The sequence below is a fragment of the Phyllobates terribilis genome, unplaced genomic scaffold (genome assembly GCF_046119375.1).
Source record: "Phyllobates terribilis strain yellow unplaced genomic scaffold, ASM4611937v1 Scaffold_2__4_contigs__length_985480577, whole genome shotgun sequence".
NCBI classification, from domain to species: Eukaryota; Metazoa; Chordata; class Amphibia; order Anura; family Dendrobatidae; genus Phyllobates; species Phyllobates terribilis.
The window spans coordinates 244,775,492-245,928,924 of record NW_027362762.1 but is presented as its reverse complement, the minus strand read 5'-3'; positions in this window follow the sequence as shown (position 1 = coordinate 245,928,924).

Here is a 1,153,433-nt window from a genome sequence, read left to right as displayed (position 1 = left end):
CCGCTGGTGGGTCGAGAGAGCCCCCCTGTGGTGGAGGCAGCTCTAAGCTTTTTAATTTAAATTGTCTCTCTAATTTGAATGAATACACTTTAAATCCATTTACAAGGATCTATTGGAGGGCAAGTCTCATGCCAGCAGCCGCGTAATTCCAGCTCCAGTAGCGTCCACTAAAGCTGCTGCAGTTAAAAAGCTTTTATAAGGATCGAGCTCGGCTGTCCACCGCAAGGCATCCTAGTGCCAGTCCCAGCCCCTATGCCTTGGGGTGCCTCCTGATGCTCTTCACTAAGTATCCCGTGGTCCCGAAGCATTTCCTATGAAAAAATTAAGTGTCCAAACTACAGGTGGTGTAGCTTGCTTAACAGCCGGGATAATCCGCTGACTAGCAGACACTGCTACTAGGCACAAAGTATTTCCTGGGCTAGATGCAGTTAAAAATTTGTAAGTAGATACTCTCGTTGGATGCTGAGAAAGCATTCCATAGAGTCTCCTGGCACGCCATATATGATTCTCTTAAAAATCTTGGGGTAGGGGTCTAGGGGACTCTTTTATAGCCAAAATCACGGCCCTGTATCACAATACGTCACCTAGGCTGAAGATAAATGGAACTGTAGCACTGAGGGCTCGGTTGCTACAGATGTATTGCACCTCACCCAGAGGTGTGATATCTCACTCTCAGATAAGGATGGAGTGTGGATCAGGACCCGACACCTGCATGCATTACACCACATTGCCGTGGGGCAGGGCGACCAATATGCCCCTGAGATGGGCACGACAGTCCCTGTCCCTGGCTGGAGTGGGGGGAGGGAACACTGAGGAAGGGGAACCCTGCAGTGCAGGAGCAGGGAGGAAGCAGTTCCTGGGTGCATTGAGAAGGGAGTATAAAAGGTGGGCACCATCTTAGTTCAGTGCAGAGAAGTCTGAGCAGAAGTGGCAGGGAGCAGGGGCTCTGCATGAGCTCTGCTCCGGAGGCGGGCCTAGTAACAGAGGCCCAGGCCTGCAAGAGGGAGAAGGAAGGAAGAGGAGCGGAGAAGGCTCCAGGAACGAGGAATGAAGGGATCCCAGGGGTGCGGACGGGCGAGTCGCCACCGCACGCCCGAATCCACCTGCGTGGAGGGGTCAGGCCAAAGGGGGAGACCGGTCCCCGAACTAGTGGAGGCAGGAAACGACCCTCAGCTAGAAACCGGAGGCTCTGACATTTTATGTGGCGCAGCCCCTTGCTCCACCCGCTAGGAAGGCACCACATAGGGTCAGGGAAACTGGCGCCAAGTTTACCAAGAGGAGGCCCGAGGCAGCCGGACAGAAGTGTTGGTAAGAAAGGCCAGACAAAGGACACACAAAGGGGGTCCTGTGAAGCGCTCCAAAGTTATCTGGGAGTTGTCTGAGCCCCTCACCTGGTGAGCACAGTACGACGTGGGCAGCCGTTACCTGCAGACGTGGTCTGGATAATAAGAACTGTGAGTAAAGGCCCTGAACTGCATCACTGACTCCGTGTCATTACTGCTGCTGCCCTGCACCATCACCCCCATCCTCCGCATACACTGCCCTGAGGCTATACTCCTCCCGTGGGGAGTTATGCTACGCTCTGCTGCACCCACAACACCAGCCTTAGCGGTCTGCCCTGTAGCGGCGGTTCACTCTGACCGCAATCCACGGGTGGCGTAGTCGGACATTTAAACATCAAAACCACATAAATAGTTCCGCCACTGGTTTGACCGCCCTGAGCCACGGAACCGGATCGCCGCCACGAAGACTACAACCACCAGCATCCACCAAAAAGGGTCCGGCTCCGGGTGTCCCAAGGCCCAGGGGGTGCGTCAGAACATTTTCATCACCTTTCACAATCACCAATGGGACAAGGCAGGGATGTCCTCTGTCCCCTCTCTTATACATCCTAGTGACGGAGCACCTGCTCTCATCAATTCGCCATAACCCCAATATTAGGTGGATTGAGGTGGGAGGCACCGAGTACAAGTGCTCTCTATTTGCTGATGATGTCCTAGTATATATCACTCAATCACATATATCCATCCCTGCTGTTATGGCTGAAATAGATCACTTTGTTACATGGTAAAATTTTAAAATCAATGCAGCGAAGTCTGAGGCCCTCGATGTCTCCCTCCCTAAATCCATATAGGATTCCATCCAGTCCAACTTTCCCTTTGCCTGGCCCTCACAGGGTATCAAATACTTAGGAATTCCTATTCATAGAGACCTCTCCCATCTATGTTATCTTAATTTTGGGCCCTTTATTGAACAATTCCATACAGACCACGGTTGGCAAGTTAGAACTGTAAGATTCACTACGTGAACCACTGGTGTTTTGGGGAAAAGCACATGTACACTGTGTTCCAAATTATTATGCAAAAAGTGTTTAGGAGTGATAAGGGAAGAATTTGTTTGTTTGTCAGTTAAACTCATTGATGGTGATGTGTGTCAGGGCTCTTTATATCACTGTAAGCAATTGCAGACACCTGTGCTAATTAGTTTGGCAGGTGTGTCCAATGAAAGGCAAGACTACTTAAGAAGGCTCTCTCACATTATTAAGCAGCCTACATTTTCTGCCAAAATGGGAAAGAAAAAGGATGTGTCGGCTGCTGAGAAGCAACAAATTGTGGAGTGTTTAGGTCAAGGCATGACTACAATCAACATTGTGCGATGATCAGGATGAAGTGTCTTGGCAATCAAGAAGTATGTAGCTGATTCACAGTACACACGTGTGCGTGCTGATAAGGGTAAATTGAGGACTCTTTCCTACAGGCAATTACGTCAGGTTGAAACAGCAGCGGCAAAAAAGCCTTGTCATAGCAGCAGACAAGTTTTTGAAGCTGCTTGTGCCTCCAACGTCCCCCGAACAACAAGATGCAGGGTCCTTCAGAGGTTTGCAGCTGTGCATATGCCATCCTGTCGACCTCCTCTATCCACTTCACACAAGCAGAAACGGCTCCAGTGGGCCAAACATTACATGAAGACTGATTTCAAAACTGTTTTGTTCACGGATGAGTGCCGTGCAGCGCTCGATGGTCCAGATGAATGGAGTGGAGGATGGCTGGTTGATGGACACCCCACGCAAACACGGCTACAGCGCCAACAAGGAGGAGGTGGAGTAATGTTTTGGGCTGGAATCATGGGGAGAGAGATTGTCGGCCCCTTTAGGATCCCTGAAGGCGCTAAAGATGAACTCCATAATGTATGTGGATTTTCTCAAACAGCACTTCCTGCCATGGTTCAAGAAGAAGAACCGTGTATTTCACAGCAAGATCATTTTTCTGCATGATAATGCACCATCTCATGCTGCACATAAAACATCTGCATCTCTGGCTGATATGGGCATAAAAGGGGACAAACTTATGGTGTGACCCCCATGCTCCCCTGACCTCTACCCCATTCAGAACCTTTGGAGCATCATTAAAAGGAGTGTCTATGATGGCGGGAGGCAGTTCACATCTAAGCAACAGCTCTGTGAGGGTATTCTGTCCTCATGCAAAACAATTGAAGCAGAAACCATCCAAAACCTGACAAATTCAATGGACGAGAGAGTTCAGAAGCTCCTTTCGAACAAGGGGTCCTATGTGAAAATGTAACATCACCTAGAATAAAGTTTTGAGTTGAAAACTGTTTGATTTCAGTTTCTAACAACCTGCTAATGCTTATAATTTCAAAAATGACCATTTTTTTGGTCTTTATTAAAATGAAAAGGTTGATCGAAAAGTTTGGGGGATCTAAGAGTGTGGCAACCCAGTAGTCATGATTACTTCGAATTCTGACAATATGAGGGTCATGCTGCAGGTAGTGCAGCAAGAAGGCACTTATGTGTCTTGCGCATCTCGGAGCCCCAAAATTATTTTCCGGGCTAGATGCAGCTAAAAATTATTTTTAATTTTAAATGTGGTGAAGCTTATTATAGATGGCCTAATAGGATCAGTGCTGCACACTGCTACAAAGCCCAAATTATTTTCCAGTCAAGATACAGATAAACATGATTAGTAATTTGAAAGCTTAAAACGGTTGGTAGGGTGATTTTAACCAATCATCAAGCTTTTACTCTCCCCAGGATGACACAGGGGTAGAAAAGTCGTTTCGGATCCATGATTTGTTCATCTTTATGAACGTGAGTCTGTCTACATTATCAGTGGAGAGCCGCGTGCGCTTATCTGTCAGCACACCACCAGCAGCGCTGAACACACGTTCAGACAGAACGCTGGCTGCGGGGCATGACAAGATCTCCAAGGCATAAGTGGCTAGCTCCGGCCATTTATCCAGATTGGAAGCCCAAAAAGAGCAAGGGTCCAGTGACACAGTCGTGGCTTCAATGTTTACTTGGAGATACTCCTGTACCATCGTCTCTAGGCGTTGACTATGTGTCAGACTTCTTGTCTCCTGTGGCCTTGCAAAGGATGGGCTAAAAAAGTGGTGAAATGATTCCGCAAAATTGATGTTACCAGCAGATACTGTGGTTCTGTTACGGTTTGAGTGCTGAACACTTGACGGTCCCACGGTTGGCAAGTTGGAACTGTGAGATTCACTACGTTCACCACTGGTATTTTGTGGAAAAGCACATGTAAGATTCTGCAACAGTCTCTGCTGATACTCCTGCATGCGTGCATCCCTTTCTATGGCAGGAATAATTTCTGCAAATTTACTTTTGTACCGGGGATCTAACAGTGTGGCAACCCAGTAGTCAGGATTATTTCTAATTCTCACAATTCGAGGGTCATGTTGCAGGTAGTGCAGCAAGAAGGCACTCATGTGTGTTGCGCATCCAGGAGCACCAAGTCCCTGTTGTGTTGGTGGCGAGGTAGCAATCATGCTTCCTTCCTCTGTCCTCTCCCCCCAACCTCGCACAACAGAAATGTGATCAAGGTCTCCCTCATCTGATGAGTCTTCCATCAGTTCGTCCTCCACTTCTTCCTGGGCTCCTGCACCTTCCTCACTAGTTTGGCTGCTACCATTCGCCCTGGTAAAATCATCTCCCCCACCCTCACATGCCTGCCGCCTTGGTGCTGCCGACCGTCTGGACCTTGCAGATGTTAGCCCTTCCGCATACAACTCCTCCTCCTCTACTTCCTCCACCTCCTCTTGTGCCACCACCTGACTCCGAATTCTGTTTAACATGTGCTCCAGCATGTAAATCACCGGAATAGTCATGCTGATAATGGCATCGTCAGCACTAAACATCTTCGTCGCCATTTCAACACTGTGCAGAAGGGTGCATAGGTCCCTGATCTGAGACCACTCCTCCAGCGTGATTTGCCCCACCTCTGAATCTCGTTGGCCCAGGCTATACGTCAGAATGTATTGCACCAGGGCTTGTCGGTGCTGCCACAGTCGCTGCAACATGTGCAGAGTTGAATTCCACCGGGTAGGCACATCGCATTTTAGCCGGTGAAATGGCAGGCCCAACGACTTCTGTAGAGATGTAAGTCGCTGAGCTGCGGGATGCGAACGGCGGAAGTGAGCACACAGCGACCGTGCCCTCTGCAGAAGGCCATCTAGTCTGGGATAGTGGGCTAAAAATTGCTGGACAACCAGGTTCAACACGTGAGCCATACAAGGCACGTGTGTGACATTGCCCCGGCGAAGGGCCGCACCCAGGTTTGCAGCATTGTCGCACACGGCCTTCCCTGGTTTCAGGTCCAGTGGAGACAACCATTCATGAAATTGGTTCTCCAGAGCTGACCACAACTCCTCAGCTGTGTGACTCACATTTCCCAGACATTTCAATGTAAAAACCGCCTGATGACGTTGAGCCCTACTGCCAGCATAGTAAGGAGGTGTGCAGGATCCCTTCTGCGCAGTTAGAAAGCTTGTGGCATGACCAGACAGGCTTTGGGTGCAGGTGGAAGACCGAGAGGAGGTTGAGGAGGCAGAAGCAGTGGAGGAAAAATGACATAAAGAGGATTGACGCACAACTCGTGGGGACGGCAAGACTTGGACAGCAGCCCCTTGTCCTGCTGTCACCATAGTTACCCAGTGCCCAGTCAGCGACATGTAACGCCCCTGTCCATGCCTACTCGTCCAAGTGTCTGTGGTGAAATGCACCCTGTCACACACAGAGTTTCTCAAAGAAGCGGTGATGTTGTGTGCGACATGCTGGTGGAGCGCAGGCACACCTTTCTTTGAGAAGTAGTGCCGACTGGGCATCTGGTACTGGGGCACTGCGACGGACATAAGGTCTCGAAAATCCTCTGTGTCCACCAGGCGGAAAGGCAGCATTTCTGTAGCCAAGAGCTTGCAGATGGTGAAATTCAACCTCTTAGCTTTCTCATGGCTAGGAGGACATGGTCTTTTACTTGTCCACATCTGAGGGACCGAGGGCTGGCTATTGTGCTTAGACGGGGTTGATAAGGGTGTCCCCGGCAAACTGCCAGTCTGTGAGGTAGATGCAGGCGGACATGTTAGGTTGCCTTGATCCAAAGGTGGTGCTATCGATGTCGGACAGCGCTCAAGACCAGCTGGTGTTACCACCTCCAAAGAAAATGATGACCTGCCAATCACGCTGGCTGTTGCGGGTAAAGAGGTGGCAGGTCTGCGCCCCAAAACAGGTGTGACTGCTGTCCCCCCAGTCACAGAGGATGAAGAGACCGCGGATGCACAAGATATGGCAGACGGTGGTTGGCCCGGCCGGCTAGACCGCATTGTAGCACACTGAGCTTCCCACTGCAACTTATGCTTCATGTCCATGTGCCGGTTCATGCATGAAGTACTCAAACTATGTATTTTTTGGCCTCTACTTAGCTTTTGCTGACAAATGTTACAGATAACACGAGTTGGGTCATCTTTATCGATCTGAAAAAATGCCCAGGCTATGCAAGGCTTAGCACCCATGCGACCTGAAGAGCCACCACGACTTGTGGTGAGAGGCAGAGTTGTGTTTGAGGATGCAGTTGTTGACGTGCTTCCAGTACTACGTCTCTGTCCAGGAAGGCGCAACCTGACCTCGTCGTCACTAGCATCTTCCTCCACCTCCTCTGCTGACCTCATCTCTTGGCTGACTGTGGGTTGACAGTAAGTGGGATCTCCGACCTCATCATCATCACCCTGTGCGTTCTCACACCCGTCGTCCTCAGAGCCAACCTGTTCCTGCCCTGACAAAAAACTAAAGTTGTCGCTCCAATCAGGTATTTGAGTCTTATCATCGTCTTCCTCATTGTCTCCACCAACAGGAGTTACAGTTTGGGAATGAGGGTCTACATTATGGTCAGAACCTTCTGCGTCTGGTCCTGGATCCGACTCATAAAGATTCTGGGCATCAGTGCAGATCATTTCCTCGTCTGGATTCACAGAAGCGCTGGAGTCGACCTCTGATTCCCAGGCTATAGTATGAGTAAACAGCTCTGCAGACTCAACCATCTGTTCTACCTCATACTCAGACGGGCAGCTGGAGATTTGGGAGCTGTGAGGAAGCAAGTGCGATTTGGGTGACACCTTTGAGGACTGGAGTATTTGTGATGTTGAAGTTGATGTGGAGGAGAGCCCACTTAAAGGAGCACTTGATATCCGTTGAAGCACCTGCTGTTTTTGTGCCTCATCTGGAATTTGTAGCGATTGGCGTGGCCGTAAGAAAGGGATCTTATCACATTGTCCGCTAAAAGAAGTAGACATTTTAGTTTGGCTGGAAGATGGTCTTTCTTCTGCACCTACCCCACGGACACAACCTTTTTTCCCCTTCCCAACACGCCTATTCCCCTTTCCACCAGCAGCAGGCCTTTTTCCACTCATTTTGGTGGTTAACTAATTCACAACTCTGGAGTTGTTTGCACAAAAAAACAATGGATGGTAACCGAGCAGAGCTGAGTGGCCAAACTGTGGTATTAGGCCAAAACTATTGGCTGGGTTAGATGCAGAAAAAAAATATTTTTAATTTGCAACCTGATGGAGGTCAGTAAAGATGGACTAATAGACCAAGTCCCACACACCGCTAGAAGCCCAAATATTTTTTCAGAGCTAGATGCAGAAAATTTTTTTATTCAATTTGCAACCTGATGGAGGTCAGTATAGATGGACTAATAGACCAAGTCCCACACACTGCTAGAAGCCCAAATATTTTTTCAGAGCTAGATGCAGAAAAAAATTATTTTTAATTTGCAACCTGATGGAGGTCAGTATAGATGGACTAATAGACCAAGTCCCACACACTGCTAGAAGCCCAAATATTTTTTCAGAGCTAGATGCAGAAAAAAATTATTTTTAATTTGCAACCTGATGGAGGTCAGTATAGATGGACTAATAGACCAAGTCCCACACACCGCTAGAAGCCCAAATATTTTTTTAGAGCTAGATGCAGAAAAAAATTATATTCAATTTGCAACCTGCTGGAGGTCAGTATAGAAGGACTAATAGAACAAGTCCCACACACTGCTAGAAGCCCAAATATTTTTTCAGAGCTAAATGAAGAAAAAAATTATTTTTAATTTGCAACCTGATGGAGGTCAGTATAGATGGACTAATAGACCAAGTCCCACACACTGCTAGAAGCCCAAATATTTTTTCAGAGCTAGATGCAGAAAAAAATTATATTCAGTTTGCAACCTGATGGAGGTCAGTATAGATGGACTAATAGAATGATGCTATGCCCAAAAGATTTTACTTCACTAGGTGCAGTAAAAAAATTGGTATTCTATACACAGGTGGTATATCTTACAACACAGATAGGCTACTCCACTGACTAACACACTCTGCAATAGGCCAAAAAGGATTAGCTTTGCTAGATTCAGCCAAATGCTGTGAAAAAAACTTGCACAGCACTGGCACAGACCTGCCTGGCAAAAACTGATAGGAACTGATGTAACCTAGTCCTGAAAAGGATTCCAATTACAATTAGTCTTTACTCCCACAATCTATCTATTTAAGAGCACAGACCTGCCTGATAAAAGTCGTAGGAAATGCTGTAACCTAGTCCTTAAAAGGACTGCAATCACAACTATTCCCTACTCCCAAGCTATCTGTATATTTGTGCGAAAATTGGCTTGAAATTAACAAGGTATAGCGCACACAGCAACAGCGGTGCCGTCTAACACGCAGCTGCAGCAGTGAGAAAATGGTGGCGACGGGGAAAATGGCTTGGTCTTATAGGGCAAGGACATGTGACATACACTGCCAATCACACATGCCCTTGCTTGTGTGAAAAAAAGCACTTCGCTCCGTGTGTGCGCTGCTGATAGGCTGACAGATTGCACCTCCCCACTGCAAATGCGGGAAAGAGAAAAAAAAATGGAGCTCTTCATTGTTCCTGCAGAGATCCATCCCCTGCCCCTCCCCCCGCCCCGCTGTACACTCAAACTGCGTATTAACATTAATTTTCATCATTACTGAGAAAAAATCCAGTTATGATTTTGGTGCACGAACAGTTATCGAACATAACCTCGAACAGCCGAATTTTTCTCAAATTGTTCGTGTTCGCCGAACGGCTCGAACACCGCCCAAAACAGCTCGAATTTGAGATTGGCGAACAGTTCGAGTAGAACAACGCTCATCTCTAATTATTACCCTCTCTAAATGACTTGAACGCAGCATCTAGAATATGGGATCTAGTTTTGGGCTGCATATTTTAAATAGGATCTTTGGAAATTAGCATCAGTTCAAAAGTGGCAACTAGATGATTACAATGGATTGAAGGCCTCTCAAATAATGAAAGGTTAGAAAATTTGGTCGTGTTAGTTTATAAAAAGATGCCTCAGAGCAGATCTCATTTGTATGTGTAAATACATGTGTTGTCAGTAGTGTTGAGCCACCCCCGTAGTGTTCGAGTTCGGTTCGGTTCATCGAACACCCGTGTGTTCGCCGAACTGTTCGTCGAACACCTTCGAACACCGTTAAAACCAATGGCAGGCAAACAAAAACACATAGAAACACATAGAAAACACCTTCAAAGGTGTCCAAAAGCTGACAAACTGCTCTGAAGACACAACTAACACATGGAAAAGTGACAAGTACATATAGTCATGCGAAAAGAAAAGAGGTGGAGGAGTAAAAGGAGGGGGAGACACAGATATAGGCATGTCATGCCCTTCTAAAATCCAAAAAGTGAGAATCCGACACGTTCAGTCCGCTCCTGCCCGTGCCACCTCCGTGTCACCGGGTTTGTGCCAGAGCCGCGGTGAACCCTGACGGCCAGCCCCCCTCTCCCAATACTGGTGCCTGTCCGCTGGTGGGTCGAGCGAGCCCCCCTGTGGTGGAGGCAGCTCTAAACTTTTTAATTTAAATTGTCTCTCTAATTTGAATGAATACACTTTAAATCCATTTACAAGGATCTATTGGAGGGCAAGTCTCATGCCAGCAGCCGCGTAATTCCAGCTCCAGTAGTGTCCACTAAAGCTGCTGCAGTTAAAAAGCTTTTATAAGGATCGAGCTCGGCTGTCCACCGCAAGGCATCCTACTGCCAGTCCCAGCCCCTATGCCTTGGGGTGCCTCCTGATGCTCTTCACTGAGTATCCCGTGGTCCCGAAGCATTTCCTTTGAAAAAATTAAGTGTCAAAACTACAGGTGGTGTAGCTTGCTTAACAGCCGGGATAATCCGCTGACTAGCAGACACTGCTACTAGGCACAAAGTATTTCCTGGGCTAGATGCAGTTAAAAATTTGTAATTGGATACTCTCGTTGGATGCTGAGAAAGCATTCCATAGAGTCTCCTGGCACGCCATATATGATTCTCTTAAAAAGCTTGGGGTAGGGGTCTAGGGGACCCTTTAATAGCCAAAATCACGGCCCTGTATCGCAATACGTCACCTAGGCTGAAAATAAATGGAACTGTATTACCCTGAGGGCTCGGTTGCTACAGAGGTATTGCACCTCACCCAGAGGTGTGATATCTCACTCTCAGGTAAGGATGGAGTGTGGATCAGGACCCGACACCTGCATGCATTACACCACATTGCCGTGGGGCAGGGCAATCAGTATGCCCCTGAGATGGGCACGACAGTCCCTGTCCCTGGCTGGAGTGGGGGGAGGGAACACTGAGGTAGGGGAACCCTGTAGTGCAGGAGCAGGGAGGAAGCAGTTCCTGGGTGCATTGAGAAGGGAGTATAAAAGGTGGGCACCATCTTAATTCAGTGCAGAGAAGTCTGAGCAGAAGTGGCAGGGAGCAGGGGCTCTGCATGAGCTCTGCTCCGGAGGCGGGCCTAGTAACAGAGGCCCAGGCTTGGAAGAGGGAGAAGGAAGGAAGAGGAGCGGAGAAGGCTCCAGGAATGAGGAATGAAGGGATCCCAGGGGTGCGGACGGGCGAGTCGCCACCGCACGCCCGAATCCACCTGCGTGGAGGGGTCAGGCCAAAGGGGGAGACCGGTCCCCGAAACTAGTGGAGGCAGGAAACGACCCTCAGCTAAAAAACGGAGGCTGTGACATATTATGTGGCGCAGCCCCTCACTACACCTGCTAGGAAGGCACCACATAGGGTCAGGGAAACTGGCGCCAAGTTTACCAAGAGGAGGCCCGAGGCAGCCGGACAGAAGGGTTGGTAAGAAAGGCCAGACAAAGGACACACAAAGGGGGTCCTGTGAAGCGATCCAAAGTTATCTGGGAGTTGTCTGAGCCCCTCACCTGGTGAGCACAGTACGACGTGGGCAGCCGTTACCTGCAGACGTGGTCTGGATAATAAGAACTGTGAATAAAGGCCCTGGACTGCATCACTGACTCCGTGTCGTTACTGCTGCTGCCCTGCACCATCACCCCCATCCTCCGCATACACTGCCCTGAGGCTATACTCCTCCCGTGGGGAGTTATGCTACGCTCTGCTGCACCCACAACACCAGCCTCAGCGGTCTGCCCTGGAGCGGCGGTTCACTCTGACCGCAATCCAAGGGTGGCGTAGTCGGACATTTAAACATCAAAACCACATAAATATTTCCGCCACTGGTTTGACCGCCCTGAGCCACGGAACTGGGTCGCCGCCACGGAGACTACAACCACCAGCATCCACCAAAAAGGGTCCGGCTCCGGGTGTCCCAAGGCCCAGGGGGCGCGTCAGAACATTTTCATCACCTTTCACAATCACCAATGGGACAAGGCAGGGATGTTCTCTGTCCCCTCTCTTATACATCCTAGTGACGGAGCACCTGCTCTCATCAATTCGCCATAACCCCAATATTAGGTGGATTGAGGTGGGAGGCACCGAGTACAAGTGCTCTCAATTTGCTGATTATGTCCTAGTATATATCACTCAATCACATATATCCATCCATGCTGTTATGGCTGAAATAGATCACTTTGTTACATGGTCAAATTTTAAAATCAATGCAGCGAAGTCTGAGGCCCTCGATGTCTCCCTCCCCAAATCCATATAGGATTCCATCCAGTCCAACTTTCCCTTTGCCTGGCCCTCACAGGGTATCAAATACTTAAAAATTCCTATTCATAGAGACCTCTCCCATCTATGTTATCTTAATTTTGGGCCCTTTATTGAACAACTCCATACAGACCACGGTTGGCAAGTTAGAACTGTAAGATTCACTACGTGAACCACTGGTGTTTTGTGGAAAAGCACATGTACACTGTGTTCCAAATTATTATGCAAAAAGTGTTTAGGAGTGATAAGGGAAGAATTTGTTTGTTTGTCAGTTAAACTCATTGATGGTGATGTGTGTCAGGGCTCTTTATATCACTGTAAGCAATTGCATACACCTGTGCTAATTAGTTTGGCAGGTGTGTCCAATGAAAGGCAAGACTACTTAAGAAGGCTGTCTCACATTATTAAGCAGCCTACATTTTCTGCCAAAATGGGAAAGAAAAAGGATGTGTCGGCTGCTGAGAAGCAACAAATTGTGGAGTGTTTAGGTCAAGGCATGACTACAATCAACATTGTGCGATGATCAGGATGAAGTGTCTTGGCAATCAAGAAGTATGTAGCTGATTCACAGTACACACGTGTGCGTGCTGATAAGGGCAAATTGAGGACTCTTTCCTACAAGCAATTACGTCGGGTTAAAAGAGCAGCGGCAAAAAAGCCTTGTCATAGCAGCAGACAAGTTTTTGAAGCTGCTGGTGCCTCCAACGTCCCCCGAACAACAAGATGCAGGGTCCTTCAGAGGTTTGCAGCTGTGCATACGCCATCCTGTCGACCTCCTCTATCCACTTCACACAAGCAGAAACGGCTCCAGTGGGCCAAACATTACATGAAGACTGATTTCAAAACTGTTTTGTTCACGGATGAGTGCCATGCAGCGCTCGATGGTCCAGATGGATGGAGTGGAGGATGGCTGGTTGATGGACACCCCACGCAAACACGGCTACAGCGCCAACAAGAAGGAGGTGGAGTAATGTTTTGGGCTGGAATCATGGGGAGAGAGATTGTCGGCCCCTTTAGGATCCCTGAAGGCGCTAAAGATGAACTCCATAATGTATGTGGATTTTCTCAAACAGCACTTCCTGCCATGGTTCAAGAAGAAGAACCGTGTATTTCACAGCAAGATCATTTTTCATGCTGCACATAAAACATCTACATCTCTGGCTGATATGGGCATAAAAGGGGACAAACTTATGGTGTGACCCCCATGCTCCCCTGACCTCTACCCCATTCAGAACCTCTGGAGCATCATCAAAAGGAGTGTCTATGATGGCGGGAGGCAGTTCACATCTAAGCAACAGCTCTGGGAGGGTATTCTGTCCTCATGCAAAACAATTGAAGCAGAAACCATCCAAAACCTGACAAATTCAATGGACGAGAGAGTTCAGAAGCTCCTTTCGAACAAGGGGTCCTATGTGAAAATGTAACATCACCTAGAATAAAGTTTTGAGTTGAAAACTGTTTGATTTCAGTTTCTAATAACCTGCTAATGCTTATAATTTCAAAAATGACCATTTTTTTGGTCTTTATTAAAATGAAAAGGTTGATCGAAAAGTTTGGCGGATCTAAGAGTGTGGCAACCCAGTAGTCATGATTACTTCGAATTCTGACAATATGAGGGTCATGTTGCAGGTAGTGCAGCAAGAAGGCAATTATGTGTCTTGCGCATCTCGAAGCCCCAAAATTATTTTCCGAGCTAGATGCAGCTAAAAATTATTATTAATTTTAAATCTGGTGGAGCTTAGTATAGATGGCCTAATAGGATCAGTGCTGCACACTGCTACAAAGCCCAAATTATTTTCCAGCCAAGATACAGATAAACATGATTAGTAATTTGAAAGCTTAAAACGGTTGGTAGGGTGATTTTAACCAATCATCCATCTTTTACTCTCCCCAGGATGACACAGGGGTAGAAAAGTCGTTTTGGATCCATGATTTGTTCATCTTTATGAACGTCAGTCTGTCTACATTATCAGTGGAGAGCCGCGTGCGCTTATCTGTCAGCACACCACCAGCAGCGCTGAACACACGTTCAGACAGAACGCTGGCTGCGGGGCATGACAAGATCTCCAAGGCGTAAGTGGCTAGCTCCGGCCATTTATCCAGATTGGAAGCCCAAAATGAGCAAGGGTCCAGTGACACAGTCATGGCTTCAATGTTTATTGGAGATACTCCTGTACCATCGTCTCTAGGCGTTGACTATGTGTCAGACTTCTTGTCTCCTGTGGCCTTGCAAAGGATGGGCTAAAAAAGTGGTGAAATGATTGCGCAAAATTGATGTTACCAGCAGATACTGTGGTTCTGTTATGGTTTGAGTGCTGAACACTTGACGGTCCCACGGTTGGCAAGTTGGAACTGTGAGATTCACTACGTGCACCACTGGTGTTTTGTGGAAAAGCACATGTAAGATTCTGCAACAGTCTCTGCTGATACTTTTGCATGCGTGCATCCCTTTCTATGGCAGGAATAATTTCTGCAAATTTACTTTTGTACCGGGGATCTAACAGTGTGGCAACCCAGTAGGCAGGATTATTTCTAATTCTCCCAATTCGAGGGTCATGTTGCAGGTAGTGAAGCAAGAAGGCACTCATGTGTGTTGCGCATCCAGGAGCACCAAGTCCCTGTTGTGTTGGTGGCGAGGTAACAATCATGCTTCCTTCCTCTGTCCTCTCCCCCCAACCTCGCACAACAGAAATGTGATCAAGGTCTCCCTCATCTGATGAGTCTTCCATCAGTTCGTCCTCCACTTCTTCCTGGGCTCCTGCACCTTCCTCACTAGTTTGGCTACTACCATGCGCCCTGGTAAAACCATCTCCCCCACCCTCACATGCCTGCCGCCTTGGTGCTGCCGACCGTCTGGACCTTGCAGATGTTAGCCCTTCCGCATACAACTCCTCCTCCTCTACTTCCTCCACCTCCTCTTGTGCCACCACCTGACTCCGAATTCTGTTTAACATGTGCTCCAGCATGTAAATCACCGGAATAGTCATGCTGATAATGGCATCGTCAGCACTAAACATCTTCGTCGCCATTTCAAAACTGTGCAGAAGGGTGCATAGGTCCCTGATCTGAGACCACTCCTCCAGCGTGATTTGCCCCATGTCTGAATCTCGTTGGCCCAGGCTATACGTCAGAACGTATTGCACCAGGGCTTGTCGGTGCTGCCACAGTCGCTGCAACATGTGCAGAGTTGAATTCCACCGGGTAGGCACATCGCATTTTAGCCGGTGAAGTGGCAGGCCCAACGACTTCTGTAGAGATGTAAGTCGCTGAGTTGCGGGATGCGAACGGCGGAAGTGAGCACACAGCGACCGTGCCCTCTACAGAAGGCCATCTAGTCTGGGATAGTGGGCTAAAAATTGCTGGACAACCAGGTTCAACACGTGAACCATACAAGGCACGTGTGTGACATTGCCCCGGCGAAGGCCCGCACCCAGGTTTGCAGCATTGTTGCACACGGCCTTCCCTGGTTTCAGGTCCAGTGGAGACAACCATTCATGAAATTGGTTCTCCAGAGCTGACCACAACTCCTCAGCTTTGTGACTCACATTTCCCAGACATTTCAAAGTAAAAACCGCCTGATGATGTTGAGCCCTACTGCCAGCATAGTAAGGAGGTGTGCAGGATCCCTTCTGCGCAGTTATAAAGCTTGTGGCATGACCAGACAGGCTTTGGGTGCAGGTGGAAGACCGAGAGGAGGTTGAGGAGGCAGAAGCAGTGGAGGAACTTTGACATAAAGAGGATTGACGCACAACTCGTGGGGACGGCAAGACTTGGACAGCAGCCCCTTGTCCTGCTGTCACCAGAGTTACCCAGTGCCCAGTCAGCGACATGTAACGCCCCTGTCCATGCCTACTTGTCCAAGTGTCTGTGGTGAAATGCACCCTGTCACACACAGAGTTTCTCAAAGAAGCGGTGATGTTGTGTGCGACATGCTGGTGGAGCGCAGGCACACCTTTCTTTGAGAAGTAGTGCCGACTGGGCATCTGGTACTGGGGCACTGCGACGGACATAAGGTCTCGAAAATCCTCTGTGTCCACCAGGCGGAAAGGCAGCATTTCTGTAGCCAAGAGCTTGCAGATGGTGAAATTCAACCTCTTAGCTTTCTCATGGCTAGGAGGAAATGGTCTTTTACTTGTCCACATCTGAGGGACCGAGGGCTGGCTATTGTGCTTAGACGGGGTTGATAAGGGTGTCCCCGGCAAACTGCCGGTCTGTGAGGAAGATGCAGGCGGACATGTTAGGTTGCCTTGATCCAAAGGTGGTTCTATCGATGTCGGACAGCGCTCAACACCAGCTGGTGTTACCACCTCCAAAGAAAATGATGACCTGCCAATCACGCTGGCTGTTGCGGGTAAAGAGGTGGCAGGTCTGCGCCCCAAAACAGGTGTGACTGCTGTCCCCCCAGTCACAGAGGATGAAGAGGCCGCGAATGCACAAGATATGGCAGACGGTGGTTGGCCTGGCCGGCTAGGCCGCATTGTAGCACACTGAGCTTCCCACTGCAACTTATGCTTCATGTCCATGTGCCGGTTCATGCATGAAGTAGTCAAACTATGTATTTTTTGGCCTCTACTTAGCTTTTGCTGACAAATGTTACAGATAACACGAGTTGGGTCATCTTTATCGATCTGAAAAAATGCCCAGGCTATGCAAGGCTTAGCACCCATGCGACCTGAAGAGCCACCACGACTTGTGGTGAGAGGCAGAGTTGTGTTTGAGGATGCAGTTGTTGACGTGCTTCCAGTACTACGTCTCTGTCCAGGAAGGCGCAACCTGACCTCGTCGTCACTAGCATCTTCCTCCACCGCCTCTGCTGACCTCATCTCTTGGCTGACTGTGGGTTGACAGTAAGTAGGATCTCCAACCTCATCATCATCACCCTGTGCGTTATCACACCCGTCGTCCTCAGAGCCAACCTGTTCCTGCCCTGACAAAAAACCAAAGTTGTCGCTCCAATCAGGTATTTGAGTCTCATCATCGTCTTGCTCATTGTCTCCACCAACAGGAGTTACAGTTTGGGAATGAGGGTCTACATTATGGTCAGGACCTTCTGCGTCTGGTCCTGGATCCGACTCATAAAGATTCTGGGCATCAGTGCAGATCATTTCCTCGTCTGGATTCACAGAAGCGCTGGAGTCGACCTCTGATTCCCAGGCTATAGTATGAGTAAACAGCTCTGCAGACTCAACCATCTGTTCTACCTCATCCTCAGACGGGCAGCTGGAGATTTGGGAGCTGTGAGGAAGCAAGTGCGATTGGGGTGACACCTTTGAGGACTGGAGTATTTGTGATGTTGAAGTTGATGTGGAGGAGAGCCCACTTAAAGGAGCACTTGATATCCGTTGAAGCACCTGCTGTCTTTGTGCCTCATCTGGAATTTGTAGCGATTGGCGTGGCCGTAAGAATGGGATCTTATCACATTGTCCGCTAAAAGAAGTAGACATTTTAGTTTGGCTGGAAGATGGTCTTTCTTCTGCAGATGTTACTGTTGCTTTAACACCTACCCCACAGACACAACCTTCTTTCCCCTTCCCAACACGTCTATTCCCCTTTCCACCAGCAGCAGGCCTTTTTCCACTCATTTTGGTGGTTAACTAATTCACAACTCTGGAGTTGTTTGTGACGCGCCCCTGGGCCTGCTGTGTCGCGCAGCGTCTCGCGCACGGGGGCTTACCCGGAACCGGATCAGATGAGGGTTGTAGTCTCCGAGTGGCGGGGACCCGGTCCGTGCCCAGGGAGTCAAACTCAGTGTGTGGCAGTCTTGATAGATGTTATTTGAGTGTCGACTACGCCACCCGTTGATTTGCAGCTATGGAGCTGCCGCTGCAGGGCAGACCGCTGAGGCCGGTGTAGAATTGTGCAGCGTGATAGTATAACCCCCAACGGGAGGGGTATGGCCTCAGGGCAGCCGACGTGGAAGATGGGGGTAGCAGGAACCACTCAGAGACGGTGCGGTGTAATTCAGGGTCTTTACTGGTAACAACGATAGACCCTCCCGGAGTACTTGCTAGCGAACGGGGCCTGGTCAGTCCTTGAGCAGATGGGATCTCCCCTGGCCAGGCGGAGTTGTAGGCCTCCCAAACTGACTGTACTCTTCTGGCTACCTTGCTAGAAGCGGATATAAGTAGCCCACGTCCCTGAGTGTACCGTGTGGTGCTCACCCGTATGGCCGGTGACTCGGGGCCTTCTAATGGCTTCCGCTCCACGATGGCGGTGCTGGTCCCACGCGTGTGACCGTGCCTTCGGGTTTCTGGGCCTGAGGACCTGAAATCCCCTGCCGGTCGGCTTCTGCTGCTGGGTAAGAGTTAGTCCCCACAGCCTCGGACGCCGGGTCCGGTAAGAAAGCTTCTCAGTCAGGGCGAGCTCTGCAGCTGCCAGCCCCTGACTCGTAGTAGTATTGCTCCCACTGAGCTTCTGCTGTTTCTTCCTATGACTGTTTCTCGTCTCTACTTCTTCTCTACTCACTAACCCTGCCTCAGCCCTAGGTTTTTATAGGGGAAGTTCTTCCCCTCCCAAGACTGGGCAGGAGGTGTGGCATGCACAGGATCCCTGACCAAAGGACCTCCCACCTGCTCTCAGACATAACACTACATTACTGTGGAAACCAGACCCCTGGGGTGCCACATTCCCCCCTAGTGAAATTTAGTACTCCGGGACTAAACATATTTTAGAAAAACATAACAAGGTAAAAACAATAATAATACAATAAGAAAAACATATAAGGATGGTTACGGCATGTCCGTAACCGGGTGCAGTCTTTGAAGAAAAGCAAGGTGTCCATTTCACCAAAACAGGGAGACGTAACCAGGTAGGGGTTTGTCCTGCCCCGAGTCCTTAACAGTCTTTCGTCCGTCCTGGGTTACGCTCCAACTATGTACAAGGATTCCCGGTAAATCCACCAAGGACTCCTACAAAGAACTAGAAACACAAAATTATACACAAGCAACAATACACAGGTAAACATAAATAAAACAATTTATACACTTCAAATCCTCCAACGTGCGGGTAACTGGCCCCTAGTGGCCCTAGTGGACCTACGGAGCTGACTGTCTAGTCCTGAACTACAGGGTGTAGGAGCTGTCAAGGGTAAACTGGGCAGCTGTCTACCGGCTCTTTGGCTCACTAGGGATATGGCAGGCTCACTGCAAGCAGAGGGTTGATCCTCCTGGTCTGCTGGTGTGGGGTCTTCTGCCTCCTGGACCGGCTGTTCTTCCAGCTCTACCTGTTGCTCCGTAGGTACTTGGGATGCTGGTTGGAGGAAGGTGAGTACGGGTACCACAACTGCACCATTGACTTGAGTCCAAGACCGAGGGAAGTCCCCGAGCACAGTACTAACCATATCTTCCCTTTCCTCTACGGGTCGATGGTCTTCTTGTTCCTCTTCAGGGTTCCTCAGTTGTTCGGGACACTTCTTCAGGTGGTCCCAGGATACAATGGCTGTGGTTTCCCCTCCGCCTTTACTGATGGTACAAACCTTCGGGTTCTCGTGGCTTGAGGGCAGTACGGTGTAAGGGTCCTTCTCCCACTGGTCGTCCAACTTGTGGAGCCGTCTCTTCCTCTTCAAGACCTGCTCTCCGGGTACCAGGGGAACAGCGGGAGCATACTGGTTGTAAGTTTTCTCTTGTCTTTCCCTAGCCTGACAGAGACTTCGCTCCACGCTCTCCTGTACTCTCCGGTACTGCTGCTGCCTCTCTGTGTCCCAGTCTGCTTCTGGTGAAGTGTCCTCGGGTGTCAGGACTCCCATTTCCAGGTCAACAGGTAACTTACCAGGTCTTGCCCTCATTAGGTAAGCCGGGGTACAGTTGGTGGAACCTACCGGGATGTGGTTGTATAGGTCCACCAGATCGGGCAACTTCTCAGGCCACAGACTGCGTTCTTCCAGGGGCAACGTTTTTAGAAGATCCATTACCACCTGGTTCATTTTCTCACAAAGTCCATTAGTTTGCGGATGGTAGGGTGTCGTCCTTATCTTCCGGCAGCCATACAGATTGCAGAATTCCTGGAAGACCTCCGCTTCAAAGGCAGGTCCCTGGTCCGTCAGCACTTGGTCCGGGTACCCGTGTGGACGGCAGAAGTGCTGCTGGAAGGCTCTAGCTGCTGTTTGAGCCATTAAGTCCTTGACGGGGACGACAACCAAGAACCGGGAGTAATGATCCACGATGGTTAACGCGTAGACGTAGCCACTTCTGCTTGGGGTCAGTTTTACATGATCCAAGGCTACCAGTTCCAACGGTTGCCGGGTGACGATGGACTGCAGGGGAGTCTTCTGGCTGGCACGGTCCTTCCTTCTCAGGTTGCACGGGCCACAGTCTCTGCACCACTTCTCAATGGTTCCCCTCATGCCTACCCAGTGGAATCGCTCGCGCAGCAGGAACTCCAGCTTCTTCCACCCGAAGTGTCCAGCTCCGTCGTGGTATGCCTCCATCACCATGGCTGCGTCTCTTCGTGGCACCACTACTTGCCAGAGTAGTTCATGCGTCCGGGAGTTAACCATTCTGCGGCACAACTTCCCCTTGTAAAGGAACAGTCGACTCTTCTCTGCCCATAGTTGTTTGGCTTCCTCCGGAGCGTCTGGTTCAAGGCAAGCCTCCGGGCGAGTCAGCATCTCCTTCACCAGTCGGACGGCAGGGTCGCTGTCTTGCGTTTCCGCCCAGTTGTAGTGAGATAAGGGGTTCAACGTAGCAGCCTGTTTACTCCTTACCCGGTGGGAATACTGGATAGTCCCATGACGGTGGAACGCAGGGAGTTCAACTTCTTCCAGTCCCTCCGGATCTTCTCCTTCGTCCGGCAGGTTGGGCATCCTGGACAGGGCGTCCGCGTTGGTATTGGAGCGTCCGGCCCGGTATTTGATTGTGAACTCGTAGTTGGACAGACGGGCCATCCACCTCTGCTCCAGGGCACCGAGTCTTGCCGTGTCCAGGTGTGTCAACGGGTTGTTATCCGTGTACACGGTGAACCGGGAAGAAGCGAGGTAATGCTTAAAGCGCTCGGTGACTGCCCATACTACGGCCAGGAACTCTAGCTTAAATGAGCTGTAATTCTCGGGGTTCTTTTCGGTGGGTCGCAGTTTTCGGCTGGCGTAGGCGATTACTCGTTCCTTCCCCTGCTGGATCTGGGACAGTACGGCTCCTAGCCCGATGTTACTGGCGTCGGTGTAGAGGATAAAGGGCTGGCTATAATCCGGGTACGCCAGGATTTCGTCCCCCGTGAGGGCCATCTTCAGCTGGCGGAAGGACTCTTCTTCCAGCTCCTCCCATTTGAAGGGCGGCTTCTGGTTCTTGGCCTTCGGGGACTGGCCTATCAGGAGGTCCTGCATAGGTGCTGCCTTTTTGGTGAAACCGGGAATAAACCTTCGGTAGTAGCCTACCAACCCGAGGAACTGCCGCACTTCTTTTACGCTGGAGGGGCTTGGCCATTCCTTAATTGCGGTGATCTTATCAGGGTCGGGAGCCACTCCGTCAGCGCTCACCACGTGTCCCAGGTACTGCACCTTTGGTTTCAGGAGGTGACACTTGGAGGGTTTCACCTTTAGGCCGTAACTCGCCAGAGCTTCGAACACTTCCGCCAGGTGTTTCAGGTGGTCCTCATACGTCTTGGAATATACGATGACATCGTCCAGGTACAACAGGACTGTCTCGAAGTTTCTGTGGCCCAGACAACACTCCATTAGTCGTTGGAAGGTTCCTGGTGCATTGCAGAGTCCGAACGGCATGCAGGTGAACTCGCTAAGTCCCATCGGGGTGGTGAATGCGGTCTTCTCCCGGTCCGCCTCTGCTACAGGAACCTGCCAGTACCCGCTAGTGAGATCCAAGGTAGAGAAGAAGTTAGCAGATCTTAAAGCAGCCAATGACTCCTCTATCCTTGGTAAGGGGTACGCATCCTTGTGTGTGATACGGTTGATTTTTCGGTAATCTACACACATCCTCATGGTGTTGTCTTTTTTTCTGACTAAGACTAGTGGAGCTGCCCAGGGGCTACAGCTATCCCTGATCACCCCAGCCTCCTTCATGTCTCTAAGCATCCCCTTGGCGTGTTGGTAGTGGGCAGGGGGTACGGGTCGATACCTCTCTTTTATAGGAGGATGGTCTCCCGTGGGGATGTGGTGTTCTACCCCCTTGACTCACCCGAAGTCTAACGGGTGTTTACTGAACACTCTCTCGTACTCTTGAACCACCCGATAGACTCCTTGTTTCTGGTGTGCGGGAGTGGAGTCAGTACCCAGATGTAGTTGCTGACACCAGTCCTCCATGTTTTTCTTAGAGCCGTTACCTTCCTCCGGGTGAGATGGAGGCAAGGGTTCCACAGATTGTATAGAATTTTGGTTAATGGTATATAATTTGGCTAGCGTGGCATACCGGGGCAGGTACACTTCCCTCTCCCCGATATTTATTATGCGAACGGGCACCCTCCCATGGCGTACATCAACCACCCCCCGTGCTGTCAAAATGGTGGGCCTACTGTCCGAGTAAACTGGTAAACTGGTTCTACCATTGCCTGGTAATCCCTACCTCTCAGACCAATAGCTGCCCGGCACCAAATCATCATTTCACTTTTTGGGGGCATGGCAATAGGAAAAGGGTCACACATTCTTACGCTACCAATCTCACCGCCGGAGAGCTCCACCTGTTGCCGTCGCATCAGTGCCCGGATCTCTTTCTGGAGCACCCGCTGCTCGCCGGAGCTGGCGTTCTTGGCAACCTGTTGTAAAAGGAAAATCACCTCTGCAAGACAATTTTCAATTACATTAGTTCCTAGCGTTATCTTTGGGTGACTCTCGTGTTTGTCAATGTCTACAATAATCAGTCCCTGTGCTGCTAGTTCGACTCTACCAATTTTAATGGTCGCCTCTTTAAATCCGATCGGTGGCACGGGCTGACCATTGCTGGCGATGATACTCAAGTCGTCGTCAGGGTAGCGGGTTATATCCGAGTCATTCCAGTACTGCTTGAAGAGCACGTACGGGATGGTGGTGACCTGTGACCCGGTGTCTAGTAGGGCACTCATAGGGATGCCATCCAGTACCACAGGCAAGACTGGACGTCCTCGGACATATTTGTCGCGCCAGTTCTATGGGCCTGGTGATCTTTTTCCTGGGGGTTGGCCCTCTGCCCCCAGGTTGTGCCAGTTTAAAGGACAGTACCTTGCCATATGTCCGGGTTGATTGCAGCGGCGGCAGATGGGTCGTCCGTCCTCGTTGTACCGGTCACTGGGTCTTCCTCTGGCCGGTGGGGTCCTCCTTGGTCGATGCCACGGGATGTTCTCCGGTCCGGATGCCAGCTGGATCTTCCCTGGAGTGGAAGCCTGTAAAGACTGCACAGTTCGGGTTAACGCAGCAACGCTTTTAGCTATCTCTTGGACCTGATGGTGCAGGTCTGGAGCCGGGTCATTGTTCAAAGCCTGCGCATCAGCCCCTACAGGCCCTGCCGACAAGGGCGCCACCTCCTGGTGGTAAGTGATAGCTGGGCGCCTGTGGGTCACAACGCCATCCAGTGCCGGTTCTCGGAGCACCCGGATGGCTCTGTCCTTGAACTGTGCAAATCCCAGATAAGGGTCCTGTAGGGCCATTGCCTGCAACTGGGTTCGGTGGGCATTGCAATATAAACCCTCTATAAATTGTTCAGTCAACAGCCTGTCCTCGTCTCCCACGCTGTCAGGGTTGGTCTGCTTAACGGCTCTCAGGGCCTCTTGTAGGTTCAGGGCATAGTCCCTTATACTCTCATGGGACCGCTGTTTGCACCCGTAGAATCTAAGCTTGATCTCGGCTGAGGTGCGGGTATCAAAGGTGTCCCTCAGCCGGGTTAGTATCCCTGCGACAGTCCTCCCCCCAGGTGGCCAGGACTTTACCTCCCTTCGGGCTGCTCCGGTTAATTGGGCCACCAGGATGCTCACTTTTTGCTCCTCTGTGAGGGGGTACACCTGGAAGAGGCTATCCAGCCTTTCTCTAAAGTCCTGCAGGGTATGTGACTCCCCTGAGTACTGGGGTAGCCAGGCTGCCCCCGGGATATAGGGCATGGTGAAAGGCATGACCGCGACAGCGGTGGCGCTGGCGGGGGTTGAAGCGGTGAAGCTCTCCTCCGTATCCGACATCCTTCTCCCCCCTAGTGGACCGTGGCCTACCTTGCGATGATCCTCTTCCGTAGGCCGCGGCTCCGCAGTGGATCGTCAGGGTTGAGGACCTTCCGTCGTGCTCCGGTGACGTCGGCGTCTGCTGGGCTCCTTCCAGGACCTTACGCAACGTCCGGACGTGAGGCGGGGCTTCAGTTCTCACGGGCTTTTCGGAGTCCACGCCCCTCTTCTTCCCACGCGGCGTCCTCGAGATGGCGTCCAACGGCGGGAAAACTCCACGGATGGCGGGAAGAAGGCTGAAGATGGCGCCGGATGGCGGGAATCTTCACAGATGGCGGGAAGAAGGCTGAAAATGGCGCCGGATGGAGGGAATCTTCACCGATGGCGGGAAAACTTCACGGATGGTAAGTTTTAAAAGTCTCTTTTTCAGGCACGCAGTACCCGGTGGTTGCGGGCACGAAATCCTGCCGACTACGCCAAAGTTGACGCGCCCCTGGGCCTGCTGTGTCGCGCAGCGTCTCGCGCACGGGGGCTTACCCGGAACCGGATCAGATGAGGGTTGTAGTCTCCGAGTGGCGGGGACCCGGTCCGTGCCCAGGGAGTCAAACTCAGTGTGTGGCAGTCTTGATAGATGTTATTTGAGTGTCGACTACGCCACCCGTTGATTTGCAGCTATGGAGCTGCCGCTGCAGGGCAGACCGCTGAGGCCGGTGTAGAATTGTGCAGCGTGATAGTATAACCCCCAACGGGAGGGGTATGGCCTCAGGGCAGCCGACGTGGAAGATGGGGGTAGCAGGAACCACTCAGAGACGGTGCGGTGTAATTCAGGGTCTTTACTGGTAACAACGATAGACCCTCCCGGAGTACTTGCTAGCGAACGGGGCCTGGTCAGTCCTTGAGCAGATGGGATCTCCCCTGGCCAGGCGGAGTTGTAGGCCTCCCAAACTGACTGTACTCTTCTGGCTACCTTGCTAGAAGCGGATATAAGTAGCCCACGTCCCTGAGTGTACCGTGTGGTGCTCACCCGTATGGCCGGTGACTCGGGGCCTTCTAATGGCTTCCGCTCCACGATGGCGGTGCTGGTCCCACGCGTGTGACCGTGCCTTCGGGTTTCTGGGCCTGAGGACCTGAAATCCCCTGCCGGTCGGCTTCTGCTGCTGGGTAAGAGTTAGTCCCCACAGCCTCGGACGCCGGGTCCGGTAAGAAAGCTTCTCAGTCAGGGCGAGCTCTGCAGCTGCCAGCCCCTGACTCGTAGTAGTATTGCTCCCACTGAGCTTCTGCTGTTTCTTCCTATGACTGTTTCTCGTCTCTACTTCTTCTCTACTCACTAACCCTGCCTCAGCCCTAGGTTTTTATAGGGGAAGTTCTTCCCCTCCCAAGACTGGGCAGGAGGTGTGGCATGCACAGGATCCCTGACCAAAGGACCTCCCACCTGCTCTCAGACATAACACTACATTACTGTGGAAACAAGACCCCTGGTGCCACATTTGCACAAAAAAACAATGGATGGGAACCGAGCAGAGCTGAGTGGCCAAACTGTGGTATTAGGCCAAAACTATTGGCTGGGTTAGATGGAGAAAAAAATTATATTCAATTTGCAACCTGATGGAGGTCAGTATAGATGGACTAATAGAACAAGTCCCACACACAGCTAGAAGCCCAAATATTTTTTCAGAGGTAGATGCAGAAAAAAAAATATTCAGTTTGCAACCTGATGGAGGTCAGTATAGATGGATTAATAGAGAAAGTCCCACACACTGCTAGAAGGCCAAATATTTTTTCAGAGCTAGATGCAGACAAAAAATTATTTTGAATTTGCAACCTGATGGAGGGCAGTATAGGTGGACTAATAGAACAAGTCCCACACACTGCTAGAAGGCCAAATATTTTTTCAGAGGTAGATGCAGAAAAAAATATATTCAGTTTGCAACCTGATGGAGGTCAGTATAGATGGGCTAATACAACAAGTCCCACACACAGCTAGAAACCCAATATTTTTTCAGAGCTAGATGCAGAAAAAAATTATATTCAATTTGCAACCTGATGGAGGTCAATATAGATGGAGTAATAGAACAAGTCCCACACACAGCTAGAAGCCCAAATATTTTTTCAGAGCTAGATGCAGATAAAAATTATTTTTAATTTGCAACCTGATGGAGGTCAGTATAGATGGACTAATAGAGAAAGTCCCACACACTGCTAGAAGGCCAAATATTTTTTCAGAGCTAGATGCAGAAAAAAAATATATTCAGTTTGCAACCTGATGGAGGTCTGTATAGATGGATTAATAGAACAAGTCCCACACACAGCTAGAAGCCCAATATTTTTTCACAGGTAGATGCAGAAAAAAATATATTCAGTTTGCAACCTGATGGAGGTCAGCATAGATGGACTAATACAACAAATCCCACACACAGCTAGAAGCCCAATATTTTTTTAGAGCTAGATGCAGAAAAAAATTATATTCAATTTGCAACCTGATGGAGGTCAGTATAGATGGTCTAATAGAGAAAGTCCCACACACTGCTAGAAGGCCAAATATTTTTTCAGAGCTAGATGCAGAAAAAAATTATATTCAGTTTGCAACCTGATGGAGGTCAGTATAGATGGACTAATAGAGAAAGTCCCACACACTGCTAGAAGGCCAAATATTTTTTCAGAGCTAGATGCAGAAAAAAATTATATTCAGTTTGCAACCTGATGGAGGTCTGTGTAGATGGATTAATAGAACAAGTCCCACACACAGCTAGAAGCCCAATATTTTTTCAGAGGTAGATGCAGAAAAAAATTAATTCAGTTTGCAACCTGATGGAGGTCAGTATAGATGGACTAATACAACAAGTCCCACACACAGCTAGAAGCCCAAATATTTTTTCAGAGCTAGATGCAGATAAAAATTATTTTTAATTTGCAACCTGATGGAGGTCAGTATAGATGGACTAATAGAGAAAGTCCCACACACTGCTAGAAGGCCAAATATTTTTTCAGAGCTAGATGCAGAAAAAAATTATATTCAGTTTGCAACCTGATGGAGGTCAGTATAGATGGACTAATAGAGAAAGTCCCACACACTGCTAGAAGGCCAAATATTTTTTCAGAGCTAGATGCAGAAAAAAATTATATTCAGTTTGCAACCTGATGGAGGTCAGTATAGATGGACTAATAGAGAAAGTCCCACACACTGCTAGAAGGCCAAATATTTTTTCAGAGCTAGATGCAGAAAAAAATTATATTCAGTTTGCAACCTGATGGAGGTCTGTATAGATGGATTAATAGAACAAGTCCCACACACAGCTAGAAGCCCAATATTTTTTCAGAGGTAGATGCAGAAAAAAATATATTCAGTTTGCAACCTGATGGAGGTCAGTATAGATGGACTAATACAACAAGTCCCACACACAGCTAGAAGCCCAATATTTTTTCAGAGCTAGATGCAGAAAAAAATTATATTCAATTTGCAACCTGATGGAGGTCAGTATAGATTGAGTAATAGAACAAGTCCCACACACAGCTAGAAGCCCAAATATTTTTTCAGAGGTAGATGCAGAAAAAAATTATATTCAGTTTGCAACCTGATGGAGGTCTGTATAGATGGATTAATAGAACAAGTCCCACACACAGCTACAAGCCCAATATTTTTTCAGAGGTAGATGCAGAAAAAAATATATTCAGTTTGCAACCTGATGGAGGTCAGTATAGATGGACTAATAGAGAAAGTCCCACACACTGCTAGAAGGCCAAATATTTTTTCAGAGCTAGATGCAGAAAAAAATTATATTCAATTTGCAACCTGATGGAGGTCAGTATAGATGGACTAATAGAATGATGCTATGCCCAATAGATTTTACTTCACTACGTGCAGTAAAAATATTGGTATTCTATACACAGGTGGTATATCTTGCAACACAAATAGGCTACTCCACTGACTAACACACTCTGCAATAGGCCAAAAAGGATTAGCTTTGCTAGATTCAGCCAAATGCTGTGAAAAAAACTTGCACAGCACTGGCACAGACCTGCCTGGCAAAAACTGATAGGAACTGATGCAACCTAGTCCTGAAAAGGACTCCAATTACAATTAGTCTTTACTCCCACAACCTATCTATTTAAGAGCACAGACCTGCCTGATAAAAGTCGTAGGAAATGCTGTAACCTAGTCCTTAAAAGGACTGCAATCACAACTATTCCCTACTCCCAAGCTATCTGTAGATTTGTGCGAAAATTGGCTTGAAATTAACAAGGTATAGCGCACACAGCAACAGCGGTGCCGTCTAACATGCAGCTGCAGCAGTGAGAAAATGGTGGCGATGGGGAAAATGGCTTGGTCTTATAGGGCAAGGACATGTGACATACACTGCCAATGACACATGCCCTTGCTTGTGTGAAAAAAAGCACTTCACTCCATGTGTGCGCTGCTGATAGGCTGACAGATTGCACCTCCCCACTGTAAATGCGGGAAAGAGAAAAAAAAATGGAGATCTTCATTATTCCTGCAGAGATCCATCCCCTGCCCCTCCCCCCACCCCGCTTTACACTCAAACTGCATATTAACATTAATTTTCATCATTACTGAGAAAAAATCCAGTTATGATTTTGGTGCACGAACAGTTATCGAACATAACCTCGAACAGCCGAATTTTTCTCAAATCGTTCGTGTTCGCCGAACAGCTCGAACACCGCCCAAAACAGCTCGAATTTGAGATTGGCGAACAGTTCGAGTAGAACAACGCTCATCTCTAGTGGTCAGTGCAAAGGACTGGTACAAGACTTATTTCTCCTTGTTGCCAGGGCCCTTCATTACATGTGGAGTAAGGGTGATTCTTGCAGCTACAGTTGAAACCAGAAGTTTACATACACTGTATAAAAAGACACACATGCATGCTTTTCTCAATATCTGGCATGAAATCAGAATTACCCTTTCCTGTTTTAGGTCAATTAGGATTATTATTTTCCAAATGCCAGAATAATGAGAGAGAATGTTTTAAGGCTTTTTAATTAATTACTGCAAAATCAAAAGTTTACATAAATTTCATCAGTATTTGGTACCATTGCCCTTAAACTGAATGACTTGGATCAAACATTTGGGATATCCTTCCACAAGCTTCACACAATAGTTGTTCACAATTTGGGCCCATTACTCCTGACAAAACTGTTGTAACTGATCCAGGTTTGTAGGCCGCCTTGCTCGCACCTGCCTTTTCAGCTTTGCCCATAAAATTTCAATAGAATTGAGATCAGGGCTTTGCAATGGCCACTCCAAAACATGGACTTTGTTATTCTTTAACCACTTTGTTACCATTTTGGCAGTATGATTCGGGTCATTGTCCATTTGGAAGACCCATTTCGGCCCAAGCTTTAACTTCCTGGCTGCTGTCTTGAGATGTTGCTTCATTATTGCCACATAATCTTCTTTAATCATCATGTCATCTATTTTGTGAAGTGCACCAGTCCCTCCTGCACCAAAATAACCCCACAACATGATGCTGCCACCCCCATGTTTCACAGTTGGGATGGAGTTCTTAAGCTTCCTAACTTCTCCCTTTTTCCTCCAAATGTAACAATGGTCATTATGCCCAAAATTTTAGTTTCATCAGACCACAGGACATGTCTCCCAAAAAGAAGATCTTTGTTCCTGTGTGCATTTGCAAACATTAATCTGCCTTTTTTATCTTTCTTTGGGAGTAATGGCTTCTTCCTGCCAGAGTGGCCTTTTAGTCCATGTTGATACAGTACTTGTTTCACTGTGGTTATTGACACAATCTTACCAGCTCCCGCCATCATCTTCACAAGGTTTTTTGCTTTTGTCCTTGGGTTGATATGCACATGTCGGACCAAAGCATGTTGATCTCTGGGTCACAGAACCTGTCTCCCTCCTGAGCGGTATGATGGATGGATATTCCCATCTTGTTTGTACTTGCGTATAATTGTACAGATGGACGAGGCACTTTCAGGTATCTTGAAATTGTACACAAAGATGAGTCCACAATTCTCTTTCTGATATCTTGGCTGATTTCTTTAGACTTTTCCATGATGCTACAAAAAGAAGCAGTGTTTTTCAGTTGTGCAGTAAAGCACATCCACAGGTGTTTCTCTAATTAAATCAGATATTGACAAAAAAACTATCAGAAGCTTCCAAATACATGACATCATCATATGGGCTGTCCAGAATTGTTTAAAGGCATAGTAATCTTAGTGCATGTAAACTTTTGACTTTGCAGTAAGCAATAAAAATGCCTTAAAACATTCTCGCTCTCTCATTATTCTGGCATTTGGCAAATATTAAAAATTATGCTAATCCTAATTGACCTAAAATGGGAAAGGTTTATTTTGATTTCATGTCAGATATTGAGAGAAACATGCATATGTGTCTATTTATATAGTGTATGTAAACTTCTGGTTTCAACTGTAAATAGGAAAGGATTCTTACTGTTAGAGCAGTCAGACTGTGGAATTCCCTACCATAAGAGTTAGCAGTAACAGTCACTATAACAATATTAAAAATTGTCTTGATGTTTTTCTCACAACAAACTGCATTGTGGGTTATAAGTAATCGAGCTACAGAAAATGTATAACTGGTGGCGAAAAGTTGAATTTGATGCATCTATGTTTTTTCAACCTAAATAAATATGTAACTATGTAAAAGAATAAACGTAACATAATGAGATTTCATCTTCGTGTGGTGGGATGTCCTCCTTGCAGTCTGTCAAGGATATATAATAGAAGGAACAAAATTCCAGAAAATAGGAAGGGTCCTTAAAATTGTCATTTATTCTCATTAAAACTACAGCTGATCTGTGAAGTCCTCAGAGGTTGGTTTCAGAACATTAGGGCTCAAACAGCATCATGAAAACCACAGAATTGTAATTTATTCTCATTATAACTTGAGCTGTTTTTTGAAGGCCTTAGAGGTTTGCTATAGAATGCTAGTGATCAAACAACATAATGAAAACCAAGGAATTAACCAGACAGGTCTGAGAAAAAGTTGTGGAGATGATTAAAGCAGTGTTAAATTATAAAAAAGAAGCCAAAGCTCTGAATATCTCACAGAGCACTGTTAAATCCATGATCTAAAAATGGAAGTAGTATGGCGCAGCTGAAAACCTACCAAGACATGGCTGTCCACTAGAGATGAGCGAATCCAAATGTAGAAGTTCGGGGTTCATATTAGCGTCCGCTGTTAAACTCTAAACATGGACTTCTCCCAGAAGTCCGTTTTAATGTTCTGAGCTCCAGGATAAGTTCAGGGACGAGAGAGAGATCCTAAGTTGGGGTCTCCTTTGTTTTCAATGGGGTTCAGGTTTCAGTTCGGGTACAGTTCTGGTACTCGAACAAAACATTGAACTAAAGTTCGTGTCGGGTACCAGAACCCGTTGAAGCGCACACCAGCTCCAAACGGCCGTCGTCCTCTGTAGTGCTTCCTCCCTCCATACTGCTGATATTTAAATGCTATGAATAAAGACTGAATTTTTAACCCCTTCGCAACCTTGGGTTTTGTCGTTTTTGCTTTTTCGTTTTTTGCTCCCTTTGTTCCCAGAGCCATAGCGTTTTTATTTTTTGGACAATATGACTATGTGAGTGCTTATTTTTTGCGGGACGAGTTGTACTTTTCAACGCCATTACTAGTTTTACCATATCATGTACCGGAAAACGGGAAAAAAATTCCAAGTGCGTTAAAATTGCAAAAAAAGTGCAATACCACAGTTGTTTTTTATTTATTTTTTTACCACGTTCACTGAATGCTAAAAGTGACCAGCCATTCTTATTCTCCAGGTCATTACGAGTTCGTAGACACCAAACATGTATAGGTTATTTTATATTTAAGTGGTGAAAAAAATTCCAAAATTTGGTAAAAAAACCTAAAAAAAAAATAGCGCCATTTTCCGAGACCTGTAGCGTCTCCATTTTTCGTGATATGGGGCTGTGTAGGGCTTATTTTTTGCGCGCCGGGCTGACATTTTTATTGATAACATTTTGGGGTAGATCCGATGTTTTGATCGCCCGTTATTGCATTTTATTGCAATTTTGCGGCGACCAAAAAACGTAATTCTGGCGTTTAGAATTTTTTTCTCGTTACACCGTTTACCGATCGGATTAATTCTTTTTTTATATTGATAGACCGGGCGATTCTGAACGCGGCGATACCAAATATGTGTATGTGTGTTTTTTTTTTTTTAGATTTTATTTTGAATGGGGCAAAAGGGGGGTGATTTGAACTTTTATATTTCTTTTATTTTTTTTATATTTTTAAAAACATTTTTTTTTCACTTACTGCATGCTTCAATAGTCACCATAGGAGACTAGAAGCAGCAGTTGTCTGATAGTCTCTGCTACATACAGGGGACGAGCAGATCCCCTGCATGCAGCAGAAATGGTCCTGTGCTATGAGCGCCGACCACTAGGTGGCGCTCATAGCGACGAGATCATGACAACCACAGGCGTCTGCTGCAGACCATGGGTTGTCATGCACGCCCATCGGCGACCCGCGATCACGTGACGGGGTCGCCGATGGGCGGGGCTTATGACGCGCCACCCGGAAGCGCGCGTTAAATGCCGCTGTCGGAGATTGACAGCGGTATTTATCATGTTAACAGCCGTGGGTGGATCGCAATTTCACCCGCGGCTGTTGCGGGCACATGTCAGCTGTAAGAATCAGCTGACATGTGCTCGGTTGAGTGAGGGCTCAGCGCAGCAGCCTTCACTGAACGGTGGGTACGCAAATATGCGTACTAAGACGTCATGGGTTGGAAAGGGGTTAAAGAACCGGTGAGTGCCATCTTTTTCCTTTTTCTTTTATATTTATTATTATCTCACGACTATATTACAGCCAGATCTCGTTCTGTGGCCTCCCATCAAAAAATATTGCACTCCTCCAATCTAACCTCAACTCTGCACTATAAATCCAGCTTTTTTCTTTTTTACTCTTCAACCTCTCTCATAATGATAATCCCTTCACTTGCTATTGATTGCCCAGAGATCTCACATATCTTTTTATTGGGCGTTCCAAAATAATAGCAGATATAACAATAAAACCAAAAAGTCCCCAACCTGGATTCCAAACAGTCCTCCCAATTAGAGCATAGGAATTTTCATTAATATATAGAGTCGTAAGAATATTATATGCCAGAATTTCCATAGTACATGGCATGTTCAAGCATTTCATGCTCATTAATCTATCTTGTAAAGTGGAACTGAGTTAGGAGGAAGATAGCATTAATATATGAGGGAAACAAATCAATGGTATTCCATATATGAAGGGGATGAAAGACTGTCATGTTTCAGTTACATTTATTGGTCCATCTGTATATTATAAAATTGCATCGTTTATTCACTTCTGCTGTATGTAGTTCCTTCTCTCTTTTTATTTCTCTTTGCACCATTTTTCCATCACCATTATCCCTTGGTCCTGTCTGTCTATCAGCTGTGCACATGCTTAAATTTTGTCAACCAGGCCCATGCATAACCACTTCTGCTTTCGCACTTAGTCTCAATCTTCTGATTGGCTCCTTATTACCAGACTGGAAGTTTGTTCACATGTATTACGGCAGTACGATGCGTGCAATGGTGCAGGATTTTGAACATATGTGTAGCGTCTGCGTCTCTCCCTCCTGCCCGGCATAGACGCCGCTCCCCTTACCGTCGCTGCCCCAGTCCTGTGTCCACTGCTCCTCCTCCTGTCTCCCACGCTGTGCCAGCCTGGGGTGTGCACACCATGTGCTGATCCCCTGGCACTGCTCTTAGGGCATGCCTAGAATGTCCCCGGCCAATAGCCAGAGGTGATACTCTATTTAAGACAGCTCCCCCAAAATGTAGATGCCTGTGCAATGTTGTAATTTGTGTGATAACACTCTCTCCAACCCTCAGGTTCCAGTGCTGCCCTCCAGCCTGTCTGTGAGCCGTGCCCATCAGCTTGTCTATCAGCCGTGTCCACCTGCCTGTCTATCATCCGTTCCTGCCTGTCTATAAGCCGTGCCCGCCTGTCTATCAGCTGCACTCGCCTACCTTTCTACCAGCCGTGCCGGCCTGTCTACCAGTCATGCTCGTCAGCCTGTCTACCAGCTGTATCCGCCTACCAGCCGTGCTTGCCTGCCCACCAACCGTGCCTACCTGCAGTGCCTGTAAGCACCTGTAACCAGTCTAGTGAGAGTCGTCTGCTCTCACACGAGGTCAGTCCCGGAGTAACAACTGGTCCACCTTCCCGGTCCTTCCTTGGTTCACAGAGTCGATTAAGCTGCTGTATAGCCAAGATTGGTCCAGGGTGAGCTCCCTAGTTATGCCCCTTCATTCCCTACTTGTACCATGGCACAGTGGTTCCACCATCCGGACCCATAACAGTTTGCACAGACCATAGAATCTGGTGGCTCCCAGGCTCCCTCAGTCTCGGACCTGTACCAAGAGGTTTCCCGTCAGAGACCTCAACAGAATCCAATCCTGTCCTTTCTGCAGACAGTAAACTCCCGCTTGGATGCACTGTCCACCCCGGCTGTGTCTGCCTCTCACCAAGCGGTGTTCACTCTGGGGGCACCCTAACCCGGTGGCGGTGTGCCAACCACAGTTGGACCCAGACTGTCTGCACCATCATGCTTTGGCACTCATCCCACAATATGTCGGGGCTTCATCAATCAGTGCACGCTGCACTTTGAGCTCCTGGCTTATCAGTTTGCTTCTGACTAGGCTAAAGTGGCAATCATCATGTCTCATCTCTCTGAAGAGGCATTGGCGTGGCTCAATCCCCTATGGGAGAGAGGGGATCCTCTGATGTCCAACCTCCAGACTATCATTGAGGCCTTCTGGAGGGTTTTCGATGAGCCTGGCTGCACATCCTCGACAGCCTCCACTCTTCTTCGTCTGCGCCAGGGGATCCTCACAGTGGGCCAGTATGCTGTGCATTTCTGCATCCTCTCGTCTGACCTCGCCTGGAATAACCAGACCCTGGTGGCTTCCATTTGGGAGGTCCTTTCTGGTTGGATCAAGGACGAAATGGCTGGTCGTGACATACCGACCTCTCTGGACGATCTGGTGTCTTTGGCCACATGGATCGACATCAGGTTCCAGGAGTGTTCTAAGAAGGTGTTCTGTGAGAAAAAATCTCTACACCTTGCACCCACCTTCTCACAACAAGCCTCAGCCTCAACATTTCCCCCTGAATCTATGCAGGTAGACCAGGTGACTATGGTCAAGACTCGCCAAGTGGTCCGCTGCGCTGAGGAAAGACTCTTTTCCATATTTATTTCCTCAGAATTGAGTGATTCCATCATTTTTTCTCTCTGCTTTGTCTGAAAAAAAAATTAAGCTTACTGAGTACCACATTTTTAATCTTGATTTCTTTTAGTGCTTCTTAAAGCCCTAAAGTTGCCATTTGAAATTACTTTAGTTTTGTGCTATGTCTGTGATCTGCTTTTTTTCAACAACATTAAACAACTGAATGAACATCCTCCGAGCCCGGTGATTCCATAATTTTTGCCTGGGGTTGTAGATATTTTAATAGCATATTGTGCCATTTCCTGTTATAGCACTACCTCTTGTTGAAGCCTTGCAGTGAAATGGTGTCTGAACTGGTTTAATCAATTGGTAGGAGTCATTCATTGGTAAACTTTACTTTTGTGGTTCATTCATACCTCTATACAATTTATATAATTAATTTTCAGGGTAATTCTACCAAAGTATAAGTATTGCTTGTCTAAGTTTAACTTGGTCTTTCATTAAAACCATCCTTTAAAAGTGTATTTTTACAATGCCTTCTCAATTTCTATAGTCCTCCGTGTCAGAGAACACAGCCCGGAGATCACGCAAATCCCACCACTGCCACCAATTTGTCAGGGATCAACACTCCGCTGTCTCCAATAATCAGGACCATTACTTAAGTGATGAGTGATAGACTAGACTGCGGCTCTTTCCACTACTAAGCTAGTTATTGTGGTACTCACAGTGAGTGTATAGTATATTCACAACCAATTCCAGCTTATGGAATCTATACAACCATACCCCAGTATGGTCACTGCCCACTCTGCAATAAAAAAAGGAACTAGCTGCCACCACCAATCATTTAAACAAGCCAATTGGACGCCTGTTACTGATAGCATACTGCTTCAGGGGTGCGGTTTATAGAGCAAGAGGGACATAGCTATTACATTTTTGTATATTTAATCCAAAAAGTAGGCAATGTATATGTATATCCAAAAATATACAAAGATAGCACAAAATGAACAAAACAATACCGTATATACCATTATATAAAATAAAAAGGATAAACAGGAGAAATGTACTAAACCTGATATAGGAGGGATCGCTCTGTCTTTTATGAAGGGGAGCTCTTTGTTTTTGAGGGGTAATGGTACAAAACTGCAGCACACTGTGTCTCCCAGGACTGACACTGATTATAGTTCGCCATTTACTTTTATTAACACTCGTCATGCCTACATACCTCTCTTCCAGTGACTTAACAGGGCTGGTCAGGGATGTGGCTAGTTCCTTTAGAGAATTATGGGATCCCTAACTTCCACGATATCATCGCCCCTGAAGGTCTCAAGCCGGAGATATCAGTCATATTTTCTTTCACGATTTTATCTTTCTATAGATAAGAAATATGGTATGGATCTTGTCAACCATCTGATCTGTAATAATTTGGGTGGTGTTGTCGCAACCATCCAGTGACGTAAGACAATTTGTTACACTCGCCACTTGACCACAATGTTGAAAATATGTGTCTTTCATAACCATAGGACCATTGCTGTTCATAAAAAAAAACAATATTCCTAACTGATATAAAATAAGAAGTTCAAAGAAATTTGCTTGACTTTCTTTTCAAGCTAAGGCTAGAGATTCCTCTGTCTGTCCTGCCTGTTCTGTGATTCATCATATTATCCTCTTTAATTACCTGTTCACATCAGGAGGTGTCACACTGAGGTAATCTGGAGGTCATAGCTTTGCTTCAATATTCAATAGAAATATTGCAGTTATATCTATGACACCTCCCTCTTTTAGAGATGGCATGGGAGGCCAATTAACAGATTGTTTCCCAAGCCCATCTCCCCCGCATCCTCCTGGTGGGAAAGGCAGTCAGCGTTGCTATGTTTGCTACTGTTCTTGTGTTGAATGGTAAAGTCATACTGCTGTAGAGCCAAGCACCACCGCAGTAGCTGTCGCCGGCAGTACAGTGCAGCCAGCTGAGAGGGTCAGTCACTATGGTGAAGTTACGCCATATAGGTAATACTGCAGCTTGCACAGGACCCACACTATTGCAAGACACCCCTTCTCCACAGTGGCATATGCCACTTCCCCGTATAAGAGCTTGCGGCAGAGGAATATCACCGGATGCTTATCCCACTCCTTATTTACCTGGCTGAGCATTTCATCTAGGCCAAACGCACTAGCATCTGTTTGAAGCTCAAAGCACAGAGTGAAGTTGGGGCTTGTAGAACAGGGAAATTGGCAAGAATGTCTTTCAGTGCTTCAAAGCACTTCTCACAGTCAGCCATCCAGTTGACTGTTTGCAGTAGCTTCTTTTTAGTGAGGTCCGTCAGATGCTTGGCAAGAGCACTATAGTTTGAGACAAACTTCCTATAGTACCCGGTTGTATCGAAGAAGGACATCACCTGCTTCTTGGTCTTAGTGTTAAGCCATGAGGTGATAGCATAGACCCTTGCAGGCTCTGGCTTTAGAGTTCCTTCACCCACTCGGTGACCAAGGTACAGCACCTCCATCATGCCCATTTGACATTTTCCTGGCTTTATAGTCAAACCAGCACCCTGGATCTGCCTGCCCAAGGTGTTCATCCCAGGTAAGACTGAAGAAGTTCGTAAATGACAGCAAACCCATCTATAAGTAGAAATTTGCTCACAGCACTCATCTAGGACACATTAGGAAACAGGGTTATCACACCCATAGACACAGCGTCCAAAACTCCAAAGAGCTTACTTGGAAAAAATTGCTGTACACTAAGTAAAAGACAGTGTCCAAACTTGAGTGAAGTAAATAAATCTTCTTATATTCCGTTAAAGATAGTGCAACAGTTCGACCAAATACAAGTCTTTGTCAAACATACAAACACAACGCAACAGCAGGTTTATATAATTCTGATAATTACAGAAACACCAATGAGAGCCCTCCCCATTAGCTACAGACTACCCATCAACAAACACTTTACATATCAAACTCCAAAAATACATAATATGCAACATAGATTATAAATGATGTCATTAAATATACATAATAAAATTCCATAGATACATAGATCACAAATCCCAAGTACCATACTACAATAGCATATCACTATGTTTCCTTGTAGTGTGTCTGCACCTTCATTGTCAAGGCAACCAATCAACTAATCCGGAGGGTTCCAGGATATTACAAAGCAGAGTGCATGCATGCCCTTTCCAATCCTGTACTAAATCACATCATACACTTGTGATCACGTGACTCGGCATACCATGCATGAGCGATTATCGCCCAATGACAGGCAAAGCATTGCCATTGCTATGGTGATTCTAGGTCGCATCACATCATATACATAATCACATCATATACGCGGTCACATGATTCAGCAAACCATGGATGCGTGATCATCACTCCATCATAGGCAAAGCATCATCGGCACTATGGTGATTCTAATCACCTGACCCTGCCCTCTGGACAAAAGTGACCAATGTTTAAGTATCCCAGCCATTCCTCTTCTGAAGGGGCAATTTACTGCACATCCCCTCCAACCTCTCATGAACTCTGGACTCACCATACACTATCCTCTTTACCCTAATTAGTTGAATGCAGGGCAAGGATTCAATCATCCTCAGCTGATGATTACTGTCAAAAATGTTTAAATTATTCTTATCAGGTGATTTACTAAATAAATCAGTAAATAAATCAGTACATAGATGGCCACATTCCTTATACACTGAAGTGTCCAATAATTACAACTCTACCGTTGAACTAGTCGATGTAAACTGCAATTCTTTGCAGACCTCATTCATTTCAGTCTGGAAGGCAATATGTTCATCTATGCCCTCCTCCCATTGTAGAAAAACATCATCGATATAGCATCACCATCTATGAACAAGGCACCATCTGAAGGAAATGTACACAAACCTGTCCTCGAAGACAGCCATGTAGATGTTGGCATATATGGGGGCCACATTATACCTCATGGCTGTTCCCATTCACTGCAGGAAGTATTCATCCCAGAGATGAAAAAATTCCTCCATAGTTTGAACTCCAACAGCGAAAGGACAAGTCGTGTACATTACAGCGCCATGTCCGAGCTGGAAAACATATGAGCAACAGCTGACAAACCATTGTCATGATCAATCAAGGTGTACAATGAGACCACATCAAAATATATCAAAATTGTGTTATCAGATATCTCCACCCTTTTAATTTTATTGAGAAAGTCCCCAGTGTAGCTTATATAACAGCGGACACCAGTTGTAAATCTCCTCAGGAGTCAATCAGAAAAGTGGCTACCCCACTGAAAAGGGATCTACATATATCTACGCATATGCAATCCACCTGATGACCGCGTCACTGGAAATGACATCTATCTGCGGTGGAGCACAACTGCGCTCCACCAAATAAGGGAATTAATATTTAAAAAGCAGTGGAAAACAAGATGCGCTCCACAGATGGTATAATAACCACATGAAAAACATTAGTTGCAGCGCACAATGTGCTCTAAGAACATTCACTAGTGCCAATTTATTGGTTCATTCCTATGGCACAATTTGCCCCAATATTAGATGCCACATATGTCTGGCCACAAGGGATCAGGAAAAGGGGGAAAAACATGGTGCATTACCTACTAACACATATACAGTAGGATTGTGTTATAAAGAATAAGGTAAACGAGACCGTCACTATAAAGGGTTCATTTCAGTGGCCTTTTAGAAACAAAGGTAGTTAGGCATCATTTATAGTGTTGAGCCACCCCCGTAGTGTTCGGGTTCGGTTCATTTCAGTTCGTCGAACACCGGCATGTTCGTCGAATGGTTCGTCAAACACCGTCGAACACCATCAAACACCGTCAAACACCACCAAAACCAATGGCAGGAAAACAAAAACACACAGAAACACATAGCAGTCACATAGAAAACACATTCAAAGGTGGAGGAGTAAAAGGAGGAGGAGACACAGTTCAATTCACAATTCACAATTCAGCAGCGGCATACACCAGTGCCCGACAATTTAGAACAGAAAGAATAGAGCATCACACATAGATTAGATAGAGAGAAACATGTCAGTCACATATATAATAAGTACAGTGACAGTGTCGGTTACTGTACTTGTCATTTAGTGATAAAATAAAGGATTTATTAAAAAAAAAATTGGCGTGGGGTTCCCCCGTAATTTTAGTCTCTAGTTGAGGTTCAGCAGACGGATGGGGCAGATGTTTGAAACCTGGGAAGAGGGAGCTTCCCAGGCTACTAATATCAGCCCCCAGCTGAATACCTAGCCTCTACTATCTATTAAAATGGGGGACCCAAAAAAAAATGATGTGGGGTCCCCCCTATTTTAATAGCTAGCAAAGGCTAGGCAGACAGCTGGGGGCTGATATTAATAGCCCAGGAAGGGTGCCATGAATATTGGCCCCCTCCCAGGCTAGAAACACCAGCCGTCAGCCGCCCCACAAATGGCGCATCCATAGGATGTGCCAATTCTGGAACTTAGCCTCGCTCTTCCCACTGCCCTGTAGCGGTGGCAGTGGGGTAATAGGGTTGGGGTTGATGTCAGCTTATAATGCTAGCTGACATCAAGCCCAGGTTAGTAATGGAGAGGCATCTATAAGACACCCCCATTACTAGCCCCATAGTCAAAGTTAAAAAAAACACAAACACCAGAATAAAGTCCTTTTATTGAAATAAAGACACATTCCTTTAATGTTCTAAATTAAACTCTACTTACCGTATCGACAATTCCAGCTGAAGCCAATGTCTTCTGCAATAAAAGTAAAATAATAGACCAACCTTATCAGTACCTTTCCATGGTTCCCAGGATGGCTTCAGCTCTGCTACATTGACATGACAGGCTGCTATCCAGCTTGCCAAGCCACAGACACTGAGAAGCGCAGGCATGCTTGCGCTCCTCAGTGTCTCGCTGTGACGGCATTCAGATGAGCCAAGTTCATGTCCAATGAACTTAGCTCACCTCATGCAGGTCACTGAAAGTGTGAGAGAATTCTCCTGTGCATGCGGTGCCGGCAAGATACATATAGGCAGCTGGGGGTTGGGGGCAGCCCATTCCTGGATGCTGTTCCTGGCTGGCATACAAAAATATAGCGAAGCCCATGTCAACATTTTTGGGAAAAATTAAGTAAAAAATAAAAAAAAACAATAATTTAGGGACTGCATCTTTATTAACCCCTCAAGTGGAGGGGTTAATAAAGATGTAGTCCCTAAATGTGTTTTTTTTAATTTTTTAATGAATTTCTCACCAAAAATGTTATGTGGCCTTCGCCATATTTGTGTCCAGCCAGGTACAGCAGGCAGGAATGGGCTGCCCCCATCCCCAGATGCCTATTTGAACCTGGCTTGAAACAAAAATACAGGGAAGCACTTTTTTAATTATGTCATGAATTTCATGAAATAATTAAAAAAAATTGACGTGGGACTTCGCCCTATTTTTGTTTCCAGCCAGGTAAAACTAAGCAGCTGGGGGCTGGAATCCGCAGGGTAGGGAGGCCCAAGCTTTCTCGGCCCCCCTCCGCTGTAAATTGCAGTCCGCAGCCACTCCAGAAAATGGCGCGTTCATAGAAGCGCCACATTCTGGCGCTGTACCCAGCTCATCCAGGGCCCTGGTGCAGTGGCTCACTGGGTAATAAAAGGGTTAGGGCCAGCTTAGTATAATCAGCTGGTCCTAAGTCCGAAATTCATGGGGTCTCGCCAATATTAGACATGACCGCCATGAATTTCTAGTAAAGCATTTAAAAAAAACACTACACCCAGAATAAAGTCCTTTAATTGAAATAAACACACATTCGTTTAATGTTCTAAATTAAACTCTACTTACCGTATCGCCCATTCCAGCTGAAACCAATGTCTTCTGCAATAAAAGTAAAATAATAAACCAACCTCATCCATACCTTTCCATGGTTCCCAGGACAGCTTCAGCTCTGCTACATTGACATGACAGGGTGGATCGCAGCAGAAAGCTGCCATCCAGCTTGCCATGCCGCAGACATTGAGAAGCGCAGGCATGCTTGCGCTCCTCAGTGTCTCGCTGTGACGGCATCCAGATGAGCCGAGTTCATGTCCAATGAACTCAGCTCACCTCATGCACATCACTGACAGCATGAGAGAATTCTCCTGCGCATGCGGTGCCGGCAAATGACATCACCGCTTGAGCAGGAGAATTTTTCCACGCTGGTACGGCATTGAGATGGCAGGCGGGATGGTAGCAAAACGCTGCCATCCAGCTTGTCATCCTTCAGAGATATTGCCTGTGCTCCACAGTGTCTCTGAAGGATAGCATGCTGGATGGCAGCGTTCTGCTACCGTCCAGCCTGCCATCTCAATGCCTTCCAAGCATGGGAAAATTCTCCTCCTCAAGCGGTGCCATCCTTTGCCAGCACCGCATGCACAGGAGAATTCTCTCACGCTGTCAGTGACGTGCATGAGATGAGCTGAGTTCATTGGACATGAGGGGTTAATAAAGATGCAGTCCCTAAAATATTATTTTTTTTTATTATATTTTAATTAATTTTTCCCCAAAATTTTGACGTGGGCTTTGCCATATTTTTGTAAGCCAGCCAGGTACAGCATCCAGGAACGTGCTTTCCCCAACCACCAGCTGCCTATTTGTACCTGGCCGGACACAACAATATAGCTAAGCCCTTTTTTTTATTATTATTTCATGAATTTCATGAAATAATTGAAAAAAAAATACGTGGGGCTTTGCCCTGTTTTTGAGTCCAGTCAGGTACAACTAGGGAGCTTGGGGCTGGATTCCGCAGCACAGGGAGGCCCAAGCTTTCTGGGCACCCCTGCTGCAAATTGCAGTCTGCAGCCACCCCAGAAAATGGTGCTGTACCCAACTCATCCAGATCCCTAGTGCGGTGGCTCATTGGGTAATAAAGGGGTTAGGGCCAGCTTGGTATTATAAGCTGGCACTAAGCCCGAAATTCATGGGGTCACGCCAATATTACACATGACCGCACAACACCCAGAATAAAGTCCTTTAATTGAAATAAAGACACAATTCTTTAATATTCTAAACCATGCTTACCGTCACGCCCATTCCAGCTGAAGCCAATGTCTTCTGCAAAAAAAGTAAAATAATAAACTAACCTCATCCTTAACTTTCCATGGTTCCCAGGACAGCTTCAGCTCTGCTACATCGAGATGACAGGCTGGACCGCAGTAGACCGCTGCCATCCAGCTTGCCATGCCGCAGACACTGAGAAGCTCCTCAGTGAAGCTCCTCAGTGTGTTGCTGTGACGGCATCCAGATGAGCCGAGTTCATGTCCAATGAACTCAGCTCACCTCATGCACGTCACTTACAGCGTGGGAGAATTCGCCTGCGGGAAAGTTTTATCCCTAGCCTGTCCTGATAGGAAAGTGGGTCCTATAGCTTTAATTCTGGTCATCAGGGCCTCTCTCTTGACCCATCCTCCTCAAATAACTACAGACCAGTCTAAAATCTCCCCTTCATCTCTAAACATTTGGAGCACCAGGTCTACTCACACCTACTCTCCTTACCTCTCCACTCATTGTCTTCTTGATCCATCACAGTCTGGCTCCTCCCCACTACATTCTACAGAGACTGCACTCATCAAAGTGTCCAATGACTTTTTGACAGCAAAAAGTAACGGTGACTACTCTCTCATCATTCCTCTTGACCTCTCGGCAGCTTTCGACACTGTTGACCATCATCTTCTAATCTATATGCTCCAGTCAATTGACATAAAGGACACTGTTCTCTCCTGGTTCTGCTACTATCTTTCTGACCGCTCCTTCAGGGTTTTGTTTGCTGGCACCACTTCTCACTATCGGGGTCCCTCAGGGTTCAGTCCTTGGCCTTTTTCTCTTCTCTTTCTGCATGGCCCCAATTGGATAGACAATCCACAAATTTGGCTTTCAGTACCATCCTTATGCTGATGACACACAACTAGTGTTGATCGAGCACTAAAATGCTCGGGTGCTCGTTGCTCGGGTCAAGCACATTGGAATACTCGGGTGCTCGACCCGAGCAACGAGCCCAATGCAAGTCTATGGGAAACTCGAGCCTTTTTCTGGTGGTCCTCCCCGGCGGTCTGCAGAAGGTCAAAAATTGCCCGAATCGATGGGAACAGTGCTCAATTAAACATGTCAGGCAGGCAGAATAAATAGGCAGACAGTAAATAGAAAATTAGCGTGCACACTGTCAAATAGAGTTGAGGTGCAGATGCAATGGACTGGAAATGTCCTCAAATCACTTAAAAATTAATTCATCGCACACTCATAGGAAGTTTTGCTTTTTAGTGCCAATTTATTTATACACATGAAATGTAGGAAAAATAACAGTGGTGAAGGCGACAATAGGTAGACGTTTCGGCCACACTGGCCTTATTCATTAAGTCGCTACTGCAAAAAAGATAAATAGCATGAAGAGAAAAAAATATAACAAAAGATGCATAATTGAAAGTCATACATAAGAATACATCTCGGTTGACATTGAGTTACGAAAGAGGTAGGTAACGGAATAGACGGTGTCAAAAAGGGAGGAGGGGAAAGGGGTGGTGGAAAGGGGAGGGAGAGAGAGGAGGGGGGATGGGATAGGATGGAGGCAGAGGAATATTATATACAAATAAAAGCAGTTAAAAACAGTCAAGTTATACCAGGAGGAGAACAGGTATTTGAGTACAGGGGGTTCCTTACTTGTATCAAGTTTGTTTTAGTAGGAAGGCACCATAGAATGTAGAGAGAAGTTCCAGTCAGAAGCTGCAACAATGAGGGGATGCGGATCAGTATCATGAGGCATGGGGTAGAATGCCTAAGTTAGTGGATATAAGTACCTTAACAAAAGATAGGGGTTCATCAACCTGTGGAGAGCTGAAATAGAAGTAATGCCGGTTACCAGTGATGTCAAAGGGTTTGGATAAGGAGTAAAGCCCATAGGGGTCAGTAAGTACCAGCAGTTCCTGTATCAGGGGTGTCTCTAGATGGGGAGTCCCATAAATGGTAGAAGTGGAGGGTACAGGCAGCGATCCCAGCTTAAGCTGTTGGTAATGTGGGAGTCAGGCAACCTTATGTACACAGTGCTGCGTGCTGCAGGAAGTGCATCATCAGGGGGCGTGTCCCGGAATTGGCACGCTGCTGGTTCGTCATGTGACAGCGGTTGTTTATTGGTAGCCATGGTAACCAGCCACATCGTGCTGTGTATGGGGTTGTAGTGAGAGAGGGAGTAACTGTGGGCATGTACAGAGTCACAGAGCTCTGCATGAAAGGCTGAACTGGGCATAGCAATGGGATATACAGAGGAATGACGTGCTGTGAGCTTGTCACATGTGGGAGGTGATGCATGCAGGTTATCATGGTGATGCGAACCTGATATTTGTAGCCATGAATATTGGCCCCCTCCCAGGCTAGAAACACCAGCCCTCAGCAGCCGCAGAAATGGCGCATCCATAGGATGTGCCAATTCTGGCACTTAGCCTCGCTCTTCCCACTGCCCTGTAGCGGTGGCAAGTGGGGTAATAGCGCTGGGGTTGATGTCAGCTTATAATGCCAGATGACATCAAGCCCAGGTTAGTAATGGGGAGGCGTCTATAGCGAAAGTGAAAAAAAAACACCAACACCCAGACAAAAAATCTTTTAATTGAAATAAACACACAATACTTTAATATTCTAAATTAAACTCTACTTACCATATTGCCCAATCCAGCTGAATCCCATGTCTCCTGCAATAAAAGTAAAATAATTAAAAACCTCATCCTTACCTTTCTATGGTTCCCACGACGGCTCCAGCTCTTCTACATTGAGATAGCAGGCTGGATCGTAGCAGAACGCTGCCATCAAGCTTGTCATCCTTCAGAGACACTGTGCAGTGCAGGCATGCTTGCGCTCCACAGTGTCTCACTGCGATGGCATCCAGATGAGCCGGGTTCGTGTCCAATGAACTCGGCTCATCTCATGCACGTTACTGACAGCGTGAGAGAATTTTCCTGCTCAGGCGGTGACATCATTTGCAGCACCGCATGCGCAGGAGAATTCTCCCACGCTGTCAGTGACGTGCATTAGGTGAGCCGAGTTCATTTGACATGAACTCAGCTCATCTGGATGCCGATCACAGCAAAACACTGAGGAGCGCAAGCATGCCTGCACTCTACAGTGTCTCTGAAGGATGACAAGCTGGATTGCAGTGTTCTACTTTGATCCAGCCTGCCATCTCAATGTAGCAGAGCTGGCGTCGTCGTGGGAACCATGGAAAGGTAAGGATGAGGTTGTTTCATTTTTTTACTTTTATTGCAGGAGACATGGTATTCAGCTGGATTGGGCAATATGGTAAGTAGAGTTTAATTTAAAATCTTAAAGTATTGTGTGTTTATATCAATTAAAAGATTTTATACTGGGTGTTGGTGGTTTTTTTTTCACTTTCACTATGGGGTTAGTAATGGGTGCGTTTTATAGATGCCTCCCCATTACTAACCTGGGCTTGATGTCATCTGGCATTATAAGCTGACATCAACCCCAGCCCTATTACCCCACTGCCACCACTACAGGGCAGTGGGAAGAGCGAGGCTAAATGCCAGAATTGGCACATCCTATGGATGCGCCATTTCTGCGGCTGCTGAGGGCTGGTGTTTCTAGCCTGGGAGGGGGCCAATATTCATGGCACCCTTCCTGGGCTATTAATATCAGCCCCCAGCTGTCTGCCTAGCCTTTTCTAGCTATTAAAATAGGGCGACCGCACATATTTTTTTTTGCGTCCCCCATTTTAATAGCTAGTAAAGGTTAGGTATTCAGCTGGGGGCTGATATTAGTAGTCTGGGAAGCTCTGTGGGTATTACCCCCTTCCCAGGCTTTAAGCATCTGCCCCTGCCATCTGCTTAACCTCCGCTAGAGACTAAAATTATGGGGAACCCCACGTAATTTTTTTTTTTTAATAAATCCTTTATTTTAACACTAAATGACAAGTAAAGAAACCAACACTGTCACTGTACTTATTATATATGTGACTGACATGTTTCTATCTATCTAATCTATGTGTGATGCTCTATTCTTTCTGTTCTAAATTGTCGGGTACTGATGTATGCTGCTGATGAATTGCCGGCTTTTCATGGTTCACTGAGCACTGTTCCCATCGATTTGGGAAATCGCTGTAATGCCACAACCAACATGGCATTACAGTGAGTGGCAGGCAATCCCTGCATGTTGATTGGAACTCTAAATAGTGCCAGACATTCAGGACGGGGATCCGAGCTCCTGCCCAAGCATCTCACAAGTACTCGGCGAGCTCCGAGCATCTCAAGTACTGAGATGCTCGGGCAAGTACCAAGCATTGGCGAGCATGCTCGCTCATCACTACACACAACTATACAGTTCATCCCCTGGCTTATCCCCCTCTGTAGAACACCAGTGACTGTCTGTCCACAGTTTCCAACATCATGTCCGCTCTCTTTCTGAAACTCAGCTTTTCCAAAATTGAACTTCTTCAGTTTTCATCTTCTACTTAAGTCCCCAAATCTGACATCTCCCTCTCCATGTGTGGCACCACAATAACACCGAGCCAGCTGGCACGCTGTTTGTGTGCTGTGTTTCACATCAGTTTTTCCTTTTTCCTTCACCTCCCACATCCAATCTCTTGCCCGATCTTGTTGCATACACCTAAAGAAAATCTCTAGAATCCACCCCTTTCTCACCATGGAATCAACAAAAACCCTCACTGTTGCCCTGATCCACTCCTGCCTTGACTACTGTAACTCTCTACTAATTGGCCTCAGCCTCGCTTAACTTTCCCCTCTCCAGTCCATCCTTAATGCAGCAGCCAGGGTCATCTATCTGGTTAATCATAACTCGGACACTTCCACTCTGTGCCAGTCATTGCATTGGCTGCTCATAGATTATAGGATCCAATTTAAGTTGCTTGTTCTCACTCACAAAGCTCTTCACATTGTGGCACCCCACTACATCTCTTCCATCATTTCTGTTTATCAGCCTACCCATTATTTATGCTCCGCAAGCCTCTTTCGACTAACATCCACACTAATCCGTACCTTCTACTCCCAGATCCAAGACTTCTCCCAAATTGCACCTATTCTTTGGAATGCTCTACCCCAAGAAATTCGACCAAACCACAACTTACAGTTTTAGGTGTTCCCTAAAAACACATCTGTTTAGGACAGCCTATCACATTCCCTAATCAAAGTCTTTTTATATTTAGCCCATTCACTATTTCCCTGAACATAATTCTCCATCAAACTCCACCACACCCAAAACCACTACAAATATTGGCTGTTGACTAGCTCATGCGCCCATTATCTGTCCCCCATTTTCTCAAGATGGATGGACCATCATTGTAAATAAGCAACTGTACTTTGTGTCATCTCCACCTCATTGTAGATTGTAAGCTCTTATAAGTAGGGTCGTCATTGTTTTTGCTTTAATTATTGTATTATCTTTAACTTTGTTACTTATGACTGTTATATATGAACCTCTGAATTGTAACGTGCTGTGGAATATGTTGCCAATATATAAATAAAAATTATTATAAAAACTGGAATAAGTTCAGAAAAGAGCTACCAGGATGGTGAGCGGACTGTGAAGTATGTCCAATGAGGAAAAGTTACCGGATCTGAGTATGTTTAGCTTGCAGAAAAGAAGGCTAAGAGGAGACTTAATAGCTGTCTACAAATATCTGAAGGGATGTCACAGTGTAGAGGGATCATCCTTATTCTCATTTGCACATGGAAACACGAAAAGCAATGGAATGACACTGAAAGGGAAAACGTGCAGATTAGATATTAGAACAAACTTTTTCACAATGAGGGTGAACAATAAGTGGAACAGACTCACAAGAGAGGTGGTGAGTTCTCTTTCAATGGAAGACTTCAAACAGAGGCTGGACAGACATCTGTCTGAGATGGTTTAGTGAATCCTGCATTGAGCAGGGGATTGGACACAATGACCCTGGAGGTCCCTTCCAACTCTAACATTCTATGATTGTATGATTCTTAATTGGGGTGTCTAATAGACACCACTCCATTACTAACCTTAGGGCTTGATGAAAGCTAACATTACACAGCTGGCATAAACCCCAAAGCAATCAGGAATAGTCGGGCAAAGAGCTAGAACTGCTGCATCTAATGTGATGCGCCAACTCTGCGGTGGCTGAGGGCTGGTATTTTTAGCTGGGAAAAGGCCAATATTTATGGACCTTTTCCAGTTTGATAATATCAGTCCCCAGCTGTCTATTTTATCTTGGCTGGTTATAAAAAATAGGGGGGGTCCCCACATCATTTTTTTAAGTTAATTATTTATTTAAAAGGATTAAAAAAGAATAAAAACATGCTTTAGTGCCACATGAAAGGCACTAAAGGGTGCAACTTTTTAATATTTAGAGGGGTGGAGGACAATAATCTAAGCTCTTAAATACTGGGAGAATATATTCTAGTGAGACGCGACCAAAACTGAACTCTTTGGATGCCATAATACACACCATGTTTGGGGATGTTTTCCAATATATGGCACTGGCAAACTTCATATAATTGAAAGAAGGATGAATGGATAAATGTACTGAGACTTCCTTGGTAAAATTCTGCCAGGATGATGGAGATGAAATGAAGGTAGACATTTCCACTAGAATGACCAAGTCAACCACCTGACCTGAAACCAATATAAAATTTATGGAGGGAAATAAAAGCTCAAAATTCTTAAAATGAGCCCACAGAACCTTCAGGATTTGAAGAGTGCTTGTGTAGAAGAATGGGTCAAAATCACATATAAGCAATGAGTGCGACTAGCTTCTCCATACAGGAGGCATCTTGAAGCTGTCATCATCAACAAAGGCTTATGTATGAAGTATTAATTAAATTTCAATAAGCGTGTTCAATACTTTCCCAGTGTCATTTCTTGGTCTGTCTGATGAGGCCCCAGTAGTCAAGTTTGAGAAGCCTTGCTTACAGAGGTTTCAAACTCAAAGCCCGGGTCTCAAATATGGCCTGCAATGCCATTTTATGTGGGCTGTAAGATCAGAACACAGAACTACCAGCTTGCTACTTTCCACTTACGGAGAGCTGTTCAGAGCAGTGTGGAAGTGTGCATTGAAGCTCAAATCTTAAGATGGCATCCGAACCATGAGCTGGCGTCACCACCTACAATACAGCCAGTGCTTAACAGAGGGGGCAGAGCCAGCGAAGGGAGCTGGTGCTATCTTGGACTCTAAGCTGATGCAACCAGCACTTAATAGAAGGAGTGGTGCCAAAATATGGAGTGGGTGCCATCTTTGTGAGTGAGCGAGTGGACTCCGCTAGTACAAAACAGTGAATGCAGCAAACACAGTCAGCCTGCACAAAAAGTGAACGCAGTTAGCCAGCACAAAAAGTGAGCACAGTGAAAGGAGTCAGCCAGCACAAAAGTGAATTCGGTCATCCAGCACCAGATTAATCAGCCAGCACAAAATGTGAATGCAGTCAGCCAGTACAAAAAATGAATGCAGTGAACGCAGATAGCCAGCACTTTTTTGTGGTTCCATCTTTGAATCAGTGCAGAAGCAACCAGTACTTAGCATATCGAGCTGTCCATCATGGACTTGAGGTCTAGCACAGCTCTCTTAGCCCAATTACATAGGGACAGCTCTCTTTGTGCTACTTCCAAGGGACAGCTCTCTTATAGCCCCTTGCCAGTCAATGCATTTCAGTTTGTTCTCGTACCGTGTTGCATGGATGTCTACATGAGCCCTTACAAATACAAGCGCCCCTTGGAAGGCAACCATAATGTGGATGTGACCTGTAGTGAAAATTAGTTTGACACCCCTGCAAAGCATAAAACAAACTTACTTTTTTTAAATCACAACCATGGTCCCAGTATAAAACTCTGTAGCCTGGTAGAAAGAGTAATAAAAGGTGACCAAAAAATGTATACATACTTCAACTTGATCAGTGTCTAAATATAAGCTTTGCTATTAGATTTATATAGACAACAGAGTAGCTTCAAGTCATGTTTGCAGTCACTTTACGTGCTCAAAGTGGTCACCAATAACATCCAGACATTTCAAATTAAGGTGAACTCCTGCAAAAAACAACTTTAGTTATATTGTCAAAGGGGATTGTTCTGTATAACACTTCAATTTCTTCCCCTATAGCGCCAGTGTACCTGGTTTTCTATAGTGTACAGCATCCTTTAGGGCTCCCCACAGGTAGAAATCGAGGGATGTTAAATCAGAGAAACGATGTGAGAACTATATATTTTCTTTGCACTTTACACACATTATCAAATTAAAAAAAAACACTTAAACTTTCATTGATTGAATGTCAAGCATGTCTCTATAATTTTATTTGACTTTCCTGGTGGTCAGGTAGGGGATCAAGCAATTGTTTGACTACATAAATCTTTAGAGACTACATAATATTACATATTGCCTACATATTTTAATTTGGAATTTTAAAAAGGCATAAATAACCACTATTGAAATGTGTATGCATTTTTGGAGCCCACCCTCTATATAGAATTTGATAAGGAGTTGTAGACTTTGGGTAATTGATTAGGTGAATATTTTTTTTCATTTTTGTTATTATTTTTAAAGGCCACAACAGTGCATGCTATAAAAGAATGGCAAGTTAACCATAGTTGGGAAACTCTTTAACGCTGATGGTCCGTACAGGATATTTGAAAATAGCTATTTTTAAAACCTGACATCTACTTTTTACAAGTAAATAGAGAAGGTTTAATGTATTATCTAATATGTGTCAAACAGCTTTTGTTTAATTTTGGAAATGGACTTTGTGGATGGAACTAGTGTACCAAAACACTGTAGAAATTATTTGCCAATGCTGTGTTTTCCTTTATTTGGAATGTACTTTATTAACAGATTACATTATTGTGGAGTAAACACAAGAGTTGTGAGTGTTTTAGTGTGCATTTGAAGTTATATGTCTCTCAGCTTAGAGCTATTGGTCCTAAGTGCTTCACTGTGCTCTTTTTTTCCAAATAGAATAGCTCCTTTGGGATTCATCAGAAAAATCCATTAGTGCACTCCCAGACTTAAAATTGCACGAGCCTGTAAATCATTTAACAAAATACTTTTGAAGATGTTTTTTGAAGGTTAGATGTGTTAGCTAAGCTACATTACATGAACCTCAACACAAGCCTTTATCATTACCCCTTTTGACATTTAATATAACATGGATAAAAAAGTGCCCACAGAGACTATGTTATTGTAACAAATGGTAAGTGAAATCTGATCTCTGGTTTAAAACCAATAAAATATGTTTCAATTTTCTTAATAGTCTCTAATATTTAGTCCAAGAGCACTTAAGCTTTAGTCTGAATTATATGACCCATAATGTAAAAATACTGATCATTGCAAAAGCTCACATTAGTTATGCATGTACTATAGTAATGTAAGTAAATGCAGGGCTAAAGTGAATTCTTTTTCAGAAGTATTGCATTGTAACTTGCTACACTGCATGTGAATACGCCTGCTCATGTGTCCTGTAAAGGTAATCAACTAAAGTTTGCTGACTAGAATCGACACAATCACAGTGCCTCTGACATATGAACTGTGTTGAGGGCAGGGAAATATATCTAGAGCTGCGTCACAGTATTTTAGCAGAAAACAGTCAAAAACTTCAGTGCACTTTCATTTAAAAATGAAAAATCTGACATTTTCCATTTTACACCTGCTTTGCAACTTGCAAAAAAGTGATGTGAAATGTGCTGCCTCCATCCTTATCAATGGGTCTGCTGCATACAATCAAGCCCATAAGTGATGTCTTTGTAAACTAGGGTGCCTGCCCCATGTGGGGTGTACTTATATAGTGCTGAGACGATCTCCTGATCTAATAGCATGGACATTACTAATGGGCTGTAAGCCAGACACTATGCACTACATATGTGTCAACATCGCCCAATACAGGCCTTATCCGTGTGCAATTCTAATACTAGGCAGCCACCCCCTTCATGACTTGGTACGTGGAGAGGTTGTTTCATCAGTATTTTGCATGTGTATTTTCTCCACCCTTATACTGGTGAGCTATGTCCTGTAAATGCTTTCGTTTTCTGACACTTGTTGATAAATAAGGCTGACTTATATTCTGATATGTTTTCTTTTTCTTTTTTTGTGTTATTTTGTGGTGTTTCGCTTTTGGTTTTAATGTAGGGGCTCAAAAATCAATGAGGATCCTTGATGTGAGTTGCAAACTTGCGTATAGTGGCTAACATACTTACCAAAACCTCATGAATATTATACATTTTATTGCCTTATTTTCGTATTTTTTCATGTAAAATGCACCCAGGCCCATCAACGGTGACACTGTAAACTTGGATGCCTTTTCCTCTGAGGTGCACTTATATATTGCTGGACAGCCCACCTAGTCTAATAGTATGGACATCACTAATGGAGTGTAAGCCAGACACTGTGTACTACGCCAGACACTGTGTACTACATATGTGTGACTGGCGCCCTTTTTGTGTGAAATTCTAATAGAGGCAGCCACCCCCTCCATGAATTGATGAATTGGTAGATGTATGAGTGGTTGTTTCATCTGTATTTTGCATCTGTGTTGCCTTCACCTTCCTTAAGAGGGGCTGCTGCATCCTGTAACCGCATTAGTTTTGTGGCCTGTGTGGTAAATATGGCTGCCTTTTTTCTGCTATGTTTTTAAAAACTAGATGGGTCTTAATTGAAAGGGTGCAGTAAACCTCAGTCCAGCTCATTTACTTTAATTTAGTCTAGAAATGAATATAACATTTCGTGTAAATGTACGCCACCTTTTAGCTTCCACAGATTTGAGTTTCTGCACTTCGACAACACTAGATGTACGTAATTTATTAATAGGCATGTGCTTCTTAATAAATGTTGCGCTTTTTACTCAACAGGCTTTTGTTTAGTACTGTTATGTAGAGACATTGAATATTGGAATTCTCCAAGTTGCAGAAATTAGAGATGGGACAATCGTTTGAAATTAGATTTCATTAGTTTTGCCAAATTTCTCCAAAATATTTGAGATAACTCTCTGAAGTCTCTTACAAGTATATTGAACCCTTTTGAGCTCTTTATCACAAACACAGCCTTATTAATACCAAACCTCAAAATGTAAAAATACAAACAATTTGATTACATTGTATACAGTTGTATAATAATAAATGATAAACATAACTATATGTGTATTAAATAGAAACTCATCCAAATATAGATTATAAGATAGTTAGAAAAAGCATGCATGGGACGGATACAGGTAGCGCCGATATACGTGATCAATTGACCACTCATCTTTTCATGGAGGATGTGGTCAAATAATCTTTGGATGCCATTTTATGGACAAATCAGTATCTATATTGCAACTAAACACATGAATTGTGGGGAAATGGAGCAGATGAATGATGTATTATATTTAAATATTGTATATTGATGAAATGCTTATCTTATGCATAGCTATTTCTAACACTGGAATAGATAAATAGTGGTCAAACCCGTTAAACTAAAACCCAGAAATCTCCAAATGGCAAGCTGTAGATAACAATTCCAGTCAAATGTGAAAATGTGTTGACTATGGAGTTAGGGATAGATGGTAGCCTGACAGACAGAAAGACAGACAGATGGATGGATGGGTGGATGGATGGATGGACAGGTAGGTAGGTAGATAGCTAGATTTATTTATAGCTTAAAGTTACAGATTCTCTAAAGATTATTAAGCAGAAGAGAAGAAACAGAATATTTATTGCAATATTAATTTAACTCTATAGTTGGCCCAGTAACACTTTTAGTATACTTTAGGTTGCCTATTAATACCATTTAAGATTAAAATTAAAGGAGTTTCATTAGGCATGTATAAAGAATACTCATACATAATCACATTGAAATGAATGGCTGTACATATAAAGTAAAATTGAAAAGAATCTAGCACTGTAAGCAAAACAAATATCCCCGAGCTATAGTACATGATTGCAATTTAATTAAGGTTTCCATCCAAAGTTTTTATACACGTACTTGGTTTATAAAAGGATTTTGTTGAGTTTGTACCATCTGTCGGCTCATTAAAATTCAGTTCGGGAATTACCACAAATTAAATAACATAATTCTCTACAAATTTTATTGTAAACACTTTTTATTCTGATTGTAAAATGTTAGCTGTACTTGGAACACTTTAGGAATAATGGGGGACAGAAATAAAATGGATAAAGATGAAAATTTATTGGATTAGTGGTTCCACCATACAGAGTGTGCTTTATAACAGATCTGAACTTTATATTTACCTTAATTGTGAGTTGTCACAATAATGCATTAATAAACACTGTATACAGACCTTCTGCTTCACAGTATCCTTAAATTAAAGGGTTTCCTTCAAACCTTTAACAGGTTTAGGAGGTAAGAGGAGAATGCTCATCCTGAGCAGCAGGCATTTGCTCCATCAGGACAAGTACATCAATCCCTACTGAAGCAAAGATGGTGTAAATAAGAACAATTTCTGAACTTTGCTTTTTAGCCCATTAAATCCTATAATTAATGCATTCTGTGGTTTTGAAAAGGAGATGCTGAGGTGACTCCCATTTAATCACTTATCTTTTATGGGCTAGCAATTCTGGGTTCTTTTTTGAACTCTTGTGCTGTCCAACAATTTATTTTGCTATACATACAGTGCTGGCCAAAAGTATTGGCACCCCTGCAATTCTGTCAGATAATACTCAGTTTCTTCCTGAAAATGATTGCAATCACAAATTCTTTGGTATTATTCCCTTCATTTAATTTGCTTGCAAGGAAAAAACACAAAAGAGAATGAAGCAAAAATCAAATCATTGATCATTTCACACAAAACTCCAAAAAAGGGCCGGACAAAAGTATTGTCACCCTCAGCCTAATACTTGGCTGCACAACCTTTAGCCAAAATAACTGCGAACATTTGCTTCCCGTAACCATCAATGAGTTTCTTACAATGCTCTGCTGGAATTGTAGACCATTCTTCTTTGGCAAACTGCTCCAGGTCCCTGATATTTGAAAGGTGCCTTCTCCAAACTGGCATTTTGAGATCTCTACACAGGTGTTCTATGGGATTTAGGTCTAGACTCATTGCTGGCCACCTTAGAAGTCTCCAGTGCTTTCTCTAAAACCATTTTATAGTGCTTTTGGAAGTGTGTTTTGGGTCATTGTCCTGCTGGAAGACCCATGACCTCTGAGGGAGACCCAGCTTTCTCACACTGGGCCCTACATTATGCTGCAAAATTTGTTGGTAGACTTCAGACTTCATAATGCCATGCACACGGTCAATCAGTCCAGTGCCAGAGGCAGCAAAGCAACCCCAAAACATCAGGGAACCTCCGCCATGTTAGACTGTAGGGACCGTGTTCTTTTCTTTGAATGCCTCTTTTTTTTTCCTGTACACTCTATGTTGATGCTTTTTCCCAAAAAGCTCTACTTTTGTCTCATCTGACCAGAAAACATTCTTCCAAAACGTTTTAGGCTTTCTCAGATAAGTTTTGGCAAACGCCAACCTGGCTTTTTTATGTCTCGGGGTAAGAATTGGGGTCTTCCTGGGTATCCTACCATACAGTCCCTTTTCATTCAGATGCCGACGGATAGTACGGGTTGACTCTGTTGTACCCTCGGACTGCAGGGCAGCTTGAACTTGTTTGGATGTTAGTCGAGGTTCTTTATCCACCATCCGCACAATCTTGCATTGAAATCTCTCGTCAATTTTTCTTTTCCGTCCACATCTAGGAAGGTTAGTCACAGTGCCATGGGCTTTAAACTTCTTGATGACATTGCGCACGGAAGACACAGGAACATTCAGGTCTTTGGAGATGGACTTGTAGCCTTGAGATTGCTCATGCTTCCTCACAATTTGGTTTTTCAAGTCCTCAGACAGTTCTTTGGTCTTCTTTCTTTTCTCCATGCTCAATGTGGTACACACAAGGACACAGGACAGAGGTTGAGTCAACTTTAATCCATGTTAACTGGCTGCAAGTGTGATTTAGTTATTGCCAACACCTGTTAGGTGCCACAGGTAAGTTACAGGTGATGTTAATTACACGAATTAGAGAAGCATCACATGATTTTTCAAAGGGTGCCAATACTTTCGTCCACCCCCTTTTTTAGGTTTGGTGTGGAATTATATCCAATTTGGCTTTAGGACAATTCTTTTTGTGTTTTTTTCATTGAAGACGAATTAAGTGTAGAGAATAATACCAAAGAATTTGTGATTGCAATCATTTTCAGGAAGAAACTGAGTATTATCTGACAGAATTGCAGGGGTGCCAATACTTTTGGCCAGCACTGTAGCTTTTAACCACTTCCTTTCTACTGTGAGAGCGCGTGACCTGCAGCTCCGATGCGTGCATCCGGGGCCTGTCTTTGTGGGTGGCGCTCCAGTGACGTGATCCAATCCCCGCCCATTTTGGACGGGCATACCACCCTATCTTGATGCGATGCGTGTATGCATCCCTCTGGGCGGGCGAGTGGACGCACGCTACTGTGGGTGCAGGCAGTAATACACCTGGGTGACGCTTTAGGGACCTGTGTATAAAAGGGACACACAATTATGTCCCCTAGTAAGAATATGATGTGAAGGGACCATGTGATATAGTTATATGGTGGTGGGTAACGGTCATGGCAACGCCTCCTGATAATGACATACTGTGGATATATCTAGGAGCATGGTTGCATATGAAGGGATGTATGATAGACATGGCAATGCCCCCTAAAATAAACCCAGCCCCCGGGCCATTCCCCCCCCTCCCTCGGGATAAGCGAGAGTGGTATGTATCTGGTGTGTGCATGTATACTGATTGACTATAGAGGATTATTTAGTGAGACCCAGTCTGAGTGTGGCAGTACCCCGGAAGAAGCCTAATGAGCCAAAATGTGCAGAGGGTCCGTGACTCCCTCTAACCCACAGTAGGTATTTTGTTACTATTAGTAATAATAATTGTGTGGTGAGCAATAGAGTTGTGAATATGTTCACACCTCACTATTTATTTGGGTTATGTGCATGCACAGCAATAGGTTATATAGTGGCATAGTATTTATAGGTTTCAAATGTGCTAACTAATTACTGTTGTGGGTAATGGTGCCACCTGGTGTCTTTTCCCATTTTTATATGTCATGTGTTTTTTAATATGAATACTTTTTCAATAAAGATTAAATATTTATAAATATATATTTTTTGGGAAACATTATTTAGTTTGATTCAAATTATGGTTGGTTCCTATGCACACTGGAGATGAGCGGTGTTCGACTAGAACTGTTTGACAATCTCAAATTCGAGCTGTTTTGGGCGGTGTTCGAGTCGTTCGACGAACGAGAACGATTTGCAAAAAATTCGGCTGTTCGAGGTTATGTTCGATAACTGTTCGTGCACCAAAAGCGTGTACTGCATGTCTGGTGCTATTTAGAGCACCAATCATGCAGGGATTGTCTGCCACTCACTGTAATGCCACAGCCATGGTGGTTGTGGCATTACAGTGGTTGCCCAAATCGATGGGAACAGTGCTCACAGTGAAACAGGAAAAGCCGGTAATTCAGCAGCGGCATAAACCGGTACCTGACAATTTAGAACAGAAAGAATAGAGTATCACACATAGATTAGATAGACAGAAACATGTCAGTCACATATATAAGAAGTACAGTGACAGTGTTGGTTACTGTACTTGTCAATTAGTGTTAAAGGATTTATTAAAAAAAATATTAGTGTTTTCATGCACAGTCTCTTTAAAAAAGCCGGCCGGCAATTCAGAATCGGTACCCGTCAATTTATAACAGAAACAATAGAGCATCACACATAGATTAGATAGATAGAAACATGTCAGTCACATATATAAGAAGTACAGTGATAGTGTTGATTACTGTACTTGTCATTTAGTTTTAAAATAAAGGATTTATTTAAAAAAAAATTGGCGTGGGGTTCCCGTAATTTTAGTCTCTAGCGGAGGTTAAGCAGACGGCTGGGGCAGATGTTTGAAGCCTGGGAAGGGGGTAATACCCACTGAGCTTCCCAGGCTACTAATATCAGCCTCCAGCTAAATACCTAGCCTTTACTAGCTATTAAAATGGGGGACCCCCCAAAAAAATGACGTGGGGTCCCCCCTATTTTAATAGCTAGCAAAGGCTAGGCAGACAGTTGGGGGCTGATATTAATAGCCCAGGAAGGGTGCCATGAATATTGGCCCCCTCCCAGGCTAGAAACACCAGCCGACAGCCGCCCCAGAAATGGCGCATCCATAGGATGCGCCAATTCAGGCACTTAGCCTCGCTCTACCCACTGCCCTGTAGCGTTGCCAGTGGGGTAATAGGGCTGGGGTTGATGTCAGCTTATAATGCCAGCTGACATCAAGCCCAGGTTAGTAATGGAGAGGCGTCTATAAGACACCCCCATTACTAACCCCATAGTCAAAGTTAAAAAAAAACACAAACACCCAGAATAAAGTCCTTTAATTGAAATAAACACACAATTCTTTATTGTTCTAAATTAAACCATACTTACCATCACGCACATTCCAGCTGAAGCCAATGTCTTCTGCAATAAAACTAAAATAATATAACAACATCATCCATACCTTTCCATGGTTCCCACGACAGCTTCAGCTCTGCTACATTCACATGACAGGCTGGATCGCAGCCGAAAGCTGCCATCCAGCTTGCCATGCCGCAGACACTGAGAAGCGCAGGCATGCTTGTGCTCCTCAGTGTCTCGCTGTGACGGCATAAAGGTGAACCGAGGTCATGTCCAATGAACTCAGCTCACCTCATGCACATCACTGACAGTGTGGGAAAACTCTCCTGCGCTTGCAGTCAGCATGAGAGAATTCTCCTGCTGAAGCGCTGAGCGTAGGAGAATTTTCCCACGCTGTCAGTGACGTGCATGAGGTGAGCTCATGTCCAATGAACTCAGCTCACCTCATGTTCGTCACTGACAGCGTGGGAAAATTCTCCTGCACTTGCAGTGAGCGTGAGAGAATTCTCCTGCTGAAGCGCTGAGCACAGGAGAATTTTCCCATGCTGTCAGTGACGTGCATGAGGTGAGCTCATGTCCAATGAACTCAGCTCACCTTCTGCAAGTCACTGACCGCGTGGGAGAATTGCCTGCGCTCTGCAGTGTCTATGAAGGATGGCATGCTGGATGGCAGCGCTCAGCTGCCATCCAGCCTGTCATCTCAAAGCCATCCCAGCGTGGGAGAATTCTCCTGCTCAAGCCCTGAGCGCAGGAGAATTTTCCCACGCTGTCAGTGACGTGCATAAGGTGAGCCGAGTTCATTGGACATGACCTCGGCTCATCTGGTTGCCGTCACAGCGAGACACTGAGGAGCACAAGCATGCCTGCGCTTCTCAGTGTCTGTGGCGTGGCAAGCTGGATGGCAGCTTTCGGCTGCCATCCAGCCTGTCATGTCAGTGTAGCAGAGCTGAAGCTGTCGTGGGAACCATGGAAATGTAAGGATGAGGTTGCTTTATTATTTTACTTTTATTGCAGGAGATCGATGGCATCAGCCGGAATGGGCTTGATGGTAAGTATGGTTTAATTTAGAACATTAAAAAATTGTGTGTTAATTTCAATTAAAGGACTTTATTCTGGGTGTTGTGTTTTTTTAAATACTTTACAAGAAATTCATGGTGATCATGTCTAATATTGGCGTGACCCCATGAATTTCGGTCTAAGGGCCAGCTGATAATGCCTAGCTGGCCCTAACCACTTTATTACCCAGTGAGCCACCGCACCAGGGCCCTGGATGAGTTGGGTACAGCGCCAGAAGATGGCGCTTCTATGAACGCGCCATTTTCTGGGGTGGCTGAGGACTGCAATTTGCAGCGGGGGGGGCCTAGAAAACTTGGGCCTCCCTGCGCTGTGGATTCCAGCCCCCAGCTGCCTAGTTGTACCTGGCTGGACACAAAAATAGGGCGAAGCCCCACGTATTTTTTTTTTTAATTATTTCATGAAATTCATGAAATAATTTAAAAAAAAAGGGCTTCCCTATATTGTTGTGTCCGGCCAGGTTCAAATAGGCAGCTGGTGGTTGGGGGCAGCGCGTTCCTGCCTGCTGTACCTGGCCGGACATAATAATAGGGCGAAGCCCCACGTATTTTTTTTTTTTTTAATTATTTCATGAAATTCATGAAATAATTTTAAAAAAAAGGGTTACCTATATTGTTGTGTCCGGCCAGGTACAAATAGGCATCTGGTGGTTGGGGGCAGCCCGTTCCTGGATGCTGTACCTGGCTGGCATACAAAAATATGACGAAGCCCACGTCAAAATTTTTGGTAAAAATTAATTAAAAAATAATAAAAAAAAAATAATAATTTAGGGACTGCATCTTTATTAAGCCCTCATGTTGAGGGGTTAATAAAGATGCAGTCCCTGAATGTGTTTTTTTTTTTATTTTTCATTGAATTTTTCACCAAAAATTTGACATGGCCTTCGCCATATTTTTGTGTCCAGCCAGATACAGCAGGCTGGAACGGGCTGCCCCCAACCCCCAGATGCCTATTTGTACCTGGCAGGAAACAAAAATACAGGGAAGCCTTTTTTTTAATTAATTCATGAATTTCATGAAATAATTTAAAAAAAATAGCTGTGGGGCTTCGCCCTATTTTTGTGTCCAGCCAGGTACAGCAGGCAGGAATGGGCTGCCCCGAACCACCAGCTGCCTATTTGTACCTGTCCGGACACAACAATATAGGGAAGCCATTTTTTTTTTTAATTATTTCATCTAGGCAGCTGGGGGTTGGAATCCGCAGCGCAGGGAGGCCCAAGCTTTCTGCCCCCCCCCCCCCCCGCTGCAAATGCAGACCACAGCCACCCCAGAAAATGGCGCGTTCATAGAAGCGCCATCTTCTGGCTCTGTACCCAACTCATCCAGGGCCCTGGTGCGGTGGCTCACTGGGTAATAAAGGGGTTAGGGCCAGCTTGGCATTATCAGCTGGCCCTAAGCCCAAAATTCATTGGGTCACGCCAATATTAGACATGATCACCATGAATTTCTAGTAAAGTATTTAAAAAACACAACATCCAGAATAAAGTCCTTTAATTGAAATAAACACACAATTTTTTAATGTTCTAAATTAAACCATACTTACCATCACGTCAATTCCAGCTGAAGCCAATGATCTCCTGCAATAAAAGTAAAATAATAAAGCAACCTCATCCTTACATTTCCATGGTTCCCACGACAGCTTCAGCTCTGCTACATTGACATGACAGGCTAGATGGCAGCCGAAACCTGCAATCCTGCTTGCCACACCACAGACACTGAGAAGCGCAGGCATGCTTGTGCTCCTCAGTGTCTCGCTGTGATGGCATCCAGATGTGCCGAGGTCATGTACAATGAACTCGGCTCACCTCATGCACGTCACTGACAGCGTGGGAAAATTCTCCTGCGCTCAGTGCTTGAGCAGGAGAATTCTCCCACATTGGGATGGCATTGAGATGACAGGCTGGATGGCAGCTGAGCGCTGCCATCCAGCATGCCATCCTTCTTAGACACTGCAGAGCACAGGCATGCTTGCGCTCTGCAGTGTCTCTGAAGGATGACAAGCTGGATGGCAGCACTCAGCTGTGATCCAGCCTGTCATCTCAATGCCATCCCAGCTTGGGAGAATTTACCTGCTCAAGCGCTGAGCGCAGGAGAATTTTCCCACGCTGTCAGTGTCCCCAGTGTCCCCAGTGTCCCCAGCTCCAGCCTGTCATGTGAATGTAGCAGAGCTGAAGCTGTCATTTGAACCATGGAAAGGTAAGGAGGATGTTGCTTTATTATTTTACTTTTATTGCAGAAGACATTGGCTTCAGCTGAAATGGGCGTGATGTTAAATATGGTTTAATTTAGAACAATTAAGAATTGTGTGTTTATTTCAATTAAAGGACTTTATTCTGGGTGTTTGTGGTTTTTTTTAACTTTGACTATGGGGTTAGTAATGGGGGTGTCTTATAGACGCCTCTCCATTACTAACCTGGGCTTGATGTCAGCTGGCATTATAAGCTGACATCAACCCCAGCCCTATTACCCCACTGCCAACGCTACAGGGCAGTGGGTAGAGCGAGCCTAAGTGCCAGAATTGGCGCATCCTATGGATGCACCATTTCTGGGGCGGCTGACGGCTGGTGTTTCTAGCCTGGGAGGGGGCTAATATTCATGGCACCCTACCTGGGCTATTAATATCAGCCCCCAGCTGTCTGCCTAGCCTTTGCTAGCTATTAAAATAGGGGGGACCCCCACATCATTTTTTTTGGGGTCCCCCATTTTAATAGCTAGTAAAGGCTAGGTATTCAGCTGGGGGCTGATATCAGTAGCCTGGGAAGCTCAGTGGGTATTACCCCCTTCCCAGGCTTCAAACATCTGCCCCAGCCGTCTGCTTAACCTCCGCTAGAGACTAAAATTACGGGGAACCCCACGCCAATTTTTTTTTAAATAAATCCTTTATTTTAACACTAAATGACAAGTACAGTAATCAACACTATCACTGTACTTCTTATATATGTGACTGACATGTTTCTATGTATCTAATCTATGTGTGATGCTCTATTCTTTCTGTTATAAATTGTCGGGTACTGATGCTGAATTGCCGACCGTTTTTTTTAAAGAGACGGTGCATGAAAACACTATTATTTTTTTTAATAAATCCTTTAACACTAAATGACAAGTACAGTAAGCAACCCTGTCACTGTACTTCTTATATATGTGACTGACATGTTTCTATCTATCTAATCTATGTGTGATGCTTTATTCTTTCTGTTCTAAATTGTCGGGTACCGGTGTATGCCGCTGCTGAATTGTCGGCCGGCTTTTTTAAAGAGAGTGTCTTCTGAGCAGTTTGTCAGCTTTTGGACACCTTTGAAGGTGTTTTCTATGTGTTTTTGTTTGCCTGCCATTGGTTTTAACGGTGTTTGACGGTGTTCGACGGTGTTCTAAGGTGTTCGACGAACAGTTCCACGAACATCCCAGTGTTCGACGAACCAAACCGAACCCGAACACTACAGGGGTGGCTCAACTCTAATGTACACTACTTTTCTATATGATATTGTCAAATTTTGTGTAGAGAACTGTTAGAACTCTCCTGTTTTTTCTATCTTGTGTTTTGCGGTCACGTGAACATCTGCCTATATATTCCCACTCTGCCCTTCTGGCTTTGCTGGACTTCAGTGTTGTTTGACTGTTTTGCTAGCCTGGTGCTTCGGTGCCTATCTCTGTCAGTTTGGTTTGTCCTCTGGGACCTCTAGTACTTTTTGTCAGTTTGTATTTTGTGTTCTACAGCAATTTCTGTTTAGGAGGTGTCCCATTTACGTCCCAGTCCTTAGTTCTTTTAGGGACCCCACCCTTAATTCTATAGGTCTTCGTTCAGACATGCCGAGGCCTAAGGCAGGTCTGTTCACTAGGAACAGGCAGCCCGCTACATCGTAGGGATTCAGCTTAGTCTTACTGTAGGGACAGCTTTCCCCTATCTTTCCTTAGTTCTTGTTGCAGATCATAACAGTAAGTCCAGCCCAAAAATCTAAAAGGAAAGATATTCGGGGAACAGTATGGTTTCCATCCAGGAGTTCGCTCAACGCCTGCAGGGATTGTCTCTGGAGGTGGCCAAGCTTCAGCAACACGTGAGTAGCTGTCCTGAAGCGCATTTTGTCGAACCCAAGGTAGGACTGCCTGATGTTTTTAATGGTAAACAGCAAGATTTTTTTCCTTTAAAAATGCTTGTTTGTTATATTTTCATTTGAGACCAAGATCCTCTGGGAATGAATCACAGCGCATTGGTTTTATTATGTCACTTTTGTGCAAAGAACCACAGGGTTGGGCATTTTCTCTCCAACCTAATGATCCGTGTTTAATTTCTGTTTATGACATTTTTTCTGCTATGGGGCTATTATATGATGATCCTGATCGACTCTCATCTGCTGAATCAGAACTTAGACGCTTGAATCAGGGGTCTGATGATGTTGAAAATTATTGCACACACTTAATACGATGGGCCTCAGAAGTTAAATGGAATGATTCTGTGCTGAGATGTGTATTTCTTGCTGGTCTGAGAGAAAGGGTTAAGGATTTGCTAATTGCATTCCCTGCACCTGAGACTCTGCAGGAAGCTATGCAGTTAACTGTTCGTGTGGACAGGAGACTGAGGCCCAGGGTGAATGATGTAAAAACTCCTGTAACGTCAGGTCCTAGTTCCCAGAAAATCTGCTCTGACAGCAGAGAACCAATGGAGGTGGGGTCAATGTCACTCAGCTCTCAGGAAAGAGACTGGAGATTCGCCGAGGGTTTAAGTCTTTATTGTGGTAAAGCTGATAATTTGATTAAGTATTGTGAGCATCGTTTAAGTAAAGCAAAAAAAAGGTCAGTTACGCCCGTATAGCTTGTTTACGCCCTGCAGGAGTATTTCTTTCTGGGAGTACTACTCTGCAGGGAGATTTGATTGAATTTCAGGTATTTGTGGATTGTGGTTCAACAATTAATGTGATTGATAAAGGTTTTTTGGAAAATCTTAAATTGAAATCCAAACCTTTGTCATCACCTATTTCTGTGGTTGCAATTGATAACACTCCTTTGAAATGTATTACTCACAAGACTGCTGCATTTTCCCTCACTATCAATGGAGTTCACCAAGAAATTTTGGACTTGGTTGTTTTGGATAATTTGCCCTCTCCAGTTGTTCTAGGATTGCCTTGGTTAAAACTGCACAATCCTTTATTGGACTGGTCTACTAATGTGATTGAGTCCGAAGTGCTATGATAAATGTTGTAATGGCCGCATTATGGCTGTGGAAAAAGGGGAATTACCTGTACCTATTCAAGATTTTTGGAGGGTTTTTTCAGAGGAGGAGTCGCAAGTTTTACCTCCTCATAGGGATTATGATTGCGCCATTGAGTTTGTTCCTGGAGCTACTCTTCCCAAGAGACGCTTGTTTAATCTGACTATCCCTGAAAGAAAGGCTTTGGAGGAGTACATAGAGACTAGCCTGGCTGCTGGTCACATTAGACCTTCTAAGTCACCTGTGGCAGTTGGATTCTTCTTTGTTAAAAAAAGGACGGCAGTTTACGTCCATGTCTGGATTTTCGTGAAATTAATAAGATTACCGTACGCAATTCCTACCTATTGCCGTTAATTCCTGACTTGTTAAACCAGTTAGTGGGAGCCAAGTGGTTCTCAAAAATTGATCTCCGGGGGGCATAACATTTGTTACGTGTGAAGGAGGGTGATGAATGAAAAACTGCTTTTTACACTCCGGTAGGTCATTTTGAGAATCTGGTGATGCCTTTTGGTCTTATCAATGCACCTGCATTTTTTCAGAACCTTATTAATGACATCCTGAGTAGAGATAAGCGTTGTTCTACTCGAACTGTTCGCCAATCTCAAATTCGAGCTGTTTTGGGCGGTGTTCGAGCCGGTCGGCGAACACGAACAATTTGAGAAAAATTCGGCTGTTCGAGGTTATGTTCGATAACTGTTCGTGCACCAAAATCATAACTGGATTTTTTCTCAGTAATGATGAAAATTAATGTTAATACGCAGTTTGAGTGTACAGCGGGGCGGGGGGAGGGGCAGGGGATGGATCTCTGCAGGAACAATGAAGATCTCCATTTTTTTTTCTCTTTCCCGCATTTGCAGTGGGGAGGTGCAATCTGTCAGCCTATCAGCAGCGCACACACGGAGCGAAGTGCTTTTTTTCACACAAGCAAGGGCATTTGTGATTGGCAGTGTATGTCACATGTCCTTGCCCTATAATACCAAGCCATTTTCCCCGTCGCCACCATTTTCTCACTGCTGCAGCTGCGTGTTAGACGGCACCGCTGTTGCTGTGTGCGCTATACCTTGTTAATTTCAAGCCAATTTTCGCACAAATATACAGATAGCTTGGGAGTAGGGAATAGTTGTGATTGCAGTCCTTTTAAGGACTACGTTACAGCATTTCCTACGACTTTTATCAAGCAGGTCTGTGCTCTTAAATAGATAGATTGTGGGAGTAAAGACTAATTGTAATTGGAGTCCTTTTCAGGACTAGGTTACATCAGTTCCTATCAGTTTTTGCCAGGCAGGTCTGTGCCAGTGCTGTGCAAGTTTTTTTCACAGCATTTGGCTGAATCTAGCAAAGCTAATCCTTTTTGGCCTATTGCAGAGTGTGTTAGTCAGTGGAGTAGCCTATCTGTGTTGCAAGATATACCACCTGTGTATAGAATACCAATTTTTTTACTGCACCTAGTGAAGTAAAATCTTTTGGGCATAGCATCATTCTATTAGTCCATCTATACTGACCTCCATCAGGTTGCAAACTGAATATAATTTTTTTCTGCATCTAGCTCTGAAAAAATATTTGGGCTTCTAGCAGTGTGTGGGACTTGGTCTATTAGTCCATCTATACTGACCTCCATCAGGTTGCAAATTAAAAATAATTTTTTTCTTCATTTAGCTCTGAAAAAATATTTGGGCTTCTAGCAGTGTGTGGGACTTGTTCTATTAGTCCTTCTATACTGACCTCCAGCAGGTTGCAAATTGAATATAATTTTTTTCTGCATCTAGCTCTGAAAAAATATTTGGGCTTCTAGCGGTGTGTGGGACTTGGTCTATTAGTCCATCTATACTGACCTCCATCAGGTTGCAAATTAAAAATATTTTTTTTCTGCATCTAGCTCTGAAAAAATATTTGGGCTTCTAGCAGTGTGTGGGACTTGGTCTATTAGTCCATCTATACTGACCTCCATCAGGTTGCAAATTAAAAATAATTTTTTTCTGCATCTAGCTCTGAAAAAATATTTGGGCTTCTAGCAGTGTGTGGGACTTGGTCTATTAGTCCATCTATACTGACCTCAATCAGGTTGCAAATTGAATAAAAAAAATTTCTGCATCTAGCTCTGAAAAAATATTTGGGCTTCTAGCGGTGTGTGGGACTTGGTCTATTAGTCCATCTATACTGACCTCCATCAGGTTGCAAATTAAAAATATTTTTTTTCTGCATCTAGCTCTGAAAAAATATTTGGGCTTCTAGCAGTGTGTGGGACTTGGTCTATTAGTCCATCTATACTGACCTCCATCAGGTTGCAAATTAAAAATAATTTTTTTCTTCATTTATCTCTGAAAAAATATTTGGGCTTCTAGCAGCGTGTGGGACTTGTTCTATTAGTCCATCTATACTGACCTCCATCAGGTTGCAAATTAAAAATAATTTTTTTCTGCATCTAGCTCTGAAAAAATATTTGGGCTTCTAGCAGTGTGTGGGACTTGGTCTATTAGTCCATCTATACTGACCTCCATCAGGTTGCAAATTAAAAATAATTTTTTTCTTCATTTAGCTCTGAAAAAATATTTGGGCTTCTAGCAGTGTGTGGGACTTGTTCTATTAGTCCTTCTATACTGACCTCCAGCAGGTTGCAAATTGAATATAATTTTTTTCTGCATCTAGCTCTGAAAAAATATTTGGGCTTCTAGCGGTGTGTGGGACTTGGTCTATTAGTCCATCTATACTGACCTCCATCAGGTTGCAAATTAAAAATAATTTTTTTCTGCATCTAGCTCTGAAAAAATATTTGGGCTTCTAGCAGTGTGTGGGACTTGGTCTATTAGTCCATCTATACTGACCTCCATCAGGTTGCAAATTGAATAAAAAAATTTTCTGCATCTAGCTCTGAAAAAATATTTGGGCTTCTAGCGGTGTGTGGGACTTGGTCTATTAGTCCATCTATACTGACCTCCATCAGGTTGCAAATTAAAAATAATTTTTTTCTGCATCTAACCCAGCCAATAGTTTTGGCCTAATACCACAGTTTGGCCACTCAGCTCTGCTCGGTTACCATCCATTGTTTTTTTGTGCAAACAACTCCAGAGTTGTGAATTAGTTAACCACCAAAATGAGTGGTAAAAGGCCTGCTGCTGGTGGAAAGGGGAATAGGCGTGTTGGGAAGGGGAAAAAAGGTTGTGTCCGTGGGGTAGGTTCAGAAGAAAGACCATCTTCCAGCCAAACTAAAATGTCTACTTCTTTTAGCGGACAATGTGATAAGATCCCTTTCTTACGGCCACGCCAATCGCTACAAATTCCAGATGAGGCACAAAAACAGCAGGTGCTTCAACGGATATCAAGTGCTCCTTTAAGTGGGCTCTCCTCCACATCAACTTCAACATCACAAATACTCCAGTCCTCAAAGGTGTCACCCAAATCGCACTTGCTTCCTCACAGCTCCCAAATCTCCAGCTGCCCGTCTGAGTATGAGGTAGAACAGATGGTTGAGTCTGCAGAGCTGTTTACTCATACTATAGCCTGGGAATCAGAGGTCGACTCCAGCGCTTCTGTGAATCCAGACGAGGAAATGATCTGCACTGATGCCCAGAATCTTTATGAGTCGGATCCAGGACCAGACGCAGAAGGTTCTGACCATAATGTAGACCCTCATTCCCAAACTGTAACTCCTGTTGGTGGAGACAATGAGGAAGACGATGATAAGACTCAAATACCTGATTGGAGCGACAACTTTAGTTTTTTGTCAGGGCAGGAACAGGTTGGCTCTGAGGACGACGGGTGTGATAACGCACAGGGTGATGATGATGAGGTCGGAGATCCCACTTACTGTCAACCCACAGTCAGCCAAGAGATGAGGTCAGCAGAGGAGGTGAAGGAAGATGCTAGTGACGACGAGGTCAGGTTGCGCCTTCCTGGACAGAGACGTAGTACTGGAAGCACGTCAACAACTGCATCCTCAAACACAACTCTGCCTCTCACCACAAGTCGTGGTGGCTCTTCAGGTCGCATGGGTGCTAAGCCTTTCATAGCCTGGGCATTTTTTCAGATCGATAAAGATGACCCAACTCGTGTTATCTGTAACATTTGTCAGCAAAAGCTAAGTAGAGGCCAAAAAATACATAGTTTGAGTACTTCATGCATGAACCGGCACATGGACATGAAGCATAAGTTGCAGTGGGAAGCTCAGTGTGCTACAATGCGGCCTAGCCGGCCGGGCCAACCACCGTCTGCCATATCTTGTGCATCCGCGGCCTCTTCATCCTCTGTGACTGGGGGGACAGCAGTCACACCTGTTTTGGGGCGCAGACCTGCCACCTCTTTACCCGCAACAGCCAGCGTGATTGGCAGGTCATCATTTTCTTTGGAGGTGGTAACACCAGCTGGTCTTGAGCGCTGTCCGACATCGATAGCACCACCATTGGATCAAGGCAACCTAACGTGTCCGCCTGCATCTTCCTCACAGACCGGCAGTTTGCCGGGGACACCCTTATCAACCCCGTCTAAGCACAATAGCCAGCCCTCGGTCCCTCAGATGTGGACAAGTAAAAGACCATTTCCTCCTAGCCATGAGAAAGCTAAGAGGTTGAATTTCACCATCTGCAAGCTCTTGGCTACAGAAATGCTGCCTTTCCGCCTGGTGGACACAGAGGATTTTCGAGACCTTATGTCCGTCGCAGTGCCCCAGTACCAGATGCCCAGTCGGCACTACTTCTCAAAGAAAGGTGTGCCTGCGCTCCACCAGCATGTCGCACACAACATCACCGCTTCTTTGAGAAACTCTGTGTGTGACAGGGTGCATTTCACCACAGACACTTGGATGAGTAGGCATGGACAGGGGCGTTACATGTCGCTGACTGGGCACTGGGTAACTATGGTGACAGCAGGACAAGGGGCTGCTGTCCAAGTCTTGCCGTCCCCACGAGTTGTGCGTCAATCCTCTTTATGTCAAAGTTCCTCCACTGCTTCTGCCTCCTCAACCTCCTCTCGGTCTTCCACCTGCACCCAAAGCCTGTCTGGTCGTGCCACAAGCTTTCTAACTGCGCAGAAGGGATCCTGCACACCTCCTTACTATGCTGGCAGTAGGGCTCAACGTCATCAGGCGGTTTTTACATTGAAATGTCTGGGAAATGTGAGTCACACAGCTGAGGAGTTGTGGTCAGCTCTGGAGAACCAATTTCATGAATGGTTGTCTCCACTGGACCTGAAACCAGGGAAGGCCGTGTGCGACAATGCTGCAAACCTGGGTGCGACCCTTCGCCGGGGCAATGTCACACACGTGCCTTGTATGGCTCACGTGTTGAACCTGGTTGTCCAGCAATTTTTAGCCCACTATCCCAGACTAGATGGCCTTCTGCAGAGGGCACGGTCGCTGTGTGCTCACTTCCGCCGTTCGCATCCCGCAGCTCAGCGACTTACATCTCTACAGAAGTCGTTGGGCCTGCCACTTCACCGGCTAAAATGCGATGTGCCTACCCGGTGGAATTCAACTCTGCACATGTTGCAGCGACTGTGGCAGCACCGACAAGCCCTGGTGCAATACGTTCTGACGTATAGCCTGGGCCAACGAGATTCAGAGGTGGGGCAAATCACGCTGGAGGAGTGGTCTCAGATCAGGGACCTATGCACCCTTCTGCACAGTTTTGAAATGGCGACGAAGATGTTTAGTGCTGACGATGCCATTATCAGCATGACTATTCCGGTGATTTACATGCTGGAGCACATGTTAAACAGAATTCGGAGTCAGGTGGTGGCACAAGAGGAGGTGGAGGAAGTAGAGGAGGAGGAGTTGTATGCGGAAGGGCTAACATCTGCAAGGTCCAGACGGTTGGCAGCACCAAGGCGGCAGGCATGTGAGGGTGGGGGAGATGATTTTACCAGGGCGCATGGTAGCAGCCAAACTAGTGAGGAAGGTGCAGGAGCCCAGGAAGAAGTGGAGGACGAACTGATGGAAGAATCATCAGATGAGGGAGACCTTGATCACATTTCTGTTGTGCGAGGTTGGGGGGAGAGGACAGAGGAAGGAAGCATGATTGTTACCTCGCCACCAACACAACAGGGACTTGGTGCTCCTGGATGCGCAACACACATGAGTGCCTTCTTGCTGCACTACCTGCAACATGACCCTCGAATTGTGAGAATTAGAAATAATCCTGACTACTGGGTTGCCACACTGTTAGATCCCCGGTACAAAAGTAAATTTGCAGAAATTATTCCTGCCATAGAAAGGGATGCACGCATGCAGGAGTATCAGCAGAGACTGTTGCAGAATCTTACATGTGCTTTTCCACAAAATACCAGTGGTGCACGTAGTGAATCTCACAGTTCCAACTTGCCAACCGTGGGACCGTCAAGTGTTCAGCACTCAAACCGTAACTGAACCACAGTATCTGCTGGTAACATCAATTTTGCGGAATCATTTCACCACTTTTTTAGCCCATCCTTTGCAAGGCCACAGGAGACAAGAAGTCTGACACATAGTCAACGCCTAGAGACGATGGTACAGGAGTATCTCCAAGTAAACATTGAAGCCACGACTGTGTCACTGGACCCTTGCTCTTTTTGGGCTTCCAATCTGGATAAATGGCCGGAGCTAGCCACTTACGCCTTGGAGATCTTGTCATGCCCCGCAGCCAGCGTTCTGTCTGAACGTGTGTTCAGCGCTGCTGGTGGTGTGCTGACAGATAAGCGCACGCGGCTCTCCACTGATAATGTAGACAGACTCACGTTCATAAAGATGAACAAATCATGGATCCGAAACGACTTTTCTACCCCTGTGTCATCCTGGGGAGAGTAAAAGCTTGATGATTGGTTAAAATCACCCTACCAACCGTTTTAAGCTTTCAAATTACTAATCATGTTTATCTGTATCTTGACTGGAAAATAATTTGGGCTTTGTAGCAGTGTGCAGCACTGATCCTATTAGGCCATCTATAATAAGCTTCACCAGATTTAAAATTAAAAATAATTTTTAGCTGCATCTAGCCCGGAAAATAATTTTGGGGCTCCGAGATGCGCAAGACACATAAGTGCCTTCTTGCTGCACTACCTGCAGCATGACCCTCATATTGTCAGAATTCGAAGTAATCATGACTACTGGGTTGCCACACTCTTAGATCCCCCAAACTTTTCGATCAACCTTTTCATTTTAATAAAGACCAAAAAAATGGTCATTTTTGAAATTATAAGCATTAGCAGGTTGTTAGAAACTGAAATCAAACAGTTTTCAACTCAAAACTTTATTCTAGGTGATGTTACATTTTCACATAGGACCCCTTGTTCGAAAGGAGCTTCTGAACTCTCTCGTCCATTGAATTTGTCAGGTTTTGGATGGTTTCTGCTTCAATTGTTTTGCATGAGGACAGAATACCCTCCCAGAGGTGTTGCTTAGATGTGAACTGCCTTCCGCCATTATAGACACTCCTTTTGATGATGCTCCAGAGGTTCTGAATGGGGTAGAGGTCAGGGGAGCATGGGGGTCACACCATAAGTTTGTCCCCTTTTATGCCCATATCAGCCAGAGATGCAGATGTTTTATGTGCAGCATGAGATGGTGCATTATCATGCAAAAAAATGATCTTGCTGTGAAATACACGGTTCTTCTTCTTGAACCATGGCAGGAAGTGCTGTTTGAGAAAATCCACATACATTATGGAGTTCATCTTTAGCGCCTTCAGGGATCCTAAAGGGGCCGACAATCTCTCTCCCCATGATTCCAGCCCAAAACATTACTCCACCTCCTCCTTGTTGGCGCTGTAGCCGTGTTTGCGTGGGGTGTCCATCAACCAGCCATCCTCCACTCCATTCATCTGGACCATCGAGCGCTGCATGGCACTCATCCGTGAACAAAACAGTTTTGAAATCAGTCTTCATGTAATGTTTGGCCCACTGGAGCCGTTTCTGCTTGTGTGAAGTGGATAGAGGAGGTCGACAGGATGGCGTATGTACAGCTGCAAACCTCTGAAGGACACTGCATCTTGTTGTTCGGGGGACGTTGGAGGCACAAGCAGCTTCAAAAACTTGTCTGCTGCTATGACAAGGCTTTTTTGCCGCTGCTCTTTCAACCTGACGTAATTGCCTGTAGGAAAGAGTCCTCAATTTGCCCTTATCAGCACGCACACGTGTGTACTGTGAATCAGCTACATACTTCTTGATTGCCAAGACACTTCATCCTGATCATCGCACAATGTTGATTGTAGTCATGCCTTGACCTAAACACTCCACAATTTGTTGCTTCTCAGCATCCGACACATCCTTTTTCTTTCCCATTTTGGCAGAAAATGTAGGCTGCTTAATAATGTGAGAGAGCCTTCTTAAGTAGTCTTGCCTTTCATTGGACACACCTGCCAAACTAATTAGCACAGGTGTGTGCAATTGCTTACAGTGATATAAAGAGCCCTAACACACTTTTTGCATAATAATTTGGAACGCGGTGTACATGTGCTTTTCCACAAAACACCAGTGGTTCACGGAGTGAATCTTACAGTTCTAACTTGCCAACCGTGGTCTGTATGGAATTGTTCAATAAAGGGCCCAAAATTAAGATAACATAGATGGGAGAGGTCTCTATGAATAGGAATTCCTAAGTATTTGATACCCTGTGAGGGCCAGGCAAAGGGAAAGTTGGACTGGATGGAATCCTATATGGATTTAGGGAGGGAGACATCGAGGGCCTCAGACTTCGCTGCATTGATTTTAAAATTTTACCATGTAACAAAGTGATCTATTTCAGCCATAACAGCAGGGATGGATATATGTGATTGAGTGATATATACTAGGACATCATCAGCTAATAGAGAGCACTTGTACTCGGTGCCTCCCACCTCAATCCACCTAATATTGGGGTTATGGCGAATTGATGAGAGCAGGTGCTCCGTCACTAGGATGTATAAGAGAGGGGACAGAGGACATCCCTGCCTTGTCCCATTGGTGATTGTGAAAGGTGATGAAAATGTTCTGACGCACCCCCTGGGCCTTGGGACACCCGGAGCCGGACCCTTTTTGGTGGATGCTGGTGGTTGTAGTCTTCGTGGCGGCGATCCGGTTCCGTGGCTCAGGGCGGTCAAACCAGTGGAGGAACTATTTATGTGGTTTTGATGTTTAAATGTCCGACTACGCCACCCGTGGATTGCGGTCAGAGTGAACCGCCGCTACAGGGCAGACCGCTAAGGCTGGTGTTGTGGGTGCAGCAGAGCGTAGCATAACTCCCCACGGGAGGAGTATAGCCTCAGGGCAGTGTATGCGGAGGATGGGGGTGATGGTGCAGGGCAGCAGCAGTAACGACACGGAGTCAGTGATGCAGTTCAGGGCCTTTACTCACAGTTCTTATTATCCAGACCACGTCTGCAGGTAACGGCTGCCCACGTCGTACTGTGCTCACCAGGTGAGGGGCTCAGACAACTCCCAGAAAACTTTGGAGCGCTTCACAGGACCCCCTTTGTGTGTCCTTTGTCTGGCCTTTCTTACCAACACTTCTGTCCGGCTGCCTTGGGCCTCCTCTTGGAAAACTTGGCGCCAGTTTCCCTGACCCTATGTGGTGCCTTCCTAGCGGGTGGAGCAAGGGGCTGCGCCACATAAAATGTCAGAGCCTCCGGTTTCTAGCTGACGGTCGTTTCCTGCCTCCACTAGTTCGGGGACCGGTCTCCCCCTTTGGCCTGACCCCTCCACGCAGGTGGATTCGGGCGTGCGGTGGCGACTCGCCCGTCCGCACCCCTGGGTTCCCTTCATTCCTCGTTCCTGGAGCCTTCTCCGCTCCTCTTCCTTCCTTCTCCCTCTTGCAGGCCTGGGCCTCTGTTACTAGGCCCGCCTCCGGAGCAGAGCTCATGCAGAGCCCCTGCTCCCTGCCACTTCTGCTCAGACTTCTCTGCACTGAACTAAGATGGTGCCCACCTTTTATACTCCCTTCTCAATGCACCCAGGAACTGCTTCCTCCCTGCTCCTGCACTGCAGGGTTCCCCTTCCTCAGTGTTCCCTCCCCCCACTCCAGCCAGGGACAGGGACTGTTGTGCCCATCTCAAGGGCATATTGGTCACCCTGCCCCACGGCAATGTGGTGTAATGCATGCAGGTGTCGGGTCCTGATCCACACTCCATCCTTATCTGAGAGTGAGATATCACACCTCTGGGTGAGGTGCAATACGTCTGTAGCAACCGAGCCCTCGGTGCTACAGTTCCATTTATCTTCAGCCTAGGTGACGTATTGTGATACAGGGCCGTGATTTTGGCTATAAAAGGGTCCCCTAGACCTCTATCCCAAGCTTTTTAAGAGAATCATATATGGCGTGCCAGGAGACTCTATGGAATGCTTTCTCAGCATCCAACGAGAGTATCTACTTACAAATTTTTAACTGCATCTAGCCCAGGAAATACTTTGTGCCTAGTAGCAGTGTCTGCTAGTCAGCGGATTATCCCGGCTGTTAAGCAAGCTACACCAGCTGTAGTTTGGACACTTAATTTTTTCAAAGGAAATGCTTCGGGACCACGGGATACTCAGTGAAGAGCATCAGGAGGCACCCCAAGGCATAGGGGCTGGGACTGGCACTAGGATGCCTTGCGGTGGACAGCCGAGCTCGATCCTTATAAAAGCTTTTTAACTGCAGCAGCTTTAGTGGACGCTACTGGAGCTGGAATTACGCGGCTGCTGGCATGAGACTTGCCCTCCAATAGATCCTTGTAAATGGATTTAAAGTGTATTCATTCAAATTAGAGTGACAATTTAAATTAAAAAGCTTAGAGCTGCCTCCACCACAGGGGGGCTCTCTCGACCCACCAGCGGACAGGCACCAGTATTGGGAGAGGGGGGCTGGCCGTCAGGGTTCACCGCGGCTCTGGCACAAACCCGGCGACACGGAGGTGGCACGGGCGGGAGCGGACTGGCAGTCTCGGCTTCTCACTTTTTGGATTTTAGAAGGGCATGACATGCCTATATCTGTGTCTTCCCCTCCTTTTACTCCTCCACCTCTTTTCTTTTCGCATGACTATATGTACTTGTCACTTTTCCATGTGTTAGTTGTGTCTTCTGAGCAGTTTGTCAGCTTTTGGACACCTTTGAAGGTGTTTTCTATGTGTTTCTATGTGTTTTTGTTTGCCTGCCATTGGTTTTAACGGTGTTCGAAAGTGTTCGACGAACAGTTCGACGAACAGTTCGGCGAACACACGGGTGTTCGACGAACCGAACCGAACTCGAACACTACGGGGGTGGCTCAACACTAATCCTGAGACCTCTGATTGGTAAGAATGTGGTTGTGTATTTGGATGACATTTTGATTTATTCACCAGATCTGGAGTCCCATTGGCAGAGTGTGCGTGAAGTTTTGCAGTTATTGGGTTATAATTCACTCTTTGCTAAGCTGGAGAAATGCGAGTTCGCTGTGCAGAAAATTAGTTTTTGGGCTACATTGTCTCCAGCGAGGTCTTTGAGATGGACCCTGTTAAGGTTCAGGCTGTGCAGGAATGGCCTAGGCCTATTGGTTTGAAATCTATACAGAGATTTTTGGGTTTTGCCAATTATTACAGAAAATTCATTAAGAATTTTTCTGTAATTGTTAAACTTCTGACCAATCTCACCAGGAAAGGTGCGAATACGGCCCAGTGGACTACTGAGGCCATTGAAGCGTTCGAGTATCTCAAAGAGAGGTTCAGTTCTGCCCCTATCCTTATGCAGCCTGATGAGACCAAGCCTTTTTTGGTTGAGGTCGATGCTTCATCGGTGGGGGTCGGAGCAGTTTTGTCTCAGGAGAACAAGGGTGGAGGACATCCTTGTGCCTTCTTTTCTAAAAAATTTTCGGAAACCGAACTGAATTATGATGTTGGAAATCGGGAGTTGCTGGCTATTAAACTCGCATTTGAACATTGGCGTCATTTTTTGGAAGGCGCTAGATTGCCTATTCCGGTTTTCACAGATCATAAGAATTTGATCTATGTAGATGCTGCCAAGTGCTTGAATGCCCGTCAAGCTAGGTGGGCACTTTTTTTTTCTCGGTTTCATTTTTCTGTTACCTATATCCCTGGTACTAAGAATGTTAAAGCCGATGCTTTATCTCACAGCTTCTCTACTACTGTCGGTGCCGAGGAGGAGGAGAGCATTTTACAGAAACGAGTTGTGGTGGCGGCTTTGGACTCTGTTTTGGAGAATGGGATTCTGAAAGCTCAAGATGATGCTCCATCTAACACTCCCTATGGGAGGTTGTTCGTGCCTAGAGCCTTTAGGAGAGATTTGTTTGCGGAGTGTCATGAGTCTCTGTTGGCAGGTCATCCAGGAATTTCAGAGACTAAGAGACCGATCAGTCACAGTTTTTGGAGGCCTGCATGGCAGAAGGAAGTCATCAAGTGGGTGCGTCAGTGTACTGTGTGCGCTAGGTCAAAGGCTTCACATACTCCATCTGCGGGGTTGCTTTGCCCTCTGGAGGTTCCTAGTGCGCCTTGGACGCATCTCACTATGGGTTTTATTACTGATCTTCCTGTGTCCGAGGGTTTTACTGTCATCTGGGTGGTCGTGGACCGTTTTAGTAAGATGTGTAATTTGGTTCCATTCATTAAGTTGCCCTGCGCCAAGACACTAGCTAAGGCGTTTGTTAAGGAGATTGTCAAGCTCCATGGTGTTCCCACGGATATTGTTTCGGATAGAGGACTTCAGTTGATGGCTCGCTTTTGGCGTGCTTTGTGTGACAGGTTGGGAGTCCATTTGTCATTTTCGTCTGGTTATCATCCTGAGTCTAATGGACAGACTGAAAGAAAGAACCAGGATGCTGAACAGTTTTTGCGTTGTTTTGTGGCGGACAATCAAGAGGTGTGGTTGGAGTTTCTGCCTCTCGCAGAATTTGCTCTTAACAATCATACATCCTCCTCTGCTGGGTGTTCTCATTTTTTTTGCTGTGCTGGGAGACATCCGTCTTTTGATTCGTTCTCCAAATTGGGATCGGCGGTGCCGGAGGAGGAGAATTTTTCCGGTGATTTGGAGTTTGGACTAATGTATGTTGTAACCTTCAAGAGGCTAACAAAAAGTCCAAGAAGTATTTTGACAGGAAACGTAAAGAGGTTTTGTTTACTGTGAGTGACATGGTTTGATTCCCTCTAAAAAACTAGGTCCTAAGTTTGTGGGTCCATTTAAAGTGCTTCAGGTTGTTAACCAGTCTGCTGTTAGGTTGGATGTCCCTACTTCCTGGAAGATTAATCCTGTGTTTCATGTTTCCTTGTTGAAAAAGGCTTACGTATCTGATAGGGACGTCACTGTCACAGTTCCTCCTGTAGTGGAAGACTTCGAATATGAAATTTCGAGTATCTTGAATTCTAGATGGCATAGAGGGAGATTACAGTATCTTGTCTCCTGGAAGGGTTTCGGTCCTGAAGACAACTCCTGGGTAAGGACGGATGATGTCTCTGCTCCTAGGCTTGTTAAAGCTTTCCACAGGAGGTTTCTGAATAGGCCTGGGCCTGGAGGATCCGGAGGATCCTCATAAAGGAGGGGGTACTGTTAGAACCCTCCTGTTAGCTTTTTCTATCTTGTGTTTTGCGGTCACGTGACCATCTGCCTATATATTCCAGCTCAGCCCTCTTGGCTTTGCTGGACTTCAGTGTTTGACTGTTTTGCTAGCCTGGTGCTTCGGTGCCTATATCTGTCAGTTTTCTTGGTCCTCTGGGACCTCTAGTACTATTTGTCAGTTTGTCTTTTGTGTTCTACAACAATTTCTGTTTAGGAGGTGTCCTGTTTTTGTCCCAGTCCTTAGTTCTTTTAGGGACCCCACCCTTAATTCTATAGGTCTTTCATTCAGACTAGCCAAGGACTAAGGCGGGTCTGTTCACTAGGAAAAGGCAGCCCGCTACATTCAGCTGAGTCTTATTGTATGGACAGCTTTCCCTTATCTTTCCTTAGCTTTTGTTGCAGATTATAACAGGAACTCTATATTTCCATGTAGAATCCTAGGCATACCAGGAGAATCTCTGTATTATAATGCCATGTGAGTGGACAGTCTTAATTCTAAATTTTTCTAGGTACACATGCATTGCATACTGTTTTTAAAGGAACTTGACAGAGAGGTTGTCCCAAACATCTTGGTAAACTAACCAAAGATCTGTGAATGTAGGCTTCGGTAACATGGTGCAGAGTGGTGGCTGTGGCAAGGTACTCCTGTTTCAATTCCCAAAATGCTACATGAAAATGGGGGTCCTGGCTTGGTGTGTGTGCTCATGTTAGCTAGGTGATATGCCTCTTCAGACTACATAATGTCATTGTGATGGGGTTACCGTGACAAAGATGTTCCAGAGAACTGCAGCGTTCAGGGCATAGTTCACACACACTGAGCCGAAGCTCCTCTCCAGTTTATTAACTTACTGCTTTTTGCCAGCAGTGCGGGAGTTAATCTGGGTTGCTGGGTTTTCCTTAGATGCAGGTCTCTCAGCTGATTTGAGTTAACTACTCTTCCCTTCTATATAGACTCAGCTCTGACTTCCTGGAGTGTCAGTGATCAGTTCTTCTCCATGACTTGGACAGTGAAGTAGGAGCATTGTATATAGGAGCTTGGAGGTTTACTTAACTATCGAGGTTGCTGTTTTGCTGCATGTTTACCTGCTTTCTCTCCTTTTTGGTTACCCCTCCTTAACTATCTTGTGTTTCCTCTGTGGTTGAGTGAGCATTTAATGTGACTAGTTCTGTTTACCTTATCTGTATTTCCCTGTCTTGTCACAGTATCATTATTTTGTACTGTCTTCCTCCCTGATGGGAGAGGGGGTAACTCTCAGGGCCTGCGCTGGAGTTACGGAGACACTGGCGGTTCAGGCCTCCTCACCATCAGAGGTACCCCTGAGATAAGGGAAAGTCAGGGCCCCCCTAGTGTGGCAGGGGCAGGTGTGGGTCCAAACACTCAGCCATTTCCCAGTTTCGCCATTTACGACATGACAGTCGTAATGGGCAGGCCAGGACCAGATGTTACAAAGATGAGTCAGGGAGAACAAAGTCCAACAATAAACTTCTTTTTACTTAACATGATCTTGAAAAGAACTATGTACATCACATGATAGGCACAATTTTCCAGAAAAGTTTCTCTTGTATTAAGCAAACATGAACACTGCTCGGGTTACATTTAATGAATGCTCTCTGTAAGAGAATTTATGTCCCAATATGGTGACCATAGCTTCCTTTCAATACAGACAACTGTTTACTAGTGACCTGCTGACAAAACTCCTTCTCTGCTTTCAATCCTCTTTAAGTGGGTCTTCGGCTTCCCTCCTGGGCAAAGTTCTATACCATTCAGATGGCTTCACTGCCCTGTGTCCCAATCCATCAAATATCTCTTTACATTTCCTTGGTCCTTAGGATGTATTATCTGGTGAATAGTGGTCCTCCCTCTTCGCACACAACACTTTATAGCATGTCAGTCTGTTAACTCTCAGGCCCTATCTGACTCACTAACAGGAAGTCGTCTTCTGTCTTCACACATAGTCCCTCCAATTCTGGGCTGGTCACAAATATTACCTCTATTCCCCAACTAGTTGCATGCAAATTGTCAAACAGCTAAAATCACATTTAAAAGGGGAGTGTCCTGACTGCCATGTAAAGCAGGCTTCTGGGGCTGATCTCTCTATCAGCATCCTGAATAAATAACAACATTGACCCAGCATACCTTCTCAGAACCAGTTCCTGACCTGTGTGAAGGAGTCCAGAGCTGAAGGGGAAGCAGTCTGTATGGGTTAGAAGTTGAGATGAAGCGCAGCAGAATCCAGAATGAGAGAGATCGTGATAGTAAGATCTCCAAATTGTCAAATCCTCACAAAACATCGTGCAGTGATAGAGCAGCAGAGATTGCAGCAATCAAGCTGGGGAGGTTTGCAAGAGTAGTGGACGACTCATCCAAATATCCTGTGAAACACATGCCTGTGCAGGTACTGGAGAGGCTGGAGGATGGGGGGGAGTAGAAGTCAGGAGACACAGAGGAGCATAACAGCGTGGCTCCCTCTTCAGCAGATGAGAGAGGCTGAGTCAAACTCCCTGCATACAGCTACAAATACAAGACAGGAGGAAGATAAGGAGCTGACAAGAAGTACAAAGGAGAAGAGCGCAATTCATGGACGTAAAGAGGACACTGTGTGCGAAACAGGAGCCATATTCAATGTTGTATCAGGCACATCTGAGAGTAGTTTCAACAGGAAAAGTATAGATGTTTGAAAACCCAAAAGAGGCGACGACTTGGATGGACACTAATGAATGGTTCTTGCACCCTGTAAATGGAGGAGGGAACATTTACAGAAGGATAGCGGTGATATTATATAGAACTTTAATTTTTTCCTCTCTTTCTTTTATTTGGGGGATTTCTTTCTTTTCTTTTCCCCTATGTATATGTCTGATTGGAAATGTCGTATTCAGTTAATATATTGGCCTGGAACGTTAAGGGTTTAGGATAAGCGGTGAAAAGAAGTGATGTATTCTCATATCTACATCAACATCAATCTGGGATAGTATGTCTATGAGAAACACACAAGACCAAAGATAAAGTGCATTTGATGAAGAAGGCATGGGTGGGCAGAGAATTTCATTCTACTTACTCTTCTAATGCCAGAGGTGTACTGGTACATAAGGTTATACCTTTTTTGTGTCATGAGTAGAGATGAGCGGTGTTCGACTCGAACTGTTCGCCAATCTTAAATTCGAGCTGTTTTGGGCGGTGTTCGAGCCGTTCGGCGAACACGAATGATTTTAAAAAAATTCGGCTGTTCGAGGTTATGTTCGATAACTGTTTGTGCACCAAAATCATAACTGGATTTTTTCTCAGTAATGCTGAAAATTGATGTTAATACGCAGTTTGAGTGTACAGCGGGGCGGGGGGAGGGGCAGGGGATGGATCTCTGCAGGAATAATGAAGATCTCCATTTTTTTTTCTCCTTCCCGCATTTACAGTGGGGAGGTGCAGTCTGTCAGCCTATCAGCAGCACACACACGGAGCGAACTGCTTTTTTTCACACAAGCAAGGGCATGTGTCATTGGCAGTGTATGTCACATGTCCTTGCCCTATAAGACCCAGCCATTTTCCCCGTCGCCACCATTTTCTCACTGCTGCAGCTGGGTGTTAGACGGCACCGCTGTTGCTGTGTGCGCTATACTTTGCTAATTTTAAGCCAATTTTCGCCCAAATCTACAGATAGCTTGGGAGTAGGGAAGAGTTGTGATTGCAGTCCATTTAAGGACTAGGTAACATCATTTCATATGACTTTTATGAGGCAGGTCTGTGCTCTTAAATAGATAGGTTGGGAGTAAAGACTAATTGTAATTGCAGTCCTTTTCAGGGCTAGGTTACATCAGTTCCTATCAGTTTTTGCCAGGCAGGTCTGTGCCAGTGCTGTGCAAGTTTTTTTCACTGCATTTGGCTAAATCTAGCAAAGCAAATCCTTTTTGGCCTATTGTAGAGTGTGTTAGTCAGTGGAGTAGCCTATCTGTGTTGCAAGCTACACCACCTGTGTATAGAATACAATTTTTTTTACTGCACCTAGTGCAGTAAAACCTTTTGGCCATAGCATCATTCTATTAGTCCATCTATACTAACCTCCACCAGGTTGCAAATTCAATCTAATTTTTTTCTGCATCTAGCTCTGAAAAATATTTCAGCTTGTAGCAGTGTGTGTGACATGCTCTATTAGTCCATCTATACTAACCTCCATTAGGTTGCAAATTCAATATAATTTTTTTCTGCATCTAGGTCTGAAAAAATATTTCGGCTTCTAGCAGTGCGTGGGACTTGTTCTATTAGTCCATCTATACTGACCTCCATCAGGTTGCAAATTCAATATAATTTTTTTCTGCATCTAGCTCTGAAAAAATATTTCAGCTTGTAGCAGTGTGTGGGACTTGTTCTATTAGTCCATCTATACTAACCTCCATCAGGTTGAAAATTCAATATAATGTTTTTCTGCATTTAGCTCTGAAAAAATATTACAGCGTGTAGCAGTGTGTGGGACTTGTTCTATTAGTCCATCTATGCTGACCTCCATCAGGTTGCAAATTCAATATAATTTTTTTCTGCGTCTAGCACTGAAAAAATGTTTCGGCTTCTAGCAGTGTGTGGGACTTGTTCTATTAGTCCATCTATACTGACCCCCATCTGGTTGCAAATTCAATATAATTTTTTTCTGCATCTAGCTCTGAAAAAATATTTCAGCTTGTAGCAGTGTGTGGGACTTGTTCTATTAGTCCATCTATACTAACCTCCATCAGGCTGCTAATTCAATATAATTTTTTTCTGCATGTAGCTTTGAAAAAATATTTCAGCTTGTAGCTGTGTGTGGGACTTGTTCTATTAGTCCATCTATACTGACCTCCATCAGGTTGCAAATTCAATATAATTTTTATCTGCATCTAACCCAGCCAATACTTTTGGCCTAATACCACAGTTTGGCCACTCAGCTCTGCTCTGTTCCCATCCATTGTTTTTTTGTGCAAACAACTCCATAGTGGTGAATTAGTTAACCACCAAAATGAGCGGAAAAAGGCCTGCTGCTGGTGGAAAGGGGAATAGGCGTGTTTGGTAGGGGAAAAAAGGTTGTGTCCGTGGGGTAGGTGTTAAAGCAACAGTAACATCTGCAGAAAAAAGACCATCTTCCAGCCAAACTAAAATGTATACTTCTTTTAGCGGACAATGTGATAAGATCCCTTTCTTACGGCCACTCTAGTCGCTACAAATTCCAGATGAGGCACAAAAACAGCAGGTGCTTCATTGGATAGCAAGTGCTCCTTTAAGTGGGCTCTCCTCCACCTCAACTTCAACATCACAAATACTCCAGTCCTCAGAGGTGTCACCCCAATCGCACTTGCTTCCTCACAGCTCCCAAGTCTCCAGCTGCCCGTCTGAGTATGGGGTAGAACAGATGGTTGAGTCTGCAGAGCTGTTTACTCATACTATAGCCTTTGAATCAGAGGTTGGCTCCAGAGCTTCTGTGAATCCAGATGAGGAAATGATCTGCACTGATGCCCAGAATCTTTATGAGTCAGATCCAGGACCAGACGCAGAAGGTTCTGACCATAATGTAGACCCTCGTTCCCAAACTGTAACTCCTGTTGGTGGAGACAATGAGGAAGACGATGATGAGACTCAAATACCTGATTGGAGCGACAACTTTAGTTTTTTGTCAGGGCAGGAACAGGTTGGCTCTGAGGACGACGGGTGTGATAACACACAGGGTGATGATGATGAGGTTGGAGATCCCACTTACTGTCAACCCACAGTCAGCCAAGAGATGAGGTCAGCAGAGGAGGTGGAGGAGGATGCTAGTGACGACGAGGTCAGGTTGCGCATTCCTGGACAGAGACGTAGTCCTGGAAGCACGTCAACAACTGCATCCTCAAACACAACTCTGCCTCTGACCACAAGTCATGGTTGCTCTTCAGGTCACATGGGTACTAAGCCTTTCATAGCCTGGGCATCTTTTCAGATCGATAAAGATGACCCAACTCATATTATCTGTAACATTTGTCAGCAAAAGCTAAGTAGAGGCCAAAAAATACATAGTTTGAGTACTTCATGCATGAACTGGCACATGGACATGAAGCATAAGTTGCAGTGGGAAGCTCCCTGTGCTACAATGCGGCCTAGCCGGCCGGGCCAACCACCATCTGCCACATCTTGTGCATCCGCGGCCTCTTCATCCTCTGTGACTGGGGGGACATCAGTCACACCTGTTTTGGGACGCAGACCTGCCACCTCTTTACCCGCAACAGCCAGCGTGATTGGCAGGTCATCATTTTCTTTGGAGATGGTAACACCAGCTGGTGTTGAGCGCTGTCCGACATCGATAGCACCACCTTTGGATCAAGGCAACCTAACATATCCACCTGCATCTTCCTCACAGAGCGGCAGTTTGCCGGGGACACCCTTCTCAACCCCGTCTAAGCACAACAGCCAGCCCTCGGTCCCTCAGATGTGGACAAGTAAAAGACCATTTCCTCCTAGCCATGAGAAAGCTAAGAGGTTGAATTTCACCATCTGCAAGCTCTTGGCTACAGAAATGCTGCCTTTCCGCCTGGTGGACACAGAGGATTTTCGAGATCTTATGTCCGTCGCAGTGCCCCAGTATCAGATGCCCAGTCGGCACTACTTGTCAAAGAACGGTGTGCCTGCGCTCCACCAGCATGTCGCACACAACATCACCGCTTCTTTGAGAAACTCTGTGTGTGACAGGGTGCATTTCACCACAGACACATGGACGAGTAGGAATGGACAGGGGCGTTACATGTTGGTGACTGGGCACTGGGTAACTATGGTGACAGCAGGACAAGGGGCTGCTGTCCAAGTCTTGCTGTCCCCACGAGTTGTGCGTCAATCCTCTTTATCTCAAAGTTCCTCCACTGCTTCTGCCTCCTCAACCTCCTCTCGGTCCTCCACCTGCACCCAAAGCCTGTCTGGTCATGCCACAAGCTTTCTAACTGCGCAGAAGGGATCCTGAACACCACCTAACTATGCTGGCAGCAGGGCACAATGTCATCAGGCGGTTTTTACTTTGAGATGTCTGGGAAATGTGAGTCACACAGCTGAGGAGTTGAGGTCAGCTCTGGAGAACCAGTTTCATGAATGGTTGTCTCCACTGGACCTGAATCCAGGGAAGGCCGTGTGCGACAATGCTGCAAACCTGTGCCTTGTATGGCTCACGTGTTCAATCTGGTTGTCCAGCAATTTTTAGCCCACTATCCCGGACTAGATGGCCTTCTGCAGAGGGCACCGTCGCTGTGTGCTCACTTCCGCCATTCGCATCCCGCAGCTCAGCGACTTACATCTCTACAGAAGTCGTTGGGCCTGCCACTTCACCGGCTAAAATGCGATGTGCCTACCCGGTGGAATTCAACTCTGCACATGTGGCAGCGACTGTGGCAGCACCGACAAGCCCTGGTGCAATACATTCTGATGTATAGCCTTTGCCAACGAGATCCAGAGGTGGGGCAAATCATGCTGGAGGAGTGGTGTCAGATCAGGGACCTATGCACCCTTCTGCACAGTTTTGAAATGGCGACGAAGATGTTTATTGCTGACGATGCCATTATCAGCATGACTATTACGGTGATTTACATGCTGGAGCACATGTTAAACAGAATTCGGAGTCAGGTGGTGGCACAAGAAGAGGTGGAGGAAGTAGAGGAGGAGGAGTGGTTTGCGGAAGGGCTAACATCTGCAAGGTCCAGACGGTCGGCAGCACCAAGGCAGCAGGCATGTGAGGGTGGGGGAGATGGTTTTACCAGGGCGCATGGTAGCAGCCAAACTAGTGAGGAAGGTGCAGGAGCCCAGGAAGAAGTGGAGGATTAACTGATGAAAGACTCATCAGATGAGGGAGACCTTGATCACATTTCTGTTGTGCGAGGTTGGGGGGAGAGGACAGAGGAAGGAAGCATGATTGTTACCTCGCCACCAACACAACAGGGACTTGGTGCTCCTGGATGCGCAACACACATGAGTGCCTTCTTGCTTCCCTACCTGCAACATGACCCTCGAATTGTGAGAATTAGAAATAATCCAGACTACTGGGTTGCCACACTGTTAGATTCCCGGTACAAAAGTTAATTTGCAGAAATTATTCCTGCCATAGAAAGGGATGCACGCATGCAGGAGTATCAGCAGAGACTGTTGCAGATTCTTACATGTGCTTTTCCACAAAACACCAGTGGTGCACGTAGTGAATCTCACAGTTCCAACTTGACAACCGTGGGACCGTCGAGTGTTCAGCCATCAAACCGTAACAGAAACACAGTATCTTCTGGTAGCATCAATTTTGTGGAATCATTTCACCTCTTTTTTAGCCCATCTTTTGCAAGGCCACAGGAGACAAGAAGTCTGACACATAGTCAATGCCTAGAGATGATGGTACAGGAGTTTCTCCAAGTATACATTGAAGCCATGACTGTGTCACTAGACCCTTACTCTTTTTGGGCTTCCAATCTGGATAATTGGCCGGAGCTCGCCACTTACGCCTTGGAGATCTTGTCATGCCCCGCAGCCAGCGTTCTGTCTGAACGTTTGTTCAGCGCTGCTGGTGGTGTGCTGACAGATAAGCGCACACGGCTCTCCACTGATAATGTAGACAGACTCACGTTCATAAAGATGAACAAATCATGGATCCGAAACGACTTTTCTACCCCTGTGTCATCCTGGGGAAAGTAAAAGCTTGATGATTTGTTAAAATCACCTCACCAACCATTTTAAGCTTTAAAATTACTAATCATGTTTATCTGTATCTTGGCTGGAAAATAATTTGGGCTTTGTAGCAGTGTGCAGTACTGATTCTATTAGGCGATCTATACTAAGCTCCACCAGATTTAAAATTACTAATCATGTTTATCTGTATCTTGGCTGGAAAATAATTTGGGCTTTGTAGCAGTGTGCAGTACTGATTCTATTAGGCCATCTATGCTAAGCTCCACCAGCTTTCAAATTAATAATAATTTTCAGCTGCATCTAGCCCGGAAAATAATTTTGGGTCTACTAGATGCGCATGACACATGAGTGCCTTCTTGCTGCACTACCTGCAACATGACCCACAGATTGTCAGAATTAGTGTTGAGCCACCCCCGTAGTGTTCGAGTTCGGTTCGTCGAACACCCGTGTGTTCGCCGAACTGTTCGTCGAACTGTTCGTCGAACACCTTCGAACACCGTTAAAACCAATGGCAGGCAAACAAAAACACATAGAAACACATAGAAAACACCTTCAAAGGTGTCCAAAAGCTGACAAACTGCTCAGAAGACACAACTAACACATGGAAAAGTGACAAGTACATATAGTCATGCGAAAATAAAAGAGGTGGAGGAGTAAAAGGAGGGGGAGACACAGATATAGGCATGTCATGCCCTTCTAAAATCCAAAAAGTGAGAAGCCGACACGGCCAGTCCGCTCCTGCCCGTGCCACCTCCGTGTCGCCGGGTTTGTGCCAGAGCCGCGGTGAACCCTGATGGCCAGCCCCCCTCTCCCAATACTGGTGCCTGTCCGCTGGTGGGTCGAGCGAGCCCCCCTGTGGTGGAGGCAGCTCTAAGCTTTTTAATTTAAATTGTCTCTCTAATTTGAATGAATACACTTTAAATCCATTTACAAGGATCTATTGGAGGGCAAGTCTCATGCCAGCAGCCGCGTAATTCCAGCTCCAGTAGCGTCCACTAAAGCTGCTGCAGTTAAAAAGCTTTTATAAGGATCGAGCTCGGTTGTCCACCGCAAGGCATCCTACTGCCAGTCCCAGCCCCTATGCCTTGGGGTGCCTCCTGATGCTCTTCACTGAGTATCCCATGGTCCCGAAGCATTTCCTTTGAAAAAATTAAGTGTCTAAACCACAGGTGGTGTAGCTGGCTTAACAGCCGGGATAATCCGCTGACTAGCAGACACTGCTACTAGGCACAAAGTATTTCCTGGGCTAGATGCAGTTAAAAATTTGTAAGTAGATACTCTCGTTGGATGCTGAGAAAGCATTCCATAGAGTCTCCTGGCACACCATATATGATTCTCTTAAAAAGCTTGGGGTAGGGGTCTAGGGGACCCTTTTATAGCCAAAATCACGGCCCTGTATCGCAATACATCACCTAGGCTGAAGATAAATGGAACTGTAGCACGCTGAGGGCTTGGTTGCTACAGACGTATTGCACCTCACCCAGAGGTGTGATATCTCACTCTCAGGTAAGGATGGAGTGTGGATCAGGACCCGACACCTGCATGCATTACACCACATTGCCGTGGGGCAGGGCGACCAATATGCCCCTGAGATGGGCACGACAGTCCCTGTCCCTGGCTGGAGTGTGGGGAGGGAACACTGAAGAAGGGGAACCCTGTAGTGCAGGAGCAGGGAGGAAGCAGTTTCTGGGTGCATTGAGAAGGGAGTATAAAAGGTGGGCACCATCTTAGTTCAGTGCAGAGAAGTCTGAGCAGAAGTGGCAGGGAGCAGGGGCTCTGCATAAGCTCTGCTCCGGAGGCGGGCCTAGTAACAGAGGCCCAGGCCTGGAAGAGGGAGAAGGAAGGAAGAGGAGCGGAGAAGGCTCCAGGAACGAGGAATGAAGGGATCCCTGGGGTGCGGACGGGCGAGTCGCCACCGCACGCCCGAATCCACCTGCGTGGAGGGGTCAGGCCAAAGGGGGAGACCGGTCCCCGAACTAGTGGAGGCAGGAAACGACCCTCAGCTAGAAACCGGAGGCTCTGACATTTTATGTGGCGCAGCCCCTCGCTACACCCGCTAGGAAGGCACCACATAGGGTCAGGGAAACTGGCGCCAAGTTTTCCAAGAGGAGGCCCGAGGCAGCCGGACAGAAGTGTTGGTAAGAAAGGCCAGACAAAGGACACACAAAGGGGGTCCTGTGAAGTGCTCCAAAGTTATCTGGGAGTTGTCTGAGCCCCTCACCTGGTGAGCACAGTACGACGTGGGCAGCCGTTACCTGCAGACGTGGTCTGGATAATAAGAACTGTGAGTAAAGGCCCTGGACTGCATCACTGACTCCGTGTCGTTACTGCTGCTGCCCTGCACCATCACCCCCATCCTCCGCATACACTGCCCTGAGGCTATACTCCTCCCGTGGGGAGTTATGCTACGCTCTGCTGCACCCACAACACCAGCCTCAGCGGTCTGCCCTGTAGCGGCGGTTCACTCTGACCGCAATCCACGAGTGGCGTAGTCGGACATTTAAACATCAAAACCACATAAATAGTTCCGCCACTGGTTTGACCGCCCTGAGCCACGGAACCGGGTCGCCGCCACGAAGACTACAACCACCAGCATCCACCAAAAAGGGTCCGGCTCCGGGTGTCCCAAGGCCCAGGGGGTGCGTCAGAACATTTTCATCACCTTTCACAATCACCAATGGGACAAGGCAGGGATGTCCTCTGTCCCCTCTCTTATACATCCTAGTGACGGAGCACCTGCTCTCATCAATTCGCCATAACCCCAATATTAGGTGGATTGAGGTGGGAGGCACCGAGTACAAGTGCTCTCTATTTGCTGATGATGTCCTAGTATATATCACTCAATCACATATATCCATCCATGCTGTTATGGCTGAAATAGATCACTTTGTTACATGGTAAAATTTTAAAATCAATGCAGCGAAGTCTGAGGCCCTCGATGTCTCCCTCCCCAAATCCATATAGGATTCCATCCAGTCCAACTTTCCCTTTGCCTGGCCCTCACAGGGTATCAAATACTTAGGAATTCCTATTCATAGAGACCTCTCCCATCTATGTTATCTTAATTTTGGGCCCTTTATTGAACAATTCCATACAGACCACGGTTGGCAAGTTAGAACTGTAAGATTCACTACGTGAACCGCTGGTGTTTTGTGGAAAAGCACATGTACACCGCGTTCCAAATTATTATGCAAAAAGTGTTTAGGAGTGATAAGGGAAGAATTTGTTTGTTTGTCAGTTAAACTCATTGATGGTGATGTGTGTCAGGGCTCTTTATATCACTGTAAGCAATTGCAGACACCTGTGCTAATTAGTTTGGCAGGTGTGTCCAATGAAAGGCAAGACTACTTAAGAAGGCTCTCTCACATTATTAAGCAGCCTACATTTTCTGCCAAAATGGGAAAGAAAAAGGATGTGTCGGCTGCTGAGAAGCAACAAATTGTGGAGTGTTTAGGTCAAGGCATGACTACAATCAACATTGTGCGATGATCAGGATGAAGTGTCTTGGCAATCAAGAAGTATGTAGCTGATTCACAGTACACACGTGTGCGTGCTGATAAGGGCAAATTGAGGACTCTTTCCTACAGGCAATTACGTCAGGTTGAAAGAGCAGCGGCAAAAAAGCCTTGTCATAGCAGCAGACAAGTTTTTGAAGCTGCTTGTGCCTCCAACGTCCCCCGAACAACAAGATGCAGGGTCCTTCAGAGGTTTTCAGCTGTGCATACGCCATCCTGTCGACCTCCTCTATCCACTTCACACAAGCAGAAACGGCTCCAGTGGGCCAAACATTACATGAAGACTGATTTCAAAACTGTTTTGTTCACGGATGAGTGCCGTGCAGCGCTCGATGGTCCAGATGGATGGAGTGGAGGATGGCTGGTTGATGGACACCCCACCCAAACACGGCTACAGCGCCAACAAGGAGGAGGTGGAGTAATGTTTTGGGCTGGAATCATGGGGAGAGAGATTGTCGGCCCCTTTAGGATCCCTGAAGGCGCTAAATATGAACTCCATAATGTATGTGGATTTTCTCAAACAGCACTTCCTGCCATGGTTCAAGAAGAAGAACCGTGTATTTCACAGCAAGATCATTTTTCTGCATGATAATGCACCATCTCATGCTGCACATAAATCATCTGCATCTCTGGCTGATATGGGCATAAAAGGGGACAAACTTATGGTGTGACCCCCATGCTCCCCTGACCTCTACCCCATTCAGAACCTTTGGAGCATCATTAAAAGGAGTGTCTATGATGGCGGGAGGCAGTTCACATCTAAGCAACAGCTCTGGGAGGGTATTCTGTCCTCATGCAAAACAATTGAAGCAGAAACCATCCAAAACCTGACAAATTCAATGGACGAGAGAGTTCAGAAGCTCCTTTCGAACAAGGGGTCCTATGTGAAAATGTAACATCACCTAGAATAAAGTTTTGAGTTGAAAACTGTTTGATTTCAGTTTCTAACAACCTGCTAATGCTTATAATTTCAAAAATGACCATTTTTTTGGTCTTTATTAAAATGAAAAGGTTGATCGAAAAGTTTGGGAGATCTAAGAGTGTGGCAACCCAGTAGTCATGATTACTTCGAATTCTGACAATATGAGGGTCATGCTGCAGGTAGTGCAGCAAGAAGGCACTTATGTGTCTTGCGCATCTCGGAGCCCCAAAATTATTTTCCGGGCTAGATGCAGCTAAAAATTATTTTTAATTTTAAATCTGGTGGAGCTTATTATAGATGGCCTAATAGGATCAGTGCTGCACACTGCTACAAAGCCCAAATTATTTTCCAGTCAAGATACAGATAAACATGATTAGTAATTTGAAAGCTTAAAACGTTTGGTGGGGTGATTTTAACCAATCATCAAGCTTTTACTCTCCCCAGGATGACACAGGGGTAGAAAAGTCGTTTCGGATCCATGATTTGTTCATCTTTATGAACGTGAGTCTGTCTACATTATCAGTGGAGAGCCGCGTGCGCTTATCTGTCAGCACACCACCAGCAGCGATGAACACACGTTCAGACAGAACGCTGGCTGCGGGGCATGACAAGATCTCCAAGGCGTAAGTGGCTAGCTCCGGCCATTTATCCAGATTGGAAGCCCAAAAAGAGCAAGGGTCCAGTGACACAGTCGTGGCTTCAATGTTTACTTGGAGATACTCCTGTACCATCGTCTCTAGGCGTTGACTATGTGTCAGACTTCTTGTCTCCTGTGGCCTTGCAAAGGATGGGCTAAAAAAGTGGTGAAATGATTCCGCAAAATTGATGTTACCAGCAGATACTGTGGTTCTGTTACGGTTTGAGTGCTGAACACTTGACGGTCCCACGGTTGGCAAGTTGGAACTGTGAGATTCACTACGTGCACCACTGGTATTTTGTGGAAAAGCACATGTAAGATTCTGCAACAGTCTCTGCTGATACTCCTGCATGCGTGCATCCCTTTCTATGGCAGGAATAATTTCTGCAAATTTACTTTTGTACCGGGGATCTAACAGTGTGGCAACCCAGTAGTCAGGATTATTTCTAATTCTCACAATTCGAAGGTCATGTTGCAGGTAGTGCAGCAAGAAGGCACTCATGTGTGTTGCGCATCCAGGAGCACCAAGTCCCTGTTGTGTTGGTGGCGAGGTAACAATCATGCTTCCTTCCTCTGTCCTCTCCCCCCAACCTCGCACAACAGAATTGTGATCAAGGTCTCCCTCATCTGATGAGTCTTCCATCAGTTCGTCCTCCACTTCTTCCTGGGCTCCTGCACCTTCCTCACTAGTTTGGCTGCTACCATGCGCCCTGGTAAAACCATCTCCCCCACCCTCACATGCCTGCCGCCTTGGTGCTGCCAACCTTCTGGACCTTGCAGATGTTAGCCCTTCCGCATACAACTCCTCCTCCTCTACTTCCTCCACCTCCTCTTGTGCCACCACCTGACTCCGAATTCTGTTTAACATGTGCTCCAGCATGTAAATCACCGGAATAGTCATGCTGATAATGGCATCGTCAGCACTAAACATCTTCGTCGCCATTTCAAAACTGGGCAGAAGGGTGCATAGGTCCGTGATCTGAGACCACTCCTCCAGCGTGATTTGCCCCACCTCTGAATCTCGTTGGCCCAGGCTATACGTCAGAACGTATTGCACCAGGGCTTGTCGGTGCTGCCACAGTCGCTGCAACATGTGCAGAGTTGAATTCCACCGGGTAGGCACATCGCATTTTAGCCGGTGAAGTGGCAGGCCCAACGACTTCTGTAGAGATGTAAGTCGCTGAACTGCGGGATGCGAACGGCGGAAGTGAGCACACAGCGACCGTGCCCTCTGCAGAAGGCCATCTAGTCTGGGATAGTGGGCTAAAAATTGCTGGACAACCAGGTTCAACACGTGAGCCATACAAGGCACGTGTGTGACATTGCCCCGGCGAAGGGCCGCACCCAGGTTTGCAGCATTGTAGCACACGGCCTTCCCTGGTTTCAGGTCCAATGGAGACAACCATTCATGAAATTGGTTCTCCAGAGCTGACCACAACTCCTCAGCTGTGTGACTCACATTTCCCAGACATTTCAATGTAAAAACCGCCTGATGACGTTGAGCCCTACTGCCAGCATAGTAAGGAGGTGTGCAGGATCCCTTCTGCGCAGTTAGAAAGCTTGTGGCATGACCAGACAGGCTTTGGGTGCAGGTGGAAGACCGAGAGGAGGTTGAGGAGGCAGAAGCAGTGGAGGAACTTTGACATAAAGAGGATTGACGCACAACTCGTGGGGACGGCAAGACTTGGACAGCAGCCCCTTGTCCTGCTGTCACCATAGTTACCCAGTGCCCAGTCAGCGACATGTAACGCCCCTGTCCATGCCTACTCGTCCAAGTGTCTGTGGTGAAATGCACCCTGTCACACACAGAGTTTCTCAAAGAAGCGGTGATGTTGTGTGCGACATGCTGGTGGAGCGCAGACACACCTTTCTTTGAGAAGTAGTGCCGACTGGGCATCTGGTACTGGGGCACTGCGACGGACATAAGGTCTCGAAAATCCTCTGTGTCCACCAGGCGGAAAGGCAGCATTTCTGTAGCCAAGAGCTTGCATATGGTGAAATTCAACCTCTTAGCTTTCTCATGGCTAGGAGGAAATGGTCTTTTACTTGTCCACATCTGAGGGACCGAGGGCTGGCTATTGTGCTTAGACGGGGTTGATAAGGGTGTCCCCGGCAAACTGCCGGTCTGTGAGGAAGATGCAGGCGGACATGTTAGGTTGCCTTGATCCAAAGGTGGTGCTATCGATGTCGGACAGCGCTCAACACCAGCTGGTGTTACCACCTCCAAAGAAAATGATGACCTGCCAATCACGCTGGCTGTTGCGGGTAAAGAGGTGGCAGGTCTGCGCCCCAAAACAGGTGTGACTGCTGTCCCCCCAGTCACAGAGGATGAAGAGGCCGCGGATGCACAAGATATGGCAGACGGTGGTTGGCCCGGCCGGCTAGGCCGCATTGTAGCACACTGAGCTTCCCACTGCAACTTATGCTTCATGTCCATGTGCCGGTTCATGCATGAAGTACTCAAACTATGTATTTTTTGGCCTCTACTTAGCTTTTGCTGACAAATGTTACAGATAACACGAATTGGGTCATCTTTATCGATCTGAAAAAATGCCCAGGCTATGCAAGGCTTAGCACCCATGCGACCTGAAGAGCCACCACGACTTGTGGTGAGAGGCAGAGTTGTGTTTGAGGATGCAGTTGTTGACGTGCTTCCAGTACTACGTCTCTGTCCAGGAAGGCGCAACCTGACCTCGTCGTCACTAGCATCTTCCTCCACCTCCTCTGCTGACCTCATCTCTTGGCTGACTGTGGGTTGACAGTAAGTGGGATCTCCGACCTCATCATCATCACCCTGTGCGTTATCACACCCGTCGTCCTCAGAGCCAACCTGTTCCTGCCCTGACAAAAAACTAAAGTTGTCGCTCCAATCAGGTAGTTGAGTTTTATCATCGTCTTCCTCATTGTCTCCACCAACAGGAGTTACAGTTTGGGAATGAGGGTCTACATTATGGTCAGAACCTTCTGCGTCTGGTCCTGGATCCGACTCATAAAGATTCTGGGCATCAGTGCAGATCATTTCCTCGTCTGGATTCACAGAAGCGCTGGAGTCGACCTCTGATTCCCAGGCTATAGTATGAGTAAACAGCTCTGCAGACTCAACCATCTGTTCTACCTCATACTCAGACGGGCAGCTGGAGATTTGGGAGCTGTGAGGAAGCAACTGCGATTTGGGTGACACCTTTGAGGACTGGAGTATTTGTGATGTTGAAGTTGATGTGGAGGAGAGCCCACTTAAAGGAGCACTTGATATCCGTTGAAGCACCTGCTGTTTTTGTGCCTCATCTGGAATTTGTAGCGATTGGCGTGGCCGTAAGAAAGGGATCTTATCACATTGTCCGCTAAAAGAAGTAGACATTTTAGTTTGGCTGGAAGATGGTCTTTCTTCTGCAGATGTTACTGTTGCTTTAACACCTACCCCACGGACACAACCTTTTTTCCCCTTCCCAACACGCCTATTCCCCTTTCCACCAGCAGCAGGCCTTTTTCCACTCATTTTGGTGGTTAACTAATTCACAACTCTGGAGTTGTTTGCACAAAAAAACAATGGATGGTAACCGAGCAGAGCTGAGTGGCCAAACTGTGGTATTAGGCCAAAACTATTGGCTGGGTTAGATGCAGAAAAAAATTATTTTGAATTTGCAACCTGATGGAGGTCAGTATAGATGGACTAATAGAGAAAGTCCGACACACTACTAGAAGGCCAAATATTTTTTCAGAGGTAGATGCAGAAAAAAATATATTCAGTTTGCAACCTGATGGAGGTCAGTATAGATGGACTAATACAACAAGTCCCACACACAGCTAGAAGCCCAAATATTTTTTCAGAGGTACTGTAGATGCAGATAAAAATTAGTTTTAATTTGCAACCTGATGGAGGTCAGTATAGATGGACTAATAGAGAAAGTCCGACACACTACTAGAAGGCCAAATATTTTTTCAGAGCTAGATGCAGAAAAAAATTATATTCAGTTTGCAACCTGTTGGAGGTCAGTATAGATGGATTAATAGAACAAGACCCACACACAGCTAGAAGCCCAATATTTTTTCAGAGGTAGTTGCAGAAAAAAATATATTCAGTTTGCAACCTGATGGAGGTCAGTATAGATGGACTAATAGAACAAGTCCCACACTCTGCTAGAAGCCCAAATACTTTTTCAGAGGTACTGTAGATGCAGATAAAAATTAGTTTTAATTTGCAACCTGATGGAGGTCAGTATAGATGGACTAATAGAGAAAGTCCGACACACTACTAGAAGGCCAAATATTTTTTCAGAGGTAGATGCAGAAAAAAATATATTCAGTTTGCAACCTGATGGAGGTCAGTATAGATGGATTAATAGAACAAGACCCACACACAGCTAGAAGCCCAATATTTTTTCAGAGGTAGATGCAGGAAAAAATATATTCAGTTTGCAACCTGATGGAGGTCAGTATAGATAGACTAATAGAACAAGTCCCACACACTGCTAGAAGCCCAAATATTTTTTCAGAGGTACTGTAGATGCAGATAAAAATTAGTTTTAATTTGCAACCTGATGGAGGTCAGTATAGATGGACTAATAGAGAAAGTCCGACACACTACTAGAAGGCCAAATATTTTTTCAGAGGTAGATGCAGAAAAAAATATATTCAGTTTGCAACCTGATGGAGGTCAGTATAGATGGATTAATAGAACAAGACCCACACACAGCTAGAAGCCCAATATTTTTTCAGAGGTAGATGCAGAAAAAAATATATTCAGTTTGCAACCTGATGGAGGTCAGTATAGATGGACTAATAGAACAAGTCCCACACACTGCTAGAAGCCCAAATATTTTTTCAGAGGTACTGTAGATGCAGATAAAAATTAGTTTTAATTTGCAACCTGATGGAGGTCAGTATAGATGGACTAATAGAATGATGCTATGCCCAAAAGATTTTACTTCACTAGGTGCAGTAAAAAAATTGGTATTCTATACACAGGAGGTATATCTTGCAACACAGATAGGCTACTCCACTGACTAACACACTCTGCAATAGGCCAAAAAGGATTAGCTTTGCTAGATTCAGCCATATGCTGTGAAAAAAACTTGCACAGCACTGGCACAGACCTGCCTGGCAAAAACTGATAGGAACTCATGTAACCTAGTCCTGAAAAGGACTGCAATTACAATTAGTCTTTACTCCCACAACCGATCTATTTAAGAGCACAGACCTCCCTGATAAAAGTCGTAGGAAATGCTGTAACCTAGTCCTTAAAAGGACTGCAATCACAATTATTCCCTACTCCCAAGCTATCTGTATATTTGTGCGAAAATTGGCTTGAAATTAACAAGGTATAGCGCACACAGCAACAGCGGTGCCGTCTAACACGCAGCTGCAGCAGTGAGAAAATGGTGGCGACGGGGAAAATGGCTTGGTCTTATAGGGCAAGGACATGTGACATACACTGCCAATGACACATGCCCTTGCTTGTGTGAAAAAAAGCACTTCGCTCCGTGTGTGCGCTGCTGATAGGCTGACAGATTGCACCTCCCCACTGCAAATGCGGGAAAGAGAAAAAAAATGGAGATCTTCATTGTTCCTGCAGAGATCCATCCCCTGCCCCTCCCCCCACCCCGCTGTACACTCAAACTGCGTATTAACATTAATTTTCATCATTACTGAGAAAAAATTATGATTTTGGTGCACGAACAGTTATCGAACATAACCTCGAACAGCCGAATTTTTCTCAAATTGTTCGTGTTCGCCGAACGGCTCGAACACCGCCCAAAACAGCTCGAATTTGAGATTGGCGAACAGTTCGAGTAGAACAACGCTCATCTCTAGTCAGAATTCAAAGTAATCCTGACTACTGGGTTGCCACACTCTTAGATCCCCCACACTCTTCGATCAACCTTTTCATTTTAATGAAGAACAAAAAAATGGTCATTTTTTAAATTATAAGCATTAGCAGGTTATTAGAAACTGAAATCAAACAGTTTTCAACTCAAAACTTTATTCTAGGTGATGTTACATTTGCACATAGGACCCCTTGTTCAAATGGAGCTTCTGAACTGTCTCGTCCATTGAATTTGTCAGGTTTTGGATGGTTTCTGCTTCAATTGTTTTGCATGAGGACAGAATACCCTCCTTGAGCTGTTGCTTAGATGTGAACTGCATCCCGCCATCATAGACACTCCTTTTGATGATGCTCCAGAGGTTCTGAATGGGGTTGAGGTCAGGGGAGCATGGGGGTCACACCATAAGTTTGTCCCCTTTTATACCCATATGAGCCAGAGATACAGATGTGTTATGTGCAGCATGAGACGATGCATTATCATGCATGAAAATGATCTTGCTGTGGAATAGACAGTTCTTCTTCTTGAACCATGGCAGGAAGAGCTGTTTGAGAAACTTCACATACATTATGGCGTTCATCTTTACCCCTTCAGGGATCCTAAAGGGGCCGACATTCTCTCTCTCCATGATTCCAGCCCAAAACATTACTCCACCTCCTCCTTGTTGGCGCTGTAGCCATGTTTCCGTGGGGTGTCCATCAACCAGCCATCCTCCACTCCATCCATCTGGACCATCGAGCGTTGCACGGCACTCATCGTGAACAAAACAGTTTTGTAGTCAGTCTTCATGTATTGTTTGGCCCACTGGAGCCGTTTCTGCTTGTGTGCAGTGGATAGAGGAGGTCGACAGGATAGCTTACGCACAGCTGCAAACCTCTGAAGGACTCTGCATCTTGTTGTTCGGGGAACGTTGGAGGCACCAGCAGCTTCAAAAACTTGTCTGCTGCTATGACAAGGCTTTTTTGCCGCTGCTCTTTTAACCTGACATAATTGCCTGTAGAAAAGAGTCCTCAATTTTACCTTATCAGCACGCACACGTGTGTACTGTGAATCAGATACATACTTCTTGATTGTGTGGTGATCAGTATGAAGTGTCTTGGCAATGTTGATTGTAGTCATGCCTTGATCTAAACACTCCACAATTTTTTGCTTCTCAGCAGCCGACACATCCATTTTCTTTCCCATTTTGGCAGAAAATGTAGGCTGCTTAATAATGTGGGACAGCCTTCTTAAGTAGTCTTGCCTTTTATTGGACACACCTGCCAAACTAATTAGCACAGGTGTCTGCAATTGCTTACAGTGATATAAAGAGCCCTGACACACATCACCATCAATGAGTTTAACTGACAAACAAAAAAATTCTTCCCTTATCACTCCTAAACATTTTTTGCATAATAATTTGGAACACAGTGTACATGTGCTTTTCCACAAAACACCAGTGGTTCACGTAGTGAATCTTACAGTTCTAACTTGCCAACCGTGGTCTGTATGGAGTTGTTCAATAAAGGGTCCAAAATTAAGATAACATAGACGAGAGAGGTCTCTATGAATAGGAATTCCTAAGTATTTGATATCCTGTCAGGGCCAGGCAAAGTTGGACTGGATGGAATCCTGTATGGATTTGGGGAGGGAGACATCGAGGGCCTCAGACTTCGCTGCATTGATTTTAAAATGTGACCATGTAACAAAGTGATCTATTTCAGCCATAACAGCAGGGATGGATATATGTGATTGAGTGATATATACTAGGACATCATCAGCAAATGCAGAGCACTTGTACTCGGTGCCTCCCACCTCAATCCACCTAATATTGGGGTTATGGCGAATTAATGAGAGTAGGTGCTCCGTCACTAGGATGTATAAGAGAGGGGACAGAGGACATCCCTGCCTTGTCCCATTGGTGATTATGAAAGGTGATGAAAATGTTCTGATGCGCCCCCTGGGCCTTGGGACACCCGGAGCCGGACCCTTTTTGGTGGATGCTGGTGGTTGTAGTCTCCGTGGCGGCGACCCGGTTCCGTGGCTCAGGGCGGTCAAACCAGTGGCAGAACTATTTATGTGGTTTTGATGTTTAAATGTCTGACTACGCCACCCGTGGATTGCGGTCAGAGTGAACCGCCGTTGCAGGGCAGACCGCTGAGGCTGGTGTTGTGGAGGCAGCAGAGAATAGTATAACTCCCCACGGGAGGAGTATAGCCTCAGGGCAGTGTATGCGGAGGATGTGGGTGATGGTGCAGGGCAGCAGCTGTAACGACACGGAGTCAGTGATGCAGTTCAGGGCTTTTACTCACAGTTCTTATTATCCAGACCACTTCTGCAGGTAACGGCTGCCCACGTTGTACTGTGCTCAGCAGGGGAGGGGCTCAGACAACTCCCAGATAACTTTGGAGCGCTTCACAGGACCACCTTTGTGTGTTGTTTGTCTGGCCTTTCTTACCAACACTTCTGTCGGGCTGCCTCGGGCCTCCTTTTGGTAAACTTGGCGCCAGTTTCCCTGACCCTATGTGGTGCCTTCCTAGTGGGTGTAGCGAGGGGCTGCGCCACATAAAATGTCACAGCCTCTGGTTTCTATGTGATGGTAGTTTCCCGCCTCCACTAGTTTCGTGGACCGGTCTCCCCCTTTGGTCTGACCCCTCCACGCAGGTGGATTCGGGCGTGCGGTGGCGACTCGCCCGTCGGCACCCCTGGGATCCCTTCGTTCCTTGTTCCTGGAGCCTTCTCCGCTCCTCTTCCTTCCTTCTCCCTCTTCCAGGCCTGGGCCTCTGTTACTAAGCCCGCCTCCGGAGCAGAGCTCATGCAGAGCCCCAGCTCCCTGTCATTTCTGCTCAGACTTCTCTGCACTGAACCAAGACGGTGCCCACCTTTTATACTCCCTTCTCAATGCACCCAGGAACTGCTTCCTCCCTGCTCCTGCACTACAGGGTTCCCCTTCCTCGGTGTTCCCTCACCCCCACTCCAGCCAGGGACAGGGACTGTCGTGCCCATCTCAGGGGCATATTGGTCGCCCTGCCCCACGGCAATGTGGTGTAATGCATGCAGGTCCTGATCCACACTCCATCCTTACCTGAGAGTGAGATATCACACCTCTGGGTGAGGTGCAATACCTCTGTAGCAACCGAGCCCTTGGGGTGCTACAGTTCCATTTATCTTCAGCCTAGGTGACGTATTGCGATACATGGCCGTGATTTTGGCTATAAAAGGGTCCCCTAGACCCCTACCCCAAGCATTTTAAGAGAATAATATATGGCGTGCAAGGAGACTTTATGGAATGCTTTCTCAGCATCCAACGAGAGTATCTAATTACAAATTTTTAACTGCATCTAGCCCAGGAAATACTTTGTGCCTAGTAGCAGTGTCTGCTAGTCAGCGGATTATCCCAGCTGTTAAGCAAGCTACACCACCTGTAGTTTGGACACTTAATTTTTTCAAAGGAAATGCTTCGGGACCCTGGGATTCTCAGTGAAGAGCATCAGCAGGCACCCCAAGGCATAGGGGCTGGAACTGGCGGTAGGACACCTTTCGGTGGACCGCCGAGCTCGATCCTTATAAAAGCTTTTTAACAGCAGCAGCTTTAGTGGACGCTACTGGAGCTGGAATTACGCGGCTGCTGGCATGAGACTTGCCCTCCAATAGATCCTTGTAAAAGGATTTAAAGTGTATTCATTCAAATTGAAGAGACAATTTAAACTAAAAAGCTTAAACCTGCCTCCACCACAGGGGGGCTCGCTCGACCCACCAGAGGACAGGCACCAGTATTGGGAGAGGGGGGCTGGCCGTCAGTGTCCACCTCAGCTCTGTCACAAAGCAGGCGACACGGAGGTCGCACGGGCAGGAACGTACTGGCCGTGTCGGCTTCGCACTTTTTTGGTTTTAGAACGGCATGACATGCCAATATATGTGTCTCCCCCTCCTTTTTCTCCTCCACCTCTTTTCTTTTCACATGACTATATGTACTCGTCACTTTTCCATGTGTTAGTTGTGTCTTCTGAGCAGTTTGTCAGCTTTTGGACACCTTTGAAGGTGTTTTCTATATGTTTCTATGTGTTTTTGTTTGCTTGCCATTGGTTTTAACGGTGTTCGAAGGTGTTCGACGAACAGTTCAACAAACAGTTCGGCGAACATACGGGTGTTCGACGAACCGAACTCGAACACTACGGGGGTGGTTCAACACTAGTCATGAAATGAAAAACCGCGAAATTGAGTATAAATGGCATAAAAACGTTGAAGTTTATTAGTCGATTAGGAAAGTACACAAGTAATAATACACAATATGTAAACAAATGTAGCTATACAGACAAAAGGTGAGTATTGGATCACAAAAGGAAATTAAAAAGTAACCCCCATGACATCTTAAGAGTCTCCCATAGAAATGTATTACAAATTGCATTAGTGCAAATAAGATCCACACAAGGAGGAGTCAAGCGGGAGAGAAGAGACCAGGGGAAAGGATAAAGAAAAAAAACATAAGGACGATGGAATCACAAAGAGCGCATACAGTCACAATCAAGTATAAGGGATAAGATACCCCTTACATATAGTTCCGAAATGCCGGAACACAAAATAAGTCGGGGCACTCACCGAACTGATTGGTAGCTCACGCAGAGAGGTAGGGCACAGAGGGGCAAACAGTGGACATCCACAAGGGGCTTCAACGCGCGTTTCGCGTTAGGCTTTATCAAGAGGCACGTGGTATGTAATTGATAAGGACCTAAATATATAGGACCTTAGACTGTCACATGGGCGATCATGTGATCGCTTTCATGATGCTGTCACGAGGGCCGGCCGTTACGGCGCATGCTCCGCGGTCACAGCGGTACCAGCAGTCGTGCGTCATCCATCGCGGCACGCGCGCAGCCGGAAGTGTCAACTGACACCATCCGGGAGCGCGTCATTGTCATGGAGAAGGATACACGCGGGTGCCGGCCGCGATTACCCAGCGCATGCGCACCCCCGGCCGTCGTCACAGCGCCACAGTGTGTCCCCTATGAGGCTAGTGAGGTATGTATAGTGTGACCACTATTAAGGAAAAGAAGAAAAAAGAGATGACCAGAAGGCAAAGGGAAGAAAGAAAAGGAAATATGGGGACAGAGAGGTGTAGTAAGAAGAGTAGTTAATATATATATATAAATAGAGCAGAATACATAATCACATTTAAATGAAAAATGAGATACTATAAATAGAAAGAAGAATTTTTCCCCCCATACAGTACAGGAAGATAATACATAACAATCTTCTTGAAAGAAATTCTCAATTCACATTCTGTCATGATATGAAGATAATATACAAAGCAGCTGATCCCATCAAAGAAGTATAAGGTGCAGAAAATAGTGGTCAGGCAATCTAGATAAGGAAACAAAGACACAAATAAATAACAAATCACACAGACAATTAAAAGAAAATAAAATAAAACCAAAGAGGAGGATGTTCGACCCCTAGTGACCAATCTCTAGGGGAAAAGAAGCAAGAGTGCCCCCGGGCATCGGGAGTGAAGCATAGCCCAGGGCGAGGCCAGGTGCAGAGACGCACACGTGAGGAGCAGAGCATAATAAACATATATTCAAGGCTAGGAGGACTGGAGACATAAAAGTAGATGGTAATCATAAAAATGAGGAGAAACCAAGATGTTCTTTAAGCCCCCGTGGTGCAAGAGTGTCAAGGGTGGTGATCCACCTGGCTTCCTTTTGCGCCAAAAGGCGTTTGGCGTTCAAACCCCGGGAGCCCATATGCACCACGTCAATGCCACAGACCCTCAAGTATCTAGGGTCACAGTTATGGGCAGATTTAAAATGTCGTGGTAAAGTCTTGAGCTCCCGGGGATCAGGGATCGCCCTAGCCGCAGTAATGTCCCTAACATGCTCGAGAACTCTGACTCTCAGCTCCCTAGAAGTGAGACCTACATAAATAATTCCGCAGCCACATGTGGCATGATAAATCACATGTGTAGTGCTGCTGGAAATATGGTGGCGGATGTTGAAATTACAGGAGCCATCAGAGTTCGCGAACATGGTAGTACGTGGGACATTTGAGCAGGCGGCACAGTGGCCACAGGGAAAAGTCCCCAAGGTGGGGCCACGGGAGCCAACGGGTTTCTCCCAGATGGAAGGTAGTGACTGGAGACCAGAAGATCTGCTAGGTTGTGGGATCGTCGAGGTGTCATGCATGGAGACTCCCCAATGTAATCCCTCAGGGAGGGCTCCGTACCCAAAATATCCCAGTGTCGGGAGAGGATACGCCTCACCCCACACCACTCAGAATTGAATGCGGAGATGAAGCGGATCCTCTCCGGACCTTTGCATCTATCAGAGGGAGGGGGATAGATGAGGTGATCCCGGGGGGTATTCCACGCCTTCCTAAAACCACGGCCGACACATCGATTGCTGTAACCCCTGCATTTGAAACGTTCGGCTAGATCCGAAGCCCGTTTCTCAAATCCGGAGTTGGTCGAGCAGATCGGCCTCACTCTGAGAAACTGCCCGACCGGGATGGCCCTAAAAGTGGAGGAGTCATGTGCAGATGTAGCGTGGATGAGAGAATTCACGGCAGTGGGTTTCCTAAACAGATCCGTTTGGACACGACATTCAGCATCCACTTCTAAAGTGATGTCCAAAAAGTCGATCTGTCTAGAGCTGTATTTATAGGAAAGCCTCGCTGCACGATTGTTTGAGTTCAGTAATGCCATGAAGTCCTCGAGCTCCCCGACAGTCCCCTGCCAAAAGAATAGGATGTCATCTATATATCTCATCCACGACACGACATGGTCGACGCCCCGTATCCCCTCATCGCCAAAGATCTCCCTCTCCCATGCGCCCAGGAAGAGGGTGGCGTACGAGGGACCTGCCGCGGACCTGAAGATATACCCTATCCTTATATAACATATATGAGTAGTGTTGAGCGAGCACTAAAATGCTCGGGTGCTCGAAGCTCGGGCCGAGCTCGCCGTGGTACCCAAGCAAAGAGCCCAATGTTAGTCTATGGGAGACCCGAGCATTTTTGCGGCGGCACACCCGGCAGTCTGTAGAAAGCATAAAAAGTGCCCAAAACGATAGTGACAGTGCTCAAAAGAAATGGTGACAGCATGGGCATCGCCCCAGGAAGCATTTCTGACCCCAAGGTCACTGCTGTCAACAACGTGGTCCGAGGTATAAAGCCACTTTAACGGGCTCACAACAAAATGTTCAAAAACGAAACTGAAACGTTTTTCCTGTGAAATATGTTAAGGAACTTCCTTTCCAGGGTAAAGACTTGTGTATAAGGTAAAATAAATAACCAAAACCAAAAATATTCCTCCACACCTTCGGCTATGTTCACAAGTAGCATTTTTTATGCGTTTTTGCACTTTTGTATTGCTTTCAACCGTGACAAATGCATTCACCGGGAAATGTCATTTTAACATTTTACAATCTTATCTGCCCATGTGATGTGTGACACATGCATACAGTGCTGAAAATACATGGGAACAGCATGGGGAAGACCCCTGGAAGCATTTCTGACACCCAGGACACTGCCTAAAAGCGTGCCAATCAGAAGTGATCCTTTCCGCATCAAAAGATGCAGACTTGCAACTGTCCCCGTGCAAGTCCTTGTCCCAGGGCAGTGCTCAGTTGTACCTCCCCCATTCCTTGCAATTCAAGCGCAAGTATGCAGCCTGCCACCCACCCACCCCCAGGCTGCAATACCATACTACTAGTTTGCTTGCACTTGAAATGGGGCCTTTTAGTTTGGAGGAGGCCGAAGCTGGCCACTATCTCATGGCTGCTTCGGCAGCGAGGTCTCCATACTCACTCCCCAGCTGCCCGGCAGCCGGGTGTCCACGCTCGGTCCCAAGCCACCTGGGGGGCGGCCGGATGTCCATAGATGGTTCCCAGCCCCCCCTATTTCTCCTTGGAACATCCCACCACACTTTTCTTAGCCCAGCCTGCTTTAGGGCAGCATTGGACGAGCCCACCAGAGAACCAGACTCCTCCGGTGGGCCCTGGCTTCTCCATCAGGGGAGTTGAGAGTGCCAAGGTGAGGAGCATGATGATGATAGAAGTTAGCATGTGCTTTGTTTTCTTGGAATGCAAGAGCATGTATGTAGTAGCGGCTAGGTCTGAGGTGGTCAGCGTTTTGGCGCATATCCTAACTCCGAGGATTGCTGGATGTTTTCCTGCTGCTATCCCAGTTCTATGACTCCCGCTAAAACAAAGCTTCAGGTGATGAATGATGGATGAGGTGGTGGCAAAGGGGAAAGAGCAGGAGGAACAGGGATCATTCACATCAATATCAGGCCAGTCAACCAACAAATGTCTAGTAGGATATGTTTCTGTACCAAAAGGAGAGGTTCGGCTACACAGTTATAGGGCATGCAATGAGTGCAATGCCTACCAAAAATTTCGAGGCACTCCAATGCTCCTTGGATGTGACATGGAGGTCGGAGGGCCTTAACTAAACAGTTTTTTCCATTTATAGCAACTGGGTCTCCCGTGCACTGTTGGCCTAAGCAGTGAATGGAAGGCTTTCCAAAAATTATGAGGAACTGCAACGCCCCTTGAAACACACGTGGTTTACAGCATACTAAAAAGCTTCTACCCATTATTGGGGAGTGGGTCTCCCTTAGTGTTCGCCTATGCATTGAAAAGCAAAAGCTGACTAAAATTAGGAGGAAATGCAATGCTCGTTTGAAGAATGGTGGAGTTCTCAGTGGAATAAAAAGACAATATCAATGCCCCTTGAAAATGTGGTGGAGGTCGCAGAAGCTTATCAAGACGGTTTTAATGCCCCTTGGAAGAGACGTGGAGGTCGCAGTGGAATAAAAAGACAATATCAATGCCCCTGGGAAGAGTGGTGGAGGTCGCAGAAGCTTATCAAGACAGTTTTAATACCCCTTGGAAGAGCGGTGGAGGTCGCAGTAGCTTAACAAGACGGTTTTAATGCCCCTTGGAAAAGTGTTGGAGGTCGTATTACTTTAACAAGACGGTTTTAATGCCCATTGGAAGAGACGTGGAGGTTGCAGTAGCTTAACAAGACGGTTTAAATGCCCCTTGGAGGAGATGTGGAGGATGCAGTAGCTTAACAAGACGGTTTAAATGCCCCTTGGAAGAGTGGTGGAGGTCACAGTAGCTTAACAAGACGGTTTTAATGCCCCTTGGAAGAGACATGGAGGTTGCAGTGGAATTAAAAGACAATATCAATGCCCCTGGGAAAAGTGGTGGAGGTCGCATTAGCTTAACAAGATGGTTTTAATGCCCCTTGGAAGAGACGTGGAGGTCGCAGTGGAATAAAAAGACAATATCAGTGCCCCTGGGAAAAGTGGTGGAGGTCGCATTAGCTTAACAAGACGGTTTTAATGCCCCTTGGAAAAGCGGTGGAGGTCGCAATAGCTTAACAAGATGGTTTTTATGCCCTTTGGAAGAGTGGGGGAGGTCGCAGTAGCTTAACAAGACAGCTTTAATGCCCCTTGGAAAAGTGGTGGAGGTCACAGTAGCTTAACAAGACAGCTTTAATGCCCCTTGGAAAAGTGGTGGAGGTCGCAGTAGCTTAACAAGTCTGTTTTAATGCCCCTTGGAAAAGTGGTGGAGGTCGCATGAGTTTAACAAGATGGTTTTAATGCCCCTTGGAAGAGACGTGGAGGTTGCAGTAGCTTAACAAGATGGTTTAAATGCCCCTTGAAAGAGATGTGGAGGTCGCAGTAGCTTAACAAGATGGTTTTAATGCCCCTTGGAAGAGACGGGCAGGTTGCAGTAGCTTAACAAGACGGTTCAAATGCTCCTTGGAAGAGACGTGGAGGTCAGAGTGGTTTAACAAGATGGTTTTAATGCCCCTTACAAGAGCCATGCAGTACAGCATATTAAAAACATTATTCCAATTATTGGGGAGTGGGTCTCCCATATTCTTTGCCTATGCCTTTCAAGCAAAAGCTGCCAAAAATTAGGACGGAGGAACTTGCAATGCTGGCAACACGGACCACGGTCACTCTTGTGGTATAGTGGTGGTGGAGGCTGAGGATAAGGAGAAGTTCAAAAAAAAAGCCAAATTGAGGAAGCGTATACCCATGTGTGTGTGTGAAGCGGTGAATGGGAATACACCTCCGGAAATAACACAGTGGATTTGACTTTATGTTACTCTGCTGTCATTTGGTGGTGATGAGAATTCTGGCCCAATCCAGCCCTTGTTCATTTTGATAAGGGTCAGCTTGTCAGCATTGTCAGTTGACAGGCGAGTGCGCTTATCTGTTATAATTCCCCCTGCGGCACTAAAAACACGCTCCAATAACACGCTAGCTGCAGGGCAGGCCAGGCATACAGAGCGAGTTCATTCCAAGTGTCCAGCTTGGATACCCAATAATTAAAAGGCACAGAGTAATCACGGAGGACGCTTGTACGGTCGGCAAGGTACTCCCTCACCATCTTTTGAAACTTTCCACTCCTTGTGAGAGTACTCCGCACCTCAGGGTCTGTAACCTCGTCGGGTCTCCCAGAATGTTGACAGTGTTCCCCTGCCTCTGCTGGATAGGAGTTGCGTCTCTCTCGCCTGTACGCCTTGGTTGGTCTATGAACTGTGACCTCTGCCGCTAGCGTGTTCAGATGGGAATTTTTTTAACAGTTCTGCAGCAAGGGCCTTCTGTTACTTCCCCATTTTTGTAGACCTCTCCACCTCAGGAATAAGAGAGTGAAAGTTCTCCTTGTAGCAGGGGTCTAAAAGTGTCACCAACCAGTAGTGACTGTCACCCAACATTTTGACAACGCGAGGGTCACGGTTAAGGCAGCGTAACATAAAGTCAGCCATGCGTGCCAGACTGGTAACGGGCAAGACTTCCGTGTCCTCACCAAGATGATGACTGAACATGCTCTCCTCCTCCTCCTGCTCCTCCCCTCTGTCCTCAGACCACCCATGCTGAACCGACAGTATGACAGTTGTACAGGTACTACCGTCTACAGCGCATGATACCAGCTCCTGTTCTTCCTCCTCCTTCTCCTCCTCTCCCTGATTGTCCCCCAATGCACATTGGGATCAGATGAGGCTGGGCTGTGTGTAATCGCCCGCTATGGCTTCTTGATCCATCTCATCATACTCGGGCTGCAATGCCTCCTCTTTAATTCTCTGCAGAGAGCGTTGCAAAAGACAGACAAGTGGGATGCTGACGCTAATGATGGCGTCATAGCCACTCACCAGGTGTCCTCACCAAGATGATGACTGAACATGCTCTCCTCCTCCTCCTGCTCCTCCCCTCTGTCCTCAGACCACCCATGCTGAACCGACAGTATGACAGTTGTACAGGTACTACCGTCTACAGCGCATGATACCAGCTCCTGTTCTTCCTCCTCCTTCTCCTCCTCTCCCTGATTGTCCCCCAATGCACATTGGGATCAGATGAGGCTGGGCTGTGTGTAATCGCCCGCTATGGCTTCTTGATCCATCTCATCATACTCGGGCTGCAATGCCTCCTCTTTAATTCTCTGCAGAGAGCGTTGCAAAAGACAGACAAGTGGGATACTGACGCTAATGATGGCGTCATAGCCACTCACCATCTTGGTGGACTCCTCAAAGTTTGTCAGGATGGTACATATCAAAAGTATGTATAGACCAGGCTCAACTATGTAACGTTGGTGCCAGGGACACAACGTGATCAACTGTTTGTAAAAAAAGTTCCGCCACTCATAAATAGATGCAGAAAGTCAGTAGTATAAATTCAAAATTGATCCTTTTATTGATTCTCCAATAAATGATTGCCCAACGTTTCAACCCCACCGGGGTTTTCATCAGGGGCTTCAGATTAACTGATGCAAAATCATATAAACAAAACAGAAACAAATACAATATTATTGATAATACCAGAGAGACAGATTGGTATCATTATAATCACTTCATTGAATAATCATAATAACGAAGAAAAGAAATATAAAAAGAGAAAAGAATACACTTATATCCCACAAGACAATATGACTATGCAGTACTGTATACGATAAAATACTTCCAGGAATAGTATATATATATATAACTATAAGCTCAAGTGACTTATGTCCTCAATAGAACATCAGACAGAAGTAATAAACCCAAAGAAAATAAAGAGATAAAAAAATAACATAAATATGTAAAATACCTAAATGGTAGATTCCTATCCCATATAAGTGGAGAGTCCTCAAAAAGTAGTGTAAGATATCCAGGCACTAGATGTTTACTACTGGTGGAAATTTTTTTTTTTCCTATAGCACACTAGTCTAATGCTGAATCTAGGCTGGCAAGTACCATTTCCCTGTAACCCTTGGTGACAGCACCTTGTATTCCTGTCCTATGTGACACACCTTATACCTTTATTCATAGGTGGGTATGTCTCTAATATACTAGATTCATCATTAGACTTATTGTTATATATATACTATTCCTCGAAGTATTTTATAGTATACAGTACTGCATAGTCATATTGTCTTGTGGGATATACGTGTATTCTTTTCTCTTTTTATATTTATTTTCTAAACTCAGCCATGAGTGCCAGACTTCTAACAGGCAAGACTTCCATGTCCGCACCAAAAGGATGACTGACCTTGCTCTCCTCCTCCTCTCTGTCCATCGACGCTGAACAGACGGTATGACAACTGTGCAGGTAGTGCCATCTATAGTGCAAGAAACTAGCTCCTGTCCTTCCTTCTCCTCCTCTTCCTCATTGTCACCCAATCCATGTTGGGATGAGATGAGGCTTGGCTGTGTGTAATCACCCTGTATGGTTCCTTGCTCCATCTCATCGTGCTCCGCCTGAAATGCATCCTCTTTGATTGTGAGCAGAGAGCGTTTCAGAAGACAGAGAAGCGGGATGGTGATGCTAAATATGGCGTCATCGCCGCTCACTATCTTGATGGAGTCCTCAAAGTTTTGGAGGATGGTACATATGTCTGACATCCATGTCCACTCCTGAGGTCTTATGTGTGGAGTCTGAACTGAATACCGACAGCCTTGTTGATGCTGGTACTCAACAACTGCCCTCGTCTTCTCACAAATCCTTCCCAACATCTGCAGTGGAGAGTTCCAACACGTGGGGACATCACACACCAGTCTGTGAGCCGGAAGCTGCAAACGCTGCTGAAACACGGCAAGTGCGGCGGAAGCAGTAGCTGACTTTCTAAAATGGGCACACAGGCGGCGTACTTTAACAATTAGATCCGGCAGCTCCGGGTAGGATTTGAGAAAATGCTGAAGCACGAGGTTAAGCACATGGGCCAGGCTTGGTACGTGTGTGAGCTTAAATCGCCTCAGAGCCACCACCAGGTTCCGGCCATAGTCACACACAACCATGCATGGCTGTAGGTTCAGTGGTGTGAGCCACAGATCAGCCTGATCTTTCAGAGCTGTCCACAACTCTTTAGCATTGTGCGGTTTGTCACCTAAGCATATTGGCTTCAGCACAGCCTGTTGCTACTTGGCTGAGGCAGTGCTTCCATCTTGTGACTGATGTGGTCATTTCGGAGATGGACGCTGAAGAGGAGGAGGCTGAGGAGGATGAGGTGCAGGAGCTGTAGACCATGGGGGCAACCCCGATTGACCTAGGGCCCGCAATCCTTGGCGTCTGGAGGACATGTTCCGTCTCAAGGTCCGACTGGGTCCCGGCTTCCACTATGTTAACCCAGTGTCCCGTCAGCGAGATGTACCGTCCCTGCCCACAAGCACTTGTCCACGTGTCCGTGGTTAGGTGGATTTTCCCGGTAACTGCATTGTTGAGGGCACAGCTAATGCTTTGGGACACGTGCTTGTGTAATGCGGGGACCACACACCGGGAGAAATAGTGGCGGCTGGGGACCGAGTACCAAGGACGGCCGCCGCCATCAGGTTGCGGAATGCTTCCGTCTCCACAAAGGCAACATTTTGAGCGCAAGCAGTCGTGAAATGTGAGAATCTAGTAGGGTGGCCTGTGCGGCTTTGGCTGCATATTTGCCCTTGCGTTCTAAGGATTGGGGTATGGACAACTGAACGCTGCACTGGGACAAGGACATGGACGTGCTTCCTGATGCTGCTACTTGAGAGTGCACAACGACACGTGCAGGGCAGGAGGCATCTTCGCATGCACCATGGACAGGGGATTGGCTTGCATGCACAACAGCGGAAGAAGCAATGGTGCCACCTGCAGACACTGTTCCTGGACCCTGGGGTTCAGCCCACAAAGTCGGGTGATTTGCAGCCATGTGCCTGATCACGCTTGTGGTGGTTAGGCTGGTCGTTTTGCCACCCCTGCTGATGCAGGCCTGGCAGGTGGTGCAAATGGCCTTTTTGGGCTTATCGGTTACAGTCTTTAGAAAACAACCAGACACCGGAAGACCTAACAGTTGTGCTGGCAACTTCCTTTGTGTTGTTGTTACGGGGAATGGTTGCCTGTCTTCTGTCTGCAGCCACCACACTGCTTCTTCCTGCCTGTTGGGGTGCTCTGCCTCCCTCCCCCTGTGTGCTGCTGTCCTCGCTCTGCATGTCCTCCTGCCAGGTTGGGTCAGTTACTATATCATCCACCACCTCATTTTCCACTTCACACCCTCTTCCTCCTCCTGACTTTCTGGCAATTGTGTCTCATCATCGTCGACCTCTTGTGACACTTTCCCACCGTTGCCTTCGTGTGACCGTGGCTGCACAAATAATTTTGCATCGCTACACACGATCTCCTCTTGCCCTACTTCAAGTGGACTGGGCGAGAGGCCCGAATCTATAAATGGAAAAGTGAATAGCTCTTCAGAGTGTCCAAGTGTGGGATCAGTTGCCTCTGGATACTCGACATAGAGGGGGGAAGGAGTATCAGGGTGAGGAATGTGCGGTCCAGACTCACGGCTACTAAGACTTGACCATGTGGAAGACATGGTGGTGGTGGTGGTGGTGGCGAAGTGACTGGAAGCATTAACCGCTATCCAACCAACAACCTTTTGACACTGCTCTGGGTTCAATAGTGGTGTGCTGCGGTCCCCTAGGAATTGGGACAGGAAGGTCAGGCGAGGATATGTGGGTGTTTGTTGTGGCACAATTTCAGCTTGCCCACGGTCTTGTCATCGGCCTCTGCATGCATCAGTTTGGAGCGAACTTATATGTGATCCGTGTGATGGAGAAAACAGAGTTTTAAATACCTGCCCTGTAGTTAAGTAGTTTGAACAGCAAACTGGTGTGAATTGCTTCACTTGACACACTGAAAGAAATTTTTAGTGGAGGCCAGAAATGTTAGTATTTTCTGACAACGTATATGTGATCCGTGTGACGGAGAAAACACAGTTTTAAGTAGCTGGATTTCTAGTGCTGTAATATGGAAAGTACCTGGTTGTATTCTGAAGTGCCAACAAGCAAATGGCGCAGAAAAACGGTGTTCTCTGGATTGCTTTTTAAGCAAATAATGGGGATTAATATCCAAAAAAAGTATTCCTGGCCCCTGAGACCTAGGCCTTAGATATTTCTATACAAACAGCAGCAGAAGGCAGAATTGGAATGGAACCTCTTGTGCTATATACACTGCAGTCTGCTATATACCATGTCTGGCTGCCTATATAAACTGCCTGCCTGATATCTCTGCAGATGGATTAGTTAGTCCTCAAAAGGACTGTTGGTTAAGATGGATATGTGTAATGTATGGTTTTTCTCCCTATACTACCTAATACACCAGCAAATCTCTCCCTGACACAGCAGCATCTCTCCCTACTCTGCCTGATTTCGGAGTGACGGTGATGTGCACAGCGGCGCCAGGTCTGATATAAACCTGATGATGCTGTGCGGCCAGCCCATCACTGTAATGCCACAACCAACATGGCTAAGGCATTACACTGAGTAGCAGGCAATCCCTGCATGTTGATTGGCGCTCTAAAGAGCACCAAGCATTCAGGGAGGGGACCCGAGCTCCTGCCGAGCAACCCCAAAAATACTCGGAGAGCGCCGAGCATCTCGAGCAGTGAGATCCTCGGGCGAGCACCGAGTAGTGGTGAGCATGCTCGCTCATCACTAATCGCCATATCTTGAGAGCTATAATTTTTCCATATTTCTGGCTTCCCACTCTCGTGTAAGGGCTAACAACTCTTTTTAAGGTGTATCTGTAAAGGCATATCTGTAAGGAATAACAAAAACCCAACAGACACCTGAAACAATGGTTAAAAGCTCAAATTCAGCAGAAACACTAGTGCAGAAGTCAAAACGAGTTGAAATGGGTGGTTTCTTCTTTCGCACCATAATGGGGTTTTGGGAGGATGGAAAGGAAGCTTACACCACCTTTTGAGCCAAGTTTTGAAATTTTCCCTCCATTACGAAAATTAATTTCATGGGTTTGAAATTCAGGGTCCTTTTTGTGTTTTCCCCAAAAAATGAGGGTTGTTATGCCAATAGTGCCACAAAAACGTAGGGCTTGCATTACTACAGCAGTACACACCACAAACCATGCTGACTATGTCCAAAAGTCCCCAATCCCCCACACTTTTATGAGGGGGTTGTTTTACGGGTGTTTTTAGCCTTTGGTAGTGACGCGCCCAGGGGATGGGGACGACTCGGCGCCCGGGCCTTGTTGTTGCCTGACACTGGGGGGGATGTCGCGGTAGTCGGCTCCCGGACCCGTACCCTGGGGTCATTCTTAAAAGAAAGGGAAAAGTTATATGGGATGGGGAATGTTTGTGACGCCACCTGTGGTGTCTGGTAAGGGTCACCTGCGCTGCGACAGTCCTCTGAGGCCGGTGTTCAGGCAGCTTAGTTGGTGTGGCTCCCCACAGGTGGAGCGGGGCCTCAGGGCAGCATAAGTGTAGGGATGCAGGACAGAGGGGACCCACCCGGGTCAAAGGAAGGATAGAAGAATAGTCACGCACACCAGAGTTCACTTCAGTACCTTTACTGGTGGTGTTTCAGGCACGATCCATGGCACTGTAGGGTTAAGGGTGCATATCAGGACTCTCCCCAGTGAGCGGGTGTGGGGCCTCCTGTTCCTTGCCTTTCCTTGATAAGTTTCTGACCTGCCTGGAGCTAGGCCTAACTTGGTCTCTGTCTTGCACCTGCTGACCTGGTGGTAGGGCCTTCTGTTGGAGATCACACTCCCTGCTCTCTTGGGCCTCCGTGACTCCTGACCCTGGTATAACAGTCAGCTTTTGGTTTTCCTGGGACATATAGTTCGCCAGGGGTTCCGGTTCTTTCTGCTGGGTGTAAGGGTTCCCTGCAGACGTGGACCCGGTGTCCGGTAAGTGGTTTTGGGGTGAGAGGGTAAAGCTCCTCTGCCCCCTATGTTACTCTATTTCCACTCGCCTTCGGCCACATTCGGGGCCCTCACTAGGCTTCACACTGCAGCAGGCACACTGCGCTTCACTGCTCTTTTGGCGTCGGCACGCCCTAGGCTCACTCATCTGAGCTCTCTGAGTCTGGACTGACTTGACAACCTCTCTGGCTGCAGCAGACTTCACACAGACTTTACTCACTGTGGACTCCAGAAACAGCGGCCTAGCTCCACCTTCCCTTTTTATATCCCTAACGGGCTCCCTCTGCTAGTCTGAGGTGGAAGGTGGAGGTGTGTGAATGCTATGAGGGCCTCTTGTGGAGGAATCCGTCCATGCACCCCTCTGGGATCTGTGGCACCAATGCGCAGCAGGGCGCCACATTCCCCCCTTGCAAAGCTCAGTACTCCCGGACTGAAGTAAATTTTATAACAATAACAACTCTTCCCTTTATGGGAGGCACTTTGCTTAAAAGTTGCATATAAAACATTAGGGATAATAAATAGATATGTACAATTCAGTAAGCAACCTCAGAATTCAAGTCTCTCCTGGTGAGGTCCCCTAACAGGGTGTCCATCTCACAGGTTAAAGTACTTGGTAGCTTGAGTGACCTGTCCAAAGCAAACCCTCCAAGTAGGCCCTGGTGTGGCTGCAGGGCATGGCGATCCTGAGTTGGACCTCCGCTTGTGCCACACCAGACAGGTTTTTGTTCTGAGGTCACCTAAAGGGGCACTCCAGGGAGTGCAATTATTTACAGCAAACAGTTTTGGGCTGCACACAGTCCTCAGCCACAAAGTTCTTGATGGACCCTTACGGGTAACTAGAGGCAACCAGGGAAGTGTCCATATCACTTAAATTGTCCATTGCAAGCATAACACAAAGTAATAAATACATATACATGAAAATTCACAATATAATACCCCAAGGGCAACTATCGACACTGTCAGAGTTTCCTTCTTTATTCTCTGCATCTGACAGGGGTCTGACCTCGCGTGCTACGTGTCGACCTACGTGGTACTGGGATGCGTGAGGCACTAGTATTTGCACTACCTCCCATTCTGTCAGTTCTAAGTGTTGGGGAACTGCAGGGTTGCCTTAACCTCTCTCCAGGACTGGCAAGTATACCATTGGCTGGACCTTCTTGCTCTGCTCCAACCGGGGATCCTTCTTCCGGGAATTCTTCTTGAGCAGGCTCTTCTGAAGCACTTACAGGCTCTACTTGCTGTGGAGGGTCTTCTGGCTTTTGAAAGAAGTGGATCACAGGTATTATTACTGCTCCTCCTAGTTGACGCCAATCTGCCGGGAAATCTCCTAAGTCAGTATGGAGTACTGCTTCTTTAGGCTCCCCCGGTATGGTGAGAGGCACTTCTTCTTCGGGCTTTAGCAGGTCTGGAGACAACTTCAGATGGTCTCTAGATACCGTTGCAGTCGCTATTCCTCCGTCTTTTCTAATCAAAGGTTTTCTTGTTATCAAATCTTGAATTTAACACAATGTAGGGTTCTCTCTCCCACTGGTCATCAAGTTTGTGGTTTCTCCTTTTCCTCTTTAACACTACTTCTCCTGGTGTGAAGGGTTCTGCGGGCGCACTTTTATTGTAGTGGGCTTCCTGCTTGTCCCTTACCCGAGTGAGACTATCTTTGACACAGGCCTGTACTCTTCTGTACTGCTCCTGTCTGGTCATGTCCCAGTTCTCAGTGGACATACCTGCTTCTGGCTCTACTACACCAAGCTCCAGGTCCATGGGCAACTTCCCGGGTCTCGCTCACATGAGATATGCTGGAGTACAATTGGTGGAACTCACAGGTATGTGGTTGTTCAGATCTACCAGGTCAGGTAGTTGGTCTGGCCACTGATTTCTCTCCTCTAGTGGTAAGGTCTTCAGCAGGTTGATGATGATGTTATTCATCTTTTCACAGAGACCGTTGGTATGGGAGTGGTATGGTGTAGTCCGGATCTTTTTACACCCGTACAGATGGCAGAACTCCTTGAACAGTTCGGCTTCAAAGGCTGGGCCTTGATCTGTCAGCACCTGCTCTGGGTATCCATGGGGCCTGCAGAAGTACGCCTGAAACGTCTTCGCCGCAGTTTCTGCCGTCAGATCCTTGACGGGGGCGACCACCAGGAACCGGGAGTAGTTATCCACCATGGTCAGGGCATAAGAATATCCTGACGTGCTGGGAGACAGCTTGACATGATCCAGGGCCACGATCTCCAAGGGTTGCAGGGGTGCCTTCTGGCTGCTGTAGTCTTTTCTTCTGAGGCTACAGGGTCCACAATTCTGGCACCACCTCTCAATGGAACTGCGCATTCCTACCCAATAAAACCAACACTTCAGCAGGGTTTCTAGTTTCTTCCAGCCAAAGTGCTCTGCTTGATCGTGGTAGGCCTCCAACACCATCTGGATGTCTGTCTTGGTCACCACTATCTGCCATACCATCTCATGGGTTTTGGGGTTGACGTACCTCCGGCAAAGGTTCTCTCTATAGATAAACAGCCGACTCTTCTCATTCCACAGCTGCTTGGCTTGTAGAGACGCGTCCTTCTCCAGGGAGGAACCTTCCTGGGTTATCAGCTCTTTGATACAGCTGACAACCTGGTCGCTGTCCTGGGTCTCCTTCCAGCTGTAGTGAGGCAGGGGGTTTAACGTCTTACCGCGATGCCTCCTGGAGGCTCGTTGCTCGTGGACCACTCCATTATGGTGGAAGGCAGGTAGCTCAATCTCCTCCAGGCCATCCACTTCTTCTTCAGTGTCCGACTGGTGAGGCATCCTGGACAGGGCATCGGCGTTCTTGCGGCCCGTCCGGTACTTAATAGTGAATTGGTAGTTTGACAGCCGAGTCATCCATCGTTGTTCCATGGCTCCTAGCTTGGCTGTTTCCAGATGAGTCAAGGGGTTATTATCAATGAAGGCAGTGAACTTACAGGAGGCTAGGTAGAGCTTTAACCGCTCGGTGATGGCCCATACCAGGGCTAGGAACTACAATTTGAAGCTGCTATAGTTCTCTGGGTTCCTCTCGGTTGGGCGGAGCTTCCTGCTTGCATAGGCGATCACCATTTCTCGGCCATTCTGCTTTTGACTCAGTACAGCTCCTAATCCTTCATTGCTGGCATCAGTGTACAGCAGGAACGGTTGGCTGTAGTCAGGGTAGGCCAGGATCTCTTCGCCGGTCAGGATCCCCTTCATCACCTCACAGGATTCAGCTTGCTCCTTACCCCACAGGAACGGGGGGTTTCTGCCTCTCCCGGACTGTCCTACCAGGAGATCTTGCAAAGGTGCCGCTTTCTTGGTATAGTCCTTCACAAACCTCCGGTAATACCCGACTAGTCCCAGGAACTGACGTACCTCCTTGAGGCTCTTCGGCTCCAGCCAATTCTGGATGGCAGTGACCTTCTCCGGGTCTGGTGCTACTCCCTCTGGACTAATGATGTGCCCCAGGTACTGTACCTTTCGCTTGAGCAGGTGGCACTTTGAGGGCTTCAGCTTCATCACATACCGGGACAGTGACTCAAATACCTCTGCCAGGTGCTTCAAATGGTCCTCGAACATTTTGGAGTACACTATCACGTCATCCAGGTATAGCAGTATAGTCTCGAAGTTGCGGTGTCCCAGGCAGCACTCCATCAATCTCTGGAATGTTCCGGGGGCGTTGCAGAGTCCAAACGGCATACTATTGAACTCGGAGAGTCCCATCGGGGTGGTGAAGGCCGTCTTCTCCCGATCCTCCTCAGCAACAGCTACTTGCCAGTACCAACTAGTGAGCTCAAGGGTGGAGAAGTAATTTGCAGACTTTAAGGCATCCAGGGATTCCCCTATATGTGGTAAAGCGAATGCATCTTTATGTGTAATGCGATTTACTTGTCTGTAATCTACACACATTCTCATGCTTCCGTCCTTTTTCCTGACTAGAACTAGGGGAGCTGCCCAGGGACTACAACTATCCCTTACTACCCCTGCCTTCTTCATGTCGTGCAACATCTCTTTCGCCTTCTGATAGTGTGCTGGTGGTATAGGCCTGTAACGTTCTTTGATGGGTGGATGGTCGCCTGTGAGGATATGGTGTTGAACCCCTTAATCCTCCCAATGTCAAGTGGGTGCTTACTGAATACCTGCACGTATTCCTGAACCACCCGGTGTACACCCTGCTTCTGATGGGCAGGAGTGGTGTCTGTCCCAACATCGAGCTGTTGACACCAATCCTCCACCTGGGTTGCCGGGTCATTATCCTCTATTTCGTCTGGTGTAGTTAAGGTCTCAGCCATGTGTATGGAGTTGTTATTTACTGTGTACAGTATGGCAACAGTGGCGTAGCGTGGTAATCTGTCCTCGTCCTCCCCATAGTTTAGGAGGCGTACGGGCACCCTCCCATTGCGTACATCCACTACCCCTCTGGCAGTCAAGAGTGTAGGTTTATGCTCCGAGATAAGGGGCTCTACTACTGCCTGGTAGCTCCGTCCTTTGAGACCTATTGCTGCTCTACACCAAATCAGCATTTCACTCATCGGTGGAATCACAATGGGTACCCGGTCTGTCACCCGTACATTACCAATTTCACCGCCTGTTAGCTTTACCTGTTGCTGGAACATAAGGGCTCAGATCTCTTTCTGGAGCGCCCTTCTCGGCCCTAGTCTGGCAGTGTTAGCTATCTGTTGGAGAAGAACAACACTTCTCTCAAACAGTAACTAACAATATTTGTGCCCAGTACCATATACAAGTCTGCATCATCAGGATTAGTTTCTACTACAATTAGTCCCTGGTCCTTCAGTTCCACTCTTCCCACCTTTACTGCCAGATCCTTAACCCCGACTAGGTTAAGAGGGAGGCCGTTTGAGGCATACACGGAAAGATTTGGATCTGATGGGTGAAGTTCGTCTATGGACCAGAACCTTTTGTAGAGGACATCAGGCATGATGATTACCTGAGATCCTGTGTCCAGCAGAGCAGGTGTCGCGATGCCATCCAGCACGATGGACAGGAAAGGTCTTTCTCCCACAAACCTGCGGTACCAGTTTGATGGGCCTGAGGGATCTACTCCTGGGTGTCGGCTCTTGGCCCCAGGGTTTGCTCGTTTAAAGGACAACTCCGGACGGCGTGACCTGTCTTGTGGCAGCGGTGGCAGACAGGGTCCTTTGGCGGGTGGCGTTGGTTGCTGGTCCTCCCAGGGGGTGGCATTGTCCTCCTCCTCCTTCTCATCCAGGGGACATTCTCAGGGCTGTCAGCTAGCAGGATACTTCCTTCCTCCTCGGGCTCCGTCTGCAGCTGCAGGGCACTCAGTACAGTGGTCAGAGTTTTGCTGAACTGACGCACTTCCGAGCGCAGGCTGTCCAGCTCACTAGGGGACGTTGCTGGAACCATGGCTTCAGCAGCCATTGGGGAAAAGGTGGACGCTGCAGGCACTGAGGTGGCCCCACCCTGGTAACATTTGATAGCAGTTGTTTCCAGGGGCTGCAGTCCTTTTATAGCCATGTCCTTAAGGGTGTCAAAAGGTGGCATCTGGATGATCCAGGGACCACCAGCGCACAGTCCTGCTCTCCTCTTGAGACCTCAGTCCCAGGATAAACTGTTCCTTCATCATTTTATTTTCATTATCAATGCTGGTTGGACTAACCTGTTTCAGAGCTCGCAAGACCACTTGTAAATGCCAGGCATAGTCCCGAACACTGTCCTCCGGTTGCTGAGAGCAGTTGTAGAACCTCATCCGGAGGTCTGTCTCAGTACGATTCTCAAAGACAGTGTGTAACTTTTTAAAGATTACGGACACTAACTCCTGGTCTGCGGCCAACCAGGTTTCTACTTCTCGCTCTTCAGCACCAGTCAATTGTCCCAATACAACAGCTGCTCTTTGCTTGCCTGTCATAGAGTACATGTCCAGTATACCGCATATTTTCCTTTGGAATCCAGACAGGGTATCTGGTTTGCCGCAGTACTGGGGGACCCACTTCACTCCAGAGATGTACGGTAGGGCCATGGGTATGACAGGGGTTACAAGCCCTGCTGGTGGAGCGGCAACTCCGGCCTGCTCGGCGCCGAGCGCGGGTTGATCATCAGGGTCGTTAACCGGTACTCCGGCATTCTGGCGCCCCCTTAGCGAACCTTGGCCGACCCTCTTTTCTTTTCTTCCGGTAGGCTGCAGCTCTGCAGGTGACGGTCTTCTTTCAGGATCTTGTGTCGCTTGCATCCTACGTCAGAGCGTTCACCGGGGCTCCTGCCAGGACCTGGCGCTTCCTGGTTTGACGTGGAGACATGGGGCTTGTCCGGGACTTTGCGCGCTTCAGCAGGTACGCCTCTCAGTTTCCCGTGGTTACGCCGTTCTTCCCGCTCAGCAGCACAACAATGGCGGCGATCTTCGCCACAGTTACATACACAGTTCTGATTAAAGGTGCACAGTACCCGGTGGCAACGGGCACAGCACTCCGTCGTTGCAGCGGGCACGGAATCCTGTTTGTGACGCCAGGAAGAGATGACGCGCCCAGGTGATGGGGACGACTCGGCGCCCGGGCCTTGTTGTTGCCTGACCCTGGGGGGATGTCACGGTGGTCGGCTCCCTGGCCCGTACCCTGGGGTCATTCTTAAAAGAAAGGGAAAAGTTATATGGGATAGGGAATGTTCGTGACGCCTCCTGTGGTGTCTGGTGAGGATCACCAGCGCTGCGACAGTCCTATGAGGCCGGTGTTCAGGCAGCTTAGTTGGTGCAGCTCCCCACAGGTGGAGCGGGGCCTCAGGTCAGTATAAGTGTAGGGATGCAGGACAGAGGGGACACAGCCGGGTGAAAGGAAGGATAGAAGAATAGGCACGCACACCAGAGTTCAATTCAGTACCTTTACTGGTGGTGTTTCAGGCACAATCCAGGGCACTGTAGGGTTAAGGGAAGGGTGCACATCAGGACTCTCCCCAGTGAGCGGGTGTGGGGCCTCCTGTTCCTTGCCTTTCCTTGATAAGTTTCTGACCTGCCTTGAGCTAGGCCTAACTTGGTCTCTGTCTTGCACCTGCTGACCTGGTGGTATGGCCTTCTGTTGGAGATCACACTCCCCGCTCTCTTGGGCCTCCGTGACTCCTGACCCTGGTATAACAGTCAGCTTTTGGTGTTCCTGGGACATATAGTTAGCCAGGGGTTAAGGTTTATACTGGGTGTAAGGATTCCCTGCAGACGCGGACCCGGTGTCCGGTAAATGGTTTTGGGGTGAGCGGGAAAAGCTCCTCTGCCCCCTATGTTACTCTCTTTCCACTCGCCTTCGGCCACACTCGGGGCCCTCACTAGGCTTCACACTGCAGCAGGCACACTGCGCTTTGCAACTCTTTTGACGTCAGCACGCCCTAGGCTCACTAATCTGAGCTCTCTGAGTATGGACTGACCTGACAACCTCTCTGGCTGAAGCAGACTTCACACAGACTTCACTCTCTGTGGACTCCAGACTGAGCTGCCTAGCTCCACCTTCCCTTTTTATATCCCTAACGGGCTCCCTCTGCTGGTCTGAGGTGAAATGGAGGTGTGTGAATGCTATGAGGGCCTCTTGTGGAGGAATCCGTGCATGCACCCCTCTGGTATCTGCGGCACCAGTGCGCAGCAGGGCGCCACAGTAGCTTTTGACAGGTAATCTGATAATGCAGATTGGTTAGAATGATCAGTAGATTTGAGGAGTTGAACATAATGTTTGCCTCTTTGCATAACATGACGTTTTAGGGGTCAATTTTAAGGAGTATACATGCAAAACCCGTGAAAATGGGGATAAAGATTACAATTTCTTGACAAGCTTCCAGACATTTTTGGGCTCCTTTGAAAGCATACTGATTCAATCAAGGTTATTATTATCACCCCACTTTCAACCCTTTGGGGAGGTTTTGAGATTAGGGGTGCACCTGAGGGGTAGTTTTCATCACAGGCTGTTGAACTTGACAGGATTATAAATGATAGGCAAAAGTGATGGGCGAGCACTAAAATGCTCGGGTGCTCGATGCTCGGGTCGAGCAAATTGGAATACTCGGTGCTCGACCCGAGCAACGAGCCCAATGTAAGTCTATGGGAAACTCGAGCATTTTTTCAGGCGACTCCCTCCAGCGGTCTGCAGAGGGCCTAAAAATTGCCCAAATCGATGGGAACAGAGCTCAAATGACATGGGAACAGCATGGGGAACACACCTGGAAGCATTTCTGACTCCCAGCTCACTGCTGTCAACAACGTTGTCAGAGGTATTACGGCACTTTTACGGACTCATAATAAAACATACAAAAACGAATCCAAAATGGAATTTCCTGGGAAATATGTTAAGGAACATTCTTTCCAGGGTAATGACTTGTATATAAAGTAAAATAAATAACCAAATCCAAAAATACTCCTCAACACCTTGGGCTATATTCACACGTAGTATTTTTGATGCGTTTTTGCACTTTTGCATTGCTTTCAACCAAGACAAATGCATTCACTGGGAAATGTCATTTTAACATTTTACAACCTTATCTGGCCATGTGGTGTGTGACACATTATCAGAAACAGGCATACATTGCTGAAAGGACATGGGAACAGCATGGGGAAGACCTCTGGAAGCATCTGACTCCCATGTCACTGCCTAAAAGTGTGCCCATCATAAGTGATTCTTGGCGCATGCGAAGATGCCTCCCGCCATGCACCTGTCACTGCAGACTTCACCGTCCACATCCTTTTCCCAGTGCAGCGTTCAGTTGTCCCTACCTCATTCCTTGGAATGCAAGCGCAAGTATGCAGCCATCCACTCACCCACCCACAGACTGCAACAATATACTGCCAAATTTTTGACAGCTGCGTGCACTTGATATGTGGCCTTTTAGGCTTGTGTAGGGGGTAACTGTCCACAATCTTATGGCGGCAGTGACCGGGTATCCATACTCGGTCCCCACCCGCCACTGTTTCTCCCGGTGTCGCCTACACCTTCCACAAGCACGGGTCCCACAACATCACCCGTGCCCTCCCCAGTGCACTTACTGGGAAGGACTGCCTATCCACAAACACGTGGTCAAGTGAATGTGGCCAGGGATGGTAAAAAGCCAGTTCACAGCTTTTTTTGCTGAGTTGTATTTCACCACAGCCATATGGTTTAGCTTGGTGAAAGGACTTGGGAAACCGTATCTACTCTGGGTGTCATTTCTCCCAGAAAGTCCTCTAATGCAGTTTGTTGCAGAAGCAATGGCAGCCTGTCCAACATCAACTTGTGCTTATCGGTGGTGCTTTGACGCACAAAAATCTTTCTTTGTGCATTTAATTTCATGACTACAGAGTTGGGTAATGGCCTGATCTGCAATGCGGTTTGAGAAATAACATGCATAAGCACGATGATGATGGAGGCCACCATCTGCTTAGTTTTCTGTTACTTGGAATGCAAGTGCAAGTATGCAGCCAGCCACCCACCCACTTACCCACAGGCCGCAATAATAAAATGCTAGATTTTCTGGGCAGCTGCTTGCACTTGAAATATGGCCTTTTATGCTCGTGGAGGTGGAATCTTTTCACAACCTCATGCCTAATGCCTCGTGTTCATACTCGGTCCCCAACAGCCACTATATGTCCCGGTGTTGTCTCCGCTTTCTACAAGCGCGGGTCCCTTAACATTACTGCTGGTACTTTTCTGTGGGAATCTGCTTGCCTCCTACCAGCCTGGAATATTTCCAGTAAACTCTGGTACGACTCCATGGTATTAGCACTGCCCCCCCCAGTACCAGTAGCGAAGGCATCCCCAATTTCCTTCTCAGGAATTTTATTTTGTAGACTGAGTGGCTGCCCAAATACATTAGTTTCTCACGAAGGAGCTGAAGATAGAGTGGCAGTAGGTGCAAGTTTCTCCAGCCTGTTAGATATTAGAGGGTGAATGGCAGCACCTTGGATCAGTGGTTAGCACTGAAGCCTTGCAGCGTGGGGATCCTGGGTTCAAATCCCAGCAAGGACAACATCTGCAAGGATTTTGTATGTTCTCCACGTGTTTGCGTGGGTTTTCACCTCAGTAAAAAAGCAGCCATTGAGTGTCCTGGAACCTTTCCATACACTTTTCTTAGCCACGACTGCTTCTCAGCAGGGTTGGACGGTCCCACCAGAGAATCCTCTGGTGTGCCCTGGCTTCTACATCAGGAGAGTTCATGATAGCGCTAACTTTGCAGCTGCTATGGGGCTCTTGAGTGAGGGGAAAGGTGAGCCCCCAGAATCAAACCCTCTGGTGGGCCCATTGTTTTTCAATCTGAAACAGCTTCTCAGTGGGAGTTGTATTTCACCACAGCCATATTCTTCAGCTCGGTGAAAGGACGGGCATAGAAGGAAACCGTATCTACTCCGGCTGTCATTTCTCCGTCATCAGGTTCCGCCCATTGTCACACATGACCATGCCTGGCTGTATGTTTGTAGCATCTGCGTCTCTGCCTCCTGCTGGGCAGAGATGCCGTTCCCCTCTCTGCCGCGGTCCTGGTCCGGTGTCTTCCTGCTCCCCTACTGCTGTGGCGCGCACCGCGTGCAGCTTCCCAGGCACTGTGCTTAGGGCACACATGCCTGCTCCCTCTTAAAGGGACCACGCACGCAGTACTAAAGAGTCCCCAGCCAATGGCAGGAGGACTTCTCCTATATAAGACACCTCCTCTAGAATGGAGGTGCCTCTGCAAGGTTGTTGCTTTGTGTGCTAACACATGCTTCAGCCCTCAGGTCCCGCTGCCAGTCAGTCCAGCCCACCAGTCTAAGAGTCCAGCCTGCCAGTCCGTCTACAGTCCAGCCCGCCAGTGTGTCCAATAGTTCTGCTCGCCAGTCTGCCAATTAACAGCCGTGCCCGCCAGCCTGCCTACCTGGCGCACCTGCCAGTAACCTGCCGTGCCCGCGAGCCTGTCTACCTGGAGCACATGCCAGTTACCTGTGATGCCCACCAGCCTGCCTACCAGGAGCACCTGTCTGGCTATCCACTGTACCCGCCTGCTTGCCTACCTGGTGTACATGTCTGACTATCTGCCGTACCAGCCTGCTGATCAACCCGGACCACCCATCAGCCTTCCTGCCGCTGTAGCGGTCAATTCCTGTCATCTGACCCATGGGAGTCACCTGCTCTCACACAAGGTAGGCCCCAGAGTGGCATCTGGTTCACGTGCCCGGTCCGTCCCTGGTTCACGGAGTCAACTAAGCCGCCATGTGACCTGGGTCAGGCCGAGTAGGCACTTAGTCAAGCCCCTCTGGTCCCTCCTTGCACTGAAGCACAGAGATTCCAATACTCGGATCCATAAAAGTTTGCACAGGCCATGGAACCCTGTGGCCCCCCGGCTACTTCGCTCTCTGAGCTTTACCAGGAGGTCTCCCGTCAGAAATCCCAACAGGAAACTATCCTGTCCTTTCTGCGGACTGTCAACTCCCACCTGGACATGCTGTCCAACCCATCTGTGTTTGTCTCTAGCTGAGCGGCACCCCCTCCAGTGGCACCTCATCCCAGTGGCGCTGTGGCACCCTGCTTTGGATCTCGTCTCTCTGCGCCTCCACATTTTGGTGTTGACCCCGCCTTTGGTCGGGGCTTCATAAATCAGTGCACGCTGCACTTTGAACTCCTGACACACCAGTTCACCTCCGACCGGGCCAAGGTGGTGTTCATCAGGTCTCACCTCACCAGGGTGGCATTGGCATTGTTAAACCCTCTGTGGAAAAGAGGGGATCCCCTGGTGTCCGATCTTCTGGCTTTCCTCGCTGCCTTCCGGAATGTCTTTGAAGAGCCCGGTCGAAAATCTTCTACTGCCTCCTCCCTTCTCCGTTTCCGGAGTCTCACTGGGGGGGGGCAAGTGTGCCATACGTTTCCAAACCTTTGCATCTGAACTTGCCTGGAACAATGAGGCCCTGGTGTCCACCTTTTTGGAGGGTCTTTCTGGATGGATCAAGGATGAGCTAGCCGGTCGTGACATCCCTTCCACCGTGGACGACCTGGTGTCATTAGCTACCCGGATTGACATCCGTTTTCTGGAACGTGCTAAGGATACTACCCGGGACAGAAGATTTCCGCGTCTCGCTCCTACATTCCAAAGACCAGCCTCGCAACCAGCAATTCCCCGGACATGTTCGCCTGAGCCTATGCAAATTGACCAAACCAAGATGGTCAAGCCAGGAGATGCGCCAAGCCGAGGGGAGTTGCTTCTACTGTGGCAGTATAGCTCATCTGATCCATTCCTGCCCGGTGAGGCTGGGAAACTCCAGTGTCTAGGACCGTTCGGAGAGGTCATCCTAGACAAGAGTAAAACCTCTCTGTCCTTGACTCTGTCTGTTTCTATTTCCAGTGGTGAGACCCGCTTCTTTGAGACTGCCCATCTGGATTCCGGAGCCGCTGGGAATCTCATTCAACAGGCTGTTGTGGAGCAGTATCATATTCCTACTGTATATGTGGCCGAACCGTTGGCGGTTGCCTCCGTGGATGGGAGGCTTCTTCCGGAAACCATCTTGCTCATCGCAGAGCTTGTAACCCTTCAGGTGGGAATGCTGCACTCGGAGAAGATCTCCTTTCATGAGCTGTCCAGTCTCTCTCACCCCCTCTTGCTTGGTCTACCCTGGTTACAAAGACATGAGCCCATCCTGAATTGGAGATCTGGTGAAGTGCTCCGTTGGGGTTAGGAATGCCATGAGTCCTGCCTGGTTCCGGATTTTCCTGCTAGACCCCCGTCTACTCAGCTAATCTACCTGGTCATCCGGCACCCTACTGGTCCTATGCGGACATCTTTGACAAAAAGGAAGCGTAGACACTACCACCTCATAGGCCATATGATTGCCCCATCGACCTGGTACCTGGTGCTTCCCCTCCCTGCGGGTGAATCTAGCCCTTATCGCTGGCTGAGACCCGGGCCATGTCTGAGTACATTGAAGAGAATCTTCCTAGGGGATTTATCCAGAAATGCACCTCTCCGGCTGGAGTAGGATTCTTCTTCGTTAAGAAGAATGATGGCTGTCTACGTCCCTGTATCAATTACAGGGGCCTTAACCAGATTACCATCAAAATAAGTACCCCCTGCCTCTCATCTCGGAACTGCGCAAGCTTGATCACCAAGCTTGATCTTCGTGGGGCGTACAATTTGGTCCGGATCCGCCAGGGAGAGGAGTGGAAGACGGCATTCAACACCCAGGACGGTCACTATGAATACCGCGTGATGGCCTTTGGTCTCTGTAATGTTCCATCCGTCTTCCAGGAGCTAGTTAATGACATCTTCCGTGATCTCCTGTTTTCTTGCATGGTGTATCTGGACGATATCTTGGTTTTCTCTCCGGATCTGCCCTCACACCGGAGGGATGTTCGTCAGGTTCTGCTAAGGCTCTGGAAGAATCGCCTATACGCTAAATTCGAGAAATAACTCTTTGAGCAGACCTCTCTGCCATTCCTGGGCTATAAGGTAAATAGAATGAATATAGAGCGCACATAGGGTCTTATCCGAGATAAAAGGAATATTTGTGAAAGATAATTCAAATTCACTCACCTATTAGGGTTGTGTAAGACACAACCACTGTACTTAGCTTTGGCGGCTGCTGCAAGCCACGAAGCAATGATCCTTTGTTGGGTGAAGAGAATGGGGCATCAGACTGCACTGCTCGCCTGTCAGAATCATGTACCAGAGGAATCCAAATCGATGTAATGATGAAATAGACTTTATTTCTACATGTTTCATGGTGATCACACCACTTCCTCAGGACAGTCTATACACACACATACAGGGTCTGTTATTTATAGCAAAGAATGCACATGGAGATGCCTCCCTTCAAAAAAATAACCACACCCAGTGGGCGGGGAATCAGACTAAATGTATGTATACACCATAAAGCACACACAAAACAATCATAAAGCATAATAGAGTATTTCACTTAAACATTTAAAAATATAAAAGCAGGTTGTTTTTTTTTAACCCTAGAACGCGCAACCATAGAAATCTACACTTTCACATACCTGGGGTCTTTTAGGCCTGTGTGCAAATAACATGGAGTAACTCAAATAGAAATACTTTTCAAAGTTTCGAGATGTGAATATTTCAAAATATTATAATTATGTGCATACAGCAAAAAAAAGTAATTACACCGGCTTAAAACGCCCAATATATGCATTATATATATATAACGATTTTTTTGTCTAAAAGTTTTTCATATAAAAGTTGTAGTAAACATGGTGCAGGAATATTTATTTTTCAAAAACTTTCCTTTTCAACTATACTGATTATCCCAACAATTTTCACATATTTTTTCGGAAGAATGTTCCTTGCAGACATTTTGTCCACAAGTAGTACAGAAACGCTCAAATTTCCTTTCCTTCTTTGCTGGACAAATATAACAGCGCTTTCTTTTTTTTCCTCTTGGCTCTGGATGTTCCTGAAAATGTATACCACATCGGATCATAGCTTCCGTAATTTGCCTTGGCAAGCATTTCGTGCTGCTTCGCTCCATCATGGTAGGCATCAAAAGTTCATAGCAAAGTTCCATCAAGAATAGACGTCTCTTGTCCTTCCTGTTGGCATGGAATTCTGGATGAGTTTCACTATAAACAATATAGCTATTGAGGGCTGACACATCAAGGATATTATAAAAAATGAATACAGGCCAAGGTTTTGTCTGCCTCTTGCACGAATACTCTCCAATCATTTCATCCATCTTGTCCACAGCACCTTTTGTTTTATTATAATTAGAGATGAGCGTTGTTCTACTCGAACTGTTCGCCAATCTCAAATTCGAGCTGTTTTGGGCGGTGTTCGAGCCGTTCGGCGAACACGAACAATTTGAGAAAAATTCGGCTGTTCGAGGTTATGTTCGATAACTGTTCGTGCACCAAAATCATAACTGGATTTTTTCTCAGTAATGATGAAAATTAATGTTAATACGCAGTTTGAGTGTACAGCGGGGTGGGGGGAGGGGCAGGGGATGGATCTCTGCAGGAACAATGAAGATCTCCATTTTTTTTTCTCTTTCCCGCATTTACAGTGGGGAGGTGCAATCTGTCAGCCTATCAGCAGCGCACACACGGAGCGAAGTGCTTTTTTTCACACAAGCAAGGGCATGTGTCATTGGCAGTGTATGTCACATGTCCTTGCCCTATAAGACCAAGCCATTTTCCCCGTCGCCACAATTTTCTCACTGCTGCAGCTGCGTGTTAGACGGCACCGCTGTTGCTGTGTGCGCTATACCTTGTTAATTTCAAGCCAATTTTCGCACAAATATACAGATAGCTTGGGAGTAGGGAAAAGTTGTGATTGCAGTCCTTTTAAGGACTAGGTTACAGCATTTCCTACGACTTTTATCAGGCAGGTCTGTGCTCTTAAATAGATAGGTTGTGGGAGTAAAGACTAATTGTAATTGGAGTCCTTTTCAGGACTAGGTTACATCAGTTCCTATCAGTTTTTGCCAGGCAGGTCTGTGCCAGTGCTGTGCAAGTTTTTTTCACAGCATTTGGCTGAATCTAGCAAAGCTAATCCTTTTTGGCCTATTGCAGAGTGTGTTAGTCAGTGGAGTAGCCTATCTGTGTTGCAAGATATAACACCTGTGTATAGAATACCAATTTTTTTACTGCACCTAGTGAAGTAAAATCTTTTGGGCATAGCATCATTCTATTAGTCCATCTATACTGACCTCCATCAGGTTGCAAACTGAATCTAATTTTTTTCTGCATCTAGCTCTGAAAAAATATTTGGCCTTCTAGCAGTGTGTGGGACTTGTTCTATTAGTCCACCTATACTGACCTCCATCAGGTTGCAAACTGAATATATTTTTTTCTGCATCTACCTCTGAAAAAATATTGGGCTTCTAGCTGTGTGTGGGACTTGTTGTATTAGTCCATCTATACTGACCTCCATCAGGTTGCAAACTGAATATATTTTTTTCTGCATCTACCTCTGAAAAAATATTGGGCTTCTAGCTGTGTGTGGGTCTTGTTCTATTAATCCATCTATACAGACCTCCATCAGGTTGCAAACTGAATATAATTTTTTTCTGCATCTAGCTCTGAAAAAATATTTGGCCTTCTAGTAGTGTGTGGGACTTTCTCTGTTAGTCCATCTATACTGACCTCCATCAGGTTGCAAACTGAATATATATTTTTCTGCATCTACCTCTGAAAAAATATTGGGCTTCTAGCTGTGTGTGGGTCTTGTTCTATTAATCCATCTATACTGACCTCCATCAGGTTGCAAACTGAATATAATTTTTTTCTGCATCTAGCTCTGAAAAAATATTTGGCCTTCTAGTAGTGTGTCGGACTTTCTCTATTAGTCCATCTATACTGACCTCCATCAGGTTGCAAATTAAAAATAATTTTTATCTGCATCTACAGTACCTCTGAAAAAATATTTGGGCTTCTAGCTGTGTGTGGGATTTGTTGTATTAGTCCATCTATACTGACCTCCATCAGGTTGCAAACTGAATATTTTTTTTTCTGCATCTACCTCTGAAAAAATATTGGGCTTCTAGCTGTGTGTGGGACTTGTTGTATTAGTCCATCTATACTGACCTCCATCAGGTTGCAAACTGAATATATTTTTTTCTGCATCTACCTCTGAAAAAATATTGGGCTTCTAGCTGTGTGTGGGTCTTGTTCTATTAATCCATCTATACAGACCTCCATCAGGTTGCAAACTGAATATAATTTTTTTCTGCATCCAACTCTGAAAAAATATTTGGCCTTCTAGCAGTGTGTGGGACTTGTTCTATTAGTCCACCTATACTGACCTCCATCAGGTTGCAAATTCAGAATAATTTTTTGTATGCTTCTAGCTCTGAAAAAATATTTGGCCTTCTAGCAGTGTGTGGGACTTTCTCTGTTAGTCCATCTATACTGACCTCCATCAGGTTGCAAATTAAAAATAATTTTTATCTGCATCTACAGGACCTCTGAAAAAATATTTGGGCTTCTAGCTGTGTGTGGGACTTGTTGTATTAGTCCATCTATACTGACCTCCATCAGGTTGCAAACTGAATATATTTTTTTCTGCATCTACCTCTGAAAAAATATTGGGCTTCTAGCTGTGTGTGGGTCTTGTTCTATTAATCCATCTATACAGACCTCCATCAGGTTGCAAACTGAATATAATTTTTTTCTGCATCTACCTCTGAAAAAATATTAGGCTTCTAGCTGTGTGTGGGACTTGTTGTATTAGTCCATCTATACTGACCTCCATCAGGTTGCAAACTGAATATATTTTTTTCTGCATCTACCTCTGAAAAAATATTGGGCTTCTAGCTGTGTGTGGGACTTGTTCTATTAATCCATCTATACAGACCTCCATCAGGTTGCAAACTGAATATATTTTTTTCTGCATCTACCTCTGAAAAAATATTGGGCTTCTAGCTGTGTGTGGGACTTGTTGTATTAGTCCATCTATACTGACCTCCATCAGGTTGCAAACTGAATATATTTTTTCTGCATCTACCTCTGAAAAAATATTGGGCTTCTAGCTGTGTGTGGGTCTTGTTCTATTAATCCATCTATTCAGACCTCCATCAGGTTGCAAACTGAATATAATTTTTTTCTGCATCTAGCTCTGAAAAAATATTTGGCCTTCTAGTAGTGTGTTGGACTTTCTCTGTTAGTCCATCTATACTGACCTCCATCAGGTTGCAAACTGAATATATTTTTTTCTGCATCTACCTCTGAAAAAATATTGGGCTTCTAGCTGTGTGTTCGTCTTGTTCTATTAATCCATCTATACTGACCTCCATCAGGTTGCAAACTGAATACAATTTTTTTCTGCATCTAGCTCTGAAAAAATATTTCGCCTTCTAGTAGTGTGTCGGACTTTCTCTATTAGTCCATCTATACTGACCTCCATCAGGTTGCAAATTAAAAATAATTTTTATCTGCATCTACAGTACAGGGGCGTTACATGTCGCTGACTGGGCACTGGGTAACTATGGTGACAGCAGGACAAGGGGCTGCTGTCCAAGTCTTGCCGTCCCCACGAGTTGTGCGTCAATCCTCTTTATGTCAAAGTTCCTCCACTGCTTCTGCCTCCTCAACCTCCTCTCGGTCGTCCACCTGCACCCAAAGCCTGTCTGGTCATGCCACAAGCTTTCTAACTGCGCAGAAGGGATCCTGCACACCACCTTACTATGCTGGCAGTAGGGCTCAACGTCATCAGGCGGTTTTTACTTTGAAATGTCTGGGAAATGTGAGTCACACAGCTGAGGAGTTGTGGTCAGCTCTGGAGAACCAATTTCATGAATGGCTGTCTCCACTGGACCTGAAACCAGGGAAGGCCGTGTGCGACAATGCTGCAAACCTGGGTGCGGCCCTTCGCCGGGGCAATGTCACACACGTGCCTTGTATGGCTCACGTGTTGAACCTGGTTGTCCAGCAATTTTTAGCCCACTATCCCAGACTAGATGGCCTTCTGCAGAGGGCACGGTCGCTGTGTGCTCACTTCCGCCGTTCGCATCCCGCAGCTCAGCGACTTACATCTCTACAGAAGTCGTTGGGCCTGCCACTTCACCGGCTAAAATGCGATGTGCCTACCCGGTGGAATTCAACTCTGCACATGTTGCAGCGACTGTGGCAGCACCGACAAGCCCTGGTGCAATACGTTCTGACGTATAGCCTGGGCCAACGAGATCCAGAGGTGGGGCAAATCACGCTGGAGGAGTGGTCTCAGATCAGGGACCTATGCACCCTTCTGCACAGTTTTGAAATGGCGACGAAGATGTTTAGTGCTGATGATGCCATTATCAGCATGACTATTCCGGTGATTTACATGCTGGAGCACATGTTAAACAGAATTCGGAGACAGGTGGTGGCACAAGAGGAGGTGGAGGAAGTAGAGGAGGAGGAGTTGTATGCGGAAGGGCTAACATCTGCAAGGTCCAGACGGTCGGCAGCACCAAGGCGGCAGCCATGTGAGGGTGGGGGAGATGGTTTTACCATGGCGCATGGTAGCAGCCAAACTAGTGAGGAAGGTGCAGGAGCCCAGGAAGAAGTGGAGGACGAACTGATGGAAGACTCATCAGATGAGGGAGACCTTCATCACATTTCTGTTGTGCGAGGTTGGGGGGAGAGGACAGAGGAAGGAAGCATGATTGTTACCTCGCCACCAACACAACAGGGACTTGGTGCTCCTGGATGCGCAACACACATGAGTGCCTTCTTGCTGCACTACCTGCAACATGACCCTCGAATTGTGAGAATTAGAAATAATCCTGACTACTGGGTTGCCACACTGTTAGATCCCTGGTACAAAAGTAAATTTGCCGAAATTATTCCTGCCATAGAAAGGGATGCACGCATGCAGGAGTATCAGCAGAGACTGTTGCAGAATCTTACATGTGCTTTTCCACAAAACACCAGTGGTGCACGTAGTGAATCTCACAGTTCCAACTTGCCAACCGTGGGACCGTCAAGTGTTCAGCACTCAAACCGTAACAGAACCACAGTATCTGCTGGTAACATCAATTTTGCGGAATCATTTCACCACTTTTTTAGCCCATCCTTTGCAAGGCCACAGGAGACAAGAAGTCTGACACATAGTCAACGCCTAGAGACGATGGTACAGGAGTATCTCCAAGTAAACATTGAAGCCACGACTGTGTCACTGGACCCTTGCTCTTTTTGGGCTTCCAATCTGGATAAATGGCCGGAGCTAGCCACTTACGCCTTGGAGATCTTGTCATGCCCCGCAGCCAGCGTTCTGTCTGAACGTGTGTTCAGCGCTGCTGGTGGTGTGCTGACAGATAAGCGCACGCGGCTCTCCACTGATAATGTAGACAGACTCACGTTCATAAAGATGAACAAATCATGGATCCGAAACAACTTTTCTACCCCTGTGTCATCCTGGGGAGAGTAAAAGCTTGATGATTGGTTAAAATCACCCTACCAACCGTTTTAAGCTTTCAAATTACTAATCATGTTTATCTGTATCTTGACTGGAAAATAATTTGGGCTTTGTAGCAGTGTGCAGCACTGATCCTATTAGGCCATCTATAATAAGCTCCACCAGATTTAAAATTAAAAATAATTTTTAGCTGCATCTAGCCCGGAAAATAATTTTGGGGCTCCGAGATGCGCAAGACACATAAGTGCCTTCTTGCTGCACTACCTGCAGCATGACCCTCATATTGTCATAATTCGAAGTAATCATGACTACTGGGTTGCCACACTCTTAGATCCCCCAAACTTTTCGATCAACCTTTTCATTTTAATAAAGACCAAAAAAATGGTCATTTTTGAAATTATAAGCATTAGCAGGTTGTTAGAAACTGAAATCAAACAGTTTTCAACTCAAAACTTTATTCTAGGTGATGTTACATTTTCACATAGGACCCCTTGTTCGAAAGGAGCTTCTGAACTCTCTCGTCCATTGAATTTGTCAGGTTTTGGATGGCTTCTGCTTCAATTGTTTTGCATGAGGACAGAATACCCTCCCAGAGCTGTTGCTTAGATGTGAACTGCCTCCCGCCATCATAGACACTCCTTTTAATGATGCTCCAAAGGTTCTGAATGGGGTAGAGGTCAGGGGAGCATGGGGGTCACACCATAAGTTTGTCCCCTTTTATGCCCATATCAGCCAGAGATGCAGATGTTTTATGTGCAGCATGAGATGGTGCATTATCATGCAGAAAAATGATCTTGCTGTGAAATACACGGTTCTTCTTCTTGAACCATGGCAGGAAGTGCTGTTTGAGAAAATCCACATACATTATGGATTTCATCTTTAGCGCCTTCAGGGATCCTAAAGGGGCCGACAATCTCTCTCCCCATGATTCCAGCCCAAAACATTACTCCACCTCCTCCTTGTTGGCGCTGTAGCCGTGTTTGCGTGGGGTGTCCATCAACCAGCCATCCGCCACTCCATCCATCTGGACCATCGAGCGCTGCACGGCACTCATCCGTGAACAAAACAGTTTTGAAATCAGTCTTCATGTAATGTTTGGCCCACTGGAGCCGTTTCTGCTTGTGTGAAGTGGATAGAGGAGGTCGACAGGATGGCGTATGCACAGCTGCAAACCTCTGAAGGACCCTGCATCTTGTTGTTCGGGGGACGTTGGAGGCACAAGCAGCTTCAAAAACTTGTCTGCTGCTATGACAAGGCTTTTTTGCCGCTGCTCTTTCAACCTGACGTAATTGCCTGTAGGAAAGAGTCCTCAATTTGCCCTTATCAGCACGCACACGTGTGTACTGTGAATCAGCTACAAACTTCTTGATTGCCAAGACACTTCATCCTGATCATCGCACAATGTTGATTGTAGTCATGCCTTGACCTAAACACTCCACAATTTGTTGCTTCTCAGCAGCCGACACATCCTTTTTCTTTCCCATTTTGGCAGAAAATGTAGGCTGCTTAATAATGTGAGAGAGCCTTCTTAAGTAGTCTTGCCTTTCATTGGACACACCTGCCAAACTAATTAGCACAGGTGTCTGCAATTGCTTACAGTGATATAAAGAGCCCTGACACACATCACCATCAATGAGTTTAACTGACAAACAAACAAATTCTTCCCTTATCACTCCTAAACACTTTTTGCATAATAATTTGGAACGCAGTGTACATGTGCTTTTCCACAAAACACCAGTGGTTCACGTAGTGAATCTTACAGTTCAAACTTGCCAACCGTGGTCTGTATGGAATTGTTCAATAAAGGGCCCAAAATTAAGATAACATAGATGGGAGAGGTCTCTATGAATAGGAATTCCTAAGTATTTGATACCCTGTGAGGGCCAGGCAAAGGGAAAGTTGGACTGGATGGAATCCTATATGGATTTGGGGAGGGAGACATCGAGGGCCTCAGACTTCGCTGCATTGATTTTAAAATTTTACCATGTAACAAAGTGATCTATTTCAGCCATAACAGCAGGGATGGATATATGTGATTGAGTGATATATACTAGGACATCATCAGCAAATAGAGAGCACTTGTACTCGGTGCCTCCCACCTCAATCCACCTAATATTGGGGTTATGGCGAATTGATGAGAGCAGGTGCTCCGTCACTAGGATGTATAAGAGAGGGGACAGAGGACATCCCTGCCTTGTCCCATTGGTGATTGTGAAAGGTGATGAAAATGTTCTGACGCACCCCTTGGGCCTTGGGACACCCGGAGCCGGACCCTTTTTGGTGGATGCTGGTGGTTGTAGTCTTCGTGGCGGCGACCCGGTTCCGTGGCTCAGGGCGGTCAAACCAGTGGCGGAACTATTTATGTGGTTTTGATGTTTAAATGTCCGACTATGCCACCCGTGGATTGCGGTCAGAGTGAACCGCCGCTACAGGGCAGACCGCTGAGGCTTGTGTTGTGGGTGCAGCAGAGCGTAGCATAACTCCCCACGGGAGGAGTATAGCCTCAGGGCAGTGTATGCGGAGAATGGGGGTGATGGTGCAGGGCAGCAGCAGTAACGACACGGAGTCAGTGATGCAGTCCAGGGCCTTTACTCACAGTTCTTATTATCCAGACCACGTCTGCAGGTAACGGCTGCCCACGTCGTACTGTGCTCACCAGGTGAGGGGCTCAGACAACTCCCAGATAACTTTGGAGCACTTCACAGGACCCCCTTTGTGTGTCCTTTGTCTGGCCTTTCTTACCAACACTTCTGTCAGGCTGCCTCGGGCCTCCTCTTGGTAAACTTGGCGCCAGTTTCCCTGACCCTATGTGGTGCCTTCCTAGCGGGTGTAGCGAGGGGCTGCGCCACATAAAATGTCAGAGCCTCCGGTTTCTAGCTGAGGGTCGTTTCCTGCCTCCACTAGTTCGGGGACTGGTCTCCCCCTTTGGCCTGACCGCTCCACGCAGGTGGATTCGGGCGTGCGGTGGCGACTCGCCCATCCGCACCCTGGGATCCCTTCATTCCTCGTTCCTGGAGCTTTCTCCGCTCCTCTTCCTTCATTCTCCCTCTTCCAGGCCTGGGCCTCTGTTACTAGGCCCGCCTCCGGAGCAGAGCTCATGCAGAGCCCCTGCTCCCTGCCACTTCTGCTCAAACTTCTCTGCACTGAACTAAGATGGTGCCCACCTTTTATACTCCCTTCTCAATGCACCCAGGAACTGCTTCCTCCCTGCTCCTGCACTACAGGGTTCCCCTTCCTCAGTGTTCCCTCCCCCCACTCCAGCCAGGGACAGGGACTGTCGTGCCCATCTCAGGGGCATATTGGTCGCCCTGCCCCACGGCAATGTGGTGTAATGCATGCAGGTGTCGGGTCCTGATCCACACTCCATCCTTACCTGAGTGTGAGATATCACACCTCTGGGTGAGGTGCAATACGTCTGTAGCAACCGAGCCCTGAGGGTGCTACAGTTCCATTTATCTTCAGCCTAGGTGACGTATTGCGATACAGGGCCGTGATTTTGGCTATAAAAGGGTCCCCTAGACCCCTACCCCAAGCTTTTTAAGAGAATCATATATGGCGTGCCAGGAGACTCTATGGAATGCTTTCTCAGCATCCAACGAGAGTATCTAATTACAAATTTTTAACTGCATCTAGCCCAGGAAATACTTTGTGCCTAGTAGCAGTGTCTGCTAGTCAGCGGATTATCCCGGCTGTTAAGCAAGCTACACCACCTGTAGTTTAGACACTTAATTTTTTCAAAGGAAATGCTTCGGGACCATGGGATACTTAGTGAAGAGCATCAGGAGGCACCCCAAGGCATAGGGGCTGGGACTGGCAGTAGGATGCCTTGCGGTGGACAGCCGAGCTCGATCCTTATAAAAGCTTTTTAACTGCAGCAGCTTTAGTGGACGCTACTGGAGCTGGAATTACCGCGGCTGCTGGCATGAGACTTGCCCTCCAATAGATCCTTGTAAATGGATTTAAAGTGTATTCATTCAAATTAGAGAGACAATTTAAATTAAAAAGCTTAGAGCTGCCTCCACCACAGGGGGGCTCGCTCGACCCACCAGCGGACAGGCACCAGTATTGGGAGAGGGGGGCTGGCCGTCAGGGTTCACCGCGGCTCTGGCACAAATCCGGCGACACGGAGGTGGCACGGGCAGGAGCGGACTGGCCGTGTCGGCTTCTCACTTTTTGGATTTTAGAAGGGCATGACATGCCTATATCTGTGTCTCCCCCTCCTTTTACTCCTCCACCTCTTTTATTTTCGCATGACTATATGTACTTGTCACTTTTCCATGTGTTAGTTATGTCTTCTGAGCAGTTTGTCAGCTTTTGGACACCTTTGAAGGTGTTTTCTATGTGTTTCTATGTGTTTTTGTTTGCCTGCCATTGGTTTTAACGGTGTTCGAAGGTGTTCGACGAACAGTTCGACGAACAGTTCGGCGAACACACGGGTGTTCGACGAACCGAACCGAACTCGAACACTACGGGGGCGGCTCAACACTAATTATAATGCAGTATGATTTCAGGTTTCTGTTTCCTGTCATCGGTGTCAATACTTCCATCATGATGCTTTGTACTCAGTAATATCACAGATTTTTATTTCTTTGCTTTATAAGATACCATTGTCTCTTGATTGCAGAAACCAAAGACATTCTCATAAAGTGGTTGCTTGGGATTGTGCATCATGATTGGTGGAATTTCGAGGTGGTTTAGCCTCATAGTACCAAGAAGTGTGAGTTTTTTCAGAAGCAAAAATTTGCCCAGTTCCAGATTGGTAAAGTAGTTGTCCATTGTTATATTTTTTCCAGAATTGAAAATTGGTACTGCAAGTTTTTTTACTATGTCAGAACATAGGACTTTCTGGACTGGAGCATCAGCTTCTTTGCCACAGTAAATGAGACCATTCATGCCATAATAGCTTGCAGAATCACACATCCAGAAAATTTTTATGCCATACTTGGCAGGTTTACTGGGCATGTACTGAATGAATTTGCAACGTCCCCTAAAGGCAAGAAGTTGCTCATCCACTGTCACATTGTCATTAGAATGGTAAAGCTTTGTACAGTTTTTGATGAAAAGATTCCAGATTTAGCTAATAGGGGCTAATTTATCTGTTTCCAACCTCACAGGATGAGTTCTCTTATCATCAAAACGAAGGCTTCTCCGAATATTCTCAAATCTATTGACTGACATTGTAGCTTTGTAGTGTGGATCTGAAAAAGGATTCAGAAATAATTCTCTGATTGGAACATCGTACGATTTTGTACACCCTGCCAGAAGAGTAAGGGCAATATAACCATATAGTTCCTCTTTTATTATATTTTTCCATGTTTTTTTTTCTTCCTGAAGCAATATATTTTCCTTCTAAGTAACAGAAGAGACAAAAAGACTGAAGATCACATGTAAACCAAGTACAGGCCTAAAAGGCCCCATGTATGTGAATATGGGGTAGTCCCAAAAAAGAGTTGTTTTTAGTGTTGAGCCACCCCCGTAGTGTTCGAGTTCGGTTCGGTTCGTCGAACACCCGTGTGTTCGCCGAACTGTTCGTCGAACTGTTCGTCGAACACCTTCGAACACCGTTAAAACCAATGGCAGGCAAACAAAAACACATAGAAACACATAGAAAACACCTTCAAAGGTGTCCAAAAGCTGACAAACTGCTCAGAAGACATAACTAACACATGGAAAAGTGACAAGTACATATAGTCATGCGAAAATAAAAGAGGTGGAGGAGTAAAAGGAGGGGGAGACACAGATATAGGCATGTCATGCCCTTCTAAAATCCAAAAAGTGAGAAGCCGACACGGCCAGTCCGCTCCTGCCCGTGCCACCTCCGTGTCGCCGGGTTTGTGCCAGAGCCGCGGTGAACCCTGACGGCCAGCCCCCCTCTCCCAATACTGGTGCCTGTCCGCTGGTGGGTTCGAGCGAGCCCCCCTGTGGCGGAGGCAGCTCTAAGCTTTTTAATTTAAATTGCCTCTCTAATTTGAATGAATACACTTTAAATCCATTTACAAGGATCTATTGGAGGGCAAGTCTCATGCCAGCAGCCACAGTAATTCCAGCTCCAGTAGCGTCCACTAAAGCTGCTGCAGTTAAAAAGCTTTTATAAGGATCGAGCTCGGCTGTCCACCGCAAGGCATCCTACTGCCAGTCCCAGCCCCTATGCCTTTGGGTGCCTCCTGATGCTCTTCACTAAGTATCCCATGGTCCCGAAGCATTTCCTTTGAAAAAATTAAGTGTCTAAACTACAGGTGGTGCAGCTTGCTTAACAGCCGGGATAATCCGCTGACTAGCAGACACTGCTACTAGGCACAAAGTATTTCCTGGGCTAGATGCAGTTAAAAATTTGTAATTAGATACTCTCGTTGGATGCTGAGAAAGCATTCCATAGAGTCTCCTGGCACGCCATATATGATTCTCTTAAAAAGCTTGGGGTAGGGGGTCTAGGGGACCCTTTTATAGCCAAAATCACGGCCCTGTATCGCAATACGTCAACTAGGCTGAAGATAAATGGAACTGTAGCACCCTGAGGGCTCGGTTGCTACAGACGTATTGCACCTCACCCAGAGGTGTGATATCTCACTCTCAGGTAAGGATGGAGTGTGGATCAGGACCCGACACCTGCATGCATTACACCACATTGCCGTGGGGCAGGGCGACCAATATGCCCCTGAGATGGGCACGACAGTCCCTGTCCCTGGCTGGAGTGGGGGGAGGGAACACTGAGGAAGGGGAACCCTGTAGTGCAGGAGCAGGGAGGAAGCAGTTCCTGGGTGCATTGAGAAGGGAGTATAAAAGGTGGGCACCATCTTAGTTCAGTGCAGAGAAGTCTGAGCAGAAGTGGCAGGGAGCAGGGGCTCTGCATGAGCTCTGCTCCGGAGGCGGGCCTAGTAACAGAGGCCCAGGCCTGGAAGAGGGAGAAGGAAGGAAGAGGAGCGGAGAAGGCTCCAGGAACGAGGAATGAAGGGATCCCAGGGGTGCGGACGGGCGAGTCGCCACCGCACGCCCGAATCCACCTGCGTGGAGGGGTCAGGCCAAAGGGGGAGACCGGTCCCCGAACTAGTGGAGGCAGGAAACGACCCTCAGCTAGAAACCGGAGGCTCTGACATTTTATGTGGCGAAGGCCCTCGCTACACCCGCTAGGAAGGCACCACATAGGGTCAGGGAAACTGGCGCCAAGTTTACCAAGAGGAGGCCCGAGGCAGCCGGACAGAAGTGTTGGTAAGAAAGGCCAGACAAAGGACACACAAAGGGGGTCCTGTGAAGTGCTCCAAAGTTATCTGGGAGTTGTCTGAGCCCCTCACCTGGTGAGCACAGTACGACGTGGGCAGCCGTTACCTGCAGACGTGGTCTGGATAATAAGAACTGTGAGTAAAGGCCCTGAACTGCATCACTGACTCCGTGTCGTTACTGCTGCTGCCCTGCACCATCACCCCCATCCTCCGCATACACTGCCCTGAGGCTATACTCCCCCCTTGGGGAGTTATGCTACGCTCTGCTGCACCCACAACACCAGCCTCAGTGGTCTGCCCTGTAGCGGCGGTTCACTCTGACCGCAATCCACGGGTGGCGTAGTCGGACATTTAAACATGAAAACCACATAAATAGTTCCGCCACTGGTTTGACCGCCCTGAGCCACGAAACTGGGTCGCCGCCACGAAGACTACAACCACCAGCATCCACCAAAAAGGGTCCAGCTCCGGGTGTCCCAAGGCCCAGGCGGTGCGTCAGAACATTTTCATCACCTTTCACAATCACTAATGGGACAAGGCAGTGATGTCCTCTGTCCCCTCTCTTATACATCCTAGTGACGGAGCACCTGCTCTCATCAATTCGCCATAACCCCAATATTAGGTGGATTGAGGTGGGAGGCACCGAGTACAAGTGCTCTCTATTTGCTGATGATGTCCTAGTATATATCACTCAATCACATATATCCATCCATGCTGTTATGGCTGAAATAGATCACTTTGTTACATGGTAAAATTTTAAAATCAATGCAGCGAAGTCTGAGGCCCTCGATGTCTCCCTCCCCAAATCCATATAGGATTCCATCCAGTCCAACTTTCCCTTTGCCTGGCCCTCACAGGGTATCAAATACTTAGGAATTCCTATTCATAGAGACCTCTCCCATCTATGTTATCTTAATTTTGGGCCCTTTATTGAACAACTCCATACAGACCACGGTTGGCAAGTTAGAACTGTAAGATTCACTACGTGAACCACTGGTGTTTTGTGGAAAAGCACATGTACACTGCGCTCCAAATTATTATACAAAAAGTGTTTAGGAGTGATAAGGGAAGAATTTGTTTGTTTGTCAGTTAAACTCATTGATGGTGATGTGTGTCAGGGCTCTTTATATCACTGTAAGCAATTGCAGACACCTGTGCTAATTAGTTTGGCAGGTGTGTCCAATGAAAGGCAAGACTACTTAAGAAGGCTCTCTCACATTATTGAGCAGCCAACATTTTCTGCCAAAATGGGAAAGAAAAAGGATGTGTCGGCTGCTGAGAAGCAACAAATTGTGGAGTGTTTAGGTCAAGGCATATCTACAATCAACATTGTGCGATGATCAGGATGAAGTGTCTTGGCAATCAAGAAGTATGTAGCTGATTCACAGTACACACGTGTGCGTGCTGATAAGGGCAAATTGAGGACTCTTTCCTACAGGCAATTACGTCAGGTTGAAAGAGCAGTGGCAAAAAAGCCTTGTCATAGCAGCAGACAAGTTTTTGAAGCTGCTTGTGCCTCCAACGTCCCCCGAACAACAAGATGCAGGGTCCTTCAGAGGTTTGCAGCTGTGCATGCGCCATCCTGTCGACCTCCTCTATCCACTTCACACAAGCAGAAACGGCTCCAGTGGGCCAAACATTACATGAAGACTGATTTCAAAACTGTTTTGTTCACGGATGAGTGCCGTGCAGCGCTCGATGGTCCAGATGGATGGAGTGGAGGGTGGCTGGTTGATGGACACCCCACGCAAACACGGCTACAGCGCCAACAAGGAGGAGGTGGAGTAATGTTTTGGGCTGGAATCATGGGGAGAGAGATTGTCGGCCCCTTTAGGATCCCTGAAGGCGCTAAAGATGAACTCCATAATGTATGTGGATTTTCTCAAACAGCACTTCCTGCCATGGTTCAAGAAGAAGAACCGTGTATTTCACAGCAAGATCATTTTTCTGCATGATAATGCACCATCTCATGCTGCACATAAAACATCTGCATCTCTGGCTGATATGGGCATAAAAGGGGACAAACTTATGGTGTGACCCCCATGCTCCCCTGACCTCTACCCCATTCAGAAACTTTGGAGCATCATTAAAAGGAGTGTCTATGATGGCGGGAGGCAGTTCACATCTAAGCAACAGCTCTGGGAGGGTATTCTGTCCTCATGCAAAACAATTGTAGCAGAAACCATCCAAAACCTGACAAATTCAATGGACGAGAGAGTTCAGAAGCTCCTTTCGAACAAGGGGTCCTATGTGAAAATGTAACATCACCTAGAATAAAGTTTTGAGTTGAAAACTGTTTGATTTCAGTTTCTAACAACCTGCTAATGCTTATAATTTCAAAAATGACCATTTTTTTGGTCTTTATTAAAATGAAAAGGTTGATCGAAAAGTTTGGGGGATCTAAGAGTGTGGCAACCCAGTAGTCATGATTACTTCGAATTCTGACAATATGAGGGTCATGCTGCAGGTAGTGCAGCAAGAAGGCACTTATGTGCCTTGCGCATCTCGGAGCCCCAAAATTATTTTCCGGGCTAGATGCAGCTAAAAATTATTTTTAATTTTAAATCTGGTGAAGCTTTAGTATAGATGGCCTAATAGGATCAGTGCTGCACACTGCTACAAAGCCCAAATTATTTTCCAGTCAAGATACAGATAAACATGATTAGTAATTTGAAAGCTTAAAACGGTTGGTAGGGTGATTTTAACCAATCATCAAGCTTTTACTCTCCCCAGGATGACACAGGGGTAGAAAAGTCGTTTCGGATCCATGATTTGTTCATCTTTATGAACGTGAGTCTGTCTACATTATCAGTGGAGAGCCGCGTGCGCTTATCTGTCAGCACACCACCAGCAGCGCTGAACACACGTTCAGACAGAACGCTGGCTGCGGGGCATGACAAGATCTCCAAGGCGTAAGTGGCTAGCTCCGGCCATTTATCCAGATTGGAAGCCCAAAAAGAGCAAGGGTCCAGTGACACAGTCGTGGCTTCAATGTTTACTTGGAGATACTCCTGTACCATCGTCTCTAGGCGTTGACTATGTGTCAGACTTCTTGTCTCCTGTGGCCTTGCAAAGGATGGGCTAAAAAAGTGGTGAAATTATTCCGCAAAATTGATGTTACCAGCAGATACTGTGGTTCTGTTACGGTTTGAGTGCTGAACACTTGACGGTCCCACAGTTGGCAATTTGGAACTGTGAGATTCACTACGTGCACCACTGGTATTTTGTGGAAAAGCACATGTAAGATTCTGCAACAGTCTCTGCTGATACTCCTGCATGCGTGCATCCCTTTCTATGGCAGGAATAATTTCTGAAAATTTACTTTTGTACCGGGGATCTAACAGTGTGGCAACCCAGTAGTCAGGATTATTTCTAATTCTCACAATTCGAGGGTCATGTTGCAGGTAGTGCAGCAAGAAGGCACTCATGTGTGTTGCGCATCCAGGAGCACCAAGTCCCTGTTGTGTTGGTGGCGAGGTAACAATAATGCTTCCTTCCTCTGTCCTCTCCCCCCAACCTCGCACAACAGAAATGTGATCAAGGTCTCCCTCATCTGATGAGTCTTCCATCAGTTCGTCCTCCACTTCTTCCTGGGCTCCTGCACCTTCCTCACTAGTTTGGATGCTACCATGCGCCCTGGTAAAACCATCTCCCCCACCCTCACATGCCTGCCGCCTTGGTGCTGCCGACCGTCTGGACCTTGCAGATGTTAGCCCTTCCGCATACAACTCCTCCTCCTCTACTTCCTCCACCTCCTCTTGTGCCACCACCTGACTCCGAATTCTGTTTAACATGTGCTCCAGCATGTAAATCACCGGAATAGTCATGCTGATAATGGCATCGTCAGCACTAAACATCTTCGTCGCCATTTCAAAACTGTTCAGAAGGGTGCATAGGTCCCTGATCTGAGACCACTCCTCCAGCGTGATTTGTCCCACCTCTGAATCTCGTTGGCCCAGGCTGTACGTCAGAACGTATTGCACCAGGGCTTGTCGGTGCTGCCACAGTTGCTGCAACATGTGCAGAGTTGAATTCCACCGGGTAGGCACATCGCATTTTAGCCGGTGAAGTGGCAGGCCCAACGACTTCTGTAGAGATGTAAGTCGCTGAGCTGCGGGATGCGAACGGCGGAAGTGAGCACACAGCGACCGTGCCCTCTGCAGAAGGCCATCTAGTCTGGGATAGTGGGCTAAAAATTGCTGGACAACCAGGTTCAACACGTGAGCCATACAAGGCACGTGTGTGACATTGCCCCGGCGAAGGGCCGCACCCAGGTTTGCAGCATTGTCGCACACGGCCTTCCCTGGTTTCAGGTCCAGTGGAGACAACCATTCATGAAATTGGTTCTCCAGAGCTGACCACAACTCCTCAGCTGTGTGACTCACATTTCCCAGACATTTCAATGTAAAAACCGCCTGATGACGTTGAGCCCTACTGCCAGCATAGTAAGGAGGTGTGCAGGATCCCTTCTGCGCAGTTAGAAAGCTTGTGGCATGACCAGACAGGCTTTGGGTGCAGGTGGAAGACCGAGAGGAGGTTGAGGAGGCAGAAGCAGTGGAGGAACTTTGACATAAAGAGGATTGACGCACAACTCGTGGGGACGGCAAGACTTGGACAGCAGCCCCTTGTCCTGCTGTCACCATAGTTACCCAGTGCCCAGTCAGCGACATGTAACGCCCCTGTCCATGCCTACTCGTCCAAGTGTCTGTGGTGAAATGCACCCTGTCACACACAGAGTTTCTCAAAGAAGCGGTGATGTTGTGTGCGACATGCTGGTGGAGCGCAGGCACACCTTTCTTTGAGAAGTAGTGCCAACTGGGCATCTGGTACTGGGGCACTGCGACGGACATAAGGTCTCGAAAATCCTCTGTGTCCACCAGGCGGAAAGGCAGCATTTCTGTAGCCAAGAGCTTGCAGATGGTGAAATTCAACCTCTTAGCTTTCTCATGGCTAGGAGGAAATGATCTTTTACTTGTCCACATCTGAGGGACCGAGGGCTGGCTATTGTGCTTAGACGGGGTTGATAAGGGTGTCCCCGGCAGACTGCCGGTCTGTGAGGAAGATGCAGACGGACATGTTAGGTTGCCTTGATCCAAAGGTGGTGCTATCGATGTCGGACAGCGCTCAACACCAGCTGGTGTTACCACCTCCAAAGAAAATGATGACCTGCCAATCACGCTGGCTGTTGCGGGTAAAGAGGTGGCAGGTCTGTGCCCCAAAACAGGTGTGACTGCTGTCCCCCCAGTCACAGAGGATGAAGAGGCCGCGGATGCACAAGATATGGCAGACGGTGATTGGCCCGGCCGGCTAGGCCGCATTGTAGCACACTGAGCTTCCCACTGCAACTTATGCTTCATGTCCATGTGCCGGTTCATGCATGAAGTACTCAAACTATGTATTTTTTGGCCTCTACTTAGCTTTTGCTGACAAATGTTACAGATAACACGAGTTGGATCATCTTTATCGATCTGAAAAAATGCCCAGGCTATGCAAGGCTTAGCACCCATGCGACCTGAAGAGCCACCACGACTTGTGGTGAGAGGCAGAGTTGTGTTTGAGGATGCAGTTGTTGACGTGCTTCCAGTACTACGTCTCTGTCCAGGAAGGCGCAATCTGACCTCGTCGTCACTAGCATCTTCCTCCACCTCCTCTGCTGACCTCATCTCTTGGCTGACTGTGGGTTGACAGTAAGTGGGATCTCCGACCTCATCATCATCACCCTGTGCGTTATCACACCCGTCGTCCTCAGAGCCAACCTGTTCCTGCCCTGACAAAAAACTAAAGTTGTCGCTCCAATCAGGTATTTGAGTCTTATCATCGTCTTCCTCATTGTCTCCACCAACAGGAGTTACAGTTTGGGAATGAGGGTCTACATTATGGTCAGAACCTTCTGCGTCTGGTCCTGGATCTGACTCATAAAGATTCTGGGCATCAGTGCAGATCATTTCCTCGTCTGGATTCACAGAAGCGCTGGAGTCGACCTCTGATTCCCAGGCTATAGTATGAGTAAACAGCTCTGCAGACTCAACCATCTGTTCTACCTCATACTCAGACGGGCAGCTGGAGATTTGGGAGCTGTGAGGAAGCAAGTGCGATTTGGGTGACACCTTTGAGGACTGGAGTATTTGTGATGTTGAAGTTGATGTGGAGGAGAGCCCACTTAAAGGAGCACTTGATATCCGTTGAAGCACCTGCTGTTTTTGTGCCTCATCTGGAATTTGTAGCGATTGGCGTGGCCGTAAGAAAGGGATCTTATCACATTGTCCGCTAAAAGAAGTAGACATTTTAGTTTGGCTGGAAGATGGTCTTTCTTCTGCAGATGTTACTGTTGCTTTAACACCTACCCCACGGACACAACCTTTTTTCCCCTTCCCAACACGCCTATTCCCCTTTCCACCAGCAGCAGGCCTTTTTCCACTCATTTTGGTGGTTAACTAATTCACAACTCTGGAGTTGTTTGCACAAAAAAACAATGGATGGTAACCGAGCAGAGCTGAGTGGCCAAACTGTGGTATTAGGCCAAAACTATTGGCTGGGTTAGATGCAGAAAAAAATTATTTTGAATTTGCAACCTGATGGAGGTCAGTATAGATGGACTAATACAAATAGTCCCACACACTGCTAGAAGCCCAAATATTTTTTCAGAGGTACTGTAGATGCAGATAAAAAATATTTTTAATTTGCAACCTGATGGAGGTCAGTATAGATGGACTAATAGACCAAGTCCCACACACTGCTAGAAGCCCAAATATTTTTTCAGAGCTAGATGCAGAAAAAAATTATTTTTAATTTGCAACCTGATGGAGGTCAGTATAGATGGACTAATAGACCAAGTCCCACACACCGCTAGAAGCCCAACTATTTTTTCAGAGCTAGATGCAGAAAAAAATTATATTCAATTTGCAACCTGCTGGAGGTCAGTATAGAAGGACTAATAGAACAAGTCCCACACACTGCTAGAAGCCCAAATATTTTTTCAGAGCTAAATGAAGAAAAAAATTATTTTTAATTTGCAACCTGATGGATGTCAGTATAGATGGACTAATAGACCAAGGCCCACACACTGCTAGAAGCCCAAATATTTTTTCAGAGCTAGATGCAGAAAAAAATTATTTTTAATTTGCAACCTGATGGAGGTCAGTATAGATGGATTAATAGACCAAGTCCCACACACCGCTAGAAGCCCAAATATTTTTTCAGAGCTAGATGCAGAAAAAAATTATTTTTAATTTGCAACCTGATGGAGGTCAGTATAGATGGACTAATAGACCAAGACCCACACTCCGCTAGAAGCCCAAATATTTTTTCAGAGCTAGATGCAGAAAAAAATTATTTTTAATTTGCAACCTGATGGAGGTCAGTATAGCTGGACTAATAGACCAAGTCCCACACACTGCTAGAAGCCCAAATATTTTTTCAGAGCTAGATGCAGAAAAAAATTATTTTTAATTTGCAACCTGATGGAGGTCAGTATAGATGGACTAATAGACCAAGTCCCACACACCGCTAGAAGCCCAACTATTTTTTCAGAGCTAGATGCAGAAAAAAATTATATTCAATTTGCAACCTGCTGGAGGTCAGTATAGAAGGACTAATAGAACAAGTCCCACACACTGCTAGAAGCCCAAATATTTTTTCAGAGCTAAATGAAGAAAAAAATTATTTTTAATTTGCAACCTGATGGAGGTCAGTATAGATGGACTAATAGACCAAGTCCCACACACTGCTAGAAGCCCAAATATTTTTTCAGAGCTAGTTGCAGAAAAAAATTATTTTTAATTTACAACCTGATGGAGGTCAGTATAGATGGACTAATAGACCAAGTCCCACACACTGCTAGAAGCCCAAATATTTTTTCAGAGCTAGATGCAGAAAAAAATTATTTTTAATTTGCAACCTGATGGAGGTCAGTATAGATGGACTAATAGACCAAGTCCCACACACCGCTAGAAGCCCAACTATTTTTTCAGAGCTACATGCAGAAAAAAATTATATTCAATTTGCAACCTGCTGGAGGTCAGTATAGAAGGACTAATAGAACAAGTCCCACACACTGCTATAAGCCCAAATATTTTTTCAGAGCTAAATGAAGAAAAAAATTATTTTTAATTTGCAACCTGATGGAGGTCAGTATAGATGGACTAATAGACCAAGTCCCACACACTGCTAGAAGCCCAAATATTTTTTCAGAGCTAGATGCAGAAAAAAAATATTTTTAATTTGCAACCTGATGGAGGTCAGTATAGATGGACTAATAGACCAAGTCCCACACACTGCTAGAAGCCCAAATATTTTTTCAGAGCTAGATGCAGAAAAAAATTATTTTTAATTTGCAACCTGATGGAGGTCAGTATAGATGGACTAATAGACCTAGACCCACACTCCGCTAGAAGCCCAAATATTTTTTCAGAGCTAGATGCAGAAAAAAATTATTTTTAATTTGCAACCTGATGGAGGTCAGTATAGCTGGACTAATTGACCAAGTCCCACACACTGCTAGAAGCCCAAATATTTTTTCAGAGCTAGATGCAGAAAAAAATTATTTTTAATTTGCAACCTGATGGAGGTCAGTATAGATGGACTAATAGACCAAGTCCCACACACTGCTAGACGCCCAAATATTTTTTCAGAGCTAGATGCTGAAAAAAATTATTTTTAATTTGCAACCTGATGGAGGTCAGTATAGATGGACTAATAGACCAAGTCCCACACACCGCTAGAAGCCCAAATATTTTTTCAGAGCTAGATGCAGAAAAAAATTATTTTTAATTTGCAACCTGATGGAGGTCAGTATAGATGGACTAATAGACCAAGTCCCACACACTGCTAGAAGCCCAAATATTTTTTCAGAGCTAGATGCAGAAAAAAATTATTTTTAATTTTCAACCTGATGGAGGTCAGTATAGATGGACTAATAGACCAAGTCCCACACACCGCTAGAAGCCCAAATATTTTTTCAGAGCTAGATGCAGAAAAAAATTATTTTTAATTTGCAACCTGATGAAGGTCAGTATAGATGGACTAATAGACCAAGTCCCACACACTGCTAGAAGCCCAAATATTTTTTCAGAGCTAGATGCAGAAAAAAATTATTTTTAATTTGCAACCTGATGGAGGTCAGTATAGATGGACTAATAGACCAAGTCCCACACACCGCTAGAAGCCCAAATATTTTTTCAGAGCTAGATGCAGAAAAAAATTATATTCAGTTTGCAACCTGATGGAGGTCAGTATAGATGGACTAATAGAATGATGCTATGCCCAAAAGATTTTACTTCACTAGGTGCAGTAAAAAAATTGGAATTCTATACACAGGTGTTATATCTTGCAACACAGATAGGCTACTCCACTGACTAACACACTCTGCAATAGGCCAAAAAGGATTAGCTTTGCTAGATTCAGCCAAATGCTGTGAAAAAAACTTGCACAGCACTGGCACAGACCTGCCTGGCAAAAACTGATAGGAACTCATGTAACCTAGTCCTGAAAAGGACTCCAATTACAATTAGTCTTTACTCCCACAACCTATCTATTTAAGAGCACAGACCTCCCTGATAAAAGTCGTAGGAAATGCTGTAACCTAGTCCTTAAAAGGACTGCAATCACAACTATTCCCTACTCCCAAGCTATCTGTATATTTTTGCGAAAATTGGCTTGAAATTAACAAGGTATAGCGCACACAGCAACAGCGGTGCCGTCTAACACGCAGCTGCAGCAGTGAGAAAATGGTGGCGACAGGGAAAATGGCTTGGTCTTATAGGGCAAGGACATGTGACATACACTGCCAATGACACATGCCCTTGCTTGTGTGAAAAAAAGCAATTCGCTCCGTGTGCGCGCTGTTGATAGGCTGACAGATTGCACCTCCCCACTGCAAATGCGGGAAAGAGAAAAAAAAATGGAGATCTTCATTGTTCCTGCAGAGATCCATCCCCTGCCCCTCCCCCCACCCCGCTGTACACTCAAACTGCGTATTAACATTAATTTTCATCATTACTGAGAAAAAATCCAGTTATGATTTTGGTGCACGAACAGTTATCGAACATAACCTCGAACAGCCGAATTTTTCTCAAATTGTTCGTGTTCGCCGAACGGCTCGAACACCGCCCAAAACAGCTCAAATTTGAGATTGGCGAACAGTTCGAGTAGAACAACGCTCATCTCTAGTTGTTTTACCGAAGTGCCTATAACATAAAAATATATGAACAACTGGAAATTACAAACAACTATATACCTGAGGAATACCTAGAGTTTCAAAATTCTAACTAAAGTAATCTTCATGAAATTAGAAAACAAGAAACCCAGCAGGCCTGCGAGGCCCCAGGTATGCGTTCTAGGGTTAAATATATTGAAAAAGTAGTTAAATGAATAAACAAATTTTACAAGCTAGTGGAGTGCTTGAACCTATGATATTGACCTATTCGTTCTTTGTCAGCACCCTGCTGCTAATGTTTTAAACCATTGTGCCATGGGTGACTTTTATTTGATCTCTTTATTTGGTGATAGTTTCACAAGAATCTATGAGATCAAAAAAATAAAATAAATAATAATAATGGATAAAAGAACCTCCATCCGGCCGTCTCCTTTCTCTTCATGCGCCTTCCGCTCCGTGACAACACATTGCAATGGACTTCATCTCGGATCTCCCTGTTTCTGCCGATTGTACTGTCATTTGGGTGGTCGCTGACCGCTTTTCTAAAATGGCCCACTTCATCCCTCTGCCTGGTCTTCCATCTGCATGTGAGCTGGTTAAGGACTTCATCCATCACATCTTCCATCCTCACGGCTTACCCCTCCACATTGTGTCAGATCACGGAGTTCAGTTCATTTCGTGCTTCTCTAGAGCTACGTGCACGCTGCTGGATGTCTCTTTGGATTTCTCTTATGCTTATCATCCTCAGTCCAATGGTCAAGTGGAATGTATCAACCAGATCCTTACCAGCTTTCTTCATCACTATCAACCCTCGCCATAACGATTGGGTTGAGCTCCTGCCCTGGGTCGAGTTCTCCTATAACAACCATGAGAGCGAGTCTTCTACTAAATCCCGTTTTTTTTTGGTCTATGGTCGACACCCCCGGATTTCGTTTTGCATCTCCTCTTCAGTGGACAATCCTTCTGTGGAGTCTCTTGTCAGCGAATTTTTGGCTATTTGGGAAGACATTAGATCTGCACTTCTTCAGTCCTCCGAGCGGATGAAGAGACATGCTGATAAGAGACGTCTGGATCCGCCTCAATTCCATCCGGGAGACAAGGTCTGGCTTTCCTGCAAATATGTCCGTCTCAAGATACCTTCTTATAAGTTGATCTGCGGTTCATCGGTCCTTTCGAAGTTCTGAACCAAATTAATCCTGTAGCTTACAAGCTGAAACTCTCGGTCACCTTACGGATTCCCAACTCCTTTCATGTATCCCTCCTCAAACCAGTTGTCCTTAATTCCTTCTCTGACGATTCAGGTACCACTCCAGCTCCAATCTCCACTGAGGTAGAAAACGTTTTGGCCACCAAGAGGGTAAGAGGAAAGACTTTCTTTCTTGTGGTTTGGAAGGGGTATGGCCCGGATCAGAGGTCTTGGGAACCCACGGAGAACATTCATGTCCCTCATCTTCATAAAAAATTTCTCACAGTCCTAAAGAAGAGGGGGTGTAAGGGGGGGGCACTATAGCATCGCTCCCCTCACTGATGCGGTCCTGGTCCAGCGTCTTCTTGCTCCCCTGCGGTGAGAGCCACAGATCAGGCTGCAGTGTTACAGCTTTCAACTACTGTACAGCGCTGGGCGGTTTGTCACCTAAGCATGTTGTTATCTTCAGCACAGCCTCTTGCCGCTTGGCCAAGGCAGTGCTATTAGCTTGTGACTGATATGGTCATTTTGGAGATGGAGGAGGAGGTGCAGGAGCTGAATAATGTGATTATATTGAGGTTACATTGGCTACTCTGTTTTTTATACTAACAAAAGATCCTACTGTTTGTTTTTTTACGGTATTTTTTAAGACAAATGCTTTCACCCAGAAATGTCATTTTAACATTTTACAACCTTATCTGGCCATGTGGTGTGTGACACATCAGAAACATCCTGTTTCATTTACGATGGAGGGACTCTGAAAGTCACAAAGCCTATTTTTATAGGGCCATCAGGCGGCCCTTACTATTCTTAAAAGGCCAGCAGTTGGCCCTCGCTATTGTTAGAGAGCAATCAGCCGTCTATGCTTTATTGTTCCATTATTAACAAGTGGGTCTCCAATACTGTTATTGCGTATGCAGTGACGCCAAGGGCTGCCAAAAATTTGGGCGCAACCCAATCCCCCTTTGAAGAGACATAGAGGAGGGTCTCAGTAAAAAAAAATGTTCCCATTAAAAAGGAGCGGGTCTCCAATAGTGGTAATGCCCATGCTGTGACTGCAAGGGCTGGTGAAAAATTTGGGGAAAACCCGACTAAGAAGTTAAAGACACATAGTTCAGGGCCACAGTAACGAGTACGAAATGTTCCCATTATAAAGGAGAGGGTTTGCAATACAGTTATAGGGTATGCAGTGAGTCCAATGGCTGACCAAGTTTAGGAAAAATCCCACTAAGAATTTAAGGACACAGAGCAGGGCCACAGTAACGACAAATTCACATTAGAAAGGAGAGGGTCTCCGATTGATTTGGCCTATGCAGTGAATGCAAGGGCTGCCAAAAATTGGGAGGCACTCCAATGCCCCTTGTAAGAGACGTGGAAGAGGGCCTCTTAAAAAAATGTTTGCATTATTAGGAAATGGGTCTCCCATAGTGTTGGCCTATGCAGTGAATGCAAGGGATGCCAAAAATTGGGAGGCACTCCAATGCCCCTTGGAAGAGACGTGGAAGAGGGCCTCATAAAAAAATGTTCCCATAAGAAAGGAGCGGGTTTCCTATACTTAAAATGCCCATGAACTAAGTGTATAGGCTGACAAACATTTACTCCTGGGGGTATACATGAACATAATGTATAAAAAAAAATTTTACGGGCATCATAAGCACCATAAAATATAATATGATGTGGGTGTTGCATCACAGGCCACAGTCATCCTGGTGATATGGTGGTGGAGGATAAGTGTGAGGAGAAGGAGGAGGACAAGAGCAAATAGCCAAAATCAGGAAGCGTACACCCATGTGTGGGTGTGAAACGGTGCTTGGGAATACACCTCCCAAAAACAGACACTGGATTTGAGTTTATGTTACGCTGCTATCATTTGGTGGTGTTGAGAAGTCTGGCCCAATCCAGCCCTTGTTCATTTCTATTAGAGTCAGCCTTTCAGCATTTTCAGTTGACAGGCAGATGCGCTTAACAGTTATAATTCCACCAGCAACACTAAAAACTCGCTCTGATAAAAAGCTAGTGGCAGGGCAGGCTAGGACCTCCAAGGCGTAGAGAGACAGTTCATTCCACGTATCCAGCTTGGATACCCAATAATTATAAGTCACAGAGAAATCACGGAGGACGTTGGTACAGTCGGCAAGGTACTCCCTCAGCATCTTCCCAAACTTTGCACTCCTTGTGAGAGTCCTCCATGCCTCAGAGTCTTCCCTCTTCTGCTCACAAATCCTTCCCAACATCTGCAGTGTAGAGATCCAACATGTGGGGACATCACATACCAGTCTGTGAGCCAGAAGCTCCAAATGCTGCTGAAGCACGGCAAGGGCGGCGGAAACTGTAGGTGACTTGCTAAAATGGGCACACAGGTGGCGTACTTTAGCAAGCAGATCCGGCAGCTCTGGGTAGGATTTGAGAAACCGCTGAACCACGAGGTTAAGCACATGGGCCAGGTATGGTACGTGTGTGAGCTCGCCTCGCCTCAGAGCCGCCACCAGGTACTGGCCATTGTCACACACAACCATGCCTGGCTGCAGGTTCAGCGGTGTGAGACACAGATCTGCCTGCTCTTTCAGAGCTGTCCACAACTCTTCAGTATTGTGCGGTTTGTCACCTAAGCATATTAGCTTCAGCACAGCCTGTTGCCGCTTGGATGAGGCAGTGCAGCAGTGCTTCCAGCTTGTGACTGATGTGGTCATTTTGGAGATGGAGGAGGAGGCTGAGGAGGATGAGGTGCAGGAGCTGTAGACTGTTATAGCAACCCTGATTGACCTAGGGCCGCAATAGTTGGTGTCGGGAGGACGTGTTCCATCCCAAGGTCTGACTGGGTCCCGACTTCCACTATGTTAACCCAGTGTGCTGTTAGTGAGATGTACCATCCCTGACCACAAGCACTTGTCCACGTATCCGTGGTTAGGTGGACTGTCCCTATAACTGCGTTGTTGAGGGCACGGCTAATGTTTTGGTACACGTGCTTGTATATTGCGGGGACGGCACAATGGTAGAAATAGTGGCGGCTGGGGACCGAGTACCGAGGAATGGCCGCTGCCATTAGGTTGCAGAATGCTTCCATCTCCACAAGCCTAAAAGGCAACATTTCTAGAGCAAGCAGTCTCAAAATGTGGGAATTTAGTAGTGTGGCCTGTTAGGCGTTGGCTGCGTATTTGCGCTTGCGTTCCAAGGACTGAGGTATGGACAACTGAAAGCTGCACTGTTACAAGGACGTGGACGTGCTTCCTGATGACCTACTTGAGAGTGTGCAATGACAGGTGAAAGGCAGGAGGCATCTTTGCATGCACCATGGACAGGGGATTGGCATGCATGCACAACAGCGGAAGAAGCAATGGTGCCACCCGCAGACACTGTTCCTGGACCCTGGAGTTCGGCCCACAATGTCTGATGCTTTGCTGCCATGTACCTGATCATGCTAGTGATGTTCAGGCTGGTCATTTTGCCACCCCTGCTGATGCTGGCCTAGCAGGTGGTGCAAATGGCCTTTTTGGGGTAATCTGCAGAGTCTTTAGAAAACAACCAGACTCAGGAAGACCAAACAGTTGCACTGGCAACTTCCTTCGTGCTGGTGTTACGGGGAACGGTTGCCTGCCTTCTGTCGGCGGCCACCACACTGCTTCTTCCTGACTGTTGGGGTGCTTTGACTCCAGCCCCCTGTGTGCTGCTGTTCTCGCTCTGCATGTCCTCTTGCCAGGTTGAGTCAGTTACTATATCATCCACCACCTCGTCTTCCACTCCCGTACTCTGGTCCTCCTACTGACTTTCTGGCAATTGTGTCTCATCATTGTCGACCTCTCTTGACACTTTCCCACCGTGACACTGTGACCGTGGCTGCTCAAATATTTGGGCATCGCTACATGCGATCTCCTCTTGCCTCACTTCAAGTGGACCGGGCTAGAGGCCCGAATCTGTAAATGGAAAAGTGAACAGTTCTTTGGAGTGTCCAAGTGTTGGATCAGTTGTCTCCGGTCACTCGGCATGGTGGGAGGAAGGAGGTTCAGGGTGAGGAATATGTGGTCCAGACTCACAGCTATTGAGACTTGACCATGTGGAAGATAAGGTGGTGGTGGTTGTGGCTAAGTGACTGGAAGCATTATCTGCTATCCAACCAATAACCTTTTCACATTGCTCTGTGTTCAATAGTGATGTTCTGCGGTCCCCTATTAATTGGGACAGGAAGGTCGAGCGAGAAGACGTGGGTGTTTGTTGTAGTACAATTTCACCTTGCCCACGGCCTCTGCATGCACCATCACGTTCAGTGCCCCGTCCCTTGCCCATTTTAAATAGAGGGCAATATCTTCCACGCTAACTATAAATGACTGAATATGCAGTGAACTTATATGTGATTCGTGTGACGGACAAACTACAGTTTTAAATACCTGCCCTGTAGGTAACTATTTTGAACAGCAAACTGGTGTCAGTTGCTTCACTGACAAACTGAAACAAATTTTTAATGAAGGTCAGAAATGGCAGTATTTTCTGAAAACATATATGATCCTTGCGACGGACAAAGCACAGTTTTAAATATCTGGATTTTTAGCACTGTAATATGGATAGGACCTGGCAGTATTTTGCAGTGCCAAAAAGCAAATGACGGAGAAAAACTGTGTTCTCTGGATTGCTTTCTAAGCAAATGAGGATTAGGATCCCAAAAAAAATTATTCCTGGCCCCTGAGACCTGGGCCTTTTTCTAGAAATATCTAACAGCAGCAGAAAACAGAACTGGAATGGAGCCTCTTGTGCTTTGTGCACTGCAGAACGCTATATACACTGCCTGCCTGCCTATATACACTGCCTGCCTGATAACTCTGCAGATGGATTAGTCCTCAGAAGGACTGCTAGTTGAGATGGATATGTGTCTCTAATATAGTTTGGTACACCTACACTAACTAGAAACAAGCAAATCTCTCCCTAGCTCAGCAGCAGCTCTCCCTACACGGTCTAATTCCAGAGAGACTGTGACGAGCATGGCGGCGCCAGGTCTGATATAGACCCGATGTCGCTGTGCAGCCAGCCAATCACTGTAATCCCACAACCAACATGGCTACGACATTACAGTGAGTGGCAGGCAATCCCTGCATGTCCATTGGCGCTCTAAATAGTGTCAAACATGCAGAGAGGAGACCCGAGCTCCCGCCGAGCCACCCTGGAAATACTCGGCGAGCGCCGAGCATCTCAAGCAGTTAGATGCTCAGGCGAGCACTGAGCAGTTGCGAGCATGCTCGCTCATCACTAATAGCCAATCGACCATCACTGACAAGATTTTCAAAACAATCCATTCAACAGTTTCAGAGAAAAGTCAGCTTCTTTGGAATTGTTCTAGCCACTTTCCAATTTGGGGTGTTTAGAGGATTGCAGCCCCTAGAATTGATTTGAAAACAGTAAAAAAATTTCCATATCATGAAATTCAGGGTCAGGGATACAGCCATGCAAAATTTTGTTTCAATCCGACCATTGTTTTCATTTTAAAATGAATTTGGAAATACTGATGCTTTAATTTTTCACAGGAGTGAATTATGGGAGGTGAGGGGGCATAAAGTGGAAACAGAGTGGCAAGGAAGAAAAATGAACACTGTTCCAGAATCAGTGGAGCATCAACAATTGGATAAATTAAATTTAAAAATCCAATGAAAGGTTCTCTTTAAGAACTTTGTAAATGTTTTCATTTCAATATTCAACCATCCTATCTAAATAGCTTTTGTCCTTTATCAATAGATTTATTTACATATGGCTGGTCTATACAGTATATTTGCACCTATTTCTAAGTCTCTGGATATATTGTTAGAACTCTCCTGTTAGGTTTTTTTCTAGTTTGCTGGTCACATGACCATTTTTGCCTATTTAATCCAGCTCCGCCCTCCTGGCCTTGCTGGACTTCATTTTATTTACTACTCTTGAGCTAGCTTGGTGCTCTGTTACCGTTCTCTGTTAGTTTTGCTAGGTCTTCGGACCTCTATGTTCTTTGTTGTGTGTTTGTCTTTGACTGCTACAATTTCTGCTAGGAGGTGTCCAACTTTATCCCAGTCCCTAGTTCATGTAGGGATCCCCCCTTGCATCTGTAGGTCTTCGTACAGACTAGCCGAGGACTTTAGCGGGTCTGATCGCAGGATCAGGTACCCCGTTACATCGTAGGGATCCAGTTTAGTTCTATTATAGGGACAGATCTCCTGTCTTTCCTTAGTGCTTGTAGCAGATCATAACATATATAATATAATATTTGTTATACAACATTGTTTTGATTACCTAATAACCAAAGCAGGTTTATTCAACTATAATTTTCTAAAGCAGTTAATTGAATTACTTGTAGTAAATGAAAACCTCTTTTTAACCTCTTTATTAATGACCATGGGGATGGGATTGAGAGTAAAGCGTCCGTTTTTACTGACAACACCAGACTATGTAGAATATTAAAATCTGATCCTGACATTACGATATTGCAGAACGATCTGGATAAGATGACTGAATGGGTAAACACTTGGCAGATGAGGTTTAATGTAGATAAATGTAGAGTAATGCTCCCAGGACAGAGTAAACCTATTGCTGCATATGCATTAAATTGGAGTATACTCCGGAATACAGAACAGGAGAAGGACTTGGGTATTCTGTTTACAAGTAAGCTGAGCTTCAGTACTTAATGTCAAACATCAGCCACAAAAGCAAGCAAGATTTGAGGATGTATAAAAAGAGAAATAAAATCCCGCTATCCCAAAGTATTGTTTCCCCTTTATATATCACCGGTGAGGCCACATCTGGAATATGGGATCCAGTTTTGGCTCCACATTTTAAAAAGGATATTCAGAAGTTAGAGTCTGTTCAAAGGCGGCAACTAAATTATTACAAGGGATGGAAGGCCTCTCATATGATGAGAGGTTGAAAAAGTTGTGAGTGTTTAGCTTAAAAAAATAATGCCTCAGAAGGTATCTTATTTACATGTATAAATATATGTGTGATCAGTACAAAGGACTAGCATATGGTTTATTCCTTCCAAAGACCATACTAAGGACAAGTGATGAAAGGCAGCTCATATGATGAGAGGTTGAAAAAATTGTGTCTGTTTAGCTTAGAAAAATGACGCCTCAGAAAGTATCTCATTTACATGTAAAAATACAGTTAGGTCCATATATATTTGGACAGAGAGAACATTTTTCTAATTTGGGTTCTAGACATTACCACAATGAATTTTAAACAAAACAATTCAGATGCAGTTGAAGTTCAGACTTTGAGCTTTCATTTGAGGGTATCCACATTAAAATTGGATGAAGGGTTTAGGAGTTTCAGCTCCTTAACATGTGCCACCCTGTTTTTAAAGGTACCAAAAGTAATTGGACAGATTAAATAATTGTAATAAAATGTTCATTTCTAGTACTTGGTTGAAAACCCTTTGTTGGCAATGACTGCCTGAATTTTTGCACTCATGGACATCACCAGATGCTGTTTCCTCCTTTTTGATGCTCTGCCATGCCTTCACTGCGGTGGTTTTCAGTTGCTGCTTGTTTGTGGGCCTTTCAGTCTGAAGTTTAGTCTTTAACAAGGGAAATGCATGCTCAATTGGGTTGAGATCAGGTGACTGACTTGGCCATTCAAGAATATTCCACTTCTTTGCTTTAATAAACTCCTGGGTTGCTTTGGCTTTATGTTTTGGGTCATTGTCCATCTGTAGTATGAAACGACGGCCAGTCAGTTTGGCTGCATTTGGCTGCATCTGAGCACACAGTATGGCTCTGAATACATCAGAATTCATTTGGCTGCTTCTGTCCTGTGTCACATCATCAATAAACACTAGTGACGCAGTGCCACTGGCAGCCATGCATGCCCAAGCCATCACACTGCCTCCGCCGTGTTTTACAGATGATGTGGTATGCTTTGGATCATGAGCTGTACCACGCCTTCGCCATACTTTTCACATTCCATAATTCTGGTAGAGGTTGATCTTGGTTTCATTTGTCCAAAAAATGTTCTTCCAGAACTGTGCTGGCTTTTTTAGATGTTTTTTAGCAAAGTCCAGTCTAGCCTTTTTCTTCTTGATGCTTATGAGTGGCTTGCACCGTGCAGTGAACCCTCTGTATTTACTCCCATGCAGTCTTCTCTTTATGGTAGATTTGGATATTAATACGCCTACCTCCTGGAGAGTGTTGTTCACTTGGTTGGCTGTTGTGAAGGGGTTTCTCTTCACCATAGAGATCATTATGCGATCATCCACCACTGTTGTCTTCCGTGGGCGCCCAGGTCTTTTTGCATTGATGAGTGCCTTCTTTCTTTCTCAGGTTGTACCAAACTATAGATTTTGACACTCCTAATATTTCAGCAATTTCTCGGATGAGTTTTTTCTGTTTTTGCAGCTTAAGGATGGCTTGTTTCACCTGCATGGAGAGCTCCTTTGACCGCATGTTTACTTCACACCAAAACCTTCCAAATGCAAGCACCACACCTCAAATCAACTCCAGGCCTTTTATCTGCTTAATTGAGAATGACATAATGAAGGGATTGCCCACATCTGTCCATGAAATAGCCTTGGAGTCAATTGTCCAATTACTTTTGGTCCCTTTAAAAACAGGGTGGCATATTGTAGCGCTGGCGTCCCTGCCCTCTGCTAGGCAGGGACGCTGCTCCTCTCACCGCTCTGTTCCGTGCTCGGCGTCCTCTCCCCGCTCTGCTGTCAGCGCGCGCTCCTTCCCGGCGTCCTCCTCCCGCTCTGCTCTCAGCGCGCGCTCCTTCCCGGCCCCTGTGCTTAGGGCGCGCGCGCGCGCGCTCCCCTCCTCTTAAAGGGGCCGCGCGCGCCGTCCTAAGGAGTCCCCGGCCAATGGCCGGAGGACTTCATCATATATAAGGCACCTCCTCCAAAATGGAGGTGCCCGAGCAATGTTGTTTGCACCTGTGTCTCACCTGTGCTTCAGCCCTCAGGTCCCGTTGCCAGTTACCTGCCAGTTACCTGCCAGTTTCCTGCCAGTTTCCTGCTAGTTACCTGCCTGATTCCTGCCTGAATACTTGTTACCTGCCTGCCTGCCTGAGGTCCGACGGTCTGCCTTACAACTCCGGTCCGTCTGTCTAAGGACCAACTTGTCCGCTCACCTGGGAGCGCACATCAGCTACCTGCCTGCTTGCCTGAGGTCCGACGGTCTGCCTTACAACTCCGGTCAGTCTGTCTATGGACCAGCTTGCCCGCTCACCTGGGAGCGCTTCTCCGCTACCTGCCTGCTTGCCAGCCTGGAGGCTCCGTTGTCACGTGCTGTGACCACCAGCTATCTCAGAGACTCTTGCCCGCTCACCTGGGAGCGCTTCTCCGTTACCTACCTGCCTGCCAGCCCGGAGGTTCCGCCGTCACGTGCCGTGACCACCTGCTATTCCAGAGACTCTCGCTTGCTCACCTGGGAGCACACGTCTACCATCTGCCTGCTAGCCTACCCAGAGGTTCTGCCATCACAGGTCGTACCTACCCCTTACCCAGAGACTGCCCTGATCACTTGCCGTAACTCCCTGTCCGTTCACCCGGAGACTGCCACCCGCTCCCTTACAAGGGCCGCCCCCTTGTATAGTAGCTCAGAGGTTCCGCCTCCCGGACCCGTTACAGTTTGCTCGGGCCATGGAACCCGGTGGCACCCAAGCTCCCTCGCTCTCGGACCTCTGTCTTGAACTGTCCCGTCAGAGGTCCCAACAGGAGGCCATCCTGGGTCACCTGCGGAATGTTAATACTCGCCTGAACACTCTGTCTGATCCACCAACAACCTCCGCCAGTGCCATATCTTGCAAACCGGCAGCTCCGCTGCCCACTAATACTATGGTATCCTACCCCGGACCCCGGCTCTCTGCACCTCCTCGCTTCGGAGGCGACCCCGTCCAGGCTCGGGGCTTCATAAATCAGTGCACCCTGCACTTTGAACTTTTGTCCCATCAGTTTAATTCCGACCGGGCCAAAATTGCCTTTATCATGTCCCATCTCACCGGGGAGGCCCTGGCCTGGCTAAATCCTCTATGGGAGAGAGGAGACCCCCTGGTGTCCAACTTGCCTGCTTTTCTCTCGGCTTTCCGGAAAGTCTTCGACGAACCCGGACGGAAGACCTCATCCACATCCTCTCTGCTACGCCTCCGTCAGGAGGGTCTCACCGTGGGCCAATATGCCATACGGTTCCGCACCCTTGCCTCGGAGCTGGCCTGGGATAACGACGCTCTGGTATCCGTCTTCTGGGAGGGTCTGTCCGGTCGTATTAAAGATGAACTTGCTGGTCGGGACATTCCTACCTCTCTCGATGATCTAATAACCCTTGCCACCCGGATTGACCTACGGTTCCAGGAGCGTGCCAAAGAGGTCACCCGTGAGAGAAGGATTCCACGTTTAGCTCCTACTCTTCAGAAACCCGTCATTCCCTCCATCTCTCCCCAGGTACACTCTCCTGAGCCTATGCAGGTCGACCAGACCAAGATGGTCAAAACCCGTCAGGACTCACGCCGTGCCGAGGGGAGCTGCTTCTACTGTGGCAGTAAGGAGCACCGGATCCGTGCCTGCCCGGAGAGGTCGGGAAACGCCTGTGTCTAGGTTCGCTCAGAGAGGTCCACCTAGACAAGAATAAATCCTCTCCATCCCTGCTGTTGTCAGTTTCGATCATCTACGGGGAGAACCGTTATTTCGAACTAGCCCAACTTGACTCTGGAGCAGCCGGGAACCTTATTTCACAGTCCCTGGTTGAGAAATACCGCATCCCCACCAAACCTCTGGCTGTACCCTTGTCTGTCGCTGCCGTGGGTGGGGGCCTCTTACCTCGCCCCATTCAACTCATCACCGAATCCATTACCCTGCAGGTGGGAATGCTGCATTCTGAAAGTATCTCCTTTCATGTTCTGCCTGGACTCTCTCACGCCCTCTTGCTAGGTCTGCCCTGGCTCCAGAGACATGCACCCGTGCTAGACTGGCAAACCGGAGAGGTCCTTCGCTGGGGACAAGACTGTCATAAAACCTGCCTGGTTCCCGTCCATCCCGTCCGTCCCTCTCCTACCCCAGCTAATCTACCTGGACTTCCGATTCCTTATTGGTCTTATGCAGATGTCTTTAATAAAAAGGAGGCAGAGACATTACCACCACATAGACCATACGACTGTCCCATCGATCTGCTACCCGGTACTACTCCTCCCCGTGGGCGTATCTATCCTTTATCCGCTGCTGAGACCCGGTCAATGTCCGAATATATTGAGGAGAATCTGGCCAGAGGATTCATCCGGAAATCTACCTCCCCGGCGGGAGCAGGCTTCTTTTTCGTCAAAAAGAAGGACGGCTCTCTCCGTCCCTGTATAGACTATAGAGGCCTAAACCTGATCACGGTGAAGAATAAGTACCCCCTTCCGCTCATTCCAGAATTATTTGATCGCCTGAGGGGGGCTAGGATCTTCACCAAACTGGACCTTCGTGGGGCGTACAACCTGGTTCGTATTCGTCAGGGGGATGAATGGAAGACGGCATTCAACACCCGGGACGGCCACTATGAATACCTGGTAATGCCCTTTGGTCTCTGTAACGCTCCTGCCGTCTTTCAAGAGTTGGTCAATGACATCTTCCGGGACCTTCTCTACTCCTGCGTAGTAGTGTACCTGGACGACATCTTGGTCTTCTCTCCGGATCTCCAGACTCACCGGAGGGACGTTCGTCAGGTCCTGCTCAGGCTAAGGCAGAACCATCTCTACGCTAAATTTGAGAAGTGCCTCTTTGAGCAGACCTCGCTTCCGTTTCTGGGCTACATTATCTCTCAGACCGGCCTACAAATGGATCCTGAGAAACTGTCTGCCATCGAGAAATGGCCCCGACCGGAGGGGTTGAAGGCCATTCAGCGATTCCTGGGCTTCGCCAACTACTACCGCCTCTTCATACCACACTTCTCTTCCCGGACGGCTCCAATTTCTGCGCTCACCCGTAAAGGTACTAATCCCAAAGAGTGGCCACCCGAAGCAGAGGAGGCCTTTCTTTCCCTTAAACAGGCCTTCTCTTCCGCCTCGGTGCTGCATCGCCCAGATGGCAACAAACAGTTCTTCCTGGAGGTTGATGCCTCCTCCTCTGGAGCCGGAGCGGTACTTACTCAAAAATCATCTTCCGGGAGGATGGTAACTTGTGGCTTCTTCTCTAAACTCTTCTCCTCCTCTGAGCGCAACTATTCCATAGGAGACCGAGAGTTATTGGCCATCAAACTGGCATTGGAGGAGTGGCGTTACCTGCTCGAGGGGGCTCTTCACCCGGTAATAATTTACACTGACCACAAGAACTTGGCTTACCTCCAGCATGCCCAGAGACTTAACCCGCGCCAAGCCCGGTGGTCCTTGTTTTTTGCTCGTTTTGATTTTGTCCTTCATTTTCGCCCGGCTGAAAAAACGTCAAGGCGGACGCCTTGTCTCGGTCCTTTCTGGTGTCTGATCTCGAGGAGGATCCGAAACATATCATCGATCCCGCCAGAGTAATGCAGGTGGCTCCCGTGAGTCTAAATCGTCTTCCTCCTGGTAAGACGTTCGTACCTGTACCTGATCGGGAGAAGATCCTACACTGGGGTCATTCGTCTAAACTAGCTGGCCACGCCGGTCAGAAAAAGACCCTCCAGCTTATTACCCGGCACTACTGGTGGCCTAACCTGCACAAGGATGTAATAGACTTTGTTTCTGCCTGTGTGTCCTGCGCCCGCAACAAAGTTCCGAGACACCTGCCGGCCGGCCGCCTCCTACCTCTGCCAGTACCTGCTGCCCCCTGGCAGCATATAGCGATGGACTTCATTACTGATCTACCCGTCTCTGCCGGTTGTACGGTCATTTGGGTGGTCGCTGACCGCTTCTCCAAGATGGCTCACTTCATTCCACTGCCAGGTCTTCCGTCTGCACCCGAGCTGGCTAAAGACTTTATCCGCCACATCTTCCGTCTTCATGGCCTGCCCCGTCACATCGTGTCGGATCGTGGGGTACAGTTCACTTCCCGTTTCTGGAGAGCCACTTGTAAATTGCTGGACGTCACCCTGGACTTCTCCTCCGCTTACCACCCACAGTCTAATGGTCAAGTGGAGCGGATCAATCAGAACCTGACCAGTTACCTTCGGCACTTCGTTAATGCCCACCATTCTGACTGGGTGGATCTCCTGCCATGGGCCGAATTCTCGTACAACAATCACGAGAGCGAGTCTTCCTCCAAATCCCCGTTTTTTGTAGTCTACGGTCAGCATCCTCGGATCCCGTTTCCCGTCTCCACCTCGGCGGACAATCCGGCTGCGGAATCTCTTGTTAACAAATTTTCCTCCATATGGGAGAGTACCCGGTCCGCACTCCTTCTGTCTTCCGAGCGTATGAAAAGACACGCTGACAAAAAACGTCTGGACCCTCCTCAATTCCGCCATGGGGATAAAGTCTGGCTCTCGTCCAAATATGTCCGGCTCAAGATCCCTTCCTATAAGTTAGGGCCTCGGTTCATCGGCCCACTGGAGGTCATCAGTCAGATCAACCCGGTGGCCTATAAATTGAAACTCCCGGCCAACTTACGGATCCCTAACTCCTTCCATGTGTCTCTCCTCAAACCTGTGGTGCTTAACTCTTTTTCCAAGTCTACAGGTACGCCTCCTGCTCCGGTTTCTGCTGAGGACGAGTTTGAGGTAGAGAACATTCTTGCCACCAAAAGGGTAAGAGGAAAGACCTTTTTTCTAGTAGATTGGAAGGGGTTTGGTCCTGAGGAGAGAACGTGGGAGCCCCGGGAGAACATCCATGCCCCTCTCATCCTAGCTAAATTTCTGTCTGGCCTAAAAAAGGGGGGGCCTAAAGGGGGGGGTACTGTAGCGCTGGCGTCCCTGCCCTCTGCTAGGCAGGGACGCTGCTCCCCTCACCGCTCTGTTCCGTGCTCGGCGTCCTCTCCCCGCTCTGCTGTCAGCGCGCGCTCCTTCCCGGCGTCCTCCTCCCGCTCTGCTCTCAGCGTGCGCTCCTTCCCGGCCCCTGTGCTTAGGGCGCGCGCGCGCGCGCTCCCCTCCTCTTAAAGGGGCCGCGCGCGCCGTCCTAAGGAGTCCCCGGCCAATGGCCGGAGGACTTCATCATATATAAGGCACCTCCTCCAAAATGGAGGTGCCCGAGCAATGTTGTTTGCACCTGTGTCTCACCTGTGCTTCAGCCCTCAGGTCCCGTTGCCAGTTACCTGCCAGTTACCTGCCAGTTTCCTGCCAGTTTCCTGCTAGTTACCTGCCTGATTCCTGCCTGAATACTTGTTACCTGCCTGCCTGCCTGAGGTCCGACGGTCTGCCTTACAACTCCGGTCCGTCTGTCTAAGGACCAACTTGTCCGCTCACCTGGGAGCGCACATCAGCTACCTGCCTGCTTGCCTGAGGTCCGACGGTCTGCCTTACAACTCCGGTCAGTCTGTCTATGGACCAGCTTGCCCGCTCACCTGGGAGCGCTTCTCCGCTACCTGCCTGCTTGCCAGCCTGGAGGCTCCGTTGTCACGTGCTGTAACCACCAGCTATCTCAGAGACTCTTGCCCGCTCACCTGGGAGCGCTTCTCCGTTACCTACCTGCCTGCCAGCCCGGAGGTTCCGCCGTCACGTGCCGTGACCACCTGCTATTCCAGAGACTCTCGCTTGCTCACCTGGGAGCACACGTCTACCATCTGCCTGCTAGCCTACCCGGAGGTTCTGCCATCACAGGTCTTACCTACCCCTTACCCAGAGACTGCCCTGATCACTTGCCGTAACTCCCTGTCCGTTCACCCGGAGACTGCCACCCGCTCCCTTACAAGGGCCGCCCCCTTGTATAGTAGCTCAGAGGTTCCGCCTCCCGGACCCGTTACACATATGTTAAGGAGCTGAAACTCCTAAACCCTTCATCCAATTTTAATGTGGATTCCCTCAAATGAAAGCTGAAAGTCTCAGCTTCAACTGCATCTGAATTGTTTTGTTTAAAATTCATTGTGGTAATGTCTAGAACCAAAATTAGAAAAATGTTGTCAATGTCCAAATATATATGGATCTAACTGTATATGTGTGATCAGTACAAAGGACTAGCACATGACTTATTCCTTCCAAAAACCATACTAAGGACCAGGGGGTACTTATTATGGTTGGAAGAAAGGCGATTCCAGCACCTAGACAGGTAAGTGTTCTTTACAGTCAGAGCAGTCGGACTGTGAAATGCCGTACCACAAAAGTTAGTGATGGCAGACACAATAACAGCTTTCAAAAAAGGGCTGTACGATTTCCTTGATACACATAACATTATGGATTACAGTTAAATTAGACAAAATGTTATACCTATAGTAGTATATTTAATATGGTAATAGTAATTACATAACTAGTATCATAATTAAGTTTGATCCAGGTTCTTGGACTGATCGACTTTTTTTTTGTGTCAAGAAGGAATTTTTCCCTGTGAATCAACTTGGCTGAATGTGTCCTGGGGTTTTTGCCTACTTCTGGATCAACAGATATAGGCATAGGAATTTTATTAATACCGTTATTAGAATCATAAGTGTAATACAAAATCTAAAACTAATCAAAAAAATTATACACCGGTTAATTTTTAATTGTGATAGAGAAGCAATAATAAAAAATGTAATAATACATTTGTAAGGCCTAGTCCCAGTAAGTTAGTATGTTAGTGTAGGGAGTAGAATTTGGGGAGAAAGGTTGAACTGGATTGACATGGGTCTCTATTCAACTTACGTAGCTATGTTACTATTGTCACTAAAAGGGAAAATACATTGACATATAAAAACAATTAAAGCATAACCTCTACTAAATTAATAATCAATAACATTTCATGTGGGAAGCAGAACTTATTATAATACATGTGCCAACACATTTAAAATTTTTTTCCACCAAAGATAATTATCACCTATGTACTACATAGATGGTAAAACTTTGATCACTGTGAATCTGTGACTCCCAGCAATTACTACAATTTATATTCATCTTTAAAAATATTCAAACATATTACACTTAATTTCTTACTAAATACAACTACTGTCTGTATGCTCTATTTGTGAATGTAAACTTTATAAATAGTAGTCCACCTTTCAGAATATATGTTTATAAGGCACAGCAAGTTGTTATCAAGGAATGACTCCCATTCTAGAAAGCTTGTCCATCTTTCTATTGTTTGTAAGGCTGTTCATCTTAATTGCTGGAATGCAAGACTAAAATTCTCCCAGTTTCCCCCATTATAACTGCTGATTAGCAGAGGTTTCTGTAGCCTGTTGGACTTTGACTTAAAAGGAGCATGCAGAATCCTTAGAAAGTTATATTAGACTCCCCTCCTCTTAAAGGGGCCGCGCGCGCCGTCCTAAGGAGTCCCCGGCCAATGGCCGGAGGACTTCATCATATATAAGGCACCTCCTCCAAAATGGAGGTGCCCGAGCAATGTTGTTTGCACCTGTGTCTCACCTGTGCTTCAGCCCTCAGGTCCCGTTGCCAGTTACCTGCCAGTTACCTGCCAGTTTCCTGCCAGTTTCCTGCTAGTTACCTGCCTGATTCCTGCCTGAATACTTGTTACCTGCCTGCCTGCCTGAGGTCCGACGGTCTGCCTTACAACTCCGGTCCGTCTGTCTAAGGACCAACTTGTCCGCTCACCTGGGAGCGCACATCAGCTACCTGCCTGCTTGCCTGAGGTCCGACGGTCTGCCTTACAACTCCGGTCAGTCTGTCTATGGACCAGCTTGCCCGCTCACCTGGGAGCGCTTCTCCGCTACCTGCCTGCTTGCCAGCCTGGAGGCTCCGTTGTCACGTGCTGTGACCACCAGCTATCTCAGAGACTCTTGCCCGCTCACCTGGGAGCGCTTCTCCGTTACCTACCTGCCTGCCAGCCCGGAGGTTCCGCCGTCACGTGCCGTGACCACCTGCTATTCCAGAGACTCTCGCTTGCTCACCTGGGAGCACACGTCTACCATCTGCCTGCTAGCCTACCCAGAGGTTCTGCCATCACAGGTCGTACCTACCCCTTACCCAGAGACTGCCCTGATCACTTGCCGTAACTCCCTGTCCGTTCACCCGGAGACTGCCACCCGCTCCCTTACAAGGGCCGCCCCCTTGTATAGTAGCTCAGAGGTTCCGCCTCCCGGACCCGTTACAGTTTGCTCGGGCCATGGAACCCGGTGGCACCCAAGCTCCCTCGCTCTCGGACCTCTGTCTTGAACTGTCCCGTCAGAGGTCCCAACAGGAGGCCATCCTGGGTCACCTGCGGAATGTTAATACTCGCCTGAACACTCTGTCTGATCCACCAACAACCTCCGCCAGTGCCATATCTTGCAAACCGGCAGCTCCGCTGCCCACTAATACTATGGTATCCTACCCCGGACCCCGGCTCTCTGCACCTCCTCGCTTCGGAGGCGACCCCGTCCAGGCTCGGGGCTTCATAAATCAGTGCACCCTGCACTTTGAACTTTTGTCCCATCAGTTTAATTCCGACCGGGCCAAAATTGCCTTTATCATGTCCCATCTCACCGGGGAGGCCCTGGCCTGGCTAAATCCTCTATGGGAGAGAGGAGACCCCCTGGTGTCCAACTTGCCTGCTTTTCTCTCGGCTTTCCGGAAAGTCTTCGACGAACCCGGACGGAAGACCTCATCCACATCCTCTCTGCTACGCCTCCGTCAGGAGGGTCTCACCGTGGGCCAATATGCCATACGGTTCCGCACCCTTGCCTCGGAGCTGGCCTGGGATAACGACGCTCTGGTATCCGTCTTCTGGGAGGGTCTGTCCGGTCGTATTAAAGATGAACTTGCTGGTCGGGACATTCCTACCTCTCTCGATTATCTAATAACCCTTGCCACCCGGATTGACCTACGGTTCCAGGAGCGTGCCAAAGAGGTCACCCGTGAGAGAAGGATTCCACGTTTAGCTCCTACTCTTCAGAAACCCGTCATTCCCTCCATCTCTCCCCAGGTACACTCTCCTGAGCCTATGCAGGTCGACCAGACCAAGATGGTCAAAACCCGTCAGGACTCACGCCGTGCCGAGGGGAGCTGCTTCTACTGTGGCAGTAAGGAGCACCGGATCCGTGCCTGCCCGGAGAGGTCGGGAAACGCCTGTGTCTAGGTTCGCTCAGAGAGGTCCACCTAGACAAGAATAAATCCTCTCCATCCCTGCTGTTGTCAGTTTCGATCATCTACGGGGAGAACCGTTATTTCGAACTAGCCCAACTTGACTCTGGAGCAGCCGGGAACCTTATTTCACAGTCCCTGGTTGAGAAATACCGCATCCCCACCAAACCTCTGGCTGTACCCTTGTCTGTCGCTGCCGTGGGTGGGGGCCTCTTACCTCGCCCCATTCAACTCATCACCGAATCCATTACCCTGCAGGTGGGAATGCTGCATTCTGAAAGTATCTCCTTTCATGTTCTGCCTGGACTCTCTCACGCCCTCTTGCTAGGTCTGCCCTGGCTCCAGAGACATGCACCCGTGCTAGACTGGCAAACCGGAGAGGTCCTTCGCTGGGGACAAGACTGTCATAAAACCTGCCTGGTTCCCGTCCATCCCGTCCGTCCCTCTCCTACCCCAGCTAATCTACCTGGACTTCCGATTCCTTATTGGTCTTATGCAGATGTCTTTAATAAAAAGGAGGCAGAGACATTACCACCACATAGACCATACGACTGTCCCATCGATCTGCTACCCGGTACTACTCCTCCCCGTGGGCGTATCTATCCTTTATCCGCTGCTGAGACCCGGTCAATGTCCGAATATATTGAGGAGAATCTGGCCAGAGGATTCATCCGGAAATCTACCTCCCCGGCGGGAGCAGGCTTCTTTTTCGTCAAAAAGAAGGACGGCTCTCTCCGTCCCTGTATAGACTATAGAGGCCTAAACCTGATCACGGTGAAGAATAAGTACCCCCTTCCGCTCATTCCAGAATTATTTGATCGCCTGAGGGGGGCTAGGATCTTCACCAAACTGGACCTTCGTGGGGCGTACAACCTGGTTCGTATTCGTCAGGGGGATGAATGGAAGACGGCATTCAACACCCGGGACGGCCACTATGAATACCTGGTAATGCCCTTTGGTCTCTGTAACGCTCCTGCCGTCTTTCAAGAGTTGGTCAATGACATCTTCCGGGACCTTCTCTACTCCTGCGTAGTAGTGTACCTGGACGACATCTTGGTCTTCTCTCCGGATCTCCAGACTCACCGGAGGGACGTTCGTCAGGTCCTGCTCAGGCTAAGGCAGAACCATCTCTACGCTAAATTTGAGAAGTGCCTCTTTGAGCAGACCTCGCTTCCGTTTCTGGGCTACATTATCTCTCAGACCGGCCTACAAATGGATCCTGAGAAACTGTCTGCCATCGAGAAATGGCCCCGACCGGAGGGGTTGAAGGCCATTCAGCGATTCCTGGGCTTCGCCAACTACTACCGCCTCTTCATACCACACTTCTCTTCCCGGACGGCTCCAATTTCTGCGCTCACCCGTAAAGGTACTAATCCCAAAGAGTGGCCACCCGAAGCAGAGGAGGCCTTTCTTTCCCTTAAACAGGCCTTCTCTTCCGCCTCGGTGCTGCATCGCCCAGATGGCAACAAACAGTTCTTCCTGGAGGTTGACGCCTCCTCCTCTGGAGCCGGAGCGGTACTTACTCAAAAATCATCTTCCGGGAGGATGGTAACTTGTGGCTTCTTCTCTAAACTCTTCTCCTCCTCTGAGCGCAACTATTCCATAGGAGACCGAGAGTTATTGGCCATCAAACTGGCATTGGAGGAGTGGCGTTACCTGCTCGAGGGGGCTCTTCACCCGGTAATAATTTACACTGACCACAAGAACTTGGCTTACCTCCAGCATGCCCAGAGACTTAACCCGCGCCAAGCCCGGTGGTCCTTGTTTTTTGCTCGTTTTGATTTTGTCCTTCATTTTCGCCCGGCTGAAAAAACGTCAAGGCGGACGCCTTGTCTCGGTCCTTTCTGGTGTCTGATCTCGAGGAGGATCCGAAACATATCATCGATCCCGCCAGAGTAATGCAGGTGGCTCCCGTGAGTCTAAATCGTCTTCCTCCTGGTAAGACGTTCGTACCTGTACCTGATCGGGAGAAGATCCTACACTGGGGTCATTCGTCTAAACTAGCTGGCCACGCCGGTCAGAAAAAGACCCTCCAGCTTATTACCCGGCACTACTGGTGGCCTAACCTGCACAAGGATGTAATAGACTTTGTTTCTGCCTGTGTGTCCTGCGCCCGCAACAAAGTTCCGAGACACCTGCCGGCCGGCCGCCTCCTACCTCTGCCAGTACCTGCTGCCCCCTGGCAGCATATAGCGATGGACTTCATTACTGATCTACCCGTCTCTGCCGGTTGTACGGTCATTTGGGTGGTCGCTGACCGCTTCTCCAAGATGGCTCACTTCATTCCACTGCCAGGTCTTCCGTCTGCACCCGAGCTGGCTAAAGACTTTATCCGCCACATCTTCCGTCTTCATGGCCTGCCCCGTCACATCGTGTCGGATCGTGGGGTACAGTTCACTTCCCGTTTCTGGAGAGCCACTTGTAAATTGCTGGACGTCACCCTGGACTTCTCCTCCGCTTACCACCCACAGTCTAATGGTCAAGTGGAGCGGATCAATCAGAACCTGACCAGTTACCTTCGGCACTTCGTTAATGCCCACCATTCTGACTGGGTGGATCTCCTGCCATGGGCCGAATTCTCGTACAACAATCACGAGAGCGAGTCTTCCTCCAAATCCCCGTTTTTTGTAGTCTACGGTCAGCATCCTCGGATCCCGTTTCCCGTCTCCACCTCGGCGGACAATCCGGCTGCGGAATCTCTTGTTAACAAATTTTCCTCCATATGGGAGAGTACCCGGTCCGCACTCCTTCTGTCTTCCGAGCGTATGAAAAGACACGCTGACAAAAAACGTCTGGACCCTCCTCAATTCCGCCATGGGGATAAAGTCTGGCTCTCGTCCAAATATGTCCGGCTCAAGATCCCTTCCTATAAGTTAGGGCCTCGGTTCATCGGCCCACTGGAGGTCATCAGTCAGATCAACCCGGTGGCCTATAAATTGAAACTCCCGGCCAACTTACGGATCCCTAACTCCTTCCATGTGTCTCTCCTCAAACCTGTGGTGCTTAACTCTTTTTCCAAGTCTACAGGTACGCCTCCTGCTCCGGTTTCTGCTGAGGACGAGTTTGAGGTAGAGAACATTCTTGCCACCAAAAGGGTAAGAGGAAAGACCTTTTTTCTAGTAGATTGGAAGGGGTTTGGTCCTGAGGAGAGAACGTGGGAGCCCCGGGAGAACATCCATGCCCCTCTCATCCTAGCTAAATTTCTGTCTGGCCTAAAAAAGGGGGGGCCTAAAGGGGGGGGTACTGTAGCGCTGGCGTCCCTGCCCTCTGCTAGGCAGGGACGCTGCTCCCCTCACCGCTCTGTTCCGTGCTCGGCGTCCTCTCCCCGCTCTGCTGTCAGCGCGCGCTCCTTCCCGGCGTCCTCCTCCCGCTCTGCTCTCAGCGTGCGCTCCTTCCCGGCCCCTGTGCTTAGGGCGCGCGCGCGCGCGCTCCCCTCCTCTTAAAGGGGCCGCGCGCGCCGTCCTAAGGAGTCCCCGGCCAATGGCCGGAGGACTTCATCATATATAAGGCACCTCCTCCAAAATGGAGGTGCCCGAGCAATGTTGTTTGCACCTGTGTCTCACCTGTGCTTCAGCCCTCAGGTCCCGTTGCCAGTTACCTGCCAGTTACCTGCCAGTTTCCTGCCAGTTTCCTGCTAGTTACCTGCCTGATTCCTGCCTGAATACTTGTTACCTGCCTGCCTGCCTGAGGTCCGACGGTCTGCCTTACAACTCCGGTCCGTCTGTCTAAGGACCAACTTGTCCGCTCACCTGGGAGCGCACATCAGCTACCTGCCTGCTTGCCTGAGGTCCGACGGTCTGCCTTACAACTCCGGTCAGTCTGTCTATGGACCAGCTTGCCCGCTCACCTGGGAGCGCTTCTCCGCTACCTGCCTGCTTGCCAGCCTGGAGGCTCCGTTGTCACGTGCTGTAACCACCAGCTATCTCAGAGACTCTTGCCCGCTCACCTGGGAGCGCTTCTCCGTTACCTACCTGCCTGCCAGCCCGGAGGTTCCGCCGTCACGTGCCGTGACCACCTGCTATTCCAGAGACTCTCGCTTGCTCACCTGGGAGCACACGTCTACCATCTGCCTGCTAGCCTACCCAGAGGTTCTGCCATCACAGGTCGTACCTACCCCTTACCCAGAGACTGCCCTGATCACTTGCCGTAACTCCCTGTCCGTTCACCCGGAGACTGCCACCCGCTCCCTTACAAGGGCCGCCCCCTTGTATAGTAGCTCAGAGGTTCCGCCTCCCGGACCCGTTACAGTTTGCTCGGGCCATGGAACCCGGTGGCACCCAAGCTCCCTCGCTCTCGGACCTCTGTCTTGAACTGTCCCGTCAGAGGTCCCAACAGGAGGCCATCCTGGGTCACCTGCGGAATGTTAATACTCGCCTGAACACTCTGTCTGATCCACCAACAACCTCCGCCAGTGCCATATCTTGCAAACCGGCAGCTCCGCTGCCCACTAATACTATGGTATCCTACCCCGGACCCCGGCTCTCTGCACCTCCTCGCTTCGGAGGCGACCCCGTCCAGGCTCGGGGCTTCATAAATCAGTGCACCCTGCACTTTGAACTTTTGTCCCATCAGTTTAATTCCGACCAGGCCAAAATTGCCTTTATCATGTCCCATCTCACCGGGGAGGCCCTGGCCTGGCTAAATCCTCTATGGGAGAGAGGAGACCCCCTGGTGTCCAACTTGCCTGCTTTTCTCTCGGCTTTCCGGAAAGTCTTCGACGAACCCGGACGGAAGACCTCATCCACATCCTCTCTGCTACGCCTCCGTCAGGAGGGTCTCACCGTGGGCCAATATGCCATACGGTTCCGCACCCTTGCCTCGGAGCTGGCCTGGGATAACGACGCTCTGGTATCCGTCTTCTGGGAGGGTCTGTCCGGTCGTATTAAAGATGAACTTGCTGGTCGGGACATTCCTACCTCTCTCGATGATCTAATAACCCTTGCCACCCGGATTGACCTACGGTTCCAGGAGCGTGCCAAAGAGGTCACCCGTGAGAGAAGGATTCCACGTTTAGCTCCTACTCTTCAGAAACCCGTCATTCCCTCCATCTCTCCCCAGGTACACTCTCCTGAGCCTATGCAGGTCGACCAGACCAAGATGGTCAAAACCCGTCAGGACTCACGCCGTGCCGAGGGGAGCTGCTTCTACTGTGGCAGTAAGGAGCACCGGATCCGTGCCTGCCCGGAGAGGTCGGGAAACGCCTGTGTCTAGGTTCGCTCAGAGAGGTCCACCTAGACAAGAATAAATCCTCTCCATCCCTGCTGTTGTCAGTTTCGATCATCTACGGGGAGAACCGTTATTTCGAACTAGCCCAACTTGACTCTGGAGCAGCCGGGAACCTTATTTCACAGTCCCTGGTTGAGAAATACCGCATCCCCACCAAACCTCTGGCTGTACCCTTGTCTGTCGCTGCCGTGGGTGGGGGCCTCTTACCTCGCCCCATTCAACTCATCACCGAATCCATTACCCTGCAGGTGGGAATGCTGCATTCTGAAAGTATCTCCTTTCATGTTCTGCCTGGACTCTCTCACGCCCTCTTGCTAGGTCTGCCCTGGCTCCAGAGACATGCACCCGTGCTAGACTGGCAAACCGGAGAGGTCCTTCGCTGGGGACAAGACTGTCATAAAACCTGCCTGGTTCCCGTCCATCCCGTCCGTCCCTCTCCTACCCCAGCTAATCTACCTGGACTTCCGATTCCTTATTGGTCTTATGCAGATGTCTTTAATAAAAAGGAGGCAGAGACATTACCACCACATAGACCATACGACTGTCCCATCGATCTGCTACCCGGTACTACTCCTCCCCGTGGGCGTATCTATCCTTTATCCGCTGCTGAGACCCGGTCAATGTCCGAATATATTGAGGAGAATCTGGCCAGAGGATTCATCCGGAAATCTACCTCCCCGGCGGGAGCAGGCTTCTTTTTCGTCAAAAAGAAGGACGGCTCTCTCCGTCCCTGTATAGACTATAGAGGCCTAAACCTGATCACGGTGAAGAATAAGTACCCCCTTCCGCTCATTCCAGAATTATTTGATCGCCTGAGGGGGGCTAGGATCTTCACCAAACTGGACCTTCGTGGGGCGTACAACCTGGTTCGTATTCGTCAGGGGGATGAATGGAAGACGGCATTCAACACCCGGGACGGCCACTATGAATACCTGGTAATGCCCTTTGGTCTCTGTAACGCTCCTGCCGTCTTTCAAGAGTTGGTCAATGACATCTTCCGGGACCTTCTCTACTCCTGCGTAGTAGTGTACCTGGACGACATCTTGGTCTTCTCTCCGGATCTCCAGACTCACCGGAGGGACGTTCGTCAGGTCCTGCTCAGGCTAAGGCAGAACCATCTCTACGCTAAATTTGAGAAGTGCCTCTTTGAGCAGACCTCGCTTCCGTTTCTGGGCTACATTATCTCTCAGACCGGCCTACAAATGGATCCTGAGAAACTGTCTGCCATCGAGAAATGGCCCCGACCGGAGGGGTTGAAGGCCATTCAGCGATTCCTGGGCTTCGCCAACTACTACCGCCTCTTCATACCACACTTCTCTTCCCGGACGGCTCCAATTTCTGCGCTCACCCGTAAAGGTACTAATCCCAAAGAGTGGCCACCCGAAGCAGAGGAGGCCTTTCTTTCCCTTAAACAGGCCTTCTCTTCCGCCTCGGTGCTGCATCGCCCAGATGGCAACAAACAGTTCTTCCTGGAGGTTGACGCCTCCTCCTCTGGAGCCGGAGCGGTACTTACTCAAAAATCATCTTCCGGGAGGATGGTAACTTGTGGCTTCTTCTCTAAACTCTTCTCCTCCTCTGAGCGCAACTATTCCATAGGAGACCGAGAGTTATTGGCCATCAAACTGGCATTGGAGGAGTGGCGTTACCTGCTCGAGGGGGCTCTTCACCCGGTAATAATTTACACTGACCACAAGAACTTGGCTTACCTCCAGCATGCCCAGAGACTTAACCCGCGCCAAGCCCGGTGGTCCTTGTTTTTTGCTCGTTTTGATTTTGTCCTTCATTTTCGCCCGGCTGAAAAAACGTCAAGGCGGACGCCTTGTCTCGGTCCTTTCTGGTGTCTGATCTCGAGGAGGATCCGAAACATATCATCGATCCCGCCAGAGTAATGCAGGTGGCTCCCGTGAGTCTAAATCGTCTTCCTCCTGGTAAGACGTTCGTACCTGTACCTGATCGGGAGAAGATCCTACACTGGGGTCATTCGTCTAAACTAGCTGGCCACGCCGGTCAGAAAAAGACCCTCCAGCTTATTACCCGGCACTACTGGTGGCCTAACCTGCACAAGGATGTAATAGACTTTGTTTCTGCCTGTGTGTCCTGCGCCCGCAACAAAGTTCCGAGACACCTGCCGGCCGGCCGCCTCCTACCTCTGCCAGTACCTGCTGCCCCCTGGCAGCATATAGCGATGGACTTCATTACTGATCTACCCGTCTCTGCCGGTTGTACGGTCATTTGGGTGGTCGCTGACCGCTTCTCCAAGATGGCTCACTTCATTCCACTGCCAGGTCTTCCGTCTGCACCCGAGCTGGCTAAAGACTTTATCCGCCACATCTTCCGTCTTCATGGCCTGCCCCGTCACATCGTGTCGGATCGTGGGGTACAGTTCACTTCCCGTTTCTGGAGAGCCACTTGTAAATTGCTGGACGTCACCCTGGACTTCTCCTCCGCTTACCACCCACAGTCTATTGGTCAAGTGGAGCGGATCAATCAGAACCTGACCAGTTACCTTCGGCACTTCGTTAATGCCCACCATTCTGACTGGGTGGATCTCCTGCCATGGGCCGAATTCTCGTACAACAATCACGAGAGCGAGTCTTCCTCCAAATCCCCGTTTTTTGTAGTCTACGGTCAGCATCCTCGGATCCCGTTTCCCGTCTCCACCTCGGCGGACAATCCGGCTGCGGAATCTCTTGTTAACAAATTTTCCTCCATATGGGAGAGTACCCGGTCCGCACTCCTTCTGTCTTCCGAGCGTATGAAAAGACACGCTGACAAAAAACGTCTGGACCCTCCTCAATTCCGCCATGGGGATAAAGTCTGGCTCTCGTCCAAATATGTCCGGCTCAAGATCCCTTCCTATAAGTTAGGGCCTCGGTTCATCGGCCCACTGGAGGTCATCAGTCAGATCAACCCGGTGGCCTATAAATTGAAACTCCCGGCCAACTTACGGATCCCTAACTCCTTCCATGTGTCTCTCCTCAAACCTGTGGTGCTTAACTCTTTTTCCAAGTCTACAGGTACGCCTCCTGCTCCGGTTTCTGCTGAGGACGAGTTTGAGGTAGAGAACATTCTTGCCACCAAAAGGGTAAGAGGAAAGACCTTTTTTCTAGTAGATTGGAAGGGGTTTGGTCCTGAGGAGAGAACGTGGGAGCCCCGGGAGAACATCCATGCCCCTCTCATCCTAGCTAAATTTCTGTCTGGCCTAAAAAAGGGGGGGCCTAAAGGGGGGGGTACTGTAGCGCTGGCGTCCCTGCCCTCTGCTAGGCAGGGACGCTGCTCCCCTCACCGCTCTGTTCCGTGCTCGGCGTCCTCTCCCCGCTCTGCTGTCAGCGCGCGCTCCTTCCCGGCGTCCTCCTCCCGCTCTGCTCTCAGCGTGCGCTCCTTCCCGGCCCCTGTGCTTAGGGCGCGCGCGCGCTCCCCTCCTCTTAAAGGGGCCGCGCGCGCCGTCCTAAGGAGTCCCCGGCCAATGGCCGGAGGACTTCATCATATATAAGGCACCTCCTCCAAAATGGAGGTGCCCGAGCAATGTTGTTTGCACCTGTGTCTCACCTGTGCTTCAGCCCTCAGGTCCCGTTGCCAGTTACCTGCCAGTTACCTGCCAGTTTCCTGCCAGTTTCCTGCTAGTTACCTGCCTGATTCCTGCCTGAATACTTGTTACCTGCCTGCCTGCCTGAGGTCCGACGGTCTGCCTTACAACTCCGGTCCGTCTGTCTAAGGACCAACTTGTCCGCTCACCTGGGAGCGCACATCAGCTACCTGCCTGCTTGCCTGAGGTCCGACGGTCTGCCTTACAACTCCGGTCAGTCTGTCTATGGACCAGCTTGCCCGCTCACCTGGGAGCGCTTCTCCGCTACCTGCCTGCTTGCCAGCCTGGAGGCTCCGTTGTCACGTGCTGTAACCACCAGCTATCTCAGAGACTCTTGCCCGCTCACCTGGGAGCGCTTCTCCGTTACCTACCTGCCTGCCAGCCCGGAGGTTCCGCCGTCACGTGCCGTGACCACCTGCTATTCCAGAGACTCTCGCTTGCTCACCTGGGAGCACACGTCTACCATCTGCCTGCTAGCCTACCCGGAGGTTCTGCCATCACAGGTCGTACCTACCCCTTACCCAGAGACTGCCCTGATCACTTGCCGTAACTCCCTGTCCGTTCACCCGGAGACTGCCACCCGCTCCCTTACAAGGGCCGCCCCCTTGTATAGTAGCTCAGAGGTTCCGCCTCCCGGACCCGTTACACATATGTTAAGGAGCTGAAACTCCTAAACCCTTCATCCAATTTTAATGTGGATTCCCTCAAATGAAAGCTGAAAGTCTCAGCTTCAACTGCATCTGAATTGTTTTGTTTAAAATTCATTGTGGTAATGTCTAGAACCAAAATTAGAAAAATGTTGTCAATGTCCAAATATATATGGATCTAACTGTATATGTGTGATCAGTACAAAGGACTAGCACATGACTTATTCCTTCCAAAAACCATACTAAGGACCAGGGGGTACTTATTATGGTTGGAAGAAAGGCGATTCCAGCACCTAGACAGGTAAGTGTTCTTTACAGTCAGAGCAGTCGGACTGTGAAATGCCGTACCACAAAAGTTAGTGATGGCAGACACAATAACAGCTTTCAAAAAAAGGGCTGTACGATTTCCTTGATACACATAACATTATGGATTACAGTTAAATTAGACAAAATGTTATACCTATAGTAGTATATTTAATATGGTAATAGTAATTACATAACTAGTATCATAATTAAGTTTGATCCAGGTTCTTGGACTGATCGACTTTTTTTTTGTGTCAAGAAGGAATTTTTCCCTGTGAATCAACTTGGCTGAATGTGTCCTGGGGTTTTTGCCTACTTCTGGATCAACAGATATAGGCATAGGAATTTTATTAATACCGTTATTAGAATCATAAGTGTAATACAAAATCTAAAACTAATCAAAAAAATTATACACCGGTTAATTTTTAATTGTGATAGAGAAGCAATAATAAAAAATGTAATAATACATTTGTAAGGCCTAGTCCCAGTAAGTTAGTATGTTAGTGTAGGGAGTAGAATTTGGGGAGAAAGGTTGAACTGGATTGACATGGGTCTCTATTCAACTTACGTAGCTATGTTACTATTGTCACTAAAAGGGAAAATACATTGACATATAAAAACAATTAAAGCATAACCTCTACTAAATTAATAATCAATAACATTTCATGTGGGAAGCAGAACTTATTATAATACATGTGCCAACACATTTAAAATTTTTTTCCACCAAAGATAATTATCACCTATGTACTACATAGATGGTAAAACTTTGATCACTGTGAATCTGTGACTCCCAGCAATTACTACAATTTATATTCATCTTTAAAAATATTCAAACATATTACACTTAATTTCTTACTAAATACAACTACTGTCTGTATGCTCTATTTGTGAATGTAAACTTTATAAATAGTAGTCCACCTTTCAGAATATATGTTTATAAGGCACAGCAAGTTGTTATCAAGGAATGACTCCCATTCTAGAAAGCTTGTCCATCTTTCTATTGTTTGTAAGGCTGTTCATCTTAATTGCTGGAATGCAAGACTAAAATTCTCCCAGTTTCCCCCATTATAACTGCTGATTAGCAGAGGTTTCTGTAGCCTGTTGGACTTTGACTTAAAAGGAGCATGCAGAATCCTTAGAAAGTTATATTAGACTTGCTTCCTGGTGGAATTCATAAGGCTTTCAGTCTAAATCCAGTTCTTAAAAATACTGTATTTTTTTGTTTCAATACCAAAATTCAAACATACCTCTGTTCAAAGACCTGCAATGTACACTGACGAGCAAAAGGGTAACAATTTTTAAACTTTTGACTTTCAGGCTCCATAGCTTACCATCTATTACTGCTTCAAATGTGAGACTATCATCATTTTATCGACAATCATCTTGGTTAATTCATTCATAAATTTGACTGGCAACTATTTTTACATAAGATTAGTTATTCAGATTCTTGTCATGTCACTGCATTGCTACTGTTTTGTTCCTGGTGGTAGAAAAATCTTTTTCTTCCTGTCTGTTAATAATTACAACCTGTTCTCACATTCCCTAATAGCTCAGTGTGTTATTATGTTGATTCCAAAGCGAAAGTTCACTGTTTAGAATCGAGGAGCAACCATTACGATTTCCCAAGTAAAGAGAAACCGCATCATCCAGCTCATCGATAGCGAACTTGGCCAAGAAAATTGCCAAAGTGCATCATGTGAGTGCAATGGCAGATTGAAGAAAAGAAATGAAGTCCATCCACCCATTCTAAAGCCAAGAGGTGGCGAGTAGGCAAAATAACGTAGTCAACAAGTCTTCTCATCACAAGGTCTATGAGCTCTGGCACGACAAACATGGCAGTGGAGGTGGCTCGTATGCTTCGTAATAGTAAAATCGCAAATGTCCATACAAGCACCTTGTGACACACATTACACAAGTCTGGAATGTCTGAAAAAAGGTGAAGAAACCTTTATTTCAATATCATCATAAGAAGTGTTGGCTCGATTATGCAAAAATAGTACGAAATATGGACTGTATCAGATTGGAAAGAGGTTATTTGAAGTGATGAGACAAAAGTCAATAGACTAGGCTCTGATGGTTGCAAATGGGTCTGGGTCTGGAAGAAAGAAGGGAAAAAGGGGCTAACAGATCGAGAATTCAAAGGAACTGTCAATTTTGGCAAGGAAGCCTGATGATATGGGGTTGTTTCACAGCCAAAGGCATTGAATACTACATATCGATGGTGGTCTCAATGCTGAGCTATAGAGCTATATATGAGCATCCTATGAGATGAGTTACTTTGTACACTTGAGTAATATGGGTATGAAAAGGACGACATAGTTTTCTAGCAGGACAATGACCCAAAGCATAGGTCAAGACTGGTGAAGAAGAGGTTCAATGATGATGAACTAGAGGTACTGGATTGGCCCGCACAGTCCCTAGACCTCTACCCAATCGAACACTTGTGGGTAGATTTGAAGGAAAATACATACCCATTTGAGTCGACCAGTATGTACCAACTTTGAGAATGTGTAGAAGAGAGCTGGGATCAGATTTTGGTTGAGACATGCTTGAACCTGATCGAGAACATGCCTAGAAGGATTCAGGCAGAGTTGAAAGCAAAGATGGATTTACAAAATACTAACAAACTAATAATTACAATTTTGATATTTAGGAGCAAAACAGCAACAATACAGTGACATGAGAAGAATCTGCATAACTAATCATATGCAAAATAGTTGCAAGTCAAATTTATGTATGAGCTAGCCTGGATGATTGTCTTTAAAATGATGGTGCTCTCAGATTCGAAGCAGTAGTGGATGGTGAGATTTGGAGCCTGAAAGTCAAAGGTTCAAAACATTGTTATGCTTTTGCTCATCAGTGTATCTAATGCTGCAGACACTGAAATAAAGGAAACTTCACTACAGGTCTTCAAGGAGTTTTGAGACAGTGATACCATACTTTAAAAATGTTATACAGCCAAATAAAAAGTTTGAAATGCTAATATCTATAATTTATTAAAATACACTGTGTATCCTGCTGCACTACTGGGTTTATTATGACACAGAAAGAGACCTAGCCTCATCCCCTATGTGTCGACGTGTGGTCGATGAGGAGCCATATGGAAGATTTTCATGTTAGAATATATTAATAGCAATTTGTGCACTAATAATGCATATTACAGACAGAGAAAGTAAAAAATGGACTATATTATTTTTCCGTTTTTATGCTCTCAAAATCACAAAGACACAGCATTTATAATATGTTTTAGATTTTAATTTTTATTTAATTCCATTTTTTTTATTTTTGATATTTATTAGCGATTTAAAGGACAAAAGGATAAATCTCATTACTGGAGAAACATGAATTATATTTTAGGTTACCTTTAAATAAAAATGGTTTCATGGTTCAAACTTTGTAAAGTGACTTTTTACATCTAAATATTTATGTGTTTCAATTCTATTTCCTATCCATTTAAACCAAGTTTCAAGGTCACCTTTTCTTTATGTGTAAGACTAACTACCAAATGTTATAGTGAAAGCCTGTGGGCAGAATTTCAGTTAACACAAGGCATCTAAATCACATCAATTCAACTCCTTATCATGTCTACATTTATCACCACTATACAGAACCACTGAGATTACACAGTTATGCTTAACATAATCATGGAATTTATTCCAAAAAGTAGGATTCTCAAATTGTTTTCAAGATTATACTTCTGTAATTCAGTTTTTACAATTCATTTTATCTTGATATATTTTAGCAAAATAGCAAAGGTATATTTCATAGAATATATGTTTTTGTTTAATATGCAAAATCAGTTAATGATGTGAATAAATAATAATAAATAGTATGCATGTTTATGGAGTACAACATTTAATTTAATTTTGCACTACATGTATTTATATAAGATGTAAATATACTTCATATTGTATACCGTAATATCAAATTTGGTATATTTTAATTTTTCATGCAATAAATAGAGATAGTAATATGTAGTTGTTGAGGGAATGGTGGAATCACTGTGCCATGGTCCGAATAGAGCCTGGAGGGTTTCGGTGATGCTTTTGATGACTGAAACAATAGGTCTACCCATAAGGGGACTTTTGCCCTTGTAAATCTTTGGAAGATAGTAGAATGTTGCTGCCACAGGATGCTGTGGAATTAAAAAAAAAAAAAAAAAAAACCACACCACACTCTCCCCCTTGTTGACCACCCCCTGCTGAAAACCCTTGTTTACCAAATTCATTAATTCAATCAAAAAGGATGAAAGAGGATTATGGGACAGTTTTTTTTATATCCTGCATTTTCATCTAGCAATGTGTGACATAAGGACCGGTACATGTTGGTGTCCATGATAACAATGTTGCCACCCTTGTTGGATGGCTTTATTGTAATACTCTTGTCCTTTTCAATGGTACAAAGACAGTCCATTTCCCTCTTACTCATGTTATGATGACCCTTCTGTCTAGATGTGGACAGTGCTAATAAATCTTTAGATACAAGGTTCAAAAAAACGTCAATGGAGCATAAATCTCCCATTTGGGGTGTATCCTTTGACTGCTGTTTTTCAGGTCCATGAATGAACCATCACCCCTCATATTAGGGTCGGTATCCCCTAGGTGGTATAACAATGTAACGTCTTTTAGGAAATTGTCTGGCATCCCCAGCTCCAGACAGCTCTTTTTCTTCTTTCACAAAATGTTTTTCCCATTTAAGATGTCTAACAAAGAGGTTAAAATCCTTAATGACCTCAAAGGCATCAAAATCTGTTATTGGGACAAATGTTATACCCTTACCTAGAATGCACATCTCGTCTACTGAAAACGATCTAGAGGATAGATTCATAATCTGTTAGCCTATATCGGGTTTCTGGCATTCGAGAGACTTCTTAGGGGGTAACTGCTGTATAAAAAATGCCCTCTCTGTGTGGACCTCTTATTACCTCCTCTTCCTTGCTTTCTACCCCTACCCCTTGTATTTTAGATTTTTTTTTCACAATCTGAAATATCTGTTTCAGAAGATAAATCAGTCTCCCTGTTATGCACACGCCCGGACTGACTGGCGTGTGCGGGTGTTGTGGTTCCACTGGACCATGGACCGGAGAGTGCCTGGAGGGGCGTGACTAAGTATCTGGCCGATCCGACCAAGGTGGCACGACGGCATACGACGCCAGTGCACCAGGGAGAAACCGGGCAGAGGGACCAGGTGCTACTCCAGGTCAAACTCCGGACACGGGGGTTGACCCACACTGGGATTACTGGAACAGGCAGGTTAGGCTGGCACAGACTGGTGGATGTAAGCAAACACGGCAGGTATGCAGATGGGTGGATACAGGCGAGTATGCAGGCAGGGAGGTACTGGCCGAAAGGACGGGCTGAAGCACAGAAAGGTTAAGACCCAGTACAGACTGGGTCACAGAACCGCAGATGCGGTAGACAACCACAGCAGAGAGGGAACGCCCAAAGCGGTGGGCAAGAACAGAGCAGGACGGGGCTGCAGGAGCAGCGAGCAGAAGCAGGGCAGGACAGGACTGCCGGAGCAGCGGGCAGAAGCAGGGCAGGACAGGACTGCCGGAGCAGCGGGCAGAAGCAGGGCAGGACAGGACTGCCGGAGCAGCGGGCAGAAGCAGGGCAGGACAGGACTGCCGGAGCAGCGGGCAGAAGCAGGGCAGGACAGGACTGCCGGAGCAGCGGGCAGAAGCAGGGCAGGACAGGACTGCCGGAGCAGCGGGCAGAAGCAGGGCAGGACAGGACTGCCGGAGCAGCGGGCAGAAGCAGGGCAGGACTGCCGGAGCAGTGAGCAAAAGGGTAAGAGCGGAGCAAGGCTGCCGGAGCAGTGAGCAAGGAGTCAGAGCAGGACGGACAGGGCTCTGTTCACACAGAACAGACAGGAAGGGAAAGGCAGAGCCAGATACCCACAGGGTACTTGCAGTGAAGTAGCGAGGGGACCACAAACTCACAAACGGGAGTACAGAGACAACAAGCAGGAGTTAGGTACGAGTTCAGACTCTGCAGAAAAAGGAAAGGAACGGACATAGAGGCAAAACAGGTAAAGGATAGGAGAGAGTTCAGACTGGAACTGAGTGTACGGAAGAGACCGACACTGCAGCGGGATACAGGAGCAGGTCTGGGAATACGGCCCCCAGAGAGGCGGGACGAACAAGCAAGGAGCGTGTTCAGACAGGACAGACAAGATACAGGAACGGATCTAGGTAATCGGCCCCTAGAAGGCGGGAGGAACAGGCTAGGAGCGTGTTCAGACAGGCCTGGAAATACAGCCTCCAGGAAAGGCAGCAGGCAAGAGTACACAGACAGGACTCAGTTCAGACACGGGAACTGATACCGCAAGGCAGGAGACATAGACAGGACTCAGTTCAGACACGGGAACAGATACTGCAAGACAGGAGAAATAGACAGGACTCAGTTCAGACAGGAACAGATACCGCAAGGCAGGGACACAAACAGGACTCTGTTCAGACGGGAACAGATACCGCAAGGCACAGACAGGCAGATCTAGGAATACGGCCCCTAGAAGGCGAAAGAACAGGCAAGAAGCGTGTTCACAAGAACAGACCACAGTTCAGACACAGAACTGGAAAACAGGCAGGAAACCAGGATAGGACCTGGCATGTCAGAGACAAAAAGCCGACTGACAGGACACAATGCTCAGGCGCCATCTTGAGGAAGAAGGTGGTATAAATACCCAAAGATGGACAGCAATAGGCTGAAGGTGCAACAGGGGCGTGTCCGCAGCAGGTACAAGAAACAGGAAGTTCAGCGGGCGTCGCCCTATGCAGCCAAAACAGACAAACAGACAGCAAGGAGGGAAGCCAAAGAGACATTCTGGACTGGAGATCAAGTGCGCGCTCTTGCACAGTGGGAGATGGACCACCATGCAAGGACGCCGCCAGGTATGTTACACTCCCGATTGTGTGAATTAAGTCTAAGGGCCCCGTCACACTAAGCGATGCAGCAGCGATCCCGACAACGATACGACCTGTCAGGGATCGTTGCTGGATTGCTAATACATCGCTGGTGAGCTGTCAAACAGGCAGGCTCACCAGCGATCAGGGGAGCAGCGATATCGTGGAAAGAATCGTTCCACGATGTCCTACTCCCGTTACCAGCCTGCTGCAAGCAGGAGCAGGCTGGTAACTATGGTAAACATCGGGTTACTAAGTGCGCGTGTGCCCCTAGTAACCCGCTGTTTACCATGGATACCACTCTGCTACGGTGCGCGGGAGCCTCCGTGCACCGTAGCAGAGTGGTATCCATGGTAAACAGCGGGTTACTAAGTGCGCGCGTGCCCCTAGTAACCCGATGTTTACCATAGTTACCAGCCAGATCATTGGTCCCGCTGGTCACACACAGCGATGTGTGCTGGCCAGCGGGAGGCCAACGACCAAAAAATGGTCCAGGACACTTTGCAACGATCAGCGACCTCACAGCAGGGGCCTGATCGTTGCAAAGTGTCACACACAGCGACATCGCTGGTGAGGTCGCTGCTGAGTCACCAAAACCGTGACTCAGCAGCGATATCGCTAGCGATATCGCTATGTGAGACGGGGGCTTAAAGGATATCAAATAGGCTTTATTCTCTTTAAACTCCTGAAGGTTTCCTAATAAATAGTTTGTTTTCTCTTTTAGGTGCTACTGCAACCTCTCTATTGTTTTTTGTAATTGTGTCTCCTTTTTAGAAAAATCTATTTCAGCTTAATCTTTTTTTGTTATCTCTATTTGTTCTCTGAGAGCTCCATTTAGAGTGGTCAATAATTGTTTTTCTTCCTCCAAAAAAGTCTCATCAATCTAATTGAGCCCTCAGTGGCCTCTTTCTCCCATTTGGTTAAAAGAGTTGTGTTTTTATACCAATAACCTGGCATAAGAGAAATCCTGAGGTGTCTCGGAATGATCCCAGATCTTATGTAGTTGTCAAGACTTAGGACCTCCCGCCACAAGGCCAATTTATACACTCTAGTGAGCTGTTTATATGCAGCATTAAAGGAGAGCATATACCTTTTCTGAGAGAAGGATTTGTCAGAAAATACCTGCTTTGCCTCAGAAAACCATTGATTAGTATCGATCCCTGCGGTAAAGAAACCTGCCTAAGTAGATCAATAAGATATAGATAAGGGTTAATGCATACATCCAACATTAATAGTAGATATAGCAAAGAAGTGGGTGTGTGTTAAAAAAAAAACTTTTATTAAACTAGCGTGACAAAGTACTGGAGGGGAGATAGGTAGCACTGAGGTTGCTAGCTCCAGTAATTAAAAATTGGAAAAAGGTTGCAGCACATGAGTGGGCTAAACAGCCATCTTGGGTGCTAGGATGATTGAACACCTGTAGTGACAGAGGACATCAGAGGATAAAATCCCAGCCTTGAGATCATTTGGTGTGGGTGTGGGTTGGAGGTGAAAGCTCTGAGCTGCTTGTTTCACATATGCTGGATGTATGGAGATTGCAGGTCTCCTGGTGTGAATCCCTTTCTTAAAGGACATGCAAGCTGGACTCTTAGCCAGGTGGGCTAACCAGCACTATTGTATGGACTTGTTATTTTATGTTTTACCTTCTGCCGGACAAAGGCTGTATTTACGTTTTCTGCTGAGGTGATTTATGACGACTGCAATTAATCAGCCGCACTTTAAATAGAAATGGTTCCTCTGTCTTTTTAAGAAGCCGAGTGAGTCAATCTACCATAGTTGGTGGGGAATGCGGGAAATATCCCCCCAGGAAGCAAGTGTGATGGCTGTGGACAGACTATGTCCTGGGTGATGGCGGCTATGAGCATTGAATAGCAGTCAGACAAAATGAAGGAGCTAATCAAGTACCTGGTCCAAAGCCAACAGCAGCAGCAGCAACAGCAGCCGATACAGAAACAACAACTGGCACAACAGGAGACAAGTTAGCTTCTTATGCAACATCTGCAGCAGCAGCAACAGCATCAGCAGCAGCTCCAACAGTACCAGCAACAGAGTCGACAACACCAGCAGCAGATTGATTTACTCAAAGAGGCGGTTCGTGGCATGGCAGCGGCTCTGACTCCATTGTCAGCTGATGATTTCTCTATCCTGAAGGTGGTGAGGAGAACCTTAATGAAAATGACACCTGGTGTCACATAGAGGCATTTTTAACCATTTTTGAAACGGTCGCCGATAGAGAGAAGCTCCCGCCAGAGCATTAAGCAGAAGTCCTGGCGCCATATTTAACGGGGAAGCCACAAAAGGCCTACAATTATTTGGCTTTACATTTTGGCACACTTGGGGGTGACAATGACTGTTAGGGCACAATGTGTCCATCACTGGGCATATCACTGTGACAAACCCCCTCACTCCCAAATGTTTGATCTGCTGCACCTCGTCCAAAAGTAGTTACACCCTGATTCCTCTACCCTAGCGCAGATTGTGGAGCCAGTTGTAATGGACCGGTTTGTGCACTCCCTTCCGAGCCCAATGCAGACCTGGGTTTCCCAGTGAGATCCCTGGAATGCCGATAACTTGATAGGACTGGTCGAAAAGTATCAGGGTGTCGAAGGATCCATGGGGAGGCAACCCATTCCTTACTGGGGGGGGCGGAGGTTAAAAAGGGGGTGTGGCTTCCAAAGTCCAAGGGGGCAGCACAGGTCATGCAAACACCCTCATCAGGCATGTAATTTGCTGGAGATATCACGGACCAGGTCACATAGCAGTCAAGGTCCCCTGACCACCGAGCAAATGGACTTTAGCATGGGGCGCCGGTGTTCATTCCACGCATATCCAGCTTGCAGTGTGGACTATCCCCCTGACAAAGTACCACAAACTTTTCCTGTAAAGGTGAATGGCCTGCAAATGACTGGACTACTAGCCTCAGGGACTTGGTAACCCTCATGAGGGCCACACTCCCTCTCCAATTGATTCCTGGGAAGATGATTGAAGTCTGCTGCATTCACATGGATGCTAAAGACTGTATGGTGGCCAGAGGGGTCATTTAGACGGCCCGAGGTACTGAGTCTCATGAGGTTGGCGTAGTTCTGGATATGTTGCACCCAATCATCATAGGCCAGGACTTTGTGTTGTTTTGGGACTTGTGGGGGGGAGGGGCAGAGACCTTGTTACTCGGGTAAGAAACAGGTTGGACCTCAAAAAGTCTCACCAACTCCAGAGTCTGGTGGGGTTCCCTTCTGTGTAATGGGAGAAGAGTAGAAAGCAGTATTCACTGAGGCAGACATTCCTGAGATAGGGGTGACCCGACAAAATTTGGCACTCACCCAACATAGAGACCAACACTAAAAGAAGTGTTCAATAAGGTATCCATCATAAATGGCATAGCACAGGAGTCGAGGGCTGACACCAGGTTTCCCCATTTTATGTTGAGTGGAGATTTATTGTACCGGGTCATTAAGTTGAGGAAGGAGATAGTTGAACAATTACTCGTACCAGCACCCTATAGATAAAGGGTGTTGGACAGATTCCATTCACATGGGTGGTCATCTGGGGGTGGACAAAACGCAACAGCGGGTCATGCAGAGGTACTATTGGCCCAGATGTCAGTTAAATCCGAAAATATTGCAAGCCCTTCTCCACCTGCCAGTAACTCGCTACCACCTCTCTATTCTAAAATCCTTTCAGGCCACAATCCGTCAAGGTTGGGCAACAGAGAAATCAAGTTGAAACTTCAAGTGGGCTGGAAAGACCAGAAGGTGACACTAAGGGTGTCCCCGTGGTAGATACACTGTAACCGGCCAAGAAACAACAGTGACAGGAACCTCTTCAGCGGAACCGGGACCTGTTTTTAGAGTTACCAAGACGTACGCAGTTTGACAAACAAGGAATTCAGATGGAACCACATGTGCAGGTGAACCAAAAGCCGTATAAAATCCCTGAAGTCCGCCCAAGGTGATTTCGAAGGAAGGGGCTAAAATTTACACATATCCGATGCCCCCCGATGATGAACTCTTATCAAAGCTAAGGTCAGCCAGATACATCATTTCACTGGACCTGATGAAGGGTTGCTGGCAAATCCTTTTCTCTCAAAGTGTCAAGATGAAGACTACCTCTTTTTCACCTAATGGTTGCTTCAGGAATACCAAAAGCCCACTGGGCATGCAAAGAGACCCAGCTACCTTCCTGAGGGCTATGGAGCGAATCTTAGCCCCTCACAAAAAGTATGCCACAACTTACCTTGATGATATTGTGATATTCAGCCCTGATTGGGGAAGTCATCTGCAGAAGGTCCAGGTCCTGCTAGATGCTCTGAGGAAAGGGGGGTTTACCATAAACCCAAAGAGGTGTACTATCGGGAAAAAGAAGGGAAAATACTTGGGCTACCTCATTGGAAGAAGCAAAGTAAAGCTGCAAGTGAACAAGGTGGTGGCAGTCAAAAATTTGCCAAAACTGGTCTCGAAGGAACCGCTTTGGGCATTTATGGGAGTGGTGAGACACTATCAGCCGGGAACCCGAATTTCGCCATGATAGCTGCACCCTGACAGACCTTCTTAACTGCACGAAGTTGTCAACAGCCAAATGATCTTTTGAAGCAGAGATGGCGTGGCGTTCCAAGAGTTGAAACTCAGGGCTACAGATCTTCATCTTTCATGTGAACACAAGCCTAGGAAGCTGTACGGCAACGCAGATGCCAGTTTAGACTCCCCTGTTTGGTGACTGAAGGTGCAAAAAACATACGGCTTTGGGTAGAGAAGCGGGATATATGACAAAGTCACTGGCAAAGAACTGGAGGGGAGATATGTAGCACTGAGGTTGTTAACTCCAGTAATTAAAAATAGGAAAAAAAGGTTCCAGAAAATGAGTGGGTTAAACAGCCATCTAGGGTGCTAGGGTGATTGAACACCTGTAGAGAGGAAGGAGGTCAGAGAATAAAATCCCAGCCTTGAGAGCCTTTGGTGTGGGGGTGGGCTGGAGGTGAAAGTTCTGAGCTGTTTGATTCACACATGGTAGATGTATGGAGATTACACGTCTCTGGTGTGAATCTCTTTGGTAAAGGACATGGAAGCTGGACTCTAAGCCAGGAGGGCTAACCAGCACTATTGTAAGGTCTTGTTATTTCATGTTTCACCTTCTGCCGGACAAAGGCTGTATTTACATTTTCTGGTGAGGTGATTTATGAAGACTGCAATAAATCAGCCACACTTTAAATAGAAATAGTTCCTGTCTCTGCCTCTTTAAAGTGCACCTGTCATCAGGATTGTGCTCAGTAAACTACACATACTGGCAGGTGGGCGCCGTTACACTGATTAAAATGATACCTTGGTTGATGAAATCCATCCTGTGGTTCTTGTGTAATCTTTACTTTCAGTTTGGAGATAATGATATGCTCATGCTTCAGGGCGGCCTGTGGGGCGAGGCTCTATCTGGTGCTCTGCTTACATATTCATCTGTATGCTCTTATGACAGCTCACTGTGTCCTCAGTGACCTGCCTCCTATTTTACATAATGCATCCAGTAGTGCTTGGCTAGGTGAAATTGGAGGCAGGTTAGTGACCTGTCATAATAGCATATAGCTGAATAAGTAAGCAGAGCACCAGATTAAGCCCCCCCACAGTCCGCCACAGATCACAAGCATATCCTTAAATCATTATCTCCAAATTGAAAGTAAATATAACACAAGAACCACAGGATGGATTTCATGAAGGAGAGGACTACAGAGGACAGTAATTTAACCAGATGGATAGGTACTTTTGACAGTAAAAGCAAGCATATTTTTAGAATTCTCAGGAGACACTGGGATATTCTTGGTTCTGATCCTGACAAAGGTGTGACCTTGGACTCCCCTAGCATCACTTTCAGAAAGGGACGGTCCCTGAGGGACCATTTGGTCCATAGTCTGTACCAAAAACCATCCTCTGAAGGCAACTGGCCATGACAGAAGGGAATGTGTTTATTTTTCAGGTTTGCAAGATGTGTGATCGGATGACCCTGGGAAAGTCATTTACTAGTGCTTCCACGGGGAGGATTTTCTACCTCTGAGACTTCACTAACTGCAAAACAATAAGTGTATTTTACAAAGCAACTTGTACTTGCCCACTCGACTACATCGGCAAGACGTGCAGGGAATTTAGGCTTAGGGTGGGTGAGCACTTGGTGGACATTCGCCATAAGCGGAACACTCCACTGGCAAGACATATAAATGGTGTCCATCAGGGTAATATCAGAGAGGTCTCGTTTAATGTTATTGAGGTGGTCAGACAAAACATGAGTAAGGGGGACCATGACAAACAAATACTCAGAAACGAGAGCAAATGGATATTTAGATTGAGTAGTGTATCACCAAAAGTTTTAAATGAACAACTGTCATTGGCCCCTTTCTTATAATCTTATAATATTATTGTTTGTTTTGGGGGAGGGGGCCCTGTTTACTTTCTTGGCCGTAGTGTTGACTTAGTTTTTCTCTTTCTGTATCCTGGAGCCCAGGCTGAACAGCAGGAGACAATGTATGTATGCACTGTGCATTAATGAAATCGATTTTATGTTGATGCTATGACTTGGAATATAATCTCTTGTAGCCAATCACCAGTGGGGGAGGTATTTATAAACTTGGGCTGAGGGGGGGTGTCTGATCCACCCATCCCAGCCCTTCATTATTTGTCTGAATGAACATCATTGCGGTCATTCTCATTTGTGCTTTATTTATCTATAAAAGAGACCTTTATTATAACAAGTAGGGTACATGGTGATACAAAAAAGGAGCACACACACATAATACTGACATGTTAAAACATATGTGCACTCCAATACGGTCCAAAATTATTTCTTCCCAAACAACATATAACTACAATGAGAAACCCGCGTGCTGTCGCAACAGTTTCTAGAGTAGGAAGATAAACAATAATTAACATAAAAAATATTCATTTTGAAATTATTTGTAAATAATTTAAAATACAAAAAAATAAAATTCAGGCATTTTCAAATTACATACACCACCAGCCCCAGGCTGATCAATTATAATTTTAATATATATATTTATTTATATTCCATCAGTTGCTATTCTAATATTATATTACACCTATCCCCATATGAAAAGGTGCAAGTAGGCTTCAAAGTGCAAAATTTTCCAATGCAAATATGCTACAAAGTGCAAATACAGTTTTTAAATACCTCTTTTATGCCCCTATATACAAATGACCATTAATTAATAGTTCCGTATGTGGCTAAAAGTGCTAATGCTGAACTCCTTTTCAACCATAAAGGATCAATCAATGATCCTATAGTCACACTGGGGTCTTTCCTTAGTATCTCCTACATATACATCTATATGGGTACGAATATTAAGGTGTACTTACAAGTGTATAATATCAGAGAGTGGGTGGTGATGCTGGTCTTTACCCCGACGACACTGTTTTGCCTTGGGCTTTTTCCAAAAGGGGGCGTACCTAGCTTCCGTTCATGTTACTTTAAATATACTGCTGCCAGCTGTCTTTAATTAGGTTACCCAGGCAATAATCGTGGCGCATGCATCAATTACTCCATACCCCTTTTGTACCAATGGGACTTCCTATGACACCGCGCTTGACACGCATGCGGTGGAACGCATGCTATGTCCACTGCGCAGGTCCGGAAGTCTTAGGGGTTTTCGGATCGGTGTATGCGCACTCAGTGCCTAGTTTCCCCGTATAGCAGTAGCGTTGTTTGAAATGGGCGTGACTAGGGTGTGGTAATTAAAATAGAGGGCCTATCAAAAGGGAATGAGTATTTTACCTATTTTTAAGGCTTTAATCTATTTCTAAGGGACATTATGTAGGCGATTTCATATATATTCACTACTTAAAGGTCCCCAGATTATAATAACATATACCACTGGAATGCAATATGGGGTAGTGTAGAATGAACATATCAATACTAAATCACCCTATACCAATTCAATATTCTAGGTATAGAATCCCCTTCCTTTGTATATATAAACAACAAAGTCAGGGACATTTATAAATGCTTTACAATTAGAGATGAGCGTTGTTCTACTCGAACTGTTCGCCAATCTCAAATTCGAGCTGTTTTGGGCTGTGTTCGAGCCGTTCGGCGAACACGAACAATTTGAGAAAAATTCGGCTGTTCGAGGTTATGTTCGATAACTGTTCGTGCACCAAAATCATAACTGGATTTTTTCTCAGTAATGATGAAAATTAATGTTAATACGCAGTTTGAGTGTACAGCAGGGTGGGGGGAGGGGCAGGGGATGGATCTCTGCAGGAACAATGAAGATCTCCATTTTTTTTTCTCTTTCCTGCATTTGCAGTGGGGAGGTGCAATCTGTCAGCCTATCAGCAGCGCACACACGGAGCGAAGTGCTTTTTTTCACACAAGCAAGGGCATGTGTCATTGGCAGTGTATGTCACATGTCCTTGCCCTATAAGACCAAGCCATTTTCCCTGTCGACACCATTTTCTCACTGCTGCAGCTGCGTGTTAGACGGCACCGCTGTTGCTGTGTGCGCTATACCTTGTTAATTTCAAGCCAATTTTCGCAAAAGTCTACAGATAGCTTGGGAGTAGGGAATAGTTGTGATTGCAGTCCTTTTAAGGACTAGGTTACAGCATTTCCTACGACTTTTATCAGGCAGGTCTGTGCTCTTAAATAGATAGATTGTGGGAGTAAAGACTAATTGTAATTGGAGTCCTTTTCAGGACTAGGTTACATCAGTTCCTATCAGTTTTTGCCAGGCAGGTCTGTGCCAGTGCTGTGCAAGTTTTTTTCACAGCATTTGGCTGAATCTAGCAAAGCTAATCCTTTTTGGCCTATTGCAGAGTGTGTTAGTCAGTGGAGTAGCCTATCTGTGTTGCAAGATATACCACCTGTGTATAGAATACCAATTTTTTTACTGCACCTAGTGAAGTAAAATCTTTTGGGCATAGCATCATTCTATTAGTCCATCTATACTGACCTCCATCAGGTTGCAAATTGAATATAATTTTTTTCTGCATCTAGCTCTGAAAAAATATTGGGCTTCTAGCTGTGTGTGGGACTTGTTCTATTAATCCATCTATACAGACCTCCATCAGGTTGCAAACTGAATATATTTTTTCTGCATCTACCTCTGAAAAAATATTGGGCTTCTAGCTGTGTGTGGGACTTGTTCTATTAATCCATCTATACAGACCTCCATCAGGTTGCAAAATGAATATATTTTTTTCTGCATCTACCTCTGAAAAAATATTGGGCTTCTAGCTGTGTGTGGGACTTGTTGTATTAGTCCATCTATACTGACCTCCATCAGGTTGCAAACTGAATATATTTTTTTCTGCATCTACCTCTGAAAAAATATTGGGCTTCTAGCTGTGTGTGGGACTTGTTGTATTAGTCCATCTATACTGACCTCCATCAGGTTGCAAACTGAATATATTTTTTTCTGCATCTACCTCTGAAAAAATATTGGGCTTCTAGCTGTGTGTGGGACTTGTTCTATTAATCCATCTATACAGACCTCCATCAGGTTGCAAACTGAATATATTTTTTTCTGCATCTACCTCTGAAAAAATATTGGGCTTCTAGCTGTGTGTGGGACTTGTTCTAGTAATCCATCTATACAGACCTCCATCAGGTTGCAAACTGAATATATTTTTTTCTGCATCTACCTCTGAAAAAATATTGGGCTTCTAGCTGTGTGTGGGACTTGTTCTATTAATCCATCTATACAGACCTCCATCAGGTTGCAAACTGAATATATTTTTTTCTGCATCTACCTCTGAAAAAATATTGGGTTTCTAGCTGTGTGTGGGACTTGTTGTATTAGTCCATCTATACTGACCTCCATCAGGTTGCAAACTGAATATATTTTTTTCTGCATCTACCTCTGAAAAAATATTGGGCTTCTAGCTGTGTGTGGGACTTGTTGTATTAGTCCATCTATACTGACCTCCATCAGGTTGCAAACTGAATATATTTTTTTCTGCATCTACCTCTGAAAAACTATTGGGCTTCTAGCTGTGTGTGGGACTTGTTCTATTAATCCATCTATACAGACCTCCATCAGGTTGCAAACTGAATATATTTTTTTCTGCATCTAGCTCTGAAAAAATATTGGGCTTCTAGCTGTGTGTGGGACTTGTTCTATTAATCCATCTATACAGACCTCCATCAGGTTGCAAACTGAATATATTTTTTTCTGCATCTACCTCTGAAAAAATATTGGGCTTCTAGCTGTGTGTGGGACTTGTTGTATTAGTCCATCTATACTGACCTCCATCAGGTTGCAAACTGAATATATTTTTTTCTGCATCTACCTCTGAAATAATATTGGGCTTCTAGCTGTGTGTGGGACTTGTTCTATTAATTCATCTATACAGACCTCCATCAGGTTGCAAACTGAATATATTTTTTTCTGCATCTACCTCTGAAAAAATATTGGGCTTCTAGCTGTGTGTGGGACTTGTTCTATTAATCCATCTATACAGACCTCCATCAGGTTGCAAATTGAATATAATTTTTTTCTGCATCTAACCCAGCCATTAGTTTTGGCCTAATACCACAGTTTGGCCACTCAGCTCTGCTCGGTTCCCATCCATTGTTTTTTTGTGCAAACAACTCCAGAGTTGTGAATTAGTTAACCACCAAAATGAGTCGAAAAAGGCCTGCTGCTGGTGGAAAGGGGAATAGGCGTGTTGGGAAGGGGAAAAAAGGTTGTGTCCGTGGGGTAGGTGTTAAAGCAACAGTAACATCTGCAGAAGAAAGACCATCTTCCAGCCAAACTAAAATGTCTACTTCTTTTAGCGGACAATGTGATAAGATCCCTTTCTTACGGCCACGCCAATCGCTACAAATTCCAGATGAGGCACAAAAACAGCAAGGTGCTTCAACGGATATCAAGTGCTCCTTTAAGTGGGCTCTCCTCCACATCAACTTCAACATCACAAATACTCCAGTCCTCAAAGGTGTCACCCCAATCGCACTTGCTTCCTCACAGCTCCCAAATCTCCAGCTGCCCATCTGAGTATGAGGTAGAACAGATGGTTGAGTCTGCAGAGCTGTTTACTCATACTATAGCCTAGGAATCAGAGGTCGACTCCAGCGCTTCTGTGAATCCAGACGAGGAAATGATCTGCACTGATGCCCAGAATCTTTATGAGTCGGATCCAGGACCAGACGCAGAAGGTTCTGACCATAATGTAGACCCTCATTCCCAAACTGTAACTCCTGTTGGTGGAGACAATGAGGAAGACGATGATAAGACTCAAATACCTGATTGGAGCGACAACTTTAGTTTTTTGTCAGGGCAGGAACAGGTTGGCTCTGAGGACGACGGGTGTGATAACGCACAGGGTGATGATGATGAGGTTGGAGATCCCACTTACTGTCAACCCACAGTCAGCCAAGAGATGAGGTCAGCAGAGGAGGTGGAGGAAGATGCTAGTGACGACGAGGTCAGGTTGCGCCTTCCTGGACAGAGACGTAGTACTGGAAGCACGTCAACAACTGCATCCTCAAACACAACTCTGCCTCTCACCACAAGTCGTGGTGGCTCTTCAGGTCGCATGGGTGCTAAGCCTTGCATAGCCTGGGCATTTTTTCAGATCGATAAAGATGACCCAACTCGTGTTATCTGTAACATTTGTCAGCAAAAGCTAAGTAGAGGCCAAAAAATACATAGTTTGAGTACTTCATGCATGAACCGGCACATGGACATGAAGCATAAGTTGCAGTGGGAAGCTCAGTGTGCTACAATGTGGCCTAGCCGGCCGGGCCAAACACCGTCTGCCATATCTTGTGCATCCGCGGCCTCTTCATCCTCTGTGACTGGGGGGACAGCAGTCACACCTGTTTTGGGGCGCAGACCTGCCACCTCTTTACCCGCAACAGCCAGCGTGATTGGCAGGTCATCATTTTCTTTGGAGGTGGTAACACCAGCTGGTGTTGAGCGCTGTCCGACATCGATAGCACCACCTTTGGATCAAGGCAACCTAACATGTCCGCCTGCATCTTCCTCACAGACCGGCAGTTTGCCAGGGACACCCTTATCAACCCCGTCTAAGCACAATAGCCAGCCCTCGGTCCCTCAGATGTGGACAAGTAAAAGACCATTTCCTCCTAGCCATGAGAAAGCTAAGAGGTTGAATTTCACCATCTGCAAGCTCTTGGCTACAGAAATGCTGCCTTTCCGCCTGGTGGACACAGAGGATTTTCGAGACCTTATGTCCGTCGCAGTGCCCCAGTACCAGATGCCCAGTCGGCACTATTTCTCAAAGAAAGGTGTGCCTGCGCTCCACCAGCATGTCGCACACAACATCACCGCTTCTTTGAGAAACTCTGTGTGTGACAGGGTGCATTTCACCACAGACACTTGGACGAGTAGGCATGGACAGGGGCGTTACATGTCGCTGACTGGGCACTGGGTAACTATGGTGACAGCAGGACAAGGGGCTGCTGTTCAAGTCTTGCCGTCCCCACGAGTTGTGCGTCAATCCTCTTTATGTCAAAGTTCCTCCACTGCTTCTGCCTCCTCAACCTCCTCTCGGTCTTCCACCTGCACCCAAAGCCTGTCTGGTCATGCCACAAGCTTTCTAACTGCGCAGAAGGGATCCTGCACACCTCCTTACTATGCTGGCAGTAGGGCTCAACGTCATCAGGCGGTTTTTACATTGAAATGTCTGGGAAATGTGAGTCACACAGCTGAGGAGTTGTGGTCAGCTCTGGAGAACCAATTTCATGAATGGTTGTCTCCACTGGACCTGAAACCAGGGAAGGCCGTGTTCGACAATGCTGCAAACCTGGGTGCGGCCCTTCGCCGGGGCAATGTCACACACGTGCCTTGTATGGCTCACGTGTTGAACCTGGTTGTCCAGCAATTTTTAGCCCACTATCCCAGACTAGATGGCCTTCTGCAGAGGGCACGGTCACTGTGTGCTCACTTCCGCCGTTCGCATCCCGCAGCTCAGCGACTTACATCTCTACAGAAGTCGTTGGGCCTGCCACTTCACCAGCTAAAATGCGATGTGCCTACCCGGTGGAATTCAACTCTGCACATGCTGCAGCGACTGTGACAGCACCGACAAGCCCTGGTGCAATACGTTCTGACGTATAGCCTGGGCCAACGAGATTCAGAGGTGGTGCAAATCACGCTGGAGGAGTGGTCTCAGATCAGGGACCTATGCACCCTTCTGCACAGTTTTGAAATGGCGACGAAGATGTTTAGTGCTGACGATGCCATAATCAGCATGACTATTCCGGTGATTTACATGCTGGAGCACATGTTAAACAGAATTCGGAGTCAGGTGGTGGCACAAGAGGAGGTGGAGGAAGTAGAGGAGGAGGAGTTGTATGCGGAAGGGCTAACATCTGCAAGGTCCAGACGGTCGGCAGCACCAAGGCGGCAGGCATGTGAGGGTGGGGGAGATGGTTTTACCAGGCCGCATGGTAGCAGCCAAACTAGTGAGGAAGGTGCAGGAGCCCAGGAAGAAGTTGAGGACGAACTGATGGAAGACTCATCAGATGAGGGAGACCTTGATCACATTTCTGTTGTGCGAGGTTGGGGGGAGAGGACAGAGGAAGGAAGCATGATGGTTACCTCGCCACCAACACAACAGGGACTTGGTGCTCCTGGATGCGCAACACACATGAGTGCCTTCTTGCTGCACTACCTGCAACATGACCCTCGAATCGTGAGAATTAGAAATAATCCTGACTACTGGGTTGCCACACTGTTAGATCCCCGGTACAAAATTAAATTTGCAGAAATTATTCCTGCCATAGAAAAGGATGCACGCATGTAGGAGTATCAGCAGAGACTGTTGCAGAATCTTACATGTGCTTTTCCACAAAATACCAGTGGTGCACGTAGTGAATCTCACAGTTCCAACTTGCCAACCGTGGGACCGTCAAGTGTTCAGCACTCAACCCGTAACAGAACCACAGTATCTGCTGGTAACATCAATTTTGCGGAATCATTTCACCACTTTTTTAGCCCATCCTTTGCAAGGCCACAGGAGACAAGAAGTCTGACACATAGTCAACGCATAGAGACGATGGTACAGGAGTATCTCCAAGTAAACATTGAAGCCACGACTGTGTCACTGGACCCTTGCTCTTTTTGGGCTTCCAATCTGGATAAATGGCCGGAGCTAGCCACCTACGCCTTGGAGATCTTGTCATTCCCCGCAGCCAGCGTTCTGTCTGAACGTGTGTTCAGCGCTGCTGGTGGTGTGCTGACAGAGAAGCGCACGCGGCTCTCCACTGATAATGTAGACAGACTCACGTTCATAAAGATGAACAAATCAAGGATCCGAAACGACTTTTCTACCCCTGTGTCATCCTGGGGAGAGTAAAAGCTTGATGATTGGTTAAAATCACCCTACCAACCGTTTTAAGCTTTCAAATTACTAATCATGTTTATCTGTATCTTGGCTGGAAAATAATTTGGGCTTTGTAGCAGTGTGCAGCACTGATCCTATTAGGCCATCTATACTAAAGCTTCACCAGATTTAAAATTAATAATAATTTTTAGCTGCATCTAGCCCGGAAAATAATTTTGGGGCTCCAAGATGCGCAAGACACATAAGTGCCTTCTTGCTGCACTACCTGCAGCATGACCCTCATATTGTCAGAATTCTAAGTAATCATGGCTACTGGGTTGCCACACTCTTAGATCCCCCAAACTTTTCGATCAACCTTTTCATTTTAATAAAGACCAAAAAAATGGTCATTTTTGAAATTATAAGCATTAGCAGGTTGTTAGAAACTGAAATCAAACAGTTTTCAACTCAAAACTTTATTCTAGGTGATGTTACATTTTCACATAGGACCCCTTATTCGAAAGGAGCTTCTGAACTCTCTCGTCCATTGAATTTGTCAGGTTTTGGATGGTTTCTGCTTCAATTGTTTTGCATGAGGACAGAATACCCTCCCAGAGCTGTTGCTTAGATGTGAACTGCCTCCCGCCATCATAGACACTCCTTTTAATGATGCTCCAAAGGTTCTGAATGGGGTACAGGTCAGGGGAGCATGGGGGTCACACCATAAGTTTGTCCCCTTTTATGCCCATATCAGCCAGAGATGCAGATGCTTTATGTGCAGCATGAGATGGTGCATTATCATGCAGAAAAATGATCTTGCTGTGAAATACACGGTTTTTCTTCTTGAACCATGGCAGGAAGTGCTGTTTGAGAAAATCCACACACATTATGGAGTTCATCTTTAGCGCCTTCAGGGATCCTAAAGGGGCCGACAATCTCTCTCCCCATGATTCCAGCCCAAAACATTACTCCACCTCCTCCTTGTTGGCGCTGTAGCCGTGTTTGCGTGGGGTGTCCATCAACCAGCCATCCTCCACTCCATCCATCTGGACCATCGAGCGCTGCACGGCACTCATCCGTGAACAAAACAGTTTTGAAATCAGTCTTCATGTAATGTTTGGCCCACTGGAGCCGTTTCTGCTTGTGTGAAGTGGATAGAGGAGGTCGACACAATGGCATATGCACAGCTGCAAACCTCTGAAGGACCCTGCATCTTGTTGTTCGGGGGACGTTGGAGGCACAAGCAGCTTCAAAAACTTGTCTGCTGCTATGACAAGGCTTTTTTGCCGCTGCTCTTTCAACCTGACGTAATTGCCTGTAGGAAAGAGTCCTCAATTTGCCCTTATCAGCACGCACACGTGTGTACTGTGAATCAGCTACATACTTCTTGATTGCCAAGACACTTCATCCTGATCATCGCACAATGTTGATTGTAGTCATGCCTTGACCTAAACACTCCACAATTTGTTGCTTCTCAGCAGCCGACACATCCTTTTCCTTTCCCATTTTGGCAGAAAATGTAGGCTGCTTAATAATGTGAGACAGCCTTCTTAAGTAGTCTTGCCTTTCATTGGACACACCTGCCAAACTAATTAGCACAGGTGTCTGCAATTGCTTACAGTGATATAAAGAGCCCTGACACACATCACCATCAATGAGTTTAACTGACAAACAAACAAATTCTTTCCTTATCACTCCTAAACACTTTTTGCATAATAATTTGGAACGCAGTGTACATGTGCTTTTCCACAAAACACCAGTGGTTCACGTAGTGAATCTTACAGTTCTAACTTGCCAACCGTGGTCTGTATGGAGTTGTTCAATAAAGGGCCCAAAATTAAGATAACATAGATGGGAGAGGTCTCTATGAATAGGAATTCCTAAGTATTTGATACCCTGTGAGGGCCAGGCAAAGGGAAAGTTGGACTGGATGGAATCCTATATGGATTTGGGGAGGGAGACATCGAGGGCCTCAGACTTCGCTGCATTGATTTTAAAATTTGACCATGTAACAAAGTGATCTATTTCAGCCATAACAGCATGGATGGATATATGTGATTGAGTGATATATACTAGGACATCATCAGCAAATAGAGAGCACTTGTACTCGGTGCCTCCCACCTCAATCCACCTAATATTGGGGTTATGGCGAATTGATGAGAGCAGGTGCTCGGTCACTAGGATGTATAAGCGAGGGGACAGAGGACATCCCTGCCTTGTCCCATTGGTGATTGTGAAATGTGATGAAAATGTTCTGATGCACCCCCTGGGCCTTGGGACACCCGGAGCCGGACCCTTTTTGGTGGATGCTGGTGGTTGTAGTCTTCGTGGCGGCGACCAGGTTCCGTGGCTCAGGGTGGTCAAACCAGTGGCGGAACTATTTATGTGGTTTTGATGTTTAAATGTCCGACTACGCCACCCGTGGATTGCGGTCAGAGTGAACCGCCGCTGCAGGGCAGACCGCTGAGGCTGGTGTTGTGGGTGCAGCAGAGCGTAGCATAACTCCCCACGGGAGGAGTATAGCCTCAGGGCAGTGTATGCGGAGGATGGGGGTGATGGTGCAGGGCAGCAGCAGTAACGACACGGAGTCAGTGATGCAGTCCAGGGCCTTTACTCACAGTTCTTATTATCCAGACCACGTCTGCAGGTAACGGCTACCCACGTCGTACTGTGCTCACCAGGTGAGGGGCTCAGACAACTCCCAGATAACTTTGGAGCGCTTCACAGGACCCCCTTTGTGTGTCCTTTGTCTGGCCTTTCTTACCAACCCTTCTGTCCGGCTGCCTCGGGCCTCCTCTTGGTAAACTTGGCGCCAGTTTCCCTGACCCTATGTGGTGCCTTCCTAGCGGGTGTAGCGAGGGGCTGCGCCACATAAAATGTCACAGCCTCCGGTTTCTAGCTGAGGGTCGTTTCCTGCCTCCACTAGTTTCGGGGACCGGTCTCCCCCTTTGGCCTGACCCCTCCACGCAGGTGGATTCGGGCGTGCGGTGGCGACTCGCCCGTCCGCACCCCTGGGATCCCTTCATTCCTCGTTCCTGGAGCCTTCTCCACTCCTCTTCCTTCCTTCTCCCTCTTCCAGGCCTGGGCCTCTGTTACTAGACCCGCCTCCGGAGCAGAGCTCATGCAGAGCCCCTGCTCCCTGCCACTTCTGCTCAGACTACTCTGCACTGAACTAAGATGGTGCCCACCTTTTATACTCCCTTCTCAATGGACCCAGGAACTTCTTCCTCCCTGCTCCTGCACTACAGGGTTCCCCTTCCTCAGTGTTCCCTCCCCCCACTCCAGCCAGGGACAGGGACTGTCGTGCCCATCTCAGAGGCATATTGGTCGCCCTGCCCCACGGCAATGTGGTGTAATGCATGCAGGTGTCGGGTCCTGATCCACACTCCATCCTTACCTGAGAGTGAGATATCACACCTCTGGGTGAGGTGCAATACCTCTGTAGCAACCGAGCCCTCAGGGTGCTACAGTTCCATTTATCTTCAGCCTAGGTGACGTATTGTGATACAGGGACGTGATTTTAGCTATAAAAGGGTCCCCTAGACCCCTACCCCAAGCTTTTTAAGAGAATCATATATGGCGTGCCAGGAGACTCTATGGAATGCTTTCTCAGCATCCAACGAGAGTATCTAATTACAAATTTTTAACTGCATCTAGCCCAGGAAATACTTTGTGCCTAGTAGCAGTGTCTGCTAGTCAGCGGATTATCCCGGCTGTTAATCAAGCTACACCACCTGTAGTTTAGACACTTAATTTTTTCAAAGGAAATGCTTTGGGACCATGGGATACTCAGTGAAGAGCATCAGGAGGCACCCCAAGGCATAGGGGCTGGGACTGGCAGTAGGATGCCTTGCGGTGGACAGCCGAGCTCGATCCTTATAAAAGCTTTTTAACTGCAGCAGCTTTAGTGGACGCTACTGGAGCTGGAATTACGCGGCTGCTGGCATGAGACTTGCCCTCCAATAGATCCTTGTAAATGGATTTAAAGTGTATTCATTCAAATTAGAGAGACAATTTAAATTAAAAAGCTTAGAGCTGTCTTCACCACAGGGGGGCTCGCTCGACCCACCAGCGGACAGGCACCAGTATTGGGAGATGGGGGCTGGCCATCAGGGTTCACCGCGGCTCTGGCACAAACCCGGCGACACGGAGGTGGCACAGGCAGGAGCGGACTGGCCGTGTCGGCTTCTCACTTTTTGGATTTTAGAAGGGCATGACATGCCTATATCTGTGTCTCCCCCTCCTTTTACTCCTCCACCTCTTTTATTTTCGCATGACTATATGTACTTGTCACTTTTCCATGTGTTAGTTATGTCTTCTGAGCAGTTTGTCAGCTTTTGGACACCTTTGAAGGTGTTTTCTATGTGTTTCTATGTGTTTTTGTTTGCCTGCCATTGGTTTTAACGGTGTTCGAAGGTGTTCGACGAACAGTTCGACGAACAGTTCGGCGAACACACGGGTGTTCGACGAACCGAACCGAACTCGAACACTACGGGGGTGGCTCAACACTATTTACAATAACATACCATTAAACTTCCCTTTTACATTTCTAACATCTTTTACCATCCACATATATAAAATAGATATATGTGTGAATTTAAATAGCCACCAGAAAACGGAGTATACAGTGACCCAATGATATATATAATGAAATTCATGTGAAAAATAAACCATATATGAATTAATTGCATATATGATTAAAATACGTGTAATATAATAAAGTGTATGATAATAAATGTGCATAAATTGATAATACATAATTTGCTAAATAAAAAGTTTGTATCGGATCAGTGCATGCATGTTGCGCCCCTAAGGGTTTGACCGCCACAGGGATGCAGCACTTCTCTAATGGAGTGTGGTGTTCCTCCTCTGAGGTAAGAACAGTGTGTTGGTCAGGACCCTACCTCCACATCCAACACCACACTTCTCCCACCAGAGGGGGCTAGAAGGCACTAGGTGCTGCCCCTATTGGAATTGAGAGCCTGGGGAACCAAGAGATAGGGGAACCAATTAGTGGGTGAGGGTGGAGGATTCACATTTTAGTGACACTTTAAGTTTCATATTTAATATACAGCCATCTTGGTTCATGGTCTGTTGATGGTTCTTTGACTGCTCCGGATTGTGACCTTCCTCCCTGAGAATGGATCCTGTGTGGACCTGCAGAGGACGGAGACAGGGCCCTCGTACCCCGGCCTTGGGTCTAGGGGCAGGCTGCAGACAATGAATGTCCCAGCCCGGTCAAGGACCATAACCAAGAAGGCCCGGAGCTTAGGAGTGTAACTCCACTGCAAATGGATCACAGGGGGATGCAGATGGAGCGGTATACGCCACCTGTCCTTGCCAACCTGATTTATTCAGAGGGATTCCGGCTGCAAGAGGGGTACTGGCCCCAGACACCTGACCTTGCTACTGTACGTCCTGGTCAGGGAAGTCCAGTAGGCCTTGAGGATCCCACCGGGTAACGGAAGGAGCGGAGCTGCCACCCGTACCCTTTTTCTGAGTGAAGTTCAGAGGGAGACCCGGCCTATCTACACACACACAGACAGGAAAGGACCGGGTCTGAAGTCTAGGAACACTCTGGTGCGGGGTCCTGATTGAACACTGGACTTACTCGGAGGTTGTTGGACCCACCCCCGTCTCTGGTGACTGCAGAACTCCGTGAGGAGCATGGAAACGCCTTCCTACTGCCATCTCCATCGTGAGTAAAAACCCTGGAAGTTAACCCCTATGGCCTCCGGACTCTTTATTCCGCATTACACCGCACTACGCAGCACCAGACCTCCTAGACTACAACCCCCTTCATCCTGTCCCTCTGCTCTGAGGCCCTGCTCTGCCTGTTGGCAGTAGTAACAACCACGGCTGCCATAACACCATGCCTCGGCAGACTGCAGCAGCGCTGGTGGCCTTCACCAGGTGCCACAGGTGGCGTAGTTGAGATCAGCCACTCAACCCAGATAAGTCCATACCATCCTTTTTAGTGCGACAGCCCTGGGCACGGAGCGTGTCCGGGCCACGGTTGCACCCCATCTACCACACAGGACCCGGCTCCGAGTCCCCCATCTCCCAGGGTAGGGCTTTCGAGCGTCACACAAACTGGCATAGTCGGCAGGATCGCGTGCCCGCAACAAAGGAAGGAATTACCCATTGCTACCGAGTACTGTGTGCCTTATACCTTGGACTGTCGTTTTCCACTTAAAATGGCGCCCGCCCAAGAAGAACAGGCACCATAGTGCATCAGAAAGACGGTCTTCTAACACTTCCTATCGTGGGCCAGGCTCCCACATGGCGCCAAAAGTGCGGACCGCCCTTTCCATCAGAAACTGTCCGCGGGGTAATGCCCGTCAAAATGGATGGGCTGAACGAAGGCATGCCTGTCAGCATATAGCCCTGGAGCCGCCCTGAAAGAGGAGGAAAAAGAAAAACAACAAGGTGCGGCCATTGCAGTTGGAGTTTGGCGACCTTCAGAAGCGGACATGGACGCTGCTGGAGCGCAACAAACGGAACCTTCTGAACCCGGCCCAGGTCCTTCTCCCGGCAGGGAGTGAAGCGGCCCAGATTTAAGCGGGAGATGTTGAATTTCTCCACCAGGAAGCCCCGGGTCTTGCACGGAGTCTGGATGAGGCCCAGAAGGCGGCGTCTGCTGCATGGCAGGAAGAAATGCTGCTGCGCATCCGGACCCGCCGCCAAGGAGCTGAAGCTCAGGGAGAAGCAGTGACAGAGGTTGCGAGCGGCCCAGAGGCAGGTGAGTGTACTGCCACTGTCCTGGCTGCTGAACCTACCGTACTCATGCTGGACCTCATAGTCAAGTATCTCCTGCCCGGCGCGGTCACCTGGGAGCAAGTCTTTGACCCAGAGCTGTAAGCTTCAGCTATAGGCGGAGACCTGCACTGCCGCCCAACTCCTGAATCGGAAGAACCTGAGGCTGCTGGGGGATACACCGACCCCAACCCAGACTGGTCTGTACTTGCAGAGGACCCGCAGCAGCCCCTACTAACACCGCTGCCCGCACCGACAGTCACCTGGCCGGAGGCTGAGGAGTGGGCCTGGGACAACCAGGGGGGGACCTGATCAGCTTCCCCCGGGAGACCCGGGCTGAAGCGCGCAGGAGAAGCGAGCTGTGCCGTCAGCAAATCCTTCAACTCAGCCGGGAGCAACGCCAGAGAGAGATCCGCTGCAAGCGCCTCGAGGTGCGTGCCAAGGCTGCCAAGTCACGGTCCCGCCAAGAGGAGGCAACCCGTCCAAGCCCCCGTGTGGAAAGGCAAGTGGTCCGCTTCCACCATGAGGCGAGATGGGGATTCATACAGAGTTCCCAGCATGAGGACGACGTCTTTGTCAGCCGGCGGGACGTCGAGCCGCGGCTGAAAAACGGACACCCTGGCCGGAACCTCTTCCTGGGTGACATAGTCACGTACACCCGCCACCACAGGGTGCGAGGATGGTACGCCCTGGATGTCCACAAGGTGTCCGGGAGTGACGCCCCCTCGCGCTCGGCCTCAGAGGACCGGTTAGCCTCCGTCAGGAGGAATGAGCCTTTTCTCCGGAGGGGACCCGAGAATTATGCAGCCCCGGCGGCTGTAACTTGTTTAAAAGTTATTATGTTTATGTTTTATACTTATATCCCCGGTTTCTAGAGACATTGGTCCCTGCGGAATTGCAGCAGACAGACTCCTACCCTGTAAATAGTTTGCATCTCTTTAGGTGCTCCTTATTGGTTTTATGAAAAACCATGGATATTTCTACCTCAGGCCTCGGAAGAAAAACCTGTCTGGGTGGCTCTCCTAGAGGTCCAACTCGGGATCTTCATGCCCTGCAGCCACCCCAGGGCCCACGTTGGGGGTTTGGGACAGGTCCCTCATGCTTCTGAACTGCCTTTAAGTCCCTGCACTTTAACCTGTCTGTCTGTGCATAAATGTCTCTGGATGATTCTAGCACTTTTATATTTTTATACCTTTTACTTTTATATTATTTGTGTTGTTTGAAACGTTTAAGAAGAAGTACCTCCCATAAAGGGAAGATTGTTTATTGTTATATAAAAAAAAAACTGTACCAGGTATTGCTCTTTTGCAGCCCGCGGACGTGCTGTGTTTCACAAGGGGGGGATGTGGCGCCCCTGAGGGAGTGTTCCTCCTCTGAGGTAAGAACAGTGTGTTGGTCAGGACCCTACCTCCACATCCAACACCACACTTCTCCCACCAGAGGGGGCTAGAAGGCACTAGGTGCTGCCCCTATTGGAATTGGGAGCCTGCGGAACCAAGAGATAGGGGAACCAATTAGTGGGTGAGGGTGGAGGATTCACATTTTAGTGACACTTTAAATTTCATATTTAATACACAGCCATCTTGGTTCATGGTCTTTTGATGGTTCTTTGACTGTTCCGGATTGTGACCTTCCTCCCTGAGAATGGATCCTGTGTGGACCTGCAGAGGACGGAGACACGGCCCTTGTACCCCGGCCTTGGGTCGAGGGGCAGGCTGCAGACAATGTATGTCCCAGCCCGGTCAAGGACCATGTCTAAGAAGGCCCGGAGCTTAGGAGTGTAGCTCCACTGCAAATGGATCCCAGGGGGATGCAGATGGAGCGGTATACGCCACCTTTCCTCGCCAACCTGATTTATTCAGATGGATTCCTGCTTCAATAGGGGTACCGGCCCCCGACACCTGACCTTGCTACTCTACGTCCTGGTCAGGGAAGTCCGGTATGCCCTGAGGATCCCACCGGGTAACGGAAGGAGCGGAGCTGCCACCCGTACCCTTTTTCTGAGTGAAGTTCAGAGGGAGACCTGGCCTATCTACACACACACAGACAGGAAAGGACCCAGTCTGAAGTCTTGGAACACTCTCGTGCGGGGTCCTGATTGAACACTGGACTTACTCGGAGGTTGTCGGACCCCCCCCGTCTCTGGTGACCGCAGAACTCCGCGAGGAGAAGGGAAACGCCTTCCTACTGCCATCTCCATCGTGATTAAAAACCCTGGAAGTTAACCCCTATGGCCTCGGGACTCTTTATTCTGCATTACACCGCACTACGCAGCACCAGACCTCCTAGACTACAACCCCCTTCATCCTGTCCCTCTGCCCTGAGGCCCTGCTCCGCCTGTTGGGAGTAGTAACAACCACGGCTGCCATAACACCATGCCTCGGCAGACTGCAGCAGCGCTGGTGGCCTTCACCAGGTGCCACAGGTGGCGTTGTCGAGATCAGCCACTCAAACCGGATAAGCCCATACCATCCTTTTTAGTGCGACGGCCCTGGGCATGGAGCGGGTCCGGGCCATGGCTGCACCCCATCTACCACACTGGACCCGGCTCCGAGTCCCCCATCTCCCAGGGTAGGGCTTTCAAGCGTCACATGCACACTCAGTGCCTAGGTTCCCCATATGGCAGTAGCGTTGTTTGAAATGGCCGAATATAAATAGTCACCAGAAATCAAACCATATATGAATAAATGCATATATGATTAAAATGCGTGTGATATAATGAAGTGTATGATATTGAATGTGCAAAAATTGATAATGCATAATTTGTTAAATAAAGTGTAAAGTGCATATGAAGATAATATACATGATGCTAATGACTGAATAAAATAAATGATGAGTCTATGTGAAGCGACATGTGAATGAAAATTAATTACATATGTGAAGTGTAAAAAATAAAATGAAATGTAAAGTGCATAATATACTAATACTATTGCTAATGACTGAATGAAATAAAATAAATGGTGAGTATAAGTGACAAGACATGTGAGCAAAAATTAAATACATATGTAAAGTGCATGTTGTGCTCACCACACTAACAAAAGGACTATTGTATCCAGAGCAACTCTCCATATATGCATGCCCTTACTCTTACTCCTTACTCTTGAACCTGATCATTGTCATGTGGGTATTATGACATGCTCTCAAAATGCGGCATGGTTGGTATACCATTTTTTTTACCACAAGCGTTTTATTATGGTTGAACTTTGTCTGTAACCTGTGAACAGCATTATAACACGGACATGTTTTCATTCATTGTTTTGTACATATGTATATATGTTGTTTTCTATTTGTTGTACTTATTGTATATTTTTTGTACATATTTTCTTACAGCGACATTGTGATCAAGGCCACAATGTTGGCCAAAAAGTCCCACTAGTCGCCTCAAGCATCACCCTTCAAATAAAGTTTCACCTAAAGCATACCATACCTCTCTTCGTGTGCAGTGATTTTTATGTTTTAACCCTCGCTGGTAGGCAGGAGCGAGTATTGAGACAAAGATTGAGGGCCTGGATAGCCTTAGTTGTTAGTGTATCAGGATTTGGGAGTGAGTTATGATTTTTATATTATGCACTTTTGTCACTTTTTGCACGGTTGTCACTTTTATCTTAGGCTACTGGTAATTGTGGAAGGTCTATTATCTGGAACTGGTTGATTGTACGTTCTAAGGATCTATCTAATAAGGATATATGAATACATCATTGCTAGAGTTGAGCCACCCCCATAGTGTTCGGGTTCGGTTCGTCGAACACCGGTATGTTCACCGAACTGTTCGTCGAACTGTTCATCAAACACCGTCGAACACCGTTAAAACCAATGGCAGGCAAGCAAAAACACATAGAAACACATAGAAAACACCTTCAAAGGTGTTCAAAAGCTGACAAACTGCTCAGAAGACACAACTAACACATGTAAAAGTAACAAGCACTTATAGTCATGCGAAAAGAAAAGAGGTGGAGGAGTAAAAGGAGGGGGAGACACAGATATAGGCATGTCATGCCCTTCTAAAATCAAGAAAGGCTGGAGTAAAAATCTAAAATCAGCCTAACAACACCCAGACGTCATGACAAGAAAATTAAACAAAGAAATATCTTTAGGTAGAATGGCGGTTCCATTCAGAACACTTTCCTTACAAGACATATTGGTTTCCCCGTTGTGAGTTGTGCCAAAAACGGAACCCAATACATTCGGACTAATCCACCATTTGTCATATCCAAGGGGCTGGTCAGTAAACGACAATATCGACGCGGAACCAAGTACAGTAGTATATACTGTATATCCTTTGACAAAGCAATCAGGCGGATCAAGAAGTTGGGAAGGGTCACCCTAATGGCCAAAACAGATATTGATGCAGTGCTCCGGTTCTTACTACCTATGCCTCCGAATAGTGTCCACCTATTGGGCTGCTTCTGGGAAGGAGCATTCTATATAGATCGTTGTTTGCCCATGGGGTGGTCCAGATCCTGCTCACTATTTGAGGCGTTTAGTTGCGTCCTCGAATGGGTTGTAATGGACTTTCTAAGGGGGCACATATTATCCATTACCTCGACAATTTCATATGCCTGGGCCCAAAAGATTCGCCACAGTGTGAATACACGCGGTAGTCCACCTGTGAGAAGGAGAGAGCTGGAGGGAGAGCGGACACCACAGAGCCGAGGGGTTAGATGGAGAATGGAAGAAGGAAAGAGGGCGAGGGAGGTAAGGGAGTACAGTGGAAGGCCGACCTGAGCTCCCTCACAATCCTGCTGGGCGGGGAACAGCACTGGGAAGAAAAGTCGCTTGCGCATCCCTTTGAGGTTACGTGGGCAGAGGAACTACGCTGGAGTGCGTAGCTGACACGGCCAGTCCGTTCCTGCCTGTGCAACCTCCGTGTCGCCTGGTTTCTGCCAGAGCCGAGGTGGACCCTGACGGCCAGACCCCTCTCCCAATACTGGTGCCTGTCCGCTGGTGGGTCGAGCCCCCCCGCGGTGGGGGGAGGGGTAACATCTGCAGAAGAAAGATCATCTTCCAGCCAAACTAAAATGTCTTCTTCTTTTCGTGGACAATGTGATACGATCCCTTTCTTAGGGACATGCCCATCGTTACAAATTCCAGATGAGGCACAAAAACAGCAGGTGCTTCAACAGATATCAAGTGCTTCTTCAAGTGGGCTCTCCTCCACCTCAACTTCAACATCACAAATACTCCAGTCCTCAGAGGTGTCACTCCAATCACACTTGCTTCCTCACAGCTCCCATGTCTCCAGATGCCGGTCTGAGTATGGGGTAACACAGATTGTTGAGTCTGCAGAGCTGTTTACTCATACTATAGCCTGGGAAATGGAGGTCTGCTCCAGAGCTTCTGGTAATCCAGAGGAGGAAATGATCTGCACTGATGCCCAGAATCTTTATGAGTCGGATCCAGGACCAGATGAAGAAGGTTCTGAGCATAATGTAGACCCTCGTTCCCAAACTGTAACTCCTGTTGGTGGAGACAATGATGAAGATGATGATGAGACTCAAATACCTGATTGGAGCGACAACTTGACTTTTCGGTCAAGGCAGGAAGAGGTTGGCTCTGAGGACGACGGGTGTGAGAACACACAGGGTGATGATGACGAGGTTGGAAATCCCACTTACTGTCAACCCACAGTCAGCTAGTCGATGAGGTCAGCAGAGGAGGTGGAGGAGGATGCTATTGACGACGAGGTAAGGTTGCGCATTCCTTGACAGAGACGGAGTACTGGAAGCACGTCAACAACTGCATCCTCAGCCACAACTCTGCCTCTGACCACAAATCGTGGTGGCTCTTCAGGTCGCATGGGCTTTAAGCCATGTATAGCCTGGGCATTTTTTCAGATGGATAAGGATGACCCAACTCATGTTATCTGTCATATTTGTCACCAAAAGCTAAGTAGAGGCCAAAAAATCCATAGTTTGAGTACTTCATGCATGAACCGTCACATGGATATGAAGCATAAGTTGCAGTGGGAAGCTCACTGTGCTACAATGCGGCCTAGCGGGCCGGGCCAACCACCGTCTGCCCCATCTTGTGCATCCGCGGCCTCTTCATCCTCTGTGGCTGGGGGGACAGCAGTCACACATGTTTTTGGATGCAGACCAGCCACCTCTTTACCCGCAACAGCCAGTGTGATTGGCAGGTCATCATTTCATTTGGAAGTGGAAACACCAGCTGGGGTTGAGCGCTCTCCGACACCGAGAGCACCACCTTTGTATCAAGGCAACCTAACTTTTCCGCCTCCATCTTCCTCACAGACTGGCAGTTTGGCGGGGACACCCTACTCAACCCCATCTAAGCACAACAGCCAGCCCTCTGTCCCTCAGATGTAGACAAGTAAAAAACCATTTCCTCCTAGCCGTGGCAAAGTTAAGAGGTTGAATTTCACCATCTGCAAGCTGTTGGCTACAGAAATTCTGCCTTTCCGCCTGGTGGACACAGAGGATTTTCGAGACCTTATGTCCGTCGCAGTGCCCCAGTACCAGATGCCCAGTCGGCACTACTTCTCAAAGAAAGGTGTGCCTGCGCTACACCAGCATGTCGCACACAACATCACTGCTTCTTTGAGAAACTCTGTGTGTGACAGGGTGCATTTCACCACAGACACTTGGACGAGTAGGCATTGACAGGGGAGTTACATGTCGCTGAATGGGCACTGGGTAACTTTGGTGACAGCAGGACAAGGGGCTGCTGTCAAAGTCTTGCCGTCCCCACGAGTTGTGCGTCAATCCTCTTTATCTAGAAGTTCCTCCACTGCTTCTGCCTCCTCAACCTCCTCTCGGTCCTCCACCTGCACCCAAAGCCTGTCTGGTAATGCTACCCGCTTTCTAACTGTGCAGAAGGAATCCTGCACACCTCCTTACTATGCTGGCAGCAGGGCTCAACGGCATCAGGCGGTGCTTACATTGAAATGTCTGGGAAATGTGAGTCACACAGCTGAGGAGTTGTGGTCAGCTCTGGCGACCCAGTTTCATGAATGGTTGTCTCCACTGGACCTGCAACCAGGGAAGGACGTGTGCGACAATGCTGCAAACCTGGGTGCGGCCCTTCGCCGTGGCAAAACCACACACGTGCCTTGTATGGCTCACGTCAAATCCATATGAGTAAATAGGATAATGTGTCAATCACACACATATAACCGATAAATAGACACATATACCAGAAATAATAGAATAGTCACATTTATTTCATACTTAATATTAAAAACAGAATGCATAAAAATAGGAAAAAGGGAAAGGTGATAAAGACACTCACAAAGAGAGTACACTGGGGTGAGGTATTCTAGACATATCAGAATAACAAATATCACATGCGAGGAAGTCAATTGACACTCAAGTGTATATATCCACAAATATTGGAAAGTGCATAGTGCTATTCAATGAAACATGATAAGTATATCAATATAATCATACCTATAATATATAAATCCAAGTGGACAAGTAATAAATAAATAAATAAATAAATATATAAATATATCATGAATATTGCACTGAAAGAGTATCCATGACCAAACAGATCGATGTAACAATCAGTACATCGATCTGTTTGGTCATGGTTACTCTTTCAGTGCAATATTCATGATATATTTATATATTTATTTATTTATTTATTACTTATCCACTTGGATTTATATAGTATGGGTATGATTATATTTATATACTTATCATGTTTCATTGAATAGCACTATGCACTTTCCACTGTTTGTGGATATATACACTTGAGTGTCATTTGACTTCCTCGCATGTGATATTTGTTATTCTGATAGGTCTAGAATACCTCACCCCAGTGTACTCTCTTTGTGAGTGTCTTTATCACCTTTCCATTTTTCCTATTTTTATGTATTCTGTTTTTAATATTAAGTATGAAATAAATGTGACTATTTTATTGCATGGCTCACGTGTTGAACCTGGTTGTCCAGCAATTTTTAGCCCACTATCCTGGACTACATGGCCTTCTGCAGAGGGCACCGTCGCTGTGTGCTCACTTCCGCTGTTCGCATCCCGAAGCTCAACGACTTACATATCTACAGAAGTTGTTGGGCCTGCCAGTTCACCGGCTGAAATGCGATGTGCCGACACGGTGGAATTCAACCCTGCACATGTTGCAGCGACTGTGGCAGCACCAACAAGCCCTGGTGCAATACGTTCTGACGTATAGCCTGGGCTAACGAGATCCCAAGGTGGGGCAAATCACGCTGCAGGAGTGGTCTCAGATCAGGGACCTATGCACCCTTCTGCACAGTTTTGAAATGGCGACGAAGATGCTTAGTGCTGACGATGCCATTATCAGCATGACTATTCCGGAGATTTACATGCTGGAGCACACGTTAAACAGAATTCGGAGTCAGGTGGTGGGACAAGAGGAGTTGGAGGAAGTAGAGGAGGAGTCGTATGCGGAAGGGATAACATCTCCAAGGCCCAGACGGTCGGCAGCACCAAGGCGGCAGGCATGGGAGGGTGGGGGAGAGGGATTAACCATGGCGCATAGTAGCAGCCAAACTGTTGAGGAAGGTGCAGGAGCCGAGGAAGAAGAGGAGGACGAACTGGCGATGGGCATGGAAGACTCATCAGATGAGGGAGACCTTGATCACATTTCTGTTGTGCGAGGTTGGAGTGAGAGGGCAGAGGAAGGAAGCTTGATTCTTACCTCGCTAACAACACAACAAGGACTTGGTCCTCCTGGATGCGCAAGACACATGAGTCCCTTCTTGCTGCACCACCAACAACATGACCCACGGATTGTCAGAATTCGAAGTAATCCCGACTACTGGGTTGCCACACTCTTAGATCCCAGGTACAAAAGTAAATTTGCGGAAATAATTCCTGCCATAGAAAGCGATTCACGCATGCAGGAGTATCAGCAGAGGCTGTTGCAGAATCTTACATGTGCTTTTCCACAAAACACCAGTGGTGCACGTAGTGAATCTCACAGTTGTAACTTGCCAACCGTGGGTCTGTCGAGTCTTCATCACTCAAACCGAAACAGTAACACAGTATCTGCTGGTAACTGCAATTTTGTGGAATCGTTTCACCACTTTTTTAGACCATCCTTTCTAAGGCCACAGAAGTCTGACACATAGTCAACGCCTAGAGAGGATGGTACAGGAGTGTTTCCAAGTGAACATCGAACCCATGACTGTGTCACTGGACCCTTGCTCATTTTGGGCTTCCAATCTGGAAAAATGGCCGGAGGTCGCCACTCACGCCTTGGAGATCTTGTCATGCCCTGCAGCCAGCGTTCTCTCTGAACGTGTGTTCAGCCCTGCTGACAGATAAGCGCACGCGGCTGTCCACTGAGAATGTAGACAGACTCACGTTCATAAAGATGAACAAATCATGGATCCGCTAGGACTTTTCTACCCCTGTGTCATCCTGGGGAGACTAAAAGCTTGAGGATTTGGTAAAATCACCTCACCAACCATTTTAAGCAACTCCGGGGCAATTGATGCCACTAAAGGGGTGTCTGTGCCACAATTTTTGGAAAAAAATGGAGACTCTTTTTGGAGTCCCCTTGCTGTGTTTTACGTGATGTTGGCATCGTCAATTCAAGGTGGGTTGGGTCGCTCCCCCCCCTTTTAACCGTAATAAACTACATACACTATGGCTTGGGGTAACACAGATGGTTGAGTCTGAAGAGCTGTTTACTCAGAGGTCTGCTCCAAAGCTTCAGTATCTGCTAGTCAGCATAGTAGCCCAGCTCTGGAGCAAGCTACACTGCCTGTGTATCTAATAAGAATTTTTAACTGCATCTAGCCTAGGCAGACTGTGGGGACCCCCAACCAAACCCAGAGGCTCAGCCCCCCTACTGCCCCCCTTTCCTTGACAATACAATATTGTAACTCTTACAACTGTATGGATGAGGATCGGTCACAGTTTTATTAACTCTTTATACTCATTCCATTAGAAAGGCATTTTATTTCTAAAATAATTCAGCTTGTTGCAGCATGCCCTGTGTCTCCACACCGGCAAGTTGGCCAACAAGTGTAACTCTCCAACATGTCCATTCTATTTCCAGGCCACGGAGGATCCTGCGTACTCGTATGCAGGACTCTCACCCCCATCCATCACTCTTAACCCTTGTTCCACTCCGTTCTGGAGTCCTGGCAGGAATATGTCCAGTCCAATATCCATTAAATGAACGCCGTCGGGCCATAAGAGGCCTGCTTTATCTCCTTCCAGTTGTCAGTGTCGTATCACTACACCGCCTCTGGCTCTTCTAAATTTTGCCATCCGAATATTTATTACCCGCCTTGTCCGTTCGATGGCCGTGATGTCTCGTTCATCTTGCCATACCGCTATCGGCACAATCTCTGACCATTTTATAGTTAGTTTTGTGAAAAATTCTCTGAAGCGCTCAGTATCTAGATTCATTATTGCCATTAGTTATGCGCTCTTGTGATGACCTAGGTCATTTCCCCCGGCCCGTATAACTAAGATGACCGGACCTCTTGCCTCTCTCCCTACCTTGATTACCTCCATTAGTAACTGTGGCCATTGCAGGCCTCTAATACCTCTCCAGTTAAATATGTGTTATGAAACTCTAATTTCCTCCCACCTGGGCGGACTTTCGCCCTTTTTTTCTGCCGAATATATATACGAGTGGCCTATCACCCATACTGTTTGCTTAGCATCACCTGTAAAATAAACAAACCACGTTAGGATAACAAGTCCGGTCTTATGTATCTCGTCAAACACGTGGATCGCCATCTTCCTATCCTCTGAACTTCCGTTTCTGACAGTCCTGCTCTTGCTGCTTCCGAGGCCGCGCCTATGTGGAATGAGTGTGTCCCGAAATCTTTTGGGTGGTTCCCTGCCGATGTTAGGCATTTATTAAATATAGCTTGGAACTTGTATCTTGATAATGGCGTTCCATCAATGTGCGATAGGAAGAAATTACTTTGTGATCTGATGGTAATATATGTTTTTACTATTGTTACCCGACTCAGTGTACCGTTTGTGGGTTGTAGAAGTGCCCAAGTGCCCCTGCCCGCTGGAACCGTTTTCGATTTGCATATGCGTAGACGTATTGCATTATTGGCTATGACTACGTCCTGGTGTAATAAGCCTCCACTGGTGGTAATTTTGGATTGAGGGACTAATTTGGTTATGCATAGCGCCCCGAAGAAGGCGATTGCAAATGCAGTAGACAGTAGTGTTGCTTTAAATTGTGAGTGTCATGTTAATGGTGTTAGGGATATGATGTGAGAAATCAGCTTTAGTGACACGGGACGGGAAATCTACACTCCTGACTTGGTTGACCCCTTTTCCACCCTTTTATGGATTGTCTGATGATGAATCTCTTTGTCACATCTCCCCAATTCAGTAGTTGGAAGTGAAATGCTACTCCGGTCAGACACCGCTGCGTTGATGCCCCTGATATGCCCCTCATCATTAGCTGGTGGAGAAATTATATGGTGACTTGTAATCTTGCTTTTTCACATTGGTCAACCCGTCTGCTGCTACTAGTCGTGTACACTCTTCCCATGCCTTACTGTATGCTTTCCACTTTGACGGGGCAACTGAGGCTCTGATTAATGGCATCAACTATTCGCCACTAGATACCATAGGGAGGGTGGGCAACTGTTGCCCGATGGGTGGGTGTTGGGGAGGAGCTCTGTGAAAATCTGCCAATTGAATTGTGATAAAGTGTTAGCAGCAGCGATAGACCCCTCAGCATCGTGGCTAGCGCGGACCCATACATTGTGTTTTAGGCACAGGAATGCTAGCCGGCGTAGTAGGCCTAGCACTGGGAGAGACGATGATGCCATCTTATTAATGCAGTGCGCTAGGCTGGTGTTTTTTGTTATGAAGCGTATATTTTTGTTACCAGGCGCCCCCCATATTTCTATTCCTACCACTATTGGGAAGAGTTCCAGAAGTGTCTGTTTTTTTGTCAGCACTTGTTCTACCCAATACGGAGGCCATAAGCTTGTGCACCATTGGTTATTTAGTATCGCTGCATATCCATACAGATGGGATACTCCAATAAGTAACAGACACTGTTACATGCCCAAAAGGTTTTACTTGCTTAGATGCAGTAGAAAATTGTTATTCAATACAAAGGTGGTGTAGCTTGGTACAGATGGGCTACTCCAATGAGTAACAGACACTGCTACTATGCCCAAAATTATTTACTGGGCTAGATGCAGTAAAAAATTGTTATTAAATTCAAAAGTGGTGTAGCTTGGTACAGATGGGCTACTACAATGAGTAACAGACACTGCTACTATGGCCAAAATGATTTACTGGGCTAGATGCAGTAAAAAATTGTTATTAAATTCAAAGGTTGTGCAAATTGGTACAGATGGGCTACTACAATGAGTAACAAACACTGCTACAGGCCCAAAATTATTTACTGGGCAAGATGCAGTAAAAAATTGTTAATAAATTCATAGGTGGTGTAGCTTGGTACAGATGGGCTACTACAATGAGTAACAGACACTGCTACAGGCCCAAAATTATTTACTGGGCTAGATGCAGTAAAAAATTGTTATTAAATTCAAAGGTGGTGTAGCTTGGTACAGATGGGCTACTACAATGAGTAACAGACACTGCTACAGGCCCAAAATTATTTACTGGGCTAGATGCAATAAAAAATTGTTTTTAAATTCAAAGGTGGTGTAGCTTGGTACAGATGGGCGACTACAATGAGTAACAGACACTGCTTGAGGCGCAAAATTATTTACTTGTCTAGATGCAGTAAAAAATTGTTATTAATTTCAAAGGTGGTGTAGCTTGGTACAGATGGGCAACTACAATGAGTAACAGACACAGCTAGAGGCCCAAAATTATTTAATGGGCTAGATGCAGTAAAAAATTGTTATTAAATTCAAAGGTGGTGTAGCTTAGAACAGATGGGCTACTTCAATGAGTAACAGACACTGCTGCAGGCCCAAAATTATTTAATGGGCTAGATGCAGTAAAAAATTGTTATTAAATTCAAAGTTGGTGTAGCTTGGTACAGATGGGCGACTACAATGAGTAACAGACACTGCTACAGGCCCAAAATTATTTACTGGGCTAGATGCAGTAAAAAATTGCTATTAAATTCAAAGGTGGTGTAGTTTGGTACAGATGGGCTACTAGAATGAGTAACAGACACTGCTACATGCCCAAAATTATTTACTGGGCTAGATGCAGTAAACAATTGTTATTAAATTTAAAGTTGGTGTTGCTTGGTACAGATGGGCTACTACAATGAGTAACAGACACTGCTACAGGCCCAAAATTATTTACTTGGGCTAGATGCAGTAAACAATTGTTATTAAATTCAAAGGTGGTGTAACTTGGTACAGATGGGCTACTACAATGAGTAACAGACACTGCTACAAGCCAACAATTATTTACTGGGCTAGATGCAGTAAAAAATTGTTTTTAAATTCAAAGGTGGTGTAGCTTGTTACAGATGGGCTACTACAATGAGTAACAGACACTGCTACAGGCCCAAAATTATTTACTGGGCTAGATGCAGTAAAAAATTGTTATTAAATTCAAAGGTGGTGTAGCTTGGTACAGATGGGCAGCTACAATGAGTAACAGACACTGCTACATGCCCAAAATTAATTACTTGGCTAAATACAGTAAACAATTGTTATTAAATTCAAAGGTGGTGTAGCTTGGTACAGATGGGCTACTACAATGAGTAACAGACACTGCTACAGGCCCAAAATTATTTACTGGGCTAGATGCAGTAAAAAATTTTTATTAAATTAAAAGATGGTGTAGTTTGGTACAGATGGGCTACTACAATGTGTAACAGACACTGCTACAGGCCAAAAATTATTTACTGGGCTAAATGCAGTAAAAAATTGTTATTAAATTCAAAGGTGGTGTAGCTTGGTACAGATGGGCAACTACAATGAGTAACAGACACTGCTACAGGCCCGAAATTATTTACTGGCTAGATGCAGTAAAAAAATGTTATTAAATTCAAATGTGGTGTAGCTTGGTACAGATGGGCTACTACAATGAGTAACAGACACTGCTACAGGCCCAAAATTATTTACTCGGCTAGATGCAGTAATAAATTGTTATTAAATTCAAAGGTGGTGTAGCTTGGTACAGATGGGCTACTACAATGAGTAACAGATACTGCTACAGGCCCAAAATTATTTACTAGGTAGATGCAGTAAAAATTATTATTAAATTTAAAGTTGGTGTAGCTTGGTACAGATGGGCTACTACAATGAGTAACAGACACTGCTACAGGCCCAAAATTATTTACTGGGCTAGATGCAGTAAAAAATAGTTATTAAATTCAAAGGTGGTGTAGCTTGGTACAGATGGGCTACTACAATGAGTAACAGACACTGCTACAGGCCCAAAATTATTTCCTTGGCTAGATGCAGTAAAAAAATGTTATTAAATTCAAAGGTGGTGGAACTTGGTACAGATGGGCTACTACAATAAGTAACAGACACTGCTACTATGCCCAAAAGGTTTTACTTGGCTAGGTGCAGTAAAAAAATGGTATTAAATGGTATTAGATACACAGGTGGTGTAGCTTGCAACACAGATAGGCTACTCCACTGACTAACACAGACTGCTAGAGGCCCAAAAGATTAGCTTAGTTAGATTTTGCCAAATGCTGTGAAAAACACTTGCACAGCACTGGCACAGAACTGCCTGGCAAAAGTGCTAGGAACTGCTGTAACCTAGCCCTCAAAAGGGCTGCAATTACAAACTAGTCCCTACTCCCTAAACTTTTCTGTCTATTTAAGAGAAAATTCGCTGGCAATTCACAGTTACACAATATAGCGCTAACAGCAGCAGCGGTGCCGTCTAACACTCAGCTGCAGCAGTGAGAAAATGGTGGCAACGGGGACAATGGCTGTGTCTTATAGGGCAAGGACATGTGATACACACAGCCAATGACACATGCCCTTGCTTGTGTGAAAAAAAAGCACTTTGCTGCGTGTGTGCGCTGCTAATAGGCTGACAGACTGTACCGCCCCACTGCAAATGATGGAAAGAAAAAAAAAAATGGAGATCAGCATTATTCTGCAGAGATCCATCCCCTGCCCCTACCCCTGCCCCGCTGTACACTGAAAATGTGTATTAAAATTGATTAACAGTATTACTGTGAAAAATTCCAGTTAAGATTTTGGTGCACGAACAGTTATCGAACATAACCTCAAACAGCTGGATTTTTTGCAAATCGTTCGAGTTCGTCGAACGGCTCGAACACCGCCAAAACAGCTCGAATTTGAGATTGGCGAACAGTTCGAGTCGAACACCGCTCATCTCTAATCATTGCTATATAGCCTTCCATCTGACATCATAGTAATAACTAGTGATGGGCGAACCCGTCACTGTTTGGTTTCGGCTAATATAGCCGAACACCGAACAGTTTTTTCAAAGTTCAGGTTCGGGTACCAGAACAGTAACGGAACCCCGAACCCGAACAAGTACCCCATTCATTTGAATTGAGGACCTGAATTCACCTGGTTTCCCGAGCTGTCATTTGCGTGAAAGCGCAGGAAACACAGTCTCTGATCTGTGGTAATTGTGACGCGCCCCCAGGCAGTGGGGTACTTGGTGCTGGGCCTATAGATGCTGGGGAAAGGATATGTCACAGTGGCGGCGGCCCGGTCCGTGGTACAGGGTGGTCAACATAAAGGGGAAGGAAAATATTTATATGGGATTTGTAGTTCTTAGGAAGTGTTCGTGATGCCACCTGTGGTTTCTGGTAATAGGTACCAGCGCTGCTTCAGACCTCTGGGGTGGTTGATAGGGCAGCTGGGTTGGAACGGCTGCCCACAGGTGGAGCGGGCAGCGGGCAGTGTAGTATAGATGATGGTGATGCTGGTGTTATGATCTGCTACAAGTACTAAGGAAAGAAAGGAGATCTGTCCCTACAATAGAACTAAGCTAGATCCCTACGATGTAACGGGGAACCTGATCCTGCGATCAGACCCGCTAAAGTCCTCGGCTAGTCTGTACGAAGACCTATAGATGCAAGGGAGGGATCCCTACAAGTACTAGGGACTGGGATAAAGTTGGGCACCTCCTAGCAGAAATTGTAGCAGTAAAAGACAAACACACAACATAGAGCATAAAGGTCCGAAGACCAAGCTAAACAGACTGAGAAAGGTAACTAAGCACCAGGCTAACTTAAGAGTAGAAATTACAATGAAGTCCAGCAAGGCCAGGAGGGCGGTGCAGGATTAAATAGGCAAACAAGGTCATGTGACCAGCAAGATAGAAAAAACCTAACAGGAGAGTTCTAACAGTACCCCCTCTTCTATGAGGATCCTCCGGATCCCCTAGGCCCAGGCTTCTTAGGAAACCTCTTGTGAAACGCTCTGACAAGTCTGGAAGCAGAAACATCATCCGCCCTCACCCATGAGTTATCCTCGGGTTCGAAACCTTTCCAAGTGACGAGATACTGCAAACTCCCTCTATACCGTCTAGAATTTAGGATGCGGGAAATTTCGTATTCCCCATCCTCCACCACCGGAGGAACAGTGGCAGAGGCGTCACCAACCGACACATCAGCTTTTTTGAACAGAGAAACATGAAACACCGGATTAATCTTCCAGGATGTAGGAACCTCCAACCTAACAGCAGATTGGTTAACTACCTGAAGCACCTTAAAGGGCCCTACAAACTTGGGACCCAATTTTTTAGAAGGAATCCTCAACCGCAGATTCTTAGAGGACAACCAAACCATGTCACCAATAGTAAACAAAACCTCTTGCCGTTTCCTATCAAAGTACCTCTTAGATTTTTTGTTAGCCTCCTGAAGATTACCATGCACATCCGTCCAAAATCTCTCCAAGTCACCGGAAAAACTCTCCTCCTCAAGCACAGCCGATACCAATTTGGAGAATGATCCAAAAGACGGATGTCTCCCAGTACAACAAAAAGAAAGGCGAACAACCAGCAGAAGAGGATGTATGGTTGTTAAGAGCAAACTCAGCCAGTGGCAGAAACTCAGACCACCCCTCCTGATTGTCTGCCACAAAACTACGCAAGAACTGCTCAACATCCTGATTCTTCCTTTCTGTCTGGCCATTAGACTCAGGATGATATCCGGATGAAAATGACAAATGAACTCCCAACCTGTCACAAAAAGCACGCCAAAAACGAGCCACGAACTGAGGTCCCCTATCCGAAACAATGTTAGTAGGAACGCCATGTAGTCTGACAATTTCCTTGACAAAGGACTTAGCGAGTGTCTTAGCGCAGGGCAGTTTGATGAAAGGAACCAAGTGACACATCTTGCTAAAACGGTCCATGACCAACCAGATGACTGTGAAACCCTCAGAGGGGGGAAGGTCAGTAATAAAGTCCATAGCCAGATGTGTCCAAGGTGCACTAGGAACCTCCAGACGGCAAAGCAACCCCGCTGCAGGAGTATGTGAAGACTTAGATCTAGCACACACCGTACATTGACGCACCCACTTAATGACTTCCTTCTGCCATCCAAGCCACCAAAAACTGCGACCCACAAGTCTCTTAGTCTCAGAAATTCCTGGATGACCTGCCAACCGAGACTCATGACACTCAACAAACAAATCTCTCCTAAAGGTCCTAGGCACAAGCAACCTCCCATGGGGAGTGTTACATGGGGCATTCTCCTGTGCTTTAAGAATCTCATCTTCCAAAACGGAGTCCAATGCAGCAATCACAACACCTTCTTGTAAAATGCACCGACCATGGGAGAAAAGCTGCGAGATAAAGCATCAGCTTTAACATTCTTGGTACCCGGGATGTAAGTAACGGAAAAATTAAACCGCGAGAAAAGAAGTGCCCACCTAGCCTGACGGGCATTCAAGCGCTTGGCAGCATCAAGATAGATCAGATTTTTATGATCAGTGAAAACCTGAATGGGAAATTCAGCACCTTCCAAGAGATGACGCCAGTGTTCAAATGCGAGTTTAATAGCCAGCAATTCCCGATTACCAATAATTAAGTTCAGTCTCAGAAATTTTTTTTGAAAAAAAAGCACAGGGATGTACTCCATCCTTGATTTCCTGAGACAACACCGCACCGACCCCCACCGAAAAAGCATCAACCTCAACCAAAAACGGCTTAGTCACATCAGGCTGCATAAGGATAGGAGCATAGCTGAACCTCTCCTTTAGAAACGCAAAAGCTTCAATGGCCTCAGTATTCCACTGAACCGCATTAGCACCTTTCCTGGTGAGATCGGTCAGTGGTTTGACAATAATAGAAAATTTTTTAATGAATTTTCTGTAATAATTGGCGAAACCCAAAAACCTCTGTATCGATTTCAAACCAATAGGCCTAGGCCATTCCTGAACCGCCTGAACCTTCACAGGGTCCTTCTCAAACCCTTCGCTGGAGATAATGTAGCCCAAAAAACTAATTCTCTGTACAGCAAACTCACATTTCTCCAGCTTAGCAAAAAGCGAATTGTCAATTAATAACTGTAATACCTCACGTACGCTCCGCCAATGAGACTCCAGATCAGGTAAATAAATCAAAATGTCATCCAAATACACAACCACATTTTTGCCGATCAAAGGTCTAAGGATGTCATTAATAAGATTCTGAAAAAATGCTGGAGCATTGGTAACACCAAAAGGCATAACCAGGTTCTCAAAATGACCCACAGGAGTGTTAAAAGCAGTCTTCCATTCATCACCCTCTTTCAAAATGTGTGCCCCCCGAAGATCAATTTTAGAGAACCACTTGGCCCCCACTAACTGGTTAAACAAATCAGGAATCAATGGCAATCTCACGAAAGTCCAGACAAGGACGTAAACCGCCGTCCTATTTTTTAACAAAAAAAATCCAACAGCCACAGGAGACTTGGAAGGCCTAATGTGACCGGCGGCCAAGCTTGTCTGTATGTATTCCTCCAAAGCCTTTCTCGCAGGAATAGTAAGATTAAATAAACGACTTTTAGGAAGAGTCGCTCCAGGGACAAATTCAATGGTAAAATCATAGTCTCTATGGGGAGGCAATATTTGTGACTCCTCCTCAGAAAAAACTCTCCAAAAATCCTGAATAGGTACAGGTAATTCCCCTTTTTCCACCGCAGCAATACGTCCGTTACAACTCTTGTCATAACACTTAGGACTCCAGGTCTTAATTTCATTGGTAGACCAATCCAGTACAGGATTGTGCAATTTTAACCAGGGTAACCCCAAAATTACTGGAGAAGGCAAATTATTTAATACCACCGAATCCAAACTTTCTTGATGAACACCATTAATAGTGAGGGGAAATTCACAGACCTTGTGAGTAACACTCCTCAAGGGGGAGCTATCGACAGAAACCACAGCAATAGGGGATGACAAAGGTTTGGGTTTTAATTTAAGTTTTTCCAAGAATCCCCCATCAATCACAGTCAGAGTAGAACCACAATCCCCAAATATCAGAAATTCAATTAATTCTTCCTGAGCAGTGGTAGTAGCAGAAAGAAATACCCCCTTAGAATTTAAACAGGCAATACGGGCGTAACTGACCTTTTTTTTTCTTTGTTCATACGAAGTACACAGTTCTTAATAAAATGATCAGATTTTCCGCAATAAAAGCACAAACCTTCAGAAGATCTGCGATCTTTTTCCTGAGAGCGGGGTGCCATCGCCCCGATCTCCATTGGCTCTCCAATGTCAGTACAGACCCTCTCAAGACTCGGAGCTGACATGGCAGAGGATTTACTTTCATTAACCCTTGCACGCAGTCTCCTGTCCACCCGTATAGTTAATTGCATAGCCTCCTGCAAGTTTCCAGGTCTGGGATAAGCAATCAGCAAATCCTTAACCCTTTCACCAAGCCCCGGAAGGAACAAACTTTTCAAAGCTGAATCGTTCCACCCCACCTGGACAGACCACCGACGGAAGTGAGAGCAATATTTTTCCACATTACCTGATCCCTGCCTCAAACGTCTCAATTCAGACTCAGCAGATGAGACACGATCAGGATCATCGTACAACAAACCCAAAGCAGAAAAAAAACTATCCACTGATCTAAAGCATGGATCACTAGGTTGGAGAGAAAAGGCCCATCCCTGAGGTTCTTTGCGCAAAAGTGACATTATGAACCCTATGCGCTGTGATTCATCACCAGAGGATCTGGGTCTCAACCGAAAATACAATAAACAAGCATTTTTAAAGGAAAAAAATTCCTGTTTATCACCAAAGAATAAATCAGTCAAACGTACCTTTGGCTCCACAAAATGTGCTCCAGAACAGCTACTCACGTGTTGTTGGAGCTCGGCCACCTCCAGAGAGAGTCCCTGCAGGCGTTGAGCCAAATCCTGAACCGACACCATGATGGAAACTGGAAGTCTTTCCTTAGAGATATTTTTGGGCTGGACTTACTGTTATGATCTGCTACAAGCACTAAGGAAAGAAAGGAGATCTGTCCCTACAATAGAACTAAGCTAGATCCCTACGATGTAACGGGGAACCTGATCCTGCAATCAGACCCGCTAAAGTCCTCGGCTAGTCTGTACGAAGACCTATAGATGCAAGGGAGGGATCCCTACAAGTACTAGGGACTGGGATAAAGTTGGGCACCTCCTAGCAGAAATTGTAGCAGTAAAAGACAAGCACACAACATAGAACATAAAGGTCCGAAGACCAAGCGAAACAGACTGAGAAAGGTAACTAAGCACCAGGCTAACTTAAGAGTAGAAATTACAATGAAGTCCGGTAAGGCCAGGAGGGCGGAGCAGGATTAAATAGGCAAACAAGGTCATGTGACCAGCAAGATAGAAAAAACCTAACAGGAGAGTTCTAACAGCTGGGGCTTGTGGTGCAGGAGAGATCGTGCAGTGGAAATAACTGACGGAGGCAGTGGAGTGCAGTCATCCGAGTTTACTTACAGTTCTGTACGGGTGTCAACCTCCCGCTGCGTCTACCAGATAAGTGGTCCAGCACTTTCTCAAGTATATCAGGAGTGCTTGACGGAACCCCGCTTTCTTTATGATCCTTAAAAGACCGGCTTCTCGCTCCAGATCTTCTCCCTCCTGCCCTGCGCTTCCCCACACACAGTCCCAATCGGGTGCTCTGAAGTCCCTCTGTGCAACCTGGAGTTCCCAGACCTACTTGATGCCCTTCACGGTGACTAGGTTGAGACTGTGGCAACTGCACCATGGAAGTGCAAAAGCCTCCGGTTTTTCCAGCCGAGACCTGGATTAACTCGGCTGGTCCAGGGACCGGTTCCCTTCTTGCGGCCTGATCCCTCTGACACTTGGCAGACTCGGGCGTACGGGTGCCATCCTGCACTCACCGAACCCCCTGAGATCCCCTATGTTAACGGAGCCTTTCTCCTCTGCTCCCCTCCTGGGCCTCTATTACTAGGCCCCTTTCTGGAGCAGAGCTCCTGAAGAGACTCTGCTCCCCTCCTCTCCTTTCACTGAATCCACTCTCACTCTCTGTCCCTGCCACCCTAAGATGGCTTCCCTTTATATACCTTCTATTATGGTGCTCCCCTACTCTACATCCTCCACCCTCACCCACTACTTGTTCCCCCTCTCTTTGGTTCCCCCCACTCCAGCCAGGGACAGGGCTCAGCAGAAACACAGTGCATCTTGCCCTTCCAGCCGGCCTGGAGTAGTGCAGTGTTGAATGCGGGTGTTGGGGTTCCGGGCAGCACTCCCTCCTTACCTGAGAGAAGGAGTACCTCTGTGACGACTGAACCCTCAGGGGTGCCACAATTGCATTACCACGATCAGAGTGCTATGGCATCATGCTGACAACTGTCAGCATGATGACACAGCTGTGACAGTAACCCGCGTTAAAAGCTTATCTCTGGTCATAGGCGCCTCCTGCCATTGGAAACATTGGGCACAGGCGTCACTGGATAGAAGCAGTAGTCTCCCATCTGCCGGAAACTGTGCAGTGCTGAATGTTTAAAAAAAAGTTAAGATTTTATAAAAAATATTAAAATAAAAATAAAATACATTATACTCACCTACACCTTGTCCCCGATGTTCGCCGCCCCTGCAAAAAATAAAAAAAACCACCATATACTCACCTTACACCTAATCCCCGAAACCCATGATCACCTGTAATAAGAGTAAAATAATAAACCCACATAATTCTTACCTTTCCGACGCAGTCCAAATAACAAGTGTCCTGACAAATGAGGTCTGAGCATGCGCAGTGAGTATTTTCTCACGCATGCAATGAGTTGAACTCAGTTAAGTAAATATATTTATAGATAGATAATAGTTAAATATATGGATATATAGATATCTTGTTAGATAATAGATATATGGATAGATAATAGATCGATAAATAGATGGATATATGGAGCGATAATAGATAGATAAATAGATAATACATAGATAGATAGATAATAGCTATATGGATAGCTATATAGATATATAGATGGATAGATAATAGATATATGGATAGATAAAAGATATTTGGATACCAAGATATTGTAAGGTAGCGCTAATGAAAATGTTGAGGGGCACTCACTTCACAGGGACAATTAAAGCACACATGCAACGTTTTCCAGTAATATGAAGTCCAGCAGTTTATTACACATCATAAACTGTTTATAACACAGTCCATCTCAGTGGCTCGTAGGCATGTTACACATGTAATATCCTAGAGCATTTTCAGTGGCAGATATGCCCGCTTGGCTTCAGATACAGACTTCAGCAAGGTAACAACATCAATGTCCATTTCAAGCACCGATTTTACCTTTGCCGGGTCTAGCGGCTTCCATCAGCTCTGCTCTGCCAAAGCTGTGGTTTAAGGCTCACCAGACGTGGTCTCCAGGCCACGCGCCTTCCAGGGCTAATGGTGTCCCAGACACAGGGATCAGGTCTCTTACCCTCCGCTGTTTCAAAACCACCAGGATATATATATATATCCTCTGTGCACACAGGACCTGTTTTGATGTCACAGTCATGTGAACAGTCACCTGAAGGAGACGTACATGGTCAGCCAGAACATGCCCCCTCTGACATTTTGGCAATGCAGCAAGCTGCTGCATTGCAATATATAGATAATAGATTGATATACAGATAGATACAAATACGTGATATATATAATCTGTGCTTTTGGGTGTGTACCTCACTGTTCATGTAATTTATTAAAAAATTACTACATTTCTGGAAAAAGAATGGCGTGGTGTCCCCCGTAATTTTATTAACCAGCAGAGGGAAAGCGGACAGCTAGGGTGGATGTTTTTCGCCTGGGAGGGGGTAATACAAGGCTTCCAAGGCTACTTATATCAACCCCCAGCTGTATACATAGCCTTTACTGGCTATTAAAATGGGGGACCCCCCAAAAAATGACGTGGGGTCCCCTTATTTTAACAGCTAGCAAAGGCTATGCCGACAGCTGGGGGCTGATATTAATAGCCTAGGAAGGGGCCATGAATATTGGCCCCCACCGAGGCTAGAAACAGGAGCCTTCAGCCGCCCCAGAAATGGTGCATCCATAAGATGCATCAATTCTGGCACTTGGCCTCGCTCTTTCCACTGCCCTGTAGCAGTGGCAGTGGGGTTATAGGGTTGGGGTTGATGTCAGCTTAAAATTCCAGCTGACATCAAGCCCAGCTTAGTAATGGAAGGTGTCTATAAGACGCCCCCATTACTGACCCCATAGTGTAAGTAAAATGTAAAATAAAAACACCCACACTGTGTATAAACTATTTTATTTGAAATAAAGACAGCATTCCTTTAATATTCTAAATTAAACCATACTTACCACCGATCAGAGGCTTTGTTTCCCGCTCTGTCACGTAAGTGACAGCGAGGGAAACACCCAAACCCGAACAGTAGCATGGACTTGCAGAGGAAGTTCGGTACGGATGCCAAACTTTACTGTTCGGGTTCGCCCAACACTAGTAATAAGCAGAGCCTGACTAAGTTTCAAGCACATGTATTTCTAAGTGTTTTTTTGTGTCTGCTTTAAACATATTCCATTAAAATTTTCTTTTTTTGAGATTTTCATGTAAACGTGTACTTGTCCTCAGAACAGTGCTATTATATAATCAATTTTCCATTCATAAGGACCAAAGAACTGTGCCAGTGAATAAAACACCATGTTTGCTGCAATGGAGAACTCACAAGGCTTCTTATTTCAATGCGGCCATACCACTCAAACTCCGCCTCGGGCATGTGACTCATTTCTGGTCTGTGGACCATGCTTCTGATAGCTGGCACGAGGGTAACTTACAGAAAATAACAGCAATATACTCACTATATAAATATATACACTGGTATAGTCCATATTCGATGCTGCCCATATAGGACTAAAATAACCAGATCATCATATCACAATGAGCAAAGAGAGAAGGCCAGAACCTAACAAGGATGAACCAGAGGCATGCAGATATTATAAACAAAGACATTTTTTTTTATTAAAATTCAATAACAGACAAGACACATAGAACAGTACAATTTTGATAAAAATTAAGCGCATGTCAATTCTTAGTATATAATGGACACCAAACAACCTCTCTATAATGAGGGTATAATCAGTTAGACCACTAATATATATATGTGTTAGTGGTAGCTAGCATACATCAGAGGGCAATAGACAGGAAGAATCACGTATACCAATTTACACAATGTTGTCCATATAGGACTATATAGTAAATTACCTGTAGTATGTGACTGCCACTATAACATTACAACCGCCTGCACTCCAATCCCTGGGTTGAGAACACCTACGAGATATTACCAACAAGAGGGACACTCATGTGGCTAATCACATGAATTATGTACATCAGGGAGACATCAGTAAACTTAAGTTTATGGGAATTGACAGAATCCCCCCCTCCTTCATCGGGGTGGTGATTGAGACAGACAGATTTTGAAGAGAGTAACTCGATTGATCTTTAGTTGTGATGAGTGAGCACTAAAATGCTCGGGTACTCGTTGCTCGGTTCGAGCACATTGTAATGCTCGGGTGCTCGACTCAAGCAACGAGCCCAATGTAAGTCTATGGGAAACTCAAGCATTTTTCAGGCGGCTCCCCCCGGCGGCCTGCAGAGGGCCTAAAAATTGCCCAAATCGATGGGAACAGAGCTCAAATGACATGGGAACAGCATGTGGAAGACCCCTGGTAGCATCTCTCACTCCCAGATCACAGCTGTTAACAACGTTGTCAGAGTATTACGCCACTTTTACGGACTCACAATAAAACATACAAAAACGAAACCAAAATGAATTTTCCTGGGAAATATGTTAAGGAACATCCATTCCAGGGTAATGACTTGTATATAAGGCAAAATAAATAACCAAAATAAAAAATAATCCTCCACACCATGGGCCATGTTCACACGTAGCGTTTTTGAGGCGTTTTTGCACTTTTGCATTGCTTTCAACCGTGACAAATGCATTCACCAGGAAATGTCATTTTAACATGTTACAACCTTATCTGGCCATGTGGTGTGTGACACATCATCAGACACATGCATACAGTGCTGAAAAGACATGGAAACAGCATGGGGAAGACCTCTGGAAGCATCTCTGACTCCCAGGTCACTGCCTAAAAGTGTACCCATCATAAGTGATCCTTGGTGCATGCGAAGATGCCTCCCGCCATGCACCTGTCGTTGCAGACTTGCAGCAATCACCGTCCACGTCCTTGTTCCAGTGCAGCGTTCAGTTGTCCCTACCCCATTCCTTGGAATGCAAGTGCAAGTATGCAGCCAGCCACCCACCAACCCACATGCAAAATAGAGAAACAACCGCACTCCTGGAGTAGTGAGGTGCTCAGGTAGGGTTGCAAGCCCGACGTAATATTAAACCAAAAACCTGGCAATCAAATAGACTTGAAGATTTCTTTGAAGATTTTTATAAAAAATAATTGTTTAATGATAATGTAGTACAATAAGCAGACGTTTCGGTCCCACGGACCTTCATCGGTGTACTATGACAGAAAGTAATACAAAATATAAATGTCACATAGACAATTGTAAACATGCAACATTCTGCATAAATAACATAAACATGGTGAAAAAAATCAAATCAAAGAAAATCAAAATAAATGGTCATGGATACATAGCTTGGGGTTAACAACAAGGGGAAATGGATGGGAGAGAGGGAGAGGATGGGGCTGGACATGAGAGGAAATAGAAATGTAATGGAACCTACCAGAAGAAGTCTAGAAGAGATGAGCTGAGGAGAAAAAAGAGAAAAAACAGAGTGTAAGCCCCTGTGGAAATAACGTGGGAAGGAAAAGAAGGGAGAGAGAGAAACTATTACCTGTGGGGTATAGTGATCAAGGGTGGCTGTGATGGAGGGAGAACGCGGTGTCCACCGCTTGTTCAAGGCTATGGGTATATGGGGAGATAGGGGGGTATATATATGGCAAGGGGGAGGATGTTAAGGGGCCAAGAACCAATCATTGGTGACAGTGGAGTGAATGAAAGCGATAGGAGCCGCGCCGCAGGACCTGAAGACCGGAAACGACATCAATCAGGTCCTGAAGCCTGTTTGCCGGTCACGTGACCGGAAATGACGCGTAGTTGTGTTCCACTGTGCGGTTCAAGGTGTTCAGGGAAAGATGCAGTGAGGAGATCCAGTGAGAGGATGCAAGAGGGGTGGGAGAAGGAATAGGAACGTCATTGGGATGGTATCTAGGGAAACAAAAACAAGTATAAGTATATAGTAAAGTTTGGTACAACAATGTATACATTAGAATAGGAACCATTAAATCTCCAGACATGGAATTACAAAAGACATGTAACATTATAAATCTTGGCAAAATACATGTAAGGGTGGTCAGAAAATGACCAGCCTGTATATAATGACACAGTGAAAAAAGGAGAGTATATAGTCAAATAAACATTTGGCTATTGAATCAGCAAAAAAATGTTTGTATATATAATATATAAACGGTACAAGCACAAACTAGGGGTATTCAAATGAATGAGCAGAGATCATATTCTCTGTTAAGACCTTTCGGGGACAGGGACTGTAGCTCATGTATCCAGTATGCTTCTCTGAATTTCAATAAGCGAACACGATCCCCTCCACGTCTTGGGGGGTTAACTTGTTCTATGACCTGGAATTTGAGCTGCGATATTGAGTGTCCTGCTGATGTAAAATGTGCCGGGATGGGTAGGAGTAGATTTTTACAGCGTATAGTAGACTTATGTTTTGAGATTCTATCTTTGATTGATTGGGTCGTTTCGCCAACGTATATAAGGCCACAGGGACATTTAATAACGTAAATAACATAAGAAGAGTTGCAGGTGAAGTAATCCTTGATCCTGTATTGTTTCCCTGATTGTGGATGATGTAAAGTGCTGCCTCTGATGATGTTATTACATTGGTAGCACTGGAGACATGGAAAAGTCCCCATTCTTGGTGTGGATAAGAATCTTTGTCGAGGTCTGGTGTTTGTGGTGCCAATATCGGCATGTACCAGTCGATCCCGGATGTTGGGTGCCCTTTTATAGCAAGGTAAGAAGGGGACTGTAAAACCGGGGACGGAGGGGTATGCAGTTTGGAGTATGTTCCAGTGTTGTCTGATTTTCCTGTGTAGTATGAAAGTCATGGGGTGGTAGGTATGTACAAATGGGATGCGGTTATTGGAAGGGTAGCGGGGCGGAGTGGTTCCCTCCAATGCTTTAGATAGAGTGTCTATCGGGTACCCTCTATACACAAATTTATTCTGCATCTCATGTAGTCTCTGGCTTTGAATGGCAGGGTTGCTGACTATACGCTGAACACGACGGAATTGTGACTTGGGAACTGAAGAGAATATGGATCTAGGGTGTGAGCTAGAGAAATGTAGAAGACCATTTCTGTCAGTGGGTTTGACGTAAAGGTCAGATGAGAGAAAGCCAGACTCATCTTTGATGATGGTCATGTCTAGGAAGTTGATGGATTCTTTATTGGACGTGATGGTAAATCGAAGGCCCTCCCAGGCAGAATTAAGAGATTCAAAGAATTCTGTAAGGGTTTCAGGGGGCCCCCTCCATATGCAAAAAATATCATCAATGTAGCGTTTCCAGGCTACGGAATGGGTCTGGAAGAGTGGATGGGTGTATATCACCTCCTCCTCGAATGCAGCCATGTAGCAATTTGCATATGGGGGGGCCACATTAGATCCCATAGCGGTACCCTGTTTTTGTAAAAAGAATGTGTCCTGGAAGAGGAAATAGTTCCTTGTTAACACCAAGTTTAGGAGATCAAGACTAAGGTGGCTGACTTCAGCCGGTGTCTCTGAATTTGCTAATAATTTTTTAACACATTGAATCCCTTTTACATGTGGTATAGACGTATATAAGTTATTAACGTCCAGTGTGACCAGTAAGGAATCAGGATTTGTCTGTTTAATGTCTCGAATGGTAGTGAGAAAAGCACTAGTGTCCAGAATGAAGGATTTCGTTTTTTTGACTAACGGAGTCAGGATTTTTTCCAAAAAAATGGATAAAGGAGACAAAATCGATTCTGTGGAAGCCACGATGGGCCGGCCTGGGGGATTTTCCAGGTTCTTATGAATTTTGGGCAATGTATAAAAGACCGGGATGATAGGGAATTTTTTTGTTAGATATTCACAGGTCTTGGAATCAATCGTCCCTTTAAGGGAATGAAATTTCAGGATCTGTGAAATGGAGTCCCTAGTTGTGGATGTAGGATCTTGTGTCAGTTTTTCATAAACTGAACTATCCTCCAGTTGTCTTAAAATCTCATTGAGATAGGAGGTTTTGTCCATAACGACAATTGCTCCGCCCTTATCTGCCGGTTTAATAATGATGGAGGGATCAGATTCGAGACCTTTTAATGCCTGTCTATCCAAAGGAGACAGGTTGTGGTGGTAATGTATTCGACCCAAATTAATGTCAGACCGTAATTTTTGAAATGTTTGATTAATGAATTGAATGAAAGTCTCGGCTGCATGATAGTATTGTGGTGGTCGGTAAGTACTTTTATTTTTTAATCCGAGGCTAGCCGCCGTGATTTTGGCTGGGTCTGTGGTAAGGGTAGTGGTGTTAACAATATTCTCCTGAGAGAAATGTGCCTTTAATCTAATGGATCGGTAAAACCTCTGTAAATCCATGTCAAGTCCAAACGTGTTACATTTATTAGACGGGCAAAAAGATAGACCTTTCTGTAACACTGATAGTTCGGCTATGCTGAGTGACCGAGAGGAAATGTTGACTACCAATGGGGTCCTACCTGGTAGCGTGTCACCCTGATAAAGTTCCTGTCGTTTCCGGTTGGAGCCGCCTCTCCTCGTCCTCCTCGTCTTTTGTTGTAGTTCTGGCGAAAACCTAAAAAATGAGCAGAGGTTGTAGGTTGGTCTCGTCTGTCCATCTCTGAGCCAGAGGAGGACAGGTCCGGCCACTCCTCTACCGACCTGTCCTCCTCTGGCTCAGAGATGGACAGACGAGACCAACCTACAACCTCTGCTCGTTTTTTAGGTTTTTGCCAGAAGTACAACAAAAGACGAGGAGGACGAGGAGAGGCGGCTCCAACCGGAAATGACAGGAACTTTATCAGGGTGACACGCTCCCAGGTAGGACCCCATTGGTAGTCAACATTTCCTCTTGGTCACTCAGCATAGCTGAACTTTCAGTGTTACAGAAAGGTCTATCTTTTTGCCCGTCTAATAAATGTAACACGTTTGGACTTGACATGGATTTACAGAGGTTTTACCGATCCATTAGATTAAAGGCACATTTCTCTCAGGAGAATATTATTAACACCACTACCCTTACCACAGACCCAGCCAAAATCACGGCGGCTAGCCTCGGATTAAAAAATAAAAGTACTTACCGACCACCACAATACTATCATGCAGCCGAGACTTTCATTCAATTCATTGATCAAACGTTTCAAAAATTACGGTCTGACATTAATTTGGGTCGAATACATTACCACCACAACCTGTCTCCTTTGGATAGACAGGCATTAAAAGGTCTCGAATCTGATCCCTCCATCATTATTAAACCGGCAGATAAGGGCGGAGCAATTGTCGTTATGGACAAAACCTCCTATCTCAATGAGATTTTAAGACAACTGGAGGATAGTTCAGTTTATGAAAAACTGACACAAGATCCTACATCCACAACTAGGGACTCCATTTCACAGATCCTGAAATTTCATTCCCTTAAAGGGACGATTGATTCCAAGACCTGTGAATATCTAAGAAAAAAATTCCCTATCATCCCGGTCTTTTATACATTGCCCAAAATTCATAAGAACCTGGAAAATCCCCCAGGCCGGGCCCATCGTGGCCTCCACAGAATCGATTTTGTCTCCTTTATCCATTTTTTTGGAAAAAATCCTGACTCCGTTAGTCAAAAAAACGAAATCCTTCATTCTGGACACTAGTGCTTTTCTCACTACCATTCGAGACATTAAACAGACAAATCCTGATTCCTTACTGGTCACACTGGACGTTAATAACTTATATACGTCTATACCACATGTAAAAGGGATTCAATGTGTTAAAAAATTATTAGCAAATTCAGAGACACCGGCTGAAGTCAGCCACCTTAGTCTTGATCTCCTAAACTTGGTGTTAACAAGGAACTATTTCCTCTTCCAGGACACATTCTTTTTACAAAAACAGGGTACCGCTATGGGATCTAATGTGGCCCCCCCATATGCAAATTGCTACATGGCTGCATTCGAGGAGGAGGTGATATACACCCATCCACTCTTCCAGACCCATTCCGTAGCCTGGAAACGCTACATTGATGATATTTTTTGCATATGGAGGGGGCCCCCTGAAACCCTTACAGAATTCTTTGAATCTCTTAATTCTGCCTGGGAGGGCCTTCGATTTACCATCACGTCCAATAAAGAATCGATCAACTTCCTAGACACGACCATCATCAAAGATGAGTCTGGCTTTCTCTCATCTGACCTTTACGTCAAACCCACTGACAGAAATGGTCTTCTACATTTCTCTAGCTCACACCCTAGATCCATATTCTCTTCAGTTCCCAAGTCACAATTCCGTCGTGTTCAGCGTATAGTCAGCAACCCTGCCATTCAAAGCCAGAGGCTACATGAGATGCAGAATAAATTTGTGGATAGATGGTACCCGATAGACACTCTATCTAAAGCATTGGAGGGAACCACTCCGCCCCGCTACCCCTCCAATAACCGCATCCCATTTGTACATACCTACCACCCCATGACTTTCATACTACACAGGAAAATCAGACAACACTGGAACATACTCCATACTGCATACCCCTCCGTCCCCGGTTTTACAGTCCCCTTCTTACCTTGCTATAAAAGGGCACCCAACATCCGGGATCGACTGGTACATGCCGATATTGGCACCACAAACACCTGACCTCGACAAAGATTCTTATCCACACCAAGATTGGGGACTTTTCCATGTCTCCAGTGCTACCAATGTAATAACATCATCAGAGGCAGCACTTTACATCATCCACAATCAGGGAAACAATACAGGATCAAGGATTACTTCACCTGCAACTCTTCTTATGTTATTTACGTTATTAAATGTCCCTGTGGCCTTATATACGTTGGCGAAACGACCCAATCCATCAAAGATAGAATCTCAAAACATAAGTCTACTATACGCTGTAAAAATCTACTCCTACCCATCCCGGCACATTTTACATCAGCAGGACACTCAATATCGCAGCTCAAATTCCAGGTCATAGAACAAGTTAACCCCCCAAGACGTGGAGGGGATCGTGTTCGCTTATTGAAATTCAGAGAAGCATACTGGATACATGAGCTACAGTCCCTGTCCCCGAAAGGTCTTAACAGAGAATATGATCTCTGCTCATTCATTTGAATACCCCGTGTTTGTGCTTGTACCGTTTATATATTATATATACAAAAAATTTTTTGCTGATTCAATAGCCAAATGTTTATTTGACTATATACTCTCCTTTTTTCACTGTGTCATTATATGCAGGCTGGTCATTTTCTGACCACCCTTACATGTATTTTGCCAAGATTTATAATGTTACATGTCTTTTGTAATTCCATGTCTGGAGATTTAATGGTTCCTATTCTAATGTATACATTGTTGTACCAAACTTTACTATATACTTAAACTTGTTTTTGTTTCCCTAGATACCATCCCAATGACGTTCCTATTCCTTCTCCCACCCCTCCTGCATCCTCTCGCTGGATCTCCTCACTGCATCTTTCCCTGAACACCTTGAACCGCACAGTGGAACGCAACTACGCGTCATTTCCGGTCACGTGACCGGCAAACAGGCTTCAGGACCTGACTGACGTCGTTTCCGGTCTTCAGGTCCTGCGGCGCGGCTCCTATCGCTTTCATTCACTCCACTGTCACCAATGATTGGTTCTTGGCCCCTTAACATCCTCCCCCTTGCCATATATATACCCCCCTATCTCCCCATATACCCATAGCCTTGAACAAGCGGTGGACACCGCGTTCTCCCTCCATCACAGCCACCCTTGATCACTATACCCCACAGGTAATAGTTTCTCTCTCTCCCTTCTTTTCCTTCCCACATTATTTCCACAGGGGCATACACTCTGTTTTTTCTCTGTTTTTTCTCTTTTTTCTCCTCAGCTCATCTCTTCTAGACTTCTTCTGGTAGGTTCCATTACATTTCTATTTCCTCTCATGTCCAGCCCCATCCTCTCCCTCTCTCCCATCCATTTCCCCTTGTTGTTAACCCCAAGCTATGTATCCATGACCATTTATTTTGATTTTCTTTGATTTGATTTTTTTCACCATGTTTATGTTATTTATGCAGAATGTTGCATGTTTACAATTGTCTATGTGACATTTATATTTTGCATAATTTTCTGTCATAGTACACCGATGAAGGTCCGTGGGACCGAAACGTCTGCTTATTGTACTACACTATCATTAAACAATTATTTTTTATAAAAATCTTCAAAGAAATCTTCAAGTCTATTTGAGTGCCAGGTTTTTGGTTTAATACCCACCAACCCACAGGCTGAAATACCATACTGCCAAATTTTTGACAGCAGCTTGCGCTTGAAATGTGGCCTTTTAGGCTCGTGGAGGCAGAAGCTTTTCATAACCTCATGCCAGCGGCGGCTGGGTGTCCATACTCGGTCCCCAGCCACCACTGTTTCTCCCGGTGTCGTCTCTGCCTTCCACAAGCACGGGTCCCACAAGATTACCCATGTCCTCCCCAGTGCACTTACTGGAAAGGACCACCTAACCACATACACGTGGACAGGTGAATGTGGACAGGGACTGTACAGAGCCAGTCCACAGCTTTTTTTGCTAAGTTGTATTTCACCACAGCAATATTCTTTAGCATGGTGAAAGGACTTGGGAAACCATATCTACCCAGCTGTCATTTCTCCCTTAAAGTCCGCTAAAGCTGCTTTCACTTGAAATGTGGCCTTTTAGGTTCATTGAGGCGGAAGCATTTCATAACCTCATTCCGGCGGCGGCCGGGTGTCCATACTCGGTCCCCAGCCGCCACTGTTTCTCCCGGTGTCGTCTCCACCTTCCACAAGCACGGGTCCCACAACATTACCCGTGCCCTCCCCAGTGCACTTACTGGGAAGGACTGACTAACCACAAACACGTGGACAGGTGAATGTGGCCAGGTATGGTACAGAGCAAGTCAACAGCTCTTTTTTTGCTGAGAATTGTATTTCACCACAGCCATATTCTTTAGCTCGGTGAAAGGACTGGCATAGAGGGAAACCGTATCTACTCTGGGTGTCATTTCTCCCAGGAAGTCCTCTAAAGCAGCTTTTGCAGAAGCAATGGCAGCCATTCCAACATCAACTCGCACTTCTCGGTGGTGATTTGACACACAGACATCTATCTTTGTGCATTTAATTTCATGACTACAGAGTTGGGAAATGGCCTGATCTGCAATCCAGTTTGAGAAATAACATGCATAAGCATGTCCGATTCACATTAAAAAAACAGCTATAGAGTGTCCGGGAAGCTTCCCCCACACTTTTCTTAGTCAGGGCTGCTTCTCGGCAGGGTTGGACAGACCCACCAAAAAACCGGAGACTCCTCCTGTGGGCCCTGGCTTCTCCCCCTCAGGAAAGTTCATAGTGCCGAGGTGAGGCAATGATCATGATAGAGGCCACCTTCTGCTTAGTTTTCTGTTACTTGGAATGCAAGCACAAGAATGCAGCCAGCCACCCACCCACAGACTGCAATACTAAACTGCCAGATTTCTGGGCAGCTGCTTGCACTTGAAATGTGGCCAATTAGGCTCGTGGAGGAGGAAGCTTTTCACAATTTTATGCCTCGTGTCCATACTCAGTCTCCAGCCGGCACTATTTGTCTCAGTGTTGTCTCCGTCTTCTACAAGCGCGGGTCCCTGAACATTACTGCTGGCACATTTCTGTGGGAATTTGCTTGCCTATTACCAGCCTGGAATATTTCCAGTAAACTATGGTACGACGCCATGGTATTAGCACTGCCCCCAGTAACAGTAGCGAAGCCATCCCCAATTTCTTTCTCAGGAATTTTATTTGGTAAACTGAGTGGCTGCCCAAATACATTATTTTCTCACAAAGGAGCTGAAGATAGAGTGGCAGTAGGTGCAAGTTTCTCCAGCCAATTAGATATTAGAGGGTGAACGGCAGCATATTGGATCAGTGGTTAGCACTGAAGCCTTGCAGCGCTGGGATCCTGGGTTCAAATCCCAGCAAGGACAACATCTGCAAGGACTTTGTATGTTCTCCCCATGTTTGCGTGGGTTTCCACCTCAGTAAAAAAGCAGCCATAGAGTGTCCGGGAACCGTACTATACACTTTTCTTAGCCAGGACTGCTTCTCGGCAGGGTTGGACGGTCCCACCAGAGAATCCTCTTGTGTGCCCTGGCTTCTACATCAGGAGAGTTCATGATAGAGCTAACTTTGCAGCTGCTATGGGGCTCTTTAGCGGGGGAGAAAGGTGAGCTATCAGTATCAAATCCTCTGGTGCGCACAATGTTTTTCAATCTGAAACAGCTTCTCAGTGGGAGTTGTAATTCACCACAGCCATATTCTTTAGCTCGGTGAAAGGACTGACATAGAGGGACCGTGTCTACTTCGGCTGTCATTTCTCCATCACCAGGTTCCGCCCATTGTCACACATGACCATGCCTGGCTGTATGTTCAGAGGTGAGAGCCACAGATCAAGTTGCTGTGTTACAGCTTTCAACAACTCTGCAGCGCTGGGCGGTTTGTCACCCAAGCATTAAGCATGTTATCTTCAGCACAGCCTGTTGCCGCTTGGCCAAGGCAGTGCTGCAGTGCTTTCAGCATGTGACTGATGTGGTCATTTTGGAGATGGAGGAGGAGGTGCAGAAGCAGAACAATGTGATTACATTGAGGTTACATTGGCGACTCTATTTTTATACTAAAGATAGATCCTACTTTTTTTTTTTTTTTTACGTTCTTTTTTAAGGCAAATTCATTCACCGGGAAAAGTCATTTTAACATTTTACAACCTTATCTGGCAATGTGGTGTATGACACATCATCAGACACATCCTGTTTCATTGATGATGGAGGGACTCTGAAAGACACATAGAGCAGGGCAACAGTAATGAGTACGACATGTTCTCATTAGAAGGGAGAGAGTCTGCTATACAGTTGTAGGATATGCAGTGAGTCCAACAGCTGACCAAATTTAGAAAAAACCCCACTAAGAATTTAAAGACACATAGAGCAGGGCCACTTTAACAAGCACGACATGTTACCATTTGAAATGAGAGGGTCTGCTATACAGTTATAGGATATGCAGTGAGTCCAAAGGCTGATCAAATTTAGGAAAAACCCCAATAACAATTTAAAGAGACATAAAGCAGGGCCACAGTAATGACAAATTCTCATTAGAAAGGAGAGAGTCTGCAATACAGTTTTAGGGTATGCAGTGAGTCAAACAGCTGACCAAATTTAGGAAAAACCCCACTAAGAATTTAAAGACACATAGAGCAGGGCCACAGTAACAAGTACGACATGTTCCCATTAGAAAGGAGAGGGTCTGCTATACTGTTATAGGGTATGCAGTGAGTCCAACGGCTGACCAAGTTTAGGAAAAACCACATTAACAATTTAAAGAGACATAGAGCATGGCCACAGTAATGGCAAATTCCCATTAGAAAGGAGAGAGTCTCCAATAGTGTTGGCCTATGCAGTGAATGCAAGGGCTGCCAAAAATTTGGAGACACTTCAATTCCCCTTGGATGACATGTGGAGGATGGCCTCATAAAAAAAGTTCCCATTAGAAAGGAGCGGGTCTCCTATACTTGTAATGCCCATGCACTAAGTGTATGGGCTGACGAACATTTACCCCTGGGGGGTATACATGAACATACTGAATATATAAAAAATTTTTATGGGCATCATAAACACCTTTTTAAAAAATTATGTGGGTGTAGCATCACGGACCACGGTCATCCTGGTAATATGGTGGTGGAGGATGAAGAGAAGGAGGAGGACAAGAGCAAATAGCAAAAATCAGGAAGCATATACCCAGATCAGGGTGTGAAAAGGTGCATGGGAATACATCTCCCAGGCATAGAGAGCCAGTTCATTCCACGCATCTAGCTTGGATACCCAATAATTATAAGGCACAGAGGAATCTCGGAAGACGTTGATACAGTCGGCAAGGTACTCCCTCAGCATCTTCCCAAACTTTGCACTCCTTGTGAGAGTACCCCGCGCCTCAAGGCCTATGCGATGGGAGGGGCTGAAAAAATTCTCCCAGAACTTTGACAGTGTTCCCCTGCTTCTGCTGGACTGAAGTTGTGTTTCTCTCGCCTGTAGCGTTTTCAGATGGGAATTTTTTTAATAGTTCCGCAACAAGGGCCTTCTGGTACAGCCCCATTTTTGTAGACCTGTCGGCCTCAGTGATAAGGGATGTAAAGTTCTCCTTGTAGCGTTGGTCTAGAAGTGTCAACAAGCAGTAATGATTGTCACCCAAAATTTTGAGCACGCGTGGATCATGGAAAAGCAGCTTAACATAAACTCAGCCATGCGTGCCAGACTACTAACAGGAAGACTTCCGTGTCCTCACCAAGAGGATGACTGACCATGCTCTCCTCCTCCTCCTCTCTGTCCTCTTGCCATCCACGCTGAACAGTCGGTATGACAGCTGTGCAGGTAGTACGGTCTATAGTGCATGAAACTAGCTCCTGTCCTTCCTCCTCCTCCTCTTCCTCATTGTCACCCAATCCATGTTGGGATGAGATGAAGCTGGGCTGTGTGTAATCACACTGTAAGTTTCTTTGCTCCATCTCATCGTGCTCTGCCTGCAATGCATCCTCTTTAATTGTAAGCAGAGAGCATCTCAGAAGACAGAGAAGCGGGATGGTGACACTAATTATGACATCATCACCACTCACCATCTTGGTGGAGTCCTCAAAGTTTTGGAGGATGGTACATATGTCTGAGATCCATGTCAACTCCTGAGGTCTTATGTGTGGAGTCTAAACTGAATACAGAAAGCCTTGTTGATGCTGGTACTCAACAACTGCCCTCTTCTGCTCACAAATCCTTCCCAACATCTGCAGTGTAAAGTTCCAATGCGTGGGAACATCACACACCAGTCGGTGAGCCGGAAGTTGCAAACGCTGCTGAAACACGGCAAGGGCAGCAGAAGCTGTAGCTTACTTTCTAAAATGGGCATACAGGCGGCGTACTTTAACAAGAAGATCTGGCAGCTCTAGGTAGGATTTGATAAACCGCTGAACCAAGCGGTTAAGCACATGGGCCAGGCATGGTGCGTGTGTGAGCTCGCCTCGCCTCAGAGCCGCCACTAGTATCCAGCCATTGTCAGACACGACCATGCCTGGATATAGGTTCAGCAGTGTGAGACACAGATCTCCCTGCTCTTTTAGAGCTGTCCACAACTCTGCAGCACTGTGCAGTTAGTCACCTAAGAATTTTAGCTAAAGCACAGCCTGTTACCGCTTGGCCGAGGCAGTTCTGTAGTGCTTCCAGCTTGTGACTGATGTGGTCTTTTCAGAGGAGGAGGCGGCTGAAGAGGATGAGGTGCAGGAGCTGTTGACCGTAGGGGCAACCCTGATTGACCTAGGGCCCACAAACCTTGGCGTCGGAAGGACGTGTTCTGTCCCAAGGTCCGACTGGGTCCCGGCTTCCACTATTTTAAACCAGTGTGCCGTCAGTGAGATGTATAGTCCCTGCCCATAAGCACTTGTCCACGTGTCTTTGGTTAGGTGGACTTTCATGTAAACTGCGTTGTTGAGGGGACGGCTAATGTTTTGTGACACTTGCTTGTGTAAGGCGGGGACGGCACACACTGGGAGAAATAGTGGTGGCAGGAGACCGAGTACTGAGGGACGGCCGCCGCCATCAGGTTGCGGAATGCTTCCATCTCCACGAGCCTAAAATGCAACATTTTGAGAGCAAGAAGTCGTGAAATGTGAGAATTTAGTAGTGTGGCCTGTTGGGCGTCGGCTGCATATGTGCGCTTGCGTTCCAAGGACTGGGGTATGGACAACTGAACGCTGCACTGGTAAAAGGACATAGACGTGCTTCCGGATGCTGCTACTTGAGAGTGCACAATGACAGGTGCAGGGCAGCAGGCATCTTTGCATGCACCATGGACAAGGGATTGGCTTGCATGCACAACAGCGGAAAAAGCAATGGTGCAACCTGCAGACACTGTTCCTGGACCCTGGTGTTCAGCCCACAAAGTCGGGTGCTTTGCTTCCATGTCCCTGATAATGCTGGTAGTGGTCAGGCTGGTCGTTTTGCCACCCCTGCTGATGCTGGCCTGGCAGGTGCTGCAAATAGCCTTTTGGGGGTTATCGGCACTGTCTTTAAAAAACAACCAGACTCAGGAAGACCTAACAGTTGTACTGGCAACTTCCTTCGTGTTGGTGTTTCGAGGAATGGTTGCCTGCCTTCTGTCTGCGGCCACCACACTGCTTTTTCCTGCCTGTTGGGGTGCTCTGCCTCCCTCCCCCTGTGTGCTGCTGTCCTCGCTCTGTATGTCCTCCTGCCAGGTTGGGTCAGTTTCTATATTATCCACCACCTCGTCTTCCACTTCCGCACCCTGGTCCTCCTCCTGACTTTCTGGCAATTATGTCTCATCATCGTCCACCTCTTGTGACACTTTCCCACCATCGCCTTCGTGTGACCGTGGCTTCTCAAATTTCTGGGCAATGCTACACTCGATCTTCTCTTGCCCTGCTTAAAGTGGACCGGGCGAGAGGCCCGAATCTATAAATGGAATAGTGAACAGCTCTTCAGAGTGTCCAAGTGTGGGATCAGTTGCCTCCAGGCACTAGGCATGGTGGGAGGAAGGAGGATCAGGGTGAGGAATATGCGGTCCAGACTCACGGCTACTGAGACTTGACTGTGTGGAAGATAGGGTGGTGGTGGCTAAGTGACTGGAAGCATTATCCGCTATCCAACCCACTGCTCTGGGTTCAATAGTGGTGTGCTGCCGTCCCCTAGGAATTGGGACAGGAAGGTCGGATGAAAAGATGTGGGTGTTTGCTGTGGCACAATTTCAGCTTGCCCACGGCTTTTTTTCTCGGCCTCTGCATGCACCATCACCATCATGTCCAGTTCCCCATCCCTTGCCACGTGCCTTGCCCATTTTAAATTGAGGAAAGTATCTTCCACGCTCATTACAAATGACTGAGTTTGGAGCGAACTTTTATGTGATCCATGTGATGGAGAAAACAGAGTTTTAATTACCTGGCCTGAAGGTAAGTAGCTCGAACAGCAAACTGGTGTGAATTGCTTCACTGGCACATTGAAACATTTTTTTAATGGAGCCCAGAAATGGCAGTATTTTCTGACAACGTATATGTGGTCCGTGTGATGGAGAAAACAGAGTTTTAAATACCTTGCCTGTAGGTAACTAGTTTGAAAAACAAACCGGTGTCAAAAATGTCGCTGACACAGTGAAAAAAGATTGAAATGGATGCCAAAAATGGAAGTATTTTCTGAAAACGTATATGTGATCCGTGTGACAGAGAAAACACAGTTTTAAAGAGCTGGATTTCTAGCGCTGTAATATGGAAAGGACCTGGCTGTATTCTGCAGTGTCAACATGCAAATTGCGCAGAAAAACGTTCTCTGGATTGCCTTTTAAGCAAATAATGAGGATTAAGATCCTGGCCCCTGAGACCTGCGCCTTTGCATAGAAATATCTAACAGCAGCAGAAGGCAGAATTGGAATGGACCCTCTTGTGCTACAGTGCTGGCCAAAAGTATTGGCACCCCTGCAATTCTGTCAGATAATACTCAATTTCTTCCTGAAAATGATTGCATTCACAAATTCTTTGGTATTATTCTCTTCATTTAATTTGTCTTCAATGAAAAAAACACAAAAAGAATTGTCCTAAAGCCAAATTGGATATAATTCCACACCAAACCTAAAAAAGGGGGTGGACAAAAGTATTGGCACTGTTTGAAAAATTATGTGATGCTTCTCTAATTCGTGTAAGTAACAGCACCTGTAACTTACCTATGGCACCTAACAGGTGTTGGCAATAACTAAATCACACTTGCAGCCAGTTAACATGGATTAAAGTTGACTCAACCTCTGTCCGGTGTCCTTGTGTGTACCACATTGAGCATGGAAAAAAGAAAGAAGACCAAAGAACTGTCTGAGGACTTGAGAAACCAAATTGTGAGGAAGCATGAGCAATCTCAAGGCTTCAAGTCCATCTCCAAAGACCTGAATGTTCCTGTGTCTTCCGTGCGCAGTGACATCAAGAAGTTTAAAGCCCATGGCACTGTGGCTAACCTCCCTAGATGTGGACGGAAAAAAAAAATTGACGAGAGATTTCAGCGCAAGATTGTGCCGATGGTGGTTAAAGAATAGAGTTGAGCCACCCCCGCAGTGTTCGAGTTCGGTTCGGTTCGTCGAACACCCGTATGGTTTTAACACCCGTTAAAACCAATGGCAGGCAAACAAAAACACTTAGAAACACATAGAAAACACCTTCAAAGGTGTCCAAAAGCTGACAAACTGCTCAGAAGACACAACTAACACATGGAAAAGTGACAAGTGCATATAGTCATGCGAAAAGAAAAGAGGTGGAGGAGTAAAAGGAGGGGGAGACTCAGATATAGGCATGTCATGCCCTTCTAAAACCAAAAAAGTGCGAAGCCGACATGGCCAGTCTGTTCCTGCCCGTGCGACCTCCGTGTCGCCGGGTTTGTACCAGAGCTGTGGTGGACTCTGACGGCCAGCCCCCCTCTCCCAATACTGGTGCATGTCCGCTGGTGGGTCGAGCGAGCCCCCCTGCGGTGGAGGCAGGTCTAAGCTTTTTAAATTAAACTGTCTCTCTAATTTGAATGAATACACTTTAAATCAATTTACAAGGATCTATTGGAGGGCAAGTCTCATGCCAGCAGCCGCGTGATTCCAGCTCCAGTAGCGTCCACTAAAGCTGCTGCAGTTAAAAAGCTTTTATTAGGATCAAGCTCGGTGGTCCACCGTAAGGCGTCCTACCGCCAGTCCCAGCCCCTATGCCTTGGGGTGCCTCCCCCATGCTCTTCACTGAGTGTCCAGGGGGCCCGAACCATTTCCTTTGAAAAAATTAAGTGTCCAAACTACAGGTGGTGCAGCTTGCTTAACAGCTGGGATAATCCGCTGACTAGCAGACACTGCTACTAGGCACAAAGTATTTCCTGGGCTAGATGCAGTTAAAAATTTGTAATTAGATAGTCTCGTTGGATGCTGAGAAAGCACTCCATAGAGTCTCCTGGCACGCCATATATTATTACCTTCAAAATCTTGGGGTAGGGGTCTAGGGGAAACTTTTATAGGCAAAATCACGACCCTGTATCGCAATACGTCACCTAGGCTGAAGATAAAAGGAACATTTTCATCACCTTTCATAATCACCAATGGGACAAGGCAGGGATGTCCTCTGTCCCCTCTCTTATACATCCTAGTGACGAAGCAACTGCTCTCATAAATTCGCCATAACCCCAATATTAGGTGGATTGAGGTGGGAGGCACCGAGCCAAGTGCTCTGCATTTGCTGATGATGTCCTAGTATATATCACTCAACCACATATATCCATCCCTGCTGTTATGGCTGAAATAGATCACTTTGTTACATGGTCAAATTTTAAAATCAATGCAGCCAAGTCTGAGGCCCTCGATGTGTCCCTCCCCAAATCCATACAGGATTCCATCCAGTCCAACTTTCCCTTTGCCTCGCCCTCACAGGGTATCAAATACTTAGGAATTCCTATTCATAGAGACCTCTCCCATCTATGTTATCTTAATTTTGGGCCCTTTATTGAACAACTCCATACAGACCATGGTTTGCAGGTTAGAACTGTAAGATTCACTACGTGCACCACTGGTGTTTTGTGGAAAAGCACATGTACACTGTGTTCCAAATTATTATGCAAAAAGTGTTTAGGAATGATAAGGGAAGAATTTTTTTGTTGGTCAGTTAAACTCATTTATGGTGATGTGTGTCAGGGCTCTTTATATCACTGCAAGCAATAGCAGACACCTGTGCTAATTAGTTTGGCAGGTGTGTCCAATGAAAGGCAAGACTACTTAAGAAGGCTGTCCCACATTATTAAGCAGCCTACATTTTCTGCCAAAATGGGAAAGAAAGAGGATGTGTCGGCTGCTGAGAAGCAACAAATTGTGGAGTCTTTAGATCAAGGCAAGACTACAATCAACATTGCCAAGACACTTCATCCTGATCATAACACAATCAAGAAGTATGTAGCTGATTCACAGTACACACATGAGGACCCTTTCCTACAGGCAATTACGTCAGGTTAAAAGAGCAGCGGCAAAAAAGCCTTGTCATAGCAGCAGACAAGTTTTTGAAGCTGCTGGTGCCTCCAATGTCCCCCGAACAACAAAATGCAGAGTCGTTCAGAGGTTTGCAGCTGTGCATAAGCCATCCCGTCAACCTCCTCTATCCACTGCACACAAGCAGAAACGGCTCCAGTGGGCCAAACAATACATGAAGACTGACTTCAAAACTGTTCTGTTCACCGATGAGTGCTGTGCAACGCTCGATGGTCCAGATGGATGGAGTGGAGGATGGCTGGTTGATGGACACCCCACGCAAACACGGCTACAGCGCCAACAAGGAGGAGGTGGAGTAATTTTTTGGGCTGGAATCATGGGGAGAGAGATTGTCGGCCCCTTTAGGATCCCTGAAGGGGAAAAGATGAACTCCATAATGTATGTGGAGTTTCTCAAACAGCTCTTTCTGCTATGGTTCAAGAAGAAGAACCGTGTATTCCGCAGCAAGATCATTTTCATGAATGATAATGCACCATCTCATGCTGCACATAACTCATCTGCATCTCTGGCTGATATGGGCATAAAAGGGGACAAACTTATGGTGTGACCCCCATGCTCCCCTGACCTCAATCCCATTCAGAACCTCTGGAGCATCAACAAAAGGAGTGTCTATGATGGCGGGAGGCAGTTCACATCTAAGCAACAGCTCTGGGTGAGTATTCTGTCCTCATGCAAAACAATTGAAGCAGAACCCATCCAAAACCTGACAAATTCAATGGACGAGAGAGTTCAGAAGCTCCTTTCAAACAAGGGGTCCTATGTGCAAATGTAACATCACCTAGAATAAAGTTTTGAGTTGAAAACTGTTTGATTTCAGTTTCTAATTACCTGCTAATGCTTATAATTTCAAAAATGACCATTTTTTTGTTCTTTATTAAAATGAAAAGGTTGATCGAAGAGTGTGGGGGATCTAAGAGTGTGGCAACCCAGTAGTCAGGATTACTTTGAATTCTGACAATCTGAGGGTCATGTTGCAGGTAGTGCAGCAAGAAGGCACTCATGTGTCTTGCGAATCTAGGAGCCCCAAAATTATTTTCCGGGCTAGATGCAACTAAACATTATTATTAATTTGAAAGCTGGTGGAGCTTAGTATAGATGGCCTAATAGAATCAGTACTGCAAACTGCTACAAAGCCCAAATTATTTTCCAGCCAAGATACAGATAAACATGATTAGTAATTTTAAATCTGGTGGAGTTTAGTATAGATGGCCTAATAGAATCAGTACTGCACACTGCTACAAGGCCCAAATTATTTTCCAGCCAAGATACAGATAAACATGATTAGTAATTTTAAATCTGGTGGAGCTTAGTATAGATGGCCTTATAGAATCAGTACTGCACACTGCTACAAGGCCCAAATTATTTTCCAGCCAAGATACAGATAAACATGATTAGTAATATTAAAGCTTAAAACGGTTGGTGAGGTGATTTTTACAAATCATCAAGCTTTTACTCTCCCCAGGATGACACAGGGGTAGAAAAGTCATTTCGGTTCCATGATTTGTTCATCTTTATGAACGTGAGTCTGTCTACATTATCAGTGGAGAGCCGCATGCACTTATCTGTCAGCACACCACCAGCAGCGCTGAACACACATTCAGACAGAACGCTGGCTGCGGGGCATGACAAGATCTCCAATGCGTAAGTGGCGAGCTCCGGCCATTTATCCACATTGGAAGCCCAAAAAGAGCAAGGGTCCAGTGACACAGTCATGGCTTCAATGTTTACTTGGAGATACTCCTGTACCATCGTCTCTAGGCGTTGACTATGTGTCAGACTTCTTGTCTCCTGTGGCCTTGCAAAGGATGGGCTAAAAAAGTGGTGAAATGATTCCGCAAAATTGATGTTACCAGCAGATACTGTGTTTCTGTTAAGTTTTGAGAGCTGCACACTTGACTGTCCCACGGTTGGCAAGTTGGAACTGTGAGATTCACTACGTGCACCACTGGTGTTTTGGGGAAAAGCACATGTAAGATTCTGCTACAGTCTCTGCTGATACTCCTGCATAAGTGCATCTCTTTCTATGGCAGGAATAATTTCTGCAAATTTACTTTTGTACCAGGGATCTAACAGTGTGGCAACCCAGTAGTCAGGATTATTTCTAATTCTCACAATTCGAGAGTCATGTTGCAGGTAGTGCAGCAAGAAGGCACTCATGTGTCTTGCGCATCCTGGAGCACCAAGTTCCTGTTGTGTTGGTGGCGAGGTAACAATCATGCTTCCTTCCTCTGCCCTCTCCCCCCAACCTCGCCCAACAGAAATGTGATCAAGGTCTCCCTCATCTGATGAGTCTTCCATCAGTTCGTCCTCCACTTCTTCCTGGGCTCCTGCACCTTCCTCACTAGTTTGGCTGCTACCATGCACCCTGGTAAAACCATCTCCCCCACCCTCACATGCCTGCCGCCTTGGTGCTGCCGACCGTCTTAACATTGCAGATCTTAGGCCTTTTGCATACAACTCCTCCTCCTCTACTTCCTGCACCTCCTCTTGTGCCACCACCTGACTCCGAATTCTGTTTAACATATGCTCCTGCATGTAAATCACCGGAATAGTCATGCTGATACTGGCATCGTCAGCACTAAACATCTTCGTCGCCTTTTCAAAACTGTGCAGAAGGGAGCATAGGTCCCTGATCTGAGACCACTCCTCCAGCATGATTTGCCCTACCTCTGGATCTCGTTGGCCCAGGCTATATGTCACAATGTATTGCACCAGGTCTTGTCGGTGAAGCCACAGTCGCTGCAACATGTGCAGAGTTGAATTCCACCGGGAAGGCACATCGCATTTTAGCCGGTGAAGTGGCAGGCCCAACAACTTCTGTAGAGATGTAAGTTGCTGAGCTGCGGGATGCGAGCGGCGGAAGTGAGCACACAGCGACCATGTCCTCTGCAAAAGGCCATCTAGTCCGGGATAGTGGGCTAAAAATTGCTGGACAACCAGGTTCAACACGTGAGCCATACAAGGCACGTGTGTGACATTGCCCCGGTGAAGGGCCGCACCCTGGTTTGCAGCATTGTCGCACACGGCCTTCCCTGGTTTCAGGTCCAGTGGAGACAACCATTCATGAAACTGGTTCTCCAGAGCTGACCACAACTCCTCAGCTGTGTGACTCACATTTCCCTGACATTTCAAAGTAAAAACCGCCTGATGACGTTGAGCCCTGCTGCCAGCATAGTAAGCAGGTGTGCAGGATCCCTTCTGCGCAGTTAGAAATCTTGTGGCATGACCAGACAGGCTTTGGGTGCAGGTGGAGGACAGAGAGGATGTTGAGGAGGCAGAAGCAGTGGAGGAACTTTGAGATAAAGAGGATTGACGCACAACTCGTGGGGACGGCAAGACTTGGACAGCAGCCCCTTGTCCTGCTGTCACCATAGTTACCCAGTGCCCAGTCAGCAACAGGTAACGCACCTGTCCATGCCTACTCATCCAAGTGTCTGTGGTGACATGCACCCTGTCACACACAGTGTTGCTCACAGAAGCGGTGAAGTTGTGTGCGACATGCTGGTTGAGCGCAGGCACTCCTTTCTTTGAGAAGTAGTGCCGACTGGGCATCTGGTACTGGGGCACTGCGACGGACATAAGGTCTCGAAAATCCTCTGTGTTCACCAGGTGGAAAGGAAGCATTTCTGTAGCCAAGAACTTGCAGATGGTGAAATTCAACCTCTTAGCTTTCTCATGGCTAGGAGGAAATGGTCTTTTACTTGTCCACATCTGACGGACTGAGGGCTGGCTGTTGTGCTTAGACGGGGTTGAGTAGGGTGTCCCCGGCAAACTGCCGGTCTGTGAGGAAGATGCAGGCGGACATGTTAGGTTGCCTTGATCCAAAGGTGGTGCTATCGATGTCGGACAGCGCTGAACACCAGCTGGTGTTTCCACCTCCAAAGAAAATGATGTCCTGCCAATCACGCTGGCTGTTGCGGGTAAAGAGGTGGCAGGTCTGCGTCCCAAAACAGGTGTGACTGCTGTCCCCCCTGTCACAGAGGATGAAGAGGCCGCGGATGCACAAGATGTGGTTGACGTTGGTTGGCCTGGACGGCTAGGCCGCATTGTAGCACAGTGAGCTTCCCACTGCAACTTATGCTTCATATCCATGCATGAAGTACTCAAACTATGCATTTTTTGGCCTCTACTTAGCTTTTGCTGACAAATGTTACAGATAACACGAGTTGGGTGATCTTTATCAATCTAAAAAAATGCCCTGGCTATGCAATGCTTAGCACCCATGCGACCAGAAGAGCCACCAAGACTTGTGGTCAGAGGCAGAGTTGTGTTTGAGAATGCAGTTGTTGACGTGCTTCAAGTACTACGTCTCTGTCCAGGAAGGCGCAACCTGACCTCGTCATCACTAGCATCCTCCTCCACCTCCTCTGCTGACCTCATCTCTTGGCTGACTGTGGGTTGACAGTAAGTGGGATCTCCAACCTCGTCATCATCACCCTGCGTGTTATCACACCCATCGTCCTCAGAGCCAACCTCTTCCTGCCCTGACAAAAAACTAAAGTTGTCGCTCCAATCAGGTGTTTGAGTCTCATCATCGTCTTCCTCATTGTCTCCACCAACAGGAGTTACAGTTTGGGAACGAGGGTCTACATTATGGTCAGAACCTTCTGCTTCTGGTCCTGGATCCGACTCATAAAGATTCTGGGCATCAGTGCAGATCATTTCCTCGTCTGGATTCACAGAAGCTCTGGAGCCGACCTCTGATTCCCAGGCTATAGTATGAGTAAACAGCTCTGCAGACTCAACCATCTGTTCTACCCCATACTCAGACAGGCAGCTGAAGACTTGGGAGCTGTGAGGAAGCAAGTGCGATTGGGGTGACACCTCTGAGGACTGGAGTATTTGTGATGTTGAAGTTGAGGTGGAGGAGAGCCCTCTTAAAGGAGCACTTGATATCCGTTGAAGCATCTGCTGTTTTTGTGCCTCATCTGGAATTTGTAGGGATTGGCGTGGCCGTAAGAAAGCGATCTTATCACATTGTCCGCTAAAAGAAGTAGACATCTTAGTTTGTCTGGAAGATGCTCTTTCTTCTGCAGATGTTACTGTTGCTTTAACACCTACCCCACGGACACAACCTTTTTTTCCCTTCCCAACACGCTTATTCCCCTTTCTACCAGCAGCAGGCCTTTTCCACTCATTTACATGGTTAACTAATTCACAACTCTGGAGTTTTTGCACAAAAAAACAATGGATGGGAATCGAGCAGAGCTGAGTGGCCAAACTGTGGTATTAGCCCAAAAGTATTGGCTGGGTTAGATGCAGATAAAAATTATTTTGAATTTGCAACTTGCTGGAGGTTAGTATAGATGGACTAATAGAACAAGTCACACACACTGCTACAAGCCAAAATGGTTTTTCAGAGCTAGTTGCAGAAAAAAATTATATTGAATTTGCAACCTGCTGGAGGTTAGTATAGATGGACTAATAGAACAAGTCACACACACTGCTAGAAGCTGAAATAGTTTTTCAGAGCTAGATGCAGAAAAAAATTATATTGAATTTGCAACCTGATGGAGGTTAGTATAGATGGACTAATAGAACAAGTCCCACACACTGCTACAAGCCAAAATAGTTTTTCAGAGCTAAATGCAGAAAAAAATTATATTGAATTTGCAACCTGCTGGAGGTTAGTATAGATGGAGTAATAGAACAAGTCACACACACTGCTGCAAGCAGAAATAGTTTTTCAGAGCTAGATGCAGAAATAAATTATATTGAATTTGCAACCTGATGGAGGTTAGTATAGATGGACTAATAGAACATGTCCCACACACTGCTAGAAGCCGAAATAGTTTTTCAGAGCTAGATGCAGAAAAAAATTATATTGAATTTGCAACCAGCTGGAGGTTAGTATAGATGGACTAATAGAACAAGTCCCACACACTGCTACAAGCCAAAATAGTTTTTCAGAGCAAGATGCAGAAAAAAATTATATTGAATTTGCAACCTGATGGAGGTTAGTATAGATGGACTAATAGAACAAGTCCCACACACTGCTAGAAGCCGAAATAATTTTTCAGAGCTAGATGCAGTAAAAAATTATATTGAATTTGCAACCTGATGAAAGTTAGTATAGATGGACTAATAGAACAAGTCCCACACACTGCTAGAAGCCGAAAAATTTTTTCAAAGCTAGATGCAGAAAAAAATTATATTGAATTTGCAACCTGATGGAGGTTAGTATAGATGAAATAATAGAACAAGTCCCACACACTGCTAGAAGCCGAAATATTTTTTCAGAGCTAGATGCAGAAAAAAATTATATTGAATTTTCAACCTTATGGAGGTTAGTATAGATGGACTAATAGAATGATGCTATGCCCAAAAGGTTTTACGTCACTAGGTGCAGTAAAAAAATTTGTATTCTATACACAGGTGGTGTAGCTTGCAACACAGATAGGCTTCTCCACTGACTGACACACACTGCAAGAGGACAAAAAGGATTAGCTTTGCTAGATTTAGCCAAATGCTGTGAAAAAAACTTGCACATACCTGCCTTGCAAAAAGTGATAGGAACTGATGTAACCTAGGCCTGAAAAGGACTGCAATTACAATTAGTCTTTTCTCCCAACCTATCTATTTAAGAGCACAGACCAGCCTGATAAAAGTGATAGGAACTGATGTAACCTAGCCCTGAAAAGGACTGCAATTACAATTAGTCTTTACTCCCAACCTATCTATTTAAGAGCCCAGACCTGCCTGATAAAAGTCGTAGGAAATGATGTAACCTAGTCCTTAAAAGGACTCAATCACAACTATTCCCTACTCCCAAGCTATCTGTAGATTTGTGTGAAAATTGGCTTGAAATTAACAAAGTATAGTGCACACAGCAACAGCGATGACGTCTAACACGCAGCTGCAGCAGTGAGAAAATGATGGCGACGGGGAAAATGACTGGGTCTTATAGGGCAAGGACATGTGACATACACTGCCAATGACACATGCCCTTGCTTTTGTGAAGAAAAGCAGTTCGCTCCGTGTTTGCGCTGCTGATAGGCTGACAGATTGCACCTCCCCACTGTAAATTCGGGAAAGAGAAAAAAAAATGGAGATCTTCATTATTTCTGCAGAGATCCATCCCCTGCCCCTCCCCCCGCCTCGCTGTACACTCAAACTGCGTATTAACATAAATTTTCAGCATTACTGAGAAAAAATCCAGTTATGATTTTGGTGCACGAACAGTTATCGAACATAACCTCGAACAGCCGAATTTTTTTCAAATCGTTCGTGTTCGCCGAACGGCTCGAACACCGCCCAAAACAGCTCGAATTTGAAATTGGCGAACAGTTCGAGTCGAACACCGCTCATCTCTAATAAAGAACCTTGACTAACATCCAAACAAGTTCAAGCTGCCCAGCAGTCCGAGGGTGCAACAGTGTCAACCCATACTATCCATCGGCGTCTGAATGAAAAGGGACTGTATGGTAGGATACCCAGGAAGACCCCACTTCTAACCCTGAGACCTAAAAAAGCCAGGATGGAGTTTGCCAAAACTTACGTGAGAAAGCCTAAAATGTTTTGGAAGAATGTTCTCTGGTCAGATGAGAAAAAAGTTGAGCTTTTGGCAAAAAACATCAACATAGAGTGTACAGGAAAAAAAAAGAGGCATTCAAAGAAAAGAACACGGTCCCTACAGTCAAACATGGCGGAGGTTCCCTGATGTCTTGGGGTTGCTTTGCTGCCTCTGACACTGGACTGCTTGACCGTGTGCATGGCATTATGAAGTCTGAAGACTACCAACAAATTTTGCAGCATAATGTAGGGCCCAGTGTGAGAAAGCTGGGTCTCCCTCAGAGGTCATGGGTCTTCCAGCAGGACAATGACCCAAAACACATTTCCAAAAGCACTATAAAATGGTTTGAGAGAAAGCACTGGAGACTTCTAAGGTGGCCAGCAATGAGTCCAGACCTGAATCCCATAGAACACCTGTGGAGAGATATCCAAATGGCAGTTTGGAGAAAGCACCCTTCAAATATCAGGGACCTGGAGCAGTTTGCCAATTAAGAATGGTCTACAATTCCAACAGAGCATTGTAAGAAACTCATTGATGGTTACCGGAAGCGGTTGTTCGCAGTTATTTTGGCTAAATTTTGTGCAACCAAGTATTAGGCTGAGGGTGCCAATACTTTTCTCTGGCCCTTTTTTGGAGTTACGTGTGAATTGTTCAATGATTTGATTTTTGCTTCATTCTCTTTTGTGTTTTTTCCTTGCAAGCAAATTAAATGAAGACAATAATACCAAAGAATTTGTGATTGCAATCATTTTCAGGAAGAAACTGAGTATTATCTGACAGAAATGCAGGGGTGCCAATACTTTTGGCCAGCACTGTCTATGCCCTGCAGTCTGCTATATACCCTGCCTGCCTATACACTGCCTGCCTGATATCTCTGCAGATGGATTACTTAGTCCTCAAAAGGACTGTTTGTTCAGATGGATATGTGTAATGTACGGATTTTCTCCCTACACTATCTAATACACAAGAAAATCTCTCCTTCGCTTAGCAGCACCTCTTCCTACTCTGCCTGATTCCGGAGTGACTGTGACGAGCACTGCGGCACCAGGTCTTATATAGACCTGATGACGCTGTGTGGCCATTCAATCACTGTAATGCCACAACCGCCTTGGCTGCGGCATTAAAATGAGTGTCAGGCAATCCCTGCATGTTGATTGACGCTCTAAAGTTTTGCATAAATCCCCAACAGTGTCACCAGCAAAGCACCCCACACCATCACACCTCCTCCTCCATGCTTCACGGTGGGAACCAGGCATGAAGAGTCCATCCGTTCACCTTTTCTGCGTCGCACAAAGACACGGTGGTTGGAACCAAGGATCTCAAATTTGGACTCATGAGATCAAAGCACAGATTTCCACTGGTCTAATGTCCATTCCTTGTGTTCTTTAGCCCAAACAAGTCTCTTCTGCTTGTTGCCTGTTCTTAGCAGTGGTATCCTAGCAGCTATTTTACCATGAAGGCCTGCTGCACAAAGTCTCCTCTTAACAGTTGTTGTAGAGATGTGTCTGCTGCTAGAACTCTGTGTGGCATTGACCTGGTCTCTAATCTGAGCTGCTCTTAACCTGCGATTTCTGAGGCTGGTGACTCGAATAAACTTATCCTCAGAAGCAGAGGTGCCTCTTGGTCTTCCTTTCCTGGGGCGGTCCTCATGTGAGCCAGTTTCTTTGTAGCGCTTAATGGTTTTTGCAACTGCACTTGGGGACACTTTCAAAGTTTGCCCAATTTTTCAGACTGACTGACCTTCATTTCTTAAAGTAATGATGGCCACTCGTTTTTCTTTACTTAGCTGCTTTTTTCTTGCCATAATACAAATTCTAACAGTCTATTCAGTAGGACTATCAGCTGTGTATCCACCAGACTTCTGCATAACACAACTGATGGTCTCAACCCCATTTATAAGGCAAGAAATCCCACTTATTAAACCTGACAGGGCACACCTGTGAAGTGAAAACCATTTCCGGTGACTACCTCTTGAAGCTCATCAAGAGAATGCCAAGAGTGTGCAAAGCAGTCATCAAAGCAAAAGGTGGCTACTTTGAAGAACCTAGAATATAAGACATATTTTTAGTTGTTTCACACTTTTTTGTTAAGTATATAATTCCACATGTGCTAATTCATAGTTCTGATGCCTTCAGTGTGAATGTACAATTTTCAAAGTCATGAAAATACAGAAAAATCTTTAAATGAGAAGGTGTGTCCAAACTTTTGGTCTGTACTGTATGTTATGGAATACATATACTAACTCTAAACAAGCAAATCTCTCCCTGATGCAGCAGCATCTCTCCCTATTCTGCCTGATTCTGGGGTAGACTGTGACGAGAATGGCGGCAGCAGGTCTTATATACACCTGATGATGCTATGCGGCCAGCCAATCACTGTAATGCCACAACCAACATGACTACAGCATTACAGTGTGTGGAAGGCAGTCCCTGCATGTTCATTGGCTCTCTAAAGAGAGCCAAACATACAGGGGGGGAATTGAGTTCCTGCCCGAGCAGCCTGGAAATACTCGCAGGGCGCCGAGCATCTCGAGCAGTGAGATGCTCGAGCGAGTACCGAGCAGTGGCGAGCACGTTTGCTCATCACTATAAATGAGCTTTGGCTTGCAGAAGATGGCAGAGTTTCTGGATTGTGTTGATATACACTGACAAGCAAAAGGTAACAATGTTTTGAACTTTTGACTTTCAGGTTCTATATCTCACCTTCCACTACTGCTTTGAATGTGAGACTACCATCATATATACAATCATCTTAGCAATATCATACATAAATTTGACTTGCAACTATTTAGCAGAGTAATAGTTATGCATGTTCTTATCATGTCACTGCATTGTTACTGTTTTGCTCCTAAAAATCTAAATTTTAAGTTTTATTATTTTGTTAGTATTTTGTAAATCCATCTTTGGCTTTCAACACTGCCTGAATCCATTTGGGCATTGCATTCTTTTATCAGATTCAAACGTGTCTTGGTGATACACAGACTTAAAGTCAAAAATTCAAAACATTGCTAACCTTTTGCTTTTCACTGTATGGCCTCTTCTTTACATGATACATTTTTAAATTGCAATTGTGGATTGCATGGCAAACTGTATCCACAGACATTGATTTTTGGAAGTATTCCTGAGCCTATGCAATGATTTACACAACTGAATCATTCCTGTTTTTAATGCATTGTCACCTGAGGGCCTGTAGATCACAAGCATCCAATAATAATTTACAGCTGTCTTCCTGGTGAAAATACATTTTTCCAGAATCTCTGAATATTTTGTTGATATTATATACTGTAGCTGGTGGGCTCTTCAAAATGTGTGCAATTTTTCATTGTGGAACATATTTCTGAATTTGAACTTCAATTTTAGAAGCACTTACTTTTAGATTGGTGAACCTCTGACTAACTTTGTTTCTGAAAGACTCTGCCTCTCTAATATGCTTTTTTTCTACACAGTCATGCAAATGTAAGATTTTTTTTCATTAGTACCACTCACTTTTCTAATTTTTTGTTGTTTAACCCTGTCCCATCTTTTTTGATATGTCTTGCTACCATCAATTTCTAAATGAGTTTATTTTTTAAGTGAGATTGAGATGATGTCCAACTTTCATTTTCTGACATGTGATCTAAGTCTATTGTGAATAAAATTTGGCTACAACAGATTTCCAAATCATTGCATTCTTATTTTCTTTACATTTTATATAGTGTCCCAATTATTTTAAAATTTGGGTTTTTGAATAATTTAGTTGTGAGTAACATATCAGGTTTTAAGGCAGAACTGCTGGGCAAAATAGCAGAGCTAAATCATTAATATAGCAGCAGAGCTGAGTTTGCAGCAAAGCTGGTACAGTGATATTGCAGAGTAAACTCAGTGACGATATATCAGAGCCTGTATTAGAGCACAATGCACAGCTGGCACAGAAGTAGGTTAATTTGACTAAGCAATATTACAGAGCTGAGCTTTAAGAAAAGTCCAATGTAGATCTAGAAAAGTAGTGTGGCAGAATTGACTCAGCAATATTACAGAGCTGAGTTTGCAACAGACTCCAGTGCAGAGCGTACATAAGGGTATGTTAGAATAATATAGCAAAGTTGAGTTTGTTATGAAGTTTTGGTACAGAGTCCACACTAATGGATGCCATCTACCCGAATACTGATGTACACTTTCTAGTAAGAATTTTGCAATCACAGTTAAGCATCAAATTGGGTTCACAGGAAACAAATTCCAGCAAATCCTTTTCGGGCTTTGATTGTACAGTAATTGAGGCTTTAAAAAACAAGGTGGGTAGCTTGTCTGCATCAAAATTTATAGTATGCATGATACATAAATGTGGACCAAGTTCTTCATAGCAATACTTATTGTTGAGCAGCCATTTGGTTACCTTTGTCCAGTGTGAGAGGAGCTTGCAAGAGGTTGATTTGTTCACTTATAGAAAATGTAATATCTAAACGGTAGAAAATGTGGAATAAAAAACTTAGAAGAACTTGGAAAAGGAAGCTACTGACCTGTAAATCTGATCTTGTTAATTTTTACTAAATGGAATAATGGGGTCAGAACTTTCTTTAGTATGATAAGCTAACAATTTTACCGACTGATTTTCCCACTCAATATTTTTCTGCTTCTGAAAGAAAATGTAACATTTAGCCGGAAAAGCTAGCAATTTGCAAAAGGAATGTTAAGAACACCTGCAGACATATCTATTGGCCATAGAAGGATCTGAAATGTATTGAATCTCTGCTCTTTCCAGTCTGTCTCGTACTGCCTCTTGGAAATACCTTATGAAACACTTAATATATGAGACTCAACGTAAGACCACTCTTGACATATGTTATAACTAACACTGGAGTTGGTCATTTATCATCTCAGTTACAAATGGTATAGTAGAGGGAACAAAAAAGTGTGATCTATTCTTGAAAAATACATGTGGGTGAAATAAAAGCAGAAGCAAACTTTTGCATTTTGTGTTAACAAGGTTATAGATATCACCTCTCCACCTCAATCCACAGCCTCAAAGTGGTAAAGCCTTTTTTGAGACTGAATTGAGAGGCTAATGTTTCCAGAGGATTTCATTAAAAGTCTGTGAAATTCCAGGTGAACAATAGTGTGTGTTTTTGTAGGTCCATGTAAACTGAAGGGGAATTTATGTGCACTATATGGGCAAAAAGTATAGTAACATCTGCTTTTAGAACATCTCATTTAAATTCCCAGTCATTAATATGCAGATGGATACCTCTTTGCAGGAAAAAAAACCTCCCGCTCTAAAGGGAAGTATTTCTTTATGATTACGGAACGTGCCTGTGGGAATTTGTGCCCATTCATCTATTAAAGCAGTTGCAAGATCAAACACTGATGTTTTACAAGAAGTACTGGTTCATATCTAATGTAGGCCTGTCAAGTTTTTCCATCCCAATGTTACCAAAAAGTTATCCTGTAACAGAATGTAGCCTCCCCCAAACTGTTCCCACACAGTTTGAAACATACAATGGTACAGATTGTCTTGGTATGCTGAAACTTCCAGAAATTTCTTTACTGGAAATAAGGGGCTTAGGCCTACCCCTATATATTCAGCTCTGGCTCAGGATAGCATGCGTGCTGGGTCACGCATGCAACAAACTTTAAGTGCAATATCTTAAAGTGTGTTTAATAAGCAGTTATACAACAGCACGAAGCTGACACTCATCTCTCCTCTCTTCTTCATACAGGTATTTCATCTATCCATCCATTTGTGTGCTGTCTGGGTGTGAACAAAGTCATATTCTAGCAAGATTTCTACATGGTATTTCATCCATTGCTGCTGTTTTTTTTTGTTGTTGTTGTTTTTTGGCTCTGTTTTGAAGTGTTCAAAGCTTTCGTTTTCACTGTTTTATTGCCCTCTTTTGTATATTGGTTTGTTTACCCTGCATAGCATTGCATGCTCTGGCCTTGTGCTAATTGGCTAATTACTCAGTTTGGCCAATTGGTGCTGCATGTAAGCAGATATTTCAATTCATATATATTTAGCTCTCGCTCAGGATCGCATGCATGCTGGGTCACGCGTGCAACAGACATTAAGTGCAATAGCTTAAAGTGCATTTAATAAGCAGTTATACAACGGCAGTTAGACAGGGCAGGAGACAGGTAAGGTGTATAAGATATTCATACAAACAAACTGCTTCTTGGTCAGTCGTATTGCATTATGCATTGGTCATAGCAATCTGCTTCTCACTTGTTTTAACTTCTCCTTTCTCACATCTCGTCTGCCCTTTAACACATTCTGTGCACTCACTTCATATCCACCCCTCCCTTCTCCCATATATAACTCTGAGGCTCTACTGACATTTCTCACCCACTCCAAACCATCCACTTCCATCATACAGCACTCAAAACGTTCATATAAATCATTGCACCACCTGCTCTTTCTCTTTTTTCACCTTCTCCTAGTCGCTGGTGACATCTCCCCCAACCCTGGGCCTCCCTCCACTAGCATACACCAATCTCCTAAAGCTGCATATAGAAACCCTGCTAATCTTATTAACATTCAGTGCATGCCCTCTCCTATCGCTTTCCATTGTGCTCTCTGGAGCGCATGGTCTGTGTGTAACAAACTAACTTACATTCACGATTTTTTCCTCTCTAATTCCCTTAACCTTCTGGCTATTACAGAAACCTGGATCCAGCATTCAGACACCACCACAGATGCTGCTCTCTCCATTGGTGGGCTGAAATTTTCACATGCTGCCAGACCCGAGAATAGACAGGGTGGAGGTGTTGGTTGGCTCCTTTCACCACAATGTGCTTTCCAGGTCATCCCCCCAGATCCCTCACTTATGTTTCCTTCCTTTGAAGTGCACGCTGTCAGACTCTTCAAACCCTTCTCCCTGTGAGTGGCGGTTGTGCATCGCCCTTCAGGCTCCTCCCGCCAGTTCCTGGATCTCTTTGCCACCTGGCTTCCTCACTTTCTATCCTGTAACATCCCCACCATCATCATGGGAGACTTTAATATCCCCATCAATGATCCCCTCTCCCAATCAGCCTCTCATCTACTTTCTCTAGCCTCCTCATTCGGCCTCTCACAATTTACTAATTCTCCTACACATGAAGACGGGAATACTATGGACCTGGATTTCTCCCGTCACTGCTCGCTGCTTAACTTTACTAACTCCCCTCTTCCGCTCTCGGACCACAACCTTCTTTCCTTCTCTGTCAAGAACCATCTACCTCACCCGGGACATCCCCACTTACCACACTTATAGGAATACACGTACCATTAATACCCAGCAGCTTATTGGCAATCTCCACACACCTTTAGCACCCATCTCCTCTCTCTCCTGTCCAGACTTAGCATTGTCACACTACAATAATACACTGAAGAGCGCCCTTGATGAAACAGCACCTTCTACATGCAGAAAGTTCCGACACAGACAATGGCAGCCCTGGCACACAATGCAAACACGCTTTCTTCAGCGTTGCTCAAGGTGTGCTGAGCGGCAGTGGAGAAAATCTCTTTTAGCAGAGGACTTCATCCACTATAAATTCATGCTCAAAACCTATAACTCTGCCCTTCATCTGGCCAAACAATCCTACTTCACCACTCTCATCACTTCACTGTCCAACAATCCAAAACAACTTTTTGAAACCTTAAACTCCCTCCTGAGCCCTAAAGCACAGACCCCCACCACTAACCTCAGTGGCGAGGATCTGGCCACTTATTTCCTAGAAAAAATCAACCACATCCATCAGGACATCTCAGCCCAATCTCCTCAGTGCCTGGATCCCCTTCCCTGCTGCACTTCAAGCTCACTAGCCATCTTTGAGCCTGTTACAGAAGAAGAAGCTACCCAGCTCCTCATTTCTTCTCGACCTACAACCTGCAAGAGTGACCCAATTCCTTCACATCTCCTGCAGTCTCTCTCACCGGTGGTCACCACTCACCTGACTAAAATATTTAACCTCTCTCTTTCTGCAGGTATCTTTTCCTCCTCATTTAAACATGCCATCATAACCCCTTTACTTAAAAAGCCATCCCTGTACCAGAACTGCATTGTTAACTACAAACCTGTCTCTAACCTTTCTTTCATCTCTAAACTCATGGAACGCTTGGTCCACGCCCGTCTAATCTGCTATCTCTCTGATAACTGTCTCCTCAACCCTCTACAATATGGTTTTCGCTCCTTACACTCCACTGAAACTGCCCTCACTAAAGTCTCTAATGATCTACTAACAGCCAAATCCAAAGGTCACTGCTCCCTGCTGATTCTCCTGGATCTCTCTGCCGCATTTGACACTATGGATCACCAGCTCCTCCTCACTATGCTCCGCTCTATAGGCCTCAAGGAAACCGTTCTCTCCTGGTTCTCCTACTACCTCTCTGACCGCTCCTTCACTGTTTCTTTTGCCGGCTCCTCTTCCTCTCCTCTTCCCCTTACTATCTAAGTTCCGCAGGGCTCAGTTCTAGGCCCACTCCTCTTCTCTCTATACACTGCCCCTATTGGACAAACAATCAGCAGATTTGGGTTCCAGTATCATCTCTATGCTGACGACACCCAACTATACACCTCTTCACCTGACATCACCCCTACCCTAATACAAAATACCAAGGATTGTCTGTCTGCTGTCTCCAACATCATGTCCTCCCTTTATCTTAAACTGAATCTCTCTAAAACTGAACTACTTGTGTTTCTCCTCTCTACTAACCCAACTCTAACTAACATCGAAATTACCTTGGAGGGTTCAACCATAACTCCAAAGCAGCACGCCCGCTGCCTTGGGGTCATATTCGACACTAACCTTTCCTTTACCTCCCATATCCAATCACTCACTCATTCCTGTCACCTACAGTACAGACCAAAAGTTTGGACACACCTTCTCATTTAAAGATTTTTCTGTATTTTCATGACTATGAAAATTGTACATTCACACAGAAGGCATCAAAACTATGAATTAACAGATGTGGAATTATATACTTAACAAAAAAGTGTGAAACAACTGAAAATATCTCTTATATTCTAGGTTCTTCAAAGTAGCCACCTTTTGCTTTAATGACTGCTTTGCACACTCTTGGCATTCTCTTGATGAGCTTCAAGAGGTAGTCACCGGAAATGGTTTTCACTTTACAGGTGTGCCCTGTCAAGTTTAATAAGTGGGATTTCTTGCCTTATAAATGGGGTTGGGACCATCAGTTGTGTTGTGCAGAAGTCAGGTGGATACACAGCTGATAGTCCTACTGAATATACTGTTAGAATTTGTATTATGGCAAGAAAAAAGCAGCTAAGTAAAGAAAAACGAGTGGCCATCATTACTTTAAGAAATGAAGGTCAGTCAGTCTGAAAAATTGGGAAAACTTTGATAGTGTCCCCAAGTGCAGTTGCAAAAACCATCAACCGCTACAAAGAAACTGGCTTACATGAGGACCGCCCCAGGAAAGGAAGACGAAGAGTCACCTCTGCTTCTGAGGATAAGTTTATCCGAGTCACCAGCCTAAGAAATCGCAGGTTAACAGCATCTCAGATTAGAGACCAGGTCAATGCCACACAGAGTTCTAGCAGCAGACATATCTCTTCAACAACTGTTAAGAGGAGACTTTGTGCAGCAGGCCTTCATGGTAAAATAGCTACTAGGAAACCAATGCTAAGGACAGGCAACAAGCAGAAGAGACTTGTTTGGGCTAAAGAACACAAGGAATGGACATTAGACCATTGAAAATCTGTGCTTTGGTCTGATCAGTCCAAATTTGAGATCTTTGTGCGACGCAGAAAAGGTGAACGGATGGACTCTACATGCCTGGTTCCCACCGTGAAGCATGGAGGAGGAGATGTGATGGTGTGGGGGTGCTTTGCTGGTGACACTGTTGGGGATTTATTCAAAATTGAAGGCATACTGAACCAGCATGGCTACCACAGCATCTTGCAGCGGCATGCTATTCCATCCGGCTTGCGTTTAGTTGGACCATCATTTATTTTTCAACAGGACAATGACCCCAAACACATCTCCAGGCTGTGTAAGGGCTATTTTACCAAGAGGGAGAGTGATGGGATGCTACGCCAGATGACCTGGCCTCCACAGTCACCAGACCTGAACCCAATCGAGATGGTTTGGGGTGAGCTGCACCACAGAGTGAAGGCAAAAGGGCCAACAAGTGCTAAGCTGGGAACTCCTTCAAGAATGTTGGAAGACCATTTCCGGTGACTACCTCTTGAAGCTCATCAAGAGAATGCCAAGAGTGTGCTAAGCAGTTATCAAAGCAAAAGGTGACTACTTTGAAAAACCTAGAATATAAGACATATTTTCAGTTGTTTCACACTTTTTTGTTAAGTTTATAATTCCACATGTGTTAATTCATAGTTTTGATGCCTTCAGTGTGAATGTACAATTTTCATAGTCATGAAAATACAGAAAAATCTTTAAATGAGAAGGTGTGTCCAAACTTTTGGTCTGTACTGTACATCTTAAAAAAATCTCAAGAATCCGACCTTTTCTCACCTTTGAAACTGCTAAAACTCTTACTGTTGCTTGTTACGCTCGCACCCGGACAGACTGGCTTGAGCGTGATTAGTGATCCCACTGTACCATGAACCGAGGAGTGCCTGGAGGGGCGTAACTAAGTATCAACCCGATCCGACCAAGGTCGCTTTGTCGACTCCGTGGACCAAGGAGGAACCGAGCAGAGGGACCAGGTGAGACTCCAGGTCAGACCCCTGTCACAGTTGTTGACCCACACCGGGGAATGCAGGAACAGGCAGGTTAGACTGGCAAACAGGCAGGTGGTTATTGGCAAGTAAGGCTGGTATGCAGACAGGTGGGTACTGGCAAGTACGGCTGGTATGAAGACAGGTGGGCACTGGCAAGCATGGCTGGTATGCAGACAGGTAGGCACTGGAAAGCACGGCTGGTATGCAGACAGGGAGATACTGGCAAGCTCGGCCTGTATGCAGACAGGGAGATACTGGCAAGCACGGCTGGAGTGCAGACAGGGAGGTACTAGCAGGTTGGAGGGCAGGCTGGATAGGGTCCAGTACAGACTGGGAGACAGGTACCGAGCCGCAGATGCGGTAGGCAAGCAGTGTAAAGCGATACCGCCGGAGTGGAGGACAAGGCACAGCAGAGAGGAACTGCTGGTGCGGTGAGCAAGCAGAGCAGAGCGAAAACCGCAGGAGCGGTGGGCAAGGCAAAGCAGAGCGGAACCGCCGGAGCGGTGGACAAGGCTGAGCAGAGAGAAACCACAGGTGCGGTGGACAATGCAGAGCAGAGAAGAACCACCGGAGTAGTGGGAAAGACAGAGCAGACAGAAGCCGCCGGAGTGGTAGGCAAGTCAGAGCAGAGAGAAACCACTGGTGCGGTGAGCAAGGCAGAGCAGAGAAAAACCACGGGAGCGGTGGGTAAGGCAGAGCAGAGGGAAGCCAGCGGAGCGGTGGGCTAGTCAGAGCAGAGAGAAACTGCCGGAGCGGTGGGTAAGGCAGAGCAGAGGGAAGCAGCCGGAGCGGTGGGCAAGTCAGAGCAGAGAGAAACCGCCAGAGCCGTGGGCAAGACACAGCGGAGCGAAATAGCAGGTGCGGTGGACAAGGCAGAGAGGACAAGGCTCCGTTCACATGGAACAGACAGGAAAATGCAGGAAGATGGCTAGCACACAGAAGGAGGATAAGGGATAAGCAGAACCAGATACACACAAGGTACTTCACATGAAGTAGCAAGTGGACACAAAACTCACAAACAGAAGTATAGAGACAACGAGTTGGAGTTAGGTGCAGGTTCAGATACTGCAGGTAAAGGGAAGGTACGGACATAGAGACAAACAGGTAACAATCTAGGATACAGTTCAGACAGGAACTGCTACTGCAATGAGATACACGAACGAGCCTGGGTATACATCCCCCAGAGTGGCGGAAACAGACTAAAAGTCACAGGTAACAGGCCTGGGTATACAGCCCCCATAGTGGCGGAAACAGACTAGAAGTCAGAGATAACAGGTCAGGGTATGCAGCCCCCAGGATGGCACCCTTCCTGGGCTATTAATATCAGCCCCCAGCTGTCTGCCTAGCCTTTGCTAGCCATTAAAATTGGGGGGACCCCACGTCAAATTTTTTTGGGTCCCCCACTTTTATAGCTGGTAAAGGCTAGGTATTCAGCTGGGGGCTGATATTAGTAGCCTGGGAAGCTCCGTGGGTATTACCCCCTTCCCAGGCTTCAAACATCTGCCCCAGCCGTCTGCTTAACCTCTGCTAGAGACTAAAATTACGGGGAACCCTACGACAATTTTTTTTTAAATAAATCCTTTATTTTAACACTAAATGACAAGTACAGTAACCAGCACTGTCACTCTACTTATTATATATGTGACTGACATGTTTCTATCTATCTAATCTATGTGTGATGCTCTATTCTTTCTGTTCTAAATTGTCGGGTACCGATGTATGCCGCTGAAGAATTGCCGGCCGGCTTTTTTAAAGAGACGGGTGCATGAAAACTCTATTATTTTTTTTTTTAATAAATCCTTTATTTTAACACTAAATAACATGTACAGTAACCAATACTGTCACTGTACTTATTATATATGTGACTGACATGATTCTATCTATCTTATCTATGTGTGATGCTCTATTCTTTCTGTTCTAAATTGTCAGGTACCGATGTATGCCGCTGATGAATTGCCGGCTTTTCATGTTTCACTGTGAGCACTGTTCCCATCGATTTGGGCAATCACTGTAATGCCACAACCACCATGGCTGTGACATTACAGTGAGTGGCAGACAATCCCTGTATGATTGGTGCTCTGAATAGTGCCAAACATGCAGGACGGGGACCCGAGCTCCCGCCCGAGCATCTCGAAAGTACTCGGCGATCTCCGAGCATCTCGAGTACTGAGAAGCTCGGGCAAGTACCGAGCAGTGGCGAGCATGCTCGCTCATCACTACTCCTCTTTCAACTCTGTCTATTGCCCTACACGTGCCCTCCGTTCTACAAGTGACCTAAGACTAACATCCCCCATAATCCGAACCTCGCACATCCGTCTCCAAGACTTCTCTCGTGCTGCGCCAGTTCTCTGGAATGCAAAACCCCAGGCGATCCGACTGATGCATAGCCCCCATGTCTTCAAGCGCGCTTTAAAAACCCATCTCTTTAAACAAGCCTACCACTTTATCTACTCAGTAAATTAACTCTCCCCTGTTTCCTCCTTCTAAATATTATTCAGAATCTGTTCTCTACTCTTCTTCTGTCTCCACACCCTCCATGCGCAAGATAACTGCACTCGGTACTTGAGTATTGCACTTAAACATACAGGGTGATAACTGGATCATACAGCTTTATATGAAAATCCCTATTTCTTATAATTGCCAGACCTGAAATAACAAGCACTTTTCACCTATTGTGTCCCCCCATTTCTTTGTAGAATGTAAGCTTGCGAGCAGGGACCTCACTCCTAATGTAACTGTTTAAACTGTCTTAAATTGTATTGAATTTTTTATCTGTACATGTCCCGCTTAATTATAAAGTGCTGTGGAATTTGTTGGCGCTATGTAAATAAAAAGTATTATTATTATTATTATTATTATTACCCCTGAAAAGCAATTCATACATCATTCTCCCGCCCCCAAGCTTTACATTTAGCAGAGTATATTCTCTTGGCATTCAACAAACACATACTTTTCCATTTGACTGACAAAAAGAAAAGATTGATTAATCACTCCACCATTACACCAGTCCAGTGATGGGGGTGCTTTTCACCACTCCATTCAATTGTCATTGTGCTTGGTGATGCAAAGTTTGGATGCCGCTGCTTGGCCATGGAAACACATGCTATAAAAATTTTGGCACAGAGCTTTTGAATTGATTGACTGATGAGGTTTGCAATTCTAAAGCTAATGAATCAACAGGACATTGGTACATTCCACACACTATGTACCATAACACTCTGCGACTTTGCTGTATGACGCGGCCACTTAATGGATGACCTACTGTTTTTAAGCACTTATACTTTTCAATTAAGCAACTCTCAGTTGATTGTGAAATATTTAGGTGGGACGAAATTTCACAAATTGATTGTTGTACTTTCATAGGATGCCATTGTTGAAACCAATCAAATGCAGTGAGCTCTTTAGAATAAACTTGTCTTTCATAAATATTTTGAAAAGGCAGACTTCATGGCTAGGGACTGGATTTTATATATGTGTGGCAATGGGAATTAATGAAAACCTGTATTCAATGACTAAGTGGTTTGTCTCAATATTTTTGTCCATCGAGTGTATAATTTCTGTGTACTAAATAATGTACTGTAGTTGCCTTTGGGGTCTAACTTGACTGAATCAACAGCAAATGATCAAAAGTGATACCCATCTAGATTAATTTGAGTGGCAAAGATGATGTGTCCAGCCCACCTATCTTCATTGTGGGAACAGATACATCTATAAAATGGGAGTAAGTTTTCTGAAAAGAAAATAATACATTTTGTTTAAGAGGATTGTTCATGCCATGCAAATTTCAAATCATACATTTTACAGTATTGTTTTCCATAAGGACATTTAAAAGTTAGGAAAAACCCATTAAAGAAAAAAAATAAGTATTGTGACTAAAAATAAAAATGAAGAAGAAATGAGGCCCTAAGGTAGGAGAAGTGCTTCCAATGTACTTATTTTAATAAAATCAATTATATAAAATGAAGATTTTTAAAGAGGTTGTCCGGATCAAGGCTATAAGTCTGCAGTCACTTTATGCGACTGCAGACTCGTGAATCCTTAGAGCATGCACTGCACACTGTGAGGAATCCAAGGTGCTGAGAGCTGGATGGATCTGTCCAGCCTTGGTCATTGAATAAGCTGGGCATGTCTAATTGGTCACACGCCGGCCACTCCCTGCAACTGCATCACATGCACTATGACGATTCACATAGAAAGACTACAGACTTGTACCCTAAGGATGGACAACCCCTTAAATTTTCAGAAAATGATTTCAGAACAAGTGATCATCACTGGGAAATGTGTGTAAAAGAAATGGAAGGACAACAGGCACATTTCAAGCAAAGCACATGGATGGTCACAGGTTACAGGAAAATGTGTTATGGTCGCAGTCTGTAGATGGAAAAAATAGGTTTGGATAAGTTGTTATTGCTGCCAATCTTTTCTCAAATTGACAACAAAGAAAAAAACTACACAGGAACATTACAGATAAATTTTAGCTACAATGAAAGGGAAATGGAGCAGGATTTTTTTTTAAATCTGTTAGCCATTATTTTGACAGCAACAAATGTGAGTTTTCTGGACTCTATGACAGTGGAGACTCAAAGGTCCACAAAAGAGCTGTATAAACTGAGCCGTATAATATTTTTAATCATTCAAGTTAGAAAAATTGCTTTTTTCGCTGTCTATAACCTTTTTTTTAAATGCAACAGTTTTATGGAATTCTGCTTGTTTATAGATGTTGTCCATCATGCCAGATTAATCCTTATTAAATGAATTTACTAAACATTTATGTATTTCCTTGCACTCCATTTTTACAATTTGTTCTCTTTTTATTGTCATAATTTTTTTAAATGTCAAAGTCATTATCACTAACATGTTCAATAGTCTCTTTTGAAATATACTTGTTTGTAGGAAAAAAAATTCTTCTGCTTCTGTGACTCATTATCATCCATCTCATCATTATTCATAATTGTCGTTATAATAATACAATGTGTCATTTTCGGCAGTTATCGCTAGAAACCACAGTTTTGTTGTATAATTCTTTATAAGCTTAATATCCAAGCTGTGGAGGTACTTTCAAAGCATTCATTTACAATATAAAATAGACAAGTGGACAGCAGAGCAAAGCAGCGAGTCTTTGTGATCAACCTTTATCTTCTCCCTTTATATTTAGCTTAAAGCTATTATGTCAAATATGATGAAGACACCTGTCTACTTCTAAATAGAAAAACTTTAAACTACTAATGGCCTGCAACACATTTATATTGATACCCGGGAGCCCTATTATAATGGAAATCCTTTTCCATTATCTGAAGATATCAAAATATTTTATAATGTTTCTATATAACCACAGTAAGCTACAAGCAGAGAGTTCAGTAGATAAATAGCTGCATACCAGTTAAATAATTAAATTGCTCTGCATTGTATTATTTATAAATAATTGAATGTAAATGATGATTAGACTTAAACACATAAAAGTAATAACAAACTTTAATATATAAGGAGAAGTAATATTAATTTCAAGACATGATAATCTTCAATATCATTAATACATAGAAAAAGACAGCTCACCACAGCTGCATCATTTGCATCTTTGGTATATGACAGCTTGAGCAGGCAAGGAGGTATAACAGAAGAAGAAAGTTGGAGCTTCGTTTTCCTTGGTTCAATGCGTTATTGAAATTCCAGTGTGGTCTTCAATACATCTTATGCATTTCGCAATATCATTCCTTAATCATAGATGTGTTACACTTGCAAAAAATATTGGTTCAAAAAGGTTTTCTGAACCACCTCGCCCCTTTCACATACTCCAATTAAAACATAATTACAACATACAGCCTCCTTCACATGTCCGTCTTTTAGGTCTGTATGCAGTACGTTTTTTTAAGGACCGCAAATATGGACACATGCACACCCACTGTATTCAATGTTGATACACACGTCAGGTTTTTCACAAGAACCGTGTGTCTATGTGAAAAACCCACAGACATGTATTTTTTTCTTCTTTTTTTTTTTCCAGCAGCACGGAGGAAATGCCTGCTGCATACGTGCACACTGATGACACACAGATGATGGCTGTGTGACACATACAGGAATGAAAGCTCTGGTGACACGGAAGAGCAGTACAGTTAGTGCTTTTCCCAGGCACCGGGTGCTGACTACAACAGTCATCATACTCGCCTGGTCTCCCTGCGATTAGTGAGGCCAGGAGATGCTAATGAAGCTTGTAGTCAGTGCATTAAACAAATAATTAATTTTAAAAAATGCGTTGGGTCCGCCCTATATTTTAAAATCAGCTCAGATACAGCATACAGCTGCAGGCTTCTACAGGGTGGGCCATTTTGAAGTTGGCCATTTTGGATCCAACTTTATTTTTTTCAATGGGAAGAGGGTCATGTGACTCATCAAACTTATTGAGAATCTCATAAGAAAAACAATGGTGTGCTTGGTTTTAACATAACTTTATTCTTTCATGAGTTAATTACAAGTTTATGACCACTTATAAAATGTGTTCAAAGTGCTGCCCATTGTGTTGGATTGCCAATGCTACCTTCTTCTCCCACTCTTGACACACTGATAGCAACACCGCAGAAGAAATGCGAGAACAGGCTTCCAGTATCCGTTGTTTCAGATGCTGCACATCTCGTATCTTCACAGCATAGACAATTGCCTTCAGATGATCACAAGGATTAAAGTCTAAGGGGGTCAGGTCAGGAGACCTTGGTGGCCTTTCAACTATCCCACAATGACCAATTCACTTTCCAGGAAACTGTTAATGTAGGAATGCTCGGACCTGACACCTATAATGTGGTGGTGCACAATCTTGATGGAAAAGCTCAGTTTCCTGAAAACAGTCTCCTGGAAAGTGGATTGGTCGTCGTGGGCCAGTTGAATTGCCACCAAGGTCTCCCGATGCATAACTACTCACAATAACAGTAATTTTGACCAGGGGTACCCAAACTTTTACATGCCACTCTGCGTTATCTATCTATCTATCTATCTATCTATCTATCTATCTATCTATGTATCTATTTATCTATCTCTATATTTGCTTTTCTAACACCTAAACATCTGTCATTTGTATTCTTCATTCTATTTCAGTACTTGTCACACTTATAGGTACACATGGAAGGTTCAGGGACTGCACACAGATGGCAAATGAACACACGGATGGCACACGGACACGGACCCCGGACCTCATGGGTACTGTTTTTTCCATTACAGGAATCATCAGGTGTGTGAAGGGGGCCTAATACTTAGAAGATTTTCTTGATAAATGGAATGGAGTGTTATCAAAATGTTCATTAAAGTTAATGAGCTTAATTATTGCACTGGAACAGTCTACACTACGAGAGATACAACATGACATTAAAACGTCTCAAGACTCTGTCAAAACCATTGTACATTTGGATATTTTTAAAGATATGGACAAAAAAATCAAGGAAAATTTCAACTCATTTGAAACGTTCATTATAAACATAGAAAAGAATACATTTTTGAGAGACTTACAAGATAGCAGTAATAATGAAGTATGTTCTTGGAAAAAAGTCAGATCAACACCAAAGTCTATTCTAAAAAGGACTAATTAAAGTGAAAGAAACAGAGAGTTCTCCAGGGTCAGTTTCATGTCTACAGAGAAACCACTGACATCTGTTTAGATGGTTCTGATGTTAACACAAACAGGAATGTTTCTGCTAAAAAAGTTTTTTTTTTCTGGTAATTATGTGTCTATGGGAAATCAGGAACATAAAAATAAGGCTAAAAAAAGAATGGCAGGGATTAAAAACCTTAAGACTTAAGCGGTAACCTCAAAGAGCAAAGAAAACTCGCTAGAATTAATTAATCTATCTGCATGTGTCCTTTCTACAAAAAAAAATTGAAGTTCTTTCTAAAGGATTCACTTTTGTTTCCACACATAATTTTAACTTGTTTAATGCAATTGTAGATGTAAATAGTAGTGATGAGGGAGCATTCTCGCAAGTACTCGGTACTCGCCTGAACATCTCAGTATTCGAGATGCTCGGGTGGATGCTCGGGTCCCCTCCCTGCATGTTTGGTGCTCTTTAGAGTGCCAATTAACATGCAAGGATTGCCTGCCACTTATTGTAATGCCACAGCCATGGTGGTTGTGGCATTACAGTGATTGGCTGGCCGCACAGCGCCATCAGGTCTATATCAGACATAGAGCTGCTTTGCTCGTCACAGTCACTCCGGAATCAGGCAGAGTAGGGAGAAGTGCTGCTCAGCTTGGGAGAGATTTGGTTATGTATTAGGTAGTGTAGGGAGAAAACCCGTACATTACATATATCCATCTTAACAAACAGTCCTTCTGAGGACTAATCCATCTGCAGAGATATCAGGCAGGCAGTGTATATAGGCAGGCAGTGTATATAGCAGACTGCAGTGCATATAGCACAAGAGGCTCCATTCCAGTTCTGCCTTCTGCTGCTGTTAGATATTTCTAGACAAAGGCCCAGGTCTCAAGGGCCAGGAATACTTTTTTTGGATCTTAATCCTCATTGTTTGCTTAAAAAAACAATCCAGAGAACACTGTTTTTCTGCACCATTTGCTTGTTGGCACTGCAGAATACAGCCAGGTCCTTTCCATATTACAGCACTAAAGATCCAGCTATTTAAAACTGTGTGGATCACATATACGTTTTCAGAAAATACTGCCATTTTTGACGTCCATTCAATTTTTCTTTTGCAACGTGTCAGCAAAGTTTTTGACACCTGTTTGCTGTTCAAAATAGTTGGCAACAGGACAGGTATTTAAAACTGTGTTTCCTCCGTCACACGGATCACATATACGTTTTCAGAAAATACTGCCATTTCTAACCTCCATTAAAAATTTATTTCAGTGTGTCAGTGAAGCAATTGACACCAGATTGTTGTTCAAAATAGTTACCTACAGGCCAGGTATTTAAAACTGTGTTTTCTCCGTCACACGGATCACATAAACGTTTTCAGAAAATACAGCCATTTCTACCCTCCATTAAAAATTTGTTTCAGTGTGTCAGTGAAGCAATTGACACCAATTTGCTGTTCAAAATAGTTTCTACAGGCCAGATATTTAATACTGTGGTTTCTCCGTCACACGGATCACAAAAAAGTTCACTCCAAATTCAGTCATTTGTAGTAAGCATGAAAGATATTGTCCTCCATTTAAAATCTGCAAGGCACGTGGCAAGGGACGGGGAACTGGACGTGATGGTGATGGTGCAGGCAGAAGCCGAGGACAAGGCCGTGGGCAAGCTGAAATTGGGACACAACTAGTGTTGAGCATTCCGATACTGAAATATCGGGTATCGACTGATATTCGCGGTATCGGAGTTCCGAAACTTTTAGAATATCGAATACCGGAATCGGAAGTTCCCATAATGCAATAAGACAGTTTCAATTTATTCAGCCAATGAGGATCCTAAGAAGTGTGGGCACAACCTGTTAGGCATGTTAGGCATGTTAACTAATGGCATGGCTGTTATTGGCTGCTGAAATGATGTCATGATGCACTATAAAAGCCGCCGCCGCCATTTTGGGTTCATTCTGCTGTGAATTCAGTTAGGGATAGGACGCTGCTGCTCTGAGGGACAGATTTAGCTACCGGTTTGCTTTATTGTGCTTTACCCAGGCTACTTTATAAAGCATTCTTTTGCCTTGCAGCGCTAGTGCACAGTTCTCTGCACTGTTCACGGCTGTCTGCGAGGTCTCTGTGTGTGAGTGCAGCTCACTCTGTAGTGTGTTCTGCAGCCACGTCCGGTTGTAGTCCTCTCAGCGTGAGTCTCTGCCTCATACATTGTCCTTTTTTGCATTAGTGCTGCTCATTTTTCCTGATTTCTCCTATTTGTGTGGTTCCATCCTTATCCAGCTAGATTGCTTCCAAACACACTATATAGGAGTAGATAGAGGGGCCTTTCTGCAGCCTTGTGCCCAGCAGCCCCAGCCAGATTAGTATTAGCCTATTTTTTGTAGACTCATCTATTGCATTGTAGGTTACCTTCCTGCATTGTAATAGCTCCAAAAAGTTTGTGATACTATCGGTTTTACATCTTTGGGCACATCCAGTGTCTTTTTGTGAAAAAAAAATGTAAATAAAGTTCACCAAACACTCCACTTTACAGTTGTCTAGGCCACATTAGCTCATATTAAAGTCTAGTTCACACTTTATAAAATTAGTGTTTCTTATACCTGTCAGCAGCTGTTCAGGAATAAGCACACTAAGCCCTTAGTACTCTTCTGCCTATCTTTATCAGTCTACCAAGATGAAGAAGGCAGGGAGTAACGCTCGTGGGCGTGGAGTTTCTGCAGGGAGAGGACGTGGGGATTCTGTGCCTGCTGCGGGCACCAGTGACTCAGCATCCCCCAGTTCTACCAGGCAACAGTCCTTTAGGCGCAGCTTTGTAGGAGCTCGCTGTACCCCACTGCTGCGGGAGGACCAAATTGAAGCCGTTGTCGGATGGATGGCAGCTAATGCATCGACTTCAATTAGTTCCAGATCCTCTCAGGTCCTGAGCACTGAAGAGCACCCATCTGTCTCTTCACCACCTGCCAAATTGCCCAGGCAGTCAGAGAGCCCTGGACAGGAGCCATCTCTACTTCTGTTCGCTGAATCTCTTGGCTTGGGAAGAGGGGGCCAGCCAAGCAGAATTCTAGAATTAGAAGAAGAGGTAGTATGCAGTGATGCGCAACTGCTTTGTCTCTCTGAATCTGAAGAGGCAGGTGGGCCAGTGCCTTTGGTCAGCACATTACAGTGCACATCTGATGATGAGACTCAGGTGCCACTTTCTGGTGTGTACTGTGCTCTCGAGACTACCCAGGAAAAGCAGTTGTTTGAAGAGGGTAGTGTAGATGATGAGGTCCTTAACTCATCATGGTGTGAGGTACAGGATGGTGGTGGGCGCAGCTCTGAGGAAGAGATTCCCCGAATGGCCCAAAAAGGAGGGAGAGGGAGGGGGCAGACTTGGTTGCCTGTAGCCCCCACTTCGGCACCCATTAGGAGCATGCATCTTCCAAAACCCAAAACGGGCGCTCCAAAGACTTGCAGTGCCTGGTCCTTTTTTGACACAGTTGCAGATGACATTTGCTTTGTCAAATGCAAGCTGTGTAATCATAAAGTGAAAAGAGGGAAAAGTGTCAGCAACCTCAATACCACAAATATGTGGAAACATGTGCGGACCAAGCACGTGGTGGAGTTACAAAAACACACTGAAGACCTAGGCCAACCTACAGCGCCACCTACCACCTCTTCAGCTCGTGTTGTAGCCTCTTCCTCCAGCTCACACACAGCTGGTTCCGCTTCCTCACAGGATCGCCATGGAAGAACCTCTGGCACTGTTGTACAGAGACACAGTGTCATTCCACCCACAGCACCACGTTCCCAGTCATCCTCACACTCCCAGGCCAGTCTACAGCCATCGTTATCACAGGCATAGGAGAAAAGGCGCACATACTTGGCAAACCACCCCCGAGCACAGGCTCTGAATGCTGGCATTGCAAAACTGCTGGCCCTTAAAATGCTATCATTCAGGCTGGTGGAGACTGACACCTTCCGTAACTTGATGGCATTGGCAGTCCCACAATACAATGTGCCCAGCCGCTTTTATTTCAGCAGGCAAGCTGTCCCTGCCCTGCAACAGCATGTGGAGGGAAAAATTAAACATGCGCTGCAAAACGCCGTCAGTAGCAAGGTCCACCTGACCACCCATGCATGAACAGGGACGATACCTTTCCCTCATTGCCCATAGGGTAAATGTTGTGGAGCCGGGTACAGATCTTGAGAGTGGCGCTGTACGTGTTCTGCCAACTCCAAGGATTGCAGGAATCCAGTCTGTACACATTTACTCCTCCTCATACTCCAGTTCCTCTAAATCCGTGCTGCAGGAGCCGTCACGGTCTACCTCCACATCGACCCGTGAACGGTTACCTGTTACGACCGATATGAGCACAGCCGTGGCCAAACGTCAACAGGCCGTATTGAAATTCATTTCTTTGGGGAATCGAAGCCACACAGCGCAGGAGCTCTGGAATGCCATCAAACAGCAGAGCGACGTGTGGTTTGTGCCAGCGAATCTCCAGCCAGGCATGGTAGTGTGTGACAATGGCCGAAATCTGGTGGCAGCTCTGGGCCTAGGCAGCCTCACTCACATCCCATGTCTGGCACATGTGCTCAACTTGGTCGTGCAGAGTTTTTTGAGGGACTATCTGGATCTTGATGCACTGCTGCACAAGGTCCGAATAGAGAGCGCTCACTTGCGGCATTCCAGCATCGCAAGACCGTGCATTGCATCTCTGCAGCGCCGATTACGCCTTCCGGAACATCGCATCATATGTGACCTACCCACCAGGTGGAATTCAACGTTACATATGTTGGAGAGGTTGTGTGAGCAGCAGGCAGCAGTAATGGAGTACCAGCTGCAGCAGGCGCAAACATGTCGCACTGCGCGCCGTTCACACTTCACCACCACTGAGTGGGCCTCTATGAAGGACATTTGCCACGTTTTGCATGCCTTCGATTATTCCACGCGGATGGGGAGTGCAGATGATTCACTAGTCAGCATGACTATCCCCCTTATCTGCCTGCTTGTAAAAACACTGCAAGCATTAAGGGAGGGGGTTTTGGAAGAGGAGGAGGTTGAGGAGTCACAAATGCCATCTGCTTCTGTACAGTCTGTGCAACGTGGTTCCTCACAAAGGCCTAGGCAAGGGACACTTTGTAAGGAGGATGAGGAGGAGTCAATGGAGGAGGAAGACATCTGTCCAGAGGAGGGAGGTACACAATGCTCTAGTAGTCAGTATCTAGAGCGAGGGTGGGGTGATGCAGAGCAGGCAGAGATCACGCCTCAAGCAGAGGACAGCGATTCTTGGCCAGTTGGCAGTCTGCAGCACATGGTTGATTTCATGCTGCAGTGCCTGAGAAACGACCGCTGCATAGCCCACATTCTCAACACGGCTGATTATTGGGTGTCCACCCTCCTAGATCCTCGCTACCAGGACAACTTACAAAGCCTCATAACACCGTTGAACCGGAAACGTAAAATGCGGGAGTACCAAGACGCACTGGTGCATTCCATCATGTTCTCCATTCCAACCGAGAGCAGTGCTGCAAGTGCTTTAAAAAGCAGCTCAGTGCGTCGAGGCAGTGGAAGCTCTTCACAAACAAGTAGCAGAAGCAGAGCCTCAGCACAAGGCAAGACCAGTAAGGCCCAAATGTGGCAAAGTTTTTTGTCCCCGCCACAAATGTCTACACCATCACAGACGGCTCCAGTCAGCAGGAGGCAATGTTTCCGTCAGATGGTGACAGATGGTGACAGACTACATGTCTTGCCCTGTCAGTGTACTCCCAGTTGGCTCTTCCCCCTTCAAGTTTTTGGTCTCTAAGCTGGATACACGGCCAGAGCTTAGCCAGTATGCGTTGGAGGTGCTGGCTTGCCCTGCTGCTAGTGTATTATCGGAACGCGTCTTTAGTGCCGCAGGTGGTGTACTAACAGATCGTCGCATCCGACTATCCTCCGGCTTACTTTTCTGAAAATGAACAAGGCCTGGATCTAGCATGACTTTGCCAGTCCTCTTCCAGATTAAATAATTGGTTGTTAACAGTATCCAGGTCTCCTGTTGTGTTCATGTTTCTACCACCTGAACTGTAATCCCTGGGCTCCAGTTGTTGCTCAGAAGTGCGGTCTGCACAGTCAACACTTGCTCCAGTGTTATTGGGGTTCAGTAACGTCAGCTGTTCCCCTGCTGTGTGTCCGGCATTTTCTCCTGCTCTGTCCACATTCACACTACTACTGATTTTAAACTTGCTCTAATTAGGCCTCTGGCTCCTCTCTGTTTTCAGTATTTACCCTGGGCTCCAACACCGCCAGTTGCTGCTCAGAAGTGCCGTCTGCACAGTCAACACTTGCTCCAGTGTTATTGGGGTTCAGTAACGTCAGCTGATCCCCTGCTGTGTGTCCTTCAATTTCCCCTGCTCTGTCCACATTCACACTACTACTGATTTTAAACTTGCTCTAATTAGGCATCTGGCTCCACTCTGTTTATAGTATTTACCCTGGTTTCCAGCACCACCAGCTATTTCCCAGCAGTGTCTTTGGCACGGGTACTCCCTTATGCCAAGCCTGGTTCCAGCAATGTCACTTTGCCTCCAATACGTTGTCCTGTCATGTTGCGGTCGGGTTAGCCGACTCTATGGTGCCTGCCCTTTAGGTGACTCCTATGTGGGCTGTGGGATGTGGCAATGAAGGCTGGTTCAATAGTGCCAATAGGACAAGCACCCCCTGTAGGACTGTGGGTTTCGGTAACACCGGCCGGCTCGCGGCCTTGCCACTTTTTTTTCATGTGTACCTTCTGCTGCCTATCTGAGTTCCAGTACCATTAGCTGGTTCTTTGGAAGTCAATCTTGAATATGTCCCCCTGGGTTCAAGTAAAATCAGCTGGTTCCAGGAAGTGCCTTTGGCTTAGGTGCCTCCTTCTCGGTATCCGAGTTCCACAAACGTCTGCTGGTCCTTGGTAGTGCTTTGTGGCACAGGTACCTCCTGCTTAGTAACCGGGTACCAGTACCATCAGCTGGTCCTCGGTAGTTCCATTGGCTCTAGTACCTTCTGCAACCCATCCGGTTTCCAGTACCGTCAGCTGGTCCTTGGTAGTTCCATTTGCTCTTGTACATTCTGCTACCCATCCGGGTTCCAGTACCGTCAGCTGGTACTTGGTAGTTCAATTTGCTCTTGTACCTTCTGCTACCCATCCAGGTTCCAGTACCATCAGCTTGTTCTCGGCAGTGTCTTTGGCATGGCTACTCCCTCCTGCCCAGCCTGGTTCCAGCACGCCAGCTGTTTCCGGGTAGTGTCAACGTTACTTTGCCTCCAATACGTTGTCCTGTCGTGTTGTGGTCGGGTTAGCCGACTCTATGGTGCCTGCAGTTTAGGTGACTCCTATGTGGGCTGCGGGATGTGGCAATGAAGTCTTGTTCCATAGTGCCAATATGACAAGCCCCAACTGTAGGACTGTGGGCTTCCGTAACTCGGTCCGGCTCGCGGCCTTGCAACTTTTTTTTCATGTGTACCTTCTGCTGCCAATCTGAGTTCCAGTACCATTAGCTAGTTCTTTGGAAGTCAATCTTGAATATGTCCCCCTGGGTTCCAGTAACATAAGCTGGTTCCAGGCAGTGCATTTGTCTTAGGTGCCTCCTTCTCGGTATCTAAGTTCCACCAACGTCTGCTGGTGCTTGTTAGTGCTTTCTGGCACAGGTAGCTCCTGCTTAGTAACCGGGTTCCAGTACCATCAGCTGGTCCTCGGTAGTTCCATTGGCTCTTGTACCTTCTGCTACCCATCCGGGTTTCAATACCATCAGCTGGTTCTCGGCAGTGTCTTTGGCATGGGTACTCCCTCCTACCCAGCCTTATTCCAGCACGCCATCTGTTTCCGGGTAGTGTCAACGTCAGTTTGCCTCCAATACGTTGTCCTGTCGTGTTGTGGTTGGGTCAGCCGACTCTATGGTGCCTGCAGTTTAGGTGACTCCTATGTGGGCTGCGGGATGTGGCAATGAAGGCTGGTTCCATAGTGCCAATAGGACAAGCACCCCCTGTAGGACTGTGGGTTTCGGTAACTCTGGCCGGCTCGCGGCCTTGCAACTTTTTTTTTAATGTGTACCTTCTGCTGCCTATCTGAGTTCCAGTAGCATTAGCTGTTTCTTTGGAAGTCAATCTTGAATATGTCCTCCTGAGTTCCAGTAACATCAGCTGGTTCCAGGCAGTGCCTTTGGCTTAGGTGCCTCCTTCTTGGTATCCGAGTTCCACCAACGTCTGTTGGTCCTTGGTAGTGCTTTCTGGCACAGGTACTTCCTGCTTTGTAACCGGGTTCCAGTACCAGCATCTGGTCCTTGGTAGTTCTATTTGCTCTTGTACCTTCTGCTACCCATCCAAGTTCCAGTACCATCAGCTGGTCCTCGGTAGTTCCATTTGCTCTTTTACCTTCTGCTACCCATCCGGGTTCCAGTACCGTCAGCTGGTCCTCGGTAGTTCCATTTGCTCTGGTACCTTCTGCTACCCATCCGGGTTCCAGTACCATCAGCTTGTTCTCGGCAGTGTCTTTGGCACGGCTACTCCCTCCTGCCCAGCCTGGTTCCAGCACGCCAGCTGTTTCCGGGTAGTGTCAACGTCACTTTGCCTCCAATACGTTGTCCTGTCGTGTTGTGGTCGGGTTAGCCGACTCTATGGTGCCTGCAGTTTAGGTGACGCCTATGTGGGCTGCGGGATGTGGCAATGAAGTCTTGTTCCATAGTGCCTATATGACAAGCACCAAATGTAGGACTGTGGGCTTCGGTAACTAGGTCCGGCTCGCGGCCTTTCAACTTTTTTTCATGTGTACCTTCTGCTGCCTATCTGAGTTCCAGTCCATTAGCTGGTTCTTTGGAAGTCAATCTTGAATATGTCCCCCTGGGTTCCAGTAACATAAGCTGGTTCCAGGCAGTGCATTTGTCTTAGGTGCCACCTTCTCGGTATCTAAGTTCCACCAACGTCTGCTGGTGCTTGTTAGTGCTTTCTGGCACAGGTACCTCCTGCTTAGTAACCGGGATCCAGTACCATCAGCTGGTCCTCGGTAGTTCCATTGGCTCTTGTACCTTCTGCTACCCATCTGGGTTCCAGTACCATCAGCTGGTTCTTAGCAGTGCCTTTGGCTTAGGTGCCTCCTTCTCGGTATCCGAGTTCCACCAACGTCTGCTGGTCCTTGGTAGTGCTTTCTGGCACAGGTACCTCCTGCTTAGTAACCGGGTACCAGTACCATCAGCTGGTCCTCGGTAGTTCCATTGGCTCTTGTACCATCTGCTACCCATCTGGGTTCCAGTACCGTCAGCTGGTTCTCGGCACTGCCTTTGGCTTGGGTGCCTCCTTCTCGGTATCCGAGTTCCACCAACATCTGCTGGTCCTTGGTATTGTTTTCTGGCACAGGTACCTCCTGCTTAGTAACCGGGTTCCAGTACCATCAGCTGGTCCTCGGTAGTTCCATTGGCTCTTGTACCTTCTGCTACCAATCCGGGTTCCAGTACCGTCAGCTGGTTCTTGACAGTTCCTCAGCCTTCTTGTATCTTCTGCTACATTTCCAAGTTCAAGCTTTTTAAATGGCTTTGGGTAATCACTCTGGATCTCCCTGACGATGACCCTGAAGACGACGACCCTGAAGACAACCCCAAAGAAGACGAGGACCCCGAAGACGATGACCCAGAAGACGAGGACACTAAAGACCACCCTGAAGAGGACGACGACCCCGAAGATGACGACCCTGAAGACGATGACTTTGAAGACCACCCCGAAGAAGACGAGGACCCCGAACATGACGACCCTGAAGACGACGACCCTGAAGTCCAACCCAAAGAAGACCAGGAAGATGACCCTGAAGAGGATGACCAAGAGGACACAAAACAAGAAGACAACCACCAAGATACAGAAGAACAAGAGACAGAAGACCAAGAAGCAGAAGAACAAGAAGCTGCAGAACAAAAAGCAGAAGAACATTAAGCATAAGACTAAAAATCAGAGCAAAAGATATTATCTAAATTATAAGCAGAAGAAGACTAAGCAGTGTATGGGGGTGAGTCCGTTCCTCCTCGTGGTGCCCCTGGAAAATACCTTATGCTGCAGGCCAAACGCAGAAAAATCCTGTTGTAAATCTTTTGTGACACGCAGAGCGGAAGGTGTAATCTTCAAACTTTTATAGATAACAACTACAGGAATGCCTGTCACAAATAAGAATATGAGGAAGAACAAGAATATGAAGAAGATGAAGAAGTAGAATATGAAGAAGAATAATAGTTGAACAAGAAGAATATGAAGAATGTAAAAAAAAGAATAATAAGAAGAAGGTGAAGAAGAAGAAGATGAATAAGGTGAGGAAGAAGTTGATGAAAAAGATGCTGCTGCTGCTGAGGATGATGAAGAAGAAAGTGTGGGAGAAGTAAAAAAGAAGGTGAAGAGCATGGAAGTAGTGAAACATAAATATCTGACCAAATATTAAAAAGCTTAACATAGTCAATATCTTTGTAACTCCAAAAGTCTTAAAAAATATATTAATGCCTGCTATTCCATTTGATTGGGCTAAACCTCTATGTCTTTAATGTCTCCTCCACCTCCCCCAATACATTCTACATTATTCTTATTTGTTTTCCTTCATGTAGATAAAACCTACAAGGAAAGAAAGGGTTTATTTTCAATCCGATATTTGCATTGGTTTCCAGTATCGGAATCGGCGAAATCCGATATTTTTTGGGTATCGGTCCGATCCAATCCGCTCCGATATTTCCCGATATTGGAAGGTATTGCTCAACACTAGCCACAACAAACACCAACATCTTCTCGCCCGACCTTCCTGTCCCAATTCCTAGGGGACCGCAGCACACTACACTATTGAACCCAGAGCAGTATCAAAAGGTTGTTGGTTGGTTAGCAGATAATGCTTCCTGTCACTTAGCCACCACCACCACCACCCTATCTTCCACATGGTCAGTAGCCATGAGTCTGGATCACATATTCCTCACCCTGATCCTCCTTCCTCCCACCATGCTGAGTGCCCAGAGAAAAATGATCCCACACTTGGAGAATCTGAAGAGCTGTTCACTTTTCCAATTATAGATTCGGGCCTCTTACCGGGTCCACTTGAAGTGGGGCAAGAGGAGATCGCATGTAGCGATGCCCAAATATTTGAGCAGCCACGGTCACACGAAGGCACCGGTGGGAAAGTGTCACAAGAGGTGGACAATTAAGAGACACAATTGCCAGAAAGTCAGGAGGAGGAAAGGGTGCGGAAGTGGAAGACGAGGTGGTGGATGATATAGTAACTGACCCAACCTGGCAGGAAGACATGAAGAGCGAGGACAGCAACCCACAGGGGTAGGGAGGCAGAGCACCCCAACAGGCAGGAAGCAGCAGTGTGGTGGCTGCAGACAGAAGGCAGGCAAACGTTCCCCGTAGCACCAACACAAAGGAAGTTGCCAGTACAACTGTTAGGTATTTCCACGTCTGGTTGTTCTTTAAAGATTCTGCCGATAACCCCAAAAAGGCCATTTGCACCACCTGCCAGGCCATCATCACCAGTTGTGTCAAAACGACTAGCCTGACCACCACCAGCATGATCAGGCACATGGCAGCAAAGCACCTGACATTGTGGGCTGAACCCCAGTGTCCAGTAACAGTGTCTGCGGGTGGCAACATTGCTTCTTCCGCTGTTGTGCATGCAAGCCAATCCCCTATCCATGGTGCATGCGAAGATGTCTCCTGCCCTGCACCTGTCATTGCACACTCTCAAGTAGCAGCATCAGGAAGCACATCCACATCCTTGTCCCAGCACAACGTTCAGTTGTCCATACCCCAGTCCTTGAAATACAAGCGAATATAAGCAGCCAATGCCCCACAGTCCACACTACAAAATTCTCACATTTTACGACTGCTTGCACTCGAAATGTTACCCTTTAGGCTCGTGGTGATGGAAACATTCCGCAACCTGATGGCAGCCATTCCTCGGCACTCAGTCCACAGCTGCCACTACTTCTCCCGGGTTGCCGTCCCCGCATTACACAAGCACGTGTCCCAGAACATTGGCCGTGCCCTCAGCAATGCAGCTACCGGGAAAGTTAACCTAACCATGGACACGTGGACAAGTGCTTGTGGGCAGGGATGGTGCATCTCGCTGATGGCACCCTGGGTTAACATAAAGGAAGCCGGGACCCAGTCGGACCTTAGGACGGAACACGTCCTCCTGACGGCAAGGATTGCGGGCCCTAGGTCAATCAGGGTTGCCCCCACGGTCTACAGCTCCTGCACCTCATCCTCCTCAGCCTCCTCCTCCTCTTCAGCCTCCAACTCCAAAATGACCACATCAGTCACAAGCTGGGAGCACTGCAGCACTGCCTCGGCCAAGCGGCAACAGGCTGTGGTTAAGCTAATATGCTTAGGTGACAGACCACACAATGCTGAAGAAATGTGGACAGCTCTGAAAGAGCAGGCAGATTTGTGGCTCACACCGCTGAACCTACAGCCAGGAATGGTCGTGTGTGACAATGGCCGGAATCTGATGCCGGCTCTGAGGTGAGGCGAGCTCATACACGTACCATGCCTGGCCCATATGCTTAATCTCGTAGTTCAGCAGTTTCTCAAATTCTACCTGGAGCTGCCGGATCTGCTTGTTTAAAGTACTCCTCTTGTGTGCCCATTTTAGAAAGTCACCAACAGCTTCCGCCGCCTTTGCCATGTTTCAGCAGCGTTTGCAGCTTCCTGCTCATGGACTGGTGTGTGATGTCCCCACGCATTGGAACTCGACACTGCAGATGTTGGGAAGGATTTGTGAGCAGAAGAGGGCAGTTGTTGAGTAGAGATGAGCGTTGTTCGACTCGAACTGTTCGCCAATCTCAAATTCGAGCTGTTTTGGGCGGTGTTCGAGCCGTTCGGCGAACACGAACGATTTGAAAAAAATTCGGCTGTTCGAGGTTATGTTCGATAACTGTTCGTGCACCAAAATCATAACTGGATTTTTTCTCAGTAATGATGAAAATTAATGTTAATACGCAGTTTGAGTGTACAGCGTGGCGGGGGGAGGGGAAGGGGATGGATCTCTGAAGGAATAATGAAGATCTCCATTTTTTTTTCGCTTTCCCGCATTTACAGTGGGGAGGTGCAATCTGTCAGCCTATCAGCAGCGCACACACGGAGCGAAGTGCTTTTTTTCACACAAGCAAGGGCATGTGTCATTGGCAGTGTATGACACATGTTCTTGCCCTATAAGACCCAGCCATTTTCCCCGTCGCCACCATTTTCCCACTGCTGCAGCTGCATGTTAGACGGCACCGCTGTTGCTGTGTGCGCTATACCTTGTTAATTTCAAGCCAATTTTTGCATAAATCTACAGATAGCTTGGGAGCTGGGAATAGTTGTGATCGCAGTCCTTTTAAGGACTAGGTTACTGAATTTCCTACGACTTTTATCAGGCTGGTCTGTGCTCTTAAATAGATAGGTTGGGAGTAAAGACTAATTGTAATTGCAGTCCTTTTCAGGACTAAGTTAGATCAGTTCCTATCTGTTTTTGCCAAGCAGGTCTGTGCCAGTGCTGTGCAAGTTTTTTTCACAGCATTTGGCCAAATATAGCAAAGCTAATCCGTTTTGGCCTATTGCAGAGTGTGTGAGTCAGTGGAGTAGCCTATCTGTGTTGCAAGCTACACCAACTGTGTATAGAATACCATTTTTTTTACTGCACCTAGTGAAGTAAAACCATTTGGGGATAGCATCATTATATTAGTCAATCTAAACTGACCTCCATAAGGTTGCAAATTGAATATAATTTTTTTCTGCATCCAGCTCGGAAAAAATATTTGGCCTTCTAGCTGTGTGTGGGACTTGTTCTATTAGTCCATCTATACTGACCTCCATCAGATTGCAAACTGAATATAATTTTTTTCTGCATCTACCTCTGAAAAAATATTTGGCCTTCGAGCAGTGTGTGGGACTTGTTCTATTAGTCCATCTATACTGACCTCCATCAGGTTGCAAACTGAATAAAAAAAATTTCTGCATCTAACTCTGAAAAAATATTTGGGCATCTAGCTGTGTGTGGGACTTGTTCTATTAGTCCATCTATAATGACCTCCATCAGGTTGCAAATTGAATATAATATTTTTCTTCATCTAGCTCTGAAAAAATATTTGGGCTTCTAGCAGTGTGTGGGACTTGTTCTATTAGTCCATCTATACAGACCTCCATCAGGTTGCAAATTGAATATAATTTTTTTCTGCATCTAGCTCTGAAAAAATATTTGGCCTTCTAGCAGTGTGTGGGACTTGTTCTATTAGTCCATCTATACTGACCTACATCAGGTTGCAAACTGAATATAATTTTTTTCTGCATCTACCTCTGAAAAAATATTTGGGCTTCTAGCTGTGTGTGGGACTTGTTCTATTAGTCCATCAATACAGACCTCCATCAGGTTGCAAATTGAATATAATTTTTTTCTGCATCTAGCTCTGAAAAAATATTTGGCCTTCTAGCAGTGTGTGGGGCTTGATCTATTAGTCCATCTATACTGACCTCCATCACGTTACAAACTGAATATAATTTTCTTCTGCATTTACCTCTGAAAAAATATTTAGCTTCTAGCTGTGTGTGGGACTTGTTCTATTTGTCCATCTATACTGACCTCCATCAGGTTGCAAATTGAATATAATTTTTTTCTGCATCTAGCTCTGAAAACATATTTGGCCTTCTAGCAGTGTGTGGGACTTGTTCTATTAGTCCATCTCTACTGACCTCCATCAGGTTGCAAACTGAATATAATTTTTTTCTGCATCTAGCTCTGAAAAAATATTTGGGATTCTAGCTGTGTGTGGGACTTGTTCTATTAGTCCATCTATACTGACCTCCATCAGGTTGCAAATTGAATATAATTTTTTTCTGCATCTAGCTCTGAAAAAATATTTGGCCTTCTAGCAGTGTGTGGGACTTGTTCTATTAGTCCATCTATACTGACCTCCATCACGTTGCAAACTGAATATAATTTTTTTCTTCATTTACCTCTGAAAAAATATTTAGCTTCTAGCTGTGTGTGGGACTTGTTCTATTAGTCCATCAATACTGACCTCCATCACGTTGCAAATTGAATATAATTTTTTTTCTGCATCTAGCTCTGAAAAAATATTTGGCCTTCTAGCAGTGTGTGGGACTTGTTCTATTAGTCAATCTATACTGACCTCCATCAGGTTGCAAATTCAAAATAATTTTTATCTGCATCTAGCTCTGAAAAATATTTGGGCTTCTAGCAGTGTGTGGGACTTGTTCTATTAGTCCATCTATACTGACCTCCATCAGGTTGCAAATTGAATATAATTTTTTTCTGCATCTAGCTCTGAAAAAATATTTGACCTTCGAGCAGTGTGTGGGACATGTTCTATTAGTCCATCTATACTGACCTCCATCAGGTTGCAAATTCAAAATAATTTTTATCTGCATCTAGCTCTGAAAAAATATTTGGCCTTCTAGCAGTGTTTGGGACTTGTTCTGTTAGTCCATCTATACTGACCTCCATCACGTTGCAAACTGAATATAATTTTTTCTGCATCTAGCTCTGAAAAAATATTTGACCTTCTAGCAGTGTGTGGGACATGTTCTATTAGTCCATCTATACTGACCTCCATCAGGTTGCACTTGAATATAATTTTTTCTGCATCTAGCTCTGAAAAAATATTTGGCCTTCTAGCAGTGTGTGGGACTTGTCCTATTAGTCCATCTATACTGACCTCCATCAGGTTGCAAATTCAAAATAATTTTTATCTGCATCTAGCTCTGAAACAATATTAGGCCTTCTAGCAGTGTGTGGGACTTGATCTATTAGTCCATCTATACTGACCTCCATCAGGTTGCGAATTAAAAATAATTTTTATCTGCTTCTAGCTCTGAAAAAATATTTGGCCTTCTAGCAGTGTGTAGGACTTGTTCAATTAGTCCATCTATACAGACCTCCATCAGGTTGCAAATTGAATATAATTTTTTTCTGCATCTAGCTCTGAAAAAATATTTGGCCTTCTAGCAGTGTGTGGGACTTGATCTATTAGTCCATCTATACTGACCTCCATCACGTTGCAAACTGAATATAATTTTTTTCTGCATTTACCTCTGAAAAAATATTTAGCTTCTAGCTGTGTGTGGGACTTGTTCTATTTGTCCATCTATACTGACCTCCATCAGGTTGCAAATTGAATATAATTTTTTTCTGCATCTAGCTCTGAAAAAATATTTGGCCTTCTAGCAGTGTGTGGGACTTGTTCTATTAGTCCATCTCTACTGACCTCCATCAGGTTGCAAACTGAATATAATTTTTTTCTGCATCTAGCTCTGAAAAAATATTTGGGCTTCTAGCTGTGTGTGGGACTTGTTCTATTAGTCCATCTATACTGACCTCCATCAGGTTGCAAATTGAATATAATTTTTTTCTGCATCTAGCTCTGAAAAAATATTTGGCCTTCTAGCAGTGTGTGGGACTTGTTCTATTAGTCCATCTATACTGACCTACATCAGGTTGCAAACTGAATATAATTTTTTTCTGCATCTACCTCTGAAAAAATATTTGGGCTTCTAGCTGTGTGTGGGACTTGTTCTATTAGTCCATCAATACTGACCTCCATCACGTTGCAAATTGAATATAATTTTTTTTCTGCATCTAGCTCTGAAAAAATATTTGGCCTTCTAGCAGTTTGTGGGACTTGTTCTATTAGTCAATCTATACTGACGTCCATCAGGTTGCAAATTCAAAATAATTTTTATCTGCATCTAGCTCTGAAAAATATTTGGGCTTCTAGCAGTGTGTGGGACTTGTTCTATTAGTCCATCTATACTGACCTCCATCAGGTTGCAAATTGAATATAATTTTTTTCTGCATCTAGCTCTGAAAAAATATTTGACCTTCGAGCAGTGTGTGGGACATGTTCTATTAGTCCATCTATACTGACCTCCATCAGGTTGCAAATTCAAAATAATTTTTATCTGCATCTAGCTCTGAAAAAATATTTGGCCTTCTAGCAGTGTTTGGGACTTGTTCTATTAGTCCATCTATACTGACCTCCATCACGTTGCAAACTGAATATAATTTTTTCTGCATCTAGCTCTGAAAAAATATTTGACCTTCTAGCAGTGTGTGGGACATGTTCTATTAGTCCATCTATACTGACCTCCATCAGGTTGCAAATTGAATATAATTTTTTCTGCATCTAGCTCTGAAAAAATATTTGGCCTTCTAGCAGTGTGTGGGACTTGTCCTATTAGTCCATCTACACTGACCTCCATCAGGTTGCAAATTCAAAATAATTTTTATCTGCATCTAGCTCTGAAACAATATTAGGCCTTCTAGCAGTGTGTGGGACTTGATCTATTAGTCGATCTATACTGACCTCCATCAGGTTGCGAATTAAAAATAATTTTTATCTGCTTCTAGCTCTGAAAAAATATTTGGCCTTCTAGCAGTGTGTAGGACTTGTTCAATTAGTCCATCTATACAGACCTCCATCAGGTTGCAAATTGAATATAATTTTTTTCTGCATCTAGCTCTGAAAAAATATTTGGCCTTCTAGCAGTGTGTGGGACTTGATCTATTAGTCCATCTATACTGACCTCCATCACGTTGCAAACTGAATATAATTTTTTTCTGCATTTACCTCTGAAAAAATATTTAGCTTCTAGCTGTGTGTGGGACTTGTTCTATTTGTCCATCTATACTGACCTCCATCAGGTTGCAAATTGAATATAATTTTTTTCTGCATCTAGCTCTGAAAAAATATTTGGCCTTCTAGCAGTGTGTGGGACTTGTTCTATTAGTCCATCTCTACTGACCTCCATCAGGTTGAAAAACTGAATATAATTTTTTTCTGCATCTAGCTCTGAAAAAATATTTGGCCTTCTAGCAGTGTGTGGGACTTGTTCTATTAGTCCATCTATACTGACCTACATCAGGTTGCAAACTGAATATAATTTTTTTCTGCATCTACCTCTGAAAAAATATTTGAGCTTCTAGCTGTGTGTGGTACTTGTTCTATTAGTCCATCAATACTGACCTCCATCACGTTGCAAATTGAATATAATTTTTTTTCTGCATCTAGCTCTGAAAAAATATTTGGCCTTCTAGCAGTGTGTGGGACTTGTTCTATTAGTCCATCTATACTGACCTCCATCAGGTTGCAAATTCAAAATAATTTTTATCTGCATCTAGCTCTGAAAAAATATTTGGGCTTCTAGCAGTGTGTGGGACTTGTTCTATTAGTCCATCTATACTGACCTCCATCAGATTGCAAATTGAATATAATTTTTTTCTGCATCTAGCTCTGAAAAAATATTTGACCTTCTAGCAGTGTGTGGGACATGTTTTATTTGTCCATCTATACTGACCTCCATCAGGTTGCAAATTGAATATAATTTTTTCTGCATCTAGCTCTGAAAAAATATTTGGCCTTCTAGCAGTGTGTGGGACTTGTCCTATTAGTCCATCTATACTGATCTCCATCAGGTTGCAAATTCAAAATAATTTTTATCTGCATCTAGCTCTGAAAAAATATTAGGCCTTCTAGCAGTGTGTGGGACTTGTTCTATTAGTCCATCTATACTGACCTCCATCAGGTTGCAAATTAAAAATAATTTTTATCTGCATCTAGCTCTGAAAAAATATTTGGCCTTCTAGCAGTGTGTAGGACTTGTTCAATTAGTCCATCTATATTGACCTACATCAGGTTGCAAACTGAATATAATTTTTTTCTGCATCTACCTCTGAAAAAATATTTGGGCTTCTAGCTGTGTGTGGGACTTGTTCTATTAGTCCATCTACACTGACCTCCATCAGGTTGCAAATTGAGTACAATTTTTTTCTGCATCTAGATCTGAAAAAATATTTGGCCTTCTAGCAGTGTGTGGGACTTGTTCTATTAGTCCATCTATACTGACCTCCTTCAGGTTGCAAACTGAATATCATTTTTTTCTGCATCTACCTCTGAAAAAATATTTGGGCTTCTAGCTGTGTGCGGGACTTGTTCTATTAGTTCATCTATACTGACCTCCATCACATTGCAAATTGAATATAATTTTTTTCTGCATCTAGCTCTGAAAAAATATTTGGCCTTCTAGCAGTGTGGGACTTGTTCTACTAGCCCATCTATACTGACCTCCATCAGGTTGCAAATTCAAAATAATTTTTATCTGCATCTAGCTCTGAAAAAATATTAGGCCTTCTAGCAGTGTGTGGGACTTGTTCTATTAGTCCATCTATACTGACCTCCATCAGGTTGCAAACTGAATATAATTTTTTTCTGCATCTAGCTCGGAAAAAATATTTGGCCTTCTAGCAGTCTGTGGGACTTGTTCTATTAGTCCATCTATACTGACCTCCATCACGTTGCAAATTGAATATAATTTTTTTCTGCATCTAGCTCTGAAAAAATATTTGGGCTTCTAGCAGTGTGTGGGACTTGTTCTATTTGTCCATCTATACTGACTTCCATCAGGTTGCAAATTGAATATAATTTTTTTCTGCATCTAGCTCTGAAAAAATATTTTGGCTTCTAGCAGTGTGTGGGACTTGTTCTATTAGTCCATCTATACTGACCTCCATCAGGTTGCAAACTGAATATAATTTTTTCTGCATCTACCTCTGAAAAAATATTTGGGCTTCTAGCTGTGTGTGGGACTTGTTCTATTAGTCCATCTATACTGAGCTCCATAAGGTTGCAAATTGAATATATTTTTCTGCATCAAGCTCTGAAAAAATATTTGGCCTTCTTGCAGTGTGTGGGACTCGTTCTATTAGTCCATCTATACTGACCTCCATCAGGTTGCAAACTGAATATAATTTTTTTCTGCATCTACCTCTGAAAAAATATTTGGCCTTCTAGCAGTGTGTGTGACTTGTTCTATTAGTCCATCTATACTGACCTCCATCAGGTTGCAAACTGAATATAATTTTTTTCTGCATCTACCTCTAAAAAAATATTAGGCCTTCTAGCAGTGTGGGACTTGTTCTATTAGTCCATCTATACTGACCTCCATCAGGTTGCAAATTGAATATAATTTTTTTCTGCATCTAGCTCTGAAAAAATATTTGGCCTTCTAGCAGTGTGTGGGACTTGTGGGACACAGGAGGGCGTTAAACTAGAAGAAGAGGGGATGGGAAGAAAAACGCCGGACACGAACATGAAACCAGAGAACATACTAATGAAAAATATGAAGCGCGACAAAGAAGGTCCAAGACAAGATGCTTGGAAGGGCGGTAAGAAAATTTCTAATACAATCCACAGGGAGAAGATTGGAACAAAACAAAATCGTGTAAACTGCGTGCTAGCAAATGCCAGGAGCCTGACAAACAAGATGGATGAACTGGAAGCAGAAATATCTACAGGTAACTATGACATAGTGGGAATAACCGAGACATGGTTAGATGAAAGCTATGACTGGGCAGTTAACTTACAGGGTTACAGTCTGTTTAGAAGGGATCGAAGAAGTCGGAAAGGGGGTGGAGTCTGTCTATATGTAAAGACGTGTCTAAAGCCTACAATACGGGAGGATGTATGGGAGGGAAATGAGGAGGTCGAGTACTTATGGGTGGAGATACATGGGGCAAAAAACAATAATAAAATTATCATAGGAGTCTGTTATAAACCACCAAATATAGCAGAAGCCACGGAAAGTCTATTAATGAGACAAATAGACGAAGTAGCAAAAAATAACGAGGTGATTATTATGGGGGACTTCAACTACCCCAATATAGACTGGGAAACCGAAAGCTGTAGATCTCAGAAAGGAAACAGGTTTCTGTCAATTATCAAAGACAATTATTTGTCACAACTTGTGCAGGAACCAACTAAAGGGACGGCCCTTTTAGACTTAATATTAACTAACAGGCCAGACAGAATAACTGAGGTGCAGGTCGGGGGGCACCTGGGAAATAGTGACCACAACATTATACAATTCCACATGTGCTTCAGTAGGGTGCCCAGCAAGGGAGTCACAAAAACACTGAACTTCAGGAGGGCAAAGTTTGATCAGCTAAGAGATGCCCTTCACCTTATAGACTGGGATAGTATCTTTAGTAATAGGAGCACGGATAGAAAATGGGAAATTTTCAAAACAGTCCTACATAGTCACTGTAGAAGGTACATACCTTATGGGAACAAAAGGGCTAGGAATAGGAGGAAGCCAATGTGGCTAAATAAAGAAGTCAAGAGGGCAATGAAAAACAAAAAAAGGGCTTTCGGTAAACTTAAACAAGAAGGCAGCGAGGAAGCGCTAATATCTTATAGGGAAAAAAACAAAATCTGTAAGAAACAAATAAGAATAGCAAAAGAGGAGACAGAGAGACTAATTGCAAGGAAAGTAAAACGAATCCCAAACTGTTCTTTAACTATATAAACAGTAAAAGGATTAAAACTGATGGAGTTGGCCCATTGAAAAATAACCTGGGTAAAATCATAGAGGGCGATGAGGGTAAAGCAAACCTACTCAATAGCTTCTTCTCCACTGTTTTCACAAAAGAAAACAATTTATCGGAGGAAATGCAGAGTGATAAAGTAAACCCTCCGCTAAATATCACCCAACTAACCCAGGAGGAAGTTCAGAAACGCCTAAATAATATCAAAATAGACAAGTCACCAGGCCCAGATGGCATACACCCCCGGGTACTAAAAGAATTAAGTAATGTGATAGACAGACCGCTGTATCTTATATTCAAGCACTCTTTATGGACAGGGACTGTCCCACTAGACTGGCGCCAAGCAAATGTGGTACCAATATTCAAAAAGGGGTCTAAAAGTGACCCTGGGAACTATAGACCAGTAAGCTTAACGTCTGTTGTGGGTAAATTGTTTGAAGGATTTCTTTGAGATGCTATTGTAGAATATCTTAATGATAATAACTGTCTAACTCCATATCAACATGGATTCATGAGGGATCGCTCCTGCCAAACAAACCTGATGGCCTTCTACGAGGAGGTGAGCTCACAGCTGGACCGGGGAGAGTCAGTGGATGTTGTATACCTTGACTTCTCCAAAGCGTTTGATACCGTGCCACACAAAAGGTTGGTATATAAAATGAGAATGCTTGGTCTGGGGGATAATGTGTGCAAGTGGGTAAATAGCTGGCTGAGTGATAGAAAGCAGAGGGTGGTTATCAATGGAGTAAGCTCAGGGTGTGTCAGGGTTACTAGCGGGGTGCCTCAAGGGTCTGTCTTGGGCCCCATATTATTTAATATATTTATTAATGATCTAGTGGAAGGGTTGCATAGTAAAATAGCAATATTTGCAGATGATACTAAACTTTGTAAAGTAGTTAATACAGATGAGGATAGGGCACAGCTACAGGAGGATTTAGATAAATTGGGGAGTTGGGCCAAAAAATGGCAAATGGGGTTCAATGACGATAAATGTAAGGTCATGCACATGGGAAAGAAAAACAGCAGTCACCCATACATATTAAATGGGAAACCGTTGGGGAAATCTGACATGGAGAAGGACCTGGGCGTCTTGGTTAATAGCAAATTAAATTGGAGTGCCCAGTGTCAGGCAGCAGCTGTGAAGGCAAATAGAGTCATGGCATGCATCAGAAGAGGAATAGGGGCATATGATGAGAACATTGTTCTTCCTCTGTATAAAGCGCTGGTAAGGCCGCACTTAGAATATTGTGCACAGTTCTGGGCTCCTGTGCTCAGGAAAGACATATTGGAGCTAGAGAGGGTACAAAGGAGGGCGACTAAGGTAATAAAGGGAATGGAGGGACTAGAATACCCAGAGAGGTTGTCAAAATTAGGCCTATTTACATTGGAAAAGAGAAGGCTTAGGGGAGACCTCATAAACATGTATAAATACATCAGGGGGCAGTACAGAGATCTCTCCCATGACCTGTTTATACCAAGGATGGTGACAAAGACGAGGGGGCACACTATGCGTCTGGAGGAAAGGAGGTTCCTGCACCATCATAGAAGGGGATTCTTTACGGTCAGAGCCGTGAGACTCTGGAACTCTCTGGGAGAGGAAGTGGTGATGTCCAACTCACTTAAAGAGTTCAAGAGAGGCCTGGTCGCCTTTCTTGAGAACAATAAAATTACATCTTATGCTTAGTTAATTAATCCAGGGATTTAATCTGACTGCCAGATTGGTGTCGGGAAGTGAATTTTTCCTCAATGATGTAAATTGGCCTATGCCGCATGTTTTTTTGTTGCCTTTCCCTGGATCAATGCTGCGGAATAGCTGCAGTGCACAAGAAATAGGCTGAACTGGATGGACGCTTGTCTTTTTTTGGCCTTATAAACTATGTAACTATGTAACTATGTAATATTAGTCCATCTACACTGACCTCCATCAGGTTGCAAATTGAATATAATTTTTTTCTGCATCTAGCTCTGAAAAAATATTTGGCCTTCTAGCTGTGTGTGGGACTTGTTCTATTAGTCCATCTATACTGACCTCCATCAGGTTGCAAACTGAATATAATTTTTTTCTGCATCTATCCCAGACAATAGTTTTGGCCTAATACAACAGTTTGGCCACTCATCTCTGCTCGGCTCCCATCCATTGTATTTTTGTGCAAACAACTCCAGAGTTGTGAATTAATTAACCACCAAAATGAGTGGAAAAAGGCCTGCTGCTTTTGGAAAGGGGAAGAGGCATGTTGGGAAGGGGAAAATAGGTTGTGTCCGTGGAGTAGGTGTTAAAGCAACAGTAACATCTGCAGAAGAAAGACCATCTTCCAGCAAAAGTAAAATGTCTACTTCTTTTAGTGGACAGTGTGATAAGATCCCTTTCTTACGGCCACGCCAATCGCTACAAATTCCAGATGAGGCACAAAAACAGCAGGTGCTTCAACAGATAACAAGTGCTCCTTTAAGTGGGCTCTCCTCCACATCAACTTCAACATCACAAATACTCCAGTCCTCAGAGGTGTCACCCCAATCGCACTTGCTTCCTTAGAGCTCCCAAATCTCCAGCTGCCTGTCTGAGTTTGAGGTAGAACAGATGGTTGAGTCTGCAGAGCTGTTTACTCATACTATAGCCTGGGAATCAGAGGTCGGCTCCAGTGCTTCTGTGAATCCAGACGAGGAAATTATCTGCACTGATGCCCAGAATCTTTATGAGTCAGATCCAGGACCAGACGCAGAAGGTTCTGACCATAATGTAGACCCTCATTCCCAAACTGTAACTCCTGTTGGTGGAGACAATGAGGTAGACGATGATGAGACTCAAATGCCTGATTGGAGCGACAACTTTAGTTTTTTGTCAGGGCAGGAACAGGTTGGCTCTGAGGACGACGGGTGTGATAACGCACAGGGTGATGATGATGAGGTTGGAGATCCCACTTACTGTCAACCCACAGTCAGCCAAGAGATGAGGTCAGCAGAGAAGGTGGAGGAAGATGCTAGTGACGACGAGGTCAGGTTGCGCCTTCCTGGACAGAGACGTAGTACTGGAAGCACGTCAACAACTGCATCCTCAAACACAACTCTGCCTCTCACCACAAGTCGTGGTGGCTCTTCAGGTCGCATGGGTGCTAAGCCTTGCATAGCCTGGGCATTTTTTCAGATCGATAAAGATGACCCAACTCGTGTTATCTGTAACATTTGTCGGCAAAAGCTAAGTAGAGGCCAAAAAATACATAGTTTGAGTACTTCATGCATGAACCGGCACATGGACATGAAGCATAAGTTGCAGTGGGAAGCTCAGTGTGCTACAAAGCGGCCTAGCTGGCTGGGCCAACCACCGTCTGCCCCACCTTGTGCATCTGCGGCCTCTTCATCCTTTGTGACTGGGGGGACAGCAGTCACACCTGTTTTGGGACGCAGATCTGCCACTTCTTTACCCGCAACAGCCAGCGTGATTGACAGGTCATCATTTTCGTTGGAGGTGGTAACACCAGCTGGTGTCGAGCGCTGTCCGACATCGATAGCACCACCTTTGGATCAAGGCAACCTAACATGTCCGCCAGCATCTTCCTCACAGACCGGCAGTTTGCCGGGGACACCCTTATCAACCCCGTCTAAGCACAACAGCCAGCTCTCCGTCCCTCAGATGTGGACAAGTAAAATACCATTTCCTCCTACCCATGACAAAGCTCTTGGCCACAGAAATGCTGCCTTTCCACTTGGTGGACACAGATGGTTTTCGAGACCTTATGTCCATCGCAGTGCCCCAGTACCAGATGCCCAGTCGGCACTACTTCTCAAAGAAAGGTGTGCCTGCGCTCCACCAGCATGTTACACACAACATCACTGCTTCTTTGAGAAACTCTGTGTGTGACAGGGTGCATTTCACCACAGACACTTGGACGAGTAGGCATGGACAGGGGCGTTACATGTCGCTGACTGGGCACTGGGTAACTATGGTGACAGCAGGACAAGGGGCTGCTGTCCAAGTCTTGCCATCCCCACGAGTTGTGCGCCAATCCTCTTTATGTCAAAGTTCCTCCACTGCTTCTGCCTCCTCAACCTCCTCTCGGTCCTCCACCTGCACCCAAAGCCTGTCTGGTAATGCCACAAGCTTTCTAACTGCGCAGAAGGGATCCTGCACACCTCCTTACTATGCTGGCAGTAGGGCTCAACGTCATCAGGCGGTTTTTACTTTGAAATGTCTGGGAAATGTGAGTCACACAGCTGAGGAGTTGTGGTCAGCTCTGGAGAACCAATTTCATGAATGGTTGTCTCCACTGGACCTGAAACCAGGGAATGCCGTGTGCGACAATGCTGCAAACCTGGGTGCGGCCCTTCGCCGGGGCAATGTCACACATGTGCCTTGTATGGCTCACGTGTTGAACCTGGTTGTCCAGCAATTTTTAGCCCACTATCCCGGACTAGATGGCCTTCTGCAGAGGGCACGGTCGCTGTGTGCTCACTTCCGCCGTTCGCATCCCGCAGCTCAGCGACTTACATCTCTACAGAAGTCGTTGGGCCTGCCACTTCACCGGCTAAAATGCGATGTGCCTACCCGGTGGAATTCAACTCTGCACATGTTGCAGCGACTGTGGCAGCACCGACAAGCCCTGGTGCAAAACGTTCTGACGTATAGCCTGGGCCAACGGGATCCAGAGGTTGGGCAAATCACGCTGGAGGAGTGGTCTCAGATCAGGGACCTATGCACCCTTCTGCACAGTTTTGAAATGGCAATGAAGATGTTTAGTGCTGACGATGCCATTATCAGCATGACTATTCCGGTGATTTACATGCTGGAGCACATGTTAAACAGAATTCGGAGTCAGGTGGTGGCACAAGAGGAGGTGGAGGAAGTAGAGGAGGAGGAGTTGTATGCGGAAGGGCTAACATCTGCAAGGTCCAGACGGTGGGCAGCACCAAGGCGGCAGGCATGTGAAGGTGGGGGAGATGGTTTTACGAGGGCGCATGGTAGCAGCCAAACTAGTGAGGAAGGTGCAGGAGCCCAGGAAGAAGTGGAGGACGAACTGATGAAAGACTCATCAGATGAGGGAGACCTTGATCACATTTCTGTTGTGTGAGGTTGGGAGAGATGACAGAGGAAGGCAGCATGATTGTTACCTCGCCACCATCACAACAGGGACTTGGTGCTCCTGGATGCGCAACACACATGAGTGCCTTCTTACTGCACTACCTGCAACATGACTCTCGAATTGGGAGAATTAGAAATATTCCTGACTACTGGGTTGCCACACTGTTAGATCCCCGGTACAAAAGTAAATTTGCAGAAATAATTCCTGTCATAGAAAGGGATGCACCCATGCAGGAGTATCAGCAGAGACTGTTGCAGAATCTTACATGTGCTTTTCCACAAAACACCAGTGGTGCACGTAGTGAATCTCACAGTTCCAACTTGCCAACCGTGGGACCGTCGAGTGTTCAGCACTCAAACCGTAACAGAAACACAGTATCTGCTGGTAACATCAATTTTGCGGAATCATTTCACCACTTTTTTAGCTCATCCTTTGCAACGGCACAGGAGACAAGAAGTCTGACACATAGTCAACGCCTAGAGACGATGGTACAGGAGTATCTCCAAGTAAACATTGAAGCCATGACTGTGTCACTGGACTCTTGCTCTTTTTGGGCTTCCAATCTGGATAAATGGCCGGAGCCCGCCACTTACGCCTTGGATATCTTGTCATGCCCCGCAGCCAGTGTTCTGTCTGAACATGTGTTTAGCGCTGCTGGTGGTGTGCTGACAAATAAGCGCACGCGGCTCTCCACTGATAATGTAGACAGGCTCACGTTCATAAAGATGAACAAATCATGGATCCGAAATGACTTTTCTACCCCTGTGTCATCCTGGGGAGAGTAAAAGCTTGATGATTGGTTAAAATCACCTCACCCACCATTTTAAGCTTTCAAATTACTAATCATGTTTATCTGTATCTTGGCTGGAAAATAATTTGGGCTTTGTAGCAGTGTGCAGTACTGATTCTATTAGGCCATCTATACTAAGCTCCACCAGATTTAAAATAAATAATAATTTTTAGCTGCATCTAGCCCGGAAAATAATTTTGGGGCTCCGAGATTCGCAAGACCCATAAGTGCCTTCTTGCTGCACTACCTGCAACATGACCCTCAGATTGTCAGAATACAAAGTAATCCTGACTACTGGGTTGCCACACTCTTAGATCCCCCACACTCTTCGATCAACCTTTTCATTTTAATAAGGACCAAAAAAATGGTCATTTTTGAAATTATAAGCATTAGCAGGTTATTAGAAGCTGAAATCAAACAGTTTTCAACTCAAAACTTTATTCTAGGTGATGTTACATTTGCACATAGGACCCCTTGTTCGAAAGGAGCTTCTGAACTCTCTCGTCCATTGAATTTGTCAGGTTTTGGATGTTTTCTGCTTCAAATGTTTTGCATGAGGACAGAATACCCTCCAAGAGCTGTTGCTTAGATGTGAACTGCCTCCCGCCTTCATAGACACTCCTTTTGATGATGCTCCAGAGGTTCTGAATGGGGTAGAGGTCAGGGGAGCATGGGGGTCACACCATAAGTTTGTCCCATTTTATGTCCATATCAGCCAGAGATGCAGAAGTGTTACGTGCAGCATGAGACGGTGCATTATCATGCATGAAAATGATCTTGCTGTGGAATACACGGTTCTTCTTCTTGAACCATGGCAGGAAGTGCTGTTTGAGAAACTCCACATACATTATGGAGTTCATCTTTACCCCTTCAGGGATCCTAAAGGGGCTGACAATCTCTCTCCCCATGATTACAGCCCAAAACATTACTCCACCTCCTCCTTGTTGGCGCTGTAGCCATGTTTGCGTGGGGTGTCCATCAACCAGCCATCCTCCACTCCATCCATCTGGACCATCGAGCGTTGCACGGCACTTATCCGTGAACAAAACAGTTTTGAAATCAGTCTTCATGTAATGTTTGGCCCACTGGAGCCGTTTCTGCTTGTGTGCAGTGGATAGAGGAGGTCGACAGGATGGCGTACGCACAGCTGCAAACCTCTGAAGGTCCCTGCATCTTGCTGTTCGGGGGACGTTGGAGGCACCAGCAGCTTCAAAAACTTGTCTGCTGCTATGACAAGGCTTTTTTTGCTGCTGCTCTTTTAACCTGACGTAATTGCCTGTAGGAAAGAGTCCTCAATTTGCCCTTATCAGCACGCACACGTGTGTACTGTGAATCAGCTACATACTTCTTGATTGCCAAGACACTTCATCCTGATCATCGCACAATGTTGATTGTAGTCATGCCTTGACCTAAACACTCCACAATTTGTTGCTTCTCTGCAGCCAACACATCCTTTTTCTTTCCCATTTTGGCAGAAAATGTAGGCTGCTTAATAATGTGGGACAGCCTTCTTAAGTAGTCTTGCCGTTCATTAGACACACCTGCCAAACTAATTAGCACAGGTGTCTGCAATTGCTTACAGTGATATAAAGAGCCATGACACACATCACCATCAATGAGTTTAACTGACAAATAAACAAATTCTTCCCTTATCACTCCTAAACACCTTTTGCATAATAATTTGGAACACAGTGTACGTGTGCTTTTCCACAAAACACCAGTGGTTCACGTAGTGAATCTTATTGTTTTAACTTGCCAACCGTGGTCTATATGGAGTTGTTCAATAAAGGGCCCAAAATTAAGATAACATAGACGGGAGAGGTCTCTATGAATAGGAATTCCTAACAATTTGATACCCTGTGAAGGCCAGGCAAAGGGAAAGTTGGACTGGATGGAATCCAGTATGGATTTGGGGAGGGAAAAATCGAGGGCCTCAGACTTCGCTGTATTGATTTTAAAATTTGACAATGTAACAAAGTGATCTATTTCAGCCATAACAGCTTGCTGATGGATATATGTGATTGACATCATCAGCAAATGCAGAGCACATGTACTCGGTGCCTCCCACCTCAATCCACCTAATATTGGGGTTATGGCGAATTGATGAGAGCAGGTGCTTCGTCACTAGGATGTATAAGAGAGGGGACAGAGGACATTCCTGCCTTGTCCCATTGGTGATTATGAAAGGTGATGAAAATGTTCTGACGCGCCCCCTGGGCCTTGGGACATCCGGAGCCGGACCCTTTTTGGTGGATGCTGGTGGTTGTAGTCTCTGTGGCGGCGACCCGGTTCCGTGGCTCAGGGCGGTCAAACCAGTGGCGGAACTATTTATGTGGTTTTGATGTTTAAATGTCCGACTACGCCACCCGTGGATTGCGGTCAGAGTGAACCGCCGCTGCAGGGCAGACCGCTGAGGCTGGTGTTGTGGGTGCAACAGGAGGAGTGTAGCCTCAGGGCAGTGTATACGGAGGATGGGGGTGATGGTGCAGGGCAGCAGCAGTAACGAGACTGAGTCAGTGATGCAGTCCAGGGCCTTTACTCACAGTTCTTACTATCCAGACCACTTCTGCAGGTAATGGCAGCCCACGTCGTACTGTGCTCACCAGGTGAGGGGCTCAGACAACTCCCAGATAACTTTGGAGTGCTTCACATGACCCCCTTTGTGTGTCCTTTGTCTGGCCTTTCTTACCACCCCTTCTGTCCGGCTGCCTCAGGCCTCCTCTTGGTAAACTTGGCGCCAGTTTCCCTGGCCCTATGTGCTGCATTCCTAGGGGGTGTTGCGAGGGGCTGCGCCACATAAAATGTCACAGCCTCCGGTTTCTAGCTGAGGGTCGTTTCCCGCCTCCACTAGTTTCGGGGACCGGTCTCCCCCTTTGGCCTGACCCCTCCACGCAGGTGGATTCGAGCGTGCGGTGGCGACTCACCCATCCACTCCCCTGGGATCCCTTCGTTCCTCATTCCTGGAGCCTTCTCCGCTCCTCTTCCTTCCTTCTCCCTCTTCCAGGCCTGGGCCTCTGTTACTAGGCCCGCCTCTCGAGCAGAGCTCATGCAGAGCCCCTGCTCCCTGTCACTTCTGCTCAGACTTCTCTGCACTGAACTAAGATGGTGCCCACCTTTTATACTCCCTTCGCAATGCACCCAGGAACTGTTTCCTCCCTGCTCCTGCACTACAGGGTTCCCCTTCCTCAGTTTTCCCTCCCCCCACTACAGCCAGGGACAGGGACTGTCGTGCCCATCTCAGGGGCATATTGGTCGCCCTGCCCCACGGCAATGTGGTGTAATGCATGCAGGTGTCGGGGTCCTGATCCACACTCCATCCTTACCTGAGAGTGAGATATCACACCTCTGGGTGAGGTGCAATACCTCTGCAGCAACCGAGCCCTCGGGGTGCTACAGTTCCATTTATTTTAGGCCTAGGTGATGCATTGTGATACAGGGCCGTGATTTTGGCTATAAAAGGGTCCCCTAGACCCCTACCCCAAGCTTTTTAAGAGAATAATATATGGCGTGCCAGGAGACTCTATGGAATGCTTTCTCAGCATCCAACGAGAGTATCTAATTACAAATTTTTAACTGCATCTAGCCCAGGAAATACTTTGTGCCTAGTAGCAGTGTCTGCTAGTCAGCTGATTATCCTGGCTGTTAAGCAAGCTGCACCACCTGTAGTTTGGACACTTAATTTTTTCAAAGGAAATGCTTCGGGACCACGGGATACTCAGTGAAGAGCATCAGGAGGCAACCCAAGGCATAGGGGCTGGGATTGGCGGTAGGACGCCTTGCGGTGGACAGCCGAGCTCGATCCTTATAAAAGCATTTTAATTGCAGCAGCTTTAGTGGACGCTACTGGAGCTGGAATTACGCGGCTGCTGGCATGAGACTTGCCCTTCAATAGATCCTTGTAAAAGGATTTAAAGTGTATTCATTCAAATTAGAGAGACAATTTAAATGAAAAAGCTTAGAGCTGCCTCCACCACAGGGTGGCTCGCTCGACTAACCAGCTGACAGGCACCAGTATTGGGAGAGGGGGGCTGGCCGTCAGGGTCCACCGTGGCTCTGGCACAAACGGAGGTGGCACGGGCAGGAACGGACTGGCCGTGTCTGCTTCTCACTTTTTGGAATTTAGAAGGGCATGACATGCCTATATCTGTGTCTCCCCCTCCTTTTACTCCTCCACCTCTTTTCTTTTCTCATGACTATATGTACTTGTCACTTTTCCATGTGTTAGTTATGTCTTCTGAGCAGTTTGTCAGCTTTTGGACACCTTTGAAGGTGTTTTCTATGTGTTTCTATGTGTTTTTGTTTCCCTGCCATTGGTTTTAATGGTGTTCGAAGGTGTTCGACAAACAGTTCGTCGAACACAAGGGTGTTCGATGAACCGAACCGAACTCGAACACTACGGGGGTGGCTCAACACTATTGTTGAGTACCAGCATCAACAAGGCCATAGATATTAAGTTCAGACTCCACACATAAGACCTTAGGAGTGGACATGGATGTCAGACATATGTACCATCCTCCAAAACTTTCAGTACTCCACCAAGATGGTGAACGGCGATGATGCCATAATTAGCATCACCACTCCACTTCTCTGTCTTCTGAAACACTCTCTGCTCACAATCAAAGAGGATGCATTGCAGGCAGAGCACGATGAGTTGGAGCAAGGAACCATACAGGGTAATTCCAAACAGCCCAGACTCATCTCATCCCAATGTGGATTGGGGGACAATGAGGAAGAGGAAGAACAGGTGATAGTTTCATGTGCTATAGACAGTATTACCTGCATAGCTGTCATACCATCTGTTCAGCGTGGATGGCCAGAGGACAGAGATGAGGAGGAGGAGGAGAGGTTGGTCAGTCATCCTCTTGGTGAGGACACGGAAGCCTTGCCTGTTAGTAGTCTGGCACACATGGCTGAGTTTAAGTTATGCTGCCTTTCCCATGACCCTCGCATTCTCAAAATTTTGTGTGACATTCATTACTGGTTGGTGACACTTCTAGACCCATGCTACAAGGACAACTTTATATCTCTTTTTCCTGAAGTGGACAGGTCTGCAAAAATGGGGCTGTACAAGAAGGCCCTTGTTGCGGAACTTTTAAAAAAATTCCCAGCTGAAAACGCTGGCAGCAGAGGGCACACTTCGTTGGACAACCTAGGAGCACAGGCAAGAGAGACACAACTTCAATCCAGCAGAGGCAGGGGAATACTGTCAAAGTTATGGGAGAATTTTCTCAACCCCTCCCATCGCACAAGCCCTGAGGCGTGGGGTACTCTCACAAGGAGTGCAAAGTCTGGTAAGATGCTGAGTGAGTACCTCGCCGACCGTACCAACATCCTCCGTGATTCTTCTGTGCCTTACAATTATTGGGTATCCAAGCTGGATACGTGGAGGTCCTGGCCTGCCCTGCTGCTAGCTTCCCCCTGTCAACTGAAAAAGCAGACAGGCTGACTCTTATGAAAATGAACAAGGGCTGTATTGGGCCAGACTTCTCAACACCATCGAATGAGAGCAGCTTAACATAAACTCAAATCCAGTGTCTTTTCTTGGGAGGTGTATTCCCATGCACCTTTCACACCCAGACATGGGTATATGCTTCCTGATTTTTGCTATTTGCTCTTGTCCTCCTCCTTCTCCTCATCCTCCACTACCATATCACTAGAGTGACCATGGTCTGTGATGCAGCTTCCACAGAATTTTTTTTAAAGGGTGTTTATGATGCCTGTAAAAAATTTTTTTTGTACAGTATGTTCATGTATACGCCCCAGGGGTAAATGTTTGTCAGCCCATACATTTAGTGCATGGGCATTACAAGTATAGGAGGCGAGATCCTTTCTCTTTTTTTCATGAGACCCTCCCCCACATCTCTTCCAAGGAGCATTGGGGTGCCTCCCAATTTTTGGCAGCCCTTACATTCACTGCTTAGGCAAACACACTGGGAGAATCACTTCCTAATAATGGGAACATTGTTTTTAGGATGCACTCTGACCTCAACATCTCTTCCAAGGGGCATTGGAGGGCCTCCAAATTTTTTGCAACCCTTGCATTCACTGCATAGGTCAACACTATGGGAGACCCACTTCCTAATAATGGGTACATTTTTTCATGAGGCCCTCTACGTCTCTTCCAAGGGGCATTGGAGTGCCTCCCAATATTTGGCAACCCTTGCATTCACTGCATAGGCAAACACAATGGGAGACCCACTTCCTAATAAAGGGAGCATTGTTTTCAGGTGGCCTTCCTCTAAGTCCCTTCAAAGGGGTATTGGGGTGCATCTAAATTTTGGGAAGCCCTGCCACTCACTGCATACCCAATAACAGTATAGGAGACCCACTATTTAGTAATGGAAACAATAAAACATAGCCGTTTGATGGCTTTCTAAGAATAGTGAGGGCCGACTGCTGGCCCTTTAAGAATAGTAAAGGCTGCCTGATGGCCCTATAAAAATAGGCTTTGTGAATTTCAGAGTCCCTCCTTCATAAATGAAACACGATGTGTCTGATGATATCTCACACACCACATGGCCAGATAAGGTTGTAAAATGTTAAAATGACATTTCCTGGTGAATGCATTTGTCATGGTTGAAAGCAATGCAAAAGTGAAAAAACTCATCAAAAACGCTAAGTGTCCAAGGTGTTGAGGAGCATTTTTGTTTTTGGTTATTTATTTTGCTTTATATACAAGAAATTACCCTGGAAAGGATGTTCCTTAACATATATCCCAGGAAAATCCATTTTGGTTTTGTTTTGGTATGTTTTATTTTGAGTCCGTAAAAGTGGCGTAATACCTCTGACAACGTTGTTGACAGAAGTGACCTGGAAGTCAGAACTGCTTCCCCATGCTGTCCCCATGTCATTTGAGCACTGCTCCTATCGATTTGGGCAATTTTTAGGCCCTCTGCAGACCGCCTGGGGGAGCCGCCTGAAAAATGCTCGAGTTTTCCATAGACTTACATTGGGCTCATTGCTCGGGTCGAGCACCCGAGTATTCCAATGTGCTCAACCCGAGCATCGAGCACCTGAGCATTTTATTGCTCGCTCATCACTGGTAAATAGATTTGCCCGAGCCTTGAATGTAAAGAAACATTTTTCTGATGATACTAAAAAGTGCGAGGAGGGGAATGTTTCTGATGGTGTTACTAATTTCAATGTTGAATCCTCTTGATCTATGTAAAAATATTTTTTGTGAAAATAATGTTTGTGATTTAGTGATGGGATAATTTTCAGATTCAATAAATAAATATGTCTATGGTAATACAGGTGTATTGGAGGGTGCAACAATGGGGGATTGTCTGGATCCGGTAACAGAAAACATTGTGTGCAGTGGAGAACTGCTTTCCTCATTGTTTTTTCAAGTTGAAAAAACTGTTTGCAATTTACAATCCTTTCTTAGTGAATCTATTGGTTATGTAGAGGATGCAGACTGCTCACCTGGTAGTTTCCACATTAAGAATAAATTATTCTTTCCAATAGATGCTAGGGTGGAGGCACTTGGTGTTTTTCAGGAGGTGATGGAAAGAGAATTTACGGATCTCCAAAATAATATTCCCAAAAAACCTAAACATTGTAACTTATTAAAAAAATAGAAATTGACTCTTAGGGATTTAGAGTGTAATAATAGCATCATAATCAGAAATATTGATAAAGGTAGTGCAATAGCTGTCTTAAATATTAGTTTGTGTAAGAAGATTAATGAACAGCTTTTGGAGGACTCTGCCAATTACTCAAAGCTTAAATATAATCCCAATAATATTTATAAAGATATGGAATGGGGATTAAAATCTGATTTTTTTTTAATAAAAAACAGAAGTATTTGATTGTCCCTGAGTGCCTGAAAATGTCCATTTTCCATTCATCGCCCAAAGTACACAAAACGGTCTTTCGACCACCTATGAGAACAATTGTTGTAGGCATAAAGTCGTTGAATGAAAATTTAAGCGCCTGGCTAGACAATTTGTTACAGCCCCTTATAATAGATATTCCTGGATTTGTGAGAGATATTAAACAAATTTTGGGCCTCCTAGATGATCTTTCTTGGTAGTCTGAGTACATGTGGATTACATTATTTTGAGGTACAGTACACGTTTAAACAATAAGACTTGGCGCTTCAGGCAGTTGTGTGGTTATTAGATGTGTACAGTGATTATTCCAACATTTTAAAATAAATCATCATAATAGCCTTGGAATTTCTCTTGATTCATAATTTTTTTTAATATTTGATGGACAATATCATTTACAAATAACCGGAGCATCACTGAAAAGACATACCGATAGGGAACTTAGATTGTGAGCCCCTATAGGGACAGTGCCGATAATGTCTGTAAACTGTTGTGGAATTAATAGCGCTATATAAGTGAGTAAGATAAATAAACCTTTTTTAAAGGGATTTTTGTAAGGGTAAGACATCTATTATTAAGAAATGAAATTGTGAAATGTTTAAGATGTATTGAAGTCAGCACTGTAGGTCACTGGTACACATGGATTTCCAATAAAGCATTGAACCAAGGAAAATGGAATGCCAACTTTCTTCTTCTGTTATACTTCCAATATCATTGTCCTTATCATTCTTCCCTACTGTAATATTCTGAAACTATTTTTATTATTGCTCTGTTTAATCAAAATGTATAAGAAAACACTGTGTAACCCTTTTAACATACAGTGCCTTGCAAAACTATTCATACCCCAAGAACTTTTCTACATTTTCTAACGCAACAATTACTAACTTAAATGTATTTTATTGGCATTTTCTGTGTTATACCAACACAAAGTAGCAAGTATATGTGAAGTGTAAAGGAAATGATCCATGGTTTTTTAATTATTTTAAAAATTTAAAGTTGAAAATTGTGACATGCATTTGTGTTCAACCTCATGTTTTCTAATACCCCTAAATAAAATCCTGAGTGAGCAATTGCCTCCAGAAGTCACATCATTAGTAAATTGAGTCCACCTGTGTAACTTATTCTCAGCATAACTACAGCTGTGAAGGCCTCAGAGTTTTTTTAAGAACATTAGGGATCAAACAGCATAATGAAAACCAAGGAACCCACCAGACAGGTCAGAGATAAAGTTGAAGAGAAAAGTAAAGCAGGGTTAGGTTACAAAAAAAATAGCCCAAGTTCGGAACATCTCATGGAGTACTGTTCAATCCATCATCCAAAATTGGAAGTAGTATGGTACAACTGCAAACCTACCAAGAAAAGGCCATCCATCTAAACTGACATCCCAACCCCTAGCTTGAGATGCAGCAATACAAAGTCCCATTTTCAGTTTGCAATAGCTGTATAGGGGAAACAGCTAGCATGTTGAAGAAGGTGCTCTGATCAGATGAGACCAAAGTAAAGCTTTTTGGGCTCAATGAAAAATGCTATGTGGGGCAGAAAACTAACACTGCACATCATCTTGAAAACACCATCCCCACAATCAAACATGGTGGTGACAGAATCATGCTGTTTGGTGTAACAGGTGTGATTTAATACCAACAGGCACAATATCTTCACATTTATAGATATATTCCTGTATAGTATATAAAATAAAACAAGTAAAAGGGAACCTGTCAGATGATTCATGGACAACATGAATTAGAGACCAGCTCCATTATTATAAATATCTATATTTTACTCTGAAATGCTGCGAGATTTCAGAGAAAACATACTTTGAACAGGGAAAAGGGGACTGAGATGACCAGTCCCTTAACAGACCCCCAACAGCTTTTCCTCATCTAACTTTGCTTAACTGTGAGGTCTCTTTTTATTCATACATAGGTCCCATTTAATTAGCTTTCACAAAAAATCTGGTGTAAAACTGTATGAAATGTAGCAAAATGTTTGTGTATTTTGTAGCTGCACAAAGTTTTTTCAACTTTTAGCATTTTTTATGCCAGTCTTAGCCTGGTTTAACAAATTCTTACTCTAGTGCAAAAAGGCTGAAAGATGAACCAAATTCACAAATTCTCTAAAGTGCATACCTCTTCATGAATTTGGTGCAGCGTAGTCCAGTGCACTCTTCGTTAAGTTTGATGTTGTGTTCACCAGGTTTGATGAAGTGGAACAATAGAGCTGTCACTGATTCATGTCCTTGGTCCAGGCTGCATGAATAAGGTATAAAATAAGAAAATAAACTAAAAGTTTTGCACCATAGTTTGTTTCCTTTGTTTAATGATGGTGTACTATTAAAGGGAATCTGTCAGTAGGATCTTCCCTCCTCAGCCATCTATATGGGCATGTAGGTTATAGGAAGCTGAATAAAATGATACCTTGATATCTGTGATCCAATGTCTTATGTCAGAGAAATTCATGTTTTTCCTATGCGTAAATGAGCTGATCCAAGTTACTTAAATGAGCTTTCCAGGCTATGGGGTGGACACTGATCTGCATGAGAATCTGCCTCCAATGCTTATTTTACATGAAAGGGGCATTACCAGTGTGATGTGTGATGGCCTCTCTGCTCTCCTGATCTCTGTGCAGAGCTGTGTGTGATTATACCAGACATATTTGCAGGTTCCTCTCAACTTCAGCTTCCATCTCACAGGCAGACAGTATAGCTATATTGTTAAAATTCAGTAAAGCTCAGAGAGTTTGAAAACATATTTGCAAGAAAACAAAGTTCACAAAGTTTAGTTTTACTGTTCTGTGTTAGTTACATATCTCACACTGATATCTTCCCCTTTTATTAAAATAATCCATGGAGGAAGATTCTCATGCACATTAATTTCTGCCTCATAGCCTGTAAGAGGTAATTTACATAGAATGGAACAGCTCAATTATATACAGTTGAAACCAGAAGTTTACATACTGTGAGGCAGTGACCGGAATCGTATACGAGGGACGTTATATATCCCCCAGAATGTGTACAAAGACCTATTAAATCCATTGCAGTGCATTGCAGTCACAGACACAGCTGCGGCTGCAATGCAGGAATGAAGGTGAGCAATCACCTGGTCAGACTACCTGGCTAAGGCAGCTTAAGTAAAACCCGGCAGGGCCTTCATTTCTTGGAGGAGGTCACAGGAGGCAGTGGGGCAGCCTCCTCCCTCCAACCCAGGTTTTCCAGTGGCTCTTGCCACAGGTCTTTTAAAATCCCTGCACTAAACATTAGTGTTGTTCTATGTTGCAACCTGCTGGGAGCACAGCAGGAAACTTCAGCAGTATTGAGGGAGGCTGAACCACTGCCTGGGAAGGCTCTGCACCTGTCAGGCTCTGAGCGGCCCGGTGTGGCCGCTATCCCCGGCAACCATTGTGTATGGACTTTCTGGTAACCCGGCTGCGAACCGGAGGACTTTCTGTTAACCCGTGAGTTGCTGAAATAAAAGCTGTTTATGTTGGACTTGCTTGGGTGACTGCCTCAGTTACTGCATGGTGTGAACACCGCCGCCTTACAGCTTGGTGGAGAATGCGGGCATAGTGACTGAGGCATACCCCACCGGCCGCTGCATGACCACAATTCGGCCTGCCACCTTTCAGTTCCACCCCATGGACAAAATGGAGGAGCTGTTTAAGCAGCTGATACTCACCCAGCAGCAGCAGATGCAGTCTCAGCGGCAACAGCAGGAGCAGCACCAGGATCTCCAACGGCAGCAGCAAAAAACAAATGAGCTGATGATGCAACAGATTGCTGCCCTGCGGGAGACGCCGATGACATCAGCCCCGGAACGTCGAGACGCCCGGGACAAGGTTCGCTCAGCGTTGAGGAAGATGGGACCGGAGGACGACGTGGAAGCCTTCCTTACCATCTACGAACGCACAGCAGATCGGGAAAACCTGCCAGCCAACCAGTGGGCGGAAGTGGTGGCTCCGTTTTTGGTTGGCGATGCCCAGAAGGCCTGTTTCGACCTCAGTCGGGAGGACGCCCGGGACTACCAGAGGCTCAAAAGTGAGATCCTTGCCCGGCTGGGGGTCAATACATACGTGAGGGCTCAGCGTGTGTTTTCATGAGCCTATGTGGAGACCCGACCTGCCCGGTCTCAGGCTTATGACCTCCTGCAGCTGGTAAAGAGGTGGCTCCAACCTGAGACTTTGTCTCCAGCCCAGATGGTGGAGAGGGTGGTGGTTGACCGGCTGGTGAGGACTCTGCCAGGCGCTATCCAACATTGGGTGGGGCAAGGGGACCCCGGCACCCTCGACCAGGTGGTCAGTTTGGTCGAGCGCTGCTCAGCCACTCAGGACTTCATTCGAGTCTCCGCCCCCTCTCGGCTGTCACGCCGATCCCTGCCAACCCAGGAATCAGGAAAGGGGTCGCGTCCCTCTGCTGGGGACAGTCAGCACCGTACCCGTGCTGAAGGGGAACCCCGGAGTGAGAGTGGCAGGAGACCGGTTGAATCCCAAACTGTCATAAGACCTAACAGTACCACCACCCTTAGGTGCTGGCAGTGTCAGCGGCTGGGACATGTGATTGCTAATTGCCCCCTGACTACAGAACCAATGGACTGTGGATATAGCCGCCGGGTCTCAATGTATGCCCAGACCGTCTGCACGGCGAGCGCCGACTCCCGGGACAGTGAACTCCAACTATGCCAGGTACTGGTTAATGGGTACCCCACGGAGACCCTCCTGGACTCAGGGAGCCTTGTGACTTTGGTACATGGGTCGTTGGTGGCAGGAGACAACCCCGGTGAACGGCCCGTTGGGGTTGTGTGTATCCATGGGGACCTCTGAGAGTACCCAACTGAGGAGGTAGTTCTGTCCACGCCATGTGGAGAAATAAAACATGTGGTAGGGGTGGTAAAAACTCTTCCCTATGGGACTGTGTTGGGAAGAGACTTGCCCCTGTTCTGGACTCTGTGGAAAAACAAAATCCACTCTCCCCTGGTAAAATGTATTGCAGGCATTATACCCGATGAACCAGAGTCAGGGGAACCTGCCGTAGGGGTGTCCAACCTAGGGACAGAGTGTGACCCCGATAGGTTTCCCTTAGAGGTGCTGGCAGGAGAGGTCGAGGAGATCCCATAAATCCCCGAGCTGGAAGTGTCCCGGGCCACGTTTGGGACGGCTCAGCTACAGGATCCCACCCTGGCTCAGGCGCGGGAAAGGGTGTTAGAGGTAAATGGCGTTGCTCAACAGCCCGGTGCCGATACTGTATTTCCACGCATGGTAATCAACAGTGAGTTGCTCTATAGGATAGATAAGATCAGGGACGAGGTTGAGGATCCGTTAGTGTCACCTCAGTCGTACCGTCGGGCGATTCTCGAGATGGCACACTCACACCTGCTGGGTGGACACTTAGGGGTAAAAAAGACGCTAGAACATATCTTGCAGCGGTTCTTTTGGCCTGGGGTTTACGCGGAGGTCAAAAGGTACTGTGAATCCTGCCCCGAATGTCAGTTGACCACACCCACTGCAAGTTTCTGTAGCCCATTGACACCCCTGCCGGTGATAGAGGCACCTTTTGAACGGATTGCAATGGACTTGGTAGGGCCCATTGTAAAATCCGCCAGTGGCCACCAACATATGCTGGTAGTCGTCGACTATGCCACTCGGTACCCGGAAGCTATACCACTACGCCACACCTCGGCAAAACTGATTGCATGGGAGCTGTTTGCCATGTTCTGCCGCCTTGGACTCCCCAAGGAGATCCTGACGGATCAGGGGACCCCCTTTATTTCCAAAGTGACAAGGGAGCTATGCAAATTGCTAAAAATTAAACAATTGCGCACCTTGGTGTACCACCCTCAAACCGACGGGCTAGTAGAACGGTTCAATAAAACCCTCAAGTCCATGTTAAAAAAGGTGGTTTCTAAGGATGGAAGGGATTGGGACATGTTGTTACCCTATTTGATGTTCGCCGTCCGTGAGGTACCCCAGGCTTCCACAGGGTTCTCTTCCTTTGAGTTATTGTACGGCAGACACCCTAGGGGACATGGGAACAAGAGCCAACTCCGCATAGGAGTATAATTGAACACGTGGCTAGTATGCAGGACCGGATCGCGGCGGTCATGCCCTTCATGAAAGAGCATCTGTTAGATGCCCAGGCCGCTCAGAGGTGCACATATATTAAAAGAGCCAGAGTCAGAACTTTTAACAAGGGTGATCGGGTGTTAGTACTGGTACCCACAGCCGAGAGTAAGCTCATGGCCAAGTGGCAAGGACCATATCAGATTCGAGAAAAAGTGCGGGAGGTAAATTACCGGGTGTATCAGCCCGGAAGGAGGAAACCTGAGCAGCTTTACCATGTAAACCTGTTAAAACCTTGGAAAGATCGAGAGTGTTTAGTTACAGACGTCACTCCGCGCATATCACCAGAGAGTTCTCTACCTTTAGCCAGGGAAGCATCCGAGGGGGAGGTCAGCATAAATGGTGCCCTCTCTAAACAGCAGCGATGCGAGGCTCGCTCGCTGGTGCAGCACAATAATGACGTGTTCTCAGAGCTACCAGGTAGGACTACGGTTATCCAACATGACATTGTCACCGAACCTGGGGTAAGGGTGCGAATAAGACCGTACCGGGTACCCGAAGCCCGGAGGCAAGCCTTCACGGCTGAAGTAAAACAAATGCTTCAGTTAGGCGTCATTGAGGAATCACGGAGTGAGTGGGCTAGCCCCATCGTATTGATTCCAAAACCAGACGGATCATTAAGCTTCTGTAACGATTTCCGGAAATTGAATGAAGTGTCAAAGTTTGACCTTTATCCAATGCCCAGGGTGGACAAGCTGATTGAGAGACTGGGGCAGGCCCAGTACTTTACCACGCTCGATCTCACCAAGGGTTACTGGCAGGTACCCCTCACAGATTCGGCGAAGGAAAAGACCGCCTTCGTAACTCCAGAGGGTCTATACCACTATGTGGTCTTACATTTTGGGTTACATGGGGCCCCGGCTACATTCCAGAGGTTGATGAACATAGTGCTTAAGCCCCATCAGGAGTACGTGTCTGCATATCTAGATGACATTATCATCTTTAGCACTGACTGGCATAAGCACCTATCCCAGGTACAAGCGGTTCTGGATTCTCTCAGAGCAGCGGGGTTAACGGCAAATCCAAAAAAATGTGCGATAGGGTTAGAGGAAGCCCGATACTTGGGGTATGTGATAGGCCGAGGAGCTATTAAGCCCCAAATCAATAAAGTTGAGGCCATAAAAAACTGGCCTAAACCGTCAAGTACAAAGCAGGTGAGGGCGTTCCTTGGCATCCTTGGGTATTACCGTCGGTTTATACCTAATTTTGCTGGGTGAACGGCAGCCCTGACTGATCTCTTGAAAGGAAAAAAATCGGTAATGGTTCAGTGGAACCCTAAGGCAGAGGAAGCTTTTCAGTCCATAAAGTTGGCTCTGTGTGGACAACCGGTCCTCATCAGCCCAAACTTCAAGGAAACCTTCATTTTACAGACAGATGCCTCGGAGGTAGGCGTAGGAGCGGTATTGTCACAAAAAGTGAATGGAGAAGAGCACCCGGTCACCTACTTGAGTAGAAAACTTGTCGCGGCAGAGAAAAACTATAGCGTGGTAGAGATGGAGTGTTTGGCTATTAAGCGGGCCTTGGAATCACTACGCTATTAATTAATCGGGCGTCAGTTCCGCTTGGTGACGGACCACTCACCTTTGGTATGGATGAGAAATGCCAAGGAGAGTATTGCGCGAGTCACCAGGTGGTTCCTGTCACTGCAAAATTTCAGTTTCTCGGTAGAACATCGCCCTGGGAAGTCGCAGGGAAACGCAGATGCCCTGTCCTGGTCACCCTGTATGGTGGCAAATGTTCAACCCCACAAGTTTGAACAGAGGGGGGGGATATGTGAGGCAGTGACCGGAATCATATACGAGGGACGTTATATATCCCCCAGAATGTGTACAGAGACCTATTAAATCCATTGGAGTGCATTGCAGTCACAGACACAGCTGCGGCTGCAATGCAGGAATGAAGGTGAGCAATCAACTGGTCAGACTACCTGGCTAAGGCAGCTTAAGTAAAACCCGGCAGGACCTTTATTTCTTGGAGGAGGTCACAGGAGGCAGTGGGGCGGCCTCCTCCCTCCAACCCGGGTTTTCCAGTGGCTCTTGCCACAGGTCCTTTAAAATCCCTGCACTAAACATTAGTGTTGTTCTATGTTGCAACCTGCTGGGAGCATAGCAGGAAACTTCAGCAGTATTGAGGGAGGCTGAACCACTGCCTGGGAAGGCTCTGCACCTGTCAGGCTCTGAGCGGCCCGGTGTGGCCGTTATCCCCGGCAACCATTGTGTATGGACTTTCTGGTAACCCGGCTGCGAACCGGAGGACTTTCTGTTAACCCGTGAGTTGCTGAAATAAAAGCTGTTTATGTTGGACTTGCTTGGGTCACTGTCTCAGTTACTGCATGGTGTAAACACCGCCGCCTTACAATACACTATATAAAAAGACACATGTGCATGTTTTTCTCAATGTCTGACATGAAATCAGAATAAACCTTTCCCGTTTTAGGTCAATTAGGATTACCATATTTTTTAATATTTGCCAAATGGCAGAATAATGAAAGAGAGAGAATGTTTTAAGGCATTTTATTACTTACTGCAAAGTCAGAAGTTTACATAAACTAAGATTACTATGCCTTTAAACAATTATAGACTGCCCATATGATGATGTCATGTGTTTGGAAGCTTTTGATGTTTTTTTTTTTACAACATTTGAGTTAATTAAAGACACACCTGTGGATGTATTCTAATGCACACCTGAAACACACTGCTTTTTTGTGTAGCATCTTGGGAAAGTCTAAAGAAATCAGCCAAAATATCAGGAAGAGAATTTGTGGACTTTGCACAAGGCTGGCACATTCTTGGATACAATTTCAAGATAACTGAAGGTGCCTTGTTCACCTGTACAAACAATTATATGCAAGTACAAACAAGATGGGAATGTCCAGCTCTCATACAGCTCAGAAAGGAGACAGGTTCTCGGTCCCAGAAAAGAACGCGCTTTGTTCTGCCATGTGAATATCAACCCAAAAGCAAAAGACCTTATGTAGATGATGGCGGAACCTGCTAAGATTGTGTCAATATCCACAGTGAAACGAGTACTGTATCAACATGGGCTGAAAGGACACTCTGCCAGGAAGAAGTCATTACTCCAAAAGAAACATAAAAACAACAGATTAATGTTTGCATTAATGCACACAGGAACAAAGATCTTAATTTTTGGAGAAATGTCATTTGGTCTGATGAAACTAAAATGTTACTTTTTGGGCATAATGACCATTGTTATGTTTGGAGAAAAAAGGGGAAGCTTGGAAGCCTAAGAACACCACCATCCCAACTATGAAACATGGGAGTGGCAGCATCATGTGGGATTGTTTTGCTGCAGGAGGGACTGGTACACTTCACAAAATAGATGGCATCACGAGAAGATTATGTGGCAATACTGAAGCAACATCTTAAGAAATCAGCCAGGAAGTTAAAGCTTAGGCAGAAATGGGTCTTCCAAATGGATAATGACCCAAAGCATACTGCCAAAATGGTAACAAAGTGGCTTAAGGATAACAAAGTCAATGTTTTGGAGTGGCCATTACAAAGCCCTGATCTCACTTCTATTCAAAATGTATGGGAAAAGCTGAAAAGGCTGGTGCGAGCAAGGCGACCTACAAACCTGGATCAGTTACACCATTTATGTTAGGCAGAATGGGCCCAAGTTCTGACTAACTATTGTGAGAAGCTTGTGGAAGGATATCCCAAACGTTTGACCCAAGTCATTCAGTTTAAGGGCAACGGTACCAAAAAAATCACATGCTATGCGGACCATCGGTATGACATCCGATTATTACAGATACATTGGAATTCTATAGCATAGGAAACTGTACATGGTCCTGTAAATGATGAATGGCTGCTGAATAAAAAAAAAACGGATTGCATGTGGGCAGCACACGGATGAAAAGAGAGAGGAAATCATCCACTATCTGGGATGAGAATGGGACCGATTTTTTATACGCTAGTGTGAGCGAGCCCTAAATGTGTAAATACTCTGTCTTACTATTTGCAAGGTGTAATATATATATATATATATATATATATCTACTATATAATTGTCTTATCCCGTCTGTCTGCCTGTCTGTCTATCTGTCTATCTGTCTGTCTGTCTGTCCTCGAAATCCAGCGTCGCTCATTGGTCCGGCAGCGGCCAATCAGCGCCGCGGGATTTCTGAAAAAAGATGGCGGCCGTTAGCGGCTCATTTGGCGGACGGAGGTCAGCATCGAGATGAGCGGCGCTAGCAGCACAACTACCCCTACCGGCGCCGCTGACCTCCATGCGGCTAACGTCGGAAGATCAGCGGCTTGGCCCGCTGATCTCCCGACAGTAAGTGTGAACGGAGGACCGGGGAGCGGCGCCGCCGGTCGGGATGCTTCTGCTGCGAGCAGCTGCTCATCTCCTGGCTTCTCGTAGCAGAAGGAGCCGCACAGGCAGCGCCGCTCCCCGGTCCTCGCTAATATGGAGCCGCACAAGCAGCGCCGCTCACGGGCCCACACAAATACGACGCTGATTGGTCGCGGTGGCCGGCCGCGACCCATCAGCGAGATGGGCGGCAAATTCAAACGCCACTCTGCTGATTGGTCGTGGTGGCCGGCCGCGACCAATCAGCGATATGGGCGGCAAGTTTAAACCCGCTCTGCTGAGTGGTTGCGGTGGCCGGCCGCGACCAATCTGCGATTTTGGTGCCAATTTGAAACACCGCTCTGCTGATTGGTCGCGGTCGCCGGCCGCGACTAGTAAGCAGTATTGGCGCCAAATTTAAACCCCGCTCTGCTGATTAGTCGCGGTCGCCGGCCGCGACCAATAAGCAGTATTGGCGCCAAATTTAAACCCTGCTCTGCTGATTAGTCGCGGTCTCCGGCCGCGACCAATCAGCAGTATTGTCGCCAAATTTAAACACTGCTCTGCTGATTGGTCGCGTTCGCCGGCCGCGACCAATCAGCAGTATTGGCGCCAAATTTAAACCTCGCTCTGCTGATTAGTCTCAACCCCCGGCCGTGACCAATCAGCGATATTGGCACCAAATTTAAACACCGCTTCGCTGATTGGTCGTGGTGGCCGGCCGCGACCAATCAGCGATATTGGCGCCATATTTAAATACCGCTCTGCTCATTGGTCGCGGTTACCGGTCACGAATAACCAGCATTATTGGCGACAAATTTAAACATCGCTCTGCTGATTAGTCGCGGCCGTGACCAATCACCATTATTGGCGCCAAATTTAAATAACGTTCTGCTGATTGGTCGCTACCGCTGGCCGCAACCAATCAGCATTATTGGCGCCAAATTTAAACCCCGCTCTGCTGATTAGTCGTGACCGCCGGCCGTGACCAATCTGCGATATAGGCGCCAAATTTTAACACCGCTTTGCTAATTGGTCGCGGTTGCCGGCCTCGACCAATCAGCGATTTTGGCGCCAAATTTAAATACCGCTCTGTTGATTGCGCCCGGTCGGCCGCATTCCTATTCTAGAATACCCGATGCATTATAATCGGGCCACCATCTAGTATATATATATATATATATATATATATATATAATGTGATTTATTTTATTTTGTTTATGATCTTTGGATATGATAGATAACATATTCAACTCATTGTACATGGGGTGTATGTGTTCCATTTGTATATACAGTACAGACCAAAGAGTGCCAAGAGTGTGCAAAGCAGTCATCAAAGCAAAAGGTGGCTACTTTGAAGAACCTAGAATATATGACATATTTTCAGTTGTTTCACACTTTTTTGTTAAGTATATAATTCCACATGTGTTAATTCATAGTTTTGATGCCTTCAGTCTGAATGTACAATTTTCATAGTCATGAAAATACAGAAAAATCTTTAAATGAGAAGGTGTGTCCAAACTTTTGGTCTGTACTGTATGTGTATCAAATACATTGTGTTTTTCTGTAAATAGATATATTAAAGGAAGATATATTATTGCCACTATATCAATTTTGTGGCATAATTTCCTTAACAAAAAGATAATTGGCACAAATATTTATTAAAGTGGGTGTTAACTTTTATTTGTTTTATTAGACAGGCTTCCTCTGTTAAATAAAAATATAAGAAAATCAGTCCAAATTCAGACATATCATGATCTGAGTGCAGACCATAATCATGGACTGATCTCCTGACCCAAATTCAATAGCCTTATATATGTCTATGAGGCTGTCAAATTTAGACCTGGAGACCTGTGGCCAGTCAGGCCGCTGGCTGTGGATAACTTGCTGGTCACTGAGGGTCTGAGTGCTGGGACCCTAATCGATTCCAAAAACATGGCTCTGCAGCATGCTTAACATTCTTTCCATTCATTAAGTTTAGGACTGCCCAAAATGGCAAAGAAAAGTGCTCTGCTAGTTCTGTCATACCGATAGATGATGAATGGAGTTGCGGTTAAACATGCACAATGCCGCTCCATTCAATCTTAAGGGGAATGCCGAAGACCAACCAAGTGCAGCGCTCAGTTATCTCCAGCAGTCCCATGGTGTGGCAATACGCATAATTGACCTTCGCTCTCTTCACACATGTTTAGTTCTTGTGATTGGTGAGGTTCCCAGCAGATTGACCTCCCGTGATTGGGAAGTTATCTCTTATTGCATGGATAGGAGATAACTCTGAAACTTGGTATAAACTCTTTGATGGATTTTTCAATTTGTGACCATCTAATTTTAGGGTAAAGGAGATTCTGACAGCTGATCCCCAGTAATAAGAGCATATTGGCAAATTGTAGTGATATTCCACCATATGTAGTGATGAAAAGAATATTATAGCTGTATGCAAAATTATGAGAACGCTCTGCCGGCTTCTGTTGTTTAAGATTATATACAGGAGTGACCAAAAACTACATGGGACCCAAATCATCATGAATATTGGTTCTTACAACGGAGTCCACTATTTTCTTTCTATTTATTAGTGAATGATTTAATATTGGCATACAATCACCTTTGTTCATTCTTATAAGGTATATTAGTGTTTTCATGTATAATAGCAAGTTATTAACATTACGTATACCTACCGTGTCTATTACTAATTTGGGCTATTGCAAGTCTCATACAGCTCCTTGGCTAAAAATATTCCTCCAAAATACTAAGAGGAGTCTTTTTACCTTTCAGTAAAATATGTAGCTGGACCTTTGGTTACTAGAATAATGCACCATAAAACATCTGCATAAGGCTTAGAGGCGTCCAATTAAATTATGGATCTGACAGGGCCTAATAGGAGTTCTAACAGGGTAGATGTTTGTCACCCTTGCTTCATGTTGAAAAGGATGGGGGTGGACTATTTCACCACCTATTTGCCTTGGTTTCCATTAACCCTGATATCTAAGGGGTACATTTTCCAGCATTTCGAAAAGTTCAACAGGAACACAGCTAAGTGTATAAGCTGTTCTCTTGTCGCTGGTTGGAAAGTAGTATTAAATGCGGGATGAGTGTAATGTATTTATTCATCATACAGTTGATAGTAATAAAAAAATGAAGTCTTTAAACTATTTTTTCCAACTTTGCTGAAATGTTTGGTGGGTGTCACAGGCACAGGCCCAGTCATAACCTCTGTATTTCCGGATTCACATGTCCTTTTTTTGACAGTTAAATATGAAAAGGTTACGAACTGACGTTGTTTTCTGGCAAATAAAAATACTCAAGTGAACTTGTCACAATACTCAAACAAAGCCAGATGTATAAAACATCCCATACTGCACCTCAACTGTACAGCGTCAAAATGGCTTAAAAAATATATAGTAAAAAATAAATAAAGCTCTAATTAAAGGTTAAAAATAGATAAAAATCTCATTTGTTTTTCCATTCATTGCTTGAAACAGTTTATCACTCTAAAATGCTTGTGGAGTTTCAACTAAAAAGAGACTAGATGATAAATATGCCTGTTCAATAACCTGTCATAATAGCTGTGAGACATTTTGATCTTGGTTAACAAAATGAAAGCCTCAAGGGGCAACTTTATTTTTAATATTAGTATAAAAACAGTCATATTCTGAAAAGATATCATGGGAATTTTATTGAGCTTATCAAAAATGAATTTAATATGATGTGCATATGATTTGATCTGCATGTAATGCCTTATAATTCAAGAAGAACATAAATGCACTTTATATTGATAAAAGTATTGAGTCACCTACATATTACAGTGGCAAGAAAGAGCTGGGCAAACACAGGATGGGTAAAGCCATTCTATACATTATGATACTTGCATTATGACCTAGATACAGTATGATTACATTAAACCTTAATTTTCTTTATAAACTTAATTGAATGCATGTTTTCCATGACCCTGCTAAGTATATTTTTGCCAATCCTCCTGAGCCACAGTTTATTTGTTTGGTTGTCATATCTTAAACATTCGGTCTCCCTTATTTTGCAATTATGTTCTCATTTTGTCTTTGAATATATTTTTTACAACGTAAAATATATTTTTTTATACCTACAGGAGTTTTCACGATATCCCATTCTAATTCTTAGACATTAATTTGAATTGATCCCCCCATTTACAGCTAAAACTGTTTCCTCTTTTCTGAAAAGACTTTTTACAAAATTTTGGATTGTGTTTGTGGAAATTTTTGAATATTCATTCAGAGAAGCATTTGTGAAGTCAGATACGGATGTTGGAATAGAGGGACTGGTTCACAATCTACCATGTAGTTACTCTCAAAGGAAATTAATGTGATTTAGGTTAGGATCATGGGCGGCCAGTCAAGTTCTTCCACATCAAACACATTTAAACATGGAGTTATGGACATTTCTTTATATGCTGGTTCTACTGGTACAGAAAAGGGCTTGCTACAAACTGTTCCCAGAAAGTTGGAAGCATGCAACTTTCTAAAATGTCTTTACATGCTGAAGTATTAAGATTTCCTTTCATTGCAACAAAGGTGTCTAGGATAACCTCTGAAAAATAACTCCAAAGCATTATTCATCCTCCATCAATCTTTTCAGTGGACACAATGCAGTTAGTCCTGACAGTTATCAAACTCAGACTGATCCATCAGACTACCACATAAAAAAAACATGAATCTTCCCTCCACAGAATTCTTTCAACAGATCAAGATTCTATTAATAGTGTGCTTTTCACCACTCCATCCGATGCCTGAAATTGTGCTTGGTGATGTAAAGCTTGCATGCAAATGGTCGGTCAGGGAAATTCATGCCATGAAGTTCACTGCATAGTTTTTGTGTTGTTATTAATGAGGTGGTTAGGAGCTCTGCAGTTACATAATCAGCAGAATTTTGATGAGTTTTATGAACAATGTGCTTCAGAACAGAGTGGCACCGCTCTGTGATTTTACGTGGCCTACAAGTTTATGGTTGAGTTACTCTAGATCCTCAATGCTTCCAGATTTCGATAATAACCCCTCACATTTGCTGAAATATTTAAGAGGGAAAAAACTTTACATACTGACATGTTGCAAAGGTTTTTCCCTATTACAGTTAACACACTTTTTAGAATTAACCATTATTTTACAAATGCTTCTATAAGCAGGTTATGCGCTAAATCTTATATTTCTGCCGCAAAAGGACTGAATGAAAAACTTAATTCAGTGATTAAGATGTGTCACAATTAGTGTTGGGCGAACCCGTACAGTAAAGTTTGGCATCCGTACCGAACATCTACTGCTTGATCCCGGACCCCGAACACGGACTTCATCTGGAAGTCCGTGTTACTGTTCGGGTGTTTCCAGCACTGTCACTTGCGTGACAGCGTAAGAAACACAGGCTCTGATCGCAGTAATTAGATTACCGCGGTAAGAGCGCTGTGGGATCATGCTGAAAGGTGTCAGCATGGTGCCACAGCAGTGACAGGTGACCCGGCGGTAAATAGCTTACTGCGGGTTATAGGCACTGGATGATGGTACTACTACCACCAGCAGCCGACACCTCCTGCCATACAAAACAGCGGACACAGGCACCGCTGGATGGGAGCAGTAGTCTCCTATCCTCCGGCGTCTTTGCTCTACTGACTGTAAAAAAATAAATATCAAAATTAATAATAAAATATAAAAATAAAACACATAATACTCACCTACACTATATCCACGATGTTCTCCGCACCAGAAAAAAATAAAAAATAAAAAAACAGCATATACTCACCTTAAAGCTAATCCCCAAGCTCACGATCACCGGTAATAAAAGTAAAATGATAAAGCAACGTCATCCTTACCTTTCCGATGCAGTCCAAATAACGAGTGTCCCACGAAGATTCCATGAACAGAGCGGTAACACTGTACACTGAGTCAGTGTATTGTCGGGTGCTTGAAGTCAGCAGCTGCGCATTGAGTATTTTCCCATGCTTGCCAATGAGTTCAACTGAGTTCATTGGCAAGCGTGGGAAAATACTCACTGCGCAGCCACTGACCTCAAGCACCCGGTAATACACTGAGTCAGTGTATTGCCGGCAAATGAACAGAACAGTCACATGCTATGTGGCTGCTCTGATCATGGAATCTTTGTGGGACACTTGTTATTTCGACGTCGGAAAAGTAGGGATGAGGTTGGTTTATTTTATTTTTATTACAGGTGATCAAGGTCTTCAGCTGGAATGGGCATGACGTAATGTAAAGTGATGTAAGTGTGGTTTAATTTAGAATATTAAAGGAATAATGTCTTTATTTCAAATCAATCTTTTATTCTGGGTGTGGGTGTTTTATTTTACATTTTACTTACATTATTGGGTTAGTAATGGGGGCATCTTATAGACGCCTCTCCATTACTAACCTGGGCATGATGGCAGCTGGCATTATAAGCGGACATCATCCCCACCCCTATAACCCCACTGCCACTGCTACAGGGCAGTGGGTAGAGCGAGTCTAAGTGCCAGAATTGGCGCATTCTATGGATGCACCATTTCTGCGGTGGCTGAGGGCTCCTGATCCTAGCCTCGGAGGGGGCCAATATTTATGGCCCCTTCCTAGGCTATTAATATCAGCCCCCAGCTATCTGCATAGCCTTTGCTAGCTGTTAAAATAGGGGGACCCAGGTCATTTTTTTGCCGGGTCTCCATTTTAATAGCCAGAAAAGGCTATGCATACAGCTGGTGGTTGATATTAGTAGCCTGGGAAGCGAGTCAAGAGGAGAACGCGTGTAGTGATGCCCAAATATTAGAGCAGACATGGTCACATGAAGGTGACAGTGGGAAAATGCAATTAATGACACAAGAGGTGGATGATGATGAGACACAATTGCCAGAAAATCAGGAGGAGGACCAGGATGCGGAAGTGGAAGACAAGGTGTTGGATGATATAGTAACTGACCCAACCTGGCAGGGGGATATACAGAGAGAGGACAGCAGCACACAGGAGGAGAGAGGTGCAGCACCACAACAGGCAGGAAGAATCAGTGTGGTTGCCGCAGACACAAGACAGGAAAGCGTTCCTCGTAACGCCAACACGATGGAAGTTGCCAGTACAACTGTTAGGTCTTCCTGAGTCTGGTTATTTTTTAAAGACTCTGCAAATATTCCCAAAAAGGCCATTTGCACAAATTGCCAGGCCAGCATCAGCAGGTGTAGCAAAACAAGCAGCCTGACAACCAACAGCATCGTCAGGCACATGGCAGCACCCGACTAAGTGGGCTGAATCCCAGGGTTCAGCAACAGTGTCTGCTGGTGACAACAATGCTTTTTCCGCTGTTGTGCATGCAAGCTAATCCCCTGCCCATAGCCCATGCCAAGATGCCTCCCACCCTGCACCTGTCATTGCACACTCTCAACTAGCACCATCAGCAAATACAATTATGCCCTTGTCCCAGCGCAGCATTCAGTTGTCCCTACCGCAGTCACTGGAATGCAAGCACAAACACGCAGCCAACGCCCCACAGGCCGCACTACTAAATTCATACATTTCGCGAATACTTGCTCTCGAAATCTTGCCTTTTAGGCTCGTGGAGATGGAGGCTTTCCGCAATTTGATGGCGGCGGCCATCCCTCGGTACTCAGTCCCCAGCCGCCACTATTTCTCCCGGTGTGCCTTCCCCGCATTATACGAGTATGTGTCCCAAAACATTAGACGTGCCCTCAACAATGCAGTTACTGGGAAATTCCACCTGATCACGGACACATGGACAAGTGCTTGTGGGCAGGAATGGTAAATCTCGCTGATGGCACACTGGGTTAACATAGTGGAAGCTGGGACCCAGTCGGACATTGGGATGGAACACATGCTCCCGACGCCGAGGATTGCGGACACTGGGTCAATCAGGGTTGCCCCCACATTCTACAGCTCCTGCACCTTCTCCTCCTCCTCCACTTTATCCTTCATTTGTGAAATGACCACATTAGTCACAAGCTGGAAGCACTGCAGCACTGCGTCGGCCAAGCGGCAACAGGCTCTGCTGAAGCTAATATGCTTAGGTGACAAGCCGCACAACACTGAAGAGTTGTGGCTGACACTGCTGAACCTACAGCAAGGCATGGTCATGTGTGCCAATGGCTGGAACTTGGTGGCGGCTCTGAGGTGAGGCGAGTTCACACACGTACCATACCTGGCCCATGTGCTTAAACTCGTGGTTCAGCGGTTTCTCAAAACCTACAAGGATTTGTCAGATCTGCTTGTCAAAGTATGCCACCTGTGTTTTTAGAAAGTAAGCTACAGCTTCCGCTGCCCTTGCCGTTCTTCAGTGGCATTTGCAGCTTCTAGCTCACTGACTGATCTGCACATTGCAGATGTTGGGAAGGATTTGTGAGCAGAAAAGGGCAGTTGTTGACTACCTGCATCAACAAGGCCATCGGTATTCCGTTCAGACTCCACGCATAAGACCTCAGGAGTGGACATGGATGTCAGATATACACTCCCTGACAGAAGTTATGTCGCTAATTCATGTTATGTAAATAAAAGTTTATAACCTGACGTTAAATTCATCCATTGGTTTTTTAAATTACTCTTTTGAAAGCTGAAACCCTCCCAAATATGGTTTAGGTTAAGAAAATAAATTGGCATCAATGCTGAAATATTGATCATTTAATGAACACAGAATGGTCAGATTTTGGCAAGACAAAAGTTTTGTTGCCCACAGAAAGTAATGTGATATTCAAACAAATAATTATATTAAAATACAAATATATGTTGCATAACATTGGTGAATGAAGTTGTGATGCTATTAGAGTCATATTTAATATTTTGTGCGTCTTCCATGAGCTTCAAGGACTGCATCCATGCGGTTCAACAATGATTCATACAATTTATTAATGAAGTCATCAGGAATAGCAAAGAATGCAGTCTTACATGCCTCCAGAGTTCATCTAGATTCTTTGGTCTTGTCTTCCAAACTTCCTCTTTCATCCTACTCTAAACATGCTCAATGATGTTCATGTCTGGTGACTTGGCTGGCCAGTCCTTGAGCACCTTGATCTTTTTTGCCTGGAGGAAATTTGTTGTAGAGATGAATGGTTGAGATGGAGCACCATCCTGCTGCAGCATTTGACCCCTTTTATGATTTGGAATGTAAGAGGTAGCTAATACTTCTTGATATTTTAGGCTATTGATATTGCATTCCACCTTGCAAATGTTTCGCACACCCCCATACTGAATGTAACCCCATACCATGATCTTTCCACCACCAAATTTTACTGTTTTCTGGGTGTATTTTGGATCCATACGGGCTCCAGTAGGTCTCCTGCAGTATTTGCGACGGCTGTGGTGTAATTCTACTGAAGATTCATCAGAGAAATCCACCTTTTGCCACTTTTCCAGCGTCCATGTGTTTAGCAGGCTGTGGGAATTTGCAAATTCCACACGGTTTATTATTTGCCTTTTGTTTAGTGCTGGCTTCTGGGCACTGATTAGACCATGGAGGCCTTTTCAAGACAGAATCCTACAAACTGTTCTAGTTGACACAGGGACTTGAGGTGACCAGGCCTGTTGGAGCTCTGCAGCAGTAGAAGAGGGGCTTGCTTTGCATTTTCTAACCAACAAACATTCCTCCTGAGCAGTTGTCTTGCGGGGTCTGCTGGACCTGGGCTTGTCAATCACATCTCCAGTCTCTTAAAATATTTTTTTAATTCTTTGTACTTGACGCTGAGACACATTAAAGGTGCCAGCCACCTCTGCAGTGGATCTGGTCTTCAGCCTCTTGATAATCAAGGCTATGGTCGCATGGTGAATTTTTGGCATGTTGTCAGAGCTCAAGTTACAGTTCAAGTGAAGGTCTGGGGTGCTGGGTTTCTTTTTATACACATCCACTAATTAACCGATTATTTACTGAGCACTGGTGAGGATGTAAACTAGGATTGGGTGCATTATATAACCAGGCGACAAAACTTTTGTCTTGCCAAAATCTGACCATTCTGTGTTCATGAAATGATCAATATTCCAGCATTGATGCCAATTTATTTTCTTTACCTAAGCCAAATTTGGGAGGGTTTCAGTAATTTATAAAACCAATGGATGAATTTAATGTCAGGTTATATGCTTTTCTGTATGTACCAGTGTATGTGCTATCCTCAAAAACTTTGAGGACTCCACCAAGATGGTGAGCGGCGATGACATAATTAGCGTCACCAACCCACTTCTCTGTCTTCTGAAACGCTCTCTGCTCACAATTAAAGAGGATGCATTGTAGGCGGAGCATGATGAGATAGAACAAGGAACCATACAGAGTGATTACACACAGCCAAGCCTCATCTCATCCCAACGTGGATGGGGTGACAATGAGGAAGAGGAGGAGGAAGAACAGCAGCTAGTTTCCTGCCCTATAGACGATACCACCTGCACAACTGTCATACCGTCTGTTCAGCGTGGATGGTCTGAGGACAGGGAGGAAGAGGAAGAGGAGGAGGATGAGGAGGACAGCATGGTAATTCATCTTCTTGGTGAGGACACGGAAGTCTTGCCTCTTTGCAGTCTAGCATATATGGCTGAGCTTATGTTACGCTGCCTTTCTGGTGACCCTCGCGTTGTTCAAATTTTGGGTGAAGGTCATTATTGGTTTGTGACACTTCTAGACACACGCTACAAGGAGAACTTTTTTTCTCGTATTCCCTTGTAGGACAGGCCTAATAAAATGGGGCAGTACGAGAAGGCCCTTGTTGCTGAATTATTTAAAAAATTCCCATCTGAAAATGCTGACGGCAGAGGTCATATTTCATTGGACATCCAAGGAGTACAGGCGAGAGAGACAAATGTAATCGAGCAGAGGCAGAGGAACACTGTCAAATTTTTAAGACAGTTTTCTCTGACCCTCCCATTGCACAAGCCTTGATAAGTGGGGTATTCTCTCAAGGAAGGAAAAATTTCAGAAGATGGTGAGGGAGTAACCTGCTGACCTTACCAATATCCTCTCTGATTCCTCTGTGTCATATAATTATTGGGTATCCAAGCTGTGGCATGAGCTGACTCTCTAAACCTTGGAGGCCCTGGCCTGCCCTGACGTTAGCTTTTTATCAGAGTGGGTTTTTAGTGCCGCTGGTGGATATATAACCGATAGGCGCATCCACCTGTCAACTGAAAATGCAGGCTGACTCATAAAAATGATCAAGGGCGGGATTGGGCCAGACTTCTCAACACCACCGAATGATAGCAGCGTAACGTAAATTCAAATACAGTATCTTTTTTTGGGGAGGTCTAACTCTATTCCCATGCACCTCTGTCTTCACATCCAGGCATGGGTATACACTTGCTGATTTTCTCTATTTGCTCTTGTCCTACTCCTTCTCCACATGCTCATTTTCCACCACCATATCACCCCCATATGTACCATATCAACATATCTACATCTCTTGCAATTAACATTGGAGTTCCTCCAAAATTTTGGCAGCCATTGCTTCACTGCATAGGCAAACAGTATGGGAGACACACTTCCTAAAATAGAAGCATTTTTTGCAGGAGGCCCTCTGACCTCTACGTCTCTTGCAAGAGGATTGGAATTCCTCCAAATTTTTGGCAGCCGATGCTTCACTGCATAGGCACACAGTATGGGAGACACACTTCCTAATAATAGGAGCATTTTAACATAGCATAGCCATCTGATGGCTCTCTAATAATAGCGAGGGCCGACTGCTTGCTCTTTAGGAATAGTAAGGGCCGCCTGATGGCCCTATAAAAATACGCCATGTGACTTTCAGAGTCCCTTCATCATAAATAAAACCGGATGTGTCTGATTATGTGTTCCTTAACATATTGTAGTGCTCGCTCATCATTAACTATTATTTATCTATCTATCTATCTATCTATCTATAAATCTATGTATCCATATTTCTATCCATATATCTATCTATCTATTATCTATCAATATATCTATCTATATCTCTATCCATATATAGATCTATATCTATATACCAATATATCTATATATCAATATATCTATCTATTATCTATCTTAGATAGATAATTAGATAGGTCAACAGATAATAAATTGAAATATGGATAGATAGTTAAATAGATAATAGATAGATATACAGTACAGAGCAAAAGTTTGGACACACCTTCTCATTTAAAGATTTTTCTGTATTTTCATGACTATGAAAATTGTACATTCACACTGAAGGAATCAAAACTATGAATTAACACATGTGGAATTATTTACTTAATAGTTTTGAGCGAGCATGCTCGACACTGCTCGGTACTCGCCCGAGCATCTCACTACTTAGGATGTTCGGCGAGCACCGAGCATTTCCGGGTTACTCGGGCGGGAGCTTGGGTCTCCGACCTGCACGTTTGGCGCTCTTTACAGAGCCAATGAACATGCAGGGATTGCAAGCCAGTCACTGTAATGCAGCAGCCATGTTGTTTGTGGGCATTACAGTGATTGGCAGGCCGCACAGTGTCACCTCGAGTATTTAAAACCCGGCGCCGCCATCTTGGACACAGTCTCTCCGGATCAGACAGTGTAGGGTCAGAACTGCTGAGCTAGGGAGAGATTTTCCCTGCGAAATAGTTAGTGTAGGGTCTCTAAAGCGTGCCAAATCAAACAAACAGTCCTTCTCAGGACTAATATCCATCCCAGATATCAGGCAGGCAGGCTGTATAGCATACGCAGTGGTTATACCAACAAACACTGCATTACAGTCCTGTGTGCTCCTGCTGGTCAAATTGCTAGACTTATCCCCAGATCTCAGGGGACAGGAAAAATCCTTTTTTTTTCATCTAAATACTGCTTTTTTTCCCTCAGTCAGACTGTACAAATACCCGTCTTATTAACCTGTTGCTATTCCCCCCCGCCCCCCAAAAAATGAGTGTGTCTGTGAGTGTTCAGACACAAATATATATGTTTAAAAGAGTCGGGTGTAGGCCAGAGATCTAGAACTGTGTTTCTCCTCTGCCACGGTTCAAATCTGGGTGTTATCAACCTGCTTGCCTTTTTTCCATAAAAAAAGGAACATTTTGAGTGTGTCGCTGACTGTTCAGACACAAATATATCTATTTTAACAAGTCTGGTATACACCAGGAAATTATAACTGTGGTTTTGCAGTTCCATGGTTCAAATCTCTGTATTATCCACTTTTTTGTCGTTTTTACATAAAAAAAAACATTTTCAGTGTCTCGCTGACTGTTCAGACACAAATATATCTGTTTAAAAGAGTCTGGTGTAGGCCAGAGAACTAGAACTGTGTTTTTCCTCTTCCACGGATCAAATCTGGGTGTTATCAATCTGCTTGCCTTTTTTCCATAAAAAAAAAAACAGTTTGAGTGTGTCGCTGACTGTTCAGACGCAAATATATCTATTTTAACAAGTCTGGTATTCACCAGGAAATAATAACTGTGATTTTGCAGTTCCACGGTTCAAATCTCTGTATTATCCACTTTTTTGTCTTTTTTCCATAAAAAAAAACATTTTCAGTGTCTCGCTGACTTTTCAGACACCAATAAATCTGTTTAAAAGAGTCTGGTGTAGGTCAGAGAAATAGAACTGTGGTTTTCTTCTTCAATGGTTCAAATCTCCTTTTTATTACCTTTTTGCCATTGATAGTGCGAGTGTAAGCTATTTTACTTCATTTACAATGGGCAAGGTGCGTGGCAAGGGACGTGGAACAAGACGTTCTGGTGATGGTGCGTGCAGAGGATGGGTCCGTGGCCAAGGTGAAAATGTGCCACAACCAACAGCCGCATCTTCTCGCTCCCATTTCTTGACCGAATTACTAAGGAAGCACACAACAGCACCACTATTGCGAACTGATCAGCGTGAAGAGGTGATTAATTGGATAGCAGATAATACGGTACTTCCAGTTACCTGGGCACCACCACCTCCGGTCTGTCTTCCACACGATCAAGTGTTAGTAGCCGTGAGTCTCGACAGCATACTCCTCCTCACCCTGAATCTCCTTCCTTCCACCATGCCGAGTGCCATCAAGGATTTTTCCTGGCCCCTGAGACCTGGTGCTAAGTCTCGCAATTTGAGCAGCGGTAGCACACAGGACTGTAATGCAGTGTTTGTTGGTATAACCACAGCATCTCCAATACAGCCTGCCTGCCTGCCTGATATCTGGGATGGATATTTGTCCTGAGAAGGACTGTTTGTTTGATTTGGCAGGCTTTAGAGACCCTACACTACCTATTTCGCACTATACATCTCTCCCTAACTCAGCAACACTGACCCTACACAGTCTGATCCCGGGCGACTGTGTCCAAGATGGCGGTGCCAGGTTTTAAATACTCAAGGCGATGCTGTGCGGCCAGCCTATCACTGTAATGCCCACAACCAACATGGCTACGGCATTACAGTGACTGGCTGGCAATCCCTGCATGTTCATTGGCTGTGTAAAGAGTGCCAAACATGCAGGGCGCACACCCGAGCTCCCGCCCAAGTAACCCGGAAATGCTTGGTGCTCGCCGAACATCCCGAGTAGTGAGATGCTTGGGCGAGTCCCGAGCAGTGTCGAGCCTGCTCTCTCAACACTAATGATGAGGGTATTGAAATTGGTTTGTTTGGATAGGTTAAGGGTGGAGTTGTATGTTTTAAGCATAAACTTATAATGGATGAAATCTTCGGCCAGATTAGATTTTCTCCAGAGACGTTCAGCACACCTGGAGCAAGGCTGTAGAAAACGAGTTATTCTAAGTGTAGGAGGAGCTGCTTCATCCTGGGCACTCTGCAATGTATTATTATAATGTTACAGTGCAGAGTCAGGACATGATGGAGGAAATCAGGGCCAATGATGACTGCAATTTCTTGACAAGTTTCTGGGTGTTAATGGCGCTTATATTTGTATGGTATGGTAAGTGGGGGTGTCCTGAGTGGATCGACCGTTACTGATGGAGAATTACAGAAGGTTGTGGTCAGAGAGTGGAAGAAGGGAGTTAGTTAAATCATTCACTGAGCAGGAGAAGATCAGGTTCAGTGCATTTACATTTTTGGGAGTAGGAGAGTTAGTAAGCGGTGAAAGTCCAAAGGAGGAGGTTACAGATATAAGGTGGGAGGCAGATGGGGATAGTGGATTACTGATGGGGATGTTGAAGTCCCCCATGATGAGGGTTGGAATGTCACAGGATATAAATTGAGAAATCCAGGTGGCAAAGTGATCCAAGAACTGACGGGAGGGGCCCAGAGGACAGTACACAACCGCCACTTGCAGGGAGAAGGGCCGGTAGAGTCTGATAGTGTGGACCTCAAAAGAAGGGAAGATAAGTGAGGGTACTGGGGGCATAATCTGAAAAGTATATTTGGATGATAGGAGCAGACCAATACCTCCACCTTGTCTGCTCTCAGATCAGGGGGCATGTGAAAAATGTGGGCCACCATACGAGAGAGCAGCAGCAGCTGTAGTTTCCGACTGCTGGACCCAGGTTTCAATAAGAGCCAGAAGGTTAAGGGAATTTGAAAGGAAAGAGTCATGGATGTAAGAGAGTTTGTTACATACTGACTGAGCGTTTCAAAGGGCACAATTGAAGGAGACAAAGGCATTGAGGGAATATTAATGAGATTAGCAGGGTTTCTGAGTGAAGCAGAGGAGGTGTTCGATTTACTAATAGAAGGGCCAGGGTTGGGAGAGATATCTTCTACGACTAGGAGAAGGAGAATAGAGAGAGTGAGCAGATGGTTAAGTGATTTGTGAGAGCATTTCTTGTGTTGTATGGTGGGAGTGAATGGATCTGTGCAGTTTAGGATAGTGAAAAGAGCATGAGTGCTGTACATAGAGGTGAGGAGAGAGGGGCCAATATGGATGGAGTAAAAGAGTGTGTGTAGGGACGGTGGATGTGAGTGAATGCAGCAGCCAGAATATAAATGATACAAATACATACGGTGCCTATTAGTTGCAATGCAAATGTTGTGAAAGTAGTTTTCTTTGAATATCTTACCTGTCTCCTGTCCTGTCTAACTGCCATGATTAACTGCTGCAGGGACTTTGATACATGGAAATAAATGCCCCCCTACATAAATGCTTTCACAAAGCAGTGTTTGAGTATATAGGAGAGGTTACTGTTAGATATATCACTGAATTAGCTCGTTAACAATCAATCAACTAGCTTAAGACAGCAGGAGGTCATAAATGCACAGAGAAATAAACTAGCTTACAGAGCAGCATGGATAATAAACTAAGGAAAACATCAGGTTTCAAATTCAGAAAGAGATTAGATATATACCAATTATTCAGAACTGCAGAGATGAGAATGCAGTCTTTAAAGCCAGGACGAAGGACGAAGTTTCTGGACGCGATCAAGACCTAGAAAAACTGCGCGAACAGTTCAACCAGGAGTTGCGTGAATCCAAGAAGGAGTATGATGAACACAATAGAGACCTGAAGCAAACCAAGAGGGACTATGAGGATCTCCTCAAGGTTAAGAAAAAACTAGAGGATGATAAGGCGGATGCAGAGCACATGCGCCAAGTGATTGAGACCACTCTGCAGGACACCTGTGATGAGAATGATGATCCCCGCAGAAAGATCCTAGGACTGGAAGCTCAGGTGAATGAGCTGAAGACGTTCTGTGATGATCTCCAGAGGGCAGAAACGTGCCTTAATGATAGAATCGGCAGGATGGAAGCTGGGCAGAAAAAGATGGAGGAGTCTATCGGAGAAGCCACAGAGCAGGATCAGTTTTTTGCCACTGGAGAAGGGAGGTATGAAGCAAATACCTCCTCCATTAATGCGAGCTTGGATGATTCGGTGGATGTATGAGCAGAGATCAAGTAGCTCAAGGAGATGCCACAAGCCCATTTGAAGCAATAGAAGCTTGAGAGACTGGCTGTCGAGAGCCGAGTGGGCACATTGAAGTCAGAGGGCTGAGAGAATTCTGCTGATAAAGGAGCAGTTGAAGCAGAAAGAGCTTCAGAGAGGGGCTGCTGAGAGGTGAGTAGCTGAGCTAGAGGAAAAAGTTTTCGAGCTCAAAGGTCGCCTGGCAAAGTACCAATCAGTGGACGAGGCCTCCTTGGAGAAGGAAAAGGGCAAACAAGTTGTGCTTAATCCTTTATACCATGAGAAGGTGGACATGAGGAGAGCTGAGAAAGTGTTAAAAGAAGATAAGTATGGACTGGAAGATGTCAAGAGGAGAATTCTTGAGTTCATAGCTGTGAGTCAGCTTAGGGGAAGCATACAGGGTGAAGAAGCTGAAAGTCAGTTTTCCCTGAAACCTGAGCCAGATGATCGTTTGGAGACCACTGGTGAAACAGAAACTTATCAGTACAAGTGCCTCATAGATGTACCTGAAGATTTGAGAGAAGAATGCACCAGATTCAGTGCATGAAGAGTTTAAGAAGGCCGTGGGAGCTTGTAAGGTGTACCCAACCTCAAAAGCTAAATAGCTGGTGGTCCTGTCCACAACTAAAGTCACAGTGAAGAGGGTGGCTGTCCTAAGTGATATGCACTGGCGATGTGTTCGCTCATTGGGAGAAATGGCCAAGACATGCAAATGATGGTAAAGAAGTCTTGTGTGATGAAAGTAAGCAGTCCACATGATCATCCGGACTGAATACCGGATGAAGACGGCATGGTGCCAATCTCTGCTGTAGGAATGGAAGAAAATCTTTAAAATATACGAATGCTGATGGAGTACCGAGTGACGTATCTGCGAGAGGTAAAACAGTTAAATCTCGCCAGATTGCAAATGGAAAGACAGCGTCGCCTGAGCAGCAGAAAATGACAGCCATCTATAAATTGTGAGACAGACAGAGAAAGGGCCCTCCAAATAATAGAACGGCTACAGCAGAAGTTAGAGACTTTTCAAGATGTCATGAGGATAGAGGGCGTGGGTTTAGAGGTAGTGAGTCCTCCAGTAACTCAGGTCTGAGAGGCCCATACAAACGAGACAATAAAGTATGAGACAGTACGGAGTCGGACCTGACCTTAGATGCAAGGGCAAGTGAGTCGCACTGCTGTACTGACCGCTGGGAGCGAGGGAGGTCTGACAAGGTTACGACTCGGAAATGTGACTTGACAAAGTTAGTGACAATGACAGATGGTAGGTCCCTAAGGAATGGGCTAATGTTGATGACTAATGTTCCAGGGACTGAGAAGCGCAAACGTCAAGTACATGGACTCTGTGTGAACCGTGGGTTATAATGTGAATGTGTATATCATGTGTTCAATACCATGGGCTTGAACAAGAGCGGGAGGATATGTAATGCAGTGGCTTGCTGCATTGCCAAAATGTCTGAGGGGGTGTGTTCTGGCTGACCACGTACCTCCACTTCAGGTGACAGATCACATGACTGTGACAACATCACAGGTCCTGTGCACACAGAGGGATATACTGTATATATCTGGGTGGTTTTTGAAATGGAGGGGGTCAAGAGTAGAGATGAGCGTTGTTCTACTCGAACTGTTCGCCAATCTCAAATTCGAGCTGTTTTGGGCGGTGTTCGAGCCGTTCGGCGAACACGAACAATTTGAGAAAAATTCGGCTGTTCGAGGTTATGTTCGATAACTGTTCGTGCACCAAAATCATAACTGGATTTTTTCTCAGTAATGATGAAAATTAATGTTAATACGCAGTTTGAGTGTACAGCGGGGTGGGGGAAGGGGCAGGGGATGGATCTCTGCAGGAACAATGAAGATCTCCATTTTTTTTTCTCTTTCCCGCATTTGCAGTGGGGAGGTGCAATCTGTCAGCCTATCAGCAGCGCACACACGGAGCGAAGTGCTTTTTTTCACACAAGCAAGGGCATGTGTCATTGGCAGTGTATGTCACATGTCCTTGCCCTATAAGACCAAGCCATTTTCCCCGTCGCCACCATTTTCTCACTGCTGCAGCTGCGTGTTAGACGGCACCGCTGTTGCTGTGTGCGCTATACCTTGTTAATTTCAAGCCAATTTTCGCACAAATATACAGATAGCTTGGGAGTAGGGAATAGTTGTGATTACAGTCCTTTTAAGGACTAGGTTACAGCATTTCCTACGACTTTTATCAGGGAGGTCTGTGCTCTTAAATAGATAGGTTGTGGGAGTAAAGACTAATTGTAATTGTAGTCCTTTTCAGGACTAGGTTACATGAGTTCCTATCAGTTTTTGCCAGGCAGGTCTGTGCCAGTGCTGTGCAAGTTTTTTTCACAGCATTTGGCTGAATCTAGCAAAGCTAATCCTTTTTGGCCTATTGCAGAGTGTGTTAGTCAGTGGAGTAGCCTATCTGTGTTGCAAGATATAACACCTGTGTATAGAATACCAATTTTTTTACTGCACCTAGTGAAGTAAAATCTTTTGGGCATAGCATCATTCTATTAGTCCATCTATACTGACCTCCATCAGGTTGCAAACTGAATATAATTTTTTTCTGCATCTAGCTCTGAAAAAATATTTGGGCTTCTAGCAGTGTGTGGGACTTGGTCTAAAAGTCCATCTACACTGACCTCCATCAGGTTGCAAATTAAAAATAATTTTTTTCTTCATTTAGCTCTGAAAAAATATTTGGGCTTCTAGCAGTGTGTGGGACTTGTTCTATTAGTCCTTCTATACTGACCTCCAGCAGGTTGCAAATTGAATATAATTTTTTTCTGCATCTAGCTCTGAAAAAATAGTTGGGCTTCTAGCGGTGTGTGGGACTTGGTCTATTAGTCCATCTATACTGACCTCCATCAGGTTGCAAATTAAAAATAATTTTTTTCTGCATCTAGCTCTGAAAAAATATTTGGGCTTCTAGCAGTGTGTGGGACTTGGTCTATTAGTCCATCTATGCTGACCTCCATCAGGTTGCAAATTAAAAATATTTTTTTTCTGCATCTAGCTCTGAAAAAATATTTGGGCTTCTAGCAGTGTGTGGGACTTGGTCTATTAGTCCATCTATACTGACCTCCATCAGGTTGCAAATTAAAAATAATTTTTTTCTGCATCTAGCTCTGAAAAAATATTTGGGCTTCTAGCAGTGTGTGGGACTTGGTCTATTAGTCCATCTATACTGACCTCCATCAGGTTGCAAATTAAAAATAATTTTTTTCTGCATCTAGCTCTGAAAAAATATTTGGGCTTCTAGCAGTGTGTGGGACTTGGTCTATTAGTCCATCTATACTGACCTCCATCAGGTTGCAAATTAAAAATAATTTTTTTCTTCATTTAGCTCTGAAAAAATATTTGGGCTTCTAGCAGTGTGTGGGACTTGTTCTATTAGTCCTTCTATACTGACCTCCAGCAGGTTGCAAATTGAATATAATTTTTTTCTGCATCTAGCTCTGAAAAAATAGTTGGGCTTCTAGCGGTGTGTGGGACTTGGTCTATTAGTCCATCTATACTGACCTCCATCAGGTTGCAAATTAAAAATAATTTTTTTCTGCATCTAGCTCTGAAAAAATATTTGGGCTTCTAGCAGTGTGTGGGACTTGGTCTATTAGTACATCTATACTGACCTCCATCAGGTTGCAAATTAAAAATAATTTTTTTCTGCATCTAGCTCTGAAAAAATATTTGGGCTTCTAGCGGTGTGTGGGACTTGGTCTATTAGTCCATCTATACTGACCTCCATCAGGTTGCAAATTAAAAATAATTTTTTTCTGCATCTAGCTCTGAAAAAATATTTGGGCTTCTAGCAGTGTGTGGGACTTGGTCTATTAGTCCATCTATACTGACCTCCATCAGGTTGCAAATTAAAAATAATTTTTATCTGCATCTACAGTACCTCTGAAAAAATATTTGGGCTTCTAGCAGTGTGTGGGACTATTTGTATTAGTCCATCTATACTGACCTCCATCAGGTTGCAAATTCAAAATAATTTTTTTCTGCATCTAACCCAGCCAATAGTTTTGGCCTAATACCACAGTTTGGCCACTCAGCTCTGCTCGGTTACCATCCATTGTTTTTTTGTGCACACAACTCCAGAGTTGTGAATTAGTTAACCACCAAAATGAGTGGAAAAAGGCCTGCTGCTGGTGGAAAGGGGAATAGGCGTGTTGGGAAGGGGAAAAAAGGTTGTGTCCGTGGGGTAGGTGTTAAAGCAACAGTAACATCTGCAGAAGAAAGACCATCTTCCAGCCAAACTAAAATGTCTACTTCTTTTAGCGGACAATGTGATAAGATCCCTTTCTTACGGCCACGCCAATCGCTACAAATTCCAGATGAGGCACAAAAACAGCAGGTGCTTCAACGGATATCAAGTGCTCCTTTAAGTGGGCTCTCCTCCACATCAACTTCAACATCACAAACACTCCAGTCCTCAAAGGTGTCACCCAAATCGCACTTGCTTCCTCACAGCTCCCAAATCTCCAGCTGCCCGTCTGAGTATGAGGTAGAACAGATGGTTGAGTCTGCAGAGCTGTTTACTCATACTATAGCCTGGGAATCAGAGGTCGACTCCAGCGCTTCTGTGAATCCAGACGAGGAAATGATCTGCACTGATGCCCAGAATCTTTATGAGTCGGATCCAGGACCAGACGCAGAAGGTTCTGACCATAATGTAGACCCTCATTCCCAAACTGTAACTCCTGTTGGTGGAGACAATGAGGAAGACGATGATAAGACTCAAATACCTGATTGGAGCGACAACTTTAGTTTTTTGTCAGGGCAGGAACAGGTTGGCTCTGAGGACGACGGGTGTGATAACGCACAGGGTGATGATGATGAGGTCGGAGATCCCACTTACTGTCAACCCACAGTCAGCCAAGAGATGAGGTCAGCAGAGGAGGTGGAGGAAGATGCTAGTGACGACGAGGTCAGGTTGCGCCTTCCTGGACAGAGACATAGTACTGGAAGCACGTCAACAACTGCATCCTCAAACACAACTCTGCCTCTCACCACAAGTCGTGGTGGCTCTTCAGGTCGCATGGGTGCTAAGCCTTGCATAGCCTGGGCATTTTTTCAGATCGATAAAGATGACCCAACTCGTGTTATCTGTAACATTTGTCAGCAAAAGCTAAGTAGAGGCCAAAAAATACATAGTTTGAGTACTTCATGCATGAACCGGCACATGGACATGAAGCATAAGTTGCAGTGGGAAGCTCAGTGTGCTACAATGCGGCCTAGCCGGCCGGGCCAATCACCGTCTGCCATATCTTGTGCATCCTCGGCCTCTTCATCCTCTGTGACTGGGGGGACAGCAGTCACACCTGTTTTGGGGCGCAGACCTGCCACCTCTTTACCCGCAACAGCCAGCGTGATTGGCAGGTCATCATTTTCTTTGGAGGTGGTAACGCCAGCTGGTGTTGAGCGCTGTCCGACATCGATAGCACCACCTTTGGATCAAGGCAACCTAACATGTCCGCCTGCATCTTCCTCACAGACCGGCAGTTTGCCGGGGACACCCTTATCAACCCCGTCTAAGCACAATAGCCAGCCCTCGGTCCCTCAGATGTGGACAAGTAAAAGACCATTTCCTCCTAGCCATGAGAAAGCTAAGAGGTTGAATTTCACCATCTGCAAGCTCTTGGCTACAGAAATGCTGCCTTTCCGCCTGGTGGACACAGAGGATTTTCGAGACCTTATGTCCGTCGCAGTGCCCCAGTACCAGATGCCCAGTCGGCACTACTTCTCAAAGAAAGGTGTGCCTGCGCTCCACCAGCATGTCGCACACAACATCACTGCTTCTGCCTCCTCAACCTCCTCTCGGTCTTCCACCTGCACCCAAAGCCTGTCTGGTCATGCCACAAGCTTTCTAACTGCGCAGAAGGGATCCTGCACACCTCCTTACTATGCTGGCAGTAGGGCTCAACGTCATCAGGAGGTTTTTACATTGAAATGTCTGGGAAATGTGAGTCACACAGCTGAGGAGTTGTGGTCAGCTCTGGAGAACCAATTTCATGAATGGTTGTCTCCACTGGACCTGAAACCAGGGAAGGCCGTGTGCGACAATGCTACAAACCTGGGTGCGGCCCTTCGCTGGGGCAATGTCACACACGTGCCTTGTATGGCTCACGTGTTGAACCTGGTTGTCCAGCAATTTTTAGCCCACTATCCCAGACTAGATGGCCTTCTGCAGAGGGCACGGTCGCTGTGTGCTCACTTCCGCCGTTCGCATCCCGCAGCTCAGCGACTTACATCTCTACAGAAGTCGTTGGGCCTGCCACTTCACCGGCTAAAATGCGATGTGCCTACCCGGTGGAATTCTACTCTGCACATGTTGCAGCGACTGTGGCAGCACCGACAAGCCCTGGTGCAATACGTTCTGACGTATAGCCTGGGCCAATGAGATTCAGAGGTGGGGCAAATCACGCTGGAGGAGTGGTCTCAGATCAGGGACCTATGCACCCTTCTGCACAGTTTTGAAATGGCGACGAAGATGTTTAGTGCTGACGATGCCATTATCAGCATGACTATTCCGGTGATTTACATGCTGGAGCACATGTTAAACAGAATTCGGAGTCAGGTGGTGGCACAAGAGGAGGTGGAGGAAGTAGAGGAGGAGGAGTTGTATGCGGAAGGGCTAACATCTGCAAGGTCCAGACGGTCGGCAGCACCAAGGCGGCAGGCATGTGAGGGTGGGGGAGATGGTTTTACCAGGGCGCATGGTAGCAGCCAAACTAGTGAGGAAGGTGCAGGAGCCATCAGATGAGGGAGACCTTGATCACATTTCTGTTGTGCGAGGTTGGGGGGAGAGGACAGAGGAAGGAAGCATGATTGTTACCTCGCCACCAACACAACAGGGACTTGGTGCTCCTGGATGCGCAACACACATGAGTGCCTTCTTGCTGCACTACCTGCAACATGACCCTCGAATTGTGAGAATTAGAAATAATCCTGACTACTGGGTTGCCACACTGTTAGATCCCCGGTACAAAAGTAAATTTGCCGAAATTATTCCTGCCATAGAAAGGGATGCACGCATGCAGGAGTATCAGCAGAGACTGTTGCAGAATCTTACATGTGCTTTTCCACAAAATACCAGTGGTGCACGTAGTGAATCTCACAGTTCCAACTTGCCAACCGTGGGACCGTCAAGTGTTCAGCACTCAAACCGTAACAGAACCACAGTATCTGCTGGTAACATCAATTTTGCGGAATCATTTCACCACTTTTTTAGCCCATCCTTTGCAAGGCCACAGGAGACAAGAAGTCTGACACATAGTCAACGCCTAGAGACGATGGTACAGGAGTATCTCCAAGTAAACATTGAAGCCACGACTGTGTCACTGGACCCTTGCTCTTTTTGGGCTTCCAATCTGGATAAATGGCCGGAGCTAGCCACTTACGCCTTGGAGATCTTGTCATGCCCCACAGCCAGCGTTCTGTCTGAACGTGTGTTCAGCGCTGCTTGTGGTGTGCTGACAGATAAGCGCACGCGGCTCTCCACTGATAATGTAGACAGACTCACGTTCATAAAGATGAACAAATCATGGATCCGAAACGACTTTTCTACCCCTGTGTCATCCTGGGGAGAGTAAAAGCTTGATGATTGGTTAAAATCACCCTACCAACCGTTTTAAACTTTCAAATTACTAATCATGTTTATCTGTATCTTGACTGGAAAATAATTTGGGCTTTGTAGCAGTGTGCAGCACTGATCCTATTAGGCCATCTATACTAAAGCTTCACCAGATTTAAAATTAAAAATAATTTTTAGCTGCATCTAGCCCGGAAAATAATTTTGGGGCTCCGAGATGCGCAAGGCACATAAGTGCCTTCTTGCTGCACTACCTGCAGCATGACCCTCATATTGTCAGAATTCGAAGTAATCATGACTACTGGGTTGCCACACTCTTAGATCCCCCAAACTTTTCGATCAACCTTTTCATTTTAATAAAGACCAAAAAAATGGTCATTTTTGAAATTATAAGCATTAGCAGGTTGTTAGAAACTGAAATCAAACAGTTTTCAACTCAAAACTTTATTCTAGGTGATGTTACATTTTCACATAGGACCCCTTGTTCGAAAGGAGCTTCTGAACTCTCTCGTCCATTGAATTTGTCAGGTTTTGGATGGTTTCTGCTTCAATTGTTTTGCATGAGGACAGAATACCCTCCCAGAGCTGTTGCTTAGATGTGAACTGCCTCCCGCCATCATAGACACTCCTTTTAACGATGCTCCAAAGGTTCTGAATGGGGTAGAGGTCAGGGGAGCATGGGGGTCACACCATAAGTTTGTCCCCTTTTATGCCCATATCAGCCAGAGATGCAGATGTTTTATGTGCAGCATGAGATGGTGCATTATCATGCAGAAAAATGATCTTGCTGTGAAATACACGGTTCTTCTTCTTGAACCATGGCAGGAAGTGCTGTTTGAGAAAATCCACATACATTATGGAGTTCATCTTTAGCGCCTTCAGGGATCCTAAAGGGGCCGACAATCTCTCTCCCCATGATTCCAGCCCAAAACATTACTCCACCTCCTCCTTGTTGGCGCTGTAGCCGTGTTTGCGTGGGGTGTCCATCAACCAGCCATCCTCCACTCCATCCATCTGGACCATCGAGCGCTGCACGGCACTCATCCGTGAACAAAACAGTTTTGAAATCAGTCTTCATGTAATGTTTGGCCCACTGGAGCCGTTTCTGCTTGTGTGAAGTGGATAGAGGAGGTCGACAGGATGGCGCATGCACAGCTGCAAACCTCTGAAGGACCCTGCATCTTGTTTTTCGGGGGACGTTGGAGGCACAAGCAGCTTCAAAAACTTGTCTGCTGCTATGACAAGGCTTTTTTGCCGCTGCTCTTTCAACCTGATGTAATTGCCTGTAGGAAAGAGTCCTCAATTTGCCCTTATCAGCACGCACACGTGTGTACTGTGAATCAGCTACATACTTCTTGATTGCCAAGACACTTCATCCTGATCATCGCACAATGTTGATTGTAGTCATGCCTTGACCTAAACACTCCACAATTTGTTGCTTCTCAGCAGCCGACACATCCTTTTTCTTTCCCATTTTGGCAGAAAATGTAGGCTGCTTAATAATGTGAGAGAGCCTTCTTAAGTAGTCTTGCCTTTCATTGGACACACCTGCCAAACTAATTAGCACAGGTGTCTGCAATTGCTTACAGTGATATAAAGAGCCCTGACACACATCACCATCAATGAGTTTAACTGACAAACAAACAAATTCTTCCCTTATCACTCCTAAACACTTTTTGTATAATAATTTGGAACGCAGTGTACATGTGCTTTTCCACAAAACACCAGTGGTTCACGTAGTGAATCTTACAGTTCTAACTTGCCAACCGTGGTCTGTATGGAGTTGTTCAATAAAGGGCCCAAAATTAAGATAACATAGATGGGAGAGGTCTCTATGAATAGGAATTCCTAAGTATTTGATACCCTGTGAGGGCCAGGCAAAGGGAAAGTTGGACTGGATGGAATCCTATATGGATTTGGGGAGGGAGACATCGAGGGCCTCAGACTTCGCTGCATTGATTTTAAAATTTTACCATGTAACAAAGTGATCTATTTCAGCCATAACAGCATGGATGGATATATGTGATTGAGTGATATATACTAGGACATCATCAGCAAATAGAGAGCACTTGTACTCGGTGCCTTCCACCTCAATCCACCTAATATTGGGGTTATGGCGAATTGATGAGAGCAGGTGCTCCGTCACTAGGATGTATAAGAGAGGGGACAGAGGACATCACTGCCTTGTCCCATTGGTGATTGTGAAAGGTGATGAAAATGTTCTGACGCACCCCCTGGGCCTTGGGACACCCGGAGCCGGACCCTTTTTGGTGGATGCTGGTGGTTGTAGTCTTCGTGGCGGCGACCCAGTTCCGTGGCTCAGGGCGGTCAAACCAGTGGCGGAACTATTTATGTGGTTTTCATGTTTAAATGTCCGACTACGCCACCCGTGGATTGCGGTCAGAGTGAACCGCCGCTACAGGGCAGACCGCTGAGGCTGGTGTTGTGGGTGCAGCAGAGCGTAGCATAACTCCCCACGGGAGGAGTATAGCCTCAGGGCAGTGTATGCGGAGGATGGGGGTGATGGTGCAGGGCAGCAGCAGTAACGACACGGAGTCAGTGATGCAGTTCAGGGCCTTTACTCACAGTTCTTATTATCCAGACCACGTCTGCAGGTAACGGCTGCCCACGTCGTACTGTGCTCACCAGGTGAGGGGCTCAGACAACTCCCAGATAACTTTGGAGCACTTCACAGGACCCCCTTTGTGTGTCCTTTGTCTGGCCTTTCTTACCAACACTTCTGTCCGGCTGCCTCGGGCCTCCTCTTGGTAAACTTGGCGCCAGTTTCCCTGACCCTATGTGGTGCCTTCCTAGCGGGTGTAGCGAGGGGCTGCGCCACATAAAATGTCAGAGCCTCCGGTTTCTAGCTGAGGGTCGTTTCCTGCCTCCACTAGTTCGGGGACCGGTCTCCCCCTTTGGCCTGACCCCTCCACGCAGGTGGATTCGGGCGTGCGGTGGCGACTCGCCCGTCCGCACCCCTGGGATCCCTTCATTCCTCGTTCCTGGAGCATTCTCCGCTCCTCTTCCTTCCTTCTCCCTCTTCCAGGCCTGGGCCTCTGTTACTAGGCCCGCCTCCGGAGCAGAGCTCATGCAGAGCCCCTGCTCCCTGCCACTTCTGCTCAGACTTCTCTGCACTGAACTAAGATGGTGCCCACCTTTTATACTCCCTTCTCAATGCACCCAGGAACTGCTTCCTCCCTGCTCCTGCACTACAGGGTTCCCCTTCCTCAGTGTTCCCTCCCCCCACTCCAGCCAGGGACAGGGACTGTCGTGCCCATCTCAGGGGCATATTGGTCGCCCTGCCCCATGGCAATGTGGTGTAATGCATGCAGGTGTCGGGTCCTGATCCACACTCCATCCTTACCTGAGAGTGAGATATCACACCTCTGGGTGAGGTGCAATACGTCTGTAGCAACCGAGCCCTCAGGGTGCTACAGTTCCATTTATCTTCAGCCTAGGTGACGTATTGCGATACAGGGCCGTGATTTTGGCTATAAAAGGGTCCCCTAGACCCCTACCCCAAGCTTTTTCAGAGAATCATATATGGCGTGCCAGGAGACTCTATGGAATGCTTTCTCAGCATCCAACGAGAGTATCTAATTAAAAATTTTTAACTGCATCTAGCCCAGGAAATACTTTGTGCCTAGTAGCAGTGTCTGCTAGTGAGCGGATTATCCCGGCTGTTAAGCAAGCTGCACCACCTGTAGTTTAGACACTTAATTTTTTCAAAGGAAATGCTTCGGGACCATGGGATACTTAGTGAAGAGCATCAGGAGGCACCCCAAGGCATAGGGGCTGGGACTGGCAGTAGGATGCCTTGCGGTGGACAGCCGAGCTCGATCCTTATAAAAGCTTTTTAACTGCAGCAGCTTTAGTGGACGCTACTGGAGCTGGAATTACCGCGGCTGCTGGCATGAGACTTGCCCTCCAATAGATCCTTGTAAATGGATTTAAAGTGTATTCATTCAAATTAGAGAGACAATTTAAATTAAAAAGCTTAGAGCTGCCTCCACCACAGGGGGGCTCGCTTGACCCACCAGCGGACAGGCACCAGTATTGGGAGAGGGGGGCTGGCCGTCAGGGTTCACCGCGGCTCTGGCACAAACCCGGCGACACGGAGGTGGCACGGGCAGGAGCGGACTGGCCGTGTCGGCTTCTCACTTTTTGGATTTTAGAAGGGCATGACATGCCTATATCTGTGTCTCCCCCTCCTTTTACTCCTCCACCTCTTTTATTTTCACATGACTATATGTACTTGTCACTTTTCCATGTGTTAGTTATGTCTTCTGAGCAGTTTGTCAGCTTTTGGACACCTTTGAAGGTGTTTTCTATGTGTTTCTATGTGTTTTTGTTTGCCTGCCATTGGTTTTAACGGTGTTCGAAGGTGTTCGACGAACAGTTCGACGAACAGTTCGGCAAACACACGGGTGTTCGACGAACCGAACCGAACTCGAACACTACGGGGGTGGCTCAACACTAGTCAAGAGACCTGATCTCTGTCCTGGGACACCATTAGCCCTGGAAGGCATGAGTCCTGGAGGCCAAACCTGGTGAGCCTTAAACCACAGCTTTGGCAGAACAAAGCAAATGGAAGCAGCTAGACCCGGCAAAGGTAAAAATGGTGCTTGATATGGACACTGATGTTGTTACCTTGCTGAAGACTGTATCTGAAGCCAAGCGGGCATAGCTGCCACTGAAAGGCTCTAGGGTATTACAAGTGTAACATTCCTGTGAACCACTGAGATGGACTATGTTATAAGCAGTTTATGTCGTGTAATAAACTGCTGGACTTTAAATTACCGGAAAATGTTGCATGTGTGCTTTAATTGACCCAGTGAAGTGAGTGCCCCTCAACATGATCAATCTGTCGGTTTTGCTCTGCTCTGCTTGTCTACCGCACCTGCGGGTTTTTTCCCTGCTCTGCTTGTCTGCCGCACCTGTGGCTCTCTTCCTGTATCCCAGTCTGTACTGGTCCCTATACTGTCTGCGTTTCTACCTGCCAATACACACCTGTTTGCATACCATTTGTGCCTGCCAGTACCCACCTGTCAGTATGCCAGCCTAACTTGCGTGTTCCTGCATTCCCCGGTGTGGGTCAACAGCTCTGACCGCGGTCTGACCTGGAGTAGCATCTGGTCCCTCTGCTCAGTTCCTCCCTGGTTCACGGAGTCTACTGAGCCGCCATGCGACCTTGGTCGGACCGAGTTGATACTTAGTCTCGCCCCTCCAGGCACTCCTCGGTTCATGGTCCAGTGGGATCACTAATCATGCTCACGCCAGTCAGTCCGGGCGTGTGCATAACAATTAACACATGTGGAATTATATACTTAACAAAAAAGTGTGAAACAACTCAAAATATGTCTTATATTCTAGGTTCTTCAAAGTAGCCACCTTTTGCTTTGATGACTGCTTTGCACACTCTTGGCATTCTCTTGATGAGCTTCAAGAGGTAGTCACTGGAAATGGTTTTCACTGCACAGGTGTGCCCTGTCAGGTTTAATAAGTGGGATTTCTTGCCTTATAAATGGGGTTGGGACCATCAGTTGTGTTATGCAGAAGTCTGGTGGATACACAGCTGATAGTCCTACTGAATAGACTGTTAGAATTTGTATTATGGCAAGAAAAAAGCAGCTAAGTAAAGAAAAACGAGTGGCCATCATTACTTTAAGAAATGAAGGTCAGTCAGTGCGAAAAATTGTGAAAACTTTGAAAGTGTCCCCAAGTGCAGTTGCTAAAACCATCAAGTGCTACAAAGAAACTGGGTCACATGAGGACCGCCCCAGGAAAGGAAGACCAAGAGTCTCCTCTGCTTCTGAGGATAAGTTTATCCGAGTCACCAGCCGTAGAAAACGCAGGTTAACAGCAGCTCAGATTAGAGACCAGGTCAATGCCACACAGAGTTCTAGCAGCAGACACATCTCTTCAACAACTGTTAAGAGGAGACTTTGTGCAGCAGGCCTTTGTGGTAAAATAGCTGCTAGGAAACCAATGCTAAGGACAGGCAACAAGAAGAAGAGACTTGTTTGGGCTAAAGAACACAAGTAATGAACATTAGACTAGTGGAAATCTCTGCTTTGGTCTGATGAGTCCAAATTTGAGATCTTTGGTTCAAACCACCGTGTCTTTGTGCGATGCAGAAAAGGTGAATGGATGGACTCTACATGCCTGGTTCCCACCGTGAAGCATGGAGGAGGAGGTGTGATGGTGGTGTGATGGTATAATAAACAAGACCACACATTTCACCCAAGATATCTTATTAACAAATTGAATTATTTTGTCTCTTAAGCAGATATTCTACACTCTGCTAGTATTTTTTTAGGTAGTTTCATTAATTTCTGCTAGCGTGTACTGAAGGTGCAATTTGCAATACTTTATTAACGCTATGAGACATCTCTAAACTATTTTCTTAATTTTACAGTGCCAGATGTTTCTGGATTTGCAAACTACAGCTCATAAGGGCACATACAAGTAATAATGAAAGAGAAAATGCATTAAAGAAGATTAAATGGTGATTTTTTTCTGAAATGTCAGTCATCAACACTATACCCCATATGCTCATTTTCTTCTAGATCTACTTACTATATACTTTGGTCATAGAAGTTAAGACATGTTGTTGCTTTAGTTTTCCAATGAGTACAGTTCCAATCATTGTTATAATATATCAGAGGAGCAAATGTAAGGTTTTTAGAATTTGTTTGCTGAACCTAATGACAATGTAGTACACATTACTCTGAAAAACTATAAAAATCAATCTAAGAAAAGAAATAATATAAATCATTGTACTTTCTAGCTATTTTATCTTAGGTTTTTTAATCTATCCTCATAATAAAATAATTAATAAAATAATTTCTTGTCTGTAATAGAGATGTGTAAGACGATTCTGCACAAATTTTTTCAAATTAATCAAGTTTTCCAAATCCAAATAATTCTTTATTTGGTTTGGATGAATCTAAAATGGTCATGTTACAAATAGAATAAGACAGAGAGGAGAACCACATGACCTCTGGCACAGCTTGTATGCATTCGCAGTAGTCATCACACACTATAGCACAGCCATGAAGGATTATAGGTATGAAATCACTGTTGACTTAATAAACGCACAAGCACACAATATTGCTGTATATGTATATTATTTAATTATATTATTTAACTTATTTAACAAAGTACATTTTAATCATTTGATATTTGAATACAAAATAATTTCAACAATTGGACGTGTTAAAAAAATGTCAACGTGCGGAGATAATCTTATAAATGTGCCCGTGTTAAGTATTGTGTAATGAGAAAAGAGACAAAGAAGAGCGCTCTGTGTGTGAATTGATAACAGCAGCAATAAGGAAGGGTGTGAGTTGTATTTTTTTTCACAAAGCATAGTAGATGCATGCAGACTAGGCCCAACATAAAGTTTCTTTCTTTTACCTTTAAATCGCAATGTATCACTATGGAGCTAGTACCTGTAATATTCATTAGCTGCAAATAAAGGGCAGAAATACACTAACATGCTGGCAATCAATTAATGCACCAAACAATATATATTTGTGCTAAAATGAATTACTAACAATAACAACCACTTGTACATAAAGTAATATACCATGCTGTAGCATAAAACGTCTCTACAATAAAAATAGATTCCTGTTTGTCTGTGGTGCATAGTACGATCCAACAATATAGGAGTGATAGAGTCAGTCGAGTGATATCCCTACCAGTATCACGAGTTCCACGAAGATTACTTCTGGAGGTTCGACTATGTACTCTTGGTAAGTATCTTGAATAAAAGAATGCATCATGATGTCATGTAACTGTGCTGGTACAGTTCACAAAGTGGACCAATGTTTCTTCCAACGCATTTTGGAAATGGTGGTTTCCTTCCTCAGGGACTGTACCAGTCCAGTCACGTGACGTCACGCTGCGACCTTTCATTCAAGATACTTATCAAGAGAACATAGTAAAACCTCTGGAAGCACTCTTCATGGAGCATGTGCGTTGTGTTGGGGGCTGTGTGATGCATTATACTGTGTTGTGGGCACTGTATGAGCACCATGTTGAGTGTGTGTTTGGTAGTGTGTGGTGGAATTAACTGGTGATATCATACAGTCTATACGTGGTGGGAGGCATTTTTGGGGCATACTCTATAAAGATCATGAAACGGTTATTAGAATGAGTGAGAACACTAAGGAGCCCTAGAACTATAATGGAATGAACACTAATTTCTGTGTTTCTGCAGCAATACTTGTCCTTTTCCTTGTCTTTGGAGTTATGCCCTTCTGTTATTACAGCTATGCATCTTGACCCCGCCCACTTTTTAGTTTCTGAGTGTGGCCTAATTAGGACTTTTGCTATAAGGCCCTAGGATTTCTATGTACATTCCTGCTCAGTTTGATATTATTAAATAACCTACCACTTCTAGTGCTCCTACCATCTAGAATGATGTAGTCAGCAACACAGTTAGGCATTTTAATTATGTCCTCCATATCCTTTGCCCTATCTAATTCTAATCCAAATGCTGAATGTTCATATCATCTAATAAATGAACTGAAAGAAATTGTTGTTGTGAAATATGTTCCTTAGCCCCCAGAGAGACTAATGACTAAAGATGAGCGAAACTTTCAAGGTTCGATTCGGTTCCGATCAACAAATTTCCTGATGTTCGTCAAACAGTTTGTCGAACATAGCTGAATCCCATTGCTCTCAATGAGTGGCAGAACCAAACGCAAAGACAACACCTTTAATGGGGCCTAAAAGCTGCCAAAACAGCTCAAATTAGGGGCAGAAACCAGGAAAGGTGGCATCAATTCACCCACAGTACACATTTTATAATGGCAGAGCAGCAGTCAGCCATGGCCTATGCATGAGGTATCAGGGTCTGCGCCAGAATTTACAGCTTTGAATTGAACTCCAAATTAAGACGAGGTAGGGGGGGAATGGTGTACAACTCCGGTGCTGCGAGCCCTGATACCTCATGCCACAGCTCAAGCTTCTTTTCTACTCAGCCACACTCAGGAGCACAAACATTAGTTTCATAGACTTCTATTGGTAGAAAAATGTAAGGATACTAACACAGATAGTTAACTGAAGGTAAGTGCAGGCCTGCCAGTCTTGGAGCCCTACTACTTCAGAAAACACACAAGAAGGAGGCCCAACTTGGAGTCTCCACATTTAAAAAAATTATTGCAGTACACCACTAAAGTGGCTTCAATTTCACGAGAGTAGAAATAGTATAATGGGGACCGACACCCCTTCCACTACAGGAAACACACCAGATGGAGTCCCAACCAGGAGTCTCTACATTTTAAAAAATTAGGGGCAGACACCACCAAAGTGGCATCAATTTCACCAGAGTAGAAATAGTATAACGGGAACCGACACCCCTTCCATTACAGGAAACACATCAGATGGAAACTCAACCAGGAGTCTTCACATTTCAAAAAAATTAGTGGCAGACACCACCAAAGTGGCATCAATTTCACCAGAGTAGAAATAGTATAATGGGGACTGACACCCATTCCTCTACAGGAAACACACCAGATGGAGACATCACCCACCGGAATTGGAAGTCTACAACTGCAATGCACAGTGTGTGCCTCACTGCTATTTTGGGGAAAACCACGGGTCCCTTTCCACGTCAGGAATCACCTGGTAATATTTTTCTCTTGTACCATGGATCTAACAGATTGGCAACCCAGTAGTCATCATTATTTTGAATCTTAATACGGGGATCATGTTGCAGATAGTGCGGCAAGAAGGTGCTCATTAGTGATGGGCAAGCACTAAAATGCTTAGGTCGAGCACATTGGAATACTCGGGTGCTCGACCCGAGCAACTAGTCCAATGTAAGCCTATGGGAAACTCGAGCATTTTTCAAGTGACTTCCCCTGACGGTCTGCAGAGGGCCTAAAAATTGCCCAAATGTTTGGGAACAGTGCTCAAATGGCATGGGAACAGCATTGGGAAGATCCCTGGAAGCATTTCTGACTCCCAGGTCACTGTTGTCAACAATGTTGTCAGAGGTATTACGCCACTTTTACGGACTCACAATAATACATACTATAATGAAACCAAAATGGATTTTCCTGGGAAATATGTTAAGGAACATCCTTCCCAGGGTACTGACTTGTATATAAGGCAAAATAAATAACCAAAGACAAAAATACTTCTCCACACCTTGGGCTATGTTCACAAGTAGCGTTTTTGATGCGTTTTTGCACTTTTGCATTGCTTTCAACCGTGACAAATGCATTCACTGGGAAATGTCATTTTAAAATTTTACAACCTTATTTGGCCAAGTGGTGCGTGAGACATGATCTGAAAACATCTATGTGATCTGTGTGATAGAGAAATCACAGTTTTAAATACCTGGCCTGTAGGTAACTATTTTGAACAGCAAACCGGTGTCAATTGCTTCACTGACACACTGAAACAAAATTTCAATGGTGGCCAGAAATGGCAGCATTTTCTGAAAACGTATTTCTGATCCGTGTGACGGACAAAACGCAGTTTTGAATAGCTGGCCTGTAGGTTACTATTTTTAACAGCAAACTGGTGTCAATTGCTTCACTGACACACTAAAACAAAATTTCAATGGAGGCCAGAAATGGCAATATTTTCAGTGCAATTATATGTGATCCATGTGATGGACAAACCGCAGTTTTAAATAGCTGGATTTTTAGTGCTGTAATATAGAAAGGACCTGGCTGTATTCTGCAGTGCCAACAAGCAAATGGCACAAAAAAGCGGTGTTCTCTGGATTGCTTTTTAAGCAAATAATGAGGATTAAGATACAAAAAAAATTATTCCTAGTCCCTGAGACCTGGGCCTTTGTCTAGAAATATCTAACAGCAGCAGAAGGCAGCACTTGAATGGAGCCTCTTGTGCTATATGCAGTCCAGACTGCTATACACACTGCCTGCCTGCCATCTCTGCAGATGGATTAGTTCTCAGAAGTACTGTTTGTTGAAATGGATATGTGTAATATACTTCTGTTCTCTCTACACTGCCTAATAAACAAGCAAATCTCTCCCTAGATCAGCAGCAGCTCTCCCTACACTGTCTGATTCTGGAGTGACTGTGACGAGCACGGCGCTGCCAGGTCTGATATAGACCTGATGACGCTGTGCAACCAGCCAATCACTGTAATGCCACAACCAACATGGCTGCGGCATTACAGTGAGTGGCAGGCAATCCCTGCATGTTCATTGGCTTTGTAACGAGCGTCAAACATGCAAGGAGGGGACCCGAGCTCCCACCGAGCAACCCTGGAAATACTTGGGCGGTGAAATGCTTGGACGAGCATCGAGCATTTGCGAGCATGCTCGCTCATCACTAGTGCTCTTGTATCGGGCTCTTCCACGAGGACCAAGTTCATGGTATGTTGGTGGCTGGGCAACATTAAAGCTTGATTTCTTTGTCCACTCACGCCAACCATGGACAACAGAGAGGGGATCATTATTCTCTTATCCTCCTCCTCTCCTGACTGTTGCTCGCTCATCATCTCTTTTCATCATCCTCCTCCGTTTGTTCCTCGGCTCCTGCACCTTCACTAACACGAGCCCCCCTTGATCGCTGTAATCCACCCTCCCTTGGCATCAATCTGGAAATTAGAGACATTGTTATCCCTTCCACATCCTCCTCTGCTTCCTCCTCTTCCTCTGTCACCACCACTTTATTTTGCAGACTATTCAAAGTTTGTTCCAGCATGTAGATGATGGGAATAGTGTTGATAATGATGGCATCATCAACGCTAACCATCTTAGTAGCTATTTTGAAACTTTGCAGAAGGGTGCAGAGGTCCTTCTTCTGTGCCCACTCCGTGATTTGAACCACGTCTGTACTGAGTTGGCCCAGGCTATTCAACATGAGATACTGCGTCAGGGCTGGTCACTGTTGCCACAGTCACTGCAACATGTGTAGAGTGGAATTCCACTGTGTTGGCACATCACATATCAACCGGTTAACCAGTATGGCCAAAGACCTCCTTACCAAAGCAAGTCGATGACCCATGGGGTACGAACAGAGGAAGTGAGCACACAGTGACCGTGCTTTCTGCAGCAGTGCATCCAGGCCAGGATAATAGTGAAGAGAATTCCGTACCACCAGGTTGAGGATGTAAGCCATGCAAGGCACGTGTGTGAGGTTGCCTCAGCATAGGGCTGCCACATGGCCTATCCTGCCTCCAGGTTCAACTGAGACAGCCATTGATCAAACTCGGCCAGGATAGCTGTCCATAACTCTTGATCTGTATGACTGTGATCTCAAAAGCATATTAATTTTAATTGCAGTGAGCCCTAACTGCACAGTCCGGAGGTGGGGGGGATTCTCTTTGCACTGTTGGTATGCGTGCTTCATTAAGACAAAGGTTGAGGGTGCAGGTGGATGCCCTAGAGGAGGGGGAGTATTCAGAAGCAGTGGAGAAAGTGTTACATACAGAGGTTAGTCCCACAAGCCTTGGGGATTCCAAGACTTGTGGAGCAGACCCTTTCCCATCTGCCAACACAGCCACCAGAATCACCCAGTGCCCATTCAGCGAGATGTAATGCCCTTGGCCATGCTTGCTCATCCAGGTGTCTGTGGTTAAATGCACCCTGGCAGACAGAATTTTTAAAGGTATGAGTAATGTTGTCTATAGCATGCTGGTGTAGTGCATGTACAGCTTTCTGTGAGAAATAATGGCGATGGGGCAACTGGTAATGAGGGAACTGCGACGTCCATCAGCTTTTGGAAACAATCTGTATCCACCATGCAGAATGGCAGAATTTCCGTGGCCAACAGATTGGAGATGGTGGAGTTCAACCTCTTAGCTTTGGCATGTGTAGGATGAAACAATATTTTACGTGACTACAACTGCGGGACCGAGGGCTGGTTGCTGTGCTGAGTGAGGGTGGTGTAGGGTGAACAAGACAAACTGCTGGGCTGTGAGTGAGGTGCGGGCCGAGATGTTGCAGAGGAATGAGAAAGATGTGGCATGCTCGGTGAAACAAAAACAGCAGGCATGTCCAGTTCTGTTACAGCTGATGGGCTCTCATTCACCCTGACTGGCGCGGGTAAAGAAGTGAAGGTTCTGTGGCCAGAGACCTGTGTGAGGAGACTTGGCACAGTGACAGAGGAGGATGAAGCAGCAGATGTGGTTGGTGGGGCGGCTGATGGTTGGTGAGGCCTGCTAGTCTGCATTTTATCTGAGTAAGATTCCTAGAATCATGCATGTTGATCACGCATGTCTTTGTTTATGTATGTAGTAGTCAAAGTATTGCAATTTTTGCCTCTACTGAGTATTTTTTGTAAAGTTGGCAGATACCGTGAGTTGGGCCATCCTTTGCGGTCTCAAAAAAGGCCCAGGCTAGCAACCCTTGCCACCCTTGAGAATTGCAGACCCATGACCGCTCCTGGCCACAGCCACAGTAGTGGCTGAAAATGCAGTGCTCGTCGTGGTTGCATCACTCCGTGTCTGTGCAGGGGGCCACATTCTCGCTTCGTCTTCCTCCACCTACTCCGCAGAGGTACTCAGCTGCATACCTCTGTGTTCACACCAAGTGGGATCTACAACCTCATTATCATCCTCTCTGTTCTCCCACTCCTCATCCTGACAGTCACCCTCCTCCTCCTCTTCCTGCCCCGACAGCACAGTACAGTCTGCATGTGCCTCGGGTATCTGAGTCTCATTCGGATCACCTCCACCCCCGGGGATTAACGTCTGGTGACGAGAGTCTTTTTTCTGCTCGAACCCCTATTCATCTGTCCCCGGATCCAACTGAAAAAAATTTTGGGCATCGGTGCAGATTAGTGATGAGTGAGCATGATCGCCACTATTCGGTACTCACCTGAGCATCTCAGTGCTTGAGATGCTTGGTGCTCGGCGAGTAATTTTGAAATGCTCGGGCGGGAGATCGAGTCCCTGCCCTGCATGTTTGGCACTGTTTAGACAGTGACTTAACATGCAGTGATTGGCTGCCCTCATAGCGTCATCGGGTCTATATAAGACCTGGGACCCTATGCTCGTCACAATCTACTGGTCAAAGACGCAGAGCGTGGAGACTGCCAACTGAGCTAGGGAGAGAATTGGTGGTTATTTTAAACAGATATTCTGCACCAGTATTTGAAATTTACTCTAGCAGTGCTACTAAGGAATAAATCAATCCTGGTGATAGCAGGAGTTAGGCAGGCAGAGTTTGTGGAGAGCATATACAACAGAATAGGGTCTATTGCAAGTTCTTTCTACTGCTGTTACTCATATCCATAGCCCTAGATATCAGGGTTAACAATATTTTTTTGCTTTTAATCCTGATTATTTTGGTGGCAAGCAATATAATACACCATTTTACTGCTCTATTTGCTTATTAGCAGCATACAGCCAGATTTGGTTGATTTTAATAGCATTGCTGTTTGTGGAAGCAGAGAAACTTGTCCATCATCTCAGGTGGTCAAATATTACTGCAAAAATAATCCTGACATTTTTTGGGAATGTGACAAATATTAAGCTCCATTTAAAGTCTGCCAGTTGTATGTTTAAACCTATTCACACTTGGTTGCTGACTAGTAATGAGCGAGCACTAAAATGCTGGGAACTCGTTCGAGTCGAGCAAATTGGAACACTCAAGTGCTCGGTCCGAGTAACGAGCCCATTGTAAGTCTATGGATTTTCCGGAGAAATATGTTAAGGAACATCCTTTCCAGGGTAATGACTTGTATAAAAGGCAAAATAAATATAAAAAATACAAAAATGCTCCTTCACACCTTGGGCTATGTTCTCAAGTAGCATTTGATGTGTTTCTGCATTTTAGCATTGCTTTCAACCAAGACAAATGCATTCACCAGGAAATGTAATTTTAACATTTTACAACCTTATCTGGCCATGTGAGGTGTAACACATCATCAGACACATCCTGTTTCATTCATGATGGAGGAACTCTAAAAGTCACAAAGCCTATTTTTATAGGGCCATCAGGCGGCCCTTACTATTCTTAAAGGGCCAGCTGTCGGCCCTCGCTATTGTTAGAGAGTCATCACCCGCCTATGCTTTGCTGTTTCCATTTTTACGAGTGGGTTTCCCATACTGTTATTGCTTATGCAGTGACTGCAAGAGCTGCTCAAAATTTGGACGCAACCCAATATCCCTTTGAAGAGACATAGAGGGTCTCAGTAAAAAAAATGTTCCCATTATAAAGGAGCGGTTCTCCTATAGTGATAATGTCCATGCTGTGACTGCAAGGGCTGCCAAAATTTATGAAAAACCCCACTAACATTTTAAAGACACATAGAGCTGGGCCACAGTAACGACATGTTCCCATTAGAAAGGAGAGGGTCTGCTATACAGTTATAGGGTATGCAGTGAGTCCAACGGCTGCCAAAATTTAGGTAAAACAGCACTAACAATTTAAAGACACATAGAGATGGGCCACAGTAACAACATTTTCAAATTAGAAAGGAGAGGGTCTGCTATCCAATTATAGGGTGTGCATTGAGTCCAATGGCTGCCAACATTTAGGTAAAATCCCACTAACAATTTAAACACACACTGAGCTGGGCCACAGTAACAACATGTTCCCATTACAAAGGAGATGTGTCTGCTATACAGTTATAGGGAATGCAGTGAGTGTAATGGCTGCCAAGATTTAGGAAAAAACCCACTAACAATTTAAACACACATAGAGCTGGGCCACAGTAACGAGTGCGACATGTTCCCATTAGAAAGGAGAGGGTCTGCTATTTAGATATAGGGTATGCAGTGAGTCCAATGGCTGCCAAAATTTAGGGAAAACCCCACTAGCAATTTAAAGACACATAGAGCTGGACCAAAGTAACAAGTATGACATGTTTTCATTAAAAAGGAGCGGGTCTGCTATACAGTTATAGGGTATGAGGGGAGTCCAACGGCTACCAAAATTCAGTAAAAACACTACTAATAATTCAAAGACACAAAGAGCTGGGCCACAGTGATGACATGTTCCCATTAGAAAGGAGAGGGTCTGCTATATAGTTATAATCTATGGGATATTAGGAAGTGGGTCTCCAATACTGTTTGCCTATGCAGTGAAGCAATGGCTGACAAAAATTTAGAGGAACTCCAATGTCCCTTGTAAGAGACATAGATATGTTGATATGGTACATATGGTGGTGACATGGTGGTGGAGGATGAGGATGCAGAGAAGGAGGAGGACAAGAGCAAATAGACAAAATCAGGAAGCGTATATCCATGTCTGGGTGTGAACACAGAAGTGCATGGGAGTAGTTAGACCTCTCAAAAAAAAGACACTGTATGTGAGGTTTTTTTGTGCTGCTATCATTCGGTGGTGTTGAGAAGTCTGGCCCAATCCAGCCCTTGTTCATTTTTATAAGAGTCTGCCTATCAGTATATCAGTTGACAGGCGGATGCGCCTATCGGTTATAATTCAACCAGCGACACTAAAAACGCACTAAAAACGATAGTGGCAGGGCAGGCCAGGACCTTCAAGGCGTAGACAGCCAAGTCATACCCAATAATTATAAGGCACAGAGGAATCACGGAGGACGCTGGTACGGTCGGCAAGGTACTCCCTCACCATCTTCCGAAACATTTCCCTCCTTGGGTGAGTACCCTGCGCCGCAGGGCCTGTGCGATGGGAGGGTCTGAGAAAACTGTTTTAGAAAGTTGATAGTGTTCCCTTGCCTCTGCTGGCTTGCATTTTTGTCTCTCTCAACTAATTATGACCTCTTCCGCCAGCGTTTTCAGATGAGAATTTTTTTAATAATTCCACAACCAGGGCATTCTGGTTCTGCCCCATTTTATTAGGCCTGTCCAGCATGGGAACAAGAGACATAACATTTTCCTTGTAGTATGGGTCTAGAAGTGTCACCAACCAGTAATCACTGTCACCCAAAATTTGGACAATGCGAGGGTCACGGGAAAGGCAGCGTAACAAACTCAGCCATGTGTGCCAGACTGCAAAGAGGCAAGACTTCTCTCTCTTCACCAAGAGGATGACTGACCATGCTCTCCTCCTCCTCCTCTTCATCCTCCTCCCTGTCCTAAGGCCATCTACGCTGAACAGATGGTATGACAGTTGTGCGGGTAGTACCGTCTATAGTGCAGGAAACTAGCTCCTGTTCTTCCTCCTCCTCCTCTTCCTCATTGTCACCCTATCCACGTTGGGATGAGATGAGGCTGGGCTGTGTGGAATCACCCTTTATGGTTCCTTGCTCTATCTTATCATGCTCCACCTGCAATGCATCCTCTTTAATTGTGAGCAGAGAGCGTTTCAGAAGACAGAGAAGCGGGATGGTGATGCTAATTATGTCATCATCGCCGCTCACCATCTTGGTGGAGTCCTCAAAGTTTTGAAGGACGTTACATATGTCTGACATCCATGTCCACTCCTAAGGTCTTATGTGTGGAGTCTGAACTGAATATCGACAGCCTTGTTGATGCTGCTAGTCAACAACTGCCCTCTTCTTCTCACAAATCCTTCCCAACATCTGCAATGTAGAGTTCCAACGCGTTGGGACATAAAAGATCAGTCGGTGAGCTGGAAGTTGCAAACACTGCTGAAGCACATTAAGGGCAGCAGAAGCTGTAGCTGACTATCTAAAATGGGCACACAGGTGGCGTACTTTGCCAAGCAGATCTGGTAGATCAAGGTAGGTTTTTGAGAAACTGCTGAATCACGAGGTTAAGCACATGGGCCAGGCATGGTATGTGTGTGAGCTCGCCATGTCTCAGAGCCGCCAGCCATTGACACACATGACCATACCTGGCTGTAGGGTCAGCTGTGTGCAGTTTGTCACCAAGATGGTGAGCGGCGATGATGCCATAATTAGCATCACCATCTCGCTCCTCTATCTTCTGAAACGCTGTCTGCTCACAATTAAAGAGGATGCATTGCAGGCGGATCACGATGAGATGGAGCAAGGAACCATACAAGGTGATTCCACACAGCCCCGCCTCATCTCATCGCAATGTGGATTGGGTAACAATGAGAAGGAGGAGGAGGATGAAGAGTAGCTAGTTTTCTGCGCTATAGACGGTACTACCTGCACAACTGTCATACCATCTGTTCAGCGTGGATGGGCTGAGAACAGGGAGGAGAAGGATGAGGTGGAGTGCAAGGTTACTTGTCCTCTTGGGGAGGGCATGGAAGTCTTGCCTCTTTACAGTCTGGCACACATGGCTGAGTTTATTCCTGTGCAGGACAGGCCTAATAAAATGGGGCAGTACGAGAAGACACTTGTTGCGGAATTATTTAAAAAATTCCCATCTGAAAATGCTGGTGGCAGAGGTCACAGTTCATTGTACATCCAAGGAGTACAGGCAAGATAGACACAAATGCAATACAGCAGAGGCAGGGGAACACTGTCAAAGTTCTGGGACAGTTTTCTCAGACCCTCTCATCGCACAGGCCCTGAGGCGCGGGGTAGTCTCACAAGGAGGTAAAAGTTTTGGAAAATGCTGAGGGAGTACCTTGCTGACCGTAACAACGTCCTCCATGATTCCTCTGTGACTTATAATTATTGGCTATCCAAGCTGAACAGGTGGCATGAACTGACTTTCTACGCCTTTGAGTTCCTGGCCTGCCCTGCCACTAGGGTTTTGTCAGAGCTGTTTTTTAGTGCCGTCCATGGAATTATAACTGATAGGCACATCCGCCTGTCAACTGAAAATGTTAACAGGCTGACTCTTATAAAAATGAACAAGATCTGGATTGGGCCAGGCTTCTCGACACCACAGAATGATAGCAGCGTAACATAGACTCAAATACAGTGTCTTTTTTTTGGAAGGTCTAACTCTATTCCCTGGCACCTCTGTCTTCACACCCAGGCATGGGTATACGCTTCCTGGTTTTGTCTAATTGCTCTTGACCTCCTCCTCCTCCTCCTCATCCTCCACCACCAAATCTCCTCAATATCTACCATATCACCATATCTACGTCTCTTGCAAGGGGCATTGGAGTTCCACCAAATTTTTGGCAACCATTGCATTCTCTGCATAGGCAAACAGTATGGGTTACCCCCTTCCTAATATTGGGACCATTGTTTTTAGGAGGCCCTCCAACCTTTATGTCTCTTGCAAGGGGCATTGTAGTTCCTCCAAATTTTTGGCAGCTGTAGCAGTCACTGCATAAACAATAACAGTATGGGAGACCCTCTCCTTTCTAATGGGAACATGTCATTTCTGTGGCCCAGCTCTGTGTCTTTAAATTGGTATTGGGGTTGGGGTTTTCCTAAATTTTGGCAGCCGTTGGACACACTGCATACCCTATAACTGGATATCAGACACGCTCCTTTCTAAGGGGAACATGTCGTTACTAAGGCCCAGCTATATGTGTCTTTAAATTGTTATTGGGTTTGTTCCTAAATTTTGGCACCCATTGGACTCAATGCATACCCTATAACTGTATAGCAGACCCTCTCCTTTCTAATGGGAACATATTTTTTACTGAGGCCCTCTTCTATTTCTCTTCAATGGGGTATTGTGGTGCGTCCAAATTTATGGTAGCCCTTGCAGTCACTGCACATGCAATAACAGTGTAGGAGACCCACTCTTTAATAATGGGAACAACAAATCATAGCCGACTGCTGACCCTTTAAGAATAGTAAGGGCCGCTTGATGGCCCTATAAAAATAGTCTTTGTTGCTTTCAGAGTCCCGCCTTCATAAATGAAACAGGATGTGTCTGATCATGTCTCACACACCACATGGCAAGATAAGGTAGTAAAATGTTAAAATGACATTTACCGGCGAAAGTATTTTTCACTATTAAAAGCAATGCAAAAGTGCAAAAACGCATCAAAAACGCTACGTGTGAACATAACCCAAGGTGTGGAGGAGCATTTTTGTTTTTGTATATTTATTTAGCCTTATATACAAGTCATTACCCTGGAAAAGATGTTCCTTAACATTTTTTCCATCAAAATCCATTTTGGTTTCGCTTTTGTATGTTTTATTGTGAGTCTGTAAAAGTGGCGTAATACCTCTGACAACATTGTTGACAGCAGTGACCTTGGAGTTAGAGATGCTTCCAGGGGTCTTCCCCATGCTATTCTCATGTCATTCGAGCACTGTACCCATCGACTTGGGCAATTTTTATGCCCTGTGCAGACCGCCGCGGGTGCCGCCAGAAAAAGTGCTTGAGTTTCCCATAGAATTACATTGCGCTCGTTGCTCGGACCGAGCACTCGAGCATTCCAATTTGCTCGACCTGAGCAACGAGTACCCAAACATTTTAGTGCTCGCTCATCACTAATTGTGACCATCCCTATACAGACATACTTCAAGAAATAAAATAAATTTTGGTGAGTCCCAAATATAATTAAAATCCTCAATTTATTACAAAATAATTTAAAAGATCTTACAGGTTGGGAATACATCTCAACGTGTTTCTGGCAAAAAGCCCTTATTCATTGAGATACAGATTACTTATGATACATGGTATAAAAACAAATGTTAACCAACCGTTGATCAATAAACACATAAGTTAGCAATCAATCACATTTGAGAATAATTAGCATAATCACAAAGCTAAATCACAAGGAAAACCAGAAGGGGATAAAAAAAAAACTGCATTCAAATCCCTAAAATTTAATATAGGTAAAGAGTATCATTCCTATGGTTCATGCCGTTGGGGTATTTTGTATCAAGTTTAAAGAACCTTTTGGTTGACTCATTTTGCCCCGTAGCATAGATTATGCAATGGATTGAAGAAGTCCATCTGGATTTATTATAGTTCACAAGTGAATCCACTATTTCCATCATTTCTACCATTTAAAACTGCTGAGAAGGATTATCTTCTCCTCTATGGAGTCAATGCAGGACAAACTATGAGAAGTATTCGGTGATTCAGAAAGGAACACTGACCCTAGCCTGAAAGAGTTAATGCCTAAGCTGGAAAAAAATCTCTCATCAAGAGTTGAGAACATGGTGGGATCACAATACCTTGAGTACGTATGTGGAAAACTTGATGATACCAAGAGGACTCAGAATTAAAAAGGTACCCACTTATATTTTCTCTGATATATTTCTAATACAATGGAATGACATTTTATCACAATGCTCAAATGACCTCATGTAGTTGATCATCTCTGAGGTAGAGAAAAAATTACAACAAATTAATTTGGACATTGCACAGATAAAATACTGACTTGTGAGTTTCAATAAAACTCAGGAGTATGAACTGTTGAATCTTAAAATGAAAGAAAATTTGGACAAAATTGAAAATAACATCATGACAATAAAAAAGAAAAAGTTTCAAAGAGAGTGTTTGGATTATAAACATGATAAAGTTTATGATTGGAAGAGGAATATAAGATCTATTTTACAAAATCCAAAAAAACTGAGGGATAAAACTGACTTAAAATCTATCCTGAAGAATAATATAGATGACAAAACTCCATCCAGAAATTTAAGTTTTTCATCTGAGGAAGGTTTTTCAAATATCAATGCAGAGAGCTCAGAATCCTCAAAAGATGGAACAGGACGAGATTGTGGTAATCCTGCTTCAAAAAACGACAGGTGAAGTGACCGAGGAGGAGAGGGAGGAAATCCAGATTCCCCCAAGTTTCAATACGAGGGGCAAGAAAAAGTAGACAACCCATGGTCCAGTGTTCACTTGCTTACCCCTACAATTCTCTCTGAGCATGAGATCAATATCTTAAATAAAGGGACTAACTTTGTTCCTAATCAGGATTTTGATTTATTTCAGGCGAATAAGCCTCCTTACCTTGACGTGCCAGAGCTGGTGTGTCACTCTCCATTAGGAGAAACGCTACCCCTTAGACCTCAGTCCAGAGCCTCTCACCTAGCCCAATCAGTTCTCATATTTTACACTGACGAGGGCCAACAGTCCGAAACACCGTGTCTGAAAATTGAGATTCTGATTTGGCTTTTATCCTAAGTCATATTGCACGACTCGTTAAAGATTTGATTGTGACTTGTAGGATTGCTACTTCAAATAGGTGGCACTATAGAGTACAAGTCCTCTTTTTCTCTGAAGAGGCAATTTGCATATTAAATTTCCCAGAGGAGTATTGCATGTTGAATAAGCCTCCTTACCTTGACGTGCCAGAGCTGGTGTGTCACTCTCCATAAGGAGAAACGCTACCCCTTAGACCTAAGTCCAGAGCCTCTCACCTAGCCAAATCAGTTCTCATATTTTGCACTGACGAGGGCCAACTGCCCAAAACACAGTGTCTGCAAATTGAGATTCTGATTTGGCTTTTATCCTAAGTCATATTGCACGACTCGTTAAAGGGTTGATTGTGACTTGTAGGATTGCTACTTCCAATAGGTGGCGCTATAGAGTACAAGTACTCTTTTTCTCTGAAGAGGCAATTTTCATATTAAATTTCCCAGAGGAGCATGGCATGGCGAATAAGCCTCCTTACCTTAATGTGCCAGAGCTGGTGTGTCACTCTCCATAAGGAGAAACGCTACCCCTTAGACCTCAGTCCAGAGCCTATCACTTAGCCAAATCAGTTCTCATATTTTGCACTGACGAGGTCCAACAGCCCGAAACACTGTGTCTGCAAATTGAGATTCTGATTTGGCTTTTATCCTAAGTCATATTGCCCGACTAGTTAAAGGGTTGATTGTGACTTGTAGGATTGCTACTTTCAATAGGTGACGCTATGGAGTACAAGTCCTCTTTTTCTCTGAAGAGGCAATTTGCAGATTTATTTCAAACGATTCTAGATGTAAATAAACTAGCCAGATTATTGACAGTAAAAAAGCATTTTTTTATTGATCTCAATGTCCCAAAGGAATTGTAGAAGGAGGAGGATAATTTTGAAACCTTTGCATAATTGATGATTGATGAACAATGTGTACGGCTTACTTTGGAGGATTTAAAAGGTGAATCAGGTGAAGTCGATCTAATAAATGTTGATACAAAGGATTTTCGTATTTTGAATCCATCATTCTATCCAAAAGATTCTAAGGATGAATGCATTTCAACTTTTCAGTCTTTAATTGAAAGATTTGACAGAACTTTCTCAAAAAAATAAACAGAGTGTATCAAATCAAAAAAATAATCTAACTATAGATGAGAAAAAAGCAATCACAAGCTTATCCAAAAGAGATGACCTGGTGATTAAGAAATCCGACAAAGCAGGTTGCATTGTTCTTATGGATAAGAAACTCTATGTAAAATGTGTTTATGATATTCTGGATGATAATGAGACGTATAAAAGGATACAATTTAATCCTACAGAATAATGCAAAAAAATCTTGAGTAAATTGGCTGAAGACGGAGAAAAAATGGGGATGTTTACTGAAAAAATGAGTTACAATATTATACCTGATAATCCGATAACACCAATTTTTCATGGGCTCCCTAAAATCCACAAACTAGAATTTCCTACACCTTTATGTCCCATTATATCGAGTATTTACTTTTTGAATGAAAATTTAAGTCGATGGGTTGATTTTTATCTACAGCCATTAATTCCCAGAACACCGGGTTACTTAAAAGATACGTCATCAGTAATTGATTAGATGAAAAATGTAAAATGGTCTGAAAAATCTAAATTTCTGTCATGTGATGTGGTAAATCTGTTTTCATCTATTCCACATAATCTAGCATTAACTGCTGTGTTCCACCATTTACAAACATATAGCAGCTCTACGGACGAAACGAAGGAAATGATTATCCGTAGTATTGAATATCTCCTTGAGCATAATTTTTTTATGTTCTATGAAGAATATTATTTCCAAATTAAAGGTTGCCCAATGGGCTCATGTTTCTCTCCATCTTTAGCGGTACTTTTTGTGTCATGGTGGGAAAAAAAGCACTATTTAACAGACAAAAATCCTTTTAAAAATGACATTGAACTATATGTTAGATATTTGGATGATGTTTTACTAATATGGGTGGGAGAAGTGGAAAAATCCCATATTTTTTATCCTATATCAATGCTAATTATGTAAATTTAAAATTTACTTATACTGAACTGCAGGATAAAATCAGCTTTTAGGATTTGTATGTCATGGGGGATGTAAAACAACAAAAGGTTAGATATCGCAACTATAGAAAACCTATTAGTGGGAACACTACACTTAGAGCAGACAGCTGCCACCCCGCCTCTACTGTGAATTCAATCCCCTATGGTGAATTAAATAGAATCTACAGAAATAGCTCTGATATCACACTATTCAATGAACAAGCAGAGGTAGCAACATCTAGATTAATGGAAAGGGGGTGTAAGAAAAAACATATTGATTCAGCATTAAAAAAAGTTTTTGCTAGAAATACTCATTTAAACAGAGATGATTGTCTTAATAACAACAATAAGCCAATATCAATAAAACCAAATAATATGGACAAAAAAAACATCTTCAGTACTCCATATAGTTGCCAATTTCAGGAAATAAAAAATATTATAAACAGATATGTCCCTGTATTATTCCAAGATCGGGACTTAATTAAAATCCTGAAAAATGGATTAGTATGTGTGCCGAGAAAAGGGAGATCAATAGGTGATACTCTGTTCCCAAGTCTATACATGCCACAAAAAAGGTAAAAAAAAAACCTGGCTAAGTTGTAAAGGTTTTTTTTTAATGTGCATGTTCCAAATTTACAATGTGCCAGTATACATTGCAAACTCAAAAAATTGATGCAGCCAATGATATTAAAAGATTTATTAATTGCAATACAAATTATGTTGTGTATTGCATATTTTGCAAAGAATGTAAAATAAAATACATTGGCTGCAGAATAAGTAAATTAAAGAAAAGAATGGCAGAACATGTTACCAACATCAAAAATAAGAACGCATCCTATTCAGGAGCATGCAAGCATTTTGTAGAGAGACATAAAGGGAATTAAACAATTTTTCATTCTATGGGCTAGAAAAAGTGGATATTCCTATTAGAGGAGGGAATTGGAGGAAAAAACTCCTCCTAAGAGAATTATTTTGGATCATTAAACTTGATACAAAATACCCCAACGTCATGAACCATAGGAATGTACTGTTTACTCAAATTAAATTTTAGGGATTTGAATGCAGAGGTTTTTTTGTGTTTTTTTTTCTCTCCTTCTGGTTTTCCTTGTGATTTAGCTTTGTGATTATGCTAATTATTCTCAAATGTGATTGATTGTTAACATTTGTGTTTATTGATCAACGGTTGGTTACCATTTGTTTTTAGACCATGTATCATAAGGAATCTATATCTCAGTGAATAAGGGCTTTTTGCCAGAAACTCGTTGAGATGTATTCCCAACCTGTATGATCTTTTAAATTATTTTGTAATAAATTGAGGATTTTAATTATTTTTGGGACTCACCAAAATTATTTTCTTATGTGAAGCCGTAAGTCATGGCTACTGGTTGGAGACCCACAACATTGTAAGTTGGACTCAGTCATATAAATAGGACACGGTGAGGCTGCTTTTTTGTTTATTATACTTCTAGAAACTCCACTCTATTGGGATCACCATTATAGGGAGTATGAATATTGAGATCGATGTTATTTAAACTGGCCATAAACTCATGTAAGAAAGGTAAGGGGCCCTGTCAGAACAGCAAAATGTCGTTGATGTACCGCATCCAAGAAAGGACGCGGTCCATCGCCGACCGCTGACCTGACAGGAAGAGAAGCCTCTCCCACAGCCCCAGGAGCAGGTTGGCACAGGCCGGAGCAAAGGATGCTCCCATGGCTGTTCCCTTGTGCTGCAGGAAGAAAGACCCCTTAAATAACAAAAAAATTATGTGTGAGCTTAAATTCCAATAATTCAAGAACAAGACTCTTAATACTTGAAAGAAGATTAGACATATCTAGAAAACATTTTGTGGCTCCAAGACCATCGTTATACCTAATACTGGTGTACAAAGACTCTACATCTCCTGTCACCATCATGACATCAGTGTCTAGATGTAATCCGTCCACTTTGCACAATAGCTCACTAGTATAGCTCAATGGTTCTGTCTATCTGATCTGATATGTGCAGCGATGTTGTGCTTTTTTGTTTTAATTATTTTTATTGTTATTTTATCTTAGGGGTTCCGGTATTATCTATATCTGGATACAGCGTCTATACTTCATCTACTCATTAGCATAAATTGATTTGTACCTATGCATTTTATATGTGGTATTTGTCTAGTATATGTCTTTTACGTATTTTGTGGTATTTTGTTTCATTTATTATATGACCTTGTTACATTGATGTTCTATATACTATGTACGTTATGCAGAGAATTGTTTGATGGGTTTATGCTGCATATACATGTGTCTATGTTGCATGCATACATGTGTATTAACAGGTGTTGGGTTTAGTGCTATTTATATATGTGTAATTTTACACTTGATATTCATGTATACCATATGTTTGTATATTTTGAACAGTTTCTTTTCTGGCCCAATACTTGATATGCATTATGGCTTGCTTCTTATTGTTGCATATTTGTGAACTGATAAGAGTTATATGTACATTATATACATTATTATTTTGTTTTGTTGTACCTAATATTGACATTGTTTTATTTAGCATTGTTAATTTTTGCTCTGTCTGTGCCAGATACTTTCCCTTCCATTCACTTGTTGTACTTGCGTGACCCGCACGCATGCGTGCTCTGCTCCCGCTGCTCCTTCTGGCTCTCTACATCTCTATTTGGCGGCTGACCTCATGGCACATGTTCATGTGGCTCTGACGTCTCCTGCCTCAAGATGCGGACTGGGGCTGGCGCTGCGGTTGGCACAGTTACACATGCATCACTTCCGGTCCGCATGTGATAGGTTCCGGTCCCCTTTTTAAACCCCTTCACTTCATTCACTCTTTGCCCCCTGACGAAGACATTCCGAAACACGAGTCGGAGCAGACGCACAGGCTCCTGGAGTACCCATATTTAGTAATATATCCTTTCTTTGTATGAGACTTACTTATGCCTATTGCTTATTAACAAGCATGACTAACTACCACCAGTGACCCAGTGGTCACACCAAGATTAATCATTCTGCATGGTAGCCAATGTGGGAGGGTTCTATTACTATTCACTATTGTGGTCTTATTACATTAGCTATTATATATGCCACTTACCCTATTTGCTATGTGCTCTGGTCCTGTGCGCCCCATGCACACTCTGCACATGTGTCACATTCCCTTTCATGTTGTGATATTTTTAAATAAATAAATTGATACTGTTTTTCACTATAATTTGGACTCTATTGATCACCCCCCCCCTACCTTTACTGCTATTTTGAGGTCTAGCCACATATTTTCCATAATGTTCAGATTAAGGGAAAATGAGGGCCATTGTAGAACCTTCAGCTTGCACCTTTTGAAGTAGTCTTTTGTGAATTTGGACGTGTGTTTAGGATCATTATCCATTTGTAGAAGCCATCCTCTTTTCAGATTCAGTTTTTTTATGGATGGTGCCATGTTTGTTCCGTGAATTTGTTGAAATTTCATTGAATCCATTCTCCCCTCTACCCCTGAAATGTTCTCCGTGCCATTGGCTGCAACATTACTTAAGAGCATGATTGATCCACCCCCATGCTTAATGGTCGGTGATATGTTCTTTTCCTGAAATTCTGTGACCTTTTTTGCCACACATATCTTTGATCATTGTGAACAAAGTGTTATATTTTAACCTCATCGGTCCATAGGCCTTGTTTCCAAAATGCATCAGGCTTGTTTAGATGTTCTTTTGCATACTTCTGACTTTGAATTTTATGGTGAAGATGCAGGATAGGTTTTCTCCTGATGAAGACCATACATGTACAGGTGTCTCAGAAGAGTAGAACAATGTACCACACCTCCAGAGTTTAATAAATCTTTCTGAATGTCTTTTCATGTTAAGCGGTAGTTCTTATTTGCCTCCCTAGCCATCCTGCCAGCAGCTTTGACTGAAATTTTCCTTCATCTTCCAGACCTTATCTTGATCTCCACTGTTCCTGTTTACTGTCATTTCTTAATGACATTTCGAACTGAGAAATTGGAAACTTGAAAATACTTTGCTATCTTCTTATAGCCTTCTCCTGCTTTGTGGGCCTCCACCATTTTCATTTTCAGAGTGCTATATAGCTCCTTAGAAGAACCCATGGCTGCTGTTTTTTGGCACAAGGTTAGAGGAGGCTGGGTTTTTACAAAGCTGGGAAATTTACATAACCTGGCCTTTCCTAATGATAACAGTGAACAAGCCATAACCCTATCATGCTAATTAACGTCTGAAAACTTTGTCAAAGTTAACACAAATCTCCAGGGGTGCCAAAGTTTTCAGCCCATTTTCCTTCTTGTAATTTTTAAAATCTAAAAATTAATTATATATACATTTTGACCAGGGGTGCTTAAATTTTTAAATTGCCACTGTAATTATCTGTGATGGTGTATTATAAATAGTGATGAGCAAGCACTAAAATGCTCAGATTGCTTGATTCGAGCAAATTGGAATGCTAGAGTGTGAGAACCGAGCAACGAGCCCGATGTAAGTCTATGGGAAAGCATTTTTCCGGAGGAGGTCTGCAGGGGGGCTAGAAATTGCCGAAATCAATGATAACAGTGCTGAAATAACATGGAAACAGCATGGGGAAGACCCCTGGAAGCATCTCTTACTCCCAGGTCACTGATGTGAACAATGTTGTCAGAGTATTACGCCACTTTTACGGACTCACAATAAAACATACAAAAGCGAAATCAATATGGATTTTCCTGGGAAAAATGTTAAGGAACATGCTTTACCAAGTAATTACAGTATATAAGGTAAAATAAATAACCAAAAACAAATATGCTCCTCCACACCTTGAGCTACTTTTACTTACACGTAGCATTTTTGATGTGTTTTTGCACTTTAGCATTGCTTTGAACGGTGAAAAATACATTCACCGGTAAATGTCATTTTAACATTTTACTACCTTATCTGGCCATGTGGTGTGTGTGACATGATCAGACACGTCCATACAGTGCTGAAAAGACATGCGAACAGCATGGGGAAGACACCTGAAAGCATCTCTGACTCCCAGGTCACTGCCTAAAACTGTGGTCATCAGATGTGATCCTATATTACTGCGGTAATAATACAGACATTTTTGGCAACGTGACAGATCTTAAGCTCCATTTAACTTGGGCAAGGTGTGTGTCAAGGGACGGGAAAGTGGACGTTATGGTGATGGTGATAATGCATGCAGAGGCCGTGGGCAAGATGAAACTGTGCCTGCTGAGGGAGCACATCAAACACCCACATCATGTCAAACTACCTTCCTGTCCCAATTTCTAGGGGGCTATTGAAGCCAAAGCAGTGTGAAAAGGTTGTTGGTTGGATGGCAGATAATGCTTCCAGTCAGTTTGCCACCACCACCTCCTTGTCTTCCACACAGTCCAGTCTCAGTAGTCGTGAGTTGTTTAGAGGGAGACCGATTAGAAGAGAGTTGCACTAGTGAATAAGAGCGACAGTAACAGTTTTTGCAGTATCAAAGGTGAGAAAAGGTCGAATTCTGGAGAAGTTTTTAAGGTGCAGGTGACACGAGCGAGTGAGTGATTTTCCACGTTGAATAAAGGAAAGTTGTGTGTCAAGTATAGCTCCAAGACAGCAGGCGTGCCGAGTGGGAGTTATGGTGGCACCACTTAAAGGAAGTTGCAAAGTCAGGTGTAGGTAAATTAGTAAAAGTCAGAAATAGGTAGGTTAGTAAAAGTCAGGTAAAGGAAAGGTAGGTTAGTAACAGTCAGATATAAGTAGGTTAGTAAAAGTCAGGTATAGGTAGGTTAGTAGAGGGAGGAAACCGAAAGAGTTCATTTTTGGAGATATTAAGTTCAGGCTCTTGTTGAAGAATTATAGCAAAAAAAAATTCCCATCTGACAACGCTGGCGGCAGAAGTCACAGTTCCCTGGACAACCAAGGAGATGCGGCAGAGGCAGTCGAATGCTGTCAAAGGTCTGGGACAGTTTTCTCAGACCCTCCCAGCACCCAGGCCCTGATGCATGGGGTTCTCTGACAAGGAGGGAAAAGTTTTGTAAGATGCTACCTTGGCGACCGTACCAGCATCGTCCATGATTCATCTCTGTGCCTTACAACTGTTGGGTATCAAAGCTGGACACATGGCATGAACTGTCTCTACCGCCTTGGAGGTCCTGTCCACTAGCGTTTTGTCAGAGATGGCTTTTAATGCTGGCGGGAGCATTATAACTGATATAACTGATTTTCTTATCCGCCTGTCAACTGAAAATGCTGACAAACTGACTTATCAAAGTGAACAATGGCAGGATAGGGCCAGACTTCTCAACACCCCCAAATGATAACATCGAACATAAACTCAAATCCAGTGGTTATTTTTTTTTTAGTGTCTATTCCCATGCACCCTTTCACACTCAAACATGGGTATACGCTTCAGAAATTTTTCTATTTTATGTCACTTTCCTCCTTCTCCTCATCCTCCTCCACCATATCACCAGGATGACCATTATGCCATGCCCACATAATCATTTTTTAACAGTGGTTTTGTCTAGAGACGAGGGAATGTTTCAATATTCATTTTGGAATACGATTGCCGTTTTTGCAATATTCGCCAATGTAATTGTCGCATATTCGCTGAACAATGCCAAACGCCATTGGATTCAATGGGGGCCAAAACCAAACGCATACACAACACCTTCAAATGGAACCAAAAGCTGTCAAAACACACCAATTTAGGGGCAGACACGAGGAAAGTTTTGTCAATTGACCCAGAGTACAAGTAGTATAATTATTATTATTTATTATTATAACGCCATTTATTCCATGGCATTTACATGTGAAAAGACGTCACTGACTGGTACAAGAGGAGCGATGACCCTGCCAGTGAGGGTGCACAAACAGTCTATAAGGGATGGGTGAGGATACAGTAGGTGACGGTATAGCTAGTCGTGCAGCGATATGGTGGAGCGAGTGTTACTTCAGGTTGTAGGATTGTCGGAAGAGGTGGGTCTTCAGCTTCCTTTTAAAGGTTTCAACAGTAAGTGAGAGTCTGATATGTTGGGGTACAGAGTTCAAGAGTAGGGGGGATGCACATGAGAAATCTTGTATGCGATTGTGGGAAGAGGAGAGAAGACTGGAGTAGAGAAGGAGATCTTGTGAGGATCGGACGTTGCGTGCAGGTATGTACCGGGAGACTATGCTTTGCGTGTCATGGTTAGGGTTTTGAACTGGAGTCTTTAGGCAATGGGGAGCCAGTGAAGAGATCTTACAGATTACAGTCTTATATATTGCTGGAGGCAGTCCACAGTAAAAAAAAGCAGTCATAGAGTGTCTAGGAACCTTCCCACAGACTTTTCTAAGCCAGGGCTGTTTCTCGGCAGGGTTGGATGGGCCCACCAGAGAACCAAAGACTCCTCTGGTGGGCCCTGGATTCTCTTTCAGGAGAGTTCATAGTGCAAATCTTGCAGGTCATGATGATGATAGAGGCCCCCATCTCTTTATCTTGCTGCTGGTACTTTTCTGTGGGAATTAGCTTGGCTCCAACCAGCCTGGAATATTTCCAGTGAAATATGGCATGACCACATGATATTAGCAGAGTCACAGATCTGCATGCTGTGTTACAGCTTTCAACAACTCTGCAGCGGTGTGTGGTTTTTCACCTAACTATGAAGCATCTTATCTTCAACACAGCCTGTTGCTACTTGGCCAAGGCAGTGCTACAGTGCTTCCAGATTGTGACTGATGTGGTCATTTAAGAGATGGAGACCTAACAGGAAGAGGAGGTGCAGGAGCTGAACAATGTGATTACATTGTGGTTATATTGGTGAGTCTGGTTTTTAAACTAAAGAAAGATCCTACTATGTTTTTATTTATTTATTTATTTATTTTTACTTCTCTTCCAATGTGTATTGGAGTGCGTCCTAATTCTTGGCAGCCCTTGAAATTCCTGCATATGCAATAACAGTATAGGAGACCAACTCCTTATGGACAATTCAAAGAGATTCTATATTCTAGAATATTAACTGTCTTATCTGAAATTCATTTATGGGTGAGGTATTGCAGTATGGATAGCGTATTACACCAATCTAGCCAGGTGTTATTGTGTTATACTGCGTGCTGTTGTTGCTGCCCAAAAAAAATGTAATTCTATTCTATTTCTTATTGATAACACTGTTAGATGCATTTACAATAGGGACAGATTCTGCTAGGTGGTATCATCCTCTCCAGATGAGTGTTCATTCTGGTCTCATAAATATCTTCCACAGTCCATGACTTTTGTTTTAGTATTTCTTTGGCCTTATATACAAGTCATTACCCTGGAAAGAAAGTTTCTTAACATTTTTTCCATTTTAGCTTGTTTTTTCTATTTTTTTTTGTTAGTCCATAAAAGTGGCATAATACTCTGACAACACAGATACGTTCACAGATATGCTATTTGCTATCAGCAACCAACTGCAAATAGGTTTGAACCCACAACCACAATACTTATGCAGTGTAAAATTTTACACGCTCACAAAAATTGCTGGATTATTAGGGCAGTCATATGGGATCACGTCTGATGGCCACGATTTCAGGCAGTCACCTAATAGTATAGTATTTGTCAGGGACCAAATGTCAATTGGTTCAACAAAACACAGCTGTTTGACTTTAAATGGAGTGGAATATTTGGAACACTCCACAAAATTTCTGTATTATTACGGCAATCATATGAGATCACGTCTGATGACCACGGTTTCAGGCAGTCACCTAATAGTATGGTATTTGTCAGCAACCAATTGTCAATTGGTTCAACATAACACAGCTGGCTCATTTTAAATGGAGAGGAATAATTGGCACGCTCCAAAAAATGTATGTATTATTATGGCAGTCATATGATATCACATCTGATGGCCACAGTTTCAGGCAGCCACCTAATGGTATGGTATTTTTCAGCGACCAAGTGTCAATTGGTTCCAACAATTCAGAGCTGGCTGACTTTAAATTCAGTGGAATATTTGGCACGCTCCACAAAATTTCTGTATTATTACAGCACATTATGGGGCATGGGGGATTTTGTGGGGCAACTGGGTGTATTGTGAAAGGGCCGATAGTATAAGGAGGGGCAGGGGGTGGGGGACTTTATGGAGAGGCTCAGTGTGGGGGGGGATTATAGTGAAGGGCATATTGTGTAGAAACGCAGTGTGGGGGATATTTTGTGGATGCAGCACAGTGAGGGGCAATTATTTATAAAGGGGCACAATCTGGGAGATATATTAATTATGGGGCAGTATAATGTTGCTTTTATTTTTGAGGACACTGTGTTGGGGTGGGCTGCTGAAAATGCAGAAGAGAGAAGTTGGCAGAGATAAGCATAAGCATCATGGGAGCAACTCCAATGAGAGAAGATGTCACCTATAAGGTACCTTAATCTAATTGTTTAATTGTGATACTCATCTCATTACTACTGTGGTTCCTGTATAGTCCGCAGTCTGATGATGGTTGGTAACAACAATTTCCAATAACTGCCCTTATCGTTGTTAAGGACATACTGGGAGTTGAAGGCTCAAGCGATGCAATTATAAATTGGACTGACCTGACATTAAAATTGATCGCTGCACTAAGCTTGGTGCTGTTTACATGTACTGATGATGGTTCTGGCTCTGCATTCATGTACTGATGGTTTTTATGGTGCTGCATTCATGTACTAATGGCATTTCTGGCATTGAATGCATGTACTGACTGGTTTTGGCGCTACTTTAACCCCTTTGCTGCGCTGAGCCCTCACTGAACCGAGCACATGTCAGCTGATTCTTATAGCTGACATGTGCCCGCAACAGCCGTGGGTGGAATCGCGATCCACCCGCGGCTGTTAACATATTAAATGCCGCTGTCAATCTCCGACAGCGGCATTTAACGAGCGCTTCCGGGTTGCACGTCATAAGCTCCGCCCATCGGCGACCCCGTCACGTGATCGCGGGTCCCCGATGGGCGTTCATGACAACCCAGGGTCTGCAGCAGACGCCTGTCGTTGTCATGATCTGGTCGCTATAAGCGCCACCTAGTGGTCGGCGCTCATAGCACAGGACCATTTCTGCTGCATGCAGGGGATCTGCTCGTCGCCTGTATGTAGCAGATACGATCAGACAACTGCTGCTTCTAGTCTCCTATGGAGACTATTGAAGCATGCAGTAAGTGAAAAAAAAATGTTTTTAAAAATATAAAAAAAATATATATATATAAAAGTTTAAATCACCCCCCTTTCGCCCCATTCAAAATAAAGTATAAAAAAAAAATCCCACATACACATATTTTGCATCGCCGCGTTCAGAATCGCCTGATCTATCAATATAAGAAAAGAATTAATCCGATCAGTAAACGGTGTAACGGGAAAAAAATTCTAAATGCCAGAATTACGTTTTTTGGTCGCCGCAAAATTGCACTAAAATACAATAACGGGCGATCAGAACATCGGATCTACCCCAAAATGTTATCAATAAAAACGTCAGCCCAGCACACAAAAAATAAGCCCTCACCCAGCCCCAGATCACGAAAAATGGAGACGCTACAGGTCTCGGAAAATGGTGCTATTTTTTTTTTGTTTTTTTTACCAAATTTCGGAATTTTTTTTCACCACTTAAATATAAAATAACCTATACATGTTTGGTGTCTACGAACTCATAATGACCTGGAAAATAAGAATGGCAAGTCAGTTTTAGCATTCAGTGAACGCGGTAAAAAAAATAAATAAAAAACAACTGTGGTATTGCACTTTTTTTTGCAATTTTACCGCACTTGGAATTTTTTTCCCGTTTTCCCGTACATGATATGGTAAAAATAGTAATGGCGTTGAAAATTACAGCTTGTCCCGCAAAAAATAAGCCCTCACATGGCCATATTGTCCAAAAAATAAAAACGCTATGGCTCTGGGAACAAGGGGAGCAAAAAATGAAAAAGCAAAAACGACAAAACCCAAGGTTGCGAAGGGGTTAATGTACTGATGTTGATTCTGGTTCTGCATTCATGTACTGACAGTGATTTTGGTGATGCATTCATGTACTGACAGTGGATCTTATGATGCTTTCATGCACTGACAGTGGTTCTGGTGCTGTAATCATGTACTGATAGTGGTTCTGACACCACACTCATGTGCTGACAGTGGTTCTGATCTTGCACTTGTAGCAATCCATAACAAGCTCCTAGGCTATGTGAAAATTTAAAAGTCCTCAAAACTTAGAGATTATTCTGAGTATTTGGTCAGTTTCTGTTCCTAAAACTTAAGCTACCGTATGTTCACACTAATTTTATTTTTTAATTAATAAATGAGCAGAAATGCTTCAAATCTTCCTCAAACACTAAGAACTGAGTTCTGATGATGTAATAATGTACTGATGGTGGTTCTAGTAATGTATTCATGTCAGTAACCATTTAAAAAAGTTTGTGGCCCAGAGATAGGAGCAGTATGACAGGCAATGTGACCCTTGGACCAAAAAATGTGTTTGCCCCTGCTCCAGGCATACAAGTATGCTTGTAAAACCACCAGGAGAACTGAAAGGTCATCTTTACATTTTAAAATATTAATCACAAAAGCAATTTAACAACATATACATTTTACAAAGTTTCTAAAAACACAGTTGTTTTGTAGCTTATTATATATAATGTTTGGACTCACAAAGGTGGCCTTATTAGTTACTGATAAAACAAATTCTACTGAATTAAAATACCTGAAATGAAGTTATACAATATCTATGAGCGCAAGTTTCAGCAAAAAATATAAACATGTCAAGGACAAGATAACTTATAATGTATTCACATGCAACAATGCTAATTTGCTTCCCAGATCAACAATGTTTTTATTACTATGCATTTGAAGCAGATTGAAATTACATTTGCCTGATTGACCCATGACATTCTAATTACTGGTGGATATAAATCAATCTTTTTATTTTCTCTTTTTTTTTTTCTTGCCGCTGTTAGATAGCTCATTAATGTTTCAAATGATTAAATATTTTCCTCATAAATGAGATTGGAATAATTTTGTCATTTTTGTTTGCATAGCCATATATCGTAAATAGAAGGATATTTCTCAATGTATTACCATATTTTTCGGACTATAAGACGCACCGGACCATAAGACGCACCTAGGTTTTAGAGGAGGAAAATAAAAAAAATAAAAATTTATGCAAAAAATGTGGTCATGATGCACTTTTAAGGGGGAGGCGGTCTTCTGCTGACACTGGTATAGGGGTAATGTCCCCCAATTCTGACAATATCCCCCATCCTGGTTTACATGCCCCCTCTTCCTTTTATACGTGGTCCCCGTCATGGTATGCCTGGCATCTCTCCATCCTGGAGTGCATGGCACCCCTCATCCTTATCCTGGTATGCATGGTACGCCTCATACCTATCCTGATATGCATGGCACCCCTCATCCCTGTCCTAGTATGCATGGTACCCCTCATCCCTGTCCTGGTTTGCATGGCACCCCTAATCCCTATCCTGGTATGCATGGCACCCATCATCCCTGTCCTGGTATGCATGGCACCCCTCAGCCCTGTCCTGGTGTGCATGGCACCCCTCATCCCTGTCCTGGTATGCATTGTACCCCTAATCCTTATCCTGGTATGCATGGCACCCCTCATCCTTGTCCTGATATGCATGGCACCCCTCATCCCTGTCCTGATATGCATGGAACCCCTCATCCTTGTCCTGGTATGCATGGAACCCCTCATCACTGTCCTGATATGCATGGCACCCCTCATCCCTGTCCTGGTATGCATGGCACCCCTCATCCCTGTCCTGGTAAGCATGGCACCCCTCATCCCTGTCCTGGTATGCATGGCACCCCTAATCTCTGTCCTGGTATGCATGGCACCCCAAATCCCTGTCCTGGTATGCATGGCACCCCTAATCCCTGTCGTGGTATGTTTGGCATCCCTAATCCCTGCCCTGGTATGCATGACACCCCTTATCCCTGTACTGGTATGCATGGCACCCCTAATCCCTATCCTGGTATGCATGGTCCCCCTAATCCCCATCATGCTGCACATTAAAAAAAAATAAACACTCCTACTCACCTTTCTTCTCTCCTCCAGCACTGCGTCCTGTCTGCCTGCACTGATCTCTCCATGTTAGCCGCGCCTGACATCACTGTCATGCGCGGCTCACAAGGAGAGATCAGCTGCCGGAAGTCACTTCTCCCCACTCTGGGTCTGTGTGGGCGGGGAGCACAGACTTCACTCTACTTCATAGCCGGCACACAGCGTAGTCGCGCCTATCTCGTGTGCCCGCTCATTAAAAAGCATGAATATTCACCCCTTCCCCACACCCATGGGCATGGAGAGAGGTTGAATATTCATGTCCTTTAACAGCGGGCACAGTAGATAGCCAGCAGCAGCAGGAGCCGCAGCATGGCTACACTGTATACCGCTATTTAGGAGCATGAATATTCACTGCTCCCCACGCCCCATGGGCGTGTGGAGCAATGGATATTCATTTTCTTTAGCAACGGGGACAGTGTAGGCTTTTTTTGAGAAAAAAAAGTGCGTCTAATAGTCCAAAAAATACGGTAATTTTCTTTTAGCATATTACATCTAGCGATGGGATAGTTTCTTCTGAGATATTGCTTTAGAGGATTGAGGCTACAGATTGGAACTTAGACACAACAATATTTTAATAGCTGTAGAATTTTTTTCTAAAATCATTGAAAGCTGGGAATTTTGAAAGCATATTAAAAAACATTGCAGTCACTGGTGACAACAGTAAATTTTCAAGATAATGCCATTTATTAAAATACAGCATCCACTGCTTATCATTATTTTATTATTAATGTGAAGTAAGTGGTTTTGTGTTGCATTTGATTAATGCATTTCCATGCTAGTGAAGTGAAAGTGCAATTGGACTATAACTCTAAGCAATATTTATTCTTCTCTGTGAAAGACTTGCATGTTAACCCCTTTCTCAAAAACCCACAACCCAGACCTAATAATTGTTATGTTTTACTTTAATTATTTTGTCAGAGATGTGTGGAAACGTCATGGCTGTGAGCTAGAATTTTGATTTAAATATTGCACAATTCTCAAACAGGGCTGATTCCTCTCTCACATTCTATCTCTTTTAATTGTAATGTTTATTCTAAATAATCCTTTTATTGAAATCATCTATGAATAATGATATCGAGCAGTATTGCTTCCCTTGTTAAAGGAACTCAATCAGGAAGATATACAGGACAGATAAAAGTACCTGACTGTGAGATTACTTACAAGAGTCTCCTTTCATAGTCTTCTGGAGGTTTGGGGGACTTTGCCAACAAGAGATATTGCTCATCTCTCAAAAAGGTGACTTTTTTTAACTGTCTTTTAAGTATTTGTTTCCTACTTGTATTACTAGTCCTACTAACTGGTTGCAAAGTGTGGGGTTCAGAAAATCCTCACACTCTGTGACTGTCATGGTCAGCCAGTGTATGTATCCTAATGTTGTGTTTTGGTAAGTGGTTCCAGGCATTCCTGGAATGTTAGTGAACTAATGCTGAATATACGGGCCACTTTATCCCCCATAGTTACACTTCAGTATGATTGTCTGTGCTTTAACTTCATAAGTCTGACATAATAAGCTTCGGCTTCTCCAAGAAGATCGGTATTCCACAGCCGGGGTCCTTGATTGTGCACAAAAAATTAAAAATAAAAGAGAGCATGGGAATTTTCATATATGGGATATGTTTTAATAAAAGTCCCAAACCAGGTCTGAGGGAACTGCCAATTTTGCCAAAATGAGTGAAGCTGCCTTTGCACATTATCTCTCAGGAGAAGGGCAGCAGCTGTTTTACCTCAGGATGAGGGAGGTGTCTGCAGACTGTACCAAGTGCTACAGAAGGAAAAAGCAGACCGAGATACGGAAGATGAAATGAACCAAGGGAACACCAACCTCAATAGGGTCTTAACCGATGGAAAAACTTCTATTAGTGAAGGTTAAATTGCTCACCTTTTGTGGTTGTTTAGCTCACAATTAAGGATTGACAGCTGCTGAGGAACCATCCATAGCTGATTGCCTTCCATACTAAAGGACTAGGATTGTTTATTCTGGCAACATTTTATCAGGTGAAGATGATAATCTCTCTGCTTCTTTTCTTCCGCAGCACTCCATCACCATGCAGATGGGCAACACTACAACTGCAGCATGTCACAGTAAGAGATGTAAACATATCTGACTGTTGGGTGTGTAGCCATGTGCCAATCATTGCTCCTCTGGGGCTAGCCCTGACTAGGATTCCTTTACGTTATGTTGAATTGCTTGTTTTTTGCGAAGTAAAATGTGCACTATAATGTGGTGCTCCTTCCTTCTGACCTTTGCACTATGCCTCAAAAGTAGTTCCCAATTACATGTAGGGTATTGGCGTACTCAGAAGAAATTTCACAACAAAATGAGAGGTCAATTTTCTCCTGTTACCCTTGTGAAAATAAAAAATTTAGGGCTAAAAGAAAATTTTTGTGGAAAAAAAGAGATATTTTATTTTCATGGCTCTACGTTATAAACTTCTGTGAAGCACCTAGGGGTTCAAAGTGCTCACCACACATCTGGATAAGTTCCTTGAGGGGTATAGTCTCCAAAATGGGGTCACTTGTGAGGGGTTTCCACTGTTTAGGCACATTAGGGGATCTCCAAACCCGACATGGCGTCCACTCTCAATTCCAGCCAATTTTGCGTTCAAAAAGTTAAATGGTGCTCCTTCCATTCTGAGCCTTGTTGTGCTCACAAACAGTGTTTTTCCCCCACATATGGGGTATCAGAGTACTTGGGAGAAATTGCACAACAACTTTTTCAGTCAATTTTCTCCTGTTATCCTTTTGAAAATAAAAAAATTGGGGCTAAAACTTAATTTTTGTGGAAAAAATATGATTTTCTATTTCACGGCTTTACGTTATAAACTTCTGTGAAGCACCTGGTGGTTCAAAGTGCTCACGACACATGTAGATAAGTTCATAGAGGGGTCTAGTTTCCAAAATGGGGTAACTTGTGGGGGATTTCTACTGTTTAGGTACATCGGGTGCTCTCTAAATGTCATCCGCTCTCAATTCCAGCCAATTTTGCATTCAAAAAGTCAAATGGTGCTCCTTCCCTTCCAAACCCTGCCATGTGCTTAAACAGTTGTTTTCCCCCACATATGGAGTATCAGTGAATTCAGGAGAAATTTAACAACAACTTTTGGTGTCAATTTTTTCATATTACCCTTGTGAAAATAAAAAAAATAAGGCTAAAAGTTAATTTTTGTGGAAAAAGTTAGATTTTTTTATTTTCACGGCACTATGTTATAAACTTCTGTGAAGCACCTTGGGGTTCAAAGTGATCACCACACATCTAGATAAGTTTATTGAGGGGTCTAGTTTCCAAAATGGTGTCACTTGTGGGGAGTTTCCACTGTTTAAGCACATCAGGGGCTCTCGAAACACGACCTGGTGTCTGCTAATTATTCCAACTAATTTTGAATTCAAAAAGTCAAATGGCGCTCTTACCCTTCCAAGACCTGCCATGTGCCCAAACAGTGGTTTTCTGCCACATATTGGGTATCAGCATGCTCAAGAGAAATTGCACAATACATTTTGGGGTCCATTTTTGTTTGTTACCCTTGTGAAAATAAAAAAAATGGGTCTAAATGAATTTTTTTGCGAAAAAAAGTTAAATGTTAATTTTATTCTTCCCCATTGCTTCAGTTCCTGTGAAGCACCTGAAGGGTTAATAAACTTCTTGATTGTGGTTTTGAGCACCTTGAGGGGTGCAGTTTTTGGAATGGTGTCACTTTTTGCTATTTTCTGTCATAAAAGCCCCTCAAAATCACTTCAAATGTGATGTGGTCCCTAAAAAAAATGGTTTTGTAAATTTTGTTATAAAAATGAGAAATCACTGGTCAACTTTTAACCCATATAACTTCATAGCAAACTAGCAAAAAAAAAATGTTTCCAAAATTGTGCCGATGTAAAGTAGACATGTGGGAAATGCTATGTATTAACTATTTTGTGTAACAAATCTCTCTGATTTAATGGCATAACAATTCTAAGTTTGAAAATTGCAACATCTCAGAATCAGTGGGATCCGTTGAAGCGTTCTTTACTAATTACCTCATAAAGTGACAGTGGTCAGATTTAAAAAATAAGGCCTGGTCATTAACCTACAAAGTGGCTTGGTCCTTAAGGGGTTAAATAAAATTGATAGTAAAAGTAATTTGTTTTTCTGTTTTGGTGTGGCGTGACCGCAAGTATGCGATTTGCATACATGTGGTCAAGTGCTGACTAAATGTACACATCTGTGCTTAATACAAGGGAATTGAGAGAGGCCATACACGTCTAGTCATATGTGGCTGGAAACAAGCAAATCTCATACTTGTGGTCACATGACCACCCGCTCCCTGCATCGGAGAAATTCTTGCAATGTATAGTGAGCGCTGTGAGTATTCACCAGTCTCCAATTAAATAGATTAACTGCAGACTTGTACCCCAAGGGAGTAAAACCCCTTTAAGCATAATTATCCTAAATCATAAACAGTACAGACCAAAAGTTTGGACACACCTTCTCATTTAAAGATTTTTCTGTATTTTCATGACTATGAAAATTGTACATTCACACTGAAGGCATCAAAACTATGAATTAACACATGTGAAATTATGTAGTTAACAAAAAAGTGTGAAACAACTGAAAATATGTCTTATATTCTAGGTTCTTCAAAGTAGCCACCTTTTGCTTTGATGACTGCTTTGCACACTCTTGGCATTCTCTTGATGAGCTTCAAGAGGTAGTCACCGGAAATGGTCTTCCAACAATCTTGAAGGAGTTCCCAGAGATGCTTAGCACTTGTTGGCCCTTTTGCCTTCACTCTCCAGTCCAGCTCACCCCAAGCCATCTCGATTGGGTTCAGGTCTGGTGACTGTGGAGGCCAGGTCATCTGGCGTAGCACCCCATCACTCTCCTTCTAGGTCAAATGGCCCTTACACAGCCTGGAGATGTGTTTGGGGTCATTTTCCTGTTGAAAAAGAAATGATAGTGCAACTAAACGCAAAACGCATGAAATAGCATGCCGCTGCAAGATGCTGTGGCAGCCATGCTGGTTCAGTATGCCTTCAATTTTGAATAAATCCCCAACAGTGTCACCAGCAAAGCACCGCCACACCATCACACCTTCTCCTCCATGCTTCAAGGTGGGAACCAGGCATGTAGAGTCTATCCGTTCACCTTTTCTGTGAAAGACACAAAGACACGGTGGTTGGAACCAAAGATCTCAAATTTGTACTCATCAGACCAAAGCACTGATTTCCACTGGTCTAATGTCCATTCCTTGTGTTCTTTAGCCCAAACAAGTCTCTTCTGCTTGTTGTCTGTCATTAGCAGTGGTTTCCTAGCAGCTATTTTACCATGAAGGCCTGCTGCACAAAGTCTCTTCTTAACAGTTGTTGAAGAGATGTGTCTGCTGCTAGTACTCTGTGTGGCATTGACCTGGTCTCTAATCTGAGCTGCTGTTAACCTGTGATTTCTGAGGTTGGTGACTTGGATAAACTTATCCTCAGAAGCAGAGGTGACTCTTGGTGTTCCTTTCCTGGGGCGGTCCTCATGTGAGCAAGTTTCTTTGTAGCGCTTGATGGTTTTTGCAACTGCACTTGGGGACACTTTCAAAGTTTGCCCAATTTTTCACCCTGACTGACCTTCATTTCTTAAAGTAATGATGGCCACTCGTTTTTCTTTACTTAGCTGCTTTTTTCTTGCCATAATACAAATTCTAACAGTCTATTCAGTAGGACTATCAGCTGTGTATCCACAAGACTTCTGCACAACACAACTGATGGTCCCAACCCCATTTATAAGGCAAGAAATTCCACTTATTAAACCTGACAGGGCACACCAGTGAAGTGAAAACCATTTCTGGTGACTACCTCTTGAAGCTCATCAAGAGAATGCCAAGAGTGTGCAAAGCAGTCAAAGCAAAAGGTAGCTACTTTTAAGAACCTAGAATATAAGACATACTTTCAGTTGTTTCACACTTTTTTGTTAAGTATATAATTCCACATGTGTTAATTCATAGTTTTGATGCATTCAGTGTGAATGTACAATTTTCAAAGTCATGAAAATACAGAAAAATCTTTAACTGAGAAGGTGTGTCCAAACTTTTGGTCTGTACTCTATTTTCATATACACCCTCATATGGCTGTTCAAGGATTGCATACATACAACAAGATGTACACTGGATGGCTTTGTCAGTAATAGAACACATATCACTTATGAGGATTGCACAAATGCAGAAGTATTGACAACTAAATAAAAAAAAGTAAATATAAAAAGTAAATTAGTAAAAGTTACTCCCTTCTAAACTCCCTGAATCTAAAGTCACTGAATCACAAGTCACACTTAAGCCAAATCACATTTAAAACAAATCAATTGCAAGCTCTTTCACTCACTATTTCAGATGCTTTAAATATAGTTGCTTTTTCTTAGCTGCAATGCTACCCACAACTCATTGCAAAGATTGCATTCAGTTGTGTACTGTCACTTGATTATTCTGTGTAAGTGAAGTAGAAGACAAGCATTTGAAAAGCATTTTCTCCTCATCATCATCTACCATTACAACTAATTTTTTTCTGATGTCGACAATAGTTTTAAAAGAAGATACTATCATAACTTGAAGATGGGTGAAGAATAGAGATGAGTGAGCGCTAAAATGCTCGGATGCTCGTTGCTCGAACCGAGCAATTTCTAATGCTCGGATTCTCATTTCAAGCAAAGAGTATAATGGGAGTCAATGAGAAATCCGAGCATTTTTACAACAGCCCCTCAAGGAGGTCTGGGGAGGGGAGTGAAAATGTTGAAATGGATGGAAAAAGTGCTTAACAGCATGTGGAAGACCCCTGGAAGCATCTCTGACTCCCAGATCGCTGCTGAGGACAATGGTGTCTCACTTTTCCTCCACTTTAAAGACTGAAAATAAAACATTCAAAATCGATGACAAATTGGAGTTTACAGGAAAGAAATGTTAAGAAACATTTTTCCTGTATAATGACTTGTATCTAAGGCAAAATTTAAAAAGGATTTTAGAAAAATTATAACTTAAGTAAACCAAATTTGAATTTTTTATTAAAAAAATTGGAAATTTCAGTGTAATTTATGAAGGAAGCAAGAAGTGCCAACAATTAGGGACTCAGAGGGACTCAGATATACCCTGTACTAGCCTTAAAGGATGGCCTCATACACATTATGTTCAAATTGTAAAGCAGCAATACTCCAAGTCTCTTATAGGGTATGCACACAGTGCAAAGCCTGCCAATAAATACAAGCAGGGACATCCATACACCTTTGAAGGCCCCAACTGGAGTGTGTCATAAAAAAAATAAGAAACTGTAGTTTCCCACTAGCGGCAGGGTAGCAAAACACCTCGAGGCATAGAGGAACAGCTCATGCCAGGTGTCCAGCTTTGAGACTCAATAGTGGAAGGTCGCAAATGAATTAGGTAGTATGCTGGTTTTGTCGGCCAGGTATTGCTTGACCATCTTAAAAACTTTTCCCACCTTGCCAAAAATACCCACAGTCAGTGAGCTGGCACTTGCATGCGCTGCTTCACTACCTCCAGAACATCAGTAGCTGTAGCTGACTTGCAGAAATGGACCCTGGTACAGCGTACCTTAACTGGAAGCTCTGGCAAAACTGGGTCGGTTTTTAGAAACCGCTGAACTACCAAGTTGAGCATGTGGGCCAAGCATGGTACATGTGTGAGCTTGCCAAACTTCACATCCGTCACCAGGTTTCATCCATTATCACACAAGACCATGCCAGGTTCTAGGTTCAGCGGCAAGAAACTTAGATCTGTTTGGTCTGTTGTTCCTTTCAATAACTCTGCCAATGTGTGCGGTTTGCCTCCCAGACAAATTAACTTCAGCAGAGCCTGTTACCACTTCGTTGAGGCAGTGCTGCAGAGCTTCCAGCTTCTGGCTTATGTGGACAACATGCTCTGAGATAGCACATCAGAGATGGAGGATGAGGAGGAGCAGGAGGGGTGCAGGAACTGGTGTAGGAGTTGGAGGAAACCCTGATAAAAGTAGGATCAGAAATCCTCAGCTATGGTAGCACATGTTGTGCCACGATGGGACTCGGCCAAGACCTGCACAATGTTCACCCAGTGTGCCATCAGGGAAATGGAAATATCGCAATGGGAGAAATAGTGATGGCTGGGGACCGAGTGCCAAGGGACCAAATTTGTACACCTGTAGGAGGACATTTTTTGCTTTTTTATTTAAAACCAACAACATTTCATACAAACCAAGTTCTACTGTATTTATGACAACTAACCCACCTTTTTTTCTCCATTATTTTAAATGTTTTATCTCTACAGTTTGCAAGAAATGAAAAATATTTTGCTGAAAATATTGTTAAGTAAAAGAAAACTATGTGACAAAATATCTTTGTTGTAAAAAAAATTTAAAAAAATCTTGATGATAATAGGTAATTTTTGAACAACCAAATTTCTATACCTGTAGCAAGTCAATTTTTGTTTTTATTTCAAACCACCGAAATTTCACACAATCCAAGTTCTACAGTAAATATGACAACTAACCCACTATTTTTTCTCCATTATTTTAAATGTTTTAACTCTACAGTTTGCAAGAAATGAAACACTTTTTACTGAAACGGTTATCAAGTAAAAGAAAACCATGAAACAAAATATCTTTGCTGTAAAAAAATAAATAAAAAAAAAATCTTGGTGGTAATAGTCAATTTTTGAACAACTAAATTTCTACACCTTTAGCAGGCCAAATTTGTTTTTTATTTCAAACCAAAAATTTTTTACACAAATCCAGTACTATAGTATATATGACAATAGTCAATTTTTGAACAATCAAATTTCTACACCTCTAGCAGGCCATTTTTGGTTTATATTTCAAAACAATAAAATGTCACACAAAGCAGGTTCTACAGTATATATGACAACTAACCCACCTTTTTTTCTCCATTTTTATTTTAACTTTACAGTTTGCAAGAAGTGAAACATCTTTTACTGAAAATATTGGTAAGTAAAAGAAAACTGTGTGACAAAATATCTTGGTCGTACAAAACTAAATAAATAAAAAAATCTTGATGGTAATAGGCAATTTTTGAACAACCAAATTTCTACACCAGTAGCAAGCTAATTTTTGTTTTTATTTCAAACCCACAAAATTTCACAGAAACCAAGTACTACAGTATATATGACAATAGTCTATTTTTGAACAACTAAATTTCTACACCTCTAGCAGGCCATTTTTGGTTTATATTTCCAACCAACAATATTTCACACAAAGCAGGTTTTACAGTAGATACAGTGCGGAAAAAAGTATTTAGTCAGCCACCAATTGTGCAAGCTCTCCCACTTAAAAAGATGAGACAGGCCAGTAATTGACATCATAGGTAGACCTCAACTATGAGAGACAAAATGAGAAAACAAACATGAAAATTACATTGTCTGATTTGAAAAGATTTTTTTTCAAATTTTGGTGGAAATTAACTATTTGGTCAATTACAAAAGTTCATTTCAATACTTTGTTATATATCCTTTGTTTGCAAGGACAGAGGTCAAACCTTTTCTGTAAGTCTTCACAAGGTTGGCACACACTGTTTCTGGTATGTTGGCCCATTCCTCCATGCAGATCTCCTCTAGAGCAGTGATGTTTTGGGGCAGTCACTAGGCAACACGGACTTTCAACTCCCTCCAAAGGTTTTCTATAGGGTTTAGATCTGGAGACTGGCTAGGCCACTCCAGGACCTTGAAATGCTTCTTAATAATCACTCCTTGATTTATCACTTTGTCTCTCACAGTTGAGGTCTACTTATGATGTCAATTACAAGCCTCTCTCATCTTTTTAAGTGGGAGAACTGGCACAATTGGGGGCTGACTAAATACTTTTTTTCCCACTCTAAGACAATAGGTAATTTTTGGAACAAAACTATTTTGTGAACTGTGCCAGGCCAAGTGGTTTTTAAAAAGTTTAACACACCCTAATTTTAAACAGAGCACGTTAAACTGTATGCATGACTAATTGAGACCAGAAAAAAAATGTGAACCGAAATATTTTGAAAGTGTAGTTTATGTACTCCTACACTCAAACGCTTTGCAGAAAGTGCAAAGCCAGGAAAAAAATATAAGGTGGGTAATACAGTAATCCTCTTCAGGTCTTCGCTTCTTCTTCTCTTTTCTTTGGAGGCTGGAGGGACTGCCTACACCTGCTACTTGGAGCCCGATTCACAGGTGCCTGGGCTGTAAGTAACCAGGGTTTGGGTAGTGCCGGAGCCTCCGACATGTAGAAATGGGCGACAGCCCCCTGTGTCACATACACCATCGCCTGGTCCCGCATAGGAGGTGGGGAATCCCAAGGACAGTATGATCTCTCGGGGTTTGTAGGACTGCTTCAATCCGCCTCGAGGAGCCTTTTCCAGGCCCGTTCATTTCTCAAGAAGGGTTCTTCCTGCTCTCTTCCTTTTGGGATCACACTCACTGCATACCAGTGATATTGACCCTTCATTTTGAGGAGCATGACCTTGGTTCCTGCCGTCAGCTCTTCCACTGTTCGAGGAAAGTATTCGGTCTCTACTGACCACTGGTTCAACGAGATGTGATGATTGATCCCAAACTCTTCTATGGCCCCCCATCTCTACTGCTGGTGGTATGTAATGACCACCCCTCGGGATGAAAACTGTCGGTACCTTGCTGTTAGCATGTTCACTAGAATTTCTCCAGCCCTGGTGCTGGCTCGCCTCCTTCTCTCTTCCGACCAGCCTAGGCCCCGAAGTCTGCTCACTATTTGCTGGGTTCTGACTCTCCCATTTGCAGTTCCGAAGAATCCCAGAGGTGAAGGCTGCAGCTTGAGTTTGGGCCATGATGGATTTGGGAAAGCCACTGGTTCAGGACCACAGGCTACTGCCACCTCTGCTGTCACACCAGCTTGGTCTGGCTCTGATATTCTTCCGGTCGCTCCTTCGGAAGTACCGCGGGATTCCGCCATGTTTGTTGCCTTGTCACCAACTAAGCACGCTACACTGTATGGATTACTAATTCAATCCAGAAAAAATTTTGAACACTTTTTTGGTATGTTATATACCACAGAAATGTACCCCAGAGCATGTAATACTCTATGGATGAGTAAGTGCATACAGAAGAAATTTTGAACGCTTTTTTGGAGTGTTATATGCCACAGAAAGATACCACAAAGCATCTAATACTTAATAGGTCAGTAATTGAATCCAGAAAAACATTTTAAGACTTTTGGAGTGTTATATAACACCAAAATGTACCCCAGAGCATGTAATACTCTATGGATGACTAAGTGCATACAGAAGAAATTTTGAATGCTTTTTTGGAGTGTTATATGTCACAGAAAGGTGCCACAAAGCATCTAATACTTGATGGGTCAGTAATTGAATGCAGAAAAATGTTTCAACACTGTTTAGGAGTGTTATATAACACCAAAATGTACCACACAGCTCATAATACTCTATGTATCACAATATAGTACATTTTTTCAGACAAGAATGTGGTCAACTGCCACAGCTATATATTTAGCAACAGACTTCAAAGTCCTAATCCCTGCTTAGAGACTGTATTTAGCCACTCTCCCTGCTCCTGCAATTCTCTCTCCCTCCCAAGGCTAATTGCAAATTGTATCTGATACAAACAGCAAAGCACAAGATTAGCCCTTAGAAGGACTGCTAGTATGAAGAATATTGGATATATAATTCCATGTCAATCATTGTATCCTATTTGGCAGAGGATTATAAAGTCTCCTTCAGTGTGCCATTGTAACAGGACACCGAGGAGCTGCAGGAGAGGGGTCAAGAAACTGAGTGATAAATATCTCACCTCTAGTCAGCTCTCTCAGGACAAAGGGCCTGCTGCCATGTAGTCCCAAGCTATGTGGTTTCATTTAGTTAGATAGATAGGAATTCCATTTTGAGTTAGAGAAATACTATGCATCTTAGCCATACATCAAATAGATTTTTGAAATCCCGAGGGCATGGTGTCTAGCACATAGGAATAGGGAGATACACAATGCAGCCATTCAGAAATCCATAGGTCCACTGTGTTTAGTCTCCACGCGTAGCAGGGGTCTGGCTGAATCCAATGACATCAGAACCGTTTCCCTAGGGACATCCATTAAGGAGTTGTGACCCATCTTAATTTCTCGAGTTTCTAGCTGCTAGAAGCCAGGGTTAGAGTTTTGGGTTCAGCCCAGAAGGGGGCAGAAGGGGGGGTGACCCAGACCGATTAAAATGCTCCTGCGCTCTTGGCCTATTGCTTTTTCTCTGGGAGGTCGCAAAGTCACATCGTGTGGGAGAAGTCATGCAGCAGAGGGAACCACAAGCCTCCCATGTGGAAGCCCTCCCCCGCTAGCCAGGCCTTTCATCTGACTGGTAACTGACTCTTAATATCTGCTTATATCTTTTGTACCACTACTATTGTGCATGTCTCTCTGACCATTATCTCTGTATAACCCTTATGTATATAGTGTTTTGTTTGGTGTGCCTTAAGGCAATTAAATATGTAATTTAACCTTAGATTGCTCTTTTGTCTTTATCCACAAATTTACCTGTCCGTTGTTCAGTTCAACTGACATGCTACCGGGGTTGGTTTCTGGCCCATTATATAATTCTCATTATGGACTGGGGCTTATGACTAATAGGAAAAGGTGGCAGCTCTACTGGGCTGATAAGGTTCTGTTTCAATGGGGTCAGTGAGAGGGGCCTCGTAGCCTGTCAGGGGTGTGAGCGAGTGTGGTGCCACATCAGTGACTGAGTGGGCCACCTCTTCTCACTCCCGGTACCTTCCTGAATTCGTGAGCATAGGGGGTGTCTGTGTAGAACTGTGCCAATTTGACCTTACGTGTCCTCGATGGTGTGCGGAATGTCACATTGTTGCAAAGTGCAGATCACATGATTTGTCTGACGTAATAGCAATGTCAGACGTGAGGCGCGGTGGGGATATTTCTAAACTGGTGGCAGCAGTGGGATTCTGCGTGATCTCTCTGGCACCATTCTTCACAGTTAATATGATAGCTCAGCTTCAGCACCAGAATCAACACTACAGGACTCTGATTAATTAAACTGTGCACACACACGCCTGGACAAGAACTTTCTCCCTCCAATGACAACAGTCCTTGAGCTGTGCAATTGTGTCAGTGTGCTGAGCGTGGCAGCACCTGTCGTTTTAGAACAGTTGATGATGTCACACGGGCAGCCAATCACAGTAATGTCACTACCAGATGACTACGGCATTACAGTGACTTGCAGGCAATCCCCACATGGTTATTGGCTGTGTAACAGGTGCCAAACATGCGGGGCACAGATTCAAGTTTGAAATCGAGCACCGCTAAGGCTCGCCGAGTGCCGAGCACATCCAAGCACCCAGACACTCGAGTGATATCAGAGTATCACCGAACACGTTCACTCATCACTAGTGAAGAATCAACCACTGTAACAGATCTCCAAAGTAGGGGAACTTTTGTCCTCCAATTAAATTTAGTGGTGTTTGAACATGAGCGCTGATGCACTTTTCATGTTCTAAGGGACTTATAGAGATAGCACACTGTACTCATGTATTTAAGCAATGCCTATAGTTTTGGGTCACATAAAATCATGGAAAATACTGACCAAAATAATTGCCTTGTACAGTAAAACTGTGTACAATAATGTATACCCATCAAATGTAATTGATATTCCCACTTGAATAAAGTAAAAAAATATATATGTCAATATATTCCATAATGCAGATGTAAACCACAATGTGTACAATTATTAATCAAGTGTGTATTTTATGATAATAAATAATATTATGTGGGAATATGTAGGAATAATGTTCCCCATTTCTGTTAATATCCCCATCCTGGTATATATGGTCTCCCTCCTTCCTGTTATATGTGGCCCTCATCCCCATCCTGATATGCATAGCACCCCTCATCCCCATCTTGGCATGAATGGCCCCACTCATCCCTCTTTCTGGTATGTATTGCACCCTTCAACCTGGTATGTATGGCCCCCTTCATCCCTCATCCTGGTATGTATGGCACCACTCATCCCTCTTCCAGGTATGTATTGCACCCTTCATCCTGGTATCTATGGCCCCTCTCATCCCTCTACCTGTATGTATGGCACCCCTCATCCCTCTTCCTGGTATGTATGGCACCCTTCATCCTGGTATGTATGGCCCCCCTTTTACCCATCCTGGTATGTATGGCCCCCTCTCATACCTCTTCCTGGTATGTATGGCACCCCTCCTCCCTCCTCCTGGTATGTATGGCACCCCTCTTCCTGTTATGTATGGCACCTTTCATCCTTCATCCTGGTATGCATGGAACCCTTCATCCTGGTATGTATGGTCCCCCTCATTCCTCTTCCTGGTATGTATGGCACCCTTCATCTCTCATCCTGGTATGTATATGGCCCCCCTCATCCCTCTTCCTGGTATGCTTGGCACGCCTCATCTTGATATGCTTGGCACCCCCTGATCCTCATCACGCTGCACACAAAAAATAAACAATTATACTCACCTCCAGTGCTGCGTCCTGCTCTGCTGCTGACAGGGATCAGAGCAGGATGCAGCGGTGGTGCAGAGAGGAGATGAGTATAATTATTTATTTTTTTGTGTGTAGCGTGATGGGGATAGGGGTTGCCAAGCATACCAGGATGGAGGGGTGCCAAGCATACCAGGAAGAGGGATTAGGGGTGCCATGAATACCAGGAAGAGGGATGAGGGGTGCGATACATACCTGGATGAGGGAAGAAGGATGCCATACATGCCAGGATGAGGAATGCAGGGTGCCATACATACCAGGAGCTGCGCTGTAAGTACAATGTGTGCACTAGTAAGGAAAATGAATATTCACTGCTCCCCACGACCAAGGGCATGGGGAGCAGTGAATGTTCATTTTCTTTAGCAGCGGGCATAGCGTAGGAAGCAGCAGCGGGCTTCTGCCTCCTGTGCCCCACTCCTCCACCGCTGCAACTCTCCCAACACCCTCCACCACCCACAGCCACAGTATATATACATATACAAATATATATATATATATATATATATATATATATATCTCGGACTATTAGACGCACCCCCCCCTTTCCTCCATAATTTTGGAGGAAAAAAGTGCGTCTTTTAGTCTGAAAAATATGGTATATGTGTAGTTGTGCAATAAGGGAAAGTGTGGCCTAAGGAAATCAACAACCTTTTTCAAGGTGTGAAGAATTATTAGAAAGCATATTTACCTCAGGCAAAATGGGCCAAAAAGAGATTTAACTGACTCTGAAAAGTAAAAAAAATTGTTAAATGTCTAACAGAAGGATGACGCACTCTTGAAATTGCTAGGGTATTGGGACATGATCATAGAACCATCAAAAGTTTTGTTGAAAATAGTTAACAGGGTCACAAAAAATATGTTGAAAAAAAAAGATGCATTTTAACTGCCAAAGATTTCAGAAGAATCAAACTTTATGCAACCAGGAATCCATTATGCTCAAATTATGTCATATTTCAGAAATGCAACCTTTTTGGAGTGCCCAGAAATAAAAGGTGATTAGTGCTCTGAGACATGGCCAAGGTGAAGAAGTGCTGAAATCCGACCACCACTGAACAAGACCCATAATTTGAAATGTCAAGACTGGGCCAAAACAATATATGAAGACAGATTTTTTAAAGGTTTTATGAATTGATGAGATAAGAGTGACTCTTTATGGACCATATGGATGGGACCGTGGCCAAATCACAGACCTCCACTGTAACTCAAACTCCAGCAAGCTGAGGTGGGGTACTGCTATAGGCTGGTATTATTAAAGATAAGCTTGTTGGACTTTTTATGGAGGAGAGTGCTCCATCGCATGCGTTATAATTTTTCACTGCTTGGATAGCCAATGAAGGGCTTACATATGAAAGAATAATGACATAGCCTCTTCCTTACCAGACTTAAACCCTTTTCAGAACTTGTGGGCCCTTCTTAAAAGGGAGATTTACTGTGAAGGAAAACAATACACCTTTCTAAACAGTGTCTCATAGCTGTGGTTCGTGCTGACCAAAAAGTTGATCGTCATCAGATTAGGACACTGATAGGCTCCATGGATGGAAGACTTATGACTATTATTGAAATAATGGGTGGGTCTATTGTTCACTGATATATTTTTTTAAATGTCAGAAACATATTTCATATAGTTAAAAAGCCAAAACCTCACTTTTACTATCTTAAATATTAAAAACCTTCAGGTTTATTAACATTTTGATTTAACAACAGCACTGTAGTTGTTCATTAACAAAATTAATCATCAAGAATACAAATTGCCTAATAATTGTGCATACAGTTTAAATATGCCTTGGCTCACAAAAACCATACCTTATACAGCTACTGTATATAGATATATAGCTTAAATAATAAAAAGTTATATGTTTTGCATTGTGACATTCAAAAGTTTTTAAAAAATGTGCTAGTATTGTGAAAAAGTAGAAAATATGTTTTGTTTTACAGTAATTTAATTTACCCATTGAACAGTTCATTAGTCATACCTCACGGTAAGTTATGTAGATTGCAATGAAAAAAAAATGGTTGGGTTCCTGGAATGTTATAGTGAAAAAAAATAAAGAAAAGCTTTGTCTTTAAAATTCTAAATATGCAGTTATAAAAGGGTTAAACTGTGCAATACTTAAAGGATCAACACAAAACTTCCAAAACTTTAATTCAAATTAAATGACACATAATACATTATACCAGGTTCCCTAAAATATACTCACATGCTTGCCGACCCTTTATGTATGACTCGTGCCTGTCTGCTCAGGTGAGTGCCATACACAACCCATACCATACAGTTAAAAATTGTAAAGTATCAAGCCATGGTCTCCGTGCTTTATGCTTCCTAGTTTTATAGGCTGTAGGTCACTTTATGCCTGTGGCTTCCAGGGCAGTTGAGGCAGGCACACAACATCAGCAGGTTGGTGCAGACAGTGTTAGTTTGAATCCTCAATTACATCTGGGGCATTGTTTTTGGAAACTGGATATTCTTGGAGCATAAATACGCTTTGGGGGAATTAATAATTGTTAAGAGGGCACTTGGGGAATCATTCATTTTTAAATTAATTTTTAAATGGTTACTAAGGAGGCATTTTGGGGGCGCTATTACTTTATAAGGCAGTCAGGCAATAGTACTTGATAAGGTATACAGTAGGGAAAATATTTAATACACTGCTGATTTTGCAAGTTTTCCCATCTACAAAGAGTGGAGAGGTCTGTAGTTTGTATTGTAGGTACACGTCAACTGCGAGAAACAGAATCTTAAAAAAATCCAGAAAATCACAATGTATGATTTTTACATACAGTAATTAATTTACATTTTATTGCATGAAATAAGTATTGATACAATAGAAAAACAACTTAATATGTGGTACAGAAACCTTTGTTTGCAATTACAGAAGTCAGATATTTCTTGTAGTTCTTGACCAAGTTTACACACACATCAGCAGGGATTTTGGCCCACTCCTTCATACAGAAAGTACCAAGATCTTTCAGGTTTCAGAACGGTCGTTGGGCAACATTGAATTTCAGCTCCCTCCAAAGATTTTCTATTGGATTCAGATCTGGAGACAGGCTTTGCCACTCCAGGACCTTGAAATGCTTCTTACAGAGCAACTCCTTAGTTGCCCTGGCTGTGCATTTTAGATCATTGACATGCTGGAAGACTCAGCCATGACCCATCTTCAATGCTCGTACTGAGGAAAGGAGGTTGTTGGCTAAAATTTCGTGATACATGACCCCATCCATCTTCTTTTCAATACTGTGCAGTCATCCTGTTCCCTTTGCAGAATAGCCCCCCCAAAGTTTGATGTTTCCCAAAACATATTTCACAATTGGGATGGTGTTTTTGGGGTTGCACTCATTGTTTTTCTTCCTCCATACACAGCGAGTGGCATTGATACCAAAAAGTTCTATTTTGATCTGAACAGATAACCTTCTTCCATGCCTTCTCTGCATCATCCAGATGGTAATTGGCAAACTCCAAATGGACCTGGACATGTGCTGGCGTGAACAGAGGGACATTGTGTGCCCTGCAGGATTTTAATCCATGAAGGCGTAGTGTGTTGTTAATAGTAATGCTTGAGACTGTGGTCCCAGCTCTCTTCAAGTCATTGACCAAGTCCTGCCGTGTAGTTCGAGGCTGATTCCTGACCTTTTTCAAAATCATTCTTACCCCACAAGGCTAGATCATGCATGGAGCCCCAGACCAAGAATGATTGACAGTCATCTTGTGCTTCTTCCATTATCTAATAATTGTGCCAAAAGTTGTGCCTTCTCACCAAGCTGCTTGCCTATTGTCCTGTAGCCCATCCCAATCTTGTAAAGGTGTACGATTTAGTCCCTGGTGTCCTTAGACAGCTCTTTGGTCTTGGCCATGGTGGAGATGTGGAGGGTGATTGATTGAGGGTGTGGACCGGTGTCTTTTTTACAGGTAATGAGTTCAAACAGGTGCAATTAATACAGGTAAAGAGTGCAGAGTAGGAGGGCTTCTTAAAGAAAAACCTACAGGTCTGTGAGAGTCAGAATTCTTGCTGGTTGGTAGGTGATTAAATAAATATTTCATGCAATAAAATGCAATTTAATTATTTAAAAACCATACAATGTGATTTTCTGTTTTTTTATTTTTAGATTCTGTCTCTCACAGTTGAAGTGTACCTATGATAATAATGACAGACCTCTCCATTCTTTGTGAGTGGGAAAACTTGCAAAATCAGCAGTGTATCAAATACTTTTTTTCTCCACTGTACTTGGGGCAATATTTCATTTTAAGTGGGAACTTAGGGCATTATTGATTGTTAAGGTGCACTCTGGGGGCATTATTACTTTATAAGCAAGGAGCGTGCACTTAAGTGGCCATATTGCTATCTAAGAGGCACTCAGGCCATTACTATTTTATATGGGGTCACTTAGGCATAAGTACTTTACAAGGTAACACTTTGGCCATTTTTGCTTTATAAGGATGCATTCACAGCATTATTATTTTATAATGTTGAAAACTGATATTTTATGATTTCTTTGCATAAAATATGACTTTCATCAACTGTCAGAGTTGAATGTGCCCGACAAAGTAAGATAGGAAAATAATGACACTTTCAATGTTTATCGCTAATTTTGTGATTATGTCAACTACTTATATGGAGATTTAAAGATTTTTAAATATTCCTGCATTTGATTTTAAACATAAAGTGATACATAAAATCAGTTACCATGTTTTTAATTCCTTATGTATCATCATAAAGATGCAGCAAAAGGAAAGCGAGAGCTAAAACTTTATCAGTACTTGTTTAATGATTAAATAATAAATTTTCCTTAATGTCGCGGAGTGCAGATTGCAGCTTCAGTATAATAGATAGTAATAAGAAACAACTCCACAGAAAGCAGGGATACATATTATCATTTTCTACATATTACTGGAGTACAAGAAAATCACATTTGCTACAAATGCTCTCTATATATATAAAATTATCTACTGTGCATAAAATATTCACAGCTTTTCCCTCAATTAATGTCACTATTAATTGAAGTAAACGCTCACGGAAAATAGAACTAAGCAGTTATTGCAGAAGTGTTACTTTAAACAGCAAAAATAATTCAGTATCTTATTAATCATTAAAAAGTTTTAAATAAAATTCAAAGTAGAAAATTGGACTATATATTTCTCAAGAACATTAGCAGTAACTTAATTCTGCCTTTCTACTCAACCATTTATCAGCACATAGAAATTTATTCCTTGTAGCTTTTATGTTCTTGGATTTTAGATAATAGATAAGTGATCAAATCTTAAATTTGATATCTTCTTTATTACTTTGCAATGAATGTGATGATTCCTTAAAAAAGTGTTCCATAGAAATACAGTACAGACCAAAAGTTTGAACACACCTTCTCATTTAAAGATTTTTCTGTATTTTCATGACTATGAAAATTGTACATTCACACTGAAGGCATCAAAACTATGAATTAACACATGTGGAATTATATGCTTAACAAAAAAGTGTGAAACAACTGAAAATATGTCTCATATTCTAGGTTCTTCAAAGTAGCCACCTTTTGCTTTGATTACTGCTTTGCATACTCTTGCCATTCTCTTGATGAGCTTCAAGTGATTGTCAACGGAAATGGTCTTCCAACAATCTTGAAGGAGTTCCCAGAGATGCTTAGCACTTGTTGGCCCTTTTGCCTTCACTCTGCGGTCCAGCTCACCCCAAACCATCTCGATTGGGTTCAGGTCTGGTGACTGTGGAGGCCAGGTCATCTGGCGTAGCACCCCATCACTCTCCTTCTTGGTCAAATAGCCCTTACACAGCCTGGAGGTGTGTTTGGGGTCATTGTCCTGTTGAAAAATAAATGATGGTCCAACTAAACGCAAACCGGATGGAATAGCATGCCGCTGCAAGATGCTGTGGTAGCCATGCTGGTTCAGTATGCCTTCAATTTTGAATAAATCCCCAACAGTGTCACCAGCAAAGCACTCCCACACCATCACATCTCCTCCTCCATGCTGCACGGTGGGAACAAGGCATGTAGAGTCCATCCGTTCACCTTTTCTGCGTCACACAAAGACATGGTGGTTGGAACCAAAGATCTCAAATTTGGACTCATCAGACCAAAGCACAGATTTCCACTGGTCTAATGTTCATTCCTTGTGTTCTTTAGCCCAAACAAGTCTCTTCTGCTTGTTGCCTGTCCTTAGCAGTGGTTTCCTAGCAGCTATTTTACCGTGAAGGCCTGCTGCACAAAGTCTCCTCTTAACAGTTGTTGAAGATAGGTGTCTGCTGCTAGAACTCTGTGTGGCATTGACCTGGTCTCTAATCTGAGCTGCTGTTAACCTACGATTTCTGAGGCTGGTGACTTGGATAAACTTATCCTCAAAAGCAGAGGTGACTTTTGGTCTTCCTTTCCTGGGGTGGTCCTCATGTGAGCCAGTTTCTTTGTAGAGCTTGATGGTTTTTGCAACTACACTTGGGGACACTTTCAAAGTTTGCCCAATTTTTCAGACTGACTGACCTTCATTTCTTAAAGTAATGATGGCCACTTGTTTTTCTTTACTTAGCTGCTTATTTCTTGCCATAATACAAATTCTACCAGTCTATTCAGTAGGACTATCAGCTGTGACTTCTGCACAACACAACTGATGGTCCCAACCCCATTTATAAGGCAAGAAATCCCACTTATTAAACCTGACAGGGCACACCTGTGAAGTGAAAACCATTTCCAGTGACTACCTCTTGAAGCTCATCAAGAGAATGCCAAGAGTGTACAAAGCAGTCATCAAAGCAAAAGGTGGCTACTTTGAAGAACCTAGAATAGAAGACATATTTTCAGTTGTTTCACACTTTTTTGTTAAGTATATAATTCCACATGTGTTAATTCATAGTTTTGATGCCTTCAGTGTGAATGTACAATTTTCATAGTCATGAAAATACAAAAAAATCTTTAAATGAGAAGGTGTGTCCAAACTTTTGGTCTGTACTGTATATATAGATATATGATAGATACCTGTTATATTGATTTATATGAGTAAGTTTAAATTTATGCACTCAATGCAAAATCCTTGACCAAAACGTGCCATTATAATACTATGATACCTTCAGGTCCCCTTACACATCAATGTCTATGAGTAACTGTTGTTGAGAACCCTATGCTTTCCAATTGAAAGAAAGTTTTATAATTTAGTTATGACTTGTAATCTTGTAATTCAAAGTATTTTGTATCCCAACAACTCTTAATTAGGGATGAGCGGACCCGTGGATGTTCGGGTTCGTCCGAACTAGAATTAAAAGTTCAGTTCTTTTTACGAACATGACCCCAAACTTCATCCCGAACACGAACCCAAGACAAGTCAATGGAAACTCGAACTTCTGTGCATTAAAATGGCTGTAAAATGGTCATAGTAAGGGCTAGGGGACTGCAAAAGGAAGCTAAATGGGGGTAAGAGAAGGACAATTGCCCTGCAAACAAATTTGGAAAGGGAAATGACTTAAAATAACATAAAAAAAGAAAAAAATATAATCTTGAGCCAGGAGGTGGAGATCCAAGTGGAGGAAGAGGTTGAAGAGGAGGTGGAGGTGGCAGTGTAGCGAAGTGAAGAGGCATAGGAGGTATCCAACATTGTTTTTGAGTTTTGTTTTTTTTTACTGATTTTTTGTTGGGTACTCTGAAAATAGGCAGTGTAATTATCTTCTGGCCACTTTCTCTCTGTATAAAGGCTGTGAAATACTCTGCACTTTTTTGGGTTGAAAACAATAAAAAGAGTTTCAAATAGGGAAAGTGGCCATGTTGCTGAAGGGAGAGAGAGGCCATGGTTGATCTGTCCCCCTATGCTCCCAAATGAAACACTTTCCTCTGGTGCCAGCAGGCAACACAAGATTCTTTGTAATCTCATATGCCCGAGTGCCGCTGGATGAATGGTGAGGTCAGAACAAGTAGAGGTGGTTTTAGATTGGTTAGCTGAGAGAGCCTTCAGTCCCTTCACTTTGTCTTCCACCCAGTCCCCTGCTGAATGCACAGGTTTTGCACCTGTGGTCCATTGGCATCTGTCTTCCACCTTACTCCCTTACAAATCAGGCAAGCAGTCTGAGCCCCAAGTTGTACAGCAGTCACTTTTATTTTTTCATGACTCTGCTGGCTGTGATTCCATGGCCCATCCACCTGGCCCTTGCCAACAATTTGAAGAGATTGAGTGCACTGATGGTACCCACTTGTTTTACTGCAGTATGATTATGTGGGAGGGGTAGTGCAAACGGTTAGCCGACCACCGCAACACATCTGATGATGAAACACAAGTACCAACTGCTGCAGCTTTCTGCTGTGCATAGTCTGACAAGGAGGGCAGGGGTGAGGACTCGGAGGAACATCATGTGGAGGATTATTTTTATATTTTGTTACGCTCGTGCCCGGACTGGTCGGCGTGAGCGTGATTAGTGATCCCACTGTACCATGACCCGAGGAGTGCCTGGAGGGACGTAACTAAGTATCAACCCGATCCGACAAAGGTCGCACGGCGGCTCGGTCGACTCCGTGAACCAAGGAGGAACCGAGCAGAGGGACCAGGTGCTACTCCAGGTCAGACCCCGGTCACAGCTGTTGACACACTGCATTCCACACTGCATTCCACACTGGGGAATGCAGGAACTGGTAGGTTAGACTGGCATACAGACAGGTGGGTATTGGCAGGCACGGCTGGTATGCAGACAGGTGGGTACTGGTAAGCATGGCTGGTATGCAGACAGGTGGGTACTGGTAAGCACGGCTGGTATGCAGACAGGTGGGTACTGACAAGCACGGCTGGTATGCAGACAGGTGGGTACTGGCAAGCACCACTGGAGTGCAGACAGGGAGATATTGGCAAGCACAGCTGGAGTGCAGACAGGTAGTTACTAGCAGGTTGGAGCGCAGGCTGAATAGGGTCCAGTACAGACTGGGAGACAGGAACAGAGCCGCAGATGCAGTAGACAAGCAGAGTAAAGCGAAACCGCTGGAGTGGAGGACAAGGCAGAGCAGAGCGGCACCGCAGGTGTGGTGGACAAGGCAGAGCAGAGCGAAACTGCCGGAGCGGTGGACAAGGCAGAGCAGAGTGAAACCGCTGGAGCGGTGAGCAAGCAGAGCAGAGTGAAACCGCAGGTGCGGTGGACAGGGCAGAGCAGAGCGAAACCGACGGAGCATTGGACAAGGCAGAGCAGAAAGGAACCCCTGGAGCGGTGGGCAAGGCAGAGCAGAGCGAAACTGCCAGAGGGGTGAGCAAGCAGAGCAGAACAGGGCTGACAAAGCAGGCAGAGAGGAGAGGGCTCTGTTCACATGGAACAGATAGAAAAATGCAGGAAGATGGCTAGAACACAGGAGGTAGATATGGAGGAAGGGAAAAGGGACAAGCAGAACCAGATACACAAAAGGTACTTACAATGAAGTAGCGAGTGGACACAAAACTCACAAACAGAAGTACAGAGATAACGAGTTGGAGTTAGGTGCAGGTTCAGACACTGCAGGAAAAGGGAGGGTACGGACATAGAGACAAACAGGTAACAGGCTAGGAGACAGTTCAGACAGGAACTGATACTTCAACACTGCAACGAGATACAGGAACGAGCCTGGGTATACTGCCCCCAGGGTGACGGAAATGGACTAGAAGTCACAGATAACATGCCTGGGTACACAGCCCCCAGGATGGTGGAAACAGACTAGAAGTCAGAGATAACAGGCCTGGGTATGCAGCCCCCAGGGTGGCAGAAACAGACAAGATACAGGACAAGACCTGGCAACTCAGAGGCAAGGAGCACACTGATAGTTATTCTTGCTCAGGCACCTCCTTCTGGGTGGAGGGGGTTTAAATTTCCAGTGACTCACAGCAATAGGCTGGAGACGCATTAGGGGTGCACCCACAGCAGCTATAAGAACCAGGAAGTAACCGGGCCGCCGCCCTAAGCAGTCAGAGAAGAGACATGCACACAGCATGAACTGGAGCAAGGTTTGTAGGCTGGACTGATGGGTAAGATTGTGGTCTTGCATGGTGGGAGGTGGTCCACTTTGCAAGCACACCGCCAGGGATGTTACTTTTTTTTTTTTAAGCACCATTGATTCCATGGTTCTGTACATGAGGAGGGGCTACAGTCAAAACACAAATAGAAATTACATTGAATAAATGAATAGTGACAGACAGGTACAGAGGGGAGAAGACCCTACGCTCGAGGCCTTACATTCTACAGGATAATGAGGAAGCAGACAGTAGATTTGGGGGTTGCAGAAGCTCTGGTGTTGGTGAGGTGGCAGCAGGGTAATTGCAGGATATAAGCTGCTCTGAAGACATGGGTTTTCAAGTTCCTTTTGAAATTTCCAAATGTACAGGATAATCAAATGTGTTGGCTCACAGAATTCTACAGGATGGGGAATACTCGGGAGAAGTCTTGCAGGCAATTGTATGAGGAGAGTAGGATTGTGAAGTATAGAAGGAGGTCTTGGGAGGACTAGAGTTTACATGGTGGGAGATATTGGGAGATTAGTTCAGAGTTATATAGGGGAGTCAGATTATGCAAGGCTTTGTAGGTCAATGTTAGTAGCTTGAAGTGGATGTTGTAGAATTGTGAGACAATGAAGGGATTTGCAGAGGGGAGAAGCAGAGGAGTAGTGACAATAGAAGTGGATTAAAAGGGCAGCAGAGTTACAGACAGACTGGAGAGGTGTGATGATGCTATGGGAGATGATGAGGCCCTAGACCCCACATATGGTCAAGGCTGTCCGATTGATGTGTGCAGTTCGGAGGAAGAGGTGGTCGTCACTCTGCTTCAGCTGCCCAGCTAACGAGGGAGCAGTGCAAAAGTGCTGAGCCCGGCCCCTTGCCATTAAGTTGGTATAAGTGCAGTATAACCACTTTGCTACTTTAACTGTCTTCTCTGATATGCACACACACTTTTGAGAGTATTTTCCTCTGTTATCGTTAAATTTTATAACGATTGGGGATAACTATTCTGTGACTATTTTTTTGCCATTTCATATGGTGCATTTGATAATAATTATCTCTGAATGCTGGGCTTGTACTACAACCCCTGGCAAAAATTATGGAATCACCGGGCTCGGAGGATGTTCATTCAATTGTTTAATGTTGTTGAAAAAAAGCAGATCACAGACATGGCACAAAACTAAAGTCATTTCAAATGGCAACTTTATGGCTTTAAGAAACAATAAAAGAAATCAAGATAAAAAATGTGGTGCTCAGTAAAGGTAATTTTTTTTAGACCAAGCAGAGGGAAAAAAATGATGGAATCACTCAATTCTGAGGAGAAAATTATGGAATTATGAAAAATAAACACACAAAAGAACACTCAAATACATCACTAGTATTTTGCTGCACCACCTCTGGCTTTAATAACTGCTTGCAGTCTCTGAGGCATGGACTTAATGAGTGACAAACAGTACTCTTCATCAATCTGGCTCCAACTTTCTCTGATTGCTGTTGCCAGATCAGCTTTGCAGGTTGGAGCCTTGTCATGGACCATTTTCTTCAACTTCCACCAAAGATTTTCAATTGGATTGAGTTCCGGACTATTTGCAGGCCATGACATTGATCTTATGTGTCTTCTTTCAAGGAATGTTTCCACAGTTTTTGCTTTATGGCAGGATGCATTATCATCTTGAAAAATGATGTCACCATCCCCAAACATCCTTTCAATTGATGGGATAAGAAAACTGTCCAAAATATCAATGTAAACTTGGGCATTTATAGAAGATGTAATGTCAGCCATCTCCCCAGTGCATTACATGACATGCAGCCCTATATCATTAATGACTGTGGAAATTTTCATGTTCTCTTCATGCAGTCATCTTTATAAATCTCATTGGAACGGCACCAAACAAAAGTTCCAGCATCATCACCTTGCCCAATGCAGATTTGCGATTCATCACTGAATATGACTTTCATCCAGTCATCCACAGTCCACGATTGCTTTTCCTTAGCCTATTGCAACCTTGTTTTTTTCTGTTTAGGTGTTAATGATGGCTTTTGTTTAGCTTTTCTGTATGTAAATCCTATATTCTTTAGGCGGTTTCTTACAGTTTGGTCACAGACATTGACTCCAGTTTCCTCCCATTTGTTCCCCGTTAGTTTTGTTGTGCATTTCCTGTTTTGGAGACATATTGCTTTAAGTTTCTGGTCTTGATGCTTTGATGTCTTCCTTGGTCTACCAGTATGTTTGCCTTTAACATCCTTCCCATGTTGTTTCTATTTGGTCCAGATTTTAGACACAGCTGACTGTGAACAACCAACATCTCTTGCAACATTGCGTGATGATTTACCTTCTTTTAAGAGTTTGATAATCCTCTCCTTTGTTTCAATTGACATCTCTCGTGTTGGACCCATGATTCATGTCAGTCCACTTGGTGCAACAGCTCTCCAAGGTGTGATCACTACTTTTTAGAAGCAGACTAATGAGCAGATCTAATTTGATGCAGATGTTAGTTTTGGAAATGAAAATTTACAGGGAGATTCCATAATTTTTTCCTCAGAATTGAGTGATTCCATAATTTTTTCCCTCTGCTTGGTCTGAAAAAAATTACCCTTACTGAGTACCACATTTTTTATCTTGATTTCTTTTAGTGTTTTTTAAAGCCATAATGTTGCATTTGAAATGACTTTATTTTTGTGCCATGTCTGTGATCTGATTCTTTTCAACAACATTAAACAACGGAATGAACATCCTCCGAGCCCAGTGATTCCATAATTTTTGCCAGGGGTTGTATATAGCGTCCCTCACACAAGAGGCATCTGTTTTTATTCTTTTTATGTGTTTGTTCACTTTTTCAGATTTTATTTAACAAGAAATTTATTTCTGTACATGTCTTTCTAGTGTTCACGTTTGTCTACTTAGCCTCCTTAGTTTAAGGATTTATGCTTAGTAGTTCAGTTTTGATTTACAGTTGTCCCAGTGACACTATATTGTGATATGGATAACTAGCTTTGATTTAATAATGGATGCATAAGAGGTGAATAAATTATTTTGACGCACAGTACTATCAGAGACAAGGGTGCATAACAATAAAAAAAATTGTTTTGATGTGCATGACTCCCACCAACACGGTTGCAGATTAGAAGCTTTTGGGTATCACAGTATTATCACAGACACGGGTGCAGAGTGCACATAAAGAGTGTTTTGGAAAACAGCGCACACTTAAAACTTAAGGGCAGAGACACACTGCCAAATAAGTCGCTGGATGATCGCATCGCATCGCACTGCACGGACTGGTCGGCACATCTCCTGACCTGAGCATGATATTATGCTGTATTTCTATGCAGCTGTAAGTCAGGTAAGGAGAGCAGATAACCAGTACGTGATTTACCATGCGATCCTTGCGTGAGAAATACAGCCATCTGTCTCTGCCCCAATAATGTTCCTCACTACAGCTGCATCTTGTCCCTATGCTAACCAGAGCAGAAATAAAAAATAATAATTTTGAATCAAGAGGAACAGGTCCAAATAGAGGAGGAGGTGGACGTGGCGGTATTAGTGGAAGATGCTAGGGAGGAGCAATCCAACACTGTTTTTTATTTTTTCATTTTTTTTTTTCTTTTTTTCATTTTTTTTTCTTTTTATGAAACTGACTTAAAGCAACCTATAATTAAAAATACTAAAACTATTTTTTTATTGTTTATATTTTTTTTGTTTTCTTGAGTTTCTTTTTATGGAACTTAAAACATCCTAGAATTAACAATATTAAAACTAGCAATCCAGAACCAGGAGGAGTAGGTCCAAGAGGATTAAGAAGTGGACGTGGCAGTATAAGTATAAGAGGCAAGGGAGTAGTAATCCAACACTGTTTGTTTTTGTTTTTTTTGCTTTTTGTGGAATGGACTTAAAACAGCCTAGAATTAGCAAAACTAAAACTAGAAATCTAGAACCAGGAGGTGCAGGTCCAACTACGGGAAGAGATGGATGTGGCGGCATACGTGGAAGAGGCAAGGGAGGAGTAATCCAACAAGTTATGCACTCGCCCAGACTGACTGGCGTGTGCGTGTTTACTGATCCCACTGGACCATGAACCGGAGAGTGCCTGGAGGGGCGTAACTAAGTATCCACCCGATCCGACCAAGGTCGCACGACGGCAAAAGATGCCAGTGCACCAGGGAGGAACCGAGCAGAGGGACCAGGTGCTACTCCAGGTCAGACCCCGGACACGGCTGTTGATACACACCGGAGAATACAGGAACAGGCAGGTTAGGCTGGCACACTGACTGGTGTGTATAGGCAAGCACGGCAGGTATGCAGACAGGCGGGCACTGGTAACCACGACTGGTATGCAGGCAGGGAGTACTGTCAAGCACGGCTGGAGTGCTGACTGGGAGGCACTAGCAGGTTGGAGCACAGGCTGGATAAGGTCCAGTACAGACTGGGAATCAGGAACAGAACCGCAGATGCGGTAGACAAGCAGAGCAGGGCGAGACCGCCTGGAGCGGTGAGCAAGAGCAGAGCGAGACCGCCTGGAGCGGTGAGCAAAGGCAGAGCAGCGCAAGACCGCCAGGAGCGGTGAGCAAAGGCAGAGCAGAGCGAGACCTCCTGGAGCGGTGAGCAAAGGCAGAGCAGAGCGAGACCACCTAGAGTGGTGAGCAAAAGCAGAGCGAGACCGCCTGGAGTGGTGAACAAAGGCAGAGCAGAGCGAGACCACCTGGAGCAGTGAGCAAAGTCAGAGAAAAGCGAGACCGCCGGGAGCGGTGAGCAAGTCAGCAGAGAGAAACCACCGGAGTGGTGGGCAAGTCAGAGCAGAGAGAAACCGCAAGTGCGGTGGACAAGGCTCTGTTCACATGGACATGGAACAGACTGGAAAATACAGGAAGATACGGAGGAAGGGAAAAGGGACAAGCAGAACCAGATACACACAAGGAACTTGCTATGATGTAGCGAGTGGACACAAAACTCACAAACAGAAGTACAGAGACAGCGAGTAGGAGTTAGGTGCAGGTTCAGACAATGCAGGAAAAGGGAAGGTACGGATGATGAAAACAGGTAACAGGCTAGGAGAGTATTCAGACAGGAACTGAGTGTTCAAAGAGGAACTGAGGCTGCAGCGAGATACAGGAGCGAGTCTGGGTATATGGCCCCCAGAAAAGGCGGAACGAACAGGCTAGGAGCGTGTTCAGACTGGCCTGGAAATACAGCCTTCCGGGAGGTGGACAGACTGGCAAAAAAACACAGATAACAGATCTAGGTATGCGGCTCCTAGAAGGTGGGACGAACAGGCTAGGGTACCGTTCAGACAGGAACTGCTGCTGAAAGAGATACAGGAGCGAGTCTGGGAATACAGTCCCCAGAGTGGTGGAACTAGACAAGAACAGAACAGGACCTGGCACATTCAGAGTCAAGGAGCACACTGAATGATAGCGTTGCTCAGGCATCAGCTTCCAGGTGAAGCTGGTTTAAATATCCAGTGACTGACAGCAATAGGCTGAGGACGCATTAGGGGTGTGCCCACAGCAGCTACAAGAAACAGGAAGTGACCGGGCCGCCGCCCTAAGCAGTCAGAACAGAGTCAAACAGACAGCATGGAAAGAAGCCAGGCTAGCAGACTGGACTGATGATCAAGTTTGCGATCTTGCATAGTGGGAGATTGTGCCCTATGCAAGAACGCCGCCAGGTATGTTACACACTGTTTTTATGTATGTTTTTTTCTTTTTTTCAATGTTTTTATTTTATTTTATGGAAAGGACTTAAAACAACCTTGAATTAACAAAAACTAAAATTAGCAATCTAAAAACAGGAGGCATAGGTCCAAGTGGAGGAAGAGATGGACATGGCGGTATAGATGTATGAGGCAAGGGACGAGTAATCCAACACTGTTTTTTTTTGTTGTTGTGTTTTCTTTTTTTCCAGTATTTATTTATTTTTTTTATAGATGGGAGAGGAAAGAGAAGAGTAATCCATCACTTTTTCATTTTTTTTTTTTTTTCAGGTAACTGACTTAAAAGAACGTATAATTATCCAAAATAAACAAATAAGCTACAACCAGGGGGCGAAGGTTCAACTGGAGAAGGAAGTGGTGGAGGTGGACGTGGCGATGTAGGTGGAAGAGGTGGAGGAGTAGGAAGCCAATACAGTTTTTTTGGGTTTTTAATTGGGGAGGAGGCACCCAAATGAATTGATTGAATTGAGCCCGCACTTAAACGGGCACATGTCAGCTGATTCTTACAGCTGACATGTGCCCGCAACAGCCGCGGGTGAAATCGCGATCCACCCGCGGCTGTTAACAAGTTAAATGCCGCTGTCAATCTCTGACAGTTGCATTTAGCAGTGCCGCGCCGGAGGCGCGTCACTTACCCCACCCGTCGGTGACCCCGTCACGTAATCGCGGATCACCGATGGGTGGTCTTGACAACCCTGGGTCTGCAGCAGACTCCAGTGGTTGTCATGAGCTGGTCGCTATGAGCGCCACCTAGTGGTCGGCGCTCATAGCACAGGACCATTTCTGCTACATGCAGGTGATCTGCTGATCATCTGTATGTAGCAGAGGCGATCAGACAAGTGCTGCTTATAGTCTCCTATGGAGACTATAGAAGCAAGCAAAGAGTGAAAAAAAATGTTTTTAAAAATGAAAAATATAAAAGTTTAAATCACCCCCCTTTCGCCCCATTCTAAATAAAATAATAAAAAAAAAACCTACATACACATATTTGGTATCGTCACGTTCAGAATTAATCTGATCGGTAAACGGTGAAACGAGAAAAAAATTCTAAACGCCAGAATTACGTTGATTGGTCGCTGCAACATTGCAATAAAATGCAATAACGGGTGATCAAAACATCGGATCTACCCAAAAATGGTATCCATAAAAACCTCAGCTCGGTGCGCAAAAAATACGCCCACATGTGGCCCCAGATCCGGAAAAATGGAGACGCTACAGGTGTTAGAAAATGGTGCTATTTTTTTTTTTTTACCAATCTTTGGAATTTTTTTTCACCACTTAAATGAAAAATAACCTATACATGTTTAGTGTCTCCGAATTTGTAATGACCTGAAGAATAAAAATGGCAGGTCAGTTTTAGCATTCAGTGAACGTGGTAAAAAAAAAAAAAAAACATCTGTGGTATTGCACTTTTCTTGCAATTTCACCGCACTTGGAATTTTTTTCCCGTTTTCCTGTACACGATATGGTAAAACTAGTAATGGCGTTGAAAAGTACAACTCGTCCCACAAAAAATAAGTCCTCACACAGCCATATTGACCAAAAAATAAAAATGCTATGGCTCTGGGAACAAGGGGAGAAAAAAATAAAAATGCAAAAACAGAAAATCCCAGGGATGCGAAGGGGTTAAGGAATGTTAAATTCCCCACATTGGATGTAGACAGGCAAATGCACCTCCAAGGCATTTCGGACAATTTCAGGCCATGTGTCCAATTTGGAGACCCAGATATTAAATGGGGCAGAACCATCAGTTAGTACGTGGAGATGTGTGGACAGGTACTTTTCCATCATGTAGTTGTAACGCTCCCTCATGGTAATAAGGACCATATCAGATGGTGATGCCAGATGTTGTGGAGTGCTCATAAAGTTTTGCCATTTTTCAGCCATGCTAACCCTGTCTTCCTAGGTGTTGGTGATTTCCTCCTCTGCCTCTGCCTTGTTCTTCCACTGAGCCCCTGCTGTCTGGTGGGAAAGTCATCAGTAGTTTCTCTTCACTCATTTTGTGATCCGGCTCCATTGAAGGAAGTAATTTTGGTATGTTGTCCTTGTAGCAAGGATCCAGCATGGTGGCCACCCAGTAATCTGCACTGGTAATAGTATGGGCAAATTGGCAGGCACAGCAGCATGTATTGGCTGATGTGTAAGGCAGCCCAGATTAGTAGAATATTCAATGCAGTGCAACATGGCACACATGTCCCGCATGGAGGTCCACTCATTGGTGGTGAAGTGGTGTTTTTCTGCAGAGCAACTCACCCGTGTGTGCTGCAGCTGAAACTACACTATTGCCTGTTGCCTGCACAGTCTCTCCAGCATATGCAAGGTGAAGTTCAACTTTGTTGGTACGTCACATATCAGCAGGTGAGCAGGGAAGCAGAATTGAGACTGTAGCGCAGAAAGGCGAGCAGCAGCAGATTGAGAATGATGAAGGTGCACACACACTATGCAAACTTTTAGCAGAAGCTATGACATCTGTGGGTAGTTTTCAGGAAGCTCTGCACCACCAAGTTCACACATGCGCCAAGCAAGTAATGTGGGCCAAACCAGATAGGCCCAGAGCTGATACGAGATTTCACTTGTTATCACACACCACCAGGCCGGGCTTGAGGTTCATTAACACCAACCACTCATTATTCTGGTGTTTGATCCCTGTCCACTGCTCCTGTGGGGTTTGGGTTTTGTCCCCCAAACAGAGGAGTTAAAGATCAGCCTGCTGTCATTTCTCCCTGGTTGTGCTGAAGTTGGTGATGCTGAATGACTTGGGGCTAAGACTGCTTGGCAGATTTGCAAAGGGGTGAGCTGGAGTCAGGATAAACATGGTCCTCAGGTGCCAACTCTGCACTTTCTGCAGTGGACGAGGTGGAAGATTATGTGAAGGAACTGGAGCCACTGGGCCATTCACTTTGTAGGTAACTATATGCATTAATCCTTAATATAATGCTTTCATCTACCAAGGACACATTTTTTACTGCAAATATTTATTGTTTTTTAATATATTGATCCAGTGGTCAGTGACCTTAGATATTGTTTTCTATCTGGATTCAATTAATAGATGTTTTTTCACTCGAGCATTTTTCTGGCTGTCCCCTCCAGCATGAAAAACATAGCAGGGCACTTGGAACACACTAGTGCCCTCTGATTTTCATGCACCCGTCTCTTTAAAAAAGCCGGCCGGCAATTCAGCAGCAGCATACACCGCTACCCGACAATTTAGAACAAAGAATAGAGCATCACACATAGATTAGAAAGATAGAAACATGTCAGTCACATATATAATAAGTACAGCGATAGTGTTGGTTACTGTACTTGTCATTTAGTGTTAAAATAAAGGATTTATTAATAAAAAAATTGGCGTGGGGTTCCCCGTAATTTTAGTCTCTAGAGGAGGTTAAGCATACGGCTGGGGCAGATGTTTGAAGCCTGGGAAGGGGGTAATACCCACGGAGCTTCCCAAGCTACTAATATCAGCCCCCAGTTGAATACCTAGCCTTTACTAGCTATTAAAATGGGGGACCCCCAAAAAAAATGACGTGGGGTCCCCCATATTTTAATAGCTAGCAAAGGCTAGGCAGACAGCTGGGGGCTGATATTAATAGCCCAGGAAGAGTGCCATGAATATTGGCCCCCTCCCAGGCTAGAAACACCAGCCGATAGCCACCCCAGAAAAGGCACATCCACAGGATGCGCCAATTCTGGCACTTAGCCTCGCTCTTCCCACTGCCCTGTAGCGGTAGCAGTGGGGTAATAGGGCTGGGGTTGATGTCAGCTTATAATGCCAGCTGACATCAAGCCCAGGTTAGTAATGGAGAGGCGTCTATAGGACACCCCCATTACTAGCCCCATAGTGAAAGTTAAAAAAAACACAAACACCCAGAATAAAGTCCTTTAATTGAAATAAACACACAATTCTGTAATGTTCTAAATTAAACCATACTTACCGTATCGCCCATTCCAGCTGAAGCCAGTGTCTTCTGCAATAAAAGTAAAATAACAAACCAACCTTATCCTTACCTTTCCATGGTTCCCAGGACGGCTTCAGCTCTGCTACATTCACATGACAGGCTGGATCGCAGCCGAAAGCTGCCATCCAGCTTGCCATGCCGCCGACACTGAGAAGCTCCTCAGTGAAGCTCCTCAGTGTCTGGCTGTGATGGCATCCAGATGAGCCGAGTTCATGTCCAATGAACTCAGCTCACCTGATGCATGTCACTGACAGCGTGGGAGAATTCTCCTGCGCATGCGGTGAGCGTGAGAGAATTCTCCTGCGCATGTGGTGAGCGCAGGAGAATTCTCCCAAGCAGTCAGTTACGTGCATGAGGTGAGCTGAGTTCATTGGACATGAACTCTGCTCATCTGGATGCCATCACAGCGAGACACTGAGGAGCGCAAGCATGCCTGCGCTTCTCAGTGTCTGCGGCATGGTAAGCTGGATGGCAGCTTTCGGCTGCGATCGAGCCTGTCATGTGAATGTAGCAGAGCTGAAGCTGTCCTGGGAACCATGGAAAGGTAAGGATGAGGTTGGTTTATTATTTTACTTTTATTGCAGAAGACATTGGCTTCAGCTGGAATGGGCGATACGGTAAGTAGGGTTTAATTTAGAACATTAAAGGTATGTGTGTTTATTTCAATTAAAGGAGTTTACTCGGGGTGTTGTGTTTTTTTTAAATACTTTAATAGAAATTCATGGAGGTCATGTCTAATATTGACGTGACCCCATGAATTTCGGGCTTAGGGCCTTCTGATAATACCAAGCTGGCCCTAACCCCTTTATTACCCAGTGAGCCACCGCACCAGGGCCCTGGATGAGTTTAGTACAGCGCCAGAAGATGGCGCTTCTATGAAAGTGCCATTTTCTGGGGTGGCTGCGGACTGCAATTTGCAGAGGGGGGGGGGGGCCAGAAAGCTTGGGCCTCACTGCGCTGCGGATTCCAGCCCCCAGCTGCCTAGTTATAACTGGCTGAGCACAAAAATAGGGCGAAGCCCCAAGTATTTTTTTTTTTAATTATTTCATGAAATTAATGAAATAAATAAAAGGGCCTCCCTATATTGTTGTGTCCGGCAAGGTACAAATAGACAGCTGGTGGTTGGGGGCAGTCCGTTCCTGGATGCTGTAGCTGGCTGGCATACAAAAATATGGTGAAGTCCACGTCAAAATTTTTGGGAAAAATTAATTAAAAAAAATAATAAAAAAAAATAATTTAGGGACTGCACCTTTATTAACCACTCAAGTGGAGGGGTTAATAAAGATGCAGTCAATAAATGTGTTTTTTTTTTATTAATTTTTCACCAAAAATTTGACGTGGCCTTCGCCATATTTTTGTGTCCAGCCAGGTTCGGCAGGCAGGAACGGGCTGCCCCCAACCCCCAGATGCCTATTTGTACCTGGCTGGAAACAAAAATACAGGGAAGCCCTTTTTTAAATTATTTCATGAATTTCAAGAAACAATTAAAAAAAAATTGAAGTGGGGCTTCGCCCTATTGTTGTGTCCAGCCAGGTACAACTAAGCAGCTGGGGGCTGGAATCCGCAGCGCGGGGAGGCCCAAGCTTTCTGGGCCCCCGCACTGCAAATTGCATTCCGCAGCCACCCCAGAAAATGGTACGTTCATAGAAGCGCCATCTTCTGGCGCTGTACCCATCTCATCCAGGGCCCTGGTGCAGTGGCTCACAGTGTAATAAAGGGGTTAGGGCCAGCTTGGTATTATCAGCTGGCCCTAAGCCCGAAATTCATGGGGTTACGCCAATATTAGACCAGACCGCCATGAATTTCTAGTAAAATATTTAAAAAAAACATAACAACCAGAATAAAGTCCTTTAATTGAAATAAACACACATACCTTTAATGTTCTAAATTAAACCCTACTTACCGTATCGCCCATTCCAGCTGAAGACAATGTCTTCTGCAATAAAATAAAAGCAATAAAAGTAAAATAATAAACCAACCTCATCCTTACCTTTCCATTGTTCCCAGAACAGCTTCAGCTCTGCTACATTGACATGACAGGCTGGATCGCAGCCGAAAGCTGCCATCCAGCTTGCCATGCAGCAGACATTGAGAAGCGCAGGCATGATTGCGCTCCTCAGTGTCTGGCTGTGACGGAATCCAGATGAGCCGAGTTCATGTCCAATGAACTCAGCTCACCTCATGCACGTCACAGACAGCGTGGGAGAATTCTCCTGCGCTCAGCGCTTGAGCAGGAGAATTCTCCCAAGCTGGGATGGCATTGAGATGACAGGCTGGATCGCAGCTGAGCACAGCCATCCAGCTTGTCATCCTTCAGAGACACTGCAGAGCGCAGGTTAGCACAGGTTAGCTGTTTTCATACTGAATAAGTATTGGATGGTTGTCAGCAAGCTTTTCATAAAAGTGGCCCAATTTTGTGGGCTGTTTGATGTTTTTGTGCCCTCAAGAGGGTACATTTCACATCAACCACAAAGTCTATCTGTCACAGGTGTGTCAGGTGTAATAGACTGTCGCTCTGGATCTGGCTGTGGAAGGTCACTGCGCTTGGCATTACAGATGCCTTCTTAATCCTTCCTGTAGGATCAAGCGGCGACCTCCCTCCTGCTGTTAATTAACACACCCTTGCCTGGGAGTTAAAGACACTCAGTTTGCTCCAGGTAATCTAAATTCCTTTGTGGAGCACTGGCAGTCAGCTAGCTTCTTCTCTGGTGCCCTTGGAGGACACTTGGCGTTAATCCTCTGGTGTCTTCTCAAGCTAAGTTTACCCCCTTTGTTTGTCTACATTGTTGTCTTTAGTTTGTAGTGGGGCCTTACCAGTGTTCATCCCTCCCTATGTAGGGCTAAGCTCTAGTGACATCTAAGGATTAGGTTCCTGCCCTACGACAGGTGTGGAATCAATATAGGGATGGTGGAGTAGGCGGGGTTATATTACATCTGCTTAGGGGTCTCCATTCCCACTATCCCTACTGTTTGGGCTTTCTCCTCCTCTTCCCTTTGTGTTGCACTTAGTCTTTCCCACACCTTGCTTGACATTATCACTATAAAGCAAAATTTGATGCCAAAGGATGTGTGGCTCGTATGGATGTGCAGTTGCAGAGGCAGCAGCGGAACTGCATGCTACAGAATTAGGAAAGGGCAGGCAAGTCAATGTCTGGTAGTGTAGGGCCAGTAAAGGCAGTCACTGCAGCAACAGTACAGTTTAACACTATAAAACACAATGGGAAATCTGAAGACATCTGGCTATTGTAGATGTGTAGCAGCAGTGGTGTCATTAGATGTTGCACAGTGGAAAATTAGGATAGAACAGACAAGGAAATGTGTGGCACTGTAAAGTCAGCATTGGCAGTATAGATGACATGATGGGCAGCATGTAGATGCCTGGCTGAGCATTGGCTGACACTGGTGGCCTGCAGAACTGTGTAGAAGATGGAGAGCGTACAGTAAGGCAGGCAGATGGCATTGTCAATGTGACATGCAAAAGTAGTGCTGTTGCTTTAAAAGCATTCAGCAACTATTAGAAGAAACACAAGCACAGGAGATATGAAGTGTTGTGCTCCAAAAGCATCCAGTAACTAGATGGGTTAACACAGTCACAGGAGAAGGGGAGTGTTTTAGCAGAGCCCCAGGGGCATTGTGGGAAGTTGTTTACTGTTTGACCAGAGCCCAAGAGAAAGGTGGCTTATGATCTGTATCTCACAGAAGTCAAGGGAACAGAATTCAGGTCAGAAGTGAAGAGAAACAAAGGTCAGATAGACTCCCTGAGCTAACAGTGTGGAGTATTATCAGCCAGGAAGATAAGGAAGCTAAGGACTTGAAGGAAGCCTGTCATAGAGATCATCTCCCTCATCACACCCTTCCCTCCCTCCATCTTCATGCAGGATAAAGTATGCTCTGCACAATTGAGTCCTTGTGAAGGAAAAGCCTGTTTTTGTGTATGCATTAAAACTGTGCTGTACTGTGCTACAGGATAATAGACTGTGTACTGCTGTGCTGCAATGAGATTGTACTATTACTGGAGCCTGTTGCTCAAAGAGACATTTACATTCCACTGGCAGTGCCCCATTAAATGTTACTGTTCTACCATTTATGAGGACTCTTGTCAAATGTGTCTGATCAGCAATTGAATCTGTCCTGTGCTTTAGAGAAGCTGCAGCCTATGGCTGCCCGGAATAACAGCTCCCCCAGGATTCTAACGAATTAATGTAATAGGTCTCGCCCCTATCTGAACTTAGGTGGCGTGCGTGTAACATCAATGTAAACATTGGCATGAGCCGTAGGTAAATGCAACTTGGCATAGATGCATTAGCCATAGGTGAATAAAAGTTGGTACTGATCCATATCTAAATCTTTGACCAGGATAACCTGGTGTGCTTGAGAGTTACAAAGTCAATAATCATGCTGAGTCTCCTGTCTGACAGTACACTGGACGCTGGATTTCAATAGCAAACCGTGTCACTCCTATCCACTGGTCCAAATGGATGAGTCAGATTTCCATGGGATCTGATCTTAAAGTATATGTTACTTTAAAATTTGCAGATTGGAGACACATACACCCTGTATCGATATTACGGGCAGACTAGTGTTAAATTAGACTTTTTGACCCTCATGTAAACCCTAACATGCATTTGTGGTTGATTCCATGGTTATCCAGAGCTGGTGAGGTGTGGTTGCCAAAAAATTTTGAAAAAGAACTTAAACTTTGTACTTGTGTCCAAGATGTATTATAAACTCAAATGTTGCAGTGGCAATAGATGTAGTATCATGAGTGAAAAATGTACCCATACTATGTCGCTACCAGCACTTTTCACAGCAGCTGTCCCAGCAGTATTATGAAATGCAGATCATAGTTGGTCCACTTTGCCTCTGGCAAGCCTAACAATGGGGAAGAAGTGAAGATTAGTGATGAGATTGCATGCTCACTACTGCTTTGTGCTCACCCGAGCATCCCACTGCTCGAGATGCTCGCCGAGTGTTTCCGCGGTTGCTCGGCAGGAGCTCGGGTCCCCTCCCTGCATGTTTGGCGCTCTTTAGAGCGCCAATCAACATGCAGGGATTGCCTGCCACTCCTTGTAATGCCGCAGCCATGCTGGTTGTGGCATTAGAGTGATTGGATGGCCACACAGCATCATCAGGTCTATATTAGACCTGGTGCCGCTGTGCTCGTCACAGTCACTACGGAATCAGGCTGAGTAGGGAGAGGTGTTGCTGCATCAGGGAGAGATTTGCTGGTGTATTAGCTAGTGAAGGGAGAAAAACCATACATTACACATATCCATCTTAATAAACAGTCCTTTTGAGGACTAACTAATCCATCTGTAGAGATATCAGGCAGGCAGTGTATATAGGCAGGCAGACAGGGTATATAGAAGACTGCAGTCCATATAGCACAAGAGGCTTCATTCCAATTCTGCCTTCTGCTGCTGTTAGATATTTCTATACAAAGGCCCAGGTCTCAGGGGCCAGGAATACTTTTTTTTTGTATCTTAATCCTCATTATTTGCTTAAACAGCAATCCAGAGAACACCATTTTTCTGCGCCATTTGCTTGTTGGCACTGCAGAATACAGCCAGGTCCTTTCCATATTACAGCGCTAGAAATCCAGCTATTTAAAACAATGTTTTCTCCGTCATATGGATCACATATACGTTGTCAGAAAATACTGCCATTTTTGGCCTCCATTCCAATCTTTTTTCACTGTCTCAGCGACATTTTTGACACCTGTTTGCTGTTCAAACTAGTTACCTACAGGCCAGGTATTTAAAACTCGGAGAAAACAGTCACACGGATCACATATACGTTGTCAGAAAATACTGTCATTTCTGGCCTCCAATAAAAATTTCTTTCAATATGTCAATGAAGCAATTCACACCAGTTTTCAGTTCAAACTACTTACCTACAGGCCAGGTTTATAAAACTCGCCCGAGCATCTCACTACTCGGGATGTTCGGCGAGCACCGAGCATTTTCGGGTTACTCGGGCGGGAGCTGGGGTCTCCGCCCTGCACGTTTGGCGCTCTTTACAGAGCCAATGAACATGCAGGGATTGCCAGCCAGTCACTGTAATGCCGCAGCCATGTTGGTTGTGGGCATTACAGTGATTGGCTGACCGCACAGTGTCACCTCGAGTATTTAAAACCAGGCGCCGCCATCTTGGACACAGTCTCTCCGGATCAGACGGTGTAGGGAGAGTGCTGCTGAGCTAGGGAGAGATTTATACTGCGAAATAGTTTGAGTAGGGTCTCTACAGCCTGCCAAATCAAACAAACAGTCCTTCTCAGGACTAATATCCATCACAGATATCAGGCAGGCAGGCAGGCAGGCTGCATAGGAGAAGCAGTGGTTATACCAACAAACATTGCATTACAGTCCTGTGTGCTGCTTTTCAAATTGCTAGACTTAGCCCCAGGTCTCAGGGGCCAGGAAAAATACTTTTTTTTTTCCTCAGTCAGACTGTACAAATACCTGTCTTATTAACCTTTTGGTATCCCCCCCCCACAAAAAAAAAAATTGAGTGTGTCTGTGAGTGTTCAGACACAAATATATCTGTTTAAAAGAGTCTGGTGTAGGCCAGATAACTAGAACTGTGGTTTTGCAGTTCCACGGTTCAAATCTCTGTATTATCCACCTTTTTGCCTTTTAGCATAAAAAAAACAGTTTGAGCGTCTCGCTGACTGTTCAGACACAAATATATCTGTTTAAAAGAGTCTGGTGTAGGTCAGAGAACTAGAACTGTGGTTTTCCTCTTCCGCGGTTCAAATCTCCTTTTTATTACCCTTTTGCCATTGATAGTGCTAGTGTAAGCCATTTTACTTCATTTACAATGGGCAAGGGACGTGGAACTGAATGTTCTGGTGATGGTGCGTGCAGAGGACGGGGCAGTGGCCAAGGTGAAAATGTGCCACAACCAACAGCCACAGCTTCTCGCTCCCAGTTCTTGACCGAATTACTAGGGAAGCACACAACAGCACCACTATAGCAAAATGATTAGTGTGAACAGGTTATTAATTGTATAGCAGATAATACTTCCAGTCACCTGGGCACCACCACCTCCGGTCTGTCTTCCACACAGTCAAGTGTTAGTAGCCGTGAGTCTCGACTGCATACCCCTCCTCACCCTGATGCTCCTTCCTCCCACCATGCCGAGTGTAGTCAGACAGCAACTGATCCCACAGTTGGACACTCTGAAGAGCTGTTCACTGGTCCATTTCCATAATTGTGCCCCTCGCCTGCTCCGCTTGAATTGGTGGAAGAGGAGATCCCATGTAACGATGGCCAAATATTTGAACAGCCACGGCCACAGGAAGGCGACGCTGGCAATTTGTCACAAGAGGTGGACGATAATGAGACACAATTGCCACGAAGTGAGGAGGAGGACCGTGGTGTGGAAAGAAAGTGGAAGAGGAGGAGGTGGTGGTTGATCTAGTAACTGATCCAACGTGGCAGGAAGACACGCAGAGCGAGGCCAGCAGCACACAGGGGGAGGGAGGCAGAGTACCCCAACAGTCAGGAAGAAGCAGTGTGGTGGCCGCAGACAGAAGGCGGGCAACCGTTCCCCGTAACACCAACACGAGGGACGTTGCCAGTACAACCGGTAGGTCTTCCAGAGTCTGGAATTTTTTTAAAGACTCTGCTGATAACCCCAATAAGGCCATTTGTACCACCTGCCAGGCCACCATCAGTAGGGGTGACAAAACGACCAGCCTGACCACCACCAGCATGATCAGGCACATGTCAGCAAAGCACCCGCCTTTGTGCGGCGAACCCCAGGGTCCATGACCAGTGTCAGCGGATGTCACCACTGCTTCTTCCACTGTTGTGCATGTAAGAGAAGCGCCTGTTGTGCGTGCAAGGCAATCCCCTGTCCATACTGCATGTAAAGATGCCCCCTCCTCTCAGTCTTCACTTGTTATGGCAGTTTCTCAAGAAGCAGCATCAACGTCCACGTCCCACCGCAGCGTTCAATTGTCCATATCCCAGAGCTTTGAACGAAAGCACAAATTCGCAGCCAACGCCCCACAGGCCACAGTCCTAAATTCGCACATTTCACGACTGCTTGCATTGGAAATGCTGCCTTTTAGGCTGGTGGAGAGGGAATCCTTCCGCAACCTTATGACGATGGCCGTCCCTCAGTACTCGGTCCCCAGCCGACACTATTTTGCCCGGTGTGCCATCCCCACACTACTCAAGCACGTGACCCAAAACATCTGCCATGCCCTCAACAACGCAGTTACTGGGAGAGTCCACCTGACAACGGACACGTGGAATAGTGCTTGTGGCACACTGGGTAAACATAGTGGAAGCTGGGACCCAGTCAGACCTTGGGACGGAACATCCTCCCCACACCGAGGATTGCGGGCCCTAGGTCAGTCAGCGTTGTCCCCACAGTGTACAGCTCCTGCGTATCATCCTCCTCCTCCTCATGTTCTCCTCAGGCTGTTCTGAAACTCATAAGCTTAGGTGTTAAACCTCATGCTGCTTGTGAGTTGTGGATAGCTGTGAAAGAGAAGACAGATCTGTGGCTGAGACCGCTGAACCTACATCCAGGCATGGTCGTGAGTGACAATGGCCATAACCTGGTGGCGGCTCTGAGGCGAGATCACACACATACCATGCCTGGCTCATGTGCTTAACCTCGTGGTTCAGCGGTTTCTTAAATCGTAGCCCGATTTGCCAGATCTGCTTGTCAAAGTACGTCACCTGTCAGCTCATTTTTGGAAGTCGGCTACAGCTTCCGCCGACCTTGCTGTGTTGCAGCAGCATTTGCAGCTTCCGGCACACTGACTGGTGTGTGATGTCCCCACATTTTGGAACTCTACCCTCCACATGTTGCAAAGGATTTGTGAGCAGAAGAGAGCAGTTGTTGAGTACCAGCTGCAACAAGGCCGTCGATATTCAGGTCAGACGCCACACATAAGACCTCTGGAGTGGACCTGGATGTCTGACATATGTACTATCCTGACAAACTTTGAGGACTCCACCAAGATGGTGAGTGCCATCATTAGCGTCAGCATTCCACTTGTCTGTCTTTTGCAACGCTCTCGGCAGAGAATTAAAGAGGAGGCATTGCAGCCAGAGTATGATGAGATGGATCAAGAAGCCGAAGTGGGCAATTACACACAGCCCAGCCTCATTTCATCCCAACGTGCATTGGGGGACAATGAGGGAGAGGAGGAGGAGGAAGAACAGGAGCTGGTAACATGCGCTGTAGAAGGTTGTAACTGTACAAATGTCATACCGTCGGTTCAGCGTGGGTGGCCTGAGGACAGGGGGGAGAAGGAGGAGGAGGAGAGCATGATCAGTCGCCATCTTGGTGAGGACACGGAAGTCTTGCCCGTTACCAGTCTGGCACGCATGGCTGACTTTATGTTACGCTGCCTTAACCATGACCCTCGCATTGTCAAAATGTTGGGTGACAGTCATTACTGGTTGGTGACACTTTTAGACCCCCCGCTGCAAGGAGAACTTTCACTCACTTATTCCTGAGGTAGAGAGGTCTACAAAAATGGGGCAGTACCAGAAGGCCCTTGCTGCAGAACTGTTAAAAAAATTCACATCTGAACACGCTATCGGCAGAGGTCACAGGTCGTTGCCCAACCAAGGCGTACAGGCGAGAGAGAGACAACTCCAATCCAGCAGAGGCAGGGGAACACTGTCAACATTCTGGGACAGTTTTCTGAGACCCGCCCAGCTTACAGGCCCTGAGGCGCAAGGGAACTCTCACAAGGAGTGGAAAGTTCCAAAAGATTGTGAGGGAGTACCTTGCTGACCGTACCAGTGTCCTCCGTGATTCCTCTGTGACTTTTAATTATTGGGTATCCAAGCTGGACACTTGGAATGAACTCACTCTGTACGCCTTGGAGGTCCTGGCCTGTGTGTTTTTAGTGCTGCGGGTGGAATTATAACTGAATAGCTCACTCGCCTGTCAACTGACAATGCTGACAAGCTGACCGTTATCAAAATGAACAAGGGCTGGATGGGGCCAGACTTCTGATCACCACCAAATGACAGCAGAGTAACAGTCAAATCCACTGTGTTATTTCGGGAGGTGTATTCCCATACACCACTTCACACCCACACATGGGTATACTCTTCCTCATTTCGGCTGTTTTTTGCTCTTCTCCTTATCCTCAGCCTCCACCACCACTATACCACTAGGGTGACCGTGGTCCGTGTTGCCAACATTGCAAGTTCCTCCTTCCTAATTTTTGGCAGCTTTTGCTTGGAAGGCATAGGCAAAGACTATGGGAGACCCACTGCCCAATAATGGGAATAATGTTTTTAATATGCTGTACTGCATGGCTCTTGTAAGGGGCATTGATATTGTCTTTTTATTCCACTGCGACCTCCACCACTCTTCCAAGGGTCATTGATATTGTCTTTTTATTCCACTGGGACCTCCACCACTCTTCCAAGGGGCATTGATATTGTCTTTTTATTCCACTGGGACCTCCACGTCTTTTCCAAGGGGCATTAAAACCGTCTTGTTAAACCACTCTGAACTCCACGTCTCTTCCAAGGGGCATTAAAACCGTCTTGTTAAGCTACTGTGACCTCCACGTCTCTTCCAAGGGTCATTAATAATGTCTTTCTATTCCACTGTACCCTCCACCAATCTTCCAAGGGTCATTGATATTGTCTTTTTATTCCACTGGGACCTCTACCACTCTTCCAAGCGTCATTGATATTGTCTTTTTTTTCCACAGTAACCTCCACCACTCTACCAAGCATCATTGATATTGTCTTTTATTCCACTGGGACCTCCACCGCTTTTCCAAGGGGCAATGATATTGTCTTTTTATTCCACTGGGACCTCCACGTCTCTTCCAAGGGGCATTAAAACCGTCTTGTTAAGCTACTGTGACCTCCACGTCTCTTCCAAGAGGCATTAAAATTGTCTTGTTAAGCTACTGTGACCTCCACATCTCTTCCAAGGGTCATTGATATTGTCTTTTTATTCCACTGCGATCTCCACCACTCTTCCAAGGAACATTGATATTGTCTTTTTATTACACTGGGACCTCCACGTCTCTTCCAAGGGGCATTTAAACCGTCTTTGTTAAGCTACTGTGACCTCCACGTCTCTTCCAAGGGGCATTAAAACCGTCTTGTTAAACCACTCTGAACTCCACAGCTCTTCCAAGGGGCATTGCATTTCCTCCTAATTTTAGTCTGCTTTTGCTTTTCAATGCACAGGCAAACACTAAGGGAAACCCACTCCCCAATATTGGGTAGAAGGTTTTGAGTACGCTGTAATCCACGTCTGTTTCAAGGGGCATTGCAGTTCCTCATAATTTTTGGAAAGCCTTCCATTCACTGCTTAGGCCAACAGTGTACAGGAGACCCAGTTGCTATAAGTGGAAAAAACGGTTTAGTTAAGGCCCTCTGACCTCCATGTCACTTCCAAGGGGCATTGGAGTGCCTCGAAATTTTTTGTAGGCATTGCACTCACTGTATGCCCTATAACTGTGTAGCTGAATGGCTCCTTTTGGTACAGAAACATATCCTACAAGACATGTGTGGTTGACTGGCCTGATATTGATGTGAATGGTCCCTGTTCCTCCTGCTCTTTCTCCTTTGCCACCACTAGAGATGAGCGTTGTTCTACTCGAACTGTTCGTCAATCTCAAATTCGAGCTGTTTTGGGCGGTGTTCGAGCCGTTCGGCGAACACGAACAATTTTGAGAAAAATTCGGCTGTTCGAGGTTATGTTCGATAACTGTTCGTGCACCAAAATCATAACTGGATTTTCTCTCAGTAATGATGAAAATTAATGTTAATACGCAGTTTGAGTGTACAGCGGGGTGGGGGGAGGGGCAGGGGATGGATCTCTGCAGGAACAATGAAGATCTAAATTTTTTTTTTCTCTTTCCCGCATTTACAGTGGGGAGGTGCAATCTGTCAGCCTATCAGCAGCGCACACACGGAGCGAAATGCTTTTTTTCACACAAGCAAGGGCATGTGTCATTGGCAGTGTATGTCACATGTCCTTGCCCTATAAGACCAAGCCATTTTCCCCGTCGCCACCATTTTCTCACTGCTGCAGCTGCGTGTTAGACGGCACCGCTGTTGCTGTGTGCGCTATACCTTGTTAATTTCAAGCCAATTTTCGCACAAATCTACAGATAGCTTGGGAGTAGGGAATAGTTGTGATTGCAGTCCTTTTAAGGACTAGGTTACAGCATTTCCTACGACTTTTATCAGGCAGGTCTGTGCTCTTAAATAGATAGATTGTGGGAGTAAAGACTAATTGTAATTGGAGTCCTTTTCAGGACTAGGTTACATCAGTTCCTATCAGTTTTTGCCAGGCAGGTCTGTGCCAGTGCTGTGCAAGTTTTTTTCACAGCATTTGGCTGAATCTAGCAAAGCTATTCCTTTTTGGCCTATTGCAGAGTGTGTTAGTCAGTGGAGTAGCCTATCTGTGTTGCAAGATATACCACCTGTGTATAGAATACCAATTTTTTTACTGCACCTAGTGAAGTAAAATCTTTTGGGCATAGCATCAATCTATTAGTCCATCTATACTGACCTCCATCAGGTTGCAAACTGAATATATTTTTTTCTGCATCTATCTCTGAAAAAATATTGGGCTTCTAGCTGTGTGTGGGACTTGTTGTATTAGTCCATCTATACAGACCTCCATCAGGTTGCAAACTGAATATATTTTTTTCTGCATCTACCTCTGAAAAAATATTGGGCTTCTAGCTGTGTGTGGGACTTGTTGTATTAGTCCACCTATACTGACCTCCATCAGGTTGCAAACTGAATATATTTTTTTCTGCATCTACCTCTGAAAAAATATTGGGCTTCTAGCTGTGTGTGGGACTTGTTCTATTAATCCATCTATACAGACCTCCATCATGTTGCAAACTGAATATATTTTTTTCTGCATCTACCTCTGAAAAAATATTGGGCTTCTAGCTGTGTGTGGGACTTGTTGTATTAGTCCATCTATACTGACCTCCATCAGGTTGCAAACTGAATATATTTTTTTCTGCATCTACCTCTGAAAAAATATTGGGCTTCTAGCTGTGTGTGGGACTTGTTCTATTAATCCATCTATACAGACCTCCATCAGGTTGCAAACTGAATATATTTTTTTCTGCATCTACCTCTGAAAAATTTTGGGCTTCTAGCTGTGTGTGGGACTTGTTGTATTAGTCCAACTATACTGACCTCCATCAGGTTGCAAACTGAATATATTTTTTTCTGCATCTACCTCTGAAAAAATATTGGGCTTCTAGCTGTGTGTGGGACTTGTTCTATTAATCCATCTATACAGACCTCCATCAGGTTGCAAACTGAATATATTTTTTTCTGCATCTACCTCTGAAAAAATATTGGGCTTCTAGCTGTGTGTGGGACTTGTTGTATTAGTCCATCTATACTGACCTCCATCAGGTTGCAAACTGAATATATTTTTTTCTGCATCTACCTCTGAAAAAATATTGGGCTTCTAGCTGTGTGTGGGACTTGTTCTATTAATCCATCTATACAGACCTCCATCAGGTTGCAAACTGAATATATTTTTTTCTGCATCTAACTCTGAAAAAATATTGGGCTTCTAGCTGTGTGTGGGACTTGTTGTATTAGTCCATCTATACTGACCTCCATCAGGTTGCAAACTGAATATATTTTTTTCTGCATCTACCTCTGAAAAAATATTGGGCTTCTAGCTGTGTGTGGGACTTGTTCTATTAATCCATCTATACAGACCTCCATCAGGTTGCAAACTGAATATATTTTTTTCTGCATCTACCTCTGAAAAAATATTGGGCTTCTAGCTGTGTGTGGGACTTGTTGTATTAGTCCATCTATACTGACCTCCATCAGGTTGCAAACTGAATATATTTTTTTCTGCATCTACCTCTGAAAAAATATTGGGCTTGTAGCTGTGTGTGGGACTTGTTCTATTAATCCATCTATACAGACCTCCATCAGGTTGCAAACTGAACATATTTTTTTCTGCATCTACCTCTGAAAAAATATTTGGCCTTCTAGTAGTGTGTGGGACTTTCTCCATTAGTCCATCTATACTGACCTCAATCAGGTTGCAAATTAAAAATAATTTTTATCTGCATCTAGCTCTGAAAAAATATTTGGCCTTCTAGCAGTGTGTGGGACTTTCTCTATTAGTCCATCTATACTGACCTCCATCAGGTTGCAAATTGAATATAATTTTTTTCTGCATCTAACCCAGCCAATAGTTTTGGCCTAATACCACAGTTTGGCCACTCAGCTCTGCTCAGTTCCCATCCATTGTTTTTTTGTGCAAACAACTCCAGAGTTGTTAATTAGTTAACCACCAAAATGAGTGGAAAAAGGCCTGCTGCTGGTGGAAAGGGGAATAGGCGTGTTGGGAAGGGGAAAAAAGGTTGTGTCCGTGGGGTAGGTGTTAAAGCAACAGTAACATCTGCAGAAGAAAGACCATCTTCCAGCCAAACTAAAATGTCTACTTCTTTTAGCAGACAATGTGATAAGATCCCTTTCTTACGGCCACGCCAATCGCTACAAATTTCAGATGAGGCACAAAAACAGCAGGTGCTTCAATGGATATCAAGTGCTCCTTTAAGTGGGCTCTCCTCCACATCAACTTCAACATCACAAATACTCCAGTCCTCAAAGGTGTCACCCCAATCGTACTTGCTTCCTCACAGCTCCCAAATCTCCAGCTGCCCGTCTGAGTATGAGGTAGAACAGATGTTTGAGTCTGCAGAGCTGTTTACTCATACTATAGCCTGGGAATCAGAGGTCGACTCCAGCGCTTCTGTGAATCCAGACGAGGAAATGATCTGCACTGATGCCCAGAATCTTTATGAGTCGGATCCAGGACCAGACGCAGAAGGTTCTGACCATAATGTAGACCCTCATTCCCAAACTGTAACTCCTGTTGGTGGAGACAATGAGGAAGACGATGATAAGACTCAAATACCTGATTGGAGCGACAACTTTAGTTTTTTGTCAGGGCAGGAACAGGTTGGCTCTGAGGACGACGGGTGTGATAACGCACAGGGTGATGATGATGAGGTTGGAGATCCCACTTACTGTCAACCCACAGTCAGCCAAGAGATGAGGTCAGCAGAGGAGGTGGAGGAAGATGCTAGTGACGACGAGGTCAGGTTGCGCCTTCCTGGACAGAGACGTAGTACTGGAAGCACGTCAACAACTGCATCCTCAAACACAACTCTGCCTCTCACCACAAGTCGTGGTGGCTCTTCAGGTCGCATGGGTGCTAAGCCTTGCATAGCCTGGGCATTTTTTCAGATCGATAAAGATGACCCAACTCGTGTTATCTGTAACATTTGTCAGCAAAAGCTAAGTAGAGGCCAAAAAATACATAGTTTGAGTACTTCATGCATGAACCGGCACATGGACATGAAGCATAAGTTGCAGTGGGAAGCTCAGTGTGCTACAATGCGGCCTAGCCGGCCGGGCCAACCACCGTCTGCCATATCTTGTGCATCCGCGGCCTCTTCATCCTCTGTGACTGGGGGGACAGCAGTCACACCTGTTTTGGGGCGCAGACCTGCCACCTCTTTACCCGCAACAGCCAGCGTGATTGGCAGGTCATCATTTTCTTTGGAGGTGGTAACACCAGCTGGTGTTGAGCGCTGTCCGACATCGATAGCACCACCTTTGGATCAAGGCAACCTAACATGTGTCCGCCTGCATCTTCCTCACAGACCGGCAGTTTGCCGGGGACACCCTTATCAACCCCGTCTAAGCACAATAGCCAGCCCTCGGTCCCTCAGATGTGGACAAGTAAAAGACCATTTCCTCCTAGCCATGAGAAAGCTAAGAGGTTGAATTTCACCATCTGCAAGTTCTTGGCTACAGAAATGCTGCCTTTCCGCCCGGTGGACACAGAGGATTTTCGAGACCTTATGTCCGTCGCAGTGCCCCAGTACCAGATGCCCAGTCGGCACTAGTTCTCAAAGAAAGGTGTGCCTGCGCTCCACCAGCATGTCGCACACAACATCACCGCTTCTTTGAGAAACTCTGTGTGTGACAGTGTGCATTTCACCACAGACACTTGGACGAGTAGGCATGGACAGGGGCGTTACATGTCGCTGACTGGGCACTGGGTAACTATGGTGACAGCAGGACAAGGGGCTGCTGTCCAAGTCTTGCCATGCCCACGAGTTGTGCGTCAATCCTCTTTATGTCAAAGTTCTTTCACTGCTTCTGCCTCCTCAACCTCCTCTCGGTCTTCCACCTGCACCCAAAGCCATTCTGGTCATGCCACAAGCTTTCTAACTGCGCAGAAGGGATCCTGCACACCTCCTTACTATGCTGGCAGTAGGGCTCAACGTCATCAGGCGGTTTTTACATTGAAATGTCTGGGAAATGTGAGTCACACAGCTGAGGAGTTGTGGTCAGCTCTGGAGAACCAATTTCATGAATGGTTGTCTCCACTGGACCTGAAACCAGGGAAGGCCGTGTGCGACAATGCTGCAAACCTGGGTGCGGCCCTTCGCCGGGGCAATGTCACACACGTGCCTTGTATGGCTCACGTGTTGAACCTGGTTGTCCAGCAATTTTTAGCCCACTATCCCAGACTAGATGGCCTTCTGCAGAGGGCACGGTCGCTGTGTGCTCATTTTCGCCGTTCGCATCCCGCAGCTCAGCGACTTACATCTCTACAGAAGTCGTTGGGCCTGCCACTTCACCGGCTAAAATGCGATGTGCCTACCCGGTGGAATTCAACTCTGCACATGTTGCAGCGACTGTGGCAGCACCAACAAGCCCTGGTGCAATACGTTCTGACGTATAGCCTGGGCCAACGAGATCCAGAGGTGGGGCAAATCACGCTGGAGGAGTGGTCTCAGATCAGGGACCTATGCACCCTTCTGCACAGTTTTGAAATGGCGACGAAGATGTTTAGTGCTGACGATGCCATTATCAGCATGACTATTCTGGTGATTTACATGCTGGAGCACATGTTAAACAGAATTCGGAGTCAGGTGGTGGCACAAGAGGAGGTGGAGGAAGTAGAGGAGGAGGAGTTGTATGCGGAAGGGCTAACATCTGCAAGGTCCAGACGGTCGGCAGCACCATGGCGGCAGGCATGTGAGGGTGGGGGACATGGTTTTACCAGGGCGCATGGTAGCAGCCAAACTAGTGAGGAAGGTGCAGGAGCCCAGGAAGAAGTGGAGGACGAACTGATGGAAGACTCATCAGATGAGAGAGACCTTGATCACATTTCTGTTGTGCGAGGTTGGGGGGAGAGGACAGAGGAAGGAAGCATGATTGTTACCTCGCCACCAACACAACAGGGACTTGGTGCTCCTGGATGCGCAACACACACGAGTGCCTTCTTGCTGCACTACCTGCAACATGACCCTCGAATTGTGAGAATTAGAAATAATCCTGACTACTGGGTTGCCACACTGTTAGATCCCCGGTACAAAAGTAAATTTGCAGAAATTATTCCTGCCATAGAAAGGGATGCACGCATGCAGGAGTATCAGCAGAGACTGTTGCAGAATCTTACATGTGCTTTTCCACAAAATACCAGTGGTGCACGTAGTGAATCTCACAGTTCCAACTTGCCAACCGTGGGACCGTCAAGTGTTCAGCACTCAAACCGTAACAGAACCACAGTATCTGCTGGTAACATCAATTTTGCGGAATCATTTCACCACTTTTTTAGCCCATCCTTTGCAAGGCCACAGGAGACAAGAAGTCTGACACATAGTCAACGCCTAGAGACGATGGTACAGGAGTATCTCCAAGTAAACATTGAAGCCACGACTGTGTCACTGGACCCTTGCTCTTTTTGGGCTTCCAATCTGGATAAATGGCCGGAGCTAGCCACTTACGCCTTGGAGATCTTGTCATGCCCCGCAGCCAGCGTTCTGTCTGAACGTGTGTTCAGCGCTGCTGGTGGTGTGCTGACAGATAAGCGCACGCGGCTCTCCACTGATAATGTAGACAGACTCACGTTCATAAAGATGAACAAATCATGGATCCGAAACGACTTTTCTACCCCTGTGTCATCCTGGGGAGAGTAAAAGCTTGATGATTGGTTAAAATCACCCTACCAACCGTTTTAAGCTTTCAAATTACAAATCATGTTTATCTGTATCTTGGCTGGAAAATAATTTGGGCTTTGTAGCAGTGTGCAGCACTGATTCTATTAGGTCATCTATAATAAGCTCCACCAGATTTAAAATTACTAATCATGTTTATCTGTATCTTGACTGGAAAATAATTTGGGCTTTGTAGCAGTGTGCAGCACTGATCCTATTAGGCCATCTATACTAAAGCTTCACCAGATTTAAAATTAATATTAATTTTTAGCTGCAAAATGACCCTCAGATTGTCAGAATTCGAAGTAATCATGACTACTGGGTTGCCACACTCTTAGATCCCCAAACTTTTCGATCAACCTTTTCATTTTAATAAAGACCAAAAAAATGGTCATTTTTGAAATTATAAGCATTAGCAGGTTGTTAGAAACTGAAATCAAACAGTTTTCAACTCAAAACTTTATTCTAGGTGATGTTACATTTTCACATAGGACCCCTTGTTCGAAAGGAGCTTCTGAACTCTCTCGTCCATTGAATTTGTCAGGTTTTGGATGGTTTCTGCTTCAATTGTTTTGCATGAGGACAGAATACCCTCCCAGAGCTGTTGCTTAGATGTGAACTGCCTCCCGCCATCATAGACACTCCTTTTAATGATGCTCCAAAGGTTCTGAATGGGGTAGAGGTCAGGGGAGCATGGGGGTCACACCATAAGTTTGTCCCCTTTTATGCCCATATCAGCCAGAGATGCAGATGTTTTATGTGCAGCATGAGATGGTGCATTATCATGCAGAAAAATGATCTTGCTGTGAAATACACGGTTCTTCTTCTTGAACCATGGCAGGAAGTGCTGTTTGAGAAAATCCACATACATTATGGAGTTCATCTTTAGCGCCTTCAGGGATCCTAAAGGGGCCGACAATCTCTCTCCCCATGATTCCAGCCCAAAACATTACTCCACCTCCTCCTTGTTGGCGCTGTAGCCGTGTTTGCGTGGGGTGTCCATCAACCAGCCATCCTCCACTCCATCCATCTGGACCATCGAGCGCTGCACGGCACTCATCCGTGAACAAAACAGTTTTGAAATCAGTCTTCATGTAATGTTTGGCCCACTGGAGCCGTTTCTGCTTGTGTGAAGTGGATAGAGGAGGTCGACAGGATGGCGTATGCACAGCTGCAAACCTCTGAAGGACCCTGCATCTTGTTGTTCGGGGGACGTTGGAGGCACAAGCAGCTTCAAAAACTTGTCTGCTGCTATGACAAGGCTTTTTTGCCGCTGCTCTTTCAACCTGACGTAATTGCCTGTAGGAAAGAGTCCTCAATTCGCCCTTATCAGCACGCACACGTGTGTACTGTGAATCAGCTACATACTTCTTGATTGCCAAGACACTTCATCCTGATCATCGCACAATGTTGATTGTAGTCATGCCTTGACCTAAACACTCCACAATTTGTTGCTTCTCAGCAGCCGACACATCCTTTTTCTTTCCCATTTTTGCAGAAAATGTAGGCTGCTTAATAATGTGAGACAGCCTTCTTAAGTAGTCTTGCCTTTCATTGGACACACCTGCCAAACTAATTAGCACAGGTGTCTGCAATTGCTTACAGTGATATAAAGAGCCCTGACACACATCACCATCAATGAGTTTAACTGACAAACAAACAAATTCTTCCCTTATCACTCCTAAACACTTTTTGCATAATAATTTGGAACACAGTGTACATGTGCTTTTCCACAAAACACCAGTGGTTCACGTAGTGAATCTTACAGTTCTAACTTGCCAACCGTGGTCTGTATGGAGTTGTTCAATAAAGGGCCCAAAATTAAGATAACATAGATGGGAGAGGTCTCTATGAATAGGAATTCCTAAGTATTTGATACCCTGTGAGGGCCAGGCAAAGGGAAAGTTGGACTGGATGGAATCCTATATGGATTTGGGGAGGGAGACATCGAGGGCCTCAGACTTCGCTGCATTGATTTTAAAATTTGACCATGTAACAAAGTGATCTATTTCAGCCATAACAGCATGGATGGATATATGTGATTGAGTGATATATACTAGGACATCATCAGCAAATAGAGAGCACTTGTACTCGGTGCCTCCCACCTCAATCCACCTAATATTGGGGTTATGGCGAATTGATGAGAGCAGGTGCTCCGTCACTAGGATGTATAAGAGAGGGGACAGAGAACATCCCTGCCTTGTCCCATTGGTGATTGTGAAAGGTGATGAAAATGTTCTGACGCGCCCCCTGGGCCTTGGGACACCCGGAGCCGGACCCTTTTTGGTGGATGCTGGTGGTTGTAGTCTCCGTGGCGGCAACCCGGTTCCGTGGCTCAGGGCGGTCAAACCAGTGGCGGAACTATTTATGTGGTTTTGATGTTTAAATGTCCGACTACGCCACCCGTGGATTGCGGTCAGAGTGAACCGCCGCTCCAGGGCAGACCGCTGAGGCTGGTGTTGTGGGTGCAGCAGAGCGTAGCATAACTCCCCACGGGAGGAGTATAGCCTCAGGGCAGTGAATGCGGAGGATGGGGGTGATGGTGCAGGGCAGCAGCAGTAATGACACGTAGTCAGTGATGCAGTCCAGGGCCTTTACTCACAATTCTTATTATCCAGACCACGTCTGCAGGTAACGGCTGCCCACGTCGTACTGTGCTCACCAGATGAGGGGCTCAGACAACTCCCAGATAACTTTGGAGTGCTTCACAGGAACCCCTTTGTGTGTCCTTTGTCTGGCCTTTCTTACCAACCCTTCTGTCCGGCTGCCTCGGGCCTCCTCTTGGTAAACTTGGCGCCAGTTTCCCTGACTCTATGTGGTGCCTTCCTAGCGGGTGTAGCGAGGGGCTGCGCCACATAAAATGTCACAGCCTCCTGTTTCTAGCTGAGGGTCGTTTCCTGCCTCCACTAGTTTCGGGGACCGGTCTCCCCCTTTTGCCTGACCCCTCCACGCAGGTGGATGACCCCTCCACGCAGGTGGATTCGGGCGTGCGGTGGCGACTCGCCCGTCCGCACCCCTGAGATCCCTTCGTTCCTCATTCCTGGAGCCTTCTCCGCTCCTCTTCCTTCCTTCTCCCTCTTCCAGGCCTGGGCCTCTGTTACTAGGCCCGCCTCCGGAGCAGAGCTCATGCAGAGCCCCTGCTCCCTGCCACTTCTGCTCAGACTTCTCTGCACTGAACTAAGATGGTGCGCACCTTTTATTCTCCCTTCTCAATGCACCCAGGAACTGCTTCCTCCCTGCTCCTGCACTACAGGGTTCCCCTTCCTCAGTGTTCCCTCCCCCCACTCCAGCCAGGGACAGGGACTGTCGTACCCATCTCAGGGGCATATTGGTCGCCCTGCCCCACGGCAATGTGGTGTAATGCATGCAGGTGTCGGGTCCTGATCCACACTACATCCTTACCTGAGAGTGAGATATCACACCTCTGGGTGAGGTGCAATACCTCTGTAGCAACCGAGCCCTCAGGGTGCTACAGTTCCATTTATCTTCAGCCTAGGTGACGTATTGCGATACAGGGCCGTGATTTTGGCTATAAAAGGGTCCCCTAGACCCCTACCCCATGCTTTTAAGAGAATCATATATGGCATGCCAGGAGACTCTATGGAATGCTTTCTCAGCATCCAACGAGAGTATCTAATTACAAATTTTTAACTGCATCTAGCCCAGGAAATACTTTGTGCCTAGTAGCAGGGTCTGCTAGTCAGCGGATTATCCCAGCTGTTAAGCAAGCTACACCACCTGTAGTTTGGACACTTCATTTTTTCAAAGGAAATGCTCCGGGACCACGGGATACTCAGTGAAGAGCATCAGGAGGCACCCCAAGGCATAGGGGCTGGGACTGGCAGTAGGATGCCTTGCGGTGGACAGCCAAGCTCGATCCTTATAAAAGCTTTTTAACTGCAGCAGCTTTAGTGGACGCTACTGGAGCTGGAATTACGCGGCTGCTGGCATGAGACTTGCCCTCCAATAGATCCTTGTAAATGGATTTAAAGTGTATTTATTCAAATTAGAGAAACAATTTAAATTAAAAAGCTTAGAGCTGCCTCCACCACAGGGGGGCTCGCTCGACCCACCAGCGGACAGGCACCAGTATTGGGAGAGGGGGGTTGGCCATCAGGGTTCACCGCGGCTCTGGCACAAACCCGGCGACACGGAGGTGGCACGGACAGGAGCGGACTGAACGTGTCGGCTTCTCACTTTTTGGATTTTAGAAGGGCATGACATGCCTATATCTGTGTCTCCCCCTCCTTTTACTCCTCCACCTCTTTTCTTTTCGCATGACTATATGTACTTGTAACTTTTCCATGTGTTAGTTGTGTCTTCTGAGCAGTTTGTCAGCTTTTGGACACCTTTGAAGGTGTTTTCTATGTGTTTCTATGTGTTTTTGTTTGCCTGCCATTGGTTTTAGCGGTGTTCGAAGGTGTTCGACGAACAGTTCGACGAACAGTTCGGCGAACACACGGGTGTTCGACGAACCGAACCGAACTCGAACACTACGGGGGTGGCTCAACACTAGCCACCACCTCATTCATAATTCATCTCTTGAAGCTTTGCTCTGTTTCAAGGGGCATTGCAGTGCCTATTAATTTTTGGAAAGCCTTCCATTCCCTGCTTAGGCCAACAGTGTACAGGAGACCCAGTTGCTATAAATGGAAAAAACGGTTTAGTTAAAGCCCTCTGACCTCCATGTCACTTCCAAGGGGCATTGGAGTGCCTCGAAATTTTTGGTAGGCATTGCATTCACTGTATGCCTTATGACTGACTAGCTGAACCGCTCCTTTTGGGACAGAAACATATCCTACAAGACATATGTGGTTGGCTGGCCTGATATTGATGTGAATGGTCCCTGTTCCTCCTGCTCTTTCTCCTTTGCCACCACTTCATCCATCATTCATCACCTGAAGCTTTGTTTTAACGGGAGTCATAGAACTGGGATAGTAGCAGGAAAACATGCAGCAATCCTCGGAGGATGTAGGATATGCGCCAAAACGCTGACCACCTCAGGCCTAGCTGCTACTGCATACATGCGCTTGCATTCCAAGGAACAGAAAGCTAAGGAGATGGATGGCCTCATTATCATGAATAATTTACTCTTTGTGTAGGAGGCCGTCCACTGCTGCTGTTCACCTTCTGAACTTTGTGTTGAAGCCGGATTGACCCAGGACCCGCAATCCTCTATGTCTGGAGGACGTGTTGCATCCCAGTGTCCAACTGTGTCCCAGCTTCCACAATATTAACCCAGTGTGAAGGTGTCAGTGAAATGGACCATCCCTGGCCACATTCACTTGTCCACGTGTTTGTGGTTAGGCTGTCCTTCCCACTAAATGCACTGGGGAGGGCACAGGTAATGTTTTGGTATGCGCGCTTGTGTATAAGGCGCACCTCGACAGATAGGGGCGGTTGGGGACCGTTTATGGACACCCGGCCGCCCCCAGGTGGCTTGGGACCATGTGTGGGCACCCGGCCGCTGGGCGGCTGGGGACCAAGCGTGGACACCCGGCCGCCCCCTGAGGACTGAGTATGGATACCAGGCCGCCGTCGCAGCCATGACGCGGTGGCCAGATTCCGCTTCCACATGCCTAAAAGGCCCAATTTCAAGTGCAAGCAAGCAGTATGGTATTGCAGCCTGTGGTTGGGTGGGTGGCAGGTTGCATACTTGTCCTTGCATTGCAAGGAATTGAACACTGCCCTGGGACAAGGACTTGCACGGGTATAGTTGCAAGTCTGCATCTTCTGATGCGGCAAGGATCACTTCTGATGGGCACACTTTTAGGCATTGACCTGGGTGTCAGAGATGCTTCCAGGGGTCTTCCCCATGCTGTTCCCAAGTCTTTTCAGCACTGTATGCATGTGTCATACAGCACATGGCCAGATAAGGTTATAAAATGCTAAAATGACATTTCCCGGTGAATGCATTTGTCACGGTTGAAAGCAATACAAAAGTGCAAAAACGCATAAAAAATGCTACTTGTGAACATAGCCCAAGGTGTGGAGGAGTATTTTTGTTTTTGGTTATTTATTTTACCTTATACACAAGTCTTTACCCAGGAAATGATGTTCCTTAACATATTTCCCAGGAAAACAGTTTCAGTTTAGTTTTTGTATGTTTTATTGTGAGCCCGTAAAAGGGACTTAATACCTCTCACCACGTTGTTGACAGCAGTGACCTGGGGGTCAGAAATGCTTCCTGGGGCGATCCCCATGCTGTCCCCATGTCTTTTGAGCACTGTCACCATCGTTTTGGGCACTTTTTAGGCTTTCTACAGACTGCCAGGAGGTGTTGCCGCAAAAATGCTCGGGTCTCCCATAGACTAACATTGGTCTCGTTGCTCGAGTCGAGCACCCGAGTATCACGGTGAGCTCGGCCCGAGCTTCGAGCACCCGAACATTTTAGTGCTCGATCAACATTACTCTGTTTTCTCCGTCACACGGATCACATATAAGTTCACTCCAAACTCAGTCATTTGTAGTGAGCGTGGAAGACACAGTCCTCCATTTAAATTGGGCAAGGCACGTGGCAAGGGACGGGGAACTGAAAGTGATGGTGATGGTGCATGCAGAGGCCGAGGACCAGGCCGTGGGCAAGCTGAAATTGTGCCACAACGAACACCAACATCTTCTTGCCTGACCTTCCTGTCCCAATTCCTAGGGGACCGCAGCACACCACTATTGAACCCAGAGCAGTGTGAAAAGGTTGTTGGTTGGATAGAGGATAATGCTTCCAGTCACTTAGCCACCACCACAACCACCACCCTGTCTTCCACACGGTCAAGTCTCAGTAGAAATGAGTCTGGACCGCATATTCCTCACCCTGATCCTCCTTCCTCCCACCATGCCGAGAGCCCGGAGACAACAGATCCCACAATTGGACACTCTGAAGAGCTGTTCACATTTCCATTTATAGATTCGGGCTTCTCGCCTGGTCCACTTGAAGCCGAGCAAGAGGAGATCGCGTCTAGCGATGCCCAAATATTTGAGCAGCCACGGTCACATGAAGGTGACGGTGGGAAAGTGTCACAAGAGGTAGACGATGATGAGACACAATTGCCTGAAAGTCAGGAGGAGGACCATGGTGCGGAATTGGAAGACGAGATGGTGGATGATATATTAACTGACTCAACCTAGCATGAAGACATGCAGAGCGAGGACAGCAGCACACAGGGGAAGGGAGGCAGAGCACCCCAACAGGTAGAAAGAAGCAGTTTGGTAGCCACAGACAGAAGGCAGGCAACCGTTCCCCGTAGCACCAACAAGAAGGAAGTTGCCAGTACAACTGTTAGGTCTTCCCGAGTCTGGTTGTTTTTAAAGACTCTGCCAATAACCCCAAAAAGGCCATTTGCACCACCTGCCAGGCCAGCATCAGCAGGGGTGGTAAAATGATCAGCCTGACCACCACCAGCATTATCAGGCACATGGCAGCAAAGCACCCGACTTTGTGGGCCGAACCCCAGGGTCCAGGAACAGTGTCTGCCGGTAGCACCATTGCTTCTTCCGCTGTTGTGCATGCAAGCCAATCCCCTGTCCATGGTGCATGGGCAGATACCTCCTGTCCTGCACCTGTCATTGAGCACTCTCAAGTAGCAGTATCAGGAAGCACATCCATGTCCTTGTCCCAGCTCAGCGTTCAGTTGTCCATACCCCAGTCCTTGGAATGCATGCGCAAATATGCAGCCAACGCCCCACAGGCCACACTACTAAATTCTCACATTTCACGATTGCTTGCCCTCAAAATGTTGCCTTTTATGCTCGTGGAGACAGAAGCATTCAGCAACCTAATGGCGGCGGCCGTCCCTCGGTACTCGGTCCCCTGCCGCCACTATTTATCCCTATGTGCCATCCCCATATTACACAAGCACGTGTTCCAAAACATTAGCCTTGCCCTCAACAAAGCAGTTAACGGGAATGTCCACCTAACCACGGACACGTGGACAAGTGCTTGTGGGCAGGGACATTACATCTCGCTGACAGCACACTGGGTTAACATAGTGGAAGCCGGGACCCAGTCGGACCTTGGGACGGAATACGTCCTCCCGACGCCAAGGCACTGCCTCGGCCAAGTGGCAACCAACAGGCTTTGGTGAAACTAATATGCTTAGGTGACAATCCATACAATGCTGAAAAGTTGTGGACAGTAGAGATGAGCGTTGTTCGACTCGAACGGTTCGCCAATCTCAAATTCGAGCTGTTTTGGGCGGTGTTCGAGCCGTTCGGCGAACACGAACGATTTGAAAAAAATTTGGCTGTTTGAGGTTATGTTCGATAACTGTTCGTGCACCAAAATCATAACTGGATTTTTTCTCAGTAATGCTGAAAATTAATGCTAATACGCAGTTTGAGAGTTCAGCGGGGTGGGGGGAGGGGCAGGGGATGGATCTCAGCAGGAATAATGAAGATCTCCATTTTTTTTTCTCTTTCCCGCATTTACAGTGCGGAGGTGCAATCTGTCAGCCTATCAGCAGAGCACACGGAGCGAACTGCTTTTTTTCACACAAGCAAGGGCATGTGTCATTGGCAGTGTATGTCACATGTCCTTGCCCTATAAGACCCAGCCATTTTCCCCGTCGCCACCATTTTCTCACTGCTGCAGCTGCGTGTTAGACGGCACCGCTGTTGCTGTGTGCGCTATACCTTGTTAATTAAAACCTATTTTCGCACAAATCTACAGATAGCTTGGGAGTAGGGAATAGTTGTGATTGCAGTCCTTTTAAGGACTAGGTTACAGCATTTCCTACGACTTTTATCAGGCAGATCTGTGCTCTTAAATAGATAGGTTGGAAGTAAAGACTAGATGTAATTGCAGTCCTTTTCAGGACTAAGCTACATCAGTCCCTATCAGTTTTTGCCAGGCAGGTCTGTGCCAGTGCTGTGCAAGTTTTTTTCACAGCATTTGGCTAAATCTAGCAAAGCTAATCCTTTTTGGCCTATTGCAGAGTGTGTTAGTCAGTGGAGTAGCCTATCTGTGTTGCAAGCTATACCACCTGTGTATAGAATACCAATTTTTTTACTGCACCTAGTGAAGCAAAACCTTTTGGGCACAGCATCATTCTATTAGTCCATCTATACTGACCTCCATCAGGTTGCAAATTCAAAAGAATTTTTATCTGCATCTAGCTCTGAAAAAAATATCTGGGCTTCTAGCAGTGTGTGGGACTTGTTCTATTAGTCCATCTATACTGACCTCCATCAGGTTGCAAATTGAATATAATTTTTTTCTGCATCTAGCTCTGAAAAAATATTTGGGCTTCTAGCAGTGTGTGGGACTTGGTCTATTAGTCCATCTATACTGACCTCCATCAGGTTGCAAATTGAATATAATTTTTTTCTGCATCTAGCTCTGAAAAAATATTTGGGCTTCTAGCAGTGTGTGGGACTTGTTCTATTAGTCCATCTATACTGACCTCCATCAGGTTGCAAATTAAAATAATTTTTATCTGTATCTAGCTCTGAAAAAATATTTGGGCTTCTAGCAGTGTGTGGGACTTGGTCTATTAGTCCATCTATACTGACCTCCATCAGGTTGCAAATTAAAATAATTTTTATCTGTATCTAGCTCTGAAAAAATATTTGGGCTTCTAGCAGTGTGTGCGACTTGTTCTATTAGTCCATCTATACTGACCTCCATCAGATTGCAAATTGAATATAATTTTTTTCTGCATCTAGCTCTGAAAAAATATTTGGGCTTCTAGCAGTGAGTGGGACTTGGTCTATTAGTCCATCTATACTGACCTCCATCAGGTTGCAAATTGAATATAATTTTTTCAGGCATCTAGCTCTGAAAAAATATTTGGGCTTCCAGCAGTGTGTGGGACTTGGTCTATTAGTCCATCTATACTGACCTCCATCAGGTTGCAAATTAAAATAATTTTTATCTGTATCTAGCTCTGAAAAAATATTTGGGCTTCTAGCAGTGTGTGCGACTTGTTCTATTAGTCCATCTATACTGACCTCCATCAGATTGCAAATTGAATATAATTTTTTTCTGCATCTAGCTCTGAAAAAATATTTGGGCTTCTAGCAGTGAGTGGGACTTGGTCTATTAGTCCATCTATACTGACCTCCATCAGGTTGCAAATTGAATATAATTTTTTCAGGCATCTAGCTCTGAAAAAATATTTGGGCTTCCAGCAGTGTGTGGGACTTGTTCTATTAGTCCATCTATACTGACTTCCATCAGGTTGCAAATTGAATATAATTTTTTTCTGCATCTAACCCAGACAATAGTTTTGGCCTAATACCACAGTTTGGCCACTCAGGTCTGCTCGGTTCCCATCCAATGTTTTTTTGTGCAAACAACTCCAGAGTTGTGAATTAGTTAACCACCAAAATGAGTGGAAAAAGGCCTGCTGCTGGTGGAAAGGGGAATAGGCGTGTTGGGAAGGGGAAAAAAGGTTGTGTCCGTGGGATAGGTGTTAAAGCAACAGTAACATCTGCAGAAGAAAGACCATCTTCCAGCCAAACTAAAATGTCTACTTCTTTAAACGGACAATGTGATAAGATCCTTTTCTTACGGCCAAACCAATCGCTACAAATTCCAGATGAGGCACAAAAACAGCAGGTGCTTCAACCGATATCAAGTGCTCCTTTAAGTGGGCTCTCCTCCACATCAACTTCAACATCACAAATACTCCAGTCCTCAGAGGTGTCACCCCAATCGCACTTGCTTCCTCACAGCTCCCAAATCTCCAGCTGCCCATCAGAGTATGAGGTAGAACAGATGGTTGAGTCTGCAGAGCTGTTTACTCATACTATAGCCTGGGAATCAGAGGTCGACTCCAGCGCTTCTGTGAATCCAGACGAGGAAATGATCTGCACTGATGCCCAGAATCTTTATGAGTCGGATCCAGGACCAGACGCAGAAGGTTCTGACCATAATGTAGACCCTCATTCCCAAACTGTAACTCCTGTTGGTGGAGACAATGAGGAAGACGATGATGAGACTCAAATACCTGATTGGAGCGACAACTTTAGTTTTTTGTCAGGGCAGGAACAGGTTGGCTCTGAGGACGACGGGTGTGATAACACACAGGGTGATGATGATGAGGCTGGAGATCCCACTTACTGTCAACCCACAGTCAGCCAAGAGATGAGGTCAGCAGAGGAGGTTGAGGAGGATGCTAGTGACGATGAGGTCAGGTTGCGCCTTCCTGGACAGAGAAGTAGTACTGGAAGCACGTCAACAACTGCATCCTCAAACACAACTCTGCCTCTCACCACAAGTCGTGGTGGCTCTTCAGGTCGCATGGGTGCTAAGCCTTGCATAGCCTGGGCATTTTTTCAGATCGATAAAGATGACCCAACTCATGTTATCTGTAACATTTGTCAACAAAAGTTAAGTAGAGTCCAAAAAATACATAGTTTGAGTACTTCATGCATGAACCGGCACATGGACATAAAGCATAAGTTGCAGTGAGAAGCTCACTGTGCTACAATGCTGCCTAGCCGGCTGGGCCAACCGCCGTCTGCCCCATCTTGTGCATCTGCGGCCTCTTCATCCTCTGTGACTGGGGGGACAGCAGTCACACCTGTTTTGGGACGCAGACCTGCCACCTCTTTACCCGCAACAGCCTGCGTGATTGGCAGGTCATCATTTTCTTTGGAGGTGGTAACACCAGCTGGTGTTGAGCGCTGTCCGACATCGATAGCACCACCTTTGCATCAAGGCAACCTAACATGTCTGCCTGCATCTTCCTCACAGACCGGCAGTTTGCCGGGGACACCCTTATCAACCCCGTCTAAGCATAACAGCCAGCCCTCGGTCCATCAGATGTGGACAAGTAAAAGACGATTTCCTCCTAGCCATGAGAAAGCTAAGAGGTTGAATTTCACCATCTGCAAGCTCTTGGCTACAGAAATGCTGCCTTTCCGCCCGGTGGACACAGAGGATTTTCGAGACCTTATGTCCATCGCAGTGCCCCAGTACCAGATGCCCAGTTGGCACTACTTCTCAAAGAAAGGTGTGCCTGCGCTCCACCAGCATGTCGCACGCAACATCACCGCTTCTTTGAGAAACTCTGTGTGTAACAGGGTGCATTTCACCACAGACACTTAGACGAGTAGGCATGGACAGGGGCGTTACATGTCGCTGACTGGGCACTGGGTAGCTATGGTGACAGCAGGACAAGGGGCTGCTGTCCATGTCTTGCCATCCCCACGAGTTGTGCGTCAATCCTCTTTATCTCAAAGTTCCTCCACTGCTTCTGCCTCCTCCACCTCCTCTCGGTCTTCCACCTGCACCCAAAGCCTGTCTGGTAATGCCACAAGCTTTCTAACTGAGCAGAAGGGATCCTGCACACCTCCTTACTATGCTGGCAGCAGGGATCAACGTCATCAGGCGGTTTTTACTTTGAAATGTCTGGGAAATGTGAGACACACAGCTGAGGAGTTGTGGTCAGCTCTGGAGAACCAATTTCCTGAATGGTTGTCTCCACTTGACCTGAAACCAGGGAAGGCCGTGTGCGACAATGCTGCAAACCTGGGTGCGGCCCTTCGCCGGGGCAATGTCACACACATGCCTTGTATGGCTCACGTGTTGAACCTGGTTGTCCAGCAATTTTTAGCCCACTATCCCAGACTAGATGGCCTTCTGCAGAGGGCACGGTCACTGTGTGCTCACTTCCGTCATTCGCATCCCGCAGCTCAGCGACTTACATCTCTACAGAAGTCGTTGGGCCTGCCACTTCACCGACTAAAATGCGATGTGCCTACCCGGTGGAATTCAACTCTGCACATGTTGCAGCGACTGTGGCTGCACCGACAAGCCCTGGTGCAATACGTTCTGACATATAGCCTGGGCCAACGGGATCCAGAGGTGGGGCAAATCACGCTGGAGGAGTGGTCTCAGATCAGGGACCTATGCACCCTTCTGCACAGTTTTGAAATGGCGACGAAGATGTTTAGTGCTGACGATGCCATTATCAGCATGACTATTCCGGTGATTTACATGCTGGAGCACATGTTAAACAGAATTCGGAGTCAGGTGGTGGCACAAGAGGAGGTGGAGGAAGTAGAGGAGGAGGAGTTGTATGCGGAAGGGCTAACATCTGCAAGGTCCAGACGGTCGGCAGCACCATGGCGGCAGACATGTGAGGGTGGGGGAGATGGTTTTACCAGGGTGCATGGTAGCAGCCAAACTAGTGAGGAAGATGCAAGAGCCCAGGAAGAAGTGGAGGACGAACTGATGGAAGACTCATCAGATGAGGGAGATCTTGATCACATTTCTGTTGTGCGAGGTAGGGGGAAGAGGACAGAGGAAGGAAGCATGATTGCTACCTCGCCACCAACACAACAGGGACTTGGTGCTCCTGGATGCGCAAGACACATGAGTGCCTTCTTGCTGCACTACCTGCAACATGACCCTCGAATTGTGAGAATTAGAAATAATCCTGACTATTGGGTTGCCACACTGTTAGATCCCTGGTACAAAAGTAAATTTGCAGAAATTATTCCTGCCATAGAAAGGAATGCACGCGTGCAGGAGTATCAGCAGAGACTGTTGCAGAATCTTACATGTGCTTTTCCACAAAACACCAGTGGTGCACGTAGTGAATCTCACAGTTCCAACTTGCCAACCATGGGACCGTCGAGTGTTCAGCACTCAAACCGTAACAGAAACACAGTATCTGCTGGTAACATCAATTTTGCGGAATCATTTCACCACTTTTTTAGCCCATCCTTTGCAAGGCCACAGGAGACAAGAAGTCTGACACATAGTCAATGCCTAGAGACGATGGTACAGGAGTATCTCCAAGTAAACATTGAAGCCATGACTGTGTCACTGGACCCTTGCTCTTTTTGGGCTTCCAATCTGGATAAATGGCCGGAGCTCGCCTCTTACGCCTTGGAGTTCTTGTAATGCCCCGCAGCCAGCGTTCTGTCTGAACGTGTGTTCAGCGCTGCTGGTGGTGTGCTGACAGATAAGCGCACACGGCTCTCCACTGATAATGTAGACAGACTCACGTTCATAAAGATGAACAAATCATGGATCCGAAACGACGTTTCTACCCCTGTGTCATCCTGGGGAGAGTAAAAGCTTGATGATTGGTAAAAATCACCTCACCAACCGTATTAAGCTTTCAAATTACTAATCATGTTGATCTGTATCTTGGCTGGAAAATAATTTGGGCTTTGTAGCAGTGTGCAGTACTGATTCTATTAGGCCATCTATACTAAGCTCCACCAGATTTAAAATTAATAATAATTTTTAGCTGCATCTAGCCCGGAAAATAATTTTGGGGCTCCGAGATGCGCCAGACACATAAGTGCCTTCTTGCTGCACTACCTGCAAAATGACCCTCAGATTGTCAGAATTCAAAGTAATCCTGACTACTGGGTTGCCACACTCTTAGATCCCCCACACTCTTCGATCAACCTTTTCATTTTAATAAAAACCAAAAAAATTGTAATTTTTGAAATTATAAGCATTAGCAGGTTATTAGAAACTGAAATCAAACAGTTTTCAACTCAAAACTTTATTCTAGGTTATGTTACATTTTCACATAGGACCCCTTGTTCGAAAGGAGCTTCTAAACTATCTTGTCCATTTAATTTGTCAGGTTTTGGATGGTTTCTGCTTCAATTGTTTTGCATGAGGACAGAATACCCTCCCAGAGCTGTTGCTTAGATGTGAACTGCCTCCCGCCATCATAGACACTCCTTTTTATGATGCTCCAGAGGTTCTGAATGGGGTAGAGGTCAGGGGAGCATGCGGGTCACACCATAAGCTTGTCCCCTTTTATGCCCATATCAGCCAGAGATGCAGGTGTGTTATGTGCAGCATGAGACGGTGCATCATCATGCATGAAAATGATGTTGCTGTGGAATACACGGTTCTTCTTCTTGAACCATGGCAGGAAGTGCTTTTTGAGAAACTCCACATACATTATGGAGTTCATCTTTACCCCTTCAGGGATCCTAAAAGGGCCGACAATCTCTCTCCCCATGATTCCAGCCCAAAACATTACTCCACCTCCTCCTTGTTGGCGCTGTAGTCGTGTTTGCATGGGGTGTCCATCAAGCAGCCATCCTCCACTCCATCCATCTGGACCATCGAGTGTTGCACGGCACTCATCCATGAGCAAAACAGTTTTGAAGTCAGTCTTCATGTATTGTTTGGCCCACTGGAGCCGTTTCTGCTAGTTTGCAGTGGATAGAGGAGGTCGACAGGATGGCGTACGCACAGCTGCAAACCTCGGAAGGACCCTGCATCTTGTTGTTCGGGTTACGTTGGAGGCACCAGCAGCTTCAAAAACTTGTCTGCTGCTATGACAAGGCTTTTTTTGCAGCTGCTCTTTTAACCTGACGTAATTGCCTGTAGGAAAGAGTCCTCAATTTGCCCTTATCAGCACGCACACGTGTGTACTGTGAATCAGCTACATACTTCTTGATTGCCAAGACACTTCATCCTGATCAACGCAAAATGTGGATTGTAGTCATGACTTGACCTAAACACTCCACAATTTGTTGCTTCTCAGCAGCCGACACATCCTTTTTCTTTCCCATTTTGGCAGAAAATGTAGGCTGCTTAATAATGTGGGACAGCCTTCTTAAGTAGTCTTGCCTTTCATTGGACAGACCGGCCAAACTAATTAGCACGGGTGTCTGCAATTGCTTACAGTGATATAAAGAGCCCTGACACACATCACAATCAATGAGTTTAGCTGACAAACAAACAAATTCTTCCCTTATCACTCCTAAACACTTTTTGCATAATAATTTGGAACACAGTGTACATGTGCTTTTCCACAAAACACCAGTGGTTCACGTAGTGAATCTTACAGTTCTAACTTGCCAACCGTGGTCTGTACGGAGTTGTTCAATAAAGGGCCCAAAATTAAGATAACATAGACGGGAGAGGTCTCTATGAATAGGAATTCCTAAGTATTTGTATGTGAGGGCCAGGCAAAGGGAAAGTTGGACTGGATGGAATCCTGTATGGATTTGGGGAGGGAGACATCGAGGGCCTCAGACTTCGCTGCATTGATTTTAAAATTTGACCATGTAACAAAGTGATCTATTTCAGCCATAACAGCAGGGATGGATATATGTGATTGAGTGATATATGCTAGGACATAATCAGCAAATAGAGAGCACTTGTACTCGGTGCCTCCCACCTCAATCCACCTAATATTGGGGTTATGGCGAATTGATGAGAGCAGGTGCTCCGTCACTAGGATGTATAAGAGAGCGGACAGAGGACATCCCTGCCTTGTCCCATTGGTGATTATGAAAGGTGATGAAAATGTTCTGACGCGCCCCCTGGGCCTTGGGACATCCAGAGCCGGACCCTTTTTGGCGGATGCTGGTGGTTGTAGTCTCCGTGGCGGCGACCAGGTTCCGTGGCTCAGGGCGGTCAAACCAGTGGCGGAACTATTTATGTGGTTTTGATGTTTAAATGTCCGACTACGCCACCCGTGGATTGTGGTCAGAGTGAACCGCCGCTGCAGGGCAGACCGCTGAGGCTGGTGTTGTTGGTGCAGCAGAGCGTAGCATAACTCCCCACGGGAGGAGTATAGCCTCAGGGCAGTGTATGCGGAGGATGGGGGTGATGGTGCAGGGCAGCAGCAGTAACGACACGGAGTCAGTGATGCAGTTCAGGGCCTTTACTCACAGTTCTTATTATCCAAACCACTTCTGCAGGTAACGGCTGCCCACGTCGTACTGTGCTCACCAGGTGAGGGGCTCAGACAACTCCCAGATAACTTTGGAACGCTTCACAGGACCCCCTTTGTGTGTCGTTTGTCTGGCCTTTCTTACCAACCCTTCTGTCCGGCTGCCTCGGGCCTCGTCTTGGCAAACTTGGCGCCAGTTTCCCTGACCCTATGTGGTGCCTTCCTAGCGGGTGTAGCGAGGGGCTGCGCCACATAAAATGTCGCAGCCTCCGGTTTCTAGCTGAGGATCGTTTCCCGCCTCCACTAGTTTCGGGGACCGGTCTCCCCCTTTGGCCTGACCCCTCCACGCAGGTGGATTCAGGCGTGCGGTGGCGACTCACCCGTCCGCACCCCTGGGATTCCTTCGTTCCTCGTTCCTGGTGCCTTCTTCACTCCTCTTCCTTCCTTCTCTCTCTTCCAGGCCTGGGCCTCTGTTACTAGGCCTGCCTCCGGAGCAGAGCTCATGCAGAGCCCCTGCTCCCTGTCACTTCTGCTCAGACTTCTCTGCACTGAACCAAGATGGTACCAACCTTTTATTCTCCGCTCTCAATGCACCCAGGAACTGCTTCCTCCCTGCTCCTGCACTACAGGGTTCCCCTTCCTCAGTGTTCCCTCCCCCCACTCCAGCCAGGGAAAAGGACTGTCGTGCCCATCTCAGGGGCATATTGGTCGCCCTACCCCATGGCAATGTGGTGTAATGCATGCAGGTGTCGGGTCCTGATCCACACTCCATCCTTACCTGAGAGTGAGATATCACACCTCTGGGTGAGGTGCAATACCTCTGTTGCAATCGAGCCCTCAGGGTGCTACAGTTCCATTTATCTTCAGCCTAGGTGACATATTGCGATACAGGGCCGTGATTTTGGCTATAAAAGGGTCCCATAGACCCCTACCCAAGCTTTTTAAGAGAATAATATATGGTGTGCCAGGACACTCTATGGAATGCTTTCTCAGCATCCAACGAGAGTATCTAATTACAAATTTTTAACTGCATCTAGCCCAGGAAATACTTTGTGCCTAGTAGCAGTGTCTGCTAGTCAGCGGATTATCCCGGCTGTTAAGCAAGCTACACCACCTGTAGTTTGGACGCTTAATTTTTTCAAAGGAAATGCTTCGGGACCACGGTATACTTAGTGAAGAGCATCAGGAGGAACCCCAAGGGGCTGGGACTGATGGTAGGACGCCTTGCGGTGGACAGCCGAGCTCGATCCTTATAAAAGCTTTTTAACTGCAGCAGCTTTAGTGGACGCTACTGGAGCTGGAATTACGCGGCTGCTGGCATGAGACTTGCCCTCCTATAGATCCTTGTAAAAGGATTTAAAGTGTATTCATTCAAATTAGAGAGACAATTTAAATTAAAAAGCTTAGAGCTGCCTCCACCAGAGGGGGGCTCGCTTGACCCACCAGCGGACAGGCACCAGTATTGGGAGAGTGGGGCTGGCCGTCAGGGTCCACCGCGGCTCTGGCACAAACCCGGCGACACGGAGGTGGCACGGGCAGGAACGGACAGACCGTGTCGGCTTCTCACTTTTTGGATTTTAGAAGGGCATGACATGCCTATATCTGTGTCTCCCCCTCCTTTTACTCCTCCACCTCTTTTCTTTTCCCATGACTATATGTACTTGTCACTTTTCCATGTGTTAGTTATGTCTTCTGAGCAGTTTGTCGGCTTTTGGACACCTTTGAAGGTGTTTTCTATGTGTTTCTATGTGTTTTTGTTTGCCTGCCATTGGTTTTAACGGTGTTCAAAGGTGTTCGACGAACAATTCGACGAACAGTTCGGCGAACACACGGGTGTTCGACGAACCGAACCGAACTCAAACACTACGGGGGTGGCCCAACACTAGTGGACAGCTCTGAAAGAGCAGGCAAATCTGTGGCTCACACTGCTGAACCTACAGCCAGGCATGGTTGTGTGTGACAATGGCTGGAAACTGGTGGCGGATCTGAGGCGAGGCGAGCTCACACACGTACCATGCCTGGCCCATGTGCTTAACCGCGTGGTTCAGCGGTTTCTCAAATCCTACCCAGAGCTGCCGGATCTGCTTGTTAAAGTATGCTGCCTGTGTGCCCATTTTAGAATGTCAACTACAGCTTCTGCTGCCCTTCCCGTGTTTCAACAGCGTTTGCAGCTTCTGGCTCACAGACTGGTGTGTGATGTCCCCACGCTTTGGAACTCTACACTGCAGATGAGGGAAAGGATTTGTGAGCAGAAGAGGGCAGTTGTTGAGTACCAGCATCAACAAGGCCGTCGGTATTCAGTTCAGACTTTACTCATAAGACCTCAGGAGTGGACATGGATGTCAGAAATATGTACCATCCTCCAAAACTTTGAGGACTCCACCAAGATGGTGAGCGGTGATGACGCCATAATTAGACTCACCATCCTGCTTCTCTGTCTTCTGAAATGCTCTCTGCTCACAATCAAAAAGGATGCATTGCAGACGGAGCATGATGAGAGGGAGCAAGGAACCATACAGGGTGATTACACACAGCCCAGCCTCATCTCATCCCAACTTGGATTGGGTAACAATGAGGAAGGGGAGGAGGAGGAAAGAAAGGAGCTAGTTTCATGCACTATAGATGGTTCTAAATGCACAGCTGTAATACCGTCCGTTCAGTGTGGATGGCCAGAGGACAGAGAGGAGGAGGAGGAGAGCATGGTCCGTCATCCTCTTGGTGAGAACACGGAAGTCTTGCCTATTAGTAGTCTCTCATGCATGGCTGAGTTTATGTTGCGCTGCCTTTCCCATGAACCTCGCGTTCTCAAAATTTTGGGTGACAGTCATTACTGGTTGGTGACACTTCTAGACCCACGCTACAAGGAGAACTTTATATCTCTTATCCCTGAGGCGGACAGGTCTACAAAAAAGAGGCTGTACCAGAAGGCCCTTGTTGCCGAACTATTAAAAAAATTCCCATCTGAGAACGCTGGCGGCAGAGGGCACACTTCGTTGGACAACCAAGGAGTACACGCCAGAGAGACACAACTTCTATCCAGCAGAGGCAGTGAAACACTGTCAAAGTTCTGGAAGAGTTTTCTCAGCCCCTCCCATCGCACAGGACCTGAGGCGCAGGGTACTCTCACAAGGAGTGCAAAGTTTGGGAAGATGCTGAGGGAGTACCTTGCCGACCATACAAACGTCCTCCTTGATTCCTCTGTGCCTTATAATTATTGGGTATCCAAGCTGGATACGTGAAATGAACTGGCTCTCTATGCCTTGGAGGTCCTGGCCTGCCCTGCTGCCAGCATTTTATTAGAGCGGGTTTTTAGTGCCGCTGGTGGAATTATAACTGATAAGCGTATCCACCTGTCAACTGAAAATGCTGACAGGCTGACTCTTATAAAAATGAACAAGGACTGGATTGGGCCAGACTTCTCAACACCACCGAATGATAGCAGCGTAGCATAAACTCTAGTCCAGTGTTTTTCCTTGGGAGGGGTATTCCCATGCACCTTTTCACACGCAGACATGGGTATAGACTTCCTGATTTTGGCTATTTGCTCTTGTCCTCCTCCTTCTCCTCATCCTCCACTGCCATATCACCAGGGTGACCGTGGTCCATGATGCAACGCCCACATAATTGTTTTAAAGGGTGTTTATGATGCCAGTGAAAATTTTTTTTTATACAGTATGTTCATGTATACCCCCAGAGTTAAATGTTTGTCAGCCCACACACTTAGTGCATGGGCATTACAAGTATAGGAGGCCCGCTCCTTTCTAATGGGAACATTTTATTATGAAGCCCTCCTCCACGTCTCTTCCAAGGAGCATTGAAGTGCCTCCAAATTTTTGACAGCCCTTTCATTCATTGCATAGGCCAACACTATTGGAGACGCTCTCCTTTCTAATAGGAATTTGTCGTTACTGTGGCCCTGCTTTTTGTCTCTTTAAATTGTTAGTGGGGTTTTTCCTAAATTTGGTCAGCCGTTAGACTCACTGCATACCCTATAACTGTATAGCAAACTCTCTCCTTTCAAATGGCAACATGTCATACTCGTTACTGTGGCCCTGCTCTATGTGTTATTCAGAGTTCCTCCATCATTAATGAGACTGGATGTTTCTGATGATGTGTCACACACCACATTGCCAGATAAGGTTGTAAAATGTTAAAATGACACTTCCCTGTGAATGCATTTGCCTTAAAAAATGACGTAAAAAAAAAGATAAAAGGATCTTTCTTTAGTATAAAAATAGAGTCGCCAATGTAACCTCAATGTAATCACATTGTTCAGCTCCTGCATCTCCTCCTCCATCTCCGAAATGACCACATCAGTCACAAGCTGAAAGCACTGCAGAACTGCCTTGGCCAAGCGGCAACAGGCTGTGCTGAAGATAACATGCTTAATGCTTAGGTGACAAACCGCCCAGCGCTGCAGAGTTGTTGAAAGCTGTAACACAGCAGCTTGATCTGTGGCTCTCACCTCTGAACATACAGCCAGGCATGGTCATGTGTGACAATGGGGGGAACCTGGTGACGGAGAAATGACAGCAGGAGTAGATATGGTTTCCCTCTATGCCAGTCCTTTCACCGAGCTAAAGAATATGGCTGTGGCGAAGTACAACTCCCACTGAGAAGCTGTTTCAGATTGAAAAACATTTGGCCCACCAGAGGATTTGATTCTGAGGGCTCACCTTTCTCCCCCACTCAAGAGTCCCTTAGCAGCTGCAAAGTTAGTGCTATCATGAACTTTCCTGATGTAGAAGCCAAGACACACCAGAGGATTCTCTGGTGGGACCGTCCAACCCTGCCGAGAAGCAGTCCTGGCTAAGAAAAGTGTGTGAGAAGATTCCCGGACACTCTATGGCTGCTTTTTTACTTAGGTGGAAACCCACGCAAACATAGGGAGAACATACAAAGTTCTTGCAGATGTGGTCCTTGCTGGGATTTGAACCCAGGATCCCAGCACTGCAAGGCTTCAGAGCTATCCACTGATCCTATGTGCTGCCGTTCACCCTCTAATATCTAACAGGCTGGAGAAACTTGCACCTACTGCCACTTTATCTTCAGCTCCTTTGTGAGAAAATGTATTTGGGCAGCCACTCAGTCTACCAAATAAAATTCGTGAGAAGGAAATTGGGGATGGCTTCACTACTGGTTCTGGGGGCAGTGCTAATACCATGGCGTCTTACCATAGTTTACTGGAAATATTCCAGGCTGGTAGGAGGCAAGCAAATTCCCACAGAAAAGTACCAGCAGTAATGTTCAGGGATTCGCGCTTGTAGAAGGCGGAGACAACACCGGGAGAAATAGTGACGGCTGGGGACCGAGTATTGACACGAGGCATGAGGCATGAGGTTGTGAAAACTTCCGCCTCCACGAGCCTAAAAGGCCAAAAATGTTGGCAGTTTGTTATTGCAGCCTCTGGGTGGCTGGCTGCATACTTGCGCTTGCATTCCAAGTAAGAGAAAACTAAACAGATTGTGGCCTCTATCATCATCATGGCCTCACCTCAGCACTATGAACTTTCCTGAAGGAGAAGCCAGGGCCCACCGGAGGAGTCTCCGGTTTTCTGGTGGGTCCGTCCAACCCTGCCGAGAAGCAGCCCTGGCTAAGAAAAGTGTGGGGCAAGGTTCCCGGACACTCTATGGCTGTTTTTGTAATGTGAATCGGATGTGCTTATGCATGTTATTTCTCAAACCGAATTGCAGATCAGGCCATTGCCCAGTAGTCATGAAATTAAATGCGCGAAAGATGTTTGTGTGTCAAAGCACCACCGAGAAGTGCGAGTTGATGTTGGACGGGCTGCCATTGCTTCTGCAAAAGCAGCTTTAGAGGACTTCCTGAGAGAAATGACAGCTGGATAGATATGGTTTCCCAAGTCCTTTCACCAAGCTAATGGATATGGCTGTGGTGAAATACAACTCAGCAAAAAAGCTGTAGACTGGCTCCGTACCGTCCCTGGCCACATTCACCTGTCCACGTGTTTGAGGTTAAGCGGTCCACGGTAATGTTGTGGGACTCGTTCTTGTGGAAGGCGGAGACGACACTGGGAGAAACAGTGGTGGCTGGGGACTGAGTATGGACATCTGGCCGCTGCTGGCATGAGGTTATGAAAAGCTTCCGCCTCCACGAGCCTAAAAGGCCACATTTCAATTGCAAGTAGCTGTCAAAAATGTTGGCAGTATAGTATTGCAGCCTGTGGGTTGGTGGGTGGCTGACTGCATACTTGCACTTGCATTCCAAGGAATGGGGTAGGGACAACTGAACGCTGCTCTGGGACAAGGACGTGTATGGTGATTGTTGCAAGTCTGCAATGACAGGTGCATGGCGGGAGGCATCTTCTCCTGCACCAAGGATCACTTATGATGGTCACACTTTTAGGCCATGACCGGGAGTCAGAGATGATTCCAGAGGTCTTCCCCATGCTGTTCCCATGTCTTTTCAGCACTGTATGCATGTGTCTGATGATGTGTCACACAATACATGGCCAGATAAGGTTGTAAAATGATAAAATGACATTTCCTGGTGAATACATTTGTCTTGGTTGAAAGCAATGCAAAAGTGCAAAAACACATAAACGCTACGTGTGAACATAGCCCAAGTTGTGGAGGAGTATTTTTTTTTTTGGTTATTTATTTTGCCTTATAAACAAGTCATTACCCTGGAAAGGGTGTCCCTTAACATATTTCCCAGGAAAATTCATTTTTGTTTCATTTTTGTATGTTTTACTGTGAGTCCGTAAAAGTGGCGTAATACTCTGACAACGTTGTTGACAACAGTGATTTGAGAGTCAGAGATGCTCCCAGAGATCTTCCCCATGCTGTTCCCATGTCATTTGAGCACTGCTCCTATCGATTTGGGCAATTTTTAGGCCCTCTGCAGACCGCCGGGGGGAGCCGCCTGAAAAATGCTCAAGTTTCCCATAGACTTACATTGGGCTCGTTGCTCGGGTCGAGCACCCGAGTATTCCAATGTGCTCGATCCGAGCAACGAGTACCCGATCATTTTAGTGCTTGCTCATCACTAGTGAAGATCAATACCAAATATGTATATACTTTTTATTTTTACTTTTATTTATTGTTAAAGCACTACTCCAGTATTTTTTATTTATTTCAGCATTGGAGTGGTGCTACTAAACTAAGTTCCTTGACACTACAATTATACTTACTAGCCACCATCTTCAGCTGCTCTTCTTGCTGTTCCAGTCCCACACCAACATCTTGTGACTGCAGCTTCTGACTTATGGAAGCCTCATTCTGGCTCTCAAAGACTTACATTGAGTTGTGACTTTTGGATCGGCCAGCAAACACAGGAGCGATCCGGCAGGTCACAAAATGCTAGAGACTGACCAGAGCAGCGCTGATAAAAGATGACGATGGTGGCTGGTAAGTATGACACTAAAGGTAGGGAACTTATATTAGTAGCACCACTACAGCTTGCAATAACAAAAAACGCTGAAGTGGTGCATTACCTGGAGATAAGAAGGGTGATTTGAATGTTTTCATTTACATTTGTATAACTTTGTTTCACTGCTTTTTACTTTTTGTTATTTCCCTTGTGGGGCTTGAATATGCTATCACATGAACTAAACAGTGGGTATAGAAAGTATTCAGACCCCTTTAAATTTTTTACTCTTTGTTTCATTGCAGCCATTTGGTAAATTCTAAAAAGTTAATTTTTTTCTTATTAAAGTACACTCTGCAACCCATCTTAACTGAAAGAAAGGAAATGTAGAAATTTTTGCAAATTTATTAAAAAAGAAAAACTGAAAAATCACATGGTCATAAGTATTCAGACCCTTTGCTCAGACACTCATATTTAAGTCACATACTGTCCATTTCCTTGTGATCCTCCTTGAGATGGTTCTACTCCTTCATTGAAATCCAGATGTGTTTAATTAAACTGATAGAACTTGATTTGGAAAGGCACACGCCTGTCTATATAAGACCTCACAGTTCACAGTGCATGTCAGGCCAAATGAGAATCATGAGCTCAAAGGAACTGCCCAAGGAGCTTAGAGACAGTATTGTGGCAAGGCTCAGATCTGGCCAAGGTTACAAGCGAATTTCTGCAATACTCAAGGTTGCTAAAATCACAGTGGCCTACATAATACTTAAATGGAAGAAGTTTTCGACCACCAGAAGTCTTCCTAGACCTGGCTGTCCAGCCAAACTGAGCAATCGTATGAGAAGAGCCTTGATGAGAGAGGTAAAGAAGAACCCCAAGATCACTGGGGCTGAGCTCCAGAGATGCAGTAGGAAGTTGGGAGAAAGTTCCACAAAGTCAACTATCACTGCAGCCCTCCACCAGTTGGGCCTTTATGGCAGAGTCGTCCGACGGAAGCCACTCCTCAGTGCAAGACATATGAAAGCCCGCATAGAGTTTGCTCAAAAACACATGAAGGACTCCCAGACTATGAGAAATAAGATTCTCTGGTCTAATGAGACAAAGATAGAACTTTTTGGTGATAATTCTAAGTGGTATGTGTGGAGAAAACCAGGCACTGCTCATCACCTGCCCAATACAATCCCAACAGTGAAACATGGTGGTGGCAGCAATGGGGGTGTTTTTCAGCTGCAGGGACAGGACGACTGGTTGCCATTGAAGGAAACATTAATGTGGCCAAGTACAGAGATATCCTGGATGAAAACCTCTTCCAGAGTGCTCTGGACCACAGACTTGGCCGAAGGTTCACCTTCCAATAAGACAATGACACTAAGCACACAGCTAAAATAACAAATGAGTGGCTTCAGAACAACTCTGTGACCATTTTTGACTGGCCCAGCCAGAGCCCTGACCTAAACCCAATTGAGCATCTCTGGAGAGACCTGAAAATGACTGCCCACCAACATTCACCATCCAACCTGACGGAACTGGAGAGGATTTGCAAGGAAGAATGGAAGAGGATCCCCAAATCCGGATGTGAAAAACTTGTTGCATCATTCCCAAGAAGACTCATGGCTGTACTAGCTCAAAAGGGTGCTTCTACTCAATACTGAGCAAAAGGTCTGAATACTTATGACCATGTGATAATTCAGGTTTTTTTTTTATAAATTTGCAAAAATTTCTAAATTTCTGCAAACATGCTCGGTGATACTCTGATATCACTCAAGCATCTGGGTGCTCAGATGTGCTCGTTACTCGGCGACTATTATCCGGGCCGAACTTCAAGCTTAAATCCCCGCCCGGCATCTTTGGCACCTGTTACACAGCCAATATGTATGCAGATATTGCCTGCGAGTCGCTGTAATGCTATAGTCAATTTGGTAGTGGCATTACTGTGATTGGCTGGCCGTATGACATCAGGGGCTATAAAAGGACAGGCGCCGCCACGCTCGGCACACTGACGCCATTGCGTCATAGTTTTTATTGGAGTGAGAGAGTGCTTATACTGGGGTGTGTATGCAGAGTTTAACGAAGCAGAATCCTGTAGTGTTGATACTGGTACTGAAGCTGAACCATCATACTAACAATCCTTCTAAGGGTTAATCTTGTGCTTTGCTGTTTGTATCAGATTCATTCTGCATTTAGCCTAGGAAGGGAGAGAGAGTTGCAGGAGCAAAGAGAATGACTGAATAGAGTCTCTTGACAGGCATTAGGGCTTTGCAGTCCGTTGCTAAATATATAGCTGTGGCAGTTGACCCTTTTTTTTTTTTTTGTGGTACAGTTTGGTGTTAAATAACACTCCAAATAAGTGTTGAAACATTTTTCTGGACTCAATTACTCATTCATAGAGTATTTAATAGAGTATTACGTGCAGAATCACATAAGACTCCTGAAGGAGTGACCGTATTAATGTCGGACCAGACGAAGCTGGCATGACAGCAGAGGTGGCAGGAGCCAGCGTTCTGTAACTAGCCACCTGGAACCACCAAGGCCCGAACCCAGGTTGCAGCCTTCACCGCTCAGGTTCTTGTGTACTGCGGATGGGGAGCCAGGATCCAGAAACTAGTGAGTGGACTGCGGGGCCTATGCTGGTCGGAAGAGACAAGGAAGTGAGCCAGAACCAGGCCTGGAGAAATTCTATTGGGCCCTCTAGCCGGAAAATGCCGACAGTTGGCATCCCAAAGGGTGTTTGTCATGTACGACTGGCAGCGAAGAAGTGGGTCCATCAAAGAGTTTGGGACCCCTCATCACATCTAATTTAACCAGCAGGCAGTAGAATCAGGCGTCTATGGATGACCCTCCTTATAACGTTTTCATGGTTTTGCACTTTCTGCAAAGCTTTTATGAGAGTAGATGTACATCAACTACACTTTCACAATATTTCCGTTAAAATTTTTTTTTCTGGATTCAATTAGTCATCCATAAAGTATTACGTGCTTTCTGTTACATTTCAGTGATGTATAACCTCCAAGAAAGCGTTCAAAAATGTATATGTATTTAATTACTCATCCATATACTATTACCTGCAGTTGGGTACATTACATTGGTATTTAACACTCAAACAAAGCATTCCAAAATGTATCTGGATTCAATTACTCATTCATAGAGTATTACGTCCTCTGAGTACATTTTGGTGGTATGTAAACCTCCAAAAAAGCGTTAAACATTTTATCTGGATTCAATTACTCATCCATAGAGTATTAGGTCCTAGGGTACATTTTGGTGGTATGCAGTAGTGATGGGCGAACCCGTTACTGTGCGGGTTCGGCTAATATAGCCGAACACTGAACAGTTTTTTTAAAGTTTGGGTTTGGGTACCAGAACAGTACTTGAACCCTGAATCCGAACACCAACCACATTCATTTGAATGGGGGACCCAAATTTAACTAAAATTATTAACACCTTCTGGCTTATCGGGCAGTCCTCCCATTTCAATAGCAGGTGACATATATTTTATTCTACCAGCCCATTTAAATTTTATGTTTAGCCCAAAAGAGACATGTTTAGTCCATGTTGGCTTATAGTACCTGGAGAGGCATGTAGGCAGAGTAGTACCCATCAAACAGGATGTCATCTTGGAGCAGTTGATGGGCACACATAAATTGTCCAATTTATGCGCTAAGAATCTTCATTTTTTTATCCACTTCGCACCAGAGCCTGTTTTTGCCTTCGTGACCCGGCCAATTTTTTCAATTCTGACCACTGTCAATTTATGAGGTTATTACTCTGGAACGCTTCAACGGATTGCCCTGATTCTGAGAATGTTTTTTCGGGACATACTGTACTTCATGATAGTGGTAAAATTTCTTCGATATCACTTGCATTTATTTGTGAAAAAATCAGAAATTTGGTGAAAATTTTGAAAATTTTGCAATTTTCAAACTTTGAATTCTGATGCCCTTAAATCAGAGAGATATGTCACACAAAATAGTTAATCAATAACATTTCCCTCATGTCTACTTCACATCAGCACAATTTTGGAACCAAAATTTTTTTTTGGTAGGAAGCTATAAGGGTTAAAAGTTGACCAGCGATTTCTCATTTTTACAACAAAATTTACAAAAACATTTTTTTAGTGACCACATGACATTTGAAGTGACTTTGAGGGGCCTTTATGACAGAAAATACCCAAAAGTGATACCATTCTAAAAACTGCACCCCTCAAGGTGCTCAAAACCACATTCAAGAAGTTTATTAACCCTTCAGGTGCTTCACAGGAATTTTTGGAATGTGGAATGAAAACAATGAACATTTAACTTTTTTTCACAAAACTGCTATTTTAACCTCAATTTTTTTATTTTCACAAGGGCAGCCAGAAAAAATGGACCACAAAATGTGTTGTGCAATTTCTCCTGAGCACGCTGATACCCCATATGTGGTGCAAAGCCACTGTTTGGGCGCACGGCATGGCTTGGAATGTAAGGAGCGCTATTTGACTTTTGGAATGGAAATTTGGCTGGAATCGATAGAGGACGCCATGTTACATTTGGAGAGCCCCTGAGGTGCCTAAACAGAGGAAACCCCCAACAAGTGACCCTATTTTGGAAACTAGACCCCTCAAGGAACTTATCTAGATGTGTGGTGAGCACCTTGAACCCCCAGGGGCTTCATAGAATTTTATAATGTTGAAGTGTGAAAATAAAAAAACACACTTTTAACACAAAACTGCTAATTTAGCCTCAAATTTTTAATTTTCACAAGGGCAGCCAGAAAAAATGGACCTCAAAATGTGTTGTGCAATTTCTCCTGAGCACGCTGATACCCCATATGTGGTGAAAAACCACTGTTTGGGCACATGGCATGGCTCGGAAGGTAAGGAGCGCCATTTGACTTTTGGAATGGAAATTTGGCTGGAATCGATAGCGGACGCCGTGTTGCATTTGGAGAGCCCCTGAGGTGCCTAAACAGAGGAAACCCACAATAAGTGACCCCATTTTGGAAACTAGACCCCTCAAGGAACTTATCTAGATGTGTGGTGAGCACCTTGAACCCCCAGGGGCTTCACAGAATTTTATAATGTTGAAGTGTGAAAATAAAAAAACACATTTTTAACACAAAACTGCTACTTTAGCCTCAAATTTTTAATTTTCACAAAGGCAGCCAGAAAAAATAGACCCCAAAATGTGTTTTTCAATTTCTCCTGAGCACGCTGATACACCATATGTGGTGCAAAACCACTGTTTGGGCGCACGGCATGGCTTGAAAGGTAAGGAGCGCCATTTGACTATTGGAATGGAAATTTGACTGGAATGGATAGCGGACGCCGTGTTGAATTTGGAGAGCCCCTGAGGTGCCTAAACAGAGGAAACCCCCAATAAGTGACCCCATTTTGGAAACTAGACCCCTCAAGGAACTTATCTAGATGTGTGGTGAGCACCTTGAACCCCCAGGGGCTTCACAGAATTTTATAATGTTGAAGTGTGAAAATAAAAAAACACATTTTTAACACAAAACTGCTACTTTAGCCTCAAATTTTTAATTTTCACAAAGGCAGCCAGAAAAAATAGACCCCAAAATGTGTTTTTCAATTTCTCCTGAGCACGCTGATATACCATATGTGGTGCAAAACCACTGTTTGGGCGCACGGCATGGCTTGAAAGGTAAGGAGCGCCATTTGACTATTGGAATGGAAATTTGACTGGAATGGATAGCGGACGCCATGTTGCATTTGGAGAGCCCCTGAGGTGCCTAAACAGAGGAAACCCCCAACAAGAGACCCCATTTTGGAAACTAGACCCCTCAAGGAACTTATCTAGATGTGTGGTGAGCACCTTGAACCCCCAGGGGCTTCACAGAATTTTATAATGTTGAAGTGTGAAAATAAAAAAACACATTTTTAACACAAAACTGCTACTTTAGCCTCAAATTTTTAATTTTCACAAGGGCAGCCAGAAAAAATGGACCCCAAAATGTGTTGAGCAATTTCTCTTGAGCACGGCATGGCTCGGAAGGTAAGGAGCGCCATTTGACTTTTGGAATGGAAATTTGACTGGAATCGATAGCGGACGCCATGTTGCATTTGGAGAGCCCCTGAGGTGCCAAAACAGAGGAAACCCCCAACAAGTGACCAAATTTTACAATCTACTCCTCTGTATAAATTAATCTAGTGGTGGGAAAATAAGTAGATAGGTAAATGGTCACTAAACCCATAGATGAATTCCTAAAGAGGTGCCATTTCTAAAATGGGGTCACTTCAGGGGTGATTCTGCTGTTCTGGCACTTTTCAGAGGCGCTAAGTACCAGAACTAAAGAATCTTCCCTGAAATGACCCCCATTTTGGAAATGACACCCCTCTGGGAATTCATCTATGGGTTTAATGACCATTTTAACTCAATGGATGATTTCCAGAAACAAGCACGCAATGGAAGGTTTAGATTCTGGAGAACCCCCCCTGGAAATTAAGTGAGCTCTACTCGAATGTGTCATTCACTAAATGAACCAAATGTTTGAATGACAAATTGGGATACATTTTTACAGTTTAAAAACGTGGTTCTGTGTGGAAGATTTTAAAGCAGTCAGTGACGCATAAGGCTGGCAATGATGGGCATTGTGAGCAATAGTAGCGGGTATCACGCCTCATTCCTCTCTTAGTACATACACGACATCTTTTCTGGGGTTTCCTTCTTGTTTCTGTTGCTGGAATAAGTGCAATAAAATGTTGCTCAGTGAGTCTTTTCACATCCTCAGATTCTAATGGATGAGCGGGGCTAACACTTTGAAAGACAAGATTTTCAATTACCTTTTCTTGATATTCAAGAAAAGGATCAGAATTTCCTGCTATTTTTGTACAACACAAAAAAATTGTATGTGGCCACCTGAAACAAATAAATAACCAACTTTTTATACCAGGTATAGGACTTTCTTGATACCTGGTATGGCTGTAGAGCCTGGTCTGCAAGGTCCATATCCCCCATGTGTTTGTTGTAGTCAATGACTGACACAGGTTTTTACTTCAGAGTGGTGGATCCTAGTTCTACATTGGCCCTTGTGGCATCTGTGTGGATCGATCTGAGGACAAAAATATCCCTCTTATCCCTATATTTCAGGGCAAGTAGCTCTCCGTTGCGTACAGCCCCTGACTGCCCCTTTTGAAACTTTTGGTTGACCAATGGTTGTGGAAACCCCTGACGGTTTTTACGGATGGTCCCACAAGCCCCGATGTTGTGTTCAACCAGACTTTTAAATAGGGGTATGCTGGTGTAATAATTGTCCACATATAGATTGTAGCCTTTTTGAAAAAATGGACTTATCTGCTCCCAAACAAATTTTCCAGATGTCCCCAGATAAGTAGGGCATCCTGGTGGGTTTAGTTTGCTATCTTTCCCCTCATATATGCGAAAAGCGGATGTGTATCCGGTTGAACTTTCGCACATTTTATAGATCTTTATTCCAAACCTTGCCCTTTTAGATGGGATAAATTGCTTGAGGTGGAGTCTTCCTTTGAATTTTACAAGAGACTCATCTATAGAAATATTTTGTGTTGGGGTGTAGAGGCTTAAGAATTTTTCTGACAAATTTTCAATGATGGGTCTAATTTTATATAACCTGTCATGTTCTGGGGCATCTCTGGGCAGGCATTGACTATTGTCGTTAAAATGCCAAAACCGCATGAGCATTTAATAACGGGTCCTAGGCAGAACGACTGAAATCATAGGTGTGGCTTGAACAGGGTGGTTGGACCAGTAGGATCGAATGCTCGGTTTTTAAACAAGCCCCATGGCAAATGTAAGTCCTGAAATTTTTTTTATTTCCGGGACATTAGTTGGTGTCCATAAATTTGCCCTAGCATAGTAACATCGGGGATTCTGGCTTATGAATTGGGATGCATATAAATTTGTTTGCACAACAATATGCTCTAGCAAGCTGTCTGTAAAAAAACAAATTAAAAAAATGAATTGGTCCAAAATCTTCCACCTCCACATTTATACCAGGAATGGCATTGAAATCAGGGCTGAATGGAGCAGCCGAATCCGAAGCCTCCCATCTGGGAAATGCTAGATCATGTGGCAAAGCCCCTTGTACACTGGCGTGCGCCAATTCACTAGTAGCAGGGACAGCGCTTGTACTGGGCAGTGTTCCCTGATTTGGAGATGTTTCTCCAGTAGCGCTATTTGCCCCTATTGCTGTACTGGTCCTTGAGCTTGAGGATGGAACAGAATCACTGCTCATTTCTGAGCTCTCAGTGTCGCCGCTACTAAAGCCCTCAAAATCCATATCTCCATCTGAGATTGCACTGTCATCAGTGTCAGAACATAGCAGGGCATACACCTCCTCTGCGGTATAAGTCTGATGGGCCATTTTATATTTATATTTTTTGACTGGACTGAACGGACCGGACTGAACGGACCGGACTGAAAGGACGGGACCGGACTGGACTGACCGGACTGGACGGACCGGACTGGACTGACCGGATTGACTGATCTGACAGGACTGACTGACTGACCGGACTGACTGATCTGACAGGACTGACTGACTGACAGGACTGACTGATCTGACAGGACTGACTGACTGACAGGACTGACTGATCTGACAGGACTGACTGACTGACAGGACTGACTGATCTGACAGACTGACTAACCCTAACCTTACTTTCTTTTTTGATTTTGATTTTTCACTTTCACAGTGGCAAGGATGACAGCTCTTGTCACAGTGTTTCTCCTCTGCTCTCTCACTGAGATCGGAGGAGAAACAATGTATTTATCAGGCAGATCGCCCGGGAAAGTTTGTTGCTAAAACTAACTTCCCTGGTGATCTCTCTGCTTGGCTGGTATGACGCTGACATCATCGAGACCTGAGCCAATCAGGTCTCGATGATGTCAGAGATCACAGCACCTGGATCCCCGCCGCTGGTAAGGTATGTGGGGGGTCCCGATCGCCGACCACCGGCTGTCACTATCTTTTAAATGCCGCGATCGCTATGGATTGCGGCATCTAGAAGATAGGAACAGGTTAACATCATGGGGACCTGATCCAATCGCTCTGAACCGGTACCGTAGCGCTAGCAGGACCCTGGGGGTCCTGAGCGCTGCGGGAACACCCACTGTTTTTAAACGTCGGCGCTGCACAGAGCCCAGCAAGCGCCGACGTTTATGTACAGTGGGCGGTCGGGAACCGGTTAAAGTAAGTTTAGCTTACTGAATATTAATACAATCTGGATCACATTTTTATTGTCTTTATGTATCTTGGCCATAGTGGAGTGTTGCTGCGCTTTCTTTACATATATTATGCAGTTTCTGCAGCTGGCACCTGTACACACTTGGGATGTGCTGATCAGTTTTCTTGCTACATATTACTATAGGAAGTTGAAACTGCCTTCTGGCTGATCGTGCACTTCTCCTATTTCACTAGCTGGTGACGTATATTCTATTCTACAAGCCCATTTAAATTTTATGTTTAGCCCAAAAGAGACATGTTTTGTCCATGTAGACTTATAGTCCCTGAGAGGAATGTGGTACTCATCAGACTGGAGGTCACCTTGGAGCGGTTTTTGGGCACACATGAATTGGCCAATTTATGCGCTAAGAACCTCCATTTTTTACAGTAAGTATAGCTTACTGACTATTAATACAATCTAGATCATGTTTTAATTGTCTTTATGTATCTTGGCCATAGTGGAGTGCTGCTGCGCATTATATATATGATGCAGTTTCTGCAGCTGGCACCTGTTCACACTTAGGATGTGCTGATCAGCTTTCTTATTACATATATATAGTTATAGTTGTAAATAGTGTTGAGCGAGCACTAAAATGCTCGGGCCGAGCTCGCCGTGATACTCAGGTGCTCGACCCGAGCAATGAGCCCAATGTTAGTCTATGGGAGACCCGAGCATTTTTGCGGCGGCTCCCCCGGCAGTCTGTAGAAAGCCTAAAAAGTGCCCAAAACGATAGTGACAGTGCTCAAATGACATGGGGACAGCATGGGGATCGCCCCTGGAAGCATTTCTGACCCGCAGGTCACTGCTGTCAACAACGTGGTCAGAGGTATTAAGCCACTTTTACAGGCTCACAATAAAACGTTCAAAAATGAAAGTGAAAGTGCTTTCCTGTGAAATATGTTAACCCCTTAACGACCATGGGTCTTTCTGTTTTTGTGTTTTCCTTTTTTGCTACCCTTCTTCCCAGAGCCAGAACTTTTTTAATTTTCGTTCAATATGGCCATGTTAGGGCTTATTTTTTGCAGGACGAGTTGTACTTTTAAACACCATCACTGGTTTTACCATATCTTGTGCTGGAAAATGGGAAAAAAAATCCAAGTGCAGTGAAACTGCAAAAAAAATGCAATTCCACAGTTGTTTTTTGGGTCCTTTTTTTACCACGTTCACATATTGCTAAAACTGACCTGCCATCATTAGTTTCCAGGTCGTTACGAGTTCATAGACACCAAACATGTATAGGTTCTTTTTTATTTAAGTGGTGAAAAAAAAATCCAAAGCTTGCTAAAAAAAACAAAAAAAATTACGCCATTTTCCGAGACCCTTAGCTTCTCCATTTTTCGGGATCTGGGGCCAGGTGAGAGCTTATTTATTGCGTGCCGGGATGACGTTTTCATTGATACCATTTTGCGGTAGATCCGATGTTTTGATCGCCCGTTATTGCATTTTATTGCAAAGTTGTAGCGACCAAAAAAACTTAATTCTGGCGTTTAAAATTTTTTTCTCGTTACGCAGTTTACTGATTGTATTAATTCTTCTTTTATATTGATAGATCGGGCGATTCTGAACGCGGCGATACCAAATATGTGTATGTGGTTTTTTTTTTATATATATATATTTTATTTTGAATGGGGCGAAAGGGGGGTGACTTAAACTTTTATATATTTTTTATTTTTTTTATTTTTTTAAAAACTTTTTTTTTACACTTTCTGCTTGCGTCTATAGTCTCCAGAGGAGACTAGAAGCAGCAGTTGTCTGATTGCTTCTACTGCATACAAGCGATGAGCAGATCGCTTGTATGCAGGAGAAATGCTCACTTGCTGTGAGCGCTGACCACTAGGTGGCGCTCATAGCAATTGAGACATGACAACCACAGGCATCTGCTGCAGACCCTGAGTTGTCATACCCACCCATTGGTGACCCGCGATCACGTGACGGGGTAACTGATGGGCGGGGCTTAGGACTCCCGGAAGCACGAGATAAATGCCACTGTCAGAGATTTAACATGTTAACAGCCGAGGGTGGATTGCGATTCCAATAATCAGCTGACATGTGCTCGCTTCAGTGCGGGCTCACCGCCGGAGCCCCCGCTGAACTGGCCTTCCCGACCTGGTGCGTACTATTACTGACCAGGTCGGAAACGGGTTAAGGAACATCCTTTCCAGGGTAAAGACTTGTGTATAAGGTAAAATAAATAACCAAAAACAAAAATACTCCTCCACACCTTGGGCTATGTTCACAAGTAGCATTTTTTATACGTTTTTGCACGTTTGTATTGCTTTCAACCGTGACAAATGCATTCACCGGGAAATGTCATTTTAACATTTTACAACCTTATCTGGCCATGTGCTGTGTGACACATGCATGCAGTGCTAAAAAGACATGAGAACAGCATGGGGAAGACCCCTGAAGCATCTCTGACACCCAGGTCACTGCCTAAAAGTGTGCCCATCAGAAGTGATCCTTGCCGCATCAGAAGATGCAGACTTGCAACTATCCCCGTACAAGTCCTTGTCCCAGGGCAGTGTTCAATTGTACCTCCCCCATAACTTGCAATACAAGCGCAAGTATGCAGCCTGCCACCCACCCACCCCCAGGCTGCAATACCATACTGCTAGCTTGCTTGCACTTGAAATTGGGCCTTTTAGGCATGTGGAGGTGGAATCTGGCCACCACGTCATGGCTGCGTCGGTAGCCTGGTATTCATACTCAGTCCCCAGCCGCCCGGCGGCCGGGTGTCCACGCTTGGTCCCCAGCCGCCAGGGGGCGGCCGGGTGTCCATACTCAGTCCCCAGCCGCGTGGGGGTGGCCGGGTGTCCATAAACGGTCCCCAGCCGCCCCTATTTGTCCCGGTGCGCATTATCCACAAGCGCGCATACCAAAACATTACCTGTTCCCTCCCCAGTGCATTTAGTGGGAAGGACAGCATAACCACAAACACGTGGACAAGTGAATGTGGCCAGGAATGGTCCATCTCACTGACGCCTTCACACTGGGTTAATATTGTGGAAACCGGGACACAGTTGAACACTGGGATGCAACACGTCCTCCAGACATAGAGGATTGCGGGTCCTGGGTCAATCAGGCGTCAACACAAAGTTCAGAAGGTAGACAGCAGCAGTGGACGGCCTCCTACACAACGAGTAAATTATTCATGATCATGAGGCCATCCACCTCCTTAGCTTTCTGTTCCTTGGAATGCAAGCGCATGCATGTAGTAGCAGTTAGGCCGGAGGTGGTCAGCGTTTTGGCGCATATTCTACCTCCTTCGAGGATTGCTGGATGTTTTCCTGCTACTATCCCAGTTCTATGACTCCTGTTAAAACAAAGCTTCAGGTGATGAATGATGGATGAGGTGGTGGCAAAGGAGAAAGAGCAGGAGGAACAGGGACCATTCACATCAATATCAGGCCAGCCAACCACATATGTCTTGTAGGATATGTTTCTGTACCAAAAGGAGCGGTTCAGCTAGACAGTCATAAGGCATACAGTGAATGCAATGCCTACCAAAAATTTCGAGGCACTCCAATGCCCCTTGGAAGTGACATGGAGGTCAGAGGGCTTTAACTAAACCGTTTTTTCCATTTATAGCAACTGGGTCTCCTGTACACTGTTGGCCTAAGCAGGGAATGGAAGGCTTTCCAAAAATTAATAGGCACTGCAATGCCCCTTGAAACAGATGTGGATTACAGCATATTAAAAACCTTCTACCCATTATTGGGGAGTGGGTCTCCCTTAGTGTTCGCCTATGCATTGAAAAGCAAAAGCTGACAAAAATTAGGAGGAAATGCAATGCCCGTTGCAAGAGTCGTGGAGGTTAGAGTTAATTAAAAACAACATGTCAATGCCCCTTGGAAGAGCTGTGGAGTTCAGAGTGGTTTAACAAGACGGTTTTAATGCCCCTTAGAAGAGACGTGGAGTTCAGAGTGGTTTAACAAGACAGTTTTAATACCCATTGGAAGAGATGTGGAGGTCACAGTAGCTTAACAAGATGGTTTTAATGCCCCTTGGAAGAGACGTGGAGTTCAGAGTGGTTTAACAAGACAGTTTTAATGCCCCTTGGAAGAGTGGTGGAGGTTACAGTGGAATAAAAAGACAATATCAACGCCCTGTGGAAGAGACGTGGAGGTCACAGTAGCTTAACAAGACGGTTTTAATGCCCCTTGGAAGAGTGGTGGAGGTCGCAGTGGAATAAAAAGACAATATCAATGCCCCTTGGAAGAGTGTTGGAGGTTACAGTGGAATAAAAAGACAATATCAACGCCCTGTGGAAGAGACATGGAGGTCACAGTAGCTTAACAAGATGCTTTTAATGCCCCTTGAAAGAGTGGTGGAGGTCGCAGTGGAATAAAAAGACAATATTAACGACCCTTGGAAGAGACGTGGAGGTCACAGTAGCTTAACAAGACGATTTTAATGCCCCTTACAAGAGCCATGCAGTACAGCATATTAAAAACATTATTCCCATTATTGGGGAGTGGGTCTCCCATAGTCTTTGCCTATGCCTTCCAAGCAAAAGCTGCCAAAAATTAGGAAGGGGGAACTTGCAATGTCCCTTACAAGAGCCATGCAGTACAGCATATTAAAAACATTATTCCCATTATTGGGGAGTGGGTCTCCCATAGTGTTTGCCTATGCCTTCCAAGCAAAAGCTGCCAAAAATTAGGACAGAGGAACTTGCAATGCTGGCAACATGGACCATGGTCACCCTGGTGGTATAGTGGTCGTGGAGGCTGAGGATAAGGAGAAGAGCAAAAAACAGCCGAAATGAGGAAGCGTATGTGGGTGTGAAGAGATGCATGGGAATACACCTGCCGAAATAACACAGTGGATTTGACTTTATGTTACTCTGCTGTCATTTGGTGGTGATGAGAAGTCTGGCCCAATCCAGCCCTTGTTCATTTTGATAAGGGTCAGCTTGTCAGCATTGTCAGTTGACAGGTGAGTGCGCTTATCAGTTATAATTCCCCCAGAGGCTCTAAAAACACGTTCCGATAACACGCTAGCGGCAGGGCAGGCCAGGACCTCCAAGGCATACAGAGTGAGTTCATTCCAAGTGTCCAGCTTGGATACCCAATAATTAAAAGGCACAGAGGAATCACGGAGGACGCTGGTACTCCCTCACCATCTTTCGAAACTTTCCACTCCTTGTGAGAGTACCCTGCGCCTCAGGGCCTGTAAGCTGGGCAGGTCTCAGAAAACTGTCCTAGAACATTGACAGTGTTCCCCTGCCTCTGCTGGATTGGAGTTGCGTCTCTCTCACCTGTATGTCTTAGTTGGGCAGCGAACTGTGACCTTTGCCGCTACCGTGTTCAGATGGGAATTTTTTTAATAGTTCTGCAGCAAGGGCCTTCTGGTACTGCCCCATTTTTGTAGACCTCTCCAACTCAGGAATAAGAGAGTGAAAGTTCTCCTTGTAGAGGGGGTCTAAAAGTGTCATCAACCAGTAATGACTGTCACCCAACATTTTGACAATGCGAGGGTCACGGTTAAGGCAACGTAACATAAAGTCAGCCATGGGTGCCAGACTGGTAACGGGCAAGACTTCCGTGTCCTCACCAAGATGACGAATGATAGTGTTGAGCGATCACTAAAATGCTCGGGCCAAGCTTACCGTGATACTCGGGTGCTCGACCCGAGCAACGAGCCCAATGTTAGTCTATGAGAGACCCGAGCATTTTTGCGGCAGCACCCCCGGCAGTCTGCAGAAAGCCTAAAAAGCGCCCAAAACGATAGTGACAGTGCTCAAAAGACATGGGGGCAGCATGGGGATCGCCCCTGGAAGGATTTCTGACCCCCAGGTCACTGCTGTCAACAACGTGGTCAGTGGTATTAAGCCACTTTTGCGGGCTCACAATTAAACGTTCAAAAATGAAACTGAATCGGTTTTCCTGTGAAATATGTTAAGGAATTTCCTTTCCAGGGTAAAAACTTGTGTATAAGGTAAAATAAATAACCAAAAACAAAAATACTCCTCCACACCTTGGGCTATGTTCACAAGTGGCATTTTTCATGCGTTTTTGCACTTTTGTATTGCTTTCAACCGTGACAAATGCGTTCACCGGGAAATGTCATTTTAACATTTTACAACCTTATCTGGCCATGTGCTGTGTGACACATGCATACAGTGCTGAAAAGACAAGGGATCAGCATGGGGAAGACCCCTGGAAGCATCTCTGACCCCCAGGTCACTGTCTAAAAGTGTGCCCATCAGAAGTGATCCTTGCCGCATCAGAAGATGCAGACTTGCAACTATCCCCGTGCAAGTCCTTGTCCCAGGGCAGTGTTCAATTGTACCTCCCCCATTCCTTGCAATGCAAGCGAAAATATGCAGCCAACCACCCACCCACCCGCAGGCTGCAATACCATACTGCTAGCTTTCACTTGAAATGGGGCCTTTTAGTTTGGAGGAGGCCGAAGCTGGCCACTACCTCATGGCCGCTTCAGCAGCGAGGTATCCATACTCAGTCCCCAGCCGCCCGGCGGCCGGGTGTCCACGCTCGGTCCCCAGCCGCCAGGTGGCGGCCAGGTGTCCATACTCGGTCCCCAGCCGCCCTGATTTCTCCTGTCACCTTCCCCCACACTTTTCTTAGCCTGGCTTGCTTTAGGGCAGCATTGGACGAGCCCACCAGAGAACCAGACTCCTCCAGTGGGCCCTGGCTTCTCCATCAGGGGAGTTGAGAGTGCCTAGATGAGGAGCATGATGATAATGATAGAAGTTAGCATCTGCTTTGTTTTCTTGGAATGCAAGCGCATGTATGTAGTGGCGGCTAGGCCTGAGGTGGTCCGCGTTTTGGCGCATATCCTACCTCCTCCGAGGATTGCTGGATGTTTTCCTGCTACTATCCCAGTTCTATGACTCCCGTTAAAACAAAGCTTCAGGTGATAAATGATGGATGAGGTGGTGGCGAAGGAGAAAGAGCAGGAGGAAAAGGGACCATTCACATCAATATCAGGCCAGTCAACCAGATATGTCTTGTAGGATATGTTTCTGTAACAAAAGGAGCGGTTCGGCTACACAGTTATAGGGCATACAGTGAGTGCAATGCCTACCAAAAATTTTCGAGCCACTCCAATGCCCCTTGGAAATGACATGGAGGTCAGACGGTGTTAACTAAACCTTTTTTTCGATTTATAGCAACTGGGTCTCCCGTGCACTGTTGGCCTAAGCAGTGAATGGAAGGCTTTCCAAAATTTATGAGGAACTGCAATGCACCTTGCAAGATCCATGTGTGGCACCCCAGGGGTCTGGTCACCACAGTAATAGAGATATTACGTCGGAGAGCAAGTGGGAGGTTTCCTGGTCAGGATCCCTTAAACATGCAACACCCTCCTGCCCCAGTCCTGGGAGGGGAGAATTCTGCCCTTATAAACTGGATCTGGGGCGGGGTTGAGTGAGTCAGAGAACATTCAGAGTCAGAGTGAGAGCAAGGGAAAGTAACAGCAAGGAGCTCTGTAGGAGCTAGGAGCTAAAGACCAGGGGCTGGAAGCTGAGCAGAGCTCGCCCTGGCAGAAGACAATAGGAACCGGACACAGTAGTCTGAAGCTGTGAGGACTTATATATCCAGCAGCAGAAACCAGCCGGCAGGGGATTTCAGGTCCTCTGGCCATAGAAGCCCGGAGGCTCAGTCACAAGCAAGGGACCAGCACCGCCGTCGTGGAGCGGAGGCTAATAGAAGGCCCTAAGTCACCAGCCATACGGGTGAGCACTACACGGTACACTCAGGGACGTGGGCTACTTCTACCCGCTTACAGCAAAGTAGCCAGGAAGAGTGCAGACAGACGGGGAGGCCTACAACTCCTCCTGGCCAGGGGAACGCCTGCTTGCTCACAGACTGACCAGGCCTCTTATGCTAGCCAGTACTCCCGGGAGGGTCTACCTTATAATCATCAGTAAAGACCCTGAACTGCACTGCAAAGCCTCTGAGTCGTTCCTGCTGCGCTCGTGCACCATCACCCCCATCATCCACACTCACAGCCCTGAGGCTATACTCCTCCCGAGGGGAGTTATCCCATTCTATGCAGCGCACACAACACCAGCCTCAGCGGTCTGCCTCGCAGCGGTGGTACTCCCTGACCGCAATCCACGGGTGGCGCAGTCGGACAATTAACCTCAAAACCTAAGAAAGACTGCCACTGGTTTGACCAGCCTGAGCCACGGGACCGGGTCACCGCCACGGAGACTACAGACCCCAGAGACCCGGCACCGGGTATCCCACACACGTGTACACACGGCCCAGGGGGCGCGTCACATGCAGTACAGCATATTACAAACATAAGTCCCATTATTGGAAAGTGGGTGTCCCATAGTATTTGCTTATGCTTTCCCAGCAAAAGCTGCCAAAAATTAGTACGGAGCAACTTGCAATGCCCCTTACAAGAGCCATGCAGTATAGCATATTACAAACATAAGTCCCATTATTGGGGAGTGGGTGTCCCATAGTATTTGCTTATGCCTTGCAAGCAAAAGCTGCCAAAAATTAGGACGGAGCAACTTGCAATGCCCCTTACAAGAGCCATGCAGTACAGCATATTACAAACATAAGTCCCATTATTGGGGAGTGGGTGTCCCATGGTATTTGCTTATGCTTTCCCAGCAAAAGCTGCCAAAAATTAGGACGGAGCAACTTGCAATGCCCCTTACAAGAGCCATGCAGTACAGCATATTACAAACATAAGTCCCATTATTGGGGAGTGGGTCTCCCATAATATTTGCTTATGCTTTCCCAGCAAAAGCTGCCAAAAATTAGGACGGAGCAACTTGCAATGCCCCTTACAAGAGCCATGCAGTACAGCATATTACAAACATAAGTCCCATTATTGGGGAGTGGGTGTCCCATAGTATTTGCTTATGCCTTGCAAGCAAAAGCTGCCAAAAATTAGGATGGAGCAACTTGCAATGCCCCTTACAAGAGCCATGCAGTACAGCATATTACAAACATAAGTCCCATTATTGGGGAGTGGGTGTCCCATAGTATTTGCTTATGCCTTGCAAGCAAAAGCTGCCAAAAATTAGGACGGAGCAACTTGCAATGCCCCTTACAAGAGCCATGCAGTACAGCATATTACAAAGATAAGTCCCATTATTGGGGAGTGGGTGTCCCATGGTATTTGCTTATGCTTTCCCAGCAAAAGCTGCCAAAAATTAGGACGGAGCAACTTGCAATGCCCCTTACAAGAGCCATGCAGTACAGCATATTACAAACATAAGTCCCATTATTGGGGAGTGGGTCTCCCATAATATTTGCTTATGCTTTCCTAGCAAAAGCTGCCAAAAATTAGGACGGAGCAACTTGCAATGCCCCTTACAAGAGCCATGCAGTACAGCATATTACAAACATAAGTCCCATTATTGGGGAGTGGGTGTCCCATAGTATTTGCTTATGCCTTGCAAGCAAAAGCTGCCAAAAATTAGGATGGAGCAACTTGCAATGCCCCTTACAAGAGCCATGCAGTACAGCATATTACAAACATAAGTCCCATTATTGGGGAGTGGGTGTCCCATAGTATTTGCTTATGCCTTGCAAGCAAAAGCTGCCAAAGATTAGGACAGAGCAACTTGCAATGCCCCTTACAAGAGCCATGCAGTACAGCATATTACAAACATAAGTCCCATTATTGGAGAGGGGGTCTCCCATAGTATTTGCTTATGCTTTCCCAGCAAAAGCTGCCAAAAATTAGGACGGAGCAACTTGCAATGCCCCTTACAAGAGCCATGCTGTACAGCATATTACAAACATAAGTCCCATTATTGGGGAGTGGGTCTCCCATAGTATTTGCTTATGCCTTGCAGGCAAAAGCTGCCAAAAATTAGAACAGAGCAACTTGCAATGCCCCTTACAAGAGCCATGCAGTACAGCATATTACAAACATAAGTCCCATTATTGGGGAGTGGGTGTCCCATGGTATTTGCTTATGCTTTCCCAGCAAAAGCTGCCAAAAATTAGGACGGAGCAACTTGCAATGCCCCTTACAAGAGCCATGCAGTATAGCATATTACAAACATAAGTCCCATTATTGGGGAGTGGGTCTCCCATAGTATTTGCTTATGCTTTCCCAGCAAAAGCTGCCAAAAATTAGGACGGAGCAACTTGCAATGCCCCTTACAAGAGCCATGCAGTACAGCATATCACAAACATAAGTCCCATTATTGGGGAGTGGGTGTCCCATAGTATTTGCTAATGCTTTCCCAGTAAAAGCTGCCAAAAATTAGGACGGAGGAACTTGCAATGCTGGCACCCTGGTGGTATAGTGGTGGTGGAGGCTGAGGATAAGGAGAAGAAGATTAAACAGCCGAAATGAGGAAGCGTATACCCATGTGTGGGTGTGAAGCGGTGCATGTGAATACACCTCCCGAAATAACACAGTGGATTTGACTTTATGTTACTCTGCTGTCATTTAGTGGTGATGAGAAGTCTGGCCCAATCCAGCCCTTGTTCATTTTGATAAGGGTCAGCTTTTCAGCATTGTCAGTTGACAGGCGAGTGCGCTTATCAGTTATAATTCCCCCAGCGGCACTAAAAACACGCTCCGATAACACGCTAGCGGCTGGGCAGGCCAGGACCTCCAAGGCGTACAGAGCGAGTTCATTCCAAGTGTCCAGCTTGGATACCCAATAATTAAAAGGCACAGAGGAATCATGGAGGACGCTGGTACGATCGGCAAGGTACTCCCTCACCATCTTTTGAAACTTTCCACTCCTTGTGAGAATACCCCGCGCCTCAGGGCCTGTAAGCTGGGCGGGTGTCAGAAAACTGTCCCAGAATGTTGACAGTGTTCCCCTGCCTTTCTGGATTGGAGTTGCATCTCTCTCGCCTGTGCGCCTTGATTGGGCAACGAACTGTGACCTCTGCCGCTACCGTGTTCAGATGGGAATTTTTTTAAGAGTTCTGCAGCAAGGGCCTTCTGGTATTGCCCCATTTTTGTAGACGTCTCGACCTCAGGAATAAGAGAGTGAAAGTTCTCCGTGTAGCGGGGGTCTACAAGTGTCACCAACCAGTAGTGACTGTCACCCAACATTTTGACAACGCGAGGGTCACGGTTAAGGCAGCGTAACATAAAGTCAGCCATGCTTGCCAGACTGGTAACGGGCAAGATTTCCGTGTCCTCACCAAGATGACGACTGACCGTGCTCTCCTCCTCCTCCTCCTCCTCTTCCTCCTCCCCCCTGTCCTCAGGCCACCCACGCTGAACCGACGGTATGACACTTGTACAGGTACTACGTCTACAACGCATGATAGCAGCTCCTGTTCTTCCTCTTCCTCCTCCTCCTCCTCCTCTCCCTCATTGTCTCCCAATGCACGTTGGGATGAGATGAGGCTGGGCTGTGTGTAATCGCCCGCTATGGCTTCTTGATCCATCTCATCATACTCTGGCTGCAATGCCTCCTCTTTAATTCTCTGCAGAGAGCGTTGCAAAAGACAGACAAGTGGGATGCTGACACTAATGATGGCGTCATTGCCACTCACCATCTTGGTGGCCTCCTCAAAGTTTGTCAGGATGGTACATATGTCAGACATCCAGGTCCACTCCTGAGGTCTTATGTGTGGAGTCTGACCTGAATATCGACGGCCTTGTTGCAGCTGGTACTCCACAACTGCTCTCTTCTGCTCACAAATCCTTTGCAACATGTGGAGGGTAGAGTTCCAACGTGTGGGGACATCACATACCAGTCGGTGTGCCGGAAGCTGCAATCGCTGCTGCAACACAGCAAGGGCGGCGGAAGCAGTAGCCGTCTTGCGATAATGAACTGACAGGCGGCGTACTTTCACGAGCAGATCTGGCAACTCGGGGTACGATTTAAGAAACCGCTGAACCACGAGGTTAAGCACATGAGCCAGGCATGGTACGTGTGTGATCTCATCTCGCCTCAGAGCCGCCACCAGGTTACGGACATTGTCACACACGACCATGCCGGGATGTAGGTTCAGCGGTCTCAGCCACAGATCTGCCTGCTCTTTCACAGCTGTCCACAACTCACAAGCAGTGTGAGGTTTATCACCTAAGCTTATGAGTTTCAGCACAGCTTGTTGCCGCTTGGCGGAGGCAGTACTGCAATGCTTCCAGCTTGTAACTGATGTGGTGATATCTGAGATGGAGGCTGAACATGAGGAGGAGGAGGAGGATGCGCAGGAGCTGTACACTGTGGGGGCAACTCTGACTGACTTAGGGCCCGCAATCCTCGGTGTGGGGATGATGTGTTACGTCTCAAGGTCCGACTGGGTCCCGACTTCCACTATGTTTACCCAGTGTGCCGTCAGAGAGATGTACAGTCCCTGGCCACAAGCACTTGTCCACGTGTCCGTTGTCAGGTGGACTCTCCCAGTAACTGCGTTGTTGAGGGCTCGGCAGATGCTTAGGGACACGTGCTTGTGTAGTGCGGGGATGGCACACCGGGCAAAATAGTGTCGGCTGGGGACCGAGAACCGAGGGACGGCCACCGCCATAAGATTGCGGAAGGATTCCGTCTCCACCAGCCTAAAAGGCAGCATTTCCAATGCAAGCAGTCGTGAAATGTGCGAATTTAGGACTGTGGCCTGTGGGGCGTTAGCTGCGAATTTCCACTTTCGTTCAAAGGTCTGGGATAGGGACAATTGAACGCTGCGGTGGGACGTGGACGTGGACTTTGATGCTGTTTCTTGAGAAACTGCCATAACAAGTGAAGACTGAGAGGAGGAGGCATCTTTGCATGCAGTATAGACAGGGGATTGCCTTGCACACACAACAGGGGGTTCTATTGCACGCACAACAGTGGAAGAAGCAGTGGTGACACCCGCTGACACTGGACGTGGACCCTGGGTTTCGCCCCATAAAGTCGGGTACTTTGCTGCCATGTGCCTAATCATGCTGGTGGTGGTCAGGCTGGTAGTTTTGTCACCCCTGCTGATGCTGGCATGGCAGGTGGAACATATGGCCTTTTTGGGATTATCAGCAGAGTCTTTAAAAAAATTCCAGACTCTGGAAGACCTACCGCTTGTATTGGCAACGTCCCTCGTGTTGGTGTTACGGGGAGCGGTTGCCCGCCTTCTGTCTGTGGCCACCGCACTGCTTCTTCCTGCCTGTTGGGGTACTCTGCCTTCCTCCCCCTGTGTGCTGCTGGCCTCACTCTGCATGTCCTCCTTCCACATTGGGTCAGTTACTAGATCATCCACCACCCCCTCCTCTTCCTCTTGCGCACCACGATCCTCCTCCTCACTTCCTGGTAATTGTATCTCGTCATCGTCCACCTCTTGTGACAGATTGCCAACGTCGACTTCCTGTGGCCGTGGCTGTTCATATATTTGGGCATCGCAACATGGGATCTCCTCTTCCACCACTTCAAGCGTATCAGGCGAGGGGCCCAAATATGGAAATGGACCAGTGAACAGCTCTTCAGAGTGTCCAAGTGTGGGATCACTTGCTGTCCAACGACACTCGGCATGGTGGGAGGAAGGCGCATCAGGGTGAGGAGGAGTATGCGGTCGAGACTCACGGCTACTAAGAGTTGACCGTGTGGAAGACAGACCGGAGGTGGTGGTGCCCAGGTAACTGGAAGTATTGTCTGCTATCCAATTAATAACCTGTTCACACTGATCAGTTCTCAATACTGGTGTTGTTCTGTGCTTCCCTAGTAATTCAGTCAAGAAGTGGGAGCGAGAAGATGTGGCTGTTGGTTGTGGCACATTTTCACCTTGGCCACGGCCCCGTCCTCTGCACGAACCATCACCAGAACGTCCACTTCCACGTCCCTTGCCACGCGCCTTGCCCATTGTAAATGAAGTAAAATAGCTTACACTTGCACTATCAATGGAAAAAGGGTAATAAAGAGTAGATTAGAACCGTGGAAGAGGAAAACCACAGTTATTGTTTACTGGGGTATACCACACTTTTTTAAATAGAGATATTTGCGGCTGAACAGTAAGCGACACACTCAAACTGTTTTTTTTTAGATACCAAAGGCCCAAAACTGGATAGTACAGCGATTTGACCCGTGGAACTGCGAAACCACACTGGGATGTCGGGCCTACACAAGACTATTTTCAACAGATATATTTTTGTGTCACAACAGTCAGGAGACACTACTGTTTTTCTTTACGGAATAAACTACCAAAACCTGAATAATAGAGATTTTTTACCATGGAACAGCAAAACCACAGTTATAATTTACTGGTGTATACCAGGCTTTTTAAAATATATATATATTTGCGGCTGAACAGTGAGCGACACACTCAAACTGTTTTTTTTAGATACAAATGGCCCAAAAGTGGATAATACAGAGGTTTGTACCGTGGAACTGCAAAACCACACTTGTATTTCTCGGGCCTTCACCAGACTATTTTCAACAGATATATTTGTGTCTGAAAAATCAGGGAGACACTATTTTTTTTTTTTTACAGCAAAAAATGCAAAAAGCAGGATAGTAGAGATTTTTTACCGTGGAACAGCAAAAGCACACTTCTGTCTCTCTGGCCTACACCAGACTATTTTCAACAGATATATTTGTGTCTGAAAAATCAGGTAGACACTTATTATTTTTATGCAGCAAAAAATGCCAAAAACAGGATAATAGAGATGTTTTACCGTGGAACATCAAAACCACAGTAATAATTTACTGGTGTATACCAGGCTTTTTAAAATATATATATATTTGCTGCTGAACAGTGAGCGACACACTCAAACTGTTTTTTTTAGATACAAATGGCCCATAGAACTGCAAAACCACACTTCTATTTCTCTGGCCTACACCAGACTATTTTCCATTTTCCACAGATATATTTGTGTCTGGAAAATCAGAGTCACACTTTTTTTTTGGGGGGGGGGGCACCAAAAGGTTAATAAGATGGGTATTTGTACATTGTGAAAGAGGAAAAAAAAAAGAGGATTTAGATAAAAAAAAGGATTTTTCCTGGCCCCCGGGACCTGGAGCTAAGTCCAGCAATTTCAGCAACAGGAGCAGCACACAGGACTGTAATGCAGCGTTTGCTGGAATAACCACTGCGTCTCCTATACAGCCTGCCTGCCTGCCTGCCTGATATACCTGGGATGGATATTAGTCCTGAGAAGGACTGTTTGCTTGATCTGGCAGCCTTTACAGACCCTACACTAACTATTTTGCAGGATATATCTCTCCCTAAATCAGCAGCGCTGTCCCTACACTGTCTGATCCGGAGCGACTGTGTCCAAGATGGCGGCGCCCGGTTTTAAATACTCGAGGTGACGCTGTGCGGCCAGCCAATCACTGTAATGCCCACAACCAACATGGCTGCAGCATTACAGTGACTGGCTGGCAATCCCTGCATGTTCATTGGCTCTGTAAAGAGCGCCAAACATGCAGGGCGGAGACCCGAGCTCCCGCCCGAGTAACCCGGAAATGCTCGGTGCTCGCCGAACATCCCGAGTAGCGTGATGCTCGGGCGAGTACCGAGCAGTGTCGAGCATGTTCGCTCAACACTAGTTGTAAACACTTCGGCCAACATAGTACACATCACGGGTAGGAGGTGTGGAAGAGACACAGCTCACACCTCATAGCCGTGAGATATTACCTACTCAAAAATGGATATACAAACGCTAGAAAAAACTGAGTATAAGGCATATAGAAAAAACTTTATTAATTTATAATAAAAAATTCACAGTGAGAAGTGCATTTACAAATATGTGCAAATTACGGAGCAAGTCAGTGTACAAAGATTAACCGAAGGATGGCCACGGTCACAGTGCAGGAAAAGGAGATAAATAACCAGACCAATGTCCTAGTATGAGCTGCAAGTAAGTGGGTCCTTATATAGAAAGGGGCAAAAATGGCCCTTATGCATAGCAGAGTAATGACAGAGCGAGAGCAATCAAAAGTGAATGTAGAATCATAGAATCATAGAATGGTAGAGTTGGAAGGGACCTCCTGGGTCATCTGGTCCAACCCCCTGCTCAAAGCAGGATTCACTAGATCATCTCAGACAGATGTCTGTCCAGCCTCTGTTTGAAGACGTCCATTGAAGGGGAACTCACCACCTCTCGTGGCAGTAAAAAGTGATGACAGCACAGGGAATTTATATATAGACATATAGGCAATTCAAGATATTTGGAAGGCATCAAGCGTAATAATGTTAATAAGTAGCCAGACTATATAAACTAACAAATGAAAATAACTCACCAATGCAGTTACCAAGGGTCGCTCAAGAGGGGGTGAGGGGGGGAGAGTGGAGGGGATTAGTGGACAGGGCAGGAGCGGGCAAGTGTGGAACCTGCAGGCCTCGACACGTGTTTTGCGGGGTTTGCTTTGTCAAGAGGCGTCATGATTGAGAGCACCGGCATCTTTTAAATATGCCCCCCAATTGATCATATGTCCGATCATGTGCGGGGATCATCAAACCCTCCCGCCCCCAACGCATCCGTCATGACAACGACACAGCCCCGGAAGTGCCAGTAGGACAACGTCTGGAGCATCGCCAGCACCATGGAGACAGACGCGCGGGAGCACAGGAGGGTGAGTAGCCCCACGCATGTGCACCGCCTACCCAGAAAGCTGCACGCAATTACCACTATAGCCCTAAGCAGATATATGATGCACAATCGCATCACATAGGGATCCCTATCTCCTAGGGTAGATAAAAATGAGTATATATAGAGCTGAAAAAATAACAGGCATATATATAAATATAATGATGTGCAAGGACTAGAAATTTAAATTACAAAGCAGAAAATAAGCAGCCCGGTAGGCAGAGTCTATGGGAATCAGTCAGTCGTTGAATTTCCCTTTATTCTCATAGGGAGCAGAGGGAGTTTCACCAGAGTAGAAGCATAAAAGCAGATATAAGATCCACAAGAGAAAGACACTAGGTGCAGAAATGTAAAAAACAGTAGAAGTTAAAATCAAAATAAAAAGTAAAAATTAAAATAGGCAGACCACAGAAACCCACCCCGCCACTTAGAATGTACAGATCAGGGGCTACAGGAGAGCATAGATTTAATACCAAATATATTAGGTTAAGCCTCATGCCCGGAAAGAGCAGCCACCCATGAATCATGAGTGGATGTATCCCTCCAGGAGACGTCGAGAACTTATACACATGCATCAGCCATGATTTGGGCCTGTCTGCAGCCCGCCTCTTCCTGGGGGGCTCTGACTTGGACGGCCCGTCCAGGGAATTTATCCTTGAGCTCCTCCAATTTGTCCTCTGCCATAACTATTTTCTTTTTAAAGATACTGTATATCTCCAGAGGCGTGGCACGGTGATGGGTGCAGCCTGTGCCCCCTCATATGCCAACCTCTTCCTGGGTGCCTGGGAGAGGGAGATTTTTGGCGTTGAGGGGATATGGGGCGCGGACCGGGTCGTGTCATGGATGAGATATATAGATAACATGTTATTCTTCTGGCAGGGGACGGTGGAGGAGCTTGATTATTTTATGTTACGATTGAATTCTAATACATATGCGATTAGGATTACCTATGCCCATCACTCTAAACGGATTGACTTTTTGGATGTCACCCTTGAGGTGGATCCTGATTGTCGGATCCAGACTGATGTGTATAGGAAGCCTAGTGCAGTAAATTCCCTGATACATGCTACTTTTGCCCATGATCCTTCTACCATCAGAGCGGTCCCAGTTGGACAGTTCCTCAGGATGAGTCGGATCTGCTCAACCAATTCTAACTTTGAGAAAAAGGCCGCAGATCTGGCTGAACGCTTTAAACAACGTGGCTATAGCAATCGATGCATCAGCCGTGGCTATAGGAGAGCCCGAGATACCCCTGGGGATCACCTCATCCATCCCTCTATCGCGCTTAAATGTGGGATACCGGAGAGGATCCGCTACATATCCACATTCAATCATGAGTGGGGAGCTATGCGGCGGATCCTCTCTCGACATTGGAGTATACTTAACACAGAGCCCTCCCTCCGGGAGCGTATAGGTGACTGTCCACTCATGACCCCACGGCGTTCCAAAACGTTGGGGGACATTTTGGTTGACAGCCATTATGTCCCCTCCTGGTCCAATCCTTTTGGATTCCGTGGTCCTATGGTGGGTTCATTCCCATGTGGCCATTGCGTCGCCTGTGCAAATGTCCTTGCTGTACATCATTCCCCAACTCTGATGGCTCCCGGCAATTTGACATTCGTCATTATATTTCCTGCAGCACCACACATGTGGTTTATTTTGCCACATGTGGGTGCCAATTGATCTATGTAGGATTAACAACTAGGGAGCTTCGAATCAGGGTTCGGGAACATGTTCGGGACATTGGCGCAGCCCGAACGGCCACTGATCCCCGGGAGCTGAAGACACTACCACGGCATTTCAAGGCCGTTCATAACTGTGATCCCCGCTCACTTAAAGTGCGGGGTATTGACAGGGTGTGTCTTGGCTCCCGGGGCGGGAACAGCAAACACCTCCTGGCACAAAAGGAGGCGAGATGGATCATCACACTTGACACCCTGGCACCACGGGGTCTGAATGAAAACCTGGGCTTCTCACCTTTCCTGTGACCTATGACGGTGGTGTTTTGCGCCCCAATTGAATAACCATTGTTTTCATCATTTATCTTGTACTCCTGGAGGGATACATCCACTTATGATTCATGGGTGGCTGCTCTTTCCGGGCATGAGGCTTAACCTAATATATTTGATATTGAATCTATGCTCTCCTGTAGCCCCTGCTTTGTACATTCTAAGTGGCGGGGTGGGTTTCTGTGGTCTGCCTATTTTAATTTTTACTTTTTATTTTTATTTTAACTTCTACTTTTTTTTACATTTTTGCACCTAGTGTCTTTCTCCTGTGGATCTTATACCTGCTTTGATGCTTCTACTCTGGTGAAACTCCCTCTGCTCCCTATGAGAATAAAAGGAAATAGAACGACTGACTGATTCCCATGGACTCTGCCTACCGGGCTGCTTATTTTCTGCTTTGTAATTTAAATTTCTAGTCCTTGCACATCATTATATTTATATATATATGACTGTTATTTTTTCAGCTCTATATATACTCGTTTTTATCTACCCTAGGAGATATGGATCCCTATGTGATGCGATTGTGCATCATATATGTGCTTAGGGCTATGGTGGTAATTGCGTGCAGCTTTCTGGGTAGGCGGTGCGCATGCGTGGGCTCCTCACCCTCCTGTGCTCCAGCGCGTCTATCTCCATGGTGCTGGTGATGCTCCGGACGTTGTACTACTGGCACTTCTGGGGCCGCGTCGTTGTCATGACGGACGCATTGGGGGTGGGAGGGTTTGACGATCCCCGCGCATGCGCCTGATACGTCTTCTGGATGGTGGCCATTTTCTTCCAGTCACATGATCGGACATGTGATCAATTGGGGGGCATATTTAAAAAGATGCCAGTGCTCTCAATCATGACGCCTCTTGACAAAGCAAACCCCGCAAAACACTTGTTGAGGCCTGCAGGTTCCACACTTGCCCGCTCCTGCCCTGTCCGCTAATCCCCTCCACTCTCCCCCCCCCCTCTTGAGCAACCCTTGGTGACTGCATTGGTGAGTTATTTTCATTTGTTAGTTTATATAGTCTGGCTACTCATTAACACTATTATGATTGATACCTACCTGATCTCTTGAATTGCCTATATGTCTATATATACAGTTATATGAAAAAGTTTGGGCACCCCTATTAATCTTAAGCTTAATGTTTTATAAAAATTGGTGTTTTGCAACAGCTATTTCAGTTTGATATATGTAATAACTGTTGGACACAGTAATGTTTCTGCCTTGAAATGAGGTTTATTGTACTAACAGAAAATGTGCAATCTGCATTCAAACAAAATTTGACAAGTGCATAAGTATGGGCACCTCACCAGAAAAGTGACATTAATATTTAGTAGATCCTCCTTTTGCAAAAATAACAGCCTCTAGTCGCTTCCTGTAGCTTTTAATGAGTTCCTGGATCCTGGATGAAGGTATTTTTGACCATTCCTCTTTACAAAACAATTCCAGTTTAGTAAAGTTTGATGGTCGCCGAGCATGGACAGCCCTCTTCAAATGATCCCACAGATGTTCAATGATATTCAGGTCTGGGGACTGGGATGGCCATTCCAGAACATTGTAATTGTTCCTCTGCATGAATGCCTGAGTAGATTTGGAGCGGTGTTTTGGATCATTGTCTTGCTGAAAGATCCATCCCCTGTGTAACTTCAACTTTATCACTGATTCTTGAACATTATTGTCAAGAATCTGCTGATACTGAGTGGAATCCATACGTCCCTCAACTTTAACAATATTCCCGGTGCCGGCATTGGCCACACTGCCCCAAAGCATGATGGAACCTCCACCAAATTTTACTGTGGGTAGCAAGTGTTTTTCTTGGAATGCTGTGTTTTTTGCCTCCATGCATAACGCCTTTTTGTATGACCAAACGACTCAATCTTGGATTCATCAGTCCACAGGACCTTCTTCCAAAAAGAAATTGGCTTCTCCAAATGTGCTTTTGCATACCTCAGCCGACTCAGTTTGTGGCGTGCTTGCAGAAATGGCTTCTTTCGCATCACTCTCCCATACAGCTTCTCCTTGTGCAAAGTGCGTTGTGTAGTTGACCGATGCACAGTGACACCATCTGCAGCAAGTCGATGCTGCAGCTCTCTGGAGGTGGTCCGAGGATTGTCCTTGACTGATCTCACCATTCTTCTTCTCTGCCTTTCTGATGTTTTTCTTGGCCTGCCACTTCTGGCCTTAACAAGAACTGTCCCTGTGTTCTCTCATTTCCTTACTATGTTCCTCACAGTGAAACTGACAGGTTAAATCTCTGAGACAGCTTTTTGTATCCTTCCCCTGAACAACTATGTTGAATAATCTTTGTTTTCAGATCATTGGTGAGTTGTTTTGAGGAGCCCATGATGCCACTCTTCAGAGGAGATTCAAACAGGAGAACAACTTGCAAGTGGCCACTTTAAGTAGCTTTTCTCATGATTGCATACACCTGGCTATGAAGTTTAAAGCTCAATGAGGTTACAAAACCAAAAAAAAGTGCTTTAGTAAGTCAGTAAAAAGTAGGTAGGAGTATTTAAAACAAGAAAATGATAAGGGTGCCCATACTTATGCACCTGACAAATTTTGTTTGAAAGCAGATTGCACATTTTCTGTTAGTACAATAAACCTCATTTCAAGACAGAAACATTACTGTGTCCAACAGTTATTACATATATCAAACTGAAATAGCTGTTGCAAAAACACCAATTTTTTTAAAACATTAAGCTTAAGATTAATAGGGGTGCCCAAACTTTTTAATATAACTGTAAATTCCCTGTGCTGTCATCAGTTTTTACATTCACTTTTTGAATGCTCTCGCTCTGTCATTACTCTGCTATGCATAAGGGCCATTTTTGCCCCTTTCTATATAAGGACCCACTTACTTGCAGCTTATACTAGGACATTGGTCCGGTTATTCATCTGCTTTTGCTGCACTGTGACCGTGGCCATCCTTCGGTTTATCTTTGTATACTGACTTGCTCCGTAATTTGCACATATTTGTAAATGTACTTCTCACTGTGAATTTTTTATTATAAATTAATAAAGTTTTTTCTATAAGCCTTATACTCAGTTTTTTCTAGCGCTTGTATATATATAGTTATAGTACAGAAAAAGTTTGGACACACCTTTTCATTTAAAGATTTTTCTGTATTTTCATGACTGTGAAAATTGTACATTCACACTGAAGGCATCAAAACTATGAATTAATACATGTGGAATTATATACTTAATAAAAAAAGTGTGAAGCAACTGAAAATATGTCTTATATTCTAGGTTCTTCAAAGTAGCCACCATTTGCTATGATGACTACTTTGCATACTCTTGGCATTCTCTTGATGAGCTTCAAGAGTCAGTGTATTGCCGGGTGCTTGAGGTCAGCAGCTGCGCAGTGAGTATTTTCCCACGCTTGCCAATGAGTTCAACTGAGTTCATTGGCAAGAGTGGGAAAATGCTCACTGGGCAGCCGCTGACCTCAAGCACCCGGCAATACACTGACTCAGTGAGTTGCCGGCAAATGAACAAGTGACAGCAAGGGAAACCAGGTGACTGTCACACCTGTCAGCATGATGCCACAACGCTCTGATAGCAGTAATGCAAGAGACACTGCTGGAAATACCTGAACCCGAACAGTAACACGGACTTCCAGATGAAGTCCGTGTTCGGGGTCCGGGACTGAACAGAAGATGTTCGGTACGGACACCCAACTTTTCTATTTGGGTTCGCCCTTTATTAGTATACAGCCCTCCAAAAAAGCGTAACCTTATCTGTATTCAATTACACATCCATAGAGTATTGTGTGCTTTCTGTTATTATTTCGGTGGTAAATAACAATCCCTCCAAAAAAGCATTGAAAAATGTATACGTATAGTATTACGTCCTCTGAGGTGCATTTTGGTGGTATATAATCTTCCAACAAAGGGTTAAAAAACAATCTGGATTGAATTAATAATCCATACTATGTAACATGCTTAGTGGGCAACAAGGCAACAAAAATGGCAGAATCCTACAAGACTCCCGAGAGAGCGACTGGAGGAATCTCGGAGCCAGACCAAGCTGGTGCTACAACATGGGTGGCAGGAACCTGTGGTCCGGAACGTGCTGCTTACCCTGATTCACCAGGGCGTAATCCCAGGTCCAGCCTTCACCGCTTGGTTTCTTGTGGATTGCAGGTGGGCGAGTCAGGAATCAGCAACTAGTGAGTGGACTGTGGGGCCTAGTCTTGTTTGAAGAGAGAAAGAGGCGAGCAAAGAACAAGGGGTGGAGAAATGCTAAGGGGCCCACTAGCCGCAATGTACAGACAGTTGGCATTCTGGAGGGAGATAATTATGTACAGCCAGGAGTAGTGATGTGGGTCCATAGAAGATTTTGGGACCTGTTATTACATCTTTCAACCAGCGGGCAGTAGAGATGGAACACTTGCCTCAAATGCTGCAAGAGCTGAAGGCTGGAACCAGCATTACTTTCCTTAAAATGGAGGGTCAACAGTGCTGGTATGTGGTGGGTGTGATCTGAGAAGGAAGGGAGCAGGATTAACCCTTTTTGAGAAATTAATGGGCCTGGGAGAAGCTCCTCAAGGCGGCTGCAGATGTAGCTGCAACCCCCAAGAGGTTGTACTGTCCTTGGGGTTCCCCAGCTCCTATGCGGGAGCAGACAGTAATGCAGGTGACACAGGAGGCTGTCACCCATTTCTACATGTTGGTGACTATGGTACTACCCAAAGCCAGGTCGCTAACAGCCCAGAAACCTGGGAATCGGGCTCCATGAAACAGATGGAGGCAGTCCCTTAGCCTCCCGAGAGGATTACTGTATTAATTGTTTCCTGGCTTTGCACTTACTGCAACATGTTTATGAGTGTAGGAGTACATCAACTACACTTTCAAAATATTTATGTTCAAAATTTTTATCTGGATTCAATTAGCTAACCATACAGTTTTAAATGCTATGTGTAAAATTCTGGATTAAAATTTTTAAAAACCGCTTGGCCTGGCACAGCTTACAAAATATTTCTGTTCCAAAAATGGACTTTTGCCATATATACGGTAGAACCTGCTTTGTGTAAAATTTTGTTGGGTTGAAATATAAACAAAAAATGGCCTGCTACAGGTGTGCAAATTATGTTGTTCAAAAATTGACTATTGTCATATACTGTATACCGTAGAACTTGGCTGGTGTGAAATTATGTTGGTTTAAAATGAAAACCAAAATTGGCATGCTACAGGTGAACAAATTTGGTTTTCAACCCCTTTATGACAGGGCCATTTTCCATTTTTGCTTTTTTGTTTTTTGCTCCCCTTCTTCCCAGAGCCATAACTTTTTTACTTTTTAGTAATAATGGCCATGTGAAGGCTTATATTTTGCGGGACAAGTTGTACTTTTGAATGACACCTTTGGTTTTACTAAATCGTGTACTGGAAAATTGGGGAAAAAATCTGAGTGCGAACAAATTGCAAAAAATGTACAATTCCACAGTTGCCTTTTAAGATTTTTTTTTACCATGTTCACTAAATGCTAAAACTGACCTGCCATTATGATTCTGCAGGTCATTACAAGTTCGCAGATACCAAACATGCATAGGTTCTTTTTTATTTAAGTGGTGAAAAAAAATAAAATCCAACGTTTGTTAAAAAAATAGCGCCATTTTCTGAGACCCGTAGCGTCTCCATTTTTCAGTATCCTGGGCCGGGTAAGGGCTTATTTTTGCGCGCCAAGCTGACATTTTTGTTGATACCATTTTGGGGTGCATAGGATGTTTTTATTGCCCATTATTGCATTTTATTGCAATATAGAGGCCACCAAAAAAAGTAAATCTGGCTTTTTGATTTTTTTTCTTGTTACGCCATTTACCGATCGGATTAATTCTTTTTATAGATTGGTAGATCCGGTGTTTGTGAGTGCGGTAATACCAAATATGTGCATATTTGATATTTTTTTGTTTTATTTTGTATGGGCCAAAGAGGGGTGATTTAAATTTTTATACTTTTTTATTTTTTTAATATTTTTAGAAACTTTTTTTTTTACCTTTTGCATGCTTCATTAGTCTACATGGGAGACTAGAAGCTGCAATTGTCTGATTGCTTCTGCTACATACAGGCGATGATCAGATCGCCTGTATGTAGCAGAATTGCTCACTTGCTATGAGTGCCGACAGCTGGACGGTGCTCATAGCAATCTGGAAATGACAATCGCAGGGGTTGCAAACCCCGGGTTGTCAGGCCAACCCATTGGCGACCCGCGATCATATGATGGGGCCGCCGATGAGCGGGGTTAGTGATGAGCTTCTGGTAAGCACGAGTTAAATGCCGCTGTCAGAGATTGACAGTGGCATTTAACTAGTTAACAACTGTGGGTAGATCGTGATTACACCCACGGCTGTTAGGGGCACATGACAGCTGTACAGATCAGCTGTCATGTGCCCGGAAAGGTGCGGGCTGAGGTGCCGGAGCGCGCACCAAAGCGAGGGACCCGGTATGTGTCGTAATAGTACGGCACATGTTGGAAAGGGGTTAAAAAATTCACTATTGTCATATATGCTGAAGAACTTGGTTTGTGTGAAATGTCATGGCTTGAAATAAAAACCAAAATTGGCCTGCTACAGGTGTAGAAATTTGGTTGCTCATAAATAGAGATGGGCCACCCCTGGATTTTCGAGTCCGGCGGATTAGGTCAAACCGCTATTAAAAGTTCGGGTTTGGGTACCAGAACAGTACCCGAACCTGAACTTTGACCCCATTCATATGAATGGGGGACTGAACATCCATGGTTTCCCATGCGGTCATCTGCGTGACAGTGAGGGAAACAGGGTCTCTGATCGGCGATAAGATCATTACCGCCAGTCACAGCGCTGCAGGATCACACTGTTAGATGTCAGCGTAATCCCACTGTTGTGACTACTCCATGGTAAAAACCTTACTACAGGTTACAGGCATCGGCAAATGAGACTACTACAACCATCAGCCGATGCCTGCAGTCATTGTAAACAGCGAGCGCAGGCGCCGCTGATGGGAAAAGTCATCAGCCGGCGCCTGTACTCCAAGTAAAACAAAAATGTAAAATAATATATATTTTCAAATAAAAATAAAAACACATTATACTCACCTACACCAATTTCCCACTAATCCCCAATGCCCTTGTCACCTGTAAAAGGTAAAGAATAAAACACTTCAAATAAAATAATTTCCGATGCCCATGTCACATGTAAAAAAGAAAAAATAACAAACCATATTACTCACCTATCCACTGTAATTCACGTAATCCACAGTCCTACGCCAATCTCACTTATAGAACAGTCACATCGGCAAATGTGTCTGCTCTACCCGGCAGCCAGCCACACACTGACAGAAGCGTAATCGCTCCTACAGGGTATAGCAAGCGCTGAGCTGCCATGAGAGAGGTCTCAGGCGTTCATCAGCTGGTGCAGTTGCAAGCGGTGTAATAGGATTGGGTTTCATGTCAGCCATGCATTGGCAGCTGACATAAACCCCAAGTTAGTAACTTCTAAAAGATGCCTTCATTACTAACCCCATAGTAAAATTTGTGAAATAAAGACACAGCAAGAATAAAATCCTTTATTTTAAATAAAAGTCCACACCATTTTTTACACATTTATTTAAAAATAAAAAACAGTTATACTCACCTAATGCCTAATCCTTGGAGCCACTGTCCCCTGTAAAAACAGAAAATAAGAAAGCAACCTTATGCTCGCCTAATGCCCAATCCATTTGAAGCCATTTTCACCTGTAAAAAAATAAAAATGAAAAACAACAATATCCCTCACCTGTCCAACATGATGAAATAATCCATACTGTCCCACGCTGATCTCACTTGTAGAACAGTAGCAGGAGCTGGCTGGCGCAAAAGAGGCTAGAACCAACACAAGCTTCGTCCTGTATTTCCTATATTGATGGGCTGAGAAGGGGAATGAGGAAGAAGAGGTGAAGGAGGAGGAGATGGAGAGTAGTCATCCTGGTTGAGACAGGGAAGTGTTGGCTGTAGAGACCTTGGCACATATGTCAGACTTTATGTACCGCTCCTTTTCCCATTACCCTTGTGTTACATTCATCTTGGCCAAAAAAAGAGTACTGGTTGTTCACCCTGCTAGACTCTTGCTAGAAAAAGAACTTTGCATCTCTTCTTCCTGAGCGAGAGAGGTTTTCTAAAAGGATGCTATACCAGAAGGCCATTGTGGAAAATATATGGAAAAAATTCCCATCAGACAACGCTAGCGGCAGGGAGCAAGTTTCCTTGCCCAACCAAGGAGGAGAGGTGAGTAAGACACACCAGGTACAAGAGAGGCAGGGGTAAACTGTCAAATTCCTGGGGCAATTTCATGACACACTCCAAGCGTCCATCCCTGATGACAAGGTATTTCTGACAAGGAGGGAAAAGTTTTTAAAGATGGTCAAGCAATACCTGGTCGACAAAACCAGCATACTCCCTAATTCCTCTGCAACCTTCAGCTATTGGGTCTCAAAGCTGAACACCTGGCATGAGCGGTTCCTCTATGCCTTGGAGATGTTGTGCTGCCCTTCCGCTAGCTTCTTGTCTTAGCGGGTTCTTCGTGCCACCAGGGGATCATAACAAACAGACCCTTTTGCCTCTCAACAGAAAGTGCTGACAGGCTCACTCTGATAACAATGAACAATGCCTGGATTAGACCTGATTTTTCCACACCAGGTGACAGCAGCAGTGTTTTTAATGTTCAATATTTGAATGAGGCCGGACAGTTTTTGCCGTCTAGGCTCTATGCATGACTGGATGACCCTACTAAAATGTTTGAGTGAAGAAGTACCTCAATTATACTTTTTTAAAATGTTTATGAGGCACTCCAGTTGGTGCCTTAAAAGGTGATTGGATGACCCTGCTTGCAATTTTTGACAGGATTTGCACTTAGTGCATATTCTTTATGAGTCTAGAGTACCACTACATTACAATTTGAACAGAATGGGTATGAAACCCTCCTTTAAGTCTAATATAGAGTGTATCTGAGTCCCTCTGAATCCCTAATTGTTGACACTTCTTGCTTCCTTCAGAAATTTCACTGGAATTTCCAATTTTTTAATTAAAAAATTCAATTTTGCTTTACTGAAATCACATGTTTTTTTAAATCCTTTTTAAAAATTGCCTTATATACAAGTCATTATACAGGAAAAAAAAATGTCTTCCTGTAAACTTCAAGTTTTTGTCGATTTTGAATGTTTTATTGTCAGTCCTTAAAGTGGAGTAAGTGTGACACCATTGTTCTCAGCAGCAATCCTGGATGGGAGATGCTTCCTGGTGTCTTCCCCATGCTGTTCTCCTTCCATTCAACACTTTTTCCATCCATTTCAACATTTTAGAATCGGATTTAGCATTGACTCCCATTATACTCATTACTCAAAATGAGCAAACGAACATTAGAAATTGCTCGGTTCGAGTAACAAGATTTCAAGCTTTTTAGTGCTCGCTCATCTCTAGTACTTATTAAACACCAATTTTGATTGAAAAAAGTGTTAAAGCCATTCCACCAGTATCAAGGAGTACCCAAATTTGGGATAGTCCTAACCTCTAGTATTAAAACCTTTGTGAAGGGCTGAGCAAGACCGGGTCCCATACATGGACACACAGCAAATGTGAAGCTATTTAAATGTAATGTCCAGCTCAAAGGAAGGGAGGCCACAACCTTACCTGCATTAAATGCAGAAACCTAAAGCTGGCAATCAGTGTCGGGGGCCAGATATAGCCACCGCTCTCTATATACAGAGCAGTGACTGAAACCGTACATCAATGTGACTGGAAGCTGAATTCCACCAGGGTGAATAAGTTTAATTTCCTCCTGCCAGTGGGGCTCTAAGTGTCGGCACCGCATAGTGTTAGAGCGCTATTAACCTTCAGGTTGATGCCATATCTGCAGGTTAATAGAATTATTTTTGTCATTTCTAAGAGGGGAATTCATTATTCCGTTTAAAAGACAGAAAACTGGAATATAAAAGTCACATGTTTTGCTCAACCATACCTTGTGTAAAAAATGTTGTGACTTACTAATTCAGCAGCAAATCAGGGCTGCTGGACCCAAACTAAAAATCCAAACAAAAGCAGTTTTTATGTATACTATTATTAAAATAGATATTTGCTTAATAAAACAAGACAATTAATCTGTTATTTTACATTAATCATGTCATTACCTATACTTTAGGTCTACTGCTACAGTGTACAAAAAGTGTCATTGTATTATTAAATATGTTAGCGACTGAAGAAAATGCTGGAATTCATTATCATTTTAAGTAGATAACTATTGGGTTACAAATTAACCTGTGTCACTACTCCCTGTTGTTATTCAGAAATGCTTTAATGGTGAAAAAAGTCTTTTTAGCAATGTCAAGCTGGCACACTATCATTGTCAAATAAAAAAAAGCTATATGTTCAGAAAATTATTGAATTATTAGTAATGTTTTTTTATAGAATGATGAGATTTGATGGTTTCAAACATCATTAGGTGGATTTATTATATCTTTTATCTTGATTACCAAATTTAAAGGAAACTTCACAGTTGACACACGCTGTCCAATCTGCGTGCATCATGAATCAGCTACTGGTTTCATAATAACAGCCAGTTATGTTAAACTCTGATATGCTGCAGCATTTCAGAGAAAAACATTCCGCAAAAGCTGCAGGGAACCAGCCACATGGGAAAGACAGGTGAGTCCTTGGCAGCTTATTCCTGCTAGCTCCCCTTGAGAGACAGATCTCTCCCTATTTGCATGTATAGAGACCTGTCACTCCATCGGAGCAGGCGGGAATGAGACACCAGGTACCTGCCTGTCTGACTAATCTCTGTATTGCATCAGATTTTTACAGATACGTGTCTGCAAATTGAGATTCTGATTTGGCTTTTATCCTAAGTCATTGCGTGACTTGTTAAAGAGCTGATTGTGACTTGTAGAATTTCTGCTTCCAATAGGTGGTGCTATAGAGTTCAAGTCCTCTTTTTCTCTGAAGAGGCAATTTGCATACAGATACATTAAAATTATAAACAAAGGAAACCGTGTATGATCTTGTAAACTTTATTTGCTGCTGATGTGTAAAAACAGATGCCAATAATGGACATGCAGATGGAATACAGATGACAATACATACTAAATTGTCCATTTTTGGGGGATGAACATGTCATAATTTTTCAAATGCTCATCTGTACCCAGCCCAATGGCCATCCTGTTGTAAACATCGATATGCAAAGACTTTTTTTAGGCCTATATTTTGCCAACTCATATGTAAGTGTTACATCTGATTATGGTTTAACTGAATAAAATAAAACTATTGTGCCATTTTTGATTTACGCCATTCACTGTTCACTATAAACAATGTTTCACTGTATTTTCCAGGTTGTTACAATTTTGTCTGTCATTTACTGGATTGTCACATTTAAAAAAAAATAATGTATATTACAAAAATGTGATCATTGTAGTTGTTTTTGCATCATGGTTTTAGTTAGTGTGAGGGAAAAAAAATCTCAATTTAACTTTTGAGCTTTTTAAACCTACAATGCACTGCCATACAGATATACATATATTATAAAATAACAGCACATTATTCTTATTAAAAATATTACTACAGGGAGTTTTTGGCAGATAATTTTTTTTCATATACCGCAGTGCAATCTGTGACTCATTTACAGCATTTTAGCCTCCCAGAGACATACGGCAAGGCCACGGCCTTACTATTAGTATTTGGTCAGTATTTTTTCTCCGGAGTGAGAGCCAAAACCAGGAGTGGGTGATAAATGCAGAATTGTTGCACTTGTTTCTTCTATACCTTTTCTCTGATTGTTCCTCACCTGGTTTTGGCTCCCACTCCTGAGAAAAAATACTGACAATACTGACAGTGGGGCTGTGGCATAAGAAGAGCTATCACAGAAGACAGCAAAGGGAAATTTCAATGGAGCACTGGAACTTCTGACTGGCTGCCAAGCCCTTCCCGTCATTGGGCACCCATATTGTCCAGCACAACAATTAGGACTTGTTCACCTGTTGCGTTATAGCATCATTTTTTCATGGGTTTTTTCAATACCCGCAAAGTGAGATTCTTAAATATCATGCACATGCTTCTTATTTTTTCCTTTCAGATTTGAACATTTAAGCATTTTTTCAAATCTTCGAAATGTCATTTCTTTGAGGGGTTTTGCAGCATTTTATGCAAGTAAAAACTCATTAAAAGCACACGAGCAGCAAAAATACATTCATTTTACACATCTTACCAACACTCTGTCCTGCAGCAGAAAAATCAGCATGAGCGTAAGCGTTCAGAGTAAAGTCCACATGGATAGTGTGACAGTCTAGGCTGCACAGTGTGTGTGGGAAGGAGAAACTGTGATAGTGTGAAATTAATGTCCACTGACATTCCACATCCAATACTAGTAAATAATCAATATCACCTGAACTGAGAAGGTATCACAAGGAAAAAACTGGAAGACCATGAGCCACTATGAGGCTTAACTCTGTGAGAGGTAAGAACTCCTGCAACTATATTTAGGTCCTACAAAAATCCAAAGTCAGCAGACAGCAAAGTTCATTGAAATACATCAAAATAGCATGAAATATACTGTTAAAACAGAATGTGTTAACAGTGAATGAGACATGCAAAGCTTTTACCAAGCATATTACAGGAAATGCATTGAGCAAAAAATGTAAACACCATTTAATGAACAGGTAGCTGGTCACTGTATGGCCAAAAGATGTGCACAAATTGATAACATATCCATTTCTCCCTGTGAAACACCTGTGACCACAAGCCCCAAAGTGAATGCACATACTTCTTATTTTTTTCCTTACAGATTTGAACATTCAAACATTTCTTGAAATCTGCAAAATGTCATTTTGTTCAGCATTTTAGCAGCGCTTTTTCATGCATTCAAATGAATGGGAAAAAAAAGCAAGTAAAATCTCATCAACAGCACATGAAAAGCGGCAAAACTACATGCATTTTACACAACCTTCCAACACCATGTCTTTTGCAGTATAAAATTCTGCTGAGCCTTTAGTATTTAGAGTGTTCAGTGTGAAGTCCACATGGATAGTGTGACAGTCTAGACCACACGGTATCTGTGTGGGAAGGAGAAACAGTGGTAGTGTAAAATTAATGTCCACTGACATTCCTGACATTCCACATTCACTGCAAGCAATTGAATGGTTTCACTTCATTCATATATAATAATATAATATATACAGTCATGGCCAAAAGTGTTGGCACTAGTGATGAGTGAGTACGTTCTGTTAACCCTTTCAATGAGCATACTCGGGTGCTCGCCGAGTATCTTCAGCATGCTCGGGTGTTATGTTTGAGTCACTCTATGTGCATGATTTGCGACAGTTTTAATACATGTGAGGAATGCCTAAAAAAACAGGCGTTCCTCACATGTATTAAAGCTGTTAAACCTTCGCAAATCATGTGCATGGAGTGACTCAAACATAACATCCGAGCACGCTGAGGATACTCGGAAAACACCCGAGCAATGCTTGTAAATCTCGAGTAACGAGAATGCTTGCTCATCACTAGTTGGCACTAGTCTTGAGCGAATTTGTTCGGCAAATGTTCTAAAGTTTCAAATTCGGCAAGAATATGGCACATTCAGATTTGTGGTCGGAAAGGCGAGCAAAATTTGTTAAAATCGGAACTTACTAGATGAATAAGCGCGGGATCGCAAATACAGGGCAACCACAGCATTTTGAACAGTTTTGCTAGCATAGTGCAAGTGTATGTTGAGCAGAGAGATGTGGTAGATGAATGTGGGGGCTGTGCAGAGCTCAGAAAAGGTCAAATCAGCGGCGTACACTTTTTTTTTTTTTTTCCCGGTAGGTGGTAACTTTAAGTCAGGAAAGCACGGCCAGCCAATCAGAGCACAGGAAGCATCCACACTGTCTAGACCAAAGGGCTTGTGCAATTGGCTGCTGAAATCACATGTCCCTCCCAATAAAAAGTTCCCTCAGCGCCATTCTATCCATGTAACTGCTGGGGAGACAGAGGCAGCTCAGTGTACTCCTGTGTAAGGACAGATATTAGCTATCTAGATGGGCACTTGTGTGGAAGTCAGATGATGTAGATAATTCCTTGCCTGTGTACCAGTGCAATCGATGGTGCAGCACATTTTTTGTTTTCTTGTGCAAGAACTGAGATTCTGACAGAAAGAGCAGGGCCCTTGCCTGAGCCCTAGTATTGAGCTCCATGCATGAGTATACCTTCAATCTATTTTTGCACTTGCTAATGTGATCAAGCAAGCAAGCGCAGCCCACCTGTTCATTTTGTGGGGTTGAAATTCTGCTCTACGCAGAGTCTGCGTAGCTTCTGATTGCAGAGTACAAAAACCTTTTTTTTTTCTGTTGCTAATGTGAGAGTGCAAGCTGTGTTAGCCCAGTTTTTCCTTTTTTTGGTGGCTGAGATGCAGCTGTATGCACAGTAAAACAAATTTATTTTTTTGGCTCGCAGGCAGAGTCCACAAAAGTCTTTTTAGTGTCGCAAACGTGATCCAGTCTGCTAAAAGCCAGATACTATTTTAGTTGCGTTGAACTTCAGCTGGTTTCAGAGTAAAAAAATACATTTTTTCTCTTGCTAGGCACAGTCCAAAAAATATTTTTTCGTGTGACAAATGTGATACACTGTGCTATAAGCCAGCTACTACATCAGTGGCAGTCAAATTCAGCTGTACGCTGAGCTTATGCAGAGTAACAAAAAAATATTTTTGGCTCTGAGTAACTTGATACAGCAGGCTAGATCTGAGTTAGAATATATGCTCCAAAATATTTCAAAGTCATACTGGGCTCAACCACAGTAAAAAAAAATTTCTTCTGTTCCTAATGTGATACAGCAGGGGACATCTCAGTTTGAAATAGTTTGGAGAATATTTCCTACATTATATAGGCCTCATCCATACTAAAGAAAATACTTTCTTCTGTTCTTAACGTTATACAGCAGGGGACATCTCAGTTTGAAATTGTTCGTATCAAATCTTTTATGATATACAGGCCTCATCCACACTAAAAATATAATTTCTTCTCTTACTAATGTGATAGAACAGGGAAAATCTCAGTTTGAAACTGTTTGGAGAATATCTCGTAAGTTTTATAGGCCTCATCCACACTAAAAAATTTCTTTTGTCTGTTAGTAATGTTATACGGAAGGCCATATCTTAACTTGTCATTTAGTGTCGCTGAAATTCAGGTGTGTGAAGAGCTGTTGCAGAGGAAAAAAACAAATTTTTCTTTAGTTAATAGTGTGCTCCTACCACAGTATCTGAGCAACATAAGTGTGGAAAAGAGAGGTACTGGTGGAAGGGGGAATAGGCTTGGTGTTCAAGGTATACGAGGGGTAGGTGGTAATGTTAGTGAAAGCACTAGTGAACCAACACGAACAGGTCCTATCCAAAGACAACTGACCACTTCTGTTACTGGACAGCCTACTCCACTCCCAAGCGATATGCCTTGTTGATAAGGGCCAGAAAGAGCAGGTGCTCCAGTGGATGGCAAGCTCTGCTTCAAGTTTACTCTCATCTTCTTCCTCCACCTCAACATCACTCGCAGTACAGTCCACAGAGGTAGCACCCCAATTATTCATGCTTCCCCCCCATGTCACAACAGTCCAACTGCCCAACTGACTGTAGCAAACCACAGATTGGCGAGTGTGTAGAACTGTTCATTCATTCTATACCATTCTATACCATGGGCATCAGAAGTGTACTCCAAACAGTCACAGAGTCAAGAGGAGGAAAGCATCTGCACCGATGCCAAATTTTTTTTAGCTTGGATTCAGGGCAGGACGAAGTAGGGTCCGAGCAGGTTCGTGACCCTCGTCACCAGACGTTAACCATAGGGGAAGTAGGTGATCCCGATGAGACTCAGATACCTGAGGCTCATGAGGACTGTACTGTGCTGTCAGGGCAATAAGAGGAGAAGGGTCACTGTGAGGGTGAGGAATGGGATAACACATTTGATGATGACGAGGTTGAAGATCCTACTTGGTGTGAACCCAGAGTCACGCAGCCGAGTAGCTCATCTGAGGAGGTGGAGGAGGAAGACGAGGAGGTTACATTTCGCCCTACTGTGCAGACACAGAGTGATGAAAGCATGAGGAGCACTGCATCCTAAGCCACAACCGTGGCTGTGGCCAGCAGTGGTCAAAGATCTGAAGCTCGCAGGGGCAGCAAGGGTTGCCTACATGGGCCTTTTTAGTCACCGCAAAGAATAAGCCAACTCACGTTATCTGCAAACTTTGCAATAAAAAACTCAATAGATGGAAAAACTGCTATAATTTGACTACTACATGCATGAACATTCACATGCTCAAACAACATACGTTATGCTGCGAATCTCACCGCGGTCAAATGTGGACCAACAGACCTCAACAACCACCAGCTGCCCCATCAAATGCATCCGCTTCTTCTTCCTCCTCCTCTGTTACCATGCCAAGTATTTGTCACGCAGGTCTCCCATTGCAGAAACTCCGGTTCTTTACCTGCTACAGTCAGGCTGAGTGACAGTCCGTCAGCTGTAATGGAAGCAGACATGCCTGCTGTGTTTGTTTCACCGAGCACACCGCATGTTTCTCAATCCACCGTAACATCCGTGCCTGCACCTCACTAACGGTCCAGCAGTTTGTCTGGTTCACCATTCTCCGCCCTCTCTCAGCACCGCAGCCAGCCCTCGGTCCCAGAGTTGTGGTCACGTAAAAGATTGTTTCATCCTACGCATGACAAAGTTAAGAGGTTAAGAAGTTGAACTCCACCATCTCCAATCTATTGGCCACGGAAATGCTGCCTTTCCACCTGGTAGATACAGACGGTTTGAAAAGCTGATGGCCGTCGCAGTCCTCCAGCACCAGTTGCCCAGTCGCCATTACTTCTCTAAGAAAGCTGTGCCTGCACTAGACAAGCATGTCGCAGACAGCATCACCCATTCTTTGTCTAAATCTACGTCTGCCAGGGTGCATATCACCATAGACACCTGGGCGAGTAACCATGGCCAAGTTTGTTACATCTCGCTGACAGGGCACTGGGGGCAGGCGGGGAAGGGGCAGCTCAACAAATCTTGGAATCCCCAAGGCTTGCAGAGAAACCTCTGTATTTCCCACTTCCTCCACTACTTCTGCATCCTCCACCTCCTCTATGGCCTCCACCTGTGCACCCAACCTATGCCTTAATGTGACACGCGCTCCAACAGTGCAGAGCGAATCCACACCACCTCCGTACTTTGCAGTCAGGCAAGCTCACACACGTGCGTGGCATGGCTCATGTCCTCAACCTGGTGGTGCAGCAATTTCTCCACCACTATCATTGCCTGGATGAGCTGCTTCACAAAGTATGGAAGTTGTCTGCTCACTTCATCCGTTCGCACCCCTCATAACATCGACTTGCATCGATACAGAGGTCTTTCTCCTTGCCAGTTAACAGGTTGATCTGCGATGTGCTGATGCAGTGGAATTCCATGCTGCACATTTTGCAGCGACTGTGTCAGCAGCAACGAGCTCTAACGCAGTATGTCATGTCGTATAGCCTGGGCCAATGCAGTACGGACATGGGGCACATCACCTTTTCGGAGTGGAAGCAAATTAAGAACCTCTGCACCCTTCTGCACAGTTTTGAAATGGCTACTAAGCTGGGTAGCGCTGATGATGTCGTCATCAGCATCACTATCCCGTTCATCTACTTGCTGGAGCAGACTTTGAATAACCTGCAGTAGGAGGTGGTGGTCCCAGAAGAAGAGGAGGATGCGGAAGGGATGACAATGTTTCAAAGTTCCAGACTCTCGTCACACAGGCCGATGCCAAGTGACAGGGATTTCTGCTATCGAGGGGGTTTTGTGATACCAGGTAAACTGTTAGTTGAAGGTGCAAGAGATGAGGAAGAAATTGAGGAGAAGGAAATGATGGGCGAGCAGCTGTCAGATGATGAAGAGGAAAATCATACCCTCTCGATTGAAGGTGGTTGGCAGGAGGGGACGGAGGAATCAAGCATCAGTATTATGCAGCCCACAATACAGCCTAGCTTTGGACCTCCGGGAAGAGACCAACATATGTGTGCCTTCTTGATGCACTATCTGCAACATGATCCCCATATAACTAGGATTCGAAATAATGCTGTCTACTGGCTTGCCACCACGTTATAAGAGTCAATTTTGACAGATGCTTCCCGCCCTGGAAAGGGACCCGCTTAGATTGGAGTATCAAAACAAGCTTTTAAGCAACCTTAATAGAGCTTTTCCCGAAGATAGCAGTGAGGCACCCAGCGTGCATCGCACATGTAGACTTTCAACCTCCAGCACGTTAGTTCGTCAATGTGCTGCATTGATCTTGCTGAATTGCAGTCTGTGATATGGCTTCTGTGCCTTCGCTTGCTGCTGCTGTTGCAGATTTTAGGCCCTAATTTTGGGAAATGTAGATCATGATTGGGTCTCCATCTATTGGGTTGGCTGTAGTGGAAGAGGTTTGAGTCTCCATGCATTTGTATAGTTATACTCTAGTGAAATTGAGTATTTGGTGCAGATATTGTTCTCCCCAAATGAATACACAAACATGGTAAACTCTAAATTGATTTTCAATAAACAACCATCAGCCGCACCATCAAACGCCTCTGCTGCGTCTTCCTCCTCCTCTCTTACCGTGCCAAGTATTGTCATGCCTGTCTCTGACAGAACCAGCTGTATACCCGCTGCAGTTAGGCTGAGTGAGAGCCCGTCAGCTGTAACAGAAGTGGACATGCCTGCTGTGTTTGTGTCACTGAGCACACCACACGTTTCTCAATCCACCGTAACATCTCCGCCTGCACCTCACTCACGGTCTATCAGTTTGTCTGTTTCACCGTACTCTGCCCTCTATCAGCACTGCAGCCAGCCTGCTGTCCTGCACTTGTGGTCATGTAAAAGATTGTTTCATCCTACACATGACAAAGCTAATTGGTTGAACTCCACCACGTCCAATCTCTAGGCCACGGAAATTGTGGTCTTAGGCCCTATTTTTTTAAATGCAAACACTTCCGATTGAGTCTCCATCTCCTGGGTTGGCTGTACCCGAAGATGTATAGGTCTTATTTACACTATTTCAACTGTAGTGAAATTGATTATACATTGCTAGTGTCTGTCACAAATTTTTGGAAATGTGGAGAATCCTGATTGGGTCTCCATCGATCGGGTTTGACTGTAGTGGAAGAGGTTTCTGTCTCCATTAAACTACTTTTAATCTGGTGAAATCGATGCCACTTTGATAGTGTCTGCCACTAATTTTTGGAAATGTGAAGTATCCTGATTGAGTCTCCATTGTGTTTGGCTGTAGTGGAAGAGTTGTCGGTCACCATTATACTAGTTCTACTCTAGTGAAATTAATACTTTGGTGCAGATATTTTTGTCACAGGGGTACACAAGATAGAATTGAAATTGGCTATATTTCATCTTTCAATTATTCGGTGCTGATAGTGATGGGCGAGCACTAAAATGCTTGGGTGCTCGATGCTCGGGTCGAGCAAATTGGAATGTTCGGGTGCTCGACCCGAGCAACGAGCCCAATGTAAGTGTATGGAAACTCGAGCATTTTTCAGATGGCGCCCCCCAGAGTTCTGCAGAGGCCTAAAAATTGCCCAAATCAATGGGAACAGTACCCAAATGACATGGGAACAGCATGGGGAAGAGCCCTGGAAGCATTTTTGACTCCCAGGTCACTTCTGTCAACAATGTAGTCAGAGGTATTACGCCACATTTACAGACTCACAATAAAACATACAAAAACTAAACCAAAATGGATTTTCCAGGGAAATATGTTAAAGAACATTACAAGGGTAATGACTTGTGTATAAGGCAAAATAAATAGCCAAAAACAAAAATACTCCACCACACTTTGGGCTATATTCACACGTAGCGCTTTTGATGCACTTTTGCATTGCATTCAACCGTGACAAATGCATTCAACAGTAGTGTTGAGCCACCCCCGTAGTGTTCGAGTTCGGTTCGGTTCGTTGAACACCCGTATATTCGCCGAACTGTTCGTCGAACTGTTCGTCGAACACCGTTAAAACCAATGGCAGGCAAACAAAAACACATAGAAACACATAGAAAACACATAGAAAACACTTCAAAAGGTGTCCAAAAGCAGGCAAACTGCTCAGAAAACGCAACTAACACATAGAAAAGTGACAAGTACATATAGTCATGCGAAAAGAAAAGAGGTGGAGGAGTAAAAGGAGGGGGAGACACAGATATAGGCATGTCATGCCCTTCTAAAACCAAAAAAATGCAAAGCCGACAAGGCCAGTCCGTTCCTGCCCGTGCGACCTCCGTGTCGCCGGGTTTGTGCCAGAGCCGCGGTGGACCTTGACGGCCAGCCCCCCTCTCCCAATACTGGTGCCTGTCCGCTGGGGTGTCGAGCCCCCCCGCGGTGGGGGGGTAACATCTGCAGAAGAAAGACCATCTTCTAGCCAAACTAAGATGTCTACTTCTTTTCGTGGACAATGTGATACGATCCCTTTCTTACGGACACGCCCATCGCTACAAATTCCAGATGAGGCACAAAAACAGCCGGTGCTTCAACGGACATCAAGTGCTCCTTCAAGTGGGCTTTCCTCCACCTCAATTTCAACATCACAAATACTCCAGTCCTCAGAGGTGTCACCCCAATCGCACTTGCTTCCTCACAGCTACCAAGTCTCCAGCTGCCCATCTGAGTATGGGGTAACACAGATGGATGAGTCTGCATGCTGTTTACTCATACTATAGCCTGGGAAACGGAGGTCTGCTCCAGAGCTTCTGTTAATCCAGATGAGGAAATGATCTGCACTGATGCCCAGAATCTTTATAAGTCAGATCCAGGACCAGATGAAGAAGGTTCTGAGCATAATGTAGACCCTCGTTCCCAAACTGTAACTCCTGTTGGTGGAGACAATGATGAAGACGATGATGAGACTCAAATACCTGATTGGAGCGACAACTTGACTTTTCGGTAAGGACAGGAAGAGGATGGCTCTGAGGACGACGGGTGTGAGAACACACAGGGTGATGATGACGAGGTTGGAGATCCAATTTACTGTCAACCCACAGTCAGCCAGTCAATGAGGTCAGCAGAGGAGGTGGAGGAGGATGTGACTAGCCCAGGGGATGGGGATGACTCGGTACCTGGGCCTTTGCCTGGCCTTGGGGATGTCGCGGTGGCCGGCTCCCTGGCCCGTACCCTGGGGTCACTCTTTAAAAGGTTGGATAATTGTTAATTTTATAAGAGTTCGTGATGCCACCTGTGGTATCTGGGGAGAAGCACCAGCGCTGCAGCAGTCCACTGAGGCCGGTGATAAGGCAGCTCGATGGTATAGCTCCCCACAGGTGGAGCTAGGTCTCAGGGCAGCGTATGCAAGGGAAATGCAGGACAGGCGAGACCCAGCTGGGTCAGAGCAAGAACGGGAACGGACACAGTAGTCACTTCAGTACCTTTTACTGGTGGAAATTCAGGCACATCCCGGAGCACTGTGGGGTGAAGGGTGCATATCAGGATCCTCCCCAATGATCGGGTGTAGGGCCTCCTGTTTCTTGCCTCTGTGTAGTTAGTTTCTGACCTGCCTGGATCCAGGCCTAACTTTGTCTCTGTCCTGCGCTGGCTGACCTTGTGGTAGGGCCTTCTCTTGGAGTTCACGCTCCCAGTATGCGGGGCCTAAGCGTCTCCTGGCTCTGTTACATATCAGCACCTTAGCGATCCTGGGACTTGTTGTTCTCCAGGGATTCCGGTTATGCCTTACTGGGTCATAGAGATCTCGTTAAGCTCGGATCCGGTGTCCGGTAAATGCTTCGGGGTGAACTGGTTAAGCTCCTCTGCCCCTTATGTACTAACTCGCCACTCGCCTTCGGCCTACTCGGGCCCTCACTAGGCTATACACACTAGCGGCAGCTTGCCGCGCTTCGCCGATCTTATGGCGCAGGCACACCTTAAGCTCTATCTGGGCTCCCTGAATCTAGCTAGCAGGAGCCTCGTGCTCCACTGCTGAACTATTAACTGAGTTCTCTAGACTAGACTGAGCTCCACTGCAGACTGACCTCTCTTAGGCTTCTCTACTGCAGGAACTCTTCAGAGGAACTGAACTGCCTAGCTCCACCTTCCCTATTTATATCCCTAATGGGCTCCCTCTGCTGGTCTGAGGTTGAAGGTGGAAATGTGTGAATGTTTATGGGGGCCTCTTGTGGAGGATTCCATCAATGCACTCTTCTAGGATCTGTGATACCAAGCGCAGTGGGGCGTCACAGATGCTCTTGATGATGAGGTTAGGTAGCGCCTTCCTGGACAGAGACGGAGAACTGGAAGCACGTCAACAACTGCATCCTCAACCACAACTCTGCCTCTGACCACTAGTCGTAGTGGCTCTTCAGGTCGCATGGGCTCTAAGCCTTGCATAGCCTGGGCATTTTTTCAGATCGATAAGGATGACACAACTCGTGTTATCTGTAATATTTGTCACCAAAAAAGCTAAGTAGAGGCCAAAAAATCCATAGTTTGAGTACTTCATGCATGTACCGTCACATGGATATGAAGCATAAGTTGCAGTGGGAAGCTCACTGTGCTACAATGCGGTCTAGTGGGCCGGGCCAACCACCGTCTGCCCCATCTTGTGCATCCGCAGGCTCTTCATCCTCTGTGACTGGGGGGACAGAAGTCACACATGTTTTTGGACGCAGACCTGCCACCTTTTTACCCGCAACAGCCAGTGTGATTGGCAGGTCGTCAGTTCATTGGGAAGTGGAAACACCTGCTGGTGTTGAGCGCTGTCCGACATCGAGAGCACCACCTTTGGATCAAGGCAACCTAATATGTCCGCCTGCATCTTCCTCACAGACCGGCAGTTTGCCGGGGACACCCTACTCAACCTTTTCTAAGCACAACAGCCAGCCCTCGGTCCTTCAGATGTTGAAAAGTAAAACACCAGTTCCTCCTACCCATGACAAAGCTAAGAGGTTGAATTTCACCATCTACAAGCTGTTGGCTACAGAAATGCTGCCTTTCCGCCCGGAGGACACAGAGGATTTTCGAGACCTTATGTCCGTCACAGTGCCCCAGTACCAGATGCCCAGTCGGCACTACTTCTCAAAGAAAGGTGTGCCTGCGCTCCACCAACATGTCGCACACAACATCACCGCTTCTTTGAGAAACTCTGTGTGTGACAGGGTTCATTTCACCACAGACACTTGGATGAGTAGGCATGGACAGGGGCGTTACATGTCGCTGACTGGGCACTGGGTAACTATGGTGACAGCAGGACAAGGGGCTGCTGTCCAAGTCTTGCCGTCCCCATTAGTTGTGCGTCAATCCTCTTTATCTCGAATTTCCTCCACAGCTTCTGCCTCCTCAACCTCCTCTCGGTCCTCCACCTGCACCCAAAGCCTGTCTGGTGATGCCACCTGCTTTCTAACTGCGCAGTAGGAATCCTGCACACCTCCTTACTATGCTGGCAGCAGGGCTCAACGGCATCAGTGTTTACTTTGAAATGTCTGGGAAATGTGAGTCACACAGCTGAGGAGTTGTGGTCAGCTCTGGAGACCCAGTTTCATGAATGGTTGTCTCCATTGGACCTGCAACCAGGGAAGGCCGTGTGTGACAATGCGGCAAACCTGGGTGCGGCCCTTCGCCGGGGCAATGTCACACACGTGCCTTGTATGGCTCACGTGTTGAACCTGGGATTCCAGCAATTTTTAGCCCACTATCCCGGACTAGATGGCCTTCTGCAGAGGGCACGGTCGCTGTGTGCTCACTTCCGCCGTTCGCATCCCGCAGCTCAAAGACTTACATCTCTACAGAAGTCGTTGGGACTGCCAGTTCACCAGCTGAAATGCGATGTGCCGACATGGTACAATTCAACTCTGCACAAGTTACCGCGACTGTGGCAGCACCGACAATACCTGGTGCAATACGTTCTGACGTATAGCCTGAGCCAACGAGATCCAGAGGTGGGGCAAATTACTCTGCAGGAGTGGTCTCAGATCAGGGACCTATGAAGTTGACGCGCCCCCTGGGCCATGGAGTACCCGGAGCCGGGCCGGTAGACGCTGGGGGTTGTAGTCACTGTGGCGGTGACCCGGTCCGTGACCCAGGGCGATCAATCCAAGGGTAATTTGTATATATGGTTTTATAATGTCCGACTACGCCACCTGTGAAGTGCGGCCAAAGGGGCCGCCGCTGTGGAAAAGTCCTCTGAAGCTGGTGGTTTTGCAGCAATGGTATTATTACTCCCCACAGGAAGAGTGTAGCTTCAGGGCAGTGTGGGTGGATGATGGTGGTTGTAGTGCAGGGAGTCAGTAATGAACACAGAGTCCATGTGATGCAGTCCCAAGATCTTTACTCACAGTTGTTGCAGTCCAGATTACAGGTACCAGAGCAATCTCCCCCGTGCTGTGCATACTCAGTGAGGGGCTCAGTCCACCCCCAGATAGCTCCGGAGTACTTAGCAGGACCCCCTTCTGTGTGTCCTTTCTCTGGCCTTCTCCCTGCACCTCACACCCTTCCATCAGGTATCCTCGGGCCTTGGCGGGCGATGTGTGTTCCGTCCCCTGGGTCCTATGTGGCTACCTTCTTAGTGAGACTGGTGTGGACTTTGGCCTGCAGTACATGAAATGCTGCAGCCTCCGGTTTCTAGTTGACCCTTGCTGTTTCTCCGCTAGTTGAGGGACCGGTTCTCCTTATCTGGCTTGACCCATATACCTCCTGGTTGCAGCGTGTGTACGGGTGGCCTTCTACACGGCCGGTAGCCCTAGGGTCGCTTCGGTTCCTGGAGCCTTCCTGCTCCCACTCCTCTCTTCTCTCCTTCAGTCCTGGGCCTCCCAGGCTAGGCCCGCCTCCGGAGCAGAGCTCATGCAGAGCCTCTGCTCCTGTCACTTTTCCTCCTCTGACTGGCTTGCTCTTTCTAAAATGGCTTCCTATTTATACTCTCCCTGTCATGTGCTCCCCTAAGCTGCTCCCCTAAGCACCCACTACATAGGACCTTCCCACCAGTTAGGGACCTGGGACTGTGCTCTCCCTTAGGAGCAATCTCGCCATACCCCCACTGCGGGTATGTGTTGGATGCAGGTGTTAGGGTCCCGAGCCATATGCCTAAATTACCTGAGAGTGAGATACCACACCTCTGGGTGAGATGCAATATCTCTGTGGCGACTGAACCCTCAGGGGCGCCACACACCCTTCTGCACAGTTTTGAAATGGCGACGAAGATGTCATTATCAGCATGACTATTCCGGTGATTTACATGCTGGAGCACACATTAAACAGAATTCAGAGACAGGTGGTGGAACAAGAGGAGGTGGAGGAAGTTGAGGAGGAGTCGTATGCGGAAGGGATAACATCTCCAAGGTCCAGACGGTCAGCAGCACCAAGGCGGCAGGCATGGGAGGGTGGGGGAGAAGGATTAACCAGGGCGCATGGTAGCAGCCAAACTGTTGAGGAAGGTGCAGGAGCCGAGGAAGAAGTGGAGGACGAACTGGCGATGGGCATGGAAGACTCATCAGATGAGGGAGACCTTGATCACATTTCTGTTGTGCGAGGTTGGGGGGAGAGGGCAGAGGAAGGAAACATGATTCGTACCTCGCCACCAACACAGCAAGGACTTGGTCCTCCTGGATGTGCAAGACACATGAGTGCCTTCTTGCTGCACAACCTGCAACATGACCCTCGGATTGTCAGAATTCGAAGTAATCCCGACTACTGGGTTGCCACACTCTTAGATCCCCGGTACAAAAGTAAATTTGCCTAAATAATTCCTGCCATAAAAAGGGATTTACGCATGCCGGAGTATCTGCAGACGCTGTTGCAGAATCTTACATGTGCTTTTCCACAAAACAACAGTGGTGCACGTAGTGAATCTCACAGTTCTTACTTGCCAACCGTGGGACTGTTGAGTCTTCATCACTCAAACAGTAACAGTAACACAGTATCTGCTGGTAACAGCAATTTTGTGGAATCGTTTCACCACATTTTTAGACCATCCTTTGCAAAGCCGCAGGAGACAAGAAGTCTGACACATAGTCAACGCCTAGAGAGGATGGTACAGGAGTATCTCCAAGTGAACATCGAAGCCATGACTGTGTCACTGGACCCTTTCTCATTTTGGGATTCCAATCTGGAAAAATGGCCGGAGCTCGCCACTCATGCCTTGGAGATCTTGTCATGCCCTGCAGCCAGCGTTTTCTCTGAACGTGTGTTCAGCACTGCTGGTGGTGTGCTGACAGATAAGCGCACGCGGCTGTCCTCTGAGAATGTAGACAGACTCACGTTCATAAAGATGAACAAATCATGGATTCGCAAGGACTTTTCTACCCCTGTGTCATCCTGGGGAGACTAAAAGCTTGAGAATTTGGTAAAATCACCTCACCAACCGTTTTAAGCAACTGTGGGGCAATTGATGCCACTTAACCCTAGAACGCATGACCATAAAAATCTACACTTTCACATACCTGGGGCCTTTTAGGCCCGTGTGCAAATAACATGGAATAACTGAAACTCAAATGACAAACAACTATATACGTGAAGAATACCTAGATTTCAAAATTCTAACTGTTATGCACACGCCCGGACTGACTGGCGTGTGCAGGAGAAGTGGTTCCACTGGACCATGAACCGGAGAGTGCCTGGAGGGGCGTGACTAAGTATCTGGCCGATCCGACCAAGGTGGCATGACGGCATACGACGCCAGTGCACCAGGGAGAAACCGGGCAGAGGGACCAGGTGCTACTCCAGGTCAAACTCCGGACACGGGGGTTGACCCACACAGGGATTACTGGAACAGGCAGGTTAGGCTGGCTCAGACTGGTGGATATAAGCGAACACGGCAGGTATGCAGACGGGTGGATACAGGCGAGTATGCAGGCAGGGAGGTACTGGCAGAAAGGACGGGCTGGAGCTCAGAGAGGACAAGGCCCAGTACAGACTGGGACACAGAAACAGAACCGCAGATGCGGTAGCCAAACACAGCAGAGAGGGAACGCCCGAAGCGGTGGGCAAGAGCAGAGCAGGACGGGACTGCTGGAGCAGCGAGCACAAGCAGAGCAGGACAGGACTGCCGGAGCAGCAAGCAGATGCAGAGCCGGACGGGGCTGCCGGAGCAGCGAGCAGAAGCAGAGCAGAAACCGCAGGAGCGGCAAGCAAGGCAAGAGCAGAGTGGAAACCGCAAGAGCGGTAAACAAGGCAGGAGCAGAGCGGAAACCGCAGAGCGGCTAAGAAGGCCGCAGCAGAGCGGAAACCGCAGAGCGGCAAACAAGGCAGGAGCAGAGCGGAAACCGCAGAGCGGCTAAGAAGGCCGCAGCAGAGCGGAAACCGCAGAGCGGCAAACAAGGCAGGAGCAGAGCGGAAACCGCAGAGCGGAAAACAAGGCAGGAGCAGAGCGGAAACTGCAGAGCGGCTAAGTAGGCAGGAGCAGAGCGGAAACCGCAGTGCGGTAAACAAGGCAGGAGCAGAGCGGAAACCGCAGAGCGGTAAACAAGGCAGGAGCAGAGCAGAAACCGCAGAGCGGCTAAGAAGGCAGGAGCAGAGCAGAAACCGCAGAGCGGCAAACAAGGCAGGAACAGAGCGGAAACCACAGAGCGGCAAACAAGGCAGGAGCAGAGCAGAAACCACAGGAGCGGCAAACAAGGCAGGAGCAGATCAGAAACCGCAAGAGCGGCAAGCTAAGCAGGAGCAGAGAGGAACCGCAGAGCGGTAAACAAGGCAGGAGCAGAGCGGAAACCGCAGAGCGGCAAACAAGGCAGGAGCAGAGCGGAAACCGCAGGAGCGGCAAGCTAAGCAGGAGCAGAGAGGAAACCGCAGAGCGGCAAACGAGACAAGGCAAGGAGATAGGACTCTGTTCACAAAGAACAGACAGAGAAGGAAAGGCAGAACCAGAAGCACACAAAGTACTTGCAAAGAAGTAGCGAGCGTACACTAAATTCACAACAGAGGTACAGAGACGACGAGAAGGAATTTAGGAGCAAGTTCAGACTCTGCAGAAAGGCGCAGAAAACAGACATAGAGGGAAAAGGGAGAAAAGGCTAAAGTAGAAACGAGGTACAGACAACTGGGAACAGAGGAACGGGAACAAATACAGCAAGGCTGGGACACAAACAGGCCTCTGTTCAGACGGGAACAGATACCGCAAGGCACAGACAACTGGAAACAGAGGAACGGGAACAAATACAGCAAGGCTGGGACACAAACAGGACTCTGTTCAGACGGGAACAGATACCGCAAGGCACAGACAGGCAGATCTAGGAATACAGCCCCTAGAAGGCGAAAGAACAGGCTAGAAGCGTGTTCACAAGAACAGACCACAGTTCAGACACAGAACTGGAGAACAGGCAGGAAACAGGATAGGACCTGGCACGTCAGAGACAAAAAGCCAACTGACAGGACACAATGCTCAGGCGCCATCTTGAGGAAGAAGGTGGTATAAATACCCAAAGATGGACAGCAATAGGCTGAAGGTGCAACAGGGGCGTGTCCGCAGCAGGTACAAGAAACAGGAAGTTCAGCGGGCGTCGCCCTATGCAGCCAAAACAGACAAACAGACAGCAAGGAGGGAAGCCAGAGAGACATTCTGGACTGGAGATCAAGTGCGCGCTCTTGCACAGTGGGAGATGGACCACCATGCAAGGACGCCGCCAGGTATGTTACAGTACCCCCCCCCTTACGCCCCCTCTTCTTCAGGCCTGCCAGAATCTTCCGCAGGGAATTCGAGGACCAGTCGTTCACTTCAAGGAGATCACTTCCACTGTCCACAGGAAAAATTGATCTCATCTGGTTAGCTAGGATGCTACCTCCTATCCAGCCATCCTTAGCAACAGAAGAAACGGGTGGAGTACCAGGAACAGCACACAAGGGAGTCTCTCTCCACATATTTTCAGGTGGCACCCCAGAGGGTACAGGAGACAACTGGAAGTCCTTCACCGCGTTGGAGGGGGACAGAGACTTGGGGGTAATCTCTGCTTCGAGGTACATCTTGTCCAGCTCACAGGAAGAAATAGACGGGTTATCAGGTACATAATGAGGAAAAGTCATTGTCTCCTTGTTATCTGGTGGTACCCCGGAGAATTCAGGAAACAACTGGAGGTCCTCCGCCGGGTCAGAAGAGTGCAGAGGCTCAGAGAAAACATCTGCTTCAGAGTACACTAGGTCGGACTCACTGGAGGAAGCAGGCGAGGTATCGGGTACCGAAAATAGGAAAGTCTCAGTCCATTCACCACCAGGTGGCACCCCGAAGGGTTCTGGAGACAACTGGAGGTCCTCCGCCTGGTCAGAGGGGTGTAGAGACTCATGGGTAACCTCTGCTTCAGAGTACACAAGGTCGGACTCACTGGACGAAGCAAGCGATGTATCAGATCCAGGATATAGGAAAGTCTCTGTCCATTCACCACCAGGTGGCACCCCGAAGGGTTCTGGAGACAACTGGAGGTCCTCCGCCTGGTCGGAGGGGTGTAGAGACTCGGGAGTAACCTCTGTTTCGGAGTACACTAGGTTGGACTCACTGGACGAAGCGAGCGAGGTATCAGGTACAGAGTATAGGAGAGTCTCTGTCCTTTCGCTACCAGGTAGCACCCCGTAGGGTTCTGGAAACAACTGGAGGTCCTCCGCCTGGTCGGAGGGGTGTAGAGACTCGGGGGTAACTACCACTTTGGGGTACCCATTGTCAGGCTCACAGGACGAAGCGGACAAAGTATCGAGTACCGAGTGTAGAGAAGTCTCTCTCCATTTGTCATCGAGTGGTATCCCGGAGGATTCAGGAGGCAACAGGGGGTCCTCCGGCAGGTAGTAGAGGTGCACAGACTTAGAGGTAACCACAGCTTTGGAGCATCCTTGGACATACACACCGGTTAAAGTGGGTGAAGCATCTGATGCCGGGTGCAGGAAGTTCTCCTGTGTGGAGTCTGGATGGGCAGAAGTCTCTTCGGGCAGGAGAACCGGAGCACTACCCACGCACATTACCCGTTGGGGCTTCTCCGGGATACAGGGAGATGAAGCTTCAGTAGGGACTTCAAGGTTGGGGTCAGGAGGTCACAGGGAGGACAGACCCTGGCGTGACGGCTTGCCTCTACGTCTAGCACGTCTGGACTGCCTCTTGAGGTTGGGAGAAGTATTCCGGAAAGCGTAGTCACCCTGTGAGGATTCTGGGTGGGCAGTAGTCTCATTGGGCTGGAGGACTATTGCGCTACCCACACACATTACCCATCGGGGCTGCTCCGGGATATTGGGAGGTGAAGCTTCAGCAGGAGCCTCCGGGTTAGGATCATCGAAGACAATTAGAAAGGCCACCAGGAAGGCCATTAGGTCCAGGAGGATCAGATCCTGTGTTTCATATAGGGGGTTGATCCATTCCAAGGCATCACCCGCCAGGTAAGACATAATGAATGCCACCTTAACCCGATCGGTGGAAAACATAGAGGGTAGAACTTGAAGTGTAGCATGCATTGCTCCACAAATGCACGACTTTGTCTTGGATCCCCATAGTAACATGGCGGATCCGCAGGAACGAGAGCAGATAGATCCATCTGGACGGGTGCGTAATTCGCCTGGAACTCAGCTGAGAAAAAAAAAAATTATTTATTTATTTTTAATGCATGTATTCGCTGGAAAACTTCTCAGAGAGCGAAGGCCGTGGGGCTCAACGGGAACCATGGCCTGAGCATGCTGTTATGCACACGCCCAGACTGACTGGCGTGTGCGGGAGAAGTGGTTCCACTGGACCATGAACCGGAGAGTGCCTGGAGGGGCGTGACTAAGTATCTGGCCGATCCGACCAAGGTGGCACGACGGCATACGACGCCAGTGCACCAGGGAGAAACCGGGCAGAGGGACCAGGTGCTACTCCATGTCAAACTCCGGACACGGGGGTTGACCCACACAGGGATTACTGGAACAGGCAGGTTAGGCTGGCTCAGACTGGTGGATATAAGCGAACACGGCAGGTATGCAGACGGGTGGATACAGGCGAGTATGCAGGCAGGGAGGTACTGGCAGAAAGGACGGGCTGGAGCTCAGAGAGGACAAGGCCCAGTACAGACTGGGACACAGAAACAAAACCGCAGATGCGGTAGCCAAACACAACAGAGAGGGAACACCCGAAGCGGTGGGCAAGAGCAGAGCAGGACGGGACTGCCGGAGCAGCGAGCACAAGCAGAGCAGGACAGGACTGCCGGAGCAGCGAGCAGATGCAGAGCCGGACGGGGCTGCCGGAGCAGCGAGCAGAAGCAGAGCAGAAACCGCAGGAGCGGCAAGCAAGGCAAGAGCAGAGTGGAAACCGCAAGAGCGGTAAACAAGGCAGGAGCAGAGCGGAAACCGCAGAGCGGCTAAGAAGGCCGCAGCAGAGCGGAAACCGCAGAGCGGTAAACAAGGCAGGAGCAGAGCGGAAACCGCAGAGCGGAAAACAAGGCAGGAGCAAAGCGGAAACCGCAGAGCGGCTAAGTAGGCAGGAGCAGAGCGGAAACCGCAGTGCGGTAAACAAGGCAGGAGCAGAGCGGAAACCGCAGAGCGGTAAACAAGGCAGGAGCAGAGCAGAAACCGCAGAGCTGCTAAGAAGGCAGGAGCAGAGCAGAAACCGCAGAGCGGCAAACAAGGCAGGAGCAGAGCGGAAACCGCAGAGCGGCAAGCAAGGCAGGAGCAGAGCGGAAACCGCAGGAGCGGCAAACAAGGCAGGAGCAGAGCAGAAACCGCAAGAGCGGCAAGCTAAGCAGGAGCAGAGAGGAAACCGCAGAGCGGTAAACAAGGCAGGAGCAGAGCGGAAACCGCAGAGCGGAAACCGCAGGAGCGGCAAGCAAGGCAAGAGCAGAGCAGAAACCGCAAGAGCGGCAAGCTAAGCAGGAGCAGAGAGGAAACCGCAGAACGGCAAACGAGACAAGGCAAGGAGATAGGACTCTGTTCACAAAGAACAGACAGAGAAGGAAAGGCAGAACCAGAAGCACACAAAGTACTTGCAAAGAAGTAGCGAGCGTACACTAAATTCACAACAGAGGTACAGAGACGACGAGAAGGAATTTAGGAGCAAGTTCAGACTCTGCAGAAAGGCGCAGAAAACAGACATAGAGGGAAAAGGGAGAAAAGGCTAAAGAAGAAACGAGGTACAGACAACTGGGAACAGAGGAACGGGAACAAATACAGCAAGGCTGGGACACAAACAGGACTCTGTTCAGACGGGAACAGATACCGCAAGGCACAGACAACTGGAAACAGAGGAACGGGAACAAATACAGCAAGGCTGGGACACAAACAGGACTCTGTTCAGACGGGAACAGATACCGCAAGGCACAGACAGGCAGATCTAGGAATACAGCCCCTAGAAGGCGAAAGAACAGGCTAGAAGCGTGTTCACAAGAACAGACCACAGTTCAGACACAGAACTGGAGAACAGGCAGGAAAACAGGATAGGACCTGGCACGTCAGAGACAAAAAGCCAACTGACAGGACACAATGCTCAGACGCCATCTTGAGGAAGAAGGTGGTATAAATACCCAAAGATGGACAGCAATAGGCTGAAGGTGCAACAGGGGCGTGTCCGCAGCAGGTACAAGAAACAGGAAGTTCAGCGGGCGTCGCCCTATGCAGCCAAAACAGACAAACAGACAGCAAGGAGGGAAGCCAGAGAGACATTCTGGACTGGAGATCAAGTGCGCGCTCTTGCACAGTGGGAGATGGACCACCATGCAAGGACGCCGCCAGGTATGTTACACTAACTAGAGTAATCTTGCAGAAAATAGAAAACAATTAACAGGGCGGGCCTGCGAGGCCCCAGGTAAGCGTTCTAGGGTTAAGTGGTGTCTGTGCCATAATTTTGGGAAAAAATGGAGACTCTTTTTGGAGTCCCCTTGCTGTGTCTTACGTGACGTTGGCATCGTCAATTCGAGGTAGGTTGGGACGCTCCCCCCCCTTTTTAACTGTAAGAAACTACATACACTATGGCTTGGGTTAACACAGATGGTTGAGTGTGAAGAACTGTTTACTCAGAGGTCTGCTCCAAAGCTTCAGTGTCTGCTAGTCAGCGCAGAATTTTTAACTGCATCTAGCCTAGGCAATACTTTGGGCGTAGTAGCCCAGCTGCGAAGCAAGCTGCACCGCCTGTGTATCTAATAAGAATTTTTAAATGCATCTAGCCTAGGCAGACTGTGGGGACCCCCAACCAAACCCAGACGCTCACCCCCCCTACCGCCCCCCTTTCCTTGACAATACAATAATGTAACTCTTACAACTGGATGGGTGAGGATCGGTCACAGCTTTATTAACTCTTTATACTCATTCCATTAGAAAGGCATTTTATTTCTAAAATAATTCAGCTTGTTGCAGCATTCCCTGGGTCTTCACTCTGGCAAGTTGGCCAACAAGTGTAACTCTCCAAAATGTCCTTTCTATTTCCAGGCCACGGAGGATTCTGCGTACTCGTATGCAGGACTCTGACCCCCACCCATCACTCTTAACGCTTGTTCCACTCCGTCCTGGAGTCCTGACAGGAATATGTCCAGTCTAATATCCATTAAGTGAACACCTTCGGGCCGTATGAGGCCTGCTTTATCTCCCTCCAGTTGTCGGTGTCTTATCACTACACCGCCTCTGTCTCTTCTAAATTTTGCCATCCGAATATTTATTACCCGCCTTGTCCGTTCGATGGCCGTGATGTCTCGCACACGTTCCCATACCGCTATCGGCACAATCTCTGACCATACTATAGCTAGTTTTGTGAAAAATTCTCTGAAGCGCTCAGTGTCTAGTTTCATTATTGCCATTAGTTATGCCCTCTTGTGATGACCTAGGTTGTTTCCCCCTGCCTGTATAACTAAGATGACCATACCTCTTGCCTCTCTCCCTACCTTGATTCCCTCCATTAGTGCCTGTGGCCATAGCAGGCCTCTAATACCTCTCCAGTTGAAATATGTGTTATGAAACGCTAATTTCCTCCCGCCTGGGCGGACTTTCGCCCTTTTTTCTGCCCAATATATATACGAGTGGCTTATCACCCACACTGTTGGCTTAGCGTCAACTGTAAAAGAAACAAACCACGTTAGGATAACAAGTCCGGTCTTATGTATCTCGCCAAACACGTGGATCGCCATCTCCCTATCCTCTGAACTTCCGTTTCTGACAGTCCTGCTCTTGCTGCTTCCATGGCCGCGCCTATGCGGAATGAGTGTGTCCCGTAATCTTTGGGGTGGTTCCCTGCCGATGTTATGCATTTATTAAATATAGCTTGGAACTGGTATCTTGATAATGGCGTTCCATCAGTGTGTGAAAGGAAGAAATTACTTTGTGATCTGTTGGTTAGATATGTTTTTACTATTGTTACCCGACTCAGTGTACCGTTTGTGGGTTTTAGAAGTACCCAAGTGCCCCTGCCCGCTGGAACCGTTTTCGATTGGCGTATGCGTAGACGTATTGCATTATTGGCTATGACTACGTCCTGATGTAATAAGCCTCCACTGGTGGTAATTTTGGATTGAGGGACTAATTCGCTTACGCATAGCGCCCTGAAGAAGGCGATCACAAATGCAGTAGACAGTAGTGTTGCTTCAAATTGTGAGTGTCATGTTAATGGTGTTAGGGATATGATGTGAGAAATCAGTTTTAGTGACACGGGACGGGACGTCTACACTCCTGACTTGGCTGACCCCTTTTCCACCCTTTTATGGATTGTCTGATGATGAATCCTTGTCACATCTCCCCAATTCAGTAGTTGGATGAGCGTTGTTCGACTAGAACTGTTCGCCAATCTCAAATTCGAGCTGTTTTGGGCGGTGTTCGAGCCGTTCGGCGAACACGAACGATTTGAGAAAAATTCGGCTGTTCGAGGTTATGTTCGATAACTGTTCGTGCACCAAAATCATAACTGGATTTTTTCTCCGTAATGATGAAAATTAATGTTAATACGCAGTTTGAGTGTACAGCGGGGCGGGGGGAGGGGCAGGGGATGGATCTCTGCAGGAATAATGAAGATCTCCATTTTTTTTTCTCTTTCCTGCATTTACAGTGGGGAGGTGTAATCTGTCAGCCTATCAGCAGCGCACACACGGAGCGAAGTGCTTTTTTTCACACAAGCAAGGGCATGTGTCATTGGCAGTGTATGTCACATGTCCTTGCCCTATAAGACCAAGCCATTTTCCACGTCGCCACCATTTTCTCACTGCTGCAGCTGCGTGTTAGACGGCACCGCTGTTGCTGTGTGCGCTATACCTTGTTAATTTCAAGCCAATTTTCGCACAAATGTACAGATAGCTTGGTAGTAGGGAATAGTTGTGATTGCAGTCCTTTTAAGGACTAGGTTACAGAATTTCCTACGAATTTTATCAGGCAGGTCTGTGCTCTTAAATAGATAGGTTGTGGGAGTAAAGACTAATTGTAATTGCAGTCCCTTTCAGGACTAAGTTACATCAGTTCCTATCAGTTTTTGCCAGGCAGGTCTGTGCCAGTGCTGTGCAAGTTTTTTTCACAGCATTTGGCTGAATCTAGCAAAGCTAATCCTTTTTGGCCTATTGCAGAGTGTGTTAGTCAGTGGAGTAGCCTATCTGTGTTGCAAGATATACCACCTGTGTATAGAATACCAATTTTTTTACTGCACCTAGTGAAGTAAAATCTTTTGGGCATAGCATCATTCTATTAGTCCATCTATACTGACCTCCATCAGGTTGCAAATTGAATATAATTTTTTTCTGCATCTAGCTCTGAAAAAATATTTGGGCTTCTAGCAGTGTGTGGGACTTGTTCTATTAGTCCATCTATACTGACCTCCATCACGTTGCAAATTCAAAATAATTTTTTGTCTGCATCTAGCTCTGAAAAAATATTTGGCCTTCTAGCAGTGTGTGGGACTTTCTCTATTAGTCCATCTATACTGACCTCCATCAGGTTGCAAATTAAAAATATTTTTTTGTCTGCATCTAGCTTTGAAAAAATATTTGGCATTCTAGCAGTGTGTGGGACTTTCTCTATTAGTCGATCTATACTGACCTCCATCAGGTTGCAAACTGAATATATTTTTTTTCTGCATCTACCTCTGAAAATATATTTGGGCTTCTAGCTGTGTGTGGGACTTGTTCTATTAGTCCATCTATACTGACCTCCATCAGGTTGCAAACTGAATATAATTTTTTTCTGCATCTACCTATGAAAAAATATTTGGGCTTCTAGCCGTGTGTGGGACTTGTACTATTAGTCCATCTATACTGACCTCCATCACGTTTCAAATTCAAAATAATTTTTTGTCTGCATCTAGCTCTGAAAAAATATTTGGCCTTCTAGCTGTGTGTGGGACTTGTTCTATTAGTCCATCTATACTGACCTCCATCAGGTTGCAAACTGAATATAATTGTTTTCTGCATCTAGCTCTGAAAAAATATTTGGCCTTCTAGCAGTGTGTGGGACTTTCTCTATTAGTCCATCTATACTGACCTCCATCAGGTTGCAAATTAAAAATAATTTTTATCTGCATCTAGCTCTGAAAAAATATCTGACCTTCTAGCAGTTTGTGGGACTTGTTCTATTAGTCCATCTATACTGACCTCCATCACGTTGTAAGTGCAAAATTATTTTTTGTCTGCATCTAGCTCTGAAAAAATATTTGGCCTTCTAGCAGTGTGTGGGACTTTCTCTATTAGTCCATCCATACTGACCTCCATCAGGTTGCAAATTAAAAATAATTTTTATCTGCATCTACCTCTGAAAAAATATTTGGGCTTCTAGCTGTGTGTGGGACTTGTTCTATTAGTCTATCTATACTGACCTCCATCAGGTTGCAAATTGAATATAATTTTTTTCTACATCTAACCCAGCCAATAGTTTTGGCCTAATACCACAGTTTGGCCACTCAGCTCTGCTCGGTTCCCATCCATTGTTTTTTTGTGCAAACAACTCCAGAGTTGTGAATTAGTTAACCACCAAAATGAGTGTAAAAAGGCCTGCTGCTGGTGGAAAGGGGAATAGGCGTGTTGGGAAGGGGAAAAAAGGTTGTGTCCGTGGGGTAGGTGTTAAAGCAACAGTAACATCTGCAGAAGAAAGACCATCTTCCAGCCAAACTAAAATGTCTATTTCTTTTAGCGGACAATGTGATAAGATCCCTTTCTTATGGCCACGGCAATCGCTACACATTCCAGATGAGGCACAAAAACAGCAGGTGCTTCAACGGATATCAAGTGTTCCTTTAAGTGGGTTCTCCTTCACATCAACTTCAACATCACAAATACTCCAGTCCTCAAAGGTGTCACCCCAATCGCACTTGCTTCCTCACAGCTCCCAAATCTCCAGCTGCCCGTCTGAGTATGAGGTAGAACAGATGGTTGAGTCTGCAGAGCTGTTTACTCATACTATAGCCTGGGAATCAGAGGTCGACTCCAGTGCTTCTGTGAATCCAGATGAGGAAATGATCTGCACTGATGCCCAGAATCTTTATGAGTCGGATCCAGGACCAGACGCAGAAGGTTCTGACCATAATGTAGACCCTCATTCCCAAACTGTAACTCCTGTTGGTGGAGACAATGAGGAAGACAATGATGAGACTCAAATACCTGATTGGAGCAACAACTTTAGTTTTTTGTCAGGGCAGGAACACGTTGACTCTGAGGACGACGGGTGTGATAACGCACAGGGTGATGATGATGATTTTGGAGATCCCACTTACTGTCAACCCACAGTCAGCCAAGAGATGAGGTCAGCAGAGGAGGTGGAGGAGGATGTTAGTGTCGACGAGGTCAGGTTGCGCCTTCCTGGACAGAGACGTAGTACTGGAAGCACGTCAACAACTGCATCCTCAAACACAACTTTGCCTCTCACCACAAGTCGTGGTGGCTCTTCAGGTCGCATGGGTGCTAAGCCTTGCATAGCCTGGGCATTTTTTCAGATCGATAAAGATGACCCAACTCGTGTTATCTGTAGCATTTGTCAGCAAAAGCTAAGTAGAGGCCAAAAAATACATAGTTTGAGTACTTCATGCATGAACCGGCACATGGACATGAAGCATAAGTTGCAGTGGGAAGCTCACTGTGCTACAATGCGGCCTAGCCGGCCGGGCCAACCACCGTCTGCCATATCTTGTGCATCCGCGGCCTCTTCATCCTCTGTGACTGGGGGGACAGCAGTCACACCTGTTTTGGGGCACAGACCTGCCACCTCTTTATCCGCAACAGCCAGCGTGATTGGCAGGTCATCATTTTCTTTGGAGGTGGTAACACCAGCTGGTGTTGAGCGCTGTCCGACATCGATAGCACCACCTTTGGATCAAGGCAACCTAACATGTCCGCCTGCATCTTCCACACAGACAGGCAGTTTGCCGGGGACACCCTTATCAACCCCGTCTAAGCACAATAGCCAGCCCTCGGTCCCTCAGATGTGGACAAGTAAAAGACCATTTCCTCCTAGCCATGAGAAAGCTAAGAGGTTGAATTTCACCATCTGCAAGCTCTTGGCTATAGAAATGCTGCCTTTCCGCCTGGTGGACACAGAGGATTTTCGAGACCTTATGTCCGTCGCAGTGCCCCAGTACCAGATGCCCAGTCGGCACTACTTCTTAAAGAAAGGTGTGCCTGCGCTCCACCAACATGTCGCACACAACATCACCGCTTCTTTGAGAAACTCTGTGTGTGACAGGGTGCATTTCACCACAGACACTTGGACGAGTAGGCATGGACAGGGGCGTTACATGTCGCTGACTGGGCACTGGGTAACTATGGTGACAGCAGGACAAGGGGCTGCTGTCCAAGTCTTGCCGTCCCAAGAGTTGTGTGTCAATCCTCTTTATCTCAAAGTTCCTCCCCTGCTTCTGCCTCCTCAACCTCCTCTCGGTCTTCCACCTGCACCCAAAGCATGTCTGGTCATGCCACAAGCTTTCTAACTGAGCAGAAGGGATCCTGCACACCTCCTTACTATGCTGGCAGTAGGGCTCAACGTCATCAGGCGGTTTTTACTTTGAAATGTCTGGGAAATGTGAGTCACACAGCTGAGGAGTTGTGGTCAGCTCTGGAGAACCAATTTCATGAATGGTTGTCTCCACTGGACCTGAAACCAGGGAAGGCCGTGTGCCACAATGCTGCAAACCTGGGTGCGGCCCTTCGCCGGGGCAATGTCACACACGTGCCTTGTATGGCTCACGTGTTGAACCTGGTTGTCTAGCAATTTTTAGCCCACTATCCCAGACTAGATGGCCTTCTGCAGAGGGCGCGGTCGCTGTGTGCTCACTTCCGCCGTTCGCATCCCGCAGCTCAGCGATTTACATCTCTACAGAAGTCGTTGGGCCTGCCACTTCACCGGCTAAAATGCGATGTGCCTACCCGGTGGAATTCAACTCTGCACATGTTGCAGCGACTGTGGCAGCACTGACAAGCCCTGGTGCAATACGTTCTGACGTATAGCCTGGGCCAACAAGATCCAGAGGTGGGGCAAATCACGCTGGAGGAGTGGTCTCAGATCAGGGACCTATGCACCCTTCTGCACAGTTTTGAAATGGCGACGAAGATGTTTAGTGCTGACGATGCCATTATCAGCATGACTATTCCGGTGATTTACATGCTGGAGCACATGTTAAACAGAATTCGGAGTCAGGTGGTGGCACAAGAGGAGGTGGAGGAAGTAGAGGAGAAGGAGTTGTATGCGGAAGGGCTAACATCTGCAAGGTCCAGACGGTCGGCAGCACCAAGGCGGCAGGCATGTGAGGGTGGGGGAGATGGTTTTACCAGGGCGCAAGGTAGCAGCCAAACTAGTGAGGAAGGTGCAGGAGCCCAGGAAGAAGTGGAGGACGAACTTATTGGAAGACTCATCAGATGAGGGAGACCTTGATCACATTTCTGTTGTGAGAGGTTGGGGGGAGAGGACAGAGGAAGGAAGCATGATTGTTACCTCGCCACCAACACAACAGGGACTTGGTGCTCCTGGATGCGCAACACACATGAGTGCCTTCTTGCTGCACTACCTGCAACATGACCCTCGAATTGTGAGAATTAGAAATAATCCTGACTATTGGGTTGCCACACTGTTTGATCCCCGGTACAAAAGTAAATTTGCAGAAATTATTCCTGCCATAGAAAGGGATGCATGCATGCAGGAGTATCAGCAGAGACTGTTGCAGAATCTTACATGTGCTTTTCCACAAAACACCAGTGGTGCACGTACTGAATCTCACAGTTCCAACTTGCCAACCGTGGGACCGTCGAGTGTTCAGCACTCAAACCGTAACAGAACAACAGTATCTGCTGGTAACATCAATTTTGCGGAATCATTTCACCACTTTTTTAGCCCATCCTTTGCAAGGCCACAGGAGACAAGAAGTCTGACACATAGTCAACACCTAGAGACGATGGTCCAGGAGTATCTCCAAGTAAACATTGAAGCCATGACTGTGTCACTGGACCCTTGCTCTTTTTGGGCTTCCAATCTGGATAAATGGCCGGAGCTAGCCACTTACGCCTTGGAGATCTTGCCATGTCCCGCAGCCAGCGTTCTGTCTGAACGTGTGTTCAGCGCTGCTAGTGGTGTGCTGACAGATAAGCGCACGCGGCTCTCCACTGATAATGTAGACAGACTCACGTTCATAAAGATGAACAAATCTTAGATCCGAAATGACTTTTCTACCCCTGTGTCATCCTGGGGAGAGTAAAAGCTTGATGATTGGTTAGAATCACCTCACCAACCGTTTTAAGCTTTCAAACTACTAATCATGTTTATCTGTATCTTGGCTGGAAAATAATTTGGGCTTTGTAGCAGTGTGCAGCACTGATTCTATTAGGCCATCTATAATAAGCTCCACCAGATTTAAAATTACTAATCTTGTTTATCTGTATCTTGGCTGGAAAATAATTTGGGCTTTGTAGCAGTGTGCAGTACTGATTCTATTAGGCCATCTATACTAAGCTCCACCAGATTTAAAATTACTAATCATGTTTATCTGTACCTTGGCTGGAAAATAATTTGGGCTTTGTAGCAGTGTGCAGCACTGATTCTATTAGGCCATCTATACTAAGCTCCACCAGATTTAAAATTAATAATAATTTTTAGCTGCATCTAGCCCGGAAAATAATTTTGAGGCTCCGAGATGCGCAAGACACATAAGTGCCTTCTTGCTGCACTACCTGCAACATGACCCTCATATTGTAAGAATTTGAAGTAATCCTGACTACTGGGTTGCCACACTCTTAGATCCCCCAAACTTTTCGATCAACCTTTTCATCTTAATAAAGACCAAAAAATGGTCATTTTTGAAATTATAAGCATTAGCAGGTTATTAGAAACTGAAATCAAACAGTTTTCAACTCAAAACTTTATTCTAGGTGATGTTACATTTGCACATAGGACCCCTTGATCGAAAGGAGCTTCTGAACTCTCTCGTCCATTGAATTTGTCAGGTTTTGGATGGTTTCTGCTTCAATTGTTTTGCATGAGGACAGAATACCCTCCCAGAGCTGTTGCTTAGATGTGAACTGCCTCCCGCCATCATAGACAGTCCTTTTGATGATGTTCCAGAGGTTCTGAATGGGGTAGAGGTCAGGGGAGCATGGGGGTCACACCATAAGTTTGTCCCCTTTTATGCCCATATCAGCCAGAGATGCAGATGTTTTATGTGCAGCATGAGATGGTGCATTATCATGCATAAAAATTATCTTGCTGTGGAATACACTGTTCTTCTTCTTGAACCATGGCAGGAAGTGCTGTTTGAGAAACTCCACATACATTATGGAGTTCATCTTTACCCCTTCAGGGATCCTAAAGGGGCCGGCAATCTCTCTCCCCATGATTCCAGCCCAAAACATTACTCTACCCCCTCCTTGTTGGCGCTGTAGCCATGTTTGCGTGGGGTGTCCATCAACCAGCCATCCTCCACTCCATCCATCTGGACCATCGAGCATTGCACGGCACTCATTCGTGAACAAAACAGTTTGGAAATCAGTCTTCATGTAATGTTTGGCCCACTGGAGCCATTTCTGCTTGTGTGAAGTGGATAGAGGAGGTCGACAGGATGGCATATGCACAGCTGGAAACCTCTGAAGGACCCTGCATCTTGTTGTTTGGGGGTCGTTGGAGGCACCAGCAGCTTCAAAAACTTGTCTGCTGCTATGACAAGGCTTTTTTGCCGCTGCTCTTTTAACCTGACGTAATTGCCTGTAGGAAAGAGTCCTCAATTTGCCCTTATCAGCACGCACACGTGTGTACTGTGAATCAGCTACATACTTCTTGATTGCCAAGACACTTCATCCTGATCATCGCACAATGTTGATTGTAGTCATGCCTTGACCTAAACACTCCTCAATTTTTTGCTTCTCAGCAGCCGACACATCCTTTTTCTTTCCCATTTTGGCAGAAAATGTAGGCTGCTTAATAATGTGGGACAGCCTTCTTAAGTAGTCTTGCCTTTCATTGGACACACCTGCCAAACTCATTAGCACAGGTGTCTGCAATTGCTTACAGTGATATAAAGAGCCCTGACACACATCACCATCAATGAGTTTAACTGACAAACAAATTCTTCCCTTATCACTCCTAAACACTTTTTGCATAATAATTTGGAACACAGTGTACATGTGCTTTTCCACAAAACACCAGTGGTTCACGTAGTGAATCTTACAGTTCTAACTTGCCAACTGTGGTCTGTATGGAGTTGTTCAATAAAGGGCCCAAAATTAAGATAACATAGATGGGAGAGGTCTCTATGAATAGGAATTCCTAAGTATTTGATACCCTGTGAGGGCCAGGCAAAGGGAAAGTTGGACTGGATGGAATCCTGTGTGGATTTGGGGAGGGAGACATCGAGGGCCTCAGACTTCGCTGCATTGATTTTAAAATTTGACCATGTCACAAAGTGATCTATTTCAGCCATAACATATATGTGATTGAGTGATATATACTAGGACATCATCAGCAAATAGAGAGCACTTGTACTCGGTGCCTCCCACCTCAATCCACCTAATATTGGGGTTATGGCGAATTGATGAGAGCATGTGCTCCGTCACTAGAATGTATAAGAGAGGGGACAGAGGACATCCCTGCCTTGTCCCATTGGTGATTGTGAAAGGTGATGAAAATGTTCTGATGCATCCCCTGGGCCTTGGGACACCCGGAGCCGGACCCTTTTTGGTGGATGCTGGTGGTTGTAGTCTCCGTGGCGGCGACCCGGTTCCGTGGCTCAGGGCGGTCAAACCAGTGGCGAAACTATTTATGTGGTTTTGATGTTTAAATATCCGACTACGCCACCCGTGGATTGCGGTCAGAGTGAACCGCCGCTGCAGGGCAGACCGCTGAGGCTGGTGTTGTGGGTGCCGCAGAGCGTAGCATAACTCCCCACGGGAGGAGTATAGCCTCAGGGCAGTGTATGCGGAGGATGGGGGTGATGGTGCAGGGCAGCAGCAGTAACGACACGGAGTCAGTGATGCAGTCCAGGGCCTTTACTCACAGTTCTTATTATCCAGACCACGTCTGCAGGTAACGGCTGCCCACGTCGTACTGTGCTCACCAGGTGAGGGGCTCAGACAACTCCCAGATAACTTTGGAGCGCTTCACAGGAGCCCCTTTGTGTGTCCTTTGTCTGGCCTTTCTTACCAACCCTTCTGTCCGGCTGCCTCGGGCCTCCTCTTGGTAAACTTGGCGCCAGTTTCCCTGACCCTGTGTGGTGCCTTCCTAGTGGGTGTAGCGAGGGGCTGCGCCACATAAAATGTCACAGCCTCCAGTTTCTAGCTGTGGGTCATTTCCTGCCTCCACTAGTTTCGGGGACCGGTCTCCCCCTTTGGCCTGACCACTCCACGCAGGTGGATTCGGGCGTGCGGTGGCGACTCGCCCATCCGCACCCCTGGGATCCCTTCGTTCCTCATTCCTGGAGCCTTCTCCGCTCTTCTTCCTTCCTTCTCCCTCTTCCAGGCCTGGGCCTCTGTTACTAGGCCCGCCTCCGGAGCAGAGCTCATGCAGAGCCCCTGCTCCCTGTCACTTCTGCTCAGACTTCTCTGCACTGAACTAAAATGGTGCCCACCTTTTATACTCCCTTCTCAATGCACCCAGGAACTGCTTCCTCCCTGCTCCTGCACTACAGGGTTCCCCTTCCTCAGTGTTCCCTCCCCCCACTCCAGCCAGGGACAGGGACTGTCATCCCCATCTCACGGGCATATTGGTCGCCCTGCCCAACGGCAATGTGGTGTAATACATGCAGGTGTCGGGTCCTGATCCACACTCCATCCTTACCTGAGAGTAAGATATCACACCTCTGGGTGAGGTGCAATACCTCTGTAGCAACCGAGCCCTCAGGGTGCTACAGTACCATTTATCTTCAGCCTAGGTGACGTATTGCGATACAGGGCCGCGATTTTGGCTATAAAAGGGTCCCTTAGACCCCTACCCCAAGCTTTTTAAGAGAATCATATATGGCGTGCCAGGAGACTCTATGGAATGCTTTCTCAGCATCCAATGAGAGTATCTAATTACAAATTTTTAACTGGATCTAGCCCAGGAAATACTTTGTGCCTAGTAGCAGTGTCTGCTAGTCAGCAGATTATCCCGGCTGTTAAGCAAGCTACACCACCTGTAGTTTGGACACTTAATTTTTTCAAAGGAAATGCTTCGGGACCACGGGATACTCAGTGAAGAGCATCAGGAGGCACCCCAAGGCACAGGGGCTGGGACTGGCAGTAGGATGCCTTGCTGTGGACAGCCGAGCTCGATCCTTATAAAAGCTTTTTAACTGCAGCAGCTTTAGTGGACGCTACTGGAGCTGGAATTTTGCGGCTGCTGGCATGAGATTTGCCCTCCAATAGATCCTTGGAAATGGATTTAAAGTGTATTCATTCAAATTAGAGAGACAATTTAAATTAAAAAGTTAGAGCTGCCTCCACCACAGGGGGGCTCGCTCGACCCACCAGCGGACAGGCACCAGTATTGGGAGAGGGGGGCTGGCCATCAGGGTTCACCACGGCTCTGGCACAAACCCGGCGACATGGAGGTGGCACGGGCAGGAGCGGACTGGCCGTATCGGCTTCTCACTTTTTGGATTTTAGAAGGGCATGACATGCCTATATCTGTGTCTCCCCCTCCTTTTACTCCTCCACCTCTTTTCTTTTCGCATGACTATATGTACTTGTCACTTTTCCATGTGTTAGTTGTGTCATCTGAGCAGTTTGTCAGCTTTTGGACACCTTTGAAGGTGTTTTCTATGTGTTTCTATGTGTTTTTGTTTGCCTGCCATTGGTTTTAACGGTGTTCGAAGGTGTTCGACGAACAGTTCGACGAACAGTTCGGCGAACACACGGGTGTTCGACGAACCGAACCGAACTCGAACACTACGGGGGTGGCTCAACACTAGTTGGAAGTGAAATGCTACTCCGGTCAGACACGGCTGCGCTGACGCCCCTGATATGCCCCTCATCATTAGCTGGTGGAGAAATTCTATGGTGACTTGTGATCTGGCTTGTTCACATTGGTCAACCCGTCTGCCTGCTACTAGTCATGTCCAGTCTTCCCATGCCTTACCGTATGCTTGCCACGTTGACAGGGCAACTGACGCTCTGATTAATGGCATCAACTATTCGCCACTAGATCCCATAGGGAGGGTGGGCAACTGTTGCCCGATGGGTGGGCGTTGGGGAAGAGCTCTGTGAAAATCTGCCAATTGAATTGTTATAAAGCATTAGCAGCAGCTTTAGACCCCTCAGCATAGTGGCTAGCGCGGAGCCATACATTGTGTTTTAGGCACAGGAATGCTAGCCGGCGTAGTAGGCCTAGCACTGGGAGAGACGATGATGCCATCTTATTAATGCAATGCGTTTGGCTGGTGTTTTTTGTTATGAAGCGTATATTTTTGATAGCCAGGCGCGCTCCCCATATTTCTATTGCTACCACTATTGGGAAGAAGAATTATTTTCAGGGCTAGATGCTGCTAAAAATTAGAATTAATTTCAAAGCTGATGGAGCTTGGTATAGATGGCCTAATACAATGAGTACCAAACACTGCTACAAGCCCAAATATTTTTTCAGAGCTAGATGCAGATAAAAATTATTTTTAATTTGCAACCTGGTTAAGGTTAGTATAGATGGACTAATAGACCAAGTCCAACACACTGCTAGAAGCCTAAATATTTTTTCACAGCTAGATGCAGAAAAAAATTATATTGAATTTGCAACCTGATGGAGGTCAGTATAGATGGACTAATAGAACAAGTCCCACACACTGCTAGAAGCTGAAATATTTTTTCAGAGCTAGATGCAGAAAAAAATTATATTGAATTTGCAACCTGATGGAGGTCAGTATAGATGGACTAATAGAACAAGTCCCACACACTGCTAGAAGCTGAAATATTTTTTCAGAGCTAGATGCAGAAAAAAATTATATTGAATTTGGAACCTGATGGAGGTCAGTATAGATGGACTAACAGAACAAGTCCCACACACTGCTAGAAGCTGAAATATTTTTTCAGAGCTAGATGCAGAAAAAAATTATATTGAATTTGCAACCTGATGGAGGTCAGTATAGATGGACTAATAGACAAAGTCCCAGACACTGCTAGAAGCCTAAATATTTTTTCAAAGCTAGATGCAGATAAAAATTATTTTTAATTTGCAACCTGATGGAGGTCAGTATAGATGGACTAATAGAACAAGTCCCACACACTGTTAGAAGCCCAAATATATTTTCAGAGCTAGATGCAGAAAAAAATTATATTGAATTTGCAACCTGATGGAGGTCAGTATAGATGGACTAATAGAACAAGTCCCACACACTGCTAGAAGCCTAAATATTTTTTCAGAGCTAGATGCAGAAAAAAATTAGATTGAATTTGCAACCTGATGGAGGTCAGTATAGATGGACAAATAGACCAAGTCCCACACACTGCTAGAAGCCTAAATATTTTTTCAAAGCTAGATGCAGATAAAAATTATATTGAATTTGCAACCTGATGGAGGTCAGTATAGATGGACTATAAGAACAAGTCCCACACACTGCTAGAAGCCCAAATATTTTTTCAGAGCTAGATGCAGAAAAAAATTATATTGAATTTGCAACCTGATGGAGGTCAGTATAGATGGACTAATAGAACAAGTCCCACACACTGCTAGAAGCTGAAATATTTTTTCAGAGCTAGATGCAGAAAAAAATTATATTGAATTTGCAACCTGATGGAGGTCAGTATAGATGGACTAATAGAAGAAGTCCTACACACTGCTAGAAGCTGAAATATTTTTTCAGAGCTAGATGCAGAAAAAAATTATATTGAATTTGGAACCTGATGGAGGTCAGTATAGATGGACTAACAGAGCAAGTCCCACACACTGCTAGAAGCTGAAATATTTTTTCAGAGCTAGATGCAGAAAAAAATTATATTGAATTTGCAACCTGATGGAGGTCAGTATAGATGGACTAATAGACCAAGTCCCACACACTGCTAGAAGCCTAAATATTTTTTCAAAGCTAGATGCAGATAAAAATTATTTTTAATTTGCAACCTGATGGAGGTCAGTATAGAAGGACTAATAGAACAAGTCCCACATACTGCTAGAAGCCCAAATATTTTTTCAGAGCTAGATGCAGAAACAAATTATATTGAATTTGCAACCTGATGGAGGTCAGTATAGATGGACTAATAGAACAAGTCCCACACACTGCTTGAAGCCTAAATATTTTTTCAGAGCTAGATGCAGAAAAAAATTAGTTTGAATTTGCAACCTGATGGAGATCAGTATAGATGGACTAATAGACCAAGTCCAACACACTGCTAGAAGCCTAAATATTTTTTCAGAGCTAGATGCAGATAAAAATTATTTTTAATTTGCAAGCTGATGGTGGTCAGTATAGATGGACTAATAGAACAAGTCACACACACTGCTAGAAGCTGAAATATTTTTTCATAGCTAGATGCAGAAAAAAATTATATTGAATTTGCAACCTGATGGAGTTCAGTATAGACGGACTAATAGAACAAGTCCCACACACTGCTAGAAGTCTAAATATTTTTTCAGAGCTAGATGCAGATAAAAATTATTTTTAATTTGCAACCTGATGGAGGTCAGTATGGATGGACTAATAGAACAAGTCCCACACACTGCTAGAAGCTGAAATATTTTTTCAGAGCTGGATGCAGAAAAAAATTAGTTTGAATTTGCATCCTGATGGAGGTCAGTATAGATGGACTAATAGAACAAGTCCCACACACTGCTAGAAGCCTAAATATTTTTTCAGAGATAGATGCAGAAAAAAATTAGTTTGAATTTGCAACCTGATGGAGGTCAGTATAGAAGGACTAATAGAACAAGTCCCACACACTGCTAGAAGCCTAAATATTTTTTCAAAGCTAGATGCAGATAAAAATTATTTTTAATTTGCAACCTGATGGAGGTCAGTATAGAAGGACTAATAGAACAAGTCCCACACACTGCTAGAAGCCCAAATATTTTTTCAGAGCTAGATGCAGAAAAAAATTATATTGAATTTGCAACCTGATGGAGGTCAGTATAGATGGACTAATAGAACAAGTCCCACACACTGCTAGAACCTGAAATATTTTTTCAGAGCTAGATGCGGAAAAAAATTATATTGAATTTGGAACCTGATGGAGGTCAGTATAGATGGACTAATAGACCATGTCCCACACACTGCTAGAAGCCTAAATATTTTTTCAAAGCTAGATGCAGATAAAAATTATTTTTAATTTGCAACCTGATGGAGGTCAGTATAGAAGGACTAATAGAACAAGTCCCACACACTGCTAGAAGCCCAAATATTTTTTCAGAGCTAGATGCAGAAACAAATTATATTGAATTTGCAACCTGATGGAGGTCAGTATAGATGGACTAATAGAACAAGTCCCACACACTGCTTGAAGCCTAAATATTTTTTCAGAGCTAGATGCGGAAAAAAATTAGTTTGAATTTGCAACCTGATGGAGATCAGTATAGATGGACTAATAGACCAAGTCCAACACACTGCTAGAAGCCTAAATATTTTTTCAGAGCTAGATGCAGATAAAAATTATTTTTAATTTGCAACCTGATGGTGGTCAGTATAGATGGACTAATAGAACAAGTCACACACATTGCTAGAAGCTGAAATATTTTTTCATAGCTAAATGCAGAAAAAAATTATATTGAATTTGCAACCTGAGGGAGGTCAGTATAGACGGACTAATAGCACAAGTCCCACACACTGCTAGAAGTCTAAATATTTTTTCAGAGCTAGATGCAGATAAAAATTATTTTTAATTTGTAACCTGATGGAGGTCAGTATGGATGGACTAATAGAACAAGTCCCACACACTGCTAGAAGCTGAAATATTTTTTCAGAGCTGGATGCAGAAAAAAATTAGTTTGAATTTGCAACCTGATGGAGGTCAGTATAGATGGACTAATAGAACAAGTCCCACACACTGCTAGAAGCCTAAATATTTTTTCAGAGCTAGATGCAGAAAAAAATTAGTTTGAATTTGCAACCTGATGGAGGTCAGTATAGATGGAATAATAGAACAAGTCCCACACACTGCTTGAAGCCCAAATATTTTTTCAGAGCTAGATGCAGAAAAAAATTATATTGAATTTGCAACCTGATGGAGGTCAGTATAGATGGACTAAAAGTCCCAGTCCCACACACTGCTAGAAGTCTAAATATTTTTTCAGAGCTAGATGCAGATAAAAAATTTTTTTAATTTGCAACCTGATGGAGGTCAGTATAGATGGACTAATAGAACAAGTCCCACTCACTGCTAGAAGCCCAAATATTTTTTCAGAGCTAGATCCAGAAAAAAATTATATAGAATTTGCAACCTGATGGAGGTCAGTATAGATGGACTAATAGAACAAGTCTCACACACTGCTAGAAGCCTAAATATTTTTTCAGAGCTAGATGCAGAAAAAAATTAGATTGAATTTGCAACCTGATGGAGGTCAGTATAGATGGACTAATAGACCAAGTCCCACACACTGCTAGAAGCCTAAATATTTTTTCAAGGCTAGATGCAGATAAAAATATTTAATTTGCAACCTGATGGAGGTCAGTATAGATGGACTATAAGAACAAGTCCCACACACTGCTAGAAGCCCAAATATTTTTTCAGAGCTAGATGCAGAAAAAAATTATATTGAATTTGCAACCTGATGGAGGTCAGTATAGATGGACTAATAGAATAAGTCCCACACACTGCTAGAAGCTGAAATATTTTTTCATAGCTAGATGCAGAAAAAAATTATATTGAATTTGCAACCTGATGGAGGTCAGTATAGATGGACTAAAAGAACAAGTCCCACACACTGCTAGAAGCCTAAATATTTTTTCAAAGCTAGATGCAGATAAAAATTATATTGAATTTGCAACCTGATGGAGGTCAGTATAGATGGACTATAAGAACAAGTCCCACACACTGCTAGAAGCCCAAATATTTTTTCAGAGCTAGATGCAGAAAAAAAATTATATTCAATTTGCAACCTGATGGAGGTCAGTATAGATGGACTACTATAACAAGTCCCACACACTGCTAGAAGCTGAAATATTTTTTCAGAGCTAGATGCAGAAAAAAATTAGATTGAATTTGCAACCTGATAGAGGTCAGTATAGATGGACTAATAGACCAAGTCCCACACACTGCTAGAAGCCTAAATATTTTTTCAAGGCTAGATGCAGATAAAAATTATATTGAATTTGCAACCTGATGGAGGTCAGTATAGATGGACTAGTAGACCAAGTGCCACACACTGCTAGAAGCCTAAATATTTTTTCAAAGCTAGATGCAGATAAAAATTATATTGAATTTGCAACCTGATGGAGTTCAGTATGGATGGACTAATAGAACAAGTCCCACACACTGCTAGAAGCTGAAATTTTTTTTCAGAGCTAGATGCAGAAAAAAATTAGTTTGAATTTGCAACCTGATGGAGGTCAGTATAGATGAACTAATAGACCCAGTCCAACACACTGCTAGAAGCCTAAATATTTTTTCAGAGCTAGATGCAGATAAAAATTATTTTTAATTTGCAACCTGATGGTGGTCAGTATAGATGGACTAATAGAACAATTCACACACACTGCTAGAAGCTGAAATATTTTTTCATAGCTAGATGCAGAAAAAAATTATATTGAATTTGCAACCTGATGGAGGTCAGTATAGACGGACTAATAGAACAAGTCCCACACACTGCTAGAAGCCCAAATATTTTTTCAGAGCTATATGCAGAAAAAAATTATATTGAATTTGCAACCTGATGGAGGTCAGTATAGATGGACTAATAGAACAAGTCCCACACACTGCTAGAAGCTGAAATATTTTTTCAGAGCTAGATGCAGATAAAAATTATTTTTAATTTGCAACCTGATGGAGTTCAGTATGGATGGACTAATAGAACAAGTCCCACACACTGCTAGAAGCTGAAATATTTTTTCAGAGCTAGATGCAGAAAAAAATTAGTTTGAATTTGCAACCTGATGGAGGTCAGTATAGATGGACTAATAGAACAAGTCCCACACACTGCTAGAAGCCTAAATATTTTTTCAGAGCTAGATGCAGAAAAAAATTAGTTTGAAATTGCAACCTGATGGAGATCAGTATAGATGGAATAATAGAACAAGTCCCACACACTGCTTGAAGCCCAAATATTTTTTAAGAGCTAGATGCAGAAAAAAATTATATTGAATTTGCAACCTGATGGAGGTCAGTATAGATGGACTAAAAGTCCCAGTCCCACACACTGCTAGAAGTCTAAATATTTTTTCAGAGCTAGATGCAGATAAAAATTATTTTTAATTTGCAACCTGATGGAGGTCAGTATAGATGGACTAATAGAACTAGTCCCACACACTGCTAGAAGCCCAAATATTTTTTCAGAGCTAGATGCAGAAAAAAATGATATTGAATTTGCAACCTGATGGAGGTCTATAAAGATGGACTATAAGAACAAGTCCCACACACTGCTAGAAGCCCAAATATTTTTTCAGAGCTAGATGCAGAAAAAAATTATATTGAATTTGCAACCTGATGGAGGTCAGTATAGATGGACTAATAGAACAAGTCCCACACACTGCTAGAAGCTGAAATATTTTTTCAGAGCTAGATGCAGATAAAAATTAGTTTGAATTTGCAACCTGATGGAGGTCAGTATAGATAGAATAATAGAACAAGTCCCACACACTGCTTGAAGCCCAAATATTTTTTCAGAGCTAGATGCAGAAAAAAATTATATTGAATTTCCAACCTGATGGAGGTCAGTATAGATGGACTAAAAGTCCCAGTCCCACACACTGCTAGAAGTCGAAATATATTTTCAGAGCTAGATGCAGATAAAAATTATTTTTAATTTGCAACCTGATGGAGGTCAGTGTAGATGGACTAATAGAACAAGTCCCACACACTGCTTGAAGCCCAAATATTTTTTCAGAGCTAGGAGCAGAAAAAAAATATATTTTATTTGCAACCTGATGGAGGTCAGTATAGATTGACTAATAGAACAAGTCCCACACACTGCTCGAAGCCTAAATATTTTTTCAGAGCTAGATGCAGAAAAACATTATATTGAATTTGCAACCTGATGGAGGTCAGTATAGATGGACTAATAGACCCAGTCCCACACACTGCTAGAAGTCTAAATATTTTTTCAGAGCTAGATGCAGATAAAAATTATTTTTAATTTGCAACCTGATGGAGGTCAGTATAGATGGACTAAAAGAATAAGTCCCACACACTGCTAGAAGCTGAAATATTTTTTCAGAGCTAGATGCAGAAAAAAATTATATTGAATTTGCAACCTGATGGAGGTCAGTATAGATGGACTAATAGAACAAGTCACACACACTGCTAGAAGCCTAAATATTTTTTCAGCGCTAGATGGAGAAAAAAATTATATTGAATTTGCAACCTGATGGAGGTCAGTATAGATGGACTAATAGACCAAGTCCCACACACTGCTAGAAGCCTAAACATTTTTTCAGATCTAGATGCAGATAAACATTATTTTTAATTTGCAACCTGATGGAGGTCAGTATAGATGAACTATTAGAACAAGTCCCACACACTGCTAGAAGTCGAAATATATTTTCAGAGCTAGATGCAGATAAAAATTATTTTTAATTTGCAACCTGATGGAGGTCAGTGTAGATGGACTAATAGAACAAGTCCCACACACTGCTTGAAGCCCAAATATTTTTTCAGAGCTAGGAGCAGAAAAAAAATATATTTTATTTGCAACCTGATGGAGGTCAGTATAGATTGACTAATAGAACAAGTCCCACACACTGCTCGAAGCCTAAATATTTTTTCAGAGCTAGATGCAGAAAAACATTATATTGAATTTGCAACCTGATGGAGGTCAGTATAGATGGACTAATAGACCCAGTCCCACACACTGCTAGAAGTCTAAATATTTTTTCAGAGCTAGATGCAGATAAAAATTATTTTTAATTTGCAACCTGATGGAGGTCAGTATAGATGGACTAAAAGAATAAGTCCCACACACTGCTAGAAGCTGAAATATTTTTTCAGAGCTAGATGCAGAAAAAAATTATATTGAATTTGCAACCTGATGGAGGTCAGTATAGATGGACTAATAGAACAAGTCACACACACTGCTAGAAGCCTAAATATTTTTTCAGCGCTAGATGGAGAAAAAAATTATATTGAATTTGCAACCTGATGGAGGTCAGTATAGATGGACTAATAGACCAAGTCCCTCACACTGCTAGAAGCCTAAACATTTTTTCAGATCTAGATGCAGATAAACATTATTTTTAATTTGCAACCTGATGGAGGTCAGTATAGATGAACTATTAGAACAAGTCCCACACACTTCTAGAAGCTGAAATATTTTTTCAGAGCTAGATGCAGAAAAAAATTATATTGAATTTGCAACCTGATGGAGGTCAGTATAGATGGACTAATAGAACAAGTCCCACACACTGCTAGAAGCCCAAATATTTTTTCAGAGCTAGATGCAGAAAAAAATTATATTGAATTTGCAACCTGATGGAGGTCAGTATAGATGGACTAATAGACGCTGTCTCACACACTGCTAGAAGTCTAAATATTTTTTAAGAGCTAGATGCAGATAAAAATTATTTTTAATTTGCAACCTGATGGAGGTCAGTATAGATGGACTAATAGAACAAGTCCCACACACTGCTAGAAGCTGAAATATTTTTTCAGAGCTAGATGCAGAAAAAAATTATATTGAATTTGCAACCTGATGGAGGTCAGTATAGATGGACTAATAGAACAAGTCCCACACACTGCTAGAAGCCTAAATAATTTTTCAGAGCTAGATGCAGAAAAAAATTAGTTTGAATTTCCAACCTGATGGAGGTCAGTATAGATGGAATAATAGAACAAGTCCTACACACTGCTTGAAGCCCAAATATTTTTTCAGAGCTAGATGCAGAAAAAAATTATATTTAATTTGCATCCTGATGGAGGTCAGTATAGATGGACTAAAAGTCCAAGTCCCACACACTGCTAGAAGTCTAAATATTTTTTCAGAGCTAGATGCAGATAAAAATTATTTTTAATTTGCAACCTGATGGAGGTCAGTATAGATGGACTAATAGAACAAGTCCCACAAACTGCTTGAAGCCCAAATATTTTTTCAGAGCTAGATGCAGAAAAAAATTAGTTTGAATTTGCAACCTGATTGAGGTCAGTATAGATGGACTAATAGACCAAGTCCAACACACTGCTCAAAGCATAAATATTTTTTCAGAGCTAGATGCAGATAAAAATTATTTTTAATTTGCAACCTGATGGTGGTCAGTATAGATGGACGAATAGAACAAGTCGCACACACTGCTAGAAGCTGAAATATTTTTTCATAGCTAGACGCAGAAAAAAATTATATTGAATTTGCAACCTGATGGAGGTCAGTATAGATGGACTAATAGAACAAGTCCCACACACTGCTAGAAGCCTAAATATTTTTTCAGAGCTAGATGCAGAAAAAAATTAGTTTGAATTTGCAACCTGATGGAGGTCAGTATAGAAAGAATAATAGAACAAGTCCCACACACTGCTTGAAGCCCAAATATTTTTTCAGAGCTAGATGCAGATAAAAATTATTTTTAATTTGCAACCTGATGGAGGTCAGTGTAGATGGACTAATAGAACAAGTCCCACACACTGCTTGAAGCCCAAATATTTTTTCAGAGCTAGGTGCAGAAAAAAATTATATTTTATTTGCAACCTGATGGAGGTCAGTATAGATGGACTAATAGAACAAGTCCCACACACTGCTCGAAGCCAAAATATTTTTTCAGAGCTAGATGCAGAAAAAAATTAGTTTGAATTTGCAACCTGATGGAGGTCAGTATAGATAGAATAATAGAACAAGTCCCACACACTGCTTGAAGCCCAAATATTTTTTCAGAGCTAAATGCAGATAAAAATTATTTTTAATTTGCAACCTGATGGAGGTCAGTGTAGATGGACTAATAGAACAAGTCCCACACACTGCTTGAAGCCCAAATATTTTTTCAGAGCTAGGTGCAGAAAAAAATTATATTTTATTTGCAACCTGATGGAGGTCAGTATAGATGGACTAATAGAACAAGTCCCACACACTGCTCGAAGCTTAAATATTTTTTCAGAGCTAGATGCAGAAAAACATTATATTGAATTTGCAACCTGATGGAGGTCAGTATAGATGGACTAATAGAACAAGTCCCACACACTGCTAGAAGCCTAAATATTTTTTTATTGCTAGGTGCAGAAAAAAATTAGTTTGAATTTGCAACCTGATGGAGGTCAGTATAGATGGAATAATAGAACAAGTCCCACACACTGCTTGAAGCCCAAATACTTTTTCAGAGCTGGATGCAGAAAAAAATTATATTGAATTTGCAACCTGATGGAGGTCAGTATAGATGGACTAAAAGTCCCAGTCCCACAAACTGCTAGAAGTCTAAATATTTTTTCAGAGCTAGATGCAGATAAAAATTATTTTTAATTTGCAACCTGATGGAGGTCAGTATAAATGGACTAATAGAACAAGTCCCACACACTGCTTGAAGCACAAATATTTTTTCAGAGCTTGATGCAGAAAAAAATTGGGTTGAATTTGCAACCTGATGGAGGTCAGTATAGATGGACTAATAGACCAAGTCCAACACACTGCTAGAAGCCTAAATATTTTTTCAGAGCTAGATGCAGATAAAAATTATATTGAATTTGAAACCTGATGTAGGTCAGTATAGACGGACTAATAGAACAAGTCCCACACACTGCTAGAAGCCCAAATATTTTTTCAGAGCTATATGCAGATAAAAATTGTTTTTAATTTGCAACCTGATGGAGGTCAGTATAGATGGACTAATAGAAGAAGTCGCACACACTGCTAGAAGCTGAAATATTTTTTCATAGCTAGATGCAGAAAAAAATTATATTGAATTTGAAACCTGATGTAGGTCAGTATAGACGGACTAATAGAACAAGTCCCACACACTGCTAGAAGCCCAAATATTTTTTCAGAGCTATATGCAGATAAAAATTGTTTTTAATTTGCAACCTGATGGAGGTCAGTATAGATGGACTAATAGAACAAGTCCCACACACTGCTAGAAGCCTAAATATTTTTTCAGAGCTAGTTGCAGAAAAAAATTAGTTTGAATTTGCAACCTGATGGAGGTCAGTATAGATAGAATAATAGAACAAGTCCCACACACTGCTTGAAGCCTAAATATTTTTTCAGCGCTAGATGCAGAAAAAAATTATATTGAATTTGCAACCTGATGGAGGTCAGTATAGATGGACTTATAGACCAAGTCCCACACACTGCTAGAAGCCTAAATATTTTTTCAGATCTAGATGCAGATAAAAATTATTTTTAATTTGCCACCTGATGGAGGTCAGTATAGATGGACTAATAGAACAAGTCCCACACACTGCTAGAAGCTGAAATATTTTTTCAGATCTAGATGCAGAAAAAAATTAGATTGAATTTGCAACCTGATGGAGGTCAGTATAGATGGACTAATAGACCAAGTCCCATACACTGCTAGAAGCCTAAATATTTTTTCAAAGCTAGATGCAGAAAAAAATTAGTTTGAATTTGCAACCTGATGGAGGTCAGTATAGATGGACTAATAGACCAAGTCCAACACACTGCTAGAAGCCTAAATATTTTTTCAGACCTAGATGCAGATAAAAATTATTTTTAATTTGCAACCTGATGGTGGTCAGTATAGATGGACTAATAGAACAAGTCACACACACTGCTAGAAGCTGAAATATTTTTTCATAGCTAGATGCAGAAAAAAATTATATTGAATTTGCAACCTGATGGAGGTCAGTATAGACGGACTAATAGAACAAGTCCCACACACTGCTAGAAGCCCAAATATTTTTTCAGAGCTATATGCAGAAATAAATTATATTGAATTTGCAACCTGATGGAGGTCAGTATAGATGGACTAATAGACGCTGTCCCACACACTGCTAGAAGTCTAAATATTTTTTCAGAGCTAGATGCAGATAAAAATAATTTTTAATTTGCAACCTGATGGAGGTCAGTATGGATGGACTAATAGAACAATTCCCACACACTGCTAGAAGCTGAAATATTTTTTCAGAGCTAGATGCAGAAAAAAATTAGTTTGAATTTGCAACCTGATGGAGGTCAGTATAGATGTACTAATAGAACAAGTCCCACACACTGCTAGAAGCCTCAATATTTTTTTAGAGCTAGATGCAGAAAAAAATTAGTTTGAATTTGCAACCTGATGGAGGTCAGTATAGATGGAATAATAGAACAAGTCCCACACACTGCTTGAAGCCCAAATATTTTTTCAGAGCTAGATGCAGAAAAAAATTATATTGAATTTGCAACCTGATGGAGGTCAGTATAGATGGACTAAAAGTCCCAGTCCCACACACTGCTAGAAGTCTAAATATTTTTTCAGAGCTAGATGCAGATAAAAATTATTTTTAATTTGCAACCTGATGGAGGTCAGTATAGATGGACTAATAGAACAAGTCCCACACACTGCTTGAAGCCCAAATATTTTTTCAGAGCTAGATGCAGAAAAAAATTAGTTTGAATTTGCAACCTGATGGAGGTCAGTATAGATGGACTAATAGACCAAGTCCAACACACTGCTCAAAGCTTAAATATTTTTTCAGAGCAAGATGCAGATAAAAATTATTTTTAATTTGCAACCTGATGGAGGTCAGTGTAGATGGACTAATTGAACAAGTCCCACACACTGCTTGAAGCCCAAATATTTTTTCAGAGCTAGGTGCAGAAAAAAATTATATTTTATTTTCAACCTGATGGAGGTCAGTATAGATGGACTAATAGACCCAGTCCCACACACTGCTAGAAGTCTAAATATTTTTTCAGAGCTAGATGCAGATAAAAATTATTTTTAATTTGCAACCTGATGGAGGTCAGTATAGATGGACTAATAGAACAAGTCCAACACACTGCTAGAAGCCTAAATATTTTTTCAGAGCTAGATGCAGATAAAAATAATTTTTAATTTGCAACCTGATGGTGGTCAGTATAGATGGACTAATAGAAGAAGTCGCACACACTGCTAGAAGCTGAAATATTTTTTCATAGCTAGATGCAGAAAAAAATTATATTGAATTTGCAACCTGATGTAGGTCAGTATAGACGGACTAATAGAACAAGTCCCACACACTGCTAGAAGCCCAAATATTTTTTCAGAGCTAGATGCAGAAAAAAATTATATTGAATTTGCAACCTGATGGAGGTCAGTATAGATGGACTAATAGAACAAGTCCCACACACTGCTAGAAGCCCAAATATTTTTTCAGAGCTAGATGCAGAAAAAAATTATATTGAATTTGCAACCTGATGGAGGTCAGTATAGATGGACTAATAGACGCTGTCTCACACACTGCTAGAAGTCTAAATATTTTTTAAGAGCTAGATGCAGATAAAAATTATTTTTAATTTGCAACCTGATGGAGGTCAGTATAGATGGACTAATAGAACAAGTCCCACACACTGCTAGAAGCTGAAATATTTTTTCAGAGCTAGATGCAGAAAAAAATTATATTGAATTTGCAACCTGATGGAGGTCAGTATAGATGGACTAATAGAACAAGTCCCACACACTGCTAGAAGCCTAAATAATTTTTCAGAGCTAGATGCAGAAAAAAATTAGTTTGAATTTCCAACCTGTTGGAGGTCAGTATAGATGGAATAATAGAACAAGTCCTACACACTGCTTGAAGCCCAAATATTTTTTCAGAGCTAGATGCAGAAAAAAATTATATTTAATTTGCATCCTGATGGAGGTCAGTATAGATGGACTAAAAGTCCAAGTCCCACACACTGCTAGAAGTCTAAATATTTTTTCAGAGCTAGATGCAGATAAAAATTATTTTTAATTTGCAACCTGATGGAGGTCAGTATAGATGGACTAATAGAACAAGTCCCACACACTGCTTGAAGCCCAAATATTTTTTCAGAGCTAGATGCAGAAAAAAATTAGTTTGAATTTGCAACCTGATGGAGGTCAGTATAGATGGACTAATAGACCAAGTCCAACACACTGCTCAAAGCATAAATATTTTTTCAGAGCTAGATGCAGATAAAAATTATTTTTAATTTGCAACCTGATGGTGGTCAGTATAGATGGACGAATAGAACAAGTCGCACACACTGCTAGAAGCTGAAATATTTTTTCATAGCTAGATGCAGAAAAAAATTATATTGAATTTGCAACCTGATGGAGGTCAGTATAGATGGACTAATAGAACAAGTCCCACACACTGCTAGAAGCCTAAATATTTTTTCAGAGCTAGATGCAGAAAAAAATTAGTTTGAATTTGCAACCTGATGGAGGTCAGTATAGAAAGAATAATAGAACAAGTCCCACACACTGCTTGAAGCCCAAATATTTTTTCAGAGCTAGATGCAGATAAAAATTATTTTTAATTTGCAACCTGATGGAGGTCAGTGTAGATGGACTAATAGAACAAGTCCCACACACTGCTTGAAGCCCAAATATTTTTTCAGAGCTAGGTGCAGAAAAAAATTATATTTTATTTGCAACCTGATGGAGGTCAGTATAGATGGACTAATAGAACAAGTCCCACACACTGCTCGAAGCCAAAATATTTTTTCAGAGCTAGATGCAGAAAAAAATTAGTTTGAATTTGCAACCTGATGGAGGTCAGTATAGATAGAATAATAGAACAAGTCCCACACACTGCTTGAAGCCCAAATATTTTTTCAGAGCTAGATGCAGATAAAAATTATTTTTAATTTGCAACCTGATGGAGGTCAGTGTAGATGGACTAATAGAACAAGTCCCACACACTGCTTGAAGCCCAAATATTTTTTCAGAGCTAGGTGCAGAAAAAAATTATATTTTATTTGCAACCTGATGGAGGTCAGTATAGATGGACTAATAGAACAAGTCCCACACACTGCTCGAAGCTTAAATATTTTTTCAGAGCTAGATGCAGAAAAACATTATATTGAATTTGCAACCTGATGGAGGTCAGTATAGATGGACTAATAGACCCTGTCCCACACACTGCTAGAAGTCTAAACATTTTTTCAGAGCTAGATGCAGATAAAAATTATTTTTAATTTGCAACCTGATGGAGGTCAGTATAGATGGACTAATAGAATAAGTCCCACACACTGCTGGAAGCTGAAATATTTTTTCAAAGCTAGATGCAGAAAAAAATTATATTGAATTTGCAACCTGATGGAGGTCAGTATAGATGGACTAATAGAACAAGTCCCACACACTGCTAGAAGCCTAAATATTTTTTCAGCGCTAGATGCAGAAAAAAATTATATTGAATTTGCAACCTGATGGAGGTCAGTATAGATGGACTAATAGACCAAGTCCCACACACTGCTAGAAGCCTAAATATTTTTTCAGATCTAGATGCAGATAAACATTATTTTTAATTTGCAACATGATGGTGGTCAGTATAGATGGACTAATAGAACAAGTCCCACACACTTCTAGAAGCTGAAAAATTTTTTCAGAGCTAGATGCAGAAAAAAATTATATTGAATTTGCAACCTGATGGAGGTCAGTATAGATGGAATAATAGAACAAGTCCCACACACTGCTAGAAGCCCAAATATTTTTTCAGAGCTAGATGCAGAAAAAAATAATATTGAATTTGCAACCTGATGGAGGTCAGTATACATGGACTAATAGATGCTGTCTCACACACTGCTAGAAGTCTAAATATTTTTTAAGAGCTAGATGCAGATAAAAATTATTTTTAATTTGCAACCTGATTGAGGTCAGTATAGATGGACTAATAGAACAAGTCCCACACACTGCTAGAGGCCTAAATATTTTTTTAGAGCTAGGTGCAGAAAAAAATTAGTTTGAATTTGCAACCTGATGGAGGTCAGTATAGATGGAATAATAGAACAAGTCCCACACACTGCTTGAAGCCCAAATACTTTTTCAGAGCTGGATGCAGAAAAAAATTATATTGAATTTGCAACCTGATGGAGGTCAGTATAGATGGACTAAAAGTCCCAGTCCCACAAACTGCTAGAAGTCTAAATATTTTTTCAGAGCTAGATGCAGATAAAAATTATTTTTAATTTGCAACCTGATGGAGGTCAGTATAGATGGACTAATAGAACAAGTCCCACACACTGCTTGAAGCACAAATATTTTTTCAGAGCTTGATGCAGAAAAAAATTAGGTTGAATTTGCAACCTGATGGAGGTCAGTATAGATGGACTAATAGACCAAGTCCAACACACTGCTAGAAGCCTAAATATTTTTTCAGAGCTAGATGCAGATAAAAATTATTTTTAATTTGCAACCTGATGGTGGTCAGTATAGATGGACTAATAGAAGAAGTCGCACACACTGCTAGAAGCTGAAATATTTTTTCATAGCTAGATGCAGAAAAAAATTATATTGAATTTGAAACCTGATGTAGGTCAGTATAGACGGACTAATAGAACAAGTCCCACACACTGCTAGAAGCCCAAATATTTTTTCAGAGCTATATGCAGATAAAAATTGTTTTTAATTTGCAACCTGATGGAGGTCAGTATAGATGGACTAATAGAACAAGTCCCACACACTGCTAGAAGCCTAAATATTTTTTCAGAGCTAGTTGCAGAAAAAAACTAGTTTGAATTTGCAACCTGATGGAGGTCAGTATAGATAGAATACTAGAACAAGTCCCACACACTGCTTGAAGCCTAAATATTTTTTCAGCGCTAGATGCAGAAAAAAATTATATTGAATTTGCAACCTGATGGAGGTCAGTATAGATGGACTAATAGACCAAGTCCCACACACTGCTAGAAGCCTAAATATTTTTTCAGATCTAGATGCAGATAAAAATTATTTTTAATTTGCCACCTGATGGAGGTCAGTATAGATGGACTAATAGAACAAGTCCCACACACTGCTAGAAGCTGAAATATTTTTTCAGATCTAGATGCAGAAAAAAATTAGATTGAATTTGCAACCTGATGGAGGTCAGTATAGATGGACTAATAGACCAAGTCCCATACACTGCTAGAAGCCTAAATATTTTTTCAAAGCTAGATGCAGAAAAAAATTAGTTTGAATTTGCAACCTGATGGAGGTCAGTATAGATGGACTAATAGACCAAGTCCAACACACTGCTAGAAGCCTAAATATTTTTTCAGAGCTAGATGCAGATAAAAATTATTTTTAATTTGCAACCTGATGGTGGTCAGTATAGATGGACTAATAGAACAAGTCACACACACTGCTAGAAGCTGAAATATTTTTTCATAGCTAGATGCAGAAAAAAATTATATTGAATTTGCAACCTGATGGAGGTCAGTATAGACGGACTAATAGAACAAGTCCCACACACTGCTAGAAGCCCAAATATTTTTTCAGAGCTATATGCAGAAATAAATTATATTGAATTTGCAACCTGATGGAGGTCAGTATAGATGTACTAATAGAACAAGTCCCACACACTGCTAGAAGCCTCAATATTTTTTTAGAGCTAGATGCAGAAAAAAATTAGTTTGAATTTGCAACCTGATGGAGGTCAGTATAGATGGAATAATAGAACAAGTCCCACACACTGCTTGAAGCCCAAATATTTTTTCAGAGCTAGATGCAGAAAAAAATTATATTGAATTTGCAACCTGATGGAGGTCAGTATAGATGGACTAAAAGTCCCAGTCCCACACACTGCTAGAAGTCTAAATATTTTTTCAGAGCTAGATGCAGATAAAAATTATTTTTAATTTGCAACCTGATGGAGGTCAGTATAGATGGACTAATAGAACAAGTCCCACACACTGCTTGAAGCCCAAATATTTTTTCAGAGCTAGATGCAGAAAAAAATTAGTTTGAATTTGCAACCTGATGGAGGTCAGTATAGATGGACTAATAGACCAAGTCCAACACACTGCTCAAAGCTTAAATATTTTTTCAGAGCAAGATGCAGATAAAAATTATTTTTAATTTGCAACCTGATGGAGGTCAGTGTAGATGGACTAATTGAACAAGTCCCACACACTGCTTGAAGCCCAAATATTTTTTCAGAGCTAGGTGCAGAAAAAAATTATATTTTATTTTCAACCTGATGGAGGTCAGTATAGATGGACTAATAGACCCAGTCCCACACACTGCTAGAAGTCTAAATATTTTTTCAGAGCTAGATGCAGATAAAAATTATTTTTAATTTGCAACCTGATGGAGGTCAGTATAGATGGACTAATAGAACAAGTCCAACACACTGCTAGATGCCTAAATATTTTTTCAGAGCTAGATGCAGATAAAAATAATTTTTAATTTGCAACCTGATGGTGGTCAGTATAGATGGACTAATAGAAGAAGTCGCACACACTGCTAGAAGCTGAATTATTTTTTCAGAGCTAGATGCAGAAAAAAATTATATTGAATTTGCAACCTGATGTAGGTCAGTATAGACGGACTAATAGAACAAGTCCCACACACTGCTAGAAGCCCAAATATTTTTTCAGACAATATGCAGATAAAAATTGTTTTTAATTTGCAACCTGATGGAGGTCAGTATAGATGGAATAATAGAACAAGTCCCACGCACTGCTAGAAGCCTAAATATTTTTTCAGAGCTAGTTGCAGAAAAAAATTATGTTGAATTTGCAACCTGATGGAGGTCAGTATAGATAGAATAATAGAACAAGTCCCACACACTGCTTGAAGCCTAAATATTTTTTCAGCGCTAGATGCAGAAAAAAATTATATTGAATTTGCAACCTGATGGAGGTCAGTATAGATGGACTAATAGACCAAGTCCAACACACTGCTAGAAGCCTAAATATTTTTTCAGAGCTAGATGCAGATAAAAATTATTTTTAATTTGCAACCTGATGGTGGTCAGTATAGATGGACTAATAGAACGAGTCACACACACTGCTAGAAGCTGAAATATTTTTTCATAGCTAGATGCAGAAAAAAATTATATTGAATTTGCAACCTGATGGAGGTCAGTATAGACGGACTAATAGAACAAGTCCCACACACTGCTAGAAGCCTCAATATTTTTTCAGAGCTAGATGCAGAAAAAAATTAGTTTGAATTTGCAACCTGATGGAGGTCAGTATAGATGGACTAAAAGTCCCAGTCCCACACACTGCTAGAAGTCTAAATATTTTTTCAGAGCTAGATGCAGATAAAAATTATTTTTAATTTGCAACCTGATGGAGGTCAGTATAGATGGACTAATAGTACAAGTCCCACACACTGCTTGAAGCCCAAATATTTTTTCAGAGCTAGATGCAGAAAAATTTAGTTTGAATTTGCAACCTGATGGAGGTCAGTATAGATGGACTAATAGACCAAGTCCAACCCACTGCTCAAAGCATAAATATTTTTTCAGAGCTAGATGCAGATAAAAATTATTTTTAATTTGCAACCTGATGGTGGTCACTGTAGACGGACTAATAGAACAAGTCCCACACACTGCTAGAAGCCCAAATATTTTTTCAGAGCTATATGCAGAAAAAAATTATATTGAATTTGCAACCTGATGGAGGTCACTATAGATGGACTAATAGACGCTGTCCCACACACTGCTAGAAGTCTAAATATTTTTTCAGAGCTAGATGCAGATAAAAATTATTTTTAATTTGCAACCTGATGGAGGTCAGTATAGATGGACTAATAGAATAAGTCCCACACACTGCTAGAAGCTGAAATATTTTTTCAGAGCTAGATGCAGAAAAAAATTATATTTTATTTGCAACCTGATGGAGGTCAGTATAGATGGACTAATAGAACAAGTCCCACACACTGCTAGAAGCCTAAATATTTTTTCAGCGCTTGATGCAGAAAAAAATTAGATTGAATTTGCAACCTGATGGAGGTCAGTATAGATGGACTAATAGACCAAGTCCCACACACTGCTAGAAGCCTAAATATTTTTCAGAGCTAGATGCAGATAAAAATTATTTTTAATTTGCAACCTGATGGAGGTCAGTATAGATGGACTAATAGAATGATGCTATGCCCAAAAGGTTTTACTTCACCAGGTGTATTTTAAACACAGGCGGTGTAGCTTGCAACACAGATAGGCTACTCCACTCACTAACACACTCTGCAATAGGCGAAAAAGGATTTGCTTTGCTAGATTTAGCCAAATGCTGTGAAAATATCTTGCACAGCACTGGCACAGACCTGCCTGGCAAAAAGTGATAGGAACTGATGTAACCTAGCCCTGAAAAGGACTACAATTACAATTATTCTTTACTCCCAACCTATCTATTTAAGAGCACAGACCTGCCTGATAAAAGTCGCATGAAATGATGTAACCTAGTCCTTAAAAGGACTGCAATCACAACTCTTCCCTACTCCCAAGCTATCTGTAGATTTGTGCGAAAATTGGCTTGAAATTAACAAAGTATAGCACTCACAGCAACAGCGGTGCCGTCTAACACTCAGCTGCAGCAGTGAGAAAATGGTGGCGACGGGGAAAATGGCTGGGTCTTATAGGGCAAGGACATGTGACAAACACTGCCAATGACACATGCCCTTGCTTGTGTGAAAAAAAGCAGTTTGTGCGCTTCTGATAGGCTGACAGACTGCACCTCCCCACTGTAAATGCGGGAAAGAGAAAAAAAAACGGAGATCTTCATTATTCCTGCAGAGATCCATCCCCTGCCCCTCCCCCCGCCCCGCTGTACACTCAAACTGCGTATTAACATTAATTTTCAGCATTACTGAGAAAAAATCCAGTTATGATTTTGGTGCACGAACAGTTTTCGAACATAACCTCGAACACCCAAATTTTTTTCAAATCGTTCGTGCTCGCCGAACGGCTCGAACACCGCCCAAAACAGCTCGAATTTGCGATTGGCGAACAGTTCGAGTCGAACACCGCTCATCTGTATTCAACAGGAAATGTCATTTTAATATTTTACAGCCTTATCTGGCTATGTGGTGTGTGAGACATGATCAGACTCATCCTGTTTCATTTATGAAGGAGGTACTCTGAAAGTCACAAAGCCTATTTGTTTAGGGCCACCAGGCGGCCTTTATTATTCTTAAATGGTCATCAGTCGCCCTCGCTATTCTTAGAGAGCCATCAGCCGGCTATGCTTTGTTGTTACCATTACTAAAGAGTGGGTCTCCTATACTGTTTATTGTGTATGCAGTAAGTGGCAGGGCTGCCCAAAATTTGGACACACCACAATGCCCCTTTGAAGAGACTTAGAGGAGGGCCTCCTGAAAACAATGTTCTCATAATTAGGAATTGGGTCTTCCATACTGTTTGCCTATGCAGTGAATGCAAGGGCTGCCAAAAATTTGGACCTACTCCAATGCCCCTTGGAAGAGACGTAGAGGAGGGCCTCCTGAAAAAAAATGTTCCCATTATTAGGAAGCGGGTCTCCCATCATTAGGAAGTGGGTCTCCCATTGTGTTTGCCTATTCAGTGAATGCAAGGGTTGCCAAATATTTGGAGGCACTTCAATGCCCCTTGGAAGAGACTTGGAGGTCAGAGGGCTTCCTGAAAACAATTTTCCCATTATTAGGAAGTGGGTCTCCCATACCGTTTGCCTATGCAGTGAATGCAAGGGCTGCCAAAAATTTGGACCTACTCCAATGCCCCTTGGAAGAGACGTAGAGGAGGGCCTCCTGAAAAAAAAAGTTCATATTATTAGGAAGTGGGTCTCCCATTGTGTTTACCTATTCAGTGAATGCAAGGGTTGCCAAAAATTGGGAGCCACTCAAATGCCCCTTGGAAGAGACATGGAGGTCAGAGGGCCTCCTGAAAACAATGTTCTTATTATTAGGAAGTGGGTCTCCCATAGAGTTGGCCTATGCACGGAGTGCAAGGGCTGCCAATAATTGGGAGGCACTCCAATGCCCCTTGGAAGAGACGTAGAGTGCCTCATGAAAAAATTAAAAAAATGTTCCCATTATTAGGAAGTGAGTCTCCCATAGCGTTGGCCTATGCAGTGAATGCAAGGGCTGCCGAAAATGCACCTTGGAAAAGACGTGGAGGAGGGCCTCATTAAAAAATGTTCCCATGTAATGCCCATGCACTAAGTGTATGGGCTGACAAACATTTACCCCTGGGGGGTATACATGAACATACTGTATACAGCTTTTTTTTACGGGCATCATAAACACCCTTTAAAAAAATTATGTGGTTGTTGCATCACGGACAACGGTCACCCCGGTCATATGATGGTGGAGGATGACGATGAGGAGAAGGAGGAGGACAAGAGCAAATAGCCAAAATCTGGAAGCGTATACCCATGTGTGGGTGTGAGAAGGTGCATGGGAATACACCTTCCAAAAAAAGACACTGCATTTGAGTTTGTTACGCTGCTATCATTCGGTGGTGTTGAGAAGTTTGGCCCAATCCAGCCCTTGTTCATTTTTATAAGAGGCAGCCTGTCAGCATTTTCAGTTGACAGGCGGATGCGCTTATCAGTTATAATTCAACCTGCGGCACTAAAAACCCGCTCTGATAAAATGCTAGTGGCAGGGCAGGCCAGGACCTTCTAGGCATAGAGAGCCAGTTCATTCCACGTGTCCAGCTTGGATACCAAATAATTATAAGGCACAGAGGAATCATGGAGGATGTTGGAACGATCAGCAAGGTACTTCCTCAGCATCTTCCCAAACTTTGCACTCCTTGTGAGAGTACCCTCCCAGAATTTTGACAGTGTTCCACTGCCTCTGCTGGATTGGAGTTGTCTCTCTCGTCTGTATTCCTTGGTTGTTCAACGAAGTGTGACCTCTGCCGCCAGTGTTTTCAGATGGGAATTTTTTTTAATAGTTTCGCAACAAGGGCCTTCTGGTACTGCCCCATTTTTGTAGAACTGTCCGCCTCAGGAATAAGAGATATAAAGTACTCCTTGTAGCGTGGTGTCACCAACCAGTAATGAAAGCTTGGCTGAGTCAGTGCTGCAATGCTTCCAGCATGTGACTGATGTGGTCATTTCGGAGATGGAGGATAAGGTGGGGGCAACCCTGATTGACCCAGGCCCCACAATCCTCGGTGTCGGGAGGATGTGTTCCGTCCCAAGGTCCGACTGAGTCCCGACTTTCCCTAAGTTAACCCAGTGTGCCGTCAGCGAGATGTACCGTCCCTGCCCACAAGTACTTGTCCATGTGTCCGTGGTTAGGTGGAATATCTTTGTAACTGCGTTGTTGAGGGCATGGCTAATGTTGTGGGACACGTGCTTGTGTAATGCGGGGACGGCACATCTGGAGAAATAGTGGCGGCTGGGGACCAAGTACCGAGGGACGGCTGCTGCTATCAGTTGTGGAAAGCTTCTGTTTCCACGAGCCTAAAAGGAAACAGTTCGAGCGCAAGCAGTCACAAATGTGGGAATTTAGAAGTGTGGCCTGTGGGGCGTTGGCTGTGTGTTTGCATTCCAAGGACTTGGGTATGGACATCTGAATACTGGGACAAGGATGTGCTTGCTGATGGTGCTTGTTGAGAGTGTGCAACGACAGGTGCAGGGCAGGAGGCATCTTCACATGCACCATGGACAGGGGATTGGCTTGCATGCACAACAGTGGAATACGCAGTGGTGTCACCCGTAGACACTATTCCTGGACCCTGGGGTTCGACCCATAAAGTCGGGTGCTTTACTGCCATGTGCCTTAACATGCTGGTGGTGAGCAGGCAGGTAGTTTTGCAGGTGGAGCTAATGGCCTTTTTGGGGTTATCGGCATAATCTTTAAAAAACAACCAGACTCGGGAAGACCTTACAATTGTACTGGTAACTTCCATCGTGTTGGTGTTATGAGGAATGGTTGCCCGCCGTCTGTCTGCGGCCACCACACTGCTTCTTCCTGCCTATTGGGGTGTTCTGCCTCCCTCCCCCTGTGTGCTGCTGTCCTCGCTTTGCATGTCCTTCTGCCAGGTTGGGTCAGTTACTATATCATCCACCACCTTGTCTTCCACTTCCGCACCCTCGTCTTCCTCTTGACTTTCTGTCAATTGTGTTTCATCATGGTCCATCTCTTGTGACAATTTCCTACCGTCGCCTTCGTGAGACCGTGGCTGCTCAAATATTTGGGCATCGCTACATGCGATCTCCTCTTGCCCTGCTTCAAGTGGACCAAGCGAGAGGCCCAAATCTATAAATGGAAAAGTGAACAGCTCTTTGGAGTGTCCAAGTGTGGGATCAGTTGTCTGTGGGCACTCGGCATGGTGGGAGGACGGATGATCAGGGTGAGGAATATGCGGTCCAGACTCACGGCCACTGAGACGTGATCGTGTGGAAGATAGGTGGTGATGGTGGTGGCTTATTGACTGACTGGAAGCATTATCTGCTATCCAACCAATAACCTTTTCACACTGCTCTGTGTTCAACAGTGGTGTTCTACGGTCCCCTATGAATTGGAACAAGAAGGTCGAGCGAGAAGATGTGGGTGTTTGTTATGGCACAATTTCAGCTTGCCCACGGCCTCGGCCTCTGCATGCACCATTACCATCATGTCCAGTTCCCCGTCCCTTGCCACTTGCCTTGCTCATTTTAAATGGAGGACAATATCTTCCAAGCTCACTACAAATGGCTGAATTTGAAGCAAACTTATATGTGATCCGTGTGACAGACACCACAGTTTTAAATAGATGTCCTGTAGGTAACTATTTTTAACAACAAACTGGTGTCAATACCTTCACTGACACACTGAAACAAATTTTTAATGGAGGCCAGAAATGGCAGAATTTTCATTGCAATTATATGTGATCCGTGTGATGGACAAACCACAGTTTTATATAGCTGGTCTGTAGGTTACTATTTTTAACAGCGCCGACCTCATGTCAATAAGTTTGCTGACACACTGCAACAAAATTTCAATGGAGGGCAGAAATGGCAATATTTTCAGCGCAATTATATGTGATCCATGTGATGGACAAACCAGTTTTAAATAGCTGGATTTTTAGCGCTGTAATATGGAATTGATCTGGCTGTATTTTGCAGTGCCAGCAAGCAAATGGTGCAGAAAAACTGTGTTCTCTGGATTGCTTTCTAAGCAAATAATCAGGATTAAGATAAAAAAAATATTCCTGGCCCCTGATACCTGGGGCTATTTCAACAAATATCTGTAAAAGCACCAGCAGACAGAACTGGAATGGACCATCTTGCTGTGTGCAATGCAGTCTGCTATATATCCTGCCTGCCTGCTTAGCACTGATATCTCTGCAACTGGATTAGTCCTCAGAAGGACTGTTTGTTGAGATGGATATGTGTCTCTAATATAGTCTGGTATACCTAAACTAACTAGAAACAAGCAATGCTCTCCCTAGCTCAGCAGCAGCTCTCCCTACACTGTCTGATTCCAGAGTGACTGTGACGAGCATGGCGGTGCCAGGTCTGATATAGAACTGATGACGCTGTGTGGCCAGCCAATCACTGTAATGCTACAACCAACATGGCTGCAACATTACAGTGTGTGGCAGACAACCCCTGCATGTTCATTGGTGCTCTAAAGAGCACCAAACATGCAGGGAGGGTGTTATGATCTGCAACAAGTACTAAGGAAAGAAATTGAAAAGCTATACCTACAGTAAGACTAAGCTGAATCCCTACGATGTAGCGGGCTGCCTGTTCCTTGCGAACAGACCTGCCTTAGTCCTCGGCTAGTCTGAACAAAGACCTATAGCATAAAGGAAGGGGTCCCTAAAAGAACTAAGGACTGGAACAAAAGTGGGACACCTCCTGACTAGAGAAGGTTGATGCATAACACAAAAAGTTAAATTGACAAAAAGATACTAGAGGTCCCAGAAGGACCAAGCAAACTAACTGAGATAGGCACAGAAGCACCTGGCTAGCAAAACAGTCAAACACTGAAGTCCAGCACAGCCAAAAGGGCGGAGCTGGGATATATAGGCAGATGGTCACGTGACCGCAAAACACAAGATGGAAAAAACAAACAGGAGGGTTCTAACAGAGGGGACTCGAGCTCCCGCCAAACAACCTTGGAAATACTCAGCGAGCGCAGAGCATCTCGAGCAGTGGGATGCTCGGGCGAGCACCGAGCAGTAGCGAGTATACTCGCTCATCACTAGGTGATGATACTGTTCTCCATACAGGATTACACATTAGTAATGAGAGAGCACTAAATGTGCTTAACTTAGTGGTTCAGCGATATCTCAAAACCTACCCAGATCTGCCACAGCTGCGTGTGTAAGTACAACGCATGTGTGCCGATTTGAGAAAGTCAGTTATAGCTTCCCCCACCCTGGCAGTGCTTCAGCAGGATTTGCAGCTTCCAGCTCACCGCCTGTTGTGCGATGTCACCACATGTTGGAAATCAACATTGCAGATGTTGCGAAGGATTTGTGAGCAGCCGAGGGCAGTTGTTGAGTACCAGCTTCATCACGCCCATCGGCATTCAGATCAGCCTCCGCACATAAAAGATGATTAGTGGGCATGGATGTCTGACATCTGTGTCGTCCTCCAAAACTTTGAGGACTCCACCAAGATGGTGAGTAGCGATGAAGCCATAACTAGCGTCACCATCCCGCTTCTCTGTCTACTGAAACGCTTGCTGCTCACAGTTAAAGAGGAGGCACTGCAGGAAGAGCAAGTAACTTTGCCGCCCAGCCTCATCTCATCTCAATGCAGATTGGGTGATAATGAGGAGGAGGAGGATGAGGAGGAGAACATGGACAGTCGTCCTTTTGAAGAGGACAGGGAATTCTTGCCTGTGTTGGAAGTCTTGATACCCCTCCTTCAGTCTGTGGGAAAGCTGTATGAGTTTCGCTTAATGACCTTTAGTGGCCTAAACCATGGCTTTGTTTATGCAAGTTATTTCTCAAAACGCATTGCAGATCAGGCCATTGTCCAAATATGTAGTGATTAAATTCAAGGCGTAAAGAAAGATCTTTGTTTGTGGCTAAGCACCAACGAGAAGTGTGTGCTGATATTGGACAGGCTGTCATTGCTTATGCAAGAAGCTGCATTAGAGGACTTCCTGAGAGACTTGACAGCTGGAGTAGATACGGTTTCCCAAGTCCTTTCACCGAGCTAAAGAATATGGCTGTGGTGAAATACAACTCTCACCGACAAGCTGTGGACTGGCTACGTACCGTCCCTGGCCACATTCACTTGTCCACGTGTTTGTGGTTAGGCGGTCCTTCCCAGTAAGTGCACTGGGGAGGACACGGTTAATGTTCTGGGACTGAGGCTCTTCTCCATCTACACCTTCAGCCTGGGACAGTTCATGGTCTCACGGCTTTCAGGATCACCTCTATCCTGATGACAAACAGATCTACCTCTCTGGACCTGATGTCACCTCCTTACTAACCAGAATCCCACTATGTGTGTCCTATATTTCATCTTTCTTCTCTGCTATATTTGTAAAAGTTAACATGGATAAAACTGAATGCATTATCTTTCCACCATCTCATTCACCCCCCCCCAAATGACCTATCCATCAAAGTGAATGGCTGCCCACTCTCCCCAGTCTCGCAATCTTCAAATGTCAGATCGAAGCCCTTTCCACTTACTGCTGACTTCAACTCCAAAGTATCTTGGGGATCCGCACATTCCTCAACCATGCATCCAGAAAAACAACAGTGCATGCCCTCATCATCTCCTGCCTCTTTTACTACATGCTCCTGCTCTGTTGCCTCCCTTCTACCACTCTTGCACCCCTCCAATCTATCCTAAAGTGTGCTGGCCGATTAATCCACCTGTCACCCCTCTTTTCCCAGACTTCTCCCCTCTGTCAATTCCTGCGTGAGCTCCCTGCTGCTTAGACACTTCAGTTGAAAAGCCTAACTTTGGCATACCAAGCCATACCAAGCCATCAAAAACCTGTCGCCACCATACATGTGTGACCTAGTCTCTCTCTACTAGTTACCTGCACGCAACCTGCCATCCTTCCTACTCTACTTCCCTCTTATTTCTTCTTGTCACAATCGCATACAAGATTTGTCCGGTGCATCTCCGCTGCTGTGTAAATCTTTACCCCAACACATCAGACTGTTGCCTACCATACAAACCTTGAAAAGGAAGCAGAAGACCCAATTCTTGTGACAAGCATACTATCTGCCGTAACCCTCGCGCCAGCATACCGCTGCACGACTAGCTGTACCCTGACCTACTGTATCCTCCCCCATCCCTTGCAGATTGTTTGCGTGCCCTTGCAGACAGAGTCCTCTCTCCTCTTGTACCAGTCGGTGACCCTTTTTGACATGTAAAGCGCCACAGAATAAATGTCGCTGTCATAGTAATAATAATTATAGTACTTGTACTCTTGGTCAATTGATGTCACTTCCCTGCTGTCTACACCTAATTTGATGTGTTTTGGCAGCTTTTGGGCACATTTGTAGGTGTTGTGTATGCATTTTTTAGGTACCCCCATTGACTCCTATGGTGTTCGGAAATGTTCGTCGCATGTTCGACAAACAAATTCGATGAATGTCTATTTTTCCGGTGAACTTTTTCGAGCTGAACACTGAAATGTTTGCTCATCTCTAGTTGGTACCCTTGAAATTGCTCCATAAAAATCAAACTCGCCTATGGTGAGTAACAGTTGTGGGCAATATAAAAATCACACCTGAATGCAGATAAAAAGAGAGAAGAGAAAAGGGAGAAGTTGACTCAATCTTTGCACTGTGTGTTAGTGTGTGCCACACAAAGCATGGAGAACAGAAAGAGGAGAAGAGAACTGTCTGAGGACTTGAAAACCAAAATTGTTGAACAATATTAACAATCTGAAGGTTACAAGTCCATTTCCAGAGGCTTGACATTTTACTCTCCACAAGGAGAAATGTTATCCCTTAGACCACAGTCCAGAGCCTCTCACCTACACTAATCAGATCTCACACTTTGCACTGATGAGGGGCAACACCCCTAAACACTGTGCCTGCAAATTGAGATTCTGGTATGGCTTTTCTCCTAAGTCATATTGCAAGGCTTGTTGAAGGGTTGATATTCACTTTTAGGATCTCTGCTTCCAACAAGAGGTGCTAGAGTTTAATTCTTACTCCTTGTTGAAGAGACAATTTACATATTTATTTTCCCAGAGAATCAAGCATGACTTTTAAGTAGAGATGAGCGTTGTTCTACTCGAACTGTTCGCCAATCTCAAATTCGAGCTGTTTTGGGCGGTGTTCGAGCCGGTCGGCGAACACGAACAATTTGAGAAAAATTAGGCTGTTCGAGGTTATGTTCGATAACTGTTCGTGCACCAAAATCATAACTGGATTTTTTCTCAGTAATGATGAAAATTAATGTTAATACGCAGTTTGAGTGTACAGCGGGGCGGGGGGAGGGGCAGGGGATGGATCTCTGCAGGAACAATGAAGATCTCCATTTTTTTTTCTCTTTCCCGCATTTGCAGTGGGGAGGTGCAATCTGTCAGCCTATCAGCAGCGCACACACGGAGCGAAGTGCTTTTTTTCACACAAGCAAGGGCATGTGTGATTGGCAGTGTATGTCACATGTCCTTGCCCTATAAGACCAAGCCATTTTCCCCGTCGCCACCATTTTCTCACTGCTGCAGCTGCGTGTTAGACGGCACCGTTGTTGCTGTGTGCGCTATACCTTGTTAATTTCAAGCCAATTTTCGCACAAATATACAGATAGCTTGGGAGTAGGGAATAGTTGTGATTGCAGTCCTTTTAAGGACTAGGTTACAGCATTTCCTACGACTTTTATCAGGCAGGTCTGTGCTCTTAAATAGATAGATTGTGGGAGTAAAGACTAATTGTAATTGGAGTCCTTTTCAGGACTAGGTTACATCAGTTCCTATCAGTTTTTGCCAGGCAGGTCTGTGCCAGTGCTGTGCAAGTTTTTTTCACAGCATTTGGCTGAATCTAGCAAAGCTAATCCTTTTTGGCCTATTGCAGAGTGTGTTAGTCAGTGGAGTAGCCTATCTGTGTTGCAAGATATACCACCTGTGTATAGAATACCAATTTTTTTACTGCACCTAGTGAAGTAAAATCTTTTGGGCATAGCATCATTCTATTAGTCCATCTATACTGACCTCCATCAGGTTGCAAACTGAATATAATTTTTTTCTGCATCTAGCTCTGAAAAAATATTTGGGCTTCTAGCAGTGTGTGGGACTTGGTCTATTAGTCCATCTATACTGACCTCCATCAGGTTGCAAATTAAAAATAATTTTTTTCTTCATTTAGCTCTGAAAAAATATTTGGGCTTCTAGCAGTGTGTGGGACTTGGTCTATTAGTCCTTCTATACTGACCTCCAGCAGGTTGCAAATTGAATATAATTTTTTTCTGCATCTAGCTCTGAAAAAATATTTGGGCTTCTAGCGGTGTGTGGGACTTGGTCTATTAGTCCATCTATACTGACCTCCATCAGGTTGCAAATTAAAAATAATTTTTTTCTGCATCTAGCTCTGAAAAAATATTTGGGCTTCTAGCAGTGTGTGGGACTTGGTCTATTAGTCCATCTATACTGACCTCCATCAGGTTGCAAATTAAAAATAATTTTTTTCTGCATCTAGCTCTGAAAAAATATTTGGGCTTCTAGCAGTGTGTGGGACTTGGTCTATTAGTCCATCTATACTGACCTCCATCAGGTTGCAAATTAAAAATAATTTTTTTCTTCATTTATCTCTGAAAAAATATTTGGGCTTCTAGCAGCGTGTGGGACTTGTTCTATTAGTCCATCTATACTGACCTCCATCAGGTTGCAAATTAAAAATAATTTTTTTCTGCATCTAGCTCTGAAAAAATATTTGGGCTTCTAGCAGTGTGTGGGACTTGGTCTATTAGTCCATCTATACTGACCTCCATCAGGTTGCAAATTAAAAATAATTTTTTTCTGCATCTAGCTCTGAAAAAATATTTGGGCTTCTAGCAGTGTGTGGGACTTGGTCTATTAGTCCATCTATACTGACCTCCATCAGGTTGCAAATTGAATAAAAAAATTTTCTGCATCTAGCTCTGAAAAAATATTTGGGCTTCTAGCGGTGTGTGGGACTTGGTCTATTAGTCCATCTATACTGACCTCCATCAGGTTGCAAATTAAAAATAATTTTTTTCTGCATCTAACCCAGCCAATAGTTTTGGCCTAATACCACAGTTTGGCCACTCAGCTCTGCTCGGTTACCATCCATTGTTTTTTTGTGCAAACAACTCCAGAGTTGTGAATTAGTTAACCACCAAAATGAGTGGAAAAAGGCCTGCTGCTGGTGGAAAGGGGAATAGGCGTGTTGGGAAGGGGAAAAAAGGTTGTGTCCGTGGGGTAGGTGCAGAAGAAAGACCATCTTCCAGCCAAACTAAAATGTCTACTTCTTTTAGCGGACAATGTGATAAGATCCCTTTCTTACGGCCACGCCAATCGCTACAAATTCCAGATGAGGCACAAAAACAGCAGGTGCTTCAACGGATATCAAGTGCTCCTTTAAGTGGGCTCTCCTCCACATCAACTTCAACATCACAAATACTCCAGTCCTCAAAGGTGTCACCCAAATCGCACTTGCTTCCTCACAGCTCCCAAATCTCCAGCTGCCCGTCTGAGTATGAGGTAGAACAGATGGTTGAGTCTGCAGAGCTGTTTACTCATACTATAGCCTGGGAATCAGAGGTCGACTCCAGCGCTTCTGTGAATCCAGACGAGGAAATGATCTGCACTGATGCCCAGAATCTTTATGAGTCGGATCCAGGACCAGACGCAGAAGGTTCTGACCATAATGTAGACCCTCATTCCCAAACTGTAACTCCTGTTGGTGGAGACAATGAGGAAGACGATGATAAGACTCAAATACCTGATTGGAGCGACAACTTTAGTTTTTTGTCAGGGCAGGAACAGGTTGGCTCTGAGGACGACGGGTGTGATAACGCACAGGGTGATGATGATGAGGTCGGAGATCCCACTTACTGTCAACCCACAGTCAGCCAAGAGATGAGGTCAGCAGAGGAGGTGGAGGAAGATAGATGCTAGTGACGACGAGGTCAGGTTGCGCCTTCCTGGACAGAGACGTAGTACTGGAAGCACGTCAACAACTGCATCCTCAAACACAACTCTGCCTCTCACCACAAGTCGTGGTGGCTCTTCAGGTCGCATGGGTGCTAAGCCTTGCATAGCCTGGGCATTTTTTCAGATCGATAAAGATGACCCAACTCGTGTTATCTGTAACATTTGTCAGCAAAAGCTAAGTAGAGGCCAAAAAATACATAGTTTGAGTACTTCATGCATGAACCGGCACATGGACATGAAGCATAAGTTGCAGTGGGAAGCTCAGTGTGCTACAATGCGGTCTAGCCGGCCGGGCCAACCACCGTCTGCCATATCTTGTGCATCCGCGGCCTCTTCATCCTCTGTGACTGGGGGGACAGCAGTCACACCTGTTTTGGGGCGCAGACCTGCCACCTCTTTACCCGCAACAGCCAGCGTGATTGGCAGGTCTTCATTTTCTTTGGAGGTGGTAACACCAGCTGGTCTTGAGCGCTGTCCGACATCGATAGCACCACCTTTGGATCAAGGCAACCTAACATGTCCGCCTGCATCTTCCTCACAGACCGGCAGTTTGCCGGGGACACCCTTATCAACCCCGTCTAAGCACAATAGCCAGCCCTCGGTCCCTCAGATGTGGACAAGTAAAAGACCATTTCCTCCTAGCCATGAGAAAGCTAAGAGGTTGAATTTCACCATCTGCAAGCTCTTGGCTACAGAAATGCTGCCTTTCCGCCTGGTGGACACAGAGGATTTTCGAGACCTTATGTCCGTCGCAGTGCCCCAGTACCAGATGCCCAGTCGGCACTACTTCTCAAAGAAAGGTGTGCCTGCGCTCCACCAGCATGTCGCACACAACATCACCGCTTCTTTGAGAAACTCTGTGTGTGACAGGGTGCATTTCACCACAGACACTTGGACGAGTAGGCATGGACAGGGGCGTTACATGTCGCTGACTGGGCACTGGGTAACTATGGTGACAGCAGGACAAGGGGCTGCTGTCCAAGTCTTGCCGTCCCCACGAGTTGTGCGTCAATCCTCTTTATGTCAAAGTTCCTCCACTGCTTCTGCCTCCTCAACCTCCTCTCGGTCTTCCACCTGCACCCAAAGCCTGTCTGGTCATGCCACAAGCTTTCTAACTGCGCAGAAGGGATCCTGCACACCTCCTTACTATGCTGGCAGTAGGGCTCAACGTCATCAGGCGGTTTTTACATTGAAATGTCTGGGAAATGTGAGTCACACAGCTGAGGAGTTGTGGTCAGCTCTGGAGAACCAATTTCATGAATGGTTGTCTCCACTGGACCTGAAACCAGGGAAGGCCGTGTGCGACAATGCTGCAAACCTGGGTGCGGCCCTTCGCCGGGGCAATGTCACACACGTGCCTTGTATGGCTCACGTGTTGAACCTGGTTGTCCAGCAATTTTTAGCCCACTATCCCAGACTAGATGGCCTTCTGCAGAGGGCACGGTCGCTGTGTGCTCACTTCCGCCGTTCGCATCCCGCAGCTCAGCGACTTACATCTCTACAGAAGTCGTTGGGCCTGCCACTTCACCGGCTAAAATGCGATGTGCCTACCCGGTGGAATTCAACTCTGCACATGTTGCAGCGACTGTGGCAGCACCGACAAGCCCTGGTGCAATACGTTCTGACGTATAGCCTGGGCCAACGAGATTCAGAGGTGGGGCAAATCACGCTGGAGGAGTGGTCTCAGATCAGGGACCTATGCACCCTTCTGCACAGTTTTGAAATGGCGACGAAGATGTTTAGTGCTGACGATGCCATTATCAGCATGACTATTCCGGTGATTTACATGCTGGAGCACATGTTAAACAGAATTCGGAGTCAGGTGGTGGCACAAGAGGAGGTGGAGGAAGTAGAGGAGGAGGAGTTGTATGCGGAAGGGCTAACATCTGCAAGGTCCAGACGGTCGGCAGCACCAGGGCGGCAGGCATGTGAGGGTGGGGGAGATGATTTTACCAGGGCGCATGGTAGCAGCCAAACTAGTGAGGAAGGTGCAGGAGCCCAGGAAGAAGTGGAGGACGAACTGATGGAAGACTCATCAGATGAGGGAGACTTTGATCACATTTCTGTTGTGCGAGGTTGGGGGGAGAGGACAGAGGAAGGAAGCATGATTGTTACCTCGCCACCAACACAACAGGGACTTGGTGCTCCTGGATGCGCAACACACATGAGTGCCTTCTTGCTGCACTACCTGCAACATGACCCTCGAATTGTGAGAATTAGAAATAATCCTGACTACTGGGTTGCCACACTGTTAGATCCCCGGTACAAAAGTAAATTTGCAGAAATTATTCCTGCCATAGAAAGGGATGCACGCATGCAGGAGTATCAGCAGAGACTGTTGCAGAATCTTACATGTGCTTTTCCACAAAATACCAGTGGTGCACGTAGTGAATCTCACAGTTCCAACTTGCCAACCGTGGGACCGTCAAGTGTTCAGCACTCAAACCGTAACAGAACCACAGTATCTGCTGGTAACATCAATTTTGCGGAATCATTTCACCACTTTTTTAGCCCATCCTTTGCAAGGCCACAGGAGACAAGAAGTCTGACACATAGTCAACGCCTAGAGACGATGGTACAGGAGTATCTCCAAGTAAACATTGAAGCCACGAATGTGTCACTGGACCCTTGCTCTTTTTGGGCTTCCAATCTGGATAAATGGCCGGAGCTAGCCACTTACGCCTTGGAGATCTTGTCATGCCCCGCAGCCAGCGTTCTGTCTGAACGTGTGTTCAGCGCTGCTGGTGGTGTGCTGACAGATAAGCGCACGCGGCTCTCCACTGATAATGTAGACAGACTCACGTTCATAAAGATGAACAAATCATGGATCCGAAACGACTTTTCTACCCCTGTGTCATCCTGGGGAGAGTAAAAGCTTGATGATTGGTTAAAATCACCCTACCAACCGTTTTAAGCTTTCAAATTACTAAGCATGCTTATCTGTATCTTGACTGGAAAATAATTTGGGCTTTGTAGCAGTGTGCAGCACTGATCCTATTAGGCCATCTATAATAAGCTTCACCAGATTTAAAATTAAAAATAATTTTTAGCTGCATCTAGCCCGGAAAATAATTTTGGGGCTCCGAGATGCGCAAGACACATAAGTGCCTTCTTGCTGCACTACCTGCAGCATGACCCTCATATTGTCAGAATTCGAAGTAATCATGACTACTGGGTTGCCACACTCTTAGATCCCCCAAACTTTTCCATCAACCTTTTCATTTTAATAAAGACCAAAAAAATGGTCATTTTTGAAATTATAAGCATTAGCAGGTTGTTAGAAACTGAAATCAAACAGTTTTCAACTCAAAACTTTATTCTAGGTGATGTTACATTTTCACATAGGACCCCTTGTTCGAAAGGAGCTTCTGAACTCTATCGTCCATTGAATTTGTCAGGTTTTGGATGGTTTCTGCTTCAATTGTTTTGCATGAGGACAGAATACCCTCCCAGAGCTGTTGCTTAGATGTGAACTGCCTCCCGCCATCATAGACACTCCTTTTAATGATGCTCCAAAGGTTCTGAATGGGGTAGAGGTCAGGGGAGCATGGGGGTCACACCATAAGTTTGTCCCCTTTTATGCCCATATCAGCCAGAGATGCAGATGTTTTATGTGCAGCATGAGATGGTGCATTATCATGCAGAAAAATGATCTTGCTGTGAAATACACGGTTCTTCTTCTTGAACCATGGCAGGAAGTGCTGTTTGAGAAAATTCACATACATTATGGAGTTCATCTTTAGCGCCTTCAGGGATCCTAAAGGGGCCGACAATCTCTCTCCCCATGATTCCAGCCCAAAACATTACTCCACCTCCTCCTTGTTGGCGCTGTAGCCGTGTTTGCGTGGGGTGTCCATCAACCAGCCATCCTCCACTCCATCCATCTGGACCATCGAGCGCTGCACGGCACTCATCCGTGAACAAAACAGTTTTGAAATCAGTCTTCATGTAATGTTTGACCCACTGGAGCCGTTTCTGCTTGTGTGAAGTGGATAGAGGAGGTCGACAGGATGGCGTATGCACAGCTGCAAACCTCTGAAGGACCCTGCATCTTGTTGTTCGGGGGACGTTGGAGGCACAAGCAGCTTCAAAAACTTGTCTGCTGCTATGACAAGGCTTTTTTGCCGCTGCTCTTTCAACCTGACGTAATTGCCTGTAGGAAAGAGTCCTCAATTTGCCCTTATCAGCACGCACACGTGTGTACTGTGAATCAGCTACATACTTCTTGATTGCCAAGACACTTCATCCTGATCATCGCACAATGTTGATTGTAGTCATGCCTTGACCTAAACACTCCACAATTTGTTGCTTCTCAGCAGCCGACACATCCTTTTTCTTTCCCATTTTGGCAGAAAATGTAGGCTGCTTAATAATGTGAGAGAGCCTTCTTAAGTAGTCTTGCCTTTCATTGGACACACCTGCCAAACTAATTAGCACAGGTGTCTGCAATTGCTTACAGTGATATAAAGAGCCCTGACACACATCACCATCAATGAGTTTAACTGACAAACAAACAAATTCTTCCCTTATCACTCCTAAACACTTTTTGCATAATAATTTGGAACGCGGTGTACATGTGCTTTTCCACAAAACACCAGTGGTTCACGTAGTGAATCTTACAGTTCTAACTTGCCAACCGTGGTCTGTATGGAATTGTTCAATAAAGGGCCCAAAATTAAGATAACATAGATGGGAGAGGTCTCTATGAATAGGAATTCCTAAGTATTTGATACCCTGTGAGGGCCAGGCAAAGGGAAAGTTGGACTGGATGGAATCCTATATGGATTTAGGGAGGGAGACATCGAGGGCCTCAGACTTCGCTGCATTGATTTTAAAATTTTACCATGTAACAAAGTGATCTATTTCAGCCATAACAGCAGGGATGGATATATGTGATTGAGTGATATATACTAGGACATCATCAGCAAATAGAGAGCACTTGTACTCGGTGCCTCCCACCTCAATCCACCTAATATTGGGGTTATGGCGAATTGATGAGAGCAGGTGCTCCGTCACTAGGATGTATAAGAGAGGGGACAGAGGACATCCCTGCCTTGTCCCATTGGTGATTGTGAAAGGTGATGAAAATGTTCTGACGCACCCCCTGGGCCTTGGGACACCCGGAGCCGGACCCTTTTTGGTGGATGCTGGTGGTTGTAGTCTTCGTGGCGGCGATCCGGTTCCGTGGCTCAGGGCGGTCAAACCAGTGGCGGAACTATTTATGTGGTTTAGATGTTTAAATGTCCGACTACGCCACCCGTGGATTGCGGTCAGAGTGAACCGCCGCTACAGGGCAGACCGCTAAGGCTGGTGTTGTGGGTGCAGCAGAGCGTAGCATAACTCCCCACGGGAGGAGTATAGCCTCAGGGCAGTGTATGCGGAGGATGGGGGTGATGGTGCAGGGCAGCAGCAGTAACGACACGGAGTCAGTGATGCAGTTCAGGGCCTTTACTCACAGTTCTTATTATCCAGACCACGTCTGCAGGTAACGGCTGCCCACGTCGTACTGTGCTCACCAGGTGAGGGGCTCAGACAACTCCCAGATAACTTTGGAGCGCTTCACAGGACCCCCTTTGTGTGTCCTTTGTCTGGCCTTTCTTACCAACACTTCTGTCCGGCTGCCTCGGGCCTCCTCTTGGTAAACTTGGCGCCAGTTTCCCTGACCCTATGTGGTGCCTTCCTAGCGGGTGGAGCAAGGGGCTGCGCCACATAAAATGTCAGAGCCTCCGGTTTCTAGCTGAGGGTCGTTTCCTGCCTCCACTAGTTCGGGGACCGGTCTCCCCCTTTGGCCTGACCCCTCCACGCAGGTGGATTCGGGCGTGCGGTGGCGACTCGCCCGTCCGCACCCCTGGGATCCCTTCATTCCTCGTTCCTGGAGCTTTCTCCGCTCCTCTTCCTTCCTTCTCCCTCTTGCAGGCCTGGGCCTCTGTTACTAGGCCCGCCTCCGGAGCAGAGCTCATGCAGAGCCCCTGCTCCCTGCCACTTCTGCTCAGACTTCTCTGCACTGAACTAAGATGGTGCCCACCTTTTATACTCCCTTCTCAATGCACCCAGGAACTGCTTCCTCCCTGCTCCTGCACTGCAGGGTTCCCCTTCCTCAGTGTTCCCTCCCCCCACTCCAGCCAGGGACAGGGACTGTCGTGCCCATCTCAGGGGCATATTGGTCGCCCTGCCCCACGGCAATGTGGTGTAATGCATGCAGGTGTCGGGTCCTGATCCACACTCCATCCTTATCTGAGAGTGAGATATCACACCTCTGGGTGAGGTGCAATACGTCTGTAGCAACCGAGCTCTCGGTGCTACAGTTCCATTTATCTTCAGCCTAGGTGACGTATTGTGATACAGGGCCGTGATTTTGGCTATAAAAGGGTCCCCTAGACCCCTACCCCAAGCTTTTTAAGAGAATCATATATGGCGTGCCAGGAGACTCTATAGAATGCTTTCTCAGCATCCAACGAGAGTATCTACTTACAAATTTTTAACTGCATCTAGCCCAGGAAATATTTTGTGCCTAGTAGCAGTGTCTGCTAGTCAGCGGATTATCCCGGCTGTTAAGCAAGCTACACCACCTGTAGTTTGGACACTTAATTTTTTCAAAGGAAATGCTTCGGGACCACGGGATACTTAGTGAAGAGCATCAGGAGGCACCCCAAGGCATAGGGGCTGGGACTGGCACTAGGATGCCTTGCGGTGGACAGCCGAGCTCGATCCTTATAAAAGCTTTTTAACTGCAGCAGCTTTAGTGGACGCTACTGGAGCTGGAATTACGCGGCTGCTGGCATGAGACTTGCCCTCCAATAGATCCTTGTAAATGGATTTAAAGTGTATTCATTCAAATTAGAGGGACAATTTAAATTAAAAAGCTTAGAGCTGCCTCCACCACAGGGGGGCTCTCTCGACCCACCAGCGGACAGGCACCAGTATTGGGAGAGGGGGACTGGCCGTCAGGGTTCACCGCGGCTCTGGCACAAACCCGGCGACACGGAGGTGACACGGGCAGGAGCGGACTGGCCGTCTCGGCTTCTCACTTTTTGGATTTTAGAAGGGCATGACATGCCTATATCTGTGTCTCCCCCTCCTTTTACTCCTCCACCTCTTTTCTTTTCGCATGACTATATGTACTTGTCACTTTTCCATGTGTTAGTTGTGTCTTCTGAGCAGTTTGTCAGCTTTTGGACACCTTTGAAGGTGTTTTCTATGTGTTTCTATGTGTTTTTGTTTGCCTGCCATTGGTTTTAACGGTGTTCGAAGGTGTTCGACGAACAGTTCGACGAACAGTTCGGCGAACACACGGGTGTTCGACGAACCGAACCGAACTCGAACACTACGGGGGTGGCTCAACACTACTTTTAAGTCACTTCACTCTTACATGCCATATTTACCAAGGCTTGTAATTGTGATGAATGTATCCTCTGTAATGGAGGCAATTCTTAGTCTTCCATTCCTGGGCCAATCCTCCTAAGAGCAAAATTTATAATATGGATTGATGTTTCTCAAGACTGCACATATAAACACACTTCCAAAATTATAACAATATGCTATATTGACTAACCTTTCTAACTTAATATAATGATGAATTATTCCTCTTAACTTATTTGAGTCATTCTTTTCATATTATGACATTGAAAAGTTGTGGAAGAGTTCAGAACTCTATGCAATTATGCACTAACACTGCCTCAACAATACACACCTCATGGTTCCAAAACATTTCTGAAGACTGTTGCTCAGACAAACTGTTGATGTGGAATATTTGTTCATTGGAAGCCATTCCAGGTGACTACCTGTTAAAACTGCTTGAGAGAATGCCAAGCCATTTGGGTTTCTTTCACATGTGTTTCCTTACCCCTAGCAGTTCCCACATTCTTGACTGTAGTATGGATTTTTTTTTTCATTTCCACTACTGTATCAATTCCCATTGCCACCTTAACGTTTACCATACATTTTGTACAACACCATAATTAACTGACAATCTTTCTAATCCCAATTATTGTCAAATAGAATGTATTAACAAATGCAGGTATTTAGGTTTATGCACAGAAATCAAAATGTGGCAGAAGGCCACAGTATAGGCACGTTTGCAATCGTCAAACTGTACTAGTAAAACAGATATAGAAAATATACATGGACAGTTAAATGTTTAATTTTTTGCCCATTTTAGTAATGTAATGTAATCACTTTCCCAAAAATGACAAAATAAGTAATGCTTTGTAGCTACATGTCAAAAAAGCCATCACCTGCAGCAAAGCGCTCTACTTGTGTGATATTTCTGGATGTAAAATTTGTAAAACATTTGAGGAAAAAAAAAAACTTGTTTGCGACACACAAACCTTATGAGGTAGACAGTCACAGAAAAATGTCTGGATTTTGGGAATTTTTTGTATGTAAACAGAAAGAAAAACAATTATTCTCATTTAACAAAAACAAATACATAAATAATGAAAAAACAAGCACAACAGATGACACTGAATTCAGATGTTTTATGTGAACATACCCTGAAACAGTAAATACTAGAAAAAAATGTGGTGATGCTGTAGCAATAGCAATTCTTCAATGTGAGGAAGTATCATGGTTATACTATGGTTGAAGTGCAGGGAAGAAATCTAGTTGATGCTAGCAGGCAGCACAGCTCTGGCTTCAGAGAATGGCACTGTCATCACTGCTTATTTATAGAGAGGAAACAAACATTTGGAAAATAAAGTAGTAAAATGTACAGTACAGACCAAAAGTTTGGACACACCTTATCATTTAAAGATTTTTCCGTATTTTCATGACTATGAAAATTGTACATTCACACTGAAGGCATCAAAACTATGAATTAACACATGTGGAATGATATACTTAACAAAAAAAGTGTGAAACAACTGAAAATATGTCTTATATTCTAGGTTCTTCAAAGTAGCCACCTTTTGCTTTGATGACTGCTTTGCACACTCTTGGCATTTTCTTGATGAGCTTCAAGAGGTAGTCACCGGAAATGGTTTTCACTTCACAGGTCTGCCATGTCAGGATTAATAAGTGAGATTTCTTGCCTTATAAATGGGGTTGGGACCATCAGTTGTGTTGTGCAGAAGTCAGGTGGATACACAGCTGATAGTCCTACTGAATAGACTGTTAGCTGCTTTTTTCTTTCCATAATACAAATTCTAAGTAAATAAAAACGAGTTGCCATCATTAATTTAAGAAATAAAGGTCAGTCAGTCCGAAAAAATGGGAAAACTTTGAAAGTGTCCCCAAGTGCAGTTGCAAAAACTATCAAGTGCTACAAAGAAACTGGCTCACATGAGGACCGCCCCAGGAAAGGAAGACCAAGAGTCACCTCTGCTTCTGAGGATAAGTTTAACCGAGTCACCAGCCTCAGAAATCGCAGGTTAACAGCAGCTCAGATTAGAGACCAGGTCAATGCCACACAGAGTTCTAGCAGCAGACACATCTCTACAACAACTGTTAAGAGGAGACTTTGAGCAGCAGGCCTTCATGGTAAAATAGCTGCTAGGAAATCACTGCTAAGGACAGGCAACAAGCACAAGAGACTTGTTTGGGCTAAAGAACACAAGGAATGGACATTACACCAGTGGAAATCTGTGCTTTGGTCTGATGAGTCCAAATTTGAGATCTTTGATTCCAACCACTGTGTCTTTGTGCGACGCAGAAAAGGTGAACCGATGGACTCTACATGCATGGTTCCCATCGTGAAGCAGGGAGGAGGAGGTGTGATGGTGTGGGGGTGCTTTGCTGGTGACACTGTTGGGAATTTATTAAAAATTGAAGGCACACTGAACCAGCATGGCTACCACAGCATCTTGCAGCGGCATGCTATTCCATCCAGTTTGCGTTTAGTTGGACCATTATTTATTTTTCTTTAGGACAATGACCCCAAACACACCTCCAGGCTGTGTAAGGGCTATTTGACCAAGAAGGAGAGTGATAGGGTGCTACGCCAGATGACCTGTCCTCCACAGTCACCAGACCTGAACCCATTTGAGATGGTTTGGGGTGAGCTGGACCGCAGAGTGAAGGCAAAAGGGCCAACAACTGCTAAGCATCTCTGGGAACTCCTTCAAGATTGTTGGAAGACCATTTCCAGTGACTACCTCTTGAAGCTCATGAAGAAAATGCCAAGAGTGTGCAAAGCAGTCATCAAAGCAAAAGGTGGTTACTTTGAAGAACCTAGAATATAAGACATATTTTCAGTTGTTTCACACTTTTTTGTTAAGTATATAATTCCACATGTGTTAATTCATAGTATTGATGCCTTCAGTGTGAATGTACAATTTTCATAGTCATGAAAATACAGAAAAATCTTTAAATGAGAAGGTGTGTCCAAACGTTTGGTCTGTACTGTATATAGACACAAAAAGTAGGGCTAAAGCAAAGTTGATTTCGATTTATCGACCTAAAGGAAAAACTATGCCACAATTTACTCTAAAAACTTTTCTGTGATGTCCACTATATTTATTGTATGTTTTAGATCTTGCTAAAAAGTGCTTGAGAATGTGTGGCTTAGCATTTAATACCGTGAGCCAAAAAAAAGTGCCAAAATTGTCTGACAGATTACTTTTATAAAGCAATCCAACCAATTGAGGGTACATAGTACAGTAGCTATATAGGTTGAAAAAAGTCATAAATCCATCAAGTTCAACTTTTCTTGATCAATTAGATATTATCTATTGCTAGATTATTTATATCTCACAAAGTTATTAGTTGTGAGCAAAGCTTCTAGTTCTTTTTTAAATGCTAATATAGTGTTTGCCATTACTATATCTAGTGGAGGGCATTGCATAGTCTGACTACTCTAATTGCAAAGATCCATCACTTTTAATCCTACAGTAATGAATATCCTCTGACTTGTGAAGAGCGAGCGTGCTCGCTACTGCTTGCTACTCACCCCAGCATCTCACTGCTTTAGATTCTCGGCGCTCGGCGACTATTTCCGCAATGTTCGGGTGGGAGCTCAGGTTCCCACCCTGCAAGTTTGGTGCTCTTTAGAGAGCCAATGAACATGCAGGGACTGCTTGCCATGCACTGTAATGATGTAGCCATATTGGTTGTGGCATTGCAGTGATTGGCTTGCCATATAGCATCATAAAGTCTGTATAAGACCTGGTGATGCTATGCTAGTCATTGTTTCTTCTTCAGACAGGGAGAGTAGGGAGAGGTGCTGCTGTGTGAGGGACAGATTTAAGGGTGTAATAGTTAGATACAGGTACTCCAGGAGTATATATATATATCCATCTGAACTAACAGTCCTTCTGAAGACTAATCCAGGTGCATATATTCAGTGGTGATAGAAGGAGTTAAGCAGGCAGAGATTGTGAACACTATACAGAACAATAGTGCCCATTGCACATTTTGTCTGCTCCTGCTCTTACAGATATCCATAGACATAATCCAGATATCAGGGGCCAGGGCTAATTTTTTTTTTATCTTAATCCTGATTATTTTCTAAAAAAGTCCAACATTTTACTGCTCCATTTGCTTTTTAGCACTGCAGAATACAGCCATATCTTTTCCATCATCAGAAGTGATCCCATATTACTGCGATAAAAATCCAGAGATTTGTAGTGAACATGAAAAATGCATTATCCTTCATTTACAGTTTGGCAGCAGTGTGTCAGTGAAGCTACTCACAATTAATTGCTGTGAATAATAGGAAAATACAAGCCCGCTATTTAAAAATGTGGGTGTCCGTCAGATGTATCACATATGACTGCTGTACAAATCCAGCCATTTGCAGCGACTGTGGAAAATATTGTCCTCCATTTACTGTGTGTAGCAGTGTGTCAGTGAAGCTATTCACACATGTTCACTGTGAATAATAGGAAACTACAACCCCGCTATTTAAAACCGTGGGCGTCCGTCAGATGTATCACATATAACTGTGGTAGAAATCCAGCCATTTGTAGCGAATATGCAAAATATTATCTTTCATTTAAAATGGGCAAGCCGAGTGGCAAGGGACGGGGAAGTATAAGTGATGCTGATGGTGCATGCAGAGGCCGAGGCCGTGGGCAAGTTGAAATTGTGCCATAACAAACACCCACATCTTGTCGCCCGACCTTCCTGCCCCAAATACTAAGGGACCACAGCACACCACTATTGAACCCAGAGCAGTATCAAAAGGTTGTTGATTGGATAGCAGATAATGCTTCCAGTCACTTTGCCACCACCACCATTACCCTGTCTTCCACATGGTAAAGTCTCAGTAGCAGTGAGTCTGGAACACCTAATCCTCACCTTGATCCTCCTTCCTCCCACCATGCTGAGTGCCCGGAGACAACTGATCCCACACTTGGACTCTCTGAAGATCTGTTCACTATTCCATTTATAGATTCTTCTGGCCTCTCGCCTGGCCAGCATCAAGTGAGGCAAGAGGAGATTGCGTGTAGCAATGCCCAAATATTTGTGCAGTCATGGTTACACGAAGGTGACGGTGGGAAAGTGCAATTACTGTCACAAGAGTTGGATGATGATTAGACGCAATTGCCAGAATGTCAGGAAGAGGACCAGGGTGCGGAAGTGGAAGACGAGGTGGAGAACGATGAAGTCACTGACCCAACCTGGCAAGGTGACATGCAGTGCGAGGACAGCAGCACACAGGAGGAGGGAGGTGTAGCACCACAACAGGCAGGAACAAGCAGTGGGGTGGCCACAGAAACAAGATGGGCAACCGTTCCCCGGGACACCAACAAAACGGTAGTTGCCAATACAACTGTTAGGTCTTCCCAAGTCTGTATCTTTTTTAAAGACTCTGCAGATCACCCCAAAAAGGCCACTTGCACCATCTGCCAGGTCAGCATCAGCAGGGGTAGCAAAGCTAGCAGCCTGACCATCACTAGCATGCTCAGGCACATGACAGCAAAGCATTAAGCTGAAAAAAAGAGAATGGACAGTATCTCCAAAAACATATGTTGATCTAATGCCTCTCGGCAAAAATATATAAAACTGATCATGAGGTTCTTAGTTTTACATTATGATCAGACTGTATGAAGCCCACTGCCACATCAATGCAAACCTCGTAGTGGGTCCTAACATTTCCTGCCTGAACGTATGTTTTTGGAGGAGCTGTCTATTCTCCTTTTTTCAGTTTAATGCATGATCTGTCCTTTTTTTGCACTCCTCCCATTTAGCACAGGCAATTTTAATTAGCAGGAGACTGCAAAGAGGGTCTAGCCTATTTTTGCTCTCACTTGAGAGCTTGAGGAAGGTGAGTCACAATGCTCCTTTCTTGTGGTGTTGGTGCAGTGTGTCGGCCATTGTTGCTGTGGCTTCGTGCTTGTGGGGCGGCGTGGCCTGGAGTCATGGGGACTCGGTCTTGCAGCATGGGTGTTGTGAGGCACCAGACCGCCCGCCCTGCTGGTGCATTGTCGCTGCGGCGGTGGTTGGTGCACGGCTCCACTCCCGTTTAGGCAGGTAATGTTAGGACCCACTACGAGGTTTGCCATGATGTGGCAGTGTGCTTCATAGAGTCTGATCAGAATGTTAAACTAAGAACCTCATGTTCAGTTTTATATTTTGCCGAGAGGCATTAGATCAACGTATGTTTTTGGAGGTGCTGTCCATTCTCCTTTTTTCAGCTTAATACATGACTGCAAAGCACCTGACTAAGTGGAACTAACCCCAGAGTCTAGAAACAGTGTCTGTGGGTGACAGCACTGGTGGGTGACAGCACTGGTTGTTCTGCTGTTGTGCGTGCACGCCAATCCCCTGTACATATCGCATGCGAAGATGACTCCCGCCCTGCACCTGTCATTGCACACCCGCAACTACCTCCATCAGCAACCACATCCACGTCCAGCCGTTGAAGTCACTGCATACGCAATAACTGTATAGCAGAACCGCTCCTTTATAATGGGAACATGTTGTTATGGAGGCCCTTCTCTGTGTCTTCAAATTGGTATTGGGATACGTCCAAAATTTAGGCAGCCATTGCAGTCACTGCATACGCTATAACTGTATATAACTTTATAATTGGAACATTTTGTTACTTAGGCCCTCCTCTATGTTTCTTTAAAATGGTATTGGGTTTTTTCCTAAATTTAGGCAGCCATTGCAGTCACTGCATATGCAACTATATAGCAGAACCACTCCATTCTAATGGGAACATTACGGAGGCCCTCCTCTATGTGTCTTTAAATTGGTATTGGGGTTTTTCCTACATTTAGGCAGCCGTTGCAGTTACTGCATACGCAATAACTGTATAGCAAAACTGCTCCTTTCTAATGGGAACATGTTGTTACTGAGGCACACTTCTATGTGTCTTCAAATTGGCATTGGGGTATTTCACAAATTTAGACAGCCGTAGTAGTCACAGCATTGGCATTACCACTATAGGAGACCAACTCCTTTATATTGGGAACTTTTTTTTTTACTGAGGCCCTCCTCTGTCTCTTCAAAGGGGTATTTGGGTTTGTCAAATTTTTGGCAGCCCTTGCAGTCACTGCATATGCAATAACAGTATAGGAGACCCACTCTTTAATAATGGGAGCAACAAAGCATAGCCGGCTGATGGCCCTCTAACAATAGTGAGGGCCGAACGCTGGCTCTTTAAGAATAGTAAGGGCCACCTGATGGCAGAATAAAAATAGGCTTTGTGACTTTCAGAGTCCCTCCTTCATAATTGAAACAGGATGTGTCTGATCATGTGTCACACACCACATGGAAAGATAAGGCAGTAAAATGTTAAAATTACATTTACTGGAAAATGTATTTTTCACTGTTGAATGCAATGCAAAAGTGCAAAAATGCTTCAAAAACGTGAGTACCACAGCATTTTAGTGTTCGCTCATCACTACCGCCGACCTTTTGAAAGGTTCTTGCAAGGAGTAATTCATGTTACAGTTCTTTATATCGACCAAGTATACCAAATATACTTGACCAAGTATTGTGTAAACTTAGATTAGAAATTCTAAAGACGCACCAGGTTTATCAAGCAGCACAAATTATTATGATAAAGACTGTGTAGTCTAAGCTTGCATTGTACTAACACATTTTCCCCATTATTTTTATTTATTTATATATCCAATAAAAACATTCCAATCTACAACTATTTATTAATGTTATACCAGAATAATAGAGAGGTTCCTTGAAGCAATACCATTTGAAATAACTCTCAAGGCTTTCCACAATCATAAATAGCAGGTTTAGATGTAACCTTGCAATGGTCGCAAAAGCATTGATGAAACATATATAACGGGTGAAATAAGTATTGAACACATCACCAATTTTCTTAGTAAATATATTTCAAAAGGTGCTATTGACATGAAATTCTCACCAGATGTCAATAACAACCACACAGACTAAGAAATCAAACCATAGCTGTCATAAATTAAGTTATATGTAATAATGAGAAATGACACAGGGGAAAAGTATTGAACACGCTTACAGAAATTTATATAAAACTTTGAACAAAAGTCTTTTTTTGGTGATAACTACTTCAAGATGCCTCCTGTATGGAGAAGCTAGTCACATGCATTGCTCAGGTGTGATTTTGGCCCATTCTTCCACACTAACACTGTTCAAATCATGAAGGTTCCGTGGGCTCCTTCTATGAACTCTGAGCTTTAGTTCCTTCCATAAATTTTCCATTGGCTTCAGGTCAGATGATTGGCTGGGCCATTCTAGCAGCTTTATTTTTTTTCTCTGAAACTAATTGACAGCTTCCGTAGCTGTGCGTTTGGGATCATTGTCTTGCTGAATTGTTCACCCTTGTTTCATCTTCATCATCCTGGTAGATGGCAGCAGATTTTTATCAAGAATCTGTTGGTACATTTGTCCATTCATCCTTCATTCAACTATATGAAGTTTGCCAGTGTGGTATGCTAAAAAACAGACATACACCATAATTTCCAAAGAATAAATTGTCTGTTTCTAGGTACAGTGAGCAAAAGAAGTGCAGAGCCAAACCAATAGCTTTTCTAAAGTCATCCAGCGAGTATATATGTTATATCAAAGTGGGTGGATAAGAAACAATTGACCACCATTCAGTCTTTAGCAAATGACACAGAAACATTTTAAAAGTCATCATGCTGATAATGAAGCCTACGTCTTCAGAACTTCCTATTACTTGTTTGTTGACTAATATGCTCAATTGCACGACCAAATCTGGTGAGAAAACATGTATCTTCAACCAATTTTCAATGATGTTGCTTTTCCCAGAAAATAACTTCTCATGTTTTCTCCTTCTACTTTTTCTCTTGTCTCTCTTGAGGTTTGAATTTTGCATCTTTGTTTTTTTAATTTTAACACCTTAAAACTTAAACGCTCAATTTTTATTTTGTGTCTCATATTGTCTTAATACCGCAGTACAACACCTCACATATTTTATCACAGTGACCATCATCTTCTCCTGCACTTATTAAATTATAAATGGGATGCAAGACATGACATGTAATCTTTAAGTGGAGAAACAAGTTTAGCAGAAGATTGATGCATTTGTTAGACTCTGCCTCAGTAAATAATATAAGGTTGTCAACAGCATCCAACAAAGATCAGAAATGTAATTTCTTCACCTACAGTGACATTTTTATTGCTGATGTCAGACACTGATCTCACTTTTTTAATTTTCTGCAACCTAGGATTTTTTTTCCTACTTTGATCAAAAAAGCTGTTCAGGTCGAAATATGTTGTAAAGCACAGTGTGCATGAATGTGTTGTAGCTGATAAGGAGTTTATATACAGGCTCTCTAACACAGGTTTCTAAACAAATATTTTTATCATTGCATTTGAATCAAATCCATTCTATAATTTTAGCAAAATTGAACTAATTGATGTTGTTGTAGAATAGTGTAGTATAATCACTGAAAATGTTAAATATAAATGGATTTTAGAAGAGGCTTACAAATATTTGTGTTGCTTAATTTTTTCATATATATATTTTTAATATTTATAATGGACATATAAAGATGCTTAATTTCATAAAATATGTCATTGATTTGCTCTTCAAATGCAACATTTGAGGATTTATTCGTTGAATCTTTGATACTGCCACAAGTCAATAAGCCAATTAAGAAATAAGCACATTTTTCTTCACTCTAATCATTTTTATATGTAACAGAGCAAAGTATCATCATTATCATGGAATCAAGGTAGGGGGAATTGAAAGCTAGCTGATTCCCATCTTTTTTACTAAAATGTAATAAACTTTTAACCCATTAAGTCCACAGTTGAGCAAGTTGTTGAGCAGATGTTGGAAAGTGCATAGTTTGTGGTAGGATTGAGCCTGTCCATGGCTCATAAAAAATGCCATTGCTTTATGTTGCTTCACAGATTAAGATAATCCAAGGATGTAGTAGATTTTAATGCTGGTTCTGACACTTGTAAACAGAATTTCAATCAATCAATTCCTCATCCCTCTGAAGTAATTAATTTAACTTTCTATGTGCTATTATCCCTTGCTTTCTATAATGGCATACAATAAGCCAAAGGTTTAAAAAGTGGAGTTACTGTGGCATAAGAAGACACATGGCATAATGCTAATAAATAGTGTTGAACGAGAACTAAAATGCTCGGGTGCTCGTAGCTCATGCTCAGCACCCGAGCTCACTATGATTCTCGGGTGCTCGACCCGAGCAACAAGCCCAATGTTAGTCTAGGAGAGCCTTTTGGCGGCGGCACCCCCGGCAGTATGTAGAAAGCCTAAAAAGTGCCCAAAACGATAGTGACAGTGCTCAAATTACATGGGGACAGCATGGGGATTGCCCTAGGAAGCATTTCTGACCCCCAGGTCACTGCTGTGAACAACGTGGTCAGAGTTATTAAGCCACTTTTACGGGCTTACAAGAAAACGTTCAAAAACGAAACTGAAACTATTTTCCTGTGAAATATGTTAAGGAACATCCTTTCTAGGGTAAAGACTTGTATATAAGGTAAAATAAATAACCAAAAACAAAAATAATCCTCCACACCTTGGGCTATGTTCACAAGTGGCATTTTTTATGCGTTTTTGCACTTTTGTATTGCTTTCAACCGTGACAAATGCATTCACCGGGAAATGTCATTTTAGCATTTTACAACCTTATCTGGCCATGTGCTGTGTGACACATGCATTTAGTGCTGAAAAGACATGGGAACAGCATGGGGAAGACCCCTGGAAGCATCTCTTACACCCAGGTCATTGCCTAAAAGTGTGCCCATCAGAAATGATCCTTACCGCATCAGAAGATGCAGACTTGCAACTATCCCCGTGCAAGTCCTTGTCCCAGGGCAGTGTTCAATTGTACCTCCCCCATTCCTTGCAATGCAAGCGCAAGTATGCAGCCTGCTACCTACCCACCCCCAGGCTGCAATACCATACTGCTTGCTTGCTTGGCCTTTTAGGCATGTGGAGGCGGAATCTGGCCACCACGTCATGGCTGTGTCGGCAGCCTGGTATCCATACTCGGTCCCGAGCAGCCCCGCGGCCGCGTGCCCACACACAGTCCCCAGTCGCCCCTATTTGTCCCGGTGCGCCTTATACACAAGCGCGCATACCAAAACATTACCTGTGCCCTCCCCAGTGCATTTAATGGGAAGGATAGCCTAACCACAAACACGTGGACAAGTGAATGTGGCCAGGGATGGTTCATCTCACTGACGCCTTCACACTGGGTTAATATTAGTGTTGAGCCACCCCCGTAGTGTTCGAGTTCGGTTCGGTTCGTCGAACACCCGTGTGTTCGCCGAACTGTTCGTCGAACTGTTCGTCGAACACCTTTGAACACCGTTAAAACCAATGGCAGGCAAACAAAAACACATAGAAACACATAGAAAACAGCTTCAAAGGTGTCCAAAAGCTGACAAACTGCTCAGAAGACACAACTAACACATGGAAAAGTGACAAGTACATATAGTCATGCGAAAAGAAAAGAGGTGGAGGAGTAAAAGGAGGGGGAGACACAGATATAGGCATGTCATGCCCTTCTAAAATCCAAAAAGTGAGAAGCCGACACGTTCAGTCCGCTCCTGCCCGTGCCACCTCCGCGTCGCCGGGTTTGTGTCAGAGCCGCGGTGAACCCTGACGGCCAGCCCCCCTCTCCCAATACTGGTGCCTGTCCGCTGGTGGGTCGAGCGAGCCCCCCTGTGGTGGAGGCAGCTCTAAGCTTTTTAATTTAAATTGTCTCTCTAATTTGAATGAATACACTTTAAATCCATTTACAAGGATCTATTGGAGGGCAAGTCTCATGCCAGCAGCCGCGTAATTCCAGCTCCAGTAGCGTCCACTAAAGCTGCTGCAGTTAAAAAGCTTTTATAAGGATCGAGCTCGGCTCTCCACCGCAAGGCATCCTACTGCCAGTCCCAGCCCCTATGCCTTGGGGTGCCTCCTGATGCTCTTCACTGAGTATCCCGTGGTCCCGAAGCATTTCCTTTGAAAAAATTAAGTGTCCAAACTACAGGTGGTGTAGCTTGCTTAACAGCCGGGATAATCCGCTGACTAGCTGACACTGCTACTAGGCACAAAGTATTTCCTGGGCTAGATGCAGTTAAAAATTTGTAATTAGATACTCTCGTTGGATGCTGAGAAAGCATTCCATAGAGTCTCCTGGCACGCCATATATGATTCTCTTAAAAAGCTTGGGGTAGGGGTCTAGGGGACCCTTTTATAGCCAAAATCACGGCCCTGTATCGCAATACGTCACCTAGGCTGAAGATAAATGGAACTGTAGCACCCTGAGGGCTCGGTTGCTACAGAGGTATTGCACCTCACCCAGAGGTGTGATATCTCACTCTCAGGTAAGGATGTAGTGTGGATCAGGACCCGACACCTGCATGCATTACACCACATTGCCGTGGGGCAGGGCGACCAATATGCCCCTGAGATGGGCACAACAGTCCCTGTCCCTGGCTGGAGTGGGGGGAGGGAACACTGAGGAAGGGGAACCCTGTAGTGCAGGAGCAGGGAGGAAGCAGTTCCTGGGTGCATTGAGAAGGGAGTATAAAAGGTGGGCACCATCTTAGTTCAGTGCAGAGAAGTCTGAGCAGAAGTGGCAGGGAGCAGGGGCTCTGCATGAGCTCTGCTCCGGAGGCGGGCCTAGTAACAGAGGCCCAGGCCTGGAAGAGGGAGAAGGAAGGAAGAGGAGCGGAGAAGGCTCCAGGAACGAGGAACGAAGGGATCCCAGGGGTGCGGACGGGCGAGTCGCCACCGCACGCCCGAATCCACCTGCGTGGAGGGGTCAGGCCAAAGGGGGAGACCGGTCCCCGAAACTAGTGGAGGCAGGAAACGACCCTCAGCTAGAAACAGGAGGCTGTGACATTTTATGTGGCACAGCCCCTCGCTACACCCGCTAGGAAGGCACCACATAGGGTCAGGGAAACTGGCGCCAAGTTTACCAAGAGGAGGCCCGAGGCAGCCGGACAGAAGGGTTGGTAAGAAAGGCCAGACAAAGGACACACAAAGGGGGTCCTGTGAAGCGCTCCAAAGTTATCTGGGAGTTGTCTGAGCCCCTCACCTGGTGAGCACAGTACGACGTGGGCAGCCGTTACCTGCAGACGTGGTCTGGATAATAAGAACTGTGAGTAAACGCCCTGGACTGCATCACTGACTCCGTGTCGTTACTGCTGCTGCCCTTCACCATCACCCCCATCCTCCGCATACACTGCCCTGAGGCTATACTCCTCCCGTGGGGAGTTATGATACGCTCTGCTGCACCCACAACACCAGCCTCAGCGGTCTGCCCTGGAGCGGCGGTTCACTCTGACCGCAATCCACGGGTGGCGTAGTCGGACATTTAAACATCAAAACCACATAAATAGTTCCGCCACTGGTTTGACCGCCCTGAGCCACAGAACCGGGTCGCCGCCACGGAGACTACAACCACCAGCATCCACCAAAAAGGGTCCGGCTCCGGGTGTCCCAAGGCCCAGGGGGCGCGTCAGAACATTTTTATCACCTTTCACAATCACCAATGGGACAAGGCAGGGATGTTCTCTGTCCCCTCTCTTATACATCCTAGTGACGGAGCACCTGCTCTCATCAATTCGCCATAACCCCAATATTAGGTGTATTGAGGTGGGAGGCACCGAGTACAAGTGCTCTCTATTTGCTGATGATGTCCTAGTATATATCACTCAATCACATATATCCATCCATGCTGTTATGGCTGAAATAGATCACTTTGTTACATGGTCAAATTTTAAAATCAATGCAGCGAAGTCTGAGGCCCTCGATGTCTCCCTCCCCAAATCCATATAGGATTCCATCCAGTCCAACTTTCCCTTTGCCTGGCCCTCACAGGGTATCAAATACTTAGGAATTCCTATTCATAGAGACCTCTCCCATCTATGTTATCTTAATTTTGGGCCCTTTATTGAACAACTCCATACAGACCACGGTTGGCAAGTTAGAACTGTAAGATTCACTACGTGAACCACTGGTGTTTTGTGGAAAAGCACATGTACACTGTGTTCCAAATTATTATGCAAAAAGTGTTTAGGAGTGATAAGGGAAGAATTTGTTTGTTTGTCAGTTAAACTCATTGATGGTGATGTGTGTCAGGGCTCTTTATATCACTGTAAGCAATTGCAGACACCTGTGCTAATTAGTTTGGCAGGTGTGTCCAATGAAAGGCAAGACTACTTAAGAAGGCTGTCTCACATTATTAAGCAGCCTACATTTTCTGCCAAAATGGGAAAGAAAAAGGATGTGTCGGCTGCTGAGAAGCAACAAATTGTGGAGTGTTTAGGTCAAGGCATGACTACAATCAACATTGTGCGATGATCAGGATGAAGTGTCTTGGCAATCAAGAATTATGTAGCTGATTCACAGTACACACGTGTGCGTGCTGATAAGGGCAAATTGAGGACTCTTTCCTACAGGCAATTACGTCAGGTTGAAAGAGCAGCGGCAAAAAAGCCTTGTCATAGCAGCAGACAAGTTTTTGAAGCTGCTGGTGCCTCCAACGTCCCCCGAACAACAAGATGCAGGGTCCTTCAGAGGTTTGCAGCTGTGCATACGCCATCCTGTCGACCTCCTCTATCCACTTCACACAAGCAGAAATGGCTCCAGTGGGCCAAACATTACATGAAGACTGATTTCAAAACTGTTTTGTTCACGGATGAGTGCCGTGCAGCGCTCGATGGTCCAGATGGATGGAGTGGAGGATGGCTGGTTGATGGACACCCCACGCAAACACGGCTACAGCGCCAACAAGGAGGAGGTGGAGTAATGTTTTGGGCTGGAATCATGGGGAGAGAGATTGTCGGCCCCTTTAGGATCCCTGAAGGCGCTAAAGATGAACTCCATAATGTATGTGGATTTTCTCAAACAGCACTTCCTGCCATGGTCCAAGAAGAACCGTGCATTTCACAGCAAGATCATTTTTTTGCATGATAATGCACCATCTCATGCTGCACATAAAACATCTGCATCTCTGGCTGATATGGGCATAAAAGGGGACAAACTTATGGTGTGACCCCCATGCTCCCCTGACCTCAACCCCATTCAGAACCTTTGGAGCATCATTAAAAGGAGTGTCTATGATGGCGGGAGGCAGTTCACATCTAAGCAACAGCTCTGGGAGGGTATTCTGTCCTCATGCAAAACAATTGAAGCAGAAACCATCCAAAACCTGACAAATTCAATGGACGAGAGAGTTCAGAAGCTCCTTTCGAACAAGGGGTCCTATGTGAAAATGTAACATCACCTAGAATAAAGTTTTGAGTTGAAAACTGTTTGATTTCAGTTTCTAACAACCTGCTAATGCTTATAATTTCAAAAATGACCATTTTTTTGGTCTTTATTAAAATGAAAAGGTTGATCGAAAAGTTTGGGGGATCTAAGAGTGTGGCAACCCAGTAGTCATGATTACTTCGAATTCTTACAATATGAGTGTCATGCTGGTAGTGCAGCAAGAAGGCACTTATGTGTCTTGCGCATCTCGGAGCCCCAAAATTATTTTCCGGGCTAGATGCAGCAAAAAATTATTATTAATTTTAAATCTGGTGAAGCTTTAGTATAGATGGCCTAATAGGATCAGTGCTGCACACTGCTACAAAGCCCAAATTATTTTCCAGTCAAGATACAGATAAACATGATTAGTAATTTTAAATCTGGTGGAGCTTATTATAGATGGCCTAATAGAATCAGTGCTGCACACTGCTACAAAGCCCAAATTATTTTCCAGCCAAGATACAGATAAACATGATTAGTAATTTGAAAGCTTAAAATGGTTGGTAGGGTGATTTTAACCAATCATCAAGCTTTTACTCTCCCCAGGATGACACAGGGGTAGAAAAGTCATTTCGGATCCATGATTTGTCCATCTTTATGAACGTGAGTTTGTCTACATTATCAGTGGAGAGCCGCGTGCGCTTATCTGTCAGCGCTGAACACACGTTCAGACAGAATGCTGGCTGCGGGGCATGACAAGATCTCCAAGGCGTAAGTGGCTAGCTCCGGCCATTTATCCAGATTGGAAGCCCAAAAAGAGCAAGGGTCCAGTGACACAGTCATGGCTTCAATGTTTACTTGGAGATACTCCTGTACCATCGTCTCTAGGCGTTGACTATGTGTCAGACTTCTTGTCTCCTGTGGCCTTGCAAAGGATGGGCAAAAAAGGGGTGAAATTATTCCGCAAAATTGATGTTACCAGCAGATACTGTGGTTCTGTTACGGTTTGAGTGCTGAACACTTGACGGTCCCACGGTTGGCAAGTTGGAACTGTGAGATTCACTACGTGCACCACTGGTATTTTGTGGAAAAGCACATGTAAGATTCTGCAACAGTGTCTGCTGATACTCCTGCATGCGTGCATCCCTTTCTATGGCAGGAATAATTTCTGCAAATTTACTTTTGTACCGGGGATCTAACAGTGTGGCAACCCAGTAGTCAGGATTATTTCTAATTCTCACAATTCGAGGGTCATGTTGCAGGTAGTGCAGCAAGAAGGCACTCATGTGTGTTGCGCATCCAGTAGCACCAAGTCCCTGTTGTGTTGGTGGCGAGGTAACAATCATGCTTCCTTCCTCTGTCCTCTCCCCCCAACCTCGCACAACAGAAATGTGATCAAGGTCTCCCTCATCTGATGAGTCTTCCATCAGTTCGTCCTCCACTTCTTCCTGGGCTCCTACACCTTCCTCACTAGTTTGGCTGCTACCATGCGCCCTGGTAAAACCATCTCCCCCACCCTCACATGCCTGCCGCCTTGGTGCTGCCGACCATCTGGACCTTGCAGATGTTAGCCCTTCCGCATACAACTCCTCCTCCTCTACTTCCTCCACCTCCTCTTGTGCCACCACTTGACTCCGAATTCTGTTTAACATGTGCTCCAGCATGTAAATCACCGGAATAGTCATGCTGATAATGGCATCGTCAGCACTAAACATCTTCGTCGTCATTTCAAAACTGTGCAGAAGGGTGCATAGGTCCCTGATCTGAGACCACTCCTCCAGCGTGATTTGCCCCACCTCTGGATCTCGTTGGCCCAGGCTATACGTCAGAACGTATTGCACCAGGGCTTGTCGGTGCTGCCACAGTCGCTGCAACATGTGCAGAGTTGAATTCCACCGGGTAGGCACATCGCATTTTAGCCGGTGAAGTGGCAGGCCCAACGACTTCTGTAGAGATGTAAGTCGCTGAGCTGCGGGATGCGAATGGCGGAAGTGAGCACACAGCGACCGTGCCCTCTGCAGAAGGCCATCTAGTCTGGGATAGTGGGCTAAAAATTGCTGGACAACCAGGTTCAACACGTGAGCCATACAAGGCACGTGTGTGACATTGCCCCGGCGAAGGGCCGCACCCAGGTTTGCAGCATTGTCGCACACTGCCTTCCCTGGTTTCAGGTCCAGTGGAGACAACCATTCATGAAATTGGTTCTCCAGAGCTGACCACAACTCCTCAGCTGTGTGACTCACATTTCCCAGACATTTCAATGTAAAAACCGCCTGATGACGTTGAGCCCTACTGCCAGCATAGTAAGGAGGTGTGCAGGATCCCTTCTGCGCAGTTAGAAAGCTTGTGGCATGACCAGACAGGCTTTGGGTGCAGGTGGAAGACCGAGAGGAGGTTGAGGAGGCAGAAGCAGTGGAGGAACTTTGACATAAAGAGGATTGACGCACAACTCGTGGGGACGGCAAGACTTGGACAGCAGCCCCTTGTCCTGCTGTCACCATAGTTACCCAGTGCCCAGTCAGCGACATGTAACGCCCCTGTCCATGCCTACTCGTCCAAGTGTCTGTGGTGAAATGCACCCTGTCACACACAGAGTTTCTCAAAGAAGCGGTGATGTTGTGTGCGACATGCTGGTGGAGCGCAGGCACACCTTTCTTTGAGAAGTAGTGCCGACTGGGCATCTGGTACTGGGGCACTGCGACGGACATAAGGTCTCGAAAATCCTCTGTGTCCACCAGTCGGAAAGGCAGCATTTCTGTAGCCAAGAGCTTGCAGATGGTGAAATTCAACCTATTAGCTTTCTCATGGCTAGGAGGAAATGGTCTTTTACTTGTCCACATCTGAGGGACCCGAGGGCTGGCTATTGTGCTTAGACGTGGTTGATAAGGGTGTCCCCGGCAAACTGCCGGTCTGTGAGGAAGATGCAGGCGGACATATTAGGTTGCCTTGATCCAAAGGTGGTGCTATCGATGTCGGACAGCGCTCAACACCAGCTGGTGTTACCACCTCCAAAGAAAATGATGACCTGCCAATCACGCTGGCTGTTGCGGGTAAAGAGGTGGCAGGTCTGCGCCCCAAAACAGGTGTGACTGCTGTCCCCCCAGTCACAGAGGATGAAGAGGCTGCGGATGTACAAGATATGGCAGACGGTGGTTGGCCCGGCTGGCTAGGCCGCATTGTAGCACACTGAGCTTCCCACTGCAACTTATGCTTCATGTCCATGTGCCGGTTCATGCATGAAGTACTCAAACTATGTATTTTTTGGCCTCTACTTAGCTTTTGCTGACAAATGTTACAGATAACACGAGTTGGGTCATCTTTATCGATCTGAAAAAATGCCCATGCTATGCAAGGCTTAGCACCCATGCAACCTGAAGAGCCACCACGACTTGTGGTGAGAGGCAGAGTTGTGTTTGAGGATGCAGTTGTTGACATGCTTCCAGTACTACGTCTCTGTCCAGGAAGGCGCAACCTGACCTCGTCGTCACTAGCATCTTCCTCCACCTCCTATGCTGACCTCATCTCTTGGCTGACTGTGGGTTGACAGTAAGTGGGATCTCCAACCTCATCATCATCACCCTGTGCGTTATCACACCCGTCGTCCTCAGAGCCAACCTGTTCCTGCCCTGACAAAAAACTAAAGTTGTCGCTCCAATCAGGTATTTGAGTCTTATCATCGTCTTCCTCATTGTCTCCACCAACAGGAGTTACAGTTTGGGAATGAGGGTCTACATTATGGTCAGAACCTTCTGCGTCTGGTCCTGGATCCGACTCATAAAGATTCTGGGCATCAGTGCAGATCATTTCCTCGTCTGGATTCACAGAAGCGCTGGAGTCGACCTCTGATTCCCAGGCTATAGTATGAGTAAACAGCTCTGCAGACTCAACCACCTGTTCTACCTCATACTCAGACGGGCAGCTGGAGATTTGGGAGCTGTGAGGAAGCAAGTGCGCTTGGGGTGACACCTTTGAGGACTGGATTATTTGTGATGTTGAAGTTGATGTGGAGGAGAGCCCACTTAAAGGAGCACTTGATATCCGTTGAAGCACCTGCTGTTTTTGTGCCTCTTCTGGAATTTGTAGCGATTGGCGTGGCCGTAAGAAAGGGATCTTACCACATTGTCCGCTAAAAGAAGTAGACATTTTAGTTTGGCTGGAAGATGGTCTTTCTTCTGCAGATGTTACTGTTGCTTTAACACCTACCCCACGGACACAACCTTTTTTCCCCTTCCCAACACGACTATTCCCCTTTCCACCAGCAGCAGGCCTTTTTCCACTCATTTTGGTGGTTAACTAATTCACAACTCTGGAGTTGTTTGCACAAAAAAACAATGGATGGGAACCGAGCAGAGCTGAGTGGCCAAACTGTGGTATTAGGCCAAAACTATTGGCTGGGTTAGATGCAGAAAAAAATTATATTCAATTTGCAACCTGATGGAGGTCAGTATAGATGGACTAATAGAACAAGTCCCACACACAGCTAGAAGTCCAAATATTTTTTCAGACGTAGATGCAGAATAAAATTTTATTCAGTTTGCAACCTGATGGAGGTCTGTATAGATGGATTAATAGAACAAGTCCCACACACAGCTACAAGCCCAATATTTTTTCAGAGGTAGATGCAGAAAAAAAATATATTCAGTTTGCAACTTGATGGAGGTCAGTATAGATGGACTAATAGAGAAAGTCCCACACACTGCTAGAAGGCCAAATATTTTTTCAGAGCTAGATGCAGACAAAAAATTATTTTGAATTTGCAACCTGATGGAGGTCAGTATAGGTGGACTAATAGAACAAGTCCCACACACTGCTAGAAGGCCAAATATTTTTTCAGAGCTAGATGCAGAAAAAAATTATATTCAGTTTGCAACCTGATGGAGGTCTGTATAGATGGATTAATAGAACAAGTCCCACACACAGCTAGAAGCCCAAATATTTTTTCAGAGGTAGATGCAGATAAAAATTATTTTTAATTTGCAACCTGATGGAGGTCAGTATAGATGGACTAATAGAGAAAGTCCCACACACTGCTAGAAGGCCAAATATTTTTTCAGAGCTAGATGCAGATAAAAATTAATTTTAATTTGCAACCTGATGGAGGTCAGTATAGATGGACTAATAGAGAAAGTCCCACACACTGCTAGAAGGCCAAATATTTTTTCAGAGCTAGATGCAGATAAAAATTATATTCAATTTGCAACCTGATGGAGGTCAGTATAGATGGACTAATAGAACAAGTCCCACACACAGCTAGAAGCCCAAATATTTTTTCAGAGGTACTGTAGATGCAGATAAAAATTATTTTTAATTTGCAACCTGATGGAGGTCAGTATAGATGGACTAATACAACAAGTCCCACACACAGCTAGAAGCCCAATATTTTTTCAGAGGTAGATGCAGAAAAAAATATATTCAGTTTGCAACCTGATGGAGGTTAGTATAGATGGAGTAATAGAACAAGTCCCACACACAGCTAGAAGCCCAAATATTTTTTCAGAGGTAGATGCAGATAAAAATTATTTTTAATTTGCAACCTGATGGAGGTCAGTATAGATGGACTAATAGAGAAAGTCCCACACACTGCTAGAAGGCCAAATATTTTTTCAGAGCTAGATGCAGAAAAAAATTATATTCAATTTGCAACCTGATGGAGGTCAGTATAGATGGACTAATAGAACAAGTCCCACACACAGCTAGAAGCCCAAATATTTTTTCAGAGGTGCTGTAGATGCAGATAAAAATTATTTTTAATTTGCAACCTGATGGAGGTCAGTATAGATGGACTAATAGAGAAAGTCCCACACACTGCTAGAAGGCCACATATTTTTTCAGAGCTAGATGCAGAAAAAAATTATATTCAGTTTGCAACCTGATGGAGGTCAGTATAGATGGACTAATAGAGAAAGTCCCACACACTGCTAGAAGGCCACATATTTTTTCAGTGGTAGATGCAGGAAAAAATATATTCAGTTTGCAACCTGATGGAGGTCTGTATAGATGGATTAATAGAACAAGTCCCACACACAGCTAGAAGCCCAATATTTTTTCAGAGGTAGATGCAGAAAAAAATATATTCAGTTTGCAACCTGATGGAGGTCAGTATAGATGGACTAATACAACAAGTCCCACACACAGCTAGAAGCCCAATATTTTTTCAGAGGTAGATGCAGAAAAAAATATATTCAGTTTGCAACCTGATGGAGGTCTGTATAGATGGACTAATACAACAAGTCCCACACACAGCTAGAAGCCCATTATTTTTTCAGAGCTAGATGCAGAAATTTTTTTTATTCAATTTGCAACCTGATGGAGGTCAGTAAAGATGGACTAATAGAATGATGCTATGCCCAAAAGATTTTACTTCACTAGGTGCAGTAAAAAAATTGGTATTCTATACACAGGTGGTATATCTTGCAACACAGATAGGCTACTCCACTGACTAACACACTCTGCAATAGGCCAAAAAGGATTTGCTTTGCTAGATTCAGCCAAATGCTGTGAAAAAAACTTGCACAGCACTGGCACAGACCTGCCTGGCAAAAACTGATAGGAACTGATGTAACCTTGTCCTGAAAAGGACTCCAATTACAATTAGTCTTTACTCCCACAATCTATCTATTTAAGAGCACAGACCTGCCTGATAAAAGTCGTAGGAAATGCTGTAACCTAGTCCTTAAAAGGACTGCAATCACAACTATTCCCTACTCCCAAGCTATCTGTAGATTTGTGCGAAAATTGGCTTGAAATTAATAAGGTATAGCGCACACAGCAACAGCGGTGCCGTCTAACACGCAGCTGCAGCAGTGAGAAAATGGTGGCGACGGGGAAAATGGCTTGGTCTTATAGGGCAAGGACATGTGACATACACTGCCAATGACACATGCCCTTGCTTGTGTGAAAAAAAGCACTTCGCTCCGTGTGTGCGCTGCTGATAGGCTGACAGATTGCACCTCCCCACTGTAAATGCGGGAAAGAGAAAAAAAAAATGAAGATCTTCATTGTTCCTGCAGAGATCCATCCCCTGCCCCTCCCCCACCCCGCTGTACACTCAAACTGCGTATTAACATTAATTTTCATCATTACTGAGAAAAAATCCAGTTATGATTTTGGTGCACGAACAGTTATCGAACATAACCTCGAACATCCGAATTTTTCTCAAATTGTTCGTGTTCGCCGAACGGCTCGAACACCGCCCAAAACAGCTCGAATTTGAGATTGGCGAACAGTTCGAGTAGAACAACGCTCATCTCTAGTTAATATTGTGGAAGCCGGGACACAGTTGGACACTAGGATGCAACAAGTACTCCAGACATAGAGGATTGCAGGTCCTGGGTCAATCAGGCTTCAACTAGTGTTGAGCCACCCCCGTAGTGTTCGGGTTCGGTTCGGTTCGTCGAACACCGGGATGTTCGAGGAACTGTTCGTCGAACTGTTCGTCGAACACCTTAGAACACCGTCGAACACCGTTAAAACCAATGGCAGGCAAACAAAAACACATAGAAACACATAGAAAACACCTGCAAAGGTGTCCAAAAGCTGACAAACTGCTCAGAAGACACTCTCTTTAAAAAAGCCGGCCGGCAAATTCAGCAGCGGCATACACCGGTACCCGACAATTTAGACAAGAAGGAATAGAGCATCACACATAGATTAGATAGATAGAAACATGTCAGTCACACATATAAGAAGCACAGTGACAGTGTTGGTTACTGCACTTGTCATTTAGTGTAAAGGATTTATTTAAAAAAATATTAGTGTTTTCATGCACCGTCTCTTTAAAAAAGCCGGCCGGCAATTCAGCATCTGTACCCGACAATTTAGAACAGAAAGAATAGAGCTTCACACATAGATTAGATAGATAGAAACATGTCAGTAACATATATAATAAGTACAGTGATAGTGTTGCTTACTGTACTTGTCATTTAGTGTAAAGGATTTATTTAAAAAAATAATAGTGTTTTCATGCACTGTCTCTTTAAAAAAGCCGGCCGGCAATTCAGCAGCGGTACCCGACAATTTAGAACAGAAAGATAGAGCATCACACATAGATTAGATAGATAGAAACATGTCAGTCACATATATATGAAGTACAGTGATAGTGTTGGTTACTGTACTTGTCATTTAGTATTAAAATAAAGGATTTATTATTAAAAAATTGGCGTGGGGTTCCCCTTAATTTTAGGCTCTAGCAGAGGTTAAGCAGACAGCTGGGGCAGATGTTTGAAGCCTGGGAAGGGGGTAATACCCACGGAGCTTCCCAGGCTACTAATATCAGCCCCCAGCTGAATACATAGCCTTTACTAGCTATTAAAATGGGGGACCCCCCAAAAAAATGACGTGGGGTCCCCCCTAATTTAATAGCTAGCAAAGGCTAGGCAGACAGCTGGGGGCTGATATTAATAGCCCAGGAAGGGAGCCATGAATATTGGCCCCCTCCCAGGCTAGAAACACCAGCCGTCAGCCGCCCCAGAAATGGCGCATTCATAGGATGCGCCAATTCTGGCACTTAGCCTCGCTCTTCCACGCTGCCCTGGTGCGGTGGCAGGGGGTAATAGGGTTGGGGTTGATGTCAGCTTATAATGCCAGCTGACATCAAGCCCAGGTTAGTAATGGAGAGGCGTCTATAAGACACCCCCATTACTAACCCCATAGTCAAAGTTAAAAAAAACACAAACACCCAGAATAAAGTCCTTTAATTGAAATAAAGACACAATCCTTTATTGTTCTAAATTAAACCATACTTACCATCACGCCCATTCCAGCTGAAGCCAACGATCTCCTGCAATAAAAGAAAAATAATAAAGCAACCTCATCCTTACCTTTCCATGGTTCCCACGACAGCTTCAGCTCTGCTACATCGAGATGACAAGCTGGACCGCAGCAGAACGCTGCCATCCAGCCTGTCATCCCGCAGACACTGAGAAGCGCAGGCTTGCTTGCGCTGCTCAGCGTCTCTCTGTGACGACATCCAGATGAGCCGAGTTCATGTCCAATGAACTCGGCTCACCTCATGCACGTCACTGACAGCGTGGGAAAATTCTCACGCTGAAGCGCTGATTGCAGGAGAATTTTCCCACGCTGTCAGTGACGTGCAGGAGGTGAGCTGAGTTCATTGGACATGAGCTCACCTCATGCACATCACTGACAGCGTGGGAGAATTCTCCTGCACTCAGCACTTCAGCGTGAGAATTTTCCCACGCTGTCAGTGACGTGCATGAGGTGAGCCGAGTTCTTTGGACATGACCTCGGCTCATCTGGATGCCGTCACAGCGAGACAGTGAGGAGCGCAAGCATGCCTGCGCTTCTCAGTGTCTGCGGGATGACAGACTGGATGGCAGTGTTCTGCTGCGGTCCAGCCAGTCATCTCGATGTAGCAGAGCTGAAGCTGTCGTGGGAACCATGGAAAGGTAAGGATGAGGTTGGTTTATTATTTTTCTTTTATTGCAGGAGATCGTTGGCTTCAGCTGGAATGGGTGTGATGGTAAGTATGGTTTAATTTAGAACAATAAAGAATTGTGTCTTTATTTCAATTAAAGGACTTTATTCTGGGTGTTGTGTTTTTTTTAAATACTTTACTAGAAATTCATGGCGGTCATGTCTAATACTGGCGTGACCCCATGAATTTTGGGCTTGGGGCCAGCTGATAATACCAAGCTGGCCCTAACCCCTTTATTACCCAGTGAGCCACCGCACCAGGGCCCTGGATGAGTTGGGTACAGCGCCAGAAGATGGCGCTTCTATGAACGCGCCATTTTCCGGGGTGGCTGCGGACTGCAATTTGTAGCGGGGGGGGGCCCAGAAAGCTTGGGCCTCCCTGCGCTGCAGATTCCAGCTCCCAGCTGCCTAGTTGTACCTGGCTGGACACAAAAATAGGGCGAAGCCCCACGTACTTTTTTTTAATTATTTCATGAAATTCCTGAAATAATTAAGAAAAAAAGGGCTTCCCTATATTGTTGTGTCCGGCCAGGTACAAATAGGCAGCTGGTGGTTGGGGGCAGCCCGTTCCTGCCTGCTGTACCTGGCTGGACACAAATATAGTGCGAAGCCCCACTTCAATTTTTTTTAATTATTTTATGAAATTCATGAAATAATTTAAAAAAAATTGACGTGGGGCTTCGCACTATATTTGTGTCCAGCCAGGTACAGCAGGCAGGAACGGGCTGCCCCCAACCACCAGCTGCCTATTTGTACCTGGCCGGACACAACAATATAGGGAAGCCCTTTTTTTCTTAATTATTTCATGAAATAATTTAAAGAAAATTGACGTGGGGCTTCGCCCTGTTTTTGTGTCCAGCCAGGTACAACTAGGCAGCTGGGGGCTGGAATCCGTAGCGCAGGGAGGCCCAAGCTTTCTGGGCCACCCCCGCTGCAAATTGCAGTCCACAGCCACCCCGGAAAATGGCGCGTTCATAGAAGCGCCATCTTCTGGCGCTGTACCCAACTCATCCAGGGCCCTGATGCGGTGGCTCACTGGGTAATAAAGGGTTAGGGCCAGCTTGGCATTATCAGCTGGCCCTAAGCCCGAAATTCATGGGGTCACGCCAATATTAGACATGACCACCATGAATTTCTAGTAAAGTATTTAAAAAAAACACAACACCCAGAATAAAGTCCTTTAATTGAAATAAACACACAATTCTTTATTGTTCTAAATTAAACCATACTTACCATCACGCCCATTCCAGCTGAAGCCAACGATCTCCTGAAATAAAAGAAAAATAATAAAGCAACATCATCCTTACCTTTCCATGGTTCCCATGACAGCTTCAGCTCTGCTACATCGAGATGACAGGCTGGACCGCAGCAGAACGCTGCCATCCAGCCTGTCATCCCGCAGACACTGAGAAGCGCAGGCTTGCTTGCGCTCCACAGTGTCTCTCTGTGAGGGCATCCAGATGAGCCGAGTTAATGTCCAATGAACTCGGCTCACCTCATGCACGTCACTGACAGCGTGGGAAAATTCTCCTGCACTCAGCGCTTCAGCGTGGGAGAATTCTCACACTGAAGCGCTGAGTGCAGGAGAATTCTCCCACGCTGTCAGTGACGTGCAGGAGGTGAGCTGAGTTCATTGGACATGAGCTCACCTTATGCACGTCACTGACAGCGTGGGAAAATTCTCCTGCACTCAGCGCTTCAGCGTGGGAGAATTCTCACGCTGAAGCGCTGAGTGCAGGAGAATTCTCCCACGCTGTCAGTGACGTGCAGGAGGTGAGCTGAGTTCATTGGACATGAGCTCACCTTATGCACGTCACTGACAGCGTGGGAGAATTCTCCTGCACTCACCGCTTCAGCGTGAGAATTTTCCCACGCTGTCAGTGACGTGCATGAGGTGAGCCGAGTTCATTGGACATGAACTCGGCTCATCTGGATGTCGTCACAGAGAGACGCTGAGCAGCGCAAGCAAGCCTGCGCTTCTCAGTGTCTGCGGGATGAGAGGCTGGATGGCAGCGTTCTGCTGCGGTCCAGCCTGTCATCTCGATGTAGCAGAGCTGAAGCTGTCGTGGGAACCATGGAAAGGTAAGGATGAGGTTGCTTTATTATTTTTCTTTTATTGCAGGAGATCGTTGGCTTCAGCTGGAATGGGCGTGACGGTAAGTATGGTTTAATTTAGAACAATAAAGGATTGTGTCTTTATTTCAATTAAAGGACTTTATTCTGGGTGTTTGTGTTTTTTTTAACTTTGACTATGGGGTTAGTAATGGGGGTGTCTTATAGACGCCTCTCCATTACTAACCTGGGCTTGATGTCAGCTGGCATTATAAGCTGACATCAACCCCAACCCTATTACCCCCTGCCACCGCACCAGGGCAGCGTGGAAGAGCGAGGATAAGTGCCAGAATTGGCGCATCCTATGAATGCGCCATTTCTGGGGCGGCTGACGGCTGGTGTTTCTAGCCTGGGAGGGGGCCAATATTCATGGCTCCCTTCCTGGGCTATTAATATCAGCCCCCAGCTGTCTGCCTAGCCTTTGCTAGCTATTAAATTAGGGGGGACCCCACGTCATTTTTTTTGGGGTGTCCCCCATTTTAATAGCTAGTAAAGGCTATGTATTCAGCTGGGGGCTGATATTAGTAGCCTGGGAAGCTCCGTGGGTATTACCCCCTTCCCAGGCTTCAAACATCTGCCCCAGCTGTCTGCTTAACCTCCGCTAGAGCCTAAAATTAAGGGGAACCCCACGCCAATTTTTTTAATAATAAATCCTTTATTTTAATACTAAATGACAAGTACAGTAACCAACACTATCACTGTACTTCATATATATGTGACTGACATGTTTCTATCTATCTAATCTATGTGTGAAGCTCTATTCTGTCTGTTATAAATTGTCGGGTACCGCTGCTGAATTGCCGGCCGGCTTTTTTAAAGAGACGGTGCATGAAAACACTATTATTTTTTTTGATAAATCCTTTACGCTAAATGACAAGTACAGTAAGCAGCACTTTCACTGTACTTCGTATATATGTGGCTGACATGTTTATATCTATCTAATCTATGTGTGAAGCTCTATTCTTTCTGTTCTAAATTGTCGGGTACCGGTGTATGCCGCTGCTGAATTGCCGGCTTTTCATGTTTCACTGTGAGCACTGTTCCCATCGATTTGGGCAATCACTGTAATGCCACAACCACCATGGCTGTGGCATTACAGTGAGTGGCAGACAATCCCTGCATGATTGGTGCTCTAAATAGCGCCAGACATGCAGGACACGCTTTTGGTGCACGAACAGTTATCGAACATAACCTCGAACAGCCGAATTTTTTGCAAATCGTTCGTGTTCGCCGAACGGCTCGAACACCGCCCAAAACAGCTCGAATTTGAGATTGGCGAACAGTTCTAGTCGAACACCACTCATCTCTAGCTTCAACACAAAGTTCAGAAGGTAGACAGCAGCAGTGGTCCGCCTCCTACACAACGAGTAAATTATTCATGATCATGAGGCCATCCATCTCCTTAGCTTTCTGCTCCTTGGAATGCAAGCGCATGTATGTAGTAGCAGAGCTAGGCCTGAGGTGGTCAGCATTTTGGTGCATATCCTACCTCCTCCGAGGATTGCTGGATGTTTTCCTGCTACTATCCCAGTTCTATGACTCCCGTTAAAACAAAGCTTCTGGTGATGAATGATGGATGAGGTGGTGGCAAAGGAGAAAGAGCAGGAGGAACAGGGACCATTCACATCAATATCAGGACAGTCAACCCCACTTGTCTTGTAGGATATGTTTCTGTCCCAAAAGGAGCGGTTCGGCTACACAGTTATACGGTATACAGTGAGTGCAATGCCTACCAAAAATTTTGAGGCACTCCAATGCCCCTTGGAAGTGACATGGAGGTCAGAGGGCCTTAACTAAACCGTTTTTTCCATTTATAGCAACTGGGTCAACTGTACACTGTTGGCCTAAGCAGTGAATGGAAGGCTTTCCAAAAATTATGAGGAATTGCAATGCCCCTTGAAACAGTGGATTACAGCATACTAAAAACCTTCTACCCATTATTGGGGAGTAGGTCTCCCTTAGTGTTCGCATATGCATTGAAAAGCAAAAGCTGACTAAAATTAGGAGGAAATGCAATGCCCCTTGGAATAGTCGTGAAGGTTAGAGGTAACTAAAACCAACATTTCAATACCCCTTGGAAAAGCTGTGGAGTTCAGAGTGGTTTAACAAGATTGTTTTAATGCCCCTTGGAAGAGACGTGGAGGTCACAGTAGCTTATCAAGACGGTTTTAATGCCCCTTGGAAGAGACGTGGAGGTCACAGTAGCTTAACAAGACGGTTTTAATGCCCCTTGGAAGAGACGTGGAGTTCATAGTGGTTTAAAAGACGGTCTTAATGCCCCTTGGAAAAGATGTGGAGGTCAAAGTAGCTAAACAAGACGGTTTTAATGCCCCATACAATACCCATGCAGTACAGCATTTTAAAAACATTATTCCCATTATTGGGGAGTGGGTCTCCCATAGTCTTTGCCTATGCCTTCCAAGCAAAAGCTGCCAAAAATCAGGACTGAGGAACTTGCAATGCTGGCAACACGGACCACGTTCACCCTGGTGGTATAGTGGTGGTGGAGGCTGAGGATAAGGAGACAAGCAAAAAACAGCCGAAATGAGGTAGCATATACCCATGTGTGTGTGTGAAGCTGTGCATGGGAATACACCTCCCGAAATAACACAATGGATTTGACATTGTTACTCTGCTGTCAATTGGTGGTGATGAGAAGTCTAGCCCAATACAGCCCTTGTTCATTTTGATAAGGGTCAGCTTGTCAGCATTGTCAGTTGCCAGGCGAGTGCGCTTATCAGTTATAATTCCCCCAGCGGCACTAAAAACACGCTCCGATAACACGCTAGCGGCAGGGCAGGCCAGGACCTCCAAGGCATACAGAGCGAGTTCATTCCAAGTGTCCAGCTTGGATACTCAATAATTAAAAGGCACAGAGGAATCACGGAGGGCGCTGGTATGGTCGGCAAGGTACTCCCTCACCATCTTTTTAAACTTTCCACTCCGTGTGAGAGTACCCTGCGCCTCAGGGCCTGTAAGCTGGGTGGGTCTCAGAAAACTGTCCCACAATGTTGACAGTGTTCCCCTGTCTCTGCTGGATTGGAGTTGCGTCTCTCTCACCTTAACGCCTTGGTTGGGTAACGAACTGTGACCTCTGCCGCTAGCGTGTTCAGATGTGAATTTTTTTAACAGTTCTGCAGCAAGGGCCTTCTGGTACTGCCCCATTTTTGTAGACCTCTCCACCTCAAGAATAAGAGTGAAAGTTCTCCTTGTAGCGGGGGTCTAAAAGTGTCATCAACCAGTAATGACTGTCACCCAACATTTTGACAATGCGAGGGTCACGGTTAAGGCAGTGTAACATAAAGTCAGCCATGAGTGCCAAACTGGTAACGGGCAAGACTTCCATGTTCTCACCAAGATGATGACTGACCATGCTCGCCTCCTTCTCCTCCTACTCCTCCCTTCCCCCCTGTCCTCAGGCCACCGACGCTGAACCAATGGTATGACAGTTGTACAGGTACTACCGTCTACAGCGCATGATACCAGCTCCTGTTCTTCCTCCTCCTCCTCGTTTCCCTCATTGTCCCCCAATGCACGTTGGGATGAGATGAGGCTGGACTGTGTGTAATCGCCCGCTATGGCTTCTTGATCTATCTCATCATACTCTGGCTGCAATGCCTCCTCTTTAATTGTCTGAAGAGAGCGTTGCAAAAGACAGACAAGTGGGATGCTGACACTAATGATGGCGTCATAGCCACTCACCATCTTGGTGGACTCCTCAAAGTTTGTCAGGATGGTACATATGTCAGATATCCAGGTCCACTCCTGAGGTCTTATGTGTGGAGTCTGACCTGAATATCGACAGCCTTGCTGCAGCAGGTACTCCAACTGCTCTCTTCTGCTCACAAATCCTTTGCAACATGTGGAGGGTAGAGTTCCAAAGTGTGGGGACATCACACACCAGTCGGTGTGATGGATTCTGCAAATGCTGCTGCAACACAGCAAGAGCGGCGGAAGCTGTAGCCGACTTCCGAAAATGAGCTGACAGGCTGCGTACTTTGACGAGCAGATCTGGCAACTCGGGGTACAATTTAAGAAACCGCTGAACCACGAGGTTAAGCACATGAGCCAGGCATGGTACGTGTGTGATCTCGCCTCGCCACCAGGTTACAGCCATTGCCACACACGACCATGCCTGGATGTAGGTTCAGCGGTCTCAGCCACAGAACTGCCTGCTCTTTTACAGTTTTCCACAACTCACAAGCAGTGTGAGGTTTATCACCTAAGCTTATGAGTTTCAGCACAGCCTGTTGCTGCTTGGCTGAGGCAGTACTGCAGTGCTTCCAGCTTGTAACTGATGTGGTGATATCTGAGACGGAGGCTGAAGAGGAGGAGGATGATGCGCAGGAGCTGTACACTGTGGGGGAAACTCTGACTGACATAGGGCCCGCAATCCTCGGTGTGGGGTTGATGTGTTCCGTCCCAAAGTCCGACTGGGTCCCGGCTTCCACTATGTTTGCCCAGTGTGCCGTCAGGGAGATGTACCGTCCTTGGCCACAAGCACTTGTCCATGTGTCCGTTGTCAGGTGGACTCTCCCAGTAACTGCGTTGTTGAGGGCACAGCAGATGTTTTGGGACATGTGCTTGTGTTGTGCGGGGATGGCACACAGGGCAAAATAGCGTCGGCTTGGGACCAAGTACCGAGGGATGGCCACCGCCGTAAGGTTGCGGAAGGATTCCGTCTCCACCAGCCTAAAAGGCAGCATTTCCAAAGCAAGCAGTCGTGAAATGTGCGAATTTAGGACTGTGGCCTGTGGGGCGTTGGCTGCGAATTTGTGCTTTCGTTCAAAAGTCTGAGATATGGACAATTGAATGCTGCGGTGGGACATGGACGTGGATGTTGATGCTGTTTATTGAGAAATTGCCATAACAAGTGAAGACTGAGAGGAGGGGGCATCTTTGCATGCAGTATGGACATGGGATTGCCTTTCACACACAACAGGGGGTTCTCTTACATGCACAACAGTGGAAGAAGCAGTGGTGACACCCGCTGACCCTGGTCGTGGACCCTGGGGTTCGCCCCACAAAGTCGGGTGCTTTGCTGACATGTGCCTGATCATGCTGGTGGTGGTCAGGCTAGTAGTTTTGTCACCCCTGCTGATGCTGGCCTGGTAGGTGGTACAAATGGCCTTTTTGGGGTTATCAGCAGAGTCTTTAAAAAAATTCCAGACTCTGGAAGACCTACCGGTTGTACTGGCAACGTCCCTTGTGTTGGTGTAACGGGGAACGGTTTCCCGCCTATTGTCTGCGGCCACCACACTCCTTCTTCCTGCCTGTTTATGTACTCTGCCTCCCTCCTCCTGTGTGCTGCGTGTCCTCCTGCCACATTGGGTGAGTTATTAGATCATCCACCACCTCCTCCTCTTCCACTTCCGCACCATGGTCCTCCTCCTCACTTCGTGGCAATTGTCTCATCATCATCCACTTCTTGTGACAAATTGCCAGCGTCGCCTTCCTGTGGCCGCGGCAGTTCAAATATTTGGCCATCGCTACATGGGATCTCCTCTACCACCACTTCAAGCGAAGCAGGCGAGGGGCCCAAATATGGAAATGGACCAGTGAACAGCTCTTCAGAGTGTCCAACTGTGGGATCAGTTGCTGTCTGATGACACTCGGCATGGTGGGGGGAAGGAGCATCAGGGTGAGGAGGAGTATGCAGTCGAGACTCACGGCTAATAACATTCGACAGTGTGGAAGACAGACTGGAGGTGGTGGTGCCCAGGTGATTGGAAGTATTATCTGCTATCCAATTAATAACCTGTTCACACTGATCAGTTCACAATAGTTTTGCTGTTGTGTGATTCCCTAGTAATTCGATCAAGAACTGGGAGCGAGAAGATGTGGCTGTTGGTTGTGGCACATTTTCACTTTGATCACGGCCCCGTCCTCTGCATGCACCATCACCAGATAGTCCAGTTCCACGTCCCTTGCCCATTGTAAATGAAGTAAAATAGCTTACACTCGCACTATCAATGGCAAAAGTGTAATAGAAATTAGATTTGAACCGTGGAAGATGAAAACCACAGTTCTAGTTATCTGGCCTACACCAGACTCTTTTAAACAGATATATTTGAGTCTGAACAGCCAGCGAGACACTCAAAATGTTTTTTTTAAGCAAAAAAGTGGATAATACAGAGATTTGAACTGTGGAACTGCAAAACCACAGTTCTAGTTATCTGGCCTACACCAGACTTTTTAAACAGATATATTTGTGTCTGAACAGTCAGCGAGACACTCAAAATGTTTTTTTTTATGCAAAAAGGTGGATTACACCCAGATTTGAACTGTGGGAGAGTAAAATTACAGTTCTAGTTATCTGGCCTTCACCAGAATCTTTTAACCAGATATATTTGAGTCTCAACACTCACAGACACACTCAATTTTTTTTTGGGGGGGGGTGGAAATACCAAAAGGTTAATACGATGGGTATTTGTACAGTCTGACTGAGGAAAAAAAAAAAAAGAGGATTTATATGAAAAAAAAAAGGATTTTTTAGTGGCCCCTGAGACCTGGGGTAAAGTCTAGCAATTTGAGATGCGGTAGCACTCAGTACTGTAATGCAGTGTTTGTTGGTATAACCACTGCGTCTCCTATGCAGCCTGCCTGCCTGCCTGATATCTGGGAGGGATATTAGTCCTGAGAAGGACTGTTTGTTTGATTTGGCAGGCTTTAGAGACCCTACACTACCTATTTCGCACTATATATCTCTCCCTAACTCAGCAGCACTGACCCTACACTGTCTAATCCCGGCCAACTGTGTCCAAGATGGCGGCTCCCGGTTTTAAATACTCTAGGTGATGCTGTGCGGCCAGCCAATCACTGTAATGCCCACAACCAACATGGCTGCCGCATTACAGTGACTTGCTGGCAATCCCTGGATGTTCATTGGCTCTGTAAAGAGCGCCAAACATGCAGGGCGGAGACCCGAGCTCCCGCCCGAGTAACCCGGAAATGCTCGGTGCTCGCCGAACATCCCGAGTAGTGAGTTGCTCGGGTGAGTACCGAGCAGTGTCGAGCATGCTCGCTCAACACTACTAATAAATCATTGAATTCTTACCTAACAGTTGAAAAAAGTTGTGCAATGGATTGGGCAGAGAAAATGAGTGACAGAGCAATTGTTAATGCAGAGGTACAGTAGTTGTTAGAAAGGTGAAAATGGAATAAGCAGACAGTTCCTTCTTAAATATATGTGTAGGAGATGTATCTGTGTGTCTTACGCATTTGCCCCGGCTAAGCAAGGCTTCATCACCTTCTCCTATGGCCACTGCTCTCTTCTGTGCTCTACGCTGGGTTTTGCAAGTGGCCTTGTGTGTTCCCATGTGATTATCAGCCGAGGCCTATATAAGGCCCCCCCAAGACACACAACTGTGTCTTTGTATTAAGACTTAGTTTTCCTGTGTCTTGTCTGCGTACAGTGTTAGGAGGGCGGTTGCAGACAATTTTATTAAAATGGAACGCAACCGACCCCGGGGTCCGCGATGCAGCCTGGAGGGCTGCTGCCGAACACTTTCCTGGTGGAAAGTAAAGTAACAAACTTAAATGTTAAACCCTTCCGTGTTTCAGCACACAGGAACGGGTATAGCAGTTCGCTCTGACTCCGTTAACTGCATGGGAGAAGAGTCACCGGGATAGCACCTACTTAACTGAAGAACCACTCCGTGCTAATTCACAAGGAGTGGGTTTCAGCGGTTCACACAATCTCCAAGAACCGCAGGGAGACGTGCGACCGGAGGAAAAGCAGTAGCCCTGTCTTCGATACAGGCGCTACGCTGTAGGGATTGGCGCTAGGATGCGTGTGTGACTACGCGACGGGTACACGTGCCTCCAGCCGGCGTGCCACAGGACTGAAGGGTACTACACCACGTGGCTGACAGGAGATAGCCGTCGACAGGACGTCTGCAGGCTGCTCGAGGTGTTAGGCGACCCCTTTGGCTGAGCCAGGCTGCAAGACATAGCTACCTGCCTAAGCAAATCTAAGCCTGCCTGAGTGACCTGTGCTAATCAGCCGAGCGAACTCTGGCATCTGCAGGTCATGGAGAGAGCAGCTAGGGAGCACGTGGAATACACTCGTCCACACAACAGCAACACTTGCTAAAATTATCTGAGCATGTCGCCATGTTTGTGGGTGGGCCTTTTAAATACTAAGCCCTGCCCACCGACATGCCATTGGTGACGTTACCCATGGACCAATCAGGCGGTGCCAGGTCACCGGGTCAGGTGGGTGCCAACCCACCAATCATGATCCGCCAGGTCACGGACATGCTCAGTGCGGCAAATCCTGGACTTAGATTCCACAAGCCCTGTCTCCCTCTGCAACCCAGGCTTAACATTGCTAGGCACAACTACCTGGGAGATAAACAGTGCTCATGGACCAGCTAGGCGTTGAGACTGACAGCGGTGCTGAGCAGCATCAGCCCCAGCTGAACCAAAATGGGAGACCACAGAAGGTCCTGGACCCATTTCAAATCCAGCACCAGACCGACGCCTAACATACAGCCTCCAGTGCTTCTAGTCCTTGCTTTATGCATGCCTTACATGCCTGAGGCATGAGCACCCAGAATCTGTGTGGCCACCCAGACTTGGTCTTAGAGGATCCTTCTCACAGTTTGAGACTATAATTGAATGGGGTATAATGAAAAAGTGCTAGCCATTGCAAGTGAACTGGATCCTTGTGAGAAAGTTAATCAATATCCAAAAAATGAATGACCAATAGTAAACAGAGATGCTACCAAAAGTTGACAATGAATCCAAAAAATGGAATGCGATACAAACAAAATAAAATCAAATAAGTCTTAATTTTAATCAATAAATAAAATCAATTAATAAAAGGGGAGAGTAGAGCAGAGTAAAGCCCGAGCAGGTACAATATAATTGGAATACAAAGTGTAGATTACAGGTAAATATGAATACTTACTGCAGAAACACAAAGATGTGCATACAGAGTCACTAATAATATATATACTGTAGTGCGGTGGTGTTCACACTGTGCTGTAATGAGACAGTGACCCAGTAAAGTTTCACTCAAATGTCTTTATTTTACGAAAACTCACAAAGAAAAGGCAAATGGTATCCTCTGGATCGCAGCCGGGTGTCAAACAGTCATTCTCCAATACCTGTTGCCGTGGGCGACTGCACCGCCGGGTCGACCTTAGGTGCGCCAGGAGTTTTGCTTTTCTTGGCTCTGTGCTGGCTTCACACAGGCCTCTATTGCAGAGCCACCTGCTCTGCAGCTTGCAGACAAGCCACTGACACACCCAAACCTTTGCTGCAGGTTTTTAAATGAAAAGTGTGGACATGAGCCACATCCAAGACCCGGGCTGGAGAGAGTGGACTGCCCCACTGCCATCCTGTAGTTCACTCCAAGAATAAAAGCCCATGCCGGGTTTTCCTAAATCTGCCTTGGTCAAATAGGTAGACCATGTCCAAACTTACTTTTATTCTGCACTACAACCACAACTATGTCTGTGATTGCAATGCACTCCAGCAGGTTCAATATGCTTCTATGCTCATTCTGGGGGATACATACTGTTCCTCGCATATGATCCCCCTCACTGCCTCACAATACATTTATATATTTATCACGATTCAATCAAGCCATTTAATGGACAAGTTTATAAACATTAAATATAGTAATCAGAGACACTAACTGGATTGCAAAAAGTGCTTATGTATTGTAAATAAATATAAAGCATCAAAAAGGAGTACAAAAAAGCATTCTTGCACAGAGGAAAAATAATGATATAATAGGAGCAAACTGCCATTGTGTTCAATGAGTCTTATGCGGTGTGCAGGTAAACAGTGATACCACTAAGATAAAGTGTCCTAGTGTAATGTAAAGAATGTGCAAAGGAGCAAAGTATGAAGTGACACAAAACTGCATCTAAATAAGGTGCAGATGAAAAAGTGCAGAGAAAGGCAATAGTTCAATGCTGTGCAAGAAATGTCAGAGAAGTGGAATGTACTCAGATGAACAAGTAATGCATGTACCCCTTCCAGGGCAGCTACCATTTTACTGGTATATCTCTTCAACTCTTTATATATTTGATTGTGGCAGCATTACTTGTTGGCACTAGTGATGCAAAAACATGCTCAGAGAAGGTGCTATTGGAGCACGCTCGAGTCCTAACTGAGGATCTACGGCAGGCTCACAAAATATGTTTGCGTATCCACAGCTGCATGATTTGCAGCTGTTTGACAGCCGCGAGACATGCAGGGATTGCTTGACAAAACAATAACCCCTTATCTGAGCACGTTCGCGCAACACTAGTTGGCACCCTTGAAATTGTTCCAGAAAAATTAACTATTTCAGGTGTGATTTTCATATTGCTCTCACCTGTTACTTGCCACAGGTAAGTTTGAACAAGCATCACATGTTTGAACCAAAGTTGTTTAACCGCAAATTTGGAAAGGGGCCAGCAATTCTGTTTGCTCAATTTTTGGAGTCTTGTGTGAAATTATGTGCAATTTGGCTTTTTTTCTTTGTTTCACATAGGAAATAAATGTGTATAACAAAACATGTGTAATTGTAGTAATTTTCTGGGAGAAATACTTTATTTCCTGGGACAATTTCAAGGGTACCAACACTTTCAGCCATGACTGTATATATTGGATATACATATACATGTATACATTGGACATAAACATTATTTATAGTAAAATTATTAATGGTGTTAGTGTCACTAAGGAGACTGCACAACTGTAAATGGCAAAAAGTTCAATTGTTATTCAAAAATAAGCAACAACATAGAAAAATAAAAACTTAAAATCACAATTATCCTTCTTTATACTCAGGCCAGGCTAAAAAAAATATGATGCAATTAAAAAAACAGCTATTCACTGTATTGAATATTGTATTGTTTTTGAAATTATTTTAAATAACGTAGATTGGCTTTTACTTTTTAGTTGTCACCTTGAGTCATCTTTATTGACCTTAATTTTGGTCATGTACTGTGTAAGTAACAAGTGTATTTATTTGTCTTTGTTTCGTAGCAAATATGGCCCATATTTATGAAAAAAGATTGATCACAGTGATCCATATGTCCTTTCCTCTCACATCTCTAATTCATGTAGCATTCTCTTGTAACTCTATGCTCTGCCCTTATTTTCTTCTTTCAGCAGAGTTTGAGTTGCAGTCAAAACATATATATATATAGATAGATAGAGATAGATATACAGTACAGACCAAAAGTTTGGACACACCTTCTCATTTAAAGATTTTTCTGTATTTTCATGACTATGAAAATTGTACATTCAAACGGAAGGCATCAAAACTATGAATTAACACATGTGGAATTATATACTTAACAAAAAAGTGTGAAACAACTGAAAATATGTCTTACATTCTAGGTTCTTAAAAGTAGCCACATTTTGCTTTGATGACAGGTTTGCACACTCTTGGCATTCTCTTGATGAGCTTCAAGAGGTAGTCACCGGAAATGGTTTTCCAACAATCTTGAAGGAGTTCCCAGAGATGCTTAGCACTTGTTGGCCCTTTTGCCTTCACTCTGCGGTCCAGCTCACCCCCAACCATCTCGATTGGGTTCAGGTCTGGTGACTGTGGAGGACAGGTCATCTGGCGTAGCATCCCATCACTCTCCTTCTTGGTCAAATAGCCCTTACACAGCCTGGAGATAGCCATGCTGGTTCAGTATGCCTTCAATTTTGAATAAATCCCAAACAGTGTCACCAGCAAAGTACCCCCACACCATCACACCTCCTCCTCCATGCTTCACGGTGGGAACCAGGCATGTAGAGTCCATCCGTTCACCTTTTCTGCTTCGCACAAAGACATGGTAGTTGGAACTAAAGATCTCCAATTTGGACTCATCAGACCAAAGCACAGATTTCCACTGGTCTAATGTCCATTCCTTGTGCACTTTAGCCCAAACAAGTCACTTCTGCTTGTTGCCTGTCCTGAGCAGTGGTTTCCTAGCAGCTATTTTACCATGAAGGCCTGCTGCACAAAGTCTCCTCTTAACAGTTGTTGTAGAGATGTGTCTGCTGCTAGAACTCTGTATGGCATTGACCTGGTCTCTAATCTGAGCTGCTGTTAACCTGAGATTTCTGAGGCTGGTGACTCGGATAAACTTATCCTCCGAAGCAGAGGTGACTCTTGGTCTTCCTTTCCTGGGGCGGTCCTCATGTGAGCCAGTTTCTTTGCAGCGCTTGATGGTTTTTGCAACTGCACTAGGGGACACTTCACAGTTTGCCCAATTTTTCGGACTGACTGACCTTCATTTCTTAAAGTAATGATGGCCACTCGTTTCTCTTTACTTAGCTGATTTTTCTTGCCATAATACAAATTCTAACAGTCTATTCAGTAGGACTATCAGCTGTGTATCCACCTGACTTCTGCACAACACAACTGATGGTCCCAACCCCATTTATGAGGCAAGAAATCCCACTTATTAAACCTGACAGGGCACACCTGTGAAGTGAAAACCATTTCCGGTTACTACCTCTTGAAGCTCGTAAAGAGAATGCCAAGAGCATGCAAAACAGTCATCAAAGCAAAAGGTGGCTACTTTGAAGAACCTAGAATATAAGACATATTTTCAGTTGTTTCACACTTTTTTGTTAAGTATATAATTCCACATGTGTTAATTCATAGTTTTGATGCCTTCAGTGTGAATGTACAATTTTCAAAGTTATGAAAATACAGAAAAATCTTTAAATGAGAAGGTGTGTCCAAACGTTTGGTCTGTACTGTGTATATATAGATTGATAGATAGATAGATATATAGATAGATAGATAGAGAGATAGATAGATAGATAGATGCACTGTCAGAGTGCCTGGACTGGATTTCTCCAATGTCCTCTTTCAGACAATCTGCTGTTGTGCACCTGTCCATGCTAGGCCAGCCTCAGCCCCCTTTATCTATAGTGGCCACTGTTTGCTGTGCTGAATGTTGGGTTTTACAAGTTCTCAGTGTGTTTCTGTGACCTCATCTCTCTAGGCTTCTTAAAGTTCACTTAGAGACACATCCTTGTCTTAGTATTGAGACTCTAGACTTCAGTAGTTGTTTGGTATGTGCCACCGTCTTTCTACACTGCAATAATCTTACAATACTCCTTTTATTGCTGCATATAGTTCTCCCAGTTAACCCCCTGCTAGCCACTTTCTGAATTAAATTATTGGTTGCAGTAAGCATAATAACTATTATTGGACTTTGTTTATATGGTGCTTTTATCCTTGCAAAACTTGTGGTTCCATTGACTTCCTGTGAGCTGTTGCTGACTTACTGTCTCCCTCTTCATCTTGATCTGTGGTTTCCAGTGTGTTCAAGGCTTTGCTGCTCCATGTGCCCATCTACTTTGCTGCACCAATGCCCTTAGTCTATGTGTCCATCCTGACTTGTGGATTTATGAATCCACCTCATCAGGTGAGCCGGACATATACATACCATGTAAGTGAAAGTAGCGACGTACAAAACTACTCAGGGGTCAAATGCAGGCAAAGGGTAGCTGTGGACATTTCCTCCTCCCATGGCCTATTGTAGTTGTGCAGCTTTGCTGATGCTTGTCCTGCAGGTGATTGATTCCTTACCATTAATAGGGAGTGCAAATCAGCAGAGGTGGGTAGGCATATATTTGGGCATACAAGCCTTTATTTTTTCCTCCTCATTAAAAAGAAGAAAGGGATAGTAATAATGCATCAATGTTTGCTAATTTTATTGTCATCTGATTGAACAAAACTATTAATCTCAAAATATATTTTGTATGAAAAAAATAAATATGTGATTTAGCTGGAAATATGAAGTTCTAAGCATCCAAAAGTTTTCCTAGTAGATGTCATTCTGGTGTTTCCCATCATCCCTTAAGCTGCAGCTGAAGTCTGTTTGTCCCAGTGCATTTCAAAAGTATTGTTTGTCTTCAGTCACTAGGGTTATACTTTATTGTTATGTTGTCTAAAATACAAAATAGCTGTAGAAATGTATATATTATTTAGTATTTTTATGACAGTAGGATAAGATTCAAATAAAGTCACAGTAATGGTACTAATGACTGCAAAATATTTAAAATATATCATGTGTCATTCTATTCCCGAGTGACAGAAATACAAAACATAACAAATTTTTACCGTACTGTTACATGTTAAAATCACTGCAATCTCTCTTGGCCCAGAATATTATAAAATGTGTTAGTTAAAGGAAATTTGAATAATTTTACATTTAGTGTGGCAATTTCATGTTTAATGATGGGTATCAGAATTATTCAAATATTATAGGAAGTAAAGAGCAATAATATGAAGGAATGGAACTTTGTTTTAGAGAATTGACATACAAATACATTGCAGAATGAAAAGATAAAAAGCGAGTAGCACTGGCGCTTGGTTTTTTAGATTGTATTTATGTCCATAAAATATGATCCCCCGCTGCTGTATTGAGCTGGCTACTACCACATGTTGCTATTGAAGGATATAAGAATATAAAAGAGATGTGCTCAATTAGCGCTTGTGGTTTCTGACATCTGGATATATAAATGACCTTTGGTAGGTCAGTTAAGTATAGTACTAATAGAAGACCAATGGTATTTTGCCTTATAGGTGATACAAATCCATATATATCTAATGTACTGAACAGTTTAGGTATGATGAAAAATGTTGCATGCGGCTACACGGGTGTATTAGCGTAGCGTTGACCCAGTCCCCTTATTTCATAAAGGTATGCTGGGCTTGCTGCTATCTGTATGGACCCTGTGCATCTAAGCCATTGACCTTTTTAAGATGATGATGGGGGTGATAATCCTTTCACCTATTTGAGAGTTGTTAGATTGATGCACTGTTAGGATGTGGTGCTCATCGCTGTATCCTCGTGGCTCCATTGCTCAGGCGGCGCCCCGGCCGGTAGCTCTCATCTGATCATGGGTCAAAATGGGATTGTATATCCGGATAATGAGGTTGTGCCTAGATGCACCGTGACCTGCTGTGCCTGATTTGTGATGTCACATGGAAAAAGTATCAAATCCAACGCATTTCGAAACCTATTGCCAGCTTTCTTCCTCAGCGATGGTCCTTTGGAGCATAGAGCACTTATTTATGAATGGTCAATTATGTAATTGATTATCCAAATAGGTCACTTATGTTATTGGTTATCCTAACAGCTCATAGGTTATATTTCACAGTCTTTGCAGGTTACTGATTTTAATAAAAAGTAAACATTTTAATTTCACTGTTTAGTCAATTGGGTTTTAAAATATTCAGGTGAAAATCCATTTACTTTTTATACAAGACATCTTTTTTATATAGTCACCTCCCTGCCAGTCCTTTTTAACATTTTGTTGTTTGGCGTGTGCCACCATCTTTTTACACTGTGCAATAATCTTACAATACTCCATTTATTGCTGTATATCTTCAGTCCTTCCAGTTAACCCCTTGCTAGCCACTTTATGAATTAAAGGGGTATTCCCATCTCCAAGATCCTATCCCAATATGTAGGAGGTGTAATAATAATAATATTAGCAAATACCTCCAATTAGAAATGTAGTATATTTTTTTTTGATTCGCTAAGTCTCTTTTCTCATGTGCAGGGCATTGTAGGACCTTAGGTATCCATGATTGCATCCACTGATGAGGTGACATTTAGTTAGTTGCTTATGGTCGTAACCATGGATACTTAAGGTCCAATGATGCCTGCACATGAGGAAAGAGACATAGTGAATCAAAAATACTATACTACATTTCTAATTGGAGGTATTTGCTAATACTATTATTATTATACCTATTACATATTGGGATAGGATCTTGGAGATGGGAATACCCCTTTAACTTATTGGTTGCAGTAAGCATAAAAACTATTATTGGACTTTGTTTACATTGTACTTTTATCCTTGCAAAACTCCTGTGGTTCCACTGACTTCCTGTGAGCTGTTTCTGACTTACTGTTTCCTTCTTAATCTTGATCTGTGGTTTCCAGCGTGTTCAAGGCTTTGCTGCTCCATGTGCCCATCTATTTTGAGGCACCAACGCCCTTGGTTTGTGGGTCCATCCTGACATGTGGATTTATGAATCCACCTCATCAGGTGAGCTGGACATCTACATCCAATGTAAGTGAAAGTAGCGACAGACAAAACTACTCAGGGGTCAAATGCAGGCAAAGGGTAGCTGTGGACACTTCCTCCTCCCATGGCCTATTGTAGTTGTGCAGCTTTGCTGATGCTTGTCCTGCAGGTGATTGATTCCTTACCATAAATAGGGAGTGAAAATCAGCAGAGGTGGGCAGGCATATATTTGGGCATACAAGCCTTTATTTTTTCCTCCACATTAAAAACAAGAATAGGATAGTAATAATGTGTCAATGTTTGCTAATGTTATTGTCATCTGATTGAACAAAACTATTAATCTCAAAATATCTTTTGTATGAAAAAAATAAATATGTGATTTAGCTGGAAATATGAAGTTCTAAGCATCCAAAAGTTTTCCTAGTAGATGTCATTCTGGTGTTTCCCATCATCCGTTAAGCTGCAGTTGAATTCTGTTTGTCCCAGTGCATTTCAAAAGTATTGTTTGTCTTCAGTCACTAGGGTTATACTTTATTGTTATGTTATCTAAATTACAAAATAGCTGAAGAAATGTATATCTTATTTAGTGTATTTATGACAGTAGGATAAGATTCAAATAAAGTCACAGTAACTGTGCTAATGACTGCAAAATATTTAAAATATATCATGTGTCATTCTATTCCCGAGTGACAGAAATACAAAACATAACAAATTTTACTGTACTGTTACATGTTAAAATCACTGCAATCTCTCTTGGCCCAGAATATTATAAAATGTGTAAAGTAAATTTTAATAATCTTACATTTAGTGTGACAATTTAATGTTTAATGATTGGTATTAGAATTATTCAAATATTATAGGAAGTAAAGAGAAATAATATAAAGAAATGGAACTTATTGTTATAGAATTGACATACAAATATATTGCAGAACATTTAATTTCATATGAATGTTTTTTAGAATACCAAACAGCATAATAAATATATTAACTAGAATATTATATTTTAAAGGATACGAGACAAATTTTTGCTTGCAGGATAATCGGCCAATAAAATGTTATAGAGAAGAAGGAGCTCCTCCTTATTGAATTTTAATTCAGCAAAAACCTGAAATTTGTCCTGGCATTGTGATTTTCATTGAATTTATTTGATGCTTATTGAATGCCTTATTATGCTCTGGAGTGTCTCTACACCCCAGAGCATAGCAAATTTAGGAGTTGAAAAATAAAAATATAGTAAACTTACCTCAAAGCTCACCTGTCTCACCACACATTCATCTGCTGGCTCTCTTTGGCTTTGGTTTCTTAAAGACTTGCTTGACTTCCTGTGCTGAGTAGACCTCGGGAGACTAAAGTCTAGACCGCACATCTAAAACGTGCAGGCATTAGCTAGCGTACACTTGAGATATGACGTACCACCTTAAAGGAGCACTCAAAGTTTATATCCTCTTATTATATTGCAATCATCATATTATATAGCCCTGTGTACTTACAATTGCTAATTTTCCCTTCTATCCAGCTAATTCTTCAATTTTCTCTGTTCTATATAGAAGCAAGATGTCTCTTGTCCCCTGCATTTATCATTCCTCTATTCAGTTCCTGACCCAGATGCTCTCTCCTCCACCCTGCCAGGGCTTCTGTTTTTACATAGAGCTTAGAAAGATTCAGTAAGTCAGTTTTTAATCACATGATGTTATAGACCTAAAGGAAAAAAGAATAATTAGCTGGGTAGAAAGGCAAAATGATCAATTTTAAGAACACTGTGCTGTATAATATGATGCTTGTAATAATTTTTAGATGGGAGTGTTTTTTAAAGGGGTTGTCCGGTCTAAAATGAAAAGTCTGCAGTGTGACTGCAGATTTGAGTCCCCTTACAACATTGTGTTCCCCAACTCTAGTCCTCAAGGCCCACCAACAGATTGTGTTTTCAGGATTTGCTTAGTATTGCACAGGTGATGGAATTATTGCCTATGCAGGTGATGTAATTGTCACCTGTGCAATACTAAGGAAATCCTGAAAACATGACCTGTTGGTGGGCCTTGAGGACTGGAGTTGGGGAACCCTGCCCTAGCACACACTCTCTGCCGGTTTCTGACCCAGGAACAGTGGTGATGTATGCAGCATGCATACTCCCGGACAGAAGCAGTCTAGTGGACTTGACCTCATTCCATACCCTTGTATGCATATCACATACATCACCACCGTTCCCGGCTCAGAAACCAGCAAATTCTCGCAGCACACAAGGCATGTGCTAGGGGGACTCACAAGTCTGCAGTCACACAGAGTAACTGTAGACTTATCAATTTAGACTGGACAAGCCCTTTAAACTTAACTGGATGTTTTTAGGCCCAAGGGTGACAGTAAATAACTATCATCTGAAATGTATTTTGAAGCTTATTAGGCATGGACAAAAAAGCTATTTTTTTTATTTTGACACCAACTGAGGACCTTATTTCCTCCCATTTTTTCACAACAAAAATGTACTATGAAATGATACTAAACAAAAACTTTCTGTGAATAACAAGCATAGTTTTGCATGTTAAGTAATTAAACACAAAACTTTTAGCAAACGCAAGCTCAAAGGCAAAGTGAATTAGAGGAACCTTCCAACAAAGTTTAAATTGCATATAAAATAAATCAAGGTTAACTAAAATGGAATGTATATGAAATAAATAAAAAAAACACAAAACAATGACACTCACAGGCAACACGATCCTACTACTGAATAGATGTGATCTTCTTTCAAGGACAAGAGAAAACTGCTGTGTCATAGCAAAGATATTGAAGCTGGGGAAAACAACTTTTATTGTGAAGAAAAGAAGATGCTACAGCTCAAGTACAATTATTCTCACCAGGATCTAGCCAATTATTTCTACACATCAGATAATGTATAAATCATAAGATAACACATAAATCACAGAAAATTGCTTGTAGTTCTTGAAGTATTTGTTTGGATCCAGAAGATTCTAGTGCTTACGAGCTTGGTAAATTCCTTTATTTCATCTAAGATGTTCTGTGGAGGAATTTAATATGGTTTTGCATTAATATGCCATTTTTTCTCCATTGAAATTTTTAATTAGGGTTTTCAAAATTAGAAAATCAATGCAAAAATTAAATATTAACATCACAAAGTTATACAAAATGATAATAAAACAAAAAACTAAAATCATAATCACTGCACTTAATTGTTTGAATTATAAATCTAATATGCACACTAAAATTTACAGCTAAATTACATTTACATTGTTATTTGGTGGTACAATAGAGTAAACCAGTTTTAAAAAAAATGATTATATATTTTATTAAATTGAAACTGTTCTTCTTGTCATATTTCAATAATGTTTTAATCTCCAAAATATTTCTTAACATGTAATTGGACAAAAAAGTCAGTTTGAAAGTAGCTTAAAGAGGTTTTCCAATGGTCTGATCAAAGTCTGCAATCACTCTATGGTGTGCACGCTGTCAGGATTTTGGTGATAGTGGCCAGTCATATGACAATTAGTGATGAGTGAGCATTAAAATGCTTGGGTACTCATTGCTAAGGTCGAGCAAATTGGAATACTCGGGTGCTCGACCCGAGCAACGAGCTCAATGTAAGTCTATGGGAAACTCGAGCATTTTTCAGGCGGCTCCCCCCGGCGGTCTGCAGAGGGCCTAAAAATTGCCCCAATCGATGGGAACAGTGCTCAAATGACATGGGAACAGCATGAGGAAGACCCCTGGAAGTATCTCTGACACCCAGATCACTGCTGTCAGCAACGTGGTCAGAGTATTACACCACTTTTACGGACTCACAATAAAACATACAAAAACAAAACCAAAATGGATTTTTCTGGGAAATATGTTAAGGAACATCCTTTCCAGGGTAATGACTTGTATATAAGGCAAAATAAATGACTAAATAACAAAAAACATAAATACTCCTCCACAACTTGGGCTATGTTCACACGTAGCGTTTTTTATGTGTTTTTGCACTTTTGAATTCCTTTCAACCAAGACAAATGCATTCACCAGGAAATGTCATTTTAACATTTTACAACCTTATCGGGCCATGTGGTGTGTGACACATCATCAGACACATGCATACAGTGCTGAAAAGACATGGGAACAGCATGGGGAAGACCTCTGGAAGCATCTCTGACTCCCAGGTCACAGCCTAAAAGTGTGCCCATCATAAGTGATCCTTGACGCATGCGAAGATGCCTCCCGCCATGCACCTGTCGTTGCAGACTTGCAACAATCATCGTCCACGTCCTTGTCCCACTGCAGCATTCAGTTGTCCCTACCCCATTCCTTGGAATGCAAGCACAAATATGCAGGCAGCCACCCACACACAGGCAGCAATACTATGCTGCCAAATTTTTGACAGCTGCTTGCAGTTGAAATGTGGCCTTTTAGGCTCGTGGAGGCGGAAGCTTTTCACAACCTCATGCCGGCAGTATGGAGCCAGTCCACAACTTTATTAGCTAAGAGTTGTATTTAGCTCGGTGAAAGGACTGGAAGAGAGGGAAACCGTATCTACCCTGCTTGTCATTTCTTCCAGGAAGTCCTGTAATTGAGCTTGATGCAAAAGCAATGGCAGCCCATCCAACATCAACTCGCACTTGTCAGTGGTGCTATGACACACACACACATTTCTTTGCGCATTTAATTTTATGAATACAGAGTTGGACAATGGCCTGATCTGTAATGCGTTTTGAGAAATAACATGCATAAGCATGGCCGATCCACATTAAAAAAGCAGCCATAGAATGTCTGGAAACCTTCCCCCACACTTTTCTTAGCCAGGGCTGCTTTTGGGCAGGGTTGGACGGGCTCACCAGAGAACCGGAGACTCCTCCGTCGGGCCCTGACTTCTCCTTCAGGAGAGTTCATAGTCCCAAGGTGAGGCCATGATGATGATAGAGGCCACCATCTGCTTAGTTGTCTGTTACTTGGAATGCAAGTACAAGTATGCAGCCAGCCACCCACCCACAGGCCGCAACACTAAACTGCCAGATTTCTGGGCAGCTCTTTGCACTTGAAATGTGGCCTTTTAAGCTCGTGGAGGCGGAAGCTTTTCACAACCTCATGCCAGCAGCGGCCAGGTGTCCATACTCGGTCCCCAGCCGCCACTATATTTCCCAGTATCGCCTCCGCCTTCCACAAACACAGGTCCCACAACATTAGCAGTGCCCTCCCCAGTGCACTTACTGGGAAGGACCACCTAACCACAAACACGTGGACAGGTGAATGTTGCCAGGGATGGTACGGAGCTAGTCCACAACTTTTTTTGCTAATAGTTGTATTTAGCTTGGTGAAAGGACTGGCATAGAGGGAAACAGTATCTACCCTGCCTGTCATTTCTCACAGGAAGTCCTGTAATTGAGCTTGTTGCAGAAGCAACAGCAACCCATCCAACATCAACTCGCACTTGTCGGTGGTGCTTTGACACACACACATCTTTCTTTGCGCATTTAATTTCTTGAATACAGAGTTGGACAATGGCTTGATCTATAATGCGTTTTGAGAAATAACATGCATAAGCATGGCCGATCCACATTAAAAAAGCAGCCATAGAGTGTCCGGGAACATTCCCCCACACTTTTCTTAGCCAGGGCTGCTTGTCAGCAGGGTTGGACGTGCTCACCAGAGAACTGGAGACTCCTCTGGCTTCTCCTTCAGGAGAGTTCATAGTGCCAAGGTGAGGCCATGATTGTTAGGTGCCGGGTGCTTGTTGGATTAGAAATGGGTTCTGAGTCAGGAGTGGATTCTGTGGTCTCCCATTCTGGTCCAGCCAGGGCTGATGCTGCACAGCATCTCCATCAGTCCCAACACCTAGCCATGGAACGAGATGCACAAGTGGTATCTCATGTATTTGTGCCTAGCAACATGAAGCACAGGTTGCGGAGAGAGACTAGGCTACTGCAGCCTAAGTCCGAGAGGCGCCACACTGAGCATGCCCGTGACCTGGCGGACCGTGATTGGTGGTTTGGCAACCACCTGACCCGGTGACCTGGCACCACCTGATTGGTCCATGAGTGGCGTCACCAATGGTGCAACGGTGGGCAAGGCTTAGTCTTTAAAAGGCCCACCCACAAACATGGTGGCGTGCTCTGATCATTTGAGCAAGCGATGCTGTTGTGTGGACAACTGTGTTCCACGTGCTCCCTAGCTGTTCACTCCATGACCTGCCGATGCCAGAGTTCGCTCGGCTAATTAGCACAGGTAGCTTAGGCTGGTTAGCTCCATAGAGGCAGGTTAGCTCCATAGAGGCAGGTAGCTTCGTCTAGCAGCCTGGGTCAGCCAAAGGGGTCACCTATCACCCCGAGCAGCCAGCAGACGTCCTGTTCACGGCTAACGACTGTCAGCCACATGGAGTTGAACCCTTCAGTCCGGTAGCACGCCGGCTGGAGGCACGTGTACCCGTTGGCGTAGTCTTACACGCATCCTAGCGCCGCCACTGTAGTCCCTGTGCTGTAACAGGACTACAGATAGTTTTTCTCTGCCTATCTCTCTTGCAGCTAACGGAGATAGTGCGAATTGCTATACCCGTTCCAGTGTGCAGAAACACGGAAGGGTTTTACATTTCAGTTGGTTGCTTCCCTTTCCACCCGGAAAGTGTTCGGCAGCAGTCCACAAGGCTGCATCGCGGACACCGGGGTCGGTTGCGTTCCATTATATTAAAATTGTCTGCAACCGCCCTCCTAACAATGATGATGATAGAGGCCACCATCAGCTTAGTTTTCTGTTACTTGGAATGCAAGAAAAAGTATGTAGCCAGCCATCCACCCACCCACCCACAGGCCGCAACACTAAACTGCCAGATTTCTGGGCAGCTCTTTTGACTTGAAATATGGCCTTTTAAGCTCATGGAGGTGGAAGCTTTTCACAACCTCATGCCGGCAGCGGCCGGGTGTCCATACTCGGTCCCCAGCCGCCACTATATTTCCCGGTATCGCCTCCGCCTTCCACAAGCACGGGTCCCACAACATTACCCGTGCCCTCCCCAATGCACAAACTGGGAAGGACCACCTAACCACAAACACGTGGACAGATGAATGTGGCCAGGGATGGTACGGAGCCAGTCAACAACTTTTTTGGTTGAGAGTTGTATTTAGCTCGGTGAAAAGACTGGCATAGAGGGAAACCGTATCTACCCTGCGTGTCATTTCTCCCAGGAAGTCCTCTAAAGCTGCTTGCACTTGAAATGTGGCCTGAACATTACTGCTGGTACCTTTCTGTGGGAATTTGCTTGCCTCCTACCAGCCTGGAATATTTCCAGCAAACTATGGTGCGATGCCATGGTATTAGCACTGCCCCCAGTACCAGTATCGAAGCCATCCCCAATTTCCTTCTCAGGAATTGTATTTGGTAGACTGAGTGGCTGCCCAAATGTATTTTCTCACAAAGGAGCTGAAGATAAAGTGGCAGTAGCTGCAAGTTTCTCCAGCCTGTTAGATGTTAGAGGGTGAACGGCAACACATTGGATCAGTGGTTAGCACTGAATCCTTGCAGCGCTGGGATCCTGGGTTCCAATCCCAGCAAGGACAACCTCTGCAAGGACTTTGTATGTTCTCCCCGTGTTTGCGTGTGTTTCCTCCTCAGTAAAAGTGCAGCCATAGAGTGTCCATGATACTTCCCACACACTTTTCTTAGCCAGGACTGCTTCTCAGCAGAGTTGGACGGTCCCACCAGGGAATCTTCTGGTGAGCCTTGGCTTCTACCCCAGGAGAGTTCATGATAGCGCTAACTTTGCAGCTGCTATGGGGCTCTTGAGCAGGTGAGAAAGGTTAGCCCTCAGAATCAAATCCTCTGGTGAGCCTATTGTTTTTCAATCTGAAACAGCGTCTCAGTGGGAGTTGTATTTCACCACAGCCATATTCTTTAGCTCGGTGAAAGGATTGGCATAGAGGGAAACCGTATCTACCCCGGCTGTCATTTCTCTGCCACCAGGTTCCCCCCATTGTCACACACGACCATGCCGGGCTGTATGTTCAGCGGTGAGAGCCACAGATCAAGCTGCTGTGTTACAGCTTTCAACAACTCTGCAGTGCTGGGCGGTTTGTCAATTAAGCATTAAGCATGTTATCTTCAGCACAGCCTGTTGCCGCTTGGCCAAGGCACTGCTGTAGTGCTGTCAGCTTGTGACTGATGTGGTCATTTCGGAGATGGAGGAAGAGGTGCATGAGCTGAACAATGTGATTACATTGAGGTTAAATTGGTGACGCTGTTTTTTATACTAAAGAAAGATCCTATTGTTATGTTTTTTTTACGTTACTTTTTAAGACAAATGCATTCACCGGGAAATGTCATTTTAACATTTTACAACCTTATCTGGCAATGTGGTGTGTGACACATCATCAGACACATCCTTTTTTTATTTTTGATGGAGGGACTCTGAAAGTCATTTTACAGGGACATCAGACGGCACTTACTATTCTTAAAAGGCCAGCAGTCAGCCGTAGCTATTGTTAGAGAGCCATCAGCCGGCTATGCTTTGCTGTTCCCATTATTAATGTAATGCACACGCCCAGGCTGTGCGGCGTGTGCGTGTATATGTAGTGATTCCACAGAACCGTGAAAGAGAGTGAATGCCTGGAGGGGCGTAACTAAGTATTCACCCGATCCGACCAGGGTCGCACGACGGCATACGACGCCAGTGCACCAAGGAGGAACCGAGCAGAGGGACCAGTTGCTACTCCAGGACAGACCACAGACACGGCTGTTGACCCACACTGGGGAACACAGGAACAGACAGGCTAGGCTGGCACACAGACTGATGGGTATAGGCAGGCACGACTGGTATGCAGGCAGGCGGGTATTCAGGCAGGGAAGTACAGGCAAGCACGGCTAGAGTGCAGACAGGGAGGCACTAGCAGGTTGGAACACAGGCGGGATAGGACCCAGTACACACTGGGACTCAGGAACAGAACCACAGATGTGGCAGTCAAACACAGCTGAGTGAGGCCGCCCAGAGTGGTGAGCGAGAGCAGTGCAATACGAGACCGCCTAGAGCGGTGAGCGAGAGAAGAGCAGGACAAGGCCGCCTGGAGCAGTGAGCGAGAGTAGAGCAGGACGAGGCCGCCTGGAGCAGTGAGCAAGAGTAGAGCAGGACGAGACCGCCTTGAGCGGTGAGCAAGAGTAGAGCAGGATGAGACCGCCTGCAGCGGTGAGCAAGAGTAGAGCAGGACGAGGCCACCAGGAGCAGCGAGCAAAGGGTCAGAGCAGAGCGAGACTGCCGGAGCAGCGAGCAAAGGGTCAGAGCAGAGCGAGACTGCCAGGGCAGCGAGCAAAGGGTCAGAGCAGAGCGAGACTGCCGGAGCAGCGAGCAAAGGGTCAGAGCAAAGCGAGACTGCCGGAGCAGCGAGCAAAGGGTCAGAGCAGAGCGAGACTGCCGGAGCAGCGAGGCAGGGCAGAGGGGACAGGTCTCTGTTCACACGGAACAGACAGGAAGGGAAAGGCAGAACCAGATACCCGCAGGGTACTTGCAGTGAAGAAGCGAGTGGACCATAAACTCACAAACGGAAGTACAGTGACAATGAGCAGGAGTTAGGTACGTGTTCAGACTCTGCAGATAAAGGAAAGGTACGGACATAGAGAAAAACAGGAAACAGGCTAGAAGAGTATTCAGACAAGAACAGACACAGTAGCAAGATACAGAAGCGGGTCTAGGTAAGCAGCCCCTAGAAGGCGGAAGGAACAGGCTAGGAGCGTGTTCAGACAGGACAGACGAGATACAGGAGCGGGTCTAGGTATGCAGCCCCTAGAAGGCGGAAGGAACAAGCTAGGAACGTGTTCAGACAGGCCTGGAAATACAGCCTCCAGGAAAGGCAGGCAAGCAAACACAGAATGGAACCTGGCACATTCAGAGTGAAAGAGCACGCTGAATGAAACACAATGCTCAGGCAGGGTTTCTTGGGGGGGAGCTGGGTTAAATACCAGGTGACAGACAGCAATAGGCTGAGGACGCACAAGGGGTGTGTCTGCAGAGGGTACAAGAAACAGGAAGTGATCGGGCGCCACCCTTAAGCAGCAGAAGCAGAGGCAAGCAGACAGCATAGAGGGAAGCCAGGCTAGCAGACTGGACTGGAGATCAAGTGCGCGCTCTTGCACAATGGGAGATGGACCACTATGCAAGGACGCCGCCAGGTATGCTACAGTACCCCCCTTTACGCCCCCTCTTCATCAGGCCTGCCAGAATGTTCCGCAGGGAATTCGAGGGCCAATACTTCACTTCAAGGAGATTACTTCCACTGTCCACAGGAAAAACTGGTCTCATCTGGGTAGCTAGGATGCTACCTCCTATCCAGCCATCCTCAGCAACAGACGAAACGGGTGGAGTACCAAGAACAGCACACAAGGAAGTCTCTCTCCACTTATTATCAGGTAGCACCCCAGAGGGTTCAGGAGACATCTGGAAGTCCTCCGCCAGGTTGGATGGGTGCAGAGACTCGGGGGTAACGTCTGCTTCGGGGTACATATTGTCAAGCTCACAGGATGAAATTGGCGAGGTATCAGGTACAAGGTGTAAAAAAGTCACTGTCTCTTGGTTATCTGGTGGTACCCCGGAGGATTCAGGAAGCAACTGGGGGTCCTCCGCCGGGTCGGAAGAGTGCAGAGACTCGGGGGCAACCTCTGCTTCGGAGTACACTAGGTCGGACTCGCTGGAAGAAGCGGGCGAGGTATCAGGTACCAAGTATAGGAGAGTCTCTGTCCATTGGCTATCAGATAGCACCCCTAAGGGTTCAGGAGACAACTGGAGGTCCTCCGCCTGGACGGAGGGGTGTAGAGACTCGGGGATAACCTCTGCTTCGGAGTATACTAGGTCGGACTCACTGGACGAAGCGGGCGAGGTATCAGGTACAGAGTATAGGGAAGACTCTGTTCATTCGCTACCAGGTAGCACCCCGAAGGGTTCTGGAGCCAACTGGAGGTCCTTCGCCTGGTCGGAGGGGTGTAGATACTCGGGGTTAACTACCGCTTTGAGGTACCCATTGTCAGGCTCACAGGACGGAGCGGACGAAGTATTGGGTACCGGGTGTAGGGAAGTCTCTCTCCATTTGTCATTAGATGGTATCCCGGAGGATTCAGGAGGCAACAGGGGGTCCTCCGCCAGGTAGTAGAGATGCACAGACTCGGAGGTAATCACTGCTTCGGAGTACCCTTGGACAGGCTCACCGGTTAAAGTGGGTGAAGCATCAGATATCGGGTGCAGGAAGTCCTCCTGTGTGGATTCTAGGTGGGCAGAAGTCTCTTCGGGCAGGAGAACTACCCACGCACATTACCCACCGGAGCTGCTCCGGGATACAGGGAAGTGAAGCTTTAGCAGGGACTTCAAGGTTGGGGTCAGGAGGTCTTTGGGAGGACAGACCCTGGCGTGACGGCTTGCCTCTATGCCTAGCACGTCTGGACTGCCTCTTGAGGTTGGGAGAAGTATTCCGGAGAGCGTAGTCATCCTGTGTGGATTCTGGGTGAGCAGTAGTCTCTTCGGGAAGGAGGACTAGTGCGCTACCCACACACATTACCCAACGGGGCTGCTCTGGGTTATTGGAAAGTGAAGCTTCAGCAGGAGCCTCTGGATTAGGGTCATCGAAGACCATTAGAAAGGCCACCAGGAAGGCCTGAAGGTCCAGGAGGATAGGATCCTGTGCTTCCCATAGGGGGTAGATCCATTCCAAGGCATCACCCATTAGGTAAGACATCATGAATCCCACGTTAACCCGATCGGTGGGAAAACAAAGAGGGTAGAACTTGAAGTGTAGCATGCATTGCTCCACAAATGCACTACTCAGTCTTCTATCCCCATAGTCCCGTGGCGGATCCGCAGGAACGAGTGCTGATAGATCCATCTGGACGTGTGCGTAATTCGCCTGGAACTCAGCTGGTAGCAGCAAAAAAAATAAATAAATTTCCTCTAGATGCACGTATTCGCTGGAAAAAGTCTCAGAGAGCGAAGGCCGTGGGCTCAACGGGAACCATGGCCTGAGCATACTGTAATGCACACGCCCGGGCTGAGCGGCGTGTGCGTGTATAAGTAGTGATTCCACTGAAACGTGCAAGAGAGTGAATGCCTGGAGGGGCGTCACTAAGTATTCACCCGATTCGACCAAGGTCGCACTACGTCATACGACGCCAGTGCACCAAGGAGGGACCGAGCAGAGGTACCAGGTGCTACTCCAGGACAGACCCCAGACACGGCTGTTGACCCACACTGGGGAACACAGGAATAGACAGGCTAGGCTGGCACACAGACTGGTGGGTATAGGCAGGCACGACTGGTATGCAGGCAGGCGGGTATGCAGGCAGGGAGGTACAGGCAAGCACGGCTAGAGTGCAGACAGGGAGGCACTAGCAGGTTGGAACACAGGCGGGATAGGACCCAGTACACACTGGAACTCAGGAACAGAACCACAGATGTGGTGAACAAACAAAGCAGAGTGAGCCGCCCAGAGTGGTGAGCGAGAGCAAGGCAAGACGAGACCGCCTAGAGCGGTGAGCGAGAGAAGAGCAGGACGAGGCCGCCTGGAGCAGTGAGCGAGAGTAGAGCAGGACGAGGCCGACTGGAGCGGTGAGCAAGAGTAGAGCAGGACGAGACCGCCTGGAGCGGTGAGCAAGAGTAGAGCAGGACGAGACCGCCTGGAGCGGTGAGCAAGAGAAGAGCAGGACGAGGCCGCCTGCAGCGGTGAGCAAGAGTAGAGCCGGACGAGGCCGCCTGGAGCGGTGAGCAAGAGTAGAGCAGGTCGAGGCCGCCTGGAGCAGCGAGCAAAGGGACAGAGCAGAGCGAGACTGCCGGAGCAGCGAGCAAAGGGTCAGAGCAGAGCGAGACTGCCGGAGCGGCGAGCAAAGGGTCAGAGCAGAGCGAGACTGCCGGAGCAGCGAGCAAAGGGTCAGAGCAGAGCGAGACTGCCGGAGCAGCGAGCAAAGGGTCAGAGCAGAGCGAGACTGCCGGAGCAGCGAGCAAAGGATCAGAGCAGAGCGAGACTTCCAGAGCAGCGAGCAAAGGGTCAGAACAGAGCAAGACTGCCGGAGCAGCGAGGCAGGGCAGAGGGGACAGGGCTCTGTTCACACGAAACAGACAGGAAGGGAAAGGCAGAACCAGATACCCACAGGGTACTTGCAGTGAAGAAGCGAGTGGACCACAAACTCACAAACGGAAGTACAGTGACAACGAGCAGGAGTTAGGTACGTGTTCAGACTCTGCAGAAAAAGGGAAGGTTCGGACATAGAGAAAAACAGGAAACAGGCTAGAAGAGTATTCAGACAAGAACAGACACAGTAGCAAGATACAGAAGCGGGTCTAGGTATGCAGCCCCTAGAAGGCGGAAGGAACAGGCTAGGAGCGTGTTCAGACAGGACAGATGAGATACAGGAGCGGATCTAGGTATGCAGCCCCTAGAAGGCAGAAGGAACAGGCTAGGAGCGTGTTCAGACAGGCCTGGAAATACAGCCTCCAGGAAAGGCAGGCAAGCAAACACAGAAAGGGACCTGGCACATTCAGAGTGAAAGAGAACGCTGAATGAAACACAATGCTGAGGCAAGGTTTATTTGGGGGAGCTGGGTTAAATACCAGGTGACAGACAGCAATAGGCTGAGGACGCAAAAGGGGTGTGTCTGCAGAGGGTACAAGAAACAGGAAGTGATCGGGCGCCGCCCTTAAGCAGCTGAAACAGAGGCAAGCACACAGCATGGAGGGAAGCCAGGCTAGCAGACTGGACTGGAGATCAAGTGCGCGCTCTTGCACAGTGGGAGATGGACCACTATGCAAGGACGCCGACAGGTATGTTACAATTAACAAGTGGGTCTCCTATACTGTTATTGCGTATCCAGTGACTGCAAGGGCTACCAAAAATTTGGAATCAACCCAATACCCCTTTGAAGAGACATAGAGGAGGGTCTCAGTAAAAAAAATGTTCCCATTATAAAGGAGCGGGTCTCCTATAGTGGTAATGCCCATGCTGTGACTACAAGGGCTGTCAAAATTTGGGAAAAACCCCACTAAGAATTTAAAGACACATAGAGCAGGGCCACAGTAACAAGGTACGACATGTTCCCATTAGAAAGGAGAGGGTCTGCTATACAGTTATAGGGTATGCAGTGAGTCCAACGGCTGACCAATTTTAGGAAAAAACCCACTAAGAATTTAAAGACACTCAGAGCAGGGCCACAGTAGCGACAAATTCCCATTAGAAAGGAGAGAGTCTCCTATAGTGTTGGCCTATGAAGTGAATGCAAGGGCTGCCAAAAATTTGGAGGCACTTCAATGCCCCTTGGAAGAGACGTGGAGGAAGGCCTCATAAAAAAATGTTCCCATTAGAAATGAGCGGGTCTCCTATACTTGTAATGCCCATGCACTAAGCGTATGGGCTGACAAACATTAACCCCTGGGGGGTATACATGAACATACGGTATAAAAAAAAATTTCACGGGCATCATAAACACCTTTTAAAAAAATTATATGGGTGTTGCATATAGACAAAATCCGGAAGCGTATACCCATGTGTGGGTGTGAAAAGGTGCATGGGAATACACCTCCCAAGAAAAGACACTGGATTTGAGTTTATGTTATGCTGCTATCATTCAGTGGTGTTGAGAAGTCTGGCCCAATCCAGCCCTTGTTTATTTTTCTAAGAGGCAGCCTGTCAGCATTTTTAGTTGACAGGCGGATGCGCTTATCAGTTATAATTCCACCAGCGGCACTAAAAACCCGTTCTGATAAAACACTGGCGGCAGGGCAGGCCAGGACCTACAAGGCACTGAGAGCCAGTTCATTCCATGTATCCAGCTTGATTATCCAATAATTATAAGTCACAGAGGAATCACGGAGGACAATGGTATGGTCGGCAAGGTACTCCCTCAGCATCTTCCCAAACTTTGCACTCCTTGTGAGAGTACCCCGCGCCTCAGGGCCTGTGCGATGGGAGGGTCTGAGAAAACTCTCCCAGAACTTTGACAGTGTTCCCCTGCCTCTGCTGGATTGAAGTTGTGCCTCTCGCCTGTACTCCTTGGTTGTCCAACGAAGTGTGCCCTCTGCCGCCAGCATTTTCAGATGGGAATTTTTTTAATAGTTCCTCAACAAGGGCCTTCTGGTACTGCCCCATTTTTGTAGACCTGTCCGCCTCAGGAATAAAAGATATAAAGTTTTCCTTGTAGCATGGGTCTAGAAGTGTCACCAACCAGTAATGACTGTCTCCCAAAATTTTGAGAACGCGAGGGTCATGGGAAAGGCAGCGTAACATAAACTCAGCCATGCGTGCCAGACTACTAGCAGGCAAAACTTCCATGTCCTCACCAAGAGGATGACTGACCATGCTCTCCTCCTCCTCCTCTCTGTCCTCAGGCCATCCAGCTGAACAGACGGTATGACAGCTGTGCAGGTAGTACCGTCTACACTGCATGAACTAGCTCCTGTCCTTCCTCCTCCTCCTCTTCCTCATTGTCACCGAATCCACGTTGGGATGAGATGAGGCTTGGCTGTGTGTAATCACCCAGTATGGTTCCTTGCTCCATCTCATCGTGCTCCACCTACAATGCATCCTCTTTGATTGTGAGCAGAGAGCATTTCAGAAGACCGAGAAGCGGGATGGTGACGCTAATTATGGCGTCATCACTGCTCACCATCTTGGTGGAGTCCTCATAGTTTTGGAGGATGGTATATATGTCTGACATACATATCCACTCCTGAGGTCTTATGTGTGGAGTCTGAACTGAAAACCGACGGCCTTGTTGATGATGGTCCTCAACAACTGCCCTCTTTTGCTCACAAATCTTTCCCAACATCTGCAGTGTAGAGTTCCAATGCGTGGGGACATCACACACCAGTCTGTGAGCCGGAAGCTGCAAACGCTGTTGAAACACTGCAAGGGCAGCGGAAGCTGTAGCTGACTTTCTAAAATGGGCACACAGGAGGTGTACTTTAACAAGAAGATCCGGCAGCTCCGGGTTTGGATTTGAAAAACCGTTGAACCACGAGGTTAAGCACTAAGAGCCCTCCTCGCCACAGAGCCGCCACAAGGTTCTGGCCATTGTCACACACGACCATGCCTGTCTGTAGGTTCAGCGGTGTGAGCAACCGATCTGCCTGCTCTTTCAGAGCTGTCCACAACTCTTCAGCATTGTGTAGTTTTTCACCTAAGCATATTAGCTTCAGCACAGCCTATTGCTGCTTAGCCGAGGCAGTGCTGCAGTGCTTCCAGCTTGTGACTGACATGGTCATTTCGGAGATGGAGGCTGAAGAGGAGGAGGAGGCTGAGGAGGATGACGTGCAGGAGCTGTAGACCGTGGGGGCAACCCTGATTGACCTAGGGCTCGCAATACTTGGCGTCAGGAGGACGTGTTCCGTCCCAACGTCCGACTGGGTCCCGGCTTAACCCAGTGTGCCGTCAGCGAAATGGACTGTCCCTGCCCACAAGCACTTGTCCACGTGTCCGTGGTTAGGTGGACTTTACCGGTAACTGCGATGTTGAGAGCACGGGTAATGTTTTGGGACACATGCTTGTGTAATGCAGGGACGGCACACCGGGAGAAATAGTGGTGGCTGGGGACCGAGTACCGAGGGACGGCCGCCGCCATCAGGATGCGGAATGCTTCCGTCTACATGAGCCTAGAAGGCAACATTTCGAGTGCAAGCAGTTGTGAACTGTGAGAATTTTGTAGTGTGGCCTGTGGGGCGTTGGCTGCATATTTGCGCTTGTGTTCCATGGACTGGGGTATGGACAACTGAACGCTGTGCTGGGAAAAGGTGCAGGGCAGGAGGCGTCTTCTCATGCACCATGGACAGGGGATTGGCTTGCATGCACAACAGCGGTAGAAGCAATGGTGCCACCCGCAGACACTATTCCTGGACCCTGGGGTTCGGCACACAAAGTTGGGTGCTTTGCTGCCATGTGCCTGATCATGCTGGTAGTGGTCAGTCTGATTGTTTTGCCACCCTTGTTGATGCTGGCCTGGCAGGTGGTGCAAATGGCCTTTTTGGGGTTATCGGCAGAGTCTTTAAAAAACAACCAGACTTGGGAAGACGTATTAGTTGTACTGGCAACTTCCTTTGTGTTGGTGTTACGGGGAAAGCTTGCCTGCCTTCTGTCTGCGGCCACCACACTGCTTCTTCCTGGCTGTTGGGGTGCTGTGCCTCCCTCTCCTTGTGTGCTGCTGTCCTCGCTCTGCATGTCCTCCTGCCAGGTTGGGTCAGTTACTATATCATCCACCACCTCGTCTTCCACTTCCGAACCCTGGTCCTCCTCCTGACTTTCTGGCAATTGTGTCTCATCATCATGCACCTCTTGTGACACTTTCGCACCATCGCCTTCGTGTGACCGTGGCTGCTCAAATATTTGGGCATCGCTACACGTGATCTCCTCTTGCCCCGCTTCAAGTGGACCAGATGAGAGGCCCAAATCTATAAATGGAAAAGTGAACAGCTCTTCAGAGTGTCCACGTGTGGGATCAGTTGTCTCTGGTACTCGGCATGGTGGGAGGAAGGAGGATCAGGGTGAGGAATATGCTGTCCAGACTCACGGCTACTGAGACTTGACCGTGTGGAAGACATGGTGGTGGTGGTGGTGTTCTATAGGTATAAAAGTGTGGTCTCCCTTTACAAGACTATTGGCCAGGCCATTAAACATCATTCTATCAACCTCCATGTGGCCTAACTGGGGTCTTTAAATGGCCATGACTTGACCAGTGTAAATGCACCTTAAGTAATTTAAGTTTGCACCTTCTCTAAAATAGGAGTGCTCTCTTTCCATTGTAGGCAATGTGTGTTTCACCAATAATTATAATAAAGTGACATCTGTTGGTATTGGTCAGGCTTGCTTGTGTGTTATTGGGGCTTTTCGACACACCAATAACAGCCTAGTGGGTGTGATCAGTGTACTTTTTAAATCATTGTGTCCACTTACCTTTGCGAGTTATTGTATTTTCATAGTAAAGGGTTTTTAAAGGGTTTGTCCTCTATCAAAAGACTGAGCCCCAAGCTGTGTAAAATATATAAAATAACAAACTTAACAGGTACTAATCTACCAGGGTCAAGTTCTGACTCCATGCTGCTGCTCTGACATTGGTGTTATTACTACAGCAGTCACATTAAAACAATGGAGCACATCACCACTCTAGTCAGTCACTGAGTTCAGTGCTCGTGCACTGAGGTTAATGGCATTCAAAGATGAGCTCAGTGCATAGCCGCTGAGCTCAGTGACTGGCTGACTTGTGTCTAATGCATCATGTAAATGACGCGCCCCCTGGGCCAGTGTTGTTTGGGGGATACCCGGAGCCGGATCAGATGGGGGTTGTAGTCTCCGAGTGGCGGTGACCCGGTCCGTGCCCAGGGTGTCAAGCTCAGTGTGTGGCAGTCCTTACAGATGTTATTAGTGTTCTTTGTGTCGACTACGCCACCCGTTGAATTGCGGTCAATACGGCCGCCGCTGCAGCAGGGTCCGCTGAGGCTGGTGATGTGTGTGCAGCTCAGATAGTATAACCCCCAACGGGAGGGGTATAGCCTCAGGGGGTCAGGTGTAGAGGATGGTGGTAGTGGTGGTGCAGTGTGGATGTTAAGAAGACTCCGAGCCGGGCTGTGCAGTTCAGGGTTTTTACTTACTGCTGTTCTTGTGGTCACTCTGGCCTTAAGTGACCGCCCGAGCCGTGCTGCGTCCACCAGGTCTTGGACTCGGCCAACCCCCAGGTGATTCTGGAGCGTGGTCCTGAGCTCCCTTTCTGACTTGTCCTTCTCTCTGGCCTTCCCCACCAGGGATCCACCTAAGTCCGGCTCCCTCGGGCCTCTTGTTGGTAAACCCTTGTCTCTGGGTTCCCTGACCCTATTCTTGGTTTGCCTTCCGGGTGGATTTAGTGGGTGGTCGTGGCAGATCCTGCCCATGACCTCCGGTCTCTGGCTAAGGTGTGCTGTAGCCTCCACCAGCTTGGGATCCGGTACCCTGTTGCCAACTCTTCACCCTCTGATCTAATTTTGGGTTCTTGGAGTTCCCTCTTCTCCCCCTTCTGGGTCCTTCTTTCTCCTCTCTCTCTGCTTCTCAGGCTCTCTCAGACTGACCAAACCTCTACAAAAGACTGACGTCTCACAGACTGACCCTGATCTAAGATGGTTCCCACCTTATATACTCCCTCTATGTGTGAGCTCAGGTGACCAGCACCCAATGAGCTCCTAGCTTTACCCAGGCTGCTCCCCCTATCTGCCCCTACACTACTGGGATGTTCCACCCCCCTCCCACTCCAGCCAGGAACAGACACTGTCGTACCTGCACATTTCTCTAGTGGGAGTACCATCGGTCTGTTCCTCGGAAATGGGATGTGTGTAGTGCATGCAGCTAACTGAGCTCAGTTCCACACTCCATCCTTACCCGGGAGTGGAATACCACACCTCTGGGTCGAGGTGCAATACCCCTGTAGCAGCCGAATCCTCAGGGTGCTACATTTCCCCTGGTAAATTACAGCACGTCCTCGGGCTGTAAAATAACAAAACATCCAAAAACATACAATTTTTTTTTTCATAAGCATCATAAACATATAAAACAATATATATATATCATAAAACTTTTCATATAAAACTCCTCATTAGAAACATTCTTGTTCCTCGGCCACGGTGAAACTTGTGACCGGGTAAAGTGCGACAGTCTCTCTTGGAAGAAAACAGTTTCCTATAAAACCGGTAGGGGGCGCTTTAGGAAGCGCAACTATATACAAGGGAAATATGGCCGCTCTCAGTCCTCGGCCAGGTATTAGGGAAAGAATGACCGCTCTCAGTCCTCGGTCAGGACACACGGGTTTCAGTTCAATCTGCTGGTCCCAACGGGGACTATATTTTAACTAGAACAGTTCTTATACCCTGACGGGTAACTATGTACACTCTCTCTCTACCGTACTTCAACGATGGCGTCCTCCTGCTCCTTCTTTAGATTCTTCAGACCCGTCCGGGTCCTCTTGCTCCTCCTCACACCGCAGCTCCTCCTCCGTCAGGCGATGCACATGGAGGGCGTAGGGTCCTTTGGCACACTTTTGCCGGGTGAAGATGACCTCGTCCCCTACGTACAGGTCACGACCTCTGTGTCCCTCCGGCAGATGGCTTTCTACGTCTCTGCGAGTGACAAAGACGTCGCCGGGGTTATGATGGTCTCTAATAAAGCCCCATCCGTGCTGCATATTGAATTTTATCACAGTCCCGGTGGCACGGGGACCATGAGCTGCACGGGGTTTCCTCCTGGTCCGGCTCTTCTGCTCCGCGCTCCTTATCTGCATTTGCTGTTCCCGGACCCGCCTCTCTCTCAGCTCCCTCTCGAAGACCTCGAGCTGCTGCCGGCAGCACTCTGCATGCTCCGCTGCGGCCGCCCGAGTCTCCTGAGTGAACCCCATGAGGTCTTCTCCGGTGGGGTCCCACTCGAACTGGATCTCCTCCAGTGGGGGCGAGGTCCTCCTTACGGGCTTCGGAGCCGGAATCAGGGGCTCGCACATGGGCCTTGCTCTCTGGAGTTCCAGCTGAATATACTCCTGGGGCCATACAAAGGGCTGCCCATCCGGGCACGTATGCTGGGCGAACAGGTCTTCACCCAGGTGCGGCACACTAGATGTTGAGGGCGCGTTGATGGTAGCGGCGCCCGGGTCGACCAGGCCTTGCGACCAGGCTTGGGGCACCCTAAAAGCAAAGGGCACTGTAAGAACGGCGGCGCCCTGGGTTACTCGGCCCTGCGACCAGGCCGGTGGCTCCGCGGAGGTAGGGGGCGCTGTTGGTATTGCGGCGCCCGGAGGTACTAGGCCTTGCGACCAGGCCGATGGTATTTCCTGCTTTGCCGCGCTCAGGGTCGAAACGCGTGACGTCACAGGGGTCGCGGCCACGGTTACTGCTTGAGGCCTAGTCTGCGGCGGTGATGATGCAGCGACGGGCACGGCAGGGGGAACTTCGGGCTCTGCGACGGGGAGCTGGGGCAGGCGCGCGGTTTCCCGGCTCGGGGTAGAGACGTCCCCTTTACCTGCCTCCGTCCGTTCAGCTCCCTTCTCGGCGCCGTCTCCTGCCTTCATTCCTCCTGCGCCATCCTCAGAGGCGGTCTGTCTCTTCGTCTCGGGCGGCGTGCTCCGCTGACGGGTTCCGGTCTGCTGGGCCATCTCTCGGCTCCACTCCGCCAACGTCTCCTGCTGCACCCGGGCCATCCTCCGTGCGAGGCCCTCCAGCGCGGTCTGTGCACACTCCCGGTCTCGGGGAAGCTGTGCCAGGATCTCCACTAAGCCTAGTGGGGTTGTTGCTTGCAGCAGGCTCCTGACCACTGGGTCGGTGCTGCCTGTCTCTCCCTCCATCTCCGGGTACGCTCTCTCTGGACTCTCCTCCAGACTCCTCCAAGCTGCTCCCATCTTCTTTCTTTTGTTCTGTCTACGCCCATCCCGAGGGCGGTCCTGGGGCAACTTTGTGATTGCCAGTTCCAGGGGCAGTTCTCTCACGCTGATGGACATATCAATCATCACAGTCTCTGCTGGTGGGGGCGGTTTCCACTTTTGGCGCCATTTTCGGTCCTGGCCCACGATGGGAGGTGGCCTCTTGCCATCCTTTGGCACGCCCATAATGGCGTCCGCTCTGCCAAGGCGGGAAACCTTCTCAGATGGCGGGAACCGCTTCCCAGTGGCGGGAAACTCTGTGGATGGCGGGAAAAGACTGCAGATGACGGGCAAATGGCGGGAACTGATCCGAGATGGCGTCCGATGGCGGGGACCCTCTGGAATTGGCGGGAGACTTCTTTTTGAGGTAAATGCGATCTTTTCTTCAGGCACGCAGTACCCGGTTGTTGCGGGTACGTGATCCTGCCGACTACGCCAAAGTTGACGCGCCCCCTGGGCCAGTGTTGTTTGGCGGATACCCGGAGCCGGATCAGATGGGGGTTGTAGTCTCCGAGTGGCGGTGACCCGGTCCATGCCCAGGGTGTCAAGCTCAGTGTGTGGCAGTCCTTACAGATGTTATTAGTGTTCTTTGTGTCGACTACGCCACCCGTTGAATTGCGGTCAATACGGCCACCGCTGCAGCAGGGTCCGCTGAGGCTGGTGATGTGTGTGCAGCTCAGATAGTATAACCCCCAACGGGAGGGGTATAGCCTCAGGGGGTCAGGTGTAGAGGATGGTGGTAGTGGTGGTGCAGTGTGGATGTTAAGAAGACTCCGAGCCGGGCTGTGCAGTTCAGGGTTTTTACTTACTGCTGTTCTTGTGGTCACTCTGGCCTTAAGTGACCGCCCGAGCCGTGCTGCGTCCACCAGGTCTTGGACTCGGCAAACCCCCAGCTGATTCTGGAGCGTGGTCCTGAGCTCCCTTTCTGACTTGTCCTTCTCTCTGGCCTTCCCCACCAGGGATCCACCTAAGTCCGGCTCCCTCGGGCCTCTTGTTGGTAAACCCTTGTCTCTGGGTTCCCTGACCCTATTCTTGGTTTGCCTTCCGGGTGGATTTAGTGGGTGGTCGTGGCAGATCCTGCCCACGACCTCCGGTCTCTGGCTAAGGTGTGCTGTAGCCTCCACCAGCTTGGGATCCGGTACCCTGTTGCCAACTCTTCACCCTCTGATCTAATTTTGGGTTCTTGGAGTTCCCTCTTCTCCCCCTTCTGGGTCCTTCTTTCTCCTCTCTCTCTGCTTCTCAGGCTCTCTCAGACTGACCAAACCTCTACAAAAGACTGACGTCTCACAGACTGACCCTGATCTAAGATGGTTCCCACCTTATATACTCCCTCTATGTGTGAGCTCAGGTGACCAGCACCCAATGAGCTCCTAGCTTTACCCAGGCTGCTCCCCCTATCTGCCCCTACACTACTGGGATGTTCCACCCCCCTCCCACTCCAGCCAGGAACAGACACTGTCGTACCTGCACATTTCTCTAGTGGGAGTACCATCGGTCTGTTCCTCGGAAATGGGATGTGTGTAGTGCATGCAGCTAACTGAGCTCAGTTCCACACTCCATCCTTACCCGGGAGTGGAATACCACACCTCTGGGTCGAGGTGCAATACCCCTGTAGCAGCCGAATCCTCAGGGTGCTACATAAACAGCTTGTGTTACCTCTCCAGCCAGTCACTGAGCTCAGTAGCGCATGGACTGAGCTCATCACCGTGTATCATCAATCTCAGTGCACAAGCTTTAAACTCAGATAGTGACTAGAGTGGTGGTACATGCTGCCTATGTAACATCATCATTGTAGTCAAAACACTGAGACTACAGCAACAGTGGCAAGCCAACACTGAACCTGACGAGGATAAATACTTGCTGAGTTTGTTATTTTATGTATTTTATAAAGTTTGGGCCAACTTTTCTGAAAGTGGACAATCCTTTTAATATTATATTGTCCTTTGGTTTTTGACAAGACATTTATTCCACATTTACTCTGTTGTTTAATCCTTGGATGCACTTCTTCAGTGGGTACGGAAAGTATTCAGACCCCTTTAAATTTTTCACTCTTTGTTTCATTGCAGCCATTTGGTAAATTCTAAAAAGTTTATTTTTTTCTCATTAAAGTACACTCTGCACCCCATCTTGACAGAAAAAAAAACAGAAATGTAGAAATTTATTAAAAAGAAAAACTGAAATATCACATCACATGTAAATAAGTAGTCAGACCCTTTGCTCAGTATTAAGGAGAAGCACCCTTTTAAGCTAGTACAGCCATGAGTCTTCTTGGGAATGATGCAACAAGTTTTTCACACCTGGATTTGGAGATCCTTTGCCATTTTTTTTACAGATCCTCTCCAGTTCCATCAGGTTGGATGATGAACGTTGATGGACAGCCATTTTCAGGTCTCTCCAGAGATGTTCAGTTGGGTTTAGGTCAGGGCTCTGGCTGGGCCAAGTCTGAGGTTCAGAGCACTCTGGAAGAGGTTTTCATCCAGGATATCTCTGTACTTGGCCGCATTCATATTTCCTTCAATTGCAACCAGTCAGCCTGTCCCTGCAGCTGAAAAACACCCCCATAGCATGATGCTGCAACCACCATGTTTCACTGTTGAGATTGTGTTGGGCAGGCGATGAGCAGTGCCTGGTTTTCTCCACATATACCATTTAGAATTATCACCAAAAAGTTCTATCTTCGTCTCTTCAGACCAGAGAATCTTTTTCATAGTCTGGGAGTCCTTCATGTGTTTTTGAGCAAACTCTATGCGGGCTTTCATATGTCTTGCACTAAGGAGAGGCTTCCGTCGGGCCACTCTGCCATAAAGGCTTACTGTTGGAGGGCTACAGTGATAGTTATTAATAATATAAATAATAATCTTTATTTTTATATAGCGCTAACATATCCTGCAGCGCTTTACATACATTATCGTTGCTGTCCCCATCGGGGCTCACAATCTAGATTCCCTATCAGTATGTCTTTGGAGTGTGGGAGGAAACTGGAGAACCTGGAAGAAACCCACGCAAACATGGGGAGAGCATACAAACTCCTGGAAGATGTTGTCCTTGGTGGGATTTGACCCCAGGACCCCAGCGCTGCAAGGCTGCAGTGCTAACCACTTCGCCACCGTGCCGCCCACTTGACTTTGACTAGTTGACTTTGTGGAACTTTCTCCCATCTTCCTACTGCATCTCTGGAGCTCAGCTACAGTGACCTTGGGGTTCTTCTTTACCTCTCTCACCAAGGCTCTTCTCCCACAATTGCTCTGTTTGGCTGGACAGCCAGGTCTAGGAAGACTTCTGGTGGTCCCAAACTTCTTCCATTTAAGGATTATGGAGGCCACTGTGCTCTTTGGAACCTTGAGTAATGAAGAAATTCTTTTATAACCTTGGCCAGATCTGTGCCTTGCCACAATTCTGTCTCTGAGCTCCTTGGGCAGTTCCTTTGAGCTCACGATTCTCATTTTGTTTGACATGCACTGTGAGCTGTGAGGTCTTATATAGACAGGTGTGTGCCTTTCCAAATCAAGTCCTATCAGTTTCATTAAACACAGCTGGACTCCAATGAATTAGTAGAACCATCTCAAGGAGGATCACAAGGAAATGGACTGCATATGAGTGTCTGAGCAAAGGGTCTGAATAATTAAGACCATGTGATATTTCAGTCTTTCTTTTTTAATAAATTTGCTAAAATTTCTACATTTGTTTTTTTTTTCAGTCAAGATGGAGTGCAGAGTGAACTTTTTAGAATTTACCAAATGGCTGCAATGAAATAAAGAGTGAAAAATTTAAAGGGGTCTGAATACTTTCTGCACCCACTGTAAATTTGAATGGACTGAGTAAATTTCCTTGATGTCACTGCCTGACCCTTTCAATGTGAATTTAGCTATCACCTGACTAAGCATTAGATTACATTTTCATCTTAGTATCTGACTGTCTGGGTTTGACCTGGCTCATTCACACAGCTTCCTTCAATGTGCTATACCTTAACCAGATTAGGTTTAGAAAGGTTGGTCTGCCTGAAATTTTGACGTTATTTTAAATTAAATATTAGACACATTACATTAAGAACCTTCCAATTCTTTACCACTAAATTTAAACAAACTGGTTTCTGGATTCATGACTCAGTTAACCCTAGCAATGTAAAAATGCTATACATACACAGGAAGGTCCATGTGGATTTGGCTTCAGATTCTAGCTTTGCTAACCATCTTGTCAAAGCTTTATTTATTTTTCTATGCTCTGCTTATTTTGCTTTTATCATTCAGCATGGCATTCTGCAGAAATGAAGTGGATTGCCTGCTACATACAGTATATTTTCTGTTTGTGCATTTTATATTACTAGATCAATTCATATTAGTATTACTTGAAGTTCAATATATTGCTCACAGCAACAACTACCTTCAGCACCTGTTTGTATATGACTAATAAATGTGTCCACCGGTTTGATTTCATCTTGGATTAGTTTCTTAGACTCATCACTTATGTCAAATTGGCACCTGATCTCTTGGTCATTCTAAGTGTTATGTACCCTGTCTTCTATATGCTTTTATGTGTTGATAAGAGCCAGGTCTGCTTATTTAGTATTATTGTGTGGTTTGCTTGATTGTCATGTGTATGAAGCAGAAAGATATTTCTTCATTTACCATCAAACTCTACTTTTAAATGCCTTTCGCTTAGGAGAATATAATATTTTTTTAACAGTTAAAATTACTCTAAAGGAAATGTACCTTTTACACTTACTTGTAATCTTTATCATAACCAAAAATCAGCAATTTTATTGCTTTCTTGAATATTTATTTAGACTTAATAAAATGTTATCTAGCATTCTGCGTGCAATAGGGAAAGTTGGTAATCTCCAAATTATGCAAAAATACATTGTATTAGATGGACAAATATTTACAGAGATCTACCAATGTAAACATTATCCTCTAACATTTGTCATTTATGTAACATTCATGTGATCACTCATAATGTAAATTCATAATCATATTACTGATGCAGATTAATTGAAACAATTGTATAATCTTGTAAAGACATGTAAAGACAGTTTTGAAATCCACCAGATTTAATACAGTGGCTTATATTGTTGGGAAAATATGATGCATCTTTAGACAGCTTAGTCTAAGTGTACACCTATAAATTTGCTTTCTTTATGTAATAAATCTTGGCAAAGATTTTATGTATGGTATTGCATATCAGCTAAAGCACATAATGTGGTGCAATGCATGTAAGACAATGTTATTGGCGTTAATTGTACAGAATTCTGGCAACTTAGTCTTCGTAAATATACCCAACTGTATCCATCACATTTCTCCTTTTGTCAAACAAATGTCACATAAACCTGTAATGCTAATGCAAAAAAATCCAGTATGTGATCATTATTTCAAATTGTTTTTTATCTACAATTGAAATAAAAAAAATATATAGAAATGCGTTTCAATTTGTTGTAATAGTGCAAACCAATGTAGTTTTTAATTTGAAATGACAACTTATATGACAACATGAACTCTTTTACAGTTTGTAATTATAACAAGAATATTGTTCTCTGCTGCATTTCTATGTATCACATATACTGTACCTTTTACAACATTTTTGTACACATGAATATCCTTTTAATTTAAATACCAGACTAGACATGCTGACTATACCAGCTCCTTATGTTTGTCTTGCACATTTTTAAAAGCTAAATCCTTAAGTGTGTTTGACACTGAACAGGTTAAAAAGTTCAGTCAACATCAAGTTATGCCTGAGTAAGCACAAAGTTATTTGGATTTTGATTGTACAGGATGTGTTGCTAGGCTGATTAAAAGTGAGCAGGGAAATGCATGAAGAAGGTGGTAAAATGTAATCTTTTTTCAATCTGGAAACCAATAAAGGACAGATAGAACCAGTAGGATGTGATTTTCTTGTGTAAGAATTTTTTTTCTTTATTATGTGAGAAGTAGAATTGATATCACTTTTTAATGGAAAATGTTACATTTTTTTAAAGATGAAGGTATTTCAAATGTTAAAATGAGATCTATATTTATTGTTGTGTTTCATTACTGTCGTGATGCTTAGTTTTAATATTTTGTATATATTAATTTTAATATTTCACATGTTTCTATAATGTATAATAGTTATGGTAATTTAATCATATTTTCTCCAATGTAACAAATTAATAATAAACCAATTATATCTCAAAATCAAGTATTAAGGTCATCTCTAAGTTTGCCTCATGGGGAGGTCAGACTTGGCTAGTGCTATATGTACAAGGTAACTCTGAGGTGGAAATAGGATATTTCATTAGGATCCCTTGATTGAACTGCTGTGGCAGAAAGCAATTGGACACTTATTTTAATACTGATTAAAAAGGCCACTTTCTTGTATATATTCTTTTAGATCGAAGAATTTTATAACTGCACACAGAAGGAAAGGGAATGCAGACACAGATAGCAAAGCAATCTAACAAGTCTATAAAAATGGAAATGAAAGCTTGTGTAAGCTGAGCCAGAAACTTATAGCCGCTATCATTATCTTGTTAGGTTTGGATTGGGAAAATGCCCGGTGACCAGAATGTGCAAAAAATATTATGAGTAATAGTTGACTTTCAGTTCTGACAGCCATTTTAAGAATACATTTAAAAAGGAAACATATGTCACAACTGGTGATTGTGTGTATTTATGATGACAAACAGGCGAGAAGGTAGGCTGGGCCAGATGCCACAGTTTTTCCAGTTAGCAATAAATGCAAGCAGGTTTGATTCAATATTTCATAAAATATGACTTAAGATCTCAGAAGGACATGTGGGTCTGGAATATCCAAGGTTGTAAATAAATAAATCACATTAAATGTTGATAGTTTTGGAAGTAAAATGTGATGGTTACAATTCATCTGCATATACTATACTGTAAGTGATATCTCTACCAGTAAGTAGGAAGCTGAGAAATCATTTTGGATTATGCTAATATGTAAAATCTATAGAAAGTGCAAGTCAACACAAAATTAGCTTAAAGCAGTTTTGCTGAACGTCACAATTACTGGAGATTTGATCAGAACCCACCCACAATATGTAAACCAAACACATATTAGGAAACATTTGACCAATTCCCAGGACTTTGGAGTGGACAGAAGCAAGGCTGCAGATTGATATACTTGCAATTAACAGGTATTCGAGCATCTAGCACCCCTGGTCAAAATTACTGTTATTGAGAACAGTTAGGCAAGTTGAAAATGAAATGATATCTAAAAGGCCTAAAGTAAAATATGACACATTTCCTTTGTATTTAAGGCAAAAACAAAATATACATATATTTTCATCTTTTACATTTTAAAAATTACAAAAAGAAAAATGGGTTCATGCAAAAGTTTGGGCACCCTGCATGATTAATACCTAGTAGCACCCCCTTTTTAAAGGATCACACCTTGTAAACACTTTTTGTAGCCAGACAACAGTCTTTGAGTTCTTGTTTGAAGGATTTTCTTCCATTCTTCCTTGGAAAATTCTTCCAGTTTGGTGAGTTTCTTGGGTCATCTTGCATGCATTGCTATTTTGAGGTCTAGCCACAGAGGAACTTCATGGTTTCTGTCAGAAGCTTAACTCTAATGAATTGAATATTAAACTAACTTACAAATTTGATTATGAAAAAATAGAGTTTTTGGACGTCCTTATTAAGAGGGATGAATTTTGTTACCTTCAGACCGACATCTTTCGAAAGGAAGCAGCAGTTAACGCCATAATACACGCATTCTCATCACATCCCGGACATACAATTAAAGCTGTGCTGGTGAGCCAATTCCTTCATATCAGATGTATCTGTTCTACAGATAGTGACTTTGAAATAAGAGCAGAAGAAATTAAATGGAGATTTGTAGACCGTGGGTACAGTAAAAAGTATTAAATATGCATATAACCAAGCGAGAAACACCAACCGCCAATTACTAATGTATTCTAGCAGGCAACAAAAGAGTGAGAATTGTGTCAGAATGGTGACACAATATCATTCACAATGGCATAAGATGTATGAAGTGTTGAAGAAACACTGGCCTGTTCTGCTAGCTGATCAGACGCTCAGACAATACTTACCTACGTATCCTTCGGTCACCGCACGTAGGTCCCCCAACTTTCAGGATCAATAGGTTAGGAGTTATCTTACAACTTGGGGTTGTACCTCATGTGGTTCATGCGTCGCTTGCCCAAATATTGAAAATACAAAAAACTTTCTGTCATCTAGTGGTAAGGTATTCAAAATTTTGCACTCTATCACTTGCACGACACGCAACGTTATTCATCACGCCACATGTCCATGCTTCTTGATTTATATAGGACTTACAACCAGGATGCTCAAGATTAGAGTAAGAGAACACGTGCGAGATATTGTGGCGGCCGCTACAGAAGAAAACTTGGATGTGTTAAAAACCATCCCAGACATTTTAAGCAGTATCATGCATGTGACCCATCAGGCTTTTGGGTCAAGGGGATTGATCACATATATACAACTTTGCGTGGAGGTAGTGTTGATCGCATACTTGCACAGAAGGAGTCCAGATGGATTTGGCTACTACATACGCTACATCCTGAGGGCCTTAATGAATCATTGAGTTACTCACCATTTCTCTGATCGCTTCCCCCCTCATTGCACTGGCTTTTGATTTTGGTATTTTAATTATATATAGTTATATGAGGTTTTATTTGTTTTTAATTATATGTTCTGTTTTTTGTTGTTGCTTAATACTGTTTATTTTTTCCCTTTAGTATATGTGTATGTGCTCTTGATGCCGTAGTTCTTTTTGGCCTCTATTGAAGAGCATGTGTGGATCACCTTCTTGCCATTTGTGGGTGATGGGGATTATTTGGAAAGAAAGGAGTCGTTCAATGATGCATTATATTTCAAGGACATCAAGGAAAACGAGCAATGAAGAAATCTACATATGATCAAAAATTATTAATGCTGTTTTCTATTATATGGGAATGTAGAGTTTTCAAAATTGTGTGGTTTTCGGGTCTTTATGTCCAATGGGTAGTAATGAGCTGATTGGGGAATAATGCACCGCTATAGGGTTCCAATCCACTTATATTGATTATTGGGTTAATTATTTTATAACTTCACACTTTCCTCCATTCAGGCAAAGGTACCATGCCTTTATGGATGGGAGTGTTTATATTAGCTTTATACCCAAAGGGGTGGTTCTTTGGAATATATGTGTATTTGGGTCTTGAGGGTTTCTCTCCAAACATTTTTATTGACTACCCTTTTGCCGGTGCATTTCCTCATTCAGCTATGTTTTTCATATGTTTTTCATTGTTGTCCCTTTGATCAGAGTATTGGTATTTTTGTATTAGATCTATTCTCCCCCCCCCCCTTTGTACCAAGTATCCTCATTATGTATAGTTGCTTCTAGATTATTATGAAGAATGTTTTTGGTTATTTACACTTCCGCTGATGAGTCCTGTTTCTGTCAGGGAATTTCCATCTATTTGGGATTAATGTGCTTGATTTATATGTGCCAATTATCTAACCTGTGAGATTTCCTCGGCGTATTCTGTATCTGACAGCGATGCACCTTTTTCCGTTTCCTTGTTTTTCCATGGACACGCGCAGTGTGTGGGTGGTTGCTGCATTACTGCGCATGTCCATGGCACCAATGATGGTGTTTTCCGGTGGGTAGTACTATGATGTTGCGGTACTCCCGCTCATGTGATCAAAGGGGCGGGCTCTCGCCCATGTGATCTAGTGGGTGTATCGTTCCCTTACCAGACTCACCTGGACATATTCATTGGGATTTAGGTGAATGTGCACCGCACCTATTACTAGGGGCGTTGGAGTGAATTTGTGGGATGGTTTTGTATGGGGCCTCACTATTGGGCAGTACATAATACTTAAGGAATACCGTTTCTTAATGATGTCATACCCACGTAAGAAGGCACAGTGCCGAAATACGCGTAGGGACAGCGGCACCATAGACAGATTTACACATGTGAGTAGTGATAGCTTATTTATATGTATTTAGGTGTTGGTTAGTTTTTTGATATTATATATATGCAATGTGCACTTTAAACACCTATTTGTGGTCCAGACTTATGAATTGTCTAATCATCTTTTGAGTGGGCATTTTTTCAATACCACTATTTATTGTCTGTTCCTTTCATGATATTTTTTCTGCTCATGTGGATATCTGTTTGTGGTGCCTCTTTTTGGCTCATTACTAATATTTGTCGCCATTACAATTGTGTATGTTTTTTAACATGATTACATTAATAACATTGATAATTTTTAGATATTGTTCGGTATACGTCTTTTTTTTCCTTTTTTTTGACTTGCTTTCTAATTGACGTTGAACAGTGTTACTGTGTCCTGGTTGATTTGCATATGTGCATGATCCTAGTGGTCAATTATTTTGTCTGCTCTACCAGTAAGTAGGAAGCTGAGAAATCATTTTAGATAATGCTAATATGTAAAATCTATAAAAAGTGCAAGTCAACAAAGAATTTGCTTAAAGCAGTTTTGCTGAACGTCTCAATTACTGGAGATTTGATCAGAACCCACCCACAGTATGTAAACCAAACACATTTTATGAAACATTTGACCAATTCCCAGGACTATGGAGTGGACAGAAGCAAGGCTGCAGATTGATATACTTGCATTTAACAGGTATTCTAGCATCTAGCACCCCTAGTCAAAATTACTGTTATTGTGAACAGTTAGGCAAGTTGAAAATGAAATGATCTCTAAAAGGCCTAAAGTTAAAGATGACACATTTCCTTTGTATTTTAGGCAAAAACAAAATATATATATGTTTTCATCTTTTACAGTTTAAAAATTACAAAAAGAAAAATGGGCCGATGCAAAAGTTTGGGCACCCTGCATGATTAGTACCAAGTAGCACCCCCTTTTTAAAGCATCACACCTTGTAAACACTTTTTGTTGCCTGACCACAGTCTTTGAGTTCTTGTTTGAGGGATTTTCATCCATTCTTCCTTGGAAAATTCTTCCAGTTTGGTGAGATTCTTGGGTTGTCTTGCATGCACTGCTATTTTGAGGTCTAGCCACAGATTTTCAATGATGTTCAGACCAGGGGACTATGAGGGCCATTGTAAAACTTTCAGCTTGCGCTTTTGAGGTAGTTTATTGTGGAGTTTGACGTGTGTTTAGGATCATTATCTATTTTTAGAAGCCATCCTCTTTTCAAATTCAGCTTTTATACAAATGATGTTATGTTTGTATCAAGAATTTGTTGAAATTTCATTGTATCCATTCTTGCCCCTACCTATGCAATGTTTCCTGTGCCATTGGCAGCAACATAACCCCAAAGCATGATTGATCCACCCCCATGCTTAATGGTTAGTGAGATGTTCTTTTCCTGAAATTCTCTGCCCTTTTTTCGCTACATGTACCTTTGATCATGTGGCCAAAGAGTTCTATTTTAACTTCATTGGTCAACAGGACTTGTTTCCAAAATGCATCAGGGGTGCCCAAACTTTTACATGCCACTGTAACTCAACCAAGTTGAGCATTCCTGTATGTGGGGTAGTTGGGAGAGATAATTATTCTGCCCATGGCAAACAATTGGCCGAATGCTATCCAAAGTGCATTAGGGCTTTAAGTTCTCTTTCTCAATGTGAAATATTCTAGTTCTTTTGTAATGCTGTTATGAGAAGCTACAGTAATTAAAGCAATATTCACCTAATAGATGACATGTTCGCAATTGAATTTATAAATATTTCTAGTATTTATTATGTTCACATTGCTTTACACGCAAGCCTAAGAACAAGCATAGCATTGTAAAAAACAGCTTCATATTAATATATGTTAAAAATCAGATAGCCCCATACCCACACACCAATGTATCTTTTGAATGCTGCATTAGTGTGAAGATTAGAAATTACAATTATAGCAAAGGTTTTTTCATTGGAATTCTCCTAAAATTTTAAATATTTAGCATACTATATAAGATACACATTCAGTATTTGCAGAAGAAAAATCTGCAGCAAACATTGATGTGTTGGCAGGCAGAAAAAATACGTAAAATAATGCACATTTTTGTTGTGTTTTTTTATGCATTTTTGATGCATTTATGTTTTTTTCCCCAATTATTAAAATAGGTTAAAAATTATGCGAAAATGTCAAGAGAATTGACATGCTTCAGCTTTGAAACTTTGATTTTAAAGAAAAAAATAAGCAACATGTGCACCAAATTTCATAAGTCTCACTGGTACAGCCAAAATATATGTGTGAAAATAAGAATGATTCTATTTCAAGGGTATAGTCACATTTGGCGGATTTGTTAGAGAAATATCTGTGACTAACTTATCCTTTTTAAGTATTTCATAAATCCATGTGCAGGCATATCAGTTAATTTTGTTTTAACAGGAGTCACCCATCATCCACTTGATTACCCATTCAGTTAATCTGTTTATATAGTATTTGGTTGCAAACAGGATAATAATTACTATGGTTTATTGCACCTGGGCCCCAAAACCTTGGTGAACCTAAAAGCTCCCTCAGGTTAATGTGAGAAAACCATTGCTGTGATAGCTTAAACCCTGTAGGAGATTTTGTATTGCTGCCCAGATGCTTCAAGTTATGTCAAAGGCAGCAACTACCGCAGTAGAGAAGTCCTGATTCATTTTTCATGGGTGCTTTTTATTACTTACTATATACAGTACCGACCAAAAATTTGGACACACCTTCTCATTTAAAGATTTTTCTTTATTTTCATGACTATGAAAATTGTACATTCACAATGAAGGCATCAAAACTATGAATAAACACATGTGGAATTATATACTTAACAAAAAAGTGTGAAACAACTGAAAATATGTCTTATATTCTAGGTTCTTCAAAGTAGCCACCTTTTGCTTTGATGACTGCTTTGCACACTCTTGGCATTCTGTTGATGAGCTTCAAGAGGTGGTCACCGGAAATGTTTTTCACTTCACAGGTGTGCCCTGTCAGGTTTAATAAGTGGGATTTCTTGCCTTATAAATGGGGTTCGGACCATCAGTTGTGTTGTGCTGAAGTATGGTAGATACACAGCTGATAGTCCTACTGAATAGACTGTTAGAATTTGTATTATGGCAAGAAAAAACAGCTAAGCAAAGAAAAAGGAGTGGCCATCATTACTTTAAGAAATGAAGGTCAGTCAGTCCGAAAAATTGGAAAAACTTTGAAAGTGTCCCCAAGTGCAGCTGCAAAAACCATCAAGCGCTACAAAGAAACTGGCTCACATGAGGACCGCCCCAGGAAAGGAAGACGAAGAGTCACCTCTGCTTCTGAGGATAAGTTTATCCGAGTCACCAGCCTCAGAAATCGCAGGTTAACAGCAACTCAGATTAGAGACCAGGTCAATGCCACACAGAGTTCTAGCAGCAGACACATCTTTTCAACAACTGTTAAGAGGAGACTTTGTGCAGCAGGCCTTCATGGTAAAATAGCTGCTAGAAAACCACTGCTAAGGACAGGCAACAAGCGCAAGAGAATTGTTTGGGCTAAAGAACACAAGGAATGGACATTAGACTAGTGGAAATCAGTGCTTTGGCCTAATGAGTCCAAATTTGAGATCTTTGGTTCCAACCACCATGTCTTTGTGCGACGCAGAAAAGGTGAACGGATGGACTGTACATGCCTGGTTCCCACCGTGAAGCATGGAGGAGGAGGTGTGATGGTGTGAGGGTGCTTTGCTGGTGACACTGTTGGGGATTTATTGAAGATTGAAGGCATACTGAACCAGCATGGCTACCAGAGCATCTTGCAGCGGCATGCTATTCCATCCGGTTTACGTTGAGTTGGACCATGATTTATTTTTCAACAGGACAATGACCCCAAACACACCTACAGGCTGTGTAAGGGCTATTTGACCAAGAAGGAGAGTGATGGGGTGCTACGCCAGATGACCTGGCCTCCACAGTCACCAGACCTGAACCCAATCGAGATGGTTTGGGATGAGCTGGACCGCAGAGTGAAGGCAAAAGGGCCAACAAGTGCTAAGCATCTCTGGGAACTCCTTCAAGATTGTTGGAAGACCATTTCCGGTGACTAGATCTTGAAGCTCATCAAGAGAATGCCAAGAGTGTGCAAAGCAGCCATCAAAGCAAAAAGTGGCTACTTTGAAGAACCTAGAATATAAGACATATTTCAGTTGTTTAACACTTTTTTGTTAAGTATATGATTCCACATGTGTTAATTCATAGTTTTGATGCCTTCAGTGTGAATGTACAATTTTCATAGTCATGAAAATAAAGAAAAATCTTTAAATGAGAAGGTGTGTCCAAACTTTTGGTCTGTACTGTATATCAGAAAAAAAGCAGCACAAGAATGAAGTAAAGTAGTTGGGTCATCCTACCCTTTTTTCTATGAGATGCCAGCAGGAGTCTTGGGGAAGGAGAAGCCAGCCAGCAAACATCACTAACAAGTGTTTGAAGAGCAGAACCATAGGTAATGGTTTCTTCTAGTTAATACTACAGTATGTCCATACAGTTCATTATAGAATGTCCAGGACTCTTCCAAGTTGAAATCTATGAATGTGTTTCTCACCCAAATAACCATATTTAGAAACTTCTGCAGAGTATGAATATACCTGGAGTGTGTTTTCCGGTATATACCAAATGTGTAACTTAACAAGAATGAAATAAAGAAGTAATATTAAATGAAACAATGAACAAGTCTTGCTGTTTGTGCTAGAAAAGAAAACCTTTATATAAGTTCAAACTTTTTAAAAAATGTTTTACTTATTATAAAATGTTTTACTTGACAAGGATATACAGTCATGGCCGAAAGTGTTGGCACCCTTGAAATTGTTCCAGAAAATGAATTATTTCTCCCAGAAAAAATATTGCAATTACGCAATGTTTTTGTAACATGTTTTGTAAAATGTTTTGTTTTTTTCAGATACATCCTGTATTAAACATAAAGGAGGGCCTCATATATATTCTGTTCAAATTGTCATGTAGTGTTAATCCTAGAGTCAAAAAAGATATGCACTAAGTGCAAAGCCAAAAAATATTTCAATCAGGGTCATTCAAATACCCTTCAAGGCACCAAATGTCATGCCTAATTCAAATATTGTGAACAAAGTGTAGTTGTGGTAAAAGATTGGAAAGGAGATATGCTTCAATGGAGGGTGCTAGTCCCGCTGGTGAGCACAGCAAATAGCAAAAAATTGGAAAGGAGGGATGGTCGGCACTCCAACGGAAAAAATCAAAAAGTCTGTGACTAAGGGTGCAGTACTAGCACAATAAAAACGTCAGACTGTTTTTAAAACTTTTTAGGTGATTCAATAAAGCTTTTCGATTTTATCTGTTGGAGTGCCAACCATCCTTCCGTTCCAATTTTTTTGCTATTTGCTGTGATCACCAGCGGGATAAGCACCCGCCGATGAAACATGTCTCCCTTGCTGTTGGATTCAGCATGAAGCTCCCTGACTCTCCCCAGTCTCCTATAGTTGTACTTCTTCACTTATAAAGGCCCATCTACTATGTAGTAGAAATGGGACAAAGCTTGTGTGGGTACTAGCCTCTGTTAGGTGAGCAACCAGTTGTTCCTCCTTCTCCTCAGCTTCCACCTCCTTATTGTTACCCAATCTGTGCTGAGCAGATAAGATGAGGCTGGGCTGGGTAATATCTCCCTGTCTCATGTCTTCCTCCATCTCCATCTGGTCCGCATGCAAAGCTTCAGCTTTAATTGTGAGCAGTGACTGTTTAAGTAGGCGCAGAAGAGAGATTGTTGCACTGATTATGGCGTCTCCGCCGCTCACCATCTTTGTGGAGACCTCAAAGTCTTTGAGAACTGCACAAATGTCAGACATTATGTGCTGAGGCTGCCCAGAATACTGACAGGCATGTTGAAGCTTGTATTCCACAACTGGCCTCTGCTGATCACAAAGCCTTGCTAGCATGTGCCTTGTGGAGTTCCAGCATATGGTGACGTTGCACACCAGCCACTGATTAATGAAACTGTGCACATACAGGCCTGGACAACTATGCTCTCCCTCAAATCACAACTGTACCTGAGCTGTGCAATTGCATCAGTGTGCCGAGAGTGGCGGCACCTGTCCTTTTATAACCTTTGATGAGTTAATGTGGCCAGCGAATCACAGTAATGGCACTACCAAGATGGCTACTGCATTAAAGTGACTGGCAGGCAATCCCTGAATGTTTATTGGCTGTGTAACAGGTGCCAAACATGCGGGGCGGTGAATCAAATCCGAGCACCAGCTAATGCTCCATGAGTGCTGAGCATAGCCGAGCACCCAGATACCCAAGTGATATCCGAGTATCACCAAGCACGTTCTCTTATCCCTATTGCATACCCTTTGGAACAAATAACTACATTTAATCTCTTCCTAAAACCATCAACAAGCTTCTTTCACCTGTACTGGAATTTTGGACCACTCTTCATGCTGCTCTTTTGCAAACTATGATAAGTTTTTGTCATCTTGTCTTAAGGTGTGTTCTCATAGTTCTTGCTGTGTTTTGTTCTGAATGAAAAATGCAGCAGGATGAACACTGAGTACTTTGTATGTTGTTTTTATGAATTTTTTCATGATTTTGATGCTTTTTTATGCATTTAATTAAATGGTAAAAAAGCACAGCAAAAACATTGAAATATTTTACTTGCTGCAGTTTTAAAACATCCCATCACAAATCAAAAACCAAGAAGAAAATAAATTCACAGTTTATTGAAATATTAGAAATCTCATTTATTTTGCTATTTTTTTTTAAATCCTTTGTTTTTTCTTAATGAAAATGTATAAAAATATAACAGAGCAAAAATGATATCTGTGTACAAACCCTTAAAAGAGTTCGGTACTTTGTTTCTAATCTTAATTCATCATGGTACACAGAATTTATGATACTATTGCATCACAATGATATTTTATTGTACTTGACCAGACTAAAAGTCCAGTTCATTAAAGGGGATGTGTCACTGGGTTTTTGCTTCCTCATCTGAGAGCAGCATAATGTGTGAAAAGAAAACCTGTTTCTAGCGATATGTCACTTAGTTTACTAGGTGCAGCAGTTGTGAAACAATCGGACTTCATAGATGTAGAATGTAGCAGAGATCAGAAAGCTTATCCCACCCACACCATAGCTTTCTGAGTACATTGTCTATTGACAGTGAGCTGCTTATCACAGGAGGGATCGGGATCAGGTTAGCAGTAAAGTGAATCCTTGTCCTGGCAGTGAGAATGTTCAGGTGAATTAGTGACATATGGCTGAATTCAGTGTTTTAACCACTACATCATGCTGTCCGCAGATTACATAACAAAAACATGCTGACAGATACCCTTTAACCACTTCGCACCAGAGCCTGTTTTTGCCTTCGTGACCAGGCCAATTGTTTCAATTCTGACCACTGTCAATTTATGAAGTAATTACTCTGGAACGCTTCAACGGATCCCCCTGATTCTGAGATAGTTTTTTCGTGACATATTGTACTTCATGAAAGTGGTAAAATTTCTTCGATATCACTTGCGTTTATTTGTGAAAAAATCGTAAATTTGGCAAAAATTTTGAAAATTTTGCATTTTTCAAACTTTGAATTTTCATGCCCTTAAATAAGAGAGATATGTCACACAAAATAGTTAATAAATAACATTTACCACATGTCTACTTTACATCAGCACAATTTTGGAACCAAAATTTTTTTTTGTTAGGGAGCTATAAGGGTTAAAAGTTGACCAGTGATTTCTCATTTTTCCAACAAAATTTACAAAAACATTTTTTTAGGGATCACATCATATTTGAAGTCACTTTGAGGGGTCTTTATGACAGAAAATACCCAAAAGTGACACCATTCTAAAAACTGCACCCCTCAAGGTGCTCAAAACCACATTCAATAACTTTATTAACCCTTCAGGTGCTGCACAGGAATTTTTGGAATGTGGAAGAAAAAAATTAACATTTAACTTTTTTCCTAAAAATGTTACTTTAATTTTTTTCACTTTCACAGGGGTAGCAGGAAAAAATGGACCCCAAAATTTTTTGTGCAATTTCTCTTGAGCACGCTGATATCCAATATGTGAGGGAAAACCACTGTTTGGGCGCACTGCAGGGTTCAGAAGGGAAGGAGCGCCGTTAGCCTTTTTGAATGTAAAATTTGTTTGAATAATTAGCAGACGCCATGTTGCGTTTGGAGAGGCCCTGATGTGCCTAAACAGTGGAAACCCCCCACAAGTGACACCATTTTGGAAACTAGACCCCTTAGAGAACTTATCTAGATGTGTGGTGAGCACCTTGAACCCCAAGGTGCTTCACAGAAGTTTATAATATTGAGCTGTAAAAATAAAATTTTCACATTTTTCCCACAAAAACATTTTTCATCCCTTAATTTTGCATTATCATAAGGGTAATAGGATAAATTGCACGATGAAATTTGTTGTGCAATTTTTCCTGAACACACTGATACCCCAAATGTGGAGGCAAACCACTGTTTGGGTGCACGGCAGGGTTTGAAAGGGAAGGAGCGCCATTTGACTTTTGGAATGTAAAATTTGTTTGAATAATTAGCAGACGCCATGTTGCATTTGGGGAGCCCCTGATGTGCATAAACAGTGGAAACCCCCCACAAGTGACACCATTTTGGAAACTAGACCCCTTAGGGAACTTATCTAGATGTGTGGTGAGCACTTTGAACCCCAAGGTGCTTCACAGAAGTTTATAATAATGAGCTGTAAAAATAAAATTTTCACATTTTTCCCACAAAAATGTTTTTCATCCCTTAACTTTGCATTATCATAAGGGTAATAGGATAAATTGCACAATGATATTTGTTTTGCAATTTCTACTGAACACGTTGATACCCCATATGTGGAGGCAAACCACTGTTTGGGCGCACGGCAGGGTTCAGAAGGGAAGGAGCACCATTAGCCTTTTGAATGTAAAATTTGTTTGAATAATTAGCAGATGCCATGTTGCGTTTGGAGAGCCCCTGATGTGCCTAAACAGTGGAAACCCCCCACAAGTGACACCATTTTGGAAACTAGACCCCTTAGGGAACTTATCTAGATGTGTGGTGAGCACCTTGAACCCCAAGGTGCTTCACAGAAGTTTATAATATTGAGCTGTAAAAATAAAATTTTCACATTTTTCCCACAAAAACATTTTTCATCCCTTAATTTTGCATTATCATAAGGGTAATAGGATAAATTGCATGATGAAATTTGTTGTGCAATTTCTCTTGAACACACTGATACCCCAAATGTGGAGGCAAACCACTGTTTGGGCGCACGGCAGGGTTTGAAAGGGAAGGAGCGCCATTTGACTTTTGGAATGTAAAATTTGTTTGAATAATTAGCAGACGCCATGTTGCATTTGGGGAGCCCCTGATGTGCCTAAATAGTGGAAACCCCCCGCAAGTAACACCATTTTGGAAACTAGACCCCTTAGGGAACTTATCTAGATGTGTGGTGAGCACCTTGAACCCCAAGGTGCTTCACAGAAGTTTATAATAATGAGCTGAAAAATAACATTTTCACATTTTTCCCACAAAAACGTTTTTCATCCCATAACTTTGCATTATCATAAGGTTAATAGGATAACTTGCACCATGAAATTTGTTGTGAAATTTCTCCTGAGTATGCCGATACCCCATATGTGGAGGCAAACCACTGTTTGGGTGCACGTCAGGGTTTGAAAGGGAATGAGCGCCATTTTACTTTTTGAATGTTAAATTTGTTTAAATAATTAGCGGACGCCATGTTGCATTTGGGGAGCCCCTGATGTGCCTAAACAGTGGAAACGCCTCACAAGTGACACCATTTTGGAAACTAGACCCCTTAGGGAACTTATCTAGATGTGTGGTGAGCACCTTGAACACCAATGTGCTCCACAGAAGTTTATAATTTTGAGCTGTAAAAATAAAATTTTCACACTTTTACCACAAAACGTTTTTCATCCCTTAATTTTGCATTATCATAAGGGTAATAGGATAAATTGCACCATGAAATTTGTTGTGCAAATTCTCCTGAACACGACGATACCACATATGTGGAGGCAAACCACTGTTTGGGCGCACGGCAGGGTTTGAAAGGGAAGGAGCGCCATTTGACTTTTTGAATGTAAAATTTGTTTGAGTAATTAGCAGATGCCATGTCGCAGTTGGGGAGCCCCTAATGTGCCTAAACAGTGGAAACCCCCCACAAGTGACACCATTTTGGAAACTAGACCCCTTAGGGAACTTATCTAGATGTGTGGTGAGGACCTTGAACCCCAAGGTGCTTCACAGAAGATTATAATATTGAGCTGTAAAAATAAAATTTTCACATTTTTCCCACAAAAACATTTTTCATCCCTTAATTTTGCATTATCATAATGGTAATAGGATAAATTGCACCATGAAATTTGTTGTGCAATTTCTCCTGAACACACTGATACCCCATATGTGGAGGCAAACCACTGTTTGGGCGCACGGCAGGGTTTGAAAGGGAAGTAGCGCCATTTGACTTTTTGAATGTAAAATTTGTTTGAATAATTAGCGGACGCCATGTTGCATTTGGGGAGCCCCTGATGTGCCTAAACAGTGGAAACCCCCCACAAGTGACACCATTTTGGAAACTAAACCCCTTATGGAACTTATCTAGATGTGTGGTGAGCACATTGAACCCCAAGGTGCTTCACAAAAGTTTATAATAATGAGCTGTAAAAATAAAATTTTCACATTTTTCCCACAAAACGTTTTTCATCCCTTAATTTTGCATTATCATAAGGGTAATAGGATAAATTGCACCATGAAATTTGTTGTGCAATTTCTCCTCAACACACTGATACCCCATATGTGGAGGCAAACCACTGTTTGGGCGCACGGCAGGGTTTGAAATGGAAGGAGCGCCATTTGACTTTTGGAATGTAAAATTTGTTTGAATAATTAGCAGACGCCATGTTGCATTTGGGGAGCCCCTGATGTGCATAAACAGTGGAAACCCCCCACAAGTGACACCATTTTGGAAACTAGACCCCTTAGGGAACTTATCTAGATGTGTGGTGAGCACTTTGAACCCCAAGGTGCTTCACAGAAGTTTATAATAATGAGCTGCAAAAATAAAATTTTCACATTTTTCCCACAAAAACGTTTTTCATCCCTTAACTTTGCATTATCATAAGGGTAATAGGATAAATTGCACAATGATATTTGTTGTGCAATTTCTACTGAACACGCTGATACCCCATATGTGGAGGCAAACCACTGTTTGGGCGCACGGCAGGGTTTCAAAGGGAAGGAGCGCCATTTGACTTTTTGAATGTAAAATTTGTTTGAATAATTAGCGGACGCCATGTTGCATTTGGGGAGCCCCTGATGTGCCTAAACAGTGGAAACCCCCCGCAAGTAACACCATTTTGGAAACTAGACCCCTTAGGGAACTTATCTAGATGTGTGGTGAGCACCTTGAACCCCAAGGTGCTTCACAGAAGTTTATAATAATGAGCTGCAAAAATAAAATTTTCACATTTTTCCCACAAAAACGTTTTTCATCCCATAACTTTGCATTATCATAAGGTTAATAGGATAACTTGCACCATGAAATTTGTTGTGAAATTTCTCCTGAGTATGCCGATACCCCATATGTGGAGGCAAACCACTGTTTGGGTGCACGTCAGGGTTTGAAAGGGAATGAGCGCCATTTTACTTTTTGAATGTTAAATTTGTTTGAATAATTAGCGGACGCCATGTTGCATTTGGGGAGCCCCTGATGTGCCTAAACAGTGGAAACGCCTCACAAGTGACACCATTTTGGAAACTAGACCCCTTAGGGAACTTATCTAGATGTGTGGTGAGCACCTTGAACACCAAGGTGCTCCACAGAAGTTTATAATTTTGAGCTGTAAAAATAAAATTTTCACATTTTTACCACAAAACGTTTTTCATCCCTTAATTTTGCATTATCATAAGGGTAATAGGATAAATTGCACCATGAAATTTGTTGTGCAATTTCTCCTGAACATGACGATTCCACATATGTGGAGGCAAACCACTGTTTGGGCGCACGGCAGGGTTTGAAAGGGAAGGAGCGCCATTTGACTTTTTGAATGTAAAATTTGTTTGAGTAATTAGCAGATGCCATGTCGCAGTTGGGGAGCCCCTAATATGCCTAAACAGTGGAAACCCACCACAAGTGACACCATTTTGGAAACTAGACCCCTTAGGGAACTTATCTAGATGTGTGGTGAGGACCTTGAACCCCAAGGTGCTTCACAGAAGTTTATAATATTGAGCTGTAAAAATAAAATTTTCACATTTTTCCCACAAAAACATTTTTCATCCCTTAATTTTGCATTATCATAATGGTAATAGGATAAATTGCACCATGAAATTTGTTGTGCAATTTCTCCTGAACACACTGATACCCCATATGTGGAGGCAAACCACTGTTTCGGCGCACGGCAGGGTTTGAAAGGGAAGTAGCGCCATTTGACTTTTTGAACGTAAAATTTGTTTGAATAATTAGCGGACGCCATGTTGCATTTGGGGAGCCCCTGATGTGCCTAAACAGTGGAAACCCCCCACAAGTGACACCATTTTGGAAACTAAACCCCTTATGGAACTTATCTAGATGTGTGGTGAGCACATTGAACCCCAAGGTGCTTCACAAAAGTTTATAATAATGAGCTGTAAAAATAAAATTTTCACATTTTTCCCACAAAACGTTTTTCATCCCTTAATTTTGCATTATCATAAGGGTAATAGGATAAATTGCACCATGAAATTTGTTGTGCAATTTCTCCTCAACACACTGATACCCCATATGTGGAGGCAAACCACTGTTTGGGCGCACGGCAGGGTTTGAAAGGGAAGAAGCGCCATTTGACTTTTGGAATGTAAAATTTGTTTGAATAATTAGCAGACGCCATGTTGCATTTGGGGAGCCCCTGATGTGCATAAACAGTGGAAACCCCCCACAAGTGACACCATTTTGGAAACTAGACCCCTTAGAAAACTTATCTAGATGTGTGGTGAGCACTTTGAACCCCAAGGTGCTTCACAGAAGTTTATAATAATGAGCTGTAAAAATAAAATTTTCACATTTTTCCCACAAAAACGTTTTTCATCCCTTAACTTTACATTATCATAAGGGTAATAGGATAAATTGCACAATGATATTTGTTGTGCAATTTCTACTGAACACGCTGATACCCCATATGTGGAGGCAAACCACTGTTTGGGCGCACGGCAGGGTTTGAAATGGAAGGAGCGCCATTTGACTTTTTGAATGTAAAATTTGTTTGAATGATTAGCGGATGCCATGTTGCATTTAGGGAGCCCCTGATGTGCCTAAACAGTGGAAACCCCCCACAAGTAACACCATTATGGAAACTAGACCCCTTAGGGAACTTATCTAGATGTGTGGTGAGCACCTTGAACCCCAAGGTGCTTCACAGAAGTTTATAATAATGAGCTACAAAAATAAAATTTTCACATTTTTCCCACAAAAACGTTTTTCATCCCTTAACTTTGCATTATCATAAGGTTAATAGGATAACTTGCACCATGAAATTTGTTGTGAAATTTCTCCTGAGTATGCCGATACCCCATATGTGGAGGCAAACCACTGTTTGAGTGCACGTCAGGGTTTGAAAGGGAAGGAGCGCCATTTTACTCTTTGAATGTAAAATTTGTTTAAATAATTAGCAAACGCCATGTTGCATTTGGGGAGCCCCTGATGTGCCTAAACAGTGGAAACGCCTCACAAGTGACACCATTTTGGAAACTAGACCCCGTAGGGAACTTATCTAGATGTGTGGTGAGCACCTTGAACACCAAGGTGCTCCACAGAAGTTTATAATATTGAGCTGTAAAAATTAAATTTTCACATTTTTCCCACAAAACGTTTTTCATCCCTTAATTTTGCATTATCATAAGGGTAATAGGATAAATTGCACCATGAAATTTGTTGTGCAGTTTCTCCTGAACACGCCGATACCACATATGTGGAGGCAAACCACTGTTTGGGCGCACGGCAGGGTTTGAAAGGGAAGGAGTGCCATTTGACTTTTTGAATGTAAAATTTCTTTGAATAATTAGCAGATGCCATGTCGCAGTTAGGGAGCCCCTTATGTGCCTAAACAGTGGAATAGATCTGGAATATTATCACAAACAATCACTAAGACTCTTAGGTGATCCTAGAACATACTTAATCATTCCCTCTGATCCAACAAATACCTACCAAGAAGAACTACGACTATTAACCAAGAAAGGACTCCAAGAGGGCTTCCTTAATAAAAACGAGTACGATTACATGAACATTAAACACCCCAGGATAGCCGCCTTCTACCATTTGCCCAAAATACACAAGGACCATGAAAATCCACCAGGGAGACCAATCGTCTCCGGCATACAATGCCTGACAGCCAATTTATCCAGATTAGTTGACCACCATCTGCAGGACCTAGTCCCTAACCTTCCCTCCCACCTAAAGGATAGCAAACATACCATACAGATACTGAATAACACCCCATGGGAAAATCATTACATCATGGGAACCATGGATATCACATCCCTTTACACCAATATACAACACACTAAAGGCTGTGAAGCTGCCTCACATTTTCTCAATTAAAAAATGCCCCCAGAACAAAGCCAATTTATCACACACTGTATGCTATTCATATTAACCCATAACTATTTCATGTACGAGGGGGACTACTACTCCCAGCAATGAGGAACCGCCATGGGAACCAGGTTCGCACCCAGTTATGCAAATCTGTATGTAGGCCACTGGGAAACATTAGCGATACACCCTGGAGGCCTCTTGCATAAGAACCTGGTCCTATGGCGAAGATTTATAGATGATATTCGATTCATCTGGTCAGGTGACCAATCCTCACTAAACTTATTTATGGAAGATCTAAATAAAAACGAATTCTTCTTAGAATTCTCATCAACTACCAGTACCACCACAGTCAACTTTTTAGACCTCAATATTTATATTGAGGATAACTGCATCCGTACACGTACATATCACAAACCTACCGATGCTAACGGTTATATCCCAATAGACAGTTGCCACCTCCCCACCTGGCTACTTAACGTCCCCCGGAGCCAATATCTACGACTGCATAGGAATTGCTCCAAATCGCAGGATTTCAATATGGAAGCAGAACTCCTTACTAATAAATTCTTAGAGAAGGGATACAACGCCCAATTTCTCACCAACACCAAAGACAAAATAGCAACAATACCGCGCCACCACCTCCTAACTGAAACAAACATTATCAAACCAAAAAACGACTCCAGGCCCAATACTATTGTCCCTATTATCACACCTTACTCTGCCAATACTCACATCTTCAGGAAAATAGTAGAAAAACACTGGCACACACTTAAAGATGACAAAATAATCGGAGATATAATCCCAAACCGACCCAAATTCATCTTCAAAAAGGCACGTAATCTAGGATCCATTATAGCCCCCACAGTAAAGATACACACCAGTTCTCAAAAACCTCAAACTCCATTCCAGCAAAAACTAAAAGGTTTCTTCCCATGCAAAAAATGTAAGACATGCAAAACCCTCAACACACCAAAACAACACACCGTCAGCCACCAAAAAGAAACATACCCCATCACAGATTTTATAACATGTAACACCACAGGGGTTATATACGGGCTAAATTGCCCATGTGGCAAATTATATATAGGCAGAACAAAAAGACCTATGAACGTCAGGATCAGCGAACATATAAGGAACATCAAAAATAAATATATTGGCCACCCCCTCTCAAAACACTTTACAAAAAAACACAATGGATCAATAAAAGGAATTAAAATAGTAGGTATACAAATCGTCCACAAAAACTGGAGACAAGGAGACTTTATTAAGAGCATGTCCAGGAAAGAAAGTGAGTGGATTTTCAAACTTAACACCCTAAGACCAAGAGGTCTGAACAGCGAAATAGAGCTTTTTGCCTTTAATGACTAACCAATCGACCTATGACGTCACTAGCCCTGCATATATAAATGACACCACTTGACTGGGTTAATCCATCCCTGAGGAAGACAGCCGCAGCTGTTGAAATGCGTCGGACTGACCTTTAACCCAGTGAAAGAGGCGCCCACAGGCCTCCGTACTTTGTGCACGCTGCACACCACGTGACTGCACGTCACGCTGCCCCCCTCTCGCGCGCTTTCCTAGGAGACGCGCACCTTCGCACGCGCTCTCCACATACACTCCTTCTCCCTCTCCTACCCGGAAGCAGCGAGTACGCGACAGTCACCGGCCGGGACTCCGCCCTCGCTCCGGACCTCGACCACCACCCCCAGACGGTGAAGCTCTCTACTGACCGTAAGTAATAACGAGCCTCTGCCCTACCAAGCCATACTGCACCAAGCTGACCCTCTAACGGATTTTCCCTGCTCCTTGCAGTACTTGCCATCAACCTCCCCAGTTGGGCCCTGCACCAGCAACCCTCCATATTGTCGCGTCTGGCACCTGCACTCTCTACTCAGCCAGAGCTTCCTGGTGCACCCAACATAGGACAACAATAGCCTCATGCTGTATCATCTCTCTGGCTACCTCTGATACCACTATAGCCTCCTACTACAGCAGCCTGCTGTATCTACAATAAGGAGACCGGAACCAGCAGCTACTATTTGACACCCTAATCCCTACGAAACAGGTAAACCACGATCTCTGGGTACATACTGGAGGCTACAACCACTACCCAGTGATACCCTAACAGATATACTCCCTCCCCCTTCCGTACAGATTTCTATTCAGCATACAGAGACACTATATGCTAATACCAGCCTCCTGCTGCTTCCCACCTCTGACCTCCTCGTGCTACCTCCACTCTACAAGGGACCAGGATTACTACCTCCAGCTCATCTTATGACGCCCCTGGAGGCCCCTTGTACCTATTTACAGGTAAACCAAAAAACCTTTTGTCTCCAAGGCTTGTACCACGGCTACACAAGTTAGTTAATTTATGATCTATCCTTATTCCTCCCCCTTACAGATCTAACTCAGATCATCCACCCACAGCCGTGTGTGACATATCCTCTACCACTTTCCAAAAAGGACTAGGACCGCCATCTCCTAGTCATCAAAAAATAGTCAGGACACCCCCCGCCACCTTCTAGAAGGTAACTGACTTCTTCAAATCTCGTACCTTTACCCCTGAGCCTCGCACCCTATTCAATACTTGTCTCCCCTCACTCCCTTTTAGTACCCCTCCAGTGAATTCCGTATTATCCACACAGCCTGCTGACTGTCATACCAGTAGCAGAACGACTGTGGAGAAACAGCCAACCACTACCACAGCCTATTGAGTACCATACCAAGTACAGGTAACTCACGACTCAACTCAGAGTCCAACAGAGACATCTCTATCGAGTTCCACCCCCGCTGATCCATACATCTTTTGTACCCCACTCTAGGTACCCTTCGTCCTCCCTCCTAGGAACCAACACGTACCACCAGTGACCCTCGTATCCCATACGAGGCACCAGTATCAGGTAACCACAACAAAAAGATATCTACCTGTTCCCTATCGCTCATTAGTATACCATATTTATACATTCCTATTCTATCCCACCAGGTCTACAAGCCTTTGCCTCCTTATACATCTACTGCAACCGAACATCCACAGACTACGGGAAAAAGGCCTATGTTGATCTTATATCAGTGGACACCAATCTTTTTATTGATTTTAAAAAAATCTTAATACTTTTAATACCTATTCTCTTATCCGACCCAGTGACCCCACTGAGTCTGAATCATTTTAACTAAGCTAATTTAAGCTTATGTTCGATTAAATAAAATTATCTCTTGCACTGTATATCTCTCGTGCTGTCCTTCTGTTCACTACCACTAGTGCAAATTTACTTCTTTTCAGCTAAACAGTGGAAACCCCCACAAGTGCCACCATTTTGGAAACTAGACCCCTTAGGGAGCTTATCTAGATGTGTGGTGAGCACCTTGCACCCCCAGCTGCTTCACAGAAGATTATAATATTGAGCCATAAAAATAAAATTTTCACATTTTTCCCACAAAAAATGTTTTTCATTCCCTAATTTTGCATTATCATAAGGGTAACAGGATAAATTGCACCATTAAATTTGTTGTGCAATTTCTCCTGAGTACGTCGATACCCCATATGTGGGGGAAAACCACTGCTTTGGTGTACGGCAGGGTTCGGAAGAGAAAGGAGCGCTATGTTGGCTGGGATAGGTTGCAGACACCATGTCACATTTGAAGATTCGCTGACATGCCAAAACAGCAGAAACCCCCACAAGTGACCCCATTTTGTAAACTACACCTCTCAAGGAATTCATCTAGGGAAGTAGTGAGTATTTTTTAATTTTTTAATTTATACCATTGGGCAGTGAAAAAAGCATAATTATATTTTTACCACAAAAAATGTTTTACCCTCAGATTTTACATTTTCACACAGGGCAATGGGTAAAAATGGTGCCAAAATGTGTCACACAATTTCTTCTAAAAGCGGCAATACCCCATATGTGGCTGTATCGTACCGCTAGCCAGACAACGAGATCTGGGGGGGACCGAGCGCTATTTGACAATTGGAGAACAAATTATTGTAGAATAGGCATTTGAATTTGGGAGCACAAAATTTTCTGAATTTCTTTTGGGGGGCAAGGGCCATTTCGCTTTTCCAGAGCCTTTCTGCTACCAGTAACTTGGAAGTCCCTTATATTTTTAACAAATGACGGACTTGAGTGGGGACTAGCTTTTTTTGAGGACTGAGTTGAAGCTTTTATTGGGAACATTTTACGTAACATTTATCCGGCGCTCTAGGCTGAGCACTTACATCGGGGTTTCCATCTAAATTTCCAAGTGATATAATTCAGATGAAACCCCTGCGGGATCCATTCACTGTAATGAGGCAGCAGAGTTACTCTGGACTCCGTCTGGCCTCTGTTTAGTGGTGTCCTTTTTTTCTGAAGTGCACAAAACTGTGGCCAACCGCACTTTTATGCACGCCTAAAACAAATGACACTGTGGGATCACAGGCCTGACGGCATCCACAGTTGCCTATATCTGCCTCATTACAGGGAATCTTCCGTCATGGGTTCCGTCTGAATCACGTATTTCAGAGATTTACACGGAAACTCTGGTGTAAGTGCTCAGCGCAGAGTGCAGGATAAATGTGGGCAGAGCCTTACTGCGATCTTTGGGAGACATAATAAACAAATCAGTAGCAGGTGAAGAATTGGTTTTATGTATTTATTACGCCATATCCCGTGTGGTATAAGTGATGAGATAACTTTATTCTTCGGGTCGGTGCGATTACAGAGATACCAGATTTATATCGGGTTTTTATGACTGACAGCTGTCACACACTAAGAGACGCTTTTTTTTGCAAAATCTAGTTTTTGCATCGCCATATTTTGAGAGCTATAATTTTTCCATATTTCGGCAGACAGAGTCATGTGATTGCTTGTTTTTTGAGGGACGAGTTGACATTTTTATTGGTACCATTTTTGGCTACGTGACATTTTTTGATCGCTTTTTATTCCGTTTTTTGGGAGGTAAAATTAACAAAAACCAACAATTCAGGAATTGTTTTTTGAGGTTTTTTTTTTATGCCGTTCTGCGTGTGGTAAAAGTGATAAGGCAGCGCCATTCTTCGGGTCAATTCGTTAACAGCGATACTACACTTACTGTATATTTTTTTTATGTTTTGGCGCTTTTACACAATAAAACAATTTTATAGAAAAAATATTTTTTTTGCATTGCTTTATTCTGAGCGCTATAACCTTTTTATTTTTCGGCTGATGGAGCTGTATGGTGGCTTTTTTTTTGCGGAACAAGATGACGTTTTCAGCGGTACCATTTTTATTTCATTTTGCTTTTTGATCGCATTTTTTTCCACTTTTTATTTGGCGATATGATGAAAAAGCATATTTTTTTGCTCGGTTTTTTATTTATTTTTATTACGGTGTGCACAGAAGGAGTTAATTAGTGTGACAGTTTTATAGATCGGGTTGTTTCGGACACGGTGATACCAAATATGTGTACTTTTTTTGGTTTTGCATAAATATACGGATTTATTGGTTTAATATTTTATTTATTTATTTTTATTTATTTTGTGATTTTTTTTTTAACAGTTTAAAAACATTTTTTTTTACTTTTTTTTACATTTTTACTTAGTCCCTGTATGGGACATTCATTTTTATTTTTATGATCACTGATCTCATGTAATGTAATAGACATGTATTACATTACATGAGATCTTTGCTGACTGTTTCACAGTCAGTGTGTCCTGCCAGGCTTCAGCTGCAGGCTGAGCCTGGCAGGACACCATATATCGCAGATCTGGAGGCGGTCATGTGACGTCCAGCTGCCTTAGCAATGCCAGGTCCTGGAAGGTATAAGGGGGCCGTCGGAGAGGTAAGTGGACGACCCCCTCTCCTCCTGCTGTCTTCTATATGCCGCAATCACTATAGATCACGGCATATAGAAGACAGCAAAGGGTTAACATCACTGGGACCTGATCCAATCAGGTCCCGATGATGTTCCCTGTCAGAGCTAATGCTCTGCACCGGAATCGCAGCACCTGCAGGACCCTGGGGGTCCTGAGCGCTGCGAGACCACCCACCATTTTTAAACGTTGGCGCTGCACAGAGCCCAGCAAGCACCGACGTTTATCTACAGTGGGCCGTCGAGAAGCGGTTAAGAACTTTATGTCATAAAGCTGGCTGAAAAAAACATCACTTTTTTAATTCAGTGCATAGCTGTGTGAAAATTTTATGACTTTTGACAGCTCTGTCAACTTTTTTTAAAAGTTGGTAGGGCTTAGAATAAGGGGTGTGATATAATACATATTTTGTAAAATGCTAATTAGTAGTAGAAACAAACATACAAGACGTGCTATAACCAGAAAAATGTTATATCACAGAATTTTGCTGTCAGTGGGAAAGGCAAGATAATCTTGTGGTTATGATTTCTTTCAATGGCTGACAAAATTAAAATAAATGATATTACAAGGCAAGCTTTTGAGACAACTCTCACCATCAGGCATATTATGGCAAGGTATATGCAGAAACACAAATATATGCACACAAAGAAAGAAAAAATAAATAGAGAAAGCAGATGCAGGCCTCTGATCTTACATGGATATTGGGACCATAAAACTTTCACACCTCTAATTTAATCCAATTAAGGATTCCCTGTCTGAGCTCAGTTTGTTAGTTTATTTAAATGTCAATTTATTATGCCATGCATCTGCTTCCTCTCTTTTTTTTTTCTTTGTGTGCATATATTTGTGTTTCTTCCTATACCTTGCCATAATATGCCTGATGAAGAGACCTAAGTTGTCTCGAAAGCTTGCCTTGTAGCATAATTTATTTTATTTTTGTTAGCCATTAAAAGGTATCATAACTACAAGATTATCTTGTTTTTCCCACTGAGAGAAATCTTTTTTTCAACTGGCTAACATGGTACCAAACACCTTTTCTTTATTTCATCACAGAATTTGAAATACTCCTAATAAGAAGACAGTTATGCAAAACATAATTAATAAAATAAGTCATTGTCAAAATGAAGTTACCAATAACTATCACTTTCACTATGACTTTAGTAATTGTATCTATTTGTATCAAAAATTCTTAATCGCATTGTAAGTCCTTGTATCTCTTAAAGTTACAATTTAGACATTTTAGTTTAGTATCATTTCATTGCTTAGGGTTTTAACCACTTGCGGACCACCTACAGACTTTAAATGTCTGTATAATATAGCTCATGCTCTGCAATGGCATTCTAAAATATTACTGTATTATACCTCTTTCACATGTTAGTGTCTCCGGTACATGTCGTGACAGTTTTCACACGTACTGGAGATACACATGCAGACCCTTTCAAATGAATGGGTCTGCGCACATGTCAGTGTGTTTCCACAGATCATGTGTTTGTGGGCAAAACACGCTAACATGTCCATATTTTGCATACCACATGGGCTGCAAAACGTCCAACACACATGCACACTGATGACACACGGTTGATATTCGTGTGACATGTACTGGCACCTGGGAATTGGCTGTATAGTTAGCGCTTTTCCCTGGCACCGGGTGCTGGAGGAATCCCTCATCATTGTCCCCTGCTTGAGCTACGATCAGCGCGAGCAAGGGATAATGTTGAGAGTAGTATTCTGCTCCCGATGTTTTCAAAACCTGTAAAAATAATAATAAAATGAAAAAATCATTATTCTCACCTGGCTTGAGGTGACCGCACATGCTGAGGAGCAGAGGAGAATGACTCGATGGAGCGAGCGAGCCCCAGACCTGCGCTGAGCTCATTGTGCGGTGTCCTGTGAGTTCAGCACAGTTCAGGGGCCCGTTCGCTGCAGCGACTCATTCTCCTCTGATCTTTATTCTTATTTTTACAGGTTTTGGAGACATCGGGAGCAGAATACAACTCTCAAAATTGTCCCTTGCTGGCACTGATTGCAGCACAAGCTTAAGACAATGATGGCAGATTCCTTCAGCACCCTACACCTGGGAATAGTGTTATTTTTACCGCTGATTCCCAGGCACCAGTACGTGTGATCCTGATGCAGCACACGGGCTGCACACAGTTGCCACACGTAAACCACACAGGTTCACACAGACACACAGACATGATTTTCCTGTACCGGAAATATTCTGACTTGTTAAATAGGCCTAATGGTGGAGAAGATGTCGAACACCCTCTCTGAAGACCACTGCCATTTTATCTAATGTGATGTGTTTATTGTTGTGTGTTTTATCCTCATGTAGACTGAAGTTTCTTATTTGTCAGTTAACTATAAGTCCAGCCCATGGTTTGGGGAGAATTAAGTGGGCACTAGAAGTTAGTTCCTGTTTTTCAGTTAGTCTAAGAAATGAAGAGTACTCTCAGCATTGTCATGTATATTGGGTATGTGCAGAGAAGAGCAGGCTCCAAAGACGATGGTAAAATCCTTCCTTATCAAGCAACATAGACAGCACTTTCTCCTCATTGCAGGCTGGTTGGGGCATCTACAAAAAAAACACCTTATGCACAAGTCTAAGTGTTTGGAATGCTGAAACACATCAATAAGATATTGCAGCTGGAAGAGTTCCTTTTATATATTCCATGAAGTGTACTGCAGAGTGCAGTGGTCACAGTGAAACACATTAATCTGTGTAGCCCTGTACTGGGAAGATGGAGGTCTTCAACTTAACCTGTTGTTCTGCAATAACAGTCCTCACAAGTTATGTGCCACCATCCACAACCGAAAGGTTTGTGCCTCTGTTATATAATTCAATGAAGAAATTCAAGTGGTTTACCTACTACCTATTTACATAGTTTCCAGACCAAGTAAACAAGAGTTTATTTTCTTAATAACGCCTGGCTCATTCTTCATGACATCAAAGAGTCCCAACTTGCTCCAAGATATAGCAGCATGCAGTCTGAGAGTGACCACAATTAAACACATGTGCTCACACCCGGTGACACCTGGGTAGTGTGTTTAGGGATGCAGAAGAAAATTTCAGCCAGTCTCGTCCCTTACAACTGCATGGAAGCATAGTTACCAGTGATCGCATTGCTATGGAAGTAAGGATGCAGTGATCAGAGACAGCCAAATTCCCAATATAGAATACAGAAAGTTTATTATTGTCTGGGCGTTCTTGATCAATATACTGTATACACAGCAGTAAAATATGGCTATATACACCGTAAAAGGAAGTGAGCATGTCATCTTTCAATTACAGAGGTTGGACCATCCCCAGTTACAAAAGAAATAAGATGAAAATACAAAGATATAAATATTGAAATTGCCCCACCCTCCCCTCCCCTCCATAGGTCATTTATTGGGGGCACAATGTGTAAAATAAAAGAAAATAAATTAACAAATAAATTAATAAAAAATAGCAGGTAAAAAATTTATTAATTAAATATATGAAAATGCCACTGTTAATCCAAATTACTGTTATAAGCCCTGTCTCCATTAAAAAAAAAAAAAAATGTGTCCAATATATAAAAATAATTGTTTTAGATTGGGAATCAAATTTTTAAATGTACCTCAGTGGTCATATAAAATATAAAAGTGAGAAAAAGTTAAGAAAGTTGATTGAGTAAAAAAATTAAATCATTTTTATTACACAAACATTACATAAAACAGCTGCACATATTAGGTATCTACATATCCTTAATAACGAAAAGAGTTGATTGAAAAGGTTATTTATTACAAAATATTATTAAATAATATTTTATATAATAATATAATATACAAATGAAAGAAAACAACGTTATAAAAAAAACACTTTTTACAATCTTGGGAAAAAGTATTTTGCCCGGTAATTTAAAAGGTCAAAAAAACTAACATTTCTCCAGCAAAAAGAAATAAGTTGAGAAACGGCCCAACGGTCATTAAAAAACAATGGAAGGAGAACCAAACACAAGGATCTTCTGTCCTGGGTGGAAAAATAAGGTACCATAATGGAAGGACTCAGAGTTTTACATTGGGGGCCCCTTTCTTCATTGCTTGTCATGACTGGCACTGAAATAGTAAATTAAATATGGCAATGACAGTTAACTCTGCTAGACTTTGTGGACGCAGAGACATTTGGTAGCAACTTGTAAAGATTGGGATACGACACAGGAAAATGACTGTTAGAAGGTCTCTCAACATGTTTAATCTATTACTATATATCAAATTCAAGCATTATGTGGCCATATTATTCCAACCTCTGCACATCAGAGCATTCAAGTAGATTGTAAAATCTCATTTAAATTACAAATTTATATAATATATCATGTATGAAAATAGTTCCACTTACCTGGTGGATTTGATTTAATTGTTTGCTGATTTTTGCTCATTGTTTTATTTATTAATTACATTTCTAAGTACTGTTGGTAATAATAATAACAATGTTAATAATAATAATAATAATTACCATCATCATCATCACCATCATTATTATTATTTCCGATTACTAAGAAGAGAAATTTACAATGTATTACAGTTTTATGAGAATTCCATATTTTAAAATATTGCATTAATCTATATACGAAAAAGATGGGTAATTTTTTTTTACAAATGAAAAAAAGATACATGTTCAATAGTTCATACAGTCAAATCTATGGTTGAGAAAAGTTGAAAGCAAATATATTTTGATTAAAAATAATCTGTTAGTTACATTTTTCAACCTAACCTTTTTAGATAATTTGCAATGATAGTCATTTAACAACATTCATTTACCATAGCTTAAATGTAATCAGGCAAGGAAATTACAGTTGTTCATAGATAATAACACAGAAGGTCCATGGAGACAAAATCTAATTTTGAAATAGAAAATTAATGCTATAAACATTCAGAATGAAAGCATGGAGGGGAGGTTTTGTATTAGTACAATGTTCCTGGAGTTGACAGTATTGAAAAATAGAATCTACTATAATATAAACTGTGGGGAATACTGAATCTCTGACATCTTCAGCAAATATAATATAATAACTGCTAAACACTAAAAACTAATAAATACTCTAGCTGACAGTAGATTGGTAAACTATTTTTCTTTTCCACATGTGGTTTTCTTGGACTATCATCTGAGTGCAAGAATGAAAATGAAGAAGGAATGTATTTCCACAATACAAATAACAAGAAACCTAACAAAACAAAAACAAAAAAAACAGTTGAGTGAAATATTTTATCTTCTTAAAACGGGTAGCTGATATCCCAGATAACCTATTTTGATGATTTCCAGCTAGAGAGCTGTGTTTAATAGTGATGAGCGAGCATGCTCACCACTGCTCGGTACTCAAACGAGCATCTCAGTACTCGAGATGCTCGGAGCTCGCCAAGTACTTGCGCGATGCTCGGGCGGGAGCTCGGGTCCCCGTCCTGCATGTCTGGCGCTATTTAGAGCACCAATCATGCAGGAATTGTCTGCCACTCACTGTTCTGCCACAGCCATGGTGGTTGTGGCATTACAGTGATTGCCCAAATCAATGGGAACAGTGCTCACAGTGAAACATGAAAAGCCGGCAATTCAGCAACGGCATACACCGGTACCCTACAATTTAGAACAGAAAGAATAGAGCATCAAACATAGATTAGATAGATAGAAACATGTCAGTCACATATATAATAAGTACAGTGATAGTGTTGGTTACTGTACTTGTCATTTAGTGTTAAAATAAAGGATTTATTTTAAAAAAAAATGGCGTGGGGCTCCCCGGAATTTTAGTCTCTAGCGGAGGTTAAGCAGATGGCTGGGGCAGATGTTTGAAGCCTGGGAAGGCCAGAATTGGCACATCCTATGGATGTGCCATTTCTGGGGTGGCTGACGGCTGGTGTTTCTAGCCTGGAAGGGGGCCAATATTCATGGCACCCTTCCTGGGTTATTAATATCAGCCCCCAGCTGTCTGCCTAGCCTTTGATAGCTATTAAAATAGGGGGGACCCCACGTCATTTTTTTTTTGTCGGGGTCCCCCATTTTAATAGCTAGTAAAGGCTAGGTATTCAGCGGGGGGCAGATATTAGTAGCCTGGGAAGCTCTGTGGGTATTATCCCCTTCCCAGGCTTCAAACATCTGCCCCAGCCATCTGCTTAACCTCCGCTAGAGACTAAAATTCTGGGGAACCCCACGCCAATTTTTTTTTTAAATAAATCCTTTATTTTAACACTAAATGACAAGTACAGTAACCAACACTATCACTGTACTTATTATATATGTGACTGACTTGTTTCTTTCTATCTAATCTATGTTTGATGCTCTATTCTTTCTGTTCTAAATTGTCAGATACCGGTGAATGCCATTGCTGAATTGCCAGATGGCTTTTTTAAAGAGACAGGTGCATGAACATCGGAGGGCACTAGTGTGTTCCAAGTGCCCTGCTATGTTTTTCATGCACCCTCCTATAAACCCTGCCTGCCTGTCTGCCTATATATTCTGCCTGGCTGACGTTTAATTGAGCACTGTTTCCATTAATTTGGGCAATTTTTAACCTTCTGCAGACCGCCGGGGGGCAGCCAGAAAAATGCTCGAGTTTCCCATAGACTTACATTGGGCCCGTTGCTCGGGTCAAGCACCCGAGTATTCCAATGTGCTCGACCCGAGCTTCGAGCACCCGAGCATTTTAGTGCTCGCTCATCACTAGTGTTTAACTGTGATGAGCCAGGGAGCAGTATCTTTAAATCTCATGCAGATAAAATTGTTGGATTAGACCTTTGAAATGATGCTCAGTGTGAAGCTGGGCAAATGTTTTGCTTTATTAACCAGCTAATAATGATGTTTTTTTTGCTAAATCTCTGCTACTTGATTGGTCTGTCCATGATTTGCAAACATTATCTGCTTGTTAAATACAAGAAACTTATCCATAAGTCTGGCTAATATTATCTCTATTCAAGTAAATTATGCTAAATTAAATTTACCAAGATCTTATGGAAAGACATCGTGCAGTTTATGGGAAAAAAAACATTAGACTAGACATTTTTTTTCAATCTTGATAACTGTGTAGGAACATAAAAAAGATATAGGTCTTACTGTTATAAGATCACTAAGACACAGTATATCTATGGTATGCTGTAATTAGATGACTGTGTCTGGCTGCAACAGTTATGACATCACTGTTTTTTTGATGGCTACAATATAATTATAATTATAAAAGACAATCCCTTTTTATAATGCATCCTGTAGGACAATAAGCTGATTAAGGTAGGTTCCAGTTCACAGCACAATGTGCAGTCTACTGATTTTCCCTTGGAAATATGTGGCCATCGGAACTTTTTATTTGCAGAAACCACTGAGTATAATGATTGTTAGCAGAGATATTGCTAACTGTTATTGAATAGAATATGCAATATACAGTATGTTGATGAAATAAATGGATTAACAAAGAATTTAATTAAAGGGAAGGTGCTATAGAACAAATTCAACAATTAAAAAAATTTAAGCATTAATGTTTTAATTTAAAAAAAATATAATTCCTTTTTAATGGAGAAAAATAATTGTAAAAGTTTTTTTTACACTTTTAAACACTAAGGGGGCAGCTGCTGATATTTGCCATGAAAACCTAGTGTACTGTGGGCTGGATTTACTCACATGTGTGTGACATCACCCCTCCCCACCCCTTCTGAGCTTCATGGTTTTTTCTATATATAGAGTACACGCCCTCTGACTGAACACTCCTCCCATCAGCCTAAGGCAATGATGGCGAACCTTTTAGGGACCGAGTGCCCAAACTGCAATCCAAAATCCACTTATTTATCGCCAAGTGCCAACATGGCAAATTAACCTGAATTCTGAGGTTTTAGTTTAGAAAAAACAACTCATACAGAGAGCAGACAAGGGTAGCATATAGCAGCCACAGAAAGGAGCAGGGGTATGAAACTGCAGAAAAAAAGAATGTGCTCACCCCCATCATGTTATATACCCCCATCCATGTATATATGCCGCGTTCCCCAATCCATGTATATATGGCTGCCCTCCCCCAATCCATGTATATATGGCTGCCCTCCCCAATCCATGTATTTATGCTGTTTCCCCCCATTCCATGTGTATATGCTTGTTTCCTCCATTCCATGTATATATGCTGTCCCCCCATTCTATGTATATATGCTGTTTCCCTCCCATTCCGTGTACAGTACAGACCAAAAGTTTGAACACTCGTTCTCATTTAAATATTTTTCTGTATTTCCATGACTATAAAAATTGTACATTCACACTGAAGGCATCAAAACTATGAATTAACACATGTGGAATTATATACTTAACAAAAAAGTGTGAAACAACTGAAAATATGTCTTATATTCTAGGTTCTTCAAAGTAGCCACCTTTTGCTTTGATGACCGCTTTGCACACTCTTGGCATTCTCTTGATGAGCTTCAAGAGGTAGTCACCGGAAATGGTCTTCCAACAATCCTGAAGGATTTCCCAGAGATGCTTAGCACTTTTTGAACAATTTGCCTTCACTCTGCGGTCCAGCTTACCCCAAACAATCTCGATTGGGTTCAGGTCTGGTGACTAAGGAGGCAAGGTCATCTGTCGAAGCACTCCATCACTCGCCTACTTGGTCAAATAGCCCTTACACAGCCAGGAGGTGTGTTTGGGGTCATTGTCCTGTTGAAAAATAAATGATGGTCCAACTAAACGCAAACCGGATGGAATAGTATGCCGCTGCAAGATGCTGTGGTAGCCATGCTGGTTCAGTATGCCTTCAATTTTTAATAAATCCTCAACAGTGTCACCAGCAAAGCTCCCCCACACCATCACACCTCCTCCTCCATGCTTCACGGTGGGAACCAGGCAAGTAGAGTCTATCCGTTCACCTTTTCTGCGTCACACAAAGACATGGTGGTTGGAACCAAAGATCTCAAATTTGGACTCATCAGACCAAAGCACAGATTTCAACTGGTCTTATGTCCTTTCCTTGTGTTCTTTAACCCAAACAAGTCTCTTCTGCTTGTTGCCTGTCCTTAGCAGTGGTTTCCTAGCAGCTATTTTACCATGAAGGCCTGCTGCACAAAGTCTCCTCTTAACAGTTGTTGTAGAGATGTGTCTGCTGCTAGAACTCTGTGTGTCATTGACCCGGTCTCTAATCTGAGCAGCTGTTAACCTGCGATTTCTGAGGCTGGTAACTCAGATAAACTTATCCTCAGAAGCAGAGGTGACACTTGGTCTTCCTTTCCTGGGTCAGTCCTCAATTGAGCCAGTTACTTTGTAGCGCTTGATGGTTTTTGCAACTGCAATTGGGGACACTTTCAAAGTTTGCCCAATTTTTCAGACTGACTGACCTTCATTTTTTAAAGTAATGATGGCCACTCGTTTTTCTTTACTTAGCTGCTTTTTTCTTGCCATAATACAAATTCTAACAGTCTATTCAGTAGGACTATCAGCTGTGTATCCACCTGACTTCTGCACAACACAACTGATGGTCCCAGCCACATTTATAAGGCAAGAAATCCCACTTATTAAACCTGACAGGGCAAACCTGTGAAGTAAAAACCATTTCCGGTGACTACCTCTTGAAGCTCATCAAGAGAATGCCAAGAGTGTGCAAAGCAGTCATCAAAGCAAAAGGTGGCTACTTTGAAGAACCTAGAATATAAGACATATTTTCAGTTGTTTCACACTTTTTTGTTAAGTATATAATTTCACATTTGTTAATTCATAGTTTTGATGCCTTCAGTGTGAATGCACAATTTTTAATGTCATGAAAATACAGAAAAATCTTTAAATGAGAAGGTGTGTCCAAACTTTTGGTCTGTGCTGTATATATGCTGTTTCCCCCCATTCCATGTATATATGCTGTTTTCCCCAATCCATGTATATATGCTGTTTCCCCCCCATTCCATGCATATATGCTGTTTCCCCCCCCTTTCCATGTATATATGCTGTTTCCCCCCCCATTCCATGTATATATGCTGTTTTCCCCCATTCCATGTATATATGCTGTTCCCCCCATTCCATGTATATATGCTGTTCCCCAAAATTTTATGTATATATGCTGTTTCCCCCCTATTCCATGTATATATGCTGCTTCCCCCCCATTCCATGTATATGCTGCTCCCCCCATTCCATGTATATACACTGTTCACCCCCATTCCATGTATATATGCTGTTTCCCCCCATTCCATGTACTGTATATATGCTCTTTCCCCCCATTCCATGTATATATGCTCTTTCCCCCATTCTATATATATATATATATATATATATATATATATATATACTGCCCCCCCATTCCATGTATATATATTCTGCCCCCAATTCCATGTATATATGCTGCCCCCATTCCATGTATATATACTGTTCCCTCCCATTCCATGTATATATGCTGTTTCCCCCCCATTCCATGTATATATGCTGCCCTCTATTCCATGTATTTATGCCGTTTCCCTCCCCCTCCCATTCCATGTATATATGCTCTTTCCCTCCCATTCCCTGTATATATGCTTCCTCCCATTCCATGTATATATGCTGCCCCTCCATTCAATGTATAAATGCTGTTTCCCTCCCCCCTCTCATTCCATGTATATATGCTCTTTCCCTCCCATTCAATGTATATATGCTGCCCCCCATTCCATGTATATATGCTGCCCCCCCATTCCATGTATATATGCTGTTTCCCACCCCCCTCTCATTCCATGTATATATGCTGTTTCCCTCCGCCATCCCATTCCATGTATATTTGGTCTTTCCCTCCCCCCTCCCATTCCATGTACGGTATATATGCTGTTTCCCTCCCCCCTCCCATTATATGTATATATGCTCTTTCCCTCCCCCCTCCCATTCCATGTATATATGCTCTTTGCCTCCCCCCTCCCATTCCATGTATATATGCTGTTTCCCTCCCCCCTCCCATTTCATATATATATGCTCTTTCCCTCCCCCCTACCATTCCATGTATATATGCTCTTTCCCTCCCCCCTCCCATTCCATGTATATATGCTGTTTCCCTCACCCCCCATTCCATTTATATATTGCTGTTCCCCCCTCCCGCCCCCCATTCCATGTACAGTATACATTGCTGTTGTCCACCCCCCGCCGCCCCCATTCCATCCTGCTGGCACCGCTGTTCATATATATATATAAAAAAAAAAATAAAATAAACACTCCTACTCACCTTCCTTCCTCTCCCGCGCCGCATCCTCTCCTGTAGCCAGCAGCTGACTCCAGCGTCGTAGCGACGGGGCGCATGACATCACTGTCATGTGCCCTGTCGCCTGTACACTGACATCAGCTGCTGGCCTCTGATTGGCCAGCAGCGTGTATTGTGACGCACAGGCCTGGCAACTCGTGCGCTGCAATACACTACAGCTAGATGTGTGTCAGAGAACGCACATCTAGCTGAAGTGGGGACTGGCATCGGCCTGCTTCGAGTACTCACCCGCCAGGCCAGGTCCTGGTCCAGTAGCGCTAGTGCGGTGATGGCGCACGTGCCATTAGGGAGGGCTCTGCTTGCCCACTCTGGCACGCGTGCCATAGGTTCACCAGCACTGGCCTAAGGTGTTTTCAAACAGATTGATCCTACCTGCCCATATAATTGGGGGCTTTTAGCCCAGGAGAGACATCCTCTTAGGTTTAGGATCCCAACAAAGAGGTACGCCTTGTTGCTGTCTGTTGGGCTCACATGACTCGGCCAACTTGTACGCTAAGTACCTTCATTTTGTAACATGTTTTCTAATGCAGTAATGCAGTTCCGATTCCATATTTTCAATATTTATATATTATAGCATTTCAAAGTGCAGTTTTAATTTGTTAGTTATATAGAACGGCTCTCTTAGCTTGCACCTGTTAATACTTGTCTTTTCTGTTAGGAAATGCCAGTCAGTTTTTTGATAATGGCTCCACATAGTTCTCAATACAGTATAATGGCCCCACAAAATGCACCATACAGTATAATGTGCCCAACATATTGCTCAATATAGTATGATAGCCTCACATAGTGCACCATACAGTATAAAGACCCCACATAGTGCACCATACAGTATAATGGCCCTACATAGTGTTTAATACAGTATAATGGCCCCACATAATTCTTAATACAGTATAATGTACTCAGATAGTGCTCCATACAGTATAGCGCACTCCACATAATGCTCAATACAGTATAATGACCCCACATAGTGCTCAATACAGAATAATGGCCCAGCATAGTTCTAAATACAGTTTAATGGCCCCACATATTCACCATTATGAACATTAGTTGCATGGCTCTGCTATGTCAGTTTACAGTGACATAGCACATTTGAGTCAATGTGTTCATGTCACAGCAGCACGATGATTTCTCTACTGTGCTCTGAAAACAGCGGCTGCGGTGAGCGGTGATCTGCAGCCTTGTATTGCACTGCTGATGTCAGGCTGTGATCACCGCTCCTCACTGCGATACTCAACATCATCCCAGACCTCTGTTCCCTGCATCTGCTGTCACCATTCCCTGTCCCGCAGATCCTGTCAGCGCTCTGCGCTCGCTGAGCACTGAGTGGTGACAGGGTGAAAGTGTAACCAACAGCATACATTGTGTGCTTCCCAAAAAATGGCGCTGAACTCCTCTCACAGCAGCAAGATGGACAGCCTAGGGGGCGTGCACAAGTCACAGCAGGAGGGTGCCATAGTACAGGAGATGTGGTCAGACAATGACTGCAGACTCCAATGTACAGGAGCTGCCGTATTTGAGGTGTGTAAGTGTCATCACAAATGAGAAAATGCTAATGGCAGCCTCTAATGGCTGCAGAAAAAAACAGTTAGAACAGCGAATTTAATTTTGTATTAAAAATAACCAATTATGTAATCAATAATGCAAAAAAAATGGTGTCACCTTCCTTTAATGTATACTTTTGTCAGTGTCCTCTCTTTTTTGTTTTATACTTTTATATTTAAAAGTAAGCCAAATATGCACTAAATCATTAAAGGGAATCTGTCAGCAAGATATCATACCCCCAAAATATATTAATGTGGATGTGACTCTTTTAAAGTCAAGTCCATCACATTACATGGCCAATCCATTCCTCCTTTACTGAGAAACCAGGGTTTGAATTTATATGCAAATAATTTGAATTTGAAGACTGTTACTCTATTTCTATTTCCCATCCAGTGTCGCCTCCTCCTGCTTGACTGAGCGGTCTTTTGCCTGAGTCACACAGCACACAGGCAGGCAGTCAAGCAGAAGTAAGCAGAACTGGATGGGAAACAGAACTGAAGCAACAGATGAGATCTAGAGCCTCATTTGCATATCAATTCAAATGCTGATTTCTCAGTAATTGCTGAAGGGATTGAAAGGTATGGCTGGCCTTGTCTATTTCTATATGTGCATATAAATAGTCAGGAGGGTAATACCCTGCTGACAAATTCCCTTTAAATAGTGCAAGATATATCAAGAAGCAGATTTAAATTGAAGAGTTGAAATGAGTCTATAGCCCCCATCTCACATAGCGAGATCGCTAGCGAGATCGCTGCTGTGTCACGGTTTTGGTGACGCTACAGTGACCTCACCAGCGATGTCGCTATGTGTGACACTTTGCAGCGATCAGGCCCCTGCTGTGAGGTCGCTGATAGAGATGAGCGTTGTTCTACTCGAACTGTTCGCCAATCTCAAATTCGAGCTGTTTTGGGCGGTGTTCGAGCCGTTCGGCGAACACGAACAATTTGAGAAAAATTCGGCTGTTCGAGGTTATGTTCGATAACTGTTCGTGCACCAAAATCATAACTGGATTTTTTCTCAGTAATGATGAAAATTAATGTTAATAAGCAGTTTGAGTGTACAGCGGGGTGGGGGGAGGGGCAGGGGATGGATCTCTGCAGGAACAATGAAGATCTCCATTTTTTTTTTCTCTTTCCCGCATTTACAGTGGGGAGGTGCAATCTGTCAGCCTATCAGCAGCGCACAGACGGAGCGAAGTGCTTTTTTTCACACAAGCAAGGGCATGTGTCATTGGCAGTGTATGTCACATGTCCTTGCCCTATAAGACCAAGCCATTTTCCCCGTCGCCACCATTTTCTCACTGCTGCAGCTGCGTGTTAGACGGCACCGCTGTTGCTGTGTGCGCTATACCTTGTTAATTTCAAGCCAATTTTCGCACAAATCTACAGATAGCTTGGGAGTAGGGAATAGTTGTGATTGCAGTCCTTTTAAGGACTAGGTTACAGCATTTCCTATGACTTTTATCAGGCAGGTCTGTGCTCTTAAATAGATAGGTTGTGGGAGTAAAGACTAATTGTAATTGGAGTCCTTTTCAGGACTAGGTTACATCAGTTCCTATCAGTTTTTGCCAGGCAGGTCTGTGCCAGTGCTGTGCAAGTTTTTTTCACAGCATTTGGCTGAATCTAGCAAAGCTAATCCTTTTTGGCCTATTGCAGAGTGTGTTAGTCAGTGGAGTAGCCTATCTGTGTTGCAAGATATACCACCTGTGTTTAGAATAAAAAATTTTTTACTGCACCTAGTGAAGTAAAATCTTTTGGGCATAGCATCATTCTATTAGTCCATCTATACTGACCTCCATCAGGTTGCAAATTGAATATAATTTTTTTCTGCATCTAGCTCTGAAAAAATATTGGGCTTCTAACTGTGTGTGGGACTTGTTGTATTAGTCCATCTATACTGACCTCCATCAGGTTGCAAACTGAATATATTTTTTTCTGCATCTACCTCTGAAAAAATATTGGGCTTCTAGCTGTGTGTGGGACTTGTTGTATTAGTCCATCTATACTGACCTCCATCAAGTTGCAAATTAAAAATAATTTTTATCTGCATCTACAGTACCTCTGAAAAAATATTTGGGCTTCTAGCTGTGTGTGGGACTTGTTCTATTAGTCCATCTATACTGACCTCCATCAGGTTGCAAATTGAATATAATTTTTATCTGCATCTAGCTCTGAAAAAAAATTTGGCCTTCTAGCAGTGTGTGGGACTTTCTCTATTAGTCCATCTATACTGACCTCCATCAGGTTGCAAATTAAAAATAATTTTTATCTGCATCTACCTCTGAAAAAATATTTGGGCTTCTAGCTGTGTGTGGGACTTGTTCTATTAATCCATCTATACAGACCTCCATCAGGTTGCAAACTGAATATATTTTTTTCTGCATCTACCTCTGAAAAAATATTGGGCTTCTAGCTGTGTGTGGGACTTGTTGTATTAGTCCATCTATACTGACCTCCATCAGGTTGCAAACTGAATATATTTTTTTCTGCATCTACCTCTGAAAAAATATTGGGCTTCTAGATGTGTGTGGCACTTGTTCTATTAATCCATCTATACAGACCTCCATCAGGTTGCAAACTGAATATATTTTTTTCTGCATCTACCTCTGAAAAAATATGTGGCCTTCTAGCAGTGTGTGGGACTTTCTCTATTAGTCCATCTATACTGACCTCCATCAGGTTGCAAACTGAATATAATTTTTTTCTGCATCTAGCTCTGAAAAAATATTTGGCCTTCTAGCAGTGTGTGGGACTTTCTCTATTGGTCCATCTATACTGACCTCCATCAGGTTGCAAATTCAAAATAATTTTTTGTCTGCATCTAGCTCTGAAAAAATATTGGGCTTCTAGCTGTGTGTGGGACTTGTTGTATTAGTCCATCTATACAGACCTCCATCAGGTTGCAAACTGAATATATTTTTTTCTGCATCTACCTCTGAAAAAATATTGGGCTTCTAGCTCTGTGTGGGACTTGTTCTATTAATGCATCTATACAGACCTCCATCAGGTTCAAAACTGAATATATTTTTTTCTGCATCTACCTCTGAAAAAATATGTGGCCTTCTAGCAGTGTGTGGGACTTTCTCTATTAGTCCATCTATACTGAGCTCCATCAGGTTGCAAACTGAATATAATTTTTTTCTGCATCTAGCTCTGAAAAAAATATTTGGCCTTCTAGCAGTGTGTGGGACTTTCTCTATTGGTCCATCTATACTGACCTCCATCAGGTTGCAAATTAAAAATAATTTTTATCTGCATCTACCTCTGAAAAAATATTTGGGCTTCTAGCTGTGTGTGGGACTTGTTCTATTAATCCATCTATACAGACCTCCATCAGGTTGCAAACTGAATATATTTTTTTCTGCATCTACCTCTGAAAAAATATGTGGCCTTCTAGCAGTGTGTGGGACTTTCTCTATTAGTCCATCTATACTGACCTCCATCAGGTTGCAAATTCAAAATAATTTTTTGTCTGCATCTAGCTCTGAAAAAATATTGGGCTTCTAGCTGTGTGTGGGACTTGTTGTATTAGTCCATCTATACTGACCTCCATCAGGTTGCAAACTGAATATATTTTTTTCTACATCTAGCTCTGAAAATATATTGGGCTTCTAGCTGTGTGTGGGACTTGTTCTATTAATCCATCTATACAGACCTCCATCAGGTTGCAAACTGAATATATTTTTTTCTGCATCTACCTCTGAAAAAATATTCGGCTTCTAGCCGTGCGTGGGACTTGTTGTATTAGTCCATCTATACTGACCTCCATCAGGTTGCAAACTGAATATATTTTTTTCTGCATCTACCTCTGAAAAAATATTGGGCCTTCTAGCAGTGTGTGGGACTTTCTCTATTAGTCCATCTATACTGACATCCATCAGGTTTCAAATTCAAAATCATTTTTTGTCTGCATCTAGCTCTGAAAAAATATTGGGCTTCTAGCTGTGTGTGGGACTTGTTGTATTAGTCCATCTATACTGACCTCCATCAGGTTGCAAATTAAAAATAATTTTTATCTGCATCTACAGTACCTCTGAAAAAATATTTGGGCTTCTAGCTGTGTGTGGGACTTGTTCTATTAGTCCATCTATACTGACCTCCATCAGGTTGCAAATTGAATATAATTTTTATCTGCATCTAGCTCTGAAAAAATATTTGGCCTTCTAGCAGTGTGTGGGACTTTCTCTATTAGTCCATCTATACTGACCTCCATCAGGTTGCAAATTAAAAATAATTTTTATCTGCATCTATCTCTGAAAAAATATTTGGGCTTCTAGCTGTGTGTGGGACTTGTTCTATTAATCCATCTATACAGACCTCCACCAGGTTGCAAACTGAATATATTTTTTTCTGCATCTACCTCTGAAAAAATATGTGGCCTTCTAGCAGTGTGTGGGACTTTCTCTATAGTCCATCTATACTGACCTCCATCAGGTTGCAAATTCAAAATAATTTTTTGTCTGCATCTAGCTCTGAAAAAATATTGGGCTTCTAGCTGTGTGTGGGACTTGTTGTATTAGTCCATCTATACAGACCTCCATCAGGTTGCAAACTGAATATATTTTTTTCTGCATCTACCTCTGAAAAAATATTGGGCTTCTAGCTCTGTGTGGGACTTGTTCTATTAATGCATCTATACAGACCTCCATCAGGTTCAAAACTGAATATATTTTTTTCTGCATCTACCTCTGAAAAAATATGTGGCCTTCTAGCAGTGTGTGGGACTTTCTCTATTAGTCCATCTATACTGAGCTCCATCAGGTTGCAAACTGAATATAATTTTTTTCTGCATCTAGCTCTGAAAAAAATATTTGGCCTTCTAGCAGTGTGTGGGACTTTCTCTATTGGTCCATCTATACTGACCTCCATCAGGTTGCAAATTAAAAATAATTTTTATCTGCATCTACCTCTGAAAAAATATTTGGGCTTCTAGCTGTGTGTGGGACTTGTTCTATTAATCCATCTATACAGACCTCCATCAGGTTGCAAACTGAATATATTTTTTTCTGCATCTACCTCTGAAAAAATATGTGGCCTTCTAGCAGTGTGTGGGACTTTCTCTATTAGTCCATCTATACTGACCTCCATCAGGTTGCAAATTCAAAATAATTTTTTGTCTGCATCTAGCTCTGAAAAAATATTGGGCTTCTAGCTGTGTGTGGGACTTGTTGTATTAGTCCATCTATACTGACCTCCATCAGGTTGCAAACTGAATATATTTTTTTCTACATCTAGCTCTGAAAATATATTGGGCTTCTAGCTGTGTGTGGGACTTGTTCTATTAATCCATCTATACAGACCTCCATCAGGTTGCAAACTGAATATATTTTTTTCTGCATCTACCTCTGAAAAAATATTCGGCTTCTAGCCGTGCGTGGGACTTGTTGTATTAGTCCATCTATACTGACCTCCATCAGGTTGCAAACTGAATATATTTTTTTCTGCATCTACCTCTGAAAAAATATTGGGCCTTCTAGCAGTGTGTGGGACTTTCTCTATTAGTCCATCTATACTGACATCCATCAGGTTTCAAATTCAAAATCATTTTTTGTCTGCATCTAGCTCTGAAAAAATATTGGGCTTCTAGCTGTGTGTGGGACTTGTTGTATTAGTCCATCTATACTGACCTCCATCAGGTTGCAAATTAAAAATAATTTTTATCTGCATCTACAGTACCTCTGAAAAAATATTTGGGCTTCTAGCTGTGTGTGGGACTTGTTCTATTAGTCCATCTATACTGACCTCCATCAGGTTGCAAATTGAATATAATTTTTATCTGCATCTAGCTCTGAAAAAATATTTGGCCTTCTAGCAGTGTGTGGGACTTTCTCTATTAGTCCATCTATACTGACCTCCATCAGGTTGCAAATTAAAAATAATTTTTATCTGCATCTATCTCTGAAAAAATATTTGGGCTTCTAGCTGTGTGTGGGACTTGTTCTATTAATCCATCTATACAGACCTCCACCAGGTTGCAAACTGAATATATTTTTTTCTGCATCTACCTCTGAAAAAATATGTGGCCTTCTAGCAGTGTGTGGGACTTTCTCTATAGTCCATCTATACTGACCTCCATCAGGTTGCAAATTCAAAATAATTTTTTGTCTGCATCTAGCTCTGAAAAAATATTGGGCTTCTAGCTGTGTGTGGGACTTGTTGTATTAGTCCATCTATACTGACCTCCATCAGGTTGCAAACTGAATATATTTTTTTCTGCATCTACCTCTGAAAAAATATTGGGCTTCTAGCTGTGTCTGGGACTTGTTCTATTAATCCATCTATACAGACCTCCATCAGGTTGCAAACTGAATATATTTTTTTCTGCATCTACCTCTGAAAAAATATTGGGCTTCTAGCTGTGTGTGGGACTTGTTGTATTAGTCCATCTATACTGACCTCCATCAGGTTGCAAACTGAATATATTTTTTTCTGCATCTACCTCTGAAAAAATATTGGGCCTTCTAGCAGTGTGTGGGACTTTCTCTATTAGTCCATCTATACTGACCTCCATCAGGTTGCAAATTCAAAATAATTTTTTGTCTGCATCTAGCTCTGAAAAAATATTGGGCTTCTAGCTGTGTGTGGGACTTGTTGTATTAGTCCATCTATACTGACCTCCATCAGGTTGCAAATTAAAAATAATTTTTATCTGCATCTATAGTACCTCTGAAAAAATATTGGGCTTCTAGCTGTGTGTGGGACTTGTTCTATTAGTCCATCTATACTGACCTCCATCAGGTTGCAAATTGAATATCATTTTTATCTGCATCTAGCTCTGAAAAAATATTTGGCCTTCTAGCAGTGTGTGGGACTTTCTCTATTAGTCCATCTATACTGACCTCCATCAGGTTGCAAATTAAAAATAATTTTTATCTGCATCTACCTCTGAAAAAATATTTGGGCTTCTAGCAGTGTGTGGGACTCATTGTATTAGGCCATCTATACCAAGCTCCACCAGCTTTGAAATTAATAATAATTTTTTGCTGCATCTAGCCCTGAAAATAATTTTTCCCAATAGTGGTAGCAATAGAAATATGGGGCGCGCGCCTGGCTAACAAAAATATACGCTTCATAACACAAAACACCAGCCTAGCGCACTGCATTAATAAGATGGCATCATCGTCTCTCCCAGTGCTAGGCCTACTACGCAGGCTAGTATTCCTGTGCCTAAAACACAATGTATGGGTCCGCGCTAGCCACTATGCTGAGGGGTATAAAGCTGCTGCTAACGCTTTATAACAATTCAATTGGCAGATTTTCACAGAGCTCTTCCACAACGCCCACCCATCGGGCAACAGTTGCCCACCCTCCCTATGGGATCTAGTGGCAAATAGTTGATGCCATTAATCAGAGCGTCAGTTGCCCCGTCAACGTGGCAAGCATACGGTAAGGCATGGGAAGAGTGGACACGACTAGTAGCAGGCAGACGGGTTGACCAATGTGAACAAGCCAGATCACAAGTCACCATAGAATTTCTCCACCAGATAATGATGAGGGGCATATCAGGGGCGTCAGCGCAGCGGTGTCTGACCGGAGTAGCATTTCACTTCCAACTACTGAATTGGGGAGATGTGACAAAGATTCATCATCAGACAATCCATAAAAGGGTGGAAAAGGGGTCAGCCAAGTCAGGAATGTAGACGTCCCGTCCCGTCTCATTAAAACTGATTTCTCACATCGTATCCCTAACACCATTAACATGACACTCACAATTTGAAGCAACACTAATGTCTACTGCATTTGTGATCGCCTTCTTCGGGGCGCTATGTATAAGCGAATTAGTCCCTCAATCCAAAATTACCACCAGTGGACGCTTATTACACCAGGAAGTAGTCATAGCAATAATGCAATACGTGTACGCATACACCATTCGAAAACGGTTCCAGCGGGCAGGGGTACTTGGGTACTTCTACAACCCACAAACGGTACACTGAGTCGGGTAACAATAGTAAAAACATATCTAACCATCAGATCACAAAGTCATTTCTTCGTATCACACATTGATGGAACGCCATTATCAAGATACCTGTTCCAAACTATATTTAATAAATGCATAACATCGGCAGGGAACCACCCCAAAGATTACGGGACACACTCATTCCGCATAGGTGCGGCCACGGAAGCAGCAAGAGCAGGACTGTCAGAAACGGAATTTCAGAGGATAGGGAGATGGCGATCCACGTGTTTGGCGAGATACATAAGACCGGAATTGTTATCCTAACGTGGTTTGTTTCTTTTACAGGTGACGCTAAGCCAACAGTGTGAGTGATAGGCCACTCGTATATATATTGGGCACAAAAAAGGGTGAAAGTCCGCCCAGGCGGGATGAAATTAGAGTTTCATAACACATATTTCAACTGGAGAGGTATTAGAGGCCTGCTATGGCCACAGGTACTAATGGAGGTAATCAAGGTAGGGAGAGAGGCAAGTGGTCCGGTCATCTTAGTTATACAGGCCGGGGGAAACAACCTAGGTCATCACAAGAGCGCATAACTAATGGCAATAATGAAACTAGACACTGAGCGCTTCAGAGAATTTTTCACAAAATTAGCTATAGTATGGTCAGAGATTGTGCCGATAGCGGTATGGCAAGGTGCGCGAGACATCACGGCCATCGAATGGACAAGGCGGGTAATAAATATTCGGATGGCAAAATTTAGAAGAGACAGAGGCGGTGTAGTGATACGACACCGACAACTGGAAGGAGATAAAGCAGGCCTCATACGGCCCGACGGTGTTCACTTAATAGATATTGGACTGGAAATATTCCTGTCAGGACTCCAGGACGGAGTGGAACAAGAGTGATGGGTGGGGGTCAGAGTCCTGCATACGAGTACGCTGGATCCTCCGTGGCCTGGAAATAGAAAGGACATGTTGGAGAGTTACACTTGTTGGCCAACTTACCGGAGTGGGGACCCAGGGCTTGCTGCAACAAGCTGAATTATTTTAGAAATAAAATGCCTTTCTAATGGAATGAGTATAAAGAGTTAATAAAGCTGTGACCGATCCTCACCCATCCAGTTGTAAGAGTTACATTATTGGGTTGTCCATGAAAGGGGGGCGGTAGGGGGGCTGAGCATCTGGGTTTGGTTGGGGGTCCCCACAGTCTGCCTAGGCTAGATTAATTTAAAAATTCTTATTAGATACACAGGCGGTGCAGCTTGCTTCGCAGCTGTGCTACTACGCCCAAAGTATTGCCTAGGCTAGATGCAGTTAAAAATTCAACGCTGACTAGCAGACACTGAAGATTTGGAGCAGACCTCTGAGTAAACAGCTCTTCAGACTCAACCATCTGTGTTACCCCAAGCCATAGTGTATGTAGTTTCTTACAGTTAAAAGGGGGGGGTGCGACCCAACCCACCTGGAATTGACGATGCCAACGTCACGTAAGACACAGCAAGGGGACTCCCAAAATTGTGGCACAGACACCACTTAACCCTAGAATGCATACCTGTGGCCTTGCAGGCCCGCCCAGTTAATTGTTTTCTATTTTCTGCAAGATTGCTTTAGTTAGAATTTTGAAACTCTAGGTATTCTTCATGTATATAGTTGTTTGTCATTTGAGTTTGAGTTATTCCATGTTATTTGCACACGGGCCTAAAGGGCCCCAGGTATGTGAAAGTGTAGATTTTTATGGTCATGCGTTCTAGGGTTAAGTGGCATCAATTGCCCCACTGTTGCTTAAAACGGTTGGTGAGGTGATTTTACCAAATCCCCAAGCTTTTAGTCTCCCAAGGATGACACAGGGGTAGAAATGTCCTTGCGAATCCATGATTTGATCATCTTTATGAACGTGAGTCTGTCTACATTCTCAGTGGACAGCCGCGTGTGCTTATCTGTCAGCACACCACCAGCAGCGCTGAACACACGTTCAGAGAGAACGCTGGCTGCATAGCATGACAAGATCTCCAAGGCGTGAGTGGCGAGCTCCGGCGATTTTTCAAGATTGGAATACCAAAATGAGCAAGGGTCCAGTGACACAGTCATGGCTTCGATGTTCACTTGGAGATTCTCCTGTACCATCCTCTCTAGGCATTGACTATGTGTCAGACTTCTTGTCTCCTGTGGCCTTGCAAAGGATGGTCTAAAAAAGTGGTGAAACGATTCCACAAAATTGCTGTTACCAGCAGATACTGTGTTACTGTTACTGTTTGAGTGATGAAGACTCGACAGTCCCACCGTTGGCAAGTTAGAACTGTGAGATTCACTACGTGCACCACTGTTTTGTGGAAAAGCACATGTAAGATTCTGCAACAGATACTCCTGCATTCGTCAATACCTTTTTATGGCAGGAATTATTTTGGCAAATATACTTTTGTACCGGGGATCTAAGAGTGTGGCAACCCAGTAGTCGGGATTACTTCGAATTCTGACAATCCGGGGGTCATGTTGCAGGTAGTGCAGCAAGAAGGCACTCATGTGTCTTGCGCATCCAGAAGGACCAAGTCCTTTTTGTGTTGGTAGCGAGGTAAGAATCATGCTTCCTTCCTCTGCCCTCTCCCTCCAACCTCGCACAACAGAAATGTGATCAAGGTCTCCCTCATCTGATGAGTCTTCCATGCCCATTGCCAGTTTGTCCTCCACTTCTTCCACGGCTCCTGCACCTTCCTCAACAGTTTGGCTGCTACCATGCGCCCTGGTTAATCCCTCTCCCCCACCCTCCCATGCCTGCCGCCTTGGTGCTGCCAACCATCTGGACCTTGGAGATGTTATCCCTTCCGCATACGACTCCTCCTCTACTTCCTCCACCTCCTCTTGTCCCACCACCTGACTCCGAATTCTGTTTAATATGTGCTCCAGCATGCAAATCACCGTAATAGTCATGCTGATAATGGCATCGTCAGCACTAAACATCTTCGTCGCCATTTCAAGACTGTGCAGAATCGTGCATAGGTCCCTGATCTGAGACCACTCCTCCAGCGTGATTTGCCCCACCTCTGGATCTCGTTGGCCCAGGCTATACGTCAGAACGTATTGCACCAGGGCTTGTCGGTGCTGCCACAGTCGCTGCAACATGTGCAGAGTTGAATTCCACTGTGTCGGCACATCGCATTTAAGCCGGTGAACTGGCAGGCCCAACGACTTCTGTAGAGATGTAAGTCGTTGAACTGCGGGATGCGAATGGCGGAAGTGAGCACACAGCGACCGTGCACTCTGCAGAAGGCCATCTAGTCCGGGATAGTGGGCTAAAAATTACTGGACAACCAGGTTCAACACGTGAGCCATACAAGGCACGTGTGTGACATTGCCCTGGCGAAGTGCCGCACCCAGGTTTGCAGCATTGTCGCACATGGCCTTCCCTGGTTGCAGGTCCAGTGGAGACAACCTTTCATGAAACTGGGTCTCCAGAGCTGACCAAAACTCCTCAGCTGTGTGACTCACATTTCCCAGACATTTCAAAGTAAACACTGATGCGTTGAGCCCTGCTGCCAGCATAGTAAGGAGTAGTGTTGAGCCACCCCCGTAGTGTTCGAGTTCGGTTCGGTTCATCGAACAACCGTGTGTTCGCCGAACTGTTCGTCGAACTGTTCGTCGAACACCTTCGAACACCGTTAAAACCAATGGCAGGCAAACAAAAACACATAGAAACACATAGAAAACACCTTCAAAGGTGTCCAAAAGCTGACAAACTGCTCAGAAGACATAACTAACACATGGAAAAGTGACAAGTACATATAGTCATGCGAAAATAAAAGAGGTGGAGGAGTAAAAGGAGGGGGAGACACAGATATAGGCATGTCATGCCCTTCTAAAATCCAAAAAGTGAGAAGCCGACACGGCCAGTCCGCTCCTGCCCGTGCCACCTCCGTGTCGCCGGGTTTGTGCCAGAGCCGCGGTGAACCCTGACGGCCAGCCCCCCTCTCCCAATACTGGTGCCTGTCCGCTGGTGGGTCGAGCGAGCCCCCCTGTGGTGGAGGCAGCTCTAAGCTTTTTAATTTAAATTGTCTCTCTAATTTGAATGAATACACTTTAAATCCATTTACAAGGATCTATTGGAGGGCAAGTCTCATGCCAGCAGCCGCGGTAATTCCAGCTCCAGTAGCGTCCACTAAAGCTGCTGCAGTTAAAAAGCTTTTATAAGGATCGAGCTCGGCTGTCCACCGCAAGGCATCCTAGTGCCAGTCCCAGCCCCTATGCCTTGGGGTGCCTCCTGATGCTCTTCACTAAGTATCCCATGGTCCCGAAGCATTTCCTTTGAAAAAATTAAGTGTCTAAACTACAGGTGGTGCAGCTTGCTTAACAGCCGGGATAATCCGCTGACTAGCAGACACTGCTACTAGGCACAAAGTATTTCCTGGGCTAGATGCAGTTAAAAATTTGTAATTAGATACTCTCGTCGGATGCTGAGAAAGCATTCCATAGAGTCTCCTGGCACGCCATATATGATTCTCTTAAAAAGCTTGGGGTAGGGGTCTAGGGGACCCTTTTATAGCCAAAATCACGGCCCTGTATCGCAATACGTCACCTAGGCTGAAGATAAATGGAACTGTAGCACCCTGAGGGCTCGGTTGCTACAGACGTATTGCACCTCACCCAGAGGTGTGATATCTCACTCTCAGGTAAGGATGGAGTGTGGATCAGGACCCGACACCTGCATGCATTACACCACATTGCCGTGGGGCAGGGCGACCAATATGCCCCTGAGATGGGCACGACAGTCCCTGTCCCTGGCTGGAGTGGGGGGAGGGAAGACTGAGGAAGGGGAACCCTGTAGTGCAGGAGCAGGGAGGAAGCAGTTCCTGGGTGCATTGAGAAGGGAGTATAAAAGGTGGGCACCATCTTAGTTCAGTGCAGAGAAGTCTGAGCAGAAGTGACAGGGAGCAGGGGCTCTGCATGAGCTCTGCTCCGGAGGCGGGCCTAGTAACAGAGGCCCAGGCCTGCAAGAGGGAGAAGGAAGGAAGAGGAGCGGAGAAGGCTCCAGGAATGAGGAATGAAGAGATCCCAGGGGTGCGGACGGGCGAGTCGCCACCGCACGCCCGAATCCACCTGCGTGGAGGGGTCAGGCCAAAGGGGGAGACCGGTCCCCGAACGAGTGGAGGCAGGAAACGACCCTCAGCTAGAAACCGGAGGCTCTGACATTTTATGTGGCGCAGCCCCTCGCTACACCCGCTAGGAAGGCACCACATAGGGTCAGGGAAACTGGCGCCAAGTTTACCAAGAGGAGGCCCGAGGCAGCCGGACAGAAGTGTTGGTAAGAAAGGCCAGACAAAGGACACACAAAGGGGGTCCTGTGAAGTGCTCCAAAGTTATCTGGGAGTTGTCTGAGCCCCTCACCTGGTGAGCACAGTACGACGTGGGCAGCCGTTACCTGCAGACGTGGTCTGGATAATAAGAACTGTGAGTAAAGGCCCTGAACTGCATCACTGACTCCGTGTCGTTACTGCTGCTGCCCTGCACCATCACCCCCATCCTCCGCATACACTGCCCTGAGGCTATACTCCTCCCGTGGGGAGTTATGCTACGCTCTGCTGCACCCACAACACCAGCCTCAGCGGTCTGCCCTGTAGTGGCGGTTCACTCTGACCGCAATCCACGGGTGGCGTAGTCGGACATTTAAACATCAAAACCACATAAATAGTTCCGCCACTGGTTTGACCGCCCTGAGCCACGGAACCGGGTCGCCGCCACGAAGACTACAACCACCAGCATCCACCAAAAAGGGTCCGGCTCCGGGTGTCCCAAGGCCCAGGGGGTGCGTCAGAACATTTTCATCACCTTTCACAATCACCAATGGGACAAGGCAGTGATGTCCTCTGTCCCCTCTCTTATACATCCTAGTGACGGAGCACCTGCTCTCATCAATTCGCCATAACCCCAATATTAGGTGGATTGAGGTGGGAGGCACCGAGTACAAGTGCTCTCTATTTGCTGATGATGTCCTAGTATATATCACTCAATCACATATATCCATCCATGCTGTTATGGCTGAAATAGATCACTTTGTTACATGGTAAAATTTTAAAATCAATGCAGCGAAATCTGAGGCCCTCGATGTCTCCCTCCCTAAATCCATATAGGATTCCATCCAGTCCAACTTTCCCTTTGCCTGGCCCTCACAGGGTATCAAATACTTAGGAATTCCTATTCATAGAGACCTCTCCCATCTATGTTATCTTAATTTTGGGCCCTTTATTGAACAACTCCATACAGACCACGGTTGGCAAGTTAGAACTGTAAGATTCACTACGTGAACCACTGGTGTTTTGTGGAAAAGCACATGTACACTGCGTTCCAAATTATTATGCAAAAAGTGTTTAGGAGTGATAAGGGAAGAATTTGTTTGTTTGTCAGTTAAACTCATTGATGGTGATGTGTGTCAGGGCTCTTTATATCACTGTAAGCAATTGCAGACACCTGTGCTTATTAGTTTGGCAGGTGTGTCCAATGAAAGGCAAGACTACTTAAGAAGGCTCTCTCACATTATTAAGCAGCCTACATTTTCTGCCAAAATGGGAAAGAAAAAGGATGTGTCGGCTGCTGAGAAGCAACAAATTGTGGAGTGTTTAGGTCAAGGCATGACTACAATCAACATTGTGCGATGATCAGGATGAAGTGTCTTGGCAATCAAGAAGTATGTAGCTGATTCACAGTACACACGTGTGCGTGCTGATAAGGGCAAATTGAGGACTCTTTCCTACAGGCAATTACGTCAGGTTGAAAGAGCAGCGGCAAAAAAGCCTTGTCATAGCAGCAGACAAGTTTTTGAAGCTGCTTGTGCCTCCAACGTCCCCCGAACAACAAGACGCAGGGTCCTTCAGAGGTTTGCAGCTGTGCATGCGCCATCCTGTCGACCTCCTCTATCCACTTCACACAAGCAGAAACGGCTGCAGTGGGCCAAACATTACATGAAGACTGATTTCAAAACTGTTTTGTTCACGGATGAGTGCCGTGCAGCGCTCGATGGTCCAGATGGATGGAGTGGAGGATGGCTGGTTGATGGACACCCCACGCAAACACGGCTACAGCGCCAACAAGGAGGAGGTGGAGTAATGTTTTGGGCTGGAATCATGGGGAGAGAGATTGTCGGCCCCTTTAGGATCCCTGAAGGCGCTAAAGATGAACTCCATAATGTATGTGGATTTTCTCAAACAGCACTTCCTGCCATGGTTCAAGAAGAAGAACCGTGTATTTCACAGCAAGATCATTTTTCTGCATGATAATGCACCATCTCATGCTGCACATAAAACATCTGCATCTCTGGCTGATATGGGCATAAAAGGGGACAAACTTATGGTGTGACCCCCATGCTCCCCTGACCTCTACCCCATTCAGAACCTTTGGAGCATCATTAAAAGGAGTGTCTATGATGGCGGGAGGCAGTTCACATCTAAGCAACAGCTCTGGGAGGGTATTCTGTCCTCATGCAAAACAATTGAAGCAGAAACCATCCAAAACCTGACAAATTCAATGGATGAGAGAGTTCAGAAGCTCCTTTCGAACAAGGGGTCCTATGTGAAAATGTAACATCACCTAGAATAAAGTTTTGAGTTGAAAACTGTTTGATTTCAGTTTCTAACAACCTGCTAATGCTTATAATTTCAAAAATGACCATTTTTTTGGTCTTTATTAAAATGAAAAGGTTGATCGAAAAGTTTGGGGGATCTAAGAGTGTGGCAACCCAGTAGTCATGATTACTTCGAATTCTGACAATATGAGGGTCATGCTGCAGGTAGTGCAGCAAGAAGGCACTTATGTGCCTTGCGCATCTCGGAGCCCCAAAATTATTTTCCGGGCTAGATGCAGCTAAAAATTATTTTTAATTTTAAATCTGGTGAAGCTTTAGTATAGATGGCCCAATAGGATCAGTGCTGCACACTGCTACAAAGCCCAAATTATTTTCCAGTCAAGATACAGATAAACATGATTAGTAATTTGAAAGCTTAAAACGGTTGGTAGGGTGATTTTAACCAATCATCAAGCTTTTACTCTCCCCAGGATGACACAGGGGTAGAAAAGTCGTTTCGGATCCATGATTTGTTCATCTTTATGAACGTGAGTCTGTCTACATTATCAGTGGAGAGCCGCGTGCGCTTATCTGTCAGCACACCACCAGCAGCGCTGAACACACGTTCAGACAGAACGCTGGCTGCGGGGCATGACAAGATCTCCAAGGCGTAAGTGGCTAGCTCCGGCCATTTATCCAGATTGGAAGCCCAAAAAGAGCAAGGGTCCAGTGACACAGTCGTGGCTTCAATGTTTACTTGGAGATACTCCTGTACCATCGTCTCTAGGCGTTGACTATGTGTCAGACTTCTTGTCTCCTGTGGCCTTTCAAAGGATGGGCTAAAAAAGTGGTGAAATGATTCCGCAAAATTGATGTTACCAGCAGATACTGTGGTTCTGTTACGGTTTGAGTGCTGAACACTTGACGGTCCCACGGTTGGCAAGTTGGAACTGTGAGATTCACTACGTGCACCACTGGTATTTTGTGGAAAAGCACATGTAAGTTTCTGCAACAGTCTCTGCTGATACTCCTGCATGTGTGCATCCCTTTCTATGGCAGGAATAATTTCTGCAAATTTACTTTTGTACCGGGGATCTAACAGTGTGGCAACCCAGTAGTCAGGATTATTTCTAATTCTCACAATTCGAGGGTCATGTTGCAGGTAGTGCAGCAAGAAGGCACTCATGTGTGTTGCGCATCCAGGAGCACCAAGTCCCTGTTGTGTTGGTGGCGAGGTAACAATCATGCTTCCTTCCTCTGTCCTCTCCCCCCAACCTCGCAGAACAGAAATGTGATCAAGGTCTCCCTCATCTGATGAGTCTTCCATCAGTTCGTCCTCCACTTCTTCCTGGGCTCCTGCACCTTCCTCACTAGTTTGGCTGCTACCATGCGCCCTGGTAAAACCATCTCCCCCACCCTCACATGCCTGCCGCCTTGGTGCTGCCGACCGTCTGGACCTTGCAGATGTTAGCCCTTCCGCATACAACTCCTCCTCCTCTACTTCCTCCACCTCCTCTTGTGCCACCACCTGACTCCGAATTCTGTTTAACATGTGCTCCAGCATGTAAATCACCGGAATAGTCATGCTGATAATGGCATCGTCAGCACTAAACATCTTCGTCGCCATTTCAAAACTGTGCAGAAGGGTGCATAGGTCCCTGATCTGAGACCACTCCTCCAGCGTGATTTGCCCCACCTCTGAATCTCGTTGGCCCAGGCTATACGTCAGAACGTATTGCACCAGGGCTTGTCGGTGCTGACACAGTCGCTGCAACATGTGCAGAGTTGAATTCCACCGGGTAGGCACATCGCATTTTAGCCGGTGAAGTGGCAGGCCCAACGACTTCTGTAGAGATGTAAGTCGCTGAGCTGCGGGATGCGAACGGCGGAAGTGAGCACACAGCGACCGTGCCCTCTGCAGAAGGCCATCTAGTCTGGGATAGTGGGCTAAAAATTGTTGGACAACCAGGTTCAACACGTGAGCCATACAAGGCACGTGTGTGACATTGCCCCGGCGAAGGGCCGCACCCAGGTTTGCAGCATTGTCGCACACGGCCTTCCCTGGTTTCAGGTCCAGTGGAGACAACCATTCATGAAATTGGTTCTCCAGAGCTGACCACAACTCCTCAGCTGTGTGACTCACATTTCCCAGACATTTCAATGTAAAAACCGCCTGATGACGTTGAGCCCTACTGCCAGCATAGTAAGGAGGTGTGCAGGATCCCTTCTGCGCAGTTAGAAAGCTTGTGGCATGACCAGACAGGCTTTGGGTGCAGGTGGAAGACCGAGAGGAGGTTGAGGAGGCAGAAGCAGTGGAGGAACTTTGACATAAAGAGGATTGACGCACAACTCGTGGGGACGGCAAGACTTGGACAGCAGCCCCTTGTCCTGCTGTCACCATAGTTACCCAGTGCCCAGTCAGCGACATGTAACGCCCCTGTCCATGCCTACTCGTCCAAGTGTCTGTGGTAAAATGCACCCTGTCACACACAGAGTTTCTCAAAGAAGCGGTGATGTTATGTGCGACATGCTGGTGGAGCGCAGGCACACCTTTCTTTGAGAAGTAGTGCCGACTGGGCATCTGGTACTGGGGCACTGCGACGGACATAAGGTCTCGAAAATCCTCTGTGTCCACCAGGCGGAAAGGCAGCATTTCTGTAGCCAAGAGCTTGCAGATGGTGAAATTCAACCTCTTAGCTTTCTCATGGCTAGGAGGAAATGGTCTTTTACTTGTCCACATCTGAGGGACCGAGGGCTGGCTATTGTGCTTAGACGGGGTTGATAAGGGTGTCCCCGGCAAACTGCCGGTCTGTGAGGAAGATGCAGGCGGACATGTTAGGTTGCCTTGATCCAAAGGTGGTGCTATCGATGTCGGACAGCGCTCAACACCAGCTGGTGTTACCACCTCCAAAGAAAATGATGACCTGCCAATCACGCTGGCTGTTGCGGGTAAAGAGGTGGCAGGTCTGCACCCCAAAACAGGTGTGACTGCTGTCCCCCCAGTCACAGAGGATGAAGAGGCCGCGGATGCACAAGATATGGCAGACGGTGGTTGGCCCGGCCGGCTAGGCCGCATTGTAGCACACTGAGCTTCCCACTGCAACTTATGCTTCATGTCCATGTGCCGGTTCATGCATGAAGTACTCAAACTATGTATTTTTTGGCCTCTACTTAGCTTTTGCTGACAAATGTTACAGATAACACGAGTTGGGTCATCTTTATCGATCTGAAAAAATGCCCAGGCTATGCAAGGCTTAGCACCCATGCGACCAGAAGAGCCACCACGACTTGTGGTGAGAGGCAGAGTTGTGTTTGACGATGCAGTTGTTGACGTGCTTCCAGTACTACGTCTCTGTCCAGGAAGGCGCAACCTGACCTCGTCGTCACTAGCATCTTCCTCCACCTCCTCTGCTGACCTCATCTCTTGGCTGACTGTGGGTTGACAGTAAGTGGGATCTCCGACCTCATCATCATCACCCTGTGCGTTATCACACCCGTCGTCCTCAGAGCCAACCTGTTCCTGCCCTGACAAAAAACTAAAGTTGTCGCTCCAATCAGGTATTTGAGTCTTATCATCGTCTTCCTCATTGTCTCCACCAACAGGAGTTACAGTTTGGGAATGAGGGTCTACATTATGGTCAGAACCTTCTGCGTCTGGTCCTGGATCCGACTCATAAAGATTCTGGGCATCAGTGCAGAACATTTCCTCGTCTGGATTCACAGAAGCGCTGGAGTCGACCTCTGATTCCCAGGCTATAGTATGAGTAAACAGCTCTGCAGACTCAACCATCTGTTCTACCTCATACTCAGACGGGCAGCTGGAGATTTGGGAGCTGTGAGGAAGCAAGTGCGATTTGGGTGACACCTTTGAGGACTGGAGTATTTGTGATGTTGAAGTTGATGTGGAGGAGAGCCCACTTAAAGGAGCACTTGATATCCGTTGAAGCACCTGCTGTTTTTGTGCCTCATCTGGAATTTGTAGCGATTGGCGTGGCCGTAAGAAAGGGATCTTATCATATTGTCCGCTAAAAGAAGTAGACATTTTAGTTTGGCTGGAAGATGGTCTTTCTTCTGCAGATGTTACTGTTGCTTTAACACCTACCCCACGGACACAACCTTTTTTCCCCTTCCCAACACGCCTATTCCCCTTTCCACCAGCAGCAGGCCTTTTTCCACTCATTTTGGTGGTTAACTAATTCACAACTCTGGAGTTGTTTGCACAAAAAAACAATGGATGGTAACCGAGCAGAGCTGAGTGGCCAAACTGTGGTATTAGGCCAAAACTATTGGCTGGGTTAGATGCAGAAAAAAATTATTTTGAATTTGCAACCTGATGGAGGTCAGTATAGATGGATTAATAGAACAAGACCCACACACAGCTAGAAGCCCAATATTTTTTCAGAGGTAGATGCAGGAAAAAAATATATTCAGTTTGCAACCTGATGGAGGTCAGTATAGATGGACTAATACAACAAGTCCCACACACAGCTAGAAGCCCAAATATTTTTTCAGAGGTACTGTAGATGCAGATAAAAATTAGTTTTAATTTGCAACCTGATGGAGGTCAGTATAGATGGACTAATAGAGAAAGTCCGACACACTACTAGAAGGCAAAATATTTTTTCAGAGGTAGATGCAGAAAAAAATATATTCAGTTTGCAACCTGATGGAGGTCAGTATAGATGGACTAATAGAGAAAGTCCGACACACTACTAGAAGGCCAAATATTTTTTCAGAGCTAGATGCAGAAAAAAATTATATTCAGTTTGCAACCTGATGGAGGTCAGTATAGATGGATTAATAGAACAAGACCCACACACAGCTAGAAGCCCAATATTTTTTCAGAGGTAGATGCAGAAAAAAATATATTCAGTTTGCAACCTGATGGAGGTCAGTATAGATGGACTAATACAACAAGTCCCACACACAGCTAGAAGCCCAATATTTTTTCAGAGGTAGATGCAGAAAAAAATATATTCAGTTTGCAACCTGATGGAGGTCAGTATAGATGGACTAATACAACAAGTCCCACACACAGCTAGAAGCCCAAATATTTTTTCAGAGGTATTGTAGATGCAGATAAAAATTAGTTTTAATTTGCAAACTGATGGAGGTCAGTATAGATGGACTAATAGAGAAAGTCCGACACACTACTAGAAGGCCAAATATTTTTTCAGAGCTAGATGCAGAAAAAAATTATATTCAGTTTGCAACCTGATGGAGGTCAGTATAGATGGATTAATAGAACAAGACCCACACACAGCTAGAAGCCCAATATTTTTTCAGAGGTAGATGCAGAAAAAAATATATTCAGTTTGCAACCTGATGGAGGTCAGTATAGATGGACTAATACAACAAGTCCCACACACAGCTAGAAGCCCAATATTTTTTCGAGGTAGATGCAGAAAAAAATATATTCAGTTTGCAACCTGATGGAGGTCAGAATAGATGGACTAATACAACAAGTCCCACACACAGCTAGAAGCCCAAATATTTTTTCAGAGGTACTGTAGATGCAGATAAAAATTAGTTTTAATTTGCAACCTGATGGAGGTCAGTATAGATGGACTAATAGAATGATGCTATGCTCAAAAGATTTTACTTCACTAGGTGCAGTAAAAAAATTGGTATTCTATACACAGGTGGTATATCTTGCAACACAGATAGGCTACTCCACTGACTAACACACTCTGCAATAGGCCAAAAAGGATTAGCTTTGCTAGATTCAGCCAAATGCTGTGAAAAAAACTTGCACAGCACTGGCACAGACCTGCCTGGCAAAAACTGATAGGAACTGATGTAACCTAGTCCTGAAAAGGACTCCAATTACAATTAGTCTTTACTCCCACAACCTATCTATTTAAGAGCACAGACCTCCCTGATAAAAGTCGTAGGAAATGCTGTAACCTAGTCCTTAAAAGGACTGCAATCACAACTATTCCCTACTCCCAAGCTATCTGTATATTTGTGCGAAAATTGGCTTGAAATTAACAAGGTATAGCGCACACAGCAACAGCGGTGCCGTCTAACACGCAGCTGCAGCAGTGAGAAAATGGTGGCGACGGGGAAAATGGCTTGGTCTTATAGGGCAAGGACATGTGACATACACTGCCAATGACACATGCCCTTGCTTGTGTGAAAAAAAGCACTTCGCTCCGTGTGTGCGCTGCTGATAGGCTGACAGATTGCACCTCCCCACTGCAAATGCGGGAAAGAGAAAAAAAAATGGAGATCTTCATTGTTCCTGCTGAGATCCATCCCCTGCCCCTCCCCCCACCCCGCTGTACACTCAAACTGCGTATTAACATTAATTTTCATCATTACTGAGAAAAAATCCAGTTATGATTTTGGTGCACGAACAGTTATCGAACATAACCTCGAACAGCCGAATTTTTCTCAAATTGTTCGTGTTCGCCGAACGGCTCGAACACCGCCCAAAACAGCTCGAATTTGAGATTGGCGAACAGTTCGAGTAGAACAACGCTCATCTCTAGTAAGGAGGTGTGCATGATTCCTTCTGCGCAGTTAGAAAGCAGGTGGTATTACCAGACAGGCTTTGGGTGCAGGTGGAGGACCGAGAGGAGGTTGAGGAGGCAGAAGCAGTGGAGGAAGTTCGAGATAAAGAGGATTAACACACAACTCGTGGGGATGGTAAGACTTGGACAGCAGCCCCTTGTCCTGCTGTCACCATAGTTACCCAGTGCCCAGTCAGCGACATGTAACGCCCCTGTCCATGCCTTCTCGTCCAAGTGTCTGTGGTGAAGTGCACCCTGTCACACACAGAGTTTCTCAAAGAAGCGGTGATGTTGTGTGCGACATGCTAGTGGAGCGCAGGCACACCTTTCTTTGAGAAGTAGTGCCGACTGGGCATCTGGTACTGGGGCACTGTGACGGACATAAGGTCTTGAAAATCCTCTGTGTCCTCCAGGTGGAAAGGCAGCATTTCTGTAGCCAACAGCTTGCAGATGGTGAAAATCAACCTCTTAGCTTTCTCATGGCTAGGAGGAAATGGTCTTTTACTTTTCCACATCTGAGGGACCGAGGGCTGGCTGTTGTGCTTAGACGGTGTTGAGTAGGGTGTCCCCGGCAACTGCCGGTCTGTGAGGAAGATGCAGGCGGACATGTTAGGTTGCCTTGATCCAAAGGTGGTGCTCTCGATGTCGGAGAGCGCTCAACACTAGCAGGTGTTTCCACTTCCCAATGAACTGACGACCTGCCAATCACACTGGCTGTTGCGGGTAAAGAGGTGGCAGGTCTGTGTCCAAAAACATATGTGACTGCTGTCCCCCCAGTCACAGAGGATGAAGAGGCTGCGGATGCACAAGATGGGGCAGACGGTGGTTGGCCCAGCCGGCTAGGCCGCATTGTAGCACAGTGAGCTTCCCACTGCAACTTATGCTTCATATCCATGTGACGGTACATGCATGAAGTACTCAAACTATGTATTTTTTGGCGTCTACTTAGCTTTTGCTGACAAATATTACAGATAACACGAGTTGGGTCATCGTTATCGATCTGAATAAATGCCCAGGCTATGCAAGGCTTAGAGCCCATGTGACCTGAAGAGCCACTACGACTTGTGGTCAGAGGCAGAGTTGTGGTTGAGGATGCAGTTGTTGACGTGCTTCCAGTACTCCGTCTCTGTTCAGGAAGGCGCAACCTAACCTCGTCGTCAATAGCATCTGTGATGCCCCGCTGCGCTTGGTATTACAGATCCTACAAGAGTGCATTGATGGAATCCTCCACAAGAGGCCCCCATAAACATTCACACATCTCCACCTTCCACCTCAGACCAGCAGAGGGAGCCTGTTAGGGATATAAATAGGGAAGGTGGAGCTAGGCAGTTCAGTTCCTCTGAAGAGTTCCTGCAGTAGAGAAGCCTAAGAGAGGTCAGTCTGCAGTGGAGCTCAGTCTAGTCTAGAGAACGCAGTTAATAGTTCAGCAGTGGAGCACGAGGCTCCTGCTTGCTAGATTCAGGGAGCCCAGTTAGAGCTTAAGGTGTGCCGGTGCCGTAAGATCAGTGAAGCGCGGCAAGCTGCCGTTAGTGTGTATAGCCTAGTGAGAGCCCGAGTAGGCCGAAGGCGAGTGGCGAGTTAGTACATAAGGGGCAGAGGAGCTTAACCAGCTCACCCCGAAGCATTTACCGGACACAGGATCCGAGCTTACCGGTATCTCTATGACCCAGTAAGGCATAACCGGAATCTCTGGAGAACTACAAGTCCCAGGATCGCTAAGGTGCTGATATGTAACAGAGCCAGGAGACGCTTAGGCCCCGCATACTGGGAGCGTGAACTCCAAGAGAAGGCCCTACCACAAGGTCAGCCAGCGCAGGACAGAGACAAAGTTAGGCCTAGCTCCAGGCAGGTCAGAAACTTACTACGCAGAGGCAAGAAACAGGAGGCCCTACACCCGCTCATTGGGGAGGATCCTGATATGCACCCTTCACCCTACAGTGCTCCGGGATGTGCCTGAATTTCCACCAGTAAAAGGTACTGAAGTGACTACCGTGTCCGTTCCCGTTCTTGCTCTGACCCAGCTGGGTCTCGCCTGTCCTGCATTCCCCCTGCATACGCTGCCCTGAGACCTAGCTCCACCTGTGGGGAGCTATACCATCGAGCTGCCTTATCACCGGCCTCAGTGGACTGCTGCAGCACTGGTGCTTGTCACCAGATACCACAGGTGGCGTCATGAACTCTTATAAAATTAACAATTATCCACCCTTTTAAAGAGAGACCCCAGGGTACGGGCCAGGGAGCCGACCACCGCGACATCCCCAAGGCCAGGCAAATGCCCGGGTACCGAGTCATCCCCATCCCCAGGGCTAGTCACATCCTCCCCCACCTCCTCTGCTGACCTCATCGACTGTCTGACTGTGGGTTGACAGTAAGTGGGATCTCCAACCTCGTCATCATCACCCTGTGTGTTATCACACCCGTCGCCCTCAGAGCCAACCTCTTCCTGCCCTGACCGAAAAGTCAAGTTGTCGCTCCAATCAGGTATTTGAGTCTCATCATCGTCTTCATCATTGTCTCCACCAACAGGAGTTACAGTTTGGGAACAAGGGTCTACATTATGCTCAGAACCTTCTTCATCTGGTCCTGGATCCAACTTATAAAGATTCTGGGCATCGGATCAGATCATTTCCTCATCTGGATTAACAGAAGCTCTGGAGCAGACCTCCGTTTCCCAGGCTATAGTATGAGTAAACAGCTGGGCAGACTCAGCCATCTGTGTTACCCCATACTCAGACGGGCAGCTGGAGACTTGGGAGCTGTGAGGAAGCAAGTGCGATTGGGGTGACACCTCTGAGGACTGGAGTATTTGTGATGTTGAAATTGAGGTGATGGAGAGGCCACTTGAAGGAGCACTTGATATCCGTTGAAGCACCTGCTGTTTTTGTGCCTCATCTAGAATTTGTAGCGATGGGCGTGTCCGTAAGAATGGGATCGTATCACATTGTCCACAAAAAGAAGTCGACATCTTAGTTTGGCTGGAAGATGGTCTTTCTTCTGCAGATGTTACCCCCCCCCCACCGTGGGGGGCCTCGACCCACCGGTGGACAGGCACCAGTATTGGGATAGGGGGGCTGGCCGTCAGGGTCCACCGCGGCTCTGGCACAAACCCGGCGACACAGAGGTGGCACAGGCAGGAACGGACTGGCCGTGTCGGCTTCTCACTTTTTGGATTTTAGAAGGGCATGACATGCCTATATCTGTGTCTCCCCCTCCTTTTACTCCTCCACCTCTTTTTTTTTCGCATGACTATATGTACTTGTCACTTTTCCATGTGTTAGTTGTGTCTTCTGAGCAGTTTGTCAGCTTTTGGACACCTTTGAAGGTGTTTTCTATGTGTTTCTATGTGTTTTTTGTTTGCCTGCCATTGATTTTAACGGTGTTCGAAGGTGTTCGACGAACAGTTCGACGAACAGTTCGACGAACCGAACCGAACTCGAACACTACGGGGGTGGCTCAACACTAGTCGCTGATCACTGCAAAGTGTCATGGACCATTTTTTGGTCGTTGCTCTCCCACTGGTCAGCACACATCGCTGTGTGTGACCAGCGGGAGCAGCAATCAGGCTGGTAACCATGATAAACATCGGGTTACTAGGGGTACACGCGCACCTAGTAACCTGTTGTTTATCATGGTTACCAGCCTGCTAAAGTGAGCGGTAACCTCCTGCTCACTGCAGCAGAGTGGTAACCATGATAAACAACGGGTTACTAGGTGCGCGTGTGCCACTAGTAACCCGATGTTTATCATGGTTACCAGCCTGCTAAAGTGAGCGGTAACCTCCCGCTCACTGTAGCAGAGTGGTAACCATGATAAACAACGGGTTACTAGGTGCGCGTGTGCCCCTAGTAACCCGATGTTTATCATGGTTACCAGCCTGCTAAAGTGAGCGGTAACCTCCCGCTCACTGTAGCAGAGTGGTAACCATTATAAACAACCGGTTACTAGGTGCACGTGTGCCCCTAGTAACCCGATGTTTACATGGTTACCAGCCTGCTCCTGCTTCAGCAGCAGGCTGTTAACCAGGAGCAGGACATCGTGGAAAGATTCTTTCCACGATGTCGCTGCTCCCCTGATCGTTGGTGAGCCTGCCTGTTTGACAGCTCACCAGCAACCACATAGCGATGCAGCAACGATCCCTGACAGGTCATATCGTTGTTGGGATCATTGCAGCGTCGCTAAGTGTGATGGGGCCTTAAGGCCCCGGGCCCTACTATCAGTATTTGGTCAGTATTTTTTCTCAGGAATGGGAGCCAAACCTAGGAGTGAGTGATAAATGCAAAATTGGTGCACTTGTTTCTATTATACATTTTCTGTGATTGTTCCACTCCTGGTTTTGTCTCCCACTCCTAAGAAAAAATACTGACCAAATACTGATAGTGGGGCAGTGGCCTAAGATTGAAAAAGTAATATGGGTGCTAATGCACAGGTCACAGGTCACATGTGCAGATTCCAGAGCATTATGGTACATAAGCTGTATTATGCAACGGAGCATCACTGGAAGAAAACACACTTGCAAGGATACTTTACCACATTCAAGCAAAAAATTTTCAAATTCAAGTCAGCCCTCACCTCTGCTAAACAAGACTATTTCACGACTCTAATTTCTTCACTATCCCACCACCACAGTTATTAAACACTTTTAATTTCCTTCTCCATCCACTGTTGCTTCTTCCCACCTCCCTCATTTCTCTAGAAGACTTTACCTCACATTTCAATAAAAAGTTTGACCACATCAAAGAGACTTTTAATGTACAACCCCCACAGCCTCTCTGTTTATTGAACAATGCCCTTGACCCATAACCTTCTTTTCCAACATCACTGAAGAAAAGCTTGCTCATTTTCACTTCAAGTCACATATCACTTCTCTGCTTGAACATATCCTGTGTCATCTCTTCCCCAACCTTAACACTATGTTTACGCCAGTCCTAAACTATGTCTCAAACTGATTATCTAGTGTCTTCCCTTCTTCTTTCCAAATTGTAACCACCTCATATCTGAAGAAGTCATCTGTTGACTCATCTTCTACGTCCATCCATTGCTACATATCTCTGCATCCTTTCGCTTCATAACTCCTTAAACAATATGTTCACATTGAACTTTCTTACCACCTCTCATACAACACACTCTTCAACAACCTGCAATCTTTCTTCTATACCCACCTCTCTACTGAAACTGATCTAAATTACAAACCAATTCTTGTCTGACAAAGCCAACATAAAATACTTTATATTCCTCTTCCTTGTCCTATTCTAGAGTTGACCACTTTCTTATCCTACTACAAATCTTCTCTGCACTTGACAGCAAAGATCTTGCTCTTCCCAGGATATCCCCATACCTCACTGACCACACATTTACTGCCTCCCATTCCCACACCATTTCTCTTCCTATTGGTGTTCCTCAAGGATAAATACTCTTCTCCATTTATACATTTGACCTGTGACAACTCATAAAATCCCAAGGCTTACAGTATCATCTACATGGTGATGACACTCAAATTTGCTCTCTTCCCCAGATGTCACCTCGTTATTGTGCAGAATCTCAAAGTGTCTATCAGCTATTTCCTCCTTTTATCATGCTTTCTAAAATTCAAAGTGGAGTAAACTGAATTCAATATCTTTCCTCCATCTCAATCCACCCCCACTACTAGATCTTTCTAGTAGGATTTCCACTTTAAGTCTCCTGCCTCGGGTGTAACCCATGACTCTACTCTGTCCTTCAAACCACACATCCAAACCCTAACCACCGTCCGCCACTCCCAACTTAAAATTATTTCCATATTCTGTCCTTTCCTCAACTCTGAATCAACTAAAATGTTAGTATATACCCTCATCATCTCCCACTTCGACTATTGCAATATCCTTCTCTGTGGCCTCACAACTCAAACTTTTATATCCTCAAGTTTATACTTAGTTGTCAAATTAATCTACCTCTCCCCTTGCTATTCCTCATCCTTTGTCTTTTACAAATCCCATCACTGGCTTTCACTACTCCAGAGAATCCTGTTTAAATGACTAACAATGACTTACAAATCTGTCAATGATCTATCTTCTCCATACTACTCCAAATTTATCTCCCGATACATAATCTCTGGTCTGAAAAAGATTTCCTTCTCTCCTCCACACTTAAATTCCTTAACCAATCACATCCAAGATTTATCATGAGCATATCCCTTGCTCTAGAATTCAGTGCCTGAATACATTCGAAAGTCTCAAGCATTTCCATCATTCAGATGCAACCTGAAAACTTTTCGTCTTCAGTTAAGTCTGCAACATGCAATAATGACTACTAATACCAGAACTATCTCAATCCCCCCCCACCTTTTCATATGTACAGCATCCTGGGATTAGTGGTACTTTAAAAGTAAATAATAATGATAATAATGATGATAATAATAATAATAATAAAGTAAATTCTAGATGGGTCTAGAATATATAAGAGGTAGCAATCATGCTTTGTGCTCAGTAGGAGCCAAGTTGAAACCTATTTGATTTAGAGCAGGGAAAGGTCTTCATTCTGTAATTAGGACTGGTATACCTTTCAAGAACCTGAGATTTGTATACAAAAATATTAAGTGATAATGTGGTGTATGACATATTTGCTGTGGCCTTAAATTGGTCCTGAGCAACATACAGATCGCAGATGCATGCAGCCTGCCGATGGATGTTCTGCGGCCCGCAGAGCTGTTCATGAGATGCTGCTCGATTCTTCTTATATTCAAATTTACTTCTGTATTTCTGTGCACTGGGATTTGGGCAGAGGAGCGCTTGTAACACCATGCTGTGACCTCATCACACTGCTGCCGGCACCTCAGCACCGAAGCGCCGCAGAGGAGCAGAGATGGCAGGAGTAACATTAAGCATTCCATGAAGAAGGCGAAGATTAAATTCAAATCATTGTAGATGTGGAGGGGGGGTTAATGTTGATTCGAGGGCACATAAGGGGGAAAAATTGTGAAAGGGGGCAGAGTTTTGTTAGAGGGAGTTGGGTCAGTACTTTGTTCAATGGGGCAGTGTAGGGGATATTTTTCAAAGAGGCAATGTGTGTGTGTGTGGGGGGGGATATTTTGAAGAAGATCAGTGGGAGAGATATTTTGCAAAGAGGCAAGGTGAGGGGTATTTTGGAGAAGGTTAGTGAGAGGAATATTTTAGAGAAGCAGAGTGGAGGAGATATTTTGCAGCGGGGATGTTTGGGAGTATATTTTGCAAAGGGATAATGTGCAAGGTATATTTTGGGATAATGTGCAAGGTTCATGTGATACAATTGTACATAGGGCTGACCTGACATTGCAATTTATTGCTGTACTAAGCTTGGTGAACTGATTCATGTACTGATGGTGGTTCTGGCGCTGTATTCATGTACTGAAGCTAGATCTGGCAGTGCATGCATATACTGACAGTGGTTCTGGCACTGCAATCATGTGCTGACGGTGGTTCTGGCGCTGCATTCATATGTTGACAGTGGTTCTGGTGCAGCATTCATGTACTGACGGTAGTGATGGCACTGCAATCATGTGTTGATGGTAGTACTGATCTTGCACACATATAGCAATCCATAACATGCTTCATGGCTATGTTACAACTTAAAATTCCTCAACTTAAAATTCCTTAGAGTCTTGAGATTTTGAAGAGGACATGGAGAGCTACTGCTCTGTTTGTGCTCCAAAAACTCAGTGTAAGTTAGTGTATGTTCACACTTATTTTTTTAGAGCAGAAACTGAGCAGAATCTTTACAAATCCTCCTCTGATACTCAAAACTGGTCCTGGTGATTTATTAATGTACTGATGGTGGTTCTGGTGAGGTATTCATGTAAGTACCTCTTTACAATTTTTGCGGCCCTTGTGATTGGTACAGTATTGCATTGCTGTGCTTAGATCAAAAAATGTTGTGCATCCCTTCCATAGATAGTAAAGTTATCTGGCCTGTACAATTAGCCTTATGGCAGACTGAGATAGTGAATAAGACATTGGTTTGTACTGGGCTTTCTGATGTGAGTTGAGTCCTTAAGTCTTGCAATGACACTAAAGAGCTGCCTGTTAAACGTCCTAAAACCTACTGTTGGGCTGTGTTATTTCCAGCAATGACCATCTGTTAACCTTCGTCCGGCTGAGTAGGTACAATTGTAACTATTCCGTTTTAAAATTGCAATAACTTTTTTTCAAAAAGGCGTAGAGGGCTGAAATTTTGTGACATCTCTGCAGTTTTGGTCCAGAATATATTGGCCAAATTTCAATAAAATATCTCCACCCCCTTCCGAGATAAGGGGTCGAGATATTTTTGCATCCATAAAAAGCTGCATAGGTACAAATGTACCCTCATATATTTTGAATGAAGATAATGCAAGGAAAAAAGAATAATATTTTTTTTAATGATAATGCTATTTTATTATTAGAAACAAGTAAAAAAACTGTTCATTTACATTATAAAAGAAAATGTAAGAAACTTTTTTTATTGATTTTCTTCGCAAGTAATGCATGTTGTCTTTGCTACCCAGTGTTCATCGCAAATGGGTTTCACACAAACCACACAAGACTTTCTAGTCTTACGTTGTTTTCGCCTCAGGTCTCAGCAGACATAGCAACTACCAACAACAGGGAAGGGTCCGCGACTACCATGAGGTATTGGAGGGCCAGCTGCTGCTTGCGATGCTACCAGAATGCATCGTCCAAGCACCATTTCTACTGCACCTCGAAGAAAATGGTTTCTCATCATCATTCGGTTTGTACTACGATCTTCAATTGCAGGCATAACATTTGTAGCTGAATGTACTTTAGTTTCTGAAACCAAGTAAAGGAGAAAGTCTTCCCACAGTGGAGGTATATATGAAGGTACAATTGTACCTCTTCAGCCTGTTAACATTGTAAAATTATGCAGCCTGACGAAGGTTAACTTGTAGTTACAAAACTTGATGTAACAGGATTGTGTAACCTTAAAGCTCTGAGCCTCATCATTGAAATATAAACTCCAAGTTGTCTATCATCTTTGTGTAATCACAAAGTTCTTTGCTATTTTCCCGTGTGTTACATACCAGATTGTGCCCTGATTCTGAAGTGGAAAGTGTTGTGCTGCATTACCTCAAGTTGACTAAAAGCAAGTTTTAATATATCCCTGCTGTGTCAGTGTCCTTCACTATGCCATGCTTGTGCAGGAAGCTGTGTTCATGGCTAAGGGTCATGCTTTATGAAATAGTAATAAAAATAAGTGTTAATATTTTATGGCTTTTTATAGTACAATTTATTATAAAGTATAGTGATTTTTGTAAGAATCTGCACCATGAAGACCAAGATCTTTTTTGCCAGAACAGAATTAAGTAACAATAGTGTTTTATTAACCTCCATCTTCAATAAAGTGTATCCAGGAATTAAGAAAAAAATCTTATATTTAGATGCAATAGATGTCTACAGTGAAGGTCAAAGACCATTTTAGTGGAAGCTTTTATTTTTATTACTTGCTAAACACAAAAATGAGACTGAACAACAAGAATACCAGTAACATTGTTTGCTAAATGGCCAGATTAGCAAATAAAATAAGATGCAAGTAGATATACTTTACAAACACTATTAATTAGAAGTCATAAAAGTATGTGCATTATTGCTGCAGCAATACAGATTTTAGAAATTGCCTTTGGATTTTATGCCCTTTTCCAATAAAGCTGAGCAATTAGCCAAATGTTCACTAAAGTCATTGCGATAATAAGGACCACACTAATATCCCCTTTCAGACAAAAGCAATACTGTAGCAACCACTAAAAAATAAAGATATATTTTTTACAAAGGCGAGCATATTACATTCAACAAAATACTATACATAAACATATGCTTATAAAATATAACATAAGCATTAAAATTTTACAGTGATATCAGAGTAGTTTTACTTTCTTTGGATAATCTGAAATAATCATTTTCATGAGTATATGTATTTTGGTTTCTCACTTTGACTTATTTCTTTTATATTAGAATTGGAGATGGGCAAATTTATTGGAGTGCAATTGTGTACTACTTAAATTTTTCCATAAATCCATATTCTTCAGATAAAGTATTTTTTTGTTATTTTGCTCTGCACAAATTCTACAAAATGTAGTAAGCTGGGTGTCATTTTGCTGAATCATGGAGGGTAGGCAAAATGGGTTAAAAAAAACAAGCAAAAAGTGAATATCTTACCACTCGCCTCTCCGCCACCACCAATGTTCGCTCACCCCCATGTGGTCCATGCAGCCTCTTCTTCCCATTGCCATCCACTTAAACCTGAGGCCTTTTTATATAAGACTGGACACTGGCAACAACGAGACCAGAAATGTCTCTGCGCATTTTCTGTATAAGGTCAACATTAAGATGCACAAGACGTGCATGCACAGGGATGTCCCAGACCTGGTTGTGGCTGGAAATGGCAGCCTAACATAAATATGCTGAGCAGTAAAACCAGGTACCAAGGAACATATAGGGGGCAATGAGCAGAGGTGAGTATGTTATTTTTTCAATATTTTTTTTCTCTACAGACTTTAGACATAATAAGGGGCATTCAATTCACAAAGAATAAATTGACTGAGAATAAATTTTCCTGGTAAATACCTGAATAATTTCATGAATTTGGATCTCGTCGGATCCACTCATCTCTAATTAAGTTCAATTGTACAATAAAATTGCATACTATTATAAACCAGGCATATTAGTTAAAGGGAAACTAAAGTCACAGCTGATAAATTGTATTAAAGCTGGTGCAGGGCTAGAGAAAACAATGAATGCAACAGGGATGCAAACACCAAAGAAAACATTTCTCATGCACCATCTCCTGAAGCACCAGCATTAGGCATGAAAGAATGGGTTTCATTTATCAGGACTGTTTAATAGGAAGCTGGCTGTCTAGCACTACTTATTGGAGGTTGACACCTTATAATTTAAAAAATATTGCTGCATGTATTGTGAAATATGAGTTTTCTATATCAAAAGGCATCTCACTAAACCAACAAGTACCCTACTCTTCACCGACCAAAAATGCAGCAAGGCTCATCAAAGAGTAAAAATCTACTTATATAGTGGTTATCTCGAATAAGTGGCACGAGAGAACCAATTTAAACTAGTTTACATTTCTTTTTATCTGAGAAAGTTTTTTCTAGTCTAAATGTTTCACAATTCAAGTTTGGCAGCCTCCATAATAGAAAACAGTGCCACTGGACCATAAATGCTAATGAAAAGTCTAAAGTATATCCCTTTGTCTAATATTCTTCAACAGGAGGTGGGTAATAGGTTGCCTGAATGCAATGAAAAAAGAACAGTCTCAAGAAATTCAGGTATATTCCCACAACAATAAAATGTTGGTGATTAAAAATCTAAAATGGTATGTAGAAACAGAAACATTAGGTTTGAAACACAGTGGATCAGTGGTTAACACTGCAGCCTTGCAGCGCTGGGGTCCTGGGTTCAAATCCCATCAATGATAACAACTGGAAGGAGATTGTATGTTCTCTCTGTGTTTGCATGGGTTTTCTCCAGCTACTCCCGGTTTCCTCCCATACTCCAAAGACATACTGATAGGGAGACTAGACTGTGAGCCCCAGTGGGGACAGTGCTGATAATGTCTGTAAAGCGCTGTAGAATTAATGGAGCTATATAAGTAAGTAAAAGAAATAAATAACGGAATTGACTTGCCAAATTAAAAAGGACATTGTTACCAAACTTTGACGGTCATGCACGGGTGTTTTTTAAACTGCAAGAAAATATTTACTGGGCTCAGATGGATATCATTAGCACAGCGATTGTTTTTAAAACTAAATTTGTTAATTCTGTGTGGTACAAATTACTATTATTGAAATATTATGTTAACAATAACCCAGAGATGCTTAAATACTGTATGAGTTAATTCCACATTCCATCCAAAGGACATTCACATGTTGGAAATATGTATATTTATGAAAAAGAAATTTGGACAAAGATACATCAATGCATTATTAAACTATTTACACTTTCACAGTTGCCTTAGTTCATTCGCTTATCGATTAGCAAAAAAAATGCATCAATAACATTAAACCATTAAACTGCATCCACAAAATCGTTATACAATATTAATGATACTGCGCAGCTTTTATCATACAAGCAGTGTAATAAATTATAGATTATTTGATGAGAATTCTAGAATGGATTAACTCTCATTCTGTAGACATTTTATTGTATGTGGCCTGTAAACAATCTAACGGAAGTTGAATTTATTTCTTACTTATTTTAAACTGAACCAATCTACCAGAGTTTGTAGTTATCTTTTATGTGGGGTTTGAGTTCTCTAACATGTATTAATCTGTCAGTTTCAATCCATGTCCTAGTAATTGATCACAAATTGATTGGACAGTAGCTAGGTTGAAGTGCACAATTCCCCATTGCCTGAAAGAATTGTTCATCTCAGTTTTATTTTGCACCCACTGTTTTGGGATGCATGAGCCTAGATAGAAAGACAGAAAGACAGAGATAGATAGATAGATAGATAGATAGATAGATAGATAGATAGAAGATAAACTATTTATATGCATTTATTTTTTCTTCATTCTTTTTCCACTTTAATATATCATTTTTAAGTATAGTAACCACATTTTTACAACAATGGTTCTTTTATAGCAAGAGAGATTCCAGAAAATACTGCAGAAAAATACATAGCATAAAAACATAAAACTAAATTTTTTATGCCAGAAAATATAATACTTTGTAAGTCAAATTTATGTTGGTGATGTTGTGGTGAACTTGAAACTAGTGTTGAGCCACCCCCGTAGTGTTCGAGTTCGGTTCGGTTCGTCGAACACCCGTGTGTTCGCCGAACTGTTCGTCGAACTGTTCGTCGAACACCTTCGAACACCGTTAAAACCAATGGCAGGCAAACAAAAACACATAGAAACACATAGAAAACACCTTCAAAGGTGTCCAAAAGCTGACAAACTGCTCAGAAGACACAACTAACACATGGAAAAGTGACAAGTACATATAGTCATGCGAAAAGAAAAGAGGTGGAGGAGTAAAAGGAGGGGGAGACACAGATATAGGCATGTCATGCCCTTCTAAAATCCAAAAAGTGAGAAGCCGACACATTCAGTCCGCTCCTGCCCGTGCCACCTCCGTGTCGCCGGGTTTGTGCCAGAGCTGCGGTGAACCCTGACGGCCAGCCCCCCTCTCCCAATACTGGTGCCTGTCCGCTGGTGGGTCGAGAGAGCCCCCCTGTGGTGGAGGCAGCTCTAAGCTTTTTAATTTAAATTGTCCCTCTAATTTGAATGAATACACTTTAAATCCATTTACAAGGATCTATTGGAGGGCAAGTCTCATGCCAGCAGCCGCGTAATTCCAGCTCCAGTAGCGTCCACTAAAGCTGCTGCAGTTAAAAAGCTTTTATAAGGATCGAGCTCGGCTGTCCACCGCAAGGCATCCTAGTGCCAGTCCCAGCCCCTATGCCTTGGGGTGCCTCCTGATGCTCTTCACTAAGTATCCCGTGGTCCCGAAGCATTTCCTTTGAAAAAATTAAGTGTCCAAACTACAGGTGGTGTAGCTTGCTTAACAGCCGGGATAATCCGCTGACTAGCAGACACTGCTACTAGGCACAAAGTATTTCCTGGGCTAGATGCAGTTAAAAATTTGTAATTAGATACTCTCGTTGGATGCTGAGAAAGCATTCCATAGAGTCTCCTGGCACGCCATATATGATTCTCTTAAAAAGCTTGGGGTAGGGGTCTAGGGGACCCTTTTATAGCCAAAATCACGGCCCTGTATCACAATACGTCACCTAGGCTGAAGATAAATGGAACTGTAGCACCGAGGGCTCGGTTGCTACAGACGTATTGCACCTCACCCAGAGGTGTGATATCTCACTCTCAGATAAGGATGGAGTGTGGATCAGGACCTGACACCTGCATGCATTACACCACATTGCCGTGGGGCAGGGCGACCAATATGCCCCTGAGATGGGCACGACAGTCCCTGTCCCTGGCTGGAGTGGGGGGAGGGAACACTGAGGAAGGGGAACCCTGCAGTGCAGGAGCAGGGAGGAAGCAGTTCCTGGGTGCATTGAGAAGGGAGTATAAAAGGTGGGCACCATCTTAGTTCAGTGCAGAGAAGTCTGAGCAGAAGTGGCAGGGAGCAGGGGCTCTGCATGAGCTCTGCTCCGGAGGCGGGCCTAGTAACAGAGGCCCAGGCCTGCAAGAGGGAGAAGGAAGGAAGAGGAGCGGAGAAGGCTCCAGGAACGAGGAATGAAGGGATCCCAGGGGTGCGGACGGGCGAGTCGCCACCGCACGCCCGAATCCACCTGCGTGGAGGGGTCAGGCCAAAGGGGGAGACCGGTCCCCGAACTAGTGGAGGCAGGAAACGACCCTCAGCTAGAAACCGGAGGCTCTGACATTTTATGTGGCGCAGCCCCTTGCTCCACCCGCTAGGAAGGCACCACATAGGGTCAGGGAAACTGGCGCCAAGTTTACCAAGAGGAGGCCCGAGGCAGCCGGACAGAAGTGTTGGTAAGAAAGGCCAGACAAAGGACACACAAAGGGGGTCCTGTGAAGCGCTCCAAAGTTATCTGGGAGTTGTCTGAGCCCCTCACCTGGTGAGCACAGTACGACGTGGGCAGCCGTTACCTGCAGACATGGTCTGGATAATAAGAACTGTGAGTAAAGGCCCTGAACTGCATCACTGACTCCGTGTCGTTACTGCTGCTGCCCTGCACCATCACCCCCATCCTCCGCATACACTGCCCTGAGGCTATACTCCTCCCGTGGGGAGTTATGCTACGCTCTGCTGCACCCACAACACCAGCCTTAGCGGTCTGCCCTGTAGAGGCGGTTCACTCTGACCGCAATCCACGGGTGGCGTAGTCGGACATTTAAACATCAAAACCACATAAATAGTTCCGCCACTGGTTTGACCGCCCTGAGCCACGGAACCGGATCGCCGCCACGAAGACTACAACCACCAGCATCCACCAAAAAGGGTCCGGCTCCGGGTGTCCCAAGGCCCAGGGGGTGCGTCAGAACATTTTCATCACCTTTCACAATCACCAATGGGACAAGGCAGGGATGTCCTCTGTCCCCTCTCTTATACATCCTAGTGACGGAGCACCTGCTCTCATCAATTCGCCATAACCCCAATATTAGGTGGATTGAGGTGGGAGGCACCGAGTACAAGTGCTCTCTATTTGCTGATGATGTCCTAGTATATATCACTCAATCACATATATCCATCCCTGCTGTTATGGCTGAAATAGATCACTTTGTTACATGGTAAAATTTTAAAATCAATGCAGCGAAGTCTGAGGCCCTCGATGTCTCCCTCCCTAAATCCATATAGGATTCCATCCAGTCCAACTTTCCCTTTGCCTGGCCCTCACAGGGTATCAAATACTTAGGAATTCCTATTCATAGAGACCTCTCCCATTTATGTTATCTTAATTTTGGGCCCTTTATTGAACAATTCCATACAGACCACGGTTGGCAAGTTGGAACTGTGAGATTCACTACGTGCACCACTGGTATTTTGTGGAAAAGCACATGTAAGATTCTGCAACAGTCTCTGCTGATACTCCTGCATGCGTGCATCCCTTTCTATGGCAGGAATAATTTCTGCAAATTTACTTTTGTATCGGGGATCTAACAGTGTGGCAACCCAGTAGTCAGGATTATTTCTAATTCTCACAATTCGAGGGTCATGTTGCAGGTAGTGCAGCAAGAAGGCACTCATGTGTGTTGCGCATCCAGGAGCACCAAGTCCCTGTTGTGTTGGTGGCGAGGTAACAATCATGCTTCCTTCCTCTGTCCTCTCCCCCCAACCTCGCACAACAGAAATGTGATCAAGGTCTCCCTCATCTGATGAGTCTTCCATCAGTTCGTCCTCCACTTCTTCCTGGGCTCCTGCACCTTCCTCACTAGTTTGGCTGCTACCATGCGCCCTGGTAAAATCATCTCCCCCACCCTCACATGCCTGCCGCCCTGGTGCTGCCGACCGTCTGGACCTTGCAGATGTTAGCCCTTCCGCATACAACTCCTCCTCCTCTACTTCCTCCACCTCCTCTTGTGCCACCACCTGACTCCGAATTCTGTTTAACATGTGCTCCAGCATGTAGATCACCGGAATAGTCATGCTGATAATGGCATCATCAGCACTAAACATCTTCGTCGCCATTTCAAAACTGTGCAGAAGGGTGCATAGGTCCCTGATCTGAGACCACTCCTCCAGCGTGATTTGCCCCACCTCTGAATCTCGTTGGCCCAGGCTATACGTCAGAACGTATTGCACCAGGGCTTGTCGGTGCTGCCACAGTCGCTGCAACATGTGCAGAGTTGAATTCCACCGGGTAGGCACATCGCATTTTAGCCGGTGAAGTGGCAGGCCCAACGACTTCTGTAGAGATGTAAGTCGCTGAGCTGCGGGATGCGAACGGCGGAAGTGAGCACACAGCGACCGTGCCCTCTGCAGAAGGCCATCTAGTCTGGGATAGTGGGCTAAAAATTGCTGGACAACCAGGTTCAACACGTGAGCCATACAAGGCACGTGTGTGACATTGCCCCGGCGAAGGGCCGCACCCAGGTTTGCAGCATTGTCGCACACGGCCTTCCCTGGTTTCAGGTCCAGTGGAGACAACCATTCATGAAATTGGTTCTCCAGAGCTGACCACAACTCCTCAGCTGTGTGACTCACATTTCCCAGACATTTCAATGTAAAAACCGCCTGATGACGTTGAGCCCTACTGCCAGCATAGTAAGGAGGTGTGCAGGATCCCTTCTGCGCAGTTAGAAAGCTTGTGGCATGACCAGACAGGCTTTGGGTGCAGGTGGAAGACCGAGAGGAGGTTGAGGAGGCAGAAGCAGTGGAGGAAAAATGACATAAAGAGGATTGACGCACAACTCGTGGGGACGGCAAGACTTGGACAGCAGCCCCTTGTCCTGCTGTCACCATAGTTACCCAGTGCCCAGTCAGCGACATGTAACGCCCCTGTCCATGCCTACTCGTCCAAGTGTCTGTGGTGAAATGCACCCTGTCACACACAGAGTTTCTCAAAGAAGCGGTGATGTTGTGTGCGACATGCTGGTGGAGCGCAGGCACACCTTTCTTTGAGAAGTAGTGCCGACTGGGCATCTGGTACTGGGGCACTGCGACGGACATAAGGTCTCGAAAATCCTCTGTGTCCACCAGGCGGAAAGGCAGCATTTCTGTAGCCAAGAGCTTGCAGATGGTGAAATTCAACCTCTTAGCTTTCTCATGGCTAGGAGGAAATGGTCTTTTACTTGTCCACATCTGAGGGACCGAGGGCTGGCTATTGTGCTTAGACGGGGTTGATAAGGGTGTCCCCGGCAAACTGCCGGTCTGTGAGGAAGATGCAGGCGGACATGTTAGGTTGCCTTGATCCAAAGGTGGTGCTATCGATGTCGGACAGCGCTCAAGACCAGCTGGTGTTACCACCTCCAAAGAAAATGATGACCTGCCAATCACGCTGGCTGTTGCGGGTAAAGAGGTGGCAGGTCTGCGCCCCAAAACAGGTGTGACTGCTGTCCCCCCAGTCACAGAGGATGAAGAGGCCGCGGATGCACAAGATATGGCAGACGGTGGTTGGCCCGGCCGGCTAGACCGCATTGTAGCACACTGAGCTTCCCACTGCAACTTATGCTTCATGTCCATGTGCCGGTTCATGCATGAAGTACTCAAACTATGTATTTTTTGGCCTCTACTTAGCTTTTGCTGACAAATGTTACAGATAACACGAGTTGGGTCATCTTTATCGATCTGAAAAAATGCCCAGGCTATGCAAGGCTTAGCACCCATGCGACCTGAAGAGCCACCACGACTTGTGGTGAGAGGCAGAGTTGTGTTTGAGGATGCAGTTGTTGATGTGCTTCCAGTACTACGTCTCTGTCCAGGAAGGCGCAACCTGACCTCGTCGTCACTAGCATCTTCCTCCACCTCCTCTGCTGACCTCATCTCTTGGCTGACTGTGGGTTGACAGTAAGTGGGATCTCCGACCTCATCATCATCACCCTGTGCGTTATCACACCCGTCGTCCTCAGAGCCAACCTGTTCCTGCCCTGACAAAAAACTAAAGTTGTCGCTCCAATCAGGTATTTGAGTCTTATCATCGTCTTCCTCATTGTCTCCACCAACAGGAGTTACAGTTTGGGAATGAGGGTCTACATTATGGTCAGAACCTTCTGCGTCTGGTCCTGGATCCGACTCATAAAGATTCTGGGCATCAGTGCAGATCATTTCCTCGTCTGGATTCACAGAAGCGCTGGAGTCGACCTCTGATTCCCAGGCTATAGTATGAGTAAACAGCTCTGCAGACTCAACCATCTGTTCTACCTCATACTCAGACGGGCAGCTGGAGATTTGGGAGCTGTGAGGAAGCAAGTGCGATTTGGGTGACACCTTTGAGGACTGGAGTATTTGTGATGTTGAAGTTGATGTGGAGGAGAGCCCACTTAAAGGAGCACTTGATATCCGTTGAAGCACCTGCTGTTTTTGTGCCTCATCTGGAATTTGTAGTGATTGGCGTGGCCGTAAGAAAGGGATCTTATCACATTGTCCGCTAAAAGAAGTAGACATTTTAGTTTGGCTGGAAGATGGTCTTTCTTCTGCACCTACCCCACGGACACAACCTTTTTTCCCCTTCCCAACACGCCTATTCCCCTTTCCACCAGCAGCAGGCCTTTTTCCACTCATTTTGGTGGTTAACTAATTCACAACTCTGGAGTTGTTTGCACAAAAAAACAATGGATGGTAACCGAGCAGAGCTGAGTGGCCAAACTGTGGTATTAGGCCAAAACTATTGGCTGGGTTAGATGCAGAAAAAAATTATGTTTAATTTGCAACCTGATGGAGGTCAGTATAGATGGACTAATAGACCAAGTCCCACACACCGCTAGAAGCCCAAATATTTTTTCAGAGCTAGATGCAGAAATTTTTTTTATTCAATTTGCAACCTGATGGAGGTCACTATAGATGGACTAATAGACCAAGTCCCACACACTGCTAGAAGCCCAAATATTTTTTCAGACCTAGATGCAGAAAAAAATTATTTTTAATTTGCAACCTGATGGAGGTCAGTATAGATGGACTAATAGACCAAGTCCCACACACCGCTAGAAGCCCAAATATTTTTTCAGAGCTAGATGCAGAAAAAAATTATATTCAATTTGCAACCTGCTGGAGGTCAGTATAGAAGGACTAATAGAACAAGTCCCACACACTGCTAGAAGCCCAAATATTTTTTCAGAGCTAAATGAAGAAAAAAATTATTTTTAATTTGCAACCTGATGGAGGTCAGTATAGATGGACTAATAGACCAAGTCCCACACACTGCTAGAAGCCCAAATATTTTTTCAGAGCTAGATGCAGAAAAAAATTATTTTTAATTTGCAACCTGATGGAGGTCAGTATAGATGGACTAATAGACCAAGTCCCACACACTGCTAGAAGCCCAAATATTTTTTCAGAGCTAGATGCAGAAAAAAATTATTTTTAATTTGCAACCTGATGGAGGTCAGTATAGATGGACTAATAGACCAAGTCCCACACACCGCTAGAAGCCCAAATATTTTTTCAGAGCTAGATGCAGAAAAAAATTATATTCAATTTGCAACCTGCTGGACGTCAGTATAGAAGGACTAATAGAACAAGTCCCACACACTGCTAGAAGCCCAAATATTTTTTCAGAGCTAAATGAAGAAAAAAATTATTTTTAATTTGCAACCTGATGGAGGTCAGTATAGATGGACTAATAGACCAAGTCCCACACACTGCTAGAATCCCAAATACTTTTTCAGAGCTAGATGCAGAAAAAAATTATTTTTAATTTGCAACCTGATGGAGGTCAGTATAGATGGACTAATAGACCAAGTCCCACACACCGCTAGAAGCCCAAATATTTTTTCAGAGCTAGATGCAGAAAATTTTTTTATTCAATTTGCAACCTGATGGAGGTCAGTATAGATGGACTAATAGACCAAGTCCCACACACTGCTAGAAGCCCAAATATTTTTTCAGAGCTAGATGCAGAAAAAAATTATTTTTAATTTGCAACCTGATGGAGGTCAGTATAGATGGACTAATAGACCAAGTCCCACACACTGCTAGAAGCCCAAATATTTTTTCAGAGCTAGATGCAGAAAAAAATTATTTTTAATTTGCAACCTGATGGAGGTCAGTATAGATGGACTAATAGAACAAGTCCCACACGCTGCTAGAAGCCCAAATATTTTTTCAGAGATAAATGAAGAAAAAAATTATTTTTAATTTGCAACCTGATGGAGGTCAGTATAGATGGACTAATAGACCAAGTCCCACACACCGCTAGAAGCCCAAATATTTTTTCAGAGCTAGATGCAGAAAAAAATTATATTCAATTTGCAACCTGCTGGAGGTCAGTATAGAAGGACTAATAGAACAAGTCCCACACACTGCTAGAAGCCCAATATTTTTTCAGAGCTAGATGCAGAAAAAAATTATATTCAGTTTGCAACCTGATGGAGGTCAGTATAGATGGACTAATAGAATGATGCTATGCCCAAAAGATTTTACTTCACTAGGTGCAGTAAAAAAATTGGTATTCTATACACAGGTGGTATATCTTGCAACACAGATAGGCTACTCCACTGACTAACACACTCTGCAATAGGCCAAAAAGGATTAGCTTTGCTAGATTCAGCCAAATGCTGTGAAAAAAACTTGCACAGCACTGGCACAGACCTGCCTGGCAAAAACTGATAGGAACTGATGTAACCTAGTCCTGAAAAGGACTCCAATTACAATTAGTCTTTACTCCCACAATCTATCTATTTAAGAGCACAGACCTGCCTGATAAAAGTCGTAGGAAATGCTGTAACCTAGTCCTTAAAAGGACTGCAATCACAACTATTCCCTACTCCCAAGCTATCTGTATATTTGTGCGAAAATTGGCTTGAAATTAACAAGGTATAGCGCACACAGCAACAGCGGTGCCGTCTAACACGCAGCTGCAGCAGTGAGAAAATGGTGGCGACGGGGAAAATGGCTTGGTCTTATAGGGCAAGGACATGTGACATACACTGCCAATGACACATGCCCTTGCTTGTGTGAAAAAAAGCACTTCGCTCCGTCTGTGCGCTGCTGATAGGCTGACAGATTGCACCTCCCCACTGCAAATGCGGGAAAGAGAAAAAAAAATGGAGATCTTCATTGTTCCTGCAGAGATCCATCCCCTGCCCCTCCCCCCGCCCCGCTGTACACTCAAACTGCGTATTAACATTAATTTTCATCATTACTGAGAAAAAATCCAGTTATGATTTTGGTGCACGAACAGTTATCGAACATAACCTCGAACAGCCGAATTTTTCTCAAATTGTTCGTGTTCGCCGACCGGCTCGAACACCGCCCAAAACAGCTCGAATTTGAGATTGGCGAACAGTTCGAGTAGAACAACGCTCATCTCTACTTGAAACGTTTTAATCAACGTCTGGAAACCATTTCTGTTAACTGATGCTCAAAATCACAGATTATCTCTTACCATACCCTACTGTATTTTACTATTTAGAAAAAATATTCCATGATCACCTACAACTGAAAAACAACTAAACCACAATATTACAGCAGCACTTTGTAGGAGGTAAAATTTCAATTATAATGACAAGGTGAGAAGGTTTCGTTGTTTTGATGTTCTCCTGCCCTAAGATTCTTACATTGAAATTGCTTGCTACTACTGAAAAAGATATGACATCTGTGACCACAATGCTTTACTTTTGATGTATTTTTTTAAACTAGATTGAGAGGCAAATATTTATTCCCACAATAATTTGGCCTTGTGTCTAGTATTCAATCAATAGTAACACATTGAAATTATTAGAAATTTTACTTTGCATAGCTGTTGCTACACTTATTTGAGGCATGTTGGTTACAAAGTAACTGCAGATTGGAAGTTAAAAGGATTCTTCAGTAAGAACCAAATTAACTACTGAATAGCTTCTCAACCATTGTCTCTTATGCTACAACTCAAATTTGTTGTGTCCTTTGCGTAGTCACAGTAGACATAGCCATTGACTGAAAATGCGGCACTTTCCTTCTCTATTTTTGTGACTTTCACACAGAAAAAATGCTTGCTATGCTTCAAGAGAAGCACACAGAAAAGAGTATGGATTTAACAGAAGACTTAAAAAAGAGTATTCCCATCTCCAAGATCCTATCCAAATATGTAGTAGGTGTAATAATAATAATATTAGCAAATACCACCAATTAGAAATGTAGTATAGTTCTTCTAATTTGCTATGTCACTTACCCCATGTGCAGGTATTGCAGTAGCTTAGGTATCCATGGTTTTATACATTCCTTGTGGCACTTGTAGATATTTAGATATCCATCCCACATACAATAGATAGATTATGGCATACTAGGGTCAGCCGGCGAGGAGCAGAAGGCGCCAATTTTGCCAATCTAGGGTGCTAACCTATACGGCTTAGGTAGGAGACTTTTTTAGGGAAAATTTTGCCTCGCATTTTTTTCTCTTAATACTTCTATCCCTAAACTGATTTTATTGGATCACTTATTTTGGGCCATCTTCACATTGCAGAAAGATGTACACAGTTTTTTTATTTTAATACATGTTGAGTCACTATGTGTGTTATTACTATTTAGGCAATTTTAATCCATACTTCAATAAAATGTGTTTTTAGGGAAACTTATGTAAATTATTGCTGATACCCTAATATAAGCTTGTTACTGGTAAACTTGGATTTGAATTTTCATAGCATGGCAAGTTTCTTACCAGGCCCAATAAATACTTCCAGCTGGTTGGAAGAGACAGATCAAGTGTTTTCTACAAATGAGCATTCTTTAGGGAATGACCCCACTACATATTTAAGAAATTTATTTAGAGATTTGTTCAAAGAGTATAAAAAAATATAAAATCCTGATGGGAAATTAAGGCCCTTGTAAACTATATAAATAATAACATTGTCCCTAAAAGTCTTTGGATCAGTATTATTCCATCACCAATAGTAAGCAATCAGAAATTAGGAAAAGAAATTAGTGTTGAGCGAGTATGTTCTGTTAATCCTTTCACCCAGTATGCTCGGGTGAGCACAGAGTAGTTACAGCTGCTCAGTGATATGTTTAAATCACTCCCGTGAGCATGATTTGCGACTGTTTGACAGCTTTATTACATGTGAGGAATGCAAAAGAAGCAATCATTCCTCACATGTATTAAAGCTGACAAACAGTCGCAAATCATGCACACGGGAGTGATTTAAACATAACACCGAGCAGCTGTAACTATTCGGTGCTTCCCCGAGCATACTCGGCGAAAGGGTTAACAGAACATACTCACTCAACACTAAAATAAATGTATCACTTCCTGATTGGGGAAGAAAAAAATCAATTTTGAAAATTCCACCAAACATTTGAATGAGCTAAATGAAGAGACACCAAAACTTAAAGCTGACCTGGCGTTTAATAAAAGAGAGAGCATTCTCCAGGGTTCAGTAGAAAGGTATCAGACAACACTAAAGGAAAGAAAGCACAGCCAATTCCTTGGGGACTTGGATGAGTTCAAGGATAATTTGACATAAAATTTTAAACCAAAAGAAAAGCTAAGAAATAATACTGATATCTCATCATCTGAAATATAAACCTCAGACACTGAGAGATCCGAACCAAGAAGAAGGTGGCGGTCCAGGGAAAGAAGCAGAGGTAGAAGACGGGGGGGGGGGGGGAGATGGACAGTACAAGAACCAAGAAGTCCATCAAATCTGCAATACAGAGACTCAAGACAGTTCATTAAACAGACAATCGGGTACCCATCCACCTTCTTTGCCCTCTGGGTCTTCCTCGTCATCTTTTTTAAAACAGAGAGTACGGGATCGAATCAAACTATCAATTTGAGTTCATATATAGTGAATTAAGGGTCATACAAAAGGGGCTTAACTTTGTGTCAACAGTTACAATTCTTTTACGCGAGTAACAGACTTAACCCAGTTTGGCCGCAAATAAAAGTGGCAACAAATTTTCAGAAACCACGACAAAGAGCAATATTTAAAATTGGGGATTGAGGAGAGTGACCTGGGAAGAATTTGGATGCTTGTGAACCTTATGGAGGATAACATTAGAGACAGAGGTAATGAGCCCTTCACTGACCTCAAAAAGAAGAGCACAAAAACACCTCCAGGAGGGGAACTCAACAGTATTGACATATTATTGAAGGTGGTGGTGGAGGATTTGAAAAAGATACAATCTAAAGATGATAAAGTTGAGTGAAACCTTTCCATATGCAAAATAGAAGCTTTAAAGGGGTATTCCCATCTATAAGATCCTATCCCAATATGTAGTAGTTGTAATAATAATAATATTATCAATTACCTCCAATTATAAATGTAGTAAAGTATTTTTGATTCGCTATGCCACTTACCTCGTGTGCAGGCAAAACAGGCCCTTAGGTATCCACGGTTACGACCACTAGCAGCAAGCTAACTAACTGTCACTTTATCAGTGGACGTAACCATGGATACCTAAAGTCCTGCAATGCCTGCACATGAGGAAAGAGACATAGCGAATCAAAAATACTATACTACATTTCTAATTGTAGGTATCTATATATTGTGATAGGATCTTAGAGATGGGAATACCTCTTTAAGTAAAATAAAATCTGAATTTATCATAAAAGCATCAGACAAGGGGGGCAACTTGGTCAACCTTAAAAATCCAAAATATTTAATTATTTGTAATTCGATCCTACTAGATAAAACAACATATGAGGTTTTAAAGGCAGACCCCACAGAGGCCTATAGTGAACTATTGATGGAGATACTAGAGGAGGGACTTAATCAAAATTAATTTCTAAGGATAATTTTGAATTTACGATGACTAAGACATCATTAATTCCAACTCTTTATTACCTATCAAAAGGTCCACAAGAGTCAGGACCTCCTCAAAGGTAGGCCAATAGTTTCAGGGGTCAACTCAGTCTCCCAAAATATGGAAATTTACATTGATAAAGTCCTAAGATCTTTTGTCACTTCCTTGCCATTTTATGTAAGGGACCAGTCAGATGTACTGTTGAAATTAAAAAGGATTACCGTGGATTCCAACACTCTACTCTGTTCTGTGGATGTAGAAGCTTTACACAGTAGCAGAACACCTGAATCAGGCTTAACAAAAGTTAATCATTATTTCAGATGTACTGCGATTCAATGTAAAAAGCATAACATTTTCCTTCTAAGATTACTACAGTTCAGTTCACCCACACCCATAACTTTTTCATATTTGATGGAAAATTCTATCACCTCCTCAGGGAGACTGCAATGCCAATGCATATTCCAATCTCTTTCTGGAATGGTGAGAAGAGTCAACTATCTTCCAAGAATGTACCTGGTGGCCCATTCCTTTTTGGATAATATTAACAAAATCAGCTGCTCCTTCACTTCAGAAATCAGTCAAACAGAACTGCCTTTAAGGATCTAATAATCAGGAAAGATGATCAGGGGACACTAACCACATGGATCTTAAAAAAACCAACATCACGAACAATCTCCTGATGTGGGAAAGCCACCATCCCATCCCCCGAAGAAGGGAGTACTGAAAGGACAGTATCTCCGATTAAGGAGAAACTTCAACGGTTAACGGCTTCCGTACACAAGCATTGGATCTAAAATATAGATTTAAACAGAAGGGATATACTAGAGACACATTGGATTCAGCCTTTTATCATGCATTGGATCAAAACAGAGAGTCTCTTTTGCAACCTAGGCCCAAAAAAGAATGTACTGAGCCAATATGTATAACAGGAACATTTGACAATCAATCAGAGAGTATATACCAGATAATTCAAAAGCATTAGGGTATACATAGAGCTGACAAGGATTTGAGAGAGGTCATTCCTCCCAAACCTAGCATCGCTTAGAGGAAGGGACAATTGATCAAAGATAGTCTGGTACATAGGCTTTATAAAAGACCTACACAACCAGGTAAGTGGTTGGAACGAAAAATCAATGGTACATTCAGATGAAGTGACTGTAGATTTTGCAACTGGGTTAGACCATGTAAGAGTTTCACTTGTGCGTCTCCTGAAAAACACTTTTTTATGCGGGATTTCACCAACTGCAAAATTGCAGAAGTGGTTTATATGGCCACTTGCAATATTCCCACAATTACGTAGGTAAGACCAGGAGGGGATTCAGTAGACACATCAGTGAACCTATTGGGGATATAAGAAATGGTATAGATACCCCAGTAGCCAGGTATGCAAGATACTACCATTAAGGGGATATTAGAGCTTTCACTTTCTGTGTTCTTGAAGTCTTAAGACAAAATACTAGATAAGGTGATTGGGACAGACTGATATTCCAGAGGGAGTGTCAGTGAATCTTTCGCCTAGGATCTCTTATGCCTATTGGTTTAAATGAAAAAATATCCTATATTTGTTTTATTTAGATTGTAATATTGACAACTGCCAGGCTGAGGTCCCAATCCGTTGAGAACCAGTGTGACTGGTGCTTTTGGAACTTTTTTATGTTTATACATCCTTGATTCAGAAATATGCACTTGCCATGCTTTTGTCTCCATTTAAGTGGGAACTTTATATTAGATTGGATATTATTATATACATAAGGATAATAAATCATCTTTAAACCTATGATTTTCTCCCATCTGCTCTAATGTGCTCCGTTGGGTATTTTTCATGCAATAGTAATTCTTTCCTTCCTTTTTTCCTCTATTACACTGTCACGGGTGTGTCAGAGGTGACAGACAATCGCCATGCAGTTGGTTGCAGGAGATCTCAACTTTTGGCATTACAGACATCTTCTTAGAGGCTGGCTGTCTCTAGGACCCAGCGGCTACCTCACTCTGGCTAATTAGCTCCCTAGCCTGGGTGTATAAATACCTGGTGTGTCTGAGAGGGAGGTGTCGGTGATATTCATTACTACTTATGAGGCTTTAGCAAGAGCTGTACTTCGTACTCTCTGGAGCTTGAGACTGTGTGCGCATTTGTTTGGAGTCGTCTAAAGCTAAGCAATTCCCCCCTGTTTGTCTACCCTTGTCTATAGAGTTTAGTGAAGATAGACTAGTGCTCATCTCCTTCCTTCCCTAGCCTTAGCCATACGCCAGGGAAAGTCAGGGTGGGGCACGTGTGCGGAAATTGTTGAAGAGCCAATATAGGGATGGTAGTTGAGACAGGGTGACACTAGACCAGACTAGGATGTCTCCACTCCCCCCTTTCCCTAGTGTCTGGGCTCCCTTTCTCTATTCCCTATGTGTTGCACTAAGCCTTTCCCAGACCATACATGCCATTATCATTTTTTTTTAAAAGGGAAAAAAAAAAAACTGACATTTTGTGTTTTTTTTTTTCTCTGTGTGTTTTTGGGCGTGGACCTTTTTTTTTCCTTTCTCCTTTGGTATGGGTTCAGTTGCAGAGCTTGCAGAGTGGCTGCATAGGCTGTCTCTGGAGGTGAATGACCTCTGCAGTGAGGTACAGCAGCAGCATCAGCGGCTGTAGGTCGCCAATATAGGGGTCTCTGCAGTTAGGCCTGCCCAGCCTCAACCCAAGGTTGCCCTCCTGGACAGGTTTTCTGGAGGTAGGGACAAGTTTTTTGTATTCAAGGAGGCCTGAAAATTGTATTTTAAACTTCATCCCTATTCCTCCAGAAATGAGGAGCAATGGGTTGGAATTGTGATCTCTCTACTACAGGGCGATCCTCAATCCTGGGCGTTTTCTTTATTGCAGGACTCGGTTTGTCTTCAGTCTGTGGAGGGGTTTTTCGGGGCTCTGGCCCTTATCTATGATGACCCTAACCAAGTCACCATGCCTGAGTCTAGGTTACATCACCTTCTGCAGGGGAATCGGTCAGAGGAGATGTACAGGTCGGAATTCGTAGATGGCAACGGATTCCAAATGGAATGAGTCAGCCCTTAGAAGTTAATTTTGTGAGGGGCTTACTGAAAGGTTAAAAGATGCCTTGGCAGTATACGAAACCCCTCAGTCCTTGGAGGCTGCCATGTCTTTGGCCATATGTCTTGATTGACGCCTTTGGGATAGACGGGTGAGACCACATTCTCCACGGCCTTCATGTTGGGGGTTTTGTACCTCTGCCAGGGGAGCGGTCTGGGAGTGAACCAGTACTGGGGTAGGTGGAGGAACCCATGCAGTTGGGGGGTGTCTCTGTATCATGCATCTCCAAATGCAAGAAAAAAAACGTATTTTTTTTGTGGGAAAAAGCGACATTTTGTTGGGACCTGTCCTTCAATTCCTAAACAAAAGGAGACTCGATTAACTCTTGGTAGTCTGGAGTTGGATAAACAAGGGGTGCATTTGTCGCCAATCTGCTGTTCCCGCTTTGCCCTGACAGGAAAGGAGGTGCTAGAGAGCAAAACCGAGAAAATTTCTGTGTTTGTTGACAGTGGAGCCGGAGTCAGCATGGTGGATGCTGAGTTTGTGAAAACTCATGGTCTTGCTTGCTGTACTTTAGATAAACCTATATCCATTTTCGCCATTGACTCGGCGACACTTGCACAGAAAGCATTTACTCAAATTGTACATAATGTAAAACTGTGGATGGGGTCAGTTCATTGTGAAAAAATCCCTTGCTATGTTCTGGGCAATCTTTCAACACCGATTGCCTTGGGTACCCCTTGGCTTGTTAAACATAATCCGTTGGTGGATTGGCAAGCCGGGGAGATTATTGAATTTAGAGATTACTGCCATGAGAACTGTTTAGATATTTCCATTTCTACTGTCTCTACAGAATATTGCCTGGTTTTCTGTCTGGTTTTGAGGGCGTTTATTCTGAGAGAGGGTGTCAGGATTTGCCTCCTCATCCTACTTATGACTGTCCTATTAACCTGATCCCCGAAACTAAACTACCAAAGTCCAGATAGTATAATCTTTCTTGCCCTGAGAGACAAGCCATGAAGGATATCATTGCAGAAAGTCTGGATAAGGGTCATCTTCGCCCGTGGCAGTAGGGTTCTTCTTTTTGAAGAAAAAATATGGCTGTCTATGTCCCTGTTTATATTTCCGGGAATTAAATCAAATTACCATACGTGATCCATACACTCTTCCTCTGATTCCTGATTTGTTCTCCCAGGTTGTGGAAGCTAAGGTATTCTCCAAGTTGGATTTAAGGGGAGCCTACAACCTGGTTAGAATCAGAGAAGTGGACGAATGGAAAACAGCGTTCAATACCCTGGAAGGACATTTCGAGAGTCTGGTTATGCCTTTTGGTTTGACCAATGCACCTGCGGTATTCCAGCATTTCATAAATAACCTTTTCCTTCTTTTGGTGGGGAGGTTTGTGGTGATCTGGACAATATTTTGGTTTACTCATCTGAGTTTGAGACTCATTTTGAGGCACGCATGCGGCGATTGGTGAAGAGCCAATACAGGGACGGTAGTTGAGACAGGGTGACACTAGACCAGACTAGGAGGTCTCCACTCCCCCCTTTCCCTAGACTCTGGGTTCCCTTTCCCTCTTCCCTCTGTGTTGCACTAAGTATTTCCCACACCTTGTCTGACATATACAGGCTTTAATGATATTTTACGCCCTTAATACTGGTTTTGATATATTTATATTAATATCTTATATACAAGTATTAGACTGCTAGATAATTAACTGTCCCTGGCATATTAACTTGAATAAATGATTGTTCACCACTGTATAACATGTGGTTTTGATAATGCTTTAAGTGAATTCTTGCCCTCTTTCTCTTATTTAAGGTTGGTCCAATATGTCTAAACATATATACTGTTTTCATGACAGACCCTGATTTCTAGTTTAACACTGTACACATTGTGTTGGATCAGATTGGGCTTTAGTATAGTCCTGTTGCAACACTAAGGACTACACATATGCATCGCTTCAGCATTTTTTCTATTGTGTAGATTTATAGTGTAACAGTGTACAAATTGTTTTGGATCTGAGTAGAATCTATCTACAATCCCATTAGGAGACTGTACACAATCAGCACTTTACAATTCTTTACTGTGTAGACTTTGTAAAGTTCAGGGCCTACCAGGGACATCCAACATGGAGTGGGGACGCCAATTGCATCAGAATTAGGGTGTCAACCTCCACTGCCTAGGGAGATTTTCAGTTTTAGGGATACCATTAAACTTTTTTACATTTATCGGCCTGTGTTATATCATACAATAGAGTTAAGTGGTGCCAGACCGTGAGTCATACTAGACTGGAGCCATTTTGTACATTCCTTGTGGCATTTTAGGAGGGGTTTGGGTTCCTGGAGAACTGGGCCGACTTCTCAGTTGGATACAGGTTCTATGCTAGGGACGGGCTGCATCTCAATTGGGAGGGTGCAGCTTTGCTGGGGGAGAAAATGGCTAGAAGGTTGGAGGAGTGTTTAAACTAGGGATTGGGGGGGGGTTATTCATTTTATAGGTGGGGAAGATAGAGCAGATAGTGACCTGGGCACAAATAAAGAAATTGGGATTAGGGTTTGAACAGTCAATATAGTAAGAAGGAATAGAGGTACATAGAGATACATAAAATGCATGTATACTAATGCCAGAAGCCTCACCAACAAAATGGAGTAATTAGAATTAATTTTGTTTGAAAATAATTATGACATGGTGGGGATATCTGTGACATGGCTGGAGTAGAGCCATGAATGGGCAATTAATTTACAGGGCTATAGTCTGTTCAGAAATGACCGTACAAACAAGCAATGTGGGGGGGTGTGTGTTTATATGTAAAATCATCCTTAAAACTCATCTTGCGTGAAGATATATGTGAATCTAATGAAAATGTTGTGTCCCTGTGGGTGGAAATAAGGGGAGGGGGAAAAAATAATAAATTACTGATAGGGATTTGTTATAAGTCTTCAGAAATAATGGAAGCAGCGGAGAATATCCTCATAAAGCAAATAGATTAAGCAGCGACTCAAGGAGAAGTGATTATTATGGGGGACTTTAACTACCCTTAAATACATTGGGGAACAGAAACCTGTAGTTCCAGCAAAGGTAATAGGTTTTTGACATCTATGAGAGACAATTACTAGTGTTGAGCGAGCACTAAAATGCTCGGGTGCTCGAAACTCGGGCCGAGCTTACCGTGATACTCGGGTGCTCGACCCGAGCAACGAGCCCAATGTTAGTCTATGGGAGACCTGAGCATTTTTGCGGCGGCACCCTCGGCAGTCTGTAGAAAGCCTAAAAAGTGCCCAAAACTATAGTGACAGTGCTCAAAAGACATGGGGACAGCATTGGCATCGCCCCAGGAAGCACTTCTGACCCCCAGGTCACTGCTGTCAACAACGTGGTCAGAGGTATTAAGCCACTTTTACGGGCTCACAATAAAACATTCAAAAACGAAACTGAAACGGTTTTCCTGAGAAATATGTTAAGGAACTTCCTTTCCAGGGTAAAGACTTGTGTATACGGTAAAATAAATAACCAAAAATAAAACTACTCCTCCACACCTTGGGATATGTTCACAAGTAGCATTTTTTATGTGTTTTTGCACTTTTGTATTGCTTTCAACCGTGACAAATGCATTCACTGGGAAATGTCATTTTAACATTTTACAATTTTATCTGGCCATGTGCTGTATGACACAAGCATACAGTGCTAAAAAGACATGGGAACAGCATGGGGAAGACCCTGGAAGCATCTCTGACACCCAGGTCACTGCCTAAAAGTGTGCCCATCAGAAGTGATCCTTTCTGCATCAGAAGATGCTGACTTGCAACTATCCCCGTGCAAGTCCTTGTCCCAGGGCAGTGTTCAATTGTACCTCCCCCATTCCGTGCAATGCAAGTGCAAGTATGCAGCCTGCCACCCACCCACCCACAGGCTGCAATACCATACTGCTAGCTTGCTTGCACTTGAAATTGGGCCTTTTAGTTTGGAGGAGGCCAAAGCTGGCCACTACCTCATGGCTGCTTCGGCAGCGAGTTATCCATACTCAGTCCCCAGCCGCCCGGTGGCCCGTTGTCCACGCTCGGTCCCCATCCACCAGGGTGCGGCCGGGTGTCCATACTCGGTCCCCAGCCACCCCGCGGCCGGGTGTCCACACACGCTCCCCAGCCGCCTGGGGGCGGCCAGGAGTCCATAAACAGTCCCCAGCTGCCCCCATTTCTCCTTAGAACATCCCCCCACATTCTTAGCCAGGACTGCTTTAGGGCAGCATTGGACGAGCCCACCAGAGAACCAGACTCCTCCGGTGGGCCCTGGCTTCTCCATCAGGGGAGTTGAGAGAGCCAAGGTGAGGAGCATGATGATCATGATAGAATTTAGCATCTGCTTTGTTTTCTTGGAATGCAAGAGTAAATGTGCAACCAAACACCCACCCACCCCGGCTGCAATACCATACTTCTAGCTTGCACTTGAAATGGGGCCTTTACGTTTGGAGGAGGCCGAAGCTGGCCACTACCTCATGGCTGCTTTGGCAGCGAGGTATCCATACTCAGTCCCCAGCCACCCAGCGGTCGGGTGTCCACGCTCGGTCCCCAGCCACCAGGGGGTGGCCGGGTGTCCATACTCGGTCCCCAGCCGCCCGCGGCCGGTGTCCACGCACACTCCCCAGCCACCTGGGGGCAGCCGGGTGTCCATAAACGGTCCCCAGCCACCCCCATTTCTCCTTGGAACATCCCCCCACACCCTTTTCTTAGCCCGGCCTGATTTAGGGCATCACTGGACGAGCCCACCAGAGAACCACACTCCTCCGGTGGGCCCTGGCTTCTTCATCAGGGGAGTTGAGAGTGCCAAGATGAGGAGCAAGATGATGATGATAGAAGTTAGCGTCTGCTTTGTTTTCTTGGAATGCAAGCGCATCTATGTAGAAGCGGCTAGGCCTGAGGTGGTCAGCATTTTGGCGCATATCCTACCTCCTCCTATGATTGCTGGATGTTTTCCTGCTACTATCCCAGTTCTATGACTCCCATTAAAACAAAGCTTCAGGTGATGAATGATGGATGAGGTGGTGGCAAAGGAGAAAGAGCAGGAGAAACAGGGACCATTCACATCAATATGAGGCCAGTCAACCACACATGTCTTGTAGGATATGTTTCTGTACCAAAAGGAGCGGTTCGGCTGCACAGTTGAAGGGCATGCAGTGAGTGCAATGCCTACAAACATTTCGAGGCACTCCAATGCCCCTTGGAAGTGACATGGAGGTAAGAGGGCCTTAACTAAACCGTTTTTTCCATTTATAGAAACTGGGTCTCCTGTGCACTTTTGGCCTAAGCAGTGAATGGAAGGCTATCCAGAAATTTTGAGGAACTGCAATGACCCTTGAAACAGTCGTGGATTACAGCATACTAAAAACCTTCTACCCATTATTTGGGGAGTAGGTCTCCCTTACTGTTCGAATATGCATTGAAAAACAAAAGCTGACTAAAATTAGGAGGAAATGCAATGCCCATTGGAAGAATGGTGGAGGTCGAAGTGGAATAAAAAGACAATATCAATGCCCGTTGAAAATGTGGTGGAGGTCGCAGAAGCTTAAGAAGACGGTTTTAATGCCCCTTGGAAGAATGGTGGAGGTCGCAGTAGCCTAACAAGTCAGTTTAATGCCCTTTGGAGGAGCGGTGGAGGTTGCAGTAGCTTAACAAGATGGTTTTAATGCCCCTTGGAAGAGTGGTGGAGGTCACAGTAGCTTAAAAAGATGGTGGTCGCAGTGGAATAAAAAGAGAATATCAATGCCCCTTGGAATAGTGGTGGAGGTCGCAGTAGCTTAACAAGATGGTTTTAATGCCTCGTGGAGAAGTGGTGGAGGTCGCAGTAGCTTAACAAGACAGTTTTAATGCCCCTTGGAAGAGATTTGGAGGTCGCAGTGGAATAAAAAGACTATCAATGCCCTTTGAAAATGTGGTGGAGGTCGCAGTAGCTTAACAAGATAGTTTCAATGCCACTTGGAGGAATGTTGGAGGTCGCAGAAGCTTAGCAAGATGATTTTAATGCCCCTTGGAAGAGACGTGAAGGTCGTAGTGGAAAAAAAAGACAATATCAATGCCCCTTGGAAAAGTGTTGGAGGTCTCAGTAGCTTAACAAGTCGGTTTTAATGTCCCTTGGAAGAATGGTGGAGGTCGCAGTAGCTTAACAAGACGGTTTTAATGCCCCTTGGAAGAGACGTGTAGGTCGCAGAGGAATAAAAACACAATATCATTGCCCCTGGGAAAAGTGGTGGAGGTCGCAGTAGCTTAACAAGATGGTTTTAATGCCCCTGGGAAGAGACGTGGAGGTTGCAGTGGAATAAAAAGACAATATCAATGTCCCTTGAAAATGTGGCGGAGGTCACCGTGGCTTAACAAGACGGTTTTAATGCCCCTGGGAAAAGTGGTCGAGGTCACAGTAGCTTAACAAGACGGTTTTAATGCCCCTTGGAAGAATGTTGCAGGTTGCAGTAGCTTAACAAGACGGTTTTAATGCCACTTGGAAGAGATGTGTAGGTCGCAGTGGAATAAAAAGACAATATCAATGCCCCTGGGAAAAGTGGTGGAGGTCGCAGTAGCTTAACAAGACGGTATTAATGCGCCTTGGAAGAGTCGTGGAGGTCGCAGTGGATTGAAAAGACAATATCATTGCCAATGGGAAGAGTGGTGGAGGTCGCAGTAGCTTAACAAGACGGTCTTAATGCTCCTTGGTAGAGTGGTGGAGTTCACAGTAGCTTAAAAAGATGGTTTAAATGCCCCTTTAAAGAGACGTGGAGGTCACAGTGGAATAATAAGACAACATCAATGCCCCTTGGAAGAGTGGTGGAGGTCACAGTAGCTTAACAAGACGGTTTTAATGCCCCTTAGAAGAGACATGGAGGTCGCAGTGGAATAAAAAGACAATATCAATGCCCCTTGAAAATGCGGTGGAGGTCGCAGTAGCTTAACAAGATGGTTTTAATTCCCCTTGGAAGAGACGTGGAGGTCACAGTGGAATAAAAAGACAATATCAATGCCCCTTGAAAATGTGGTGGAAGTCGCAGTAGCTTTACAAGATGGTTTTATTGCCCATTGGAAAATTGGTGGAGGTCGCAGTAGCTTAACAAGACGGTTTTAATGCCCCTTGCCAGAGACGTGGAGGTCCCAGTGGAATGAAAAGACAATATCAATGCCCCTTGGAAATGTGGTGGAGGACACAGTAGCTTAACAAGACGGTTTCAATGCTCCTGGGAAAAGAGGTGGAGGTCGCAGCTGCCTTAACAAGATGGTTTTAATGCCCATTGGAAGAATGGTGGAGGTCGCAGTAGCTTAACAAGTCAGTTTTAATGCCCCTTGGAAGAGACGTGGAGGTCGCAGTGGAATAAAAATACAATATCAATGCACCTTGAAAATGTGGTGGAGGTCGCAGTAGCTTAACAAGATGGTTTTAATGCCCCATGGAAAATTGGTGGAGGTTGCAGTAGCTTAACAAGACGGTTTTAATGCCCCTTGGCAGTGACGTGGAGGTCGCAGTGGAATAAAAAGACAATATCAATGCCCCTTGGAAATGTGGTGGAGGTCGCAGTAGCTTAACAAGACGGTTTCAATGCCCCTGGAAAAAGTTGTGGAGGTCGCAGTAGCTTAACAAGATGGTTTTAATGCCCCTTGGAAGAATGGTGGAGGTCGCAGTAGCTTAACAAGACAGTTTTAATGCCCCTTGGAAGAAACGTGGAGGTAGCAGTGAAATTAAAAGACAATATCAATGCCCCTTGAAAATGTGGTGGAGGTCACAGTAGCTTAACAAGATGGTTTTAATGCCCCGTGGAGAAGTGGTGGAGGTCACAGTAGCTTAACAAGACAGTTTTAATGCCCCTTGGAAGAGATGTGGAGGTTGCAGTGGAATAAAAAGACAATATCAATGCCCCTTGAAAATGTGGTGGAGGTCTCAGTAGCTTAACAAGATGGTTTTAATGCCCCTTGGAAGAGACATGGAGGTCACAGTGGAATAAAAAGACAATATCAATGCCCCTTGAAAATGTGGTGGAGGTCGCAGTAGCATAACAAGATGGTTTTAATGCCCCTTGGAAGAGACGTGGAGGTAGCAGTGGAATAAGACAACAAGATCAATGCCCCTTGAAAATGTGGTAGAGGTCCAGTAGCTTAACAAGACGGTTTTAATGCCCCTTGGAAAATTGGTGTAGGTCGCAGTAGCTTAACAAGACGGTTTTAATGCCCCTTGGCAGAGACGGGAAGGTCGCAGTGGAATAAAAAGACAACATCAATGCCCCTTGGAAATGTGGTGGAGATCGCAGTAGATTAACAAGTCGGTTTCAATGCCCATGGGAAAAGTGGTGGTGGTCGCAGTTGCTTAACAAGATGGTTTTAATTCCCCTTGGAAGAATGGTGGAGGTCGCAGTAGCTTAACAAGACAGTTTTAATGCCCCTTGGAAGAGACGTGGAGGTCTCAGTGGAATTAAAAGACAATAGCAATGCCCCTGAGAAAAGTGGTGGAGTTCGCAGTAGCTTAACAAGATGGTTTTAATGCCCCTTGGAAGAGATGTGGAGGTTGCAGTAGCTCAACAAGATGGTTTATGTTACTCTGCTGTCATTTGGTGGTGATGAGAAGTCTTGCCCAATCCAGCCCTTGTTCATTTTGATAAGGGTCAGCTTGTCAGCATTGTCAGTTGAGAGGCAAGTGCGTTTATCTGTTATAATTCCCCCAGCGGTACTAAAAACATGCTCAGATAACACGCTAGTGGCAGGGCAGGCCAGGACCTCCAAGGCGTACAGAACGAGTTCATTCCAAGTGTCCAGCTTGGATACCCAATAATTAAAAGGCACAGAGGAATCACGTAGGAATCACGGAGGACGCTGGTACGGTCAGCAAGGTACTCCCTCACCATCTTTTGAAACTTTCCACTCCTTGTGAGAGTACCCCGCGCCTCAGGGCCTGTAAGCTGGGCGGGTCTCAGAAAACTGTCCCAGAACTTTGACAGTGTTCCCCTGCCTCTGCTGGATTGGAGTTGCGTCTCTCTCGCCTGTACGCCTTGGTTGGGCAACAAACTGTGACCTTTGCCGCTAGGGTGTTCAGATGGGAATTATCTCCACCTCAGGAATAAGAGAGTGAAAGTTCTCCTTGTAGCGGGGGTCTAAAAGTGTCACCAACCAGTAATGACTGTCACCCAACATTTTTACAACGTGAGGGTCACGGTTAAGGAAGCTTAACATAAAGTCAGCCATGCGTGCCAGACTGGTAACGGGAAAGACTTCCGTGCCCTCACCAAGATGACGACTGACCATGCTCTCTTCCTCCTCCCCCCTGTCCTCAGGCCACCCACGCTGAACCGACGGTATGACAGTTGTACAGGTACTACCATCTGCAGCGCATGATGCCACCTCTTGTTCTTCCTTCTCCTCTCCCTCTTTGTCTCCCAATGCATGTTGGGATGAGATGAGGCTGGGGTGTGTGTAATCGCCCATTACGGGTTCTTGATCCATCTCATCATACTCTGGCTGCAATGCCTCCTCTTTAATTCTCTGCAGAGAGCGTTGCAAAAGAGCGTTGCGAAAGTGTGATGCTGATGCTAATGATGCATCATCGCCACTCACCATCTTGGTGGACTCCTCAAAGTTTGTCAGTATAGTACATATGTCAGACATCCAGGTCCACTCCTGAGGTCTTATGTGTGGAGTCTGACCTGAACATCGACGGCCTTGTTGCAGCTGGTACTCCACAACTGCTCTCTTCTGCTCACAAATCCTATGCAATATGTGGAGGGTAGAGTTCCAACGTGTGGGGACATCACACACCAGTCGATATGCTGGAAGCTGCAAACGCTACTGCAAAACAGCAAGGGCGGCGGAAGCTGTAGCCGACTTGCAAAAATGAGCTGACAGCCGGCGTACTTTGACGAGCAGATCTGGCAACTCGGGGTACGATTTAAGAAACCGCTGAACCACGAGGTTAAGCACATGAGCCAGGCATGGTACGTGTATGATCTCACCTCGCCTCAGAGCCACCACCAGGTTACGGCCATTGTCACACACGACCATGCCTGGATGTAGGTTCAGCGGTCTCAGCCACAGATCTGCCTGCTCTCTCACAGCTGTCCACAACTCACAAGCAGTATGAGGTTTATCACCTAAGCTTATGAGTTTAAGTACAGCCTGTTGCCGCTTGACTGAGGCAGTACTGCAGTGCTTCCAGCTTGTAACTGATGTGGTGATATCTGAGATGGAGGCTGAACATTAGGAGGAGGAGGAGGATGATGGGCAGGAGCTTTACACTTTGGGGGCAACTCTGACTGACATATAGCCCGCAATCCTCGGTGTGGAGAGGATGTGTTCCGTCCGAAGGTCCGACTGGGTCCCGGCTTCCACTATGCTTACCCAGTGTGCCGTCAGGGAGATGTACCGTCCCTGGCCACAAGCACTTGTCCACGTGTCCGTTGTCAGGTAGACACTCCCAGTAACTGTGTTGTTGAGGGCACGGCCGATGTTTTGGGACACGTGCTTGTGTAGTGCGGGGGTGATACACCGGGCAAAATAGTGTCGGCTGGGTACTGAGTACCGAGGGACGGCCACCGCCATTAGGTTGCGGACGGATTCCGTCTCCACCAGCCTGAAAGGCAGCATTTCCAACGCAAGCAGTCGTGAAATTTAGGACTGTGGCCAGTGGGGAGTTGGCTGCGAATTTGCTCTTTCGTTCAAAGATCTGGGATATGGACAATGAACAAATAAAGTAGCATACTGTAACACTGAGTATATAGATATGAAAAATGAAATATGAATTGCATAACTGCTGTAGAAAATAGAAATAAATGAAAAAATATTTAGAAATTTTTTTTTAGCGCATGTAAATAGGAAGTATGGAAAATGAATAGCATTACTGCTGTTAATAAATGTGAAATCTTTGCGCATAAATTGGCCAATTCATGTGTACCTGACAGACGCGGTAAGGCGTTTCTCGATGTCAGGACCTACCAATGTGAAAACCTCTCTAAGAGACCTCCGTCTGCTTATGTGTGGGAAAGACAGATCCTGGTGCATTTAAAACCACCTGCGGCATGGGGGTGGGGGTGGAGTGCTCAGTCAACGCTGAATCTAGTAACAAAGAAAATGACGGCACTTCCACTACAAAAACTAGGTGTGAACAGGTGCTTACTAAGAGCAGCTACCTCAATATATAATGAGCACCTGTTCACACCTAGTTTTTGTAGTGGAAGTGCCGTCATTTTCTTTGTTACTAGATTCAGCGTTGACTGAGCACACCACCCCCACCCCCATGCCGCAGGTGGTTTTAAATGCATCAGGATCTGTCTTTCCCACACATAAGCAGACGGAGGTCTCTTAGAGAGGTATTCACATTGGTAGGTCCTGACATCGAGAAACGCCTTACCGCGGCTGTCAGGTACACATGAATTGGCCAATTTATGCGCTAAGATTTCTCATTTATTTACAGCAGTAATGCTATTCATTTTCCATACTTCATATTTACATGCGCTAAAATTTTTTTTCAAAAAATGTTTTCATTTATTTCTATTTTCTACAGCAGTTATGCTATTCATATTTAATATTTCATATCTATATACTCAGCGTTACAGTGTGCTACTTTATTTTTTCATTATATATGGCGGTAGCTGCTCTTAGTAAGCACCTGTTTACACCTAGTTTTTGTAGTGGAAGTGCCTTCATTTTCTTTGTTACGGGGATATGGACAATTGAATGCTGCGGTGTGATGTGGACGTGGATGTTGATGCTGTTTCTTGAGAAACTGCCATAACAAGTGAAGACTGAGAGGAGGGGCATCTTTGCGTGCAGTATGGACAGGGGATTGTTTTGCATGCACAACAGAGGGTTCTATTACACGCACAACAGCAGAAGAAGAAGTGGTGACACCCGCTGACACTGGTTGTGGACCCTGGGGTTCGCCCCACAAAGTCGGATGCTTTACTGCCATGTGCCTGATCATGCTAGTGGTGGTCAGGCTGGTAGTTTTGTCACCTCTGCTGATGCTGGCATGGCAGGTGGTACAAATGGCCTTTTTGGGGTTATCAGCAGAGTCTTTAAAAAAATTCCAGACTCTGGAAGACCTACCGTTTGTACTGGCAACGTCCCTCGTGTTGGTGTTACGGGGAACTGTTGCCCGCCTTCTGTGTGCGGCCACCACACTGCTTCTTCCTGCCTGTTGGTTTACTCTGCCTCCCTCCCACTGTGTGCTGCTGGCCTCGCTCTGCGTGTCCTCCTGCCACGTTGGGTCAGTTACTAGATCATCCACCCCCTCCTCCTCTTCCACTTGTGCAACACGATCCTCCTCGTCACATCGTGGCAATTGTGTCTCGTCATCGTTCACCTCTTGTGACAAATTGCCAGCGTTGACTTCCTCTGGCCGTGGCTGTTCAAATATTTGGGCATCTTTACATGGGATCTCCTCTTCCACCACTTCAAGCGGAGCAGGCGAGGGGCACAAATATGGAAATGGACCAGTGAACAGCTCTTCAGAGTGTCCAAGTGTGTGATCAGTTGCTGTCTGACGACAAGCGGCATGGTGGGAGGAAGGAGAATCAGGGTGAGGAGGAGTATGCGGTCAAGACTCATGGCTACTAACACTTGACCGTGTGGAAGACAGACCGGAGGTGGTGGTGCCCAGGTTACTGGAAGTATTATCTGCTATCCAGTTAATAGCCTGTTCACACTGATCAATTCGCAATACTGGTGTTGTAGTATGCTTCCCTTGTAATTCGGTCAATAAGTGGGAGCGAGAAGTTGTGGCTGTTGGTTGTGGCACATTTTCACCTTGGCCACGGCCCCGTTCTTTACACCCACCATCACCAGAACGTATAGCTCCATGTCCCTTGCCACGCGCCTTGCCCATTGTAAATTAAGTAAAATAGCTTACACTTGCAGTTTCAATGGAAAATTAAAAATAATTAAAAGGAGATTAGAACCGTGGAAGAGGAAAACCACAGTTCTATTTCTCTGGCTTACACCAGAATCTTTTAAACAGATATATTTGTGACTGAACAGACAGGGAGACACTATTTTTTTTTTTTTACGTAAAAGAGGCCAAAAGCTGGATAATACAGAGATTTGAACCGTGGATCTGCAAAACCACAGTTCTAATTTACTGGCGTATACCAGATTTTTTTAAATAGATATATTTGGGGTTGAACAGTGAGCGACACATTCAAACTGTTTTTTTATGTAAAAAAGGCCTAAATGTGGATAATACAGAGATTTGAACTGTGGAACTGCAAAACCATAGTTATAGTTATGTGGCATACACCAGAATCTTTCAAACAGATATCCATGTGTCTGAAATATCAGGGAGACACTATTACTGTTTTTTTTACTGAAAAAATACCAAAAGATGGATAATACAGAGATTTGAACCGTGGAACTGACTGAAAAACCACAGTTATATTTTTCTGGCCTACACCAGACTCTTTTAAACAGATATATTGGTGTCTGACCAGTCAGGGAGACACAATTAATGTTTTTTTTTTTACGGCAAAAAATGCCAAAAACAGGATAATACAGAGATTTCACCCGTGGAACTGCAAAACCACAGTTATAGTTATGTGGCGTACACCAGACTCTTTTAAACAGATATATTGGTGTCTGACCAGTCAGGGAGACACAATTACTGTTTTTTTTTATGGCAAAAAATGCCAAAAACAGGATAATACAGAGATTTTACCGTGGAACTACAAAACCACAGTTATAGCTATGTGGCGTACACCAGACTCTTTTAAACAGGTATATTGGTGTTTGACCAGTCAAGGAGACACTATTACTGATTTTTTTTACGGCAAAAAATGACAAAAGCAGGATAATACAGAGATTTGACCCGTGGAACTGCAAAACCACAGTTATAGTTATGTGGCGTACACCAGACTCTTTTAAACAGATATATTGGTGTCTGACCAGTCAGGGAGACACAATTACTGTTTTTTTATGGCAAAAAATGCCAAGAACAGGATAATACAGAGATTTGACCCAAGGAACTACAAAACCACAGTTCTATTTTTCTGGCCTTCACCAGACTCTTTTAAACAGATATATTGGTGTCTGACCAGTCAGGGAGACACTATTACAGTTTTTTTTTACGGCAAAAATGCCAAAAACAGGATAATACAGAGATTTGACCCGTGGAACTGCAAAACCACAGTTCTATTTTTCTGGCGTTCACAAGACTCTTTTAAACAGATATATTGGTGTCTGAACAGTCACAGACACACTCAATTTTTTTTTTTGGGGTGGGGATACCAAAAGGTTAATAAGACGCGTATTTTGACAGTCTGGCTGAGGAAAAAAAAATACAGGATTTAGATGAAAAAAAAAATCATTTTTCCTGGCCCCTGAGACCGGGGTGATAAGTCTAGCAATTTGACCAACAGGAGCACACAGGACTGTAATGCAGCATTTGCTGGTATAACCACTGCGTCTCCTATACAGCCTGCCTGCCTGATATCTGGGATGGATATTAGTCCTGAGAAGGACTCTTTGTTTGATTTGGCAGGCTTTAGAGACCCTACACTAACTATTTCGGAGTATAAATCTCTCCCTAGCTCAGCAGCACTGACCCTACACTGGCTGATCCGTAGCGACTGTGTCCAAGATGGCGGCGCCCGGTTTTAAATACTCGAGGTGACCCTGTGCGGCCAGTCAATCACTGTAATGCCCACAACCAACATGGCTGCGGCATTACAGTGACTGGCTGGCAATCCCTTCATGTTCATTGGCTCTGTAAAGAGTGCCAAACGTGCAGGGCGGAGACCCGAGCTCCCACCCGAGTAACTCGGAAATGTTCGGTGCTCGCCGAACATCCTGAGTAGTGAGATGCTCGGGCGAGTACCGAGCAGTGTCGAGCATGCTTGCTCAACACTAACAATTACCTTTCACAACTGGTTCAGGACCCAGCAAGAAGGGGGGAACTGCTAGACCTAATATTAACCAACAGGCCAGACTGCATATCAAATATAAGAGTTGGGGGTCACTTGGGAAATAGTGATCACAAAATAATAAGTTTTCATGTATCCTTTAATAAGATGTGTAGTAGAGGGCTTCCAAGGATGCTAAACTTCAGGAAGGCAAATTTCCAACGGTTGAGAAATGATCTTAGTATAATAAACTGTGACGATATCCTGAGACATTAAACTACACAAAGCTAATGGGAGACATTTATTAGCATCCTGAATAGGACCTGTGCACAATATATACCCTATGGGAATAAACATGCTTGAAATAGTAGGGAACCACTATGGCTAAATAGAGCTGTAAGGGGTGCAATAAGTGACAAAAAGAAAGCATTTAGAGAACTAAAGCAAGTAGGTAGTGATGAGGCATTAAATAAATACAGAATATTAAATTAATTCTGTAAAAGCCAAATAAAGGAAACAAAGATTGAGACAGAGAGACTCATTGCCAGAGAAAGTAAAAATAATCCCAAAATATTCTTTAACCACATAAATAGTAAGAAACTAAAAAATGATAGTTTTGGCCCCCTTAATAATAGTCTGGGTAAAATGGTGGATGAGGATGAGGAAAAAGCCAATATGCTAAATGATTTTTTTTCAACAGTATTTACACAAGAAAATCGCATGTCAAAAAACATGATCTGTAATAACAAAAATTCTCCATTAAATGTCACTTGCTTAAACCAGCAGGAAGTTCGGCATCATCTAAAAATCACTAAAGTTGACAAATCCCCTGGCCCAGATGGGATACACCCGTGAGTACTGCAAAAATTAAGTAAAGTCATAGATAGACCATTATTTTTAATCTTTAAAGATTCCATAATAACAGGGTCTGTACCACAGGACTGACGTATATCAAATGTGGTGCCAATATTCAAAAAGGGGAAAAAAGCTGAACTTGGAAATTATAGGCCAGTAAGCTTAACCTCTACTGTGGGTAAAATCCTGGAAGGTTTTCTAAGAGATGCTATACTGGAGTATCTGAAGAAGAATAACCTTATGACCCAATATCAACATGAGTTTATGAGGGACTGTTCCTGTCAAACTAATCTGATCAGATTTTATGAAGAGGTAAGTTCCGGACTGGACTAAGGAAATGCAGTGGATGTTGTGTATATGGACTTTTCAAAAGCTTTTGATACGGTTTCACACAAAAGGTTGATACATAAAATGAGAACAATGGGGGTAGGGGAAAAGATATGTAAGTGGGTTAAGAACTGGCTCAGTGATGGGAAACAAAGGGTGGTTATTAATGGAAGACACTCAGACTGGGTTACAGTTAACATTGGGGTACCACAGGGGTCAGTACTGGGCCTTGTAGGGGGCATATAGAGTAGTATTTCAATATTTGCAGATGACACTAAACCTGGGTCTGCAGCAGACTCCAGTGGTTGTCATTAGCTGACTAGGTGGCGCTCATAGTACAGGACCATTTCTGCTGCATAGAGGTGATCTGCTGATCATCTCTATGTAGCAGAGGCGATCAAACAAGTGCTGCTTCTAGTCTACTATGGAGACTATAGAAGCAAGCAAAAAGTGAAAAAAAAAGTTTTTAAAAATATAAAAAAAAATTAAAAAATATAAAAGTTTAAATCACCCCCCCTTTTGCCCCATTCAAAATAAAATAATAAAAAAAAAACACATACACATATTTGGTATCGCCATGTTCAGAATCGCCCAATCTATCAATATAAAAAAAGAATTAATCTGATCGGTAAACAGCGTAACGAGAAAAAATTCTAAATGCCAGAATTACGTTTTTTGGTCGCCGCAACATTGCAATAAAATGCAATAACAGGCGATCAAAACATCAGATCTACCCCAAAATGAGATCAATAAAAACTTCAGCTCGGTGTGCAAAAAATAAGCCCTCACCTAGCCTTATATCCCGAAAAATGGAGACGCTACGGGTCTTGGAAAACGGCTCTTTTTTTTTTTTTTTTTTAAGCAACTTTGAATTTTTTTTTCACCACTTAAATAAAAAAGAACCTATACATGTTTGGTGTCTACAAACTCGTAATGACCTGGTGAATAATAATTGCAGATCAGTTTTAGCATTCAGTGAACGTAGTAAAAAAAAAATAAAAAAAAAATATCTGTGGTATTGCACTTTTTTTGCAATTTTACCGCACTTGGAATTTTTTTCCTGTTTTCCCGTACACGATATGGTAAAACTAGTAATGGTGTTGAAAAGTACGACTCGTCCCGCAAAAAACAAGCCCTCACACGGTCATATTGACCAAAAAATAAAAACGCTATGGCTCTGGGAACAAGGGGAGCAAAAAACGAAAATGCAAAAACGGAAAATCCCAGGGTTGCGAAAGGGTTACCTAATTCATGGTCCCCGTTCACCGCAGACTCCATCTCATCTTCTCTCTTGTGTAGCAGTGGGTGGTGGACGGCGTGATGCAGTGATTTCATTGTGCCAAAAGATGTCTCTGCGAGATGCTGTCATCCAGCTGGGTGCAGGCTGGAAATAGCCTGTGTTCTGTGTTCTGCTGGAGTTCCCAGCAGAGCAGGGAGCTGACTAGAGCTCCTCTGCTACTGTCACGGGCAGCGTACATATCAATTGTATTCAAGTCTTAAAAAGGCAAAAATAATTGAGTGCAGGAAGGAAGAAATGGTCGGTGTGCAGGTGGTGAGAGGCATTATTGGCTCACTGACACTGCTCATCTGTGTGTCTGAACCCTGTCATCAGTGTGTTGAATGCCTGCTGCTGGTGGAATGTGTCACAGGCCCAGAAATGTAATTTTTTTTTTGAATTGCACCCCTCAAAGAGTCAAGGTATAGCATACTAAGTAAGTGCATACCCCTTGTCCCTGCCCTTATGTTATTATGGATGCGGTACTTGTATATGTAATCAGTGATATTTCACCAGATGCACCACTGTATAATCTGCAATCCTTTATGTTTGCTGAATATCCCAAACTGTTACATACCTGGCGGCGTGTTTGCGTAGTGCACCACCTCCCACTATGCAAGACCGCAATCTTACCAGTCAGTCCAGTCTGCAATCCCTGCTCCAGTTCATGCTATGTGCATTTCTCTTGACTGACTGCTTAGGGCGGCGGCCCGGTTACTTCCTGATTCTTATAGCTGCTGTGGGCACACCCCTAATGCGTCTCCAGGCTATTGTTGTGTGTCACTGGATATTTAAACCCCCTCCACCCAGTAGGAGGTGCCTGAGCAACACCTTCACTCAGTTTGTCTTTGCAACTATATTGCCAGGTCCTGTCCTGTTTTCTCTGACTTTTTGTCTGTTTCCGCCACTCTGGGGGCTGCATTCCCAGACCTGTTATCTCTGACTTCTAGTCTGTTTCTGCTACTCTGGGGGCTGTATTCCCAGGCTTGTTCTTTTATCTCATTGCAGTAGCAGTTCCTGTCTGAACAGTATCCTAGTCTGTTACCTGTTTTTCTCTATGTCCGTTCCTTCCCTTTTCCTGCAGTATCTGAACCTTCACCTAACTCCAACTCGTTGTCTCTGTACTTCTGTTTGTGAGTTTTGTGTCCACTCGCTACTTCATAGGAAGTACCTTGTGTGTATCTGGTTCTGCTTGTCCCTTTTCGCTTCCTCCGCATCTTCCTGTATTTTCCAGTCGGTTCCATGTGAACAGAGCCCTGTCCTCTCTGCCTTGCCCACCGCTCCGGCGGTTTCTCTTTGCTCTGCCTTGCCCACCATTCCGGCGGCTTCCCTCTGCTCTGCCTTACTCACCGCTCCGGCGGCTTTTCTCTGCTCTGACTTACCCACCGCTCCGGCGACTTCTCTCTGCTCTGACTTGCTCACCGCACCAGCTGCTTCTTTCTGCTGTGCCTTGCCCATCGCTCCAGCGGCTTCTCTCTGCTCTGCCTTGCCCATCGCTCTGGCGGCTTCTCTCTGCTCTGCCTTGCCCACCGCTCCGGCGGCTTCTCTCTGCTCTGCCTTGTCCACCGCACCTGTGGTTTCTCTCTGCTCTGCCTTGTCTACCACTCCGGCGGTTCTGCTCTGCCTTGCCCATCACATCTGCGGTTTTCACTCTGCTCTGCTTGCTCAACGCACCAGCAGTTCCTCTCGGCTCGGCCTTGTCCTCCGCTCTGGCGGTTTTGCTTTACTCTGCTTGTCTATCGCATCTGTGGCTCTGTACCTGTCTCCCAGTCTGTACTGGACCCTATCCAGCCTGCGCTTCAACCTGCTAGTGCCTCCCGGTCTGCACTCCAGCCGTGCTTGCCAGTGCCCACCTGTCTGCATACCAGCCGGGCTTGCCAGTGCCCACCTGTCTGCATACCAGCCGTACTTGCCAATACCCACCTACCTGTATGCCAGTCTAACCTGCCTGTTTCTGCATTCCCCGGTGTGGGTCAACAACTGTGACCGGGGTCTGACCTGGAGTCGCACTTGGTCCCTCTGCTCGGTCCCTCCTTGGTCCACGGAGTCGACTAAGCCGCCGTGCGACCTTGGTCGGATCGGGTTGATACTTAGTTACGCCCCTCCAGGCACTCCACGGTTCATGGCACAGTGGGATCACTAATTACGCTCACGCCAGTCAGTCCGGGCGCGAGCGTAACACAAACACAATATGTAGAACTGTACTTTGATATTTGCTAAAGATCAAATCCATTTGTGGCTATAGAGATGTTGAGTGCATTTAATAGGACTAGTACAGTTTAAAACAACACTCCCACAAACCTGTGTAAACGTATACGTAGTGTAAGTGAGGTAACATGCTCAACAATCACCGCCTTCCTCTGTTTCCAGTACCTCTCTGATCCTCTTCTGGGTCACGTAACTTCTATTTTGACTCACCAGACTAAAGTTTGTGTGTGAACAAACGGTGGCCCACCTTATAAAGCTGACCAGTCCACGGTATCTGGTCAAAAGTGCCAGACCCTGGGCCGATTGTTGCCTACTCATGTAACAAATGTTTTGAAAAAGGAGAAGAAATGAGTTTTGCAGCATAAAAAACATGATTTTATTAAGTAAAATTTACATGATAACACATACAAAGTTATTTTATATAAATCACACTACAAGTGGAATAAGGTACATGGTGCCAAGTGTCAGGGGGTCACATGGATAATGTGGTAAACGGACTATATGGGTGTGGATATCTGCACATGTAAGTTAGGGGTGAGCATGAGGACTTACATCCAAAAAATAGTAACAGGAACTACTACTAGATGCTAAGCTGCTTATGCAGATAGTAAAGAATTATAGCAAAATGTATAGGTAGTCCCACTTGCAGTCCAGCCCATCCCACATAGATCAGAGCAGCATCACATATAGAACTCACTCGGGTTCAGTGTCCGCAAAGCCCATGCATCAATAGGACCCCCCCAACACTGGTAATGATGAGGATAACGCGCCCCGACGTGCATTTTGCCAGACTTTTTCTCAAGAGGCGCCTCAACCCTAACTTACATCTGCAGATATCCACACCCATATAGTCCGTTTACCTCATTATCCATGTGACCCCCTGACACTTGGCACCATGCACCTTATTCCCCTTGTATTGTGATTTATATAAAATAACTTTATATGTGTTATCATGTAAATTTTACTTAATAAAATCATGTTTTTTATGCTACGAAACTCATTTCTTCTCCTTTTTCATAAAGTTTGTGTGTGAACTGGAAGTCACTTTTAGGCCATGTTCACACGTTCAGTATTTGGTCGGTATTTTACATCAGTATTTGTAAGTCGAAACCAGGAGTGGGTGAAAAATGAAGAAATGGTGACGTGTTTCTATCATACTTTTCCTCTGATTGTAAGAAAAAATCAGGAAAGGAACAAATATTGATGTAAAATACTGACCAAATACTGAATGTCGCCTAACTATGTAAGTCTATGGGGCCTACTTGTGACACTCCACAGGCTTAATTTGTAAAGGAAACTTCGGCTCATGCATAAACCCTGGTTTCATCCATTGCATAGGCTTACATAGTAAAAGTGACTTCCGGCTCACACCAAAACCAGTGTGATCTGGCTAGTCGTAATAGAAGTCGTGACCCAGAATATTTTGGTGGGAGTGCATTTTTAATTGGGTTTCCAAGCTCTATTTCTCTACTTTTAAAACCATCTCTAAAGTCAAATGAATGTAAACAGCTATTTTGCAGTAAAGATCTGAACTATCAAGCAGTCTACAGCCTTTTTTATTGTTAGCAAAGATGGGCATTTATTTTATAAGGGGTATGTGACGTTTAGTACTTTTATGTAAAAAAATTGCATTATACAGCATGCATACTACTAGTAATATTCTGTGTAATCACTAAATAATTACAGTGCATGTACATATTTACAGCATGACATAGCTGTTGCTTTAATACATGTGTAGATACATGATGATTCACATTTATTTGCATTTCAGACTGAACATACTTGAACCTTGTTAACGTGTTAGAAAACTTACATAATGTGGTTTGTAATATCACATTATTAATTGTATGCTCGAGGAATGTACACAGAGCTACATGTTTATGACTCTAAATATTCTTCTAATTATTTATCACAACCAGCATGCAGCTGTAGCATTTATTTTCTGCAGACATTTGTTCTAAAACTAAATGTTGCGCCTAAAAGTTCTGCAGTGGCTCTTTAAATTATTTGAAGAGCAACAGTGCCACCTGGTGACAAATTATTTAAATAGATTTACTATTTTAGTAAAGAAAATAACGTCAAGAGAATTTTTCTTAAGCACATTGCGATCAAAATATAATAAAATAATTCACATTTATATGTGGCATTTTTTTTTTTAAAAAGTGTCCCTTCTATTGTAAAACATACACAGTCTTAATCCTTCTTGAATACTTTCCTGGGCTAAATTGCTTTTGCCTTTGTAGTGATGACAATAGACCACAGATCAGGGCTTTTTCTGACATCTAGAATACTTAGGGCTCGCTCACACAAGTGTATACATCGGTCAAGTGCTATCAGATATCTTATCAGATAGCACTCAGACAATTGTTTATCTATGGGGCAACGCTGATCAGCAGCTCTTTTCTTATGCCAATTTGGCATGAGAATAAATTCGCAGTATTTGGCGAGTTACTGCGAAAATCCAAAGACACTTACCCATTCAAGTCTATGGGTGCATGGAAAACATGGGACTGCACTTGGATGACAACTGAGTGCAGTCTGATTTTTGTGGACTTGCAGAATGGAGAAAATGGTCAAATTTTGTTCTCCATCTTCTCCTCACCTGTGATACGACTCTCTGATTCACTACACTTTTGTGATCAAGCCTGTAGATGGAGATCTATGGAGAGTCTTGTGAACATAATATTTGACATGCAAAAATGCCAACATAGGCAGAGAAGCTGTTCCCAAACACGTAATAATGTGATTTTGCGTTATCTGCTGACAACTTTATAATTTAAAGGGCTGTTGGGACATTTATATCATTTGTCAGGGAGTCTAACATGGGGAATACTAATACTGTGTAATGTGCTCACTGTCACAATTCCGCTGTTTCTATACTCCCAGCAATCATCACGTGACTGCTTCCAAGAAATTTGCATATTTGCAATCATGTTTCTCTTACACTTCTCTAACTTGAGATTGTTAAAAGAAGCAATCAGAAAGTGGACAGCATATGATCTCAAGTTTACGAACACATATGAGCAGTCATGTTTTCAGAGGAGGGTGTGTAGATCGAGCAAAATCCTAACAGCAATTACATTACACATTATTAGGACTGCCCATTCCAGCCTGTCTGACTAAATCTATCTTCAGTGTTCACAAGGCAAAATGAAAAGTAACTGAAAGTCATGGTCTTGGTTGAATCAGAGCCAACAACAGTCATTACTCAGTGAAGAGAGCTTTACTATTCTGGATCCACTCCCTGTAAACATCTGGATGGTGTCAGAGCTGATGGGTGTGGAGCGCTGAGTGTTAAACTCCCACTGATCTGATATTAATGACACTTCCTAAGATTAGGTCATCAATATCATAGGGCCAGGTGCTCCACACCTATAGTCTTTACTGCATCATATTTAAAGTGTCACAGTCTCATAACAAATGAATAACTCATCCTTCAGTTTTTTTCAAAAAAGTGAGTGAATGAAGGTGAAAAACATATTTACTATTTTACAGCTGGTTTACAAGTCTGGAAATGCTAGAATATAATGTATGCAGCAAAATGCATGGAGAAATATTACAGTGCTACAGCCTGCAATTTAGAGATATGTTTCCTAAAAGACAATAAACCAGGGCAAAAAAAAAAACAAAGCAAAACATAAATACTATAACACAAAATACAGTTTACGTACAAAGGCAACAAGACCTATAGTCAGTCATTATTGAGAAGAACACAATGCAACATTTCACAAGCAAAAGTATAAATTTTCATACATTTGCCAACAGATGGTAAACAATTTACGGCACAATTATGTAAGGCAAAAGTGTTATTTAAGATGTATTTTTTAAATACTTGTTTTTTAGTAATACAGCAATAAAGGAAGCCATGGAACAAGGGTAAGGAGTAGAAAGCTCCAGCAGTATCGTTCCCTCAATGCTTGTGTGAGTTAGGTAGTAGAAGCATGTTACCACCCCTTGACCTCAGATTCCATGTGAGATTGTATGAGGGGAAGCAGCAGAAGACATCTGATTCTGATTCAGAACTCAGGCCTCAACTTTTGCACCAGAAATAGCCCATGAAAGCAAAAAGAAAAGACATTACATCTACATAAAGGAGCAAAGGAAATTTATGCTAGATATCTGACCTAAACACTGATTTTTTTTTAACAATGCTAAATCTTCAAACAATATAGAAGATGTTACTGTTATTATCCTTTCCTAGTCGGTGATAACTGATAATAATCTTGGGATACCATTGTCACATTTCTCTGATCATACTGAATATCTTGTCAGATGATGCTATTGTGCAATTGATATATGTAAATGAAGATGGGCTACAATTCTAATTTACCTATCATATGTCATGATAATTTAATAACACTACTAATACTCTTTTCATTTGTTGTTGTTCATACTCAAACCTGGCTTTAAAGAAAGTGTGGTCCTGGTTAAAATTAAAAGAGGGGCCCCAAATGCACCATAATGCAGAAATATTTAAGGTAAATTTAAAAGAGCCATTTTCATACCATTAAACTAGCACCAAACAACTGTGTGGTGCTTGTTTACCGGCATCTTTATACAGCCTGATGAAAAGTATAGCATGTAGTGATGAGCGAGCATGCTCGTTACTCGAGATTTACGAGCATGCTCGGGTGTTTTTTGAGTATCTTCGGCTTGCTTGGGTGTTATGTTTTCGTCACTCCGTGCTCATAATTTGCGACTGTTTGACAGCTCTAATACATGTGAGGAATGCTTGTTTCTTAGGCATTCCTCACATGTATTAAAGCTGTCAAACAGCTGCACTCCTGTATGTTTGAGAGCTTAGACCAGCAAAATTGCTGAACTGCTGATGGCGCAGACTGGCAGGCAGGAGTGGTCAGGTAGCCTGGTCAGAACCAGGAGGGCAGGAGAAATGCAAAATCAGAACAAAACTCAGTAAAACAAGCTGAGGATAAAACAGGAAACACAGTACACAATAGCTGAACAGACCGGAATGAGCCAGAGGAATGCAAGGATATTACTGGCAGCTTTAAACAGTAAGCTAGAAGCATAAATACAGTACGATGCTTTCCAATTGGCTGGAGCAGGGAACTCATAACTCCAACTGGACAGCACACATCCATACTGTCAGACTGGGCGGCACTGCAGGTCCCAGCCACTCTAATCTTAGTGACTAACCTGCGTCATCCATAGCCTCTGATTCTGACATCTCTTCTATCACCAGCGCCTCCCTCAGATTGAATACGGTGGTGCCTGGTGACAGTAGGAGGCATTGCAGGAGCAGGTCTTGGTGAAGATGTGAAATATATGAGTCAGCTTCACCTATCCATCAGCATAGCCAGTGCAATGTGACTGAAGCTAGCCAGGATCAAACGCTGGATCCAGTGATGTTAAATCTGGCTAGCTCCAGTGATACCGAACAGCCATAGTGGAATGCTTACAATCTCAATAAGAAAACAATGCACTGTGCATATTTTACTATTGCTTCTAGACAGCAATGGTTACTGGTTCTCTTGAAATTGAGAAGCAAACAATAAAACATGAAATTATTCTTATCAGGAGAATGAATAGGAAATTGAATAAAAAGGTAAATAGGAAATGTGGTCAGTTTTACAAGCAGTCTGTGACGTTACCCAAGATGGAAGATGGGAAAAATCCTTAAATAAGTTTTCCAGCAAAGAAATATTTTCGACTGTTTTCCAGCGGACCTACAAATTTAGGTGTAACTCAAAAATACAAAAGTGTCTAATACAAGCTTGATCCTTGTTTTACTCAACAGCAGATATGAAAGAATAGTCTTGTTTCTACCTTACAGATTACTGTAAATTGCCTGCAAATCTTGTCAACATTGACAGGCACTGCAAACCATTATTCAATATATATGGCCCCAGGGGCCTCCACCAACCTTGATCGTGCCCTGGCATTGACAAGGATAGCTCAAGCAAGGAAGCAATTTAATGACCTGATTACTTTGAAAGATAGCATCTTATGACAATTGTGTGTTACTAGTTATGGAAATTTTATTGAAATTTGAACTGCACACTTAAGTTCATGGTCCTGTTAACAATAGATATACCTAAAACTGGAAAATCTTATATTTTAGCTCGGTTGCCACATACATTTTAACTTTCAGTTATTATTCTACATTCTGTAATTAGTCTGTGCATAACAATTTAAAAGCCAGACTTACATAGTAAATTCAAGTAACATCAGTTTTTTATTATTATCATTAATACAAGTACACAATAAGGGGTGAAAATTGCACAACATTTAGCAAAACTGGAAATTTCCAAAACACATTTTTTCTATGTAGAGAAGTACTTAAAATATAATATGCAAAATGCCTAAATACTCATATATCCAATTATGCTGTGGTATAACATATAGGTTTGTAATTAAATATTAATAATTATGTAAATGATCATGTGCTTCAAATATTTTTGACATAGTAAGCCTTATAGATACTCATAAATAAAAGATTTTTAATGGTCAGTAAGGCATCCAAAAAAGAGCAAGAGTATACTCCAAAATGCAGATTTCTTGCATAAATGTTGTGAAATCCCAAAAATATCAGATTTGCCAAAATATGAAATTTGGAGGAGATTTGTAATTAATTTGATTTGCTATGGATTGATTTACTATTCTCTAATCATCAGATAGAAATAATAAAGAAAATACTAATATTATGCTAGTTTATAAATGGATCATTATGAGAAGAATTGAATAGATTACATGGGTCTGTAACATAACATACAGGTGTCCCATGAAAGCATTAGTCACTTGTAAATGTTTTACATAAATGCTTTCATACTTCTAGGCTTATTTTTATAGCACGCTTAATTTGTGCAATCCTTCATAAGAAATTGCTATATTTTATATAACTAATTAGATGATGTTATTAATATTCACTGCTTTTGGGTACTTTTGAAATATGCATATGCAAATATTCTGAATAATTAATGATAGAAAATGGTTGCATTTTTTTTTTCTAACAAATTTAAAATACCTCCTTATGGCAAGGACGAATCTTTGCAAGAGAAAGTAACCTTTTATCTCCATAGAAATAAAAAGAATGCAAAATTCCCTGACATTTTCATGCTTGAATCTGCTATGTTTGTAGTTTTAAGGTTTTAAGCATTAAGCATTGTTTAAAATCTAACAAAGAAAGAGTCACTGTAATGTAAATACATTTATTCAAAAAAAAAAAGGGAAATTTTCACCTTATATATACAGTGGCATGTAAAAGTTTTGGCACCCCTTGTCAAAATTACTGTTATTGTGAACAGTTAAGCAAGTTAAAGATGAAATGATCTCTAAAAGATTGAAAGATTACACATTTCCTTTACATTTTAGGCAAAAAAAAATATTGTCATTTTTTACATTTTAAAAATTACAAAAAGGAAAATAGGCCGATGCAAAAGTTGGAGATTTGTGTTCTCAGATAACTTTGACCAAGGTTTCAGATCTTAATTAGTCTGTTAGGGTTATGGCTTGTTCACTATCATCGTTAGGAAAGACCAAGTGAAAAAGAGAAAAAAGGGCATTGAATTTCAGGAAAAGAACATCTCGTCAACCATTAAGCATGGGGGTAAATCAATCATGCTTTGGGGTTGTGTTGCAGCCAGTGGCACAGGGAGCATTTCACTGACAGAGGGAAAAATGGATTCAATGAAATTTCAACAAATTCTTAACGAAAACATAACACCATCTGTAAAATACCTAAAGTTAAAAAGAGGATGGCTTCTACAAATGGATAATGATCCTAAACACATGTCAAAATCCACAATAGACTACCTCAAAAGGTGCAAACTGAAGGTTTTACAATGGCCCTCAGTGTCCCTTGATCTGAACATCATTGAAAATCTCTGGCTACACCTCAAAATAGCAGTGTATGCAAGATGACCCAAGAATCCCACAGAACTGTAAGAATTTTCCAAGAAAGAATAGATAAAAATCCCTCAAACAAGAATTGGGAGACTCCTGTCTGGCTGCAAAAAGCATTTACAAGCTGTGATACTTTAAAAAGGGGTGCTACTAGGTACTAACCATGCAGGGTGCCCAAACTTTTACATTAGCCCATTTCCTTTTTTTGTAATTTTTAAAATGTAAAAGATGAAAAAAAAAATTTTTTTTTTTGCCTAAAATACAAAGGAAATGTGTCATCTTTAACTTTAGGCCCTTTAGAGATCATTTCATCTTCAATTTGCTTAACTGTTCACAATAGCAGTAATTTTGACCAGCAGTGCCCAAACGTTTACATGCCACTGTAGATTTCTCTATGATCGTTAAGATGATTTTTCAAATCTGGAATAATTTTATATAAAGTGATATAAACAAAAAATGATTAGATGCGTTTGGTCCATGTGACTATATCCATATATTCCATATTACCTTTTATCATGTTGAACAGCAATTCAGCATTACGGTATGTATGAAATATCATTCAGAGTTATTGTTAAAGGATATCCTTCACATGAAGAAATTCTAAAAGCCTACAAATATGGGGTTAATCTGCAGAGTAATATCGTTCTGAACCTGCCCAGCGCCCGCTCCTAGAGCATTGCAGCCCGGAGGAAATTAACTTTATTCCCCCCAGCAGCATATGGGTTTCAGTCATGGTGGTGGCGCCAGTGTGGGTTCAGTCACTTCTCTGTTTAGGAAGAGCTGTGGCTGTAACCATGCCTCTAGCACTGACTAACAGCTGGCCCTAATGGTACTGTACAGAAAGAGATGACTAAACCTGCTCTAGTGCCACCAGAACACCATTAAGCTGAAGATTAACTACATGTCTGCAGGTTAATAGAGTTTTTGTACTTAATAGTTTCTCTTTAAATAAAATCTGGCTGCTGACCCATACTGCACAAACCACGGGCAGAATGATCTCTTTACCAGCTGCATTGTTTCAGCCATATATGGTATACACTGAAGCACAGCAAAGTTTCAGAGAAAATTTTATTTTAAAATCTGGACAGAAATAATGTGATTGGGATGACTAGTCCAAAAGACAGTGCATAGATTATTTCTAACCACCCTGCTCCCCTTAATTGTTAGCTCTCTTCTTATGCACACACAAAAGAAGGGAGACCTGCTAGTCTAGGAGAGCAGGGCTGATGGAGTCCTGTCTCTTAGACAAACCATTCTAATCGGCCACCCTGCTTTTAAACATATGTTTTCTCTGAAAAACTACAGCACGTCACATTATAGCATACAGTGGGGAAAATAAGTATTTAATACATTGCCAATTTTGCAAGTTTTCCCATCTTCAAGGAATTTAGAGGTCTGTAATTTTTATCACAGGTAAAATTCAAATGTGAGAGACAGAATCTAAAAACAAAAGCAAGAAAATCTCATTGTATGATTTTTAAATAATTAAATTGCATTTTATTGTATGAAATACGTTTTTAATCACCTACCAAACAGCAAGAATTCTGTCTCTCACAGACCTGTTAGTTTTTCTTTAAGAAGCCCTACTACTCTGCACTCATTACCTGTGTTAATTGCACCTGTTTGATCTTATTACTAGTGTTGAGCGAACATGCTCGACACTGCTCGGTACTCGCCCGAGCATCACGCTACTCGGGATGTTCGGCGAGCACCGAGCATTTCCGGGTTACTCGGGCGGGAGCTCGGGTCTCCGCCCTGCATGTTTGGCGCTCTTTACAGAGCCAATGAACATGCAGGGATTGCCAGCCAGTCACTGTAATGCTGCAGCCATGTTGGTTGTGGGCATTACAGTGATTGGCTGGCCGCACAGCGTCACTTCGAGTATTTAAAACGGGGCGCCGCCATCTTGGACACAGTCGCTCCAGATTAGACAGTGTCGGGACAGCGCTGCTTATTTAGGGAGAGATATAAACTGCAAAATAGTTAGTGTAGGGTCTGTAAAGGCTGCCAGAACAAACAAACAGTCCTTTTCAGGACTAATATCCATCCCAGATACCAGGCAGGCAGGCTGTATAGGAGACACAGTGGTTATACCAGCAAACGCTGCATTACAGTCCTGTGTGCTCCTGTTGCTGAAATTGCTGGACTTAGCACCTGGTGTCGGGGGCCAGGAAGAATCCTTTTTTTTTCATCTAAATCCTCCTTTTTTTTCCCTCCTTCACACTGTACAAATACCCGTCTTATTAACCTTTTGGTGTCTCCCCCCCCCCCAAAAAAAAAGCGTGTCTCTGATTTTTCAGACACAAATATAACTGTTGAAAATAGTCTGGTGTAGGCTAGAGAAACAGAAGTATTGTTTTGCACTTCCACGGTTCAAACCTCTGTATTATCCATTTTGGGCCATTTGTATCTAAAAAAAAAAACAGTTTGAGTGTGCCGCTCACTGTCAGACGCAAATATCTCTATTTAAAAAAGTGTGGCATACCCCAGTAAACAATAACTGTGGTTTTGCCGTCCCGCGGTAAAAAATCTCTATTATTCTGCTTTTGGTCGTTTTTTCCGTAAAGAAAAACAGTAGTGTCTCCTGACTGTTGTGACACAAAAATATATCTGTTGAAAATAGTCTTGTGTAGGCCCGACATCCCAGTGTGGTTTCGCAGTTCCACGGGTCAAATTGTTGTACTATCCAGTTTTGGGCCTTTGGTATCTAAAAAAAAAGCAGTTTGAGTGTGTCGCTCACTGTTCAGCCGCAAATATCTCTATTTAAAAAAGTGTGGTATACCCCAGTAAACAATAACTGTGGTTTTGCCATCCCACGGTAAAAAATCTCTATTATTCAGCTTTTGGTAATTTTTTCCGTAAAGAAAAACAGTAGTGTCTCCTGACTGTTGTGACACAAAAATATATCTGTTGAAAATAGTCTTGTGTAGGCCCGACATCCCAGTGTGGTTTCGCAGTTCCACGGGTCAAATCGCTGTACTATTCAGTTTTTGGGCCTTTGGTATCTAAAAAAAAAGCAGTTTGAGTGTGTCGCTCACTGTTCAGCCGCAAATATCTCTATTTAAAAAGTGTGGTATACCCCAGTAAACAATAACTGTGGTTTTCCTCTTCCACGGTTCTAATCTACTCTTTTTAACCCTTTTTCCATTGATAGTGCAAGTGTAAGCTATTTTACTTCATTTACAATGGGCAAGGCGCGTGGCAAGGGACGTGGAAGTGGACGTTCTGGTGATGGTTCGTGCAGAGGACTGGGCCGTGGCCAAGGTGAAAATGTGCCACAACCAAGAGCCACATCTTCTCGCTCCCACTTCTTGACCAAATTACTAGGGAAGCACAGAACAACACCAGTATTGAGAACTGATCATTGTGAACAGGTTATTAATTGGATAGCAGATAATACTTCCAGTTACCTGGGCACCACCTCCGGTCTGTCTTCCACACGGTCAACTCTTAGTAGCCGTGAGTCTCGACCGCATACTCCTCCTCACCCTGATGCTCCTTCCTCCCACCATGCCGAGTGTCGTCAGACAGCAAGTGATCCCACACTTGGACACTCTGAAGAGCTGTTCACTGGTCCATTTCCATATTTGGGCCCCTCGCCTGATACGCTTGAAGTGGTGGAAGAGGAGATCCCAAGTTGCGATGCCCAAATATTTGAACAGCCACGGCCACAGGAAGTCGACGTTGGCAATCTGTCACAAGAGGTGGACGATGACGAGACACAATTGCCAGGAAGTGAGGAGGAGGATCGTGGTGCGCAAGTGGAAGAGGAGGAGGTGGTGGATGATCTAGTAACTGACCCAACGTGGAAGGAGGACATGCAGAGTGAGGCCAGCAGCATACAGGGGGAGGGAGGCAGAGTACCCCAACAGACAGGAAGAAGCAGTGTGGTGGTCGCAGACAGAAGGCAGGCAACCGTTCCCCGTACCACCAACACAATGGACGTTGCCAGTACAAGCGGTAGGTCTTCCAGAGTCTGGAATTTTTTTAAAGACTCTGCTGATAACCCCAAAAAGGCCAAATGTTTCACCTGCCATGCCAGCATCAGCAGGGGTGACAAAACTACCAGCCTGACCACCACCAGCATGATCAGGCACATGGCAGCAAAGCACCCGACTTTGTGGGGCGAAAACCAGGGTCCACGACCAGTGTCAGCGGGTGTCACCACTGCTTCTTCCACTGTTGTGCGTGCAATAGAACCCCCTGTTGTGTGTGCAAGGCAATCCCCTGTCCATACTGCATGTAAAGATGCCCCCTCCTCTCAGTTTTCACTTGTTATGGCAGTTTCTCAAGAAACAGCATCAACGTCCACATCCACGTCCCACCGCAGCGTTCAATTGTCCATATCCCAGACCTTTGAACGAAAGCGGAAATTCGCAGCTAACGCCCCACAGGCCAAAGTCCTAAATTCGCACATTTCGCGACTGCTTGCATTGGAAATGCTGCCTTTTAGGCTGGTGGAGACGGAATCCTTCCGCAATCTTATGGCGGTGGCCATCCCTCAGTACTCGGTCCCCAGCCGACACTATTTTGCCCGGTGTGCCATCCCCGCACTACACAAGCACGTGTCCCAAAGCATCTGCCGTGCCCTCAACAACGCAGTTACTGGGAAAGTCCACCTGAAAACGGACACGTGGACAAGTGCTTGTGGCCAGGGACGGTACATCTCTCTGACGGCACACTGGGTAAACATAGTGGAAGCCGGGACCCAGTCGGACCTTGGGACGGAACACATCCTCCCCACACCGAGGATTGTGGGCCCTATGTCAGTCAGAGTTGCCCCCACAGTGTACAGCTCCTGCGCATCCTCCTCCTCCTCCTCCTCCTCCTCATGTTCAGCCTCCATCTCAGATATCACCACATCAGTTACAAGCTGGAAGCATTGCAGTACTGCCTCCGCCAAGCGGCAACAGGCTGTGCTGAAACTCATAAGCTTAGGTGATAAACCTCACACTGCTTGTGAGTTGTGGACAGCTGTGAAAGAGCAGGCAGATCTGTGGCTGAGACCGCTGAACCTACATCCCGGCATGGTTGTGTGTGACAATGGCCGTAACCTGGTGGCGGCTCTGAGGCGAGGTGAGATCACACACGTACCATGCCTGGCTCATGTGCTTAACCTCGTGGTTCAGCGGTTTCTTAAATCGTACCCCGAGTTGCCAGATCTGCTCGTGTCAGTACGCCGCCTGTCAGCTCATTTTCGCAAGTCGGCTACAGCTTCCGCCGCCCTTGCTGTGTTGCAGCAGCGTTTGCAGCTTCCGGCACAACGACTGGTGTGTGAAGTCCCCACACGTTGGAACTCTACCCTCCACATGTTGCAAAGGATTTGTGAGCAGAAGAGAGCAGTTGTGGAGTACCAGCTGCAACAAGGCCGTCGATATTCAGGTCAGACTCCACACATAAGACCTCAGGAATGGACCTGGATGTCTGACATATGTACCATCCTGACAAACTTTGAGGAGGCCACCAAGATGGTGAGTGGCGATGACGCCATCATTAGTGTCAGCATCCCACTTGTCTGTCTTTTGCAACGCTCTCTGCAGAGAATTAAAGAGGAGGCATTGCAGCCAGAGTATGATGAGATGGATCAAGAAGCCGTAGCGGGCGATTACACACAGCCCAGCCTCATCTCATCCCAACGTGCATTGGGGGACAATGAGGGAGAGGAGGAGGAGGAGGAGGAAGAACAGGAGCTGCTATCATGCGTTGTAGACGGTAAATCTTGCCCGTTACCAGTCTGGCATGCATGGCTGACTTTATGTTACGCTGCCTTAACCGTGACCCTCGCGTTGTCAAAATGTTGGGTGACAGTCATTACTGGATGGTGACACTTGTAGACACCCGCTACAAGGAGAACTTTCACTCTCTTATTCCTGAGGTGGAGAGGTCTACAAAATGGGGCAATACCAGAAGGCCCTTGCTGCAGAACTCTTAAAAAAATTCCCATCTGAACACGCTAGCTGCATAGGTCACAGTTCGTTGCCCAACCAAGGAGTACAGGCGAGAGGGATGCAACTCCAATCCAGCAGAGGCAGGGGAACACTGTCAACGTTCAGGGACAGTTTTCTGCCGCTAGCGTGTTATCGGAGCGTGTTTTTAGTGCCGCTGGGGGAATTATAACTGATAAGCACACTCGCCTGTCAACTGACAATGCTGACAAGCTGACCCTTATCAAAATGAACAAGGGCTGGATTGGGCCAGACTTCTCATCACCACCAAATGACAGAAGAGTAACATAAAGTCAAATCCACTGTGTTATTTCGGGAGGTGTATTCACATGCACCGCTTCACACCCACACATGGGTGTACGCTTCCTCGCTTCGGCTGTTTAATCTTCTTCTCCTTATCCTCAGCCTCCACCACCACTATACCACCAGGGTGCCAGCATTGCAAGTTCCTCCGTCCTTATTTTTGGCAGCTTTTGCTTGCAAGGCATAAGCAAATACTATGGGACACCCACTCCCCAATAATGGGACTTATGTTTGTAATATGCTGTACTGCATGGCTCTTGTAAGGGGCATTGCAAGTTGCTCCGTCCTAATTTTTGGCAGCTTTTGCTGGGAAAGCATAAGCAAATACTATGGGACACCCACTCCCCAATAATGGGACTTATGTTTGTAATATGCTGTACTGCATGGCTCTTGTAAGGGGCATTGCAAGTTGCTCCGTCCTAATTTTTGGCAGCTTTTACTGAGAAAGCATAAGCAAATACTATGGGACACCCACTCCCCAATAATGGGACTTATGTTTGTAATATGCTGTACTGCATGGCTCTTGTAAGGGGCATTGCAAGTTGCTCCGTCCTAATTTTTGGCAGCATTTGCTGGGAAAGCATAAGCAAATACTATGGGGCACCCACTCCCCAATAATGGGACTTATGTTTGTAATATGCTGTACTGCATGGCTCTTGTAAGGGGCATTGCAAGTTGCTCCGTCCTAATTTTTGGCAGCTTTTGCTGGGAAAGCATAAGCAAATACTATGGGACACCCACTCCCCAATAATGGGACTTATGTTTGTAATATGCTGTACTGCATGGCTCTTGTAGGGGGCATTGCAAGTTGCTCCGTCCTAATTTTTGGCAGCTTTTGCTGGGAAAGCATAAGCAACTACTATGGGACACCCACTCCCCAATAATGGGACTTATGATTGTAATATGCTGTACTGCATGGCTCTTGTAAGGGGCATTGCAAGTTGATCCATCCTAATTTTTGGCAGCTTTTGCTTGGAAAGCATAAGCAAATACCATGGGACACCCACTCCCCAATAATGGGACTTATGTTTGTAATATGCTGTACTGCATGTGACGCGCCCCCTGGGCCGTGTGTACACGTGTGTGGGATACCCGGTGCCGGGTCTCTGGGGTCTGTAGTCTCCGTGGCGGTGACCCGGTCCCGTGGCTCAGGCTGGTCAAACCAGTGGCAGTCTTTCTTAGGTTTTGAGGTTAATTGTTCGACTGCGCCACCCGTGGATTGCGGTCAGGGAGTACCACCGCTGCGAGGCAGACCGCTGAGGCTGGTGTTCTGTGCGCTGCATAGAATGGGATAACTCCCCTCGGGAGGAGTATAGCCTCAGGGCAGTGAGTGTGGATGATGGGGGTGATGGTGCATGAGCGCAGCAGGAATGACTCAGAGTCTTTGCAGTGCAGTTCAGGGTCTTTACTGATGATTATAAGGTAGACCCTCCCGGGAGTACTGGCTAGCATAAGAGGCCTGGTCAGTCTGTGAGCAAGCAGGAGTTCCCCTGGCCAGTTGAAGTTGTAGGCCTCCCCGTCTGTCTGCACTCTTCCTGGCTACCTTGCTGTAAGCGGGTAGAAGTAGCCCACGTCCCTGAGTGTACCGTGTAGTGCTCACCCGTATGGCTGGTGACTTGGGGCCTTCTGTTACCCTCCGCTCCACGACGGCGGTGCTGGTCCCTTGCTTGTGACTGAGCCTCCGGGCTTCAATGGCCAAAGGACCTGAAATCCCCTGCCGGCTGGTTTCTGCTGCTATATATATAAGTCCTCACAGCTTCGGACTCCTGTGTCCGGTTACTATTGTTTTCTGCCAGGGCGAGCTCTGCTCAGCTTCCAGCCCCTGGTCTTTAGCTCCTAGCTCCTACAGAGCTCCTTGCTGTTACCTTCCCTTGCTCTCACTCTGACTCTGACTGCTCTCTGACTCACTCAACCCCGCCCCAGATCCAGTTTATAAGGGCAGAATTCTCCCCTCCCAGGATTGGGGCAGGAGGATGTTGAATGTTTAAGGGATCCTGACCAGGAAACCTCCCACTTGCTCTCCGACGTAATATCTCTATTACTGTGGTGACCAGACCCCTGGGGTGCCACACATGGCTCTTGTAAGGGGCAATGCAGTTCCTCATAATTTTTGGAAAGCCTTCCATTCACTGCTTAGGCCAACAGTGCACGGGAGACCCAGTTGCTATAAATTGAAAAAAAGGTTTAGTTAACGCCCTCTGACCTCCATGTCATTTCCAAGGGGCATTGGAGTGGCTCGAAATTTTTGGTAGGCATTGCACTCACTGTATGCCCTATAACTGTGTAGCCGAACCGCTCCTTTTGTTACAGAAACATATCCTACAAGACATATCTGGTTGACTGGCCTGATATTGATGTGAATGGTCCCTGTTCCTCCTGCTCTTTCTCCTTTGCCACTACCTCATCCATCATTTATCACCTGAAACTTTGTTTTAACGGGAGTCATAGAACTTGGATAGTAGCAGGAAAACATCCAGCAATCCTCGGAGGAGGTAGGATATGCGCCAAAACGCTGACCACCTCAGGCCTAGCCGCTACTACATACATGCGCTTGCATTACAACAAAACAAAGCCGATGCTAACTTCTATCATCTTCATCATGCTCCTCACCTTGGCACTCTCAACTCCCCTGATGGAGAAGCCAGGGCCCACCGGAGGAGTCTTATAGCCCGGTGGGCTCGGCCAATGCTGCCCTAAAGCAGGCCAGGCTAAGAAAAGTGTGGGAAAGGTTACCGGGACAAATAGGGGTGGCTGGGGACCGAGTATGGACACCCGGCCACCCCCTGGAGGCTGGGGAGCAAGCGGGGACACCCGGCCACCAGGGAACTGTGTATGGATACCAGGCCGCCGACACAGCCATGGCGTGGTGGCCAGATTTCGCCTCCACATGCCTCAAAGGCCCAATTTAAAGTGCAAGCAAGCAAGCAGTATGGTATTGCAGCCTGTGGGTGGGTGGGTGGCAGGTTGCATACTTGCGCTTGCATTGCAAGGAAAGGGAGAGGTACAATTGAACACTGCCCTGGGACATGGACTTGAATGGGGATAGTTGCAAGTCTGCAATGACAGGTGCAAGGTGGGAGGCATCTTCGCATGTACCATGAACAGGGGTTTGGCATGCACACACTACAGTGGAATAGGCTCTCCTTCCTACTAAATGCACTGGGGAGGGCACAGGTAATGTTTTGGTATACGCGCTTAATCTTATGTATAAGGCACACCAGGACAAATATGGGCGGCTGGGGACTGAGTATGGATACCTCGCTGCCGAAGCAGCCATGAGGTAGTGGCCAGCTTCGGCCTCCTCCAAACTAAAAGGCCCCATTTCAAGTGCAAGCTAGCAGTATGGAATTGCAGTCTGGGGGTGGGTGGGTGGCAGGCTGCACACTTACACTTGCATTAAAAGAAAACATAGCAGATGCTAACTTCTGTTATCATCATCATGCTCCTCACCTTGGCACTCTCAACTCCACCGATGGAGAAGTCAGGGCCCACCGGAGGAGTCTGGTTCTCTGGTGGGCTCGTCCAATGCTGTCTAAAGCAGGCCGGGCTAAGAAAAGTGTGTGGGGGGATGTTCCAAGGAGAAATAGGGGCGGCTGGGGACCGTTTATGGACACCCGGCTGCCCCCAGGTGGCTGGGGACCGTGTGTGGACACCCGGCCGCGGGGCGGCAGGGGACCGAGTATGGACACCCGGCCGCCGGGCGGCTGGGGACTGAGTATGGATTCCAGGCCGCCAACACAGCAATGACGTGGTGGCCAGATTCCGCCTCCACATGCCTCAAAGGCCCAATTTCAAGTTCAAGCAAGCAAGCAGTATGGTATTGCAGCCTGGGGGTGGGTGGGTGGCAGGCTGCATACTTGAGCTTGTATTGCAAGGAATGGGGGAGGTACAATTGAACACTGCCCTTGGACTAGAACTTGCATGGGGATAGTTGCAAGTCTGCATCTTCTGATGCGGTAAGGATCACTTATGATGGGCACACTTTTAGACTGTGACCTGGGAGTCAGAGATGCTTCCAGGGGTCTTCCCCATGCTGTTCCCTTGTCTTTTCAGCACTTTATGCATGTGTCACACAGCACATGGCCAGATAAGGTTGTAAAATGTTAAAATGACATTTCACGGTGAATGCATTTGTCATAGTTGAAAGCAATACAAAAGTGCAAAAACGCATAAAAAATGCTACTTGTGAACATAGCCGAAGGTGTGGTGGAGTATTTTTGTTTTTGGTCATTTATTTTAACTTATACACAAGTCTTTACCCTGGAAAGGATGTTCCTTAACATATTTCACAGGAAAAAAGTTTCACTTTCGTTTTTGAACGTTTTATTGTGAGCCTGTAAAAGTGGCTTAATACCTCTGACCACGTTGTTGTGCTTCCTGGGGCGATCCCCATGCTGTCCCTATGTCATTTGAGCACTGTCACTATCGTTTTGGGCACTTGTTAGGCTTTTAAAAGACTGCCAGGGGTGCCACCACAAAAATGCTCGAGTCTCCCATAGACTAACATTGGGCTCGTTGCTCGGGTCGAGCACCCGAGTATCACGGCGAGCTCGGCCCGAGCTTCGAGCACCCGAGCATTTTAATGCTCGCTCAACACTACTTATTACCTGTATAAAGACATCTATCCACACACTCAATCAATCACACTCCAACCATAGCCTAGACCAAAGAGCTGTCTAAGGGCAACAGGGACAAAATTGTAATCCTGCACAAAGCTGGCATAGGCAATAGGACAATAGGCAAGCAACTTCGTGAGAAGGCAACAACTGTTGGCACAATTATTAGAAAATGGAAGAAACACAAGATGACTGTCAACCTTCCTTGGTCTGGGGCTCCATGCAAGATCTCGTTTTGTGGGGTAAGGATGATTCAGGAATTAGCCCAGAACTACACAGGAGGACCTGGTCAATGACCTGAAGAGAGCTGGGACCACAGTGTCAAACATTACTGTTAGTAACACACTACGCTGTCATGGATTAAAATCCTGTAGGGCACGCAAGGTCTCCCTGCTCACACCAGCACATGTCCATGTGGAGGCATGGGAGAAGGTCATGTGGTCAGATGAGAACAAAATAGAACTTTTTGGTATCAACTCCACTCGCTTTTCTGTAAAGGGGACAGGACAACTGCACCGTATTAAAAGGAGGATAGATTAGCTCATGTATCTGTAGATTTTGGCTAACAACCTCCTTCCCTCAGTAAGTGCATTGAAGATGGGTCATGGCTGGGAATTCCAGCATGACAATGACCCAAACACAAAGCCAGGGCAAGTAAGGAGTGGCTATGTAAGAAACATTTCAAGGCCCAGGAGTGGCCTAGCCAGTGTCCAGACCTGAACCCAATAGAATATCTTTGGAGGGAGCTGAAACTCAATGTTGCCCAGTGACAGCCTGAAACCTGAATGATCTGGAGATCTGTATGGAGTGTTGTGGGCCAAAATCCTTTCTGCAGTGTGTGCAAACTTTGTAATGAAATATAGGAAATGTATGACCTTTGTAATTGCAATCAAAGGTTTTTGTAGCAAATAATAAGTTCTGTTTTTGTATTGTATCAAATATTTATTTCATGCAATAAAATGCAAATTCATTAAGTAAAAAATATACAATGTGATTTTTTTTTATTTAGGTACTGTCTTTCACAGATGAAGTGTACCTACGATAAAAATTACAGCCCTCTCCATTCAAGTGGGTGTAATAGAAAAATGGCATTCACCCCCTCCTCCTCTCTCTCTCTGAATTATAGTACGAAAAAGAGCTTACATTCTAAATCTTTTAGATTTAGAACTGCACTAGACATAGGGAAGTGGATAAATTACATAAAGCCATAGGGAGAGGAAGCCAATTAAGATATGAATAGTTAACCATTCAAGTTCCCTTTGAAGCATAGGACACTTGCAGTACCAAAGAGGTGTCTATTGTTAGTGAGATGGAGATTTATAGATTGGACAAGTAATTAAGACAAGATACCTATCATTCCTCTACTATGAACTTCAAGCAAAAGCTGCTATTGTGAAAAAACTTCCCCAGAATTCATGTCTCTGATGGAAAGTTATGAATATCGGGGTGTGTATAGATCCAATAGTGATGGGACATACATTTTCAACTTCAGAACTAATAGGGGAAAAATATGCCTATTTTTCATAACTGTGACACCTGCCTATAGTCCCCAAATCAATATAAATCATATCGCTGATAACAGCCATGTCTGTTTGGTGTCTTGGTAACTGTAAAATCCTAATAAAAAATATGCAGTGATATCGAGCTTCTGGGATAATCAGAAGGGAAGATATTGTTAATGTGGGGAATTTCATAAAATCCTGAAGGGCTGAGTACATCCCACAACCCGGCCCATGTGAGGTCATCAAGCGGGTAGTGTATTTCAGGTATTGATAAAAGATCAAGGCAAATAATGATCAGTGTTCAATGATGAGAAAGATAGATATCAGTGTCCGCTTGATCCCATTAATCAGACCTTTTCAATCCGATTGATTCCATCCGCTAGCTAAGCCATGTCCGTGTCCAGTATAAAAAGTTCTCTGTTAATACATTTTTATTTTATGTAACTGTATATGCTGTATTGTTTTGTCCCCTTTATAAAATCTTTTGTAAATATTTTTTTAAACACTCCTTATTGTTCTGGATTAAATATAAAATGTAATTGTTCTGCTCCTTCTGTTCTGTAAACCACACCTCTAAGCCATACACTACCTGAAACAGCATCCAATTGGCTGGAAAATGATTGGTGGTGGTAGCAAATAATATTTCTTGGGCTATTGTGGAGTTAGCAGTGACCATACAGGGGTTTTATACATATATTCCATGTGTTGGATCCTGAGATGTATATATCATGCGCTCACTGTTAGCTTCCCAATAACCGGCCTATTAGTGGAAATAGCCTGTGGTCTCTAATCGTCAGTCAACTGCGTAATTGTCTTGACGATAGGGGGCAGCAGAGGGCTGTTAATGACACAAAGATAAGAAAATGGTGGGTTCAGTTATGACCCCCCTGGCAGTGATTGCTTGACAGTGGGAAAACTTGCAAAATCGGCAGTGTATCAAATATTTATTTTCCCCACTGTACATGACTGCAATGATGAAGCTAGACTCTGATTCATTCTGCCCATTGTTTGGAAAACATGGATCAAAAACAGCAAGCAACAGTAATGTGTGTATTACGCTTTACTCAAGGACTCAAAAAGAAGGATCAGCTGCCAGTTTCTTTATTAGACTCAAGTGCAGCTCATGGTTCAGATAATACATGTACAAGTTCAATGTGTGCTGCTGTACAAATTTCATTGCTCACCATACATACAAATATAGATATTCTATCTCATCCTAAATGAGCTCTGTGATACAGTATGCTCCCATCATAGCATGCCACAACTGTAATGTTGGCGTCTGCTACACCATAGCATGCAACAGCTGTCATGTTGGTCTTTACGACACCATAGCATGCCACAGCTGTCATGATGGCCTCTGCTACACCTATCTGTTTTTCTGAAAATAAATTATCTTGATGGATCAGGCTGTAGACCCTACTTATTTCTGGGAGATGAACTGCCTTTTATGCTGCCCAACTTGGAGGATGCTTTCATTTCTTTTCTGGTCCTTTTATACAGATTCTATCAGAAAATAATATTTTAAAATCAAAACATATACATACAAAGGTAGGGAAGAGTCCTCATAGATCTTTATAGCAATCTTATTATGGCTGTATACAATGCCATACAAAGGCCATTATACTGCCTAATGGAGGAAGAAAGAACATCGGTACAAACTAACTGTCACAATTCCAGCACTCATGGTGTGCTATGGATGCTGTGAATGAGATTGAGGGCTTGCAGAGCTGTCAGGATAGTAAATGATAGCTCACCTGTCCAATCTGAGGCAGAGGTGTGAGTATTGTGAATGACAGCTTAGCCATCTTATCTGGCTTGGTCTGTGGGATCTCCTGCAAGTGTCATCCATTCTGGTTTATAACAAGGCTACAGTCATATGAAAAAGTTTGGGCACCCCTATTAATCTTAAGCTTAATGTTCTATAAAAATTGGTGTTTTTGCAACAGCTATTTCAGTTTGATATATGTAATAACTGTTGGATACAGTAATGTTTCTGCCTTGAAATGAGGTTCATTGTACTAACAGAAAATGTGCAATCTGCATTCAAACAAAATTTGACAGGTGCATAAGTATGGGCACCTCACCAGAAAAGTGACATTAATAGTTAGTAGATCCTCCTTTTGCAAAAATAACAGCCTCTAGTAGCTTCCTGTAGCTTTTAATGAGTTCCTGGATCCTGGATGAAGGTATTTTTGACCATTCCTCTTTACAAAACAATTCCAGTTCAGTTAAGTTTGATGGTCGTCGAGCATGGACAGCCCTCTTCAAATGATCCCACAGATGTTCAATGATATTCAGGTCTGGGGACTGGGATGGCCATTCCAGAACATTGTAGTTGTTCCTCTGCATGAATGCCTGAGTAGATTTGGAGCGGTGTTTTGGATCATTGTCTTGCTGAAAGATCCATCCACTTTGTAACTTCATATTTATCACTGATTCTTGAACACTATTGTCAAGAATCTGCTGATACTGAGTGGAATCCATGCGTCCCTCAACTTTAACAAGATTCCCAGTGCCAGCATTGACCACACAGCCCCAAAGCATGATGGAACCTCCACCAAATTTTACTGTGGGTAGCAAGTGTTTTTCTTGGAATGCTGTGTTTTTTTGCCACCATACATAACGCCTTTTTGTATGACCAAATAACTCAATCTTAATTTCATCAGTCCACAGGACCTTCTTCCAAAAAGAAATTGGCTTCTCCAAATGTGCTTTTGCATACCTCAGCCAACTCTGTTTGTGGCGTGCTTGCAGAAACGGCTTCTTTCGCATCACTCTCCCATACAGCTTCTCCTTGTGCAAAGTGCCTTGTATAGTTGACCGATGCACAGTGACACCATCTGCAGCAAGTTGATGCTGCAGCTCTCTGGAGGTGGTCTGAGGATTGTCCTTGACTGATCTCACCATTCTTCTTCTCTGCCTTTCTGATGTTTTTCTTGGCCTGCCACTTCTGGCCTTAACAAGAACTGTCCCTGTGTTCTTCCATTTCCTTACTATGTTCCTCACAGTGGAAACTGACAGGTTAAATCTCTGAGGCAGCTTTTTGTATCCTTCCCCTGAACAACTATGTTGAATAATCTTTGTTTTCAGATCATTTGACAGTTGTTTTGAGGAGCACATGATGCCACTCTTCAGAGGAGATTCAAACAGGAGAACAACTTGCAAGTGGCCACTTTAAGTAGCTTTTCTCATGATTGCATACACCTGGCTATAAAGTTCAAAGCTCCATGAGGTTACAAAACCAAAAAAAGTGCTTTAGTAAGTCAGTAAAAAGTAGGTAGGAGTATTTAAAACAAGAAAATGATAAGGGTGCCCATACTTATGCACCTTTCAAATTTTGTTTGAATGCAGATTGCACATTTTCTGTTAGTACAATAAACCTCATTTCAAGGCAGAAACATTACTGTGTCCAACAGTTATTACATATATCAAACTGAAATAGCTGTTGCAAAAACACCAATTTTTATAAAACATTAAGCTTAAGATTAATAGGGGTGCCCAAACTTTTTCATATGACTGTATTTAGCACTATGACAATGGTCAGACCATTGAAAATTGTAGCTCTGCTCAAATGGCGTGTGTTTGCTCTGTTCTCTGAGTTCTATTCTGATGTCTGTTGCCAACCTTGGATTTACCTTTGTCCATCCGTTTGACGTACCACTCTGTCTTGATTTGCTAACTTCCTGATACTCTGACCTCAGACTGTAACCTAACTACACTTTTGTCTTTTTCTTTTTGTCTATTATGAGCTCTCTTGACTATCCTACCTCATGTACAGTCTGTGAGTAGTGAATAACATCACATTGAGTTGAGACTAGCGTCACATTATAATTGTCCCAAATATATACAAATATATATTTTTTTTTCCTACTAGTATAGAACCAATTCGCACCCTTTGTGATCAGGTGACGAATCTGACCTAGGTGGTTAAGGATCTGGCCAGGGAGCACCACAAATTGGAAGCATCACAGTTCAAGTTGCAGGGTCTGTTTTCTATTGCAATAAGTGCTACTCAGAACCCTCCGCTGTCAGCAGTAGCTATGACAGCTGGACGTTCTGATGTACAGACCATTAATTGCTCTCCCTGACACATTTTCAGGGAATAAAAATAAGTTCAGGGTGTTCAGGGAGAGCTGTAGGTTATCTTTTACCAGCGGATAAGAATAATCATGTCACTACTGCAAGGAAGCCCTCAGATTTGGGCATTTTTTTGTCCCTGCATAACTCAGAATTGTCATTGGTTAACAACTTTTTTGACATGTTAGGGCTAATCTATGATAAATCTGACAGGATCCAGGTCACAAAGGCAAAGATTATGACACCGGAGGGTCGTACCGCTAATTATTACTGTACCAAGTTCGGGCAATGGTCAATGTAAGTGCTGTAGAATGATGCAACGCTCAGTTGCCAGTTCCACAGAGGCCTGACAGATACTCTCTATGACAATCTGCCTCTTCATACTTCACCTTGTTCCTTGGAGGAGGCCATAATCCAGGCTATTCGGTTGGATCACAGAATTTGGGAGAGGCATGATGAGCGACAGAGAAGTTCGGTCATTACCCACTAACCTGTTCACTTACATGAGACATAATCGATGGAAGTTGGAGGTGCCAGCTCTCGGGCCATTGAGAGGAGAGATCGGCACAATCTCAGACTGTGCTTTTACATTGGTCACCCTCAAGCAAGCAAGCCAGCTGGAAACGCCGGCAGGGTGATTGTTGAGGAGGTCACCCTGACTTCCATGTACATTTTACTCCTCTGATAAAGTGCTGTTAAGCATGGAACTACGTTTGCATGTAAAAGTTTGGGCACCCCTTGTCAAAATTACTGTTATTGTGAATAGTTAAGCAAGCTGACGATGAATTGACCTCTAAACGGCCTAAAGTTAATGATGACACATTTCCTTTTTTTTTTAGGCAAAAAAAAAATACAAGTGCTTCTCACTAAATTAGAATATCATCAAAAAGTTAATTTATTTCAGTTCTTCAATACAAACAAGTGAAACTCATATATTATATAGAGTCATTACAAGCAGAGTGATCTATTTCAAGTGTTTATTTCTGTTAATGTTGATGATTATGACTTTCAGCCAATGAAAACACAATAGTCATTATCTCAGTAAATTACAATAATTAACAAAAAACACCTGCAAAGGCTTCCTAAGCATTTAAAAAGGTCCCTTAGTCTGTTTCAGTAGGCTGACTTGACAGATGTCCAGAAGGCAGTCATTGACACACTCCACAAGGAGGATAAGCCACAAAAGGTCATTGCTAAAGATGCTGGCTGCTCACAGAGTGCTGTATCCAAGCATATTAATGGAAAGTTGAGTGGAAGGAAAAAGTGTGGTAGAAAAAGGTGCACAAGCAACCGAGATAACCGTAGCCTTGAAAGGATTGTTAAGAAAAGGCCATTCAAAAATTTGGGGGAGATTCACAAGGAGTGGACTGCTGTTGGAGTCATTGCTTCAAGAACCAGCACACACAGACGTATCCAGGACATGGGCTACAAGTGTCTCATTCCTTATCTCAAGCCACTCATGACCAATAGACAACGCCAGAAGCGTCTTACCTGAGCCAAGGAGAAAAAGACTTGGACTGTTGCTCAGAGGTCTGCTGGTGTAGGTCCCACTGAAATGTATGTTCAGTAAATGCACTCAATACTTGGTCGGGGCTCCTTTGTTATCAATTACTGCATCAATGCGGTGTGGCATAGAGGCCATCAGCCTGTGATACTGCTGAGATGTTATGGTAGCCCAGGTTGCTTTGATAGCAGCCTTCAGCTCGTTTGCATTGTTGGGTCTGGTGTATCTCATCTACTTCTTGACAATACCTAGGGGTTAAGGTCAGGCGAGTTTACTGGCCAATCAAGCACAGTGATACAGTTGTTTTTAAACCAGGTATTGGTACTTTTGGCAGTGTGAACAGGTGGCAAGTCCTGCTGGAGAATGACATTTCCATCTCCAAAAAGCTTGTCGGCAGAGGGAATCATGAAGTGCTCTACAATTTCCTGGCAGACAGCTGAGCTGACTTTGGTCTTGATAAAACAAAGTGGACCTCCACCAGCAGATGACATGGCTCCCAAAACAATCACTGATTGAGGAATCTCTGTCCTTGCCTCGATTTCCGTGAGTTAAACAAAACTACGGTTAAGAATACTTACCCACTTTCTCTCATCACCGACCTACAGTATATAATCAGCTTACTAGGGCAAATGGTTTTCTAACCTTGATCTTAGATACTAATTCAAAAGGGTGATGAGTGGAAAACAGTTATTTAATGTCTGAGGGTCTATTTAAAAATCTTTTCATGCATTTTGGGTTAACTAATGAACCTGCATCCTTTCAAAACTTTTTGAATAACATCTTTTCTGATATTATTGGAATATTTATTGTGGTATACCTTGATGACATTCTAATTGTTTCACTTTTTCTGGATCTGCACTATGAATATGTCCGTTTTGTCTTACTAAAGCTCAGGGAAAATTTTTTCTTTGCTACATTGGAGAAATGTAATTTTTGCCTTCAAGAAATATCGTTCCTGGGGCTCATTGTATTTGCTTATGTTTAAGGTGGATCCTGGGAAGGTGCAAGCTCTAATTTAATGGGTTCAACCTTGTGACCTTAAAGCATTGCAACAGTTTCTAGGATTCACCAACTATGATAGAAAATTTATTAAGGGTCTTTTTTCCAGATCGTTAAACCTCTTACTGATCTTACACACAATGGCGCAGATCTTACAGTTTGGTCGCCAGATACTGTTGGAGCCTTTAGAGAGAATGTTTCATGTCCTCTCCAATTTTAATCCAACTCTATCTACAGAAACCATTCATCATAGAGTGGATGCCTCAGACATCGAGGTAGGTGCAATATTATATCAAGGTTCCAAAACTCTGACTAACTTGCGGCCATGTGCATTTTTCTCTAGAAAACGTTTGTCTGATGAGAGAAATTATGATGTTGGGAATCGTGAGCTGCGAGCTGTTGAATTAGCTTTTGAAGAACGGAGACATTTTTTGGAGGGAGCTATTCATCAGGTCACTGTTGTGAAGGTTTATAAAAATTTAGCTTATATTGAATCTGAAAAACGTTTAACCCCAAGACATGCTAGATTGTCCTTATTTTTTTTTAGATTCAATATTTCTATCATGTTCAGGACTGAGTCCAAGATTGTTAGAGCTGACTCTTTATCACGCATCCTGGATTCAGTTTCTCCCCCAGAACCTACACCCTCCATTCTTCCTCAGGGTATTGTGGCTGGAAGCAGAGATCTGTGAAGTCTAGTCGTTGACTCCTTTTGCTACTCTGGTGTCCAAATTATTTGTGCATGTGTATCATAGATTATGTTTGTTGCAGAAGTTTCATGATTCCGTATTGAGTTGTCATCCGGGGGTCACAGCTACGCAGTAAGCTATTGCTACACTCTTTTGGTGGCCATCCATGCTTAATGATTAGTGATGGGTGAGCGTACTTGGCACTTCTCGATACTCGATCGAGCATCGAGGTGCTCGAGTACATTCGGTACTGGATCGAGTATCCAAGGTGCTCGTGCACATGCTGGAGTCCATGTCCCACATGTTTTGCGGCTTTTTGTCAGCCTCTAAATATTTGGGGATTGTTTGCCAATCGCGGTAATGCCGTGACCATGTTGGCTACTGGCATTACTGTGATTGGTTGGCCGCATCACATCATCGGATCTATATAAGACCCGGTGATGCAATGCTCGCCACACTGTACCCTGGAAACAGAGTAGGGGGATTTGCAGAAGAAGGGAAAGTTATCATTACAGGCTTAGTCATGGTTTATATTGCATTACAGGCCTAGTTGCGGAAACCTAAAACCAAACAGTCCTTATCAGGGTTTCATGTATTCTATTATATACCACTGTTAGCTGTCCTACTTAGTGTAGGGATAGCTTATGGAGGAGGGTTAGTAGTGCATTACAGGCCTTGCTGAAGAAACCTAAAACCAAACAGTGACTATAAGGGTTCCTTCTATCATATTCAACACTGCTGTTAGCTGTACTATTTAGTGTAGAGGTAGCTGCTGGACAAGGGCAAGTAATGCATTACAGGCTTAGCTGCAGAAACCCCAAAAAAACAGTCCTTATCAGGGCTCCATCTATTCTATTTAATATCACTGTTAGCTGTTTATTTAGCTGCTGAAGAAAGGCTAGTAGTGCAATACAGTCATTTCTGCAGAAGCCCAAAACCAAAACTCCTTATCAGACCTACATCTATTGTATTCAGTAACGCTGTTAGCTATATTTACTGTAGGGATAGCTGCTGGACAAGGGCTAGTAGTGCATTACTGGCCTTGCTGCACAAACCAAAAACCAAAACTCTTTGTCAGGGCTTCATCTATTCTATTCAATACCGCTATTAGCAGTACTATTAAGTGTAAGGATAGCTGCTGGAGAAGGGATAGTAGTGCATTACAGGCCTATAGTCAGGGTTTATAGTCTTACAGTTTTTGCTGAAATCTAAAATCAAAACTCCTTATCAGGGATACATCTATTTTATTCTATTCTCTGTTAATATCGCTTTTAGCTGCATACCTAATTTAGTAATGTAAAGGCGAATGGTAAGGGATGGGTAAGTGGACGTGCTACTGATGGTACAAGCCAAGGCCTAAGCCGTGGGCCAGGTGCAACGGTTACTGGTGCGGGAGCACAACAAGCATGCTCATTCACAAGACCTAGCTTCCTGTCCAACTTTGTAGGGAAGCGTAGGACACCACTCTTGAAGCCAGAGCAGTGCAAACAAGTGGTCGGTTGGATATCAGATAATGCTTCTCGTATGTTTCCCAGCAATAACATGTATAAGGTGGCTAATGGAGACTGTTGTTTGTCACATGGGCTGTGTTGGGAGGGAGAAGGCCTCCTGTGTGTTGTCTCCAGACTGAGCTATGTGCTGGACACGTACCCACCTGTGTTACCACAGGTCCGGCTTACCAAGAGATTTTGCTTAAAGGACAGTTTTCTTTTGCTTTTGCCTGCACTAAAGGATGTTTGTTTGGATTTTGCTTTTGACGGTTTATGAAGTTAATAAACCGCTATGGACATTTAAAGGGACATGCCTCCTGTTTGCCTCACACCGCACCTGAGTGAGTACAATCCCTACAATTGGTGGAGAATGGGGGCAGCGTTCCCAGCAAGAAATGTGTGACTGCTATAAGAAGGACCGCAGGTCCTTGGTGAAGTCTGCCATAAGCCAGAAAGTGACACCGGACAAGATGGAGGACCTGCTCAAGCATCTGTTGCAGGCGCTGCTGGCGCATCATCAACAGCAGATGGCGCAACAGTAGATGGGGTAACAGGAGACCACCAAATTGCTTATGCAGCAGCTCCAGCTCCAGCTCTAGCAGCAGGCCCAACAGGACCAGTGCTGACAACAGCAGCAGCAGATTCATTTGCTAGCAGAGGCAATCCGTGTCTCGGCAACAGCTCTGACGACAAGGTCAATGGGTGATTTTTCCATCCAGAAAGCGGTTGTAGCGCCGGCGTCCCAGCCCTCTGCTAGGCAGGGACGCTGTTCCCCTCACCTCCCTGCTCCGTGCCCGGCGTCCTCCTCCCGCTCTGCTGGCAGCGCGCGCTCCTTCCCGGCCACTGTGCTTAGGGCGCGCGCGCTCTCCCTCCCTCTTAAAGGGGCCGCGCGCGCTGTCCTAAGGAGTCCCCGGCCAATGGCCGGAGGACTTCACCATATATAAGGCACCTCCTCCAAAATGGAGGTGCCCGAGCAATGTTGTTGCACTGTTCACTACTCTGCTTCAGCCCTCAGGTCCCGTTGCCAGTTACCTGCCAGTTACCTGCCAGTTACCTGCCAGATTCCTGCCTGATTATCTGCTACCTGCCTGCTAGTCTGAGGTCCGACGGTCTGCCTTACTACTCCTGTCAGTCTGTCTAAGGACCAGTCTGCCCGCTCACCTGGGAGCGCACATCAGCCACGTGCCTGCTTGCCCGAGGTCCGACGGTCTGCCTTCCAACTCCTGTCAGTCTGTCTATGGACCAGCTTGCCCGCTCACCTGGGAGCACACACCTGCTACCTGCCTGCTAGTCTACCTGGAGGCTCCGCCGTCACGTGCTGTGACCACCTGCCTGTCCAGTGACTCCTGCTCGCTCACCTGGGAGCGCTCATCTGCTGCCTGTCTGCTAGCCTACCTGGAGGCTCTGCCGTCACGTGCTGTGACCACCTGCCTGTCCAGTGACTCCTGCTCGCTCACCTGGGAGCGCTCATTTGCTGCCTGTCTGCTAGCCTACCTGGAGGCTCTGCCGTCACGTGCTGTGACCACCCGCCTGTCCAGAGTCTTCTGCCCGCTCACCTGGGAGCGCTCATCTGCCGCCTGTCTGTTGGTCTTCCTGGAGGCTCCGCCGTCACATGCTGTGACCACCCGTTCATCCAGAGACTCTCGCCTGCTCACCTGGGAGCTCACGTCTACCATCAGCCGCCACAGGTCGTACCAACCCTTTTCCCAGAGACTGCCCCGGTCACTTGCCGTGACCATCTGCCCGTTCATTCAGAGACTGCCCCGGTCACTTGCCATGACCATCAGCCGGTTCATCCAGAGACTGCCCCGGTCACTTGCCGTGACCTCCAGCCCGTTCACTCAGAGACTGTCCCGGTCACCTGCTGTGACCTCCTGCCCGTCTTCCCTGGTCGCCACCCGCTCCCTTACAAGGACTGCCCCCTTGTATAGTAGCTCAGAGGTTCCGCCTCCCAGACCCGTTACAGTTTGCTCGGGCCATGGAACCCGGTGGCACCCAAGCTCCCTCGCTCTCGGACCTGTGTCATGAACTGTCCCGTCAAAGGTCCCAACAGGAGTTCATCCTGGGTCACCTGCGGAATGTCAATACTCGCCTGGACACTCTGACTGCTCCACCAGCAACCTCCGCCAGTGCCATGTCTCGCAATCCGGCAGCTCCGCTGCCCACTAATACCATGGTATCCTACCCCGGACCCCGGCTTTCTGCACCTCCTCGCTTCGGAGGCGACTCCGCCCAGGCTCGGGGCTTCATAAATCAGTGCACCCTGCACTTTGAACTATTGTCCCACCAGTTTAACTCCGACCGGGCCAAAATTGCATTCATCATGTCCCATCTCACCGGGGAGGCCCTGGCCTGGTGAAATCCTCTTTGGGAGAGAGGAGACCCCCTGGTGTCCAACTTGCCTGCTTTTCTCACGGCTTTCCGGAAAGTCTTCGACGAACCCGGACGGAAGACCTCATCCGCATCATCCCTGCTACACCTCCGTCAGGGAAGTCTCACCGTGGGCCAATATGCCATACGGTTCCGTACCCTTGCCTCGGAGCTGGCCTGGGATAACGACGCTCTGGTATCCGTCTTCTGGGAGGGTCTGTCCGGCCGTATTAAAGATGAACTTGCCGGTCGGGACATTCCTACCACTCTCGATGACCTAATAACTCTTGCCACCCGGATTGACCTACGGTTCCAGGAGCGTGCCAAAGAGGTCACCCGTGAGAGGAGGTTACCATGTCTAGCTCCTACTTTTCAGAAACCCGTCACTCCCTCCGTCTCTACCCAGGTACACTCTCCTGAGTCTATGCAGGTCGACCAGACCAAGATGGTCAAAACCCGTCAGGACTTACGCCGTACCGAGGGGAGCTGCTTCTACTGTGGCAGTAAGGAGCACCGGATCCGTGCCTGCCCGGAGAGGTCGGGAAACGCCTGTGTCTAGGTTCGCTCAGAGAGGTCAACCTAGACAAGAATAAATCCTCTCCATCTCTGCAGCTGTCAGTCTCAATCGTCTGCGGGGAGAACCGTTATTTCGAACTAGTCCAACTTGACTCTGGAGCAGCCGGGAATCTTATTTCACAGTCCCTGGTAGAGAAATACCGCATCCCCACCAAACCTCTGGCTGTACCCTTGTCTGTTGCTGCCGTGGATGGGGGCCTGTTACCACGCCCCATCCAACTCATCACCGAATCCATTACTCTGCAGGTGGGAATGCTGCATTCTGAGAGTATCTCCTTTCATGTTCTGCCTGGACTCTCTCACGCCCTCTTGCTAGGCCTACCTTGGCTCCAGAGACATGCACCCGTGCTTGACTGGCAGACCGGAGAAGTCCTTCGCTGGGGACAGGACTGCCATAAGACCTGTCTGGTTCCCGTCCATCCCGTCCGTCCTTCTCCTACCCCAGCTAATCTACCTGGACTTCCGATTCCTTATTGGTCTTATGCTGATGTCTTTAATAAAAAGGAAGCAGAGACACTACCTCCTCATAGACCATACGACTGCCCTATCGACCTGTTACCTGGTACTACTCCTCCCCGTGGGCGTATTTATCCTTTATCCGCTGCTGAGACCCGGTCGATATCCGAATATATTGAGGAGAATCTGGCCAGGGGATTCATCCGGAAATCTACCTCCCCGGCGGGAGCAGGCTTCTTTTTCGTCAAAAAGAAGGAGGGCTCTCTCCGTCCCTGTATAGACTATAGAGGCCTTAACCAGATCACGGTGAAGAATAAGTACCGCCTTCCGCTCATTCCGGAGTTATTTGATCGTCTGAGGGGGGCTAGAATCTTCACCAAACTGGACCTCCGTGGGGCGTACAACCTGGTTCGTATCCGTCAGGGGGATGAATGGAAGACGGCATTCAACACCCGGGACGGCCACTATGAATATCTGGTAATGCCCTTTGGTCTCTGTAACGCTCCTGCCGTCTTTCAAGAGTTGGTCAATGACATCTTCCGAGACCTTCTCTACTCCTGCGTAGTGGTGTACCTGGACGACATCTTGGTCTTCTCTCTGGATCTCCAGACTCACCGGAGGGACGTTCGTCAGGTCCTGCTCAGGCTCAGGCAGAATCACCTCTTCGCTAAATACGAGAAGTGCCTCTTTGAGCAGACCTCGCTTCCGTTTTTGGGCTACATTATTTCTCAGACCAGCCTACGAATGGATCCAGAGAAACTGTCTGCCATCGAGAAATGGCCTCGACCGGAGGGGTTGAAGGCCATTCAGCGATTCCTGGGCTTCGCCAACTACTACCGCCTCTTCATACCACACTTCTCTTCCCGGACTGCCCCAATTTCCGCGCTCACCCGTAAGGGTACTAATCCCAAAGAGTGGCCGCCCGAAGCAGAGGAGGCCTTTCTTTCCCTAAAACAGGCCTTCTCTTCCGCCCCGGTGCTACATCGCCCGGACGGCAACAAGCAGTTCTTCCTGGAAGTTGACGCCTCCTCCTCTGGAGCCGGAGCGGTACTTACTCAAAAATCATCTTCCGGGAGAATGGTAACTTGTGGCTTCTTCTCCAAACTCTTCTCCTCTTCTGAGCGCAACTATTCCATAGGAGACCGAGAGTTATTGGCCATCAAACTGGCATTGGAGGAGTGGCGTTACCTACTCGAGGGGGCTCTTCACCCGGTAATAATTTACACTGACCACAAGAACTTGGCTTACCTCCAGCATGCCCAGAGACTTAACCCGCGCCAAGCCCGGTGGTCCTTGTTTTTTGCTCGCTTTGATTTTGTTCTTCATTTTCGCCCGGCTGACAAAAACGTCAAAGCAGATGCCTTGTCCCGATCCTTTCTGGTGTCCGATCTCGAGGAAGAACCTAAACATATCATCGATCCCGCCAGAGTAATGCAGGTGGCTCCCGTGAGCCTAAATCGTCTCCCTCCCGGTAAGACGTTCGTATCAGTACCTGATCGGGAGAAGATCCTACACTGGGGTCACTCGTCTAAACTAGCTGGCCACGCCGGTCAGAAAAAGACCCTCCAGCTTATTGCCCGGCACTACTGGTGGCCTACCCTGCACAAGGACGTAATAGACGTTGTTTCTGCCTGTGTGTCCTGCGCCCGCAACAAAGTCCCGAGACACCTGCCAGCCGGTCGCCTTCTTCCGCTTCCTGTGCCTGCTGCCCCCTGGCAGCATATTGCTATGGACTTCATAACTGATCTCCCCGTCTCTGCCGGTTGTACGGTCATTTGGGTGGTCGCTGACCGCTTTTCGAAGATGGCTCACTTTATTCTCCTGCCTGGTCTCCCGTCTGCACCCGAGCTGGCTAAAGACTTTATCCGCCACATCTTCCGTCTTCATGGCCTGCCCCTCCACATCGTGTCGGATCGTGGGGTACAGTTCACCTCACGTTTCTGGAGAGCCACTTGTAAACTGCTAGACGTCACCCTGGACTTCTCTTCCGCTTACCACCCACAGTCCAATGGTCAAGTGGAGCGGATCAATCAGAACCTGACCAGTTACCTCCGGCACTTCGTTAATGCCCATCATTCTGACTGGGTGGATCTCCTACCATGGGCCGAGTTCTCCTATAACAATCACGAGAGCGAATCCTCCTCCAAATCCCCGTTTTTTGTATTCTTCGGTCAGCATCCTCGGATTCCTTTTCCTGTCTCCACCTCTGTGGACAACCCGGCTGCGGAATCTCTCGCTAGCAAATTTTCCTCCATTTGGGAGAGTACCCGATCCGCACTCCTTCAGTCGTCCGAACGGATGAAAAGACACGCTGACAAAAAACGCCTGGATCCTCCACAATTTCGTCCTGGAGATAAAGTCTGGCTCTCGTCTAAATATGTCCGACTCAAGATACCTTCTTACAAGTTAGGGCCTCGGTTCATCGGTCCTCTGGAGGTCATCAGTCAGATCAACCTGGTGGCCTATAAATTAAAACTCCCGGCCAACTTACGGATCCCTAACTCCTTCCATGTATCTCTCCTCAAACCTGTGGTACTTAACTCTTTTTCCAAGTCTACAGGTACGCCTCCTGCTCCGGTTTCTGCTGAGGATGAGTTTGAGGTAGAGAACATTCTTGCCACCAAAAGGGTAAGAGGAAAGACCTTTTTTCTAGTAGATTGGAGGGGGTTTGGTCCTGAGGAGAGAACGTGGGAGCCCCGGGAGAACATCCATGCCCCTCTTATCCTAGCTAAATTTCTGTCTGGCCTAAAAAAGGGGGGGCCTAAAGGGGGGGTACTGTAGCGCCGGCATCCCTGCCCTCTGCTAGGCAGGGACGCTGTTCCCCTCACCTCCCTGCTCCGTGCCCGGCGTCCTCCTCCCGCTCTGCTGGCAGCGCGCGCTCCTTCCCGGCCACTGTGCTTAGGGCGCGTGCGCGCGCTCTCCCTCCCTCTTAAAGGGGCCGCGCGCGCCGTCCTAAGGAGTCCCCGGCCAATGGCCGGAGGACTTCACCATATATAAGGCACCTCCTCCAAAATGGAGGTGCCCGAGCAATGTTGTTGCACTGTTCACTACTCTGCTTCAGCCCTCAGGTCCCGTTGCCAGTTACCTGCCAGTTACCTGCCAGTTACCTGCCAGATTCCTGCCTGATTATCTGCTACCTGCCTGCTAGTCTGAGGTCCGACGGTCTGCCTTACTACTCCTGTCAGTCTGTCTAAGGACCAGTCTGCCCGCTCACCTGGGAGCGCACATCAGCCACGTGCCTGCTTGCCCGAGGTCCGACGGTCTGCCTTCCAACTCCTGTCAGTCTGTCTATGGACCAGCTTGCCCGCTCACCTGGGAGCACACACCTGCTACCTGCCTGCTAGTCTACCTGGAGGCTCCGCCGTCACGTGCTGTGACCACCTGCCTGTCCAGTGACTCCTGCTCGCTCACCTGGGAGCGCTCATCTGCTGCCTGTCTGCTAGCCTACCTGGAGGCTCTGCCGTCACGTGCTGTGACCACCCGCCTGTCCAGAGTCTTCTGCCCGCTCACCTGGGAGCGCTCATCTGCCGCCTGTCTGTTGGTCTTCCTGGAGGCTCCGCCATCACATGCTGTGACCACCCGTTCATCCAGAGACTCTCGCCTGCTCACCTGGGAGCTCACGTCTACCATCAGCCGCCACAGGTCGTACCAACCCTTTACCCAGAGACTGCCCCGGTCACTTGCCGTGACCATCTGCCCGTTCATTCAGAGACTGCCCTGGTCACTTGCCGTGACCATCAGCCCGTTCATCCAGAGACTGCCCCGGTCACTTGCCGTGACCTCCAGCCCGTTCACTCAGAGACTGTCCCGGTCACCTGCTGTGACCTCCTGCCCGTCTTCCCTGGTCGCCACCCGCTCCCTTACAAGGACTGCCCCCTTGTATAGTAGCTCAGAGGTTCCGCCTCCCAGACCCGTTACAGCGGTAAGGGGAGCCATGCAGAAAATGACCCCAGGGGATGATATAGAGGCCTTCCTGATGGTGTGTGAAATAGTCTCCAATAGAGATGAGCGAATATTTCAATATTCGATTCGGATTACGATCACCGAGTTTGCGATATTCGCTGATTTATTCGTCGAATGTTTGTCGAATGTTACCGAATGCCATAGGATTCAATGGGGGGGGCAAAAAAAACTCATACGCAACACCTTAAAACTGGCCTAAAAGCTGCCAAAACACATCAAATTAGGGGTAGACATCTGGAAAGTGCCATCAATTGACCCAGAGTACAAATACTATAATTATTATTACTCTTACAGCGACATTTATTCCGTGGCGCGTTACATGTCAAAAGGGGTCACTGACTGGTACAAGAGGAGAGAAGACCCTGCCCGCCAAGGCGCACAAACAATCTACAAGGGATGGGTGAGGATACAGGTCAGGGTACAGCAAGTCGTGCAACAGTATGCTGGAGCGAGGGTTACCGCAGATTGTACGCTTGTCACCAGAAGTGGGTCTTCAGCTTCCTTTTCAAGGTTTCCACGGTATGCAACAGTCTGATGTGTTGGGGTACAGCGTTATCACAGTAGGGGAGATGCACAGTGACAAATCTGTCGAGAGCCTAAATCACGTTAAGCTTCCAGGAGCTCACAACTGAGCAGATTAACCCCTGCACCGATTAATATGAAGGAGTAAGATTTCTTTTTAATGACTGCAGGAGTGGGAGGAATCAGACGCTGCGGCCTTCTTGCTCTTCTCTGTCACGGTAAATCTGTGACACCTTGCAATACAATGTTCACAAGGTAGACAGCAGCGGTGGTCGGTCTCCTAGACAATGAGCTAACTCCTTTATGATGATAGTTGACAACATCTGCAAGTAGTTTGTATTTTCTCCACATGTTTGTGGGGGTTTCCTTCAGGTTCTCTGGTTACCTCCTCAGTAAAAAGCAGCCATACAGGAGTGTTCACTAGTGATGAGCGAGCCCTAAAATGCTCGGGTACTCGTTGCTCGAGTCGAGCAAATTGGAATACTCGGGTGCTCGACCCGAGCAACGAGCCCAATATAAGTCTATGGGAAACTTGAGCATTTTTGAGGCGGCTCCCCTGGCGGTCAGCAGAGGGCCTAAAAATTGCCAAAATCAATTGGAACAGTGCTCAAATGACATGGGAACAGCATGGGGAAGACCCCTGGTAGCATTTCTGACTCCCAGGTAATTGCTGTCAACAACGTGGTCAGAGTATTACGCCACTTTTACGGACTCACAATAAAACATACAAACACTAAACCAAAATGGACATCATCAGACACATGCATACAGTGCTGAAAAGACATGGGAACAGCTTGGGGAAGACCTCTGGAAGCATCTCTGACTCCCAGGTCACTGCCTAAAAGTGTGCCCATCATAAGTGATCCTTGCGCATGCGAAGATGTCTCCCGCCATGCACCTGTCGTTGCAGACTTGCAAAAATCACCGTCCATGTCCTTGTCCCACTGCAGCTTTCAGTTGTCCCTACCCCATTCCTTGGAATGCAAGCACAAGTATGCAGGCAGCCACCCACCCACCCACAGGCTGCAGTACTATGCTGCCAAATTTTTGACAGCTGCTTGCACTTGAAATGTGGCCTCTTAGGCTCGTGGAGGCGGAAGCTTTTCATAACCTCATGCCGGCGAAGGCCGGGTGTCCATACTCGGTCCCCAGCTCCAACTCTATTTCCCGGTATTGACTCCGCCTTCCACAAGCATGGGTCCCACAACATTACCCGTGACCTCCCGAGTGCACTTACTGGGAAGGACCGCCTAACCACAAACACGTGGACAGGTGAATGTGGCCAGGGATGGTACGGAGCCAGTCCACAACTTTTTTTGCTGAGAGTTGCATTTAGCTCATTGAAAGGACTGGCATAGAGGGAAACTGTATCTACCCTGCATGTCATTTCTCCCAGGAAGTCCTGTAATTGAGCTTGTTGCAGAAGCAATGGCAGCCCGTCCAACATCATCTCGCACTGGTTGGTGGTGCTTTGACACACACACATCTTTCTTTGCGCATTTAATTTCTTGAATACAGAGTCGGACAATGTCCTGATCTGTAATGCGTTTTGAGAAATAACATGCATAAGCATGGACGATCCACATTAAAAAAAGCTGTGAGAGAGTGTCCGGGAACCTTCGCCCACACTTTCCTTAGCCAGGGCTGCTTTTCGGCAGGGTTGGACGGTCCCACCAGGGAACCAGAAACTCCTCCGGCGGGCCCTGGCTACTCCTTCAGGAGAGTTCATAGTGCCAAGGTGAGGCCATGATGATGATAGATGCCACCATCTGCTTAGTTTTCGGTTACTTGGAATGGAAGCGCAAGTATGCAGGAAGCCACCCATCCGCCCACAGGCCGCAACACTAAACTGCCAGATTTCTGGGCAGCTGCTTGCACTTGAAATATGGCCTTTTAGACTCATGGATGCGGAAGCTGCCCACAATCTTAGGGCGGCGGCGACCGGGTATCAATACTTGGTCCCCAGACACCATTATTTTTCCCGGTCTCGTCTCTTCCTTCCACAAGCACGGGTCCCAAAACATTACCCGTGCCCTCCCCAGTGCACTTACTGGGAAGGACTGCCTAACCACAAACACGTGGACAGGTGAATGTGGCCAGGGAAGGTTCGGAGGCAGTCCACAACTTTTTTTGCAGAGAGTTGTATTTAGCTTAGTGAAAGCACTGGCATAGATGTAAACCGTATCTACCCTGCGTGTCATTTCTCCCAGGAAGTCCTCTAAATCTGATTGCACTTGAAATGTGGCCTGAACATTACTGCTGGTACTTTTCTATGGGAATTTGCTTGCCACCTGGAATATTTCCAGCAAGGTATGGTACGACGCCATGATATTAGCACTGCCCCCAGTAGCCATTGAGCGTCCGGGAACCTTCCCACACACTTTTCTTAGCCAGGACTGCTTCTCAGCAGGGTTGGATGGTCCCACCAGAGAATCCTCTGTTGTGCCTTGGCTTCTACCTCAGGAGAGTTCATGATAGCATTAACTTTGCAGCTGCTATGGGGCTCTTGAGCGGGTGAGAAAGGTTAGCCCTCAGAATCAAATCCTCTGGTGGGCACAATGATTTTCAATCTGAAACAGCTTCTCAGTGGGAGTTGTATTTCACCACAGCCATATTCTTTAGCTCGGTGAAAGGACAGGCATAGAGGGAAATCGTATCTACCCCGGCTGTCATTTCTCCGTCACTGGGTTCCGCCCATTGTCACACACGATAATGCCTGGCTGTAGGTTCAGTGGTGTGAGCCACATATCTGCCTGCTCTTTCAGAGCTGTCCACAACTCTTCAGCATTGTGCGGTTTTTCACCTAAGCATATTTGCTTCAGCACAGCCTGTTGTCGCTTGGCCGAGGCAGTGCTGCAGTGCTTCCAGCTTGTGACTATTGTGGTCATTTTGGAGATGAAGGCTGAAAAAGAGGAGGAGGGTGAGGAGGATGAGGTGCAGGAGCTTTAGACCATGGGGGCAACCCTGATTGACCTAGGGCCTGCAATCCTTGGCGCCGGGAGGATATGTTCCATCCCAAGGTCCGACTGGGTCCCGGCTTCGACTATGTTAACCCAGTGTGCCGTCAGCGAGATATACCGTCCCTGCTCACAAGAACTTGTCCACGTGTCCATGGTTAGGTGGAATTTACTGGTAACTACATTGTTGAGAGCGCGACTAATGTTTTGGGACATGTGATTGTGTAATGCGGGGACGGCACACCGTGAGAAATAGTGGGAGGGTGGGGACCGAGTACCAAGGGACGGCCGCCGCCATCAGGAATGCTTCTGTCTCCTTGAGCCTAAAAGGCAACATTTCGAGTGCAAGCATTCGTGAAATGTGAGAGTTTAGTAGTTTGGCCTTTGGGGCATTGGCTGCAAATTTGCTCTTGCGTTCCAATGACTGGGGTAAGGACAACTGATCGCTGCACTTGAACAAGGACATAGACGTGCTTCCTGATGCTGCTACTTGAGAGTGTGCAACGACAGGTGTGGGAACGCCGCTCATACACCCTCCACAGCCACCACACATGGGAACCTGCCCTAAGAGACGTCCATGACGCAGGAGCAACAGCTCTCCACAGGCTGATGAACTCTGATAAATACTGTGAAGCTTCAAATTGGAACTTCCACTCGTATACCCTGGTGCCTTCCTTTGTCCCATTATCTAAACCAGATACAACAGCGACTTAATGAATAAGGCCTGGGTTGCCGAAACGTCTTACTGTCGCCAATTAGGCTATGGGTTGGACTAGATAGACTTAGTCTTCCTTCAACCTTAAAAACTATGTTACTATGTTACTATTTATTGTCACCACTGTATATATTTTCCTGTGTGAATAAACTTACACCATAAGAGCAAATTTCAGAGAGTGTGTGATCAATTAATTTCTATGCAACGATAGGTGCAGGGCAGGAGGCATCTTCGCATGCACCATGGACAGGGGATTGGCTTGCATGCACAACAGCGGATGAAGACATGGTGCCACCCGCAGACAATGTTCCTGGACCCTGGGGTTCGGCCCACAAAGTTGGGTGGTTTGCTGCCATGTGCCTGATCATGCTGGTGGTGGTCAGGCAGGTCGTTTTGCCACCCCTGCTGATGCTGGCCTGGCAGGTGGTGCAAATGGCCTTTTTGGGGTTATCGGCAAAGTCTCTAAAAGACAACCAGACTCGGGAAGACCTAACAGTTGTACTGGCAACTTCCTTCATGTTGGTGTTACGGGAAACGGTTGCCTGCCTTCTGTCTTCCACCACACTGCTTCTTCCTGCTTGTTGGGGTGCTCTGCCTCCCTCCCCCTGTGTGCTGCTGCCCTCGCTCTGCATGTCCTCCTGCCAGGTTGGGTCAGTTAATATATCATCCACCACCGCGTCTTTCACTTCCGCACCCTGGTCCTCCTCCTGACTTTCTGGCAATTGTGTCTCATCATCGTCAACCTCTTGTGACACTTTCCCACCGTCGCCTTCGTGAGACCGTGGCTACTCAAATATTTGGGCACCGCTACACGCGATCTCCTCTTGCCCCGCTTTAAGTGGACCGGGCGAGAGGCTCGAATCTATAAATGGAAAATTGAACAGCTCTTCAGAGTGTCCAAGTGTGGGATCAGTTGTCTCTGGTACTCGGCATGGTGGGAGGAAGGAGGATCAGGGTGAGGAATATGCGGTCCAGACTCACGGCTACTAAGACTTGACCGTGTGGAAGACATGGTGGTGGTGGTGGTGGCTAAGTGACTGCAAGCATTATCCACTATTTAACCAACAACCTTTTGACACTGCTCTGGGTTCAATAGTGGTGTGCTGCGGTCCCCTAGAAATTGGGATAGGAAGGTCAGGCGAGAAGATGTGGGTGTTTGTTGTGGCACAATTTCGACTTGCCCAATGCCTTGTCCTCAGCCTCTGCATGCACCATTACCATCACGTCCATTTCCTCATCCCTTGCCACGTGCCTTGCCCATTTTAAATGGAGGACAGTATCTTGCATGCTCACTACAAATGACTGAGTTTGGAGCAAACTTATATGTGATCCGTGTGATGGAGAAAACAGAGTTTTAATTACCTGGCCTGTAGGTAAGTAGTTTGACCAGCAAACTGCTGTGAATTGCTTCACTGACACACTGAAAGAAATTTTTAATGGAGGCCAGAAATGGCAGTATTTTCTGACAACGTATATGTGATCCGTTTGACGGAGAAAACAGAGTCTTAAATACCTGGCCTGTAGGTAAGTAGTTTGATCAGCAAACTGCTGTGAATTGCTTCACTGACACACTAAAGGAAATTTTTAATGGAGGCCAGAAATGGCAGTATTTTCTGACAACGTATATGTGATCCGTTTGACTGAGAAAACACCGTTTTAAATAGCTGGATTTCTAGCGCTCTAATATGGAAAGGACCTGGCTGTATTTTGCAGTGCCAACAAGCAAATGGCGCAGAAAAAACGGTGTTCTCTGGATTGCCTTTTAAGCAAATAATGAGGATTAAGATCCAAAGAAAAGTATTATTGGCCCCTGAGACCTGGGCCTTTGTACAGAAATATCTAACAGCAGCAGAAGGCAGAATTGGAATGGAGCCTCTTGTGCTATATGCACTGCAGTCAGCTATATACACTGCCTGCCTATACACCCTGCCTGCCTGATATCTCTGCAGATGGATTAGTCCTCAGAAGGACTGTTTGTTAAGATGGATATGTGTAATGTACGGCTTTTCTCCCTAGACTACCTAATACACAAGCAAATTTGTCCCTGACGAAGCAGCACCTCTCCCTACACAAGCAAATGGCGCAGAAAACCGGTGTTCTCTGAATTGCTTTTTAAGCAAATAATGAGGATTAAGATCCAAAGAATAGTATTCCTGACCCCTGAGACCTGGGCTTTTGTATAGAAATATAACAGCAGCAGAAGGCAGAATTGGAATGGAGCCTCTTGTCCTATGTGCACTGCAGTCTGTTATATACCCTGCCTGCCTGCCTATATACACTGCCTGCCTGATATCTCTTCAGATGAATTAGTTAATCCTCAAAAGGACTGTTTGTTAAGATGGATATGTGTAATGTACGGCTTTTCTCCCTACACTACCTAATACATGATTAAATCTCTCCCTGACACAGCAGCAGCTCTCCCTACTGATCTGGAGTGACTGTGACGAACATGGCGGCGCCAGGTCTGATATAGACCAGATGACGCTGTGCGGCCAGCCAATCACAGTAATGCCCACAACCAACATGGCTACAGCATTACAGTGCATGGCAGGCAATCCCTGCATGTTCATTGGCTCTCTAAAGAGCACCAAACATGCAGTGAGGGGACCCGAGCTCCCCCCTGAGCAGCCCGGAAATACTCGGTGAGCGCCGAGCATCTCGAGCTGTGAGATACTTGGGCGAGCACCGAGCAGTAGCGAGCATGCTCGCTCATCACTAGTGTTCAAAAATCAAAAAATTAGGGTCTGACAGCACAATTTCCCTGGCCAACAGGTTTGAAAGGGTGGAGTTCAACCTCTTAGCTTTGTCATGTGTAGGATGAAACAATCTTTTACGTGACCACAACTGAAGGATCGAGGGCTGGCTGTGGTGCTGAGAGAGGGTGTAGTAGAGTGAAACGTTCAAACTGCGGGACTGTGAGTGAGGTTCAGATGTCACGGTGGATTGAGAAGTGTGTGGTGTGCTCTGTGAAACAAACACAGCAGGCCTGTCCATTTCCATTACAGCTGATGGGCTCTCACTCAGCCTGACTGAAGCGGGTAGAGAACCAGAAGTTTTGCGGTGGGAGACCTGCGTGCCAATACTCTGCACGGTAACAGAGGAGGAGGAAGAAGCAGCGGATGCAGTTGATGTGGCATCGAATGGTTGTTGAGGTCTGCTGGTCTGCATTTTAGCGCAGTGAGCTTCCCAGCGTAAAGCATGATTTGTGTGCATGTTAAGGTTCATGCAGGTAGTAGTCAAATTATTGCACTTTTTCCCTCTATTGAGTTTTTTCTTGCAAAATGTGCAGATAACATGAGTTGGCTCATCCTTTGCGGTCTCAAAAAAGGCCCTGGCTAGGAAACCTTTGCCACCCCTGTGAGTTGCAGACCCGCGGCCGCTGCTGGCCACAACCACAGTTGTATCTAAGGATGCAGCGCTCCTTGTTTTTGCATCACTCCATGTCTGCGCCATAGGGCAGAAGGTAACCTCCTCGTCTTTCTCCTCCACCTCCTCAGATGACGTACTAAGCTGCATGACTCTGGGTTCACACCAAGTAGGATCTTCAACCTCGTCATCATCCAATATGTTTTCCCATTCCTCGCCCTTAGAGTGACCTTTCTCCTCTTGTTGCCCTGAAGGCACAGTACAGTCTGAATGAGCCTCCGGTATCTGAGTCTCATCAGGATCACCTCCCTCCTCGGTGGATAACGTCTGGTGATGGGGGTCAGGACCTGCTCAGATCGTATTCCGTCCTGCCCCGAATCCAACGTAAAAAAAATCGGCATTGGTGCAAATGCTTTCCTCCTCTTCTTGACTTTGTGAATGTTTGGATTACACTTCTGATGCCCATGGTATATAATGGGTGAAAAGTTCTACAGACTCTCCCATCTGTGGTTCGCTACAGTCAGTTGGGTGCTTGGATAGTTGTGACACGGGGGGACGCAAGGTTAATTGGGATGCCACCTCTGTGGGCTGTACTGTGTGTGATGTTGAGGTGCAGGAAGAAGAGAAGAGGCCACTTGAAGTAGTGTTTGCCATCCACTGGAGCACTTGCTCTTTCTGTCCCTTATCAACAAGGCATATCGCTGTGGGGCTGCCAAAGAAAGAGAGTGGAGTAACCCGTCCAGTAACAGAAATTGTCCGTTGCCTTTGGATAGGATATGACAGTGTTGGTTCACTAGTGCTTTCACTAACTTTACCACCTACCCCAGGTACACCTTGAACACCAAGCTTATTCCCTTACAGTTTATACTGTAGTAGGAGAAAAACAAAAATAGATTTTTCCTCTGCAACAGCTCTGCACACACCTGAATTTCAGCGGTACTAAATGACAAGATAAGATATGGCTTGCTGTATAACGTTACTAACCAAACAAAGTATTTTTTTTACTGTGAATGACACCTATAAAACATAGGAGATTTTCTCCAAACTATTTAAACTGAGACGTTCCTGCTGTACAGTGTTAAAAACCGAACAAAGTATTTATTTTTACTGGGGATGATGCCTGTATAACATAGGATATATCCTCCAAACTATTTCAAACTGAGATGTCCCTGCTGTATAACGTTAGGAACCAAACAATTTTTTTTACTGTGGGTGAGGCCTGTATAACATAGGAGATATTCTCCAAACTGTTTCAAACTGAGATGTCCCTGCTGTATAACATTAAGAACCGGACAAATTATTTTTTAACTGTGGATGATGCCTGTATAACATAGGAGATATTCTCCAAACTATTTCAAACTCAGATCTAGGCTGCAGTATAACATTAGCAACAGCTAAAAATAGATTTTTTTGACTCAGCACAAGCTCTGAATCCAGCTGAAATTCACCGCCACTAAAAGCACTAGGTGGTTTATAGCAGAGTGTAACACGTCTGCGACACAAAAAAATCTTTGGTGGACTGTGGCTAGCGACAGAAAATATCTATTTTTTTACTCTAAAAACAGCTAAATTTCACCACCACTAAAAGCACTACGTGGCTTGTAGCAGAGTGTAACACGTCTGCGACACAAAAAAATCTTTGGTGGACTATGGCTAGCAATAGAAAAAAATTATTTTTTTTACTCTGAAAACATTTGAATTTCACTGCCACTAAAAGCAGTAGGTGGGTTATAGAAGAGTGTAACACGTCTGAGACACAAAAAAGTCTTTGGTGTACTGTGGCTAGCAACAGCAAAATGTATTTGTTTTACTGTACATAAAGCTGAAGTTCATGCACGAAAAAATGACAAACTGGGCTAACACAGCTTGCACTATCATATTAGCAAGTGAAAAAAAAAGTTTTTTTGTGATCTGCACTCAGAAGGTCTGCACTGACAAGCTCTGCAGATAGATGAATTTCAACCCCACAAAAACAAAAAGTGGCCTACAAGGGCTTGCTTGCTTTATCACATTAGCAAGTGCAAAAATACAGGGTGGGCTATTTATATGAATACACCTAAATAAAATGGGAATGGTTGGTGATATCAACTTCCTGTTTGTGGCACATTAGTATATGGGAGGGGGAAAACTTTTCCAGATGGGCGGTGACCATGGTGGCCATTTTGAAGTCGGCCATTTTGGATCCAACTTTATTTTTTTCAATGGGAAGAGGGTCATGTGACACATCAAACTTATTGAGAATTTCATAAGAAAAACAATGGTTTTCCATGGTCATCACTCATCTGGAAAAGTTTTGCCCCTCCCATACACTAATGTGCCACAAACAGGAAGTTGATATCACCAACCATTCCCATTTTATTTAGATGTATCCATATAAATGGCCCACCCTCTAGATTGAAGGTCTGCATGGAGCACAGTACAACCGATGCACAGCACTGTTCTGAGCCATAGTTCCTGCTCTTTCTGTGAGAATCTCAGTAATTGCATGAAAACAAAAAAAAGGCTGCAAGGTCGATTGAACAGGAACACAGCACAGGACTTATCTACACTATCTGACTTCCACAAAAGCGCCCATCTATCTAGCTAATATCTCTCATTAAACAGGAGCTGGGTGCAGGAGCAGCGTCTGTCTCCAGCAGTGATATGCATAAAATAGCACTGAGAAAACATGGCCAGTTTTGATATGGAGAGGACATGTGATTTCAGAAGCCAATTGCAGAAGTCCTTGTATCTGGGACACTGTGGATGCTTCCTGCACTCTGATTGGCTAGCCGCGCTTTCCTGACTTAAACTAGCCGCCTACAGGAAGGAAAAAAAACAAACAGCTGATCTGACCTGTTCAGAGCTTTCACCATCCCCCCACTCATCTGCCACGTCACCCCCTCATCATACAAAGCACTATGCTAGCAAAACTGTAAAAAACGCAGTAGTTGCCCCGCAATCATGTAACCACGTTAATTCATCAAACGTTACAGATTTTCCCAAATTTGACAAATTTTGCTCACCTTTCCGATCACGAATCCAAGGTGCCACATTTGTATCAAACTTAACATTTGAGATCGGATTTCGAACATATTCGCTCATCACTAGTTGCCGAGAGAGAGATTTCCATCAGAGCAGTGGGCAAAGGTGCAGGCGCCATACTTGACGGGGGAGCCCCAGAAAGCATACTATGATCTAGTTTTGCAGGATGCTAAGGAGTATGGCAAGCTAAAGACCAAGATTCTGGCTCGCTTGGGTGTGACAATGACGGTTAGGGCACAGCGGGTCTACCACTGGGCGTATTACCGGGATAAATCCACCCAATCCCAAATATTTGACCTGTTGCACCTGGTCCAGAAGTAGCTGCAGCCGGAGTCCGCTATGCCTGTGCAGATGGTTGGGCGAGTGGTAATGGACAGGTAATGGACCAATGCAGACATGGGTTGCCCAGGGCGATCCCCGGAACGCCGATGAACTGGCCGGACTGATCGAGAGATACCAGGGGGTTCCTAAGGAAGGCAGCCCACTCCATATTGGGGGTCCCAGCAGGGAACAGAGACCCAAAAGGGAGTGGGGCATCCAAGGTCCAAAGGGGCAGGGAAGGTGGTGCTCAAGGTCCCTAAGGGTGATGTGATCTGATGGAGATGCCACGGCCCAGGCCATATAGCCGCCCATTTTCCCCTGACCCCGAGCAGATGGACTGCAGCATGGAGTGCTGCTTTTCAAATTACGCGTATCCGGCCTGCTGTGTGAACTGTCCACCCAGCGAGGGGCCACAAGCGTGTCCCATGAAGGTGAATGTACAGTACGTAACGGCTAGACTCTGAGAGTCCGATGTGGTCTGCGTCATTCAAGACTTGTTGCACACTATCATTATAGGCTGGGAATTTTGTTTATTTTGGGATCTGTGGGGGAAGGGTTCAGGATTCGCTGGCACGGTGAAGAAACCAGGTAACCTTGAAGAGGTACCACTACACCCAGAGTCAGACGGGTTTCCTTTTGTGTCCTTGTCGGGGAATGAGGAGGTAGTAGCCTTTGAGTCAGATATTCCTGAGTTAGGGATGACAAGCAAGAATTTTGGGTCTGCCCAACATAGGGACCTAACTCTGAAGGAAGCCTTCAATAATGTCGCGGTCTTAAATGGGGTGGCACAGGAGCCCGGGCCTGACACCAGGTTTCCTTATTTTATGATAAGTGGAGAATTGTTGTACCCGGCCCTGAAAGTGAGGGAAGAGCAATTAATAGTGCCAGATCCTTATAGACAGAAGATGTTGGACATGGCCCATTCACATATCTTGGGGGGACATCTAGGGGTAGAAAAAATGCAGGAACAGATTATGTGAGGTTCTTTTGGCCCAAGTGTCACCGGGAAATATTAAAGTATTGCAGGTCCTGCCCTACGTGTCAGTTAACCGCCCCCACCTCTCACTTTCAAAGTCCCCTCTTGCCATTGCCCTCTAAGTGCCATTCGAGAGAATCGCCATGGACTTGGTTAGTCCCCTGGTTAAATCTACTCATGGGCATCAATATATCTTGGTCATTCTGGACTATGCCACATGCTATCCAGAAGCAATTTACCTGAGAAACTTCTCTGCAAAGAATATAGCCTGCAAATTGGTACACGTTTTTTCCCAGACAGGTTTACCAAGGGAGATTCTGACCGACCGGGGAACACCTTTTATGAGTAAGGTGATGAGGGAGGTATGCAAGGTCTTGCAAATCTCCCAACTGAGGACTTCAGTGTACCATCCTCAGACAGATGGCCTGGTGGAAAGATTTAATAAAACGCTAAAGAGTATGCTGAAGAAGGCAATAGAGAAAGAGGGTAGAGACGGGGTCTGTCTCCTCTCGTATCTGTTGTCCTCCATCTGAGAGGTTCCACAGGCCTTTACAGGGTTCTCGCCATTCGAACTTTTGTATGGCCGACATCCGCGAGGTCTCCTGGATGTAGCAAAGGAAACCTGGAAAGTTGAAGTCACGCCCCACAGGAGCATCGTCAAGCACATCGCTCTGATGCAGGAGAGGATTGCAAAGGTGAAGCCCATCATCAAAGAACATCTCCTCCAGGCACTCTTCCACCCATACCGCCACATTCAACTCTTCCTTTATGTGGACCTGCGCCTCCTGGTTCTAGATAGCTAGTTTTAGTTTTGTTAAATCTACGTTGTTTTAAGCCAGTTATATCAATAAATTCAGCCCCTCCCCAAAAAATAAAGTGTTAGATTACTCCTCCCTTGCCTCTTCCACCCATACCGCCACATCCACCTCTACCTCCACTTAGACTTGCGTCTTGTAGTTCTAGATAGTTAATTTTAGATTTGTTAAATCTTGGTTGTTTTAAGTCAGTTCCATAAAAAAAAAAAATACAAAAATAACAAGAACAAAAAAAAGATTGTTGGATTATTTCTCCCTTGCCTCTTCCTCCCATACCGCCATGTCCACCTCTTTCTCCACTTGGACCTATGCCTCATGATTCATGATGCTAGTTTTAGTTTTGTTAAATCTGAGTTGTTTTAAGTCAGTTCCATGAAAAAATTTTTAACCCCCCACAAAAAAAATAAAAATGATAAAAATACACAAACAAAAAAAACAGAGTGTTGGATTATTACTCCCTTGCCTCTTCTATCCATACCGCTATGTCCACCTCTTTCTACAATTGGACCTACGCCTCATAATTTTATATTGCTAGTTTTAATTTTGTTAACTCTAGGTTGTTTTAAGCTAGTTACGTAAAAAAAATCTAAAAAATCTAAAAAAATATAAAATAAAATACACTGAAAAAAAACTGAATGTATAAAAACAAGACAGTGTTGGATTACTCCTCCCTTGGTTCTTCCACTTACCACACCACATCCACTTCCACCTCTTCCTCCTCCTCTACCTCCTCATCCACTTGGACCTTTTCCTCCTGGTTCAAGATTATAATTTTTTATTTCTTCTCTGCTTAGTGTAGTGACAGGATGCAACTGCAGTGAGGTACAATATTAGTTTTTTTTTTTGTGCGCAGTATTCAAAAAACACTCTCTATGTGCACTCTGCACCTGTATCTGTGATAGTACTGTGGGTACCCAAAAGTTTTTCATTCTGCAACTGTGTCTGTGTGTCTCATATGTGTTTAAACAAATTTTTCTACTGATAGTACTGTGTGTAAAAACAAGTTTTTATAATCTACAACCATGTTTGTGTAAGTACTTTGCCTAAAAATCTCTTAAAAAATGAAGATAGCATCAAATTAGGAACGTGTATGTGGCCTTCAAGTTCTGGTTGCCTTTCTTCTTTTTTCATATTGGTATCATCTGCAGGAAATGAGTATTCATTCTGGTCATATACATCTCTTCCACAGCCCATAACTTGATAAAAAATTTCCATACATTAATTGATAGATTTGCATTTTTTACAGTGATCTCTAGTCAGAAATTCACCAAAGCAGGCACAATTAACTAATTTAATGACCATTTGCAGTTTCACTTAAAGGATTTAACTACTTATTATAATTACAGAGCCTCTAAATTGTCATGGGTGGCTATTTTGTCTTGCAATAGTAACTTGATGTGGTACTGTTTACCAGACTGCTTTTTCGGAATAGAACCCTGATTCTCCATTTACCATGCAGCTCCGCATGTTGGAGTACCGTGCCAACAGCTGTTGTGTGTACTCTGTAACCCCACCTGTTGGTGTACTGAGCCCCATACTCTGTGGGTGAAATTTGTTAAGAGCTTCAGTTGGGGTGCTGTGCCCCATGTTATCAGCTTCTGTGGGGGTACTGTGCCCCATGCTCGCTTGGTGAAATTTGTTATTAGCTTCCCTGAGGGTATTGTGCCCCATGCTCTGAGGGTGAAATTTGTTACCAGCTTCTGTGGGGGTACTGTGCCCCATGCTCTGTGGGCAAAATTTATCAGCTTCGGTAGGGTACTCTGCCCTATGCTCTATGGGTGAAATTTGTTATCAGCTTCTCTGGGGGTGCTGTGTCCCATGCTCTGTAGTTGAAATTTGTTATTAGCTTCCCTCGTGGTATTGTGCCCCATGCTCTGTGGGTGAAATTTGTTATCAGCTACTCTGGGGGTACTGTGCCCTCTGTGGGTGAAATTTGTTATTAGCTTCTGTGGGGGTACTGTGCCCCATGCTCTCTGGGTGAAATTTGTTATTAGCTTCCCTGGTGGTATTGTACCCCATGCTCTTTGGGTGAAATTTGCTATGAGCTTCAGTGGAGGTACAGTGCCCCACACTCTGTGAGTGAAATTTGCTATCAGCTTCTGTGGTTATACTGTGCCCCATGCTTTGTGGGGGAAATTTGTGGTGGTACTGTGCTCCATGCTCTGTTGGTGAAATTTATTATCAGCTTCTGTGGGGGTACTGTGGCCCATATTCTGTGGGTTAAATTTGTTATCTGTTTTTGTGGGGTACTGTGCCCCATGCTCTGTGGGTGAAATTTTTAATTGAACTGCAGGTAGTAAGGCTAGCGGTGGATCGCCAGCTTGATTTAAAATCATACTACGAGCTTTTCTTCTGCGGAATTTGTAATGCACGCTGGAGCTGAAATTTTTGAGCTGTGGAGGAAATATGAAACCATCCTCTGTGGGTGAAATTAATAATCAGCTTCTGTGGGGGTATTGTGCCCCAAGCTCTGTGAGTGAAATTTTTAACTGGACTGCCAGTAGCAAGCCTCAGTCACTGTGAGGGAACTGTTAAAATTTTGATGTTATTCATAGTGATGAGCGAGTACCGTAATATTCGTAATCGCTATACTCGTAACAAATACTTTGTAATTATCGAGTATTTGTTCCGAATAGCAAGTGCAATGTAAGTCAATGGGAAATGCGAGTAATTTTCTGCTGGACCCTACAAAGGGGTGTGGGGGCCTGAGCAAAAGGCTGAAATGGATGGGATGGGAAAGTGATGAAACAGAATGGGAAGAGCCTGGAGAATATGCCTGCATGCATTTCTGACTCACATATGGTTTCTGGGAATAAGTTTGTCGGAAGTATTATGCCACTTTTACAGACACACAAGAATAACTACCAAGCCTAACCTAAATTGCATTTAACAGGCCAAAAAGGTTAAGAACAGTTTTTCCTGCATAATCACTTGTATATAAGGCTAAATAAACCAGAGAAACAAAAATCCCTTTAAGCGTTTGATCACACACACTGTTGTGGCTTTTTTTTTCCTTTTACCATTGGGAGGGCCCTGACTTACACATTTTGTAGGTCCCTCTGTCTTACATCAATTTTAGTTCGCTATTCCACAGCACTTTACAAGCACAGCTAGAACGTACCAGCAGGTATGATGATCTTTGACCTGAGAGGCCACAGTTGGCTCTGTAACATGCGTTTTGGAGGGACAGCTGTTACTTAGACATTTGGGCGGTCCCGCAATCATTGAAACTCAGATAGTGGAATACATATTCCATAGCAGTTTACAATGTGCCCATTTGTAGCGCTGGGCTTGACCCTCCTCCTCAACCTTCTCCTCCTCCTACACTACCATGTGATACTGCGGCCCTAAATTCAAATGTTGTTAGGGCCCTCGTGTGGCCCTGTAACATAAATTTTGACGTTCCCTCCTCTAGAAATTTTGGAGGTGCCTCTTGTGTACATTTGAGATTGCCCTCACTTATTCATATTGTAGGGCCCTCACTCTATTATTTAACTCATTTAAGGGCAGAGACTACAGAGAAAAAGGCCAAGAGACATGGAGTACTAGAAGGTAGTAGTGAGTAGCTGCACTAGTCAACTGGATGACGAGCTCAAATATATCACTTGTGCAAGTCAATGGACAAAGGATATATGGTGCCCCCCTCCCGGATGGGTTGGAGAAGCTTCTCCAAATGGCTCAGAGATTTTGATTGTCAATATTCCCCTGATTGCATAGGAAGAGAAGACTTCTTTATACTGTACTACTTGGTCCAGTGCAGAATGTGCATCCTATTTCCAAAAATTACTCCTGGGGGCTGTGTCATAGGTGCAGGAAGATTCCATGACAATGGCCTCACTTGACAAACATTATCTACGATGGAGTACTGTAGTAGTTGTGGCCCTCAATTCAAGTTTTCAGAGGGCCATCAGTCGTTTATCAGCATTCAGTGTAAATTTCTATTGAATATGTATCCCCTATCTCAGTCACAATGTGGCACAAGCCAGGCATGTTTTTTTGCCAAAAAGGGTTACTGACAGAAAATTTCTATTGAATATGTTTCCCCTATCTCAGTCACAATGTGACACAACCTGTGACAAGGGCCTCCAATGACAAATATTAGTTTGTTAGGACCACTGTATGTTCCAGATTTCTCCACTGCACAATGTGCATAGGGTTTGTAAAAATTAGCCCTATGGGCTGAGTCATGGTTGATGCAGGAAGCCACCATTCCAAGGGCCTCTAATCACAAATAGTAGTTAGGCTGGAGTAGGAATACTGTCCTGGTTTGTCCACTTCACAATGTGCATAGAGTTTGTAAAAATTAGCCCTATGGGCTGAATCATGGTTGATGCAGGAAGCCACCATCCCAAGGGCCTCCAATCACAAATAGTAGTTAGGCTGGAGCAGGAATACTGTCCTGGTTTGTCCACTGCACAATCTGCATAGGGTTTGTAAAAATTAGCCCTATGGGCTGATTCATGGTTGACAAAGGAAGGAAACTGTTTTTTTATGGGAAGGGGGTGACGTTAACAGCAGTAGCATGAATCTGCATTTTTGGTGAATTTAGGTTGGCTTACTGTCATCTGGAGGGATTTCGAACTGCGGAGATATCCAGTCCTTGTTGAATTTAATCAGAGTAAGTCTGACTGCATTTTCCATGGAGAGGAGTGTGCGCTTATCAGTGATGATTGCCCCAGCAGAACTGAAAACACGCTCTAACACCACACTAGCAGCTGGGCAGCCCAGCATCTCCCAGGCATATAAGGAGAGGTCAGGCCAAGTGTTCAGCTTAGACACCCAATAATTAAAGGGAACTGAAGCATCATGAAGGATGCATGTGTGGTCAATTAAGCACCCCTTGAACATGTTCAGCAACTTATCCCTCCTTGGCATTGTTACAGGCACAGATAGCCCTTGCTGTTGTGCTGATTTATTGAAAATTGCCCAATTTGTGCTCATTTTCCCCCCACCTCTGTTGGAGCTGGTGTTCGTGTCTCTCCCCATTATCCCTTGTTGTTGAAAAGAGCCGGTACCTCTGCTACCAGCATTGTCTGAGGGTGATATTTTCAGCAACTGATATACAACGGCCCTCTTGAACGATTTCATTGTAAAACTGTTTGGTGACTCCAAAAGGAGAGAAGGAAATTTTTCCTTGTACCGTGGATCGAGAAAGGTGGCCAACCAGTATTGGATTGGATTGTTGGATAAAGGTGTATCACGCGAGGGTCTTGCCACAGACACTTAAACATGAATTGTGCCATGTGGGTCAAGCTGCAAAAAGGCAAATGTTCTGTTTCCCCAACAGTAGAAACAGTACCCATCCTCTCCTCACGCTGACTTGCCTCCTCCTCCATCTCCTCCTCTCCAGCCCATCCAAGCTTGACAGACATGAAGCTTGGGTGGGGTGTCCCCTCTGTAGCATTATGAGTCCCCTCGGTTGCACAAAAGAACAAGTCTTCTCCCTCCTCACCCTCCTCATCCTCCTCCTCACCCAATGTTGCCTCAGAATATTGGCTGGGCTGGGTAGTATCACTCATTGGGAAATCTGGCTCTATACCAACAAGCTGGGCACTCAAAGCTTCCTCTTTGAGATTATGCAGTGATTGTTTCAAGAGACACAACAACGGGATGGTTACGCTGATAATAACGTGATCACCGCTCACGAGGTTGGTGCGGTACTCAAAGTACTCAAGAACCTCAAAAACGTCAGCGATCCACACCCACTAGACAGTTGTTAAGTGTGGCGGAGGACTCTCAGTCTGATGGGCATGTTGAAGCTGGTATTCAGCTACTGCCCTCTGCTGTTCACTAATCCTTGCAAACATATGATAAGTTGAGTTCCACCACGTGGGCAGGTCGCAAATAAGTCGGTGACTTCGCAAATTCAAGCACTTTTGCAGCGCTGTAAGAGCAGAAAAAGCGGTAGACTAATGGCAGAAATGGGCGCTAATACGGTGCACCTTCTCAAGTAGGTACGGCAAGTCACGGTAAGTTTTCAGCAATTTCTGAACAACTAGGTTCAGCACGTGAGCCATGCATGGCACGCGTATCGGATAGCCGACCGTTAAAGCCGCCACCAAGTTACGCCCATTATCGCAAACGACTAGACTGTGTTGGTGCAGCAGGGAGAACCACTGATCGGTCTGTTGTTTTAAAGCTCTGCTGCAGTGTGTGCTTTCTGACCTATACAGATCAACTTCAGCAGAGCGCGTGTTGATGCTTTTCAGATGCGCTGCTGCACAGGTCCCAGCTTGGCAGTGATGGGGAGGGTAATCAGCAGAGGATGAGGAGCAGGAGGAGGGGAGAGGAAGTGGAATATGAAGAGGTGGAAACCCTGACAGAAGTTGAGCCTTCTATTCTTGGCGTGGGTAGGATGTGTGATGTTTCAGTTTACGTGGCTGGATATTTACGCTTTCTTTCCAAGCTCTCAGGCATGGACAATTGGATGCTTCTCTGGGACAAGGAAGTGGATGTGGTTGATGTTTGTTGTGTGTGAGCAACCGCAGCTTGTGGGCAGGAGGTATGAGTGCCTGCTTTCTGAACAGCAGATTCTGAAGGACATAGCCCAGGCGACATGGCATTGGTTTGACCCGCAGATGCAGATTTGGTAACCTGGTGTTCCACCCACCTACTGGGGTGCTTGATTGCCATGTGGTTTCACATATTGGTGGTGCTCAGGTTGCCTTTGTCCTGGCCTCTGCTCAATTTGATATGGCAGATGCTACAGACTACAATGTTTTTCTCTGAAGGACTTTCAGAAAAAAAATTCCAAACAGCAGCAGAACGCCTCCTTGCCCTGACTTGGTGCACAGCAGGAGTGCTCTTGGGAACAGTTGACCCAGTTCTCACTCTGGGCAAACCATGACCCCTTGGTGCCTGTGTTGGTGCTACATATCCATCTTCCTCTGTGTTGCTGTCATGGCTGTGCATGCCAACGGTCCAGGTCGGATCAGTGGACTTATCATCGACCACCTCATCTTTCATCTCATTCTCCTTCCCAGTTCACATTGTAGGCTGACCTGATGGCAACTGTGTCTCATCATCATCAGCCTCCACCTCTCGAGACAGTAAATGACGTTCCTCCAAGTGGCTCTCTTCTGGCCGTAGGTCCTCAAATACTTGAGCATCAATGCACGCCACCTCCTCTAGTCCCTCTTCAATGCTGAACAGTGATAGGCCAGAGCCAACCAAAGGATATGTACCAAACAGATCCTCAGAGTGGCCAAGCTTGGAATCATATGTCTCCTGTGACTGATAATGGAGGGAGAAAGGAGAACCAGCATCAGGATTGGATCGGCCAGCCTTCAGTGTATCAATAGTAGACTGTGTGGTCGTGGATGATTAGTTGCTTCTTGGAAAATGAGTAGAGGCCTTGTCTGCTATCCAAGACAGAATCTGCTCTCGCTCTTCTGGCTTGCACACACATTTACGCTCCAGACTGGGAAATTTTCCAGGAACATAGTGGATACATCAAGCTTCTTCTGACCTGACACAGACTGAGTGCTTTCTCGCTCACCACTGACAACACCACGTCCACATCCCTTAAAAACAGGCTTTTTTTGGCATTTTTGTTGATAGATTTTCAGATGTTGATGGCACAAGCCAAGCTAGCTGTCATATCCAAAATAGTGGCTTAAATGGCCTGGTGCGTGCTTGTTAGCAGGCAGTAGGAAATGTTTGGACTACTGCTTTGTGTAGGGCACTAAACGTCTTTTTAAGTGGACTAATGTGGACAGAAGGCAGGCTGTCACCCCAAAAACACCGGGGAAAATGGGCTGGTGCGTGCTTTGTAGCAGACAGCAGGAAATGTTTGGACTACTGCTTTGCGTAGGGTACTTAACGACTTTTTAAGTAGACTAATGTGGACAGAAGGCAGGTTGTCACCCCAAAAACAGTAGGGAAAATGGCCTGGTGTGTGCTTGGTAGCAGGCAGTAGGAAATGTTTGAACTACTGCTTTGCATTAGGCACTAAATGCCTTTTTAAGTGGACTAATATGGACAGCAGAAGCCAGGCTCTGACCCCTAAAACAGCGGGGAAAATAGACCGGTGCTTTTAAAAAAAAGGAAGCACAAAATGCTACTACTCTGTGTGCTGGAAAAATATTGCTTTGCCTCTAACAAGAGCTGTTTGAAGATGGACACTGGATGGACTCGAGTATCTCTCCCTCCCTGCTGTACACTGAACTATTATACACTGCATGTAGCCCTTAAAAGGGCATTTGTTTAATATAGAGGCCTAAACACTTACCCTAGCAGCTCAGCGATCACTCCCTATGCTTGTAGAACTCAGGCTTCGGATGTAAGGTGCACAAAATGGTGGCGGCAGGGCTTAAATAAACCCTATGACGCTAGGTGGCCAGCCAATCACAGTAATGCCAGAACCAAGATGTCTGCGGCATTACTTTGATTGGTTAAGAAGCCCAGCATGTTTAGTGGCTTCAAAGGAGGCGCCAAAACTGCAGGGCGGGACATCTGAATATAGCGAGGCGAGTACACGAATACTCGCAATATAACGAGTAACCCGAATACCATACTATCCATGCGAATAGCGAATAGTAACGAATACACTCGCTCATCACTAGTTATTCATTTACTTCCTATTTTACCATGATTGCTATGGTGACAAAATCCCTCTAAGTCATTTCCCTATCCAAATTTGTTTGCAGGGCAATTGTCCTTCTCTTACTTTCATTTAGCTTCATATTCCCTAGCCATTACTCTGACCATTTTATAGCCATTTTACAGCACTGAAGTTCGGGTCCCCATTGATTATATGAGTTTTGGCGTCCAGAGTCAAGTTTGAGCCCCGAACTGGACTTTGGCACTAAACGTATGGACAGATAGACATTTCTTCACACTCCTAAAACAGGAACTTTTCCCGGTTTACAGTGCCGACAATGAAACAATGTTTTGAGGGATAATCAGATCTACCACCCCTACACAGGCAGGAAATATCCAATTAAAGATTTTACCACTTGTGATACTTCTTACATTATCTATCTCATTAAATGCCCATATGGCTTATTGTATATTGGGGAGACTACCCAACCCTTTAGAGACAAAATATCGAAACACAAATCGACAATTAGGTGTAAGAATACCTTACAGCCTATACCTCATCATTTCATTTTGGCAGGACACAACGTTTCCAATTAAAATTCCAGGTTATCGAACATGTACCTCTTTTGAGGAGAGGGGGGGATCGGATACGTTTGAAGTATAGAGAGGCCTTTTGGATCCATGAGCTACAAACTCTGGCGCCAAAAGGTCTTAACAGGAATTACGATTTCCTTGCATTTATCTGATAATATTTGGATTAGGTTTCTCATCAATATACATTTGACCTTGATCTTTTGTATTTAATTTCACTATATTGTTCATACTGATATTCTGCAATGTTAATTCATAATGATTGGTGTCTGTTTCCCTTTTTGGGCCATATTTACGCATATATCTTTCTACATACATGTTCATTATATGTAATATCAATAACTTGTCCTTCTTCTTTTTTAGAACCAGTGCTAAAGTAATATATCTCCTAATGGGTCCACTAGTTACCTCTTGCGGTTTTGCCATCGTGAAAGTTCTCCACCATTCGCCTACCTTGTATTTTAACCTAATAGTAACACCTGAACTCTGCTATTTCCCTGTGGAATGCATGTTTCTGGTTTTATAGAATGCATGTCGGGTGGAACACATGCCTCCACTGCAATGGAACGCATGCTGAGCTGTGAGAGTGTAAAATATGATGTCATTGATTTCTACCTATCAACTGGCTATGTCACTTCTGGTGCTTGCCACTTGTTCTTTTTTATGATTGGCTTATTGCCACTTTTACTTCACCTCTTCTCCCTTCATATACTACCGGGTTGTACTGTGTATGGTCTGAGCACATCCAGCAACAAGCGGTAGATATCGCATTGCACTGTACGCAGGCTTGAGCTACCCTTTTTTTACTCTTTATACAGGGTCTGTCTGTGACTATACATTGTCTTCTTGGTAATCTGGTGGCTCTAACCTCTATTGTATCCACTCTATCCTTTCACAGAAATGCTTTTCCTGTGGGATACAGCATCCTCACTTTATTTCCTACTTTTTCTACATGCAAGTAGTCAGGTAGATGTACTCTTTTTCTGTTATTGGATGTGTATATACTCATATACTGATTGGAAATCTTCTAAGGCATTATATTATGTGATTTAGTTTTTTTTCGGGTTTTTTTCTGTGCTTTGTTTTGACATTTTGTTTTCTATATTCCAATTGTCAATTTTGTTTGTATCTTCATTGAGCATACTGATGAAGGTGCTTGGGGACCGAAACGTCTACGTTGTAATACTCCCATTTCTTTTGTCCACTATTGAAATTTTGAAATTACATCAATGAGTGCAGAGTTTTTTTACTTTATATCACTGGCATTGGATCTTACTTGAGCACCTACACCAGGAGTGCCTTATTATTACATATTAAGCAAAAGACCATACAGACATTATATCAGGGGATCGCAGAGGATTCATTTTGTGAGGTAAAATATTGTTTAAAAACAGGCAATGAAATGTTTTACCTCACAAAATGAATCCTCTGCGATCCCCTGATATAATGTCTGTATGGTCTTTTGCTTACTCCCCTGCCCAGGAGCTGTGGAATACACGGTGAGACCCAGCCAATTATTAAAATGAATTTTTGTTCGTGAGAAAACCCCTTTAAGTAATGGACTGATTTGAGTGTAGCTTGAGACTGAACATTTGTAGATAGCTACACTCACTTTATGAATAAACTCTACTCTCCTGAAAAAACATGAATGATGGAAATATTTATTAGGCTATGTGCACACGATGCAGAAATGCTCAGGATTTTTTCCTGAGCGTTTCTGCATCTCCCTGGCAGAAAAAAACGCATGCGGATTGAACATGCATTTTCCTGCCAGGGACATGCGGAAATGAAGCGGTTACCCACTGACATTTCCGCATGCGGATTGACAAGCACTTTCCAAGCGATTAGCATCACTTGGAAAGTGCTTGTGACAACTAGGTCACACTATATAAATCCATGCAAACAGCATGGATTTATATAGTGTGACCCGAGAGAGTGGTAAAAATAAAAAAATAAATGTATACTTACCCTCCGATGGCCCCCGGTGTCTCGTTCACTCCGTTCTCCCTTGCCGGCAACAGTGAATTGAAAGACCCGTCACATGACCCTGACGTCAGCGCAGGTCCTTCAACTCACTGCAAAGTGCCGGGAACCAAGCAGGAGCGGTGCGCAGGCCGACAGAAGGTAAGTATACATTTATTTTTTATTTTATTCTTTTTTTACAGATTTTTTAATGGTACCTGGATGTGGAGTAGAGTCTCCTCTCATCTACACCTGGGTACCATCCGCACATTAGAATGCTTGGATTATGCATCTACATATACAGTGATGCGTAATCAATGCGGTCTAATGCAAGTCAATGGCAGCGAAGACGTAGCACTTCCGCAAAATAATTGGTAGTGCTGCGTTTTTTTCCGCAATGATAATCCGCAGCTGAAATTTCCACAGCATGTGCACAGCACATGCGGATTATCTTTGGGGAACATTGCTGCCCTTCTACCATGCATTTTTAATGCGTTTTCGCAGCTGTGGAAACACATTAAAAATGCATCGTGTGCACACAGCCTTAACGTTATCTCCAATATCACCTAGCGCGTTGTGATATATACAATATGAGGATATTGTTATGTTCTGCTACCAGAGCTAAGGAAAGAGAGGAGATCTGTCCCTACGATAGAACTCAGCTGAATCCCTACGATGTAACAGGGAACCTGATCCTGCGATCAGACCTGCTAAAGTCCTAAGCTAGTCTGTACGAAGACCTATAGATGTGGGGGAGGAATCCCTACAAGTACTAAGGACTGGGAGGAATATGGGACACCTCCTAACAGAAATAGTAGCAGATAGACGAACAAACAAAATATAAAGAACATAGAGGTCCGTAGACCAAGCAAACTAACAGAGCAAGACACAGAGCACAGGCTAGCTAGAAAGTAGATATACAATGAAGTCCAGCAAAGCCAGAAGGGCGGAGCAGGATTAAATAGGCCAACAAGGTCATGTGACCAGCAAAGGAAAAAACCTAAGAGCAAGGTTCTAACAGTACCCCCCCTTCTATGAGGATCCTCCGGATCCCCTAGGACCAGGCTTATCAGGAAATCTCCTGTGAAACGCTCTGATAAGTCTGGACGCGGAGACATCATCTGACCTCACCCAAGAGTTATCCTCGGGTCCGAAACCTTTCCAGGCCACAAGATACTGCAAACTACCTCTATACCGTCTAGAGTCAAGGATGCGAGAAATTTCATATTCCCCGTCCTCCACCACCGGAGGAACAGAGGCAGAGGCGTCACCATCCGACACAACAGCTTTTTTTAACAGAGAGACATGAAAGACCGGATTAATTCTCCAGGAGGTAGGAACCTCCAACCTAACAGCAGATTGGTTGACAACCTGAAGCACCTTAAAGGGCCCTACAAACTTGGGACCCAATTTCTTAGAAGGAATCCTCAACCGCAGATTCCTAGAGGACAACCAAACCATGTCACCAACAGCGAACAAAACCTCCTGTCGTTTCCTATCAAAGTAGTCTTTAGATTTTCTGTTGGCCTCCTGAAGATTACCACGCACATCCGTCCAAACTCTTTCCAAATCACCGGAAAAATTCTCCTCCTCAGGCACGGCAGATCCCAACTTGGAGAACGACCCAAACGACGGATGTCTCCCAGAACAACAAAAAAAAGGCGAACAACCAGCAGAAGAAGATGTATGATTGTTCAGAGCAAATTCGGCAAGTGGCAGAAACTCAGACCACCCCTCTTGATTGTCTGCCACAAAAAAACGCAAGAACTGCTCAACATCCTGGTTTTTCCTTTCTGTCTGGCCATTAGATTCAGGATGATATCCGGACGAAAACGACAAATGAATTCCCAACCTGTCACAAAAGGCACGCCAAAAACGAGCCACGAACTGAGGACCCCTATCAGAAACAATGTCAGTAGGAACGCCATGAAGTCTGACAATTTCCTTAACAAAGGCCTTAGCGAGAGTTTTAGCGCAGGGCAGTTTGATGAAGGGAACCAAGTGACACATCTTACTAAAACGGTCCACGACCACCCAGATGACAGTAAAACCCTCAGAGGGGGGAAGGTCAGTTATAAAGTCCATAGCCAAATGTGTCCAAGGAGCACTGGGGACCTCCAAAGGACAAAGCAACCCCGCAGCAGGAGTATGTGAGGACTTAGATCTAGCACATACAGTACATTGGCGTACCCACTTAATGACTTCCTTCTGCCATCCAGGCCACCAAAAACTGCGACCCACCAGTCTCTTGGTCTCAGAGATTCCGGGATGACCTGCCAACCGAGATTCGTGACACTCAACAAACAAATCTCTCCTAAAGGTCCCAGGCACAAACAACCTCCCATGAGGAGTGTTAGATGGGGCATTCTCCTGAGCTTTAAGAATCTCATCTTCCAAAACGGAGTCTAAAGCAGCTATCACAACACCTTCTTGTAAAATGTTTTCCTCTTTCTCAGCACCGACTATGGGAGAAAAACTGCGAGACAAGGCATCCGCCTTAACATTCTTAGTACCAGGGATGTAAGTAACGGAGAAATTAAACCGCGAGAAAAACAGTGCCCACCTAGCCTGACGGGCATTCAGGCGCTTGGCAGCGTCAAGATATATCAGATTTTTATGATCCGTAAGAACCTGAACGGGAAATTCCGCACCTTCCAAGAAGTGGCGCCAGTGTTCAAATGCGAGTTTAATAGCCAATAATTCCCGATTACCAATATCGTAATTCAATTCAGTCTCCGAAAATTTTTTTGAAAAAAAGGCACAGGGATGTAATCCATCCCCGTTATCCTGAGACAATACTGCGCCAACCCCCACAGAGGAAGCATCAACCTCAACCAAAAACGGCCTAGTAACATCAGGCTGCATAAGGATGGGAGCAGAGGTGAACCTCTCCTTGAGATACACAAAAGCTTCAATGGCCTCAGAAGACCACTGAACCGCATCAGCACCTTTCCTGGTGAGATCAGTCAGAGGTTTGACAATACTAGAAAAATTTTTTATGAATTTTCTATAGTAATTGGCGAAACCCAAAAACCTCTGTATCGATTTCAAACCAATAGGCCTAGGCCATTCCTGCACAGCCTGAACCTTAACCGGATCCATCTCAAAACCTTTGCTGGAGATAATGTAGCCCAAAAAACTAATTCTCTGTACAGCGAACTCACATTTCTCCAGCTTAGCAAAAAGCGAATTGTCCATTAATAACTGTAATACCTCACGCACGCTCCGCCAATGAGACTCCAGATCTGGCGAATAAATCAAAATGTCATCCAAATACACAACCACATTTTTACCGATCAAAGGTCTAAGGATGTCATTAATCAGATTCTGAAAAAATGCAGGAGCATTAGTAAGACCAAAAGGCATAACCAGATTTTCAAAATGACCCACAGGAGTGTTAAAAGCAGTCTTCCATTCATCACCCTCCTTCATGCGCAACAGATTGTATGCCCCCTTAAGGTCAATTTTAGAGAACCACTTGGCCCCCAATAACTGGTTAAACAGATCAGGAATCAATGGCAGTGGGTAAGGATTGCGTACCATAATTTTGTTAATCTCACGAAAATCCAGACAAGGACGTAAACCGCCGTCCTTTTTTTTTACAAAAAAAAATCCAACCGCCACAGGAGACTTAGAGGGCCTAATGTGACCGGCGGCCAAACTTGTCTGTATGTATTCCTCCAAAGCCTTCCTCTCAGGAATAGTAAGGTTAAATAAACGACTTTTAGGAAGAGTCGCTCCAGGGACAAATTCAATAGAACAATCATAGTCTCTATGGGGAGGCAAAACCTGCGATTCCTTCTCAGAAAAAACTCTCCAAAAATCCTGAATAGGAACAGGCAATTCTCCCCTATCCAAAGCTGCAATACGCCCGTTACAACACTTGTCATAACATTTATGGCTCCAGGATTTAATTTCACTGGTAGACCAATCCAGTACAGGATTGTGACATTTTAACCAGGGCAATCCCAATATTACTGGAGAAGGCAAGTTATTCAACACTACCAAATCCAATTTCTCATGGTGAACACCATTAATAGTGAGAGGAAATTCACAGACCTTGAGAGTAATATTCTTCAAAGGGGAGCCATCCACAGAAACCACAGCAATGGGGGATGATAAAGGTTCAGGTTTTAAATTGAGTTTTTCCACGAATCCCCCATCAATTACATTCAGTGTAGACCCGCAATCAACAAACACCCGAAATTCCATTAATTTTTCCTGAGCAATCGTGGAAGCAGCTAAAAATATACCCTTGGAATTTAAACAGGCAATACGGGCGTGACTGACCATTTTTTTTTCTTTCTTCATACGAAGCTCACAGCCTTTAATCAAATGACCAGATTTTCCGCAATAGAAACACAAGCCTTTCGAAAAACGACGGTCTTTTTCTTGAGAGCGAGGTGCCACCGATCCAATCTCCATCGGTTCACCACTGTTAGTACACACATTATCATAACCAGAAACTGACATAGCAGAGGATTTGCTCTCATTAACCCTAGCACGCAGTCTTCTATCCACCCGTATAGCTAATTGCATAGCCTGTTGCAAATCCTCAGGTGTAGGATAAGCAATTAGCAGGTCTTTAACCCTTTCACTGAGCCCAGCAAGAAATAGACTTTTCAGAGCAGAATCGTTCCACCCTGTTTGAGTGGACCAACGACGAAAATGTGTACAATATTTTTCGACATTACCTGATCCTTGTTTTAAACGTCTCAACTCAGTTTCAGCTGATGCGACACGGTCAGGATCATCATATAATAGTCCTAAAGCAGAAAAAAAACTATCCACTGATCTGAAGCATGTATCACTAGGTTGCAAAGAAAAGGCCCACTCCTGAGGCTCTTTGCGCAAAAGTGACATTATGAACCCTACGCGCTGGGATTCATCCCCAGAGGACTTGGGTCTCAAACGAAAATACAATAAGCAAGCATTTTTAAATGAAAAAAATTCTCGATGTTCACCAAAAAATAAATCCGGCAAACATACCTTAGGCTCCAAGAAATATGCTCCAGGACAGTTACTCACGTGCTGACGGAGCTCGGCCACTTCCAGAGAGAGTCCCTGCAGGCGATGAGCCAAATCCTGAACCGACACCATGATGGAACAGAAAAATCTTTCCTTAGAGAATTTGCTGGCTGGACTTACTGTTATGTTCTGCTACCAGAGCTAAGGAAAGAGAGGAGATCTGTCCCTACGATAGAACTCAGCTGAATCCCTACGATGTAACAGGGAACCTGATCCTGCGATCAGACCTGCTAAAGTCCTAAGCTAGTCTGTACGAAGACCTATAGATGTGGGGGAGGAATCCCTACAAGTACTAAGGACTGGGAGGAATATGGGACACCTCCTAACAGAAATAGTAGCAGACAGACGAACAAACAAAATATAAAGAACATAGAGGTCCGTAGACCAAGCAAACTAACAGAGCAAGACACAGAGCACAGGCTAGCTAGAAAGTAGATATACAATGAAGTCCAGCAAAGCCAGAAGGGCGGAGCAGGATTAAATAGGCCAACAAGGTCATGTGACCAGCAAAGGAAAAAACCTAAGAGCAAGGTTCTAACAGATATAACTTACCATTTAGCACTCTAAATACCCATTGGATACAGTGAAATTTATAGTATACCTATCGCCATAAATAGTGAATGTCCTTTATGAATTGAAAGGACACAATAATAAAGCTACCTGTGCATGAATATTGTTTTTATGTGCTTTGGTCTCCTTTCTAGTGGGACTATTTCACAGTGTCTCTTGATGAGTCGCTATTAAAAGAGCAAAAAAGCGCGTTGAGATGAGATAGAAATAAAGGGAGGACTGGAAAAACACAAAGCGTAAAAATAGGGTCTTCTCTCGGTAACAATGTTGAGAGAATAACTTAATAGTTCTCACCTGGTCTGGTTGTGTACCCACAACTACTGATAACGCATAAGCTGCTGCAGACCCATGAGAGGATGAAAGTCAGGTAATGGAGAAACAAATGGGTTATAAGTGGTTTATTTAGTCAACGCTTTTCTATACGGCAGCGCAGAATTAACCCATTTGAGATGAGATAGAGACAGAGATTATCTATATGTGATGATAAGAATTCTCACATTACTGAAACTTTGGGGTTATATGTATTTCTTTTTATGTGTGTGGTTAGTCCAATTATTTCATGAACCTTCAGTATTTGAGTTACTGTAGTGCACTATTGTACAGGGTGCGCCATTTATATGGATACACCTAAATTAAATGGGAATGGTTGATGATTTCAACTTCCTGTTTGTGGCACATTAGTATATGGGAGGGGGAAAACTTTTCCAGATGGGTGGTGACCATGGCGGCCATTTTGAAGTCAGCCATTTTGGATCCAACTTTTTTTTTCAATGGGAAGAGGGTCATATGACACATCAAACTTATTGAGAATTTCATAAGAAAAACAATGATGTGCTTGGTTTTAATGTAACTTTATTCTTTCATGAGTTTTTTACAAGTTTATGACCACTTATAAAATGTGTTCAAATTGCTGCCCATTGTGTTGGATTGTCAGTGTAACCCTCTTCTCCCACTCTTAACACACTGATAGCAACACTGCAGATGAAATGCTAGCACAGGCTTCTAGTATCCGTTGTTTCAGATGCTGCACATCTCGTATCTTGATGGTATGGTGTGGTATATGGGGTACAAAGATAGTGGGGCCATTCTTCATCAATGTAAACCTCAATGCCACTGGATATCTGAAATTTCTACATGATGATGTGTTGCCCTCTTTATGCACTCAACATGGCACGTTCCGTGAGTTTTTTTACAGCCATGTGCAGGTCTACAATTTTGTCCCTGGTGTCCTTAGACAGCTCTCTGGTCTTGGCCATAATAGAGGTTGAAGTGTGATTGATTGAGTGTGTAGACAGGTGTGTTTTATACAGGTAGCAAGCTCAAACAGGTGCAATTAATACAGGTAATGAGAGCAGAGTAGGAGGGCATCTTAAAGAAAAATTAAGAGGTCTGTGAGAGCCAGAATTCTTGCTGTTTGGAAGGTGATCACATACTTATTTCATGCAATAAAATGCAATTTAAGTATTTAAAAATCATACAATGTGATTTTCTGTTTTGTCTTTTTAGATTAAGTCTCTCACAGTTGAAGTGTACCTACAATAAAAATTACAGACCTCTCCATTATTTGTAGTTGGGAAAACTTGCATAATCGGCAGAGTATCAAATACGTATTTCCCACTCTGAATCTTAACTGTGCAATGCCAGTCTTGATTATTCAACCCCATATGTAGAGATTCATCTGAGCTAGTACGAAAGAAATTATTCTGTATTGCAAAGTTAAAACTAGTCTCTAGCAAATTATACATGGTATTTGTATTGCAATCATAAAAATAAATACATACTCACTAGAGATGAGCGTTGTTCTACTCGAACTGTTCGCCAATCTCAAATTCGAGCTGTTTTGGGCGGTGTTCGAGCCGATCGGCGAACACGAACAATTTGAGAAAAATTCGGCTGTTCGAGGTTATGTTCGATAACTGTTCGTGCACCAAAATCATAACTGGATTTTTTCTCAGTAATGATGAAAATTAATGTTAATACGCAGTTTGAGTGTACAGCGGGGCGGGGGGAGGGGCAGGGGATGGATCTCTGCAGGAACAATGAAGATCTCCATTTTTTTTTCTCTTTCCCGCATTTGCAGTGGGGAGGTGCAATCTGTCAGCCTATCAGCAGCGCACACACGGAGCGAAGTGCTTTTTTTCACACAAGCAAGGGCATGTGTGATTGGCAGTGTATGTCACATGTCCTTGCCCTATAAGACCAAGCCATTTTCCCCGTCGCCACCATTTTCTCACTGCTGCAGCTGCATGTTAGACGGCACCGCTGTTGCTGTGTGCGCTATACCTTGTTAATTTCAAGCCAATTTTCGCACAAATATACAGATAGCTTGGGAGTAGGGAATAGTTGTGATTGCAGTCCTTTTAAGGACTAGGTTACAGCATTTCCTACGACTTTTATCAGGCAGGTCTGTGCTCTTAAATAGATAGATTGTGGGAGTAAAGACTAATTGTAATTGGAGTCCTTTTCAGGACTAGGTTACATCAGTTCCTATCAGTTTTTGCCAGGCAGGTCTGTGCCAGTGCTGTGCAAGTTTTTTTCACAGCATTTGGCTGAATCTAGCAAAGCTAATCCTTTTTGGCCTATTGCAGAGTGTGTTAGTCAGTGGAGTAGCCTATCTGTGTTGCAAGATATACCACCTGTGTATAGAATACCAATTTTTTTACTGCACCTAGTGAAGTAAAATCTTTTGGGCATAGCATCATTCTATTAGTCCATCTATACTGACCTCCATCAGGTTGCAAACTGAATATAATTTTTTTCTGCATCTAGCTCTGAAAAAATATTTGGGCTTCTAGCAGTGTGTGGGACTTGGTCTATTAGTCCATCTATACTGACCTCCATCAGGTTGCAAATTAAAAAGAATTTTTTTCTTCATTTAGCTCTGAAAAAATATTTGGGCTTCTAGCAGTGTGTGGGACTTGTTCTATTAGTCCTTCTATACTGACCTCCAGCAGGTTGCAAATTGAATATAATTTTTTTCTGCATCAAGCTCTGAAAAAATATTTGGGCTTCTAGCGGTGTGTGGGACTTGGTCTATTAGTCCATCTATACTGACATCCATCAGGTTGCAAATTAAAAATAATTTTTTTCTGCATCTAGCTCTGAAAAAATATTTGGGCTTCTAGCAGCGTGTGGGACTTGTTCTATTAGTCCATCTATACTGACCTCCATCAGGTTGCAAATTAAAAATAATTTTTTTCTGCATCTAGCTCTGAAAAAATATTTGGGCTTCTAGCAGTGTGTGGGACTTGGTCTATTAGTCCATCTATACTGACCTCCATCAGGTTGCAAATTAAAAATAATTTTTTTCTTCATTTATCTCTGAAAAAATATTTGGGCTTCTAGCAGCGTGTGGGACTTGTTCTATTAGTCCATCTATACTGACCTCCATCAGGTTGCAAATTAAAAATAATTTTTTTCTGCATCTAGCTCTGAAAAAATATTTGGGCTTCTAGCAGTGTGTGGGACTTGGTCTATTAGTCCATCTATACTGACCTCCATCAGGTTGCAAATTAAAAATAATTTTTTTCTTCATTTATCTCTGAAAAAATATTTGGGCTTCTAGCAGCGTGTGGGACTTGTTCTATTAGTCCATCTATACTGACCTCCATCAGGTTGCAAATTAAAAATAATTTTTTTCTGCATCTAGCTCTGAAAAAATATTTGGGCTTCTAGCAGTGTGTGGGACTTGGTCTATTAGTCCATCTATACTGACCTCCATCAGGTTGCAAATTGAATAAAAAAAATTTCTGCATCTAGCTCTGAAAAAATATTTGGGCTTCTAGCGGTGTGTGGGACTTGGTCTATTAGTCCATCTATACTGACCTCCATCAGGTTGCAAATTAAAAATAATTTTTTTCTGCATCTAGCTCTGAAAAAATATTTGGGCTTCTAGCAGTGTGTGGGACTTGGTCTATTAGTCCATCTATACTGACCTCCATCAGGTTGCAAATTGAATAAAAAAATTTTCTGCATCTAGCTCTGAAAAAATATTTGGGCTTCTAGCGGTGTGTGGGACTTGGTCTATTAGTCCATCTATACTGACCTCCATCAGGTTGCAAATTAAAAATATTTTTTTTCTGCATCTAGCTCTGAAAAAATATTTGGGCTTCTAGCAGTGTGTGGGACTTGGTCTATTAGTCCATCTATACTGACCTCCATCAGATTGCAAATTAAAAATAATTTTTTTCTTCATTTAGCTCTGAAAAAATATTTGGGCTTCTAGCAGTGTGTGGGACTTGTTCTATTAGTCCTTCTATACTGACGTCCAGCAGGTTGCAAATTGAATATAATTTTTTTCTGCATCTAGCTCTGAAAAAATATTTGGGCTTCTAGCGGTGTGTGGGACTTGGTCTATTAGTCCATCTATACTGACCTCCATCAGGTTGCAAATTAAAAATAATTTTTTTCTGCATCTAACTCTGAAAAAATATTTGGGCTTCTAGCAGTGTGTGGGACTTGGTTTATTAGTCCATCTATACTGACCTCCATCAGGTTGCAAATTAAAAATAATTTTTTTCTGCATCTAGCTCTGAAAAAATATTTGGGCTTCTAGCATTGTGTGGGACTTGGTCTATTAGTCCATCTATACTGACCTCCATCAGGTTGCAAATTAAAAATAATTTTTTTCTTCATTTAGCTCTGAAAAAATATTTGGGCTTCTAGCAGTGTGTGGGACTTGTTCTATTAGTCCTTCTATACTGACCTCCAGCAGGTTGCAAATTGAATATAATTTTTTTCTGCATCTAGCTCTGAAAAAATATTTGGGCTTCTAGCGGTGTGTGGGACTTGGTCTATTAGTCCATCTATACTGACCTCCATCAGGTTGCAAATTAAAAATAATTTTTTTCTGCATCTAGCTCTGAAAAAATATTTGGGCTTCTAGCGGTGTGTGGGACTTGGTCTATTAGTCCATCTATACTGACCTCCATCAGGTTGCAAATTAAAAATAATTTTTTTCTGCATCTAGCTCTGAAAAAATATTTGGGCTTCTAGCAGTGTGTGGGACTTGGTCTATTAGTCCATCTATACTGACCTCCATCAGGTTGCAAATTGAATAAAAAAATTTTCTGCATCTAGCTCTGAAAAAATATTTGGGCTTCTAGCGGTGTGTGGGACTTGGTCTATTAGTCCATCTATACTGACCTCCATCAGGTTGCAAATTAAAAATAATTTTTTTCTGCATCTAACCCAGCCAATAGTTTTGGCCTAATACCACAGTTTGGCCACTCAGCTCTGCTCGGTTACCATCCATTGTTTTTTTGTGCAAACAACTCCAGAGTTGTGAATTAGTTAACCACCAAAATGAGTGGAAAAAGGCCTGCTGCTGGTGGAAAGGGGAACAGGCGTGTTGGGAAGGGGAAAAAAGGTTGTGTCCGTGGGGTAGGTGCAGAAGAAAGACCATCTTCCAGCCAAACTAAAATGTCTACTTCTTTTAGCGGACAATGTGATAAGATCCCTTTCTTACGGCCACGCCAATCGCTACAAATTCCAGATGAGGCACAAAAACAGCAGGTGCTTCAACGGATATCAAGTGCTCCTTTAAGTGGGCTCTCCTCCACATCAACTTCAACATCACAAATACTCCAGTCCTCAAAGGTGTCAACCAAATCGCACTTGCTTCCTCACAGCTCCCAAATCTCCAGCTGCCCGTCTGAGTATGAGGTAGAACAGATGGTTGAGTCTGCAGAGCTGTTTACTCATACTATAGCCTGGGAATCAGAGGTCGACTCCAGCGCTTCTGTGAATCCAGACGAGGAAATGATCTGCACTGATGCCCAGAATCTTTATGAGTCGGATCCAGGACCAGACGCAGAAGTTTCTGACCATAATGTAGACCCTCATTCCCAAACTGTAACTCCTGTTGGTGGAGACAATGAGGAAGACGATGATAAGACTCAAATACCTGATTGGAGCGACAACTTTAGTTTTTTGTCAGGGCAGGAACAGGTTGGCTCTGAGGACGACGGGTGTGATAACGCACAGGGTGATGATGATGAGGTCGGAGATCCCACTTACTGTCAACCCACAGTCAGCCAAGAGATGAGGTCAGCAGAGGAGGTGGAGGAAGATGCTAGTGACGACGAGGTCAGGTTGCGCCTTCCTGGACAGAGACGTAGTACTGGAAGCACGTCAACAACTGCATCCTCAAACACAACTCTGCCTCTCACCACAAGTCGTGGTGGCTCTTCAGGTCGCATGGGTGCTAAGCCTTGCATAGCCTGGGCATTTTTTCAGATCGATAAAGATGACCCAACTCGTGTTATCTGTAACATTTGTCAGCAAAAGCTAAGTAGAGGCCAAAAAATACATAGTTTGAGTACTTCATGCATGAACCGGCACATGGACATGAAGCATAAGTTGCAGTGGGAAGCTCAGTGTGCTACAATGCGGTCTAGCCGGCCGGGCCAACCACCGTCTGCCATATCTTGTGCATCCGCGGCCTCTTCATCCTCTGTGACTGGGGGGACAGCAGTCACACCTGTTTTGGGGCGCAGACCTGCCACCTCTTTACCCGCAACAGCCAGCGTGATTGGCAGGTCATCATTTTCTTTGGAGGTGGTAACACCAGCTGGTCTTGAGCGCTGTCCGACATCGATAGCACCACCTTTGGATCAAGGCAACCTAACATGTCCGCCTGCATCTTCCTCACAGACCGGCAGTTTGCCGGGGACACCCTTATCAACCCCGTCTAAGCACAATAGCCAGCCCTCGGTCCCTCAGATGTGGACAAGTAAAAGACCATTTCCTCCTAGCCATGAGAAAGCTAAGAGGTTGAATTTCACCATCTGCAAGCTCTTGGCTACAGAAATGCTGCCTTTCCGCCTGGTGGACACAGAGGATTTTCGAGACCTTATGTCCGTCGCAGTGCCCCAGTACCAGATGCCCAGTCGGCACTACTTCTCAAAGAAAGGTGTGCCTGCGCTCCACCAGCATGTCGCACACAACATCACCGCTTCTTTGAGAAACTCTGTGTGTGACAGGGTGCATTTCACCACAGACACTTGGACGAGTAGGCATGGACAGGGGCGTTACATGTCGCTGACTGGGCACTGGGTAACTATGGTGACAGCAGGACAAGGGGCTGCTGTCCAAGTCTTGCCGTCCCCATGAGTTGTGCGTCAATCCTCTTTATGTCATTTTTCCTCCACTGCTTCTGCCTCCTCAACCTCCTCTCGGTCTTCCACCTGCACCCAAAGCCTGTCTGGTCATGCCACAAGCTTTCAAACTGCGCAGAAGGGATCCTGCACACCTCCTTACTATGCTGGCAGTAGGGCTCAACGTCATCAGGCGGTTTTTACATTGAAATGTCTGGGAAATGTGAGTCACACAGCTGAGGAGTTGTGGTCAGCTCTGGAGAACCAATTTCATGAATGGTTGTCTCCACTGGACCTGAAACCAGGGAAGGCCGTGTGCGACAATGCTGCAAACCTGGGTGCGGCCCTTCGCCGGGGCAATGTCACACACGTGCCTTGTATGGCTCACGTGTTGAACCTGGTTGTCCAGCAATTTTTAGCCCACTATCCCAGACTAGATGGCCTTCTGCAGAGGGCACGGTCGCTGTGTGCTCACTTCCGCCGTTCGCATCCCGCAGCTCAGCGACTTACATCTCTACAGAAGTCGTTGGGCCTGCCACTTCACCGGCTAAAATGCGATGTGCCTACCTGGTGGAATTCAACTCTGCACATGTTGCAGCGACTGTGGCAGCACCGACAAGCCCTGGTGCAATACGTTCTGACGTATAGCCTGGGCCAACGAGATTCAGAGGTGGGGCAAATCACGCTGGAGGAGTGGTCTCAGATCAGGGACCTATGCACCCTTCTGTACAGTTTTGAAATGGCGACGAAGATGTTTAGTGCTGACGATGCCATTATCAGCATGACTATTCCGGTGATTTACATGCTGGAGCACATGTTAAACAGAATTCGGAGTCAGGTGGTGGCACAAGAGGAGGTGGAGGAAGTAGAGGAGGAGGAGTTGTATGCGGAAGGGCTAACATCTGCAAGGTCCAGACGGTCGGCAGCACCAAGGCGGCAGGCATGTGAGGGTGGGGGAGATGATTTTACCAGGGCACATGGTAGCAGCCAAACTAGTGAGGAAGGTGCAGGAGCCCAGGAAGAAGTGGAGGACGAACTGATGGAAGACTCATCAGATGAGGGAGACCTTGATCACATTTCTGTTGTGCGAGGTTGGGGGGAGAGGACAGAGGAAGGAAGCATGATTGCTACCTCGCCACCAACACAACAGGGACTTGGTGCTCCTGGATGCGCAACACACATGAGTGCCTTCTTGCTGCACTACCTGCAACATGACCCTCGAATTGTGAGAATTAGAAATAATCCTGACTACTGGGTTGCCACACTGTTAGATCCCCGGTACAAAAGTAAATTTGCAGAAATTATTCCTGCCATAGAAAGGGATGCACGCATGCAGGAGTATCAGCAGAGACTGTTGCAGAATCTTACATGTGCTTTTCCACAAAATACCAGTGGTGCACGTAGTGAATCTCACAGTTCCAACTTGCCAACCGTGGGACCGTCAAGTGTTCAGCACTCAAACCGTAACAGAACCACAGTATCTGCTGGTAACATCAATTTTGCGGAATCATTTCACCACTTTTTTAGCCCATCCTTTGCAAGGCCACAGGAGACAAGAAGTCTGACACATAGTCAACGCCTAGAGACGATGGTACAGGAGTATCTCCAAGTAAACATTGAAGCCACGACTGTGTCACTGGACCCTTGCTCTTTTTGGGCTTCCAATCTGGATAAATGGCCGGAGCTAGCCACTTACGCCTTGGAGATCTTGTCATGCCCCGCAGCCAGCGTTCTGTCTGAACGTGTGTTCAGCGCTGCTGGTGGTGTGCTGACAGATAAGCGCACGCGGCTCTCCACTGATAATGTAGACAGACTCACGTTCATAAAGATGAACAAATCATGGATCCGAAACGACTTTTCTACCCCTGTTTCATCCTGGGGAGAGTAAAAGCTTGATGATTGGTTAAAATCACCCTACCAACCGTTTTAAGCTTTCAAATTACTAATCATGTTTATCTGTATCTTGACTGGAAAATAATTTGGGCTTTGTAGCAGTGTGCAGCACTGATCCTATTAGGCCATCTATAATAAGCTTCACCAGATTTAAAATTAAAAATAATTTTTAGCTGCATCTAGCCCGGAAAATAATTTTGGGGCTCCGAGATGCGCAAGACACATAAGTGCCTTCTTGCTGCACTACCTGCAGCATGACCCTCATATTGTCAGAATTCGAAGTAATCATGACTACTGGGTTGCCACACTCTTAGATCCCACAAACTTTTCGATCAACCTTTTCATTTTAATAAAGACCAAAAAAATGGTCATTTTTGAAATTATAAGCATTAGCAGGTTGTTAGAAACTGAAATCAAACAGTTTTCAACTCAAAACTTTATTCTAGGTGATGTTACATTTTCACATAGGACCCCTTGTTCGAAAGGAGCTTCTGAACTCTCTCGTCCATTGAATTTGTCAGGTTTTGGATGGTTTCTGCTTCAATTGTTTTGCATGAGGACAGAATACCCTCCCAGAGCTGTTGCTTAGATGTGAACTGCCTCCCGCCATCATAGACACTCCTTTTAATGATGCTCCAAAGGTTCTGAATGGGGTAGAGGTCAGGGGAGCATGGGGGTCACACCATAAGTTTGTCCCCTTTTATGCCCATATCAGCCAGAGATGCAGATGTTTTATGTGCAGCATGAGATGGTGCATTATCATGCAGAAAAATGATCTTGCTGTGAAATACACGGTTCTTCTTCTTGAACCATGGCAGGAAGTGCTGTTTGAGAAAATCCACATACATTATGGAGTTCATCTTTAGCGCCTTCAGGGATCCTAAAGGGGCCGACAATCTCTCTCCCCATGATTCCAGCCCAAAACATTACTCCACCTCCTCCTTGTTGGCGCTGTAGCCATGTTTGCGTGGGGTGTCCATCAACCAGCCATCCTCCACTCCATTCATCTGGACCATCGAGCGCTGCACGGCACTCATCCGTGAACAAAACAGTTTTGAAATCAGTCTTCATGTAATGTTTGGCCCACTGGAGCCGTTTCTGCTTGTGTGAAGTGGATAGAGGAGGTCGACAGGATGGCATATGCACAGCTGCAAACCTCTGAAGGACCCTGCATCTTGTTGTTCGGGGGACGTTGGAGGCACAAGCAGCTTCAAAAACTTGTCTGCTGCTATGACAAGGCTTTTTTGCCGCTGCTGTTTCAACCTGACGTAATTGCCTGTAGGAAAGAGTCCTCAATTTGCCCTTATCAGCACGCACATGTGTGTACTGTGAATCAGCTACATACTTCTTGATTGCCAAGACACTTCATCCTGATCATCGCACAATGTTGATTGTAGTCATGCCTTGACCTAAACACTCCACAATTTGTTGCTTCTCAGCAGCCGACACATCCTTTTTCTTTCCCATTTTGGCAGAAAATGTAGGCTGCTTAATAATGTGAGAGAGCCTTCTTAAGTAGTCTTGCCTTTCATTGGACACACCTGCCAAACTAATTAGCACAGGTGTCTGCAATTGCTTACAGTGATATAAAGAGCCCTGACACACATCACCATCAATGAGTTTAACTGACAAACAAACAAATTCTTCCCTTATCACTCCTAAACACTTTTTGCATAATAATTTGGAACGCGGTGTACATGTGCTTTTCCACAAAACACCAGTGGTTCACGTAGTGAATCTTACAGTTCTAACTTGCCAACCGTGGTCTGTATGGAATTGTTCAATAAAGGGCCCAAAATTAAGATAACATAGATGGGAGAGGTCTCTATGAATAGGAATTCCTAAGTATTTGATACCCTGTGAGGGCCAGGCAAAGGGAAAGTTGGACTGGATGGAATCCTATATGGATTTGGGGAGGGAGACATCGAGGGCCTCAGACTTCGCTGCATTGATTTTAAAATTTTACCATGTAACAAAGTGATCTATTTCAGCCATAACAGCAGGGATGGATATATGTGATTGAGTGATATATACTAGGACATCATCAGCAAATAGAGAGCACTTGTACTCGGTGCCTCCCACCTCAATCCACCTAATATTGGGGTTATGGCGAATTGATGAGAGCAGGTGCTCCGTCACTAGGATGTATAAGAGAGGGGACAGAGGACATCCCTGCCTTGTCCCATTGGTGATTGTGAAAGGTGATGAAAATGTTCTGACGCACCCCCTGGGCCTTGGGACACCCGGAGCCGGACCCTTTTTGGTGGATGCTGGTGGTTGTAGTCTTCGTGGCGGCGATCCGGTTCCGTGGCTCAGGGCGGTCAAACCAGTGGCGGAACTATTTATGTGGTTTTGATGTTTAAATGTCCGACTACGCCACCCGTGGATTGCGGTCAGAGTGAACCGCCGCTACAGGGCAGACCGCTAAGGCTGGTGTTGTGGGTGCAGCAGAGCGTAGCATAACTCCCCACGGGAGGAGTATAGCCTCAGGGCAGTGTATGCGGAGGATGGGGGTGATGGTGCAGGGCAGCAGCAGTAACGACACGGAGTCAGTGATGCAGTTCAGGGCCTTTACTCACAGTTCTTATTATCCAGACCACGTCTGCAGGTAACGGCTGCCCACGTCGTACTGTGCTCACCAGGTGAGGGGCTCAGACAACTCCCAGATAACTTTGGAGCGCTTCACAGGACCCCCTTTGTGTGTCCTTTGTCTGGCCTTTCTTACCAACACTTCTGTCCGGCTGCCTCGGGCCTCCTCTTGGTAAACTTGGCGCCAGTTTCCCTGACCCTATGTGTTGCCTTCCTAGCGGGTGGAGCAAGGGGCTGCGCCACATAAAATGTCAGAGCCTCCGGTTTCTAGCTGAGGGTCGTTTCCTGCCTCCACTAGTTCGGGGACCGGTCTCCCCCTTTGGCCTGACCCCTCCACGCAGGTGGATTCGGGCGTGCGGTGGCGACTCGCCCGTCCGCACCCCTGGGATCCCTTCATTCCTCGTTCCTGGAGCCTTCTCCGCTCCTCTTCCTTCCTTCTCCCTCTTGCAGGCCTGGGCCTCTGTTACTAGGCCCGCCTCCGGAGCAGAGCTCATGCAGAGCCCCTGCTCCCTGCCACTTCTGCTCAGACTTCTCTGCACTGAACTAAGATGGTGCCCACCTTTTATACTCCCTTCTCAATGCACCCAGGAACTGCTTCCTCCCTGCTCCTGCACTGCAGGGTTCCCCTTCCTCAGTGTTCCCTCCCCCCACTCCAGCCAGGGACAGGGACTGTCGTGCCCATCTCAGGGGCATATTGGTCGCCCTGCCCCACAGCAATGTGGTGTAATGCATGCAGGTGTCGGGTCCTGATCCACACTCCATCCTTATCTGAGAGTGAGATATCACACCTCTGGGTGAGGTGCAATACGTCTGTAGCAACCGAGCCCTCGGTGCTACAGTTCCATTTATCTTCAGCCTAGGTGACGTATTGTGATACAGGGCCGTGATTTTGGCTATAAAAGGGTCCCCTAGACCCCTACCCCAAGCTTTTTAAGAGAATCATATATGGCGTGCCAGGAGACTCTATGCAATGCTTTCTCAGCATCCAACGAGAGTATCTACTTACAAATTTTTAACTGCATCTAGCCCAGGAAATACTTTGTGCCTAGTAGCAGTGTCTGCTAGTCAGCGGATTATCCCGGCTGTTAAGCAAGCTACACCACCTGTAGTTTTGACACTTAATTTTTTCAAAGGAAATGCTTCGGGACCATGGGATACTTAGTGAAGAGCATCAGGAGGCACCCCAAGGCATAGGGGCTGGGACTGGCACTAGGATGCCTTGCGGTGGACAGCCGAGCTCGATCCTTATAAAAGCTTTTTAACTGCAGCAGCTTTAGTGGACGCTACTGGAGCTGGAATTACGCGGCTGCTGGCATGAGACTTGCCCTCCAATAGATCCTTGTAAATGGATTTAAAGTGTATTCATTTAAATTAGAGGGACAATTTAAATTAAAAAGCTTAGAGCTGCCTCCACCACAGGGGGGCTCTCTCGACCCACCAGAGGACAGGCACCAGTATTGGGAGAGGGGGGCTGGCCGTCAGGGTTCACTGCGGCTCTGGCACAAACCCGGCGACACGGAGGTGGCACGGGCAGGAGCGGACTGGCCGTCTCGGCTTCTCACTTTTTGGATTTTAGAAGGGCATCACATGCCTATATCTGTGTCTCCCCCTCCTTTTACTCCTCCACCTCTTTTCTTTTTGCATGACTATATGTACTTGTCACTTTTCCATGTGTTAGTTGTGTCTTCTGAGCAGTTTGTCAGCTTTTGGACACCTTTGAAGGTGTTTTCTATGTGTTTCTATGTGTTTTTGTTTGCCTGCCATTGGTTTTAACGGTGTTCGAAGGTGTTCGACGAACAGTTCGACGAACAGTTCGGCGAACACACGGGTGTTCGACGAACCGAACCGAACTCGAACACTACGGGGGTGGCTCAACACTAATACTCACCAACATGTCAGTTGATAAAATAGACATTTAATTTTGAACCTCCTAGAATCGTACAAAACCAAATGGGTTTATTCACACCTTTTGGGACCTTAAAATGATCAAATGTGCAGAAATTATTACAGCTCTGCAAATTAAGGATTGTAATCACCTATGCAAATATAAATTTATTAAATATATTTTTTTTTCATCAGGGCATCCAATATAGGTACTTTGCTGGAACACTTGTCCATTTCTTAGATAACCACTTTTAAAATGCTGTAGTCCCCCGTGTAAAATAAAAAATATATATTTTATTCATCTCTAGTACCAGTGCCATTCCAATGATATCATGAATCCTAACAGCAGTTGCTTACGGTCTGCTGTGGTCATTCTTCCCTTGAAAGAAACTGGGATGACTGGTGGTAGTGCGAGCAAAGCAGCCTATCAGCAGATGATCATTGACTATAACACTCTTGTAGCATTATTAATGTCACACAAGCACCAGGTACCCAACGCTGAATTTATAGCAAGAGCAATTTTCAAGTCTGACCACATATTCTCAATTGAAATAAGATATGGGCTTTGACTAGGCCACTATAAAATATTTACACATTTTCCCTTAAACCAAGTGAGTGTTGCTTTAACAGTATGCTTTGGGTCATTGTCTTGTTGGAAGGTGAACCTCTGTCCTAGTCTTAAATCACTGATAGATTAAAACAGGTTTTGCTGAAGAATATCCCTGTTTTTTGCACCATCCATCTTCCCCTCGACTCGGACCATATTCCCTGTCCTTGCTGCCGAAAACATCTCCATAGTATGATGTTGCCATCACGATGTTTCTCTGTGGGGATGGTGTCCTTGGGGTGTTGAGCTGTGTTGTTTTGGCACTAGAGATGAGCGAACATGTTCAAAAAACGTTCTCCAATTTCAAATTCAGCACGAACGTTGCACATTCGGATTTATGATAGGACATCCGAGCTTTTTTGCTTAAAATTGGAAAAATTCTTTAAAAGTGAGGGAAATTATTGCATTCCCACTACATTATTTTATCATTTTGGCTAGTATAGTGGTCCTGTATGATGAGCGGGCTGGAGGGGGCATGTTTGATGAGGGAAGGGGGTGGGGAGAGGTATGAGGAGCGGCGTGCTGGTAATCTAATTTTTTCTTTTTCTTAAAAAAAACTTAATGTGCCCAGATTTCGGCAAGCGAATCAGGGTGCAGGAACAATCCACAATGTCCTGACACAACAGCTTGTGATGTTGGCTGCTGAAATCATAAAATCTATACAAAGAGCGGACATGTTGTTTTATAAACATTTTGGCAGCATAACATCTCAGAGAGGATGCTCCTGACGCTGCTCCTGGATACTGAGAGATTTTAGATTGATAGCTAGGTGGTTTCTTTTAAGTCAGATAGTATAGATAGATAGGGTCCTGTGTTGCTGTGAAATTGACCTTCCAGGAGATCAATATTTCTTGCTATTAGTGAGGTCCAGACAGAGACAGCAGGGCACATTTTAGCATAGAACTCTGTTGTGCGCTGCTTCTATTGTGCTCCATGCATGAGTACACCTTTGAGATATATACAGCAGGTCACATCTCAGCTTGAAATTTTTTTACGCATATATTCTACTGTGTGCAAAGCTCGTCCACAGTAAAATAAAAACTATTTTTTATGTTACTAACTAAATCTAATTTTTTGTTGCTAATAGCATACTACAACCACACTATCTGAGCAACATGAGTGGGAAAAAGCGAGGTCGGGTTGGAAGGGGGAATAGGCTTGGTGTTCAAGGTGTACGTGGGGTAAGTGGTAATTTTAGTGAAAACTTTAGTGTACCATCACGTCCTATCCAAAGACAACTGACAACTTCTGTTACTGGATGGGCTACTCCACTCCTTTTCTTTGGCAGCCTTCACAGTGGTACGCCTTGTACATGAGGGCTGGAAAGAGCATGTTCTCCAGTGGATGGTAAATGCTGAATCAAGTGGCCTCCCCCCCTCTTCCTCCACCTTAACATCATGCACAGTACAGTCCTCAGAGTTGGCACCCCAATTACCATTGATTCCCCCCATGTCACAACTCTCCACCCACCAAACTGACTATAGGGAACCACAGATGGCGAGTCTGCAGAGTTTTTCATTACACAGCCTCACGGTGCATGTGGGCGGAGCCGCTTGTCCCAGCGCTGCAAGCTTTACTGGCTTGCAATGTCCTACTGTGCAAGCGCCGCATACTTCAGCACATGAGCTGGGAGCAGAATTCAAATGCATAGGCGGAGCCAGCCCTGATTAAATATGAGAGTCACACCCCTATGACTAAACGAGGAGGTAGGATATAAACTTATAGAATGCTATATACTCATGATTTGAGCACCAATTTTAATGAAAAGAGCGTGTTAGTGATGAACATTGCATCACTAACAATGCAATGGCACCAGTTTAAATAGTAGATAGGACATGACAGGTTCCTTTTAACGCTTACTTCACTACTTCTACCTCTTCCACCTCCTCTAGGCCTCCACCTGCGCTCCCAACCTCTGCCTTAATGAGACATGCATTCCAACAGTGCAGAGCGAATCCCCACCACTTCTCTACCAGGGCTCACTGCTATCAGGCAGTGTTAAAATTCATATGCCTTAGAGATCGCAATTCGCAAGAATACAGCTAAAGAGTTGTGGACAGCTATCCAGGCCAAGTTTGAGCAATGGCTGTCTCTGCTGAACCTGGAGCCAGTAAAGGCCAAGTGCGATAATGGTGCGAAACTGGTAGAGACCCTACGCCAGGGCAAACTCTCACATGTGCATTGCATGGCTTATGTCCTCAACCTGGTGGAACAGCAATTTCCCCGCCTGTATGTGCTGCTGCCAAAAGCATGAAAGCTGTTTGCTCACTTCTGCCGATCGCACCCCTTTAGGTCTTCAACTTGTATCAATACAGAGATCTTTGTCCCTGTTAACCGGTTTATATGCAATGCGTCGACACGATGGAATTCTACTCTACACGTTTTGCAGCAACTGTAGCAGCAGCAACAAGCCCTGACTCAGTATCTCATGTCATATGGCCTTGGCCAATGCAGTATGAACGTGGTGCAAATCACGTCTGCCGAGTGGGCACAGATTAAGGACCTCTGCACCCTTCTGCACAATTTTATAAATGGTAACTAAGATGGTTAGCGCTGATGATGCTATCATCAGCATCAATAATCCAGTCATCTACATGCTGGAGCAGACTTTGAATAGCCTGCAGGAGGAGGTGGTGGTCCCATTGGAAGAGGAGGAAGCAGAGCAGGATGCGGAAGGGATAACAATGTCTCTAAGTTCCTGACTATTGTCACAGAAGCGGGTGCCAAGGGAGGGTGGACTAAAGTGATCAAGGGGGCCTGGTGATACCAGACAAACTGTTAGTGAAAGTGCAGGAACCAATGAACAAATGGAGGAGAAAGAGGTGATGGGCAAGCAACAGTCTTGAGATGAAGAGGATAAACATCCCCTCTCTGTTGTTCGTGGATGGCAGGAGGGGACGGAGGAAGCAAGCATCAGTGTTAACCAGTCACCAACACACCATGGGCTTGGAATGCATGAAAGAGCCCGACACATGAGCTCCTTCTTGCTGAACTATCTGCAACATGATCCCCGTATAGTTAGGATTCAAAATAGTGTTGACTACTGGGTTGGCACTATGTTAGATCCTCATTACAAGAGTACTTTTTTCCAGATGCTTCCCACCCTGTAAAGGCTGAAGCATCGAAACACGCTTTTACACAACAATGAGAGAGGTTTTCCCCAACACAGCAGTGAGGCACACAGTGTACGTCGCAGCCCTAGACTTCAAACCTCAGGAAAGTCAATTAGTCAATGCAAAAGCATTAGCAGCAGCGTAAATGGAAAAAGGAATTTCAGTGAGTCCTTTCATTCATGTTTTAGACCAGCTCATGCACCAGCATAACAAAGTACAAGTCTGACACGTGGTGAATGACTGGAGAGGATCGTGCAGGAGTATCCCAAGCTCAAAATCAATACTATCAGGGAGGGATTGGACCTTTTTATATGTTGGTCTTCAAAAATGGAACAGTGGCCTGAGCTCGCCTGTTACGACTTGGAGGTCTTATCATGCCTGGCAGCCAGCGTTCTCTCAGAATGTGTCTCCAGTAGTGTTGAGCATTCCGATACGGAAATATCGGGTATCAGCCGATATTCGCGGTATCGGAATTCCGATACTTAATTCCAATACCTTTAGATTATCGTATACCGGAATCGGAAGTTCCCATAATGCAATGAGCCAGTTTCATTTTATTCAGCCAATGAGGATCCTAAGAAGTGTGGGCCCATCCTGTTAGGCATGTAGGCATGTTAACTAATGGCATGGCTGTGATTGTCTGCTGAAATGATGTCATTATGCACTATAAAAGCCGCCGCCGCCATTTTGAGCTCACTCTGCTGTGAATTCATTTAGGGATAGGACGTTGTTGTTCTGAGGGACAGTTTTAGCTACCTATTTGCTCTATTCTGCTTTACCCAAGCTACTTTATAAATGACTGTGCCTTGCTGCACAAGTGCACAGTTCTCTGTGCTGTTCACCGCAGTCTTCAAGGTCTCTGTGTGTGAGTGCAGCTCACACTGTAGTGTGTGCTTCAGCCAAGTCTGGTTGTAGTGCGCTCAGCGTGCGTCACTGCCTCATGCATTGTCCTTTTTTGCTAATTGATAATTTTTCCTGATTTCTCCTGTTAGTGTGGTGGTTCCATCCATATTCAGCTAAATTGGTTCCAAACACACTATATAGGAGTAGATAGAGAATTTTTTTTTGTATTGCAGCGCTAGTGCACAGTGCTCCGCATCTGCACTGTTCACGCCTGTCTGCAAGGTCTCTGTGTGTGAGTGCAGCTCACGCTGTCGTGTCTGCTTCAGCCACGTCTGGTTGTAGTGCGCTCAGCGTGCATCACTGCCTCATATATTGTCCTTTTTTGCTAATTGATAATTTTTCCTGATTTCTCCTATTAGTGTGGTGGTTCCATCCGTATTCAGCTAAATTGGTTCCAAACACACTATATAGGAGTAGATAGAGAATGTTTTTTTTGTCTTGCAGCGCTAGTGCACAGTGTTCTGCATCTGCACTGTTCACGCCTGTCTGCAAGGTCTCTGTGTGTGAGTGCAGCTCACGCTGTAGAGTCTGCTTCAGCCACGTCTGGTTGTAGTGCGCTCAGCGTGCATCACTGCCTCATACATTGTCCTTTTTTGCTGATTGATAATTTTTCCTGATTTCTCCTATTAGTGTGGTGGTTCCATCCGTATTCAGCTAAATTGGTTCCAAACACACTATATAGGAGTAGATAGAGAATGTTTTTTTTGTCTTGTAGAGCTAGTGCACAGTGCTCTGCTTCTGCACTGTTCACGCCTGTCTGCATGGTCTCTGTGTGTGAGTGCAGCTCATGCTGTAGTGTGTGCTTCAGCCACGTCTGGTTGTAGTGTGCTCAGCGTGCGTCACTGCCTCATACATTGTCCTTTTTTGCTAATTGATAATTTTTCCTGATTTCTCCTATTAGTGTGGTGGTTCCATCCGTATTCAGATAAATTGGTTCCAAACACACTATATAGGAGTAGATAGAGAATTTTTTTTTTGTCTTCCAGTGCTAGTGCACAGTGCTCTGCATCTGCACTGTTCACGCCTGTCTGCAAGGTCTCTGTGTGTGAGTGCAGCTCACGCTGTAATGTGTGCTTCAGCCACGTCTGGTTGTAGTGCGCTCAGCATGCGTCACTGCCTCATACATCGTCCTTTTTTGATAATTGATAATTTTTCCTGATTTCCCCTATTAGTGTGTTGGTTCCATTCGTATTCAGCTAAATTGGTTCCAAACACACTATATAGGAGTAGATCGAGAATTTTTTTTTTGTCTTGCAGCGCTAGTGCACAATGCTCTGCATCTGCGCTGTTCACGCCTGTCTGCAAGATCTCTGTGTGTGAGTGCAGCTCACGCTGTAGTGTGTGCTTCAGCCACGTCTGGTTGTAGTGCGCTCAGCGTGCGTCACTGCCTCATACATTGTCCTTTTTTGCTAATTGATAATTTTTCCTGATTTCTCCTATTAGTGTGGTGGCCCCATCCGTATTCAGCTAAATTGGTTCCAAACACACTATATAGGAGTAGATAGAGAATTTTTTTTGTCTTCCAGCGCTAGTGCACAGTGCTCTGCATCTGAACTGTTCACGCCTGTCTGCAAGGTCTCTGTGTGTGAGTGCAGCTCACGCTGTAGTGTGTGCTTCAGCCACGTCTGGTTGTAGTGCGCTCAGCATGCGTCACTGCCTCATACATTGATCTTTTTTGCTAATTGATAATTTTTCCTGATTTCTCCTATTAGTTTGGTGGTTCCATCCGTATTCAGCTACATTGGTTCCAAACACACTATATAGGAGTAGATAGAGGACCCTTTCTGCAGCATTTTGCCCTACAGCCCCAGCCACATTAGTATTAGCCAATTTTTTGTAGCCTCATCTATTGCATTGTAGGTTACCTTCCTGCATTGTAATAGCTACAAAAAGTTTGTGATACTATCAGTATTAAATCTTTGGGCACATCCAGTGTCTTTTTGTGACAAAAAAACCTAAATAAAGTTCAGCAAACACTCCACTTTACAGTTGTGTAGGCCACATTAGCTCATACTAAAGTCTAGTCCACACTTTATAAAATTAGTGTTTCTTATACCTGTTAGCAGCTGTTCAGGAATAAGCACACTAAGCCCTTAGTACTTTTCTGCCTATCTTTATCAGCCTACCAAGATGAAGAAGGCAGGGAGTAAGGCATGTGGTCGTGGGCATGGGCGTGGAGTTTCTGCAGGGAGAGGACGTGAGGATTCTGTGCCTGCAGGGAGAGGACGTGGGGATTCTGTTCCTGCTGTGGGCACCAGTGACTCAGCATCCCCCAGTTTTACCAGGGAACAGCCCTTTATGAGAAGCTTTGTAGGAGCTAGCCGTACCCCACTGCTGCGGGAGGACCAAATTGAAGCCATTGTCGGATGGATGGCAGCTAACGCATCGACTTCAATTAGTTCCAGATCCTCTCAGGTCCTGAGCACTGAAGAGAACCCATCTGTCTCTTCACCACCTGCCAAATTGCCCAGGCAGTCAGAGAGCCCTGGACAGGAGCCATCTCTACTTCTGTTCTCTGAATCTCTTGGCTTGGAAAGAGGGGGCCAGCCAAGCAGAATTCAAGAATTTGAAGAAGAGGTAGTATGCAGTGATGCGCAACCGTTTTGTCTCTATGAATCTGAAGAGGCGGGAGGGCCAGTGCCTATGGTCAGCAGCACACCTCAGTACGCATCTGATGATGAGACTCAGGTGCCACTTTCTGGTGTGTACTGTGCTATCGAGACTACCCAGGAGAAGCAGTTGTTTGAAGAGGGTGGTGTAGATGATAAGGTCCTTGACCTATCATGGCGTGAGGGACAGGAAGGTGGTGGGAGCAGCTCTGAGAAAGAGATTCCCCTAACCGCCCAAAAAGGAGGGAGAGGGAGGGGGCAGACTTGGTTGCCTGTAGCCTCCACTTCGGCACCCATTAGGAGCATGGCTCTTCCAAAATCCAAAGCGGGCGCTCCCAAGACTTGCAGTGCCTGGTCCTTTTTTGACACAGTTGCAGATGACATTTGCTTTGTCAAATGCAAGCTGTGTAATCAGAAAGTGAAAAGAGGGAAAAGTGTCAGCAACCTCAATACCACAAATATGTGGAAACATGTGAGGACCAAGCACGTGGTGGAGTTACAAAAACACACTGAAGACCTACGCCAACCTACAGCACCACCTACCACCTCTTCAGCTCGTGTTGTAGCCTCTTCCACCAGCTCACACACAGCTGGTTCGGCTTCCTCACAGGATCGCCATGGAAGAACCTCTGGCACTGTTGTACAGAGACACAGTGTAATTTCACCCACAGCACCACTTTCCCTGTCGTCCTCACACTCCCGGGCCAGTCGACAGCCATCGTTAGCACAGGCATGGGAGAAAAGGCTCCCATACTCGGCAAACCACCCCCGAGCACTGGCTCTCAATGCTGGCATTGCAAAACTACTGGCCCTTGAAATGCTATCATTCAGGCTGGTGGAGACTGACACCTTCCGTAACTTGATGGCATTGGCAGTCCCACAATACAATGTGCCCAGCCGCTTTTATTTCAGCAGGCAAGCCGTCCCTGCCCTGCAACAGCATGTGGAGGGAAAAATTAAACATGCGCTACAAAACGCCGTCAGTAGCAAGGTCCACCTGTCCACTGATGCGTGGACCAGTAAGCATGGAAAGGGACGATACCTTTCCCTCACTGCCCATTGGGTAAATGTTGTGGAGCCGGGTACAGATCTTGAGAGTGGCGCTGTACGTGTTCTGCCAACTCCAAGGATTGCAGGAATCCAGTCTGTACACATTGACTCCTCCCCATACTCCAGTTCCTCTGCATCAGCGCTGCAGGTGCTGTCACGGTCTTCCTCCACATCGACCCTTGAACGGTTACCTGTTATGATGACCGATATGAGCACAGCCGTGGCCAAACGTCAACAGGCCATATTAAAATTAATTTCTTTGGGGAATCGAAGCCACACAGTGCAGGAGCTCTGGAATGCCATCAAGCAGCAGAGCGACGTGTGGTTTGTGCCAGCGAATCTCCAGCCAGGCATGGTAGTGTGTGACAATGGCCGAAATCTGGTGGCAGCTCTGGGCCTAGGCAACCTCTCTCACATCTTATGTCTCGCACATGTGCTCAACTTGGTCGTGCAGAGTTTTTTGAGGGACTATCCGGATCTTGATGCACTGGTTCACAAGGTCCGCATAGAGTGCGCTCACTTGCGGCGTTCCAGCAACGCAAGATTGCGCATTGCAGCTCTGCAGCACCGATTACGTCTTCCGGAACATCGCATCATATCTGACCTACCCACCAGGTGGAATTCAATGTTACATGTTGGAGAGGTTGTGTGAGCATCAGGCAGCAGTAATGGAGTACCAGCTGCAGCAGGCGCAAACAAGTCGCAGTGCGCGCCGTTCACACTTCACCACCACTGAGTGGGCCTCTATGAAGGACATTTGCCACGTTTTGCATGCCTTCGATTATTCCATGCGGATGGCGAGTGCAGATGATGCACTAGTCAGCATGACTATCCCCCTTATCTGCCTGCTTGAAAAAACACTGCAAGCACTCAGGGAGGAGGTTTTGGAAGAGGTGGAGGATGAGGAGTCACAAATGCCATCTGCTTCTGTACAGTCTGCGCAACATGGTTCCTCACAAAGGCCTAGGCAGGGGACACTTTGTGAGGAGGAAGAGGAGGAGTCAATGGAGGAGGAAGACATCTGTCCAGAGGAGAGAGGTACAGAATGCTCTAGTAGTTAGTATCTAGAGTGAGGGTGGGGTGATGCAGAGCAGGCAGAGATCACGCCTCAAGCAGGGGACAGCGTTTCTTGGCCAGTTGGCAGTCTGCAGCACATGGTTGATTTCATGCTGCAGTGCCTGAGAAACGACCGCCGCATCGCCCACATTCTCAACACGGCTGATTATTGGGTGTCCACCTTCCTAGATCCTCGCTTCCGGGACAACTTACAAAGCCTCATAACACCGTTGAACCGGGAGCGTAAAATGCGGGAGTACCAAGACGCACTGGTGCATTCCATCATGTTCTCCATTCCAACCGAGAGCAGTGCTGCAAGTGCTTTACAAAGCAGCTCAGTGCGTCGAGGCAGTGGAGGAAGCTCTGCATAAAGAGGGAGCAGAAGCAGCGCCTCAGCACAAGGCAAGAGCAGTATGGCCCAAATGTGGCAAAGTTTTGTGTCCCCGCCGCCACAAATGTCTACACCATCACAGACGGCTCCAGTCTGCAGGAGGCAACGTTTCCGTCAGATGGTGACAGTCTACATGTCTTGCCCTCTCAGTTTACTCCCAGACAACTCTTCCCCCTTCAAGTTTTGGGTCTCTAAGCTGGATACATGGCCAGAGCTTAGCCAGTATGCATTGGAGGTGCTGGCTTGCCCTGTTACTAGTGTATTATCGGAACGCGTCTTTAGTGCCGCAGGTGGTGTACTAACAGACCGTCGCATGCGCCTATCCTCCGATAACGTTGACCAGCTTACTTTTCTGAAAATGAACAAGGCCTGGATCTTGCATGAATTTGCCAGTCCTCTTCCAGAATAAATAATTGATTGGCAACAGTATCCAGGTCTCTTGTTGTGTTCATGTTTCTACCACCTGTACTGTAATCCCTGAGCTCCAACACCGCCAGTTGCTGCTCAGAGGTGCCATCTGCACAGTCAACACTTGCTGCCGTGTTATTGGGGTTCAGTAACATCAGCTGATCCCCTGCTGTGAGTCCGGCAAATTCTCCTGCTCTTTCCACATCCACTCTACTACAAATTTAAAACTTGCTCCAATTACACCTCTGGCTCCTCTGTATTCAGTATTATCCCTGAGCTCCAACACCGCCAGTTGGCGCTCAGAAGTGCCGTCTGCACAGTCAACACTTGGTGCTGTGTCATTGGGGTTCAGTAACGTCAGCTGTTCCCCTGCTGTGTGTACGGCAATTTCTCCTGCTCTGTCCACAATCACACTACTACTGATTTTAAACTTGCTCCAATTAGGCCTCTGGCTCCTCTTTTTTTTCAGTATTAACCCTGGGCTCCAACACCACCAGTTGCTGCTCAGAAGTGCCGTCTGCACAGTCAACACTTGCTGCCGTAATATTGGGGTTCAGTAACATCAGCTGATCCCCTGCTGTGTGTCCCGCAATTTCTCCTGCTCTGTCCACATTCACACTACTACTGATTTTAAACTTGCTCCAATTAGGCCTCTGGCTCCACTCTGTTTTTAATATTTACCCTGGGTTCCAGCACCGCCAGCTGTTTCCCAGCAGTGTCTTTGGCTCGGGTACTCCCTCCTGCCCAGTCTGGTTGCAGCACGCCAGCTGTTTCTTGGTAGTGTCAACGACACTTTGCCTCCAATGCGTTGTCCTGTCGTGTTGTGGTCAGTTTAGCCGACTCTATGATGCCTGCAGTTTACGTGACTCCTATGTGGGCTGCGGGATCTGGCAATGAAGGCTGGTTCCATAGTGCCAATAGGACAAGCACCCCCTGTAGGACTGTGGGTTTTGGTAACTGCGGCCGGCTCTAGGACTTGCAACTTTTTTTTTCATGTGTACCTTCTGCTACACATCCGAGTTCCAGTACCGTCAGCTGGATCTCGGCAGTGCCTTTGGCTTAGGTGCCGCCTTCTCAGTATCCAAGTTCCACCAACGTCTGCTGGTCCTTGGTAGGGCTTTCTGGCACAGGTACCTTGTGTTAGTAACCGAGTTCCAGTACTGTCAGCTGGTCCTCGGTAGTTCCATTGGCTCTTGTACCTTCTGCTACCCATCCGAGTTCCAGTACCGTCAGCTGGTTCTCGCAGTGTCTTTGGCATTGGTACTCCCTCCTGCCCAGCCTGGTTCCAGCACGCCAGCTGTTTCCGGGTAGTGTCAACATCACTTTGCCTCCAATACGTTGTCGTGTCGTGTTGCGGTCGGGTTAGCCGACTCTATGGTGCCTGCAGTTTAGGTGACTCCTATGTGGGCTGCGGATCTGGCAATGAAGGCTGGTTCCGTAATGCCAAAAGGACAAGCACCCCCTGTAGGACTGTGGATTTCGGTAACTGCGGCCGGCTCGCGGCATTGCAACTTTTTTTTTCATGGGTACCTTCTGCTACCCATCCGAGTTTCAGTACCGTCAGCTGGCTCTCAGCAGTGCCTTTGGCTAAGGTGCCTCCTTCGCTGTATCCAAGTTCCACCAACGTCTGCTGGTCCTTGGTAGTGCTTTCTGGCACAGGTACCTCCTGCTTAGTAACCGAGTTCCAGTACCATCAGCTGGTCCTCGGTAGATCCATTGGCTCTTGTGCCTTCTGCTACCCATCCGAGTACCAGTACCGTCAGCTGGTTCTTGGCAGTGTCTTTGGCACGGGTACTCCCTCCTGCCCCGCCTGGTTCCAGCACGCCAGCTGTTTCCGGGTAGTGTCAACGTCACTTTGCCTCCAATACGTTGTCCTGTCGCGTTGCGGTCGGGTTAGCCGACTCTATGGTGCCTGCAGTTTAGGTGACTCCTATGTGGGCTGCGGGATCTGGCAATGAAGGCTGGTTCCATAGTGCCAAAAGGACAAGCACCCCCTTTAGGACTGTGGGTTTTGGTAACTGCGGCCGGCTCGCGGCCATGCAACTTTTTTTTTCATGGCTACCTTCTGCTACCCATCCGAGTTCCAGTACCGTCAGCTGGTTCTCGGCCGTGCCTTTGGCTTAGGTGCCTCCTTCTCGGTATCCAAGTTCCACCATCGTCTGCTGGTCCTTGGTAGTGCTTTCTGGCACAGGTACCTCCTGCTTAGTAACCAGGTTCCAGTACCATCAGCTGGTCCTCGGTAGTTCCATTGGCTCTTGTACCTTCTGCTACCCATCCGGGTTCCAGTACCGTCAGCTGGTTCTTGGCAGTGCCTTTGGCTTAAGTGCCTCCTTCTCGGTATCCAAGTTCCACCAACGTCTGGTGGTCCTTGGTAGTGCTATCTGGCACAGGTACCTCCTGCTTAGTAACCGGGTTCCAGTACCGTCAGCTGGTCCTCGGTAGTTCCATTGGCTCTTGTACCTTCTGCTACCCATCCGGGTTCCAGTACCGTCAGCTGGTTCTCGGCAGTGCCTTTGACTTAGGTGCCTCCTTCTCGGTATCCAAGTTCCACCAACGTCTGCTGGTCCTTGGTAGTGCTTTCTGGCACAGGTACCTCCTGCTTAGTAACCAGGTTCCAGTACCATCAGCTGGTTCTCGGCAGTTCCTCAGCCTTCTTGTACCTTCTGCTACATTTCCAAGTTCAAGCTTTTTGAAATGATTCTTGGTAATCACTCTGGATCTCCCTGACGAGGACCCTGAAGACGAGGACCCTGAAGACCACCCCAAAGAAGATGAGGACCCTGAAGACGAGGACCCTGAAGACCTCCCAGAAGAAGACGAGGACCCCGAAGACGATGACCCTGAAGACGACGACCATGAAGACCACCTCGAAGAAGAAAAGGACCCCGAAGACGATGACCCTGAAGACGAGGACCCTGAAGACCACCCCGAAGAAGACGAGGACCCCGAAGGTGACGACCCTGAAGATGACGACCCTGAAGACCACCCCGAAGAAGACGAGGACCCCGAAGACGACGACCCTGAAGACGAGGACCCTGAAGACCACCCTGATGAAGACGAGGACCCCGAAGACGACGACCTTGAAGACGACGACCCTGAAGACCACCCCGAAGAAGACCAAGAAGATGACCCTGAAGAAGATGACCAAGAGGACAAAGAACAAGAAGACAACCACCAAGATACAGAAGAACAAGAGACAGAAAACCAAGAAGCAGAAGTACAAGAAGCTGCAAAGCAAAAAGCGGAAGAACATTAAGCATAAGACTAAAAATCAGAGCAAAAGATATTATCTAAATTATAAGCAGAAAATGACTAAGCAGTGTATGGGGGTGAGTCTGTTCCTCCTCGTGGTGCCCCTGGAAAAGACCTGCTGCTGCAGGCCAAACTGAACGTGGACAAATCCTGTTGTAAGTCTTTTGTGACAGGCAGAACGAAAGGTGTAATGTTCAAACTTTTATAGATAACAACTACAGGAATGCCTGTCACAAATAAGAATATGATGAAGAAGAAGAATATGAAGAAGATGAAGAAGTAGAATATGAAGAAGAATAATAGTTGAATAAGAAGAATATGAAGAATGTAAAAAAAAAGAATAATACGAAGAAGGTGAAGATGAAGAAGATGAAGAAGGTGAAGAAGAAATTGATGGAAAAGATGCTGATGCTGAAGATGATGAAGGAGAAAGTGTGGGAGAAGTAAAAAAGAAGATGAAGAGCATGGAAGTAGTGAAACATAAATATCTGACAAAATATAAAAAAACTTAACAGTCAATATTTCCGTAACTCAGAACGTATTAAAAAAAATATTAATTCCTGCTATTCCATTTGATTGGGCTAAACCTCTATGCCTTTATTGTCTCCCCCACCTCCCCCAATACATTCTACATTATTCTCAGTTGTTTTCCTTCATGTAGAATTAACCTACAAGGAAAGAAAGGGTTTATTTTCTTTCTGATATTTGTGTCCCATTGACTTGCATTGGTTTCCGGTATCGGAATAGGCGATATCCGATAATTTTTTGGGTATCGGTCCGATACAATCCGATCCGATATTTTTCGATATCGGAAGGTATCGCTCAACACTAGTCTCCAGCGCTGCAGGTGGTGTCCTGACGGATAAGCGCAGCCGGCTGTCCCCTGAAAGTGTAGACCGCCAAACTTTCATCAAGATGAACAAGTCATGGATCTCCAAGGACTTTTGCACCCCAATCGCAGACTGTGCTGACTAGGCAATGGTGTAGCATTTAGTGTGCTGCATTGATCTTACGTAATTGTAGTCTGTGATATCTTTGTTGTTGCTTCTGTGCCTGCTGTTGCTGCTTCTGCTGCTGCAGATGTTAACAATTTTTCTAAACTCCTGGTTTGCTCTCCATCTCCTGGGTTGGCTGTAATGGAAGAGGTGTCTTTCCCCATTATCCTATTTCTACTCTGGAGAAATTGATGCCACTGTGGTGGTGTCTGCCCTTATTTTTTTTACATTTGAAGACTCCTGATTGGGTCTCCATGTGCTGGGTAGGTTTTAGTGGAAGAGGTGTCGGTCCTCATTTTAATATTTCTACCCTACTGAAATTGATGCCACTTTGGTGGCGTCTGCTCCTAATTTTTTGAAATATAGGACTTCTGGTTGGGTCTCCATCTGATGTGTTTCCTGTAGTGGAAGAGTTGTCTGTCCCCATTATACTATTTCTATTCTAGTCTAATTGATGCCACTTTGGTGGTGCATGCCCCTATTTTTTCTAAATTTGAAGACTCCTGATTGGAGTGCTGGGTTGGTTTTAGTGGAAGAGGTGTCGGTCCTCATTATAATATTTCTACTCTACTGAAATTGATGCTATTTTGATGGTGTTAGCCCCTATTTATTTTGCATTTGAAGACTCCTGATTGGGTCTCTATCTGCTGGGTTGGCTGTAGTGGAAAAGTTGTCTGTCCCCATTATACTATTTCTATTCTGGTGAAATTGATGCCACTTTGGTGGTGTATGCCCCTTTTTTTTCTAAATTTGAAAACTTCTGATTGGGTCTCCATGTGCTGGGTTGGTTTTAGTGGAAGAGGTATCAGTCCTCATTATAATATTTCTACTCTACTGAAATTGACGCCACTTTGGTGGCGTCTGCTCCTAAATTTTTTCTAAATTTGAAGACTCCTGATTGGGTCTCCATCTGCTGGGTTGACTGTAGTGGAAGAGGTGTTGGTCCCCATTATACTATTTCAACTCTAAGTGAAATTGATGCCACTTTGGTGGTGTTAGTCCCTATTTATTTTACATTTGAAGACTCCTGATTGGGTCTCCATCTGCTGGGTTGGCTGTAGTGGAAGTGGTGTCAGTCCCCATTATACTATTTCTACTCTGGCAAATTTGATGACACTTTGGTGGTATCTGCCCCTATTTTTTTGAAATATGGAGACTCATGGTTGGGTGTCCATCTGGTGTGTTTCCTGTAGTGGAGGTACTTTTTCTATTCTAGTGTAATTGATGCCACTTTGGTTGTGTTTGCCCGTAATTTTTTAAATTGGAAGACTCCTGATTGGGTATTCATTGTTATGTTCTGCTACCAGAGCTAAGGAAAGAGAGGAGATCTGTCCCTACGATAAAACTCAGCTGAATCCCTACGATGTAACAGGGAACCTGATCCTGCGATCAGACCTGCTAAAGTCCTAAGCTAGTCTGTACGGAGACCTATAGATGTGGGGAAGGAATCCCTACAAGTACTAAGGACTGGGAGGAAAATGGGACACCTCCTAACCGAAATAGTAGCAGACAGACGAACAAACAAAATATATAGAACATAGAGGTCCGTAGACCAAGCAAACTAACAGAGTTAGATACAGAGCACAGGCTAGCTAGAAAGTAGTTATACAATGAAGTCCAGCAAAGCCAGAAGGGCGGAGCAGGATTAAATAGGCCAACAAGGTCATGTGACCAGCAAAGGAAAAAACCTAAGAGCAAGGTTCTAACAGTACCCCCCCTTCTAAGAGGATCCTCCGGATCCCCTAGGACCAGGCTTATCAGGAAATCTCCTGTGAAACGCTCTGATAAGTCTGGACGCGGAAACATCATCTGACCTCACCCAAGAGTTATCCTCTGTCCGAAACCTTTCCAGGCCACAAGATACTGCAAACTACCTCTATACCGTCTAGAGTTAAGGATGCGAGAAATTTCATATTCCCCGTCCTCCACCACCGGAGGAACAGAGGCAAAGGCGTCACCATCCGACACAACAGCTTTTTTTAACAGAGAGACATGAAATACCGGATTAATTCTCCAGGAGGTAGGAACCTCCAACCTAACAGCAGATTGGTTGACAACCTGAAGCACCTTAAAGGGCCCTACAAACTTGGGACCCAATTTCTTAGAAGGAATCCTCAACCGCAGATTCCTAGAGGACAACCAAACCATGTCACCAACAGCGAACAAAACCTCCTGTCGTTTCCTATCAAAGTAGTCTTTAGATTTTCTGTTGGCCTCCTGAAGATTACCACGCACATCCGTCCAAACTCTCTCCAAATCACCGGAAAAATTCTCCTCCTCAGGCACGGCAGATCCCAACTTGGAGAACGACCCAAACGACGGATGTCTCCCAGAACAACAAAAAAAAGGCGAAAAACCAGCAGAAGAAGATGTATGATTGTTCAGAGCAAATTCAGCAAGTGGCAGAAACTCAGACCACCCCTCTTGATTGTCTGCCACAAAACAACGCAAGAACTGCTCAACATCCTAGTTTTTCCTTTCTGTCTGGCCATTGGATTCAGGATGATATCCGGACGAGAACGACAAATGAACTCCCAACCTGTCACAAAAGGCACGCCAAAAACGAGCTACGAACTGAGGACCCCTATCAGAAACAATGTCAGTAGGAACGCCATGAAGTCTGACAATTTCCTTGACAAAGGCCTTAGCGAGAGTTTTAGCGCAGGGCAGTTTGACGAAGGGAACCAAGTGACACATCTTGCTAAAACGGTCCACGACCACCCAGATGACAGTAAAACCCTCAGAGGGGGGAAGGTCAGTTATAAAGTCCATAGCCAAATGTGTCCAAGGAGCACTGGGAACCTCCAAAGGACAAAGCAACCCCGCAGCAGGAGTATGTGAGGACTTAGATCTAGCACATATAGTACATTGACGCACCCACTTAATGACTTCCTTCTGCCATCCAGGCCACCAAAAACTGCGACCCACCAGTCTCTTGGTCTCAGAGATTCCGGGATGACCTGCCAACCGAGATTCGTGACACTCAACAAACAAATCTCCCCTAAAGGTCCCAGGCACAAACAACCTCCCATGAGGAGTGTTAGATGGGGCATTCTCCTGTGCTTTAAGAATCTCATCTTCCAAAACGGAGTCCAAAGCAGCTATCACAACACCTTCTTGTAAAATGTTCTCCTCTTTCTCAGCACCGACTATGGGAGAAAAACTGCGAGACAAGGCATCCGCCTTAACATTCTTAGTACCAGGGATGTAAGTAACGGAGAAATTAAACCGCGAGAAAAACAGTGCCCACCTAGCCTGACGGGCATTCAGGCGCTTGGCAGCATCAAGATATATCAGATTTTTATGATCCGTAAGAACCTGAACGGGAAATTCCGCACCTTCCAAGAAGTGGCGCCAGTGTTCAAATGCGAGTTTAATAGCCAATAATTCCCGATTACCAATATCGTAATTCAGTTCAGTCTCCGAAAAATTTTTTGAAAAAAAGGCACAGGGATGTAATCCATCCCCGTTATCCTGAGACAATACTGCGCCAATCCCCACAGAGGAAGCATCAACCTCAACCAAAAACGGTTTAGTCACATCAGGCTGCATAAGGATGGGAGCAGAGGTGAACCTCTCCTTGAGATACACAAAAGCTTCAATGGCCTCAGAAGACCACTGAACCGCATCAGCACCTTTCCTGGTGAGATCGGTCAGAGGTTTGACAATACTAGAAAAATTTTTTATGAATTTTCTGTAATAATTGGCGAAACCCAAAACCTCTGTATCGATTTCAAACCAATAGGCCTAGGCCATTCCTGTACAGCTTGAACTTTAACCGGGTCCATCTCAAAACCTTCGCTGGAGATAATGTAACCCAAAAAACTAATTCTCTGTACAGCGAACTCACATTTCTCCAGCTTAGCAAAAAGCGACTTGTCCATTAATAACTGTAATACCTCACGTACGCTCCGCCAATGAGACTCCAGATCCGGCGAATAAATCAAAATGTCATCCAAATACACAACCACATTTTTGCCGATCAAAGGTCTAAGGATGTCATTAATAAGATTCTGAAAAAATGCAGGAGCATTAGTAAGACCAAAAGGCATAACCAGGTTCTCAAAATGACCCACAGGAGTGTTAAAAGCAGTCTTCCATTCGTCACCCTCCTTCATGCGCAACAGATTGTATGCCCCCTTAAGGTCAATTTTAGAGAACCACTTGGCCCCCATTAACTGGTTAAACAGATCAGGAATCAATGGCAGTGGGTAAGGATTGCATACAGTAATTTTGTTAATCTCACGAAAATCCAGACAAGGACGTAAACCGCCGTCCTTTTTTTTTACAAAAAAAAAATCCAACCGCCACAGGAGACTTAGAGGGCCTAATTGACCGGCGGCCAAACTTGTCTGTATGTATTCCTCCAAAGCCTTCCTCTCAGGAATAGTAAGGTTAAATAAACAACTTTTAGGAAGAGTCGCTCCAGGGACAAATTCAATAGAACAATCATAGTCTCTATGGGGAGGCAAAACCTGCGATTCCTTCTCAGAAAAAACTCTCCAAAAATCCTGAATAGGAACAGGCTATTCTCCCCTATCCAAAGCTGCAATACGCCCGTTACAACACTTGTCATAACATTTATGGCTCCAGGATTTAATTTCACTGGTAGACCAATCCAGTACAGGATTGTGAAATTTTAACCAGGGCAATCCCAATATTACTGGAGAAGGCAAGTTATTCAAAACTACCAAATCCAATTTCTCATGGTGAACACCATTAATAGTGAGAGGAAATTCACAGACCTTGAGAGTAATATTCTTCAAAGGGGAACCATCCACAGAAACCACAGCAATGGGGGATGATAAAGGTTCGGGTTTTAAATTGAGTCTTTCCAAGAATCCCCCATCAATTACATTCAGAGTAGACCCACAATCAACAAACACCCGAAATTCCATTAATTTTTCCTGAGCAATCGTGGAAGCAGCTAAAAATACACCCTTGGAATTTAAACAGGCAATACGGGCATGACTGACCATTTTTTTTTTTCTTTCTTCATACGAAGCTCACAGCCTTTAATCAAATGACCAGATTTTCCGCAATAGAAACACAAGCCTTCAGAAAATCGACGGTCTTTTTCTTGATAGCGAGGTGCCACCGATCCAATCTCCATCGGTTCACCACTGTTAGTACACACATTCTCATAACCAGAAACTGACATAGCAGAGGATTTGCTCTCATTAACCCTTGCACGCAGTCTCCTATCCACCCGTATAGCTAATTGCATAGCCTGTTGCAAATCTTCAGGTGTAGGATAAGCAATTAGCAGGTCTTTAACCCTTTCATTGAGCCGAGCAAGAAATAGACTTTTCAGAGCAGAATCGTTCCACCCTGTTTGAGTAGACCATCGACGGAAATGAGTACAATATTTTTCCACATTACCTGATCCCTGTTTCAAACGTCTCAACTCAGTCTCAGCTGATGCGACACGGTCAGGATCATCATATAATAGTCCCAAAGCAGAAAAAAAACTATCCACTGATCTGAAGCATGTATCACTAGGCTGCAAAGAAAAGGCCCACTCCTGAGGCTCTTTGCGCAAAAGTGACATTATGAACCCTATGCGCTGGGATTCATCCCCAGAGGACTTGGGTCTCAAACGAAAATACAATAAGCAAGCAATTTTAAATGAAAAAAAATTCTCGGTGTTCACCAAAAAATAAATCCGGCAAACATACCTTAGGCTCCAAGAAATGTGCTCCAGGACAGTTACTCACGTGCTGACGGAGCTCGGCCACCTCCAGAGAGAGTCCCTGCAGGTGATGAGCCAAATCCTGAACCGACACCATGATGGAACAAAAAAAATCTTTCCTTAGAGAATTTGCAGGCTGGACTTACTGTTATGTTCTGCTACCAGAGCTAAGGAAAGAGAGGAGATCTGTCCCTATGATAGAACTCAGCTGAATCCCTACGATGTAACAGGGAACCTGATCCTGCGATCAGACCTGCTAAAGTCCTAAGCTAGTCTGTACGGAGACCTATAGATGTGGGGAAGGAATCCCTACAAGTACTAAGGACTGGGAGGAAAATGGGACACCTCCTAACCGAAATAGTAGCAGACAGATGAACAAACAAAATATACAGAACATAGAGGTCCGTATACCAAGCAAACTAACAGAGTTAGATACAGAGCACAGGCTAGCTAGAAAGTAGTTATACAATGAAGTCCAGCAAAGCCAGAAGGGCGGAGCAGGATTAAATAGGCCAACAAGGTCATGTGACCAGCAAAGGAAAAAACCTAAGAGCAAGGTTCTAACATTCATCTGCTGGATTGGCTGTAGTGGAAGAGGTGTCGGTCTCCATTATAATATTTATTCTCTAGTAAAATTGATGCCACTTTGGTGGTGTCTGCCACTAATTTTTTTTAAATTTGAAGACTCCTGATTGAGTCTCCATCTGCTTGATTGGCTGTAGTGAAAGAGGTGTCGGTCCCCATTATACTATTTCTGCTCTAAGTGAAATTGATGCCACTTTGGTGGTGTTAGCCCCTATTTATTTTACATTTGAAGACTACTGATTGGGTCTCCATCTGCTGTGTTGGCTGCAGTGGAAGAGGTGTCAGTCCCCATTATACTATTTCTACTCTGGTGAAATTGATGCCACTTTGGTGGTGTCTGCCCTTAATTATTGGAGATGTGGAGACTTATGGTTGGGTCTCCTTCATGTGTGTTGCCGTTAGCAGTAGGGCTCCCAGACCGGCAAGCCTCAATTTAATTTCAGTCAACTACCTGTGCTACTATCCTTAAATTTTTGTACCAATACTACTCTATGAAACTGATTTTTCTGCCATCTGAGTGTGGCTAAGCAGAAAAGCAGCTTGAGCTGTTGCATGTGGTATTATATCAGGGCTCCCAGCACAGCTGGCCGACACTGATCCCTCATCCACCTCGCCTAAATTTGTAGTTAAATTCAAAGCTGTATATTCATGGCCCATTGTTGACAGGTTCTGTGCCATTATAAATTTTGTTTTCCTGGTGTCTGCTTCTAATTTGAGCTGTTTTGGCAGCTTTTGGGCCCGCTTGATGGTGTTGTGTATGCAATTGGTTTTGCCTCCCTTTGAATCCAATGGGGTTTGATATGTTCAACAAACTGTTTGGCGAATTATTCGGCAAACATCGGGAAGTTCACTGAGCTGAAACAAACTGAACTTTGAAAGGTTCGCTCATCTCTATTTGGCACCAGACATTGCGTTTACCTTGGTGGCCAAAAAGTTCAATTGTGGTCTCTTCTGACCCTAGCACCATCCTCCATAATAATAATAATTTTTGTAACGCAAACATATTCCGCAGCAGTTTACCATTTTAGGGGGGACTTATACAGAAAATACAGATGTTACAGAATAAGCATAACTCAGATATCAAAAGGAGTGAGGGCCCTGATCGCAAGCTTACAGTCCATAAGGAAATAGGGGAGACACAAAAGGTAAAATGTACATATATTGCAAAATACAGCATTAACATACTAAATAGGGTAAGTACATAACACTACATGAACTGTTGGCCAGCCAATATGTGTACAGTACAGACAGAGGCTATTCAGTGCATGGATGGTATGAACATGATTTTGAAGAAAATTTAAAATATGGGTCAAACTGGGACAGTTAGAGAAGTGTGTTGAGGTGATAGGCCAGTCTAAAGAAATGGGTTTTAAGGGCACGCTTAAAACTGTGGGTATTGAGAATTAATAAAAATGTCCTGGGTAGTGCATTACAAAGAACTGGCACAGCACGCGAGAAATCTTGGAGACAGGATTGGGAGGTTCGTATTATGGAGGATTTTAGTTTTAAGTCATTAGCAGAACGCAGGGCATGGGTAGGGTGGTAGACTGAGACAAGGGAGGAGATATAGAGTGGTGCTGAATCGTGGAGAGCTTTGTGGGTAAGAGTGATAAATTTATATTAAACTCTGTATTGGATGGGCAACCAGTGCAATGACTGGCACAGGGAAGAGGCATCGGTGTATCGGTTCATGAGGAATATGATCCTGGCTGCTGTGTTCAGGACGGATTGAAGAGGGGAAAGTTTATAAACAGGGAGACTGATTAGTAAAGAGTTGCAATAATTACATTTGGGGAGTCTCTCACATGCCTTTTGACAAACTCAAAATGTGCCCTACAATTTTTGCCTGTAATTAGAGGCTTTTTTCTGCCTACACTTCCAAAAAGGCCATCTCTATGGAGTGTACGGCTTATTGTCGTCAAATGGACAAATACTCCAGCCTCTGCTTGGGAACTCTGCAGCTCTTTCAGGGTTGACCTTGGTCTCTGTGCTGCCTCTCTGATATATGCCCTCTTTGTCCGAGCTGAAAGTTTTGGTGGGCGGCCCTCTCTTGGCAGGTTTGTTGTGGTACCATGTTCTTTCCATTTGATGATAATGGATTTGATGGTGCTATGGGGATCATTAGAGATTGCGATTTTTTTTTAAAACCCAACCCTGACTTGTACTTCTGGTGTTGTTTGGTTAGTGGTGCAGCTTGCGTAATGGTGATGCAGCCTCTGTGGCCTTTCAGAAAAGACCTGTATATACTGACAGACCATGTGATACAGATTGTACACAGACGGACTTCTTTAAATTAAGCTTGTGACTTATGAAGGGAATTGCTTGCACCAGAATTTTTTATGGGCTTCATTGCAAAAGAGTCACTTGAATACATATGCACATGCCATTTTTTTGTTATTTCATCCCATAAATTTAATTTATGCCTTTATTTTTCTCACTTCACCAACTTAGACTATTTAGTGCTGATGCACTACACACAAATCGGTTTACACAATTATTTAAACACAGGTTGTATGTAAAAATAAAGGTAAAAAGCGAAGGGGGTGAATACTTTTGCAAGCCACTGTATTTCAAAAATGTTGTCACCAAGAGTAACCGTTACAAACATGCCTCTGTATGTAGCTGCAAATGTGATGATTAAGTTTTGTGCCTGCTATTCTTTTTACACACTTTTTATCTAGTTCAGCAGTAAAGTTATATTTTCACAAAATGTACTTTTTTCTTCACAAGATGTTGGGTTCCTGTTTGTCATGCAGCCTAGCAATATGTAAGTACAAGGAAAAATCAAGAGACATGGCACTGAAACACATACACTCCGGGAATCATTTTGTTGGTGTTAAGGGCCATACCATTGCACTTTGGAAAGAGTTTTCCATTACATTCTTGAAAAAAATATGCATCTTCTAAGGTAATTTTCTGTCAAAAAATCTCTGATGAATTTAAATTGCAAAAAAAATATTTTATGTCATCTACAGTTTACCAAATTCCATAACAGATACTACAAACTGAAGTTAGTACTAGGTCTATTATCTGGGAAATGGGAATAGTAGAAACTTCTTGTGAAAAACATTTTCCAGTAAGTTCAAGGCTACAATGGAATTGCCGAATAGCAACAATATTGATCTCTGACAATAATCAAGCCAGAGCACAAGCTTTAATATGACTTTAATATGAAAGTGGAAAAAAGGAAGAGGAAAGACCCAATTCATCAAGCAATTTTCTCTAGTTTTCTGGCATTAAACTACATAATGTTTCATGTCTTTAGGTGCCCAAAGGCCAGTCCTGGGCAGCCCCACTAACTTTTTGAAAGGTGTGTGAAGCTTTGTCATGAGGTGTCAGGGCCAAATGCAACTGACAAATTCATCAGAATTTTTGTTATTAGTGTTGTAAGTTATTACAAAATCTATTGTATATTATTGCAGATTGGACCACCGTCAACGTACATTTCTTGAAGTGACTCATGGCAGCAGAAAGATGGGCTAAATTTAATGAAAGGCATATGTTTGTTAAAGAATTTGGCACATCTTACTACAGCACACTCTTCATCAAGAATGGCATGAAAAACACCAGCCTTCATGAGTCTGGGCCAAAGTCTTAATTGTGAGATAAATTGTGAGATAATCAAGGTAAATCGATTAAAGAAACATCTAGATGCATAACCCATTTCCATAGCCTCATCGTTACCCTTATCTATTTCCATATGAAGAGGTATACTGTATAGAAGATATGTTTATTTATATACATACAGATACTGTATAAAAAGTAGATGAATAGCCCAATATCCATACTTTAGACATTAGCTGTTTGAAGTTTTTACTTTAAATTCACTTATTCTGATGGTTTATTTTATTTTATTTCCTATCCACACTTTATATTTTAAGTCAGTGTTTACCCTTTATGTCATATACAAATGAGTTAAACATTATCTAAATTCTGTTATTTTGTTTGCAGCTTTTTCTCCCATTGATGACATGATCTCTCTCATCAATATTAAAAATTGGATATAATTGGCTATTTCACAAAAAAACATTTAACAATGATCTAAAAAGAGAATGTACCAGAGCAAAGACAGAAGGGCAATGATGATAGCACATACTTGGCTTTTGAATGTCAAATAAAGGAAGTGTGTAAACACAGCGCTAAACAGAAATCCATTCCTGTCTGGTGAAGTTAATTAGCAATTGATTTTGGTGATCAGTAAACACATATTTGTTTTTAATGATTGTCAGCAGTATTGTTTTGGCATTCACCATTTAAATATAAATTTAAGATTTAATCTTTGCTAATTTGGACTTATTTTACTGTTTTGTCTACTAAACTTTTAATGACAATACCTATGCAGCATAAGCAGAGCTAAATAGATCCTATGGTTATCTATGTCTGCTAAATGCCTAGTGACATGGATTTATAGTGCAATTTATCATGAGATACAGATAAGAAAGTGAAGTGAGAATGCTGACAACTTTATCTGATTACACCCAGTATAAAAACAAGAAATATATTTGCTGTTGAGATGTTGTAGGGCATAGATATGCATGTTTTAAAAATTAGTTTACAACCGCAAAACATATTCAAGCAGTTTGTTAGTAGTGACTCTCTGCTCTTTTTTTATTTTTATTTATTTTTTTAGACAAGCAGAATTGGAAAAAAATAATAGTTCTGTATCTTTTTTATTAGGACACTAGATTGTTTCTTAGGGAGTTGAAAAAGAAAGCAGAGTACACAAGACTGAAATTGCACAAGCTATTTTTAAGTAAAATATGGCCTGTAGAGACCAATATATAGCATACTGACATTTGCAGATCCATTTTATGAGTAGGAAAGTTCAAAGTTTAACTTAAAGTGCTTCGAATTCGAATCCATACAATGGTAATCATTTATATTTCAGTGTCTACTTGCACTGTCCTACCATACTATGATTATACTGCAATAATATTGGCTAACTTGAAATAATTTCATTTCTTTACTAAAAGATAGAATTATATAGACCATCCATACCATTAACTACAATAGACCATTGACCCCGTTTCACTAATAAAGAATGTTTAAGTAAAATCCAGGCAAAATAAATGTCAGCAACTGTATATACGCTAACAAGAAAAAGGGTACTAACAATGTTTTGAACTTTTGACTTTCAGACTTCATATCACATCATCCAATACTGCTTCGAATGTGAGACTACCATCATTTTATAGTCAATCATCTTGGTTATCTCATACATAAATTTGACTTGCAACTATTTTGCATATGATTAGCTATGCAGATTATTGTCATGTCACTGCATTGTTACTGTTTTGCTCTTAAAAATTGAAATTTTAAGGTTTGGGGACTGTGGGGGCCAATCCAGCACATCTGCTAAATTGTCAATGAACCATTTCTTTACCAATCTCAACATATGCTTTGGGTCATTATCCTGCTGGAACACTATGTCGTCCTTTTCACTCCCAGAGTTATTAAGTGTACTAAGTAACTTTTCTTGTAGGATACTTCTTTATAGCTCAGCAGTGAGACCACCATCAATTCTGGTCAAGTATCCAATGCCTTTGGTTGTGAAACAACCCCATGTCATCAGGATTTCTTCACCAGACTTGATAGTTTCTTCAATTTCCTGATGTGTTAGATCTGTCTTCAAGACCCATTTGCACCCATCAGAGTCTAGTCTATTGACTTTCGTCTCATCGCTTCAACTGTTTCCAATCTTCTACTGTCCACTTTTTGCATTTTTTTGCAAACTCGACCCTATGCTTCTTATAATGATATTGAAGTTGAGGCTTCTAAACTTTTTTTCGAGCCACCATTCCAAGGTTGTGTAACATGCATTGCACGATGCTTGCATTGACATCTGTGATCTTACTATTATGAAGAATACGAGCCACCTCCACTGCCATAATTGCCGAGTCAGAACTGATAGACCTTGTGATGAGCTGACTTGTTGATTCCGATATTTTGCCTGGATGTCCATCTCTTGGCTTTTGAATGGATGGCCTTAGTTCATTTTGTATTCTTCCAACTGTCATGGCACTCACATGATACAATTTGGCAATTTTCTTAGCCAAGAGACGGCTATCGTTGAACTGGATGATGCTATTTATTTTTTCTTGGGAAATCTTCTTCATGGCTACTCCGTGATTCTAATCAGGGATCTTTTGCTTGGGAATCAACCTAATAACACAGTAAGTTATTAGGGAATGTGAGAACAGATTGTATTTTTTAGTATACAGAAAGAAATAGATTTTTCCAACACCAGGAGCAAAACAGTAACAAAGAAGTGACATGACAAGAATCTGTATAACTAATCAGATGCTAAATAGTTTCAAGTCAAATTTATGTATGAGATAGCCAAGATGATTGTCTAGAAAATGATGGTAGTCTCACATTTGAAGCAGTAGTGGATCATGAGATATGGAGCCTGAAACTTAAAAGTTCAAAACATTGTTACCCTTTTGCCAGTCAGTGTAATAGATACAGGTGAGAAGATCATATTGTTGGTGTCTTAGATCGAAGTCCACCAAAATGATAAATGGCCTCCATAGAGAGTTCTAACTTCAGAAATTGTTGTCACTCAAAATACATAGACTTGTAAGGATGCGTGTGAGCCGAGTATCACTGCCAATCACAGCATTCTGTGAATATTGTCTCATGCCTAATCAACATGAGAAAATAATCGCAGATGTGAGCTGCCCTATAGAATAACACTGGTCCGAGTGCTATGTGATGTTTTAACGCATAGCACTCGGCCGTGTTATACTTTCATGTGATCCCGGCCTAAGAACAAAATATCAGCATATCTGCTTCTAGTAGACAGTACTATGCAATCCTGCCTAAGGCCAATTTTTTTTAGACACTCAGGTGCTGTTTCTATTTTTACAGACACAGTATTAAAATATGCTTCACTAACATTTTTCAAGGAACTTTTACATTGTCGTATCATAGTTCATTGGCTCAAATTTGTGATAGTCAGAATAGATATCACACACTGATTTGCAGAAAGGGAGAAGGGGACTGAAGGATGATGTAGCTCATTTGTTAACATCAGTATGGCAAATACTCTGTGCTCTTTAACTCCTTTACCCCCGAAGGTTGTTTGCACGTTAATGACCAGGCCAATTTTTACAATTCTGACCAATGTCACTTTATGAGGTATTAACTCTGGAACGCTTCTACGGATCCCAGTGTTTCTGAGACTGTTTTTTCATGACATATTGTACATCATGATAGTGGTAAAATTTCTACCATATGACTTTTGTTTATTTGTGAAAAAAACTAAAATTTGGCAAAAATTTTGAATATTTCTCAATTTTCAAAATTTGAATTTTCATTCCCTTAAATCAGAGAAATATGTCACACAAAATAGTTAATAAATAACATTTCCCACATGTCTAATTTACATAGGCACAATTTTGGAACCAAATTTTTTTTTTGTTAGGAAGTTATAAGGGTTAAAAGTTGACCAGCGATTTTTCATTCTTCCAACAAAATGTAGAAAACTATTTTTTGGGGACCACATAACATTTGAAGTGACTTTGATGGATTTTTATGACAGAAAATACCAAAAAGTGACACCAGACTAAAAATTGCACCCCTCACGGTGCTCAAAACCACATTCAAGAAGTTCATTAACTCTTCAGGTGCTTCTAAGAAATTTTCAGAATGTGGAAGAAAAAAATGAACATTTAACTTTTTTCACAAAAATGTTACTTTAGACCCAATATTTTTCATTTTCACAACAGTAACAGCAAAAAATTGACCACAAAATTTGTTGTGAAATTTCTCCTGAGCACGCCAATACCCCATATGTGGGGGGAAAACCACTGTTTGGGCACACGGCAGGGTTCGGAAGGGAAGGAGAGCCTTTCGACTTTTGAATGTAAAATTTGCTTGAATAATTAGCGGACGCAATGTTGCGTTTGGAAAACCCCTAATGTGCTTAAATAGTGGAAACCCACCCACAAGTGACACCATTTGGAAACTACACCCCTCAGGGAACTTATCTAGATGTGTAGTGAGCACCTTGAACTCCCAGGTGCTTCACAGAAGTTTATAACATTCAGCGGTAAAAAAAAATTTCACATTTTAACACAAAAATGTATTCAGCCCCCAATTTTTCATTTTCATAAAGGTAACAGGAGATTTTACACCATGCAATTTGTTGTGCAAATTCTCCTAAGCCAATATCCCATAAGTGGGGAAAAACCACTGTTTGGGCGCATAACAGGGTTCAGAATGGATGGAGCACTATGTATAACAGCCACGAAACATATGGGGCGGAGACTCGAGTACATCACTCGAGCACCCACGATACTCGGGTGCACACCCAAGCCCCCGATGCAAGCTCAAGTAGTGAGCACTTGTGCTCAACACTAGTCACCATATTGTCATCTTTTTTTTTTCTTTACTTTTGAAAAAATCCCAACCGCAACACAGCCCTTGCACAACCCTAACCTCAGCCCTAATACAACCTTAACCCTAATACAGCCCAACCCTAATACAGCCCTAACCCTAACACTGGCACAACCCTAACCTTAGCACAACCCTAACCCTAACCTTAGCACAACCCTAACTCAAGCACAACCCTAGCTCTAACTCTAGCACAACCCTAACCCTAAGCCTAGCACAACTCTAACCCTAACACAATCCTAACCCTAACCCCAGAACAACCCTAACCCTAACCCTAGCACAGCCCTAACTCTACCATTTATTTTTTACGCCGTTCCTCGTGTGGTATAAGTGATTAGAATACTTTATTCTTCTTGTTGGTGCGATTACAGGGATAGCAGATTTATATTGGGTTTTTATGATTCCCAGCTGTCTTACACTAAAAAAACTTTTTTTTTGCAAAGACTAGTTTTTGCATCGCCACATTTTTAGAGCTATCATTTTTGCATATTTCGGCCAACAGAGTCATGTAAGGGCTTGTTTTTTGCGGAACAAGTTGATGTTTTTCTTTGTACCATTTTCGGGCACGTGACTTTTTTTATCGCTTTCTATTATGATTTTTGGGAGGCAGAATTAACAAACACCAACAATTCAGGAATTGCTTTGGGTTTTTTTTTATGCTGTTCTGTGGGTGGTAAAACTGATAAGGCAGCATTATTCTTCGGGTCAGTATGTTTACAGTTGTTCCTCATTTATATAGTTTTTTATGTTTTGGCGCTTTTACGCAATAAAAACTATTTTATAGAAAAAATAATTTTTTGGCTTCGCTTTATTCTGAGAGCTATAACTTTTTTATTATTCAGCTCATGAAGATGTATGGCTGCTTGATTTTTGCAGGATATGATGACGTTTTTAGCAGTACCCTTTTTTATTTACATTTGTCTATTTGATCGCGTTTTATTAAATTTTTTGTTTGGCGGTATTTTTTTTTTTTTACCGTGTTCGCTAAAGGGGTTAACTAGTGGGACAGTTTTATAGGTCAGTTTGTTCCGGACGTGGCAATACCAAATATGTGTACTTTTATTGTTTTGGTTTTTTTTCATAGTAATATTTATTTATGGGTTAAGTATATTTTTATTTTTTTGGATTCTTTTTTAATTTTTTTTTAAATATATATATATATTTTTTTCACTTCCTGATACCTTTTTTTTACTTTTGTACTTTGTTCCACCATGGGTCTTTCATTTTTTGTTGTCTGATCACTTATGCAGCATAGGGATGCAGCAGCATCCTCTATGCTGTGCAGGCTGTAATCCCTGCACACACAAGTTAGATAGATCACGCTCAGTGACCAATCTATCTATCTTTCTGATACCTGGTGACCCAGATGTCATCATGAAGACATCAGATCACCATGGCAACTATCTAGACCCAGCACACACAGCGCGTGACCCTGAATAGAAGGTAAGAGGGGCGCTCTTACCGATGTTTGCCCCGGTTATGCTGCTATCGACTTCAATCACAGCATTTCCAGAGTTGTGGTGCCGGGAGCAGTGCAGTACTGCTCCTAGCATATAGTACCGTGTGTCAGCTGTTAGAATCAGCTGACATGCTGTTAGAGACTGTGCGGGCACCATCGCCAGGGCGTAATATTACTTATCTGGCCCTATAGGCCATGGGTGCAGATACGTATTGTAACGCTGGCGTCCCTGCCCTCTGCTAGGCAGGGACGCTGTTCCCCTCACCTCCCTGCTCCGTGCCCGGCGTCCTCCTCCCGCTCTGCTGGCAGAGCGCGCTCCTTCCCGTCCACCGTGCTTAGGGCGCGTGCGCGCGCTCTCCCTCCCTCTTAAAGGGGCCGCGCGCGCCGTCCTAAGGAGTCCCCGGCCAATGGCCGGAGGACTTCACCATATATAAGGCACCTCCTCCAAAATGGAGGTGCCCGAGCAATGTTGTTGCACTGTTTACTACTCTGCTTCAGCCCTCAGGTCCCGTTGCCAGTTACCTGCCAGTTACCTGCCAGATTCCTGCTTGATTATCTGCTACCTGCCTGCTAGTCTGAGGTCCGACGGTCTGCCTTACTACTCCTGTCAGTCTGTCTAAGGACCAGTCTGCCCGCTCACCTGGGAGCGCACATCAGCCACCTGCCTGCTTGCCCGAGGTCCGACGGTCTGCCTTCCAACTCCTGTCAGTCTGTCTATGGACCAGCTTGCCCGCTCACCTGGGAGCACACACCTGCTACCTGCCTGCTAGTCTACCTGGAGGCTCCGCCGTCACGTGCTATGACCACCTGCCTGTCCAGTGACTCCTGCTCGCTCACCTGGGAGCGCTCATCTGCTGCCTGTCTGCTAGCCTACCTGGAGGCTCTGCCGTCACGTGCTGTGACCACCCACCTGTCCAGAGTCTTCTGCCCGCTCACCTGGGAGCGCTCATCTGCCGCTTGTCTGTTGGTCTTCCTGGAGGCTCCGCCGTCACATGCTGTGACCACCCGTTCTTCCAGAGACTCTCGCCTGCTCACCTGGGAGCTCACGTCTATCATCAGCCGCCACAGGTCGTACCAACCCTTTACCTAGAGACTGCCCCGGTCACTTGCCGTGACCATCTGCCCGTTCATCCAGAGACTGCCCCGGTCACATGCCGTGACCATCTGCCCGTTCATTCAGAGACTGCCCCGGTCACTTGCCGTGACCATCAGCCCGTTCATCCAGAGACTGCCCCGGTCACTTGCCGTGACCTCCAGCCCGCCGTTCATTCAGAGACTGTCCCGGTCACCTGCTGTGACCTCCTGCCCGTCTTCCCTGGTCGCCACCCGCTCCCTTACAAGGACTGCCCCCTTGTATAGTAGCTCAGAGGTTCCGCCTCCCAGACCCGTTACAGTTTGCTCGGGCCATGGAACCCGGTGGCACCCAAGCTCCCTCGCTCTCGGACCTGTGTCATGAACTGTCCCGTCAAAGGTCCCAACAGGAGTCCATCCTGGGTCACCTGCGGAATGTCAATACTCGCCTGGACACCCTGACTTCTCCACCAGCAACCTCCGCCAGTGCCATGTCTCGCAATCCGGCAGCTCCGCTGCCCACTAATACCATGGTATCCTACCCCGGACCCCGGCTTTCTGCACCTCCTCGCTTCGGAGGCAACTCCGCCCAGGCTCGGGGCTTCATAAATCAGTGCACCCTGCACTTTGAACTATTGTCCCACCAGTTTAACTCCGACCGGGCCAAAATTGCATTCATCATGTCCCATCTCACCGGGGAGGCCCTGGCCTGGCTAAATCCTCTATGGGAGAGAGGAGACCCCCTGGTGTCCAACTTGCCTGCTTTTCTCACGGCTTTCCGGAAAGTCTTCGACGAACCCGGACGGAAGACCTCATCCGCATCATCACTGCTACGCCTCCGTCAGGGAAGTCTCACCGTGGGCCAATATGCCATACGGTTCCGTACCCTTGCCTCGGAGCTGGCCTGGGATAACGACGCTCTGGTATCCGTCTTCTGGGAGGGTCTGTCTGGCCGTATTAAAGATGAACTTGCCGGTCGGGACATTCCTACCACTCTCGATGACCTAATAACTCTTGCCACCCGGATTGACCTACGGTTCCAGGAGCGTGCCAAAGAGGTCACCCGTGAGAGGAGGTTACCATGTCTAGCTCCTACTTTTCAGAAACCCGTCACTCCCTCCGTCTCTACCCAGGTACACTCTCCTGAGTCTATGCAGGTTGACCAGACCAAGATGGTCAAAACCCGTCAGGACTTACGCCATGCCGAAGGGAGCTACTTCTACTGTGGCAGTAAGGAGCACCGGATCCGTGCCTGCCCGGAGAGGTCGGGAAACGACTGTGTCTAGGTTCGCTCAGAGAGGTCAACCTAGACAAGAATAAATCCTCTCCATCTCTGCTGCTGTCAGTCTCAATCGTCTGCGGGGAGAACCGTTATTTCGAACTAGCCCAACTTGACTCTGGAGCAGCCGGGAATCTTATTTCACAGTCCCTGGTAGAGAAATACCGCATCCCCACCAAACCTCTGGCTGTACCCTTGTCTGTTGCTGCCGTGGATGGGGGCCTCTTACCACGCCCCATCCAACTCCTCACCGAATCCATTACTCTGCAGGTGGGAATGCTGCATTCTGAGAGTATCTCCTTTCATGTTCTGCCTGGACTCTCTCACGCCCTCTTGCTAGGCCTACCTTGGCTCCAGAGACATGCACCCGTGCTTGACTGGCAGACCGGAGAAGTCCTTCGCTGGGGACAGGACTGCCATAATACCTGTCTGGTTCCCGTCCATCCCGTCCGTCCTTCTCCTACCCCAGCTAATCTACCTGGACTTCCGATTCCTTATTGGTCTTATGCTGATGTCTTTAATAAAAAGGAAGCAGAGACACTACCTCCTCATAGACCATACGACTGCCCTATCGACCTGTTACCTGGTACTACTCCTCCCCGTGGGCGTATTTATCCTTTATCCGCTGCTGAGACCCGGTCAATGTCCGAATATATTGAGGAGAATCTGGCCAGGAGATTCATCCGGAAATCTACCTCCCCGGCGGGAGCAGGCTTCTTTTTCGTCAAAAAGAAGGAGGGCTCTCTCCGTCCCTGTATAGACTATAGAGGCCTTAACCAGATCACGGTGAAGAATAAGTACCCCCTTCCGCTCATTCCGGAGTTATTTGATCGTCTGAGGGGGGCTAGAATCTTCACCAAACTGGACCTCCGTGGGGCGTACAACCTGGTTCGTATCCGTCAGGGGGATGAATGGAAGACGGCATTCAACACCCGGGACGGCCACTATGAATATCTGGTAATGCCCTTTGGTCTCTGTAACGCTCCTGCCGTCTTTCAAGAGTTGGTCAATGACATCTTCCGGGACCTTCTCTACTCCTGCGTAGTGGTGTACCTGGACGACATCTTGGTCTTCTCTCCGGATCTCCAGACTCACCGGAGGGACGTTCGTCAGGTCCTGCTCAGGCTCAGGCAGAATCACCTCTTCGCTAAATACGAGAAATGCCTCTTTGAGCAGACCTCGCTTCCGTTTTTGGGCTACATTATTTCTCAGACCGGCCTACGAATGGATCCAGAGAAACTGTCTGCCATCGAGAAATGGCCTCGACCGGAGGGGTTGAAGACCATTCAGCGATTCCTGGGCTTCGCCAACTACTACCGCCTCTTCATACCACACTTCTCTTCCCGGACTGCCCCAATTTCCGCGCTCACCCGTAAGGGTACTAATCCCAAAGAGTGGCCGCCCGAAGCAGAGGAGGCCTTTCTTTCCCTAAAACAGGCCTTCTCTTCCGCCCCGGTGCTGCATCGCCCGGACGGCAACAAGCAGTTCTTCCTGGAAGTTGACGCCTCCTCCTCTGGAGCCGGAGCGGTACTTACTCAAAAATCATCTTCAGGGAGAATGGTAACTTGTGGCTTCTTCTCCAAACTCTTCTCCTCTTCTGAGCGCAACTATTCCATAGGAGACCGAGAGTTATTGGCCATCAAACTGGCATTGGAGGAGTGGCGTTACCTAATCGAGGGGGCTCTTCACCCGGTAATAATTTACACTGACCACAAGAACTTGGCTTACCTCCAGCATGCCCAGAGACTTAACCCGCGGCAAGCCCGGTGGTCCTTGTTTTTTGCTCGCTTTGATTTTGTTCTTCATTTTCGCCCGGCTGACAAAAACGTCAAAGCAGATGCCTTGTCCCGATCCTTTCTGGTGTCCGATCTCGAGGAAGAACCTAAACATATCATCGATCCCGCCAGAGTAATGCAGGTGGCTCCCGTGAGCCTAAATCGTCTCCCTCCCGGTAAGACGTTCGTATCAGTACCTGATCGGGAGAAGATCCTACACTGGGGTCACTCGTCTAAACTAGCTGGCCACGCCGGTCAGAAAAAGACCCTCCAGCTTATTGCCCGGCACTACTGGTGGCCTACCCTGCACAAGGACGTAATAGACTTTGTTTCTACCTGTGTGTCCTGCGCCCGCAACAAAGTCCCGAGACACCTGCCAGCCGGTCGCCTTCTTCCGCTTCCTGTGCCTGCTGCCCCCCGGCAGCATATTGCTATGGACTTCATAACTGATCTCCCCGTCTCTGCCGGTTGTAAGGTCATTTGGGTGGTCGCTGACCGCTTTTCCAAGATGGCTCACTTTATTCCCCTGCCTGGTCTCCCGTCTGCACCCGAGCTGGCTAAAGACTTTATCCGCCACATCTTCCGTCTTCATGGCCTGCCCCTCCACATCGTGTCGGATCGTGGGGTACAGTTCACCTCACGTTTCTGGAGAGCCACTTGTAAACTGCTAGACGTCACCCTGGACTTCTCTTCCGCTTACCACCCACAGTCTAATGGTCAAGTGGAGCGGATCAATCAGAACCTGACCAGTTACCTCCGGCACTTCGTTAATGCCCATCATTCTGACTGGGTGGATCTCCTACCATGGGCCGAGTTCTCCTATAACAATCACGAGAGCGAATCCTCTTCCAAATCCCCGTTTTTTGTAGTCTTCGGTCAGCATCCTCGGATTCCTTTTCCTGTCTCCACCTCTGTGGACAACCCGGCTGCGGAATCTCTCGTTAGCAAATTTTCCTCCATTTGGGAGAGTACCCGATCCGCTCTCCTCCAGTCGTCCGAACGGATGAAAAGACACGCTGACAAAAAACGCCTGGATCCTCCACAATTTCGTCCTGGAGATAAAGTCTGGCTCTCGTCTAAATATGTCCGACTCAAGATACCTTCTTACAAGTTAGGGCCTCGGTTCATCGGTCCTCTGGAGGTCATCAGTCAGATCAACCCGGTGGCCTATAAATTAAAACTCCCGGCCAACTTACGGATCCCTAACTCCTTCCATGTATCTCTCCTCAAACCTGTGGTACTTAACTCTTTTTCCAAGTCTACAGGTGCGCCTCCTGCTCCGGTTTCTGCTGAGGACGAGTTTGAGGTAGAGAACATTCTTGCCACCAAAAGGGTAAGAGGAAAGACCTTTTTTCTAGTAGATTGGAGGGGGTTTGGTCCTGAGGAGAGAACGTGGGAGCCCCGGGAGAACATCCATGCCCCTCTTATCCTAGCTAAATTTCTGTCTGGCCTAAAAAAGGGGGGGCCTAAAGGGGGGGACTGCAGCGCCGGCATCCCTGCCCTCTGCTAGGCAGGGACGCTGTTCCCCTCACCTCCCTGCTCCGTGCCCGGCGTCCTCCTCCCGCTCTGCTGGCAGCGCGCGCTCCTTCCCGTCCACTGTGCTTAGGGCGCGCGCGCGCGCTCTCCCTCCCTCTTAAAGGGGCCGCGCGCGCCGTCCTAAGGAGTCCCCGGCCAATGGCCGGAGGACTTCACCATATATAAGGCACCTCCTCCAAAATGGAGGTGCCCGAGCAATGTTGTTGCACTGTTTACTACTCTGCTTCAGCCCTCAGGTCCCGTTGCCAGTTACCTGCCAGTTACCTGCCAGTTACCTGCCAGATTCCTGCTTGATTATCTGCTACCTGCCTGCTAGTCTGAGGTCCGATGGTCTGCCTTACTACTCCTGTCAGTCTGTCTAAGGACCAGTCTGCCCACTCACCTGGGAGCGCACATCAGCCACCTGCCTGCTTGCCCGAGGTCCGACGGTCTGCCTTCCAACTCCTGTCAGTCTGTCTATGGACCAGCTTGCCCGCTCACCCAGGAGCACACACCTGCTACCTGCCTGCTAGTCTACCTGGAGGCTCCGCCGTCACGTGCTGTGACCACCTGCCTGTCCAGTGACTCCTGCTCGCTCACCTGGGAGCGCTCATCTGCTGCCTGTCTGCTAGTCTACCTGGAGGCTCTGCCGTCACGTGCTGTGACCACCCGCCTGTCCAGAGTCTTCTGCCCGCTCACCTGGGAGCGCTCATCTGCCGCTTGTCTGTTGGTCTTCCTGGAGGCTCCGCCGTCACATGCTGTGACCACCCGTTCTTCCAGAGACTCTCCCCTGCTCACCTGGGAGCTCACGTCTATCATCAGCCGCCACAGGTCGTACCAACCCTTTACCTAGAGACTGCCCCGGTCACTTGCCGTGACCATCTGCCCATTCATCCAGAGACTGCCCCGGTCACATGCCGTGACCATCTGCCCGTTCATTCAGAGACTGCCCCAGTCACTTGCCGTGACCATCAGCCCGTTCATCCAGAGACTGCCCCGGTCACTTGCCGTGACCTCCAGCCCGTTCACTCAGAGACTGTCCCGGTCACCTGCTGTGACCTCCTGCCCGTCTTCCCTGGTCGCCACCCGCTCCCTTACAAGGACTGCCCCCTTGTATAGTAGCTCAGAGGTTCCGCCTCCCAGACCCGTTACACGTATTATTATGCCCGGCATCAGAAAGGGGTTAATTAGGAAATAGAAGCTCGTATACATAGTGGTTTCGATTTCAGAATTTAAACAGCCTACATTAGTAACAAAAAATGGCATTCAACTCACCTGTCTGGTTCATGGCAAAAAGCTCTCTGTAGTAACATCGGTAGATCCACGTAGAAGCCAGCACTTTTAGATCAATAGATATGGGTCCATTCATAGAGTACGGTGTCACAAGCTAAATTCTCAATCAACATTGAAACCCATAAAACCACAAACAGTGGAGAGGCAAACGATAATGTACACTGCAAAAATTATATAAAAGTAATACATTTTATTATAATCTACCAAAATAACAACATAAAGTTAGGTGCCTCTAGTGTGAGGGACTGACTGATAGAATTACAGAGTTACATAGTTACATAGTTTATAAGGCCGAAAAAAGACAAGCGTCCATCCAGTTCAGCCTATTTCTTGTGCACTGCAGCTATTCCGCAGCGTTGATCCAGGGGAAGGCAAAAAAAAACCCATGCGGTATAGGCCAATTTACATCATTGAGGAAAAATTCACTTCCCGACACCAATCTGGCAGTCAGATTAAATCCCTGGATTAATTAACTAAGCATAAGATGTAATTTTATTGTTCTCAAGAAAGGCGTCCAGGCCTCTCTTGAACTCTTTAAGTGAGTTGGACATCACCACTTCCTCTCCCAGAGAGTTCCAGAGTCTCACGGCTCTGACCGTAAAGAATCCCCTTCTATGCTGGTGCAGGAACCTCCTTTCCTCCAGACTTATAGTGTGCCCCCTTGTCTTTGTCACCATCCTTGGTATAAACTGGTCATGGGAGAGATCTCTGTACTGCCCCCTGATGTATTTATACATGTTTATGAGGTCTCCCCTAAGCCTTCTCTTTTCCAACGTAAATAGGCCTAATTTTGACAACCTCTCTGGGTATTCTAGTCCCTCCATTCCCTTTATTACCTTAGTCGCCCTCCTTTGTACCCTCTCTAGCTCCAATATGTCTTTCCTGAGCACCGGAGCCCAGAACTGTGCACAATATTCTAAGTGCGGCCTTAACAGCGCTTTATACAGAGGAAGAACAATGTTCTCATCATATGCCCCTATTCCTCTTCTGATGCATGCCAAGACTCTATTTGCCTTCGCAGCTGCTGCCTGACACTGGGCACTCCAATTTAATTTGCTATTAACCAAGACGCCCAGGTCCTTCTCCATGTCAGATTTCCCCAATGGTCTCCCATTTAATATGTATGGGTGACTGCTGTTTTTCTTTCCCATGTGCATGACCTTGCATTTATTGGCATTGAACCCCATTTGCCATTTTTTGGCCCAACTCCACAATATATCTATATCCTCCTGTAGCTGTGCCCTATCCTCATCTGTATTAACTACTTTACAAAGTTTAGTATCATCTGCAAATATTGCTATTTTACTATGCAACCCTTCCACTAGATCATTAATAAATATATTAAATAACATAGGACCCTTGAGGCACCCCGCTAGTAACCCTGACACACCCTGAGCTTACTCCATTGATAACCACCCTCTGCTTTCTATCACTCAGCCAGCTATTTACCCACTTGCACACATTATCCCCCAGACCAAGCATTCTCATTTTATATACCAAACTTTTGTGTGGCACGGTATCAAACGCTTTGGAGAAGTCAAGGTATACAACATCCACTGACTCTCCCCGGTCCAGCAGTGAGCTCACCTCCTCGTAGAAGGCCATCAGGTTTGTTTGGCAGGAGCGATCCCTCATGAATCCATGTTGATATCGAGTTAGACAGTTATTATCATTAAGATATTCTACAATAGCATCTCTAAGAAATCCTTCAAAAAATTTACCCACAACAGACGTTAAGCTGACTGGTCTATACTTCCCAGGGTCACTTTTAGACCCCTTTTTGAATATTGGTACCACATTTGCTTGACACCAGTCTAGTGGGACAGTCCCTGTCCATAAAGAGTGCTTGAATATAAGATACAGCGGCCTGTCTATCACATTACTTAATTCTTTTAGTACCCGGGGGTGTATGTCATCTGGGCCTGGTGACTTGTCTATTTTGATATTATTTAGGCGTTTCTGAACTTCCTCCTGGGTTAGGTGGGTGATATTTAGCGGAGGGTTTACTTTATCACTCTGCATTTCCTCCGATAAACTGTTTTCTTTTGTGAAAACAGTGGAGAAGAAGCTATTGAGTAGGTTTGCTTTACCCTCATCGCCCTCTATGATTTTACCCAGGTTATTTTTCAATGGGCCAACTCCATCAGTTTTAATCCTTTTACTGTTTATATAGTTAAAGAACAGTTTGGGATTCGTTTTATTTTCCTTGGCAATTAGTCTCTCTGTCTCCTCTTTTGATATTCTTATTTATTTCTTACAGATTTTGTTTTTTTCCCTATAAGACATTAGCGCTTCCTCACTGCCTTCTTGTTTAAGTTTACCAAAAGCCCCTTTTTTGTTTTTCATTGCCCTCTTGACTTCCTTATTTAGCCACATTGGCTTCCTCCTATTCCTAGCCCTTTTATTCCCATAAGGTATGTACCTTCTACAGTGACTATGTAGGACTGTTTTGAAAATTTCCCATTTTCTATCTGTGCTCCTATTACTAAAGATACTATCCCAGTCTATAAGGTGAAGGGCATCTCTTAGCTGATCAAACTTTGCCCTCCTGAAGTTCAGTGTTTTTGTGACTCCCTTGCTGGGCACCCTACTGAAGCACATGTGGAATTGTATAATGTTGTGGTCACTATTTCCCAGGTGCCCCCCGACCTGCACCTCAGTTATTCTGTCTGGCCTGTTAGTTAATATTAATTCCTGCACAAGTTGTGACAAATAATTGTCTTAGATAATTGACAGAAACCTGTTTAATTTCTGAGAACTACAGCTTTCGGTTTCCCAGTCTATATCAGGGTAGTTGAAGTCCCCCATAATAATCACCTCGTTATTTTTTGCTACTTCGTCTATTTGTCTCATTAATAGATTTTCCGTGGCTTCTGCTATATTTGGTGGTTTATAACAGACTCCTATGATAATTTTATTATTGTTTTTTGCCCCATGTATCTCCACCCATAAGGACTCGACCTCCTCATTTCCCTCCCTTACATCCTCCCATATTGTAGGCTTTAGACACGTCTTTACATATAGACAGACTCCACCCCCTTTCCGACTTCTTCGATCCCTTCTAAACAGACTGTAACCCTGTAAGTTAACTGCCCAGTCATAGCTTTCATCTAACCATGTCTTGGTTATTCCCACTATGGCATAGTTACCTGTAGATATTTCTGCTTCCAGTTCATCCATCTTGTTTGTCAAGCTCCTGGCATTTGCTAGCACGCAGTTTACACGATTTTGTTTTGCTCCAATCTTCTCCCTGTGGATTGTACTAGAAATTTTCTTACCTCCCTTCCAAGTATCTTGTCTTGGACCTTCTTTGTCGCACTTCATATCTTTCATTAGTATGTTCTCTGGTTGCATGTTCGTGTCCTGCGTTTTTCTTCCCATCCCCTCTTCTTCTAGAATGTTCATGAAAAGCCAGCGAATGCTAATACATACAAGACCATGTCAAGATATTATGAATAAATACACAGCAAAGATATCATGAAATATCTTATATTTGTCCACTACATAGAATAACATGAGAACGCAGTCTCACTAACTAATCATCTATAGAAACCAACCACACAAAGTGTTTTTGCATATTCAGCTGATGGCAATCTCTATTGCATGTCAGTGACTAGTAAAGTATAGGTATACTAAGAAGAGAAGCTAAGCTGAATCAAACAATAATGATAGACCTGTACCAGGGCTTGGATGCACATACTTGGCCGTGCTATCAGGCGTCCCTCTACCCTGACGTGCGTTTTGTACACACTTCCTCAGAGAAGCCAGCACTTGTAGTATTCCATAAAAAAATTAAGTTTATTGTAGAGATAAAAAACATGAGTGGCAAACAGTGCAACAAAAATGATTAAAAATATATATAACAATGGTAGAGAATAAACACTCTGCACTGGTCAGAAACGAGTTGCCCGGACACCTAATTAAACGTGCGTCTCTTCTCTATCATAGTTATTATATATATTTTTAATTTTTATTATTGCTGCTCTTTGCCACTCATGTTTTTAATCTGAACAATAAAATGTAATTTTTATGGAATACTATGAGTGCAAGCTTCTATGTGGATTTACCCATAAAACTGCATACACAAACGAGCAAAAGAGTAACAATGTTTTAAACTTTTGCCTTTCTGGCTCCAGATCTCACCATCCACTACTGCTTCGAATGTAAGACTACCATCATTTTATAGACAATCATCTTGGCTATCTCATACATATATTTGACTTGCAATTATTTAGCATATGATTACTTGTTCAGATTATTGTCATGCCACTGCATTGTTACTGTTTTGCTTCTAAAAATCTAAATTGTAATTTGTATTATTTTGTTAGTATTCTATAATACCACCAAAGTTGGTGCATACTGGTCGACTCACTTGGGTATGTATATAGATTTTTCTTTAACTCTACCCACAAGTGTTCAATTGAGGTGAAGTCTGGGGACTGTGAGGGCCAATCCAATACCTCTACTTCATTGTCATTGAATCATTTCTTGTCATGTCACTACAGATTCTTGTCATGTCACTGAATTGTTACTGTTTTCATCCTGGTGGTGGAAAAATATTTTTCTTCATGTATGCTGCAAATCACAGCCTGTTATCACATTCCCTAATAGCTCAGTGTGTTATTAGGATGTTTCCCAAACAAAAGGTCACTCGTTTGAATTGAGGAGCAGCCATGAACAATAATTCCCAAGAAAGGGGAATTATTTGATAGCAGTCTCTCAGCCAAGAAAATTGCCAAAATTCATCATGTCAGTGCCATGACAGTTGGAAGAATATGAAATTAAGTCAGTTTATTTAAATCCAGTCTCTCATTACCTTATCTTATTTATAGGTCCTTCAATGCCCCCTACACTACTATTGCTGCTGAAATCTCTCCCTGCTTAGAACCAGCTACAGCTGTCTGTCAGGCTGAGCAAGGGGATATTGTGTATACTTGGACTTATATACACTAGGACTCTTAGTACTCCGATATGAATTTTCAGAATCTAGCATGCAGTTGGTGAAATCCCGTGACAATCCAACTTTAAACAAGAAGATTGCACACCTCTGTGAAGTGGACTGTGCGGTCAACTAAAAGCTTTAATAAATGTATGCATAGTGACTCTTCAGAGAGGAAGGGACTTAAATTCTAGTGCACCTATTGGAAGTAGCAATCCTAAAAGTTGATATAGACCCTTCAGCGAGACTTGCCATATGACATTAGATAAAAGCCAAGTCTGAATCTCAATTTGCAAATTGCAAATATTGACTTTTAAGACTGCTACTTCCAATAGGTGGCACTAGAGTTCAAGTCCTCTTACTCTCTGAAGAGGCAATTTGCATATTTAATTTCCCAGAGGAGCATGCATGGTGCATACACAAAACCCCCAAAAAAGTGCACACAAAATTGTTGCCACTTTACCAAAAATGTGGGTAAACAACTTTATTTCAAGCATGTGATGCTCGGTCAAACTCACCTGTAGCAAGTAACAGGTGTGGACAATATGAAAATCACACCTGAAACCTGATAAAAAGGTGAGAAGTTGACTCAATCTTTGCATTATGTGTCTGTGTGTGCCACAGTAAGTATGGATAACTGAAAAAGGAGACGAGAACTGTCTGAAGACTTGAGATCCAAAATTGCTGAACATTATTGTGACATGCAGAAGTAGTGCTTTTGCAGAGTGTGACATGCAGAAGTAGTGATGGTGCTTTAAAAGCATCCAGCAACTAGGGGGGTTAACACAGTCACAGTGGCAGGGGAGTGTTTTAGCATAGCTTCAGGGGGATTGTGGGGGAGTTGTTTATTGTCTTGCTGGAGCAGAAGAGAAAGGTGATGTGTGTAATCTGTATCTTACAGAAGCTCCCCTTCAAGTAAAAAGGATTCAAGTCAGGAGTGAAGCTAAGCACAGTTCAGGTAGAGTTCCTGAACTAGCAGTGCAGAGTATTGTTAGGCAGAAAGATAACAACTGGAAGAAATGGTGTCACAGGGATCATCTCTCTCAGCAACCCCCCCCCTCCTCTATCTCACTGTGCTGTAAAGAATGCTGTGTTCATTAATGTGCCTTTGCATTAGAACTGTGCTTTCCTATACTACTGGTAAGACTGTGAACTGCTGTGCTGCTAAGGAAACTGTACTGTTTGTCACTGGAGCCTGTTGCTCATAAGACTTAACTTGCACTGGCTGTGCAGCTTCTTATTAAATGCTACTGTTATACCTTTTATGAGGGCTCTTGTCAAGTGTGTCTGGTTAGCAAGTGAAACAACCTACGTGTCTATGCCTTAGGGTCAATACCCTTGTGTGCCTGAGAGAAGCTGAAGCACATGGTCTATGGTCTCCCTGAGTAACGGTTCCCCCAGGATTACAAAGAATTCATGTAACTTTTCTCTCCTCTATCTGAACCTAGTGGCATGTGTGTAACATTGTCAACAATCTTAAGGCTACAAGTCCATCTCCAGAGATCTTGATGTTTCTTTGTCCACTGCCATCTTGATGTTCCTTTGCAAGTCTTCATATTTCACTCACCACAAAGAGAAACGTTACCCCTTAAACGCCAATTCAAAACCTCTCACTTAGCCAAATCAGATCTCATACTTTGCACTGATGAGGGGCAACACCTTGAAACAGCATGTCTGAAAATTGAGATTTTGGTTTGACTTTTATCCTAAGTCATATTGCAAGGTTCATTGAAGGTTCGCTGCTTCCAACAGGTGGCGCTAGAATTCAAGTCTTCCCCGTTGAATAAAGAATTTGCATATTTAATATCCCAGAGGATCAAGCATGGCTTTCAAGTCTCCTCACTCTGACATGCCAGACCTTTCTTATCACTCTTTACAAGGAGAAACATTACCCCTTAATAAATGTATTCTTTTATATCTGAGTTAGAAATTATAACTGCATAGAGATGGGAACCCAAAATGTTAAATTACAATAATACCCAAAACTTTGGTAATCACTTATGTTTGTTAGTATATTGATATTATAAGAAGATTTAGGTGTTAGAGGGTCACTACTGTTTCATATTTTGTGTTGGCATATTAATAATCTTTGAAAGCAAAAATAAAATATACATTTTGGAAAAAATTCAAGTCTATGGGTATTTCAAAAAAATTCACAATTATAAGAATATATAATCTACATCTTAAAAATAATCTATATCTTACATTGTGTTCACTTTTTTATGTACATTTATTTAGTGTCAAATTGCTTCTACTACTTCCAAACCAAATATCATGTACTAAATACACAAGCAAGTGACCTTCATACAGTTTAATGGAGAAGAGACACATCGCTTGTCTTTTTCTGAAATCATAACCACACAAAGGAATTCTCAATGACAGTGTTATCAGTATTAGCTGTCTACCCCTAAAGATCAATGTCAGTTTTTCAAGATGAAAGCAAACTTCGTAATTGCCCCCTTTTAACATGAATTTGATGGCAAATAGAAGTTAATTTCAGGAAATATGTTAATTGAAAGTCCCATTAGGTATTTTGGCAATAATATTAAGGTTGTTGTCAAGAGGTTTTACAAACAATGTTCATAGGCAGTTTGCTAAAGATGGAAAGATAACCCAAAGCTCATCAGAGCATTATTGTTTCCTACAACAAAAACAAGAAAAGATCATTCATTTTGGCATCTTCTTCCTGTCTGACCGAGTTGTCTCAGGTTGCCTCATTATAGGCATACCTCTGGGAGGTGTACTCAGATAGATATAAAATAGGATATATTGACAACCGAAGCGGGAATACAGAACATACAGAAAACAGATAAACAATGTACAATAATGTAAAATACATACAGGTATCTAGAACAATTGGTCATATACACAAAAAGGGAATATATCAAGAAACATATAATAGATAGACAGGGAAATATGGCTGGCATTACAATATAAATTATAAGTAAACTGGAAATGTAAACTGCATTAGACAGCAAAATTAAATCACATGTATTACATATCCAGTATACTCAGTGACAGGCACATAGGACAGAGCAAGCACAGAATTAGAAGGATATTGGGATGTTGCTTGTAATGATTTCATCAAATCTAGATAAAGAGCTGTTTGGATATTTCAATAGTAGGAGCATTTTTTCTTTAAATATATTGGAAATAAAAAGTTTCTTGTGATTTGTGGCTTAATAATGAGGCTGAGGGGAATTGAGCTATTCACAGAAGAGTGCTTATTTTTTATGTACATCTCAACAGTTTCTGAATTAACCACTCTCCACGATTTACTTAGTAGTAATTTTTCATACACATCTTGTCTAGCTAGCAACAAACTTAATATCAACATCAGTCTACGGATTTATATTAAGACCATCTTTCTTATGTTTAAAAATCAGCACTGAGAGTATATTTAATATTTGATTAATAATAAAACAGTATTTTAAAAATATAAATTGCTAGTAATATTTTGCTAAAAGAATGGTTGTAACATAAAACATTTCTATTGTGTATATGGTAGTTTCATTTTCTTAATAAACAGAAAAGTCAGCACTAAAATTGTAATGCAGATATTCTTGTTCACATTTTATTCTGATTATTTAGTCATATTGTAAACTATTTGCACAATAATAAGTTGAGAAGAGGAGCAACATTTTAGATATCATTAATAGCTAATCTATTTGATACCGTATATAATGTATATTATGTGGCCCATTGCTTTTTATGAACTGGGTTCTGTAACCTTTGTACGCCATTGGACAAGTAAACTCATAGCATGTCGCATTATATAACTTATTAGGCATGGCAATAATTGTGGCCAAATATGGTATAATGATTGTTGATCCCTGCATTCTCTAGCAGCACTGTGTTTTAATTTTAAAGTTGTTCAAATTTTATATGTTGAATAAAAATTTATGCAAAATGAACTCAAAATTGACATCAGAACATGACTACACCACTGAAAACAAGCTCAACAACCAGAGTATATTTAAGAATAAATCTTTGCAGTTTGTTCAAGCTCTTGAATGTTTGCAGGGTTCTTTTTCCCAGTGGCTGATTTCATCTCACCCCAAAGATTTTCAACGGAATTGAGGTCAGGACTAGTGATGAGCGAGCACTAAAATGCTTTGGGGCTCGATGATCTGGTTGAGAAAATTGTAATGCTTGGGTGCTCAACCCGAGTAATGAGCCCAATGTCAATGGCAAACTCAAGTATTTTTCGGGTGGCTCCCCGGAGGTCTAGAGGGGGCCTAAAAATTGGTAAAATTGATAAAAACAGTGCACAAATGACATGGGAACAGCATGGGGAAGGACCCTGAAAGCATATCTGACACCCAGATCAATGCTGTGAACAATGTTGTCAGAGTATTACGCAAATTTTACGGACTGACAATAAAACATACAAAAACGAAGCAAAAATGGATTTTCCTGGAAAAATTGTTAAGAAACATTCTTTCCGGATAATGACTTTTCTATAAGGCAAAATAAATAACCAAAACCAAAAATTCTCCTCCACATCTTGGGCTATATTAACACGTAGAGTTTTTGATGCATTTTGCACTTTTGCATTTTTTTTCAACGGTGAAAAATACATTCACCAGTAAATGTAATTTTAACATTTTACTACCTTATCTAGCCATGCGGTGTGTGAGACATGATCAGACACATCCAGAATGAACACTCTTTTCCAGCTGATAATACTACATCACCAAGGCTTGACACATACTGGACCTGTTCAGCTGACACCTTATACCCCTACTGATTATCCTGAGTTTTTACTCAGGCAAGTGGAAAAGGACATTATTATTTTAAGTGAGCTTCAACTAGCAAGTCCCCCAGTTATAATGGTTGCAGAACTTCAGAAACCCACTCTGATATAGAACATTTACCCCTAATATGTTGCAGGTAATACTAACTACAGCCTGTATGTTTTTTTTCAGAGTCCACAAGCATTATGATCTCATTGAACTGATGAGTTGCCATGGTCTAAATTCTAAATCAGCCATGTACCACGGCATTTTTGACCTTATCTATGGCAGGACCTAACAGGATGTAAATACAGTACAGACCAAAAGTTTGGACACACCTTCTCATTTAAAGATTTTTCTGTATTTTCATGACTATGAAAATTGCACATTCACACTGAAGGCATCAAAACTATGAATTAACACATGTGGAATTATATACGTAACAAAAAAGTGTGAAAAAACTGAAAATATGTCTTATATTCTAGGTTCTTCAAAGTAGCCACCTTTTGCTTTGATGACTGCTTTGCACACTCTTGGCATTCTCTTGATGAGCTTCAAGAGGTAGTCAGCGGAAATGGTCTTCCAACAATCTTGATGGAGTTCCCAGAGATGCTTAGCACTTGTTGGCCCTTTTGCCTTCACTCTGCTGTCCAGCTCACCCCAAACCATGTCGATTGGGTTCAGGTCTAGTGACTGTGGAGGCCAGGTCATCTGGCGTAGCACCCCATCACTCTCCTTCTTGGTCAAATAGCCCTTACACAGCCTGGAGGTGTGTTTGGGGTCATTGTCCTGTTGAAAATTAAATGATGGTCCAACTAATCGCAAGCCGGATGGAATAGCATGCCGCTGCAAGATGCTGTGGTAGCCATGCTGGTTCAGTATGCCTTCAATTTTGAATAAATCCCCAACAGTGTCACCAGCAAAGCACCCCCACACCATCCCATCTCCTTCTCCATGCTTCACGGTGGGAACCAGGCATGTAGAGTCCATCCGTTCACCTTTTCTGCCTCGCACAAAGACACGATGGTTGGAACCAAAGATCTCAAATTTGGACTCATCAGACCAAAGCACAGATTTCCACTGGTCTAATGTCCATTCCTTGTGTTCTTTAGCCCAAACAAGTCTCTTCTGCTTGTTTCCTAGCAGCTATTTTACCGTGAAGGCCTGCTGCACAAAGTCTCCTCTTAACAGTTGTTGTAGAGATGTGTCTGCTGCTAGAACTCTGTGTGGCAATGACCTGGTCTCTAATCCGAGCTGCTGTTAACCTGCGATTTCTGAGGCTGGTGACTCGGATAAACTTTTCCGCAGAAGCAGAGGTGACTCTTGGTCTTCCTTTCCTGGGGGGGTCCTCATGTGAGCCAGTTTCTTTGTAGCGCTTGATGGTTTTTGCAACTGCACTTGGGGACACTTTCAAAGTTTGCCCAATTTTTCGGACTGACTGACCTTCATTTCTTAAAGTAATGATGGCCACTCATTTTTCTTTACTTGGCTGCTTTTTTCTTGCCATAATACAAATTCTGACAGTCTATTCAGTAGGACTATCAGCTGTGTATCCACCTGACTTCTGCACAACACAACTGATGGTCCCAACCCCATTTATAAGGCAAGAAATCCCACTTATTAAACCTTACAGGGCACACCTGTGAAGTGAAAACCATTTCTGGTGACTACCTCTTGAAGTTCATCAAGAGAATGCCAAGAGTTTGCAAAGCAGTCATCAAAGCAAAAGGTGGCTACTTTGAAGAGCCTTGAATATAAGACATATTTTCAGTTGTTTCACACTTTTTTGTTAAGTATATAATTCCACTTGTGCTAATTCATGGTTTTGATGCCTTCAGTGTGAAATGTACAATTTTCAAAGTCATAAAAATACAAAAAAATCTTTAAATGAGAAGGTGTGTTCAAACTTTTGGTCTGTACTGTATGTGTTACATTTACAGGCATAATGCCTGAAATGAAAAAAAAATTCTTATTAAATGCTGTAAAAAATATGCCAAAATTGGATTGTTATCAGTTAACAGTTATTGCTAGATTAAGATTTCCAGTGGGATTGATGATGATATTGAGCGATACATGCATTGTAGGGGCACATGTTTTAATTGTCTGAGTGCACTGCTAATCATCCTATCAAAATGCATGGTTGATCAGGCAAGCAGACCAATCAGAGCAGAGGTCACTCTATAATTACATTGCCTTTTTGTGTCACCAGATATTACTTTAAGGCTAACCTTTAGTACTTTTGTAAACTAAGATTTACATAGTTTTCACCTGATTTGGTTACTGACTACTATGGAAATGGCGTCAGAATTACCGGTGCATCTCAATAAATTAGAATATTATAAATAAGTTAATTTATTTCAGTTCTTCAATGCAAAAAAAGAAACTCATATTATATAGCGTCATTGCAAACAGAGTGATCTATTTCAAGTGTTTATTTCTGTTAATGTTGATGACTATGGCTTGCAGCCAATGAAAACACAAAAGTCATTATCTCAGTAAAATGAAATAATTAACAAAAAAACACATGCAAAGGCTTTCTAAGCATTTAAAAAGATCCCTTAGTCCATTTCAGTAGGCTCCACAATCATGGGGAAGACTGCTGACTTGACAGATGTCCAGAAGGCAGTCATTGACACACTACACAAGGTCTCAGAGTTCCAATTTTCATTTGGAAATCAAGGTCCCAGAGTCTGGAGAAAGAGTGGAGAGGCCACAATCCAAGCTGCTTGAGGTCTAGTGTGAAGTTTCCACAATCAGTGATGGTTTGGGGAGCCATGTCATTTGCTATTGTAGGTCCACTTGTCAAGACCAAAGTCAGCGCAGCTATCTACCAGGAAATTTTAGAGCACTTCATGCTTCTCTCTGCTGACAAACTTTTTGGAGATGGAAATTTCATTCTCCAGCAGGACTTGGCACCTGTTCACACTGCCAAAAGTACCAATACCAGGTTTAAAAACAACAGTATCACTGTGCTTGATTGGCCAGCAAACTCGCCTGACCTTAACCCTATAGAGAATTTATGGGGTATTGTCAAGAGGAAGATGAGAGACACCAGACCCAACAATGCAGACCAGCTGAAGGCTGCTATCAAAGCAACCTGGGCTTCCATAGCACCTCAGCAGTGCCACAGGCTGATCCTCTCCATTCCACACCGCATTGATGCTGTAATTGATACAAAGGGAGCCCTGACCAAGTATTGAGTACATTTACTGAACATACATTTCAATAGGTCAACATTTTGGATTTTAAAACCATTTTTCAAGCTGTTGTTATAAAGTATTCTAATTTACTGAGATAATGACTTTTGTGTTTTCATTGGCTGTAAGCCATAATCATCAATATTAACAGAAATAAACACTTGAAATAGATCACTCTGTTTGTAATGACTCTATATAGTATGAGTTTTACTTTTTGTATTGAAGAACTGAAATAAATTAACTTTTTGATGATATTCTAATTTAGAGAGATGCACCTGTATATGCTACGGCTGACTTCTGAAACATTCTTGACTGCTCTCCTACCAACATACTAAATTAATGAAGATCATAAAAATAAATCCCAAATACAATGACAAAATTGATGCTTTTTTACCTTCCCCACCCCCCAAAAAAAGAAAACCAATAACATTTTTAATACATTATATGTTCCCCAATATGGATCCTGTAATAATTATAATTCCGCAATACAGAAAAAATATGATCACAGCAGCACAATGAGGAATATTTTCTTTGGTTTATAAGGAGATAATCAAGCATATGAATGAAAAAAAAAACCCTTCCCAAAAAATCCCAGCTGCAGATGTCATAAAGATGAGTGAGTAGTGTTTCTTTTGTGTGTTTTTTAAATCAATTCTGCAGCAATTTTTTTTTTATAAAAAATGTTCCATTAAGGGTACGATCACACTGGTGAGTAGCCAGTGTATAACTCGGACAAGTGCTATCTAATGTTTCATCAGATAGCACTCGCTGCAATGTTATATTGTGGAGCAGTGCCAACTAGTGCACCCATAGATGCGTGCAAAACATCGGACTGCGCTCGGATATATCTTCCGAGTACAGTCCGATATATGCCGACTCACAAAATGGAGAAGATGGAGAAATTTAGTCCTCTATCTTCTCCTCACTTGTGATCCGATTCTCGCATGCGAAAGAGCCGGATAACAATAAAATGACACTCAGCTCACGCTCACAGCAAATTTTGAGCTGAGGGTCATTTGCACGCAGCATCCGATTCTCTTGTATGAAAATAAATATATTTAAAAGCACATTTTTTCATTTACATATATTTTATTTTCAATATACTGAATATGAATTATACTAATGGTTGCAGCAATAGCATTACAACGTGTTAAGAATATGTTTGCCATGCTCTATATTATCAAATTGTCAGCATGCTATATAATGAAAAAATAACAAAAATTAATTTCTGCTACAATAGTGTGCTGTTACCGTTCCTTTAGCTGCTGTAAAATTATATAAATTACTTCTTTATCACATTCTATGTTTGCTCTCTGTGTGAAATACTGTACATAATATAATGTAAAATGTTATTTTGTCATTTATTATGGCTGTGTTTGAAATATATATTGGAATATCAGCTTAATTCATGGTACTAGATTGAAACAATAGCTATAAATACAATATTGTGTTTTATTGTAATTGCAACAATTTATCATAAAGCAAAACAAAATGTAGCAAAAATCCTCTCTTTTTTTTGTATAAAAGAATGCTAGCATGAAATATATAACGTTTCAGGATGTGTACAGATATATAACACAGAATAAATGAAATTCTCTGTGATAGTATGTTAACATATAGTAGAATGTTCTTATCTGAGAAGTGAGAATCTGAGAAACTAATGTTTTAACAACTTGTCAAGGCTGAAGAAACAATTATAATAACTCTTTGGAAATAGATATATTGTGACCACTTCTGACACATATTCTTGTCTCAGAAGTCATTTTACAACATGTAAACTAAAAAAATCTATAAAATATTTTAGCACTTTTAAGCAAAGGCTCGATGGATCACTCAAGAACCAGTGCTTGATCATTGGGAGAAGGAAGTCTTTTTTATTTTCAGAATATTACAGCTGTTTAAAAAACTAAGTGTTTGATAACCTGTTTAAATTTGCATAACTGTTGTGCTTGTCTATGCAATAGGTTAATTTTATTCTCTTGTTTGACTTAGTCTGACTCATCTTGATTATATACGTTCCCTGCCAAGACCATGTGTCTTTTTATTAGGGTTTGCTCACATTAGCGTGTAAATTGGATGAATGCAATCCGATAAAAAATTGGACTGCACTTGGACCAATGTTATTCAATGCAGCGCAGATCTGCACATTTTTTCTCAGCTGGATTTGGCATGAGAAAAATATTTCACTATGCTGTGAGTGACTACGTACATATTGTACATGACTCGCCAATGCAAGTCTATGGGTGCGAGAAAAAAAACGGATGGCACACGGACCATCCGTATTCAATCCAGTTATTACACAGAGAAGAAAATAAAAAAAAAATGACAAATGATATTCAATCAGGCCATGACAAGAAGTTGCACAGGGAAATGTTAGCATCCTCCCCTAACTTGAGCCAAGGCAAGCTATACATGCCTCCATGGAGTAGAGTGAAATAGAGGATGTCTCGGTCCATCAATGTGGAGATGCTCCTGGTCCTCGTACAAGAACGGCCTGAGTTATGGGACACCTGGGACTCAGGCTGCATCGACAAATACATGCAGAGGATGGGAAAAAGAGAAAAATCCAACCATAAAGTCCCAATATGTCAAGATAATATTGTCTGTATTTATGGTATTGGGACCCTGAGTTCGGCAACTTCTTTACACTATGTGTTTGCTATCTACTGCCCCAATACAGTTTGGTAATTGGCATTTGGAATACATCCCCCTTTAAATTATGACCAGTCTTCAGGGGCTGATGCAGGCATGACTTTGGCTGTAGATTGTCCCAGATTTGCAGGCAGATTGTTCACACGATGCCAGAAATAGTTGATTTGCAAGTGCAGCACCGCGAACGAAAGGACAGTCGCAAAAAATCTAAAGGGGGCAAGACAAAAAAATGAGCAAAAAAACAATAACACAATAATACACAAATGAACATACAGCGGGGAAAATAAGTATTTGATACACTGCCGATTTTGCAAATTTTCCCACATACAAAGAATGGAAAACTCTGTAATTTTTATCGTAGATACACTTCAACTGTATGAGACAGAATCTAAAAAAAGCCACGTTAATTAGAATTTGATCGCATTAAATAAGTATTTGATACAATAGAAAAACTTAACATTTGGTACAGAAACCTTAGTTTGCAATTACAGAGGTCAGACGTTTCCTGTAGTTCTTGACCAAGTTTGCACACACTGCAGCAGGGATTTTCGCCCACTCCTCCATACAGATTTTCTCCAGATCTTTCAGGTTTCGGGGCTGTCGCTGGACAACAATGAGTTTTAGCTCCCTCCACAGATTTTCTTTTGGGTTCAGGTCTGGAGACTGGCTAGGCTGCTCCAAATCTTGAAATGCTTTTCACAGAGCAACTCCTTAGTTGCCCTGGCTGTGTGTTTTAGGTCATTGTCATGCTGGAAGACCAAGCCATGACCAATCTTCAATGCTCTTACTGATTGAAGGAGGATGTTGGCCAAAATCTCCCGATACATGACCCATCCATCTTCTCTTCAATATGGTGCAGTGGTCCTGTCCAATTTGCAGAAAATTACCCCCAAAGTATGGTACGATGTTTCCCTCACCATGCTTCATGGTTGGGATGGTATTCTTGGGGTTGTACGCATCCTTCTTTCTCCAAGTACGGCAAGTGGAGATGATGCCAAAAAGTTCAATTTTGGTCTCATCTGACCACAGGACCTTCTTCTATGCCTCCTCTGGATCATCCAGATGGTCGTTGATGAACTTCAAATGGGCATGGACATGTGCTGGCGTGAGCAGGGGGACCATGTGTTCCCTACAGGATATTAATGCATGACATGACGGCTTAGTGTGTTACTAACGGAAATGTTTGAGGCTGTGATCCCAGCTCTCTTCAGCTCATTGACCAGGTCCTCCCATGCAGTTCTTGGCTGATTCTTGACCTTTCTCAGAATCATCCTTATCTCACGATGCTAGATCTTGCATGGAGCCCCAGACCGAGAATGACTTACAGTCATTTTGGGTTTCTTACATTTTGTAATAGTTGCACCAACAGTTGTTGACTTCTCACCAAGCTGTTTGCCTATTGTCCTTTAGTCCATCTCAGCCATGTGCAGGTCTACAATTTTGTCCCTGGTTTGCTTAGACAGCTCTTTGGTCTTAGCCATGGTGGAGAGGTTGGAGTGTGATTGATTGAGTGTGTGGACAGGTTTTTTTTATACAGGTAATGAGTTTAAACAGGTGCAATTAATACAGGTAATGAGTGCAGAGTAGCAGAGTTTCTTAAATGAAAAGTAATGTCTGTTAGAGCAAGAATTCTTGCTAGTTGGTAGGTGATACAAATACTTATTCCATTCAATAAACTGCATTTTAATTATTTAAAAATCATACAATGTGGTTTTCTGGTTATTATTTTTAAATTCTGTCTCTCACAGTTAAAGTGTACATATGATAAAGATTACAGCCCTCTCCATTCTTTGTACGTGGGAAAACTTGCAAAATTGGCAGTGCATCAAATACTTATTTTTCCCACTGTATAAACAGGCAGAGATGTCTGATTAAGTTAAGAAATCGATTGGGGTGTAAATATTTGTCTATTTCAGATTAGATGGGGAAGACACATTTGAGGGTAGGAGACCAGACCCAAAAGTTATGCAGCCTGTAATTACACCAAAGCAAAATGTTAAGCAAAGCTATTGAAAAAAAAGGAAAAGGACAGACGTTAGCACCTGAAACCAGTTTAGCCAACACAAGATACATGATGTGACTCCCAAAACATTCAAGTTAGATCTAAAGTTAAACTCACAAACACCCTAATGATGTCATGCTGGCTATCTAGTACTCTAAGTTGAACATCATAAGTACAAACTCACAAAATATAGAAAAAAAACTTTATTAAGCCAAAGGAAAATATCTCCATATGGATGAAATATCATTGTTTTATAGCAATAATGAGAAAAATGAAAGCATGAATTGTTAAATTACTTCACGGTCAACATCAGTCGCTCTTCTGTCGAACTGCATCACCTCAAACATGTGTTCTGGATAATGAGGCCGAAGTTCCTCCAATAGGCGGTCGGAAATTTGGATGCACCTTCTGCAGTATGCAAGAAATTTGGCGGGGTGCCTGCATAGTTCCCCGTGCATTATAGCCTCCTGTAGTTCATTGGCAGAGGAGAGGATGGACCCACACTCTGCAACTCCTCCTCGGAAAATGATGGCTGGGTACCTTTTTATTATTATTATTTATTTGTATAGCGCCATTGCTTCCATGGTGCCGTACATAAGGAGGGGTTAAATACCAAATACAGATATCACTTATAGTAAACAAACTAGCAGTGATAGACTGGTACAGAGTGAGGAGGACTCTGCCCTTACAGGCTTACATTCTACAAGAATGGGGAAGGAGACAGTAGGTTGGGGGGTTGCAGTAGCTCTGGTGTTGTTGAGGTGGCAGCAAGCAAGGTAATGGTAGGCTGTAAGCTTGTTTGAAGAGATGGGTTTTCAGTTTATGTCTGAAGGATCCAAATGTGGAGGCTAATCGGACATGATGAGGCACAGAATTCCATAGGATGGGGGATATTAGGGAGAAATCTTGGAGGCCATTGGGTGAAGAACGAATAAGTGTGGAGGAGAGAAGGATGTCTTGGGAGAACTGGAGATTATGTAAGGAAATGTATCTGGAGATTAGTCCAGAAATGTATGGAGGAGAAAGGTTATGGATGGCTTTGTAGGTTTTGTAGGTGTTAGTACTTTGAACGGGATACGCTGGGCAATTGGTAGCCAGTGAAGGGATTTGAAAAGGCGGGTAGCAGAGCCGTAGTGAGACGAGAGATGAACTAGTTGCACAGCAGAGTTAATTATGGACTGGAAGGTTGCGAGAGTGTTAACAGGTAGGCCACAGAGGTGGTGTAAAGGACATATTAATATTCATGCTATCCAAGTGTAAAGGACATATTGATACTCATGCTATAGCAACTCCATTTTTGTCTACTCACTTTAAAATCATGTTATTATCACTCCTTGCATAGCATACATTCTTTCTTTCTCTTTCCATAGAAATTATCTCACACTAACTTGTTCTCAAGAGAACATTTTGTCAGACTCTTATCTAACTTGTTTAGGCCAGGTTTGACCTTGTAAAATTTCCATAGTGCTTCGAACTAACGATGATAATATGACCATATATGTGATTCCGTAATAATTGTACTGATATTAGTTAGCCTATAGTATTGTAGTATGGCTGTAGAGTTGATTGGCTATTTGATATACTCAAAACAATATAAAATGGTAAGCAAAATAAACGGGATCAGAGATTCTTTGAATCCTCCCAATACAGAGCATTGCCTCCGTTTGGTTTTCTGTGGATTGCGCAATCAACATAATAATTTGTCACTCACTTGGTCAACCGTGAAGGGCCATTTGCCCTCCCTTAACAGTTGGTGCCGTGACTCGGATCCGTAACCTGGGACGCTCCTCCACCTCTGGACGTCCACAAAGTGAGACTTGCTCTCAGCCTCCCCCACTGGAATTGGGACTGATCATCCCCCACAAAAAGCCACGGCAAGTGCACAAGTTCTTTACTAGTGACACTGATCGTTTGGCGTGGTTTCCACATGGTGTGTGGTTGTTTGCAGTATCTCCGGACGTCCTGGTTGGATATAGTCAAAGGTGAGACTATAAGGGGTGTAGTCCCATTAGGGGTCTGATATTATTTAACTTCAAATCAGTATCACCTCGGATTGACAAGTGAATATTGTGTGAATCTTCCCTTCTTTAACTTCCAACAAAGATTCTTAGAAAAGACATAGTTAGTTAGTTAGTTAGCTAGTTAGTTTCAGTCGCGGCAGGTGATCGAAGATTGGGTAGGACACGCAAGTAGATATACATATATCGAGTGTCCGGAGCACTGCGAAGCTGGCCAAGTGCTCCGCTCCCCCTTTTCAACAGCCGTCTATACGATTCCCCCGACGGATGGGGTGAATTAAAGGTAGAAGGTAGAAGTTAGTAGGCAGTAGGTAGTAGGTAGTAGTGGAACAGCTCGGAGCTCAGGCCAAACTCCGTTGTGCACAATAATTAAGAATCTTTGTTGGTTGTGAAGCGGCAGTAGTGATTAATCAATGTTTCCGTGGAGCAGAAATAATTTTGTCTCCCCTGCATGAGGGGGAGGATGTGATGAATATCATGATCAGTCTCGAGAAGGAAAAAGATCATTTAAGAATGCAAGAATGCACCAAAAGTGTTAAATTTTTCTGAGGAGGGGATGAGACTTCAGCCTGTGTTGTGGGATGAAGGCATCCAGCAGCTAAAGGGTAGATTAGTTGACTGTGGATTGTTGGAAGACGCTGAGAAGTTCAGGAAAGTGGCACATGAGATTTGTGATGAAGGATATGTTGAAATAGAGGAGGAAATGAAGCTTGGTTATTTCAATTACTTTTATGTCAAGAAAGGCAAATTATCTAGCATTGTGACAAAAACTGTTTGTTTTGTGCTACAAAATGAAGCTGATGGGGAAAAAGTACAGGAGGAAGTAGATTCCCCTTCCAAATTATGTGTCCACAATCCAAATCTAGAGCTAAATAAGCATCCCCTACCCCCCACAAATGTAGCAGTACCCCAGCCCCTGAATCCGGAAATTGAGCAATTTATACCTTATGAGATTAAATACCCTGCACTTCCCACTGAGAGCCAGCCACCATCATATAACCCAGACGGCTCTGTAATGTGTGTTGGGTCACTAATTCAGGATGGCGCAAGACGTGCTATAATTGTGGAGCACGTAAACCAGGTGTTGTAGCATCAACCTGACCATTACTTAATGTAGAGGGGGGGTATTATAAATCACTAACCCCACCTGCCCCTGCCATGGTCCATACTCCATTCAGAAAGACCCAGGGTCCACTGAACTCTTCCCTATTCACCCTCCCTCTCCCAAACTGGGGAAATAGAACATGGACGTGAGTATCAGGAAGTGGCGTCTGTTTTACTGAATAGTCCTTCAAATTTCTCTACTATACTGAGAATAGACATGGGGAGTATACCACAACAGTAAGTTGGGATCATTGTGAACGCAGCAAATGCGAAACTGAAGCATTGGTGGGGGCTAGCTGCAGAGATATGTCGTATTGGGGGACCTACAATACAAGCTGCATCTAATGATTTCATCTCTGACCATGGTCCGTTAATTTACCCAGGTCACAACACCTGCTTAAAGAAGCAATCAATCCAAAACACCCTGGCATACGCATCACAGCTTCATGCAGCCCCTAGCCCTGCCATTCATTTCCACTGGTATCTTTGGATACCCAAAAAAGGTTGCGGCAAAAATAATAGTCGGGGCTATAAAGCAGTGTATTGCCATGCATCCAACTAAATTGAGAGAGATAAGACTCTTGGCCATCGACAGGGATCTTGTTGATTATGCTGCTCAATTAATCAAACCTGATATCTGGTCTCCTCCAGTATTCCCCTACCTGCTAGATCTCCCCACAATCAGTACAATGGTAATTGCTGCACCCGCAGTACCCATAGCACAGTATTCCCCCTTGCTCCCCCCTCCTCCTCCTTTACAGCCCCACTATTACCCCATGGTGGTACCTGATCAGCAAGTAATGTATCCCGAGAGAAGACCAATAGTGAATTCCCGTCTGTAGCGCCGGCGTCCCTGCCCTCTGCTAGGCAGGGACGCTGTTCCCCTCACCTCTCTGCTCCGTGCTCGGCGTCCTCCTCCTGCTCTGCTGGCAGCGCGCGCTCCTTCCCGGCCACTGTGCTTAGGGCGCGCGCGCGCGCTCTCCCTCCCTCTTAAAGGGGCCGCGCGCGCCATCCTAAGGAGTCCCCGGCCAATGGCCGGAGGACTTCACCATATATAAGACACCTCCTCCAAAATGGAGGTGCCCGAGCAATGTTGTTTGCACCTGTGTCTCACCTGTGCTTCAGCCCTCAGGTCCCGTTGCCAGTTACCTGCCAGTTACCTGCCAGATTCCTGCCTGATTACTTGCTACCTGCCTGCTAGTCTGAGGTCCGACGGTCTGCCTTACTAATCCTGTCAGTCTGTCTAAGGACCAGCCTGCCCGCTCACCTGGGTGCGCACATCAGCTACCTGCCTGCTTGCCTGAGGTCCGACGGTCTGCCTTCCAACTCCTGTCAGTCTGTCTATGGACCAGCTTGCCCGCTCACGTGGGAGCGCACATCTCCTACCTGCCTGCTAGCCTACCTGGAGGCTCCGCCGTCATGTGCTGTGACCACCTGCCTGTCCAGTGACTCCTGCCCGCTCACCTGGGAGCGCTCATCTGCTACCTGTCTGCTTGCCTGCTCGGAGGCTCTGCCGTCACGTGCTGTGACCACCCGCCTGTCCAGAGTCTTCTGCCCGCTCACCTGGGAGCGATCATCTGTCGCCTGTCCGCTGGTCTTCCTGGAGGCTCCGCCGTCACATGCTGTGACCACCCGTTCATCCAGAGACTCTCGCCTGCTCACCTGGGAGCTCACGTCTATCTTCAGCCGCCACAGGTCGTACCAACCCTATACCTAGAGACTGCCCCGGTCACTTGCCGTGACCTCCAGCCCGTTCACTCAGAGACTGTCCCGTTCTCTCAGAGACTGTCCCGTTCACCTGCTGAGACTTCCAGCCCGTCTTCCCTGGTCGCCACCCGCTCCCTTACAAGGACCGCCCCCTTGTATAGTAGCTCAGAGGTTCCGCCTCCCAGACCCGTTACAGTTTGCTCGGGCCATGGAACCCGGTGGCACCCAAGCTCCCTCGCTCTCGGACCTGTGTCATGAACTGTCCCGTCAAAGGTCCCAACAGGAGTCCATCCTGGGTCACCTGCGGAATGTCAATACTCGCCTGAACACTCTGACTGCTCCACCAGCAACCTCCGACAGTGCCATATCTTGCAATCCGGCAGCTCCGCTGCCCACTAATTCCATGGTATCCTACTCCGGACCCCGGCTTTCTGCACCTCCTCGCTTCGGAGGCGACTCCGCCCAGGCTCGGGGCTTCATAAATCAGTGCACCCTGCACTTTGAACTATTGTCCCACCAGTTTAACTCTGACCGAGCCAAAATTGCGTTCATCATGTCCCATCTCACCGGGGAGGCCCTGGCCTGGCTAAATCCTCTATGGGAGAGAGGAGACCCCCTGGTGTCCAACTTGCCTGCTTTTCTCACGGCTTTCCGGAAAGTCTTCGACGAACCCGGACGGAAGACCTCATCCGCATCATCACTGCTACGCCTCCGTCAGGGAAGTCTCACCGTGGGCCAATATGCCATACGGTTCCGTACCCTTGCCTCGGAGCTGGCCTGGGATAACGACGCTCTGGTATCCGTCTTCTGGGAGGGTCTGTCCGGCCGTATTAAAGATGAACTTGCCGGTCGGGACATCCCTACCACTCTCGATGACCTAATAACTCTTGCCACCCGGATTGACCTACGGTTCCAGGAGCGTGCCAAAGAGGTCACCCGTGAAAGGAAGTTACCACGTCTAGCTCCTACTTTTCAGAAACCCGTCACTCCCTCCGTCTCTACCCAGGTACACTCTCCTGAGCCTATGCAGGTCGACCAGACCAAGATGCTCAAAACCCGTCAGGACTTACGCCGTGCCGAGGGGAGCTGCTTCTACTGTGGCAGTAAGGAGCACCCGATCCGTGCCTGCCCGGAGAGGTCGGGAAACGCCTGTGTCTAGGTTCGCTCAGAGAGGTCGAACTAGACAAGAATAAATCCTCTCCATCTCTGCTGTTGTCAGTCTCAATCGTCTGCGGGAAGAACCGTTATTTCGAATTAGCCCAACTTGACTCTGGAGCAGCCGGGAATCTTATTTCACAGTCCCTGGTAGAGAAAGACCGCATCCCCACCAAACCTCTGTCAGTACCCTTGTCTGTTGCTGCCGTGGATGGGGGCCTCTTACCTCGCCCCATCCAACTCATCACCGAATCCATTACCCTGCAGGTGGGAATGCTGCACTCTGAGAGTATCTCCTTTCATGTTCTGCCTGGACTCTCTCACGCCCTCTTGCTAGGCCTACCTTGGCTCCAGAGACATGCACCCGTGCTTGACTGACAGACCGGAGAAGTCCTTCGCTGGGGTCAGGACTGCCATAAGACCTGTCTGGTTCCCGTCCATCCCGTCCGTTCTTCTCCTACCCCAGCTAATCTACCTGGACTTCCGATTCCTTATTGGTCTTATGCTGATGTCTTTAATAAAAAGGAAGCAGAGACACTACCCCCTCATAGACCATACGACTGCCCTATCGACCTGTTACCTGGTACTACTCCTCCCCGTGGGCGTATTTATCCATTATCCGCTGCTGAGACCCAGTCGATGTCCGAATATATTGAGGAGAATCTGGCCAGGGGATTCATCCGGAAATCTACCTCCCCGGCGGGAGCAGGCTTCTTTTTCGTCAAAAAGAAGGACGGCTCTCTCCGTCCCTGTATAGACTATAGAGGCCTTAACCAGATCACAGTGAAGAATAAGTACCCCCTTCCGCTCATTCCGGAGTTATTTGATCGTCTGAGGGGGGCTAGAATCTTCACCAAACTGGACCTCCGTGGGGCGTACAACCTGGTTCGTATCCGTCAGGGGGATGAATGGAAGACGGCATTCAACACCCGGGACGGCCACTATGAATATCTGGTAATGCCCTTTGGCCTCTGTAACGCTCCTGCCATCTTTCAAGAGTTGGTCAATGACATCTTCCGGGATCTTCTCTACTCCTGCGTAGTGGTGTACCTGGACGACATCTTGGTCTTCTCTCCGGATCTCCAGACTCACCGGAGGGACGTTCGTCAGGTCCTGCTCAGGCTCAGGCAGAATCACCTCTTCGCTAAATACGAGAAGTGCCTCTTTGAGCAGACCTCGCTTCCGTTTTTGGGCTACATTATTTCTCAGACCGGCCTACGAATGGATCCAGAGATACTGTCTGCCATCGAGAAATGGCCTCGACCAGAGGGGTTGAAGGCCATTCAGCGATTCCTGGGCTTCGCCAACTACTACCGCCTCTTCATACCACACTTCTCTTCCCGGACTGCCCCAATTTCCGCGCTCACCCGTAAAGGTACTAAACCCAAAGAGTGGCCGCCCGAAGCAGAGGAGGCTTTTCTTTCCCTAAAACAGGCCTTCTCTTCCGCCCCGGTGCTGCATCGCCCAGATGGCAACAAGCAGTTCTTCCTGGAAGTTGACGCCTCCTCCTCTGGAGCCGGAGCGGTACTTACTCAAAAATCATCTTCCGGGAGAATGGTAACTTGTGGCTTCTTCTCTAAACTCTTCTCCTCCTCAGAGCGCAATTATTCCATAGGAGACCGAGAGTTATTGGCCATCAAACTGGCATTGGAGGAGTGGCGTTACCTGCTCGAGGGGGCTCTTCACCCGGTAATAATTTACACTGACCACAAGAACTTGGCTTACCTCCAGCATGCCCAGAGACTTAACCCGCGCCAAGCCCGGTGGTCCTTGTTTTTTGCTCGCTTTGATTTTGTTCTTCATTTTCGCCCGGCTGACAAAAACATCAAAGCAGACGCCTTATCCCGATCCTTTCTGGTGTCCGATCTCGAGGAAGAACCTAAACATATCATTGATCCCGCCAGAGTAATGCAGGTGGCTCCCGTGAGTCTAAATCGTCTCCCTCCCGGTAAGACGTTTGTTTCAGTACCTGATCGGGAGAAGATCCTACACTGGGGCCATTCGTCTAAACTAGCTGGCCACGCCGGTCAGAAAAAGACCCTCCAGCTTATTGCCCGGCACTACTGGTGGCCTACCCTGCACAAGGACGTAATAGACTTTGTTTCTGCCTGTGTGTCCTGCGCCCGCAACAAAGTCCCGAGACACCTGCCAGCCGGTCGCCTTCTTCCGCTTCCTGTGCCTGCTGCCCCCTGGCAGCATATTGCTATGGACTTCATAACTGATCTCCCAGTCTCTGCCGGTTGTACGGTCATTTGGGTGGTCGCTGACCGCTTTTCCAAGATGGCTCACTTTATTCCTCTGCCAGGCCTCCCGTCTGCACCCGAGCTGGCTAAAGACTTTATCCGCCACATCTTCCGTCTTCATGGCCTGCCCCTCCACATCGTGTCGGATCGTGGGGTACAGTTCACCTCACGTTTCTGGAGAGCCACTTGTAAACTGCTAGACGTCACCCTGGACTTCTCTTCCGCTTACCACCCACAGTCCAATGGTCAAGTGGAGCGGATCAATCAGAACCTGACAAGTTACCTCCGGCACTTCGTTAATGCCCATCTTTCAGACTGGGTGGATCTCCTACCATGGGCTGAGTTCTCTTATAATAATCACCAGAGCGAATCCTCCTCCAAATCCCCGTTTTTTGTAGTCTTCGGTCAGCATCCTCGGATTCCTTTTCCTGTCTCCACCTCTGTGGACAACCCGGCTGCGGAATCTCTCGTTAGCAAATTTTCCTCCATTTGGGAGAGTACCCGATCCGCACTCCTTCAGTCGTCCGAACGGATGAAAAGACACGCTGACAAAAAACGCCTGGATCCTCCACAATTTCGTCCTGGAGATAAAGTCTGGCTCTCATCTAAATATGTCCGACTCAAGATACCTTCTTACAAGTTAGGGCCTCGGTTCATCGGTCCTCTGGAGGTCATCAGTCAGATCAACCCGGTGGCCTATAAATTGAAACTCCCGGCCAACTTACGGATCCCTAACTCCTTCCATGTATCTCTCCTCAAACCTGTGGTTCTTAACTCTTTTTCCAAGTCTACAGGTACGCCTCCTGCTCCGGTTTCTGCTGAGGACGAGTTTGAGGTAGAGAACATTCTTGCCACCAAAAGGGTAAGAGGAAAGACCTTTTTTCTAGTAGATTGGAAGGGGTTTGGTCCTGAGGAGAGAACGTGGGAGCCCCGGGAGAACATCCATGCCCCTCTCATCCTAGCTATATTTTTGTCTGGCCTAAAAAAGGGGGGGCCTAAAGGGGGGGGTACTGTAGCGCCGGCGTCCCTGCCCTCTGCTAGGCAGGGACGCTGTTCCCCTCACCTCTCTGCTCCGTGCTCGGCGTCCTCCTCCCGCTCTGCTGGCAGCGCGCCCTCCTTCCCGGCCACTGTGCTTAGGGCGCGCGCGCGTGCTCTCCCTCCCTCTTAAAGGGGCCGCGCGCGCCGTCCTAAGGAGTCCCCGGCCAATGGCCGGAGGACTTCACCATATATAAGACACCTCCTCCAAAATGGAGGTGCCCGAGCAATGTTGTTTGCACCTGTGTCTCACCTGTGCTTCAGCCCTCAGGTCCCGTTGCCAGTTACCTGCCAGTTACCTGCCAGATTCCTGCCTGATTACTTGCTACCTGCCTGCTAGTCTGAGGTCCGACGGTCTGCCTTACTAATCCTGTCAGTCTGTCTAAGGACCAGCCTGCCCGCTCACCTGGGAGCGCACATCAGCTACCTGCCTGCTTGCCTGAGGTCTGACGGTCTGCCTTCCAACTCCTGTCAGTCTGTCTATGGACCAGCTTGCCCGCTCACCTGGGAGCGCACATCTGCTACCTGCCTGCTAGCCTACCTGGAGGCTCCGCCGTCACGTGCTGTGACCACCTGCCTGTCCAGTGACTCCTGCCCGCTCACCTGGGAGGGCTCATCTGCTACCTGTCTGCTTGCCTACCCGGAGGCTCTGCCGTCACGTGCTGTGACCACCCGCCTGTCCAGAGTCTTGTGCCCGCTCATCCGGGAGCGCTCATCTGTCGCCTGTCTGCTGGTCTTCCTGGAGGCTCCGCCGTCACATGCTGTGACCACCCGTTCATCCAGAGACTCTCGCCTGCTCACCTGGGAGCTCACGTCTATCTTCAGCCGCCACAGGTCGTACCAACCCTATACCTAGAGACTGCCCCGGTCACTTGCCGTGACCTCCAGCCCGTTCACTCAGAGACTGTCCCGCTCTCTCAGAGACTGTCCCGTTCACCTGCTGAGACTTCCAGCCCGTCTTCCCTGGTCGCCACCCGCTCCCTTACAAGGACCGCCCCCTTGTATAGTAGCTCAGAGGTTCCGCCTCCCAGACCCGTTACACCGTCTTCAGTGCTGGAGGTGTCGCCGAGCAGGACACTTCCAAAGGGACTGTCAGTGCACCACACAAGTCCCCGTATTCAGAAATAGGACACCCGGCCCACGGGACTTGTCAGAGTCTGCCATCATGATGCCCGTAATCAACCCCGGGCTCTGTTCATCTGTAGTTCTCCCAGTGGGAGGGAATCCATCCGGTAAAGTTCATGGTAGACACTGGGGCGGCAAACTCCATTTTAAAATCAATCCACTGAACTTACCCAGTCCAATTTTCTAACGACAATCTAATATTGATCGGTGTAGATAGCAGACCTAACATACACACTTTCACCAAACCTATTCCAATTGGCCTATTTCCAGAAGTAATGGCATATTCCCGAGCTGCCCGGTAAATCTTTTAGGAGCAGACCTCTTGTCTAAATTCCGATCCCGAATCCAATTCCTTAACAATGGTCAGATGATCCTTACTTTAAAAGATCCAAACTCTGATGCACACATAGAGGAGGTCTGCATCTTACGGGCACTACCCATGGTTATGATTAACATATCAGATACTAATGGAATGTTAAAATGTTGGAAAGTAGTGAATACATGTGAGGAAAGGTTGCGCTGAGTTTGTATGTAAATATGTGGAGGAACTTAAATGGTTAACTGAAATATGCGCACTGCCAGATATGCGCCCAAGTACAGCTGCTAGGCTATAATAGAAAACGGCCTTGGCTTAATATGAAACAACAGAGAATACAGGAAAAAAAGAGGAAAAAAGAAAGGGGGTGAATGGAGGAAGAAAATACAGACAATAAGGGAAAAACCTTATGTTATGTGTATTACAAAGATACTGCTCTCCGATAATGGTGGAGTAATAAATTGTTGGAAATGTTCTAATTGTGGCCAGCAGAATCCATTGTCAGCAGATTATTAGATTATTGTGTTGCATGTCACGTGCCCCGTCCAGGAGACACACCCCTTGCCACTACCCAAGCCACTCCTAGTGCCCCATCCTCATCTGTTATACCTATGTCCGCCCAGAGTTCCAACCCTTCCTGCAGCGGCCATGTTGCTACACCCATTGCATCACCTCCAGCCTCGAAGATTCAGTTTTGCCTTGGTCAAGTGGTCTTCTTAAGACATTGCCTAACTCAGGGTGCCAGACATCTCACAGAAGAAAGGAAGACGGCCATCTACCTGCTACCATTCCCAAAAGATTTCATAGAGCTGCAACGGTTCCTCGGACTATGTACACATTGCAGACAATGGATCCCAAACGCCTCACGTCTGATGCAGCCCTTATATAACGCATTAAAAGAAGACACTCTGGATAATGTAAACAACAAGGACCCCCAAGAACAGTAAGAACTGCTGCAACAAGCCTTTAAGCAACTAAAATCAAGAATAATGACAGCCCCTGCCCTTGGAAATCCGGACTATGTTCAACCTTTCCATTTTTATATCTCTGAGACAGGAGGGCATGCAGCCGGGGTACTCACACAAATACACTGTACAAAGCAGCGCCCGCTCGGTTATTACTCAGGACATCTGGACCCGGTAGCCACCAGGGCCTCCCCCAGCTGTCTATGAGCGGTTCACGCCACACAGCAGTTACTTGAGAAGACGGCGGACATCATCCTTGGACATAAGACTCACATTTATGTCACACACGATATTGCGGCTGTTCTGGCTTTACAGCAACCTAAACTTCTGTCTGCGGCTGCAGTGTTCGTTGATTTTGCCAGAAAATGTGAAGTTACACTGGTGCACCAACATCAACCCAGCCACCCTGCTACCAGCACCTGAAGGAGAGGGGAAAGAGGCTCCACCGCATGACTGTCTGGAACAAATTACTGCAGAGTCAACTTAACTTGTTCTAGTGGGGGAAGTACCCTTGGATGACCCAGAACTTACGTTATATACGGATGGATCCAGATATGCTGACACCTCTGGCAGGTTTCATACTGGATATGCTGTAACAACTGAAGATACATTGGTAGAGGCTGCAGTCTTACCCCCCAGTATGTCAGCACAGGAAGCAGAGCTCAAATCTCTGACTGCAGGTTCTCCTGTGAAAAATGCTGAAAGAGTCAGACAATTGATGGAATTGGTGCAACTACCAAGACAGTTGGCTGTTGTAAAGGTAAAAGCTCATACCCGACCAGCCAGATGCCTCTGAAGCAAGAGGTAATACACTTGCTGATCTCCATGCTAAGCGAGCAGCTCTTCTTCTGACATCCATGTCCATGGCTCTTACGCGGCAACAGGCCAAACAGCTAAATTCCGTGCCAACCCAGGATCAACCTGCAGAAGAGCATAAACCGGTCCCTCCAATCACAAAGCTACGCTCCACATGCTCTACGCTCTAAAGAAGAATGCCAGTCGTGGAAGGAGGCGGGTGCTAAGTTGATAGAGGGGCTATGGAAGAAGAAACAACTGTACTGTTTGCCTCGACTCCTGTATCCAGCCGTTGCAACCTGGGCCCATGGACTGCTTAGTGGTAGTAAATATGTTTTCCAATTGGCTAGAAGCATTCGCCGTTCCAAACATGACTGCCAAGACTACCGCCAAGAAGCTGGTCTCTGAAGTTGTTTGCCGGTATGGAGTCCCAGAAGTTATCAAAAGTGATCAAGGACCAGTCTTTCCCTCATGCGTATATCAAGAAATACTTACCATGATTGGATCAACAGTGACGTTACATACTCCTTACCATCCACAGTCAAGTGGAAAGGTGGAGAGATTGAATGGCTCCCTGAAAAGGCAGTTAACCAAAATGATGCAAGAAACTACGGCTTAGTGGCCTGAACTCCATCCTTCCCATTGCACCATATCACATACGCACCACACCCATAGGGAAACACAAACTGTCACCCTATGAGATACTATTTGGGTCACAACCAGCCATAGCTAGATTTACCCCACAACAATTATCAGAAGAAACAGATTGTGTTGTGTAATATGTGATTCAGCTTACCAAAGCCTTAACTAACACCCATGCGTTAGTATCATCTTCTATTCCAGATCCAGCTGATGTAGAAGGTTGTCATACCCTCAATCACGGAGATTATGTGTATGTGAAGAGGCATGTTCGGAAACACGGACTAAAACCATTGTATGACAAGTGCTCTTGACAATCCCAACAGCTGAGATGTTTTATGATAATATGTATGGTTAAACTAGTCAATACCTGGAATAGCCTACAACAGAGTACTGACCCCTTTAATAATAAGTTCATTACTCACCACCAAATTTGGTACATAAGTTAGTATTACAGCACTCTGCTTTATGGGATCTACCATCAGTCAAATATTAGGTCTGTGGTAATAATGCGTATAAATGGCTCCCAGTCGAGTAGTGGGGACTTGTACGTTGGCCCGGCTAACTTCAGCCACTTATCTTATTCCCCATAGTAAAGTAGATTTGAGAACCATCCCTCTTCATACCATTTATAAACGTGCCAAGGACAACACCCCACGCCCATCAGGAAGACCTCATTAAGTACAAATGAGCATACCCAATAAGATAGTTAGTACTGTCTTCCTCTACCCTATGGTAACACAAATGTGGGACAAGTTAGTGGAAGTCACTGACTACTTAGATGACCCGATTTGAAATATTTTGGAAGTTATTAATACTACTGTTGCAGTACAGAATCAGCTTATTATACTGGCTAATCAAAATACTTTAGTGCTGGACTATTTGACAGCAGCTCAAGAAGGGATGTGTCAGGTTATAGGCCCAGCCTGTTGTCACTATATTGACCCCGACTCTACCATACAGTTAAAAACTAAAATGGAAGACATTAGGAAACTCAGGGAAGAGTATAACAAACATAACGAATTGACCAAAGAGTGTTGCATATTGGCATATTGTTGCTTGCTTGTTAATATATGTTTTACTAAAACTAGTCTTTTATTGTATCCCATTTTGCATGAGGAAAGCCTGCCAGTCATCAGAGAGCAAGGAGGACACTGTTAACCAACATCCAGTGCCACTATACACGGACATGTAACCAGTATTGAAGACCTGGATGACAAGAGAATGATGGAATGATGACCTGACCTTTACCCACACGCCCTGACCAACCTCAGATCTGAGCTTATGATTATATCAACTAACAAGGGGGGATGGACATGCCGCGACAGCCCCAGTTGGAAACAAAGGCACTAATTGGGTGAAGACCAATGTCCCTCAGGCTCAAAACATGACCCTGGGAAAGCACCTCTATTGTTGATAATAACATAATTTTTAGGGGGGAATGTAAAGGACATATTAATATTCATGCTATCCAAGTGTAAAGGACATATTGATACTCATGCTAGAGCAACTCCATTTTTGTCTACTCGCTTTAAAATCATGTTATTATCACTCCTTGCATAACATACATTCTTTCTTTCTCTTCCCATAGAAATTATCTCACACTAACTTGTTCTCAAGAGAACATTTTGTCAGACACTTATCTAACTTGTTTAGGCCAGGTTTGACCTTGTAAAATTTCCATAGTGCTTCGAACTAACAATGATAATATGACCATATATGTGATTCCGTAATAATTGTACTGATATTAGTTAGCCTATAGTATTGTAGTATGGCTGTAGAATTGATTGGCTATTTGATATACTCAAAACAATATAAAATGCTAAGCAAAATAAACGGGATCAGAGATTCTTTGAATCCTCCCAATACAGAGCATTGCCTCCGTTTGGTGTTCTGTGGATTGCGCAATCAACATAATAATTTGTCACTCACTTGGTCAACCGTGAAGGGCCTTTTGCCCTCCCTTAACAGAGGATGTTGCATTAGTCAAGGCGGGAGATGATGAGGGCATGCACAACCAGTTTAGTAGATTGAGGGTTGAGGAAAGCATGGATTCTGGAAATATTTTTCAGCTGGAGGTGACAGAATGTGGCGAGAGCTTGGATGTGGTTTTTGAAGGACAGGGCAGAGTCAAGGGTTACTCCAAGGCAGCGGATTGCCAGTACAGAGGAAAGTGTGATGTAATTTATTGTGATAGGAAGATCAGGTGGGGAAGATATGCGAGATGGGGGGATAATGATGAGTTCAGTTTTGTCCACATTGAGCTGGAGGAAGCGGGAGGAGAAAAAGGAGGATATGGCTGCTAGGCATGCTGGGATTCTGGACAGCAGAGAGGTGATATCTTGGCCAGAGAGGTAGATCTGTGTGTCATCAGCGTACAGGTGGTACTTAAAGCCATTGGATTTTATGAGCTGTCCCAGACCAAGGGTATAGATTGTGAAGAGTAGGGGTCCTAGGACAGAGCCTTCAGGGACTCTAACATTGATGGGGCGGGATGAGGAGGTAGTGTGGGAGTAAGAGACACTAAATGTGCAGTTATAAAGGTATGAAGAGTTCCAAGATAGGGCAAGGTTTTTGATGCCAAAGGTAGAGAGGATCTGTAGTAGGAGGCAGTGGTCAACTGTGTCGAAGGCAGAGGACAGGTCAAGAAGGTGTACAGAGAATTTCCTGTTAGCTTTGGCTGTAAGTAAGTCATTGGTAATTTTGGTAAGGGCAGATTCGGTGGAATGGTGGGGGCGGAAGCCGGATTGTTGTTTGTCGAAGAGAGAGTTAGATGAGATGTAAAAGGAAAGTTCAGTATGAACTTGTTGCTCAAGCAGTTTGGAGGCAAATGGGAGCAGTAATATGGGGCGGTAGCTGGACAAGGCGGTTGGGTCGAGGGATGGCTTTTTGAGGATGGGCGTGATTGTGGCATGTTTGAAGGCAGCAGGGAAATTACCAGAAGTTAGTGATAGGTTGAAGAAATGGGTTAGGGATGGGATGAGTGTGGGGGTGAGGTTGGGGAGGAGGTGGGATGGGGTCGAGTGCACAAGTGGTGAGGTGTGATTTGGAGAGGAGACGAGTAAGGTCTCCTTCTGATATGTTGGGAAGGGAGGTTATGGGGAAGGGCAATGGTCAGGAAAACAAAGGGGTTGTGGTGGTTGGACAGTAAAGACTTGCCTTGTTTGCCAAATTTGGTTTTTGAAGTGTGTGGCAAACTCCTCAGCAGAGATGACAGAGGTCGGAGGTGGCAGTGGAGGGCAGAGGAGAGAGTTAAAAGTGTTGAATAACTGTTTAGGGTTGTAGGATAAGGAAGATATGAGGGTTGTGAAGTAGGCTTGTTTAGCAGCAGTGAGGGCTGATTTGAATGTGAGTATTGCTTGTTTGAATGCAGTGAAGTCATCTTGCAAATGTGTTTTCTTCCAAAGCCACTCCGCAACCCTGGCTGCTTGTCCAAGCTGTTTAGTGAGGTTGTTGTGCCAGGGTTGCCTACTGACTCGTAGTGCTCTGCCATGCACAAGAGGGGCGACCTAGTCAATAGCTAATGCATGAGTGACATTGTAGAAAGCAGTAGCGCTGTCTGTGTTGTGGAGTGAAGATATGGATGCAAGTGGTAGAAAAGAGTCAGAGAGTGTGTGAGTGTCTAGATGTGCAAGGTTTCGGCGGGGGTGTGCTAGTTGCTGGACATTGGTGACAGTTGAGGAGGACAGGGATGAGAATGTGAGTAGATGGTGGTCAGATAGGGGTAGGGGGGAGGTTGTGAGGTTAAATAGGGAGCATCTTTGGGTGAAGATGAGGTCTAGTGTGTGTCCATCTGTGTGGGTGGATGAGGAGGACTAATGAGTAAGTTCAAAGGATGAAGTAAGCGACAGGAGTTTGGATGCTGCTGACTGGCGAGTTTCAGTGGGGATGTTGAAATCGCCCATGTTGATTGTGGGAATGTCAGCAGATTCCTTGCCCCAAATTCACGTGACAACACCAAGTTAAACTGGACCCTTTCAGTTATATTGAAGGACAAATTAATTATGGGCATATCTGCAGGTAAGAGAAATACCAACTGCAGGAAAAATAATATGACATGAGGATCTTTGGATGTAGCTGGATTGAGCTGCTTAAATTAAATTGTTAAATCTTTACAACAATTCAATGTAGTCGATCGACTCACTCAGTTACACATGGAGGTAACATACAGTAGGAACGCTGTTACTTTAAATTTCTCAGTGATTTATTAGTGCAGGCCGAAACCATTGTAAGGCTATGTGCCCACGATGCAGAAATGAAGCAGAAAATATCCGCTTCATTTCTGCATCTCCTTGCCTAGAAAAACGCGTGCGGATTTTGACACGAGTTTTTCAAGCGTTTTGCACATGCGGAATTACCTTGCGTTTTCGAATGCATTGTAGATGGCAATTCCGCATGCGTAAATGCACAAATAATGGACATGCTGCGGATTTTTCCACACATCAAAAACGCTGCGGAAAATTCCACAGCATGGGCATTGAAAGTGCGAATTTCATTGGGGACCATGGGGGAAGGATTACCAAGCATTTCCAAAGAGTTTACGCTACAAAAATTCCGCAGCATAAACGATTGAAAAACGCATCGTGGGCATGGACCCTCAAGTCCATAAAATTAAACAGGTCTTTCTTGGCCAAAAAGGGTAAACAAAAGAAAACAGATAGCACAATCCATAGGCGTATGTGGGTCTGCCCGAACAGGATTAGAACAGCAAACATGGTTCAGGAAAACAAACACAAGCTCCTCTCTGGAGCTAGCTTCTCCATACACTGAACACTGAATGCCTCCGCAGGCCAGGTTTTTAAAACCAGACCACACCCTGAGGTGGAGATATGGAAAACAACCTCCCGCCCCCTCTTGGTTGTTCTCATAAAGACACGCACTTTACAAATGGTGATTTAACCTCTCCTTGCACATAACATGCTAGAGGAAACTTAATGGTTTTAATTCACTGAAACTAATAGCCTCAGGACTTATCTCCCCTCCAGCACTTTACTAGTGACTTTGTCACATCAACAATAATTAATTTTGCTCAACATAGAGAAGGAGATTACCCATATGGTGTGCTGCAATGTGTGCTATATGTTTACAGACTTGCTAGAGGAAAAAACAAACTTTACATGTCAGAAATGCAATCTTGTGACTCTGTTAAAGGAAAAGGTGCAAAGTCTTCAAGAGAAAATAGCTACACTGATCAAAGTAGATGAGGATTTCCTTGACAGAGTAAAAGAATCTCTTCAGAATTTTGCGAGAGAAGAACTTTTCAGCGTACCTTTCAATCTACCTGCAGTAGAAGAGAAATGGAAGCATGTGACCCAAAGAAGCAGGAGGATGAGGAGGCAGTCAGCAGCCATACCGCTGAAGAACTGCTTCCAGGCTCTCAAACAGGACAACTATGCAGATGTACATAAAAATTGCCCACATACAACACTCCAGTAGGCAATCAGAAGCCTCTGGAAGGGAGAAAAATAAGCGCTGTGGTGAGGAAGAAAAGGAGAGTGGTGGTCGTGGGAGAGTCCCTACTCAGAGGATTAGAAGCTGCTATCTGCTGACAGGACATCACCTCACGAGAAGTGTGCTGTTTTCCAGGTGCCCAAATCAAATCTGTCTGATAGGATATCAAGACTCTTAGATGCTACAAACGAGAAGTCATGGCTATTAATACATGTAAGAACAAATTACACAGAAAAAAGGGACCTGGAAACTATATATAGAGACTTTGAAGACTTAGGCCGGAAAGTGAAGGAATTGGGAGTGCAGGTCGTCTTCTCATCCATCCTCCAAGTGGATGGACATGAAACAAGGAGAATGAACAGGATTATACAGGTGAACAACTGGCTACATCGATGTTGCTGTCAGCAACCTTTTGGGTTTCTTGACCATGGAGTGAATTACCTGTATGATGGACTCCTTAGTAGAGATGGGTTGCATCTTATGAAAACAGGAAGACACATATTTGTAACACACTTTACTACACTCATCAGGAGAGCTTTAAACTAGAACAGAATGGGATGGGAAATATACAGGCAGGAAAAGTATATAGTTAATGAATTCTTTTGAGAACCCTTCTATTAGAAGTGCAAATAAAGAACAAAGACAACAAGTCTTGAATGATGAGGAGTATTCTGTCCCCATGGCCTGTGGCTGTAAATATAGATCTGTTGAGACAGGGTCTCTTCACCTTAGTTACATAGAAGCGATGGTCGCAGATAGCTTTAATTTGGCTACAAGCAAGCACGTTGTGAAGGATTCAGAAGAGGCTTGTTTTCTTTAAGAATTCTTGTTATAATGCATACATAGCAGCTGGCAAAAATATATTTTCCTGAGACAGGCTGAAAGCACATGAACTTCTAATGTTGACAAGGTGGTGACTGAGAGAAGCTAGGGAAGAATGGAGAGGTTAGCTACAGTCACATGAGAGGAAGACAGGGAGAGAGAAGGGACAGACTTAAAGAAAGTAAACATTACTGCATAGAAACAACCTAAAATACATGTAAATAGAAAGACATGCAATACAGTAAATAAAATGTCCAGGATATTCTGTAAATGTCCCAATCATGGGACAGAACACTCCCCATCTGAAATCTTTAGATTTCAATAATTCTATGACGTGATGTCTTCTGGGGATGTCATTGTTGACCTAAAAGACAAAAGAAATACACCAGCAAAAACAATAACAACAGTTGTAGTCCAACTTTCAGATGGAGGCCTGAATTCCTCAACACTTCCACCAACCCAACAATCCGCTGGAGAAAGTTCAATTTTCCAAGACAGCTAGAGGTATGTGGCGGTAGACTCCCCACCGTAAACTGTGTTCAGAAGCGATGTCCTTGCTGTGATGCCTTCACCCTTGAAGCACTTGCTATAAGTAAGGCGAATACCAGCCTGCACAACCGGTGACAAGCTCAAGAAGCTTCCAGAGAGATGAGGCCTCAACTTTAACATTGGAGTCATAGATATGCCGTGTGTAGAGATGATGGGTCTGGTCTCCCCGTCAGTGACTGGTTCGTCAAATTCAAATGTGCTGCCAGCATTGACAGAACAAGGGTCCTCTGGAACAAAACTTGGAAATGACAGCCAGGTGTTGTCACAAGGGCTGGGTGCAGCCACGTTTATGGTTTCTGGGACAGTAGTTCCAATCCATGTTCTCAGAAGTCAACTGTCTTAACAAAATCTTGCCTTGAATGGTGATGGGTGCTGTAAACCCGAGAGGATCATAGGTGCTGTTCACAACAGGTAAGACTCCTCGTTTGGCGAAGGGTTTAATGCAGACAGACACCTGGAATGAGAACATGTCCTGTTTAATGTCCCAGAGTAGACCAAGGCTGCGTTGTATAGAAGGAACGTAAGAACCCAAATCAAGATCCTCGTTGTACTGTCCTCAGATGGAAATGCTTTCATTATCTCCCAGCTGATGGAGACGATCTAGTAAGGGTCTGAGTTTCGCTGTTAACAACATTTCCTGTGCTTCAGAGAGCAGATCAAATGTCTCTTCACTTGTGGGTAGAGATTTAAGCACATCATCTACATAGAAGTTGTTATCCACAGATAGAGGAGCATCAGATCCATACTCTCTCACCTTCCTGGGCTGTCTGTCTATGTCCACAGATTGCTGCAGCAGGTGAGGGGCTGTTAGCGAAGACATGTAACTTCGTCCGATAGTCTATGACCTTGTTGTAGATGTCATTGTCCTAGTGCCATAAGAACCTGAGATAGTTTCCATTGTCTTCTCTTGCAGGTACCAGCCGGTTGTCATCACTTGAAGAATTTAACACTGTTGACCTGAGGTTGTCATCACAGGACAGGAAGGTGTTCATGTTGTCAGGGGTTTCTTGCTGCCACTTACTGTTACTCGGCTTCTCTTTCACCCAGTAAAGATGTGGGCATGGTTGAAAGTGAGTATTGTGACCATTTGGTGAGACATGAGTCTTAAATGAGAAGATCCTTGCAGGTCTCTTCGTCCTTTCCATGCAGACATCACCTATGATAACCCAGCCTAGATCAAAGCATTGAGCAAATGGAGCATAATGTGGCCCATTGATTTGCCAACGTACCTTGTGCAGCCGCAGAATGTCTCTGCCAAGCAGGATCAGGATGTTCGCGCTGTTGTCAAGAGCTGGAATCTTGTTGGCTATAGTCTTTAGATGGGGGTGACGAAGAGCAACCTCGGGAGTAGGGATCTCCTCTCTGTTGGATGGTATCTGGTTGCACTCGACCAAAGTGGGTAGGGGTATCTTCACATTATTCTCAAGAGAAGATACTATGAGTCCATTGGCTCTTCTGCCAGAGATCTCTGTAACACCACTACAGGTGCCCAGATTGTAGGGGTGAGCGTTTCCCTTTAAGTCAAACAGATCAAAGAATTCTGACCTTACAAGGGATCAGTTGCTCTGATCGTCCAGAATGGCGTATATCTTTCCGGTTTTCTCTGGATGGCCCTTAGGATGCACGTTCACCAGACATATCTTGTCACACAGTTCTTCTGCACAGACTTCTGTACATGAAGAAGATATTTTGGTAGGAATTGCTGGTTGCTCTGCATTCTCCCCGCAATGCCTTGTGGTGGGGGAAGACGTAAGCGGTGCAGAGTCAGGTTGGGATGCATGAAGCTCTTGTACGTGGTCCTCGCTGTCGCACTCAAAACACTTAATTGAAATTTTACAGTCTTTAGCAAAGTGTTCAGTAGATGCACAACATCTGTAACATACCCCAAACTTCTTTAGAAACTCCTTGCGTTCCTGAAGGGGTTTCTTTCTGAAGCCGATGCACTTCTTTAGGGGATGTGTCATCTTATGAATGGGACACACACGATTAGGATTTTCGATCATTTCACATACCTAGCTCGTGTCTGGAGCTAGTGAAGGTGTGGGGAGAATGTCCGCCTTCTTTGCTGACACTGGACTGCTGCGGTTTCTGTTGCTTGAACGTGGACTTTCATACTTGGGAGGGAATGAACCAGGGCCACTGGGTCCTTCGTGGAACAAACTTGGATCAGTTTTACACTCTGCAATGTTTTTGATAAACTGACAGAAGTAGGAAAATGGAGGAAAGGAGACTTGTTTTTCCCTTTTGTATTTTGATCCAAGCATGGCCCACCACTCTTGGATATAGGATAGTAGCTTTGAAGCTATTGGGATTACCCCACGAGCAGTGTCCAGGTAGCTGAAGCCAGGCAGGTGTGGGTCTGCTTTGGCCATCTGAAGCTCTAACAGGAGGTCACTGAGCTCTTAAAATTTTGCACTGTCCTTACCGGATAGTTTTGTAAAATCATCTAGACGCTTGAACAGGGCAATTTCTATGGCTTCAGGACTACCATAGTTTCGCTCTATTCTCTCCCATGCAGCAGTGAGACAAGCCATTGGATTACTGATGTGGACAGATTTAAGTCTCTTGACCCGTTCTGTGGATTGTGGCCCAAGCCACCTGATCAGCAGGTCTAGTTCTTCGGCAGCGGTGATGCCGAGGTCACTGATTGTGGTTTTAAAGGTACATTTCCAACCCCTGTAGTTTTCAGGTTGATCATCAAACTTTGTAAGATCGACCTTGGTTAGATCACGGCGAATCATGTACCTTGTAAAGCCGAACATATCAGCATTCTCTGATTTTGGAAAGGCAGTTACTGGCTGGGTAGCATTGTTAATGCAGTCTGTGGTGTTTTGACATAGGAATGCAGGAAAATATGGTGCAGCATAGGCATTCAGTCCAGCAACTGTTTCCGCCACACATCGGACTGGAAATGTTTGGCTGACCGGAATGTGATGACTTGCCTGCATATTGGCCTGCACGTGCTTCTGTCTATAGGGTTTGGTGAAGTGCAGGGGCCTGGTACATTCTGGTGCATGGAGGAGGATCAGAATGAAGGGTTGGCAGTCTATTGTACTGACCTTGAATGCAGGATGCTGATACACGCTCTGTGTCCTGTTGCCTTAGGGGAATGTCTGTGACATTAGGACTGATTGCTGGAATCAGGGGTGAATTATCTTGGCTTTGTACATAGTCTGGTGTACGCTTAAGGGGGTCTTCACTATCAAATTCACTTAAACTGATGCTGTCTCATTGGCTCCCATTTATGGCTTGTTCAAGGACCTTTAACCTTGCCATGGCAGTGACGTGTTCACATTCCCTCTCTAGGGCCTCTATTTCTGCCTTTTTGCGTGCTGCGCTGGCTTCCATTTCTGCCTTTTGGTGTGCTGCGCTGGCTTCCATTTCTGTCTTTTGGCGTGCTGCGTTGGCTTCCATTTCTACCTTTTGGCATGCTGTGTCGGCTGCCTCTACTTCCATTTCAGTTTTCTTTTGAGCAAAGGCAGCTTGTACCTTAGTAGCCTCGGCTTCAGCACATGCTCTTATAAGCTGTTCGCTGAGGGTTGAAGATTTTGAAGAGTGTGACTTAGATGATCGCTTTGACTGCCAGGATGAACCAGAAATACAAGCTGACTTCTCAGCCATTAATGCAATTTGTGCCTCTGTCATGGCTTTAATATCACACACCATGCTTTCTCTCTCAGAGTTGTTGGAAGGCTTGCAAGTTGCTTTCTCTCTCAAGTTGTTGGAAGGCTTGCTTTCTCTCTCAAGTTGTTGGAAGGCTTGCAGCTCTTTACAAGAAACAGAAAGTTTACATTTTTGTAAAATGGTGGTATATTCATCTGTTTTCACATACAGTTGATAATCTGAACACAGTTGGGCAAGGGCTCCCTCTGGTGGTAGTTTTAGAGAAGCAAACATGGACAGGCTGTCCATGTGACTCAGCAGTTTTTGACACAAGTCTGCTGTATCACAGGAAAGTTCATGTTTACTGACTTCAAGATTCTCTCTAACCTTCCATGAAGGCTTTGTGGGACGTTTAGCCTTCTCACTGGAAAGTAGATCAAGTTCTATGCATTCTTCCTCTAACAATGGTTCTGGCAGAGACTGGGTAGTCATTCCCTTAGCCATCTTAAGTCACAGGGAGAAACAACACTGTATGGTCTCTTATATGCTGAGAGCAGATGCTCTGCTGAATGTTCTGTGGCTTTATAGAAGCTGTGGCTGGCTTACAGATGAATCTGGGTAGTTATTTTTACTATTCTGTCCCCATGACCTGTGGCTGTAAATATGGCTCTGTTGAGATGGGGTCTCTTCACCTTACTTGCATGGAAGCGATAGTCACAGATAGCTTTAACTTGGCTACAAGCAGGCACACTGTGAAGAATTCAGAAGAGGCTTCATTTCTTTAAGAATTCTTGTTATAATGCAAACATAGCAGCAGGTAAAAATAACTTTTCCTGATACAGGCTGAAAGTACATGACATTCTAATGGTGACAAGGTGGTAACTGAGAGAATCTAGGGAAGAATGGAGAGGTTAGCTGCAGTCACATGAGAGGAAGACAGGGGGAGTGAAGGGACAGACTTAAAGAAAGTCAACATTACTGCATAGTAACAACCTAAAATACATGTAAATAGAAAGACATGCAATACAGTAAATAAAATGTCCAGGATATTCTGTAAATGTCCCAATCATGGAACAGAACAAGAAGCAAGAGCAACTGACTACAAACTAAAAAGTGTTTATACAAATGCACAGAGCATGGGAAACAAACAAGAAGAATTTGACCTGCTAACAGAGGAAGAGAGATATGATGTTATAGGCATCACAGAAACTTGGTTGGATGATACACATGATTAGAATATAAACCTTGAAGGCTACTAATTATTTATTAGAAACAGGCTTAACAAATGGGAGGGGGTGTTGCATTGTATGTTACGAAAGCGTATTTCTCCAGAGATCTAAGCTTTAGACAATGGTAGTTCTATTAGAAACTGTTTGGGTAAGAATACAAGAAGAGATGAACAAAAAGGACACTATTATAAGCGTTTACTATAGGCCACCTTGGACAGACTAAAGATATGGATGAATTATTTTTACATTAGATGTCTTTGTTTTCAAAAAAGTGTGACATAGTGATCATGGGAGATTTTAACTATCCAGATATTTGTTGGGAATCTCTCTGAAGCAAATGTAATAGGTCCAGAAAATTCATATATTTTCTCGCTAACAACTTTAGCTTTCAAAAGGTAAATTGAGAACAAAAGGATCTGAATGATTACTTCAGTGTTTAAAAAAGCCACATGGTAGGCCCTGTTACTTTGGCACAATGGTGAAAACAAGGAGCTGTCTGAGGACATCAGAACTGCTATTATTAGTAAACACAAGACTTCCAAAGGGTATAAGGCCAATTCCAAAGACCTTGGTATCACAGTTTCAACAGAGCGTATTGTTATTAAGAAGTTTGTCTACCATGGAACTGTCAAGAACATCCCTGGATGTGGGGTAAAGAGGAACATTAACAAGAGATGTCTTCAAAGGTTGATGTGAATGGTGGAAAAAACACCAAGTTAATCATTCAAAGACCTGAAGGCCAACCCAGAACGCTCTGGGGTCATGGTTTCAACAAGAATCATATGTCGCACACTAAGCCAAGCAGAGCTTTATGGACAAAAGCCAAGGAAGAAAAAATTGCTGAAGAAAATACATAAAAAGGAAAGACTAATCTGCCAAAGAGTACCTTGCCAAACCACAATGTGGGAAAATGTTCTGTGGACAGATGAAACAAAAAGTCATAAGTTATTTACCGGTAACGGGATTTTTCGGAGACCAAGACAGCACCACGAGAGGGGATCTGCCCACCAAGGACAGGAAACCTACAGGCTTAAAAAGGGGCAGCCCTCACTCTCACCTCAGTTTGGATTACAGAGCATTGAGAGGACCATCAGGTTAGTAGACATAGCAAACAATCATAAAAATAATATTTTTATACAACATCACTAAGTGAGAAAATTGTAATTAATAGATGAGGAGTGCTCCCATAAAGTGAATGGAGGGAATATAAGGGTGCTGTCATGGTCTCCGAAAAATCCTGTTACTGGTAAGTAACTTATGAATTTATTAGTCGACCATGACAGCACCGCGAGAGAATTGCAGAGATGAAAAAGTCTAAGGAGGGACCACAGCCTAGATTACCATTCTCCCTATCACTCTGCTTCAGCCCTCAGGTCCCGTTACCAGATACCTGCCAGTTACCTGCCAGTTACCTGCCAGTTTCCTGCTTGATACCTGCCTGATACTTGTCTATCTACTTGCATTAATGCGGTCCGACAGTCTGCCTAACAGCCCTGCCAGTCTGTCTATGGATCTGATTGCCCGCTCACCTGGGAGCGCTCATCTGCTACCTGCCTGCTAGCCTACCTGGAGGCTCTGCCGTCACGTGCTGTGACTACCTGCCTGTCCAGAGACTCTTACCCATTCACCTGGGAGCGCTCATCTGCTACCTGCCTGCTAGCCTACCTGGAGGCTCTGCCGTCACGTGCTGTGACCACCTGCCTGTCCAGAGACTCTTACCCGCTCACCTGGGAGCGTCCATCTGCTACCTGCCTGCTAGCCTACCTGGAGGCTCTGCCGTCACCTGCTGTGACCACCTGCCTGTCCAGAGACTCTTGCCCGCTCACCTGGGAGCGTCCACCTGCTACCCGCCTGCTAGCCTATCTGGAGGCTTAGCCGTCACTTGCCGTGACCCCCCGCCTGTCAAGAGACTGTCCCCGTCACTTGCCGTGACCTCCTGCCCTTTCTACCCAGAGACTGTCCCCGTCACTTGCCGTGACTACGTGCCCGCCTACCCTGGGAGCCACCCGCTTCCTTACAAGGACTGCCCCTTTGTATCGTTGCTCAGAGGTTCCACCTCCCAGACCCGTTACAGTGTGAGCCTTCAACCCCTGTGGCGCTTCCTCACCGTTGGAGACATAGGCTAGGGTAATAGCCTCCCTGATCCACCTGGCTATGGTGGACCTAGCAACCTTTAGCCCCTTTCTAACATCTTGGTAGGAGATAAACAAGGAACTATTTTTCCTGAAAGCCTGGGTGACCGAAAGGTACCTAATCACACATCTTCTTACATCTAAGTTATGGAATTCTGCCTCTTTTTGGTTGCTTGGATTAGGACAGAATGAGGGTAGTATTACTTCTTGGAGTCTATGGAAAAGGGAAACTACTTTAGGGAGATATGCTGGGTCAGTTCTAAGAATTATTCTATCATCCAGGATCTGAGTGAAAGGTGAAGCTGAAGACAGAGCCTGGATGTCACTAATCCTTCTAGCTGATGTTAGGGCTAATAGAAGCGCTGTTTTAAGGGAGATGGACTTAAGGGATCCTGAATCTATTGGTTCAAAAGGAGAACCAGTTAATGCTTTTAGAACTAAATTTAGATCCCAGGGTACTAAATTGCTTTTGATAACAGGCCTGGACCTAAACACAGCTTTGATAAAGCGAGAAATCCAGTAATTTCCTGCCAAGTCGCAGTTATATAGGGCACCTAAGGCAGAGACTTGGACTTTAAGGGTACTTGTTGCCAACCCCAACTCGAGGCCCTTCTGTAAAAATTCTAAAATTTTACCAATTGGCGCCCCCTCACCAACTGTAGAACCCGAGAAAGATAAAAAATGTTTCCAAGTTCTAGCATAAATCCTGGTAGTGACAGGATTTCTACTATGCATTAGTGTAGCCACTACATCTCGGGGGAATCCTTTGCGTTCTAACAGAGACCTCTCAAGTTCCACACCATCAAATGGAGGCCAGGAGCTTGAGGATGGATTATTGGGCCCTGGCTGAGGAGATCCGGAATTTCGGGTAGGACCCAAGGATCGGAGATGGACATGTTCCTCAGGCTTGAGAACCAGGGCCTCCTGGGCCAAAACGGGGCGACCAGAAGGACCCTTGCCTTGTCCTCTGATCTTTCTTAGGACCATGGGAAGGAGATTTAATTGGGGGGAAGGCATAGGCCAGACTGAAATCCCAAGTTATTTGGAGAGCGTCCACTGCCAAGGGGTTTTCTCTGGGATTTAGGGAGCAAAAGAGCTCTGTCTTTCGATTTAGCCTTGTGGCAAATAGATCTGCCACCGGAAGTCCCCATTTTCGGACTATTTGGGAAAAAATGTCCTGCTTTAGTTCCCATTCGCCCTGCTTCAGAGAAAAACAGCTTAAGTAGTCTGCTTTTATGTTTTCTTTTCCTTTGATGTGGAGGGCCGTTAAGGAAAGGAGATGGCATTCCGAAATCTGAAAAAGATGATCCGTCACTCTCATCAGTGATCCAGAACGTGTACCCCCTTGATGGTTCACGTAAGCTACAGGTATCCTATTAATTATCTGAAAGGATTTTAACGTTCTTATCATGAACGAAAGGCAAGAAATTATTAATCGCCTTATCCACTGCTAGCAGTTCTTTATTGTTGGAGGAAAGACCCTTTTCAGCATCTGACCAGGACCCCTGGGCAAACATATCCGCAAGATGGGCCTCCCACCCGCGGAAGCTTGCATTGGTTGTAATTATTTTAGTGACTCTAAACACCCAGGGAACACCTCGTGACAGGTTCGCCTCGTTCACCCATGACTGCAAGGACTCAACTGATCGGGGTGACAAGGACACACCAACCCTTGAGAGGTATTGTGCCCACAGAACCCCGGGAAGGCAAGATGACAGGGTACCCAACAAGGACATCGCAGCTCTAAGGGACATGACCGGGTTTGATAATGCTTTCTCTACTAGAATTTTAACCTTTTGTTTTTTGGCTTCCGGGAGGAAACATATTTGAAGATCTGAATCCAGCATAACACCCAAGAACTGTTGTATTTTTGAAGGCACTACCCTGGACTTTTCTAGATTTAGGATCCAGCCCAGACTTTCTAGGATGGAGGATACTAATTTAAGATGATCATCACATTGGGAGGCTGAGTCTCCAACTATCAAGAAATCATCCAGGTAAGGGATAATTAAGATATTATGTTCCCTAACATGAGCCATGACTTCCGCTATAACCTTAGTAAATACCCTGGGGGCTATGGCCAGACCGAATGGTAAGGCTTTAAACTGGAAATGTTTAATTTCTCCATCTATGATCAAAGCCACCCTAAGGTATTTCAGGCAATCCCTATGTATAGGTACATGGTAATAGGCGTCTTTTAGATCTAACACTACCATGTAACAGCCTGAGAAAAGTAACTTTATTGTAGATTTAATGGATTCCATCTTAAAGGTGGGAACTAACAAAAACTTATTAAGGGCTTTAAGGTTAATGATGCACCGGCTGCAAACACTCTTCAGCAAAATAGAGTTTTCTGAAGAAACGCAAGAGCAGATAAAGATGGCTGTGAAGGGAGCAGCAGATGAAACTGAAGCTGCTGAACGGTTAAGGTACCTGTTAAAATTATGGCAACAGGACATGGTGCAGGAACGACAGGAGCTGTTGGCACCGTATAGAATGGCGGCAGCGGACCATTCTGAGAGTTCTCCTGGGGCGCCGGTATTGTCCCAGAGTGCCCGGGGAGGTGGTAAGAGATGTTATCAACTGGGTCCTAAGACTATCGCGAGGGTTTTTTTTAAAAATCCCCCTACAGGGGTGTGTGTCCAAAAGGAAGAGTGGTCTCAAAAGGGGGCGAAGTTTCAAAAGAGCGTGGAGTATAGAAAACAAAAATTGGTTACTGGTTGTGGGTTGGTACCGCCAAAAAATGACAATTTAACCATTGATAACGGGTTAGCTCCAGTAGAAGGGGTTGACGTCAAAGTGGGAGGTGACTTGTTGGTCGACAACACCATGGGGAGTAACACAGACCCCATATCTGACGGTGACACTACGTCAGTAGAAAGAGAGTTCAGTCAGGAGGAGAAAAACGAGGTGAGAAAGTCCCCCTCTTGTCGTCGACGGCGCAAGTTCCACAAAAATGTTGCTCCTGTAGCCTTTGCTGAAAGGGCAAATAAAGAAAATCCAATGTTGTGTGCCTTTATTCCAAGTGTGGATCCTCCTCTAGAAGATCAGGTGGAAGAGTTGGATGCAGTTCTACAGATTGGTTACAAGCAGGTTAATCTACTGAGACAGAAGGATCAGGAATCGGCAGCCCTGAATGAGGAGGTGGCCAATCCTGACCAGGAGCTGGAGCCTGTCAGGCAGCAGTATCAGAGTGACGTGCAGCAACTAAGGAAAAACCTGGAGAACGTGTCCTCAGACCAGTTGAGCCTGTAGTCTGAACGGCAGAAAATAAACCAAGTTGTGAGGAACTTACAGCGAGAACTGGAGGAAGTCAACAATTGGAAGGAAAAGTTCCAGAAAAATAAAGAGGAGGTTTTTCATTTTGAGCTTGACAAAGCAGAGTTTGAAGATGAGCTGTGCGAGATGAAAGATTGTTTCTCCCTGGCACAGTTAGAGCTGGTGCAGGTGAAGCAAAAGTTGGATGAGGGTCTACACCAGAGGGATAGGGAGCTGTCTGCCTTAAAAGAGGCGCTGTAGGATGAAGTTTCTGGACGTGACCAAAACCTAGAATGTCTGCGCGAACAGTTCAAGCGGGAGCTGTGTTACTCCAAGGAGTATGGTGAACTCATGAGGGAGCTGCAGCAATTCCAGGACCAAGTAACACCTCTAATGCAGGAGAAGGAGCGGATTGTGGACTGTCTGTACAAGCGAGACCGGGAGCTATCCGCCCCGAAAGAGGCAATAAAAGATGAAGTGTCTGGTCACGACCGTGAGGCATAAAAGAGGCATGAAAAGTTCAATAGGGAACTGCAACAAATCAAGAGAGACTATGAGGATCTCCTCAAGGTTAAGGAAAAACTAGAGGATGATAAAACTAATGCAGAGCACATGCGCCAAGTGTCTGAGACTACTCTACAGGACACCCGTGATGAGAATGATGATCTCCGCAGAAAGATCCCAGGTCTGGAAGCTCAGGTGAAGGAGCTGCAGATGTTCTGTGGTGATCTCCAGAGGTCAGAGACGTGCCATAAGGATAGAATCTGCAGGATGGAGGAGTCTATCGGAGAAGGGAGGTATGAAGCAAATGCCTCTTCGAATAATGCGAGCTTGGATGATTTGGTGAATGTAAGAGCCGAGATCAAAGAGCTCAAGGAGACGTTACAAGCCCATTTAAAGCAAGAGAAGCTTGAGAGACTGGCTGTCGAGACCTGAGTGGGCGCATTGGAGACAGAGAGGTGTGAGAGAATTCTGCTGATATAGGAGCAGTTGAAGCAGGAAGAGCTTCAGAGATTGGTTGCTGAGGCGCGAGTAGCTGAGCTAGAGGAAGAAGTTGTTGAGCTCAAAGGTCGCCTGTCAAAGTACCAGTCAGTGAATGAGGCCTTCTTAGAGAAGGAAAAGGGAAAACAAGTTGCGCTTAATCCTTTATACCATGAGAATGTGGACCTGAGGAGAGCTGAAAGAGTGTTAAAAGAAGATAAGTATGAAATGAAAGTGGTCAAGATGAGAATTCTTGAATTCATAGCTGTGGGTCAGCTCAGGGGAAGTATACAGGGTGAAGAAGCTGAAAGTCAGTTGTCCCTGAAACCTGAGCCAGATGATTATTTGGAGACCTCTGGTGAGATAGAAACATCTCGGTACAAGTGTCTCATAGATGTACCCAAAGATTTGAGAGAAGAATGCACCAGAGAGTCAGTGCATGAAGAGTTCAAGAAGGCCGTGGGAGCCTGTAAGGTGTACTCGACCTCAGAAGCTAAACAGCTGGTGGTACTGTCCACAACCAAAGTCACAGTGAAGAGGGTGGCTATCCTAAGTGACATGCACTGGCGATGTATTCGCACGAAGCGATTTGTCCGGTTGAAGACGGAACAAGCCATTAGACAACTGGAGCTTATGAGAAAAGCCCAAAGTCTGCGGGAAGAAGTCATCCGGGTGCCTCATGCTCTGGTAAGAAAGCTCATTGGGAGAAATGGCCAAGCCATGCAAATGATGGTAACGAAGTCTGGTGTTATGAAAGTAAGCAGTCCTCGTGATCATCAGGACTGAATACCAGATGAAGACGGCATGGTGTCATTCTCCGCTGTAGGAATGAAAGAAAATCTTGTATATGTACGCAAGCTGATGGAGTACCGAGTGACCTACCTGCGAATGGAAAGACAGCATCGTCTGAGCAGCAGAAGTTGGCAGCCGTCTATAAATTGAGAGACCAGACAGAGAAAGGGCCCTCCAAATAATAGAACGGCTACAGTAGAAGTTAGAGACCTTTCAAGATCTCCTGAGGATAGTGGGCATGGGTTTAGAGATAGTGAGACCTCCAGTAACTCAGGTCTGAGAGGCCCATACGAACGACCCAATAGAGTACGGGACAGCACGAAGTCAGACCTGACCGTAGATACAAGGGCAAGTAAGTCACACTGGTGTATTGACCGCTTGGAGCGGGGGAGGTCTGACAAGGTTACGACTCGGAAATGTGACTTGACAAAGTTAGTGACAATGACAGATAGTAGGTCCCTAAGAAGTGGGATAATGTTGATGACTAATGTTCCAGGGGCTGAGCAGCGCAATTGTCAAGTACATGGTCTGTGTGAACGGTGGGTTATAATGTGTTTGTTTATATTATGTGTTCCACCCCACAAGTTTGAACAGAGGGGGGGATATGTAATGCAGCGCCTTGCTGAATTGCTAAAATGTCCAGGGGGTGTGTTCTGGCTGACTACTTACCTCCCCCTCAGGTGACTGATCACATGACTGTGACATCATCACAGGTCCTGTGTGCACAGAAGGATATATAAATCCTGGTGGTTTTGAAACAGGGAGAGAGAGGCCTGGTGAAGCCTGGAAGGCAGGGGCTGGATCCCTGTTTTTGAGATGCCAGTAGCCTTGGAAGGCGAGAGGCCTGGTCCCTGTGTGGGACTCCACTAGCCTGGAAGGCAGAGGCTGGATCCTTGTGGTTGAGATACCAGTAGCCTTGGAAGGCACGTGGCTTGGAGATTACGTCTGGGAAGCCTTAAAGCCACAGCTGTGGCAGAACCGAGCTGATAGAAGCAGCTGAGACCCGGCAAAGGTAAATCGGCGCTATAAGTGAATATTGTTGCTGTACCTTGTTGAACTCTGTATTTGAAGCCAAGTGGGCATAGCTGCCACTAAAAAGGCTCTAGGATACATGTGCAACATTCCTGCGAGCCACAGAGATTGACTATGTTATGTGCGGTTTATGAGGTGTAATAAACTGCTGGACTACATATTACCGGAAAATGTTGCATGTGTGCTTTAATTGACCGGGTGAAGTGAGTGCCCTCAGCGTGATGAATAGCGCTACCTTACAGCCCCCATATCATCAAAGGGGAGAGAGGATCGCTAAGATGCCTTAGCTATAGCCACATCTATTCTTGGGGCTTTCTCCCAGGAGGAAGAAGCTGAGTCTTCAAAGGAGTATTTTTTTAAAGAACGGAGGGAGAATACCCTTTCTCTTTGGCCTTTTCCATTCTCTACATATCAAGTCCTGAAATTTATCGTTAAAGGGAAAACTTCTTCTTTTCCTTTGCCCCAGCCTCCTGAACATTACGTCCTGAACTGATTTTTCTGGTCTGGCCTCTGTAATACCCATTGTTGACAGAATTGCTTTAATCAAACCATTAACTTCATTAAGTGGGAAACAATGCTGACCCGCACCACTGTCTGAGGAAGTGGATGATGAAGAGGCTGAGTTGTCCGAGTCCAACTCATAAGCCGATGACAAGGAGTCATCAGGGGTTGGGGAGACTTCACGGCCTGTATCCACCTTTCCTTTAGTCTTTTTAGAGAGGATTTTACTAATTTCAGACTTGAACAAGGTTTTCAATCCTGAGGCCAAACTAGGGGTCTCCTCTGCTAGCGTCAGATTTATACAGGGCTGACACAATTTTTTGGGATATGAGTCAGGATGGATGGTGTTACACAGTGCACATTGAAAATGCTTGGTCTTGGAGGTACACTTCTTCCCCTTTTAAAAATAGAAGGGGAGAAGGGATACTCCATTAATAAGTGAACTTTCTCGAAGATCACTTACACAGGCGGCTCAAAAGGGCTTGTACCGATTTGGAGGAAGGACCCTTCTCAGCCGGGGGATCATCCCTGGAGGCTGCAGATTCGTCCATCCTGCTGGAGCCGTGATGACTGGACTTAGACACTGAACCTCGTTTTCCTGAGGACCGGGCATTACCAGTAACGCGAGGGCGATGCACTTTTTGGAGCTCCCCAAACCGCCGCTGAGATGGTGGAGATGGCGGCTGCTGAACTTGCTGCTGCTGCTGACTATCAGACTCCATGATAGGGAGAATGAAGCTGGGAAGCCCTGAACAGCGGTGCCTGGGCCAGTTAAATAGCACCTGTTCCACCCTTCAGCCACCTGACTTTAATCAAATATATCTCCCTCTTTTTTTTTTTTTTACTTTCCTACAGGGACGCCGCCGCGGTTAATACCGCACGTACACTTAGATGCACCTGACCGGACTTCGGGGTCCAGAGGTGCGGTGAGGTCATCAGACCGCGTCTTACAGGAGGAGGCTGGAAGTGTGCGCCCGCACGAGCCTCGCGCCGGGAAGTTCCAGTCGCCACCGCTCCAGGTAGGCTCGGCTAAGACCGACGGGCCTGCTACCCCAGATCGGGGAGCAGCCTCCCAGATATCCAGCGCACCGACCACCGCTGGGTGTAGATGGGGACAGCATCCCACGCAACCCGCATCATCTTCAGAGCGATGGTGGGCCAGACACCCCAGATAGGGGCGCAGTCCCACTGCAGTCCGTATCGGTCCAGGGGCAGACCCCCCCACAGAAGGGGGTGCAAACCTGGCTGAAGCAGATGATGAAAGGGCTGCCACCATAGATAGGGGTGCAGCCCCCTGCTTATCCAGTGCAAGAATGCTGTGCCTTTCCCAGATAGGGGTGCACCCGCATAGCAGACGCTGGAGCTCCCTATCCCAGATAGGGGCGCTGCTCGACAGCTGTCACCATCCAGTTCTTCCATGAGCCTGCAATAGGTTCCCTCCATCAAGGACAGGAAACCAAACTGAGGCGAGAGAGAGGGCCGCCCCCTTTTAAGCCTGTAGGTTTCCTGTCCTTGGTGGGAGGATCCCCTCTCGTGGTGCTGTCATGGTCGACCGATAAATAGAGGTTTTGTTAATGCAAATCAACAGTTTGTTTACAGATGATGCAATGAAGCTTATAAGGAAAAGAACACCTTACCAACAGTTAAGCAAGGTGGAGTATCCATAATGCTGTGGGGTTGCTTTGCTGGGTCTGGTACTGGAGGCTTTGACCATATCACAGAAATCATTAAATCAGACAATTGTCAAAAGATTTTAGAGTGTAATGTCCTACCCAGTGTAAGAAAACTTGGTTTGAGTCGAAGATCATAGGTCCTCCATCAAGACAACGACCTAAAGCGCAAATCCAAAAGTACACAGGAAGGTTTGAAAAAGAAAAAATTTACTGTTTTAAAGACTGTTTTAAAATGGCCAGCAATGAGTCCGGACCTCAATCCCATTGAAAATCTTTGGGGTGAGCTGAAATCTGCCATTGGGTAAATGAACCCTGCAAACATTCAAGAGCTTGAACAATCTGCAATGGAAGAGTTGGAGAAAATTCCAGCTGAGAAGTGCAAGAAGCTTATAGGTGGCTACAAGAAACATTTGGAGGCTGTCAGCAATGCCAAAGGATGTGCATCCATGTATTAATTAGGGGTGCCTTTTTTCTGCACATGCTGTTTATTCTGTTTCTTCTTTGAAATTGCAACATGGAAGTTGAAAAACAATGTTTTATTGTGGTATTACTTTGGACCACTAATTAAAAAATCCTGAGGATATAACTTTGGTACATTTCCATTTATTTCTGAAGATATTGTAGAGTCTATGAAAAAAATGAAGGGATGCCAATATTGGTGACCATCACTATAAAGGTGGCTGGGAATTTAGAAGGTAGCGATCATTACAAGAGGAGGAAGATATGTGAGGGCTCAGACTTTAAGGTTGGACTTCAGAAAGACAGATTTTAATAGACTCAGAAAGAAGGTAGAAAAGGTCCAATTGCTGGATGTTCTAAAGGATACAAATGTCCAAGAAGGATGGGAGCTTTTGCTAAATGAAATTTTCAATGTACAATGAGTAACAATCCCGAAAAGAAGGAATAATTGTTAACATTTAAAGAGAGCAAGATGGATGAACACTAGTGTTGAGCGAGCACTAAAATGCTCGGGTACTCGAAGCTCGGGCCGAGCTCACCGTGATACTCGGGTGCTCGACCCGAGCAACGAGCCCAATGTTAGTCTATGGGAGACCCGAGCATTTTTGCGGCGGCACCCCCGGCAGTTTGTAGAAAGCCTAAAAAGTGCCCAAAACGATAGTGACAGTGCTCAAAAGACCTGGGGACAGCATGGGCATCGCCCCAGGAAGCATTTCTGAACCCCAGGTCACTGCTGTCAGAGGTCAGAGGTATTAAGCCACTTTTACGGGCTCACAATAAAACGATCAAAAATGAAACTGAAACGGTTTTCCTGTGAAATATGTTAAGGAACTTCCTTTCCAGGGTAAAGACTTGTGTATAAGGTAAAATAAATAACCAAAAACAAAAATACTCCTCCACACCTTGGGCTATGTTCACAAGTAGCATTTTTTATGCCTTTTTGCACTTTTGTATTGCTTTCAACCGTGACAAATGCATTCACCGGGAAATGTCATTTTAACATTTTACAATCTTATCTGGCCATGTGCTGTGTGACACATGCATACAGTGCTGAAAAGACATGGGAACAGCATGGGGAAGACCCCTGGAAGCATCTCTGACACCCATGTCACTGCCTAAAAGTGTGCCCATCAGAATTGATCCTTTCCGCATCAGAAGATGCTGACTTGCAACTATCCCCGTGCTAGTCCTTGTACCAGGGCAGTGTTCAATTGTACCTCACCCATTCCTTGCAATGCAAGCACAAGTATGCAGCCTGCCACCCACCCACCACCAGGCTGCAATACCATACTACTAGCTTGCACTTGAAATAGGGCCTTTTAGTTTGGAGGAGGCCGAAGCTGGCCACTACCTCATGGCTTCTTTGACAGCGAGGTATCCATACTAACTCCCCAGCCGCCCGGCGGCCGGGTGTCCACGCTTGGTCCCCAGCCGCCAGGGGGCGGCCGGGTGTCCATAATCGGTCCCCAGCCGCCCCACGTCCGGGATTTCCACACATGGTCCCCAGCCACCTGGGGGCGGCCGGGTGTCCATAAACGGTCCCCAGCCACCCCTATTTCTCCTTGGAAGTTCCCCCACACTTTTCTTAGTTTGGCCTGCTTTAGGGCAGCATAGGACGAGCCCGCCAGAAAACCAGACTCCTCCGGTGGGCCCTGGCTTCTCCATCAGGGGAGTTGAGAGTACCAAGGTGAGGCGCATGATGATGATGATAGAAGTTAGCATCTGCTTTGTTTTCTTGGAATACAAGCGTAAGTGTGCAACCTGCCACCCACCATCCCCCAGGCTGAAATACCATACTGCTAGCTTACACTTGAAATGGGGCCTTTTAGGTTGAAGGAGGCAAAAGCTGGCCACTACCTCATGGCTGTTTCGGCAGCAAGGTATCCATACTCAGTCCCCAGCTGCCCGGCGGCCGGGTGTCCACGCTCGGTCCCCAGCCACCAGGGGGCGGGCGGGTGTCCGTACTTGGTCCCCAGACGCCCCATGGCCGGGTGTTCACACACGGTCCCCAGCCACCCCTAAATCTCATTGGAAGTTCCCCCACACTTTTCTTAGACTGGCCTGCTTTAGGGCAGCATTGGACGTGCCCACCAGAGAACCAGACTCCTCCGGTGGACCCTGGCATCTCCATCAGGGGAGTTGAGAGTGCCAAGGTGAGGAGCATGATGATTATGATAGAAGTTAGCGTCTGCTTTGTTTTCTTGAACTGCAAGTAAATGTATGTAGTAGTGGCTGGGCCTGAGGTGGTCAGCGTTTTGGCGCATATCCTACCTCCTCCGAGGATTGCTGGATGTTTTCCTGCTACTATCCCAGTTCTATGACTCCCGTTAAAACAAAGCTTCAGGTGATGAATGATGGATGAGGTGGTGGCAAAGGAGAAAGAGCAGGAGGAGCAGGGACCATTCACATAAATATCAGGCCAGTCAACCACACATGTTTTGTAGGATATGTTTCTGTACCAAAACGAGCGGCTCTGCTACACAGTTATAGGGCATGCAGGTAGTGCAATGCCTACCAAAAATTTTGAGGCACTCCTATGCCCCTTGGAAGTGACATGGAGGTCAGAGGGCCTTAACTGAACTGTTTTTTCCATTTATAGCAACTGGGTCACCTGTGCACTGTTGCCCTAAGCAGAGAATGGAAGGCTTTCCAAAAATTATGAGGAACTGCAATGCCCCTTGAAACAGACGTGGATTACAGCATACTAAAAACCTTCTACCCATTATTGGGGAGTGTATCTCCCTTAGTGTTCGCCTATGCATTGAAAAGCAAAAGCTGACTAAAATTAGGAGGAAATGCAATGCCCGTTGAAAGAATGGTGGAGGTCGCAGTGGAATAAAAAGACAATATCAATGCCCCTGGGAAAAGTGGTGGAGGTCGCAGTTGTTATGATCTGCAACAAGAACTAAGGAAAGATAGGAAAAACTGTCCCTAGAGTAAGACTAAGCTGAATCCCTACGATGTAGGGGGCTGCCTGTTCCTAGTGATCAGACCCACCTTCATCCTCGGCTAGTCTGAACGAAGACCTATATAATTAAGGGAGGGTTCCCTAAAAGAACTAAGAACTGGGACAAAAATGGGACACCTCCTAAACAGAAATTGTTGTAGAACACAAAAGACAAACTGACAAAAAGTACTAGAGGTCCCAGAGGACCAAGCAAACTGACAGAGAAAGGCACCGAAGCACCAGGCTAGCAAAATAGTCAAACAACACTGAAGTCCAGCAAAGCCAGAAGGGTGGAGCTGGAATATATAGGCAGATGGTCACGTGACCGCAAAACACAAGATAGAAAAAACTAACAGGAGGGTTCTAACAGTACCCCCTCTTTTATGAGGATCGTCCGGATCTTCCAGGCCCAGGCCTATCCGGAAACCTCGTGTGGAAAGCTTTAACAAGCCTAGGAGCAGAGACATCATCCGTCCTTACCCAGGAGTTGTCTTCGGGACCGAAACCCTTCCAGGAGACAAGATAATGTAATCTCCCTCTATGCCATCTAGAATTCAAGATACGCAAAATTTCAAATTCGCTGTCTTCCACCACAGGGGGAACTGTGACAGTGGCGTCCCTATCAGATACGTCAGCCTTTTTCAACAAGGAAATATGAAACACAGGATTAATCTTCCAGGAAGTAGGGACATCCAACCTAACCTGAAGCACTTTAAATGGACCCACAAACTTAGGACCCAGGGAATCCTCAACAGCAGGTTCTTCGAGGACAACCAAACCATGTCACCCACAGTAAACAAAACCTCTTTACGTTTCCTGTCAAAATACTTCTTGGACTTCTTGTTAGCCTCTTGAAGGTTGTAACGTACATTAGTCCAAACTCTCTCCAAATCACCGGAAAAATTCTTCTCCTCCGGCACCGCCGACCCTAATTTGGAGAACGAACCAAAAGACGGATGTCTCTCAGTACAACAAAAAAAAGGAGAACACCCAGCAGAGGAGGATGTATGACTGTTAGGAGCAAATTCTGCAAGAGGCAGAAACTCAGACCACACCTCTTGATTGTCTGCCACAAAACAACACAAAAACTGTTCAACATCCTGGTTCTTTCTTTCAGTCTGTCCATTAGACTCAGGATGATAACCAGACGAAAATGACAAATGGACTCCCAACCAGTCACAAAAAGCATGCCAAAAGTGAGCCACAAACTGAGGTCCTCTATCAGAAACAATATCTGTGGGAACGCCATGGAGTTTGACAATCTCCTTAACAAACGCCATAGCGAGTGTCTTGGCGCAGGGCAACTTAATGAATGAAACCAAGTGACACATCTTACTAAAATGGTCCACGACCACCCAGATGACAGTAAAACCCTAGGACAAAGGAAGATCAGTAATAAAATCCATTGTGAGATGTGTCCAAGGCGCACTAGGAACTTCCAGAGGGCAAAGAAACCCCGCTGCAGGAGTATGTGAAGCCTTTGACCTAGCACACACAGTACATTGACGCACCCATTTAATGACTTCCTTCTGCCATCCAGGCCACCAAAAACTGCGACTGATAAGTCTCTTAGTTTCCGAAATTTCTGGATGACCTGCCAACCGAGAATCATGACACTCAACAAACAAATCTCTCCTAAAGGTCCTAGGCACAAACAACCTCCCATGGGGAGTGTTGGATGGGGCATTCTCCTGTGCTTTAAGAATCTCATCTTCCAAAATGGAGTCCAATGAAGCAATCACAACACCTTCTTGTAAAATGCTCCCCTCCTCCTCAGCACCAACCATGGGAGAGAAGCTGCGAGATAAAGCATCGGCTTTAACATTCTTAGCACCAGGGATATAGGTAACAGAAAAATGAAACCGAGAAAAAAAAAGAGCCCACCTAGCTTGACGGGCATTCAAGCACTTGGCAGCATCCAGATAGATCAAATTCTTATGACCTGTGAAAACCTGAATAGGAAATCTAGCGCCTTCCAAAAAATGACGTCAATGTTGAAACGCAAGTTTAATAGCCATCAACTCCCGATTTCCAACATCATAATTCAGTTTGGTTTCTGAAAATATCCTCGAAAAGAAGGCACAAGGATGTACTCCACCCTTGTTCTCCTGAGACAAAACTGCTCCGACCCCCACCGATGAAGCATCGACCTTGACCAAAAAAGGCTTGGTCTCATCAGGCTGCATAAGGATAGGGGCAGAACTGAACCTCTCTTTCAGATACTCAAACGCTTCAATGGCCTCAGTAGTCCACTGGGCCGTATTCGCACCTTTACTGGTGAGATCGGTTAGAGGTTTAACAATTACAGAAAAATTCTTAATGAATTTCCTGTAATAATTGGCAAAACCCAAAAATCTCTGTATAGATTTCAAACCAATAGGCCTAGGCCATTCCTGCACAGCCTGAACACAGCTGGAGACAATGTAGCCCAAAAAACTAATTTTCTGCCCAGCGAACTCACATTTCTCAAGTTTTGCAAAGAGTGAATTATAACTCAATAACTGCAAAACTTCATGTACACTCTGCCAATGGGACTCCAGATCTGGCGAATAAGTCAAAATGTCATCCAAATACACAACCACATTCTTAACAATCAAAGGTCTCAGGATGTCATTAATAAGGTTCTGAAAAAATGCAGGTGCATTGGTAAGACCAAAAGGCATCACCAGATTCTCAAAATGACCTACCGGAGTGTTAAAAGCAGTTTTCCATTCATCACCCTCCTTCACTCGTAACAAATTGTATGCCCCCAGAGATCAGTTTTGGTGAACCACTTGGCTCCCACTAACTGGTTAAACAAGTCAGGAATTAACGGCAATGGGTAGGAATTGCGTACAGTAATCTTATTAATTTCACGAAAATCCAGACATGGACGTAAACCGCCGTCCTTTTTTTTAACAAAGAAGAATCCAACTGCCACAGGTGACTTAGAAGGTCTAATGTGACCAGCAGCCAGGCTAATCTCTATGTACTCCTCCAAAGCCTTTCTTTCAGGGATAGTCAGATTAAACAAGCGACTTTTGGGAGGAGTAGCACCCGGAACAAACTCAATGGCGCAATCATAATCCATATGAGGAGGTAAAACTTGCGACTCCTCCTCCGAAAAAACCCTCCAAAAATCTTGAATAGGTACAGGTAATTCCCCTTTTTCCACAGCCGCAATGCGACCATTACAACATTTATCATAGCACTTCAGACTCCAAGACTTAATCACATTAGTAGACCAGTCCAGTAAAGGATTGTGCAGTTTTAACCAAGGCAATCCTAGAACAACTGGAGAGGGCAAATTATCCAAAACAAGCAAGTCCAAAATTTCTTGGTGAACTCCATTGATAGTGAGGGAAAATGCGGCAGTCTTGTGAGTAATACATTTCAAAGGAGTGTTATCAATTCCAACCACAGAAATAGGTGATGACAAAGGTTTGGATTTCAATTTAAGTTTTTCCAAAAACCCTTTATCAATTACATTAAGTGTTTAACCACAATCCACAAATACCTGAAATTCAATCAAATCTCCCTGCAGAGTAGTACTCCCAGAAAGAAATACTCCTGCAGAGCGTAAACAAGCTGTACGGGCGTAACTGACCTTTTTTTTTTCTTTACTTAAACGACGCTCACAATTGGTGTTGAGCGATACCTTCTGATATCGGGAAATATCGGATCGGATTGTATCGGACCTATACCCAAAAAGTATCGGATATCGCCGATTCCGATACCGGAAACCAATGCAAGTCAATGGGACACAAATATTGAAATGAAAATAAACCCTTTCTTTCCTTGTAGGTTAATTCTACATGAAGGAAAACAACTAAGAATAATGTAGAATGTATTGGGGGAGGTGGAGGAGACATTAAAGGCATAGAGGTTTAGCCCAATCAAATGGAATAGCAGGAATTAATATTTTTTTTAAGACATTTGGAGTTACAAAGATATTGACTATGTTAAGCTTTTTTATATTTGGTCAGATATTTATGTTTCACTACTTCCATGCTCTTCACTTTCTTTTTTACTTTTCCCACACTTTCTCCTTCATCATCCTCAGCAGCAGCATCTTTTTCATCAACTTCTTCTTCACCTTATTCATCTTCTTCTTCTTCTTCACCTTCTTCCTATAATTCTTTTTTTTTTACATTCTTCATATGCTTCTTATTCAACTATTATTCTTCTTCGTATTCTACTTCTTCATCTTCTTCATATTCTTCTTCATCATATTCTTATTTGTGACAGGCATTCCTGCAGTTGTTATCCATTTAAGTTTGAAGATTGCACCTTCCGTTCTGCCTGTCACAAAAGATTTACAACAGGATTTGTCCGCGTTCAGTTTGGCCAACAGCAGCAGGTATTTTCCAGGGGCACCAAGAGGAGGAACGGACTCACCCCCATACACTGCTTAGTCTTCTTCTGCTTATAATTTAGATAATATCTTTTGCCCTGATTTTTAGTCTTATGCTTAATGTTCTTCTGCTTTTTGTTCTGCAGCTACTTGTTCTTCTGCTTCTTGGTCTTCTGTCTCTTGTTCTTCTGTATCTTGGTGGTTGTCTTCTTGTTCTTTGTCCTCTTGGTCATCTTCTTCAGGGTCATCTTCTTGGTCTTCTTTAGGGTGGTTTTCAAGGTTGTCGTCTTCAGGGTCGTCGTATTCGGGGTCCTCGTCTTCTTCGGGGTGGTCTTCAGGGTCCTCGTCTTCAGGATCATCATCTTTGGGGTCCTCGTCTTCTTCGGGGTGGTCTTCAGGGTCATCGTCTTCAGGGTCGTCGTCTTCACGGTCATCGTCTTGTTCGGGGTGGTCTTCAGGGTCATCGTCTTCAGGGTCGTCGTCTTTGGGGTCCTCGTCTTCTTCGGGTTGGTCTTCAGGGTCGTCGTCTTCAGGGTCGTCGTCAGGGAGATCCAGAGTGATTAACAAAAACCATTTCAAAAATCTTGAACTTGGAAATGTAGCAGAAAGTACAAGAGGGCTGAGGAACTGCCGAGAACCAGCTGACGGTACTGGAACCCGGATGGGTAGCAGAAGGTATAAGAGCCAATGGAACTACCGAGGACTAGCTGATGGTACTGGTACCCGGTTACTAAGAAGGAGGTACCTGTGCCAGAAAGCACTACCAAGGATCAGTAGACATTGGTGGAACTCGGATACCGAGAAGGAGGCACCTAAGCCAAAGGCACTGCCGAGAACCAGCTGACGGTACTGGAACCCGGATGGGTAGCAGAAGGTACACATGAAAAAAAAAGTTGCAAGGCTGCGAGCCGGCCAGAGTTATCGAAACCCACAGTCCTACAGGGGGTGCTTGTCCTATTGGCACTATGGAACCAGCCTTCATTGCCCGATCCTGCAGCCCACATAGGAGTCACCTAAACTGCAGGCACCATAGAGTCGTCTAACCTGACCGCAACACGACAGGACAACGTATTGGAGGCAAAGTGACATTAACACTACCCGGAAACAGCTGGCGTGCTGAAACCAGGCTGGGCAGGAGGGAGTACCCATGCCATAGACACTGCCAAGAACCAGCTGACGGTAATGGAACCCGAATGGGTAGCAGAAGGTATAAGAGTCAAAGGAACTACCAAGGACTAGCTGATGGTACTGGAACCCGGTTACTAAGCAGGAGGTACCAGTGCCAGAAAGCACTACCAAGGACCAGCAGACATTGGTGGAATTCGGATACCGAGAAGGAGGCACCTAAGCCAAAGGCACTGCCGAGAACCAGCTGACGGTACTGGAACCCGGATGGGTAGCAGAAGGTACTAGAGCCAATGGAACTACCGAGGACGAGCTGATGGTACTGGAACCAAGATGGGTAGAAGAAGGTACAAGAGCCAATGGAATTACGGAGGACCAGCTGATGGTACTGGAACCTGGTTACTAAGCAGGAGGTACCCGTGCCAGAAAGCACTACCAAGGAGCTTCTTTGACAGCGAGGTATCCATACTCACTCCCAAGTCGCCCGGCGGCCGGGTGTCCACGCTTGGTCCCCAGCCGCCAGGGGGTGGCCGGGTGTCCATACTCGATCCCCAGGCGCCCCACGGCCTGGATTTCCACACATGGTCCCCAGCCGCCTGGGGGCAGCCGTGTGTCCATAAACGGTCCCCAGCCACCCCTATTTCTCCTTGGAAGTTCCCCCACACTTTTCTTAGTTTGGCCTGCTTTAGGGCAGCATAGGACGAGCCCACCAGAGAACCAGACTCCTCCGGTGGGCCCTGGCTTCTCCATCAGGGGAGTTGAGAGTGCCAAGGTGAGGCGCATGATGATGATGATAGAAGTTAGCATCTGCTTGGTTTTCTTGGAATACAAGCGTAAGTGTGCAACCTGCCACCCACCATCCCCCAGGCTGAAATACCATACTGCTAGCTTGCACTTGAAATGGGGCCTTTTAGTTTGAAGGAGGCCAAAGCTGGCCACTACCTCATGGCTGCTTCGGCAGCAAGGTATCCATACTCAGTCCCCAGCCGCCCGGCGGCCGGGTGTCCACGCTCGGTCCCCAGCCGCCAGGGGGCGGGCGGGTGTCCGTACTTGGTCCCCAGCCGCCCCACGGCCGGGATTTTCACACATGGTCCCCAGCCGCCTGGGGGCAGCCGTGTGTCCATAAACGGTCCCCAGCCACCCCTAAATCTCCTTGGAAGTTCCCCCACACTTTTTTTAGACTGGCCTGCTTTAGGGCAGCATTGGACGTGCCCACCAGAGAACCAGACTCCTCCGGTGGACCCTGGCATCTCCATCAGGGGAGTTGAGAGTGCCAAGGTGAGGAGCATGATGATGATGATGATAGAAGTTAGCGTCTGCTTTGTTTTCTTGGACTGCAAGTAAATGTATGCAGTAGTGGCTGGGCCTGAGGTGGTCAGTGTTTTGGCGCATATCCTACCTCCTCCGAGGATTGCTGGATGTTTTCCTGCTACTATCCCAGTTCTATGACTCCCGTTAAAACAAAGCTTTAGGTGATGAATGATGGATGAGGTGGAGGCAAAGGAGAAAGAGCAGGAGGAACAGGGACCATTCACATAAATATCAGGCCAGTCAACCACACATGTCTTGTATGAAATGTTTCTGTACCAAACCAAGCGGCTCTGCTACACAGTTATAGGGCATGCAGGTAGTGCAATGCCTACCAAAAATTTCAAGGCACTCCTATACCCCTTGGAAGTGACATGGAGGTCAGAGGGCCTTAACTGAACTGTTTTTTCAATTTAGAGCAACTGGGTCTCCTGTGCACTGTTGCCCTAAGCAGTGAATGGAAGGCTTTCCAAAAATTATGAGGAACTGCAATGCCCCTTGAAACAGACGTGGATTACAGCATACTAAAAACCTTCTACCCATTATTGGGGAGTGTATCTCCCTTAGTGTTCGCCTATGCATTGAAAAGCAAAAGCTGACTAAAATTAGGAGGAAATGCAATGCCCGTTGAAAGAATGGTGGAGGTCGCAGTGGAATAAAAAGACAATATCAATGCCCCTGGGAAAAGTGGTGGAGGTCGCAGTTGTTATGATCTGCAACAAGAACTAAGGAAAGATAGGGGAAACTGTCCCTACAGTAAGACTAAGCTGAATCCCTACGATGTAGGGGGCTGCCTGTTCCTAGTGAACAGACCCACCTTCATCCTCGGCTAGTCTGAACGAAGACCTACATAATTAAGGGAGGGGTCCCTAAAAGAACTAAGAACTGGGACAAAAATGGGACACCTCCTAAACAGAAATTGTTGTAGAACACAAAAGACAAACTGACAAAAAGTACTAGAGGTCCCAGAGGACCAAGCAAACTGACAGAGAAAGGCACCGAAGCACCAGGCTAGCAAAACAGTCAAACAACACTGAAGTCCAGCAAAGCCAGAGCTGGAATGTATAGGCAGATGGTCACGTGAGCGCAAAACACAAGACAGAAAAAACTAACAGGAGGGTTCTAACAGTACCCCCTCTTTTATGAGGATCGTCCGGATCCTCCAGGCCCAGGCCTATCCGGAAACCTCGTGTGGAAAGCTTTAACAAGCCTAGGAGCAGAGACATCATCCGTCCTTACCCAGGAGTTGTCTTCGGGACCGAAACCCTTCCAGGAGACAAGATAATGTAATCTCCCTCTATGCCATCTAGAATTCAAGATACGCAAAATTTCAAATTCGCCATCTTCCACCACAGGGGAACTGTGACAGTGGCGTCCCTATCAGATACGTCAGCCTTTTTCAACAAGGAAACATGAAACACAGGATTAATCTTCCAGGAAGTAGGGACATCCAACCTAACCTGAAGCACTTTAAATGGACCCACAAACTTAGGACCCAGGGAATCCTCAACAGCAGGTTCTTCAAGGACAACCAAACCATGTCACTCACAGTAAACAAAACCTCTTTACGTTTCCTGTCAAAATACTTCTTGGACTTCTTGTTAGCCTCTTGAAGGTTGTAACTAGAGATGAGCGTTGTTCTACTCGAACTGTTCGCCAATCTCAAATTCGAGCTGTTTTGGGCGGTGTTTGAGCCGGTCGGCGAACACGAACAATTTGAGAAAAATTCGGCTGTTCGAGGTTATGTTCGATAACTGTTCGTGCACCAAAATCATAACTGGATTTTTTCTCAGTAATGATGAAAATTAATGTTAATACGCAGTTTGAGTGTACAGCGGGGCGGGGGGAGGGGCAGGGGATGGATCTCTGCAGGAACAATGAAGATCTCCATTTTTTTTTCTCTTTCCCGCATTTGCAGTGGGGAGGTGCAATCTGTCAGCCTATCAGCAGCGCACACACGGAGCGAAGTGCTTTTTTTCACACAAGCAAGGGCATGTGTGATTGGCAGTGTATGTCACATGTCCTTGCCCTATAAGACCAAGCCATTTTCCCCGTCGCCACCATTTTCTCACTGCTGCAGCTGCGTGTTAGACGGCACCGCTGTTGCTGTGTGCGCTATACCTTGTTAATTTCAAGCCAATTTTCGCACAAATATACAGATAGCTTGGGAGTAGGGAATAGTTGTGATTGCAGTCCTTTTAAGGACTAGGTTACAGCATTTCCTACGACTTTTATCAGGCAGGTCTGTGCTCTTAAATAGATAGATTGTGGGAGTAAAGACTAATTGTAATTGGAGTCCTTTTCAGGACTAGGTTACATCAGTTCCTATCAGTTTTTGCCAGGCAGGTCTGTGCCAGTGCTGTGCAAGTTATTTTCACAGCATTTGGCTGAATCTAGCAAAGCTAATCCTTTTTGGCCTATTGCAGAGTGTGTTAGTCAGTGGAGTAGCCTATCTGTGTTGCAAGATATACCACCTGTGTATAGAATACCAAATTTTTTACTGCACCTAGTGAAGTAAAATCTTTTGGGCATAGCATCATTCTATTAGTCCATCTATACTGACCTCCATCAGGTTGCAAACTGAATATAATTTTTTTCTGCATCTAGCTCTGAAAAAATATTTGGGCTTCTAGCGGTGTGTGGGACTTGGTCTATTAGTCCATCTATACTGACCTCCATCAGGTTGCAAATTAAAAATAATTTTTTTCTGCATCTAGCTCTGAAAAAATATTTGGGCTTCTAGCAGTGTGTGGGACTTGGTCTATTAGTCTATCTATACTGACCTCCATCAGGTTGCAAATTAAAAATAATTTTTTTCTGCATCTAGCTCTGAAAAAATATTTGGGCTTCTATAGCAGTGTGTGGGACTTGGTCTATTAGTCCATCTATACTGACCTCCATCAGGTTGCAAATTAAAAATAATTTTTTTCTTCATTTATCTCTGAAAAAATATTTGGGCTTCTAGCAGCGTGTGGGACTTGTTCTATTAGTCCATCTATACTGACCTCCATCAGGTTGCAAATTAAAAATAATTTTTTTCTGCATCTAGCTCTGAAAAAATAGTTGGGCTTCTAGCAGTGTGTGGGACTTGGTCTATTAGTCCATCTATACTGACCTCCATCAGGTTGCAAATTAAAAATAATTTTTTTCTGCATCTAGCTCTGAAAAAATATTTGGGCTTCTAGCAGTGTGTGGGACTTGGTCTATTAGTCCATCTATACTGACCTCCATCAGGTTGCAAATTAAAAATAATTTTTTTCTTCATTTATCTCTGAAAAAATATTTGGGCTTCTAGCAGCGTGTGGGACTTGTTCTATTAGTCCATCTATACTGACCTCCATCAGGTTGCAAATTAAAAATAATTTTTTTCTGCATGTAGCTCTGAAAAAATATTTGGGCTTCTAGCAGTGTGTGGGACTTGGTCTATTAGTCCATCTATACTGACCTCCATCAGGTTGCAAATTAAAAATAATTTTTTTCTGCATCTAGCTCTGAAAAAATATTTGGGCTTCTAGCAGTGTGTGGGACTTGGTCTATTAGTCCATCTATACTGACCTCCATCAGGTTGCAAATTGAATAAAAAAATTTTCTGCATCTAGCTCTGAAAAAATATTTGGGCTTCTAGCGGTGTGTGGGACTTGGTCTATTAGTCCATCTATACTGACCTCCATCAGGTTGCAAATTAAAAATAATTTTTTTCTGCATCTAGCTCTGAAAAAATATTTGGGCTTCTAGCAGTGTGTGGGACTTGGTCTATTAGTCCATCTATACTGACCTCCATCAGGTTGCAAATTAAAAATAATTTTTTTCTGCATCTAGCTCTGAAAAAATATTTGGGCTTCTAGCAGTGTGTGGGACTTGGTCTATTAGTCCATCTATACTGACCTCCATCAGGTTGCAAATTAAAAATAATTTTTTTCTGCATCTAGCTCTGAAAAAATATTTGGGCTTCTAGCGGTGTGTGGGACTTGGTCTATTAGTCCATCTATACTGACCTCCATCAGGTTGCAAATTAAAAATAATTTTTTTCTGCATCTAGCTCTGAAAAAATATTTGGGCTTCTAGCAGTGTGTGGGACTTGGTCTATTAGTCCATCTATACTGACCTCCATCAGGTTGCAAATTAAAAATAATTTTTTTCTTCATTAATCTCTGAAAAAATATTTGGGCTTCTAGCAGCGTGTGGGACTTGTTCTATTAGTCCATCTATACTGACCTCCATCAGGTTGCAAATTAAAAATAATTTTTTTCTGCATCTAGCCCAGCCAATAGTTTTGGCCTAATACCACAGTTTGGCCACTCAGCTCTGCTCGGTTACCATCCATTGTTTTTTTGTGCAAACAACTCCAGAGTTGTGAATTAGTTAACCACCAAAATGAGTGGAAAAAGGCCTGCTGCTGGTGGAAAGGGGAATAGGCGTGTTGGGAAGGGGAAAAAAGGTTGTGTCCGTGGGGTAGGTGCAGAAGAAAGACCATCTTCCAGCCAAACTAAAATGTCTACTTCTTTTAGCGGACAATGTGATAAGATCCCTTTCTTACGGCCACGCCAATCGCTACAAATTCCAGATGAGGCACAAAAACAGCAGGTGCTTCAACGGATATCAAGTGCTCCTTTAAGTGGGCTCTCCTCCACATCAACTTCAACACCACAAATACTCCAGTCCTCAAAGGTGTCACCCAAATCGCACTTGCTTCCTCACAGCTCCCAAATCTCCAGCTGCCCGTCTGAGTATGAGGTAGAACAGATGGTTGAGTCTGCAGAGCTGTTTACTCATACTATAGCCTGGGAATCAGAGGTCGACTCCAGCGCTTCTGTGAATCCAGACGAGGAAATGATCTGCACTGATGCCCAGAATCTTTATGAGTCGGATCCAGGACCAGACGCAGAAGGTTCTGACCATAATGTAGACCCTCATTCCCAAACTGTAACTCCTGTTGGTGGAGACAATGAGGAAGACGATGATAAGACTCAAATACCTGATTGGAGCGACAACTTTAGTTTTTTGTCAGGGCAGGAACAGGTTGGCTCTGAGGACGACTTGTGTGATAACGCACAGGGTGATGATGATGAGGTCGGAGATCCCACTTACTGTCAACCCACAGTCAGCCAAGAGATGAGGTCAGCAGAGGAGGTGGAGGAAGATGCTAGTGACGACGAGGTCAGGTTGCGCCTTCCGGGACAGAGACGTAGTACTGGAAGCACGTCAACAACTGCATCCTCAAACACAACTCTGCGTCTCACCACAAGTCGTGGTGGCTCTTCAGGTCGCATGGGTGCTAAGCCTTGCATAGCCTGGGCATTTTTTCAGATCGATAAAGATGACCCAACTCGTGTTATCTGTAACATTTGTCAGCAAAAGCTAAGTAGAGGCCAAAAAATACATAGTTTGAGTACTTCATGCATGAACCGGCACATGGACATGAAGCATAAGTTGCAGTGGGAAGCTCAGTGTGCTACAATGCGGCCTAGCCGGCCGGGCCAATCACCGTCTGCCATATCTTGTGCATCCGCGGCCTCTTCATCCTCTGTGACTGGGTGGACAGCAGTCACACCTGTTTTGGGGCGCAGACCTGCCACCTCTTTACCCGCAACAGCCAGCGTGATTGGCAGGTCATCATTTTCTTTGGAGGTGGTAACACCAGCTGGTGTTGAGCGCTGTCCGACATCGATAGCACCACCTTTGGATCAAGGCAACCTAACATGTCCGCCTGCATCTTCCTCACAGACTGGCAGTTTGCCGGGGACACCCTTATCAACCCCGTCTAAGCACAATAGCCAGCCCTCGGTCCCTCAGATGTGGACAAGTAAAAGACCATTTCCTCCTAGCCATGAGAAAGCTAAGAGGTTGAATTTCACCATCTGCAAGCTCTTGGCTACAGAAATGCTGCCTTTCCGCCTGGTGGACACAGAGGATTTTCGAGACCTTATGTCCGTCGCAGTGCCCCAGTACCAGATGCCCAGTCGGCACTACTTCTCAAAGAAAGGTGTGCCTGCGCTCCACCAGCATGTCGCACACAACATCACCGCTTCTTTGAGAAACTCTGTGTGTGACAGGGTGCATTTCACCACAGACACTTGGACGAGTAGGCATGGACAGGGGCGTTACATGTCGCTGACTGGGCACTGGGTAACTATGGTGACAGCAGGACAAGGGGCTGCTGTCCAAGTCTTGCCGTCCCCACGAGTTGTGCGTCAATCCTCTTTATGTCAAAGTTCCTCCACTGCTTCTGCCTCCTCAACCTCCTCTCGGTCTTCCACCTGCACCCAAAGCCTGTCTGGTCATGCCACAAGCTTTCTAACTGTGCAGAAGGGATCCTGCACACCTCCTTACTATGCTGGCAGTAGGGCTCAACGTCATCAGGCGGTTTTTACATTGAAATGTCTGGGAAATGTGAGTCACACAGCTGAGGAGTTGTGGTCAGCTCTGGAGAACCAATTTCATGAATGGTTGTCTCCACTGGACCTGAAACCAGGGAAGGCCGTGTGCGACAATGCTGCAAACCTGGGTGCGGCCCTTCGCCGGGGCAATGTCACACACGTGCCTTGTATGGCTCACGTGTTGAACCTGGTTGTCCAGCAATTTTTAGCCCACTATCCCAGACTAGATGGCCTTCTGCAGAGGGCACGGTCGCTGTGTGCTCACTTCTGCCGTTCGCATCCCGCAGCTCAGCGACTTACATCTCTACAGAAGTCGTTGGGCCTGCCACTTCACCGGCTAAAATGCGATGTGCCTACCCGGTGGAATTCAACTCTGCACATGTTGCAGCGACTGTGGCAGCACCGACAAGCCCTGGTGCAATACGTTCTGACGTATAGCCTGGGCCAACGAGATTCAGAGGTGGGGCAAATCACGCTGGAGGAGTGGTCTCAGATCAGGAACCTATGCACCCTTCTGCACAGTTTTGAAATGGCGACGAAGATGTTTAGTGCTGACGATGCCATTATCAGCATGACTATTCCGGTGATTTACATGCTGGAGCACATGTTAAACAGAATTCGGAGTCAGGTGGTGGCACAAGAGGAGGTGGAGGAAGTAGAGGAGGAGGAGTTGTATGCGGAAGGGCTAACATCTGCAAGGTCCAGACGGTCGGCAGCACCAAGGCGGCAGGCATGTGAGGGTGGGGGAGATGGTTTTACCAGGGCGCATGGTAGCAGCCAAACTAGTGAGGAAGGTGCAGGAGCCCAGGAAGAAGTGGAGGACGAACTGATGGAAGACTCATCAGATGAGGGAGACCTTGATCACATTTCTGTTGTGCGAGGTTGGGGGGAGAGGACAGAGGAAGGAAGCATGATTGTTACCTCGCCACCAACACAACAGGGACTTGGTGCTCCTGGATGCGCAACACACATGAGTGCCTTCTTGCTGCACTACCTGCAACATGACCCTCGAATTGTGAGAATTAGAAATAATCCTGACTACTGGGTTGCCACACTGTTAGATCCCCGGTACAAAAGTAAATTTGCAGAAATTATTCCTGCCATAGAAAGGGATGCACGCATGCAGGAGTATCAGCAGAGACTGTTGCAGAATCTTACATGTGCTTTTCCACAAAATACCAGTGGTGCACGTAGTGAATCTCACAGTTCCAACTTGCCAACCGTGGGACCGTCAAGTGTTCAGCACTCAAACCGTAACAGAACCACAGTATCTGCTGGTAACATCAATTTTGCGGAATCATTTCACCACTTTTTTAGCCCATCCTTTGCAAGGCCACAGGAGACAAGAAGTCTGACACATAGTCAACGCCTAGAGACGATGGTACAGGAGTATCTCCAAGTAAACATTGAAGCCACGACTGTGTCACTGGACCCTTGCTCTTTTTGGGCTTCCAATCTGGATAAATGACCGGAGCTAGCCACTTACGCCTTGGAGATCTTGTCATGCCCCGCAGCCAGCGTTCTGTCTGAACGTGTGTTCAGCGCTGCTGGTGGTGTGCTGACAGATAAGCGCACGCGGCTCTCCACTGATAATGTAGACAGACTCACGTTCATAAAGATGAACAAATCATGGATCCGAAATGACTTTTCTACCCCTGTGTCATCCTGGGGAGAGTAAAAGCTTGATGATTGGTTAAAATCACCCTACCAACCGTTTTAAGCTTTCAAATTACTAATCATGTTTATCTGTATCTTGACTGGAAAATAATTTGGGCTTTGTAGCAGTGTGCAGCACTGATCCTATTAGGCCATCTATAATAAGCTTCACCAGATTTAAAATTAAAAATAATTTTTAGCTGCATCTAGCCCGGAAAATAATTTTGGGGCTCCGAGATGCGCAAGACACATAAGTGCCTTCTTGCTGCACTACCTGCAGCATGACCCTCATATTGTCAGAATTCGAAGTAATCATGACTACTGGGTTGCCACACTCTTAGATCCCCCAAACTTTTCGATCAACCTTTTCATTTTAATAAAGACCAAAAAAATGGTCATTTTTGAAATTATAAGCATTAGCAGGTTGTTAGAAACTGAAATCAAACAGTTTTCAACTCAAAACTTTATTCTAGGTGATGTTACATTTTCACATAGGACCCCTTGTTCAAAAGGAGCTTCTGAACTCTCTCGTCCATTGAATTTGTCAGGTTTTGGATGGTTTCTGCTTCAATTGTTTTGCATGAGGACAGAATACCCTCCCAGAGCTGTTGCTTAGATGTGAACTGCCTCCCGCCATCATAGACACTCCTTTTCATGATGCTCCAAAGGTTCTGAATGGGGTAGAGGTCAGGGGAGCATGGGGGTCACACCATAAGTTTGTCCCCTTTTATGCCCATATCAGCCAGAGATGCAGATGTTTTATGTGCAGCATGAGATGGTGCATTATCATGCAGAAAAATGATCTTGCTGTGAAATACACGGTTCTTCTTCTTGAACCATGGCAGGAAGTGCTGTTTGAGAAAATCCACATACATTATGGAGTTCATCTTTAGCGCCTTCAGGGATCCTAAAGGGGCCGACAATCTCTCTCCCCATGATTCCAGCCCAAAACATTACTCCACCTCCTCCTTGTTGGCGCTGTAGCCGTGTTTGCGTGGGGTGTCCATCAACCAGCCATCCTCCACTCCATTCATCTGGACCATCGAGCGCTGCACGGCACTCATCCGTGAACAAAACAGTTTTGAAATCAGTCTTCATGTAATGTTTGGCCCACTGGAGCCGTTTCTGCTTGTGTGAAGTGGATAGAGGAGGTCGACAGGATGGCATATGCACAGCTGCAAACCTCTGAAGGACCCTGCATCTTGTTGTTCGGGGGACGTTGGAGGCACAAGCAGCTTCAAAAACTTGTCTGCTGCTATGACAAGGCTTTTTTGCCGCTGCTGTTTCAACCTGACGTAATTGCCAGTAGGAAAGAGTCCTCAATTTGCCCTTATCAGCACGCACACGTGTGTACTGTGAATCAGCTACATACTTCTTGATTGCCAAGACACTTCATCCTGATCATCGCACAATGTTGATTGTAGTCATGCCTTGACCTAAACACTCCACAATTTGTTGCTTCTCAGCAGCCGACACATCCTTTTTCTTTCCCATTTTGGCAGAAAATGTAGGCTGCTTAATAATGTGAGAGAGCCTTCTTAAGTAGTCTTGCCTTTCATTGGACACACCTGCCAAACTAATTAGCACAGGTGTCTGCAATTGCTTACAGTGATATAAAGAGCCCTGACACACATCACCATCAATGAGTTTAACTGACAAACAAACAAATTCTTCCCTTATCACTCCTAAACACTTTTTGCATAATAATTTGGAACGCGGTGTACATGTGCTTTTCCACAAAACACCAGTGGTTCACGTAGTGAATCTTACAGTTCTAACTTGCCAACCGTGGTCTGTATGGAATTGTTCAATAAAGGGCCCAAAATTAAGATAACATAGATGGGAGAGGTCTCTATGAATAGGAATTCCTAAGTATTTGATACCCTGTGAGGGCCAGGCAAAGGGAAAGTTGGACTGGATGGAATCCTATATGGATTTAGGGAGGGAGACATCGAGGGCCTCAGACTTCGCTGCATTGATTTTAAAATTTTACCATGTAACAAAGTGATCTATTTCAGCCATAACAGCAGGGATGGATATATGTGATTGAGTGATATATACTAGGACATCATCAGCAAATAGAGAGCACTTGTACTCGGTGCCTCCCACCTCAATCCACCTAATATTGGGGTTATGGCGAATTGATGAGAGCAGGTGCTCCGTCACTAGGATGTATAAGAGAGGGGACAGAGGACATCCCTGACTTGTCCCATTGGTGATTGTGAAAGGTGATGAAAATGTTCTGACGCACCCCCTGGGCCTTCGGACACCCGGAGTCGGACCCTTTTTGGTGGATGCTGGTGGTTGTAGTCTTCGTGGCGGCGATCCGGTTCCGTGGCTCAGGGCGGTCAAACCAGTGGCGGAACTATTTATGTGGTTTTGATGTTTAAATGTCCGACTACGCCACCCGTGGATTGCGGTCAGAGTGAACCGCCGCTACAGGGCAGACCGCTAAGGCTGGTGTTGTGGGTGCAGCAGAGCGTAGCATAACTCCCCACGGGAGGAGTATAGCCTCAGGGCAGTGTATGCGGAGGATGGGGGTGATGGTGCAGGGCAGCAGCAGTAACGACACGGAGTCAGTGATGCAGTTCAGGGCCTTTACTCACAGTTCTTATTATCCAGACCACGTCTGCAGGTAACGGCTGCCCACGTCGTACTGTGCTCACCAGGTGAGGGGCTCAGACAACTCCCAGATAACTTTGGAGCGCTTCACAGGACCCCCTTTGTGTGTCCTTTGTCTGGCCTTTCTTACCAACACTTCTGTCCGGCTGCCTCGGGCCTCCTCTTGGTAAACTTGGCGCCAGTTTCCCTGACCCTATGTGGTGCCTTCCTAGCGGGTGGAGCAAGGGGCTGCGCCACATAAAATGTTAGAGCCTCCGGTTTCTAGCTGAGGGTCGTTTCCTGCCTCCACTAGTTCGGGGACCGGTCTCCCCCTTTGGCCTGACCCCTCCACGCAGGTGGATTCGGGCGTGCGGTGGCGACTCGCCCGTCCGCACCCCTGGGATCCCTTCATTCCTCGTTCCTGGAGCCTTCTCCGCTCCTCTTCCTTCCTTCTCCCTCTTGCAGGCCTGGGCCTCTGTTACTAGGCCCGCCTCCGGAGCAGAGCTCATGCAGAGCCCCTGCTCCCTGCCACTTCTGCTCAGACTTCTCTGCACTGAACTAAGATGGTGCCCACCTTTTATACTCCCTTCTCAATGCACCCAGGAACTGCTTCCTCCCTGCTCCTGCACTGCAGGGTTCTCCTTCCTCAGTGTTCCCTCCCCCCACTCCAGCCAGGGACAGGGACTGTCGTGCCCATCTCAGGGGCATATTGGTCGCCCTGCCCCACGGCAATGTGGTGTAATGCATGCAGGTGTCGGGTCCTGATCCACACTCCATCCTTATCTGAGAGTGAGATATCACACCTCTGGGTGAGGTGCAATACGTCTGTAGCAACCGAGCCCTCGGTGCTACAGTTCCATTTATCTTCAGCCTAGGTGACGTATTGTGATACAGGGCCGTGATTTTGGCTATAAAAGGGTCCCCTAGACCCCTACCCCAAGCTTTTTAAGAGAATCATATATGGCGTGCCAGGAGACTCTATGGAATGCTTTCTCAGCATCCAACGAGAGTATCTACTTACAAATTTTTAACTGCATCTAGCCCAGGAAATACTTTGTGCCTAGTAGCAGTGTCTGCTAGTCAGCGGATTATCCCGGCTGTTAAGCAAGCTACACCACCTGTAGTTTGGACACTTAATTTTTTCAAAGGAAATGCTTCGGGACCACGGGATACTTAGTGAAGAGCATCAGGAGGCACCCCAAGGCATAGGGGCTGGGACTGGCACTAGGATGCCTTGCGGTGGACAGCCGAGCTCGATCCTTATAAAAGCTTTTTAACTGCAGCAGCTTTAGTGGACGCTACTGGAGCTGGAATTACGCGGCTGCTGGCATGAGACTTGCCCTCCAATAGATCCTTGTAAATGGATTTAAAGTGTATTCATTCAAATTAGAGGGACAATTTAAATTAAAAAGCTTAGAGCTGCCTCCACCACAGGGGGGCTCTCTCGACCCACCAGCGGACAGGCACCAGTATTGGGAGAGGGGGGCTGGCCGTCAGGGTTCACCGCGGCTCTGGCACAAACCCGGCGACACGGAGGTGGCACGGGCAGGAGCGGACTGGCCGTCTCGGCTTCACACTTTTTGGATTTTAGAAGGGCATGACATGCCTATATCTGTGTCTCCCCCTCCTTTTACTCCTCCACCTCTTTTCTTTTCGCATGACTATATGTACTTGTCACTTTTCCATGTGTTAGTTGTGTCTTCTGAGCAGTTTGTCAGCTTTTGGACACCTTTGAAGGTGTTTTCTATGTGTTTCTATGTGTTTTTGTTTGCCTGCCATTGGTTTTAACGGTGTTCGAAGGTGTTCGACGAACAGTTCGACGAACAGTTCGGCGAACACACGGGTGTTCGACGAACCGAACCGAACTCGAACACTACGGGGGTGGCTCAACACTAGTTGTAACGTACATTAGTCCAAACTCTCTCCAAATCACCGGAAAAATTCTCCTCCTCCGTCACCGCCGACCCTAATTTGGAGAACGAACCAAAAGACGGATGTCTCTCAGTACAACAAAAAAAAGGAGAACACACAGCAGAGGAGGATGTATGACTGTTAGGAGCAAATTCTGCAAGATGCAGAAACTCAGACCACACCTCTTGATTGTCTGCCACAAAACAACACAAAAACTGTTCAACATCCTGGTTCTTTCTTTCAGTCTGTCCATTAGACTCAGGATGATAACCAGACGAAAATGACAAATGGACTCCCAACCAGTCACAAAAAGCATGCCAAAAGTGAGCCACAAACTGAGGTCCTCTATCAGAAACAATATCTGTGGGAACGCCATGGAGTTTGACAATCTCCTTAACAAACGCCATAGCGAGTGTCTTGGCGCAGGGCAACTTAATGAATGAAACCAAGTGACACATCTTACTAAAATGGTCCACGACCACCCAGATGACAGTAAAACCCTAGGACAAAGGAAGATCAGTAATAAAATCCATTGTGAGATGCGTCCAAGGCGCACTAGGAACTTCCAGAGGGCAAAGAAACCCCGCTGCAGGAGTATGTGAAGCCTTTGACCTAGCACACACAGTACATTGACGCACCCACTTAATGACTTCCTTCTGCCATCCAGGCCACCAAAAACTGCGACTGATAAGTCTCTTAGTTTCCGAAATTTCTGGATGGCCTGCCAACCGAGAATCATGACACTCAACAAACAAATATTGGAGCCAAAGTGACGTCGACACTACCCGGAAACAGCTGGTGTGCTGGAACCAGGCTGGGCAGGAGGGATTACCCATGCCAAAGACACTGCCGAGAACCAGCTGACGGTACTGGAACCCGGATGGGTAGCAGAAGGTACAAGAGCCAATGGAACTACCGAGGACCAGCTGATGGTACTGGAACTCGGTTACTAAGCAGGAGGTACCGTTGCCAGAAAGCACTACCAAGGACCAGCAGACGTTGGTGGAACTTGGATACCGAGAAGGAAGCACATATGCCAAAGGCACTGCCGAGAACCAGCTGATGGTACTGGATCCCGGATGGGTAGCAGAAGGTACACATGAAATAAAAAGTTGCATGCCTGCGAGCCGGTCGGAGTTACTGAAACCCACAGTCCTACAGGGGGTGCTTGTCCTATTGGCACTATGGAACCAGCCTTCATTGCCCGATCCTGCAGCCCACATAGGAGTCACCTCAACTGCAGGCACCATAGAGTCGTCTAACCTGACCGCAACACGACAGGACAACATATTGGAGGCAAAGTGACATTAACACTACCCCGAAACAGCTGGCGTGCTGAAACCAGGCTGGGCAGGAGGGAGTACCCATGCCATAGACACTGCCAAGAACCAGCTGACGGTACTGGAACCCGGATGGGTAGCAGAAGGTATAAGAGCCAATGGAACTACCAAGGACTAGCTGATGGTACTGGAACCCGGTTACTAAGCAGGAAGTACCAGTGCCAGAAAGAACTACCAAGGACCAGCAGACATTGGTGGAACTCGGATACCGAGAAGGAGGCACCTAAGCCAAAGGCACTGCCGAGAACCAGCTGACGGTACTGGAACCCGGATGGGTAGCAGAAGGTACTAGAGCCAATGGAACTACCGAGGGCCAGCTGATGGTACTGGAACCTGGATGGGTAGCAGAAGGAACCAGGGATTGAGGCTTGAAGAGGACAATTTGCATATTCCAGGTGCCTTCTGGGAAAAGCGAAGAGTCTCCTTCAGCTAGAAGATCATTGGGTACAGCCGGGACCAGCTGCTTGGAAAGCATCGCCAAACCAGGGATTGAGGCTTGAAGAGGACAATTTGCATATTCCAGGTGCCTTCTGGGAAAAGCAAAGAGTCTCCTTCAGCTAGAAGATCGTTGGGTACAGCCGGGACCAGCTGCTTGGACAGCATCGCCAAACCAGGGATTGAGGCTTGAAGAGGACAATTTGCATATTCCAGGTGCCTTCTGGGATAAGCGAAGAGTCTCCTTCAGCTAGAAGATCGTTGGGTACAGCCGGGACCAGCTGCTTGGAAAGCATCGCCAAACCAGGGATTGAGGCTTGAAGAGGACAATTTGCATATTCCAGGTGCCTTCTGGGAAAAGCGAAGAGTTTCCTTCAGCTAGAAGATCGTTGGGTACAGCCGGGACCAGCTGCTTGGAAAGCATCGCCAAACCAGGGATTGAGGCTTGAAGAGGACAATTTGCATATTCCAGGTGCCTTCTGGGAAAAGCGAAGAGTCTCCTTCAGCTAGAAGATCGTTGGGTACAGCCGGGACCAGCTGCTTGGAAAGCATCGCCAAACCAGGGATTGAGGCTTGAAGAGGACAATTTGCATATTCCAGGTGCCTTCTGGGAAAAGCGAAGAGTCTCCTTCAGCTAGAAGATCGTTGGGTACAGCCGGGACCAGCTGCTTGGAAAGCATCGCCAAACCAGGGATTGAGGCTTGAAGAGGACAATTTGCATATTCCAGGTGCCTTCTGGGAAAAGCGAAGAGTCTCCTTCAGCTAGAAGATCGTTGGGTACAGCCGGGACCAGCTGCTTGGAAAGCATCGCCAAACCAGGGATTGAGGCTTGAAGAGGACAATTTGCATATTCCAGGTGCCTTCTGGGAAAAGCGAAGAGTCTCCTTCAGCTAGAAGATCGTTGGGTACAGCCGGGACCAGCTGCTTGGAAAGCATCGCCAAACCAGGGATTGAGGCTTGAAGAGGACAATTTGCATATTCCAGGTGCCTTCTGGGAAAAGCGAAGAGTCTCCTTCAGCTAGAAGATCGTTGGGTACAGCCGGGACCAGCTGCTTGGAAAGCATCGCCAAACCGCGCGCCTAATGGCGCGCGATTTTGTTTAATTTGTTTATCCTAGGGTATCACAAGAAAGAAGACAGACATCAAGTCAGCAGGGACAAGGAGCAGCATGGCAGATGTGACAACCTACATGGTGAGCTGCAACATGTGCTACATGTTCACAGATCGACCAGAAGCTGAAACCAACTTCACCTGCCAGAAGTGTAGACTACTGGCTCTTTTAGAAGAAAAGGTGTGGGGACTGGAAGAAAGAATTGCGACATTAAAACTAATCAAGGAAAATGAAGACTTCCTGGACAGAACAGAAGCGTCACTACTGGTCACCGAAAGTGAAGGAAGCGTCAGAGAACCTCCAGAGGCAGACAAGTGGAGGCAAGTGACCAAAAGAAGCAAGAAGACCATGGAGACACCACCAACCACACAACTGAGAAACAGATTCCAAGAACTTGTGGAGGACGAAGATGGCACACCTAAGGATGAGGAACTAACAGCAAGCAAAAAAGAAAAGAGCACCCAGAAACACCCAGAAGCGACAAGAAAAAGGACAGCCAAGAAGGGAAGAAGAGTGGTGGTGGTTGGAGACATACTACTGAGAGGAACAGAAGCAGCTATCTGCAGACCGGACATAACCGCAAGAGAAGTATGCTCCGTCCCAGGGGCGAAGATCAAGGATGTTACCGATAGGATACCGAAGCTCATCAGTTCCAAGGATGTCCACCCATTTCTTTTGATACATGTTGGCACCAATGACACGGCAAAGAAGGACCTACCGACAATCTGCAAGGACTTTGAAGCATTGGGGAAGAAAGTAAAAGAACTGGATGCGAAGGTAGTTTTTTCTTCTATCCTTCCAGTAGACGGGCATGGCGTCAGGAGATGGAACAGGATCCTTGATGTGAACAACTGGCTGAGACAATGGTGCAGACAACAAGGATTTGGATTCCTAGACCACGGTGTGAATTACCTCTATGACGGACTCCTTGCCAGAGACGGACTACACCTCAACAAACCCGGGAAACACACATTTGCCAGGAGACTCGCAACACTTATCAGGAGGGCGTTAAACTAGAAGAAGAGGGGATGGGAAGAAAAACGCAGAACACGAACATGCAACCAGAGAACATACTAATGAAAGATATGAAGTGTGACAAAGAAGGTCCAAGACAAGATACTTGGAAGGGAGGTAAGAAAATTTCTAATACAATCCACAGGGAGAAGATTGGAACAAAACAAAATCGTGTAAACTGCGTGCTAGCAAATGCCAGGAGCCTGACAAACAAGATGGATGAACTGGAAGCAGAAATATCTACAGGTAACTATGACATAGTGGGAATAACGGAGACATGGTTAGATGAAAGCTATGACTGGGCAGTTAACTTAAAGGGTTACAGTCTGTTTAGAAGGGATCGAAGAAGTCGGAAAGGGGGTGGAGTCTGTCTATATGTAAAGACGTGTCTAAAGCCTACAATACGGGAGGATGTATGGGAGGGAAATGAGGAGGTCGAGTCCTTATGGGTGGAGATACATGGGGCAAAAAACAATAATAAAATTATCATAGGAGTCTGTTATAAACCACCAAATATAGCAGAAGCCACGGAAAGTCTATTAATGAGACAAATAGACGAAGTAGCAAAAAATAACGAGGTGATTATTATGGGGGACTTCAACTACCCCGATATAGACTGGGAAACCGAAAGCTGTAGATCTCAGAAAGGAAACAGGCTTCTGTCAATTATCAAAGACAATTATTTGTCACAACTTGTGCAGGAACCAACTAGAGGGACGGCCCTTTTAGACTTAATATTAACTAACAGGCCAGACAGAATAACTGAGGTGCAGGTCGGGGGGCACCTGGGAAATAGTGACCACAACATTATACAATTCCACATGTGCTTCAGTAGGGTGCCCAGCAAGGGAGTCACAAAAACATTGAACTTCAGGAGGGCAAAATTTGATCAGCTAAGAGATGCCCTTCACCTTATAGACTGGGATAGTATCTTTAGTAATAGGAGCACGGATAGAAAATGGGAAATTTTCAAAACAGTCCTACATAGTCACTGTAGAAGGTACATACCTTATGGGAATAAAAGGGCTAGGAATAGGAGGAAGCCAATGTGGCTAAATAAGGAAGTCAAGAGGGCAATGGAAAACAAAAAAAGGGCTTTCGGTAAACTTAAACAAGAAGGCAGCGAGGAAGCGCTAATATCTTATAGGGAAAAAAACAAAATCTGTAAGAAACAAATAAGAATAGCAAAAGAGGAGACAGAGAGACTAATTGCCAAAGAAAGTAAAACGAATCCCAAACTGTTCTTTAACTATATAAACAGTAAAAGGATTAAAACTGATGGAGTTGGCCCATTGAAAAATAACCTGGGTAAAATCATAGAGGGCGATGAGGGTAAAGCAAACCTACTCAATAGCTTCTTCTCCACTGTTTTCACAAAAGAAAACAATTTATCGGAGGAAATGCAGAGTGATAAAGTAAACCCTCCGCTAAATATCACCCACCTAACCCAGGAGGAAGTTCAGAAACGCCTAAATAATATCAAAATAGACAAGTCACCAGGCCCAGATGGCATACACCCCCGGGTACTAAAAGAATTAAGTAATGTGATAGACAGACCGCTGTATCTTATATTCAAGCACTCTTTATGGACAGGGTCTGTCCCACTAGACTGGCGCCAAGCAAATGTGGTACCAATATTCAAAAAGGGGTCTAAAAGTGACCCTCGGAACTATAGACCAGTCAGCTTAACGTCTGTTGTGGGTAAATTGTTTGAAGGATTTCTTAGAGATGCTATTGTAGAATATCTTAATGATAATAACTGTCTAACTCCATATCAACATGGATTCATGAGGGATCGCTCCTGCCAAACAAACCTGATCGCCTTCTACGAGGAGGTGAGCTCACAGCTGAACCGGGGAGAGTCAGTGGATGTTGTATACCTTGACTTCTCCAAAGCGTTTGATACTGTGCCACACAAAAGGTTGGTATATAAAATGAGAATGCTTGGTCTGGGGGATAATGTGTGCAAGTGGGTAAATAGCTGGCTGATTGATAGAAAGCAGAGGGTGGTTATCAATGGAGTAAGCTCAGGGTGTGTCAGGGTTACTAGCGGGGTGCCTCAAGGGTCTGTCTTGGGCCCTATATTATTTAATATATTTATTAAATATCTAGTGGAAGGGTTGCATAGTAAAATAGCAATATTTGCAGATGATACTAAACTTTGTAAAGTAGTTAATACAGATGAGGATAGTACACAGCTACAGGAGGATTTAGATAAATTGGGGAGTTGGGCCAAAAAATGGCAAATGGGGTTCAATGCCGATAAATGTAAGGTCATGCACATGGGAAAGAAAAACAGCAGTCACCCATACATATTAAATGGGAAACCGTTGGGGAAATCTGACATGGAGGAGGACCTGGGCGTCTTGGTTAATAGCAAATTAAATTGGAGTGCCCAGTGTCAGGCAGCAGCTGCGAAGGCAAATAGAGTCATGGCATGCATCAGAAGAGGAATAGGAGCATGTGATGAGAACATTGTTCTTCCTCTGTATAACGTGCTGGTAAGGCCGCACTTAGAATATTGTGCACAGTTCTGGGCTCCGGTGCTCAGGAAAGACATATTGGAGCTAGAGAGGGTACAAAGGAGGGCGACTAAGGTAATAAAGGGAATGGAGGGACTAGAATACCCAGAGAGGTTGTCAAAATTAGGCCTATTTACGTTGGAAAAGAGAAGGCTTAGGGGAGACCTCATAAACATGTATAAATACATCAGGGGGCAGTACAGAGATCTCTCCCATGACCTGTTTATACCAAGGATGGTGACAAAGACGAGGGGGCACACTATGCGTCTGGAGGAAAGGAGGTTCTTGCACCAGCATAGAAGGGGATTCTTTACGGTCAGAGCCGTGAGACTCTGGAACTCTCTGGGAGAGGAAGTGGTGATGTCCAACTCACTTAACGAGTTCAAGAGAGGCCTGGACGCCTTTCTTGACAACAATAAAATTACATCTTATGCTTAGTTAATTAATCCAGGGATTTAATCTGACTGCCAGATTGGTGTCGGGAAGTGAATTTTTCCTCAATGATGTAAATTGGCCTATACCGCATGTTTTTTTGTTGCTTTCCCCTGGATCAACGCTGCGGAATAGCTGCAGTGCACAAGAAATAGGCTGAACTGGATGGACCATTGTCTTTTTTCTGTAAAGAGAGGAGAGAACAAGGCGCAATGGGTGACTCAGTATTGCAATTGTTAGAGGGGTGTGAGGATGGCTACTAACCTTATGAAGTTGTGCACCTCTGCACAACCCCAGTGTAAAGCTCCACAAGCTCCGCTCTGTTGGTGGCTGTCATCTATTTCCAGCGGCGTTCACAAATCCTGATCTCTCGGTGGTGGATCACGTGGTCAGGTTAGTTGCATGTAACGCCGAGATGGACGCCCAGCTTCACCAACACCCCCGGCAGCGTTCCGGAGGGGTTAGGGCAGCGCAGCTTGGAAAACCAGGGTAGTGATTCTAATTAAATTCCTCCCACAGGTGAAAAAACAATAAGTTAAAGGCAGCTCTACCGCACCCCAACAGGGGGAAAGGGACAATAAATGGATATGAATAGCGGTACCAGAGCGCCAATAACAGGGCAAAAATATTAAAAGGACTGATTTATTAATATACACACAACGTGTTTCGGTGGACACAGCCACCTTCATCAGGTGGACCTGATGAAGGTGGCTGTGTCCACCGAAACGCGTTGTGTGTATATTAATAAATCAGTCCTTTTAATATTTTTGCCCTGCTATTGGCGCTCTGGTACCGCTATTCATATCCATTCATTGTCTTTTTTCGGCCTTATAAACTATGAAACTATGAAGGTACAAGAGCCAATGGAATTACGGAGGACTAGCTGATGGTACTGGAACCCGGTTACTAAGCAGGAGGTACCCGTGCCAGAAAGCACTACCAAGGACCAGCAGATGTTGTTGAAACTCGGATACTGAGAAGGAGGCACCTAATCCAAAGGAACTGCCGAGAACCAGCTGACGGTGCTGGAACCCGGATGGGTAGCAGAAGGTACACATGAAAAAAAAGTTGCAAGGCCGCGAGCCGGCCGGAGTTACCGAAACCCACAGTCCTACACGGGGTGCTTGTCCTATTGGCACTATGGAACCAGCCTTCATTGCCAGATCCCGCAGAACACATAGGAGTCGCCTAAACTGCAAGCACCATAGAGTCTGTTAACGCGACCGCAACACGACAGGACAACGTATTGGAGGCAAAGTAACGTTGACACTACCTGGAAACAGCTTGCGTGCTGGAGCCAGGCTGTGCAGGAGGGAGTACCCGTGCCAAAAACACTGCTGGGAAACAGCTGGCGGTGCTGGAACCAAGGGTAAATACTGAAAACAGAGAGGAGCCAGAGGCCTAATTGGAGCAAGTTTAAAATCAGTAGTAGTGTGAATGTGGACAGAGCAGGAGAAATTGCGGGGCACACAGCAGGGGAACAGCTAACGTTACTGAACCCCAATAACACTGGAGCAAGTGTTGACTGTGCAGATGGCACTTCTAAGCAGCAACTGGTGTTGGAGCCCAGGGATTACAGTTCAGGTGGTAGAAACATGAACACAACAGGAGACCTGGATACTGTTGCCAACCAATTATTTAATATGGAAGAGGACTGGCAAATTCATGCGAGATCCAGGCCTTGTTCATTTTCATAAAAGTAAGCCGGTCAACGTTATCGGAGGATAGTCGGATGCGACGGTCTGTTAGTACACCACCGGCGACACTAAAGACGCGTTCCGATAATACACTAGCAGCAGTGCAAGCCAGCACCTCCAATGCATACTGGCTAAGCTTTGGCCATGTATCCAGCTTAGAGGCCCAAAACTTGAAGGGGGAAGAGCCGTCAGGGAGTACACTGACTGGGCAAGACATGTAGTCTGTCACCATCTGACGGAAACGTTGCCTCCTGCTGACTGGAGCCATCTGTGATGGTGTAGACATTTGTGGCGGCTGGGACACAAAACTTTGCCACATTTGGGCCATACTGGTCTTGCCTTGTGCTGAGGCGCTGCTTCTGCTCCCTCTTTGTGCAGAGCTGCCTCGACGCACTGAGCTGCTTTGTAAAGCACTATCAGCACTGCTCTCGGGTGGAATGGAGAACATGATGGAATGCACCAATGAGTCTTGGTACTCCCGCATTTTACGCTCCCGGTTCAACGGTGTTATGAGGCTTTGTAAGTTGTCCCGGTAGCGAGGATCTAGGAGGGTGGACACCCAATAATCAGCCATGTTGAGAATGTCGGCGATGCGGCGGTCGTTTCTCAGGAACTGCAGCATGAAATCAACCATCTGCTGCAGACAGCCAACTGGCCAAGAAATGCTGTCCCCTGCTTGCGGCGTGTTCTCTGCCTGCTCTGCATCACCCCACCCTCGCTCTAGATACTGACTACTAGAGCAGTGTGTACCTCCCTCCTCTGGACAGATGTATTCCTCCTCCATTGACTCCTCCTCATCCTCCTCACAAAGTGTCCCCTGCCTAGGCCTTTGTGAGGAACCACGTTACGCAGACTGTACAGAAGAAGATGGCATTTGTGACTCCTCCACCTCCTCCAAAACCTCCTCCCTTAGTGCTTGCAGTGTTTTTTCAAGCAGGCAGATAAGGGGGATATTCATGCTGACTAGTGCATCATCTGCACTCGCCATCCGCGTGGAATAATCGAAGGCACGCAAAACGTGGCAGATGTCCTTCATAGAGGCCCACTCAGGGGTGGTGAAGTGTGAACGGCGCGCACTGCGACTTGTTTGCGCCTGCTGCAGCTGGTACTCCATTACTGCTGCCTGATGCTCACACAACCTCTCCAACATATGTAACGTTGAATTCCACCTGGTACGTAGGTCACATATGATGCGATGTTCCAGAAGGCGTAATCGGCGCTGCAGAGCTGCAATGCGCGATCTTGCGATGCTGGAACGCCACAAGTGAGCGCACTCTATGCGGACCTTGTGCATCAGTGCATCAAGATCCGGATAGTCCCTCAAAAAACTCTGCACGACTAAGTTGAGCACATGTGCCAGACATGGGATGTGAGTGAGGTTGCCTAGGCCCAGAGCTGCCACCAGATTTCGCCCATTGTCACACACTACCATGCCTGGCTGGAGATTCACTTGCACAAACCACACGTCGCTCTGCTGCTTGATGGCATTCCAGAGCTCCTGCGCTGTGTGGCTTCGATTCCCCAAAGAAATTAATTTCAATACTGCCTGTTGATGTTTGGCCACGGCTGTGCTCATATCGGTCGTAACAGGTAACCGTTCACGGGTCGATGTGGAGGTAGACCGTGAAGGCTCCTGCAGCGCTGATTCAGAGGAACTGGAGTATGAAGAGGAGTGAATGTGTACAGACTGGATTCCTGCAATCCTTGGAGTTGGTAGAATATGTACAGCGCCACTCTCAAGATCTGTACCCGGCTCCACAACATTTACCCAATGGGCAGTGAGGGAAAGGTATCGTCCCTGTCCATGCTTACTGGTCCACGCATCGGTGGTCTGGTGGACCTTGCTATTGACTGCGTTTTGTAGCGCATGTTTAATTTTTCCCTCCACATGCTGTTGCAGGACAGGAACAGCTTGCCTGCTGAAATAAAAGCGGCTGGGCACGTTGTTTTGTGGGACTGCCAATGCCATCAAGTTACGGAAGTTGGCAGTCTCCACCTGCCAGAATGATAGCATTTCATGAGACAGTAGTTTTGCAATGCCAGCATTCAGAGCCTGTGCTCGGGGATGGTTTGCCGAGTATGGGCACCTTTTCTCCCATGCCTGTGCTAACGATGGCTGTAGACTGGCCTGGGAGTGTGAGGATGACAGGGAACGTGGTGCTGTGGGTGGAATGACACTGTGTCTCTGTTCAACAGTGCCAGAGGTTCTTCCATGGCGATCCTGTGAGGAAGCCGGACCAGCTGTGTGTGAGCTGGAGGAAGAGGCTACAACACGAGCTGAAGAGGTGGTAGGTGGCGCTGAAGGTGGGCCTAGGTCTTCAGTTTGTCTTTGTAACTCCACTACATGCTTGGTCCGCACATGTTTCCACATATTTGTGGTATTGAGGTTGCTGACACTTTTCCCTCTTTTCACTTTCTGATTACACAGCTTGCATTTGACAAAGCAAATGTAATCTGCAACTGTGTCAAAAAAAGGACCAGGCACTGCAAGTCTTGGGAGCGCCCGTTTTGGGTTTTGGAAGAGGCATGCTCCTAATGGGTGCCGAAGTGGAGGCTACAGGCAACCAAGTCTGCCCCCTCCCTCTCCCTCCTTTTTGGGCGGTTAGGGGAATCTCTTCCTCAGAGCTGCTCCCACCACCTTCCTATACCTCACGCCATGATGGGTCAAGGACCTCATCATCTACACTATGCTCTTCAAGCAACTGCTTCTCCTGGGTAGTCTCGAGAGCACAGTACGCACCAGAAAGTGGCACCTGAGGCTCATCATAAGATGCGTACTGAGGTGTGCTGACCATAGGCACTGGCCCACCCGCCTCTTCAGATTCAGAGAGACAAAGCGGTTCTGCATCACTGCATACTACCTCTTCTTCAAATTCTAGAATTCTGCTTTGCTGGCCCCCTCTTTCCAAGCCAAGAGATTCAGAGAACAGAAGTAGAGATGGCTCCTGTCCAGGGCTCTCTGACAGCCTGGGCAATTTGGCAGGTAGTGACGAGACAGATGGGTGCTCTTCAGTGCTCAGGACCTGAGAGGATCTGGAACTAATTGAAGTCGATGCGTTAGCTGCCATCCATCCGACAATGGCTTCAATTTGGTCCTCCCGCAACAGTGGTGTATGGGAAGCTCCTACAAAGCTGCGTATAAAGGACTGTTCCCTGGTAAAACTGGGGGATGCTAAGTCACTGGTGCCCGCAGCAGGCACAGAATCCCCATGTCCTCTCCCTGCAGGCACAGAATCCCCACGTCCTCTCCCTGAAGAAACTTCACGACCACGACCACATGCCTTACTCCTTACCTTCTTCATCTTGGTAGACTGATAAAGATAGGCAGAAAAGTACTAAGGGTTTAGTGTGCTTATTCCTGAACAGCTTATAACAGGTATAAGAAACACAAATTTTATAAAGTGTTGACTAGACTTTAATATGAGCTAATGTGGCCTACACAAATGTAAAGTGGACTGTTTGGTGAACTTTATTTACGTTTTTTTTTTTCACAAAAAGACACTGGATGTGCCCAAAGATGTAAAACCGATAGTATCACAAATTTTGGAAGACAATTGGAAGACACGTGGAGGTCGCAATAGCTTAACAAGACAGTTTTAATGCCCCTTGGAAAAGTGGTGGAGGTCGCAGTAGCTTAACAAGATGGTTTTAATGCCCCTTGGAAGAGACATGTAGGTCGCAGTAGCTTAACAAGACAGTTTTAATGCCCCTTGGAAGAGACTTGGAGGTCGCAGTAGCTTAACAAGATGGTTTTAATGCCCCTTGGAAGAGACTTGGAGGTCACAATAGCTTAACAAGACAGTTTTAATGCCCCTGGGAAAAGTAGTGGAGGTCGCAGTAGCTTAACAAGATGGTTTTAATGCCCCTTGGAAGAGACGGGTAGGTCGCAGTAGCTTAACAAGATGGTTTTAATGCCCCTTGGAAGAGACGTGAATGTCGCAGTAGCTTAACAAGATGGTTTTAATGCCCCTTGGAAGAGACGTGGAGGTCGCAGTAGCTTAACAAGACGGTTTTAATGCCCCTTGGAAGATACATGGAGGTTTCAGCAGCTTAACAAGATGGTTTTAATGCCCCTTGGAAGAGACGTGGAGGTCACAGTGGAATAAAAAGACAATATCAATGCCCCTTGGAAAAGTGGTGGAGGTCGCAGTAGCTTAACAAGACGGTTTTAATGCCCCTTGAAAGAGACATGGAGGTCGCAGTAGCTTAACAAGATGGTTTTAATGCTCCTTGGATGAGACGTGGAGGTCGCTGTAGCTTAACAAGACAGTTTTAATGCCCCTTGGAAGAGAGGTAGAGGTCGCAGAGGAATAGAAAGACAATATCAATGCCCCTTGGAAAAGTGGTGGAGGTCGCAGTAGCTTAACAAGACGGTTTTAATGCCCCTTGGAAGAGACGTGGAGGTCGCAGTAGCTTAACAAGATGGTTTTAATGCCCTTTGGAAGAAATGTGGAGGTCGCAGTAGCTTAGCAAGATGGTTTTAATGCCCCTTGGAAGAGACGTTGAGGTCGCAGTGGAATAAAAAGACATTATCAATGGCCATTGAAAAAGTGGTGGAGGTCGCAGTAGCTTAACAAGACCGTTTTCATGCCCCTTACAAGAACCATGCAGTACAGCATATTAAAAACATTATTCCAATTATTGGGAAGTCGGTCTCCCATCGTCTTTACCTATGCCTTCCAAGCAAAAGCTGCCAAAAATTAGGACGGAGGAACTTGCAATGCTGGCAACATGGACAACGGTCACGCAGGTGGTATAGTGGTGGAGGAGGCTGAGGATAAGGAGAAGAGAAAAATACAGCCAAAATGAGGAAGCGTATACCCATGTGTGGGTGTGAAGCGGTGCATGGGAATACACCTCTCGAAATAACACAGTGGATTTGACTTTATGTTACTCTGCTGTTATTTGGTGGTGATGAGAAGTCTGGCCCAATCCAGCCCTTGTTCATTTTAATAAGGGTCTGCTTGTCAGCATTGTTAGTTGACAGGCGAATGCACTTATCAGTTATAATTCCCTCGGCAGCACTAAAAACATGCTCCGATAACACGCTAGGGGCAGGGCAGGCCAGGTCCTCCAAGGCGTACAGAGCGAGTTCATTCCAAGTGTCCTGCTTGGATACCCAATAATTAAAAGGCACAGAGGAATCACGGAGGATGCTGGTACGGTCGGCAAGGTACTCCCTCACCATCTTTTGAAGCTTTCCACTCCTTGTGAGAGTACCCCGCGCCTCAGGGCCTGTAAGCTGGGCGGGTCTCAGAAAACTGTCCCAGAATGTTGACAGTGTTCCCCTGCCTCTGCTGGATTGGAGTTGCGTCTCTCTCGCCACTATGCTTTGGTTGGTCAACGAACTGTGACCTCTGCCGTTAGCGTGTTCAGATGGGACTTTTTTTAACAGTTCTGCAGCAAGGGCCTTCTGGTACTGCCCCATTTTTGTAGACCTCTCCACCTCAGGAATAAGAGTGTGAAAGTTCTCTTTGTAGCGCGGGTCTAAAAGTGTCACCAACCAGTAATGACTGTCACCCAACATTTTGACAACGCGAGGGTCACGGTTAAGGCAGCGTAACATAAAGCCAGCCATGCGTGCCAGAATGGTAACGGGCAAAACTTTCGTGTCCTCACCAAGAAGACGACTGACCATACTCTCCACCTCCTCCTCCTCCCCACTGTCCTTAGGCCACCAATGCTGAACCGACGGTATGACAGTTGTACAGGTACTACCGTCTACAGCGCATGATACAAGCTCCTGTTCTTCCTCCTCCTTCTCCTCCTCTACCTCATTGTCCCCCAATGCACATTGTGATGAGATGAGGCTGGGCTGTGTGTAATCGCCCATTACGGGTTCTTGATCCATCTCATCATACTCTGGCTGCAATGCCTCCTCTTTAATTCTCTGCAGAGAACGTTGCAAAAGGCAGACAAGTGGGATGCTGACGCTAATGATGGCGTCATTGCCACTCACCATCTCGGTGGACTCCTCAAAGTTTGACAGGATGGTACATATGTCAAACATCCAGGTCCACTCCTGAGGTCTTATGTGTGGAGTCTGACCTGAATATCGACGGCCTTGTTGCAGCTGGTACTCCACAACTGCTCTCTACTGCTCACAAATCCTTTGCAACATGTGGAGGGTAGAGTTCCAACGTGTGGGGACATCACGCACAAGTCGGTGTGCCAGAAGCTGCAAACGCTGCTGCAACACAGCAATGGTGGCGGAAGCTGTAACCGACTTCCGAAAATGAGCTGACAGGCGGCGTACTTTGACGAGCAGATCTGGCAACTCGGGGTACGATTTAAGAAACCGCTGAACCACGAGGTTAAGCACATGAGCCAGGCATGCTATGTGTGTGATCTCGCTTCGCCTCAGAGCTGCCACCAGGTTACGGCCATTGTCACACACAAACATGCCTGGATGTAGGTTCAGCGGTCTCAGTCACAGATATACCTGCTCTTTCACAGCTGTCCACAACTCACAAGCAGTGTGAGGTTTATCACATAAGCTCATGTGTTTCTGCACAGCCTGTTGCCCCTTGGCTGAGGCATTACTGCAGTGCTTCCAGCTTGTAACTGATGTGGTGATATCTGAGATGGAGGCTGAACATGAGGAGGAGGAGGATGATGCGCAAGAGCTGTACACTGTGGGGGCAACTCTGACTGACATATGGCCCGCAAACCTTGGTGTGGGGAGGATGTGTTCCGTCCCAAGGTCCGACTGGGTCCCGGCTTCAACTATGTTTACCCAGTGTGCCGTCAGGGAGATGTACCGTCCCTGTCCACAAGCACTTGTCCGTTGTCAGGTGGACTCTACCAGTAACTGCGTTGTTGAGGGCACGGCAGATGTTTTTGGACACCTACTTGTGTAGTGCGGGGATGGCACACCGAGCAAAATAGTGTCGGCTGGGGACCGAGTACCGAGGGACGGCCACCACCATAAGGTTGCGGAAGGATTCCGTCTCCACCAGCCTAAAAGGCAGCATTTCCAATGCAAGCAGTCATGTGCGAATTTAGGACTGTCGCCTGTGGGGCGTTGGATGCGAATTTGCTCTTTCGTTCAAAGCTCTATGATATGGACAATTGAATGCTGCGTTGGGACATGGACTTGGACGTTGATGCTGTTTCTTTCGAAACTGCCATAACAAGTGAAGACTGAGAGGAGGGGGCATCTTTGCATGCACTATGGACAGGGGATTGCCTTGCACGCACAACAGGGGGTTCTATTACACGGACAACGGCGGAAGAAGCAGTGGTGACACCTGCTGACACTGGTCGTGGGCCCTGAGGTTCGCGCCACAAAGTCGGATGCTTTGCTTCCATGCTGCCCTGCTGATGCTGGCATGGCAGGTGGTACAAATGGCCTTTTTGCGGTTATCAGCAGAGTCTTTAAAAAAGTTCCAGACTCTGGAAGACCTACCGGTTGTACTGGCATCGTCCCTCATGTTGGTGTTACGGGGAACTGATGCCCACCTTCTGCGTGCGGCCACCACACTGCTTCTTCCTGCCTCTTGGGGTAATCTGCCTCCCTCCCCCTGTGTGCTGCTGGCCTCGCTCTGCGTATCCTCCTACCACGTTGGGTCAGTTACTAGATCATCCACCACCTCCTCCTCTTCCACTTGCTCACCACGATCCTCCTCCTCACTTCGTGGCAATTGTGTCTCTTCATCGTCCACCTCTTGTGACAAATTGCCAGCGTCGACTTCCTGTGGCCTTGGCTGTTCAAATATTTGGGCATTGCTACATGGAAACTCCTCTTCCACCACTTCAAGCGGAGCAGGTGAGGGGCCCAAATCTGGAAATGGACCAGTGAACAGCTCTTCAGAGTGTTCAAGTGTGGGATCAGTTGCTGTCTGACGACACTCGGCAAGGTGGGTGGAAGGAGCATCAGGGTGAGGAGGAGTATGCGGTCGAGACTCACGGCTAGTAAAACTTGACCGTGTGGAAGACAGACTGGAGGTGGTGGTGCCCAGGTAACTGGAAGTATTATCTGCTATCCAATTAATAACCTGTTCACACTGATCAGTTCGCAATACTGGTGTTGTACTGTTCTTCCCTAGTAATTCGGCCGAGAAGTGGGAGCGACAAGATGTGGCTGTTGGTTGTGGCACATTTTCACCTTGGCCACGGCCCCATCATCTACACGCACCATCACCAGAACGTCCAGTTCCACGTCCCTTGCCACACACCATGCCCATTGTAAATGAATTAAAATAGCTTACACTCACACTATCAATGGAAAAAGGTTAATAAAAAGGAGATTAGAACCGTGGAACTGCAAAACCACAGTTCTATTTCTCTGGCCTGCACCAGACTCTTTTAAACAGATATATTGGTGTCTGACCAGTCAGGGAGACACTATTACAGTTTTTTTTTTACGGCAAAAAATGCCAAAAGCAGGATAATACAGAGATTTGACCCATGGAAATGCAAAACCACAGTTCTATTTCTCTTGCCTACACCAGATTCTTTTAAACAGATTTATCGGTGCCTGACCAGTCAGGGAGACACTATTACAGTTTTTTTTTACGGCAGAAAATGCCAAAAGCAGGATAATACAGAGATTTGACCCGTGGAACTGCAAAACCACAGTTCTATTTCTCTGGAGTACACCAGACTCTTTAAAACAGATATATTGGTGTCTGACCAGTCAGGGAGACACTATTACAGTTTTTTTTACGTTAAAAAATGCCAAAAGCAGGATAATACAGAGATTTGACCTGTGGATCTGCAAAACCACAGTTCTATTTCTCTGGCCTACACCAGACTCTTTAAAACAGATATATTGGTGTCTGACCAGTCAGGTAGACACTATTACTGTTTTTTTTTACGGCAAAAAATGCCAAAAGCAGGATAATACAGAGATTTGACCCGTGTATCTGCAAAACCACAGTTCTATTTCTCTGGCCTACACCAGACTCTTTAAAACAGATATATTGGTGTCTGACCAGTCAGGTAGACACTATTACTGTTTTTTTTTACGGCAAAAAATGCCAAAAGCAGGATAATACAGAGATTTGACCCGTGGAACTGCAAAACCACAGTTCTATTTCTCTGGCCTACACCAGACTCTTTTAAACAGATATATTAGTGTCTGAACAGTCACAGACTCGCTCAATTTTTTTTTTTTTTGGGGGGGGGGGAGATACCAAAAGGTTAATAAGACGTGTATTTGTACAGTCTGACTGAGGGGAAAAAAATACAGAATTTAGATGAAAAAAATTGATTTTTCTTGGCCCGTAAGACTGGGGGATAAGTCTATAAATTTGACTAACAGGAGCACACAGGACTGTAATGCAGCCTGCCTGCCTGCCTGATATCTGGGATGGATATTAGTCCTGAGAAGGACTGTTTGTTTGATTTGGCAGGCTATAGAGACCCTACACTACCTCTTTCGCACTATATATCTCTCCCTAACTCAGCAGCACCCTCTCTACACTGTCTGATCCGGAGCGACTGTGTCCAATATGGCGGAGTCCGGTTTTTAATACTCTAGGTGATGCTGTGTGGCCAGCCAATCACTGTAATGCCCACAAACAACATGGCTGCGGCATTACAGTGACTGGCTGGCAATCCCTGCATGTTCATTGGCTCTATAAAGAGCGCCAAACGTGCAGGGCGGAGACCCGAGCTCCCTCCCGAGTAACCCGGAAATGTTCGGTGCTCGACGAACATCCTGAGTAGTGAGATGCTCAGGCGAGTAACGAGCAGTGTCGAGCATGCTCGCTCAACACTAATGAACACAGAACTTAAACACTTGATAAAAAGGAAAAACGATAAATGTATATCAAATGAAAAGAAGGGAGAATATCTAAAGAATAATATAATTCTGTCTGTAGGGAATTCAGGGCAAGCATTAGAAGAGCAAAAGCCAGTAATGAAATGAAGCTTACAAGGGAGACCAAAATCAATAAAAAAGGATTTTTAATGTATGCCAAAAGCAAAAGAAAAGTAAAAGATGCTACAGGATTTTTACAGGATGAAAAGGGTAAAGTGGTCAAAAATGTTGAGAAGGTCAAACTTTTAAATTCTTATTTTGCATCTGTCTTATCTAAGAAAGTAAATGTAACATTAACTGATTTTCACTGTGCTTTCGAAGGAATAAAATAAGCCACACTAGCTATAAACAGAGAGATGGTGAGAGAATACTTAGCTATTAATTTAAATCTCCTGATGCAAATGAATTAAATCCTAGGGTACTGAAAAAGATAGCAGAGGAACTTGCAGAACCACTAGCCAGAATCTTTGAAAAACCCTGGAGAACAGGAGAAGTCTCAGAAGATGTGGAGAATGGCAAATTTTGTACCTATCTTCAAAAAAGGAAAGAAGATGGAGCCAGTAAATTACCAGGAAAGATTTTTGAACAAATTATTAAACAGCATGTAAGTACTTGGATCAGAATACAGTTATTAACCAGAGCCAGCATGGGTTTGTAGCAAACAAGTCATGCCAGGCTAATCTAATTTCCTTCTATGATGGAATTATTGACTGGGTAGATCAGGAAAATGTGGTAGATATAGTATATCTCAACTTCAGCAAAGCATTTGATAATGTATTTCATAATTTCCTTTTTGAAAAAATGACAGTTGAAGGAAAGATGAATGCAGCACGTTATCAGCAAATACTGGAGGCAAATTTTCACTCATCAGCCCGGAAGCTACGCATGGGAAGTACTTGGACGTTCCAACATGACAATGATCCAAAACACAAGGCCAAGTCGACCTGTCATTGGCTGCAGCAGAACAAAGTGAAGGTTCTGGAGTGGCCATCTCAGTCTCCTGACCTCAATATCCTTGTGCCACTCTGGGGAGATCTCAAGTGTGCAGTTCATGCTAGATAGCCCAGGAATTTACAGGAGCTGGAGTTTTTTTTGCCAAGAAGAATGGGTAGCTTTACCATCTGAGAAATTACAGAACCTCATCCACAACTACCACAAAAGACTTCAAGCTGTCATTGATGTTAGAGGAGGCAATACACAGTATTAAGAACTGGGGTATGTGAACTTTTGATCAAGGTCGTTTGGATGTTTTTGGTTGTCATGAAGATTTAAAAAGAGAAAATACAGTAGTTTGACAATAAATGGCTTCACCTAACCAATAACCATGAATGGAGAAATAGTTTTCTTTTTATCATTCATATGATGAAACAAGGCCAAGAAAGGAAAAATTCTTCCGGGGTAAGTAAACTTTTGAGCACAACTGTAAGAATAATACCTGCGCAATGTTAAATATGATAGAAGCCTATGGAGCAGGTTACCTGTGTCTCATAAGTATTAGTATCACTCAGACCAGCAATTGTGATATGTCTTAAAAATGGATAATACGCAATTCCGGGCATCCCTAGAGAAGAGCAGACAGTTTAACATATCAAATGGGACCAAATACCATCAAGGCATGCAGCAAGTCATGTCACAAGTGAATGAGGCCAAGCCCAACTGCCAAGGTTAAGTGAGATAACTTACCCAGAGGAAAGGAATGACAGGCAGGGTGCAGCAAAATATGTTTAAAAAATGATGCTAATATAAAGTAGACATGTGCTAAATGTTATTTATTAACTATTTTGTGTGGTGTAACTATCTGGTTTTAGGGCATAAAAATTCAAAGTTTCTAAATTTGAAAATTTTCAAATTTTTTATCAATTTTTTATTATTTTCCTAAATAAATGCAAATAACATCGACCAAAATTTACCACTAACATATAGTATAACATGTCACGAAAATAAATTCTCAGAATCACTAGGATGTTTTGAAGTGTTCCAGAGTTGTAACCTCATAAAGTGACACTGATCAGAATTGAAAAAAATGGCCTGGTCGGGAAGGTGAAAATAGGTTTGAGGGAGAAGGTGTTAAACAAAGACTTTTATCTAGAAAATATAATCACAGATTAATTTAAATTGCATAAAATAATGCACATATCTGATCCAGACAATCATTATTATTCAATAATGAATCTATTGAACAATTGAAAAAAAATCTGGCATTCAGTTCTTCTTTAAGTCGCCAGTATAATGTCATAAAAATTATAATATCTAAATGTTTATCGATATTTAACCAAGATCCAATTTTAAATATATTATTAATACAGGTTGTCATTTTGAGCAAGGAAAGGAAAAAAGCTTAGTAATATGTTATATCCTAGCTAGTGTTGAGCGAGCACTAAAATGCTCGGTTGTTCGAAGCTCGGGCCGAGCTCACCGTGATACTCGGGTGCTCGACCCGAGCAACGAGCCCAATGTTAGTCTATGGGAGACCCGAGCATTTTTGCGGCGGCACCCTCGGCAGTCTGTAGAAAGCCTAAAAAGTGCCCAAAACGATAGTGACAGTGCTCAAATGACATGGGGACAGCATGGGGATCGCCACAGGAAGCATTTCTGACCCCCAGGTCACTGCTGTCAACAACGTGGTCAGAGGTATTAAGTCACTTTTACGGGCTCACAATAAAACGTTCAAAAACGAAACAAGCTGCTTTCCTGTGAAATATGTTAAGGAACATCCTTTCCAGGGTAAAGACTTGTGTATAAGGTAAAATAAATAACGAAAAACAAAAATACTCCTCCACACCTTGGGCTATGTTCACAAGTAGCATTTTTTATGCGTTTTTGCACTTTTGTATTGCTTTCAACCGTGACAAATGCATTCACCGGGAAATGTCATTTTAACATTTTACAACCTTATCTGGCCATGTGCTGTGTGACACATGTATACAGTGCTGAAAAGACATGGGAACAGCATGGGGAAGACCCCTGGAAGCATCTCACCCAGGTCACTGCCTAAAAGTATGCCCATCAGAAGTGATCCTTGGCACATCAGAAGATGCAGACTTGCAACTATCCCCGTGCAAGTCCTTGTCCCAGGGCAGTGTTCAATTGTACCTCCCCCATTCCTTGCAATGCAAGTATGCAGCCTGCCACCAACCGACCCCCAGGCTGCAATACCATACTGCTTGCTTGCACTTGAAATTGGACCTTTTTGGCACATGGAGGCGGAATCTGGCCACCAAGTAATGGCTGCGTCGGCGGCCTGGTGTCCATACTCAGTCCCCAGCCGCCCGGCGGCCGGGTGTCCATGCTTGGTCCCCAGCCACCAGGGGGCGGCCGGGTGTTCATACTCGGTGCCCAGCTGCCCCTATTTGTCCCAGTAACCTTCCCCACACTTTTCTTAGCCTGACCTGCTTTAGGGCAGCATTGGCCGAGCCCACCAGACAACCAGACTCCTCCGGTGGGCCCTGGCTTCTCCATCAGGGGAGTTGAGAGTTCCAAGTTGAGGAGCATGATGATGATGATAGAAGATAGCATCTGCTTTGTTTTCTTCGAATGCAAGCGTAAGTGTGCAGCCTGCCACCAACCCACCACCAGGCTGCAATACCATACTGCTAGCTTGCTTGCATTTGAAATTGGGCCTTTTAGGCATGTGGAGGCAGAATCTGGCCACCAAGTCATGGCTGCGTCAGCGGCCTGGTATTCATACTCAGTCCCCAGCCGCCAGGCGGCCGGGTGTCCACGCTTTGTCCCCAGCTGCCAGGGGGCGGCCGGGTGTCCATAAACGGTCCCCAGCCATCCCCAGCCTAACCACAAACATGTGGACAAGTGAATGTGGCCAGGGATGGTCCATCTCACCCACGCCTTCACACTGGGTTAATATTGTGGAAGCCGGGACACAGTTGGACACTGGGATGCAACACGTCCTCCAGAGGATTGTGGGTCCTGGGTCAATCAGGCTTCAACACAAAGTTCAGAAGGTAGACAACAGCAGTGGTCGGCCTCCTACACAACGAGTAAATTATTCATGATCATGAGACCATCCATCTCCTTAGCTTTCTGTTCCTTGGAATGCAAGCGCATGAATGTAGTAGCTGCTAGGCCTGAGGTGGTCAACGTTTTGGCGCATATCCTACCTCCTCCGAGGATTGCTGGATGTTTTCCTGCTACTATCCCAGTTCTATGACTCCCGTTAAAACAAAGCTTCAGGTGATGAATGATGGATGAAGTGGTGGCAAAGAAAAAAGAGCAGGAGGAACAGGGAACATTCACATCAATATCAGGCCAGTCAACCACACATGTCTTGTAGGATATGTTTCTGTACTAAAAGGAGCGGTTCGGCTACACAGTTATAAGGCATAAAACCAAGCAATGTGAACTGAGGTCTAAGATGGTAGACATGCAAGAAATAGGAGCATGTTCACACTAGCAAAAAGAAGCAAAACCTACAAAAGACAAAAATATATCTCATACCCTACCATCATTATATATAAATGTAAAGCAAAGTTGCATAATAAATATAGGGTACTTAGTGAACTATTTTTGATCAAAAAAAGTATACAAGCCGTCCCACCAGCGGCAAGGTGACCCTAAATTGGGACAGTACCTATACTGTCTATATTAAAAACCTTACTGTATATTAAAGTTGAAGTAATGCATATAAAAGGGTAGACAAATAGGACCGGGTCCCAACTCCAGACCACCTAGGCCCGTGGTAAGCTACATATATACTAATCAGCTCAACAAAGGGGATGCCACACCCTTAAATTGCACAGAATGCAAACAAGACAAAAAACCAAGCAATGTGAACTGAGGTCTAAGATGGTAGACATGCAAGAAATAGGAGCATGTTCACACTAGCAAAAAGAAGCAAAACCTACAAAAGAGTTATAAGGCATACAGTGGGTGCAATGCCTACCAAAAATTTCGAGGCACTCCAATGCCCCATGGAAGTGACATGGAGGTCAGAGGGCCTTAACAAAACCATTTTTTCCATTTCTAGCAACTGGGTCTCCTGTGCACTGTTGGCGTAAGCAGAGAATGGAAGGCTTTCCAAAAATTATGAGGAACTGCAATGCACCTTGAAACAGACGTGGATTACAGCATATTAAAAACTTTCTACCAATTATTGGGGAGTGGGTCTCCATTAGTGTTCGCCTATGCATTGAGGAGACAGAGAGACTAATAGCCAAGGAAAGTAAAACGAATCCCAAACTGTTCTTTAACTATATAAACAGTAAAAGGATTAAAACTGATGGCGTTGGCCCATTGAAAAATAACCTGGGTAAAATCATAGAGGGCGATGAGGGTAAAGCAAACCTACTCAATAGCTTCTTCTCCACTGTTTTCACAAAAGAAAACAATTTATCGGAGGAAATGCAGAGTGATAAAGTAAACCCTCCGCTAAATATCACCCACCTAACCCAGGAGGAAGTTCAGAAACGCCTAAATAATATCAAAATAGACAAGTCACCAGGCCCAGATGACATACACCCCCGGGTACTAAAAGAATTAAGTAATGTGATAGACAGGCCACTGTATCTTATATTCAAGCACTCTTTATGGACAGGGACTGTCCCACTAGACTGGCGCCAAGCAAATGTGGTACCAATATTCAAAAAGGGGTCTAAAAGTGACCCTGGGAACTATAGACCAGTAAGCTTAACGTCTGTTGTGGGTAAATTGTTTGAAGGATTTCTTAGAGATGCTATTGTAGAATATCTTAATGATAATAACTGTCTAACTCCATATCAACATGGATTCATGAGGGATCGCTCCTGCCAAACAAACCTGATGGCCTTCTACGAGGAGGTGAGCTCACAGCTGGACCGGGGAGAGTCAGTGGATGTTGTATACCTTGACTTCTCCAAAGCGTTTGATACTGTGCCACACAAAAGGTTGGTATATAAAATGAGAATGCTTGGTCTGGGGGATAATGTGTGCAAGTGGGTAAATAGCTGGCTGAGTGATAGAAAGCAGAGGGTGGTTATCAATGGAGTAAGCTCAGGGTGTGTCAGGGTTACTAGCGGGGTGCCTCAAGGGTATGTCTTGGGCCCTATATTATTTAATATATTTATTAATGATCTAGTGGAAGGGTTGCATAGTAAAATAGCAATATTTGCAGATGATACTAAACTTTGTAAAGTAGTTAATACAGATGAGGTTAGGGCACAGCTACAGGAGGATTTAGATAAATTGGGGAGTTGGGCCAAAAAATGGCAAATGGGGTTCAATGCCGATAAATGTAAGGTCATGCACATGGGAAAGAAAAACAGCAGTCACCCATACATATTAAATGGGAAACCGTTGGGGAAATCTGACATGGAGAAGGACCTGGGCGTCTTGGTTAATAGCAAATTAAATTGGAGTGCCCAGTGTCAGGCAGCAGCTGCGAAGGCAAATAGAGTCATGGCATGCATCAGAAGAGGAATAGGAGCATATGATGAGAACATTGTTCTTCCTCTGTATAAAGCGCTGGTAAGGCCGCACTTAGAATATTGTGCACAGTTCTGGGCTCCGGTGCTCAGGAAAGACATACTGGAGCTAGAGAGGGTACAAAGGAGGGCGACTAAGGTAATAAAGGGAATGGAGGGACTAGAATACCCAGAGAGGTTGGCCTATTTACATTGGAAAAGAGAAGGCTTAGGGGAGACCTCATAAACATGTATAAATACATCAGGGGGCAGTACAGAGATCTCTCCCATGACCTGTTTATACCAAGGATGGTGACAAAGACGAGGGGGCACACTATGCGTCTGGAGGAAAGGAGGTTCCTGCACCAGCATAGAAGGGGATTCTTTACGGTCAGAGCCGTGAGACTCTGGAACTCTCTGGGAGAGGAAGTGGTGATGTCCAACTCACTTAATGAGTTCAAGAGAGGCCTGGATGCCTTTCTTGAGAACTATAAAATTACATCTTATTACTGCTTAGTTAATTAATCCAGGGATTTAATCTGACTGCCAGATTGGTGTCGGGAAGTGAATTTTTCCTCAATGATGTAAATTGGCCTATACCGCATGGTATAGGAATAGCGGAATAGCTGCAGTGCACAAGAAATAGGCTGAACTGGATGGACGCTTGTCTTTTTTCAGCCTTATAAACTATGTAACTATGTAACTATGTAATTGAAAAGCAAAAGCTGACTAAAATTAGGAGGAAATGCAATGCCCGTTGGAAGAGTCATGGAGGTTAGAGTTAATTAAAAACAACATTTCAATGCCCGTTGGAAGAGTTGTGGAGTTCAGAGTGGTTTAACAAGACGGTTTTAATGCCCCTTGGAAGAGACGTGGGGGTCACAGTAGCTTAACAAGATGGTTTTAATGCCCCTTGGAAAAGTGGAGGAGGTCGCAGTAGCTTAACAAGACGGTTTTAAAGCCCCTTGGAAGAGACATGGAGGTCACAGTGGCTTAACAAGATGGTTTTAATGCCCCTTGGAAGAGACATGGAGGTCACTGTAGCTTAACAAGACGGTACTCATGCCCCTTGGAAGAGACGTGGAGGTCACAGTAGCTTAACAAGATGGTTTTAATGCCCCTTGAAAGAGTGGTGGTGGTCGCAGTAGCTTAACAAGATGGTTTTAATGCCCCTTGGAAGATTGGTGGAGGTTGCAGTAGATTAACAAGTCAGTTTTAATGCCCCTTGGAAGAGTGGTGGATTTCACAGTAGCTTATCAAGATGGTTTCTATGCCCCTTGGCAGAGATGTGGAGGTCACAGTGGAAAAAAAGACAATATCAATGCCCCTTGGAAGAGTGGTGGAGGTCGCAGTAGCTTAACAAGATGGTTTTAATGCCCCTTGGGAGAAATGTGGAGGTCTCAGTGGAATAAAGAGATAATATTAATGCCCTTTGAAAGAGTGGTGGAGGTCGCAGTAGCTTAACAAGACAGTTTTAATGCCCCTTGGAAGAGTGGTGGAGGTCGCAGTAGCTTAACAAGATGGTTTTAATGTCCTTTGGAAGAGACGTGGAGGTCACAGTGCAATAAAAAGACAATATCAATACCCCTTGGAAGAGTGGTGGAGGCCACAGTACCTTAACACGACGGTTTTAATGCCCCTTGGAAGAGTGGTGGAGGTCGCAGTAGCTTAACAAGATGGTTTTAATGTCCTTTGGAAGAGACGTTGAGGTCACAGTGCAATAAAAAGACAATATCAATGCCCCTTGGAAGAGTGGTGGAGGTCGCAGAAGCTTAACAAGACGGTTTTAATGTCCTTTGGAAGAGACGTGGAGGTCACAGTGCAATAAAAAGACAATATCAATGCCCCTTGAAAGAGTGGTGGAGGCCGCAGTAGCTTAACAAGACGGTTTTAATGCCCCTTAGAGGAGTTGTGGAGGTCGCAGTAGCTTAGCAAGATGGTTTTAATGCCCCTTGGAAGAGTGGTGGAGTTCGCAGTGAAATAAAAAGACAATATCATTGCCGAGTGAAAGTGACGTGGAGGACACAGTAACTTAACAAGACGGTTTTAATGCCCATTGGAAGAGACGTGGTGGTCAGAGTGGTTTAACTAGATGGTTTTAATGCCCCTTGTAAGAGATGTGGAGTACAGAGTAGCTTAACAACATGGTTTTCATGCCCCTTACAAGAGGCCTGCAGTACAGCATATTAAAAACATTATTCCTATTGTTGGGGAGTGGCTCTCCCATAGTCTTTGCCTATGCCTTCCAAGCAAAAGCTGCCAAAAATTAGGACGGAGGAACTTGCAATGCTGGCAACATGGACCACGGTCACCCTGGTGATATAGTGGTGGTAGAGGCTGAGGATAAGGAGAAGAGCAAAATACAGCCAAAATGAGGAAGCTTATACCCATGTGTCGGTGTGAAGCAGTGCATGGGAATACACCTCTCGAAATAACACAGTGGATTTGACTTTATGTTACTCTGCTGTCATTTGGTGGTGATGAGAAGTCTGGCCCAATCCAGCCCTTGTTCATTTTGATAAGGGTCTGCTTGTCAGCATTGTCAGTTGAAAGGCACTAAAAACACGCTCCGATAACACGCTAGCGGCAGGGCAGGCCAGGACCTCCAAGGCGTACAGAGCGAGTTCATTCCAAGTGTCCAGCTTGGATACTCTATAATTAAAAGGCACAGAGGAATAATGGAGGATGCTGGTACGGTCAGCAAGGTACTCCCTCACCATCTTTTGAAGCTTTCTCCTCCTTGTGAGAGTACCCCGCGCCTCAGGGCCTGTAAGCTGGGCGGGTCTCAGAAAACTGTCCCAGAATGTTGACAGTGTTCCCCAGCCTCTGCTGGATTGGAGTTGCGTCTCTCTCGCCTCTATGCTTTGGTTGGTCAACGAACTGTGACCTCTGCCGCTAGCGTGTTCAGATGGGAACTTTTTTAACAGTTCTGCAGCAAGGGCCTTCTGGTACTGCCCCATTTTTGTAGACCTCTCCACCTCAGGAATAAGAGAGTGAAAGTTCTTCTTGTAGCGTGGGTCTAAAAGTGTCACCAACCAGTAATGACTGTCACCCAACATTTTGACAATGCGAGGGTCACGGTTAAGGCAGCGCAACATAAAGTCAGCCATGCGTGCCAGACTGGTAACGGGCAAGACTTCCGTGTCCTCAACAAGATGACGACTGACCATGCTCTCCTCCTCCTCCTCCTCCCCCCTGTCCTCATGCCACCCACGCTGAACTGACGGTATGACAGTTGTACAGGTACTACCGTCTACAGCGCATGATACAAGCTCCTGTTCTTCCTTATCCTCCTCCTCCCCCCCTCATTGTCCCCCAATGCTCAATGGGATGAGTTGAGGCTGGGCTGTGTGTAATCACCCGTTACGGGTTCTTGATCCATCTCATCATACTCTGGCTGCAATGCCTTCTCTTTAATTCTCTGCAGAGAGCGTTGCAAAAGACAGACAAAAGGGATGCTGACACTAATGATGGCGTCATCGCCACTCACCATCTCGGTGGACTCCTCAAGGTTTGTCAGGATGGTATATATGTCAGACATCCAGGTCCACTCCTGAGGTCTTATGTGTGGAGTCTGACCTGAATATCGACGGCCTTGTTGCAGCTGGTACTCCACAACTACTCTCTTCTGCTCACAAATCCTTTGCAACATGTTGAGGGTAGAGTTCCAACGTGTGGGGACATCACACACCAGTCGGTGTGCCGGATGCTGCAAACGCTGCTGCAACACAGCAAGGGCGGCGAAAGCTATAGCCGACTTTCGAAAATGAGCTGACTGGCGGCGTACTTAGATGAGGAGATCTGGCAACTCGGGGTACAATTTAAGACACCGCTGAACCATGAGGTTAAGCACATGAGCCAGGCATGGTTTGTGTGTGATCTTGCCTCGCCTCAGAGCCGCCACCAGGTTACGGCCATTGTCACACATGACCATGCCTGGATGTAGGTTCAGCAGTCTCAGGGACAGATCTGCCTGCTCTTTCACAGCTGTCCTTAACTCACAAGCAGTGTGAGGTTTATCACCTAAGCTTATGAGTTTCAGCACAGCCTGTTGCCACTTGGCTTAGGCAGTACTGCAGTGCTTCCAGCTTGTAACTGATGTGGTGATATCTGAGTTGGAGGCTGAACATGGGGAGAAGGAGGAGGAGCTGTACACTGTGGGGGCAACTCTGACTGACATATGGCCCGCAATCCTTGGTGTGGGGAGGATGTGTTCCATCCCAAGGTCCGACTGGGTCCCAGCTTTCACTATGTTTGTGTGCCGTCAGAGATATGTACCGTCCCTGGCCACAAGCACTTGTCCATTGTCAGGTGGACTTTCCCAGTAACTACATTGTTGAGGGTACGGCAGATGTTTTGGGACACGTGCTTGTGTAGTGCGTGGGATGGCACACCGGGAAAAATAGTGTCGGCTGGGGACTGAGTTCCAAGGGACGGCCACCGTCATAAGGTTGCGGAAGGATTCCGTCTCCACCAGCCTAAAAGGCAGCATTTCCAATGCAAGCAGTCGTGAAATGTGTGAATTTAGGACTGTGACCTGTGGGGCGTTGGCTGCGAATTTGCGCTTTCGTTCAAAGCTCTGGGATATGGACAATTGAACGCTGCGGTGGGACATGGACTTTGATTCTGTTTCTTGAGAAAGTGCCATAACAAGTGAAGACTGAGAGGAAGGGGCATCTTTGCATGCAGTATGGACAGGGGATTGCCTTGCATGCACAACATGGGGTTCTCTTACATGCACAACGGCGGAAGAAGCAGTGGTGACACACGCTGACACTGGTCGTGGACCCTGGGGTTCGCCTCACAAAGTCGGGTGCTTTGCTGACATGTGCCTGATCATGCTGGTGGTGGTCAGGCTAGTAGTTTTGTCACCCCTGCTGTTGCTAGCATGGCAGGTGGTACAAATGGCCTTTTTGGGGTTATTAGCAGAGTCTTTAAAAAAATTCCAGACTCTGGAAGACCTACCGGTTGTACTAGCAACGTCCCTCGGGTTGGTGTTACGGGGAACTGTTGCCCGCCTTCTGTGTGCGGCCACCACACTGCTTCTTCCTGCCTGTTGGGGTACTCTGCCTCCCACCCCCTGTGTGCTGCTGGCCTCGCTCTGCGTGTCCTCCTGCCACGTTGGGTCAGTTACTAGACCATCCACCACCTCCTCCTCTTCCACTTGCGCACCACGATCCTCCTCCTTTGTGGCAATTGTGTCTCGTAATCGTCCACCTCTTGTGACAAATTGCCAGCGTCCTTCCACTTCCTGTGGCCGTGGCTGTTCAAATATTTGGGCATCGCTACATGGGATTTCCTCTTCCACCACTTCAAGCAGAGCAGGCGAGGGGCCCAAATATGGAAATGGACCAGTGAAGAGCTCTTCAGAGTGTCCAACTGTGGGATCAGTTGCTGTCTGATGACACTCGGCATGGTGGGAGGAAGGAGCATCAGGGTGAGGAGGAGTATGCGGTCGAGACTCAGGGCTACTAAAACTTGACCGTGTGGAAGACAGACTGGAGGTGGTGGTGCCCAGGTAACAGGAAGTATTATCTGCTATCCAATTAATAACCTATTCACACTGATCAGTTCGCAATACTGGTGTTGTAGTGTGCTTCCCTAGTAATTTGGTCAAGAAGTGGGAGCGAGAAGATGTGGCTGTTGGTTGTGGCACATTTCCAGTACCGCGTCCCTTGCCACGTGCCTTGGCCATTGTAAATGAAGTAAAATAGCTTACACTCACACTATCAATAGAAAAAGGGTAATAAAAAGGAGATGAGAACAGTGGAAGAGGAAAACCACAGTTCTATTTCTCTGGCCTACACCAGAATCTTTTAAACAGACACTATTACTGTTTTTTTTCATGTAAAAAATGACAAAAGCTGGATAATACAGAGATTTGAACCTTGGAGCTGCAAAAACAAACTTCTAGTTATCTGGCCTACACCAGAATATTTTAAACAGATATATTTGTGTCTGAACAGTCAGGGAGACACTATTACTGTTTTTTTTATGTAAAAAAGGCCAAAAGCTGGATAATACAGAGATTTGAACCGTGGAACTTCAAAACCAAACTTCTAGTTATCTGGCCTACACCAGAATATTTTAAACAGATATTGTCAGGCAAAAGGTATTTTTGCCCGAGTTTTAAAAAATGAGAGATGTTTTAAAAAAGAAAAAAAAACCCCACCCCCTATCTGTTTGTAAGTGAAGACATAGAACTCACTTTTGCTTTTCCCCAAACCAGGAATTTTTATGACCCGCCATAAAACCTCAGTCCAGGGCAAGCGCTGGTACAAACCGGAAAATCCCTCCAAAAAATCCCATTGTTTAATTGTACAAACGTTTTATGCCAATTTTAATCACGCACAGGTCTGACAGAAACATCGGAACCACGTTTTTTGAATGCTCACCTTTTTCCCATTACAATAGTATAACTTGCATAACTGAGGAATGACCGGGAACTGAGATAATGGATTCTGAGCTTCTGAGCGTCATAGAGGTTTCATATTTAATATCTATCTTCATGAATATTGGTGACGGTCAAGATGATGTCTCCCTCTTGGATGTGGGACCCCCCCACACCAAGATATGGAATCTGAAGGATTTTTTAGGTCTTCTGCAGCCGGGTGGGCTCGCAAAGCCGAGCCCACTTGTAAGGTAAATAAGGGGTGTTCCCCAGAGTTTTGGCTGCTTGCTAAAAACCAGATCGGCCATTTTTCAACCCATTCCAACCAGGGACGCCGACGCATGCACTACACGCTGCGTGAAGGAATCAAGTCTAATTTCTGGGGAGCCGTCCCCCCCACAGAATCTGAGACCATCACCTTGTGAAGCAGGTTTTGCTATTACTTATCCCTTTTATTTTAATAACTGTTTATGCATACATGTAAATTGTCTCCTTTATAATATCTTGTATATATTTTGTAAACACTGCCCCCTTTTGGGAGTAAATCATTAATTATTTACCAGTTTCTTTCTTCTTGTCCTATGTCGAGCAAACACGTTCCTCACTCGCTAATTCACGTTACCTACCAGGTACCCGATCCACCTGTTAAGCGATCGGTGGTGGCAGTATACCAGTATTTATGTGATATTGTGGTTTGAGGGTGGCTGGTCGGAGGTATATATACGTTCCTGGAAGGAACTGGTGGTATATATACGTCCTGTCACATCACGAGCCACAATAGTCGACATAAATTAGAGCAGCTGCACTCGTGCTTATCCTCTGTCAATACCGTGTTTGACCAGCAGGATAAGGGGGCGCCAGAGAGCTGCAAGGTCTGACCCAAGAGTGGGTGTTGTTTTCATGACAGATATATTTGCGTCTGAACTGTCAGGGAGACACTATTACTGTTTTTTCAATGGAAAAAATGGCCAAAAGCTGGATAATACAGAGATTTGAACCGTGGAACTGCAACACCAAACTCCTAGATATCTGGCCTACATCAGAATATTCTAAACAGATATATTTGAGTCTGAACAGTCACAGACACACTCAATTTTTTTTTTTTGAGGGGAAAAAATACCAAAAGGTTAATAAGACGCGGATTTGTACAGTCTGACTGAGGAAAAAAAAATACAGGATTTAGATGGAAAAAAAAGGATTTTTCCAGTCCCCTGAGACCGGGGAATAAGTCTAGCAATTTGACCAGCAGGAACACACAGGACTGTAATGCAGTGTTTGTTGGTATAACCACTGCGTCTCCTATACAACCTGCCTGCCTGCCTGATATCTGGGATTGATATTAGTCCTGAAAAGGACTGTTTGTTTTATTTGGCAGGCTTTAGAGACCCTACACTAACTATTTCACAGTATAAATCTCTCCCTAGCTCTGCAGCACTGATCCTACACTGTCTGATCCGGAGCGACTGTGTCCAAGATTTCCGCGTCCGGTTTTAAATACTCGAGGTGACGCTGTGCGGCCAGCCAATCACTGTAAAGCCCACAAACAACATGGCTGTGGCATTACAGTAACTTGCTGGCAATCCCTGCATGTTTATTGGCTCTGTAAAGAGCGCCAAACGTGCAGGGCGGAGACCCGAGCTCCCGCCCGAGTAACCCGGAAATGCTCGGTGCTCGCCGAACATCCAGAGTAGCGAGATGCTCGGGCGAGTACCGAGCAGTGTCGAGCATGCTCGTTCAACACTAATCCTAGCCTATATGTGGAAAATAATTCTCATACTACATTGCTCTCGTTCAAAGGGTTTCAAAAATGTGAACAGTGTAGATGTACCTCATATGCCGAAGCAGAAAATAACAAAGCAGTAGTAATGCTTCAGGGTGCAATTTATTAGCTGTAATACAAAGAAAATGTTGTTCATTGCACTGAATACAAATTATGCAACATTAAGACGCAGTCAGACGGCCGTATAAATCGGAATGCAGCACACGGACTGGCCAGCGTCTATATCCACCTGAGCATGACAGCCTCATAGAACTATATTAAAATAATCCGCCTGACCACATTTAAATGATTGACCCCCCCAGCCCATAATTGATTGATCCCCCTTGTCCTATTTAATAGATTCCCCTTGTCCACTTTTACTCATCCCCAGTCCCTATCTATTTGCCTTATCCCCCACCATATTTAATTAACCCCTGTCCATAATTAATTGATTGATTCCCCAGACCACAATTAATTATTTCCCCAGTCCATATTTATTGATATTATTGATACTTATTGATCCCCAGTCCTTAGTTAATTGACCCACCGTCCATACCTATTTATTTGCTTTACCCCCCATCCTATTTAATTAAACCCCCTGTCCATAATTAATTGATTGATTCCCTAGTCCACAATTAATTATTTCCCCAGTCCATACTTATTGATCCCAGTCCATAGTTAATTGACACACCGTCCATACTTAATTAATCCACCTGACCCACTCAGCTGATCCCCCGTCCATACTTAATTGATACTTAATTGATCCCCCGTCCATACTTAACTGATCTCGCGCCGATATCTAATCGATACACTTGCACATCCCTAATTGATCCCCGTCCATACACCTATATATAAATAATTGTGTTTTGTACTTGTACATATATACTGACTGTATCCCCATATTTAGAATGACGTCCATGTTGGCCGGAGCCATGCAGTGTACATCTTGCGCAATGTATGCATTCCCTGAGCTACCGCTCAGGGATCCATACTGCTGCGAGAGATGTGAGCATATCGTGCACTTGGAAGCCCAAATCCTGGATCTAAGTGCTCAGATAGCGGTACTGAGGAGCATCGACAACATGGAACGGAGTTTGCTGCTCACCGAGCAGACACTCAATGGGTCAGCACTGGGGGTGGAGCTTAGTGGGGAAGCGCAGGCTGAACAGGCAGGGAGCTGGGTAACAGTTCGAAGGGATAGAGGGAAGAAGTATAGGAAGGCTGGTTCAGAACCGGCATTATTGGAGCACGACAGATCCTCTGACCGCCGGGGGAGTGTATGCTCCAGTAATGAGGGGGAGGGGGGAAGTGTAGGGCAGGCTAGACAGGTCCTGGTAGTGGGTGACTCTATTATTAGGGGGACAGACAGGGCAATCTGTCACAAAGACCGGGATCGCCGAACGGTGTGCTGCCTCCCTGGCGCTCGAGTCCGGCACATCACGGATCGGGTTGACAGGTTACTGGGTGGGGCTGGCGAAGACCCAGCGGTCATGGTCCACATTGGCACCAATGACAAAGTGATTGGTAGATGGAGGGTCCTTAAAAATGATTTCAGGGATCTAGGTAGGAAGCTTAGGGCAAGGACCTCCAAGGTAGTTTTCTCAGAAATACTACCAATCCCGCGAGCCACACAGGAGCGCCAACGGGAGGTTAGGGAGGTGAATAAGTGGCTAAAGAGTTGGTGCAAGGCAGAAGGGTTTGGGTTCATGGAGAACTGGGCCGACTTCGCTGTCGGCTACAGGCTCTACCGTAGGGACGGGCTGCACCTCAATGGGGAGGGTGCAGCGGTGCTGGGGAAGAAGATGGCTAATAGGTTGGAGGAGTTTTTAAACTAGAGACGGGGGGGGGAAACCAAGGAAATAGGTGGGATGTGAGGCAAGCAAGGGGGAAGGGGAGAAGTGAATATAATGAGGGTGGAGAGGGGGGTGGGGATAGTACAGTTAGATCGTTAGAGAAGAATAGGATGCTAAATAACCCCAAAGTTTTATCTTGCATGCTGACCAACGCAAGAAGCCTGACCAATAAGGCGGATGAGCTGCGGGCGCTTATATCGGAGGAGAGGTATGACATCGTAGGTATAACAGAGACTTGGCTAGATGATAGCTACGACTGGGCGGTAAATTTAACAGATTATAGTTTATTTAGAAGGGACCAGAAACAGGGGAAGGGCGGAGGAGTCTGCTTATATGTAAGGTCACGTCTAAAGCCCAGACTAAGGGAAGATATAGGAGAGGGAGAAGAGGGGGTCGAGTCCATGTGGGTAGAGATAGAGGGGGCAAAAAATAATAATAAAATATTACTGGGGGTCTGCTATAAGCCACCTAATATAACAGAGGAGAATGAGAAACTGCTAATAGGACAAATAGACAAAGTAGCAAAACATAATGAGGTGATTGTAATGGGGGACTTCAACTACCCGGATATTGACTGGGAAACAGAAACCTGTAGATCGCAGAAAGGAAAAAGGTTCTTGACAAATATCAAGGATAATTATCTCTCCCAACTAGTGCAGGAACCAACGAGAGGGAAGGCAGTGTTGGACTTAATATTGACTAATAGGCCTGATAGAATAACTGAGGTACAGATAGGGGGGCACCTAGGTAATAGCGATCATAATATTATCAATTTCAAAATGCCCTTCAGTAGGGTTATCAATAAGGGAACAACTAAAACATTATACTTTAGGAGGGCGAAGTTTGATCAGCTGAAAGAAAACCTTCAACTTATAGACTGGGACAAAGTTCTTAATCAAGGAAATACGAATAGTAAATGGGAAACCTTCAAAAGAATTCTGAATACTCAGTGCGAGAGGTATATACCGTATGGGAATAAAAGGGCCCGAAATAAGAGGAAACCAATATGGTTGAATAAGAACGTAAAAGGGGCATTAAATAGCAAAAAAGAGGCATTCAAGAGATTAAAACAGGAAAACAGTAAGGAGGCACTAATGTGTTACAAGGAAAAAACGAGAACCTGTAAAAAACAAATAAAAATAGCAAAGGAGGAAACAGAGAGACGTATTGCTAGGGAAAGTAGATCAAATCCCAAACTGTTCTTTACGTATATAAATAGTAAAAGGATTAAATCGAATAATATTGGACCGATAAAAAGTGATGAAGGCAAAATCATAGAGAAAGATGAGGATAAAGCTAATCTATTAAATAAATTTTTTTCGTCAACTTTCACAAAGGAAAAATAACTAACAGGCGAAATGAGAAGTGACAAACTTAATCCTCCACTAAGTATGACAAATCTGACCCAAGCTGGGGTACAGAAACGCCTCAGTAACATTAAAATAAACAAATCACCAGGACCTGATGGCATACACCCACGGGTACTAAGGGAACTAAGTAATGTGATAGACAGACCGTTATATCTTATATTTAAGGACTCTGTTGAGACTGGGTCTGTACCACTTGATTGGCGACAGGCGAATGTAGTGCCAATATTCAAAAAGGGAGCAAAAAGTAACACCGGAAACTATCGGCCGGTGAGTCTGACATCCGTTGTGGGCAAAATTTTTGAAGGCTTTATTAATGAGGCAATTACGGAGCATCTTGATGCTAATAATCTATTAACCCCGAACCAACATGGATTCATGAGGAATCGCTCCTGCCAAACAAACCTGATTGACTTCTACGAGGAGGTTAGCTCTCGAGTAGATCAGGGGGAACCAGTGGATGTCGTGTATCTCGACTTCTCAAAAGCGTTCGATAGCGTGCCACATAATAGGTTGGTATACAAAATGAGAATGATGGGGCTGGGGGAAAATGTCTGCAAGTGGGTAGCTAACTGGCTAAAGGATAGAAGGCAGAGGGTGGTTATAAATGGAATATTCTCAGATTGGGTAAGCGTCACTAGTGGGGTACCACAGGGGTCGGTACCTGCCCAATGTTATTTAATATCTTTATTAACGACATAGTCAACGGGATAAATAGTAAAATATCAATATTTGCAGATGACACAAAGTTATGTAAAACAATTAATACAAAAGAGGACAGTGCAGACCTACAGAGGGATTTGGATAAGCTGGGTAGGTGGAGCATTAAATGGCAAATGAGGTTTAACGAGGAGAAATGTAAGGTCATACATATGGGAAGGAAAAATGGAAGTCACCAGTACTCACTGAATGGGAAACCATTGGGGAATTCAGAGATGAAGAAGGACTTGGGCATCTTGATTGATAGCAAACTAAATTGGAGTGCCCAAAGTCAGGCCGCTGCTGTAAGGGCAAACAGGGTAATGGGATGTATCAGAAGAGGTATAGCTGCAAAGGATGAGAACATTGTTCTTCCACTGTACAAAGCACTGGTCAGACCACACTTGGAATACTGTGCTCAGTTATGGGCTCCAATATATAGAAAGGATATAAATGAGCTTGAAAAGGTACAAAGGAGGGCAACAAAATTAATAAGGGGAATGGAGGGACTGCAATACCCAGAGAGGTTGGCAAAACTAGGACTATTCAGCCTGGAAAAGAGAAGGTTGAGGGGGGACATAATAAATGTGTACAAATATGTTAGGGGACAGTATAGAGACCTTGCCCGGGATTTGTTCAAAAGGAGGGATATTACGGTAACAAGAGGGCATTCACTAAGCTTGGAAGAGAAAAGGTTTCAGCACCAGCATAGGAAGGGGTTCTTTACGGTAAGAGCAGTGAGAATATGGAATTCACTGAGTGAGGAGACGGTAATGTCGGATTCACTAAACCAGTTCAAGCGGGGACTGGATGCTTTTCTAGATACCAGGCAGATTTCTGCATATACTTAAAAATAGAATAAAATAGTAGGTTGATACAGGGATTTATTCTGACTGCTGGTTTCAGAGTCGGGAGGGAATTTTTCCTCAGGTGAAGATTGGCTAAGTCATTTGGGGTTTTTGCCCTCCTCTGGATCAACTTTAGCAATTACAGAACTAACAGGTCGAACTTGATGGACGCAAGTCTTTATTCGGCTTTACTAACTATGTAACTATATATGAAGTTGCCATGCTCGAGTCGTGAGAGCTGCCTGCTAGTTTGTGCAATGCACTGTGAACACGGTCCGATTTATATGTCGCAATCCAATGCTCTGCTCACCTGATTCAACTTACTGATTTTATCTGATGTTTAGAGGTGCCAAACTACAGAGCCTACAGAGTCCTATCTCTGTCTTTGATCACCCAGCCATCTCCTGGTGAGGTACATGCTCTGCTCCTGTACATTCCTCTGTTTGCTGTATATGTCACATCTAATGCTCTGCTCCCATGATTCAACATACTGGTAGAATTCTCCGCTTGATATTTCTGCTTTATCTGTCCCATTCCATTCAATACTCACGTATGTCTGTTCTTTCCCCACTGTAGATTTTATCTGATGTTTAGAGGTGCCAAACTGCAGAGCCTACAGAGTCCTAGCTCAGTCTTTGATCACCCAGCCATCTCCTGGTGAGGTGAGCAGCAGCTAATTTAGCCACAAGCAGCTCCCACAATGGCCCTCATCTGATGGTTTAGTGTGTCCTATATATTTAGAAGCTCCTTAACGGGTGCACGCGTGCTGGATTGTGCACACGTCTTCTTGTGCAAAGTGGCTTCGGAGATAAGTGGCAGTTATTTCAGAGGCAGTTAGTCAGGGCAGGAGTCAGGTAACCAACATTTTGACCACTTACTCTCTTTTAACTATGTTTCTGTTAGCTCTCACTTTTTCCTCTATAGTCCTCCACTTTCTAGTAACCCCTCAAATCCCTACACCTAGTAAGGAACTTTTCATCTCTCCCTCCAACCTCCCCATTCATCTCACCTCCTCCTCAGAATTATTCCTCAACGTTCAATCCTGGATCTCCAAGCACAGACAGCCACCTCATGATCTCTCTTGCTCCCACCTGCTAACACTTTCTCTGCTCCTCCTCACTGCTGGAGATATCTCTCCAAATCCTAGGTCTCCTCGCCATATCTCCTCAGTTACTTCCACGACCTTCCACAAACTGTCGCCACCCTTCTAACCTCATACCCATCCAACTAATCCCCACTTCCTCAGTTGCACTAACTGGAGCTCTATGGAACGCTCGCTCCGTCTGCAACAAACTTTCCTACATCCACGACCTTCCTTCCTCGCCATCACCAAAACCAGGCTCACCCCCTCCGACACAGCCTCCCCAGCTGCACTTTCGTATGGCGGATTCCACCTTTCCCACACACCCCGCCCCAACGGCAAACATAACGGAGGCAAAGGTTTTCTCCTGTCAGATACCTGCGCTTTCACCCAAATCCCACTGCCACCCTCCGTTACACTCCCCTATTTTGAGGTGCACTGTGCGCATATATTCCCCCTCTGACCTCCAACTGGCCGTCATTTACCGACCCCAGGGCTAGCCACCACTTTCTTAGACCACTTCACCACCTGGCTGCTTCACTTCCTTTCCGCTGACATCCCCACTATCCTAATGTGTGACTTCAACATCCCCATTGACACTTCCCACTCATCTGTCTCTAAGTTCCTATTTCTCACTTCTTCCTTTGGCCTTGCTCAATGGTCTTCTGCAGCTACTCATAAAGATGGCCACACACTGGACCTCATCTTCACCCGCCTCTGTTCCCTATTTAACCTCTCAAACTCACCTCTCCCTCTCTCTGACCATAACCTCCTCACATTCTCCACCCTCTCCTCTCCAGGTGCACAATCCCCACTCCACAAACTAACACATGCTCTCAGAAACCTCAAACACCTTGCCCTACACTCACTCTCTGAATCCCTCCTCCCTCTTACAGACATAAATTCCTTACACAATGCAGATGTTGCTGCCGCTTTATATAACACCAAAATAGCTGCAGCTCTCGACTCAATCACCCCTCTCACACATACCAAAGCTTGCACAATCAACAGGCAACCCTGGCACACCAAACTTACTAAAAAACTGCGACGGGCCTCAAGAGTTGCAGAGCGGAGATGGAAAAGGTCTCACTCCATCGAGCACTTCATCGCATTCAAACAATCCCTCACTATTTTCAAGTCCACACTCACTACAGCAAAACAAACCTACTTCTCCTCTCTCATATCCTCCCTGTCTCACAACCCTAAACAGCTATTTAACACTCTCAATTCTCTCCTTCGTCCCCCATCATCTCCTCCCTCTTCTCTCATCTCAGCCGAAGAGTTTGTCTCATTCTTCAAGCAGACGATTGACACCATCAGACAAAGCTTTTGCCTAAAATCCGCACAACCCCTCCTCATATCTACTCAACCATCCTCCTCCAAACCCCACTTCTCTACCATTACAGAAGGTCAAGTCTCCTCTTTACTCTCCAAATCGCACCTCACCACCTGCGAACTTGACCCAATCCCATCCCACCTCATCCCTAACCTTACCACAGTCTTCATCCCAACCTAAACCCACCTCTTCAACCTGTCACTAACAACTGGTGTCTTCCCCTCATGTTTCAAACATGTCGCAATCACACCCATCCTCAAAAAGCCCTCCCTTGACCCATCCTCTCTGACTAGCTGCCGGCCCATATCACTTCTCCCCTTTGCCTCAAAACTAATAGAACAACATGTCCACCTTGAACTGTCCTCCCACCTCTCCTCTTGTTCCCTCTTCGACCGCCTACAATCTGGCTTCCGACCACATCACTCGACTGAAACTGCACTGACCAAAGTCACCAACGACCTACTAACCGCCCAATCCAAGCAACACTACTCCATCCTCCTCCTTCTGGACCTGTCATCTGCCTTCGACACAGTCGACCATTCCCTCTTACTACAGATTCTCTCATCTCTTGGCATCATGGACTTGGCCCTATCTTGGATCTCCTCATATTTTACAGGCAGGACATTCAGCGTCTCCCACTCACGCACCACCTCCTCATCTCGCCCCCTATCTGTCGTTGTTCCCCAAGGTTCAGTTCTAGGACCTCTGGTCTTCTCCATCTACACCTTTTGCCTGGGACAGCTCATAGAGTCTCAAGGCTTTCAGTATCACCTCTATGCTGATGACACACAGATCTACCTCTCCGGACCTGATATCTCCTCCCTACTAACCAAAATCCCACAATGTCTGTCCGCCATTTCATCCTTCTTCTCTGACAGATTTCTAAAACTCATCATGGATAAAACAGAGTTCATCATCTTTCCACCCTCTCATTCATATCCCCCATCTGACTTATCCATCAACGTCAATGGCTGTTCACTCTCCCCAGTCCCACAAGCTCGCTACTCTGGAACTCTCTACCCCAACATATCAGACTCTCGCCTACCATGGAAGCCTTCAAAAGAAACCTGAAGACCTACCTCTTCCAACAAGCCTACAATCTGCAGTAACCACCGCCCCACCACATTACTGCATGACCTCCTCTAGCCCCACCTACTGTATCCTCACCCATCCCTTGTAGACTGTGAGCCCTCGCAGGCAGGGTCCTCTCTCCCCTGTACCAGTTGCTGACTCGTTTTGTTAAGATTATGTAAATGTTTTTGCTATGTATAACCCTATCACATGTAAAGCGCCATGGAATAAATGGCGCTATAATAATAAATAATAATAATAATATGGCCATCTGACGGTGTCCTTAAATATATAGGTTGCTCCATTCATAATTCAAAGAAAATATTAGTGAACATCTTGTTAATATTTCTAAAAGATATGCAACACATTTGGGAGAAGTGAAATATTTTGCTGACATACACAATTCAGTTAAAGATTCCTTGGTTTTCTGTGTCAATCAATCACCAAGGGGTGGAGACTGGCGGAGACTGCTGCTGATAAGGAAAGTATTTTGGATTCTAAAGTTGGATGTAAGTCAGCCACGCAGTATGAATTCAAAATATGATTTACCATTTATTTATTGACATTATATTATAATATAATTATTGCCAAGTACATGTATTCATTGGCATATTTAATATATTTTTATGAATGAGTCATACTCGCACATGAATGCTCACTTCTGTTTCTTCCAGAAATTCCTCACTGTATTTTCTGTCCATGCAATGTGGACTTTAATCTACTTTCTATTTCTTTTGGATAATCAATAAACAAGTTATGGGGTTTTAATGAAATTTGTGAATGTGCTGTTTTCTTCCTGTTCTGCGGATTACTCCTTAAGGTGGAGATGCCCGGGTCACGTATCTTACTATGCTCCTATCTTAACCTTTTTCTATTCCCATCCCCACCAAGGGAAGTGTGAATCTGAAGTGTATAGTATAACACTAACCAGACAAGGTAAGACAGACAGGGATAAATGAAAACTACAATCATACCAAATACACTCACCAAACAACAGAATGAAACACAGGGTAGGTATAGGAAGGTGAAACCAGAGAGTATGAGGATGAACACACAAGCAAACTCCACGCAGAAATCTCCAGAATAACTTTCCAGCCACCAACTCCAAACACTGAACTTCACCTCCAACTAATAGCCAGGCAGTAAGAACTATAGCTGGCAATTCCCAAGTGCCAGCGGTGAACATTAGTGATGAGCAAGCAAAAAAATGCTCGGGTGCTCGATGCTCAAGTTGAGCAAATTGGAATGCTCGAGTGCTCGACCCGAGCAATGAGCCCAATGTAAGTCTATGGGAAACTCGAGCATTTTTCCGGCAGCCGCCTCCCGGAGGTGTGCAGGGGGACTAAAAATTGTTCCAATCGATGGGAACAGTGCTCATATGACATGGTAACAGCATGGGAAAGACCCGAGGAAGCATCTCTGTCTCCCAGGTCACTTCTTTGAACAATGTTGTCAGAGTATTACGCCACTTTTATGGACTCACAATAAAACATACAAAGTCAAAATGGATTTTCCTTGGTAAAATGTTCAGGAACATCTTTTTCAGGATAATGAGTTGTATTAACGGCAAAATAATTAACCAAAACCAAAAATACTCCTCCACACCTTGGGCTATGTTCACACGTAGCGTTTTTGATGCATTTTTGCACTTGCTGTCAATGGTGAAAAATACATTTACCAGTAAATGTCATTTTAACATTTTACTACTTCATCTGGTCATGTGATGTGTGAGCCATAATCAGACACATCCTGTTTCATTTATGAAGGAGGGACTCAAAAAAAAAGCCTATTTTTATAGAGCCATCAGGCGGGCTTTGCTATTCTTAAAGGTCCAGCAGTCAGACCTCACTATTGTTAGAGGCTTTGCGGGTCAGCCGGCTATGCTTTTTTGTTCCCATTATTAAAGATTGGGTCTCCTATACTGTTATTGCGTATGCAGTTAATACAAGGGCTGAAAAAAATTTGCACGCATTCCAAAATGCCTTTGAAGAGACAAAGAGGAGGGCCTCCGTAACATGTTCCCATTATAAAAGAGCAGTTCTGCTATACAGTTATTGCGTATGCAGTGACTGCAATGGCTGCATAAATGTAGGAAAAACCCCAATACCAATTTAAAGACACATAGAGGAGGGTCTCCGTAACAACATGTTCCCATTATAAAGGAGCGGTTCTGCTACACAGTTATTGCGTATGCAGTGACTACAATGGCTGCCTAAATTTGGGAAATACCCCAATAACAATTTGAAGTTACGTAGAGGTGGTCCTCAGTAACAAAATGTTCCCATTAAAAAGGAGCGGTTCTGCTATACAGTTATTGCGTATGCAATGACTGCAATGGCTGCCTAAATGTAGGAAAAACCACAATACCAATTTAAAGACACATAGAGGAGGGCCTCCGTAACAACATGTTCCCATTATAAAGGAGCGGTTCTGCTATACATTTCTTGAGTATGCAGTGACCGCAACAGCTGCCTAAATATAGGAAAAATCCCAATACCAATTTAAAGACACATAGAGGAGGGCCTCCGTAACAACATGTTCCCATTATAAAGGATCATGTCTCCTATACTGTTCTTGAGTATGCAGTGACTGAAACAGCTGCCTAAATTTAGGAAAAATCCCAATACCAATTTAAAGACACATAGAGGAGGGCCTCCTTAACAACATGTTCCCATTATAAAGGAGCAGGTCTCGTATACTGTTCTTGCATATGCAGTGACTGTAAGGGCTGCCAAAAATTTGGATGCACTCTAATGCCTCTTAGAAGAGACGTAGAGGAGGGCCTCATGAAAAAAATGTTCCCATTATAAAGGAGCGGGTCTCCTATACTGTTCTTGCATATGAAGTGACGGCAAGGGCTCCCAAAAATTTGTACGCACTCCAATGCCTTTTGGAAGAGATGTAGAGGAGGGCCTCATGAAAAAAATGTCCCCATTATAAAGGAGCACATCTCCTATACTGTTATTGCATATGCAGTGACTGCAAGGGCCGCCAAAAATTCAGACACACTCCAATGCCCCTTGGAAGAGACGAAGAGGAGGGCTTCATTAAAAAAATGTTCCCTTTATAAAGGAGCAGGTCTCCTATATGTGTAATCCCCATGCACTAAGCGCATGGGCTGAAAAACATTTACCCCTGTGGGGTATACATGAACATACTGTATAACAAACATATCCTACGGCATCATAACACCCTTAAAAAAAATTATTTGGGTGTTGCATCACGATCACCCTGCTGATATGATGGTGGAGGATGAGGATGAGGAGAAGGAGGAGAACAACAGAAAATAGACAAAATCAGGAAGCATATTCCCATGTCTTGGTGTGAGTTTATGTTACGCTGCTATCATTCAGTGGTGTTGAGAAGTCTGGCCCACTCCAACCTTTGTTCATTTTTATAAGAGTCAGCTTGTCAGAATTTTCAGCTGACAGGAGGATACACCTATCAGTTATAATTCCCCCAGCGGCACTAAAAATCCGCTCTGACAAAACGCTAGTGTTAGGGGAGGCCAGGACCTCCAAGGTATAGGGAGTCAATTCATTCCAGGTGTCCAGTTTGGATACTCAATACTTATAAGGCACAGAGAAATCACGGAGGACGTTGGTACATTCGGCAAAGGACTCCTTCAGCATCTTCATAAATTTATTCATCCTTGTGAGAGTACCTCGCGCATCAGGAACTGTGCGATGGGAGGGTTTGAGAAAATGCTCCAAGACCTATTTGTGTCTCTCTCGCCTGTACTTCTTGGTTTTCCAATGAACTATGACCTCTGCCGCCAGCGTTTTCAGATGGGAATTTTTTTAATAATTCCACAACATTCTGGTACTGCAGGATTTTAGTAGATCTGTCCGTCGCGGGAATGAGAGATAGAAGTTTCTCCTTGTAGCATGTGTCTAGAAGTGTCATCAATCAGTAATGACTGGACCCAAAATTTGGAGAATGCGAGGGAAAGCATAACATAAAGTCAGCCATGTGTGCTAGACTGCTAACAGGCAAGACTTCTGTGTCCTCACAGAGAGGAAAAGAGGATGACTGACCATGCTCTCCTCCTCATCCTCCTCCTCCTCCCTCTCCTAAGACCATCCACACTGAACAGACGGTATGACAGTTTTGTGGGTACTATAATTTATAGCGCAAGCAACTAGATCCTGTTTTTCCTCCTCCGCCTCCTCCTCTTTCTCATTGTCACCCAATCCACGTTGGGATGAGATGAGGCTGTGCTGTGTGGAATCACCCTGTATGGTTCTTTGCTCCATCTTATCGTGCTCTGCCTGCAATGCCTTCTTTTTATGTATGCAGTGATCATTTCAGAAGACAGAGAAGTGGGATGGTGATGCTAATTATGGCATTATGGCCGCTCACCATCTTGGTGGAGTCCTCAGAGTTTTGTAAGATGGCACATATGTCAGACATCTATGTCCACTCCTCAGCTCTCATGTGTGGAGGCTGACTTGAATTCTGACTGCATTTTGAAGCTGGTACTCAGCAACTGCCCTGTGCTGCTCACAAATCCTTCCCAATATATGCAATGTTGAGTTCCAACCCATGGGGATATCGCACACCAGTCAGTGAGCAGAAAGCTGCAAACGCTGCTGAAGCACGGCAAGGGCGGTGGAAGCTGTAGCTGACTTTCTAAAATGGGCACACACACGGCATACATTGACAAGCAGATCTGGGTAGGTTTTGAGAAACTGCTGAACCACGAGGTTGAGCACATGGGCAAGGCATGGTACGTGTGTGAGCTCGCCTTGCTTAAGAGCTGCCAGCAGGTTCCAGCCATTGTCACACATGACCATGCCTGGCTTTAGATTCAGCGGTGACAGCCAAAGATCTGCCTGCTCTTTCAGAGCTGTCTACAACTTTTCAGTGGTGTGTGGTTTGTCACCTAAGCATATTAGCTTCAGCACAGCCTGTTGCTGCTTGGCCGAGGCACTGCTCTAGTTTTTCCAGCTTCCGAAAGATGTGGCCATTACGGAAAAGGATACTGAAGTGGAGGAGGAGGTGCAGGAGCTGTAGAATGTAGGGGCAACCCTGACTGACACAGGGCCCGCAATCCTCATCATCGGGAGGTCGTGTTCCGTCCCAAGGTCAGACTGTGTCCCGGCTTCCACTATGTTAACCCAGTGAGCCATCAACGAGATGTACCATCCCTGCCCACAAGCACTTGTCCATGTGTCAGTGGTTAGGTGGAACTTCCCAGTACCTGCTTTGTTTAGGGCATGGCTAATGTTCTTGGACACATGCTTGTGTAATGCGGGGACTGCACACCAGGAGAATTAGTGGCAGCTGATGACCAGCCGAGTGACATTGTTTCTGGACCCTAGCGTTCAGCCCACCTAGTTGGGTGCTTTGCTGTCATGTGCCTGAGCATGCTGGTGGTGATCAGGCTGCTAGTTTTGCTACCCCTGCTGATGCTGGCCTGGCAGATGGTATAAATGGCATTTTTGGGGTAATCTGCAGAGTCTTTAAAAAACAACCAGACTTGGGAAGACCAAACAGCTGTACTGCCAATTTCCGTCGTGTTGGTTGCCCGTCTTGTGTCTGTGGCCACCCCACTGCTTGTTCCTGTCTGTTTTGGTGCTACCCTTCCCTCCTTCTTTGTGCTGCTGTCCTCGCTCTGCATGTCACCTTGCCACATTGGGTCAGTGACTTCATCGTACATCACCTTGTTTTCCACTTCCGCACCCTGGTCATCCTCCTGACTTTCTGGCAATTGTGTCTCATCATCATCCACCTCTTGCGACAATAATTGCACATTCCCACTGTTGCCTTCATGTGACTGTGGCTGCTCAAATATTTCAGTATAGCTACACGCGTTCTCCTCTTGCCCCGCTTAAAGCTGGCCAGGCGAGAGACCCGAATCTATAAATGGAAATGTGAACAGCTCTTTGGAGTGTCCAAGTGTGGGGTCACTTGTCTCTGGGCACTCGGCATGGTGGAAGGAAGGAGGATCATGGTGAGGAACATGCGGTTCAGACTAACGGCTACTGAGACTTGACCGTGTGGAACACAGGGCGGTGGTGGTGTCAAAGTGACTAGAAGCATTATCTGCTATGCAACCAACAACCTTTTGACACTACTCTGGGTTCAATAGTGGTGTGCTGCAGTCCCCTAGTAATTGGGACAGGAAGGTCGGGCGACAAGATGTGGGTGTTTGTTGTGGCACAATTTCTGCTTGCCTACGGCCTCGGCCATTGTATGCACCATCACTATCACGTCCATCTCCCCCATCCCTTGCCACATGTCTTACCCATTTTAAATGGAGGATAATATTGGATGGATTTGTACCGCAGTTATATGTGATACGTCTGACGGATGCCCACGGTTTTAATTAGTGGTCTTGTAGTTTCCTACTATTGCCAGCGACCATGTGTGAGTAGCTTCACTGATATGTTGTTGCCAAACTGTAAATGGAGTACAATATATTCCATGGTCACTACAAATGGCTGGATTTGTACTGCAGTTATATGCGGTACATCTGACGGATGCCCACGGTTGTTAATAGCGGCCTTGTAGTTTCCTATTATTGCCAGTGACCACATGTGAATAGATTCACTGACACACTACCACCAAACTGTAAATGGAGTACAATATTTTCCATTTTCACTACAAATTTCTGGATTTTTATCGCTGTAATTTGGGATCACGTCTGAAGATGGAAACGATTTGGCTATATTCTGCTGTGCTAAAAAGAAATGGAGCAGTAAAATGTTGGACATTTTAAGAAAATAATCAGGATTAAGAGAAGAAAAACAAAAAAACCTTGATATCTAGTCTAATGACTATCTGTAACAGGTAGCTGCAGCAGAAGCACACAGAACATGCAATGGACACTATTGTGCTGTATAGTGTTCACAAATTTCTCTGCGTGCCTAACTCCTGCTATCACCATTGAATATATGCAGCTGGATTAATCCTCAGAAGGACTGTTCAGATGGATATGTATCCTGGTGTGGAATACCTATGCCTAACTATTACACCGCTAATTTTGTCCCTCATACAGCAGCACCTTTCCCTACTCTGCCTGTCTGAAGGTTATACTGTGACGAGCATAGCGTCACCAGGTCTTATATAGACCTGATAATAATAATAATAATAATTTTTATAGCGCCAGCATATTCCGCCTAACTTTACAAATTTAAGGGGGGACTTATACAGACAATACAGAATAAGCATATCTCATATCGAAAGGAGTGAGGGCCCTGCTCGCAAGCTTACAGTCTATGAGGAAATGGGGGAGACACAAAAGGTAGAATGTACATATATTGTATAATGTAGCCTTGATATACTAAATAGGATTAATAATAATACATGGACTGGTTGCCTGCCAGTATGTGTACAGTCCTGACCGAGGCTATTAAATGTATGGTTGGTATGAACCTGAAATTGAAGATTTTATTATGGGGGAAAATCTGGACGGACAGATAGTGCGTGGAGGCGATACGCCAGTCTAAAGAAATGGGTTTTTAGAGTCCGCTTGAAACTGTGGGTATTGGGAACTAATCGAACTCTCCTGGGTAGTGCATTCCAAAGAATTAGTGCAGCACGCGAGAAACCTTGGAGGCGAGAGTGGGAAGTTCGGATTTTGGAGGATTTTAGTTTTAAGTCATTGGCAGAATGGAGGGCACATGTAGGGTGGTAGACTGAGTCAAGGGAGGAGATGTAGGGGGGTACTGAAGCATGGAGCGCTTTGTGGGTAAGCGTGAAAAGTTTAAATTGAACTCTATATTGGATTGGCAACCAATGCAATGACTGGCACAGGGAAGAGGCATCGGTGTAGCGGTTGGAGAGGAATATGATCCAGGCTGCTGCGTTAAGGACGGATTGGAGAGCGGAGAGTATAGTAAGAGGGAGCCCAATAAGTAGAGAGTTGCAGTAGTCCAGATGAGAATGAATAAGAGCTACAGTAAGAGTTTTTGCCGAGTCAAAGGTGAGAAAAGTCCTGATTCTTGAGATGATTTTGAGGTGTAGATGACATGAACGAGCGAGTGATTTGATGTGAGGAGTGAAGGAAAGATTTGAATCAAAAATGACCCCAAGACAGCGGGCTTGTTGCTTGGGAGTAATGGTTGAGCCACAAATGGAAATGGCAATATCGGGCATATTTAGGTTAGTGGAGGGAGGAAATTCGAGTAGTTCAGTTTTTGACAGATTCAATTTTAGACATAATGTTAGACACAGCAGAAAGACAATCACTGGTCCTTTGTAGTAATGCAGGGGTGATGTCCGGAGCAGAGGTGTATAATTAGGTGTCATCAGCATAGAGATGGTACTGAAAACAGAATCAGCTGATTGTTTGTCCAATAGGAGCGGTGTATAAGGAGAAAAGAAGGGGGCCTAGGACTGATCCTTGAGGAACCCCAACAGTAAGGGGAAGGATACAGGAAGAGGAGCCAGCTAAAGACACAGAGAATGAGCAGTCAGAGAGATAGGAGGAGAACCAGGAGAGAACCGAATCCTTGAGGCCAATAGTGCAGAGCATAGTGAGGAGGAGCTGGTGATCCACAGTGTCGAATGCTACAGAGAGATCCAGCAGAATCAGCAGGGAGTAGTGACCATTAGATTTAGCTGTTAGTAGATCATTAGAGCCTTTAGTGAGGGCAGTTTCAGTAGAATGTAAAGAGCGGAAACCAGATTGTAAAGGGTCAAGAAGAGAGTTGTCTGAGAGATAGCGGATTAAACGGGAATGGATCAGGTGTTCCAGAAGTTTAGAGATAAAGGGAAGATTGGAAACAGGTCTGTAGTTGGCCGTGCAGTTCTGGTCAAGGGATGTTTTTTTAAGTAATGGATGTATGCTGGCATGTTTAAAAGAAGAGGGAAAGATACCAGATGAGAGGGAGAGGTCGAAAATTTTAGTTAGGTAAGTGGTGACAGCTGGAGAAAGGGACTGCAGGAGATATGAGGGAATAGGGTCACTAGTGCAGGTGGTAGGGCAAGAAGATGCAAGGAGCCTGATCACTTCATCTTCCGTGATTGGTTCGAAGTCAGAAAATGAGCAAGATACAATGTGGCGGGGGAGAGCATGCATAACATTTGGGGATTGGGAGAAAATTTCCTGTCGGATATGGTCAATTTTTTCTTTGAAATAATTACCCAAATCGTCAGTGCTGAGGTCGGTGTCGGGGCCTGTGGTGTTTGATTGAGAAGAGAATGAAACGTGTCAAAGAGTCGTTTAGGATTATTGGAAAGTGAGATGATGAGGTTGTTAAAGTAGGTTTGTTTGGAGAGGTGAAGCGCAGAGTTATATGTTTTCAGCATAAATTTATAATGGAGGAAATCTTCGGGCAAATTAGATTTTCTCCACAGCCTTTCAGCGCACCGGGAGCACTGCTGGAGAAGACGTGTTTGAGGCGTGTGCCAGGGATGTCGCCATCTATGCCGAATTGTTCTTTGTGTAGGAGGTGCGGCTTCATCCAGGGCACATAGCATTATTTCGTTATAATGCTTCAATGCAGAGTCGGGACATGAGAGGGAGGAGATTTGGGCCAATAATGATTGCAACTTATTCATAAATTTCTGGGTGTTAATGGCACGTATATTTGTATCAGTGTGGAAAGTGGGGGTGTCTTGAGTAGAGTAACAGTTTTTGACAGAGAATGAAAGAAGATTATGGTCAGAGAGTGGAAGGGGAGAGTTAGTAAAGTCATGTACTGAGCAAAGCCGGGAGAAGATCACGTCCAATGTGTTCCTGTCTTCATGTGTAGGAGAAATAGCAAGCTGTGAAAGGCCGAAGGAGGAGGTTAGCGATAAAAGATGAGCAGCAGATAGGGAAAGAGAATCACCAATTGGGATGTTAAAATCTCCCATGATTATCGTGGAGATGTTGCAGGATAGAAAATTTGGAAGCCAGGCAGTAAAGTGATCCAGGAACTGATGGGAGGGACCTGGAGGGTGATAGACAACTGCCACTCGCAGGGAAAAGGGCCAGTAGAGTCTGACTGTGTGGGCCTCAAAAGAAGGGAATATAAGGGAGGGTACTGGGGGATAACCTGAAAAGTACATTTTGTTGAAAGAAGCAGACCAACACCTCCACCTGATCTGTTGTCAGGTCTCGGAGTATGAGAGAAGTGTAGGCCACCATAGGAGAGAGCTGCAGCGGCGATGGAGTCCGAATGCTTGATCCTGGTTTCAGTGACAGCCAGAAGGTTGAAGGAATTGGAGAGGAAAAAGTCATGGATGTAAGAGAGTGTATTACATGCTGTGCGCGCATTCCAAAGGGCACAGTTGAATGAGACAGAAGATATGCAGGGAATATTAATGAGATTAGCAGGGTTACTGAATGTAACAGGTAAAGTGTTAGTGTTATTACTGGAGGGTCCTGGATTAGGAGAAATATCACCTGCGACTAAAGGAAGGAAGATACAGAGAGTGAGCAGATGGTTGAGTGATTTGTGAGAGCGTTTCCTGTGTTGTATGGTGGGAATGAATGGATCTGTGTGGTATAACATTGTGAAGAGAGCATGAGAGCTGTACATAGGAGAAGAGAGGAGAGAGGGGTTAATAGGGATGAAGTGTGCAGAATTTGTGGGAGAACGGTGAATATGGATGATTGTGGCAGCCAGAACGTAAATGGCACAAATACAAATGGTGAATACTGTTTGCAAAACAGATGACCTGGAAGCAAGTTTGTTTAATTGTCTTGCATGTCTTACCTGTCTCCTGCCCTGTCCAACTGCCATATCTAACTGCCGAGACACTTTGATAAACTATGGCACTTCGATAAAGTATGCATAAATGCTATATGCATAAATGCCCCCGCATAAATGCTGCCCCTTGACTATGTCTCAATATATAGGGTGTATCTGCTTAGATCTACACAGATTTAACTCGTTAGCAATCAATCAACTAGCTTAAGACAACAGGAGGCAATAAAACTGCAGAAAAAAAACAGACTGTCAACTCAACATGGATCATAAACTGTTAAAGTAAGTGTGATGACCTTCAAGTATCATGGATTAAACAACATAGATGAATGATATATATATATATATATATATATATATATATATATATATATACCAGTGATTAGCTGCAGAGCATTGCAAGTAACATGGAAATACAATGTAGATTTCAGAAGAGATAACACGGAGCAGAGGAGTGAGATATATATACCAGTGATTAGCTACAGGGCATTGCAAGTAACATGGATATACAATGTAGATTTCAGTAGAGATAACAAAGAGCAGATGAGTGAGATATATATACCAGTGATTAGCTGCAGAGCATTGCAAGTAACATGGAGATACAATGTAGATTTCAGAAGAGATAACACGGAGCAGAGGAGTGAGATATATATACCAGTGATTAGCTGCAGAGCATTGCAAGTAAAATCAAGATACAATGTAGATTTCAGAAGAGATAACACGGAGCAGAGGAGTGAGATATATATACCACTGATTAGCTGCAGAGCATTGCAAGTAACATGGAGATACAATGTAGATTTCAGAAGAGATAACACGGAGCAGAGGAGTGAGATATATATACCGGTGATTAGCTGCAGAGCATTGCAAGAAGAATCAAGATACAATGTAGAATTCAGAAGAGATAACACGGAGCAGAGGAGTGAGATATATATACCAGTGATTAGCTGCAGAGCATTGCAAGTAACATGGAGATACAATGTAGATTTCAGAAGAGATAACACGAAGCAGAGGAGTGAGATATATATATACCTGTAAGAAGAGAAGAGAGATGAATATTAGCACTGCCATATCTAACTGCTGAGACACTTTGATAAACTATGGCACTTCGATAAAGTATGCATAAATGCTATATGCCTAAATGCCCCCACATCCTGATGATGCTATGTGGCCAGCTAATCACTATAATGTCACAACCAAGCTGGCTACGGCATTAGAGTGAGTGGCAGACAATCCCTGCAGGTTCATTGGCTCTCTAAAGAGCGCCGAATACACCGGGCGGGGACCCAAGCTCCCGCCCGAGCATCGCGTAAGTATTCGCAGAGAGCCGAGCATCTCGAGCAGTGCTCGAGCAAGTACCAAGCAGTAGCAAGCAAGCTCACTCATCACTAGTGAACATATATAGCAGAGGTGAGTGGCCAACACTGAACAGCTGAGACATTCCAGAATAGAGAGCTCCATGAGATTAACCTTGCACTGCCAGCAAGGAAAAAACCTGCATTGTTTAATAATATGGTGAAGCAGTTCTAATCACTGTAGGAGTTTGTGAAACCAAACACTGTGATCTGAACCCTTTCTGTCACGGTATCCCCTTGACAGTTCCCCCCTCCTAAGAGGGACCTCCAAGACCTCAGAACCAGGTTTATCTGGATGTGAAACATGATAAGACCAGACCAACCTGATCGCATGTACATCCAATGCTAGTACTCCCATTCTCTCCTCAGAGCCGTAACCCTTCCAATGTACTAAATATTGAAGAGACCGGCCTGCAAAACAAGAATCTATAAACTTCACTACCTGAAATTCCAGATTCCCATTAACAATGACTGGGAAACATGGTGGTGACGATGATTCAGATGAAGCAATATGTTTATTGAGAAGTGATGGATGAAACACATAATGAATCTTGAAAGTATGTGGTAAAATCAAAACGATACACTACTGGATTAACGATGGTAACTATTTTATAGGGGCCTATGAACCTAGGTCCAAGTTTCCTAGAAGGAAGCTTCAACTTAATGTTCTTCAAGGACAACCACACTAAATCACTGTGACAAAACAGCATTTTGTCTTAATTATCCAGATGTATAAATCAGTAAGCCAGAAGAAATACGCTCTTGTCTTCATGTTCACTTTTAAATTTGTGTTCTTCTTTGGTTGATCAACACAGACTATTGTTTGAATAATCCTGAATGGTGATCACTTGATCAATCAGGCATTGCTGAATGACTGTTATTTACATCTTATAACAGATCTTAATACGTATTGTCGCCTACTTTTGAAAGTCAGAGCCTCAGGTTGTTCGCCAGTCAACATTCGGGGATAATCGAGCCCTTGGGAATAATATTATCATCCCTTATACTTGACCTGTGGATGTGTGCTTCAAAGGACAATTGGGAACTATTTAAGGGGCATATGCCTCTGTATCAGGGAGACTTTTACAAAGAGACAGCTAAGAGAGACTCTTCAGAAGAGCAACCAGGACACATGGCTCGATCAAAAGGAATACAGATCTACTCCATAGAACATCACTGAACTCTTAGAGACGTTATGAATGGTGATGAGCGAGCATGCTCGCTACTGCTCGGATCTCACCCGAGCATCTCACTACTCGAGATGATCGGCGCTCGCCGAGTATTTCCGGGTTGCTTGGGCGGGAACTTGGGTCCCCTCCCTGCATGTTTGGTGCTCTTTAGAGAGCCAATGAACATGCAGGGATTGCCTGCCATGCACTGTAATGCCATAGCCATGTTGGTTGTGGACATTACAGTGATTGGCTGGTCGCACAGCGTCATCAGGTCTATATCAGACCTGGCGATGCCATGCTCGTCACAGTCACTCTGGATCAGACAGTGTAGGGAGAGCTGCTGCTGCATTAGGGAGAGATTTGATTTTGTATTAGGTAGTGTAGGGAGAAAAAACATAGATTACACATATCCATCTAACAAACAGTCCTTCTGAGGACTAATCCATCTGCAGAGATATCAGGTAGGCCGGGTATATAGGTAGGCAGTGTATATAGCAGACTGCAGTGTTATAGTACAAGAAGCTCCATTCCAATTCTGCCTTTTGCTGCTGTTAGATATTTCTATACAAAGGCCCAGGTCTCAGGGGCCAGGAATACTTTTCTTTGGATCTTAATCCTCATTATTTGCTTAAAAAGCAATCCAGTTTTTCTGCACCATTTGCTTGTTGGCACTGCAGAATACAGCCAGGTCCTTACCACATAAGAGCGCTAGAAATCCAACTATTTAAAACTGTGTTTTCTCTGTCAAACGGATCACATATACGTTGTCAGAAAATACAGCCATTTCTGGCCTCCATCAATTCACCGCAGTTTGCTGTTCAAACTACTTACCTACAGGCCAGGTATTTAAAACTCTGTTTTCTCTATCACACGGATCACATATAAGTTTGCTCAAAACTCAGTCATTTGTCGAGAGCATGGAAGATACTGTCCTCCATTTAAAATGGGCAAGGCACGTGACATGGGACGGGGAACGGGACGTGATGGTGATGGTGCATTCAGAGGCTGAGGACAAGGCCATGGGCAAGCCGAAATTGTGCCACAACAAACACCCAAACCTTTTAGCCTGACCTTCCTATCCCAATTTCTAGGGGACAACAGCATACCACTATTGAACCCAGAGCAGTGTCAAAAGGTTGTTGGTTGGATAGCGGATAATGCTTTAAGTCACTTAGCCACCACCACAACTACCCTGTCTTCCACACGGTCAAGCCTCAGTAGCCGTGAGTCTGGACAGCATATTCCTCACCCTGATCCTCCTTCCTTCCACTATACCGAGTACCCAGAGACAACTGATCCCACATTTGGACACTCTGAAGAGCTGTTCACTTTTCAATTTATAGATTCGGGCCTCTTGCCCGGTCCTCTTAAAGCGGGGCAAGAGGAGATCGCATGTAGTGATGCCCAAATATTTGAGCAGCCACGATCACACGAAGGTGACGGTGGGAAAGTGTCACAAGAGGTGGACGATGATGAGACAATTGCCAGAAAGTCAGGAGGAGGACCAGGGTGCGGAAGTGGAAGACGAGGTGGTGGATGATATAGTAACTGACCCAACCTGGCAGGAGGACATGCAGAGCGAGGAAAGTAGCACACAAGGGAAGGGAGGCAGGGCACCCCAACTAGCAGGAAGAAGCAGTGTGGTGGCCGCAGACAGAAGGCAGGAAACCATTCCCTGTAACACCAACACGAAGGAAGTTGCCAGTACAACTGTTAGGTCTTCCCGAGTCTGGTTGTTTTTTAAAGACTCTGCCAGTAACCCCAAAAAGGCCATTTGCACCACCTGCCAGGCCAGCATCAGCAAGGGTTGCAAAACGACCAGCCTGACCACCACCAGCATGATCAGGCACATGGTAGCAAAGCACACGACTTTGTGGGCCGAACCCCAGGGTCCAGAAACAGTGTCTGCGGGTGGCACCATTGCTTCTTTCACTGTTGTGCATGCAAGCCAATCCCCTGTCCATGGTGCATGCGAAGATGCCTCCTGCCCTGCACCAGTCGTTGCAGACTCTCAAGTTGCAGCATCAGGAAGCACGTCCATGTCCTTGTCCCAGCACATCGTTCAGTTGTCCATACCCTAGTTCTTGGAACGCAAGCGCAAATATGCAGCCAACGCCCCACAAGTCACACTACTAAATTCTCACATTTCACGACTGCTTGCGCTCGAAATGTTGCCTTTTAGTCTCGTGGAGACGGAGGCAACCTGATGACGGTGGCCGTCCCTAGGTGTTCGGTCCCTAGCCGCCACTATTTCTCCCGGTGTGCCGTCCCCGCATTACACAAGCACGTGTCCCAAAACATTAGCCGTGCTCTCAACAAAGCAGTTACCGGTAAAGTCCACCTAACCACGTACACGTGGACAAGTGCTTGTGGGCAGGGATGGTTCATCTTGCTGACGGCACACTGGGTTAACATAGTAGAAGCCGGGACACAGTCGGACCTTGGGACGGCACATGTCCTCCTGAAACCAGGGATTGCGGGCCCTAGGTCAATCAGGGTTGCTGCCACAGTCTACAGCTCCTGCATCTCATCCTCCTCTCTTCCTCTTCAGCCTCCATCTCCGAAATGACCACATCAGTCACAAGCTGGAAGCACTGGAGCACTGTATCGGCCAAGCGGCAACAGGCTGTGCTGAAGCTAATATACTTTGGTGAAAAACTGCACAATGCTGAAGAGTTGTGGACAGCTCTGAAAGAGCAGGCAGATCTGTGGCTCACACCGCTGAATATACAGCCAGGCATGGTCGTGTGTGACAATGGCCGGAACCTGGTGGCGGCTCTGAGACGAGATGAGCTCACACACAAACCATGCCTGGCCCATGTGATTAACCTCATGGTTCAACGGTTTCTCAAAACCTTCCCGGAACTGCCGGATCTGCTTGTTAAAGTACGCCGCCTGTGTGCCCATTTTAGAAAGTCAGCTACAGCTTCCGCTACCCTTGCAGTGGTTCAGCAGCGTTTGCAGCTTCCAGCTGACAGACTGGTGTGTGATATCCCCACGTGCTGGAACTATACACTGCAGATGTTGGGAAGAATTTTGAGCAGAAAAGGGCAGTTGTTGAGTACCAGCATCAACAAGGCCATCGGTATTCAGTTCAAACTCCACACATAAGTCCTCAGGAGTGGACATGGATGTCAGACATATGTACCATCCTCCAAAACTTTGAGGACTCCACCAAGATGGTGAGCGGCGATGACTCCATAATTAGCGTCACCATCCCGCATCTCTGTCTTCTGAAACGCTCTCTGCTCACAATCAAAGAGGATGCATTGCAGGCGGAGCACGATGAGATGGAGCAAGGAACCATACAGGGTGATTACACACAGCCAAGCCTCATCTCATCCCAACGTTGATTGGGTGACAATGAGAAATAGGAGGGGGAGGAGGAAGGACAGGAGCTAGTTTCATGGACTATAGATGGTACTACCCGCACAGCTGTCATACCATCTGTTCAGCATGGATTGTTAGAACCTTGCTGTTAGGTTTTTTTTCCTTTGCTGGTCACATGACCTTGTTGGCCTATTTAATCCTGCTCCGCCCTTCTGGCTTTGCTGGACTTCATTGTATATCTACTTTCTAGCTAGCCTGTGCTCTGTATCTAACTCTGTTAGTTTGCTTGGTCTACGGACCTCTATGTTCAATCTATTTTGTTTGTTCGTCTTTCTGCTACTATTTCTGTTAGGAGGTGTCCCATATTCCTCCCAGTCCTTAGTACTTGTAGGGATTCCCTCCCCACATCTATAGGTCTTCGTACAGACTAGATTAGGACTTTAGCAGGTCTGATCGCAGGATCAGGTTCCCAGTTACATCGTAGGGATTCAGCTGAGTCCTATAGTAGGGACAGATCTCCTCTCTTTCCTTAGCTCTGGTAGCAGAACATAACAGTAAGTCCAGCCTGCAAATTCTCTAAGGAAAGATTTTTTTTGTTCCATCATGGTGTCGGTTCAGGATTTGGCTAAACACCTGCAGGGACTCTCTCTGGAAGTGGCCGAGCTCCGTCAGCACGTGAGTAACTGTCCTGGAGCATATTTCTTGGAGCCTAAGGTATGTTTGCCGGATTTATTTTTTGGTGAACATCGAGAATTTTTTTCATTTAAAAATGCTTGCTTATTGTATTTTCGTTTGAGACCCAAGTCCTCTGGGGATGAATCCCAGCGCGTAGGGTTCATAATGTCACTTTTGCGCAAAGAGCCTCAGGAGTGGGCCTTTTCTTTGCAACCTAGTGATACATGCTTCAGATCAGTGGATAGTTTTTTTTCTGCTTTAGGACTATTATATGATGATCCTGACCGTGTGGCATCAGCTGAGACTGAGTTGAGACGTCTAAAACAAGGATCGGGTAATGTTGAAAAATATTGTACACATTTTCGTCGTTGGTCCACTCAAACAGGGTGGAACGATTCTGCTCTGAAAAGTCTATTTCTTGCTGGGCTCAGTGAAAGGGTTAAAGACCTGCTAATTGCTTATCCTACACCTGAGGATTTGCAACAGGCTATGCAATTAGCTATACGGGTGGATAGAAGACTGCGTGCTAGGGTTAATGAGAGCAAATCCTCTGCTATGTCAGTTTCTGGTTATGATAATGTGTGTACTAACAGTGGTGAACCGATGGAGATTGGATCGGGGGCACCTCGCTCTCAAGAAAAAGACCGTCGTTTTTCGGAAGGCTTGTGTTACTATTGCGGAAAATCTGGTCATTTGATTAAAGGCTGTGAGCTTCGTATGAAGAAAGAAAAAAAAATGGTCAGTCACGCCCGTATTGCCTGTTTAAATTCCAAGGGTATATTTTTAGCTGCTTCCACGATTGCTCAGGAAAAATTGATGGAATTTCGGGTGTTTGTTGATTGCGGGTCTACACTGAATGTAATTGATGGGGGATTCGTGGAAAAACTCAATTTAAAACCTGAACCTTTATCATCCCCCATTGCTGTGGTTTCTGTGGATGGCTCCCCTTTGAAGAATATTACTCTCAAGGTCAGTGAATTTCCTCTCACTATTAATGGTGTTCACCATGAGAAATTGGATTTGGTAGTGTTGAATAACTTGCCTTCTCCAGTAATATTGGGTTTGCCCTGGTTAAAATTTCACAATCCTGTACTGGATTGGTCTACCAGTGAAATTAAATCCTGGAGCCATAAATGTTATGACAAGTGTTGTAACGGGCGTATTGCAGCTTTGGATAGGGGAGAATTGCCTGTTCCTATTCAGGATTTTTGGAGAGTTTTTTCTGAGAAGGAATCGCAGGTTTTGCCTCCCCATAGAGACTATGATTGTTCTATTGAATTTGTCCCTGGAGCGACTCTTCCTAAAAGTCGTTTATTTAACCTTACTATTCCTGAGAGGAAGGCTTTGGAGGAATACATACAGACAAGTTTGGCCGCCGGTCACATTAGGCCCTCTAAGTCTCCTGTGGCGGTTGGATTTTTTTTTTGTAAAAAAAAAGGACGGCGGTTTACGTCCTTGTCTGGATTTTCGTGAGATTAACAAAATTACGGTACGCAATCCTTACCCACTGCCATTGATTCCTGATCTGTTTAACCAGTTATTGGGGGCCAAGTGGTTCTCTAAAATTGACCTTAAGGGGGCATACAATCTGTTGCGCATGAAGGAGGGTGATGAATGGAAGACTGCTTTTAACACTCCTGTGGGTCATTTTGAGAATCTGGTTATGCCTTTTGGTCTTACTAATGCTCCTGCATTTTTTCAGAATCTGATTAATGACATCCTTAGACCTTTGATCGGTAAAAATGTGGTTGTGTATTTGGATGACATTTTGATTTATTCGCCAGATCTGGAGTCTCATTGGCGGAGCGTGCGTGAGGTATTACAGTTATTAATGGACAATTCGCTTTTTGCTAAGCTGGAGAAATGTGAGTTCGCTGTACAGAGAATTAGTTTTTTGGGCTACATTATCTCCAGCAAAGGTTTTGAGATGGATCCGGTTAAGGTTCAGGCTGTGCAGGAATGGCCTAGGCCTATTGGTTTGAAATCGATACAGAGGTTTTTGGGTTTCGCCAATTACTACAGAAAATTCATAAAAAATTTTTCTAGTATTGTCAAACCTCTGACTGATCTCACCAGGAAAGGGGCTGATGCGGTTCAGTGGTCTTCTGAGGCCATTGAAGCTTTTGTGTATCTCAAGGAGAGGTTCACCTCTGCTCCCATCCTTATGCAGCCTGATGTTACTAGGCCGTTTTTGGTTGAGGTTGATGCTTCCTCTGTGGGGGTTGGCGCAGTATTGTCTCAGGATAACGGGGATGGATTACATCCCTGTGCTTTTTTTTCAAAAAAATTTTCGGAGACTGAATTGAATTACGATATTGGTAATCGGGAATTATTGGCTATTAAACTCGCATTTGAACACTGGCGCCACTTCTTGGAAGGTGCGGAATTTCCTGTTCAGGTTCTTACGGATCATAAAAATCTGATATATCTTGACGCTGCCAAGCGCCTGAATGCCCGTCAGGCTAGGTGGGCACTGTTTTTCTCGCGGTTTAATTTCTCCGTTACTTACATCCCTGGTACTAAGAATGTTAAGGCGGATGCCTTGTCTCGCAGTTTTTCTCCCATAGTCGGTGCTGAGAAAGAGGAAAACATTTTACAAGAAGGTGTTGTGATAGCTGCTTTAGACTCCGTTTTGGAAGATGAGATTCTTAAAGCTCAGGAGAATGCCCCATCTAACACTCCTCATGGGAGGTTGTTTGTGCCTGGGACCTTTAGGAGAGATTTGTTTGTTGAGTGTCACGAATCTCGGTTGGCAGGTCATCCCGGAATCTCTGAGACCAAGAGACTGGTGGGTCGCAGTTTTTGGTGGCCTGGATGGCAGAAGGAAGTCATTAAGTGGGTGCGCCAATGTACTATATGTGCTAGATCTAAGTCCTCACATACTCCTGCTGCGGGGTTGCTTTGTCCTTTGGAGGTCCCCAGTGCTCCTTGGACACATTTGGCTATGGACTTTATAACTGACCTTCCCCCCTCTGAGGGTTTTTCTGTCATCTGGGTGGTCGTGGACCGTTTTAGCAAGATGTGTCACTTGGTTCCCTTCGTCAAACTGCCCTGCGCTAAAACTCTCGCTAAGGCCTTTGTCAAGGAAATTGTCAGACTTCATGGCGTTCCTACTGACATTGTTTCTGATAGGGGTCCTCAGTTCGTGGCTCGTTTTTGGCGTGCCTTTTGTGACAGGTTGGGAATTCATTTGTCGTTTTCGTCCGGATATCATCCTGAATCTAATGGCCAGACAGAAAGGAAAAACCAGGATGTTGAGCAGTTCTTGCGTTGTTTTGTGGCAGACAATCAAGAGGGGTGGTCTGAGTTTCTGCCACTTGCCGAATTTGCTCTGAACAATCATACATCTTCTTCTGCTGGTTGTTCGCCTTTTTTTTGTTGTTCTGGGAGACATCCGTCGTTTGGGTCGTTCTCCAAGTTGGGATCTGCCGTGCCTGAGGAGGAGAATTTTTCCGGTGATTTGGAGAGAGTTTGGACGGATGTGCGTGGTAATCTTCAGGAGGCCAACAGAAAATCTAAAGACTACTTTGATAGGAAACGACAGGAGGTTTTGTTCGCTGTTGGTGACATGGTTTGGTTGTCCTCTAGGAATCTGCGGTTGAGGATTCCTTCTAAGAAATTGGGTCCCAAGTTTGTAGGGCCCTTTAAGGTGCTTCAGGTTGTCAACCAATCTGCTGTTAGGTTGGAGGTTCCTACCTCCTGGAGAATTAATCCGGTCTTTCATGTCTCTCTGTTAAAAAAAGCTGTTGTGTCGGATGGTGACGCCTCTGCCTCTGTTCCTCCGGTGGTGGAGGACGGGGAATATGAAATTTCTCGCATCCTTGACTCTAGACGGTATAGAGGTAGTTTGCAGTATCTTGTGGCCTGGAAAGGTTTCGGACCCGAGGATAACTCTTGGGTGAGGTCAGATGATGTTTCCGCGTCCAGACTTATCAGAGCGTTTCACAGGAGATTTCCTGATAAGCCTGGTCCTAGGGGATCCGGAGGATCCTCTTAGAAGGGGGGGTACTGTTAGAACCTTGCTGTTAGGTTTTTTTTCCTTTGCTGGTCACATGACCTTGTTGGCCTATTTAATCCTGCTCCGCCCTTCTGGCTTTGCTGGACTTCATTGTATATCTACTTTCTAGCTAGCCTGTGCTCTGTATCTAACTCTGTTAGTTTGCTTGGTCTACGGACCTCTATGTTCAATCTATTTTGTTTGTTCGTCTTTCTGCTACTATTTCTGTTAGGAGGTGTCCCATATTCCTCCCAGTCCTTAGTACTTGTAGGGATTCCCTCCCCACATCTATAGGTCTTCGTACAGACTAGATTAGGACTTTAGCAGGTCTGATCGCAGGATCAGGTTCCCAGTTACATCGTAGGGATTCAGCTGAGTCCTATAGTAGGGACAGATCTCCTCTCTTTCCTTAGCTCTGGTAGCAGAACATAACATGGATGGCCAGAGGACAGAGAGGAGGAGGAGGAGGAGGAGAGCATGGTCATTCATCCTCTGGGTAAGGACAATGAAGTCTTGCCTGTTAGTAGTCTGGCACGCATAGCTGAGTTTATGTTACGCTGCCTTTCCCATGACCTTCGCGTTCTCAAAATTTTGGGTGACAGTCATTACTGGTTGGTGACACTTCTAGACCCACGCTACAAGGAGAACTTTATATCTCTTAATCCTGAGGCGGACAGGTGTACAAAAATGGATCAGTACCAGAAGGCCCTTGATGCGGAACTATTAAAATAATTCCCATCTGAAAAGTCTGGCGGCAGAGGGCACACTTCATTGGACAATCAAGGAGTACAGGCGAGAGAGACACAACTTCAATCCAGCAGAGGCAGAGGAACACTGTCAAAGTTCTGGGAGAGTTTTCTCAGACCCTCCTATCGCACAGGCCCTGAGGAGCGGGGTTCTCTCACAAGGAGTTCAAAGTTGGGGAAGATGCTGAGAGAGTACCTTGTCGACCGTACCAATGTCCTCCGTGATTCCGCTGTGCCTTACAAATTTTGGGTAGCCAAGCTGAATACGTGGAATGAACTGGCTCTCTATGCCTTGGAGTTCCTGGCCTGTCCTGCCGCCAGCGTTTTATCAGAGCGGGCTTTTAGTGCCGCTGGTGGACTTCTAACGGAAAAGCGCGTCCGCCTGTCAACTGAAAATGCTGACAGGCTGACTCTTATAAAAATAAACAAGGGCTGGATTGGGCCAGACTTCTCAACACCACCGAATGATAGCAGCATAACATAAACTCAAATCCAGTGTTTTTTCTTGGGAGGTGCATTCTCATGCACCTTTTCACACCCACACATGGGTATATGCTTCCTGATTTTGGCTATTTGCTCTTGTCCTCCTCCTTCTCCTCATCCTCCACCACCATATCACCAGGGTGACCGTGGTCCATGATGCAACACCCACATCATTTTTTTAAAAGGTGTTTATGATGCCCGTTAAAAAAATAAAAAGTATACATTATGTTCATGTATAACCCCCAGGGTTAAATGTTTGTCATCCCATACACTTAGTGCATGGCATTACAAGTATAGGAGGCCCGCTCCTTTCTAATGGGAACATTTTTTTATGTGGCCCTCCTCCACGTCTCCACCAAGGGTCATTGAAGTACCTCCAAATTTTTGGCAGCCCTTGCATTCACTGCATAGGCCAACACTATGGGAGACTCTCTCCTTTCTATTGGGAATTTGTCATTACTGTAGCTCTGCTCTGTGTGTCTTTAAATTCTTAGTGGGGTTTTTCATAAAATTGGTCAGCCGTTGGACTCACTGCATACCCTATAACTGTATTGCAGATTCTCTCCTTTCTAATGGGAACATGTCGTACCTCATTACTGTGGCCCTGCTCTATATGTCTTTAAATTCTTAGTGGGGTTTTTCCCAAATTTTGGCAGCCCTTGCAGTCACAGCGTGGGCATTACCACTATAGGAGACTCGCTCCTTTATAATGGGAGCATTTTTTTTGCTGAGACCCTCCTCTATGTCTCTTCAAAGGGGTATTGGGTTGCGTCCAAATTTTTGGCAGCCCTTGCACTCACTGGATACGCAATAACAGTATAGGAGACCCACTTGTTAATAATGGGAACAGCTAAGCATAGCCGGCTGATGGCTCTCTAACAATAGCTAGGGGCGACTGCTGTCCTTTAAAGAATAGTAAGGGCCGTCTGATGTCCCTATAAAAATAGGTCTTATGACTTTCAGAGTCCCTCCATCATAAAAAAACAGAATGTGTCTGATGATGCGTCACATTGCCAGATAAGGTTGTAAAATGTTAAAATGACATTTCCCGGTGAATGCATTTGTCTTAAAAAGTAATGTAAAAAAAACAAAACAATAGGATCTTTCTTTAGTATAAAAAACAGCGTCACCAATTTAACCTCAATGTAATCACAGTGTTCAGCTCATGCACCTCCTCCTCCATCTCCGAAATGACCACATCAGTCACAAGCTGACAGCACTGCAGCACTGCCTTGGCCAAGCGGCAACAGGCTGTGCTGAAGATAACATGCTTAATGCTTAATTGACAAACCTCCCAGCGCTGCAGGGCTGTTGAAAGCTGTAATACAGCAGCCTGATCTGTGGCTCTCTCTTCTGAACAGCCAGGCATGGTCGTGTGTGACAATGGGTGGAAGCTGGTGACGGAGAAATGACAGCCGGGGTAGATACGGTTTCCCTCTATGCCAGTCCATTCACCGAGCTAAAGAATATGGCTATGGTGAAATACAACTCCCACTGAGAAGCTGTTTCAGATTGAAAAACATTGTGCCCACCAGAGGATTTTATTCTGAGGGCTAACCTTTTTCTCCTGCTCAAGAGCCCCATAGCAGCTGCAAAGTTAGCGCTATCATGAATTCTTCTGAGGTAGAAGCCAAGGCACACTAGAGGATTCTCTGGTGGGACCATCCAACCCTGCGGAGAAGCAGTCCTGGCTAAGAAAAGTGTGTGGGAAGGTTCCCGGACACTCTATGGCTGCTTTTTTACTGAGGAGGAAACACACGAAAACACGGGGAGAACATACAAAGTCCTTGCAGATGTTTTCCTTGCAGGGATTTGAACCCAGGATCCCAGCGCGTCAAGGTTTCAGTGCTAAACACTGATCCAATGTGCTGCCGTTCACCCTCTAATATCTAACAGGCTGGAGAAACTTGCACCTACTGCCTGCATACTTGCGCTTGCATTCCAAGGAATGGGGTAGGGACAACTGAACGCTGCAGTGGGACAAGGACGTGGACGGTGATTGTTGCAAGTCTGCAATGACAGGTGCATGGAGGGAGACATCTTCGCATGCGCCAAGAATCACTTATGATGGGCACACTTTTAGACAGTGACCTGGGAGTGAGAGGTGCTTCCAGAGGTCTTCCCCATGCTGTTCCCATTTATTTTTAGCACTGTATCCTTGTGTCTGATGATGTGTCACACACTACATGGTCAAATAAGGTTGTAAAATGTTAAAATTACATTTCCTATTGAATGCATTTCTCTTGGTTGAAAGCAATGCAAAAGTGCAAAAAGGCATCAAAAACTCTAAGTGTGAACATAGCCCAAGGTGTGGAGGAGTATTTTTGTTTTTGGTTATTTATTTTGCCTTATATACAAGTCATTACCCTGGAAAGGATGTTCCTTAACATATTTCCCAGGAAACTCAATTTTGGTTTTGTTTTATTATGTTTTATTGTGAGTCTGTAAAAGTGGCGTAATACTCTGACCACTTTGTTGACAGCAGTGACCTGGGAGTCAGAAATGCTTCCAGGGGTCTTCCCCATGCTGTTCTTATGTCATTTGAGCACTGTTCCCATCGATTTGGGCAATTTTTAGGTCCTCTGCAGACCGCTGGGGGAGCCGCCTGAAAAATGCTCGAGTTTCCCATTGACTTATATTGGGCTCGTTGCTCGGGTCGAGCACCCGAGTATTCCAATTTGCTCGACCTGCCCAAAGAATACCCAAGCATTTTAGTGCTCGCTCATCACTAGTTATGAAGAAATCCAGGTTGGGACAATCAGGTCACCTGGCCACAAAACTCATTGCTCTTTTCCAGTCGGGCCAGAGGAAGGGTGAGACTCAGTGCAAGTTACAATCTTGTGTATTTGCTCGAATTGTTCTATATGTTTATTGTCTATTTGGCTGATCAATAAAGTATTGCCACAATGTTTTATCCTCCCTGTCTGTTGTTTGAGTAGTACCAAAAGTCTCCAAAATCTCAAACAATCATGTCCGGACCTACCAAGCGTTTCTGATATGCCATACTTTTATGTTTGGTCCCCATTCTCCTTAAGTTATTAAGAAGACCTTGCCACACTGATGTAATAGACGAAGAAAACCGTTCCTCCTCAGGTACTCCTGAAGAACGATTCCGGTTGAAGGAGCAGAATTGAGGATGAAAACCGTATGCCCTGAAGAATGGGGACTTGCCAGTAGATTCATGACAATGGTTATTCACGGTGAACTCAGCTAGAGGTAAATAAGAACTCAATCCTCCTGATTCTCAGACACAAAGCTCCTAAGATATGTCTCAAGATTCTGGTTCACTCAGTCAGTTTGCTTGTTAGATTGTGGATGAAAATTAACGATAAATCCCCAAGCAAGCTTAAAAATTGAACCCCCCCAGATAGAAACAATATCAGATGGAATCCTATATAATTTCTCGATTTCTTTAATATAAATTTGCACCAAAGTCTTGGCATTTGGTAAAGCAGGTAGAGCAATTAAATGAGCCATCGTGCTTAACCTATCCCCCAATACCAATATTACAGTGTTACCTGCTGATATGGGTAGATCAGTGATGAAATCTATAGACAAATGAGTTCATGGTCTGCAGGGAATCACCAAATGTTAGAAAGCCCCAGACGGATGAGTATGTGGGGTCTTAGAATGCGCACAAGTACTGCAGGCAGCTACATATTCCCGAACATCCTGGTGCACCCTAGACCACCAAAAATGAGAAGCAAGAAGATCTGTGGTGGCTTTCCTACCAGGATGCCCAGCCAAGACTGATTCATGATGTTCACTGAAAACTTTAAGATGGAGATTTACAAGTACAAACTGTTTACCTAAAGGACAGGCAATAAGGGCGTCCCCCTGAGCCTCTTGAACCTCTGTCTCCAAAGATCATATACTAGTGATAACTACACTTTATCCCCTGGCCTATAAGTTGAATCTGGTAAAGAATAATGACCATCTTGCTTGTATTGGTGTCAGACATTTGGCAGTTTCCAAATACGAAAGATTTTTATGATCGGTGAATACCATGACCGGATGAACTTCCCCCTCTAAAAAATGATGCCACCTCTCAAAGGCCCACTTTATTGCCAAGAGTTCCCGATTACCATTGTCATAGTTTCGGTCAGCAGATGACAGTTTCTTGGAGAAGTATGCACACGGACGCCATTTACTTGGGGATGAACCGTGAGACAATACAGCCCCAACCCACTCCTCTCACTCATTAACCTCTACACTGAATGGCTGAGTGACGTCAGGCTGTATCAGAATCAGCACAGAAGCAAAACATCTCTCTAAAGTATCAAATGTCTCACTTGTGAGACTGGACCATTTAGAAAAGTCCATCCCTTTCCTGGTCATATCCTTCAGTGGTTTGGCCACTGCTGAAAACTTCTTGATGAACTCATAGTAATAATTGGTGAATCCTAAAAACCTTTGTAAAGCTTTTAAGTCTTCAGGACGATCCCTGTCCAGTACCACCCGGACTTTTGGCGGATCCATGCGTAAAGTGGTGGTTGACAATATATACTCCAGGAAAGTAATATCCTAAACCGAGAACATACATTTCTCTAATTTGACGAATAATTTACTGTTGTTAAACATTTGTATGACCTGCCTGACATGTATCTGATATGACTCAAGGTCCGGTGAATGAATCACTATGTCATCCAGATAGGCTACTACAAATCTACCTGCCAGATTACAGAAATTGTCATTTACAAATTTCTGAAAAACAGCAGAAGTAGTCAATTCAAAAGGCATAATGAGGTTTTCGTATAGTCCTTCTGCTGTATTAAAAGTGTTCTTCCACTCATCCCCCTTTTTAATACGGATGAGAGTATAGGCCCCCCTAAGGTCCAGTGTGGAAAACCACTAAGCCTCGATGATCCGATTAAAGAAATCTGGAATAAGAGGAAGTGGATATGGATCCTGAACAATGATCTGTTTTAATTACTGGAAATCCAAGCAGGGGCACAGCCCCCATCTTTTTTCCTAACAAAGAGAAATCCTGCTGCCACCAGAGATGAGGACAGTCTGATATGTCCCTTAATCAGCCTGTCCATAACATAATATTTCATGGCCTGTCTCTCAGGACCAGAAATATTATACAACCTGCTAATAGGCAACTTAGCCCCAGGAATCAAATCCACTGAGCAATAATAAGGATGGTGAGGAGGTAGTTCTTGACACCCATGTTCTGAAAACACATCCTCATAATCAGACAAATAATTCAGTAGAGACCTGGTAGTTACAATGGATAAATGAGTGCACATGCAGTTATTTTGACAATATTTTCTCCACTTCACTATTTCTTGTCCCTGCCAGTCCACTACAGGATTATGTAACGTCAGATGAGGTAGGCCTAGAACCACTGGGTAGGACAAGCCCTCTAACTCATAACATTTGATGGATGGCCCCTACCTGAAGATGTATATCCTGAAAGACATGAATTAACGGCCTCTGAAGGGTGCAGAATCTATTGCGATTATTGGATTAGGTCTTGACAACTCTTGAGGAGTAAGGCCCCGGGTCTGGGCGAACTGGGCATCAACCAGAGTAAACCCCATCCCACTGTATAAAAAGTGGAAATAGACACCTTTGTCCCACTCACAATGATTTTGGCAGGAAGACAGAATTGTGAACTACCAATGGAGAAAATATGTACACCCAGGTTGCTAATCTTCATACAACTTGGGCTTCTTAGTATTCCTGCAGCTGTTTGTGGTGAGGTATATATGGACAGGTTACCAACTAAATGATCCATCCTTCCATAAAAAAAAAACACATGCCTCCCACCCTGCACCTGTCGTTGAACACTTGCAACCATCACAGTCAGCAACCTTGTCTATGTCCTTGTCCCAGTGCAGCATTCAGTTGTCCCAACCCCAGTCCTTGGAACGCAAGCGCAAATACGCAGCCACCCACAGGCCACAATACAAAACTGCCACATTTCTCGACTGCTTGCACTAGAAATTTTGCCTTTTAGGCTCGTGGAGGCAGAATCTTTCTGCAACCTTATGGAGGCGGCTGTCCCTTGGTACTCGGTCCCCAGCCGCCACTATTTCTCCCGATGTGCCGTCCCCGCAATTCAGTTTTTCTTTTTTAATAAATTTGCAAAAATTTCTACATTTCTGTTTTTTTTCAGTCAAGATGGGGTGCAGAGTGTACTTTAAAGAGAAAAAAAGAACTTTTTAGAATTTACCAAATGGCTGCAATGAAACCAAGAGTGAAAAGTTTAAAGGGGTGTGAATACTTTCCGTACCCACTTTATTATGACTTGGCCCTGCAGGACGCAAAGGAGTACGCCAAATTAAAAGCAGAAATTTTGGTGCACTTGGGAGTGACTCTGACTGTCAGGGCACAACGGGTGCACCGCTGGGCCTATTGCAGTGACAAACCTTCCCAGCCCCAGATGTTCGACCTGGTTTAAAAGTGGTTGCAACCTGAATTCTCCTCCCCCGCACAGATGGTGGAAAGGGTCGTCTTGGATAGGTTCATTCACTCCCTTCAGAGATCTGTACAAGCCTGGGTTGCACAGGGAGCTCCCTATAATGCCGATGATCTGTTGGCCCGGGTGTCACCGAGAGCTAGTGAATTATTGTAAGTCATGTCCCACCTGTCAGCTGACCTCCCTGGTGGCTCACTTCCATAGCCTTTTAGTGCCTCTGCCTGTCATTGAGATCCCATTCAAGCGCATCGCCGTGGATCTAGTGGACCCCAGGTCAAGTCTGCCAGAGGACATTAGTACATCCTGGTGGTACTGGACTATGCTACGCAGTATCTGGAGGCCCTGCCACTATGAAACTCCTCCTCCAATTGTATTGCCCAGGTGTTGGTCCATATCTTTTCCAGGACCGGGTTGCCCAAAGAGATTTTAACGGACCAAGGCACTCCGTTTATGTCAAAGGTGCTGAGGGAGTTGTGCAGGAGCCTGCAAATCACACAACTCCGGACCTCAGTCTACCACCCACAGACAGATGACTTGGTGGAGCGGATTAATAAAACCTTGAAGGCCATGTTGAAGAAGGTCGTGGAGAAAGATGGCTGGGACTTGGACTACCTACTGCCGTTCATTCTGTTTTCCATTAGAGAAATCCCACAGGCCTCTATTGGATTCTCCCCATTTCAGCTGTTATATGGCCGACACCCCTGCGGACTCCTGGACGTAGCGAAGGAGACCTGGGAGGCGGAGTCTACACCCTACTGGAGTGTAATCGCACACGTGGCCCAGATGCAAGAGAGGATTGCAGAGGTGATCCGATTGTGAAAGAACACCTCCTCAAAGCACAAGAGACACACTCAAGGGTGTACAATAGATCAGCGAGGGTGAGACACTTCAACCCTGGTGTATCGGGTACTAGTACTGTTACCTACGGTGCAGAGCAAATTCATGGCCAAGTGGCAGAGCCCCTATGAAGTGGTTGAAAAGGTTGGCGATGTCAACTATAGGATCCACCAACCTGGGTGAAGGATGTCCTACAAGGTGTACCACGTCAACCTGAAAGCCATGACGAGATAGGGAGACCGTGGAAGCTCCATGTTTGGTGGCGAAGTCGGAAGCCGATATAGGTATATCACAAGAGATGAACGGGGAGGAGCACCCCATAATGCATCCAAGCCGGAAGCTATCATCTTGTGAGAAGAATTACTCCATAGTGGAGAAGGAATATTTGGCCATCAAGTGGGCATTGGACACTCTAAAATACTACCTCTTAGGCAGAAAGTTCAGGCTGGTATAAGACCATGCCCCACTAAGGTGGATGAGAGAGAAGAAGGGGAACAATGCCCGAGTGACCAAGTGTTTCCTAGCCCTCCAGGACTATAGCTTCCATGTAAAGAATAGGCCAGGGAAACTGCATGGAAATGCTGACGCTTTGTCGAGTGTCCACAGTATGTTATCAGAAGGTGCCAAGCCCCCTGGCTTTGGGCAGAGGGGGGTATGTAAAGTGGCTGCCAGACATGTCCTTGACCAGATATATGTATCGCTGAGATTGGCAGCTTGAGTGATGTAAAACCGGGAAAAGCATGCTCCAGCACACATAGTGCTGATAGGGTTAATTGGGCGTATCAGGGCCAGTTATTACGAGCAGTCATAAAAGACGGGTGGGATTGGCTGCTCACAAATCCCCACCCCATGGTGTGTGTATAAAATGGAGACCGGGTGTCTCATTCAGTGTCTGTGGCTGGAGGTGTGGAGACCTCTAGTGTGTCTGTGCACAGGACACTCACTAGTAGCGGATGAACCCGCAGCACTGTATGGACTGTTTTTTCTTGTTTTGTTACTTTGTACCAGACAAGGCTATGTTTCATTTACCTGGAGAGTACGGTTTATGAAGTCCGAATAAACCCACCTTGGATATTTTTAATGAAACTGGCTCCTGTGACTACCCTGAAAGCGGCTGAGTGAGTACCATCCCCTAACAATATTATATATATATTATACACACACATTGCTGTGGATGTGGAATACCTATATCTAACAAATAAACTGCCAATTCTCTCCCTAGCACCTCTCCCTACTCTGCCTGTCTGAAGGGTAGACTGTGATGAGCATAGGGTCACCGGGTCTGATATAGATCAGGTGACGCTATGCAGCCAGCCAATCACTGTAATGTCACAAGCAACATGACTGTGGCAATGCAGTGAGTGGCAGGCAATCCCCGCATGTTTATTCGATGTTAAAACAGTGCCAGACATGCAGGGCAGGGACTCTAGTTCCTGCCCAAGCATCCTGGAAGTACTCGCCGAGTGCCAAGCATCTCGAGTGAGTACAGAGCAGGAAAAAGCATGCTCGCTCATCACTACACACTACTAGTGATGAGCGAGCATGCTCTTTTAACTCTTTCGCTGAGAACGCTCAGGTGCTTTCCGAGTATCTTCAGTGCGCTCGTATATTAAGTTCGAGTCCCTGCGTCTGCATGATTTATGGCTGTTAGTCAGTCTCAACACTGCAGAGATTGCCTGTTTGTTAGGAAATCCTCACATGTGTTGAGGCTGACTAACAGTCATAAATCATGCAAACGTAGTGACTCAAACTTAATATACGAGCAAGTCAAAGATACTCGGAAAGCACGCAAGCGTGCTCGGCGAAAGGGTTAAACGAGTTGCACCCTCCATCTGCGTGGATTCCTCAGTGGACTCAGGCCTAGGTAGATTAGACACATGATCCCTGAAAACTGTGGTGTCACCTTTTGTCTCTCTCTGAGACGGCGGTCTACATGGATCGGTAAAGGCATGGCAGTCTCCAAGGAAACCGGGGTTTCACACAAGACAAAAACATCTTTTACTTTTTAAGATAGCTCCTATCAAAATTGACTTCGTAGTACAGGGTCACTCCAACTAGTGTCCGTGGACCACATACGGAACTCAGAGCAAAACTCCTCTGCTGGTCAATCTCCCTGCTGAAGCAGACTTAATTTAGACTTAGCTAGAGAGACTTGTTTGAGATCATCATAGATTAGACCAAGAGCCGTAAAAAATTCCTTGACAGTCTGAAGTGACTGGGAATCAGATGGGAGAGAAAATGTCCAGGCTTGAGGGTTACCCTGGAGCAGTGAGATTACAATCCCCACCCATTGTTCCTTGGTACCCGAGGAGTGAGTCCTTGGCACCCAAGGAGTTAGGATGTAACCTAAAATTTAGTTTGCAGGCCTCCCTGAAGATCACAAACTTGTCCTGCGGGCCCAATGCTTGGAGTCAATGGGCGCTGCAAAGCCGCAGAGCGTAAATATGCCACCTCCAGGCAGAGTTGTTGTAGCTGCCCTGCCAGAGGAGACACAGGATTTATCATGGATCCAAAAATGTATGGTCTGAGATAATGTCATGTAGTGACTAGGGACTGTGGGCACTTACCCAGTTCCTAGTACTACGGGCACCCCAGTCTGTTCCTGTCCCACAGATTGCTCTTGAAGGTACAGAATCTGCGGTCATATATCATGCAATGCTCCTATCTTAGCCCTTATCTGTTTCCTCCATTACTCAGGGAGGTGTGAGACCGAAGTGTATAGGATAACACTAACCAGACAGACAAGGGAAGACAGACAGTGATAAATGAAAACTACAATCATACAAAATACACTCACCAAACAACAGAGTTTAACGTAAGGGAGGTATAGGTGGGTGAAGCCAAATAGGAGAGTATGAGGAAGAACATACAAACTCAACGCAGAAATATCCAGAACAACTCTCCAACTTCCAACTCCAAACACTGAACTTCACCTCCAACTAATAGCAAGGCAGTAAGAACTATCACTGTCAATTCCTAAGTGCCCGGGACGAGTATATAAATCAGAGGTGAGTGGTCAACACTGAACAGCTGAGACAATCCAGGATGGAGAGTGTGACGCTGGCCTGTCCTTTAATAAAATAAAACTCAAAGGACACGTCGGGGTCCACCGGACTGCAGAGGAGCTGCAGCAGCTGGGTCCCAGAGGAATGTTCAGCTAATCACAGAGAAAGAAATTAACTAGTGTGTTAAGTGCACACACAAGTAGTAACTAAACCAGGTACAATGCTCCAAAACTCCAGAAACAAAACTAATAAACGTCTGCACTGCAAGACACCGCTGTGCAGAGCAGGAAGGATTTGGCATCATGAAATGCCCAAGCACTAGATGGCGGCGTATAGAGCTGCAAATAGTTGCAGGCCAGGAAAGGCCTGGAACCTAAGTTCCTAAAGAGGAGGAGGATCTCTGCAGCACCCAACACATGGGTGTAAAAGCGGCAGTGTGAGCTCACATACAATGGTGGAGACCTGGAAAACTGGATCTGTAGTGAGGACGCCTCCGTGGCGTGGACACCAACCGGTGAACCGACATGGTAGAGCGTGCTGCTCACAGCATTCCCCTAGCCCAAATTGATGGCTAGGATGACTAGGAAGCACACAGCAGGAACCCTTGACAACGACTCACACACACTGCATTTACTTCCAGAGACGTCACCCCAGATTAGAAAGAGATAGACTAGGCACTGGGGTGGAGCCCACGGAGCCCTTAACTACACTAGCGACAGCTCCAGCCCCCCAGGACAACCAACCACACTGTACCAGACAGCAGGGGGCATTGCTTAGCGGCACATGACCACAAGGGGGCGTGGATTAGCGGCACATGACCGCAAGGGGGCATGGCTTAGCGGCACATGAGCAGAAACCACACTTAGAATCCCTAGAGCGGAACCTAAATGCTGACAATTACTGACCAGCAGAAAAGGGCCTGGCCTGACGCCGCGAGAAAGTCCTTCTCCTGCGTACCGGCCTAACAGAGAGCTCCAGGAGATCAACTGAACTGACTAACCCTTGTACTGCCAGCAAGGAAAATACCTCCACTGTTTAATAAGATGGTAAAACAGTTCTAATCAGTGCAAAAGTTTGTGAAACCAGACCCAACGATCTTCTGGCCCCTCGCTGTCGCGGTATCCCCATTATACTACTATTCCTATTATTTTTTTTTTGTTTACATGCAAATCTAATTTTATTTATTCAATTAACATGTTTTAATTTACTTACATCTAATTCAATGTATTGTACTATAAACTAGCTTTGCAACTATTTGCTTTACATATTTATGCTCCATGTAAATACCTTTTAAAAGTTTAGTAAAAAAATTAAAAAAAATAAGATTCTTACATCATACTTTTACATATATTTATTATTTCATATATCAATTTTAATAAATCTTGTCGTGTGAGTAATTTAGAAATTGTTAATTTTGATGTTTTAGCTCTCGCAATTCATATTCTGTTACAGAAAAAAGTTTCAATAAAAACATAGAAATACTTTGCATCAAGAGATAAAGACACTTCGCCTCACTAATTATTGATTATTCCACTAGTTGTATCCTATTGATACTAAAAGTATCTGTACAATGAACCTATTATTTTCCTTTTCAGTAGCATGACCAGTCAAGAGTATAGTGTTACCGATCCATTTTATAATTCACTGACCCAAAAGGTTTTAATAACCTGAAGATGTAAAGCTATTATTGTGGAAAGCACTTACAGACTGACCCCAATACTCTAGAAACAGGAACAAAGATTTAAAGGCTACAAATAAATGTTTAAGAGTAAAAAGGGAAAAACTTTATTTAAGTTGGCAGTATGTTAAAAGGTTTTGCCTTTACATCTAATTAAATTGCAACAAGAAATAGCAGGAACACCCAAATTATCAATAAAAAAATATTTTTATTTCATCATAAATATAAAAACTTGACAAAGATAAAAATATATTTAAAATAGGGGAAAGAAGACAGGAAAATCACAGGGAAACGTATATAAATTGTGTAAAATTAATTGGTATCAATTACAAATTAGCATAGTAACACATAGTGAATCCAATATTGAGGTTATGCAAATGTACTTGTAGGATTACCACATATATGTCAATGGACCTATAGAACATAGAATCATAGAATCATAGAATGATAGAATGGTAGAGTTGGAAGGGACCTCCTGGGTCATCTGGTCCAACCCCCTGCTCAAAGCAGGTTTCACTAGATCATCTCAGACAGATGTCTGTCCAGCCTCTGTTTGAAGACGTCCATTGAAGGGGAACTCACCACCTCTCGTGGCAGCCTGTTCCACTCATTAATCACCCTAACTGTCAAAAAGTTTTTTCTAATATCTAATCTGTGTCTCCTCCCATTTAGTTTCATCCCATTGCTTCTAGTCTTTCCTTGTGCAAATGAGAATAAAGATGATCCTTCTACAATGTGACAGCCCTTGACATATTTGTAGACAGCTATTAAGTCTCCTCTAAGTCTTCTTTTTTGCAAGCTAAACATTCCCAAATCCTGCAACCGTTCCTCATAGGACATGGTTTGCAGACCAGTCACCATTCTGGTCGCTCTTCTCTGAACTTGCTCCAGTTTGTCTATGTCTTTTTTAAAATGTGGTGCCCAAAACTGTACACAGTATTCCAGATGAGGTCTGACCAAAGAGGAGTAAAGACCGATAATGACTTCACGTGATCTAGACTGTATGCTTCTGTTAATACATCCCAGAATTTTATTTTCCTTTTTTGCTGCTGCATCACACTGTTGACTCATGTTCAGTCTATGATCTATTAGTATACCTAAGTCTTTTTCACATGTACTGTTGCTTAGCTCTATTCCTCCCATTCTGTATATGCTTTTTTTATTTTTATTGCCCAGATGTAGTACTTTGCATTTTTCCCTGTTAAAAACCATTCTGTTGGTTGCTGCCCACTGCTCCAGTTTATTTAGGTCTTTTTGAATCCTCTCTCTCTCTTCTCTAGTATTAGCTATCCCTCCTAGCTTTGTGTCATCAGCAAATTTAATCAGTTTACCCTCAATTCCTTCATCTAAATCATTGATAAAGATGTTGAACAATACAGGTCCCAGGACGGAGCCCTGTGGTACCCCACTTGAGACATTCATCCAGCTGGATGTGAAGCCATTTACAACCACCCTTTGAGTCCGATCACTAAGCCAGTTATGAATCCACCTAACAGTTGCCTGGTCCATTGCATACTTGGTCATTTTTTCAATAAGGATGGTGTGAGATACTTTGTCAAATGCTTTGCTGAAGTCAAGATATACTATATCTACAGCATTTCCCTGATCCACCCAGTCAGTGATTCTGTCATAGAAGGAAATTAAGTTAGTCTGACATGACTTGTTAGTTACAAACCCATGCTGACTCTGGTTAATCACTTCATTCTTATCCATGTACTTACATACATGTTGTTTAATAATTTGTTCAAAGATCTTTCCTGGTATAGAAGTCAGACTCACCGGCCTATAGTTCCCTGGGTCCACCTTCTTCCCCTTTTTGAAGATAGGAACAACATTTGCTCTTCTCCAGTCTTCTGGGACATAATATCCTCTGCATACACAGACCCGTTTCTTTAAGGCTATCCCATAAATCTCAGCGGACCTACAAATTAAAATGCCATATACATACAGAGACCCTATTAGGAATATATCACAATGTAGAATATAAATAGAAAAAATTATATTACCAGATATAGCTGCCCAAATGCTCCAACGTAGGTTTCGCCAGGTGGCTTTCTCAAGGAGTGCAGGATAGCCAGGAAGTGAGGTTATATATATGTCCACACAGCCAATAATGGAAAGGATGTCAAATTGACCTGTCATATAGGATAAGGCCAGTGTAAAGATGTAAAAAGTGGTCTCATTGGTGGATCAGGGAAATGTCCCAGGTGTAAAGGATAATTCTTAGATGGAAAACAAATCACTGTGCCGGAAATGACATCAAAGATGAGCACACATGGTATCCAGCATCGAAATAGACGTAGTGCATTCCAAGGTGGAATGCATCTGTAGACAGCATCCAGGCCAGTGCCGGAAATGACCTCAGAATGGCTGGATGGAACACAGCCTCATATCATGTCAGGGCTGCTGTCAAGGATAACACACTGTGTTCCAACCAAGAATGTACAGCTCTACAACATAGGGGCAACACCATTATACAACTATATATATGGGTGATCCCTGAACCCAAACAAAATATATATGTGAGGAATATGTGTAATAAGTAAATAGTACCGTGTATCCAAATTAGGAATAAGCAGTTAATGAGTGGAACAGTAAGATATTAACTCTCATAAAAAAATAATAAAGAGAGCGTACCTAAAGTTTATATAATATAACCGTACATAAGTGGTACATAAAAGATATCATATTAATAAAAATAGAAACATCATCACTAAGACCATAAAAGGTGACAATCAGTAAAAGTGAGCACACGTGTGGACGAGTGAAAAGTGAAAAAATAAAAAAGGAGATAATATAATATTATAGCAAATGAGACATTACAATGGTATCAGATAGTGAATATGGACATGATGTTCATCGAATATTGTGGTGGGAGGAAACCAGGAAGAGTTAAAAGGAGATAAAAGAGACAAAGTTAAAACCAATAAAATATACAGTGGATAAAAACAAACAGAGAAAGAACCAAACTTAGAGAAATGCATGACAAGTCAATAGTTCATTTAGACCATTGGGTACGATCGTATTCAACCTAAAAATCCATTTTGCCTCAATAAGTGAAAGAAGTTTTTTAATGTTGCCGCTCCAAGCATTCAAAACAATGTGATCAATTCCTTTTGCTTTTAAACCACATGTTTTACAACTATGCACTAACCTGAAATGTTTGGGAAGTTTTTTTAGAGATTCAATATCAGTAGTTGATCGGGCTGCTTTAATGTCCAAAACATGTTTTCTCACTCTACGTCACAATTCTCTGGAAGTTAGTCCAAAGTGTTGGAGATTGCAGGGAAAAGTTACACAGTATATCACTGACGTTGTTGTGCATTTAAAAGTATGCAGAATTTTAGACGTCTTTTGTCCTTTTGAGTCTGTAAATGTGGTACTCCTTTCAATATTGAGACATGCCACGCAGGTGCCACACGGACGACAGCCCAAAATGGGACCCTTAGATCCAAAGATGTTTGGTGGATTCTTTTTAAAGTGGCTATGGACCAAAATATCGCGACAGTTCTGTGAGTGTCCATAAGTGATGGCCGGTTTTGAAGGTAAGTATTTAGATAGATACAGGTCTCTGTGTATGCAGATTTTGTTATATTCTATAGGTCCATTGAGATATAATGGTAATCTTACAAGTACATTGTGTTACTATGCTACTTTGTAATTGATACCAATTAATTATACACACTTTATATACGTTTCACTGTCTTCTTTACCCTATTTTATATATATTTTTATATTTATGATGAAATGAAAATATTTTTTATTGATAATTTGGGTGTTCCTGCTATTTCTTGTTGTTATTTATATCTTCTGGGTGAATACACATATATATATTTGCTTTAATAACGTTGCTTATTTAAATTTGTATATCTAATTAAATTGGTTTTAATTTGTCTCATAAAGCTACATAATATATATAGTTTGCTATTCTGTATTATTCAGGGTACATTTGCATTACATATTGCATGTATTTTTTGAGGCAAAGGGGTCAGTTCATTAAGATTGGCGTTTTACATGACATTCATAATGAAGGTCACCCTGGAGTACGATACACCAAATAGACATGAGGCAATAGACATGGTGGAAAAATTGGACTTCTCCTTTCAAAAAACTGCTCCTTCAAACCAATCCCACCTCTACCCCTCCTATCATTTATCATTCCTTCAACCTCTAATTGGCCATCATAAACTGACCCCTGGGCCCAGCCAATGCCTTTAGTTACCGCTCCTCCACGAGGCTTCTGCACTTTCTCTTTACTGATATTTCCAACATCATCATGGGTGACTTCAACATTCCCCATGATACCCACCAGTTGGCAGCCTCCAAACTCTTGTCACTTGCTTCATTCTTTGGTCTTATGCAATGGTCCGCCACCACAACTAACACAGACAGACATAAACTAGATCTTGTCATTACCATCCTCTGCGCCCTACTTAACTTCATGACCTGACCCCCTTCTGACAACCATCTGCTTATTTTTACATGCCAGTCCTCCTCACTTATCCCCATGTCTAGCAAGTAGCACACCCCTGCAGGAACCTGTTACACCTAGACATTCACACACTCTGTCTCTCTCCAACTGTCCTCCATATCTTCACTCCACAACACAGCCGGTACCAACAATTTCTACCATGCCACACTCGCATCAGCTAAGTCTCCCCTACCCTACATGGAAAACAAAAACAGTTGGAGCATCAATGGTGAAGAGCCTGAGGTTTTGTGGGGGTAAGGGGGGAGATGTTGTGGCCACTCACCTGGTCCTGTTGTGCCAAGGAGCCCCGCACAACAAGGGAAAACGCTTCCAGGTGGGAGTCTGTATGATGACAGCAGCTTAACAAGGACTGCTGGAAGGAGTTTCTTCCTGCTTCAGCGGTCACATGACCGGGACCATGTGACCGAAGTGGGCATTCCACAATGACATCACAGCAGGTCCTGTAGTAAGCTATATGTAAACAGAAAAAAAAAAAAAGAAAGTAGAACATGGACCGCACCACCAAAAATCATACATTTGATCTAATGCCTCTCGGCAAAAAATATATATAACTGAACATGAGGTTCTTAGTTTAACATTCTGATCAGACTGTATGAAGCCCACTGCCACGTCATGGCAAACCTTTTACTGGGTCCTAACATTTCCTACCTGAACGGGAGTGGAGCCATGCGCCAACCACTGCCACAGCGACAATGCACCAGCAGGGCGGGCGGCCTGGTGCATCACAGCACCCATGCTACAAAACAGAGTCCCCAATCAGTAAAAGTGAGCACACGTGTGGACGAGTGAAAAGTGAAAAAATAAAAAAGGAGATAATATAATATTATAGCAAATGAGACATTACAATGGTATCAGATAGTGAATATGGACATGATGTTCATCGAATATTGTGGTGGGAGGAAACCAGGAAGAGTTAAGAGGAGATAAAAGAGACAAAGTTAAAACCAATAAAATATACAGTGGATAAAAACAAACAGAGAAAGAACCAAACTTAGAGAAATGCATGACAAGTCAATAGTTCATTTAGACCATTGGGTACGATCGTATTCAACCTAAAAATCCATTTTGCCTCAATAAGTGAAAGAAGTTTTTTAATGTTGCCGCTCCAAGCATTCAAAACAATGTGATCAATTCCTTTTGCTTTTAAACCACATGTTTTACAACTATGCACTAACCTGAAATGTTTGGGAAGTTTTTTTAGAGATTCAATATCAGTAGTTGATCGGGCTGCTTTAATGTCCAAAACATGTTTTCTCACTCTAAGTCACAATTCTCTGGAAGTTAGTCCAAAGTGTTGTAGATTGCAGGGAAAAGTTACACAGTATATCACTGACGTTGTTGTGCATTTAATAGTATGCAGAATTTTAGACGTCTTTTGTCCTTTTGAGTCTGTAAATGTGGTACTCCTTTCAATATTGAGACATGCCACGCAGGTGCCACACGGACGACAGCCCAAAATGGGACCCTTAGATCCAAAGATGTTTGGTGGATTCTTTTTAAAGTGGCTATGGACCAAAATATCGCGACAGTTCTGTGAGTGTCCATAAGTGATGGCCGGTTTTGAAGGTAAGTATTTAGATAGATACAGGTCTCTGTGTATGCAGATGGTGTTATATTCTATAGGTCCATTGAGATATAACGGTAATCTTACAAGTACATTGTGTTACTATGCTACTTTGTAATTGATACCAATTAATTATAGACACTTTATATACGTTTCACTGTCTTCTTTACAATATTTTATATATAGTTTTATATTTATGATGAAATGAAAATATTTTTTATTGATAATTTGGGTGTTCCTGCTATTTCTTGTTGTTATTTATATCTTCTGGGTGAATACACATATATATATATTTGCTTTAATAACGTTGCTTATTTATATTTGTATATCTAATTAAATTGGTTTTAATTTGTCTCATAAAGCTACATAATATATATAGTTTGCTATTCTGTATTATTCAGGGTACATTTGCATTACATATTGCATGTATTTTTTGAGGCAAAGGGGTCAGTTCATTAAGATTGGCATTTTACATGACATTCATAATGAAGGTCACCCTGGAGTACGATACCCCAAATAGACATGAGGCAATAGACATGGTGGAAAAATTGGACTTCTCCTTTCAAAAACTGCTCCTTCAAACCAATCCCACCTCTACCCCTCCTATCATTTATCATTCCTTCAACCTCTAATTGGCCATCATAAACTGACCCCTGGGCCCAGCCAATGCCTTTAGTTACCGCTCCTCCACGAGGCTTCTGCACTTTCTCTTTACTGATATTTCCAACATCATCATGGGTGACTTCAACATTCCCCATGATACCCACCAGTTGGCAGCCTCCAAACTCTTGTCACTTGCTTCATTCTTTGGTCTTATGCAATGGTCCGCCACCACAACTAACACAGACAGACATAAACTAGATCTTGTCATTACCATCCTCTGCGCCCTACTTAACTTCATGACCTGACCCCCTTCTGACAACCATCTACTTATTTTTTCATGCCAGTCCTCCTCACTTATCCCCATGTCTAGCAAGTAGCACACCCCTGCAGGAACCTGTTACACCTAGACCTTCACACACTCTGTCTCTCTCCAACTGTCCTCCATATCTTCACTCCACAACACAGCCGGTACCAACAATTTCTACCATGCCACACTCGCATCAGCTAAGTCTCCCCTACCCTACATGGAAAACAAAAACAGTTGGAGCATCAATGGTGAAGGGCCTGAGGTTTTGTGGGGGGGAAGGGGGGAGATGTTGTGACCACTCACCTGGTCCTGTTGTGCCAAGGAGCCCCGCACAACAAGGGAAAACGCTTCCAGGTGGGAATCTGTATGATGACAGCAGCTTAACAAGGACTGCTGGAAGGAGTTTCTTCCTGCTTCAGCGGTCACATGACCGGGACCATGTGACCGAAGTGGACATTCCACAATGACATCACAGCAGGTCCTGTAGTAAGCTATATGTAAACAGAAAAAAAAAAAAAGAAAGTAGAACATGGACCGCACCACCAAAAATCATACATTTGATCTAATGCCTCTCGGCAAAAAATATATATAACTGAACATGAGGTTCTTAGTTTAACATTCTGATCAGACTGTATGAAGCCCACTGCCACGTCATGGCAAACCTTTTACTGGGTCCTAACATTTCCTACCTGAACGGGAGTGGAGCCATGCGCCAACCACTGCCACAGCGACAATGCACCAGCAGGGCGGGCGGCCTGGTGCATCACAGCACCCATGCTACAAAACAGAGTCCCCAATCAGTAAAAGTGAGCACACGTGTGGACGAGTGAAAAGTGAAAAAATAAAAAAGGAGATAATATAATATTATAGCAAATGAGACATTACAATGGTATCAGATAGTGAATATGGACATGATGTTCATCGAATATTGTGGTGGGAGGAAACCAGGAAGAGTTAAGAGGAGATAAAAGAGACAAAGTTAAAACCAATAAAATATACAGTGGATAAAAACAAACAGAGAAAGAACCAAACTTAGAGAAATGCATGACAAGTCAATAGTTCATTTAGACCATTGGGTACGATCGTATTCAACCTAAAAATCCATTTTGCCTCAATAAGTGAAAGAAGTTTTTTAATGTTGCCGCTCCAAGCATTCAAAACAATGTGATCAATTCCTTTTGCTTTTAAACCACATGTTTTACAACTATGCACTAACCTGAAATGTTTGGGAAGTTTTTTTAGAGATTCAATATCAGTAGTTGATCGGGCTGCTTTAATGTCCAAAACTTGTTTTCTCACTCTAAGTCACAATTCTCTGGAAGTTAGTCCAAAGTGTTGTAGATTGCAGGGAAAAGTTACACAGTATATCACTGACGTTGTTGTGCATTTAATAGTATGCAGAATTTTAGACGTCTTTTGTCCTTTTGAGTCTGTAAATGTGGTACTCCTTTCAATATTGAGACATGCCACGCAGGTGCCACACGGACGACAGCCCAAAATGGGACCCTTAGATCCAAAGATGTTTGGTGGATTCTTTTTAAAGTGGCTATGGACCAAAATATCGCGACAGTTCTGTGAGTGTCCATAAGTGATGGCCGGTTTTGAAGGTAAGTATTTAGATAGATACAGGTCTCTGTGTATGCAGATGGTGTTATATTCTATAGGTCCATTGAGATATAACGGTAATCTTACAAGTACATTGTGTTACTATGCTACTTTGTAATTGATACCAATTAATTATAGACACTTTATATACGTTTCACTGTCTTCTTTACAATATTTTATATATAGTTTTATATTTATGATGAAATGAAAATATTTTTTATTGATAATTTGGGTGTTCCTGCTATTTCTTGTTGTTATTTATATCTTCTGGGTGAATACACATATATATATATTTGCTTTAATAACGTTGCTTATTTATATTTGTATATCTAATTAAATTGGTTTTAATTTGTCTCATAAAGCTACATAATATATATAGTTTGCTATTCTGTATTATTCAGGGTACATTTGCATTACATATTGCATGTATTTTTTGAGGCAAAGGGGTCAGTTCATTAAGATTGGCATTTTACATGACATTCATAATGAAGGTCACCCTGGAGTACGATACCCCAAATAGACATGAGGCAATAGACATGGTGGAAAAATTGGACTTCTCCTTTCAAAAACTGCTCCTTCAAACCAATCCCACCTCTACCCCTCCTATCATTTATCATTCCTTCAACCTCTAATTGGCCATCATAAACTGACCCCTGGGCCCAGCCAATGCCTTTAGTTACCGCTCCTCCACGAGGCTTCTGCACTTTCTCTTTACTGATATTTCCAACATCATCATGGGTGACTTCAACATTCCCCATGATACCCACCAGTTGGCAGCCTCCAAACTCTTGTCACTTGCTTCATTCTTTGGTCTTATGCAATGGTCCGCCACCACAACTAACACAGACAGACATAAACTAGATCTTGTCATTACCATCCTCTGCGCCCTACTTAACTTCATGACCTGACCCCCTTCTGACAACCATCTACTTATTTTTTCATGCCAGTCCTCCTCACTTATCCCCATGTCTAGCAAGTAGCACACCCCTGCAGGAACCTGTTACACCTAGACCTTCACACACTCTGTCTCTCTCCAACTGTCCTCCATATCTTCACTCCACAACACAGCCGGTACCAACAATTTCTACCATGCCACACTCGCATCAGCTAAGTCTCCCCTACCCTACATGGAAAACAAAAACAGTTGGAGCATCAATGGTGAAGGGCCTGAGGTTTTGTGGGGGGGAAGGGGGGAGATGTTGTGACCACTCACCTGGTCCTGTTGTGCCAAGGAGCCCCGCACAACAAGGGAAAACGCTTCCAGGTGGGAATCTGTATGATGACAGCAGCTTAACAAGGACTGCTGGAAGGAGTTTCTTCCTGCTTCAGCGGTCACATGACCGGGACCATGTGACCGAAGTGGACATTCCACAATGACATCACAGCAGGTCCTGTAGTAAGCTATATGTAAACAGAAAAAAAAAAAAAAGAAAGTAGAACATGGACCGCACCACCAAAAATCATACATTTGATCTAATGCCTCTCGGCAAAAAATATATATAACTGAACATGAGGTTCTTAGTTTAACATTCTGATCAGACTGTATGAAGCCCACTGCCACGTCATGGCAAACCTTTTACTGGGTCCTAACATTTCCTACCTGAACGGGAGAGGAGCCATGCGCCAACCACTGCCACAGCGACAATGCACCAGCAGGGCGGGCGGCCTGGTGCATCACAGCACCCATGCTACAAAACAGAGTCCCCATGACTCCAGGCCACGCCGCCCCACAAGCACAAAACCACAGCAACAATGGCCGACACACTACACCAACACCACAAGAAAGGGGCATTGTGACTCCCCTTCCTCAAGCTCTCATGAGAGAAAAATAGGCTAGATCCTCTTTGCAGTCTCCTGCTAATTAAAATCACCTGTGCCACATGGGAGGAGTGCTGGTCCATGAAAAGGGAAAGAATATGCAATGCAAAAAAAGGAGCATGGACCGCACCTCCCAAAATCATACATTTGATCTAATGCCTCCTGGAAAAATATATATAACTGAATATGAGGTTCTTAGTTTAACATTCTGATCAGACTGTATGAAGCCCACTGCCACGTCACGGCAAACCGCGTATAGGGTCCTAACATTTCCTACCTCAACGGGAGCGGAACCATGCGCCAACCACCGCCACAGCGACAATTCACGAGCAGGGCGGGTGGCCTGGTGCCTCACAGCACCCATGCTGAAAGACAAAGTCCCCATGACTCTAGGCCACACCGCCCCACAAGCACAAAACCACAGCAACATTGGCCGACACACTGCACCAACACCACAAGAAAGGAGCATTGTGACTCTCCTTCCTCAAGCTCTCAAATGAAAGCAAAAATAGGCTAGACCCTCTTTGCAGTCTCCTCTTTTTTTTTTCATTGCATATTCTTTCCCCTTTCTTGGACCAGCACTCCTCCCATTTGGCACAGGTGATTTTAATTAGCAGGAGACTGCAAAGAGGCGATTGCACCCTCACACAAGCGGTGCGGGGCGATCACCGCTGGGTGTCAGCTGATTGTCAGCTATGTGCAGGGAGCTGTCCCTGCACATTAACCCCCGCAATGTTGCGATCAAACTCAATTGCAGCATTGCGGTGGCCAGGTGGGAGGTGATCGCTATACCTCACCTCTCCGTCCAGCGAGGTCTGCGGCGGCTTCCGGATGTTGTCATGATGACATCTGGGTCACCAAGAGGCAGGATGTTACTTTGGTCGTGCGCAGTGCATGAACAAAGTAATATCTCCCCTGTGTGCAGCACTGACAGGCTGCATGGCATAGGGAGCTGCTGCTCTCTATGCCATGCAGCCGACCAGGCTTCAAAAAATGAAAGTCCCATAGTGGGACAATGTGTCAGAGTAAAAAAAAAAGTAGAAAAAAAAACTGTAAAAAAAATAAAAAAAAAATCCCCAAAAAATAAAAATATATTGAACCCATAATATTTATTATGAAAAAAAACAAAAAAACAATAAAATTACTCATTTGGTATTGCCGCGTCCGGAACGACCTGACCTATAAAACTGTCCCAGTAGTTAACCCCTTTAGTGAACACGGTAAAAATAAAAAATAAAAAATGAAGCAAAGAACAATGCTTTATCATCATATCGCCAAACAAAAAATGGAATAACACGCGATCAAAAAGACGAATGTAAATAAAAATGGTACCGCTGAAAACATCATCTTGTCCCACAAAAAACAAGCCGCCATACAGCTCCATCATCCGAAAAATAAAAAGTTAAAGTTATAGCTCTCAGAATAAAGAGATACAAAAAATTTTTTTTTTCTAGAAAATGGTTTTTATTGTGTAAAAACACCAAAACATAAAAAAAGATATAAATGTGGTACCGCTGTAAATGTACTGATCCAAAGAATAAAGCTGCCTTATCAATTTTACCACAAGCGGAATGGCATAAACCCCCCCCCCATAAAAACAATTCCAGAATTGCTGTTTTTTGTTTAATCTGCCTCCCAAAAATCGGAATAGAAAGCGATCAAAAAATGTCACATGCCCGAAAATGTTACCAATAAAAAAATAAAAACGTCAACTTGTCCCGCAAAAACCAAGCCGTCACATCACTGTCGGCCAAAATATGGAAAAATTATAGCTCTCAAAATATGGCAATGCAAAAACTAATCTTTGCAAAAAAAGCATCTTTTAGTGTGTGACAGCTGTCAATCATAAAAACCCGATATGAATCTAGTATCGCTCTAATCGCACCGACCCAAAGAATGAAGTCATCTAATCACTTATACCACACGAGGAACGGTGTAAAAAAATAAACTCTAGGGTTGAATTAGGGTTGGGCTAGGGTTAGGCTAGGGCTAGGGTTAGGGTTGAGGTTAGGCTAGGGTTATATTAGGGTTGGGGTTAGGATTGGGATTTTTTCAAAAGTAAAGAAAAAAAAAAATGATGCCTATATGGCAACCTGGCAACCAGTGTTGAGCGCAAGTGCTCGCTACTTGAGTTTGCATCGGGTGCTCATGTATGCACTGAGTATCGTGGGTGTTCGAGTGATATGCTCGAGTTTCTACCCCATATGCTTTGCGGCCTAAAAAAACGTTGCTGGGATCGCCTGCCATGCACGAGCAATCCCTGCATGTTTTTTTTTGGGTGTCTAACAACCGTGAAACATGCAGGGCTGGGACTCGAGCATGTCACTCGAGCACCCGTGATACAGGGTGTGTACCCAATGAAAACTCAAGTAGCGAGCAGTTGCGCTCAAGACTAATGACAACTTATTCAATATGATGACCTAATGTTATCAGAATCTGTCTTACCTCTGGGTTCAAAATGTACACTATATCCCTTGATAAAATCCTTGAGGGGTCTAGCTTCCAAAATGAAGTCAATTGTGGGGGGTTTCCACTATTTAGGCACATCAGGGGCTCCATAAATGCAACTTGGCGTCCATTCTTGATTCCAGGCAATTTTGCATTCAAAAAGTCACACAGTGCTCCATCCCTTCTGAACCCTGATGTGTGTCCAAACAGTGTATTTTCCCCACATATGGGGTACTAGCATACTCAGGAGAAATTTATCAATAGTTTTTATGTTCCATTTTCTTCTCTTACCCTTGTGAAACTAAAAAATTTGGGGCTAAAAGATCATTTTTGTAGAAAAAAAGTTAGATTTTTTTTTTCACGGCTTCATGTTCTAAACTTCTGGGAAGCACCTGGGGGTTCAAGGTGCTCACCATACATCTAGATAAGTTCCCTGAGGGGTCTACTTTCCAAAATGACAAAATGATATTACTTATAGGGGGTTTTCAATGTTTAGGCACATCAGGGACTCTCTAAACGCAACATGGCGTCCGCTAATTATTCAAGCAAATTTTACATTTAAAAAGTCAAATGGCGCTCCGTCCCTTCTGAGTCCTGCCGTGCACCCAAACAGTGTTTTTTCCCTATGTATGGGGTATCTGCGTGCTCATGGGAAATTTCACAACAAATTTTGGGATCCATTTTTTCCTGTTACCTCTGCAAAATAAAAAATTGGGGTCTAAAGTAACATTTTTGTGAAAAAAGCTAAATGTTAATTTTTTTCTTCCACTTTCCAAAAATACCAGTGAAGCACGTGAAGGGTTAATAAACTTCTTGAATGTGGTTTTGAGCACCTTGAGGGGTGCAGTTTTTAGAATGGTGTCACTTTTGGGTATTTTCTGTCATAAAGGCCCCTCAAAGTCACTTCAAATGTGATGTGGTCCCTAAAAAAATGGTTTTGCAAATTTTGTTGTAAGAATGAGAAATCGCTGGTCAACTTTTAACCCTTATAGCTCCTTAATAAAAAAAAAAAATGTTTACAAAAATGTGCTGATGTAAAGTAGACATGTGGGAAATGTTATTTATTAACTATTTTATGTGATATATCTCTCTCATTTAAGGGCATAAAAATTCAAATTTTGAAAATTGCAAAATTTTCACCAAATTTCAGATTTTTTTCACAATTAAACGCTAGTGATATTGAAGAAATTTTTACCACTATCATGAAGTACAATATGTCATGAAAAAACATTCTCAGAATCACCGGGATCCGTTGAAGTGTTCCAGAGGTATTACCTCATAAAGTGACAGTGGTCAGATTTGTAAAAATTGGCCAGGTCATTAACGTGCAAACCACCCTTGGGTGTAAAGGGGTTAATAGACAACTCTGGCACATCAACATCACAAAAAAGCTTTGGCAAATGTTAAGGTTTGCGGAGTTGCGCTAGCATAAAATTCACTCACATGAAGATTTTATCACATTGAAACAAGCAACTTTTACATTCAAGGCGGATCTCACCTCTGCTAAACAGAACTACTTCACAACTTTCATATCTTCCTTATCCCACTACCCCAGTTAATCAACACTTAACTACCTCTTCCACCCACCTCTGTCCCCTTTGACCTCCCTAATTTTTGCCGACGAGTTTGCTGCATATTACAAAAACGAGATCAACCAAATCAAGCAAGTCTTTACTACTCAACCATCACAAAATCTCTATATAACAATGTCCTTCCACGATATATTTATGATGAAATAAAAATATTTTTTTATTGATAATTTGGGTGTTCCTGCTATTTCTTGTTGTTATTTATATCTTCTGAATGAACACCCACATATATATATTTGCTTTAATAACGTTGGTTAATTAAAGTGTTGTATATCTAATTAAATTGGTTTTAATTTATCTCATAAAGCTACATAATACATATAATAAGAAAAATTCGGCACTCAAAATTAGTGTTGAGCCACCCCCGTAATGTTCGAGTTCGGTTCGGTTCGTCGAACACCCGTGTGTTCGCCGAACTGTTCGTCGAACTGTTCGTCGAACACCTTCGAACACCGTTAAAACCAATGGCAGGCAAACAAAAACACATAGAAACACATAGAAAACACCTTCAAAGGTGTCCAAAAGCTGACAAACTGCTCAGAAGACACAACTAACACATGGAAAAGTGACAAGTACATATAGTCATGCGAAAAGAAAAGAGGTGGAGGAGTAAAAGGAGGGGGAGACACAGATATAGGCATGTCATGCCCTTCTAAAATCCAAAAAGTGAGAAGCCGAGACGGCCAGTCCGCTCCTGCCCGTGCCACCTCCGTGTCGCCGGGTTTGTGCCAGAGCCGCGGTGAACCCTGACGGCCAGCCCCCCTCTCCCAATACTGGTGCCTGTCCGCTGGTGGGTCGAGAGAGCCCCCCTGTGGTGGAGGCAGCTCTAAGCTTTTTAATTTAAATTGTCCCTCTAATTTGAATGAATACACTTTAAATCCATTTACAAGGATCTATTGGAGGGCAAGTCTCATGCCAGCAGCCGCGTAATTCCAGCTCCAGTAGCGTCCACTAAAGCTGCTGCAGTTAAAAAGCTTTTATAAGGATCGAGCTCGGCTGTCCACCGCAAGGCATCCTAGTGCCAGTCCCAGCCCCTATGCCTTGGGGTGCCTCCTGATGCTCTTCACTAAGTATCCCGTGGTCCCGAAGCATTTCCTTTGAAAAAATTAAGTGTCCAAACTACAGGTGGTGTAGCTTGCTTAACAGCCGGGATAATCCGCTGACTAGCAGACACTGCTACTAGGCACAAAGTATTTCCTGGGCTAGATGCAGTTAAAAATTTGTAAGTAGATACTCTCGTTGGATGCTGAGAAAGCATTCCATAGAGTCTCCTGGCACGCCATATATGATTCTCTTAAAAAGCTTGGGGTAGGGGTCTAGGGGACCCTTTTATAGCCAAAATCACGGCCCTGTATCACAATACGTCACCTAGGCTGAAGATAAATGGAACTGTAGCACCGAGGGCTCGGTTGCTACAGACGTATTGCACCTCACCCAGAGGTGTGATATCTCACTCTCAGATAAGGATGGAGTGTGGATCAGGACCCGACACCTGCATGCATTACACCACATTGCCGTGGGGCAGGGCGACCAATATGCCCCTGAGATGGGCACGACAGTCCCTGTCCCTGGCTGGAGTGGGGGGAGGGAACACTGAGGAAGGGGAACCCTGCAGTGCAGGAGCAGGGAGGAAGCAGTTCCTGGGTGCATTGAGAAGGGAGTATAAAAGGTGGGCACCATCTTAGTTCAGTGCAGAGAAGTCTGAGCAGAAGTGGCAGGGAGCAGGGGCTCTGCATGAGCTCTGCTCCGGAGGCGGGCCTAGTAACAGAGGCCCAGGCCTGCAAGAGGGAGAAGGAAGGAAGAGGAGCGGAGAAGGCTCCAGGAACGAGGAATGAAGGGATCCCAGGGGTGCGGACGGGCGAGTCGCCACCGCACGCCCGAATCCACCTGCGTGGAGGGGTCAGGCCAAAGGGGGAGACCGGTCCCCGAACTAGTGGAGGCAGGAAACGACCCTCAGCTAGAAACCGGAGGCTCTGACATTTTATGTGGCGCAGCCCCTTGCTCCACCCGCTAGGAAGGCACCACATAGGGTCAGGGAAACTGGCGCCAAGTTTACCAAGAGGAGGCCCGAGGCAGCCGGACAGAAGTGTTGGTAAGAAAGGCCAGACAAAGGACACACAAAGGGGGTCCTGTGAAGCGCTCCAAAGTTATCTGGGAGTTGTCTGAGCCCCTCACCTGGTGAGCACAGTACGACGTGGGCAGCCGTTACCTGCAGACGTGGTCTGGATAATAAGAACTGTGAGTAAAGGCCCTGAACTGCATCACTGACTCCGTGTCGTTACTGCTGCTGCCCTGCACCATCACCCCCATCCTCCGCATACACTGCCCTGAGGCTATACTCCTCCCATGGGGAGTTATGCTACGCTCTGCTGCACCCACAACACCAGCCTTAGCGGTCTGCCCTGTAGCGGCGGTTCACTCTGACCGCAATCCACGGGTGGCGTAGTCGGACATTTAAACATCAAAACCACATAAATAGTTCCGCCACTGGTTTGACCGCCCTGAGCCACGGAACCGGATCGCCGCCACGAAGACTACAACCACCAGCATCCACCAAAAAGGGTCCGGCTCCGGGTGTCCCAAGGCCCAGGGGGTGCGTCAGAACATTTTCATCACCTTTCACAATCACCAATGGGACAAGGCAGGGATGTCCTCTGTCCCCTCTCTTATACATCCTAGTGACGGAGCACCTGCTCTCATCAATTCGCCATAACCCCAATATTAGGTGGATTGAGGTGGGAGGCACCGAGTACAAGTGCTCTCTATTTGCTGATGATGTCCTAGTATATATCACTCAATCACATATATCCATCCCTGCTGTTATGGCTGAAATAGATCACTTTGTTACATGGTAAAATTTTAAAATCAATGCAGCGAAGTCTGAGGCCCTCGATGTCTCCCTCCCTAAATCCATATAGGATTCCATCCAGTCCAACTTTCCCTTTGCCTGGCCCTCACAGGGTATCAAATACTTAGGAATTCCTATTCATAGAGACCTCTCCCATCTATGTTATCTTAATTTTGGGCCCTTTATTGAACAATTCCATACAGACCACGGTTGGCAAGTTAGAACTGTAAGATTCACTACGTGAACCACTGGTGTTTTGTGGAAAAGCACATGTACACCGCGTTCCAAATTATTATGCAAAAAGTGTTTAGGAGTGATAAGGGAAGAATTTGTTTGTTTGTCAGTTAAACTCATTGATGGTGATGTGTGTCAGGGCTCTTTATATCACTGTAAGCAATTGCAGACACCTGTGCTAATTAGTTTGGCAGGTGTGTCCAATGAAAGGCAAGACTACTTAAGAAGGCTCTCTCACATTATTAAGCAGCCTACATTTTCTGCCAAAATGGGAAAGAAAAAGGATGTGTCGGCTGCTGAGAAGCAACAAATTGTGGAGTGTTTAGGTCAAGGCATAACTACAATCAACATTGTGCGATGATCAGGATGAAGTGTCTTGGCAATCAAGAAGTATGTAGCTGATTCACAGTACACACGTGTGCGTGCTGATAAGGGCAAATTGAGGACTCTTTCCTATAGGCAATTACGTCAGGTTGAAACAGCAGCGGCAAAAAAGCCTTGTCATAGCAGCAGACAAGTTTTTGAAGCTGCTTGTGCCTCCAACGTCCCCCGAACAACAAGATGCAGGGTCCTTCAGAGGTTTGCAGCTGTGCATATGCCATCCTGTCGACCTCCTCTATCCACTTCACACAAGCAGAAACGGCTCCAGTGGGCCAAACATTACATGAAGACTGATTTCAAAACTGTTTTGTTCACGGATGAGTGCCGTGCAGCGCTCGATGGTCCAGATGAATGGAGTGGAGGATGGCTGGTTGATGGACACCCCACGCAAACACGGCTACAGCGCCAACAAGGAGGAGGTGGAGTAATGTTTTGGGCTGGAATCATGGGGAGAGAGATTGTCGGCCCCTTTAGGATCCCTGAAGGCGCTAAAGATGAACTCCATAATGTATGTGGATTTTCTCAAACAGCACTTCCTGCCATGGTTCAAGAAGAAGAACCGTGTATTTCACAGCAAGATCATTTTTCTGCATGATAATGCACCATCTCATGCTGCACATAAAACATCTGCATCTCTGGCTGATATGGGCATAAAATGGGACAAACTTATGGTGTGACCCCCATGCTCCCCTGACCTCTACCCCATTCAGAACCTTTGGAGCATCATTAAAAGGAGTGTCTATGATGGCGGGAGGCAGTTCACATCTAAGCAACAGCTCTGGGAGGGTATTCTGTCCTCATGCAAAACAATTGAAGCAGAAACCATCCAAAACCTGACAAATTCAATGGACGAGAGAGTTCAGAAGCTCCTTTCGAACAAGGGGTCCTATGTGAAAATGTAACATCACCTAGAATAAAGTTTTGAGTTGAAAACTGTTTGATTTCAGTTTCTAACAACCTGCTAATGCTTATAATTTCAAAAATGACCATTTTTTTGGTCTTTATTAGAATGAAAAGGTTGATCGAAAAGTTTGGGGGATCTAACAGTGTGGCAACCCAGTAGTCATGATTACTTCGAATTCTGACAATATGAGGGTCATGCTGCAGGTAGTGCAGCAAGAAGGCACTTATGTGTCTTGCGCATCTCGGAGCCCCAAAATTATTTTCCGGGCTAGATGCAGCTAAAAATTATTTTTAATTTTAAATCTGGTGAAGCTTATTATAGATGGCCTAATAGGATCAGTGCTGCACACTGCTACAAAGCCCAAATTATTTTGCAGTCAAGATACAGATAAACATGATTAGTAATTTGAAAGCTTAAAACGGTTGGTAGGGTGATTTTAACCAATCATCAAGCTTTTACTCTCCCCAGGATGACACAGGGGTAGAAAAGTCGTTTCGGATCCATGATTTGTTCATCTTTATGAACGTGAGTCTGTCTACATTATCAGTGGAGAGCCGCGTGCGCTTATCTGTCAGCAAACCACCAGCAGCGCTGAACACACGTTCAGACAGAACGCTGGCTGCGGGGCATGACAAGATCTCCAAGGCGTAAGTGGCTAGCTCCGGCCATTTATCCAGATTGGAAGCCCAAAAAGAGCAAGGGTCCAGTGACACAGTCGTGGCTTCAATGTTTACTTGGAGATACTCCTGTACCATCGTCTCTAGGCGTTGACTATGTGTCAGACTTCTTGTCTCCTGTGGCCTTGCAAAGGATGGGCTAAAAAAGTGGTGAAATGATTCCGCAAAATTGATGTTACCAGCAGATACTGTGGTTCTGTTACGGTTTGAGTGCTGAACACTTGACGGTCCCACGGTTGGCAAGTTGGAACTGTGAGATTCACTATGTGCACCACTGGTATTTTGTGGAAAAGCACATGTAAGATTCTGCAACAGTCTCTGCTGATACTCCTGCATGCGTGCATCCCTTTCTATGGCAGGAATAATTTCTGCAAATTTACTTTTGTACCGGGGATCTAACAGTGTGGCAACCCAGTAGTCAGGATTATTTCTAATTCTCACAATTCGAGGGTCATGTTGCAGGTAGTGCAGCAAGAAGGCACTCATGTGTGTTGCGCATCCAGGAGCACCAAGTCCCTGTTGTGTTGGTGGCGAGGTAACAATCATGCTTCCTTCCTCTGTCCTCTCCCCCCAACCTCGCACAACAGAAATGTGATCAAGGTCTCCCTCATCTGATGAGTCTTCCATCAGTTCGTCCTCCACTTCTTCCTGGGCTCCTGCACCTTCCTCACTAGTTTGGCTGCTACCATGCGCCCTGGTAAAACCATCTCCCCCACCCTCACATGCCTGCCGCCTTGGTGCTGCCGACCGTCTGGACCTTGCAGATGTTAGCCCTTCCGCATACAACTCCTCCTCCTCTACTTCCTCCACCTCCTCTTGTGCCACCACCTGACTCCGAATTCTGTTTAACATGTGCTCCAGCATGTAAATCACCGGAATAGTCATGCTGATAATTGCATCGTCAGCACTAAACATCTTCGTCGCCATTTCAAAACTGTGCAGAAGGGTGCATAGGTTCCTGATCTGAGACCACTCCTCCAGCGTGATTTGCCCCACCTCTGAATCTCGTTGGCCCAGGCTATACGTCAGAACGTATTGCACCAGGGCTTGTCGGTGCTGCCACAGTCGCTGCAACATGTGCAGAGTTGAATTCCACCGGGTAGGCACATCGCATTTTAGCCGGTGAAGTGGCAGGCCCAACGACTTCTGTAGAGATGTAAGTCGCTGAGCTGCGGGATGCGAACGGCGGAAGTGAGCACACAGCGACCGTGCCCTCTGCAGAAGGCCATCTAGTCTGGGATAGTGAGCTAAAAATTGCTGGACAACCAGGTTCAACACGTGAGCCATACAAGGCACGTGTGTGACATTGCCCCGGCGAAGGGCCGCACCCAGGTTTGCAGCATTGTGGCACACGGCCTTCCCTGGTTTCAGGTCCAGTGGAGACAACCATTCATGAAATTGGTTCTCCAGAGCTGACCACAACTCCTCAGCTGTGTGACTCACATTTCCCAGACATTTCAATGTAAAAACCGCCTGATGACGTTGAGCCCTACTGCCAGCATAGTAAGGAGGTGTGCAGGATCCCTTCTGCGCAGTTAGAAAGCTTGTGGCATGACCAGACAGGCTTTGGGTGCAGGTGGAAGACCGAGAGGAGGTTGAGGAGGCAGAAGCAGTGGAGGAACTTTGACATAAAGAGGATTGACGCACAACTCGTGGGGACGGCAAGACTTGGACAGCAGCCCCTTGTCCTGCTGTCACCATAGTTACCCAGTGCCCAGTCAGCGACATGTAACGCCCCTGTCCATGCCTACTCGTCCAAGTGTCTGTGGTGAAATGCACCCTGTCACACACAGAGTTTCTCAAAGAAGCGGTGATGTTGTGTGCGACATGCTGGTGGAGCGCAGGCACACCTTTCTTTGAGAAGTAGTGCCGACTGGGCATCTGGTACTGGGGCACTGCGACGGACATAAGGTCTCGAAAATCCTCTGTGTCCACCAGGCGGAAAGGCAGCATTTCTGTAGCCAAGAGCTTGCAGATGGTGAAATTCAACCTCTTAGCTTTCTCATGGCTAGGAGGAAATGGTCTTTTACTTGTCCACATCTGAGGGACCGAGGGCTGGCTATTGTGCTTAGACGGGGTTGATAAGGGTGTCCCCGGCAAACTGCCGGTCTGTGAGGAAGATGCAGGCGTACATGTTAGGTTGCCTTGATCCAAAGGTGGTGCTATCGATGTTGGACAGCGCTCAACACCAGCTGGTGTTACCACCTCCAAAGAAAATGATGACCTGCCAATCACGCTGGCTGTTGCGGGTAAAGAGGTGGCAGGTCTGCGCCCCAAAACAGGTGTGACTGCTGTCCCCCCAGTCACAGAGGATGAAGAGGCCGCGGATGCACAAGATATGGCAGACGGTGATTGGCCCGGCCGGCTAGGCCGCATTGTAGCACACTGAGCTTCCCACTGCAACTTATGCTTCATGTCCATGTGCCGGTTCATGCATGAAGTACTCAAACTATGTATTTTTTGGCCTCTACTTAGCTTTTGCTGACAAATGTTACAGATAACACGAGTTGGGTCATCTTTATCGATCTGAAAAAATGCCCAGGCTATGCAAGGCTTAGCACCCATGCGACCTGAAGAGCCACCACGACTTGTGGTGAGAGGCAGAGTTGTGTTTGAGGATGCAGTTGTTGACGTGCTTCCAGTACTACGTCTCTGTCCAGGAAGGCGCAACCTGACCTCGTCGTCAGTAGCATCTTCCTCCACCTCCTCTGCTGACCTCATCTCTTGGCTGACTGTGGGTTGACAGTAAGTGGGATCTCCGACCTCATCATCATCACCCTGTGCGTTATCACACCCGTCGTCCTCAGAGCCAACCTGTTCCTGCCCTGACAAAAAACTAAAGTTGTCGCTCCAATCAGGTATTTGAGTCTTATCATCGTCTTCCTCATTGTCTCCACCAACAGGAGTTACAGTTTGGGAATGAGGGTCTACATTATGGTCAGAACCTTCTGCGTCTGGTCCTGGATCCGACTCATAAAGATTCTGGGCATCAGTGCAGATCATTTCCTCGTCTGGATTCACAGAAGCGCTGGAGTCGACCTCTGATTCCCAGGCTATAGTATGAGTAAACAGCTCTGCAGACTCAACCATCTGTTCTACCTCATACTCAGACGGGCAGCTGGAGATTTGGGAGCTGTGAGGAAGCAAGTGCGATTTGGGTGACACCTTTGAGGACTGGAGTATTTGTGATGTTGAAGTTGATGTGGAGGAGAGCCCACTTAAAGGAGCACTTGATATCCGTTGAAGCACCTGCTGTTTTTGTGCCTCATCTGGAATTTGTAGCGATTGGCGTGGCCGTAAGAAAGGGATCTTATCACATTGTCCGCTAAAAGAAGTAGACATTTTAGTTTGGCTGGAAGATGGTCTTTCTTCTGCACCTACCCCACGGACACAACCTTTTTTCCCCTTCCCAACACGCCTATTCCCCTTTCCACCAGCAGCAGGCCTTTTTCCACTCATTTTGGTGGTTAACTAATTCACAACTCTGGAGTTGTTTGCACAAAAAAACAATGGATGGTAACCGAGCAGAGCTGAGTGGCCAAACTGTGGTATTAGGCCAAAACTATTGGCTGGGCTAGATGCAGAAAAAAATTATTTTTAATTTGCAACCTGATGGAGTTCAGTATAGATGGACTAATAGACCAAGTCCCACACACTGCTAGAAGCCCAAATATTTTTTCAGAGCTAGATGCAGAAAAAAATTATTTTTAATTTGCAACCTGATGGAGGTCAGTATAGATGGACTAATAGACCAAGTCCCACACACTGCTAGAAGCCCAAATATTTTTTCAGAGCTAGATGCAGAAAAAAATTATTTTTAATTTGCAACCTGATGGAGGTCAGTATAGATGGACTAATAGACCAAGTCCCACACACCGCTAGAAGCCCAAATATTTTTTCAGAGCTAGATGCAGAAAAAAATTATTTTTAATTTGCAACCTGATGGAGGTCAGTATAGATGGACTAATAGACCAAGTCCCACACACTGCTAGAAGCCCAAATATTTTTTCAGAGCTAGATGCAGAAAAAAATTATTTTTAATTTGCAACCTGATGGAGGTCAGTATAGATGGACTAATAGAACAAGTCCCACACGCTGCTAGAAGCCCAAATATTTTTTCAGAGATAAATGAAGAAAAAAATTATTTTTAATTTGCAACCTGATGGAGGTCAGTATAGATGGACTAATAGACCAAGTCCCACACACTGCTAGAAGCCCAAATATTTTTTCAGAGCTAGATGCAGAAAAAAATTATTTTTAATTTGCAACCTGATGGAGGTCAGTATAGATGGACTAATAGACCAAGTCCCACACACTGCTAGAAGCCCAAATATTTTTTCAGAGCTAGATGCAGAAAAAAATTATTTTTAATTTGCAACCTGATGGAGGTCAGTATAGATGGACTAATAGACCAAGTCCCACACACCGCTAGAAGCCCAAATATTTTTTCAGAGCTAGATGCAGAAAATTTTTTTATTCAATTTGCAACCTGATGGAGGTCAGTATAGATGGACTAATAGACCAAGTCCCACACACTGCTAGAAGCCCAAATATTTTTTCAGAGCTAGATGCAGAAATTTTTTTTATTCAATTTGCAACCTGATGGAGGTCAGTATAGATGGACTAATAGACCAAGTCCCACACACTGCTAGAAGCCCAAATATTTTTTCAGAGCTAGATGCAGAAAAAAATTATTTTTAATTTGCAACCTGATGGAGGTCAGTATAGATGGACTAATAGACCAAGTCCCACACACTGCTAGAAGCCCAAATATTTTTTCAGAGCTACATGCAGAAAAAAATTATTTTTAATTTGCAACCTGATGGAGGTCAGTATAGATGGACTAATAGAACAAGTCCCACACGCTGCTAGAAGCCCAAATATTTTTTCAGAGATAAATGAAGAAAAAAATTATTTTTAATTTGCAACCTGATGGAGGTCAGTATAGATGGACTAATAGACCAAGTCCCACACACTGCTAGAAGCCCAAATATTTTTTCAGAGCTAGATGCAGAAAAAAATTATTTTTAATTTGCAACCTGATGGAGGTCAGTATAGATGGACTAATAGACCAAGTCCCACACACTGCTAGAAGCCCAAATATTTTTTCAGAGCTAGATGCAGAAAAAAATTATTTTTAATTTGCAACCTGATGGAGGTCAGTATAGATGGACTAATAGAACAAGTCCCACACGCTGCTAGAAGCCCAAATATTTTTTCAGAGATAAATGAAAAAAAAAATTATTTTTAATTTGCAACCTGATGGAGGTCAGTATAGATGGACTAATAGACCAAGTCCCACACACTGCTAGAAGCCCAAATATTTTTTCAGAGCTAGATGCAGAAAAAAATTATTTTTAATTTGCAACCTGATGGAGGTCAGTATAGATGGACTAATAGACCAAGTCCCACACACTGCTAGAAGCCCAAATATTTTTTCAGAGCTAGATGCAGAAAAAAATTATTTTTAATTTGCAACCTGATGGAGGTCAGTATAGATGGACTAATAGACCAAGTCCCACACACCGCTAGAAGCCCAAATATTTTTTCAGAGCTAGATGCAGAAAAAAATTATATTCAGTTTGCAACCTGATGGAGGTCAGTATAGATGGACTAATAGAATGATGCTATGCCCAAAAGATTTTACTTCACTAGGTGCAGTAAAAAAATTGGTATTCTATACACAGGTGGTATATCTTGCAACACAGATAGGCTACTCCACTGACTAACACACTCTGCAATAGGCCAAAAAGGATTAGCTTTGCTAGATTCAGCCAAATGCTGTGAAAAAAACTTGCACAGCACTGGCACAGACCTGCCTGGCAAAAACTGATAGGAACTGATGTAACCTAGTCCTGAAAAGGACTCCAATTACAATTAGTCTTTACTCCCACAATCTATCTATTTAAGAGCACAGACCTGCCTGATAAAAGTCGTAGGAAATGCTGTAACCTAGTCCTTAAAAGGACTGCAATCACAACTATTCCCTACTCCCAAGCTATCTGTATATTTGTGCGAAAATTGGCTTGAAATTAACAAGGTATAGCGCACACAGCAACAGCGGTGCCGTCTAACACGCAGCTGCAGCAGTGAGAAAATGGTGGCGACGGGGAAAATGGCTTGGTCTTATAGGGCAAGGACATGTGACATACACTGCCAATCACACATGCCCTTGCTTGTGTGAAAAAAAGCACTTCGCTCCGTGTGTGCGCTGCTGATAGGCTGACAGATTGCACCTCCCCACTGCAAATGCGGGAAAGAGAAAAAAAAATGGAGATCTTCATTGTTCCTGCAGAGATCCATCCCCTGCCCCTCCCCCCGCCCCGCTGTACACTCAAACTGCGTATTAACATTAATTTTCATCATTACTGAGAAAAAATCCAGTTATGATTTTGGTGCACGAACAGTTATCGAACATAACCTCGAACAGCCGAATTTTTCTCAAATTGTTCGTGTTCGCCGACCGGCTCGAACACCGCCCAAAACAGCTCGTATTTGAGATTGGCGAACAGTTCGAGTAGAACAACGCTCATCTCTACTCAAAATATATGCAAGCTAGTATTATTTATTCAGAAAAAAAGTCATTCTGAAGAACAGAGGTGCAGTACTCCAGCTTTCATATGGTCTGAAATGCAGTTTAAGCATCTTTTCTATGGTCATTTGTGTCCCTATCTGTTTACTTGTTTTTCTTAAACACCAGACTGTACTGAAGAAGGCCAATTGTAGGCCGAAACCTTTCTAAACACACAGAGGCTTTTTTCTGAATAAATAATATTCACTTGCTTGCATATATTTTGAGTGCTGAATTTTTCTTATTATATCTTGGAGTGGAATCCTATTCTGGCACCTTATTTTGAGTGCCGCATAGCCTATATTATATACTACATAATCTATATAGTTTGCTATTCTACATTATTCAGGGTACATTTGCATTACATATTGCATGTATATTTTGAGGCAATGGGGCCAGTTCATTAAGATTAGCATTTTACAGGACAGTCATAATGAAGGTCATCCTCCCCACATCAATGAAGGAAAGCTTACTCATCTTCTCTCCAATCCCATTTCACCACTTGTGCACTTGACCTGATCCCATCCTACCTCTGCCCCAACCTCAACATCACACTAATCCCATCCTTAACCCATCTCTTCAGCCTATCATTAAAGGGGGACTCTGGGGAAGATATAAAATTCTTGTACTTTTCCTGCACTCATACACTATAAATAAGAGATACCCAGTGAAATTCTATTATCTTTAGAACACTTGTAAGTCAGTGTGACAACAGCTGCTCCTCGCTGCTCACCCTTCCTGTCTGGAATTTTAAGTCACACACCAGTGTGAAGCTCCCTGTTGTTACTAGCTGCCAGCCCCTTGATATGTGTCTCTATTGAGTCCGATAATAGGGTGTGTGGTGGGGGCATGGCTTGCTCAAGGCTGCTCCGAGCTGCCTGCCCTCTTACATCTGTCTCTGTTTAGTCCAAGAAGAGGGGGCGTGCTCCCTTTTGGTAACAGTCATGTCAACAAGAATATGCAAATACACTATGTAATCCTCTGCTGTACAACCCATGAAAGTGCATAATGTATACTCCCATGTGTCAAGCAGGGAGCAGAAGCAGAGCACTGCATTGGTTTATTCAGTACTGACATGGTCAATACCCTCTCTTTCACAGCTTGACTGGAGCATTTATTTGAATAGTTGCTCTATTTAAGTGTATATATAACAGCTGTGTTGTTATATGTGTGGTTTGTCCTGATGAAGAAGTTGGATGTCTTTGAAAGGTGTTGACAACTAAACTGAATTAAATTGTTAACTCCTCCCAGCAGCCTAAGGTGTTTTAAATAGAGCTTGATCCTACATGCCCATATAATTTCTAGCTTTTAACCCAGGAGAGGCATCATGTTAGGTTTATGGTCCCAACAAATGGGTATACCTTGTAGTTGGCAGTTGGGTTTACATTAATTTGTAATTTTTTGTAATAAGTACCTTCATTTTTTAAGATGTTAGCAGTAATGCACTTTCAGTTTCATATATTCAAAGTTTACATACTGTATCATACATAGCACATCAGAATGCAGCTTTGATTTGTTAGTTATATTTATAGTGGCTCTCTTAGGTTGCACCTGTTCACATTTGTCTTTTTCTGTTTGGAAGTGCCGGTAAGTTTTTTTAATATTTGGAACTTGATAACCCATCTTTTTTAAGAAATCTTACAACTTGCAGTGACCCCGTTTCTACTTCACCACCACCAGAGATGCCACAACCCTCAACCTACTGTCTCTTTCACAATTAAACTGTAGACTAAGTCTGCAAAGCCAGGGCCCTTTCCCCTATGTACTATTCTGTCAATGCTATTTTGTTCATTCTAAGTTATATTTGTATTCTGTATGTAACACATGTACAGCACTATGGAATCAATGTTGCTCTAAAAATAAATAATAATATATAAAGTGCTGTAGCTCCATTGGAATACAGTGTGACTTGATTGATCTATCATATAATGAAGAACAACACATTAATTACAGCCCTTTTTATTCTTCACACATGGCAAACAAGGTGTTAAATCTCTTTCTTTCCCACCCCTCTTCCCCTTTCTTTTTTCCTGGTAATAAGTGGATTTTTAGAATTGTGATTTGCAGTGAATTTATTCAGTGGGAAACAAATTTTGGGGAAATTTCGGTGTACCTGGCAAGTTAGAATTTCAAAAGATTTACTAACTTCTAGTCATGTTACTATGAAGCAGCACACCCTAATTTGACCTTTGCTAAGGATTGTGCTGTGTTAAAAATCAAGTTAAAGTTTTTTGTGTAGTGATAATTTGTAGCATTTTGGAAGGTTAAAGCCACACTCGCATATGACATCTGCCTTCCTAAGCGTTAGCAAATCAGGAAAAGCAGAAAACATGGATGTTTTTGCTAACAGTAACATAGTAACATAGTTTTTAAGGCTGAAGGAAGACTAAGTCCATCTTGTTCAACCCATAGCCTAACATGTTGATCCAGTGGAAGGCAAAAAAAAACATGTGGCAAACACTAAGCTCCACATTGGGGAAAATAATTCCTTCCCGACTCCATACGACAATCAGACTAGTTCCCTGGATCAACGCCCTATCAAGGAATCTAGTATATATAACCTGTAATATTATAGTTTTCAAGAAAGGCATCCATGCCCTTCTTAAATTTTAATAGTGAATCACTCATTACAACATCATGCGGCAGAGAGTTCCATAGTCTCACTGCTCTTACAGTTAAGAATCCCCGTCTGTGATTATGATTAAACCTTCTTTCCTCCAGACGTAGAAGATGCCCCTTTGTCTCCGTCTCAGGCCTCAGAGTAAAAAGATCAGTAGACAGGTCTTTGTACTGTCCCCTCATAAACTAGTACATAGTAATAAGATCACCCCTAAGCCTTCGTTTTTCCACATTAAATAACCCCAAGTGTAATAACCTGTCTTGGTATTGCAGACCCCCCAGTCCTCTAATAACCTTGGTCGCTTTTCTCTGCACCCACTCTAGTTCAGCTATGTTTTTCTTATACACCAGAGACAAGAACTGTACACAGTATTCTAAGTGTGGTCGCACTAGTGACTTGTATAGAGGTAAAATTATGTTCTCCTCATGAGCATCTATGCCTTTTTTAATGCATCCCATTATTTTATTTGCCTTTGCAGCAGCTGCCTGACATTGGCCACTAAACGTGAGCTTGTCGTCCACCAATACACCGAGGTCTTTTTCAGTTACAGTTTTGCCCAGCGTTTTACAATTAAGCATATCATTATACATTTTATTTCCTCTGCCCAAGTGCATTACCTTACATTTATCCCCATTAACCCCTTTACCCCCGAGGGTGGTTGGCACGTTAATGACCAGACCAATTTTTACAATTCTGACCACTGTCACTTTATGAGGTATTTACTCTGGAACACTTCAATGGATCCCCCTGATTCTGAGATTGCTTTTTTGTGACATATTGTACTTCATGATTTTGGTAAAATTTCTTCAATGTCACTTGCGTTTATTTGTGAAACAAATGGAAATTTGGCGAAAATTTTGAAAATTTTGCAATTTTCAAAATTTGAATTTTTATGCCCTTAAATCAGAGAGATATGTCACACAAAATACTTAATAAATAACATTTCCCACATGTTTACTTTACATCAGCACAATTTTGGAACCCAAATTTTTTTTTGGTAGGGAGCTATAAGGGTTAAAAGTTGACCAGCGATTTCTCATTTTTCCAACAAAATTTACAAAACCATTTCTTTTAGGGACCACATCACATTTGAAGTCACTTTGAGAGGTCTTTGTGACAGAAAATACCCAAAAGTTACATCATTCTAAAAACTGCACCCCTCAAGGTGCTCAAAACCACATTCAAGAACTTTATTAACCCTTCAGGTGCTTAACAGGAATTTTTGGAATGTGGAAGAAAAAAATGAACATTTAACTTTTTTCACAAAAATGTTACTTTAGACCCAATTTTTTTCATTTTTGCAGGGGTTACAAGAAAAAATGGACCGCAAAATTTGTTATGCAATTTCCCCTGGGCACTCAGATATCCCATATACGGGGAAAAAACACTGTTTGGGCGCACGGCAGGGCTCGGAAGGGAAGGAGCGCCATTTTACTTTTTGATTGTAAAATTTGCTTGAATAATTAGCGGACGACATGATGCATTATGAGAGCCCCTGATGAGCCTAAACAGTGGAAACCCCCCACAAGTGACCCCATTTTGGAAACTGAGCCCCCCAAGGCACCAATCTAGATGCATAGTGAGCACTTGGAACCCCTAGGTGCTTCACAAATTGATTGGTAAAAATGAAAAAGTATTTTTTTTCCACTTTTTCATTTTTACGAATCAATTTGTGAAGCACCTGGGGGTTCCAAATGCTCACTATGCATCTAGATAGGTGCCTTGGGGGGTCTAGTTTCCAAAATGGGGTCACTTGTGGGGGAGCTCCAATGTTTAGGCACACAGGGGCTCTCCAAATGCAACATGGTGTCCGCAAACAAATTGAATGGAAAATGGCTCAAATTGGTATCGGACACCATGTTGCGTTTGGAGAGCCCCTGTGTGCCTAAACATTGGAGCTCCCCCACAAGTGACCTCATTTTGGAAACTAGACCCCCCATCTAGATGCATAGTGAGCACTTGGAATCCCTAGGTGGTTCACAAATTGATTCGTAAAAATGAAAAAGTTTTTTTTTTTTCCACTTTTTCATTTTTACGGGCTATTCCTAGGTTCATCCATGGAGTGAGACTAATAGGTCAGAGGAGGAACCTTCATCAGATCTCCAGGACCAGTATCTCTCCGTTCACTTATGGACATAGGAATTACCATATGGATACTGTTATTGTAATATAAATGAATTGAGAAACTGTTAACAGGATGGTGTCCCTGATAATGAGAAGTGGGCGCATTTTTATTGTTAACAGAGGATAGGACAAATCATTGAAGTGCATACTTTGTTCATATTTGAAGATAATCTCCTGGTGGGGCTTGCCAATTAAAAAGATGGCGACCGTAACATTGGAAGTGTAATGCGCATGCCCGGTGACGTCACGATGTGGGCGGACTAGGTTTGCCCCGGTCATGTGTCGAGATAATGTGGGTCTCCTGGGAGACATGCGCAGATTGGATTCTGAGACGCCGAGAACAGCGTGGAGGAAGTAGGAAGTGTGGTTATGCATGATTGCTGCAGGGTGAGTCGCACCCTCAAATGTATTATTTATAATGTACACCTGGCAATAATGAATATCAATCAAAGCACTTGTCACTTTATGAGAGTTATGGATCATGATATTGATGATAATAATGTACTTGTTTAAAATTTTATCACTTTGTATGTAACTGAATAGAATTTTGAGAAATGCACCTCTGCACTTTTTTTGTGAAATCATGTTTTTGTATAAATTAATTGTAATTATGGAATCACTGTTTGTAGCTATATATATTGCACCATATGCATTTGAACTCTGCTTGAAAAAGATTTTGCGAACCGAAACGTTGCTTTTTGGGCTCATTAAAGTCAATTTTTTCTAAAGAATTTTTGGAGTGCTGCCTTTTGTTATACTTTCTATATATATATATATATATATATATATATATATATATATATATATATATATATACTAGCTATTGAACCCGTTCTACTATTTTTCTTGGTATATGGTCTCCCATGTTGATATGTGCTGCCCCCCTCCTGGTATTTGTGCTGCCCCCACCATCCTATCCCGGTATGCGTGGCACCCCTCTTCCCCAATCCCAGTATGCGTGGCACCCCTCATCCCCAATCCCGGTATGCATGGCTCCCCTCATCCCCAATCCCGGTACGCGTGGCTCCCCTCATCCCCAATGCTTGTATGCGTGGCACCCCTCATCCCTATTCTGGTATGAGTGGCACCCCTCATCCCCAATCCCGGTATGCGTGGCACCCCTCATCCCCAATCCCGGTACGTGTGGCACCCCTTATCCCTATTCTGGTATGCGGGGCACCCCTCATCCCTATTCTGGTATGAGTGGCACCTCTCATCCCCAATCCTAGTATGCGTGGCACCCCTCATCCCCAATCCTGGTATGCGTGGCACCCCTCATCCCCAATCTCGGTTTGCGTGGCACCCCTCATCCCTTTTCTGGTATGCGTGGCACCCCTCATCCCCAATCCCGGTATGCATGGCACCCCTCATCCCCAATCCAGGTATGCGTGGCACCCCTCATCCCCAATCCCGGTATGCGTGGCACCCCTCATCCCCAATCCTTGTATGCGTGGCACCGCTCATCCCCAATCACGGTATGCGTGGCACCCCTCATCCCTTTTCTGGTATGCGTGGCACCTTTCATCCCCAATCCTGGTATGCGTGGCACCCCTCAACCCCAATCCTGGTATGTGTGGCACCCCTCATTCCCAATCCCGGTATGCGTGGCACCCCTCATCCCTATTCTGGTATGCGTGGCACCCCTCATCGCTACTCTGGTGTGCGTGGCACCCCTCATCCCTATTCTGGTATGCATGGCACCCCTCATCCCCAATCCCGGTATGCGTGGCACCCCTCATCCCCAATCCCAGTATGTGTGGCACCCCTCATCCCTATTCTGGTATGCGTGGCTACCCTCATCCCCAATCCTGGTATGCGTGTCACCCTTCATCCCCAATCCTGGTATGCGTGGCACCCCTCATCCACAGTCCTGGCATGCGTGGCACCCCTCATCCCTATTCTGGTATGCGTGGCATCCCTCATCCCTATTCTGCTATGCGTGGCACCCCTCATCCCCAATCCCGGTCTGCGTGGCTCCCCTCATCCCCAATCCTATTATGCATGGCACCCCTCATTCCCAATCCCGGTATGCATGGCACCCATCATCCCCAATCCTGTTATGCGTGGCACCCCTCATCCCCAATCCTGGCATGCGTGGCACCGCTCATCCCCAATCCTGGTATGCGTGGCACCCCTCATCCCTATTCTGGTATGCATCACACCCCTCATCCCCAATCCTGGTATGCATGGCACCCCTCATCCCCAATCCTGGTATGCCTGTCACCCCTCATCCCCAATCCCGGTATGCGTGGCACCCCTCATCCCTATTCTGGTACGCATGGCTCCCCTCATCCCTATTCTGGTATGCATGGCTCCCCTAATCCCGGTATGCGTGGCACCCCTCATCCCCCCCACTATACACACATCCCTAAAAAAATAAACTGTTATACTCACCTATCTTCTCTCTACTCCAGTGCTGCAGCGTCCTGTTCTGCTGGAGGCCGGGTAGAGGAGTGCGACTCCAGAACACTGCACTGTCCGGCGCCAGAGCACAATGCTGTCCGGCGCCATTTTGCTGAAGACACACTGTAAATGTGTCTTCAGTAAAATGGCACCGGATAGCGCTATGCGCATGCGCCGATCCGACGTCTCACTCCGCCCCCGGTCTCCGCTGAAGAGAGGCGCCACGGCAACCCTCTTCCTGGTCAGGTAAGTATGTAAGTATGGCGCCAGAGATCGCAGTGTGCGTTCAGTGCCTACGCACACCGCGATCTCCGACGCCATACACCTCCTTTTACCTGTAACGGCTGGATGCGATCTTCTGTCTGGAGCCAGACTGCGTGTCACGCATGCGCAGTCTATCGAGGCTTCAGACAGAGACCCGCATCCCCGGTTATATTATAGATATATATATATATATATACACACTAGATGGTGGCCCGATTCTAGCTCATCGGGTATTCTGGAATATGTATGCGGCCACGGTGAATGATGGGCTGTGAGTGGGTTATCCCCCATCATGTCACACCCAGCATCCACCGCGCGCTCTGTCATTGAATGCCAGGTCTGACGGGATGGAGGATAACCCCGCCCACAGCCCATCACTCACCGTGGAACGTGAAACAGGAGACCCCTTGGCTGCAACCGCAAATAGTCATGACATAAGCGGAAGCAAGAGCGAGATGCAGCCAGGGGTCACAGGCTGCCTTTGCACGGTGACCCGAGTATAAGCTGAGACCCCTAATTTTACAACAACAAAAAATGGGAACATTTATTGACTTGAGTATAAGCCTAGGGTGGGGAAAGCAGCAGCTACTGTTAAATTTCCATATCCTGGTATGTATGGCTCCCTCATCCCCTAATGGTGGTTTGTAAGGCTCTGTCATTCCCCTAATCCTGGTTTGTATGGCCCCATATCTTGGATTGTACGACCTCCTCATCCTGGCTTGTATGGCCCCCTCATCCTGGTTTTGTATGACCTACTCATTCCCCCATCCCCACAGCAGTTAAAAAAATAAACACTAATACCTTCTTTCCTTACCTCTGCTCCAGCGCTGTCTGTCCTGTCTACAGCAGCTCCTAGCAGGATCTGAGACACAGCACACGCTCTCAGATACTGCCCTGAGTTGCTGCTGTGTGTAGAATCGCTCCTCTCCATGCCGGGAGTAAGTGCGTGGAGAGGCACAAATCCGCATTCACTTTAGTAGCAGATGCTGCTGATGCCGCTATGAAGATTTAAAAATAATACAATGAATACACAGGATTTTCTGGGTAAAATAATACTTTATCATTAAATATTATTGCTTATAGAACTTAATACAACTGAACGAAATTATTAAACAGATGATTAAAATATATAAACTATTCCATGAATATCTAACTATATTTTTAAATAAATTTTCGGACAAAAGAAGTATGATCCTATAATATATTTTTTAACAATATCAACCCAAAATATTTTTGTACACTACATTTTTTGTGAATACTTTTTGACTATCTATAAGCAACTTTCCTTGTAAATGGGTATCCAAAACTTGCACCTTGACGTTGGATCTCATTTTAACTCTTGAAAATACAACATAGAGTTGCCAATGACCAAAAACGGGCTCCGGTAAATATATGCCAACACGGTGTAGAGTTTGACCTTGTGACTTGTTTACTGTCATGGCAAATGCTGGTTTTACTGGAAACTGTCGACGCCGAAGCCTAAATGGAAGACCGGTGTCCGAAGGGCATAAATCAATGCGTGGAATGAACACTTTGTCTCCTTTTGCTGATCCAGTGATCACTCTTGATTGAATTATGTGGGAATGGAGTCCAGTAACAATAAGGCGAGTTCCATTACATAGACCATTTCTTGTATTTAGATACCGCAGCAACATTACGATTGTTCCAACTTTAAGTTGTAGTCTGTGGGATGGCATTCCTGATGGCGTAACATTATTTAAAAATTCAACTGGATAATGCTCTCGTTCATCTTCATTGTCTATATCCATCGAATCATCACTTTTATACAATTTATACTCTCCAGGCATTCTATCCATCACACTGGAATTTAGCAGAGCTACGTCATCATTCTTGGGACAGAGAATTGCATAGGAAGAGGCCCTCTCAACACTGCTTTGGTCGTTCACATCAATTTCAACACGTTGTCCAAAAACATCACTTATGATGCAGTCAGTGCACAACATGTCTTTTGGTATTTCAATAATGTCTTCTCCAAGGTTATATTAATTGCTAAGTTCACCATTACCAAGTTTAAGAAGCCAGTTGCTGTACTCTGGGTCAGTAGATCGCATGTTAATTAGTTGGAGTTTATTAAATTGTTTCCAAAGGACAGACATTTTTAAGCTGGACTCGATAATATTTGTTCTTGTTCCATTTGGTATAACTGGAAGGCATTGCCTAAAATCTCCGCCAATTAAAAAATCTTTACCTCCAAAAGGAATTTCATTTTTTACAGCAACATTTGCAGTCATAACTTCACGCAGAAGTCTGTCAATTAAGCTCAAAGCATATTTGGGTGCCATGGTGCACTCATCAAGTATCAAAAGATTTGCACTGTTTAATTGTCTTCTTGCAAATGTGTCTTGTTTTATTCTGGAAACGGAGATTTCATTGACTGGAACTGGTATCCCAAAGAGTGAATGCAGAGTGCGACCTCCTCGTAAAAGGTTTGCTGCAATACCTGTTGTAGCTGATGGCAATACGACTTTTCCCAACCCTCTAACGTGATGCATTAAAACTTCATAGAGGTATGTTTTACCACTGCCTCCTAGACCATCAATAAAGAAACATTTTGGCCTTGGATCTGCTTGGTTTTCTACAGCGCTCACAATAGTGTCATAAGCAATACGTTGTTGTTCATTTAAGGAGTTTTTCTTCTCTGTTGCCAAAAATAATTCATGAGCTTCGTCATACCCTTGAGTTTGTGGAACTTGACTTGCAGGCTGTGGCAAATTAAAGTCTGAAAATGTTTTTCCATGCAGTAGTAGGACATTTTGGACATCTTGCATGGCATAAGATTCGCAATTTTGACAATTTCCACTTCTGTTGTGAAGACGTAAGCAGTAATCCTCAATTATATGTTCTTTGAAATTTGTCCAAAGTTGAGCCAGATTTGTAGGCGGTCCAAATACACAAATATAGGGAAACAATTTGCCAAGTTTCTTAGGCATATGTAGGGTAACTGCGTCTTCTAAAGTAAGTGTCCACACAGTATCATCCAATAGAAGTCCTAAAGCCAAAACTGCAGCTTTAAAAGTATCGTACAATACTCTGTTAACTGTTTTCAAATCGTCGTAACTTCTAGCTCCTTTGACATGCAGTAGTAACAGCCGAAGGCAATAGCTTTCTTGATCCTTGACACTAACAGTATACATGCGTCCAATTATTCTGCTAAGTCCTCGCTGTCTTGGATTCCAAGGTTTATTCCAAACATAATGCTCTGGAATCTCTCGATACAAATACTGCCTTGCGTTTTCGTCACGTTGGTTTAGCAAAAACCATTCCATTAATGTTGTGCTTAAAGTTTTTGAGACATCTTCGAATTGAGCATTTTCAAAGAAATAAAGCTGCTGTTGATTTGGTAAATGAATAGCTAAACGTATAATGGCATGGGACTGTGAATGCATTGGAAACGCAAATATCCTCCAAGCAGCTTCTGGAGCACTCACATATCTTGAGTCAACAAAACTTGATGATTCATCGTGATTGACTGTTTTCTGTTGTATTTTGACGTTAGCTTTGTCATGCCCCTTGTAGATGTACTTGAAAAGATATTTTACACTTTTTATGGAAGCGTAGATTTCAACGTTGATGTGACAGATGTAGCGTTTTAATAAGTACGGGTTGTAGGGAACTATCCATGAGTTATTTATAATTTTTTTTGTTGGGTACAATGTTATCAATGAGTTGTCGCCGGTAGGATGGGTAGCCATCCAAATCTTTAACAGTGTGCTGTTTCAACTGCTTTGGAAACCCTTTTGTACACTTTCCATTTTGCATGCATGGACTTTTTGGATTTGCTACACCGCATGGGCCATGAACCATATTACAGACTACAATATTATACAATTCAGGATACTTTTCTTGGTTAGGAATTTCAGCCCACACTATGTTGTCAATTTCTTCCTCCGTGCGAAACTTGGAATCCGCGTCAAAGATAATTAGTATATTCGCATGTGGAAGACCTTGTTTCTGAAACTCTATAACATGTACCATTGCTACAACTGTTCCAAAAAGCCCATTTTTGATGTCTTTAAAAAGGCTTCCGAGCTTTAGTCGAAATACACGTGCAACTAAGTCCGGCCTGTGTTCAACTTGCTGCCAGGGTTCTTGATTTTTGGTATTTTCCGGCCATTTAGGATTACAGATCATTATTACAAAAATGTCAGGTCTTCCATACTTTGTTACTATTGCCACTGCATCTTGATAACGCTGTTGCATGTTGCGGGGGCTACCTTAAAACGACGACGGGAGAATTACTGTTTTTCCAATTGAAAGTCCCTTTTGAATTGATTGTTTTTGCAAATGTTCTTGTAGAACGCAGTAGTCTTCAACTTTAAGTTGTTTTTGGTTCATTCATATGAAATTGAGCCGATTAGCTTCAATTTTAACGTATGCGTCGACTAAGTACTGTTGTGTCAGTTTCCCACCGTTTAAAATAGGATTGAAGTAATTTCGGAAAGACAGAAGAAAACTGTAGTACTGCAGTTGTGTAATTCTTCTTGAAGTTCCTTGCTGGTGTAGGTTTTCATGCCAACCTTGATCACCGCTTGGAAAGAATAGCGAATACAGAAGAGCATCAAGGTTGCTGTGCAAAATGCTAATTTGTTGTGTTTTTGGAATGAAAGGGTTGTTTTGGTCTGGCTTAAGATGAACTAATATGTCCCTTTGAAAAGGAAGCTCTCCATTATCATTTTGAAAAGCAACTGCAACCTCACTTACACGTGGTTTGTTGTAACATCGGGGATCTTGTTTACGTTCTTGTTTAATTGCCATGATAATAGAAGGCATTTCAGTCCCATTTTGTATAGCCCTCTGTTCCTCCTCAGCTTTGATGTCATTTAGCATGCGATATGCGGCAGCAAATGGGCTGATTTTTTGTAAATGTACGGCAATTAGGTTCATCAGTTTAGCATTACACTTTTCATTTTCTTTCAGGTTCATCCTTTGTTCTGTAGCCTCATTTGAATCAAAGATGTATAATTGTGCAAATTTTTGTTGTTGTCCTATTTCTGGGTGAAGTGTTCCAGTGCAGTGGTAGATCTGGCCATGAATTTTAAAGTAATACAGTCCGAATCCAGGCGGTGGTGCAATGTTTGCACTAAATGAAGCAAAAGCATGAGAACTGTTGATACTTCTGATATTTTCCATAAAATTTCTACTGTGTTCATGCGTTCCTTTCATCCACTGCTCAAACAGATCTGAGTAGTGACGTCTCGGTAGCATAACTTTTCCTTTTTGGCAGAATTGAGTAAACTGATTGTCAGATGGTTTTTCATCAATGAAATTCAGAGTCGCATTTTGAACAAACTACTTTCAAATTCCCACAGTAGTGTTGAATAATTATAGTTTCATTGTCTGTTACGTAACGTGCAAGTTGTTGAATATTCTGCTGGGTTTGCCTTAGTTGGTAGAGCATTCATTTTTGATAAATTTGGCGATCATGTTGTTCTCTGTTTGCCCTGGATTCTGGAGATTCATTCACCCGACATTGTCTATCGGATTCCGCATCGTGTTCCTGCCTAGCGGCAGTGTGTTGCGGTTTCTCCCGTTCCCGACGTTGTCTGTGAGATTCCGCATCCTGGGCTTGTCTGGCGGCAGTGTGTTGTGGTGTCTCCTGTGCCTGATGCTTTCTGTGAGATTCCGCATCCTGGGCTTGTCTGGCGGCAGTATGTTGTGGTGTCTCCTGTTTCCGACGTTTTCTGTGAGATTCCGCATCCTGGGCTATTCTGGCGGCAGTGTGTTGTGGTGTCTCCTGTTCCCGATGTTTTCTGTGAGATTCCACATTCTGGACTTGTCTGGCGGCAGTGTGTTGTGGTGTCTCCCGTTCTCGACGTTGTCTGTAAGATTCCGCATCGTAGGCTTTTCTGGCGTCAGTGTGTTGTGGTGTCTGTTGCTCTCGATGTTGTCGTTACCTTGCTGCTTCTGCTGCTTTTCTGTCATCCTCAGTGGCGTATTTTTGCTTATGACCCGTTGGAAGACAGGAAGCGTAAAGAAATATTTGTTCAACGTGCTGAGACTGGCAGAACGTGTTCAGTAAACGTGACAGAAGTACATCACACACTGTGACTGACAAAACATGTTCAATACGTCATGGGCAGTTGGTGAGTCACATGACCACATGGGCGGAGTCAGCTCTGCTATCTCCCGACGGTGGCGTACTTATTTTAAATCCGGTGCCAATTGGCCAGACCGTGTTTAAATTTGGCGCTAATATCGCTGATTGTTCGTGGCCCGCGGCCGCGACCCATCAGCGAACTGTCTTAGTGAGTATCAGGGAGCGGCGCTACCGGTCATCCCCAAGAGAGGGCCGCTGATATCCCGACGGCAAGTGTGAAGGGAGGACCGGGGAGCGAGGCCGCCAGTCGGGGTACATCTGCTGCGAGCAGCCGGGAGTTGACCGCCTAGCACCGGTCATCTCCCAGTTGCGTCACCGCTGATCTCCCGACGGTGGCCTGCGTGTTTCAAATCCGGCGCCAATTCACGGCCGGGCTGTGACAGTCGCTGATTGGTCACGGCCAGCCAGCCACGATCAATCAGAGAAGCGGTGTTTTAAATTTCGCACCAATATCGCTGATTGGTCGAGGCCGGCGGTTGCGACCGGGGAGCGGCGCTGCCTGTGCTGGTACTTCCGCCCTAGCCACTGATCTCCCGAAGGTAGCCGCATGGAGATCAGTGGTGCCACCGGTCGGGGTACTTATGCTGTGAGCAACCGGGAGATGCTCTGTTTAGAAACAGGGTGGCACATGTTAAGGAGCTGAAACTCCTAAACCCTTCATCCAATTTTAATATGGATACCCTCAAATGAAAGCTGAAAGTCAACTGCATCTGAATTGTTTTGTTTAAAATTCATTGTGGTAATGTCTAGAACCAAAATTAGAAAAATGTTGTCTCTGTCCAAATATGTATGGACCTAGCTGTACATATATATACAGCACAGACCAAAGGTTTGGACACACCTCATTTAAAGATTTTTCTGTATTTTCATGACTATGAAAATTGTACATTCACACTGAAGGCATCAAAACTATGAATTAACACATGTTGAATTATATACTTAACAAAAAAGCGTGAAACAATTGAAAATATGTCTTATATCCTAGGTTCTTCAAAGTAGCCACCTTTTGCTTTGATGACTGCTTTGCACACTCTTGGCATTCTCTTGATGAGCTTCAAGAGGTAGTCACCAGAAATGGTCTTCCAACAACCTTGAAGGAGTTCCCAGAGATGCTTACCACTTGTTGGCCCTTTTGCCTTCACTCTGCAGTCCAGCTCACCCCAAACCATCTCGATTGGGTTCAGGTCTGGTGACTGTGTAGGCCAGGTCATCTGGCGTAGCACCCCATCACTCTCCTTCTGGGTCAAATAGCCCTTACACAACCTAGAGGTGTGTTTGGGGTCATTGTCCTGGTGAAAAATAAATGATGGTCCAACTAAACGCAAACCGGATGGAATAGCAAGCCGCTGCAAGATGCTGTGGTAGCCATGCTGGTTCAGTATGCCTTCAATTTTGAATAAATCCCCAACAGTGTCACCAGAAAATCACCGCCACACCATCACACCTCCTCCTCCTTGCTTCACGGTGGGAACCAGGCATGTAGAGTTCATCCGTTCACCTTTTATGCATCGAACCAAAGATCTCAAATTTGGACTCATCAGACCAAAAGTATAGATTTCCACTGGACTAATGTCCATTCCTTGTGTTCTTTAGCCCAAACAAGTCTCTTCTGCTTGTTGCCTGTCCTTAGCAGTGGTTTCCTAGCAGCTATTTTACCATGAAGGCCTGCTGCACAAAGTCTCCTCTTAACAGTTGTTGTAGAGATGTGTCTGCTGCTAGAACTCTGTGTGGCATTGACCTGGTTAACCTGCAATTTCTGAGGCTGGTGACTCGGATAAACTTATCCTCAGAAGCAGAGGTGACTTTTGGTCTTCCTTTCCTGGGGTGGTCCTCATGTGAGCCAGTTTCTGATGGTTTTTGCAACTGCACTTGGGGACACTTTCAAAGTTTTCCCAATTTTTCGCACTGACTGACCTTCATTTCTAAAAGTAATGATGGCCACTCGTTTTTCTTTACTTAGCTGTTTTTTTCTTGCCATAATACAAATTCTAACAGTCTATTCAGTAGGACTATCAGCTAACCAGACTTCTGCACAACACAACTGATGGTCCCAACCCCATTTATAAGGCAAGAAATACCACTTATTAAACCTGACAGGGCACACCTCTGAAGTGAAAACCATTTCCGGTGACTACTTCTTAAAGTTCATTAAGAGAATGCCAAGAGTGTGCAAAGCAGTCATCAAAGCAAAAGGTGGCTACTTTGAGAACCTAGAATATAAGATATATTTTCAGTTGTTTCACACTTTTTTGTTAAGTATATAATTCCACATGTGTTAATTCATAGTTTTGATGCCTTCAGTGTGAATGTACAATTTTCAAAGTCATGAAAATACAGAAAAACCTTTAAATGAGAAGGTGTGTCCAAACTTTTGGTCTGTACTATATATATATATATATAGATATATATATATCTATATTGTAAGGCAGTGCTAGTCATCATACTGGGGGATACTCGCTGCACCGGGTCAATTAAAGCACTCCAGCCACATTTTTCCAGTTTTCACACTCCAGCAGTTTATTATACTTCATAAACTGCTGATCACACAGTCCATCTTAGTGGCTCACTGGCATATTACACACATAACAATCGGGAGCCTTTCAAATGGCAGACAGGCCAACTTGGCTCCAGTTACATCCCTCTGCAAAGTCACTTATATCAATGTCCACATCAACGCAGTGTTTTTATCTTTGCTGGGTTGTAGCAGCTTCAGTCCGCTTTGTTCTGCCACCATTGTGGCTCTAAGGCTTACCAATCGTGGTCTCCAGCCCTTTTGTCGTCCAAGGCTGCTGGCATCTCTCACACACAAGGATCCAGCCTCTTGCCCTCCAGGACTCTTATCTTCCAAGCCTCTGGCCCTCCAAGGCTGCTGGCATCTTTCACACACAAGGATCCAGCCTTTGTACCATCCTGGCCTCACCAGGCCTCACCAGGCCTCACCAGGCCTCACCAGGCCTCATGCCTTTCACACCCTGTCTCAAAACTACCAGGGTTTATATATCCTGTAGTGCACACACAGGACCTGTGCTGATGTCACAGTCATGTTATCAGACATTCTGTGTGCACAGGACCTGTGCTATGTCAAAGTCATGTGACCAGTCACCTGAGGGGAAGGTACATGGTCAGCCAAAAACCATCCTGGACCATTACCGTAATGCCGCAAGTTGCTGCATTACATATCCCCCCCTCTGTTCAAACTTGTGGGGTTGAACATATAATATGCACAATTACATTATAACCCCCAGTTCACACAGAGACCATGTACTTGACAATTGCGCTACTCAGCCCCTGGAACCTTAGTCAACAACATTAGCCCATTCCTTAGGGACCTAGCATCTGTCATTGTCACTGACTTCGTCAAGTCACATTTCCGGGTCGTAACCTTGTCAGACCTCCCCCGCTCCCAGCTGTCAGTCATAACCTGGTCAGACCTCCTCCGCTCCCAGCGGTCAGTTGTAACCTTGTCAGGCCTCCCCCGCTCCCAGCGGTCAGTCGTAACCTTGTCAGACCTCCCCCGCTCCCAGTGGTCAATACAACAGGAAGACTCACACGCCCTGGTCTCTAAGGTCCGGTTAGACTCTGTACTGTCCCGTACTCTATTGGGTCATTTTTATGGGCCTCTCAAATCTGAGTTACTGGAGGACTCACTACCTCTAAACCCACGCCCACTACTCTCAGGACATCTTGAAAGGTCCCTAACTTCAGCTGTAGCTGTTCTGTTATTTAGGGGGCCCTTTCTCTGTCTGGTCTCACAATTTCCAGACAGCTGCCACCTTCTGCTACTCATGCGATGCTGCCTTTCCATTTGTAGTCTGGCGAGATTCACCTGTTCTACCTCTCGCAGGTAGGTCACTCGGTACTCCATCAGCATGCGTACATATTCAAGACTTTCTTCCGTTCCTACAGCGGAGAATGACACCATGCCGTCTTCATCTGGTATCCAGTCCTGACGATCACGTGGACTGCTTACTTTCATCACGCCAGACATCTTTACCATCATTTGCACGGCTTGGCCATTTCTCCCAATGAGCTTTTTCACCAGAACTTGAGGCACCCGGATGACCACTTCCCCCAGACTTTGAGCTTTTCTCAAAAGCTCCAGTTGTCTAACGGCTTGTTCCGTCTTCAACCGGAGAAACCGCTTCGTGCGAATACATCGCCAGTGCATGTCACTTCGGATCGCCACTCTCTTCACTGTGACTTCGGTCGTGGACAGGACCACCAGCTGTTTAGCTTCTGAGGTCGAGTACACCTTACAGGCTTCCACGGCCTTCATAAACTCTTCATGCACGGACTCACTGGTGCACTCTTCTCTCAAATCCTCGGGTACATCTATGAGGTATTTGTACTGAGACGTTTCTGTCTCACCAGTGGTTTCCAGATGATCAACCAGCTCAGGTTTCAGGGACAACTAACTTTCAGCTTCTTCACCCTGTATGCTTTCCCTGAGCTGACTCACAGCTACAACTTCAAGAATTTTCGTCTTGACCACCTCCAATTCATATTTATCGTCTGCTGACTCACTCTTAGCTTTCCGCAGGTCCACCTTCTCATGGTATAAGGGAGGGACTGCAACTTTTTTTCCCTTTTCCTTCTCCAAGGAGGCCTCGTTCACTGAGTGATACTTTGCCAGGCGACTTTTGAGCCCGAAAACTTCTTCCTCTTGCTCAACTACTCGCCTCTAAGCAGCCCATCTCTGAAGCTCTTCCTGCTTCAACTGCTCCTTTAACAGTAGAGTTCTCTCAAACATCTCTGTCTCCAATGCGCCCACTCGGCTCTCAACAGCCAGTCTCTAAAGCTTCTCTTGCTTCAAATAGGCTTGTAGTGTCTCCTTGAGCTCCTTGATCTCGGCTCCTACATCCACCGAATCATCCGAGCTCACATTATTCAAGGAGGTATTTGCTTCATACCTCCCATCTCCAGTGGTCAACTCCTGGCCCTGGTCTGTGGCTTCTCCGATAGACTCCTCCATCTTTTTCAGCTCAGCTTCCATATTGCTGATTCTTTCCTTAAGGCATGTCTCTGCCCTCTGGAGATTATCACAGAACGTCAGCAGCTCCTTCACCTGAGCTTCCAGACCTAGGGTCTTTCTGCGGAGATCACCATTTTCATCACGGGTGTCCTGCAGAGTGGTCTCAACCACTTGGCACATGTGCTCTGCATCTGCCTTATCATCTTCTAGTTTTTCTTTAACCCTGAGGAGATCTTCATAGTCTCTCTTAATTTGTTGCAGTTCCCCACTGCGTTCACCATATTCCTTCTTGGAGTCACACAGCTCCCAGTTGAACAGTTCGCGCAGTCGTTCTAGGTTTTGTTCACGCCCAGAAACTTCATCCTGAAGCGCCTCCTTCTCAAGCTTCAACTGCAAAACCTCCTCCTTGGTTTTGCGGCGGTCCTCCTTAATTTCCTGGAACATTTCCTTCCATTGGTTAACTTCCTCGTTGCTTCCTTTCAAGTCTCGCTGTAAGTTCCTCACAACCTGGTATATTTTCTGCCATTCAGACACCAGGTTTTCCCATAGTTGCTGCACGTCACTCTGACACTGCTGCCTGATAGGCTCCAGCTCTTGGTCATGACTGGCCGCCTCCTCTTTCAGGGCGGTCAGACACTGATCCTTCTGTCTCAGTACTGTACCGGAGGTTGCTACTGGCAACATCACCTCCTCTTCTGCCTCTAAAGGAGGATCCACACATGAAACAAAGGCACACAGTACTGCATTCTCTTTATTTTCACTTCCAGCAAAGACTACAGGAGCAACCTTTTTGTGGCCCTTGCGCCGTCGATGACGAGAGGCGGACTCTCTCCCCTCGTCTAGCCCCTCCTGACTGACTTCTCTTTCTACTTTCGTAGTGTCACCGTCAGCTACGGGGTCTGTGTCACTCCCCATGGTTTTGTGGACTAACAGGTCACCTCCCACTTTGACGTCATCCCCTTCTACTAGAGCTACCCCGTTATCAACGGTCAAATCGTCATTTTTAGGTGGTATCAACCCACAACCAGTAACAAATTTTGTTTTTCTGTACTCCACGCTCTTGTGAAAATACGCCCCCTTTTGAGACTCCGCCACCCTTCTGGACACCCACACCTTTTTTACAAAAAAAATCAGCAATAGTCTTAGGACTCAGTTCACAACATCTCTTACCACCTCCCCGGGCACTCTGGGACAATACTGGCGCCCCCGGAGAGTTCACAGAATGGTCCACTGCAACCATTCTATACGGTGCCACAGCTCCTGCTGTTCCTGCACCATGTCCTGTAGACGTTTCTCAAATACCTGCTGCGGTTTTAACCGGCACTTTAATCGCTCAATAGCTTCATTTTCTTTTGCTGCTCCGTTCACAGCCATGCGGTATACTATTCACACTAGACACTTCACCGCTTTCCCCGGAAAAATTTTCGTGGCCCCGCAGAGCCACAGCAAACCAGGATTGAGTGCGCGGACAATTTTCATAACCTCGCCGAGTTACAGCCAGATGCTTTAATTTTCGTGACCCCGCCGAGTCACAGCAAACCAGGTTTGAGTGCGAAGACAATTTTCGGAACCCCGCCAAGTTACAGCAAGATGCTTTAATCTTCGTGACCCTGCCGAGTCACAGCAAGATGCTTGTATCCACACGCGTCGTCCTGTGCCGTTGCCCCTAGCAACCGGGCTGCAGTTGCTCGCTTTCTCGAACCACATGTAAGGCAGCGCTAGTCATCATACTTGGTGATTCTCGCTGCACCGGGTCAATTAAAGCACACCAGCCACGTTTTTCCAGTTTTCACACTCCAGCAGTTTATTATACTTCATAAACTGCTGATCACACAGTCCATCTTAGTGGCTCACCGGCATATTACACACATAACATTCGGGAGCCTTTCAAATGGCAGACAGGCCCACTTGGCTCCAGTTACATCCCTCAGCAAAGTCACTTATATCAATGTCTACATCAACACAGTGTTTTTACCTTTGCTGGGTCGTAGCTGCTTCAGTCTGCTTTGTTCTGCCACCACTGTGGCGCTAAGGCTTATCAATCGTGGTCTCCAGCCCTTTTGTCGTCCAAGGCTGCTGGCATCTCTCACACACAAGGATCCAGCCTCTTGCCCTCCAGGACTCTTATCTTCCAAGCCTCTGGCCCTCCAAGGCTGCTGGCATCTTTCACACACAAGGATCCAGCCTTCGTACCTTCCAGACCTCAACAGGCCTCACCAGGCCTCACCAGGCCTCATGCCTTTCACACCCTGTCTCAAAACTACCAGGGTTTATATATCCTGTAGTGCACACACAGGACCTGTGCTGATGTCACAGTCATGTGATCAGACATTCTGTGTGCACAGGACCTGTGCTATGTCACAGTCATGTGACCAGTCACCTGAGGGGAAGGTACATGGTTAGCCAAAAACCATCCTGGACCATTACCGTAATGCCGCAAGTTGCTGCTTTACAGTATATATATATATATGACGCACCCCCCACTTTTCTTCAATATTTTGGACGATAAAAGTGCATCTTATAGTCTGAAAAATACGATATGTATATGTATATTACGGTGGCAATATGTTCTGTAGAAAAAAATAAAAATGACTTTCATTCAAATTCTCTCCCCCTAATATTGTCACACATAATGATCTATAACAGGGCGGCATGGTAGCGCAGTGGTTAGCACTGCAGTCTTGCAGCGCTGGTGTCCTGGATTCAAATCCCACCAAGGACAACTTCTGCAAGGAGTTTGTATGTTCTTTCCATGTTTGCGTGGGTTTCCTCCAGGTTCTCTGGTTTCCTCACCACACTCCAAAGACATACTGATAGGGAATCTAGATTGTGAGCCCCGATGGGAACAGCGACAATAATGTATGTAAAGCACAGCGGAATATGTTAGCGCTATATAAAAATAAAGATTATTATTATTATAAGATCCTTTAAAAATTGTTTCTTTTGGTTGTGTTTAAAAAGTGACTCATTGTCAGCCCTTGAACACTTAATAGCTAGTGATAAGCAAGCACTAAAATGCTAGGGTACTCGTTGCTCGGGTTGAGTAAATTGAAATGCTCGAATGCTCGGTCTGAGCCCAATGTAAGTCTATGGGAAACTAGAGCATTTTTCCGGCGGCCCTCCCCCCCCCCCTTCCCGGTGGTCTGCAGAGGGCCTAAAAATTGCCCAAATCGATGGGAACAGTGCTCAAATGGCATGGGAACAGCATGGGGAAGACCCCTGGATGCATATCTGACTCCCAACAACGCTGACTACAAGGTTGTCAGAGGTATTACGCCACATTTATGGACTAACAATAAAACATACAAAAACTAAACCAAAATGGATTTTCCTGGGAAAAATGTTAAGGAATATCCTTTCCAGTGTAATGAATATAATGTATATAAGGCAAAATAAATAACCAAAAATGCTCCTCCACACCTTGGTCTATGTTCACAAGTAGCGTTTTTGCACTTTTGCATTGCTTTCAACGGTGAAAAATGCATTCACCAGGAAATGCCACTTTAACATTTTACTACCTTATCTGGCCATGTGGTGTGTGAGACATCATCAGACATATCTTGTTTCATTTATGAAGGAGGGACTCTGAAAATCTCAAACACTATTTTTATAGGGCCTTCAGGCAGCCCTTACAATTTTTAAAGGGCCAGCAGTCGGCTATGCTTTTATGTTCCCATTATTAAAGAGTGGGTCTCCTATACTGTTATTGCATATGCAGTGACTGCAAGGGCTGCCAAAAATTTGGACGCACCCCAATACCCCTTTGAAGAGACATAGAGGAGGGTCTCAGTAAAAGAAATGCTCCCATTATAAAGGAGTGGGTCTCCTATAGTGGTAATGCCCATGCTGTGACTTCAAGCGCTGCCAAAATTTGGGTCTCCCATACTGTTTGCCTATGCAGCGAATGCAATGGCTGCCAAAAATTTGGAGGAATTCCAATGCCCCTTGAAAGAGTTATAGATATGGTGGTATGGTAGAAATTGTGGTCATATTGTGGTGGAGGATGAGGATGAGGAGAAGGAGGAGGAGAAGAGCAAATAGACTAAATCAGGAAGCTTATACCCATGTCTGGGTGTGATGACAGAGGTGCATGCGAATAGAGTTAGACCTCCCCAAAAAAAAGATACTGGATTTGAGTTTATGCTACACTGCTATCATTCGATGGTGTTGAGAAGTCTGGCCCAATCCAGCTCTTGTTCATTTTTATAAGAGTCAGGCTGTCAGCATTTTCAGTTGACAGGCAGATGCGCCTCTCCACCAGCGGCACTAAAAACCCGCTCTGATAAAACGCTATCGGCAAAGCAGGCCAGGACCTCCAAGGCGTAGAGAGCCAGTTCATGCCATGTGTCCCTCTTGGATACCCAATAATTATAAGGCACAGAGGAATCACGGAGGACATTGGTACGGTCGGCAAGGTACTCCCTCAGCATATTCCGAAACGTTTCCCTCCTTGGGAGAGTATCCCGCGCCTCAGGACCTGTGCGATAGGAGGGTCTGAGAAAACCAGAACTTTGACAGTGTTCCCTTGCCTCTGCTGGATTGCATTTGTGTCTCTCTTGCCTGTACTCCTTGGTTGTCCAACGAACTGTGACCTCTGCCGTCAGCGTTTTCAGATGGGAATTTTTTTTAATAATTCCGCAATAAGGGCCTTCTGGTACTGCCCCATTTTAGCAGACCTGTTCGCCACTGGAATAAGAGACGCTAGTGCAGTGGTTCTTAACCTTGTTTGAGGTACCGAACCCACCAGTTTCAAATGCACATTCACCGAACCCTTCTTTAGTGATAAATCAAGTATGATTTTTTTCCAAATTCAATACATAAATATATGTTTTTTTACTGGTACACAAAATGAACAGTGCATGAACATCACCTTGATCAAAGAACAAAGCCAACACAGTGCATGAACTCACAACAAATTACATACCTGCAAATCAGTGTGACTTCTGCTGTTGTTTTTGAGAGACCAGTTCAGATATGAGTGGCTTCACCTTGGCAAGTGCTACTCTCATGTCATTTTCACAGCGAAGTCTGTTCCTTTTCTTTGTTTTTATGTCCAGCATCCTCGAAAAGGATTGTTCGCAGAGATATGTTGTAACAAATGGTATACAAAATTCCAGGGCTTTCTTAGCAATAATTGGGTACTTTTCCAACTGTCGACATCAAAACATTGAGAGTGTTGTTCTTCTGAAGAGTTGCCATTGAACCTGGCTCTGCTGAATTTCAATGATTTTGTTGTGGTATTCATAATTGACATCTGCTGTCTGAACAGCAAACGTGAACGGCTGTCTCACCCATGCTGGATATGACTCTCCTGTAGGGAAATACCCATCGAGAGACTTTGCAAGCTTATCTAAGTGTGTGGCAATTGTTTGCTTCAGTTCCGTGGATACAGAAATGTCTCCGATTCCAGACACATCTTCGATCTTACTTACACAGTCGTCCAGAAGGGGAAAGTTTGCGAAGTTATTGTTCTCTGTTCGTCCTTTCCATAACGGTAGTTTTTTTTGAAAAGCCTTCAGGTTTTCTTCTGCTTCCATGATGTTGACTCCACCACCCTACATCTGCTGATTGAGATGATTTAGAGCTACAAATATAGCAGCCATGTATGCTAAAATGAGAATGAACTCAGGATTTTTGAAGCAATCTGCATGACAATGTTGGTGCACTTGCAAAAACAGGGCTAATAACACACGCATGGCAAAAACACGATTCAGCACCTGTGCCTGGGATAACCACCGAACATTAGAATGGTACAGGAGTACCTCAAAGTCAGAGCCTATTTCTTTACACAGCTCACTGAAGATGCGGTGCCTCAGAGCACTATTTCGCACATAGTTCACACATTCCACTACAGTTTTTAATACTTCTGCCATTTTTGGAGGCAAGGTTTTTGTTGGCAACGCATGCCTGTGCAGAATACAATGTGTAACAATGATGTGTGGTGCATCGACTTTTACTAGCGCACCAAAACCAGACTTTCTTCCCGGCATGACTGGAGCTCCGTCCGTACAAACTGCAGAAACCATATCCCATGAAAGATTGTTGTCTCTGAGGAAGTCATCCACAAGCTTCTTCACATTGGCTGCCTTAGTTGTTGTTGTAAGAGGCTTACAAAATAAAAACTCTTCTTTTATCATGTTGTCTTTTACATAGCGCACGAAAACAGCAAGCTGGCTTAGATTAGAAACGTCTGTGGTCTCGTCGAGTTGAAGGCTGAATTTTGCCGGACTTGAAATTAGATCTGCGACTACTTGAGCCAAGATGTCTTTACTCATGCACTCTATTCTGTCACTGATGGTGTCATTTGAAAGAGGAATTTGGGATAAATTACCTTTGGCCGCTGTTCCGAGTATCAGATTCGCCATCTTTAACGCTGCTGGTTTTATGAGTGTTTCACTGATGGTGTGCGGCTTGCCCTGCTATGCGATCAGGTAAGCAACTTCATACAATGCGGTGAGGATCGGTTTGTTCACGGCTACAAATCCAAGAGCAGGCAGAGTGGCCCGTTCATCGAATCTGGCTCTTTTTACCTTGAATTCAGCAAGCGTTGTGTTCTTGTATTCCCCATCTCCATGCAGCTTCAAGAAGTGTTCCTTCAGTTTTGCGGTTGTGAGACTAGAGTTGCTCAACTTGCCATTGCAAATCATGCAGATAGGACGCTGACTCCCATCACGTTCTGTGATACATGTGAATCCATGTTGTACATATTCGTCCAACCACTTTCTTTTTTTGCTCGACATAGTTAGTATGGATTAAAATATTAAGAAAGAAACCACACAACGTACAACTATGACAGTCACACGGTGACTACTGAGCACACTAAATTCCCCGCAGCACTGATTGGCCAATTAATGTAACGTGATCATCTGCAGCAAGTGATGGCCAAGCAGGGCGTGACATCACAAATTTACTTAATGAGTCGGGTGTGTCTTGACCTCCGCGGCGGAGGCTCCGCCGAACCCCTGAGACCGACTCACCGAACCCCTAGGGTTCGATAGAACCCCGGTTAAGAACCATTGCGCTAGTGTCTCGGGAAAGGCAGCATAACATAAACTCATCCATGTGTGCCAGACTGCAAACGGGCAAGACATCCATTTCCTCACCAAGGGGACGACTGACCATGCTCTCTTCCTCATCCTCCTCCCTTTCCTCCTTCTCCCTGTCCTCAGGTCATCCACGCTAAACAGACGGTATAACACTTGTGCAGGTAGTAACATCCATAGCGCATGAAACGAGCTCCTGTTCTTCCTCCTCCTCATTGTCACCCAAGCCACGTTGGGATGAGATGAGGCTAGGCTGTGTGTAATCACCTTGTATGGTTCCTTGCTCCATCTCATCATGCTCCGCTTGCAATGCATCCTCTTTAATTATGAGCAGAGAGTGTTTCAGAAGACAGAGAAGCGGGATGGTGACGCTAATTATGGCGTCATCGGCACTCACCAGCTTGTTGGACTCCTCAAAGTTTTGGAGTGTCGTACAGATATCTGACATCCATGTCCACTCCTGAGGTCTTATGTGTGGAATCTGACCTTAATACCGACGGCCATGTTGATGCTGGTATTCAACAACTGCCCTTTTCTGCTCACAAATCCTTCCCAACATCTGCAATGTAGAGTTCCAATGTGTGGGGACATTGCATACCAGTCAGTAAGCTGGAAACTGCAAATGCTGCTGAAGCACGGCAAGGGTGGCGGAAGCTGTAGCTGACTTTCTAAAATGGGCACACACGCTGCATTTTTTGACAAACAGATGCGACAGATCTGGGTAGGTTTTGAGAAACAGATGAACCATGAGGTTAAGCACATGGGTCAGGCATGGTACATGTGTGACCTCGCCTGGCTTCAGAGCTGCCACCAGGTTCCGGCCATTGTCACACATGACCATGCCTGGCAGTAGGTTCAGCAGTGTCAGCCACAGATCTTCCTGCTCTTTCAGAGCTGTTCACAACTTTTCAGTGGTGTGCGGTTTGTCACCTAAGCATATTAGCTTCAGCACAGTCTGTTGCCGCTTGGCCGAGGGAGTGCTGCAGTGCTTCCAGCTTCTGACTGATGTGCTCATTTCAGAGATGGAGGCTGAAGAGAAGGAAAAGGAGGTGCAGGAGCAGTAGAATGTGGGGGCAGCCCTGATTGACCCAGGGCCTGCAATCCTCGGCGTTGGGAGGACGTGTTCCGTCCCAAGGTCTGACTGGGTCCTGGCTTCCACTATATTAACCCAGTGTGATATGAGCGAAATGTACCATCCCTGCCCACAAGCACTTGTCCATGTGTCCGAGGTTAGGTGGACTTTCCTAGTAACTGCGTTGTTGAGGGCACGGCTAATGTTGTGGGACACGTGCTCGTGTAATGCGGGGATGGCACACCGGGAGAAATAGTGGCTGCTGGGGACTGAGTATAGAGGGACAGCCATCGCCATCAGGTTGCGGAAAGTTTCCATCTCCAAAAGCCTAAAATGCAACATTTCAAGTGCAAGCAGTTGTGAAATGTGTGAATTTAGTAGTGTGGCCTGTGGGGCACTGGCTGCGTATTAGCGCTTACGTTCCAACGACTGGGGTATGGACAACTGAACGTTGCGCTGGGACAAGGACATGGACATGCTTGCTGATGCTACTAGTTGAGAGTGTTCAATGACACCTGCAGGACGGGAGGCATCTTCGCATGCACCATGGACAGGGGATTGACGTGCACGCACAACAGCGGAAGAAGCAGTGGTGTTGCCCGCAGACACTGTTTCTGGATCCTGGGGTTCGGCCCACTTAGTAGAGTGCTTTGCTGTCATGTGCCTGATCATGCTGGTGGTGGTCAGGCTGCTAGTTTTGCTACCCCTGCTGATGTTGGCCTGGCAGGTGGTGCAAATGACCTTTTTGGGGTTATCTGCAGAGTCTTTAAAAAACAACCAGACTCGGGAAGACCTAACAGTTGTACTGGCAATTTCTTTCGTGTTGGTGTTACGGGGAACACTTTCACATCTTGTTTCTGCGGCCATCACATTGCTTCTTTTTGCCTGTTGTGGTGCTACGCCTCCCTCCCCCTGTGTGCTGCTGTCCTTGCTCTTCATGTCCCCCTGCCAGGTTGGGTCAGTTACTATATAATCCACCACCTTGTCTACCACTTCCACTCCCTGGTCCTCCTCCTGACTTTCTATCAATTGTGTCTCATCATCATCATCATCTACCTTTTGCGACAATAATTGCACTTTCCCATCGTTGCCTTCATGTGTCCATGGCTGCTAAAATATTTGGGCATCGCTACACGCATTTTCCTCTTGACTCGCTTGAAGCTGGCCGGGCGAGAGGCCCAAATCTACAAATGGAAAAGTGAACAGCTCTTCTGAGAGTCCAAGTGTTGAATCAGTTGTCTCTGGGCACTTGGCATGGTAGGAGGAAGGAGGATCAGGGTGAGGAATATGTGGTCCAGACTTATGGCTACTGAGACTTGACCGTGTGGACGACAGGGTGGTAGTGGTGGTGGCAAAGTGACTGGAAGCATTATCTGCTATCCAGCCAACAACCTTTTGACATTGCTATGTGTTCAATAGTGGTGTGCTGCGGTCCCCTAGAAATTGGGACAGGAAGGTCAGTCGACAAGATGTGGGTGTTTGTTGTGGCACAATTTCAGCTTGCCTGCAGCCTCGGCCTCTGCATGCACCATCACCATCAAGTCGACTTCACCGTCCCTTGCCACGCACCTTGCCCATTTTAAATGGAGGACAAAATTTTCCACGTTCACTTGAAATGGCTGATTTTGGAACACTGTTTTATGTGATATGTCTGACAGAGAACAACAGTTTAAAATAGCAGGCCTGTAATTTACTAATATTCTTCACAAAGACCTAGTGTAAATAGCTTGACCCACACACGGCAACAAAATAGAAGGCAGAAATGGCTGATTTTGGAACACTGTTATTTGTGATTTGTCTGACAGAGAACCATGGTTTAAAATACCAGGCCTGTAATTTACTAATATTAATTCTACACAGAGACTCAATGTGAATAGCTTGACTGACACACTGCAACAGAATGGAAAAGGAGGCCAATATTTTCCAGGTTCAGTTCAAATTTCTGGATTTTTATTGCTGAAATATGGAACAGATCTGGCTGTATTCTGCAGTGCTAACAGGCAAATGGAGCAGAAAAATGGTGAATTCTGGATTGCTTTTTAAACAAATAACCAGGATTAAGATAAAAAAAATTGCCCTGGCCCCTGATATATGGGGCTATGTCTACAAATATGTGTAAGAAAAGCAGCAGCAGGTGCTATGGACACTCTTGCATGATATGCACTGCAGTCTGCCACATACACTGCCTGCCTGCCTGCCTAATTTCTGCTATCACCAATGAAAATATGCACCTGGATTAGTCCACAGAAGGACTGTTAGTTCAGATGGATATATAGATATACTGTATATTGTGGAATACCTATACTAACTCTAAACAAGAAAATCTCTCCCTGACTCAGCAGCATCTCTCCCTATTTTGCCTAACTCCGGGTTAGACTGTGACAAGCATAGAGGCGCCAGGTCTTATATAGACCTGATGATGTTGTGCGGCCAGCCAATCACTGTAATGCCCACAACCAACATGGCTATGGTATTACAGTGCATGGCAAGCAATCCCTGCATGTTCATTGGCTCTCTAAAGAGTGTCAAACATGCAGGGCTGGGACCCGAGTTCCCGCCCGAGCAACTCGGAAATACTCGCCAAGCGCCGAGCACCATGATGTTCGAGCGAGTATCGAGCAGTGGTGAGCACGTTTGCTCATCACTATTAATAGCCATTAATATAGGATTTGGGTAGTTTTAAAATAGAGCAGTCACAAGTGCCCCAACGCTCCTTGAAACTCGCTCCAATTTACTTCTCGTTTGTAAAGAATATTTAATATTAGTGTATATTTCCTGTTTCAAAGTAAACTTGCCAGATTACAGACAACATTCAGTATTATTCTCTGTTTTAGGTAAGTTTGATCTTTAAATATTTATGCAGCTGTCTACACCACTCCCATGTGTCTTTTACAGTCTAATTAAATATTTCTCTGAAGCTTACTTATTTTAATTTTGTAATAGTAATTTGCAAGTGTTGATGAGCAATATTATGGTGATTTGCAGCAACAGGGATGAGAGAATGCTCCCTAGCTCCCGCACTGGAAGTGAATGGAGAAGAGAGAGAGCATGCGCAGTAGTACGCACACTTGCTCCAATAGCTGTCCCGGCTTCCGTATTGGACAATAAAGTTTGTCAAAAATCTGAATGCATGGCAGACAATCAACAATCTTTGCATCTGTAGCCTCTCCCTCAGTCAGAAGAATAGGGATTTGCTCATCCCTAGCAGCAATTTATCAAAATTTTGTGAAATGTGGTTTTATGTATGCTATTTAGGCCTCCCACAGGTTTAGTCAAAGTTGTCAGAAAAAAATGGCATCTTCAAATTGCACTGTTAGAGGAATGTGGTTAATTGGAGGGACAGCAAGCAGTATTACCGGTTATAAGCTATTGTCGAATCGGCAAGTGTTGGCCAGGTTTTATTTCCTACACTGTACAGAATTGCAACCAACATGTACCAGTGCACCTGCACAGCCAACAAAGTACTTCGGTTCTGGGAAAAAGCGAAAATCTTAACAATGCATCAAAATCACATGATCAGTAAGATGAAAATTCTGTTTAGTCAATGGGAGAGTCTCAAGAAGAATGCTAAACGACAAGCCAAAACACAAGAATCCAAGGAGAAGGAATTTGTTAATAAACTTGATGATTTGTTTGATGTCGCTTATGCTGATGCCATGAAACTTATAAAACTTAAGGAAGACTGTGACTTCTTGCTTGCTCAAAGAGAAAAAGGTCATTGTTTAAGCATCGGATTATCAGACAGAAAGCTGGCTAAGGTTGAGCTAAGAATATATATAAGAAAATTATAGGCAGAGAATTGAAGAAAAAAGTAAACTAGGTAAGATCAGCAGTCGACAGCATCGGCTAAACTTTGCAGTAGTAGTAGCAGTTGCAGAGACAATGGCGCTTCCGACAATGATAGTAATGAGGGCTGGGGGCATTTTAGTCACAAGAAATGTAAGTCAGTAAAACCTTTCAACATTTTGACTCCGGAAGTTGCTGCAACTCTAGATAAAACTAATACCAATGATAGAAAAAAGACCTACCGGCTTGCTGCAGCTTCTCAGTCTCTTGGCCATGATCCAGACAATCTCATATTGAATAGGGAATCTATCGGACAGGCTCGTCGCCAGCATTGAGAGAATGCAGCAAATGCTATCAAAGCTTCATTCGACAGCAGTGGTCCACTGACTGTACACTGGGATGGGAAAAGATTTGCAAGCCAGACCCAAAATGAAACTGCTGAGCGACTGGCAGTACTAGTTTCAGGAGGAGGAACTGGGAAGTTGTTGTCCATCCCAGAGATACCTAACAGCACAGGAGCAGGGAGCAGTACAAGCTAAGGCTGTATTTGAGGCTCCGCAGGATTGGCAACTCTTGGATAAAGTTAAGTTTATGTCATTTGACACGACCAGTAGTAACACTGGTACAAAGACTGGTGCGTGCGTCCTCTTGCAATAGAAATTGCAGAAAGAGTTAGGAACCACATTCACAAGCTAATGATTGCAAACGTGTTTGATAAATTGTTGCCAGCATCAATAGTTCCAAATATAAAGTTGTTAGAGAGATTGTCGGCTGCCTGGAATCAACTGGATAAAACCAAGTTTTCAGCTGGAATGGAAAATGACATAGTATTAACTGAGCTAGGTCAATTTAAAGAGTGTCTAGTTGAATTTTGCACAAACCAGCTTGCACAATGCAGTCCAAGAGATAATTACAAGGAATTGTTAACACTGGCACTCCTGTTCCTTGGTTCGCCGCCAAACTAAGATGCACATATCAACACTTCAGGTGCCTACCATCGGGCCTGATGGATGGCCATAGTGATATATGCTCTGAAGATCTTCATGTTACTTCACCAATTTCGTTTAACTTTGACAGAGTTAAAACTGCCTCAATTTTGCACTTTTCCTGACCACTTATACTTGAAGGCTTGGTACCTCTGTCAGTTCTCAGCCACATTGCTGCGAAATGACTTGACATTATTGCAAGTACTCGTAGAATACAAAGTAATCAACGCTCCTGTTGCTGAGGCAGCAATAAAAATTTTCAACAGACACCTGTGGTACCCCAGTGAGATTATGGAGGGTTTGGCTTTTTTTGACAGTGAGGTTCCTACCACAGAAAAGATTGAGATGCTACTGGCTATGCAGAAGGAAGACAATGATGTCTGCTCAACTTGTGTGTAGCTTACCGAAGGCCTTGTGTCACACAAGAAGCTTCATCACTTCATATTGTCATACCCCAAAAAAACTGTTTGTTGCACTGTAAGTAAACAAAGATCTTCATCAAGATCCTTGTCTGTGGCACACTAATGCAAGTTACATCGATGCATCCTCAAAAGCTGCCAGATTGAAAATTGCGAATGATGCTGCCGAACACTCCATTGCAATCATGAGTGCATTCAATTCGTCACTGAGCACTCAAGAAGACCAGAAACAGTTTATTCTGCAGTGTGTGGAGAAGCATCGCTGTAACTTTCCTGAGCCAAATAAAGCATGTTTCATTAAAAAAAAAGTGAAACCATGAAGCTGCTTTAAAATTGTACATTTACTTTGCTGTAGGACATTTATTACAGATAATGGTTAGTTTTGTGATGATTGAGTTACCGGTAAACAATGTTCTCAATGTTACAAAATTTTGTGTATTTTACAATCACACCAAAGGGAATTCCCTGGGGTAAGACCTAAAAATTAGCACAATTAAAAAAAAAAATATATATATATATATATATATATATATATATATATATATATATATATATATATACAGTGCCTACAAGTAGTATTCAACCCCCTGCAGATTTAACTGGTTTCATAAGATGCAAATAAGTTAGAGCCTTCAAACTGCAAACGAGAGTAGGTTTTATGAACAGAAGCATAAATCTTACAAACCAAAAAGTTATGTTGCTCAGTTGAATTTTATTAAATTTTAAACATAAAAGTGTGGGTCAATTATTATACAACCCCTATGTTTAATATTTTGTGGAATAACCCTTGTTTGCAATTACAGCTAATAATCGTCTTTTAGAAGACCTGATCAGGCCGGCACATGTCTGTGGAGTTATCTTGGCCCACTCCTCCATGCAGATCTTCTCCAAGTTATCTAGGTTCTTTGGGTGTCTCATGTGGACTTTATTCTTGAGCTCCTTCCACAAGTTTTCAATTGGGTTAAGGTCAGGAGACTGACTAGGCCACTCCAACACCTTGACTTTTTCCCTCTTGAACCAGGCCTTGGTTTTCTTGGCTGTGTGCTTTGGGTCGTTGTCTTGTTGGAAGATGAAATTACGACCCATCTTAAGATCCTTGATGGAGGAGCGGAGGTTCTTGGCCAAAATCTCCAGGTAGGCTGTGCTATCCATCTTCCCATGGATGCAGACCAGATGGCCAGGCCCCTTGGCAGAGAAACAGCCCCACAGCATGGTGCTGCCACCACCATGCTTGACTGTAGGGATGGTATTCTTGGGGTCGTATGCAGTGCCATCCAGTCTCCAAACGTCACGTGTGTAGTTGGCACCAAAGATCTCGATCTTGGTCTCATCAGACCATAGAACCTTGAACCAGTCTGTCTCAGAGTCCTCCAAGTGATCAGGAGCAAACTGTAGACGAGCCTTGACATGACGCTTTGAAAGTAAAGGTACCTTACGGGCTCGTCTGGAACGGAGACCATTGCGGTGGAGTACGTTACTTATGGTATTGACTGAAACCAATGTCCCCACTGCCATGAGATCTTCCCGGAGCTCCTTCCTTGTTGTCCTTGGGTTAGCCTTGACTCTTCGGACAAGCCTGGCCTCGGCACGGGAGGACACTTTCAAAGGCTGTCCTGGCCGTGGAAGGCTAACAGTAGTTCCATAAGCCTTCCACTTACGGATGATGCTCCCAACAGTGGAGACAGGTAGGCCCAACTCCTTGGAAAGGGTTTTGTACCCCTTGCCAGCCTTGTGACCCTCCACGATCTTGTCTCTGATGGCCTTGGAATGCTCCTTTGTCTTTCCCATGTTGACCATGTCTGAGTGCTGTTCACAAGTTTGGGGAGGGTCTTAAATAGTCAGAAAAGGCTGGCAAAAGAGAGCTTTAATCCACACATGTGAAGCTCATTATTCTCGGTGCCTGAACTACTTCTTAATACTTTAGGGGGACCAAACAGAATTCTTGTGGTTTGAGGGGTTGAATAATAAATGACACTCTGAATTAACTTTTAACGTTTTTAAAAAATAAAAATAAAAAAATAAATTTGCTGCAGTGCATTTCCCACTTCCAGGCTGATATACAGTACAAATGTCACAATGCCAAGTTAATTCCGCATGTGTCAACCAGCTAAATCTGCAGGGGGTTGAATACTACTTGTAGGCACTGTATATATATATATACAGTACAGACCAAAAGTTTGGACACACCTTCTCATTTAAAGATTTTTCTGTATTTTCATGACTATGAAAATTGTACATTCACACTGAAGGCATCAAAACTATGAATTAACACATGTGGAATTATATACATAACAAAAAAGTGTGAAACAACTGAAAATATGTCTTATAATCTAGGTTCTTCAAAGTAGCCACCTTTTGCTTTGATGACTGCTTTGCACACTCTAGGCATTCTCTTGATGAGCTTCAAGAGGTAGTCACCGGAAATGGTTTTCACTTCACAGGTGGGCCCTGTCATGTTTAATAAGTGGGATTTCTTGTCTTATAAATGGGGTTGGGACCATCAGTTGTGTTGTGCAGAGTCAGGTGGATACACAGCTGATAGTCCTACTGAATAGACTGTTAGAATTTGTATTATGGCAAGAAAAAAGCAGCTAAGTAAAGAAAAACGAGTGGCCATCATTACTTTAAGAAATAAAGGTCAGTCAGTCCAAAAAGTTGGGCAAACTTTGAAAGTGTCCCCAAGTGCAGTTGCAAAAACCATCAAGCGCTACAAAGAAACTGGCTCACATGAGGACCCCCCCAGGAAAGGAAGACCAAAAGTCACCTCTGCTTCTGAGGATAAGTTTATCCGAGTCACCAGCCTCAGAAATCGCAGGTTAACAGCAGCTCAGATTAGAGACCAGATCAATGCCACACAGAGTTCTAGCAGCAGACACATCTCTACAACAACTGTTAAGAGTAGACTTTGTGTAGCAGGCCTTCATGGTATAATAGCTGCTAGGAAACCACTGCTAAGGACAGGCAACAAGCAGAAGAGACTGGTTTGGGCTAAAGAACACAAGGAATGGACATTAGACCAGTGGAAATCTGTGCTTTGGTCTGATAAGTCCAAATTTGAGATCTTTGGTTCCAACCACCGTGTCTTTGTGCGACGCAGAAAAGGTGAACGGATGGACTCTACATGCCTGGTTCCCACCGTGAAACATGGAGGAGGAGGTGTGATGGTGGGAGGGTGCTTTGCTGGTGACACTGTTGGGGAATTATTCAAAATTGAAGGTATACTGAACCAGCATGGCTACCACAGCATCTTGCAGCGGCATGCTATTCCATCCGGTTTGCGTTTAGTTGGACAATCATTTATTTTTCAACAGGACAATGACCCCAAACACACCTCCAGGCCGTGTAAGGGCTATTTGACCAAGATGGAGAGTGATGGGGTGCTACGCCAGATGACCTGGCCTCCACAGTCACCAGACCTGAACCCAATCGAGATGGTTTGGGGTGAGCTGGACCGCAGAGTGAAGGCAAAAGGGCCAACAAGTGCTAAGCATCTCTGGGAACTCCTTCAAGATTGTTGGAAGACCATTTCCGGTGACTACCTCTTGAAGCTCATCAAGAGAACGCCAAGAGTGTGCAAAGCAGTCATCAAAGCAAAAGGTGGCTACTTTGAAGAACCTAGAATATAAAACATACTTTCAGTTGTTTCACACTTTTTTGTTAAGTATATAATTCCACATGTGTTAATTCATAGTTTTGATGCCTTCAGTGTGAATGTATAATTTTCATAGTCATGAAAATACAGAAAAATCTTTAAATCAGAAGGTGTGTCCAAACTTTTGGTCTGTACTGTATATATATATATATATATATATATATATATATATATATATATATATATACATATATACAGGGTAGTCCAAAAGTAGGTGGACAGAAAGTGTAATAAGGTTATGAAGGGGGAGATTTATCAAACATGGTGTAAAGTGAAACTGGCTCAGTTGCCCTTAACAATCAACCAGATTCCACTTTTCATTCCTCACAGACTCTTTGGAAAATAAAAGGTGGAATCTGATTGGTTGCTAAGGGCAACTGACCCAGTTTCACAGATCTAGTTTTCACAGATAGATCTCCCCCAAATCTGTTTTCTTTTCAGATAATTCAGATAACACATAATGGCAAATAATTTAAATACAGATCAAAGAAAATGGATTTTAACAGAGTATTGGAAATCTCAAAATGCTGAAACCGTTAGAGCAAATTGGGTTGAAACATTTGGTACTCAAGCCCCAAAGAGACAAACCATTTACCGCATTTGTGACAAATTCAATGCCACTGGCTCAATCCTTAATTCTCCAAAAACTGGTCTAACCAAAACAGTCTGTACAGAAGATAATAAACAACTTGTTGCTAAAACATTTTTTCAGAGTCCAAAAAAGTCCACCAGAAGCTTATCGTCCATGTCTAATTCATGGTTTATTGGAGGATGATCCAGACAGGCGGCGCAATTTAGTGTTTGATAAATCTCCCCCTTCATAACCTTATTACACTTTCTGTCCAACTACTTTTGGACCACCCTGTATTATATATATATATATATATATATATATATATATATATATATATATATATATTATACAGGGTGGTCCAAAAGTAGGTGGACAGAAAGTGTAATAAGGTTATGCTTAACGAAGTTGAAGAAAATCCAGTAATTTTAGATAACATTATGTGGAGTGATGAAGCTTCTATCAAATTATCTGGCCATATTAAAAGACATAATTGTATTTACTGGTATAAAGAGAACATGCATTTAACATTAGAGCAAATACTAAATGAGCCTGGTGTCAATGTTTGGGGTGGTATTTCAAGATTTGGTGTTTAGGACCAATTTTTTTGATGGAACAGTAACAGGAGATAAGTGACTCGAAATTCTAATGAATCAAGTTGTTCCCCAGTTACAGAAACAGCCTAATTCATATTACCTTTATTTCCAACAAGATGGGGCCCCTCCACATTATTCAAGAGTAGTCCATGAGTATCTTGATGAAACATTTCCTAATAAATGGATTGGCCGAAGAGGCCCACTTGATTGGCCGGCACATTCAGGAGACTTGACCCCAATGGATTTTTTCCTTTGAGGAGTACTCAAGGACAAAGTTTATAGTCGAAAACCAAAAAGTGTCAGTGATTTGAAAAATTACATAAAAGATGCATTTCAAGAAATTACTACCCAAAGAGACTTGTGAAAAAAGTTTGTCGAAGCGTAAGAGGCAGACTTCAAAGATATGCAAATTATAATGAAAAACAGTTTGAGCACTTGCGTCAATAAAATTTAAGGGCTTTTGTATTATTGTTTTGAATAAAATTTAATTGTCAATGTTATGCTTGTGTTAGTAAATATAATTTTATATATAAATCAAAATAAATGTTATTTTCTGTCCACCTAGTTTTGGACCTATATATGTGAAGTGAAAACCATTTCCAGTGACTACCTCTTGAAGCTCATCAAACGAATGCCAAGAGTGTGCAAAGCAGTCATCAAAGCAAAAGGTGGCTACTTTGAAGAACCTAGAATATAAGACATATTTTCAGTTGTTTCACACTTTTTTGTTAAGTATATAAATCCACATGTGTTAATTCATAGTTTTGATGCCTTCAGTGTGAATGTACAATTTTCATAGTCATGAAAATACAGAAAAATCTTTAAATGAGAAGGTGTGTCCAAACTTTTGGTCTGTACTATATATACAGAGAGAGAAAGAAAGAAAGAAAGAAAGAAAGAAAGAAAGAAACAGAATATAAATAAATATAGTTGTGGCCAAAAGTGTATGGCCAACAAGCTTCTTACACCTCTAAAATGAAATTTTGGACCACTCTTCTCTTGTAAACTGCTCCATATATCTCTCTCATATTTGAAGTGTGCCTTCTCCCAACATCAATTTTAAGATCTCTACACAGGTGTTAAATGAGATTTAAGTCTGGACTCACTGCTTGCTATTTCAGCACTTACCAGCACTCTGTTTTCAACCATTTCCAGGTGCTTATTGAAGTATGTTTGGGGTCATTGTCCTGCTGGTAGATCCATGACCTAGGATGCAAACTCAACTTTCTGACACTGGGCACTTCATTGTGACACAATCCTTTGTTAATCTTCAGATTTCATGATGTCTTGCTGTCACACTCCACAAAGGAGCCAGATGGCGCATGGCCAGACGGATGGGAAGTGGAGCACTGCCACTAGGAAAAGGTTAGATGGAAATCCTCTGAAACTTGCCCTACACAACCCTGAGCTCCCTGATGTCTCTAGACGGGTTCTGTCACCCCGTGCGGCAATTATGTTCCTATCCCTGTCTTGCCATAAGCACGGCCCAGGTCAGTGCATGGGGCAACAGGTACACAAGTCCTGCTCTGTAATATGCAGTAGATTCAAAGGGAAACAGACAAGAGTAATTGAATACAGCAATCACCCTAAGCACACCCAGACTGTGGAATGGTATATAAAGGTAAAGGAAGGGAGAGACAAACCAAAAGGGAGACAAGGAAAAGGAAGACACCAGAGAAACTTCCAAACTACAATCTCCAAAGACGACTCATAAACAGCAATTCTCCTAAACAACTAGCTCCAAACCAATTCTAAGATATAGCAAGCTATCACTGGCAATTACCCAAGCTAAGAGGTGAATACTTAAGGCCCTGTCACACATAACGAGATCGCTAGCAAGATCGTTGATACGTCATGGGTTTTGTGACGCAATAGCGACATCGCTAGCGATCTCGTTACGTTTGACAGGTAGCAACGATCAGGCCCCTGCTGTGAGATCGTTGATCATTACAAAGCTTCCTGGACCATTCCTGGGTTGTTGCACTCCCGCTGGGCAGTGTGCATCACTGTATTTGACACCTAGCCAACGACCTCGTCAGCGATTCAGAGCAGAGACACGTAGGCGTGCATAAATTGGACTTTTCCGCGCCCCTCGTCCCCGATTGGTGGTCGCTACAGCGTTCTCATTTCCGGCCGCGCATAAAGAAGGCAACAGAATAGTGATTCCATCCTTTGTTTCGGACCTCCTGCTTGATTGCAGATCCTAGCAGAGTTCTCCGGGCTGTTGATTGCAGATCCTAGCAGAGTTCTCCGGGCTGTTAATATCCATTCATTGGACTAGTGCTGATTTTTGCGGATCGTTGTAGCGTTCTCCAGCTGTGACTCCGCTTTGAACAAATCAGGCATCTTTAGCGAGGTAGGTATTGTTTGAGGTCTCAAATGCGTTTCCATTTTTAATTAATTTATCGCACATTTACCAATTATCTGCTATCTTTGCTCTTCAGGGAGGGAGGGCTTGGCTTCTATCTGTATATATATGCTTTTGCATGGACAGATATTTTAGGGGTCTCATGCACACGCACCCACACAGCACGTTTTCTGTCATGCTCACTAACAGAATGGAACATGGTTTTCCATGATATTTTTTATGTACAGTTTCAATACTTGTGTTAATTGTTTTGTTGAACGTGTTCTCATCTTTTCATGTTATGTTTGCAGTTTGCACATCATGGACGACGGGCAGTGTGCTATTGTGGTTGCTGCATTGCTGGTTGAGGAAGCTCGGCGTCAAGATGAGGCAAGAGAGCTACAGAGGCGTTCCAAACGAAAGCGTCGCATGTGGACCAGAGAGTGGCTGCAGAAGAGGTCTGAATTGTCCCACATGCAACTTGTAAGAGAGCTTCAGGAGAAGAATCCTCATGATTTCCGCAACTATCTGAGGATGTCAGAGGAATCTTTTAAAGAGTTACTGGAACGAGTTACGCCACGTATTCAACGGAAGGATACAGCGATGCGTGCTGCCATTCCGGCAGATGAAAGATTGGCAGTCACACTGAGATTCCGGGCAACGGACGCTCACTCCAAGACTTGCATTTTTCTGCAGCCATTTCAAGGCCCATGCTCAGTGTTCTAATCCCGGAGACATGTAATGCAATTTACCACAGTCTACGTAGTTACATACAGTTTCCCAACATGGAGGAGGAATGGAAAAAGATTGCCTCTGATTTTGAGCAGCTGTGGCAGTTCCCTAACTGTGGTGGAGCTTTGGACGGGAAACATGTCTGAATCACTCAGCCACCAAATAGCGGATCCTATTTTTATAATTATAAGGGCTATTTCAGCATCATCATGATGGCCCTTGTTAACGCCAATTACGAATTTATAAATGTAGATGTTGGCATGAACGGCAGGGTTTCTGATGGTGGTGTTTTAGAGCACACACTTTTTGGAGAGCGATTGGACAACTGTGACCTACACTTGACTCCCAACTCAGAGACTACAGGTAACCTTAATTTTGTTTTTGTTTTCCCATTTCATCCCAATCTTATTAAACCGTTCCCCCAAAAAAGTCTTACCCAGGAAAGAAGAATTTTCAATTATCGTTTGTCAAGGGCACGTCGTGTTGTCGAAAATGCCTTCGGTATCATGGCCAACCGCTTCAGAGTTTTTCACATGCCAATTAACATGAAGCTTACATCAATAGACTCTGTTGTTTTGGCCTGTTGTACGCTTCACAACTTTCTTCGTCGACGTGATGCAATTACGTACTGTCCGCCTGGCTTCGTGGACTCTGTGGACCTAGCCAATGGGGAAGTGGAGCTCGGAGAATGGTGTTCAAACGATCCTGCAATTGCAGGCCTTCAACCAGTGGGATATGGCAGAAACACCCAGGATGCGAAGACCTGCCGCGACAACTACTGCCAGTATTTTAACGGTCCTGGTGCTGTTGCTTGGCAGCATCAGAACTTAGAGTGGGCAACTACTGACAATTATACACTACTTTCAGTTTTGTATTGATTTGTGTAATAAACTGTGTTTAACTTTGCAAAAGCTTTGTTTCTCATTGTTTCAGTAGTAAGGGCCCGTATATATATACGTGTACTACTCCAGGGGCGTACATAGGAATCATGGGACCCCATAGCAGAAGTTATAATTGGGGACCCCCCACAACAAAATAAAAATAAGTAAATAATTGTTGGGAACACAGAAGAGCAGATTTCACAACCTTCCAGCCTTTGCATAGCAACTTTCTTCCTTTCTGAACTCCTAGATTCCTCTTTCATAGCCCCATAAAATGTGATGCCAACAAAAGTGTCCCCCTTAACACAGTATGATACCCCGATGGTGAATTCCTCCTTTTTAGCCTCCACATGCACAGTGTAATGACCCTAATGTATCACATGAGCCATGTATGAGGGAGTTGGAGTCGTGGAGTCGGAGTCATGGAAATTGAGGAGTCGGTTTGGCTTGCCGACTCCACAGCCCTGTATACCAGGATGGGAGAGCATATACATATGCATACATATACATAATGCACTCGCTGTGGTCCTCCACACAGTATAATGCAGCCCCCCATAGGGTAAAAGGCAGCCCCAGTCCTCCAGTATTATCAGTACTGACTGATTTACAAAAATATATAAATACATACTTACCACTCCTCATTCCCCACTGCTTCAGTCTCTGCAGCCTGTCTCTCTCATCACGACAGCAGCTGGCAGCTCCACTGTCTGACACAGTGTGGTGCATCGTAGCAGCGTTGCCGCTGTTTGATTAACCGCCACCCAAAGGCACTGTACTCAGTAATGGCTGCGTGTAGTGTGCTGTGCAGCTGTGTCTTGTAGTAATGACGCAGCACGGCCGACACAAGCACAATTAAAGGTGCCGTGTCGCCCCTGCCGTCATTACCCCAAGACACAGCCGCACAGCGCGCGGCCATGTCTGAACACAGTGGCAGTGGGCGGCGGCGGCAATCAAACAGCGGAGCGTGGGGTACAGAATGGGGGAGACTGCTATGGGGTCCGCTGGCTCACGGGCCCGATACGGCCACGGGCCCCATAGCAGTTATGTGGCCAGCCGCCAATGGCGGTACGCCACTGTTGTACTCATATGTATACAGATACATCCATATACACATACATATTCAGATACAGAAAAATCTACACACATATCCACACTTATATACAGATAACTAGATATACACATACATACTCACAGACACAAGAGTATGCATACCTATCAAAAAATATAGATACATATTTCTACTTAAAACCACCTAGACACCAGTGTTCCTGTGTGACCGTCAGACTGGAGACGCTGCTGCGTTCTACAGATGACGCATTAACAATACAGCGTCTCCAGTCTGATAGAGATGCTAATAATTCAGGTCGCAATAGCGTCTTCTAATAAGCGCGCGTGCTAATGGGCGACGTTAATGCATCGTGGGCGTGGTTACTGACGTTGATGCGTCATGGGCGTGTCTAACGACATAGTTGCGGCCTATCTCATTAGTAGCAATATGGCATCCAGGGTGAGAGCATCTCCTTGGGGCGATGCTGAGGTGCGCTACCTTTTGGAGCAGCTGGATGCACTGGATTATGAGTGCCATGTGCACTCTGAACGTCCAGTGCTCCATAAACGGGCGGTGCTGCAGAGGATCGGTCGGGGCCTGGTCCGGAGATTTGGGGTGCAGCGCTCTGCTACCCAAATCAGAAAGAAGCTGCACGTCTTTTCCAAGGGGCATTAAAACTATCTGGTTAAGCTATTGTGACCTCCACGTCTCTTCCAAGGGGCATGAAAACCATCTTGTTAAACCACGCTGAACTCCACGTCTCTTCCAAGGGGCATTATAACCGTCTTGTTAAACAACTCTGAACTCCATGTTTCTTCCAAGGGGCATTAAAACCGTTTTGTTAAACCACTCTGAACTCCACGTTTCTTCCAAGGGGCATTAAAACGGTCTTGTTAAGCTACTCTGACGTCCACATCTCTTTCAAGGGGCATGAAAACCGTCTTGTTAAACCACTCTGAACTCCACATCTCTTCCAAGGGGCATAAAACTATCTTGTTAAGCTACTGTGAACTCCACGTCTCTTCCATTGGGCATAAAAACCGTCTTGTTAAACCACTCTGAACTCCACGTCTCTTCCAAAGGGTATTAAAAACATCTCGTTAAGCTACTGTGACCGCCACGTCTCTTCCAAGGGGAATTAAAACGGTCCTGTAAATCCACTCTGAACTGAACATCTCTTCAAAGGGGCATAAAAATCGTCTTGTTAAACCACTCTGAACTCCACATCTTTTCCAAGGGGCATTAAAACTGTCTGGTTAAGCTATTGTGACCTCCACGTCTCTTCCAAGGGGCATGAAAACCATCTAGTTAAACCACACTGAACTCCACGTCTCATCCAAGGGGCATTAAAACCGTCTTGTTAAACCACTCTGAACTCCACGTCTCTTCCAAGGGGCATTAAAACCATCTTGTTAAACCACTTTGAACTCCACGTCTCTTCCAAGGGGCAATAAAACCATCTTGTCAAGCTACTGTGAACTCCACGTCTCTTCCAATGGGCATTAAAACCGTCTTGTTAAACCACTCTGAACTCCACATCTCTTCCAAGGGGCATTAAAACCCTCTTGTTAAGCTACTGTGACCTCCACGTCTCTTCCAAGGGGCGTTAAAACCGTGTTTTTAAACCACTCTGAACTCCACGTCTCTTCCAAGGGGCGTTAAAATCGTGTTTTTAAACCACTCTGAACTCCACGTCTCTTCCAAGGGGCATTAAAATAGTCTTGTTAAGCTACTGTGACCTCCACGTCTCTTCCAAAAGGCGTTAAAACCGTGTTTTTAAACCACTCTGAACTCCACGTCTCTTCCAAGGGGCATTGAAATAGTCTTGTTAAGCTACTGTGACCTCCACGTCTCTTCCAAGGTGCATTAAAACCATCTTGTTAAACCACTCTGAACTCCACGTCTCTTCCAAGGGGCATTAAAACCATCTTGTTAAGCTACTGTGACCGCCACGTCTCTTCCAAGGGGCATTAAAACCGTCCTGTAAATTCACTCTGAACTCAACGTCTATTCCAAGGGGCATTAAAACCGTCTTGTTAAACCACTCTGAACTCCAAGTCTTTTGCAAGGGGCATTAAAACCGTCTTGTTAAGCTACTGTGACCTCCACGTCTCTTCCAAGGGGCATGAAAACTTCATTGTTAAACCACTCTGTACTCCACGTCTCTTCCAAGGTGCATTAAAACCGTCTTGTTAAACCACTCTAAACTCCATGTCTCTTCCAAGGGGCATTAAAACTATCTTGTTAAGCTACTGTTAACTCCAGGTCTCTTCCAAGGGGCATTAAAACCGTCTTGTTAAACCACTCTGAACTCCACGTCTCTTCCAAGGGGCATTAAAATGGTCTTGTTAAGATACTGTGACCTCCAAGTCTCTTCCAAGGGGCATGAAAACCGTCTTGTTAAAACCCTCTGTACTCCACATCTCTACCAAGGGGCATTAAAACCGGTCTTGTTAAACCACTATGAACTCCACGTCTCTATCAATGGGCATTAGAACAGTCTTCTTAAGCTACTGTGACCTCCACGTCTCTTCCAAGGGGCATTAAAACCGTCTTGTTAGTCCAATCTGAACTCCACGTCTCTTCCAAGGGGCATTAAAACCGTCTTGTTAAGCTACTGTGACCTCCACGTCTCTTCCAAGGGGCATGAAAACCATCTTGTTAAACCACTCTGAACTCCACGTCTCTTCCAAGGGGCATTAAAACCGTCTTTTTAAACCACCCTGAACTCCACGTCTCTTCCAGGGGGCATTAAAACTATCTTGTTAAGCTACTGTGAACTCCACGTCTCTTCCATTGGGCATAAAAACCGTCTTGTTAAACCACTCTGAACTCCACGTCTCTTCCAAAGGGCATTAAAACATTCTTGTTAAGCTACTGTGACCGCCACGTCTCTTCCAAGGGGCATTAAAACGGTCCTGTAAATCCACTCTGAACTGAACATCTCTTCAAAGGGACATTAAAATCGTCTTGTTAAACCACTCTGAACTCCACATCTTTTCCAAGGGGCATTAAAACTGTCTGGTTAAGCTATTGTGACCTCCACGTCTCTTCCAAGGGGCATGAAAACCATCTTGTTAAACCACGCTGAACTCCACGTCTCTTCCAAGTGGCATTAAAACCGTCTTGTTAAACCACTCTGAACTCCACGTCTCTTCCAAGGGGCATTAAAACCATCTTGTTAAACCACTTTGAACTCCACGTCTCTTCCAAGGGGCAATAAAACCATCTTGTCAAGATACTGTGAACTCCACGTCTCTTCCAATGGGCATTTAAACCGTCTTGTTAAACCACTCTGAACTCCACATCTCTTCCAAGGGGCATTAAAACCCTCTTGTTAAGCTACTGTGACCTCCACGTCTCTTCCAAGGGGCGTTAAAACCGTGTTTTTAAACCACTCTGAACTCCTCGTCTCTTCCAAGGGGCGTTAAAATCGTGTTTTTAAACCACTCTGAACTCCACGTCTCTTCCAAGGGGCATTAAAATAGTCTTGTTAAGCTACTGTGACCTCCACGTCTCTTCCAAGGTGCATTAAAACCATCTTGTTAAACAACTCTGAACTCCACGTCTCTTCCAAGGGGCATTAAAACCATCTTGTTAAGCTACTGTGACCGCCACGTCTCTTCCAAGGGGCATTAAAACCGTCCTGTAAATGCACTCTGAACTCAACGTCTATTCCAAGGGGCACTAAAACCGTCTTGTTAAACCACTCTGAACTCCAAGTCTTTTACAAGGGGCATTAAAACCGTCTTGTTAAGCTACTGTGACCTCCACGTCTCTTCCAAGGGGCATGAAAACTTTGTTGTTAAACCACTCTGTACTCCACGTCTCTTCCAAGGGGCATTAAAACCGTCTTGTTAAACCACTCTAAACTCCATGTCTCTACCAAGGGGCATTAAAACCATCTTGTTAAGCTACTGTTAACTCCACGTCTCTTCCAAGGGGCATTAAAACCGTCTTGTTAAACCACTCTGAACTCCACGTCTCTTCCAAGGGGCATTAAAACGGCCTTGTTAAGATACTGTGACCTCTAAGTCTCTTCCAAGGGGCATGAAAACCGTCTTGTTAAAACCCTCTGAACTCCACATCTCTACCAAGGGGCATTAAAACCAGTCTTGTTAAACCACTATGTACTCCACGTCTCTATCAATGGGCATTAAAACAGTCTTGTTAAGCTACTGTGACCTCCACGTCTCTTCCAAGGGGCATTAAAACCGTCTTGTTAGACCAATCTGAACTCCACGTCTCTTCCAAGGGGCATTAAAACCGTCTTGTTAAGCCACTGTGACCTCCACGTCTCTTCCAAGGGGCATGAAAACCATCTTGTTAAACCACTCTGAACTCCACGTCTCTTCCAAGGGGCATTAAAACCGTCTTTTTAAACCACCCTGAACTCCACGTCTCTTCCAAGGGGCATTAAAACTATCTTGTTAAGCTACTGTGAACTCCACGTCTCTTCCATTGGGCATAAAAACCATCTTGTTAAACCACTCTGAACGCCACGTCTCTTCCAAAGGGCATTAAAACATTCTTGTTAAGCTACTGTGACCGCCACGTCTCTTCCAAGGGGCATTAAAACGGTCCTGTAAATAAACTCTGAACTGAACATCTCTTCAAAGGGACATTAAAATCGTCTTGTTAAACCACTCTGAACTCCACATCTTTTCCAAGGGGCATTAAAACTGTCTGGTTAAGCTATTGTGACCTCCACGTCTCTTCCAAGGGGCATGAAAACCATCTTGTTAAACCACGCTGAACTCCACGTCTCTTCCAAGGGGCATTAAAACCGTCTTGTTAAACCACTCTGAACTCCACGTCTCTTCCAAGGGGCATTAAAACCATCTTGTTAAACCACTTTGAACTCCACGTCTCTTCCAAGGGGCAATAAAACCATCTTGTCAAGCTACTGTGAACTCCACGTCTCTTCCAATGGGCATTAAAACCATCTTGTTAAACCACTCTGAACTCCACATCTCTTCCAAGGGGCATTAAATCCCTCTTGTTAAGCTACTGTGACCTCCACGTCTCTTCCAAGGGGCGTTAAAACCGTGTTTTTAAACCACTCTGAACTCCACGTCTCTTCCAAGGTGCGTTAAAATCGTGTTTTTAAACCACTCTGAACTCCACGTCTCTTCCAAGGGGCATTAAAATAGTCTTGTTAAGCTACTGTGACCTCCACGTCTCTTCCAAGGGGCGTTAAAACCGTGTTTTTAAACCACTCTGAACTCCACGTCTCTTCCAAGGGGCATTAAAATAGTCTTGTTAAGCTACTGTGACCTCCACGTCTTTTCCAAGGTGCATTAAAACCATCTTGTTAAACAACTCTGAACTCCACGTCTCTTCCAAGGGGCATTAAAACCATCTTGTTAAGCTACTGTGACAGCCACGTCTCTTCCAAGGGGCATTAAAACCGTCCTGTAAATGCACTCTGAACTCAACGTCTATTCCAAGGGGCATTAAAACCGTCTTGTTAAACCACTCTGAACTCCAAGTCTTTTACAAGGGGCATTAAAACTGTCTTGTTAAGCTACTGTGACCTCCACGTCTCTTCCAAGGGGCATGAAAACTTCGTTGTTAAACCACTCTGTACTCCACGTCTCTTCCAAGGGGCATTAAAACCGTCTTGTTAAACCACTCTAAACTCCATGTCTCTTCCAAGGGGCATTAAAACCATCTTGTTAAGCTACTGTTAACTCCACGTCTCTTCCAAGGGGCATTAAAACCGTCTTGTTAAACCACTCTGAACTCCACGTCTCTTCCAAGGGGCATTAAAACGGCCTTGTTAAGATACTGTGACCTCTAAGTCTCTTCCAAGGGGCATGAAAACCGTCTTGTTAAAACCCTCTGAACTCCACATCTCTACCAAGGGGCATTAAAACCAGTCTTGTTAAATCACTATGAACTCAACGTCTCTATCAATGGGCATTAAAACAGTCTTGTTAAGCTACTGTGACCTCCACGTCTCTTCCAAGGGGCATTAAAACCGTCTTGTTAGACCAATCTGAACTCCATGTCTCTTCCAAGGGGCATTAAAACCGTCTTGTTAACCTACTGTGACCTCCACGTCTCTTCCAAGGGGCATGAAAACCATCTTGTTAAACCACTCTGAACTCCACGTCTCTTCCAAGGGGCATTAAAACCGTCTTTTTAAACCACCCTGAACTCCACGTCTCTTCCAAGGGGCATTAAAACTATCTTGTTAAGCTACTGTGAACTCCACGTCTCTTCCATTGGGCATAAAAACCGTCTTGTTAAACCACTCTGAACTCCACGTCTTTTCCAAAGGGCATTAAAACAATCTTGTTAAGCTACTGTGACCGCCACGTCTCTTCCAAGGGGCATTAAAACCGTCCTGTAAATCCACTCTGAACTGAACGTCTTTTCAAAGGGGCATTAAAATCGTCTTGTTAAACCACTCTGAACTGCACGTCTTTTCCAAGGGGCAATAAAACTATCTGGTTAAGCTATTGTGACCTCCATGTCTCTTCCAAGGGGCATGAAAACCATCTTGTTAAACCACGCTGAACTCCACGTCTCTTCCAAGGGGCATTATAACCGTCTTGTTAAACCACTCTGAACTCCATGTCTCTTCCAAGGGGCATTAAAACCGTATTGTTAAACCACTCTGAACTCCACGTTTATTCCAAGGGGCATTAAAAAGGTCTTGTTAAGCTACTGTGACGTCCACGTCTCTTTCAAGGGGCATGAAAACCGTCTTGTTAAACCACTCTGAACTCCACGTCTCTTCCATGGAGCATTAAAACCATCCTGTTAAACCACTCTGAACTCCACGTCTCTTCCAAGGGGCATTAAAACCATCTTTTTAAACCACTCTGAACTCCACGTCTCTTCCAAGGGGCATTAAAACCGTCTTGTTAGTCTACTGTGACCTCCACGACTCTTCCAAGGGGCATTAAAACTGTCTTGTTTAGCTAAGCCTACAAAAGACAAAAATATATCTCATACCCTACCATCATTATATATAAATGTAAAGCAAAGTTGCATAATAAATATAGGGTACTTAGTGAACTATTTTTGATCAAAAAAAGTATACAAGCCGTGCCACCAGCGGTGGGACGGCTTGTATACTTTTTTTGATCAAAAATAGTTCACCAAGTACCCTATATTTATTATGCAACTTTGCTTTACATTTATATATAATGATGGTAGGGTATGAGATATATTTTTGTCTTTTGTAGGTTTTGCTTCTTTTTGCTAGTGTGAACATGCTCCTATTTCTTGCATGTCTACCATCTTAGACCTCAGTTCACATTGCTTGGTTTTTTGTCTTGTTTAGCTACTCTGACCTCCAAATCTCTTCCAAGGGGCATTAAAACCATCCTGTTAAACCACTCTGAACTCCACGTCTCTTCCAAGGGGCATTAAAACCGTCTAGTTAAACCACTCTGGACTCCACGTCACTTCCAAAGGGCATTAAAACCTTCTTGCTAAACCACTCTGAACTCCACGTCTCTTCCAAGGGGCATTAAACCGTCTTGTTAAGCTACTGTGACCTCCACGTCTATTCCAAGGGGCATTAAAACCATCTTGTTAAACCACTCTGAACTCCATGTCTCTTCCAAGGGGCATTAAATCCTTCTTGTTAAGCTTCTGTGACCTCCACGTCTCTTCCAAGGGGCATTAAAACAGTATTTTTAAACCACTCTGAATTCCACGTCTCAACCAAGGGGCATTAAAACCGTTTTGTTAAGCTTCTGTGACCTCCACGTCTCTTCCAAGGGGCATGAACACCGACTTGTTAAACCACTATGAACTCCACGTCTCCTTCAAGGGGCATGAAAAACGTCTTGTTAAACCACTCTGAACTCCACGTCTCTTCCAATGGGCATTAAAACAGTCTTGTTAAGCTACTGTGAACTCCACGTCTCTTCCAAGGGGCATTAAAACCGTCTTGTTAGACCATTCTGAACTCCACATCTCTTCCAAGGGGCATTAAAACCATCTTGTTAAGCTACTGTGACCTCCACGTCTCTTCCAAGGGACATGAAAACCATCTTGTTTAAACACTCTGAACTCCACATCTCTTCCAAGGGGCATTAAAACCATCTTGTTAAACCACGTTGAACTCCTCATCTCTTCCAAGGGGCATTAAAACCATCTTGTTAAGCTACTGTGAACTCCACGTCTCTTCCAATTGGCATTAAAACCGTCTTGTTAAACCACTCTGAACTCCACGTCTCTTCCAAGGGGCATTAAAACCATCTTGTTAAGCTACTGTGAACTCCACATCTCTTCCAATGGGCATTAAAACCGTCTTTTTAAACCATTCTGAACTCCACGTCTCATCCAAGGGGCATTAAAATAGTCTTGTTAAGCTACTGTGACCTCCACGTCTCTTCCAAGGGGCATTAAAACCGTCTTGTTAAATCACTCTGAACTCCACGTCTCTTCCAAGGGTCATTAAAACCATCTTGTTAAGCTACTGTGACCGCCACGTCTCTTCGAAGGGGCATTAAAACCGTCCTGTAAATCCACTCTGAACTCAACGTCTCTTCCAAGGGGCATTAAAATTGTCTTGTTAAACCACTCTGAACTCCACATCTCTTCCAAGGGGCATTAAAATTGTCTTGTTAAACCACTATGAACTCCACGTCTTTTCCACGGGGCATTAAAACAGTCTTGTTAAACCACTCTGAACTCCACATCTCTTTCAATGGGCATTAAAATAGTCTTGTTAAGCTACTGTGACCTCCACGTCTCTTCCAAGGGGCATAAAACCGTCTTGTTAAGCTGAGGTGACCTCCACGTCTCTTCCAAGGGGCATGAAAACCTTCTTGTTAAACCATTCTGAACTCCATGTCTCTTCCAGGGGGCATTAAAACAGTCTTGTTAAACCACTCTGAACTCCACATCTCTTCCAAGTGGCATTAAAACCATCTTGTTAAGCTACTGTGAACTTCACGTCTCTTCCAAAGGGCATTAAAAACGTCTTGTTAAACCACTCTGAACTCCCCGTCTCTTCCAAGTGGCATTAAAACGTTCTTGTTAATCTACTGTCACCTCCATGTCTCTTCCAAGGGTCATGAAAACCGTCTTGTTAAACCACTCTGAACTCCACGTCTCTTCCAAGGGGCATTAAAACCGTCTTGTTAAGCTACTGTGACCTCCACGTCTCTTCCAAGGGGCATTAAAACCGTCTTGTTAAACCGCTCTGAACTCCACGTCTCTTCCAAGGGGCATTAAAACCATCTTGTTAAACCACTCTGAACTCCACGTCTCTTCCAAGGGGCATTAAAACCGTCTTGTTAAGCTACTGTGACCTCCATGTCTCTTCCAAGGGGCATTAAAACAGTTTTGTTAGACCACTCTGAACTCCACGTCTCTTCCAAGGGGCATTAAAACTGTCTTGTTAAGCTACTGTGACCTCCACGTCTCTTCCAAGGGGCATGAAAACCATCTTGTTAAACCACTCTGAACTCCACTTCTCTTCCAATGGGCATTAAAACCGTCTTGTTAAACCACTCTGAACTCCATGTCTCTTCCAAGAGGCATTAAAACCATCTTGTTAAGCTACTGTGTACTCCACGTCTCTTCCAAGGGGCATGAAAACCGTCTTGTTAAACCACTCTGCACTCCACGTTTCTTCCAAGGGGCATTAAAACGGTATTGTTAAGCTACTGTGACGTCCACGTCTCTTTCAAGGGGCATGAACACCGTCTTGTTAAACCACTCAGAACTCCACGTTTCTTCCATGGGGCATTAAAACCATCCTGTTAAACCACTCTGAACTCCACTTCTCTTCCATGGGGCATTAAAACCATCTTTTTAAACCACTCTGAACTCCACGTCTCTTCCAAGGGGCATTAAAACCATCTTGTTAATCTACTGTGACCTCCACGTCTCTTCCAAGGGGCATGAAAACCATCTTGTTAAACCATGCTGAACTCCACGTCTCTTCCAAGGGGCATTAAAACAGTCTTGTTAAACCACTCTGAACTCCATGTCTCTTCCAAGGGGCATTAAATCCTTCTTGTTTAGCTTCTGTGACCTCCACGTCTCTTCCAAGGGGCATTAAAACTATATTTTTCAACCACTCTGAATTCCACGTCTCATCCAAGGGGCATTAAAACCGTTTTGTTAAGATACTGTGACCTCCACGTCTCTTCCAAGTGGCATTAAAACAGTCTTGTTAAGCTACTGTGAACTCCACGTCTCTACCAAGGGGCATTAAAACTGTCTTGTTAGACCATTCTGAACTCCACATCTCTTCCAAGGGGCATTAAAACCATCTTGTTAAGCTACTGTGACCTCCACGTCTCTTCCAAGGGGCATTAAAACCATCTTGTTAATCCACGTTGAACTCCACATCTCTTCCAAGGGGCATTAAAACCATCTTGTTAAGCTACTATGAACTCCACTTCTCTTCCAATTGGCATTAAAACCGTCTTGTTAAACCACTCTGAACTCCACGTCTCTTCCAAGGGGCATTAAAACCATCTTGTTAAGCTACTGTGAACTCCACATCGCATTCAATGGGCATTAAAACCGTCTTTTTAAACCACTCTGAACTCCACGTCTCTTCCAAGGGGCATTAAAATAGTCTTGTTAAGCTAGTGTGACCTCCACGTCTCTTCCAAAGGCATTAAAACCGTCTTGTTAATCGATTCTGAACTCCACGTCTCTTCCAAGGGTCATTAAAACCATCTTGTTAAGCTACTGTGACCTCCACGTCACTACCAAGGGGCATTAAAACCGTCTTTTTAAACCACTCTGAACTCCACATCTCTTCCAAGGGGCATTAAAACTGTCTCGTTAAGCTACTGTGACCGCCACGTCTCTTCCAAGGGGCATTAAAACCGTCCTTTAAATCCACTCTGAACTCAACGTCTCTTCCAAGGGGCATTAAAACCGTCTTGTTAAACCACTCTGAACTCCACGTCTCTTCCAAGGGGCATTAAAATTGTCTTGTTAAACCACTATGAACTCCACGTCTTTTCGAAGGGGCATGAAAACCGTCTTGTTAAACCATTCTGAACTCCATGTCTCTTCCAGGGGGCATTAAAACAGTCTTGTTAAACCACTCTGAACTTCACATCTCTTCCAAGTGGCATTAAAACCATCTTGTAAATCTACTGTCACCTCCATGTCTCTTCCAAGTGGCATGAAAACCGTCTTGTTAAACCACTCTGAACTCCACGTCTCTTCCAAGGGGCATTAAAACCATCTTGTTAAACCACTCTGAACTCCACGTCTCTTCCATGGGGCATTTAAACCGTCTTGTTAAACCACTCTGAACTCCAAATCTCTACCAAGGGGTATTAAAACCATCTTGTTAATCCACTCTCAACTCCACGTCTCTTCCAAGGGGCATTAAAATCATCTTGTTAAGCTACTGTGAACTCCTCATCTCTTCCAATGGGCATTAAAACCGTCTTTTTAAACCACTCTGAACTCCACGTCTCTTCCAAGGGGCATTAAAATAGTCTTGTTAAGCTACTGTGACCTCCACGTCTCTTCCTAGGGGCATTAAAACCGTCTTGCTAAACCACTCTGAACTCCACATCTCTTCCAAGGGTCATTAAAACCATCTTGTTAAGCTACTGTGACCTTCACGTCCCTACCAAGGGGCATTAAAACCGTCTTTTTAAACCACTCTGAACTCCACATCTCTTCCAAGGGGCATTAAAACTGTCTTGTTAAGCTACTGTGACCACCAAGTCTCTTCCAAGGGGCATTAAAACTGTCCTGCAAATCCACTCTGAACACAACGTCTCTTCCAAGGGGCATTAAAACCGTCTTGTTAAACCACTCTGAACTCCACGTTTCTTCCAAGGGGCATTAAAATTGTCTTGTTAAACCACTCTGAACTCCACGTCTTTTCCAAGGGGCATTAAACCGTCTAGTTAAACAACTCTGAACTCCACGTCTCTTCCAATGGGCATTAAAATTGTCTTGTTAAACCACTCTGAACTCCACATCTCTTCCAAGTGTCATTAAAACCATCTTGTTAAGCTACTGTGAACTTCACGTCTCTTCCAAGGGGCATTAAAACCGTCTTGTTAAACCACTCTGAACTCCCCGTTAGAGATGAGCGTTGTTCTACTCGAACTGTTCGCCAATCTCAAATTCGAGCTGTTTTGGGCGGTGTTCGAGCCGTTCGGCGAACACGAACAATTTGAGAAAAATTCGGCTGTTCGAGGTTATGTTCGATAACTGTTCGTGCACCAAAATCATAACTGGATTTTTTCTCAGTAATGATGAAAATTAATGTTAATACGCAGTTTGAGTGTACAGCGGGGTGGGGGGAGGGGCAGGGGATGGATCTCTGCAGGAACAATGAAGATCTCCATTTTTTTTTCTCTTTCCTGCATTTGCAGTGGGGAGGTGCAATCTGTCAGCCTATCAACAGCGCACACACGGAGCGAAGTGCTTTTTTTCACACAAGCAAGGGCATGTGTCATTGGCAGTGTATGTCACATGTCCTTGCCCTATAAGACCAAGCCATTTTCCCCGTCGCCACCATTTTCTCACTGCTGCAGCTGCGTGTTAGACGGCACCGCTGTTGCTGTGTGTTCTATACCTTGTTAATTTCAAGCCAATTTTCGCACAAATCTACAGATAGCTTGGGAGTAGGGAATAGTTGTGATTGCAGTCCTTTTAAGGACTAGGTTACAGCATTTCCTACGACTTTTATCAGGCAAGTCTGTGCTCTTAAATAGATAGATTGTGGGAGTAAAGACTAATTGTAATTGGAGTCCTTTTCAGGACTAGATTACATCAGTTCCTATCAGTTTTTGCCAGGCAGGTCTGTGCCAGTGCTATGCAATTTTTTTTCACAACATTTGGCTGAATCTAGCAAAGCTAATCCTTTTTGGCCTATTGCAGAGTGTGTTAGTCAGTGGAGTAGCCTATCTGTGTTGCAAGATATACCACCTGTGTATAAAATACCAATTTTTTTACTGCACCTAGTGAAGTAAAATCTTTTGGGCATAGCATCATTCTATTAGTCCATCTATACTGACCTCCATCAGGTTGCAAATTGAATATAATTTTTTTCTGCATCTACCTCTGAAAAAATATTGGGCTTCTAGCTGTGTGTGGGACTTGTTCTATTAATCCATCTATACAGACCTCCATCAGGTTGCAAACTGAATTTATTTTTTTCTGCATCTACCTCTGAAAAAATATTGGGCTTCTAGCTGTGTGTGGGACTTGTTGTATTAGTCCATCTATACTGACCTCCATCAGGTTGCAAACTGAATATATTTTTTTCTGCATCTACCTCTGAAAAAATATTGGGCTTCTAGCTGTGTGTGGGACTTGTTCTATTAATGCATCTATACAGACCTCCATCAGGTTGCAAAATGAATATATTTTTTACTGCATCTACCTCTGAAAAAATATTGGGCTTCTAGCTGTGTGTGGGACTTGTTCTATTAATCCATCTATACAGACCTCCATCAGGTTGCAAACTGAATATATTTTTTTCTGCATCTACCTCTGAAAAAATATTGGGCTTCTAGCTGTGTGTGGGACTTGTTCTATTAATCCATCTATACAGACCTCCATCAGGTTGCAAACTGAATATATTTTTTTCTGCATCTACCTCTGAAAAAATATTGGGCTTCTAGCTGTGTGTGGGACTTGTTGTATTAGTCCATCTATACTGACCTCCATCAGGTTGCAAACTGAATATATTTTTTTCTGCATCTACCTCTGAAAAAATATTGGGCTTCTAGCTGTGTGTGGGACTTGTTCTATTAATCCATCTATACAGACCTCCATCAGGTTGCAAATTGAATATAATTTTTTTCTGCATCTAACCCAGCCAATAGTTTTGGCCTAATACCACAGTTTGGCCACTCAGCTCTGCTCGGTTCCCATCCATTGTTTTTTTGTGCAAACAACTCCAGAGTTGTGAATTAGTTAACCACCAAAATGAGTGGAAAAAGGCCTGCTGCTGGTGGAAAGGGGAATAGGCGTGTTGGGAAGGGGAAAAAAGGTTGTGTCCGTGGGGTAGGTGTTAAAGCAACAGTAACATCTGCAGAAGAAAGCCATCTTCCAGCCAAACTAAAATGTCTACTTCTTTTAGCGGACAATGTGATAAGATCCCTTTCTTACGGCCACGCCAATCGCTACAAATTCCAGATGAGGCACAAAAACAGCAGGTGCTTCAACGGATATCAAGTGCTCCTTTAAGTGGGCTATCCTCCACATCAACTTCAACATCACAAATACTCCAGTCCTCAAAGGTGTCACCCCAATCGCACTTGCTTCCTCACAGCTCCCAAATCTCCAGCTGCCCGTCTGAGTATGAGGTAGAACAGATGGTTGAGTCTGCAGAGCTGTTTACTCATACTATAGCCTGGGAATCAGAGGTCGACTCCAGCGCTTCTGTGAATCCAGACGAGGAAATGATCTGCACTGATGCCCAGAATCTTTATGAGTCGGATCCAGGACCAGACGCAGAAGGTTCTGACCATAATGTAGACCCTCATTCCCAAACTGTAACTCCTGTTGGTGGAGACAATGAGGAAGACGATGATAAGACTCAAATACCTGATTGGAGCGACAACTTTAGTTTTTTGTCAGGGCAGGAACAGGTTGGCTCTGAGGACGACGGGTGTGATAACGCACAGGGTGATGATGATGAGGTTGGAGATCCCACTTACTGTCAACCCACAGTCAGCCAAGAGATGAGGTCAGCAGAGGAGGTGGAGGAAGATGCTAGTGACGACGAGGTCAGGTTGCGCCTTCCTGGACAGAGACGTAGTACTGGAAGCACATCAACAACTGCATCCTCAAACACAACTCTGCCTCTCACCACAAGTCGTGGTGGCTCTTCAGGTCGCATGGGTGCTAAGCCTTGCATAGCCTGGGCATTTTTTCAGATCGATAAAGATGACCCAACTCGTGTTATCTGTAACATTTGTCAGCAAAAGCTAAGTAGAGGCCAAAAAATACATAGTTTGAGTACTTCATGCATGAACCGGCACATGGACATGAAGCATAAGTTGCAGTGGGAAGCTCAGTGTGCTACAATGCGGCCTAGCCGGCCGGGCCAACCACCGTCTGCCATATCTTGTGCATCCGCGGCCTCTTCATCCTCTGTGACTGGGGGGACAGCAGTCACACCTGTTTTGGGGCGCAGACCTGCCACCTCTTTACCCGCAACAGCCAGCGTGATTGGCAGGTCATCATTTTCTTTGGAGGTGGTAACACCAGCTGGTGTTGAGCGCTGTCCGACATCGATAGCACCACCTTTGGATCAAGGCAACCTAACATGTCCGCCTGCATCTTCCTCACAGACCGGCAGTTTGCCGGGGACACCCTTATCAACCCCGTCTAAGCACAATAGCCATCCCTCGGTCCCTCAGATGTGGACAAGTAAAAGACCATTTCCTCCTAGCCATGAGAAAGCTAAGAGGTTGAATTTCACCATCTGCAAGCTCTTGGCTACAGAAATGCTGCCTTTCCGCCTGGTGGACACAGAGGATTTTCGAGACCTTATGTCCGTCGCAGTGCCCCAGTACCAGATGCCCAGTCGGCACTACTTCTCAAAGAAAGGTGTGCCTGCGCTCCACCAGCATGTCGCACACAACATCACCGCTTCTTTGAGAAACTCTGTGTGTGACAGGGTGCATTTCACCACAGACACTTGGACGAGTAGGCATGGACAGGGGCGTTACATGTCGCTGACTGGGCACTGGGTAACTATGGTGACAGCAGGACAAGGGGCTGCTGTCCAAGTCTTGCAGTCCCCACGAGTTGTGCGTCAATCCTATTTATGTCAAAGTCAAAGTTCCTCCACTGCTTCTGCCTCCTCAACCTCCTCTCGGTCTTCCACCTGCACCCAAAGCCTGTCTGGTCATGCCACAAGCTTTCTAACTGCGCAGAAGGGATCCTGCACACCTCCTTACTATGCTGGTAGTAGGGCTCAACGTCATCAGGCGGTTTTTACATTGAAATGTCTGGGAAATGTGAGTCACACAGCTGAGGAGTTGTGGTCAGCTCTGGAGAACCAATTTCATGAATGGTTGTCTCCACTGGACCTGAAACCAGGGAAGGCCGTGTGCGACAATGCTGCAAACCTGGGTGCGGCCCTTCGCCGGGGCAATGTCACACACGTGCCTTGTATGGCTCACGTGTTGAACCTGGTTGTCCAGCAATTTTTAGCCCACTATCCCAGACTAGATGGCCTTCTGCAGAGGGCACGGTCGCTGTGTGCTCACTTCCGCCGTTCGCATCCCGCAGCTCAGCGACTTACATCTCTACAGAAGTCGCTGGGCCTGCCACTTCACCGGCTAAAATGCAATGTGCCTACCCGGTGGAATTCAACTCTGCACATGTTGCAGCGACTGTGGCAGCACCGACAAGCCCTGGTGCAATACGTTCTGACGTATAGCCTGGGCCAACGAGATTCAGAGGTGGGGCAAATCACGCTGGAGGAGTGGTCTCAGATCAGGGACCTATGCACCCTTCTGCACAGTTTTGAAATGGCAACGAAGATGTGTAGTGCTGACGATGCCATTATCAGCATGACTATTCCGGTGATTTACATGCTGGAGCACATGTTAAACAGAATTCGGAGTCAGGTGGTGGCACAAGAGGAGGTGGAGGAAGTAGAGGAGGAGGAGTTGTATGCGGAAGGGCTAACATCTGCAAGGTCCAGACGGTCGGCAGCACCAAGGCGGCAGTCATGTGAGGGTGGGGGAGATGGTTTTACCAGGGCGCATGGTAGCAGCCAAACTAGTGAGGAAGGTGCAGGAGCCCAGGAAGAAGTGGAGGACGAACTGATGGAAGACTCATCAGATGAGGGAGACCTTGATCACATTTCTGTTGTGCGAGGTTGGGGGGAGAGGACAGAGGAAGGAAGCATGATTGTTACCTCGCCACCAACACAACAGGGACTTGGTGCTCCTGGATGCGCAACACACATGAGTGCCTTCTTGCTGCACTACCTGCAACATGACCCTCGAATTGTGAGAATTAGAAATAATCCTGACTACTGGGTTGCCACACTGTTAGATCCCCGGTACAAAAGTAAATTTGCAGAAATTATTCCTGCCATAGAAAGGGATGCACGCATGCAGGAGTATCAGCAGAGACTGTTGCAGAATCTTACATGTGCTTTTCCACAAAATACCAGTGGTGCACGTAGTGAATCTCACAGTTCCAACTTGCCAACCGTGGGACCGTCAAGTGTTCAGCACTCAAACCGTAACAGAACCACAGTATCTGCTGGTAACATCAATTTTGCGGAATCATTTCACCACTTTTTTAGCCCATCCTTTGCAAGGCCACAGGAGACAAGAAGTCTGACACATAGTCAACGCCTAGAGACGATGGTACAGGAGTATCTCCAAGTAAACATTGAAGCCACGACTGTGTCACTGGACCCTTGCTCTTTTTGGGCTTCCAATCTGGATAAATGGCCGGAGCTAGCCACTTACGCCTTGGAGATCTTGTCATGCCCCGCAGCCAGCGTTCTGTCTGAACGTGTGTTCAGCGCTGCTGGTGGTGTGCTGACAGATAAGCGCACGCGGCTCTCCACTGATAATGTAGACAGACTCACGTTCATAAAGATGAACAAATCATGGATCCGAAACGACTTTTCTACCACTGTGTCATCCTGGGGAGAGTAAAAGCTTGATGATTGGTTAAAATCACCCTACCAACCGTTTTAAGCTTTCAAATTACTAATCATGTTTATCTGTATCTTGGCTGGAAAATAATTTGGGCTTTGTAGCAGTGTGCAGCACTGATTCTATTAGGCCATCTATAATAAGTAGTGTTGAGTCACCCCCGTAGTGTTCGAGTTCGGTTCGGTTCGTCGAACACCCGTGTGTTCGCCGAACTGTTCGTCGAACTGTTCGTCGAACACCTTCGAACACCGTTAAAACCAATGGCAGGCAAACAAAAACACATAGAAACACATAGAAAACACCTTCAAAGGTGTCCAAAAGCTGACAAACTGCTCAGAAGACATAACTAACACATGGAAAAGTGACAAGTACATATAGTCATGCGAAAATAAAAGAGGTGGAGGAGTAAAAGGAGGGAGAGACACAGATATAGGCATGTCATGCCCTTCTAAAATCCAAAAAGTGAGAAGCCGACACGGCCAGTCCGCTTCTGCCCGTGCCACCTCCGTGTCGCCGGGTTTGTGCCAGAGCCGCGGTGAACCCTGACGGCGAGCCCCCCTCTCCCAATACTGGTGCCTGTACGCTGGTGGGTCGAGCGAGCCCCCCTGTGGTGGAGGCAGCTCTAAGCTTTTTAATTTAAATTGTCTCTCTAATTTGAATGAATACACTTTAAATCCATTTACAAGGATGTATTGGAGGGCAAGTCTCATGCCAGCAGCCGTGGTAATTCCAGCTCCAGTAGCGTCCACTAAAGCTGCTGCAGTTAAAAAGCTTTTATAAGGATCGAGCTCGGCTGTCCACCGCAAGGCATCCTACTGCCAGTCCCAGCCCCTATGCCTTGGGGTGCCTCCTGATGCTCTTCACTAAGTATCCCATGGTCCCGAAGCATTTCCTTTGAAAAAATTAAGTGTCTAAACTACAGGTGGTGTAGCTTGCTTAACAGCCGGGATAATCCGCTGACTAGCAGACACTGCTACTAGGCACAAAGTATTTCCTGGGCTAGATGCAGTTAAAAATTTGTAATTAGATACTCTCGTTGGATGCTGAGAAAGCATTCCATAGAGTCTCCTGGCACGCCATATATGATTCTCTTAAAAAGCTTGGGGTAGGGGTCTAGGGGACCCTTTTATAGCCAAAATCACGGCCCTGTATCGCAATACGTCACCTAGGCTGAAGATAAATGGAACTGTAGCACCCTGAGGGCTCGGTTGCTACAGACGTATTGCACCTCACCCAGAGGTGTGATATCTCACTCTCAGGTAAGGATGGAGTGTGGATCAGGACCCGACACCTGCATGCATTACACCACATTGCCGTGGGGCAGGGCGACCAATATGCCCCTGAGATGGGCACGACAGTCCCTGTCCCTGGCTGGAGTGGGGGGAGGGAACACTGAGGAAGGGGAACCCTGTAGTGCAGGAGCAGGGAGGAAGCAGTTCCTGGGTGCATTGAGAAGGGAGTATAAAATGTGGGCACCATCTTAGTTCAGTGCAGAGAAGTCTGAGCAGAAGTGGCAGGGAGCAGGGGCTCTGCATGAGCTCTGCTCCGGAGGCGGGCCTAGTAACAGAGGCCCAGGCCTGGAAGAGGGAGAAGGAAGGAAGAGGAGTGGAGAAGGCTCCAGGAACGAGGAATGAAGGGATCCCAGGGGTGCGGACGGGCGAGTCGCCACCGCACGCCCGAATCCACCTGCGTGGAGGGGTCAGGCCAAAGGGGGAGACCGGTCCCCGAACTAGTGGAGGCAGGAAACGACCCTCAGCTAGAAACCGGAGGCTCTGACATTTTATGTGGCGCAGCCCCTCGCTACACCCGCTAGGAAGGCACCACATAGGGTCAGGGAAACTGGCGCCAAGTTTACCAAGAGGAGGCCCGAGGCAGCCGGACAGAAGTGTTGGTAAGAAAGACCAGACAAAGGACACACAAAGGGGGTCCTGTGAAGTGCTCCAAAGTTATCTGGGAGTTGTCTGAGCCCCTCACCTGGTGAGCACAGTACGACGTGGGCAGCCGTTACCTGCAGACGTGGTCTGGATAATAAGAACTGTGAGTAAAGGCCCTGGACTGCATCACTGACTCCGTGTCGTTACTGCTGCTGCCCTGCACCATCACCCCCATCCTCCGCATACACTGCCCTGAGGCTATACTCCTCCCGTGGGGAGTTATGCTATGCTCTGCTGCACCCACAACACCAGCCTCAGCGGTCTGCCCTGTAGCGGCGGTTCACTCTGACCGCAATCCACGGGTGGCGTAGTCGGACATTTAAACATCAAAACCACATAAATAGTTCCGCCACTGGTTTGACCGCCCTGAGCCACGGAACCGGGTCGCCGCCACGAAGACTACAACCACCAGCATCCACCAAAAGGGGTCCGGCTCCGGGTGTCCCAAGGCCCAGGGGGTGCGTCAGAACATTTTCATCACCTTTCACAATCACCAATGGGACAAGGCAGGGATGTCCTCTGTCCCCTCTCTTATACATCCTAGTGACGGAGCACCTGCTCTCATCAATTCGCCATAACCCCAATATTAGGTGGATTGAGGTGGGAGGCACCGAGTACAAGTGCTCTCTATTTGCTGATGATGTCCTAGTATATATCACTCAATCACATATATCCATCCCTACTGTTATGGCTGAAATAGATCACTTTGTTAGATGGTAAAATTTTAAAATCAATGCAGCGAAGTCTGAGGCCCTCGATGTCTCCCTCCCCAAATCCATATAGGATTCCATCCAGTCCAACTTTCCCTTTTCCTGTTTGTCAGTTAAACTCATTGATGGTGATGTGTGTCAGGGCTCTTTATATCACTGTAAGCAATTGCAGACACCCGTGCTAATTAGTTTGGCAGGTGTGTCCAATGAAAGGCAAGACTACTTAAGAAGGCTCTCTCACATTATTAAGCAGCCTACATTTTCTGCCAAAATGGGAAAGAAAAAGGATGTGTCGGCTGCTGAGAAGCAACAAATTGTGGAGTGTTTAGGTCAAGGCATGACTACAATCAACATTGTGCGATGATCAGGATGAAGTGTCTTGGCAATCAAGAAGTATGTAGCTGATTCACAGTACACACGTGTGCGTGCTGATAAGGGCAAATTGAGGACTCTTTCCTACAGGCAATTACGTCAGGTTGAAAGAGCAGCGGCAAAAAGCCTTGTCATAGCAGCAGACAAGTTTTTGAAGCTGCTTGTGCCTCCAACGTCCCCCGAACAACAAGACGCAGGGTCCTTCAGAGGTTTGCAGCTGTGCATACGCCATCCTGTCGACCTCCTCTATCCACTTCACACAAGCAGAAACGGCTCCAGTGGGCCAAACATTACATGAAGACTGATTTCAAAACTGTTTTGTTCACGGATGAGTGCCGTGCAACGCTCGATGGTCCAGATGGATGGAGTGGAGGATGGCTGGTTGATGGACACCCCACGCAAACACGGCTACAGCGCCAACAAGGAGGAGGTGGAGTAATGTTTTGGGCTGGAATCATGGGGAGAGAGATTGTCGGCCCCTTTAGGATCCCTGAAGGCGCTAAAGATGAACTCCATAATGTATGTGGATTTTCTCAAACAGCACTTCCTGCCATGGTTCAAGAAGAAGAATCGTGTATTTCACAGCAAGATCATTTTTCTGCATGATAATGCACCATCTCATGCTGCACATAAAACATCTGCATCTCTGGCTGATATGGGCATAAAAGGGGACAAACTTATGGTGTGACCCCCATGCTCCCCTGACCTCTACCCCATTCAGAACCTTTGGAGCATCATTAAAAGGAGTGTCTATGATGGCGGGAGGCAGTTCACATCTAAGCAACAGCTCTGGGAGGGTATTCTGTCCTCATGCAAAACAATTGAAGCAGAAACCATCCAAAACCTGACAAATTCAATGGACGAGAGAGTTCAGAAGCTCCTTTCGAACAAGGGGTCCTATGTGAAAATGTAACATCACCTAGAATAAAGTTTTGAGTTGAAAACTGTTTGATTTCAGTTTCTAACAACCTGCTAATGCTTATAATTTCAAAAATGACCATTTTTTTGGTCTTTATTAAAATGAAAAGGTTGATCGAAAAGTTTGGGGGATCTAAGAGTGTGGCAACCCAGTAGTCATGATTACTTCGAATTCTGACAATACGAGGGTCATGCTGCAGGTAGTGCAGCAAGAAGGCACTTATGTGTCTTGCGCATCTCGGAGCCCCAAAATTATTTTCCGGGCTAGATGCAGCTAAAAATTATTTTTAATTTTAAATCTGGTGAAGCTTATTATAGATGGCCTAATAGGATCAGTGCTGCACACTGCTACAAAGCCCAAATTATTTTCCAGTCAAGATACAGATAAACATGATTAGTAATTTGAAAGCTTAAAACGGTTGGTAGGGTGATTTTAACCAATCATCAAGCTTTTACTCTCCCCAGGATGACACAGGGGTAGAAAAGTCGTTTCGGATCCATGATTTGTTCATCTTTATGAACGTGAGTCTGTCTACATTATCAGTGGAGAGCCGCGTGCGCTTATCTGTCAGCACACCACCAGCAGCGCTGAACACACGTTCAGACAGAACGCTGGCTGCGGGGCATGACAAGATCTCCAAGGCGTAAGTGGCTAGCTCCGGCCATTTATCCAGATTGGAAGCCCAAAAGAGCAAGGGTCCAGTGACACAGTCGTGGCTTCAATGTTTACTTGGAGATACTCCTGTACCATCGTCTCTAGGCGTTGACTATGTGTCAGACTTCTTGTCTCCTGTGGCCTTGCAAAGGATGGGCTAAAAAAGTGGTGAAATGATTCCGCAAAATTGATGTTACCAGCAGATACTGTGGTTCTGTTACGGTTTGAGTGCTGAACACTTGACGGTCCCACGGTTGGCAAGTTGGAACTGTGAGATTCACTACGTGCACCAATGGTGTTTTGTGGAAAAGCACATGTAAGAATCTGCAACAGTCTCTGCTGATACTCCTGCATGCGTACATCCCTTTCTATGGCAGGAATAATTTCGGCAAATTTACTTTTGTACCGGGGATCTAACAGTGTGGCAACCCAGTAGTCAGGATTATTTCTAATTCTCACAATTCGAGGGTCATGTTGCAGGTAGTGCAGCAAGAAGGCACTCATGTGTGTTGCGCATCCAGGAGCAACAAGTCCCTGTTGTGTTGGTGGCGAGGTAACAATCATGCTTCCTTCCTCTCTCCTCTCCCCCCAACCTCGCACAACAGAAATGTGATCAAGGTCTCCCTCATCTGATGAGTCTTCCATCAGTTCGTCCTCCACTTCTTCCTGGGCTCCTGCACCTTCCTCACTAGTTTGGCTGCTACCATGCGCCCTGGTAAAACCATCTCCCCCACCCTCACATGCCTGCCGCCTTGGTGCTGCCGACCGTCTGGACCTTGCAGATGTTAGCCCTTCCGCATACAACTCCTCCTCCTCTACTTCCTCCACCTCCTCTTGTGCCACCACCTGACTCCGAATTCTGTTTAACATGTGCTCCAGCATGTAAATCACCGGAATAGTAATGCTGATAATGGCATCATCAGCACTAAACATCTTCGTCACCATTTCAAAACTGTGCAGAAGGGTGCATAGGTCCCTGATCTGAGACCACTCCTCCAGCGTGATTTGCCCCACCTCTGGATCTCGTTGGCCCAGGCTATACGTCAGAACGTATTGCACCAGGGCTTGTCGGTGCTGCCACAGTCGCTGCAACATGTGCAGAGTTGAATTCCACCGGGTAGGCACATCGCATTTTAGCCGGTGAAGTGGCAGGCCCAACGACTTCTGTAGAGATGTAAGTCGCTGAGCTGCGGGATGCGAACGGCGGAAGTGAGCACACAGCGACCGTGCCCTCTGCAGAAGGCCATCTAGTCTGGGATAGTGGGCTAAAAATTGCTGGACAACCAGGTTCAACACGTGAGCCATACAAGGCACGTGTGTGACATTGCCCCGGCGAAGGGCCGCACCCAGGTTTGCAGCATTGTTGCACACGGCCTTCCCTGGTTTCAGGTCCAGTGGAGACAGCCATTCATGAAATTGGTTCTCCAGAGCTGACCACAACTCCTCAGCTGTGTGACTCACATTTCCCAGACATTTCAAAGTAAAAACCGCCTGATGACGTTGAGCCCTACTGCCAGCATAGTAAGGAGGTGTGCAGGATCCCTTCTGCGCAGTTAGAAAGCTTGTGGCATGACCACACAGGCTTTGGGTGCAGGTGGAAGACCGAGAGGAGGTTGAGGAGGCAGAAGCAGTGGAGGAACTTTGACATAAAGAGGATTGACGCACAACTCGTGGGGACGGCAAGACTTGGACAGCAGCCCCTTGTCCTGCTGTCACCATAGTTACCCAGTGCCCAGTCAGCGACATGTAACGCCCCTGTCCATGCCTACTTGTCCAAGTGTCTGTGGTGAAATGCACCCTGTCACACACAGAGTTTCTCAAAGAAGCGGTGATGTTGTGTGCGACATGCTGGTGGAGCGCAGGCACACCTTTCTTTGAGAAGTAGTGCCGACTGGGCATCTGGTACTGGGGCACTGCGACGGACATAAGGTCTCGAAAATCCTCTGTGTCCACCAGGCGGAAAGGCAGCATTTCTGTAGCCAAGAGCTTGCAGATGGTGAAATTCAACCTCTTAGCTTTCTCATGGCTAGGAGGAAATGGTCTTTTACTTGTCCACATCTGAGGGACCGAGGGCTGGCTATTGTGCTTAGACGGGGTTAATAAGGGTGTCCCCGGCAAACTGCCGGTCTGTGAGGAAGATGCAGGCGGACATGTTAGGTTGCCTTGATCCAAAGGTGGTGCTATCGATGTCGGACAGCGCTCAACACCAGCTGGTGTTACCACCTCCAAAGAAAATGATGACCTGCCAATCACGCTGGCTGTTGCGGGTAAAGAGGTGGCAGGTCTGCGCCCCAAAACAGGTGTGACTGCTGTCCCCCCAGTCACAGAGGATGAAGAGGCCGCGGATGCACAAGATATGGCAGACGGTGGTTGGCCCGGCCGGCTAGGCCGCATTGTAGCACACTGAGCTTCCCAATGCAACTTATGCTTCATGTCCATGTGCCGGTTCATGCATGAAGTACTCAAACTATGTATTTTTTGGCCTCTACTTAGCTTTTGCTGACAAATGTTACAGATAACACGAGTTGGGTCATCTTTATCGATCTGAAAAAATGCCCAGGCTATGCAAGGCTTAGCACCCATGCGACCTGAAGAGCCACCACGACTTGTGGTGAGAGGCAGAGTTGTGTTTGAGGATGCAGTTGTTGACGTGCTTCCAGTACTACGTCTCTGTCCAGGAAGGTGCAACCTGACCTCGTCGTCACTAGCATCTTCCTCCACCTCCTCTGCTGACCTCATCTCTTGGCTGACTGTGGGTTGACAGTAAGTGGGATCTCCAACCTCATCATCATCACCCTGTGTGTTATCACACCCGTCGTCCTCAGAGCCAACCTGTTCCTGCCCTGACAAAAAACTAAAGTTGTCGCTCCAATCAGGTATTTGAGTCTTATCATCGTCTTCCTCATTGTCTACACCAACAGGAGTTACAGTTTGGGAATGAGGGTCTACATTATGGTCAGAACCTTCTGCGTCTGGTCCTGGATCCGACTCATAAAGATTCTGGGCATCAGTGCAGATCATTTCCTCGTCTGGATTCACAGAAGCGCTGGAGTCGACCTCTGATTCCAAGGCTATAGTATGAGTAAACAGCTCTGCAGACTCAACCATCTGTTCTACCTCATACTCAGACGGGCAGCTGGAGATTTGGGAGCTGTGAGGAAGCAAGTGCGATTGGGGTGACACCTTTGAGGACTGGAGTATTTGTGATGTTGAAGTTGATGTGGAGGAGAGCCCACTTAAAGGAGCACTTGATATCCGTTGAAGCACCTGCTGTTTTTGTGCCTCATCTGGAATTTGTAGCGATTGGCGTGGCCGTAAGAAAGGGATCTTATCACATTGTCCGCTAAAAGAAGTAGACATTTTAGTTTGGCTGGAAGATGGTCTTTCTTCTGCAGATGTTACTGTTGCTTTAACACCTACCCCACGGACACAACCTTTTTTCCCCTTCCCAACACGCCTATTCCCCTTTCCACCAGCAGCAGAACTTTTTCCACTCATTTTGGTGGTTAACTAATTCACAACTCGGGAGTTGTTTGCACAAAAAAACAATGGATGGTAACCGAGCAGAGCTGAGTGGCCAAACTGTGGTATTAGGCCAAAACTATTGGCTGGGTTAGATGCAGAAAAAAATTATATTCAATTTGCAACCTGATGGAGGTCAGTATAGATGGACTAGTACAACAAGTCCCACACACAGCTAGAAGCCCAATATTTTTTCAGAGGTAGATGCAGAAAAAAATTATATTCAATTTGCAACCTGATGGAGGTCAGTATAGATGGACTAATACAACAAGTCCCACACACAGCTAGAAGCCCAATATTTTTTCAGAGGTAGATGCAGAAAAAAATTATATTCAGTTTGCAACCTGATGGAGGTCTGTATAGATGGATTAATAGAACAAGACCCACACACAGCTAGAAGCCCAATATTTTTTCAGAGGTAGATGCAGAAAAAAATATATTCAGTTTGCAACCTGATGGAGGTCAGTATAGATGGACTAATACAACAAGTCCCACACACAGCTAGAAGCCCAAATATTTTTTCAGAGGTACTGTAGATGCAGATAAAAATTATTTTTAATTTGCAACCTGATGGAGGTCAGTATAGATGGACTAATAGAGAAAGTCCGACACACTGCTAGAAGGCCAAATATTTTTTCAGAGCTAGATGCAGAAAAAAATTAGATTCAGTTTGCAACCTGATGGAGGTCAGTATAGATGGACTAATAGAGAAAGTCCCACACACTGCTAGAAGGCCAAATACTTTTTCAGAGCTAGATGCATACAAAAAATTATTTTGAATTTGCAACCTGATGGAGGTCAGTATAGGTGGACTAATAGAACAAGTCCCACATACTGCTAGAAGGCCAAATATTTTTTCAGAGCTAGATGCAGAAAAAAATTATATTCAGTTTGCAACCTGATGGAGGTCTGTATAGATGGATTAATAGAACAAGACCCACACACAGCTAGAAGCCCAATATTTTTTCAGAGGTAGATGCAGAAAAAAATATATTCAGTTTGCAACCTGATGGAGGTCAGTATAGATGGACTAATACAACAAGTCCCACACACAGCTAGAAGCCCAATATTTTTTCAGAGGTAGATGCAGAAAAAAATATATTCAGTTTGCAACCTGATGGAGGTCAGTATAGATGGACTAATACAACAAGTCCCACACACAGCTAGAAGCCCAATATTTTTTCAGAGGTAGATGCAGAAAAAAATATATTCAGTTTGCAACCTGATGGAGGTCAGTATAGATGGACTAATACAACAAGTCCCACACACAGCTAGAAGCCCAAATATTTTTTCAGAGGTACTGGAGATGCAGATAAAAATTATTTTTAATTTGCAACCTGATGGAGGTCAGTATAGATGGACTAATAGAGAAAGTCCGACACACTACTAGAAGGCCAAATATTTTTTCAGAGCTAGATGCATACAAAAAATTATTTTGAATTTGCAACCTGATGGAGGTCAGTATAGGTGGACTAATAGAACAAGTCCCACACACTGCTAGAAGGCCAAATATTTTTTCAGAGCTAGATGCAGAAAAAAACTATATTCAGTTTGCAACCTGATGGAGGTCTGTATAGATGGATTAATAGAACAAGACCCACACACAGCTAGAAGCCCAATATTTTTTCAGAGGTAGATGCAGAAAAAAATATATTCAGTTTGCAACCTGATGGAGGTCAGTATAGATGGACTAATACAACAAGTCCCACACACAGCTAGAAGCCCAATATTTTTTCAGAGGTAGATGCAGAAAAAAATATATTCAGTTTGCAACCTGATGGAGGTCAGTATAGATGGACTAATACAACAAGTCCCACACACAGCTAGAAGCCCAATATTTTTTCAGAGGTAGATGCAGAAAAAAATATATTTAGTTTGCAACCTGATGGAGGTCAGTATAGATGGACTAATAGAGAAAGTCCGACACACTGCTAGAAGGCCAAATATTTTTTCAGAGCTAGATGCAGAAAAAAATTAGATTCAGTTTGCAACCTGATGGAGGTCAGTATAGATGGACTAACAGAGAAAGTCCCACACACTGCTAGAAGGCCAAATATTTTTTCAGAGCTAGATGCATACAAAAAATTATTTTGAATTTGCAACCTGATGGAGGTCAGTATAGATGGACTAATAGAACAAGTCCCACACACTGCTAGAAGGCCAAATATTTTTTCAGAGCTAGATGCAGAAAAAAATTATATTCAGTTTGCAACCTGATGGAGGTCTGTATAGATGGATTAATAGAACAAGACCCACACACAGCTAGAAGCCCAATATTTTTTCAGAGGTAGATGCAGAAAAAAATATATTCAGTTTGCAACCTGATGGAGGTCAGTATAGATGGACTAATACAACAAGTCCCACAGACAGCAAGAAGCCCAATATTTTTTCAGAGGTAGATGCAGAAAAAAATATATTCAGTTTGCAACCTGATGGAGGTCAGTATAGATGGACTAATACAACAAGTCCCACACACAGCTAGAAGCCCAAATATTTTTTCAGAGGTACTGTAGTTGCAGATAAAAATTATTTTTAATTTGCAACCTGATGGAGGTCAGTATAGATGGACTAATAGAGAAAGTCCGACACACTACTAGAAGGCCAAATATTTTTTCAGAGCTAGATGCAGAAAAAAATTATATTCAGTTTGCAACCTGATGGAGGTCAGTATAGATGGATTAATAGAACAAGACCCACACACAGCTAGAAGCCCAATATTTTTTCAGAGTTAGATGCAGAAAAAAATATATTCAGTTTGCAACCTGATGGAGGTCAGTATAGATGGACTAACAGAGAAAGTCCCACACACTACTAGAAGGCCAAATATTTTTTCAGAGCTAGATGCAGAAAAAAATTATATTCAGTTTGCAACCTGATGGAGGTCTGTATAGATGGATTAATAGAACAAGACCCACACACAGCTAGAAGCCCAATATTTTTTCAGAGGTAGATGCAGAAAAAAATATATTCAGTTTGCAACCTGATGGAGGTCAGTATAGATGGACTAATACAACAAGTCCCACACACAGCTAGAAGCCCAAATATTTTTTCAGAGGTACTGTAGATGCAGATAAAAATTATTTTTAATTTGCAACCTGATGGAGGTCAGTATAGATGGACTAATAGAGAAAGTCCGACACACTGCTAGAAGGCCAAATATTTTTTCAGAGCTAGATGCAGAAAAAAATTAGATTCAGTTTGCACCCAGATGGAGGTCAGTATAGATGGACTAATAGAATGATGCTATGCCCAAAAGATTTTACTTCACTAGGTGCAGTAAAAAAATTGGTATTCTATACACAGGTGGTATATCTTGCAACACAGATAGGCTACTCCACTGACTAACACACTCTGCAATAGGCCAAAAAGGATTAGCTTTGCTAGATTCAGCCAAATGCTGTGAAAAAAACTTGCACAGCACTGGCACAGACCTGCCTGGCAAAAACTGATAGGAACTGATGTAACCTAGTCCTGAAAAGGACTCCAATTACAATTAGTCTTTACTCCCACAACCTATCTATTTAAGAGCACAGACCTGCCTGATAAAAGTCGTAGGAAATGCTGTAACCTAGTCCTTAAAAGGACTGCAATCACAACTATTCCCTACTCCCAAGCTATCTGTATATTTGTGCGAAAATTGGCTTGAAATTAACAAGGTATAGCGCACACAGCAACAGCGGTGCCGTCTAACACGCAGCTGCAGCAGTGAGAAAATGGTGGCGACGGGGAAAATGGCTTGGTCTTATAGGGCAAGGACATGTGACATACACTGCCAATGACACATGCCCTTGCTTGTGTGAAAAAAAGCACTTCGCTCCGTGTGTGCGCTGCTGATAGGCTGACAGATTGCACCTCCCCACTGTAAATGCGGCAAAGAGAAAAAAAATGGAGATCTTCATTGTTCCTGCAGAGATCCATCCCCTGCCCCTCCCCCCACCCCGCTGTACACTCAAACTGCGTATTAACATTAATTTTCATCATTACTGAGAAAAAATCCAGTTATGATTTTGGTGCACGAACAGTTATCGAACATAACCTCGAACAGCCGAATTTTTCTCAAATTGTTCGTGTTCGCCGAACGGCTCGAACACCGCCCAAAACAGCTCGAATTTGAGATTGGCGAACAGTTCGAGTAGAACAACGCTCATCTCTAATAATAAGCTCCACCAGATTTAAAATTACTAATCATGTTTATCTGTATCTTGACTGGAAAATAATTTGGGCTTTGTAGCAGTGTGCAGCACTGATCCTATTAGGCCATCTATACTAAAGCTTCACCAGATTTAAAATTAATAATAATTTTTAGCTGCATCTAGCCCGGAAAATAATTTTGGGGCTCCGAGATGCGCAAGACACATAAGTGCCTTCTTGCTGCAATACCTGCAGCATGACCCTCATATTGTCAGAATTCGAAGTAATCATGACTACTGGGTTGCCACACTCTTAGATCCCCCAAACTTTTCGATCAACCTTTTCATTTTAATAAAGACCAAAAAAATGGTCATTTTTGAAATTATAAGCATTAGCAGGTTGTTAGAAACTGAAATCAAACAGTTTTCAACTCAAAACTTTATTCTAGGTGATGTTACATTTTCACATAGGACCCCTTGTTCGAAAGGAGCTTCTGAACTCTCTCGTCCATTGAATTTGTCAGGTTTTGGATGGTTTCTGCTTCAATTGTTTTGCATGAGGACAGAATACCCTCCCAGAGCTGTTGCTTAGATGTGAACTGCCTCCCGCCATCATAGACACTCCTTTTAATGATGCTCCAAAGGTTCTGAATGGGGTAGAGGTCAGGGGAGCATGGGGGTCACACCATAAGTTTGTCCCCTTTTATGCCCATATCAGCCAGAGATGCAGATGTTTTATGTGCAGCATGAGATGGTGCATTATCATGCAGAAAAATGATCTTGCTGTGAAATACACGGTTCTTCTTCTTGAACCATGGCAGTAAGTGCTGTTTGAGAAAATCCACATACATTATGGAGTTCATCTTTAGCGCCTTCAGGGATCCTAAAGGGGCCGACAATCTCTCTCCCCATGATTCCAGCCCAAAACATTACTCCACCTCCTCCTTGTTGGCGCTGTAGCCGTGTTTGCGTGGGGTGTCCATCAACCAGCCATCCTCCACTCCATCCATCTGGACCATCGAGCGCTGCACGGCACTCATCCGTGAACAAAACAGTTTTGAAATCAGTCTTCATGTAATGTTTGGCCCACTGGAGCCGTTTCTGCTTGTGTGAAGTGCATAGAGGAGGTCGACAGGATGGCGTATGCACAGCTGCAAACCTCTGAAGGACCCTGCATCTTGTTGTTCGGGGGACGTTGGAGGCACAAGCAGCTTCAAAAACTTGTCTGCTGCTATGACAAGGCTTTTTTGCCGCTGCTCTTTCAACCTGACGTAATTGCCTGTAGGAAAGAGTCCTCAATTTGCCCTTATCAGCACGCACACGTGTGTACTGTGAATCAGCTACATACTTCTTGATTGCCAAGACACTTCATCCTGATCATCGCACAATGTTGATTGTAGTCATGCCTTGACCTAAACACTCCACAATTTGTTGCTTCTCAGCAGCCGACACATCCTTTTTCTTTCCCATTTTGGCAGAAAATGTAGGCTGCTTAATAATGTGAGACAGCCTTCTTAAGTAGTCTTGCCTTTATTGGACACACCTGCCAAACTAATTAGCACAGGTGTCTGCAATTGCTTACAGTGATATAAAGAGCCCTGACACACATCACCATCAATGAGTTTAACTGACAAACAAACAAATTCATCCCTTATCACTCCTAAACACTTTTTGCATAATAATTTGGAACGCAGTGTACATGTGCTTTTCCACAAAACAACAGTGGTTCACGTAGTGAATCTTACAGTTCTAACTTGCCAACCGTGGTCTGTATGGAGTTGTTCAATAAAGGGCCCAAAATTAAGATAACATAGATGGGAGAGGTCTCTATGAATAGGAATTCCTAAGTATTTGATACCCTGTGAGGGCCAGGCAAAGGGAAAGTTGGACGGGATGGAATCCTATATGGATTTGGGGAGGGAGACATCGAGGGCCTCAGACTTCGCTGCATTGATTTTAAAATTTGACCATGTAACAAAGTGATCTATTTCAGCCATAACAGCATGGATGGATATATGTGATTGAGTGATATATACTAGGACATCATCAGCAAATAGAGAGCACTTGTACTCGGTGCCTCCCACCTCAATCCACCTAATATTGGGGTTATGGCGAATTGATGAGAGCAGGTGCTCCATCACTAGGATGTATAAGAGAGGGGACAGAGGACATCCCTGCCTTGTCCCATTGGTGATTGTGAAAGGTGATGAAAATGTTCTGATGCACCCCCTGGGCCTTGGGACACCCGGAGCCGGACCCTTTTTGGTGGATGCTGGTGGTTGTAGTCTTCGTGGCGGCGACCCGGTTCCGTGGCTCAGGGTGGTCAAACCAGTGGCGGAACTATTTATGTGGTTTTGATGTTTAAATGTCCGACTACGCCACCCATGGATTGCGGTCAGAGTGAACCGCCGCTGCAGGGCAGACCGCTGAGGCTGGTGTTGTGGGTGCAGCAGAGCGTAGCATAACTCCCCATGGGAGGAGTATAGCCTCAGGGCAGTGTATGCGGAGGATGGGGGTGATGGTGCAGGGCAGCAGCAGTAGCGACACGGAGTCAGTGATGCAGTCCAGGGCCTTTACTCACAGTTCTTATTATCCAGACCACGTCTGCAGGTAACGGCTGCCCACGTCGTACTGTGCTCACCAGGTGAGGGGCTCAGACAACTCCCAGATAACTTTGGAGCGCTTCACAGGACCCCCTTTGTGTGTCCTTTGTCTGGCCTTTCTTACCAACCCTTCTGTCCGGCTGCCTCGGGCCTCCTCTTGGTAAACTTGGCGCCAGTTTCCCTGACCCTATGTGGTGCCTTCCTAGCGGGTGTAGCAAGGGGCTGCGCCACATAAAATGTCACAGCCTCCGGTTTCTAGCTGAGGGTCGTTTCCTGCCTCCACTAGTTTCGAGGACCGGTCTCCCCCTTTGGACTGACCCCTCCACGCAGGTGGATTCGGGCGTGCGGTGGTGACTCGCCCGTCTGCACCCCTGGGATCCCTTCATTCCTCGTTCCTGTAGCCTTCTCCGCTCCTCTTCCTTCCTTCTCCCTCTTCCAGGCCTGGGCCTCTGTTACTAGGCCCGCCTCCGGAGCAGAGCTCATGCAGAGCCCCTGCTCCCTGTCACTTCTGCTCAGACTTCTCTGCACTGAACTAAGATGGTGCCCACCTTTTATACTCCCTTCTCAATGCACCCAGGAACTGCTTCCTCCCTGCTCCTGCACTACAAGGTTCCCCTTCCTCAGTGTTCCCTCCCCCCACTCCAGCCAGGGACAGGGACTGTCGTGCCCATCTCAGAGGCATATTGGTCGCCCTGCCCCACGGCAATGTGGTGTAATGCATGCAGGTGTCGGGTCCTGATTCACACTCCATCCTTACCTGAGAGTGAGATATCACACCTCTGGGTGAGGTGCAATACCTCTGTAGCAACCGAGCCCTCAGGGTGCTACAGTTCCATTTATCTTCAGCCTAGGTGACGTATTGTGATACATGGCCGTGATTTTGGCTATAAAGGGTCCCCTAGACCCCTACCCCAAGCTTTTTAAGAGAATCATATATGGCGTGCCAGGAGACTCTATGGAATGCTTTCTCAGCATCCAACGAGAGTATCTAATTACAAATTTTTAACTGCATCTAGCCCAGGAAATACTTTGTGCCTAGTAGCAGTGTCTGCTAGTCAGCGGATTATCCCGGCTGTTAAGCAAGCTACACCACCTGTAGTTTAGACACTTAATTTTTTCAAAGGAAATGCTTCGGGACCATGGGATACTCAGTGAAGAGCATCAGGAGGCAGCCCAAGGCATAGGGGCTGGGACTGGCAGTAGGATGCCTTGCGGTGGACAGCTGAGCTCGATCCTTATAAAAGCTTTTTAACTGCAGCAGCTTTAGTGGATGCTACTGGAGCTGGAATTACGCGGCTGCTGGCATGAGACTTGCCCTCCAATACATCCTTGTAAATGGATTTAAAGTGTATTCATTCAAATTAGAGAGACAATTTAAATTAAAAAGCTTAGAGCTGCCTCCACCACAGGGGGGCTCGCTCGACCCACCAGCGGACAGGCACCAGTATTGGGAGAGGGGGGCTGGCCATCAGGGTTCACCGTGGCTCTGGCACAAACCCGGCGACACGGAGGTGGCACGGGCAGGAGCGGACTGGCCCTGTCGGCTTCTCACTTTTTGGATTTTAGAAGTGCATGACATGCCTATATCTGTGTCTCCCCCTCCTTTTACTCCTCCACCTCTTTTATTTTCACATGACTATATGTACTTGTCACTTTTCCATGTGTTAGTTATGTCTTCTGAGCAGTTTGTCAGCTTTTGGACACCTTTGAAGGTGTTTTCTATGTGTTTCTATGTGTTTTTGTTTGCCTGCCATTGGTTTTAACGGTGTTCGAAGGTGTTCGACGAACAGTTCGACGAACAGTTCGGCGAACACACGGGTGTTCGACAAACCGAACCGAACTCGAACACTACGGGGGTGGCTTAACACTACTCCCCGTCTCTTCCAAGGGGCATTAAAAAGTTGTTGTTAATCTACTGTCACCTCCATGTCTCTTCCAAGGGGCATGAAAACCGTCTTGTTAAACCACTCTGAACTCCACGTCTCTTCCAAGGGGCGTTAAAACCATCTTGTTAAACCACTCTGAACTACACGTCTCTTCCAAGGGGCATTAAAACCGTCTTGTTAAACCACTCTGAACTCCAAATCTCTACCAAGGGGTATTAAAACCGTCTTGTTAAACCACTCTGAACTCCACGTCTCTTCCAAGGGGCGTTAAAATCATCTTGTTAAGCTACTGTGAACTCCTCAACTCTTCCAATGGGCATTAAAACCGTCTTTTTAAACCACTCTGAACTCCACGTCTCTTCCAAGGGGCATTAAAATAGTCTTGTTAAGCTACTGTGACCTTTACGTCTCTACCAAGGGGCATTAAAACCGTCTTTTTAAACCACTCTGAACTCCACATCTCTTTCAAGGGGCAATAAAACTGTCTTGTTAAGCTACTGTGACCACCAAGTCTCTTCCAAGGGGCATTAAAACCGTCCTGTAAATCCACTCTGAACACAACGTCTCTTCCAAGGGGCATTAAAACCGTCTTGTTAAACCACTCTGAACTCCCCGTCTCTTCCAAGGGGCATTAAAACCATCTTGTTAAACCACTCTGAACTCCACGTCTCTTCCAAGGGGCATTAAAACCGTCTTGTTAAGCTACTGTGACCTCCATGTCTCTTCCAAGGGGCATTAAAACCGTTTTGTTAGACCACTCTGAACTCCACGTCTCTTCCAAAGGGCATTAAAACTGTCTTGTTAAGCTACTGTGACCTCCACGTCTCTTCCAAGGGGCATGAAAACCATCTTGTTAAACCACTCTGAACTCCACTTCTCTTCCAAGGGGCATTAAAATCGTCTTTTTAAACCACTCTGAACTCCACTTCTCTTCCAAGGGGCATTAAAACTATCTTGTTAAGCTACTGTGAACTCCATGTCTCTTCCATTGGGCATAAAAACCGTCTTGTTAAACCACTCTGAACTCCACGTCTCTTCCAAAGGGCATTAAAACCATCTTGTTAAGCTACAGTGACCGCCATGTCTCTTCCAAGGGTCATTAAAACCGTCCTGTAAATCCACTCTGAACTCAACGTCTCTTCAAAGGGGCATTAAAATCGTTTTGTTAAACCACTCTGAACTCCACGTCTTTTCCAAGGGGCATTAAAACTGTCTTGTTAAGCTATTGTGACCTCCACGTCTCTTCCAAGGGGCATGAAAACCATCTTGTTAAACCACGCTGTACTCCACGTCTCTTCCAAGGGGCATTAAAACTGTCTTGTTAAACCACTCTGAACTCCATGTCTCTTCCAAGAGGCATTAAAACCATCTTGTTAAGCTACTGTGAACTCCACGTCTCTTCCAAGGGGCATGAAAACCATCTTGTTAAACCACTCTGAACTCCACGTTTCTTCCAAGGGGCATTAAAACGGTATTATTAAGCTACTGTGACATCCACGTCTCTTTCAAGGGGCATGAAAACCGTCTTGTTAAACCACTCTGAACTCCACGTCTCTTCCATGGGGCATTAAAACCATCCTGTTAAACCACTCTGAACTCCACGTCTCTTCCAAGGGGCATAAAAACCATCTTGTTAATCTACTGTGACCTCCATGTCTCTTCCAAGGGGCATGAAAACCATCTTGTTAAACCATGCTGAACTCCACGTCTCTTCCAAAGGGCATTAAAACAGTCTTGTTAAACCACTCTGAACTCCATGTCTCTTCCAAGGGGCATTAAAACCTTCTTGTTTAGCTTCTGTGACCTCCACGTCTCTTCCAAGGGGCATTAAAAGTATATTTTTAAACCACTCTGAATTCCACGTCTCATCCAATGGGCATTAAAACCGTTTTGTTAAGATACTGTGACCTCCACGTCTCTTCCAAGTGGCAAGAAAACCGTCTTGTTAAACCACTGTGAACTCCACGTCTCCTTCAAGGGGCATGAAAACCGTCTTGTTAAACCACTCTGAACTCCACGTCTCTTCCAAGGGGCATTAAAACAGTCTTGGTAAGCTACTGTGAACTCCACGTCTCTACCAAGGGGCATAAAAACTGTCTTGTTAGACCATTCTGAACTCCACATCTCTTCCAAGGGGCATTAAAACCATCTTGTTAAGCTACTGTGACCTCCACGTCTCTTCCAAGGGGCATTAAAACCATCTTGTTAAGCCACGTTGAACTCCACATCTCTTCCAAGGGGCATTAAAACCATCTTGTTAAGCTACTATGAACTCCACTTCTCTTCCAATTGGCATTAAAACCGTCTATTTAAACCACTCTGAACTCCACGTCTCTTCCAAGGGGCATTAAAACCATGTTGTTAAGCTACTGTGAACTCCACATCGCATCCAATGGGCATTAAAACCGTCTTTTTAAACCACTCTGAACTCCACTTCTCTTCCAAGGGGCATTAAAATAGTCTTGTTAAGCTACTGTGACCTCCACGTCTCTTCTAAGGGGCATTAAAACCGTCTTGTTAATCGACTCTGAACTCCACGTCTCTTCCAAGGGTCATTAAAACCATCTTGTTAAGATGCTGTGACCTCCACGTCACTACCAAGGGGCATTAAAACCGTCTTTTTAAACCACTCTGAACTCCACATCTCTTCCAATGGGCATTAAAACTGTCTCGTTAAGCTACTGTGACCGCCACGTCTCTTCCAAGGGGCATTAAAACCGTCCTTTAAATCCACTCTGAACTCAACGTCTCTTCCAAGGGACATTAATACCGTCTTGTTAAACCACTCTGAACTCCACGTCTCTTCCAAGGGGCATTAAAATTGTCTTGTTAAACCTCTATGAACTCCACGTCTTTTCCAAGGGGCATGAAAACCGTCTTGTTAAACCACTCTGAACTCCACGTCTCTTCCAATGGGCATTAAAATAGTCTTGTTAAGCTACTGTGACCTCCACGTCTCTTCCAAGGGGCATTAAAACCGTCTTGTTAAGCTACTGTGACCTCCACGTCTCTTCCAAGGGGCATGAAAACCTTCTTGTTAAACCACTCTGAACTTCACATCTCTTCCAAGTGGCATTAAAACCATCTTGTTAATCTACTGTCACCTCCATGTCTCTTCCAAGGGGCATGAAAACCGTCTTGTTAAACCACTCTGAACTCCACGTCTCTTCCAAGGGGCATTAAAACCATCTTGTTAAACCACTCTGAACTCCACGTCTCTTCCAAGGGGCATTAAAACCATCTTGTTAAACCACTCTGAACTCCAAATCTCTACCAAGGGGTATTAAAACCGTCTTGTTAAACCACTCTGAACTCCACGTCTCTTCCAAGGGGCGTTAAAATCATCTTGTTAAGCTACTGTGAACTCCTCATCTCTTCCAATGGCCATTAAAACCGTCTTTTTAAACCACTCTGAACTCCACGTCTCTTCCAAGGGGCATTAAAATAGTCTTGTTAAGGTACTGTGACCTCCACATCTCTTCCTAGGGGCATTAAAACCGTCTTGCTAAACCACTCTGAACTCCACGTCTCTTCCAAGGGGCATTAAAACCATCTTGTTAAGCTACTGTGACCTTCACGTCTCTACCAAGGGGCATTAAAACCGTCTTTTTAAACCACTCTGAACTCCACATCTCTTCCAAGGGGCAATAAAACTGTCTTGTTAAGCTACTGTGACCACCAAGTCTCTTCCAGGGGCATTAAAACCGTCCTGTAAATCCACTCTGAACACAACGTCTCTTCCAAGGGGCATTAAAACCGTCTTGTTAAACCACTCTGAACTCCACGTCTCTTCCAAGGGGCATTAAAATTGTCTTGTTAAACCACTCTGAACTCCCCGTCTCTTCCAAGGGGCATTAAAACCATCTTGTTAAACCACTCTGAACTCCACGTCTCTTCCAAGGGGCATTAAAACCGTCTTGTTAAGCTACTGTGACCTCCATGTCTCTTCCAAGGGGCATTAAAACCGTTTTGTTAGACCACTCTGAACTCCACGTCTCTTCCAAAGGGCATTAAAACTGTCTTGTTAAGCTACTGTGACCTCCACGTCTCTTCCAAGGGGCATGAAAACCATCTTGTTAAACCACTCTGAACTCCACTTCTCTTCCAAGGGGCATTAAAATCGTCTTTTTAAACCACTCTGAACTCCACTTCTCTTCCAAGGGGCATTAAAACTATCTTGTTAAGCTACTGTGAACTCCATGTCTCTTCCATTGGGCATAAAAACCGTCTTGTTAAACCACTCTGAACTCCACGTCTCTTCCAAAGGGCATTAAAACCATCTTGTTAAGCTACAGTGACCGCCATGTCTCTTCCAAGGGTCATTAAAACCGTCCTGTAAATCCACTCTGAACTCAACGTCTCTTCAAAGGGGCATTAAAATCGTTTTGTTAAACCACTCTGAACTCCACGTCTTTTCCAAGGGGCATTAAAACTGTCTTGTTAAGCTATTGTGACCTCCACGTCTCTTCCAAGGGGCATGAAAACCATCTTGTTAAACCACGCTGTACTCCACGTCTCTTCCAAGGGGCATTAAAACTGTCTTGTTAAACCACTCTGAACTCCATGTCTCTTCCAAGAGGCATTAAAACCATCTTGTTAAGCTACTGTGAACTCCACGTCTCTTCCAAGGGGCATGAAAACCATCTTGTTAAACCACTCTGAACTCCACGTTTCTTCCAAGGGGCATTAAAACGGTATTATTAAGCTACTGTGACATCCACGTCTCTTTCAAGGGGCATGAAAACCGTCTTGTTAAACCACTCTGAACTCCACGTCTCTTCCATGGGGCATTAAAACCATCCTGTTAAACCACTCTGAACTCCACGTCTCTTCCAAGGGGCATAAAAACCATCTTGTTAATCTACTGTGACCTCCATGTCTCTTCCAAGGGGCATGAAAACCATCTTGTTAAACCATGCTGAACTCCACGTCTCTTCCAAAGGGCATTAAAACAGTCTTGTTAAACCACTCTGAACTCCATGTCTCTTCCAAGGGGCATTAAAACCTTCTTGTTTAGCTTCTGTGACCTCCACGTCTCTTCCAAGGGGCATTAAAAGTATATTTTTAAACCACTCTGAATTCCACGTCTCATCCAAGGGGCATGAAAACCATCTTGTTAAACCACTCTGAACTCCATGTTTCTTCCAAGGGGCATTAAAACGGTATTATTAAGCTACTGTGACATCCACGTCTCTTTCAAGGGGCATGAAAACCGTCTTGTTAAACCACTCTGAACTCCACGTCTCTTCCATGGGGCATTAAAACCATCCTGTTAAACCACTCTGAACTCCACGTCTCTTCCAAGGGGCATAAAAACCATCTTGTTAATCTACTGTGACCTCCATGTCTCTTCCAAGGGGCATGAAAACCATCTTGTTAAACCATGCTGAACTCCACGTCTCTTCCAAAGGGCATTAAAACAGTCTTGTTAAACCACTCTGAACTCCATGTCTCTTCCAAGGGGCATTAAAACCTTCTTGTTTAGCTTCTGTGACCTCCACGTCTCTTCCAAGGGGCATTAAAAGTATATTTTTAAACCACTCTGAATTCCACGTCTCATCCAAGGGGCATTAAAACCGTTTTGTTAAGATACTGTGACCTCCACGTCTCTTCCAAGTGGCAAGAAAACCGTCTTGTTAAACCACTGTGAACTCCACGTCTCCTTCAAGGGGCATGAAAACCGTCTTGTTAAACCACTCTGAACTCCACGTCTCTTCCAAGGGGCATTAAAACAGTCTTGGTAAGCTACTGTGAACTCCACGTCTCTACCAAGGGGCATAAAAACTGTCTTGTTAGACCATTCTGAACTCCACATCTCTTCCAAGGGGCATTAAAACCATCTTGTTAAGCTACTGTGACCTCCACGTCTCTTCCAAGGGGCATTAAAACCATCTTGTTAAGCCACGTTGAACTCCACATCTCTTCCAAGGGGCATTAAAACCATCTTGTTAAGCTACTATGAACTCCACTTCTCTTCCAATTGGCATTAAAACCGTCTTGTTAAACCACTCTGAACTCCACGTCTCTTCCAACGGGCATTAAAACCATGTTGTTAAGCTACTGTGAACTCCACATCGCATCCAATGGGCATTAAAACCGTCTTTTTAAACCACTCTGAACTCCACTTCTCTTCCAAGGGGCATTAAAATAGTCTTGTTAAGCTACTGTGACCTCCACGTCTCTTCTAAGGGGCATTAAAACCGTCTTGTTAATCGACTCTGAACAAAACGTCTCTTCCAAGGGTCATTAAAACCATCTTGTTAAGATGCTGTGACCTCCACGTCACTACCAAGGGGCATTAAAACCGTCTTTTTAAACCACTCTGAACTCCACATCTCTTCCAATGGGCATTAAAACTGTCTCGTTAAGCTACTGTGACCGCCACGTCTCTTCCAAGGGGCATTAAAACCGTCCTTTAAATCCACTCTGAACTCAACGTCTCTTCCAAGGGACATTAAAACCGTCTTGTTAAACCACTCTGAACTCCACGTCTCTTCCAAGGGGCATTAAAATTGTCTTGTTAAACCTCTATGAACTCCACGTCTTTTCCAAGGGGCATGAAAACCGTCTTGTTAAAAAACTCTGAACTCCACGTCTCTTCCAATGGGCATTAAAATAGTCTTGATAAGCTACTGTGACCTCCACGTCTCTTCCAAGGGGCATTAAAACCGTCTTGTTAAGCTACTGTGACCTCCACGTCTCTTCCAAGGGGCATGAAAACCTTCTTGTTAAACCACTCTGAACTTCACATCTCTTCCAAGTGGCATTAAAACCATCTTGTTAATCTACTGTCACCTCCATGTCTCTTCCAAGGGGCATGAAAACCGTCTTGTTAAACCACTCTGAACTCCACGTCTCTTCCAAGGGGCATTAAAACCATCTTGTTAAACCACTCTGAACTCCACGTCTCTTCCAAGGGGCATTAAAACCATCTTGTTAAACCACTCTGAACTCCAAATCTCTACCAAGGGGTATAAAAACCGTCTTGTTAAACCACTCTGAACTCCACGTCTCTTCCAAGGGGCGTTAAAATCATCTTGTTAAGCTACTGTGAACTCCTCATCTCTTCCAATGGCCATTAAAACCGTCTTTTTAAACCACTCTGAACTCCACGTCTCTTCCAAGGGGCATTAAAATAGTCTTGTTAAGGTACTGTGACCTCCACGTCTCTTCCTAGGGGCATTAAAACCGTCTTGCTAAACCACTCTGAACTCCACGTCTCTTCCAAGGGGCATTAAAACCATCTTGTTAAGCTACTGTGACCTTCACGTCTCTACCAAGGGGCATTAAAACCGTCTTTTTAAACCACTCTGAACTCCACATCTCTTCCAAGGGGCAATAAAACTGTCTTGTTAAGCTACTGTGACCACCAAGTCTCTTCCAGGGGCATTAAAACCGTCCTGTAAATCCACTCTGAACACAACGTCTCTTCCAAGGGGCATTAAAACCGTCTTGTTAAACCACTCTGAACTCCACGTCTCTTCCAAGGGGCATTAAAATTGTCTTGTTAAACCACTCTGAACTCCCCGTCTCTTCCAAGGGGCATTAAAACCATCTTGTTAAACCACTCTGAACTCCACGTCTCTTCCAAGGGGCATTAAAACCGTCTTGTTAAGCTACTGTGACCTCCATCTCTCTTCCAAGGGGCATTAAAACCGTTTTGTTAGACCACTCTGAACTCCACGTCTCTTCCAAAGGGCATTAAAACTGTCTTGTTAAGCTACTGTGACCTCCACGTCTCTTCCAAGGGGCATGAAAACCATCTTGTTAAACCACTCTGAACTCCACTTCTCTTCCAAGGGGCATTAAAATCGTCTTTTTAAACCACTCTGAACTCCACTTCTCTTCCAAGGGGCATTAAAACTATCTTGTTAAGCTACTGTGAACTCCATGTCTCTTCCATTGGGCATAAAAACCGTCTTGTTAAACCACTCTGAACTCCACGTCTCTTCCAAAGGGCATTAAAACCATCTTGTTAAGCTACAGTGACCGCCATGTCTCTTCCAAGGGTCATTAAAACCGTCCTGTAAATCCACTCTGAACTCAACGTCTCTTCAAAGGGGCATTAAAATCGTTTTGTTAAACCACTCTGAACTCCACGTCTTTTCCAAGGGGCATTAAAACTGTCTTGTTAAGCTATTGTGACCTCCACGTCTCTTCCAAGGGGCATGAAAACCATCTTGTTAAACCACGCTGTACTCCACGTCTCTTCCAAGGGGCATTAAAACTGTCTTGTTAAACCACTCTGAACTCCATGTCTCTTCCAAGAGGCATTAAAACCATCTTGTTAAGCTACTGTGAACTCCACGTCTCTTCCAAGGGGCATGAAAACCATCTTGTTAAACCACTCTGAACTCCACGTTTCTTCCAAGGGGCATTAAAACGGTATTATTAAGCTACTGTGACATCCACGTCTCTTTCAAGGGGCATGAAAACCGTCTTGTTAAACCACTCTGAACTCCACGTCTCTTCCATGGGGCATTAAAACCATCCTGTTAAACCACTCTGAACTCCACGTCTCTTCCAAGGGGCATAAAAACCATCTTGTTAATCTACTGTGACCTCCATGTCTCTTCCAAGGGGCATGAAAACCATCTTGTTAAACCATGCTGAACTCCACGTCTCTTCCAAAGGGCATTAAAACAGTCTTGTTAAACCACTCTGAACTCCATGTCTCTTCCAAGGGGCATTAAAACCTTCTTGTTTAGCTCCTGTGACCTCCACGTCTCTTCCAAGGGGCATTAAAAGTATATTTTTAAAACACTCTGAATTCCACGTCTCATCCAAGGGGCATTAAAACCGTTTTGTTAAGATACTGTGACCTCCACGTCTCTTCCAAGTGGCAAGAAAACCGTCTTGTTAAACCACTGTGAACTCCACGTCTCCTTCAAGGGGCATGAAAACCGTCTTGTTAAACCACTCTGAACTCCACGTCTCTTCCAAGGGGCATTAAAACAGTCTTGTTAAGCTACTGTGAACTCCACGTCTCTACCAAGGGGCATAAAAACTGTCTTGTTAGACCATTCTGAACTCCACATCTCTTCCAAGTGGCATTAAAACCATCTTGTTAAGCTACTGTGACCTCCACGTCTCTTCCAAGGGGCATTAAAACCATCTTGTTAAGCCACGTTGAACTCCACATCTCTTCCAAGGGGCATTAAAACCATCTTGTTAAGCTACTATGAACTCCACTTCTCTTCCAATTGGCATTAAAACCGTCTTGTTAAACCACTCTGAACTCCACGTCTCTTCCAAGGGGCATTAAAACCATGTTGTTAAGCTACTGTGAACTCCACATCGCATCCAATGGGCATTAAAACCGTCTTTTTAAACCACTCTGAACTTCACTTCTCTTCCAAGGGGCATTAAAATAGTCTTGTTAAGCTACTGTGACCTCCACGTCTCTTCTAAGGGGCATTAAAACCGTCTTGTTAATCGACTCTGAACTCCACGTCTCTTCCAAGGGTCATTAAAACCATCTTGTTAAGATGCTGTGACCTCCACGTCACTACCAAGGGGCATTAAAACCGTCTTTTTAAACCACTCTGAACTCCACATCTCTTCCAAAGGGCATTAAAACTGTCTCGTTAAGCTACTGTGACCGCCACGTCTCTTCCAAGGGGCATTAAAACCGTCCTTTAAATCCACTCTGAACTCAACGTCTCTTCCAAGGGACATTAAAACCGTCTTGTTAAACCACTCTGAACTCCACGTCTCTTCCAAGGGGCATTAAAATTGTCTTGTTAAACCTCTATGAACTCCACGTCTTTTCCAAGGGGCATGAAAACCGTCTTGTTAAACCACTCTGAACTCCACGTCTCTTCCAATGGGCATTAAAATAGTCTTGTTAAGCTACTGTGACCTCCACGTCTCTTCCAAGGGGCATTAAAACCGTCTTGTTAAGCTACTGTGACCTCCACGTCTCTTCCAAGGGGCATGAAAACCTTCTTGTTAAACCACTCTGAACTTCACATCTCTTCCAAGTGGCATTAAAACCATCTTGTTAATCTACTGTCACCTCCATGTCTCTTCCAAGGGGCATGAAAACCGTCTTGTTAAACCACTCTGAACTCCACGTCTCTTCCAAGGGGCATTAAAACCATCTTGTTAAACCACTCTGAACTCCACGTCTCTTCCAAGGGGCATTAAAACCATCTTGTTAAACCACTCTGAACTCCAAATCTCTACCAAGGGGTATTAAAACCGTCTTGTTAAACCACTCTGAACTCCACGTCTCTTCCAAGGGGCGTTAAAATCATCTTGTTAAGCTACTGTGAACTCCTCATCTCTTCCAATGGCCATTAAAACCGTCTTTTTAAACCACTCTGAACTCCACGTCTCTTCCAAGGGGCATTAAAATAATCTTGTTAAGGTACTGTGACCTCCACGTCTCTTCCTAGGGGCATTAAAACCGTCTTGCTAAACCACTCTGAACTCCACGTCTCTTCCAAGGGGCATTAAAACCATCTTGTTAAGCTACTGTGACCTTCACGTCTCTACCAAGGGGCATTAAAACCGTCTTTTTAAACCACTCTGAACTCCACATCTCTTCCAAGGGGCAATAAAACTGTCTTGTTAAGCTACTGTGACCACCACGTCTCTTCCAAGGGGCATTAAAATTGTCTTGTTAAACCACTCTGAACTCCACGTCTTTTCCAAGGGGCATTAAACCGTCTAGTTAAACAACTCTGAACTCCACGTCTCTTCCAATGGGCATTAAAATTGTCTTGTTAAACCACTCTGAACTCCCCATCTCTTCCAAGGGGCATTAAAACCATCTTGTTAAGCTACTGTGAACTCCACGTCTCTTCCAAGGGGCATTAAAATTGTCTTGTTAAACCACTCTGAACGCCCCGTCTCTTCCAAGGGGCATTAAAACGTTCTTGTTAATCTACTGTCACCTCCACATCTCTTCCAAGGGGAATTAAAACCGTCTTTTTAAACCACTCTGAACTCCACGTCTCATCCAAGGGGCATTAAAACCGTCTTGTTAAGCTACAGTGACCTCCACGTCTCTTCCAAGGGGCATTAAAACCGTCTTGTTAAACCACTCTGAACTCCACGTCTCTTCCAAGGGGCATTAAAACCGTCTTGTTAAGCTACTGTGACCTCCACGTCTCTTCCAAGGGGCATGAAAACCGTCTTATTAAACCGCTCTGAACTCCACGTCTCTTCCAAGGGGCATTAAAACTGTCTTGTTAAACCACTCTGAACTCCAAATCTCTACCAAGGGGTATTAAAACCGTCTTGTTAAACCACTCTGAACTCCACGTCTTTTCCAAGGGGCATTAAACCGTCTAGTTAAACAACTCTGAACTCCACGTCTTTTCCAATGGGCATTAAAATTGTCTTGTTAAACCACTCTGAACTCCACATCTCTTCCAAGTGGCATTAAAACCATCTTGTTAAGCTACTGTGAACTTCACGTCTCTTCCAAGGGGCATTAAAACCGTCTTGTTAAACCACTCTGAACTCCCCGTCTCTTCCAAGGGGCATTAAAAAGTTGTTGTTAATCTACTGTCACCTCCATGTCTCTTCCAAGGGGCATGAAAACCGTCTTGTTAAACCACTCTGAATTCCACGTCTCTTCCAAGGGGCATTAAAACCATCTTGTTAAACCACTCTGAACTCCACGTCTCTTCCAAGGGGCATTAAAACCATCTTGTTAAACCACTCTGAACTCCAAATCTCTACCAAGGGGTATTAAAACCGTCTTGTTAAACCACTCTGAACTCCACGTCTCTTCCAAGGGGCGTTAAAATCATCTTGTTAAGCTACTGTGAACTCCTCATCTCTTCCAATGGCCATTAAAACCGTCTTTTTAAACCACTCTGAACTCCACGTCTCTTCCAAGGGGCATTAAAATAGTCTTGTTAAGGTACTGTGACCTCCACGTCTCTTCCTAGGGGCATTAAAACCGTCTTTCTAAACCACTCTGAACTCCACGTCTCTTCCAAGGGGCATTAAAACCATCTTGTTAAGCTACTGTGACCTTCACGTCTCTACCAAGGGGCATTAAAACCGTCTTTTTAAACCACTCTGAACTCCACATCTCTTCCAAGGGGCAATAAAACTGTCTTGTTAAGCTACTGTGACCACCAAGTCTCTTCCAAGGAGCATTAAAACCGTCCTGTAAATCCACTCTGAACACAACCTCTCTTTCAAGGGGCATTAAAACCGTCTTGTTAAACCACTCTGAACTCCATGTCTCTTCCAAGGGGCATTAAAATTGTCTTGTTAAACCACTCTGAACTCCACGTCTTTTCCAAGGGGCATTAAACCGTCTAGTTAAACAACTCTGAACTCCACGTTTCTTCCAATGGGCATTAAAATTGTCTTGTTAAACCACTCTGAACTCCCCATCTCTTCCAAGGGGCATTAAAACCATCTTGTTAAGCTACTGTGAACTCCACGTCTTTTCCAAGGGGCATTAAAACCGTCTTGTTAAACCACTCTGAACGCCCCGTCTCTTCCAAGGGGCATTAAAACGTTCTTGTTAATCTACTGTCACCTCCACATCTCTTCCAAGGGGAATTAAAACCGTCTTTTTAAACCACTCTGAACTCCACATCTCTTCCAAGGGGCATTAAAACTGTCTCGTTAAGCTACTGTGACCGCCACGTCTCTTCCAAGGGGCATTAAAACCGTCCTTTAAATCCACTCTGAACTCAACGTCTCTTCCAAGGGACATTAAAACCGTCTTGTTAAACCACACTGAACTCCACATCTCTTCCAAGGGGCATTAAAATTGTCTTGTTAAACCTCTATGAACTCCACGTCTTTTCCAAGGGGCATGAAAACCGTCTTGTTAAACCACTCTGAACTCCACGTCTCTTCCAATGGGCATTAAAATAGTCTTGTTAAGCTACTGTGACCTCCACGTCTCTTCCAAGGGGCATTAAAACCGTCTTGTTAAGCTACTGTGACCTCCACGTCTCTTCCAAGGGGCATGAAAACCTTCTTGTTAAACCACTCTGAACTTCACATCTCTTCCAAGTGGCATTAAAACCATCTTGTTAATCTACTGTCACCTCCATGTCTCTTCCAAGGGGCATGAAAACCGTCTTGTTAAACCACTCTGAACTCCACGTCTCTTCCAAGGGGCATTAAAACCATCTTGTTAAACCACTCTGAACTCCACGTCTCTTCCAAGGGGCATTAAAACCATCTTGTTAAACCACTCTGAACTCCAAATCTCTACCAAGGGGTATTAAAACCGTCTTGTTAAACCACTCTGAACTCCACGTCTCTTCCAAGGGGCGTTAAAATCATCTTGTTAAGCTACTGTGAACTCCTCATCTCTTCCAATGGCCATTAAAACCGTCTTTTTAAGCCACTCTGAACTCCACGTCTCTTCCAAGGGGCATTAAAATAGTCTTGTTAAGGTACTGTGACCTCCACGTCTCTTCCTAGGGGCATTAAAACCGTCTTGCTAAACCACTCTGAACTCCACGTCTCTTCCAAGGGGCATTAAAACCATCTTGTTAAGCTACTGTGACCTTCACGTCTCTACCAAGGGGCATTAAAACCGTCTTTTTAAACCACTCTGAACTCCACATCTCTTCCAAGGGGCAATAAAACTGTCTTGTTAAGCTACTGTGACCACCAAGTCTCTTCCAGGGGCATTAAAACCGTCCTTTAAATCCACTCTGAACACAACGTCTCTTCCAAGGGGCATTAAAACTGTCTTGTTAAACCACTGTGAACTCCACGTCTCTTCCAAGGGGCATTAAAATTGTCTTGTTAAACCACTCTGAACTCCACGTCTTTTCCAAGGGCCATTAAACCGTCTAGTTAAACAACTCTGAACTCCACGTCTCTTCCAATGGGCATTAAAATTGTCTTGTTAAACCACTCTGAACTCCCGATCTCTTCCAAGGGGCATTAAAACCATCTTGTTAAGCTACTGTGAACTCCACGTCTTTTCCAAGGGGCATTAAAACCGTCTTGTTAAACCACTCTGAACGCCCCGTCTCTTCCAAGGGGCATTAAAACGTTCTTGTTAATCTACTGTCACCTCCACATCTCTTCCAAGGGGAATTAAAACCGTCTTTTTAAACCACTCTGAACTCCACGTCTCATCCAAGGGGCATTAAAACCATCTTGTTAAGCTACAGTGACCTCCACGTCTCTTCCAAGGGGCATTAAAACCGTCTTGTTAAACCACTCTGAACTCCACGTCTCTTCCAGGGGGCATTAAAACCGTCTTGTTAAGCTACTGTGACCTCCACGTCTCTTCCAAGGGGCATGAAAACCGTCTTATTAAACCGCTCTGAACTCCACGTCTCTTCCAAGGGGCATTAAAACCATCTTGTTAAACCACTCTGAACTCCACGTCTCTTCCAAGGGGCATTAAAATCATCTTGCTAAGCTACTGTGAACTCCTCATCTCTTCCAATGGGCATTAAAACCGTCTTTTTAAACCACTCTGAACTCCACGTCTCTTCCAAGGGGCATTAAAATAGTCTTCTTAAGCTACTGTGACCTCCACGTCTCTTTCTAGGGGCATTAAAACCGTCTTTCTAAACCACTCTGAACTCCACATCTCTTCCAAGGGTCATTAAAACCATCTTGTTAAGCTACTGTGACCTTCACGTCCCTACCAAGGGGCATTAAAACCGTCTTTTTAAACCACTCTGAACTCCACATCTCTTCCAAGGGGCATTAAAACTGTCTTGTTAAGCTACTGTGACCACCAAGTCTCTTCCAAGGGGCATTAAAACTGTCCTGTAAATCCACTCTGAACACAACGTCTCTTCCAAGGGGCATTAAAACCGTCTTGTTAAACCTCTCTGAACTCCACGTCTCTTCCAAGGGGCATTAAAATTGTCTTGTTAAACCACTCTGAACTCCACGTCTTTTCCAAGGGGCATTAAACCGTCTAGTTAAACAACTCTGAACTCCACGTCTCTTCCAATGGGCATTAAAATTGTCTTGTTAAACCACTCTGAACTCCACATCTCTTCCAAGTGGCATTAAAACCATCTTGTTAAGCTACTGTGAACTTCACGTCTCATCCAAGGGGCATTAAAACCGTCTTGTTAAACCACTCTGAACTCCCCGTCTCTTCCAAGGGGCATTAAAAAGTTGTTGTTAATCTATGGTCACCTCCATGTCTCTTCCAAGGGGCATGAAAACCATCTTGTTAAACCACTCTGAATTCCACGTCTCTTCCAAGGGGCATTAAAACCATCTTGTTAAACCACTCTGAACTCTACGTCTCTTCCAAGGGGCATTAAAACCATCTTGTTAAACCACTCTGAACTCCAAATCTCTACCAAGGGGTATTAAAACCGTCTTGTTAAACCACTCTGAACTCCACGTCTCTTCCAAGGGGCGTTAAAATCATCTTGTTAAGCTACTGTGAACTCATCTCTTCCAATGGCCATTAAAACCATCTTTTTAAACCACTCTGAACTCCACATCTCTTCCAAGGGGCATTAAAATAGTCTTGTTAAGGTACTGTGACCTCCACGTCTCTTCCTAGGGGCATTAAAACCGTCTTGCTAAACCACTCTGAACTCCACGTCTCTTCCAAGGGACATTAAAACCATCTTGTTAAGCTACTGTGACCTTCACGTCTCTACCAAGGGGCATTAAAACCGTCTTTTTAAACCACTCTGAACTCCACATCTCTTCCAAGGGGCAATAAAACTGTCTTTTTAAGCTACTGTGACCACCAAGTCTCTTCCAAGGAGCATTAAAACCGTCCTGTAAATCCACTCTGAACACAACCTCTCTTCCAAGGGGCATTAAAACCGTCTTGTTAAACCACTCTGAACTCCATGTCTCTTCCAAGGGGCATTAAAATTGTCTTGTTAAACCACTCTGAACTCCACGTCTTTTCCAAGGGGCATTAAACCGTCTAGTTAAACAACTCTGAACTCCACGTCTCTTCCAATGGGCATTAAAATTGTCTTGTTAAACCACTCTGAACTCCCCATCTCTTCCAAGGGGCATTAAACCATCTTGTTAAGCTACTGTGAACTCCACGTCTTTTCCAAGGGGCATTAAAACCATCTTGTTAAACCACTCTGAACGCCCCGTCTCTTCCAAGGGGCATTAAAACGTTCTTGTTAATCTACTGTCACCTCCACATCTCTTCCAAGGGGAATTAAAACCGTCTTTTTAAACCACTCTGAACTCCACGTCTCATCCAAGGGGCATTAAAACCGTCTTGTTAAGCTACAGTGACCTCCACGTCTCTTCCAAGGGGCATTAAAACCGTCTTGTTAAACCACTCTGAACTCCATGTCTCTTCCAAGGGGCATTAAAACAGTCTTGTTAAGCTACTGTGAACTCCACGTCTCTACCAAGGGGCATTAAAACTGTCTTGTTAGACCATTCTGAACTCCACATCTCTTCCAAGGGGCATTAAAACCATCTTGTTAAGCTACTGTGACCTCCACGTCTCTTCCAAGGGGCATGAAAACCGTCTTGTTAAACCACTCTGAACTCCACGTCTCTTCCAAGGGGCATTAAAACCATCTTGTTAAACCACTCTGAACTCCACGTCTCTTCCAAGGGGCATTAAAACCATCTTGTTAAACCACTCTGAACTCCAAATCTCTACCAAGGGGTATTAAAACCGTCTTGTTAAACCACTCTGAACTCCACGTCTCTTCCAAGGGGCGTTAAAATCATCTTGTTAAGCTACTGTGAACTCCTCATCTCTTCCAATGGCCATTAAAACCGTCTTTTTAAACCACTCTGAACTCCACGTCTCTTCCAAGGGGCATTAAAATAGTCTTGTTAAGGTACTGTGACCTCCACGTCTCTTCCTAGGGGCATTAAAACCGTCTTGCTCAACCACTCTGAACTCCACGTCTCTTCCAAGGGGCATTAAAACCATCTTGTTAAGCTACTGTGACCTTCACGTCTCTACCAAGGGGCATTAAAACCGTCTTTTTAAACCACTCTGAACTCCACATCTCTTCCAAGGGGCAATAAAACTGTCTTGTTAAGCTACTGTGACCACCAAGTCTCTTCCAGGGGCATTAAAACCGTCCTGTAAATCCACTCTGAACACAACGTCTCTTCCAAGGGGCATTAAAACCGTCTTGTTAAACCACTGTGAACTCCACGTCTCTTCCAAGGGGCATTAAAATTGTCTTGTTAAACCACTCTGAACTCCACGACTTTTCCAAGGGGCATAAAACCGTCTAGTTAAACAACTCTGAACTCCACGTCTCTTCCAATGGGCATTAAAATTGTCTTGTTAAACCACTCTGAACTCCCCATCTCTTCCAAGGGGCATTAAAACCATCTTGTTAAGCTACTGTGAACTCCACGTCTTTTCCAAGGGGCATTAAAACCGTCTTGTTAAACCACTCTGAACGCCCCGTCTCTTCCAAGGGGCATTAAAACGTTCTTGTTAATCTACTGTCACCTCCACATCTCTTCCAAGGGGAATTAAAACCGTCTTTTTAAACCACTCTGAACTCCACGTCTCATCCAAGGGGCATTAAAACCGTCTTGTTAAGCTACAGTGACCTCCACGTCTCTTCCAAGGGGCATTAAAACCGTCTTGTTAAACCACTCTGAACTCCACGTCTCTTCCAAGGGGCATTAAAACCGTCTTGTTAAGCTACTGTGACCTCCACGTCTCTTCCAAGGGGCATGAAAACCGTCTTATTAAACCGCTCTGAACTCCACGTCTCTTCCAAGGGGCATTAAAACCATCTTGTTAAACCACTCTGAACTCCACGTCTCTTCCAAGGGGCATTAAAACTGTCTTGTTAAACCACTCTGAACTCCAAATCTCTACCAAGGGGTATTAAAACCGTCTTGTTAATCCACTCTCAACTCCACGTCTCTTCCAAGGGGCATTAAAATCATCTTGCTAAGCTACTGTGAACTCCTCATCTCTTCCAATGGGCATTAAAACCGTCTTTTTAAACCACTCTGAACTCCACGTCTCTTCCAAGTGGCATTAAAATAGCCTTGTTAAGCTACTGTGACCTCCACGTCTCTTCCTAGGGGCATTAAAACCGTCTTTCTAAACCACTCTGAACTCCACATCTCTTCCAAGGGTCATTAAAACCATCTTGTTAAGCTACTGTGACCTTCACGTTCCTACCAAGGGGCATTAAAACCGTCTTTTTAAACCACTCTGAACTCCACATCTCTTCCAAGGGGCATTAAAACTGTCTTGTTAAGCTACTGTGACCACCAAGTCTCTTCCAAGGGGCATTAAAACTGTCCTGTAAATCCACTCTGAACACAACGTCTCTTCCAAGGGGCATTAAAACCGTCTTGTTAAACCACTCTGAACTCCACGTCTCTTTCAAGGGGCATTAAAACCGTCTTGTTAAACCACTCTGAACTCCACGTCTCTTCCAAGGGGCGTTAAAATCATCTTGTTAAGCTACTGTGAACTCCTCATCTCTTCCAATGGCCATTAAAACCGTCTTTTTAAACCACTCTGAACTCCACGTCTCTTCCAAGGGGCATTAAAATAGTCTTGTTAAGGTACTGTGACCTCCACGTCTCTTCCTAGGGGCATTAAAACCGTCTTGCTAAACCACTCTGAACTCCACGTCTCTTCCAAGGGGCATTAAAACCATCTTGTTAAGCTACTGTGACCTTCACGTCTCTACCAAGGGGCATTAAAACCGTCTTTTTAAACCACTCTGAACTCCACATCTCTTCCAAGGGGCAATAAAACTGTCTTGTTAAGCTACTGTGACCACCAAGTCTCTTCCAAGGGGCATTAAAACCGTCCTGTAAATCCACTCTGAACACAACCTCTCTTCCAAGGGGCATTAAAACCGTCTTGTTAAACCACTCTGAACTCCACGTCTCTTCCAAGGGGCATTAAAATTGTCTTGTTAAACCACTCTGAACTCCACATCTCTTCCAAGTGGCATTAAAACCATCTTGTTAAGCTACTGTGAACTTCACGTCTCTTCCAAGGGGCATTAAAACCGTCTTGTTAAACCACTCTGAACTCCCCGTCTCTTCCAAGGGGCATTAAAAAGTTGTTGTTAATCTACTGTCACCTCCATGTCTCTTCCAAGGGGCATGAAAACCGTCTTGTTAAACCACTCTGAATTCCACGTCTCTTCCAAGGGGCATTAAAACCATCTTGTTAAACCACTCTGAACTCCACGTCTCTTCCAAGGGGCATTAAAACCATCTTGTTAAACCACTCTGAACTCCAAATCTCTACCAAGGGGTATTAAAACCGTCTTGTTAAACCACTCTGAACTCCACGTCTCTTCCAAGGGGCGTTAAAATCATCTTGTTAAGCTACTGTGAACTCCTCATCTCTTCCAATGGCCATTAAAACCGTCTTTTTAAACCACTCTGAACTCCACGTCTCTTCCAAGGGGCATTAAAATAGTCTTGTTAAGGTACTGTGACCTCCACGTCTCTTCCTAGGGGCATTAAAACCGTCTTGCTAAACCACTCTGAACTCCACGTCTCTTCCAAGGGGCATTAAAACCATCTTGTTAAGCTACTGTGACCTTCACGTCTCTACCAAGGGGCATTAAAACCGTCTTTTTAAACCACTCTGAACTCCACATCTCTTCCAAGGGGCAATAAAACTGTCTTGTTAAGCTACTGTGACCACCAAGTCTCTTCCAAGGGGCATTAAAACCGTCCTGTAAATCCACTCTGAACACAACCTCTCTTCCAAGGGGCATTAAAACCGTCTTGTTAAACCACTCTGAACTCCATGTCTCTTCCAAGGGGCATTAAAATTGTCTTGTTAAACCACTCTGAACTCCACGTCTTTTCCAAGGGGCATTAAACCGTCTAGTTAAACAACTCTGAACTCCACGTCTCTTCCAATGGGCATTAAAATTGTCTTGTTAAACCACTCTGAACTCCCCATCTCTTCCAAGGGGCATTAAAACCATCTTGTTAAGCTACTGTGAACTCCACGTCTTTTCCAAGGGGCATTAAAACCGTCTTGTTAAACCACTCTGAACGCCCCGTCTCTTCCAAGGGGCATTAAAACGTTCTTGTTAATCTACTGTCACCTCCACATCTCTTCCAAGGGGAATTAAAACCGTCTTTTTAAACCACTCTGAACTCCACGTCTCATCCAAGGGGCATTAAAACCGTCTTGTTAAGCTACAGTGACCTCCACGTCTCTTCCAAGGGGCATTAAAACCGTCTTGTTAAACCACTCTGAACTCCACGTCTCTTCCAAGGGGCATTAAAACCGTCTTGTTAAGCTACTGTGACCTCCACGTCTCTTCCAAGGGGCATGAAAACCGTCTTATTAAACCGCTCTGAACTCCACGTCTCTTCCAAGGGGCATTAAAACCATCTTGTTAAACCACTCTGAACTCCACGTCTCTTCCAAGGGGCATTAAAACTGTCTTGTTAAACCACTCTGAACTCCAAATCTCTACCAAGGGGTATTAAAACCGTCTTGTTAATCCACTCTCAACTCCACGTCTCTTCCAAGGGGCATTAAAATCATCTTGCTAAGCTACTGTGAACTCCTCATCTCTTCCAATGGGCATTAAAACCGTCTTTTTAAACCACTCTGAACTCCACGTCTCTTCCAATGGGCATTAAAATAGTCTTGTTAAGCTACTGTGACCTCCACGTCTCTTCCTAGGGGCATTAAAACCGTCTTTCTAAACCACTCTGAACTCCACATCTCTTCCAAGGGTCATTAAAACCATCTTGTTAAGCTACTGTGACCTTCACGTCCCTACCAAGGGGCATTAAAACCGTCTTTTTAAACCACTCTGAACTCCACATCTCTTCCAAGGGGCATTAAAACTGTCTTGTTAAGCTACTGTGACCACCAAGTCTCTTCCAAGGGGCATTAAAACTGTCATGTAAATCCACTCTGAACACAACGTCTCTTCCAAGGGGCATTAAAACCGTCTTGTTAAACCACTCTGAACTCCACGTCTCTTCCAAGGGGCATTAAAATTGTCTTGTTAAACCACTCTGAACTCCACGTCTTTTCTAAGGGGCATTAAACCGTCTAGTTAATCAACTCTGAACTCCACGTCTCTTCCAATGGGCATTAAAATTGTCTTGTTAAACCACTCTGAACTCCACATCTCTTCCAATTGGCATTAAAACCATCTTGTTAAGCTACTGTGAACTTCACGTCTCTTCCAAGGGGCATTAAAACCGTCTTGTTAAACCACTCTGAACTCCCCGTCTCTTCCAAGGGGCATTAAAAAGTTGTTGTTAATCTACTGTCACCTCCATGTCTCTTCCAAGGGGCATGAAAACCGTCTTGTTAAACCACTCTGAATTCCACGTCTCTTCCAAGGGGCATTAAAACCATCTTGTTAAACCACTCTGAACTCCACGTCTCTTCCAAGGGGCATTAAAACCATCTTGTTAAACCACTCTGAACTCCAAATCTCTACCAAGGGGTATTAAAACCGTCTTGTTAAACCACTCTGAACTCCACGTCTCTTCCAAGGGGCGTTAAAATCATCTTGTTAAGCTACTGTGAACTCCTCATCTCTTCCAATGGCCATTAAAACCGTCTTTTAAAACCACTCTGAACTCCACGTCTCTTCCAAGGGGCATTAAAATAGTCTTTTTAAGGTACTGTGACCTCCACGTCTCTTCCTAGGGGCATTAAAACCGTCTTGCTAAACCACTCTGAACTCAACGTCTCTTCCAAGGGGCATTAAAACCATCTTGTTAAGCTACTGTGACCTTCACGTCTCTACCAAGGGGCATTAAAACCGTCTTTTAAAACCACTCTGAACTCCACATCTCTTCCAAGGGGCAATAAAACTGTCTTGTTAAGCTACTGTGACCACCAAGTCTCTTCCAAGGGGCATTAAAACCGTCCTGTAAATCCACTCTGAACACAACCTCTCTTCCAAGGGGCATTAAAACCGTCTTGTTAAACCACTCTGAACTCCATGTCTCTTCCAAGGGGCATTAAAATTGTCTTGTTAAACCACTCTGAACTCCACGTCTTTTCCAAGGGGCATTAAACCGTCTAGTTAAACAACTCTGAACTCCACGTCTCTTCCAATGGGCATTAAAATTGTCTTGTTAAACCACTCTGAACTCCCCATCTCTTCCAAGGGGCATTAAAACCATCTTGTTAAGCTACTGTGAACTCCACGTCTTTTCCAAGGGGCATTAAAACCGTCTTGTTAAACCACTCTGAATGCCCCGTCTCTTCCAAGGGGCATTAAAACGTTCTTGTTAATCTACTGTCACCTCCACATCTCTTCCAAGGGGAATTAAAACCGTCTTTTTAAACCACTCTGAACTCCACGTCTCATCCAAGGGGCATTAAAACCGTCTTGTTAAGCTACAGTGACCTCCACGTCTCTTCCAAGGGGCATTAAAACCGTCTTGTTAAACCACTCTGAACTCCACGTCTCTTCCAAGGGGCATTAAAACAGTCTTGTTAAGCTACTGTGAACTCCACGTCTCTACCAAGGGGCATTAAAACTGTCTTGTTAGACCATTCTAAACTCCACATCTCTTCCAAGGGGCATTAAAACCATCTTGTTAAGCTACTGTGACCTCCACGTCTCTTCCAAGGGGCATTAAAACCATCTTGTTAAGCCACGTTGAACTCCACATCTCTTCCAAGGGGCATTAAAACCATCTTGTTAAGCTACTATGAACTCCACTTCTCTTCCAATTGGCATTAAAACCGTCTTGTTAAGCCACTCTGAACTCCACGTCTCTTCCAAGGGGCATTAAAACCATGTTGTTAAGCTACTGTGAACTCCACATCGCATCCAATGGGCATTAAAACCGTCTTTTTAAACCACTCTGAACTCCACTTCTCTTCCAAGGGGCATTAAAATAGTCTTGTTAAGCTACTGTGACCTCCACGTCTCTTCTAAGGGGCATTAAAACCGTCTTGTTAATCGACTCTGAACTCCACGTCTCTTCCAAGGGGCATTAAAACCATGTTGTTAAGCTACTGTGAACTCCACATCGCATCCAATGGGCATTAAAACTGTCTTTTTAAACCACTCTGAACTCCACTTCTCTTCCAAGGGGCATTAAAATAGTCTTGTTAAGCTACTGTGACCGCCACGTCTCTTCCAAGGGGCATTAAAACCGTCCTTTAAATCCACTCTGAACTCAACGTCTCTTCCAAGGGACATTAAAACCGTCTTGTTAAACCACTCTGAACTCCACGTCTCTTCCAAGGGGCATTAAAATTGTCTTGTTAAACCTCTATGAACTCCACGTCTTTTCCAAGGGGCATGAAAACCATCTTGTTAAACCACTCTGAACTCCACGTCTCTTCCAATGGGCATTAAAATAGTCTTGTTAAGCTACTGTGACCTCCACGTCTCTTCCAAGGGGCATTAAAACCGTCTTGTTAAGCTACTGTGACCTCCACGTCTCTTCCAAGGGGCATGAAAACCTTCTTGTTAAACCACTCTGAACTTCACATCACTTACAAGTGGCATTAAAACCATCTTGTTAATCTACTGTCACCTCCATGTCTCTTCCAAGGGGCATGAAAACCGTCTTGTTAAACCAAGCTGAACTCCACGTCTCTTCCAAGGGGCATTAAAACCATCTTGTTAAACCACTCTGAACTCCACGTCTCTTCCAAGGGGCATTAAAACCATCTTGTTAAACCACTCTGAACTCCAAATCTCTACCAAGGGGTATTAAAACCGTCTTGTTAAACCACTCTGAACTCCACGTCTCTTCCAAGGGGCGTTAAAATCATCTTGTTAAGCTACTGTGAACTCCTCATCTCTTCCAATGGCCATTAAAACCGTCTTTTTAAACCACTCTGAACTCCACGTCTCTTCCAAGGGGCATTAAAATAGTCTTGTTAAGGTACTGTGACCTCCACGTCTCTTCCTAGGGGCATTAAAACCGTCTTGCTAAACCACTCTGAACTCCACGTCTCTTCCAAGGGGCATTAAAACCATCTTGTTAAGCTACTGTGACCTTCACGTCTCTACCAAGGGGCATTAAAACCATCTTTTTAAACCACTCTGAACTCCACATCTCTTCCAAGGGGCAATAAAACTGTCTTGTTAAGCTACTGTGACCACCAAGTCTCTTCCAGGGGCATTAAAACCGTCCTGTAAATCCACTCTGAACACAACGTCTCTTCCAAGGGGCATTAAAACCGTCTTGTTAAACCACTGTGAACTCCACGTCTCTTCCAAGGGGCATTAAAATTGTCTTGTTAAACCACTCTGAACTCCACGTCTTTTCCAAGGGGCATTAAACCGTCTAGTTAAACAACTCTGAACTCCACGTCTCTTCCAATGGGCATTAAAATTGTCTTGTTAAACCACTCTGAACTCCCCATCTCTTCCAAGGGGCATTAAAACCATCTTGTTAAGCTACTGTGAACTCCACGTCTTTTCCAAGGGGCATTAAAACCGTCTTGTTAAACCACTCTGAACGCCCCGTCTCTTCCAAGGGGCATTAAAACGTTCTTGTTAATCTACTGTCACCTCCACATCTCTTCCAAGGGGAATTAAAACAGTCTTTTTAAACCACTCTGAACTCCACGTCTCATCCAAGGGGCATTAAAACCGTCTTGTTAAGCTACAGTGACCTCCACGTCTCTTCCAAGGGGCATTAAAACCGTCTTGTTAAACCACTCTGAACTCCACGTCTCTTCCAAGGGGCATTAAAACCGTCTTGTTAAGCTACTGTGACCTCCACGTCTCTTCCAAGGGGCATGAAAACCGTCTTATTAAACCGCTCTGAACTCCACGTCTCTTCCAAGGGGCATTAAAACTGTATTGTTAAACCACTCTGAACTCCAAATCTCTACCAAGGGGTATTAAAACCGTCTTGTTAATCCACTCTCAACTCCACGTCTCTTCCAAGGGGCATTAAAATCATCTTGCTAAGCTACTGTGAACTCCTCATCTCTTCCAATGGGCATTAAAACCGTCTTTTTAAACCACTCTGAACTCCACGTCTCTTCCAAGGGGCATTAAAATAGTCTTGTTAAGCTACTGTGACCTCCACGTCTCTTCCTAGGGGCATTAAAACCGTCTTTCTAAACCACTCTGAACTCCACATCTCTTCCAAGGGTCATTAAAACCATCTTGTTAAGCTACTGTGACCTTCACGTCCCTACCAAGGGGCATTAAAACCGTCTTTTTAAACCACTCTGAACTCCACATCTCTTCCAAGGGGCATTAAAACTGTCTTGTTAAGCTACTGTGACCACCAAGTCTCTTCCAAGGGGCATTAAAACTGTCCTGTAAATCCACTCTGAACACAACGTCTCTTCCAAGGGGCATTAAAACCGTCTTGTTAAACCACTCTGAACTCCACGTCTCTTCCAAGGGGCATTAAAATTGTCTTGTTAAACCACTCTGAACTCCACGTCTTTTCCAAGGGGCATTAAACCGTCTAGTTAAACAACTCTGAACTCCACGTCTCTTCCAATGGGCATTAAAATTGTCTTGTTAAACCACTCTGAATTCCACATCTCTTCCAAGTGGCATTAAAACCATCTTGTTAAACTACTGTGAACTTCACGTCTCTTCCAAGGGGCATTAAAACCGTCTTGTTAAACCACTCTGAACTCCCCGTCTCTTCCAAGGGGCATTAAAAAGTTGTTGTTAATCTACTGTCACCTCCATGTGTCTTCCAAGGGGCATGAAAACCGTCTTGTTAAACCACTCTGAATTCCACGTCTCTTCCAAGGGGCATTAAAACCATCTTGTTAAACCACTCTGAACTCCACGTCTCATCCAAGGGGCATTAAAACCGTCTTGTTAAACCACTGTGAACTCCACGTCTCTTCGAAGGGGCATGAAAACAGCCTTGTTAAGCTACTGTGAACTCCACGTCTCTTCCAAGGGGCATTAAAACCGTCTTGTTAGACCACTCTGAACTCCACATCTCTTCCAAGGGGCATTAAAACCATCTTGTTAAGCTACTGTGACTCCCACGTCTATTCCAAGGGGCATGAAAACCATCTTGTTAAACCACTTTGAAGTCCACGTCTCTTCCAAGGGGCATTAAAACCATCTTGTTAAGCTACTGTGAACTCCACATCGCATCCAATGGGCATTAAAACCGTATTTTTAAACCACTCTGAACTCTACTTCTCTTCCAAGGGGCATTAAAATTGTCTTGTTAAACCACTATGAACTCCACGTCTTTTCCAAGGGGCATGAAAACCGTCTTGTTAAACCACTCTGAACTCCACGTCTCTTCCAATGGGAATTAAAATAGTCTTGTTAAGCTACTGTGACCTCCACGTCTCTTCCAAGGGGCATTAAAACCGTCTTGTTAAGCTACTGTGACCTCCACGTCTCTTCCAAGGGGCATGAAAACCTTCTTGTTAAACCATTCTGAACTCCATGTCTCTTCCAGGGGGCATTAAAACAGTCTTGTTAAACCACTCTGAACTTCACATCTCTTCCAAGTGGCATTAAAACCATCTTGTTAATCTACTGTCACCTCCATGTCTCTTCCAAGGGGTATGAAAACCTTCTTGTTAAACCATTCTGAACTACATGTCTCTTCCAGGGGGCATTAAAACAGTCTTGTTAAACCACTCTGAACTCCACGTCTCTTCCAAGGGGCATTAAAACCATCTTGTTAAAACACTCTGAACTCCACGTCTCTTCCAAGGGGCATTAAAACCGTCTTGTTAAACCACTCTGAACTCCAAATCTCTACCAAGGGGTATTAAAACCGTCTTGTTAATCCACTCTCAACTCCACGTCTCTTCCAAGGGGCATTAAAATCATCTTGTTAAGCTACTGTGAACTCCTCATCTCTTCCAATGGGCATTAAAACTGTCCTGTAAATCCACTCTGAACACAACGTCTCTTCCAAGGGGCATTAAAACCGTCTTGTTAAACCACTCTGAACTCCACGTCTCTTCCAAGGGGCATTAAAATTGTCTTGTTAAACCACTCTGAACTCCACGTCTTTTCCAAGGGGCATTAAACCGTCTAGTTAAACAGCTCTGAACTCCACGTCTCTTCCAATGAGCATTAAAATTGTCTTGTTAAACTACTCTGAACTCCACATCTCTTCCAAGTGGCATTAAAACCATCTTGTTAAGCTACTGTGAACTTCACGTCTCTTCCAAGGGGCATTTAAACCGTCTTGTTAAACCACTCTGAACTCCCCGTCTCTTCCAAGGGGCATTAAAAAGTTGTTGTTAATCTAATGTCACCTCCATGTCTCTTCCAAGGGGCATGAAAACCGTCTTGTTAAACCACTCTGAACTCCACGTCTCTTCCAAGGGGCATTAAAACCATCTTGTTAAACCACTCTGAACTCCACGTCACTACCAAGGGGCATTAAAACTGTTAGAACCTTGCTGTTAGGTTTTTTTTCCTTTGCTGGTCACATGACCTTGTTGGCCTATTTAATCCTGCTCCGCCCTTCTGGCTTTGCTGGACTTCATTGTATATCTACTTTCTAGCTAGCCTGTGCTCTGTATCTAACTCTGTTAGTTTGCTTGGTCTACGGACCTCTAGGTTCTATCTATTTTGTTTGTTCGTCTGTCTGCTGCTATTTCTGTTAGGAGGTGTCCCATATTCCTCCCAGTCCTTAGTACTTGTAGGGATTCCCTCCCCAAATCTATAGGTCTCCGTACAGACTAGATTAGGACTTTAGCAGGTCTGATCGCAGGATCAGGTTCCCTGTTACATCGTAGGGATTCAGCTGAGTCTTATAGTAGGGACAGATCTCCTCTCTTTCCTTAGCTCTGGTAGCAGAACATAACAGTAAGTCCAGCCTGTAAATTCTCTAAGGAAAGATTTTTTTTTTGTTCCATCATGGTGTCGGTTCAGGATTTGGCTAAACACCTGCAGGGACTCTCTCTGGAAGTGGCCGAGCTCCGTCAGCACGTGAGTAACTGTCCTGGAGCATATTTCTTGGAGCCTAAGGTATGTTTGCCGGATTTATTTTTTGGTGAACATCGAGAATTTTTTTCATTTAAAAATGCTTGCTTATTGTATTTTCGTTTGAGACCCAAGTCCTCTGGGGATGAATCCCAGCGCGTAGGGTTCATAATGTCACTTTTGCGCAAAGAGCCTCAGGAGTGGGCCTTTTCTTTGCAACCTAGTGATACATGCTTCAGATCAGTGGATAGTTTTTTTTCTGCTTTAGGACTATTATATGATGATCCTGACCGTGTGGCATCAGCTGAGACTGAGTTGAGACGTTTAAAACAAGGATCAGGTAATATGGAAAAATATTGTACACATTTTCGTCGTTGGTCCACTCAAACAGGGTGGAACGATTCTGCTCTGAAAAGTCTATTTCTTGCTGGGCTCAGTGAAAAGGTTAAAGACCTGCTAATTGCTTATCCTACACCTGAGGATTTGCAACAGGCTATGCAATTAGCTATACGGGTGGACAGAAGACTGCGTGCTAGGGTTAATGAGAGCAAATCCTCTGCTATGTCAGTTTCTGGTTATGATAATGTGTGTACTAACAGTGGTGAACCGATGGAGATTGGATCGGTGGCACCTCGCTCTCAAGAAAAACACCGTCGTTTTTCAGAAGGCTTGTGTTTCTATTGTGGAAAATCTGGTCATTTGATTAAAGGCTGTGAGCTTCGTATGAAGAAAGAAAAAAAAATGGTCAGTCACGCCCGTATTGCCTGTTTAAATTCCAAGGGTATATTTTTAGCTGCTTCCACGATTGCTCAGGAAAAATTAATGGAATTTCGGGTGTTTGTTGATTGCGGGTCTACACTGAATGTTATTGATGGGGGATTCGTGGAAAAACTCAATTTAAAACCTGAACCTTTATCATCCCCCATTGCTGTGGTTTCTGTGGATGGCTCCCCTTTGAAGAATATTACTCTCAAGGTCAGTGAATTTCCTCTCACTATTAATGGTGTTCACCATGAGAAATTGGATTTGGTAGTGTTGAATAACTTGCCTTCTCCAGTAATATTGGGTTTGCCCTGGTTAAAATTTCACAATCCTGTACTGGATTGGTCTACCAGTGAAATTAAATCCTGGAGCCATAAATGTTATGACAAGTGTTGTAACGGGCGTATTGCAGCTTTGGATAGGGGAGAATTGCCTGTTCCTATTCAGGATTTTTGGAGAGTTTTTTCTGAGAAAGAATCGCAGGTTTTGCCTCCCCATAGAGACTATGATTGTTCTATTGAATTTGTCCCTGGAGCGACTCTTCCTAAAAGTCGTTTATTTAACCTTACTATTCCTGAGAGGAAGGCTTTGGAGGAATACATACAGACAAGTTTGGCCGCCGGTCACATTAGGCCCTCTAAGTCTCCTGTGGCGGTTGGATTTTTTTTTGTAAAAAAAAAGGACGGCGGTTTACGTCCTTGTCTGGATTTTCGTGAGATTAACAAAATTACGGTACGCAATCCTTACCCACTGCCATTGATTCCTGATCTGTTTAACCAGTTATTGGGGGCCAAGTGGTTCTCTAAAATTGACCTTAAGGGGGCATACAATCTGTTGCGCATGAAGGAGGGTGATGAATGGAAGACTGCTTTTAACACTCCTGTGGGTCATTTTGAGAATCTGGTTATGCCTTTTGGTCTTACTAATGCTCCTGCATTTTTTCAGAATCTGATTAATGACATCCTTAGACCTTTGATCGGTAAAAATGTGGTTGTGTATTTGGATGACATTTTGATTTATTCGCCAGATCTGGAGTCTCATTGGCGGAGCGTGCGTGAGGTATTACAGTTATTAATGGACAATTCGCTTTTTGCTAAGCTGGAGAAATGTGAGTTCGCTGTACAGAGAATTAGTTTTTTGGGCTACATTATCTCCAGCAAAGGTTTTGAGATGGATCCGGTTAAGGTCCAGGCTGTGCAGGAATGGCCTAGGCCTATTGGTTTGAAATCAATACAGAGGTTTTTGGGTTTCGCCAATTACTATAGAAAATTCATAAAAAATTTTTCTAGTATTGTCAAACCTCTGACTGATCTCACCAGGAAAGGTGCTGATGCGGTTCAGTGGTCTTCTGAGGCCATTGAAGCTTTTGTGTATCTCAAGGAGAGGTTCACCTCTGCTCCCATCCTTATGCAGCCTGATGTTACTAGGCCGTTTTTGGTTGAGGTTGATGCTTCCTCTGTGGGGGTTGGCGCAGTATTGTCTCAGGATAACGGGGATGGATTACATCCCTGTGCATTTTTTTCAAAAAAATTTTCGGAGACTGAATTGAATTACGATATTGGTAATCGGGAATTATTGGCTATTAAACTCGCATTTGAACACTGGCGCCACTTCTTGGAAGGTGCGGAATTTCCCGTTCAGGTTCTTACGGATCATAAAAATCTGATATATCTTGACGCTGCCAAGCGCCTGAATGCCCGTCAGGCTAGGTGGGCACTGTTTTTCTCGCGGTTTAATTTCTCCGTTACTTACATCCCTGGTACTAAGAATGTTAAGGCGGATGCCTTGTCTCGCAGTTTTTCTCCCATAGTCGGTGCTGAGAAAGAGGAAAACATTTTACAAGAAGGTGTTGTGATAGCTGCTTTAGACTCCGTTTTGGAAGATGAGATTCTTAAAGCTCAGGAGAATGCCCCATCTAACACTCCTCATGGGAGGTTGTTTGTGCCTGGGACCTTTAGGAGAGATTTGTTTGTTGAGTGTCACGAATCTCGGTTGGCAGGTCATCCCGGAATCTCTGAGACCAAGAGACTGGTGGGTCGCAGTTTTTGGTGGCCTGGATGGCAGAAGGAAGTCATTAAGTGGGTGCGCCAATGTACTATATGTGCTAGATCTAAGTCCTCACATACTCCTGCTGCGGGGTTGCTTTGTCCTTTGGAGGTCCCCAGTGCTCCTTGGACACATTTGGCTATGGACTTTATAACTGACCTTCCCCCCTCTGAGGGTTTTACTGTCATCTGGGTGGTCGTGGACCGTTTTAGCAAGATGTGTCACTTGGTTCCCTTCGTCAAACTGCCCTGCGCTAAAACTCTCGCTAAGGCCTTTGTCAAGGAAATTGTCAGACTTCATGGCGTTCCTACTGACATTGTTTCTGATAGGGGTCCTCAGTTCGTGGCTCGTTTTTGGCGTGCCTTTTGTGACAGGTTGGGAATTCATTTGTCGTTTTCGTCCGGATATCATCCTGAATCTAATGGCCAGACAGAAAGGAAAAACCAGGATGTTGAGCAGTTCTTGCGTTGTTTTGTGGCAGACAATCAAGAGGGGTGGTCTGAGTTTCTGCCACTTGCCGAATTTGCTCTGAACAATCATACATCTTCTTCTGCTGGTTGTTCGCCTTTTTTTTGTTGTTCTGGGAGACATCCGTCGTTTGGGTCATTCTCCAAGTTGGGATCTGCCGTGCCTGAGGAGGAGAATTTTTCCGGTGATTTGGAAAGAGTTTGGACGGATGTGCGTGGTAATCTTCAGGAGGCCAACAGAAAATCTAAAGACTACTTTGATAGGAAACGACAGGAGGTTTTGTTCGCTGTTGGTGACATGGTTTGGTTGTCCTCTAGGAATCTGCGGTTGAGGATTCCTTCTAAGAAATTGGGTCCCAAGTTTGTAGGGCCCTTTAAGGTGCTTCAGGTTGTCAACCAATCTGCTGTTAGGTTGGAGGTTCCTACCTCCTGGAGAATTAATCCGGTCTTTCATGTCTCTCTGTTAAAAAAAGCTGTTGTGTCGGATGGTGACGCCTCTGCCTCTGTTCCTCCGGTGGTGGAGGACGGGGAATATGAAATTTCTCGCATCCTTGACTCTAGACGGTATAGAGGTAGTTTGCAGTATCTTGTGGCCTGGAAAGGTTTCGGACCCGAGGATAACTCTTGGGTGAGGTCAGATGATGTTTCCGCGTCCAGACTTATCAGAGCGTTTCACAGGAGATTTCCTGATAAGCCTGGTCCTAGGGGATCCGGAGGATCCTCTTAGAAGGGGGGGTACTGTTAGAACCTTGCTGTTAGGTTTTTTTTCCTTTGCTGGTCACATGACCTTGTTGGCCTATTTAATCCTGCTCCGCCCTTCTGGCTTTGCTGGACTTCATTGTATATCTACTTTCTAGCTAGCCTGTGCTCTGTATCTAACTCTGTTAGTTTGCTTGGTCTACGGACCTCTAGGTTCTATCTATTTTGTTTGTTCGTCTGTCTGCTGCTATTTCTGTTAGGAGGTGTCCCATATTCCTCCCAGTCCTTAGTACTTGTAGGGATTCCCTCCCCAAATCTATAGGTCTCCGTACAGACTAGATTAGGACTTTAGCAGGTCTGATCGCAGGATCAGGTTCCCTGTTACATCGTAGGGATTCAGCTGAGTCTTATAGTAGGGACAGATCTCCTCTCTTTCCTTAGCTCTGGTAGCAGAACATAACAAAAACAGTCTTGCTAAACCACTCTGAACTCCAAATCTCTACCAAGGGTTATTAAAACCGTCTTGTTAAACCACTCTGAACTCCACGTCTCTTCCAAGGGGCGTTAAAATCATCTTGTTAAGCTACTGTGAACTCCTCATCTCTTCCAATGGGCATTAAAACGGTCTTTTTAAACCACTCTGAACTCCACGTCTCTTCCAAGGGGCATTAAAATAGTCTTGTTAAGGAACTATGACCTCTACGTCTCTTCCTAGGGGCATTTAAACGGTATTGCTAAACCACTCTGAACTCCACGTCTCTTCCAAGGGTCATTAAAACCATCTTGTTAAGCTACTGTGACCTTCACGTCTCTACCAAGGGGCATTAAAACCGTCTTTTTTAACCACTCTGAACTCCACATCTCTTCCAAGGGGCAATAAAACTGTCTTGTTAAACTACTGTGACCACCAAGTCTCTTCCAAGGGGCATTAAAACCATCTTGTTAAGCTACTGTGACCTCCACGTCTATTCCAAGGGGCATGAAAACCATCTTGTTAAACCACTTTGAAGTCCACGTCTCTTCCAAGGGGCATTAAAACCATCTTGTTAAACCACTTTGAACTCCACGACTCTTCCAAGGGGCATTAATATGGTCTTGTTAAGCTACTGTGACTTCCACATCTCTTCCAAGGGGCATTAAAACCGTCTTGTTAAACCACTCTGTACTCCACTTCTCTTCCAAGGGGCATTAAAACCATCTTGTTATGCTACTGTGACCTCCACGTCTCTTCCAAGGGGCGTTAAAACCGTGTTTTTAAACCACTCTGAACTGCACGTCTGTTCCAAGGGGCATTAAAACAGTCTTGTTAAGATACTGTTACCGCCACGTCTCTTCCAAGGGGCATTAAAACCGTCCTGGAAATCCACTCTGAACTCAATGTCTCTTCCAAGGGACATTAAAACCGTCTTGTTAAACCTCTCTGAACTCCACGTCTCTTCCATGGGGCATTAAAACAGTCTTGTTAAGCTACTGTGAACTCCTCGTCTCTTCCAAGGGGCATTAAAACCGTCTTGTTAAACGACTCTGTACTCCACGACTCTTGCAAGGGGCATTAAAATTGTCTTGTTAAACCACTCTGAACTCCACGTCTCTTCCATGGGGCAACAAAACCATCTTGTTAAACCACTCTGAACTCCACATCTCTTCCAAGTGGCATTAAAACCATCTTGTTAAACCACTCTGAACTCCACGTCTCTTCCAAGGGGCATTAAAACCGTCTTGTTTATTCACTGTGACCTCCACGTCTCTTCCAAGGGGCATGAAAAACGTCTTGTTAAACCACTCTGAACTCCACGACTCTTCCAAGGGGCATTAAATCCGTCTTGTTAAGCTATTCTGACCTCCACATCTCTTCGAAGGGGCATTAAAACCATCTTGTTAAACCACTCTGAACTCCACGTCTCTTCCAAGGGGCA